General features: G+C 45.4%; 2 protein-coding genes across 2 annotated transcripts; one reads left to right on the forward strand and one right to left on the reverse strand.

The window, feature by feature from the left end:
- Window positions 1-173,885: 173,885 nt before the first annotated feature.
- Window positions 173,886-777,909, forward strand: CCDC152 (coiled-coil domain containing 152). Its single transcript, XM_085638553.1, has 9 exons — window positions 173,886-173,904; window positions 175,578-175,681; window positions 227,075-227,180; window positions 232,481-232,549; window positions 251,639-251,703; window positions 328,191-328,293; window positions 489,420-489,547; window positions 543,023-543,109; window positions 777,787-777,909. The coding sequence occupies exons 1-9, from the start codon at window positions 173,886-173,888 to the stop codon at window positions 777,907-777,909; spliced, it is 804 nt and encodes a 267-aa protein (XP_085494679.1).
- A 96-nt stretch (window positions 777,910-778,005) lies between these two features.
- Window positions 778,006-824,291, reverse strand: SELENOP (selenoprotein P). The gene is made up of 5 exons (XM_085631203.1): window positions 824,252-824,291; window positions 820,386-820,609; window positions 814,577-814,789; window positions 789,359-789,476; window positions 778,006-780,056 (listed from the first exon to the last, which is right to left on the reverse strand). Exons 2-5 carry the CDS (start codon window positions 820,589-820,591, stop codon window positions 779,406-779,408), a joined length of 1,188 nt encoding a protein of 395 aa, XP_085487329.1. The 5' UTR covers window positions 820,592-820,609; window positions 824,252-824,291; the 3' UTR covers window positions 778,006-779,405.
- Window positions 824,292-1,153,433: the final 329,142 nt, after the last annotated feature.

Here is a 1,153,433-nt window from a genome sequence, read left to right on the forward strand (position 1 = left end):
GCACCGCTGCATCTTGCACCGCAACACTGGTCTCACTGATGACGATCGCTGAACTGTTGCTTGCACTGTGACCTGTGGGCACTGCACTCCGCACCGCCTCGCTTCACTTCGTCGCCCTGGTCTCACCGATGCCGTCACTGACTTCGACAACCGTGACCACTCCGTGGCTTGGGGGCACTGCTCGGAAGCCTTGCGACACACTACCCCGTCCCACACCGCAGTCTGGACCAACCGACCGACGCCAGCTCCCCACAAAGTGCATATTTTTAAGTACTGTATGTTGGATTTTTATCGTTTTAGTCTTGTTTTGAATATATAAAGTATTGGATATTTTTCTAAACTGGTGTGGTGTCCTTTTGTAGTGTTTTCAATGTATTGCTGTTGGTTATGTGCAAATCCTTTACACACTGCCTCTGAAATAAGCCTGACTGCTCGTGCCAAGCTACCAATGGGGTGAGACAGGGGTTATTTCAGTAGTGTATCCCTCTTACCCTGACTAGAAGGAAGGGTCCCTACTTGGACAAAGGTGCAAACCATTACCAACTAGAGACCCCCATTTCTAACAGCCCCCAATGACCACAGCAAATATTTTTACGGTGGGGAAATTGTATTAAACAGTGTTGAGCAAACCAATGGTCAGTGAGCGTGGGGGTGTAGCCAAAGGTGTAGCTAAAAACAAAGAGCCTTATTTATGAGGAATTGGCGTAGGTCAGCACTGCAAGTCTTCTTGCGGCGCTGCCCTATGCCAATGTGAAAGGGCAGGAATACACTTTAATTATGAAATACGGTGCATTCCAGTCCTTTTCCCTTCTCAAATTGCTGTCTAGCACTAACGTAGGCAGAATTGTTTTTGTACGGGAAGAGGCACCTTCCTTCACCAAAACAATCCTGAGGGGCGTTTTCCTATTTCTATGAGAGCTGCAGAATGCAGCACACATGGAAAGAGGAAAAAACGAGGAGAAATTAAAACATTTCTCCTCATTACGCCTCCACTGGAGAGGCTTCAGTTTTTGGAGCTGCCCCAGGTTTACGTGATTTTGTAAATATGGGGCAGCATCAAAATCCATGCGGAACCCTACGCAAAGCCCATGGACCACCTCCTTGACGCAGAGTAAGGCAACACAGTGACTTGCGCTGCTATGTCTTACTGATTACTCCGTATCTATGAGGCAATGCAAAGCCATGCAGGGTGACTTTGCACTGCCTCAAAGTATGGTTGAGATGGTTGCGCCACCGATGCATCAAAAAAAGTGATGCTCTGGCAATGCAAGCTTCTCATAAGTAAACCCAAAATATTCTGTATGTTTTTTAGGTCTTTCACCTTCAGGTATCTACTTATAAAATAACAGGCAGTGTAAATGAAAAATAAATAAAATAAGTTATTGCTCAGTGGGAAATGGACTGTAGTACATTATAAAACCTCTATTAGTTAATGCACTGCAGCGGTCTGTGTGTAACCAGAGAACCACAGAATTAAATCTTGATTGGTGCAGTGGAGAATAGTGACGTGTATTTTTAGTGCTACGAAGTCACAGCCTGTGACGGAAAGCACTGTGAATATGTAAGTACATTTGTTATACTTGCATTGCACACAGGGTAAGATACAATGCTGCAAAACGTGTGAATAGTTTTACAATAAAATGGTGCTTTCAAAATGTAGGTTGTAATAATACCAGAGCGTATGTAATGCAGTTTTCCTTTTTTTACATAACTGTCCCTTCAATACCTCTTTAGGGGCAGTAAGGGCTGTGTAAATGTAGTTAAAATTAAAAGCAAGAACTTCCCAGCCCAGTAGTTAACTCTTCTGCACTTCAACTAAAAAAACACACTTCTTTGTCTTCACAAAGAGCCAGAACGGCTCCCAAGCATCCTTTACACTTGCATATTACCAGCGCATTTGCCTTTCATTCAGGCAAGTAGCTGATTACATCTCAATTAGCCTCCCAGGAGGGCTGTCTTTTTACAGAGACAAGTGAAGCTGGGGAATCTGCGACCCCCTTCCTAGGACTCCACGACCCCCCTGGGGGTCACGCCCCACAGTTTGAAGACCTCTGTAATAGGGCCTGCCTAACTTCTACTGAGTTCTTCTTAATATCATCTTGATACAAGGTTTGATAATACCTTTGAAAGCAATCAATAATATCCTCTGGATTTGTATATTCTTGTCCATCAATTTTAATAGAGGGTATTACATTTAGAGAGATCTTCTGCCTGGTCCGTAGAGCTAATCTTTTACCTACCAACTCTCCATTTTCATATGAACCATCTCGATGTGATTGAAACGCTTCTGCGGACCTTTGAGTTAACCAACTATTTAATGCTGTTTTTAATACTAATATTTGATATTGTAAATGGACCCCATCCTGTCCCTGAGTTATAGCAAGAATATGTTCTTCTTCCGCTCTAGCCAACTCCGGTGAAATTTGCTGATTCTTATCTTTCTGCTCCTTACTTACTCTGGCGATATAACTAATAGTTTCACCTCTAAGGGTGGCCTTAAAGCAATCCCAGACAGCCCCCCTACGTGCACTAAAACGATTCATATCAAAATACTTTTGTGTCCATTCCTTAATAAATTCGATATAATCTTTGTTGACAAGGAGCTTTCTGTCAAACGTCCACCTTTTTTAAAATTGGTTACTTCAATTTCTAAAATCAGAGGGTTATGATCTGATATTTATTTAGGAAGTTTCGTTATCTCTGCCTCTGCTAATAATTCTCATGTTCCAAAGAAATAATCAATCCTGACATATTTATTCTGCGGACAGGAGAAATACGTGTAGCCCGGGTCAGAAGGAGTTTTTAATTCCCAGATATCCACCAGACCGTGGCTGTTTCTAAGATGATTTAGGGCCCTGTAGACCCTGGGTTTCCGACCAGAGTAACTAACCCGGCCTTGCTTCCCAACCTCTAAGGAAATATTTAAATCTGCACAGAAAATTAGGGAGTTTGGCCAGGTGTCAAGCTCTATTTCTAGGTCCTCAAATATTCGTGGGTCATCCTGGTTTGACCCATACACCGAACATATCGTGATCCCCGACATAAGTTCTACTATGACCCACCTCCCCAGAGTGTCAGCTGCTTTACGCTTAGCTAGCCCTAATGATATTTTAGCGAGGATTGCAACTCCACGAATGTTATAAGTTTGGGTTGTACAAGCCAGGATGTTATAGCCACCAACCTTTAATAACTCTCTTTTTTCCCATGGAATGTGGGTCTCTTGCAGACAAACTATATCCATAGAATTTAGCCTAATAATTTCAGCACAATGAATCCACTTAACCCTATCATTCAGCCCTGCCACATTCCAAGAACATAACGTTATCTTCCCCATTGGAATTTAGTACCAGGTTCCGAAAGCCAGCAAATAACCAGTCTCATGCCCTTATGTTTCTCAACAGTGAGTCTAACCTTTCTTTCGTTAATTACAACTAGCTGCTTTTTAATTTCATCTCTAATTCTGGAAATGCTTTTTTTATACTTAGTTTCCATCCCCCCTCTACCCTTCCATCTCCCCCCTCCCACCACCCCAGCACTCCCACCTCCCCACTTGAGGCATACCGACTCAGCATTGAGTCAGTTTTCATGATGAAAGTGCAACACAAAGCCAGAGCTCTAGAATTAAAGAAGTTCAAATACTACTACTCAATAGATGCTATTTAAGGAATCCAACTACCAGGAGTTATGTTTCAAAAGCTGCGTTTTAATTTGTGCATTTTTTTTTCATACCTTTATACCTTATTTCCCATTAACCAGATGTGCAAGAATCACCCGGTTCCTTATATTCACTTACTCAGTCCTCTGTAATAATTATGCTTTCCAGCTATACTGAACTTAATCTACTTTTAACCAGTCAAACTGTCGAGATAATCTCTGGCCATTATCTCGGACAGAAAAAATTTAGTTTGCCCTCCCCAGATTACTTTGAGCCAAGCTGGATTATTTAAATAAGCTTGTGCTTTCTTATCTTGAAATGGTTTAATCAGTTGGCGCAACCTCACCGCCTTTCGACGGTGGAGTGACAGAAATCTGGGCGAACGAAGTAGGTTATCTCATTCCTAGATCTCTTAGACTCGGGTCTTGCCTTCTCAAAAACTGCTTGACGCAGTAAAAAATTTCCAAAGTATGCCAAAATGGCACGGGGAAAGGACCCAGCTTTTACTGGCTGTTTTTGAACAAAAGGGACACGGTGAGCGTGTTGCACTTCCCGTGCCCAGTTCCAATCTGTGAGTTCTGGCAGAGAGTCTTGAAACAGATTCACGATATATGAACGGGCATCCCCACCCTCGACCCCTTCGGGAATGCCCAAAACCCGTAGGTTGTTCCTCCGCTGGCGATTTTCAAACTCCTCTAGCTTCCATTTGACATCAACCAGCTGTGCGTCATGGGAGTCCACTTGTGTTTGGTTCTGAGCCATCTCAGAATCATTAGAGACAATCCTAGATTCCACATCGGTCAGCCGATCCCCAAATGCGCTGCATGTCTTAGTCAGCTTGCGAACCACACCTTGTACCTTGCGAATAGCGGCTTGAGCATTACGCCCATCTTGGCGTGTCTCATCCCGATGCAATGAGATGGCCTGAAAAATAGATTCGAGCGTTAGGGTGGATGGCCCTGGATGGTTGGAGTTAATTGGGTAAAAAGGCGAGGGATTTGAGAGCTGATTTGTGGGGGTATAGTCCCAAGCCAGCTCTTTAGCCCCATGGCTTTTCTTCTTCCTTTTCCCTAAAACAGTTCTTAATTTAGGTCCAGGATCATCGCCTTGATCAGTAACCCTCTCATCCGATGTAGATATAGATTAAATATCCTCTGACCGTTCACCTCCGTCAGATAGAGAGAAAAAGTCGCTAGGTTCTTTCTCAGGCTCAGTGTCTCCAATATAAGTTTGGCTGGATTCTAAGATAGCATGAGATTGGGGTTGGGGTCGAGGAACCAAAGGGGGTGCTGAACCAGATCGTTGTATCAGGGGTATAATTGGTGTTGGGCTCCCTCCCCTGGTTCCCCTGGTCGTGTTATGTATATCTGTTAGATCTCCAGCCTGTTCGCTGTCATAGGAACTTGGCACAGTTGAGACTGCATAGGGGTTGGGAGACCTGAGCATACCAACATTTTCCCCGCATTGCTCCAGGTTGGGAGTGCCCTCAGTCTCATCTTCCACCTCTGGTGTGGGTTCCGATGTAGCAGGAATCAATCCCGAGTCGACGCAGGGAGCTGCGGCACTCGCACTCAAAGCGGCATTACAGGCGTTCATTCGAGAGCCCGCCTTACTCTTCCCTTCCTGACCCGGAACCGCTTTCCCGGCCGGCCCTCGCAGGAAATCAATCACAGTAGGGCCGGCCGGGCGTCCTCTCTGTGCCGCTCCGCCTCCACCTCTGCAGCATGTCGGGGTCAATGCGGATGATCCGGAGACTCCCCGATCGGGAGCTCTTCCTTGTCCTGCATCACCCGGCTCGAGAGCCTCCGGCAACGCTGCCCTAGCCATCCTTGCTTTGGCTGCAGCTGTCTCTCGGCGGTGAGGCCTGAACACTCCATCTCGTCCGCCCTGCCTGATCCACCAGCAACCTTGCACGGCAGGTAAGAGTCCCCCAGTGGGCCGTGATCCGCCTTGTGAATTACTCTGCCCATATATCGCAACACAGCCAGACCAATAACTGTTCCAAGTAAATGTAAATATCTTCTGGCTGGTTTTAGCTCCTCCTCACAAGTAGCGCAGGATTCCAGATTCATTCTTTGTTTCCTTGCCTAATACAGCATCCTCAGTTTCGTTTTACTAGAGTTCGCCTGGCTCTGTGCACAGCAGTCTCAGGCGACCGCCATCTTGCCTCTTGCTCTGGCGAAAAATAAAACGGTTTCAGCCTTCCATTGCTTAATACCAAGGCTTTCTTCAGGACCAGTGGAGAGATAAGTGCACTCGATAAGGTGCACTCATTCAGTCAAAATGAACCGCAAACTTACGGTTCTGCTACCAAGGACTTGTTGTTGATCGCAAGTATGCGATACCGCATGGATCCTGGCAGGAGGCATTGACTATAGTCAAACCTTCATCAAGGTCAGCGCTCGCATCTGGCACCTACTTCAGTCCCGGCCGGGATCCCGAATATGAGTGTCACAGAGATAATTTTCAATGATGTTAGTGAACTGCTGCTGTGTTACAATATTGAAAACACACATCACTATCCTTGAATATTATATATATATGTTGTTTATGTATATTTGTTAAGCGCACGATTACCCGAGGGTGTCTTGGCACTGGACCGTGGGCTAGCCAGTTTCTGTAAAGATGAAGATGACTATTTATCAAATAGCCATGTTTTCAAGGCCTTCCTGAATGCAAATAAAGTTGAAAGGGATCTGATGGCAAACGGAAGTTTGTTCCAGAGTCTGGGGGCAGCTGCCCTAAAGCTATTTCCACCCCATGTGGCCTTAAAGACTCTCGGAGTTGCTAGCAGTTTAGCTCCTTCGGAGCGTAAATGCCTTTTTAGGATGTACCAGTAGAATAGGCACCTCAAAAAAATGGGGCCAGTATTCTGGAGTGCTCTCTAGGTGATGCAGAGAGATTTAAAAATAATGCGGTCCCTGACTGGGAGCCAATGCAGTTTATGCAGATGATTTCTGACAGATAAATGCTTAGGAATACCCAGCAGAAGACGGGCTGCTGCGTTTTGAATCATCTACAGCTTATTGAGTTGTTTCTCAGGTAGGCTGATGTAAAGGCCATTGCAGTACTCTAGCTTGGCCAAGATCAAAGAAGAGATCACTGTTTTTTTTCTGTCCATGGGGATAAATGGGAGTACTTTTTAAATAGTTTTTAACAAGAAAAACATGATGAAGACACAGCATTTACCTGTGAATTAAAATTCAATTTATCATCAATAATAACGCCAAGGTTCTTAGCTTTGGTAACTGGAATCGGAGCCGATCCCAGTTCATCCAGCCACGAACTCTGTGACCAACAAGGAAGGAAATTGCCAAATGTGATGACCTCAGTCTTGTCTGAGTTTCATTTCAGACAGTGAGAGTTCATCCATGAACTGACAGCAAGCATGCAATCCTTGAAAGTTTGCATTTGTGGTGAGGATTTTTTTGATAGGGAAAAGACAATTTGTGTATCGTCTGCGTAAGATGTCACTGCCAGCCCAAAGGTTCTTATAAGTTTAGGCAGTTCAGATACATAAATGTTGAATAGCGTGGGGCTTAAAGAAGATCCCTGAGGAACTCCGCAGGGAAGTACAAAGGACGGAGATTCATAGCTTCCCAGGGCCACTGATTGTGTTCTGCCAAACAGAAAAGATGAGAGTAGTGTGAGTGATTTATCAGAGATGCCAATGGAGTTTAGGCGCTTTAACAAGAGATCATGATCGACGGTGTCAAACGCCGCAGAAAGATCCAATAAAATCAAGGCAAGTTCATCTGTAGCTTTGATTAAAGCAGATTCAGTGCTATGTTCTGTTCTGAAACCAAACTGTGTCTCATCAAGATAATTATTTTTTAGTAACTAATCAGTCAGTTGTTCATTCATTATTTTCTCCACTAATTTAGCGGGAAAAGGTAGACGAGAGTTAGGTCTATAATTATTAGGTTGTGTGGAATCAAGACTAGGTTTCTTTAACAACGGTACTATAGAAGCTGTTTACCATATAGCAGGGAAAACACCTAGCGAGAACATAGTGTTAAAAATATCGGCAAGACAAGGAGCTAGCATATTGGAGGCTAGCTTGAAGATACTAGGGGGGAGTGAATCATGAGGGGAGCCTGATTTAGTTTGTTGGATAAGAGTGGTGACCTTATCATTAGTGATAAATTCAAATTTAGAGAAGCTAGAGGACAGATGTTAATCGAAGTATCGTTTTCCATGCTAATATTAGTGCCAAAAATGTCATAATTTGCTTCACTTTATCAAGGAAATATGGCGCTAGAGAGTCGCAGAATTTTTGTGATGGTTCAATAGAATTTGTTTCTGAGGGACCTGATAGTTTTGAGACCACTTGAAAGAGTTCTCTAGTAGAATTCTTTGCCTGATCAATTTGTTTAGTAAAATAGGTGCGTTTTTCTGCGTTAATTAGGTTTTTATATTCAATTAAAAGAGTTTTATAAATGGCAAGGTCCTGAGCATTAAAATCATTTCTCCAACGCCTTTCCTGTCGCCTACATTCTTGTTTTTTTGCTCTGAGTGTCTCTGAGAACCATGGGGAGGTAGGTGATTTTCTTTTGTTTGTTGCGTTTTTAAGGGGGGGCAAATCTGTCGGCTGCTTGTGCAAGCCAGTTGTTAAATTGCAAAGAGGCAATTTCTGCGTCTTTTGAAGGCTCAAATAGGGTTCCCAGTAATTAATCATTCAGCTTTTTGCTGTCAATTACTTTCCAGCTACAGTACGTTGAAAATAAGTGTCTAGAACTATTTCCTAGCAGAGTGCAAGAGTTACATAAATTAAAAATAATAGCTGAGTGGTCTGTCCAGGTCAGAGGTAAGATTTCTTTGAGTAAGGTAGTGTCCTTATATATAAAAATACCATCAAGGGTATGCCCTGCCTGATGAGTGGGGCCTGTGACAATTTGTCTAAGACCAGTCAAAGCCATGATTTCTTTTAAGGTATCTGTATTGGTGTCAGAGCTATCTTCCAGATGGAAATTAAAATCACCTAGAATGTGTGTAGATTTTTCGGCCGCACATACTTCAAGAAGTGATTTAACTGTATTTATAAAGCTTGCTTTGCTACCTGGAGGTTGATATAGTAATATCCCTTTAAAAGTGGATTTATTATCAATTTTTACATTAAATGTGATAGCTTCACAATCAATGTTAGGTATGGGCTCACAACATGCTTTTAGTTTATCACGATAAATCATAGCGGCGACTCCCCCTTTTTTTCTGTTCTATCAAACCTAACTACCTTGAAACCCTGAGGGACAGCATGATAGAAATCCGGGCCTGTCGTTTTGTCACCCCAAGATTCAGTGACAAAGAGTACATCCAACTGTTTTTCCTCAATCAACTCGGCAATCTCTAGTCTGTGTTTAGGCAGTGAGCGTACATTAATTAAAGCACACCGGGTAATATCTAGAGGTTTTGATATTAAAAGAGAGTTTACACATTTAGAATTTGGACCAGTGTGCCTGTGCACTGTCAGTGATATGGCCAAAATGGCATTAAAGAGATGAAACTGAATCATAAATTTAAACCTGATCCAAACAGGGCCCCCAAAATATGTTTGATCCAGGGCCCCCAAAATCCTAAAGTTGTCCCTGCATAAAAGCAAAAGAAGCATGAGGAAAGAAGATGCGATATCTGTGATTAGAACGAGGCCACAAACCATCAGACCACGTAGTGGGACTCTTTCCTATATCTTTTATCCTGGATAAGGTGAAGATTGGTGGTTCTCCACATAGCATGCGAGATAGCGCATTTTTCTGTAGGCCTGATTTTGTGGAAGTGTTTGTAGTGTTGATCCCGTGTCAGTGCTGATACTTCTTCTAATACATTTGCTCTGCAGCAATAAGAGCAGCACCTGCTGATGTGCATTCTGTACACCCTGGCACCCTCTATGTGGCACAGATGAACCAGCATGCAACTTAAAAATGAACATCCATTAGGGGTAGTGGGAAGAGGTGGGCAAAAAAGAAGACATGGGCACAGGTGAGTAGAAACGTGGCGGTAGGTGTGATCACATAACATCTATGAGCCTAGTCCACTTAGCCAAATACACCAGCTAATGTAAAGTGCCAACTCCTGAGTATGGGCGGGCCAAGAAGTGCTGTGGCTCATGGCTCTCAGTATGTTACATGTCAAGGTGCTAATATGTGTGTGGTATGCGTCCCCCTGGGCACAATCCGGACCCTGTGGGGGTTTCATTGTTGATGTGCTATTTACAAAACCCAATTGTATTAAAAAGAGTAGTAATTCCAGATGGTGCAATAGTTGTTGTAGATTTTTAATCCACACTATATGTGTGATCTTCAATCCATGACAATTTCAAATATTTGTAAACATATCATCAATCTGGATTTTTACACAACTGTTTAATGGATGTTCCAATGCACTTCATCAGGGAACAACGTTGTAATATAATCAACAAAAAATACATTGAGGAGCTCATAAAGGTCTCAAGTGAAGCCATGGCCCAAAAGGGTGCCTCCCTCAAAGATTGTGAAAGGAGCATGCCAGCCATGTTGGGCTTGACAGGGCAGCACCTCTGCATGGTTGTCCTGTGAGCAACATCTAAGAACAAGGTCATCTTTCTTTTTGGGTCAGCTCTCAAGTCCTGTAACTAATAAAAAGTTCCACACACTCATTTCAGTGCACACAATAGGAAATCAGACAACAGCAGCTCATAACGCTCATCCCAAATCTGTTACACTACCACTTACTGCATCATATGTCCTTCCTCGAGGAGATACGCTGTCAAACATAAATCTTGCTGATGCGTCAGAGCGAGTATGTATATCAATGTGACCAGAGTACACATGACTTTGTTACAGGACGGATACCCTGTATTTATAAGCAATAGACTGGCTGTTTTCTTTGTAATTGTATGTAATGTTGGTTTTGAAATGCCAATAAAAAAAAATACATATATCTTGCTGTGTGCTCAGTGCACCTGATAAATTTAAGGGAGTTTTTGTGTGTTTAACATATTTGCGCATTATTAACAATGTGCAGAAGAGTGGTCTACATTTGGATTTACATGTGTGCACTTAAAAGATGTTATTGCCTTTGAAATTATTTTGATGTGACCTATGAAAATGCATTTTCTTGGCTTATGCTAATGATCCAGCACAAGACTGGGAAAATGGGGAACAACATATACCGATATCCTCCCTGCATCGCAGACCGGTCGTCACGCACACTCATTCATACATGCATTCATTGGTGGGGCTCATAACACCAACTCACACACGTCACCATTCACGAGTCTACACACACACGAGGGATGAGTAATTCAAGAGCTGGACATGTGGGGGAACACATTATAACCTATAGAGAGAGAAGAATTATTTTACAAAATATACATTAACATTCATCGCCTTTAGATCCCTATTCTCAAACATCAAGGCACTCCACCCACTTGGTCGGCGGACCAATTAGTTGGATTGGTTGATGGTGATTTAGAACCAGCTAAAAACACATTTTAAGAATCAGAATCCTTATTACTCTTAATGAAAAACCACAAACTCATATTTCCTTGTTAATCAATTTGTGTTTATCTTAAATTTTCATAATGATTTATATTTGCATTTGTCTCGTCAAAGTTTAGAATTTCTAGATCAATTCAAGTAAATCGCAGAACATCATATTTACCTAATCTGGCTATTTGGGATCCTCTAATTCATTGGCTCTGCATAACCGAGTCTGTCGCAAATTGTCCGAATAAAGCAGGCCAAAGCTCAAAGTCCTCTGCTCGGCACGTTACAGTCCCCAATTTATCAAAGGCCCAGAAATCATGCAAGCATCTATCATAGCCCATGGATTTGGAAAAAGTTTGCAGTCATCAAGCGGTCGGGCAGCATCTGGACCATCAAGAAAAAGGCGTCTCAGTTAATTCAGAGAGAAGCTAGCATTTGTTCTCACTATCCCACTATCCTGATAAAAACCAGGTTAACATTATACATTTTTAGGACAAGAACAGTGGTGATTGGCTGGTTGAGATCGTCCGATTCTTATTCCCAGATTCTCAGTACAGTTCGAGGGGTGAGGTCACTAGTCCGCTCTTGTATCGGCTTGTTCCGGTTTACTGTAAAGTTGATTGTTCCCTTATCTTGGCTGACCACCAAATTCTTATCCTTGACCAGGAACATGATGAGTAAAGGTCGCTAAGAAGTTCACGATACTGTTCGTACATGCGCAGTTGACTCTGCGCCTCATGAGTCGGTTGCCACTTCTGAGTGCGATGTCAGCGGCCATTTTGGATTAGGCCCAGATGTCAATTTAAGCGAAACAAACACAAAGGAATAATTAATTCATAGGAATGATGATTCTAATGTTAACCCCTTACTAATCCCTCTATGTGCTTGTATTTATCTAGCATATAGCGACATTTAAAGCCATTATATTCTCCTTTTCCGATCCTCCACGACAATGCAACGTCACAAAGCAACATATCATGCGATATTCTATTACCACATATACTATTTATTAATATGCGTACAGATTTTAGTTATAAGAGTTATTTAGCCATGCAAATAGCAAATCCCATGCGTAGTTTATGTTTTTTATAATGTTGATTAGTATACATGCAACACTTGTTTAATAATATTATAGTTAATAGATTATATAATTAGTATTTTCATGCAAGAATAGAGGAGGTATACAAAATTTTGCACTACCTGCTCCATCACTAACTAGGCCTGAGCTAGGATTCTATGCCATCTTTTTCAAAAGGATGTTTCATTGTGTCACATTCACTGTTTATTATTTCTGCTGCACATTTCCAAGGGTCATGTTTGTTTATTTCGGAATGACATTCTTCTCGAAAAAAGACTTTCCAGCATAGGCTCAGTAATGTTACTTTCTCAAGGTTCTTGTGCCTGCCCACAGTATTGCATTCATTCAAAGTAGTTCACAATTGTTTTTTAACTAGTTTGTTCTGATATCTCCGGGTAACATTAGCATAGAGGGGACTGAATCAATATCAATGTTGTGCGATGGTGCGGAAGGTGGGAAGGCTGATTGTCACACTTCATTTCAATGCTCTGATTTGCTGGAATTGTAACTCTTTTGCTCACACCACGATGAATCTGCACTTTCAGTGTTAGTCTATTAGATTTCATATTTAAGCCCTCATTTTGGGTGGTGATTCAGAACTCTCAATCAATCAATCAATCAATCCATTTGTAGAGCGCACTACTTACCCATGAGGGTCTCAAGGTGCTGGAGGGGGCGGGGGTGCTGCTACTGCGCGAACAGCCAGGTCTTGAGGAGTCTCCTGAAGGCCAGCAGGTCCTGGGTCTGTCGTAGGCGGATGGGAAGGGTGTTTCAGGTTTTGGCGGCGAGGTGGGAAAATGATCTGCCGCCGGCTCTGTTGACTTTCCAGTGCTACCAGGGATGCTGTTTGATTTCTTAAAGATTTTGCTGCTCATTTGGCACTTAGAATATTTTTTATTTTGCCTGTTATGCAGTATTTCCTTGTTACTAAGATGCTTCATTTGTTTGATTATCCTGTATGTATGCTATGATTTCTTTCAATAATAAATCTTTCTAAATTACATATTCCACCCTGGAACTCATTGTCCTATCTTATTTGACTATATTTTTGATATCCAGTTTGCACCTTATCTTGGGGCACATTGCCTCATGAAGTTGAGGTTTGCCACGTCTCCATTTCATCCATCCTTGGGTGTTGGTTTGAGGTGTCTTTTGGGGTGTCAGATTTTAGGGACACCCTGCGCCCACACAGTGGTACAGCTTCCTCAGATCACACACGTGTATGGGAAGGTGGGCCCACAGCCAAAACACGGCAGAAAATGGTATAGTAAGGACGCCTGTTCCATCTCACGCTTTACTGCCTACTTTAGCACGGTCCAGGTGTCTGTAAAAAGACTGCCATTTGCACACACCCGGGTTGTGAGCCTCACAAACCTGGCTGATGACAGGACCACGTTCATCTTTACAAACGTACACGTGACTCAGTCGCTGGCATCAATCGAGCCGAGGTACACAGGCCTGAGTTATTACTTCTTCCTCTTATGTAAAGAAGGTCGAGGTGATTCAATGCATAGGAATTTGAGAGGGAAATAAATCTGTGCTATCAATTATTGTTTCCATAATCTTCACTGACATAGCGTCTGTGCATCCTTCCAGTACAGTCCACTGAATGACTGCATTTCTAATGATTTTTAGGGGGTCACGCCGCAAGAAAATGAATTAGGAGGGAATAATGGGAGTACGCATAGCGGTGAGCACAAATGGCCCCCTCCCTTCGGACAGACCTTTCTAATTGAAAAGAGATTTATACAACTCAACCTTTCAAGCTTTTATATGGGCCTCTGGAAATAGACGTAGGGTGCATTTTCTTTCTTTCCCTAAATTGCAGTCCTATCATTTCTCCTCTTTTTTTCTGGCTGGATGCGATGCATTAAAGATAATTATAATAATTGCACACTTCTAGCATGGCGGTTTAGGCCAAAAGGCTCCAATGTATGGTACAATATGTATTTATGAGTCTTTCCGTTTCTATTCTTACCGCGGGCGCAGTAGAAGCTGTTCCACGGCCGCTTCGATCTGAATTAGTTCCAGGAACTGCATACCACTGTAACAGATCAACATCATAAATTACAGGAAGCAGAAACGGTTTGATTTGTTTCCAGCATTTGCCTAAAGTGTTTTCATGGGTTCCAATTATCAACATTTTGGAGGCAGTAGGGGGTGACAATTGCGCCCTTTTTTCCCCTTGACATCACCGTATTCTCCCCTTCTGTTATGTTGATTTGTATGCGCTATAATCACCCAAGAGGATATCCAGGCGCTTGGGCGGGTGTGTACGTGTGTGGTCCCCAAGGTGCTTATCTGAAGAGCCATGTCTTCAGCTTCTTGCAGAACCCAAGAAGTGAGACAAAGGCTCTGATGTATTGAGGGATGTTGTTTGAGGTTGTGGTTGCAATGTAGGACAATCGGCGACCTTAAATTTTACTTTGGTAGATTTGGGGAGTATGTGAGAGTGAGACAAAGCAAAGGTATCTGCTAGGTTGGTGAAAGTGTACGCAGCTGTTCAGGTATTTTGGTCCTGTGTTGTGAGGGCTTTGTTTGTGTGCGTGAAAAGTTTGAATTGGCTGCGCTTGTGAATGGGGAGTCACTGAAGCTTCCTGAGGTGCGGTGTGATCTGGGTGTGACATAGAAGGTCAAATATGAGTCTAGCTGCGTTGTTCTGGATGGTTTGGAGCCTGTGTACAATTTGTTTGGAGGTTCTGGCATAGAGAGTGTTGCTGTAGTCTAACATGCTGGTGATGAGTGCTTGTATGATGGTCTGTCTAGGGTTCTGAGGCAACTATTTGAAGATCTTTTGCAGCACGTGGAGGATGTGAAAGCAGGAGGTGCACACTGCATTGACTTGAGTTGTCATGTTGAGTTTGTCATTAAGTATGATCCCTAGATTTCTTGTATGGTCTGTGGATGTTGATCCTAGCTCTGACGGCCACCAGGTGGAATCCCATGGGGAGGTCTAATTACGAAGACCAGTTCCTCCATCTTGTCGGAGTTGGTTTGCAGCCAGTCTGCTACCATGGTCATGCAGTTGGTGAAGTTGGTTCTGGTGGTTGTTGTCCTGTCATTCAGGGAGAGGATGAGTTGGGTGTCATCGGTGTAGGAGATGACAGTGATGTCTAGTGATTGGATGATGATGGCGAGCAGTGTGATGTATATTTCAAAAAGGGTGGTCTGAGGGATGATTCCTGTGGGACTCTGCATATCAGTTTCTTGGCGTCTTATGTGAGGTTGGCTGCCTGACATTTTGGGTTCTTCCCGTGAGGATGGAACAGATCTATTTAATTGCGCATCCTTGTATGCCAATCTCGTGAGGCTTCTGATGATGATATTGTGGGAGACAGTGTCGAAGGCCAAGGAGAGGTCAAGCAAGATGAATGCTGTCGGTGGCTGAGAGGAGTGCTGTTTCAATGCTGTGGTTCTTTCTGAAGCCTGACTGTTGTCTAGATGATGGTGAAGCTCGAGGTGAGTTATGAGTTGCTTGTTGACGGCCTTCTCAATCACTTTGGCTAGATAGGGGAGCAGGGACATGGGTTGGATGTTGCTCAGTTGATTCGGGTCGGCTGTGGGCTTCTTGAGGAGCGCGTTGAATATCTGCAAGTTCCCATTCATCCGAGTAAGTGGCGGGCGTGATGGAGGTGTTGATGATGTGGTTCAGGGTGGTACTGTATGGTGACGTTCCTAGGTTGTAGATGTGGTTGGGGCCTCTGAGTGGATGGTCTGCATGATTGCCGCTGTGCCATATCTGGTGAGGGTTGTCTATTAAATAAGATGGCGATATTGGTTGGTGGTGTCTAGGTTCTGAGGGCTGGAGGAAAAGAAATACAGGTTGAATGGGCCATCCTGGAGTTCTACTGTCAAGAAGAGAGAATTGTGACTTCTTAGGACCCTTTAGCCACCAGTTTGTTTTAGAGTTTGGGGATGAAAGTGCACTCCTTTTACCATCTTGCTGATATGCGAGTGAAGTTGAGAGCTGGATTGAAAGAGAAGCCAAGCGATTTGACTGATGAAGTTGGTGTGGGCAGTAAGCCAGTGAGATTTAAAGAGTGAAGAAGCTAAGGTTCGCATTCAGTTTAATGTGGGTCAAGAAGCAGGAGTGTCTGATGCATGCAAGCTCAAAGCTGAGACAGGTAAATTCTGAGGAGTTGGAAATCTTCTAAGGTGGAATATTTTAGATAAAGCTGCCTGTCATTTGCATATTGATGAAGGTCAACACCTGAGATATGGAAGATCAGGCTTAGTGGCTCAATGTAGAGATTAAAAAGAGTAGACGCTAGGATGGAGCCTTGTGGGACTCTGCAGCACTTGAAGGGGAAGAGGCATTGGACCGCGATCTTCTCTAGTTGGTGCTTCTCAGTTAGGAAAGATTTGAAACAGGTTAGAACTTTGCCATGGAATGCCATCCACAGTTCAAGTATTTGAATGAGTCATTAAAGGTCAAGGGTATGGAAGGCTGAAAGGTGTAGAGGAACAATTGAGTGATACTCACCCACGTTGTCATCTAGAACTTTCAGAGTTGCCATTTCTGTCCTGCGGCCAGGTCTAAAGACAGACTGATAGCTAGCAGATTATTTTGCCAGAGATAAAAGTACTGTTGATTAATTATCCTTTCAATTACCTTGCCAATCCATGGCAGATTGGAAACTTGCTGGTATGTTATGTTCCCTAACCTAGGCCTATGTAGCAAAGTGACCTTTTACTTACCTTTGACCGACCTTGCTCTGCATAACGGTTCTAGCACTGACATTTTAGCCAGTTATGTGATGAATAAATGTTGATTGGTCTCTTTGATACTAGCCTCATTCATTATGTATGAGGATTCTTAGTAAAATCCCCTGCATGTGACGTACATAACAGGATTAACATACTTGTACAAAAGTCATCGCTATCTTCATCCAAGGGCGACAGGGCTACTTTGCATGATTGCAATTATTGATTTAGGCTCATTTACATAATTGTACTCACAACATATCGATTGTGGTAGAAACCCCGAGGCTACCTCTTTGGTATACAAGAACCGCACCTTCACTAGGTAGCTAGAGGAGACGCTTCCACGCTGACACAAGACACTGAGGTCCCTGCACGCTGAAGCTTCCACACGCAGTGGTCTAACATCCCTTGCGGGGTGTCCAACTCGGGGCCAAGATGGGGTCCTTCATTTTCTCCCATCAGGTAATGGAGTTGGCTCTTTCCTAGGGGATTCTTGGCTTTACACCCAGGTACACTTAGGGAGGGTCCGCATCGTATGTATACGTGGGATTACGGTTATGTTTATATTCACTGTTTTAGCACCATGGTAAAATTCTACCTTCTGTTTACTCTATAGGTGCTTGTAAACTTTTACATTTGCTTCTGTCTAATGATTGTCGCAGCAAACATGTTTTATACTAGAATGACGCTGGTTAAATAAATGCTTATTGAGAAGGTCCCCAATGTTTATTCTGTGTATCTCTCTGCGACTAAGTGATTATGATTTACTGAGCGAAAAGTACTCTACTGTTTCCACGATCCCTAAAGCATCAAGTGTTATCATGTTCAATGGTTGCCAGAAACTATTTGCGCCATGGTAATGTTCGGGGGCTTATAGTGACACTGTGAGCTGGTTGGTCTATAGACTGACGTATCCTGTGGGGGTGTCTGAAATTAGTCTAGACACCAATCCCTCCGTTTATGTTGTCCAACAAACGCGCCGATCCTTTGTATTTTTAGGAACTACACGTCCGGTAGTTCACTTAGGTTGATATGCGATCAATGCACACAGTAAATGCGTGAGCCAGTATTCATGCCTAATGTAGGGAACAGGTGAAGGAAATATTCTAATTGAGCCACTATGATGTTTTAGGTAAAGTAAGGTAGCAAAGTATTAAAGAATACAGGGCTGATATTTTGCACCATGTTGCTTTGCAGCAGTGACTGCTGTTTTGTGGAAGGAAAAATCGTTGGCTCTATTTTGTCTGCATTGGCATTGGCTATTTACACATTGATTGTTGTTGCCCCCAATCATTACAGATCACAGTAAAAACAAATTAAACCAAACGTATCCACGCTTAAAGTTGTGATGCCAAATTACCAGTGACTCTCGGTGTCTGATCATCACATTGTGGTAAATATTTCGTTACCGGTACTATTTTTTATGCGGTAAAGTCTATCAAGAATAACTCAGTAAATATAAGAGGCAGAATCCGTGGTATTAGAGGTTTTAAAATGCTTTATTCCTATAAAAAGGAAGACAATTCGAATTGTGGGCCTTCTATTCCATCACCACGAAAGTTCAGGAAGGAAGGGCGCATATATTATTGACAGATAGGCAGTTTTATAGAAAATACATTACAGTGAAACAGATGCAAGAGGCGTGACAGCTGATAATACAGAAAAACTGTGCATACGTAACTAATAGAGGCGTAAACATGGGTGTAACTAAAATACGTCATTAAACATGATGTCACAAGTGGGTGGATCCATAGAAGAATCCTGCAATGTCAGCAGAAATATTTGGCAGAGATGCGTGCGCAGCCGCATGACGTGTGTTTGACGTGCAACTAGAGGGTGAAGGGGACTTGACATTTAGCTCTACATGTGGAGACAGAAGTCTGGGGTTATGTCAACCTAATCCCAAATCATATCTAATATCCTATGTTTAAAGAACTGTGTTATCCAAAAGGAAAGGTCTCTAGGATAGAATCTATTCTATACTGACTGTTAGTGCGTGTACAAGCGTCTAAGTGTCTACATGAGATGCGAGGGGGTAGGAATATTCCATGGTAACGGGGCTATGAATTACTTGCATGAGGACAGCGAGGCCTGGCCCCTTGCACGGTAGCTGGAGGAATGTTTACCTAAACTACTAGACAGGAATGCATCGGGTGAGGAGCGAAGCAGATAATCTTGAAGGTGAAATACAGTTTTTGGCAGGCAACTGGCTGGATCAGGCACCGTTAGCCGCGCAGGGAGTAGGACAAAGTTCATGGATACAGAGGCTGGCTCAGACTGGAGCTTTCAGAGGCAGAAGGCAGGAATAGGCTTGATGACAGAATTCAGGGCCTACTCGCCTGAATCTGAAAAATGTGGAAAGTGAACCACATAAAGTCGGTGGCCTTTCATACTTAGGAATGGAGTATCTGACCCATTCATGGCGGATCTGAAAGAGGACATGTTAACGGTGGACGCACATGTATTTGCGTCTTCAAAACTGGAACTGGAGGGAACATGCATGTACTTATAGCATGCACATGGAGCCGTTGGGGTCTACGATAGGGGACATAACTGATCACAAAATTCATATTTCCTCATTCCCTCCTTGTCCCCTACGGACCCTCAGGAGATATCGATCTTCATCAATCCATCGATCTGTTCATATAGCATCCTTTGTTCTTCTTTCTTCTTCCGGGATCTTGAATGAAAACTTGGAGGTGGGATACACGATGTGGCACACAGACCACAAATCGCTGGCCCACATTGTAGACATAAGCAGCAACTGAATAGTATGAGAAAGCCAATACCTAAGAAGGATAGGATTCTCCATCCCCAGGCTGACAACACGCCCCAGAACCAACCGGACCAAGTCCAGGTGCCTGGACTCTGGTGTATCTGGCTTACAATCTTATGAAGGCGGGTTATGGCTTTATATACTGACGGCGAATTTTCTGGTATGAAAATGCAACAACTTGATCCGATGACCCTACAAGCTCCGCCCCTATCGGCCAGGATGACGTCAAGGACAAGACGATTTTGAAGCACAACAATCCGCATAGCAGACTGCTCTTCTGTTAAATTGCCTAAGGCGGAAATAGTTTCGTTCACTACTGCTTCAAGGGTTCTGGTTAATCTACGTATCAGCTTACTATTAGTGACTGTACCTATATATGGAAAGAAACCTTTATTGAAATCTGTGTATTTTTCCCACGCTGTTTCGGTGTAATCGACAATTGGGAGATCTCTCTGTTGTCTATTGTGTACTAAATGGGTATTTCTGTGATAATCAGGCGGGGCTAGGAAAACAGGTGGCAGAAGGAATGCTATGTAACAGGTACCATCCCAATCTAAAGGTAGACATATATATGCGGTCTGGCCACATATGAAGTAGGAATGATGGGAAGCTCTAAATGTAGACTTGCCTTGATCACTGAATTTTATTACAGTGGTGCATTTACTATGGCCCATGTGTATGGAACCATTCTTTCTTATACATAATTCCCCTTTCACTGGGAATACTGACATAGCGGGCAAGATTGGTGTAGCTTCAGATTCAACGTTCAGGATCATGAGGTTAAGTGTAAAATTACCTAATCCATATACTTCATTTTCTAGATCAGTTCCTGTTCTTTTGGGAAGTCCCTCCTTGTTAGGGTAGCAGACTTTAAGCAGAACTAGGTTCAGGTTTCCCCATACCCAGTTGTCTTGATAAACTGCGGAATTTGAATCTAGGGAATTAATCAAACTAAACCATGCTCCACAAGAGCCGTTGTGTGTGAACGGATATGGAAAGAGGGGCAAAACTCCCTTATAGTTTTGATAGGGAGGGAGTCGGCCACATATCCAACAATTTGTGGCATTGCTGGTCTGATGGGAATGATGTAACATACTAATGAATGTGTTGTTGCGCAGCGCAAATCTATAGGACAACTCATGCGGAGGAAATTCACTAAAAGAATGTTCTGCGGTTACATTGTAAGCACGTTTAGAAATAGGATAATACATATGCAATAGTACGCTGAAAACGGTGATCAGAAGACTTAGAAAAAACAAAATTAATAGGGTTACTGTGCAGTGACTACGAAGTGATTTACAATACGCATGCTTTTTCAGCTGCATTTGATGATTTCTTTCTCTATTCCGGTCTAGAGGATACATGTCAGAGACAAATTCAACCGATTCACCTTGGAGAGGACTTAAACAATCAAATTGTCTGACTTGCTAGACCTCAATTTTAGTTTATAAAGTTCTGGTTTTTAATTTTTCAACCAAGGGGAGCTTTGAGTCTGTCTGTGAGGGAATACAGGGTTCAGTATTGACACTGGATGGTAGTCCATAAAATTTCTTGATATGACTCGAGTGCAACCACCCTTTCCTTCCCTCGATTTTCACGGCTGTCCTTGTGGTGAGTAGAACCAACTTCGGTGACTTCCACCTAGGATCCAGTTGGGTCTTCCGGTCAAAATTCCTGACCAAAACCAGGTCACCAGGAACCACGTCATGGGGCTTCACCTCAGTATTATCGGGAAAAGCTGCGGCTACCTGTGAACGACAAGATTGTAGTGCAGACATCAAGGAAGCCAGGTAATCTGTCAGCATATTACAGTCAACATCAGTTATTTTGCGAGGTATAGGCGTCCCCCACATATTTGGTGGTCTACCGAAGATCACCTCATACGGGGATAGCCCTGTTCGAGAATGTGCTACCATTCTCATGTAAAAGAGCGCAACTGGTAAGGCTACTATCCAATCGACTCCTTTTTCTCTACATATTTTGGACAATCTAATTTTCAGAGTTTTATTATGACGTTCCACGAGACCTGCGGCCTCGGGATGCCGGACACAATGGAATTTCCATTGGTAGCCTAACAAAAAGGAAACGTGTTTCATTAGTTCGGATGAGAACGGCTGGCCGTTATCTGAGTAGACAACACGTGGTAAACCGTACCGTGGGAAGAATTCTCGAACTAACTGTTTGGCAGTAGTCGGGGCAGTGTAATCTGAAACCGGGTATGCTTCTGTCCAACGGCAAAGAGCACAGACAACTACGAGAACATATTTGAATCCTCGACATCGTTCCATCTGGATATAATCCATCTGGAGGACTTCAAAAGCATGATCGGGAAGTTGAAATCCACCCTGCTCTACGGGGATGCTTTTTCCTGGATTAAACTGACAACATATCATACAGGTACGAACTTTCTGTTTAGCTGCTGCTCGCAAGTGTTTGTTGAACCAAATGTGTTGAATGCTGTCTAGCATAGCTTTTTCTCCTAGGTGCGCTGGACTATGTATTGTATTAATGATAACTTGGACCATAGAGTCGGGAAGAAACCATATAGATTTTTCCTTCGTCATCCATCCTTGATCCGTGTGGATCCCTCCTAATTCAGTCCATTTCTTTATTTCTTCTGGTGTAGCATGTGTCTGTATGTCAATTACATCAAGGGCGGGATCCTTAACTGTCATGCAATGTGTTGGTGTCGGAACTATTGTCTTTGTCATGTCAGTTGTGTGAGTCTGATTCTGAGCAGTCTGTTTAGCTGTTCTGTCAGCTAGGTCATTACCCTGAGAAATGATATCGGTAACTTTTGTATGGGCTTTGCATTTCATAATCGATATTGCAGTAGGTAGATGAATCGCGTCTAATAGGGCTTGAATGAGGGGTCCGTGCTGGATGTGGGCACCGTGAGAAGTTAAATAACCTCTCTCTCGCCACAGTACGCCGAAGTCATGGACGACTCCGAATGCATAACGTGAATCTGTGTATATGTTGACTTTCTTATTTTTGGCTTGAATACAGGCTTGTGTCAGAGCGATAAGCTCTGCTGCTTGAGCTGACAAAGTGTTAATACGATTTGTTTCAATGACTTTAGTGTCTGTTGTGACTGCGTAAGCAGCCACTAACGCTCCTGTACTTGTTCTCATACATGACCCATCTACATACAATGTCAAGTCTGGATCTGACAAAGGGATATCTGTCAAGTCTTGTCTGGGTTTCGTCGTGATAGTAATGACTTCGACACAATCATGTGCCAATGGATCTGTTCCGCCCACTGGTAACAGTGTGGCAGGATTTAATGTATTACAACGTCTGATCTCTATGTGTGGCTGAAACAATGTCAGTTCGTAACCGGTGAGTCTCGCTATAGTCAAGTGTTGTGTTTGTGTGCGGTTCAAGAGAACCTCTACTGCGTGTGGTACTTGTACTGTCAATTGATGTCCTAACACTATGGCACCGCTTTGTCTGATAGCTAGAGCTGTTGCTGCCACTGATTTCAGGCACGCAGGAAGAGCCTGAGCTACTGAATCTAATGTACTAGAGAAGAAAGCACATGGTTTGTGTGATCCTGCTTGTTCTTGAGTGAGTACTGACAAGGCAGTACCTTCGCGTTCTGTAACAAAGAGTGTAAAAGGCTTACTGTAACATGGTGTTGCTAAAACAGGTGCTTGGCATAAAGCTTTCTTTAAGCTTTCAAAAGCGTGTGTATGTTCTTGAGTCCAAGGGAGGACAGTCGATGTGGCTGCCTCCTGTGTTGTTAACTGGATGAGTGGTTTTGCTAGAAATGCATATTGAGGGATCCACTGCCTACAGTATGAAGTGAGGCCTATAAAAGCCCGCACCTCCTTTTGTGTCTTGGGTGGTGGCATATTAGCGATTAACTGGATGCGGTCAGGTGTAAGCTGCCTTCCCTCCTTGGACAGTGAGTGCCCAAGGTAAACAACTCGCTGGACACAGAATTGCAGCTTAGAAGGGGACACCTTGTGCCCCTTGTCGGCCAGAAATTGTAAAACCGTCAGTGACGCATTTTCACATTCTTGTTCGCTTCGGGCGGTGATCAGCAGATCATCGACATATTGAAGCAAGGCAGTGTTAACTGGCATGTGGATACTGTCAAGTTCTCGTTTCAGTGCTTGGCTATAGATGCTGGGGCTTTCTGTAAATCCTTGAGGTGCGCGTGTGAATTTAAAACTTCGTCCATTTAAACTGAATCCGAACAGATATTGACTTTCCGGATCTATTGGGACGCTAAAGAAAGCATTCTTGAGATCAATTACAGTGAAGAACGTTGCTTCCGAGTCAATAGCGGTTAATAATGAAGAGATATCTGGGACCACAGGGTATTGTGGTACAATACATTTATTTAATTCGCGCAGATCAATAACTAATCGATATACTGGTAGTGCTTTTGGATCCGTTCTTTTAAGAATCGGAATTATCGGAGAATTACATACATTGGAGTCAGTTTCGACAACCACTCCTTGTGTAATGAGCTCGTCAATGATTTGCAGTAAAGCCACAACAGCATCGGGTGGTAATTTATATTGTCGCATTCGTGGTAGTATTACTCCTGGTTTTTAATGTGACACGATATGGTGTAATATTCATGCAACCAACATCAGTGGGGCCTTGTGCCCATAAATGTGTAGGTAAATTCTGCAGTCGGTGATCCATGTCTCTGGACACGTAGTGACCTTTAAAGTCACGTAAAAATAGTCGTACTCCTTCCGGAGAACAACATATTATAGCTCCTAGAGCTTTCAATGTTTTTATACCTAACAAGTTTTCTGGACATGATTTAGTAAGCAATAAATCTGTAGTACGTGTCAATGGACCAATCGTAAGTGGAAGAGGCTGTGTAACTTCATTAATTATAGGTTTTCCCGAGAATCCAAGGGAAATATTTTGCGAGCCTGAGAGGGGTGCCCCTGGAACTTCACTGCGTCTTATAGTTGTTCTGCTTGCCCCTGTATCAAGTAAAAACTTTCTGTCTTCCCCTAATAATTCACTATGTACATAAGGTCCCTCTTGGTCTACAGGAACCTCAATAAGGGGTAAGCCAACTTCCCTCTCTAGGCTATGTCATGAGTATCGCTGATAATCGGGATAATCTGCTTGTGCATACTGATACATCTGTTGTGTTGTTGCTTGTGTTGCAGCAATAGGCTGCGCTTGTGGTGGTGCTATGGTCTGTTGTGGAGCTCCCTGTTGCGGAGCTTGTTGTTGCGGAGCTAACCTAGGTTGTGCATGCTGAGGGATTGGTTGTTGATTCTGATCCTGTCTAGGTGGACGTGGTCTCTCCTGCGTTCTACCTGTAGCAATATTATGTTTCAGGACTGGACAATCGTGTATATAATGACCTTGTTGTTTACAATAGTTGCATGTCCCTTTCGTTGGACCTGCGGAATCACCCTTTTGATGACCATTAACTGGGACTGACTGAGCAACAAGCATTTTCATTTTTGTATCTTTCATACGTCTTTGTTCATGTTCTTGTTCTTCTCTAATTCTATTGTGGTGATATTGTAACATCTGTAACATCTGTGATGGGGTATTACCTTGCCAGGTACTTTCGAATTTCAATACTCTATTCTTGACTTGCAGCAGAGAATTTTCAACTAATTTTGTCACAAACAGATGTGGATATGACTCACTACTGGCTTTTATACCACTATTTATACCAAAACATTTTTCAAATCGGGAATAGAAATCACTAGTGTCTTCATCTGGTTTTTGTTTACAGGCTGAGATTGCACCCCAGTCCTCCTTTTTCGTAGTTAATAAACGTGGCAGTACCTGCACTAGTAATCCTGCTAGTGCTGTAGTCTTTTCCCCAAGTCCTGATCCTGCAGCTCGGGCCTTCTCTTCGTTTTCTAATGCTGTCCAATCTATCTTTTGGTCTCCCACCTCCCATTCCTTTTCTTTAAGTTTCTCATAAACACCGGTGGGTAATAGGACTTTTAATATCTTCATAATGTCGGGATAGGTATACTCTCCCATGAGTAACATGTCTTTTATTTCACGGTGGAAACCTGCTGGATCCTTGTCATGGCTGGGTACTACTTTCTTCATTTCTAATAATTCTAGTTTAGTTATAGGCGTGTACACAAACACGCGTGTAAAGTTATTACCGTCACCTCTTATTGGGTGTACTTCGCGTAACGGGTTCTGTCTATCTATGTGATACATTTTTCTTCCCATGATGGGAACTGGAACGTGTTCTGGGCATACGAAATTTAAATATTGGTTTCGGAATTCTAGAATCTCTTTAATCAAATCAGTACCTGACCCTCTCCATATGTTTGTGAGTAGTTCTGTCAATATGTCAGGTAAGGGTCCTGGATCGGAGTGTTGGCTTTTATATAATATAAGGAGGTGTTGAATCATGTATATACTAGCTAAACGCTGTTCGTATGGGTCAAGATTCAGAAACGTGTGTGCAAGTACATCATCATTGTATTCGCTGGGACTGTCAGCCCATAGTACTGCTGACCTAGCTAATTCTTGTTCGTCCATGGAATCGAGCATATGGTACCCCCTTCGATCTCGGAGTAATTTATCAACGGCTTGGAATAGGTGTTCGGGGGATTTTGTCTTTAACATAGGATTTGGAAAATGTCTATTATATTCTGGACGTATTGGACGTATCGGGTCGTTAAAGTCTCTAGTATTATTATGGGGTCTTCCTCTACCTACATAAGCTATTGTTTCGACTCGTTCTGATTCTTGCTCCTCCTCCTCTTCTGATTCTACTCTGTCTGTTTCTCGTCTTTCTTTATGTATTCATTCTACTTCCTTGCGGATCTTTCGACTCATGGCGATTATACACGCCTGTCTATCGTGTTTCTCTTCTGATATGTTCTGACCCCATTTGACAAGTCTTTGCATGGTATCGTGATCTGCCCCGGGCCTGTCTTGATTCCTAATTACACAATTTATGAAAAAACGTAGTAGTTGTCTTTGTACGTCCACTTTCTGATATTCCATAGCTTCGTTAATACTTTCTGGACCTCGCCCTGTTTGGACAAAGCGATATATATTATCTAGGTGTTCACCCATTCCTGGTATCGTCATTAAATATAATGTAGCTCGTCTTATACGTAGTGATGATATGAGCAATTTATCCTGTCTACCTGGTACTGGGTCGTATCTACAATCCACAAGTTGTTCTTTAAACATGTCGGATGTCGCTAATTGGGGTGTACGTTGGAGTGCTAAATCTCTAAGGGTCTGTTTATTTCGCGGCGGGGTGGCAAACATGTCTGTCGTACCTCCTGTAGCACCTTCTGAAGCACTGGGCACAAAAGGATTCGTTGGACGTAGGATAGAGATTGTGGATGCGGGAAAGACTGTAGAAACGGACGGACCCGTTGGAACTTGTATAGGAGTTTGTAGTTGCGGGGATACAGACGGATGCTCTTGGTGTAGAACACCATCGGCAAGCGGTGTGGGTGGCATAGCATTAGCATACTCGGGAGCTACGTCATCTAAATAAGAGGAAAGGAAAACGTCCTTTGCTGTTTTGGGATGTGGTTTGGGATGTGCTTTTATCGGGAGTAATGGAGGAGTTAAGTCTTTTGGTATTTCCAGGATAGCCTTAGGTAACCCTTCGGCCAGAAGAGGATACATACCATTCATAAGAGTGTTTCTTTGTCTATCTGTTTGTTCTGTTTTTACTCGGGTACCTTCCTCAAGTAATAGATTTTCTCGGGTTTTATTTGAATTCTCTCTACCTTTCTCGTCCTGTCTGAGTGCTTTTTCTGTACGTCTGTATGATTCTTTACGCCATAATTCTATGGCATCTTTCTGTGACTGTCTGGCTTTCTTTTTCCATAATTCTTCTTCTACTCTCATGATGCAATCTGCATCCCAGGTCCCTGCTGCGGGCCATCTCTGACTTTCTGGTAATTCTTTGGTGTAGTCCACCCATAAATCAAGAAATAATACGGCATCTAGACCATGCTTATGATACATAAAGTATCCTGGAGTATCCCTAGGTGGAATGGGAACAGCTTCTTCGAGTACCCCTTTTCTGGTTTTGATCTGTCTTAGTTTCGAAAAGAGCGGCATTTTTTTTTAGACCTTATTACCAGGACACACTTTATAAAACACAATAATGAACAGTCATTCACACCACAATGTATAGAACGTATTTAAACATTTAACATTTAACAGTTTTTAACGGACAATGATAACTAATAGAAAACTAGTTACTGACATAATACTAACACTAGATAATACTTATTTATATGCAAGACATACTATATATACTGCTAAACAGTACAGATACACTGCTGAAACAGTGCAGACCGGATTTGTGTACCCAAACCCGTCTTGACCGGCACAGACTATGTGCACGTTAAATGCCTCCCCGGTAATGGTACTCACCGGGTAGCTCGGAACGGAAGGCCTCGGAACGGAACTGAAACTGGACCGGACTGGACTCGACTTGACTGGACTCGGAACTTCGGAACCTGGTGGGCCTCTGTATACCTCGGATCTTGCTCTCTCAGCTAGGCTCTGGTCGGGATACTTCGCACTTCTCACCGCCTCGTCTGGGTGTTGATCGCAGCCTCAGTTGCCCCCGCTTGGCCGGAGGGAGATACAGGAAATCCTGCGGGTACGCGTAGTTGTCCGTTCAGCTGTGGCAGGAGACCGGGCCTGCAACGCACCGCCGGCGCGTGAGATGAGAAAGTGTCCCTGTTCGGGCGCCAATTTATGTGGTAAATATTTCGTTAGCGGTACTATTTTTTATGCGGTAAAGTCTATCAAGAATAACTCAGTAAATATAAGAGGCAGAATCCGTGGTATTAGAGGTTTTAAAATGCTTTATTCCTATAAAAAGGAAGACAATTCGAATTGTGGGCCTTCTATTCCATCACCACGAAAGTTCAGGAAGGAAGGGCGCATATATTATTGACAGATAGGCAGTTTTATAGAAAATACATTACAGTGAAACAGATGCAAGAGGCGTGACAGCTGATAATACAGAAAAACTGTGCATACGTAACTAACAGAGGCGTAAACATGGGTGTAACTAAAATACGTCATTAAACATGATGTCACAAGTGGGTGGATCCATAGAAGAATCCTGCAATGTCAGCAGAAATATTTGGCAGAGATGCGTGCGCAGCCGCATGACGTGTGTTTGACGTGCAACTAGAGGGTGAAGGGGACTTGACATTTAGCTCTACATGTGGAGACAGAAGTCTGGGGTTATGTCAACCTAATCCCAAATCATATCTAATATCCTATGTTTAAAGAACTGTGTTATCCAAAAGGAAAGGTCTCTAGGATAGAATCTATTCTATACTGACTGTTAGTGCGTGTACAAGCGTCTAAGTGTCTACATGAGATGCGAGGGGGTAGGAATATTCCATGGTAACGGGGCTATGAATTACTTGCATGAGGACAGCGAGCCCTGGCCCCTTGCACGGTAGCTGGAGGAATGTTTACCTAAACTACTAGACAGGAATGCATCGGGTGAGGAGCGAAGCAGATAATCTTGAAGGTGAAATACAGTTTTTGGCAGGCAACTGGCTGGATCAGGCACCGTTAGCCGCGCAGGGAGTAGGACAAAGTTCATGGATACAGAGGCTGGTTCAGACTGGAGCTTTCAGAGGCAGAAGGCAGGAAAAGGCTTGATGACAGAATTCAGGGCCTACTCGCCTGAATCTGAAAAATGTGGAAAGTGAACCACATAAAGTCGGTGGCCTTTCATACTTAGGAATGGAGTATCTGACCCATTCATGGCGGATCTGAAAGAGGACATGTTAACGGTGGACGCACATGTATTTGCGTCTTCAAAACTGGAACTGGAGGGAACATACATGTACTTATAGCATGCACATGGAGCCGTTGGGGTCTACGATAGGGGACATAACTGATCACAAAATTCATATTTCCTCAACATGGTCAACTTCCTGTTTCACACCACAATGGATCCCAAACACTGACAAACCATAAGATGGCACCAGCAATTCCAAGAGGCAATTGTTTAAAAATCCACCTCCTTATCTTTTTTACTAGCTCCCCAGGCCTGAGAGATGCTCGAAAGTAAAGTCATAAAAAACTCTTGATTGGCTAATCACACTGCACGCCTTCAGGCTGATACTAGCAATATCGAAAAATATGATGTCAGTGGATGGATTTTCACCAAATGAAATAGAAGTGGACTCCTCATGCAAGAATATGGTGCAAACTGAATCGAAAACAAATTATATTGCATGCCATTCTCACTATCACAGCTCCATCGTTGAGTGTTCCAGAACAAGGAAGACACACGTTTAATCCTGCTTAACAATGACAAAAAATATCAGTCAGTGAATTATTCTACTTCTAATAAAATCAATGTAACTTACCAGATCAGCACGCTCCAGACTCTTCCACTGACCTCGGCACCAAGAACATCAACTCCATAGGGCCGAACATTAGATCTTCAGTCACACCCTCCAGCCTGTGAGGAATAACCACTGTTGCAAGAGCCACTCCTAAGTGAGTTGATGACATTTTGAAAGTAAGGCGCCACATGGGTCCTTTCATTTTTCAAAAGAATATCTCTACTTTTGAGACCTGTGCAAGAAATGTCCTCGACCTGGCCTCCCTGTGCTGGCTCCCACTAAACCAAACCTCAACCGTAGCTTCCTTTCTACCAGGAAGGCTCAATAAAGTCTCAAATACCTTGTAACTTAAAAAATGTGAACTTTGAGTCCATACCATATCCAACTACACATCAAACTCGATGTGTCAAAGGCACTAAAAACTGTGGCAAGTGACTCATTATTTGTACAGCAACCTGAAAAAAAGAGACACCTTTGGCCTTTTGGCAGGGCCAGATGACAGGATTATCTGCAGAGCTCCATAGCCAGTAGCCTGGAAAACTCATGATTATCAACTATAGCTAAATGAGTGCTGTCCAGATCCACCTCAGAGTGGACGCAGGTTCAGAGAAGCATCACAGTTGGATACATGTTTGAAAGATGTGCAAGAATGAATGTAGATTAACTGGGTCTTTCTCAACATCGAGAAGATCAAAAGCATGGCTACTCGTTCTCAGTTCTCTCGCAAAATGGGACGCATAAGATGTCTTGATCTCTCTGGGACGGCGACAGATGGGTGCACCTGCTTGCATCCAGGAAGTTTGTTTGTTCAATGGCACTTAGGTGGGCTCTCACAGATAGGACCTGGCCTTGTCAGCCTTTGACAAGCTGCCCTTACCAAACAGGCATGCGGTGATTTGTTTCAGCTCATGACAGGCCTTTGAGATGTTAGTTTTTATTATTAGAGACTCAATAGGAAGAGCATTATTGAAAATAGTATTTATGTCATGTATATTTTTATAAATGAGAATATAATTTTGCATTTGTTCTGCACTAGCCTGCCTTCTGATAAAAACCTCCAAAATGATGATCCAGATGTTTTGTGTGTGATGGCTCAGGGGGAAGGGCGAAGGAAACCCAGGAAACATACCTCTGGTCTCTGGAACGCTTTCCTGTTCCCAACAAGGATACTTTTCAGGTGGTTTTGAGAGATGCTTGCATGATACCTGTCTATTTTCCCACTCCAAATGGTAAATTATACCTGCTTTGCTTGGGGGGGGGGGGGCAAGAAAAACCTACCGGGTGTGACCAAGATTGCCTGGATACTCAAAAGATAACCTTAATATCAGTTTTAAGTGCACCTCTAACGTTTCTAGTGAGAGTTGAGAATTCATCCCTTCTGTGCTGCACTTGAGTGGGAGGTGGTTCTGTTAAACGCTCCAAACCCCCCTTGGATCCAACTGTGTATCCATGTTTCTTACATCTGTTCAAATATATATGACTGGCTTTGTCATCTTCTGCTCAGGAGTACCTCCTAAGAATGGTGAGTTCCTGTGAAGAACTTTAATCTCAGCTAGAGGTTGTGATAGCAGGAGATACTGAAGATTGTTCAGCATTTTACTGCTTGAACGAAGATTGAAAAAAACTAAATCTATAAATACAACAATGCCAGGAGGCCTTACTGAAGGCACACAACAGTAGTGAGTTTATGTGCTCCTGTGTTTGATTGCTAACACATTCAGAGTTGATGCCTTTGGAACTTGTGTTCAGAGCCAGTAGTCTGCACCCAAGGGAGCGGGGGTCCATAATGGAAGAGGTACTGGGCAATTTAGATTGTTCACACACACACAATGTGAAGGGAAATAATGTTTTCATATAGCCTAAACCACTGGCAGGTGCTCTGGATAGCATTCCATTCATAAAGCAACAAGAGCGACCCATACGTCCTTGTGAACTGGGTATTAATACTAAACAAAAGAACAATGTTCACAAGGAACTCATTTGAACTAACAATATGCACTTACGCAAGACAGTTTTAACTTGCTAGAGTTAATTATAAAAACAAACAAACGGAGGACACAGGATGCGATCTTTTAAGCGATTCTATAAATATATCGAACATAAAAAGCCCACAAGACAATAAATCTCAATCTGGCTCACTCCGGCCGAGGTGAGCGTGATTTATTTCATAATCACAATAATCAAAACATACCACAAAGTGAATGAAGAGAAAGACACTTTTCAAAGTATATACACTATGTACATATTAAGGTGATTTTAGTGGAGTGACCATAACCTAATGGTGGTGCGAGGAGTGTTTCTAAAGTGACTTGGAAAAGGAGATGGTTATTGGAATTAATAAAAAGAGGAGCATGGCATTTGTAATACAGTGGATAATATTTGTGTTATTTTCAGGCACTCTCTTCATGAAGTTGACGACGTTTCGACCCTCTCGCAATACGGGGTCTCTTCAGGACAGGAGTGCTGGGGTCTAATGGAAGAAATGTGGTGTAAGGCTTGTGGTACTGCATGAGAATTTAACAAACGATGTTAGGGGCAATGGTGAGCAGCCGCTTACCATATGTTAGACATGGATGGAGAAAGGTGAGGGTCTTCTGGAAAATGGTATTAATTCCCATGTAGTCCAGGAGAAAAGGATATACCTATTAAACATAATTATATATCAGGACGGCCAATTTGAGGAGTCGTGACTGTACCTCTCATTCGGTGTGTTTAGGCACATGTTTACCCGAAAAACCAACTAGGGCAAGTCAATGGGCGCAGGTTCCATAGTGCAAAGCAGGGAATTATGCAGTATTAAGAGAGTCTCGGCTGGTCCGCTCTACTCAATTAATGGGACCACCGGACTGCTTAGGCATGTATATTGCAATAAGGTAACCTCCGGGATCTAGATTACAAAGGCAGTGTCAATATCATCAACACTATCATGTCAAAACAATTATACAGGGCGAAGCAGGGATATGCAATTGACTCACCCAATGTAGGCTCACGGTAGTCCGTAAATCAATTACGAGGTATTTGGCCAACACGAGCTGGGGAGAATAAGTGGGACGCGGTGTCAAGCATTGGGTATATCTTGGCATAGTGTACATTTGTGGACATACACACAGTAATTACTTACTCGATCTTCGTGCAACACGTCGTTGTCGGGCCGGGTCCTGTATCGAGGAAGCCTAGCACGAACTACTTTTAAGTAACGTTGGCCGAGGTCTGCACATGCGCAGAACGGACTATGTCGAGTTAATCGCGGCGGCCATTACTAAGAGTGTTTCGGCGATTGTATCACATGGGTGGATGATGTGATTGTGATAACTATACCGGATTTCATTTAATGCACTTCGAGTCCATAAGCCGGTGATTAGTAGAGTCTGGTGTGCTACCAATGCGTTATATAAGGTGTAGAACCCTAACAATATATCAGAATCATTAAGGCCACAATCGCAGGGGTCATTACTAAGAGGGGTACGGTGAATGTATTACATTGGTGGATAATGTGATAACCATAAGCGGATTTCTTTAATATTCATGGAGTCCATGGGACGGTATGTATGTATACAAATTGTTGAGCCTATGATCTCTGTAAGGGCTATACATGTACAAAACATAGCTCGAAGTGCAAATTAGTGCTCCCGGTGATGAATGGTGTCAACCACTCATTTTTAAAAATGAAGAATACGATAAATAAGATAAACAGTTATTTGCATACATTTACTTTTGAGAGTATGGTGTTCATAACGTATATAAACGGAGCTACTTGTTACAGCAGTACTTATATTCAGGGTATGATTACACTTCGGAAGAAAACAGCATAAGAACACTTCAGGTTTCTACATATATGGCGAATTATTATTGGAGATTTCTGTTCATCTATGTCCAATAGGGCTCATGGTGATGGAGGGTCTTCCTTTAGAAACAATAATATATTGCGAGCATGTTACAGAAGGCAGTGTTGGCAATTCGAGATCTGCATCTATTGAACTATTATAACAGAACGTGTAGATGCACAGATCGTGTTAGTTTAGGCTAATAAATCTGCACCATTCCTCTAGGCTGTCCAGCCCATTTCTAATGGAATCGCATTTTCCTATCCATTTACATTCTAGGGACTGTAAGATGAATGAGATGCTGCGTCCTCTGGGGGGTATTTTGGCTTTCTCAATGACCTGTCACTAAAGGTCTTCAGCAGTGTGTGATTTGTCCTTGTACCTCGCACCGTATTCTGCTACGATGCTGTCCGATTCTGGTTTTAACTGGCTGAGTGGTCTGTCCGATATATATCAGACCACAGGTGCACCAGATGCAGTAGATAACATTGGGTGTTGCACAGTTGGTAAAGTCATGTAGTGTGATCTGTATGTTGCCATGAGTGAAATCTTTGGTCTCCAAAGGGTGGTTGCAGGCCACACAGCTTCCACATTTGAAATGTCCTGTAACAGGCGGAAGTGACCACAGTTTTTGGATTGTACTACTCGGTTTTGTAACGCTGGTGTCTGAGTGTACCAGATGGCCCCTTATGTTCTTTCCCTTTTGAAGGAGAACATGGGTAACTCTTGACAGGTGCTGAGCGTGTTGAGTGTCGGCCAATGTTTTTTTTATGTTTTTAGTGACCTCTGTGCTTAAGGGACAAAACGTAGTAACACAAACGCTTCTGTTGGCCTGGTCTTTGGTTTTGCTAGCTAGTAGTGCTTCTCGGGGGCTGTACCATGCCCTCTTCATGGAAGTTTTTACCAGTTGTTTGGATATCCTCTTTCGCGTAGCCTGCTGCTCAAGATATTTGCCTCTTTAAAGAAGTCTTCTTTCTCTGTGCAGTTATGCCTGAGTGTCAGGAACTGTCCATATGGTAGACCATCCTTCAGGGCCCTGGGATGGAAGCTATTATATTGTAGAAGATTATTTCTATCTGTTGGTTTGCGATAGAGGGTCACGCTGAGTTGATTGTTACGGCATCTAATAAGTAGGTCAAGAAAGGTAATACTATCTCTGCTGGTGTTGTAGGTGAATCTTAGTGCTGACTGACACTATTGCAAGTAATTCATGAACATATCTAGACTTTCTCCAGTGCCTTCTCATATAAGGAAAATGTCATCTATGAAACGCTTCCAGCACTTGATATTGTTAGCGAATGGATTGGTCACGGTATTGATAAATTTGATTTCAAATTCTCCTACATAGAGGTTGGCAAGGTTGGGAGTGAAAATAGAACCCATTGAAGTACCTTAGCATTGTTGATAATATTTCATGTTGAATCTGAAGTAATTCATTGTTAAAGCAATTTCCAATAAATCCGTGTTGAATTCGGTGGGGACCATCATGGGTGCAGGATGAGAATTAAGGACTGCTTTAATTACATCGATGCTCTCAGTTTGCGGAATGTTCGTATACAAGGACCCTATATACAATGTAACTAGCATTTCCTGAGCAGGGTCACAGTCCATTTCTTCTATCAGATTTATCATGTATGTGCTATCCCTGACATACGTGGGTAAAATAGGGACGTAGTCTTCAATTAAGTTGTTGATGTACTTTCCTAAAGGTTCAAGGACAGATCCTCACCCTGACAAAATCGGTCTACCCAGTGGATTGGATAGGTCTTTATGCACTTTAGGCAAGGTGTAGGGAACAGGAGTTCTTGCATTCTTCTGATTTAAAAAATCAAATTCCGGTTTGGTTAGGAATCCTTTTCCAACCCATTAGCGGTAACCTCCAGTATCTTTTTCTGGATATTCCCAAGGGGGTCATGTGGAAGTTCTTTATAGTGGTGGACATTGTTCAATTGTCTCAATATTTCCACCTCGTACTTGGTTCTTTCTTGAATAACAATACCTCCTCCCTTATCCGCTGGCTTCAGGATGATCGTGTTGTCTTTCTTTAGATCAACCAATGCTTGTTGTTCTTGTCTTGTTATATTAAATGGAGTGAAGACTTACCTTTCTCTGAGTTTAAGAATGTCCTCTAGCACTCCTTTTTCGAATGCTAGAATTTCTGGAGGCGTCATGTTGTTAGCAGGTACGAAGGGTGATTTAGGTCGCATTATAGCATACTGGGAGCATGGTGGACCTTGGTTGTCGCTGCAGAATACTCTCAATCTTAGTGTCCTGAAAATCTTGTTGAGTTCAGTCTGAAGTTTAAAAAATCTGTTCTTTCAGTAAGGACATACAACAAACCTTTGCTTGAGAGAGACTGTTCATTATATGTGTCGATAGGTTGAAGAGGGGAATAGACCCGTCTGAGTTTGAGGGGTTAATGTTCTCGATAATGTCCACTCAATTTGCCAAGGGTATGATAGGTAGGGAGCTTCTTTTTTCCATCTCTGTGCCTAGCCTTCTGATCCCCATGTGTAGTATTGGCGGCGTGTTTGTCATTCTCCCGCAAACTGATTCCATACTCTCTTCTGATTGCGATTGGTTCCTCTGCCTCTCTGTGCCTGTCCTAAAAAAGGCTGCTGTTGGTTTCTCTGTAGTCCGCTTGGTCCCTCACCTCCGTCGTCCGAGGTGTCTTATCCTGCTGACCCCACGTGACACTTTTCTTAAAGGGTTGCGGTTGGGTGTAAAAGTCGTCTTGCAGATAGGGAAAGGCCTTTTCCTTGCTATAGGCTGTGATGTCCTTTTGGACCTTATCAGCTTTCTTCTTTAGTTAAAAGAAGTCGAATTCTTGTATGCTCTTGTTGAGTTGCTCCAAAGTGGCCTTGGATTCTTTTAAGTTGGCACAACCAAATAGTTGTTTCTCGAGGTTTTCTATCTCTAATAATTCCTGCTTGCTGTGTTCCAGCGCTGTTTCGATCCCAAACATCATCCAGTGCCTGCAGCAAGTGGTGGAAATGTGGGAGAAACCACCTTTGAATCTCCTATCGTCTCTCAATGTACCTGGGACATTTCTAACTATTAACCCTTGAGGGATGATATTAGCTTTTAGATACTCAGTCAGCATACGGGCATACAGCTCTGTGAGGACATGTTTCTGTTTTTGCACGTTCTAGTTTATCTAGGAGGACTAATCTAGGATTGGTGTTGGCTACCTGATTCGGTGTTGAAAATAGTGAGGGGCCACTTATAACCCTGGCAATGTATTCTTCGGTATACAGTGGGTTATCTCTGTCTGACATAGTATGGTTAGTACTATTCTTAGTGTATATGACTACTGTGTGCAATATACTCAAAGCTCACAATTTTTTAAGCAGTAACATTTAATCAAAAAGCACAACACAAAAAACAATTAACAAAAAGAGACAACCCAATATATGGGTATCAAGCACAATACTTGACAATGCTCTTGCAGGAGATATGCGCAATCAATTTATAAAGCAACAAGAGCGACCCATACGTCCTTGTGAACTGGGTATTAATACTAAACAAAAGAACAATGTTCACCAGGAACCTATTTGAACGAACAATATGCACTTATGCAAGACAGTTTTAACTTGCTGGAGTTAATCAAAAAACAAAAAAAAATGAGAATACAGGATGCGATCTTTTAAGCCAGTGGTTCCCAAACTTTTCATTCCTGAGGACCCCCATTGAGTCACTACCGGAAGCCAGGGAATCACAGGCAATTTGTGTATTAAATGTCAAATATTAAACCTGTAAATCGGAGAAAAAAACACACACGTGTTCACATCAAACAAAGACTAGATTTGAATTACTTAAGATTTTGGTATTTTTATATTAAAAATATTTGCAAAAATCAAAAAATCCCAATGGGAAGGTTGATGCTGCATCTCGCGACTAACTTCTCATTGTTTGGTTATATTTCGCAGCCCGAGGATCCTGCTCCTGCCAAGGCTGGATTGGAAACATAAAGCAAATGTTGTCAGACCAGTCCCTGTGAAGTGCACACCAAGTGCAGTGAGTGAGCCTGATCACTGCAAAGGGGGCTTTGGGGAGCTCCCCCCCCCCCAAGAAATTTTTGGGAAAATGGTGCATTTTACACCACGTGTCATTATATATTGAATTGTATTAGCTTTTAAAGCATAGTAAATAATTACCTTACTATGCACCAAGATACAGCAATCTTTTGTCAATCTTCAATGATTGACTGTCTTCAATGATTCCCTCCAACAGTGCCTCTCATTTCTCCATAGCCCCACTGTCACATGTATTAAATTTGTTTTATAGCACCTCTCTTACCACTGCAGGGTGTCAGAGCACTTTATATCACACACATACAGAGACAATGAATCATAGGTGTGTAAATCAGTGAATAGAAAATGTTACTTAAGGCAAAGGGGACAACAAGGTGTAGGATTTACATGTCATCCATACTGGTAGGCATTTTCTAGGAGTGCTTGGTCTGAAGAAGCACAAACTCAGGATTCAGAACATAACACTGGGGTTAGCATTGACTTTAATGTTAAGGATTTATTTCTACACAAACAAACCTTTTTAGCAGCATTGGGACAATGAAAAACTGGAAAAAAGCATAACTTACTAACTTGTACCATGTAGTTTGCATGCATCTCTTTGATGGCAGATTGTCAGGGTCAAGATGACGTATCCTGAAGTGCTTGCACAGGATCAGAGATGCTGGTTCCCAACGCCCACTACGCGGCAGCCAGGGTTCCAGTAATATTCACCTGGACCCTGTAACTACCCCGAAGGGGGAAGTGGATAAAATAATAAACAAAGAAGAGACTGGTCCTGAAACTCCGGTTCTTCACTATTCTCCTCAGCTTCTTCTTATTGCTGTTGCCAGCTCTTGTAAATGAGAACCTTGAAACAAGCACGACACAGTTACTTTCTATTCCCTTCGACGTCTAACACTCTCTATGTGTTAACACCTACCCTGGGTTTCAAGCACTGTGCCCCTCTTCTGTATGTCAGTCTTGTTGTGTGGTGTTTCTTTTTTCAATTCTTTTCTGTGGGTCTGGACACTTCTTTCCGACTCTCCTTCCTACAAAACATCTTTCTATTAATTCCTTCTCTTTCCCTTTTACCTTTTCTAAAATGTTTTCTTAACTTGAAAATAATTATTTTTTGGCTTACTTCTGGAGTGGAATTATTCTTGCTTGTCCTCTTCTTCTGTGCTGTCGTCTAGCAGTGTTATACTCTCACGCTATACTGTTCTAGTCCTAATACTTGTCTTTACCTTACTTTTCCTTATTTCTAGTTGTCTTGTACTAGAGAACGGTGGTAAGTATATTTATTGTATTGTTTTCTTCAACTCTAATTAACTGCACATAATCTTTCTTCTCAAGGTGAATTTCTGATTACTAGAGTTATCAGGTACGTTTTCTATGCAATCTTTTCTGTCATATTCTTTTCCCATTCATCTCTCATGCCTCTCAACTGTACTTAGCTTCGGTCTTCTTTTTTCTGTCACAGGATGGCACCAAAAGACCTCCGACTATCTGCTCAGGAAACACGGAGATTTATTGGAAGTCTTCTCGAAGGTAGGAGAGAATTTCGTCGTCTTTTCTGTCTCTGCAAATCTTTCTGAAAATCTCTTCAGTTATTTTCTCGGAGTTGTGAAAGGTTTCTGACTTGGAAAACTATTCTGTAACCCTGGCGCTAACTAACTAACTCTAATTCTATTCTCTCTAACTCTTTCCTCAGGAACACAAATGTCAAGCTGCTACTCTCTGAATCTCCTCAGTGAAGGTCGTCGTCCTCTAGGAGCGCGCGCCTCTCCTAACCTTCGGAACACCTGTGGGGAGAAAGACTAGACTGCCGCTATGCTTCCAGCGCGGCCGCCATCTTGGAATTCCTCTTTCTTTGTAGTTCAGTCCATGAATTGTTCTTTGCCCTTCTGTTCAGTCCTGGGCAGCAGAAAGACCCCAACGTTGCCCCCATTACCGCCTCTTCGTCCTCTGGAGGCCTGACAGTACCCCCCAACAAAGGAGGTCCTCTCATTCCTGGTTTGGTAGGGAATCTTTGATGAAATGATTTCACCAATCTAGGAGCATGGACATCTGATTCTAGTTCCCAAGACCGTTCCTCGGGCCCATAGCCTTTCCAGACTATCAAGTAATATAGTCTTCCTTTTACTACTTTGGAATCCAGAATTTCTTTCACCTCGTACTCAACCCCTGATTCTAACTGAATGGGTTTTGGTGTCAATTCACTGCGCAAGCCTGCTGATGCCTTTTTTAACAAGGAAACATGAAAAACAGGATGAATTTTCAATTTAGGAGGTAATTTTAACTGATAGTTAACTGGTGAGGTTTTCTCTTCTATCAGGTATGGTCCTATGAATCTGGGCTGGAATTTCCTGTTTCCTTTTAGTCTAAGGTTCTTTGTGCTTAACCAAACTCTATCTCCTTTTTCTAGGGAAGGACCCTCTTGTCTCTTTTTATCTGCATATTGTTTGTATTTCTGTTTTGCCTGTTCTAAATTTTGTTTAGCAGTTTGATGGACCCTACCCAGATGGGTCACCAGATCTTTTACTGCTGGAATGGAAATATCTGTTTGTCTAATAGTTGCATTTGGGTGTCTCCCATAATTTAAATAAATCTGGGGAATAACCTGTTGAGACATTTTTGGCGTTGTTATGTGCGAATTCTGCCGCCCATAACAACTCTGACCACTCTCCTTCTTGCTTCAGAAGGAACAACCTCAAATACAGCTCTAACTCCTGATTCGCTCTCTCAGTTTGCCCGTCTGTCTCTGGATGATAGCTAGTCGAATACTTGGCTTCAATTCCCAATCCACCCACAAAGGCCTTCCAAAAATGAGATACAAATTGTGTCCCCCTATCAGAAATAATGACCTTGGGGACCCCATGTATCTTTACAATTTGTGTAGTGAAGTGGTGGGCTAACTGTTTGGCTGTTGGAATTCCCTTTAGGGCCATAAAGTGCGCCATCTTAGAAAATGCATCTACGAACACTAGAATAGTGTTATAATCCAAACTTGAAGGTAAATCCACTATTAGATCTAATGTAACTGTATGCCATGGATATGGTGGAGTGGGTAGAGGTTGCAACAACCCCTTGGGGGCCTGCCGTTCCGATTTCCCCTGTGCGCAGATCTCACAAGTTCTAACGTACTCCTCAATGTCTCTGGTCATATGCGGCCACCAATAATGTCTCTTGACCAACTCTTCTGTTTTCGTTTCTCCTTTGTGCCCTGCCAAAAGATTGTCATGACATTCAGCCATCACCTGATTCTGTAACTCCGGGGTTGGCAAGTAGAGAGCTTCCTTAAAATAAGGCAACTGTTGCTGAATGTTTCTTTCCTTGTCTTCCTCAACCCATTTCTGTATTTCCTCTGGGCTCATTCGTTTGAGGATCTGCTCCTTTAAGTCAGAAGATATTGTAGCTCCAATTATTTTGTCTTCCGGAATTATTGTTTGATCTTTGATTTGATTCTTCTGGTCATTTGTTCCCAATCTGGATAGAGCGTCCGCTTTCCCATTCTGGGCTCCTGGTCTATAGGTAATCACGAAATCATAGTCCGCGAAGTACAATGACCAACGGAGTTGTCTTGGTGTTAGTGTCCGGGCAGACTTCAAAAATTTCAAATTTCTGTGGTCAGTGAAGACTGTCACTTGATGCTGAGCCCCCATGAGATAGTGTCGCCACTCTTTAAATGCATCCTTGATTGCCAGTAACTCTTTTTCAGATATGGTGTAATTTATCTCTGCAGGTGTTAGTTTTCGTGATCTGTAGGCGACTGGATGTAATTGACCGGTTACCTTATGCCGTTGGGATAATACCCCTCCAACTGCCAGATCTGAGGCGTCCGTTTGCACGTAAAAAGGTTCAGTAGGGTCAGCATGTAGGAGTATCGGTGCGGTCGTGAAGTCTTTTTTTAGGAGTTGAAAGGCTCTCTCTGTTTCTTCCGTCCATTCGAAACGCACTCCTTTTCTCAGTAGACGCGTCAAGGGTAATATTTTTCGTGAAAATTCGCTTAAGAATCTTCGATAGAAGTTCGCAAACCCGATGAAACTCTGGACCTCCTTGACACACTCTGGGGATTTGCAACCTACCACGGCCTTCACCTTCTGCTCGTCCATTTTCATTCCAGCCGGAGATAAAACAAAACCCAAAAATTCCACTTGGGAGACCCCGAATGCACATTTCTCCAATTTTACAAATAATTTGTTTTCTCTAAGCTTCTGTAGCACTCTCCTTACTTGTTCCTGGTGTTGACTCGTGTCTGACGAATAGATTAAAATGTCGTCGATGTACACTATTGCGCATTGATCAATATACTCACTGAGAACATCGTTGATGAAATGCTGGAAGCCAGCCGGGGCGTTGCACAGACCGTAAGGCATAACTTGATATTCAAACAGCCCAAATCGAGTCCTGAAGGCTGTCTTCCATTCATCCCCCTCGCGTATCCTCACAAGGTGGTAGGCTCCTCTAAGATCTAGTTTTGTATAGATCTGCGCTCCCTTCAACTGATCCAATAAAACAGAAATCAGAGGAAGCGGGTATCGGTTCTTTTTGGTGATCTTATTGATTGCGCGATAGTCTATACAGCTTCTGAGATCTCCCTCCTGCTTTTTGGGCACGAAGAAAAGAGGCGAAGATACGGGTGACTGGGATGGACGAATGAATCCATTCGCTAGATATTTATCCAAGTATTCCGTCAAGTGGTGATGTTCTTTTTCTGTCAACGCGTATACCCGACTGCAGGGGAGATTACAACCTGGCTCTAGATCTATTTTACAATCATAAACCCGGTGGGGTGGCAATTGTTCTGCTTCTGTTTCGTCAAAAACATCGGCAAAATCTTCATATTCCGACGGAATCTTCTGGGAGTCTATCGCACAGACAGACATCCCCGCTGTGCACAAGGCCTGAGCTGGATTACACTCTCTGGTTCCTTCTTTTGTTTCAAAACAATTTTTTCGACAATATTCTGAATCCATCACTATGGTTCTTGTGCTCCAGTTTATTGTTGGGTTATGCTCCGTGAGCCATGGAAGGCCCAGGATAAGTTGAAACTGTGGTGCGTCAATTAGATTGAAATGAATGAGTTCTTCGTGACCATCACAGTAAATCAATTGTACCTGTTCAGTATGACTCACTATTGGTCTAGATGAGAGATTCGTCCCATCTACAGCCCGAACCGATTCACTCTTGGGTTTCAAGATGGCTCGTAATCCCACTTTGGCAGCAAATTTTATATCACAAAAGTTTCCGGTGGCTCCGGAATCTATCATCACTGAAACTTCTGTCAACGTTTCTTGCCGGAACTTGAGTAGCATGGATAGAATTAGATGTGGAGCTGACGACTGTAGAGTGTTAGCCACTTGATGTTCTTTTGGAGTTGACTTCTGATTAGCATCCACCGGTCCAACTCCCGCTACTGGTGGTGCTGCGAGTTTTCCTTCGGCTTAAAGGGGGTCTTCGGTTTTCTTGGACAACCCCTAACAAAATGCCCACTGGAGCCACAATACATACAAAGATTTCCTGCCCTTCTTTTCTCTTTCTCTTCTTTGGTTAGGGGACCTCTTATTGTTCCAATTTGCATGGGCTCCGAACCTTGTTGTCCTTCCACAGCCTTATTCCCTTCTGGCCGAACCCGATCAAATCTTGGAGCTACTGGCCTGAATTCTTTCCTTTTTTCTCCTCTCCTCTCTCCTTGACGAAAGTCTATTTCTAAGACCAGGTCCACTAATTCTGAGATTTCTGTGGGTCTATTGGGTATCTGTGCCAACACATCTTTAAGTTCATCTCTGAAGCCTCTATAAAAAACTGCAGCTCTCTTGCTTTCTGGCCAGTCCGTTTCTATGACTAATTTATTGAATTGGGCCAGATATGCTACTAGATCTCGGTTTTCCTGTCTTCGGTCCAATAATTCATTATCTACTGCTTGAGATATTCTCCGCCTGTCGAAAATTCGAAGAAATTCTTGTTTGAAGTCTTCATAGTTTTGTAACAGAGGATCATCTCGGGAGACCAGAGGCATTGACCAGGACGCTGCATCTCCGCTCAAGTACGATAAAACAAAGGCCACCCTAGACTGCACATCTGGGAAAATGGAAGGGCGACACATGAAGTGCAAAGAACACTGTGTGATGAATAGCTGTGCGTTTTGTGGGTCCCCACTAAAATGCTCCGGAGGAGCCAACGGTATAACTGGGGACAGTGAATGGATCACTTGTGTAGTTATTCTATTTGGGTCTTCAGTGGATGGGTCTAAGGCGTTCCTTCCTGAGCCGAATGGCTGCTTAACTCGTTGAACTAACTCTGCTGTCTCTTTTCTCGAGTTCATCACCACCTGCCTCAGGTTTTGGTTGTCCTCTCTCACTGACACCAACTCTTTTTGAATGGTCTCTAACACTACTCCCAAGGTCTGTAAGTTTATTCCTTCTGCCATCTCTGTCCGGGTGCAAGTTTACCACTTGGGCACTTCACTCTGTCAGGGTCAAGATGACGTATCCTGAAGTGCTTGCACAGGAACAGAGATGCTGGTTCCCAACGCCCACTACGCGGCAGCCAGGGTTCCAGTAATATTCACCTGGACCCTGTAACTACCCCGCAGGGAGAAGGGGGAAGTGGATAAAATAATAAACAAAGAAGAGACTGGTCCTGAAACTCCGGTTCTTCACTATTCTCCTCAGCTTCTTCTTATTGCTGTTGCCAGCTCTTGTAAATGAGAACCTTGAAACAAGCACGACACAGTTACTTTCTATTCCCTTCGACTTCTAACACTCTCTATGTGTTAACACCTACCCTGGGTTTCAAGCACTGTGCCCCTCTTCTGTATGTCAGTCTTGTTGTGTGGTGTTTCTTTTTTCAATTCTTTTCTGTGGGTCTGGACACTTCTTTCCGACTCTCCTTCCTACAAAACATCTTTCTATTAATTCCTTCTCTTTCCCTTTTACCTTTTCTAAAATGTTTTCTTAACTTGAAAATAATTATTTTTTGGCTTACTTCTGGAGTGGAATTATTCTTGCTTGTCCTCTTCTTCTGTGCTTTCGTCTAGCAGTGTTATACTCTCACGCTATACTGTTCTAGTCCTAATACTTGTCTTTACCTTACTTTTCCTTATTTCTAGTTGTCTTGTACTAGAGAACGGTGGTAAGTATATTTATTGTATTGTTTTCTTCAACTCTAATTAACTGCACATAATCTTTCTTCTCAAGGTGAATTTCTGATTACTAGAGTTATCAGGTACGTTTTCTATGCAATCTTTTCTGTCATATTCTTTTCCCATTCATCTCTCATGCCTCTCAACTGTACTTAGCTTCGGTCTTCTTTTTTCTGTCACAGGATGGCACCAAAAGACCTCCGACTATCTGCTCAGGAAACACGGAGATGTATTGGAAGTCTTCTCGAAGGTAGGAGAGAATTTCGTCGTCTTTTCTGTCTCTGCAAATCTTTCTGAAAATCTCTTCAGTTATTTTCTCGGAGTTGTGAAAGGTTTCTGACTTGGAAAACTATTCTGTAACCCTGGCGCTAACTAACTAACTCTAATTCTATTCTCTCTAACTCTTTCCTCAGGAACACAAATGTCAAGCTGCTACTCTCTGAATCTCCTCAGTGAAGTGCGTCGTCCTCTAGGAGCGCGCGCCTCTCCTAACCTCGGAACACCTGTGGGGAGAAAGACTAGACTGCCGCTATGCTTCCAGCGCGGCCGCCATCTTGGAATTCCTCTTTCTTTGTAGTTCAGTCCATGAATTGTTCTTTGCCCTTCTGTTCAGTCCTGGGCAGCAGAAAGACCCCAACGTTGCCCCCATTACCGCCTCTTCATCCTCTGGAGGCCTGACACAGATCATAGCTCACTGTGCTAGATTACGATTGGAACTTGTGAACTGCCTCTGTTGCTAAAGCAGGAACTCACTGAGCTATGCACAAAACAAAATACTGTTTTCTTTAAAATCAATGGTAGATTTTCTTTTCAGCAGGCATATTAACCATCTGGGCTTCCTAAAATGAGTCAAAGCTGCCACTGGACAAAACACCCATCTCTCTCCAGCAGGTACATTAATCAGCGGAGTTATCTTGACACTTATATTGCTGCCCAAAAACTGCTGATCACACAAGGAACTTTGCAGTGCTTTTAAAACTTCTTCCTGTGGACCCCCTGGGAATGTGTCACGGACCCCTGGGGGTCCGCGGACCCCAGTTTGATTCTGTAAATATATCAAACATAAAAAGCCCACAAGACAATATAATCTCAATCTGGCTCACTCCAGCCGAGGTGAGCGTGATTTATTTCGTAATCACAATAATCAAAACGTACCACAAAGTGAATGAAGAGAAAGACACCTTTCAAAGTATGTACATTATATACACATTAAGGTGATTTTAGTGAACCCCGGTGGAGTGACCATAACCTAATGGTGGTGCGAGGAGTGTTTCTAAGGTGACTTGGAAAAGGAGACAGTTATTGGAAGTAATAAAAAGAGGAACTTGGCATTCCAACACACGGTTTCCCCCTATTTTGCCACTCTAGAGAGAAACCTGCCTTATACAAGTCAGTAGGGATCTTGCTCCATCCAAACTGCAAGGCAAGACCCCTCCAGAAGGAAACACAGGCAAACCCTGGCTGGTTTTGGCATTGTCAGGTCTTCTCAATGAGGTACAGGTTAGATCCTCTGGCACAGCGTGCAAATGACCATGTCCGGGCATAACTTTGGCCACTTAGGGCAGTACATCAAGCACAGAAAAAGTGGTCAGTAGCATTGAAAGTCAGCACCACCTAAGAAAAGTTAAGCTCCTCCATAGAACATTATTGAAACCAAAACATATTAATATCAAAAGGTTACCTCAGTAAAATTGAACTGTACTATTTATTCAAATAAAGATTGACAACTGATCAGTACTGCACTGCTTAAATGAAGAAGGAAAAATGAAATGGAAAAACAAAGCTACCACAAAGCAAAGGAGGTTTTACTGGAAGTACACACCTGTTTCTGTGCTGCTTTCAGTTTTGATGTCCCTGCTGTCATACATACAATGACAACAACTTTGATAATCAACTGTATAGCTGCAAATGTTCCTTTCCTACTGACACCTAAACTGTAAAATACTTTTAGAATGCTTCGATTCAGAGCTGTGATACAGATGACATTGTAAAACGTAAATAGGTGTTGTCTTTATTAACTTTTGATATCAAAGTCCCATCGAAACCCTAATTTACAGGCTAAGAGGTAATCATGAATGAAAAGAGTATTGGTCCGGCCAGATTCATATTGCATTTAGCATTTAAACAATTATATAGATAGCCTGTTTAAGCCCATCAGCTATGCTAAATGAAAGGGAACTCTCTGGCCCTCTGTCGTCCATGCCTAATTACCATTCCTGAGTTACAGAAGCCAACAACTGTTACTTCAATGTCAACAGAAATTCCACAAAACAGTCCGGAGAAGAAAGAAAAGATTTGCTTTAGTTCTTCCAGGTCACATATGCATACATGCCAACATTTTAGAGCAGGCAAGTGGGAGATTTTAAATGATGACCCTGCTCATCATGGAAACAGTTCAGCACGCATTGCCAAGGCAGGTCCTCCCTGGACCGGGAACAAGCCTCCTGGGAACGGTTTTGGGGCATCACCCCTCATCAGCCAGGCTAGCTTGAATCCAGTGGCACTGTGAGCATGGGACCCACATCTGGATATACCCTTCCCACTTAGGGTGACAAGAGCATAAGGAACAATTTATGGACGGAATGCTGAACAATGCAACATTCACCCCCAGTCACAATTATTTGGGTATAATCCATCGTTCTTTTGTTCACCACACCACCCCAGTTTGGACCCAGCCATCTGCAAATCAGTCTTGACCCTGCTCATCATGGAAACAGTTCAGCACGCACTGCCAAGGCAGGTCCTCCCTGGACTGGAAACACACATCCTAAGACCGGTTTTGGGGCATCACCCCTCATGTCAGGCTAGCTTGAATCCAATGACGCAGTGAGCACAGGACCCAAATCTGGGCATACCATTCCCACTTAGGGTGACAAAAGACGTTTCTTGCCATTCAAACTGAGCAGTCTCTGTGTCATTTTACTTGTTGATTATTGTGCTTATTTTCTCGAAGACAGACTCCAAGTTGGTCTGCCTATAGATGTATACCTAGACATTCCTTTTTTCAACTGAGCGGATTTATGTCCTCTTGCTGGACTATATTTTGGTTCTGACTATTTACTTCCCTTAAGTTGACCCTCTCATATTTGCAATATTTGAGGCATTTTCTGATGCTGATTTGAATTTGACTGCTTTTTGCCTTCTGTAATGATTTTTTAGATTTGAATAAACTTTTACAGTTTTGAATTTGAATTTTGTCCTGTGAAGGGTTCTTTTACTAGCACAAGGGCCATCTTCCTATGAGACTCACACGGCCCCGGTCCTGATTCATAACTATTTTGATTTATTAAATAAAGCATTGACATATAAGGTTGCGATGCCTGGAAAAAATTATGAACTAGTTAGTCCAGGTTCTTTCTCCACCCTGGTCCAGTGAATCAATACCTGTGTCTACAGAGTGCAGAGGTGCCTGGGGTAAAGGAATATGGTTCTGATGCAAGGAAATCCCAGAAAACCTATTGCTCTAGCATATTTTTCTGTGGACCTAATCTGAGTGTCACTTCCTTATCAATAGACCTGCAGTGTTATGCCTCCCATTCTGTTCCTAGCCCTTATCTAATAGGCAATCCCCAAAGTTCCTAACCCATGAGTTACCTAGATTATATTGCTTTGAGGCATTTGTCTAACAACATACCAACTGTTTTAGCTGCAGGTCATCTTTCTTCAATCTTGCCTGATGCACATTTGAAGCCAGGGGATAGCTCACAGGTTTCTCCTGGAAGCGCTGATGCTTCGTCCGCAAGACCAGAAGGATGTTATGTGGGACTGCCAGATCTCACAATAGTTCCTGTAGGTCTGCTAAATCTCATGGGAGTTAATATAGGACTACAGAATCTCACAGGAGTTCAGTCCTACAGGTAGCAGGTAGCCATGTTGGGTGCAGTCAGGCAATATAAGTCATGCCCGCTCACAAAATCCCGCTTGACTTCGCAATCATTGGACCTTGAAGCAGAAAGGGTCAAGACTGATTTGCATATGGCTGGGTCTAAACTGGGGTGGCATGATGAGCAAAAGAAGGATGGATTTAACCCAGATCTCTTGACTGGGGGTGAATGTTTGATTTATTCAGTATTCTGTCCATCATTTGTTTGCGTATCACTTTTCACCCTCAGTGGGATGGGTATGTCCAGACGTGGGTCCCTTGCTCACTGTGCCACTGGATTCAAGCTAGCCTGGCTGATGAAGGGGTAATACCCAGAAATTGGTCCCAGGATGCTTGTTTCGGTCCAGGAAAGACCTGGTTTGGCTGTTCGGTCTGGACTGTTCCCATGAGGCACAGGGTCAAGACTGATTTGCATATGGCTCGGTCTAAACTGGGGTGGCATGGTGAGCAAAAGAACAATGGATTTAACCCAGATCTCTTGACTTAGGGTGAATTTTTAAATGTATTCAGCATTCCGTCCATCATTTGTTTGCGTAGCACCTTGAAGCAGAAACTGCAGAACTGATCCTGAACAGAATGCTTTGAGTGTGCCTTATCACACCTCTATAGTCATTGTGCAGCTGCAGAGCAAGACGAAATGGCGAGATGACCTCTGATGGTGATCTCAAACCCATTAGTTCCAAAAGTAGTCTTTCTTCCATTCCCACTCCACTCACCTGCTTGCGTCACCCACACTTTGTTAGGCAAGTGGGAAGTTCCAACTGGGAGGCAATGTTGAGGGATTCACATCACTCTTGCAAGCCTGGATCAGAGATTAACGCCTACATCCTGTTGCCATGAGGATCGCCAGTAAAGCGTTCTTCATCCCAGACTTGTAATGTGCTACTTGAGTAAGTTGTGAAGGCTAACCTCTCGTCTGATCAACTCTGAATGTAAGTGATTTGAGTATTCCAGAAAAGCCCCAGAATAGAATTAGGATATTTGGCAACAGTCCATCTGTTCGTTTATTTTGTGAGCAACAGTTCATCTGTTCTCTTATTATTTAAGAATACACTTGTGATGTAGATTGCCACTCTGTTAAAACACAGTAATATTAATGTACTCATTGGTAAATAAGCCCAAAGTTCATTCCCTTGGGAAAGCATGCCCGACCATGTGATTAAGGGAAAGAGACAATATATTAGGCAGCTCCAAAGACCACCAAGAAAATTTAATGTTTAATCTGCCCCTTTGATATACGGCAGGATAAAATAAATCATTAAGTATGAAAAGGATATCGTTAGAATCATGAAGCAGAAAATTAATTAGTGGGCTGTAGAAAACCACGATACTAAATAATTATTTTCTCTTGCAGCAAAGTGTACCAGTGCTGTGCTAATACTGTGAACTACACTAGCTATATCTTCATAAGTGTTTGGCATATGGGCACTGCAAAGTTGTGGAAGTCCTCTACCAGTAAACCCACTCTTCTGACAATTTATTTTAAAGTTGAATTAGTAACTCCTTTGACGGTCCGGCAGTTGACATTGTTATTACCCAGAGTATGTCTTACAAGGCCAAGGGCTCTAGTGGACTGACTTCTAGTACACTGAAAGTGAATACAGCTTAGTGGGCAGCAATTCTAACTTCATTGATTTATGCAATGTTCTGCACACCATCAAAGACATTTGCCAAGATTATACTTGACATACTGAAGTATCTACAAAAAATATTCTTAATCCTGCTCTAACTGGACTCCAGAAAAAGATGTCCACAACACACTGTGTGGTAACTTTTACACTCCTTTCTAGTAAGCCTTTGGCCAGTGCTGTGGTTCTGCTAGACTGTGTATTGTAGACTTCAGGAAAGCCTTTGATACTGTGGATAAATATGTTAGCACTCAATATATTCTACTGTAAGTCAGTGCTTAATTTTTAAAATATTACGAGCAAGGGCCCTTGTCAGGAGGCTACGGCAACTTGCACCACCCATTGCCCCTGCCATCAGTGCCAATAATAGTAGCAACACAACTACTAACTATCACACTCCTACAAGTGTGACAATTCAAACTATTCCTGCCCCCCCAAAGCTATAAGAATGGCTTGGGCGGCAGGTATTCGTTGTTTTTAATGTGTACTGAATAAACAATCATTTGAATGCAATAGGTCTCGCAATACTGAAAGTTTGAGCTATTGGCTTTGCAATATAATTTGCAATGGCAATAACTCAGACTTTCAATAATGTGTGACCTATTGCATTGCAAATCTACATATTGAAGGACAAGATTACGACAGGAGGGGCGTGCATATCACATAGTTTGCTTTGGTGAGGAGCATGCATAGCCGTCAGCTTCGGCAATGTTTATAAAATACACCCGTTTTGAGGTGGCTATTTGTTTAAAAAAGGAAATGTTGCCCTCTAATAATGACGTAGATACTACAACCTGCTACAGAAAGCACAAGGGTCCAACTTGAGGCACCCCTAGTAAAAGCTATTGTAGCCTGCGGCAAGTTGCAGTTTAGCTTTTAAAACACATGAAAATGTGATTGCTATAGCTTCTTTAAAAAAATAACAAGACTATTTGGCTATGCCAATGCTTGTACATTTTTTGCGTGCAATTTTACATTACAGTTCTGAAATTTTGATTTACAATTAATTTGCTAACAAGATAATTGGGTTTCATGTTTTCCAAAGTTCATTGTTGCTGATTTTTTTGTAAGTTTGTGTACTTTTTTATTTTGAAAAGCTGAAACCGAGCAAGATTTTCTACGAAAATTGGATTCCTAACAGACCCGTCCAAGTGTTTGAAATTCGTTAGCTTTCCAAAATGTGAGGAAAGCACTGAATGCCAGTGGAGGCAGTTTGAAGAGAAAGCTCCCGGCGACACTTAAACTGGAGCACAGAGACGTTACGCGATGCGCCATCACACCATTTGCTTCCACCTCAAACTGGTTCAGAAGGATGCCTTCTAGTTACTGTTACAGAACTAATAGTTTAAAGACAAAACCGTGTATACAACTTCATTTGAAAGTAAAACAGACACTCGGCAGTAGGAGGCTGAGTCACTGCGCCTTCACTAGCGGAGAATCACAGCGAAATCAATTGTTACGAATTTCTGAACAAGTGGACAATATTAAAACAAGAGGCGGGGTGGGAGGGTTAGCATTGCGGTCTGGCAGCTGCATACGGCAGCGCACGGAGAAATAATAACAAATTAAAGAAGCAGCATTGGACAGAAAAGCGATGGGCAGAAAGCTACATTTAAAAAATAATTGTTCTTTGAAAACAACAGACAAGCACTGCAAGTGTAACAACATTGTACTTTGCCGGTGCTCCTCTGCTGAAAACCAGAAGTGACTATCTCTGCCTGTACCAGTGAGGAGGCAGCAAGGAAGAGCAACGCAGGAGTTGAACCAATGGTAAGTAGCAGGTGGGAATAGAGTGGTATTATAATGACAGCAGGTCTTGCAGACAGCGCATGCGCACTGAAGCTCGACCTAAAAAACAACTGTTGTGCTCATCTCTAAATTAGAAACACCACGTCACCATGTGGCGCACTATTATAATTGCCGGTGTTGACAATTAAGTGCCATTGCCGAGCACTGGAAACCACTTACTCACATTAACCCTTTCGGTGCTAATGACAGTGCTCCTGTGCTCATGATGGAACCATTCTGTCATGTGCACAGGCGCACTAAATTCCTCTGCTTCTAACAGCAGAGGGATTTCCTTTTTTGCGGGGGCTCGGGATGTGGGGAAAAGCTTCCGCAATCTCCTGAGGCATGTTTTTTATTTTCAATGTAATGACGATCGTGCACATAGCGCGCTGATGTCCTTAAATTAAAATTGGAAATGGAACTTAGCTTTAGTTTTATTGTTTGGTGCTCGTGGGGTTATCTCAGCCCCTCGAGCACCGAAACACTTTGGAGATGTATAGTTGGAAAGGCGAGAATCTCTCCTTTCCAATGGTACACTTTCCTTGTGGATCGCTGCTTGGGGATCACCCCAGGAGGGCGATCCCCAAGCAGAGATCCACCCACTAGCCACCAGGGAGGGGGGAGCGGCCCTTTGGGCAAGGGCCTTTGCTCCCCTATTTAATTTCGCCATAACCAGTCTTTCAGCCCCCCCCTGGGGGGGGGGCAGAAAGCACCCTAGACACCAGGAATACTTTTTTTTATAGGCCAGGGGTGGGGGCTGCCCAGAATGGCAGCTTTCCCCCCAAAAAGGCAAAAGACTTTCTGCTCCCCCAGGGAGCAGATGGGGCAATAGCCTCTTATGGGGCAGAAAGTCCACTAGGCATCAGGGATTTCTTTTTCAAATTTTGGGGTGGGGTTGCCCAGAATGGGCATGTTAATGCCTCCACCCCCCCAAAAAAAGAATGCCCTAGTCTTTCTGTCCCCCCAGGAGGCAGATGGGGGCAGTAACCCCTGATCTGCCCCCCGGTGGGGCAGTAAGCCCAATAGGCACCAGGGATTTCTATTTTTTATTATACGTAGGGGTGGCTGCCCAGAATGCCAATGCTTCCACCTCCACCCCTCAAAAAATTCCACAGACTTTCTGCTGCCCCAGGAAGCAGTTGGGGGCAACAGCTTCGATCTGGACCCCCAGAGGGGGGCAGAGGGCCCACTAGGTGCCAGGGATTACGCTGGATTTGTTTGTACATAGGGGTGGGGACTGTCCAGAATGGGCTTACTTATGGCCCCACTCTCCCAGAAAAATAGCCACAGCCTTTCTGCACCCCTTGGGGGCATATCAGGGCAATAGTCCTCAATCTGCCCCACCCCCAGAGCGGCAGAAGGCCACTAGGCACTGACTTTTTTTTAGCAATGTGCATAGCTGTGGATTTTGGGCCCTAGAGCAGCCGGCACCTAAGGAAACCTAGCAAACCTGTACATTTCTGAAAACTAGACACCATGGGGAATCCAGCATGGGTTGACTTGTTTGCCTCTCACAAGATTCTCTTACCCAGAATCCCTTGGAATCCTCAAACTCAGTAAAAAAAAAACACACATTTTCCTCACATTTATGTGATGGAAAGTTTTGGAATCTAAGGGGAGCAGCAAACTTCCAACAAGCATTCCCCCAAGTCTACCGATAAAAATGGTACCTCACTTGTGTGGGTAGGTCTAGTGCATGTGACAGGAAAAGGCCCAAAAAGCAATGTGAACACATCAAATTTTTCCACTGAAAACTGACCCTTTTTTTTTAAAAGTGCCTAGCTGTGGATTTTGAACCCTTGCTTTGCTGTCATCTAGGAAAGTGTTGTGATCTCTGTAGAAAGACACCTGGAGCCAGTATGTATTATCAGTCTTCTTTATTCATCTTCCAGTTCAGGTTACATCTGTCTCTACTCCAGCCAGCCTAGTGTGGTACCAGCCCCACCAGGAGCAGCCTCCCTAGCTGCTCAGCCCATCTTCAACTGCCAACACTCATCCACTCAGACACCCAGGCATTCCATGCATCACAGGCACACCAACATTCTATGACCATCTCACGCTCTGGCTGAGCAGCTAGTGGCAGCAGGGCTGGACTAAAATGATAATCAATTAAGTAGGATATAACATTATCCCTTTTTCTTCAACGAAAACAAAACATGCAAGTAATAAAACATCAAGGAAGAACTATCCACAAGCAAAATGAATAATGGTACAAGTCCCACAGATGCAAACATAAAAATTAAAACATCGCAGTACAAAGAACCATTATACACAGAAAGAACGGATAAGATAAATACATTTGATAAGCAATATCTCCCATCCCTCCCTAAAAGAATAAAACATTTTGAAGCAACAATAACATTACCAGAAATACATTTGAAGCATTTTGCATTAAACACTAAGACGTAATGCACTACAACGCAAAGGGTAAAAGACCCCACACAACCAAAGCCCCAATGTATAACTAAAAGTAGCTCTAAAGATAGCATACCCTACAACTACAACAATCCCAAGAAAAAGGGAACCAAACATGTATATGGATCGTCACCCATAGAAACTCCCATGAAGGGACATACATAAGTACTGCGCGCAACTAAAACTCAACCCTGTGTAACACTAACTCAACCCTGTGTGAGGATTAACCGTAAAAATATGTACATTAGTACTGCGCGCAACTATCTATGGACAAAGCCATAACCCAACCCAGTGTGAGGGTTAACCTAGGTACTCCAAACCCCTTGAAGAGGTTACACACTCCCATGTAGAAGTAACCAAACGTTAAATCGAAAAGAGCTCTTGACCCCCTTGTGGAGGTTACTTACCCCTATGGGAGTAACAAACGTATAACTTAGGGCTGTTACCCATAACCTTCCCTCGTGTATGAAACAATGTGATGACCACCCACAGGAAAAAACAAAATCACTGTAAAATAGAAGACCCATTTTCAAACTCAAAACCTGTGGCATCACTACACACTAAACTGTAGAAAAGAACATACACAAGGGCTAGTACACAAACTTCGACTAGTACCCAAACTTCGACCACCCCTTTTGTAAGGGAACTGTGAGTGGAAAACACACTCACAAACCCGCCTCAAAGAAAAGGCCGCGTGTAACGCTTAATGTGAACCATAACCACAATCTCACCCCAGAGCAGGGGTTCCGTTAACACTTCATGGGAAGGAACTAGAACCAAACCCATACCAATCCCTAAACTAAGGGAGCGTGTAACCACTGCCCAATAACAACACTAATAGGGCATCCCTTGCGTAAGGGCACTAAACCTGTGGAAATTGAACCACAGAGGACAGAACACCTCAAACTTACTCTCACTAACCAAACCAGGCATAGAAAGCACTGACTGTTAACACATCCATTGTGAAAACACTTTGAGGAACAAGACGTGTTCAAATTTTTACATTGCCCCAACACATTGCACAGACGAATAAGGCCCACTGCTGGAACAGATTACCTTAAAAAAAAAAACTACAAAATCAACACATGGCATGCTTGAAAATTAATTAGAAACAGCACGTAAATAAACAAACCTAGAAACAAGAAGACCATCGTGAAAGTTCACACCAGAGTGAAGAGCATCATCGTGCCAGAGTGAAGAATATCGTCGCGCGACGGCGGCGGTCCTGTCAGCATGACTCCTCAAACTTTATTGAACATAATCCAACAGACAGAGACGCGGTTGGCGATATGCGTGATTGGCAATCACAAACTGAGGAAAAATTTGTTTCCAAAGATGGCGCCACGTTTTTTCACGCCGCACCGGGTGGCTCCCGGCATCAACATGCACCAAAACACGTCGAGCTATCACTCAGGCTGGAGCAAGCGTCAGAGAGGATCGCGCAGAGCAGGAGACGTCACGATCAGGTAAATGGCAGTTACGCGCTGAAAGAGGCTCGCGCAAACCTGTTTAAACCGTACATGGTTTAACTGACGATGTCCAAAGCAGTGCCTCAAACGCCCAATAAATAATAAATTAAAATGTCTCACCATCCCAAACAAAAACGATGCCTCCGTGCAAGAAAAGTAGATGACTGGGAGCGCGATAAATTTCACTTCAGGCCCCACACGCAGCAAACTTCATTTGTGTGACCAAAAACAAAATGTTTACAGCAGAACTGGGACATGAACCTCCAAGTGACCATTCTTGTGAGAGTCCCAATGCTCCAGATACACGCGTCTCCTTGTGGCTGTGCAGACGCCACTAAAACCTTGTGCAGACACCATCGTTAGAGTCACTATGCCATGCTCACCCTCGTGTGACGTGACAGCATAGCAAACATGCCCCCGCTGACCTTTTGCTGAAAAGATACTCAAATGTGCCAGATCATGTGTAAAGTCAACACACCTCGTGTATATCTGTTTCCTTCACGGTCATTCTTCGACCCAGAGTAAAGTCAGCACCCATTGTGTAAACCTGTTGCCTTCACGGTCATCCTTCAAACACCTCCCAATTGGCGCTGAACAGCTGTACACGTAAATCTTGAGGTTATCTGCGCCAGAGTAGCATGTAAACCAATAAAGAATCAATTTCAAGACGTAAACATTACATGCAGATGCAGTACTTGAAGGTGTACACACAACCAAACTGTACAGCACTCTGTTGTTGGGGCTGTCCGATGTGCAGGACACTGGTGGGGCTGCGTAGAGTGCTGTGACGCTTTCTTTTGTTGCTTGTGACATCTTGTGTTGCTTTAGAAAGTCTGGAGTCTCTTCATAAGTTGCTTTTAGTATACTTAAAGTTGCGTAGTTTCTATTCTGTCTTGGCAAGTTACACCTGTGGCTTCTTTTCTTCAAATGGACCTGTGCAGCTGTCTATGTAGTTACTTGATCAACTGTAGAGACAAGTAGGCATGTAGGTACGTCTCCAACTGTCGGTCGTCGCCAAAATAAATGTTGTGATCTCTGTAGAAAGACACCTGGAGCCAGTATGTATTATCAGTCTTCTTTATTCATCTTCCAGTTCAGGTTACATCTGTCTCTACTCCAGCCAGCCTAGTGTGGTACCAGCCCCACCAGGAGCAGCCTCCCTAGCTGCTCAGCCCATCTTCAACTGCCAACACTCATCCACTCAGACACCCAGGCATTCCATGCATCACAGGCACACCAACATTCTATGACCATCTCACGCTCTGGCTGAGCAGCTAGTGGCAGCAGGGCTGGACTAAAATGATAATCAATTAAGTAGGATATAACATTAAGCCTAGCAAAACTATACATTTTTTAACACTAGACACCCCGGGGAATCCAGGAGGGGGTGACTTGTGGGGCTCTCACCAGGTTCTGTGAACCAGAATCCCTTGCAAACCTCAAACTTTGTAAACAAATAAAAAAAAACATTTTCCTCACATTTCTGTGATGGAAAGTTCTGGAATCTGCGTGGATCCACAAACTTTCACCTACCCCGAATTCTCCAAAGTCTCACAATAAAAATTGTACCTCACTTGTGTGAGTTGGCCTAGTGCCCGCAACAGGAAACGGCCCAAAACACAACCTGGACACACCACATTTTTACAGTGAAAACTGTCAATTTTTATGCAAAGTGCCTAGCTGTGGATTTTGAACCCTAGCTCCGGCGGACCCTAGGGAACCCTAGAAAACCTATAAATTTTTGAAAACTGTACACCCAGGGGAATCCAGAATGGGGTGACTTGTGTGGCACTCACCAGGTTCTGTTAACCAGAATCACTTGCAAACCTCAAACTTTGTACAAAAAACACATTTCTGTCATGGAAAGTTCTGAAATCTGCGTGAGTCCACAAACTTCCACCCACCCCTCATTCTCCAAAGTCTCCCGATAAAAATGGTACCTCACGTGTGTGGGTGAGCCAAGTGCCCGCAGCAAGGAAGGGCCCAAAACGTATTGTGAAGACATCAAAATTACCTATCACAAAATGACTTGGTTTTGCAAAGGGCCTCATCTGGGTTTTTGGCCCCGCGCTTTGAAGCCATCTAGGGCAACCTACCAAACCCAGACATGTTTGAAAACTAGGCACCCGGGGGAGTTCAGGGAGGTATGGCTTGTGTGGAACCCCCAATGTTTTCCTACCCAGAATCCCCTGCAAACCTCAAATTTAGCTGAAAAAATAAAAATGTTCTCAAATTTCTGTGTGGGAAAGTTGTGGTATCACAGGGCTGAAGTAAATTTTCTCTTACTCAGCATTCCCCCAGGTCTCCCGATAAAAATGGTACCTCACTCGTTTGGGTGACCCAAGTACCCACGACAGGCAAAGGCCCAACACGTATTATGGAGACATCAAAATTACCTATCACAAAACAACCTGGTTTTGCCAGGGCGGTCACCTGGGTTTTTGACCCTGGGCCCGGCGGCCAGCTAGAGAAACTTACCAAACCCACACATTTATGAAAACTAGAGACCCGAGGGAGTCTAGGGAGGCATGGTTTGTGTGGATCCCTAAATGTTTTCCTACCCAAAATCCCCTGCAAACCTCAAATTTAGCTGAAAAAATGAAGCACTATCTCAAGAAGGCATTCCCAAATTTGCATGGGGGCGTGGCCGTAAGCAAATGATGGAATTTCTTTACCTCTGCACCCGCGGCATATTATGGAAGCGGACGCAAAGGCATAGAACCTGTCAGGAGGCACACTGACAGTGTGCCTCAAAATGGTGGCGCAGTGTTAGTGTCCTCCCTGATGGCAGCCCTCTCGAAGGGGTTAATGCGGTCCTATGGACCCCCCCAAATATCCCCTTGCAGGAGGGTGCAGTCACTCACTGCACTTGCCTGCAAGAGGATCTCTCACCTCACAAGTGCTTCAAAGCCGCTCCGTATTTCACTTGAATGTGGTGCCCTCAGGGCAGCACAAGTTTGCGGCTGCCCTGAGGGCAGGGCATTCAACATAAAAGGGCACATTTTCCCTGTTTGTGCTCGGCGCAACAGTTTAAAGGTGCGCCATGGTTCAAACAGGGAAAGTGTGCCCTATATGTAATAGGGCCCCCGAATCTAGCGACACCTCAAAGTGTTGTCTAGTCTTCTGACTAGTCCACTCGCTGCCAAATTATGTTGTGCCAAAACCAAGGAGGCAGCTGAGATCTGTTGTAAGATTTATTGGGAAAGCCCAACCTGAACCTAGGCCAACCAGGAACCAACTGCTTGGATATGGAATCTGACCACACAAGAGACAACAAGCACATTGTTTGTTAGTGTCAGTGGCACAAAGAGTCCACATAGTTTTTAAGCTACATGCCTTTACATTGCAGGTAATAGACATCCTTGCTTATCCTTTATGTCAATGTACTAGTGCATCAAAGTAGTATGAGCTACAATGTGTTCTGTCGGGTAATACAATTGCTTAGTGTAATGAAGAATAAATCCAACGAAGTCACAGAACAATCCCTGAGCTGAAGTGTACAGTAATCAACACTTGGCACTCCTTTACAACAATAAATGTAGGTCAACACACCACAGACAATTGTTATCTAATTTATATATTCAAATTCATATTTTGTGAATAATGATTTCTGTTGTATATGGCTGTCATATATGGAAAGAACACAAAAAACATAAAAAGGTGACTTAGTGAACCAAGTGACATATCAACAGTGCATTGTACAGAACACCAAAACAACTCATCAAAATGATGTGTGAGTATAAACAAATGTCCGTCCTTTTTAATCAAATGGTTCAACGACCACCCTCTGTCTCCATTAGTTTTCATTTTAGGGTGACGTGACTGAGGACATGAACTAATCAAAGTATCGTTGACGTTTCGACACCAGTTGTATGCGCTAATGAGTATACATCACTGTGGGTCTTCTTCAGGACTGGTATAGGTATTGCAGACAGCCAGTAAATATTAAAATCAAGGGACGACCGCAGAGGAAAGTTAGCATTTATTGCATGGATATATTTCTGAACTCACTCTGGAATATTTAAAGTAGTGTGCTAGGATTCTTTTCAGCCACCGACCATTTGGAAATTACGCAAGGGGACCGATTGATGTTTGTCCTCCTGATCTATTGAAGTTTTGTTTTGATGACATGAGATGACATCTCTGAATCTTGATTGAAGCCTCATTGTGCACTCTATCTCGAGATGGAGAAGGTCCCTTGATTTTATTACTTTCTGGCTCTCCGCAATACCTATACCAGTCCTGGAGAAGAACCGCCATGATGTATACTCATTAGCGCATACTCCTGGGTATGTCACTTGGTTCACTAAGTCACTAGTACATTGAAATAAAGGATAAGCAAAGATGCCTATTACCTGCAATGTAAAGGTATGTAGCTTAAAAAATATGTGGACTCTTTGTGCCACTGACACTAAAACTTGAACCCCGAGGCGACTCCAAGGTCTTGCTGACTTTCTTCTTGATTTGAAGTCTCAGGAACATAAAGGAATTCCACCTTAGCTGCATCTGCACCTGCCCGCTGCCATCTGCGAGTCTGCCCTGCCAAGTGGTGCCACTCCGTCCTGCGTCCTGGACCCTTTGAAGTGAGGCATAAGGTGCTGCTTCAGCCAGCCCACGCATCCCCATTGGAACCGGCACATCTTCACCGTTACGGAGATCAGAGCTGGTGCATCCTTGTCTTTGCATGGAGTGGACCCGACCTATCTCATTCTGAACCAGCGCATCGCCCTCAGAGTTGACACATCCTCTGCTAGAGGAGCAGAACTGGTGTATTGCATTCAGGACCAGGCTATCGTGCTTGGAATCAGAGCATCGCTGACTTTGCATGGAAAACTCAATGCATCTCCCTCTATTGCAAGATTAGAACCGATGCATCGCCTGGGCTACACCCACATCTTCCTTGGCGTCAACACAAACCAGGATAAAGGTACTTTTGTTCAGTGGGCCTAAGTGAGTCCCTGTATCTGGCCAGAGCTCCATCGAGGTCAGCCTGAACTTTTGACTTTACCCCTGTCCAGCGCAACCAGATATCCCAAATAGGCACTTATTGTTTATAAGCAGTATTTTACAGTTTATTCTTTAAAAATTCATATCTCAAGTTCAACTTATTGGATTTTTGTCACTTTAGTTCTGGTTTATTTATTAAATTAAGTTCTATTTTTCTAACCTGGTGTGGATTCCTTTTGTGTTTTCACTGTTTTACTGTTTGAAGTGTTGCACAGATACTTTACACATTGCCTCTAAGTTTTTTTTGGATAAATCTGTTTATTGTTTTGCAAGTTTTACAGCTTATAGATAAGCACCAGGACTCAATTAACAGTGACCAAATCATACAGCAATAGGCTAAACCAGAGGAGCCGTATCATGGGGCATGAGGAGCTCTCGCTGAACAGTCAATGGATTTAACGACCAGGTGATAACGATACGAACCCCAGTATGATACACAATGTCATGCTTTGGTATGAGAGGACCAGCGGTATAATGCACATAGTCAACACAAATCCACCAGGATACTTGCAGGCACAGATAATGAGATATAACATGAACAGGAGGCGGAACGTCCAAAACCCCCATCAACCAAGAAGCAGCAGCAGAGTCCGATCTACAAAGGTATATTTCACAATACTTCACATTTGCCCCCCCTCCCCAAGCACCCCCCAAATGAACAGTCCCACATTGGAAGCCTGACACTGACCACCCTGAGCATCAGTCATTGCACTGCTGACTAATTGGCAAATTAACTGACCACATGTACACGCTCAACCATTTCCGGGGTCACCCCTCCCTCTTGGGCAGTGGTTCTCTCCACAGCATCCCCCTCAATCTGCGCCAAGGCCTGTAGGAGACCGTCCCATTGTGTTGTGATAGATGTCCTCCTAAGCCCCAGTGTTTCCTCCCTCAGGAGAGCTATGCCCTCCGCCTTAGCCCATGCCTGGAGTGAGAGCCACCACGCCCGTCCGAGCGGCGGATCCGGTGCCTTCCAGTGTTTTGTGAGCAGCCGTTTAGCCACCCCCAGTCCCAAGTCAAGGAAACGGGAGGTAACCTTCACGGCTGGTGTTCTGCGGAATAGGTGCAGGAGGTAGATGGGCCACTCAAAAGGTATGGTGCGGCCTGTGCATATATTTGCGAATAAATATATAGGAAACTTTACTAAACATGGTAGAGTAATTCATAAATAAAAGTGCATTTCCTAGTCACAATGACCAATTACGACCCCAAAACGTTACAATTCTGTGTTTTTGTTTATTAATACAAATTTATAATCTTGTGCATATACATACAGTGTATCTATTTAGCTTTCTAATTACCCTATGGATGGATAGATCTCATTATACTTGTTTCTTTTACATTAAATTATTTCTTCGTTTTACATTAAATTATTCGTTATATCAATCACTACAATTATGCATTGATTTACACATTGGTGATTCTGTCCAGATCATATGTCTATATATTCACAACCAACATAGGGAGGAAAACGAAAAAGACAAGAAACAATATAATGAACACGAATTATTGACACTTTATCTTTCCATTTTGGTTGGTTAATTACAGTACAATTAATTTCATAATTTGAACATGGCTAGATTTAATCACACTACGCGCGTTTCGGCGTTCAGCCTTCCTCAGGTAGCCATGATTTCTTAGCTCCTACAACATAATAAGAAAAAAACAAACTGTAATATTTATATACATAAGTGACTGAAGTGCACAATCCTAAAAAAGAAGAATGTCTACTCTTAATACAATATTTACAAATTCATACAATATGTCTCCAGTTCAGTTGTCTCATCAACAATGTCTAGTGAGTCATCATATATGATACGTGTTGCAGCGCACTGGATGGTCTTATGAATGCAGGGTATACACAACTACAATTTACCTATGATACCCTATAATAGGTTCCGTGTATCGAACTAACCAGACAAATAAATCCCGCAACAACCCTGTAGTAACTAAACTACCAGATTATAATGGTGGCTAATACAATGCCAATATACCTTATTGGAGAGAGCCTCATATCCAATTGTATGGAACTGCAAAGTCAGTCGCGGGAAGTAAAGCGTAAACCGTCACCTCATGTGGAATGACCAATGACAACCAAGACGTATCTAGAATCGGGAAATCAGCTTATTTTAAAATCAACAGTTCATGCCCGATGCTAACATAAGGGTTGCATGTTAATAAGATGGAAAAATGTAATATGCACTTACTCTTCGTATTTAACGCGTATAAAATATTCACCAACTTGTTGATATCAAGAAGCTTGATGTGCGAATAGTAATTTCTTTTAAGAGCGCAGCAACAGAATCTAGGAAAAAAAATATATATTTTTGAGGATCAATAATGGCATGTTAGTGCTAGCGATGTTTAAAGCTCTAAGGATCTCCAACTATTGGAATACGAAGTTGTTTATCTGCCCAGAGATACACAGTCTTATATCGATAGATACTGGTGTTAAATGCTCAAATTGCTGGCAGACTTCTATCAAAATATCCATGCCCAGGAGATCACTATAATACATCGTTAAGTTGATGGCCCACTGTTCCTATTTTCTATTTGCGTAATACGCATACCTGATATTGAGTTTGGATCGCACATTCGTCAAGAGAAAGCAGCGTGAACGCTACTCTCGTAGATTCAGTTTCATTACGCGATCCCGTCAATCGTCCATCGAAGTGGTGTACAATTCTTCCGCTTCCGCGCTCAAAGTTCAAACGGGACTTTGGCGCCAATATTCACATTTATCACCAACAATTGTCGGTGATTGGTTCCTGGAATGAACATGCTTCCAGCCCCATCCTGAAGCGTCCAATGACGCATGCCGAGTGGTGAATACAACTACCTATGTTAATGGGATAAATCAGCGGGCGCCATCTTGCGCTAGTATTGTGTCAACCGTATCGTAGATGCGTAGAACACTGATTTCAGTTTATAGAAGTATTTCCGTAATTATATTTATGTAAATATATAGAAATTCAAGTTGGTAATCATTTCACTGTAAGTGGAGAATAAACCATAATGTTCTGTTCTCCAAACTGCGAACTATGAATCCATTCTAAAATATACGACCAGTTATCCCTTACCGTATAGTGTGCTCGCCACTACAAAAGTTATATCTCAGGAATATTGAAGTCGACCATCGGATTCGAAATTGCTGAGTGTCCTACAAATTCCCGAAATGCTAGTCCTTTCTCTGATCAAGGTCATTGTAATAGGACAATCAGTGGAAAGTAGCATGTAAGGTCATAGTAACAGAATTCAGCTAAGAAAAAGGGGGAATGTGTTCTGCCAACCTTCTTGGATATGTATCAATGAGCATGTCCAGTTGCATACAATCATCCATTAAGTCCCATAAGACTCTAGTTTGGACTAGACCCCATTGCCACCTAATGTGTCAGAAGATGTTAAGAACGCTTCATGCAGTTGACCCATGCTAGTTGAGGTGACAACCAATTAGTTATTATAACGGATTGCTTGACTCCACAGAATTTCATTGTTAAGGCCTCTTTTGTAGGTGTCCAGAGAAAATATCCAAAACACCTCCCTCCGTTTACGAATTTCTGTCCCTTTAGGTCCATTAGTGTGAATCTTTTCCAGGATCAACCATCGTACATCTTCTGTGGTATGGTTCAGATCAACGTAATGTTGTACCAGAGGTGCTTGCAATTTTTTCGTCCTAATAGCAGATCTATGTTCTGTTAAACGTGTTGCCATTGATCGCGATGTCTCACCTATATAGGTTTTATTGCAGGGACACATTAATGCATAGACAATATTAGTTGTCTTACAGTTAGTCAGGCTTTGTAGGTCTACATTGACCCCATTAATGGAGTGCTGTTTAGCTTCCAAGGCAAATTTGCACGCAATACATGACATACATTTATAATTGCCTTTCAAAGTGGGCAGTCCACTTAAGGTGGTCTGTGTCAAGGTGGCTAGGGTCTTCGTCTTGCGTGATCGTGTTATCAAATCTTTTAAATTCTTGTTCTTACGGTATGCAAACATTGGTTTTGCTATATGGTCAGATCTGTCTCTTGTAGCGTTCAAGATGTGGCAATTGGAATTAACAATCTGACGTATAGTGTCATTCATAGTCGAATGCCGTGTAATGAATACAAGATGATCCTGTTGTTTAGGGTTTTTTTCTGCAAGTAAGTATTGACGATCATAGTACCGTGCTCTTTTGTAAGAGTTACGGACCAGTCTTCTAGGGTAACCCCTAGCAATGAATTTAGCTTTCATGACACAGGACTGCCTGTCATAATCAGTCAGATTGGTACAGTTCCTATGAAGACGTAGGAACTGTCCAAGAGGGATAGTAGTTTTTTGTGCCCTCGGGTGATAACTTGAGAAGTGCATCAAAGTGTTGGGGGCAGTGGGTTTCGTAAAGAGGTCAACTAAGAGTTTTTGTTCGCTGGCTTTGATGGTAACATCCAGGAATTCTACACTGTATTTATCACTGGTTGATACAAAATGAATATTTGTATCACATAGATTAAGCCATGCGACAAAATCAGCAAGTTCCTCCTCAGTTCCATTCCAGATATAAAAAATGTCGTCAATGAATCTGGACCAGCTTGTGACAGATTCACTGAATGGTGCAACGTCATTATAAATGTACTTATGCTCATAGTGTGTGTTAGACCTGTCAGCCCTCTGGCAGTTCCCTCCTCATTTTTATTATTTTTGTCCCTTCCCCCCTTCTCATTTTTTTTTTGTTTCGTCTACCAAACTTATCGGGGTGCTGATGTAGAGGTTCTGGGCGCCTCTTCCTCACCACTTGAGGGAAAGACGCAAGGTGCTCCTCTGAGGAAAATAGCTGAGGAAGGTGATATTCACAAAATGGTGGCTCCAACTGTCACCTCAGCACCTGGGCCATGACTGTCATGAGAGGTTCCGGAACCTTCTGGGCCCCTCTGGCAAGTCAGGCCCAAGGTGATAAATAGAGGTGGCAGGAGGGCAGCCATTTTAGGTTAAAGTGGACTGCGTGGCAATCAGGAGTAAGGCGCCTGTGTGAGGAGGTGGTTGTGCCTGAAAGGGAACAGACAGGTTTAAGGGCCTGCACAAATTTTCAAACCTGGTGACATCACCCCTAACCTTGTGACCGGGCCCTGAACGCAGTCGGAGATCTGGTGGACAGCGTTATCTTGAGATTCACCGGTGGCCAGACTCCTTGGAAGTGGTCCAGGATCAGCTTGTGATCGACCCCCTCCCTTAAACCCCAGCTGTAGGGGGCGATGCCCACTTCCAGGAAATAGAAGGGTTCTGGACTCCAATCCAGCTGCACCGAAGAATTACTGGCACCCTTAATTTGCCCCCCCCCTATTTCTCTCCTCGAGATCCTACCAGAACTGATCACCGCCATCACCCAGAGATCGGGTGGGGGGCTCCTGTCGTCCTCTGGAGGTGGCTCGCTGCTGACAGGAGCTTGTGGAGAGGCTCCCTGTAAGGAGCGGGTGAGCGAGCGACGCCGTTGCCCAGGTGAGGAGAATCGCCTGAGGAAAGAGAGGGACGCGGTAGGCGTAGAGGCCGGCATCCTCATGTCACGTGAGAGGGGCCGTAGCGCCGCCCCTCTCTGTTGCCGGGAGCCGAGGAAGGCCGCACCCCCGGAAGACACGTTGTTTATTGAGGCAGCAGGCGCATTGGAAATCTAAGCAACCCGGGGCCCGGCTGGCTGGCCGAGTCCGCCGGGAAGTGAGGCCCGCAGCTGTGAGGAGCGTAAGAGTAAGGCAGATAGCAACGGAGGGGATCCTCCCGAAGGGTGAGCCTGGGGAGCAGCGCTTCAGCATGGGTGTCTCGTATAGTGCCCCTCAACCCGACGACAAGGTTTCCCCTGCTGGAGCTGTGAGTCCGGATACCCTGTAACAGGACCTTCCAGGTCCGGTCTAAGTACTAGTGCTTGTCGGAGGACCTTCGTGATCACAAAGTAAGCGGGGCAAAAAAAGGAAGAGGTGGGGGGAAGGAGAGCCCCCGGAGGGCATCGGAGAGCACACACCAGTGGGCAGGTGTTGCCCTGGGAAACCTTAGTGTCAACGACTGGGGAATCCGAGTTCGAGGCCAATAGTGTGTATAAACTGACTTAATGTGGCACGAGACTAACGACTGGGGAATACAGACCTCCAGCAGGGTGATGAAGGAGAGCAGTCTCCAATTCAGTAACTGCCTGGGTTCAAGAACAATGTTAAAAATGTAATGGCTTATGTGCTAGGAAGTAAAAAGAATACTTGTAGACTGTCTGGAATTAACTAATGATTTGCCAATAGCAGTGAATATCCACCTAGCGCCCATCAGGCAGAGACTGAGTAGGGATGACATTATAAGAGTCAGGAGGTATAGCTGGGAGGGGAACCCTCTGATAGAATGGATTAGAGGGGACTAAATGCTCTTTTGAAATAGTAAGAATCATAGATGTGGTTTGGAGCACGCCCGGTAGAAGTTTAACTAGTTCTCCTGATTCGAGGCGGGAGGAGAAGCTCTGAGGGGGTGTACGTGACTGCTTTACAAAAATGTAACGTTGGAATGGTATTGTTATTTTAAATGCAAATGTAATGTCTTACTCTGTTATGTGGGACTGAGTTTTTCCGTTAAAGGAGGAAGGTGGAAGAATTCTAGTAAACTTTAAAATGTAATCAGTGTAGTGTCCTTTTTGAGCGGTGTTGCGCTAGATTGCGGACTGAGTAGGATGCAAGCACAAGACGCCATGTTGAGATGAATGCCTGTTAACTTGAGCCAAGCTACCCCTAGGACTTAGTTCCAACAAATTGGTGCTCAGCGGTGGGATCCTTATTCAGTGCTTGCATCCGCTTAGAAGCAGTTTTGCGCGCATCACCACCTACACCTGATTGTTTTAACTGGAGTTTTCTCCAGATTGTTTTCCTGATTGGGGGTTTTCAAAATTCTCCTGTGTTATACTTCCTTTCTTGGGAAAGTCTTCCAGTGTAAAGTTCTTTTTGACTGTGTTTGGGTCCCATCTGGTAGGATGGAATTCGAATTGGGTAGGCTGGAGGAATATACGGTGGCCCAATTGAAGGAATTCTGCCAGGAGAGGGAGGTATTCTTTAAGCAGGGGGCGAAGAAAACAGAGCTCCAAGCAAGCTTAAGAGCCTGGGTTATGGCCCACCCTAGCGGGAAACGGGAGGAGGAACCAGGACTAGACCCCCTGGAAGAACCGGAATTCCTTTTTCCCCCTGGGAGCGGCAACATGGACGTCGGGTCTAGGGCCCCATCAAGAGTGGGTAGTAGCGCCTCAGGGGGGAGCCTGTCCTCTGCCGATCTAGTTGATCGGAGGGAGGAGAGGCAGTTTAGAATGGATCTGGCCCGGTTGGAAAAGGAGAGGGAGGAGAGGAGGTTCCTCCATGAGCTCCATTTAAAGGAGTTAGAGCTCAAAGCCCTTCAACTTGGAACCCCCAGCAGTCCTAATGGTGGCAGCATACCGAGAGAAATCCCGAGAGAGTCCAGGCCCTACCTGCCCAAAGATGTAGTTGCCAGCTATGGTGTCGGGATGACATTGTAAAATGGATGGCTGCCTATGAGGTCTCTCTAAGAGCCCATGGGGTCCCCGAAGCTCAGTGGGGGGGGGTGGCCTATATAGGTATATGCCTCCGGTGGAGAGGGATGCCTTGTTAGCATTAGAACAGTCAGACCAGACCAAGTACCCCATCATGAAGGTAGCCCTAGTGAGGAAATTGGGGCTGACCCCTGAAAAATTCAGGCAGAGGTTTCGGGGCAGTCAAAAGTTGGCCACCCAGAATTGGGTGGACTTCTTGGACTATGCCAAGAAGGCCTTAGAGGGCTGGGTGCAGGGCAGTGAGGTCAAGGACTATGATGGACTGTATAATTTAATTTTAAAGGAGCACCTCCTCGAGAAACGTTTTCCAGAGCTGCGTCAGCACCTGGTAGACAGCAAGCTAACTAATCCCAGGAAGCTTGCAGAGGAGATGGATATCTGGGCGAGTACCCGGGTATCCTCAAAAGGGACTGGAGGGAATTTCCAAGGGGCTGGACAGGGCACCCCCCAGAAGAAATCGGGGGGAGACAAAAAGAGTGAGTTCCCTAAAGGCCCCCAAAAGAGTTCACAAGGGAGGGGAGTAGGATTCCCTCCTAAGGTTGGCCCCCACAAACCCCCTTATCCTGACCGTGGTCAGCAGCCTAGGGTTGTCCAATGTTATGAGTGTGGTGAGGTTGGGCATTATAAGGGGGATGCCAAGTGTCCCAAGAGACCACACCCTCCCATTGGAGGAAAAACCCCTGGGGTGGCGAGTGTAGTGCTCGGGGAGGAGTTGCCCCTAGATAAGGGAGGTGAGTGGGCAGGGCTAACCTTAGTGTCCTTAGGGGATTGTGAGATGGTTCCTAAGACCCAGGTGCCCTCGAATACTACTAAGTACAGGCAATGGGTCACCATCAATGCCCAGAGGGTGGAGGCTCTGAGGGACACAGGAGCCAGCATGACTATGGTAAGGAGTCAGCTGGTGTCCCCAGAGCAGGTGGTTCCCAATGTAGTCCACCCGGTTGTGATGGCTGACAACCGAGAGGGTCACTATCCGGTGGCCCAGATTCCCTTTGAGTGGGGAGGGGTTGCGGGTCCTCTACGAGTTGCGATAAGCCCTGCCATGCCGGTCGACGGCCTGTTGGGAAACGACCTTGAACTCTCGGCGTGGAAGGAGGTTGAGTTCAGGGCCCACATGGAAATGTTGGTGACCCCTGAGTGGACGTGTGCCAACACTCGGTCCGCAACTGCCCGAAGAGGGGATTCACAGAGGTTGGAGCCTGGGACAAAGGCCCAACCAGCTGCCGGAAAGGGTAAACGGGGACGGGGGAAGCCCGCCCTGGCATCTGACCCTCCAAAGGTGGATGGGGCCACTGAAGTGGTCCCGGAGTCTACGGAGGGGGATGTAACTTCCCTGGAGGGCTTACCGACCCCTGCAGATTGGCAGGTGGAGGGAGGACCTACTAGGGAAGAGTTTTGTCGGGCCCAGAAGGAGTGCCCTACCCTTGAGGGTTTACGGCGGCAGGCCGAAGCCCAGGCAGCGGGTAACGATTCGGGGAAATTCCACATATATTGGGAAGATGGACTCCTGTATAGCGAACCCAAGGCTCCGGTGCATGGTTCATCCCGGGCCTTGGTAGTTCCCCAGCGTTACCGAGCCTTCCTATTGGGACTGGCTCACGAAATACCCTTGGCAGGACACTTGGGACAAGACAAGACCTTTGCTCGACTTGTCCCTCATTTTTACTGGCCTCAGATGAGGATTACGTCCGATACTTTTTGTAGGACGTGTGTAACCTGCCAAGCTAGTGGGAAGACAGGGGTGAAGCTGAAGGCTCCCCTGGAACCACTGCCTGTCGTTGGTACCCCCTTTGAAAGGGTGGGCATCGACATTGTCGGGCCATTGGATCCACCAACATCTGCCGGTCACAGGTTTATCCTGGTTCTGGTGGATCATGCCACACGGTACCCAGAGGCTATCCCTCTGAGGACCATTACTGCACCTGCAGTGGCACGGGCCCTTATGGGAATTTTTACCCGGATGGGATTCCCCAAGGAAGTGGTGTCGGACAGAGGTACCAACTTCATGTCAGCCTATATGCGGGCTATGTGGAAAGAGTGTGGAGTCACTTACCGGTTCTCCACTCCTTATCACCCCCAGACCAATGGTCTGGTGGAGAGGTTTAACAAAACCTTAAAGGGCATGATCCGGAGTCTGCCCGAGAGCCTGCGGAGGAAATGGGACGTCCTCCTACCTTGTTTGCTGTTTTCTTACAGGGAGGTACCACAGAAGGGAGTGGGCTTCAGCCCCTTCAAGCTGTTGTACGGGCACCCTGTGCGTGGACCCCTCAGCCTGGTGAAGGATGGATGGGAAAAGACTCCCAGAAAACTTCCCCCGGATGTGGTGAGCTACATGCTGGCCTTTCGTAGCCAAATGTGGAAGCAAGCTTCTGAAAACCTAGAAGCCAGCCAAACGGTCATGAAGGAATGGTATGACCGAAACGCTCACCCGGTGGAGCTGGAGCCTGGCCAGAAGGTGTGGGTGATGGAGCCTGGAGAGCTTAGCGCCCTCCAGGATCGCTGGTCGGGCCCCTTTGAGGTGGTTGAGAAGAAGGGCAAGGTTACCTACGTGGTAGATCTTAAGACCCCCAGGCAGCACCATCGGGTGCTCCATGTCAACCGCCTCAAGCCTCACCAAGAGAGACCCGAGGTCACGTTAATGATGGTGACTGATGGGTCAGAGGAAGAGGGAAGTGAACCTCTTCCCGATCTGTTTGCATCCCAAGAGAAGGATGGGTCGGTGGAGGGAGTGATCCTTTCACCGTCCCTAACTCCTGAACAACGGAAGGACTGTCGCCAGGTACTGGAGCAGTTTGCGACCTTGTTCTCACTTTTACCGGGAAGGACTCATCTGTGTACCCATGATGTGGACACAGGGGACAGCCCACCTGTGAAGTCCAAGTCCTACCGACTGTCGGATAAAGTGAAGGCTAGCATCCATGGAGAAGTTACCAAGATGCTAGAGCTAGGAGTGATTGAGCCTTCAAGTAGTCCCTGGTCCAGTCCGGTGGTACTGGTACCCAAAGCTGCCCCACCGGGCACTACCCCCAGAACTCCGGTTCTGTGTGGATTACAGGGGACTGAATTCGGTGACAAAGACAGATGCTCATCCTATCCCGAGGGCGGATGAGCTCATTGACCGGTTGGGAGCTGCCCAATATCTCAGTACCTTTGACCTTACATCCGGGTACTGGCAGATTTCCCTGACGGATGGAGCCAAGGAAAGGTCAGCCTTCTCCACACCCGAGGGTCACTACCAGTTCTGTGTGATGCCCTTTGGGCTCAAGAACGCCCCTGCAACGTTCCAGCGATTGGTGAACCAGGTCCTCTCTGGAATGGAAGCCTTTTCAGTTGCGTACCTGGATAACATCGCTGTCTTCAGCCGCAGCTGGGAGGACCATTTGTGTCACCTTCAGGCTGTTCTTCAGGCTTTGCAGCAGGCAGGTCTGACGATCAAAGCCAGTAAGTGCCAGATCGGGCAGGGGTCGGTAGTGTATCTCGGTCACTTGGTGGGTCGGGGCAAGGTGCAACCCCTCCAGGCCAAGATCGAAACCATCATGGCCTGGGAACCCCCCAAGACTCAGACAGAGGTCCGGGCCTTCTTGGGCCTCACTGGCTACTACCGACGCTTTGTCAAGGGATACGGTACGATTGTAGCCCCCTTGACTGAGCTCACTTCCAAAAAGCACCCTCGACGGGTAATCTGGACCGAGGGATGTCAACAAGCCTTTGACACTTTGAAAAAGGCCATGTGTGCGGCACCTGTTCTCAGGGCCCCTGACTTTGCCAAGGAGTTCATTGTCCAGACAGACGCGTCGGAGCACGGTATCGGGGCAGTGCTGTCGCAACTCAATGACGAGGGTCTAGACCAACCGGTGGTTTTCCTGTCTAGGAGACTACTCCCCCGGGAACAGAGGTGGAGTGCAATTCAGAGGGAGGCTTTTGCGGTGGTGTGGGCTCTGAAGAAGCTGCGGCCATACCTGTTTGGCTCGCACTTCCTGGTTCAGACCGACCACCGGCCCCTCAGGTGGCTGATGCAAATGAGGGGCGAGAATCCCAAGTTATTGAGGTGGTCCATTTCCCTACAGGGGATGGACTTTAGGGTGGAACATCGCCCAGGAGTGGACCACGCCAATGCTGACGGTCTATCCAGGTATTTCCGCCTTAGTGAAGAGGACTCCCAAGGGGTTGGGTAGCTCTCCCCACTTTCAGCTGGGGGGGACGCGTGTTAGACCTGTCAGCCCTCTGGCAGTTCCCTCCTCATTTTTATTATTTTTGTCCCTTCCCCCCTTCTCATTTTTTTGTTGTTGTTTTGTCTACCAAACTTATCGGGGTGCTGATGTAGAGGTTCTGGGCGCCTCTTCCTCACCACTTGAGGGAAAGGCGCAAGGTGCTCCTCTGAGGAAAATAGCTGAGGAAGGTGATATTCACAAAATGGTGGCTCCAACTGTCACCTCAGCACCTGGGCCATGACTGTCATGAGAGGTTCCGGAACCTTCTGGGCCCCTCTGGCAAGTCAGGCCCAAGGTGATAAATAGAGGTGGCAGGAGGGCAGCCATTTTAGGTTAGAGTGGACTGCGTGGCAATCAGGAGTAAGGCGCCTGTGTGATGAGGTGGTTGTGCCTGAAAGGGAACAGACAGGTTTAAGGGCCTGCACAAATTTTCAAACCTGGTGACATCACCCCTAACCTTGTGACCGGGCCCTGAACGCAGTCGGAGATCTGGTGGACAGCGTTATCTTGAGATTCACCGGTGGCCAGACTCCTTGGAAGTGGTCCAGGATCAGCTTGTGATCGACCCCCTCCCTTAAACCCCAGCTGTAGGGGGCGATGCCCACTTCCAGGAAATAGAAGGGTTCTGGACTCCAATCCAGCTGCACCGAAGAATTACTGGCACCCTTAATTTGCCCCCCCCTCTATTTCTCTCCTCGAGATCCTACCAGAACTGATCACCGCCATCACCCAGAGATCGGGTGGGGGGCTCCTGTCGTCCTCTGGAGGTGGCTCGCTGCTGACAGGAGCTTGTGGAGAGGCTCCCTGTAAGGAGCGGGTGAGCGAGCGACGCCGTTGCCCAGGTGAGGAGAATCGCCTGAGGAAAGAGAGGGACGCGGTAGGCGTAGAGGCCGGCATCCTCATGTCACGTGAGAGGGGCCGTAGCGCCGCCCCTCTCTGTTGCCGGTAGCCAAGGAAGGCCGCACCCCCAGAAGACACGTTGTTTATTGAGGCAGCAGGCGCATTGGAAATCTAAGCAACCCGGGGCCCGGCTGGCTGGCCGAGTCCGCCGGGAAGTGAGGCCCGCAGCTGTGAGGAGCGTAAGAGTAAAGTGCATATGTAGTGAGATGCACACCGACTTGTTTCATACTTTGTAATCTTCTGCTTAACATTTCAACTAGGTAAGGCGTGCAAGCACGGTTAGCGCCCTGTCCCCGTTGCGCAATGTAACAAGACTGAACACGTAGGAACCACTTTTAGGAACCTGTCCTGCTGCACAGCCCAATTACTGGATTAAATGAATCCAATAAATCAAATTTTCAATTCCACCTTTATAGTATTTCCTTGTTTTTTACACGTAAACTTTATATTCTTTGCATTCTTCCTCTTCGATTTATCATACTCATTAGTCCATGAATGATGGTGTTAAAAAACCGGAGGACAGCGTAAATCTGCATATCACGACTTTATTTGCATGACCCAATGCATTTCGGGATTAATTTCCCTTCTTCAGGGGTATCTGCAATACAAGTATACAATTACTTCAGTGTCACTTTACAATATTCCTTAAATGCGATGCTCACCATAAAACTGAATGCATGTGAATTATATACATAGCCTACGCTCCCTCATTTGTAAAAAGAAAGGCTTGTTAACTGTTTACCAAATCCCACACTCTGACCTTCAGAACAACCGCTTCCCCACCTGGGAACGCCACCGGGCACAATCCGTTCCGTAGCTTGGTTACCGCTCATGCACGTGTGCTGGACCGTTAGCGCTAATTGAAAGGGGAGGTACAAGTAGAAAGGAATTTTCGGCAGTGTTGGAACTTTCTGGTCCGAGCAAGGAAAGAGCTCCGGCTCAGTACTGAAATGACGTGACGTTGGGGGATTCATCTTGTGCAGATAGGATGTGAACTCGGAAGTTTGGCTTTTAATTAACCACACATATCACGGTAAATATTCATTTGGGCAAGCGCAGTGTGGAAGGAAGAATGGAAGGGATGTAATGGTATGAGGAGGGGAGAGGTGATTCAAAAGGGTTGCCTCACTAGTATTGATTTGGGGTGGGGAAGCGGTTGTTCTGAAGGTCAGAGTGTGGGATTTGGTAAACAGTTAACAAGCCTTTCTTTTTACAAATGAGGGAGCGTAGGCTATGTATATAATTCACATGCATTCAGTTTTATGGTGAGCATCGCATTTAAGGAATATTGTAAAGTGACACTGAAGTAATTGTATACTTGTATTGCAGATACCCCTGAAGAAGGGAAATTAATCCCGAAATGCATTGGGTCATGCAAATAAAGTCGTGATATGCAGATTTACGCTGTCCTCCGGTTTTTTAACACCATCATTCATGGACTAATGAGTATGATAAATCGAAGAGGAAGAATGCAAAGAATATAAAGTTTACGTGTAAAAAACAAGGAAATACTATAAAGGTGGAATTGAAAATTTGATTTATTGGATTCATTTAATCCAGTAATTGGGCTGTGCAGCAGGACAGGTTCCTAAAAGTGGTTCCTACGTGTTCAGAGCGTAAGAGTAAGGCAGATAGTAACGGAGGGGATCCTCCCGAAGGGTGAGCCTGGGGAGCAGCGCTTCAGCGTGGGTGTCTAGTATAGTGCCCCTCAACCCGACGACAAGGTTTCCCCTGCTGGCGCTGTGAGTCCGGATACCCTGTAACAGGACCTTCCAGGTCCGGTCTAAGTACTAGTGCTTGTCGGAGGACCTTCGTGATCACAAAGTAAGCGGGGCAAAAGAAGGAAGAGGTGGGGGGAAGGAGAGCCCCCGGAGGGCATCGGAGAGCACACACCAGTGGGCAGGTGTTGTCCTGGGAAACCTTAGTGTCAACGACTGGGGAATCCGAGTTCGAGGCCAATAATGTGTATAAACTGACTTAATGTGGCACGAGACTAATGACCGGGGAATGCAGACCTCCAGCAGGGTGATGAAGGAGAGCAGTCTCCAATTCAGTAACTGCCTGGGTTCAAGAACAATGTTAAAAATGTAATGGCTTATGTGCTAGGAAGTAAAAAGAATACTTGTAGACTGTCTGGAATTAACTAATGATTTGCCAATAGCAGTGAATATCCACCTAGCGCCCATCAGGCAGAGACTGAGTAGGGATGACATTATAAGAGTCAGTAGGTATAGCTGGGAGGGGAACCCTCTGATAGAATGGATTAGAGGGGACTAAATGCTCTTTTGAAATAGTAAGAATCATAGATGTGGTTTGGAGCACGCCCTGTAGAAGTTTAACTAGTTCTGATTCGAGGCGGGAGGAGAAGCCCTGAGGTGGTGTACGTGATTGCTTTACAAAAATGTAACGTTGGAATGGTATTGTTATTTTAAATGCAAATGTAATGTCTTACTCTGTTATGTGGGACTGAGTTTTTCCGTTAAAGGAGGAAGGTGGAAGAATTCTAGTAAACTTTAAAATGTAATCAGTGTAGTGTCCTTTTTGAGTGGTGTTGCGCTAGATTGCGGACTGAGTAGGATGCAAGCACGAGACGCCATGTTGAGATGAATGCCTGTTAACTTGAGCCAAGCTACCCCTAGGACTTAGTTCCAACAGTGTGCCATAAAAATATTTGCCACTGTTGGGGCACATGAAGCCCCCATACTGACTCCCTTAGTCTGTTGGAATAATGACCCATTGAATTCAAAAGTATTTTCTTGCAGGACAATGTTCAAACAGTCCAAGATAAATTGACTAGGACAATTTATGTTGAATGCTTCAATAAACCAACCAACAGCTTCTAATGCAGCTGCCAGGGAGATGTTACTGTACAAGGCCTCTATGTCCATAGTGACCAAGATTTGTGTTGCCTCATAAAAGGATAGCTGTTCCACTCTATTGATGATATCTGTGGTGTCCCTTATATATGATTTTATTTTGGGGACATACGGTCGTAACATCGAATCCACGTATTTGGATAATGTTTCTGTAGCCGACCCAATAGTTGCTACAATGGGCCTGTACGGTGGATTAGTAATACTCTTATGGATTTTCGGTATCCCATATATGGATGCCATTCTAGGTTTGGTGACATTCAAATATTGCCACTCCTTCTCACATATGAGACTATCATCAAAGGCTCTGTTAGTCATATCTGCAATCATCTTAGATACCCTTTTAGTAGGATCTAAAGGTATGGGGGTATAATGATCTTTATTTGAAAGCATGGTAAACATATTGGCAACATATTGATCAGTTTCCATCAATACAATGCCACCACCCTTGTCGCATCCCTTAATGGTGATATCTTTGTTGTTTTTCAAGTCGAATAGGGCTTTATGTTCTTCTCGAGAGAGATTGTAGCACGGTGCAGGGATAAATTTTAAGGCAGTGTTAATTTGTTAAACACCACATGCTCAAAAATAGCAATTTCTGGTCCAACTTGTTCAAGGGTGGGGACAAATGTGGATGGCGGTGTTAAACCTGATTTATTTAGAATCAATGATTCTTGATTACTTTGTCCTTCAAAGAAGACACGAAGTCTAATTTTTCGAAAAAATGATATCAGGTCTTGGAAAAGCTCAAACCTATTTGCTTTGGTGTGTGGAACAAAGGAAAGACCCTTTGTAAATAAGGACTCGGTCTGACTGTCAATCTCATGTGAACTAAGATTAAATATGGGTATTTGATTTACTCGCGCCAGTATTGGGCATGTCTCGTCACTAAGACTTGAGGGTCGTCCTGATAGAAATTCTGTCCCTGTGGATAATTGTGTGGTTGTTGGTAATTGCCCCGTTGATGTCGTTGGTATCTGGGGCGCCATCTGGTTCTCTGTGTCCCTCGTCTGGCTAAAAAACCGGGGCGCTCACCTCTATTGCTACCTGGCATATGGCGTCCTGGAGTATGTGCCTGATACTGGTTATAACTGTCCCCTTCGGAGTCTGACGTGTCCGAGAAGGTAACCACTTTCTTGACAAATCTGTCATATGAGGGTTAATATTGATCCTCTTCAATAGGTTGTTGTTGGTAAAAATTATCGGCCAGATATGGATACATTTTCTCTTGACTCGTGTACCTTACATCTTTTTTAAGTTTGTCTGTTTTACGTTTCATCAGATAATCGTGATAGGAAGACATTTCCATTTCTACTTCTTCTAGTTTCTTTTTAGCTTCCTCAATCGCCTGACTGCTTTTAATCTTGTTTTCTAGTTCCTGTATCTCATCTGCCAGCGTTTGGACCATCTCTTTGGCTGTCTCCACAATCAGGATCATTAAATCCCGGGAGCATCTGTTGGCAATATGCGGCCAACGTTCTAGGAATTTTCGAATTTTAACAAAAAGTCCCGGAATATTCCTAACTCTTAGTCCTTGTGGGATAATCCCTGCTTTTAAATACTCCAACATGAAATGTCCATGCATTTCGATACGTTTTGCTTTTTTCTTTAAAGATGTTAATTTATTGAGATCTTCATTGCCTATATTGCATATATGCAGCATCTCATGAACTGACTCCCAATATGAGCGCTGCTTGTGACAACTCCACAGCATGTGCACCAGCCCAACTCCCAGCTCCGCACAGCGGGGACAAGCTGCATCCATGCGGTGGAAATATCTATTAATCATTTCGGGCGTGAGGTACGCCCTGTGAAGTATAAACAGCTGTATCTGGCGGAATCGCGTGTTGCGCGGTACGCGTATTGGGCTCTGTAGTATCTTGCCCCACTCCCTATCGTCCAGTGGCTTCCCCAGGTCTATCTCCCATTTGCGGCGAAGCGGTTCCAGGCTGATTGCCGCGTGCGCGCGCAAGGAGGCCGCAAACCACCGTATCAAGTGTCTGCCCCGCCCCATCACATGTAGATACTGTATGGTGAGGTGTTGGCATGGTTCCACCGACATGTCCCCCCATTTAGCCGCCAATGTCGCGATCAGGGAACGGTGTGTGAGGAATTGCCCTGGCGGCAGGCCCGTCTCGTCGACCAAGGATTCGTAGCCCAAGAGAGTACCCTCCCGATAGAGATCACCTAAGGTCTGTATGTCCGCTGTATGCCACTCCGTTAGTTCCGTGGCAGTGAGTACCCCCAGCCCACTCGGGGAGCCCTCCAGTGGAATGGCCGGAGCATAAGGAACCAGGGCTCTAGTGAGATATAGGCTGCGGCGGTAGCATTTGTAGGCCACTACCATAAGGAGCGGTGTCGGCATTCGGGTCTTCGTGGCTGGATGGAAGAGCTTAGTAACGTCCGCTAGAGACAGGAGAGACGCTGTTGTTGCAGTGTCATCTAAGCCCCTACCCGCCAACCAACGGGCTATCCACTGAAGCTGCGCTGCCAAGTAATAATGTTCAAAGCACGGCGCAGCCAGGCCTCCCTGGTCGGTAGGCAGGTAGAGCTTGGGCAAAGCCATCCTATGGCGCGAGCTACCCCAAATAAAATCCCGGAGTGACCTTGTGAGCGCGGCAAAGAAGGCCGCTGGGACATATGTTGGCAGATTGGCAAAGTAATACAGAAGATGGGGAAGTATCACCATCTTGGCCAGGGCCACCCTGCCGGTGACCGTGAGGGGGAGCGTGTTCCAAAAACGCATCTGGGACCTAATCGCCGACACAGCCCTGCCCAGATTGCCCTCGATAAGGTCCGCCGGCTGGCGATATATCTGAACTCCCAGATAACGGAAAGTGTCTGCCTTCCACTGCACGCGCACACCATCCAGGATATAGTCTGGGTCCAGAGTATCCCCTCCAAACGCATACAAACAGGACTTAGCGGCGTTCACCCTAAGCCCCGAGAGAGCGGCGAAGTTAATCAATATGCGTTCTAAAGCGACCGGAATATTACTGACGTCTCTGACGAATATCAAAAGGTCGTCGGCGTATAGTGACACCTGATGCGTCGCGTCTCCACATTGCCTCTAAGTTAAGCCTAACTGCTCTGTGCCAAGCTGAGCAAAGGTTAATTGAGAGTTTGCCTTACACTGACCCTGACTAGGATTGTGGTTGGTGCCTGACTGGGTCTCATACCCTAGTCAACCAACAACCCAATTTCTAACACATATCTATATATAGTACCATATTTGTCTCATCCATGTGAGGATCCAAACAATATATGAAGACAGATCTCCTGCTTGTGGTAGGAGTAGTAGTAAAAATGCTGAGTTTCTTCATATGATTTGGGAGTGCAGACCCATAAAAATGTATTGGGGAGAAGTGACTAAGATGCTGAACAATGTGATGTGATAAATATAAACATTACGGTGAAGCATTGTGGCTAGTTCCTAAACCCCAGAAAAACATAATTATGTACTAGTTTGCAAAGTTGGGGTCAGTCCTCAGAAAAAAACATAGAGCAATGTACTGGGTCTCCACAAGAGTTCCTACTGTCACTGCATGGGTGAAGGATTTGACCGAATGGGTGCTTGTGGAAGACAGGAGAGTTAAAAAAGTCAAGTTAGAAGTGTCCGGAAGGTTATTGCCCAACGGACATAAATGACACTCTCTGTAGAGGGGAGGAGCCAGATGTAAATTGTGTTAGTGGGGGATTCGAGACCTCCTGAGGAATGACGTGTAATATAGATGATTTATACTGTTTGTTGAGTGGCGGTGTGGCCGGTTGGATTCCAAGATGGTCACGCTCATCGAGGCTCCTGTCTGGCTCCTTCTGGACTCGGAGGAGCCACTGTGACCAGCAAGGATTGATGAGACAAAGGAGAACCACCCAATGGTGTATCCAAATCAGAGGTTGATCAAGGTGGTGCTGTCTTGACCGAGGGCTTACTGCACAGTCTCCCTAATTCACAACAGAGAATTGCTGAGATAGGCACTTCACTATGGCGGCGCCAAACGTTTTGAGTCATTGCTCCCCAGAGAGAAAGGAAAGGAAGTTGCGCAAAGTATCTGAATCTGCCATAGGCTGTGGTCTGCAGTGCAAGACATGACCTATGTTAATACCGCCCGTCAGGTTACCCCACTTATTCATGCCAACATTTTAAAACAGAAAGTGGGAGATTTTGAAGAAAATCCAGGTGAGCGTATTTTTCCCAATGACTTTTATTGAGGAAAAGGCAATTTTAGGTGGGAGGAAGCTCAAATAAACCATTTTGGCTTAAAAAATCGGTAGTCTCCCACCTGATCGGGTCTGTTAATGTGTATGCTCAGGGAACTTACCATGGCTGTGTCCCACTATATACAGACCAACCCATGCCTAGACCTAGTGGAGGCCTATGAAGAAAGGGAGGAGCTGGGAAAGCTCTGATATCCCCTGGAGTTTGGTGAATAGTGGTCAGGTTTTAGATCTTAAGTACTGCTGGAACCAAGTGCTGATTTTGTGACCTCAACACTACAAACAGCCCCTTGGACTCTTACTGTGAGTTCTCTTTGCAACTGCTTTCGAGAATCTACAACACTGAAAAGGAATGTTAGCCCTGGTGAGTTGGTGGACTGTCACTGACATGGTGGCTAAGAAGAACAGAGATGTCTTTAACCTGCTGGTATGACCTATAAGACCAATAGGGGATCAAATTGATGAATCGACAATGACGAAAGGAGAAAAGACATTGCTGCACTCCACACACAGAGGTTTGCTATTAGAGCAGAAAATGGAAGGGGTAGGACAGTGTTCTGGAACACTGCAGAGGGAAGAACAGTAAAAATGAGCAAAATACTGATAGGGCAGCAATATTTGTAATCAGATCCTCAAGGTCCTTGCAATTAAATCAAAGTTCTAGAAATCCCTGCAGGAGCTGAAGCCCAGGCATTTATGGCAGTTCTCTGAGGTTGTGGCTGAACTTTTGGGGATGGTAAGGCAGTTGGCTTCGGACATGGTGGTGAAACCTTTCAGGCTATCCTGAAATGAATGTGTTATGAGGGCTGTGGCTGCAGTCTTGTTGAGTGTTAATTCACCTGAGGAGAAAGAATTGGGAAAACTAGCAAACAAAAAAAGATGGTGAAATAAAAGCGAGCAGACTTTTACTATTGCATGATCCGAGCAGTGTCCAGTCCATCAAGCCAGAGCAGAACAAAAAGGGATACAGGCTTGAGTAGGTTCAACAAAGAATGGACTACCAAGGGAAGAAATATTTGCTTTCTCATCCAGACTCAGCAAAAGCCTTTGTGGACGGCCTGCATCATCCTGCAGTCTGATCCCATAGTTGGTATAGTACGTTGGAACTTACTGAGGAACGTTTTATTAAGGAACCAAGTGTTTCTGTTGGTGCTATATGTTATCACTCCATAGAAATCTTCTCTGGGCAGGGAGGTGCATCAGCGTTAGTGGGCTATTATTTTTGATGGTGTTCTATTGTCTCCCCAAGTTCCTAGTCCCCCACATGCCCCCTAGAACCACAGAGTTATGACAGAGTTAGAATACAAAAGAGACAGTCTTTTTCAATAACTTAAGATTGATAATTATTAGTAACAGGTTTCTGAATGGGACTCCTTCACTCTGAGCAGTGGTTTTATTTTGTATTATTGTAAGCCAGAGATGTGTTGTTACCCTCCTTGGATTTTGATATTAATATAAATATTTATAGCTAGGAAAGGCCAAACATAAGAAGCAAGAGTGGCCAACATGTGTAATGGGACAAATTAAAGGGTAATCTGAAGAGATGTTGACCTAAATTATGTAATACAAATTATCATAGAGATGTAATTGGGTTCTCTCAGTGTTGTGTCTAACCTCTTTCAAAGACAAAAATAGACTTTCCATATAGCTATGCTAGTAGAACCAATGGGGACCTCAATGATAAAATGGAGGCAATGGGCAACATATTTTCTACGTACTGATTCTGTTCAGATATCCATTTGAATATGTCATGTTTTTACATGTTATCAGAGTATTTCCTGTGTAAGTCAGGCTTACACTGAAAAAATGTGAGAAACTGCATGGAAACTCAGCACATAACTTACAGGTCAGTTTGGCATGTAGAGGTCTTATTTAAACTGTTGCAAATTATGAGACATCTCTGGGTTATTTACGTTTTAAATGTTCTCAAAGAAAATGTGAGCTTGGTGGTCAGAAATATTTGTTGCAAATAAAGTGGACATTAACAAAGTCATAACAATGAGTATTCACATACAATTGCAATGCTTCCCCCCCCCCTACTTATCTGTATTTCTACACACATAGGTGACAAAGAAACGTTCGGAAAAGTGCACCAATTTTCCAATTATTCATAGTCCGTACACATGCAGAGGTAGTGCCAGTCTCAATATTCTGGGTGGGCTTGAACAGCATATATAACAAGCATTGGCAAAGCCAATAGATCTCTGCAATGCAGGAGCTATCGGCCTTGTCAATATGAATGTCTTTTAGTCATGTTGTCTAGCAGCAATTCTTCTCTTTTTCATCTTCGCCCACTCTCTTTCGCTCCATCCCTCTGTGCTACCAACCCTATCATCCACCACCCTTCTTTCCGCAGTGACCCCCAATGGAATCACTTCACTTTTGGCAACTCTGTTTTTGAACAAACGAAAAGGAGTCACTCCAGTAGAAGAGTGTGGCGTAAATCTGTATTCTCGTACCTTTTTTCTCATAGCAGCTTCCGAATCACACTCAGACACAACAGCTTGTTGCAAATTTTCTTTAAGTACCGTTTTAAATCTTTCTACTATGCCATTACTTTCTAGGTGGTACAACGCTGCCTTCTTATGCCTGATCCCTCTCTCTCACAGAAATTCCTCCAACACCAGAGAAGTAAGCTGAACACCATTGTCTATCAAAATGGATACAGGAAAACCCTCACATTAAAAAAATGTTCCTCCAAAAAGCCAATCACTACCCCGGATTCAACCGAATTGACCACCTTGATCTCAGGCCATCTAGAAAACATATAAAGGCAGACTAATACATACCGGTCCTGAGATTTTAAGCTGAGTGGAATTAAAATATCAACTGCAATGTCTGAACATGGACCACTGGCTTGCTCTCTGATTACCATGGGCTGGATCCTGCACTTCAAAATCCTATCACTACACCAACATTGTGTACAATCACAAACCACCCTCTCAATATGCATACCCATAGTGGGCCAACAATAGGCTTCTCTGACTCTTTCTTTCGTTTTGGCAATACCCATGTGACTAGCATAAGCATTGTTCACAGTTTTATTCCTTAAGCTACCAGGGGAGACATCTTTCTTTCCAGCATCAGAATACCATTAATCACTGCTGACTCATCCCTGGCCTGTCAATAACCTATAAGATCACTTTCACAATTCCACTTCTCACCCCAGCCACCTTGTACTGTCGCCATAACCTGCTGCAATTCTTGATCATTACCTAAAAACTCTCTACATTCACTATCTGAAGTAAAACCCTCCGTGATCTCACAATCATTGACTTCCTCCTTAAATCCATCACCACCAAAAAAACACATTCCTCAGAAACCTAATTTTCATTCCCCCAAAATGTTATTAGAACCAGTTAAGTAAGAAACCTTAAACTCATACTCATGCAAAGCTACCAGCCACTTTGTTATCCAGTGCAATACGAAATCAATGCCTTTCTTGGTGAAAATTCTTTCAATGGCTTTTAAACAGATAGCACCTAAACGCTATATCCCCACAGAAATTTCCTCAAATTACGCACAGCCCAATAAACTCCTTTAGTTTCTTTCTCCACAAACAAATAATTGCATTCAGCTCCTCTCAATGGTCTAGAGATAAACAAAATAGTTTTCTCCATACCATCCACTTTTTGCAGCAAAGCAGCACCTAAGCCTTTCGAGCTCGCATCAGGCATTACATAAGAGAATTTTGTCAAATCAAAGCATCCCAAATTTGGAGTTTCTTAATATTCACAAACTCTCTATCACAACCTTGGCAACACACAAATTCACTCCCTTTCTTGAGTAGCACTCTCATATATCCAGTTTTCACTGCAAAGTTAGGAATGAACTTATTGTAGGATACAACCATCCCCAGAAAGTTTACCAACTCGTCCTTGCTTTTGGGAAGAAGAAAATTACAAATTGTGTCAACCAAAGAAGAATTGGGTCTAACCCCAGATGCAGACACCAAGGGCCTCATGTAGGTAGCATACCAGTTACCACTTCTAAAATACCGAACGTTACCGAATCGGTATTTTAGAAGTGGTAACTCGTATGTAGGTAATGAGTCGGTATTTTTTACCGATTCGTTACAATTCGGTAATTACCGAATCGGTATTTACCGATTCGGTAATGAGGCATACCTTCCCATTGATGGGAAGGTATGCCTCATTACCGAATCGGTAAATACCGATTCGGTAATGGTGGAGAAAATGCAAGGGTGGCAGGGTGTCACATTGACACCCTGTTGCACCCCTGATTCGGCCATGTGTGCACATGTGGCACACATACATGCCCTAAGGGCATGTATGTATGCCACATTGCACACTGCTACGCGCTTCAAAATGCATACACACATACATTAATTATTTACCACCAACTATAAGTTGGTGGTAAATACCGACTCCTAAACACACCCACACACTCCCCCTACATATCATTTCTGGAATCGGAATTTACCGATTCGGTAAAATTACCACATCGGTAACGTTACCGATTCGGTAATTTTACCGATTCGGTAGTTTTACCGAATCGGTAAATTCCGATTCCAGAAATTGACCCCCTACATACCAATAGCCAAAATACCGGTCGGTAACGGTATAATTACCGAAAATCGGCCGTTACCGACCGGTATTTGGCTACCTACATGAGGCCCCAAGTGTCCTAAATAATCAATTTCTTGTGAGTGTGAGTGCATCCTCCAGCAACTTCCCCAACACTGCTCTCAACCTTTCATCATGTTCTTTAAGATTGACCCCGAAAACCAAAACATCATCTTGATAGATTTTGACGCCTTCAATTTTCTTCAGAAGGCCCTCCATCGCCCTCTGAAACACTGAGGCCGCAGAGATGAGATCGAACGGCATTCTTAAAAATTTGAAGGTATTAAACGGTGTGATGAAAGCCATGAGTTCTTGAGACGAAGGATGAAGCTTGACCTGATGGTAGACCGATGATAGATCGAAAGTGGAGAAGTGCCTCACACCCTCAAGAGAGCACAACATCTCACTTATGTTAGGAAGCAGATAATGGTCAACCACCACCGCTTTATTGAGTTCTCTCAAGTCAATGTAAAGTCTAGTCTCCCCGTTGGCCTTACGGGCCATGACAACCGGAGAAACCCACTCCGTGGCTTCCACCTCCTGTATAATTCCATTCGCTAAAAGTTTGTCAAGCTCAGCCTTCATACTTTCTCTAACCAACAGGGGCACACTTCTAACTTTTGCCACTTTAGAAATGGCCCGACTTCAGTTCTATCTGGTGCATGTAGTTCCAGAGACAGCCCAATTTCTTGTCAAATACCTCTGGAAACTCTCTGATCCAAACTTTGCTTCCCCGATCCACCATCTTGACAGATGGCAACTCTTTCAAGCATACCGAGGGAGTTTCATTAGGATCAAAATACACATATGAATCATGTTGCTGAAACCAGCTAGTTAGAGAGACTCCTTTCATAGATACATACATTTTCCCAGGAACACTTCTTCCCTTGAAATCAATCGTACCCCAAAAATAACCCAAAAGATCAATGGTTTCACCTCCATAGCCTTTTGGCTTGATGTCAGGCTTCAACAAATCAACCATAGCCCATCGGATGTCGCTCATAAAACCATTTGGGTTTGGGGATGATTTTAGCCCCGAGTCAAAAAGAAGGTATACAGATGCGTCATTGATCAATACACTTTCAAGCGGGCATTTATTCGCACGTTCCTTGATCTGAAGAATATTACCATCCTCAACGACCTGCTCATATATATCCACCTCTCTGACTTTCTTCTCTTCTTTGCTCAATTTACAACACCTGGAAAAATGACCTTTTTTTACACAGACGCTACAAGTGACCTTCCACCCCGGGCACTCTTAGAAATTTGCCATATGTCCTCAGTTCACTCACGATTGGTGATTAACGCAGGTTTATTGTAGGATCAATTGTAGAGACCTCATCCACCCAGTAGCTAGCTTTAACTGCCGCTCTCACAGAAATTCACATCTCACCCTGACAACACCCCATTCTAAATGCTTACATTATCACATGACAACCCCACCAAGGATAAATACAGAACACCACAGATACCTTGGGAAGCCTGGCTCTGGGGGTGTCCTTGGCCTGTGGTACTCCCAGGGCTTATCGGGGCACTTCGGAGAGGTGCTCTATCTGTCGCTCTGCCAGGTTTGGAACGTAGGCTGCACGGTGTTGCTCGTTTTTGGCCTTCCCATTTTGCATGTTTGTGAGAGTGCTGTGCCTCTCGATGAATGCAGTGCGTGACAGCCGGTTGGGGTGTGGTGCTCCTTACTCCTGGCATACCGTCACTTTATGAACTATATACCTGTGCTGTACTTTTTTCATTGTTCCTGGCCTGTGACCTGTCCATTTTTTCATTGGCAGTTGGTATTCCACGATAGTTTTTAGTGTGGTTTTCATTGACCTATTCTGAGCTGTGCCAGTCTTAAATGGCTCACAGTAGGGTGGGTTTCTGACCAGGGACTGTGTTCGCCATGCCGGAGGTCTGCAGTGCCTTTCCCCTGCCAGAGGTTTGTTCCTGGTCTACCATGCAACCGGCTGGCTGGGTTCCTGGCTCGGGGTTTCTCAGCAGGCTTGGCTGCTTGAAGGTATGTTCTGGGGGAATCGCTTTGCCCTAATGATTTGGGCCTTAGCCTCTTGCCCTGGCGGTTATGGATGGCCCTCCTGGTGTTTCAAGGGTGGTGTGGGCTCCGGTGTCGTGTTTGAGCATGGCTTTTTCCACTGTTCTGTTTCCCTGGCCGGCGATCTGCTGTCCTTTCTCTGGCCGCGGTTAGTAGTTTTAAGTTGCATTGGCTCCCTGCTGTTATCTGATGCTTTGGCTTGGGGTCTTGGGTCTCTGGTGTTGGGGGTCTTCATTGTTGCTAGGGTTCGTTCATGCCTGTCCCCTCATGGGGCATTTGGAGGCTCCTGTTCTCTCTTGGACCAGTGATGTGGCATGTGGGTCTGGGCTGCCAACTCGGGTCCTGGGTTGGGAAGTTTGTGTTCTGACTTCTGCTCTACATCCAGTGTTTCTGGGCACATAAATGCTTCCTTGCCCTTCTGGACCATGGGTCTGGCCTCATGTCTGCACGTGTGGTATGGTGCTCAGGACCAGCACTCCAATACCCTCAATATGAACCATTGCTTGACATCAGTCCTATATGGGTATAGTGGTTAAGGTCTTAGGCTCTCCAGGTGGAGTTGCGTGTTAATGCCTTGCTGTCTCTGCAACCCTATGCCTGGTGCATTACTCAGAGCCTTCTAGGGTGTTTTGGTTTTGGAGGCTGAAGCTTTTGGTACTGTGGTTGCTAGTGCCTGGTCTTCCATGCCCACGCTTTGCGGGCTTCAGTCCGGTCGGTGGTTGATCCAGATTCAGCATCTTTGGCTGTGTTCGTCCCTGGTGGGTAATTCTTTCCGGAATTGTTTTGGTAGGCCTTGTTACCAATGTTCCCTCTAATTTTTGTTCCTCTGTGTGCGGCAGTGTAAGGGCTCTGTGCACTGCAACCAAGGCTATGTGCGCCAGGAACCAGACCGCGCGTGTGGATGCAGCGCCAAATATCACTCCAAAGTTTTGCTTAAAAAAGTGAAAAGATGGTGCATTTCCACACATGCAGCGCCACATGAAGATTCTTAACGCAGATTTTCAATTTAGATACACACGCCATGACATGAATTGGTTACACAAGCAAGTACACTTTGGGTTTAGAAAAGCACAGGACTCCAATGGTGGTACCATAGCACGATTTTACTAAAGATCCTCGAGCACTTGGTCACATAGGCCCGATTCACACACCTAACTTAAGACAAAATCCTAAACTTACTACTTTTGGTATTCACAGAAGGCATTTAGTAGTAGTAAAGTTAGGATGTTGTCCTAAGTCTGTGTGAAGTCTGTGTGAAGTCTGTGTGAAGTCTGTGTGATGTCTGTGTGAAGTCTGTCCTAAGTCTGTCCTAAGTCTGTCTTAACTCTGTCCTTCTACTTTTGGTATTCGCAGAAGGCATTTAGTAGTAGTAAAGTTAGGATTGTGTCTTAAGTTTGACGTAAGACAGACTTAAGACAGACTTAGGACAGACTTAGGACAGACTTAAGACAGACTTAAGACAAAAACCTAACTTTACTACTACTAAATGCCTTCTGTGAATACCAAAAGTAGTAAGTTTAGGATTTTGTCTTAAGTTAGTTCTGTGAATCGGGCCCAGTGTGTCTAAGTAGGGCAGATTATTATGTCCACAGAGGTGTATTTTAGAGCTGCTAAAAGTTCCCGGAATTATTGTTGACATGTTTTCAGTAAAACAATTTTTGCTGTGTGATGGCTAGTTTATATTTTTTTGTAGTAACAGGTTGATTACCTTCTTGGCACTCTGTGTTGTTCCTGCGGTTAGTATTGGCTCTCCATTTAGGTTCAAACATATCGGCTTAATCATGTATCAAGGTGCAATATGAGACTGCCTTCTGGAAGGCCTCTATGATGCCAGGCTAGTTGTAGATTGAGAAATATGCTACTGAATATGATAGATGTTTGGTGAGAAGTGTGAAGGCTAGAAAGGTGGTCTTGTATGTTGTCAGTTGTGAAGGGCATGTAAGCTCTTTTACCATGTACTCGTTGATATTGACTGCTGAGTTTGTGCGTTCTTTCCTGGAAGCTGACTGGAGTGACTATTGAGATACTCACTGCAAAAATGTAGAAGCTCGACAAATTGGTCAAGAAAATGCCTATGTCAGGAATTTTGTGTAGCTGTGCCTGGAACCCTCCTTCAAGGGCGCTACATATCCGTTCCAGTATGAAGTCAAGTGACAGTGTTCCAAAAGAAGAGGTCTTGAAATTATTTGCGCAATTTTCATAAATTTGTGTGGGGACGTACTAATATGGTAGAGGTGGCGTGTGCTATAGTCAAAACCTCACTACATCATAATCCTGATATTCACAAACAGATGTTAGCCAAAGCCTCTCTAGGGCAACAATGTCTGTTTTCAAGTTAACCACTGACAATGTGAATGATTTCGATTAACACTCACTCTATAACAATTATCTGTAAATCTAGCAGGACCTGCATGGACTAGTACTTCACTAAGGTATTATTTTTATTCAGTTTAGATGGGAAACCTTGTATCTCACACATGCCAATCTGAAACCTCGGCAGCTATAAAGCACACGTCGTGCTTCAGATATGCTGCATTCCTTTTATTAATAGTGCGCGGCTGCGGGCTGAATGTGGCCCTTTGAGATAGTATTTATGTTAATTGCAGAGCACATGGGCGCTGCAATTTAGATGAATACTATCTCAAAGGCCACGATCAGCCCCTCAGCCGCGCACTATTAATAAAAGAAATGCAGAGTCTCAAACATGATGTCTGCTTTCACGCATGGGCGGTTCATTAATTTGGGCTTTGGGGCTCAGTCCCCCGCACTCCTTCCTGCCTCCTGTTTTTTGACTTCGTTATCACTCTGATTTTAGTTTCAGGACCCTCATCCTGCCTGAAGGTTAGGCAGTCAGGGCACTTTTGACGGGCACATGCACTGGTGCCCATGTGCCATGTTGCAGGCTATCCAGGGCACACCTACTTCCAGCCCTGGTTTCTGTGGCCACACCCTCCTGTGACGCAGAACACCCTCGCTTTAAGCTTAAGCCCTGTGCTGCCAGAGGCTGATCTCAATCAGAGAGGGTGCTCCTGTCTGACATCATCAATAATCATTCTGGTTCAGAAACATGCGTAAAAAAGCAGGTCAGAGTTTTTTTAGTTTTTTTTTTTTGAGTTTTATATAGTGCAAACTAGACCCAAAGATATGAGGTATCGGAGCCCTTTACATCAGCACCAGTTTCGTTACAGATGAACACATTCATTTTTGTTAGGCACTGGGGAGAGTAAGTGATTTGCCCAGAATCACAGGATTTATTTTCGTTTGTACCAGCTTTTTCTTCCGTTCTTCAATGTTGATAATATGGATACTACTTTGTTGAATATTTGGAGCACTGGTTTTGTACAAAAGTTCAAAATGGAATAACCTGAAGCACTCGCTTGAAAAGTAGGAAATGGTTTTGAATAAAATTCCTTATATGGGTAGCTGTCAGCTGAGAGAACATCATTCACGATCGTCAAGGACACAACACTTAACTGTTACCTCACCACTTTACAAGCAAGAGTAGCGAACAGCGTGCCTCCATTTCACCCCCTAGTAAACAAACCCAAGATTCAGCATCGTCTCTGCATCTACTCTTTTTTTGTAAAAATGTGCTTTCAGGCTGCCCGATAGCTCAATGCAAGTGGTATCCATGTAACCCTATTTTTATCCATTGTGAGTGTACATCATATTAAACATGTTTTCAAGGCGATAGTGAACAGTAAACTTGTCAAAAATTATGTCGCCACTCTCTACACCCTGAAATACACATTGCAAAGCAAGAGTTCTTTTGAAGAAAGCACACAATAAAAATTGCATCCTGTTTTCCTCTCCATATTTGAAGTGAAACTCTGGAGTGCCCACTGTCCTGCAATCAATACATTGTGTGTTGAGCTCGATGTGTCAGACAAATATAAGGTCTGGTCTTACACCCTACAACTTGTAAAGTTACACCAGCTGCCACTAGTTTTCAGAATCTTCTGAAAGCAGACATAGTGTTTGAAACTCTGCATTTCTTTTATTAATAGTGCGGGGCTGATTTTGGGCTTTTGAGATAGTATTCCAGTTAATTGCAGCGCACACGGCGCTGCAATTAACACAAATTCTATCTCAAAGGCCCAAAATCAGCCCGCACTATTAATAAAAGAAATGCAGAGTTTCGAACACGATGTCTGCTTTCAGAACCCTCTGAAAGCAGACACCGTGCTTTAAATTTACTGCATTCCTTTCTCCTTCCGTTCTGAAAAGAGCGGTGTGAACGGTCTCATCGGATGTGCTGAGTGCGGTGCGCGCTAAACAGAGGATACTGCGTGCTCGGGGTGACCCCAGTGCGCGCGCGCCCACGCGCGCAGGTTCTGGGGAACATTGCTTGTTACTCATGTTGGCGTCCTTCTGGGCTTGATGCCACCTCCTGTGGAGGGGGCTGCTGCGGTCCTTTTTCCGCATTTTGCTTCGCCTGCTCCACTGGCGGTGCCATTGTACCCAATGTTTCGGGGAGCCTTCACATAGTCCTGGGTGTGTCGTGGGCATTGCCTGCTTCCTCGTATTCTTCGGCAGTCCACTGCGTGGTCCAGTTGAGATGCGTGGTTGCTCCACGCTGTCGTTATTGTTTTCATCTTGGCCCCTCTTTTTGGCAGGTCCTCTTTATTCCGGGAGGCGGTTTGTCATCGGTTCGCGAGGTGGTTGAGGGCCTGTAGATGTCTTTCATGGCCTCTGGTTGGTGTTCGGGCTGTGTTGTATGGGGCAGTGTTGGTTGGATCCTTGCTGCTGTTTTTTTTATATTGGCTTGGACTGAAGTCTTGCGGGGGTTCAAGATGTGGGGAGTACTGATCCTGGTTGGGCTAATGGCTAATTTCCTTGCTGCTTTGTTGGGGCTATACTTTGCCGGTGTCTGTTCTTCCTGGCCAGACGATTCCTCTGGTGGCAGCCCTGGAAGTCATTCATTAAGGATGGGATGGTTTCCTGGTACTGCGAGTCTTCTTCCAGCGTATCTTCTATACGTTTGAATCGCTTGATTCTGTGGGGACAAGGGTTTCCCTCATGACGGCTTTTGCCTCATGATGTGCTTTCCTGGTGTTGTAGTTGACTGCAGTATTACCCTCCCTGGGTTGGGTCCTCTGGTCGGAGCTCCTGCCTTGGGATGTCTGGTGGCCATGCGTCCTGTGGTTTGCTGGTTGTTGTTTTCTGCTGCAGTTTTTGTTAGGGAGTTTTGACCATTTATGGTTCTGTCACTCCTCTTTCACTGAGGGGTATCCATCCCCTTATGGTGGCTGTCCTTGTTGCAGCACTTTTCCCGGTTATCTCCTGGGTTCTGCCTGGCTGCACTGGTTTGGTATGGTGCGTGCCTTCACGTTAAGCTCCCCTGTGGGCAGTTCTTTGTCTGCTGGGGATTTCCTTCTTCCCGTATCTGGGTGACTGTGGACTGGGATTTCTCTTCCCAGTATTGTTTACAGGAGCAGATGGTGCTGGTTCTTCTGCCTTATCATGCCTGTGCCTGTGGTGTGGTCACAGCGAGTTCCTTTTTGGGATCATGTGTTTGTTGGGGACCGGGTTCCGGACTGTCCTGGGCATTGTGTGCCATTGCCAGACCTCATGGCTGCTGTGGGTTCGCTCTTATCCGCCAGAGCTTGGTTCTGCTCCTGTTCAGGCAGTCTCAGTTTGGCTGTGGTGACTTTTTTTCCCTGGGTGTTTGACACAGTTTGTTGGTTTCGGGGTGGGGGCCCCTGTTGCGTCCTTGCCCCCTGGCCAGTTGTTCGCTTCCCTCCACTTCCTTTGTCTGGTGGTCTTTGTCAGTCGGGAAAAGGTGGGGGGCCATGTTGTACTGAGGGCTCCGGCATGGTCCCGCTCTGTCCGGTTTCTGTTGTTGCGTGTCTCGTTGGCAGTTCTGTGTGGCTACTTCCTTTGATTATATGTGCCCTGGAGTTTCTGAGTCCCCTGGTGCCTTCTCTGGCATATCCCAAGTTGAGAATTGGGTTGTTTTCTGGGATGGCTTCCTGTGCTGGGTCTCTTGGTCTCAGTCTTCTCTTCTATGCTGGCATCCATAAGGTTTCTGCCTGGTCTTCTTATGATTGGCGTTGGGGGTTATTTCAGGCTTGGGGTGTTCAGCTGCAGGTGGGTCCGTTCCTTGTTTTTTTGCCCTGGGTGCTCGTATCCCACTGGGATGAACCATTTGGGCTTTCTGGTCCCCTTGTGGGTTTGGTTGATCAGTCTAGGTCTCCTAGTTCTTTCGGGGTTGTCCAGTCTCCGTCCTTTCCCTCAGGTGGTGTGTGTCTAGTGGGATTTGTGACTGGTTTTGCTGTCTCTCCAGTGTTTCTCGAATTAGCTTATCAATTGTTGTGTTGCTCCTTCAGTCGTTGCTGGTGTTTTTTTTTCTGATAGCGGTTACGTATGTCACCGGCTGAGGTGCTCAATTTTTTGTCTTGTCTTTCTCCTTTCTTGCGTGTGTTTGGGGTCGGGTGTTTGACTCCACAGTTCTGTCTACTGTGTTGGTACTGGGCTGTCTTTACTTTCTGTTTGACCTTGGGGTGCATTTTTGTTTGGGCATTTCTTAGCTAAAACATTTATAGTTGCCCTGGTCTTCTTTTGCTTGGTATGTCTCATTATGTAATGGAGATGATAATAATAATAATAATAATACAGACACTTCTAAAGCACGACAGCTACCTCAAACAGAGGTGTCCCGGCGCTAAGCTATCAACAGTATGCAAATGGAGAGCCAAAAAGCAAAGCTACAGACCCATTAACCTGCCCTAAAGAGCCCGGTCTTTACTTTTTTCCTGAAAAGAGGCTCTGCCTCTATGTTGCGTAGATCAGCTGGCAAGGAATTCCACAACTTAGCTGCCCCAACCGTGAAGGATCTACCTCCTAGGCGGGCCTTGTTGAAACGGGGTGTGCAGAGCAGCCTTTGTGAGTTAGACCTTAGAGATCTCGTCTGCTTGTAGCCACGTAGTCTTAGTTTTAAGTAGCTGGGGCATTTGCCATGGGTGGCTTGGAAAGCCATCGTCAGCGCCTTAAACTCGAACCTTTTAGCCACGGGTAACCAGTGGAGTTCTTTTAAATGCGGAGATACATGATGTCGGAAAGGGACCTGCATAATCCGTCTCGCAGCCGCATTTTGGACCATCTGAAGGCATCTAATTAAATACTTTGGAAGGTCTAAATATAGGCTGTTGGCATAGTCCAGCCTAGATGTCACCATGGCATGGCCTGTGATTTTCTGGCATGCTTCTGGCAGTAGATGCAGAAATGTATGTAGATTTCGGAGTTTACTGAAGCAGATGGCAGTCACCTGCCGTATCTGAGCCGTGAATGACAGACCAGACTCCCACTTCACACCAAGATTTTTTACATTGTCTAGAGAAGATCAGGAGGGGGGGAGGGAGGGCCCATTTCCCCAGGCCACCAAAGATCCGGTACTGGAGGTGACTCTTTCCCGAAAAACATCATCTTCGTCTTTGCTGCATTGAGTTTCATTTTGTTGTTATTCATCCACAACACAATATCTCTTAGGCAGCCTTTGTCCTCAGACTGTTCTTTAAAAGAGAAGACCAGCTGGGTGTCATCAGCGTATGAAATCACCTTTACCCCCCAACTGGCTAACAGAGAGAATAGTAGAGCCAGGTATAGATTAAACAGGAGAGGGCACAACGCTGACCCCTGAGGGACTCCACACCATAGCGGTTTCGGCTTCGACACAATTGGCTGTAGTGAGACCTTCTGGGAGCAGTTGCTTGGGTAGCAGTTCAACCAAGCCAGTACCGTGCCCCTTATGCCCATCTTCTGCAGTCTCTGAGACAGCAAAGTATGGTCAACAGTGTCGAATGCTGCTGATAGATCCAGGAGCACCAACATAGCAGATGCTATCTAAAGCCAGATTGGGTATCATGTAGGCTGCCTTTGCTCTCAATGAAGTTAGTCAATTGCCGCTGCACCAGTTTTTCCAGCATCTTACCTGGGGCAGTGTTCTGCTCGATTTTCCCGGCCTTCTTGTGAGAAACAATGATGGAATGTGACTTCAGTCTCTTATCATTCAAGTCTAAGGGTTAGAGTAGTGAATGGAGCCTATTTACTAGGCACTTCGACATGATTCTGTGCTCTTCCCCATAGATCAGGGCTTGCACACATAGCCTAGGGGATAGATTCGTTAGTATTAGGGATAACCTGTCCTGTAGTGAGGGTATTTCATGGAGCCGTGCTGAATTCAGGCCTGGTAGGCCTCAAACGGGAGAGACTCCATCCTTCTTTCTGCTCCGGCAGCTTGGGATGCTTCTAGGTCAAATGTAATGTTTTAGTTATGAGGTGTTATTCGCTTGGAGAGAACCGGTTCAGGCCGGCCCTTATCGAAGGATTGTATTTTTCTTCATGCCGAAGACACTACATCAGGCCGGCCGGCTGGGAACGTGTCCTTGGTACGGGGAGGTACAAGAATTTGGTGGGCGGCAGGTTACAGGCCGGAATTTTCCATGAGGAAACGCACCTCTATATTAGTGAAAGTCTGAGGCAGTTACATGTTCAGTCCGTAGGCGCCATCAAGCCGTTAGCAGTAAAGCTACTACTTATTCCAGGGAAGACAGACGCCATCTTGAAGGCGGAGAAGAACCGAGAGACAGATGCTCTCCTAGCAGAATAGCCAGAGAGGAGAGAGTAGCCGATAAGGAAGAGGTCCCAGTGACTCGGAGAAGGGTGATTCCAGGCGAGCCGAGGCACAGACGAGAAGGGAACCTAGATGACCACTGAGTGCAGGCTACATACTACTAAGGTGATGTCGACCCTTTCTTATTAGAGTGTACAACTTAATCTTTCACTTTCCTTTGCAGGTTATGTGTTATATTGTAATGTTATGTGATTGCGTATGTAATGAGTAATAAAGTACCCAGTTTGTAGTGAACCAACATGTGCTGCGTGTTCTTGTATGAGAGGGTAGCCTATTCTTCTAGTCAGCTGCGGCTACATGAACAGATGTTAACCCTGATCAGGTAAGTGGTAACTGAATAAGGGAAAGAGGAGCCCCTCGAACCTGAGAACAGGCTATGCTCGAACTGGCAATCCTTGTGTGATCTGATGAATAGTGAGACTGATTCCCTTTTTGTATGTTATGGTGATCATAGGATGAACTGTCGCATGAGACTGCCGTTTAGGTAGAGAGGTCTGGATTCGTATAGGATCGCGAGGCCGCCACTTGTGATACTGTCGTATGGGCAGAGAGGTCTGGATCCGTGTGGGATCGCGAGGCCGCCACTTGTGATACTGTCGTATGGGCAGAGAGGTCTGGATCCGTATGGGATCGCGAGGCCGCCGATTGTGCTGAGACTGCCGTCTGGGTAGAGAGGTCTGGATCCGTGTGGGATCGCGAGGCCGCCACTTGTGATACTGTCGTATGGGCAGAGAGGTCTGGATCCGTATGGGATCGCGAGGCCGCCGATTGTGCTGAGACTGCCGTCTGGGTAGAGAGGTCTGGATCCGTGTGGGATCGCGAGGCCGCCACTTGTGATACTGTCGTATGGGCAGAGAGGTCTGGATCCGTATGGGATCGCGAGGCCGCCGATTGTGCTGAGACTGCCGTCTGGGTAGAGAGGTCTGGATCCGTGTGGGATCGCGAGGCCGCCACTTGTGATACTGTCGTATGGGCAGAGAGGTCTGGATCCGTAGGGGATCGCGAGGCCGCCGATTGTGCTGAGACTGCCGTCTGGGTAGAGAGGTCTGGATTCGTATGGGATCGTGAGGCCGCCACTTGTGATACTGTCGTATGGGCAGAGAGGTCTGGATCCGTATGGGATCGCGAGGCCGCCGATTGTGCTGAGACTGCCGTCTGGGTAGAGAGGTCTGGATTCGTGTGGGATCGCGAGGCCGCCACTTGTGATACTGTCGTATGGGCAGAGAGGTCTGGATCCGTGTGGGATCGCGAGGCCGCCGATTATAAGAGGTCTTGGTATGTATAGTAGGAATCCCCTGTCCTTAGGTGGTAGATATATGTGGTTGCACTATTGTAAATAGGTTCTAGGGAGGGGGTAACGTTCTGGCTGGGTTAGTGAGGCTCTGATGAGCGGGTTCTATCTGATCCGAAAACCCAAGCAGAACATTTGGCGTCACGAACCGTTTACGAAACCTGTGTGCGTTGTGGTTGTATCGTGTTTGCTTTCGGCGCGTGCGTGGTTTCGTTTCTATATTATTTGTATATAATTGTGTGTAGTTTTCTTTTCTTTTTCTTCTTTTTTCTTTTTCTCTTTTTCTTTCTTTTCCGAGATGTTTTCTAAAAAGTCGAAATCTACTTTTAAGTTGCCCGTTGATATTCCCGGCTGGGATTCAACGCCTTATGAAGCCTTAGCCCGTGAGTGGGCTGATTCTACTGGTTTGAGTGAGAATTGGAATTCTTTTTTGGAGCTGGCGGAGCCGGCTAATGTGATTACTTGTTTACAGAAGGCGCCGGTATCTAAGGGTGATGAGCTTCCCGTTTTGGGGCGCAGAGGTTGGATTGTTCTGTCTGCGTACAGGATTCTGCATGAGAGGTTGTTGAAGTTACAGAACTTGCATAAGGATTTGGAAGCGAACTTTGTTGAGATTCAGAATGCTCATACTTTGTTGCGATGTCAAAATAAGTTGCTTGCTGATAAACTTGAGACGTACCAAACTATTGCCGAGAGGGCGGCTGTGCGAATTGCTCGTTATAAATACAAGAATCGGCGTGGTCGGGTTTCGACGCGAAAGGTGCGTCTGGTCGTGGCGAAAGCCGGACTGGATTGGAATCCTGATGAATGGGATGGTAATATCTGGAATTCGAGTGATTCTCCTTCCTCGGGTGAGGAGTCTACCAAGCGCGAGTCCTCTCGCTCCGGCCGTGATTGTAAGTCTGCTTCTTGCGCCTCTGATGGTGCACCCCGTGATTGCGCTCGTCCTTCGAGCGGGGTCGATGCTTCTTACACTGATTGTTCCTCTACGTGTACTGGTCGAGCTCCTTGTGATGCTCGTCCCGCGGTCTCGGTGCATCCAGTTTTTCGACGGAAGTTGCAGCAGGCTCCCGGTGCTCCGAATGGTATTGCTTTAGACTCTTTGGAGGATTTTACTCAACAAGAAATTAGTGATATTTTGCAGCGATTTCGGCAGCGAGCTGGTGAGACCTTACTCACATGGATGGTGCGCCTTTATGAACTGGGCGCTGCTGGCATTATGTTGGATACTGGCGATTGTTTGAAGTTTTGTTCCTTGAGTTTGGATTCTACTGTACAGGATCATTTTCGTAACTTTAATGTTGGTGGTCAAATTTCTTTGCTTCAATTGGCGACTGAGGGTTGTAATCAAAAATATCCTACTGAGTCTGACTGGCCTGTGAATGACAAACCGTGGTATACTTTGCGCGATGCTGCGCAACGTCTCAAAGAGGAGGTGATGAAAACGGCAATTTTTCTAAATACTGCTGACAGGTTACTTGATGGTTTCTTGACATCTTCTGTGCGGAATCGTATTATTCGTTCTTCTCCTGTTGCTTACAAGCAGGTCATGATGACTTTATTGATTAATCAGACTGGTAACATGTTATCTGTGGTGCTGGAATCGGTACGCCAACTCGGTGAGTTGGGTGAGTGGTTTAAACCTGAACGGCAGTCCCGGCCTGACACTCGTACTCCTGGTGACAATAAACTTACCAGACGTGATATGTTTTTTGGTCTTATGGCCGATGGTGTGCGGAAGGAGGACATTGATGGTGAGACTACTTCTCGTTTGTGGGAAATGTTTCGCAAACGTGGCTTGGATCGAAAGGAGGGTGCCCGGCGTGTTCGGACGACTGAATGTGATCGTGGTTTTTCTGACGGTAGCGGTGAAGACGACCGCCGTGGGCGCTCTGATCGTCGTGATGATCGACGTTATGTACGTGATTTGTCCCCCCATCGTGAGAGAGACAGGGAGAGAGGGGGAAAGAGAGAGGGGGAGAGATGATTATATTAACAGCAGACGTAGAGATGATAGGGATCAATCCCCTGAGTTGAGAAGGAGAGAGGATCGACACATATTGGCCGATCGAAACCCGCAGTACAATGCAGAGAACAGTAATCCATTTCGTAATGGAGATGGATATGAACAGGAGGTATCGATACCTGGGAAACGTGAGAGTCTTTATCCTGATTTATCTTGGTACACAGAACGCAGTAAAAAGGACTAGGAAATAGGTCAAGCTCCAGTACACAGATGGGCTCACAGAGATAATAGACCCTATGTAGATATTGATATTTATTGGAGACATCGTAATATCCAAAGGGCCCGAGCATTGGTAGATACAGGAGCGGAGGCCACTCTTATTCATGGAAAATCAAAGAAGTTTAAAGGTCAGCCTTTTACAATTACCGGATTAGGTGGAAAGGAAACTCCCGCAGCTCAAACTTTACTTGAAATGAGAATAGGTAGAATTCCTAGAAAAGAATACTCTGTATTAGTGGTGCCACTCTTAGAATTCATAATTGGAATTGATATTTTGAAAGGAATGACTTTGCACTTAGATGATGGATGTTACCAATTTGGAACTAAACATTATATATCGTCCAGGCCTGTACGGGTTGGTCGTTTAAGAATGCCCCCCATAAAAGTTCCCCAGGCGACAAAAGTGGTTCGTCAGAAGCAGCATCGTATTCCAGGTGGTCATGAAGAGATTAGTACCACTATTCAGGAGTTGGTGGATGCAGGAGTTATAACCCCAGTTACTTCTGCTTGGAATAATCCTGTTTGGCCTGTACGTAAGAGTGATAATTCTTGGCGCATGACTGTTGATTATCGAGAATTGAATAGACACACACCCTCTTTGACTGTTGCAGTACCGGATGTTATTACCCTAATTGAAAGAATCCAAAAACATCCAGGTACATGGTATGCGTCCATTGATATTGCTAATGCTTTCTTTTCGATTCCGATTGCCCCTGAGTGTCAGGAACAATTCAGTTTTACGTGGAACGGGCGTCAGATGACGTTTAGAAGTCTTCCCCAGGGCTATGTGCATAGTCCTACGATATGTCACCGGCTGGTGGCAGAGCATTTGACTGAGGTACCGGTTCATCCGCAAATTCAGATATGTCACTATATTGATGATATTTTGATCCAAGGCGAAACACAAGAGGAAGTTCAGACTCAATTGGATAGAGTCATTGAGTGCTTGCGTGAGAAAGGTTGGGAAATCAACCCGGATAAATTACAAGGTCCGTCCCAGGCTGTGAAATTTTTGGGTATTAATTGGCATGAAGGGCACCGAGAAGTGATCCCTCAGGTTAAACAGAAAATTCTTGATTTTGCAGTTCCGAGAAATAGGAAAGAAGCCCAAAGCTTCATTGGTTTGTTTGGTTTTTGGCGCCAGCATATTCCTCATTTGAGTCAAATATTGGCCCCTTTGTACCAGGTCACTCGTAAAAAGAATGCATTTGAATGGGGTAAACCACAGCAAGATGCGTTTAGTCTGGCAAAAGAAGCAATTCAGCATGCTCTGGATTTATGGCCTGTATGTGATGGTGATGTGGATTTGAATGTGTCTGTACAAGGCCTTTATGCGAATTGGAGTTTGTGGCAGAAACAAGGCAAGAGTAGAGTACCGTTAGGTTTCTGGACTAAAAAGTTACCTGATGCTGGTGAGCGTTATACACCTTTTGAGAAACAGTTACTTGCATGTTATTGGGCTCTGGTGGATACCGAGCAATTGACTTTGGGACATGATATAGTTTTGCGACCTGAAATTCCTATCATGCAGTGGGTTATGAGTTCGCCGAAAACTCACCGAATTGGACACGCTCAAGAGGCGAGTGTGATTAAATGGAAATGGTATATACAAGACAGGGCACGTGTGGGACAAAAAGGAGTTGCATCTTTGCATGAGCAGGTGGCACGGGCGCCATCAACTGAGACTGAGAGTGAATGTTCCGTACCTTTAGTACAGGAGTCTCCTGTTAAGTGGGGTAGACATTTTGATGATTTGTCCGCAGAGGACAGAAACCATGTCTGGTTTACGGATGGTTCAGCAAGGTTCATAGGGACGAAACGGCATTGGAAGGCAGTGTCCTATAATCCGATCACACAAAAATTGCTGAGTACAACTGGTGAGGGTAAGAGCAGTCAATTTGCTGAACTCTATGCTGTTTATCAAGTTCTGAAACAAGAGTTACCTGGCACATGTCATATTTTTACCGATTCTTGGTCTACTGCCAATGGACTGGCAGTTTGGTTACCAACTTGGCATTCCCATAGTTGGAAAATCCATTCAAAAGAACTGTGGGGAAAAGAATTATGGCAGGAGATTTGGGAAATGCTCCCACAGAGTACTGTTACAATCTTCCATGTGGATGCTCATACCCCGATAGACTCTCTTGACAAATTCTTTCATAATATTGCAGATGAGAAATCTAAAATTGCTGAGGCAGTGGTGGACACGCAAGATTCTGATATTGCGGGATTGGCGAAATGTGCCCACCAGAAAGCAGGACACTTTGGAGAGAAAGCCACTAGCAGGTGGGCTGCTGATCGAGGAATTTATATTCCCCTAGATTTAATCAAAAATGTTATTCTACATTGTCCCATTTGTCAGCATATCAGGCAGCGCAAAGTGCCCCAAATTGTTAAAGGTCATTTACATCGCGGGAAATTGCCCGCTCAAATTTGGCAGATTGATTACATTGGTCCACTTCCTATGAGTAGGAATTGTCAATATGTTTGCACCATTGTTGATACATACAGTGGCCTGTTGGTGGCCCTTCCCTGTAAGCAAGCTACCCAATTGAATACTATTAAAACATTGGAATTGATTATGATGTATTATGGTGTGCCATTCCAAATTCAATCTGATAATGCATCCCATTTTCGTGGAAGATTGGTACAGGAATTCTGTGTGGAAAACAATATTGAATGGGTGTTTCATATACCATATTACCCACAGGCCTCGGGTCTTGTGGAGAGGTTGAATGGCCTGCTAAAAGATCAATTGCGTAAATTAACAGATGACAAGTATAAGAATTGGCGAGACTTTTTGCCTCAAGCGCTATTGATTTTGAATAACCGTCCTTTTCTAAATGCTGAATCCCCACTTATGCGTTTGTTTCCTCCGAATGTTGATGCTAAGCCCAATGAAATCAGAGAGACCGTGATGTACTGGGAGATTACTCCCGGAGCTTTGGCTCCATGTAGAGCGACCCCAGGGTCGGCAGGTTTAGACCTGCATGCCATGGATGACACCGTTATAAAAAGTAAGGATCGAGTCATCATTGAAACTGGTGTTGGTGTTCATATACCAACTGGAAATTTCGGATTAATCGCCCCTAGATCGGGGCTGGCTGTAAAAGGCATTCAGGTGCTTGGAGGAATCATTGATAGTGATTATCAGGGAGAGATTAAGGTGCTCCTGCTGAATAGCAGTGAGGTTGACTTACTGATACATCAAACTGACCGAGTGGCTCAATTGCTAATAATGCCTGTTTTCAGTGGTGAGATCACAAAAGGCACTGCCCCAACGTTGCTAACTGTACGAGGCCAGAAAGGTTTTGGCTCCACAGATAATCCTGGGGCCAGAGTTTGGGTGCAGTCGCCTAAGAATCCCCCTGAACAAGCAGAAGTCATTGCAACCGGTCAAGACAACACCATTTTAGTTATGAGACCAGGGAAAGATAGCTGGGAAGTAGTCCCGGCTGACAAATGTTACTTACGAGAATGAATAATGCCTGTATTTGATTCTCTTTCAGATCATTCTTTGGACTGTTGCTGCAGGATGTGTCGGCGTTGGACTCCTTTTGGGCTGGTACGACGAGAGAGGAGGGATCCCATCAACCCGGGCTGAGTTGAGAACCCGAGTGTCGCGTTCCTTCGCTGCGTGGGATTCGTCGTCGAACTTTTGGATTACATTAGCCAAGCAAGTGACTAAAGCCCCTCATTTCTGCTTGACACCGATGAGATCGGTGACGGACATTCTAGCGACTTGTTTAGTTGCTGTCCCTGCTTCATTGGAGACTTTGACTCATATTTTTAATATATCAAATGCTCGCCCCAATGTTCTTCTGGGCGATTTCGCTGCCCATGAGTATTGCCCCTTGTGTACTGTACTGTCAGACCCGATACCCCCCATCCAGTCCCAAATAGTTACTTATAATATCACACAAGGTGATTTGTGTTTTTTTTCCTTACTTGTGATCCTAGCGCGATTTCTGAATGTATGCGTTTAAGATTGAAAGGTGCCACTTCATTCACCGCTCATGAACGAACTTTGTGCCTTCAAAGGACACCGAAAACATGTACTTCTGTTCAGAATAACATGACTTGCAAGAGTTTGGTAGTTACCCCCAGTCATTATCGCACGATGTTACTACCTGCCGGATGGCTTTTCTCATGTGGTAATACTTCCTGGCCATATATTCCCGCAAATATTTCTGGAGGCCCTTGTGCCATTACTAGACTGAGCTTGTTAATGTTTTCTCCACATCCGAATGCCAACTCTCGTGTGATTCGAGATACAGTGAGGTTACAGGAGGATTGTGACTCATCTTTGCATTTATATTCCAAGTCTGAATACCTTAGCCTGGCTATTTCAATTGTTGGTGTTCCTGCTTTGGCAGTTTATAATGCCAAATCTATTGGGAAAATGGCCTGCTGGATGGTAAAATCCATCAATCATACTTCTACAGTCCTGTCTGACATGCTATTAGACGCCCAGGGTGAACGTAGGGCTATCTTGCAAAATCGAGCGGCCATTGATTATCTTTTGCTTAAACATGGACACGATTGTTCTGATTTTGAGGGTCTTTGTTGTTTTAACTTGTCGGATCATACGAAATCCATTCAAGCTCACATTGATAAACTACATGACTTAACAGAGGAAGTTAGAAAACACATTGACCAGGGCTGGTTTGACTGGCTCTTTAATTGGTTACCTGATTTGCATATGTTACGTCAGATATTAGGAGGTATTCTGATTACTATCGGCATTTTGATTTCTATCTGTTGCTTTATTCAGTGTATTCCTTCACTATTTCAATTCTGCACACCTGGTACTAGACATAGATCAGTTAGTCTTGTTTCATATTATTCTTCCACAGATATTAGTTCTGTTTAATGAATGTATAATAGACTGAAGTCAAGGGTGAAATGTTCTGCTCGATTTTCCCGGCCTTCTTGTGAGAAACAATGATGGAATGTGACTTCAGTCTCTTATCATTCAAGTCTAAGGGTTAGAGTAGTGAATGGAGCCTATTTACTAGGCACTTCGACATGATTCTGTGCTCTTCCCCATAGATCAGGGCTTGCACACATAGCCTAGGGGATAGATTCGTTAGTATTAGGGATAACCTGTCCTGTAGTGAGGGTATTTCATGGAGCCGTGCTGAATTCAGGCCTGGTAGGCCTCAAACGGGAGAGACTCCATCTTTCTTTCTGCTCCGGCAGCTTGGGATGCTTCTAGGTCAAATGTAATGTTTTAGTTATGAGGTGTTATTCGCTTGGAGAGAACCGGTTCAGGCCGGCCCTTATCGAAGGATTGTATTTTTCTTCATGCCGAAGACACTACATCAGGCCGGCCGGCTGGGAACGTGTCCTTGGTACGGGGAGGTACAAGAATTTGGTGGGCGGCAGGTTACAGGCCGGAATTTTCCATGAGGAAACGCACCTCTATATTAGTGAAAGTCTGAGGCAGTTACATGTTCAGTCCGTAGGCGGCATCTAGCCGTTAGCAGTAAAGCTGCTACTTATTCCAGGGAAGACAGACGCCATCTTGAAGGCGGAGAAGAACCGAGAGACAGATGCTCTCCTAGCAGAATAGCCAGAGAGGAGAGAGTAGCCGATAAGGAAGAGGTCCCAGTGACTCGGAGAAGGGTGATTCCAGGCGAGCCGAGGCACAGACGAGAAGGGAACCTAGATGACCACTGAGTGCAGGCTACATACTACTAAGGTGATGTCGACCCTTTCTTATTAGAGTGTACAACTTAATCTTTCACTTTCCTTTGCAGGTTATGTGTTATATTGTAATGTTATGTGATTGCGTATGTAATGAGTAATAAAGTACCCAGTTTGTAGTGAACCAACATGTGCTGCGTGTTCTTGTATGAGAGGGTAGCCTATTCTTCTAGTCAGCTGCGGCTACATGAACAGATGTTAACCCTGATCAGGTAAGTGGTAACTGAATAAGGGAAAGAGGAGCCCCTCGAACCTGAGAACAGGCTATGCTCGAACTGGCAATCCTTGTGTGATCTGATGAATAGTGAGACTGATTCCCTTTTTGTATGTTATGGTGATCATAGGATGAACTGTCGCATGAGACTGCCGTTTAGGTAGAGAGGTCTGGATTCGTATAGGATCGCGAGGCCGCCACTTGTGATACTGTCGCATGGGCAGAGAGGTCTGGATCCGTGTGGGATCGCGAGGCCGCCACTTGTGATACTGTCGTATGGGCAGAGAGGTCTGGATCCGTATGGGATCGCGAGGTCGCCGATTGTGCTGAGACTGCCGTCTGGGTAGAGAGGTCTGGATCCGTGTGGGATCGCGAGGCCGCCACTTGTGATACTGTCGTATGGGCAGAGAGGTCTGGATCCGTATGGGATCGCGAGGCCGCCGATTGTGCTGAGACTGCCGTCTGGGTAGAGAGGTCTGGATCCGTGTGGGATTGCGAGGCCGCCACTTGTGATACTGTCGTATGGGCAGAGAGGTCTGGATCCGTATGGGATCGCGAGGCCGCCGATTGTGCTGAGACTGCCGTCTGGGTAGAGAGGTCTGGATCCGTGTGGGATCGCGAGGCCGCCACTTGTGATACTGTCGTATGGGCAGAGAGGTCTGGATCCGTAGGGGATCGCGAGGCCGCCGATTGTGCTGAGACTGCCGTCTGGGTAGAGAGGTCTGGATTCGTATGGGATCGCGAGGCCGCCACTTGTGATACTGTCGTATGGGCAGAGAGGTCTGGATCCGTATGGGATCGCGAGGCCGCCGATTGTGCTGAGACTGCCGTCTGGGTAGAGAGGTCTGGATTCGTGTGGGATCGTGAGGCCGCCACTTGTGATACTGTCGTATGGGCAGAGAGGTCTGGATCCGTGTGGGATCGCGAGGCCACCGATTATAAGAGGTCTTGGTATGTATAGTAGGAATCCCCTGTCCTTAGGTGGTAGATATATGTGGTTGCACTATTGTAAATAGGTTCTAGGGAGGGGGTAACGTTCTGGCTGGGTTAGTGAGGCTCTGATGAGCGGGTTCTATCTGATCCGAAAACCCAAGCAGAACAGGCAGGCAGCAGAGAGATAGGCCTGTAATTGTTTAGATCCCCGTTTGGTTTTTTCTGCAAGGGGAGAAGTGTGGCATATTTCCATATGTCGGTAAAAGTGCCAGACGCTAGGGATGACTTCCAAATGTGTGATAGCACATACTTCAGAGAGTGTGCCATCACTTTCCAGAGTTTCGAGGGGCGCCAACACTTCCTGCATTGGAATCAGCCTGAAATTCGTGAATGAGGGCTCTTGTGCGCCTCCCACCTTCCTGTCAGAATTTTCTGTTTCATGAATCTCAGAAAAAGACTGGTAAACCCCTCGGATTTTATTATCAAAGAAGTCGGAGATTTTTTCGCACAGAGAAGGGGTTGGTTGTGCACCGATCTCTATTGCTTTTGGTTTGAGAAAAGAATTGACCACCTTGAATACCTCTTTAGTAGAGTTTTCAGCTTTTAATATGCAACAGCGAGAGTTTAGGCTGACTGGCCTGCAAGATGGGGGCCAAGAATGCTTCTGACAGGTTTTTCCAATTCCTTTTGATGAAAAATTGTGTACCCCTATTGTGACAGGGTTTCTCCCTGCAGAAGGAGAATGGAATCAGGTAATTGTCCGACCAATCCAATCCAATGGGGGCCTCTGTGCGTAGAGACTCCAAGTTAGAAAACACAAGATCAAGTGTATGTCCTGCCTTGTGAGTGGGGGAGGTGACATGTTGCGTTAAATTGGCCCCCGCGAGGGATAGCACTAACTGGGCTGCCTGCGGGCAAGATGGGTCATTCACATGTTGGTTGAAGTCACCTAGTACAGTGACATTTGAATATAGTAGTGATTTCTGGGCAATGTAATTGCAAAGCTAATGGTTTGGGTTAAGAGCACAATTCTGTGGCCTATAAATGAGAATGCCCGAAAAAGAGGTTGAAGGGTCCGATTGAAAGCAAAAATTGAGACCCTCTATCCCCTCGAAATTGAGAGGAGTGGATGACGCTAAAACACATGAGTCGTTAAAAATAATGGCTAGCCCGCCGGCCCTTTTGCCACTCTCCCTATTAGCGCAGCACATTTTAAAGCCAGGAGGGACGGCTAGGGTCACTGTTGAAACAGAGTCCGCGTTCAACAGGTCTCCATCAAGAACATGACGTCCCACGTGTTTCCAGTTAAAGCTAGCCATAGCTCCTTGGCGTGCTTGGGCAGGGATCTGCAGTTTACTAGGCAAGCCTTGATCCTGTCAGCGTGACCATCCTGCCCCCTGATAGCGTGATCTAAGTCGTTACTCCCCACTGGCCCTGTGTGCTTCTTCAGCTCCCAGGAGCAATCAGTGCATCTGTATGGGAGCATAGTGGAGGCTAGTTTGATGGCAGTGGGCCTTCGGGCATGTCTTACCTCTACAAGACAGCAAAATCTCCCTAGACTAACCGCACATCATACCACTGGACAGCCAGGCAGCATGGCTGGCGCTGGCAGAGATCCAGCCGCAGACAGGCTTGCCTTTGGCGCGCCCGCTGCGCGCATCCGCGGAGCGTCTGGGCACCCATGTGTAAGCGGGAGGGACAAGGAGGTAATGTTTCTATTACTTACCTGTAATTGCATTACTCCATGTCCTACTCTTGCTAGTCTTCATTACAGCCCTCCCTCCCAGTGTCAGGCCAGCTGTGTCAACGGTGGCTTGGTAAGTGCAGGAGTTGTGGAGGGTGCAGACCTTTTTTAATTGGTAGGGGATGTGTCTATGAGGTGCAGGGGCCTCATTATGTAATGGAGATAAGCGAGAGTAGGACACGTAGTAAGGCAATTACCAGTAAGTAATAGCAATATTACTTCCCTCCAGGGTCCACCATAGAGGTGGGAGTCTGGCCTGGACCTCAAGACATGGTCTGGACCCTGATGACTTAGTGACAATAATCAAACATGGAATCTCCTATCCCTCTGGCACATTCCCCAGCCCAGCCGCATTTCACTAAGCACCATAACATCATCCTTCAGGGATGGATCAACTGCGAGGTTCTCCGCCATGCTACTGGTATATGAGGTGATTTAACTGCATGTAAGATTCCTAGCTTTCCATTTGGTGAGGAAGACTCCTGTGGATAAGGCATATGTGTAGGATTAAGCCTACCAGCTCTTCGTTTCATCTTGAAGTGTCTTCTTTATTCCCTTGCTGAAAAAGAACTTCAACAATGGCTTCCCTGAAAAAATGCCTTTTCTTTCTTACCAAAGCACATGACTGCAAGAGAGGATCATAATATACTAATTTGCATACTACTTGTTACAATCAACTATCCACAGGTTTGAGGCAGCTGGGTGATCTCTGTATCTTACTTCACCACTAACCCTTAGACATGTTCCAAACTTTGTTCTTTACACAACTCTAATTCTCAGGGTATATTGACGGCAAGCACCAACAGTGTCCTACCACAAACTTCCTTGCTACACAAAATGTTCAGCACTGCATGGGAAAAACCATCCTATCTCAGGTGGGGGAGTCACTGAGCCAGTCACCGGCCACACCTTACCAGCCTGCTAAAGATCACTGAGGTCAGAGTGAGAGAAGGCCACTCCTCCAATACACCCTCCATAGCTGTGTCTGTAAGCTGCCAGATGCAGTCCATCAGCGGTTACACCATCAGTCGGTGTCCTCAGCTGTCAAGGATCATACCAATGGGAGAGAAATGGGTGTTTCAGGTGGAGGCTATCAAGATTGTGGCCATATTGTGCTCCACTTCGGTTAAATTTAATTAGATTGTCTCTCAAACCAGCCTTAATGAATACCAGTACATTCTTTGTTGGCACTAAAAGAAAACAGTGCCCCTGAAGCATGCATATAAGAGAAAATATACTTTAGAAAATATTCTTTCAAAAAGTAAATGTTCTATTGACTTGTAGATGCCAATGGTCTTTTCAAAACACACATCGCGAGAAAATGGCCACATTTTGAGGATTCCTTTCTCAGATACCAGTCCATGTCTTGAATTCATAGGAGGGCTCCTTGCAACTCAAGTTCAGGAGGTCTGCAGCAACATTTCCACTTACATATAGTTTCTGCCATTCTTCTACCGCTGCACAAACACACTTTGAATACAGTGCCTACCTCTTCTCACCCTAACCAGATAAAGGGGGATGTTTCACTTGCACAAGCAGGTCACATACACAGTTACAAGTGCCTTACTGAAGATTGTTTTCCAGGTGGTATTGCCTGTTTTCATCTCCAAGACATTGTGCACTCTGCATCTTCAGGAAAAAGGTTACAAAATGTCAGCTGGAGGATAGCTTTTCTATTTCTGAAGCTGTTTACCAGACCCAGACAACCAAGCTAGACCAGGAGACTATCTCTCTGCAGTACACTGTTAGGAAGACAGGAATTCATTCAGTTCATGAGACAGCCTTTGCTTTGGGGTGGTGCAATTCAGAGGTTCTAATTAACAAAGCAGACAAGTCTCCTTTTCTTCTGAGGGCACACTCAGCGCTGAGAGTTGGTCAAATAAGGCGATTTACATGGTAAACCCAGTCTGTATTTTTCAAATAGCCCTGAGCGATTTGAAATACAATGCCTGCACTTGCTCATCCATAACCTTTCAGGAAAAATGACCCAGTTCTTCTCTAGTGTTCTACCAAAGGTTTTACAAGGGCCCATTTTGCTAGAAAAAAATGGCAACTCCTTGGATCCCTTCTCCTAATCTCAGTTCCGGTAAACCACTCCCAAGGCTAGCCCAGTCATTCCCACTAAGGATCAGAGAAAATAACTCCCCATGTCCTAGCTCTTCGTCACTATCCCAAGCTGCTCTGTGTGGCTCCGCTCTAGTGGCATAGCTGGGGCTGCCAGCCAGTTGAGGCTTGTGTCCTATCGGTCACTGCCCTGCCCCCCCTTTCCTTACAGCCACACACCTGGTAACAGCTGCAGTTGGAAGAAAGAGGTACTGCCCTTTCATAGAGGAAACTGCAATGCTGGTCCTACTTACATTTCACATTTTACTCTTGCATTCCCTACGAGTATTTGCTTTATTTGAGGATGCTGTGTTTCTGTAGTTTTTTCTCATACCACATATTACTCATGAATAGTGTAGTGTATACTCTCTCCTCTAGATGTCTCTGTGAGTTCAGGTTGTGTGTGGGTGATTGTTTATAAAGGACCATGATTGTGATCTTTGGAGTTCACGCCAAATTCCTCGCATGTGCCCACAACCTTAATGAGTACCCACCGTATGTGTCCCCATTAGTTTATCTGTGAACCATTGTGTGCCCGCCTAAAAAAATAATTCTTGAGATTCCACTGCTACACTCTTCCAAGCATGGAATCCCTTTACAAACAACCTGCTGTTGTGTATTTTCTTCACAGGCACAGGCACAGGAACCAGTGAATTTTCGAGCAAGTTTCACTGCCTCCGAAGTCTTTGTGTGGCTTTGCCTTTGAAGCCTGAAGGTTATCGTCTTCAGCCATGAAACTTTAGGTGTGAAAAGATATAACCAGTTGTGACCATCAAGAGGCCCGCTAAAAATTGCAACAGTCTTCAGCTAAGCAACATGGTTACGGCATCGGTAGAGGACAGCACAAGTAGTTGTGAATTGGTCAGCATCCATCTGCTGCTCCAGAGGTCAAGTGTGAGATGTTCACATTGACGGAGAACATTTAACAAAAATAAATTTTGGAGGACCACCATAAAAAAGATAACTTTTATCACAAAAACCTTCTAACTTAAAGTTTGAATGGTACCAACAAAGATCACTTCATATCCGCTTGACCTGAAGGTACTCACAGACATGCCACCATATGGAAGGGTCTCCGGCTACCCGAACCACTATTATCTCGGTGTGCCAAGTGTGGGCGGGGTGACCTTTCATAGAAAATAAATGCCCGGGAAAATGAAATAAGGTAACTTTTTCTAAGTTTTTCTTAAATGACTTCAATGTTCTAACTTTATATTTCCAGATTGGATGTATAAGCAATGCAGCAACTTTGTGCACCTCGGGTTAGGATAACGGGTCTGTGCCAGGAAAGTGATATGGTACTTTTCAGGTATTTATGGTATGAGCTATGTTCAGAACGTACATGTACACCTGGGAGTTTTGCTCTGCTAAGATTAGAAACTCTCTGCAACGGGTAGAAACACATGGCGAGGTATACATAGCTTCTGTGTGAATGAGGCGCTAACTGCTCATATCCTGTAAAGAGAAAGTCTGGTAACTATCAGGCACTATGAAGGATATTATTGTTCACAAATTTCCAAAATGAAATTCTGTCTCATTAACCAGACAGAAAAATCAACCTGTCCAAGGAATACATGTGCAGTCATAAATGAAGCAGGCCCGTGTGCTCGGAAGTATGGCTTTACGAACAACAATCATTCACATGTGAAGCAAGCACGCCCAAATAATGAAACTGTATGCTGCTGCGTGACCTGCCATCCTGAAATATCCCCAGCCGTGTGAGCCAGCTCTCTCAACTCCAGTCAACATGAAACCGAATGACACGCTTCGAGCTCCGGCTCACTTAGTCATTCTCCACACTAATCGACGTCTAAGTGGAAAACGCGCCGACATTTCATCTCTTCTGTTAGCTCCCCAGGCCTGGCGGCCATAATCCTATTAGGTGCTTGGGTGACCTGCGCCTCTTCAAAGCCTGACCCGCTGCTGTGTTGTCTTATTATCAATGAAGACGAGCAGTGTGTGAGCTCTGCCAGGCCTGGGACTGAGCTGAGCTTAGCCTGTGAATGGCACCATAGGAGTGAGTGCCTGGAGGCAGTCCAATGATCAGAACAGCAGGGCTAATACATGGAATAACGGACCTATTGCCGAATAGTATAGCACAAGTGAGTGCTTAAACCTTAAAAAGATGGAACGTTGGAGCCAACATTCTCTGCATAGGGAACCATGACTGTTGAGTACATTGTTATTGGCTGTGATAGCGCCAATTGTGGGTTCTGGGCTTGCACATTTTAATGCATAATGCATCAAACATCAGCATGGTACAGTAAACACCAGACAATGTTCCTCGTTTTTAAATTCTGATAGGCTTCACCTGCAAAATGATAATGACTGGTGAGCCATTTGAATGCACCCAGTATTCTCCGGGTGGGTTAAATCCCGGCCAATTTGGAATTCTGACAGGGGTTGGAAAACTCCGACCAACTTGAAATCAGGGCCTTAGACTAATGGGTTAAAATTGGGCTAACGAATGTGGCCACGCGCCTTTTTTCTCCTGAGCGATTCAGTTGTTTCCATAAAACAGAAGGTTTCTCGATGGCACCTTCTTTAAGTATTTAAATATTTACTGAACAATCAAACTTAATTGGTTGCTCTTTACTGTGGACAAATTATTATAAGTGAGAAAAGTTTGCAATGTTGAGGAGTTAGTGGTGAATTGAGGCCCAGAGATCAATCCCATTGCTTCCAAAACCTATTTACAATTGACAGTACCAAGCAGTAGGTAAATTCACATCCATGATCCTCTGATACAGACTTGTGGTTGGAAAAGAAACCAAATACTTTTCTGCCAGAGAAATGGACACCTAAGTCTGCCTCAAGCGCGAGGCTTCAAAGTATCCAGCACTTTGGATGAGAATGTCACTTGTTGCCAATTTGTCCTCCTTGGCTGACCATACCTGGCCAAAATGTCCGTTCAAATTTGTAATTAAAAAAACATAATGTATTGACAACACATTTCGGTTGAGGTGTATGTGGGAAAGTCAATTTCTTGTATGTTTTAGGTGCACTCTAATTTTTAGTGACTCTTTGCCTTCACTCCGTGCCATAGATTTGCTGAATGCGTCCCAAGTGAGTATTTGGAGTGTGGAATTCTTGTTCTCCAACTACTTCAATTACCACTGCTAGCCAGGAGTGCCCCAATATATATGCGCCCAATTCTAGTTACCCAGCGCTGTTCTAACAGTTGCCAACAGGGTCTCCTTGCCCAGCCTCAACTACAACTAATAGGGCGGGTGCAGAATCCCCGTGGATCCCCCCTTTGTCACGTGTTTCCCCCAGTCTTTGTCCTGCCCAGCAGGTAAAAAGTCTTGCTCTTTGCTCCAAATAACCACTGTATCCACAGCCAACCTCCGGTCAAATGCCTTAGAGTAGCTCGAAACGTTTGGGCTCTTAGCATCAAGGTCTTTTCCACGTAAATGTGCAACTTTAAAGAGGCGCACGAGGGTTCATCCTCGCGGCTGGATGGCATACTACAATAGAACAATAATAGTGCGATACACAAATATAATGAAACAAAGATCAGGAACCAAAATGTTGAGGTTTTTTTGTGGAATGTCATAATTTTTATTGGCTGTTTTTTATGCTAGGAAGAATATGTCATTAGATATCACCTAGAACACGGCAAAAAGAGTACATACTCGAGGGGCACAGGTAGTACGAGCCAGGGGAGTAAGAGAAATTGGAAACGAATCCGAAAAACATCGAACTACTGTATTTTAATAACTGTAGGAATATATTTAAAGAAACGTTCAATAAAAAATCTGGCAGCTATATGTTTCAATAATCTCAGCTCATGTTTATATTGTCTTTTAATGTACATAATTCTATTTTATCAAATGTAATCAAATTACATTTGTGTATGTTTTCTCTTTGTACAACTGCTTTAATGGATGTTTTTTATGACTTCGAATAAAGCAATATAGGACGAGTTTACATACATTATATGTAAACTATAAAAACATAAAGAACAACAAATTGTGCATTAGACTATCGTAAAAATACAGGTAAGTATATACAATTTGCTATATATAGCATTATATTTGAAATATAATTTAAAACTTATAAATAAATTATATATTTTTTAAACTTGATTTTTCTTTTCATTCATCAAATATACACAACAAAACATAAAGGTCTGACCCCCTCAACCACTTCAGGGCCCTTTCACCGTCCATCCACTTACAGGACTTTGCTTGTTTTAATTTTCACTCTACATTCTTTTATGTAAGGGTTTACAGTTCTATCCACCCCACATGGTTCTAAAGTATGCAGCCCCCACTTGCAAACCGAGACCACTGAGAGGAGGGACCATTCTGCTGCGAGCAGATTATCCCATCCAACATTTCCGCCCATTAACTCGGATACTCAAACAATTTTGGGCCGCGTTTCCTTGGCCCACAGATTTCCTCTGCCAGGGCCCAGTCAACTAGATCCCTCTCCCATTCGGTTACTTTCAAACCCTGCTGGCATAGCCATCGCATGGCAATCCTGCACCTTTCCAAGACCAATCCCAGATTTATAAACCTGCTACTCATTTTCCATTTTGGAGCAGTATGGATTATATTGAGCGGGCGTTGTGTGGGTGTTAGCACTAACGTGTGGCTAGTTTACTGGTTGAGTCTGCCTGTCACTTTCCCACAGTAAGTTTTTTCCACTGCACATAACTAAAATTATATTTTTAAAAAAATTATAAAATCAAGTTTAAAAAAATGTACTTTAAGACAATTTAAAAAAATAAACAATTAATAAACGTAAATACATTAAAATAATAACAACAAAGAGAAACATGAATATACATATATGCAACAAAAACGTATAGCAAGTTATTTTATGAAAATTATAATATAAAAAAAATGAAATTAAAAATAAAAATTATTTAATATTATAAATAATTAAAAAACTATTTGAAACAATTCAAAGTTTACAATAAATATTAACAAACTTAACTAAGCAATAATACCAAATTGTTAGCCTTTTATTCCCACCCCAATCTTAGCAACGGTAGGGAAAGTGAATACAATAGAAATGAGGGTAGAGGCTATAAGAGACCGCACCTGACAATGAAATGTGTCCTAAGAATCACATATAGTGCAAAGAACTAAGGAGCACTCTCCTCTATGCTCCGTAACTGGGAAAAGAATCCTATGGCAACATTATACACAAAGAGGTTCAGCACTATTCAATGAGTTGTAACAATTAACATCAATGTTCAAGAAATGGTGGACACACAAGAAAAAATGTTCAGATTCCTGATGTGGATTTCTTAAAGTATTTTCTCTTTATTATATTTTTTCTTTAGAACAGAAGATCATAGCCGACGCGTTTCGTCTCAAGCAGAGACTTCTTCAGGGCTTCACAAAGTATCAAAAGTGTATTCACAAAGACACTGTCGATTTCAGCCATGTATTAAGGAATCCCAGTTTCCATAGACCTTTATATGGTGGACAATATCAGCAATCGCTTGGTGGCCCGTAGCGTGCGTGTTCCACAGTTTCAGATAAAAAAAAAAAAGTTTGATGTTAATTGTTACAACTCGTTGAATAGTGCTGAACCTCTTTGTGTATAAACGGTAGGGAAAGTGTTCGACTTTGTTAGGGTCAGATTTTCTATTCCCATTCCAATGTATGCAGAAGAAAGGAAAGTGTAGGACTTTGGAAGGGTCAGATTTGATATTCCCAACCCTAAGGTGCCGATTCCGATCCGTTAAAAAAAATTACCGTACAACTCGTATCCGTATTTTTTTACGTACGAATCGTACAAGTCCCGTACAACCGGTGAAGTACGATTCGTACGTGAAAAATACATACAAATCGCTTCAGGAAAAGTCTACGAGATGTACCCGGACAGTTTTACATACAAATCGTATAACTGAAGTCCGAGCGCGCAAGTACGATCCGTACCGCCCTTCTGAAAACACAAGCGCATGAAAAAGGCCCCGTGCGGGTAAACTTGTGCCTGGGATACGAGTCGTACAGCCCCCCTAACCCCGCATATGTCAGCACCATACCCCCCCATGTCCGCACTCTACCCCAGCCCCGTACTTGGACGCACCGTACCCCAGCACCGTACCCCAACACCGTACCCCAGCCCCGTACTTGGATGCACCGTACCCCACCACCGTACCCCAGCCCCTTACTTGTACGCACCGTACCCCACCACCGTACCCCAGCCCCGTACATGGACGCACCGTACCCCAGCGCCATACTTGGATGCACCGTACCCTAGCCCGGTACCCCAGCGCCATACCCCAGCCCCGTACATGTACTCACCGTACCCCAGTGCCGTACCCCAGCCCCGTACGTGTACGCACCATACCCCAGTGCCATACCCCAGCCCCGTACTTGGACGCACCGTACCCCAGCACCGTAACCCAGCACCGTACACCAGCCCCGTACTTGGATGCACCACACCCCAGCCCCGTACATCTACGCACCGTACCCCAACACTGTACCCCAGCCCCGTACATGTACGCACCGTACCCCACCACCGTACCCCAGCCCCGTACTTGTACGCACTGTAACCCACCACCGTACCCCAGCCCCGTACTTTGACACACCGTACCCCAGCACCGTACTTGTACGCATCGTACCCCAAGACCGTACCCCAGCACCGTACCCCACCACCGTACCCCAGCATCACGTATGTACGAACCGTACAACAACATTGCATATGTGAGCACTGTACAACAACATCGCGTATGTACGCACCTTACATACGCTAAAACGACTCGTACAGAGCCAGGACACTGTAAAACAGCACAAGGAGTGTCAATTTGACTCGCACAACACCACAAAACACGTCTACAGTAGAAAAAACATCTAAAAGACTGACCTGGCACATCCAAACAGGCAAACAGAGGTCCAAACTCACAACCACCTCTTATAACACACCCACCAAAATTTCAAACCCAGCCACACCCACAAATGGACCAATAAAAAGGGCCCACACTCACAAACCATGAGCCTTTGCAACAGACCCACTGCTGACAGACACCACACACAAATAACTGCACCCATACACCTTAACGTACACACCTTCACACAACCTCCTTCACACAGACCCTCTCTTCACATTCAGACCCACACCGTCACATTCACACCCACACACCCACAACCATCCACACCCACACCCCACACCATGCCCACAGACAAGAATCCAAAGTTCACAAGGGAGGAGCTGGACATCCTTTTCAACGAAGTCATCAGAGTCGAGCCACAGCTCTTTGGAACATTGGTCAGACAGACTAGCATAGCCGAAAAATCACGCCTGTGGCAGAGGATCGTCGATAGGGTGAATGCTGTTTCGCCCATCAGAAGGACCAGGAATGAATGCCAAGCCAGGTGGTACGATCTGCGGAGGGCATTCAAGCGCAAAATGAACGAGGACTACGCCCAGAGCAACATCAGAGCAACATCACTGGAGGTGGGCTGCCCCGCAGACCGGTACATTACGATCCCTGGGAGGAGAAGGTGATGGCCCTGCTTCTGCCGGTGGGAGTACACGGAGTCGAAGGAGTTGCAGAGCCTGGTGAGTACACAAACAACTTACGTAACATGGGGGTAATGGCATCCACACCCCAACTACACCAAATGCACGCAACTACCCCCAAGCCCTCACCGGACACCACCACACTCAGAAACAACGCTCATACCACTAACATGTGCATGCCCCATCCACAAAGCAAGGCCATGCCATGTCCCAGGCTACACAAAGCACAAACCCAAGACTGGATGTCCGGGATGCTGGGACGGTGGGGCTCACAAAACACAATGTTCAACTCTGAATCAGACACCATTGCCCTCAGCCCATATGGCCCAGGTACATACCGATGCACCATGCTCAATGCACAGGGACTGGTAAAGTACTGACAAGGTAGCTGACACTTGGCCCTGCTGTAGGCAGCACAAGGCCCTCCTGTGACCACTGTAAATTCAAACACCAACACCACAAGCTCAGATATCTAGGACAGGAACTCACACTCACTGGCATGGCAGCATGCACCATGAGGGGACAGATACATCACCTGGGAGACCCACAGCCAAATCACACTACACCCACCAGCAGGCCCTGTCACACACACCCCTTACCCAAGCACTCACCCAGGCAATGGATTTACCCACTCTCACAATGGACATGTGACACAACAAGATCAATCCATAGCCAAAGAAGCATCACAGCCAAACATCTACATGCCAAACACTCATGAGAACATATCAAGCTGTCCCCCGCAACATACCCATCCCCCAAGTGAACATTGAGAGGAATGCTAGGCACATCCAACTACCTGGAGGAACTGTGCCAAATTGAATATGTATGAAACATGGATGTCGCATGAAACAGCATTAACATTGTCTCTCTCTCTCACACACAGGGCAACGTCATGGATCTCCCCCCAACAAAGAATCACAGTCCCAGGCTCGGCAGGAAGCTGAACCCACCGGCAGCGACGACTCTCAACACTCCGTGGATGACCCAAACCCACCTGGACCCTCTGGTGCCCAAGCCCCTGCAGCACCTGCTTCAGGTACATCTGTGCCATTCCTGCCACATCCCAGGAGACACCCAGGAGCCCTGCCCGCACTGAACAACTGAGCCAGTCTGACCTGGAGGGACAAGGTTCTCCGGGCACCCAGGAGGAGGCAGACAACCCCGCAAATGCCATCCCTCAGGGGTCCCGTAGACCCGATGTGCCCACAACGGCAGGCCAGGCTCGTGTGGGCAGTGGTGGTGGGAGTGGAGGCGAGAACCTGACCAGCCAGCTGAAGGGACCGGTATGTCACACATACGCCACATCCTGGACACATACCGGCGTGACACCAGGACCATCAGCCAGGTAGTGGAGACTCTCACAGACAATAAGAACCAGCAGGCCGAGCAACACGCCAGTCAACAACAACACCAAGGACGGATGGAGGCAAGACTGGCTGAGCTCCTGGTGGTGCAAACGGAAATAAGCCGTTCACTCCGTCGGATCGCCGACAACATGGGCAACCCTCCCAGTGCCACCAGGCGAAGACCACCACCAGCCACAGCGAGGGAGGAGGAGGAGGATTCGTCCAACGGAGCGTCCCAAGCATCGTCAAGGCCTGCATCTGAGGGTCCCCCGAGGAAGGTGGGTCGTCCACGGAAAAGACCGTGAGAGGCAGCGGACCATCCACATCTCCCAGGTCACCTGGCCTGGCACCTGGCCCTCATGCGCAACAGCAGCACCTCGTTCAATGACATTCTCTGCCACATGGACTTGCTGGTCACAGTCTGACCAATGATGCCAAACACTGTGGGCTGGACTCTGATGACTTCAAATGACAAGGATCCCATCTCCCCCTGTGAACTTTGGATTCTATGCACACTGTATAGCAACTATTTTTCAACACCAAACACGCCCCCCACCTAGAATAAAAGTACATTTCTTTAATTAGATGTTGCAGTCATTTTGCATGAGTACACAACCTACGTGTGGGGACATGTCAACCTATGCCTGAGTGTTGAACTAACTCCAGCCATCCATACCCTGGGATCTGAGTCTGGTACAGGACACACATGGGTCACAATGTATCATCCAATACAGACATGGCGCACAATACTCACCCGTGATGGCCTCAAGCTGCTGAGGGGGGGATTGCAATACTGTGCGGACAGACCAATTTTGAAGAGTATCATTAAGGCGTAGAGGTCTTGGCTCATGTGGATGTTCCTGGGGAGGGAGTACCAGGTATGTTTGGACAGGTGTGAGAACTATGTCCTGCATGCTGGAGTACGGTGGATGTGAAGAATGGTGGCCAGGGCAAGGTTGGATGCCCCGAGTTGGCCCAACGGGGTCTCGGATGACAGACGTCCAAGGTTTGCTTGGGGTCTGGGGTTGTGGACTGCCTCCTGAGTGTGGTTGAGGAGTCTGAAGGTCATCCTGCAGCAGACAGTGATCCCTTGCAGCTATCTCAGGTCAACGGTGATGTGGATGGGGTGTGGGATGTTGAAGCTGAGGTGTGCAGATGCACCCTGGATGTGGACAAGTTTCCCTCGAGTTTGGATGTACTTGCTCCGTAGAGGTCGGGGCAGTAGTTGACACGGCTGGTGTTGTGGACCTGGGGGATGGTCTGTCTTTCCTTGGAGTGGATCTATCTGTGGATCATGTGCATCATGCAGAGGGTGTTGCAGCATGAGGTACAGATGCTGGTGATTTGCATGGCAAATGTGAGTGACAAATCCATGATGCACACCATCTTGGTGCATGGCCACTAGGTGCTTGTGTAGGGCCCCTGCGGGTGGGACACAAGGAGTTGAGCCAGCTGTAAGGGGACAATCCTCAGATGATTACCTCAGTCCTGTACAAGTCCAGCCTCAGGTGGCTGATGTTCAGCCAGTCATCCACGGACCTCATGCCTTCTTGAATGTTGGAACTGGCAATGGCTGCGTCTTTGGTGAGGGTGAGGAGCACCTGGCTGTCAATGGCATACGACATGATGATGAGGTTGTGTGCGCATGTGATGGTGGAGAGGGGGGTCCTGGACACATTGAAGATTGACACGCTGAGAGATGTTCCCTGGGCCATGTGCCAGATGACGCCACTATACTACATGCTGAAGGCTTGAGTCCCACTCCCATGGCCTTGCTGTTGGACGGAGCCGGTGTGGAGTAGGAGGGACATGACCTGGTTGGTGTGACAGGGCCTGGAAGGCGGGGCAGCACTGTGTAGGCAGTTGGAGTTGCACACTCAGCATGCAAAGGTGTCGTGTGTGCGCTTAGGGTATGTCTGAGAGCAGGCGGTTGATTTTCGGATGGACATTGCTTGGAGGGTGGCTGCAACATCAGACTGTAGTGTGATGTGGGTCATGAAAGGACATGAGGGTCGTGCAATGTGCACGTTGCATGTGCTGACGGTCCTGCCTTTGGCACCGAGTGGCCGCAACAGTGGCACAGACAAGATGATGACAGCCAAATGAATGGGTGGAGGGAGGCAAGGAGGAGCATCTTTGAGGCGTGTGTGTTGCCGAATCCCGCTACTTTGTGGGCCCTTGCTGCAGGGGCCGCAGCAGCAGGCGGCATGTCCTGGAAACTATGCCAAAAGTAGCACACAAAGACAAGGATGTCAGAAAGGACAACTGCAACAGGCGTATGTAAAGGAAGGAGTGTCCGGTTACCCATGGCACACCCAGAGAAAATGGATGCACAATCACCAAAGATGACTGACACAGGATCAGGAAACAGAAGGCCGAGCTGCGCACAGGAGACACACCCTCAGCAGGCGTTGACGGCCCGTCATGGGGACCAACATGCCCAAATACATACACAACCATGGACGTCATGCACAATAGAGATTCTAACCCATGAAGAACTGCATGCATGTTGCCAAACTACACATAGACTCATATGCACAATCTTTAACAACTATGCCAGAGATGCCGCATGCAAAGTGGCAAGAGACCTGCATTGACAGAGATGAGGCACCTTGGAGGGTGAGGAACACCTTTATTACTCAGGCTCACACTGAGGGAAATGCATCAATATGAACAGACTCGCAGGTCATTTGGCTGAACATGTGGGACCTACACTGGACACCCCCTTCACAACACAGATGTTGTAAATCCAAATGGCCTGGCACACAAGTTAAGGGGAAACACCCCCTGCTGCACACGGAGAGGCTGCAATTCCCCATTGAGCCTCTTATGGGGATGTCCCACACTATGTACACCCGTAGCATCCCGTATGTTTCTGAGGGAAGTTTTCCACACATTGATGCCTTCATCAGAATCCACAAACCATTACAGATGACTGTCACAAAGGTTGACTATCAATTCATGGGAGTCATGCTACATGTCATGTGCCCCATGGTGAGTCGACATGTATGCATGGTAACCCAACATGCACAGGAGCAGTCCCCACACATTCCAAACACGTAACACCCACAAAATGCCTTGCTGCAATCCTCACCCAAAATGACTTTTCCCCATGTCCGTGCATGGAACGCTGATTCAGCACACGTTGCAATACTCATGAAGAATAGCAGGAGGCCAACGATGACACGACCAGACAACATGCGCAAGAACCTGTGGATGACAGTCAGCTAAAAGATTGTAATCCGCATACATGGTCATTTACTCTACAGGAATAATGTTGTGCCCATGCGAATTAAAAATTTAGTGTCTCAGCTAAAATGTGTGGAATGACATCATAACTCGAGTGACACGTCAGAACACGCATCTAAGTCACTTAGCATACAGTCAGCTGGACACACACATTGCAACACATGCCACACAAGGCTCCAAACGTGCACACTCAGACCCAGTGACTCACCATTATGAGAAGAAGTTGCGTATGAGCTGACTCCAGATATCCTCCTCCTCCTCCTCCTCCTCCTCCTCCTCCTCACTTGCCTCGTGACCAAGCCCTTCATCCTCCACGGGTGGATGTTCCTGCTCATGCTGCTCCAGGATGAGTGGCACTGCCTTCTCCACTGCCATGTTGTGCAGCATGCAGCACACAAGGAAGATTTTGCAGACCTTTGCCGGTGCAAATGGGAGGGACCCGCCTGTCTTGTGAAGGCACCGGAATCGGCTCTTCAGGAGGCCAAACGTCATCTCAATCACTCGCCTGGTCTGCCCGTGTGCATTGTTGTAACGGTGATCTGCAGCTGATCTTGGGTTGCGGAGAGGCGTCATCAGCCATGGCATGTTGGGATAGCCAGAGTCCCCTACATGGAAACATCATGTAAAGAAGTGGGTCAGGAGATGCCGTAAGATACAAAGATACCGCAAAACACAGGACAAACAGAGTATACCCACCAACAAGACATGCTCGTTTGTTGTGCAGCCGCAGCATCATTTGTGGCACCCTGCTACGCCTCATGATGTAGGCATCGTGTGCAGACCCTGGAAAACGTGCACAGACATGGGAAATCAGCATGTTAGCAAGACACACCACAAGGGCATTTATAGAGTGGTAATGTTTACGGTTGCGATAGGCGACCTCCTGTGCCTGTGGTGGTACCAAAGCCACATGTGTCCCATCAATGGACCCAATGACATGGGGCATCCCTCCCAAGGCATAGAAATCACCCTTGACACCTGTCAACTGTTCACAAGTTGGAAAATGGATGAATTCATCCAGGTGCTCCAACATGGCTGCTAAAACATCATGCAGGACACGGCTGAACATCGTCTGTGACATGCCACCAACATCAGCTATGGTGAATTGAAACGTACCTGTGGCAAAAAAATGTAGGGCTGCCATCCCCTTCATCTTGGGGGTCAGCGCAGTAGGATAACTGTGTCGTGGTTGGAGGTGTGGTGCCAGCTTGGCGTTCAAGTCCTCAATCAACTGTTGGGTGAATCCGTAACGTTGTATGCAGTCACGTTCCCTCATGGCACCCAAGTCTGGCATTGGTCTGGGGACAGGCGGTGCCCTGCAGAAAATTGGAATGAATAACGAAGAATGAGAACATAACAACATCAATGTCAATGAACTGAGCACATGCTCAACTGCTAATACACATCTGCTAAATACAGAGTCTGGTCTGTGCAATACATCCAGGACACGTATGCCAGCCAGGTGATACTCCTACGAAAAGCCAGCTACACCCGTTGATTGTCAAGTCTACATGACATGCCCTGAAACAAGCTGTGGGCCAGTGTCAGTGAACAGCCAGAGACATCACAAGAGTGACATACATCCACATATCTGCATTTGAAGGATGTCATCTCATACAGACAGCTGACTGCAAGCTAGACGCACAGATCACATGGAATGTCAAATGTACAGATCACACACATTGCGATGAAGGGGTACACGTGAAAACAGAAAACACAGACATTGAGATGACGCAGATATGTCCTCATGTCAAAATATCATGTTCGATGCATACAGACACACGTTACATGGAAATCCACATGTGGCATGGTGTGCGTAGATGTGTGCCATGCCCATCTACACACAGACACATGTTGGATGCAGCAACAGCAGTTGCAGTTGACGGAACACCAACAGCAAGCTCATGGGAACACATGACACACACATGACATAGTCACATCGGTGCATGCTGGTCGTTAAATGTCAGTTGTTAGTGTCCCTGTCCCTGGCATCAGGGGACAGTTGCGGGTGGTGGTGACTGTGCCATACCAGTGATGCTGTGCTTGACACGTTTGTACTACATGCACACATGTGCAAAGTGTGAAGGGGAAGTGTGCCACATAGTGCCCCATCACACATGACATGTGTACACAGGTCAGCACACATCAATTGTGCAAATACATGAGGAGACATGTGCAATATCACTGCCTGACACACCTAGGCCCTGCACATGTAGGACAGCAATGACAATGACTTGATGTACATCGTTGTGCGAGTCTGAGACCTCCATTCCTTTTGTGTGTGCATCCTATCAACAGTGTAAGCGTGTGAAACGCACCGTACACACGCTCTGAGGGCGTGTGTACGGTCCGTATCACTAGAGTTGTGTGGCCGTAGGAGTACGCGTGGTACGGACCGTACAAGTACGGTCCATATCACTATAGTAGTGGTGCCGTAGGAGCACACGTGGTATGGACCGTACACACGTACGTGTACTACCAGTGCCTACACGTATGTGTACTACCAGTGCCTATACGTACGTGTACGCATTGGTCTTACACGTACCCGTACGTGTACTACCAGTGCCTACACGTACGTGTACTACCAGTGTCTACACGTACGGGTACTACCAGGGCCTACATGTACGGGTACGCACTGGTTGTACACGTACCCGTACGTGTACTACCAGTGCCTACACGTATGGGTACGCACTGGTAGTACACATATGTGTAGGCACTGGTAGTACACGTACGGGTACGTGTACTACCAGTGCGTACCCGTATGTGTAGGCACTGGCAGTACACGTACGTGTGGGCACTGGTAGTACACGTACAGGTACGTGTACTACTAGTGTGTACACGTATGTGTAGGCACTGGTGGTACACGTACCCGTACATGTACTACCAGTGCGTTCCCATACGTGTAGGCACTGGTAGTACACATACGTGTAGGCACTGGTAGTACACGTATGGGTACGTGTACTGCCAGTGCATAGACGTACATGTCAAACGCACTGTGCAACTGGTGCCGTAGGGGTACGTGTGAAACGCACCGTACCTGTGTGTGGATTTGAAAATTACATAGGGGACACATAAGGGACAAGTATTAGGCACTAAATAAATGCTGGTTATCATGGATACAGAGTTATCAGTTCAAATTTTTCCATCAGGTGTCCTGGAAAAGTCAGTTGGCCACAAAATACAATGTTGCAAAGTGTTTGTTGACTTGACATGATGCTCAACATTTGTATGATGCAAATGCTGTCACTGGTGTATGTGGAAAGGGATTGGAGTAAACGTAAGATGTGAATGAATCTGACCAATCACTATGTACTCCTCCAAATGAATGCCCCTCAGCAAGACAGATATAAGTCAGCCAGAACCCATGAGAGGGCACTTGCCTGCACAGCTTTCCTGTTGACAACACTGCTGCTGTCTGTGCTTCCTCTGGCACCATGTCAAGGTCTGTGGAGAGGGCCCAGCCATTCACCCAGGAGGAGAATGAGGCTTTGCTGGATGTCATCCTCCCACAGTATACCATCCTGTATGGGAGACCAGGGGAGCAGGTGACTGCTGACTCCACTACCTTAGACTGTGCACCTTTTTTGTGACTGTCACTTCTGGCATTGTGTCTAGGTGTGACAGACATGCAATGTTGTTTAGAGTGGGTCCCAGGGGGGGAATGGCTTATGTCTCCCATGCAGAGCATGATGTAGTTCATGTGTGCACTCCTCACTTGCATTGTGCTTACTGTGACATTCACTGCATAGTGCATGACACATTCAGCCTGGCTAATCCTTTGTGGCATTGTTTGTCTATAGTCCTGGCGTGATTCAGTGGTCCCCCCGGTGTGACAGGTGACTGTACCCACAGATGTGTGTGAGTTGAGTGGAGCTGTGGTGAGAGTGTCCAAGTGATGTGTACGCCCTCTGGACATTGATGTGTGTGAATGTTCCTTGTCATGTGGGTGAGTGTCTATGTGAAGTGTTGCACCACAGCTGCATGGAGGAGGCAACAGCTCTACCCATCTGATGTGAGAAGTAAGCCGTGCTGTGTGTCTGATTTGCTGAGCTAGCCCCACCCCTGTGACACCCCACAGGCAAGTGGCACATGTGCAGAGTGAGGTTTGTATCCGCTGTTGCCAATGGCAGGTGATTGATCTGTGCCTGTGTGTGTCTGTGTACTCTGCTGAGATTGCGTCAGTGGCCTGGGGCTTGTAACTGCTTGGAGGTGCTGTCCATCAGCCTGGTGTTGCTTGTGATGCACAGTGTGTGCCATGATCATGGAGTGTGTCGCACCCCTCATGCCACCTGTGTACTTTCAATGCCATGTAGTGCATTGGGGCTTCCACAGAGGCCAATGTCCATATGACAAAGATGCTATTCCTTGGCAGCATCCTATGCCCTGTTCAACATATCAAAGATGTTCAAATGAGTGTCTCTCTGACATGGAGCAGGTGTAGTGATGTTGTCTCACTTTGTCATCCTCACAGGTAACTGCCTACGAGAAGGGGGAGATCTGGAAGCGGGCCGTCAGAGCCGTGAGATCGGTGGAGGGTCGCAGTTGGCGCCTAGCCCAAGTCCGAAAACGGTGGCAGGACATCCGGTGCTGGACCTGGAGGATCGCCCAGGTCCAGCTGGGTGACTCACCTCCACGCTCCCCAAGGCGAGTGCCGAAGCCTGACCCACCAGATGAGGCGTGTCCTGGCGGTGGCCTTCCCTGACATGGATAGGCAGTTACAGGAGAGACAGCAGCAAGGAGGGGGTAGGTACATGTGTGTTTGTTGTGTGTCACCAGCTTTTGGAAGTGCTCAGTCGCCTGGATACACTGCCAGTGTTTATATGTGCAGTGCATATCCTGTTCCCCAAGTCAACCGGTGCTGTTCTTCCTCCCTTCCCCTCCTTGACATGTGTTCCCTGGTCTGTGTGTAATCACTATTGCACATGGTCCTCTAGGCTGCCAGTTAATCCAAGTGCACATTGCTTTCTGCATCATGTGTGGGGGTGGTCTGTGACATGTGTTGGTACCTTGCCTGTGCCCTGTCCTGTTCAGTCATTTGGGGGTCCATATTTGTTGGCACTGATGCTGAGTCTCAACATAGGAGTGTGAGGTTTCAAATGAACAGACTTGCAGCATGCATGACTGATGTTGTGGCCTCAGACATGATGTGCATGAGTGGGAGATATGCATAGTGCCAGGACGGTTGCTCATGTTACAGTCAGATCATTCCAGGACCATGGAGCAGTGTGCCCACTACAGTCCCCTGAGACACCCTTGCCTCGTAATCATGTGTGTCATCCAACACTGTGCCCGTTCTCTGTGTGCTCAGCATAGATTGGCCTCTGTGGCATTGTTCCCTGGCCTCATTTGTATTTATCTAAAGTGTGCTACATGTGTCCACTGGACAGAGTGACCCCATTTGGCTTGTGCATACTCACACTGGGCAGTGCCTGTGTGTCTAGTCACAACTATCTGTTGATGGTTGTTTGTCACAAATATGTGTTGGCAGCCTCACGAGGTGATGTGGAGTACATTTTTGTAAACCCTGATTAAGAGGTGTCACTTCTTGATCTGTCTCAATCACATTGTCTCAGGTATGGGGGTTTGTGCGGGCGAGGCCTACATGTCCAAACCTTATGTCTCCTTGCCAGGTCTGACCTGTGTGTGATAATTGTCTGGACAGACACTCAACATGCAGTGACCCAGTGATGTTGTGCAGGGTTTAATGTTTGTGCTTTGCAGCATGTGTCAATAGTTTTAATACATGATTCCTGCTCATCCATTTTTGGCACCAGTGTGTGGTCCAGATGCTATGTAGTTTTGTCTTTGTGTGCTGACATCTGTGTGGACATTCTGGCTTGCCATGAGGGTGTCTCCTCAGTGCAGGTGTGCCTTATTCCAACACAATTGCAGGCCCATTAGCTTATGCATTGTCCTGTGTTTGGACATGTGTGCCACTCCACATGACAGGCAGTGGGTCCAGATGTGTTGCCAACTGTGTCATAATGGTACGGATGGCCATGTGACAGGTGGCATGATGGAAGTTGTTAGTCAAAAAGTCTTGTCACTTGGAACTCGCTATACTTTTCAACATGTGGAATGGAATGGAATGGAATGGAAAGGAGTTTTGTAAAGCGCGACAGTTACCCTGAGGCATCCAGGCGCTGGTGGATAGAGGAACTTCTGCTGGGGTGGATCGCTGGTGGATGATTTTATTTAGATATTTTTTTGGTTGAAGAGAAAGGTTTTCAGTTGTTTACGAAAGGTGAGCAGGTTTGGGTTAGATCTTAGGTGGAGGGGGAGAGAGTTCCACATCTTGGATGCATTGTAGGAAAAGCTGCGACCACCTGCTCTGGCTCTTCGTATCTGTGGAACTGCAGTTAAAAAGGCTTTCGATGAGCGGAGTTCTTTTTTGGGATGGTAGGGGGTGATCAAGGAATGATTGATCAACGGCCCGATCTCCAGAAGGATTGGTGGGTAATGCACATGGCCTTAAATTTGATCTGACAGGGAGCCAGTGCAGGGATTTCAGGCCAGACCCTATAGAGTTCCTACGCGAAATTCCGAGGAGGGTGCGTGCAGCGCAGTTCTGGACCCGCTGAAGTTTGTTTAAGCAGTATTCTGGGGATCCCAGATATAGAGCGTTGCTGTAGTCTATACGAGACTGAATTAGGCCCTGGATGACTACCTGTTTTGCCTCAAAAGGGAGGAGTGGTAGGATTTTTTTGAGTTGCCTAATTAGGCCGAAGCAGGTTGCTGACACTTTGGTGACTTTTGTGTTAAAAGTCAGAGCTTTGTCTAGCCATACTCCAAGGCTCTTTATGTTGTCTTTGGGTGCGGGGGGATCGCCTAGGCTAGGGTGCCACAGAAGCTCTAGAGTGGAAGGGGACTGAGAGCCGAGGAGCATTAGCTCCGTCTTGTCCCCGTTGTGCTTTAGGCATGAGCTTGTCATCCAGCTCTTTACCTGCTCCAGACAGGGAATCAGGTTGGTTTGTGATTGCTGGCTATCCTTGTGTGCAAGGGAGACCACTAGCTGAGTGTCGTCCGCATAGGTGACGATGGTAATGCCGTGCGGACGAACAATCTCTGCCAGTGGTCTCATGTATGCATTGAAAAGCGTGGGGCTAAGTGAGGAGCCCTGTGGCACCCCACACCCCAGAGGCTTGCTTGCGGAGACTGAGGCTCCTTCAAAGACACTGAAGGTACGGTCTTTTAAAAAGGATTTAAGCCAGGCCAGGGCTTCTCCCGATATTCCCAGACTTAGTAGACGGTGGGGGAGGATTTGATGGTTCACCGTGTCAAATACGGCGCTCAGATCAAGGAGGATCACTGCCACTGCTCCTCCCTGATCTAAGATCCGCCTTGCCTCCTCTGTAATCGCTACCAGGGCCGTCTCCGTACCATGCTTGGGTCGGAAGCCAGTCTGTGTAGTGTCCAGCAGTTGGTTACTCTCGAAGAATTTAGTTAGACAGGTGTTAACATGCTTTTCAAGGAGTTTGCTTGTCCAGGGGAGTGGTGGGATAGGCCGATAGTTATTGAGGTTGCAAGGGTCGAGGTTATTTTTTTTTTAAAAGTGCACGTACCCTCGCATGTTTCCATGTTAGTGGGACTGTGCTAGTTGTTATCGAGGAGTTCAGCAGTTCCAGTAGTGTGGGGAGAATTACCTGTCCAACCGAGATCAGTGAGTTTGGTGGGGCAGGATCACAGGGTGAGCCAGATGTTATTTGGTGCATTAACGAGTCTAGTGTGACTGAATCTAGTTGTGGGAGGTGGGCTAAGGTGTTGTGGAGAGATACCTCTGTTTCTGCTACGGAGGAGTAGCTTTTGGAGGAGGGTTCTGCTCCCGTGTTTGGAAAGGATGTGTAGATATTATTTATTTTAGTAAAAAAGAACTCAGCTAGATCGTCACATCGTGGGGGTTCAGTGGGGTTGGTGGTTGAAGGCGAGGGAAGCGTGGTGAGGCTTTTTACCGTTCGGTACATTTCTTTGGGCTTGGACTTGGCTGCCATTATTTTAGCCTCATAGTAGGCTGATTGGGTCAGCTTTATTGCTGACTTATAGGCTCTGATGGCATCTCTGTATATAGTTTTATCCGTGGCCATGTAGTTTAGACGCCACTTCCTTTCAAGCCTCTTACAGGTGTGTTTTTTTTTCCGGAGCTCTTCCGTGTACCAGGGGGCTGTATTATGGTGTCTTTTTGATCTGGTGATGCCAAGGGGTAGTATGGAGTCTAGTGAGCTCGTGATCCAGTTGTTGTACTCGATGTTGCCTTTTGAGGGGTCACTGTTGAGTACCGGTTTAGTTGTAGTGAGGTTGCTAGCCCATTTATCCGGACAGAGTTTGGACCAGTTCCTAGATCTGGTGGGGGGATGGGACACACTTGCGTGTGGTCCAGGTGATTGGAATGAGGAAGTGATCAGTCCATGGGAGGCGAGTGGGGGCACCAACTGTTAGTTGGGGGCAGTTGCTGAAAACGGGATCTAGCAAGTGGCCTAGTATGTGGGTGTGGGAGGGGACGAGCTGTTCTAGTTCGATTGCTGCTAGACTAGCTATGAGTTCATTGGCGACATTGTCCTGATTGTTGTCGAAATGTATATTAAGGTCGCCTAATATTGTGAAGTTTGCCGATAGGGTGGTTAATTCGGCCACGGTATGAGGAAGTGCAGTGGGGAATTGTTTAGGTGCTCCGGGGGGGGCGGTAGATAAGGATGCCCGTGAAACTTTTGTTGGGGGAGAATTTGATGGTGAAGTGCAATCTTTCACAGTCTGCGATGGGCTCAGGTGTGCATCGACAGGTATAAGTGTCTTTATAAATGATTGCAAGCCCCCCGCCTTTTCCCTGAGCGCGGTCTAAGCGTGCAATCTGGTAGCCTGGTGTGAGTGCTTAAACCAGGTCAGGTTCAGAACCCTGGGTGAGCCATGTTTCGGTCAAGAAGAGTATGTCTGGCATGAGCTCATCCAGCAGCATTGAAATCTCCAGACGGTGTTTTGGGAGAGATCTGCAGTTTATTAGCAGCATTTTGTATTCCCACAGCTCCTCCTTCTGCAGAGGGCTGGAGAGCTCTATTTTGCAGTGAGGGCATTGGTGGCGGATTTCCAGAGGGTGGAAAGTTTGGCCGCACTTGGCTTTGTTAGTGTGCCGTAGCTGGTAGAGGGTATCCATGCTGTATTGCCTATTTGTTCTCGTTAGTGAGGGAAAGGTTGTTGGGGGGTGGCCCCTTGCCCTGACCAGCCGCGGACGGATGTCTTGATCTTTTCAATGCTTGACTTTGATGTTTTGTTGTGAAGGACAATAATGTGCCTGCATGACAGATGTCTCCCAAGGAAGTGCACAATAAACCACCTTTACACTTTCAGGGAACACGCTGGCACATTTTAAAGAAAGGCACAGTTTGAATAAGACTGTTTTTCAGATTATACATATCCATGTTCCCACAGTGTGGTGGCATTTGGGTAAGTCCTTGGTTGTTGGTGATACCAACTTACGAGTGTCAAGTCATCCAGACCGCCGTGGTCCCATGTATATGTACTTTCTGAAACCCCATTTCTTTCTAACAGTGGCTTCTTTGAATAAGGCTGGCAGCTCATACAATGACTGTGTAAATGTAGTTTTGTGTGCACCTCCTTGTGTGACTTCTTTTATACAGGCACATGTGTGTTCTGTTCACAAAGTGGCACATTCACACATTCTAAACATGTAGATTGTGTAAAGTGGTGTGATTCCCAAGGGATCAAAATGTATTTCGTTTGGGTTTCCAAAGTACTTACAGGTCTCTGAGTGTGGGGACACCTTTAGCATTGAGGTCTGTTATTTAGCCTTGGGTGCACCAATACTGTTTCTTTCACAGTACATAGTATTGCTGTGCTCAACTGTTCCCAGACACTAGCTTCTCAGTATATTTCTAATTCAAGTTTTTGGCTGCTGTGTCCTATTTTTCCTTGTTTCCAAGTGGCATGGTGGGTCAACCAACTGGGGAGTACAGGGCTTACATATGTGCGGAGTAATCTAGATGTTACTCATGATGCATTGCCTGATATGCACTGTGACCTATTTTGTTTTGACTCATGTGTCAGATGTATACAGGTGACTGATTATTTTCTGTATCTTCACCTTGCCCACAACATCATCGGAGGAAACCGAGGGAGACACCTGCACGGACTTGGAGGAGGGATCCAGCACCGGTGCCACCAGTGCTGGCGAGTCTGTGGGAGCAAGTGGCACGGAGGGCGAGGGGAGTCAGGCGGAGGACCTGTCTGGTGGCGCGACAAACTACGATGCTGACGGGTCCGAGGCTGAACTCATCGAGGGGGCGGAGGCTGCTACAACACCTGGCAGCAGCACAACATCTGTCCCCGCCTCCTCCATTCCCATCACCGCAATTACCAGTTGCTCCTGTCCCTTCTGTCCATGCAGGGCACCACCATGTCTCCTTCATGCCAGGCACCGCACCCCCTGCCCCTGTCACCCCTGCTGCCCTCACTGCAGAGTCTGTGGACATTCAGCAGCAGTTGCAGGTTGGCCAGACATCGATGCTGAATGTCCTCCATGGCCACACCACACTGCTGACGCAGATGGTGTCGTTCATGGAGGGCATGTCAGCAACGATGTCTGACCAACGGATGTTGCTGAGGTCCATGGACTCTTCACTGACGACAGCAGTGAGTCTCCTGCAGCGCTTCGTCCCCCCCTACCCCAGCCCCATCCATACTTCCCACTCCCATACCTGTCCCATGCACAGCCAGAAATTCCCAAACACGAACCCCACCAGACACAGGCAGCACACCACCACGTAAGGGCAAGCACACACCTCCTGGCATGCACACTCAGGGGGATAAAGGCACACCCACTGGGTCTGGGGCACACAGACATACACGCAGCCACAGTCTGAGTCCGCATGCCTCACTACCCAGTCCCTCCAAAAGCACTCCCCTTGGCTCCCCTGCCACTCAGTCAGACAAGGAGAGCTACATGTCTGTGCTGGGCCTCAGCCCCACTGTGTCACCAGCGCGCAAGCGGGCAAGGGACTCCCCGGGCAGGGGAGTTGAGTCCCCCCATGTCCACCCCCTCCCCCAGAAGCGCTGAACCCCATCCCTCTGACCCCCCCTCCTTTGTGCCTGTGGTTTCTTCCGGTGCAGGGGATACTCTGGACGCCCTGGCAGAAGTGTGCAGCGCCGAGCTCACCTCCACCCTTGGCGCTGCCCCACCCCCTGTGGTGGAGGCGTCTGGCCCTGCACCCACCACACCTACCCTTACACCTCCTGTCCCTGCGGTGCCTGGTCCTTCCCCACATGATGCCCCCCCCCAGTCGATGAACCTGAGGGTTCCACTGTGCAGGCAAGCTAGGGGAGACGCGTGCCCATGTGTCCCCCAAGGACTTCTATTCTGGACTGGCCATTGGCCTTTGTATATAGTGTTCTTGAAAATATTTTTTTTATGCTGACTAAAGCATTTTCTTTTTACTTTGAACACTATTGCATTTCAGGTATTGATGTTGGTGCTGATGCTCCAGGAGTTGGGGTTGTGGTAATGTGTTATGTTTCTAGCAAAGGTTCGAGTCTGATGGTCATGAGGTGGACCATGGGATCTGCGTGCCATCACAAGGTCTCTGCGAAGAATCTTTGGTCGTGTGTGTTATTTGTTTTTTGAGACATTGTACCAAGGAGTGTTCCTTCCTCCGTGGCACCTGACATCTTCCCTGCAGAGAGTTGCACAATTGTTGTGCTGAACTGTGTATACATTCCCTTTGTTGGTGACGGATCCCTTCAACTATGGCCATGCCTGCTCAGCAATGTCTCCTGCTGCATCGTCTGTGCCATCCTTGCTAGTCACTGTACTTGTGTATTGAGTATGTTGCCATGCCTTCATGGGGAAATTCTCCCTTTTCCGCACTATGCATGTGTGTAATCCCAGCCTAGCACACATATGGTACTTGTTCTGAAGGGTATTTGGGCACCTGACTCACAATTGTGGGCATTGTATCTGTGGGAACTCCACCCTATTCCTTCCATGAGAGACAACATCTTGGTGGCTGTCCCAGCACCTGTACATTCCTATCAGTCCTGGGATGTGCGTGACAGTGTGTGTTCCCTTTGCCTCTCTTAGTTTAGTAGGCATTGACATGACTATACAGTCTTGTGGCATGATCTCTGTGTGTGTATTGTGCTGCATCCGCCAGGGGTGGGTATGCATGTGTCATTTGTCCTCACACCCACATGTGGTGTGTCATGCAGTGGGGGAAAGACATCCATCCTCATGGGAGTGGGACACTGCTGTCAGTGATGTGTTGTTATGGCACTATCAACATAGTCGAAAATTAGGGATGCGTACATACACCCATGGAGTTGTGGTCATCTGATAATGATGTACACACCCCCATGTCTCTGTCCACTGATGGGAGTGATAGGCACCCACCCCCATGTCTCTGTCCACTGCTGGTATTCCTCTGCACCCACCCCTCACATATCTCTGTCCACTGCTGGTATTCCTCTGCACCCACCCCTCACATGTCTCTGTCCACTGCTGGGAGTGATAGGCACCCACCCCTCACATGTCTCTGTCCACTGCTGGGAGTGATAGGCACCCACCCCCATGTCTCTGTCCACTGCTGGTATTCCTCTGCACCCACCCCTCACATGTCTCTGTCCACTGCTGGTATTCCTCTGCACCCACCCCTCACATGTCTCTGTCCACTGCTGGTATTCCTCTACTCCCACCCCTCACATGTCTCTGTCCACTGCTGGGAGTGATAGGCACCCACCCCTCACATGTCTCTGTCCACTACTGGGAGTGATAGGCACCCACCCCCATGTCTCTGTCCACTGCTGGTACCCAGAAGACCTACGTCCCCGAGCCTGCAGTGTGTTTGCACACCAGAAACTCCCCATTGAAAGCTAGAGGGTGCCCGACCCGAAAACAGCACTCTGACCCCGGCCACCCCAGTGCCGCTGAGGGTGCACCTTTTGTGCTGGCTAGAATCCCCATTCGCCCTGAGCCTAAGTCCAGGAGCTTTGCTCCCACAACCTTGTGGTCTGCTCGTAAGCATCCACCAACCGGAGGCCCCCTATCCCCCATTGGATAACATCGGGCCTCAGCACTCTGCATCCGGCCACCCTAGTGCCTCTGAGGGTGTAACAAGAGTGCATCCTTGACCCTGGGGGACCCCTGAGTCTACCCCAGAATACCAACTCCCACAACCGAATACTTACCTTTGAACAGATAACCCTATTTTCTACCATAGGATAAAATAGACTGTTTTTCTGTGAAAAGCTTCTAAGTGTGGAGTTGGAAAATCTATAAAAGTCTTTAAAACTGTAACCAAATAACAAAAACACTTTTCCTTACCTATTTACAGGAAATGTCCCAGTGCAGTATTCAGTTATACTGCACTGTGTAAGAAAAGTAATCTGTAAAGTAATCTACTTGACATTCTACTAAAAAGCCAATACAAAGTATATATACAATCTCTCAAGGCACTGCATGACTAGTAGTTCTACTGTGATCAAACCAAAAGTATATATACAACTGCATTACAAACTGTTTACAACCTGTATCATTATGGCAAAGTACTTTACCTGTGCGAGGCTTGCTTGGTTCTAGGAAATATAATAACTAGAAGAATATTTTTTATACATAGATAGAAAGATTGTGTGACATCATTTGCTGATTGAGTGTGTACAACAAATGCTTAACACTAATCTCTGATTAAGCCTTATGGCTTGCCCACACTACACAAATAGAGAGTAAGGTGCTATCTGCTTTTACCTCTGCCTACCTTTGGGGTTTCACTGGACTCTGTGCACACTATACCTCACTTTGGTATATTATATACAGAGGCAGCTTCCTACATCCCACAATCCGTACTGAATGCCAAAGGGAAAAACTCTCTCTCGCCAAAGTTCGGTGCAACTCCCGGCGAATCAAAAGCATCTTATTTTAGAGTAACCTGAGGCACTGGTGACTTCGAAACCCAGAAAGGCAATCTATTGTGCTAGCACAAAATCCAACTTTTGGTTGTCAAATAAAAAACCCAAGTCTTGTAACAGGGATTGAGTCATCCGGAGTTACAAGAGAAAAAACGATTTCTCCTGGTTCGTCAGAAGGATGCCGTCCAGATACACTGAGTTGCACACTCTGTAACAAAAGCCATTCAATGACCAGTCTCAACACCTTAGCAAAACACAAAGGTGCTGAGGACAGACCGAATGGCAGGCAAGTGAACTTGTAGATCTGGGCATCCCACTGGAATTGTAGAACCCTCCTAAGGGGAGGATATATCGGGACGGTGAGGTAAGCGTCTTTTAGCTCGAGATGTACCAAACAGTCGTTGGGCAACAAAACGTCTCTTCGGAGGTGAATGCCCTCTGTCTTGAAATGACAGTATACCACCCATCAATTGAAATCCTACAGATTACTGGTCTGAACACCTTGTCCTTTTTATTGACCAGAAAGATATTGCTCAGAAATCCCCCTGGGGTGGAGAACTGACTGTGTGATGGCCCCCTTATCTAGCAGGTCTTTCACTTTTCTGTTTACCACCCGTGTCCCTTCATTTAAGTCAGCTAAAGGAAGGGGTCGGGAATGTTGTCGGTATGTCTCATGGCATTTTATATGAAACCCCTCAACAGTTTGAAGCACCCATGCATCCCCTGTAATGGACGCCCATTGTGGCTGAACCATTGCAGTCTTCCCCCCAGCCCTGATATGGAAAAAGGGGTATTTCTTACCAGGTGGTTCCACCTGGTGAATTGCTGGATCCACAGAAGCTTCCTTTTCTGCTGCGTCCTCTGCCACGCCCTCTACCTCAGGGGTTCCAGAGCCGAAGAAAGTGATGCATCAATAGCATCTACCAACTCTTCATGGATGGGGAGCAGGGAGTGCTCCTCCTCCACAGACTCCCAATAGGCATCAAACTCACCTGCCATGATGCTCAGGTGAAATCAGAGGCCAGAATTTTAAGAAAAACTAAGGCAAAGCTTAACAAGAAACACTGAAAACAGTTTCTACAGATCCCAGGTAGAATTGCCTGAACCAATGCTTGTGGACTATGCACGGCCACTAAATACACTGGCCTGGTAATGGAAACGTTCTGCAGGTAAACCGCTTATCTGGAGCAAGGTTAACTATGAGAGGGTTACCTCGCTGACTCCTGCGTGCTCTCAAGAAGGACAGTCTCTTTCCCACAGCAGCATGGGAAACTGTCAGACGCGTTGTGACACATGCCGAGGAATGATAGGAATTGTAAAGTAGGGGCGCACTTCCTCTGAGGAGAGCCGCGCACCCACCATGCCCCATCCCTGGAGTAATGTGCACCACAAGTCTCGTATTCGTAGGACGCGCTACTGCTTGGTGCGTGTTAAGGGTGGAGATCCTTGTATTAAGGCCCGCCCCCGAGTCTCTCTGCCACCGGAGAAGTGTCAGGGCTGTGAGGATGACCGCACGACTATCACACAAAAGCTACCAAGTCTTCTCTGTCACCACGCGGGATAAACCCCCGCAGTGCCTGTAGGGAAAACAATACAATCAACAATTTGCCCAATAAATACAACGCTACCGCTAATATGGCCCCCCCATGAATGCCCATATACGCAACATGGAAAAGAACTTATCTTTAAAGAGGAAGTGCTGCTGTTCCATGATGTTGCTTATATGGGACTGACTCTATGGTTGTTCTGTTCTGTTATTGTTACAAAGACTCATGGGATATGAAGTCTTTCAATAAAAATATGTTGTTGAAGGCTGCTGAGTGGAATAAATAGACGAGTTAAGCATAATATGAGCCTCCAGTTCTGACATAGAATACAATAGTAAACATCTTATGAATCCCGCAAGAACCCGTTAAAACCTAGGAAAGTTCATGTGAAAGATCTGACATGGTCAGTGGTGGACCGTACCGTCACAAACTCACTTAAACCTTAAAGATCTGAGGGTTTTCCACTAAATGACATGGTCAGTGGTGGACTGTACTATTACAAACTCACTTAAACCTTTAAGATCTGAGGGTTTTCCACTAAATTGCTGGCTCATTTTTTAATATTTTGCACATAAGCCTACAAAACTTTTTTCCACAAAAGATATCCAGTTCAAATTGAATTCTATTTTCCCAGATATTAGATATCCTAAAGGTACAGAGCGTTTGTGGGTTCCCTGGAGGGAACGAAGAAATTTATCAAAATGTAGCAAATTTTTGGTCTTTTTTGGAAAAATAGTAAAAACATGGAGCACAATAAAGTATGATCTTATTTTCTAAAAATATCATCACAAAAGGGTTGCTGTAGAAAAATCATGCTCTTTGCAGATATATAGAACAGTCAGGGTTGGAACAAAATCTTTTTTTCACCAAAGGTTTTGCAATTGTCTAGGTGGTAGTCAATATTTCCTATTTTGCCATTTATACCTACATGTAACTTATGGGGGAAAGAGGTATGAAGCCTATGGGTGAGCCTATAAGCTCTACATTTCTAAAAAAGCAGAAAAACTCTGAATTCAGCCAGGGGTCATTTTGTATATAGCTCACGGTTTTTCAAGAGAAACGTATTGTTGAAACTATGTAGGAAAAGTAGAAATAGGTAGAAATGTTTTCGTCAGTACTTTTTTATGCCAATAACGATCTAAACAGGTAATATAGCATTATTTCTGCAGTCTTTTCCAGTCACAGCCATATATAATGTATGATCATTGTTTAGAAATATGGAATACCAGAGCCATAATCCAAATACAGCTTATAATGCTTTTTCATTGAATATTGATCATGCATCTTTTTATAATATAAACATTTAATGATAGGAAAAATCCCTAAATGCAACATGGAGACATTAAGAGTTTTCCATGAAATTTCAGTCCTTTTGCGGATGTGAGTAGCTGTGGTATTTCGGTCCATGTTCTGCGAGCATCTAGGGAATCCAACAAAACCCCAGAGATTTCTGAAAACAGACATCTTGGGGAGTCCAGGTCGTGAGTCTTACATGGATCTCATCATTTTTTATATCCTCAAACTGTGCAAACATCAGACATTAACTTAAGTAACGGATCTTTCTAACATTTATGAGAGGGAAAGATCTGGAATCTGTGAGGATAGTCAATAATCCTACTTCCCAATGTTCCCACGCTTCTCTAAATAAAAATGTCACCCCATTATGTCGGTGGGCCTTTCACCCTCAATAGCTGGCAGGGATAGAATTGGGAGAGGTGCCTTTAGAAGGAGAAGAGTCTCCCCTTTTCAATGCTACAACTCCTGTGTCGAACAGTACTCAGGTGACTGAGCAGTGTCACTGAAAACTTATCACACTAAAAGCATTTTTCAGTTTCAGTCCTGTCGCTTCACATGGCATGCTGCACGTCACTGAAACTGGAAAGAACAACATGCTGGGCTGCAAGAGGAGATTTTCACTTGTGGCTAGAAGTGGGGCTATGAAAAGGGAATCCCTCTGATGCAAGCCCTGGACAGATTTCCTCCCTTTGGTGGGAGGACAAGATGTTCCCATCCTCTGCACTAAAGGAGTTAAAATATTTCACTTTAAAACCCTTGTTTTGTCAGTACATTTCAAAATCAAAGACTGCACTCAAGAGGACCTTTTGCAACATTCCTCCAAATGAAAAGAGATTAGTGATTATTTATGGTGCTCCACATTATGGGCCAGATGTAGGTAATCCACAAATACCGAATTCTTAATACCGAATTTTACCGATTTGGTATTAAGAAATCGGTATTTCTTATGTAGGTAATGAACCGGTAAAAAATACCGATTCCTTAATATTCCTTATTACCGAATCGGTAATACCGATTCGGTAATAAGAAATACCTACCCATTCATTCCTATGGGCTTGGAGGCCCATAGGAATGAATCTAAAGCCATTCTGTATTAGTGATTCGGTATTACTGAATCGGTAATACCGGGAGGTATTTCAAGAGTGACAGGGTGTCCAAAGGACACCCTGTTGCACCCCTGAAATGTGCCTGTGTGCACATGTGGCGCACATACATGCCCTAAGGGCATGGATGTGTGCTACATGGCACTTAAAAAAAAATCAAAAGTGAATTTTTAAAGGAATTCGTTAATTGCCACCAACTTGAAGTTGGTGGTAATTAACAAATTCTTAAAGCACATAAGCACTCTTTTATGTGCTTTCTACATTGCATTTACTGAATCGGTAAATACCGATTCGGTAAATACAGATTCGGTAAATACCGAATCATCACCTACATTAGGAATGGCTAAATACCGGTCGGTAACCCTGAAATTTACCGAATTTAGCCACCTACATCTGGCCCTATGTGTATAATGATAAGGAAGCAGATAAACTGTTCACGTCCACATCATGAAAGAAGTAATTTAGACATAATTCAGACAAGTTTAATAACATGTCCTGATTATAAAAGCACAATCATAAGCCCATGTGCTAGGATTTGTCTAGTTAATACAAATCATACCCATATACAATTCAGTACAAACATGATATTTTATTAAAAATCAGTTAAAAACAGACAAAAGCACTTTATGATCCTGTCACAAATGCATCTAAAACATACGGATGTCATCTATACTCAAAGTGAATTCCACTAAATTAAGGGGCACGACTTGTACACCTAGCTAAAATACAATATTTGGACCTTACAAAACACAATGGCTGTATCTAACAATTAATGATCCCACACACTTAAAACAGAGAGACAAAGGCAGACAGTACAATTTGTCATTTAGATAACACATCCGTTGATAAGTTTCAAAAGCTTTTCATACACACAATTTGTTAATACAGTGTCTACAAGAAAAGCTGTTCCCACAGATTGTGTTACAGTGATGCGTCGACGCGTTTCGATGGTTAGATTGAATTGTCCATCTTTTTCAAGACCAAAGATATTTCATCGTCTCTCTTATTATGGGCACTGTTTGGTTGCCGTGTTCAAAAACTCCTGTTGACAGATGTATCAATAATACAAAGTTATATTTATGGCCAACACTGATTGATACATTACACCTTCATTGTGTATTCTATAAAATAATCCTATATGAAGCCATATTGTTATCAGTACATATGATCATATTCTGAATTCACTTCATATCCAGTTCGATGATTTGGTTCTAACTAAGACAATATCAATAATATTTTCTTGGGAGTGGTATTTACATCCACATCAGACTATTTCTAATTGTCTCCTAGCAAATGGGCTACTCGGGCTAGGGAAGTTAAAGATATTATTAAATATGTGGCAGACCACTATACACGGGTTCCCTCCTCTGTAATTGCTGGCCTAAAAAAAGAAGTCTCACAGTTTCTAAACATGGGCAGAGAAGAAGGAGTGATCTGCGATGACGAATATAAGTTTCTCTTTACCAATAACCCAATAATTCCCGCAATTTATGGGTTACCCAAAATCCACAAGGATATAGGTAACCCACCTATGAGACCAATTGTGAGTAGTTTGGGCTCATTACTGGAGCCACTAAGTAAATATGCTGATTTCTTTTTAAGACCGATTGTTCAAAAACAGGAATCATACCTGAAAGATACAGCCCATACAATTTCGATCTTTGAGGGACTCAGCTTCAACAGGGTGACCCAATTTTTGGTCACCCTTGACATTGAAGCATTATATACAAATATCCCTCAAGATGATACAATACTGGTCATGGCGTCTATTTTAGAAGACGAAAATTTGAATGATGATCAATGCCAATTCATCTTAAATTGTATCAAGCTGGTGTTAAAGAACAACATTTTCCTATTCAAAGATGAGCTGTATAAACAAGTAAAAGGGACCAGTATGGGGGCCACATGTGCCCCCAGTTTGGCCTGCCTTTATGTAAGCCATTTTGAGCGCAAACACATTTACAATGAGATGGCACCTTTTTTTGAAAACGTCTCCCATTGGCACCGTTTTATAGATGATATAATCTTTATCTGGAACGGTGCTGAAAATGAGCTTATGCAATTTTTAGAATGGCTCAATAAAGGAGACCCTAATTTGAAGTTTACAGCCAATTTTAGCGACACAAGTGTTGACTTTTTGGATATTAAAATAAAAGATACACAAGGAAACCTTGAGGTGGAATTATTCACAAAATTAACTGACAAGAATACTCTGTTGAAGTATGATAGTAATCATCCTAAGTCACAAAAAGATAACATCCCATTTGGCGAGTTTTTAAGGTTACGCCGCAACTGTACAAGCCTTACGGATTTCTATCACCACGCTGAAAAAATGGAAAAAAAACTGAAAGAAAGAGGATACCCCAGAAAATTAATCAAGCACTCTTTTAAGCGTGCAAGATTTTATGACAGGGAGAGTCTCCTTAACAGCAACAAAGAGAATAAGAATAAAAACTTAAACAGAATCGTCTTTGTTAGCCAATTTTCAGGTTTAAGCAACAAATTAAAAAATATAGTGAACCGAAATTGGAAAATTCTCAATGATGGGATGTCGACACCCATGCCTAAACCCCTCTTCTCTTTTAGAAGAAATAAAACTATAAGAAATGCATTGGTAAAAACTTATAAAATAACTGAGAATAACACTCAAATTACTCTGCATAACCAAACAGCAACAGGTAACTATGCCTGTGGAACATGTTCCATTTGTCCCAATTGCATCAAGCAAAAAACTTTGAATTTCAATGGCAAAACTTTGGTCGTGAAAACACTAAACAACTGTCGGAGCAAGAATCTAGTCTACCTGCTTATCTGCCCATGCGGCTTGGGCTACGTGGGTGAGACCAGCAGGGAACTACGAATTAGATTACTTGAACATAGATCCGCGTAAAAAAATAAAAAAGAAAATGCACCCCTTACAGACCATTATGCCAAAGCAAACCACCTACATAACGAGTTCCAGTGGTTTATACTGGAGAAAATAACTGTAAATCAGAGAGGAGGTGATGTAGATGCAATTAGAAAAATGCGGGAACAGTGGTATATGTGCCATCTAGACACCATAGACAAAGGCATGAACACCAGGGAGGAGTGGATGAAACTTGTAGTCAATACATGAAACATAGTGAAATAACCACAGGATAGTTTTCTTTAATGCCGTTACATTTAATAAAATGAAACAAAATATCTCTAGGTTGAGGGCAATTTACAACAAAGGTATGTTGTGACATATTAATAAACAAAATTAACCAACAAGATTCTTTTTTAGTTACATGATTAACATCTAATATTTTAGTGAATTAGGTTCAATAAGTGTTATTCAAATCGCCAAAATTGTGGTTAGTCTTTATTTTTGGGGTAAACTCTGCATAACACAATTGAATAGTCATTTGACGATATTTATGGGTACCTCTGTGGACATAATAGTAATATAAGTATTGTCTGCTGCCTCAGTTGTATCCATAAAGTTGGGAGATTTTGTAAACCGAGCGCGTCCGGGTCATCTTCAGGCAGTGCGCACGTGATTTGCTTAAATTTGCCGATACGGTCCGACCTGAACCGGATGTTTTTAATGTGCAACACTTCCGGATTGTTACATTCTGTTACGTCCGGGTCATTCGAGGCAGTATGCACAGGATGACGATGGTCGTAGCCTTGATTACTTTTAGGGCATAACGCGGGAAACACGTAGACACACCTGAATGAAATTTTTTAACTTTACAACCGGCCAAACAGAGTGTGTGTCTCTGGGTATATATTGATGTTAGGTTAACAGTATGCCTTACGCTGTCGATTACGGAGACAAGAAGAACCCATTGAAAACCTTCCAAGACAAACGCTACGGTGAGCTGAACGGGTACAATCTTATTCATAACCTCCATGCCTTATATTAACTGATTATAGTTTACGGCACCACTTTTTGATCTCTTGGGTGATATATCGGCATTCTCTGTCTGTTTGCTGCAGGCACTGTTAAGGCCAACTAAAGGGGCTAACACCGCGACCAGCGAATGATACGTGTCTGCCTGCTACGGCGACTTTACAACAAACACGCCAAGTAGCTCTCTGCAAATCAAACGGTAGGCATTTGAACTGTTATGTTCTGTGATATTATTTAGCAACGACAATCTAAATTCTAGACTCATGATAACGGTTCGTATTTTAGGTAAAACTACTTTAAAACCATATGAGGACGAGTTCACAAGTAAGAAACATCCTGCCCCATACTGCAAAGACGTTTGAAAAGGGTCTCGGAATATAACAACTTCATCATTAAATAAGGTGACTAGATTTGACAATCCAAAGAAAATATTTAAGATTCATAAATATTGGAACATGACAACCTATCTATCTCGAAGAGATAAGTTAAGGAGGAATATCTGCCTCATGCGTGAATAAGAGACAAAAGTGTCGATAAAATAAAAAATTCTTTTATATAGAAAAAAAACACATGACTTCATTTTTAAACATAAACTGAAGGCTGATTCACATATTGTTGCATTTGCAGATGGTCTTGAAAAGATATAATGAATAAATAGACAACAAGGAATCAGAGGAAATTGAGACATGCTATAAGGTATTGTCCTGACTTTACATCTTGCTCCATATATTTAATAATATCTTTAACTTCCCTAGCCCGAGTAGCCCATTTGCTAGGAGACAATTAGAAATAGTCTGATGTGGATGTAAATACCACTCCCAAGAAAATATTATTGATATTGTCTTAGTTAGAACCAAATCATCGAACTGGATATGAAGTGAATTCAGAATATGATCATATGTACTGATAACAATATGGCTTCATATAGGATTATTTTATAGAATACACAATGAAGGTGTAATGTATCAATCAGTGTTGGCCATAAATATAACTTTGTATTATTGATACATCTGTCAACAGGAGTCTTTGAACACGGCAACCAAACAGTGCCCATAATAAGAGAGACGATGAAATATCTTTGGTCTTGAAAAAGATGGACAATTCAATCTAACCATCGAAACGCGTCGACGCATCACTGTAACACAATCTGTGGGAACAGCTTTTCTTGTAGACACTGTATTAACAAATTGTGTGTATGAAAAGCTTTTGAAACTTATCAACGGATGTGTTATCTAAATGACAAATTGTACTGTCTGTCTTTGTCTCTCTGTTTTAAGTGTGTGGGATCATTAATTGTTAGATACAGCCATTGTGTTTTGTAAGGTCCAAATATTGTATTTTAGCTAGGTGTACAAGTCGTGCCCCTTAATTTAGTGGAATTCACTTTGAGTATAGATGACATCCGTATGTTTTAGATGCATTTGTGACAGGATCATAAAGTGCTTTTGTCTGTTTTTAACTGATTTTTAATAAAATATCATGTTTGTACTGAATTGTATATGGGTATGATTTGTATTAACTAGACAAATCCTAGCACATGGGCTTATGATTGTGTTTTTTAACACAACATTTTGTTTTCCTAATATCACCAATTCTTAAATCAATTTGTACCACGGGAATTTCATTTCTACCAGATAGTAGTACCCTATTCCCCTGGTTGGTTAAAGGGGTCTCTCTCACTTAATTTTAAACTGATTATAAAAGCAAACAAACATGGATGATTATACTTTAAGTATAGTATATTCATGGGTTTTTCCCAGTTCTCTTATTCCCTTTATGTGGTCTGTTTTTAAGATGATTATATTTAATAGGAACCCTTCTTCTGTCACCTGAATATGCTCCCTATGGGTGGGGCTCATGTATACCAGAAGCATATGATGTTAAGGGCAGGTCCACAGAGGTTCCCCACGGGTTACCCTATGAAGGGAGGTAATGGAAGGATGGTATGGGGCAGAGTGGGCAGATAGGCACTAGATTACGCAAATGGACAGAACAAAATCACTCTTTATATTCATTTTTTTATATTCACTACTATGTGCGAGATCCAAAGTGACTTAACTTGAAGCTACTATGCTCTCACTTGGATTATGGAATGTTACTGGCTCATTGCCTAATAGAAATAAGCATAGAGCAGACTTTCATATTTTACAGGAGGTAGGATGTGATTTTATGCTATTCCTAGAGGCCAAGCATGAAACAGAATTTTTACAGTCTAGTTGGCCCATGATTGTGGCAAGCTTATGATTGGAAACTACTAGGTGAGGAGTTACGATACTTGTAAGGAATCACTTCAACTTTGATATAGTGCCTCCAAAAGCTGACATTTTGGGTTTATAGAAAGCTACAACAATTAAAACTGGTGAAGTGCGTTCTCTTCAATAAAGTTGTACAGCAATTCAAATAGACAAGGAGTCTTCACTCTTTGAGTAGATTTATTGCAGTCAACAGGATACACAGGTATACAAGTGTAGAGGGCTCAAGGTGGTTGCTCCAACTGCTTGAGAATCAATTCCAGCCTCTGGCCCAAACATTCTAAACATGTAATACATGGAATACCTTGACAAGTACAAGGTAACATTCCAACATTTATATGTAAAATAAGTGCACTGAGAAATTATGCATAGACACCATATATCTCCCTCCTTTTAACGAAAAAGGAAAATTACACATTTAACAAAACTGTGAGCAAAATGCTTACTGACCATACCTACTAGGAATCCTCCTAATTCTTGAACTCCTTCTGACCTCAGGAGAACTCTGACCAATATTTACAACTGGATTATAAACAGGATTTATTCTGGCCAAGCTATTGATATAGCAAAGAGTATTGAAACCTCTGAAAGTGATTCTAAAATTTTACAAACTCAATTTTTGCCCTCCACCACTGGTGCGCTGTCAACAAAGCCCACACACACAACTGATATTGTAGCGAATAAACCCAGAGGTGCTTTTTCAATATTCAGAAGCTTCAGAGGTACATCTTTTGGTCGTGGTAGAATTTTATGTATTAGATGTGGTTCAAATTCCCATGTATCTAGTTTTAAAAATTGCCCAGCTGCAGCACAAGAGTGCTGGAAATGCAAGAAAATTGGTCACTTTGGCAATGTTTGTAGAGGAGGCAAACGTCATCCCATTAGACTTGTTCAAGACTCTGAGGTTGATACTGATGTTGTAGAAAACAAACTTGAAGAACTAATGTTAGCGGTAGATTGCATCGACATTAACAATGTACATTCCGAGAACACAATTTCAGATCCCTTGGTCCAGATTTTTATTGACAATATCAACATTCCGCTACTTATAGATTCTGGGGCAAGAATCACTATCATTTCTATTGACAAGTATAAACAAAGCTGGTCACATAAAGTATTATTGCCCCCTGATGTTGTCACTACAGCAGGATATTTCTGTGGCAACATCACTTTTGAAACTAAGACTATTCATGGTAAGATTTATGTGGCATACAAAGGCATTAATGTACTGGGGTGGTGGCATCAAGCTGAGTTTGGGATGATCATCAAACCTGGCCATAAACATCCTGTCTCTCTTACTAATTCGGTATCTGACCACTCAACTTGGAAAGAGAAATGTAAAAATTTATTTTCTGACAAAATTGGTTTGATTAAGAATTTTTGCCACACTATCAAGATTAAAGAAGGTGTGCAACCAGTCAAGCATAGGCTACGCAATGTTCCTCACAGTGTTAGAAATTAACTTTCTGCAATGTTAAACAACATGCAGAAAGATGGCATTATAGAGAAAGTAGATGCCACCCTATGGCGATCGTTTTGGCCAAAAAGAAAAATTGCGAACTTCGCTTATGCATTGACTTGCGCTCCATCAACAATGCAATTTGGGTGGAAAATTTTCCATTACCTCGTATTGAGGACCTCATCACTGCTGTTGGCCAATCCAAATGGTTTTCCAAACTGGACTTACGAGCTGCGTACCATCAGGTGGAACTGGACGTGTCTTCTAGGCACTTCACAGCTTTCGTTACATCTGATGGCACCTTCTAGTTTCACAGGAAGCCATTTGGCTTGGCGTCAGCTGCTTCTGTGTTTCAGAAAGTTATGAGCAATATGTTTAAGGATATTTCTAATGTAGTTGTGTTTCAAGATGATATTTTGGTACACACTGTTTCAAAAGAAGAACACAATGTTGTACTTGAGAATGTACTGACTGTATTACAAAACAATCATGTTACTGTCAGAGAAGACAAATGCATCTTTTTAGTAAATGAGATTGAGTATTTAGGACATGTCCTTTCCAAAGATGGCATCAAACCTAAACCCAGTATTGTGGATGGCATTGTCAATGCTCCTCACCCAATTGACAAAGATCAACTTCGCTCATTCAATGGGCTTTGCGAATTCTATTCCAAGTTCATAAAGAATTTTGCAAGTCTCACTGAATGTTTCAGAAGCCCTTTAAAGAAAAACTCTGATTTTATATGGACAGCTACTTGTCAAGACCATTTTCAGCGCATCAAAGAGAGTATCCTTTCTGTACCTGCTCTTCAAGCATACGTGGAAGGGCAAGATACATTTGTCACTGTGGATGCCAGTTCTTATGGCATGGGTGCCGTGTTATGTCAAATGTCTGGCAACAATGAGTTTACAATCGGTTTTGCTTCTAGACGGATGAAAGATGTTGAACTGAGATACTCAGTTATTGAAAAAGAATTGCTTGCTTGTGTATGGGGAATTGAGAAGTTTAAACCATACTTGTGGAGGAGAAAATGTTGTTTGAGAACCGATCACAAGCAATTAGTTGATATACTTTCTGGCAAAAAAAAACAAAAAAGCAACCGCTAGGTTAGCCAGGTTATCCACCAAGCTTTTAAAATTCAATTTTACTGTGCAATACATAGCTGGAGGTAAAAATATTAAAGCTGACCTCTTATCCAGACATCCTGTGCAGGTGGACAAGTCTAATGCTTCAGAAGATGATATTGAAGAATGTATCATTGCTAGCATTGATACACCCTAATCTGCCCTGACATGGTAGAGTGGCATAAAGTTTTAGAAAGTGATTCACTACTTACACAAGTTATGGAATTTGTGGTGAAAGGTTGGCCTAAGAAAAGATCTGTTGAACCTGAGTTACAACCATTTTGTTAGGTTGCAAATGAGTTATCGCTTGAAGGCAAACTTTTAGTCAGAGAAGGCAAATTAATTCCTCCATTTTGCTTTCGACAAAGAATTTTAGAAACTGCACATTCAGGTCATTTGGGTATGACTGCCACCTAGCGCAGAGTACGTAATGGTCTTTGGTGGCCGTCTGTTGATCGTGATGTGGAAGCACTTGTTAATTATTGCACACAATGTTTATACAGTGACTAAGATTTGGTTACAAATTCTCCATCTCCCAGACCTTCAATTTCTCCCAACAGAGTATGGCAAAAGGTTGCAATAGATTTTCTTGGACCATTCCATGTACCACCCAATTGTATGAAATATCTCATAGTTCTAATCGATCATTTATCCAGGTGGGTAGAGGTCGGAGGTGTTTTTTAGCCAAATACCAAATCTGTCATTCGATTTCTTCAAGATGTATTCAGCAAGAGAGGGCACACCTGAGGAATTACGGATAATGGGGTTCAGTTTACTTCACAACTCATGCAAGATTTTTTGACAAAGATGGGTATCAAACATTTACGCACTCCTTTATATTTTCCTCAGGCAAACGGCAAAGTTGAAAGATTCAACAGGGTTCTAGTGGAATGTATTCAGAGTGCCATCAAAGCAAAAGTAGATTGTGAGGCTGCTATCACAGATGTGGTATGGGCATATAGGACCACCCCTCACTCTGTATCTGGTTGTGTTCCTTTTGAATTGATGAGAGGAAGGAAAGTGGTATCTACGCTCAATCCGTTTTGGAAATTGAATTGCTTGGATAATAAATGTGATGTTGCAAAGAATTCTTTCATTGCTAAATATCGTAGTGATGAAGCCAGTATTAGCAGATGTAATAAACTCTCTGTGCCTGTTTCCAAGAAAGAAGTCAAATTTGTTGTTGGTGACCTGGTTCGTGTCAAGGATCCTTAGTTGCTACAAAAAGGTAAATCAAAATTCAGGGATCCTGCACATATAGTCATAATTAAAGGTAATAGTGCAAAATTAGAGAATGGTCAATGGTGGTATTTTGGTCGCTTGGCCAGAATCAATCCTGTTCATAATCCAGTTGTAAATATTGGTCAGAGTTCCCTGATGTCAGAAGGAGTTCAAGAATTAGGAGGATTCCTAGTAGGTATGTTCAGTAAGCATTTTGCTCACAGTTTTGTTAAATGTGTAATTTTTCTTTTTTCATTAAAAGGAGGGAGATATTGGTGTCTATGCATCATTTCTCAGTGCACTTATTTTACATATAAATGTTGGAATGTTACTTTGTACTTGTCAAGGTATTCCATGTATTACATGTTTAGAATGTTTGGGACAGAGGCTGGAATTGCTTCTCTAGCAGTTGGAGCAACCACCTTGGGCCCTCTACACTTGTATACCTGTGTATCCTGTTGACTGCAATACAAGTGTAGAGGGCTCAAGGTGGTTGCTCCAACTGCTCGTTTTAACTTCAAATCTCTCAGCCATCAGAACAGTTTCAGGCATTTTGTGCAAGTTTAGAGATTCTCATGGTAAAGGATTAATATTGTTATTTCTGAGGTGGTGCTGTGGAACTTCTCAGAGGAAGCAACACAATACCAGTGGAACAAGTATGTTATCTGGGTATAGACAGCCCACATACTTTTGATAATATCTACACTGTAACTTATGACAGTAAATGGGCAGTGGTGAGTCAAATGCTCAACGAGGAAGAGGGAATTTTGAAACAATGCTCAGTCTACCAAAATTCCTCTGTTTGTTTCAGGAGCTTTCTGTCTATATTCTGGATAAATATTTTAAATAAGTATGTAATATTAATTTACAATAACACTTAAAACCTTATTTTTCTATAGTTTTTCAAGTTTAACAAAGGTTTTGTACTTTTCCGTATAATTTACCACAGGGGGGTGTCCACCACTTTAACCCCTTCGCTGCTGCGGACATTCCGCTGCAGCGCTGGGGGGGGCAGGGGGGCAGCGCGGTGGGCCTGTGCTCATGACGGAGCCGCTCCGTCATGAGCCACAGTTGAGCTGTGCTCATGACGGAACGGTTCCGTCATGACTCCGCCCATTTGCGTTGTCGCCCCGCACAGGCGGGGAAACAGCGCCGCGCAGGCGGAGCGGCCGCCAACAGGATTGTCATGACGGAACCGTTCCGTCATGAGCACACGGCAACCGTGGCTCATGACGGAACGGTTCCGTCATGAGCGGGGAAGGGGTTAAATACAGGACAAAACAAAACAATGCTACGGCAATATTAACAACTTTTAATTAAATATGTAATTCATTTAAATATCTTAAATTAAAATGAAATTATTTTTCTGACGTTTAAATTTAAAAAATCCTTATTTCTAGTAAGCAATATCAGTTTGGTATTTATTAATAATTATTAAATGGAATGTATAGAATCAATTAACCCCTTCAGTGCCACGCCCTTTCCCCCTCCTGTGCCGGGCGTTGCACTAGTGGGTGGGGTTCATGACGAGATAGTCTCGTCATGGGCACAGCGCAACCGTGCTCCATAACGAGACTATCTCGTCATGGGCACTGAAGAGGTTAATAGTGATTTAATTATATTTTAATATGAATTCATGTCACATTAATTTTTAAATTCAAAAATGTTATTAAAATATTTTGTGGTGATGTACTTCATCTCCCAGCTGACATACATTTTCTACTCTTAGGGGTCCTTTTTGGCTGTAGTAACATTAGAAGTACAGTTTGTAAATTCTGTTCTATGCGTGGGTGCACATCCCTTCCTAAACCCCAAGCCCTCGATAAACCTTTTCTAAAGCCCTCCTTTCTTTTCCAATATCCTCTCACCTCTATTTGTAAGTATTCCCAATTTTGCATCCATTTCCCTCTGTCCCTACCACATTTACTACAAAAATGCATACTTACCTATGCTGAAACTCTGCAGACCGGGTAGACATCTCCACATAGAAAAGTATAAGAATGGTGAAGGCAGAACCTCCACACGTAGGTTTGTGAACAGCATTTTCTAGTACTATTGTACTACTACTAAACATACTACCCAATACATTTTGTGATTGAGCTCAAGGTTTTACTTGCTCCTCATAGATGTGTGGTGGCTATGGTCAGGTTTTGGTCAGATATAATTTACCCCTCAATTCCAAAACAATATACAACTCAGTTTAATTCTACCAAGTACTTAAAAATAAGATTCAAGATTATTAGCCATCTAGCATGTATCTACAATTTATGCAGTGTACTGAATTTACAGCAATATGTATTAATATGAAATGTTTTGTCCACCAATAATCTGCCAATTTACAGATAATGTATCAAAGGTTTACTTGCATCACATAGTGAATGCAAATATTGGGCTTAGATAATATGAGATTTTACAGAAAAATAATTAGGTTAATAAAATGCATTTTATATATGAACAAACCTTTTTTATCAATAACATACAGACTTAATTTTCGTTTTCTTCTCACCATTTTTAAGGAAATATATTCATAAGAATATGCTATTAAAAATTGTGACACAATTTTACAAGACATTAAGTAGCCTAAATGTAAGTTGGACAACAGAACTCACATCTCGTTTTACGTCACCTGTTAAGGATGTGGGTGACAATATTTGTTATTTATCGTTTAGTATGATCTACAACATATTTTCCATTATTAAGCTTCACTGTCAGCACTTTTTGACAATCCATGGAGCCTGTAGTACTCCACACAAATTGTTCTAACATGTATCTAAACCTTAGTTTTAGGTGTCCGAGATGTAAGATGATTAAAGTCAGTCATATACATATGTTGTTTTTTTATTTCCCAGTAATAACCCTGTTCGGGATCAATTAGGAAATTATGGGCTGAATGTATTAAGAATAAATTCAATAAAAGTGGTCGCAAATTGCACACCAAGTGGGGCCACATTGATTCTGACTTTGTGAACCTACGTACTAATAGGTTGATTTGCAAATTTGCTATTGGAAATGGGATTCCTGGTTGGTTGAGGTATGTACCCAGGCCCGGAAGGAACCACCACTCTAGTCAGTGTAAGTAAGATACACACTGAAAGTTTACCTGTGCTCACTCTCTGGTAGCATGGCACAGAGCAGTCAGGATAAACTAAAGAGGCAATGTGTAAAGTATTTGTGCAACACACACAGTAACACAATGAATTCACCATTGAAAGACTCCACACAGGGTTAAAAAATTAGATTATTATATTACAAATAGAACAAGACCACAATGACAAAAATCCAATGTATAGAAGTTGAAATATTTAATTTTAAAAGAAAAAATACAATAAAAGCACTTAGAAGCAAGTAGCGCTAAAAAGGTATATTGATTTCCCTGAGTCTCAACCAACAGGAGGCGAGCCAACAAGCCACTGGAGATCACTTGGAGTGAAGGCAGAGTCCAGCTTTCCTTCAGCAGAAAGCAGCGGGCAGCAGAATAACACAAGAGAAAAGCCGGCCTTCCAAGTCTTCAAGTCCTTTAAGCAGCACAGCAGTCCTTCTTACAGAGGCTCAGTTCAAGATCCCGAAGTGTCTGATTTTAGGGGGTCAGAGATCCAGTATTTACACCCAAAAGTGCTTTCATGTGGGGTAGACTTCAAAGCAGCTCTCTGAAGTGCACAATAATCCCTTTCAACCCAATCCTGTCTGCCAGGCTATCTGTGAGGGGTAATCAGTCATTTGTGTGGGGACAGGACTCAGCCTATTCAAGTGAAGTGGTAGCCCCTACATTTCATCCTGCCAAGGCAAGGCTATTAGAATGCAGATGTATGTAGATGGGTACTCAGACACACCTATCCTTCCTATGTTGTGACAGTCGAAAGGGAATGCACGAAGTGTAGCTGTCACCCACCCCAGACGTAAATTGGAAACAGGCTGTCAGTCACACGGAGCACTAAGTGCAGAGAAATTCCACATCCTAAAAGTGGCATTTCTAAAACAGTATTATTAAATTCAACTTCACCACTGAGGAGAATTGATCATTACCATTCCAAACATGTGAATGATGAAAAAGCTACTCCTCGCTGATCAGGAATTATTACAGCTTAAAAGTGTATTAAGGAATTCCGAATGCTAACCTATAAGAGGAGTAGGCCTCACAGTAGTGAAAAACAAGCAAGGCTGTTTGCCTCTACCAGGATATGAAAACATAAAAGTACATTTCCTACCTTTTACTTACATAGCACCCTAACCGTAGGCTAATATTTGTCAAAATAGAGTTTTGCGATTCTCAAATTTCGATTTTCAGCGAATCGCAATTTGAGAATCGCAAAATGCAATGTATGTGGGATTTGCTAATAATTTTGTGAATCCCACATATTCCTTATTTGCGGATTGCAAATTGAGATTCGCAAATAAGGAATACCTTCCCTTTCATTCATATGGGCTAGGAGGCCCATAGGAATGAATGGGAAGGCATTCTCAATTTGCGATTAGCAATTAGAGAATCGCAAATTGAGAATGCAATTTCAAGGGTGCCAGGGTGTCAAAAGGATATCCTGTTGCACCCCTGATATGTGCATGTGTGCACATGTGGCACACATACATGCCATAAGGGCATGTATGTGCGCCACATGGCACTTTAAAAAATGCAAAATAGTGCATTTTTAAGTGAAATCGCAATTTACCACCAACTTGAAGTTGGTAGTAATTTGCGATTCCTTAAGGCCAAATCGCACTTTCTTTTGTGCTTCTTACATTGCATTTAAGGAATCGCATTTTGCGATTTCTTAAATGCAATCGCAAAATAGGGAATCGCAAATTTTGCGATTCCTTATTTTGCGAGGGGGTTTTTGTGCGATACATTGCACACTGCTAATTTGCAATCGCAAACGCTAAAATTCTGCGAATTTCAGTGTTTGAGATCGCAAATTGGCTTCATACATATGGCCCTAGGTGACTTATATGTAATAAAAAGGGAGGTTAAGGCTTCGAAAATTGTTTTAAATGCCAGTGGCAGTAAACTGAACACAGGCACTACAGTGGCAGGCCTGAGACAGGTTTGAATGGCTACTTCTGTGGGTGACACAATTAGTGCTAGAGCCCACAAGTAGCATATAATTTACATGCTCTGGATATATGGTATACCACCTTTTAAGGGACTTGCAAGTAAATTAAATATACCAATAACCAATTAAACACATGTTTAGGGTAGAACTTTTGCACTAATTAGCATATCTACCTCATAAATATTGATAAAGTTGTTCAGATTGAGACTCACTATGAAATGTGATTCTTAGATCTGTCAATCTTAGGGTGGTCTTCCTTTTTGCCTCCAGGTTTTTCTGAATCGTTTTGTTGGCCTTAGGACTCTGAGCACTTTACCACTGCTAATTTGTGCAAAAGTTCTACCCTAAACATGTGTGTAATTGGTGTATACCTGATTGGTATATTTAATTTACTTGTAAGTCCCATGTAAGGTGTTATACCATATATCCAGAGCCTGTAAGTTAAATGCTACTTGTGGGCTCTAGCACTGATTGTGTCACCCTTGTAACATAACCACACTTCCTGCTGCCCGCCACCTGTGCAGTTATGCACAGGTACCGACTTTCGTCTTTTTGTTTTTTTAACCTCATCCTATTACAGGGTGAGAAGGGGGCAGTAAGGCTCCTGACAGAAGGATGGTGTCACAGGATGATTGATGTTTAGGCCTGGACACTGTAGGGCCCAGGGATACCTTTATGGGTGAAACTGCAGAATGTGGCAAATGAGGTACCACTGAGGTGTGTGCCACCGATAAAGCATGTAAAATAAATTTGATTCTTTCAAATGGGGCATTGCAACGACACAGGCAGTTACAGGCCTATTACACTGATAGATGCCATCCAAAAGATTTTCTGTAAACAAGTGCTTGCCCTTTTGCAGGAATGGATCCAAGAACACGATGTGTTATCCGAGTTGCAGGCGGGTTTTAGTAGCAACGTTAGCACCATAGAACAGGTCTCCGGTTTTACATGTATTTTTTGGGTGACGTCAGTAATCAGCAAGGGCAATCTGTATGTTGCCTTTGCTGATTTGCAAAAGACACACAATTGATGGACGGAATGCAGAACAAATCAAGAACGAATCAATGATTCCAGTGGCACAGTGAGCCCGGGACCCACTTCTGGGCATACCCGGCGCACTTAGGGCGAGAAAGCAAAAGATACACAACTGATGGACTGAATGCAGAACAAATCAAAACATTCACCCCCAGTCAAGAGATCTGGGTTAAATCCATTATTCTTTTGCTCACCATGCCACCCCAGTTTAGTCCTGTCCATATGCAAATCAGTCTTGACCCTGTGCCTCATGGGAACAGTCCAGCCCGAACTTGTTGATTTGCGAGCCGCCTTTGACCTGGTTCCTAGATCTAAGGATTTATTTAATGAACATCCTGTTGTGGCTACACTCAGACAATTATGCCCAAGTGAGCTGGGGCAAAAATGGGCAATTGACGAAGCTCATTAGGATAAAACGCAGGGTTAGACAGGGCTATGTGCTAGCCCCGACCCTGTTCTCAATGTAAATTAATGGGGTAGTGGATTACCTGAGTAAGGATGGGTGTGATTCCCCAAAGGTGGGTGGTCAGAAGGTGCCTGTTGCAAAGTCATCTTGTGCCCTGGGCGCCCCCCAACTTTTTGCTGACTGATACTGGTGGTAACTGACTCTGACTGACCCTGGGCTCTGCCTACCCAGGCCCAGGGCTATGCTGAAAGAGACACATTAGAATACAGTTAAAATACCTACATACACTAAGGTACACAATGGTATGATGGGGTACCCCTGTGATTGGCATGACCTGCCCTTTAGGCCCCTAGTATATAATAGGGCAGGGGTATTGAAACTACCTAGAAGTCCTCAGTACCCTAGGACATGGCAGTTTAGAATCCAGCAGCTCTTTTTGCACTTGCATGTGTGCACTGATGAAGCCTGAGGTCAGTTTAAAAGCAGCTCTGGGTGCCAGGACTGCTTTTAAAAAGTAAATTGTGCCCAAACTAGACTTTGGGGCACTTAAAATGGATAACCTACAATGTTTTGGCATATTAGGAACCCCCAGGGTCTCCCCTTGGTGTCCCTGGGGTGGGGTGGAGGGGCAGATATTTATAAGGTACACCCATATAAAATGAGTTTTATATGCCCTGGGTTAAGTGAAATTTCACATCTCACTCCCCACATTGTGGTAAAGTGCTGCTCAAATTCGACTTTGATGCTAAGAGCACTGTGGAGGGAGGATCTGCAATATTTCTACAGATTCAGAACCCTTAAAGTCTCCCCTAGTTGCACATGGGGTGGGCTTCCTGTAGATATAAGACAGGTACTTATAAAATATGTTTTTGTAAGTCCTGGTGCTGGAAAAATGGCCCAAGTCGTTTTTACCATTGCAAATCCCCTGTTACATAGGTTAACATGGTAGGAGGTTATTGATTAATAACTCTTGATAGGAGAGGGTTAGAAATGCCATTCAAACACTTCCCAGAATGGTATTAATAAATCCAACAATATACGAGAAGTTATAAGGCTTTCTTGCTTGTAAGTCCAAATGCAGCCTCCCAGTGGTCTGCTCTGATTGGTCAGAGTTAAGTGGATTAACCAGGCTGCCTTATACGGGTGATAAAGAGGCCCTGGGGTTAACCAGCTCTGCTGGCAGGGCAGTGTGCTGTTCCATAGGAATGCCAGGCCAGGGGGAGGAGTCGTAAACTATGTTCTTCAAAGAGGAGAGCAGAGAACAGTGTCATTTACAACTCTTAACTTCCCACCTTAGGCAGATGATAGGATTAAGGAAGGTATGAAGCAGATGGAGGGGGGAGAGTCTAAGTAAATAAGCCATCCTAGGGGTGTGTTTAGCCAGCTCTTACCTCCTTGCTGGAAAATCAGCCATTATGGATTTGGAAGGTTTGATGCACTCTGGGACAAAATAATGCCACACTTTACAGGATGTGGTCACACCTTGGAGGAGTTAACCTGCTCCCATTGTTTAAAAGTGACCTCCTGCTTGACCCAGAGAACTTGGAATATGTATCTGAGAGGGGCAGAGCCCTCCAGATCTGATGCTTGAAACTTACTGAAGCAAGAAGTGCCCTGTTGAGACGTTTTGCTGTGCAAAGATTTCTAAGGCCTGACCTCTGAAGACTGCACCATCTGAAACTACAGCCCTGTGGGTTATCTTGCTGAAAAAGAACTAAAGAGTGGACTCCCTGAAAGCTACAGGTTAAAAGAGCTTATCTGGAACATCACCAACTAAATCTACACCTTGGAGAACTACCAGTGGATTTGTAAGGGTTTTGTACCAGTGGATTGTGGGAACTGAAGTCCTCAACTTTCAAGGGCCATCTTGGAGCTTCCAGATCCTTGGAGTGAGTTTGAGACACTTTGGGACCCCTTGAGGAACTTAAGGAAGAAGTTCAAGAAGTTTGGAGAACTTTGGAGCACCTTTTGAAAAAAGCGCTATAGAGGGACCGACTCAACCTGGCCAGCCAGACCACCTGCCTTCAACCGCGAGCCGGCCAAGCCAACCAGGTTCGTCTCGCTAAAAGCTCCATCGGTCCAACTTCCAGAGTTTGACCGGGACTAGAAGAAATCTGAAGCCGGCAAACCCTCACCAGATCCGGCTACATGAAGAGCATCGAGAGACACCGCAAGAAAAAGCTCCAGAAAAGTTTCTAAGTGCGCTCGTAGCAAAGGTGCCCGGGAGCAACCGTGAACACCAAGCCGCCTGCCTTGCATCGCGTGTTGGCCTTGATTCCAGGGTTGTCCCGCTGAAGCGATCTTGAAAAGTGTTCTAAGTCCGCTCTAGAGAAGTTTACCGGGACCTCGTCACAAGTCAATCCGGCGAACCCTCACCGAATCCAGACTGGCTGGGAGCTTCGAGGGGCCTCGAGGAGAAAATCTCCAGAAAAGTTTCTAAGTGTGAAGGTAGAAACTGAGACCGGGACCTAGCGCAAGCTGTAGCCGCTCAGGGCTCCATTGCGGTCGGCCTGAAACTTTGACTTTGCCCCTGTCTATCACGAGCAAGTATCACAATATGGTACTATAATCTTCTAAGTGCTATATTTTATTAAATCTTTGACAATTCATATCTCTGGTTCCCTACATTGGGGTTTTGTTGTTTTGGTGTCATTTTACAGATAAAAATATTTCCTATTTTTATAAATTGGTGTTGGATTTTTATTATGTGTTGTGTCTTAATTATTCACTGAAATGGTGTTTTTAAATGATTTACATAACTGTCTTTCAAGTTAAGCCTGTCTGCTCGCAGCCACGTTACCAAGGGTTGAGCATAGGAATAATTTTCTAAGACCTATACCGAACCTTTACTGTGTTAGTGCCCTTATTGCCAGTGGCAGACCTTCATTTGCCCCTACCAATAACCCACTTTCCAACAGTGCCAGCCTTACGTTTTGCCAATGACACCCTATTACTTTTGAAATCTCCCTAGGTGCTTCAACAGCTGCTAAACAACTTCAACGCATTTTGTATTAAGAGGGATTTGGAATTGAACATCTCAACAACAAACTTTATGGTATTCAGCCTGGCAGGGCAAAAGAGCTATAGAAGGAATTTGTCAGTGGGTAGCAATTAAATTGATGAGGTGCCTATTTTGATTGCCTTGGTGTGAGGTTAATGCCAAATTTAAACTGGGCTCACCAGCTCCAGAAAATGCATACTCTATTAATATGGCACACTGGCAGTATAGCAAAAATCTATAGATTAACAATTCTAAGGAAAGTTGCACCGGCATAGACATTTATAATCTAAAGGCTCTAAGCGCTGCTTTGTATGGCTCCAAACGGAGGGGTTTGTGAACACCAAAATCTTAACAATAGTGGAAAATTAGTTCATTAGATCCCTTCTGGATCTACGAGCAAGTACGGCGATAACTTCAATATGTTAAATTCTGGTACAAAGACTAATTTTCCAGAAAGTTGAGTGCAGACTTTTGATCTATTGGTACCAACTGTGTACCACAATAGGTTTAAGCTCATTCCTGGTGGGCCTAAAATATATTATGTTTCCAGCAGGTGTTGACCAAATCCTGTGGCTGAATTCTGTAAGACTGTTACCGGGGAAATTGAGTATGGAGAAATATTGGGCTTAGACTGAATATATGTGCTCAATCTCTAAAGTAGGGCTAAAAGAAAAATACTGGGAATATTTAACCATTCAAACTATAACAGATCGCGGAAGAACCTTGTCATCAGAGTTTCTGGATGTAAAATCGTTCCCATGCTATGAGTCTATAATAGATTATGTCACTCCCTCCCGGCACGTAAACTGTTTATATAGTTTAGTTATAGGACTCTCCTGACTAACAAAATCTGTAGCCTAACTTGGGGGAGATTTTTGCCCTGCCTGTATAGAGGCCCCAGAATCATTAAGGAACATCTTAGTTGTTTTCTCAGCATACTGGTACAGAGAGCATATTGGGCAGCCCCTCTTTGTAGGAATATGGACACGGTACAAGGAAGCCCTCAGAAACCTCTTCAGAGACACAAATAGATTGGTGGTTTACTCTATCTCCAGATTCTTTACGTCAGCCTAGATTTGGTGCTGTAAGTGTACCAAGCTAGTGAACAGCTGGTGTAATCCGGTACTACATTAGGGTGGTGGGTGATTCGACATCTAACACTTTTTTAAGCACCTGGAAATAGTGAAACCGCTGCAGGATATCTCTTAATTCTTTTGTACAGATTGCACAGAGTATGTATATTTGTTGGTATGAAAAGAGTTCCTCGCTGATTTTAGTACATCTTTCCATGGTCTAATTAGCTTCTCTTTATGCCTCTCATGGTTTACACTGAACACATTGTGAATAACGTAATCTGGATTTCCAAGGTGGACACGCCATAGCACTTTATCGGTCTTTATATATTCTGAAAACGGGAACAGCAACTCTTAATCAAATACGTTATTATGGTAGAATGAAATTAATGTAGGTCAACAAATGCTAATTTTGATGCTGTTGGTTTTAATCTTTGAATTTGTTATATACAATTTACAGCCCAAAGCTGATCGAGGCCTGTACTTTTCTATTTTATACACTGTCTCTATGTTCTATGATAATGAATTTCTCATGCACTTGCACTTTTATGGTTTTAGGTGGAAACCCCCTTCTCTGAATCTGCACTTATAAACAACATCATTATAGTCTTTAATATGCATGCCATAATTTAACAAAAAAATCTTTTAGGGAAGGTCAGTAGCCTTTTATGAATCATCAACAATCTTCTAGGTTGGCAATTGATTTGTGATTGGATTGCATAAACGTCAGCACGGCAAACAAGCAGGAAGTGGGATAAGGGAGGGGGTGGCAAATGGCGTGTACATTTCGCGGGCGCTTTGATGTTCGCAGTGGCCGCGCGGCTCACTGAGAACATCAAAGCGCCCGCGAAATGTACACGCAGGCTGCCAAATGGTGCGCGCTCCCGGCGAAAGTGATCGCGATCACATCAAAGCGGCCCTGCGGCCCGCGAAAGAGAAAGCAAACGGTGTGCAGGCTGCCAAATGGTGCACGCGCCCGGCGCACATGCACTGTATTTGGAGGCCTGAAAGCACTCGTTTGCACTTCCAGATCCCCCATTTACAAAAGCTCTCGCGAGAGCAGCGCTAAAGCGCTGTCTCAGGTGAGACGTAAAAAGCAGGTGCTTGAAAACATCCACAGTGCGCTTTTGCCTTGGAAAGCCAACAACCACATCATTTAAAAGCACGTTTGAGTTGTGTCTGCTGTATTTTTGTACTGCGTGCTTGCTGCACGTCTCTGTGTGTTTATGTAGAGTGTGCTGCAGCAGGGCTGTGTAGTGCCTGCCATGTTTCTGCACTGCGTGCCACCTGCACACCTCTGTGTTTGTGTTGTGTATGCTGGTGCTGCTGCACCACCTCACCCTCTGCGTGGGGGCTGTGATTGGTGCATAGGCTGCCGGCTGCACGTTTCTGCTCTGAGAATTGGCCCCCAGCCAATGTCACTTAATTAAACTTTTGACCACGTGTGGGTTAAAAGCAGCAGCGACCACGCCAAGTCCCTGGCAGGGCACCGAGGGAGCAGCCAGGGAGGTGGGGAAGAGAGAGGGGAGGGAGGTGGGGAAGAGAGAGGGGGGTCTGGTGAATGAGAGAGGTGGGGTCAGGGTCTGCGGATGCCTGCCGCGCGCTTAGCTGGCATGGAAACCATTTACGGAGGCCTTTAAAAGTACTGGCATTGGGAGGGTTGGGCAGGTCGCAATAGCAGCAAGGAGGATTTGGACAAATAAAGGTATTTTCTCTGAGAATTGGAGCAAGGGGCTGTTTCTCCTGGGTCCTGTAGAGGTAGGGGCAGGAGCAGGCGCACGCTGCAGCAGGCTGTGCCAAGAGGGAAAGTTTGTTGTTCTCCGTGATGGATGACTTCTCTGGCTTGGTGTGATGGGGGAGGGCTCCTGTCTTCCTGCAGGATTGTTGGCGCTTCAGTCCATCTGTGTCAATCAAGTTGCAGTTGTGGTGGTAAGAGAAGGAAACCCCTGAGTAAACGGTAGATTATAAAGGGATTTCCCTTCGTAGCACACCACTGCGCCATTGATTCATTGTGCACGTCACAACCTCCGAGGTGCTTCAATCGCATCTAGATTACTACATGAATAAACCGGCGTGATTTACATCAAAATGCCGCACCGAGCTTGCGGCAACTTTTTTGTATAATGAATTCAATGACTCACTGAGCCATACGGCATTCACTAAACTGGTTTAAAGCATCCGAAAGCGGCAGGGGTGCTGGAAATGGGCTTTTTGAGCACAAAACAAAGGTCAGTGCTGCAGTTGGTGTAGGATTCTCGACTGATCCCATTGTTAAGCAGAGGATAGTACAGGCGTTTCGAGTTGTAGGGTGACGCTGGCAGACAGCGAGCAGATGATTGGGAGAGGAGGATTCCATTAGGTTTGAGACCCTGCACTCCTGTTTTTAAATCCTCGTAGACACACTGACACTGCATGTCAGACACAACCCCTTAAAGACCCGTGGGGCTGGTGAATCTGCAGTCACACTGTACCAGAGCCCTTTGAAATGCCAATATGGCTGAAGTAGTGGCAGTCACAGGTTGGGGGACTTCCCCGAAAGGCCAGAAGGGCTGGAGTCGCGGCAGTCACTAGCCAGGAGAGTCCTCTGAAAGGCCATTGGGACTGGCTAGGATTTGGAACATGGCTGGTGAAGGCCTCTGGAAGGACGGTAACGGAGGGAACGGGGCCAGTGAGGGCCTGGTAGAGGAGCAGTGACTGTCAGTTACGTGACAAGTTTCCACCAGAAATGTAAATGATTCTGCCCCTACATTTATTGTCTCGCGGAACTGCTTCTTGTTGGTAACTGTGACGGTCTCCATATCTCCACAGGTCTCCCGCCTCCGAATGTCTTTGCGGGCTGTAGACTGCTATTATCAGTAGCACTGAAGAGTTGTTGCTTTCATAGGGTGTCTCTAAAAATCGCAATGCCATCGGTCTCGCCTTTGGGACCATATAAGTATTTAGCGATGTTGCATATTACTGCAACACAGCCTCGCTCATTACTGCAACATAGCGTGCTCCAAGCACAGGATGGCGCTGTGGGAGGAGGTTGGTTTCACTAGCATGCACTGTGTGGCCGGCGCTCAACCCACATAGTTATCTTCATTGTTAATATGCTTTCCCAGGGTTTTAATTTCCATTACAACCTGAAGGCAGGACGACTGGTATAGTAAGTAGGAGAAGGGGGTGTTAGGTAGGGGAGAAAGAGCACTAGGGAGAGCAATACAAAGAGAGGCTGGGTTGCGGTGCAAGGACACGAGATAGCGAGATGGAACAGGGGACAGAAGAGAAAGAGAGCAACGCGGGCGGTTAGATGTTTGTAGGGTGACCACCTTGAGCACAGGATGTTAACTCCGACAGCCCTTCTAATAGCGATACAATACTTATGAAAGTGAAGTGTCATGTACATATCGCAGTTGAGGTTTAGAGGCCATGTTTCATTTGTGTTAATTATAACTGTTCTGTACAGAAATAAATTTGAGCTCTGTATGATTTTATTAAGTGTCCGTGAAAACTAAATCAAGTTATAACAATCACTAGCACGCACTTTTTTCTAACTTTAATACCGAGCGCGGTGTCCTGCGCTCAGTGTTAAAGTAAAAAAACAAGCATGAGCGCCTCGCGCTGAAAGAGGAGGAAGCAGCAGGGGAGGGGAGAGAGGAGGGGGCCTGCGCCTGTTTCCCTTGCGGGAGCGACCAGGCACCATCTGTTAATTACACAAACAGATGGTTTTAAAGCTCGCTCCCGCAAGGGAATCGCAATACGTGAACGCGTTGCCATTGAAAGCAATGCAACCCGTGGACGTTTTTGGGCCAAAAACTGAATCGAATACTAAAGGTCTCCTCTATGCGCGCTGCGTAGGCGAGACCTAAAAACAAAGTTGTTTGGGTTATGTTATTAAAGTGCCAAAAACGAAATGCTGATTGTCTGTCACCAGTATACCCGATTCAGGTACATTGCCTCGGCTTCAAAATAAAATACATTCTCCCATTTTTTTATTCCCCCACTTTCCTGCTCAAAAATGTCGTCATGTATGCTACTGCTCCATTGTTTTCTCCTTAATCATGTATTTATATTCGACTCTGGAAAGTTGCTAGATGGGTGACACCTTTGTCCAACACTTTTCCGTTTTTTTCCGATCTTCACTCTCACGTGGCACTACGCTTGCTATTTGTTCTAAACTACGCTGACCTTGTTGTGCGCTAGGTTAGCTTTGCACCTTGGGAGCCTCTGTCTGAAGATGACATTGGGAATACAGCGGGAGACACTAGTCTTTCTTCTCTTTCCTGCCCTCCTGTGGGCGTCTGGCTGCCTTCATTTCCAGTGACGTCAAGAGCGGTGTGGGCTCCGAATCCTTCGCTTCGGAACATGACGTCTGTGGCCGTGTCCGATCTGTTTTACAGTACGGTTCATTTTAGGATTGTCCCAGCGGCCTTGTTTTCAGCACATAACTTTCCTTTTTTGTTACAAACGATTGTTTACTTTGGTTCCGGCTTGTAGGCTTCGGATTTCTCAGAAATAAGGTCGCCGTCTCCTCAATTGGTATTATATTAATCTGCGTCGTTCTGCCTCTGTCAGGGCCTTGACGCTTCCCTCAGCGTCTCGGTTGCACTTTTTTCTTGATTTAGGGTCTCAGCCCCTTCATTCTGCCCCCTAACCACACCATTCGTGTGCAATTATATACAGAAATCTCGCGTAGCTGGCCAGGGTGTTCCAAGCGCGTCTCTGCTTACTGCACACTTTGAGCTGTGCATAGTTGTGACTGAGGGGCCAGTATCTGTTTAAGGGTGCCTGGGATGGGCATCAGCACATACATTATTAGTCACCTTGAAGCTTTGGCAGCAAGGTTACCTCAGTTGCTGCTGACGAGGAGGTTAGTCATCACCCGCAGGCTGGACCTGAACTATATAATTTAGCGGATTAGGTATCGAACATAGTTTACTATTTCCCAACTTCAAATAAACAAAGGTTTTACTGATAAACAGTTCTCCAATTTGAATGTAATCGTTTTCGTAATGTAATGTTGAATGCAAAAGGTTATTTCACTTTTTACTGAGAACGTTCACACCAACAGTGAACGTGATTAAATTCAGAATTTACCAACTGTGGTATTTGACTATTTCCCGTAAGGCTTTTACGATTTGGATTGCAGATGCTGATTTGAAGCTGCACTATGCTGTGGGTTTCCCGACATCCCCATCTTTATGAACACATCCTCAAAACGCAAAACTTCGACAGACAATATTTGCCTGGTGTCTAAATCTACTTGACAGACAGTCTAATAGTTCTTTGATGCTAGTGCAATGCAATTTGTAATTGTATATTGTTTTTATATAGCACTAGCTACCCCTGATGAAGTGTTGAAGCTGTTTGCGGTGACTAACACCGTACTCCGGAACCGAAGATTAGAGTTAAATTTTTAGTAGACTAGTAATATGTGTTTTTTCCCCCTGAAAGATGAAAGGGAATATTATTGTGTGGATATGCGAAAGAGAGGTTCAATTCTTAAGAAAGCAAGCGATGTGTGGGTATGCAAAAGAGGGTCTACATTCGTATGTAAGCCAGTTCTAAGCTCCTTCACATGCTAACCAGAAAGAACCACAAAGGTAAAGCACCTTCACTAAGGCTCATCGTTGGTGCTTTACTTGAGCAGCAAGGCTCTCTCCAGTGAAACATGTATGGTGTGTGCAATAAACCAACCAAACAACACTATTTCAAAATAAATTAAGTGCTTTAAGGTTCAAACCAAGTATTAATGAAAAGAAATTAAGTGACTGAAGTAAAACATAAAACTAGTGCAGATGCCTTTAAATGGAAACGCTAAGAATAAACTTAATGAGGAGCATCAATAAAAAATATGAAAATCCCAGAGGTCAGACCGAGCTCTAGGCATCGATGACCAACTCTTGAGGATTACCCTGGTTGAAGTTTTTAAGTTCACACTGTCAAGAATACCCTGATACTTACTCGGAAGCAGCATGATAATTCATACCGACCCACACCCAGGAACAGCCACCTCAAATGTACTTCAAAAGCCAAGCTGCAACTGAATGAGGTGCAGGGGATTAGGTGATGGGGAGCTAGAGAATAGATCCTGTTGATATTGGAAGCCTTTAGTCGAAATTCTTCTTGATTCAGTTACCAATAGTTATACATTATGTAAAAGATCCTAACTTGGATTTGGTCTACATTTTCCTGTGACTAAGGATGGTGGAAATCCTCTTCTAGTAATGGATGAAGGTTTGGGTTTGAAGAGACAGACATTATTAACATATTTGAACTACATTCTGCTCTTCATAATTATTGTACCCAAACTCTGATTACTTGTGTGATCAATACTTCCAAGAAGACTTAGATCCTGGCTTGCTTCGAAAAAGACTTAGTGCAAATTTGCCAGTGTTGAAAGCATTCTTGTGAAAGTTTTACATTAGAGCTCGACCAAGTAACTCTCACTTTTATAGTCCTGTGGTTTGCAGTCTTTTTCTAAAATCTCTTTATTGAGTACTCAGACTTGTAAAGTATTCACACAGCTACAAGCTGTGATCTTAGTTACACACCTCACAGACTCACAGGTTTTTCTGTCCCAGCGCCAAGCACTACAACCAGTAGTTCAAAATTCTACCAAAAAGGACACTCACGTGTCTTTGTCCAAAGAATACTCTCTACAATATCCGCTTACAAATGGTTCCTTCCAGAAACTCCCAGAATATGCACACAATCATCATTTCCCCTGAAACAATGATTACGGTCATAACGTTCATAATATCACCTTTAAAATTCCAGATTATAAGTCTTTTTCTCCTTCTAGATAGATGCAGAGCTTCCTCTGCTGCCAATACTGAGTCTCTCCTCCTGCTCACTGATGCTCGCCAGGAAATGCCTCTTTTTCTCTGCTGATAACAGCATTCACTAGAAGTCGAAGTCTTAGGCACTGACAAGCTTTCATGGAAAGCCCCCAAATCCTGTGAGATCCAACATTATGACTGACAAGGTAGACAAGATCTCTTCACCGCAATGCAGAGTGACTTAGGACGCAAACCCTGAACCTTGTCTACTTGTCACTTGCAACCATGACTCGCAGGTTAGTCTAACACACACTTAATAACTTTTTGGGAGAAAATACATTTTGAGCGAGTAGGCCGTATCTGGTGGGAGTTCAGGGTGTTGTATATGCGCTGAGAGAGAGAGAAGTTAGTAAATTTGGGTCTACTGTTTGGAATAAGTTCTGACTAGGCCAATTCCTTTCCTATCGAATGGCAGGGCTCAAGAAGAACTAATCAGAAGTTATTTGCTAATGACCGATTACTTGCCCGTAATATTCATTACTCTGAGTCGTAGACCTCCCCGTCACAGTCCTGGTTCCCATCCCTCCCTCCCTGTTCGGCTTCTTGTGCTTGGTGGTACAGGATGTGCTGCAGTGGGTCAGGGTTATGAGCCACAGGATGTGGGAGTGGCCTGGAGGGTAGAAATGGGGCTAAGGGAGTTTTTGCTTGAAAGTTCTATGGCAGGAAACACGACTGCTGCTCCATCATTGTCAAAGACTCAGAGGGATCCTCCTCTTGTAACAGCTGCTCCAAAATACCCTGACAGTCCTTTAGAAGAGACTGCACCAGATAGCTAGTGGGAGTGGCAGAATGAACTCTGTAGAGACACCATTTTGAAGGACCGATGAGGGATGCACACATTTTCAGAGGTTTTGTGTGGGCCTCGATCATTACCAATTCCAGGAATTGCCCTTTGGTCTCTCTGCCTCGCCTAGGGTGTTTACTAAGGTGTTAGCGCCTTGGGTGGGTTATTGCTTGCTCAGGGGATCTAGGTGTTTCCTTACTTGGATGACTGGTTGATCTCTTCCTCTTCCTTCCTTAAGGCTCAATCACATACCCAGGATGTCTGCCAGCTCCTGCAGAAGTTAGGGTGGATTCTGAACTTGGAGAAATCCCATCTGTGCCCCACTCAGGAACTGCTTTTTACTGGGGGTCTTCAACACGAGGCTGGGGAAGGTTTTCCTGTCGGAGCCTTGCAGACTGACCCTGGTGCTATAGTTGAGGAAGGTGTTGGTCCCTCCTTCTTTCAAAGCTCGGTAGTGGTTAAGGGTTCAGGGGTTGATGTCTGCTACAGTGATGATTGTTCCTTGGGTCTGGTTGCACCTGTACCCTCTGGTGAATCATGTTCTGGGGCATTGGTGTCCGGGGTCTTAGGATTACGAACAGTTGATTCCGGGGGATGTGGAAATGTCGCGGTATTTGTCCTGGTGGCTGGAGGATCAGAACCTCTTGCAAGGCTCTTGCTTTGTGTCCCAGGAGCAGTTGGTGCTGACTACGGATGCCAGCGAGCTGGGTTGGGGGCAGTCCAGTGCTTAATTTGTAAAATATTAAGTCCAGGTGCTAAAATTTGTGGGGGAGGCCACACCCACTTTCCAGGCTCCACCCCCTTTCCCCATTGACTCCACCCACTTAATATATCGGCTCCACTCACATCCTCAACTGGGACTGCTAAAAGCAAGATGTAATACCAGGGCACAGATAGAGGGGTTCCCAGTGCCTCGAGGCACATGTAGGGCTTCGACACCAGTCTGTCTGATGGACAGTAAGTAACACTTTACTACGCTTGAAACACACTTTTACCAAGTGGGACCCTACAACACAACGGGGACCTTTTATCCACATGAACATTAACCACATGGAAGGAACCATGCATCACACAAAACATTGTTAATACACAGTACTCGGCCGTTTAACACACAATCACAATGCAGGATCATCTTAACCTAGTGACTTACTTTACCACACAGACATTTGCCACACGTCGGGCACTTTACCACACAAACGGAACTTAATTTTTTCACTGGGAACTTTACCACTCTGGCATTTGTCAGCTTCTACCACTTGTGTGTCTTACCACAAGACCTTTACCAGAGGGATAATCTCGCGGTGCTTGGCCCTGTGACACTTTGATCATACACATCATGCAACATCCATAAAGTTTCTTTTAGATCGAAACAAGACCTCACATATTGAAAACAGGAAAGGCTTGCTGAGATTATTTACAATAATATTAGCTGCTGCATTAAAATATTGAAAACGCCTCACTATCCCTGAATATTAAATGAAAACACTTTTAGAATTCGGAAAGTAGGCCTGTGCGCTGTCAGTGACCTGGCTGAGGAGGGCATAAAAGAACTGAAACTGGATCGTAACTTCAAACCTGTTCCGAACAGGAGCCCACAAAATACGTTCGGCCTGTGGCCCCCAAAATCCTTAAGATGTCTCTAATCTGTCCTTACTAAAACTAGAGCCTTCTTCCATCATTTGTATAAGTATTAAATGTGAGTATCAATTTGAACACAGCTTGGAGGCTCAATGTTTTGTCTGACATGTTCAAACACTCCTGGCTTTGTACACAACATCACTTGACATCATGGGGCCTGACCCTGTAGTTTTCTGTAATACATGCGTTTAAAAAAAATATATATATAAAAAGACATGCTGATTGCAAAGCTAGTACTGGCGGAAGCTGCAACTTGTTACCTACCCCCAAGTCTTTATAACACCCGCCACAAAACCTTAAACAAAGAGGTTATCTGACTTTTGTCATTTAGGTAACCTGGACGTAAAAAACACAGCTGCTCCTTGCAACCATGGAACCGCGCTAGAATACACGTCTGTCAAACTGATTAAATTGACAACTGAAATGCTTAGGGATATAATATACACACTGAGTTTTGTCACCTTTTAAAGTCACAAATGAAAACAACTTTGGCATTACAATGCACCAGTCATTGAAAATAAACAATATGTACTGTCTTTTACATATCAGTGGTAGGTCGTGGCCACATTCAGATTAAATACAGGGGAGAATTATGACGTTCGGAGCCTTCTTCAAAAGTATGCAAATGGTAAAAAATTTCACAATGGGTATTACATGTTGTTGGAAGAAGTAACATTCTCGTCGTACCTTAATTTTTTAGATATATTATCTTCATTTTCAGGAACGCCTGGGTGGATTGACAACAATAACTACATTCTTATACCCATTTCCTTTGAGCTGCGCTGTTGCCGCCTGAAGGGAATTGGGCAGTGGCTGCAGCAGAAACAGAAATGAAATTCTGATAAAAACATGACCAGTTCTAGCATAGATTGCAGCGTTAGTGGAAAAGGGTGCTGTGCTGCAAGCGTTCAGAAAGATGAGAACTCGAGGATTCACGGAGTTACTGTGACATCATCAAGCGATCCTCCCCCTCATTCAACCCTGCAGCAGGCATGAAAGATCTTGCCAACTAAGTGTACCAGGCCGTTACAAAGCACAGCAACACTCGGATGAAAACAATCTTTGGCGCGGCTCGCCAATCTCACCACTTGTGGCTCGATGCACATGCAGTTTACACTGACTGTGCATGACACAGTCTAGTCTCACACCCGCCCTGTCCACTCTGAAGACAACACAGCGGCCATACAGCATGCCCAATGCACAATAAATAAATAAAACATCCAGTGTAATCGTGATTTTACAGACCTGAACTTTCCAGGACCCAGCCTGCCTCGATCCCAGGTCACGGCACCTATCAGCCCGCCCGCCCTTCACCATAATAAACCAATGAGAGTGACATACTTAGGCAGGCATGCATTACTGACATCACTAACGTGATGCAGTCATCATGCCTGGACCTGGGTGGGCCATTCTTTAGACATACCAGGCAGACAAGCATCCGAACCGAAGCAGTACAGTTGGGTACATTTATTTTTTATAATTACTGGGCCTATCGCAGGAGGGAGAACAATGCTGTAGCCCCGGCCCTGTTAAATAAATGCCAGTGCTAAGCACCGGAAAGCACCAGCACAAATTAAGCACTGGTTGGGGGGCTGTGTTAGCCCAGGAGTCTGTTCAGGGGATTTGGTCCGTCCAGGAGGCTGGGATGTCTTCGAATTGGAGGGAATTGAAGGCGGTTCAGTTGTCCTTGGCACATTTTCTTCTTTGGGTCCTACAGCGAGATGTGCTGGTGAGGACGGACAACACGGTAGTGGTGTGTTATGTCAACCACCAGGGGAGTGCGAAGGTGACTTCCCTCAACTTGTTAGTGCAGCAGATTTGCCGGTGGGCAGAGTTGAACTTGTTTTCTTTGAGACGTTGCATCTGCTGGAGGTTTTGAACTCGGAGGCAGATCGCTTGAGCAGGTGGTTTCCCTCCCTGTTGTACATGTGCTTGACGCTGGAGGTGTTTGGGGGCTGATTGGGAGGTTTGAGGACCCTGTGGTGGACCTGTTTGCTGCCCTTTGAAATGCCTTGAGGGAGAGGTTTTGCTCTCTGGTTCAGTTGGATTCGTTTTGGAGGGTGGATGCGCTGTCCTTTTAGTGGGAGGGGGACTTGATGTATTCCTTTCCTCCGATTGCCTTGATTCCGAGGGTCCTGCTGAAGGTCAAGTTGGACAGGGCTTCTGTGATCCTGGTGGCGCCTGCTTGGAACTGGAGACCTTGGTTGGCGGTGGGCCCTTGCTGGCTATTGCCAGTGGTTCCTTGTCCCCTGTTGTTTCCTCTGTCCTGGGCTTGCCTCATCCGCTTGCATCTGGCGGGCTGGCTGTTGAGAGGAGGAACCTAGTGGCTATGGGGTGTTCTCCTGAGGTGGCTCAGTATAGCCATCGGTTACGGCGCCCTTCCACTCTTAAGTCCTATGCTCGGCATTGGGTTTCTTTTCAGGGTTGATGTGTGGATCGGGGCTGATCTGCTATGGAGGCATGTCTGGGATTTCCTGAAGAATTGCTTCGACTTGGGTCTGGCTGTGTCGTCCTTGCAGGCTCAGTGAGCAGCGGTAAGGGCCTTTCGGGGTCCGGCCTATGAGCCTGTTGTTCCTTTTGTGTCCCGGTTGTTGAGGAGTTATTTCCTTAAAAAGCCTGTGGTTGAGTCCTTTACTCCAGGATGGGATCTTCTGTTGGTGCTGAGGGCTTTACAGTCTGCTCCCTTTGAGCCTCTGGGGAAGGTGTCTGCGTTTTCTGACGATCAAGGTGTTTTTCCTTGTCGCTATTATTTTGACCCAGAGAGTTGGGGAGTTGAGCTCCTTGCTTTGTTCTGAGCCCTTTAGGTTTTTTCCGGATCAAGTCATTTTCCGGCCTGATCCGTCCTTTGTTCCCAAGGTACCTTTCTCGTTTCACTGCTCGAAGGATCTGGTTCTGCCAGTGTTCTGTCCTGATCCTCTTTTGGAAGATGAGGTCTGGCTGCATTGTTTGGATGTTAAATGAGCTCTTGGGGTGTACTTGGTTCGTACTAAACATTTTCGTAAGGTGCATTCTCTTTTTGTGACCTTTGGACTGGCAGGCCATGGTTTGAATCCCTCTGGTGCGACTCTCAGTCTGAGGTCGGCTGTGGGGGTGCTGTATGAGGCGAGTGGGGTGCTGGTGCCTGAGTCGGTGCAAGATAGATTGACTCGGGGTGTGGCTGCTTCCTGGGCTTGTTTTCAGTGGGTGTCTATGTTCCATTATCGTTTGGTGGTGGGTGGGACAGGGTCTGCTGGTTTTAGGGACGCTGTGTTGCGTTCTGCCCAGGTGGTGTGACTTTCTGCTTGTCTATTTTCTGCTCTATGGTGAAGTCGATTCTTGCTTTGGTATCTGCTTATGCATTAATGACTGTGACGGGGAGGTCTGACGAGGAGGTAATGGCCAGTTACTTACTGGTATTATTCATTACTCCAAGTCATAGAGCTCCCTGTCACAGTCCTGTTTTCCATCCCTCCCTGTTCGGCTTTTTGTGCTTGGTGGTACAGGATGTGCTGCAGTGGGTCAGGGATAATGAGTCATAGGATGTGGGAGTGGCCTGAAGGGTAGGAATGGGTCTAAGGGGGTTTTTGCTTGGAAGTTCTGTGGGAGGAGCTATTGCTCAGGCGTTAATGACTGTGACAGGGAGGTCTGACGAGGAGGTAATGAGGACCTGATAGTTTTTCTAAAGGTTGTCCTTTCTGCACCCTCAGGCAATAAGAACACAGGCAGTACATTTCCTCTGTCTGGAGAAGCTGCCCACACCCCCCATTGTGTGCCATGTTAAACCAGGGGCATCCAAAATGGATCCCACTGGCCCTAGTACTTGGACTCACACAACACATGCATATGACACACGCTCACTGCACAGTCACACATTTGGCATGCACATGGAATGTCAGCTCAAGTTTCTGGGTTACGCATCAATGCTGAATTTTACATAGGAGGGGTTAGTAGATTGCATTCTCACAGAAAAAATGGGCTTGTCAGTCTGTAGATCTAAAAACACAGTACACTGCCACCAAACTTTAGGTGATACATCCTTGGACAGGGCAGTAATTCACTGGCTAATATGAGAGCATGTTTGGTGCAGCCCTCCAGCTTACAGAACAGGTTCTGAACATCACATTGTTAGGGACAAGCTTATCCCTCTGTACACATGCAAGATTAGCTTGACGCTAGGGCCAAAATAAAATCCAGGCTACTAATTTCACTTGCAGTTCCGCACTTTGGACAGAGTGACACACCCGTTCACCATGCTGGAGATGGTTACACTCCCCCAGCATGCAAATATAGGATTGCTGTCTCAATTCACTGGCCAGTTGAAAGGGCCTTGAGCCCCTGTTTGTTTAACAGAGGATCTCAAGTTTGGTATTATTTCCTCATCATCGCAGCCCGCTATCTTTCTTCAAATTAGCAAGTTAAATAGAGGCCCACAATGCAAAGTTTCACAATCCCTAGCAGTGTTGACCCTCTGCTTATGTGATTTTGGTTTGATATGAACGGCCCACATGTGATGTCGATTGCACTGTTGAGCCCAAGCACTATTTAATACTGTGCTGTTTTGAGGGCTCCCCGTGCTCTGGAGAAAGCCAAACATTTAGTGCCTTCCTCCATGGGCTCAAGACTCCCTCGACAAACAGATCCTCCTTGATATAGTGAGTGTGAACCAGAAGGCTGACGCTGCAACCTCAACCTCCACTGTGGAACAAACAAGAGGTTGACTGTGATGCATCTATACAAGAACCATTATCCTTAATACTGGTAAAATCATGAAATAGCCAGTCTTTCTCCTGCTCACAGTCAAAATGACCACTGCCCAAATTTAGTTGAGTATTGTCATTTTAACAATTTTCAATACTAATCTTGAACTGTGAAGGGCTTGTGATGATGCAGGATCTCTGTTGTGTCTGCCTAATGCTGAACAGTATCAATGAGTTGGGAGAATTCGTAAAGAGATGTATCATATGCATGGAAATGCCTGCGCAGCTGCCCTTTTTGTCAAGGTACCATCATTGTGCATACTGGACCAACGTGACATGCTTTGACCACAGACTTACAAACGCTAATGTAAAGAGATGGCTGTTTACAAGTAAAAGGTTGAAACAACTTTTCCAACATTTTCCCCAAGCAGAAGATCAGGAAATTCTCTGTCCAGTATGCCATATTTTTTACTTGTGACAGAAAATGTTTAACTGACTTCAAGATGTGCAAATTCAGGCATTGCCATAACCTCCTGGTACATTAAGTTGGAAGCTGAGTTGATTATAGATCTAATCATGTACAGAGAGTAGCTTGTATTGCAGTTGTGAACTCCCATCTAAAATCCTATTGCGTTAAAAACAATTTAAAATATAAACATAGCGCTCAATTAGATACTTTACTGGTAGTAATTGTAATTGCTATATAGTCTTCTCATTTATTTTGTTCTTTTAATGCTGAGCCATTTATTAAGTAAATCATTGAGTTTATTTACTCTTTTCTATGCCCTTTAGATACAGATAGAGTGAACAACATTAATCAGCTTGACAATGCCATGAAGAAAAGCTGTTCAGTTAATCTTGATAAACTTATTGAGGACTACTCACTGATAGAACAGGTTTGTGTTATGGCTGTATTATGTGTTTTTAGTTTTATTGGAAGAATCGGGGCACATATATACTAAATCTGGGACATAGCAATTATATTTGTTAGACAATCCAGACCATCTTATTAGATTTGTTAATCACAGACTGATCATTTAAAACAGTAATTGGGTAAAATCTGTGTGTAGTTTAATGGACCTGCCAGTCCAAATACTAGGAATGAGTAAAGCTTGCAGAAAGGTACACTGATTCCAACAAATGCTTTAAGGATGCAAAATTAAATGTACAAATATACTGCATTAGCTTTAGCTTGTTCATTTTCATATATTTTCAATTGCACGCCATGTGATGGTTCCTTTATCTACAAAGACATATAAAGGATGTAAAACTTTTTAAGTATGTATTTTAGTCGAACGATAGCCTGTTAACCCAAACAAATCTGAATCTTGAAAAGCAACCTAGTTTAAATTCTATTAACCTGAAAAGTCTGGAAAAAAGATGGACAGTTGCAATAGTATATTATGTGATGTCCCGCCTGGGGTTAGAGCAACCCGTGCACCTCTCCAGGACTCCTCCCTTCCCGCGCACAACCTCGCTGCTCAGGTCTCAGCTCTGCTAGTCATGTTTGGAGCTTAGTGGGCGTGGCGAGCGGAGCAGGAGAACGGAACACGGAGTACGGAGCAGGGGGAGCGAGACAGCGAGTGAGGCTGCCCTAGGACGAGAGTGCGGCCTGGTGCGTGATGAGGAGAGGGGGGCTACCACCACAAGGAGACCTGTGAGAAAATGCCACACTGCAGACCCTGCTCTATGAAGGAGAACCGCCGCCCCTGCAGACCTGCCGCTTGCAACAGCAGCACCTACGACACGGTAGGGTAAGCGTGGTGCAACAAAAGCACAGCGAGTACAGCCATCATTAGTTGGTGGCCGCGAAGTGTGTGCCCTTGGCGAGGCTGCGGAGGTGGCCCTTCTAGGTGTGGGTGCAGCACTGCCAGGAGGCCCCGTTCACCACAGAGGAGTCTGGGGGGAGTGACTGCCAACAACAGATTAGGCGTCAAGCGCTAAGCGCCAAGCAGCAGGATTTTTTGAGGAGGGTAAAGTGCGGCAAGAGACTTTCTCCCTCTTTTCCCACTGTCACAAAGACAGCCGCAGCCAAGTGAGGGAGGAGACAGGGGAACGCCCCAGTGCTCCAACTCTTTCAAATTGCCCCCTGAAATAAAAACAACAACACAACATAGAGAGACGCTGGCTGTTCATCACCCTTCACAGCCCCTCATTGGTGCTACAAGTGTGCCAAACTAGTCTTTTTGCTCTCCAAAAAACCTTACGACCTGCGAGCGTCATCATAACCTAGCTTTGGCTTCTTGGCCATATGAACATACGAACAAAAGGCTTCTCTTTCAATTACTTAACAACTACTACTAACTGTCCCTGGAAAATACATCGCTGCCTCAGTCTCCAGTAGCCACTGGTGGATAACAGGTTCTTTGTTCATCACCCCACCAGGAAAGGTTAAATCAAGCAAGAAGGCAAGAAAGTAGAGACAGTTACAGCTGAATAGGACCACTTAAGGATACACCAAGCTTCAAATTACATAGGATAGCTACAGCTCACCATGAGATTGGGCCATGCACGAGGAGGTCCAACGCTCCAAAGCAATTCAAATAAGCGTAAAAGAAAGCCCAAGACATCAGAAGTTTCTGCAGACGAATAACAGGCGAAAATCAGGCCAGGCCTACAGTGAGATTGCTCTTTAATTGAAATAAATTCTGACACAACCGACTCAAGCGATGCCTCTTCGAGAATGGAAAAAGCTAAGACCCTAAAACATCGTCCGACTCTCCTTCAGCCAAAGATCCACATGAAATTTTGCTTTTTTTAAAATGCGGGCGACACTCCTCTCAAGCACCACAGCAGTACTGGGTCTCCAGACACCCCTCCAGCTGCTACAACCAACTCGTTCACAGGGTAGAAACAATAATAGGGAAAGCCCAAACACTGGGGTGGACAAATCCAGGTTAGCTGTCTCAGGATTGACGCCACAGTGCCAAACTACACTCTGGCCCCAGAGCCCCCAAATTCCGGTCAAGCTGGTGGTGGCCGATGTAGCGGCAATCCAAGAGCATGGGCCCAAGAAAGTGAGGGAAATTCTCCCCTGAAGGGTCAGGAGATCATGAATCAGGTGTACCTGATATACTGATAAAAACAAAGGTGGTAACTGCATTATAACTGAGGTATTAACTATATGCGAGCTGGATAGCCCACTGTCTAACAACACACTGAATGAATCCGCGAAAGACATGAAAGATACAAAATCCAAATTTGCACTATCTGCACCATCAACGAACGGCTCGGACATAGAACATAAAAAATCACCATCATCACCATCACTATTAACCAAATCGGAGAGGTCACAAAGATTCGAGTCAGAGGACCCTGAACACCTTTTATACCATGGCAAGGAAGAGGGAGAGGGTCTCCTGGCAACCTACTCTCAGGGCTCCCAAGCTAAGTGTAATAATGACTCTTCTGCAAAATCGACAGCTGAGGGGCACCAAGAACACCAGAAAGTTGGGGAAATCCAAGAGGGATGTAATTTAATTACAGATACAGGAGGACCACCAAGTGGGGCTCAAAACTCAGACCCTGGAAGCGCTTGAACAAGCTTGTTAGAAACAGTGGAACTCCTAATAGAGGCCCTCAAATACCAATCTGACAAAATGGACACACAACTAACTTTACTGAACACCCTGTAGTTTTCGTGGTTGCCATCGATGGAAAGCTAGGTGCATTAAACACTTTTCTACAAAACATACAGGACCACACACAAGCTAACAACCTAAGCTGTGGATGTGGCCCGGTTGTTGATAAACAAGCTCTCCTTCCATCTATGCCTGAGCAACTTGTGCACACAACTTAAAAACAAAAGATACACAATTGATGGACGGAATGCAGAACAAATCAAAACATTCACCCCCAGTCAAGAGATCTGGGTTAAATCCATTATTCTGTTGCTCACCATGCCACCCAAGTTTAGACCTGGCTATATACAGATCAGTCTTGACCCTGTGCCTCATGGGAACAGTCCAGCCCGAACTGTCAAGCCAGGTCCTCCCTGGACCGGAAACAAGCATCCTAGGACCGGTTTCGGGGTTTCACCCCTCTTCAGCCAGGATAGCTTGATTCCAGTGGCTCAGTGAGCCCAGGACTCACGTCTGAACATACCTGGCGCACTTAGGGCGAGAAAGCAAAAGACACACAATTGATGGAAGGAATGCAGAACAAATCAAAACATTCACCCCCAGTCAATAGATCTGGGTTAAATCCATGCCACTGGAATCAAGCTATCCTGGCTGAAAAGGGGTGAAACCCCGAAACTGGTCCTAGGATGCTTGGTCCCAGTCCAGTCCAATGCCATGGTGAGCAAACAAATGATGGATTTAGGCCCAGATCTCTGTACTGGGGTGAATGTATGACATTGTTCTGCATTCTGTCCATCAACTGTTGTTTTTGCATTTGTCACCCCGAGTGGGACGGGTATGCTCAGATGTGAGTCTCGTGCTCTCCATGCCACTGGAATCAAGCTATCCTGGCTGAAGAGGGGTGAAACCCCGAAACCGGTCCTAGGATGCTTGGCAGTTCGGGCTGGACTGTTCCCATGAGGCACAGGATCAAGACTGATTTGCATTTGGCTGGGTTCAAACTGGAATGGCATGGTGAGCAAAAAAACGATGGTTTTAGGCCCAGATCTCTGTACTGGGGTGAATGTATGACATTGTTCTGCATTCTGTCCATCAACTGTTGTTTTTGCATTTGTCACCCCGAGTGGGACGGGTATGCTCAGACGTGAGTCCCGTGCTCTCCATGCCACTGGAATCAAGCTATCCTGGCTGAAGAGGGGTGAAACCCAGAAACCGGTCCTAGGATGCTTGGTTCCAGTCCAGGGAGGACCTGGCTTGGCAGTTCGGGCTGGACTGTTCCCATGAGGCACAGGGTCAAGACTGATTTGCATATGGCTGGGTTCAAACTGGAATGGCATGGTGAGTAAAAAAACAATGGATTTAGGCCCAGATCTCTGTACTGGGGTGAATGTATGACATTGTTCTGCATTCTGTCCATTAACTGTTGTTTTTGCATTTGTCACCCCGAGTGGGACGGGTATGCTCAGACGTGAGTCCCGTGCTCTCCATGCCACTGGAATCAAGCTATCCTGGCTGAAGAGGGGTGAAACCCTGAAACCGGTCCTAGGATGCTTGGTTCCAGTCCAGGGAGGACCTGGCTTGGCAGTTCGGGCTGGACTGTTCCCATGAGGCACAGGGTCAAGGCTGATTTGCATATGGCTGGGTTCAAACTGGAATGGCATGGTGAGCAAAAAACGATGGATTTAGGCCCAGATCTCTGTACTGGGGTGAATGTATGACATTGTTCTGCATTCTGTCCATCAACTGTTGTTTTTGCACAACTTAAAAGGGCATCCCAACGCTCGAATACATGGCCACCAGATGATAAATCCACTACTGTAATCCAAGAATCCACGGCAACACACTTGTTTAATCATAATTAATGAGGGCTGTCAAATTCAAACAACACCAGTCCATCCTTCCGGCTCTCTCCCGAAAGACAAACGATAATAAAAGGAATACAAGGCAAGAACGGAAAGGCCAAAGCCAAAAAACAAGATCAAATCAGGAACGTTTCCTGCACCTTGTTGGGTCAACATCAGCTCAAAATAAGATGAATCAAGAAAGCCAATCCACACCAGAAGGGAAATATAAACAGAACACAGATGTTAAAATCGGACTAAATCAAATAATCTACACCAGAGTAACGCAAGGTGTAAATATTACTCTGTCATTTACGAAACCTCTGAAAGACAAAACTCTCTCATCTAAACGGCAACATTATCAACCTGCGAAGTAAGAAAGAGGAGTAGTCAGTCAGCAGAATAATGTAGATATTGTCGAACTGCTGGAGTGTACGGAGGGGCCTCACTCAGTGCTGCTCATTGAACAATGGCTCCAGACGATGATAGCCCCACAGGGACTCTCAGCCCTATTCACAGTAGAGAGAGTGCACAGGGTACCGACCTGGTGGCTTCCCCCGGTGCACCGCCACGCCCCATAGTTGTGTGAATCCTTAATTTTAGGGGTTGTGATGTCCTGTTGCATAAGGCCAAGGAGGAAGCGCCCATCCTCATGGACAGTGTCACAGTGTTGCTTCTTCCGGACTACACTTGGGAGGTTCAACGCCTGTAGAGCATCCTAGATGGCGGCCAAATGACAGCTGCAAGTGGAAGGTCTTTTATATGCGTGGATGTTCCCAGCATGCTTGAAAGTTATCCATGAATAGTGCTCTTAGTTCTACGATAATCTGGACACGGTCTGGAGCTGATTGGAACAGAAGTGCTGTTGCTGTGGAGGCCACCCCGACGTTGTGTCAGTCGACCCACTGAATGTACTTCTTCTGGGGCAGCCACCATCCCCCCCAACAGGCCCTGGAGGGCAGACAAGTGGTTCTGGCCACAATGTCCTCTTTTGGATCCCAGCGACATCAACCCCCCTCAAGCTCCTCACCCAGTGCAGACTTCAATTCGGACTCAAACATGAGCACAGCTATCTTTCCCTCTGTGATGCCTCAAACTGCAGACAATATGATTTAATACATGCCTCCCAATGGTGTACTCCACTCCTTATACAGCTGCATCTGATGTCCAGAGCAGGTAAGTCCTGATTTATGCCTTCCCTTCCCTATTGCCCCTCTGCTTACCTCCCTCCCTTCCTCCCTTCTCCAATTCTCCCCTCCTTTTTCATTCTATTATATACAATGGTTGTCCTTGATTGAGTCTGGGAAATGGTCTGTTGTCTCCTCCCGTTCTACAGCTGCTCATAGTATGTCATCGAAAAGTTGTATCTAAATATACAGGTTGGAACTCATACTTTTGGTACCACACCCACCGCATGTACATATTTCCTAGTGTTCCACATATTGTTCCCACCTGATGCACTGCTACTGCTTATAGTCCTGAATTGATTGTGGACTGGATTCCTGGGGGCACCCGTGCATGTTGGCTACACTTATAGTACACAACACTCTCACTCTCGACATTAGCGACTGTTGGCCTACTCCTGAAGCGATTGCCCAATGTTCTGTTTTGTTATTACTGGTTTGTTGAAAGTTTTGTTTTGGTCGAACAATCTTTTTTCGCTGCAACTGATATTGGGCAATTATTTTTTTTCCTTTCTGCTGTTCCATGGTCCATCATGTAGCCATATGCTTGAAGTGGGATCCCCCTTCTTCGTGTGATTGTAAGGTACTTCCCTGCCATCTGTTCCGCAACACTACAAGATACTGATGTGGAGTGTTCGGGGTCTGGGATCTATACAAAAGCGCCTAGGGATCCTGGCTCAGCTTCCTCGCGGCAAGGCAAATATATTTGTTTGCAAGAAACTCACATCTTAGGTCCTGAAGTCCTTAAGTTGAACATGAAATGGAGGGGTCAATTGTTTGCTACTCTGAATTCTGCACTTGCCCATGGGGCAGCCATCTGGCGATGTTCTGGGGTATCGTTATAGGACTAACCCACTAAAACTGACACCAATGGGCAATACTTCTTTGTCCAGGGGCTCCTTGACGGGGAGGTGTTGGTACTACACAGTGCTATGCACTGAATACAGAACAGGATGTCTTTCTACAACATGTTTTCTCACTGCTGGCAGTCTGGGCCTATCACCCTTGGCTGATAGGGGGCGACTTTAATGCAGCCCTGGATGCTAGATGGTATCATATAGTTGAGAAATTCAAACAGGCAACTTATTTAGGCAAAAAACTCTCGGATCATAATCTGCTCAAAATGATGTTGGAGTGGGGCAGGGTCTCAGCACACATTCCCACTTGGCGCATGCAGCCCCTGTTCCTTGAAGATGCAGTATTTAGGGACACACTGGCTACTGCCATTAACACCTATAGCGACGGGTGCCAGACAGTTGGTACTTCGAGATTTGTAACACATAGAGGCACGCTTAGGGCTACTTGACCAGAAGGTAGTCCATGACCCTGCACACCTTGATGACTTGCAAAAAGCTAGGATGCAATATGCTGAACTCCTGTAGCGTCTGAGAATTCTAGACCATAAAACATACCTCAAGAAGTTACACACTGAGGGAGTTCAAGCAGGTTCCTTACTGGCCCATATGATACGACTGACATTATCCCCACCCCAATAATATCCCTATAGGCTCCTGATGGTGTCTGTTGTAAAACACAGTTAGAAAAAAGGCTTCCGGGCCTACTACACAGAGTTGTATGCAGCTTGACCTTCTCACACCACTGCAGGCATGAGTGTTTCTGCTCAACTTGCAACTACCACAGGTTTCTATAGCGTTGCATGTGTCACTGGAAGCCCCTTTGTTACCTGATGAACTGCGACAGGCCATTAAAGACATGGCACATAATAAAGCCCCAGGATTGACAGGCTACCCATCGAGTTTTACTCTACATTTGCCTCCTGTTTAGTCCCCCGGCTGGAGAAACTATACAAGGCCTCGTTTGGTTTTGTGATCGTTACCGCCTACTACCAGCCAGGCCCTGGTCAATTCTTTACTTAAGCCAGGTCGAACACCAGACAACCTCTCCTCATACATACCGCTTTCTCTTCTGACCTCAGATTGTAAAATTCTGATTCATTTTGACTAGTTTGGATCCCTCCCTTAATAAACGGTGATTTTATCAGGTCATGGAGTTAACCCATGACCTCTATCCTAATGCAGGCTGTCTGTCTTTAGACCTCCAACAGGCCTTTGATTTCCTGGTTACATGTTCCTAGCATTGCGCTGATTCAACATTCTTCTGCCTACATTAATTGGGTCCAGCTCCTTTATGCTTATCCCACAGCGAGGGCCATACACACATATCAACACCGTATCCAATTTCCTGTGGAATCCATTATCCCCCCTTTCGTTTGTACTAGCGATGGAACCCCTAGCACAGAAACTAAGACAGGAATCAGCTACTTGGAATATACTAAAGAGGCCTCAGTTCCACACAGTTTCCCTGTATGGAGACGTCATGATAGTTAACGCTCGTGATCTAAGCGCAAACCTAACACCTCTTCCCACCATTTGGGGATATCTCTAGCTTACAGGTCAGTCACACTAAATCACATGCATTTTCCTTCCGCTGCACTGTACCCCAGGTAATGATCCAATTGAGCACGCAACCATACATGTGGGCCATCACGCCTTGCGTTATCTGGGCATACAGATTTATAGGACACCCACTGATTTATTGGACGGCAACCTGATTAGGGCCATCTCGTCGTTACGAGCACAAGTGCAACTTTGGGTGACATTGCCCTTATCAGTGGCAGGCGGCTTGCCACTTTCTAAAATGTTGATGCTCCCTAAGTTATTGTACCAGTTTGTGAGCTTACCCATTGTGGTCCCTGGATTGGTTTTCAAGCCCCTGGACTCCTTACTACTTAATTTTCTTGGGGGCTCAGGGTGTTGCCCCGTGAGTCTTCTTAAATTTCAACTACCAATGGAGGAGGGTGGATTGGGTGCACCAGACTTTAAATCCTACTGCTGCACTGCCCATCTACAAAGGCTATCTTCCTGGTTTGCCAGAATACACCTACAGGAGATTGGCTACTCACAGTGCATGCTGCGTTCAGGCAAACTGCAATAATTGCTACTGCCTTTGACGGGTCCCTTCCTGCGCCCCTACATGTTACAAACCAAACATTCCACTGTGTGGCCTGCCTACTCCAGCGGGCACCCTCAGCATGTTAGCCTCTCACCACAGGAAGGGCAGGAATCTCTACTACTTGTGTGGTAAAGGTGAGCTGTTAACGCATCAGGATCTGAAGCATTGTGTGCTGTATACGCGTACATTGGTCTACAACGGGTATAGAATGTGTTACTCATACACTTCTTCAGTCTGTAGATGAAATGTGCATGGGTAGGTTTCTGGTCAAGTGGCTATACTAGCGGCTACAGGTGCATTTACATACCTCCCTGCGCCCATTACGAACCCGATGGGAATTAGACCTTAATTGCACCTACCTTGACAAGAAATGGGGGTTTCTCAGAACGTATCCCAGCATGATACCTCTGAAAAAAACGTTTTACATTTATTCAGTTTTCGTTATTGCTCAGGGCGTATTTTTTTTTTTTTTTTACCTTTTCAAAAACCTTTATTTATTTATAGGGATTATACAGATTATCCAGCCTACTATCCACATAGCAGTGGGAGGACTCTGCCGTCTAGCCGGGCAGTTAAGTTACCTCTTACACAGCCATTTAGCCGACATCCCGGAGGACCGGCGGCGTCTCAATAAAACATCATATATATGGTTACCCAATCTTGTTCGCAACTTCGGTTGGAGGCTTCACTAGTCCCCAGTCTATGTTTTCGCCATACGGTTATGATTTATAAGTATAAAACTATCCACCTGCGACTGTAAACCTGGCTTATTCCCTGTACGTTCCAATCTTATTACTAACCCCAACCACCCACCCCACCCACGTCACGCTAGCCATCACATCCTCCCGCCCATCTACATGTACACGTGTCCTCAGTCCTTCTTTCTAGTAGCAACCAGGGATAACCTCCCCCAACATTCAGTCCGTATACAACCTTGGGTTACTCAGACACCCTCCAAGTGATCCCTGCTATAATGTGACAGTGAGATCTGAAGTGTACCTTACCGCACTCTCTACATGTGTGCATCCTTCCCAACTGACGCCCCAGAATCCCTCACAATCGTGCGCCCCTAGAGCCCTAATCTTGCCCCGTGTCCCCCTCGGCCAAAGTGTGCTTATTGAGTTCCTCACTCTGTGCCTCCCCCTGGTCAGTTGCCTCGGTGACCCCGGCAGTCAAATACGTTCTGTATAACCCCCAGAAGTTCTTGGGGCGACTTTTCGGAGGCAGCAATTCACTATACGTTTCCGCCTGTGTGCTGCAATACAGCATATCCCTGGCCCATCGTTTCTTAGTGGGAAGTGGCCCCCTCATCCAACATGTCGCCACAACTCGCCTAGCTATTAACAGCGCCATATCAGTCAGACGTCTCAATGCTGGTGGGAGCGGCTTGGAATACCCCAGTAGCGCCAGTGATGGACTGGGCTGTATCTCTGTTTCCAGAATCTGGCTCAGTTCCTGAAACACCTCCGTCCAAAACTTAGCAATTCCCGGGCAGTACCAGGCCATATGTATGAAGTCCGCCACTAGGTAGTGACAGCGCTCATACTCCGCCGTTTGGCGATGCCCATACCTACGCAATCTCTCAGGGGTATAATAGACACGCTGCAAGTACTTAAAGTGCACCAATCTGTGTCGACCGTTTAGCGACACCTTCTTAGTGCTAGCACAACAGTATTTCCACATCTCATCAGTGATAGACATTTGGAGGTCACTCTGCCAGTCTAGCCTCGCTTTGGAGTATTGGTGCGCCTTGTGTTGATCCCCAATTTTCTTAAGAGTCGTAACCAGTTTGGACGGGGCCACCGTTTTAATGACATAGGTAAGTTCCGGGATTTCCGGAGGCTCTGCCATGCCCGGTCCCAACAAGTCTGACAGCGCACTGCGCACTCTATGAAATTGAAAGCGTTGTAGAAGCGCGGACTCAGGTCGTGCCGAGCCGATCTGATCCCATGTCTTCACTACCCCATCCTGGAACAGATCCTCCATCCTAGTGATGCCCAGAGCGCCTAATGCCTGTAGCACTCCTTTCTCTCTCAGTGGGGGGAGCCAAACCGCCCACTCCATCTGCATCAGCGGGGAATACAGTAGTACACAGTCCTGTACTCTCATCAACGCATGCCAAGCATGATTCGTGGCCTTTAGAGAGTCCAATCTACCTACGCTACGATCAACCGTCTGGAAGACAGTTGCCGGCAAGGGGATAGGGTCTGCAAACAATCGCTCTAAAATCACATGCGGAACATCCGAGTTGGCATGAATCCACGTGTGTAGATGAGCCGCCTGCGCTACCCTGTAATATCTTTCCAAGTCCGGGGCTTCCAGTCCCCCCATCTCATACGGCAGCGTTAACACCTTCCACTGAACTCTAGGTTGTTTACCTCACCATGCCAGCTTAATAAGGGTTTGGGTCAACTGTTTGAAAAAGGCCTTGGACAGTACTATTGGGCTGTTATTGAATAGGAACAAGAATCTTGGCAGAACCACCATTTTTATGATGGCTATTCTGCCCAGCAAGGACAGGGGGAGCCGACATCCACGTCCTCAACTAGTTTGGCGTATGCCACTCCGTAGTTTTCCCTGAGTAGCACCTGCGGATCCGTGTGGAGCCGAAACCCTAAGTATCTGATTGAGTCAGTCGTCCACTGCAGTGGGTATTCCATGTGAAACGGCAAAGCAACCGGCGTCAACGGGAACAGTACAGACTTGTTCCAGTTCACCTTAAGGCCAGACAGGGCCCCGAATTTAACCACCTCTCTCAATATAGAAGATAGATTCTCCTCCGGGTCCCGGACATATAGCAGCGTATCATCTGCGTATGTTGAAATACCAATCATATAAGTGGGAAAGTTAATACCCTCGAATCTATGATATTCTCTTATCGCACACGCCAAGGGTTCCGCTACTAGAGCATATAGTAGGGAAGAAAGGGGACAGCCTTGCCTGGTTCCCCTGCTAACTTCGAAGGCCTCCGTAACCTGATCTCCTATTCTCAGCCTGGCCGTGGGTCTGTAATACAATGCTCCAAGCATCTGCAAAAAAGGTTCTCCCAATCCGAATTTCCTCAATACCCTCACCATAAAGGGCCACTCCACGGAGTCGAACGCCTTTTCCATGTCCAGAAAAAGAGCTAAGGCTTTGCGCTCTGGGCGCACATGCTGCATGGTTCCCAGTGCTGTTCGGATATTGTATGTGAGGTTTCTGGTCGGAATAAACCCCGCCTGTTCCGGAGCCAACAGCTCCGGTACCAGCAACGCCAGCACGTAGCTAGGACCTTGGCGTACAACTTGGTGTCCACATTATTCAGGGAGAGCGGTCTGTAGGATCCGCACAAGTTAGGGGGTTTCCTGGGTTTTAATATGGCAACGAGCAGAGCCTCTCTCATAGTACCTGGCATGCTACCTTCCTGGCATATATCATCAAAAAGAGTCATCAGATGCGTAAGGAGCTTATCCTTAAAAGCCTTGTAAAAGGCCACCGTCAGCCCATCAGCCCCAGGGGCACTGCCAGATCTCATTCCCTCCAGTGCCTCCAGAATCTCATCCTTTTGTATGGGCAGCATCAGAAATTCCCTCTGAGAGTTGGACAAAAAGGGCATTTTAATATGACTGAGGTAGTCCTCAATTTCCTCTTCCATCTGAGAGGACTGTGATTTATAAAGCCCTGCATAGTAATCCCTGAATTCATCGATAATCTCTCTCTCTCTCCAGTAACCACTGCTCCCGCGGAGGTGACAAGTTCGTCAATTACCAGAGGCCTCCTGTTGTTACGAAGTATCCTCGCTAGTAATGAGCCCGGGCGCTCACCTTCTCCATATGTGCGGGCCGTGGCATACTTGCCCATATGCTGCACTTCCCTATCCGCTTCTCCATTGTATTCCGAAACCAACACTTGGATCCGAGCTACAATGTCGGAATCCGCGGACATCCGATGTTGCTCTTCAAGCTTCGACAGTTGCGTCTCCAGAGCCTTTAGCCTTTGTCTTATGGACTTAAGTACACTAGAGTGCTTGGCCATAGCCATGCCACGAATATATGCTTTGAACGAGTCCCACACCGTTTGGAAGCTCTGAACAGAACCCAAGTTATTGTCAAAGAAGGTATCTATGTCCTCCGCCAATTCGCCCCTAAACACTTCATCTAACAGTGAGTAGGGTGGGAGCCGCCATGTAAACGGCGGGATTCTTTTGACCGGAGTATCCAGTATCAAAAGAAGAGGGGAGTGGTCCGAAAGTGTGCGTGGTAAAACCACGCACCCCTTAATCACCGTAAGCATCGACTGCGAGGCTAGCCAGTAGTCAATTTTGGTGTGCATGTCATGGAATGCAGACTAGTGTGTATATCCCCCTTTCCCAGGATGTTCATGTCTCCAGACATCTACCAGGTCAAGTCTAGTCAGTTCCGCTTGCATGTGTAAGGCCGCAGCTGCCGGGCGACGCATCGGCCCCGAAGAGCGGTCGATGTTCGGGTTAAATGTGAAGTTAAAGTCACCTCCCCACACCATTCTAGCGTGTATGTGCTTCCTACAAAAGTGCGGCTAGTGTGGCGTAGAACTCAGGATTATCATAATTGGGGCCATAAACATTAACTACCACTAGTTCGTGTCCTTCCCCGACACATCTAGCAATTAAATAACGACCTACCGAGTCAGCTTCCAGTAAAGTTAATTTCAATTTTGATCGTGGGTTTACCCATGTGACCACCCCTCTGGAGTGTGTAGTGAAGCCTGCCGCTACACTATTACCCGCTAGGCCTTTCGCAGAAAGCATTTTACCCGTAAGTGGGAGGTGTGTTTCTTGTATAAGGGCCAGATCGATGTGATGCCTGTAGAAATAATTCAGCACTTTTCGCAGTTTGCGAAAATCATTCAACCCTCTAACATTCCACGTCAGCGCTCTCAGAGCCGCAGAACCACTGTCACCATTCGTAACTCTAGGGTCTAACATCCCCGCCATAAGGTAACTTAGTCCGAACACATAGAGATAAATCAGAAGACATGCCGCTCAGCGTGCCGTGTGTACCCCCTTCCCCAAGCCCCAAACATCCCCCTATTGTTGCTCCCCCCCACTCACAGCCAACCACCCCCAACCTGGTCAGACAGGACCCAATCCCACCCCCCAACCCCCTGTCACAATAAACACCTTGAACATTCCCCAAACCAGCCCCCGTAGGGAACATTTGAGCCAATAGCTCTAGGGCAGAGGTCACCAGGCAAAGTAAATCAAACCCGTTCAACTGCTTACAGTACAGGCATGCCCCCGCGCCATTGTCCCCATATAGTCGTACGGCACAAGCCGTTCTCCTTCCTCCACCATTAGTTCCAGGGGTATCCTCACCATACGCATTGTGATCCAAGCCTTACGCCTAGCAATGCATTCCTGATAGTCCTAATGGGCATTTGCAACGAAACTGCTCACCGTCAAGTAGTCCCAGTTGCAGCCTATCAAAGCAAATGGATGGAACAAACCAGGGAGGTTCCCCCAGCTCTAGCAGGCAATTAGCAATCAGGTCATCAGCCAGCAATAGTGAATACACTTCCCCCCTCAAGGAACCCATGAGCCTATGACCACACTTACTATACATAATCGATATATCGGAAAGGTCTCACCAGGTAGCAACTGCGTATTCCTCATGTGGGCTACACCATCCGATGTTGTCCACTGAGCTCCAGTCACTCCGTGCACTTCCAAGACTGTGTACCCCCCCGCACCCAACAAGCAGTCCCAGACAGTGTGGCCGTTTGCAGAGTCAAGCCACCTACAGCAAACTAATCCTGCTCCTCCAAACGTGATGCATCAGCAAGTGCGTCATTTTGACCCCGTGGACTGTTCCGCTTTTCCTTAGACCATTCCTTCAAAGATCTATGCAGTTCCCTCGGGTCAGTGAAGAAATGTGAATGGCCTTGCCTGTTTATCCAGAGTTTTGCCGGGTATAGCATCGCATAATCCAGACCTAGGTCGCGAAGTAGTTTTTTGTACGGTGCGAACTGCCTCCGTTCTTCTTGGACTTTCACAGTGAAGTCAGGGTAAAGCGATATGTCCATTCCTTCAAATTGCAACTTCCATTTTTCTCTAGCTACCCGCAGGGCCGTATCTCTGTCCCTGTAGTTCAGCAGCTTTGCTATTATTGGTCTCGCTTGTGCACCTGGCCTTGGGCGGGGCCCCAGCGAACGATGAGCTCTTTCGACTACGAACATTGGAGAGAACACTTCCTCCCCCAATAGCGCAAGCAATAGTTTTTCCACAAAGAGCTCCATCCTGCCGGTTTGTGTTGACTCCGCCACACCCGTTATGCGAATGTTTGATCTCCTCGAGCGAGCTTCCAGGTCCTCCGACTTATCCTGAATGACCTGAAGCAGTCTGCTGAATTGTTTGCGATCTTTATCCCACTCCGTCTGCGCTTCCTCCGCTTGCGTGAGCCTCCTCTCAGTCATGTCCAGTCGCTCCGCATGCTTGTCCACCCGCTCCGACATGCGATCCATGCGGTATGAGAGTGCGTCGATCTTGGTACCGATCGCTGCCAGACTGCCCTGCAGGCCCTTTTCCATTGTCACTAACATTTTTCTAATGTCCGCACACATAGAGCTCTCTGGGGCAGTGCTACGGGGAGACACCTCCGCCACTAGCATAGCAGATCCCTTCGCTTTACGTTGATCGAAAGATATTTTAGGCTGTGTCTTGTCGCCTTTACCCATGGTGAGTCTGTGGGACATCAAGTCCACTAGTCCCGCCGCGCCGTGGCAGAATCAAGCTCCAATCGGCAGGACCTCATGACTCTCGGCCCCCACGTAGTAGCTTAAGCTCCGCACCACTGTACTCCTCTGAGGTTTATAGGTGGGCCCACCGTAGTGTCTGGGTCTTCGAGGTCCCAGCGCCCTCAGCGCTGAGTCGTATACCGTCACCCAGCTCGCCTCACAGCACACGGTCGGAGCCCTTCTTCTGAACTCCCGATCGGGTCTCTGCCGCTGTCAGTCCTCGCATCCACCACAGGCCTGGGCAGTGTTCAGTTCTCACGAGTCAAGTGGCACAATCCATGCTCTCTACACTGCCGCCAATTCTCCACCGTAGAGAAGGCTACCTTGGCAAGTCAATCGTCGATCGCTAAGATCAGGACCTGCTTATGCAGGATGTAAGCTAGTGCTGCCCCCAAGCACGTACAAGCATCCCGAGGCTCACCTTCAAGTCACCTGATAAATCCACTGCCGGATCCGATCAACTCGTACCTCTGTGCGCTCACAACAGTCTATGGCCCAGCCACCGTCCCTGTCCCCTCAGCATACTGGACTGTACTCCATTCAGCCTCGGTGCATAGACTGGCACTTTTCACAAGGAGCCACCGTGCAAAACTGCACCAAAACCAGCGCACACCCAGAGCCCAGGTCAGATAGAAGCGTGTTCCAAATAGGTACTCCTCACGCTGGCCCTGTTTTCCAAAATGGCGACCCCGAGAGGGTGGGGAGGGGCAGTCAACACCGATGAAGCCCGCTTGCCTCGTCGTCACTTAGCTCCAGGGTCGGCCCACTGCAGCCCTTCACCAGCCTGCATACAGCGCTGACTCCTCTGGCCTCTGCGGATCTTAACTCGGGCTATTAGATAAGGACCGTGCCAAGATTTACGCCCCGGAGGCGCCGAGAGCCTCGCCTCAACCCTGAGCGCCCCGTGCACACTTCGCCATATAAGCCAGCATTCCGGACAATGTCCCAGTTCAGAATTGTTCACCGTGTGCGACCTCCCCGCTTGATATGCTTGCCATTAGCCAGGGGTCCCCGGGTCGTCCAGGGCGGTGTGTCAGCTCAGCCCGGTCTAATCCGCCGATACTGGCAGTCCCACAGTAACGGCACCGCCGAATGAGAGGTTCACCTCACTGTGACCGTTCCTTGCCCCCTATGGAGCCGCTTGTGTTTGCCCTCCCTTCCGGAGGCGCAGCGTCGTGGTATTATCGTCTCACTCCTGATATGTTGCTGAGTACGTGCGACCGGGCTGGCCACAGTTGACCCTGCCGCACGCTGTGCGACGCACGCCGGAGAGCGTCTCAGGACAGTCCGGGGATGACGGCCTGGTCCGCCGAGGATGTTACTGCTCGCTGTATGTACTCCTCCAGGCCCCGCTGCCGGCTGAAGAGGTCCGCACACAGCCCCGCCAGGTCAAAAAGGAATTCCCCCTTCCTGTTCTCTTTTTAGCTCTGCCGTGCAGGATCAGTTTAAGGATTTTATTAGGGCAATGGTGGAGAGCTCAGTGCTCACACGTCCGCCATAGACGCCGGCAAGCTCCGCCCCAGCGCAGGGCGTATTTAAACCTTCCAAACTTCATAGAATATTCCAAGCCACCTCGCCCTCCTGTCTGTGCTGCCGTGCTGATGGCGCAGACTTACGTCACATTATGTGGTCCTGTCCCATGCTACTATCCTACTGGATGTGCATTCGGGACTCACTGAGTCCACTGACGTGGTCTTCGCTTTGGGATACAATTGAACATTGCATTTAAGGCCTCTACTCTCGACCTAAATCTTCCAAGGCTGAAACCAGGTTTGTCGTTTTGGCACTCCTCCTTGCCAGAAGGCAGATTACACGCAACTGGAAATCATCCACTGCTCCCTCATGACAGGTTAGCGGGAGGAAGTATGGCGCTGGGGCTCCGCTGAATGCCACGCATAACGTAGGGAGGAATACCCAGGGCTGCTCACAACACCTATAGCTCTGTTGTGGGATAGCCTGCTGGAACAAGTTAAAGCCCTAGATGAAGATGCAGTCTGATGCCTGCACACAGGCGAAATGCACTATTGAATCACTGCCTATGGCCAGTCCCCTGTTACGTTGTGTTTTTTATGAGTATTATGTTGCCTTCTGTATACCACTATGGAGAGGGGTGCCTCCCAGGCTCTCAGATGCTCTTCCTAAGATGGACTGGGACTCCACATAGTAGTACTGTGGGGGTGGGGGTGTAGTTACTGGTTACCTTTGCTCATCTTCTGTTGCAACCTTGTATCAGGAGCAAGTTCCTCAGGAGCAGTACCCTCCAATGCCCACTTTCTGGCAGCACTGACTGTGAAATGTACACCAGAGGATCAGAGTGGCCGGACGGGGGGGGGAAGGTTCTGGGGAGGGTACTGTGGGGAGGGAGTCCTCGAATAGCAAGGGCCTGTAATTAGCAAAGTGACTTGGATATAAGTTTAGTACAGTTAACACAAGTCAACTATGATAAACAGGTTTTTTGAATTGTTCTTACCTTTATGGGATTTAGTTCAGTATATCAATTCAATCTAGTTTTGCAGAAATTTGTGTTGAGCTCTAGTATTACGATGCATTCTTGTACTGAGTTTCATAAACGTTCCTAAGTTAAAATCGCTGCAGATATTCGGGAAATACTCTTTATATTTATGCCATTAAACATTCATCGTGAAGAAACAATCACACATTCTCCATTTCTTTTAGAAAGAATAGCATATGCAATCTTCTGCTTTCAATGACAACTAGTTTGGGAAATTAACTCTTCCATAATGTTCACAGTCTTTATTCAGACGTCTTCCATTGTTCCCGTTTTGTTTATCAACATTAGTTGTTCAATCATACAGTTTGCTCAGAGTTATGTTTTTCAAACAATCAGTTCTTAAGTCTTTTTTTTTGGATTTTTAACTATCCGATTTCCTCCTTACTGTAACTCAAAGTAAAATACTTCTTGGGCACTTGTAATGGTCTTTCACATTCACTCGCATATGTGTGAAAAGAGACATGTTTTACTGCGACTCAGCCGAAGGGAACAGGAGCGGGTACAGAGATCCGACTGCCACCAGAAGGGTCGTTAATGAGTGCTCATCAACGGACGGGGCTCGTTTTTAGGTCGAGCCTAGACCGCGCATGCGCTGTCTCTTGACGTTCTGTAATCTGTTCTGTGGGTTTACATCCCACCCATGCATATACATTCCTCACTTAGACTGTCCTTCAAAAAGGATTCCTCCCTACTGCTCAGTCCTTCTTCTTTTTCCCGCCTTCTTGGTATGTGTATCATTCCACGGAGCAGCGCCTTACTTCCCTTATCTTTACGCTCTTGACGTGAAGTATTTTTTATCAGGAACTCTTTTTTCTTTTGCTTGCTATCCTCTGAGCTCCGTTGCGGATATGGTCACTGCCCCACCGCCGCACAGTCTCTAACTACAGTTTTGTAGAATGCTTAGAAAACACGCTTGTTATCGGCAACAAACCTTCTATTAAATGGCGCAGAGGCGTTTAGTCTCAGTACAGAAAGGATAAAATGTATTTGTTGCATTCATTTTCTGTGCAATCAAAAACAATGTAAAATGTCAAACACTGTTTGGTGAGGGCAGTTTACTTTCCATTCTCTGACTTAAAAGCAAGAGAAATTGCGGTTGCTGGACATTGTTTTCTATTAATTGTCTGATCCAGCCATCTTTCACCGGTCTCGCCGTTTATTTGAGTCCCTCTTTTGTTTCTTACACTTTAGAACCTTCTATTAAATGGTACAGAGAGAAGTGCTCCTGCAGATGATAACACCTAACACTATTATCAGTGGCAGTAGAAAGAGTATAAAGGTGCATACCGTACATTTCGGACATTTTCTTCCTGAAATTTTCCATTTGGCAAATTATTTAAATCAGCAAGAGCTCACGCGTCCTTTTTATTTCAATGCAATGAACAACGATGCTGCTCTCTGGTAATCAGGTGGCCCTCTCTTTTCTTTTTTGTATTGCTTCTTTATTCACTTCTTCCTCTGCCAATGTATTGGTCCTTGTAAATGCTTTTACATTGTTGCAGTTCTGCAGATCATCAGCAAATACAAAGTAACATTTACAACGACAGCACAACTCGCAGTGCCAATAAATATTAGAGTTGGGGAAGCATGTGTAGTGGTCTTTCACATAACATTTGCAGCTCTGTTCTTCTATATGATATATCTTTTTTGACTGATTAGAACATCGCCATAACTTCCAACTGACTATAAATGCATGTGAATGTAAAGTAGGAATATTGAGGGTGCTTTTAGAGGAGCTGTTTTCAGGTGAGTGTGGATTTTCCATCTCAGATGCACTTTCACATCCCTTATGCACTAATCCCACTGGAACATGCAGCCACCGGGGAACCACACACTGTGAAACCCCCCAGGTGCTACAAGTTTTCAGGTCATGCACAGTATGACTTACGGAGTCAGCTAGTGGTTGTCACCTGTAGCACCCCTAACCACCCTGGCGCCAGGCATTTGGAAAATAGTACATGGTTTCTTGGGTTTTTATGGGTGTTGATGCACATGGATCTCCAGGTGTCCAGCATTGCAGCATTTCAGGTCTTGTCGGTTTTAAGCACTGCAAAGTGGGGCCCCAGAGTTGCATGTGTTCATACAAAACAGATTATTTTTATGGCATCACTAATGCTCCTCCTCCTTAAATGCTTCTGTACGCTCGTCAACTGCTGATTATAAAACTGTTGGAAGCTGCCTGTCAGTGCCTGCCTGGTAATGCCTTTATTTAAGCATCAAGTATTATCTGATCATTTGCAGTGATGTTAGCCGAATGCCCAGTTTGGATCACGCGAAGTGTTAGAGGTGTGAATGTAGCTTTAACATATTAATTTTAAGCTGTTACGTAGAGTCTGGCAATGGCTTTGATATGTTATTGCGTTCATAACCTTCTCCTTGTATGCATTTTATTTACAGACCTCATGATTAAATGAAAATTAGAGATGTGGCATGTAGGCCTGGCTGCTTGAACCATAAACGTCCAGAGCAGTTTATGGATAAACACACAGTAGGCTTTATTTTAAGGGTGTAGGGTGTCCTTTGTAGCGCAAGGGATCGTTTATTGCTAATAGCTGTTGTTGGTGCTTTATAAACGTAGATTTGTAGGTGATAGAAATATCTGAACTTATTTAAGACTGGCTACTGTGAGTCTCACTGACCCGTTCTGTGTGTATGGTAGGCACCGTCATCGTGATCTGCATTTGGAAATGTGATTTTGCCTCCTTCCTTTTGCTACTGATTTGCAAGTTTAGGCACTGTCATCTTGACTTGCATTTGGAAATGTGCTTTTGCCTCATTCCTTTTGATACTGATTTGCAACTTTAATGTGTCTTAGGAAGATTAAGGCACTGGCGCATCACGTCTAATCCAAAAACCATTCTTCACCCAGACAATGTCTTTTATTTAAGGGTCTTGAAAACCTCCAAGCCGTGTGTAAATTTATAATCTGTACTTATAGTCGTTGCTTATTAGAAGGAAGGCTGGCAGTAACTGCGCCTCTTCTCAAAAGCAAGGACTAGAAGGCCAGTGCGTTTTTACACACTGCTTGCAGGTTTTTAAAACGCATAAATAAAAGGCATTGTCATTTACAATTCCAATAAGCTCAAGCTCTCGCAAATGCGAGACCTATTTCATTGCAAATGCTTGTTGAGCTCTGAGACGGAAGCGGCAACAGCCATAGGAAAGCAGGGACCATGACGCCAGACAAATAAAATAAACCTGAAAAATGCATAGTGCTCCAAGCTTTGTCCGTGTTCAATTTGCTTGATTATGATTTAGAACTTAACAGTGGTGGAGAGATGGAATACTTGCCAAAACCTCTATATCTATTTGACCACTGAGCGCTTATAGTATAGTATGCATGCATCTTGTAACTAATTGCAGTCAAGCGACACATCAATGACCTGGAATAACTGGATCCCTGTTTGCCTCTGTTTACAGCAATATGACCAATCATGATTATTCTGAAACTAAGGTGTGTCACGCCAGCTTGTGCAGTTTTGAGTTCTTTGACAGAATGGATTTTGTTTAGCTTCACTAGTCCTTGGCAAGCTCAAACTCTTGCAAATGCGAGACCTATTGCATTGCATATGCTTGTTATACTTTGCTGCCACACCCAATATGGTGGCCGCCAGGTCACAACACTCGTGGGACTACGCAACCATTCATCGTCCTGAAACTGGAAAGACAACTACAATATTAATTGGAAAGGAGTAACGCGCATACTGTGTAACTTCAAAATCAAGCTGTTGTTTTTCTGGTGAGGTTTTGTACTCATAGTCTGTAACAAGTCACTATGGGGAGTCCCTATGATGTTGTATCTCTATGGCATGTGTCCTTTCAACCAGGGAAGATACATGCAAGATGAAGGTGCTTTCATGAGCACAGGTACTGTTTTAGAATGGAGGACAAAGCATGATAACGCCAAGCATCCCATTCTTCTTGCATAGGCACAAGTACTTGCAACAGCACAAGACACAGTGGGGCATATGCATCAACATTAGCATTTGCGATTCCTTATTAGCGAAAAATAAGGAATCGCTAATAAGGAATAGCAAAAGGCTATGCATGTAGGAATCGCTATTCAAATAGCGATTCCTTAACATTCCTTATTACCGAATCGGTAATACCGAATCGGTAATAAGGAATACCTACCCATTCATTCCTATGGGCTTGGAGGCCCATAGGAATGAATGTAAAGCCATTCTGTATTAGCGATTCGGTATTACCGAATCGCTAATAGCTGGAGCACTTTCAAGGGTGCCAGGGTGTCAAAAGGACACCCTGTTGCACCCCTGAAAATGATATGTGCACATATGTTGCACACACACATGCTCTAAGGGCATGTGTGTGCGCAACATGACACTTTGAAAAATGCACAAAAGTGCATTTTTCAAAGTTTTTGCAAATTACCATGCAGTTCATCTTCATGGTAATTTGCTCCCCTTATTAGCGAAATCGCTAATTTTTTAACTTTGATGCATTGCATTTAAGGAATCTCACTTTGGGATTCCTTAAATGCAATCGCTATTTAAGGAATCGGTATTTAAGGAATCCCTATTTAAAGAATCGCTATTTAAGGATTCCTTAAATACCGATTTCTGCTTTTGGGTTGATGCATAGGGATTGGGTATTTTTTACTTAATACCGGGAGCTAATAAGGAATCGGTATTTTACCGACTGGATTTTGGCTTGATGCATAAGGGTGAGTGTTCTCAGACAGAACTGGTCCGATCACTCTGAGAACAGATTGCACGAGGAATGGGCCAATCACTCATGACCTTGTGATATGTTTGCTAACATGCTTAAGTGTATTTTATGAAACTTCACACACAGCATGTACTTGTTGTGCTTAATCATAGGTATATATATAAATGGCTGCTACTGTCCTGTTGACACTAGTTGCTATATATGTTGTCACTTATTGTAACAACGTTTGTTTATGTATAATAAGATGCAATAAACTATGTTTAAAAAAAACAAATATTACATGCTTGGTATCAATCTTAGTAACTACATATATACATTAAGTAATAAATTAATAACCATACGAGAATTAGTATTCGAGTATTATACAATGTCGTCCTCCATTTTGGCAGGGAACTTGTGGCATTGTGTATGTCTCCTCATACCTGAAACACTCCCTTCTTTCTGGTCGATGTGAAACCACATTTCCTGTCCATTAACAAACACTCATATTAATGGGTTCCCCTGAAACACATCGCAATGTTGCTGCTCTGCTCACATCTCCTACCCTTGGAGCATCCAAAAAATACCAAAAATAAATTAGCATTTGCTGAATAAGAAACATTTAACTCACCCTGCTCCCAAACTCTTTCTCATAACACAAAGACACCTTATTAAAATTCCATACTGCACCACCTTTAATTATGACGGCATTATTGAGGACCTCAATTACTTGGTCAGGGTCAGGCCAATGGGCCCTTTTCCAGAGTCAGAAGCCAATGTCAGTCTCACCCAGTCACCCACTTTCAAACTACTTTTCCTCCTTCTCTTAAGATCCATAAGGCTCCTTTGAGGTACTGAGCTGACGAGCTTGCGGTGATGCACCTGTGCCCAGTGAGTGGTACACAGACCTGAGATGATTTTGGGCACCATTTCCAGCACACCCAAAACAACTTGTTGCTCTCTACTGATGAAGGAATGAAGTCAGAAACATATGTCTAGCGTCACACAGCACAAGCTGCACTAACAAGGGTGAAAAAGTGAAGACTACTATCGAAGTAAGTGTTATCATGGACTGCATTTACCATAATGCATTGGGGCAAATTGAGAGATGGGATATGAGGCAGTGTGATTCCACCCTCTTTGGGGTTTTTCATCAGTGTTAACAATGCACAATGGAAAACTCTAGCTCTTCTGCGGTTTGACTATTTTGTTGTTAGTATTGAGAACCAAATTAGGATTGATAACATCCAGATGTAGCATTTTCATCTTCAACTTCTTCTGTAGCAATAGTTACTTTGTTGCTGTCTGCACTCTTACACACTTCTAAAATGTCCCTTATTCTTACATTTTGAACAAATTATCTCTAAAGCTAGCAATGTTTTTAATTTCCGAAGTGTATTTGGCTATCACATGTAGAACAAAATGGATTCGATTTCTTCTTTCCCTTGTTGTTTTTTTTTAACCTTTTTCTAAACCTTTTTTTTAAACAATATTAGCTTGGACTGTGGTTTAGCCTCTGATTTCATTAACAAAACATTCAGAATGTTCACTCTCTTTTGCTATTTCTATAGTGGTATTAAGTGTCATGCTTGCTGTCACCCATAACCTTTTTTTGTACCTTTATGTTATTGGTGTTTATCAAGATTCGATCATGTTATTTGTGCTCATGATTAACATGTTCAAAATCACAGGATGCAAGTGACCTAAACACTGAGACATAATCTTCTATTGATTCATCATTACCCTTTTTAGGTGAATAAAATGTTTATAGTTCCATAACTACATTGGTTTTCTTCCCATAACATACTAATATTTGTTTGGAAGCATATTCATAAACATTTATATGGCCTGGCCCAAGCAAAGGAGGGAGGTTCATGAATTCTTTTTAAACCATAACCACCAAAACAATGTTTCAATAACGATAACTAGGAAGATAGGAATCAGCAGAACAAGAATTGACTTTTAAAGCCTTCACATAAGCAAGAAATACGGCTTCCCAAATTTCCTTAATCATTCTCCTCGACTAAGGCCACACCGCGGCCCTCATCCTACTAGATCTCTCTTCTGCCTTCGACACCGTCTCCCACCGCACTCTTACCGCCAGACTCCATGATGCCAGCATAAGGGAACTGCCCTCAACTGGCTCTGCTCCTTCCTCACGACAGAACCCAAAGAATCAGACTCCCGCCCTTTTTCTGCGAACCCACACAGATCAACTGCGGTGTACCCCAAGGATCATCGCTCAGCCCCACGCTCTTCAATATCTACATCCAGAACACCATAGCCAGACTCATCCTCCGCATCCCACGACATGAACACATTACCCAACATCTGCAAAACCTCCACCGGCTCCCCTCCGAGAAGAGAGTAACCTTCAAGCTACTCACCCACACCTTCCAATCCCTCCACAACACCGGATCCCAATATCTCAACGAAAGAGTCTCCTTCCATGTACCCAAGAGAAACCTCCATTCCGCTGACCTTGCCCTTGCTGTAACCACGCGGAGTCGCAAAGCCAGAGCCAGTGGAAGAGCCTTCTCCTACATCGCAGCAAAAACCTGGAACGAGCTCTCGATCAACATCAGACGCTCCCCCACTCTGCACACCTTCAGAAAGAGCCTCAAGACCTGGCTACGCTCCCCCACTCTGCACACCTTCAAAAAGAGCCTCAAGACCTGGCTCTTCAGCTGACTCGGAGCTTCACCCCTCCCCCCAGCACCTTGAGGCCCTCACGGGTGAGTAGCTCGCTTCACAATTCCCTGATTGATTGATTGAGTTGTCAGGCTGTTAAAAATAGTGGACCCTTATAATAGAAAACTTCTACAGTGATAAAAAACAAATCACTAACCGTGAAATATTAAATAGTGTTGCATAATTAGTATTTTGAAGCGTGCCAATCACTGTTAGCACTTCATTCCACTCAAACTGTAGGTTTTCTATTATTTATTTTTAAAGCGTGCCAATCACTGTTGACACAGACTCCAATATATATGATTTCTAAATAATTCAAGGACATATCCAATAGATGGTGCAGTGTACTTAGAAATAGCCTAGCAATCTAAAAGCCAAAGAAGAAAAAGACCTGACATGACAAGTTTCCTGGAACAGTCAATGTGAAAACAGCCACTGAGTTAAACAGAACTCTCCACCTTTACAAAGCAAGCAAAGATGTTACACTAGAGTTAGAAGTTGATTTATTGGTGCCTAATAATCCTGCACACTCAAAAATTAGAAAAGCTGCTCAAGTTTAGCACAAAGGTGCAGAAGCCTGTTTCAAACCAGCGGAAGGGCATGATAATGTCACAGAAGAAAAGCACAAGGCAATACACGGTTATGAGCTTTTGAGTGTAGACTCAATTATGACAAAATTGAAATACTTGGAAATATTTGCCAAAAGTACCTAGCTTCTGGAACACGACACACAGAAGGCTGCTCGTGATTCCTTGTTCCAATAAATTGAAAGTGCTGAGCAGTGCCAGGCCATAAAAATCATATTTTTCTTTTTTGTTAAATTTTGTTTTATTGAATTCAGCATATATAACAGTAAAGGACATACGGAAAATAGTACTGTAGCTGTAAGAGGAAATCCAGATAATGAAGAAGAATACTAACGATAACTAACATATTTAAAAAGTAAAATATTGGGTTACAAGCTGAAACAAAGAAATAAGATACTATATGCTTATAATACAATAGAGTTGCTTATATTAGAGCCAAGAGTATGCCACATGCTAGTATTATGAGTAGTATAGTCTTTATGGGTATATAATCTTGAATATTGACCATGGTGTAGAAAGATTATCCAGTTCTACCAACGTTTAGCAAATAATAAACTTGCATCTTTCCAATTAGAAGTGATTGATTTAACAGCAGTAGATATGAGAAAATCAAAAAGCTTAGAATCAGCTTGTGTTAGAAAATGTTGAGCTACCTGAGATTTACAGATAAGGATGCTAAATGATCGAGGCACTTGTAGTTGAAAAATCTGTAAAATAATATGCCATACTTGTATCCAGAAAGTAGAAATGACAAGAAAACGTGGATTTTCAACAGCTTGGTGTTTGGATTCGATTACAGAAACAAAGGCTAATATTATTAAATTACTTTGTTAATGCTCACCCCACAGCAGCTCCTTTAAATAAACAGAACGTTACATTACAATTCCAGCACTATAAAACAGAAGAAGACTCCTTCCTCTTCCTTCTTTTTGCCATCTGCATTAAACTCAAGCAAACATTTCATAAAAAGGTCCATAACTCCAAACACATGATATCTAACCCTGGGCGTTGTTCGCGAAGTAGCACTTCGCGAAGCTACGCAAAGTGCAGTTCGCACTACGCGAGCTACGCGTAGCACTTCGCGAACTGCGTAGTACCTTGTTCGCACTGTGCCAGATGTCGTTTTCAATGATTGCACAGTGCGGACAAGCAACCAGCTGTAGTTTTCTGCTGCTCGAGTAGATTTTTACTCGAGCGGCAGCTTTCTCAACGCGAACTGGTAGTTTCTCATCGCGAGCGGTCGCGAGCATACGCGACCAGTCGCAATGAGAAACCTGACCACCTCGCGTTGGGAATCTCGCCGGGAGGTTTATTTTCCATGCTCGCGATCGCCAACTTGATGTTGCTGATCGCGAACAAGGAAAAAGTCTCGCCGGGATGACATTTTGCTTGCTCGCGGTCACCAACTTGACGTTGAGGACCGCGAGCAAGCAAAAAATGACCGCAGCACTACGCAACACTACGCTACGCGTGTTCGCACTGTGCTACGTGCAGTTCGCGTAGTGCGAAGTAGCGCGAACTTTGCAAACTACGCGAGCGTAGCGTAGTGCTTTGCCCAGGCTTAATGATATCTAGAAATATTTAATATCCATAAATCCTCCACGAAACATCTTCTTTTCCATTCCACTCGACCATTGTTGAGTTTGAACTCATACATAAAAAACCCCATTAGGATCAGGGCTGAGTTCAGGGTGGGAATTTAGCATCCGTGCCTTTAAAAAAATCCAGATTTTCTGAACACCAAGCTGATGAAAATCTACATTTTATGGCAAGACCAGAGAATAACATTATTGAAAGTTTAAAGTCTTTCTAAAAGTAATGAAGCAGCACATTCTACAGGTTTAAAATATACTACGTTCGACCAGTCGGCATAATGCAAAATTTCTTGCAAAGAACATCCACATAGAAAAGCCTTACATGCAGACGCTCCTCTCACAGAATGAGCCCCTTACATCCACACCTGCACATCTCATCACTCCCTTCACCCAACGAAGCCAGAGTGAGGAAGATACTGCCTTACATGGGCTTCTAAAAGAAATAAGCATCTGTTTTTCACCACTCATTCTTAAGGAGGCTGTCCTCCTCTCATACTCTTTTACTTCACGAACCACACATATATTTACCCTCTCATCAAAATACGGGTAAACATTAAAAAATAATTTGCTTTTGTCCTCCACTTAAATGAAAACATACCCCTTCAGGCGAAAAAATCCTACTTGACACATTCAAAGCTCTTACATCTGATACTCTTCTAAAAGAAATCAAGCACAACAACATAGTCACCTTCAGCGACAAAACCTTCAAACTTAGACGTTCATAACTGCCCAAACTTTCTAAATAATGCAATACTCTAGACACATCCCAAACTGAATTGTATCTAGTCACAGGAGGGTTTGAAATCCTTATACTCCGCAACAACCTTCTAACCAACACATCCTGTCCCACAGAATTCCCATTAACCAACACATGTCATGCTGCTATTGCAGACCTATAACAATTAATTGTTCTGTAAGACAGTCCCTTTTCAAATAAACTTTGCAAAGTTTGCTACTTCAACTACATCAACTGAAACAGGATCAAATTCCCTCTCCACGCACCAGCATGCCCATTTCTGCCGTACCAATCCATACAACTTCCTTGTACCAAGTGACCAGGAATCCTTAATAAGATTTGTAGCTGCCTGTGAAAGTCCAGGCACTTCCCAAACACGCCTGACATTTTTCATGCCACCAGTCTCAACTGTCCAGACATCACTAACTTGTGTCTCTCCCCCCAAGGATTCAGCAAAATCAGAATCTCGACCGCTAATTCTAGGACAATGCCGGAAACCAAACCAGTGACTGCCAAAGAGGAGTCACAAGAACCAATGTTCACTTCTGCTTCCATAATTGACCTGTCAACTGAGTGATCATAGAAAACAGAGGGAATGCATATGGCCTGAGGCCCCTCCAATTCTGATGAAAAGCATCCACTCCCAATGCCTCTGCATCTGGACGCTAACTGTAGAACATCAGTAACAGCGTATTCAGCTTGTTCGCCAACAGATCCACATCGCAAGGGCCCCTGAGGTACATTAATCTCTGGAAAACCTGACTGTCCAACTTCAAATCTCTCGAATCCCTGTAATGTCTTGAACAACAGTCTTCAGTCCAGCAATGTGTTCTGCCTGTACTAAAATCGCCCTTTGAAGACAATAATCCTAAAAACCTTTGCTAAATCTGCAAGGTCCTTTGACTTTGGACCTCCCCAGTTTTTTCACATACGTTACAGCTGAAACATTGTTCATCTTCAGCAAAACTGAACAGTTTGCCTTGTTTTTCGTAAAACTCCTTATTGCAAAGGACCCTGCCAACAGTTCCAGACAATTTATATGCAGTTTACTCTCCTGCTCTGACCAAATTCCTTCCATTGTAACTGAACCACAATGTGCACCTCAGCCTTACAGACTTGCATCTGATTTTATCCCCATCTCTGGACACTCCCCATATATAGCCTTTCAATTCCACGGCTCCAAGTTCCTTAACCACCAAACCAATTCCTCTGTGCTCTCCTCTGTGAGAACAATCTCCTCTGAATACTTTAGACCACTTCTCAAATGCCTCTGGAGAGCCCAGTAATTCAAAGGTCCTGGAAAAATAGCTTGTATAGATGAAGAAAGCAAACCTATCACCCTAGCCAAAGCTCTTAGCGACAATCTTTCCAAATTCAAAAACCTCCGTATTTCCTTTCTTATGCGTTTTAGTTTCTCCCTCGGTAGCTTCCACTGCAGAAAACCTGTATAAGAGCCCTGTGTTCTGTGACTTCAGTGTACTACCTCAGGCAGCACTTTGAGAGTGCTGTGTGGATGTCGTCCCACTCATGAGTGATTAATAAACTTGTTATTTATTCCCAACTCCAGTGCTGATCTCTATTTTGTTGGTCTTTGAACCCGTGGACAAAAGGGTGATCCTGCACCAATGTACCCCTAAAAAGGTAAATTTCCACAGTTAGCACCCAACGTGGGGCCCCATTGGAGACCCGTCCGTTCGAAGGAGTTGTATTGACGGAGGACCGAAATTTTGCTGAGGATGCGCACTGCACGAGGAGACCTTTGTCTGCAGGCCGACGTGACTTTTACGGTTTTCCCGATTTGACCCTCCAGGTGATGGCCGGTCTCAACTGGGGTTTTCTGTGGTGCAATTTTGGAGTGACCATTAGGTCGAACGGAGATCAGCAGTTGGAACTTGGAAACTTCTGTTTACTAAGGTCGCTAAAGCGGCACTCTTGATTTGTTAAGCCTGGGCTTTTTGTTTAGAATTTCAATCTTTGCAAAGCTTGAAGGCAGGTAATGTGGAGATTTTTCTCCTTTTGAAATATTTGGAGTAGTAATATTTTACTAATATTTGTAGAACATGCCTGCTCTCAGCACACTCCATAGGTGATGTTGCTGCTTTTGTGGTACCAAACAAAGTTTTTAAAAAAAGTCAGCCGGTTCCCCCAGAAGGGACGCCTAATCGAGATATGAATGTCAAATATGGTATTTCTTCCATAATGTACGGTCCACTGTGGAACAAATGCACAAAAAAGATTCTGATCTACAATGGCCAGTGAGTGGGTCAATTGATTTTAAAAAGGTTCAATATGTAGAGCAGTGTTTATTTAAAAGAAAAAGTAGACAGGATATGTTTGATTGTGTGCGTGTGTGGGAGAAAGAAGTGCGACAGAGAGCGAAAAGAGCAGAAGCTATAGCAGAAAAAGAACAACGAAAAACGATAGAATTAAAAAATAAAGAAAACAAGGAAAAAATAGAAAAAATAGAAAAAGAAGATAGGGAACGTTGATTAGAGGTAAATGGCCAGTATCCTATTAGGCGCCCTATTTATCCCATACTTAATAAACCTCAGGATGACTGCATCCTATTTGAACGCCCGCCACCCCGTATAAATTTCCCACTCCAAGTGCCCCTGTTGAGGTTTCTGATGACGAGCATTTGTCTTCAGACAACAAACAACAAGATCCACAAGATGGGCGACAGACTCGCTCTACTTTGACTTAAGCAGAAAAGGATACCTTAAAAACCGATGCTAGGGAGGAGGCTCGTTGGTCTCACGCGGCATCTCTCATTGTAACTATGGTTCAACAGTGGAACAGTGCAGAGCAATTTTATTATATGTAGAAAAATTTGTTTGGGAGGTAATATTTGTAATATTTGATTATAGGCAAATTTCTCAGGAAATAGAGCCAGCTGACATAAATACTGATTACAAACGATTAACAGTGGGGACTCATCCTTTTTCAACCCTATCTGATATGATTAGACGAGTGGTTAAAATACGAGACGTAACATTGCGTTTATGAAAGGAGCAAGAGTTAGCTAGAACACAGAGAGGCATAGAAGCAATTCAGTCTCAATCACAGAATGTAGACGCTCCGGTGGAAGAGGCTGCACCCAGTAGTACTACAGTTACTGTAAAACCTATGCGTGAAGCTGTACCCGTGTATGTTCCTCTGAAGGGTGCGGGAACCAATGATGATACAACTTCGGATGATGTAAAGGGATATTTTATATATAATTGGATTTATACTCCTTGGAGTAGAGCTGATGTGATAGCTCTTAAAGCTGCTTTGCCCGGCCCCCGGAAAAATCCTGCCGCCTTCTATGAGGAGGTGGAAGGAGCCATTAGCTCTTGCACTATGACTTTGCCAGATATTGATATGTTCTTTGGGCTTATTTTGCCTCCTGATATGTGGAGAACAATACGTAAAATAGAAGACAATGTAGCATATGGTGATACCTGGGAACATTTAGAACAAATAGATGCGGAAAGGGAGCCTGCGCAGAAACCTCAGAAGGAGATATTAGATCTTCCTAAAGCTATTGTGACTAAGTTAAAAACTCTCTTACCCCCTAAGAAAATAGATTGGACTATGTTAGCGTCCTGTAAACAGAAAACGGATGAGATAGTTTCTGATTTCTTTTCAAGGTTTTAGGAAACATTCCATGATTTTAATGGTCAGTCATTGGCCGATGATACGGCTAGGTATTTGTTGATAAATTTGTCGCTAATATATTACCGGAAATAGCTAGTTACTTAAAGGCCAGCGAGAGTTCTTGGACCATGTCTTCCCCAGTTTACCTTTTGACAATGGCCCAATATTATGAGCGGCAGGAACAGGAAGCAAAAGGCAGGGAGGATAAGAAGGTTAAGGAGTTAAAGACAAAAGTTATGTGGGCTCAAATATATGGTCCATCATTTAGGGGAGATGGAAGAGGCGGACGTGCGATGTATACACCTGGGGTACCCCCTCTCCCTCGAGCAAATTTGTCCCCTGATCAGTGTGCTTATTGTAAAGAGACTGGGCATTAGCGTTCTGAGTGCCCCCTTTTGCAAGGTCAGCAGTATCAGCGGGGAAGGGGAAGTATGAGAGGACGACCAGGGAATTCAGTAAACAGGGGAGGTACAGGAGCTTGCCCCAGATTTGAAGCAGTAGAACAAGGGTCAAATTACTCTAATACTTTTGATAGACGAAATCAATATCAAATGTCTGATTATTCTGCTGATGCCCTTGCGGATTCCGATGATGCATAGGGCTGCCTAGGATGGGTAAAGGAACCGGTTGAGGTGCCAGCAAATCAAATGGGTCCTTATGTTGATGCAAACGTCTTGGGATCTACTGATCGGTTTTTGGTTGATACAGGGGCTACTCGTAGTGCTCTGTCTAAAAAACTGGTTCCTGGGGCTCCCCTGTCTGGCACAATGATAATGTCAATAGGATTCGATGGGACACCTACACCTAGCCCACTTTCACAGCCACTTAAATTCAGACTTTATAAATTCACTGCAGCATGTCCATTTTTGCTTTCCCCTACCACACCTGACAATATTGTGGGTATCGATATCCTTAAATATTTTCGTGCCACAATACGTATTCTCCGGAAGGTGTGCGTGTTGTTTTGAATGACAATTATCTAATGGTTGTGAAATCTTGTCTTATCAATGAGGATGTTTCCCTGGCATCCTTACCCAGTACTTTGTGGGCTAAATCAGATACTGTTGTGGGTCAAATGGTTATTCCACCTGTACATATTCAAGTAAAGGAGGGTGTCTCATTCCCTCGACTGCCCCAATACAAAATATCCCAAGAAGGCGAAGAAGCATTAGCATCTATTGTTCAAGATTTGATTAAAGTGGGGATAGTGGAAGAGGTCCCCTATAACACTTGCAATAGCCCTATCCTTCCTATTTTGAAAAAATACACTGATTCTAAAATCTACAGATTCATTATTGATTTGTGAGAAGTTAATAAAATTGAAGTGCCCCAATATCCAGCAGTTTCCGACATCACTACACTTCTCACTATGGTCCCTCCTACTGCCACTACATTTTCGGTGATCGATTTGCAGAATGCTTTCTTCTCAATACCCATTCACCCTGACAGTCATTATTTGTTCAGGTTCACCCTGAAAAATAGATCATATCGGTTCTGTAGAGATCCACAGGGCTAAACAGAGAGTCCCAGCATTTATAGTCAGGCATTAAAAAGGCAACTTGATTCCTTTCCTGTACCCAAAGGGGTGGCTCTTATCCAATACGTCGATGACATCTTGTTAGCTGCAGATACCCCTGAGCAGTGTGAAGAAGGAACACTGTTATTGTTATCATTTCTTGCCTCTCACAATCACAAAGTCTCGCTAAAGAAATTGCAATTTTGTAGACAGCAGGTTACCTATTTAGGTCACCTCCTGTCTAAGGAGGGACGTGCACTTACACCAGACCGCATTCAGACTATTTTAGATACTCCCGCGCCCCATACTCAGAAGTATGTCCGTGCACTGATTGGCCTCACTTTTTTTTTTAGGCAGTGGATCCCTAGTTTTCACACATTATTAAACCTTTATTGGCCCTTTTGACTAAAGACACTCCGATGCCCCTCCCATGGACTACTGAATGTCAGAATGCTTTCCAACAGTTATGCCAAGCTCTTAGTATTAGGAACTTCAGACCACACTAAGACTTTCACACTCTATGTCCACGAGAGGGAAGGTTGTGCCCTCTCGTTTTTAACACAAACACACGGTGATAAGCAACGTCCTTGTGCCTATTTCTCAGCTGTTCTTGACCCAGTCGTCCGTGCGCTGCCTGGATGTTTTCGAGCGGTGGCAGCACCGGCTGTATCAATACATCAGAGTGAAGGAATAGTTTTGTCACATAAACTGCTTGTGTTAGTACCCCAATCTGTTGATCCTTTGCACACAGTGACTAGTGCTCGCTTGACAGGATATGAATTGACACTTTTGGCCCCTCATATTACACTGAAAAGGTGTTTGACACTAAACCCTGCCACATTGTTGCCATTTCCATCTACTCAGCCACAGTCACAAGAGTCACATGATTGTCTATTACTTACTGAAGAGCAAACAAAAGGCCGCATTGACCTACAAGATACACCTCTCTCTAGTGTTGATGGGGAGTTATGGGTTGATGGCTCGTGTCTAAAATTGCCTGATGGCAACACATCTGCTGCCTATGCGATTACAACACTTCAGAGAGTACTTAAAACAGCTCACATCCCACAGAAGTCAGCCCAAGCGGCCAAATTGATTGCACTAACGAGAGCGTGTGAGCTTAGTACAGACTTGCTTGTTAACCTTTTTACCGACAGCCAGTACGCTTTCGGGATGGCACATAATTTTGGCCGCTTATGGAAAGAAAGCGGCTTTCTCACCTCACATGGACACAGATATTGAATGGAGAATTAGTACATAATCTCCTTATTGCCCTAACCTATCCTAAGAAAGTGGCAATTGTTAAGTGTAGTACACATAAGAAAGTGACTGATAAAATAGGAGCAGGTAATGCCTTTGCAGATCGCACAGCACGTGAAACCGCAATGCAGCGAAGTACCACATCCATTTATGTAGTGAAGTCACGAGCTGAACGTTGGCATGATGCCAGGCAAGAGGTGCTGGACATGCAACAATCTGCTTCCGCTGATGAATTAGACCAATGGTCTAAGGAGGGAGCACTGGCTAATGAGGGCTGCTGGAGGAATAAAGATATGACCAAATGGAAGTTACCCATAGCTTACTTATACCCCATGAGTCATATGGCACATGGGCCGGCACATGTTGTTGCATCCTCAATGGCAAAACAACTTATGCAAGTTTGGAATCACCCTAATATTGCCGTCACTGCTGAAAAGATGGTCCAGTCTTGTTTGGTCTGTCTTCAGTATAATCCTGAAAAGGGAACACGAACTCCAACAGGAAGGTTTGCAACACCAACTGCACCTTTTGAGGTCCTGCAAATGGACTACATTTTTTTTTTTTGCCGAGTTTTATATAGCGCAAACTTGACCTGAATCCAATCAGGTATCAGAGCGCTTTACACAGCACCAGTTACGTTACATGAGGACACACATTCATTTTTTTAGGCACGGGGAGATTAAGTGATTTGTCCAGAATCACAGGATGTTTAGCATCATTACCGAGACTCGAACCCAGTTCCCCCAGGTCCGAGGTCGAGCGCCCTAACCGTTAGGCCAACTCCTCTCCCATAACATTCAGTTTGAGCGCTGTAATAACTTAAAATATGTCCTAGTAGTGGTTTTTGCCTTCAGTAAATGGGTGGAGGCGTATGCTACGAAGGATAATACAGCTCTCACGACAGTGAAAGTTCCCCTAAAAGAGTTCGTCCCTCGATTTGGCATTTGTTGTGTCTTATGAAGTGACAACGGACCTCATTTCATTGGGCAAGTTGTCGAATATGTCATGAAGGGGTTAGGGATTAAGCAGAAATATCATGCTGCTTTTCACCCACAGTCAGCAGGCTTGGTGGAGCGTTACCTGAAATTGAAATTGGCTAAAATACAGGCTTCCACGTCATTGAAATAACCTGATGCCCTGCCCCAGCACTACTTTCTATCAGATCAATACCACATACATGATCTGGCCTTATGCCATATGAGGTTGCATTTGGCAGGCCTATGAATATTTGGGGAATCCCTAAGCCTCGCCTTATACATGATGCACCCCATGTGTTGATGAGTGACTATTTGTCCCAGTTAACTGACAGCTTGTCTTCTATTTATCAGCAGGTACGGGAAGCCCTTCCAGACAGGTCGCAGGGTGATGGCCATGATCTGCGGCCTGGCGACTTTGTCTTGACAAAGTCGTTTCAACTGACTAGTTCCTTGGCGCCTCGTTGGCGTGGACCAGAACAAGTCCTTCTGGCTACCAGAACTGCGGTACGAGTGACCAACCGGAAGAATTGGGTGCATGCCACCCACTGTCGCAAATTTCCGCATGCCTTCGCGAGCCCAGCTGCGTTGACAGATTATCACGATCAGACACGAACTTTCCTCACTTACCTGCACATAAAACTGGTCTCTCACCTCGCTACTTAGCGAGTTTCCCGGGCTCGTCTGGGGGATTGTGCTATTTCGGGCCGCCATTTTGGTCAGCGCTCTAGCGCTTGGACAGTGGGGGCTTTAAAGGCAGGCTTATGCTAGCGCGTAGCGCAACAGATGACTCCTTTGGCGCGATTGATGTGTGTCAAAGGCTGAATGCTGTAGCTGCTCGTTGTGTCTCATAGCAACACTCAGGCTCCCTCCCCTCTCCTGACACGAGGGAAGGTGCTCGCTGGTGTATTTGCTTGTGTATCTTCTTTACCATTGATGTTGTGCTACTGATTTTAAATTGTTTTTATCAGACACGAACTTTCCTCACTTACCTGCACATAAAACTGGTCTCCCACCTCGCTACTTAGTGAGTTTCCCGGGCTCGTCTGGGGGATTGTGCTATTTCGGGTCGCCGTTTTGGTCAGCGCTCTAGCGCTTGGACAGTGGGGGCTTTAAAGGCAGGCTTATGGTAGCGCGCAGCGCTCGCGTGCAGCGGGCGCGCCAGAGGAAAGCCCGTCTGCGCCCGTCCGCGCCAGTACGCCGCCAGCAGCCAGGATTTCTGATAGTTTATTGCCACTGATAACACCTTCTAATCTTTCTTTGCGCACCTACTCACGTGAGTATTTGATGGCTCTTAAGCCTGTACATTGCAAAGTTTTGCCTCATTTCTATCGAAATTTGGAGGGTCCTTTCTCATGTTGGGTCTGCAAATTTCAGAGTATGACTTGCCACTGTACCTCTTTGCTCACCGCATCGCAGTTTGACTGTAATTTTTTATCTGAATCCCTCCAGTCTAAGCCTCCCTTTTTCTCATCTCCTAAAGTGCAGCTTCATGAGTGGAGTTGTTTTTTGGCCAATGTCAGATCGTTGGTTAAGCATGCCACTGATATATGGGATGTTCTGACCGATTTGAAGCCCGATATAGGTTTAATCACTGAGACCTGGCTTAAACCAACCTCTACCCCTGCCATTGCCTTAGCTATTCCAGAGGGTTATCGGGTTCTGAGGCGGGACAGAATAGGTAAAATGGGAGGGGGTATAGCCCTAATCTACAAAGAGGAGTTAACAGCTACAATCCTAGATCAGATAGGGACTGAAGCATTTGAATGCCTTGTATTTAGATTGGACCTTTCTGCCCGTTGTAGCTGGAAAGGCGCTCTGGTCTATAGAACGCCCGGGACTATATTAGACTTCACCAGTCAATTGCTAGATTTCATTTCTCCTTATCTAATTGCCTCACACAAATTTCTCTTGCTTGGAGACTTTAATATCCATAGCGAAGATGTTTCCAATCAAGACGCAAGACTATTTCTGCAAGATCTAGCGGCTGGTTGTTTGGGTACAATCAACACTGCTCCTACCCACATTGCAGGGCATACTCTGGATCTTATCCTCGCTAATTCTCAGGACATTAAATGTGGTGAGACCTACCCGATTATATGGTCTGATCACTCTCTAATACATTTTCAACTATTGGGTTCTACCGACCATGTCCCTGCTGTAACTATTAATCCTGCTATTCGACAGTACAGACCCTGGCATAAACTGACATCCAACCATCTTTCCCTGCTCTTTGCCGGGAGGGACTGGGATAGCATGCAAGGTGATGTAAATCAGTTACTTGATTCTTTTGACTCTAGGGTAAGCAAATTACTTGATAAAGTAGTTCCTTTGAAACCTCTTACGCACTCACCTAAAAGTTCCGCTGGTACTCGCCTGCTTTGCGAGAGGAGAAAAGCGCTTGTAAAAAGCTAGAGCGTGCTTGGCGACGCTCACACAATGAGCAAGCTAAAGCCACTTATAAAGCAGCTATCGCTATCTGCCACAATAATGTTAAATTGGCTCGCAAAATGCATATTGCAGTTACGTTGGAGCATGCAGGTAACAATTCTAGAATGCTCTTCCAAATTGTACGTGACTTCACTAATCCTAAATCCTGCGAAATTAGGGACATTTCCTCTCAGATACTATGTGATAATATCTCTTCCTTCTTTATAAAAAAGGTGGAACAGATTTATCAAAACATTACTCTCTCCATCCCTGTTTCTGCTGTAGCTCCATCTTACTCTACTAGTGTAAATTCTTACTTGACCACTTTTCCCAATATCACCATCACTGAAGTACAATTACTTCTGGAATGTACCAGATCTGGATCCCCCCTCGATATAATTTCAGCCAAAATCACCTCTAAATTTGCGGCTCAGCTTGCTCCTCCTCTATGCACTATTATCAATAGCTCTTTGAAATCTGCCAGTCTCCCACAAAGGTGGAAACATGCCCAAATTATTCCCATTCGTAAAAATCCAAAAATCTCCCCTGATGAATTGTCTAATTATCGTCCGATTTCTTTGCTTCCTCTACAGAGTAAAATCACTGAAAAACACATCAATAAGCACCTATCTGCTTTTCTTGAGTCCTCCTGTGCTCTTGATGTTTCTCAGTCAGGCTTTCGTGCTAAACATAGCACAGAGACTGCTTTAGTGGAGGTAACAGACAATATTAGAATGGCCCTAGATCAAGGTCAAGCAGCACTTTTGGTGCTGCTTGACCTTTCAGCAGCATTCAATACTATTTCTCATCGAATCCTGTTGTACAGATTACAGGAGCTTGGGATCAAAGGACCTGCATTGAAGTGGCTGTCAGACTTTTTGTCCAACCGAACTCAGGCAGTGACATTGGGTCCCTTTTCTTCTGCTCCCTCACAGGTTACCAGGGGTGTCCCCCAGGGCTCATGCCTGAGCCCCACTTTGTTTAACATCTATGTGACCCCCCTGGCAAAACTTATGAGGGATTTGGGGTTTAACTCTATCTCTTATGCAGATGACACCCAACTCCTCCTCACCTTCGACAAAAATAGACCTGACACACAAATCATTTTTTCTCAGGGTATGATGGCAATTGCCTCCTGGATGAAAGCAAACTATCTCCAGTTAAACTCTGAGAAATCTGAGATTATGTTGTTTGGGGGTGCTGACATCTGTTGGTCGCCCAGTTGGTGGCCGGAGGAGTTGGGCAAAGCTCCTTCTCCTAAAGAGGAGGTTAAAAATCTGGGCATCAAGCTCGATCTGAAACTTACCCTTGAGACCCACATTAATACAATTGTTGGTTCCTGTTACCACATTCTGAGTTTACTTAGAAGAATTTTTCCGTTGCTCCCTATTTCCACCAAGAAGACTCTAATTCAGGCACTGATTATGAGCAGGATGGACTACTGTAATGCCCTCCTTCTTCCTGCTCATGCAGCTGCACTGGGAAAATTACAGGTCATACAAAACACGGCTGCCCGTTTGGTAACTGGTTCACCTGCTAGGACTCCCTGTCTGCCTTTGTTATCTAAACTGCATTGGTTGCCAGTTAAAAAAAGAGTGGAATTTAAAATGGGCTGTATGATATTTAAGGCTCTGAACAAGCTTAGTCCCTCCTATCTTGTCAGGAAACTGAAGGCGTACACTCCTCGTTGCTCACTTAGATCGGGGGCTAAAAGATTTCTCTCTATCCCGAGAATCAACAAGGCTCGTACGGGAGGCAAAGCCTTCTCGTATTTGGCTCCATTGTTTTGGAACAGTCTCCCTCAACATCTTCGTGCTGAAATGTCTCTCCTTCAGTTCAGAAAGCTGATGAAAACTCATCTTTTTTAGTGCCAGTTTAGTCTTCAGTTGCAAGCACAGAGATACCATTTGGGGTGATTCAGCGCTATATAAAATCATAAAAATAAATAAATAAATCGCGATATCCTGGTCACCAAGAAAGGACGAGCTGTGTCACCTGAAAGACCTGAGGAAGTCTTCCCGGACCACACGATCCCTGGTACATCTAGATATCTGCTTCGATCTAGGAAGAAAGACATTTCAGCGCAGAAAGAGACTGTTTGAGCCACTGTCCTGGGTGGTTAAAGACTGACTACAAAGGGGGGTAGCTTATCAGTGACTACTTGTCTCAACGTTAGTGAAGAAACCAACGCCTGCCCAGGACCTTGGGGCACCTTCTGTTTTGTTGTTTACCGACTAAATAAACATGCCTGAGGAGAAGAAATCGAATGCTGTAAAAATCTGTAGTAAAAGCACAATGTTCATCACTGGACTAACTTTGACTGCTGTTATCATTGCTGTAATAGTGTGGGTTGTTGAGGAAGTAGCTCCAGCACGAAACTTACTGACTGCTACTACTCCTGTCCCGACCAAACATTATTATTTTACTCTTCCCTATCATGAAAGAAACCACCGAATGTCGTACCTCAATAACACTTTCATACAAATGGTGCATCATACTCATAATGCTACGAACACTACCAACTGCTGGGTATGCGGAATGATGCCAGCACATCAGAAGAAGGGAGGAACACCTTTCATTCCCTTGCCATTCTTGCATAATGGCTCCTGTAGAGCCTGGTTCGCACTGTTGTGGGCCTCTGAAATTGCTAATATCCCTCTAGCTGATGTAGGAGGACTTAATGCAAAGCTTAATAAAGTTTGTTACCCCGATGAGGAAGGGGACCCACAAGCCAAAGGAACTGTATGGGAAATGGAGGAGTATCGCAAAGGAAATTCCTCCACACGTTATGTTTTCCCCAACACTCGAACGGCCAAGGGTAATGGGCCTTTTAAAAAGCTAGAGCGTGCTTGGCGACGCTCACACAATGAGCAAGCTAAAGCCACTTATAAAGCAGCTATCGCTATCTGCCACAATAATGTTAAATTGGCTCGCAAAATGCATATTGCAGTTACGTTGGAGCATGCAGGTAACAATTCTAGAATGCTCTTCCAAATTGTACGTGACTTCACTAATCCTAAATCCTGCTAAATTAGGGACATTTCCTCTCAGATACTATGTGATAATATCTCTTCCTTCTTTATAAAAAAGGTGGAACAGATTTATCAAAACATTACTCTCTCCATCCCTGTTTCTGCTGTAGCTCCATCTTACTCTACTAGTGTAAATTCTTACTTGACCACTTTTCCCAATATCACCATCACTGAAGTACAATTACTTCTGGAATGTACCAGATCTGGATCCCCCCTCGATATAATTTCAGCCAAAATCACCTCTAAATTTGCTGCTCAGCTTGCTCCTCCTCTATGCACTATTATCAATAGCTCTTTGAAATCTGCCAGTCTCCCACAAAGGTGGAAACATGCCCAAATTATTCCCATTCGTAAAAATCCAAAAATCTCCCCTGATGAATTGTCTAATTATCGTCCGATTTCTTTGCTTCCTCTACAGAGTAAAATCACTGAAAAACACATCAATAAGCACCAATCTGCTTTTCTTGAGTCCTCCTGTGCTCTTGATGTTTCTCAGTCAGGCTTTCGTGCTAAACATAGCACAGAGACTGCTTTAGTGGAGGTAACAGACAATATTAGAATGGCCCTAGATCAAGGTCAAGCAGCACTTTTGGTGCTGCTTGACCTTTCAGCAGCATTCAATACTATTTCTCATCGAATCCTGTTGTACAGATTACAGGAGCTTGGGATCAAAGGACCTGCATTGAAGTGGCTGTCAGACTTTTTGTCCAACCGAACTCAGGCAGTGACATTGGGTCCCTTTTCTTCTGCTCCCTCACAGGTTACCAGGGGTGTCCCCCAGGGCTCATGCCTGAGCCCCACTTTGTTTAACATCTATGTGACCCCCCTGGCAAAACTTATGAGGGATTTGGGGTTTAACCCTATCTCTTATGCAGATGACACCCAACTCCTCCTCACCTTCGACAAAAATAGACCTGACACACAAATCATTTTTTCTCAGGGTATGATGGCAATTGCCTCCTGGATGAAAGCAAACTATCTCCAGTTAAACTCTGAGAAATCTGAGATTATGTTGTTTGGGGGTGCTGACATCTGTTGGTTGCCCAGTTGGTGGCCGGAGGAGTTGGGCAAAGCTCCTTCTCCTAAAGAGGAGGTTAAAAATCTGGGCATCAAGCTTGATCTGAAACTTACCCTTGAGACCCACATTAATACAATTGTTGGTTCCTGTTACCACATTCTGAGTTTACTTAGAAGAATTTTTCCGTTGCTCCCTATTTCCACCAGGAAGACTCTAATTCAGGCACTGATTATGAGCAGGATGGACTACTGTAATGCCCTCCTTCTTCCTGCTCATGCAGCTGCACTGGGAAAATTACAGGTCATACAAAACACGGCTGCCCGTTTGGTAACTGGTTCACCTGCTAGGACTCCCTGTCTGCCTTTGTTATCTAAACTGCATTGGTTGCCAGTTAAAAAAAGAGTGGAATTTAAAATGGGCTGTATGATATTTAAGGCTCTGAACAAGCTTAGTCCCTCCTATCTTGTCAGGAAACTGAAGGCGTACACTCCTCGTTGCTCACTTAGATCGGGGGCTAAAAGATTTCTCTCTATCCCGAGAATCAACAAGGCTCGTACGGGAGGCAAAGCCTTCTCGTATTTGGCTCCATTGTTTTGGAACAGTCTCCCTCAACATCTTCGTGCTGAAATGTCTCTCCTTCAGTTCAGAAAGCTGATGAAAACTCATCTTTTTTAGTGCCAGTTTAGTCTTCAGTTGCAAGCACAGAGATACCATTTGGGGTGATTCAGCGCTATATAAAATCATAAAAATAAATAAATAAATCGCGATATCCTGGTCACCAAGAAAGGACGAGCTGTGTCACCTGAAAGACCTGAGGAAGTCTTCCCGGACCACACGATCCCTGGTACATCTAGATATCTGCTTCGATCTAGGAAGAAAGACATTTCAGCGCAGAAAGAGACTGTTTGAGCCACTGTCCTGGGTGGTTAAAGACTGACTACAAAGGGGGGTAGCTTATCAGTGACTACTTGTCTCAACGTTAGTGAAGAAACCAACGCCTGCCCAGGACCTTGGGGCACCTTCTGTTTTGTTGTTTACCGACTAAATAAACATGCCTGAGGAGAAGAAATCGAATGCTGTAAAAATCTGTAGTAAAAGCACAATGTTCATCACTGGACTAACTTTGACTGCTGTTATCATTGCTGTAATAGTGTGGGTTGTTGAGGAAGTAGCTCCAGCACGAAACTTACTGACTGCTACTACTCCTGTCCCGACCAAACATTATTATTTTACTCTTCCCTATCATGAAAGAAACCACCGAATGTCGTACCTCAATAACACTTTCATACAAATGGTGCATCATACTCATAATGCTACGAACACTACCAACTGCTGGGTATGCGGAATGATGCCAGCACATCAGAAGAAGGGAGGAACACCTTTCATTCCCTTGCCATTCTTGCATAATGGCTCCTGTAGAGCCTGGTTCGCACTGTTGTGGGCCTCTGAAATTGCTAATATCCCTCTAGCTGATGTAGGAGGACTTAATGCAAAGCTTAATAAAGTTTGTTACCCCGATGAGGAAGGGGACCCACAAGCCAAAGGAACTGTATGGGAAATGGAGGAGTATCGCAAAGGAAATTCCTCCACACGTTATGTTTTCCCCAACACTCGAACGGCCAAGGGTAATGGGCCTTTTAAAAAGCTAGAGCGTGCTTGGCGACGCTCACACAATGAGCAAGCTAAAGCCACTTATAAAGCAGCTATCGCTATCTGCCACAATAATGTTAAATTGGCTCGCAAAATGCATATTGCAGTTACGTTGGAGCATGCAGGTAACAATTCTAGAATGCTCTTCCAAATTGTACGTGACTTCACTAATCCTAAATCCTGCTAAGTTAGGGACATTTCCTCTCAGATACTATGTGATAATATCTCTTCCTTCTTTATAAAAAAGGTGGAACAGATTTATCAAAACATTACTCTCTCCATCCCTGTTTCTGCTGTAGCTCCATCTTACTCTACTAGTGTAAATTCTTACTTGACCACTTTTCCCAATATCACCATCACTGAAGTACAATTACTTCTGGAATGTACCAGATCTGGATCCCCCCTCGATATAATTTCAGCCAAAATCACCTCTAAATTTGCTGCTCAGCTTGCTCCTCCTCTATGCACTATTATCAATAGCTCTTTGAAATCTGCCAGTCTCCCACAAAGGTGGAAACATGCCCAAATTATTCCCATTCGTAAAAATCCAAAAATCTCCCCTGATGAATTGTCTAATTATCGTCCGATTTCTTTGCTTCCTCTACAGAGTAAAATCACTGAAAAACACATCAATAAGCACCTATCTGCTTTTCTTGAGTCCTCCTGTGCTCTTGATGTTTCTCAGTCAGGCTTTCGTGCTAAACATAGCACAGAGACTGCTTTAGTGGAGGTAACAGACAATATTAGAATGGCCCTAGATCAAGGTCAAGCAGCACTTTTGGTGCTGCTTGACCTTTCAGCAGCATTCAATACTATTTCTCATCGAATCCTGTTGTACAGATTACAGGAGCTTGGGATCAAAGGACCTGCATTGAAGTGGCTGTCAGACTTTTTGTCCAACCGAACTCAGGCAGTGACATTGGGTCCCTTTTCTTCTGCTCCCTCACAGGTTACCAGGGGTGTTCCCCAGGGCTCATGCCTGAGCCCCACTTTGTTTAACATCTATGTGACCCCCCTGGCAAAACTTATGAGGGATTTGGGGTTTAACCCTATCTCTTATGCAGATGACACCCAACTCCTCCTCACCTTCGACAAAAATAGACCTGACACACAAATCATTTTTTCTCAGGGTATGATGGCAATTGCCTCCTGGATGAAAGCAAACTATCTCCAGTTAAACTCTGAGAAATCTGAGATTATGTTGTTTGGGGGTGCTGACATCTGTTGGTCGCCCAGTTGGTGGCCGGAGGAGTTGGGCAAAGCTCCTTCTCCTAAAGAGGAGGTTAAAAATCTGGGCATCAAGCTTGATCTGAAACTTACCCTTGAGACCCACATTAATACAATTGTTGGTTCCTGTTACCACATTCTGAGTTTACTTAGAAGAATTTTTCCGTTGCTCCCTATTTCCACCAGGAAGACTCTAATTCAGGCACTGATTATGAGCAGGATGGACTACTGTAATGCCCTCCTTCTTCCTGCTCATGCAGCTGCACTGGGAAAATTACAGGTCATACAAAACACGGCTGCCCGTTTGGTAACTGGTTCACCTGCTAGGACTCCCTGTCTGCCTTTGTTATCTAAACTGCATTGGTTGCCAGTTAAAAAAAGAGTGGAATTTAAAATGGGCTGTATGATATTTAAGGCTCTGAACAAGCTTAGTCCCTCCTATCTTGTCAGGAAACTGAAGGCGTACACTCCTCGTTGCTCACTTAGATCGGGGGCTAAAAGATTTCTCTCTATCCCGAGAATCAACAAGGCTCGTACGGGAGGCAAAGCCTTCTCGTATTTGGCTCCATTGTTTTGGAACAGTCTCCCTCAACATCTTCGTGCTGAAATGTCTCTCCTTCAGTTCAGAAAGCTGATGAAAACTCATCTTTTTTAGTGCCAGTTTAGTCTTCAGTTGCAAGCACAGAGATACCATTTGGGGTGATTCAGCGCTATATAAAATCATAAAAATAAATAAATAAATCGCGATATCCTGGTCACCAAGAAAGGACGAGCTGTGTCACCTGAAAGACCTGAGGAAGTCTTCCCGGACCACACGATCCCTGGTACATCTAGATATCTGCTTCGATCTAGGAAGAAAGACATTTCAGCGCAGAAAGAGACTGTTTGAGCCACTGTCCTGGGTGGTTAAAGACTGACTACAAAGGGGGGTAGCTTATCAGTGACTACTTGTCTCAACGTTAGTGAAGAAACCAACGCCTGCCCAGGACCTTGGGGCACCTTCTGTTTTGTTGTTTACCGACTAAATAAACATGCCTGAGGAGAAGAAATCGAATGCTGTAAAAATCTGTAGTAAAAGCACAATGTTCATCACTGGACTAACTTTGACTGCTGTTATCATTGCTGTAATAGTGTGGGTTGTTGAGGAAGTAGCTCCAGCACGAAACTTACTGACTGCTACTACTCCTGTCCCGACCAAACATTATTATTTTACTCTTCCCTATCATGAAAGAAACCACCGAATGTCGTACCTCAATAACACTTTCATACAAATGGTGCATCATACTCATAATGCTACGAACACTACCAACTGCTGGGTATGCGGAATGATGCCAGCACATCAGAAGAAGGGAGGAACACCTTTCATTCCCTTGCCATTCTTGCATAATGGCTCCTGTAGAGCCTGGTTCGCACTGTTGTGGGCCTCTGAAATTGCTAATATCCCTCTAGCTGATGTAGGAGGACTTAATGCAAAGCTTAATAAAGTTTGTTACCCCGATGAGGAAGGGGACCCACAAGCCAAAGGAACTGTATGGGAAATGGAGGAGTATCGCAAAGGAAATTCCTCCACACGTTATGTTTTCCCCAACACTCGAACGGCCAAGGGTAATGGGCCTTTTAAAAAGCTAGAGCGTGCTTGGCGACGCTCACACAATGAGCAAGCTAAAGCCACTTATAAAGCAGCTATCGCTATCTGCCACAATAATGTTAAATTGGCTCGCAAAATGCATATTGCAGTTACGTTGGAGCATGCAGGTAACAATTCTAGAATGCTCTTCCAAATTGTACGTGACTTCACTAATCCTAAATCCTGCTAAGTTAGGGACATTTCCTCTCAGATACTATGTGATAATATCTCTTCCTTCTTTATAAAAAAGGTGGAACAGATTTATCAAAACATTACTCTCTCCATCCCTGTTTCTGCTGTAGCTCCATCTTACTCTACTAGTGTAAATTCTTACTTGACCACTTTTCCCAATATCACCATCACTGAAGTACAATTACTTCTGGAATGTACCAGATCTGGATCCCCCCTCGATATAATTTCAGCCAAAATCACCTCTAAATTTGCTGCTCAGCTTGCTCCTCCTCTATGCACTATTATCAATAGCTCTTTGAAATCTGCCAGTCTCCCACAAAGGTGGAAACATGCCCAAATTATTCCCATTCGTAAAAATCCAAAAATCTCCCCTGATGAATTGTCTAATTATCGTCCGATTTCTTTGCTTCCTCTACAGAGTAAAATCACTGAAAAACACATCAATAAGCACCTATCTGCTTTTCTTGAGTCCTCCTGTGCTCTTGATGTTTCTCAGTCAGGCTTTCGTGCTAAACATAGCACAGAGACTGCTTTAGTGGAGGTAACAGACAATATTAGAATGGCCCTAGATCAAGGTCAAGCAGCACTTTTGGTGCTGCTTGACCTTTCAGCAGCATTCAATACTATTTCTCATCGAATCCTGTTGTACAGATTACAGGAGCTTGGGATCAAAGGACCTGCATTGAAGTGGCTGTCAGACTTTTTGTCCAACCGAACTCAGGCAGTGACATTGGGTCCCTTTTCTTCTGCTCCCTCACAGGTTACCAGGGGTGTTCCCCAGGGCTCATGCCTGAGCCCCACTTTGTTTAACATCTATGTGACCCCCCTGGCAAAACTTATGAGGGATTTGGGGTTTAACCCTATCTCTTATGCAGATGACACCCAACTCCTCCTCACCTTCGACAAAAATAGACCTGACACACAAATCATTTTTTCTCAGGGTATGATGGCAATTGCCTCCTGGATGAAAGCAAACTATCTCCAGTTAAACTCTGAGAAATCTGAGATTATGTTGTTTGGGGGTGCTGACATCTGTTGGTCGCCCAGTTGGTGGCCGGAGGAGTTGGGCAAAGCTCCTTCTCCTAAAGAGGAGGTTAAAAATCTGGGCATCAAGCTTGATCTGAAACTTACCCTTGAGACCCACATTAATACAATTGTTGGTTCCTGTTACCACATTCTGAGTTTACTTAGAAGAATTTTTCCGTTGCTCCCTATTTCCACCAGGAAGACTCTAATTCAGGCACTGATTATGAGCAGGATGGACTACTGTAATGCCCTCCTTCTTCCTGCTCATGCAGCTGCACTGGGAAAATTACAGGTCATACAAAACACGGCTGCCCGTTTGGTAACTGGTTCACCTGCTAGGACTCCCTGTCTGCCTTTGTTATCTAAACTGCATTGGTTGCCAGTTAAAAAAAGAGTGGAATTTAAAATGGGCTGTATGATATTTAAGGCTCTGAACAAGCTTAGTCCCTCCTATCTTGTCAGGAAACTGAAGGCGTACACTCCTCGTTGCTCACTTAGATCGGGGGCTAAAAGATTTCTCTCTATCCCGAGAATCAACAAGGCTCGTACGGGAGGCAAAGCCTTCTCGTATTTGGCTCCATTGTTTTGGAACAGTCTCCCTCAACATCTTCGTGCTGAAATGTCTCTCCTTCAGTTCAGAAAGCTGATGAAAACTCATCTTTTTTAGTGCCAGTTTAGTCTACAGTTGCAAGCACAGAGATACCATTTGGGGTGATTCAGCACTATATAAAATCATAAAAATAAATAAATAAATCGCGATATCCTGGTCACCAAGAAAGGACGAGCTGTGTCACCTGAAAGACCTGAGGAAGTCTTCCCGGACCACACGATCCCTGGTACATCTAGATATCTGCTTCGATCTAGGAAGAAAGACATTTCAGCGCAGAAAGAGACTGTTTGAGCCACTGTCCTGGGTGGTTAAAGACTGACTACAAAGGGGGGTAGCTTATCAGTGACTACTTGTCTCAACGTTAGTGAAGAAACCAACGCCTGCCCAGGACCTTGGGGCACCTTCTGTTTTGTTGTTTACCGACTAAATAAACATGCCTGAGGAGAAGAAATCGAATGCTGTAAAAATCTGTAGTAAAAGCACAATGTTCATCACTGGACTAACTTTGACTGCTGTTATCATTGCTGTAATAGTGTGGGTTGTTGAGGAAGTAGCTCCAGCACAAAACTTACTGACTGCTACTACTCCTGTCCCGACCAAACATTATTATTTTACTCTTCCCTATCATGAAAGAAACCACCGAATGTCGTACCTCAATAACACTTTCATACAAATGGTGCATCATACTCATAATGCTACGAACACTACCAACTGCTGGGTATGCGGAATGATGCCAGCACATCAGAAGAAGGGAGGAACACCTTTCATTCCCTTGCCATTCTTGCATAATGGCTCCTGTAGAGCCTGGTTCGCACTGTTGTGGGCCTCTGAAATTGCTAATATCCCTCTAGCTGATGTAGGAGGACTTAATGCAAAGCTTAATAAAGTTTGTTACCCCGATGAGGAAGGGGACCCACAAGCCAAAGGAACTGTATGGGAAATGGAGGAGTATCGCAAAGGAAATTCCTCCACACGTTATGTTTTCCCCAACACTCGAACGGCCAAGGGTAATGGGCCTTTTGTTATTGCTATTAATAGAGCCCAAGCAAATCTTTGTGTGATCAGTTTTGGTAGTATCCCAGTGGGAAAAAGTTATTGTACCACAGTATTGAACATTACTGGAACGACCGATAGTAGTTTTCTATCCTTGCACAACGCTTATTTCATTCGTTGGAGTAAAGGCTACTATCATCTACCAATTGGATGGTCCGGAACATGCTGCGTGTCCTTCTTGCTTCCTCCTGTGTTCCTAGCACCTGCATCTTATCATAAAGATCAAGAACTGTTTAATGACATTTCCTTGAACAGATTCAAAAGAACTATAAATAATGATGAAGTGGATCAAACTGACACTGCATTACAGCAATATGTTGACTTTAATTTGGGACTCTTTTTCTTTGTTGGTGCGGCTTTGAATAGCAGTAAAATCACATGCTATACTCGTGTAGTTGAGGTTGTGACTAATCAGACAGCAATGGTGCTTGGAAATATTACAGAAGAACTCCAAATTACGAGAATTGTGACTTTGCAAAACCGAATGGTGCTAGATGTGGTTCTAGCTGATCGTGGTGGAGCATGTCACATTATCGGTAGTAGTTGTTGTGTCTTTATCCCTGACCACGCCCCTTCTGTTTATGATGTCATTTCCAAAATGCATAAAATAGCCACTGAGATACATCAAGATTCAGGAACATGGCCTTGGGCTGGATGGTTCTGGAGCGTATTTTCTGTATGGGGCTTAAAAATATTGTCTGCCTTATTTATAATTATTGTAATTCTCTTCTCTTGTTGTTTATGTATCCAATGCGGGCCAATGCTTTGTTACCTCTGTATTTCCACTTGTACTACTTGTCTACCATCTAAAACAAATGTCCAAAATGTAAATGCCTTTTTAGCAGTAGACCGAGAAGTCAGCGATAAGATGCTGATTGATATACATGGTATTTATCGTACCTCTTTTAAAGCATAAGAAAATGTCTTAGCTTATGTCAAAATGGCAGTCTGTGGAGAACGTGTAATATTTTACTTGGCATAAGCGACAGCCATTTTGGCTGTGGTGTCCATTTAAGTTTCCTTCGTAATTCTTTCGTCTTTTCACTCTGCCTGTGCTATCTATTTTAGTTGACTTCCTGACTCAGCTAAAAGCAATGTATGTTCTGAGGGTTTGTAGCTGCCACAGCACCTGGTCTCAGATGTTAACTGTCAACTATTTACTGCTGCCATAAGCACTCCTGCTCCCCCTCCCACTTTGCTGACCAGGTGGTTATTCATCTGCCCTTGTTTGCTGAAAATTATTCCTAAAAAACTTGTTCTTCCTATTTATGTTCACATGCTTACACTGCAGAAAACCAGTATAAAAGCCCTGTGTTGTGTGACTTCAGTGTACTACTTCAGGCAGCACTTGAGAGTGCTGTGTGGATGTGGTCCCACTCACGAGTGATTAATAAACGTGTTATTTATACCCAACTCCAGTGCTGATCTCTATTTTGTTGTTCTTTTAACACGTGGACAAAAGGGTGACCCTGCACCAGTGTACCCCTAAAAAGGTACCGTTCCACAAAAACATTCCAGAAAGGTGCGGCGGTGGAAGAATTTATTTTTTAAAGTTTTGTGAAGATCCATCAAATGTCACTAAAGTTAGCAAAACTAAAAATTCTCTTCCTATGGAAACTCTGACTCACATATAACTACACAGTGGCTTTTGCCACTATAGTATTCTGAATCATGTTGCATTATTTGCTTATGTTTTGTCTTTCTAATACAATACTCAAGCATGCAGAGACATGGTACCTTAAGTGTCTAAAGTCCATAGTCTATTTTAACATGTAATGATTCATTTGTGAAAGGATGCTATTATTGTAGTAGTACATGACATTCTTACAGCACATTCTCATTTTGGTGAGAAATGTCTTTAGTATGACATCACTGAATAATATTAGTCACTATTTTGTATGGTTTTTTTTCCGACAGAAGATAGCTGAAATTAATGGCAAAAATAACCTTCTTGAAATTCAGCTGGAAAAATCAACCAGGCTATTAAAGATAAGTGAAACAAAGGAATCCAGTATTATAGAGGGTAAGAGTGTGCATCCTCACTGTGTTCAGTCATGTAGTTGCGGGTGTGACATGCATGTCTCGTAAGTGACTAAAATATTCTGTGCCTGATTTTCAAATCCATTTAGGCATTGAACTTTATGGTGGTATTATAAGGAATCCATGACCTGGAAATTTGGGTCCACCTAGGACTACACATTTTGGTATATCCCTTAATGAACCTTGCTAAGACACAAGGAAACACAACTATTCTCCTTCAGAGCATCTTATTTGATAGATGTAAGCACTTATTGGTCCTGCTAATGTTTTGAGTAAAAAATATATTATTGATAGTCTAACTGCAAGCTATTTCATTTTATTTAAATACAATTCTGTTTTTTTAAGGTAGCTACAGTAAACAACAGTGACAAAAAAAAATATTTCACAAACCCTTTCTAAATTATTTATGAAAAATTGCAGGGCAATGTATTCATTCATTTTTAATTTGAAGATTTTATATGGCGCGACCATGACCCTTGCGGGTATCATAGCGCTTTACAAGGATGATAGAAGAACAAGAGAACACTGTATGTCAAAGTAATGTCCTACAATACAGGTAGCCGGCATGAGAGATAGAAAAACAATGATCATGTGTATTTAGTCATGAGAAGAAATTTTACTTCTTTTTTGAAAGAGGCAGTAGAGGGATTCACTCTGGTTTCTGGGGGTAGTGCATTCTAAATCCGTGGAGCGATTCCAGAGTAGGCATGATTATATATTTTCTTTTTGGCAAATCTTTGAGGTTTCAGAAGAAGATTGCTGGAACTCCTGAAGGATCTGTTACTGCATGAGAGCACCAGTTTCTGGGCCAGATGCCTCAGAGTGTTGTGATCTATGGCTTTGTGAGTCATGCAGGCGATTTTTTATTGAATTCTTTCTTCGAAAAGGTAGCCAGTTGAGAGCTTTAAGGTCGGGGGAAATGTGGCAATTTCTTTTGGATCTTGTGATTAGCCTGGCCGCTGAGATGATTGAACCTCTTAGAGGGGCCGTTGTAGATCTGGGGAGTTCACAAAGGGTTGCACTACCATATTCTAACATTGGGATTACTAGTGCTTGGACTGCCAGTTTGAAGTCCTTTGCGGGGAGGAAGGGTTTTAATTTTCTCAAGGTGTTCCAGGGGTGTGGAATTGAATAAAAAAATCTACTTGTCCATGGGCCAGGTTGCTTCATAAATCTACTTGTCCTGTAACAAAATCCACTTGTCCTTTTTGTGCCATGAAATGCAGCGACAAATTATGGCAGCAATATCATTATATAAGAGCTCTGAAATAGCCTCTCTGAATATGCGAAGGCTCCTTCCATAGTAGGGTTTGAATACTAGCAATTCCATTATGTTGCCATGTTTCCGCAGATCTACATACTACGGCTGAAGGTAATGGTAAGCAACAGTTTCAGGGTTGGAATGCCCTTTTGAGTCTGTGCAAACCTGCTAGCTTGCATGTTTTAAGAGGTTTCTCCAACTTTTCTCTAATTTTTTCCCATACTGAGAATGGTTGGCCATTTACTCCTGACAATGGCAAACATAGAACTTCTTCCAGGGTTGGGAAAAAAGTGGTTGGAGGGAATGTCTTGCAAACACTAAGATTAAGAAGAAATCTCTATACCTGCATATTTGTTCAAGCTAAAATGCAGTTCACAAATATTTTCTAGGAGTACTATTTCTTGGCCCATTTCTGTAAAGGCTTGTGGATTCACAAAAGCCATATATCTGCACTTAATCCATGGACATGGGTGCACTTTATTCAATAATTAGGCCGCTAATTAGATCTGGCGTTAACCATGACTTTTTTGGGTTAATTAAAGTTGTGTCTCTCTCTGTCTGATTGTCTAACGGCTAGCTTAACTATGAGTGACAACATTCTGTTCACTCACACGGAGCAGTCGTTTTGTTCAGTGCCAGGAACTACTGTGCAATATGTGCTTTTTGAGACCAAAACAATTTTTGCTTTTGCCTATGTTTGTTATAATGGTGAGGGCCCGGCAGCTCCCACACCAATAAGGTTTTACAAAAACCATGCCAAAACAAGTCACTCATTGACAAAACAAAAAGTCTGACAAACAATTTCAGACCTGGCTTTACCAATGCTTGTTTATTTGTATGTTTCCATTATAAATATTTTTTGGGAATACTAGTGTAAATCAACAAATTTTCCTAAATGATGCTGCAAAGAAATAGTACCTACATTTTTACAGTAGTTTAGCTAAATGTTTTTGCATTTTTTTGTGATTATTTTATTTTGAAAGCAAAGAATCATCATCTTGCTTTTAAGCTTCTGCAAATATTTGCATCTAATCAGAAAGCATTGTGGGAGCAGTATGCATAACCTCATATTGTTAAACATTGAAAACGTTGAGCGCTATTAGTTGTTTAAGCCATTCTTGTATGAAGGATGATTGGTTAGGTGGGGCTAGGAATTCAGTTTTGAGGGTGTTTAGCTTGAGGTGGTTTTCGGTCAGCTAAGACTGAGTTTTTTGTAGCGTTAGATTGAGAGATTTAATGTCCTCCAGAGATTTTATCTTTAAATATAGTTGTGTATCATCTGCGTACATGTGATAATGGATATTTGAGGAGCTGAGGATATCTGTGAGCGGCTCCATGAATAGGTTGAACAGTGTAGGTGAGAGGGAAGAGCCCTGAGGGACTCCTAATGTGACTGGGACGGCCATGGACAGGGATTGATTGACCATGACACTTTAGGATCTATTTTGGAGGAAAGAGCTGAACCAATTTAGTACTGACCCTGATAAGCCCATTCTGTATTTCAAGAGGTCTTGGAGATTATCATGTTTGACGGTGTCAAAACCCGATGATAAGTCAAGCAAGATTAGCAGGCACGGTTCGTTCTAGTCTAGGATTTTTAGTGTGTCATCTACTATGTGGGTCATAGCCTATTCAGTACTATGTCCTGCACAGAAGCCAGATTGGTATTGATTGAGCAGGTTGAAGTGGGCGATGTGGTTGTCCAACTGGGTGAGTACACATTTTTCTAGCAGTTTAGCCAGAGTTGGGATGTTGGAAAGTGGGCTTAATTATTGAAGTCTGTGGGGTCCGCCGTAGGTTTTCACAGGATGGGGACACTTGCCCCGATTTAAGAATTTCAGTAATAGTTCCTTGGAGTAGAGAGGCATTGATAATCTTTGTCCAAAGTGGCAGTAGCAGCGGTATGAAGCCTTTTAGGTAATTAGCGGGAAGAGGGTCTGAGAAGTGGTTGGAGGGGTTGAAGGACGTGAGCGCTTTTAGTATTACTTCTTCACTGTAAGTTGTGAAGGAGGACCTTGTGGCGTTATTTTTGCGGGCGAACTTAGATGTGAAAGTGATTGGGGTTACTGGAGTGGGCAATGACATGTCCTTCTGAGTGTCAGTCTGAGCTACTAAGGCATTAAGTAGATCCGTCTTCAAATATCCGGTATCCTTCGTGAAGAAGGAGGCAAATTCTTCGCAGCTGGGTGGTGCGCATTGTCTAGCTTGGGGAGGGAGCTTCGGAATAAGCCAATAGATTGAGTTTTGACTAGCTCAAATAGTTTTTTGGGTCGATTCTTGGCTTGGTCTTACTGATTTTTGAAAAGGTTTGCTGTTGAATGTCTGATCTTTCTATAGTAGGTGTTTCTGGTGGCTCTAAGCAGTTTGAGGTGGTCAGGGGATGGTGATGATCTCCATCACCGTTCCGCTAGTCGTAGGGCTCGTCTGTCCTCATTGAGTCTACCGTCATACCAGGGTTTTGAGTCTTTTGTTGAGAGCCTCTTCAGTTGTAACAGAGTGGTTGTGTCTAAAATTGTGGTCACAGAGTTAAAGTAGTGGTTTGTCAAAGCTTGAACATCAGATAAGTCTTCAGGGGGGAGCAGGCGGTTGACACTGATGGATGTGGGTAGGACCGTGTTGGCGTTTTTTAGGTTCCTCTTCCATATTTTAGGTCTCGTAGGTTGTGCTAAGGGTAATTTTACTGATTCCTTGATGAAGAAAATGATGGGGTCATGATCAGATCAATCACAGGGGAGGATCGCGTCAAGCTGAATGGCATCAGCATTGGCAATAACCAAATCAAGGATTGAGCCTTTGTCATGTGTGGGGCTGTTGCAGATTTGGATAAGATCAAGGTCCGAGAGGAATGTTTTGAGGCTATTTACCGCACAGTTGTTATGGTCATTCCAATGGAGACTGAGATCTCCAAGGAATATTTGGGAATTTTGTTGTTCAGTATTTGTAGTCACGATATCCATGAATTGTTCGATGAAGGTAAGGTTGTCACCTGGGGGGTGGTAGAATGTGTGCAGTGAACTGATTGGTTTGTTATTAATTGTGATATCTAAACAGAGGTATTCAATGTAGCTTGCCAGGCTCAGCCCTTTAAATGCTAACAACTGATATTTCTCCTTTACTTAGTTAGGTATGTTATTTCAGTGAGTTATGACATGCTCATACTACTAAAGAATGCTCCAAGTGTCCAGAGCATTTAGGAGGGAGAGGGGAAGATAATCTAAAGGTTAACATCTTTCAGGAGTGAATGCTTGCAGAAAGAAGTGGGTCTGTAGTTAGTTCCGAAAAGGTCTAGTGTGTTTGTTGCAAAGATGCAGTCGGGCGAGTAGCTTGCTGATGCAGAGACTTTCCCTCCTCATCAATTTCAGGCATGACCATACTAATGGGAGACAGTGCTGAGAGGCTGACCGTAGGCATCTGGTCAGGTAGCATGGAATGAATACCTTGTAGATACTGGCTAGGGCATTGTGTCCTATGCAGAAAATCCTTTTGTTTTACAGGCAGCCTATTCAGCGTTTAGAAGGTGAGGTGATGTGGTGTGAGCCAGCCTTAGTTGAATTGCGTGGCAAAGCTTTGTGCAGTTTGTAGTTTACTCAAATCAATCTCCTGCATTCAAGGTATTCATCTGTACTTTTAAAATGTCCTTTTTCTTATTCTGCCAATTTTTCTGCAGCATTGCATACACTTCCATATAGCCTCAGAATCCGTCATATAACTAGAATTAAAATATCCCTTAACACTGTATCCTGATTGCTTGTACTCTGTGAAGTAGCTTGTGTACTTTAAAATGGCATGTTTTTATATGGCTAAATCTATGTCCATTTTCTATATCTGGCTATTATAGACTGTATTGTAGGTCTATCCACTGACGAGTAACTGTTATACAGGTGTATTGGAAATGATCTGCAGAGCAAACTTTGGATACATGTTATTTATCACTAATTTTGAGTTTTTCGATCTGCAAAACATACTTTGAACAAATCGTATTTACAGTTAATTGAAAGTATTTATTTTTTGTTACTTTTCAGATTGTGACAAACTTCAAAAAGTGACCAAAGGTCTGCAAGATGCAATTATAAATCAATGCAACTTAAGAGGTGAGATAATTAAAAACGTTCAATCACAGTGTGGGAATGTTGAATGTCTATTTCCTTTGGTAATACAAGAATGGCAGAAGTGTGTAAGAAATTGATGTGGTGTCTCGCTCTTACCTCCAGAATTCGGAACTCCCCACCTATTGCTTGACTAGTTTAAGATGACCTTATGAAAATTGCAAACGTTTTCAAGTCCTAATTCCATAAATAAGGGCCTGATTAAAAGGAGGTCCTGACAAACACAATAATCACACCCAGTAAGAAATTCCAATTTTGAGACATACAAATGTTATCTGCCTTTTTGGGGAATAACGTGCATTTTGGTATTCATTGCCCGGGAAAATACTGGGTCTTTCCACTTGTTAAATTCCGCAGAGTTTTGTTTAATAACAGATTTTATTGAGTTTAGTGGTACATGACGGGCAATGTCCAAAGCATACATCACAGATACATTTCGAGTAAGACAATACCTGTTACTTTTAAACAACAAGCTAGCCTGCAAAACTGCAGGCCCAAAAACTAAAACCAAATCTTGCCACAGGTTATCCCACAGTTCACTAAATGAGATATGTCTAAGTGTGTACATGGTGAGGACAGCGCGACTCAGCTAGGGCACCTAGGACATAAAAGTCTATGCCCCTGTATGTCGCCCAGCAATACCATATTTTCCTGTGTTTTTGTTGGCAGCCCCCAGCCTGATAGACTGCAACTTCTGCCCCCATGCATCTATCCATAGCCACCTAAATTCCAGCAGTTTTGACCCTGATGAAATTTCAATCTGGTAATTACACGGTGCAATAAATATCACACCACTTACAATTGCAATCCAGATCTTTTAACTCTGAGAAAATTACAAATGATTAGTAAACAGTGATAATAATATTAGGTACAGTTTACAAAATATGTAGAGACAATTATTTGGTTTTTCACATCCACAGACAGTGGAATATAAAACCGGAATGCAAACCATTTACACTATAGTACTACATCCGAACAGCTAGTCAGAATAGTGAATAGTAACACTTGTAAATTAATCAGTTATAGTAGATAGAACGTTCATGTCATTGTGCTTTCAGTTCAATGTCTTGAGTACTTGTTACAATTGGGTAGCATGAGATATAGTGTAGTACTTCTCTCTAGATAAAACTAGATCAGCCATGCTCAGGCACCTTCTTCTAATTGCCTGCTGAGACTTTCTCCGATCCGTGTTCACTGCTTAGTAGAGTTTATCATTGTGGATTTTATTTTGTTTTTTGTTTCATTTCTTTTGCATGGAAGTGATACAATAATATACACCATAGCTAAATTATAATAATTTAAATATGTAAAAAGACTTAAATTGCTGTTTCAGATAATTTATGTACTTTATGTAAATATTAAAATACATATATCAACTGTTTCATCTATAAATATTATACAGGCTTTGATCTCAAACACTCTGAAATACTAGAATTAATTTGAGTCAAGGATGCTTGCACAAATAATGTCAACATAATTATCTCTGTTCCTTAGTTAGAATGATGTCTCAGCCGTAGTTGCCAGTTTACACATTAAATTAATTCATAATTGTAGGAAATGTGTCCTTCTTGTAGGATCACCTGGGATTTTTTGCCTTTTTATTGAACCCTATTTTTTTAATATGGCCTTCTAACCAGATGTAAAGTGCTTGTGCTGTCCTTGTTAAACATGGTAAAATTGGCATATCCTCGATTTGCACATTTAATGTGCTTGTAAGTCCATAGTACATGTGCCCAAGGCCTGCAAATGAAATGCTACTAGTGGGCTGCAGTCAAGGACGGCTTGAGCGCTGGTGGTGCCCAGTGCGACAATCTTTGTAGGCTTCCCCCACAAAAAACACCTTCTCCACGAATTCCCTCACTATCACATGCCACCAATGCCTACTCATACCAGTGTAGGGTGTCAGAATACTTTACATCACACACATTACACAGAGCCAGGGATGTATAAGTGTTTAAATCAGTCCATAGAAAACATTACATAAGAAAATGAAGATTACAAGGTGTAGGATTCACATGCCACAATACTAGTAGGCAATATAGTTTAAGACTGTTTGGTCTGGAGTAGTAAAATTAAGGATTTAAAATGTACCATAGTGGTTGCCTTTACTAATACGAATGTACAAATTAACCCTCATTGTGCCACCCACTACAGTAACCATGTAAAACATGTCTCTAGGCCTTTAACTGAATCCTGATTGTGCAGTTTTTAAACTGCCATTTCAACTGGCAAAATTAATCTTTTGCCAGGCCTGAACCTTCCTATTTATTAATACGTATAGGTCATGCCTAAGTTAAGCCTTAAAAGCCCATAGCGTAGGGCGCATGGTATTGAAAAAGTAGGACATGTTCATTTAATGTTTTAAATGTCCTGGCAGTGAAAAACCTCCAAAATTGTTTTTCACTGTGGCAAGTCTGGCTCTCTCATAGGTTGACACTAGTTTATACTATTACATTGAATACATTCTAAATTTAGTTTGGGAATAGCTAGGAAAACTGTACAAGGACTCATTTTAATAGTAATTTAAAATCCAACTTGATGGTCAAGTCGGATTCCATATTACTGTTTTGGAAAGTAAACTTTCAGCCTAAAACCAAAAGGCTTTACTACCTGCGACTTGCTTTCACCTGACCCCTATTGACTCCCCAATGGTGAGATGTGTATTGCTTCCAGACACTAGACAAAAGACTTTGGGTGGGGGGAGCAGGACATTTTCCTTGACAAGATTGCCAGGGGCTGTACCCAGCCTCTTCCTGAGCTTGATTACCTTGTCACTGGCACTCAGACCTAGGATAGAGGATTGGCTTAGGGAGAATAAAATTATATGGCGCAGTATGGATTCAGAGAAAGATTGGGAACCCAAGAGCAATGCTTGAATCTACAGTTAATTATTGAAAAATACACTGCAGCTAAAAGAGGGTCCATAAACCTTTCCTTTATGAATCTCAGTATTGCCTTTGACCGAGTTAACCAATCAAAGTTGTGGGATATATTGACAAAGATGGGCCTACTGGAACCCCTTTTTACCTTCTTATGCACCTTACACAATGGCGTATCTGCCTCCATGAGATATGGTTTGGAGGGGGTGCATACTGAACCGTTTAGCTTAGCTAAAGAGGCCTGCCAAGGCTGTGTCTATGCCCCCATCTTTTTTGTTTTTGTATTAATGGGCTCATTGACTTCTTGACTGCCAATGGTGATCCAGCGGGTTACCAACCTCAGGTACTCACTTACTATATGTTCACTGGGACCCATAAGCACACACTCATTCATATAGGCTAGTAGATACCGCTGGGGTCAATTTATTGTGCTAATACCTGTAAGGTGATTTTCATCTAATTATTTCTTACCGGACCTCTTGATCCAATGTATTTTCCTCTGGTCAATGGACCTTTTAGTTAACTAAATAGATGAAAAATTACATATAATAAACCTTTATTAAATAAACACAGACTCGAGAGAGTTTAAAATGTTTATCTAGTAAATTCATGTGAGCCAAGAACCAAAATACGGTTAGAACACCGTCTTTGACAAGGGGAGGAAGAGAAAGTAATTCAATCAGAGTAATCGTTAAACAAAGTTGTTACGATGACAGAACCTAAGTAAGGAGGAAAAAGAGAGAACAGTACATTGACATACTGCACAGATTTATATTTACCTTGTATGGTGTGGAAACCAACCCCTTGGCCAAGGAATTGGAAAGGGACCCCTGGGATAGATCAGGTGACAAAGGCTCAGGACAGGATTCAGGACAGAATAGATGACCTCTTCTAGATATGATGCCTGCGCTGCACCCCTCTCTGACACTATGTGCCTCCTCAATTCTTCTGCAATGTTCTTCTATTATGTGCCTCCTCGATTCTTCCGCGATGTTCTTCTATTAATTAGTTCAAAAGATCTTAGTTTGGATTTTGATCTTCAGTATATTCTTAATTTTCGGACAGCATCTCAGTCTCTCAGCTTTCTCCGTCTCTCTGTGGTTACTAAACTACCTCTATTATACCTTTCTAATGACATGTTTCAAATTTATGAAACTACTAACTCTGATTGGACAAGGAAAGGGGAGATGATCATCACACCATGCTAAGTTTAATACTTTTCTTTAAGCTCATTGTTCTATGTTCCCTCCCCTTAATTTACTTTCCCATGCTTTATTTCCCACCCGTATTCACAAGTTAATCAATACAATGTATGCAATTTTATTTAAAATCCTTTCCGTTCTCAGGACATCATGCTGGTTCCCAGGGTATGCTACTGTTTTCTATTGGATGACATTCAAGGCTTTGCATCTCGGTTCCTGGGTCGTTACAACTGCGCATGTGGAATGGTCACATGATGCACAAGCTTCAGTCCTGCACGAGGCCCAAATACGAACTAATAGAAAGGTCAAAGAAAGAGAATATTAGAATCAAACATAAATGGTTTCACTGTATACCACCTATCTCTACCTACTCCCATTTACTTATATTAATCTTTCGCATTACCATTTTAGTAAAATTTTTACATGGTTTGGTTTCAGCAAAGCATGCGCATTATCATGTGGGTTTCAAGCGGCCATTTTAGGAGCAACATCCCATCTGCAAAGATTTCCCTCCAAGCGATAGTACGTCATACTACGTAAATGCAGTAGATGCATGCGCAATGCAGAATCCTGTGTTTAGCAGCCATTTTAGAGACACACGGGTTACTTGTTAGTAATATACATAGACAAGCTTCCCCTAGATTCAAATGTACACATTTCTGGTGCAGATTAGTACTTACAAACACATTATTATGGAGTTATGAGTTATTTGAGGGAATTGCTTCCAGGCAAGTCTCCTTTCATACGAGTCCTTGCTCCATCAATCCCCTCTCTGATGGCATTTTATGCCATCACTAATTACCCACTACCAAATCAGATACCAACTTTAGCACATTTCAACTTCCTCTTCAACCTTTTCATTCCCATTCTTTTCATTTCTGTACTGTAAACCCTTCCTTCTTTTATATATACTTCCTTTCATTTCTTCAAGTTGTATCTCTTCATACTTTCTTTTCTTTCTCTTTTCATTTACTTCATACCTTTTTCTTTTCTTGGAACATTTGAACCATGTCATTACTGCTAAGACTAATAATGTTATCCCTAAGATTGGCAGTATTATTTGACCTATTATGTTATTACCTAAGTTAGAAAACCAGCTGCCTATGGTTGTAATACTATTTGTTAATTTCTTCCATACACTGTCAACTTCCAGTGGTTTCAAATCTTCCTCTAATTTCGTAATGTTTTTCATATATTTTCCAATTTCGACACTTTTGTCAGGAACGTAAGTGTAACAATGTTGCGCTTTCAACATTTTACAGACTCATTTGCCAATAATATATCAAGAGCAAGTCGATTTTGCAAAGCCATAGATCTGATTGCAACCATTTCTGTATTGATCATCAAAAATCCTCCAGCAGTGTCATTAGATAACAGATCTACTACTGTAAATAGCTGACAAATTTTTTGTGTATTCAGAATTACTCCCACTGAAGGTATCAATGCACTAAAAATGTCACCTACTATTTCATAAAAACGAGCGCTTTTTATACGTGTTAGTTCCTTTGCGTCTTCATTGCTTCCAGTGATGCTTTTCACATGATACAGCGCTGGGAATGCTATTCCAAAATAGCAACTCCTGTACAATGATCAGGTAACCTGAAATAGGCTTTATTGCCACACACGTAATAAATTCCAAGAAATACTGGATCTGTTCCACCTTTTAGTCCCCATCCCCAATAATTAGGAAATTATTTTCGCATTCACTGGAAACAATAAATACGTTGTTATATTCAGTCTTTAATCTATGGAGGCAGATCTTCCCTTTCTTTTCAAAGTCCAAGGACATAGCAGCATGAGTCTTGCCATTTTGATAAATTTCATCTTTCTCAGCCCATTGAGGTATCTGTGGTTTCGATTCAGAAGCCCTACTTTGAAAGTCCTGTCTCCTTTGCTCAACTAAATTCAAAAATATATTTTCTTCTTCGTGTAATTTATATATTAAATTGTGCTTGTGTGCTTCGGCTATATCTATTGTTTTCATGGTTAGAAAATATTCTCCCATAAACTGTGAGTCTTTAGTATTAAGAACTGGGTTCATGCTCTTTCGCATAGGAACCTCAGAAAAAATTACATCTACATTTGAATAATAATATTGTAAATTCCCTGTTCTATAAAACAAACTTGCTAAAACACTACAAGAAATACCATATGTTAATGGAATATGATGATATGTTACACCTTCTGCTACTGATGCAGGCAATTTCATACACACATAACAATCACTAACTTCCAAAGTGTCCACGTATTGCACTAATAACTTTGTAAATACATTTAAAGCAGTGTCATTATTTGTCACAGTGTGGTGTACATCTAACACATCTGGTGCTTCTAAATCTACTTTGTCTCCTTTTGTCTTATTCTCATCTGGTGCTACTAATGTTACCCTATTTCCCTTAATGTTAGCTACTTTCTCATTCGTTTCTGTGTTAGTCCTTTCTTTTGTAACCATCAAATAAGGAATGGCTACTGTTAGTACTAACCAAACTTACACAATTTCGTTTTGGTTTTCCAGCAGCCCTATCATCAGCCATTTTGAGTTAAGAAGATTTCTCTTCTCTACTTTCGATTTACTTGTGGAATTCAAAATTACTTTGGAAAATTCTCAGGTTGGTCTCACTTCTTTGACAATCTGTTCTGTAATTATTTCTTCATCACTTTCTTCATTTAAATCTAAATTTCTCGAATTCTTCAAGGATTACATAGGTCCATTCAGGACCCTTGAATTTATTGTTCAGTAATCTTAATCTTTGACTTCTTCGTTTGGGTTTATCAGTAGATGTCCTAGACTGCTAGAAATTTTGTTTACCTGGTCATGTTCTTCATTAACTGTTTTGAAATGATGTTTGAACCTTTTCACACCACCTGGCCAGGTGTCACCTCTTCTGACCCTCTTTGCTTGTACTGCACTGTCACTGTCTTCGAGTGTTCTTTTATTTAAGTTGTGGCACTATTTGATCGTTTTCGGTTTCAGTAACCCTTTCTGTCTGACCCTGTCCAGGGCTTGTCTTTGCAAAGTCTTTTTCTGCCTAGATGCGTTCTTCTTCTCTGTTGACCCTGTTCAGGTTTTATTTCAGTTTTTTATTCTTCTTCTACCTGAACCTGTTCTTCTTTTCCTGTCTGGTCCTGCTCAGGTCTTATTGTACTTTGGGTTTCTGCAGCCCGAACGTGTTCTGTCCCTCCTCAGACTCATGAATGGTTGCATCCACTTCTGCCTGTGTAGATTGTTCTCTCCTTGTCTGTTCCTGCTCAGGTTCTCCAACAGCTGTATTGTCTCTTTCCTGAGCTTGTTCGTCTATACCTGACTGGTCCTTACTATTTCCTTGTCTTTCTAAACGGATTTGGCTTCTCGTTCTCACAATTACTTCAGGTATGTCAACCACTGGTATCCAGTCATCCTGACTTGTGCTTGGTTGTTCTCGATCAGCTATTTCAGGATCTGTTATTCTGGATCCTTCAGCTGTAAAACCTTCCGCAGCCTCAACTGCTTGTGTCAGTTGGGAACCTTCTGTGCCAGGTGCTGGTACTCTCTTGGTATGGCTTGCATGAATCCAATTAGGCAAGCCTGCACATTTCACTGCTGTGGTTGTAACCATTATAACCTGTTGTGGTTTTCCCTACCTGGGTGCTAGACACGACTCATGAGTGGGTTCGTTCACCACCACCCAATCACCAGGATTCAGATCATGTGCTTGATTCAGCTGCCTGGCAACTGCGTCTTATCCAACCTGGTGAGCGATAGAACGCACTAGGTCAGCCAGTTCTTTGCAATATTCCAATACCATGTCATCAGATATATTCAACAATTTGTGTCCTGGAATATATGCCTGCCTCATTGCTCTTCCCATGAGTACTTCATGGGGACTCAACCCTGTATTCCTATCAGGAATGCTTCTGATCCCCATCAGAACAAGAGGTAAAGCATCAGGCCAGTCCAGAGAGGTGAATGCATATACCTTTCCCAGTCTTGCTTTTATAGTGCCATTCAGTTGTTCTACCATTCCAAATACATATGGGCATTATGCACAGTGCAGTTTTTGTTCAATTTTAAATGCTTCACAGATTAGTCGAATTACTTCATTATTAAAATGAGACCCTCTATCTGATTCCAAGGTTACTGGAAGAACGAACCGTGGAATCAATTCTCTCATCAATAATTTGGCAACTGTTATACTGTCATCTCTTCTAGTAGGGTAGGCCTCCACCCACCATGAGAATAAACAAACTATGACAAGTATATACTTCAAACCTCTGCAAGGTGGTAATTGGATAACATCTAATTGTAACCTTATAAATGGACCTCCGGCTTTTCCAATTTTTCCTTTACTGACCACTGTCTTTTGACCTGGATTTATTTGTTGACAAATTAAGCATCTCTGGCATAGACTCTCTGCTACACTCCTGAACCATGTATTAAACCAATCCTGTCTAATGAGTCTGATTATGGCATCCCTGCCTATGTGGGTGTAGCCATTTGTGAAAGCATGCAGTCTGGCATTATTGGCCCTGCCATCTGGTTAAATCCATACATCATCTTCTGACTTCTTTTGGCACCCTAACTTCACCCATTCTTCCTTTTCTTTCATCTCTGCCTCATCTTGCAGTTGTCTTACTTCTTCCCATGTTTCTAATCCTGAGAGTAGCAGAAGTTGGCAGCTGATTCCACTTGTTTCAATGTTCTTGTTCACTGCCATTTTATATTTGGCACAATTTTGGGCAACCTGGTCGGCATACCAGCTGTCACATAGTCATTTCCTGACTGATGTGCGGCACACTTGACCACTGCTACTTCTTTTGGCAGTTGTATTGCTTCAAGCAATTCTTTTCCGAAATTTCCATTTTTAATTGGGGATCCTGAAGAAGTCAAGAAATCCCTCTGCATCCAGAGTTGGCCAAAATCATGCACAACCCCGTACCCATACTGGCTATCAGTAAAAATGGTTACTTTCCAATTTTTCCCAATTTTACATGCTTTAATCAAAGCCACCAATTCGGCTACTTGTGCAGATTTGACTCCTGGTAAATAGGATGCTTCGACTATTCCAGGCAATGTACACACAGCATAAGCAGCACTTATTCCTCCCTCCTCATGACGCCTACAAACAGCTCATGTTCAGCATTCTTCAGGGGTTCTTCTTGTATGTCTGGACGGGGTTTGGTGCATAGTTCGGTCACGTCCAGACAGTCGTGCTCGGCCTCATCCCTCAATTCTTTTCCATATACATCTGGCAACAAGGTAGCTGGGTTTAAAACGGTACACCTTACTATTGTCACATTCTCAGCAACTAATATGATTCTTTCATACTTAGTCATCCGACTAGGAGTGAGATATTGAGTTCGAGTTCTTGTTAAAAGAATCTCAACTGAATGTGGAACATGCTCTTTTACCGGATGTCCCATCACAATTGACTCACTTTGCTCTAAACTGGTACAGGTTGCGGCTACTGCTTTTAAACAACCAGGTAAATCTGATGCTACAAGGTCCAAAAGTAGCAGAAAAATACGCCACTGGTCGTCGCATCAAGCCATGCCTCCGAGATAAGACTGAAAGTGCACAACTATTCCTTTCACAACAAAATAGTGCAAATTCTTACGAGTAATCTGGCATACCTAAGGCAGGAGCTTCACACAGAAAATTTCGTAATTTTACAAATGCTTACATACTTTCATCATCCCATTCTATTGGATCTTTTGCTTGTTTCTTGGTCATTTGTATTAGGGGTTTGGTGAGTAGGGAAACCCCTACAATCCACTGCCTACAGTATCCCACAACTCCAAGGAACATTCTGATTGCTCTCTGGGTTTCAGGCAATTTCATCTGTCTTATTATTTCTATTCTCTCAGGAGTCACTCTCCTAACTCCACGTTCTATTTGGTGTCCAAGATATTTGACTTCGGTTCGGTAAAACCTTAATTTTTCTGGGGACACTTTATGTCCACCTTCAGCCAAATGGTTCAACAAGGCAATCAAATCCGCAACACAGTCATTTCTTGTTTTGGATGCGACTAGTAAGTCGTCAATATACTGCACCAATACTGGCTCTTTGGGTAACACTAAGGTTTCTAGGCCCCTTTTCAGTATTTGATTGAAAATTAAAGGACTTTCAGTGTACCCTTGTGGAACGCGATTCCAAACTAAAATACGGTCCTCAAATTTAAAGGAGAAAAGATATTGGCCGTCTGGGTGTAACGGAATAGAGAAAAAGGCTATGCATAGATCGATTACGGTAAACCATCCTGCCTTCCATGGTATCTGGTACAGAATCACGGCTGGGTTTGGCACTACAGGGCAACAAGGTACAACAATTGTATTAATTTTTCTCAGGTCCTGAACTATCCTATATTTTCTGTTAGGTTTCTTAATGCCAATTATAGGTGAATTGCATGGACTGCTCATTATTTCTTTTAGAATGCCTTGTTCCACCATTCGATCAATTTCTGCTGCAACACCAGCTTTAACTTCAGCACTCATCTTGTATTGTCGAGTTTTTGGGTAAACTGCACCTTCCTTTACAGTTACTTTTACTGGGTCTACATTTGCCATTAACCCCACATCTTTTCCTGTAAAATCCCACACATCTGGATTTATTGTCGTTTTGACCTCGTCTGGTAAGTCATCTTTTGTCATCATAGAATACATCTCATCTATCTCTGTGCCTTGTTTAGCTAACATGATTTTGTAGACTCTGTCTTCATCTGGGGTTCGAATTGCAACACCGTCCGGTGTGCAAAATATTGTGCAATTCATTTTGCACAGTAGATCTCTTTCTAATAAATTTACAGGACTGGAGTCACACTCTACGAATTAGTGCATTTCCCTGAAATTGCCAATGCTTACCTCCATGGGTTCTGTAATAGGGGTTCTAATCTGTTTATTGGAAATGTCCACTACTTGGATCGCTTCTCCCGAGAGGGGTAGGTTTGGAATGTCTGCTGTTCTCACAGTAGAACGGGTAGCACCAGTGACCAATAAGAAGGTAATATCTTTTCTTTCTACTTTACCATCAACATATGGACCTGACTAATCTACCAGTAAGGATGCGCCAAGTACGCACTCCTTTTCCTCCCCCATCAGGCACCTTCATTGGTTTCTGTCATCGAAATAAGGGTCATGTAAAAGAAATTGCGAGGTTACAGAATTTTTCTTACCACTTCCTCCTTGAAATCTGGTGTCCGCACTGTACTTGGCCTAGTTCACAAAATTTGTCATAGGGGCAGGTGGCAACTGACTCTGAGGATTTACAACCTGCTGTGGTTGATTCATTATCACCTCATTCTGCGTCTGTGGATTTAAATTTTGATTTGGGCCATTATTGTCCTGTATATTTTTACACTCGTTTTTCCAATGCCCCAATTTTCCGCACCCATGACAAGGAAACTTTTTCTTTGCCTCCTCTCTACTCATTCGTCCCTTATGTTTTCCCCCACTATTTTCAATTTGGCCTTGCCCCTTTCCTTGATTTCCTGTCTGGCTGTTTAGTTGGAGTTCCTGCTGTTCTGCTAATTTTACTTGTGCCTAAATTACTTTTTCCTCTAATTTCTTTTGTTTATTGTCAATCTCATCTCCGCAATACTTTGCACATTTGAGAATATCGTCTATGGGCCTCGCTTGCCAACACAACATGTGTTGACGAATCATGTCTCCAATTTCTGGTTTTAAACCAGTCACAAATCGATACACAAAATGTCCCATATCTTTATCTTCAATTTTCTCAAATCCACTATACTGCTTAAATACCTGCAGCAGTTGTTCATAGTAAGTATGTATGGGCTCATTTCTGTCCTGGGTTGTTTTGTTTATTTTTACCCAATCTGTTTCCTTTTGGAGGAATTCTCCCTTTCAGAAAAGTGATCACCTGGTGATATTTCTTCATTACGTCTTCTGAAGGGGCTCCTGTTTTTGCATCTCTCGGGTACTCATCACTGGGCCAATCAACAGTAATATTAAATTATGTCCATAAATCAGCAGGTACCACAATGTCAAACAAACCATCCAAATCCTTTAACAACACTTCAGAAACTTTCACAAATCTTTCTACTTGCCGATACCACTCAACTGGCTTTCCTCCTAACTTCGGGAAATCATTTGTAAATGATAAAATATCCTGTCTGGTCCATGGAACATGTACATCTTCTCCTCTTGGTACCTCCCTCATAAACTTTCTACCTTTCCTGTTACTTTCATCGCAAATTCAGGAGTAGTTCGATTGGCATGTGCTTCTTCCCTTTTCTGCATCCATCTAGCTTTCCATTTGTCCAAGAAACCCCATTTTTTGTAAAATGGTAATTAATTCTTTAACATGTAATTTTCTTCCAGACACATTCATATTTTCCTGGTCCTTATCACTGAATTCTGCTCTATATGGTTTCTGTAAAACTTTAGATTTGCCTATTTCATCTCCCATTTCAGAAGCTAAGTCTGTCAATTTCTCATAGAATATCTTTGTATTTCTAGTGATACTTCTGCAGATAAACAATAACTCTTCTTCACTGTAAGTATTTAACCTATCTAATGCCACAATTACCAGATATCATTTCTTCCAGTTCCACTTTCAATTTGTAGATATCTAGGATTTTCATTGGCTGTTTTGGCTTGTCTATTCCCTGTGCCCATCTTTCTTTTTTTCTGGGGATACTATTGTGGCACTCTTAACTCCTGTGGCTGTTTCTATTTGTATTTCCTTTGAACAACTAGGTGTAACTCTTCTCGGGGTTTCATTTATCTGACCTCTTATCTGTAAATCCATTAATGATTTTACCGAATCACATTCGCTGCCTTGATCATCAATGATTAAGTTCTCTTTTCTGGGTTCAATTGTAGGTGTGGACATGACTGGAGGTTTGAGAGCAATTGTCTTATCTCCATATAATAGAACCACCGGAGCTATAGTCACTGGTATAGTTAGTGCTTCAGGGTGAGTACTCAATTGGGTTATTTTCTGTATCAATTCCTCTCTATTCTTGTTTATTGCCTCTCTTTCTTTTTCCTGAACTACCCTTCCATTTGTTGGATTATGCATAACTTGGGGAACTAATGGAGTTCCCAAGACTGGAGCACTAGGAGTAGTTCTGCTCAGTCCCTCTTGGTAAGGTGGAGGGTTTTTCATTAAAATGTCCTCCAAAAAATAATCTTCCGATTCTCCACTACCTGTCATTGTTAAATGTTTGGTCTTTTCTGTGCACTTGTCTCCTGACTGTTCCTCAGCCATTAGTACAGGATATAATCCTTCGGCTACCATCGCTTGTCTCCATTGTTTCATCTGACTATCTCGAGTTTCACGCTTTAGTCTGGGATAAAATCCACTAAGGTTTCTGCTACTTCTGGATCTATCGCGCTCAAATGCTTCAGTTTCCCATTCTTCTAATACTGAGTTAATCTAGGTCTGGGCTTTAATTAATTAATTCTCAATCTCAGAGTATGTAAAATTCGTCCATTAAACGTGCCATGTTCTGGGAAAGCTAACACTCCATCACTTTTCATATATTCTATCCAGTTTTCTAACCATACACAGGTATGATAGCCTCTTTCCATCATCATGTATGATGCGGGCGTTTTCGAGGGAGGAATAAGAATTCCCTCTCTAGTCTTAATGGTTTTATCCTTTTTAAAATAATTTTAAATTTTCTGCATAAATGTCATCTTTCTTTTTTCTCCGTACATTTTAGGTGTCGATCCTTTTATATATTGTTCTCTGGCAAAACCTAAATACCTCCAGTCTGGTTGATTCCCTATTAATGTTGGATCGTGTCTCCACATACAAAACCAACTGTCAATTATTAGTGTAGCTTCTATTTTGCTAGCTAAATCAAAATGTTTGTTTTTACTTTAATAATTTGACCAATACCAGCGCGGCTTCTATTCTTCTGACGAATCAATTTCCATCTCACGCTATGCAATACTAGCGAAACTTTTCTGTGACGTCAGTACCACTCCTTTCTAATGACCCCTCCTTTACAAATTTCGTGTCAGTCACACGCCCGCTGTTCCAACCAATCCAAGCGGCCCTCTGTGACGTCAGTCCAGCACTTGCAACTGACCCCTCCTTTGCAAGATAACACGAAAACTTATTTCTCAATCAATTTACATACAAATTCATTAATTGATAACATAGAAACATTCGCTACTCTGATTGCTCCGCTAAAATCAGAACGTCAATTTCTTTAATGCGAGTAAACTATTCTGCTAACTCTTCACTCAAGCACCGATAACCTGTTACTCCTTCAGTACTACCGTTTCTAGGTGATATAGGACCAAAGTTTCATCAGCGAACTCTTTGCTATCAATCACTCTCACTTTTATACAAAATAATCCCTAATTTAACACTGTCAGCCCAGCATAGCTTTTCAGTGCTACCTTAAGCAAAACGAGTAACCTCACTGCAGTGTGGTTTCCATTCACCACCTGCTATTCAATATTCCAGGGAATTTCCAGACAACATAAAACAAGTACAAACGGGTAAGTTAATACGTAACCAGTAATTCAAATTCAAAGTTTTTTCACCTAACTAGTTAATAAATTAAACCATAGCTCTGCTACCAGAAAAACTGATCCAGCGGGTTACCAGCCTCAGTTACTCACTTACTATATGTTCACTTTGGCCCATAAACACACACTCATTCATATAGGCTAGTAGACACCGCTGGGGTCAATTTATTGTGCTAATATCTGTAAGATGAGTTTCATCTAATTATTTCTTACCAAACCTCTTGATCCAATGTATTTTCCTCTGGTCAATGGACCTTTTAGTTAACTAAATAGATGAAAAATTACATATATTAAACCTTTATTAAATAACCACATACTCGGGAGAGTTTAAAATGTTTATCTAGTAAATTCATGTGAGCCAAGAATCAAAATACAGTTAGAACACCATCTTTGATAAGGGGAGGAAGAGAAAGTAATTCAATCAGAGTAATCGTTAAACAAAGTTGTTACGATGACAGAACCTGAGTAAGGAGGAAAAAGAGAGAACAGTACATTGACATACTACACAGATTTATATTTACCTAGTATGGTGTGGAAACCAACCCCTTGGCCAAGGAGCTGGCAAGGGTCCCCTGGGACAGATCAGGTGACAAAGGATCAGGACAGGATTCAGGGACAGGATAGATGATCTCTTCTAGATACGACGCCTGCGTCGCACCCCTCTCTGACACTATGTGCCTCCTCGATTCTTCCGCGATGTTCTTCTATTATGTGCCTCCTCGATTCTTCCACGATGTTCTTCTATTAATTGGCTCAAAAGTTCTTAGTGTGGATTTTGATCTTCTTCAGTATATTCTTAATTTTTGGACAGCATCTCAGTCTCTCAGCTTTCTCCGTCTCTCTGTGGTAACTAATCTAACTAAACTACCTCTATTATACCTATCTAAGGACATGTACCACCCATAAATGTTTCAAATTTATGAAACTCCTAACTCTGATTGGACAAGGAAAGGGGATATGATCATCACACCATGCTAAGTGTAATACTTTTCTTTAAGCTCATTGTTCTATGTTCCCTCCCCTTAATTTACTTTCCCATGCTTTATTTCCCACCCGTATTCACAAGTTAATCAATACAATGTATGCAATTTTATTTAAAATCCTTTCCATTCTCAGGACATCATGCTGGTTCCCAGGGTATGTTACTGTTTTCTTTTAGATGACATTCAAGGCTTTGCATCTCGGTTCCTGGATCGTTACAACTGCGCATGTGGAATGGTCACATAATGCACAAGCTTCAGTCCTGCACGGAGGCCCACATACGAACTAATAGAGAGGTCAAAGAAAAAGAATATTAGAATCAAAAATAAATGGTTTCACTGTATACCACCTATCTTTCCTCTACTCCCATTTACTTATAATAATCTTTCGCATTAGCATTTTAGTAAATTTGCATGGTTTAGTTTTAGCAAAGCTTGCGCATTATCATGTGGGTTTCAAGCGGCCATTTTAAGAGCAACTGCGCAGCTGCAAAGATTTTTTCTCCAAGCGATAGTACGTCATACTACGTAGATGCAGTAGACGCATGCGCAATGCAGAATCCTGCGTTTAGCAGCCATTATTTATAATTAATTAATTAATTATAACCATATTTAACTTTATAGATCGTCCCCAGACTAAGGCCAATAGGCCGAAATCCATTGGGACTAATGATGGCAATACACCAGTAGTGATGCATTCTGGGAACTGCAGTCCAAACATGTGGAATATGAGAAATTTTGTGTTGTGATGAAATAACACAAACAACAATTAAAACCTACAATTGTAGCATTGCGTTTTATCGAATGACAGACAAATTGTTGAAACCTCATTGTAGGACCATTTAACCAGTGCCCGGGGGACATACCCCATGTGATTGGGGATGCAATTAGGTTGAATTCGATACGCCCAAGGTTCAGAGGGCGATACCCTCGAGCACGGTACAACACATCAACCTCCCATTGACAACAGCGAGCTATGCACGCACTGTTAATCATAGTACTTACTGTGGCTTATTCCATGGCCCTAAAGCCTGCAAACCATAGACCTTTTACTGAATCTTGCAAAAGCGAGATTGCAATGAGCTGGAAATCCTCATTGCCCAAGGACCTCAGTAGATGGAAAGCAGATTTGAATAGATTTGGCCACGCGCAGATAGAAATAAGCACCCACCAGATAATCAGGGTGCCTGGGTCAAAGCTGGCATTGGACTGGGAACCATTACTGTAGGCTATCAATCCCAAAACAGATGATAAACTGCTTTTGGTGGTGAACCTCTCTGATATGTAAGGTTACACATGAAAGCCACTAAATGCATTATAGGAAAGCAACCTATGCTAAAGAGGGTTCGCTATGATTACATTAGTGTTTATGATTGTGGTCGGATGTATCGGTAGCCCTACTATCTGGGTTGTGGTTTGTTAGTGGCTGGACAGGAAAGGAGTGAATGGGTTAGTTTTGTTCTCTTTATGCTTGTTCTTATTGCTCTGTTTGACGCAAACGATATACTGCTTTTATGATCATTACAATATGTATACTGTGTATGCCATTATCCTACAATGTCTTTCTGAAATATTGGTATGAGCATACTGTACCTACAGTGCTTCATCCATTGTATTCTTTGTGTTGTACATACATTCGTGTAAAACAAAATATGTTTCTTTCTATTGTGTTGTTCATTGTCTAGTTGTTCCTCCAGCAGCATTGCCAGGTAGAGTCCAGGCCTTCAAGTAGCATGAACATGTTGATAGAGAAGAGTTTGTTTGTGGTTGTAGTCAGCAGGGTTTGGCTGTTAGTGCTTTTTCCGCCTGTGTAGATGTGGCGGGTGTACCGCCATGTTTTTGTTGACATAAATTATATTCTAAATACGGCAGATGGAGTAGTGGCTTTCCGTTGCTTCTTCTGTCGTATATATTAGTGTATACCGTTGTTGACTGAGGAAGGAAATGTGTTGAACGGTTGACGGACGTTCTTATGTCAAACCGTCATACCTAAAATCTGACCGACAGAGCTCCACGGCAGTGGACAGGTAAACGGATGGTTTTTGATAGCAAACTCCAAATATGTCCCTTAATCATTATTTTCGATGCGTAATGCAGATGATTATTTAAGCGTTTTTATAATTAAATGCATTTTATTTTCTCCAGTTATCATATATGTGAACTATAATGAAAAAGCTGTATAATAATGTAGATATGGTGCAAGGTAGAAAAAGATTGTTTTGTTTTATGTTTTTAGGTCTGTTTGCTGCACATTTTATGTATTCTGTGATAGGGACCAGTTTGATTTTTTTGCTTGTTTTCCTGCATCCTGCGTTGTATTGAGCTGATCTCTCTAGTATTTGTCCTAGTGAGCTTTTTTGTCTCTCGTTATACTTTATGCATTTGTCACTTGTTCTCTTTATAGGGCTTCCCATTTTAGTAGCTAATGCTCATTTGTATGCTGCGCTCCGTGGATTTCAATGAAAAGAAAAATCATGAACCCTTACCTCCGAGATGCCTAAACTGATTACCACTGATGACGGCAAGCTACACTAAGAGCATCTTTTTTTTGTTTCAAACTCCTGCGTTGCACAGTAACCATGCCCATGGAAAAAGACTTCCATGTCCTGCTTGTCAGCTGCAACATCTACAAACTAGTGTCAGAGCCAAACCATATGAAGGGCAGAACCTTTCTGATAATCTTCCAACTCCAACCTCACTTGCTGACTCATGGCCCTTAGATAGGGCTGACCACCAGCAGAGCCTTCTCCCTCGCCCTCAGCAGATTACCCAAAGAGGACTGCCAGAGCTGTCTAAACATTTTATCCTGCCCGTCACAATCTTCCCGTTTTCCTTGAGAATCTGAATTTCAAGGCAGCATCTGTGTATCCTCATGCCAGTGTCCACCTCCACCTACTAGGCATCAATTGCACCCTCCAGGCAATGATAGTCATTGATGCTTCTCTAATCTCTTGCTCTGCGAAGGCAACGGTAACCAATGAAACATTGGTTAATTGGACTAGTTCATTGGTCTGGAGGTTGCTTGATCTCCTATGTAAAAGGAGCTTTGTTTGGCAAAGCAGAAGGATGACCTCCCCACAGAGGCTATTGAAATACCGACAAGACTGCCAGGGAACTGTTTACAAAACACCAGGGTACTTAAAATTTCCCATTCGAGCAGGTCAGAGTTTATTTGCATATGGATGGCCCCTGGCTTGAATGAGATAGTGGGCAGAAATCTATGCATTAGAATGCAGCCATGTGGTTCTGAAGACTTATCCTTCACTACTACGTCCTAGTCCCCTTCTTCTCACGTATTTTATGGCAAATGCACAGAGCTGCTCTCTGGTTAATTGTTACTGCATTTTATTGCATAGTTTCTTTCCAAAGCACCCTACTGATGCTCTTATGAAGGCGAATACCGTCACCATATAAATATAAATAACAAAGGTCAAATTGAAGGGTTTTAAAGGAGTGTCTTAGTATTGTTCCTGAAGTCGCTTCTACATAATCGTAAATAGTCTCATGCCTGGTTATTTTTTTCCTAGATGAAAATAAAAAGTTTAAGAATAAGACACACCTTTTGGAGGAAAAATTAAATGCTTGTCAACAGGTGAGTTCATTTTCTTGCAGATTGTTCATCCTTCGATCCATATTTTGAAAACCGTCATGTATTCTCTGACATAAATATCTCTGTATATTTTGCAATATTATGATTTATGCAGTGTGCAACCATTTTAATATTTATGTATATTTCAGTAGCTTCATGAATGTTGGGTGTGGTATGCATCACTTACTTTGTTACACACGTCCTTCTTTGAAGCAACCTTATGACTCTAAATTCAACAAGCATTGGCCAAGCCAATAGTTTTGAAATTTGCGCTGCATGCTATTGGTTTTGCCATTGCTTGTTGTGTAGTGATGAACTGTGGAAGACAACATCGTCTAGAGAATGGGTGGTAATCATTTTTAGATGCTTTTGTCAGAGCATTCTGACTCACCAGTGCTTCAGCACCTGTCGCCAACTGATTGTCAACATGGCATTTGATAGAGGAACACCTCAAAGACATTCGAAATAAAATGCTGTGCCTTGTCCTTGCCCTTCCTTTTTCCTCATTAAATAAAACAAAGACGTTGGAGAATGAGCCTTTTTTTTAAGTTCACCTTCGGGCCATAACTGCAGTGGGCCATGCACTATGAGCAACTGAAGGCAAGGGGCTAATCTCTTCATATTCTGACATTATAGACGCAAATTTCAAGGCTCAGAATTCGCTCGGTTAGAAATGCAGGCTTGGCTCTGAGCAAGTGAAGTTTCCACTTCCCTGGACAGCATAATGTATGTGTATGGAGGTAAAAAGGGGAGATGTGCAAAAACCCTCATTCAATGAAGCTGTGGAGTGGAGATTTATATTGGAAGGAAACTTATTTTCACCAGTTGACAAAGAACATGGACCTTACAAAAAAGACTTGCTTGGTTGAGAGTATCTAATATCATCATATCTAAGTTGAATTAGAAAACTGGATGTTTGATAGCTCCGGTGAAGATAACGAAGTGCACGTAGACAAAAAACGCTGGTACAGGTCCTGTGACTTTAACTTTAGAATGGCATCATTTACAGCCTCTGACTCGCTCTCCCATGCTGGTCTTCAGGGTATGCGGATTAGAATGCCATAATTTACAGCCTCTGACTCTCTCTCCCCTGCTGGTCTTCAGAATATTCGGATTGTGTTGGGAAATGAGAGGGGCGGAGGCAATGAATCGGAGAGGAAAACAGCGAGCTTTCCCCTTCACTCCACCCTCGGTTCAGTGTCACTGGAGCTTTGGAACGAAGGATAGAGAGAGTCTCTTCTTGCTCCTATGACTTATTCCGCTTTGCCAAACAAAGTAAAACAATGTGGCTGGGCCGAGGGAGAATAAGGGCTTCCAAGACTTCAGCCTACATACAGAGAGCACCTGCTGTCCATCTTAGTCAGTTATTTCAGTGGGCAGGCATATAGCAATAAATGCCAAACATGGACAACATGACAAGCTCCAGAGAAGCAGAACTGGCGCGTGCTCTTGTTTAAAATCCTGTGTCTCCCAGAAGGACACTCTTTTTTAATTAGAACATTCCAATTTTGTAGGGTGATGTGCTTTTTTATACTTCTGTTTATTGTAAACATCAAGATGACAAAACATAAAGGAAATAAAGAAACCAATACACTACCATGTGTTGACTTATACTGATAGAGCCAGTTATCCATCATCCTAAAACCACCTCCGTACCTCTCCCCGCTCCCTCCTCCGCCCATCCAGTGGTCACAATAAAATCAAGTTGAGTAGCGAGCAGTAAGTCGACACTAGTCTCAGCAATAGATGTACAGGTGTTCCCTCTGTGCTCGTTCCATTTTCCCCATATCTTCACTGGTGTTTGGGGACATCCCCTCCCTTCATACACCACTTTCTCTGCAAGCATGCACCAGTCCATGTTGTTTTTCCAGTCTCTCAATTGTGACAGTTTCTCTACCCCCCACAAACTTGCAATGTTGCACTTGGCTACCCTCATTCCCAATGTTATCCAAATTCGTTCCATGTGGGTCAGATACAATCCATCCCAGATATTAAAGACATACCACTTTGCAAAAGACTCCATGCTACAACCACAAACATTATTCATGTGCCTATCTGACTGCAGTGTCTACGACATTGTGCATCTATTGCTGAGCCCATTTTTAGCTCTCGCCTAGCGTTGCAGCGCGAATGTGCTGCCATCGCTTTGCGAGGCATGCAGTATATACTGTAGTGTGGAAGCTTTGTGGAAGCCCCGCCCACTCTCTGCCCATTGGCTTTTGTCTTAAATGCTGCCTTCCGATTGGTTTGAGGCTTGTTAGTCCCTGCTAATTCATCATTTGTATCCTTCCACGGCTATTGGCCCCTTTACTCCTAACACTATTTTCTTCCCTGTCTCCCCACCCCACCGCCCCCTCCCTCAGTCTGTGACTTCTCACCCTCACCCTCCCCTACTACCCCCACTCCCGTTCGTGTTTTCTTGCCTGCCGGCTCTTCCATTTTCATCCTTATTATTGCCACCTTGAAATATGCGAGTTCAAGATGTGTGCTGTGCAAAAACTTCTCGTGTTTAATTAACTAGATTTTAATGTTACTCTAAATATAATAAGACTCTAGGCAACATTTGGGGTATGCATGGCAACTGACGCCTCTTAGTTCACAAGTGGCATTGTTGTCGGGCGGGAGGAGCGGCAGTGTTTTAACTCATGCTTAGAACGAGCACTTTTAATAACTTCCTCTCAATTCAGTGCTATAATCTTGTGTACTGAGGTGACGCGCTAAAGAAATGCACTTTTTTTAATTCTGAAGAGACATTTTCACACATTTACATCATGTTTACTGTATGATTAACATGCCGATCATTTTCACGGCTCACCCACTGGCTCGTATACGCTTGGCTCGTCTCCGACTGGCTCTACCTATTAATTAATATATTGGCTCGCTCACCTCTAACAAAGAGAGATGAATGGATACATGACAGTGAGTACAGGTAGATGGTAGAGAAATAGACTGGTGCAGACAAACAGACAAAGTCAGTCTCAATTGCCTCATGTCAGAATCATCACTTTCAATAACCTGGAAATCTGCCGGCAACTCCCTTATGCCCCAACCTCATCCTCCTCACCTATTCTTAGCACAAGTGGCAGATTCTGAGCTGTGCCCTGCTGGTGCAGAGGAGCACGGCAGAGTCTGTAGAAGCGCTGGGATCCCTAGCCTCTCCAGGCAGGTACCTAAGCCTTCCAGGGGCCTTCACACTCAGGATAAATTAATACATTTTGTTCTGTGCTTTAGTCGCCCCTCTGTGAGCACTGTATATTAGATGAAGCTTTGTGTTAATAAACAGATTCAGAGAGGTGGTTGTGTACAAACAACAGCCACAATACCGTATGTTTCGAACGTGTAGTGAAATACCTCCTCATCGAGTACCTCATTGGCCGATCATTCCATGGCACTACCAAAATTACATTTGGACACATTTGCTCAACTGTAAAACACTCCCTTCTATGGGTGATTTAACAACTCGGGCTTTGGGGTTCGGCAACCTACTTTGGATGCTGTGTAAAAGAGTAAATACAAAAATTAATGCAATGAAACCAAGCAACCAGTACTCTCTAAAACACTGTGAAAACTGACATGCATTCTGGCATTTTGTTTAGTTATTGTCGATTTTCTCATAGATGCGAGTAAAGTACTCTTAATATCTTAATGAAATCTGCACACTTTTAACTAATAGCACCGGGCGACCTTTGACAACTAGGCTATGAATACATTTTCATGTACCCCCGAAGCCCCCCGGCCCCCTCCCCCCATGGCAAACTTCATTGCCTCCCAGTGTTTGGGGGATAACCAAGACGCAGGAGAGTGAGTAGAATAGTCTAGAAAATTAAAGAGAAGCCAGGATACGGATTCACATGCTCCGATCCCGATCGCGTTGGTTAGTCTGTAAGCACTACTTTTATTAATGAGTTTCGCATTAGTAAAGCACCACGGTGTGCATGTGTGGCGATACTTAACCCATGAGGTACTTGCCAAGCAATTGTTGACACAATCCACACTTTGCTTCTTTTTCAATATATTTATTACGAAGTGCAGGACATTTCCAAGGGATTTTGCACACTACATACATTCACTCCAAAAATAAAATGTGTAGGTAAAAAACATTGCCATGTACAATGTCAATAGCTCTAACTCACAAATGCGAGACCTATTTGCATTGCAAATGCTTGTTACTAAGGTAGTGTACCAGTAATAGGACCTATGTAATATTATTCATTGTACCAAACGGAATCTGGACCGTATAGTGATGTCAATGCCTCTAGCCATTCGTCATCTTCAAGACTTTTCCTAATCCCGCTCCAATTGTAACCTCAAGTGTACTAGGGTGTCAGGTGAGTTAATAATCTTTTGATATTTAAATGACTTAGACTTAGATAAACTTTATTTCAGCAGTGAAACACAGCCATAAAGATATATTACGAGGATAAAATACATTGTTAAAAAACACATCCCATGATTACCTTAATAAAACAGATCTCATAATGACAAGTAGAATATATATATAGTCAATAAAAAACACTATCAAAATCCCCCTCAAAGAAATTAAGAAAAAAAAACCTGCCATAGAGCAATATGCCCCACTATCATCAGATAAATAGATCAATCTGGCGGGATCAGGCTATTAAAACAACATCTGTTTTCTCTTGGCAATAGCACCCTTTAAAAAGCATTGGCACAGCCAATAGGTCTCGCCTTTGGGACCTTATAAGTGTTTAGCCAGAGCTTTTGGCTTTGCCATGGTGTTCAAGCTATGTCGTAGAGTATTGTGGCTGCTGTGCAGCATGTCGAAAAGTTAGTATAAAAAAGTGTTATAAGCATATTTGTTAACTTATATATAAACAAGAAGATATTATGTACAACTGAATGACTCTATTAAAAAAGAATTAACATAAAAAATGTTTTCTAGTTTTGTAATTATTGTCCTACTATGTCGCCAGTGAAATTAAGATTTATTTTTATGGTTGGGTGTTTTCAGTGGCAGATGAGGTGTTATTATAAAGTAGCTCACGTTTTCAAATAGGGATATGTGTTTTATTGAAAAAACAGATATATAATGATTAAAATCCAAAGAAAAATGGGATAGTGTGTATAATATAGACAGCAATGTTCCTTAGAAGGGCTGGTGGTGTTGGTGTAGTAAGTTCCTTTGTACAACTGTTTAGTAACACAAACAATCCCTGAGGGAAAACAGAGAAGCTTTGCCCAAAACCTCACTTTAACAGCTGTTGTAAACAGGCAACTATGAGTTGTCATTTAAAAAAAATAATTTGTGTGCTAATGAATTAAATGGCAATATGGTCACTTATAATGTAGGGCGTTTTTAGGGGCTTCGGAAGTTTCATCCTTGTAGGCAGGGCTTTAAGTAGGATGAAAAAACTGAGGGTCTCTCAAAGGGGCGTGGTCGATGTACGGTGCTGAGCACCAGTCGGACCCGCCCCACATAAAGCCCTGCTTGTAGTAAACACACCTAGATACTTTTTTTATGCCTAAGCATTAAAAGCTATTTGTACTGTGAAGAATCCCAAACGCGCATTATGAGCTACATTGTATTCCCTCGCAACACTTCTGTGAAAAGAAATATGTGAACCAGGTACCCAGAGTGAGTGTATGTTTCTAGAGACTCTTTTTTACACATAAGTAACTTTAATAACGTTAAATGTAAAAACAATAAATATTACAGTACCCTGAAATGAATTTTTTTTTAGGATTCCCAGCAAGGTTGGATCAAATTAACAGACTCAGGAGATCATCTTCCTGCTGGGCTGAAACCGTATCTACTAATATTCTCAACCGCCGGATTTTCAAATAAATGCTCAAAAACCTTGGGAAAGCAGACAACCCATTGGTCTTCCCCTGCTCAAACAATATTGACCGAGAGTACTAAAAGAATATACCTGTGAGGCATGGGATTGTTCAAAACCTGATACAGACTGAAACCCAACACAGCTCCATAGTCACTTGTGCATGGCAGTGGGCCTTTATATATGCATTTGCTATACCCAAAACCATGCACAAAAAAATAGGTTAAGAGAAGTTAAGAGAAGTTGACGAGATATCTAAAGATCTAGTCACAAATAGCCATCTTCCATGGCTCTCCGTGACCCTAAGACTATTATTTTCTGTGCAAAAATGTATTTCATATGACATTTCCTAATATGTAACAGACTAAAATAATCTAACAAAGGTGGTCATCCTTGCAAACGAACTTCAACTATATTACCTACTTTCTATGCAAACCCATTGAAATGGCCATTTCAAATAAGCATCTTAGTATATTTAATAAAATAAGAAAAAGTGAACATGGTGGAGAGCTTCCACTTCTAAATGTGTACGCCAATGGGACATAGATACACCAAACATTTACTCACTATTCTCGATGCTACCACCATGCTTACATAATACATTTATGTCTTTAAAACAGCCTCTCTGATTCAATTACAGCCAGTGCTCTATGTGGAATGTTTATTCTTGAGAAACTAGCTACGTGTCCATGTCTCTATAGACATTTGACAAAGATACCTGTATGAGTTGAATGTTCTAACCACACACTGTGGTAAGTTCCGAAAAAGTTAAAGTTATATTTTTTAAGTAAAAGAGATGGTCGGCTTAGTTTTAAGGCATCGAGTTAGATGGGACTATCATTTAATAAAATGAACACAAAAATCCGGTAAATCGTGCTTGTTTTGAATCGCGGTGCAAGGAGAAAGCAGCGTGCAGAGAGCAGCAGTGAGAAGTGATTCAAACATGTTGTTTTCATTCTTGCAAAGGGTTTGCTAGGCGGTGATGTCAGCGTCTGCAGCAGTTCTGACCAGGGGGATGCAGAAATATGTGTGCACTTGTGTGGAGGAAGAATACAGCTGGTGAATTAAAAGGAGGACCTCCCCTCCTCTCTCCCTGATAAAGAAGACAAGAGAAATCCAGACCCTGAAATGGTCACAAACCTGATCAGTCTCTTCTCGTAACAGGCACAAGCATCCAAAGTTTTCTACAAGATTCATCTGTTCTTCGAAGTAGGAGTATGCCACTCAAAATAAAGGCCATTGAATGAAATCACTTGTGACCAGACGGAAACAAGCGCAGGTGCGTGGCGGCAAAAGTGAAAGCAGCTGCAGCGTACCGTGAGTGGTGTGCTCGTGGGCAAGTGGTGGCAAAAGTGAAAGCAGCTGCAGCGTCCCGCGAGTGGTGCACGCGCGCTTGTGTGAAATCTGACACAAAACAGATGGCACACCGCGTGCCGCTGCTCGTAACCGCAAGCCGTAGGCCTTTTGACACGCATAAGCGTGTGAAAAGTCCAGAGCGATTCCAAGAGGTCGTTTTCCTTTTGTACCGCTTTGTTCGCCATAAGTTGGCAGGGTATGCTCAGACGTTAGTCCCTTGCTCACTTTGCCACTGGATTTAAGCAAGCCTGGCTGAAGACGGCTGAAATGCCAGAAACCGGTCCTAGGAAGCTTGTTTCCGGTCCAGGGAAGGCATGGCTTGGCAGTTCGGGCTGGACTGTTCCCATGAGGCACAGGGTTAGACTGATTTGCATATGGCCATGTCTGAACTGGGGTGGCAGAGTGGGCTAAAAAACGGTGATGGATCAACCCCAGATCTGTTTACTGGGTGTGAGTGTTTGATTGGTTCTGATGCTCCGTCCATCACCACCCCCTTTTGTACCGCTTTGTTCGCCATAAGTTGGCAGGGTATGCTCAGATGTGAGTCCCTTGCTCACTTTGCCACTGGATTCAAGCAAGCCTGGCTGAAGACGGCTGAAATGCCAGAAACCGGTCCTAGGAAGCTTGTTTCCGGTCCAGGGAAGGCATGGCTTGGCAGTTCGGGCTGGACTGTTCCCATGAGGCACAGAGTCAGCCTGATTTGCATATGGCCATGTCTGAACTGGGGTGGCAGAGTGGGCTAAAAAACGGTGATGGATCAACCCCAGATCTGTTGACTGGGTGTGAGTGTTTGATTGGTTCTGATGCTCCGTCCATCACCACCCCCTTTTGTACCACTTTGTTCGCCAAAAGTTGGCAGGGTATGCTCAGACGTGTGTCCCTTGCTCACTTTGCCACTGGATTCAAGCAAGCCTGGCTGAAGACGGCTGAAATGCCAGAAACCGGTCCTAGGAAGCTTGTTTCCGGTCCAGTGAAAGGCATGGCTTGGCAGTTCGGGCTGGACTGTTCCCATGAGGCACAGGGTCAGACTGAGTTGCATATGGTCATGTCTGAACTGGGGTGGCAGAGTGGGCTAAAAAATGGTGATGGATCAACCCCAGATCTGTTGACTGGGTGTGAGTGTTTGATTGGTTCTGATGCTCCGTCCATCACCACCCCCTTTTGTACCGCTTTGTTCGCCATAAGTTGGCAGGGTATGCTCAGACGTGAGTCCCTTGCTCACTTTGCCACTGGATTCAAGCAAGCCTGGCTGAAGACGGCTGAAATGCCAGAAACCGGTCCTAGGAAGCTTGTTTCCGGTCCAGGGAAGGCATGGCTTGGCAGTTCGGGCTGGACTGTTCCCATGAGGCACAGGGTCAGACTGATTTGCATATGACCATGTCTGAACTGGGGTGGCAGAGTGGGCTAAAAAACGGTGATGGATCAACCCCAGATCTGTTGACTGGGTGTGAGTGTTTGATTGGTTCTGATGCTCCGTCCATCACCACCCCCTTTTGTACCGCTTTGTTCGCCATAAGTTGGCAGGGTATGCTCAGACGTGAGTCCCTTGCTCACTTTGCCACTGGATTCAAGCAAGCCTGGCTGAAGACGGCTGAAATGCCAGAAACCGGTCCTAGGAAGCTTGTTTCCGGTCCAGGGAAGGCATAGCTTGGCAGTTCGGGCTGGACTGTTCCCATGAGGCACAGGGTCAGACTGATTTGCATATGGCCATGTCTGAACTGGGGTGGCAGAGTGGGCTAAAAAACGGTGATGGATCAACCCCAGATCTGTTGACTGGGTGTGAGTGTTTGATTGGTTCTGATGCTCCGTCCATCACCACCCCCTTTTGTACCGCTTTGTTCGCCAAAAGTTGGCAGGGTATGCTCAGACGTGTGTCCCTTGCTCACTTTGCCACTGGATTCAAGCAAGTCTGGCTGAAGACGGCTGAAATGCCAGAAACCGGTCCTAGGAAGCTTGTTTCCGGTCCAGGGAAGGCATGGCTTGGTAGTTCGGGCTGGACTGTTCCCATGAGGCACAGGGTCAGACTGAGTTGCATATGGTCATGTCTGAACTGGGGTGGCAGAGTGGGCTAAAAAACGGTGATGGATCAACCCCAGATCTGTTGACTGGGTGTGAGTGTTTGATTGGTTCTGATGCTCCGTCCATCACCACCCCCTTTTGTACCGCTTTGTTCGCCATAAGTTGGCAGGGTATGCTCAGACGTGAGTCCCTTGCTCACTTTGCCACTGGATTCAAGCAAGCCTGGCTGAAGACGGCTGAAATGCCAGAAACCGGTCCTAGGAAGCTTGTTTCCGGTCCAGGGAAGGCATGGCTTGGCAGTTCGGGCTGGACTGTTCCCATGAGGCACAGGGTCAGACTGATTTGCATATGGCCATGTCTGAACTGGGGTGGCAGAGTGGGCTAAAAAACGGTGATGGATCAACCCCAGATCTGTTGACTGGGTGTGAGTGTTTGATTGGTTCTGATGCTCCGTCCATCACCACCCCCTTTTGTACCGCTTTGTTCGCCATAAGTTGGCAGGGTATGCTCAGACGTGAGTCCCTTGCTCACTTTGCCACTGGATTCAAGCAAGCCTGGCTGAAGACGGCTGAAATGCCAGAAACCGGTCCTAGGAAGCTTGTTTCCGGTCCAGGGAAGGCATGGCTTGGCAGTTCGAGCTGGACTGTTCCCATGAGGCACAGGGTCAGACTGATTTGCATATGGCCATGTCTGAACTGGGGTGGCAGAGTGGGCTAAAAAACGGTGATGGATCAACCCCAGATCTGTTGACTGGGTGTGAGTGTTTGATTGGTTCTGATGCTCCGTCCATCACCACCCCCTTTTGTACCGCTTTGTTCGCCATAAGTTGGCAGGGTATGCTCAGACGTGAGTCCCTTGCTCACTTTGCCACTGGATTCAAGCAAGCCTGGCTGAAGACGGCTGAAATGCCAGAAACCGGTCCTAGGAAGCTTGTTTCCGGTCCAGGGAAGGCATGGCTTGGCAGTTCAGGCTGGACTGTTCCCATGAGACACAGGGTCAGACTGAGTTGCATATGGCCATGTCTGAACTGGGGTGGCAGAGTGGGCTAAAAAACGGTGATGGATCAACCCCAGATCTGTTGACTGGGTGTGAGTGTTTGATTGGTTCTGATGCTCCATCCATCACCACCCCCTTTTGTACCGCTTTGTTCGCCATAAGTTGGCAGGGTATGCTCAGACATGAGTCCCTTGCTCACTTTGCCACTGGATTCAAGCAAGCCTGGCTGAAGACGGCTGAAATGCCAGAAACCGGTCCTAGGAAGCTTGTTTCCGGTCCAGGGAAGGCATGGCTTGGCAGTTCGGGCTGGACTGTTCCCATGAGGCACAGGGTCAGACTGATTTGCATATGGCCATGTCTGAACTGGGGTGGCAGAGTGGGCTAAAAAACGGTGATGGATCAACCCCAGATCTGTTGACTGGGTGTGAGTGTTTGATTGGTTCTGATGCTCCGTCCATCACCACCCCCTTTTGTACCGCTTTGTTCGCCATAAGTTGGCAGGGTATGCTCAGACGTGAGTCCCTTGCTCACTTTGCCACTGGATTCAAGCAAGCCTGGCTGAAGACGGCTGAAATGCCAGAAACCGGTCCTAGGAAGCTTGTTTCCGGTCCAGGGAAGGCATGGCTTGGCAGTTCGGGCTGGACTGTTCCCATGAGGCACAGGGTCAGACTGATTTGCATATGGCCATGTCTGAACTGGGGTGGCAGAGTGGGCTAAAAAACGGTGATGGATCAACCCCAGATCTGTTGACTGGGTGTGAGTGTTTGATTGGTTCTGATGCTCCGTCCATCACCACCCCCTTTTGTACCGCTTTGTTCGCCATAAGTTGGCAGGGTATGCTCAGACGTGAGTCCCTTGCTCACTTTGCCACTGGATTCAAGCAAGCCTGGCTGAAGACGGCTGAAATGCCAGAAACCGGTCCTAGGAAGCTTGTTTCCGGTCCAGGGAAGGCATGGCTTGGCAGTTCGGGCTGGACTGTTCCCATGAGGCACAGGGTCAGACTGATTTGCATATGGTCATGTCTGAACTGGGGTGGCAGAGTGGGCTAAAAAACGGTGATGGATCAACCCCAGATCTGTTGACTGGGTGTGAGTGTTTGCTTAGTTCTGATGCTCCGTCCATCACCACCCCCTTTTGTACCGCTTTGTTCGCCATAAGTTGGCAGGGTATGCTCAGACGTGAGTCCCTTGCTCACTTTGCCACTGGATTCAAGCAAGCCTGGCTGAAGACGGCTGAAATGCCAGAAACCGGTCCTAGGAAGCTTGTTTTCGGTCCAGGGAAGGCATGGCTTGGCAGTTCGGGCTGGACTGTTCCCATGAGGCACAGGGTCAGACTGAGTTACATATGGTCATATCTGAACTGGGGTGGCAGAGTGGGCTAAAAAACGGTGATGGATCAACCCCAGATCTGTTGACTGGGTGTGAGTGTTTGATTGGTTCTGATGCTCCGTCCATCACCACCCCCTTTTGTACCGTTTTCCTAGTGCAGCGCATGCGCGCTGTACTAGGCTCGACCTAAAAAGAAACAAATTGAAACTCAAAGTGTGGAAAAATTTAACCCATGCAACTACAGCAGAGTCTCAGGTCGTCTGTCTGGAGGATGAGGGTATTAGAAAAGCCCCAATTACCAGCCCCATAGGTAACAATGGGTAAACATTTGCTGTTAAAAACTTCTAAAAGAGGGGTCACAGTTTTTTTGCCAATGCATGAGGCTTAGTTATAAATATATCCCACAGCACTGGAAAGCATTTGGGAGGTTTTGTATCTGCAAGGGCCCCAGCTACCTCTGGCATCAAAAACCACTCCCAAATAAGAAATATCCTATGTATGAGCAACAGGGCAGCCCTGCAGAAACACACTCTTTGTCTTCACGGATCTGGGGCCACAAAACATAGTAAATGTTTTGGAATGATTTGTAGCTAACCCCAAACAATCCATTAGGTTAACGAACACCCGAAAAAGGGTATTGAGTCTCTTAAGTATTATTCTCCAAAGCAAAACAGCATCATCCGCATAAAGTAAAGTGGGTAAAAGCGCTACCTGTAAAGCGATGTACCCACATAGGGTTCAACAGCATTACAGGTAGATAACACAATTTCAATGCCATTAATGTACAGTAGGAATAAAATAGGGGCCAATACGCACCCTTCGCGAACACCGTTCTGCAGCCGAAAACTGCTGATGCATTCCCTAACCGGGCCATATCTTACAGATGCTGAGTGATCAAAATGTAGGGCCCGCAAAAATTAGCCCTGGATCCACCCCTATAGCCTCCGGCAAGATCCACAGTTTAGATCTTAACACACTGTCGACGGTGCTTGACAGGTCCATAAAGGCTAGGCAAAAGGAGCCCTGCTTTGCGATGACATATTTGCTAATAAGCAAATTCAAATTTAGGCATTGCTCCACAATGACCAGCCCCTCCCGAACCAATATTGCATCTCCAACAGTATGTTCCTCTCCCTGGCCCAATAAAACAAACGCTCCAATACTACCCTTCCTGCAATTTTAGGTTTAAATCTTTTTATTAACCTGGAGCAAGCGGTCAAGAAGTATCGAGTAACTGCGCCACGCAGGGCGCAATATGGCAAATGACAATGCAGTGAGATATCAAGCTCCAATATTATACAAACTACCCCCCACCCACCCAAATATATAAAGAGTGGAGAAGAGAAGAGAAGAAAAGAAAAGGCAAAATAAAGAAAAGTGATGGGGGAGGGGAGGGGTGCCATTCTCCATAGACTTAGAGAGCCAGCGAGACTTGGCGGAAGCCAGCGAGTACCAAAGGAAGCCAAGACGGATCATGCAGGAGGGTCTGAAGTAGTGAGGTGTAGGAGGCGGAGGTACTTGGGGCAGTACAGTTCCCTAAACTCTGGGGCCAGAAGAGCCAAAAAGGGTCGCCAGATGTCGCTGAAGGAGGGGCCCTTCCCCGCCAAAGTGAGAGAGATTTTTTCCATACCCAACACGTGCCAGAGACGTTGGTACCAACCTGCGTGGGTGGGGACTCGGGCGGTCCTTCAGTGTGCAAGTATGTTCTGGGTGGCAGAGCCTAAAGCGATGGCTATCTGTTTCCCCCTATGTGACTTCAGGGGGTAAGGGAGTGGGTTGGGGACACCAAGTAAGACGTAGGCTGGGAGTCGAGGAAGCTCCGTTTCCAAGTGCTTGTCAATCTCATCAATGACGTGTGTCCAGTAAGATTGTATGTGTGGGCAGTCCCAAAGGAGATGAACCAAAGAGCCTCTCTGTCCACATCCCCTTCAGCAGTCCGGGCTATGTGTGGGGTCTGCCTGATGTAGTCGCTCCGGTGTGTAATACCAATGGTAAACTAGTTTAGTTAGGGTTTTGGTTAAGGCTGTCTGGGTGGCTGTATGGCATGCCCTGTAGCATACGCCCTCTCATTCCTTGATGCTTAGGTAGCGTCCCAGGTCCCTCTCCCATCTAGCTCGTCTTGCATGATGAGTGTGCGTGTGTCTGCCCAGGTGCATTTTATAGAGGTCGGAAATCAATTTCCTATCGGAGGAGCGCGTGATGAGCCACCGCTCGTAGTGAGTAAGAAGCCTCGACGCGTTAGCCCGGTTGTCGGGTTGGAGAGCCCAGTGTCGGACCTGTAGATAGTGCATACGTTCAGACTCAGGGCGGGCATAATCAGTTCGAAGTTGCGGGCAGGGAACAGTCTCGGTCCGGTGGAATAATTGGCCTAGGGCTTGGCAGCCCGATTCCCTCCACCGCGGGAAGGCTAGGAGACCCACACCAAGACTGAAGTCTGGATGGTCAAGGAAGGAGGTGAGAGGGGAGGGAAATGTGGTGAGGGCGTGTCGCGTGTTAACTTGGTCCCAGGCTTTAAGAACGGAGCGTGTCACGTGAGAGGCGTACAGGTTGGGACCGGTGATTTGCCCAATTTCAGGCGGGCGATGGCGGCGTTGACCTCTTCGACTCAAATGTCTCTCTCTATGTGAGTCGCCAGCTCAGGTGTTAAGCTAGGAAGATCGGCCCGAATCAACTAGGAATCCATGTCCGAAACCGCCAGGGGTTGTTCGGTGTATAGCTGCGCGTAGAAGTCACGAAAAGACCCGGCAATAGCCATATCCTCTGTGAGAGTAGCACCTGAGGGGTCCCTAATCTCTCGGACCCCATCTCGCTGTCGGGCTTCTCGGAGTCTGTGTGCAAGCAGTCGCCCGCACTTATCCCCCTCACATAGAAGGAGTTGCGCAGGCGCATCGCCGCATACTCTGCCCTGTCCCTGTCTAGTACAGTCAGTTACGTTCTGGCCGCTGTTAGCTGTCGCCACGCTTGCGGGGCCCCCGTGCGACGGTGCATCTGTTCTAGCTCCTGTACTTTCAACGTCAGTTCCTCCCTTTTCTGTTGGCGCTCTTTGTTGTCAGCCGTGGAAATAACTATAACTTCCCCTCTTAAGACTGCTTTGAGGGACGTCCACCATGTGGAGAGGGAAGTCTCCGGGTTGTCATTATGTGTTAGGTAATCGTCCAGTGCCCGCTGTAACCTCGTAACCGTGTCCTGGCGGTGGAGGAGGGAGTCCCAAAATTGCCAATGTCGGGTATGGGGAGGTGTCTGGGGAAAGACTAAAGAGAACAGCACGGGGGAGTGGTCAGAGAGGGTCGCCGGTAGTATGTCCACTGAGAGCGCACTATCTAGAACGGGCCTAGTGCCCAAAAAATTGTCCAGTCTGGTGTATGTTTTATGGGCATTGGAATAGAAGGAGAAGTCCCTTGTGTCAGGGTGGAAGTGTCGCCAGAGGTCTGTGAGGCCCAGATCGTGCAAGTTTGCGTGGCTGGCTGGGGAAAGAGAGCCAACCTGACTAGTGCGTTGCGTGGAGCGGTCTATGACACTATCAAAAACTAAGTTGAGGTCACCCCCCCCCCCCCCGAGTAATATGTGATGGTCCTGGGTGGCCATCGCTTCCATCAGTGCTTCAGTCAAAAAGCGTTCCTGACCCTCATTGGGTGCGTAGATGGAGCCCACCGTGACTGCGATTCCCCCTGATACGAAGTGGTATGTGAGAAGCCTGCCCCGTATTTCAGCCCCTTTAAGTGCTACCCTACCCTTGAAGTTTCTCGATACTAGAATGGCCACCCCAGCTCTCTTTGCCAGGCCAGAGGAGTGGAATTGGGTTGGGAAGAACCGAGATCTAAGGCTGTGACAATCTTTGGCGAGGAGGTGGGTCTCCTGGAGGAGGCAGATGTCAGCCTCCCTGCTCTCGAGATACGAGAGGAGGGTCCGCCTCTTGATAGGATTGTTGAGGCCCCTCACATTGAGGGTGAGGATCTTGACGGTGGTGGGCGACATGTCATCCTATGGGGGATGGTTGCACTCTGATGGGAACCCTATCCGTCCAAATTTCCAAACTAGCCCCGCACGAAATAGCCGTCCAGCGGCCGAGTAGCTGGAGTAGTACGTGTGCCCCAAGAGACCCCCATGGCGGAGAGGTGAAGGGAATGGCAAGGGACGGGGAAAGGGAAGGGGAAACCCCAATGACAAACAAGCATTGGCATAGCCAATAGGTCTCGCCTTTGGGACCTTATAAGTGTTTAGCCATGCAACAGTTGCATAACTAAATACTTATAAGGTCCCAAAAGCGAGACGTATTGGCTATACCAAGCGGCCATGGGGCCGCAAAAGTGAAAGTGATCGCGATCAAACATCAAAGTGAAAGTAATCACGGTAAAGTGCGGTGCGCGCCCGCGCACATCCACTGTAGCTCTAGGCTGGCCTGGTAGTACTTTTTGGAGCCCTCTCAATAAGTCTCGCCAGACCAGCGCATGCGCTGGGTCAGGCGATACCTAAAAAGGAAGATGCACAGAGAAGAAAACAAAGAAACCACAAATAGCGCAACAGGCGCTAGGATTGGTATAGTGTCCAAACATTGTCCGCCATCCAAGGGTAGACAGGAAGGAAGTCCATCGGGCAATTGCGTTGCGAACATCAGATTAACCACCCTCCCTCCTCCACCCGGAATGAAACACAAACAGGATACAACTGTAGAGCCAGATGTAATCACTTAGCTGAAGCTTTAGCCAAAGTCCCCGGGAGAATCTCCAAGGCCGCCTGTTGCTCCATCTTAATTGCTGTGGGGTCCGGTCTGTGGGCCGATCAACGTCGTCTCTGCTGCCTCCACTGCGGCTGTCCCTCACCGGAGCCCTGAGTAGGGCTGTCTCAGTCTTCCGAGTCATCTGGCAGAGTGATCCCGAGGAGTTTGCAGGCCTCCGACAGTGAAGGGAGCTGGAATAGCTTGCCGTCGTGCTGGAACAGCAGGCTGAACGGCCCCAAAAGTAGGGGATATTGCTCTGACGAAGAACTTCTGTAACGGGCGGAGCGGTAAGTTCGGCTCGCTTGCTCAAATATTTGGTGAGGCCTCTCCTTCGGCCTTAGATACATTTCTATATATCCGGCTGCGGCAGGGCCTACGTGCTATTCTTCCAGGGTTCCCGCAGGAGCCCGAGATCTTCGCGCCTCTACACCAGATGTTGGTATCGGCTGATGGCAGACATCTGGTGTCTCGACTATACCATACCATACGCACACACCACTTGGGACCTCAATGCACGGCGCGGACCCAATGGAGTGAGGAGCAAGGGATGGAGGTTAACGGACGAGACAATGGGAGTACTGCTGCCTGCAAACTACAAGGGTATCTGCTAGTAGTAGACTACGGGTCATTCACTACAAGTTCTTACAGCGTCTTTACTACACGCCTGCTAAAAAGTTTCGCTTCGCACTTGCGGATAACGATAGGTGTGAACGGTGCCACCGTCCAGGATCAGGCTTTCTACACTTAGCATGGGAATGCCCGAGGGTACAAGATTTCTGGACACAGGTATTCCGGGCTCTCGGGAGGATGGTGGGAGCAGCAGTGGAGGGGGACCCCGTACTTGCACTTTTAGGTTACACAGCGCGCCTCCCTCAGGCGCATCGTAGATTCACTGGTATGGTTTTGCTCTTGGCCAGGCGCAGGGTGGCCTGTAGGTGGGGTAGAGGAAGGGCTCCTAAATACAAAGAGTGGATTGATGACCTGACCTATTGCCAGGGACAGTTGGCTACATACGCCGAGACCCTTCCGTTAATGTCCAGACCGAAGGATATTTGGGGACCCCTTCAGAACTATCTTTTATTGACCGCCGCGGAGGCGGCGGACCCCCCAGCTTTGGAGCGGGAGGCAGGGGGCTAGAAAGGGGGATCGGATCAGCATATCAGGGTTGCGGGGGATGGAATGTGAAGTCTACAAGAAGTATGTCTTTCCTATGTTGTATAACACTATTAAGCTATCCCCAGGAAGGGGGCCCAGGGGACAAGGGGGGTCATCTATCATTTACAGAACTGAACAAGGGCTGTCTCTCTGATGGATGCACGTGCCCAGACGGTGTGGAGACCTGTGATCTCTTGTTAGATGTATAAGTCACTCGATATATTCATGCTGTGTCATGGTATGGTTGTAATGTGCAAAACGTTAAATAAGAGTTAAAAAAAAAAAAAAAACTTCTGTAATGGGCTGGCATGTCTTGCGTTTATGGAGGGGGATTGCTGCGAGGTCCTGATAAAGTGAGGGTGTCTGGTTGTGAAAGGAGATTGGTTGTAGCGAGCGTGCCTTGTGCAAGATCTCCTCCTTGGTCTGGAAGTCCTGGACACAAACTAATATGTCCGCAGTAGGCGCCGTCGCCGCCCTGGGGGGACCCACCCTGTGAGCTCGATCTAGCTTCAGCGGGGCATTGGGGGGGTTACCCAGGATCTAGTTGAAGAGTGCCTGGACATAGGCAAAGATGTCCCCCGCTTCCGCGTTGGTGCTTACCCCATGGATCCGGATGTTGTGTCACCGGGAGCGGTTTTCCAGGTCCTCCAAGTGGGACTGCACATCCACCTGTTGGTCATGGATGCGAAGCACCTCCTGTTGAAGAGCCTCCATCTGAGTGTCTCTAGAGTCGCTCTTGTCCTCCAGGGTCTCCACCCGCTCCCCTATGTCGGAAGCTAAGAAGACAGTCCTAGTAAAGCGCTGAGCTGAAGGCGTCGGGCAGGACTCCCAGGGCCTGAGCGGTGGAAAGCCAGAAGGCCCAAGCTTGGAAATAGTCCAGGAGGCAACCACGGTCACCCCCAATGGCCGCAGACGCAGGCCCAGCGGCCGGAGGCTGAAACACCCTTCTCCGCACTGCCCCCCGGGATCAAATGGCGTCGCCGCGCCAAGATCGGGGAAGCAGCTATGTCAGTGTCCAATATGGAGATGGCGTGGGGACGACCCTGGGGAAACCGATTCTCTCCCCGCTCGAGCAGGGGCGGCACGGGGCAGTTGGCGGGGTGGGGGGCAGACAGCTGGTGTTCGCCAGGTCCAAGGCAAGCCGATGACCACACGGGGGCGACCCCCGGTACCCCGGAGGCCCGCTGGTGTGATAGAGAGCCCACAATTGGCCCTCCCGCGAAGTGCTGATGTAGCCCCGGCCAAGGGAGAGCCCCCGCTGAGGCCGGTCAATGGGCCAGGGAGGTCACTGCAATGGCGCCCACTGCGCAGGCTCTTCTGGCCCCCAGTACTGGCGTGGGCGGCCGCAGTCGGTAGCGGCGAGGTTGGCCCACCCACGTGCATGGACAGCAGCGGGCGATGAGCGGTCAGGGGGGTCCCCAGCGGAAGATAGAGCCGCAGGCTCGAGGGGCTGTTGGCGTGACCGGGGGCAGAGGAGTGCTTGACCCGCCCCCCGGTGCCACGCAAGTCCGCTGCCTCTGGGCCCCGTAGGCCTCACATGGGCTCGCGCTGAGGCACTGAAGTCGCTGCGGCTCCCGGCTGAATCTGGCGGGGTTCCCAGGCCCCACGGGCCAAAGCAGGTGGGTGATGAGGGGTCTCCGCCCCCAAGAAAGAGAGCCGGCCGCTCTCGCGGCTCAGGGTCACGTCCGTCCCTCCCGGGGGCGTTCTCGGGGCCGAGGGCTGGTCCGGAACGGCAGCCAGGCAGGCCCCCGCGGGGGCTCCAGGGACTCCCGGAAGATTGCCGGATGCTCCTGTGTGCTACCGAGAGCACGGCAGTCGATCCTGGTGCTAGATAGGGCCAAAGGCCAGTGCTAGATATTGGCGGGTGGAGGAGCAAAGACAGAACACGTCTAGGCTCGTTGCCATCTTGGCCACGCCCCCCTTCCTGCAATTTTAACATCAGAATCCAACAGGGAGATTGGCCGATAGCAACTAGGAGACTATAGGCACGATAGTGGCCATGTGCCACTAGTCAGGGAGGTCAGTAGTAGTAAAGGCATTGAAGCAAATACATAATAATGGGGCCCTTAATTCTGGGACTGTTTTATAAATGTCCATAGGACCCCATCTGGCCCAGGAGCCTTATTAGATTGAGTCTTCAGATGGCATCCCAGATGTCTTCCAATGAAAAATGAATATTGATTGGCAATTCCACCTCTACCTCCTGGCCCATTTGACGCAAGTCAGAGCGATATAAGGCACCAAAATGAGCTACCCAAGCCTATGGGCTGATGGTGGTGAGAACTGCATCAATACTTGAACCCAGGGAGCCAATGTTCTTAACCCCCATCCAGAAAGTTGTGGCATACTTCATTCTACAAGATTGAACCAGTCTCCCCCAACACTTCAGTTTAATCTATTTTTTTCTCCTACTCAGAGACCATTTATACTCAGCTCTGAACTCTTGGATCTTCTGACTATCTCTAGGATTCTCCTTCAAAGCCCTTTGTAGATTGAGGGAGTCCTTCCTACATGGACTAAGCACTTTTCCTCATCTTGCAAATAAACCATGGGGTTCAAACAATCAAAAAGTAGGACCAGATGGTTAACACACAAGTTGTTCATCACAACACCTAAGTCTGCATGTCTACAAATCGATGTATGCCCCTGAGACTTAACTGTTATAGCTGAGACAGGGCTATCCCTGGCCACGCTTGCCCCTGTGAATATGTTAAAAACCACCCACTAGGGATTATGTTTGCTTAATACCGTTACAATGGTACCACCCACCCAAACCCTCGCCATTAGGGCCTAGGATACAAAAATATAATCAAAAATGGATTGATAATCCCCATTGACAAAGGTTGCATTCGACAGGTAGGCAGGATCAACCTCGGCACAAGTATTAAGGAGATCAAAAGTATTAACCATATTTTAAAAAAAGCCTTAGTTGTCAATTCCCCCTGCAGGGAGAAAACCCAGTGGAGATACTGTATAGACTGCGGTGGATTGACAAATTTAACATTAAAATCAGCTCCCACCCCAATATGGAAACCTGAGTTCAAAAATGCGAATTCAAAATCTAGGCCTAAGATAAAACAACACAATATATTTATATTAATACATGGCTCCGAGCCAAAAGACCCATTGAAAAAATTAATACAAACAATATTAATACCACTGGGCTACATCAGAAGAAGAACTCGACCAACGGGGCTACCAGTGCAGATCACACAGAGTTTACACTCCAGAACGACTCTGGTATATGCAATTAGACCACCTTTAGCTCTCCCAAAGGAAGAGTGAATCGTTGAGACCACATAGGCTACAAACCCATTCAGATTAATAACTTCTGCAACCCAAGTGTCTTGCAGAAATATCAAAACATACTCTGAAATTAGGGCAGCCCAGCCATCATTGTCCTTCTTATTAGATAACCTGGCAATATTCCAGGAGAGCATTTTCAACTGATGATTAGGATCCCAAGGAGGCTTCTGGGTGGAGGCATCATTAACACCATTATCGATGGGCGCAGGGCTAGAGTATGATGAAATTGCAAGACCTTCATCCATACGAAGACCATTAGCTGGACAAGGGATGTGAATGGAGGGCAGTGGACTTGCCCGACCAAAACTCAGGTCCTTCTCCACGAGATATCTGCCCATACCACGGTCACCATCCATAAAGGCACAAGCTGGTTTATAGAAACCATTCCACAGTCAGTTCACATCCGCTAATCTTCCAAGTGTCCCAAACGAGTTCTGAACTCAAATATTAAAAGAATGCGGATGAGGTTGATTAAAACCTTGGGCGTAAACCAAGCTGGCTGGTTTAAGAGATGAGTTAACCATTGGCCTGCAGAAGCATTCAAGGCGCAAGAGCTTAACTTTACTAGTTTTGTGCCAACCCTGTGAAAAATCATCCAACAGATTCTCAGCAACTCGTGGGTTGTAAAACATAACGATGACACAATCTCCAGAGAATTCCTTAAGCTGCTTACCTACCCAGCCCACCCTTCGGACCATTAAAACGTCATTAAAAAGTACATCTCGGTACCCAATAATGCCATACAGCCAGTGTGTTGATTTATTGATTAAGTCCATTGTTGACTCTTCAGCCCCTAAGTGAAGGGTTGGCACATCAGCAAGCACAATGACATATGGACTGGCTGCAGGTGGCAAGTCACACCATGAAGTAGAACCAAGAGCTGGCCCTGGGTCGCAATGGGAGATGAAAGTATCATGGCCGACAGGATGATGCTTCACTCGTGGGTCCTGTGCCAAACTAGTTGGACCTGTACCACTAGCAAATGGGGACCATTGCCAGGGCCTGGAGGATTGTTTGCGGACACCACTTCTCGCTGCAAGTGAATTATAGGAATTTTGGCACACATGGGAACTGATCCATCTTTAGTGGTCTGCTTAAGAATGGATCCAGAGAGTTTCACCTCAGTGGACTCTAAGCGATCCAATAAAGCTTTCAATTTGACATTGATTCAGTCGTCTTACCCAGAATATCTGCAAAACCCTCCATGCTAAACACACCATTCCCAGTACTGGTTACAGGATCGTTCCCCCTAGAGGCCATATGAGAGCTAGTGTTCTCTTCCAGGGAATCCTTATCAATAGTCATAAGCACTGAATATTCCCGCCCATGTGCGGGGACCCCGAATAAAAAAAAAAAATTATATAAAACAATCAGTCCCGGACTGCCTCCATCTTTAGTAGTATTTGGATGCAGGTGTGTCAGCTTAGTAGCATGTGACTACCTCGTAGTGCTTTCTGGGACTAGTAGTGATTATTATTAGTCCGGGACTGATTGTTTTATTATGCCGCTTTTCTCGCCTTAGCCCAGGAAGAAGATGCAGACAGCATTGAAACGCGTTGGCTGGCAGGAAAATAGAACGGATGCTGTATCACCCTCTGATGTGCATAAATTATAGGAAATCACCTACCCGCTGTGAGTGCTTTTTCTGCTGCAAGAGCCTTTTGAAAAACAATAATTAACACGACAGCTTCGTCGTGAGAAGAAGCACCGCCTGGAAAAAGAGGAAGGAGCCTTCGGAGACAGGGGCCGCCCAAACAAAGAATTTCTGCTTTGAGGCAGGCACAGCAGTTTGCCTTGATTACGGAGGGGACACTTCATACCGGAGCACACTGGAGTGCTTGAAATGCCACAGAGGACTTACAATCACCACTGTGACCCTGTCGGAATGAAAGGATTAAAGCGTAACTCACTGTGTGTAAAAAAGATAATAATCACTACTAGTCCCAGAAAGCACTACGAGGTAGTCACATGCTACTAAGCTGACACACCTGCATCCAAATACTACTAAAGATGGAGGCAGTCCGGGACTGATTGTTTTATTATGCCGCTTTTCTCGCCTTAGCCCAGGAAGAAGATGCAGACAGCATTGAAACGCGTTGGCTGGCAGGAAAATAGAACGGATGCTGTATCACCCTCTGATGTGCATAAATTATAGGAAATCGCCTACCTGCTGTGAGTGCTTTTTCTGCTGCAAGAGCCTTTTGAAAAACAATATATATATATATATATATATATATATATTCACTGAAAAAACCATAGGTTTCACACATGTTATAGTTAGCTGGACATTTCACTCATAAAAAACCATTGAAATTCCCCCGTTATAGTTAGTTCATCTAACTATAACTCGCGCGACCGCAATCCACTGCTGATGACGTCACATATTACATCACTCATGACATCACTGATGACATCTCAAATGACATCACTCATGACATCACTGATGACATCATCCAGTGAATATGTGTCTTTCTGAAAAATAAATATTTTTTATATATGTATATCTAAAGGTTAATGGAAGAATAAATGGGTAAATAAGTGTCTAAATGGATGTTTTTTGTGTGAAATTAATTGTATAACTGACTTATTAACAGTATCTTAGTGAATACAGTGATGTAATATGTGACATCATCAGCAGTGGATTGCGGGCGCGCGAGTTATATTTAGCTGAACTAACTATAACGGGGGAATTTCAATGGTTTTTTACGAGTGAAATGTCCAGCTAACTATAACATGTGTGAAACCTATGGTTTTTTCAGTGAATTTGCAAGGTTTTTAAAATGCTAATTCCTAACTATAACGTGTGTGAAACCTATGTTTTTTTTACTGAATTTGCAAGTTTTTGTAAATGCTAATATATGTATGTATTATTATATTTATATATATTTATTTTACAATAAACTACCTATATATATAGTTATAGATTGACTGTATCCTGTAATATGGAATGGCTCAGCTCTTTTCTTTTCAATTTGGATAAAGTTGAACAGCATAGTTAATATCTTCCATAAACTTATAAACAGTTTTTTTTTAGGGTTTTTTTGCGGTGCGCGCACCGTCTCCGTGTGCGCATGCGTGCGTGCTCCGTGTGCGCATGCGTGCGTGCTCCGTGTGCGCATGCGTGCGTGCTCCGTGTGCGCATGCGTGCGTGCTCCATGCGCGCTCCGTGTGCGCATGTGTGTGCGCACGGTGCGCGCACGGTGCGCGCACGGCAAGTCATGTGATTACGAAAAAACACTTATCATTGGTTCATAGTAGTTTCAGTTCCAGAATCTTCAAACACCACACCCACTCCCCTCATTATTTCTTCTTATTTCCTGGGAGAAGGAGCTGAACAGCTTTTCCAGTACGTGAAAATGGCAGAACAGCAGACTTCTTCAGCGAGTGAAGAGGAGACCTTTGTGCCACCAAGGCAGAGAAAACAAAAGGACTCATTCATATGGAAGTTCTTTACTTATCCAGAGGGCCAGAAGGTGAATGCCCCAAAAGTTACATGCACTGTTTGTGGAGTTGTCTTATCTAGAGGAGATCCAAAAAAAAAATACTCCTTTAGTATTCATTCTATGTTGAGGCACTTCCAAACAGTGCAGCCTGTGGCTTATGCTCGTGAATCTAGAAGAGCCACAAGAGACAACCCTGCAGCTGCTCAGCCGAGCACATCATCTGCGGCCGCAGATTCACCTGCTTCAAGACCTCTGGATATCCACCATACAGCAGCACACATGCTCCACCCCATAATTTTTTTCATTTTTTGTTTTTGTTCCTGTTGAACAGTTTTTCATTCCCTGGTTTTTTTTGCTGCTCTAAAAAAATCCAAAAAAATACAAAATTGTTAAAAAAACTAAACAAAAAATACAAAACAAAAAAGACAACAAAACCAGTTCTTTTCAGAACTCACCAACATCTAAACACTTAAACTTGATTTTTAATTCTATTTTTTTAATAAATTTTTGGCCGCCGTGCGCGCACCCCGCGAATTTTTGAAAAAAAATAAAATGTTTTTTTCACCCTTCGGGGTCCTTCAGGGACCCCCTGACAAAGGCTAGGGGGTCAGGAACTCTCTACCCTGCCCCCTTTTCACGTTCTCCACCTTTGTTTTTCACTGCCACACACAAAATGGCGTCCGACACTTCCTGATTTCGACCGATTCGAATGTTGACTGACATCTAACCACCAATCAGAATTACGCTCCTGCACGGCACGGTGCGCGCACGGTGCGCGCCTATAGACATTTATGTACTTTTAACTGCAATTTTCTCAGAAACTACTGAACAGATTGACACCATATATGCAAAAGGCACATCCCTGACCTGAGGACTACCTCTTTGCCAAATTTCAAGTAATTCTGTTCAGCCGTTCGGGCTGTACCTTCGACTAAAGGTCCTATGGGAAAATGCATGGGGAGAACGCGTTTTGGGAACCCCCTTTTTTCTCAGCCCCCGCTTGACGAATCACCCCGAGACTTTCAGGGTAGGAGCTGAGCGGAGCGCCCCATTAGTTTTTTAAAATTTTGCGAGGTTTCGTCAACCGGCGCCAAAGTTATTCAAAATAGAATTTTTAGGTTTCCTATGGGAACTCGGTCCTAACTATAACTATTGGCGTACACGCCGGCAGAGCATACCGGCAAAATTATCCCCAATGCAAAAAGTCCAAATGAAGTACGCTCTCAGGATAGTAGGCAGGACACCAGTTTTGTTAATCCAAGTTTATTCCACAACGCGTTTCGACTGTAAACAGCCTTGATCACGTGAAAGGAGCATATAGAATGCGGTAGCTAATAAAGTTTTAGCAGGAGTACAAACATTAGAAATCAAAAGAGAACATGTCAATAGACAGAAACTTGGCGGCCATGATGTACAGTAAGAATACAATCTCCTTTACATATCGATCGTTAAAGTCTCTGAATGTGCACAAAAAGAAAATGTACATGCACAAATGTAGTCGAAGCAAAATACGTGCACATAATAATGCAATGTCATAATACATGCGTATATATAAGCTGGCTTAATCCCATAGTCTCGCTTCACATGAAAAAAATCCAAGCCGCGTCAGAGTGAGACGGGCGGGGCTAAGCCGCTCAGCAGTTGTCCTCAATCTACCTACACAATCACCGTATATAAACAGGAAGTTATTATTGTTTCAGAATAAAACAAAATGCCTGCCAATGGTGCGTTCCACCGCTAATAGACAAGTGGAACAATGTATAAATGCCATGACAAAAAACAAACAAATGTTGTAAAGTTCGCCCAGGACCTGCAAAAATAATCATGCTGAAAGAAATAGCAGGTCGAATACAATGCCCATCTCTAGAATGGTCGAAGAAATAATTAAACCATAATAGAGCAAACTAAATGGCAAGTGCCATGGCATGTTGCAGTAACTAGCCATTCTGGTTAACATGGTGATAAATAGCGTGATATAAAACAAGTGCCTTTGAATCCAGCCACAGAAGGTAGCAAAAAAATCGTGCCTCGGTCAAAAAATCAACTACCTTAACATCTTCTATACTGCAATATGCAAAAGTGAGGAGTGAAGTGATGGGGGAGCAAACGGTGTAAAGGGTAGGTTGCCCGTGTGGGTATATACCAGTGAGTGGGCCCCTTCCTTTTTGCCTTCAAAAGAAACAAAAGAAAAAGGAGGTTAAAATCAAGTAGCTTGATGATAAGCAAACATAATCACGAACTGCAGTTAACAGCGGCACAAATACCGCGGGCGGGTGTGGTGGGTCAGAGCCTATCCATTACCATGAATACAAAGAAAGTGCAGAAGCTGCCCCGGATGACTCTGTCCTCTTGTTGAGACGGGTCTCCTCCATGTGCGCCCAGGACTTGCACACAACATATGCCACATATGCCTTTTGCTTGAAAGAACCGGAGGGACACCATGGGGTACTTCAAACAGGGGATTTATTTCAAATAGCATGGGCATGACGCGTTTCAGACATTGCCTTTCTTAAATGCCCTCTCCTCCCCCGATCAACCACAGTTCAGTTTAAATTACTTCAGTCATTCCGCCATTGGTGGCTCTCCTGATAGGCCAGTTAAAAGTCACACACAGACCTGCAATCCCAGTAGTAAACAGCAAGTCCCAGCAGGCTCTCTCACCGCATGCTAGGCAAGTGACTTCAGCCGGCAATGTCTGTAAAACAAAATTATCAGGATAACATTAACCCCTTGTATGCTCATGACGAGCTGGGCTCGTCATGAGCATACAGTCGCCGTGTGCTCATGACGAGCCCAGCTCGTCATGGCATCCACCCATGGGGGAAGCGCTGGCGCTCCCCCCGTGGATGATCGATCGGCGTATTTGTTCTGGGGAAGGCAGGGGAAGACCTTCCCCTGCCTACCCCTGCCCCCCCTCGCGTCATCAATTACATCAGCGCACGAGGCGCGCTGACGTCATTGAGGGTTCCCTAGGATCACCGACGCGCAGGAAGCCATTTGCTTCCTGCACGTCGGTAAACTCAGAGGTGAGTTTTGGGGCTGGGGAGGGGGGGATTTTGTTAAAAGAGACATCGAGGGAAAGGAAAGGGTTTTTGTGCATTCCTGCTGCACGATCGTGTGATCGTGCAGCAGGAATGCCCACTAGGCGCCAGGGATTTTTTTTTTTTAAATGGCACCATGTTTTTCTGTTTTGGGGGAGCGGCCCCTTAGGCAAGGGTCACTCCCCCTTTTGAGGGCAATATTTGCTTGCTTTGTCTGCCCCCCGGTGGGGGCAGACATTTTTTATATATTAAAATCGGCGTTAATTGTAATGTAGTGGGGAGTGACCCCTTGGGCAAGGGTCACTCCCCTTTGGGGGCCATTTTTAAAAAAAGTGTATTTATTTTAATTATTTTAAAAGCTTTATATAGCACTAGCTTGACCTGTAGGTAGGTATAGCGCTTTACATACATACTGTAAAGAAAAACAGACTGAAATTGCATTACATAGTAGGCAGGCAGTAAGGAAGCAAAACCAGGGATAAAAAAGTTTTTTTGTTTTTTTGGGGGGAGCGGCCCTTTTTGGGGGCAATGTAATTTAGGCTTTGTCTGCCCCCCTGGGGGGGGGGCAGATTTTCTTTATGTAAAACAAAATGCCCACTGGACCACCAGGGAGTGTTTAGTGGGGAGTGGCCCCTTGGGCAAGGGTCACTCCCCTTTGGGGGCTTATGATTTTGGCAGTCTGCCCCCATGGGGGGGGCAGATTTCGCCATTTTGAGGTCGAGAATTTGAGACCTCTTGTATATACTTTAGTATATACTTATATGTTTATATGGTTTGTGGGCTTTGGAGGAGCCCTAGGACTTGTCTGCTTCCGCTTAGGGACTTTTTTTCTGATCAACAGATGTCAGTAAAATACCAGAATCACTTCAGCATTCTCTAGTTTTCAGTCCATAGAAACTGTCTTCCACGAGCACCCATAGACAATATTTTTTTTAAATCTTGTATTTTCAGTGATATGACCACCGAAGGCCCAGATTTTATATTAAAAACAGAGCTTTGGACTAAACCATTTCCTGCTGAAAGGCACTATTTCTCCCCGTGTGTTCCAATACTTGGCGTGTCACGCAGTTTGGTGCTTGCTTTTCCTCCATGTCAAAGAACAGCAGATGTTTCAGGGCGTAGGCTAATGTGTTGCATAGCTAAGTACATATAAGGTCCCAAAGGCGAGACCGATTGCATTGCAAATACTTGTTTAATGTAGGTCCCACTAGGCCACCAGGGAGTTATTTGTGGAGAGTGACCCCTTGGGCAAGGGTCACTCTCCTTTGGGGTCAATATTTGTGGCTTTGTCTGCCCCGCAGGGGCCAGATCACCATGTTTTTTTAAAAAATTGGGCCCACTAGACCACCAGCGATTTTTTTCGGGGGGCGTGGCCCCTTGGGCAAGGTTTGCTCACATGTGGTAAGCATTAATTTGGCCGTTTCTGCCACCCTGAGGTGCAGATCGGCTGATTTGTTTTTTTGTAGGGCCACTAGGCCACCCGGGTTTTTTTTTTATGTTGGGGAGCAGCCCCTTGGACAAGGGTCACTCCCCTTTATGGGAGGATGATTGTGGTCATTTCTGCCCTCTTTGGGTGGCAGAATAGCAGTATGTTTTTAGGCCCATCTGCCATCTAGGGGAGCAGAAGCCACTAGACACCTGTTTTTTAAAAATAATTTGTGTTTGGGAGCGGCCTCAAGGGCAAGGGTTGCTCCCCTTTTACAGGGGTGAATATTTTATTTATACTCTTAGGCCCACCTACCCCTTAGCTTGGCTGGTGGATTGTGTGTGGACTGGTGCATTATTTGCATTTGTGATTGTAATATTTTATTCTCCTTTTCATTCTAGTGTAAAGCTTTTGATCTCTGTTTGCGATTTCGACAGTGGTGTTCTGCAGTTTTGCGCAGTTGCATTTTTTTGGTAAGAAAAACAATTTTGTTTTTCTCCAAATTAGTATTTTTGTCATGTATGGATTAATTTTTTTGTAAGCGGTGTCATAATGGCAACTTATTTAGTTAGTGTTTTGTGCATGGAATTCTTTGCGATGTGTTTTGCATTGTCTTATGTGTCATTTTCTTTTCTCTTTCTTTTTTAGTGGGCTATTGTTGATCCGTACTGTGTCTGTGCAGAGTAGGTGGTGGTGAATTTATCTGCTTCTGGCAAGTGAGTGGTATCGTTTTGGAGCATATAGGTATTTCTGATAAAGGTGCATTTTGTTTATTGCTTATTTTACAAAGTGTTTGTTGTTGTTGACTTGTTTGACAAGTTACTGTTATTACTAAGCAGTATGGCTAGCCGTAGGATGACTGCTCAGCAGGTGGTTGGTATGCTTCATGAATCTTCCTCTGAGCAGGATTATGAGACTGACAGTGCGTCTGAGGGAGAGGAGGGAGGGGAAGATTCAGGCAGTGAGTTTTCTCTCCACATGGAATCATCCGATGATGAAGGTACTCTCAGTGCAGATGAAGCTACTCTCAGTGTGAATGAAGTGCCTGTTTGGAGGAGGATACTGCTGTGCCGATGGTGCAAGAGGCATATGGATTGCAGCCTGAGGCTGCTAGGCTTACTACTGGAAGTGCTGGACTCTGGGTTGATCCAAACATGGTGCAGCCGGTGTTGCTTGCCTTTAGTGGTGATGCAGAGTGTAGAGTGGATTGTGAATTTTTTTTGCCTATACAATTTTTTCAGTTGTTTATGGATGATGGATTTTTGGGTGAGATTGTTGAGCAGACTAATTTGTATGCTGAACAGTTTTTGAGGGACAACAGTGACAAACTTAGGCCCCACTCTAGAGCTACCCGGTGGATTCCCACAAATTTGGAAGAGATGAAGAAGTTTTTGGGTTTGACTTTATTGATGGGTTTGATAAGGAAGCCGTCCATGGCTTCATATTGGTCTACCAGTCCCTTGATGGCAACGGCCATATTTCCTGCAGTTATGACTCGTGATCGGTATTTGCTTTTGCTACAGATGCTGCATTTTGTTGATAATTCTTTGGCGTTGCCATGAGATCACCCTGACTGTGACTGTCTTTTTAAGATTCGGCCTGTTCTTGATCACTTTGTAGATCGATTTTCAGAGATCTATACTCCAGGGAAAGAAATATCTATTGATAAGTCTTTGGTCTTCTTCAAGGGCCGTTTGGTTTTTAGGCAGTACATCCCTAGCAAGAGGGCACGCTATGGAATTAAGCTGTATATGTTGTCTGAGAGTAGGACAGGATATGTTTTTAATTTTCGTGTGTACACTGGTAGGTATTCCACTATTGACCCCCCTGGTTGTCCGTCCACTTTTGGAGTTTCTGAGAAAATTGTGTGGGATCTTGCTAGAGGACTGTTTAACAGAGGCCACCATGTGTACCTTGATAACTTCTACACTGCTGTGCAATTGTTTAAGGAATTGTTCAAAGTGGACACTTTTGCTTGTGGCACAATCGGCTCTAACCGTAAAGGTTATCCAAAACAGTTTGTTTGCAGAAAACTTCAGAGGGGACAGTGCAGTTCCTTGCATAGTGATGAACTACTAGCTGTGAAATTTGTGGACAGGAGGGATGTGTACATGCTGACTACCATCCATGATGAGAGTACTTCACCTGTGGCTGTTTGGGGTCAGATTTCTGAAGTGCGCAAACCTGTGTGCATTTTAGACTACAATATGCACATGGGTGGTGTTGATAGAGTATATCAGAGGTTGGAACGTTACACTGCTATTCGTAAGGCTTATGTTTGGTATAAGAAGTTGGCCATCCATCTCTTTAATTTAGCAACTTTCAATGCTTTTGTTGTGTTCTCCTGCATCAAAGTTGACTTTTGTTCAGTTTCAGCATTCTGTGATAGGCATCCTTGTTGTTGTGGAACAGACAAGTGTTCCTAGAGTTGGAGTGGTGGAGAATGTGGCTCGATTGAAAGATCGCCACTTTCCTGATTTCATTCCTCCCACATCCTCAAAAGACTTTCCCACTAGGAGATGTAGATTCTGTTGGCGAAGAGGTACGCGGAAGGAGACTCGTATGTACTGCCACGTGTGTCCTTCTAACCCTGGGCTGTGGGTCCCTGCTTGTTTTAGAGGGTACCACACGCAAAATAATTTTTGGGAGCATCCATGAGTGGTAAAGTGAACTGCCTGGTCTGCATTCTTTAAAAAATTTGATTCTGTTTCAAGGTTGGCATTAGTGCAATGTATTTAGTTTCAGATTTTGTGTTAGTAGATTTGTATCTATTTGCAATTTGTTTGTGTTTTTATTTTTGTCTAAAAAAAATCCTAAATATGAGGGCGGTGTGTGTAGGCTGGCGCTTGGCTGGTGGTGTGCGTGGACTGGCGCTTGGTTGGCGGTGTGCGTGGACTGGCGCTTGGCTGGCGGTGTGCGTGGACTGGCGCTTGACTGGTGGTGTGCCTGGAATGGCGCTTGACTGGTGGTGTGCGTGGACTGGCGCTTGGCTGGCGGTGTGCGTGGATTGGCGATTGGCGATTGGCTGACGGTGTGCATGGATTGGCGATTGGCTGGCGGTGTGCCTGGACTGGCGCTTGGCTGGCGGTGCGCCTGGACTGGCACTCGGCTGGTGGTGTGCGTGGACTGGCGCTCGGCTAGCGGTGTGCGTGGACTGGCGCTCGGCTGGCGGTGTGTGAGTGGTGACTTGCTGCTGGTCACTACGCACACTGCTAGCTGAGTGCCACTCCACGCAATCCATCAGCTTGTGTGGTTGCTGTGTCAAGAATGTGGGCGTGTGAAAGTGATGGGCCCTTGAATGGCACTGTCTGCTGGTGTGAGTGTTATAATGTGATGGGCCCGCGGCTGGCGGTGTGAATGGTTTTGTATGTGTCACACGTATGAAAGGTGTATGAATGGCCTGTAAAGAGGTTGGTGCCTTGTCGTGGCTTTACAGCTCACGAGCTGTGAGTCAATGGTTCAGTTTGTCGTCCTTTCAATTATTAACAGTGCATTTCATTTTTGTGAAATCGCTTGCTTATACAAATGTATATACTGAACCATCACTCACCCTCATGTCAAATCCAAGCAGTATGTGTGTGTGCTTGAGGATTAGATGGCTGTGCAGTAATATTTGTCCTTCTGAAGCAGGGTGTACCTTGTCCCTTTTTGTGAATGTTGTAATGTGTTGTTTTTGTGCCTGGTGGTGTGAATGATCTTGTGTGTATCACGTATGAAAGGTGTGTGAATGGCCTGTAAAGCGGTTGGTGCCTTGCCGTGGCTTTACAACTCACGAGCTGCGAGTCATTGGTTCGGTTTTTTGTCCATTTAATTATTGACAGTGCATTTTATTTTTGTGAAATCTCTTGTTAATAAAATTTAATATACTGAACCATCACTCGCCCTCGTGCCAAATCCAACAAGTATGTGTGTGTGTTTGAGGAATAGAAGGCTGTGCAGGAATCTTTGTCTTTTTAGTTTCTCTGCCAAGGTGTACGTTCCATGTAAGAATAACCCACCAACTGTAGATATTGTCGTAAACCCATGGGAGTTCATGGTGATGTCTCTTGTGAATTCCAAAAAATTATTTTATCCACAGTGTCCTGCAAACCTCAAAATGTCTGTCACATTTTCCTTGCAATATTGTGCCGAAATTTTCATGCTGTAGAAACAAACAACTAATTATGTCAAAACAATCTGGTTTTGCAAGGGGGTCACCTGGGTTTTTGGCCCGTGCTCGGAGGCCATCTAGGGAAACCTACCAAACCCACACATTTCTGAAAACTAGACTTATAGCTGAAAATATCACTTTTTTCACACATTTTTGTGTGGGAAAGTTGTGGCATCACCGGGCTCACACAAATTTCCCATCACCCAGCGTTCCCCCAGGTCTCCCGGTAAGAATGGTGCCTCACTTGTGTGGGAGGCCCAAGTACCCGCGACAGGCAAGGGCCCAAAACGTAGTGAGGCGATATCAAAATTGCCTATCTCAAAACCACCTGGTTTTGCAAGGGGGGTCACCTGGATTTTTGGCCCTGTGCTCGGCGGCCATCTAGGGAAACTTACCAAACCCACACATTTCTGAAAACCAGACACCCGGGGGCTTCCAGGGAGGTATGGCTCGCGTGGATCCCCCAACGTTTCCTTACCCAGAATCCCCTGCAAACCTCAATTTTAGCTGAAAAAATTACTTTTTTCACACATTTTTGTGTGGGAAAGTTGTGGCATCACCGGGCTCACACAAATTTCCCACCACCCAGCGTTCCCCATGGTCTCCCGGTAAAAATGGTGCCTCACTTGTGTGGGAGGCCCAAGTACCCGCGACAGGCAAGGGCCCAGAACGTAGTAAGGCGATATCAAAATTGCCTATCTCAAAACCACCTGGTTTTGCAAGGGGGGGTCACCTGGGTTTTTGGCCCAGTGCTCGGCGGCCATCTGGGGAAACCTACCAAACCCACACATTTCTGAAAACTAGACACCCGGTGGCTTCCAGGGAGGTATGGCTTGCATGGATCCCCCAACGTTTCCTTACCCATAATCCCCTGCAAACCTCAATTTTAGCTGAAAAAAGCACTTTTTTGACACATTTTTGTGTGGGAAAGTAGTGGCATCACCAGGCTCACACAAATTTCCCACCACCCAGCGTTCCGGGTCTCCCGGTAAAAATGGTGCCTCACTTGTGTGGGAGGCCCAAGTACCCAAAACGTAGTGAGGCGATATCAAAATTGCCTATCTCAAAACCACCTGGTTTTGTAAGGAGGTCACCTGGGTTTTTGGCCCAGTGCTCGGCAGCCATCTAGGAAAACCTACTAAACCCACACATTTCTGCAAACTAGACACCAGGTGCCTTCCAGGGAGGTATGGCTTGCGTGGATCCCCCAACGTTTCCTTACCCAGAATCCCCTGCAAACCTCAATTTTAGCTGAAAAAAAATCACTTTTTTCACACATTTTGTGTGGGATAGTTGTGGCATCCCCGGGTCACACAAATTTACCACCACCCAGCGTTCCTCCAGGTCTCCCGGTAAAAATGGTGCCTCACTTGTGTTGGAGGGCCAAGTACCCGTGACAGGCAAGGGTCCAAAACGTAGTGAGGCGACATCAAAATTGCCTATCTCAAAACCACCTGGTTTTGCAAGGGGGGTCAACTGGGTTTTTGGCACCGTGCTTGGTGGCCATCTAGGGAAACCTACCAAACCCACATATTTCTGAAAACTAGATACCCGAGGGCTTCTAAGGAGGTATGGCTTGCGTAGATCCCCCAACGTTTCCTTACCCAGAATTCCCTGCAAACCTCAATTTCAGCTGAAAAAATCACTTTTTTCACACATTTTTGTGTGGGAAAGTTGTGGCATCACCGGGCTCACACAAATTTCCCACCACCCAGCGTTCCCCCAGGTCTCCCGGTAAAACTGGTGCCTGACTTGTGTGGGAGGCCCAGGTACAATTTTTCTCGTAAGTCTTTGGGGAACGCGGGGTGGGTGTGTAACGCCCTGAACGTCTCAGGATCGTTTAACAGACACGATAATGAGAACGCAACCACTTGTGAAGGTTTAGTTATTTTAATGAAGGCAAAAATAATACAAGGAATAAACAAAGATTATAGTCACTGGAATCCTCCAGGCTAAGTACGTTACCAGCCCACAGCACGGATGGTCCTAACCGTCCTCTGCATATACGCCGATCCCGGCGTATGCCAACAGAGGGCAGAAATGAAATGGCCGACAATGCCAATCGGTAGGCTGTGAGGGGCACGAAGAGTGTTGGGGAGAATCGAGGAGTCAGGACAACACCCAGCCGGGGTCTCTACCTGAAGGGAGCAGCCGCTCAACCTCTTCCTCAGACTGCACCGGGACGCGGAGTCACCTCCTGGTGATGCGTCACCGATACCCCAATCACAAGCAAAGAAGACTGAACCGAGAGCAGCCGCTCGATCGATCCCGTGGACTTCCGAGTCTGTAACGCGGCAAACACCTCCTGGTGTGCGTTACAGCTGGCAGTCCCTGTATCTCTGGTCGGGCTGGGAGTTACGACTCCAACCAGCAAAAGCGCCACTGCGCTTTGACTCAGCCGAGTCAAAAAGCGAAGCTCAATGGTTATCCGGTAGAGCTTCCGGGTCCTTCACAGGTGACGATGGGGCAAGACACGGCCCAGGGAGTAACGACTCGACCTACCTCCGTTCTTGCCTTACTGGAGCACCACTCCGGAACACTGCTCTTCACTAAGCAGGTACGTCGGTGTAAACACAATATCCGACAGCGTTGTACCTCCCGGTTCCTCCCTTTATAGGGCGTGTTTTCCTTGAGTTATGTAACAGCGTCCTGTTTACATAAGGGCGTGTTTTCCTTGAGTTATGTAACAGCTCTCCTGTTTACATAAGGGCGTGTTTTCCTTGAGTTATGTAACAGCTCTCCTGTTTACATAAGGGCGTGTTTTCCTTGAGTTATGTAACAGCTCTCCTGTTTACATAACCTCTCAACCGCTAAGCATCCTGGGAGATGTAGTCCGTTTTCGCTGGTTACCGTTTTCCTCCCCTCGCATGACAGGAATTCTTGACAGGGTGGAAATTTGTGGATCCACGCAGATTCCGGAATTTTCCACCACAGAAATGTGGGGAAGATGTGTTTTTTTTGACAATTTTCTAGGTTTGCAAGGGATTCTGGGTAACAGACCCTGGTGGGAGGCAGTCAAGTCACCCCATCCTGGATTCCCCTGGGTGTCAAGTTTTCAGAAATGTATAGGTTTGCTAGGTTTCCCAAGGTGCCCGCAGAGCTACGGTTCAGAAACTACAGTTAGGCACTTTGCCAAAAAAGGGTCATTTTTCATTGCGAAATTGAGGTGTAACCACGTTGCGATTTGCGCCGTTTCCTGCCGAGGGCACTAGGCCGAACCGCACAAGTGAGGTACCATTTTTCTCGTAAGACTTTGGGGAACTCAGGGTGGGTGGAATTTTGTCGATCCATGCAGATTCCAGAACTTTCCACCACAGAAATGTGGGGAAAATGTGTTGTTTTGGACAATTTTTTAGGTTTGCAAGGGATTCTGGGTAACAGAACCTGGTGGGAGGCAGTCAAGTCACCCTGTCCTGCATACCCCTTGGTGTCTAGTTTTCAAAAATGTATAGGTTTGCTAGGTTTCCCAAGGTGTCCGCAGAGCTAGGGTTCAAAAACTACAGCTAAGCACTTTGCCAAAAAAGGGTCATTTTCCATTGCGAAATTGAGGTGTGACCACGATGCGATTTGCGCCGTTTCCTGCTGCGGGCACTAGGCCGACCCGCACAAGTGAGGTACCATTTTTCTCGTAAGACTTTGGGGAACGCGGGGTGGGTGGAAATTTGTGGATCCACGCACATTCCAGAACTTTCCACCACAGAAATGTGGAGAAAATGTGGGGTTTTTTACACTTTTTTAGGTTTGCAAGGGATTCTGGGTAACAGAACCTGGTGGGAGGCAGTCAAGTCACCCCATCCTGGATTCCCCTGGGTGTCTAGCTTTCAAAAATGTATAGGTTTGCTACGTTTCCCTAGGTGCCGGCGGAGCTAGTGTTCAAAAACTACAGCTAGACACTTTGCAAAAAAAGGGTACATTTTCATTGTGAAAATGTGGTGTGTTCACGTTGGGTTTTGAGCCATTTCCTGTCGTGGGCACTATGCCTACCCACACAAGTGAGATACCATTTTTATTGGGAACTTTCCATCACAGAAATGTGGGGAATTTGTTGTTTTTTTGACAATTTTTTAGGTTTGCAAGGGATTCTGGGTAACAAAACCTGGTGGGAGGCAGTCAAGTCTCCCCATCCTGGATTCCGCTGGGTGTCTAGTTTTAAAAAATATATAGGTTTGCTAGGCTTCCCTAGGTCTCGGCAGACCTATGGTTAAAAAACTACAGCTAGGCACTTTGCCAAAAAAGGGTCATTTTTCACAGCAAAATTGAGGTGTGACCACGTTGCGTTTTGCGCCGTTTCCTGTTGCGGGCACTATGCCGACCCGCACAAGTGAGGTACCATTTTTCTCATAAGACGTTGGGGAACGCGGGGTAGGTGGAAATTTGTAGATCCACGCAGTTTCCAGAACTTTCCACCACAGAAATGTGTTTTTTTGACAATTTTTTAGGTTTGCAGGGGATTCTGGGTAACAGACCCTGGTGGGAGGAAGTCAAGTCATCCCATCGTGAATTCCCCTGGGTGTCTAGTTTTCAAAAATGTATAGGTTTGCTAGGTTTCCCAAGGTGCCCGCAGAGCTAGGGTTCAAAAACTACAGCTAGGCACTTTGCCAAAAAAGGGTCATTTTTCACTGCGAAATTGAGGTGTGACCACGTTGCGTTTTGCGCCGTTTCCTGTCGCGGGCACTAGGTCGACCCACACAAGTGAGGTACCATTTTTCTCGTAAGTCTTTGGGAACGTGGGTTGGGTGGAAATTTGTGGATCTACGCAGATTCCAGAACTTTCCACCACAGAAATGTTGGGAAAATGTGTTTTTTTGGACAATTTTTTAGGTTTGCAAAGGATTCTGGGTAACAGAACCTGGTGGGAGGCAGTCAAGTCACCCCATCCTGGATTCCTATGGGTGTCTAGTTTTAAAAAATGTATAGGTTTGCTACGTTTCCCTAGGTGCCAGCAGAGCTAGGGTTCAAAAACTACAGCTAGACACTTCGCAAAAAAGGGTACATTTTCATTGTGAAAATGTGGTGTGTTCACGTTGGGTTTTGAGCCATTTCCTGTCGTGGGCACTATGCCTACCCACACAAGTGAGGTACCATTTTTATCGGGAGACTTAGGGTAATTCAGATTTGTAAAGCAACTGTTATTACCTATTGATTTTTGATGCATTTCTGCCTTCCAAATGAAAGACTTTGTGTAAAAAAGAAGTCATTTTGAAAAATGACCGATAATTCTCATGCTATTATGAGTATTCCCAATTTCGAAAATGTGCAAATATGTACTGTTTCTAAACTCTATAATTTGTTCCCATTTCAGAAATACATAGGTGTCTCTCATACCGATTTTTCCATGTATACATTTTCCCACAATAATTGCTATATACCCAGAACATAATTAAAAACCATTGCAAATTGCTGCTCAGTTCTTGACTCTAGGTTCGTCGGGTTCTTGGGGAACCTACAAGTCCTATATATCCCCACAACCAGGAAGGTCCAGCGGATGTAACGGTATATTGCTTTCAAAGAGCTGTCATAATTAGAAGAAATTACAGGTAAAAACGTTGACACAAGAGGCTGTTTTTTTCAACTAATTTTCAATTTTTCCTATATTTACCTGTTAGTCTCTATAAAGAAACCTTGATGGATCTACAAAAATGACCCCTTGCTGAATTCAGAATTTTATCTACTTTTCTAAAATGTATAGCTTTCCAGGATCCATTATTGCTTTCACACCCATTTCTACCATTAACTGGGAGGAGGTTGAAAGCACAAAAAATAGCAAAAATAGGCTATGTCCCAGAAAAATGCCAAAACTGTGTAAAAAATGTTGGTTTTCTGACAAAAGTCTGTCATTCCCTAAAAGCTGGGAAAATGGTGATTTCAGCCCCACAAACCCTTTTTTGATACCATTTGCAGAGAAAAACCCAGACGTTTTCATTTGCAGCCCATTTTTCCCAAAAAAAAAGAAATTGCTGTATTTTGGCTAATTTCTGGGACCCCTCCAGGGGAATCCACAAACCCTGGGTACCTTTAGTATCCTCATGATGTTGGAAGAAAAGGACGCAAATTTGGCGTGGATACCTTATGTGGTCAAAACGTTACAGGGGCCTAAGCGCGCACTACCCCAAATAGCCCAAAAAAGGCTTAGCACGGGGGGGGGGGGGGGGGGAAAGGCCTAGCAGCGAAGGGGTTAAGAACGCTGAACAGGGCTGTGGTAGTTTAAGCAGTTTAAAACAAATACTCCTCCCGAGTCCCCAAAATACCTCAAACCACACTGATCCGCTCCTTGGGTGGCCTGGAAAAGGCAGATACAGTGATCTGGATTCCTTCGTGGAGTCACGAACTGCAGATAACAGCGGCACAGATACCGCGGGCGGGTGTGTAGGTCAGAGCCTATCCATTACCATGACTACAAAGAAAGTGCCGAAGCTGCCCCGGATGACTGTCCTCTTGTTGAGACGGGTCTCCTCTATCTGCGCCCAGGACTTGCACACAGCATATGCCACGAAGAGATCCTATGGCTTAAAAGAACCGGAGGGACACCATGGGGTACTTCAAACAGGAGATTTATTTCAAAGAGCATGGGCATGATGCGTTTCGGACATTGCCTTTCTCAAATGCCCGCTCCTCCCCCCGATCAACCACAGTTACGTTTAAATTCCTTCAGTCGTTCCGCCATTGGTGGCTCTCCTGATAGGCCAGTTAATATATACATACATATTCTCAATACTCCCAATCACCAAAGTGAAACGATGACATCATCATTCTCCTTATCTGTTCTAGTCCATATCAATTGGGCTTCACTAAAAGGCACAAACCTAGGCATTTGCTCACATTTGACATCCCCTACTTCCTTGACCCACTGGTCTTAAGGCAACGGCAGAGGTACATTCTTACAATGGGTGGCATGAACCCAGTTCTTTCGACCTGCAATCTTCACAACTGTTTGGGGGACCAGTAGAACCTGCTCAGGACCTTTCCATCTGGGATCCAGACTTTTCTTCCTCTGGAAGATCTTTATTAAGATCTTCCAGAGGATCCAGGCTGGATGTTGTGGCCAGGTGCCTCAGGTTTCGGAGGTAGGGTCTTGCACCTGTTGGTGAATAGAACGCAGACTGTCTGATAACTGCCCAAGATAATCAAGCAACACAGGATATTCAATCTCTGAGAACTTCTTTGGGCGGGGGACACCCCAGACATTCGCTGGGCACCCGAATACCAACTCAAACGGAGACAAACCAGTTCTAGAATATGCTGTAGTTCTGGTTGACAAAAGAGCTAATGGAAGAGCATCCGGCCATTGCAACCCTGTCGTCTCTTGGATTTTTGCCAATTTCAATTTGAGCATACCATTTTACTTCTCAACAAGGCCTGCTGACTGCAGGTGGGTGGCAGCAAGAAATTTCTGTTTAATGTGCAAACCTTCACAAATTAATGTAATAATTTTCCCATTCAAATGAAAGACGTTATCACTCCAGATAACTCAGGTCAGTCCGAAACAAGGAAAGTACTCTTTAAGGAGTACCTTTGCAGTTGTAATGGCCGTATTGTCTTTAGTGGGGTAAGCTTAAACCCATTTACTAAACGTACATATAACCACTAGAACATACTTGAGATTATTGCATCGTTCCAATTCAATAAAGTCCATTTGGAGGACCTCAAATGGTAAAGTAGGTGGTGCAAAATTACCGGATGGTGTAGGGGTAACCTTCCCTGGATTATGCTTCATGCAAATCATACAATGTTTCACCAAATGTGCAGCTCTTTTAGAAATGTTATCATTGTGCCAAACTGGAGCGTTCCGTGCTGATCCATCAATGCAGGTATCTCTGGATGATAAATTGGGTTGACTTCTCACATAGGGAACTGAGTTATTTGAGTAGGGCTCTTTTCATAGAATGTGCCTCTAGAAGTGGACATATTAGCAAACACTTGTTCCGGCGCCAGGTCAGTCACATAAACGCGGTCTCTGATATCAAATAATATTTGTGGAGCCTCTGTTTCAATATGCGTGTGCCAAAGAACAATCAACGTGGCAGACATGTGCTTAAGGGCATGATGCTGTATAAAAGGTTCGAAATCACGTACAACCTGCCAAATAACCTCAAAACTATAGATAGCATTATGAGCCCATCACATTGCCCGACTCGCTATTACTCTCTTCTCATCCTCCCCCACTTCAGATCGCACCAACAAACTTGTCCGTTCCCTGAATCTCGTCAAATCCCTATCTTCAAAACCACATACAGGTGTGTCAGTACCCAAAGACAATGGAGGGTAAATAACTGAAACAGGAGTAGTAGGTAGGGCTGTGGTCAGAGATTGTACCGGAGAAGAAGGAATAGAGAGCACGGAAACCGGAGCAGTAGATGTAACAGATGTCACTGTCGTCAAAGATGGTGAGGGAGAAGAAAGAGTACGGGGCTCAGTAAGGCGGAGCAGTGGATATAACAGCTGTAGAGATGGGGGCACCTTGGGCAGGTGGTTGTTGCTGAGGAACCACCACAGGATAAATCCTTTCATGGCATGAGGGGGCGGGGGTGGAGTATTTAATAAAGTATCCTCTTCCTCCTTGGCCACGTAAGACTTCTCAATATGCAACTGAAATTTCCTATCTTCACATTCTATTCCTGGCTCTTGTTTCTCTTTATTATACGCTATAGCTTTCTGTGTAAGGGTTTGCATCCTCCCCTTCCGTGCATCTCTCTCCATCTTTAACCGCCTTTGTTTGGCTTCCTACTGCCAAGTTCAAAGGGAATCCAACATAGACTGTCTACTACGTCTCTTAAACAACTGTTCCTGGAGAAATACAATCTTCTGTTCATCAAAAGAGCCTGTCAAAGGCCACTGCGACTCAAAATTGTCCCTCGTATATTTGTGCCATAATGTACTAAACATAATAGGACCAAGGCCATGCTTCACATACATATCAAAGTTAGGGCTGCCTTCAGGAGGCGCAGGCTGAGATTCTTACAACCAAGCATCTGCAGAGTAACATCGACAACAAAAACTCCAAATCTTGCTAAAACTAGGCATAGCAATAGAAAAATAGGGTCGTTAACGTGCCTGGCAAAGAATTTGCAAACACTTTTCATCAAAATAGTCCTTAGACTGAAACAAACTCAAACCACAATGGTACCATATCCTCATAGAACCGAAACAGACTCACCTGATATCAAAAGTACAAACAAAGAAGTTCTCCACTGTCCACTCTTAAAACCAAACTGTCAGATCTAGGGTTTCGCCGTTCAGGACTCCAGTCGGGATGACCACTGGGCGAGGCACCCTCTGGTGGGACAAAGGCAGCAGCTGTAAGAAACAAAGCTCTCCGTGCAGGGATCCCTGAGCCGTCAGTCCGACCTGATGATGTCCTCGTCCTCCCCTCCTTGCACGTAAAAGGGATGGGTCAATAACCCAAAGGAGTCCCTGTTCGGGCGCCTATTGAAGGACGTGACCCGCTAGGGCCACCAGGGTCACTGATGACCACCTCTCCGCCTTCCGTACCAAATGAAGAGTCAGTCAGACAGTGGAGAATATGAACTGATAACTATTAATTCATATATACTCAGAATGGAGCCCCATCTGTACAGTGTATGAGAGTGCTACAGTGGGAACTAACAACCCGCAAGCATAGAGATACAATATGTACATTTCATTGCTGGGGAAAGACACGCCCACAGTGGAATTTTCTAGGCAGATGCAGCTGGACCGTGAAATACAAAAATAAGGTTTTGGTTCTCGTATCTTGCACAACCTAGCACAATCCAAGTTCGTTTTGCCCTGGGCCTGCCACCATACAAGTGGGAGAGGGCCTCTTTCTAGTGAGAAAGCTATGCACTGACATGAACAGTTTACTCATTACTGAAACAAAACCTACAATTTCAGTAGCGAAACTTAACAAGGACCATTTCTCAGAAATGAACAAGATCAGTTTCGAACAGCCTAAAATGGCGCTTACAAAAAAAATAGTGTAGCAAATGCTAACTAAGATACACCACTGCAAAAGCATTAGCGGGCCTAATCTAACAAGTGGGGGACCTCACTGAAGTGGGGGGTTTATTGTGCCTGGGTGAGGATATAGGTAATGCAGGAAAGACTGCTCTGTGCCCTTGAGTGAAACGTGTATTGTTTTGTCATTGGGTTGGGGGAGCACATATGTTCGTAAAACAAGAGCCGCTAAAAACTCAGCCAATGGGCAATGGCAGGCCCCCACCAGTCTGCGGGGGCAAGCAATCAGTAACATCACTGAGCACGATAGTAAAATCACCACCCATCAGTAATATGCCCTTGGAAGGCAGAGAAGTGTCTTTAAGTCTGAAAACGCATTACCATGCAATTGTGGAGGAGCGTATATAGAAATAATGTTGATTGGTTTATCCCCCCATATTTAAGAGACTGCAACATAATGCCCCTGGGTATCAAGCCAAATGCTTTGTATAGTAGGCGGAAACATTTTGCGCACTAGGATGCCCACCCCACTTGAGCCGGAGGTGTATACTGCATGGGCCACCATTTTGTATCCCCACCGGTCCAGGGCATGATATGTGTTCCCTTTGAGATCTATCTCCTGGAGGAGTACTGCTTAAGGGGAATGTCGCTTAATGCACTGTAGTACACCCTGTGTTTCATTTGGTCTCCAAAACCATTTACATTCCAGGAAAGCAGTTCAATGGTTGATTCTGCTACTGAGTTGGCCATGGGAGCATACGAATATGGGGTAGTGTGTGTGGGTGTCTATTTGCGAGATAGACTAGATGCACAGGGGTAGTGTATTTGTGCATCTGCAGACAATAAAAATACTCATAACAAAAACAGTAACATAACCCCCAATGCAAACCCCCCGTCCCTGCATAGCGGACCTCGAGCTGCCCACCTCACCAACTCTGTAGAGCCCCTGTTGCCCCATAAGATTGTTCAAACTGAAGGTGGCTGTAACCAGCACCAAGTTGTCACCCACCCACCTCTCCCATAAAATAAATGAGTGATATTACCGAAATGATGTTGTCTCACAGTTACTTCTCTGCACCCAGGTTATCTGGTGTGTTTATGAACAACTGACAATTCTTTTATGACATTGGAGTCTAGTGATGCTGAAGATCAGTCTGTTGACAATAACAGTCCTCCTACAGCTGCATTCGGTGGGATCAGGATGCCTCTTCTTGTCGGGAGCTGTTGCAGAACTTTGGGTTCACCTTGTGCTCAGATGCATCGGATTCTTGCCGCCTCTGTCCCGATCGAGGTTGAGATTTAGAGACTCCAACTGTCCTCCAGCCGTCTAGCCAGTCCCATCCATCGCTAGGATTTGTAATGTACCAGGTTTTGCCGTCTACCTATATCCTTAGCTTCGGTGGGAAAATCATGGAGTATTTTATCTCTCATTCTCTCAAGGCCCTCTTGATTTCCAGATATCTGCATTTCAATTAACCCACTCATGGTATGATACACATACGGAGAGGGAGGTATGTAGAAGGTGGAGTTATGTCTGTCCCAGCCTTATATACACAATATATAAACGATCCATCCAGAACAATCTGAGTAAAGAAGCCAGACTGAAGAACCTTTATTGATTTTCTTTTTATCTTTCTTTGCAGACAAATGAGACCACAGGGGTGGGTGGTGCTGAAATAAAAGATTAGAAGAGGGTGAAGCAGACAGAATGGAAGAACCCACATTATTTTCCCCCTATCTTTCTCTAAAGGTTGATGCAATGCTAAACCAGATACTTCCTATTCCTTTGGGAAACATTGGAGATACATCAACCAGAGTTTTTATAGGAAAGCTTGCAAAACTTCACAGAAGGTCTCCCTATAAAGGATGGGACACATTTCAAGAAATTATTGTTAAAGTAATGAGGACTTATCATCTGCACAATAACCAATACATCGGACGTGGTTGCACATGACACAGCTCATCATGGCAGTGTCTTATAATGGTCAGGCTTGCTACCTGACAAAGGATTTGGATTTTGCCTTTTTCCAGAAACACCCTTTTCATAAAACCAAAGTGAGGATGAGATGCAGTAGGTGAAATTCTGTGTTGGACAAGAAGAAAAAGGATTCCTGCAAGCACAATTGCAGTACCCAGGTGCTTTGGTTTAACAAACAAGTGGTTCAAACCCCTGAGTTGCTTCTACAGTAGCAAGGCTGTCGTATCTCCTTTTTGCCACGTTGTAGAGGACAGCATCATTGGTCATTGCATGTAGGTGAGGGGAAAAAGATCCTCATCCCTTACTAGTCATGTAATAAGCGTGTATCCTTCTTGTACTGGTTCTGGCCCAGAAACAGGGGGAGAGGCCCTTATCCCCCTAATTTGAAGTAGGATTTTGTAGGTGTATCCGGGCAAGAGTATAAGTTTTAACTTAATTAGGATGAAATATCCAATCTATTTGCATCAATTGGATATTTCATCCTAATTAAGTTAAAACTTATACTCTTGCCCGGATACACCTACAAAATCCAGCATCATTGGTCAACCTGAGTAGTAGCAAGAATTATGAGATTGATGACAGCTGGTTATCATGTACAATGGCTATTCATCTCCACAGAATTTTCCTCCAACAGAGTCAGTTCATTTAGACTAGACACACTCTCTGAACAGACGTCTGCATCCTTTGTAAATAAACAAGCCTTAGAGGCGGTCCAGGTTCCCAGCAAAGGAAGAATTAAGACGATGTTTCTTTGTGATACAAAAGAAAGGGTGCAGGCATGAGTTCAGATCAATACACAGGATGAAAACTTTCAGAGTCTCATTTACTGGATGCTGTGAAGGTCTTTCTTGTTTCCTTCTTGATTGGTCTAAGAAAGGGTGACTCCTCCCAGTAGCCACAGTGCACCCTACACCTAGTATACTAGTGATAAGGTGACATGTTTCTCCTTATGAGAGACCTAGTTAGGAAAAAAAGCCACTAAGGGCAGAAAACCCTCCTTGGCAATATTAACAGTTCTTGAATGAAGAGGATGAATGATACAGTTGAAAAGCAGGGGACCAACACTAAATTGAGTAAGGGTTGAAAAGCAGCCTTATATAAATCTTCCAGGCTGAATGTGTTGAACATTACTGCTGCAGTAAATGGTAGGAAAAAGGATGTAAAAGGAGTGATGAATGAAACGAAAAATAGGAAACTGAAGGGTTGCAACTCATCCTTGTTTGACCAAAGACTCATTCTAGGCAGGAAATTACATCACACGAAAAATGTCCGGCACTATCTTGAACTGGGAATCTCTAACAACAAACACTGGAAAAGTGATCATCTTGATAGCAATGTATGTAAAGCTAGCCATACCTACTTCTTCAGGAAAATGACTTTAGCTCAAATTGCAGGCATGGGAAGGTTTTTCTTTACTGCCGTACTCCTGCGATTCTGCAGCTGATTCTTCAGCCTGCCACTAAGCAGAGAGGGAGGAACATCGTTACTGCGTACCGAGTGCGAGGACCGAACATGCGCTGCCTCCTCCTCTGCTAAGTCTTGTTTCGAGGTGTAACACATATGTATTCATAAATGCATCAATAAAACTGAATATGCGCTATCATTATGCATAATTGATGCATGAAAGCATTAAGTGTTCCTTAAGTTTATAGTTAGGATCATTACCAGTATACACTGCTTCCATTCAGTCACAAATCAACCCCTCTAACCTTCTCCAAATGCATAGCTCTGATGATGGTGCACTTCAGAAAGAAGAAATCTTTGTTTATCCATACCTTGCCGACTGACTCATCCAAATGTCTCCTGTCTGAAAGGGAATATTTTTAAAATTTCGAGTGGCAGTCTTTATTTTAAATCATAGAGGTTTGGATGTCTGGTATGCCAAACCAACTGTGACCCAATAAATTCCCTAACTGTGATTGATTTTGGACATTTAAGAGTGGAGAATGTCTACTGTACATATAAAACTTTTTAAAGTACTGAATGTTTCTGAAATTCTCGTTCAACACGTTGGCATACCGCACGGGTAGTTGACTCGGCTTCAGGTCATTTAATAATTGGTATTGCTCTCAGCAGCGGGTTATATTATTTAATTAGAAACTTGCATACAAGTTCTGAAAATTGGGAGTTAACGACTGAAAAGCATTGTGAAAGTCCTGATTTTGAGGCGAGATCCACCCTGCAAATAACCTAGCGAAATTCACATACTTAATTTAGTTTTGATACCAAATAAGTGAAATATCGTGAGAAAATTGCACACTCTCCTAGCCAGTTGGTGACAGAGAGTCCTGATTTTTTAAAGACAAAAGCTGTGAATATTATACATTTTAGCAAAATGGGGCAACCCAATCAAAGTCCTTGGACCTGGGTATCGAATAGTACAAAAAACACATGGGCCTGGATCTTACTTTATACAAGACAAACAATTTCTGGGAGAGGTTATTGATTAGAAGTGGCATAGTGCATGCATACAGTCAGCACAAGGTTTAAGAAATTCAATTAAATAAATCTTCTTTGATGTGCAAACAACCTAAAAACTAACTTGACATCTCCTGATTATTTCAAAACCCATATATTTATTATTCACAAAATCATTTCAACAGATGGGTAGACACTCTACCATACTCATAACTTGAAAAGAAGGAGGTAGCTCCACAGGAAGGTGCTCAATTGTGAATTGAATAAGGAAGAAGAAAAGGTAAAGATTCCAAAAGAAATCAAAAAACAAACATCACTCAAAATATTCTAAATTTGACCGATAACAAAAATCATTCGAGTTTGGCCTGTCCAACATAAATCAATATACAACAAATAAATTCAATTTGGTTTGTACCTGAACAGAGAGATATCATCTGTAGCGAGTGCGGGGCGGATGGGACGCGTGGTACAAGCCTGCTAAGGGATGAGCGTCGACATTTGGACCTGGTTCAAGGGCATAGAGGGTCATTGTAGCCTCGGCCGGCGGGTCTTCTTCAGGACAAAGGACAGAGGAGAGCAACCTTAATGATAAAGAAAGGCAATTTGATTACTTGCCTAATAATTACTACAAAATTAATTTTAAATGGCCTAAATATGCCTGTTCAACCGACCTATTCGCCGTGTATGTAGATCTGGGCTCCCAGGATAGCCACCTGAAGGGGGTGGGAAGAGAAAACAAGAGGAAGTGCACATCAGTAACCTACATTGATTATAGGATGTGTTAAAAGATTGAAAAGAACTCAATCATGTCTTACCCGCATCCACGTTGCGGTTTTTGATCCAATTCCAAGGATCAAAAAAGCGAGGGAGGGGAGGGGAAATTAATCCTCATAGAACCATCCTGAATTACTGGGAATTATTCGCCATCTGAAAATGGATTAAGATTATTCAAGGAGTTAAAAACAGCCCAATCATGTAATACACGGGTCCGTTCTGAAAAATCCAATCACTTCAGTGGCAGCTGGTGAAATTTGAGAGTGGTGAGGCTGGGCGGTGTGCGGAGGAGTGACGGTAAAGCATCGGGGTTCACTTTAACGAGACACAGCATTTTTGGGAGGCCGGTCACCATTTGCCATACAAATCTTTAGCAAACAATAGGATAACACGATGCATTTTCCAGTGAACTTTCAAATAAAAGGAACAACTCCCTCACCACCTTCTTCCACCGCAAGATAGCAGACATCCACGACAGCTTCAACACCCAGACAGCCCCAACAGACAGCAACAAAACAGACCCTCCGCACACCATCGACCACGTCCCCTTGCTAGCCTGGACCAGCGTGAGCGTCAATGACACCATCAAGACCATGAGCACAATCCACTTCGCCTCGCCGTCAGACCCATTCCTGCACCACGTCTTCAACAAAGCAAGCAGCTCCATCGCACCCCACCTGCGCACCATCATCAATCTCTCCCTCGAGACCGCGACCTTCCCAAAGAGCTGGAAACACGCCGAGATCAACGCCCTACTCAAAAAAAACCAAGGCAGACCCAAGAGACCTCAAGAACTTCTGGCCCATCTCTCTGCTCCCCTTCCCGGCCAAGGTCATTGAGAAAATAATCAACAGACAGCTAACCCGATACCTCGAAGAGAACAGAATCCTGGACCCTTCCCAGTCTGGGTTCCGCAGCAACCACAGCACCGAGACCGCCCTCATCGCCGCCACCGATGACATCAGGACCCTGCTAGACAATGGGGAGACCGCAGCATTCATCCTCCTAGACCTTTCCACCGCCTTCGACACCGTCTGCCACCGCACACTACGCACATGCCTCCACACCGCAGGGATCCGAGACAAGGCTCTGGAATGGACCACCTCCTTCCTCTCCGGCAGAACCCAGAGCGTCCGCCCCCCCGTTCCATTCCAAAGCCTCTGAGATCACCTGCGGCGTACCCCAGGGATCCTCCCTCAGCCCAACATTGTTCAACATTTACATGGCCCCGCTCACACACGTCGCCTGACAGCACGACCTCAACATAATCTCCTACGCCGACGACACTCAACTGATCCTTTCCCTCACCAAGGACCCCATCACCGCCAAAGCCAACCTCCATGAAGGAATGAAGGCCATCGCCGACTGGATGAAAATCAGTCGTCTGAAGCTGAAACTCGGACAAGACGGAGGTCCTCATCCTTGGTTCCAACCCGTCAGCCTGGGACAACTCCTGGTGGCCAATGGCACTGGGGGCACCCCTGACCCCCACCGACCACGCATGCAACCTGGGAATCATCCTCGACTCAACGCTCTCAATGACCAAGCAAGTCAACGCTGTCTCTTCCTCCTGCTTCAACACCCTCCGCATGCTCTGCAAGATCTACAGATGGATCCCGACAGATACAAGAAAGACAGTCACCCAGGCCCTCGTCAGCAGCAGACTCGACTACGGAAAAGCCCTCTACGCGGGAGCCCCGACCAAGCTCATCAATCGACTGCAACGCATCCAAAACGCCTCAGCACGACTGATCCTCGATGTACCACGACACGGTCACATCACCCCCCACCTAAGAAACCTGCACTGGCTCCCCGTCAACAAGAGGATATCCTTCAAGCTCCTCATCCACGCACACAAGGCACTCCACAAGACCGGCCCAGCCTACCTCAACAGACGGCTCTCCTTCTACACCCCCAACTGCCAGCTCCGCTCCGCCGACCTCTCACTCGCCACCGTCCCGCGCACCAGTAAAACAACCACTGGCGGGAGATCCTTCTCCCACCCCGCCGCCAAGACATGGAACATCCTCCCACTGAGCCTACGACAGACCCAAGAGCTGCTGACCTTCAGGAGGATACTGAAGACCTAGCTGTTCGATCAGTAGCGGCCCCATCTCCCCCCCCCCCAGCGCCTTGAGACCCTCGCGGGTATGTAGTGCGCTTAACAAATGACTGATTGATTGATTGAACAAAAAGCAATAGCTTTCATAGGCTTTTGTACAAGAACTTTTAAATTACCTTGGAAATTTCCTAGCTGTAGGTAAGCCAGACTTTCTTCTTAAGGAATGTGTGCAGATGGCGAGATGTTTCGTGATTGATTTCTCGGTAAGAGAGATAACAAACTTGGATGCCATTTACCACACCTATTTCAAGGATCTGACTGACCAATGGAATGGAGACAATGATTCATGGTGAGGGATGAACATAATATTGAACAAAACAGCAAAATGTGGTCCCAGAGTCACCCCCCCCAGAGTAACTGCATTCTTGGGGTGATGCTGCATACAATCCCAGCATCCTTAGTTGTCCTTCTTCTGGATCCAGGCTTACCCCCACAGAGCTGAAAAGAAATACTTTGGGCAGCAAACCAAGCAACTCACTGCTGACGCAGAGTCTGGGCTCTGGTTTATATGCATAGCAACATGATTTCAGTGACACCAAAATCCTCCACACAAAGGCCACACTGCACTTGTTGTGCACTTTTGTCTGTTTATATATTAACATGATCAACAGTGTCCAAACATGAATACACAATATCGCTGTTGGCAAGATTATATGAACACCACACACAACTTCCAGTTATTCATTGGATTGAAGGATTTCACCAAAAAGCTGCTGGTTAGCAAGTTTAATAAAAAACTTTAATTTCCAATGACAATACACAAAAAAGGTCTCAAGGCCTGTCAAATCACACAAATTTAAAACATCTCTCAAAAGTGTTCAATCCATTGATGGACAAAGATTTTGAAACAAAAAGCATTCTTTAATGCATAGTTTAGAGATTTGTTTTAAACATTATGCAGGCCAGTCTGAGCTTGAAGGCATTCAAAAACGTACAGCAAACAAAATGTAAGTGAAGGAACATAGTACAAGTACAATCTAATTGACTACTGCTGAGGCAGGGCCTCAGACTGGCACACGTAATACTGCTTATTTATGGCCAATTATGGTTTCCCACCTCGCACCCCCCACCCCCACCAAGCAGAGGGGTTTAAACACCTCACAGCACCAGCTTATGTTTTTTCTACAGAGCTAACAGGAAATAATTGAGCAAGTTAAGTACCACACTGCTGAGGCTCCGGTTTATGTGCATAGCAGTAATATGCTTCCAGTCACACCAAAACCCTCCAGAGTCCACACAAAAGCCTCACTGCACTTGTGCATTCTTGTCTATCTGTTTATGTCACTAACATGATCAACAGGGACAATGTTCATACACATAAATAGACGAAAATCAATGTTGCCCATTTTACAAACATCACACACTCCTCATAACGTAGTCATTCATAGGATTGGATGCTTTCACCAGAAAAGCTGCTGTTACTTAGCTACTTTTCCCCCAAAAACTGAGGGGCATATCAGCAAGACAATTATCGCCGCTTTAGCTGCCGTTTTCGGCCGGAAAGCAGCGATAATTGTATCGCCCTGTGAGAAGTTGGCCTGGCATATGCTGTCCACTAGTTATAGGGGACACCTTGCACCAGTCCAATTCGACTCTTATGGTGATAGGTTAAAGACAACCTTTAAAGAAAGCTATCCTAGTGGTAGCTGTGGAGAGCAGCCTTCAGGCTAAGTCTTGAAGGAGTGTTAAGATCTTTTTTCAAGATTATTGTTTCACCATAGATAACCTCTTGAATGACCAAATGAAAGAGTAGTCCACACAGATATATATATAAAATATATGTATTTATTCTAGGAATAACCCCACTAGTTTCTTTATGAGGCTAGAGGTGAAGATACAATTCAAACAAGCATTGATAGTTACAATAAATAGCACTGGAATCACAGAGCCCCAGGGAGGGACCAAACCATATATCAAAAAAGTGGTATAAGAACCACGACAATTCTACAGACAATGCCTAGGGCATTTAGGGTCGCTGGCCCCTTGTGAAACCACCCAAGGTAGTGAGGAAGGGGACCCACGGGAGACGCGTGCAGTGGCTAAAACTACTGTCGGGATCTCTATTAAAGCCTATGGAGAATGTCGCGGTTGAATTTTACAAGTTTAAAAACACTTCTAGCAGGAGTTCAAGTTCAATACTTTAGAGTTAAGCTTTTTAAGGGCCCACACCCACGAGAGTACTGAGGTACCACTGTTACCTGCCCCAGGGAAGCCGGGTGCATAGGTCGTTTTCGATGTCGGGTCGCGGGCTGATTTTCAATGGCAAAACGTGAAGAACTGCTGCTAGCCAAAAGCGTTGTCGTTGTCGTGAAGAATGAAACTGTAGATCTTGTAGAGAAGGACCTGAAAGCAGAGGGGACAGAGTCTGGGTCACAGCACAGTGACCAGGGGGCTCAAGAGAAGGAGCCCTTCAATGTCGGGTGCTTCCAGGTGGAAGAGGTGTAGCTTGGATCGTCAGCCACGGGGTCCAAGAGGCATCAAGGAAGGCCAGCTTCTGGAGGGCAACTGTCCCATAAAGGATGAGGGTTGCTGCGGTGTTAGTGTCCGGATTGGATCCACTAAGCCTTGGCAACTGCAACCCACGCAACAAAACACAAAACTGCTACTGGTGCAGACCCACGAGGTCTGAGCGAGGTCTCCAGTGAGGAGACTGAAGAGCAGGCCTGGAGCAATCAGGGGAACTCTTGGAATTGAAGATTGATCTCTGCTAGGGCCCACAAGTCGAGAGACAAGGGACCGCGGGAGGCAGCAATTTGGCTTGCGTAAAGATGCGCCCACGGGTTGCCGGAGCGGGCTAGTGTGTCGATCTTTGGCACAGATGCTGCTGAGAGGTTGGCTCAAAAATGGGCCAAAGCACAACTTCCCCACTCGTCGGGGTCGGGTGCTGTGCAAGAGGTGGCCGATGTCCTCGGATGTTGGGGATCTCGGCACCCACGGGGTCCACGGTGCTGAGCTTTGCTGTGCACACTCACTGGCCTCTGGGATGCTTGGAAACCCACCTCAAGGTAGGAAAGAGTCGTTGATGTCCATAGGAGCAGCGAGGTTCCAACCGGGTCACTTGTAGTGTTTCAGGTGCCTGCCAAGCAGGGGGGTAACTCCTTTACCCCAAGGGAGATTTCTTCAGTCAGCTGTGCGGCAGCAAGTCGAAGTTCAAGTCTGTGAAGTTCAAGAATAATCTGAGGCTCTGGGGACCCAGTATTCACCTTTATCTAAAGATTAGGGGAGTGTCCAGATCAGAGCCCACCAATGAGAGGTCAGGCGGGAAAAGGTTGGCTACACCCTCTCCCCTTTGTGTGTTTCCCGCCTGGGCAGGGGCAGAATGCCCCTGAACCGGTTCCAGGCGGTGTATGCAGAATGTAGGCACTGGGGAAGCCTACGTGCAACTCTGAAAGGCATCCTATGGTGCACCCACCCAGTTACAATCCACATAGTCTGTCTGGGGAGGTGGGAACACCTCCCTGCAACAGGATCCCTATTGTCCAGCTGCCGTGGCTGGAGTTCTGCCCAGCAACAGGCATCCAGCGTTAATCGCATATTTGGCAGTTTGCGCCTTGATTTTTATCGCTGTGAGATGAGCGTTACTGATAGCACGCTATCTCAGCGATACAAATCAGCGTTAGCCGCCGATAATTATCCTCGCGCTAAGCGCGCTGAGAGATAATCATCTCTGGTTCTTGCTGCTATGCCCCCATGTTTTGCATTATGAAAGGAAGAAAGCGGAGCCACCTGAACATTAAATCTCTTGAGACTGACACCGCTACCACTGCTGCTGATTTTCGGCCAGTGATAAACTGTAATATCTTCCCTCTTACACCCCCGGCCTCCCCTTATCCTCTGAGGAGATGAGTAAGGATTTCAGAGCTTAAAACTTTGAAAAGAAATGCATCATACAAGCACACCTTAGCCGTTAATTACCAATTAAACTCAGAGTTCGTACTTCAGTTTAACAATTCAGATTCACTGTCAAAGCAACATTCTTTGTCACTGACAGTGATTCCGTATTGCTTTGCCGATGCATGGACCACTCCAGCTTTTTTGTACTCACCTATCTGGGCTTGATGCCTAGTCCACTCGGGAACCGTCGGGATCAGACTGTTTCAAGGTAATGCACACCTGCAGTGCCCCAATCCTTGCATGTTGCAGCTGCTCCTGACTGCCAATGAAGCATAGTCGCTGGAGCTGTAACTGGCGTCCACACGGCCTGTAATTACCAGAAACGCTGGAAGCAGACACCTCGAGTCTGCGCAGTGTCTTCAGAAATCCTGATGACAAACTGCTCAGACTCAAATTTTCTGCTCCCATCTCGCCTACCTGCAGCCTCTACCCCACCCTTTCCCAACTCGTCACAGGTAGGAGTTGGGAAAGGATGGGGTGATCTTACTCTCCATTCCCTGACTGACGTGAAGCCCCTGGCACTACTGGGCTTCAGCCTGAAGCGCCCGGGGCAAACTTTACTTCCAAGTCATCAGGTGGTGGAGACTGGTCCTCGAGGCTATGTCTTTGCTGAGCTGATGACATCACAGGTCTCAGGGCTGTGAGCTCGTCAGCCGGCAAAAGACTCAGTAGGGCCCGCCCACATGCAGCTTTAGTGAATGAAAAGAATCAGCGTGGCTTGCAGTGAAAGGAGACTCATCAGAAATGACGACCCACAGAAACAAAGGCAAGAGGTGTGTCTCGTGTGTGAATTTAAAAGAATTTGAAAACAGGTAAATACAATTACTTTTTACACTCTTCAAAGGGCCGACCCAGGGGGTGAAAGTAACGCGGGCGGAGCCCCGACGCCCTCACATAACAAGCATTGGCATAGCCAATAGGTCTCGCCTTTGGGACCTTATAAGTATTTAATTATGCTGCACAATAATATCCTTGGTGCAACATCAACTGTTGCATGGCTAAACACTTATAATGTCTCAAAGGCAAGACCTGTTGGCTATGCCAATGCTTGTTTTCGGAGTGCGTCTTGCTTTTACAGAATCAGACATGGAGAGGGTGCACACTCATGTCATCCAATGGCACAGTTTTCTAGGTAGGTTACACCACAAAAACTTAGCAAAGGCTGTCATTGTTTTTAAAAATGAAAGCATACAAGGGAAGAAAAGCTGGCTACGGTCTTTAGAGCAATCTATTTCTAGAGGCGCCCAAAACAAACTGGTGCAATTGATCCAAGTACGAGCGATTTTCCCTGGCTTGGATTTGTTTACATACGCAATCTATGAAAGGTGCCAGGCTACAGGTTAAGAGACACATGTGTAATTGATTTTGGGGCCAAGCACTTCATTATATTGTAGCACTTATATAGCGCATCATACTTCATTCTGGGCATCAAAGCACATTATTAGACGTGTAACAGACGAATAAAAGTGCTTAAAAAGAGAGGTTTCAATACAGTCCAACACAAGAAATTAGATATTCTCACACAGGCAACTTCAAGGCCTAAACATTCAGATGGTCACATACAGATCAACACAAGAACCATATACTTGGACACAGACAAAACCAATACCTTAACATCCAGAGACTAAGACACAGGAAACCTGCAGACTCAACATCCAGAGACTAATAGACCGAGAAAACCAAGATCTGAACATCAGGAGGTTCACATACATACCAACAGAAGACCCAGATACTTGGATACAGGCAAACCAAAGTCTTTGAAGCCCAGACCAACACAAGTAAAAAGGTACTTCCACACGGGTAAATCCAAGACCTCAACATTTAGAGATTGAAATACAGACCATCTCAAGAGACAAATACTTAAATACAAACAAAACCTACATGTCACAATCCAGAGACTTACACACACACATACACAAACCTAAGACACCAAGCTCCAGAGACTAGTATATAAACTGCAGACCTCAACATGAAGAGGTTCAGATGCAGGCGAACACAACATTCCGACGCTTGGACACAGGCAGACACAAGATCTCAACACCCAAAGACTGAGGGGCCTCTGTAGAGTTGGGCAGCTCAACTCCTGAGGTGGCACAGGCCTACCTGCTGAATTATAAGGTTTATATTGGCCTAGCAAAGAACTTATGCTGAATTTGCTCCGGGCCGACATGGCTGAAGCTCCTTCAGTAAAAATGTATTGAGAGACAGTTAGCCATGTCATGGTGGCATGCTTGGCATTGGTTTTGATTTCTCAAGCAAACCACCAAAACTGAGTTTGCTTCTGAAAAGAAAAAACAAAATGCTTCTGATAAGCTGTCAGTTTTCTCATGGTGCTCTGGGGTCATTTGTGTCATTTTCATGTCTGGGACGTCCATGCTGTTCGTAGCATTCGTGAACATGGCAAATGTGTGTGTTGGAAGTTCTCTTCTAAATTGGGCGGGGCTTCAGATGTATTGTAGTGGACAGTCCTGTGGTTATTGGACCTCTGTCTACAGTTTTCTGACGTCAGAGTCAGATGAGACCCTGACGGATAAGGCAGAGGAGAGTGAGCTTGGTGGGCAGGACATCCACCTGTTTATGACCAGTGCCCCACTTCAGCTGAATCTTAAATGACCCTCTAACACAGATAACCCCAAACATCACTAGAGAGAAGGATAAAGACTTATTCAAGACTTCTTCATCAAGAGATTCACATTCAGAGCATCACATCACCTCCGTATTCTGACACACACCCACGAGACTTTAAGAACTAACCAACAGATGAGCGGAGCATATAGAGGCCAGGGACAGACGCACCCAAAGGTGCAGGGTTCCTCCTCAGAGATGGACCCCTGGCTGTAACAGGCAGAGTTCTTAACACACTTTGATCTGAGGATGTGGAAGCTGGTGGGTCAATGGAAGCAGGTGAAAGGTGGTGACAGCCAGAACCTCTGACATAGATGGGGGTGCCACTACAGGGAGTATGTGGGCAAGGGGGCTTGTCACCAACCACCTTGTGACAGCCACACCCAGCAAAAACACTCTGCCCTCAGAGCCATGGATCAGTGAAGTTGTTCTTATATGCTTTTCACTCTTTACCTACTCTGGCATTCTATAAGAGTATTTACCTTTTCTCGGATGTTGTGTTTCTGTAGTTTTTTTCATGCAACGTTTTACTTGTATACAGGGCATATTGTGAAAAGAGTCCCTCTCTGTCTGTCTGAGTTCAGGTTGTTGGTGTTTATAACGGGACATCCTTGAGTACTCAGGCCAAAGGATCAGCAAATGTATCAAGGGGTTCAGAAAAAATGCTCATGCAGTCCTTGGCCTCCCTGCAGAGCACACAGAGCAATGATCAGTTGTGCCAATTTTAGTTGTAATTATGTGTGAAAGTGTGTAAGGGAGGTAGACAGCAGTTGAAATATTCAGAGGGTGAAAGTTAAAGAGCATGCAGTGCTTACAGGTGAGGGGATGCTTTTTGTGTCTGCGTGGAGATGGTAAAGTGAAGAAGATGCAAGGAAGAATGTGTAGGAGAGAGTGAAGAGAGGGTGCATAAGAGGAAAGAGATGAAGTGTGAGAGATGCGGCTGGAGGGCTTCAGAAAGATAATAGGAGAAAAGGGTTGTTTGCTAACAGAGAAACTGCAGGAGAAAGGGGTGTGAAGAGAACGCTACATACCTTGGTTATGTTTCATTCACAGTCTGCTTAAAATCTTTACATATCACACGCTTCATGATTACATGTTCTAGGTGGCCCAACAGCTTATATACGACCCCATTTGCACCAGCCCCCCTCCCTCCCCAACACCAAAAAAAAATCACTTCTAGAGAAGCCACTGAACCCAGGACTTCATTTAAACGTGACATTCTAGCTGCTAATGCCAACTTCATTCACACCGTCAGCCATCGCCATAAAGCAAACGCAAATGCTTCAAAACAAGCAGTGGCTGAGCACTCGTCTGTGGGCGCCACATAATGTTTTATTTGAAGTGGTGCTGGGCTCTTTGTTAACAATAGAAGTGATAAGTTGTTGAAAGCCCTGTTTAGACAGATAGGGCTTATTTGGCATTCGCATTAAGTTGTTTGACAAAATGTTTTGAATTAAATTAGTTCACTTCAAAGGTGCGCCACCCTCGGTGACTGCTGCCGCTGATGAGTATTACAGAAAGAGCCGTGTTACCCGGCAGGAGGCCCACCACATTCGCTGCCGTTTAAAGAGGCCTGCGCACATGGGCCGGGTGCTCTCTTTGGGAAGCACAAGGAATTCCCCACCCCGTGTTCAATGTGGTGTCCATTAAAAGTGAACTTGTGAGAATTTCGAAGCGATGAACTACGTGTGTGTTTTCCTTTCAGGGGTGTGCGTGCGGTCATCGATTCACACTCTACTGCCCTCCAGTGGCGGAACTTCGTATCCAGTTAAAACAAGCATTGGCCATGAAAGTCATCGCGATCCTGATCACTGTGAAAGCGAAAGTGATCGCGATGACGCAGAAAGGCGTTCATGAGTGCTGCTGGCTGGCCTAGCGCATGGCGGCTGCGCGCGTGCACGCTCACGTGCACGCAAGCTCTATACCAGCCAGCAGCACTTAAAAAACTCACATACAAAATGTCTCTCCGAGCCAGCGCATGCGCTGGGCTCAGCAAGACCTAAAAACCGCCACTGCTTGTGTTGCGGTGTAAGGACAAGGTTGGAGGATCTCTAATTAGTAAACGAATCGATCAGCAACTGCAATAAACCCAAGGAGCAAAGCCTTCAGAATTTCACGATGGGGCCCATCGATGTAATAAAAACATCCATTTACAATTTTGCATGTTACCTTAATTGACAGCGGCCAATCCTCACCTTGCACAGCAGTGTCGGGCTGATCCCTAATGAATGTTCGGTAGCGCGAGGACATTACCGTCGATGCACCACGGACGTCTGCCTGATGCTGTCTCTCGTGCAGCGGCAGTAGGTCAGTCATGTTCTAAAGGGAGCGAAAAAAGACTCCTCTTTGTCTATATGATGCGAACATAGTATGTATTAATCGCCAAAGATAGAACCACATTAACAGATTTGAATAGGCTTATTAGCAGCACAATAATATAAAAAACTTAAAGGGCTTGACAATAATGTTTAAAAACTTGAAGGGCTTTGCAAAGGGGGACGTATAGACATACATAACATTTATAAAACGACAATACACGACAAACATTTGGATCAAAATATTTACATAAACAATATTGTTAAATAAAACAAAAAAGCGTGATAGTAAAATGACAATGTATCCATTGACAGGAATGCCTGGAAGAATCAAGGCATCAGTCCTTTCCACATCTCACAAGTTTCTCCATGATCCTCGCAAGGCCCTTATAGCAGCTCGCTGCACTTTTAGTGTTGCAACTGTTAAACCTAAATGAGCACCGTGCTTTAAGAATTCCATAATCCGAAAACAACTGAAGTAGGATCAACCTCTTTCAGTGCTCCTCTACTCGTCGTGCTTTTCGGGCATTTGAGATCTTGTTTTTGCTAGTTTAAGAGAAAAGAGGTTGATTTTGGGTTTAAGAAAACAAAGGCGGGCGTCTGATCATTGCCGGAGAGTTTGATCACCGTGAAGCTTGGCAAATGAGTGGGAGGAGAGGCACAGCTGAAAGACTTTCCAGGGCATGGCACGTGAAGGTTCAGTGGGGCAACTGGGATCATTTTCAGATTAATCAAGTGTTCATGAAAACGAGCGGGAAAACCAAGAAGCCCTTCCTCACATGACCACCAAGCTGCATTTCTGATAAAAGAAATGTTGGGAATGTCTGCGCTGTCTTCATGAAATCCCCGGAGAATGAGAGACCGCCAGCACATCTGTTCACCGTCGTCCACAGTCCAGGAGGATGATACAACACGATAAAGCATCGACCTACTCAAGTGCATTTGCCGCAGTTGCTCTTCTGACACAGTCCATTACCAAAAGAGTGGTGCTATCCCCATATACGTGAGCTGCAGGTGCACATAAACAGACCAGGGAGAATATGTGACATTTTGCAAGTCTCTGTATTTGATGTCAGCTCTACTGATGAACAGATGCTTTTTGCAATTACAAGAGGAACCCTAGACTCTTGGTTCCAATGTCAGTGCTGATGCACTGCAAGCAGCTTAAATTTTGCTTGTGTGCCCGTCTGGAAGTCACTGTCATCACGTCACCGCAATCGGACGGGGAGCTGACAGATATCACGCACTGCTTGATCATGGGTAAACATCACATGAAGTGACATCACATGACATTTGACCCCAAAATACAACCTTAATCATCATCAAACTGCTCAGTTCTAGATTAAAAACCACTAACAAGAGCAAAGCTAACAAGCATTGGCATAGCCAATAGGTCTCGCCTTTGGGACCTTATAAGTGTTAAGTTATCCAGCACAATATCATTGGTGCAACAACATCAACTGTTGCATGGCTAAACACTTATAAGGTCCTAAAGGCGAGACCTATTGGCTATGCCAATGCTTGTTAATCAAAGATGCAGTGTCTGCAAATGGCGTGTGACTTCACAAATAGCAACGGTGTGTGCGCAGATGATGCTGATTTTATTGTCGATGATTTTAATTAATCAAACAATAAAACTTTTGACTGACTTGACTGTGTGAGCTTCATCGTCTATACGCGTATATATTCATACGCATTAACCAGTAGTCAGTCCTTCATTTGGAACTCTGATAAGCTTTTAATGTGAACGTCTTGTATTTATGTGTGTATGATTATCTGAGAGTTCCCACTGTCTTCTTCACAACAAATATGATACTACATGTAAAATGTGATTTTTCGTTTCTGAATCAGATAGTTTCTTAATTCACAGGTCATGGTTACGGTGCATATGATTCTGTGAATCCCATTTTCTTTTTCAGACAGTGCTTGTGAAATTATTTGTTTGTAAAACATCCAAATTGGCAAAGCCACCTGCTGGAGCTCAAGCTTTTTTGACAGGTGCTAGGTATTTTGAGCAGTAATGTGGATCCCTGCAAATATCCAGTTGTTTTTTTCTGAATTCCTGTACACCAGTTGAGTCTGCCAAGGTGGTAATAAATGGGGGAGATGACCTATCCATTGATTTTTGAAACCTGCTGTTTACTTAAGGAGTGAACAAGTTGTCCACTTCATTGACCTATGCACCTTTTGAATGCTATATAACCTTTAACCGTTATATAACACACAACAGGTGCTTAGGTCAAATATGCTTACCTGATCAGCCATCCTTCTTCAAGTCACCTGTCATGATGTATTTTCTGATGGGGGTGATCCACATATTCCCGCTGTGGTAAATATTCTTTTTACCTAAACTGAATTTCATACGGAATCTTTAAAATAAAGTAAAATAGCTCAGAATAACAAGAGGCAGAATCCGTGGTATAAGAGGGTTTCTAAATGGGCTTTATTCCATCCAAAATGGCCGACTCGAGTCGCGGCCTTCAGGTTCCGTCACCACGAGGGTTCAGGAAGTGAAGTACAATACTTTATTGACAAGAAGTAACTTTTATAGGTCATACATTTACAATGAAACAAGTGCAAAAAGGCGTAACAATTGATAAGATAAATTAACATAGTGATACGTAATCGAAACTAGGCGTAATAAGGAGCAAAAAGAAACATGATTGGCTCTGATTATCTTACATAGGTGGATCTATACGATAATACTTAACATGGATGCGTGCGCAGCAGCATGACGTGTGATTGACGTGCAACTAGGGGGTGAAGGGGACTTGACATTTAGCTCTACATGTGGAGACGAGAAGTCTAGGGGGTCATGTCAACCTAATCCCAAATCATATCTAACATCCTATGTTTAGAGAACTATGTTATCCACAAGGAAGGACTCTCGGACAGAATCTATTCTATACTAACTGTATGTGCGTGTACAAGCGTCTAAGTGCCTATATGAGAAGCGAGGGGCAGAAAACTTTCCATGGCAACAGGGCTATGAATCACTTGCAGGAGGACGGAAAGGCTGAGTCCTTTGCTTGTGAGCTAAAGGAAATGTTTACCTAAATCACTAGACAGGAATGCATCGGCTGAAGAGCAAAATAGATAATTCGAAGGTGAAATACAGCTTCTTGGCAGGCAGGCGAAAACTGGCCGAGGCAGGCACCGTTAGCTGCACAGGGAGTAGGACAAAGTTCATGGATACAGATGCGAGCTCAAGCTGAAACTGTCAGAGACAGAGAGCAGGGAAAGGCTTTGAGGAAAGAATCGGGCCTACTTGCCTGAACTGTAAAAATGGAGTACCTTAGCCATATAAAGTCGGTGGCTTTTCATACTTAGGAATTGAATATCCAGCCCATTGATGGCGGATCTGACAGGGAACATGTCGACGGTAGACACACATGTGTTTGCGTCTTCGAAACTGGAACTGGAGGGAACATACATGTACTTGTGACATGCACATAGAATCGTTGGGGTCCAAGATAGGGGACATAACTGATCAGGAAAATCCACATTTCCACATTCCCTCCTTGTCCCCTACTTGCCCTTCAAGAGATATCAATCTTCATCATTCCATCGATTTGCTCATGGAGCATCATTTCTTCTTCCTTCTTTTTCCGGCATTTTGAACGAGAACTTTGATATGGAATGCATGATGTGGCACACAGACCACAAATAGCTGGTCCACATTGTAGGCATAAACAACAACTGAAGAGCATAAGAAGGCCAATACCTAGGAAAGATAGAACTCTCCATCCCCAGGCTGATATCACACTCCAAAACCACCCGGACCACGTCCAAGTGCCTGGATTCTCGTGTATCTGGCTTACAATCTTATGAAGGCGTGTTATAGCTTTATATACAGATGGCGAATTTTCTGGTATGAATATGCAGCAGCTGGATCCGATGACCCTGCAAGCTCCGCCCCTATCGGCCAGGATGACGTCAAGGACAAGACGATTCTGGAGAACAACAATTCTCATCACTGATTGTTCCTCTGTCAGATTGCCTAGGGCGGCTATAGTCTCGTTTACTACAGCTTCAAGAGTCTTGGTGAGTCTGCGTATCAGCTTACTATTTGATATTGTACCTATATAGGGAAAGATACCTTTATTGAAATCTACATACTTGTCCCATGCTGTCTCAGTATAATCGACAACTGGGAGATCTCTACGCTCTCTTTTGTGTACTAAATGAACATTTCGATAATAATCAGGGGGAGCTAGGAAAACAGGTGGCAAAAGGAATGCTATGTAACAGGTACCATCCCAATCTAGAGGCAGACGCATATATGCCGTCTGACCACATATAAAGTAAGAATGGCGAGAAGCTCTAAATGAAGATTTCCCTTGATCACTATATTCTACTGTAGTAACGCATTTGCTATGGCCCATGTGTATGGAACCAACTTTTCTCACACATAATTCACCCTTAACTAGAAATACTGACATAGTGGGCAGAATTAATTCAACTTCGGATTTGACGTTCAAAATCATGAGATTAGGCGTAAAATTACCTAATTTATACACTTCATTTTCTAAATCAGTTCCTGTTCTACTGGGTTGACCCTCCTTATTAGGGTGACAGACTTTGAACAAAATTAGATTCAGATTTCCCCATATCCAATGTTGTTGATAAACTGCTGTGTCTGGGTCTATGGAATTTAGTAAACTAAACCATGCTCCACAGGAGCCATTGTGTGTGAACGGATGTGGAAAGAAAGGCAGAACTCCTTTGTTATTCTGATAGGGAGGGAGTCGGCCACACACCCAACAATTGGTGGCATTACTAGTCTGATGGGAATGATGTAACATACTAATGAAGGTGTTATTGCGCAGCGCAAGTCTATAAGATAATTCATGTGGCGGTAGGTCACTAAAAGAATGTTCAGCAGTAATATTATAAACATGTCTAGAAATAGGATGATATATGTGCAAAATCACACTCGTAATGATTATTAAAACACTCAATAAAAACAGAATTAATAATGTCCTCACACAGTAGCTACGCAGTGATTTACAATACGCCTGTCGTTTCAACATTTCTCTGGTATTTTCTCTACTCAGGTCCAAGGGATACATGTCAGAGACAATTCAACCGCTTCACCTTGGAGAGGACTTAAACAATCAAATTGCTCGACTGTTTGGGCCTAAGTTTTAATTTATAGTTCTGAGAGTCATTCCTTTCAACAAAGGGAAGTTTTGAATCAGTCTGTGAGGGAGTGCAGGGCACAGTGTCTATATCCGAGGATAGTCCATGAAATTTCTTAACGTGGCTGGAATGTATCCATCCTTTGCGGCCCTCCACTTTCACGGCTGTTCTTGTGGTCAGCAGGACTAGCTTCGGTGTTTTCCACCTGGGCTCCAATTGGGTTTTCCGATCGAAATTCCTCACAAACACCAGATCCCCCGGAGCAACGTCATGGGGTTTCACCTCAGTGTTGTCAGGAAAAGCTGCAGCTACCTGTGAACGACAAGATTGTAGTGCAGACATCAAGGAAGCCAGGTAATCTGTCAGCATATTACAATTAACATCAGTTATTTTACGTGGTACAGGCGTCCCCCACATATTTGGTGGCCTTCCGAAGATCACCTCATACGGGGATAGCCCTGTTCGAGAGTGTGCTACCATTCTTATGTAAAATAGTGCAACTGGTAAGGCTACTATCCAGTCAACACCTTTCTCCTTACATATTTTAGACAATCTGATTTTCAAAATTTGATTATGTCGTTCCACGAGACCTGCTGCCTCGGGGTGTCGGACACAGTGGAACTTCCACTGATATCCCAACAAAAGTGAGACATGTTTCATTAATTCGGATGAGAAAGGCTGGCCGTTATCTGAATATACAACACGTGGTAGCCCGTACCGTGGGAAGAATTCTCGAACTAACTGTTTGGCAGTAGTCGGGGCCGTGTAATCTGATACTGGGTACGCCTCAGTCCATCGGGAGAGAGCGCAGACAACTACAAGAACATATTTGAATCCTCGACATCGTTCCATCTGGATATAATCCATTTGGAGCACTTCAAAAGGATGATCAGGAGTCTGGAATCCACCCTGTTCTACGGGAACACTTTTTCCCGGGTTGAACTGACAACATATCATACAGGTACGGACCTTTTGTTTAGCTGCTGCTCGTAAATGTTTATTGAACCAAATGTGTTGAATGCTATCTAGCATAGCTTTTTCTCCTAAATGCGCCGGGCTGTGAATTGTAGCTATAATGGCTTGGACCATAGAGTCAGGAAGAAACCATACAGATTTCTCCTTCGTCATCCATCCCTGATCTGTCTGGATCCCTCCTAGTTCAGTCCATTTCTTTAATTCTTCTGCAGTAGCATGTGTCTGTATGTCAATTACGTCAAGTGCGGGATCCTTAATTGTCATACACTGTGTTGGTGTCTGAACTATTGGCTTTGTCATGTCTAATGTGCGATTCTGAGCAGTCTGTTTAGCTGTTCTGTCAGCTAAATCATTGCCTTGAGAAATGATATCAGTAACCTTCGTGTGTGCTTTACATTTCATAATCGATATAGCAGTGGGTAGATGTATTGCGTCTAACAAGGCATGAATGAGGGGTCCGTGCTGAATGTGGGCACCATGGGAGGTTAAATAACCTCTCTCTCGCCACAGTACGCCGAAGTCGTGTACAACTCCGAATGCATAACGTGAGTCAGTGTATACATTAACTTTCTTATTTGTGGCTTGAATACAGGCTTGTGTTAGAGCAATAAGTTCTGCTGCTTGGGCTGACAAAGTATCTATACAATTTGTCTCAATAACTTCAGTGTCTGTTGTGACTGCATACGCGGCCACTAAATCTCCTGTACTTGTTCTCATGCACGATCCGTCTACATACAACGTCAGGTCTGGATCTAACAATGGAACGTCTGTCAAGTCTTGTCTAGGTTTCGTCTTTATTTCAATGATTTCAACACAATCATGAGCTAGTGGGTCTGTTCCAATTATAGGTAATAGTGTAGCAGGATTCAATGTATTACACCGTCGGATCTCTATGTGTGGTTGAAACAATGTCAGTTCATAACCGGTAAGTCTTGCTATGGTCAAGTGTTGTGTTTGTGTTCGGTTCACAAGAACCTCTACTGCATGTGGTACTTGTACTGTCAATGGATGTCCTAATACTATGGCATCGCTTTGTCTGATTGCTAAAGCTGTCGCCGCCACTGATTTCAGGCATGCAGGCAAAGCCTGAGCTACGGGATCTAATGTACTGGAAAAATAAGCACATGGCTTGCGTGATCCTGCTTGATCCTGAGTGAGTACTGACAAGGCAGTACCTTCACGTTCTGTAACAAAGAGTGTAAAATGTTTGCTATAACATGGTGTTGCTAAAACAGGTGCTTGACATAAAGCTTCCTTTAGGCTTTCAAAAGCTTGTGTATGTTCCTGAGTCCAAGGGAGAACAGTCGATGTGGCTGCCTCCTGTGTGGTTAGCTGAATGAGTGGTTTTGCTAGAAATGCGTACTGAGGGATCCACTGCCTACAATATGAAGTGAGGCCTATAAAAGCCCGCACTTCCTTTTGTGTCTGGGGTATTGACATGTTAGCAATTAACTGAATGCGGTCTGGTGTAAGCTGCCTTCCCTCCTTGGACAGCGAGTGACCAAGATAAATAACTCGCTGGACACAGAATTGCAGCTTAGAAGGAGACACCTTGTGCCCCTTGTCGGCTAGAAAATGTAAAACTGTCAGAGAAGCCTTTTCACATTCAGGTTCGCTTCTCGCGGTGATCAGCAGATCATCGACATATTGAAGCAGTGCAGTATTGACTGGCATGTGGATACTGTCAAGTTCTCGTTTCAGTGCTTGGCTGTAGATGCTGGGGCTTTCTGTGAATCCTTGGGGAGCGCGTGAGAATTTAAAGCTGCGCCCATTTAAACTGAATCCGAACAAATATTGGCTTTCCGGATCTATTGGGACGCTGAAAAAGGCATTCTTGAGATCAATTACAGTAAAGAATGTTGCTTCGGAATCAATTGCTGTCAATAATGATGATATATCAGGGACCACAGGAAATTGTGGTACAATGCACTTGTTTAGTTCACACAAATCAATAACCAATCGGTATACTGGTGGGGCAGTAGGATCAGTTCGTTTAAGAATCGGAATTATCGGTGAATTACATACATTGGAGTCTGTTTCTACAACTACTCCCTGGGCAATTAGCTCATCAATGATTTTCAGCAAAGCCACTACAGCATCATGCGGTAACTTGTATTGTCGCATTCGTGGTAGTACCACTCCTGCTTTCAATGTGACTCGGTATGGTGTAATGTTCATGCAGCCAACATCTGTAGGGCCTTGTGCCCATAGATGTACTGGTAAAGTCTGTAGTCGGGGATCCATGTCCCTAGACACATAGTGACCTTTAAAATCACGTAGAAACAACCTTACTCCTTCCGGAGAACAACATATTATGGCTCCTAGTGCTTTCAGAGTTTTAATTCCTAACAGATTTTCTGGGCATGATTTAGTAAGCAATAAATCTGTAGTTCGTGTCAAAGGTCCTATCGTAAGTGGGAGAGGCTGTGATACTTCATTAACAATAGGTTTTCCTGAAAAACCAAGGGAAACATTTTGAGAGCCTGAGAGGGGTGCCCCTGGAACTTCACTACGTTTTATAGTTGTTCGACTTGCCCCTGTATCGAGTAAGAATTTTCTATCTTGACCTAATAATTCACTATGTACATACGGTCCTTCTTGATTTACAGGAATCTCGATGAGCGGTAAGTCAACTTCCCTCTCTAGGCTTGTTCATGCGTAACGCTGATACTCAGGATATTCATATTGTGCAGTCTGATACATTTGTCGTGTTGTGGTTTGTGTGGCAGTAGCAGGCAACGGTGGTGCAGCTGGCACAAACTGTATGGGCTGCTGTGAGGCTGGCATGGACTGTTGCTGAACTGGCATGGACTGTTGCTGAACTGGCATGGACTGTCCATGCTGCATAGCTCCTTGTTCATTCTGATCTTGTCTAACTAATCGTGGTCTCTCTTTTGCAATACCTGTAGCTATATTACGTTTCAGGACTGGACAATCGTGTACATAATGGCCTAGTTGTTTACAGTAATTGCAGGTTCCTCTTACAGGAGCTGTAGAATCACCAGAATGTGTCACACCCTTTTTGTGACCCTCTGCTGGTACTGTCTGAGAAACTAGCATTTTCATTTTTGTATCCTTCATGCGTCTATGCTCGTGTTCTTGTTCATCCCTAATTCTATTGTGATGATACTGTAACATTTGTAGCATTTGTGACGGAGTGTTACTTTGCCAGGTACTCTCGAATTTCAATATTCTATTCTTCACTGGAGGCAATGCATTTTCCACTAATTTTGTCACAAATAAATGTGGATATGAGTCACTACTTGCTTTTATACCACTGTTTATACCAAAACATTTTTCAAATCGAGCATAATAATCGCTTGTGTCTTCATCTTGCTTTTGTTTGCAGGCTGTGATTGCACCCCAATCTTCCTTTTTTGTAGTTAATAGACGTGGCAGTACCTGTACTAGTAAACCTGGTAACAGTTTAACTTTATCCCCGAGCCCTGAACCTGCAGTTCGGGCCCTTTCTTCCTCTGCTAATGCTGTCCAGTCTATCTTTTGATCTCCCACTTCCCACTCTTTTTCTTTCAGTTTTTCATAGATGCCAGCAGGCAAAAGCACCTTTAATATCGTCATAATATCAGGAAAGGTGTACTCTCCCATTAGTAACATGTCTTTAATTTCTCGGTGGAAACCCGCTGGGTCTTTGTCATGACTAGGTACTACTTTCTTCATTTCTAATAATTCCATTTTTGATATGGGTGTGTAAACAAATACACGGTGAAACTCATTGTCTTCGCCTTTTATTGGGTGCACTTCTCGTAAAGGATTTTGTCTATCCATATAGTACGGCGTTCTTTCTCTGTGGGGCAGCGAGAGAGAATCCGGATTTACAAAAAGGACATACTGTTTACGTGACACTAATATCTCTTTAATTAGCTTGTTACTAGAACCTCTCCATCTGTTCGTGAGTAGTTTCGTTAATATATCAGGTAAAGGACCAGGGTCAGCATGTTGGCTCTTATATAATATAAGGAGTTGCTGAATCATATAGATTCCAGCTAAACGTTGTTCGTCTGCACTGAGATTAAAAAACGTGTGTGCTACGGTCTCATCACCGTATTTTTCAGGACTGTCAATCCAGTGAACAGCTGATCTGGCTAATTCTTGCTCATCCATGGAATCGAGGAGGTGGTAACCCCTTCGTTCTCGCAGTATTTTATCTGCGGCTTGAAACAAATGTTCAGGAGACTTCAGATTTATTACAGGCGTCGGATACGTTCTGCTATTATTTGGGCATACAGAGTGTATGGGATCAGAAAAACATCTAGCATTATCACAGGATCTTCCTCTGCCTACATAGGCTATGGTCTCTGACTGTCTTGCGGAATTCCCTGATTCGGACACTTCATCTTGCTCGAACTCGTCTGTTCCCAATCTTTCTTCATGAATACGCTCTATTTCTCTACGGATTTTTCGGCACATGGCTATTATACAATTTTGCTTATCGTGTCTCCCTTCTGATATATTCTGGCTCCATCTTGTAAGAATAAGCATTGCATTCGGGTCTACCCCCGGACGGTCTTGATTTCTGATCACACAGTTTATGAGGAAACGTAACAGTTCCCCCTGTATCTCTACTTTCTGGAATTCCATAGCTCTGTTAATACATCCTGGATCTCGTCCTGTTTGAACAAAATGGTATATGTTATCTAGATGCGTAGTCATTCCTGGTAACCTTGCTAAATACTCTGCGGCTCGCCTGATGCGTAATGATGCCAGGACCATTTCGTCCTCTTTACCAACCACCGGGTCATATCTACAATTTACAAGGAGTTCCTTAAGCGTACGTTCACTTACGAATTTAGGTGTACGTGAATGCGCTGATTCTTGAAAGACAAGTTTATTTATTCTGGGTGGTGTAAAGGTATTGCTAGCACCTCCCGTGGCCCCATCTGGGGCGTCGGGTGTGAATGGGTTCGTTGAACGTGACACAGCAACTATGGGTGTCGATACCACTGTAGAATCGACTGCGGGGACAGATGTGCTTGCCGAAGCTTGTATCGGGACTTGCTGTTGCACGGGGTCGGATACCTGATCCTGACGTTGAACCCCTCCGCCAGACGGTCTATGTAGTGTGGCGTTAGCATACTCGGGAGCTGTGTCGTCTAGATATGAGGAAAGAAAAACATCTTCTGCGGTTCTGGGATGCCCTTCTTGATGTACCTTAATTGGAAATAACGGGGGTGGCAAGTCTTTTGGCATCCCTGGAACAGCCTTTGGTAGTCCTTCGGCTAGAAGGGGATACATACCATTCATAAGAGCATTTCTTTGTCTATTTACTTGTTCTGACTTCACTCGGATACCTTCCTCAATTAATAGATTTTCTTGAACTTTATTTGAACTTTCTTTACTCCTCTCTTCTTGTCTACGTGCTTTTTCTGTACGTCTATGAGATTCTTTACGCCATAACTCAACAGCGTCTTTCTGTGACTGTCTGACCTTTCTTTTCCATAACTCTTCCTCCACTTTCATGATGCACTCTGCATCCCAGGTTCCCGCTGCGGGCCACCTTTGACTTTCCGGCAATCCCTTGGTATAATCTACCCATAGATCAAGAAACAATATGGCATCTAAGCCATGCTTGTGGTACATAAAATGCCCTGGAGTGTCCCTAGGAGGAATAGGAACTGCTTCTTCAAGCACCCCTTTTCTGGTAGTAATCTGTCTTAACTTCGAGAAGAGCGGCATATTGACAACTGATCTGATACTTACTCTTGAATTCACTTAATACGAAAAACACAATAATGAACAGCGAACAAAGAACAATCATTCATACCACAATATGCAAGACATTTGAACACTTTAAACATTGAACATTAAACATTTTAACAATAACCGACAATGATGACAGTCTGCCTAACTAATCACCACGCTGAATTCTTGACAATAACTAAATACTTCGGAATACTTGATATACTGCTAAACAGTACATATACACTGCTAAACAGTGCAGACCGGATTTGTGTACCCAAATCCGTCTTGACCGGCACAACCTATGTGCGCGTCAACACGCCTCCTCGGCGATGGTACTCACCGAGTAGCTCCTTGAAACGGAAGGCCTCAGAGAATGGACAGGACTCGATGACTGCGGACAGCGGACCCTCTGGACATCGGGATTTCGGAAAACCTGGTGGGCTTCTGTATACCTCGGATCTTGCTCTCTCAGCTAGGCTCTGGTCGGGATACTTCGCACTTCTCACCGCCTCGTCTGGGTTGGTCGCAGCCTCAGTCGCCCCCGCTTGACCGGAGGGAGCTTACAGGAAATCCTGCTGGTACGCGTTTATGGTCCGTCCAGCTGTGGCAGGAGACCGGGCCTGCAACGCACCGCCGGCGCGTGAGATGAGAAAGTGTCCCTGTTCGGGCGCCATTATGTGGTAAATATTCTTTTTACCTAAACTGAATTTCATACGGAATCTTTAAAATAAAGTAAAATAGCTCAGAATAACAAGAGGCAGAATCCGTGGTATAAGAGGGTTTCTAAATGGGCTTTATTCCATCCAAAATGGCCGACTCGAGTCGCGGCCTTCAGGTTCCGTCACCACGAGGGTTCAGGAAGTGAAGTACAATACTTTATTGACAAGAAGTAACTTTTATAGGTCATACATTTACAATGAAACAAGTGCAAAAAGGCGTAACAATTGATAAGATAAATTAACATAGTGATACGTAATCGAAACTAGGCGTAATAAGGAGCAAAAAGAAACATGATTGGCTCTGATTATCTTACATAGGTGGATCTATACGATAATACTTAACATGGATGCGTGCGCAGCAGCATGACGTGTGATTGACGTGCAACTAGGGGGTGAAGGGGACTTGACATTTAGCTCTACATGTGGAGACGAGAAGTCTAGGGGGTCATGTCAACCTAATCCCAAATCATATCTAACATCCTATGTTTAGAGAACTATGTTATCCACAAGGAAGGACTCTCGGACAGAATCTATTCTATACTAACTGTATGTGCGTGTACAAGCGTCTAAGTGCCTATATGAGAAGCGAGGGGCAGAAAACTTTCCATGGCAACAGGGCTATGAATCACTTGCAGGAGGACGGAAAGGCTGAGTCCTTTGCTTGTGAGCTAAAGGAAATGTTTACCTAAATCACTAGACAGGAATGCATCGGCTGAAGAGCAAAATAGATAATTCGAAGGTGAAATACAGCTTCTTGGCAGGCAGGCGAAAACTGGCCGAGGCAGGCACCGTTAGCTGCACAGGGAGTAGGACAAAGTTCATGGATACAGATGCGAGCTCAAGCTGAAACTGTCAGAGACAGAGAGCAGGGAAAGGCTTTGAGGAAAGAATCGGGCCTACTTGCCTGAACTGTAAAAATGGAGTACCTTAGCCATATAAAGTCGGTGGCTTTTCATACTTAGGAATTGAATATCCAGCCCATTGATGGCGGATCTGACAGGGAACATGTCGACGGTAGACACACATGTGTTTGCGTCTTCGAAACTGGAACTGGAGGGAACATACATGTACTTGTGACATGCACATAGAATCGTTGGGGTCCAAGATAGGGGACATAACTGATCAGGAAAATCCACATTTCCACACCGCCAACACCATTTGTGATGCTGCAGTGGAACCTAATTGGGTACTCGCTTACGTAGTGTGCACTCCCTTCAAACTGATGCACAGTTGCCCTCTTTACCTAATAACCATCAAGACAGTATTCCCATCGCCATAACATCGGCCAGGTGAGTGAGTGAATGCCAGGCACTGTCGTTGGTACCACCATATAAATCTTTCTTTCTGGACAAATTGGTCCTCCAGACAAAAGGGGTATTTCAACCCAAGCTAGTTTCGCTCTTTGCTTTTCAACATATGCCAATCCCTCACCTTGCCAACTTTCACTGCAACTCCTCATCCTTCACCTCCAAAGGGAAAGAGCGGCTCCATCATTTCAACTCTGAGGGCCCTCAGCTTCCAAATTGATCGGACCAGAGATTACCGACACAGAGCTAAAAAAGGTAAAGCAGTACAAGGAGAACCAAATCTTGATTACGTTATGCATCGAAATCTGCTATGGGCTAGCCAAGAAGCAGCCCCCAGGCTTTGTCTTCTCATTGCACTTGAGAAAAGGCTGCTACAACTATCTTGCACATGGTGTATCTGATAGAGATACCTTACCTTTGAATTTCCCAAGCGTCAGGTTTGATCCAGAAATTTTAGCATGAGCAGTACCCCTCTGCACCGTCGGATAGCTCCTTTTGGCTCTGCATGACGTCATCGATGTCGTTAGTGTCAGTTACGACATCGCTGTTACCTGTATAGGCACCTCACAGGCTCGTAGACATTTCTTTTCTTTCTGCACCAGTTAAGCGCTGATCCACAGAAGAACTACCCCTCAGGCTTTTTCAACTTTTTGTTGAGCACAACATCTTTCTGTGTGTCGAGGGATGTTTTCTAGAAAGACAGGATTTAACATGTGTGATGCCTTTAACCGCGCCATGTCGGTAACCGATCCCCACCTTGTCTGTCTCTGGTTATCTCGAGCGCAATCACGACTCGACACCGGCCCGCTACACTCTGCGGAGATCCAAGTCCTGGTCAAAAAAGAGGAGATTGCAGGCCCGCTCTGGGAGCCCCAAGTCTTCTTTCTCCCACTGGAGGTCTTTGGGACACTTTGGAAAGAGGCACAAGACGAAGTCTAAGCAGACTTTATCTTTGCCTTGGCTGTCATCCGTCGACAAAGGAGGTAAAGCGGACCAATGCTTTAGGCAGGGTTCTGCGGAGCCAGGGTCAACTTTGCACCTCCCTCCGTTTCTGGAAGCCGGTGCGACCCCCGCTCAATAGAGGAGTTTAATGAGGCCATGCGCAGCGTATTTGAGTGGGCTGACCCCTCTTGTGAGTCGTCGGCTCCAGCCACGGTGCCGGTTGGACCTCGTGGATCCGATTTCTGATCATGGGCGACACCGATCGTGCCAACGGTACCTTCCCCATTGTTGGATCTGAAGTTAGTGCCTAACCTCTGCTGCCCTCCTTAGCACCGTGGCATAAGAAGTCCCCTCCTCCGTAGCCGCAGTCAATGGAGAGAGGATGTCAGTATCTGGGGATGTTTCCAGTCCACTGGCTTCCCCAAATTCCTTATACATGTTTAAATGGTCCATAGACCCCTCCCAATCCTCTTGCGTGCCCGAAACATCCTCAAAGTGTCCAGGTGACAACATAGAACCTCTGGGTTCTGCCACCCCAGGAGATGGTGTAGAGTGATGCCTGCCTTTGGCAAAGGTTTGTAAAATATTGTACAGAAAGGTCGATTCACATTCTTTCTGCCTCTTTATCTACTATAGTTCTTTGCATTCTTACCCTTACCCAGCAGTTCTCTGCATTGGCTACTCTCAAGGATTATATTTCTGCTCTGTTTGCATTCTTGCAACAGCCGGACAATCCTTCTTTGTTTAAATCTCCTGCCGTAAATAGATTCTTAAAAACACTTGTATATATGTTTCCACCTACGCCCTTGTCATGCCACAGTGTGACCTTTATTTGGTTCTCACTTTTCTTATGTTCACTCCTTTCGAGCCTTGCATAATTGTCCCCTCCGGCTGCTTACTATCCAGACGACCTTTCTAGTGGCAATAACAACGGCCCTGAGGGTGAGTGAGTTGCAGGCATTGTCATCCAAGCCTCCCTATATGATGATCTTTGGAGATAAGGTGGTGCTTCGCACCTGGGCTTCATTTTTGCCCAAGATGGTGACCCCATTTCATCTGGGTTCGTCAATCACACTGCCCACCTTTTTTGCTCCCCTGCATTCCTCTAAGCAGAAGCATTGTCTCCATCGTCTGGACCCAAAAAGAGTGTTTTTGTTCTACCTTGACCACACAAAAGAGTTACGGGTGGACAACCGACTCTTTGTGGGGTATGTGGGAACTAAAAAAGTTTGTGCAGTGCAGAAACAGACCATTTCTCGCTGGGTCATTCTCTCCATTAAAATCTGCTACGCTCTGGCTAAGAAGCAGCCCCCATAGGGCTTAGAAGCTCATTCCACCAGGGGGGAGGCTGCGACCATGGCGTTGGCTCGGGGTGTCCCGGTCTTGGACATCTGCCAAGCAGCAATTTGGGCACGTTTGCCAAGCACTACTACCTGGAAAGTCAGGTCCACAGGGATGGGCATTTTGCCCGTTCGGTCATGCAGGACTTCTTAGTATGAGAAATCTGTCAGCAGCCCACCGCCATGATGGTATGGCTTGGGTATCTATTGAAAGGTAAGGAATCTGCAGTTAGAATTCAGATGAACAAGTTACTTACCTTAGTAACCCATTATCTGGTAGAGACAATATCTAGATATATATTCCTGCCCATGCCTCCCCACTCTGTGGACTCATTTGTTTGGGCTAAGGTTGTTCCCTTTTTCATGCCCCTAGTTATGATTAGCACTCAAGTCAGTCGCTTCATGGCTCTGTGCTTCTGGGGTGGAAAAGAGAAAATGACTGACATCTGCACGCCTGGGTGGTGCCTATTTAGGTGACTACAACGTTCTTAACTGACAATAACGATGCCACCACCACACGGGAACTGCTCACGCAAAAGTTTCCATAACCAGCCTGATGCCTGGGAAATCAAAGGTAAGGAATCTGCAGCTTGATATTGTCTCTACCAGATAATGCGTTGCTGAAGTTAAGTGACATGTTCGTCATTTCTGGACATTTGCCAGGCTGCTGCTACACGTTCACAAGGCTCTACTGCCTGGATAGACAGTTCTGGCAGTATGGGCAATTTGTCAGATCTGTCTTGCAGGATTTCCTAGTCTGACCCTTTCCACAGACCCACCTCCGGGGGAGATGAACTGCTTTGGCATCTATTCACAAGGTGAGTAATCTGTGGTTAAAAGTATCTATCAGAAGAACAAGTTATTTACTTTTGGTAATGCCTTTTCTGGTAGAGATTCTTTCTAACAATAGATTCCCTACAGAACCATCCTCTTCCCTGTTCTGTGGAAAAGATTCACATAGTCCCTCAATAAGATACCAATTTGGAAGTCTGCAAATTGCAATATTCTGATTTCAGTGTCTCTGTGTTTGCTAACACGGACGGAGACCAGCAAGAAAAGGATGTCAGCGTGTGAAGGTGGCGCATATATAGTGGCCCAATGTCACATATCGGGGTGTGTGTGTTAACATGTTAACATTATTTACCCTGTATCAGAGTTACAAGTTTCTGTCGCCCATGCTCGTGTTTCCGAAAAAGATTGTTCCACATAATATATTTCATCTATTTGATTCATCAGTCAACCCCTAGCATTCATGGAGCCACGACATCAGGTAATGTAACACTGTGACAGTCAGTGTTCCCAGTCCATTTATTTCCGCAATGGGCCTTAGAACCTTGTAGCCTTGGGAGGAATCATAATTCTGCTTTTGTTCAGTAATTTGCAACTCATCACGCTTCAAAATATTTCTAAGATAAATATTCATGCCAACTTATATGAAATTATTAATTAGTGTGTGCTATACATATTACATTCAATCCAAATAGGCGTGTGTTTGTTATGCTGTAGGTTTTAATAACGCAGACATAAAGTAGCATACATATTTTACGTGCTGTCTGATTTTCCATTTTTAGGAGTATAAGAATCGAGTTGACCTGCTTGTTGCAGAAATCAAAGCTAAAGAAGAAGAGCACAAGGTGGAGCTAATAAATATTCGTTCTGAGATGCAGAAAGAATGTAGGTTTTTCAATGAGTTGCATTATATTTGTGTTGTGTGAAAAATATTTGGTATCTTCAAAATAGTTTTTAAAAAACCACATGTCCTTTAGGCCTGATGCTGCTACCCAGCCCTCTCAACCATTGGATATTGTCAGTTGCCATTCAGCAGTCATTGGTTATTTGGAATGCCATTTGTGATAATTGGAGTTTCACTTTTGCACAGCATATACCTATTTTCTTGGTGCATCATACATACGCACCTGCCTTAAGAGTACTTCCAGGGCCAAGGATGGACAAGGCAGCATCTATTCATTGAAAAGAACCACAGTTACACCCAGGGTCTGGCCCGGGGAGAGAACTAGAGGCGTTAGGGCACTAGAGAACGGTCAGCCTCCAAACAAAGCTATGAACCACAGAAAGGACCGTCCCTAGTTGTGTCTTAAGAGATGCCCAATTTAGTGGGGGCAAATCACAAAATTGACGGACTGGCATCACACACCACCAGGTGTCATGCTTCATCATCTGCCAGTCCTCGCCCTCTAAAAACCGCGTTTGATAGAGGGCGGGCATACACCTGAAGACAGGGATGCACTTCTAGACTAAGTGGGGGCCCAAACAAAAAAAGGAGTGAGTGAATTTAAAAACCATCATCGTATACCTGAACAATTTTTATTCTATGGGGTTTACTATGTGGGATTAAAATATATAAGTGCGGTGAGTGGGGACCTTATCATCCCGTCGCCGCTGTGAATCAGTGATTGTTAATAGGGGGTCAACATGTTTCTGCCTGTATTGTCCACTTGGGTACGTGGCATTCGTCAGGACCTTAAATGTTGGGCTCCAATCTTACCACTGGGGGCGTAGGCCTATAGCCAGCTGCCACCTGTTTAGAGAAACCTGTAAGAGAGAGGGGGTGAGACAAACATAAAATACTCAAAATGGTTGTCATTCGGTAGACCTTGATGTGTCACAGTCACGCTCCATACTTACTGCTCTCTCCTAAAGTGAAAAGGTGAAAAATGTATATGAGTGTCAGGCATCTGTGTTCACTCTGACATTCATGTGAAACAAATATAGAAGTCTTACCCTATTGAAAAAACCTATTTGCCCCATGGGAGGGGTAGGGGGGAAATCCTTGTGGCCACATTCTGGTGGGAGACGATAAAGGATGAAGACAAAAGGGTTAAAAACCAGACTGGTTGGGAAGGTATATCAAAGATACTGAATTAGTTAGCAGAAAAAAACGTCAGGGCGTGCTTAGTCTACTATAGTTTCAACCTGTTGGAAGAAGAAATCAGAACAATGACTTACAGTTCAAGGCGTACTCCCCGCTAGAAAACCTAGTGCTGCATGCGTCCAGCCTCCTCCCCGGTGACATTAAGTGTAGTGCGCAGCAAGCTTTTATACTGTTGGGTGGGGTCGTGGCATGCGATATGGGTTTCAGGTGAGCGTGGCGCACAGTGATGATGCTGCATTTCCTGTGTCCTGAGCGAAGCATGCAGAAAGGACTGCACGTTGCCTGTTTGTTGCCTGACCCTCGTTGGGGTGTGTTAGCACATGGCGCTGCTCTATGACACGCCGCTTCCTGTGTCCCGTCATTACCTCAGATGATTGCCTGGGGTGGGGCGGGACCAGCTGTGGTCCAATGAGAGCGTCTGCCATAGTTTCTGGAGATATTTAACGTGTGTAGACAAGTTATATAGAAATATGGGGAACATGTGCCCTGCTCATGAGTATTATTTCATGACGGGAGCAGTTACGAGTATTTACACAGAAGAAAGGAAGAGAAAACAAACCCAGATTGTTTACAATTAGGGTGGCGGTGTGGTTAAACCTACAATTAGTGCACAAGTTGATTTTACAGCTACCGCATGATTGCTGATCAAGATGATTCTAGTTTTAGGGAGTAAGGGAAACTGCGTGTAGCTCTATTCACATGTATTACTGTGTCTATTGTTTGTGTTTTTGTCTTTATAATGGGTACTGTTAAAGTGTATGTTTTAGTGAGCGCTAAGGGAAGTTACTTCATTTGTAGCCATGGGATATCATCGTTCAATCCGTTTTTCCATGTCCCTAGGCGAAACACCCAACGCTGTTCTCTAACATGTAAGACATGTGAGAGGCAGCCATTGCGCTTCTGTACTACTTCCAGTACCGTCCATCTTAGATCTTTATCAGAGTGTTCTTTCTCAAGGAAGTGTTTTGTTAATTTGGTGTTATCTTTCTTTCTTCTGATAGTGCTCCGGTGCTCACTAATTCTGATCTTTACACGCCTAGTAGTCATGCCAACATACATGAGTTGGCAAGGGCATTTGAGTAGGTACACTACATTTTCTGTGTTGCAGTTAGAGAAGTTCTTCTGAGTCCATGGCCGCTCAGTACCTATGTCCACTTCTTTTGTGGTGGCCGTGAATTGGCATGATACGCAATCGCCACAGGGGTAATGTCCAGTTGGTCGTTGGTGGCCCCATAGTGTCAGTTGGTTGTCATCGGTAGCGGCTGGTGGTTTTGTATGGACTAGTTCATCCTTGATGTTCCTACTGCGTTTGTACGCAAATAGGGGTTGGGTCCAGACTTTGTCGCTGGTGTTTAATATGCGCCATTTCTTTTGAATAATGTTCTGAATTTTGTTGGACGCTGGGGTAAAGGTGGTGACACACACCATCCGGTTCGCCGGCTCCTTTGGCGTATTTTCTAAAAGAGCTGCCCGGTTGTTGTTTCGAGCTCTTTTTTTGGCATTCTTGACCAATTTTTTGGGGTAATTTCTTGCTCTGAGTTTCATTTCCAGGGTGTCTGCTTGTTCATGAAAGTCTAAAATTTCTGAACAATTTCTGCGGATGCGCAGAAATTGCCCTACCGGGAGGTTTTGTCTTAGGGCTTTGGGATGGAAGCTTTCAAAAAGCAGAAGGCTGTTTTTGTCGGTTGCTTTGTTGTGAACTCTTGTGCGTAGGCCTTCTGAAGATAGGTTGATTTCAAGGTCCAGGAATATTGCTCTTTCTTTGTCGATGGTATGTGTGAATCTCAAATGTGGATCAATGCTGTTTACCCATTCCACGAATGATTGTGCTTCTTCATTGGTACCCCTCCAGACGATCAGAACGTCGTCGATGTACCTCTTCCACATTTTGATTTGATAAAGGTAGGGGTTGGTTTCCTTAAAGATATGGTCCTCCTGTGGAAATATGGATTTTTCTGGTCAGTTATGTCCCCTATCTTGGACCCCAACGGTTCTATGTGCATGTTACAAGTACATGTATGTTCCCTCCAGTTCCAGTTATGAAGACGCAAACACATGTGCGTCCACCGTTAACATGTCCTCTGTCAGATCCGCCATGAATAGGCCGGATATTCCATTCCTAAGTACGAAAGGCCACCGGCTTTATATGGTTCACTTATGCCATTTTTCAGTCCAGGCAAGTAGGCCCTGATTCTGTCGTCAAACTCTTCTTGCCTTCTGCCTCTGAAAACTCCAGTCTGAGCCTGCATCTGTGACCATGAACTTTGTCTCATTCTCTGCGCGGCTCACGAAGCCTGACATCAGCCTATTCTCTGCCAAGAACTGTATTTCACCTTCGAGTTATCTGCTTCCCCCTCAGCCAATGCATTCCTGCCTAGTAGTTTAAATAAACATTCTTCCAGCTACCGAGCAATGGCCCGGCTTCTCTGTCTTTATACAAGTAATTCATAGCCCTGTTACTATGGAAGATTCCTGCCCTCGCATTTAGTGTAGACACTTAGACGCTTGTACACGCACACACAGTCAGTATAGAATAGATTCTGTCCGAGAGTCCTTCTTTTTTGGATAACATAGTTCTTTAAACATAGGATGTTAGATATGATTTGGGATTAGGTTGACTTGACCCCCCAGACTTTTCGTCTCCACATGTAGAGCTAAATGTCAAGTCCCCTTCACCCCCTAGTTGCACGTCAATCACACGTCATGCTGCTGCGCGCGCATCTATGCCAAGTATTATCTTATAGATCCACCTATATATGACATCATAACCAATTATGTTCCTTTTTACTCCTTATTACACCCATTTTTGGTTACGCAGATAAATCGTCATTTTCCTTATCAATTGTTACGCCTACTGCATTCGCTTCATTGTAATGTATGTACTATAAAAGTCATTTCTTGTCAATAATGTATGTACTTCACTTCCTGAACCTCCGTGGTGATGGAACTTGGAGCAACCGATTATAATCGTTCATTGGAATAAAGCCCATTCCGAACCTCTAATACCACGGATTCTGCCTCTCATTTTACTGAGCTATTTTATTATGTTTCTGTATCAAATTAAGTCCCGGTAAAGGAATTTTATTTACCACATGAATGGCGCCCGAACAGGGACACTTTCTCATCTCACGCGCCGGCGGTGAGTTGCAGGCCCGGTCTCCTGCCACAGCTGGACGGACAATTACGCGTACCAGCAGGATTTCCTGTGTCTCCCTCCGGTCAAGCGGGGGCGACTGAGGCTGCGATCAACACCCAGACGAGGCGGTGAGAAGTGCGAAGTATCCCGACCAGAGCCTAGCTGAGAGAGCAAGATCCGAGGTATACAGAGGCCCACCAGTTCGAAGTCGAGTCCAGTTTCCGACGAGTCGAGTCGAGTCCAGTCCGGTCCAAGTCCAGTTTCCGAGGCCTTCCGTTTCCGAAGCTACCCGGTGAGTACCATTACTGGGGAGGCATTTCTGACGTGCACATAGGTTGTGCCGGTCAAGACGGGTTTGGGTACACAAATCCGGTCTGCACTGTTTTAGCAGTGTATATGTACTGTTTTAGCAGTATATCAAGTATTCCGAAGTATCTAGTTATTGTCAAGAATTATGCTTGGTGATTAGTTATGCAGACGATCATCATTGTTGTTTCAGTTAAAGGTTTAATGTTAAATGTTAAATGTTTTAAGTACGTTCTGTATATTGTGGTATGAATGACTGTTCATTATCGTGTTTATTGTATTAAGTCTGTTCAAAATCAAGTATCAGGTCAGTTGGTCAAAATCAAGTATAAGGTCAGTTCTCAATATGCCGTTCTTTTCGAAATTAAGACAGATCACTACAAGAAAAGGGGTACTCGAAGAAGCCGTTCCCATTCCTCCTAGGGACACTCCAGGGTACTTCATGTATCATAAACATGGCCTAGACGCCATATTATTTCTTGATTTATGGGTAGACTACACCAAGGAATTACCAGAAAGTCAGAGGTGGCCCACAGCGGGAACCTGGGATGCAGAGTGCATCATGAAAGTAGAAGAAGAGTTATGGAAAAGGAAAGTCAGACAGTCACAGAAAGACGCCATTGAGTTATGGCGTAAAGAATCACATAGACGAACAGAAAAAGCACGTAGACAGGAGGAGAAGAGTAAAGAGAATTCCAATAAAGTTCAAGAAAATCTATTAATTGAGGAAGGTATCCGAGTGAAATCAGAACAAGTAGACAGACAAAGAAATGCCCTTATGAATGGTATGTATCCCCTTCTGGCCGAAGGATTGCCTAAGGCTACTCCAGAGATACCAAAAGACTTGCCAACCCCATTATTCCCAATAAAGGTACATCCTAAGGGGCATCCTAGAACCGCAGAAGATGTCTTTCTTTCCTCATATTTAGATGACGCAGCTCCCGAGTATGCAAATTCCGCCCCACATAGACCGCCTGTCAGGGAGGTTCAACGCCAAGATCCAGTACCCGTATCCCTACAGCAACAGATCGTGTCACAAGTTCCGGCAAACACATCTGTTTCTACATCTGTCCCCACAGCTGCTTCTATAGCTGTGTCCACACCTATAGTTGCTGTGTCACGTTCGACGAATCCTTTCACGCCCGACACCCCAGATGGGGCTACGGGAGGTGCTAACAACATTTTTTCTACGCCACCCAGAATAAATAAACTTACGTTTCAAGAGTCAGCACATTCACGTACCCCCAAACTCATAAACGCCCGTACGCTTAAGGAACTTCTTATAGATTGCAGATATGACCCTGTGCCCGGAAAAGAGGACGAAATGACCCTAGCATCATTACGTATCAGACGAGCCGCAGTGTATTTAGGGAAGTTACCAGGAATGACTGCGCACCTAGATAAAATATACCATTTTGTCCAAACAGGGCGAGATCCAGAATGTATTAACAGAGCTATGGAATACCAGAAAGTGGAGATACAGGGGGAACTGTTACGTTTCCTCATAAATTGTGTGATCAGAAATGAAGACCGACCAGGGGTAGACCCGGAAGCAATGCAAATTCTTACCAGATGGAGCCAGAATATATCAGAAGGTAGACATGATAAACAAAATTGTATAATAGCCATGTGCCGAAAGATCCGTAAAGAAATAGAACGCCTACACGAAGAAAGATTAGCGGTAGACGAGTGCGAACAAAACGAGGAAGAAGGATCAGGACTGCCCACAGGACAGTCAGACACTATAGCCTATGTAGGTAGAGGAAGATCTTGTAATAGTAATAGATGTCTTATTGACCCGATACGCCCGATATGTCCAGACAATAACAGGGGTTTCCCAACACCCATAGTCCATATAAGGTCTAACGAGCATTCGTTCCAAGCCGCCGACAAACTACTCCGAGAACGAAGGGGTTATCATTTTCTCGATTCTATGGATGAACAAGAACTAGCCAGGTCAGCTGTCCATTGGGTTGACAGTCCCGGAAAATATAGTGATGATACAGTAGCACGCGCATTTTTGAATCTCACCCCAGATGAACAGCGTTTAGCTGGGATTTATATGATTCAACAACTCATTATACTATATCAGAGTCAGCATTCGGACCCTGGTCCCTTACCTGATATATTGACTGAATTGCTTATGAATAGATGGAGAGGTTCAGGTACTAAATTAATTAAAGAAATTCTAGAATCAAGAAAGCAGTATATTCTTTTTGTATGTTCAGACCGTGTCTCATTGCCCATCAAGGAAAGAACCACGTATTACATGGATAGACAGAATCCCTTACGAGAAGTGCACCCAATAAAGGGCGAGGATAACGAGTTTAAGCGCGTATTTGTATATACGCCCATATCAAAAATAGAATTGTTAGAAATGAAGAAAGTGGTACCCAGTCATGACAAAGACCCAGCGGGTTTTCACCGAGAAATTAAAGACATGTTACTCATGGGAGAGTATACCTATCCCGACATTATGACAATATTAAAGGTATTGATGCCTGCTGGCATTTATGAGAAACTCAGGGAAAAAGAGTGGGAGGTAGGAGACCAAAAGATAGAATGGTCAGTATTAGAAGCAGAAGAAAAGGCCCGAACTGCAGGAGCAGGACTTGGGGATAAAACTAAAGCACTACCAGGTTTACTAGTACAGGTACTGCCACGTTTATTAACTACGAAAAAGGAAGATTGGGGTACAATTTCAGCCTGTAAACAGAAGCAAGATGAAGACACTAGTGATTACTATGCCCGATTCGAAAAATGTTTTGGTATAAATAGTGGCATAAAAGCAAGTAGCGAATCATACCCGCATCTGTTTGTAACAAAATTAGTAGAAAATGCCCTGCCCCAAGTAAAGAATAGAGTATTAAAATTCGAGAGTACCTGGCAAGGTAACACTCCATCACAAATGTTACAAATGTTACAGTACCATCACAATAGAATTAGAGAGGAACAAGAACATGAACACAGACGCATGAAAGACACGAAAATGAAAATGCTAGTTTCTCAGACAGTTCCAGCTGAAGGACATAAGAAGGGTATGACACATTCCGGTGATTCAGCAGGACCTGTAAAAGGGACATGCAATTATTGTAAAAAGCCAGGTCATTACGTACACGATTGTCCAGTTTTGAAACATAATATCGCCATAGGTAAAACACAAGAAAGATCACGGCCACTCAGACAAGATCAGAATGAACAAGGAGCTCTGCAGCATGCCCAGGCCATGCCAGCCGCACAACAACCAATACAGTTTGTGCCAGCTGCACCACCGTTGCCTGTTGCTGCCACACAGACAACAACACGACAAATGTATCAGACCGCCCAGTATGAATATCCTGAGTATCAGCGTTACGCATGAACTAGCCTAGAGAGGGAAGTTGACTTACCCCTTATTGAAATCCCTGTAGATCAAGAAGGACCTTATGTACATAGTGAATTATTAGGCCAAGACAGAAAATTTTTACTCGATACAGGGGCAAGTCGAACAACCATAAAACGTAGTGAAGTTCCAGGGGCACCCCTCTCAGGCTCACAGAATATTTCCCTTGGTTTTTCAGGAAAACCTATTGTTAATGAAGTATCACAGCCTCTTCCACTTACGATAGGACCTTTGACCCGAACTACAGATTTATTGCTTACTAAATCATGTCCAGAAAACCTGTTAGGAATAAAAACACTGAAGGCTCTGGGAGCTATAATATGTTGTTCTCCGGAAGGAGTAAGATTGTTTTTACGTGATTTTAAAGGTCATTATGTGTCTAGAGACATGGATCCCCGATTGCAGACTTTACCTACACATCTATGGGCACAAGGCCCTACTGATGTTGGTTGCATGAATATTACATCATATCGAGTCACATTAAAGGCAGGAGTGGTACTACCACGAATGCGACAATACAAGTTACCACCAGATGCTGTAGTGGCTTTGCTGCAAATCATTGACGAGCTCATTGCCCAAGGAGTGGTTGTGGAAACAGACTCTAATGTATGTAATTCACCGATAATTCCGATTCTTAAACGGACAGATCCAAAGGCCCCGCCAGTATATCGATTGGTTATTGATCTGCGCGAATTAAACAGATGCATTGTGCCACAATTTCCTGTGGTCCCCGATATCTCATCATTACTGACAGCCATTGATTCCGAAGCAACATTCTTTACTGTAATTGATCTCAAGAATGCCTTTTTCAGCGTCCCAATAGATCCGGAAAGCCAATATTTGTTCGGATTTAGTTTAAATGGACGTAGCTTTAAATTCTCACGCGCACCTCAAGGATTTACAGAAAGCCCCAGCATCTATAGCCAAGCACTGAAACGAGAACTTGACAGTATCCACATGCCAGTTAACACTTCCTTGCTTCAATACGTCGATGATCTGTTGATCACAGCGAGAAGTGAACCCGAATGTGAGAAAGCATCACTGACAGTTTTACAATTTCTAGCTGAAAAGGGACACAAGGTGTCCCCTTCTAAGCTGCAATTCTGTGTCCAGCGAGTTATTTATCTTGGACACTCGCTGTCCAAGGAGGGAAGGCAGCTTACACCCGACCGCATTCAGTTAATAGCTAACATGCCAATACCCAAGACACAAAAGGAGGTGCGGGCTTTCATAGGCCTCACGTCATATTGCAGGCAGTGGATCCCTCAGTATGCATTTCTAGCAAAACCACTCATTCAGTTGACAACACAGGAGGCAGCCACATCGACTGTTCTCCCTTGGACTCAGGAACATACACAAGCTTTTGAAAGCTTAAAGAAAGCTTTATGTCAAGCACCTGTTTTAGCAACGCCATGTTACAGAAAACAGTTTACACTCTTTGTTACAGAACGCGAAGGTACTGCCTTGTCAGTACTCACACAGGAACAAGCAGGAGCACACAAACCATGTGCTTATTTTTCTAGTACATTAGATCCCGTAGCTCAGGCTTTGCCTGCATGCCTAAAATCAGTGGCAGCGACAGCTTTAGCAATCAGACAAAGCGATGCCATAGTGTTAGGACATCCATTGACAGTTCAAGTACCACATGCAGTAGAGGTTCTTGTAAATAGAACGCAAACACAACACTTGACTATAGCGCGACTTACAGGATACGAGCTTACATTGTTTCAGCCACATATAGAAATCAGACGCTGTAACACATTGAATCCTGCCACACTTTTGCCAGTAACTGGAACAGACCCACTAGCCCATGACTGTATTGAAGTTATTACAATAACGACAAAACCCAGACAAGACTTAACCGATGTCCCATTGTCAGATCCAGACCTGACATTGTATGTAGATGGTTCATGTATGAGAACAAGTACAGGAGAGTTAGTGGCCGCTTACGCAGTCACAACAGATACTGAAGTCATTGAAACTAATCGTATAAATACTTTGTCAGCTCAAGCCGCAGAGCTCATCGCTCTGACACAAGCCTGTATTCAAGCCACAAGTAAAAAAGTCAACATATACACTGATTCACGTTATGCATTCGGAGTTGTACATGACTTCGGCGTGCTGTGGCGAGAGAGAGGTTATTTAACTTCCCACGGTGCCCACATTCAGCACGGACCCCTCATTCATGCCTTATTAGATGCAATACATCTACCTACTGCAATATCAATTATGAAATGTAAAGCTCATACGAAAGTTACTGATATCATTTCTCAAGGCAATGACCTAGCCGATAGAACAGCTAAACAGACTGCTCAAGCTCAAACTTCCGACATGACAAAGACAATAGTCCCGACACCGACACAGTGTATGACAGTTAAAGATCCTACTCTTGACGTAATTGACATACAGACACATGCTACACCAGACGAAATAAAGAAATGGACTGAATTAGGAGGGATCCAAACGGACCAAGGATGGATGATGAAGGAAAAGTCTGTATGGTTCCTTCCTGATTCAATGGTCCAAGTTATAATTAACACTATACATAGTCCAGCACATCTAGGAGAAAAGGCTATGCTAGACAGCATTCAACACATTTGGTTCAATAAACATTTACGAGCAGCAGCCAAACAAAAAGTCCGTACCTGTATGATCTGTTGCCAGTTCAACCCAGGAAAAAGCGTTCCCGTAGAACAGGGTGGATTTCATCCTCCTGATCACCCTTTTGAAGCCCTCCAGATGGATTATATCCAGATGGAACGATGTCGAGGATTCAAATATGTTCTCGTAGTTGTCTGCGCTCTGTCCCGTTGGACGGAGGCATACCCGGTTTCAGATTACACTGCCCCGACTACTGCCAAACAGTTGGTTCGAGAATTCTTCCCACGATACGGTTTACCACGTGTTGTCTACTCAGATAACGGCCAGCCGTTCTCATCCGAATTAATGAAACATGTTTCACTTCTGTTAGGATATCAGTGGAAATTCCACTGTGTCCGACACCCCGAGGCAGCAGGTCTCGTAGAAAGACATAATCAGATACTGAAAATCAGATTGTCCAAAATATGCAGAGAGAAAGGTGTCGACTGGATAGTAGCGTTACCAGTTGCACTCTTTTACATGAGAATGGTAGCACACTCTCGAACAGGGCTATCCCCGTATGAGGTGATCTTCGGCAGACCACCAAATATGTGGGGGACGCCTGTACCACGCAAAATAACTGATGTTGACTGTAATATGCTGACAGATTACTTGGCTTCCTTGATGTCTGCACTACAATCTTGTCGTTCACAGGTAGCTGCAGCCTTTCCCGACAACACTGAGGTGAAACCCCATGACGTAGTTCCGGGTGATCTCGTATTTGTGAGAAATTTCGACCGAAAGACTCAGCTGGAGCCCAGGTGGAAGACACCCAAGTTGGTTCTGCTCACTACAAGGACAGCCGTGAAGATCGAGGGCCGCAAGGGCTGGATTCATTCAAGTCATATCAAGAAATTTCATGGACTATCCTCGGATATAGACATTGTGCCCTGCACTCCCTCACAGACTGATTCAAAACTTCCTTTGGTTGAAATGACTAAAACCGAACTCTATAAAGTAAAATTGAGGCCTAGAACGTCAGACAATTTGATTGTTTAAGTCCTCTCCAAGGTGAAGCGGTTGAATTTGTCTCTGACATGTATCCTCTAGACCTGAATCATGGACAGTCGCGAAAAATGATGAAACGACAGGCGTATTGTAAATCACTGCGTAGCCACTGCATAGTGACATTATTAATCTTGTTTTCCTTAAGTCTTTTAATAATTACTGCAAGTATATTGTTGCACATATATTACCCTATTGCCAGAAACGTTTACAATGTTACCGCAGAACATTCTTTTAGTGACCTACCGCCGCATGAATTGTCTTATAGACTTGCGCTGCGCAATAACACTTTCATTAGTATGTTACATCATTCCCATCAGACTAGTAATGCCACTAATTGTTGGGTGTGTGGTCGGCTCCCTCCCTATCAGAATTATGAAGGAGTCCTGCCATTCTTTCCACACCCATTTACACATAATGGCTCCTGTGGAGCATGGTTTAGTTTAATCAATTCCATAGACTCAGACACAGCAGTTTACCAAGATCATTGGGTATGGGGAAATCTGAACCTAGTTTTATTCAAAGTCTGTTACCCTGACAAGGAGGGTCGCCCCAAAGGAACAGGAACTGATCTAGAAAATGAAGTATATGGATTAGGTAACTTCACACCTAATCTCATGATTCTAAATGTCGAATCCGAAGTTGAACTAGTTTTACCAACCATGTCAGTATTCCCAGCGAAAGGTGAATTGTGTGTAAGAAAAGTTGGTTCCATACATATGGGCCATAGTAAATGCACTACTACAGTAGAATTCAGTGATCAAGGCAAATCTTCATTTAGAGCTTATCGCCACTCCTACTTTATATGTGGTCAGACTGCATATATGCGTCTACCTCTAGATTGGGATGGTACCTGCTACATTGCATTCCTTTTGCCACCTGTTTTCCTAGCTCCTCCTGATTATTACAGAAATATTCATTTAGTACACAACAGAGAGCGGAGAGATCTCCCAATTGTCGATTACACTGAAACAGCATGGGAAAAATACACAGATTTCAATAAAGGCATCTTTCCTTATATAGGTACTGTTACTAATAGTAAACTGATACGTAGATTAACTAGAACCCTTGAAGCAGTAGTGAATGAAACTATTTCCGCCTTAGGCAATTTAACAGAAGAGCAGTCTGCTATGCGGATTGTTGTGCTTCAAAATCGTCTTGTCCTTGACGTCATCCTGGCTGATAGGGGCGGAGCTTGTAGGGTCATCGGATCAAGCTGCTGCGTATTCATACCAGAAAATTCGCCATCTGTGTATAAAGCTATAACTCGCCTTCATAAGATTGTAAGCCAGATACACCAGAATCCAGGCACCTGGACTTGGTCCGGTTGGGTTTGGAGTGTGATATCAGCCTGGGGATGGAGAGTTCTATCCTTCCTAGGTATTGGCCTTCTCCTACTATTCAGTTGCTGTCTATGTCTGCAATGTGGACCAGCGATCTGTGGTCTGTGTGCCACATCGTGTATTCCACCACCAAGATCTCATTCGTCACGGAAGAAGAAAGAAGAACAAATGATGTTATATGAACAGATCAATGGATTGATGAAGATTGATATCTCTTGACGGGCAAGTAGGGGACAAGGAGGGAATGTGGAAATATGGATTTTTCTGGTCAGTTATGTCCCCTATCTTGGACCCCAACGGTTCTATGTGCATGTTACAAGTACATGTATGTTCCCTCCAGTTCCAGTTATGAAGACGCAAACACATGTGCGTCCACCGTTAACATGTCCTCTGTCAGATCCGCCATGAATAGGCCGGATATTCCATTCCTAAGTACGAAAGGCCACCGGCTTTATATGGTTCACTTATGCCATTTTTCAGTCCAGGCAAGTAGGCCCTGATTCTGTCGTCAAACTCTTCTTGCCTTCTGCCTCTGAAAACTCCAGTCTGAGCCTGCATCTGTGACCATGAACTTTGTCTCATTCTCTGCGCGGCTCACGAAGCCTGACATCAGCCTATTCTCTGCCAAGAACTGTATTTCACCTTCGAGTTATCTGCTTCCCCCTCAGCCAATGCATTCCTGCCTAGTAGTTTAAATAAACATTCTTCCAGCTACCGAGCAATGGCCCGGCTTCTCTGTCTTTATACAAGTAATTCATAGCCCTGTTACTATGGAAGATTCCTGCCCTCGCATTTAGTGTAGACACTTAGACGCTTGTACACGCACACACAGTCAGTATAGAATAGATTCTGTCCGAGAGTCCTTCTTTTTTGGATAACATAGTTCTTTAAACATAGGATGTTAGATATGATTTGGGATTAGGTTGACTTGACCCCCCAGACTTTTCGTCTCCACATGTAGAGCTAAATGTCAAGTCCCCTTCACCCCCTAGTTGCACGTCAATCACACGTCATGCTGCTGCGCGCGCATCTATGCCAAGTATTATCTTATAGATCCACCTATATATGACATCATAACCAATTATGTTCCTTTTTACTCCTTATTACACCCATTTTTGGTTACGCAGATAAATCGTCATTTTCCTTATCAATTGTTACGCCTACTGCATTCGCTTCATTGTAATGTATGTACTATAAAAGTCATTTCTTGTCAATAATGTATGTACTTCACTTCCTGAACCTCCGTGGTGATGGAACTTGGAGCAACCGATTATAATCGTTCATTGGAATAAAGCCCATTCCGAACCTCTAATACCACGGATTCTGCCTCTCATTTTACTGAGCTATTTTATTATGTTTCTGTATCAAATTAAGTCCCGGTAAAGGAATTTTATTTACCACACTCCTCAAATTGGTGTACGTAGAGGCATGCCAGACTGGGAGCGAATGTGCTCCCCATTGAAGTACCTCTGATCTGGTGGTATATCACGTCCTTGAATTCAAAAAAGTTCTCACATAGTGCCAGTTCTGCGCATTCCATTATGAAGTGTTGTGGTGTGACATAGTTCCATCTATTCATTGCAATAGAGACCCTATTAATGGCATTTATAGTAGTTGTTTAGCTATTGTGGAGCCTGCTCCGTCATGATACATTTTAAGACAGGGATGTGAAAATGGCTCCTGTAAGGAGGTATCTCTGCTGTGCAGACAGAGAGGGCTCCTGTATAAGTAGGTTACAAGGTGGCCTCTAGTGGTCCATTTCGTTGGTGATGATGTCTACACTTGCCCCTGCTTTGCTCATTTTTAGGTCTTGCCTGCATTGCAGCGCATGCGCTGCTCGCCTTGGCGAGATCTATTGTCGTTGGTTTTGTGTCGGGCTTCTTTGGAAGTGAAGTTGGTGTCCGCCCTGTCTCCCTTAGACTCCGCCCACCCTGACTGGATATTTTGCTCGCGCTCATGAGAAAACACTCTCGGCGTTGTTGTGATCAGGAAATATGGCACTCGGCGTGACATGGTTTTGTGTTTGCACATGCGGCATTTTTGGGACAAATAAACAGTGGTGCGATGTTTTATAATGCAGCACTCGTGTTTTAGAAAAGTCAGTCACGGCGTTGTTGCAATCAGGAAATACGGCACTTATGGCGTTGTTGCACTCATTGCCTTTTTTGGCTACACAGTAGTGCTATCTTTTATAATACAGCAATCATGGCGAGTTTTCAGAATTAAGTTTTACATCGGTAGTGCTATGGTTTCAAATTCGGCACTCGCGGCGTCACTTTGTGGTAAATAATTTTCCTTTACCTGGACTTAATTTGATACAGAAACATAATTAAATAGCTCAGTAAAATGAGAGGCAGAATCCGTGGTATTAGAGGTTCGGAATGGGCTTTATTCCAATGATCGATAATAATCGGTTGCTCCAAGTTCCATCACCACGGAGGTTCAGGAAGTGAAGTACATACTTTATTGACAAGAAGTAACCTTTATAGTACATACATTACAATGAAGCGAATGCAATAGGCGTAACAATTGATAAGGAAAATGACGATTTATCTGCGTAACCAAAAAATGGGTGTAATAAGGAGTAAAAAGGAACATAATTGGTTATGATGTCACATATAGGTGGATCTATAAGATAATACTTGGCATAGATGCGCGCGCAGCAGTATGACGTGTGATTGACGTGCAACTAGGGGGTGAAGGGGACTTGACATTTAGCTCTACATGTGGAGACAAAAAGTCTGGGAGGTCAAGTCAACCTAATCCCAAATCATATCTAACATCCTATGTTTAAAGAACTATGTTATCCACAAAAGAAGGACTCTCGGACAGAATCTATTCTATACTGACTGTGCGTGCGTGTACAAGCGTCTAAGTGTCTACACTGAAAGCAAGGGGGTAGGAATATTCCATGGTAACAGGGCTATGAATTACTTGCATGAGGACAGAGAAGTCGAGCCTTTTGCTCGGTAGCTGGAAGGATGTTTACTTAAACTACTAGACAGGAATGCATCGGCTGAGGGGGAAGCAGATAACTCGAAGGCGAAATACAGTTCTTGGCAGAGAATAGGCTGATGTCAGGCTTCGTGAGCCGCGCAGAGAATGAGACAAAGTTCATGGTCACAGATGCAGGCTCGAACTGGAGTTTTCAGAGGCAGAAAGCAAGAGGAGTTTGATGACAGAATCAGGGCCTACTTGCCTGGACTGTAAAATGGCATAAGTGAACCATATAAAGCCGGTGGCCTTTCATATTTAGGAATGGAATATCCGGCCTAGTCATGGCGGATCTGACAGAGGGCATGTTGACGGTGGACGCACATGTATTTGCGTCTTCATAACTGGAACTGGAGGGAACATACATGTACTTGTGACATGCACATAGAACCGTTGGGGTCCAAGATAGGGGACATAACTGATCGGGAAAATCCATATTTCCACATTCCCTCCTTGTCCCCTACTTGCCCGTTAAGAGATATCAATCTTCATCAATCCATTGATCTGTTCATATAACATCATTTGTTCTTCTTTCTTCTTCCGGGACGAACGAAATCTTGGTGGTGGAATACACGATGTGGTACACAGACCACAAATCGCTGGTCCACATTGCAGACATAGACAGCAACTGAATAGTATGAGAAGGCCAATACCTAGGAAGGATAAAACTCTCCATCCCCAGGCTGATATCACACTCCAAAACCAACTGGACCAAGTCCAAGTGCCTGGGTTCTGGTGTATCTGGTTTACAATCTTATGAAGGCGAGTGATGGCTTTATATACAGATGGCGAATTTTCTGGTATGAATACGCAGCAGCTTGATCCGATGACCCTACAAGCTCCGCCCCTATCAGTCAGGATGACGTCAAGAACAAGACGATTTTGAAGCACAACAATCCGCATAGCAGACTGCTCTTCCGTTAAATTGCCTAAGGCGGAAATAGTCTCATTCACTACTGCTTCAAGGGTTCTAGTTAATCTACGTATCAGTTTACTATTAGTAACAGTACCTATATAAGGAAAGATGCCTTTATTGAAATCTGTGTATTTTTCCCATGCTGTTTCAGTGTAATCGACAATTGGGAGATCTCTCCGCTCTCTGTTGTGTACTAAATGAATATTTCTGTAATAATCAGGAGGAGCTAGGAAAACAGGTGGCAAAAGGAATGCAATGTAGCAGGTACCATCCCAGTCTAGAGGTAGACGCATATATGCAGTCTGACCACATATAAAGTAGGAGTGGCGATAAGCTCTAAATGAAGATTTGCCTCGATCACTGAATTCTACTATAGTAGTGCATTTACTATGGCCCATATGTATGGAACCAACCTTTCTTACACATAATTCACCCTTCGCTGGGAATACTGACATGGTGGGCAAGACTAGTCCAACTTCGGATACGACATTTAGAATCATGAGATTAGGTGTAAAATTACCTAATCCATATACTTCATTTTCTAGATCAGTTCCTGTTCTCTTGGGGCGACCCTCCTTGTCAGGGTAGCAGACCTTGAGTAAAACTAGGTTCAGATTTCCCCATACCCAATGATCTTGGTAAACTGCTGTGTCTGAGTCTATGGAATTGATTAAACTAAACCATGCTCCACAGGATCCATTATGTGTAAACGGATGTGGAAAGAAAGGCAGGACTCCTTCATAATTCTGATAGGGAGGGAGTCGGCCACACACCCAACAATTAGTGGCATTACTAGTCTGATGGGAATGATGTAACATACTAATGAAAGTGTTATTGCGCAGCGCAAGTCTATAAGACAATTCATGCGGAGGTAAGTCACTAAAAGAATGTTCAGCAGTAACATTATAAACATGTCTAGAAATAGGGTAATATATGTGCAACAATATGCTTGCAGTAATTATTAAAAGACTCAAGAAAAACAAGATTATTAATGTCACTATGCAATGGCTACGCAGTGATTTACAGTACGCCTGTCGTTTCATCATTTTTCGCGACTGTCCATGATTCAGGTCTAGAGGATACATGTCAGAGACAGATTCAACCGCTTCACCTAGGAGAGGACTTAAACAATCAAATCGTCTGACGTTCTAGGCCTCAATTTAACTTTATAGAGTTCGGTTTCAGTCTTTTCAACCAAAGGAAGTTTTGAATCAGTCTGTGAGGGAGTGCAGGGCACAATGTCTATATCCGAGGATTGTCCATGAAATTTCTTGATATGACTTGAATGAATCCAGCCCTTGCGGCCCTCGATCTTCACGGCTGTTCTTGTGGTCAGCAGAACCAACTTGGGTGTCTTCCACCTGGGCTCCAGCTGAGTCTTTCGGTCGAAATTTTTCACAAACACAAAATCACCCGGAACTACGTCATGGGGTTTCACCTCAGTGTTGTCGGGAAATGCTGCAGCAACCTGTGAACGACAAGATTGTAGTGCAGACATCAAGGAAGCCAAGTAATCTGTCAGCATATTACAGTCAATATCAGTTATTTTGCGTGGTATGGGCGTCCCCCACATATTTGGTGGTCTGCCGAAGATCACCTCATACGGGGATAGCCCTGTTCGAGAGTGTGCTACCATTCTCATGTAAAAGAGTGCAACTGGTAATGCTACTATCCAGTCGACACCTTTCTCTCTGCATATTTTGGACAGTCTGATTTTCAGTATCTGATTATGTCTTTCTACGAGACCTGCTGCCTCGGGGTGTCGAACACAGTGGAATTTCCACTGATATCCTAGCAGAAGTGAAACATGTTTCATTAATTCGGATGAGAACGGCTGGCCGTTATCTGAGTAGACAACACGTGGTAAACCGTATCGTGGGAAGAATTCTCGAACCAACTGTTTGGCAGTAGTCGGGGCAGTGTAATCTGAAACCGGGTATGCCTCCGTCCAACGGGACAGAGCGCAGACAACTACGAGAACATATTTGAATCCTCGACATCGTTCCATCTGGATATAATCCATCTGGAGGACTTCAAAAGTGTGGTCAGGAGGATGAAATCCACCCTGTTCTACGGGAACGCTTTTTCCTGGGTTGAACTGGCAACAGATCATACAGGTACGGACCTTTTGTTTGGCTGCTGCTCGTAAATGTTTATTGAACCAAATGTGTTGAATGCTGTCTAGCATAGCTTTTTCTCCTAGATGCGCTGGACTATGTATAGTGTTAATTATAACTTGGACCATTGAATCAGGAAGGAACCATACAGACTTTTCCTTCATCATCCATCCTTTGTCCGTTTGGATCCCTCCTAATTCAGTCCATTTCTTTATTTCGTCTGGTGTAGCATGTGTCTGTATGTCAATTACGTCAAGGGTAGGATCTTTAACTGTCATACAATGTGTCGGTGTCGGGACTATTGTCTTTGTCATGTCGGGGGTTTGAGTTTGAGCAGTCTGTTTAGCTGTTCTGTCGGCTAGATCATTGCCTTGGGAAATGATATCAGTAACCTTCGTATGAGCCTTACATTTCATAATTGATATTGCAGTGGGTAGATGTATTGCATCTAATAAGGCATGAATGAGGGGTCCGTGCTGAATGTGGGCACCGTGGGAAGTTAAATAACCTCTCTCTCGCCACAGCACGCCGAAGTCATGTACAACTCCAAATGCATAACGTGAATCAGTGTATATGTTGACTTTTTTATTTGTGGCTTGAATACAGGCTTGTGTCAGAGCGATGAGCTCTGCGGCTTGAGCTGACAAAGTATTTATACGATTTGTTTCAATGACTTCAGTATCTGTGGTGACTGCGTAAGCAGCCACTAACTCTCCTGTACTTGTTCTCATACATGAACCATCTACATACAACGTCAGGTCTGGATCTGACAATGGGACATCTGTCAAGTCTTGTCTGGGTTTTGTCGTTATAGTAATAACTTCAATACAGTCATGAGCTAGTGGGTCTGTTCCGGTTACTGGCAAAAGTGTGGCAGGATTCAATGTGTTACAGCGTCTGATTTCTATATGTGGCTGAAACAATGTAAGTTCATACCCTGTAAGTCGCGCTATAGTCAAGTGTTGTGTTTGCGTTCTATTTACAATGACCTCTACTGTGTGTGGTACTTGAACTGTCAATGGATGTCCTAACACTATGGCATCGCTTTGTCTGATTGCTAAAGCTGTCGCTGCTACTGATTTCAGGCATGCAGGCAAAGCCTGAGCTACTGGATCTAATGTACTAGAAAAATAAGCACATGGTTTGTGTGCTCCTGCTTGTTCCTGTGTGAGTACTGACAAGGCAGTACCTTCGCGTTCTGTAACAAAAAGTGTAAACTGTTTTCTGTAACATGGTGTTGCTAAAACAGGTGCTTGACATAAAGCTTTCTTTAGGCTTTCAAAAGCTTGTGTATGTTCTTGAGTCCAAGGGAGAACAGTCGATGTGGCTGCCTCCTGTGTTGTCAACTGAATGAGTGGTTTTGCTAGAAATGCATACTGAGGGATCCACTGCCTACAATATGAAGTGAGGCCTATGAAAGCCCGTACCTCCTTTTGTGTCTTGGGTATTGGCATGTTAGCTATTAACTGAATGCGGTCGGGTGTAAGCTGCCTTCCCTCCTTGGACAGCGAGTGTCCAAGATAAACAACTCGCTGGACACAGAATTGCAGCTTAGAAGGGGACACCTTGTGCCCCTTTTCGGCTAGAAATTGTAAAACTGTCAGTGATGCTTTTTCACATTCCGGTTCGCTTCTCGCGGTGATCAGCAGATCATCGACATATTGAAGCAGAGCAGTGTTAACTGGCATGTGGATACTATCGAGTTCTCGTTTCAGTGCTTGGCTATAGATGCTGGGGCTTTCTGTAAATCCTTGAGGTGCGCGTGAGAATTTAAAGCTACGTCCATTTAAACTAAATCCGAACAAATATTGGCTTTCCGGATCTATTGGGACGCTGAAAAAGGCATTCTTGAGATCAATTACAGTAAAGAATGTTGCTTCGGAATCAATAGCTGTCAGTAATGACGAGATATCTGGGACCACAGGAAATTGTGGCACAATGCATTTGTTTAACTCGCGCAGATCAATAACCAATCGATATACTGGCGGGGCCTTAGGATCTGTTCGTTTAAGAATCGGAATTATCGGTGAATTACATACATTGGAGTCTGTTTCTACAACTACTCCTTGGGCAATAAGCTCGTCAATGATTTGTAGTAAAGCCACTACAGCATCTGGTGGTAACTTGTATTGTCGCATTCGTGGTAGCACCACTCCTGCCTTTAATGTGACTCTATATGGTGTAATATTCATGCAACCAACATCAGTAGGGCCTTGTGCCCATAGACGTGTAGGTAAAGTCTGCAGTCGGGGATCCATGTCTCTAGACACATAGTGACCTTTAAAATCACGTAAAAACAACCTTACTCCTTCCGGAGAACAACATATTATGGCTCCTAGAGCTTTCAATGTTTTTATTCCTAGCAAGTTTTCTGGACATGATTTAGTAAGCAATAAATCTGTAGTTCGGGTCAGAGGTCCTATCGTAAGTGGCAGAGGTTGTGACACTTCATTAACAATAGGTTTTCCTGAAAAACCAAGGGAAATATTCTGTGAGCCTGAGAGGGGTGCCCCTGGAACTTCACTACGTTTTATAGTTGTTCGACTTGCCCCTGTATCGAGTAAAAATTTCCTATCTTGGCCTAATAATTCACTATGTACATAAGGTCCTTCTTGATCTACAGGAATCTCGATAAGGGGTAAATCAACTTCCCTCTCTAGGCTAGTTCATGCGTAACGCTGATACTCAGGATATTCATACTGTGCGGTCTGATACATTTGTCGTGTTGTTGTCTGTGTGGCAGCAACAGGCAACGGTGGTGCAGCTGGCACAAACTGTATTGGCTGTTGTGCGGCTGGCATGGCCTGGGCATGCTGCAGAGCTCCTTGTTCATTCTGCTCTTGTCTAAATGGCCGTGGTCTTTCTTGTGTTTTACCTATGGCGATATTATGTTTTAAAACTGGACAATCGTGTACATAATGACCTGGCTTTTTACAATAATTGCATGTCCCTTTTACAGGTCCTGCTGAATCGGAATGTGTCGTACCCTTTTTATGTCCTTCAGCTGGAACTGTCTGGGAAACTAACATTTTCATTTTCGTGTCTTTCATGCGTCTGTGTTCATGTTCTTGTTCCTCTCTAATTCTATTATGATGGTACTGTAACATTTGTAACATTTGTGATGGAGTGTTACCTTGCCAGGTACTCTCGAATTTTAATACTCTATTCTTTACTGGTGGCAGGGCATTTTCTACTAATTTTGTTACAAACAGATGTGGGTATGATTCGCTACTTGCTTTTATGCCACTATTTATACCAAAACATTTTTCAAATCGGGCATAGTAATCACTAGTGTCTTCATCTTGCTTCTGTTTACAGGCTGAAATTGTACCCCAATCTTCCTTTTTCGTAGTTAATAAACGTGGCAGTACCTGTACTAATAAACCTGGCAGTGCTTTAGTTTTATCCCCAAGTCCTGCTCCTGCAGTTCGGGCCTTTTCTTCCGCTTCTAACACTGACCATTCTATCTTTTGGTCTCCTACCTCCCACTCTTTTTCCTTGAGTTTCTCATAAATACCAGCAGGCATCAATACCTTTAATATTGTCATAATGTCGGGATAGGTATACTCTCCCATGAGTAACATGTCTTTAATTTCTCGGTGAAAACCCGCTGGATCTTTGTCATGACTGGGTACCACTTTCTTCATTTGTAACAATTCTATTTTCGATATGGGCGTATATACAAATACGCGCTTGAACTCGTTGTCCTCGCCTTTTATTGGGTGCACTTCTCGTAAGGGATTCTGTCTATCCATGTGATACGTGGTTCTTTCCTTGACGGGCAATGAGACATGCTCTGCGCATACAAAAAGAATATACTGCTTTCTTGATTCTAGAATTTCTTTAATTAATTTAGTACCTGCACCTCTCCATTTATTCATAAGCAATTCAGTCAGTATGTCAGGTAAGGGACCAGGGTCCGAATGCTGACTTCGATATAGTATAATGAGTTGTTGAATCATATAAATCCCAGCTAACCTCTGTTCATCTGGGGTAAGATTAAAAAATGTGCGTACTACTGTATCATCACTATATTTTCCGGGACTGTCCACCCAATGGACAGCTGCCCTGGCTAAATCTTGTTCATCCATAGAATCGAGAAAATGATAACCCCTTCGTTCTCGGAGTAGTTTGTCGGCGGTTTGGAACGAATGCTCGTTAGACCTTATATTAATTATAGGTATTTGGAAATTCCTGTTATTATCTGGACATATCGGACGTATTGAGTCAGTAAGACGTCTATTATTATTACAAGATCTTCCTCTACCTACATAGGCTATGGTGTCTGACTGTCCTGTGGGCAGTCCTGACCCTTCTTCCTCGCTTTGTTCGAACTCGTCTACCTCTAATCTCTCTTCGTGTAGGCGTTCTATTTCTTTACGGATCTTTCGGCACATGGCTATTATACAGTTTTGTTTATCATGTCTCCCTTCTGATATATTCTGGCTCCATCTTGTAAGAATTTGCATTGCTTCCGGGTCTACCCCCGGTCGGTCTTGATTTCTGATCACACAGTTTATGAGGAAACGTAACAGTTCCCCCTGTATCTCTACTTTCTGGTATTCCATAGCTCTGTTAATACATTCTGGATCTCGCCCTGTTTGGACAAAATGATATATTTTATCTAGATGCGCAGTCATTCCTGGTAACTTTCCTAAATACACTGCGACTCGTCTGATACGCAATGATGCCAGGGTCATTTCGTCCTCTTTACCGGGCACAGGGTCATATCTGCAATCTATAAGAAGTTCCTTCAGCGTACGGGCACTTATGAGTTTGGGTGTACGTGAATGTGCTGACTCTTGAAAAGTAAGTTTATTTATTCTGGGTGGCGTAGAAAAGATATTGGTAGCACCTCCCGTGGCCCCATCTGGGGTGTCGGGTGTGAAAGGATTCGTCGAACGTGACACAGCAACTACAGGTGTGGACACAGCTATAGAAGTAGCTGTAGGAGCGGATGCAGAAACAGATGTGCTTGCCAGAACTTGTGACTCGATTTGTTGCTGTAGGGATACGGGTGCTGGATCTTGGCGTTGGACCTCCCTGGTATGTGGTCTATGCGGGGCGGAATTAGCATATTCGGGAGCTGCGTCATCTAAATATGAGGAAAGAAAAACATCTTCTGCGGTTCTAGGATGCCCCTTAGGATGTACCTTTATTGGGAACAATGGGGGTGGCAAGTCTTTCGGTATTTCTGGAGTAGCCTTAGGTAATCCTTCGGCCAGAAGGGGATACATACCATTCATAAGGGCGTTTCTTTGTCTGTCTACTTGTTCTGATTTCACTCGGATACCTTCCTCAATTAATAGATTTTCTCGAACTTTATTTGAACTTTCTTTATTCTTTTCTTCCTGTCTACGTGCTTTTTCTGTGCGTCTATGAGATTCTTTACGCCATAACTCAACGGCGTCTTTCTGTGACTGTCTGACTTTCCTTTTCCATAACTCTTCCTCGACTTTCATGATGCACTCTGCATCCCAGGTTCCCGCTGCGGGCCACCTCTGACTTTCTGGTAATCCCTTGGTGTAGTCTACCCATAAATCAAGAAATAATATAGCGTCTAAGCCATGTTTGTGATACATGAAGTGCCCTGGAGTGTCCCTAGGAGGAATAGGGACGGCTTCTTCGAGAACCCCTTTTCTAGTAGTGATCTGTCTTAATTTCGAAAAGAGCGGCATATTGACAACTGATCCGATACTTAATCTTGAACACACTTAATACAAAAGTACAATAATGAACAACCATTCATACCACAATATGCAGGACGTTTAACACATTAAACATTAAAGTAAACATTAAAACATTTTTAACCTTTAAAATAACCAACAATGATGATCGTCTGCATAACTAATCACCAAGCTTAATTCTTGACAATAACTAGATACTTCGGAATACTTGATATACTGCTAAACAGTACAGATACACTGCTAAAACAGTGCAGACCGGATTTGTGTACCCAAACCCGTCTTGACCGGCACAACCTATGTGCACGTCAGAAATGCCTCCCCAGCAATGGTACTCACCGGGTAGCTTCGGAAACGGAAGGCCTCGGTAACTTGAACTTGAACCGGACTGGACTCGACTCGACTCGTCGGACACTGGGCTTGACTTCGAACTGGTGGGTCTCTGTATACCTCGGATCTTGCTCTCTCAGCTAGGCTCTGGTCGGGATACTTCGCACTTCTCACCGCCTCGTCTGGGTGTTGATCGCAGTCTCAGTCGCCCCCGCTTGACCGGAGGGAGATACAGGAAATCCTGCTGGTACGCGTTATTGTCCGTCCAGCTGTGGCAGGAGACCGGGCCTGCAACGCACCGCCGGCGCGTGAGATGAGAAAGTGTCCCTGTTCGGGCGCCATTCATGTGGTAAATAATTTTCCTTTACCTGGACTTAATTTGATACAGAAACATAATTAAATAGCTCAGTAAAATGAGAGGCAGAATCCGTGGTATTAGAGGTTCGGAATGGGCTTTATTCCAATGATCGATTATAATCGGTTGCTCCAAGTTCCATCACCACGGAGGTTCAGGAAGTGAAGTACATACTTTATTGACAAGAAGTAACCTTTATAGTACATACATTACAATGAAGCGAATGCAATAGGCGTAACAATTGATAAGGAAAATGACGATTTATCTGCGTAACCAAAAAATGGGTGTAATAAGGAGTAAAAAGGAACATAATTGGTTATGATGTCACATATAGGTGGATCTATAAGATAATACTTGGCATAGATGCGCGCGCAGCAGTATGACGTGTGATTGACGTGCAACTAGGGGGTGAAGGGGACTTGACATTTAGCTCTACATGTGGAGACAAAAAGTCTGGGAGGTCAAGTCAACCTAATCCCAAATCATATCTAACATCCTATGTTTAAAGAACTATGTTATCCACAAAAGAAGGACTCTCGGACAGAATCTATTCTATACTGACTGTGCGTGCGTGTACAAGCGTCTAAGTGTCTACACTGAAAGCAAGGGGGTAGGAATATTCCATGGTAACAGGGCTATGAATTACTTGCATGAGGACAGAGAAGTCGAGCCTTTTGCTCGGTAGCTGGAAGGATGTTTACTTAAACTACTAGACAGGAATGCATCGGCTGAGGGGGAAGCAGATAACTCGAAGGCGAAATACAGTTCTTGGCAGAGAATAGGCTGATGTCAGGCTTCGTGAGCCGCGCAGAGAATGAGACAAAGTTCATGGTCACAGATGCAGGCTCGAACTGGAGTTTTCAGAGGCAGAAAGCAAGAGGAGTTTGATGACAGAATCAGGGCCTACTTGCCTGGACTGTAAAATGGCATAAGTGAACCATATAAAGCCGGTGGCCTTTCATATTTAGGAATGGAATATCCGGCCTAGTCATGGCGGATCTGACAGAGGGCATGTTGACGGTGGACGCACATGTATTTGCGTCTTCATAACTGGAACTGGAGGGAACATACATGTACTTGTGACATGCACATATAACCGTTGGGGTCCAAGATAGGGGACATAACTGATCGGGAAAATCCATATTTCCACAACTTCAGGAACACCATGTTCTGTTTTTTTTTTTTACTTTAAAACTGAGCACGGCGCCGCTTCAAGGAAACCGCGCTCGGTTTCTTTATATATTTTTTAACTTTAACACTGAGCGCAGCGCCCGCTTCAAGGACACCGCGCTCAGTGTTAAAGTAAAAATTAAAAGAAACCTAGCGTGGTGTCCTTAAAGCAGCGCCGCGCTCAGTTTTAAACTTGCTGTTTATGTAGTGCAATACTTGCCTTTCTGTAGCTTTCCACTTTGCGCAAAGAGAACCGCTCTCTGATAACAGGGGGTCGATGGCACAAATTTAAGAGCCCGAGCCCTGAGAGCGAGCCAAAGGCACACGCTGGATGTTGCAGCTCTCTGTACAGCAGCTACCATCCAGCAAGCACCCTTTCTAATCCGAGCATTAATTGATGCATTACCGCTGCCCGGTAAAGGCAGTCAGCAAAGCTCATTAAAGCATACTACACTTTCTCGTCCAGCTCTCCCGTGATTATCCATGACTGCCCGTATCCATCAACTTCTCTCCAGGGCATACATCCACGGGAGGTCACATAATATATAACCAGCACGCTTGCTGTGTATATAGCGAAAGAGGGTGAAGGGGGAGACGCAGAGATTGGTGACCAGAAACAATAGACATTTTGAAAGAAAAAAGAACGGCACGCTGAAACCCCATCCCGCTGTTTTATACTCCAGTACAACCTTCAGCCGAGGAGTTTTTGCATTGCTTCAAAGTGGAATAGAAGTTTGCGAATCATTTTGGCGGATCTTCCTCATGTCACCATGAGCGGCTGCTCCAAGCGATGCAGGCATGGGATCTTCAAGTGCCTGCGGACCCTGTTCCGGCTCATCACAGGTACTCTGAATAAAGGTAGGACCAGGGGCTGCTCCTGGTTTGAGTTCGCCTTGGACGCTGCCTGTGCTCTGTGACGTATCTCGTATGCCACGGGGTTGGCTGTCGGAACCTTGATCAGTGCATGTGCTTCACAAGGAGTGTGATCGCCGTTAGCTTTGTCGGGCAGTGACAGAATTTCTTATGCGATGTATCGCTTTGGTCCGTCCATTGCTGCATTACATGCACCTGTGCTTGAAATGTTATGATGATAGGGTTGTTTGTTTCTGCAATAGGGACTGTGTAATTCTAGGACTATGATATTGTCAGATAGATGTTCAGAGGATATCTGGCTGGCCTCTGGGGAACTCCAGACTGTTCAGAACCGGGCTGGTTGTTTCTGCACCAGACTGTGTAATTGTAAGAAATAAATGTTCTGAGAAGAACTGGCCTGGGGGGACCTTGGGACAATTCGGGACTTGTCCTGTACCTCTGTAAGGTTCAGGACAGCGAGTTGCGTGCCTGCATATGCCATACGAGTCCCTTTCTGCCTTACCTAAAATCTCAGGGTTCCCCCCGGGCCAGTGCGCTTCTGTAGATGTTGTGAATTTAAAGATGCGTGCTTTTGTGTCTGTGTTTGGTTGATTCTGCCGGGACTAGAGAGAAGTGGCTTGAGTTACACTTCTATGAAGGCCGCCGAAGCCCTCGTTTTAGTGGCCCCTAGCTTTCTTGTTCGTCATTGGATGAAAGGCTTGCTCGTCATCAGGGCAGGGCAGTGATTGTTAAGCAGTTCGAATGACAAGATGATAATAAAGTGCTTCATCACGGTGCTATTTACAGGTCTGTGGTTCACTGTCCTTCTCTGGCAAGGCGGAGTATTCTGTGCCTCAGTCAATCAATATTCCTGCCTGGGTGTTTCATGCACAGCGTTTGACCGATAAATGCATGCTCTGGTGAACCATATTTTTTGGAATGTTCCGCAGGACCTTGGAATGTTATTTCATGTACAAAGTGTGGATGAAAACTGTGTGACTGGCAAGTAATATTTTCTGATCCAGGTAAAATGCCATTGGTTTGTTGGTTCTTTATTTTTTTCATGTATTTATTTCTCAAGAGCCCCTTTTCATGGTACACTGCACCGTCAGTCCTAGGAATATTTTAAAGAAGGATGTGACCTAACGGCCAGAGCTGCCGACTTTGGAGTTGTGGAACCAGGTTTGAGGCTCAGCATCAGCTCAACATCCTGTGATTCTGGGCAAATCACTTAATCTCCCAGTGCCTACCAAAAAAGAGCATTTGCAAATGCTTGTTTACATGATGGGACGAACCGGAGAGCTGAACTGTAACTTAGTGTGCAGATAATAACTGGACATTACTGAAAGAGTTACTCCGGTTTCATTTCTGTCACCTCATTTGTAATTTCCTGCCTCACTCGGATGTGCCCGCAAAGACCTGTCCCTTATTTACATAGCAAACGAGCAACAGTGGCTGATATAAAACCATAAATTATACTGCTGTCCTTATCACGGAAATCACTCAAATTCATCCTTGATCATGCACCCGCCTCAACATTTGAGTATTCTCATTGTTCAGTTATATCGCAGAGTCACACAAATACATTAACTTATGTTAATACTTGGCACCATTTGTGTATTGATCACTCATCATCAGCCACTCACAACTTATCAGCAGCATCAACAAATGATTCTCTCAATGTAAATCGCAACACACCCAGTTGTCACACAAACTGTTCACCCACTGCTGCTCCTCACTGAACTTAGTCATTGACATCTCTCACCTACTTGGAACATGTAGCATTTATTGAACACCGCAGCCATACCAGTGCAAATCACCAGCATTCCAATCTTTATAAACTTAGATGAGAGATTCCAGAATAGAACTTGATTATGAAAGGATCACTATAAACTTGATGATACAAGGATGCTGAGCAAGATGCCGAGAGAGACACAACACTTCTCCCTCCTTAACAGAGCTAAAATGAGTTAACATGAGAAAGAATCATTACAGATTTGGAAACTGAAATGAACTTGCAGAGAAACAAAATACAAACATTGCAAAAGAGAGAGGATATAAATAGTAATTACCCACTGACATGTTCATCAAAACACTCCAATAGAGAGAGCATTTAGAAAGTAATTATTCAGTGACAAAGTCATCAAGACACGCTGGTCTTTTGTGCAGCTTTGTACTTCTTTGATCTGGCACAACATCCTCTGTTTGAGAGAACTGGAGCTATTGACAGATGTGTCACAGTTTTTCTTTGACTCGTCACACAACCGCAACTGTTTCCTGCACAAACCAGAGCCAAGCACCACCACACGACTTTTGTTCCAGATCCTGCCATCATCAGTGTTGTCAGCATTTTTAAACATCTTACCACCCTTTTTGTTCTGGTGAATTTGGATCACTGAGCACATCCAACTGGAGCCTTTCTCTTGATCAGATCGCTGTACATCACTGAACGTTTTTATTGCATCAAGGTATACTTTACTCTTGTGTTGCAAATTTAACTTACATTCTCTCCAGACTCCCACACCTTTCCCCCAACTCATCCACCCTGGACACTGAACAATATTGGGTGCTCTCCCTTCAAATAGCTCCAGCGGCGTTTTACCAGTGGTGAAATGAGCCGTCATGCAATAGTCAGTAATTCTTTGTTGCAATTCTTTTTTCCAATCTACAGTATTACCTCTGGCTGACTGGATACATTCCGTCAGCGTTCTATTAATTGTCTCAAGAGCCCAGCTGCTTTTGACTTTTCTTGTGAGAAATACCACAGGATACAAAATGCATTTCCGTCTAATTGGAACAGAATTGGGGACCATTGTCTGATAAAATCACACAGGGGAAACTTCCCCTTTTAAACACTTACCACAGAAATGTTATAACGCTTGAAGAAGAAATGTCTTTCACACAAGAAAGCACCACTCATCCTTATTAAACATCTATCAACATAACAAGATTTATGTTTTACCCATTATAGGTCAAACTTTGTCTAAGGCAACTCTCTCCCATGTGTTTAGGAAGTTCCCTACAAATCATGGGTAATTGCCATGGAGATAAAATCTTGTCACTGTTCTTACATTCCAAACACTCCTGACAGATCTTTCTCCCTCAGTGTCCATAACAGGCCACCAAAAATTAGCACAGAATCTCTCCTTTGTCTTGACCATGCCAGATGACCATGATGAGCTTGAGCCACACACTTGCTTCTTAAACCAACTAGAGGTACAAGTCCCATTAATAATATGACCGTGTCAAGAGATAGCTCATCTTTAAGCATGGACCCTGGCTTGTCTTGCAAGCTAATTTTACCCTGCTGCGACGCTCTCACCGCATTCAATAAAAAAGGATCTTTTCCTAACTCCTCTCTCCTCACATCATCAGTAACAGCCCCCAGTATGAATTCATACACATTTACTTATTCATCTACAAATTCATCTTGAACATCATCTTTTCCTGAAATGGCCCCAAAATGAGACAAACAGTCTGTTCACATATTCCTAACATCAGGTATGTATGTCACCTCAAAACGGAATTCCTGAAAAGCGATCACACATCTCCTTATCCTCAATGAAATCGAGCCAAGACCCTTTTCCATGAAATCCTCCTTCAGAGGCTCGTCATCTGAACAGACTTAAAGGAAGTCTCCTGAACCAGATTTTTGAATTCCCTTAGTGCCTTTAAAATGGATACATCCTCCCTCTTAATAGCAGAGTAATTACTATCAGGACCACATAAACATCCAGAGGAACAGACAATCAAGCACTCTACTCCATGTCTTTTCTGTTATAGAAATCCAAACCCAAACCCTTAGAACTAGCATCTGTGACAATCATGATCTCCTCACCTGGTACAAAAGCCAGTAAACAAGGTGCGTTCTTTAAGTGAATTTTTAACATTTCAAACTCCTCTTGACAATCTTGCTCCCCAAAAATTCAACATTCTTTCCAACAAGTGTTCTCAGGTAAACTGATTTATCAGCATAATTATTGATACATTTTCATAATACTCTAACATGCCCAGAAATGAGAGTATCTCCTCTTGGAGCATGGCTATTTCAAACTAACAATTGTCTCCACCAAATCCTGCTTGGGAGCGACACCTTTTCCAGATATATTGTGGCCCAAATATTCTATTTCCCTCACGCCAAAAGTGAGTTTTCCCCTCTCAAAGGTGAACCCTGCATCCATAAGCTTACTCAACAGGATACACCCAGGTATATTGTCCCTTCATGGTATTGGTATATATAAAAAACATTGTTTTGATTACATTGCACTCCACCTATCCCTTTCAAAATGGTAGCCATGACCCGCTGAAATACAGAGACTGCAGACACAAGTTCCAGTGGATTTCTCCTAAACATGTAAGCCCCAATGGAAGTAATGAAAGCAGCGAGCTCCTGAGAGCAAATACCCAACTGTGCCTGATGATATGCTGCACTGAAATCAAGAGTCGTAAAATACTTTACTCCAGCCAAGGTAGACATTAGCTCATTAATGTTGGGAAGTGGAAATCTATCTACTATGACCCCTGTTAAGTGCCCTTAGATCTACGCATAGCCAGATACCCCCAATAGTTTTTTTTGTGACAACTATTGGGCTAACCACTCTATAGCGTCAACCTGTTCTACCACCCCATATCCATCTGTTTTTGCAACTCTACTTCAACACGGTCTTGGATGCTGACATGTATGCATCTGTCCTTAGCTGCTAATGTTACAGCACCTTCCTTGAGTTTCATTTGATTTTTGTAACCGTTGCAACATCCCAACTTATCAAGAAATAAAGGATGATACTCAGATACAAAATGTATCATTTGCAAGCCAGCTTCCTGAATCTTAACTTGAGGGGTGGCATTGGAATTCAAAGTAACACCCAAAAACCTATGATGCAGCCAACATATAGGATGATCTTCCTTCACTGTAACACAGATCTCACCAACTTTATATGTATTTACAAACTCCATGAACACATTGAAGAAACCCAGAAATGTAATGGGTTGACCACAATACCCACCAGACTTCATATCTAAAGCACACAACTTTACCTTATTGCCAAAAGATTCTTTGAAAGTTACATTTCAGATGATGGTTAAGAAAATGTTGTAGAGCCCTTGCCTAGATAATGTAAGTGGCCTGGATTAGTAAAATAAGGACATGACAAGGGATAAGGATACTCATCAGGTTACTACAATTTTGTTTAATTGTATTAAGAAATATTTTTAAAAATTCTGTTGTAACTTTTTACTACTGCTTGTGATTGATTTTGCAATATTGTGTTACATCAATACAAACAACCAAAAGGTCACAAAATAATTTTGTTCTGTCTTTTTCTGTATCCATACAGGTCAACGCCCATCAAAAAACAAATCCATTAGGAAGGCCATCGCCAAGAAGGTGAGGACCCGGTGGAGTCTACAAGCAGCACAGCATCCTTTGCAGTAAGAGGTAGGAGGATCTACGACGCTCGATCAAAAGGTCATCTGAAGTCCAACTCGGCCAATCCTCCCAACATAGGAAGCATGTGAACCGCACCCTGACCCCCTCAAATGGCTCGTATACTTGCTGTGGCCTATCCCCAGCTTTATGTGCCGTTGAGAGCCCAACAGCAACGTCAAGGGGGTAACTTCTTCTTGGAGTTTTCATGTTACATAACAATTTTTTTATAGCAGAAAATGATGGCATGAACATAAAGGTTGACACATATCCAACGCACATGACGAGTTCTTGAAGGTGTACATTTTGCACAAGGTATATGATGATGTGTTTTGTATGTGAAGCTTGGCAAAATGATCCCACTAAATTTCTTTTCACTACCAAAGGACTGTTTTGAGCGGACTCATGCTTGCCTAAACTACAAATATACGTGGGTGTGTTAGATGTTATAATGGACAGTTGTGATGACAGGTGTGATGCTTCATCACAATTGTGAAGGGTGATATGTTAACTGTGACATAGCATTGGATGCACTTATCATACAGTGGATGTTCCAAATGTCACATTGGTGACTTGGTATTATAAATAAACAACAGTGAGCCAAAATGACTACAAACATTAGATTAAATTCCTACACATTTTGATTAAAAACATCTCACAAATATATTTTGAATCAAAGAAGCTGTTTAATTTATGTTAATAGTGACAAATTTGCATGATATCTTACTCCTTCACAAATGTGGATGTAAGCCTGTATGTTTTTAAAAAGAAGAATCTGAGAGGCATACATTTTATGAAAAAACATACTAGAATGTGTACACATTGGTGACAGAGTAACACATATCCAAAACTGTTTTAATGTCCTTTGTTATGTCCAGATGATAAATCAATGATGAATAAAAGTATGGTACTTAAAAGTACTGTAGAAGATGGAATATTCCGTCACATTTATGTTGGAGTATCCTATCCGGAAAACTTAAAATCAGGCACAACTCATGACTCAATATAAAATTGTAGGAATGCACCAAGGTTTGATCTGTTGTATATTGTGATTTGCATTGTAATTGTTGATCCAAAAATTGTATATGAATCAGTGTGTGAAATATTTATTGTGATCTTGTGTCGCTTTTTGCCTGAAATGAAAGCCAGCATATATTTTGAAAATGTTCACAATGGTAAAACAAACTGAAAATAAGATAATTTGGAGCCCATAGTAAAAATATGTTTGCTCTGAACTAAAATGGATTAGCAATGTATCAAGCCCCATGTATTTTCTTATGTTGTAGAAGTATGTTCTTAATTTCTTCAACAGTATAAGTATATACATAGGGCGGTATACGTTAATAAGCAACTTCAGTACTGAATCCATATATCATTTTTATCATTTGAAATATACCTGAAGTAAGTGTTACCATTGTGAAACGCCCAAACAAAGGAAACAGGCTTTCAGTTCATACAAATATTGGTACAACATTGCAGTAGTTTTTGGCACATATTGATTCATATGTTAATGTTTATGAATGAGAATCATCTTTTTTGCCTTGTTTTCAAACTGTAGAAAGCTAATTTCCCTTTATATCTTTTTTTGTGACATAATTCCCGTATTTGAAATAATCAATCAGAAAAGAGAAAGAAACGATCAAACATAATATAGTAGCAATAATGGCAACTTACAAAACTGTTACCAAATAGAAACCAAAGTTTGAAAGCCGTGAAGCAGGTGACATAAAAATGAGGAAAATGTTTTGAGAGAAAACTATATGATAAGTCCTATTTACTGAGATATAATGAAACTATTGCATATTTCTTTTCAGCATCTTCAAGAACAACAAACAGGACATTGGCCATGAAGGCAGAGAAGCAGCTGACCACTGTTCTTCGGGTGGTGAGATCTCGGAAACCAATAAACACAATGGCAGAGAGGGTGAGGGGACTAGAACGGAGGCCACCAGCTCATCATCATCTTCAATGGCCTCCACAAGTAACCAGTCTGTAGTGGTGGTGGACCCTACAGGAACTGTACCAATCACATTCTTATCCGCTACCCGGAGGCCCATCTCCACCCTTCCACTTGCTCCCCCCGAGTTGGCCAAACCTGATCCCCTGAAAGGGCTAGCATCTTCTTCACCACAGGCATCTCACCCGCAGCCCCTGTTACCCTGGCTGTGCTGAATGAGGAGGCTATTGACCTCTAACGCAGCATCTCTGTAGGCCAGGCTGCACTCCTTAATGGTATTCAGGGCCTTATTTGCTAAATGCAATAAATCGTAGCATATCTGGAAGCCATTCATGGGTTAGTGTCTGGCTTGTAGAGATCATTTGCAAGGCTAGCATCCTCACTGACCACAGCCTTCCAACCATCCCAAACTTCTGCCCAAACTCAGGTCCCTTCATCATCCCAATTCCAAAGATCCACCCCTATCCAAAGCACACTCTCTTCTTTGCATGCACCCACTCCAACAGACCCAAACAGCACAATCACACACACATAAACACAAACACATAAAGAAACACCCGAACAACATACACACACAATTGACACTACACCCACAACCACCACAGCCACCACCATAGCCACAACCACCATCACATCCACATCAACCACACCAACCACCTCAACAGCACAGTCATCCAAACTTACACACTAATGCACAAGCACACCTACACGTAAAACAACACCCACCAAGCGCACACATTCACTAGAATACTAGACACCTGCCAAACCACATACATTCAAACATTCACAACATACACCAGACCCACATGCAACTTCAAAACAGACACCACAACCACACCAACCACCCCAATAGCAGTCATCCAAAACAACACACTCACACACAAGCACACCTACATCCAAAACAAAACCCACCAGCCACACACACTCTTACACGAACACCAAACACCTTCCAAACCTCACACATCCAAACACACAACAAACTGAAAAACATACTGTGATGCCCGGTATTGAGGGACACAACTCCGTTTCGAGGACTTTTGGTTTCTTTTAATGCTCAAACATACAGCATACAGGTGGAAATAGGTCCCGGTCTCTTTATCCGGTCCGGAAGTCTTCGGTTTCTCCTTCCCTTGGGTGTTCTTGGTCCAATGGTGGGGCTCCAAAGGGCATAAAAGGGAGAGAGACCAAACTTTAGGCTTACTGCTCTCTAGGTCTTATAGGGATTGTATGGGAAAGGGTGTTTAGCCAAAATATCGAGTTTTAAATTTCGACCTACAATAATATCGTGTTTTTAATATCGTAGGTACAGAATATCGAAGTCAAGAATATCGATGGACAGAATATCGATCCCAAGGTAAGTAATATCGAAGTTAATAATATCGAAGTACTTAATATCGATGTAAGTAATATCGTAAGTAAAAATTTCGATGTCAATAATATCGATATTTATTTAGTGTAATGTCATTTAATATGTATTTTATTTGTATGTTAAAGATTATTGTAATGTATTTTAATACATTTAAAAATAAATGTTTAGAGATTTATAATTATTTTACATTTAATTTAGCGTTTTAGTATCAGAGCGGGTTGTGGGTTTATAGGGGAATAGGGTGGGAAGTAATTTAATTATAATTAATGAATTAATATGTATTGTTTAATTGGTATTTATGATTAATTGGTAATTAATTAATAATTGGTAATTAATTGATTAATTAATTGTTAATTAATTATTAATTGTAAAATTATTTTATTAATTGGTTAATTATATACATTATAATTACTTTATTATTAATATTTATTTATTGTTAATTAATTAATTGTTAATTAGTAATTAATTGGTGATTTAAGTTTATTAAGTGATTAATTGATAATTAAATTAATTATGTGAATTTTTATGTGTAGTGGGTTGTGGGTTTATAGGGGAATAGGGTGGGAAGTAATGTAATTATAATTAATGAATTAATATGTATTGTTTAATTGGTATTTATGATTAATTAATTGGTAATCAATTATTAATTGGTAATTAATTTGAGTAATAGATTAAATAATTTTTAATTAATTATTAATTGTAAAAATAATTAATTATTTGGTTAATTATATAAATTATAATTAGTTTATTAATAATATTTATTTATTGTTATAGTTAATTAATTAATTGTTAATTAGTAATTAATTGGTGATTTAATTTTATTAAGTGATTAATTGATAATTAAAATTAATTATGTGAATTTTTATGTGTAGTGGGTTGTGGGTTTATAGGGGAATAGGGTTGGATGTAATTAAAATAAAATAAATAATGATATATTTTATTTATTTGTAATTATTATTAATTAATTGGTATTAGTTAGTTAAATATAGTAAATATAAATAATTGATTATTGTATTTTATTTGTTGTTATTGCTAATTAATGTATTGTTAATTAATAATTAATAGGTGAATATTTGTAATTTCTTAGTTAATATGTATTAATTAGTGAATTAATAACTATATTAATTATAAAGAATGTATTATTAATTGTAAATAAGAGATAAATTGATATTTAAATCTATTGTGTATTTTGTATGTGTAGTGTGTTGTGTGTTAAAGGGGGAATAGTGTGGGATGTAATTTAAATTTATTTATTTAAATATTTATTTTACATAATTAGTATTTAATAATAATTTTTTTTTAAAAACATTGTTAACATGCAATTTTTTTATAACAAATTATTGAATTGGTCATAATGTTCATAGAATCACTATGCTATCTAGTGCTTTTCCAACTGTTTTACTATCTGGAGTGGGAATAGTAATTTTTACCCCTACGCTATCCAGCGCTTTCCCTACTGTTGCACTCTCTGGAGTTGGAATAGTAATTTTTACCCCTACGCTATCCAGCGCTTTCCCTACTGTTGCACTCTTTGGAGTTGGAATAGTAATTTTTACCCCTACGCTATCCAACCTTTTCTCTACTGTTGCACTGTCTGGAGTGGGAATAGTGAATTTTACCTTTACGCTATCCAACACTTTCCCTACTATTGCACTCTCTGGAGTTGGAATAGTAATTTTTACCCTTACGCTATCCAACACTTTCCCTACTATTGCATTCTCTGGAGTGGGAATAGTAAATTTTACCCTTACGCTATCCAACACTTTCCCTACTATTGCACTCTCTGGAGTTGGAATAGTAATTTTTACCCCTACGCTATCCAACGTTTTCCCTACTGTTGCACTCTTTGGAGTTGGAATAGTTATTTTTACCACTACGCTATCCAACGTTTTCTATACTGTTGCACTCTCTGGAGTGGGAATAGTAAATTTTACCCTTACGCTATCCAACACTTTCCCTACTATTGCACTCTCTGGAGTGGGAATAGTAAATTTTACCCTTACGCTATCCAACACTTTCCCTACTATTGCACTCTCTGGAGTTGGAATAGTAATTTTTACCCCTACGCTATCCAACGTTTTCCCTACTGTTGCACTCTTTGGAGTTGGAATAGTTATTTGTACCCCTACGCTATCCAACGTTTTCCCTACTGTTGCTCTGTCTGGAGTGGGAATAGTAATTTTTACCCTTACGCTATCCAACACTTTCCCTACTATTGCACTCTCTGGAGTGGGAATAGTAATTTTTACCATTACGCTATCCAACACTTTCCCTACTATTGCACTCTCTGGAGTTGGAATAGTAATTTTTACCCCTACGCTATCCAACGCTTTCCCTACTGTTGCACTCTTTGGAGTTGGAATAGTAATTTTTACCCCTACGCTATCCAATGTTTTCCCTACTGTTGCACTCTCGGGAGTTGGAATAGTTATTTTTACCCCTACGCTATCCAACATTTTCCTTACTGTTGTTTTTGTTGAAGTTGGACTAGTAGTTTTATTGTGTCTGATATTAAATGTGTTTTGTAATATTTTAGCTATTGTAATATATAATTAATAATAAAAATTATTCAAATTAAAATTATTGATTATTATTTGCTATATGTAATTATTTAATATTTATTAATGTTATTGTTTTATGTGTATAGATGTATTGGTAATTTAAATAAATATTTAATAATTTATATGTTACAGAAATTATTATTAAAAGTAATTATTAAGTAAGTGTATATATTATATATATATATGTTTCATTAAAGTTTCATTTAATTATATATATTTATTATACATTTTACATATTATACAATATATTTAATTATGTTTCTTTGATTTATAAGTATTATTTGGTTTATTTTACATATATTTTTAAACTAAAAAAAAAACGATATTTTTGAATTACGATATTTTTGACATCGATATTAAATTATCGATATTTTTGTACTTACCATGTTGTAGATAGGATGTCGATATTCTTGACCACGATATTTTTGTTGCGATATTTTTGTAGGTCGAATTTTTGTCTTTCGAAATTATGTCATACAATCATGGGAAAGGGAGTGAGGAATCACCGGGGTCCTCCACCAACAAACTACGTTTGGAAACAGGGAGACTGTGGTTAAACACACCTCCCAAAACAGCCCCAAAGAGTTTCCGAGTCGTGCTCCCGTGACCTCCCCGACAACCACCCAAACAAAACAAGGAAAACTACCTCCCTCCCCGTGTAGTAAGTAAGCCCAGGAATCGGCCCCGTACCTTTCCCAGCCATGCTCCTCCGGGCGCGTGGCGGGGCGAGAAGCCATGTAGTTGGCCTCCTGGCCCTCCGACTCCCTCGTCGCTGGTTCCTCCTTCTCCTCCGCTTCTGATCTCCAACACTCGTCCTCCTTCCGCTACCTCGTTCTCCGTCTCCTTCCCTGTTCGCTCTCCGGCTCCTTCTCCTCCGTGGGCTTTCGCGCTTTCCTCCTCTCTGGCTTCCTCCTTACGTGTACACTCCGCAGCTGATTGATGCTCAGATGGTGACGTCAGCACAGGATTCCCAGCCTCCGAGGCGAGCCATGCCGCCTTAAAGGGGCCGCCTGCATCCTGTAGATGGGGCGGAAAGGTATAGTCAACGAGGGTCCTTTCCCTCTCCTCCTCCACTCCTGAGCCCCCGCGACACATACAGACACATGCACTCAACCACACCAACCACCTCAACGGCACACTCATCCATTCTAAACCAACAAAGTCACACACAAGCACACCTACATCCAAAACAACACCCACCAAAGACAAACTCACCTGAACACCAAACAACTGCCAAAACAACATGCATCCAGACCTGCACAAAATACACCAGACCCACAGGCACCTGCAAAACATACAGACACACACATCACTTACTCCAGGTGCAGCCTGTGCAGGCAGGGTGGGGGAGTCGATATAAGACAGCAAGGGAAACTTAAATAAAAAACAATAGTTTTCTTTTTATATAATTTAAGTTTCCCTCGCCGTCGTATGTCAACTCCTACCCCCCCCGTGCCACCGCTCTTAACTGAACAGGCTGCACCTGAACTCCAGCTCCCTCTACCTTTCAAACCCAATCCTCTCCCACCCTTCCCACCAGTACTCCTCCTCCTGATTTGACATCATACCTGTCCCTAAACCCTGTTAACCCTAAATCCACCCCTCCCAAGAAAGATCATTGCTCTGTAGCCACTAGATGTCCCTTCCCGAGGAGGTTACCCTATGGCAGTCTGTTTAGGAGGTAAGTTCTGGGCGACAGTCCTACAGACTGTTACTGTGTATCGTGTTTCTCTTCCCTTTATGAATTTCCCCAAAATAAATTATTTGCAAGAATTATCTCATTTGATAATAAAAAATTTAATTTGTACAAAGTTTGTCCTGACATTATTATTCATTTACAAGTCATTGATTATTTACAGCTTTTTTAAATGACATATTTGTACAGTGCAAATATTAGTGAGAAAATATATTTTCAGGGACCTAGAAATTTTGGTGCAAGGCTTCATCATGAAAATGGACACTTACACCACAAAATAAAACTTTTGAAATATTTTTTAAAGTGTTATTACAGGTGTGTTTATTTTAACTTGATATGTGATAAAAAATAAACACATATGCATTACACCTTAACCCATTCGCTGCTAGGCTTTTTTCCTGCCTGGGCTGAAGCATTTTTTGGCTATTTGGGGTAGTTTGCGCTTAGTCTCCTGTAACTTATTGACCACATAAGGTATCCATGCCAAATTAGCGTCCTTTTCTTCCAACATCATGGGAATTCTAAAGGTACCCAGGGTTTGTGGACTCCCCTAGAGGGGACCAAGAAATTAGCCAAATTACAGCTACATTGGTTTATTTTTTTGAGGGAAAAATGGGAAAAAAGTGCTGCAAATGAAAGCGTCTGGTTTTTTCGAAATCACAATTTTTCCAGCTTTCAGGGACTGACAGACTTTTGTCAGAAAACCAAAATGTTTTACACAGTTTCTGCATTTTACTGGGACATAGCCTATTTTTGCTATTTTTCGTGCTTTCAACCTTCTTCCAGTTAGTGGTAGAAATGGGTATGAAAGCAATAATGGATCCTGGACAGCTATACATTTTAGAAACGTAGACATCATTCTGAATTCAGAATGGGGTCATTTGTGTAGATCCTTCAAGGTTTCTTTATAGAAACTAACAGTTGAAAATAGGAAAAATTGAAAATGAGTTTAGTAAAAACAGCCATTTGTTCCAACGTTTTCACCTGTAACTTCTTTTAATTATGACAGATGTTTTAAAGCAATATGCTGTTACATCCGCTGGACCCTTCTGGTTTTGGGGATATATATAAGACTTGCAGGTTCACCAAGAACCACGACGAACCCAGAGACAATATCTGAGCAGCGTCTTGCAATGGTTTTTTATTATGTACCGGGTATATAGAAATTAATTTGGGATAATACATATGGTGAAAAATCGGGATGAAAGACACCGATGTATTTCTGAAATTGGAACAAAATATAGAGTTTGAAACAGTAGCTATTTGCACATTTCTGAAATTGTGAGTACCCATACTAGCATGAGAATTATAGGACATTTTTCTAAGTGACTTCTTTTTTACACATTGTCTTTCATTTGGAAGGCAGAAATGCATCGAAAGTCAATAGGTAATAACAGTTGCTCTACAATCCTGTGATACTCTAAGTCTCCCGATAAAAATGGTACCTCACTTGTGTGGGTAGGCCTAGTGCCCGCATCAGGAAATGGCTCAAATGCAACGTGGACACACTTCATTTTTACAGTTAAAACTGACCCTTTTTTGCAAAGTGCCTTGCTTTAGATTTTGAACCCTAGCTCTGCCGGCACCTAGGGAAACCTAGAAGCCTATACATTTTGTTAAACTAGACACCCAGGGGAAAACAGGATGGGGTGACTTGTCTGGCTCTCACCAGGTTCTGTTACCCAGAATCCCTTGCAAACTTCAAACTTTGTCCCAAAAAACACATTTTCCTAACATATCTGTGGTGGAAAGTTCAGGAATCTGTGTGATCCACAAAATTCTAACCACCCCACATTTCCCAAAGTCTTCTGAGAAAAATAGTACCTCACATGTGTGGGTAGGTCCAGTGGCCGCGACAGGACATGGCCCAAAACGCAATGTGAACACACCATATTTTCACAGTGAAAACGGACCCTTTTTTTGACAAGTGCCTAGCTGTAGAATTTGAACCCTAGCTCTGCTGGCACCTAAAGAAACCTAGCAAACCTAAACATTTTTGAAAACTAGACACCCAGGGGAATACAAGATGGGGTGACTTGTCTGGCTCTCACCAGGTGCTGTTACCCAGAATCCCTTGCAAACCTCAAAATTTGTCAAAAAACCCACATTTTCCTCACATTTCTGTGGTAGAAAGTTTTGTAATCTGCGTGGATCCACAAAATTCCACCCACCCCGCGTTCCCCAAAGTCTTCCGAGAAAAATGGTACCTCACTTGTGTGGGTAGGCCTAGTGCCCGCGACAGTAAACGGCCCAAAACACAACGTGGACACACAAGGTGCCAATTCCGATCCGGTAAAAAAATTCCCCGTCCGACTCGTATCCGGATTTTTTTCCGTCCGAATCGTCAAAGTAGCGTACAAACTGCCAAGTACGATTCGAACGGAAAAAAGTCCATACGAATCGCATTGGGAAGATTTCCCCACACGTCCTCGGGTCGGGAAAAGTCACCGACACGTCCCCGGGCGAGAAACCCACCGTGCGGAAAAATAAAGTCCGACTGCGCAAGTACGATCCCTCCCGTCCTCCCCATTTCACAACCGTACGCAAAAAACACCGTCCGAACCGAACTCCCATAGCAACCATGGAGACATGTGCCCGCATACGCGCCGAACACCCCACCACCCCCCGCCCGCGTATGTACGCCCCGAACCCCCACCCGTGTATGTACGCACCGAACCACCAGCCGTGTATGTACGCACCAAACCCCCCCCCCAGCCCTGTATGTACGCACCGAACCACCAGCCGTGTATGTACGCCCCCGAACCCCCCCCAGCCGTGTATGTACGGACCGAACCACCAGCCGTGTATGTACGCACCAAACACCCACCCGTGTATGTACGCCCCCGAACCCCCCCCAGCCGTGTATGTACGCACCGAACCACCAGCCGTGTATGTACGCACCAAACACCCACCCGTGTATGTACGCCCCCGAACCCCCCCCCAGCCGTGTATGTACGCACCGAACCACCAGCCGTGTATGTACGCACCAAACACCCACCCGTGTATGTACGCCCCCGAACCCCCCCCCAGCCGTGTATGTACGCACCGAACCACCAGCCGTGTATGTACGCACCGAACCACCAGCCGTGTATGTACGCCCCCGAACCCCCCCCAGCCGTGTATGTACGCACCGAACCACCAGCCGTGTATGTACGCACCAAACCCCCACCCCAGCCGTGTATGTACGCACCGAACCACCAGCCGTGTATGTACGCACCAAACACCCACCCATGTATGTACGCCCCCGAACCCCCCCCCCAGCCGTGTATGTACGCACCGAACCACCAGCCGTGTATGTACGCCCCCGAACCCCCCCCCAGCCGTGTATGTACGCACCGAACCACCAGCCGTGTATGTACGCACCAAACACCCACCCGTGTATGTACGCCCCCGAACCCCCCCCCAGCCGTGTATGTACGCACCGAACCACCAGCCGTGTATGTACGCCCCCGAACCCCCCCCAGCCGTGTATGTACGCACCGAACCACCAGCCGTGTATGTACGCACCAAACCCCCACCCCAGCCGTGTATGTACGCACCGAACCACCAGCCGTGTATGTACGCACCAAACACCCACCCGTGTATGTACGCCCCCGAACCCCCCCCAGCCGTGTATGTACGCACCGAACCACCAGCCGTGTATGTACGCCCCCGAACCCCCCCCCAGCCGTGTATGTACGCACCAAACACCCACCCATGTATGTACGCCCCCGAACCCCCCCCCCAGCCGTGTATGTACGCACCGAACCACCAGCCGTGTATGTACGCCCCCGAACCCCCCCCCAGCCGTGTATGTACGCACCGAACCACCAGCCGTGTATGTACGCACCAAACACCCACCCGTGTATGTACGCCCCCGAACCCCCCCCCAGCCGTGTATGTACGCACCGAACCACCAGCCGTGTATGTACGCCCCCGAACCCCCCCCAGCCGTGTATGTACGCACCGAACCACCAGCCGTGTATGTACGCACCAAACACCCACCCGTGTATGTACGCCCCCGAACCTCCCCCCAGCCGTGTATGTACGCACCGAACCACCAGCCGTGTATGTACGCCCCCGAACCCCCCCCAGCCGTGTATGTACGCACCGAACCACCAGCCGTGTATGTACGCACCAAACCCCCACCCCAGCCGTGTATGTACGCACCGAACCACCAGCCGTGTATGTACGCACCAAACACCCACCCGTGTATGTACGCCCCCGAACCCCCCCCCAGCCGTGTATGTACGCACCGAACCACCAGCCGTGTATGTACGCCCCCGAACCCCCCCCAGCCGTGTATGTACGCACCGAACCACCAGCCGTGTATGTACGCACCAAACACCCACCCGTGTATGTACGCCCCCGAACCCCCCCCCAGCCGTGTATGTACGCACCGAACCACCAGCCGTGTATGTACGCCCCCGAACCCCCCCAGCCGTGTATGTACGCACCGAACCACCAGCCGTGTATGTACGCACCAAACCCCCACCCCAGCCGTGTATGTACGCACCGAACCACCAGCCGTGTATGTACGCACCAAACACCCACCCGTGTATGTACGCCCCCGAACCCCCCCCAGCCGTGTATGTACGCACCGAACCACCAGCCGTGTATGTACGCCCCCGAACCCCCCCCCAGCCGTGTATGTACGCACCAAACACCCACCCATGTATGTACGCCCCCGAACCCCCCCCCCAGCCGTGTATGTACGCACCGAACCACCAGCCGTGTATGTACGCCCCCGAACCCCCCCCCAGCCGTGTATGTACGCACCGAACCACCAGCCGTGTATGTACGCACCAAACACCCACCCGTGTATGTACGCCCCCGAACCCCCCCCCAGCCGTGTATGTACGCACCGAACCACCAGCCGTGTATGTACGCACCAAACACCCACCCGTGTATGTACGCCCCCGAACCCCCCCCCAGCCGTGTATGTACGCACCGAACCACCAGCCGTGTATGTACGCACCGAACCACCAGCCGTGTATGTACGCCCCCGAACCCCCCCCAGCCGTGTATGTACGCACCGAACCACCAGCCGTGTATGTACGCACCAAACCCCCACCCCAGCCGTGTATGTACGCACCGAACCACCACCCCACCAGGGAATGTACGGACCGCACCCCCACCAGTGCATGTACGGACCGTACTGACGCCAAAAAAACACGTACTGAACCCGGACAAACCATATTTACACAAGGAGAGTCAAGTAGAGTTTCCCCACACCACCAAACAGGCCCAACAACCCCACAAACATCACATACACTCACCTGCAACTGCCAAACTGCCAAACAGAGGCCCAAAACTCAATCACTCCTCATAACACACCCACACAAATTTCAAACACAGCCACACCCACAAATGGACCAATAAAAATGGACCACACACACAAACCATGAGCCTTTGCAACAGACCCACTGCTGCCAGAGCCCACAGACGACCCACACCACCATACTTGAACCTCACACTTGCATACCTTCACACAACCACCTACACAAACACCCCCTCATCACATTCACACACACACCTCCACTACCACACCCACACACCCACAGCCATCCACACCCACACCCCCACAACCACACCCCACGCCATGTCCACCACCAAGAATCCAAAGTTCACAAAGGAGGAGCTGGAGATCCTTGTCGACGAAATCCTCAGAGTCGAGCCACAGCTCTTTGGGACATTGGTCAGACAGACCAGCATATCCGAAAAAACCGCCATGTGGCAGAGGATCGTCGATTCTGTGAATGCTGTTGGGACAACCAGAAGGACCAGGCACGAGTGCCAATCCAGGTGGTACGATCTGCGGAGGACGGTCAAGAGGAAGATGACTGACAATCACAACCAGGGGAACATCACTGGAGGAGGGCCGCCCCCCAGACCGGTACAATACCATCCCTGGGAGGAGAAGGTGATGTCCACGCTGGCGGTGGAGGGACTACACGGACTGCCAGGACTCCCAGACCCTGGTGAGTACACAAACAACTCACCTCACATGGGGGGGATGCCATACACAATCAATCATGCATGCCACCCCCCCCAAGCCACCACCGGACACAACAACACTCCACAAACACACACATGCCACTGGCACCTCCATGCCCCATGCATCAATCAGGGCCATGCCAAGTCACAGGCCACACAATACACCAACACAACACAGGATGTGGTCGATGCTGGGAGTGGGGGCAGCAAAACTAACATTGAGCAACTCACAAGCACACAACAATGCCCTCAGCCCATATGGCCCAGGGCACAGCCATACAAACTGTGTGTACCCACACAGTACTGTCTTGCCTGCAAATGATGGCTGCCATGCAGGATGCCATGGGTCTGAAGGCACAATTTGCACATAACAGCAGACAATGAAGATGCATCGCTCTGATAGAGTCTCAGCACACACCGCCACAGCAGCAGCCTACACTCAGACACACTGCCCAATGGGTGCCCGGAGAACAGGGACTAACTCACATGAACAAGCCAATGGCCATTCAAAGACCGGCTAACTGTGTGTGCCCAGGAAGCTGGCCTGAGGTGACAGAGAGTGACAAAGAGAGGGAGGGAGAGGGGGAATGAGAGGGAAGGAGACAGAGGGGGGACACAGGGAGACAGACAGAGGGAGGGAGTAGGGTGACAGAGGGAGACCGACAGAGGGAGGGAGGAGGGTGACAGAGGGAGGGAGGAAGGGAGACACAGGGAGACTAAATCACCCTTGGGTGGTGTGGCCATGTCCACTCGTCAGCCGGTGGACTGTGTGCATGCAGACCAGGTCTGGCAGTGCCTCAACCCCCCCTTCCGTAGATGAAGACCGGTCCATGTGTCAATCTGTGCACGAGTCCATCCGTGCTGCAGGCACAGACCTAACCACACACCCAGTATACCCACCCACCGTGTCGGTAAGAACCCTGTCACAAATGCTTCAGTCCCCTACCTGCAACATCAAATTGCCTTGCCAAAACACCATTTGGCCACGTACAGTGCAACACGTAAGGCGCCTCTGCATGGCTCGCTACGCCCGCACACCACACTGCTGACTGTGTACCCAAATAGATGCATCAACTAAGATTGTGTCTCACACATGCGTAAAGCCCTGACAGCTGTGGCCAAGGGACATAGCCATGCACAAGTGCACTGTGAGAGGAATGCAGGACAGATCCAACTACCCAGAGGAAGAGTGCCAAATCAGAAATGCATGCAACATGGATGCCACATGTGACACTGTTAACATTGTCTCTCTCACACACAGGTCAACGTCGACGAACACCCCCCAACACTGGGGGGGAAGTCACACAGGACCAGGCTCCGCGGGATGATGACCCCACCGCCAGCGATGACTCTCACCACTCCGTGGATGACCCAGACCAACCTGGCCCCTCTGGTGTCCAACCACCTGCAGCACCTGCGTCAGGTACAACTGTGCCAACCACCACCCCCATTCCTGCCACATCCCAGGAGACGTCCAGGAGCCCTGCCCGCACACGACCACCCAGCCAGTCTGCCCAGGAGGGACACGGTCCTCCGGGCACCCAGGAGGAGGCAGGCGGCAACGCAGATGCCATCCCTCAGGGGTCCCGGAGACCCGATGCACCCACAACGGCAGGCCAGGTGCACGTGGGCAGGGGTGGCGGGAGTGGAGGACGGCGGAGGCGCGAACCTGACCAGGCAGCTCAGGACCCGGTAGTGTCCCAGGTCAGCAACATCCTGGATACATACCGGCGTGACACCAGGGGCATGGACCAGATTGCGTCCACCCTCAATGACATCAAGGGGACCCTCCAGGAGATGAAGACCCTGCAGTCCCAGCAACATGCCTGTCAACTGCAACACCAAGGAAGGATGGAGGATAGACAGGCTGAGCTCGTGGCGGTGCAAACCCAAATGACCGGTGTACTCCGTCGGATTGCCGACAACATGGGCAACCCTCCCTGTGGCACCAGGCGAAGGCCATTACCAGACACAGGGAGGGATCAGGAGGAGGAGGATTCATCCGACGGAGCGTCACAGACATCGTCACGGACTGCTTCCGAGGGTCCCCGCAGGAAGGTGGGTCGTCCACGAAAAAGACTGTGAGAGTCAGCAGAACATCACCATCTCCCAGGTCACCTGGCCTGGCACCTGGCCCTCTGGCCCAATAGCAGCACATGACATTGTCTGCCACATGGACTTGCTGGTCACTGTCTGACCTATGTTGACGAAGACTGTGGCATGGACTCTGACATTTTGCTACGACAAGGATACCAACTCCCCCAGTGAACTTTGGATTCTACACTCCCGCTGTGCACCTCTTGTCATCCCCACAAACCCGTACCCCACCACAAATAAATTAATCACACTTACAAGATGATGCCGTGATTCTACATTATTACAATACATGTGTGTGTCGTACAGTCAAAGCATGCCTGATCTCAGAATTAACTCCAACCATCCAAACCGTGGGGTCGCAGTCTTGCCCAGGACACACATGGGTCCCAATGTCTCATCTGATACAGACATGGAGTACCAAACTCACCTGTGCTGGGCCCAACCAGCTGAGTGGTTCCCGCACAACTGTGGCTACAGACACATTCAGGGGAGCAACAGTCATGCGCAGAGGTCAGGGATCATGTGGAGTGACCTGGCTTGCCGCTCCCAGGTATGTCTAGACATGTGTCCCTACAATGTGCAGCATGCTTGCGTCAGGCGGATGTTGAGAATGGTGGCTAGGCCAAGGTTGGATGCATGGAGATGCCAGAATGCAGTTTAGGATCACTGTGCCACATGGTTGTGTTGGGGTTGTGGGCTGCATCATGAGTGTGGGCGTGGATCTAGAAGGTCATCCTGCAGCTGGCTGTGAAACATTCCCCCCATCCCGTTAGGACGTTGATGTGGCCTGGTTGCCCGACGCAGTAGCAGAGCTGTGCAGATGCACTCCGGATATGGACAAGTACCATGGGAGTCGTGAGGCACATGTCCGTAGACTGCAGGGTAGGATTCTACACAGATGTTGTAGTTTCCCTGGGGGATGGTCTCTCTTGCCTTGAGGTGGATGGAACTGTGCATCTTGTGCATAATACAGTTCCCACTCCCTGACAAACCCCTAGCATCTTGTCACTCTACACATAGACACATATGCACCACCTATGAAAACTATGCCAGACCTGCGGCACGCACAGTGGCAACAGGGCACCATTGACAGGGAAGAGGCACCTTGGAGACAGAGGGACAAATTTATTAGTCATGTGTGTTGGAATGACAATGATACTCTGTCAACACATACACAGGTCATGTGGATGTACATGTGGGAGCAACACTGGCACCCCCCATTGCAACACAGATGCTGGCATCCCATTGACCTGGCACACAAGTGACGGATAACAGCTAAACACCCCCTGCTGCCACGGAGAGGCCGCTATACACCATTGAGGCCCTGATGGGGCAATCACACACCATGTCAACCCGGTGCAACCTGTATGTTTCCGAGGCCAGTGTTACACACAATGATGGCCTCATCACAATCCCCAATCCCCTGCCACATGACAGTCACCAAGTCTGACCATGGCTCCAGGTGAAGCCTGCCCCATGTCATGTTCCCCATGTAGGATCACCATGTATGCAAATGGAACACACATGAACCGGAGAAGTGCACACAGACTACAAACAATTCACACACCCAAAACGACGTGAGGCATCCCTTACCCTGAGGAGATTTCAACACTTGCCCGTGCATGTGACGCTGAATCAGCACATGTCGCTGTGTTCATGAGGAGTAGCAGGAGCACAACAATGCCACCAGCAGACAGCATGCACATGGACCTGTGGAAGAGAGACACACAAGGATTCAGCACAAAGGAGCACATCCGCAAGCATGTACTTAACACGTATCATGTTGTTAACATGACAGGTGACAATGATGACCCTCAGACAACATCCTTCCATTGCGCCATCACTTGAGTGACACTTCAATACACACCACTGACTCACTTGGCAGACATGCAGATGGACACACACATTGCAACACATGCCACACACGGCCCAATGCGTGCACACTCAGACACTGGAACTCACCACTAAGCAAAGAAGTTGCGTATGAGCCGACTCCGCATGTCCTCCACAGCCTCCTCCTCCTCCACATCACTTGCCCCGTCACCAAGCCCTTCATCCTCCACGGGTGGATGGTCCTGGTCATCTTGATCCAGTATGAGTGGAACAGCTTCCTCCACTGCCATGTTGTGCAGCATGCAGCAGACGATGATGATCTTGCACACCTTCACCGGGGCATATGGGAGTGCTCCGCCGGTCTTGTGGAGGCACCGGAATCGGCTCTTCAGAAGTCCAAACGTCCTCTCAATGACTCTCCTGGTCCGCCCATGTGCGTTGTTGTAGAGGTGCTCGGCAGCCGTGCTGGGGTTGCGGACAGGCGTCATCAGCCATGGCATGTTGGGATAGCCAGCGTCCCCTACAAGGAAACATCATGGACAGAAGTGTGTCAGCACAGGCAGTGAGATTGGAAGATGACGCCAAACACAGAACTGCCAGAGTCTACCCACCAACAATACATGCTCGCTCGTTCCGCAGCTGCAGCATCATTTCTGGCACCCTGCTACGCCTCATGATGAAGGCATCGTGTGCTGATCCTGGAAAGCGAACACAGACATGTGAAATCACCATGTTGGACAGACACACCACAAGGGCATTAATGGAGTGATAATGTTTGCGATTCCTATACACCACCTCCTGTGCCTGTGGTGGTACCAACGCAACATGTGTCCCATCTATGGACCCAATGACATGGGGCATCCCTCCCAGGGCATAGAACTCACGCTTGACATCTGTCAACTGCTCACGATTTGGGAATTTAATGTACTCATCCAGGTGAACCAACTGGGCCTCTAAGAAATCATGCAGAACACGGCTGAACATCGTCTGGGACATGCCCCCGACATCAGCAATGGTATGTTGGAACGTACCCGTGGCAAGGAAATGTAGGGCTGCCATCACCTTCAACTTGGGTGTCAGTGCACTTGGATACCTGTGGCGCGGGAGGAGTTGTGCTTCCAGCCGGCCAGTCAACTCATCAATCAACCGTTGGCTGAATCTGTAGCGGCGTATACAGTCCCGTTCATGCAGGGCAGCAATGTCTGGCATACGTCGAGGGAGAGGCGGAGCCCTGCAGTGAAATGGAAGGAACACCTAAGAGTGAGCACTGTACAACAACATCGTCAATGCACTGAGCACATGTTACACAGCCAATACACATATGCCACGTTGTGAGTCAGGTCTGTGCCACAGTTCCTGGACACGAACGCCAGTCAGGTTACACTCCTACCAAGGGACAGCCACTAACGGAGGGGGGCAAGATCACGATGACATGGCATGAGACTAGCTGTGGGCCAGTGTAAGTGAACATGCACACGCATCACAGGATTCACAGACATCCACACATGTGCAGAGGTAGTATGCGTATGGTACAGACAGGTAGTTGGATGCGATATGCACTGGTCACATGTCATAGGAATAGGACAGGCCACACACATTGCCTTTGAGGAGTACATGTCGAGACAGAACATACATAGGGAGCATGTGGATATGTACTTGTGTTGATACTCCGTGTAGTTGGATACATACACACCTCATGGCAAATCACATATGTGGGCTGGTGTGCGGAACAGTGTGCCATGCCCATCGACACACAGACACATGTTGGCAGCAGCAACTGCTGACACATTGAATCACACACCTACAGCAAAATCATGGAAAGACATGCCACACACATGACATGGTTGCAGCATGCAACGCAGCCATACACGTGTCATATGTAATATTCCGTGTACCTGGCATCAGGGGACAGGTGCGGGTGTCCGTGACTGGGACATGCAAGTGACTCATGGCTCCACTAGTGTGTACGACATGCACACATGTCAAAGGAGTGCAGGGGATGTGTGGTACAATGCGCACCATCACACACGACATGTGTACACAGCTCATCGTACATGTGCTTTGCCCACACCTCAGGGGTAAAGTGCCACATCACATCCTGACACACCTGTGTCACACACAGGTGGTATTGCACAGACAATGCATTGGTGTCCACCCTTGGCAATACCTGTCCGCTCCATTCCTGTCTGTGTGCCGCCTGTCACCACTGACAGTTGTTATACGCACCGTACATACGCTCGGAGCGCGTGTATAGGGTCCCTGGGCCAATATTGCCGCTGGCGTATGCGTACGCCACAGTAGTACGGACTGTACACGCGCTTGTACGGTCCGGATCACAATATGTGCGCTGGCGTATGCGTACGCCACAGTAGTACGGACTGTACACGCGCTTGTACGGTCCGGATCACAATATGGGCGCTGGCGTATGCGTACGCCACAGTAGTACGGACTGTACACGCGCTTGTACGGTCCGGATCACAATATGGGCGCTGGCGTATGCGTACGCCACAGTAGTACGGACTGTACACGCGCTTGTACGGTCCGGATCACAATATGGGCGCTGGCGTATGCGTACGCCACAGTAGTACGGACTGTACACGCGCTTGTACGGTCCGTACTACTGTGGCGTACGCATACGCCAGCGCCCATATTGTGATCCGGACCGTACAAGCGCGTGTACAGTCCGTACTACTGTGGCGTACGCATACGCCAGCGCCCATATTGTGATCCGGACCGTACAAGCGCGTGTACAGTCCGTACTACTGTGGCGTACGCATACGCCAGCGCCCATATTGTGATCCGGACCGTACAAGCGCGTGTACAGTCCGTACTACTGTGGCGTACGCATACGCCAGCGCCCATATTGTGATCCGGACCGTACAAGCGCGTGTACAGTCCGTACTACTGTGGCGTACGCATACGCCAGCGCCCATATTGTGATCCGGACCGTACAAGCGCGTGTACAGTCCGTACTACTGTGGCGTACGCATACGCCAGCGCCCATATTGTGATCCGGACCGTACAAGCGCGTGTACAGTCCGTACTACTGTGGCGTACGCATACGCCAGCGCCCATATTGTGATCCGGACCGTACAAGCGCATGTACGGTCGGTATCACTGCTTGTGGGGTGCCCTAGGGCGTGGAACGCACCGTACCTGTGTGTAAATGTATGAAAACACATAGGGGACACATGAGGGACAAGTATAAGGGCCTAAATGCCTGATGGTTGCCATGGAGACTGAGTTAAATTTTTGAATTTGAGCACCAGGTGCACAGCAGAAGTCAGTTTGAAAGAATCTACATTGTTGCAATGTGGATGTTGACTTGACATCATTATCAAAACTGAAACCATGCAAAGCCACACACTGGGGTAGGTTTGAAGGGATTGGATGAAACGTAGGATGCTAATGTGACTGACCAATCAATCTGTACTCCTATACATGAACAGGCCAGCCAGGCATATATAAGGCAGCCAGGTCCCATGAGAGAGCACTTGCCTGCACATCCATTCATCCCTGACCACTGCTGCTGATAGTGATTCCTCTGGCACCATGTCCAGGACTGTGGAGAGGTCACAGCCATTCACCCAGGAGGAGAACCTTGCCCTGATAGATGTGATCCTCCCACAGTTCCAGAGCCTGTATGGTCGACCAGGGGTTCAGGTGAGTGCAGACTCCACTAGCTTAGACTGTGCCCCTTTTGTGTGACAGTGACTTCTGGCATTGTGTCCATGTGTGACAGACATGCACTGTTGTTTGGAGTGGGTCCCAGGGTGTGGAAGGCCTCATGTCACCCATGCAGAGCATGCTGTGTTTCCTGTGTGCACTCCTCACTTGCATAGTGCCTACTGTGACAATGAATGCAAGGTGCATGCCACATTCTGCCTGCATACTCCTCCTGGGGATGTTGTTTCCACAGTCCTGATGTGATCCTGTGTTCCCCCCAGTGTGACAGGTGTCAGTACCCATGGATGTGTGTTTGTTCAGTGTACCTGTGCTGTGAGTGTCCAAAGGCCGTGTTCGTCCCCTGCACATTGGTGTGTGTGTTAGTCCCCTGTCATGTGGGTGAGTGCATATGGGGAGTGTTGCACACAAGCAGCATGAGGGATGGATATGGCCTGGCCATCGGATGTGAGCAGGGAGCAGTGCTGTGTGCATGCCGTGCTGAGCCAGCCCCACACCTGTGACACCCACGTCTACTGGCACATGGGCAGAGTGAGGTGTGTACCCGCAGTTGGCAATGCCATGTGATTGTCCTGTACCTGTGTGTGTCTGTGTACTCTGCTGAGGTAGCATCAGTGTGCTGGGGCAGGTGACTGCTGTGAGGTGCTGTACATAATCCTGGTGTAGCCTGTGAGGCACAGTGTGATCCCTGGTCAGTGAGTGTGTGGTACCCCTCATGCCACCCGTGTGCTTCCACTGGCACGTAGTGCATTTGGCCTTCCACAGTGGATAATGTCCCTATGACAAAGGTGCAATTAGTTGCATGCATACCATGGCCTGTTCATAATGAGGATTGTTCTATATGTGTGTCTCTGTGTCTTTGCTCATGTGGATTAATGTATTCTCTCTTTTGCATCCTCACAGGTAGGCGCCATTGCCAAGGGGGAGATCTGGAGGGAAGCCGTCAGTGCCGTGAGGGGTACAGAGGGTCGGAGGCGGAGCCTGTCTCAGGTGAGGAAACGCTGGCAGGACATCCGGTGCTGGACGAGGAGGATTGCACGGCTCCTGCTGGGGGACTCACCTGAGAGCCGTAAGAACCGTGGCCGCCGTCGTCTGACCCACATCCAGAAGCGTGTGCTGGCGGTGGTCTTCCCCGATATGGACAGGCGCCTACAGGAGAGGCAGCAGCAGGAAGGGGGTAGGTACATGTGTGTCAGTTGTGTGTCCCCAGCCAATGTAAGTGTGCAGTTGCATGGATACACTGCCAGGGTTTGATTGTGCAGTGCGTCAACTTCTCCACAAAGTAGCACAGTGCTGTTCTCACTCCCTCCCTTCCCCTCCTTGCAATGTGTTCCCTGGTCTGTCGCCACTCTTGCACAAGGTTATTTATGCAGGCAGTTCATGCAGGTGCCCTATGCTATCAGCATCATGTGTGGGGGTGATGTGCCACAGGTATGGGGACCTTGCGTGTGCCATGGCCAATTTCAGTCATTGTGGTGTCCATGTCACTTGGCACTGATTGTGAATCACGACATAGGGGTGTGTCTCCAAAATGTACAGCCTTCCAGCATGCATGTCCAATTGTGTGCCCTCTGACATGATGTGCCTGAGTGGGAGGCCTGCTAAGTGCAGGGACGGTTGCTTAATTTGCAGTCATGTCCATCCTGGACCATGGAGGAGTGTGGGCACTACTGTGCCCTGGGGCACCTCTTCCTAGGTATCATGTGCGTCATCCAACAATATGGCCATTCACTGTGTCTTTGCCATGGGTTGCGTAGGGTGGCATTGTACCCTGGGCTCAACTGTTAGGACCTACAGGTTGCTACATGTGTCCACTGTACAGGGGGACCCATTTTGCTTGTGCATACTCACAGTGGGCATTACCTGTGTGTGTTGTTGAGACAATCTGATGATGTTTGCCTGTCAATGATGTGTGGACATGGCCACCAGGGGCTGTGTGTTTACAGTCATGAATTAGTGGAGGCCATGTGTTTCCATCCCAGAGTAAGAGGTGTACATACTTTCTCCGTCTCAATGAGATTGTCTCAGGTGTGGGTGGTTTGTGCGTACAAGGCCTACATGTCAGAAGCTTCATCCTCCTTGCTGGGTTTAGCCTGTGTGTGATGTTTGACTGGACATACGCTCAAGGTGCAGTGACCCTGTCATGTGTGGCCTGGTTTCATGTATTGCCTTTGCAGCATGCGGCAAGAGTAAATGGATATGATTCATGCTCATCCCTTTTTGACGACGCAGTGTGGTGCAGGTGCTGTGCACATTTGTCCCCAGAGGCTGACTCCTCTCTAAAATTTCAGGTGCAGTGATTTGCTGTTGTGTCATGATCTCCATTGTGTCTCAGTGGCATGGTGGGTAGAAAAACTGTGTGTTCCATGGCCTACATGTGTACATTGTTTTGTAGGTGTTACTCCTGTTGCTTTTCAGGCTATGCAATGTGACCTATGTATATTTGACTCATGTGACATAAGTGTACAGGTGTCTGATTTTCTCCTGTCTCTTCACCTTGCCCACAGCATCGCCGGGGGACACGGAAGGAGACACTAGCACGGACCGGGAGGAGAGATTGAGCACCAGTACCAGCAGTGCTGTCCTGTCTGGCACATGGAGTGGCACGGAGGCCGAAGGGAGTGAGGCGGAGGACCTGTTGACTGCCAACACAGACTATGACGCAGACGGGTCCGAGGCTGAGCTCACAGAGGTGGCGGAGTCTGCCCCCCCAGCTGATGGCAGCCCTCCACATCCCCCCGCCACCTCAGGTTCCATCACCGGCCTCCCACATGCTCGTGGCCCTTCCCTCCGTGCTCGGTCCCCACATGTCTCCTTCCTGCCAGGCACCGCACCCCCTGCCCCTGTCACCACTGCTGCGGTGAGTGCGGAGTCTGTGGACATCCTGAGGCAGTTGCAGGTTGGTCAGACTGCGATGCTAAATGTCCTCCATGCCCACACCCAGGTGCTGACCCAGATGGAGGCATACATGGAGGGCATGTCGGCTGCGCAGTCTGACCAACGGCAGTTGCTGAGGTCCATAGACTCCACACTGACTGCAGCACTGGATCTCCTGCAGCGCTGCGTAACACCCCCTACCCCTGCCCCATCCACAATTCCCACTCCCGTGCCTGTCCCACGCACATCCAGACGTCAGCGTGCACGCACCCCAACAGACACAGGCACCACACCACCAGGGAAGTCGAAGCGCACACCTCCTGTCACGCACACACAGGGTGAGGAAGGCACACCCACTGGGTCGGGGGGGAAACGTAGAACACGCAGCCACAGTGGGAGTCCGCATTCCACACAACCCACTCCCTCCAAATCCACTCCCCTTAGCTCTCCTGGCCAACAGTCAGTGACAGCATCATCCACTGCGAGTGTGCCCCCCAGCCCCAGGATGACACCACCCCGCAAGCGGTGGAGGCGGGACCCGGCCAGGGGAGTTGAGTCCCCCACCCTGTCCACACCCTCCCCCAGTGGCGCTGCGACCCATCCCTTTGCCCCCCCCCCCTCCTTGGGGCCTGTGGTTGGATTGGGTACGGGGGAGTCGCTGGGGGAACTTGCCGACGTGTGCAGCGCCATTCTGTCCTCCACCTTTGGCGCTGGCACCCCCCCTGTGGCAGATTCATCCCTCCCTGCACCCACAACACCTACCCTTTCCCCTCCTGTCCCTGCGGTGCCTGTTTCCACCCTCCCCCCTGATGCCCCCTCTTCTGTGGATGAAATGGACTTGTGAACTGTGCAGGCAAGCTAGGGGACACACGTCCCGATGTGTACCCCCCCCCCGGACATTGCTGCTGGGCTGGCCCATGGCCCTTGTACATAGTGGACATTTTCTCTGATATATTTTCCTGCTGAATAAAGCCTTTTCTTTTTGTTTTGCACACTGATGCTTTCCTGGACTTGCTGTTGGTGCTGGTGCTCCCTGCGTTGGGGTGGTGATAATGTGTTAGGGGTCTGTGAAATGTTGGAGTGTGCTGCTCATGGGGTGTACCCTGCCATCTGCGTGCCATCACAAAGGTCTCTGCAAATGGTATTTGGTCATGTTTGCTCTCACTGTATGGTGACATTGTCCCAAGGTGTGTTCCGTCCTCTGTGGCCCAGGCCATTTTTCCTGCAGGGTGTCTCCCAAATGCTGTGCTGTGCTGTGTCTACATTTCCTGGATGTGTGAGGGTTGCCTTTCAATATAGCCATGCTGGCTCAGCGATGGCTCCGCCTGCATCTGGGGTATCACCCTTGTAGGTCACTGAACTTGTTGATGGGGTATATTGTCCGATGTCTGGGCACTGCTGGGAGTGATAGGTACACACCCCTCCTGTGTCTGGGCACTGCTGGGAGTGATAGGCACACACCCCTCCTGTGTCTGGGCACTGCTGGGAGGACCCTGCACCCACCCCTCCTGTGTCTGGGCACTGCTGGGAGGACCCTGCACCCACCCCTCCTGTGTCTGGGCACTGCTGGGAGTGATAGGTACACACCCCTCCTGTGTCTGGGCACTGCTGGGAGGACCCTGCACCCACCCCTCCTGTGTCTGGGCACTGCTGGGAGGACCCTGCACCCACCCCTCCTGTGTCTGGGCACTGCTGGGGGTGTTTTGCACACCCCATTCTTATAGCAGGTTCGGTGCGTACATGCACGGGTGGGGGTTTGGTGCGTACATACACGGGTGGGGGTTCGGTCCGTACATACACGGGTGGGGGTTCGGGGCGTACATACTCTGCTGGGGTGGGGGTTCGGTGCGTACATACACGGGTGGTGGTTCGGTGCGTACATACACGGCTGGGGTGGGGGTTTGGTGCGTACATACACGGCTGGTGTGGTGGTTTGGTGCGTACATACACGGGTGGGCGTTTGGTGCGTACATACACGGGTGGTGGTTTGGTGCGTACATACACGGCTGGGGTGGTGGTTTGGTGCGTACATACACGGGTGGTGGTTCGGTGCGTACATACACGGCTGGGGTGGGGGTTCGGTCCGTACATACACGGGTGGGGGTTCGGGGCGTACATACTCTGCTGGGGTGGGGGTTCGGTCCGTACATACACGGGTGGTGGTTCGGTGCGTACATACACGGCTGGGGGGGGGTTCGGTGCGTACATACACGGGTGGTGGTTCGGTGCGTACATACACGGCTGGGGTGGGGGTTTGGTGCGTACATACACGGCTGGTGTGGTGGTTTGGTGCGTACATACACGGGTGGGCGTTTGGTGCGTACATACACGGGTGGTGGTTTGGTGCGTACATACACGGCTGGGGTGGTGGTTTGGTGCGTACATACACGGGTGGTGGTTTGGTGCGTACATACACGGCTGGGGTGGGGTTTCGGTCCGTACATACACGGGTGGGGGTTTGGTGCGTACATACACGGCTGGTGGTTCGGTGCGTACATACACGGCTGGGGGGGGTTAGGGGGCGTACATACACGGGTGGGGGTTCGGGGCGTACATACTCTGCTGGGGTGGGGGTTCGGTCCGTACATACACGGGTGGTGGTTCGGTGCGTACATACACGGCTGGGGGGGGGTTCGGTGCGTACATACACGGGTGGTGGTTCGGTGCGTACATACACGGCTGGGGTGGGGGTTTGGTGCGTACATACACGGCTGGTGTGGTGGTTTGGTGCGTACATACACGGGTGGGCGTTTGGTGCGTACATACACGGGTGGTGGTTTGGTGCGTACATACACGGCTGGGGTGGTGGTTTGGTGCGTACATACACGGGTGGTGGTTTGGTGCGTACATACACGGCTGGGGTGGGGTTTCGGTCCGTACATACACGGGTGGGGGTTTGGTGCGTACATACACGGCTGGTGGTTCGGTGCGTACATACACGGCTGGGGGGGGTTAGGGGGCGTACATACACGGGTGGTGGTTTGGTGCGTACATACACGGCTGGGGTGGGGGTTTGGTGCGTACATACACGGCTGGTGTGGTGGTTTGGTGCGTACATACACGGGTGGGGGTTTGGTGCGTACATACACGGCTGGGGGTTCGGGGCGTACATACCAGGGTGGGGTGGGGGTTCGGGGCGTACATGCACGGGTGGCGCTTGGGTGCGTACATACACGGGTGGGGGTTCGGGGCGTACATACCAGGGTGGGGTGGGGGTTCGGGGCGTACATACACGGGTGGCGCTTGGGTGCGTACATACACGGGTGGCGGTTCGGGGCGTACATACACGGGTGGGGGTTCGGGGCGTACATACCAGGGTGGGGTGGGGGTTCGGGGCGTACATACACGGGTGGCGCTTGGGTGCGTACATACACGGGTGGCGGTTCGGGGCGTACATACACGGGTGGGGGTTCGGGGCGTACATACACGAGTGGGGTGGGGTTTCGGTCCGTACATACACGGGTGGGGGTTCGGGGCGTACATACTCTGCTGGGGTGGGGGTTCGGTCCGTACATACACGGGTGGTGGTTCGGTGCGTACATACACGGCTGGGGTGGGGGTTTGGTGCGTACATACACGGCTGGTGGTTCGGTGCGTACATACACGGCTGGGGTGGGGGTTTGGTGCGTACATACACGGCTGGTGGTTCGGTGCGTACATACACGGCTGGGGGGGGGTTCGGGGGCGTACATACACGGGTGGTGGTTTGGTGCGTACATACACGGCTGGGGTGGGGGTTCGGTCCGTACATACACGGGTGGGGGTTCGGGGCGTACATACTCTGCTGGGGTGGGGGTTCGGTCCGTACATACACGGGTGGGGGTTCGGGGCGTACATACTCTGCTGGGGTGTGTGTTAGGTGCGTACATACACGGGTGGGGGTTTGGTGCGTACATACACGGCTGGTGGTTCGGTGCGTACATACACGGCTGGGGGGGGTTAGGGGGCGTACATACACGGGTGGTGGTTTGGTGCGTACATACACGGCTGGGGTGGGGGTTCGGTCCGTACATACACGGGTGGGGGTTCGGGGCGTACATACTCTGCTGGGGTGGGGGTTCGGGGGCGTACATACACGGGTGGTGGTTCGGTGCGTACATACACGGGTGGTGGTTCGGTGCGTACATACACGGCTGGGGTGGGGGTTTGGTGCGTACATACACGGCTGGTGTGGTGGTTTGGTGCGTACATACACGGGTGGGGGTTTGGTGCGTACATACACGGCTGGGGGTTCGGGGCGTACATACCAGGGTGGGGTGGGGGTTCGGGGCGTACATGCACGGGTGGCGCTTGGGTGCGTACATACACGGGTGGGGGTTCGGGGCGTACATACCAGGGTGGGGTGGGGGTTCGGGGCGTACATACACGGGTGGCGCTTGGGTGCGTACATACACGGGTGGCGGTTCGGGGCGTACATACACGGGTGGGGGTTCGGGGCGTACATACACGAGTGGGGGTTCGGGGCGTACATGCACGGGTGGGGGTACGGGCCGTACTTCCACGGGTGGGGGTACGGTCCGTACATACCCCTGCCCACGCTCTGCGTGCCTGGGTACGGGCCGTACCCATGCCTTTGGTGTGTGGGTACGGTGCGTCCCACCATTGTTGCGGGCCGTGGGGTCCGCACCGTACACAGGCCTTGGGGGCGTGGCTACGGGTCGTACCACGCGTACCCCTACATGACCCCAGCAATGCTGGTACGAGCTGTACCAAGGCCTTTCTGACGTGGGTACGGGCCGTACCGCTATTGTTGGAGTGACGTAGGGGGACGCGTGGTACGTTCCGTACCCACGCTCTTGCGGCCTGGGTAGGGTACGTACCGGTTCGCGTGACCATCCACTTCCGTTGTGGCGGACGCTTGCGTTGCTGGCCTTGCCCCCACCCCCTGGAAGTGACCAGGCCCTGATGGTCAGGTATGTCCAGGCCATGTGTGATTTGGTACCATGTGTTGGTGTTGTGTGTCCTGCCCCTGCCCCCCCCTTTGCCCCTGGTTGTTGTGCTGACCTTCTGCGGCGTCTGCGTCGGTTCCTGTACGCCAGGTGGACTGCTAGGAGGGCAGGGATGGCACGTAGGTTCGGGTCCATGTCTGTTCGTCGCGTCCAGCTGCTCCTTGCGTGTGTCGTCCTGATTTCCCGGCAGTTTTTGGCAGCCGGTAAATATTTTCCGTGCGGGATGACGTCGGTTCGAATCGTACTTCCTGGTTCGTGAAACGTAGGCTGGATGCGTACCGACGTCACGTCGGCTCCTTTCAGGATCGGAATTGTGTTTAGTTTCTGTTCGGTCGGTGTTTTGTTCGAATCGTACGGAAATGGTGTTTCCGTATGAATCGTACTTGCATTTTCGGATGGATTTCGCACCGGGTACGAGTCGGACGGAGAAAAGGCTCCGTCCGACGGTTCGTACCCGGTTTTTACCGGATCGGAATTGGCACCACTATGTTTTCACAGTGAAAACTGACCCTTTTTTTGCAAAGTGCCTAGCTGTAGAATTTGAACCCTAGCTCTGCTGGCACCTAAAGAAACCTAGCAAACCTAAACATTTTTGAAAACTAGACACCCAAGAGAATCTAGGATAGGGTGACTTGACTGGCTCTCACCAGGTTATGTTACCCAGAATACCTTGCAAACCTAAACATTGTAAAAAAAAAACACATTTTCCTCACATTTCTGTGGTGGAAAGTTCTGGAATCTGCGTGGATCCACAAACTTCTACCATCCCCGTGTTCCCCAAAGTCTTCCAAGAATAATGGTACCTCACTCGCGTGGGTGTGTCAAGTACCCGCAACAGGCAAGGGCCCAAAACCTTTTGAGGCGGCATCAAAATTACCCATCTCAAAACAACCTGGTTTTGCAATGTATCTCACTTGTGTGGGTAGGCATAGTGGCTGCAACAGGAAATGTCCCAAATCGTACTGTGGAGACTTCAAAATTACCTATAACAAAACTACTGGTTTTGGGGGGGTGTAGAAAACTGGCTCTATATATACTACACCAAAATGAGGTATAGTGTGTATACAGTCCAGGTAACCCCAGAGGTAGGCAGAGGTTAAAGTTAGATAGAACCTTATTCTCTATTTGTAGAAGAGTGGTCGAGCAGTAAGGCAGTATCAGAGGAACTCTAGGCCAATTGTTTTTGTATAAAAAATAGACTTCAAAATTACCTATAACAAAACTACCTGGGTTGGGGGGGGGGGCAACCTGTATTTTTGGCCCCAGGCTCGCCGCCATCTACCCTACCCAGAATCTCCTCCAAACCTTAAATTTAGCTGAAAAAATTACTTTTTTCATACATTTTTGTGTGGGATCACCATGCCGGCACATATGTACTACCACCTAGCTTTCCCCTTGTTCTCCCGAGTAAAATGATACCTCACTTGTGTGAAAAAAGTGATTTTTTTCCAGCTAAATTTGAGGTTTGCAGGGGATTCTTGGTAGGGAAACGTTGGGGGATCCACGCAAGTCATACCTCATTGTACTCCCCAGGGTGTCTAGTTTTCAGAAATGTATGGGTTTGGTAAGTTTCCCTAGATGGCGGCGGGGCCAAAAAAACAGGTGCCCCCTGTGAGTAAGTGCCCTCTTTCTTACATGGTATGCCCCCACTTTTTGCTGAATTGCTGGTGTTCTTTGACTGAGTGTGACCTGGGCTCCTGCTAATCAGGTACCCAGGGCCCATGTTCCTTCCCTGAAATTGCATTGAAGCCTAAACCCAATTGGCATCTCTGGCCACATGTCAGCCCCTGGTAAATGATACCACAGGTACCCAGGGCACTGTGACCAGAGAAGGCCTCTAAGGACTGCAACACTTATTGTGCCACCCTTAGAGTCCTGTACCCTGACACACACACACTGCCTTTGCAGGCTGCGTGTCTTGGTGCAGAACAAAGTGAAGAGTCGACATGGCATACATCTCTGTGTATCATGCCCACAAACCACTGCCCTGGCATAGATCAGTCACCCCTCTGGCAGGATGCCCTATACCAGTGGTGAGGGTACAGGTGCATGAGCCCTGTACCCCTACAGTGCCCAAATCCATTCTTGGGCATTGTAAGTGCAGTGCTGCCATTAAGAGTATACGGTGCTGGGAGTTTGTCATTACGAACTCCACAAAACCATAATGGCTACACTGAAGACTGGGAAGTTTGGTCTTGAGGATGGGGGGACCTAGCCAACCAGGGACAGGTTCCAGCCCCCCTCCCACTGGAGGGTGGCACAATAGGGGGTGTACCCACCCAAGGGAAGGAACCCATTGGTCCCTGCCCTTTACCTACCTGTAACGCCCCTAAATCTAGTATTTAGGGGGCACCCTGAACCGTGCTTCCTCAAATCCAGAAATGACAAGAAGAAAAGAAGAAGAAGGACTGAACAGCCTTGCAGCCAACTAACAAGAGGAAGACGCCCACTGACTTGGCCCCAGACCTACATGCCTGTCTCCCCTCGAACCTGCTCCTGTGAAATCCTGGTGAGTCCTGCTGCCAGCAACCTCAAAAACCCGGGAGGACCTGCCTGCCTTCACTTCCAAAGACTGCTTTTCCTGTGAACACCGGATTTGTTCAACTGCAACCTCTGGCAGCAGCCGCGAATCCAGCCCACTCTGCACCTGCCGAACCCGGCCCGAGCTCGAGTGGAAAAACGCCACAAGGAGGTCACCCCGGCGATCCTGACCCGAGATCCGGCGTCCCCTGACCTACCTCAAGCCTCCAGCCGACGCCTGCAGCCTAAATCCAGAAGGCTCCCCTGACTGCGACCTGGAGCTGGTAAGATCAGACCCCAAAAGGCACCCCTGCACCCGACGCCCCACGGCCTTGTGTGCCCAAACCGACGGTGCCTAATCAACCCTTAACTTCCCAACTTACCTCTCAAAGTGGTGGTCGCACCCAGAAGTCCTTCGTCACCCTGCCTGCAGTGCTTTTGCAAACTGGAGGTTCTCCATTGAAAACAACAGGGCACCCGACCTCGAAACAGCACCCTGCACCCGGCCGCCCTAGTGCCGCTGAGGGTGCACCTTTTGTGCTACTTTGTTTCCCCATTGCCCTGACCTAAACCCTAGGAGCTTTGCTCCCACAACCCAGTGGCCTGCTTGCCAGTAGCCACCAACCGGAGGCCCCCCATCCCCCATTGGATAACATTGGGCCTCAACACTCTGCACCCAGCCGCCCTAGTGCCGCTGAGGTTGCAACAAGAGTTCATCACTGACTCTGGGGGATCCCTGAGTCTAACCCCAGAACCTGAACTCCCACAGTCGATAACTTACCTGTGAACCGATAGCCTGTTTTTCCTCTATAGGATAACATTGACAGTTTTCTTCCAAAAAGTTTCAAAGTGTGGAGTTTTGAAATCTAAAAATCGCACGAATAACCAAAACGTATTTACTTACCTGTTTGCAGGAAATGTCCCAGTGCTGAGTCTAGGTATCCAACACTTAGTTAGAAAATAACGTAAAAAGTTACTTACCTGTAATTTACTGAAAAAGCCTATTCATTTCAAAGTACTGTACTTGCTATTTGTTGAAACCTACTGCATCCCCTGTACATCAAATAAAGTACAAGTTCCATTGCATTTTCAAGCTGTTCTATATTCAGCAACTAAAGTATGTAATGCTTACTTGTGCCAGGCTTGCTTGGTTCTAAAAATAAAACAACAGTATATTTTTCATACAAAAACGATTGGCCTGGAGTTCAGTTCTTGAGTGTGTGAAATCATTTGCTGACTGTGTACATCCAATGCTTAACACTGTCCTCTGATACTTACCTGTGCCAGGCTTGCTTGGTTCTAACAATAAAACAACAGTATATTTTTCATACAAAAACAATTGGCCTGGAGTTCAGTGTGTGAAATCATTTGCTGACTGTGTACATCAAATGCTTAACACTGTCCTCTGATACTGCCTTACTACTCGACCACTCTACCACAAATAGAGAGTAAGGTTCTATCTAACTTTAACCTCTGCCTACCTCTGGGGTCACCTGGACTCTATAAACACTCTACCTCATTTTGGTGTAGTATATATAGAGCCAGTTTCTCCTGCCCCCCCCCCCCCCCTTCCCCCTCCCCCGTAAAACCAGGTAGTTTTGTTATAGGTAATTTTGAAGTCTCCACAGTACAATTTGCGCCATTTTCTGTTGGAGCCACTATGCCTACCCACACAAGTGAGGTACCATTTTAATCGGGAGACCTCGGTGAACGCTGGGTGGAAGGAAATTTGTGGATCCACGCAGATTCCAGAACTTTCCCACACACAAATGTGTGAAAAAGTTGATTTTTTCAGCAACATTTGAGGTTTGCAGGGGATTCTGAGTAGGGAAACATTAGGGGATCCATGCAAGCCATACCCTGCTGGACTCCCCTGGGTGTCTAGTTTTCAGAAATGTGTGGGTTTGGTAGGTTTCCCTAGATGGCCGCCGAGCACAGGGCCAAAAACCCAGGGGACCCCCCTTGAAAAACCAAGTTGTTTTGAGATATGTTATTTTGATGTCACCTCAATAGGTTTTGGGCCCTTGCCTGTTGCGGGTACTTGAGTCACCCATGCGGGTGAGGTACCATTTTTATAGGGAGAGCTGGGGGGAATGCTGGGTGGTAGGAAAATTGTGGTTTTTCTGACAACAGAAATTATGACACAGTAATGCTAGGAAAATGCGTTACTATAGTCATATTTTGAGGTATGCATGGCATTGTGAGTAAAAAAAACTTGCTGGGATCCATGAGAGGCACACCACCTTGCACTCCCCATTTTTTTTTTACTTTACAGAAATATCTAAAGTTGGTAAATTTTCCCTAGACACAGACTACGCCTTAGCACAGAAAGACAGATGAGACAAATATGACTGCCTATCCGTCTGTTCCTCAAGTACACACACATACTGGTTGGATTTGGCATGAGGGTGAGTGAAAGGTTCAAAATGTATATTTTATTAACAAGAGATTTCAAAAAAAGGAAATGCACTGATAATAATTAAAAGGTTAAAAACCTGAACCAATGACTCACAGCTTGTGAGCTGTAAAGCCACGACAAGGCACCAACCTCTTCACAGGTCATTCACACACCTTTCACACCACCAGTTGCGGCCCCAGCACATTACAACACTCCCATCCACAGACAATGTGGGGACAATGTACAACCTGGCAGAGAGGGACAGAAAAGACAAATATTACTTCAAAATGAACAATTCCTTAAGTACTCACGCATACTGGTAGGATTTGCCACAAAGGTGAGTGAAGGTTCAGAGCGTAAAATTCTATTAACAAGAGATTTCACAAAAAGGAAATGCACTGTTAATATTTAAAAGGTTAAAACCCTGAACCAATGCCATGGCAAGGTACCAACCTCTTTACAGGCCATTCACACACCTTTCATACGTGACACACAAGACCATTCACACCGCCAGCCACGGGCCCAGCAAACTACAACATTCACATCAACAGATAGCGCCATTCAAGGGCCCATCACTTTTATACGCCTACATGACTGACACAGCAATCACACCGGATGGTGGTTGACATAGTGTTTGCAGTGGCGTTTGACTAGCAGAGTGTGTAATGACCAGCACCAAGTCACTACTCACACACTGCCAGCCATATGCCAGCCCACGCACATTGGCAGCCAAGCACTATCCAACCCACACCGCCAGCCAAGCGCAATCCCACCCACACTGCCAGCCAAGCACCAGCCCACGCACACCGCCAGCCAACAGCCAGCCCACGCACACCGCCAGCCAAGCGCCAGTCGATGCACACCACCAGCCAAGCGCCAGTCCACGCACTCCGCCAGCCAAGCGCCAGTCCACGCACACTGCCAGCCAAGCGCCAGTCCACGCACAATGCCAGCCAAGCGCCAGTCAACGCACACCGCCAGTCCACGCACACCGCCAGCCAAGCGCCAGTCCACACACACCACACCAACAAAACACAAACCAATTGCAACTAGATACAAAACTATACCTACAAAACAACAGCAGTAACTAAAGACATCATTCTATTGCCAAACGTGAAACTGAACAGCAACTATATAAAACCATACAGACCAGGCAGTACACTATTAGACTCGCAGTTACTCCCAAAAACTCTTTTTTATTGTGATGCAATCTGAAACATGTGGGCACACACAGCCCAGTATTAGAAGGAAAATCAGCACAGTGCACATGACTCTCCTTCCGCATACCTCTTCGCAAGCAGACTCTACATCTCTTACAGGGATTTTTTTGGGGGCATGGGAGGAATTAAATCAGGAAAGTGGCGATCTTTCAATTTAGCCACATCCTCCACCACTCCAACTCTAGGAACACTTGCCTGTTCCACTACAACAAGGCTGCCTATCACAGACTCCTGAAACTGAACAAAAGTCATCTTTGACGCAGGAGAACACTCCTTGAACACAACAAAAGCATTAAAAATTGCAAAATTGAAGAGATGGATGGCCAACTTCTTATACCAAATGTTAGCCTTACAAACAGCAGTGTAAGTTTCCAACCTCTGATCTACTCTATCGACACCACCCGTGTGCTTATTGTAGTCTACAATGCACACAGGTTTGCGCACTTCAGCAACCTGATCCCAAACAGTCACAGGTGAAGTACTCTCATCATGGATGGTAGTCAGCATGTACACATCCCTCCTGTCCACAAATTTCAGAGCTAGCAGTTCCTCACTACGCAGGGCACTACACTGTCCCCTCTAAAGCTTTTTACAAACAAGCTCTTTTGGGTAACCTTTACGGTTAGAGCGGATTGTGCTACAAGCAAAAGTGTCCACTTTGAACAATTCCTTAAACAATTACACAGCTGTGTAGAAGTTATCAAGGTACAAATGGTGATCTCTGTTAAACAGTCTTCTAGCAAGATCCACACAATTTTCTCTGAAACTCCAAAAGTGGGCGGACAACCAGGGGGGGTCAATAGTGGAATCCCTACCAGTATACACCTGGAAATTATAGACATATCCTGTCCTACTCTCAGACAACATATACATCTTAATTCCATAACGTGCCCTCTTGCTAGGAATGTACTGCCTAAAAACCAAACGGCCCTTGAATAGGACCAAAGACTCATCAACAGCTATTTCTTTCCCTGGAGGATAGATCTCTGAAAATCGGTCTACAAAGTGATCAAGAACAGGCCAAATCTTAAAAGACGGTCACAGTCAGGGTGATCTCGTGACAACGCCAAAGCATTATCAACAAAATGCAGCATCCAAAGCAAAAGTAAATACCGATCACAACTCATAATTGCAGGAAATATGGCCGTTGCCATCAAGGGACTGGCAGACCAATATGAAGCCATGAACGGCTTCCTTATCAAGCCCATCAAAAAAGTCAAACCCAAAAACTTCTTCATCTCATCCTGATTTGTGGGAGTCCACCGGGTAGCTCTAGAGCAGGGCCTAAGTCTGGCACTGGTGTCCCTCAAACACTGTTCAGCATACAAATTAGTCTGCTCAACAATCTCAGCCAAAAATACATCATCCATGAACAACTGAAAAAACTGTATAGGTAAACATATTTCATAATCCACTCTGCACCCTACATCACCACTAAAGGCAGGCAACACCGGCTGCACCATGTTTGGATCAACCCAGAGTCCAGCACTTCCAGTAGGAAGAATCTTGCTGCACCATCAACACATCAGTGTCCTTCTCTAAAACAGGCACTTCATCTGCACTGAGAGTAGCTTCATCATTAGATGATTCCTCGTGGACAGAACACTCACTGCCAGAATCTTGCACTCCTTCCTCTCCCTCAGACGCACAGTCAGTCTCATAATTCTGCTCAGAGGAAGATTCAAAAAGCATACCAACCTTCTGCTGAGCAGTAATTCTATGGCTAGCCATAATCCTTGCTAATAAAGGTAACTTGTCAAATAAGTCAGCAACAATAAACACTTTGTAAAATAAGCAATAAACAAAATGTGTCTTTATCACAAAGACCTATATACTCCAAAACTATACCACTCACTTGCCAGAAGCAGCTAGACTCACCACCACCTACTCTGCACAGACACAGTAAGGATCAACAATATTCCACTAAAAAAGAAAAAAAGATTACACATAGAAAATGCAAAACACATCGCAAAGAATTTCATGCTCAAAACACTAACTAAATATGCTGCCATTATGACACCACTCACCAAAAAAATCATTCATGCATGACAATAATACCCATTTAGAGTAAATACAACAAAAATGATTTTCTTACCAAACAAATGCAACTTCGCAAAAATGCAGAACAACCACTGCCGAAACCGCAAACAAGAATCAAAAGCTTTACACTAGAATAAAAAGGAGAAAAAATATTACAATCACATATGCAAATAATGCACCAGTCCACACACAATCCATCAGCCAAGCTAAGGGGTAGGTGGACCTAAGAGTATACATAAAATATTCAACCCCGTAAAAGTGGAGCAACCCTTGCCCAAGAGGCCATTCCACAAAACCAATAGTAAAAGTGGAGCAGCCCTTGCCCAAGAGGCCATTCCACAACACCAAAATTTAAAAAACCCCTTGGGGGCAGATGGGCCTAAGAACATACTGCTGATCTGCCTCCCAAAGAGGGCAGAAATGGCCACAATCATCCTCCCATAAAGGAGAGCGACCCTTGTCCAAGGGGACACTCCCCAACATCCCCCAAAAAATCCCTGGTAGCCTAGTGGCCATATAAAAAAGAAATTAGCCGATCTGCCCCCCAGGGGGGCAGAAATGGCCAAATTAATGCTCCCCAAATTAGAGGCCACTCCCCACAAATAAATCCCTGGTGGTGTAGTGGCCCCGTTTTTTTTTTTTTTTTAAATGGCGAGATCTGCTGACACAGCCAAAAACATTGCCCCCAAAGGGGAGCAACCCTTGCCCAAGGGGCCACTCCCCACAAATGAATCCCCAGTGGTCTAGTGGGCCACTTACAAAAATAAATGGTGAGATCTGCCCCCCCAGGGTGGCAGACAGCCAAAAACATTGCCCCCAAAGGGGTGCAACCCTTGCCCAAGGGGTCACTCCCCACATATTAGTCCCTGGTGGTCTAATGGGCCACTAAAAAAAAAAATGGTGAGATCGCCAAAAACATTGCCCCCAAAGGGGAGCGACCCTTGCCCAAGGGGCCACTCCCCACAAATTAATCCCTGGTGGTCTAGTGGGCGACTTTAAAAAAGAAAATGGCGAGATCTGCCTCCTGGGGGGCAGACACAGCCAAAACATATTGCCCTCAAAAGGGGAGCGACCCTTGCCTAAGAGGCCGCTCCCCGCAGACAGTTGAGCACATTTTTTATTAAAAAAAAAATCCCTGGTGTCTAGTGGGCATTCCTGCTGAACGATCACACGATTGTGCAGCAGGAATGCCCAAAAGAGGCATCAGAGGAAAGGAAAACGCTTTCCTTTCCCCCGATGCCTCTTTTGTTTAAATACCCCCCTCCCCCGAGAAGAAACTAACTTCCTCTCTTACCGACGCACTGGAAGCAAATGGCTACCAGCGCGTTGGAAATCCTCTAATGACGTCGAGGGGGGAGCGGGGGGAGGTAGGGGAAGGGCTTCCCCTGCCATCCCCGGTGGGGGCTCCTTAAAGGGCGGCATGGGGGAAGCACTAGCGCATCCCCCGTGGGTGGGTGCTAGGACGGCCAGGAGGCGTCTGACGCACACGCCCACCATGACGTCGGACGGCTCCCGGCCGTCCGGCGCACGGAACGGGTTAAAGTGATTGAAAGCAGCCACCGTGTTACGGGGCGGCCATGCTGCTTAAAAAGCAGCGAATGTCCGGCCTGCAGTAAGAGAAACTCAATAAAGTAAATAGTGCTTACAGACTAAATAACAGGTCCTGTGTAACAACTGAAGTAAAGGGGCCAGTAGCCATGGGAGGGTACAAATGAAGACATGGCCGTACTAAGGAGGGACTAACAAGCCTATTAACGAATCTGAAGGCAGTATTTACGAAAGACAATGACACAAGCCAATGAAAAATATGGGTGGCGAGTGGGTGCGGCTTCTCTCCCATACTCTTCTACAGCAGTCTCGCGGAGCAAGCAGTACATGCACGCTGCCGCTAGGCTCAACCTAAAAATGGCTGAACAGATTTTTGCCACACTAAGAAAAGACACCGAATGAACAAAAGGCTGCCATGCCATAACATACCATTCATTCCGGAGTTTTGGAGTTATGCATGCAGAGGTATTTTCCTATAGGAAATCTCATTATAAGGAAGAGTGAAAAGTCATTCTGGTGCCCTCAGCTACCTTATAACCTTTGCACTGTGTTGGAAATGACAATCGTTTGCAGGGTATTCACCCAGATTTTAGCCTACACTATATTCTTTTTGCTGAACCCATTTTTATTGGTATTAGGACCCTGGGTGTAACTCCTAACCAACGCCAAAGTGCTTGTGCTCTCCCATCCAAATACTGTGAAATTGGAACTCTCCTAATTAGCACATTTAATATACTTATTAGTGCCTGGTAAATGGTACCACATGTGTCCAGGGCCTGAAAAATTAAATGCTACAAGTGGGATGCATCCACCATTGTGCTACCCACTAAAGTAGCAGTGTAAAAAAGTTCAGGCCTACCACTTCAGCCTGCAGGGCCGTTTTAAATTGCCATTTCGACCTGGTAAAATTAAACTTTTGTTAGGCCTAAACCTTTCTTTCTGATACTTATAAGTCGCTCCTAAGGTATACTCAGGAGGCTCATAGAGCTTGATGTATTGTATTTAAAAAGTAGGAGATATCTACTTAAGTTTTACATGTCCTGACTATGAAATACTCCTAAATTCGCTGTTCACTGTAGCAAGGTTACTTCTCCCATTGACTAATACTCGGATACCTTATTACAATTAATAAATCATAACTTCAGTTTGGAAGTAGATAGAGTAATACTTCTTCCACTCATTTGAAGTGTCATTTAAAATCCTCTTTGATGGTATAGTTGGATCTTAAGTTACTATTCTGAAAATGCCACTTTAAGAAAGTTGCCAGTTTGTTTCTGATTTCGTTGAGGGATGCCTGGCTGCCAAGATTATATCAACCGCCTCTGGAGCAAGGTCACAGGTGCTCAGCAGTTTCTGCTCATTCTCCATGCATGAATGTGTTTCTACAGCAGCAGATCCTCTCTGAGTGGCAGCCTGATCGGATGACACATTCTAAAGCCTTAAAGTTCTAGGTACCATACTCTCCATGCCCAATATTCTCCATGCCCAATCCGTAGTCACCAGTATGACTTGGACCCTGTCTGTTCCGATCATCTTGAGAACTTGGGGCACAAATGGTAATGACAGAAAAGGCATACAGGTGTACCGAGTCTCACTCCAAACGGAACGTGCCTCTGATCATGAGGCGCCTTGGAAACTCCACTGGGAGTAAGCACTGGCATGCATTCTCAGCGGTAACTAACAGATCTAGCCAAGGGTCTCAGTTAATGTAAGAGACCTTGCCCGCCTCTGTTTGTAGATGTCATTTGAGATGAACTAGGCGTTGACATCTGAGATCGTCTGCCCTTAAATTTAATGATCCTGCCAGGTTGTCTTACACCAGGAGGCAAATGTCTCTGAAAGATGAAAGGAAGCTCCGAATCCACATCAAGAGGCATGGAAAGAAAAAAATAAATGTCCGCGCACACACCATTTCTGGAGTGTAACTGAGTCGGTGCGAAGTCGCTAAGCTCCACCTTGTGGTGCGCAGTTGTACTGCTGAAAAGTTTACCGATCCACACTGACACCCAGGAATATTTAAAAGGTAAGGAATCTGTGTCTCTACTAGAAAGAAAGTTACCAAAGGTAAAAAACGTTTTCTTTTTTGCCTAAACCAAATGTTCCTTTCTGCCAGTGTTACATGACTGATAATGTCTCTCCTGTGCTGCAATGGGTATTTCTTCAAGACAGAGGACAAAGGGGTCTTGGGTGTGGGGAAGGGTGTTCCTTTTGTGAGCCAGATGGCCTGGGGTGTCTACTCAGCCTTTCCTGGGCTTCAAAGGGTAGTCTGAGGACTATACCCACCCCCTTCATGACTTCTGGAGCTGCCTACCCTGTCACTAGCAAATGCAGTTGACACTTGGGCCTGCCTTACCTTCGTTTCCCTAGACAGTTTGGATCCAAACCCAGGGGAAGTGGAATAACCGACCAAAACCAGTTTAGGGGTAGACAAAGAGAGGGACCCTCACACACAGGATTGCTCTGGGTATAAAAGTAAAATGAACAATTGAGGGACGGACTGACCTCCAGTCAGAAAGATCTGGGTTGAATCCATTGTTCTTTTGCTCACCACACCACCCCAGTTTGAACCCAGCAATATGCAAATCATTCTTAACCCTGCTCCTCATGGAAACAGTCCAGCCCAAACTACCAAGCCAGGCCCTCCCTGGGCGGGAAACAAGCATCCTGAGACCAGTATCGGGGCTTCACCCCTCGTCAGCCTGGCTAGCTTGAATCCAGTGAGCACAGGACCCACGTCTGGGCATACCCTTCCCACTTAGGGCGACAAAAGCAAAATAAACAATTGATGGACTGAATGCAGAGCAGTGCAAATGTTCACCCCCAGTTAAAAAGATCTGGGTTTAATCCATCGTTCTTTTGCTCACCACGCCACCCCAGTTTGGACCCAGCTATATGCAAATCAGTCTTGACCCTGCTCCTCATGGGAACAATCCAGCCCGAACTGCCAAGCCAGGTCCTCTCTGGACCGAAAACAAGCATTTTGAGACCGGTTTGGGGGCATCGCTCCTCTTCAAACAGGCAAGCTGAAGAGGAGAGGTCCTTCCTGTTGAGGGGTGAAACCCTGAAACCGGTCCCAGAATGGTTGTTTCCAGGTCAGGGAGGACCTGGCCTGGCAGTTCGGGCTGAACTGTTCCCATGGGGAGCAGGGGCAAGACTGATTTGCACATGGCTGGGTTTAAACTGGAATGGCATGGGGAGCAAAAAACAATGGATTTAGGCCCAGATCTCTGTACTGGGGTGAAAGTTTGACATTGATCAGCAGTCTGTCAATCAATTGTTCTTTTTACTCTGGGTATAAAAATGGCACCCTCAGAACCTCTTATCAGAACACTCCTGGACCTGTGGAAGATTCAGAAGGAGGACTGCCCTGTTGTCTGAAGAAGGAAAACTGGGCCTTCTTGCCTTGAACCAATAAAACCAGAAGTGACTCTATGTGTAAATTGGCTGACTTGTTTGAGCTACAACAACACACGCTTCCAGAGGCCTTTCCCGCAACTGCTCAGCTAACCAGCACCAACTGAACCTGCCTAAGCCCTGCTGCTGGCTTCTGATCCCCAATGTGTACCTCCCAGATCCTGGACCCTTGGCTGGTGTCAAAACTGGACTTTAGGTGAAAATCCAGAGGTTTTGGGCTCTTTGCGACTGTGAAAAACTACCCGTGTCTCCTGCCATGGCGAAGATCCAATGGCGACCTGCTCTTCGTGTCAGCAATGACTGCTCGTGTCCCCCACCAATGCAGAGCTTTAATGGGAACTTGCTGTTTGCATCAACAAATATCTCTCACAGCTCCCATCAATGTAAAGCTCCTGCTGAGGCTCCTCCCATGGCACTGGTCTGTCTGAGAACGTAAACCCTCCACTGGGTTGAACCTGGCCCTTGTATATGGTCTGAACTTGTGATTTTGACCCGGTCCATTGCGACCAGATACTTGAGTTGCAATTTGTGCTTTTTTCCACTATTTTCCACATAAACTTTAAGAGTTGATAGCTCCAGTTCTACTTATTGAATTTTTATCATTTTGGTATGATTTTATTTATTATAACTTATTCTACCTTTCTAAATTGAGTTGGGGTTCTTCTTGCATTGTATTTTCACTTTATTACTGTTTGATTGCTACATAAATACTCTACATATTGCCTCTAATTTGAGCCTGGCTGCTTTTGGGCCAAGCTACCAGAGGTTTAAGCACAGGCTTATTTAGTGACTTTCCTGGATTTTGTTTATTATTTGATTGGGACTCTCACACCTCACAACTATTAAACCAGCTTCGTACAATCTCTGTTTGTCCATTGACCCAAGTTTGGCATGCTCTTACATGTCGATCAACTTTGGTGGAGTGGTCAAAGGTAGGCAAACTTATTAAGGATGCAATAATTGGATTTCCTTTTGAGCAAGTGCTCTTCTTTTTATATAGAAAGAGGGAAGCACGTAGTTCTTGGTGCATGCCCCATAACTGCTGATATCTTGTTTGTTGCAGACTTGGTATTTGTTGCTAGCTGCCACTTGTCTTATCCTAGCATTCTTATTACTATAGTGCTATTCATGGTGCTTTGTTACCACAGTAAACATTATGCTTGTACTATCTCCCTTTCTGAATGCAGACCTGCAGCGAGTACATGTTTCATATTGAGCTCAGACTCAATTCACAGTGCTTTAGATACTGTGGACCTAATTTGAAGTTGGGTTATAATGAAAGATCAGATTTTTGCAGGCGGTGTAGAATCAAAATGATAATCCATTAATAATATTTCCTCCACTGTGCTATCCCTTTGTTAGAATAAATTCAGTACTTGAATTCTATGTCAGCCCGGAAGGAAAACATTATGCCTTCCTTTTCTCAATTTATTTTAAACCACAGCCCAAAGAGAAACAACAACACTTCCCAAGAACCACTGGTAAACAGGAGAGCACAACAGCCATCATGCTTGTGTGTAATACTGCTTCATTAGCCCTTCCTACGCTTTCTATGCTGCTTACAGCAAAGCAAGGGATTTTCTCTGTCTTCCTGTACAGCAATTCTTTAGGCTTTGTTTAGCATTTTATCTGTACTATAGGATTTTTGACAGTGAATGGTACATTCTTCCTTTTCCACAAGTGCCGTGCTCTTTGACAGCCATGGAGAAGTCTGATGGCGCAGGGTTGTGCATTGATCACCAGGGGAAGATTTGGGGCTCCCATAAAGCTGAGCGTAGAGACCTGTGCTCTGTAATCAGAGTGACACATGTGGGTCATTCAAAGGAGTGCATCAAAGCCTGGCTAGTGTGCAAGTCATGTTTTGTGTGTGGGTTTCCCTTAGATGTGGTCTGCACCGCCTGGATGCGCACAGGTAAAGACGCGGCATGTATTGTGATTAATTAAACACTCATTCAGGAGAGGGTCAGTCTGCGACACAGTGCCTCAGCAGAGGCAGGTACCATCCCCTATTAGCTTTGTTTTAGGGTTACTGTGCAGGCTGGCATTCTTGCTGGGGGTGGAGGGGGTCATACAAATATATAGTGGCACATAAAGTGTAATTGGCTCAGAGACATACAGGGCATATTGGCCTTCTGGAACCTCTTCTTCCCTAACGGACTGCTTATCAGTTGGTCACCATTGAGGATCACTTCTCTTTGGGGAAGGAGGAAAAATTCATCCCAAGAGGGTGGGATTGGAAAGTGGGCTTTCAGAAGTAGTAAAGGCCTCATTTACTAAGGGAGTGTTGAGTGCCCTGGAGCCGCGAGGTCCTTCCTGAACCCCTCCTCAGGAGGGAAAATGTAACGCCACCTGGTGGAGTGAGTGAATGTTAAAGGCATGCAGTGTTGCAGGGATTCTGCACATACACAGAACTATGCACAGGAAACCAGGACCTTGGTGTATTGTGGTGTACCAAAAACATGCCTCAGTGCCCAGAACCCCTATCCGGCTAGCTATAGTATCCCATTTGTTCTCCGTACTACAGCGGAGCTACCAATGATTGGATATCCTAGAACACGCGACTCAGGGCCTCTCAGAATTTGTGGGAACAAGGCACTCTTTCGCTTAGATACTCATACCTGTTCACAATGTGAGTAACCAGAGACACTGTATAGTTTAACATGTGTATTTCAACTAACATGCTCTGTAATGCAGTACACGTGCTAACATTAGCAAAGAAATGCATAAAAACAATATAATCAGCATGGTTACAATTCCGTATAATACGAACGGGGATAGCATATTATAATAACAGTGGATGAAGCCCTATAGCGCCTTACCACCCTCTCCATGCTACAAGCTATGTTTATTTTATCAGTGGAAGACCTCTGGGCTTGGACAGCGGAACCCCCTACCTCAAGTCTTAGATGATAGGATTTACATCTCCGGACAAGCACAGCTCTTCCTCTGGAAAGGTGTTCTCCAAGTGTTGATAACTTGAATCCCGTGCAATATTAAAAGCACCCGAAAAGTCAGAAGCGCAGCTGTGTTCCATGTTATGTCTATGTGTGTGGGACGGACCAAAGCCGATTAACCAGTGGAGTTGTTTTCTGGCCTTGAACACGATGTACAGACGAGAACTCAGAGCACAACAGAAATAGTGAAAGGCAGACAGTTCCCATGTTAAGCAGCACGAGCAAAAGTGTTTACGGGAACCAAGGCATGTAGTGTCATATGCATAAGCGGCAAGATGGTGGTGATTCAAAGCACAAACTAATACTAAATTAGCAACGTCCGCTGGCACCCCTAAACCCTCACGACAGCAGGAGTGAGTCATGCCAAGACCAAATTGATGAGGGACGTCTTGAAGGAAGATGATGTCTTTGACAGGCTCAATGAGTCCTTCTTGGCTTGGCCCGAGTGCACGCAAGGGGATAGCGCAGGTGCAAATGATTGCGAATTCTCAAATTGCGAGTGCCTTGAACCTTGATGCGTCGCAAATGCCGATTTTTGCAAATCGCACCGTTTGCGCTCGCAAAAATGGTTGATGCATGTGCCTGTTAGTCTGTTCTTTGTCCCAACTTTAGACAATGACCCTGACTACACATGGTCTTGTGGAAATTCCGATAATGCTTTGGTAGCCAGCAGACCTTGTTTACTAGCCAAGGACTCTAACTGATTTAAGCCAGACGAAGGGTGGCTTAATTCCAAGGTCTAATCAGAAATGTTGGACCAGGAAGATGTCTTCCATCCTAGATCTTCTAAATGGACCCTGACCAACAAGGTTGCACAATACATGACTGCTCTGCTGCAGAATCCACTAGATAAGGAAATTCAGGGTGGGCCTCAAGGCAGAATGCCTTTACCCCTCTTTAGAAGGCAAGGTGGCCTCAACACCCACGATTGATGGATTCAAGGCCACATTCCTGGCAAACATCATAGAGGATACCAAAAAGTTCATAAACAGGTGTTTTCAGGCTTGCCTGGACGAGCCACTGGACATAGAAGGGTCACTCACCAAGATTATGGGTATGGCAGAGGTTGCCAAGGAGTTACAGACCCTACTCTCCCCAAAGATTCTTTCAGGCTGGACACAGAAAGTGATCATGTTCCTATGAAATGCAAATTGCCCAATCTCCGCTGAGAGATGTAGGTTAGTACTTATAAAAGTGGATCTGAAACTCAGAGGCTTGGCCACTTCAGAAGCAGTCTCTGCTGCCTCTGGGAATCTCTTTGGGGACCCTTTCCTCAAGGAATTGTGAAAAACCTTTCTACCTCGCTGCTCTTGATATGGGGCAAACCTCAATAAAGACATTTTCGGTTAGAAGGTTTTTGTGGGGTGCGGAAGAGGAAGGGGTTGCTCCTCCAGCCGCTTAACCAACCACACTCCTCTTAAAGGGCATACATCACACAGATGCCAATGCATATTCTTCCCTTCCAGGGGAATCAGCATGAATCATGCCGGCAGAGTGAGCTTCAACCTACCAAATGGAAATACCGGTGATTCTGAAGCTCCCCTTGTAGAAATAGGGAGGAGTATGGCTTCATTTTTACACAACTGGCGAGGAATGAACAACAATGCTTGGGTCCTTCAAGCTGTCCAGGGTTTTTTTATGGAGTTTTGTTGTTCCCTGAGGCAATAGCGGAGGCCGAGGCACATTTCGTTCTCAACCAAAGATTCAGTATAGTCTAGGTAGTACTATCGTTGGAGGATAAAGGGGGCATCGCTCCTGCACAGGGACACCCACAAGGCTTTATTAGCAACATCTTTCTGGTGCAGTAGAAAAACAACTTAGGGAAGTTCAATGAGAGGCCCCTTTTCGCCACCTGAAGATAGAAGCAAATCATCTGCTCATAGATATCCTCCAGCTGGGCAAACTGATGGTCCATCTAGAGCTGAAGAATGTCTGATGGAGATCTTCTTCACTCACCACAGGTTCCTGCAATTCTGATGGAGAAATCAGGCATACAAATTCAAAGCCTGTAATCATCCCCCTTGATTCCATGACAACTTATGGAGTTTCTTTGGGCAAGGAGAGATTGTCTGATTGTCTACCTCAACAACAGTCCTGCCAATTACCACGCATAAGGCATTAGACTAATGCATTTCAGTGTGGTGCTCCGCATCACCGCTCTGAAATGCATTGTCATGCATATTTGCAGGATATGTTTGCTGTCACTAAAGCTCTGCAAACCTCTTTGTGGACGCTGGCAGCGCGTACTGTTCCCCCAGGCTTGGGGTGCTCCGTGGTACCTGGCAGGACTGCCAGCTGAGAGCTAAGGCTGCATTGGCAAGCTCACAGTCAGTGCTCCAATGTATTCTTCAGTTCAATTCCCACAGCGCTGTGCTGCCGGCTCAGCTCTGAGTCACTTGACAGCCTGATGTCACGGCCGGCCCGGTAGTATGCCCAATAGCTACTACCAAGACTGTCAGTCAGGTTGTTTGATAGATAGTGGCCATAGCACCGCGGGGGACGTTACATCCTGCCTCCCGCCAATCTAATAGCACCACAGGGAGTGTGAAGGCCAGCAATCTTCATGGTGCTCCCGGCATTGGTCTAGTGCAGTGCTGAGTGGCTAATGCTCGCACTGGCCGGGCCGCCTGCTCTGTGAGGCTCACTGTAGAGAGCCGTCCGGGCTCTACTATACTTTGTTTCCTTTGCATGGACTCTTCGGGGCGGGCTTGTCCCGAGGAGATAAATAAACAACGGGAGACCGCTCGGGGTCTTCCCGCCACCATCTAACATCCGAGTGGTGTGTATTCATTCTAGCGCTGCGCAGGGCCTTAGCCACACAGGCTGCGCCATGCTACAACCCGGTCGAACTCCGGTGCTCCCAAGTCGTACCTGCGAGCTGACGGCACCGCCCGTGCCACTCCAATGCCAGAGGAGGCAGTGACTCCCCTCGCGAGCCTGCCATCAGAGCCTTGGGCCTTCCTTTCTTTGCCCCCAATGCTGGTTTCCCCGCCGCGCCTTCCAGCAGGCGCCGAAAAGGGGCGAGACTGCCGCTGCCTGCCTGGAAGGTGTAAAGTGAAACAATGCCACCGTAAACCTATTTTTCCGTTAGATTTAATCAAGAGTTTTTCAAAATTCACATGTATAAATTACCAACACCAGAGTACAGTCAATTTAAAAGTTTAGAAAAACATCCAAGCTCCCTTGACCCACAGACTCTCTATTAGGACATCCATTCACCCATACAAACTTCTCTTATGCACACTCTCAGAAAACCACTTTCTCTGTCAGACTGAACGATACAATCATACATTAAATACACTCCCCTCACAAACGAGCACACCCATACCCATCTTGCAAAGTTTCCAATTTAAACAATTACAAGTGAAGATTCAAAAAAGAAGTTCAATATACAACAGGGCCAAACATATAACAATTAGCTAAATCAAACACTTTAAATTTTTACAGATTTTTTTTTATCTCGGCTGAAATCCCTGACGGACCGGGAAGACAGTCAGCGCGTCGGTTAGGCTCGTAATGAAAGAAAAACGTGAAGCAAGCAGCGTTAATCACAATCGAATCCTGCGGACCACAAGTATCTGAAAACAGGGGCATGTAGAAGTCCGACCTGGAAACGCTGGACGTTTGTTCCATCGTCTTTCTACAATCCGCCAAAAGAGTGACAAATTGAGACTTTGGGAACACAGCAGAGATCGGCTGATCTCACAGCATATAATAAGCTTTTTGGTCCTGATGAGAACCTAGTATGTGAAGGGGTTTGAAAGGCGTCGACCTTTTTTTGTGTGGCCACTCAAGGAGATAAAAAATGTCTGTAAAAATTAAAAGTGTTTCCCCAGGTGGAAGCAGAGTTGAAGAAGCTGGAAGACCTTGATGTCATAGAGAAGGTGTCTGGCCCATCTCTGTGTGTGTCTCCGCTGATCGTTGCACGAAACCATAACAACTGAGAGCCATCCGACTATGCGTGGGCATGAGACTTCCGAACCAAGCAGTGAAGAATGAACGTCATCCCACACCCACCATGGATGACATAGTGGCGGACCTGTACGGCGCCATGTGGTTTTCAAAACTGGACTTGAACGCTGGATACCACCAGCTCAAACTAGAGCCGGAGAATAGATATATTACCATGTTTTATACCCACGTGGGCCTCCGGAGATATAAGAGACTGAGCTTCTGGGTGTTGTCAGCAGCAGAAGTTTTCCAAAACGGTATCAAAGAAGCCTTTTTTGGCCTACAGGGGGTAATCAATCTAAGTGACGACATCCTAGTGTTCTCGAACACCTTGGAAGATCACCACACTCACCTCCGAGCCACCCTTCAACGTCTAGAAGACTGCGGCCTGACTCTCCACAAGGCAAAGTGCTCCTTCTATCAGGAGTACATAGACTTTTTTGGTTACATCTTTACATGGGAGGGCTGAAGGTGGATCCCAAGAAGGTGATGGCCATTCGGGCATCCAGCACATCGAAGACTCCCACAGAAGTCTGCAGCTTCCTCGGAATGGCCACCTACTGTGGCAGATTCATACCGAATCTGGCCTCCCTGTCTAAACCTCTCTGCGTCCTCACTCGTAGTGACTGTCCTTGGGAGTGGACTGCAGCGGCAAACACAGCGCTCAACACCATCAAGTCTGCACTAATGGACAAAACAGTAATGGCGTTCTTCCACCCTGGGTGACGCACAGAATTGGTTGTAGATGCCCGCCCCGTTGGCCTGGGTGGGGGCGGTCCTCCTCCAGGGGTACAACCGGGAGACATGGGTGCCAGTTGTCTATGCCAGTCGGGTCTTATCAGACACTGAAACAAGGTATGCCCAGATAGAAAGAGAAACCCTTGCAATAAAGTGGGCGTTCCAGCATTTCCTCTGTACCTCTACGGACAAGAGTTCCATATGGTAACAGACCACAAATCATTGCTTCCGCTATTTATGGGGTCATTGAGATTGCCCCTCCCCCATTGAATGTTGGGCCGCACAGCTGCAAGCGTACAACTTTAAGGTCGTATTCCGCCCAGGAGCACACAATCCAGTAGACTATCTCTCCAGACATCCAGAGACAACGGCTGCCCGATGCCCACCCCCGGATGTTGCATACTCGGAAGCATTCGTCAAAATGGTCACCTATGAAGCGTGTCCCAAAGCAATGACACTGGAAGAAATTGGGCTGGCACCGGCCAACGATGAAACATTAGCAAGAGTCAAAAGTGCCCTGATGGACAACGGGTGGGCACGCTTCCTGGATGGTGCCCAGGTGCTCATCACCGAAGACAGCCATGCCGGGCAGCAATTCCGGAGGATCCACAGTGAGCTGACCGAAGGAGAACATGGTGTCGTGCTGAGAGGGCATGTCATTGTCATCCTAAAAGCTCTACAAGAGAGGATCATAATGTAAAAACATGTTGGGCACCAAGGGATGGCGAAAACCAAAGCACGTCAAAATGTAATAGTAGAAAACAACATGGACGGACACACAAAAATCGTTACCATTTGTGTTGACTCAGTATCCAGTAGCAGAGTACAGACATCCAATGGATTTGTAAAATGACTCCTCACCCACCACCCTAGTTGGTGGCATGCTTCATCATTGGGGTCCCAGCTGGGCTGCCGAATGCAACCCAGCTGTGCTACAACGCCTGATGACAGCGGAGCGGGATTTTTGAGTGAAGTGAGTGCTCTGAGGATTGGGTACTCAGAGAGTGGTGAGATTAAAAATGTCTCCAAGAAGTGCCCAAGTGAAAAACTTTATTAAAAGGGTCTTAGGACATGGTTAAAAAATACAGTTGGGATATAGTGAAGATAAAATTGTACTTCAATATCCCTTAGATGTAGGTCAACATGTTTCAGCCTTTTACAATAATCCTAAGGCTTTCATCAGGACCATAGTGTGAAAAAATAGTGAGTCGGCTACAAAAGTGTAGGTAGCCACGTGAGTGAAATATCAGCACACATGCTAAGGTGTGCTGTGAGTGTAGTGGTCGATCCGTACTTACAGATCCATTAATAGGTTGCGATCTGTAGAAAAAACACACAACATAAAGGACATACAGAACATATATACATTCGGCATGTGATTTTCCTTACTTGCATGCTGCGCGTTATTGCTGTGCTCTGATGCTTTAGGTGAGTCAAAGGTAGCCGTGAAAAATGCTCTAGAAGTCAGTTCACAGAACGGGAAGGATGGGTGGGGCGGTAAGGAATCCATAACTAATATATGTCTCTCACAGATATATCATTATCATCATCTGAAAGAAATTATTAGTTATGGATTCCCTACCTTAGAATAGATACCCCAGCAATACCAACCCCGGAGGTGGGTCTGCGAACCAAGTTCAAACCTGGAAGTCCTGACGAACGGAGAGGCCAAAGAAGAAGTCTCTCTGGACTTGGCTGTCCAGGCAGTAATGTTTAGTCAACGTGTGCAATGAAGCCCACGTGGCTGCCAGGCAGATGTCATGAAGGGGGACCCCATGTCCCAAAGCAGTAGTGGCTTCAGTCGCCCTGGTGGAATGGGCACGCAACCCTACTGAAGGTTCCTTTTTCGCCAAGGAATAACAAATTTTAATGCATAGAACGACCCATCGAGAGATGGTTCGTTTTTGCACAGCGCAACCTTTCTTGGCGCCCACATAGCCAACAAAGTGCTGATCAATTGTTTTGTGCGATCCAGATAAAATGAAAGCGCATGTTTTGGATCCAGACGGTGGAGCCTCTCCCCCTCTTTAGAAGGATGCGGGGCGGGAAGAAGTTGGGCAAAGTGATGGTCTGTCCTATGTGGAAAGAGGTAACCACTTTGGGAAGGAAAGAAGGTCGAGTTCGAAGAACAACCTTGTCCAGATTAACAGCAAGGAAAGGAGAATTAGAAGAAAGAGCCTGAAGCTCACTCACCCTGCGAGCAGAGGTGATGGCAACCAGAAAAGCAGTCTTTAAGGTTAAGAGTCTGAGAGGAGAATTATGTAGCGGCTTGAAGGGAGCGCACGTAAGGTAAGTCAGAACAAGGTTCAAGTCCCACTGGGGCATTACGATAGAAATAAGAGGAAACAAGTGAGTAATGCCCTTAAGGAAATGATTTACAATAGGGGACTTGAAAAGAGAAGGCTGATTAGGAAGGCGGAGAAAGGCCGAAATGGTTAAAAGATAGCCCTTGAGGGTGCCCAGAGCAGAGCCCTGCTGGACCAAATAAAGCAGGGAGAGGAGAACCTCAGAAAGGGGGCAGAAAGGGGATCCACAGCCTTTGCTGTGCACCATGCCACAAATTTGTTCCATCTACAGGTGTATACTGTTTTAGTAGAGGGACTCCTGGCTGGCAAGATAACATTACAGACTTCAGGAGGAAGGTCGAAGGCTGTCAACTGTTGCCGCTCAATATCCACGCAAGCAGGTGGAGGCTGGACAGGTTTGGGTAGAGGACTGTCAACTGCTGCTGCGACAGAAAATCCTCCCGAAGGGGCAGTGTGATTGGAGGATTGATGGCCACGTTCAAGAGCTTGGAATACCAGACTCTTCGTGCCCAGTCCAGAGCCACAAGAATTACTTGGGACCGGTCACGCTTGATCTTCTTCAGCACTCTGGGCAGAATTGGTATTGGAAGAAAGGCGTATAGAAGACCGCAACTCCACTTGCAACGAAAAGTGTCGCCTAGCGAGTGCCGCCTTGGAAATACCAATGCGCAGAACTACTGACATTGTGCATTCTCTTCGGTGGTGAATACATCTAACGAAGGCTCTCCCCACTGCTGAAAGAGACCTTGCACCACCTCCGAGTGAAGACGCCATTTGTGATCCATCATGCACCGTCGGCTGAGTTTGTCCACTCTGGCGTTCAGGGAAACTGGCAGGTGTGGAACCACCAAGGAAATGCCCTGATGTTCCAGCCACTTCCAAAGATGAAGGTCCACCTGACAGAGGGTCCACAACCCCACTCTGCCCTGTTTGTTGCAATACCACATGGCAGAAGTGTTGTCTGTGAACACCTGCACTACTCTTCCTTTGACAGAAGGAAGGCATGCCTTCAGAGCTAGACGAATTGCCCGAAGCTCCAGAAGGTTGATGTGGAGCCCGGACTCCCCCGGAGACCAGAGGCCTCCGATCTCTGCCTCTCCCATGTGGCCGCCCCATCCCATGAGTGACGCATCTGTCACCACAGTAAAATCTGGTGGGGGAAGAGAGAGGGAACTGCCGTTGCCCCATCCTGGTTTGTCATTCTCACCGAAATCCGGGATAGACTCTGGAACATCAGTATCATAGCCCGAATATCCTGTACTTGCTTTTCAGGAGGATAGGCCCAAAACTGCGCAGTGTCCGGAACCACTCTGTCGAATACACTTCCTCCTCATGGTCAACACAAAAGAAAGATATACCATAATTATACTGTTGTAACCTTTCTAGTCTCACACTCTCTTATCTTTCTCTTGTAAGAATATTGGGTTATGTATATATATATATATTACCTACTTGCGGTCGCCAGTAGGTAGTTATAGTTAGGACCACGTTTCCATAGGAAATCCGCAACATTCTATTTTGAATAACTTTGGCGCCGGTCGACGAATCCTCGCAAATTTTTCAAAATAGGTGGGGCGCTATGCTCCGCTCCTACCCTGTAAGTCTCGGGGGGATTCGTCAAGCGGGGGCTGAGATAAAAGGGGGGTCCCAAAACGCGTTTTTCCCATGCATTTTTCCATAGGACCTTTAGACACAGCTACAGCCCGAACGGCTGAACAGAATTACTTGAAATTTGGCAGAGAGGTAGTCCTCAGGTCAAGGAAGTGCCTTTTGTAGGTTTGGTGTAAATCTGTTCAGTAGATTCTGAGAAAATAGCCTTTAAATCAATATATATATCTGAGCCAGCTTACGGTGCGCTTACGGTACGCTTACCGTACGCGTACGGTGGCGTGAGCGAGTGCGATTCTGATTGGCCCTTAGATCTTAGTAAACATTCGAATCGGTCGAAACCAGGAAGCGGCGGCCGCCATTTTCTCTCTCGCACTCTGAGGGGGGAGCTGATAAACAAATGCCAAAAACATATAAAGGGGCTGTTTAGACAGCGCCCATGCACATAACCATGTTAGTTGAGTCTTCAAAGATCCCCCAAGGCAAACAACGGTAATTTTTTATTTTTCGAAAATTTCGGCGATTACGCTTACCGTACGCTTACTGTACGCGTACGGTAAAAAATTATTATTAAAAAAAAAAACCACTCTCTCCACCCCGTGTGCAAATGGTGGCCGAAGACCACCATTTGTGCATGGCATATAAGAGCACAGCATTTCCCCAAAAAATTTCAACAGATTACCTATCACAAGGAAGCGCATAATATGTCCTCCATGTGCGCACATTGCGCGAAGCGCATCGTGCATACATGGCCCATCTAGCGTAACGTGGGCACGCGGTGCGCGTAGCGCACTGCGTGCCCACCGTGCGTGCACGGCACTAACTGCGTAAAGTGTGAGCGCACGGTGCGCGAAGCGCACCGTGCGCGCACGGAACGAACTGCGTTAAGTGGGCGCGCACGCCACGAATAGCGTAAAGTAACTTAGCATTTAAAAAACCGTACAAATTCACTGAAAAAACCATAGGTTTCACACACGTTATAGTTAGGAATTAGCATTTAAAAAACCTTGCAAATTCACTGAAAAAACCATAGGTTTCACACATGTTATAGTTAGCGGAAATTTTACTGATAAAAAACCAATGAAATTCCCCCGTTATAGTTAGTGCAGGCAACTATAACTCACGCGACCGCAATCCTCTGCTGATGCTAATACTGTATTTAGACACTTATTTGCCCATGTCTTCTTCCATACATTTTTAGCTATACATATATTACAAATATTTTTTTTTCATAAAGACACATATGTCATCAGCAGAAGATTGCGGTCGCGTGAGTTATAGTTGCCTGCACTAACTATAACGGGGGAATTTCATTGGTTTTTTATCAGTAAAATTTCCGCTAACTATAACATGTGTGAAACCTATGGTTTTTTCAGTGAATATATATATATATCTATATATATATATATATATATATATGTATATATATATATATACATACACACACACACACACATATATCTATATATATATATCTATATATATATACATATATATATAGATATATATATATATATATATATTACCTACTGGCGGTCGCCAGTAGGTAGTTATAGTTAGGACCCCTTTTCCATAGGAAATCCGCAACATTCTATTTTGAATAACTTTGGTGCCGGTCGATGAATCCTCGCGAATTTCTCAAAATAGGTGGGGCGCTACGCTCCGCTCCTACCCTGAAAGTCTCGGGGGGATTCGTCAAGCGGGGGCTGAGATAAAAGGGGGGTCCCAAAACGCGTTTTTCCCATGCATATTTCCATAGGACCTTTAGACAGAGCTACAGCCCGAACGGCTGAACAGAATTACTAGAAATTTGGCAGAGAGGTAGTCCCTATGTCAAGGAAGTGCCTTTTGTAGGTTTGGTGTAAATCTGTTCAGTAGATTCTGAGAAAATAGCCTTTAAATCAATATATATATCTGAGCCCGCTTACGGTACGCTTACCGTACGCTTACCGTACGCGTACGGTGGCGTGCGCGAGCGCGATTCTGATTGGCTCTTAGATCTTAGTAAACATTCGAATCGGCCGAAACCAGGAAGCGGCGTCCGCCATTTTGTCTCTCGCACTGAGTGTTATTTATCAAACATGATGCCCAAAAACATGTTACGGGGCTGTTTTGACAACTCCCTCCCACATAGTCATGTTGAGGGAGTCCCCAAACATCCCCCAAGAGCAAAAACGGTTTTATTTTTTTTTCGGCAATTTCGCCGAGTACGCTTACCGTACGCTTACCGTAAGCGTACGGTAAAAAATAGAAATATTAAAAATACACTATCCACACTTACCCCACCCCCTGTGCTTTTGGTGGTCGTAGGCCACCAAATGTACAGGGCTTATTACATCAGTAAAAAAACTATATTTTGGCAACATGAAATTATAAAATCGAAATAAAAAAAAAACTATCCACATTGACCCCACCCCCTGTGCTTTTGGTGGCCGCAGGCCACCAAATGTACAGGGCTTATTAAAGTTGATAAAAACCGTGCACGGAACGCACTGCGTTAAGTGGGCGCGCACGCCTCGAATGGCGTAAAGTAACTTAGCATTTAAAAAACCGTACAAATTCACTGAAAAAACCATAGGTTTCACACACGTTATAGTTAGGAATTAGCATTTAAAAAACCTTGCAAATTCACTGAAAAAACCATAGGTTTCACACATGTTATAGTTAGCGGAAATTTTACTGATAAAAAACCAATGAAATTGCCCCGTTATAGTTAGTGCTGGCAACTATAACTCACGCGACCGCAATCTTCTGCTGATGACATATGTGTCTTTATAAAAAAAAATATTTGTAATATATGTATAGCTAAAAATGTATGGAAGAAGACATGGGCAAATAAGTGTCTAAATACAGTATTAGCATCAGCAGAGGATTGCGGTCGCGTGAGTTATAGTTGCCAGCACTAACTATAACGGGGCAATTTCATTGGTTTTTTATCAGTAAAATTTCCGCTAACTATAACATGTGTGAAACCTATGGTTTTTTCAGTGAATATATATATATATATATATATATATATATATATATATATATATATATATAACCTACTGGCAGTCGCCAGTAGGTAGTTATAGTTAGGACCTATTTTCCATAGGAAATCTGCAACATTCTATTTGGAATAACGTTGGCGCCGATTGACGAATCTTCGCGAAATTGTCCAAATTTTTGGCCAGCTCCGGTCCGCTCCTATCCTGAAAATTTCACGGTGATTCGTCAAGCGGGGGCTGAGAAAAAAGGGGGGTCCCAAAACGCGTTTTCCCCTTGCATTTTCCCATAGGACCTGTTGACGCAGCTACAGCCCGAACTGCTGAATGGAATTACACCAAATTTGGCAAAGAGTTAGTCCTCAGTTCAGACTCGTGCCTTTTGCTTAAATCGTGTAAATCCGTTCAGTAGTTCCTGGGAAAATTAGAGGTGAAAAGATAGATATATCTGGGCGGAGCCTAACCACACATCTCATCGTGAGATCTGATTGGCTGTCAGTACTTCATCCAAGAAGTGTTGGCAGCCATCTTGGAACCATTATACATGTATTGCACACCTGAAGCCATCTTGATTGGAATAAAGTGATAACTCTTAAAACATTTAGTTTAAAAAGGAACAAAATGAGGGGGTTCATTTTGCCATAGAAAGTATGATTAGTGCTGCAGAAAGAAAAATTAGGGCACATTCTGAGTGACTTCTCAAATCCTCTTCTATTTAATTAAAAAATTCTGACATGCAGACTGAAACATGCACTTTCAATACCAGCAGCAGACTTCCCTGGTGAGCAGCAGCTTTACTACAGTGATCTAATAAGCAACTAGAGTGCTAACATTCTGAATTTATGGCAAATGTGTGACACATCTGAATGCCTTCTTGATGGAATCAAAGTAAAAAACTGAAAGTGTTTCCTACTGAGGATACTGTAGTAAATGAGGAAATTAGGAAACTTCATAACAAATAAGTCTCCCAAAATGGCCACCAGAGACAAAAGAGCCCAAATATAGCCCAAATATCGCCCAGATGTAGCCCAAGTATAGCCCAATGACAGAATGTCCCAGAGTGTTCTAACGAACAACTAGAGCGCTAACAGTCTTACTTATGACAAAAGTATGGCACACCTGAAGCCATCTTGATTGGAAAAAGTGGTAACACCTAAAACATTTAATTTACAAAGAAACAAAATGAGGGGTTTCATTTTGCCATAGAAATTATGATTAGTGCTGCAGAAAGAAAAATTAGGGCACATTTTGACTTCTCAAATCCTCTTCTATTTCATAAAAATATTCTGACATGCAGACTGAAACATGCACTTTGCATTCCAGCAGCAGACTTCCCTGGTGAGCAGTAGCTTTACTACAGTGATCTAATGAGCAACTAGAGTGCTAACATTCAGAATTTATGGCAAATGTGTGACACATCTGAATGCCTTCTTGATGGAATCAAAGTAAAAAACTGAAAGTGTTTCCTACTGAGGATACTGTAGTAAATGAGGAAATTAGGAAACTTCATAACAAATAAGTCTCCCAAAATGGCCACCAGAGACAAAAGAGCCCAAATGTAGCCCAAATATCGCCCAGATGTAGCCCAATGACAGAATGTCCCAGAGTGTTCTAACGAACAACTAGAGCGCTAACAGTCTTACTTATGACAAAAGTATGGCACACCTGAAGCCATCTTGATTGGAAAAAGTGGTAACACCTAAAACATTTAATTTACAAAGAAACAAAATGAGGGGTTTCATTTTGCCATAGAAATTATGATTAGTGCTGCAGAAAGAAAAATTAGGGCACATTTTGACTTCTCAAATCCTCTTCTATTTCATAAAAATATTCTGACATGCAGACTGAAACATGCACTTTGAATTCCAGCAGCAGACTTCCCTGGTGAGCAGTAGCTTTACTAGAGTGATCTAATGAGCAACTAGAGTGCTAACATTCAGAATTTATGGCAAATGTGTGACACATCTGAATGCCTTCTTGATGGAACCAAAGTAAAAAACTGAAAGTATTTCCTACTGAGGAGACTGCAGTAAATGAGGAAATTAGGAAACTTCATAACAAATAAATCTCTCAAGATGGCTGCCAGAGACAAAAGAGCCCAAATGTAGCCCAAATAGCACCCAGATGTAGCCCAAGTATAGCCCAATGACAGAATGTCCCAGAGTGTTCTAACGAACAACTAGAGCGCTAACAGTCTTACTTATGACAAAAGTATGGCACACCTGAAGACATCTTGATTGGAATAAACTGGTAACACTTAAAACATTTAATGTAAAAAGGAACACAATGAGGGGGTTCATTTTGCCATAGAAATTTTGATTAGTGCTGAAGAAAGAAAAATTAGGGCACATTTTGAGAGACTTCTCAAATCCTCTTCTATTTCATTAAAATATTCAGACATGCAGACTGAAACATGCACTTTGAATTCCAGCAGCAGACTTCCCTGGTGAGCAGTAGCTTTACTAGAGTGATCTAATGAGCAACTAGAGTGCTAACATTCAGAATTTATGGCAAATGTGTGACACATCTGAATGCCTTCTTGATGGAACCAAAGTAAAAAACTGAAAGTATTTCCTACTGAGGAGACTGCAGTAAATGAGGAAATTAGGAAACTTCATAACAAATAAATCTCTCAAGATGGCTGCCAGAGACAAAAGAGCCCAAATGTAGCCCAAATAGCACCCAGATGTAGCCCAAGTATAGCCCAATGACAGAATGTCCCAGAGAGTTCTAACGAACAACTAGAGCGCTAACAGTCTTACTTATGACAAAAGTATGGCACACCTGAAGACATCTTGATTGGAATAAACTGGTAACACTTAAAACATTTAATGTAAAAAGGAACACAATGAGGGGGTTCATTTTGCCATAGAAATTTTGATTAGTGCTGAAGAAAGAAAAATTAGGGCACATTTTGAGAGACTTCTCAAATCCTCTTCTATTTCATTAAAAAATTCTGATATGCAGACTGAAACTTGCACTTTTAATACCAGCAGTAGCTTTACTACTGTGATCTAATGAGCAACTAGAGTGCTAACATTCAGAATTTATGGCAAATGTGTGACATATCTGAATACCTTCTTGATGGAATCAAAGTAAAAAACTGAAAGCATGTCCTACTGAGGAGACTGCAGTAAATGAGGAAATTAGGAAACTTCATAACAAATAAATCTCCCAAGATGGCCACCAGAGACAAAAGAGCCCAAATGCAGCACAAATATCACCCAGATGTAGCCCACATGTAGCCCAATGACAGAAGTGTGCAAAACACTTATTTTTTGTGTATTTGCAGTTTTATATAGTGCAGACTTATCAGGTATTGGAGTGCTTTACATGAGCTTCGGTTACATCACACAAGATCAAATTAATTTTGGTTGTAGACATGGGGAGATTAAGTGATTTGACCAGAATCACAGAATGTTGAGCTGAAGCAGAAACTCCAACCTGGTTCCCCAGTTGCAAAGTCTGCAGCTCTGGAAGTAACACCACATCCTCTCCCCTAGGTGCAACATTTAATCAAGTGGTCAACTGGATATAAAAACATAAAGATTACAAATAATTTAAAAGTTCTTTGTCGCTATTTGAAAACTCAGAAAATATGTCCTCATTTTAGTTTTTTAGAGCACTAACCATCCTTTTGATGCAAATAAGACCCTCTCATATATGTAATTTCTAAAGGAAATGCTCTAGGTAATAGAGTTTTGATTAAATCAAGATGACGTCAGGCGTTCCACACTTTTGTAATAAATATAGAATGTTAGCAATCTAGTTGTTCATTGGGATACTGTTCAGAGGCAGAGGCCAGGTGCACGGACTCTGACAATTGAAGGCAGGTAGGAGAGTGCAGAGGCAACAATTTGACCACACTGGGTAGGCAGGAAGGGCAGTGGCAGCACAACAGACTATGGAGGGCAGTGGAAAGAGGGACAGGGGCAACAAACCAACAATACAGGACTGGCAAGAGAGGCTGTGGCAATCTAATAGATCATTGTGGGCAGAAGGAAGAAGCAGTGGTAGTACAACCATACATGCCAACAGACCCGTTTCAGCCAGGAAACATCCAATGTTATTAAGCTCAAATGGGCTTTATTTGATCTCTCTCCTGTCTACAATCTCCTCTTTTTCAATGTAACTCAAAGGGGAAAATCAATACCCCAGTTTTTTTCAAAATCTCCCTCTTACCAAGTTCAAAATGTTCGCAAGTATGGTACATTGGATCATGGTAGGCAGGAGGAATTGGGGTAGGGACATGGACTCGGATAACAGAGGACAGGAGGGACATCGAGAGGTGTACCAAACTGACCCTACAGGGCAGGCATCAGGGTTTGCAGCAGCACAATACACCACACAGGGCATGCGGGACGGGAGTGCAGCACAACAATCCATAGAAAGCAATAGGGAGGGGACAGGACCATGCACATGGACAACAGAGAACAGAGGGGAAAGAGGCAATGGTAGCTAGCTGACCATAATGGACAGAAAGGAGAGAAAGCTGCAGCATAACAGACCATAAAGGGCAGGAGGGACGGATCAGGGGCATTACAATGGAACAGACAAGCCAGGAGGGAGGGAATAGGGTTCTGCACATGGAAATAGAGGGCTGGGGGCAAGGGGGCAGGGCAGGGGCAGCAAGATGACCATGGCGGTCAGGCAAGATGGGCACTAGAAACACGACACTCCATGGAGAGCAACAATGAGACTATGATGGCATACACACAGACCATGGAGGGAAGGTGGGAGGGGGTCAGGGGCAGCTAGCTGACCACACAGGGAAGGTGGGAGGGGCCATGGCAGCACAGAAGACCATGCATGGCAAACGGGAGGGTTAGTGGCAGCACAATAGCTATGATGGGCAAGAAGGAGGGTGCAGGGGCATGCACAAAGGACCATGGAGGATAGAAGGGAGGGTCAGGACCTGGGCAGAGACAAGAGAGTTCAGGGGAAGGTGCCTCACAACAGACCGCGCGGGGCAGGCAGGAGGAGCAGTTGCAGCACAACAGACCAGGGAGGGCAGAAGGGTGTGGCAGTAAAATTGACCATGGAGGACAGGAGGAAGGGGATAGGGGCATGGCATGTGGACAGGCAGGGTGGAGGTGGCAGGGACAGGTTACAGTCATCTGACAATGCTAGGCAGGTGGGAGGGGAGTGGCAGCTCAACAGAACACTCAGAGTAGATAGGAGTGGCAGGTCCATGGAACATGGTGGGCAAAAAGGATGGAGCAGGGACATGCACAAAGACATCGGAGGGCAGGGGGAAGGAGAATATGGGCAGCAAGCTAAGCACAGAGGCTAAGCAGGAGGTCAATGATGGGCCATAGAATTGGGCAATGGAGGGCAGAAGGAGTGGACTGGTACATCATGCTAAATGGAGGGCAGTGGCAGCACATCAGACCATGCATGGCAGGAGGGAGGAGGCTAGTCCATGGGTTCAGACAACAGAGGATAGGGAGGAGGTGGGTAATAGGAACTTTATTGTTTTTAAAATGTGTGTCTGTGCGAACTACTTAAAATATGAACTAGTATGCAGCATAATCTCACTTTTATTCAGGAAGAAGAGGACGTTTGTGACTGTGACTCCGGGCTCACTTGGCAGAAACACCCCCTGACCCTCCACCCCCCAGTGGGCTAGTTGGACCCCAGGTACCCTCAGGATTCAAGGGGTCTTAATCCCTCAACTTAAAACGCGCCTCAGGGTGCATTTGCACAGATTTGAAGGGAGGGGCGGGGCCTTTCTGCACCTCTGACTTAAAGGTAGTTTTAATCCCCTGCTCTATTATGTACTAGGGCCTTACAGAGGAGGTCATGCTAATCACAGGGTTACCCCAACGCATAGTGTTCCGTAGTGTATGTAGGTGTTTTCACTGTATTCTAAGTGTCTTTTAGCATAGCACTGGCTCTAGGCCTGGTTAGTCAGAGTCAGTTACCACCAGTACCCGTCTGAAAAAGTTGTGGGCACAGGATGATTTTGCAACAAGGCCTTTTTCTGCTTCTCTGTTGGTTCTTTCTGCACATGTCTTGCTTCTTCCTGCACTTTTCTTCGTCTTTGTGGACTTCTGTTGACTCTTTCTGCATTTCTTTTGATTCTTTCTGTGCGTTTTTTTTCTTTCTTTACATGTCCTACCTCTGTAGGCATAGTTAGAAACTAGCATTTGAAAAACCTTTGAAATTCACAGAAAAAACCACAGGTTTCAGGCACGTTATAGTTAGAAATTAGCATGTAAAAAACCTTTGAAATTAACTGAAAAAACCATAGGTTTCAGGGGCATTATAGTTAGTTGGACATTTCACTCGTACAAAGCCCGTGAAATTCCCCCGTTATAGTTAGTTCAACTAACTATAACTCGCACCCCCGCAATGCACTGCTGATGACGTCACATATTACATCACTCATGACATGGTCAGTGACATCACTGATGACATCACTGATGACATCTCAAATGACATCACTGATGACATCATCCAGTGACTGTGTGCTTCTGTAAAGTTTAAATATGTTTAATATATATAGGGAAAGATGTATTGAAGAATGAGTGGGTGTATAAGTGTCTGAATGGATGATTTAGTAGGTTTGTGAGTGACTCTATAAGTGAGTGATTAAATGTATCTTACTGAATGCATGGGTTAGTGACTAAACTGTGTGAATATCTGTATCCGTCTGTCTGTTGGTGTGTAAGCAGCTGCATCGGTTTGTGAATAACTACATGAGTGTATATACGAGTTATTGATTTGTTGCCTGAGTATGTGTATGGTTGCCTGAGTTTGTGTGGGTGGGGTGTGTGTGACTCTGTGCATAGATGTGTGAGTGGGTGATTCACTGGGTGCATGGTTTCAAGACTGCATCTGTGATCGACTGTATGGGTGGGTGACTGTGTGTATGGGTGTGTTAGTGAGTGAATGTATATCTCAGTGGTACATGTGTGAGTAACTACATATGTGAAAGGTAGTATATATGTGTGTTAAAGTATTTAAATGACTATAAGTGAGAGTGTGTGATTGTGAGAGTGACTGTATGGATGAGTGTGGGCTTGTATCAGTGATTGTATAAGAGCATTAGAATGTGCTAGTATTTGTCTGAGTTAGTGAGCTGGTGTGTGTATAACTGAATAGGTGAGTAAATGGGAGTGTAATTAATTATTTGCATGGTTGACTAGGTGTGTTAGTACCTCTATCGATGAGTGGCGGTGTGTGAGTGTCTATATGGGTATATGAGTGCATATGATAGCCTGTACTGAGTGACCGTAAGTATGAGTGACTGTACGGGTGAGTGAGTGGATGTGTGTGTAGACCTAACAATCAGTGAGCGGGTATGTAGTTATTGATGTTGAAGTGTCTATGGTTTTGAGAATGGCAATCTGTAATTTAGAGTGGGTGTATCAAAAGTTATATTAGGGTGTGATAAGATGCATGAAATTATCACATGGATGATGTCATCAGTGATGTAATTTGAGATGTCATCAGTGATGTCACTGACCATTTTTTTTTTGCCAGTAGGCCAATTCCTACGACTAAGGAGAAATTGTACGGAAAAAGCAAATTATGAAATTCACGCCAAAAAATTAACACAGAAATTGCAGACAAAGTGCTACCCTACAAAACTGATTAAACAAGCATATAAAAGGGCAAAAAACTGCAACAGAGAAGGGCTTTTGGAACCAAAAAGGAAACTGGATGACAAAAAACTGGTATGCGTAACCACATTCGGAACAGATTCCAACAGTGTAAAGAACATAGTTCTACGACATTGGAGAACACTGAACTCTGGGGGTCTTAAACTAGAGAAACCACTATTTGCATTTAAGAGAGGTAAATCCATCAAAGACTCTGTTGTACATACCAGACCAAAAAAGAAACAAGGCAGAACAGGCCAACAGAGCACACTCTGGAATCTACCAGAGGTAACCGGACACTACCCGTGCGGATCATGTAGTGTATGCAAATTAACAACACAGAGCAAAACAATCGACGTGGGCCTTAAAACACCATGGGAACAAAGGTCCTTCAGCAATTGCAACAGCCACAATGTGGTTTACCTAATGACGTGCATCTGCAATAAAATATACATTGGGATGACCACACGTAAGGTCAAGATCAGGATCAATGAGCACCGCAGTACATTTAGGTGCGGTAAAACCATCACAAAAATGATGAGACACTTTCAAACGCAGAAACACAGTGAAGATGACTTTACTTGGACTGTAATTGAGAGACTACCAGACAGCTGCAACGAAAAACAATTGCTAAAACTAGAGCAAAGGTGGATCTATCGCTTGTCAAGCACAACATCAGGACTGAACGAGGAAATTCCATGGTGCTCTATGACGTAGCTTTGCCACATAGCCTACATATCTCTGAATATGGCAATCAAAAGTAGATCTATTGCCCGTTTAAAACAACAACAGAAAAAAGAAGAAAAGTCCGCGGGATAGTTTAATTTAGATTGGGCCACAAAGTATACATATCCCTAAAACATGGCAAACAGGAGCAAGAGACAAGAGGCATAGTCCTGGAAAGACAACAAAACCTCCGACATATATAACAACAAAAGATTGGGGTGTAACATTAGTCCTCGATATATATAATTGAGGAACACAAGGGGAAAACACCTTGTAAGTCGGAATTAGGTAACAAACGTGCAGTCAACTAGATTAATCCACTGATTAGAATGACCTGCCGTTAGCAGATATACGAAACTCAAGTGGGGCTGCCTACATCATACCCACTAACACTGGTCGTGAGGTGAGATACGCTATTTTCGCAAAGATAATGGCGAAATAGCAACTCTACACACTTCAAGCGATTATCATTAAAATAACTAGACGAGGGATCAACGAAATACTCCTCAAAATTGTAACTAACAAATCCTTCGCTGTGAGGGGGATCGAACACGGCGCACCAGACATAAATAAACTACATTTCCCACAAGTCTTGTAGTTCAGCCTCGTAAAAGTGTGAACAGCTGTGATTACGTTGCGTGACGTTAGAGAATTGGGTCAGAACCGCCCTCCAATCAGACTCGTGCACCTCCGGTTAAAAGCCGACACCGCCGTACTCACATCCCCGACGGCAGACGGTGTGGTTGACTAGGTGCAACGGCGGTGCAGGGTCCTTGATGAAGTAAGTGACAGCGAGGGTACACTTTGTTATTCAGACGCCTATTATCGCGTATGATTTGTGTTGATAGCAGAGACGCATGTAGAGCTTACCAATGGTTCCAAATTGTTCTGTTAAATAATTTCAAAAAAAGACTAGCTATAACAAAAGGGACAGCAAACAAAACATATACAAATAGGGGGAAAGTTCACCCTGTTACACAGGATTTGAAGAACTAAGCAGGAATACTGGCACGGAAGCGAAACAAGAAGAAATACGTCCCTGAATATATTTCCCTAAAACCGTAAAAAGATAGTAACGCGGTAATAAGGTTCCGTGAACTAGAATCTTGTAGAGAACGAGATGTTTATCATTAGATCGGATTTGAACGTGCTAACAGTTGCCTTTATTTATCTCTGATGCAGTGTTTGACTACAGGACTGCACCTAACACACGAGATCTGCATGATGCCAGTAGGCACAGGGCAGTAGGTGAGCGCCGGAGGTTCTTAATAATCGACTGGATGAAAGAGATATACATGATCACTATGCATGGTGATATACTTAAGAAATGAATAAACAACACAACAAGGGAATGGGTGCCTGAATAGAGAGCTATAGGATTGATGACTAGAAAATACATTATAGCCACAATCCTTTTCACTCATAGTCAATCACAAGCAGTATGATGATCACGTTGTGTGGTGTATAGATGTGGATGTGATGTGGCGGTGAGCAAACTGGAATGATTAATGTATTACACTAAGCCCTAACATAGAGAGCACATAGTCAGGTGGTACACCATCACTACAACTAAGAACCAACGACTACGAGCACAAGACGGGCTGTAGATAGATTCATGTTGTTGTGTCGTCAAAGAAACACATGTTAACTTTGTGTCCCATGTCCAATAGAAAAATTCTACTGAAGTCGGAAGGCACATACGGACAGGTGAGTGCATTAGGCCTCACGTACGAATGAGTTGCATGTAAGCACATGTACAGCTTAATCGCAGGGACCTTATAGCACAAGGAAAAGAAAGATATCGCCCTGACGAAGGCCCCAAGACCCGATTGGGCTACAAGACGGGCCGAAACATGTTGGCATACGGTAGCGGGTACAATTGAACAAATCGAGTTCAAAGAAACCCCGACAATAAGTTTTTACTGATATCATGAGTGCCCAATAATAAATAATTTAAAATAGGGTACACTCATAGGTATTTTTAATTTGATCTGGTTCCCTGCTTAACCAGTGGTTCATTTATCTAGGAACTCCCAGTATATCTTTGGTTGAGTCCGCCCAGAGAGTACCATCTTCTCTGGGTGTGGAGTAATTGCCTATGATGAAGCATGTCACTATTACGTGAGTGAGGCTTTTACTTCAATATCTTTGATATTCCACCTGTCAAGTAGATAGTTGAACAACATCTTTCCACTACTCTGAATCTGGTATTTCGCCAATTCAATAGTGGTTGCTTTTTGTGAAAAAAAAAAAATGTCACTGACCATGTCATGAGTGATGTAATATGTGACGTCATCAGCAGTGCATTGCGGGGGCGCGAGTTATAGTTAGCTGAACGAACTATAACGGGGGAATTTCAGAGGTTTTGTACGAGTGAAATGTCCAACTAACTATAACGCCCCTGAAACCTATGGTTTTTCCAGTGAACTTCTAAGGTTTTTTAAATGCTAATTTCTAACTATAACGTGCCTCAAACCTATGTTTTTTTCAGTGAATATATATATACATACATATATATATGTGTATATATATATTCACTTAAAAAACCATAGGTTTCACACATGTTATAGTTAGTAGGACATTTCACTTGTGAAAAACCAATGAAATTCCCCCGTTATAGATAGTGCAGGCAACTATAACTCACGCGACCGCAATCCTCTGCTGATGACGTCAGATATTACATCACTGTATTTAGACACCTATTTACCCATGTCTTCTTCCATTAATCTTTAGCTATACATATATTACAAATATTTATTTTTCAGAAAGACACATATGTAATCAGTGATGTAATATCTGACGTCATCAGCAGAGGATTGCGGTCGCGTGAGTTATAGTTGCCTGCACTAACTATAACGGGGGAATTTCATTGGTTTTTCACGAGTGAAATGTCCTACTAACTATAACATGTGTGAAACCTATGGTTTTTTAAGTGAATTTGCAAGGTTTTTTAAATGCTAATTCCTAACTATAACATGTGTGAAACCTATGGTTTTTTCAGTAAATTTGTACGTTTTTTTAAATGCTAAGTTATGTATTTTTTTTTTTGCCGTGCGCGCACGGTACGCGTAGTCGCGGATTCGTTATTCGAAGTTCGCGGAATTTTTCCGTTTGCGCCGTGCGTGTACGCTACGCGCATTCGGCGATTTTTCGAAAAAAAATTACAATTCATTTTTGCCCTTGGGGGTCCTTCTGGGACCCCCTGACAAAGGCTGGGGGTCAGGAACTGTCCACCCTGCCCCCTTTTCATGTTCTCCACCTTTGTTTTTCACCCCCTCAGACTGCGAGAGACAAAATGGCGGCCGACACTTCCTGGTTTCGACCGATTCGAATGTTTACTAAGATCTAACAACCAATCAGAATCGCGCTCGCGCACGGCGGCTTGCGCGTACGGTAAGCTTACGGTACATGCTCGGAGCGCGCCTATAGATATATATATTGATTTAAATGCTATTTTTTCAGGAAATACTGAACAGATTTACACGAGACCTTCAAAAGGCACATCCCTGACCTGGGGGCTACCTCTCTGCCAAATTTCAAGTAATTCTATTCAGCCGTTCGGGCTGTAGCTTGGACTAAAGGTCCTATGGAAAAATGCATGGGGAAAACGCGTTTTGGGACCCCCCCTTTTTCTCAGCCCCCGCTTGACTGCCAGTAGATAATATATTCACTGAAAAAACCATAAGTTTCAGGGGTGTTATAGTGATGTAATATGTGGTGTCATCAGCAGTGCATTGCGGGGGCGCGCAAGTTATAGTTAGCTGAACAAACTATAACGGGGGAAGTTCTAGGGTTTTGTACGAGGGAAATGTCCAGCTAACTATAACACCCCTGAAACTTATGGTTTTTTCAGTGAATTTCTAAGGTTTTTTAAATGCCAATTCCTAACTATAACGTGCATGAAACCTATGGTTTTTTCAGTGAATTTCAAAGGTTTTTAAATGCTAATTCCTATCTATAATTTATCTCTAAAGCTATGATGTTTAATAATTTTCATTGAATTTCAAAATTTTTCAATTTCAGTGTGTCAATTCCTTTAATTACGTTTTTTTAAAATACTTTTTTATCACTTTTTTTTAACTTTTTTCAATTAATTCTTTTAAAAATTAAAAAATATTTGTTTTTATTGGGGTTTTTTTAATAAAAATTGTTAATGTTTTAAAATATATTTTTATATTTTTTTAAATAATTTTTAAACTGTATTTTCAAAATTTTCTTTTTTATTTTTTTTCTCCATTTTTTGGGGGATCCGCGCACCCTATGTGCACCGTTCTCGATCCCTACACGAAAGCATCCGCGTACGGTAAGCGTTGGGTGCGTGTTTGGTGCGCGATTGCAATGCGACCGGTACGCGACTCCAAGCCTATACGCGACACGTACGATGCACGTTACGTGACGCTTGTGCACTTCCGCGATGCGTCATGTGCGTGCAAGACGTGGTGGGTGCGCGAATCCCTCGAAATATTTAACATTTAAAAAAACATATATATGTATTTCATGTGAATATTAATTGAAGACAAACTCTAAACTACTCATAAAAGTAATATATTTTTACATCTAATCCTATATTCCTTTTAAATTCAATTTCGCGGATGCGCGCTGGGTGCGTGCTGCGTAAGCGCACGGTGCGCGGATCCCATGTGACCTGAAAAAAAGAGATTTGATTTGTTCATTACCCTTCCTGTTCTAACTATTGAAAGACCCCACCCATTTCAATCATTCTTCTTTGACCTTCTTTGGAGGAGCATCTCTTTGCAGAGAAGAAGCTTTCACTTAGCTCAAACTTTTTTCTTAAGAAACAATGGCTTCAGGGCAGCAGGCATCTCCTGGATCTCCTCATTCATCTGAGGGTGATTTTTTGGAAGAGCCAGCACGCACACCACGTTTTTCATCTGTGGTGTGGAAATTTTTCACATTTCCTGAGGGGCAAACAAAGACCAATGCCACCTTGGTGACCTGCAAGATCTGCCAGAGAGTGCTGTCCCGTGGGGATCCAAACAAAAAATATTCCTGTGGAACTGCGAGCATGATGAAGCATCTGAGGACCCTTCATCCGGTAAACCTTGCTCGGGAGGAATGCCGCAAAATGAGAGTCGTTCCTGCTCCTTTGGATTCATCGTAGCCAAGCACTTCAAGGGTGGATCCTTCTGCACAAAATTTGGACATCCGTCCGCAGTTCCAATACTTGAAAGTGCTCTGCATAAAATGCAATGCTATTTTATGCTACGGGGAGCAGTCTATTGATCTAATCTGCCGCAAGCAAGAGAGTCACCATTGCTAGTTTTTTTTTCCCCCCTGAAGTTCATTGTTTTGTTCCTCCAGTTCTGTTTTTTCCTTTTTTTGTTTTTCAAGAAAATCCCAATTTTTTTTGAAATTGTTCAAAAAAACATAAAAAAATATAAAATAAAAAAGAAAGTTCTTCTAAGAACTAACTTTCCTGGTTTAAAAAAGAGCTATATTTGTTTGTTGGTGTGTGAAAGTTTAGATGAATGTATGTGTAGAACGTAATTGACTGAATGAATGCATTAATAGCGTATGATGAATGTATAAGTGCAGAACTATGAGGAAGTGCTACAGCATCACACAGTAACCTCTTTAACTGCAGTGTGCTGTAGTACTTCCAAAGCACAGGGATGCAACATATGTACATAAATATGTTGCACATCTATGCTTCTCTCTGCACGGCTGCTTAAATTGCAGCCATGTGGTGACACAGGTACCCTTGCACCATAGTGGAAGGATATCTGTGTCATGTGCTGTTTGTTTTTGTGTAGAAAGACACACCATCCTGCACAACAACAATCAGTAAACGCATTTTTCTCCTTCAATGTATGCTGAACATTTTAGCATGCATTGAAGATTTAAAAATGAGGAGAAAAGAAAACAATTCTCCTTGTTGTGCTTTTGTACACCAATTAGAGACTGGTGCAGCATTCACACACATATCGAGATTTATGATTTCTGATAAATCTGGAGATGTGTCTTGTTCTATGAGTATTCAGTGCAATCATGCACAACAACACTTGTAGAACAACCTTTCAATGCAAAGTGGTGTGTATTATGAGGTTGTATTTACATGGAGTAGAAAAAGTACACAGAGCGCCTTTTCCTCTCTTTGTAAATATGAAAGAGTGTCTTGTGCAATAACTATGTTACAAAAAGTGACATATTTCTGTTTTAAAATTGCTTCCAAATGATAGAAGGTAAGCACAGAGAAATGTCTGCAAAGATGCTCAAACAAGAATGATTGAAATGATTGCGGTCCTTCAATAGGCACAATGGGAAATATTAGGAACCACTCAAATCTGTTTTTTTGGAGGTCACATAATATCCGATAACAGAGAGATTTCAAAACGACATAGGTATAAACAGAGTGTTTTTAAAAACGTGTTCAATCTTTGTAGGTTCTTGCAGATCTATCCATTCTGCATATTAATACTTAGTTAAACTTACCTTCACAGTAATAGAAATTAAAAATGGTATACATTTTTTTCAGATTTTTTTTGCAATGTAAATTGATGTAAACTGCTTATTTTAGAATTAGGATCTGTAAAGAAAAGAAAAAATAGTTATAACATGTAATAATACATTTTTTACAACACAGCATAATTTCAACAAAGTTATTTGTTTGCCTTTTTTGCTGTTCTCAGAATATATTGAATTTCACTAGAAATTGTGATTTCAATCGTACTCATCACTTAACAGCGGGGAAAAAAAAACAATCAAAAAGATTGTTTAAAAAAAACCAACATGCTATTCTCAGTAAAATACCACAAGATACAAATCACACATATATGAAATGCTTATGGCTAACAAAATTTTATAACTTTAACTTATAAAAACTGTAAATGTTGTTGCTTAAAAATATTCACCGAGTCAATGAGCACAAAAAAGTCCATAATTCAAACATATGCCTTTCCTTGAGGCCAAATGGTATTTTTGCACTCCTTTTTATGTAAATTGTCCAATGGTAATCCTATTAAATTATAATAATATACTTCATCAGAGAATGAATTATCTTCCTAAAACTTTGACTTTAAAAATATTAGGTAGGAATTTGGTAATTCCCTAGGCAAACGTTGTTTGAAAACCAACTGGGTATCATTACAAAGTGTCCAGCCTTTGTCACATTTTAGATAGGCAGTGTAATGTCCAGATGTGGTAGAAGGACCATCATGGACAATTATTGCAATTGCTACAAAAGTCCTTCCTGATATTGATAGTTGTGTTGCTACAAACTGCTTTATTAAAGTATCCAATTTTCTGCCATCAGCTGTACAACGTTGCATCATTAAAATTATGTATTGGCCATATTTTGTTAAAAATAATGTGGATAACATTTCTGATTTACATTGGCTACACTCCATGTTTTGATTTGCACCTTTAACTAATGTATTGAAAGACACTGATTTACAGTCTGGTAATGTTAAATACAGAAATCTTTCAGTGTCTACATTAGTGGTACATGTATACATGCAATTTTTACAATGATGTTCCCATTTGTAAGAAAGGCCAAAAATATTTTCTATTTCTACACCTTCATTTTCAAAAATGGTAAGCATATACATTAAAAATTCCTGAGCATCTTGTTGGATATTTTGTGTAAATTGTGTAGAACCAGAACACACATCCAAAAGATTATGAACATCTGAAACAGATTGTATTTTACTTGTATCTGTTGCCAATTTTTCATAAACAGAATGCAACAGAGAACAAAACCTTTTTTGCCGATTCTGCATAATTTGTTCTTGTAAACCTTCAAGATAAAAAACAACATTGACCACTACATTAGCATAGCAGTTGACACCTGAACTATTTTCAAACTGATAACCAACAATCTCTTCAACAGTGTCCAATTTCTTTTTACTTGCAATTACAACATTATCTTGTTCTTTTCCCTTCTCAACACCTTCAGAACGGATATTCTCAAACCTTCTTTTTCGACCAACCATACGCTTTTCAAATACAGGATATTGTCCTAAATTTGGAGCATACACCCTTCTTAACCTATTATACTCTTTTATACAGTTTGCATCTGCAGTAACCTTTGTCTCATCAAAATCAATCAAAAACAAACCAGATAATGTTCTGACTCGCGACAAAGCAACATATGCCATACCCTCTTTAAATACAGTAGATCCAATGTTCACCAATGCACTGTCTACACTTAATCGTTGAGATTTATGAATAGTCACTGCATATGCCAGAGAAAATGGAAATTGTTTCCTACGGACATATAAATCTTTAACAAGCAAAAAACGAACTGAACAACAACCAATTTCTTCAACTTCTTCAATCTGATCAAATGTAATTTTTAAAAATTCAATTCCTTCTTTTTTCTGATAATTAACAAAATCCACAACTTTACCCATTTTCACTTTACACTTTCAAAATCCAAATTACGCCTTAAAATTACCCGACAGTTTACACACGCATATAGTGTCTTTTCTAAACCAGCTGTTGTAGATATGTTTTTTTCTAAAGAATCCTGTTTTGTTTTCAACTTTCCCGTCAAAATAATAGTGATTCGTTCATGCTCTATTTTATCAATGGCTTTCATATTTATAACTTCTTCATTTTCCAGTTTCAATAGTTCTTCGTTGAATATGGAACACTCGCGCAGTGTTGGCATTAAACAGATCACTGATTTATTTTCAGCAATTTTCATGTACACTTTTGCAGGAACTACATTTTCATTTGGAAACATATTGCAAAGTAATCGACTCTCCAAAGCTTGTTTGCCATGTTTTGTAAGAATTCCAATTCTTATATCTTGAAGAATACTTCCATATTCAGCATCATTTGCCTGTTGCATATTTGTTGTCAGTTCTTTGTATTCAAAATTAGTCCAAATGTTCACATTACCAACACTACCAAGAGACTTTCTGGTACCTTCATGTGCAAGTGTTTTAAATACCGGTTGTCCTTTTACTGGAGTCAGTTGCAATAGATCTCCAAAAACTATGACGTGTTTTCCTCCAAATAACACGTCATACTCTGTTTTAAGAATTTGCTGCATTCTTAAATGCACAAAGGCAAGCATCAAGTTTGAGACCATGCTCACCTCATCAATAATGAGAAGTTTAATTTTCTTCAGGACTCTTGAAACTTCACAACAAGCTTCTCCAGATAGCTTGTGGTATTCCAATTTGTTCTCATGCTCTACTGGTAGCATTAGTAAACGATGTAAAGTAATTCCTTTAATGTTATGTGCTGCCAAACCAGTTGGAGCAGTGACAAAAATGCGACTCAGTTGTTTTCTGCAGATAACTTGTAATTACTTTAATTAAGAAACTTTTTCCTGTTCCAGCTTGACCACTCACATACATTTGGATAGGTTGAAATGATGTACATGAGCACCCTTTCTTTTCATGAAGTAATCCATGGTCAATCTGCTCTTTAACTTGTTGATATATTTGTTTCTGTTCAACATTTAGTTGTTCTTCCAAGTTTCCTAACTGTATTACATCTTCTTGAGCTTGATACATTGCTGTTTCCACCTCATTCATGGCAGTTGCTGCTTCATTTTAAACAATTGGTTGTCCAAGTGAATCTTGACTCAGTGCAGCAGAACTTTGACTGTCTTGAGAACTGTCTCTAGCAATCTCAGCTGCAATTGTAGCTTCTTGATCAATTTCATCATTCAACATTTTCACATGATTTGCAAAAGCACTGCATCGTATGCTATCTTTACAAGCATTAAACGAATCTTCATAGCTCTGAAAATCTCCAAGTAATTCCAGTTCTGAACGCCATGGTTTGAACATTTGCAAAAGGGCTAAATAGTAAAATTCGCTTTTGTCGGCAGTGGCGCAACTCAGTTTCCTGTGATTAATTAAATCTCCTTTCCTTTGTTTCACCAGACATCCTTCGGAACCAATCACTCCATATTTTCCATCGTTGATGTTCTCTGTAGTATTCCGTTTAAAAGTGTAGTTTTGCAGCACTTCATAGAGACACATGTTCTCAAGATGATGACTTCTGTTTGGGTAATATGTGTCCAACATATTCGTTTTCAAAATATCTGTACTTTCTGGTTCTTCTTCTGCTAAATATTCAATTTCTTGAACAGATTTCAGTACCGATTTCGCATTCCTGCAAGACCTAGACTCACCCAAATGATTCTTCTACTTTTGGAATATAGACTTGCAGATGATAACCGATCTGAACATTCATATGCTCCAATTTCACGATGCGATAACATTTTCAAACTGAAACGGTATAATTTCTTACTTAGAGTCTTCTCGGTAGAAATCTCTTCCCACATTTCTTTCAATTCCGTCTTTTCTGATTTAGTAATGTAGGACGTTGCATATCGAGCAACAGCAATGGAATTGTCCGCAACATACTGAATATCCATGTTAGCGTTCCACATGGATAAAATATCTGGATTGTAGTCATTTATGTATTTTGATTCTTCGCTTCTTCTTAAGTTGTAGGTATTTTTCGGAGACTTTCTTGTGATGGTATGTCGCATAGCTGACATAAAACTGTTCACTCTTCCTTTGGATAATACAGGACGTGGAAATCCAAAACGACATTTGGTATATAACTTATCCTTTGACTTGTTCTTTTGTCGACAGTATTTTCCACATCGATGGCTTTGGAATCGTAAGACTTGTTGTTTTAAGTTTTTATGTTCTCTGCTATTGGGTATAGCACATGTGGCATAATCTTCAATGAAAGACAAAACAGTTTCATCTGAATCTGTTCCAAATTTGGGGGCGTCCTTGATCCATAACAACATATGTATATGAGGAGCACCTCTTGCTTGATACTCCTTTCTCCAAAATAAATCCACAACTTCTCCAAGAGGAGGATTCTTTTTATTGCAGATGAAAGACATCATAGCTTCAAATCTATGATTGAAATATCTGCATACATTAACAGGATCCAAAGAGCACAATTCTCCAGGTGTCTTGTATTCAATATTTTTTATATTGGAATTTGCCTCTCGAAGAAATTCAAGTAAATCATCCCAAGCATACTCAGCACAGCATAGTGTAACAAACCATGTAGGAGTTCCCAAGTTCCGTAGCATACATTTCAGTTCTCCATGACGAAGGTACCAATATTCATTAGTCCCACGCTGACATGCCATCAGATTAATCAACTGAGATTCTAAATGATCATCTCTCTGATGCACTTTATCCATAAAATCCTTTGCAGTTACATTTTGAAGATGAATCCCAGTTTTTAAAATTTGATTTACTGCATATGAAAGACCAGACAAGTCACTTTAGAACAGAAGATGAAACATATAAGGAATACATTGTCGAAATCTTGGATCTTCTGCATATAATCTTGTTGTCCAATATTCAGATGCAGGAATCTGCACAGGACGTTCATCATATCATCCACCTTTTCCTGTTGGAATACCTGCGGGAAACAGCGAGCTTCCAAGCTCTCTTCCCATACACTCATGGGACTTCCTGTTGCTTTTTTCATTTGGAACAACTCAATCGTATTCCCCATCACCTCTTTGGAATGAAGTGGATGTACACTGTGATGTTCATAGATTTCTTAACTTCTGGACATGTCCACTTTTTCTATTTGTCCACTTAATGTTTCAGTATCTTCTGCTAAATCTATTTCTTCTTCTCCTATAAACACATTTCTATAGTACTCATTATTTTTTAACAGATACAAAGATGCCTTTTGCACTTTTCTAACATCCACTAACTCTTGCCAGATTTTCTTATTCTTAGTAGGAACACAATTAACTAGAATGACTAGTGGCTCATTTTCTGCATGGTCTACACCAATAGTTTCAATATTTTTCCTTAAATCTAATGGTAAATACACAACTCTTCCTTTCAATCCTCTTTGCAACTCTGATGGAGGTAATTTACCTGTTTTAGGCTCCATACGAACAATATCCTGAAACGGGTGAACACATTGAATGAGAATAGACTCATACGTATTTAAATCTATCAGCTCTGGAGGAATAGCAACCAACTCTAGATTATTATGAACAGCTCTAGCAGGCATTTTATTCTCATCTAATTTGTTATAACAATATTTGCAAATACGCTGCTCAGATCCCAAATCAAAACAATCCTCTACCAACACATAAGTTGCAAATTCCATCCACTTATCATTATCTTCTATTTCACTTTTTAAATACAGATTGACACCCCTAGTCTGATTTTTATAGTGACTTCGCCGACAACAAATACAAGAAACATTTGGTCTTTCACCTGAAATTACCTTAAACTTTGTGATTTCATCCTCAAATATTTTTGTAATTACGGGTTCAACATTGTCTTCAACATTTTGTTCTACTAATGTGTCAGTTTCTGCACTCTCTTGCTGAGGACCAAAGTAACAAAACTCAATATCATCACAAACCTTCTTCACATCTGATACTGAGCCACGCAAAAGAGCACTGTTCAAATCATTTAACTTTAGTGCTGGACTTTTTGCATAATACAATCTTCTCACTAACTTCCGCATTTGACTATGATGTACTGCCATTATCCTGAAATGGTGAAAAACACTTTGACAAACTTTCATAGAAAGACAAGCCAGAGAATGACCTTGCAAACCAGTATTTTTTCTCACTCTGCAAGGGTCTAGTCCTTGCAACACCTTAATCTTTTGTTTAACACTTTTTTTACTATATGCTCGTAAAAAACTACATAATTTATCAATAGATTCCTGTCGTACACTACAAATACTACTGCAATCCAAAGTGTCCACAGGGTGTTTAGGACACCTCCCTAGAACTTCATCAGCTATTACTTCTTCTGCATTTCTTTCAACCATTTTCTCTTTCTCAATTGGACAACCATCTCTAACTTCATAACCTCTACCACTGGTGTCAACTGCATACAGTAAGTTTTTGCTCTGTAAATAACTCTCTTCATTAAAGAAAGGCTCTGAACTGGAACTGTGTTTCCATTCTCCCAAAAAAACATCACAACATTTTTTTCTATTAATTACTCTTTTCCTCCTACTTTTGGCCTTCATTAAATGGATTGGTTTATCTAGTGATCGAATTCTGTTTAATACTAAAATGAATAGTTTCCTTTTTACTTCAAAAGCCTTTTCAATAATGTTTTCAATATGCTTCGTTTTATAAAATAGAGCTCTCTTTTTATATTTCTTTACATCTTTCAGCAAATTATGTACTACTCTCTTGTAAAATATTTTTTTGCGTAATTCCTTAGACTGATTTTGCCTTCTTTTACCACCTTTTGTCTCCTTTGACTGAACATTAGCTTTTTTGCTTTTCCTCTTATTTTGATTTTTTTTTCTACTTGAAGCATTCTCAGTGGTTTCAGTATTCTGTACATTCTGTTTTCTCCTACAAACATTTTTAATAAATTGCTTTGTGATCTTACCAGAAGATTTTTTCTTTTTAGCCACATTATCTTGTACATTCAATACTTGTGGTTGATGTTTCTTCAAGTAATTCTCCTGTCTCTGTTCTTTTCTTTTTCTTTTTTTTTACTGGCATGATTTCTCTATTTTAACATTTAAAAACAGTATCTGTAAAAAAGAATCACAAATAAAAGTATATCAATAACTTTCAAATTTATACTATTCTATTACTGTAGAAACACATTTTATACAAAAACTGACTAAGAAACTATAGCCCTGATGCACAAGTGTAACGATGGTTAAAACACTACATGCATAGTGCAAACTACTTTGAAGCAGTTCATGCCCTAAAGCCTACCTCACTAAAAGACTACATGCTAACTGATTGAATGATTACAGTACTATAAGGAGACACACTGGGTGAGTGACAGGGTGTTTGCTAGAAGTGTATGAATACTGACATGGATATTGATGGTGTGAAAGACAAGTGTGTAGGTGATTAGAGACCTACATGCATAGTGGACACGTGTTTGAATCTATCCATATGATAAGGCCTGTCTCAGTCCAATAGTACTTGCATACTGACTGAATGTTTTGAGTATTGCAAGGAGAGTGCCAGGATGAATTTATAAGTATTTGTATTTTGGTGCAGTAAATACATTAGTACATGGTGCTGAATAAGTCACTGGAGAAGTATAAGGGGAGTGACAGAGTGTTTGCGGGAACTGTATGAATACTGTCTGGGATATTGAAGGTGTGAAAGACAAGTGTGTAGGTGGCTAGAGACCTACATGCATACTGGATAGACGTTTTAAACAGTCCATAGAGTAACACTTGGATCACTGCAAAACTACCTGGAAGTGTATGAATACTGACTGGGGAATTGAAGGTGTGAAAGACAAGTGTGTAGGTGGTTAGAGGACTGCATACATAGTGGATAGGTGTTTGAAAAAGTCCATGTGTTAAGGCCTGGCTCACTACATGAGTACTTGGGTACAGACTGAATGTCAAGTCAAGTCAAGTCAATAAACTTTATTCGGTTGTGCGAATTGACAACCATAAAAGCATTTACACTACATTTAAAAAGAACACATTAATACATAAAGATAAAATACAGTTGTAAGATAAGCAGGTGAAGACAAATATACAACAAGCATTCAGAGTATTTTGTGGAGTCCATTATAAAAAAGAGGTAATAGCAATTCATATATTATTTTTATCCTTCCATACTATTTCTAAATTTTACTGCCAATTTTAAAAAACTACATAGATACAAGGTATATTCACAACTTAATAGCTGTAGAAAGTGCAGTGCAGGACGATATTGTATAAAATTTAGTTTTTTCAGACAGGGTTTTAAATATAGATTCCTCGGTACAGTATAAAAGGGACAAAAGAAAAGAAAGTGTGCCAGGTCTTGCGGAGACATATCGTCGCAGCCGCAAGCCGGCAACACTTGTCCACGATGAGATCCCCTAGGTACAGCCAGCAGAAAATGAAACAGATTAAACCTGAACCTGATCAGTAAGAAACGGTCATAACTGGACAATTGCCAGGATAAATAGGGTTCCATGAGCAAGGTGCTTTTTACTAATACATGATTACGAACACTTTCTTTTTTTAGCTCACGTGATTCCCTATCTTGGATTCTAAGATCAATAAAAGCTTTCTTGACCGTTATAACATCCTGTTTAGTGATCGATTCAGGGGATAAAAAGAGTTCAGGGCGACCTAGATCAGCAAAGCACTTAAAAAGATACTTTAACCAGGGAACCTTCATCCTGTTGTCCCATGTGAGTGACTCTCTTAAAATAAGCTGGGTTAGTGGAATGTTATCATTTAACCAACAATTCATCCAGCATAACATGGGATTAACAGCAATCTTGTCACTTACGAAGGAAACCCCCAGTTCCTCGTGCACGGAGAAGTTGGCCGTGCCCCTGGGAACCCTTAATACTAATTTCAAGAAGTTATTTTCAACAGTCTGTAAGGGATCCGGAGGAACATAACCCCAAATTTCACTTCCATAGCACGCTGTGGAGACACTTTTTGCTTGGTAAAGTTGGAGCAAGGCGGCAACTGGACTATTGCCCACTTTCTTAGAAAAGTCCATTATTGCCGCGTTTACCCTAGTGACTTCTCCCTTCTTTTTTTCAATCACGGGTCCCCAATTTAATTGACTGTCAAAGAGGACCCCGAGATAGGAAAATGTATGTGTAGTAGGAATACGTACACCATTTACATTTAGGCAGTTTACTTTTTTATTTCCCTGTCCGACCTTCATTATGTATGATTTAGAGTTATTAATACTTAACTCTCTTGAGGTCATGAAAGAATGGAAGGAGTCTAGTAAGATTTGTAGTCCGTTTGCTGTTCTTGATAGGAGAACTGCGTCATCCGCATATAAAAGGACTGGCAGCCCCCTACGGCCTATGTACGGATAATCCGTATTGGTGCTTAAAAGATGCTCTTCCAGATCATTTATGTATAAGTTAAAAAGGAATGGGGCCAGGATGCAGCCTTGTCGGACACCACGATGCACCCCAAAGTCTTTGGTCACATTCAGGTCTTGGGTGAATCTGACATTTGCATTGGTGTCCGAGTGCATATCATCTAACAAATCAACTAAGTTTGGATCCACACCCATTTTTAGCATGGCGTCCCAGAGCTTCCCCCGGCTCACACAATCGAAAGCCGAGGAAAGATCCATGAACGCCATATGGATCGTTCCTCTTCGAGCCTTAGTATACTTCGCGATGATGAGGTATAAGTTTAAACATTGTGAAATCGTAGAATGACCAGGCCTGAATCCATACTGGATTGAAGATATTATATTATTTTCTTCTGACCATCTGACCAATCTGTTCAAAATTACTCCTCCCACAACTTTAACCACGGAGTTTATTAAAGATATTGGTCGATAGCAGGCAGGGCTACTGCGGTCTCCTTTTTTAAAAATAGGCACAATAGTGGATACCCCCCATGATTTTGGGCATCCACAAAGCACAGCAGCATTAAGTACAGCTGTAAGGACCGGTGCCCAGAGTGTTATACAAGATTTAAAAAGATCAGGAGGGAGACCGTCAGGTCCTGGGGCCTTGTTGTTTGATAGGCCTTCTATGCCCTTTATTACCTCATCAGTTGTGAAGAACAGGGATTTTTCACTAATTTCTTTTAGACTGCATTGTACCTGGGAACCATTACCTTTAAAAATGGAACTGAAGTGGTTAATCCAAACTTCTTCTGGGATTTTGGTGCCTGTACTTGAAATACTGGGATAATCAAATAAGGGCTTGTTAATGATCTCCCAGAACTTAGAGCTATTTATTAGTATCTCTGGATCTAACAAGGACTCCCAAACGCTTTTCTTAATAGCACGTTTGCGAATGGCAAGAGACTTTTTGTACTCAGCCCGCAACACCCTGATGGTTGAAGGATCTCTCTGGTTTGTTTTTAATGCTTTCTTGAGCTCGCGACTGGCCTTCGAACAGTTGCTGTCAAACCATTTTGGATTATTGGATGAGTTAGCTATCCTCTTAGCAGGTAACGTTAAAAGTGACTCCACCTTTTTAGCAATCTCATTAAAAGACGTCAGAATTTGTAATGGTGCTGAAGCAGTAGATGTACATATTATCAGATCATGATGGCATACATTGTTGATAGAAAAATAAAATTGCTTACAGTCCACCATTGACCACTTTAAGCGTCGCTTACCATTAATACATTTAGTGGTACCACAGTCCTCTCGAGGGTTATGTTTTTCGAGTAAGTTCACACCCATAGTAATACATAAAGGATTGTGATCGCTAAAAATGCTTGAAATAATCGAAAAATCCCCAACAAAATTAACAAATTCTGCCGATAATAGAATATGGTCTATATATGACCCTGTTGCGTGACCTTTAAAAGTAGGGGTTGAAAATACAGTTTGTTCCTCAACTATTGACATAGCAGTGAAAAGGTTATATTCATTCATTAAGTCATTTAAACATGAACCCCTTCGCGAGTGATCAAAGTGTATTCCTTCCAGATTGTTACAACCCAAATGACCAACAGGACTCAGGCTAGGATTCCCACATAAATGAGTGTTGAAATCACCCGCTATTATCTTAAGGCGGGGAAGGGAATCATCTTTGGCCCTTAGGAATTCACGCAATGACTCCATATTGCAATCGCCAGACTGACTCACTGCGTTATAAAAGTTGATCAGAGCAAAACTTGTACTGCCCCTCTTAAATTCGACAACCTGAATATTATTATTGCCAGAGTGATGTACAGTTTTAAGGCATATTAGTGATAAGTTAACAAAGATTGCCAAACCCCCTTTAGCTCTACCACTAGGTGAAGGAACTGCCGAAGTTATAAAACTCTCATAACCGTCAATGTGTATATTTTTCCCCACTGCCCAGGTTTCTTGGAGGCATATAACGGGGTAATTTTTAACAAAGGATAACCAATCTATATTAAACAATTTATCCTGCAGTCCAGCTATATTCCAGGATAATAGCCCCTCCTTATATTTAATTGGTTCATGTTGTATTATAGCCACATTTCCACATACAATTTGAGTGATAGGTGTTAAGCCTGTACAGCAGCGTACCCCATCTGTCCCGGGATTAGCCGAAGAACAAGCTTGAGGACAGGCTGGGTTTATATCTGTGGGTAAACCTGGTATATCTATTTGATTCCAGCCAACCAAACCCCCATCCTTACTGCCTTGCGGTTCTAACCCTTGTAGAATATCTCCAAAGTCTGTAACTTCTGGCAATCGGTCGGTGGGGAGGAGGTTAGAAGATGTGTCAGGTAGTCATTCCACCCCATCCAGTCCCCCCTCATCTGAGAAGATGCCATACCTATTGGAGATGGGGATGTTAAAGTGATTATTAAAATGAGTAGAGTAATATTGATCTGGAGGGGGTGGTCGTATTGGACGTTCCCTTCTATCCTGACTATACCCCCAGTTATTAGTTGGTACCTCAAAACCCCAGCCATTAGATGTCGCTGGCCATATAGGCCTGGTGAAATTATGGGTAGGCTTAGGATAGGACATGCTCCGCTGTTTTTTGCCGAAAAATTCTAGGGTGAGAGGAATGATGGTACCTCTTCTGCGCTGCGGCGGCAAAATATTTGGCAGGATGTTTGGTAAAACTGCAGAATTGGCAAAATTTATAATAATGCAGTCACCCTTGAATTTTTTAGGGTTTTGACCTATCCATGGGACCCTTCTGGCTGACTTAATGTCACCAGCTAGCTGTTGTTTCCCCCACGGGGCCAGCTGCATATTGCCTGATAACCAGTGCAGGGCCTTACTTGTTACTGCCGGGGGGGATTCTGATTGGTCTGGGGCTAGTGGGGGGACGTTAGCCAATACCAGTACTAATGGAGCCGCATCTTCCAGAAACTGTACCATAACTTCTTCTATAGTAGGTGCAGGTATTACAGGCGGAATTGGGGGTAATGTATCTCCTGGCAGTAAATGATGTGTCGCTGTAGTTGAGGACTGTTCCTGTAGATTTGCGTGTATAGTGTTTGAGGTAGTGCCTCCCTCAGATGAAGGAAAAAGAGCCTCTTTTACGGGTAGAGCTAGGCTGGTAACTGTGTCTGATATATTAGACACAGCTTCTACTAACTTTTTTTGATCTGCACCTAGTTTCTTTATATCAGCAGTTAGCTTGTCCAATTTGGTCACTACTGGTTTAATTAAGATTTTAAGTTTAGTGTCAATTAAATCAGCTAATCTTGATAATAACTCCTCATCCACATTATACTTCTCGGGTTCTTCTACTTTCCCCCTGCTTTTGTCCCTACTTCTCACGGGTGACGCAACCCTCTTCTTCCCTAAAAGAACTCCACCACGGTGTAATTGAGTTTTTCTACATTTTCTGATGGCTCGTGGCGCATGATCTAGAACTGGGGGATCAGCTTCATTATTTGGCTGCTCACTCTCCTGCACAATTTGATCTTGGTCTTGATCAGTGTCAACTACCTGACATTCCGAGTCATTAGCCCGAGCTATGTCTTGACCCTGTGTTGTACGAGTACTCAGGTTTGAAATGCCATGTTCTAAGGTATCAGAGTCTAAAACTGCACTTCCCTCGACCTGAGAAGGTTTATCAATCCAGGGTGAATCAGGTGAAGGGCTTAGGGGAGATAAGTTAGGGGACAGGCTAAGACCTAAGGATTCGCGCCTCTCGTTGTTAATCTTAGAGACTACTTGTATCATATAGTTTTCTATTGAGTTACCTCCCGCCGCTAAATTCTTTTTAGGCATTCTTCTTGAACTAGTAATAATAACCAAATAACAACAGTGTTATAATGGATGACGGTATATCCAAGAAGTAGAAACAAGTATGAATAGTCTTACTGCAAACCACGCAAAACGAAGACAGTAAGGGCTGAGTAGCGTGTCCAGTCCAGTCTCAGCCTGTCTCGGACTGTCTAAGACTGTCCGCCCTTTGTCCGGGCTTCGTCCGGCGTCCCGCACACGCGTCCCGCTATGCGTCAGGGGCACGATTTTATAGGAGGAGCAGGGGGCGGGAAGAGACTCCAGGTGCGCTGCGTTGATCCTGCGCGGAACCCTGGGTCTCGCAGTCCCGGCCCCTGTTGAAAGCGCCTCACACTCTCCTCGGCCACGGTAAAATGACCAAAGCTCCACTCCACCACTTCTGTAGGCAAACGAACAGGGTGTTAAGATCAAAGTCACGAACTCTGCACACAGCTGCGAGCGGCTCCCCGAATGATTAGAGTACTGCAAAGAGAGTGCCTGGGTGAATGTATAAGTGTTTGGGTTTTGGCACAGTGAATGGATTAGTCCATGGTGCTGAATGGGTCACTAGAGGACTGCAAGGGGAGTGACAGGGTGTTTGCTAGAAGTGTATGAATACTGACTAGGGAATTGAAGGTGTGAAAGACAAGTGTGTAGGTGGTTAGAGCACTGCATGCATACTAGATAGGCATTTGAAGCAATTCATGTACTAAGGCCTGGCTCACTGCATAAGTACTTGGGTTCTGACTGAATGATTAGAGAACTGCAAGGAGAGAGCCTGGGTGAATTTATAAGTGGTTGGCTTTTGGCGCAGTGAATGGATTAGTACATGGTGCTGAATGGGTCACTGGAGGATTGCAAGGGGAGTGATAGGGTGTTTGCTGGAGTGTATGTATACTGACTGGGGAATTGAAGGTGTGAAAGACATCTATGTAGTACATGGTGCTGAATGGGTCACTGGAGAAGTATAAGGAGAGTGATAGAGTGTTTGCGGGAACTGTATGAATACTGTCTGGGATATTGAAGGTGTGAAAGACAAGTGTGTAGGTGGCTAGAGACCTACATGCATAGTGGATAGACGTTTGAAACAGTCCATATAGTAACACTTGGATCACTGCAAAACTACCTGAGTACTGACTGAATCATTAGAGTACTACAAAAAGAGTGACTCAGTGAATCTTTTTAAGATTTTGGTTTCTAGTGCAGTGAATAGATTAGTACTTACTGCCAAATGAGTCAGTGGAGGTGTGCAATTAACGTGACAGAGTGTTTATTGGAGTTTATAGAAACTGACAGAGAAATTGAAGGTCTGAAATGCAATTGTGTTGGTAGTTAGAGGCCTCCATGCATAGTGGAAACACGTTTGAATCAATCCATGTGCTAAGGCCTGCCTCACTCCATTAGTACTTAGGTACTGACTGAATAATTAGACTATTGCAAGAAGCGTACCTGGGTGAATTTATAAGTGTTTCAGTTTTGGCGCAGTGAATGCATTACTACATGGTGCTGAATAAGTCACTGGAACAGTGCAAGGGGAGTGACAGGATGTTTGCTGGAAGTACATGGATACTGACTGGGGAATTGAAGCTGTTAAAGACAAGTGTATAGTATGTTAGAAGACTGCATGCATACTGCATAGACATTTGTATTGTATTGTATTGTATTGTATTGTATAGAGTATTTATAAAGCGCAACAATCACCCAACGGGCATCTCGGCGCTACAGTACATGATACATTGACATGTGGCCAGGGGAGAACAGAAGTAGAGCAAGTAGAACCATACGGAAGATTATTAAGCTCTAGGGAACAACCATGTCTTAAGTTTTCTCCTGAACTGCAGAAGATCATTAGACTGTCTGAGTTCCAGAGGAAGGCCATTCCAGAGCTTAGCTGCAGCAAAGCTAAAAGCTCTACCCCCTGACTTGGCTTTCCGGACCTTTGGAACTTTCGCCAAGTAGGCAGTGGCAGAACGAAGACACCTGGTGGGTATATACCACGTAAAGATCTCTTGAAGGGGTATGGGTCCTAGTCCATGCAAGGCCTTAAAAACCAGGCATAAGGACTTAAACTGGATCCTCTGCGTTAGCAGTAACCAGTGTAGCTCAGCAAGAGCCAACGAACCTGATGACCGACGTGGTTTCATCAGTGACAATTTGGCTGCCATGGTCTGTACTCTCTGGAGGCGTTCAGTCAAAAATTTAGGGGCGTCCAACAATAGAGCATTGCAGTAATCTAGTCTACTGAGGATAATACCACCAGTGACCAGTGCTCTAGCCGCCTCTGGTAGTAGTGGAAAAATTTTCCTCAGGGCTTTAATCAGAGAAAAACAGGTCCCTACTACCTTGTTGACATGCATTTCCAGAGTTAGAGTAGCGTCAAGCATAACTCCCAGGTTGCGTACAGCTTTAGCCGGCACCAAGGTAGGCGTAGATATAGATGACCAGAGATTTCCAGGAAAAGGGGGGGGGGGAATCCTCCCGGTGGTGCAGTAGAGAACCTCAGTTTTGCCTGAATCAAACTGAAGAGAATTTGCTTTTAGCCATTGGGCAGTATCTCGCATACAGTTGTGGAAGGCTGTCAATGGAATAGAGTGATTACCCTCTAGAGAGAAAAAGATTTGAGTGTCGTCGGCATAGTTTACAAGTCTCACACCATGCGTTTTTATGATTCCAACCAAGGGTCGCATATAAACATTGAAAAGAATGGGGCTTATCGCCGACCCTTGTGGAACGCCATGGTGGACTTCAGCGAACTTGGACTGATACGGTGGAAGGGAAACCGCTTGACACCTATCCAATAGGTAGGATCGAAACCAGTTGAGGGCAATACCAGACACCCCAATTTCTTCCAGTCTGGTCAGCAAGATTTCATGATTGACCGTATCGAAAGCGGCAGACAGATCGAGCAAAATTAAGATACCAGATTGCCCTCTGTCTGCCCGCATCCGAAGATCATCCAATACGGTCACAAGTGCAGTCTCGGTTCCGTGGCCAGGTCGAAACCCAAATTGGACATCATCCAGCCTGGAATTGGATTCGAGGAACTCAGACAGACTTTTGCTAACCAGACGTTCAATGATTTTTATCAGAAAGGGAAGGAGAGAAATGGGTCTGTAGTTGGCCGCACAAGTCGGATCTAGAGTCGATTTTTTCAGAAGTGGAGTAACCACTGCTTTCTTCCAACAAGCTGGCACTGACCCAGAAGTCAGGGAGCTATTGCAAATCTGACGAAGAAGGGGGAAGAGCTCAGAGCCCAAGTCCTTCCAGATTTTGTTAGGAAGGGGATCTAAAGGGGACCCCGAGGATACACTCCCTGCAATTCTGTAAAAAGTGTCCTCCGAAAAAAGCTCAAAATGGTCCAAGGTGGGTGATAAGCCCATCTCTGTTACTTTGGCCCTGCCCGACTCCAGTGCCTCAGTGTGATTGTTCACAGAGTCTTTACAACTGGGTAGATCGGTGCATCTTAATCCATCAATTATGTTGCTTATTTTTTCCAAGAAATGAGTGGCTAAGCTATCACACAGGGCTTGGGTCGGCAGAACTTTGGATTGCAGACATTCAGGGGCAGTCATGTCCTTCACTCAAGTTGATTTCCTTCCTATATTCCCCTAGTAGCACCTTCCAATCAGTCCTGCCCTTGTCTGAGTAAGTTTTCCTCCATTTCCTCTCAGCTTGCCGACAGGCCAGTTTCAAAGATTTAAGATGGTCGTTATACCAACTGGCCGATGGCCTACCTAATTTCCTACAGATTTTATCGGGGGCAATTTGGGCGAGTTGACTTTGGATTTGGGTGCAAAGGGTCGTATAGTTGTCTTCCACAGTACTGCAATCGTTGAAAATGTCCTTAAGAGAGAATACAGGAAGGGAGCTAGTCTTTCTCTTGAGTAGTTCCCTCCAGTTTCTACATTTGAGCATCTGTGACGGTGCCGGGGTGGAGGAACACACTTATGTGAGGGACTGGTGGGTGCCCGATCCAAATTTACCCCCTCTAGTCCCCCCCCAGCAGAGCGAATGGTTTCCATTACCTACCCTTGAGAGACGGATCGTGAAGGACGACGAGGGTCCCTTTACGTGGAGTCCCGAGGACAGCCTAAACACGCCCAGGAGTGATGTCATGACGCAAGAGACGTCAAAAGGAAACAAGAGGCAGCACAGGACGGACGGCGATTCCCGAAGGAGTACTGGAGTGGACCGAGACGGAGAGGAGAGAGGAGCGGACAGAGGAGAGGAGGGGAACAGCGAGAAGGAGGAGAGACGCGACTGGGAGGAGGCGATCAGCAGACGGGAGGAGAGGCGCGGTCCGGAGGACGCAGGCCGGGAGAAGAACAAAGACGCCCGAAAGAAGCCAGGAGGCTCAGGACACCGCGATTCGCCCCGCCACACTCCCAGGGGAGGAGTGTGGCTAGAACAGGTACGGGATCGTTTGGTGGGCTGGATGGGACGAGGGGAGAGAGCGAACAACCCTACTGTGTGAGCTGTACTCCTGTACCCTCTCCCTGAGCGTGTCACTCTGCCCTACCTCCACACAACCTCCCCTCCACCTGCGGTGTATCACGGATTGAGTTGTACATAATCACATGCTTAGGACAATCCCCTCACACCCGGCCCTGGTTTTAGGGAGACAAAGGAACACTGCTTCTACTGATAAGACCCTTTATTTTCTTTCCTTTTTGGGGACCTTATCCTGACCGGTTGGGAAGTACCGTGGCCCTCACCCATCCTGACGGACAAGTCCCTAACGAGAAGAGGAGAGAGAAAACTCAAAGAGACCGGACAAAAACACCATCACGGATCCCCAGAGACTAGCCATTAAGAAAAAGAAACGTTATCAATCAATAAAACCTACCTTACCCCTCCATCGAGTTGTGTCTGTCCCTGACCAGTCGTCACAACTGGTGTCAGAAGTGGGATCTTTAACAACACACTCCAGCTGCTACAAGATGGAGGCCCTCATCCAACACTTGGTACAAACGCAGGAAAAACTCGGATGGGTGGAGGAACGGCAAATGTCATCAGCCCAAGCGGACCGAGAGTCCTTCCACAACACTATGGCGGCACAACTGGAAGCCCTCCAGAAAAGCCCTGTCGATCCAGGGATAGCCATCCCGAGACCCCACAATCCTCATCTCTCAGGTATTGCCCTACAGAAGTACGTCACGGGAGAAGACCCGGACGCCTTCTTAACAAACTTTGAAAGAGCGGCCAGAGCATGTGGGTGGGCCGAGGAAAAGTGGCCCTTCTTCCTGGCACCCTTGCTGTCAGCAGAAGCCCAGGCCGCCTATCAAGCAGCCAACCCGACAGGGACCACTCCCTACTCAGTTATAAAAGAGGTCATACTGGAGCACCTAGGGTTAGACACTGAGGCCTATAGGGTACGGTTCCGCAAAGAGAGAGGAGTGACAGGAGAGAACCCTAAGACTTTGTATTTTCGACTAAAAATGGCTGCGGAAAAATGGCTGCAACCGGACACTAGCTCCAAAGAAGAGATAATGGCCCGTATTTGTTTGGAACAATTCCTAGAAGCGTTGCCTTACGGGACTCAGAGATGGCTGAGGCAACATCCCAACTTACCGGTAGCTCAAACCATAGAACTGGCTACCCAGTTCAGTAGGGCCCAACCACGACATACTGTCCTGGAGTACGAGAAACCCCACAAAACCGGGGTACCACCACGTGTTGAAAAGAAAGGAAAAATTGTCCCGGAAATATCACGCCCGAAACCGGGAAAAATGGACATAGCGGCCACAAGGGGACCCCAGTGTTACGATTGCGGAGAGTGGGGGCACATCGCCCGTCTTTGTCCTAGAAAAAGGAATGTAGAGCCCATGGAGGTCGGGTATCTGCCAAAGACCGTGCTGTACTCCGCAGAATTTGGACCCTCTTATTACGTACGGGTAACAATTAATAAAACCGTGGTAAAAGCTCTGTTAGACTCAGGCTGCAGACAGTCTGTAGTAAGGAGGACCCTAGTACTTCCCGATCAATACCTTCAACACCTCACCGTCCAAATTAGATGCATACATGGGGACGTTAAGCCATACCCGTTGGCCCGCGTCCCTATAACACCACACAACCATCCTACTCAGATAGTTACAGTTGGGGTGGTGGACACTTTACCAGAGGCCGTCATTCTGGGGGTGGACAATCCTGGGTTCCTGGAAATGTTTAAGAATGAGGTAAGGGAACGGAGGGGAGATAGGAAAAGACAGACTCCGGCTCTGATGGCCACCGACCCCTGGATCATAGACAGGAGTTTTCGTTTTGCCCAGTCTAATGACCGAACGCTATTCAACGCCTGGGAACAAGCCCACCAGAATCAAACCAAAGCGGTTGATGTGTTTCCCCGGTTCGTTATACAGAACGACATGTTGTATAGGGAAGGGAAGAAGGGTGAGCCCCTACAATTGCTGGTCCCTCAGCCGTTCAGAGAGCAGGTACTGTTCTTCTCCCACAGTCATTTAACGGCAGGACATGCGGGCAAGGAAAAAACCGCCTCAAGCGTTCTACGACACTTCTATTGGCCGGGGATATATCGGGACATTGAGCAACATTGCCAGGCTTGTGAGACCTGTCAAAAAAAGAACCCCTATAGGCCTCCCCCGGCTCCTCTGCACCCGTTACCCATTATAGGAGTTCCATTTGAAAGAGTAGGAATGGACTTGATTGGTCCACTTCCCCGGACTCGAAAAGGACACCAACACGCCCTCGTGGTTGTAGACTACGCCACCCGTTTTGTGGAAGCCTTCCCCATCCCGACGCCTAACACCAAAAATGTAGCAGAAAAACTCATAGAGTTGTTTTCCCGAGTGGGGTTCCCCAAGGAAGTACTAACTGACCAAGGCACGCCGTTCACTTCCCGGTTGATGACGGAGGTATGCCGAACCCTGGATATCCACCAGTTGAGGACATCGGTGTACCATCCTCAAACCGACGGGTTAGTAGAGAGATACAACCGTACTCTGAAGAGCACTTTAAAGAAAATGTTGACCGTGGAGGGCCGGGAATGGGACAAACTACTCCCTTTGGCATTATACGTTTTACGGTCCCAAGTCCAGAGCAGTCTAGGATGTTCTGCATTTGAACTGTTATATGGACGACAGCCACGCTCTTTACTGGAAATGACGAAGGACGCATGGGAAACCGAAGAGAGACAGGACCATTGTTCCCTCCTTGACTATACAAACAAATTAAGGTCCAAGATCGGCAAACTGAGACAGATGGCTTCAGCCACCTTGGAGAGGAGTCAAGAAAAACAGAAACGATACTATGATCGGGGAACCAAATTACGACGCTTACAGAAAGGAGATTGGGCATTAATCTTGGTTCCCTCCACCAGCAGCAAATTTACGAAAGAGTGGCAGGGTCCCTTTCAAGTAGAGAAAGTGATAGGCGACACTACATATGGAATGCGAATGACCAGCACCAAAACGCAGAACTATCACATAAATCTGCTTAAAAAAATGGATCGGACCCCCACCCAAAGCAGGCCATTTTTTAGTGCCCACACCCTCCCCTAAAGAATCCACAGTTCTCGAATTAGTGGTCAGTCCTGAACTCTCCAGGTCCCAGCAGCAGGACTTGGCTGAAACATTGAAACCCTTTGAGGAGTTATTCTCCAATAAACCCGGAAGGACGCAACTGATTGAACATGAAATACACACCGTCCCAGGAAAAATCGTCCGGCAAAGGCCATACAGAATCCCGGCGGCCAGAAGAGAGGCTATCAGGAAAGAAGTAAACAACATGTTACAACTCGGAGTTATTAGACCCTCCACAAACGAATGGACGTCCCCCATCGTGATGATACCAAAGCCGGACGGGTCCACGCGTTTTTGTATGGATTTCCGAGCGTTAAACGAGATTTCCACCTTCGACGCGTACCCGATACCAAGGGTGGACGAGCTCATAGAAAGAATAGGGGATGCTAGTTACATCACGACCTTTGATCTAACCAAAGGCTACTGGCAAGTACCTTTGAAAGAAGCCGATCGAAAGAAAACCGCATTCGCAACGGATCAAGGCTTGTTTGAATTCACGGTGCTACCGTTTGGCCTCCATGGGGCCCCAGCCACATTTCAACGGTTAATGAATGCGGTCCTCCAACCCTATTGCTCCTTTAGTTCCGCCTACCTCGATGACATCGTGGTGTACAGCACAACCTGGGAACAACATCGACACCATTTGACGGTCATCTTGAATGCCCTTAGACACGCTGGACTACATATCAATGCCAAGAAGTCCAAAGCGGCCTTTCATAGGGTCAAATACCTGGGGTATGTCCTGGGAGACGGAGTCATAGCTCCCCAGGCAGAAAAAATTAAAGCCATTACCGAAACTCCTTTTCCGGCCACAAAAAAGCAGCTGAGAGGGTTCCTAGGTCTTATAGGGTACTACCGTCGGTTTATACCTCAGTTTTCCGAGATAGCATCACCCCTGACGGACCTCCTACAGAAAAGCTCTCCAAACAGCCGGCTTACAAACCCCAGTGAAAGCGCTTTATGGGCCTTCCAGAACCTGAAGGCGGCCATAACCACAACCCCTGTTCTGATCTCCCCGGACTTCAACAAACCCTTTCTGGTAGCCACAGACGTCTCCAAAACAGGGATAGGGGCAGTATTATCTCAGATCGGGAGGGATGGGATGGAACATCCCTTACTCTATATCAGCCGCAAATTGTTTCCCCGGGAGGTTAAGTACCCCACCATTGAGCGCGAATGCTTGGCCATCAAATGGGCCATTGAAAAATTGCATTATTACCTCGAAGGTGAACCTTTTATCCTGTACACAGACCACGCACCATTGAAATGGATGTATAGAAACAAAAGCCAGAACCAAAGGATTCTTCGCTGGTTTTTGTCTTTACAACCATTTGCCTTCGAGGTGAGACATCGTAAAGGGAGAGACAATAACAATGCCGACTATCTTTCCCGCACCTCACCTCTCCCCGAACGGGAGATTCCAGGGGGGGAGGTGTGTGACGGTGCCGGGGTGGAGGAACACACTTATGTGAGGGACTGGTGGGTGCCCGATCCAAATTTACCCCCTCTTGTCCCCCCCCCAGCAGAGCGAATGGTTTCCATCACCTACCCTTGAGAGACGGATCGTGAAGGACGACGAGGGTCCCTTTAAGTGGAGTCCCGAGGACAGCCTAAACACGCCCAGGAGTGATGTCATGACGCAAGAGACGTCAAAAGGAAACGAGAGGCAGCACAGGACGGACGGCGATTCCCGGAGGAGTACTGGAGTGGACCGAGACGGAGAGGAGAGAGGAGCGGACAGAGGAGAGGAGGGGAACAGCGAGAAGGAGGAGAGACGCGACTGGGAGGAGGCGATCAGCAGACGGGAGGAGAGGCGCGGTCCGGAGGACGCAGGCCGGGAGAAGAACGAAGACGCCCGAAAGAAGCCAGGAGGCTCAGGACACCGCGATTCGCCCCGCCACACTCCCAGGGGAGGAGTGTGGCTAGAACAGGTACGGGATCGTTTGGTGGGCTGGATGGGACGAGGGGAGAGAGCGAACAACCCTACTGTGTGAGCTGTACTCCTGTACCCTCTCCCTGAGCGTGTCACTCTGCCCTACCTCCACACAACCTCCCCTCCACCTGCGGTGTATCACGGATTGAGTTGTACATAATCACATGCTTAGGACAATCCCCTCACACCCGGCCCTGGTTTTAGGGAGACAAAGGAACACTGCTTCTACTGATAAGACCCTTTATTTTCTTTCCTTTTTGGGGACCTTATCCTGACCGGTTGGGAAGTACCGTGGCCCTCACCCATCCTGACGGACAAGTCCCTAACGAGAAGAGGAGAGAGAAAACTCAAAGAGACCGGACAAAAACACCATCACGGATCCCCAGAGACTAGCCATTAAGAAAAAGAAACGTTATCAATCAATAAAACCTACCTTACCCCTCCATCGAGTTGTGTCTGTCCCTGACCAGTCGTCACAACTGGTGTCAGAAGTGGGATCTTTAACAACACACTCCAGCTGCTACAAGATGGAGGCCCTCATCCAACACTTGGTACAAACGCAGGAAAAACTCGGATGGGCGGAGGAACGGCAAATGTCATCAGCCCAAGCGGACCGAGAGTCCTTCCACAACACTATGGCGGCACAACTGGAAGCCCTCCAAAAAAGCCCTGTCGATCCAGGGATAGCCATCCCGAGACCCCACAATCCTCATCCCTCAGGTATTGCCCTACAGAAGTACGTCACGGGAGAAGACCCGGACGCCTTCTTAACAAACTTTGAAAGAGCGGCCAGAGCATGTGGGTGGGCCGAGGAAAAGTGGCCCTTCTTCCTGGCACCCTTGCTGTCAGCAGAAGCCCAGGCCGCCTATCAAGCAGCCAACCCGACAGGGACCACTCCCTACTCAGTTATAAAAGAGGTCATACTGGAGCACCTAGGGTTAGACACTGAGGCCTATAGGGTACGGTTCCGCAAAGAGAGAGGAGTGACAGGCGAGAACCCTAAGACTTTGTATTTTCGACTAAAAATGGCTGCGGAAAAATGGCTGCAACCGGACACTAGCTCCAAAGAAGAGATAATGGCCCGTATTTGTTTGGAACAATTCCTAGAAGCGTTGCCTTACGGGACTCAGAGATGGCTGAGGCAACATCCCAACTTACCGGTAGCTCAAACCATAGAAATGGCTACCCAGTTCAGTAGGGCCCAACCACGACATACTGTCCTGGAGTACGAGAAACCCCACAAAACCGGGGTACCACCACGTGTTGAAAAGAAAGGAAAAATTGTCCCGGAAATATCACGCCCGAAACCGGGAAAAATGGACATAGCGGCCACAAGGGGACCCCAGTGTTACGATTGCGGAGAGTGGGGGCACATCGCCCGTCTTTGTCCTAGAAAAAGGAATGTAGAGCCCATGGAGGTCGGGTATCTGCCAAAGACCGTGCTGTACTCCGCAGAATTTGGACCCTCTTATTACGTACGGGTAACAATTAATAAAACCGTGGTAAAAGCTCTGTTAGACTCAGGCTGCAGACAGTCTGTAGTAAGGAGGACCCTAGTACTTCCCGATCAATACCTTCAACACCTCACCGTCCAAATTAGATGCATACATGGGGACGTTAAGCCATACCCGTTGGCCCGCGTCCCTATAACACCACACAACCATCCTACTCAGATAGTTACAGTTGGGGAGGTGGACACTTTACCAGAGGCCGTCATTCTGGGGGTGGACAATCCTGGGTTCCTGGAAATGTTTAAGAATGAGGTAAGGGAACGGAGGGGAGATAGGAAAAGACAGACTCCGGCTCTGATGGCCACCGACCCCTGGATCATAGACAGGAGTTTTCGTTTTGCCCAGTCTAATGACCGAACGCTATTCAACGCCTGGGAACAAGCCCACCAGAATCAAACCAAAGCGGTTGATGTGTTTCCCCGGTTCGTTATACAGAACGACATGTTGTATAGGGAAGGGAAGAAGGGTGAGCCCCTACAATTGCTGGTCCCTCAGCCGTTCAGAGAGCAGGTACTGTTCTTCTCCCACAGTCATTTAACGGCAGGACATGCGGGCAAGGAAAAAACCGCCTCAAGCGTTCTACAACACTTCTATTGGCCGGGGATATATCGGGACATTGAGCAACATTGCCAGGCTTGTGAGACCTGTCAAAAAAAGAACCCCTATAGGCCTCCCCCGGCTCCTCTGCACCCGTTACCCATTATAGGAGTTCCATTTGAAAGAGTAGGAATGGACTTGATTGGTCCACTTCCCCGGACTCGAAAAGGACACCAACACGCCCTCGTGGTTGTAGACTACGCCACCCGTTTTGTGGAAGCCTTCCCCATCCCGACGCCTAACACCAAAAATGTAGCAGAAAAACTCATAGAGTTGTTTTTCCGAGTGGGGTTCCCCAAGGAAGTACTAACTGACCAAGGCACGCCGTTCACTTCCCGGTTGATGACGGAGGTATGCCGAACCCTGGATATCCACCAGTTGAGGACATCGGTGTACCATCCTCAAACCGACGGGTTAGTAGAGAGATACAACCGTACTCTGAAGAGCACTTTAAAGAAAATGTTGACCGTGGAGGGCCGGGAATGGGACAAACTACTCCCTTTGGCATTATACGTTTTACGGTCCCAAGTCCAGAGCAGTCTAGGATGTTCTGCATTTGAACTGTTATATGGACGACAGCCACGCTCTTTACTGGAAATGACGAAGGACGCATGGGAAACCGAAGAGAGACAGGACCATTGTTCCCTCCTTGACTATACAAACAAATTAAGGTCCAAGATCGGCAAACTGAGACAGATGGCTTCAGCCACCTTGGAGAGGAGTCAAGAAAAACAGAAACGATACTATGATCGGGGAACCAAATTACGACGCTTACAGAAAGGAGATTGGGCATTAATCTTGGTTCCCTCCACCAGCAGCAAATTTACGAAAGAGTGGCAGGGTCCCTTTCAAGTAGAGAAAGTGATAGGCGACACTACATATGGAATGCGAATGACCAGCACCAAAACGCAGAACTATCACATAAATCTGCTTAAAAAAATGGATCGGACCCCCACCCAAAGCAGGCCATTTTTTAGTGCCCACACCCTCCCCTAAAGAATCCACAGTTCTCGAATTAGTGGTCAGTCCTGAACTCTCCAGGTCCCAGCAGCAGGACTTGGCTGAAACATTGAAACCCTTTGAGGAGTTATTCTCCAATAAACCCGGAAGGACGCAACTGATTGAACATGAAATACACACCGTCCCAGGAAAAATCGTCCGGCAAAGGCCATACAGAATCCCGGCGGCCAGAAGAGAGGCTATCAGGAAAGAAGTAAACAACATGTTACAACTCGGAGTTATTAGACCCTCCACAAACGAATGGACGTCCCCCATCGTGATGATACCAAAGCCGGACGGGTCCACGCGTTTTTGTATGGATTTCCGAGCGTTAAACGAGATTTCCACCTTCGACGCGTACCCGATACCAAGGGTGGACGAGCTCATAGAAAGAATAGGGGATGCTAGTTACATCACGACCTTTGATCTAACCAAAGGCTACTGGCAAGTACCTTTGAAAGAAGCCGATCGAAAGAAAACCGCATTCGCAACGGATCAAGGCTTGTTTGAATTCACGGTGCTACCGTTTGGCCTCCATGGGGCCCCAGCCACATTTCAACGGTTAATGAATGCGGTCCTCCAACCCTATTGCTCCTTTAGTTCCGCCTACCTCGATGACATCGTGGTGTACAGCACAACCTGGGAACAACATCGACACCATTTGACGGTCATCTTGAATGCCCTTAGACACGCTGGACTACATATCAATGCCAAGAAGTCCAAAGCGGCCTTTCATAGGGTCAAATACCTGGGGTATGTCCTGGGAGACGGAGTCATAGCTCCCCAGGCAGAAAAAATTAAAGCCATTACCGAAACTCCTTTTCCGGCCACAAAAAAGCAGCTGAGAGGGTTCCTAGGTCTTATAGGGTACTACCGTCGGTTTATACCTCAGTTTTCCGAGATAGCATCACCCCTGACGGACCTCCTACAGAAAAGCTCTCCAAACAGCCGGCTTACAAACCCCAGTGAAAGCGCTTTATGGGCCTTCCAGAACCTGAAGGCGGCCATAACCACAACCCCTGTTCTGATCTCCCCGGACTTCAACAAACCCTTTCTGGTAGCCACAGACGTCTCCAAAACAGGGATAGGGGCAGTATTATCTCAGATCGGGAGGGATGGGATGGAACATCCCTTACTCTATATCAGCCGCAAATTGTTTCCCCGGGAGGTTAAGTACCCCACCATTGAGCGCGAATGCTTGGCCATCAAATGGGCCATTGAAAAATTGCATTATTACCTCGAAGGTGAACCTTTTATCCTGTACACAGACCACGCACCATTGAAATGGATGTATAGAAACAAAAGCCAGAACCAAAGGATTCTTCGCTGGTTTTTGTCTTTACAACCATTTGCCTTCGAGGTGAGACATCGTAAAGGGAGAGACAATAACAATGCCGACTATCTTTCCCGCACCTCACCTCTCCCCGAACGGGAGATTCCAGGGGGGGAGGTGTGTGACGGTGCCGGGGTGGAGGAACACACTTATGTGAGGGACTGGTGGGTGCCCGATCCAAATTTACCCCCTCTTGTCCCCCCCCCAGCAGAGCGAATGGTTTCCATCACCTACCCTTGAGAGACGGATCGTGAAGGACGACGAGGGTCCCTTTAAGTGGAGTCCCGAGGACAGCCTAAACACGCCCAGGAGTGATGTCATGACGCAAGAGACGTCAAAAGGAAACGAGAGGCAGCACAGGACGGACGGCGATTCCCGGAGGAGTACTGGAGTGGACCGAGACGGAGAGGAGAGAGGAGCGGACAGAGGAGAGGAGGGGAACAGCGAGAAGGAGGAGAGACGCGACTGGGAGGAGGCGATCAGCAGACGGGAGGAGAGGCGCGGTCCGGAGGACGCAGGCCGGGAGAAGAACGAAGACGCCCGAAAGAAGCCAGGAGGCTCAGGACACCGCGATTCGCCCCGCCACACTCCCAGGGGAGGAGTGTGGCTAGAACAGGTACGGGATCGTTTGGTGGGCTGGATGGGACGAGGGGAGAGAGCGAACAACCCTACTGTGTGAGCTGTACTCCTGTACCCTCTCCCTGAGCGTGTCACTCTGCCCTACCTCCACACAACCTCCCCTCCACCTGCGGTGTATCACGGATTGAGTTGTACATAATCACATGCTTAGGACAATCCCCTCACACCCGGCCCTGGTTTTAGGGAGACAAAGGAACACTGCTTCTACTGATAAGACCCTTTATTTTCTTTCCTTTTTGGGGACCTTATCCTGACCGGTTGGGAAGTACCGTGGCCCTCACCCATCCTGACGGACAAGTCCCTAACGAGAAGAGGAGAGAGAAAACTCAAAGAGACCGGACAAAAACACCATCACGGATCCCCAGAGACTAGCCATTAAGAAAAAGAAACGTTATCAATCAATAAAACCTACCTTACCCCTCCATCGAGTTGTGTCTGTCCCTGACCAGTCGTCACAACTGGTGTCAGAAGTGGGATCTTTAACAACACACTCCAGCTGCTACAAGATGGAGGCCCTCATCCAACACTTGGTACAAACGCAGGAAAAACTCGGATGGGCGGAGGAACGGCAAATGTCATCAGCCCAAGCGGACCGAGAGTCCTTCCACAACACTATGGCGGCACAACTGGAAGCCCTCCAAAAAAGCCCTGTCGATCCAGGGATAGCCATCCCGAGACCCCACAATCCTCATCCCTCAGGTATTGCCCTACAGAAGTACGTCACGGGAGAAGACCCGGACGCCTTCTTAACAAACTTTGAAAGAGCGGCCAGAGCATGTGGGTGGGCCGAGGAAAAGTGGCCCTTCTTCCTGGCACCCTTGCTGTCAGCAGAAGCCCAGGCCGCCTATCAAGCAGCCAACCCGACAGGGACCACTCCCTACTCAGTTATAAAAGAGGTCATACTGGAGCACCTAGGGTTAGACACTGAGGCCTATAGGGTACGGTTCCGCAAAGAGAGAGGAGTGACAGGCGAGAACCCTAAGACTTTGTATTTTCGACTAAAAATGGCTGCGGAAAAATGGCTGCAACCGGACACTAGCTCCAAAGAAGAGATAATGGCCCGTATTTGTTTGGAACAATTCCTAGAAGCGTTGCCTTACGGGACTCAGAGATGGCTGAGGCAACATCCCAACTTACCGGTAGCTCAAACCATAGAAATGGCTACCCAGTTCAGTAGGGCCCAACCACGACATACTGTCCTGGAGTACGAGAAACCCCACAAAACCGGGGTACCACCACGTGTTGAAAAGAAAGGAAAAATTGTCCCGGAAATATCACGCCCGAAACCGGGAAAAATGGACATAGCGGCCACAAGGGGACCCCAGTGTTACGATTGCGGAGAGTGGGGGCACATCGCCCGTCTTTGTCCTAGAAAAAGGAATGTAGAGCCCATGGAGGTCGGGTATCTGCCAAAGACCGTGCTGTACTCCGCAGAATTTGGACCCTCTTATTACGTACGGGTAACAATTAATAAAACCGTGGTAAAAGCTCTGTTAGACTCAGGCTGCAGACAGTCTGTAGTAAGGAGGACCCTAGTACTTCCCGATCAATACCTTCAACACCTCACCGTCCAAATTAGATGCATACATGGGGACGTTAAGCCATACCCGTTGGCCCGCGTCCCTATAACACCACACAACCATCCTACTCAGATAGTTACAGTTGGGGAGGTGGACACTTTACCAGAGGCCGTCATTCTGGGGGTGGACAATCCTGGGTTCCTGGAAATGTTTAAGAATGAGGTAAGGGAACGGAGGGGAGATAGGAAAAGACAGACTCCGGCTCTGATGGCCACCGACCCCTGGATCATAGACAGGAGTTTTCGTTTTGCCCAGTCTAATGACCGAACGCTATTCAACGCCTGGGAACAAGCCCACCAGAATCAAACCAAAGCGGTTGATGTGTTTCCCCGGTTCGTTATACAGAACGACATGTTGTATAGGGAAGGGAAGAAGGGTGAGCCCCTACAATTGCTGGTCCCTCAGCCGTTCAGAGAGCAGGTACTGTTCTTCTCCCACAGTCATTTAACGGCAGGACATGCGGGCAAGGAAAAAACCGCCTCAAGCGTTCTACAACACTTCTATTGGCCGGGGATATATCGGGACATTGAGCAACATTGCCAGGCTTGTGAGACCTGTCAAAAAAAGAACCCCTATAGGCCTCCCCCGGCTCCTCTGCACCCGTTACCCATTATAGGAGTTCCATTTGAAAGAGTAGGAATGGACTTGATTGGTCCACTTCCCCGGACTCGAAAAGGACACCAACACGCCCTCGTGGTTGTAGACTACGCCACCCGTTTTGTGGAAGCCTTCCCCATCCCGACGCCTAACACCAAAAATGTAGCAGAAAAACTCATAGAGTTGTTTTTCCGAGTGGGGTTCCCCAAGGAAGTACTAACTGACCAAGGCACGCCGTTCACTTCCCGGTTGATGACGGAGGTATGCCGAACCCTGGATATCCACCAGTTGAGGACATCGGTGTACCATCCTCAAACCGACGGGTTAGTAGAGAGATACAACCGTACTCTGAAGAGCACTTTAAAGAAAATGTTGACCGTGGAGGGCCGGGAATGGGACAAACTACTCCCTTTGGCATTATACGTTTTACGGTCCCAAGTCCAGAGCAGTCTAGGATGTTCTGCATTTGAACTGTTATATGGACGACAGCCACGCTCTTTACTGGAAATGACGAAGGACGCATGGGAAACCGAAGAGAGACAGGACCATTGTTCCCTCCTTGACTATACAAACAAATTAAGGTCCAAGATCGGCAAACTGAGACAGATGGCTTCAGCCACCTTGGAGAGGAGTCAAGAAAAACAGAAACGATACTATGATCGGGGAACCAAATTACGACGCTTACAGAAAGGAGATTGGGCATTAATCTTGGTTCCCTCCACCAGCAGCAAATTTACGAAAGAGTGGCAGGGTCCCTTTCAAGTAGAGAAAGTGATAGGCGACACTACATATGGAATGCGAATGACCAGCACCAAAACGCAGAACTATCACATAAATCTGCTTAAAAAAATGGATCGGACCCCCACCCAAAGCAGGCCATTTTTTAGTGCCCACACCCTCCCCTAAAGAATCCACAGTTCTCGAATTAGTGGTCAGTCCTGAACTCTCCAGGTCCCAGCAGCAGGACTTGGCTGAAATATTGAAACCCTTTGAGGAGTTATTCTCCAATAAACCCGGAAGGACGCAACTGATTGAACACGAAATACACACCGTCCCAGGAAAAATCGTCCGGCAAAGGCCATACAGAATCCCGGCGGCCAGAAGAGAGGCTATCAGGAAAGAAGTAAACGACATGTTACAACTCGGAGTTATTAGACCCTCCACAAACGAATGGACGTCCCCCATCGTGATGATACCAAAGCCGGACGGGTCCACGCGTTTTTGTATGGATTTCCGAGCGTTAAACGAGATTTCCACCTTCGACGCGTACCCGATACCAAGGGTGGACGAGCTCATAGAAAGAATAGGGGATGCTAGTTACATCACGACCTTTGATCTAACCAAAGGCTACTGGCAAGTACCTTTGAAAGAAGCCGATCGAAAGAAAACCGCATTCGCAACGGATCAAGGCTTGTTTGAATTCACGGTGCTACCGTTTGGCCTCCATGGGGCCCCAGCCACATTTCAACGGTTAATGAATGCGGTCCTCCAACCCTATTGCTCCTTTAGTTCCGCCTACCTCGATGACATCGTGGTGTACAGCACAACCTGGGAACAACATCGACACCATTTGACGGTCATCTTGAATGCCCTTAGACACGCTGGACTACATATCAATGCCAAGAAGTCCAAAGCGGCCTTTCATAGGGTCAAATACCTGGGGTATGTCCTGGGAGACGGAGTCATAGCTCCCCAGGCAGAAAAAATTAAAGCCATTACCGAAACTCCTTTTCCGGCCACAAAAAAGCAGCTGAGAGGGTTCCTAGGTCTTATAGGGTACTACCGTCGGTTTATACCTCAGTTTTCCGAGATAGCATCACCCCTGACGGACCTCCTACAGAAAAGCTCTCCAAACAGCCGGCTTACAAACCCCAGTGAAAGCGCTTTATGGGCCTTCCAGAACCTGAAGGCGGCCATAACCACAACCCCTGTTCTGATCTCCCCGGACTTCAACAAACCCTTTCTGGTAGCCACAGACGTCTCCAAAACAGGGATAGGGGCAGTATTATCTCAGATCGGGAGGGATGGGATGGAACATCCCTTACTCTATATCAGCCGCAAATTGTTTCCCCGGGAGGTTAAGTACCCCACCATTGAGCGCGAATGCTTGGCCATCAAATGGGCCATTGAAAAATTGCATTATTACCTCGAAGGTAAACCTTTTATCCTGTACACAGACCACGCACCATTGAAATGGATGTATAGAAACAAAAGCCAGAACCAAAGGATTCTTCGCTGGTTTTTGTCTTTACAACCATTTGCCTTCGAGGTGAGACATCGTAAAGGGAGGGACAATAACAATGCCGACTATCTTTCCCGCACCTCACCTCTCCCCGAACGGGAGATTCCAGGGGGGGAGGTGTGTGACGGTGCCGGGGTGGAGGAACACACTTATGTGAGGGACTGGTGGGTGCCCGATCCAAATTTACCCCCTCTTGTCCCCCCCCAGCAGAGCGAATGGTTTCCATCACCTACCCTTGAGAGACGGATCGTGAAGGACGACGAGGGTCCCTTTAAGTGGAGTCCCGAGGACAGCCTAAACACGCCCAGGAGTGATGTCATGACGCAAGAGACGTCAAAAGGAAACGAGAGGCAGCACAGGACGGACGGCGATTCCCGGAGGAGTACTGGAGTGGACCGAGACGGAGAGGAGAGAGGAGCGGACAGAGGAGAGGAGGGGAACAGCGAGAAGGAGGAGAGACGCGACTGGGAGGAGGCGATCAGCAGACGGGAGGAGAGGCGCGGTCCGGAGGACGCAGGCCGGGAGAAGAACGAAGACGCCCGAAAGAAGCCAGGAGGCTCAGGACACCGCGATTCGCCCCGCCACACTCCCAGGGGAGGAGTGTGGCTAGAACAGGTACGGGATCGTTTGGTGGGCTGGATGGGACGAGGGGAGAGAGCGAACAACCCTACTGTGTGAGCTGTACTCCTGTACCCTCTCCCTGAGCGTGTCACTCTGCCCTACCTCCACACAACCTCCCCTCCACCTGCGGTGTATCACGGATTGAGTTGTACATAATCACATGCTTAGGACAATCCCCTCACACCCGGCCCTGGTTTTAGGGAGACAAAGGAACACTGCTTCTACTGATAAGACCCTTTATTTTCTTTCCTTTTTGGGGACCTTATCCTGACCGGTTGGGAAGTACCGTGGCCCTCACCCATCCTGACGGACAAGTCCCTAACGAGAAGAGGAGAGAGAAAACTCAAAGAGACCGGACAAAAACACCATCACGGATCCCCAGAGACTAGCCATTAAGAAAAAGAAACGTTATCAATCAATAAAACCTACCTTACCCCTCCATCGAGTTGTGTCTGTCCCTGACCAGTCGTCACAACTGGTGTCAGAAGTGGGATCTTTAACAACACACTCCAGCTGCTACAAGATGGAGGCCCTCATCCAACACTTGGTACAAACGCAGGAAAAACTCGGATGGGCGGAGGAACGGCAAATGTCATCAGCCCAAGCGGACCGAGAGTCCTTCCACAACACTATGGCGGCACAACTGGAAGCCCTCCAGAAAAGCCCTGTCGATCCAGGGATAGCCATCCCGAGACCCCACAATCCTCATCCCTCAGGTATTGCCCTACAGAAGTACGTCACGGGAGAAGACCCGGACGCCTTCTTAACAAACTTTGAAAGAGCGGCCAGAGCATGTGGGTGGGCCGAGGAAAAGTGGCCCTTCTTCCTGGCACCCTTGCTGTCAGCAGAAGCCCAGGCCGCCTATCAAGCAGCCAACCCGACAGGGACCACTCCCTACTCAGTTATAAAAGAGGTCATACTGGAGCACCTAGGGTTAGACACTGAGGCCTATAGGGTACGGTTCCGCAAAGAGAGAGGAGTGACAGGCGAGAACCCTAAGACTTTGTATTTTCGACTAAAAATGGCTGCGGAAAAATGGCTGCAACCGGACACTAGCTCCAAAGAAGAGATAATGGCCCGTATTTGTTTGGAACAATTCCTAGAAGCGTTGCCTTACGGGACTCAGAGATGGCTGAGGCAACATCCCAACTTACCGGTAGCTCAAACCATAGAAATGGCTACCCAGTTCAGTAGGGCCCAACCACGACATACTGTCCTGGAGTACGAGAAACCCCACAAAACCGGGGTACCACCACGTGTTGAAAAGAAAGGAAAAATTGTCCCGGAAATATCACGCCCGAAACCGGGAAAAATGGACATAGCGGCCACAAGGGGACCCCAGTGTTACGATTGCGGAGAGTGGGGGCACATCGCCCGTCTTTGTCCTAGAAAAAGGAATGTAGAGCCCATGGAGGTCGGGTATCTGCCAAAGACCGTGCTGTACTCTGCAGAATTTGGACCCTCTTATTACGTACGGGTAACAATTAATAAAACCATGGTAAAAGCTCTGTTAGACTCAGGCTGCAGACAGTCTGTAGTAAGGAGGACCCTAGTACTTCCCGATCAATACCTTCAACACCTCACCGTCCAAATTAGATGCATACATGGGGACGTTAAGCCATACCCGTTGGCCCGCGTCCCTATAACACCACACAACCATCCTACTCAGATAGTTACAGTTGGGGAGGTGGACACTTTACCAGAGGCCGTCATTCTGGGGGTGGACAATCCTGGGTTCCTGGAAATGTTTAAGAATGAGGTAAGGGAACGGAGGGGAGATAGGAAAAGACAGACTCCGGCTCTGATGGCCACCGACCCCTGGATCATAGACAGGAGTTTTCGTTTTGCCCAGTCTAATGACCGAACGCTATTCAACGCCTGGGAACAAGCCCACCAGAATCAAACCAAAGCGGTTGATGTGTTTCCCCGGTTCGTTATACAGAACGACATGTTGTATAGGGAAGGGAAGAAGGGTGAGCCCCTACAATTGCTGGTCCCTCAGCCGTTCAGAGAGCAGGTACTGTTCTTCTCCCACAGTCATTTAACGGCAGGACATGCGGGCAAGGAAAAAACCGCCTCAAGCGTTCTACGACACTTCTATTGGCCGGGGATATATCAGGACATTGAGCAACATTGCCAGGCTTGTGAGACCTGTCAAAAAAAGAACCCCTATAGGCCTCCCCCGGCTCCTCTGCACCCGTTACCCATTATAGGAGTTCCATTTGAAAGAGTAGGAATGGACTTGATTGGTCCACTTCCCCGGACTCGAAAAGGACACCAACACGCCCTCGTGGTTGTAGACTACGCCACCCGTTTTGTGGAAGCCTTCCCCATCCCGACGCCTAACACCAAAAATGTAGCAGAAAAACTCATAGAGTTGTTTTCCCGAGTGGGGTTCCCCAAGGAAGTACTAACTGACCAAGGCACGCCGTTCACTTCCCGGTTGATGACGGAGGTATGCCGAACCCTGGATATCCACCAGTTGAGGACATCGGTGTACCATCCTCAAACCGACGGGTTAGTAGAGAGATACAACCGTACTCTGAAGAGCACTTTAAAGAAAATGTTGACCGTGGAGGGCCGGGAATGGGACAAACTACTCCCTTTGGCATTATACGTTTTACGGTCCCAAGTCCAGAGCAGTCTAGGATGTTCTGCATTTGAACTGTTATATGGACGACAGCCACGCTCTTTACTGGAAATGACGAAGGACGCATGGGAAACCGAAGAGAGACAGGACCATTGTTCCCTCCTTGACTATACAAACAAATTAAGGTCCAAGATCGGCAAACTGAGACAGATGGCTTCAGCCACCTTGGAGAGGAGTCAAGAAAAACAGAAACGATACTATGATCGGGGAACCAAATTACGACGCTTACAGAAAGGAGATTGGGCATTAATCTTGGTTCCCTCCACCAGCAGCAAATTTACGAAAGAGTGGCAGGGTCCCTTTCAAGTAGAGAAAGTGATAGGCGACACTACATATGGAATGCGAATGACCAGCACCAAAACGCAGAACTATCACATAAATCTGCTTAAAAAAATGGATCGGACCCCTACCCAAAGCAGGCCATTTTTTAGTGCCCACACCCTCCCCTAAAGAATCCACAGTTCTCGAATTAGTGGTCAGTCCTGAACTCTCCAGGTCCCAGCAGCAGGACTTGGCTGAAATATTGAAACCCTTTGAGGAGTTATTCTCCAATAAACCCGGAAGGACGCAACTGATTGAACACGAAATACACACCGTCCCAGGAAAAATCGTCCGGCAAAGGCCATACAGAATCCCGGCGGCCAGAAGAGAGGCTATCAGGAAAGAAGTAAACGACATGTTACAACTCGGAGTTATTAGACCCTCCACAAACGAATGGACGTCCCCCATCGTGATGATACCAAAGCCGGACGGGTCCACGCGTTTTTGTATGGATTTCCGAGCGTTAAACGAGATTTCCACCTTCGACGCGTACCCGATACCAAGGGTGGACGAGCTCATAGAAAGAATAGGGGATGCTAGTTACATCACGACCTTTGATCTAACCAAAGGCTACTGGCAAGTACCTTTGAAAGAAGCCGATCGAAAGAAAACCGCATTCGCAACGGATCAAGGCTTGTTTGAATTCACGGTGCTACCGTTTGGCCTCCATGGGGCCCCAGCCACATTTCAACGGTTAATGAATGCGGTCCTCCAACCCTATTGCTCCTTTAGTTCCGCCTACCTCGATGACATCGTGGTGTACAGCACAACCTGGGAACAACATCGACACCATTTGACGGTCATCTTGAATGCCCTTAGACACGCTGGACTACATATCAATGCCAAGAAGTCCAAAGCGGCCTTTCATAGGGTCAAATACCTGGGGTATGTCCTGGGAGACGGAGTCATAGCTCCCCAGGCAGAAAAAATTAAAGCCATTACCGAAACTCCTTTTCCGGCCACAAAAAAGCAGCTGAGAGGGTTCCTAGGTCTTATAGGGTACTACCGTCGGTTTATACCTCAGTTTTCCGAGATAGCATCACCCCTGACGGACCTCCTACAGAAAAGCTCTCCAAACAGCCGGCTTACAAACCCCAGTGAAAGCGCTTTATGGGCCTTCCAGAACCTGAAGGCGGCCATAACCACAACCCCTGTTCTGATCTCCCCGGACTTCAACAAACCCTTTCTGGTAGCCACAGACGTCTCCAAAACAGGGATAGGGGCAGTATTATCTCAGATCGGGAGGGATGGGATGGAACATCCCTTACTCTATATCAGCCGCAAATTGTTTCCCCGGGAGGTTAAGTACCCCACCATTGAGCGCGAATGCTTGGCCATCAAATGGGCCATTGAAAAATTGCATTATTACCTCGAAGGTAAACCTTTTATCCTGTACACAGACCATGCACCATTGAAATGGATGTATAGAAACAAAAGCCAGAACCAAAGGATTCTTCGCTGGTTTTTGTCTTTACAACCATTTGCCTTCGAGGTGAGACTTCGTAAAGGGAGGGACAATAACAATGCCGACTATCTTTCCCGCACCTCACCTCTCCCCGAACGGGAGATTCCAGGGGGGAGGTGTGTGACGGTGCCGGGGTGGAGGAACACACTTATGTGAGGGACTGGTGGGTGCCCGATCCAAATTTACCCCCTCTTGTCCCCCCCCAGCAGAGCGAATGGTTTCCATCACCTACCCTTGAGAGACGGATCGTGAAGGACGACGAGGGTCCCTTTAAGTGGAGTCCCGAGGACAGCCTAAACACGCCCAGGAGTGATGTCATGACGCAAGAGACGTCAAAAGGAAACGAGAGGCAGCACAGGACGGACGGCGATTCCCGGAGGAGTACTGGAGTGGACCGAGACGGAGAGGAGAGAGGAGCGGACAGAGGAGAGGAGGGGAACAGCGAGAAGGAGGAGAGACGCGACTGGGAGGAGGCGATCAGCAGACGGGAGGAGAGGCGCGGTCCGGAGGACGCAGGCCGGGAGAAGAACGAAGACGCCCGAAAGAAGCCAGGAGGCTCAGGACACCGCGATTCGCCCCGCCACACTCCCAGGGGAGGAGTGTGGCTAGAACAGGTACAGGATCGTTTGGTGGGCTGGATGGGACGAGGGGAGAGAGCGAACAACCCTACTGTGTGAGCTGTACTGCTGTACCCTCTCCCTGAGCGTGTCACTCTGCCCTACCTCCACACAACCTCCCCTCCACCTGCGGTGTATCACGGATTGAGTTGTACATAATCACATGCTTAGGACAATCCCCTCACACCCGGCCCTGGTTTTAGGGAGACAAAGGAACACTGCTTCTACTGATAAGACCCTTTATTTTCTTTCCTTTTTGGGGACCTTATCCTGACCGGTTGGGAAGTACCGTGGCCCTCACCCATCCTGACGGACAAGTCCCTAACGAGAAGAGGAGAGAGAAAACTCAAAGAGACCGGACAAAAACACCATCACGGATCCCCAGAGACTAGCCATTAAGAAAAAGAAACGTTATCAATCAATAAAACCTACCTTACCCCTCCATCGAGTTGTGTCTGTCCCTGACCAGTCGTCACAGCATCCTAGCCTCACTAGCGGCGAGCTGTGTTCTTCGAGGATCAGGTATCCGAAATTTGATCAGAAAATGATAAGACCAGTCAACCGGAAGAATTTCTACCACTTCCAAGGCCTGTTCCTTGGAGAAGATGAGATCAAGTGTAGCAGTGTAGCAGTGTAGAAGTGTAGAAGCAGTCTATGTGGTAATGCATGATTCACTTCATGAGTATCTGGAAACTGACTGAATCATTAGACTACTGCTAGGAGAGTGCCTGGGTAAAACTTTTAAGTTTTTCAGTTTTGGCACAGTAAAGAGATTAGTACATGGTACTGGATCAGTCACTGGATGAGTGCAAGATGAGTGACAGGATGTTTATTGAAGTATATAGATACTGACTAGATAATTAAAGAAGTGAAAGACAAGTGTGTAGGTGACTAGAGGCCTGTATGCATACTGGATAGGTGTTTGAAGCAGTCCATGTTGTAAGGCCTGGCTCGCTGCATGAGTACTTGGATACTGACTGAATGATTAGAGTACTGCAAACAGAGTGCCTGAGTGAATTTATAAGTGTTTGGGTTTTGGCGCAGTGAATGGTTTAGTGCATGGTGCTGAATGGGTCATTAGAGGAGTACATGGGGAGTGACAGGGTGTTTGCTTGAAGTGTATGGATATTGACTGGGGAATTGAAGGTGTGAAAGAGAACTGTGTAGATGGTTAGAGAACTGCATGCACAGTGGATAAGCATTTGAATCAATGCATGTGCTAAGGCCTGCCTCACTCCGTTACTACTTGAATATTAACTGAATGTTTACAGTATTGCAAGGACAGTTCCTGGGTGAATACATAAGCAATGACTGCCTTCTAATTCTACTAAAACTTGAGAACAGGAAAGTTTTAAAGCAGTTATGCGTATTCAAAGATATGAAGTACCCAAAATCTTCTCTCACAGTGGTTCCCAAATGCACACAGACTCACAGTGTGATTCTAGACAAGCAACACTATCCCTAGGAGTTTACCAAAACTCATTCACTACTGTGGAAGGGGTAAGAGGACTGCACACAATCTACATATTTCAGTACTGCACTTTACTGTCAATGCCTGACTCATTTTATCAATGCATAAGCAATGACTGGCTTCTAATGCTACTAAAACTTGACAACATGACAGGTTTTAAAACAGTTGTCTGTCAGCAAATACATGATGTTACCAAATGCTTCTCTCACAGTGGTTCCCAAATGCACACAGACTCACAGTGTGATTCCAGACAAGCAACACTATCACTAGTTTACCAAAACTCATTCACTACTGTGAAAGGGGTAAGGCGACTGCACACAATCTACATATTTAAGTACTGCACTTTAGTGTCAAAGCCTAACTCATTTTATCAATGCATAAGTAAAGACTGGCTTTTAATGCTACTAAAACTTGACAACATGACAGGTTTTAAAACAGTTGTCTGTCAGCAAATACACGATGTTACCAAATGCTTCTCTCACAATCCTTACCCAAATGCACACAGACTCACAGTGTGATTTTAGGCAAGCAACACTATCCTAGGAGTTTACCAAAACTCATTCACTAGTCTGGAAGGGGTAAGGGTACTGCACACAATCTACATATTGAAGTACTCCACTTTAGAGTCAAAGACTGACTCATTTTATCAATGCATAAGCAAAGACTGGCTTTTAATGCTACTAAAACTTGACAACATGACAGGTTTTAAAACAGTTATCTGTCAGCAAATACATGATGTTACCAAATGCTTCTCTCACAGTGGTTCCCAAATGCACACAGACTCACAGTGTGATTCTAGATAAGCAACACTATCCCTAGGAGTTTACCAAAACGTATTCACTACTGGGGAAGGGGTAAGGGGACTGCACACAATCTACATATTTCAGTACTGCACTTTAGTGTCAAAGCCAGACTCATTTTATCAATGCATAAGCAAAGACTAGATTCTAATGCTACTAAAACTTGACAACAAGACAGGTTTTAAAACAATTATCTGTCAGCAAATACACGATGTTACCAAATGCTTCTCTCACAATCCTTACCCAAATGCACATAGACTCACAGTGTGATTTTAGACAAGCAACACTATCCTAGGAGTTTACCAAAACTCATTCACTACTATGGAAGGGGTAAGGGTGCTGCACACAATCTACATATTAAAGTACTGCACTTTAGTGTGAAAGCCTGACTCATTTTATCAATGCATAAGCAAAGACTGGCTTCTAATTCTACTAAAACTTGACAACATGACAGGTTTTAAAACAGTTATCTGTCAGCAAATACATGATGGTACCAAATGCTTCTCTCACAGTGGTTCCCAAATGCACACAGACTCACAGTGTGATTCTAGACAAGCAACACTATCACTAGGAGTTTACCAAAACTCATTCACTACTATGGAAGGGGTAAGGGGACTGCACACAATCTACATATTGAAGTACTGCACTTTAGTGTCAAGGCCTAACTCATTTTATCAATGCATAAGCAAAGACTGGCTTCTAATGTTACTAAAACTTGACAACATGGCGGGTTTTAAAACAGTTATCTGTCAGCAAATACATGATGTTACCAAATGCTTCTCTCACAGTGGTTCCCAAATGCATACAGACTCACTGTGTGATTCTAGACAAGCAACACTATCACTAGGAGTTCACCAAAACTCATTCACTAGTCTGGAAGGGGTAAGGGGACTGCACACAATCTACATATTTAAGTACTGCACTTTAGTATCAAAGCCTGACTCATTTTATTAATGCACAAGCAAAGACTGGCTTTTAATACTACTAAAACTTGACAACATGACAGGTTTTAAAACAATTGTCTGTCAGCAAATACATAATTTTACAAAATGCTTCTCTCACAATGCTTACCCAAATACACACAGACTCACAGTGTGATTGTAGACCAACAACTATCCCTTGTACAAAACACATTTACTAGTCTACAAGATCTAAGGTGACTGCACACATTGCAGAAAATCTACTACTACAGATTAGTACCAAAATGTTTCTCTCAAAATGATTCCTAAATGCACACAGACTCACTGTGTGATCCTAGACAAACAACACTATCCCTTGCACTATACCAAAACACATTTCTTAATCTACGAATACTACATTTTAGTGTAGAAACATGACTCATTTTGCAAATTTATAAACAATGACTGATTTCTAATTGTACTAAAATATAAAAACAGAACAGTTATCTGTCTGCAAACACATGAAAAACACAAATGCTTATCACAGAATGATTTCTACATGCACACACACCGTCAATAAGATTGTAGACAAAAAAAGTAATCCCTGCACTTTACCAGGAGAAATACATTAGTCTGATTAAAATCAAAATAGACCACATACATCCCCTCACTATTAAATAACTCACCTTTCAAGTTGTTTTGTAGATTAAGAAGTATATCAGTCACACACCAGATTTTCTTATACAGAATCTCTGCACTGTGCACCTGTCAGCAAAACCCAAAAATTTCAAAGTTTCCCTCTCATTTTCCACACATATACTTGTAAACATCAAATCACATTCCTTCCCACATAGAGTCAAAAGCTAACACACATTTCTATTGGTTAAACATTTCAACCCTTTCCAAATGACATAAATTTGAACCCTACCCCCAATCTGCCGTCTGCGTGTTACCATAGAAACAGATCATGGAACACTGAACTGAGCACACAGGTCACAAGTTCAGCACACTATGTTGCTAATCAAAACAGTAAGTGTGCTTGACTTTTCAACATATCAGCTTATCATATATAATGTTCCTTTCAATCAGTTTTTGTTAACCAATAAGAATCATGCGTTTAAAAAACAGAAACATGCACCCTACCTTTCACTGTAGAAGGTTGTCAAACAACCAATGATTTCTTGTCTTTTTTCAAAACTGCATCTTAGCCACCATTTTAGAGAAATCTTACTTTTCAAACTGCCATTTCATTTACAGAGACCATCTGAGTGCATCCAGACCTCCCTTCAAAATGCTTAGAGTGTGGATTGTGGGACACAGCTATATTTTCTGGAGCCAAAGGTATGCAGAAAACAAAGGCATTCACAAATACCTAAGTTTGCCAAATGTAGACATTAAATGGATTGGACAGAGAGGGTTAAAGTGGCACCAATTGATGCCATTGGTAAAATCCGTTATGCATATCCAACACCCTGTCCTCATAATAGTGCACTGTGGTGGCAATGACCTAGGCACTTTGACTGTGGTAGGTCTGGAAATGCTTATGAAGGACACCTTTGCAGAATTGATTTCACTTTTTCCAAAAACTGCCTTTGTGTATTCTAACATATGCCAAAGGCAGAAATGGAACTGGTCCAATCATTTTTGTCCACAAATTGAGAAAGCTAGGAAACATGTGAATAAATCTGTTTCTGCTTTTCTCCGAGACTATAGAATGGGGTCCATTTACAATAACAATCAGCGCTTTCATATGCAAGACAGGGAGTACACTTTACTGATGAAGGAAACAGAGTCTTCCTCAACAACTTTAGACTCTGTATAGGTACTTACTTATAAGTACCACAAACTCTCAATGAACACAACGGCTCTTTTTAGAGCCACTCAACAACAAAACACTTAAGCTTGATGATTATCTCCCAAAAGTTTCAGGTATTTTTCCTTGGATCCGCGCACCCAACGCGTTAGGAACCGCGCACCCTACGCACATTTCGCCGTTTAAAAAAAAAAAAGGGGGGGGCACAGGGTGTCCTCTGCTTGCTGTACTCTAATGATGCAGTCTCTACATACGTACTTGTACAATGACCGAGACAAAGTTACATAACTAAAGTTTTCCCCACACTGTCAAAGGTAAGATGGTTGCATACGCTGTCCAGAGCACTATGTAATGTGGTAGGGCCTAGGGGCAGCATGTTGCATACATAATGAACACACAGACACAGATAGATAGTGGAACTGGGTACAGGCACGTGCGCTCGACTTCTTTTTATTACCAGGGTTACATGTCCAGTGACGTCTGTGGTGGATGCGTGTGGGGTGATTGTAAGCCAACCCTCCGGGAATGGTTGGTGCTGCAACAGTAATCATTGGATCAGACACAGAGATTCAATCATAAAGGGTCAATGATTTGTGCTGCACTAAGGTATGGGTGCCAGATATGAAATCATACAGAAAAGATTCTATCATAAAGGGTTCATGACTTGTGATTCACTGAGGTAGGACAGCAGATGTGAAATTATACACAAAATATTGTATCAGAAAGAGTGCATAAGTTGTGCTGCAAGAGATAGGGGCATCAGAAGCATTTATCGTCTGCGCAGCCAGAAATGATGCGTGGTGCGGGCGAGCCACAGAATCGCAAATCGATGGTGTACATCGAAGGCAGTAGACAGCACAGACATTGAGGAATGTTTTAGTCACTTCCTCTTGATGAATTTCGAGGACATAGAGTACAATTCTCTCTAATAAATAAATCATGTTTCAATTTAAATTGTGAGCTCTGCTGACCGCAGTGTAGGTGTATGGAACAAAAGATGAAACATTTATGGAATACGCTGAGGAAATCTTGGTTGTTCTGAGTATTCTGAAGCTAGAATATGAACTGGTCGTTCATCATATCGTCTACCTTTTTCAGTAGGGAAGAGCTGTGGAAAACAACTAGCTTCCAAACTTGTTTCCCACACACTCATGGGAGTTGGTTTTGCTTTTTTCATCTGGAACAATTCAATAGTATGTCCTATCAGTTCTTTCGAATGTCGAGGATGTATAGTATAATGTTCATAAATTTCTTCTTTTCTTGAATTGTCCACTTGAAATATGTGTTTCATCTTCTAAAGTCATTTATTCTCCTTCTACATTTACAATTTTATAGTAAATATTGTTTTGCACCAGATATAATGTAGCCTTTTGGACTTTTGTGACGTATACTAACTCTTGCCATATTTTCCGACTCTTTGTGGGTTCACTATTAACAAGAATGACTATAGGTTCAGTATCGTCTCTTTCTACACTAACAGTTTTAACATTTTTCTTAAAATCTAAAGGTAAATACACAACTCTTCCTTTTAAACCTCTTTTATAGATCTGTTGAAGGCAACTTACCTGTTTTAGGCTGCATACGAATTTTAGCCTGAAAAGGGTGCACAGATTGTAAAGGATGGCCTTCTATGTATTTAAATCTGTAAGTTTAGGAGGTATAGCAACTAATTCTAAGTCATTATGGACAGCTTTAGCTGGCATTTTGTGTTGTTCTAGTTTATTGTAACAATATTTACAAATACATTGTACAGTACTTAACTTAAAACGAGCTTCCACAATCAGATAAGCAGGAAATTATTTCTGTTTATCATAGTTATCCTTTTCACTTTTTGAAAAACACATCTACATTCTTAGTTTGAATTTTATAATGAGTACGTCGAGAACAAATACAAACATATTTGGGATTTTCAGCAGAAACTACTTTAAACTTTGTTATTTCTTTTTCAAACATCACATCAGTATTATCTTCCATCTCTTCTTCAACACGTACACTTATCAAACTGTTATTTTCTGTACACTTCTCTTGACTAGCAAAGAAACGTAACTCTATATCATCACAAACTTGTTTTATATCATTTATATTAAAACTCAATTTCGTGCCGCAGCAAGACCAGATGATTCCTCTTGACTTTGAATATAAACTTGCAGATGTCTATTGATCCGAACATTCGTAGGATTACATTTCTCGATGTGAAAGCATCTTCAAGCTGAAGCTGTACAATTTTTTGCTAAGTGTCTTCTCCTGTGAAATTTCTTCCCACATTTCTTTCAATTCTGTCTTCCCAGTTGGTAATATATGACGTGACATCGCGAGAAACAGCAATTGAGTTATCTGCAACATATTGTATGTCCATATTTGCATTCCACATCTTCAAAATCACCGGATTGTAATCATTAATGTACTTAGATTCTTCTGTTCTTTTTATATTATAAGTATTTTTGGGTGATTTTCGAGTGATAGTATGCCTCACTGCTGACATAAAACTGTTCACTCTTCCTTGCGATGACTTATGGTGCACTGAGTTAGTAGTACCTTTGGCGCTCAGCGTGTACGTACCCTGCGATGATGCGTGGTCCGGGAAGGCCGCACTCGGACCAATGTCTTTTGTCTATTGAATTCTGCCTCAATAAGGCCACGTGGCGATGACTTATGGTGCACTGAGTTAGTAGTACCTTTGGCGCTCAGCATTTACGTACCCTGCGATGATGCGTGGTCCGGGAGGACCGCACTCGGACCAATGTCTTTTGTCTATTGAATTCTGCCTCAATAAGGCCACGTGGCGATGACTTATGGTCCACTGAGTTAGTAGTACCTTTGGCGCTCAGCGTGTACGTACCCTGCGATAATGCGTGGTGCAGAAAGGCCGCCCTCGGACCAATGTCTTTTGTCTATTGAATTCTGCCTCAATAAGGCCACGTGGCGATGACTTACGGTGCACTGATTTAGTAGTACCTTTGGCACTGAGCGTGTACGTATCCTGCGATGATGCGTGGTCCGGGAGGGCCGCACTCGGACCAATGTATTTTGTCTATTGAATTCTGCCTCAATAATGCCACGTGGTGATGACTTATGGTGCACTGAGTTAGTAGTACCTTTGGCGCACAGCGTGTACATATCCTGCGATGATGCATGGGCCGGGGGGCCGCACTCAGACTAATGACTTTTGAATTCTGCCGTAATAAGGCCACATGGCGATGACTTGTGGTGCACTGAGTTAGTGGCACCTGAAGCACTCAGCGTGTGCGCACCCTGCCATGATGCGTGGTCCGAGAGGGCCACACTGGGGGCAATGTATCTTACGTACTGGACTGCGTCCTCTGCAATCACTACTCCATCTGAATTGTGATGCCTGCTGTCTGCAGTGTAGATCGAAGGCAGTAGTCTGTACAGACATAAGTCTGAGGTGCTATGAAGCTGGTTTCGCAGGGTGCCTGTGTCGAGGAGACCCGCTGTCATGGCGGCAGCAATGTGGCAGGGTGAGGCTTGCCGCTCTGGCTGACTCGTTGGTCTTCACAGTTCACAAGTGAACCACGCCCAGAGCCCCGGCTTATTTATTCATACTCCTACGCTGGAGTGGCGTACTTTGGACCAGTCTGGTGGTCACAGTTTGTCACGTGCCTTCTGGACTTTTCTTTATCAACCCAAGGGAGCAATAGAGCCTTGAATTAATGGGGCAGTCTCTATGATCAAGAGGCATACCTCTGTTCTAGTTGGAGACCATATGATATAAACTGATCATGAGAGGTGACTTTGCTCTCAATATTGGTCTCATTGGTTGAGTTTGATGGTTTTCCGTGCTCTGCTCTGACAACGTATGGGTTTGATATTTCACACACTCTATTCCCTTTCTTTATCCTTGTGCTGTCTACTATCAGACCCCCTATTCTGTTATGTGTGTATAGTACTTTGGACCAGCCCACTGCGCTTCCGCTTCCAGGGAGGACAACACAGCTACATGTCCGAGATCTTCCCCACTGCCTGAGGTAACATGGTTGCGTCTATTGTGCAGAACACTACAAGCACCAGCAGTATATGTACAGATGGAGAGGTTTATGATCTGTATAGTCAGGTCTGTCCAGCGCATCACCCCTACACTTGGTATTGTGTGCATTATTATTATTGATGGATGAGTTGCATCCTTCACACATATTTGCTTGCCATATCTGCCAACATTCAAGTATTGTGTGGCTGAGGGACCATGCCGTTTTTGGAAGGTCCGCTGTCCTGTTCTGCGCTGCCTCGGTGGTAGTAGGGACGGGGGTGGTCCGGGGGGGGATGTCCTGAAGCTGGTGGCAGTGAGTTTTGTGGCCTTCATGGGTGTTTGAGCTGCGTGATCAGTAACTCTATGACATATGTTGCGCTTCAGATATGATTCTGGGCTGCGATCCCTTTCACATTGTAAGTAGTCGTCCTGGTTTACACCAGTAAAATGCAGATGTTAGATACCTACTGCAAACGTGGCTTATTCCCTGTTTTTGGATCGCACCCCAGATTTGGCTGGTCGTTGAAGATATTGGGAACTGGTGCTTTTGTGTTAATTTTTGCACGGGGGCATCTACTCTGTATATTATTACCGTTAGTTGTTGTTCTCATTTGTGACACATTTTTTGGAGTGGAAGCTATTACTGGAAAACTGGGGATATTGGCTGTTTTCACTAGGTTGACAATGAAGTGATAATTTAAAATCACTGAAAAAACTATAGGTTTAAAGAAGAAAATAATTAGAAATGAGCATTTAAAAAACCTTTGAAATTCACTGAAAAAACCATAGGTTTCAGGTACGTTATAGTTACAAATTAGCATTTAAAAAACCTTGAAATTCATTGAAAAAACCATAGGTTTCAGGGACATTAATTACAAATTAGCATTTAAAAAAACCTTTGAAATTCACTGAAAAATCCATGGGTTTCACGGACGTTATAGTTAGTTGGACATTTCACTCATACAAAACCATAGAAATTCCGCCGTTATAGTTAGTTGAGCTAGCTATAACTCGCGCCCCCGCAATGCACTGCTGATGACGTCACATATTACCTCATTCATGACATGGTCAGTGACATCACTGATGACATCACTGATGACATCTATATATATATTACCTGTAAAGGAAAATAACGTTACAGCAGTGCACACCACGAACACACACACACACTGTTAGATCTGGGGGTCTCTAGTTGGCAGAGGTATACACCTTAGACCAAATAGGGACCCTTGCTTCTAGTCAGGGGACAAGGACACACACGGTAGATAACCCCTGCTCACCCTCTAGGTAGCTTGGCTCGAGCAGACAGGCTTATCCCCAAGGCAATGTGTAAGGTATTTGCACGTAGACACCACAATGATCCCCCCTCGGCACACCACAAACTTAGACCACACAGGTGAGTTATATCAAAAATAATATGGGCCCGATTCACAGAAAAAACTTAAGACAAAATCCTAAACTTAGTACCATTTTGGTATTCACAGAATGCACTTACTACTTCTGGTATTCACAGAATGAACTTACTACTTTTGCGATTCACAGAATAAACTTACTACTTTTGCTATTCACAGAATGGATTTACGACTCCTAACTTTACGTCCGCACTCGAGCCGGAAATTCCGGCCCGGAGGCGGAGCTTCCGGCCCGGAGGCGGAGCTTCTGGCCCGGAGGCGGGGCTTCCGGGGCGGAGGCGGAGCTTCCGGGCCGGAGGCAGAGCTTCCGGCCAGTGGCGGAGATTTAGCCATGGCCAAAATCTCCACCTCTGGGCCGGAAGCTCCGCCTCTGGCCCGGAAGCCCCGCCTCCGGGCCGGAAGCTCCGCCTCCGGGCCGGGATTTCCGGCCCGAGTGCGGACGTAAAGTTAGGAGTCGTAAATCCATTCTGTGAATAATAAAAGTAGTAAGTTTATTCTGTGAATCGCAAAAAGTAGTAAGTTAATTCTGTGAATACCAGAAATAGTAAGTGCATTCTGTGAATACCAAAATGGTACTAAGTTTAGGATTTTGTCTTAAGTTTGTTCTGTGAATCGGGCCCATGATCTTTATCTAGTTTCCGCAGTTGAAATCAAGCATCACAGGTTTACACTATATTCGCTTTCTTGGTTGGTCGGGATCTCATGATGATAGTCTCTAGTCTCTTGCGTGATTCGATACTCACTGAGAATGAATCAGTTCGTAGGCTCTTGTTGTTTAGGCAGCTACGTTGCTCCGACGGTGTCACTGCGCTCGTTGTACAAAGCGCTCCTCTGGCTGTTCGGTGCAAGGTTTCCACAACTCCCTCGACGAGCCCTCAGTGACGATGTCGACGTCACCGGAGTCAGCCACTCACAGCGCGGATTCGTAGAGCAGGGAAGTACGACTCTCGGTCTGCTTCAGGCCTCCGGGTCGCGGCAAGGCACGTGCCGATGAGCACGTCGGTCTTCTTGATGCGGCAACCGGTGTCAGGCCCGGATCAGCGCGGTACTCTCCAGCAAGGCAGAGAGCAGCCAGCCCACTTCACCGGCAGATGTTGAGAACCTTGGTAGAACAGTCCACGGTCCCTGCAGCACACAGCAGCGCAGGGGGGACACAGCAGAGTCTTGGGTTCGGGGCAACCTTTCTATCCCTGGGTTGCGAAACAGGAGGCCAGCTCTTCTCAGGCCCTTGGAGATTCGGTTTAAGACACAGCACACAGCAAAGTCTTGTTTGGTCAAGTGGGTAGAGTCAGCACACAGCAAGACCCCTTCTCCTCCTCAGCGTCAGTTGTACAGCAGAACAGGTCAGCCCTTAGAGCACACAGCAAGGCAATCTTCCTTTAGTTCTTCAGCGGTCCGTCTTTCAGCAGAGGTTCCTCTTGATGGTAGAATCCAAAAATCTGTTGTCAGGGGTCCTTTACTTATACCCCTAAAAGTCTTTGAAGTCTTTGTGCAAGTGGGTCCTGAGCCCGGTCTGATCCAGTTCTGGGTGTTGCTGGAGCACTTTGTTTTCCTGGCTTCTACTTTCTTTTCAGAGTGAGGGGCAGAGTCGTCAGCCGCCCAGCAGGAGGTGGAGCCAGCACCGTGGCAGGCAGGCACAGCCCTATTCACTCCCAGGTGCTATCTCCTCCCTCCACTCTCCTTGCAAATGTCACCATTCAGCAGAGGGCTGACTCAGCCAGCCTCCCGGGGGATCCCCAGCCCCTGTCACTCTCAAGCCAGACAGTCAATCCACAAGCATGCCCAGGCACACAGAAGGGTCAGACAAGAGAACAGCTACTCTCTAAAAAGTACTATTCTCCAACTCAGGATTTAAGAACAACCTCTCCTAAAAGATGTGTTATTAAATGCTGAGCTCAGGGATATCAAACACTCATGTCTTATCTTGTTCCTATGAGAAGATAGGCGGATAGCCATTGGCACCAGCCTCCCCCATGTTAGCCTACGGAGCAAGATAACCTTGCAGCAGTGAACACACAAAATGGCCGTTGTTCACTACCAGAACATGCTCTACCTTTTGCATACATTGCACCCTGCCCAGGGGGGTACCTTGGGCCTTCCATAGGGATGACTGACGTGTATAAAAAGGGAAGGGTTAGGCCCGGTCAGTGTGGACACTGGCCAGGAGGACATGGCAGTCCGGGGACTGCAGGCAGGCCTGCGGTGGCAGGCCTGAGACACCGTTTTAGGGCTACACAGGTGGGTGGCGCAATCAGCGCTGCAGACCCACTAGTAGCATCTGTCATCAACAGCCCTGGCACACACAGTGCACTTTACTAGGGACTTCATGGTGATACAGATATGCCAATCAGGTATATCCAATCAATATGATATTTTACACAGGGAGCACTTACACTCTGGCACTGATTAGCAGTGGCAGAGTGTCCAAAGCATCTAAACCAGCAAAAACGAAATCCAGCACAACATCAAAAATCCAGGTAGTAGAGGCAAAAGATAGGGGAAAAGCCCACGCCAAGGATGTCAGGTCTAACACACACACACTCTTCTTAATTCTTAATAGCGATGTGATAGAATATGTTCTCAGATGCCACTTATGGAATGATATGCTGGAAAGACAACAAAATGCAAAAAGACAGTAATTACTAACAGAAGATGCTCTCTTAGTAAATAACATTAGATCAACCAGTTCACTGCAATATGGAAATACACTAATACACTATCTACCCAGGAAGACCAGGGCTATGCTTCACAGGGGCTGCAAGAGGTAAATATACTCAGCTCTACCACAGTTTCCTTCCTGTTAAATTAAGTAATAAAAAGCAATTTTATTTATTTATTTATTTTTTGGTTTTTATAGCGCCAGAATCGACTCCGAGGCGTATCTCTGCTCTTTGGACGCGTATCAATTACATATGCGGAAACTGTGGAACTTAAAAGCAAAACAAAATGATTTTAAGTAACTTTCTAAAATGAAGATGGTTCGAACATTCTCTTAAATGTAGGGGAAGTTCATTCCAGTATTGCGGGCCAAGATGTGAGAGAGCTTTTCCTCCTAATCTTGCTCTCCTGATTCGGGGGACCTTCAGCAAGTGTTTAGTACTAGAACGTAGGGATCTTGGGGAATGATAGAAAGAGAACTTTTCTGACAGATAACTAGGGCCAAGATTAAACAATGCCTTGTGGATAGTGCAACAGACTTTACATTTTATCCGTTGGCGTATGGGTAACCAGTAAAGTTTTAAAAGAAGAGGGCGGGAAACTGATCTGGGAGGACCAGTCGCGCCGCCGTATTCGGAACCACCTGAAGTTTACTAATCGAAGTTTCATTGGCAGAGAGCAGCAGACCGTTACAATAGTCCAGGCAACTCAGTGTTAGTGCCTAAGTCAAAGTCCTTCGAACAGAGTCCGGGAGCAAAGAAAAGACTTGTCGAAGTAGGCCCAAAGTATGGAAACATGTGCCTACTGTCTGGCCAATATGTTCCTTAAAGGTAAGGGCATGACCTAAACGGACTCCTAAGTTCTTAACGGAGGTTTTAGGAATGGGAGGCTTCCCAAGATTGATAGGCCAATGGTAATTGGTGACCATAATAAGGGAGCCTCTCCGAAAAGTAAAAGCTCAATTTTCCCAACATTACATTGGAGGAAGTTATTCTTCATCCATTGTGAAATGGCACTCATACCCAAAGAAAAGGTCTCCTGGACAGTGGGAGTAAGTTCATCGAAAGGAAAGAGTAACTGCGTATCGTCTGCATATGATATTGGAATAAACCCATATTTTCTTAGAACATTGGCCAAGGGAGCCACATAGATATTGAATAAAGTAGGACTCAAGCAAGAGCCCTGTGGGACTCCCTTGGACAGTTCCATGGGCGCCGAACGATATGAGCCTAGGTTAACCATCTGAGATCGACCAGATAGACAGCTTGACATCCACTGAAAGTCCCATTTCCCTCAGTCTTCTGAGCAATATTTGATGGGAAACCGTATCGAACGCGGTGGATAGGTCCAATAGCACCAGAATCATAGAGTGGCCCTTATCTAGAGTCATTCTGATGTTATCCGTGACTACTAGCAGGGCTGATTCGGTGCTATATTTGGGCCTAAAGCCTGACTGAGAGGAGTCTAGGCAGCCTGAAAGTTCGACATGGTTTGAGAGATGTTTGTTGATGTGTCTCTATTAGTTTACTCAGAAAAGGTAAGAGCGAAATGGGACGAAGATTGGTCAGATCGGTCAGAGGGGCCTTGGTGTTTTTGCAAATTGGCATTATCAGTGCGGCTTTCCATTCGATGGAACAAAACCTTCCTTTATTGACAAATTAAGAAGATGTTCAATCAATGGAGATAGTTGAGGGATTAGGGTGCTGGCTACTCTCGCAGGAATCAAATCGCAAGGTGAGCCAGACTTCACTTGATGCATTAGGGCCTCTACGTCTGCTGTGGTTAGTGGGGACAATTCTCAAGCAGCATGGAAGATAGATAGCAAGATAGAATCATGAAATATGAGACACGAAGTGCATCATAACACAACTTTCATCAATAGACACGGTTTCAGCAATTAATTAAATAATCTGTAATCACCAATGACCGTAGGAGCCTTCTGCTAACTGAGATTGAGAATGAAGGCTGCTCAGACTGAATTCATTTAATGGTGATAATACTCAGGATGATGAATTATAGATATCCAAACAATAATCAATATTTCCCGCATGAGTAATAGGGATACTCGCCAGGAAAGGGATTGCACAAGCACCAATATGTTTTTTAACCATATCTTAGTGTAGGGGTCCCTACAACCTGCAATAGATGACAAACGTGCGTCTCTCCAACAGGGAGGAGCGCAGTCACCAAGTACAAGAACCAGCAGAACAACAAAAGAAATGCCCTCCTGCTGAACGGAGAGCGATTGGACAGAATATTGTCCCCAACAGTGAAGACACCGACTTGGAATCGAGTCGGTTCGTTTGTAATGGTTGGTACAAACAATGGTGGTGCAACTGCACCCTTACCAGCCTCTTCACGATAGAGGAACGATCAACGGCTTTCCAAGTTCACAGACATCCAAATTCCGCAATAATTGGCAACGCCGAGAGAAACAGAAGCCATTTTCTTCCTCCTTCCGTTCCCCGCAACGTCAATGTGATCCCGCTAAGGCCGCTGGGAAATGTAGTGCTTCCGTTGATGGACTGCGACCAAAGTCTTCGTCTCAGAGGATCTTTCAGTGTGGGCTGTGTGTGTCTCCAAAAGGGCACCTGACAACAACATCTGACACGATCCGATGAAAAGGAGCTTCTGAGAAGAGTGCAGGTGTGACTTTGGCACGTTGATTGTGAACCCCTTCGAATGCAGAAGGTCCACCGTAGTCTGGAGGTGGGCGGCGACAGCCTGGGGCGAGCTTGCCTTCAACAACCAGTCGCTGAGATAGGGGAAGACTGGGACCCCTGATCTGCGCAGACGAGCTGCAAACACTGCCATCACTTTTGTGAACACCCGAGGGGCACTGGTAAGGCCAAAGGGGAGCACGATAAACTGAAAATGCTTGTGGCTTACCGTGTACCGTAGGTAACGTCTGTGGGCCGGCAGGACGGGGATGTGGAAATGAGCATCCTGCAAGTCCAACGCTACCATCTAGTCTCCAGGGTCGAGGGCAGACAGGACCTGAGCCAATGTCAACATTTTGAACTTCTCCTTCCAGAGGAAGAGGTTGACGTCTCTGAGGTCTAAGATAGGACGCAGGCCTTTGTCCTTCTTGGGCACCAGAAAGTAGTGGGAGTAGCAGCCACGACCTACTTCTGGCACAGGGACTCACTCGATGGCTCCCGTGGCCAAGAGAGCCGCAACTTCCTGACGGAGAAGGGCCAAGTGATCCTCCGACATGCGATGGAGTGTAGGTGACATGGAGGGAGGGGTAGTCTTGAAGGGGAAGGAGTAGCCACCTGTCCGACGTGATGTTGTGCCTGTGGGGGATGTGATGGCGGATCCTACCACCCACTGGCAACTGGTGGCCCTGAAAGGTCAGACTAGGAAGGTTTGGATGCTGCTGCAGAGGGGCACTGGTAGACTGGCCACCCTCTGGCCCCCAGACCCACGGCGGTGGGTCCCACGTCCACGGCCCCACAGAGGCTGGACAGCACGCGCGGACCTGTGGCTCTGGGTAGTACGTGGTGGAGCACCCCTTCCGTAGCCACAAAAGAGGGGAAAAGCAGACTGCACGGGGCGAAAGATGGCAGCGAGGCCCAAGGATCTGCCCGTATCCCTAGAATCCTTGAAGCGCTCGAGGGCATTGTCCACTATGTCCCCAAACAAGCGACGGCCATCAAACAGCATATCCAAAAGAGTTGATTGGACATTGCCCAAGAAGCCAGTGGACCTCAGCCAGGTGTAGCGTCTCAGGGTTACCGTCGTTGAAATTGTCCTGCCTTGCGAGTTGGCGGTGTCCAGCCCACAGCAAATGGCAAACTTTGCTGCATCCCTCCCTTCAGTGACTGTACGGTAGAGTACAGCCCGAGCCTCCTCCGGGCACTGTGGCAGCAACTGCCCAACCGTGTCCCACACAGAGTGGGTGTAACAGCCCAAGTTACATGCAGTGTTCATTGACCGCAGTCCTAAGCCGGCAGCAGAAAACATCTTCCCAAAATGATCCAGCTTCTTGGATTCCCTATCTTGGGGAGCAGTAGGGAACGCGCCTTTGGACGTTGAGGCTTGGACCACCAATCTCTCAGGGGTAGGGTGTTGGGAGAGGAAAGTGGGGTCACCGGGGGCCGTGCGGTGGCGTCGGGCAATCATCCTATCCACAGGAGCCCCTGTGCTGGGCTTGGACCAGGTGCCCAGAAGGATCTCTGTGAGGGCCTCATTGAACGGCAGCAGGGGCTCCGAAGAGACTGCTGCTGGTTGAAGCACCTCAGTCAGGAGGTGAGTCCTGACTGCCACCGTAGGTAGCTTAAGGCCAGCCGCCCTACGCAACACCACAGCGTAGGAGGCTCCCTCCTTCGTAGCCACGGTAGGGGGAGAAAACATACCAAGGTTTGGGGATGTATCCAGACCACTGGCCTCACCCAGTTCCTCTCTCCAGTCTGGCTCTTCCAGCTAGTCTGCTATAGGGTCAATAGACCCCTCCACGTCCTCCTCACCCTCCTCTGGCTGCTACTCAGGGCGATAAGTAATACCAGGATAAAACAGAGGTACAAAAGTGCTGGTCGGCGCCAGTACCAGCATCGGTGGACACCGGTCCGGCTCCGTGTCCATTTCGAGGGGGAGGCCGGGGTCGCCAATGGATTTGGTGCCGGAGGAGGTGTCGTAAGGTTGACCGGCGCTGATCTGGATCTAGGCCTGGATCCCTGGGGGCCCTGCGGTGCCAGAGCCGAAGCCGCCGGCATCGAAGGCCTAGAACCCCCAGCCGAGTCTGCGGGGCCCGAAGGTGCGCCGGAGGAGTCGGGCTGCCCAAAGATGGAGTGGAGGGCTTCATAAAATCTACAAAGTTGGGCAGGGGTCGCCCCATCTCCCGGGAAGGGAGGGAGGTTCAGAGCCAACCCAATAGGCTCCTCGGGTGGAGCCAGACGACTACCTTCCACATCCCGCGTCACGTCAGCCGACAGACAGGGAGAAAGCGAAGAGCGACCGTGCTTTTCCGCCTTCTTCTTGCGCTTCAACTTACCCGAAGACTTCGAAGAGGAGTGATGGTGGTAACTCCACGACCGGTCCTATTAATTCCCTCTCGAACGGGACCTCGAGCGGCGCAGAGCTGACTGCTGGGCCTCGAGAAGCTTTCGGGACTGCTCCCTCAAAGACTGCAGGTTCATGGCCCGGCAGTCGGAGCACGACTTCGGGTCGTGGTTGCGCCCCAAACACCAGAGGCACATGAGATGTGGGTCCGTGACCAACATCAACTCGTGACAGTAGTCACAGGGTTTGAAGCCGGTCCGTTAATGTGACATCCCTTACACCAGGAGTCGAACGACTCGAAAAAAGAAATCGTCAAAAAGTCACAAAAACTCCGCGCTAGCTGGTGCGGAAAAAGAAAGAACTGACGTCAGCGCGCAGGGGTGGTGTCTAAGTAGATACTGCGACGTCATTCTGGTGATCACGACGCCTGCGTCAAACGCGGAGTCGACCAACGCCACCTACCAACGCGCAGGGGTACTGCTGAAGAAAAATTCTCCGGATCCAGTCTGACGCCTGGGGGTAATTCTAAGGTAAGGAATCCATAACTAATAGTCTCTTTCAGATACAGGAGTAACAGTTCTTGGAGGGTGGTGGGTGAGTTCACAGAAAGAAAGAGTGAGAAAGGCTAAAGAAACTCAGTTACATAAAAGCACGATGGACTCTGATTGCCTGTTGTTGTGTGCTACTGTTTCCCAGTGGTTATTGAGAAGTGTAGTTGTTTCTCCTTAGGCTGCTGTTTAAAATAAAGTGAAAAAAGAAAGAGTGAGCTTCGCCTCTGTATTCTTAATGGAATCAAAGGAAATTTTATATTCCCCTTCTGGTTTAACCCTCCTCCAGAAATCGGAACAATTTCTCTTACCAAGGAGGTCCTATCCTTACATCCATGTTATGTTTTTGTTCAGAGTTCAACTGTCAGTGTCTGTTTAAATATGCCACTGTAAATGTTTCTTTCTTTTTTGTTGCTAGTTAAACGTCAAGAAGAAAAACAAAAGGAAATATTAAAAAAGAAGGAAATGGAATGCAATGAATTAACCAGACAACTAAAAACTCAGGAAAAGGAAAAGCAAAATGAAATTATTAAATTGCAGATAGAGGTACAGTTTTAGTTTGTTTCTCAGTCTCTCTAATGCTGCTGTATTATTTGTCAGCGCACTTTACAAATAATAGTAATCATATATGAAAATTATTAACTGCAGTGTTCCATAAAATGAAAGGTTACCATGAGAGGTAAATGAAGCAGAGGGAACACATGGCAAGGAGATGATTCAGGATTGATGGAGGTGCAGTAAAATGTGTGGGTTTTCTACAGTTTAATTTCAATTTAGTGCCAGAGAGACCTCAAGATATAGTAGCATTAATGACAAAGAGGGTAATGCTGAGTCTTCGAGGTCAAACAGGAAATGTTAAATTGTGGTCTGACCTGAACTGGTAACCAATGAGATGGTTGAATTTTCACTTCACAGACATAAGCTTTGCCATAATCCATGCCCAACACGTGAACCTTTTTCCAGTTGAGTGAGTATGAGTGGATGTTTAAAACTTTCACAGAGTGTAGGAATAAATGTTGATTCTGATCGGGCATCATGTTAGTGGTTGGAGATAGAGATAGAGCATTGTCAGTGGAGAAGCTGGGGATTTTATAGATGAATAGAGAGATGGGTGGAAGTCATTGCGATTAAGTTAAAAAAAAGATTCTTGAACAAGGTAGTTTTTTTTAGATTTAGCAGAAGGAAGGCTGACATCCGTTTTATTTTGGGTTTTTTTTACGCATGACTTGTAGATTAATGTAGGACGCTGGCTTAGTATATGGTGCCCACTTATTTAAGTGCAGCACCTTACACTAATCCAGACAACCCTTCAGATGATTTTAGGTCTTACGCAACCTTAGAGCTCTCTAAGTGGTACCTGTGGAGATCTGCATTCAGACCTACTCCAGAAGGAGTGTTAAGCAGTTTGTTTTACCAGATCTAATCATGTAGTGTAGGTTAAAAGATAAAGAACCACACAGTGTAGTTATAAAAATATGTTTATTATACAACACTCACTAACACATTGTAATATCTCCTACTCGGAGATATCAACACAAATACACAAGAATACTTAAATTGCAAGTGGTAAGTAAAATACACAGTGGTCTCCAGGACTGCATTAAGTTGTGATAGAACTACACCTACCCCTATCTCAGAAGCATCTGTCTGGAAAATTAAAGTTTTGGTGTAATCAGAATTTTGCAGAATGGGAGCAGTGCACATGGCTGCTTCAGGTCATCACATGTTTTCTGACAGCTAACTGACCACAGAACTTTCTTAGGCATTCTTTTGTAGGTGAGATCATTGAGAGTCACTATAGACCCATATCCCTTAACAAACCTCCTGTAGTACCCAGTCAGGCCCTAGAAAGCTCTGACCTGAGTCTGGGTAGTGGGAGCAACCCAGTCCATTATGGTCTGGATTCTGCTCTCCAATGGGTTAACCTGGCCTAAGTATACAACTTTCCTCTGCTCTATCTGGCACTTTATGGCCTTAATAGTGAGACCTGCCTTCTGCAGGCTCTCCAGATTATTCCTGAGGTGGACAAGGTAATCCTCCCAGGTGGAGATAAAGACAGCAATATCATCTAAATATGCTGCACTAAAGGCTTCCAGACCTGTGAGAACTTTGTTAACCAACCTGTGAAGTGAAATGTGACAGGTTCATTTTTTCAGGCCAAAAGGTATTACAATAAATTCATAATGCCCACTTGGGGTTGAAAATGCTGTTTTTGGCTTGGCTTAGGCCAGAGTATCAATCAGCTCATCTGCCCTTGGAATTGGATGGGCATCAGTCCTAGTGACTGCATTGAGACATCTATAGTCTACGCAAAACCTCATCTCTCTCTTACCATCTTTGGTGTGAGATGTTGGCACATGGACTACAGGACTAGCCCAAGGACTATCCGAAGTTTTAATGACCACCAACTCCAGCATCTTTTGGACCTCAGTCCTGATGCAGTCTCTGGCATGGTCAGGCTGTCTGTGGATTTGGCTCTTGATGCAGTCTCTGGCATGGTCAGGCTGTCTGTAGATTTTGCTCTTGATAGGCAGACTGCCACCTGTGCATTTTCTTTGGTACACCAGGTGGTTTGACTTGGAGTCAGACAGAACAAGGGTGGGAACTGATTAAGGATTTGCTTACAATCAGCTTGATGCTGGTCAAGGAGGCTGCCTGCCAAGGCTACTCCTTCCACTGACCGATCAACAGGGTCCTGAGAGAGGAGATCAGGGAGAGGATCGCTCTCTTCCACCTGTCCCTCATCAAATGCCATGAGCAATCCCGACTCCCAAGAAGACTTGCAGAACAGTGAGATCAGGAGCAGCAGTAGTCCTCCTTGATGCAGTCTTGGTTCCAGGCGAAGTCCAAGTGCCCAGATAGTCGAAGAACGACGTGGTTTCATGCTTGAGTCTTGTCCCACGACGAATCTGAGGACCCACTCACAGGTAAGCCCATTTATACCCTAAGAAAGAGGTTAGGCCGACTCAGGGGTCCCTCCCAGAGGAGGGTCCAGTCGGAGGGGAGAATACTCCCATGTCTTTTGTCCAGTTTCATGCCAGAGAGGGAGCCAAATGTGCCCTTAAAAGCAGACTGGTGGCGCTAGCAAGTGCCCCCACTCCAGCCCAGTACACCAAGTCCTGTCTGGGAGGTGGTGACACCTCCCTGGGACAGGAAACCGATTGATCTACCTTCCCCTGCTCGAGCTCAGCTCAGCAGCAGGAGGGCAGAATCATGTCTGTGGTCTGCAGCAGCACCATCTTGCTAGCAGACCCTGAAAGGCTGTTACCAGGAGTACTGGGGGCTTCCTCGTAGGAGCCCCCCAGTGCATGGAATCATACTCCAACACCAGAAATGGTGTTGGGGTATGATTCCAATATGTTTGATACCAAAAATGCCCAGGTTCAGCACAGCCACTATATAGTTAGTCATCGCGTAATGGCGCATGCCCGCTATATGTATCAAAAATGGCTGACCGCACTTGCAAAGCCTGGAGAATCGACTCCGGGGTGTGCAGGGGTGTCCCTCTTATGAAGGGGTACGCCCTCACACTTACAACCCAGCACCCTGCCTTCATAAAAGCAGATCCTACTTTCCTACAATTATGACACCATTAATGCGCAAGTTCTATAAGTATAGCAGTATGTCATCAAACTGTCGCTCAATAACCACAGTAGAGGCCTTTAAATTATAACAAAATGGTACTAGGCAGGTATTGAATACTGCTAGTGATAATATGGAGCACTGAGGGGCACCAAAGGTCATAGGGGGAAATAACGATGTTTGGTTTCCAGTTTTCAGTAATTGGCTGCAAACAAAAAGGCAAAAGGAGAACAAGTTCAGAATCTGGTTGCAGAAACCTATTTCACTTTATAACAATTTAACAGCCTGAGATGATCGACCATGTGAAATTTTGCTGAATAGAGGAGTAATACAAGTAGGAATACCCCTGGCGTAGTATGTGATAGATGTCATCAAATAATGAGAAGGTTCTACTGCAGTACATTACAAGGATACTGCAGGTGATGCAGCGGAAACGGCAAACTCTTTATAACCAATTTATAATTACCACTAATTTCATAATACTAGATCTTTTCATAACCATGAGTTCAGACCCATAGGAACTCTATATACACTTACAATACCAGGTCCTCCGATGAACCTTTTAGTAGAGCTAATAGGGACTCGAGAAGGATAAAATCGATGATATTCCCTTCATGAGGACCCACAACAAAGGAAATATCTAACTAACAAACGTAATCACAGTATAACAGATTATCAATAAACCTTCAATAATTACAAACTTAGATTACGTATCATGTCACTTTTAACTATTATTTCAGAATATGAATGGCTATCACAAGAACACAAATAGAGAACTAAATACATTTCTTCATTAGTTTAGTATTACATGTAAATTCACAAGAAAAAGAAATACAGTTTATGACAACATTCAATAACGGCCATGAGCGGACAGAAGAAGAGACAAAAGGAAATTAATTGCAAATATGAATATGCAATTATAGAAATCATACGAACCTAGAACAACTAAAGCACAACGTGCAAATAGTTAGAAGAGCTAACCCTCTGGCCAGAAAGGTACAGCTTAAGGCAACATCACCAGCCGATGAAGTGCAAAGTATCAGGACTGCCGGAGTCAGATATAGCAAAGACAGCAGCCAGCCGGGGTAGCACGGAGAAAACAGCAGCAAGGCTCTCCCCTCACAGAAACGGCTACTCCTAAAACATAATTTCGTACACTAGTAATTATACCCTAAATGATAGAGTCCGTCCGTTTCTATGTTTCATTTTCGCAAGCATCCAGGATTCTCATTGGACAAAAGTCATAAGGTGATTGGACATCTCACTCCATTTCGCCAAGAATTTTACGTTTTTTTTTTAATATGTTTATTGATTTTCAAAAAAAAGAAAACAAAAAAGAGCACAGACAATCAAATAATGCAACAATATGCAACAAAGCGTAGGTACTTGAAAGGCGAATACACCCGCCCACCACCCGCAGGCATAACACAATTGAGATTCCAGAGCATACAGGGCAAATAATCATAAGAAGATGCTTATGTAGCAGCCACAATACTGACAATAGTGAAGCATTAGGATAGTGTGGGATTCTGTGAAGCAAGTGATAACGAACAACCCCCACAAAGGCATCCAACGCCGGCCACGAAGCGCCTGAGAGTGGAGCAGCGAGCAGGCTGTCATACACAGCCCGTGGAACTAGGGATTAAAATAGGCACAGCAAGCCTGGGTGCCTACAGGAGATCTTGGTGGGACAGTAAATAGGCCATAAGTGGGGCCCAAAAGTCTTTGGGGCGGGAGACTTCCGGTAATTCCTCCACATATAGCTGCAGCTGCGTCTTGTAATAGCTCAGGTCACGAGGCCACTTCTTCACTGTAGGTACCGTTTTTGCCCCCCAGCATTGTGCAACTGCTCTTTTCGCAAACAGGGTGGATATCGCGACAATTCGTCTGTGACAGGGCTTGAGGCATTTCACATAACCCAGTAAGCACAACTCAGGAGTACAGCTCACTGGTTCAGACACCATATCAGTAAGCATTCTTGTCACATCCGACCAGAAAGCAAACACACCCGCGTACAACCAAGCCATGTGCAGGAAATCAGCGTCTGCCATACCACAACGCACACAATTAGCAGTTTCACGCAGACCATATCTATAGAGCTGTGAGGGGAAGTAGTATACTTGATGGAGAAACTTGAAGTGAATGATTCTGCGATTGCAGTTAGCAGTGAGGCGGCCAGTGAGTTGGCAACATGCCGTAAAGACCTCCGGAGCCATAGGCATACCCAGCGTGGCCTGCCAGCGTAAGTAGGAGGGGTGATCTCCCTGATCTCGCTCGCGCAATGAAGCGTTATAAAGTTTAGTAATGAGCCCCTTCCGCCCCGCGCCCGACAGCATCACCTGTAATGCCCGTAGTGTGCAGGGCTCCTCAGGATACGATGGGTACACCGCACGCATAGCCTGTCGCACACGAACGTATGTGAAGCCAAGCATGAAACCTTGGTTTGTGCCACCCTGAATCTCTTGCAACGTTTTAAAGCGACCGTCCTTATACAGGTCCCTGACTTGGATCACACTCACCGCGGCTAGTTCGTGCAGAGCCAAAGCCTCCCGCGCCGCAGAGAGATGTCTGGGTGAGAAGCGAGGGGGAGTAAGGGAGCGTAGAGATACGGAAGATCAGCCCGGGACGCCAGCATACGTCATGCCCAAGCCGTGCAGAGGGCAGGGTTAATCTCCGTCTGCGGGACGCCAGGTCCTCCAGACAAGGTCACTGCCTGCAGCGGTGTTGGCAGAACGGCATCAGCCTCTATAGCCACATGGGGCTGGAAGCGTTTGGGAAAATGCCAATAGTGCGCAAACTGGGCCTGCGCACACAGATAATATAGGTGAAAGTCAGGGGCCTCAAAGCCGCCCCGCTCAAAGGGTTGAACTAAGAGATCCCACCGGCAGCGAGGTTTCTTGCCACCCCATGCAAACGTGAGGAGTGCCGATTGGAGGGTACGGAACATAGCCACATTCAATTTGATAGGAATGTTCACAAAGAAGTAGAGCAGTTTCGGAAGAAACGCCATCTTCACAACCGCTGATCGATCGGCTAATGACAGGGGCAAATGTGTCCAGTGCTCCGCCTGTTCCAAGATGCGTGTGACAGCACGACCATAATTCTCTGTGATAACCACGCCCGGGTCCCTATGTATCCACACTCCCAGATATTTCACGGGATCTGACGTCCAGGTCAGGGGATATTCCATCTCCACTTCTCTCGTGCGAGCAGTGAGGGGGAACACTACAGATTTCGACCAATTGATGCCAAGGCCAGAAAATTGCTCGAAGCGGACATACTCCCGGAGCAGCGCCGACAGATGCACAGCCGGTTCGCAGACATAGAGCTGCATGTCGTCCGCATATAAGGAAACGATCAAGGGACGTTGTCTGAACCGTAGAGCAGCATCCGCATGTCTCTGACGCAGCTTGCAGGCAAGGGGCTCAAGGGCCAGAGAGAACAGCATGGGGGACAAAGGGCAGCCCTGTCTCGTGCCCCGTTCGATATGGAACAAGGAGGATACCCACCCATTCACCCGAACCCTCACCACTGGGTCGGAGTAGAGAACCCGAAGCCATTGCAAGAAGAAGGGGGGAAAACCGATCCTAGTCAGGACCGTAAACATGAACGGCCATTGCAGAGAATCGAAGGCTTTTGCTGCGTCGAGCAGCACAGCCACCGCCTGGAAATCGGGTTCGAAATAATGTAGATTGGAGAATAATGTACGCAATTTGTGGGTTGTGGAGCGCTCAGCCATGGAGCCAGATTGATCAGGTAAAACCAGAAGGGGCACCAATGACTGCATCCTCGTGGCAATCATTTTGGCCAGGATTTTTGCGTCAGTGTTGATGATGGAGAGCGGCCGATATGAGCCGCAGTGATTCAGAGGCTTGTCAGGTTTCAACAAGGTGACAATGAGAGCCTCACGGAGGGAGGGCGGTAGAGTCCCCTTTTCATAAGCCTCAGCATAAACTTCTAAGAGCCGTGGAGCCAGGGATGGAGCGTAGGCCTTATAGAATTCGCTGGGCAGGCCGTCAGGCCCGGCAACCTTGCCAGTGGGGAGAGCCATTATGGCTTCTTTAACGTCCTCCTCATCAAACGGCAGCATTAAATACTCGGGATGAGAGTTGGATAACCACCCCAGCGCGACATCCTCCAAATAGTCATCGATCTCTGCGGTCGACGGGGAGCAACGGGCAGTATACAATCGGGTATAAAACCGCGGCACAATATCGCAGAGCTCCGACGTTGAGTGATGGGCCTCGCCTTCTTCATCCAGCAGTTCTATTATAGGTTCTTGACTGCGTGGCTCTGCCAATTTTCGCACGACGGAACGGCTGGGGCGACCCCCTCGCCATAGTACCGTGCAGTTGCCCGCCGTGAGGAGTGTAGCAACTCTTGGTCTACCGCATCATTATGCTCCGTGACTAAATCCCTGATGGCAGCCAACTTATCAGGAGAGGGAGCAGCATCATAAGCGCGTTCCAGCGTCGAAATATCTGAGGCAAATTTCTTTATTCTTCTACGAATATAACGCAGGACGCCGGCATGAGCTCCGATACAAACCCCCTAAGAGTAACTTTGAAGGCCTACAACAGCACTCCCGCACTCTCCACAGACCCCTCATTCTCCTTAAAAAAGTTATGTATCGCCTCTGCAACTGTCTGCCTAAAAACCTGGTCAGTAAGCTCGAAGGCTGGAGCCGCCAGGCAAAGGGCGGGCGTGCGCAGGTGGGAAGTTGTACTGCTAGAATCACTGGCGAGTTATCAGAAAGAGTGCGCGCCTCGTGCGTCACCGCCTGCACCCAGGCACCAACCAACGGCGACACGAGCCAGAAGTCAATGTGAGACCAGGAGCCATGGACAAGGGAGACAAATGTGCTCTCCCTGGACACAGTGTGGAAAGATCACCAGATATCACAAAGGTGGCCCGTGTCCAGTAAGCCCACCAATACCTCCGCAGCGTGTTTTGTACGCATCTCACCGCAGCCCCCTCTGTCCACCACCGCATCCAGGCAAACATTGAAATCCCCACCCCAAATTATGGCTGCATTTGGGAAGGAGGAGATTCTGCGCCACACATCCAGATAGAAGGAGGGGTCATCAACATTAGGGCCGTACACATTTACCAGAAGCACACTCCGGCCACCGAGTTGCCCATGCAGTAACACCACTCGTCCACAGTCATCCGTGTCTGCACGAATCATAGTAAAAGGAACTCCTCTTTTGATCAGGACACCCCTCGAATAGGTAGAATAGGATGAAGCGACCCTCACACTCGCCCAACGTGCCCCCACTGTCACCGCCGACTGGCGTCAGATGCGTCTCCTGTAGGAGAGCTATATGTACACCCATACGATCCAGACCAGCAAACACTTGGGGGTGTTCAACCCACGTACGTTCCAGGTTACAAGCTTAATGATGTCAGCCATCACAGAATTGCAGGCTAAATCGCTTACGAAGATGGTGTGCCAGTTCGCTCACCCCTGGAGCGCCGCTACACATACACCCACATATCAAAATGCTCCGTATGGTTATCAGACCGCCTGCCCCACAGAAATATACACCAACCCCCCCATCCCCAGAATGCCCCAACAAGTCAAGTCGATCCCAAAGCATACCCCCCCCCCCACCATCACAAGTAACAAACAGAATACCATGAACATATGGTAAGCAGCTCGCAAGGAGCCGTAGCACAAGAATGCTTCATGACCCTCACCCATCAAGCCACGACGATAGAGCAGCAAATAATCACTTTGCAAACATGGAGAGTCATGGAAACCGCCCTCTAGAGAAAGTCCACATCCCCCACCCACTTCAGCGTGCCCAACTTGCCAAAGCCATCCCCACCCCAAAAACAGGACCCCCCCCCCCCCAATGCGCAACAAAGCATAAAATTTGGGGTACACCCATACAGAGGAGCGCTAGAGAGATGCATACCCCTCACATTAAGAAGGGTGGCTAATCAGTACTATAGTCTGCGCTAGAAAATCCCAGGAATGGAGTGAGAGCAAGAAAATAGGCGCCCTATCCAATGCACATAACATGAGCTATCATAGCCCAGGAGCAGCATGGCCATGAGGGATTGACAGCCCCAGACGCCCCCCATCCACCCAGCAAGCAAAATGGCCAAAACCAGTGTTCTCATGCCTTCCTGGCCGGTCTCACCGGTGCATACTACAGTTCCTCATCACCAGTGTCAGGCTGGAGCTATGATCTACGACGCTTCAATTGTTTAGCGTGTTCCATGGCGGCCTTTGGATTCGTGAAGATTTTGGAGTCTCGCTCCAGGCCTATGCGTAGGCGAGCCGGGTACAGCATGGCGCAGGGGATGCGCTCCGCTTGGAGGAGCTTCTTCACCACCCCGAACTCTCTGCGGGCAGCCTGAACAGTGGCCGTAAAATCGGGAAAGATGGCGAGAGTGTTCCCCTGGTGCTCAATGGTGCCCTTCTCCGTGGCCATGCGCAGTACACAGTCCCTATCCCGATAGTTCAGTATGCGGGCAATGATAGGACGGGGCGGGGCCCCAGGCACCGGTCTGGCTGCCAGCGAGCGGTGAGCCCGCTCGACGATGAACATGGTGGAAAGAGACTCAGCGCCAAAAATCTCCTTTATAAGATTCTCAATATAAATCTCCATTTTCCCAGTGTTGGTCGATTCTGGCAGGCCAGTAATCCGAAGATTGTTGCGCCGAGACCTGGCCTCTAAATCCTCGTTCTTGGCTTGGATTATTGAGAGCACTTTTTCCATGTTCAGGGTTTTGCCAGACACCTCAGTTAAGCCATCTTCCTCGGTGGAGACCCGCTGCTCGATCTCCCCCATTCTGGCATTCTGTTTGGAGAGTTGAGATGACATATGATCCAAACGATGATTGACGGCTGCCATCGTGCCTTCGATCACCTGGAGGCTCTTTTGCATAGCCATGAGGGTTACCTCCAGCATGGACGGGCCCTCTGCACCCCCCGGGGCATCCGCCTCCGAGTCCGATGCAGCCTTCTGCAGCGACTTGCCCGGTTTGCGTGCTTCAAAAGTGAGGCGGGTCTGGGCCTTGTCCGTCCTCCCCATGGTGAACGGTAGGATTGGGGTGTAGGATCAGAAGTTGGGGGGTACCCCTATAGCAAATCACCGCAGACCTATAGCTAGTCCAGGAGATGGGTCTGGTCAACAGTTGGAGCGAGACCCGCGGTACATGCCACCCACAGCTATCAAGGGAGCCAAGTGACAAGGGCTGAATTTAAGGAACCCAGGAGTAGGCCTGCCAGCCAATGCAGTAGAAGGCCGAGGTCCCCGAAGCAGGCTGACGAGCGCTATATAGCGATTCAGCAGGTGGATCCCAATTAAGATGGCGGGGGAAGAAGCAGCCTGCACGACAGTACGCAGCCCCCCCTCTAGCGCAGACAGTAAGGAGAGAGTTGGCAAGAGGTCGCCCGGCCCAGCAGTCACCCGGCAGGACCCCAGACCATCCGGCCCCTCCAGAAAGTGATCCGGTAGCACACGTCTTCCACAGCAGGCAGCCACACATACAGTTGCACACCGCGCAGCTAGTCAACGATTCGCGGGCCGCAGCCCAGCGCCGAAGTCCACACCCGCCTCCACAGGGTAAGCCCCAGCAGAGCCACCACCCACTCACCGCGACCCGCTGCTGGCCAGAGCGGAATCTTCAGTGGCGCTGACGTTGGTCCTCCGCTCCACTGGTCCCCGAGCGCTTCTCAGTGTCCCGCCTTCCGGTCAGATAATGTAGATGCAGCGGGTCAGGCCCCCCAGCAGTGCCCTTCACCTGAGGAAAGAAACAGCAACCCAGGGGATCACGCAGCAATTGCAGGACCCTCCAACACTCCCAACGAGGATCCGGAGAGGAGTCCAGCCTCCGCACACCGCCACCACAGCCCGGTGAGTCAGTTGCAGCGCAAGGCCGCCATTTGAAGCCCAGGCCCTGCAGGTCAGGCAGCGGGAGAATCTCCGAGGCAGACGAGATCCAGCAAATAAGGGGGCACAGAGTCAATGAAGAATGCCGCACACCATGACTGCTCACCCGGCCGCCCGGGTACCCCGCCGCCAGTCCCCAGGCCCCTACAACTCTAGCAGGAATGCAGGGCGGGCGCTACACAGGCGGCGCGACCGCAGTGATCAGGTCCCTCAGCCAGGGTCAGCGCACCTGCCGGCGCCCAGATCTCTCAATAGTCACCTCAGCCTGGATGTCAGCACCTTCCCTCTATGGCTCCGGCCTGCACCACGAACAGGGATTGCCGCTGAGCACGCAATCAGCGCAGCTGGGGTTCCAGTGGCAGGCCTCAGCGACCGCCATCTTCACGCTACCACAGGCCGTGCGGTCACAGGGCGAAATCTGCCGTTCTAGCAGACTTCAGCAGCTGATAAGGCCTCCAGCATGAGGCGGAGGCAATCCGCTGTGCAGGGCAGGCGAGGATCACCCGGGATATAGCCGCAGTTCCAAGGATATTAGGCGGATGGTCGATTAGCCGGCAGAGCTACATTAATGTGCGGCCATCTTGCCCGGCGCCCCCCCAAGAATTTTACAGTTTATTGTTAGCGCAGGCTGTCGTCATCATCCTTCGGCAGAGGAGGAAATCATTGTATTCTTCTTCCGACGTTCGCACATACTTCCACATCCACTTGTGAAGAAATAAAAACCTTCTAAGGGGTTCACTGATACACCTGGTCCTTTAAACCAACAAAGAAGAGATTGGCACAGAAGCTGTAATATCAAGAAAACATATTTATTAACCTCACATGAGGGAGTTTGCGTCACACAGTACCCTCAGGCCACTGTAGGAGGAATTCTAAGGAGTACAGAGAACAGGGGCCTTATATATGCATAGGTTACATAGTCAGCATAAAACCAAGGGGAGGTCCTGGCACATACAAGCATGCTTATTGACTAATATGGGTATAAAAAAATTGCTTGCTCAACAAAGTGGGAGGGGAGACTAAGCTGCTTACATCAGTAAGAAGAGCCTGACAGATCTATACTAGGAGCAGGTACATTCTACCAGCTAGGCCTTTCTGAGCATGTGCAAGGCTCTGGAAGAGGGAGAAAGCACAATGGCAACTAAAATGGCTGCCAGGAACAAAATGACTTTTAGCTCATGCTAACAACAATTCCTGCAATCTTTAACAGATGGTCCTTTTAGCATGAGCTAAAGATATTCCTATGATGTAGAAGGAACATAGAAAATATTTTGCACATTTATTCTCATAAATTCATCAATATCCTAATCCATTCCTACGTGGGCATTTCTCATTCTAAATATTGTTAAGCGGGCATATATAAGGTATAGACAAGCCCAAAGGGAACAGAGCATTGGGTCATAATTAACAAACAGATAGCAGTAATGACTATTATTACAAACAGAACCATCAATATTTTTCAACCCCAAGCAGAAAGCAAATCCTAGAACCATCTAGTCTAATTCTATGTAAAAAACATTTTCAATATACTTTTACAGTGTTCCTTTTATGAGGGCTAGAGTATCAATCATTATAGTCAAGGAAAGGGCAAAGTAACATTTGTTAACTGTTCAGGTGAACTTTTCTTTTGCAGAATAAACATTTTTCCTAATGCAAATATTAAAGCAAAGTCAGACATATTATTACAAAAACAATCCTGCCTCCAGGGGACCAGGAGGACCACACAGGGCCATGAGAATTAAGACGAGGAGCCGCAAAGGTCTACTCCTCTTCAAAAATGGGACGACTGAAAGGGTACATTACTAACAAAAAGAAGTCCTTGGGAAATTGAAGCCGCTGTACAACCAGCCAGAGGGGAGTCTTCTCCCTGTGTCCGTTTGAGCCTCACATGCAGGCTCTTGTTGTTCCCACGGTGGAGCTGCACAACTCGCAACTCAGGAATCACGGCCCAGTTTGAGAAGAAAAAGTCTTTCAACGATCCTGTCCAGTGTCTCAGGCAGTGCACCAGTTTTCTTCACTTCAATCTAACAGGCACCAAAGGCACAACACCTGTACCCTAAACTCAAGTCCTTCCCTAACTCCCGTATTGCTCCACTGGCACACTGCTCTTTCTTTGGGGCCACAGATTGTATCCAGTGTGCCCAGGTATCTCTTGATCAACAAACAAAGGTGTACATTTCAATGTATTCCACAGCCAGAATTCAGGGGCGTGATGCTGAAGTACCTGAAGCAACCCTTGTTTCAAAGGGGGTCACCTCAAGCAAAAGCCTCCTTGCCGTTCTGGTCAGTCTGTGACTCTCTCAGCTGGGCATCAAAAACTGGATCCACGACTTCTCCTTTCTGATTTGTGACCCCGTTCGCCCAAGACAGTGGCAGGGGTACACACTTCACATCCCAGTGCTTCCGGCCTTCTACCTTCACGGAGGTTCTAGTTGTCAGCAACGCCTGTGCTGCTTGCTTTCACCTTGGCTTCAAGCTGGACTAGTGCTGACTCCTCAGGCTGGATCTGATGTCCGGGCCCCTCTGGCAATGGTTGTAAGGCAGCAAATATCTATTGGTGGACAGAGCAAAAGGTCTTTAGACAAGGCACAGAAATAATTTATCAACAGAGAGGATGGTCTCAAAATACCTTCTAATCTTGGGGCGCTCCATATATTAGCAAGGCACCCAAGAACCACTTCATCCAAAACCTGGACCTATTACACTATTTGAAGCAGCTAAGGAAGTCTGTGTTCATTTACTAAATTCTGAGGTAAAGAGAAAAACAATACAGACATACTCCAAAACCTTACATTTGTGTATTCCTATATTATTCATCAGAAGAACCTCACGAAAAAAAGGAAATGTTCTACACTTTTATTCATAAACCTTGCATTACTTGTACAGGACTGCAGACACTTCTAAAATGATGTTTCTTTCATAAAGACACCTACATTGTACGCTTAGGACATGCTCTCATGTTATAGGTGCAGCAGGAAAATCTAAAACTGCTATTTTAACAGGGATTCTTTATACATAAAGAACTAACAAAACTCAACGTAGTGGGTACATACATTTCTCCAGCAGAACATGTTGTAACAAACAAACTCCTATAAAACAATATTTTCCTTTAAAAATGTTTGCTGAGGATCACATGGGCGTCTTCCCTGACATTATAAACCTTATGCATTCTACTTTTCACGATGTGGACTATGCAACATCATTTTCAAAGGAAAAAACCCTATTCACCAGCTCTAATAAGGGCTGACAGCTCAATTACACAGACTAGCTAATAAAAGACTAACAATGCCCTTGCAAAACTGTATATACTTGAGAATAACATATAGTTTCCCCTTAAAGGTCAAATAATGGAACAGCAATCTAGACTACTCATCCTTTCATAATTTCATCAGACAGGATGGGCAGTAACATGACGTATTTTTTTATTAATTTTATTAATTCTAACAATTTTAAAACAGTATTACTGAATAGCCAATTAAATGTCTCATGGATATTTCCTAGTCAATTTACACAGGCTCAAAAGAGAGTGAGAAAAAGAGAGAGAAAACATAACATAAATTTGCCTACCCTTAATTTGCAGTGGAGCTAACCTCCTTCCCCCATTTCGACAGTAGGAAAACCTGAAATAGGCTTACCTTCTGTCGACACTATCTACCCCTATTTGTGGCAACTGGGCACAAATAAACTTGTAGGAGGTAAATAGCACAGTGAGCTAGCTAGAAAACATTAATAACCAACCACCAATTCCTTTAGCAATTGTACTAGTGTAACATGAGGGCGCATGAATGCAAACTAAATCCCATTGCCTCCTTATCTCAGCCCTTGCACAGTAATCTTTAAACTAAAAGCATTAGTGCTATATACATGGCAGAGCTATTCTCTAATCAGGGCCCACATATACCACTATATTTCCTTCTGTTCATATGACTGCACAAAAACTTGCTTTTGCCAAAAATAGTAAGCAAAATTTCTCTTTCTCTCCCTGCGCTGTCATCTCGTCTTTAAAAAAATTTCAGAGGTCAAAGTGTCTAGTCAAACCGTGCCCGTAGCCCTGCTAGGCTGCTAAATGCAGAACTTGACCTTTAACCCTTCCAAGCTGTCCTATTTTTGTGCAAGGCTTTCCATGCGGCTTTTCCAATTCAAAGCAACTTATGGAGACTCACAGCTGAAAAGCAGTCCTATTCCGTTCCTGTTTGCCAGTAATTTAGAGGTAGGATAATAACTTCTGCTGGTTTTTAGGTCTCGCTGACTCGAAGAGACATTTTGTATGTGGGTTCCCAAAAGTGCTACCAGGCCAGCCTAGAGCTACAGTGCATGTGCGCGGGCACGGGCGCCGCGCTTACTTTCACTTTCGCGGCCGCTTTGATCGCGATCACTTTCACGGCCGCTTTGCTGCGCAGACCCAGCCTCCTCTGCCGGCACACCCACTGTTTTCATTGAATCACTTGTGTTTACGTCAGAATCAGGAAGTTATTTTTCCGACATGACCGCTTTGGGTGTTAGCGTGTTGAGTTAGCACCATAAGTTTTTCAAGTCACAGGTCCAGTCACATAACCGTGACCAAGCCTACTCTGTGTTATTTACCATTTGGGATGGTACTTCCTCATACCTGCTTCCTCACATAACCTTCAACGCCACTTGCAACCCCCATTTTTGGCTCCGATAAATGTCACCGAAGCCTCCTCTGGCGATCCACACTCGAGGCTCCTCCAAGTCCGCCAGGGAGATAACTGGCAACCGCATCGCTCCGGCCTGCTCAGGAAACGTTTCCGCCATACCTGCTTGAGACTCAGATTCGTTTTGACCCTCCCTTCCTACTACGACATGCGTCCCAAACACGCCCATCTCTTTTTCGATTGTGCCATTCATACGAGGTAAAGTTCTGCAATGTGCTTTATTTATTTACATCTACACAGCACGGGCGTTACCCGAAGGTGTTGGAGCGCTTTACATTAAAACAGGTTTCATTACAAAGAATACAGTTTTACAAACAGTTGCTAGTTATGTGTTAAGCAGTTTCACATTCTGTCTATATGTTGGATGAGAAGCCCCGCGAACCTGACGGCCGATGGCGACTGGTCTGTATATTATCCGCTTCAATAGAACAAACAGCGCTGCAAGAAAAGTCCCCAAAATGAACAGGGCTGCGGCACAAAGCTCTTCCATCAAAAGCTCACCATTCCCCCCTTCTTTCCGCACGAATCTTGGGCCTCGGATAAATATTTTACAGCTCAGGCTGATAAGGATGTGTTTTCAAGCGCTGATTAAGATATCCGGGCTGCGGTGATTTGTAATATATGAGGCGGTGCAAAAAAACAGGGCTTTTCCCTCTCTCCCTGGGAAACAAATGGAACGCACCTTATGACATATTTTCTTCAGTGGGGGCTGGCATGCTATAAATTGATAACCGTGCCTCGAAATATTAATAATGTTGTAGTGAAAGATGTGCAGACCTAGCCAGGTACGAAGAAAGCAATCCGCCATCAAAGAACAACACTGCAGGGCTAGCACAGTTGCCGTCGCTGTCACATAGAATGGAAACGGTCCCAAGACAAGGGGGAAGTTCTGTGCTATCTTTACACATTTTTTGCCAGTGAGATCATTCGATAGTTTGGCTAGTGGCCTGAAAGCTGTGTCCGCAAGTATACATTCCCATCCATCCTCAAAGGTATATGTTCATGGACACAATCGCAAAGACAAGCACGCACACACAAGCATTGAGATCCAAAAACTGTTACCAACACAAAGACACATATAATCACGGCCTCCCTAAATTTCTCTCACACATACACACACTCACAGACTCGGCAGCTCGCATGCACACGCATGGGCGCGCTCTTACACACACACACAAACACACACACGCACACTCCCCACACCAACACATTTCTACGGATACACAAACAGGCACATTCACAGACACACAGGCATCCTTCTCCCACACGCTCACAGACACCTACACAGGGATACAGAAACATAAGCACATTTACAGATTCGCACATCACACAGACACACTTTCACACGCATAGGCAAACACACCAAATGAATGCAAGTCTGGCTAGAGCGGCAATAGTGCCATACATCAAACATTTGTTACCTTTTGTGGCCTCAGTGATTGCACATGACTAAGAAAAAGTCAGTGAGAACATCAGAAGAAAGATTAAACCAATCTAGGCCTTTGCAAAGCGCATCAATCATCCCACGCAGCCAGCAATATTGTTAGTTCAAGTTAAGACTTGTTCGCCCATGTAATGGGCAGCCGCCCGCCCTCCACCTTCCCATCACTCTCCCCCGAACAAGTCTGCACCAAGCCTAGCCTGGGAAATGTTTTTATTATTAATAATATCTTTATTGGGACCAATGCGAGCCAATAAAATACAGGCTACTGAATAATTCAGAAACTTCCCTCAATTTGCATTCTTGCTGTACCAGGCTGCCAGCACGCACAACATGGCTTCAGAATTATGTATTTTTGCAACAAGAAAATGTGTAGGAAATAGAGATACCCAATGCACAAATGTTCACTGGTACCTGGAATTACCATAGAATTGTTTTCACTAGATACACACTGTACTTTCCATCGAATAATAATCAGAAGGAAAAAGCATTTTAACTTTTTATTTTATTTCCACTGTATACAATTGAGCGTGACAAATTTGAAAATATTGTTTTCAGCGTGCCAATCTTCCATATTACCAATAAACTTGAAGTGTCACCCTTTTTTGTTACGGTGTCGTTATATAGGTAGCTTGATATACGAGTATTTTCTCAAAGTGCTGAGACCCAGAAACAGGGCAAATAGAGCTAGAGTTGTGTGCAACGAAACCAGGGTTGGGGAAATATTATGAAACAAAATGTACATCTTTTAACTTTGATCTATCAAGACAAGAGTTCGAAGGTGAAGCTGAAAACTGGGCTATATTGCGATGAACATATCTACTTAATATTCAAAATGCATTTGTTTTTTTCCATTTATAGATTTTTTAAGCTTAACTCTTCACTGTCACACTTCTAGCAAGTGATGGACATTGAGGTGCAAAATAATCAAGCTTTCCCTAATCTGCGTTCCTTCACGAAGATGTAGGTGACATTGAGTCAGGCAAAATCTATAAACACATAAACATACGCAAATGTATATAAAATCTACAGAGTTCTGCTCATCATGTGGCTCCGGCACCGGGGAATTGGTCGCTTCCTGTTCCCGAAATTAACCGCCACCTAGAATTCCTCCCCTGCTCCCAGATGTATCCCATGTCAGCCTTCACCGTGGAGCCCTTGGGTAAGTAGTCCACTGCTTTTGGAAGAGCACGGGCCACTCTAGTGCGTCTTTTACAGAGGCAGTGTGTGACTACAGCAGTTCGTCAGAGGGCACTCTCCGCAGCAAAGCTTCCTGAGCGTCACCCCAGTGCCGCTTGGTTGCCAAACGCAGCCGGTCATCAGCACATAGCCGCCAAGATTTCAGTCTGCTTATGTGTGATTTTTCCTTTTTTTACAACACCTTTGTGTGTGACAGTTCAGAGCTTTATGTGTCACTTGATTAGGGTGACCAGATGTTGAGAAGCAAGTACTGGGACAGGTCAGTTATATAAGCAGGAGTAAAGCCTCTAGTCTAACTGTTACATCTCGTTTCTGGGAAGTGCAGTACTTTCTAATTAACAGTATTATGTTTCTCTTGAGAAGTGCAGATACTCTCCCTCGCAAAATAAACAAGCATTTGCAATGCAATAGGTCTCGCATTTATACGAGTTTGAGCTACTGACATTGCAAATAACAATGCCTTTTATTTTTGTTTTCGTTATTAAAAGATAAATATGAAAACAAAACTAAAAGCCGTTGTCATTGACAATGCCAATACCTCAAACACACGTAAATGCGAGACCTATTGCACTGCAAATGCTTGTTCATACTTATTTTCATTTGTGTGCAGTGTGTGGTGTGCTTTTCTAGCAGTATAGAGGTCAGCTGCTTGTTCTATACTTGCATGTGTGCATTACTGAAGCCTGAGATCAGTTTGAAAACTGCCCTGAGTGGCAGAACTGCTTTTAAACAGTACATTTTGCCCAAAGTTTGGTGTTAGGGGCACTTAAAAATGAATAACCTACAATGTTTTGGCATATTAGTCATCCCCAGAGTGTCCCCTAGATATCCCAGGAATGGGGGATCAGAAATGTATAAGGTACACCCTTATAGAAAATAGTTTTGTATGCCTGGGTAAAGTGACATTTTCCATTTTAGTTCCCCCCATTGCAGTAAAGCGCTGCTTAAATTCAACTTTGATGCTAGGAGTTCACAGTATGATTATTAGGCATTATAGAGATTAAAAAACGAATTCAGTGCACTTATTTTTAATAAACTTTTTTTTCATATAATCAAAATTCCCTTTTTTTTTCATTTTTAATAACACCAACCCATTTGATGGTTCCACATATGAAAAGCAAGCCTCATTCCTGTCCTATCATATTTAAACGCATTAATTTATAACCCTAAGCACAGAAGCCTTACTTGAAATATGATAAGTCTGCCCCACTTTTTAAAGGACAGTTATTATTTAACATCAGAACTACAGATGTGCTTATGTAAAAAAGCTTTAAGAAAGGTAATAAGGAAATCCCTACTTTTAATCTTTTCTCTGTTATCCAAAATAATTAAACTGTCTTTTTTAACTTTTAAAATCAACAGTTTGTAATGCAGGCCTTTATACCGTGTTTTGCACTAACTTAAAATCTAGTTAACTCAGCAGTTTCCCTGTGGCTTGGGACCAAGAATAGCCATGTATTATTGACGCAGCTGTGCTCTTGACCAGCAGGTGTCACTTTACATGCCTTTCAAACCAGCACAAATCTATTGTTCTGTAATGTGGTATTTATTTCAGCAACAACCAATTCACTCATATGATGTGAATGTCTTTTAATAACTAATACAATATATCTAAGGAAAATGCTGTAACTTTTTATATCTCAGTCCGAGTTATTGCAAAGCACACAATTTCGTTTTTTCTCTCCTTTGTATGAGGCCTATTTTATTGCTATTGAATGCGAATTCTAATTTTATCTTTAGCATTTTGGCAATTTACACACATGCATAGTTTCTTACTTTGTCAATTTAATGGTAGCGTGCAGCTATTTAGCATATGTTACATAATTCCATTTCTGGATTTTTTTAAAATGTATTTTATTCAATGATATTTTGCATAACAGAATGATGACAAAAACACATTGATCTCATGCCAGACATTTTCAGAAGTGGGTCATACACTCAGAACACACAATACAGCATGCTTAAGGCTAGCCATTCTTACACAAAGAGCGCAATCGCTACTTACTCACACAAGTACCACCGATGTCAAACCACATAGACATTCAAACACACAATTAACCTACAAATCAACACTTAGGACAGAAACAAAAGACAGCCCACAGACTGTACTTAAACCAAACCATTTGTAAATACTAATTGTAAATCATATTTACAAGAAATGCTTCTCAAAAGTAGTCCAAAATAAAAACTGCACCAATAAACAGCCCAAAGACTTTTCCATGTTCAGGCAGCCGAAAACACCAAATTCGACAGTTTTGGCTGGCAGAACACTCAAAAAGCGCTCTGAATATCACCACTTATGAATGTTAAAGTGCACAGATCAGGATCCTTTTTATGTACATATTTAATTCCATGGGGTACTTAGTCACCAAAGAAGAAATACGTTTTTATACCTAAACCTATTTAGGTATCCCCTCTAGTGGAACCGGCTGAGTCCATTCAAGATTCACATTGGTACCTCCAAGAAAGCAGCACATTCTTCGATGCGCGCTTAAAACAGGCATGCCAAAAATATTGTAGCATATACAATATTATACAGCAGTGGCACCTAACACAATATGTGCCGTTACGAATTATTCAAAAGTTAGAGAAAAATCTCCTCATTACCTGCCTACATAAATTGCAATTTACATATATTTCCAAATTCCAAAGTCTTTGGCAAAACAAAACAAATCAAATGTCGACGACCTTAACAAGCACAAATCGCCAACCTCTCACTGCCAAGTTCTGACTGACATAACGGTCGTTTTAAAATACTCACACCAAAGAAGTTCTCAGTCGGGAGCGGCAAACATTTGGAGGATCAAATCAGGAAGACCAGAAATATACTGAGCTGCAGAGACAGAGAATCTCCATGCGCAGGGTACCTCTTCAATAGATTCCTGCCCTATCTTCCTCAGTAGATTCCTGTCTCCCATCAAGACCACTCCCTTAGATAGCCGCTTCTCCAATGAGGTCCACGTTTCGGGCGCCATTTGAAGAAATAAAAACCTTCAAAGAGGTTCACTGATACACCTAGTCCTTTAAACCAACAAATAAGAGATTGGCACAGTAGCTATAATATCAAGAAAACATATTTATGAACCTCACATGAGGGAGATTGCGTCACACAGTACCCTCAGGCCACTCTAGGAGGCATTCTAAGGAGGACAGAGAACAGGGGCCTTATATATGCATAGGTTACATAGTCAGAATAAAACCAAGGGGCGGTCCTGGCACATACAAGCATGCTTATTGACTAATATGGGTATACAAAATTTGCTTGCTCAACAAAGTGGGAGCGGAGACTAAACTGCTTACACCAGTAAGAATATCCTGACAGTTCTATACTAGGAGCAGGTGCATTCTACCAGCTAGGCCTTTCTGAGCATGTGCAAGGCTCTGGAAGAGGGAGAAAGCACATGGCTAACTAAAATGGCTGCCAGGAACAAAATGGCTTTTAGCTCATGCTAACAGCAATTCTTGCAATCTTTAACACTTGCAACATTTATTGATACAGTTAGTCCTCGAACGCTTAAACATTTTCCCCAGACGGAAAGGATGTCCTGTTGATATACGCTTTACACAACTAAACAATTAGATCAGCCATTTAGAAATAATGAAGAACAAAATACATTCTTCAGAGGCCTACATTAGGGAAAGGAAAATAACTCTAGTAGCGGTTTAAGGCCCTCTGGAAAATTGTAAAGTCATTTTTTCTAGGAAAATAAAACATGTTTCAGTTAAATGTTCACAAAGAAAATGCACAAGAAATCATTTGCTTTAGTTTTCATTATTCTATTAGAATCAAATAAATATATATATTTTTTTTTATTTTTTGTTGAAAATTTATTTATTACATTTTTGAAAAACATTTTAACGGACATCATTTACATAAATATATTACCATCATAAGGGTGTTGCCACCATACCCATGTACATAATAACATAATACAATGCAAAGAGATTATTGTCACCCAAGGGACAGGGTGTCGCCTTGCCAAACATCACAGTGCATATCTTTCAGTGTTCGTGCGATCTTTGTCCATACCTATCGACAATATATGTAGTCATTTATTACATCACTCCTACTCTCCACGTAGTAAATGCGCGCTCATTTTCTGTACCATATGTGAAGTGCAAGCCCAGGTCCATGCACAAATAAACAATAGTCGGCCTAGTGGGACTACTAGATGACCATCCAGATTGCAGGATACGGGCGACCTCACTGGCTCTCCCAAATATAAGAGGCCATATATTATAATTGTTGAAGAAACAAACTAAAGCAGAAAAAGGCAGACTTCAAACAAAAAGATTCCTTCCGCACATGAACAGAAAAGGAAACTTAACCAAAACGACAAAAAATCAATAACTGCCAGGAGTCTATGCGGTTCAACTGCGAAAAAGGAGTTAAATATCGACAATGTAGGCGGGTTGCGGAGAGGCTTGGGGGCGGGGACCCCGGGGAGGGGGTCAGTCCCTTCCACAGCCCAGAGCAAGTGGGGCAAAGCATTCGGGGCAGCCTCCATGTGCGCCTCTACTCTGCAGTCTCAGTCTCAGCCCCCTGTGGGTCCTGTTCCAATCTATGACGAGTTTCCCATGACCTGGCTATATCACCCCAAGGCTCTGCATATGGTTTACGCCGCTTAGTGATCTTATCTTCAGAAATTAGTACCCATTCCTCCGCTCGGACCCAACAGGTAACATCTGCTTCCCATGTGGTAACCAGTGGCAGAGTCTTTGCTTTCCAATGGAGCGCGATCCTCCTCTTGGCCTACAAATCTGTGCCCCAACGTATGGGTCTCAGGAAGAGGCCCAAAAGACAGACCTCAGGGCTGCACAGCAAAGTGTGAGCCAATACTGTATTAACCAGGTCTACAATCTTGTTCCAATAATTAGAGAGCATCGGACAGGACCAGATCATATGGTCAAAGTCCGCGTTCCCCAATGAACACCTAGCACAGGACAGATCGTTTCTATTATAAACCACATTCAACTGTTGCGGAGTGAGGTGGGTTCTATGCAGGACGTTGAATTGAAGGGCCTTAAAGACCGTATTCCTTGAGATCTCTTTCGGGCCCGCTAGGACTTTCTGCCATTCCTTATCAGACAATGGTCGCGTTAACAGTCTCTCCCATCTTTCCCGTAAACCCGGTAACGTCCTAGGTGCCAGCTCTCGTATGACCAGGTATAGCCAGCGTATCAGGTGTCCCGCGGAGCCCAGAGTCACCATCGCTTGATTGATTGATTGATGTGGAACTTATATGGGGCAGCTATCACCCTACGGGCATCCTGGCGCTTTAGACTGAAGATCCATACCAAGGGGACAGAGGGAGGGACAGGGCAGCGACCAGTGTTAGACTTTGGGATATAGCCAGGGCTGGGTGTGTCTCTGGCTCGCCAGTGTCAGCACCCCAAAGTTCCGACACTGCCCCACGGAGCTTATGGTAGTTTAAGAATTGACCCGGGGAAAGTTCATGGTAGGTAAGAAAATCAGCCAACGGGAGCCATTCTTTATCTCTGTAACAGTCGCCCACCATACCTATGCCCGCCTCCTCCCAACTTATCAAATGTCGCTGTGTGAGGGGGGGACCCAGCCCCGCCTGGGGAATGCCCACAAGTGGAAGACTCGGGCGTATAGATGTCTCACTCGGGATCGGGCTGCACATCTGTCCCAGCTCTGCACCGCCACCAAGAGCAGCGTTCCCATATTGAGTATCTTCTGGCGACGGTTAAGAATCCTAGGAAGTAACCTTGTATATAATGCCCCAGTGGGAAGTGAGAACATAGGCAGATCTCTGCTATCTAACCATCGTGCCAACCATTGGAGTTGGGCCGCCAAATAGTACGCTTCGATATATGGGGCCCCTAAACTGCCGTCCGTAAGCGGGAGGCGTAGGGTCTGTAGGAACACTCTATTATGGCTGCCATCCCATATGTGATTTTCCTAAGAAGCCCATCCAACGTCCTAAACCACGATTTCGGTATCAATACGGGAAGATTAACAAAATAGTACAATAGGCGGGGGAGAACAATCATTTTCGATAATGCCAACTGAGCCATAAGTGGCAACTTGAGAGAGCGCCAGAAGGCCACCTGTGGTCACAAAGCCCTCAGGGTGCCTCCGAGGTTCCCATTGAACAAGTCTGCCTGCGTGTGGTAAATCTGTAATCCCCAAATATTTGACAGACACAGGTGCCCATGCCAGGGAAGTCGGAAGGCTCAGTGGCCTAGGCATATTGTGGTGCCACGGGAACACAAATGTTTTTTACCATTCACCCGTAGGCCGGATAGAACTGCAAACTCCTCCAGGATGTCCAGCACTTGACAGACTCCTGAAGCCCTGTCCCGCAAATAGATCAGCACATCATCTGCATAAAGCAATATGATGTGGGGAGTCCCGTCGAGCGTCACCCCCAACCCTTCGCATTCCCTCCGCATTCTTGCCACCAAAGGCTCCATGGCCAGAGCGAAATTCAGCGGCGACAAGGGGCAGCCCTGCCTGGTCCCCCTATAAATGGGATAGGATGCCGATATTGTGTTCTCCGTTCGCACGTGCCGTGGGGTTTCCATAGAGCAGTCGGATCCACTGCAACCACCCATCTCCCATCTGCAAAACGCCCATCACCGCAAATAGAAAGTCCCAGCATAAAGTGTTGAAGGCCTTTTCCAGATCCATCGCCACTACCACAGCATCAGGATAATCTTGCAGTGCCGAATGAAACATAACATGATATAATCTTCGAAGATTACTGGACGTGGAACGTGAGGGGATAAAACTGCTCTGATCTGCGTGTACCAGTCGGCACATGTGGGGTAGGAGTCTCAGGGCTAATGCTTTACTTAAAATTTTTAGATCCATATTTAACATGGATAGTGGTCTGAATTCCGTTAATTTAGGATGGGCCAATTTAGATTTGGGCAGAGGGATCACTAACGCTTCCCGGAGTGAGGGCGGCAGGCGCATGTCGTGGAGCGCGGCGGTAACATATGTTCCAACCACGGGGCCAGAATGTCCATATTGGTACAATAAAATTCTGCTGGGAGGCCATCCGGCCCAGGTGTTTTCCCTCTAGCCATTTTTATAATAGCTGCCCTTATCTCGCCCGCCTTGATAGGTAAGGCCAACTGGTCCCGAACATCTTGATCCAACTGTACCAGTCGTTGCTCCTCTAAATATGCCTGCAATTCCTCCCCCTGAGATGGCCCCGGAGGACCATACAGAGAATCATAGTAGTCCTTAAACACGTCATTGAATAACCTCGAGAGGAGAGAACATGACCCAGAAAATCTGTGACACTCACTACGGGTGAACCCCTACTCTCAGGCCTGATTAACCAAGTCAGGAGTCTCCCAGCCCTGCCCCCCTCTTTGTGCTGCGTGGTCTGATACTGTTTAAAATCTAGAGCTCTCAGTCTGTCCCAAGTAGCATTGTAAAGGCTTTTCACTTCCGCTAATTTCTCCAGGTCCTGGACCGTACCCACAGTTACCCTATCAAGGGCAGGGTTTGGGCCTCTAAGGCTGTCAATTCCTGTGTGATCAGTCGTCGAGTGCCGACAGTCTTGCCCAGACAATGCCCTCATGTCAACACTTTAAACGCCTTCCATTCTAACAGCAGGGAGCTGGCGGTTTCCTTCTTGACTGAAAAATGAACAGTTAAGGCCTCAGAAAGACCCTGACGGAACCCATCGTCGGCCGGCAGCGACGGATCCAGCCGCCAGCTCTCTCCAGAACCCGGTCGAACCCCATGAGCAAAGGGCTATGGTCAGAAAGGGACCTGCCAAGATATTCAGTGCCGGTCATCATGGGGGACAAAGTGGCAGAACAAAAGAACATGTCCAAACATGTGTGTAAATCATAAAGATGTGAATAGTAGGAATATTCTCTACACCCATCATTGTGTAATCGCCAAACCTCCTGAAGGTCCCAACCCGTTGCCCATGTCCGTAGTCCCTTAGCGGTGGCAGCCGCCGTGGCGCCCCGCAGAGGAGGGGGGGATCTATCCTGCTGGATATCAAAAACACAATTAAAGTCACCTCCCAATAGTAAGGTCTCGTGGGGAAACCCCGCCAACACCCCAGATAGCCGATCCAGGACTGGAAGTTGCTCTCGATTAGGGCCTTATATACTGCCCAAAGTGATCTCCCTACCCCTCAGAGTGCCCGTGACCACCACATACCTCCCCTCAGGGTCTAGTACTTTCCGAGTAAGCTGGAAGGGCACCCCCGGCATAATCCATATCAGCGTTCCCCGGGAGAAGTCCGAGTAGGTCGTAGCAAAAAGTTGGCCCCGCCATCTGCGCTTCAGGCGTGAAACTTCCCCTTCAGTGAGATGGATCTCCTGTAGCAAAACCACCTGCGCTCCCCTCTTAATATAAATGAAAACGTTGTAACGCTTCGCTGGTGTCCCCATGCCCCTAATGTTCCAGGTCATAACCTTAATCCCTTCAGGGCTACCCACGGATGCAGCCATCGGATCTACTAGGAAACCCCCCACCCCCCATCACCCATCCACACAGAAACCGCCCTCCTGGCATATAATAACAAATCCCCTCAAAACAACTCCCCATCCCAAGAGCGGACTGACAACGGTTAGCTGCCCAAACACACAAGCAAATCGCATAGTGAAAACTCACACCAGTTCGGAAAGATCTAAGGCTAACTGCACTAGGACCTGTGAGGGGCGCGGCGAGTCAGGAAACCAACAAATTGTCCGAAACACTGTCTGTACTTAGCAATAGCCATACTAGGCCATTCCAACCGGCACCCGAGAGTGCCCACCCAGAGAGCCACCCCTCCCACACCACCCTCAACATCCAGCAATAACCTGAGTGTACCCAAGAAATAGTCCCGCCCAAGTGGTTAATAAAGGATATAAGTCAACAATACAAACAGGCAGGGGAGAGGATGAAAGGAGAAGACCTTCCCTCATTCTCCAAGACTTCCAGTCTTAAATGTCATTGGAAAGCTGTGGGGTCACAACGGGCATGGTATCGCCTGTGGTCTGGGAGGTATCCGATTCAGTTCCTTCCACGCCATACTTTGCTTCAGAGTCCGTCTCTGCAGAGGATGCCCCAGATCTCACCATGAGGGAGACAGCCTTCAGCGCTGCAGCTCTCTCCATCGCCGTCCGGGACAGAGTCGGCTTCTTGAATTCTGTTGTCTTTTGGCGTTTCCATAGCTGTCTCCCTGGGCGTTCCGCCCCAGGCGGCCGCTGCTCCGGTCGAGGCTGTGAAGGACCCCCGCGTGGTAGGACTCAATCCAGTCCCAGGCTGCTTTCGGGTCGTCGCAGAAGTGGGTTGTCCCATCGAGCATGATCTTGAGCCGGGCCGGGAACATCAGCGAGTATTGTATCCCCTCTGCCCGCAAAGCTTTTTGAACTTTGAAAATGGAGGAGCGGCGCTGCTGGACTTCCAACGTGTAATCAGGGAACAACGTGACTCTATGTTCTCTACGAGAAAGGGAACAGTTTCCCGAGCCTTCCTGAGTAGCAAATCTCTGTCCAGGAAATGGAGCAGCCTGGTCACCACAGCATGGTGGGCACTTTCCAGAGTGCAGAATGGAGAAAGGCCCTGAGGCGCTACAACGTCCCTTGGCCACGTTTCCAGGTAACTAACCATGTCCTGTCCCTCCACTCCTTCCGGAAGACCCACCACCCGCACGTTGTTTCATTTATTGTGCCCTTCCGCATCTTCCGCCCGCTTCTCCAGTTGACTGACCTTAGTGGCCAGCTCGCCCACCTGAGCCTACAGAGTCTGCTGGGCCAGTTCCAGAGCCTCCAGGGACGCTTCCGTCTGTTTCACCCTCTCAGACAGCTTAGCATGTTCGGCGGGCAACAATCGAAGGCCTACCGCCACCGTGCTAATGCCCTGCTGGAGGGTCGCTTAAGTTTCCGCAATAGCCTCGAGAATTTTGGCCAGTTGTTGGTGAACCGGCACCTCCGTCTGCTCCTCCCCAGCGTCCTTTGCGGCAGAGTCCATCTTGTCGTCCTCCAGATCTGGGGGGGACCATATCTGCTTCCGCCGTGGCTTCCCGATGGCTGGAACCACTCCTTCCTCTGCCCTTGCCCTGGTTTGGCGGGTCTTGGGTGTGCAAGAAACCGCCATTCGCCCGACTGGTACCCACCACTCCAGAGTCGCACACCGTCTGGCGGGTCTCCCTGATGTCCCCCCACAATCCGCGGTGGAGGCCATAGCCCAGGAGAGACCGCTCCACACCCTAACCAGAGCCAACGATGACGGGGACAGGCCACCTTCAGTCACTGCTGGGAGGTTCACTCGGGCTCCGCTCCAGGGCCCCTCTCCGCATCCCCGACAACTATCTCCAGCATCCGAGGGGGGGACCCGCCCGCAGCAGTCCTCAATCACCCGAGCCGGCACCACCTTTTCATGCAGTGCGGGCGGTACACCGGTGTCCCAGGACCTCCCCCAGAGCCGTCTGCCAACTCACTCCGTCTTCAGGCGGGCACCCACCACAAGCCCTCTCACCTCGAGACCGGGCCAAAGCAGGAGCCGCTGCGCCCAGCCAGAGGATCGGCGCTGAACCACGGGTGCCCCAGCACAGCTCCACCTCACAAAGCTCTGTCCCTCAGTCCTCGCAAGGCGCTTGACCCGCTCAATCAGTTGCACAGGCTCACCGCAGTAGTTGAAGCGGCGCAGCACAACACTCCCATGTGGTAGGTCACTGCAAAGGCAGTCGAACAGTTGTGGGCCCAAAAAATTCACCACGAGTCCATTCGCGGCGTCAGACCGCCTCATGGAGTTCGCACCCCTTCAGTCGTGTGTGCCCCAATTTGTTTCCTTCTACCCCCATTCGCGGCCGCACCAGCCTCTTTGTAGCCCGTTCTTTACTTTCTTGGGGCAGGCCTCCTTCCGTTAATGTCGCTTTCGATCGGGATGCGGGGAGAACCCGGCAGATGCACCGCTTCCACCTCAATTGCGTCTTTAGGAGTTCGCGCAGTCGAGCGACCTATCCTGCCCCAGCTGGTTCAGGCTGCACCGCCACACCTCCGACCCCCTCCGTTACCGCCGCCAGCTCTCAGCAAGCATAGGGGCCCGTGGGACCAAATTTCTGCCTTAACGTGCCCCACGCAGTCCATAACCAGCCAAGCGCACAGATATCCGTACTCACACTTTGCAGCAATACCAGCCGTTGATGACGGACATCGCCCCCCGGCGGGTCCACAGTCTTTAGGGCCTCTCTTCCACCGAGGTACCATCCAATGGACACCTCCCCAGGGCCAGCGGCGGCCCAGTCAGTCACAGTCACTCAGTGTACCAGCGCTCCGGACAGGTTCCGCCAAGGCCGCCGCTCAGTCCCCCTCCATGGACTCTCGCTTCTCACTTGCGGGCAGGTCCCAGCGAAATACAGGGTGCCGACCAAGCATAAGACCCAGCCCCCACTGTCCCGGGGAGTGTCCTCAGGTCTCTAATCGTTGTCAGCGCCGCCGGATGCACATTTTGTCTGTCTCAGCCTGGCAGGACAGCTGTTTCCCGTTGTGACGTAGTTCGCCTCTCCTCAGGCCGCCATTTTCCTACAGCCTCGCTTGTCCCGTCTCTCCTCCACCGCAGTTTCCTGTGTGCAGGCTTCACAGGGCTGTGTTCGAAGCCCCAGTTACTCCCTCTAGCGAGGTCCCAGGAGGGCACCCCGGGCGGAATCACCAATAAACAGGAAAAGTTACCTGGATGGTGCGGAGCTCTTGGCTCACGCGTCTGCCATTGATGGCTTCGTAGCCACGCCCCCTATATATATATATATATACTTATCTCTATTACTATCTATGATGATTAATCCTCTCATTTTATAAAGTAAAGAAAAACGACCTTCACGCAAAACATTTCTAAATGCGCTTTCATTATTTTGCACTTTTCATACTAAACGTATGCATTTTAATATACATGGGAAAAGATCTCTCTTCTCATTTATAATTGAAACCTCATGTTTTCTATTGTTTTCTCTTTCTGCACAAAAATCATTATGGGCCTTTTTACACTACCAAATGTGCCATCTCTCTCTTGTACATTTACTATCTACAGTCCTCCACTTGATAACTAAAAAGCGTATAATTTGGTCTACTGTACTAATTATTTGCCTACACCTTGCCTGTAAATGGGATAGCACCTTATCTTGCACAATCCAGTCCCATAACCTCTTAAGTATCTGGGAACTGAAAACGTTCTGGATATTGTCAATTAAGCGTATTGGTCTATAATTACTGGTGGTAGCTCTATCTCGATTTTTATGGATCGGTACTATTATAGCACCTTTCCAAGAATCAGGGACCCGACCCCCTGCCATCAGGGGATTTAATCTAGGCCTGGGGCTTTTCCATGGCTTCTGCACTGATATAGCTAGGGTGGTTACTTCAAGCACAAATTCCTCATAATCTTCACCTCCATGGTCTACAGGGGATGTTGATAGGTCCAGTTCCCTTCATGCTATTAGGGAATTTTTCTGGTAAAGACCCCCAAAATGTAAGACCCATTCCTCAGAGAGGATATGGCAATCTGGCCTCAGCTTGTCAGTGCGCCCATTTTTGGATACCAGCTGCCTCAAGTGTTTGCTATCTTTAGCCCTTGATGCCATCAATATTGTTTCCTAGACTCCCTCTAACCAAAAACCTTTGCTTGTCTTTGTGGTACTAACATACTCCTTCCTAGCTGAGAAAAGCTGCGATCTGTCCTTGCTTTTTAGGGCCTTGTTAAGAGCACCCTAGGTGGATCTCCAAGTATGTTCAACCCATTCGTTGGACCGTACAAATTTAAAGCCCTTTTCCCCCTTGCAAATATTTACAAAATTGATGCCTAATCTACTAAAAAGGTTGATATGAGCAGCCACTATCTGGCCAGAGGTCATTTCTTTTTGCCATAATAGAGAAAATTATTTTAGTTTGAGTTGATATAGATTTGCTGACAATTCTTTAGAATTGAGGAAGGCCTCCCTTTTGACAGCTCGTTTATTGCTAATGCCCACTACCGAGTTTGTGGCATCAAGATCTTCTACAGCCTCTCTTCCCTTGCTTCCCATTCTATCCAAAGTAGTAAAATTGGGAAATGGTCACTGTCATGACGAACGCAATCTGCCAGGTCAGATATTGCATGCCATATTCTTAGGTCCAACAAAATATAGTCAATATTACTATTTTAATTCCCTGTAGTAAAATTGGACCTTGCATCTCTATCTCAAGGGAATCGCCTGTTCCTTGGTCTTAAACCATAAGTAATCATGATATCTGCGATCTGTAATCCTGCTTCACATATTTTAGGTAATCTACATGATTACTAGATTGCGTATCTATGCTTACTAAATCAACGGGAGGAGATACAATGGGGAGAGCAACAGAAGGATTCGAGCGCAGAGAAATCTGGACCTCAGTGAAAATCCCCCAGCCCTGTTCTCTAGACTTTAAACTCTCCTATTCTTCACTTGTTTTCCACCGTATAGCAGTTATGGATTTTCCCAGCACGAGAAACAGAATCTGTGGGCTCCTGTCCCAGGATCAGCTTGCATTGTTCCAAAAGGTTATCAATCATGGCTATTACACAGTTCTCCCCTGCCGATTTACGATTTCTTGGATTTTTTACTTTTTACAGCCACTGCGTCTCCCTCCCTGGCTTTCCGTTTTGCCATAATCATTATCTACAAGCAGCCGCAAATAATACAAGTCACCAAAAAGCCGGGATAAAGACACAGTGTTGCAATCAAAATATCCCAGAGTCTGTGATTAAAATACGTTGTACAATTTCGAATGAGTAAAAAACAGTACCTTGGAGATTAAAGGCTTGGTCGCCCAGCCTTTGCCCTGGTGTGGCCCGCACACGTCCCAGGCAGCGAAAGTCGAGTTGATCCAGCCCTCGAGTCGCGGGTGGTGCCTCTTCATGCAAGGGCTCCTGGGACTTAAGAGTCCCCCATGAATGGCATCGATGCCCGTGTCCCGCGCATCAGAAGCTGGGGATTCGCTTTGTATTGCGCGCAGGTTTCAAACTAGCGGTCCACTCTGAGTTTACGACCGGCTCTCGCGGGGTGGGGATTCTCATCAGAAAACAGTACCCAATCGTGATCAAAAAGACATATACTGATGACCAGGGCCGGTTCGCAGCTCTGACATGTCAATGGGAGGGCCGTCTACTTAACATAGTCTCAGTTTATCTCCCCCCAGCACTCCACTCTGTGACATTCCCGGCGCTGGGAGCGCTCCTACTACAGCTCCCCCAGGGCAACTTAATTATCGAGGCGATCTCAGCGCTACGTTGGATGACACCATCGACCGCACACCTCTGCGACATCAGCATAGGGCGCACTCGGCGCTTACGGACTTCATGGAGATACTGGGCCTCGTGGATGTCTGGAGGCACCGTCACCCACAAGAGCAACAATACACATACCACTCGGGCGCCCATAACAGCTTCTCACGAATAGATCACATATTGGCACTGGCGGGTGAAATAGCACACTTCTTGGAGGTCTCCCACCTGGCGAGAGGTATCTCCGACCATTCCCCACTTAGTATCACTTAGCATTACTTACACCTGGCATACACTAAATGCACGTAGGACGTACCCGATCTATCCTGGATATTTGAAAAATCCAGCAATAGCGAAGGGTCTACTAGAAGCTACCACGTATTATTTTGCCGAAAACGAAACCTCAGTCCCCTCACCACTTACCCTATGGTAGGCATACAAAACCGTAATCCGGGGGCAGGCAATCTCCCTCATAACACAACATAAGAGAGAAAAAAACCAAGCAAATGGAGACACTTGAGGGAGAGATCGCCAATCTGGAGAGGGATCTGGGCTCAGCGCCCTCTGACGATCTCGCACATAGGCTATTGGTCAAACAACAAGAATATAAGGCCATCTGTGGGGAAGATACTAAGTCACGGCTATCGGCAACACAACATACAGTATACGAAATGGGCGACAAAGCTGGCAAATTACTAGCCTGGCTTGATAAGCGCGAGACCGCAGACAGATGGGTTGCAGAACTCAGCCTGCCCACGGGAGAAACCATGCAGAGCCCACAGGAGGTGGTAGATCTCCTAGCACAACATTACGAACAAGTCTATGCCTCCGCACATTCACACAAACAGGAGGAACTAGATGACTTCCTCCATGACATCCGTCTTCCTAAACTAGCGGAGGCGGAGTCTCAACTTCTGGAAGCAAAGCTTACGGCAGACGAACTGGCCTTAGCAATACATAAACTTCAGCCGGGGAAGGCCCTCGGCTCCAACGGAATCCCCGTAGAATGGTTTAAGCGTAACGCTGCGCCCTTGACACCCCATCTCTTAACGATGTTTGAGGCGGGCCTGGAGATGGGCGAATTGCCACGAGATCAGCGCTTAGCGACTATAGTGGCCATCTGCAAACCTGGGAAGCCCCAGATAGACTGCACCTCCTACAGGCCTATATCCCTGATAAATGCGGAAGCCAAAATTTTGGCCAAAGCCTTGGCCAACCGACTCACACTGTACCTACCCAAATTAATACACCCCGACCAATCGGGCTTCATGCCAGGGAGAAATACGGCTCTAAACCTACGGCGCTTACATGGTGTTATGGGACGCAGGCACACGATTCAAGAGGACGCCATTATACTCTCATTAGATGCAAGAATGGCCTTCGACACGGTCGAGTGGCCTTTCCTATTTGCGATCCTCAAAAAGCTAGGATTTGATCCCAAGTTCTGCTTTTGGATACAACTCCTCTACACTAATCCCCTGGTGCACGTGGTGGCAAATGGCCACATCTCCAGAGAATTTGTGCTGCATCGAGGCACACAACAGGGCTGCCCACTATTGCCACTGCTTTTCGCCCTCATACTGGAGCCACTGGCGGGATGGGTTCGACAGGACCCGATTATACGTGGGCTCCGATGGACTGCAGACTACGAGGACCGTATATCGCTGTACGCAGACGATGTCCTCCTATACCTGGCCTCCCCGAGCAGATCCTTGTCTTGCCTCCTAGATATCTGTGAGTCCTATGGGAGATTCTCAGGATACACTATCAATTGGGCGAAGTCAGTGCTCTATGTTTTACACGGCCCCCCCACCTCGACTACCAGTTGGCTGTAACGTTAAAATAGTGACAGACCACTTCAAATACCTAGGGATACATATAACGCACAGCCCCGAGATATTCACAGCCCTCAATCTCCACGCCCCACTGCAGAGGTTGCAGCGAGACACTAAGTACTGGCAATCGCTACCATTAACACTCCTAGGTAGGGCAGCGCTCTTTAAAATGATGGCCCTGCCACGTTTTCTGTACGCCCTCCAAAGTACTCCTTTCCTGATCCCCCAATCGTACTTCCGGGCTATAGAAGCAGAGGTCACTAAGCTCCTTTGGGACAACAAGCCGGCTCGCATAGCAATGGTTAAGCTGTGTCGAACATGGTACGATGGTGGAATCGCACTCCCTAATATCCAGACCTACTATTGGGCTTCCCAACTAACAGTAATAAATAATTGGCTCCATATCCCTCACACGGATCCGGCTTATGGACTGGATAGGGTAGGAATGGGAGACGAAGGTCTGTATTGTGCAATCTACGGTAAGCCACAGGCCCTACTGGGTCCGACGAAGCACACCCTCCAAATATGGCACACAGAACATAGAAAACTGGGCTGGCAGAACAAAATCACACGGGCCACTCCACTTTGGGTCACGAACAGACTGGGCAGACTGAGTAAGAGCAAGGGGTTCCACAAATGGGATGCTATCGGCATCTCCAGGGGCGGAGACCTCTGGATACAGGGGAAGATGATTACATTCGAGCAACTCCAATCCAAATATGGGATGGCACCAACTGAGCTTTTCCGATACTATCAAATAAAGCATGCCTTAGAGGCGGCAATCCCGCCCTCCACCAGCTTACCCGAGGCATCCCCACTAGAAGACAGGTTACTTACAGAGCATATGGACAAAAAGGCAATTTCCATGACATACCGGAAAATCATTAATAACGCACCTGACCCCATGCAAAAGCTCCGTGATAAATGGGTCGCTGACCTGGGAGAACTTGATGACTCAGACTGGCAGGACGCATTAGCTCACCCAGGGAAGTGGCAATCCCATCCCGACTTCGCCTGATACAACTTAAGATCCTGCACAGAGTGTACTACACACGGCTGACACTTCACCACATGGGGAGAGCGGACACTTTGCTTGAGGAGGTGTGGGGCACCTGGCACTTTTTTCCACACTGTCTGGGAATGCCTTGTGATAGTGGAATACTGGAGATTGGTAATGGGAAAAATCACACGATTCAGCGGGAACCCTGTCCCACCCGATCCCAAACGCTGCCTCTTAAATATATGGAGCCCACAGACCTTAATATCACACGACAAACATGGGCAACCTTGGGAATGATGATGGCAAAAAAGAATATCGCAAAACACTGGGGGCAGTGGCTGCCCCCACTATCGCAGAATGGTGTAAAGACATGGATATAGCTATAGTAGCTGAAAAAACTGTATATGTACGCAGGGGGTGCCCGAAAATATGGATACGGCTGTGGCAAGGATGGAACATATATAGGGGGGAGCTATGCACATTACCGATTATAGCACAAGACCCTGACGAAATGATGTGATATAGCCATTTGTAACTGAATACTGTGATTTTCCTATGGGGTGTTATGTGCATAGGTGGGACGCCACAATGAGGACGATAGTATACAACCCACCCTAGAGCTATCTTAAAAAATCCAAGCTGAATATTAGATGGAATACCGGGATATCTATATGTCTTGACCTTGTGCCTCCTGATTATTGTTATTTTAATGTTTACTGAAAATAAAAATTAATTTACAAAAAAAAAACAAAGGCAAATAAACCCAGCGATAATGGGCACCCCTGCCTTGTGCCCCATTTTACTGTAACCCGCCCAACCACCGACGTATTAATAATAACATTAGCTTCAGCGTTATTATATAGATTATGAATCAAGGTCATAATCTTGGGGGGAATACCAAAGTAACCTAAAATCCTGAACAATGTCTCCCACACGACGAGGTCAAAAGCCTTCTCTGCACCTAATAACAGGACTAATGCGGGTATCCTCTGTGTATCAAAATAGTCGAGAGCCTCAGTTAGGTAGTGTGTATTAGTAGCCAGCTGCCGACCAGCAATAAAACCATTCTGATCCAAATGGATCAGTTGCGCCGCATATCGATTAAACCGAAGTGATAACAATTTGGTGACAAATTTTATAATCTGAATTTAATAACGTTATCGGGCGATTTGAGTTCAGATCCTCGCTGTTCTTATCTTTTTTCGAAAAAGAAAGATGTAATTCTCGTTGGACATACTGCTTTCTTGTGAGGTGTTTTCAAAGCAATAATCATGCTCCGGATCATGTGTGGTAAAATGCCTTGGAAAATAAGGAAAAATGTTTCCCAAATGGAGATAACTGCACTGTTACAAGGGATGCAATTAAATGTATTGGTTGGGCTGCTATTTGAAACCTGATTTGTATGCCAAAAATTAACAGTTCCAAACCTTTTGACTTCTGACTACCGGGGACCCTGTCTTAAGCAATTTCTATGATTCGAACCTTAAAATACTACACAAAACACAGAAACAAGTTACATTAAACGAATGCACAAATTATAAAATATTAAATTTAGTTCACTAAAAATACAAGGAACCAAGCAACGAATGTCAGTTTAATTTTTAGCCTCCAGTTTCACTTTGCTTTAATTTTACAGTTCATTTTAACCTTTTCAGTTTTACATATCTGCTTTTTTATATGTACATATACTTTATTAACCTGCTAAATATTTAATTTTCTAAACCGTCAGAGACCCGCTGAGTAGTTACAGAACCCTTGGAGAAATACATATTATTCTGGGTTCAACTGAAGACAAGGTCATTAATTAGTTAATAGAGCAATTCATATTTTGTTGGATTTTACTATTAATGGTACGACATTGAATGCTAGTGTCACTTATTGGAGTCAGGTACTGCATACTGTATAAATGTTATTGATTGAAAAGTCAGAAATAGCCAAAGAGCTTGATCTAAATGTAAAAAATTAGTAAATATGTAATTTGTATTTATTTTATTAAAATTTGAGCACATCGAGTCCTGGGACGCCGACACATAAATGTATGCACAACATCACAGTAGGCTCCAATGAACCCGGTGTAACATAGCCCCAGAAAACATGCACAGACAGAACACCCCCCCTGGCCCCTGTCAGTGATGACACCCCTGGCGGTGTATACCTCCCCCTAGCACATCGTCCACTAAGTCTCAGGGCTATACGACTGTATCTCACCCTCTATACTAGCTTCGGCCAGTCAGATGAGGGGTAACAGAATACCGCTGTACTCCACCGCCAAATTTTCCCATGCTTCTGGGGGCAGCCTCTTGCCTGGTACACTGCAACCTCCAACCCCATGCAACTATTCATGGCTGCTTTCCACCCCCTCCTCCCCCACAGAGGGCGGAACGGCGCCTTTCTATGCTGGGCCAACATTAGCCCCAGAAACAAGAGGTGTTGTTCAGTTCCCTCCAATCTCCTCTGTACTATGCAGGAGGACCAATTTGGGTTTGAGAGGAATCTCCCAGGCTAGGACTCAGGCCAAGCAAGAGATCACCCCACGCTAGAAGGACTGAAATGCCGTGCAGCTCCACACTGTGGAAAAGGGTACTCTCTGCGGCATCACAGTGGAGGCATGTGGGGGAGGGAATCACACCCATCTGCCATAAGCAGTGACTAGTGTAGTAAGCTCTATGTAGATATTTGAACTGGATTAGGCGATATAGTGATGATATTGCGGCTCCCCGAGGGGCTGTCAGGGCCTCAGTCTAGTCATCGTCATTCAGGTCCTCACTATCCCCCTCCCCAGCCACTTGTAGCACTGGCAAAGTAGTAGAGGTATGAGTCACTAAGGTCTGGTATATTTGTTGAATCTTGTGGGGCTTATGTATCGCAGCAGGAACCTTCCCTCTTATGGGTGAAACTCTGGTGGGTCCGCTAGGCCCTGTATATATTGGAGAAGTGTGGCTCAATGGTTAGAGCGGCAGACCCTGATGCAGAGTTCTGGCCCGGGACCAGAGTTCAATCCCCCGCCTCGGCGGGTCTTGGATTCAATTTCCTCGGACCTGATCATTCTCCCCTCGGTGCCTATTCTAATCATAGGTCCCACGCTGCAACTCTGGGCAATAGCTTGCTTAATCTCCACAACGGCCCCAGCAGCGCTGGGATGCCTGGCTTCACCATGGGGGTGCCCAGGAGTGGACATTTCACAGGGAAAGGCCAGGAAGGGTTCCACAGCGGTATGAGTAAAAGCGCCAGGATACCCCCGTTGGGGGTGGCAGTGTGCTATACAAGCACGTACACATTTACATTTACATAGAGAGACAAGGTATGCCTGAATTGACTACGATGTAATTGGTATTCTTCTTGTAGGTATTGGAAAGTACCCTGGACAGTACCGTGCATAACATCTCCTAATGTGGATAGGCATATGAGATCCCACCCTCGGAACCCTGGTAACCCGACCACTTGGGACAGTCCCATGCCATAACAGGGTCTCCCTCGTCAATCTACCCCCTATCCCCGACACCGCCGAACTGTCTACCTCCACAGCTGAATAACTACCCTAGTGGCCGTGGACAAGTGCTCCAGTCCTGCCCGACTGTAAAGGAAATCTAGGACCGACCGGGCACCCATTGCCCAGCTCTCCACGGTGTATGTGGGATCAGTCTGATCACCGTACCACCATTAGTTGATATTGAGGATGTGGGTAGCGGTATAGTAGGAATGCGCATACGCCATCGCAATTCCTCTGCAAAAGGTGGATTGTACACAGGTACGGAGGGCCACACGAATCGCAGCTGCCCCCCATAGAAAGTGGTTAAGGACTGCCTTCACCTGTCAGAGCTATGATTCTGGGATATTATGTGGATAATTTTTAAGCTTATATAGCAGTCAATGTAAGGACACTATCTTAAAGATTGTGGATCGGCCTAACAACAATATAGGCAGGTGGGACCAAGCTTTCACGTCATCCAGAACATGAGACAACAGAGGACCAATGTTCTGTTGACATGCTATAGCAAGGTTTGTGACAACGTAGACCCCTAGGTATTGAAAGCCCTCAGTAGCCCGGTCAGTTGCGAGGCCCACGTCGATCTCCCCTGGATACTGCATTTGGGAATAATATCAACTTTGTTCAGTTCATATACAGCCCTGAGGTCTCCTCGAAGACCCACAGGATCATTAGAATCCGTAGGCCAGAGAAAACTGGGTCGGTAAGAAAAAAGAAAAAATCGTCTGCGTATAGGGCGATTCTGTCAGTTATCTCAGCAGTCCAATCAAACCAGCACACTAGGAAGTCACTCCTCACCCAGGCGGTCAGAATTTTCACTGCGAGCTTAAATAGCCTCTGCGTATGGTAAATGAATCCGATACTTCACCCCTACATGGACTGATGCTAATAAGTCAGTAGATATAGCAGACAAATGTAGGCGAGGAAGCGTGGGCCCAAGTGAAGGGCTTGCAGAAGGATAAAAATGTATTCCCAGCTCATCAAATCAAAGCCTTTATCTATGTCGGCTAATAAGAGGGCCACTGGTTCCCCCAGATCTGGTACCTTGGCCACGCCATTGTGGACCTGTTTGATGTTATGATGGATTATGACGGATGGACTGTCGTGGCATAAAGCCAGCTTGATCTGGGTGAACCAGATCAGTGATATGTTGTAAAAGGCGATCAGCCAGAACCTTGCCCAACAATTTTACTTCAAAATTTAACAACAAGATCGGTCAATATGAAGACGAGTCCTTGGGGGGGCGACCTCGCTTGTGGAAAACCACTATTTTGGCATGCCGCCAGTCTGGCGGGAGGATCGACATTTCAGTGGCCTCCTGTAGTGCCTTCAGCAATTTTTTCCCTATCTGGGGCATATGAGCTTTTAAGAATTCACATGGAAACCCATTCGGTCCCGGAGCACGGCCTGGGCAAAGACTCGTCCAACATGATCAGTTTGTCCAGCTGCTCACGCACTGAATCTGATACCGACATAGTGTGTACAAAATCGACAATTCGGTTGCTGGTCAGGACTTCCAGTCGAGCATAAAGGGTCTCATAGTTTCTGCAAATGCCTGAGCCACCTCCCGCGAACCGGAGAATAGCATGCCCACTGCATCCCAGAGCACCGGTACCGGTGCTGACCCCCGTACAATCTGACCGAGGCGGTGGAGCATTTTGCTCGGCTTATCGCCCCACTGGTATATCTGGTTTTGCGCAGCTTGCCAAGCCATCCGGGCCTCCTCTAGGAGTAACTGCTGTAGTTGTAGTTGAGAAAAGTGTAGCTTATGCTGGACCTACGCCCATCCCCCTCCCCTGAGCTCATACTAAAGGGCCTGTAGCTGGGTTTCTTACTCCACCACCTTCTCAAGTTTACAGCGCCGCTCACCCACGCAAAAACTAATGTCTGCACCTTTATTGTAGGCTTCATGACTTCCCATAAAACCACTCCCAAGGGAGCTGTATCCTTGTTAGAGGAGAGGTATTCATTGAGTGAACAGTGCAACACCAACCTATAGGCTGGGTAATTTAAATGCCAGGGTGACGTGCACCAGCCAGAAGGGGGCCTATATGGGTTGATCTGCAGTGTAAGCGTCACTGGGGAGTGATCTGACAACCTCTGTGGTAAGATCGTAACCGCCGAGACACGGTGAAATATATAGTCTAATCTAGAGAAGGATCCATGGACCGCTGAGAAGAAGGTATACCCCAGCTCTGCCGGATGATAACCCCTCCATGCATCCATCCACCCCAAGGAAGACACCAGAAGGTGCAACCTGGACTCACTGGGGGTCTGACCAGGACCAGCTGTTCATCATCTGTCCTCCGCCATTATCATCCCATCAAAGTACAGCACCGTAGTGCTATAGCAAAAGGCGCAGGGCCCAGGGCCACAGTCACAATCCATCCGGAGCCTGCACAGTCCTCAGCGATTTTGATTGTGCTGTGCACCATCCGCCTGTGCCTGAGCACACCAATTGAATAGGGAACGGTGCTGACGTTTTGACGCAGACTTGTTTTAGCGGCTTCGCCGGTCTCCCTGCGAAGAGTCATATTCTAGCGGAAGAGGTGAGTGCGGCCGTTTTATCTGACCATTGGAAGACCGCTTCGAGGGTATCAAAGAAGATGGACTGTGATTGGTAGACGACCCGCATCCGTGCAGGGTACAACAGCATGTATTGGATGTTTAGTTTGCGCCGTTGCTTTTTTGCCACCACAAAGGATTGGCGTTGTTGCTGAACCAATCTGGAGTAGTCCGTAAAAATCATAATAGGGTGTGAGTCATACATTAGCTTCTCTTGGCCCTGGCCAAATTTTAGGAGGGCATCTCTGTCTGAACAATTTAGCAACTTCGCCATCACTGGCCATCACTGGCCGTGGTCTGGCGCCCGGGGGCGGGGGTCCTTCTTCACAAGATGAGCCTGTTCAACCATGAATCTTAGGGACAGAGACCCCTTGGGCAGAATACATTGTAGCCGTTGCGTTAGGAATTCTTCCATCGATGCACCCTCACATCCTTCTGGGAACCCCACAAGATGCAGATAGCTACATCACCGAGTCTTCACCCATTGACACCCTGTTCTCCGCTTCCATTATGCGGTCTACTGCTTTTTGGAGTGGGGAGATTTCTGACCCTACTTCCCTGATCTTCTCATCAAGCGCGTCCTATGATTGTATGATGGCTGCCAACAGTGTAGCATTGCCTGGGACCTGCCTGGCTACATCGGCTCTGCCTGTAGCCCCTGTGGTTGCAGTTGTGTAGTGATCCATAGTGGTCTGTTTTGTCTGTGAGGCAGTTGATTTATAAAGGTCATGATGTCGCCGCCAGGGGCCGCCCATGCCGAACCAATGGTGGTGCCTTACCCTCAGTCCTCACAAAGCCAGGTCTGTAGTCCCTCCGGCATCACCCTCCAGAGCGAATCCCTCAGCCAGAGGTCCCAAGCCGCACTGAGACCTAGCCCAGCCGCTTTTGTCGCTCAAGGAATGGTCTCAATGCAGACCCATTACGGGGATATGGGCCGCTGGTTCACCAGCCCGCAGTGCTCCCCGCAGGGAGATGTGGGGGGGGGCCCTGAATGACCATCTCCCCTCTCCAAATCTCTGGTTGGCTCCACGTGAGGCCCCGTCTCTAGGCCTAGAATCCACAAGGACCGGAACAGACCCCAGCTTCCCCAACTGCCTCACATACAAGGCCCCAGGCCCGGCCACATGGTCACTTGCTACAGCAAACGATCACAGCGCATAACCTACTGAAGTGGGCCTAGCTGATTATGACCCAGGTTCTTTCTTGGCTGATTATGACCCTGCATGGTCTATCGCGCCGAGTAGGCTCCATCTTCAGGCCCCCCCAATGGGACCACAAGGCAAAGCACCCAGCAACTGCAGTCTCAGCCTCGCTCCACGGCTCCAATGCCACTGACAGCCAAGTGGGTAACAGATTGTGCCGCAGGTCTATTCATTGCCTCCATAGTATTGTAGTCATCCGGCCCCGGCACATCAGGGGCCGCAGCCTGATCCTAGTCCAGGCTTGGAGGACTCCCCTCGCCACCCTGCGGGAGTCTCCTCACCCTGGGCAGCAAGGCGTGCAGAATAGAAGTCGGCCCGCCAGATATGATGATTAAGTATCTAGCGGGGACCCCGCCCAGGGCCGCCGCCACAGCCCAACCCCCATGGCGGAGTACGCTGCAGGCCCATGCAGCCCAGGGCCGCTCCATTGCCAAGCACAGGCCCCGACCCACAGCTGCTTTTGCAGGAGGGCTGCATCAGCTCATGACTTCTCCGGATGTGTGGATGGCGGTCAAGAATGCCTGTGAGCAGGATGATGGCGGAAAACTCGGCCTGACCGCACGGAGCACTCTCAACTAGCATCTGCCATGCTGGCTCACCCCCCCCCCCCCTCCCTCAATATGTTATCTTTTTAAACATATAAAAGGTTGATAGTAATTCCCACACAAAATACTTGAAAGAGTGTTCTGATTCAGGGAATATCACAAATTAGATGCAGAGAAAGAAAAGGTCTAAATTGGAAAGTGATGCCAAAGATTATAGAACTTTTGTAGGACTGTAGACTGATGATAGGGTAATAGAGTGTTCCCTATGAAAAAATAAAAGGAGATATTAATTCCTCCATACTTATCTTTCTTTCATGTGATAAAGATTATAGAACTGGCAGAATTTACTCAGAATGTATTTATTTATTTTGAGGGTTTTGTATAGCGCGAACAAGACCCTTGCGGGTATCAGAGAGCTTTACAAGATGAATATAGGAAACAACCAGAGATATAGTAAATAACATAAGGTACCGTACAGTCAAGAGTTGTATAACCACTTATCAACATTGTTCAAGTGAATTTAGTCATGAGGAGAGATTTTGCTTCTTTTTTGAAAGATGCAGTAGAGGGATTCTGTCTAGTTTCTGGGGGCAGTGCATTCCAGATCTTGGGCGCCATCCCCAAAAAGACACGGTTGTATGTTTTCTTCTAGTTGAATCTTTGTGGTTTCAGTAAAAGGTTACTAGCACTTCTGGATGATCTGTTGCCACATGAAGGCACCAATTTCTGTGCTAGATAGCTAGGAGTGTTTGAGATGTATGACTTTATGCGTCAAACATGCACTTTTTTGTTCAATATTGGCTTCGAAAGGTAGCCAGTCAAGGGATCTGAGGTCCGGGGAGATGTGAGAGTTTCTTTTGGAGCCAGTAATAAGTCTAGCTGCTGTATTGATTGAAGCTCTTAGCGGGGCCGTCGAGGATCTAGGAAGACCGCTAAGAGAGGCACACCCATATTCCACTCGTGGGATAACTAGTGCTTGTACTGCTAGCTTGAAGTGCCCAAACTCAACAAAGTTTCTGGTATAGGATATGATAGGCCTGTGTAAATCATAGACTTAGGTTACTGACCATATGCAGGCCTAAACGAAGGGCTTGACACAGTTCCCCACCTACTGTCCATTTAAGTTCTAAACCGAGGGCAGTTTAAAGCAACATTTTGTGGTAAGCTTCAATTAAAGAATGTTGATGTTGTTCCTGAGTGGGTATGGTGTTAAAGCTATTGAATTAAAGGCAGAGGGCCTGATTTGCAAAGGGCTCCACACTTGTGGCAGAGGCCTCGCTGTTGTGGGATAGTCTCTGCACTTAGGGCGGAATCTCTGCAATGAGAACTTTCATTGCGGAGATTCCACCCAAAGTACAGAGGCTCCTCCATGTCTGCAGTGCCTCCGTCACAAGTGGGGAGCCCCCTTGTGAATCAGGTCCAGAGATTTTAAGGGAGAGATTGAACTCAGAGGTCATAATGATAACGGTAAAGTATATGTGCCAGTGAAGAGTTCCAGTTATGTAGCCTTGAGACTAAATATATTTGCTATGCTGTTTCCCTTTATATTAGTTGTGCTATAAGAGAAAATAATTCTCTCACTCTGTTTTTTGCCATTACTCTGTATTTGATATCCTTTTTTGTTTTTATGTGTTTTTAATAGCGCATTTTATTATACACAAAATTAAATTTTAGAAGATGTATATCATTTTATATGCTTTTATGATTATTAATCAAATAAAGTTACATTTGACCTGAGTTAGTGTGCATTATTGTCCTCATCAATAAGATCTTAGTATTCTGTTGGATCCCAATGCCAGTCTTCATTTTAAACTGAGGGAAGACTATACCAAATACTTCAAAGTAAAAAGGGGCAGAATTTAAATGCTGTTGAAGTGAAAATTGATAACAAGTTTTTCCCAGAATGTTCATGTTTTTTCTAACAAATTAGGGTGCCCCGGTGGTTATGTGCCTCACATTAAGTTGAAAGACAATTCAAATTTTATAATAAATTAGAGGTATTCCCATTCCAGTTGGAGAAGCTGTTAAACATGAATTGGAAACCTTGTGTTAAATAGGGATCATTGAATCTGTTGAGTGTGCGGAGTGGGTTGCCCCTGTAATCATGGCATGCAAGCAGTCTGCCGATATTCGCTTCTGTGTGGTTGTTAGGGTGCTCAACAAGGGTGCTATGGTTTATCAATATCCTTTGGAATGTTATTGAAATTAGGGAGATGCTACATGGGGTCACATGTTTTCTACCTTTGATGTCACTGCAGAATACCATTAAAAAAAACGAAATCTAAAATTAAAATCTGACAACTTTCATATTTTCCTTCGGCATCTTCCAATTGGTTAGGATGCTTTTTGGGCTGGCATCAGCTGCAGCTGTCTTACAAAGAATGATTTTTGATACATTTGGGAACATTGAAGTAGTAAGCATCTTATAGTCAAAATGTTGATCTTCTGAGACACCAAGGAAATACACGTATCCAGAGTGAAACAGGTTTTGTTGAAAATATACGAAAAGGGTTTGATTTTGAAGCTAAGCAAATGTGAATTTGCTAAGGAAGAAACTGAAAATGTAGGGAACGAATTATGAAATTATTCCAAAGAAGGACCTGATTTCAGCTACAGTCGATTTGAGAAGCCCATTGAAATAGTTAATATCATATCTTGGGATGGTAGAGTTTCATGCAAAAGTAATTCCTAATTAGCCACAAGGACAATCAAGATAAAGGTATTGCTAAAGAAGGGGGAATATGTTTGGCCAGAAGAGTGTTAGAGAGAATCTAAGGGGTTTATTAGGATGGCGGGCGAATCTCCACCGCCGGGCCGGCGGTGCTCACCACCGGTCTGGCGGTGGAGATCTGCCCGCCATATATCCCTGGTTCACCCCCGCCATATGGCGGGGGTCACCACGGCGGACGGGAAGACTGTCCACCGGTCGAAATATCGACCGGGCGGAAAAGGGACTCAATATGGTGGCTGTATCTGCAAGACACCGCCATCCATATTATTATGGGGCATTTCTCATGCCTTTCCATGGCGGAGGCTCTGCCATGGAAAGGCATGTGGTAAATGCTACGGGGGCCCATTGTGGGTCCCAAGGGGGTTGGGGGGTGGGGGACTGCACTTGGGGGGTACCTATGGTACCCCCCAGCATTGGCATAGACAAGGTGGCAGGCACGCCAATGCACCACGTTCCTTCACAACATTGTGGCGGGCGGTGCTGTGAGCACCGCCCGCCACAATGCCGTGAATCCGGGATGCCACCTCCACGGTGGCGGTGGCATCCTAATTGATGGTGCAGGACCGCCGCACCACTGGCGGCCGGTTCCGGTACCTAATAGACCCATTAGTGTGTAAAAAATGTTCTTGTGAATACTGCCAAAAACATTTGATCCTGTTCAAGACTGTTTTATAGTGACGGATGCCAGTGCTGTAGGGTTGGGCACCACTCTGATGCTGGAAGATGGAGGATATAGGACCATGGCTTGGAGTTCTTGATCTTTACGTGGAGCAGAGTCAGACTATTCAGCAACCGAGAAAGGAGTTTTGAGTGTTTTTGGGTCATATGGAAGTTAAGATATTTAATTTGGGGAAAGAAATTTACGGTTGTACGGAACGTTAACCCTTGTTTGAAGTATTCATGAAAACGGGGTTGGATGCTGTACCCATGCGCATCAGTAGAATCATTATAAGTTTACAGGAATTCATTTTAAAGGTTCATGTAACAATGGCAGATTGTCTGCTGAGATTAAATTGTTATAGAACGACATGCAGATTTGGATGATAATGAATAAGTGAAAGTATGCTCAATTACCAAAGGAGCTGTCTTACAAAACGAATAATAGAAAGCACTTGAAGGTGATGTAGCATTCTTAAAGTATGTTCATAAAGGATGATCACATGAGAAGAGATTGCTGGAAATGGGGGCTTATTGGAGAGTGCGGGATGAGCTGTCACTGGATGAAGGTGAAATGTTGATAGAGAAACTGTTATGGCGATGGGTTGTGAGGATCATGGCTAAGCATAGATCCTCATATTGAAATATTTGTGAGGGATTGTAGTGAATGCATGAGTATTGACAACATTTTCAAAGTAATAAATCTACCAATGGAGTGTGAAACATTGCCCAATAATTCCTGGGAGGATATTGCAATGGATATTATGGGTTTCCTCGCAGTTGGAACGGTTGAGCTTTTACCTATTAGTTTTACTAGATCAATTCCCTTGGTGGATTGAGATTGGTATTGTAGTAAGCATTGAAACAAAAATATTCACGATTTCTTGAGAAAGATTTTTTTCTCAAAATGGATTTCCAAACTGCATCCTGACTGACAATGGGTCTAAATTTGTTTCTAAGGAGATGGACGAATTTAAGCTTGACGGGATTAAAAATTGAAAGTGTGCTTAGCACCATCTGGAAGGAAATTGCACTGTAGAGAGACTCCATTGAGCAATCAAGGAATGCATACAATTAGAGAGCAGTGTGGGTAGAAATTGGGTAGATGGTTTATTGAGGTTCGTATGTGCTTATAGGTTTAGTCTTTATAATATGACTGGGAATGTTCTTTTTTAATTATTCAGGTATAGAAAAGGGCACACTGAGCTGTGGCCAGAATTGATGTTGTGGGGGAAGAAGACCTGTGCCACTGGGAATGTGAAAATGGTATGAGGAAGGAAGCCTCCCAAAGAGTTTCCAAATGTTCTGATATACAGAGAGTTGTCAAGTTGTTTCATAAGGCTGTCAAAGTAAATGGCGATTGGATGCTGAAAGATGACAATTTAATACAGAACTGTTTCAAATGCTGATATGCCGTGAAATAGAAGCAACCAAATAAACAATGGCCTCTCCAAAAGGAATTACAACAGCATTAGTAGCAAACAGGAATTGATTGCTGGAATGTGCCTTCTGATACATCAAAAACAGGATGAAGAGCAGGTAGAAAGTGCCTGCTTTCACATCAGGATCTGAACGTAGAAAGAAAAGGCAACACTAAAATAATAATTAAGCAACATTGACATTGGCAGAAAGGGAATTACTTTGTGTGTGAATGTGCTCTTTGTGAAAGGTAAGAATGCTGCCACTCACAATGAAGTTAGCCAGTGGCCGAAGCAGACTGATCCACTGCCCCATGCTTTATGCAGTAGTGGTTCTAAATAAAACGTGAATAACACTACAGATCAATTAATGAAGAGAGCTGGCTGAAAAGTAAATTACACATACCATCTTAGTAAAGTTAATAGGTCTTGGCTAATACCAAACCTAAATAAATATGCTGTTGGACAACCAGCTGCCAACTTTTCGCATTAAAGCAGGGCACAACCCACTGTGGTACAGTGATGGTATTCAACAAATTCAGGGCGCAGTTGAGTTGTACGGGTTGCAGTGGACACGAATAACAAGCATTGGCATAGCCAATAGGTCTCGCCTTTGGGACCTTATATGCGTTTAGCCATGCAACAGTTGCATAACTAAATACTTATAAGGTCCCAAAAGCGAGACCTATTGGCTATCAAACATCAAAGCGGCCGTGCGGCCGCGAAAGTGAAAGTAATCACGGTAAAGAGCTGCGCGCGCGCGCCCGCGCACATGCACTGTAGCTCTAGGCTGGCCTGCTAGCACTTTTTGGAGCCCTCTCAATAAGTCTCGCCAGACCAGCGCATGCGCTGGGTCAGGCGAGACCTAAAAATGGGTGCATGTGCATAATCGAAATGCAGGCAAAGGTGGAAAATTCAGTTCAGAAAGGTTTTGGAACACTGTTCACTTGAAGGAAGTGTGGAGTTCCACATAGATGGGGGCACTGTTAGCTCAAATTTAGGGCACAGTTCAGTTCTCCATCGTGCAATAAATAATTTTATGAATTACATGGCACAGATTAGCAGTGTGCAAAGCATGCCGTTCACTGACGTGTGAGGTGCATAGGGTACAGTTCACCAGGGACACAATTTATTCAGAAGACTGAGTGCAGTTCACCAGGAAGCATGAGAGCTGTTGCCTCTAACGGAGGGAGCAATACTTTACCTGAGTGCAGTTGCCACGCTTCACTCACATGTAGAGATCATAGAAAACAGGTGACTTGAAAATCAGTGGAGGGGGCAGGTTAGAGGGCCCTGCACGCCAGAATAGATGGCATGTACCCTTGAAGTTATTTGGTGGAGCGGGATGGTGGAAGGGCTTTAGCTTTCAGCCTTGTCCAGGTCATGAAGGGCTGAAAACGGGCAGGTCACAGGATTCTTTTGTTGCAGATACACCCTTTGCCACAGATCCCAGCGAGGCAAACTACAATTCTATCAAATTCTACTCCTTATCCATGTCTCAAAGATAAAATAGTAACGAGCATTTGCACTGCAATATGTCTCACACTCGCGAAAGTTTAAGCTATTGGCATTGTAAATGGCAATGCCTTTTATTTATCTGTTTTGCTAATTAACACATAACTAAAAGGCATTGTCATTTACAATGCCAATACCTCAAACACTTGTAAATGCAAATTTTATTCAAAGAAGCAGCTACCATTGTCCTGGGCTGCTTGGAAAGTGAAACCAAGCATGGTGCGCTGAATGTTGCAGGAAAGCATGTAGTGCCTGAAGTAGGAGAAACCCAATAAAGAAAATAGTGCTTACAGACAACCATGTAATAACTAAAGTAAAAGGGCCAGTTCTCATGGGAGGTTACAAATGAAGACAGGGTGATACTAAGGAGGGACTAACAGGCCTATTAACGAATCAGAAGCCAGCATGAACAAAGGACAATGACACAAGCCATTGACTAATATGGGCAGAGAGTGGGCAGGGCTTCTATTCCGTACTCCAATACAGCATGCCGCAGAGCAGCGCATGCACTGTCCAGGCTCGACCTAAAAAAGATTGTTTAACTCAGAGGCAAGACCTCAAAGGAATAGTATAGCTGAAAGGCTTGAATTACCAAAGGCGGCTGACTGATACAAGTGTACAATGAAACCATATGTTTTTTTCATGACAAAAAAATCTTTGTTCAGGTCAATAGACATATTTTAAGAATGGAAAATGTGCTCTTCCTTTTTTCCCATAAAATGACGACGTGCCTAGCATGAGTGACTGAATAATCAAGTGATTTAAACTCACCCTGTAACTTCCTTCTGATAATTGAGGGTTGACCTATGTCCTGAACCATTGTAGCTACCCGTATTGCTAGTATTGCTTGTGTGGGGGATTCTGGATGCATGCCAGTGGAGCACTATCTCCGGATTGTATTGTACTGCGATATAGACTTCTAAGTGCAGATTCCTTACCTTTTGAATATTCTACCGGTGCCAGACTGGATCCGGATGTTTTTTCAGCAGTACCTTGGTAAGATATCATGACACAGCATGTGTATCTGCACGGATGCCGTTACACTCCAGAAATGATGTGTTTAGCCTACCCCAGTGTGCTGATGTCAGTTTCTTTTCGCTCCCCCAGACGTGGATCCGAAGCTCCCTGTGTGTCTTCAGAGACATGTACCTTGAAATTTTCTTCAGTGTTCACACACAAAATACAGCTGATTTTAAGCCCTGTAGGACTGTTGCAAACAAATGCCTGTGCGTCGATGAACCCGAAGGCCAATGGGAGCCCTTGCGAAGGGACTCCCATTGACCTTGGTTTGATGTGTTCCTGTCACATGCACTAGGCTCAACCACACAAGTTAAGCAGTGTTTTTATCAGTAAGGTTAGGTGGTAGGAATTTTGCAGATTGCTGTGGATTGAAGAAGTTTCCAACACAGAAATGTAAGGAAAATGCGTGATTTCAGGCAATGTTTGAGGTTTGCAGGGCATTGTGAGTTAGAAAACCTCATGGGATTCACGCAAGGCACACCTCCCTGGAGCTCCCTGGAACCCCTTGGCTATTTAGTTTTCAAACATTTCTGTGGTTCAGAGGTTTTCATGGGTGGCGGCCAAACACAGCCCCCACCCATGTGCAGCTACCCCTATTCCTGATCTCTCCACATATCACTTTAAGGCCTTTTGTGTCAAGGTCTCTTGGCCCACCCAAACAAGTGAGGTACCAAGTTTATCGGCAGACTTGGGGAAATGATGTGTTGTAGGAAATGTTTGTTTCCCCCCAGATTCCTGAAGTTTTCCTCACAGAAATGTGAGGCAAATGTGCTCATTGAGGATAGGAAAATGATGTGGGATGCATATGAAGCAGACCTCTGTGGACTCCCCCGAATGTCTAGTTTTCGGGGTCTGGTAGGTTTTTCCAGTTGGCAGTCTACCCAAGCCCAAAAAGTGGAGCCATTCACAACTGCAAGTGGGATGATTTTGGGAGTTAGCCACACTCTCCTGGCCCATATGTAAAAACAACACCCAAAAGAATCAAATGCCCTCCTGCTTGCCATTGAGATGCAATGCTTTAGTCTGCAGGGGAGTACAAAGACTGTTGAGGTTTTAGGGGTGTGGGTGTGGCCTGATGTTAGGATGGGCAAGACCTATCCCATTATTTTATAAAATATATATATAGTGGGATTTCTTCCCCCTAGGGGCACATTGGGGGCACACCTCCTGTATGCCTGGAGGGGAGGGGCGGGGCAAGACTGTTTATCCCTTTTGGGGTGAGGTGTGGCCAATGCCACAGTACAACACCTTCACCACTTTTTTTGCTTCAAAGTCAAGATCCCTGTTGTCAGGTAAAACCTCCTGAACGTGCCCTGGCGGATAGTGGGCTTTTTGGCTGGTGAATTTTCAAAAGATGAGGAATCTGCGGCTAGATAGAGCCTATATCAGAAAGAGCATCACCAAAGGTAAATAACTTGTTCTACTGGACTTTTTACACTGTCCCGTTAGAGGAAACAGCAGGTTAAATAAATGACCTGTTTAACACCTCAGCCTTCTGACTCTAAAGTTTCTTCCAGGCTTCTCAGGCAGTGAAACGTGTTAGGGTTCCTTAAATACAGATCGAAACATGCCTCTTGCTTTTAATAATTTGCCAGGAGAGGTACCTGAATTAATGAACCCCCCAAAATACACCACAGACACATATTTAGGTTTTAACAGTGACAGTTTCAGCACATTTTAAATGATATAGACAACCTAGGCACCTACAAGGGTTAGGAACTCCACTTGCATATAGAATAAGCTGGAGTACAAATGAGTGGGTGATTTTTTTTACAAGTTAAGTACTATGAAGGCCTGACGTTTGATGATTTGTGATGAGCGGGCCAGATACAATACCTACTAAAACGTATTGTTGACATAGCCCTTTCTATTTATTTTCTTCAGTACACGAATACTGACAAGTCCTGGACAGGGAATATTTGAGCATCAATTATCCCGTTGGTAGCTCTCTAAAGGATCTCATTTTTATGAGTCCCAAGTTGGTACTTCACATCATACATACTCTTGCTTGATGACCATAGGATATGTCTATGTTAATAGCCTCCCCTCTAACAGAGTAAGAGAGGGCCAAACAACTGGAGTATGATGAATAGATGAGTGCCTAATTGGAGTCATTGGTTGTGGAGTATTTTCTAGTTAGTATCCATCTAAGCTCTGTTTTAGTAGCAAATACGAGGTTTGAGCCTAGAAGCAACACAGGACATTTTTGAGTGTTATGAGATCTAAGCTTTCAGATTCGATTGCGGATGGGTGGTAAGCAGTATACATGTTACTAGTAGGCCTGGGCGAAGCACTACGCTACGCTCGCGTAGTTTGCGAAGTTCGCGCTACTTCGCGCTACGCGAACTGCACGTAGCACAGTGCGAACACGCGTAGCGTAGTGTTGCGTAGTGCCGCGGTCATTTTTTGCTTGCTCGCGGTCCTCAACGTCAAGTTGGCGACCGCGAGCAAGCAAAATGACATCCTGGCGAGACTTTTTCCTTGTTCGCGATCGCGAGCATGGAAAATAAACCTCCCGGCGAGATTCCCAACGCGAGAAGGTCAGGTTTCTCATTGCGAGGGGTCGCGTATGCTCGCGACCGCTCGCGATGAGAAACTACCAGTTCGCGTTGAGAAAGCTGCAGCTCGAGTAAAAATCTACTCGAGCAGCAGAAAACTACAGCTCGCACTGTGCAAGATGCCATTTTCAATGATTGCACAGTGCCGGTTGCTTGTCCGCACTGTGCAATCATTGAAAACAACATCTTGCACAGTGCGAACATGTTACTTCGCAGTTCGCGAAGTGCTACGCGTAGCTCGCGTAGTGCGAACTTCACTTTGCGTAGCTTCGCGAAGTGCTACTTCGCGAACTACGCCCACCCTTAGTTACTAGTCAATTCCGTGTCTTTACCAAAATCTTGTTTTTCCATTCAGTTATTCTAGATAATCCTTTTAAAGAATACAATTATCTTAAATGTAATAACCAAAATCAGTTACGTCCTCATTCATAATTACAGTTACTTGTTTTAATTTACTGCAGTTTAATGCAAAGCTATCAAGGCAGAAGAATAAATCAACAAAATCATATCCAGACACGCCTGTTTTACCTCAGCATATCTACAGGATGGTAATGTAGTATTTAAAGATATTTAATGTTATTACTTTTTGGTGCAAATTGGACTTCTCTTTAAGAGTCCATGGTTATGGACCACATTTGTTCTACTTGAGATGTAAGGAACACGTGAGAAGATTAAGTGCATGCTCTATGTAAAAAAACGTGAGACCTTTTAATGTGTATGGTATTTTGTATCTTTGAAGGATTTAATAATTTAAAAAAAGTAAAAATGCAGCACCCATCTATCGCTCTTCGTCCCTGCTTCCAGAGAGTGGAGAGGAATGGCGGAAAACACTGTAGTGACTGAACCACTTTATATGCTTCCACTCTTTCCGGCTATCCATAGATCGAACGGAGTAGCGGGCTACGCACTGGAATTGGCTGGTTTATCTTGGTTATGATGCTTGACTCTTGTTATTGCACATATGAGTTTGGAACTTTTTATGGCACCCAGTGAGGGCGCGCGAAACCCATTTAACCTTTCTACAGGGCACAGCATGATGGCTCATGAGCAGGGCCGGCTTTAGAGCTGGTGGTGCCTGGTGCGAAAATGTTTGTTGGCGCCCCCCAAGGACCACCTCCACCACGGATTTATTCACCACCACCCTTTAACAGTGCCCAAGTCTCCATAACCACTCTCTCTCAGATGCATATATAGCACTATCTCTCAGAAGCACATATAGCGCCACTCATAACAGTGTAAGGTGTCAGGGTACTTTGCATCACACACACACATTACACAGAGACAATCAATCATACGTGTGTACCTCAGCATATAGGATATGTTACATAAGACAGAGGGCTACAAGGTGTAGGAGTCACCTCATCAATACTGGTATGCAGTATAGTTTAATAGTGCTTGGTCTGGAGAAGCACAAACTCAGAATTTAACAAGCATTGGCATAGCCAATAGGTCTCGCCTTTGGGACCTTATAAGTGTTTAGCCATGCAGCAGTTGATGTTGTTGCACTAAAGATATTGTGCTGCATAGCTAAATACTTATCAGGTCCCAAAAGCGAGACCTATTGGCTATGCCAATGCTTGTTTTGAAAGATATTCTAATAGTTTTGGGAGAAGTGTTGAGGAGTGGGATTGTCTAGAGAAAAGTCCAGCAAGTAAACGGCAGGCATCCACTCTTTTTCAGACATTGATCATAGCTGTTGATTGAGTCAGTGAATGCAAGACTGTATGTTCCCCTTCAAAGTATTCCAATGCTTTGTGAACGTGCCCTTGAAATTACTGTGCCACTGTGCAACAGTGCTGCTGTCAGTCTAGGAGTGCAGTGCCACATTTATTAATCCAGTAGGACTGAAGTTCAGCAGGTTTCAAAAAAGTCATTAGATTAATTATTGGATACAAAAATATTTTCTCACATTCCCTCACAGCCATTCTGTGAGTCCTCACTCAGTGGAAGACTGTGAGTTGGGACCTTAGCTTGGATTGCAACTGGTTGTTAAACACAAGTGGTCAGTACACCTCTCCGTGTTTTATATGCAATGATAGCCTTCATAATTGCATGTATTAAAAAACAATCTTTAAAGAAGTCTGTGCTGTGGAATTACATTTCTTTTAAAAATCAATTCATAGACATCAGATCACATAAAAGACAACTTAGTAACTTTGTAGCAGTCCATAGTTTACTTTAGTCAGGCAAATGTACAATCAATTCTTCTGTCATGTTAAAATTAAGAAGGCTGTACCGTCTTCCTTGTATAGAAAAGGAGCTAGTCCTACAGCACAATGATGAGGACAGATTACGATGATGGCCTGATATAAAATTGAATCTGGTGTTATAGGGAAGTACCCTGGATGATATGGAGGAATTGCGATATTTGGATGTGGATGAAAGTCCACTGGGGTTATATAACATGTACATTGGGATATTATACATTTCATCGACTACTTGACTTTGGGGCAATTAACTTGCACATTGTGATTTATTTGTTTAATATATTGTTTTACTTTTAAAAAAGATGATAATATTCATTTCTGGTGAAATTCGGATTCAAATGAATTTCTATAAAAATAATTGGTGGGCTATTGGCGCCATATTGTATACTGTGTTCTAAAGGTTTGTGTCATCGTAAGAAAGACAAACTATGTATGAGGACTGCCAAAGTATGTCTTCACAATTTTGTTGTGATCATATGGTTTTAATTAAGGGAAGAGAGAATGGTGACTGGGTACCATGAACAAAGCCAATTCGTTAATATTTTTAATAACTTTCATTGTTACATTACTTTTTTAATTCAAAATACATTATTAAATATTTTGTAATTAAATAATGCTTTAAATCAATTTATATTTATTTATATTTTTTACTATTTTAAATCCTTTAATTTAAAATTATTTCCTATGGGATTTTTATTTTAAGTCCCTAACTCCATTATTTTCTATGGGAGGGTGTTGCAGTACTAGTTGTTGGCCTTGTGTATTGTGGGATTTACTACAAAAGTGTAAGACACTACAAAGGTGTAATTTAGTGCAAAAGTGCAGTTTATGAATACTGAAAAGTACTAAATGTACTCAAAAGTGCAGTTTGTGAATCAAACTATACATGTAACACATAAGACATAGTTAGCCACTCTTCCTACTTCTCGTTCCAGCAGCTTTTAGGATGCTCCTCTTGTGAGATGGTGCACTACTATGCTTTCAAAGCCCAGTGATATAATTTGATATATACTTTTGATGTTTGCTTGGTGTCATTGCCATCTGCTCATTTGCCAAAGTTGTGTAGCATTGTGATCTTATTGGCACTTGATTGCAGATATTGTGTAGCTGTGAACAGATTTGCTGAAAATTATTGCAAGGATTACATTTTATTTGTATTTATAGAACTCAAAGAATTGCATATTCAAATGAAATACAGGGACTTTTAATTCAAACGTGTACATTTGTGGACATTGCCTAGTTGCAATCCAAGCTCTTCCTACCCAGGAATTGAGCAGAGATTTAATCCAGTCAGGGGGCTGGAGTAACTGCCATACCAGGTCAGGAGGAGGAATGTATCATCCAAAGATTTGGTGGGAGTGTGAGGGAAAGGATTTCTCCATAAGGAAAAATGATTTCCCTTGCTTAGAAAGAAATGTGCATTTGCATAGAGGGCTACATTCCCCTGTGCGTAAGTCTACACTATGTTAAAGTCCATAAGGGAAAGTCAAACCCTGTGGGACATGTCACATAACATTATCAGTAATATGCCTAGCAACCTATGCCTGGGGCAGCTTTCAAGGCATAACAATTGTATCTTTTTGAATAGCAAAATGTAGTATGTCTTTTCTCTTACATAGGGATACTTTTACGGGGGCAAATTTACAATTGTTTTCAATCAGTAGGGCCCTACCTCTTAACACCCACCACAAATTGCCTGCTTCGTTGTAAAGGATCCTTAATATTCTAACTCGGGGCTCCTTCCTGTCATCTGCACTGTTGCCCTTTGGCTATAAGCTCCTATACATACATAGATGTATACATACATACCTACAAACATATTGTATGGTGGAAAAGATTTAATCTGTGGATTTGCCTGCTGGTTTAACACTACGGTCACAAATATGACTTGTGTAAAGAGAACTGTATTTTGCCACACAACTAGTTTGTATGCTATAGCGCCAGGACACCTCTGTTTGAGGTAGTTGTTGCGCTTTACAACTATATTAAATGAAAATTAGTCTAAAGACAAGCCCTTAGCCACGGTAACGTGGCCAGTGACCTATGTGTGAAAGTCTTACTAACCTGCTGAGAAACCGTTTAACCCCCTCCCCCAAGGCCACAACTAAACCAGCCACATTTTATAACAAAACTCCATTCTGCCTGGACCAGATTCATCTTTGGTTTGACACCTCATTGTGCTATTTCCATCCACGTGAAAAGCAGCGAGAAAAGAAACATGACAAATGGACTTACTTATCTTGACTTGATAAAGTGAAGGAACATTTGTACATGTTTGTCAGTGAGTGTCTATGGAGAGGAAAGACTTAGGTAGGCATTTTTGTTCCTGCATTCTCAGAATTGTTGTGACCCGTGACATTTGTCAAGTCTGCTATTCGTTCACTAGAGAGAAAACGAAAAATGTGAATTTTCTCTTTTGTACTCTTTCTAAGTGAAAAAATATATTGGCAAAAGTCAAAGTAATAGATATAGATGCCTTTAAAATCTGTCAAATGTCAGGGTACGTCTTCTGCTGCTGTTTTTACATTTTAGAAGTGGCAAATTCTTCTCAAAATCTTATATTTAAAGTTACCAATTCACCAATAGAAGTAGGAGAAATGGTGGAGAATGTTACATAAAATCTGTGCATTTGCAAAGTAGTTATTCATATACATTTTTCACTTTTTCAACGTTTACTGTAAATCTATACATTTTAATTCTAGATCAGTCTAGAGTGGGGGGGAGGGGGGTAACTGGATATCTTAAAAAAAGATTCCAAATGAATAAAAGTTAAACCGCGTGGGCTGCATTAAAATATACTCGCATTAAAAATTTGATGATACATGAGTTCAGAGTTCATTTTGCCTAAAGCAGTCAATCTCCAGTGAGAGTTCTGAGAAGTACAGCACAGTGTGACTAGAATGCAGAAGTAGGAAAAATATTGAAGGCCATTAAGCCCAAGCTCAAGAAATAATGCCCTGTAACGTGACTCATGGCCGTGCACGCGCAGAGGTACATTTCATAAAACATGCCTTACTTATGTGCCAAATGCTTCAGATTACTGCGAAACACAATGAAGGATAACGGTCGGCATTTGGTAGGGGAGGTCACAAAGGTAAACAAAAAATTTAGAAATATACAACATTCTGATACAAGAGCGTGGTCTCGTTGAATGTCCGCTGGTTTGCATAAATTGCACATCTAGCCTAGCAAAGTGCTGGGGTAATATATCATGGCAATTAGAAGGCAGAGATAGACCAAGTTTTGTCATGAAGAAGCCTGCAGATTACTTAACCTTTCACGGCGGGGCTGAGCACGAGAACCAGAATATAACGCGATCAAACATCAAAGCGGCCGTGCGGCCGCGAAAGTGAAAGTAATCGCGGAAAAGCATGGCGCACGCTCCCGCGCACATGCACTGTAGCTCTAGACTGGCCTGGTAGCACTTTTTGGAGCCCTCTCAAAAAGTCTCGCCAGACCAGCGCATGCGTTGGGTCAGGCGAGACCTGAAAAGGAATACAATAGTTGGGGGGTTCTCTTTAATAATGAGAATAGATTTCTGTCCAAATTAATCCTTTTTTGCAACATTAATCTTTGCTCAATTCTGTACTTTGCAGCGTGCATGCAGTTCTTTGATAAAAGTTAATAGTTCAGTACAGTTACAAAGTGCATAGATTGTAAACAGGTCAATGGGTTACTGCTTTTAAAGGAGACATTGTTGTGTTACTTGTAATTTATAAGTTCAAATCCTATATTAGGATTTTAACTTATACATTGCAAGCAATAAAATGATGTCCCTTTTAAAAGGAGTAACCCACTGACCTATTTACATTCTATGCACTTTGTAATCTGCTCAGTACTTGTTTTCTGCAGCAGGCGTATTAACCCCCTGCGCTACTTTTTAGTGAGTCAGAACCCAATTAAACAAAGTTCCGCACTCTCTTCATGAAAAACATTAATCACAGGATTTATCCTGACACTATTTTGTTGCCTGTAAATAGCTGCAGGTAACTAACGCGGTAGCAGGTGCTTTAAAAAACACATAATTAATTTGCAAACACGGCTGCCTCCCCCCATGCCCCCCCGGGAGACAGCATCCGGTGCAGTGGCACCGGACGCACCGCCCTAGAGCCGGCCCTGACCGTGAGCAGTGCAGTCCCCAAATGGAGTTTGGTACTCCTTACTGGACTTGTCTCAGTTTGTGAAATCAAAGATGATCATTTCAAATAACAGTAATGTAGAGCACATTTGTCGCCACAGCAACAATGAGCTCTCAACCTTAAAGGTTTTGTTTTAAGAACTTTAGGAATACAAGAGTACATTCAAAATAGTCAAATCCAATAAGTCCATAAATCAGAGTCCCTAAATCGGAGTGCAGAGCTCATTGAAAGTATGGAATTAATCAAGAACTCACCAAAGTTCATATAATCTAAATGCAGAGTTTTAAACATTTGGAAAACTCCAGCATAGGTTCGCCTTCTAATGTGAGTGGAAAGAGTTCTACCCATCTCCTCAAGTGATCATACTCTCTTTAAGAGTTCTAAATAGAGCATTTCACATTTAATACAGATCATAGGCTCTGAACCAATCAGAATGAAGCAAAAGAGACACATTTGCAATTGAATACATTCAACAGGTATGAGACATGACACCTTAGGGTGGTCTTCCCCAAACATTCTGCCTGCTTGCCTCAACTTTTTGCTGATTTCTTTTTGTTGACCTTAGCACTTTGAACACTTTACCTCTGCTGACCCATGCTAAAGTGCATGTTCTTATCCCCTAAAACATAGTTTGATAGATTTGTCCAAAATTGGTATGTTTAATTTACTTAAAAGTCCTTGGTAAAGTGCACTACATGTGCCCAGGGCCTGTAGATTAAATACTACTTGTGTGCCTGCAGCACTGATTGTGCCACCTACACCTGTAGCACATTAAACATGTTTCGGGCCTGCCACTGCAGAAATTGTAGTTGCAGTTTTACTGGCATGTCGACTTGGCATTTAAAAAGCCTTGACAAGCCTTAAATTTCCATTTTACTACATATAAATCACCCATAAGGTAGGCTCTACGGAGCCCATAGGGCAGGGTCCTGGGTAACTAAAAGGTAGAGCATGTTCTTTTAAATGTTGTGTATCTTTTTTTTTTCAAAACCTTTATTGACAACTTCAGCATGGTCACAATACACTTTTGCATCAAATCAGAGCGTCGTACACATCAGGCAATCCTCAAAATACTATAGACATTGAGAAATTTCAATCCGACAGTAGCATTGTCCTGTACAACACGGCAGCAGCTCCGTAAACAACAAATAGCTGTAGAAGGTGGTGATAGCACTATAGGGGATGCAACAGGCCCAGCCGGTGGGGGGGAAATATGGTCAAGGAGGGAGGCAATCACTGACCAACACCGGCGGCCGCCGCGGGCGGAGTGCCGGCGGGGAGCGCAGAAGAGGCAGTTCTGCTTGGATGTGGTCGGGAATGGAGTTATGTCACTAGGGGGCCCCATATGTCAGGTGGGCGAGATATCGCAGGCATAAGGTCCCAGCACTCAGATAATAGGTTCTGGTATCTCGAAGCATCTTCAAGCCAATAGGCGAACCTGGGCGCCGGTCTGTGACCCCAACACATGGCCACCCTACGCCTCGCAAGGACGAGCAGCATTGCAGTCAGTCGGCGAGAGGCGTCCGGACAAAGCCTGACAAAGCCCAGCAGGCACTGCGGCGGGTCGGGAAGAACCCGGGTGGAGGTAATCTCAGAGATGGCGGCACAGACCTCCAGCCAAAAGTCCGACACCTTGGGGCATAACCATGCAAGGTGAGTGAAGTCCGCAGCAGGGGCAGAGCAGCGCATACACCTATCGTTAGGTATATGTCCCAATTTGTGTAGCTGAACAGGGGTGCGATATAACCTGTGCAGGTATTTAAAATGTATGAGACGAAGACGATAGTTGGGAGACAGTTTCTTCGTCTTGTTACAGAAATAAAGTCAATCAGCTTGGGAAATGTCCACGCCTAACTCTTCGCCCCATGCCGCACGTGCACGCTCAGTAGAGATGGAGGTGGTCGACAGCGTTAGAGCATATCATTTCGTTACCAGTTTGCGAGGAGTGGGGGATGTATATATAATGTCAAGAGCAAGCATCGAGGGTGGAGGTTAGGGACATTTTGGGTGAAGCTCCCTACAAATAGCCCGCAGCTGATAAAAGAGCAGAGTGTCCATCGGGCCAGAGGAAGCTGGAACAGAGCAAAACGTATTTCCAGGGTAAAGATCCGCCAATGTCGTCAGTCCCAAGTGGTTGGCATGTTTAGACATGCCAGTTGGTTGCAGAGGAGGGAAGGCAGGATGACGTACAATTGGCATGGTATTAGCTGATAACGTAGGGGCGTTGGAAAAACGGCACAGTCCCAACCAAGCCCAGCGCATGGTCTCGACCGTGTCCACCTCAGCCCATGGGCGGCTGGACGGTGCAAACAGTGCGGTGTTCAGCGGCCAAGGAGTTACAAGGTCGGCTTCTACAGCGACGTGCAGCTGATAAGGGGCGGGGTGAACCCAGAAGTGTAAAAAAGTGGCCTGGGTGCTTAAGGCATAAAGTTTAAAATTGGGAGCACCCATACCGCCAACCGACATGGGGAGAGTGAGGATATCATATGCAATCCTGGGCTGCTTGCCAGCCCACCCATGAGAAATGATCAGAGAGTGAATTTTACGAAAGAAATGGGCAATTAGAGGTATGGGGATGTTCAAGAAAAGATAGAGGAATTTCGGGAGAACCACCAACTTGGCAATGGCTATGCGACCCGCTAGGGACGGGGGAGCCGGTTCCAGTGTGGTATTGTAGATTCGAGCCAGTCCACCGCACGTCCAAAGTTGGCCCTCCAGAGGTCATCTAAGTCCCTGCTCAGCCAAACCCCGAGGTAGCGGGTGGGTCCTGAAGCCCATACAAAAGGGAAATCCGTTGTGAATGGCTTGGTGGCATCTGTGAGAGGGAACAATATTGACTTGCTCCAGTTCACCTGTATGCTGGACAATCCACCAAATCTTATTATCTCACACACAAGGGGGCTGAGGTTATCTTGGGCTGGCGGACATACAACGTGATGTCATCCGCATACATGGAGACCAGGAGGGAACGGGCTGAAAAGCAGATGCCCTTCTGAGTATGGTGTTGCCGGAGTCTGGCCGCGAGGGGCTACATCGTAATAGCGAAGAGCATAGGGGAGAGCGGACAGCCCTGCCCAGTTCCGCGCTCAATCGAAATAGGATCCGACACCTGACCATTAATCCTAAGACGTGCAGAGGGACGGGTATAGAGGAGTGATAGCTTACGGATGAAAATGTTACTGAAGCCAAGGCGCGGTAGAAGAAAAAATAGAAACGGCCACTCAAGTGTATTGAATGCCTTTGTGGCATCGAGTAGAGCTGCCACAGCAGGGAGATCAGAGTTGATTTGATGAAGAACCGAAAAAATGGTCCCGAGGTTGTGAGAGGTGGCACGGCCAGGGATGAAACCGGACTGGTCGGGGAGGGTGATGAGGGGCATAAGGAGGAGCAGACGGGAGGTCAGTAATTTAGCAAAAATCTTATTATCGATGTTAATTAAAGAAAGGGGGCGATAAGAGTCGCGACAGTCAGACGGCTTGTCCAGCTTAAGTAGTAGCGTGATCATTGCCTCCCGGAGGGACTGCGGAAAAAGGCCATTGTCAAAGGAATCATTATACATGGTGGCCAAGTGTGGCACAAGAAGCGGAGCAAACATCTTATAGAACGAGGCGGGGAGGCCGTCGAGACCAGGGGCCTTATCACTGGGCAAACTATTTATGGCAGCAAGTATCTCCTCCTTAGAGAAGGGCTCGTCTAAGAATTTGTGATGGTAGTCCTCCAACCAAACCAACGCAATGGTGTCGAAATATTGTTTGAAAGCCTCGCACGAAGGGGGAGAATCGGTGGTGTAGAGTTGCGAATAGTAGTCCATAAAACGAGCCTTGATTTCTTCTGGGGAGGTAGTTCTAGTGGGGCCACCATGCTGGAGAGCCGTGACATACGACGCAGCATGGGGGGGGTGTAATAGGTTTACCAGGGTCTTACCAGGCCGATCGCCTTCACCGAAGCGGCGAGCTCGGGCCTCTATGCCAAGAAAGGGGAGCTCCCTATCCGCCTCCTCAGCAAATTCAGTATGTTTTTCACGCAAGCTCACGAGGGTCTCAGACCTGGGGTGGGCCGCATGTGCTGCGTCGAAAGCCTTAATCCGATTCTAACTTGTCCAAAGAGACGCGGATGGAGCGAAGGACACCAGATTGTTTCGAGATACACTCGCTGTCTTGAAGCCTTCCCAAAGGATAGACGCTGAGTCCACAGAGCCGACAATTAAGTCAAAGTAGTTGGTAATCGCTGTTTGGATCTCGTCACAGAAAACGTAATTGCGGAGGGTGTTCAGAGGGAGCCGCCATGTGAAAGCGCCCCGTGGAGAGTTAGGAAGGCGAAAACAAAGCTGGACTGGTGCATGATCGGAGAAGGTGCGTGCCATATGATTTGCGGAGGTAAGCCGTGATGACATCAGGGGAGGTAACCCATAGATCAATACGGGACCAGCAGCCACGAGCACCGGTGACGCAAGTACCCTCACGGGCCTCGGGCCAACAGTGACGCCAGGCATCATATAACGAGTTGTCAGTGAGTATGGACTGAAGTAAAGCAGTAGAGCGAGGGTGGGAAGAGTGGGGGCCGGGATCGGTCCAAGACTGCAGAAAGTCTAACATTAAAATCATTCCCCAGAGAAGTGCCGCCGGGCCCAGGGAAGAAATAAGGTGCCATATATGAGTGAAAAAATCGGGGTCATCCGAATTAGGTCCATACACAGCAGCAACCGTCGTGGGTTGGGACAAAAGGGTGCCGTGCAAGATAACATACCGTCCGTCTGGGTCAGTGAGTACCTGGGTAGTGTGTCAAAGGAGCCCCCTCCTTATCAAAATAGACACTCCCCTAGAACAGGAGGAATAAAAAGAGGAGTGCATTTCACCCCACTAGTGCGACTCAAGTCTGGTGGAGGTCGCAGGCAACAGGTGGGTTTCCTGCAGAAGGCAAATGTCGACCTTATGCCGGTGTAGGTGTGAGTGAATGAACCTGGCTTTACGGTGATCATTAAGACCTCGGATATTCCAGGTCCAACATATAGTGTCAGTCATGTTGTTGTATAACTAGATAAAAATAGAATGCAGTGCAAGAGGCCAGAAAGCGGAAAAAGCCACTGTGTGTGCTCGGACAAGCATAACTTGAAGGAGAAGGAGCAGGGCAGACGCATAAGGTACGTACTGAAACAGCCGGTGACCTGCAGTAATGTACAACCAAACCATGGGGGTAACCTCCAGGGAGCGGAAAGCTCTGAAGGAGGAAATAGAATCTGTAAGGAAAGGGAGGATGCCGTGTACTAACATGCAGCCCTGAACAGGCCTAACAATAAGGTGATGCATACTGATAGGAATTGGGAGATGCGGACACAGAGGCGAAGAAATGGAATTAAAATAATAGGAAAACCAAGAAAAAAAAACAACCCAACCCCCCACACAAAATGCAAATGAAAACCTGTTTCTGGCGAAGCAATAACAGACCAAGTGTAGTCTGGAACATTCCCCAAACATCACCCCCAACCGTATCGCCCCACCCCTGCAACCCAAAAAACATGACCAAAAGGACCACCACCCCCGCACCCACTCCAACCCCCCAATCAGGCTGAGATACCACCCCTACCCATCCCAGGAATCCACAACTTGGAAGAAGGGAAACAACATTAGGAGAGGGAATTATCCCGTGAGGGCGTGGCAAAGCTCAGCGTACTCCCACGCAATGAAGCAAGGTGGTCAAGCTGTAATAACAACAGACAACGTTCAGGAAAGAATTAGCTAACAAGTTATAGCATTTCAATCATTGTCACTGAGGTGATCGGTTGTAGCAAGCTGAGAGCCGGATGGTGATGAGCGTGATGATTTATTGAGTTTCTTGGCAAAGGCGAGGGCGTCTCTGGGATCAGGAAACACAAGCGTTTTTGCACCCTGCCGGACTCTCAGCTTTGCCGGGTAGGCCAGTGAGTAAGAGACATCATGTTTTTGTAGGATCCGCTTCGCAGGAAGGAATTCACGATGGGCAGCCTGGACAGTGAGAGTATAGTCAGGGTAAAAAGAAAGTGAGTTTCCTTGATGATTGATTTTGCCCCTGTCGCATGCTGCACGGAGAATGGCATCCAAATCTCTGAAATTTAGAATTTTTGCAAAGAGATGGGCGAGGAGGTAATCCGGGACCAGGGCGTGGACAAGGGAGCGACGTGCGCGTGCATCAATAAAAACTGGGGAGAGAATGTCACTGAAGAGTTCCTTGACAAGTTGCTCCACAAAGTCCTCCATGCGGGAGATATTGGTGGATTCTGGTACACCTGTGATGCGGAGATTGTTCCGACGGGAACGCGCCTCCAAGTCCTCATTTTTATTCCGGATGATATCTAGTATTTTGTCCATCTGCAGCAATTTCTGATGGTCCTGAGTGGCGGCATCATCAATGTCCGAGACCCTGGACTCGACGTGGAGAAGACGATTATCGTGGGAGTCAACACGGGCCTTTACCGAGTCCAGGCGGGCGGAGAGTTGGACCAGTTGGGCTGCGATTCCAGTGACTGTTGATTTTACGTCGAGCATAATTGCCTTCAGGTCATCGTCACGAGCAGGAGGCGCTTCCATGGTGGTCACAGGGTCGCCACTGTCCGAACACGCGCCGTCCTGGTGAGTCGATCTGCGCTGGTCAAAGGTGATTTTGGGCTGCTTAGGGTCAGTAGTCCCCATGGCGGGCAGACCCAGACAGAAGACACCACGGGGAACAGGGGGGAGGTGGAGCGACCAAGAGGAGCAGCGGCAGGCGGGACACCCCCCCCCCCACAACAGAAATAGACAAAACAGGAGAGATAGCCAAAACCCCGATACTGGGGGGCAGCTGTGGCCGACCTCCAAGAGCAATAGGCACTAGAAAGGCGGCGAAGAGATGTGGCCGACAGCGCAGGCAACAGGACGGCAGCACAGCTAGGAAATGCCGGAGTAGCACCCCCCTTGATCCGAGGGCACAGAGTGTACCAAGAGAGCACCCAGGTTCCACACTGAGGTTAGGCAATTACCCAGCGCAGGGCCTACCCCGCAGGGCCAATGGTGGCGGTACTGGGCAGGTGGCAGAGGAGAGAGTAAGTTCAGGGGATCCCACTTCTCGCAACGCGAGGTCCAGGTAATTACGAGGAAGCCGCCCTGACGAAATGATCGAGGAGTGGAGAGTCGGCGGATGCCCAAATAAAAAGCTGCAAAGACGAACTCACAGGGTGTAGGATAGTCGTCCAGTCCAGCTGGTGCAGTACAGGCCCCCAGGCCAAAGCAGGTCCGGCCTATCAGGAGGAGCAGGCCCAAGGGCAGGGTGCAGCAGCAGATGAGGACCAGAGCCAGGCTCGACCCAAAAACAGAAGCGGCACCAGGCACCAGCAGCAGGGGCAGAGAAGCGGAGGCGTGGTGGTCCACAGAGAGAGACAGCAGGAGGTGCGTGCAGGTTACGGGCCTTCTGTGCAACACTGTGTCCAAGAGCAGGTCTGCAGGGCCAAAGCAGTGCCGATCCGCAGTCGAGGGTTACCAGCTCAATGAAGGAGGCAATGTAAGTTTGGGCCCAGAGGAGCATGTGGGGCACCAGGGGCGACGAGGTCCGGGCACGTTGGGCCGTAGAAGGCGGAAGCCAGGGCGTGAGAGCAGTCAGGGCTCCCCGCACAGCACAGCGGGTAAGAGACTGGGAGCGCGCGCCGGTCTGGGGCTACAACAATGGAGAGACGCGGGGGTACGCAGCTCCCGTCACCGGGCCCGGGTGCCTATGTCCGCCAGAGAATGCGACAGAAAGGGAGGAAATATGGCGCCAGAGTCGCAAGGGCACGGGCCTGGTGGTGCAGCTCGCGGACCCCAAGCCCCGTCGGAGCAAGCCGCAGCGTCACTCACCAGTCCGATCAACGCGGGGTCCTCTGGCGTCCTGCAGGCGGTGTGGAGCTCCAGGAACCCAGCCAGGCAACAGAGGGAGGAAGGCCGATCCTGGTCGACCTCTATGCGCGGGCCCGGCGTTGCAGTCGGGCGGTATAACTCAGCCCCAGATCGTCACCAGGAGTCAGGAGCGGGCTCAAACAATGCTTCAGGTGCCTCCAAGTCAGGAAATGTTGTCCATGAGCTGTTGAAGTGTAGTCGTCTGCAGGATGATGACGGATTTTTAGCTTGACCAGCAGAGCCCACTTAGAGCGCAGCCATCTTGCAGCCGGTCAAGCCACGCCCCCTAAATGTTGTGTATCTTGGTAGTGAAAAACACCCGCAGTCAGCGCCCCTTCACTATTGGCCCCAAAGGCAGCGCGGGCCATTGAGAACGTTTGTGCGTGCTGAGAATTCCTGTCAGCCCTGACAGACTTTGCAGGCAGAACGCGATGTGCCGACTCCAGTCAGCTGGCGAACATGACACTAGCAACAGTACCACTTTGTGGCCTGCTTAGCAGTTATTGCCCGTGCCTTCACATACTCTTAATGGCTGTGCTTCAGCCTCCTAGCTGTTTTTCCTCAGGATGTCCTTTGCTTGCCACTCCAGTCAGATGGCGAACATGACACTAGCACCAGTACCACTTTGTGGCCTGCTTAGCAGTTATTGCCCCTGCCTTCACATACTCTTAATGGCTGTGCTTCAGCCTCCTAGCTGTTTTGCCTCAGGATGTCCTTTGCTTGCCACTTCAGGAAGGCTTAAAGAAGGGAAACAGAATACAAAGGGGAAAGAAGGGAATGTTATTGCGCCACCTGTTGCATTTTCATAATTATTCTGGAAACCAATAAAATATGTCAATAATCTTTGTGTTGATCCAGAGACTCAGGGTGTAAAGTTCATGATTCTCATACTATTGCTCTAGAGACTCTGAGTGTACAGCTCATCAATAGTATATAGCACATGGTATTGTATTTGCTATCCTCTAACAACTCACTGTGTGAATTACACTGTGGAAAATGTTGTAACTCCTTTCGTGTTCATCTTTCACAATGCAAAACATCACACCACCTCCATTCTTCATGCCGGGCAAAGCCCCAATGTTATGAAGTTCATGGAAAAACGGTTTTAATAACTACCTCATAGTGTGTGATCGTAATATAAATGTTGACAGAAAAGTAGCGTAGCTAGCACATTGCCTAAGAGCAGAAGGGCAGGAGGTTCTAGAACACCTACCACATCTAGCTGAGAATGAGGTAGAAAATTCTAATGCTTATGAAATCTGTGTAAAGAAATTGGATAAACATTTTTTACCTAGAATAAGCACCATCCTAAAAAGATATCACTTTGTTAAGAGGAGTCAGAGAGCGGGTGAGAGCATAGAATAATTTGTATCTGAGCTAAGAAAACTAGCAGCAGCGTGTGTGTTTGGTGCTTCACTAGATGAACGCACCCGTGATCAGTTTTTATTAAATTGTGACTTAAAATATGTGAAGAATTGTGGCTCAAGGATGACCCTCCCCTCCTTTACGAAGTAATAATAGTTTCAAAGCAAGTGGAACACATGTTGTTCTGTGTGAAAGAACTGAAAGTTGTGAATAAAAACAATTCACATGAAAATAAGGGGGAACTAAATGTTGTGAAAGAGGAGATATTTAAAACCAATCATCAGAGCTTCAAAGGGCAGTGCTTCAGGTGTGGCATGACAGGTCATATGGCCAATTGGCCAGAATGCTCAGCATGGAAGGCAGTGTGTAAGGAATGAGGCAAGAAGGGGCTTTTTTGCGTGCTGTGATACGAGAAACACAAGAAAATAATATTAAAGCTCCAAAGTATTCTGAAATATGTGACTAAATTGTCTTGCAAATGAATGATACAGGTGAAGTTAATCCCAAGGACATTATAAAAATAGATGATGTAAAGGTGGATGCAATGTTTGATTTGTGCTCCTGGCAAACCTTAATTTCCGACCAGGTATTCAAAGATAATTTCATGTATAGGGTCCAATTGATGAACATGGACATACAACCCGGTGGATATGGGGCACAACCAATCAACATGACCTTTCATGTTGATGGTTTGGGCTCCATATTCACTGGGGAAGGTCCAGTATGGTGGGAAGAAACCCCTAACTAAAATACAAGTCCTGAGAAAGGTGACAACATCTTAGGTTGGCCAGTACAGAAAACCTTAGGCGTAGTTCTGAACCATAATGCCTCACCACAAATCCAAGTTCAGGTGATCTAGGAAAACTGTTCTGTACAAAAGTTCCTGGAAGTATTTAGTGGAAAACTAGGATGGATGCCTCAAATCCTACATCTACAAAATAAAGTTAAAACCTAACACAGCCTCTGTGATATCCAAAGTCTGCACACTACTGTTGCAGGGATTCTCCTCAGGAAAAGAACTATGCTTGGGCCCATAGAACAACAGTATGTAGGGGATGGAGTCACCATACTACATCTATATTTATGAGCCTGAGTCTGATGAACTATAGTGCCTTACTTGCCTCCTATACTTTAGAGAGAGACAAGTGATTTAGCATCCCAGAACACAACACTCCCGACCCTCTAAGGGATCGCGATAGCAGGACACACCCTTTCATTCTCTCACTCGTACTTGTGCACAGTAAGATTAAAAAAAAGACACACAAAGGAAATTTACAATGTTTATTTAATTTATCGTGCTCTAAGATGCAATAATTTTGCCACAATTATTAAACAGATACATGTTACTAATGTCATCATCATGGTCAATAAACCATACACAAAAAAGAGCCCTGTCATGTTATCTGACAGATCTGCCTAAACCCTCCCCCCACTACTAATGCTAAGTGGTTATAGATTATAGATCTCTGGGTTTAGTAGCATACATAGGTGGATGTCCTACTTCTCGGCAGACGCAGCGCTCTTGTCTCAGGACCTTTTTGCTGAGTCTGTGTTGTCCATAAAAATGCAATGCAATGTAGCACAGAAGCAAGCATGATATTTAGTAACGGGTGCAAAACAAAAGCAGCCTACAATGTGCATAATTAGGCTAACATTGGGAAAACGACACTGGGCCATGTGAGAAACACATGACACCCTCCCTTTGGTCATGACACTAAAAAATAAAAATGTAATCAGAAGATAAACAAACTCAAAGTAGAATTCATAAAATTATATTGGGAAAGAAATTATCTAAAAAATAAATTGTCAATTTTGAAAAAACAGTCAAATTATGATGCTTTGGAGGAATCCATGATGTCACTCGCAAATTCAAAGGCCAGGTACTCCAAAAAGGAGTCAGACTTCGCAGAAGATGATTGATTGACAGCCCACATTACAAGTTCCAAAGAATAGACATGATCCTTGGTCTCAACCAATGCTGAGATAGCTACCGGGTAACCTGCATCCGTGTTAGTAGAGCCTGGTTTGTGTTTAACAATGACTATATTTCACTAGAAGTTCTAATCACCTACAATTCGAAGGTTTCACGAGTAGATGCAAGAACTACCTCTTTTTGAAACAATAGCGCATTGAGTCTGTTTAGCTTGTTGAAATCTGCCTTCAAAGTTGGAATGGAAGGCCACAACGAGCTATCCACATTCCCATGCATAGGGGCGGACAGGACGTTGTTGCAACAAGTGACTAGTTTGGAAACGGACAAAATGTAGAAGATTCCAGTTTGCATTCCGCAACAGTCTTGATCACTAAGCATTACATAACTCCCATTCGAAAGGAACGTAATAAGTAGAAGAATTGCGGGAACCGGTATTCATTTTAAATAACAGGCAAAATTTGGGACTTTAGCATTACATGCGCAGTGAATCTTAACATGTTTGCAAATAAGTGAAAGTTCAACAGAAGAGTTGCATTCCTCTCCAGTAAGGAAAACTTCCCTTATTGGCATGTTCACAACAATATGAGAAAGGCAGTGACATAACTCATGAATGTTGCTGCTTCTGCGGTGTTCATTTCTACCCACAGGAAAATATTTCATGCAAGCTATGAACTGAAATGTTGAAATAGGTAAGGAAATAACACAGTGTATCAGCCACACACCTAGGGATGTCTTGGCTATGGTGCATGGAAGATGTTCTAACTTCTCTTAATGCAGCATTGTGTAGGTTGCGTCTTTCATTGCCATCAATTGCTGTTTACATGTTAAAGTAAAAGACACTAACAAATTACTGTAATTCAAATAGCGACGTGGTACATACCCATTTGTACGGGTTTGAAGCATCCAGCTAAACTGCATAATAGATCTAAGCTGACTTTGCCAATGATACAATGCTGATATGTCATTTTGCATAGTATAAACAACAGCCAACACAATGTTATTTAAATTATAAATACAGAAAGACAGTGTATTAACCCCTTCTGTGCCACGCCCTTTCCCCCTCCTGTGCCGGGCGTTTTATTAGTGGGTGGGGTTCATGACGAGATAGTCTCGTCATGGGCACAGCGCGACCGTGCTCCATGACGAGACTATCTCGTCATGGGCACTGAAGAGGCTATTACTATTGTCAACAACAGCAAGCACTTTATCCAATTATCTTGGTCAATTTGTCTTAAATGTGCAGCAGCTTCAATTTGGGACAATTTCCAAATTTCATTATAAACAGCATAAATAAATCTTTTGGAACGTGGAGAATTGGGACCCAAAAAAAATCTGTCAAATCTATGTCTTTGGACAGGAACTAAAGATGTTGTTTCACTGCAGACAGTGAGGAATGTTCCACCCATTGTTGACACAATTTCCCCACTGAATAGGTGGTAACAATACCAGAATGTAGTGAGTGAGAATATTGGGGTTCGGGTCTGCTTGATTTGAATCTAGATGTGGAATTCAGAAAACGAGCATGACAACCATTAGTGTCTACTGGGAACAATGACTACCCGTTAGGACCTGAAAGTGTGGAGCTAAATTACCATTCTCCACCATGCTATTGAGTTGTTCTTCAGTATAATTGGCTAAAGTTTGCCAATTATCAAAGCGGGCAATGGAGGGAATATTTGGGGTATTCATTTCTTTAATTTTTGCCAATACCAAACTTGTAGTCAGCTGGACGGTGTCATTCAAGAAGATCATTTGTGTTGGAATTAATCAGGCTTGAAATAAGGTCTCCGTTCCCTGAACCTGTCAAGGTTTAGTTCCTCAAATGGGTTCCAAATCAATGGGGTCTTTCCATTAATCATAGCCCTTAAGGGCTAATTGGTTAATAAACAAAGCTGTAATTATTAGCTTGGTCTGTGTAAGCATATTTTTTTTGATGGGGTAGGAACTAATTTGAACTAATGTGACGTGGGATCTAAGGTGTCATATTCTGTGAACTACGTGAATTTGTCTTTGAGTGTTAGAACTCCCTTGCTGGGGAGTGGGACAACGTTCCCATTGTGTATAATTAAAAAGGGTACTGTTGACTACTGGTTCTGAGTAGAAAATTATGTCCATAATGGTAATAACAGAACATATTGGCAAAGTTAGCAGAATTAAGGTATAGGTATAGGTCCTCTGATTCAAAAACTGTATAATATTTCAGCTCTGAAAGCATACAGTTTACGGTTTCAACATCCCAAATATCTGAATGTAACCAAGGTACTATTACATCATGCATAGAAACTTTTAACACACATGGCAGAATCTCCATAGGGCCGTATATATTGAAAGGAACTTTATCCCAAAAATTCCATCAGTCACTGAAACGACTGAAATATTGACAAGGAACAAGCCTCTTTGCAGTTTATGGGGGTCAACACCCCGTCTACCAGTTTAGTAGAAGAAAGTTCCGGGAGGTAGTGGCCATTTGTCAACAGGAAAAAAACAGTCACGAAGCCAATCAACATGAACAAGAAAACCAAGCAGAGTATGATCCATACATATATCCAAGGCGGGACTAGATATGTGCGTTCCAGCCATAAAATGAAAACACAAATCCGTGCAGAAGGTGGATTGAAAACGAATATGCCTCCTTTTCATGCATGCTGTCACCCTGCATGCAATTACAACGCGGTTGTTACAATGACTCAGCTGTAACGCATACCATTACCCCGCAAGTCGTAACAACGACTTGCGGAGGGGGGCGCTAGATGTTGAAACTGTATAATTTACTATTCCAACTCCAGTCTGTGCGGACAGTAGGGAAGGTGTTGGATTTTAAATCCAACACCTTGTCCCCCCTCCGCAAGTCGTTGTTGTGACTTGCGGGGTAATGGTATGCGTTGTTACAATGCGGTCGTTGCAACGACCGCGTTATAATTGCATTCGGGGTGAAAGCTTCGTTGTGAGGGCTGTTTACCATTCAAAACAGTTTGAAGAAAAATCATCTTCATCCCTGTATTATCCCAAGGTACTTAATTAAAAAAAATAGAGTCACGGGTTCAATAGCAAGACTCAAATAGTCCAACAGAGGTGGAGCCACCAACGGTGGAACAGTAGAAATGACTTCAGCTGCAGAAGATTCAGTGGTAGAGACTGCGCTCACTTTGGTCATGTTGTCGGTTGAGGACTCAGCCTCCCCCGCCACCCATGGCCAGGGAGTATCAGCATCGGTGGTGCTCACGGGCTGCAGAGGAATGTTCTTTAGAGTAGCTAGAACACCCCATAGCTTATTATTGAGAATCAGCCACATGGAGACAAAGCATTTGTCTTTAGAACCAGGAAGCGGTGGCAAGATTACAGTTCATGTACCTCGAACGCCAAGGACAGGCATTGGAGCACAGTAGGATGGGCCAAACTCCTTTGTAATTGTCACCTTCTCTCGAACGAGATCTCCAATTTTTGGAATTAAGCCTGAAAGTTCAGGCTTTATGTCTGTACTTGGAGAGAGACGTGTGCATGTGTTTCTTGAATGAGCATCATGGAACTTCTATAAGACAGCACACTGGTTTTCTACATCAAGAGTCGTTGCAGCTGCCACAATGTCAGGACCGTCAAGGTCTGAAACATACATCTTGATGCCAAAAAGTACTTTGTATGGGGTCCGCCCACCCAGAGATCGTTTACGGAGGTTATTGAGAGCTTGTTGAACCCCGTAGAAGTTGTTGACCCAACCAGTACCTAATATTCTAGCTGTTACGGACTGCTTTAAGTCACGGTTCATTCTTTCCACAACAAAATTGCCCTCGGGCCTATATGGAGAAGAGTAATTCACCAGTACACTCAGGTACCTCATTGAATCTCAGTACCCTTTGGGTGCAAAAGCCGAACCCTGGTCCGAGTAGAACGCACAGCATGCATATGTCTCAATAAAGACTGTGGCTTAACCCAAAGGAATCTAGAGAAAGAATCAAGTGCAACCAAAATTAATTTGAATGCACTGTCCGGAATCAGTGGACCACAGTGATCCAAATAGATACAGCCAAACGGCTCGTCGGAAATCAATAGGTGTGTTTGCGGTGGACGAGCCAATGTGGAGCATTTAATCTGTTGGCAACTGTCACAACAGATGGCATATTTTTGGCCAGCTGATAAAAGCCTTGCCACTAATAATGTTGCTGCAGCAGCGAAATTGTGGCCGAAGCAACACCTTCATTTGCCACTATACCTAAGGCAGGCTGTGGTCTTGGTTGGGAATCAAAAACCGCCAATTCCCGGAATTGTTACAAAAGGAACATTTTGGCCATTTAAATGCTAAAAGTATTTAGAAGGATTGCCCTTCGGTAAAGGGGTGCCAATGTTTACGTGCATTCACGGCAGCCACAAGATTGTTATCTATACAAGTTTTAGAGCGTGTAATTGCTACTTCTGTAGTTCTGGTGACTGTAGAGTTGGCTGCTTCATCAGCCAAAGAATTTCCTACGGCGTGTGCTCCCACACGCTGATGACTCTGTGTATGTATTACCTGAGTTTGTGGCAACCTATCTTTGAGGTCTGCCACTTTAGCCCAACGCATTTTATGCTTGATTGTGCTACTCTTTGAATCTCTGAATCAATTTTGTTGACAAGAATGTAGATTATCATTTAAGGACTGTACACAGTAATACAAATCACATACAATAAGAGTGGGGAATTCAGGATCCGTACATTCAAGTCTAGGAAGCAAAGCCTTCAGTTCAGTCAACTGCGCATCACAGTCTCCTAAAGACAGTGTGAGTCATTTGAGGTTGGAAAACGCCATCCAACATAACTCCTATAACAATGGCACATGCTGTTGAGTATTGCTGCGTAGAACCTATTACACGTTGAGTTGAACCGTCAGTGTAAATAATATATTTATACTGATCAAGAGTTAGAACTGTAGAGGGTAAAGCGTAAACATGCTCATACTGTAGAAATTCTTGTGTCTGCAAAGAAAGGTCAAAGATAAAGTCCACATCTACAGCTGTTAAGGATGTAGCTCATTGTATCTATCAAGGATGGAGGGCTCTAGTGTTCCGAATGCTAGCTTTGGCGACAGCCTCTAGGGCTGGCATGGGAGTAACGACAATAATGCGTTTCGCTTGAGCAACTACCATCAGATAGCCATCTGCAGTCAGTATGTTTTTAGTGGAAGCCAAACACATTTCCGCTCTGGAATATAAATACAATTTATATGCAGTAGGCACTGTGTCACCTTCGTTGAAGGTGATGTATGTAAATACAATTGCATCTGGTAAAATACGGATGACCAGGTTCATGGTATTGACACGTGTATGCAAGTGGCATGTTTCAAGCAAGTCAGATTTTAAAGATCTGAGTGTATCTTGGGGCGGAGCTTGTCCGGGCAGCGAGATGGCCGCTCATTGAGAGGGCTCCGCCAACTGGGATCTTAATCCGGCAGCCATCCGCATGCATCAGACTGTAGGACTCTCAGCTGTCTGTAAGTCCCACTGGCCCATGACACACTAGCCTCCCGTGGGACATACCAGTTAGCCACAGGACATGCGGCGCCGCAGGTGGAGCTGGTGAGGTGCTGCGGTAAAGAGTGAGGCTGTGCTAACTCTGCTGCAGCCAATGGTCACCGCGGGGAGGAAGAGAGACGCTCTGGGCCCCACCGGCGGGCTGCTTCCTCTTCACTCCAGACGTGGAGCGCATCGGCACCTGAGGGGGACACCTGCCAGCGGTCGGTGAGGAGGAGCTATACGGATTGATTACCCACCTCCCCCCCCTACCCCCCCCAGCCTGCCTGTGAGCAGAGCTGTACCTTGGGCCCAGACATAGAGAGCCCTGGTGAGTTACTTTGCGTCGGAGGGATGGGGTGGCCCCCTGTCATGCTGCACACCCCGCTGCTTGAGGGCAACAGCTGCGTGAGAAACCATAGGTAGGCGTCGTCCACTCCACGGGGGCCCCTCGTCCCAACAGACTTTTGTTCTTGGCCCTGGGGAGAGACTTGGCTTACACCACAACCCGGACTGGTGATGTGCGTTGGGCAGCGTGGCCAGCCTATAGGCCCTAACATGCGCTGGTGGTCTGCGCTAGCCAGAGGATATTGATACTTACACCCTTAGGGCCCCCCATTGAGGATACGCGTGGGTGGCCGGCACTGTGGAGTGTGGAGGAGGGAGGCGGTGCCCTAATGGTCAGTCTTTCATGCGGCGGCCCTTCCTCCCCGCCTGCTGGGCTTCCTGGTCAGCCTGCCTAACTCTATAAACTCTCTGTGCTGCCAGTAAATTCAGAACTGAAGCTCCCTTGATCCATCTAGGAAGATGGCCTGTCCCTGCTGACTCTTCTTGCTGGGGGACACCCTGAAGCTCTTTAGCCCGGCACGACAGGCTGGTTGCGCCCCGAGGGATGTGGGTTGTAGGTGGGACTGAGCTGCTGGTACCTGCAAATGGGTGCTGCACCCTTAACCTTGTGGGCAGCGGAGACACTGGCGGGAGCCAGGCCGTACTGTGCCCAAGAAGTCACTGGGACCCCTGATCTGGTGTGGGGAGTTGATACCGACAATCATGCTGACCTCTATTCTTGCTGGCGCCTCTGGGCACCACCACAGATCTGCCCAACATGAGGGAAAACAACGCCAAACAAACAAAACTACAATTCGATAACTGGCGCAGCACCAGGCAGGGGGAGCCCTACACACACTCTGAAACATCCCCTGAATGTGCCGATGGCCAGTTACAACAAGATGTAGACATTAAAGAAATTCTTGGCGAGGTCTGCTCCAGTCTCATGAACATTGACGTGAAGTTGGATGTGCTTACTAACTTCTTGGAGCAGGTCAAACAAAGAGTAGATAAACATGAGAAGTGGAGAAGTGTGGCTCAATGGTTAGAGCGGCAGACCCTGATGCAGAGATCTGGCCCGGGACCAGGGTTCAATTCCCGCCTCGGCGGGTCTTGGGCTCAATTTCTTCGGACCTGATAATTCTTGCCTCGGTGCCTACTCTAATCATGGGTCCCACTCTGCAACTCTGGGCAATAGCTTGCTTAATCTCCACAATGGCCCCAACAGCGCTGGGGATGCCTGGCTTCACCTTGGGGGTGCCCAGGAGTGGACATTTCACAGGGAAAGCCAGGAAGGGTTCCACAGTGGTATGAGTACAAGCGCCAGGACGCCCCGTCGCTGGGGCAGCAGTGCGCTATACAAGTACAAAATTTCATTTCATTTCATTTCATGATGACCACATTGACCACTTGGAGCAGCGTGTATCCGATACAGCATGCTGGGGCAAGGGAGCAATTGCTAAAAATGGACAAGGTATTGGAGGTTATCAGGGCCAAGAATGAGAACCTTAAAGCGCTCTCCCTCCGCAATAATCTTAGAATCATGGGCCTCCAATAGTCTGCTAATATTACTAAAATGGAAGACTTTAATTGAGACCATTCTTTGGGGACGGACTACAAGCCATGTTTGCAGTGGAGCATGCGCATAGTTCGCTGGGGACCAGGCCCCCCCTGGTGCCCCTTGCAAGCCAATAGTGGCACGTCTGCTGAACTACCGTGGTCTTGTGCATGGCCCGGAGCAGGGCATGGTTCAGTACCAGGGCAAGGCCTTTTCTTTTTATCCCAACTTTACTGTAACTGTGCAGGTGGTGCAGCGTAAGCTCACCCGATCAAGAAGATGCTCCGAGAGGTGGGGGTCTCCTATGAAATGACTTACCCAGCGCGCCTGAAGGTGACCTGGGATGGCATTTCAAAAAACCAAACTGGAGGGAGAAAGAAGAGGCTCTGATCCACTCAGCTTCCTTTTCTCAAGTATCACAAATATCAAATGGAGAGTGGATCACTAGTCCCAAAAGAACCAGGGTATGCAAAGACAGTACTGAGTACTGTTAAGAAACCCTCAATCACGTATTACAGAGATCGAATTAAGCGGTATATTTTCGTTCTCCGCTTTGTTGTTATCAACGTGACAGCATCATCATTGGGTTAATGCAATGCTTCCTCCACCCAGAGGTTGTCCCACTGGTTGTTTCAGTAGTGATCGTAGAAATGAAAAATGTACGCTATTTGTGATACTTGAGAAAAGGAAGCTGAGTGGATCAGAGCCTCTTCTTTCTCCCTCCAGTTTGATTTTTGAAATACTTGAGCAGCGTACAGCTGTGGGAGTTTCCCCAAAACCTACTTGCTTTTTATTATACACTCCTTCCCCGTTGAAGATAACCATGGCCGAGAACCTAGGCTTGAGTTATTCAACGGAAGAAATAAATGCAATTCTGTCCCTTCCCTCACTTTTGCAAGATAAAGATTTGACACAAACCCTGGCTCAAACCACCGATTGGGATGAACTGTCAGAAATCAAAAAAGAACAAGTACGTACAGCCATCCATGGTGTTATAATGACTGAATATCTACGTGCCAACGCGGCACTAAAAGCACTCTGGGTGAATAACGCCCCGCGAATCTTCCTACAAGACCTAGTCTTCCGTAAAGACTGGTCCTCCATCTCCTGGAAGTGTACAAGAGATTACTTAGTTCTGATAATTAAAACAGCAACGAGACTAACAGATGAACTCACGATTAAAATCCAAGTGATCGAGACAAAACTCAAGAATATGGTACATCTCACAGTATACAAAAAAAGATTGGAAGAAATTAATAAAGAAATTAATGAAATAAGAGATTACATCACACAAAACAAAATACAAAAACTCGGGAAGGACCTGAAGAAATTCTCAATGGAACGAATGCACCCTTCCAGCGCAGAAGATTATAAAGTCCCAGATGACAATTTTGACAACTCAAGTAACTCCAGTATAGGCGTGGTGAGGAGTTCTACACACCGAGAAGAAGCAGAGGCCAGTACAGACGCCAGAATAGAAGAAGACCCAATACCTGGTTTAATCCCTACTTCGGCGCACAACCACACCCAATACCTTTCCAAGCTTTCAACCCTAATCTTCCAGGCTGGGCCAATCCTTTCTACCCAGGCCTCCCGCCCATGGGAACGCCAGCTATGTTGGATATGGGACAGAATTACACACACAGACCACCTTTTTTAGGGAGAGGTCAGACCAACAACAGGTCAAGACGGAAAGGGGTCACCTGGTCAGATCAACAACGCCAAGTTCACACCAGGAGCATGACGAGCGCAAAACCAGGGACCAGCGCAACAACCTCGTCTTCAACCTAACTAACTTCACACTCACAAGGGAACAAGAAAATGTTCTGAATAAAGGTCTCAGCTATGTCCCCACGCCACCCTTGGACATCTTTAAACTCCAATGTGAAATGGCTGAATTCTGCAGAAAAATCAAAGTGAAAGACTTCTTTAACAATCAAGACGAACCAACTAGAGACGGCGATACGGCATTTCGTTGCAGGTCTAACTTCTGCCCAATGAATCACCAGGTTCCAGTGGAAATTTTAGCCTTCGAACAAGCGATAATGAAGGAAGTAGAAGGCCTCAAAGACCAGACAAAAAAACCCTTCATGAACATCTCCAATTCTGAACAAAGAGCTTTGGATATACTACGACAAAATGATGAATTAGTAATAAAACCTGCTGACAAAGGTGGAGGCATCGTGCTACTCAGCAAAGAAGGGTATAATCTGCAATGCACAGAATTACTCTCTGACAAGAAATTCTATCAAGTCATCACAATAGATCCTACCTCATGCTTACAAAATACCATTGCATCAATGGTTGACGAAGCTGAAACCAACAACTGGATTTCGAAGACTGAAGCTGATTTTTTGGTGACAAAAACACCTAGGATGCCGTACTTCTATTCCCTTCCCAAGATTCATAAAGAACGACGACCACCACCTGGACGCCCGATTGTCTCTGGGATAGGTTCTCTCCTAGAACCTTTATCACAATTTGCTGACCACTATTTGAGACCACTAGTACAACAGACCCCTACCTACCTGAAAGATACCAAAGACCTTCTTAATCTCCTTCAAAACCTAGACTATTCAGAAGATACTATGTTACTAGTTGGTCTAGATGTTGAAAGTTTGTACACCAGCCTTCCACAACAAAAAACTCTTGAAACTTTAGAGACGTTACTGTTCAACCAGCAATGGGATTACAGAACACCGAGACATTTCATTCTCGAATGTTGCAGGTTAGCACTTACTGAGAATCACTTCGAGTACAATAAAACGATGTACAAACAGTGCCATGGTACTTCCATGGGGAGCACCTTTGCGCCGAGCCTAGCAGGGCTCTATGTCAGTGATTTTGAGGCTAACCACATTCATGATACTTCCAATCCTTTCCTGAGTCGCATCGTCTTCTGGAAACGCTATATCGACGACGTCCTTCTAATATGGGAAGGCAATAGGGAAAATCTGACTGAATTCCATCAATGGCTGAACACCAGAGACGAGTGGTTGAAGTTCATGTACACAGCAAGCCCCAATAAATTGGATTTTCTGGACGTCACCATCTTTATTGAAAATTACAGAATACAGACAAAAACTTACTTCAAACCCACTGCCAAAAATAGCCTTCTGTCATATAAAAGATTCCATCCGCGCCCGATGAGAGAGAACCTCCCCTATGGGCAGTTCCTGAGGCTGAGACGAAACTGTAGTAACATTCAAGACTACAAAATTCAAGCGAAGGAGCTCAGCGAGAAACTTCAAACCAGAGACTATCCTGCCAATACCATCAAAAGATGCCAAAAGAGGGCAAGAAACCAACAACGAGACACCCTCCTTGACACCACAGTTAAGGAACCAACAGCAGACCTGGTTACCTGCGTGAGTACCTATAGTACAGTATCAAATGACGTCAAAAAAATCATTAACAAGAACTGGAGAATCCTTACCTCTGGATCCCTCAAATGGCCAAAACCTAGGTTCTCAAACAAAAGAACCAGGAATTTGAAAGACTTACTAGTACACACAAGACCACCAGGAAAACCCGCCATTAGGGCTCCACATGGACTCTGGAATAACACACCAATAACTGGACATTTTCCATGTGGTTCTTGTTCCGTTTGTCACCTAACAACGGCGACTAAGACATTGCAACTGTCACCTAATTTAAAATGGACAATCAGATCTCACACCAACTGCAACACTACTCATGTCATCTACATGATTACCTGTCCTTGTGGATTACGCTATATCGGAATGACGTGTTGCAAAGTCAAGCAGAGACTTTGTGAGCACAGGAGCAACATCAAGTGCAAGAAGAGCACTACCAAGATGAGCACCCACTTTTTTGAGAGAGGACATACTGTCAATGACCTACAATGGGTTATTTTAGAGACCCTAACCGTCAAGAACAACAATGCTGAAAAAATACTGTTCGAAAAAGAACAAAGATGGGTCTATCGTCTTCAGACACATATACAAGGACTGAATGATAATATACCATGGCTCAGTATCAAGAATTAATTGGATTAACATATTATGTTTTGTCCCTCTCTCAGTAAAACTATATCAATGTAACTTTATTGATATTCATCAATTTGATATGGATGGAAGTTATACATGCTAGATATTCTCTTCTTTGTTGGGCATCCATTCTTTTCGAACAATTGTAAATTCGCAGTGTTCTTTAACAAATCTTGAATTTTTAATATTCCATCTTGCTGCTGAGACTAACATACAGAATACATCTGCCTCTCCCTCTCTTTTTCATGATGAAACACTGCGAAACTCTTTTAATAATCTTTAATTTGCAGTGTTTTTAACAAACTTGAATTTGCAATGTTTTATCCCGTTGCTCTGACTAACGTATCAATGTCTCTGCCCTTCCACTTCGTGAAGAAGCACAATGAAACAACTGGGCTTATGACACCGCATTCACAACACTATTTTGTGTTGGAAACAAAACACACCAGTGTAGATATATCTTTCTTGTTCCTCTTCTGAGTAGAGAGTGACCTTGAACCTTCAGGAATGCCCAATTCTAATTTGTGTCGTTCTCTTTTGCTGTTTAGGATAACGTACATATACCTCTGATTTTTCTCCCTTTTTATGACTAAATATCAAGAAATGATTGTGCCAATGAAACTTTATTTTATAACATCACTTTGCTCAGGAAACGAGACACACTTGGGTTGATACACTCCTCCCCTCTGGACAGACGGTGACCCACCATAAGTCCGTTTTCTCTCTCTATGCCCTCTTCGTTTCCTTTATAAACCTTGCTACACAGGTACCCATAGTATTACCGGGTCAAAGAAGGCAGAGTCAGCACTGGTCATGTACCCACGCCGAAGAGGTAAGAGGAGGAAGAGGCCGCACTTCAAACCGTAAAGTATTTTGCCAAAACACTTTTCATGTATCCCTTTTCTCCCCCTTTTTTCACTTAAAAGAGCGCGAGCAACCTCCTTAAGCACCCGCTGTAGCCCACAATACGGGACAACAGGTATGACCGTAATTACGATTCCTTCCCGTGCATGCCTTGTTTTCCTACGTAACGCGCGTTTTCCCTCTTTTGGCCTCTCAATGCATAACTTTTGGCAGCTTAGCTCCAATTACTTTACCGGATTTGACACTAAGGGGCATATGTAACAAACAATTTTTTAATCGCAAACGCTGCGATTCGCAAAATAACAGCGTTTGCAATTAAAAAATCGGTAATCGGGATGTATGAGCCAAATCCCATCGCTAAATTAAGGAATTGCTAATTTAGCGATTTCTTAATTTTGCGTAAGCATTTAAGAAATCGCAAATTGCGATTTCTTAAATGATATGTAAAAAGCACCCAAGTTGTGCGAATTATCCTCAAGAAATCGCAAATGACCACCAACTTCCAGTTGGTGGTAATTTGCGATTTCCTGCCACGTGGCGCTCATACATGCCCTTAGGGCATGTATGTGCGCCATATGCACACACACGCTCATTTCAGGGGTGCATCAGGGTGTCATCATGACACCCTTGCACCTTTGAAATTATTCTCAAATTGCGATTAGCAAATTGCGATTCGCTATTTGAGAATTACTTCCCATTCATTCCTATGGGTCTCCTGGCCCATAGAAATGAATGGGCAGGTATTCCTTAATTGCGATTTCGCAATTTGCTAATCGCAATTAAGGAATTTTAAGAAATCGCAAAAAGTTTGCAATTTTTTAAATAAATACATCCCGTTTTGCAATTCTCAAATAGCGATTCTTTAAAAATCGCTATTTGAGAATCGCAAATGGCGATGTTGATACATATGCCCCTAGTTCTTTTACGGGCACGACCCATACACCATGCGTTTTAACACACGAAGTCCAAACATGCGCTGGTTTACCTCTCAAGTTGATTTCCTTGTCCCCGCTATGTTTCCTAAATGGGTATTATCGTATGCACAACTTATCACTCTCACCTATCATGAGTAACAGAACACATGTATGCTAACTTAACGTGCTTCTCCATTGATGCTGTATTTGACTATTTATTTATTTAAATGGAGTACTTGCCGTGGCCTGGGGCTTCCAACAAGCTTTTATATAAGAAACGAAGTACATTAAGCAACATGTACAAAAAGAGATGTTGATGTCGTGTGGTATTGGTATAATAACCTGTCTGCCTTTGTCTTAGTAACAATACTACGGGGTTAACAGCACATGCACTCCAGTGCCTGTTTTTTCACCTTACTCCTTAGGAGTTACTTTTTGAACATATGACAAAATGGATAGTGTGTCGTCTATTTCATGCTGAAGGAGGGAAGAATTTTGCCATAAACAGTGGTTTTCGATTCAAGGCCACTCAACTCTGAAAAATTGCCATTTTTTTGTTGTTACAATATTTGACGCAACGAGCATTGTTTGTATTTTATTTAGTACTTTTTACAGATCTAACATGACCTGTTTTCTGTTATTTCCCTCTACCCTTCCTCCCTACCCCTCCCTACTTTCTTCTGAATGATGAATATAGGTTCAAATTGAACAGACATACGTGGGATTATAAACGTCTCATCCCTTCTTCTTTTTCACTGGAGACCCCTTGAATACTAGGGTCTCCTTCACTCAGTTAGGTCCTGAAGAAAGCCCACTTGACCCTTCGGGGCATTGAATAGGGCTGAAACATGTCGACCTTTTTTATGGACACTTTTTTATAGTGCACTAGACCGTAACTAGTCTTTGAGTGCACACCGAAGAACTATTAAAACCATCTCAAACCCAGTGTAATTAAAGACATATTGCTGGCTCTAGGAGATTTTTAACCATTTCTATTTTTTGTTCACCACACGTCACCTCACTAAAAACTCACACATTTTTTATTTCTACGATCACTACTGAAACAACCAGTGGGACAACCTCCGGGTGGAGGAAGCATTGCATTAACCCAATGATGATGCTGTCACGTTGATAACAACGAAGCGGAGAACGAAAATATACCGCCTAATTCGATCTCTGTAATACGTGATTGAGGGTTTCTTAACAGTACTCAGTACTGTCTTTGCATACCCTGGTTCTTTTGGGACTAGTGATCCACTCTCCATTTGATATTTGTGACCTCGGATGGCAAACAGCCCTTCTTTAATGCCGCTAAATCTGCTTTAAAATTTGCCAACCAGCTCACGGCGCACAAAAGCCCCTCCAGGTCTCCCCCAACTACTCTGACTGACCAAACATTGAGCGACAATGATTGATTTTTTGTACCCTGCTATACCTCCTGTAACTATTGGTATACTCTTAGACCTAATGTTGTCAACTGTGTTGCTATTGAACTATTGGCTGTCCGCACTGGTTTTGTTTTTATCTCTCTGCTCATCGCTGGTTGGCTACCTCCTCACACAAAGGCTCACACCTAATTGATAATGGTAATACCGGCCACCCTGCCACCCAGTTCGGGGTTGTTTGCCTGGATTCGCTCTGTCCCACAGGATGAGTCCCCTTGAGTTGTGTTCCAGATTCAGTTTCTTGATGGGATGGGAGGGGTTGGTGCATGGCCAAGTTGGGTGGTTGTCGTGGGTGGGGGACGGCAGGGGTTGTTGAATGTTTTAGCATTGGCAGATGCAGGTATAAAGTTAATCTGGCGAGCTTCTCATGTGCGGGAAGCTATAGGTCATTCGTATAACAGCACATTATCATGTACTAATGCACAGTGTTAAATTACTAACATGGAATAAATAGCCACTAAATGACCACTGCAAGGTTCGGCAAGTATTTCCTTATGTCCACAGATACTCCATAGATATATGTTTGTTGCAGGAAGTGTATCTCACTGAGAGCTCAGCATCCAAGCTTAGGTCCAACTGGTTGGGTGAGAAATATGCCTCTCTATACTCCAGCTACAGCCGAGGGAAGGCGATACTCATCAGAAAGGGATTGTCATGGCGGACACGTAGGATCAAGCTTTACAAGCAGGGCAGATATGTGATTCTAGATGGAGACATCCTGGGACTACTCATGGAAGCCTTTGATTTACATGGCATTTGGCGCTCCAGAAATACAGACCTCAGGGCAAGAACATGTTTCAATACTGCGCATTCTACCTCGTCACGTTTAGACTACTGGTTGGTGTCACTGGATGTGGTGGCGTGGTCTGCACGACATCTCACCTTTCGCGCACACTTTCAGACACTGACCCGATGCTTTTGGAGATGAAACTGCTAGAGACTCCTTCACTGGCTTTTTCTTGGCGACTGCCACCGGGTGCGCTCCGAGACTATGTGTTTTGACAGAACATTAGGGTGACTATCATAGAATATTTTGAACACAACGATGGGGAGGACATCACGAGGGCCACCATCTGGGAGGCATTTAAAGTGGTTATCCGTGGGGATGCATAGCTAAAAACGTGGGCGTACTTCGCGCTCTACGGGGCGATCTATCCCTACTAGAATGGTAAATTGAGATCTGGAGTTCCGTTTCTTTTCTGAGGGGGTATCCTAGCAGACATACAGGGCAATTTAGCAGATTATGAGGATTCCGCTCAGTGGGAGGTGCACTACATGGGGCATTAGTCGAGGGCACTTTGCTATGGGGAGGGTGAAAGACCAAGCAGATCCCTAGCCCTTTTGATACCGAAACCATGGGAGAATGATTACATTACTGAATTGCAAGACAAGGAAGCACACATACATGCAGGTACCGAAGATGTTCAGGCCTTGATACTATAGTTTATTACCTCGCTGTATCGCTTGTGACAGGATGGCCCTCCCTCCGACTTTCCTAAGTATTTCAACTCGATTTAGCTTTTGTGGCTGAAGGAGGGTCAAAGGCGCTCCGTATATGAGCCCTTCACAGTAGAGGAGATTGTAAGAGTGATCCGCTTTATGCCGGCAGATAAGGCACCGAGCCTTGATGGCCTTCCGGCTGCATTGTATAAAGAATTTGCCCAATAACTTGCGCCCCTTCTGTTGGAACTATACAAAGAGGCCCTTTGACTCTGGAGTGCTCCAAGCTTTCCATAAGGGAAGCCCTAATTGTCATTATCCTTAAACCGGCTAAGGACCCCAGCCACTGTGATTCATATAGGCCCCTCTCCTTAATAAAGACAACAGGATACTCGCCAAGTTACTAGCCTTACAGCTGCTCCAGCTGCTCCAATCGATTGTGAGGCCAGCTCAGGCGGGTTTTGTAGCCGGCAGATCGACTTTACACAATCTTCGCACTTTCTTTGCCATCCTCCACTCGAATGATCCCACTTTGTATGCAGTTGCATTTTTTTAGACGTCACCAAGCCATTCGATTCTCTTGAATTACCTTATTTGTTTTCCCTCTTGGAGTGCCTGGGACTGAGCCCCTCATACGTTAGATCTATCCGATTATTATACTCTCATCCTATAGCCTAGCTGCGGGTTAATGGAAGTCTGTTTGGACCCTTTTCTATCACCCGGGGCACCAGACAGGGCTGCCCACAGTCCCCTATTCTCTTTGCAATAGCATTGGAGCCCCTTGCGGCACACCTACGCCAACACCATGTGCAGAGAGATCTGGCCATCTTTTCCCATTGTGTACTAGTGTCCCTATACGTGGATGATGTTACTCTGTATGTACGGGAGCCATATATCAGCTTAGATCCGCTTCTTAAAGAATTAACTAGATTTCGGGGGGGGTCTGGTATTGTCATCAATTGGGAGAAATCTATCATATTCCCTTTAGCTACGGATACTCCTATGTCTGACTCGGAATCCCCTCTGGTATGGGTGAAGGGCACCGTTAAATATCTGGGTGTTTGTCTCAGCAGAAACGTTAAGGAACTGTGGAAGAATAACTATGTTAGATTGCTAACATGACTTGACGATAGACATGCGGGTTCGTCACGGCTTCCATTGTCCCTGAAGGGATGTCTAGCCAATGCTAAAATTATTTTATACTAATCTCTTAATTTGCCGATTCCATTACACATTTTCTTCCGCAGGCAACTTCAATCATGTCTCATTTCAGTAGTGTGGGCCGTATCGCAACCGCGCATTGTCCTGGAGGTATTGACACTCCCCTCTGATCCGGGTAGTCTGGGTGCGCCAGACTTAGACCTCTATTAATATTGTGCCCAGGCTCAATTTGCACCTCATTGGCTGTTCCCTGCCCCCTTTTTGGCACACACAGCACCCAAGTGGGATTTGATGGCACCCTGTCTATTATAGATGCCCATGTTTCAGGCCCTGGTGCGTCCGTGAGATAGCGTGGACATGGTGGCTTGCACAGTGTGGGCGTGAGACGCCCTATGCCACAGGGCCTGACTGGAGCACCTTCGATGTCCATCATTACATTACATCCATGGGTGCACTTTTCCCCACAGGATGCCCTCCAGTCTGACAATGCTACCTTTCTCAACACGTTCACATATTTGCAGGTGTTCACAGCCATTCGTACATTATTTGCGGACTTCCCTGATGCCCCACTAACATTCCACGTAGTGGAGAGGTTTATTACAACTTCTTTACCCCATAGACTTGTCACGCGATCGTATGCGGACATGCAGCATACCGTGCCAGTGTGGCATACCTAACAGTAAGAAAGCGTGGGACATGGACGTTATGCCACCACTAACAGATGTCACACACAAAACCACTAACAGATGTGCAATGGCAATAATACTGTTCACAGTCACGCACGTTATCCCTAAACTACCGGCTTCATCTCATACATTTCAGATTTTTACATTGACTGTTTCACACCCCGGTGGGAAGCTTAGGATGGGATTGGGGAGTGACTCCAGATGCAGCAGGTGCTCGGCCTCTGATGCTGATTTTTGACATCTTGCCTGGGCATTTCCAGGTGTTGCTACATACTAGGTAGAGATCTCTGATAGATTGGATGACATACTAGGGATCCCACTTGAGCCCTCTCCCTTAGTGGCACTATTGGGGTTTGTGCAGGCGGTGCCTCCAGATAAGCGCAAACTGGCCGCACTTTTGCTTCTACTGGCCAAACGCAGGGTGGCCATGAGATGGATACATCGCTCCTTGCCCCAAGTGGCAGACTGGTTCAGAGATGCCATTTATTGCCAGGAACAGCTTGCTGGGAGCTTCTGCTTGTACAGTCAAGACCGAAAGATATATGTCTCCGCAGTCCAATCTCTGCTTTCAGGAGCCAAATTATGACTGTAAAAACCATTGGAAGTGTCCATGATGATTTTGTGTTTTTTGCGGATAGCAATGATAATGAGTGCCATGCTGTGCATATTTTGCAATGCAAATGAGCGTGTATGATTATTTAAATGTCTATAGTCTAAGACAATGCATTAGGAATGATCGGTTTTAAAACAGGAAAAAGGCTCAATTTGCACCTCATTGGCTGTTCCCTGCCCCCTTTTTGGCACACACAGCACCCAAGTGGGATTTGATGACACCCTGTCTATTATAGATGCCCATGTTTAAGGCCCTGGTGCGTCCGTGAGATAGCGTGGACATGGTGGCTTGCAGAGTGTGGGCGTGAGACGCCCTATGCCACAGGGCCTGACTGGAGCACCTTCGATGTCCATCATTACATTACATCCATGGGTGCACTTTTCCCCAACAACACCTTTATTTCCCCACAGGATGCCCTCCAGTCTGACAATGCTACCTTTCTCAACACCTTCACATATTTTCAGGTGTTCACAGCCATTCGTACATTATTTGCGGAATTCCCCGATGCCCCACTAACATTCCACGTAGTGGAGAGGTTTATTACAACTTCTTTACCCCACAGACTTGTCACGCGATCGTATGCGGACATGCAGCATACCGTGCCAGTGTGGCATACCTAACAGTAAGAAAGCGTGGGACATGGATGTTATGCCACCACTAACAGATGTGCAATGGCAATAATACTGTTCACAGTCACGCACGTTATCCCTAAACTACCGGCTTCATCTCATACTTTTCAGATTTTTACATTGACTGTTTCACACCCCGGTGGGAAGCTTAGGATGGGATTGGGGAGTGACTCCAGATGCAGCAGGTGCTCGGCCTCTGATGCTGATTTTTGACATCTTGCCTGGGCATTTCCAGGTGTTGCTGCATACTAGGTAGAGATCTCTGATAGATTGGATGACATACTAGGGATCCCACTTGAGCCCTCTCCCTTAGTGGCACTATTGGGGTTTGTGCAGGCGGTGCCTCCAGATAAGCGCAAACTGGCCGCACTTTTGCTTCTACTGGCCAAACGCAGGGTGGCCATGAGATGGAGACATCGCTCCTTGCCCCAAGTGGCAGACTGGTTCAGAGATGCCATTTATTGCCAGGAACAGCTTGCTGGGAGCTTCTGCTCGTACAGTCAAGACCGAAAGATATATGTCCCCGCAGTCCAATCTCTGCTTTCAGGAGCCAAATTATGACTGTAAAAACCATTGGAAGTGTCCAATGTGATGTTGTGTTTTTTGCGGATAGCAATGTTAATGAGTGCCATGCTGTGCATATTTTGCAATGCAAATGAGCGTGTATGATTATTTAAATGTCTATAGTCTAAGACAATGCATTAGGAATGATCGGTTTTAAAACAGGAAAAAGAGGATTATTCACGTGAGATAAACAGGGTTTAATTACTCCCTGGTACTCCAATTGGGGGAGAATTTCTTTAACCGGCGCTTTAACATCCTGTTTAATACAATATTGTGGATGGGCTTGCGGGCTGTATTGTATGGGTATGATATTACAAGGAGAATCCTTATCCCATCAACATGACTGCGGTAAAGTGCAGGGGCTAATACAAGTAACCATTTGCTGTATTAACTTGTTTGACTTTGTCAGGGACAAGGTCAAAAAAAGAGGGAAGAATAACATCCTCACCTGGGGGGGGGGAATCAAACTCCGCCAACTCTATGTAGTAGGACAATTTAAAATGTACCTATAATATTGCTTAAATGGTGCTTTTAATGTCACCTTCTATATGAATATCTAACTGATATAATCTATCTGGAGAGGTCACACATGTATCCACGGTTTCAGCTGTAACAAAGGTATCAGTTGCTATTGCTACCATAAACTCTTGGAGATTCCACCATACTAGGGTGACTTCTGCTACAGGCACCGCCCAGCTCCTGTTTAGAAGGAGGGTTCTCACTGTCTGCGGCATATTTTGCAGTCAAAGCTGCAACTTTCTTTTTCTGAAAGGGGATTCTATATCGAGGAGTTTTATCTAGGCCTGGGCTAAAATTTCGTTCCGTTCGTGGAAATTGCGATAATTTGACATTTTCGTGTTCCGCGGAAAGCGCGAAAATGTCAAAAGTTCCGCATTCCGCAGCTTGGCGATAATTTGTTTCTTGCTCGCGCTGTAAAATAATACATTCTCGCACGCACGCGATCGCCTTACCTGAATCCCTGCGCTCGCCGACAAGTTTTCTTGATCCGGTCGCGTTCTCCATGAGATGTTGTATTGTTTTAAGCCATTTGCGCTGTCTCGCGACAGTTCGCGCCCTCAGTGACATCATGCGTCGCGCGATCACGTCTTTCTTCTAACGATACTGCACCGCGAGACAACTGAAAACAAGATGGCCGCGCCCGCGAGCAACCACATGGGTAAGTTGGCGAGCCGCAACCATGCAGAAAATCTCGCGAACATGCGGGAAAAAAACTTCCGCATCTTCACGATATTTCCGCGTGTTTGCGATAATTTTTAACATTTTCGCGATAATTTGCGAAAGTGGATTTCGCAAATTCCGCCCACCCCTAGTTTTATCCTCTTTGTTTATCTTCACGTCAGACAAGCATTGTGACTCCTTTTTCGGTTTCACAAAAGTCTTCTTGTCTGCATTCAGATCGTTTTCCTCTGTCGTACCGCTGGTCAGAGGATTCCTGAAAGGAACGAAGAGAACGTGTATCAGGAACCTGATATCTGTCTGGAGTCTTGATTTTAGTGCGACCACAGAAATCGTACCGCCTCTCAGAGGACTCCGGGGACTGGAGAACCTCTGCAAGCTTTACCTTTTTGTTGTTGTTTAGATTTATCTCATGGTTTTTTAACAAACTCACAGGGTAGTCTGGCATCCTTGTTAGAGCTAGGCTTGCCAAGTGGTGGTACTAAAGGTTTGGTTCCCAAATTATTGCGTCCCAAAGATGTGTATACATTAGCAATAATTATAGGCAACTCACGTTCGCGATCGGTTACTACCACTGCAGTAATTTCCCGGCGTATTGCCAGAGTTGCTACTTCACCATTATCATTAGAAAGAATAATTTCGGAGACTATGGGGAAATTACACATTAGCTTCATTCCTAAATCTAGGACAGGATCTGCCTCATGTTCATTCTGTATCTGTTTAACATTGTTTGGTAAAACGGACATTGAGGAGAACAGGCTTCTCCAATGAGTAGCTCGTGAGCTACTGGTAGCTCTCCAACTACTTGTAAGTAGCTCTCCTGTGCGTGCCCCAGCCTACGTGCTTGGTTGAATTGATAACATCACAAAATAAAAAGATAGATGAGGTTGAATTAATATATATGTACCAAAATTGAGAGTGTAGATTTTAGACAAAAATATCTTTTATTTTGAGAACTCATACTCTGATATTTGAAGAAAAATAATCTAAATTCCCAAATATATTTAAAGCTGAGATTGGAGTGATAAATCATATGGCATTGGGGAGACTTTTTACAATTCTTATTATCTTGGTGTCAGATATGGCTATTATTAATTTCCCATGCAGAGGTATTCCATATAGACAAAGGCGTTTTTATATTACTTCTGGCCACCATTCCTAATGTAGTGAGGTGATTGCTGGTAGTATTCATGCGTATTGTGGCCAATAACATAATCTTTTCTGATGTGGTCCCTCTTTGGAACAATAATAATATTAGTAGCTCTCAATAAGTTTGATTGACATAAGTAGCTCTTATTACAGAGACTATACCAAAATTGTCCCCCAGATGTTAGTCTCCAAGAGTGTGAAACATCCCTGTAGGTAAGCACATAGTTTGAATTCTGTGCTATCTTGTGGTCCCTTAAAGGAAAAGACAGCTTCAAGTTTGTCAATTGTTTTGGGAGAATCCAAAACAGAATTTCTTCATGAATAGAGGGTCGTTTAGCCATAACTGAATGAACAATTACATGACTGATAACAGGCGCTGTAGGCAACTGGGTTTTTACTTCCTTGCTAATTCTAGCTGGGCCAGCTAACAATGTACGTGAAATAAATTGAGTTAGGCACCTGTATAATATGCAGAGAACACTGTACAAAACGTGTGTTTGACAAAGATTTAGATTGACCTAGTCAGGGTATGGGGTATATCCAGCTAATGCCGGCCAAGTAGCGTCATTACAGAGGGGGTCTATTCGAACTTGCCCAGGCACTTGGGGAAGGGCATCCTTAAACCAAGTCTGGTGTTCCCAGACTGAAAGAAGAATTTTGGTCTGTATGCCGCATGTGCCTGTGGGACAGCGTATTCATGAAAAGTGTTGGGTTTAGCATCTACTGCTGGAAATGTGACCCAATAATAAAAAACTTCAAAGCGATATGCAGTATCCACTTCTACTACAAAGATTACAGGAGCTCCCACATTACGGACTCTCTGCTGTGGTAAATGTGCATAGACTATTACAGGTTGCGCAATGAGAAAACAGAGATTGATTCCAAGTGTAACACTAACTGGGTTTAAACATTATAATATTCAGGCTTGAAAAACCAACAGAACTAGGTGATCCCTAAACACTGTGGAGAATAATTCCCAACACCACGAACGTCTCCGATAAAATGTACAAGGGTATTGTGGAAAAGCACTACTCGGGGTTCTTGCAAATAGGAACCTGACCAAACATTGGCTGTGCCATGTTGCAGGGATTCTGTTCAGGAACAGAACTATGCTTGAGACCATAGATAATCAGTATGTAGGGGACTAAGACACCATTCTACATCAGTATCTGTGAGCCCGAGTTCGACTATCGATGGTACCTCACTTGCCCTGCTAACCTTTCCAGAGAGACAAGTGATTTGGCACCCCAGAACACAACACTCCTGATCCTCTCAGGAATCGCAGTAACAAAACACACCATTTCGTTCTTTCACTCGTACTTGTCCACAGTAAGATAAATAAAGTGACACGAAGGAAGTTTACATTGTTTAGTTAAACTATCATGCGCTAAGATGCAATAATTGCACCACAATTATTAAACAGATAGTTGTTACTAATGTCATCAACATGGTCAATAAACTATATACAATAAAGAGCCCTGTCATATTATCTTACAGATCTGCCTAAACCCTCCCCCACTACCAAAGCTAAGCGATTATAGATTATAGATCTCTGGGTTTGGTGACGGACCCCATACCATAGCATACATAGGTGGATGTTCTACATCTCAGCTGACGCAACACTCTTGTCTCAGGACCTTCACTCAGGGAGTCAGTGTTTTTCATAACCACTGTCCTTAATTATATGAAAAGATATGTGTATTAAAAACATTAGCTACATTCTTCTATTATGGCTAGATGCTAGTGTCTTGCCAGAGAAAATAACAAGGGGCGATTTTGTTTGGCCTTGCCTAGACTGTTCCGACTAAATCCCCGGAAAAGAATAACATGCAAAAACCTGCTGGTTCTGTGTGAAAATACAATGTGGCACAGTAGCAAGGGTGATATTTATTAGCATTTGACAAATAAAAGCGCCCTTCAACGTGCATAATTAGGCTAACAATCGGAAAACAACAATGGACCATGTGAGAAACACAAAACCCCCCCAGTAAACATGCAGTGAGAATGGAATTGGAGAAATTATGTGATCAGAATGTTTTGGAACCAGTCGAGAGACAGAATGGTTTGCTTCTAATGTGGTAGCATGCGAAGCGGACCACAGAGTGAGATTCTGTTGATCTAAGAGCGCTGAACAAATTTGTGGTGGACAGATTTCCTCTACTCATGATAAAAGAAATGTTCACAGCCTTAAAGGGAGCAAAGGTTTTCTCAACCCTTGACATGCCGTTAGCTTATTACCATATGAGGTTGCACCCTGAGTCAAAAGATCTTACCGCCTTATATCACGCCCCTACACACTTACAGGTTCAAACTTATGCCCTCCAGGTTAATTTCTGCAGCCTTAGTGTTCCAAAGGGCCATGCCATCAATGCTCAAAGACATTCTTGGAGTGTTCTTTAATAAGGATGATGTATTGGTTTGTAGAGCAACCAACATAGAACACGATGAAAGGGTCGAGAAAGTACTAAAGAAGTTTGAAAGATTTGGTCTTACGGTGAAGGCTGACAAATGCAGATGTGCATGTGAAGAAATAAGTGCATAAGAAATTTTGCAAACAGACCATTCTTAATGAGGTTGCTAATCAAATAAGAAGCTGAGTTCATCTGGGACAGCACGTGTGAAAGGGATTTTCAAGAAGTCAAACAGTGTCTGGAAAATGCACCACAACTAAGATCCTTTTACCAGGCAGAACAGTAATTATGACCACAGACGCCAGAAAGAAAGGATTGGGAGTTGTACTCCCCCAAGCAAAAGGAAATAATGAGGTAACAGTGGCCTTTGCATCAAGGTCATTAAGGGGCGCATAACCTAACTACACCGACATAGAAAAAGAAGCCCTAGCAGTTTTCTGGGCCATACAAAAGTTCAAAAATGTTGTTCGGGGTACTGATTTCAAGATCATGACTGACTACAAACCACTGAAACAAATCTTTGAGAGAAAAGGCTTAGACTATGTCTCTAGCCGCACCAGGAAATGTATTGTAAACCTACAGGAATACACATTTGCTGTTTAATTCATCCCCGGAATAAAGAATAAGGCTGGGGATTGTCTCTCCAGGCTACCTCCCAACATGAAAAGTGATAATAATGATGAAACACAGAATGATGAGAAAGAGGTAACCTTATTGAACATGGTTGTCATTTTTGATGGTGTGGTAATTGAGAATGAATGGAAAACAAGCTTCAGAGAGGAAGAAACCCCTGAGGCAGTCCGACAGTTTGGAAACAGTAGTTGCAAAAGAACACTGTCAAGGAGGAATTAAAAGCATATTGGTGTCTCAAAGATGATCTTGCAGAACTGCATGAATGTCTGTTTAGGGACACCAAATTAATCCTCCCTTGAATTATGAGAGAGAAACTCATAAATAAAGCACATGAGGCCCCTTTGGTGTTTCCAGAACCAAAGAGAGATCCCAAATGGGCTTTTGGTGGCCCAGCATGGACGTTGTAGGAAGCTGGCTCTTTATATGGTATACCAAAAAGAGGTATACCATGCAAAGCATCCAGGTATTCCTTTACCAGTGGGCAGGGGCTTTCTCTAGAATCCCAAGGGGCTCCTCTAGGGGTAGTGTGGTCGAGCAGCCTTAGGCTTATCAAGGAGAGTGTTAGACATCGGCAAATACAACCAATTTATGAAAATAACACATATCTTTATATATGTTTAGGCACCAGAATCCATCAGGTAAGTACGTTTTTCAAGAGGAATACCTTTGCATTTAAAAAGTCGACGGTGCATTTTTTAGAAGCTGCAATGTTATTCTATGGGAGGAAAACAAGTATAGCATAACTGCGACTTAAGAGACCAATCTCCTGGACTTAAGGTGAGTATGGGGTAAGGTCCAAGGCAGCACCATCTGAAAGAAACACGTTAGTTAGATTCCTCACCTTAGAATATCCCCAGGCGTCAGGCTGGATCCGGAAAGATTTTTTGTCAGCAATACCCTTGCGCATCGCTAGGCGTCGTCTGTGGTTCCGCATCCGTCGTCGGAGTCGTGATCGCCTGGATGACGTCGTCGGAGTACTTAGACGCCGCCCTCATGCGCTGACGTCAGTTCTTCTTTTTTCCGCGCCAGTAAGTGCCGATCCGGGAAGAGCATACCCTTTTAGTCACTTTTTGACTAAACTTTTTGAACTCTTTTGGTTCCATTTCCAGTCGACCTCGACTCTGGTGCCGGTAGGGATGCCTGGATTCAAACCGTGCGACGCCTGTCACCGCCTGATGTCGGTCACGGATCACCACCGCCGGTGTCTCTACTGCCTTGGGGCCGACCATGAGGCCGAGTCGTGCCTCGACTGCCGGGCCTTGACCTCGAAAGCTAGGCGTCAGCGGTCCCGCAAGCTGCTCGAGATCCGGCAGTCGGCTCCGTGCCGCTCACGGTCCCGGTCGAGGAGGAGGTCGAGGGACCGGTCGCAGAGCCGCAGCCATCACCACTCATCGGGGTCGAAGTCCTTGCATTCCGGTAAGTCGAGGCACAGTAAGAAGAAATCGAAGAGGCGACATCGCTCTCCTGACTCCCCTCGCCAGTCGCGCGACTCGGCTGAGGGTTCGGGTGGCACCACCCGCGCGGCTCCGTTGGAGCCGCAGGAGTCACGTCCGAACCCATTCCCTCCGGTCCCTGGGTATAACGCGACCACGGCGGAGATCAGAGACTTCCTCGTGGCCATGAGGAGTCTGGCTCCGCTGTCGACGCCTGCCGGCGTGCCTTCGGGCCCCGCAGGCTTGACTGGGAGACCTAGTGAGCCGCCGGCTCCGGCCCCGTTGTCGACTTCGGTCCTGACGCCGCAGGCCCCCGAAGGGATCCAGGCCTAGATCCCGGTCGACGCCGGTCGACCTTACGACCCCTCCGCCGGCGTCGACCCCTTCGGAGCCGCCCCTGGCGCCGTCTTCGGACGACGTTGTCCCCAGGTTTAGTCCCGGTCCGGGCCCGGCGTCGGAGCGGCACCGGATACGGCGCCGATGGATGACAGGTTCATCTTCCACCCGGCTCCGACCCTTCCACCTGTCTACCAGGATTCGGATGATGGGGACGACTGGGAGGGGTCTGAGGACCCTCTGGCACAGCAGTGTCAGTTGTCTCAGGACTGGGCAGAAGAGCTGGGGGATGACAGTGGTCTTGACACCTCCCCTGACACTGGCTTCATCTCTCCTCCCTCCGTGGCTCCGGAGGAGGGTGCTACGTATTCTATGGTGCTGTGCAAGGCAGCTGAAGCCATCGGGCTGGAGCTACCTGCTGTGGCCGTGAGGACTAATCTCCTTACTGAAGTGCTTCAACCGCCAGTAAGCTCCTCGGAGCCTCTGCTGCAGTTCAATGAAGCACTGACCGACGTTCTGATGGGCACCTGGTCCAAGTCCTCCACAGCCCCTCCTGTAGACCGGATCGTGGCCCGGCGCAACCGCCCTGCACCGGGTGACCACAGCTTTCTGTCGGTGCACCCCACGCCCGAGAGCCTGGTTATCCAGGCCTCTACCTCCCAGACTGCCTTCCCGTCCGCTCCCCCGGATCGGGAATCCAAAAGGTTGGAACAGTTTGGGAAGAAACTGTTCTCCTCCCTTAGTTTGGGGTTTCGGTCTATCAACACCGTGTGCCTTTTGGACCGTTATACCCACTCCTTGTGGGATACGGTGGCAGACGTGCTGCCCCAGCTGCCTGGGCGGACACGGCACGCCCAGGCTCTTGCCGAGGGGCGGGATGCAGCACGGTATTCAATCCGATGTGGACTGGACACAACGGACTCGCTAGGCAGGGCAATTGTGACCACGGTGGTGATTCGTCGCCACGCCTGGCTGAGATCCACGAATTTCTCTGGGGATGTCCAGAGCACCCTCATGGACATGCCCTTCGATGGCCGTCGCCTTTTTGACGACAAAGCGGATAGTGCGCTGGAGCGCTTTAAGGACTCCAGGGCTACGGCCAAGTCCTTGGGCCTCTCGGCCCGTGCCCGCAAACTTCCGCATTTCGCCCCTTTCATGGCCAAGGAAGGGGCGCCCCCTCACATCTGTCTAGCCACAGGCCGCAGAACCAGCCTCAACGCGGTCGCGGACGTAGATTCCGCTGAGGCGGAGCAGGGGGACAAAGAGCCGATCCGTCCACATCTACCCCTGCAGCATCCGCCTCAAAGCCCTCCTAGTCTGAGCTTTCAGGCCCATTCCACGCCAGTGGGAGGCAGAGTTCGCCATCACCTGCTCCACTGGCGTACCATCACATCGGACAGGTGGGTGCTGCAAATCGTCTGAAGGGACTACTCCCTCCCCTTTGAGGCCACCGCAGTACCACCGCATGTCGGGGGATCACTTGCAACTTCTGCAGGAGGAAGTCACGGCCCTCTTGGCCAAGGGGGCCATCGAGCGCGTTCCTGGTCCAGAAGTAGGTCGGGGTTATTACTCCCACTACTTTCTGGTTCCCAAGAAGGGCAAAGGGGGCCTACGCCCTATCTTGGACGTCAGGAGCGTCAACGCCTTCCTCCAGAAGGAGAAGTTCAAGATGCTCACCTTAGCTCAGGTTCTGCCCTGCCCTAGACCCTGGAGCCTGTATGGTAGCGTTGGACTTGCAGGACGCTTATTTTCACATCCCCCTTCCTGCTGGCCCACCGGCGTTACCTGTGGTTCACGGTAGGCCACAAGCACTTTCAGTTTACCGTGCTCCCCTTAGGCCTCACCAGTGCCCCTCGGGTGTTCACGAATGTGATGGCGGTGGTCGCAGCTCATCTGCTCAGGTTAGGGGTTCCAGTCTTCCCCTATCTCGACGACTGCGGGCTCACCCCAGGCAGTCGTCTTCCACGTCCAGGCTACGGCCGACCTCCTGCATTTGCTGGGGTTCTCCATCAACATGCCAAAGTCACACCTGACCCCCTCTCAGAAGCTCCTCTTCATCGGAGCAGTTCTGGACATGATGCAGTTTGGGGTTTATCCTCCCGAACAGTGAGTCTGGGATATTCGGGCTATGATTCCGATCTTTCAGCCTCTATCCTGGGTTTTGGTCAGGATGACCCTGAGGCTGCTGGGCCTCCTGCATCCTGCTGGTCGATCATGCCAGGGGGCATATGCAGGCTCTGCAGTGGGACCTGAAGTTCCAGTGGGCGCAGCATCAGGGGAATCTGTCCGAATTGCGTCCAGATCTCAGAGGGCACTGCACGACAATTGCAGTGGTGGCTCACAAACCAGAATTGGGTCAACGGCAGGTCCCTCTCCCTTCCCCAATCAGAACACACAGTGGTGACAGGTGCATCCCTTTCTTGGATGGGGCGGCCACATGGTAGTGGCAGAGATCAGAGGCCTCTGGTCTCCGGCGGAGTCCGGGCTCAACATCAACCTTCTGGAGCTTCGGGCAATCCGTCTTGCACTCAAAGCCTTCCTTCCCTCTGTTCGGGGAAGAGTAATGCAGGTTTTCACGGACAACACCACCACCATGTGGTACTGCAACAAACAAGGCGGGGTGGGGTTGTGAACCCTATGTCAGGAGGACCTCCGCCACTGGACATGGCTGGAACATCAGGGCATATCCCTGGTGGTTCAACACCTGGGAGGTTCACCGAACACCAGGGCGGACAAACTCAGCCGCAGGTGCATGATGGATCACCACAAACAGCGTCTTCACTCGGAGGTGGTGCAAGATCTCTTTCACCAGTGGGGACAGCCTTGGTTAGACATATTCGCCACCAAAGAGAATGCACAATGTCAGCAATTCTGCGCTTTGGAATTTCCAAGGCGGCACTTGCTAGGCGATGCTTTTTGTCACAAGTGGAGTTGCGGTCTTCTATACGCCTTTCTGCCTATACCACTTCTGCCCAAAGTGCTGAAGAAGATCAAGCACAACTGGGCCCAAGTCATTCTCGTGGCCACGAAGAGTCTGGTATCTCGAGCTGCTCAACATGGCCATTGATACTCAGATCAGACTGCCTCTTCGGGAGGATCTTCTGTCACAGCAGCAGGGGACGATCCGCCACCCGAACCTGTCCAGCCTCCACCTCCTTGCATGCAGATTGAGTGGCAGCAGTTGACGTCATTCACCTTGCCTCCCGAAGTCTGTGATGTAATCTTGGCAGCCAGGCGTCCCTCCACTAAGACGGTATACGCCTGCCAATGGAACAAATTTGTGGCATGGTGCGCAGCAAAGGCTGTGGATCCCCTTTCTGCCCCTCTTTCGGAGGTTCTCTTGTTCTTCCTTTCTTTGGCCCAGCAGGGCTGTGCTCTGGGAACTATCAACGGCTATCTCTCGACCATTTCTGCCTTTCTAAGGCTTCCTGATCAGCCTTCTCTCTTCAAGCCCCCGGTTGTAAATCATTTCTTAAAAGGTATTACTCATCTCTTTCATCCTATCCCCTTCGTAATGCCTCAGTGGGACTTGAATTTGGTCTTGACCTATTTGATGTGTGCTCCCTTTGAGCCACTTCACAACTATCATCTACGACTCTTAAGACTGCATTCCAGGTAGCGATCACATCTGCCAGAAGAGCGAGTGAGCTCCAGGCTCTTTCATCCAAGCATCCTTTTCTGTTATGTTATGTTATCAATCAGTGACACTTATAAAGCGCGCTACATACCCGTAGGGTCTCAAGGCGCTGGGGGGGGGGGGGGGGGGGGGGGGGTGCCGCTACTGCTCGAACAGCCAGGTTTTCAGCTTCTTCCTGAAGGAGAGGTGGTCTTGGGTCAGGCGCAGGTCGGTCGGGAGGGAGTTCCAGGTCTTGGCGGCCAGGTAGGAGAAGGACCTTCCTCCTGTAGTCGCTCTTCGGATGCGGGGGACGGCGGCGAGGGCGTGGTTGGCTGATCGGAGGTGGCGTTTGGGAGCGTAGAAGTTGACTCGGCTGTTGAGGTAGCTCGGGCCTTGGTCGTGTAGGGCTTTGTGTGCGTGGGTGAGGAGGCGGAAGGTGATTCTTTTGTTGATGGGGAGCCAGTGAAGGTCTCTCAGATGTCCGGAGATGTGGCTGGTTCGTGGGATGTCGAGGATGAGTCTGGCTGAGGCGTTCTGGATCCGCTGGAGTCTCTTCTGGAGCTTGGCGGTGGTACCGGCATAGAGGGCGTTGCCGTAGTCCAGTCGGCTGGTGACGAGGGCCTGGGTGACGGTCTTCCTGGTCTCGGTGGGGATCCACCAGAAGATCTTCCGTAGCATGCGTAGGATGTTGAAGCACGCCGAGGAGACGTTGTTGACTTGCCTGGTCATGGAGAGGGAGGAGTCCAGGATGAAGCCCAGGTTTCGTGCATGGTCTGTCGGTTTGGGTGCGGTGCCCAGGGCGGGAGGCCACCAGGAGTCGTCCCAGGCGGAGGGTGAGGAGCCCAGGATGAGGACCTCCGTCTTGTCCGAGTTCAGTTTCAGGCGGCTGGTCGTCATCCACTCGGCTACCTCTTTCATCCCTTCGTGCAGGTTGGCTCTGGCGGCGGCGGGGTCGTTGGTCAGGGAGAGGATCAGCTGGGTGTCGTCGGCGTAGGAGATTATGCTGAGGTTGTGTTTGCGTACGATGGCCGCAAGGGGGCTCATGTAGACGTTGAAGAGGGTGGGGCTCAGAGATGATCCTTGGGGGACGCCGCAGATGACTTCGGAGGCCTCTGACTTGTACGGTGGTAGGCGGACTCTCTGTGTTCTTCCGTCGAGGAAGGAGATGATCCATTCCAGCGCCTTGTCCTGGATTCCGATGTTGCTGAGGCGCCGTACTAGGGTGCGGTGGCAGACCGTGTCGAATGCCGCGGAGAGGTCTAGGAGGATGAGGGCAGCTGTTTCTCCATTGTCCATCAGGGCTCGGATGTCATCGGTGGCGGCGATGAGGGCGGTCTCGGTGCTGTGGTTGGCTCGGAAGCCGGACTGTGAGGGGTCGAGGGATCCGTTCGTCTCGAGGAAGGCGGCCATCTGCTTGTTGACGGTCTTCTCGATGACTTTGGCTGGAAACGGGAGGAGCGAGATGGGGCGGTAGTTCTTGAGTTCGGTGGGGTCCGCTGTGGGTTTCTTGAGTAGAGCGCTGAGTTCGGCGTGCTTCCAGCTCTCAGGGAAGGTGGCGGTGTCGAAGGATGTGTTGATGATGTCTCGCAGGTGGGGTGCGATGACGGCGTCGGCCTTGTTGAAGACGTGGTGGGGGCAGGGGTCGGTCGGTGATCCGGAGTGGATGGAGTTCATCGTGCGGATGGTGTCTTCGGTGCTGATCGGGGTCCAGGCGTGGAGGGTGGTGGTGGGGGGTGGTTGTTCGGTCATGGTGTGCGTTGGTTGGTTGTTGAAGCTGTTGTGTATGTCCGCGATCTTGTTGTGGAAGTATGAAGCGAGGGAGTTGCAGAGGTCTTGCGATGGGGTGATGTCGTTGTTTCCTGCGCTGGGGTTGGAAAGCTCTTTCACGATGTTGAAGAGTTCCTTGCAGTTGTGTGCGTTGTTGTCCAGCCGGTCCTTGAATGCTGTTTTCTTGGTGGCGCGGATCAGCTGGTGGTGTTTCCGGGTGGCAAGTTTGAAGGAGGTCCTGTTGTCCGGTGTCGGTTCCCTTCTCCAGACTTTCTCGAGGGCTCGGCAGTTCTTCTTGGAGCTCTTGAGTTCATCGGTGAACCATGGGGCCTTCTTGCTGCCGGGTCTGCTAGGCGGGGTCCTCAGTGGGGCGAGTTCGTCCGCGCAGTTGCTGATCCATTTCGTGAGGTTGACGGCGGCCTGGCTGGGGTTCACTGAGCTGGCAGGAGGGTGCTGGCTCAGGGAGGTGGCGAGCTGGTCTGCTGTGATCTTGTTCCAGCTTCTGCGGGCGGCCTGTTGCTGGTGGTGGTGGGTCGTCGTTCTCTTGAAGGTGAAGTGGACGCAGCTGTGGTCCGTCCATTGAAGCTCAGTGGCGTGGCTGAAGTCGATGTCTGTGCTGGAAGAGAAGACTGCGTCGAGTGTGTGTCCGGCGAGGTGGGTGGGGGTGGACACCAGTTGCTTGAGTCCCAGGTTGGCGAGGTTGTCGAGCAGGGTGCTGGTGTTGCGGTCGTTGTTGTTCTCCAGATGGAAGTTGAGGTCTCCCAGGAGGATGTAGTCGGCGGAGGGGAGGGCATGTGGGCTGATAAAGTCGGCGATGTCCTCGCTGAATTGCGTGCGTGGTCCAGGGGGTCGGTAGATCAGGGTGCCTCTGAGGGTGGTGTTCGGGTTGGTGTGGATCTGGAAATGCAGGTGTTCGGCGCTGGTCAGGGTGTTGTCGGTGCTGGTCGTGAGACGGATGGTGTTCCTGTGGATGATGGCGATGCCTCCTCCCATCTGGTTGGCGTTTCGGTCCCTCCGGACGATCTTGTAGCCCTCTGGGATAGCGATGGCGATGTCGGGAGCTGAAGAGGCGTTCATCCAGGTCTCCGTGAGGAAGGCAACGTCAGGGGCTGTGGCGTCTAGGAGGTTCCAGAGTTCGATGGCGTGTCTGTGGACGGAGCGGGTGTTGAGCAGGATGCACTTGAGGTGGGTGCTGCTGGTGTTCGTCTTGGCGGGTGCTGGTGCGAGGCTGGTCCGGATGCAGGTGAACTTGCAGGCGTGGCAGCTGAAGGGTCCGTGGGTAAGTCGTGGAGTGGCTTGATGGCATTCTGGGAGTCGGCCGGTGTTGAGAGCGGTGAGGGTGGCGGCGGAGTACGTCAGGCGGGTCGGTCGGGGTCTTCGAGGTCCAGGGGTCCTGGCACTGGTCGCGATCCGGTCGCTGACGGGCGCAGACGGGCTTACCTTTGGCGCACCTTCGGTGCGCAATCGGCGCGCCCGCTGCGCGTGACCGCTGCGCGTTCGCACGGTCGCCATTTAAGGCGAAGTGCGCGGGTGGGCGGAGCAGCTGGGAGGCGGGAGCGGGGAGGGTTACAGAAGAGAAAAAAGGGGCGGGGACAAGCGGCGGTGGCGGGAAGGGAGGGCGGAGGGCGGCGGGGTAGGCGGACACGGGGAAGGAGAGCTAAAACACGGGCAAAAGAAATTAAGCTAAACAGGCACAAATATTCGACAAAACAAGGGAAAAATGAAGTTAAACAAAAACAGGCACAAATAATAGACAAAACCAGGCAAAAACAATCCCCGCAGCGGAGGCAGCCGGCAACCGGCTAACGAGGCAGCAGCGAGGCAGGGGCAGGCAAGGGGCACACGCAGCAGCTGGTGGCCGTGCGGCGCGGGGGTGTCCCACAAGTGGGTCACACTCACCTGCGTCGCACGGTCGCCATTTAAGGCCAAGTGCGCGGGTGGGCGGAGCAGCTGGGAGGCGGGAGCGGGGAGGGTTACAGAAGAGAAAAAAGGGGCGGGGACAAGCGGCGGTGGCGGGAAGGGAGGGCGGAGGGCGGCGGGGTAGGCGGACACGGGGAAGGAGAGCTAAAACACGGGCAAAAGAAATTAAGCTAAACAGGCACAAATATTCGACAAAACAAGGGAAAAATGAAGTTAAACAAAAACAGGCACAAATAATAGACAAAACCAGGCAAAAACAATCCCCGCAGCGGAGGCAGCCGGCAACCGGCTAACGAGGCAGCAGCGAGGCAGGGGCAGGCAAGGGGCACACGCAGCAGCTGGTGGCCGTGCGGCGCGGGGGTGTCCCACAAGTGGGTCATGTTATAACAATTTATAGAGCGCACTAATACCCATGGATGTCTAGGCGCTTCTGATTTTCATACTGTGTCAGAGAAGACTAATTTCTAAAAAGCCATGTCTTGAGGTGTTTCCTAAACTCAAGCAGGGAGGAGATCTTCCTAAGAGAGAGTGGAAGGGAGTTCCATTCCTTGATAGTACTATGCCTGAAACTCCTCCCCCCAGTTCATCCTTTTAACTCTGGAGGTGGGCATCAGGAAAGCATTAGCTGAACGTAACAGTCTACTTGGAGAATACCAGCTAAAAGTGTCCCAAAGAAATTGTGGACCTTCTGTGTAAAGTGCCTTATGTGCAATGCAGAGTGTCTTGAATTTTACACGCTGGCCAACTGGCAGCCAATGCAATTCCTGAATCCCTGCCCTGATGGACTGGTATTTGGGAACATCCAGAACTAGTCTGTCGGCGGCATTCTGTACCGCTTGCAGTCTTCTGAGTAGGTTGGATTGCAAATTGATGTAAAGACCATTACAGTAATCCAATTTTGATAAAACCAGGGAGGTCAGAACCGTTTTTCTAGTGTTTTTAGGAATAGCTGGAACATTTTACGTAATGTTCTAATGGTGAGACATGCGGAAGACAACACCTTCAAAATCTGAGACTTAAAATTAAGTTTCTCATCTATGATGACCCCCACTTTTTTAGCTTTGGCTACTGGTGTAGGAGGGGGGCCAAGGGTATCTGGCCACCAAGCTGGCGACCATAGTGGGATGATATTTCCAAACAACACCACCTCAGTTTTACTTGAGTTTAACTTCAAGCAATGCCTACCCATCCAGTTTCTTAGTTTCTGGCTGTACATCTGGACAAGGTTGTCCTAAGAACTCGTCCATCCTTTCTTCCCAAGGTGGTCACCTCCTTTCATATCGGACAAACCATCACTTTGCCCACCTTCTTATGCCTCCGCATCCTTCTAAAGAGGAAGTGTGGTTCTACTGTCTGGACCCAAAACGTGCGCTTCTATCTGGATCGCACCAAACAGTTCCGAGTGGATGACCAGCTCTTTGTTGGGTAAGTGGGCGCCAAGAAAGGTTGGGCCCTACACAAGCAGACCATCTCCAGATGGGTCGTTTTGTGTATTAAAGCCTGCTATTCTCTAGCAAAAAAGAAGCCTCCAGTGGGGCTACGTGCCCATTCCACTAGGGCGACGGCAGCCACTACTGCTTTGGGACGAGGAGTCCGTCTAAATGACATCTGTCAGGCCGCTACGTGGGCATCGCTGTACACGTTTACAAAACACTACTGCCTGGACAGCCAAGTCCAGAGGGATGGCTTGTTTGGCCGTTCTGTTCTCCAGGACTTTCTGGTGTGAACTTGGTTCGCAGACCCACCTTATTGGTATTGCTGGGGGATTTATTCTAAGGTAAGGAATCTATAACTATCTGTTACTTTCAGATGAACAAGGTACTTACCTTCGGTAATGACATATCTGTAAGAAACATAGGCTAGTTACAGATTCCTTACCGCCCCACACATCCACCCCGTTCGGCAAACTGATTTCTAGGGTTAAGGACATCCATTCAGGGCCCTAGTTTTGTGCACCAGTGGACAGCGTCTTGCATGGCTCTGCGTTTCTGGCGCGGAAAGTCGGGTACAGAACTGACTTCAGTGCGCTAGGGTGGCATTTAAGTAGCTATCGCAACGTCATCCCGACGACCACGACGCCAACGACGGACGCGGAGCCAACCCGACGCCACCTTCCGACGCCTAGAGGTACTGCTGATTAAAAACTTGCCGGATCCAGTCTGACGCCTGGGGGTAATTCTAAGGTAAGGCATCTATAACTAACCTATGTTTCTTACAGATATATCGTTACCGAAGGTAAGTAACTTGTTCTTCAAGTGACACGATAAGTTTGCAACCAAAGCATTACATGCCCCGTGAAGCATAATATCCTGACAAATTAGAGACCACTTAAAGAATTCTCACAGTCTGAACCGCTGAGAAAAACTTCAGTGTCCCCATGCCTGCATCTGAATCTGTACGGTAAATCCCAAGATTCATGTATGAAACCCTGTCTCATCGTTTCATACCTGCCTACTTGGTGATACTGTAGACAGTATTGAAATTGGAACGTCGTGACTGGATGTGTAATATGGCCATGGATTAACTATTCTGTGGAAGGTGACTCAGCCACAGTAAAAGGCAATTGGTCCATTTTTTCAACATGCAGCATTGTATATTTTGTATCTCTTCGTGCCATTGTTGTCTGTCTTTCTGTTAGATTATATGCAGAAAACAGAGCCAGTTCAACAATAGAATGGATCGCAACAGTGATTGCCCATGTCTTAATATAGACAAATCCTGTTCAATTATATCTATTGCTGAAGACACAATGTTGCCCAGTGAATAAATCCTAGATGTTAGTGTGGTCATGCAATTGTCGACCACTGCCAATGCTTATTCTAGGTTAACCCTGTCAATCTCACAGCAATCTTTCAGCAGTCTTCTGCTGGGAGATTTTCCATACCTCGTTGTAAATAGCATACAGGAAGCGCTTTTGACGTGGCTTCTGGGGACCAAACCAAAAATCCCCAAGGTCCATGTCATCTGATAATAGGGACTAGTGTTGTTTTACCTGGGACATTGTTGAGAGTTTTAGCCACTCTAGGCATAACTTTCCCACACTGTAAAATTTTACCCCCGCCCTCGAGTGTTCTTGTTGCACGTAGCATTGGTCAGGCTTATGGATACTACACCCTTAGGTAGTAACCCCGATCTTGAATGACATCTATTTGTGTCAATATGCCAAACCAACCATCCCTCCCAATTGGGGTCTGATGAATTGTGAGTATGTAAGACAGTGTCTAATGAATCCTCACTGCGTGATGTATAATTTTGCCAACCCTCAAAGTGTGAAAGCGAGGGAATCCGCAGTATGTTCAAGTCCTTCACCTTGGCTAGTCCAAGACAGGAAGTCTATTGCACTGTGTTGTTCAGTAAGATAATTTGATTTGGTATGAGGCACGCTCTAAATAATGCCTTAGTTCCCTGAACATGCCACTCTTTAGTCCCCCAGTAAGATTTTGTGTTTATATTGTTTCGTCATAAGTCAAAACCCTGTTCAGACAGTTGGGAAATAAAGGATGCAGAGTGTATCTATTTTGTGTTAGTGAGGTGTAGGTGCATGCTTATAATAATAAGAGGTAGGTCTGATGTGTTAAACCCAGAAAAATAAGCAAAAATGTGTGCAAACATTTGTGAACTACCTTTCGGTGGTGTTGGGCAATGTTCCCATTGATGGTAAGAGAAAACATTACGTGGGATACCTGCTTTGTGCAAGAAATAATTACCATAGTGCATGGTATCAAAATCAGATGTATCATTATACAATTCATTACTTGAAAATGCAGCAGATTGTTCTAAATCAGACAGCATAGTATTTACAGTTTCAAAGTCCCAATCATCAGAGAAAGTACTGGAGGTGATGATATCACCTAAGGAAATTTTAAACAGGTGTGGTATTTTAAAAAGTTCAGTTGGGCCATATACATCATATGAAACTAAATCCCAAGCTATTCAATCTGGAACGGGAACTGCTGTAATGTTCACTAAAGACAAGTCTCACGGTGTGATGATGCATGCGGTTTCAGGTCTGAGTTCACTTTTTGTGCTGCAGAGCATTCTCATTCTCTGAGATAATGTCCATTTAGGAGCAGGAAAAAAGACAGTCATTACACCTATCCAGAAAACTAGGAACAGTAGAACAATTGCAATCCAAAGTTGTAGCCAGGGAGAAACAAGGTAAGTCTTTTTAAGCCAAAGTTAGAAATCATGAAGTTGTTGTTTGTGGGAAACAGGAGCTGGCGGTGACTCAGGTTCAGGTTCACTTTGATCCAGAGAAAAAGTATCAAAATCAACGAAGTAGCCAGATGCAGTTTGATCTATCTTTGGTAGTTCTTTAGGTTTTATAGAACTAGCAGATGTCTCCTGTAGAGGCATGTTTACATAGATGTCGGTATTAGGCCGAATTGAGATCTGTGTTTCCTTTGTGTTTTGTTGCTGTTCAATTTCAACAGGCACAAGTTCCATTCCATTGTTGGTAACGCCTTTACTTTGTAGAGTAGAATCTTCAAAAGTTATTAATCTTTCTGACTGAACTTCCAGTATGGTACCGAGAGGAGATTGGCGGCTACCCATGAGCCCACGCCCCTGCTATCCAGTATCAGCCACATAGTGTGCTTTGATCAGATCAATTGAGACAAATCTCTTTTCTTTCCTGCCAGCAAGAGGCGGAAGAAGTACTGTTCTTGTTCCTTCAATAGCCAGGACAGGTATAGGCGCTCTGTAAGATGGCCCAAATTCTTTTTTGTCCACAATTTTTTTCTGACCAGGTCCCCAATGTTTGGGACCCAGACAGGTCTTGCCAGAACAGCTTTCACTTCCCCAGTGGCAGTGTGTTTAATTTGGACATTGCTTTTTAATGCCCGGAATTAATTGAGTTCCTGTCAAACAGCCAATCGATCATTGACGTCAAATGGTTTTTCATCCACCACTGTGCTGCCACAACCCGTACAGGTGATTGACCCAACTGCCACCTGAGCTTAGTTCTCTTGCTGTTAAGGATTGCTTTAAGTCATAGTTTTTCCTCCCCACAATTGAATTTCCCTCTGGATGATACTGAGAGGACTACTGCAAGACCTCACCCAAACTTCCAATGGCTTCTTTGAAAGCCCGAGAGCCAAACGCAGGACCACGGTCGGAATGTAATGTGCCAATTGCACATGTCCCTATAAAGACTGGCAAAACATTTATGGCAGTTCGGACGTCAGCTAAGCACTGAGGCCAAACCCACAGGAATTTAAAGCATGAATCCACTGCCACCAAGATGTACTTGTAAGCCCCGTCAGATAGTAGGTGGCTGCAGTGGTCCAAATAGACACATGCGAGAGGTCTGTCTTAAATCAGTAATGGTGTTTGTGATGGACGTGCTTCATTTGTTGACAGATGTTGCACTTAAGAACAAAGCCCTTGGTCTCTTTAGTGAGACCTTGGCTCCAGTTTCAGTGTTTCAATAGGGAAATAGTTGCAGTAATGCCTGTGTGTGCTGAACCCAGACCCTTGTGTGCCACTAGAATTAGTCCTAATCTGCGATCCATGTTTGGTATTACTCTATACCCCACTCCTGGAGTTTAAGCATACTTGATATTTTGTGCATCAAACTTGTAGAAGTACTTGAGTGGAAAACCTTTTGGCAAGGCTGTGCTGCTGTTGCGTGTACCGTTCACAACTATCATTATCTGTCCTTCTATCCTCATACTATAATGATCGATTGCAGCAACGACATCGGTTCTCACTGTCGCCCTGGCAGCTTCATCAGCCAGTAAATTCCCTTCAATGTGCACACCAACATGCTGATGCCTCAATGTGTGAATTACATGAGCCCATGGCAAGCCTTTTTTCAGCTCTGCGACTTGTTCCCACAACAACTTGTGTTTTATTGTGCAACATTTGGAATCCCTAAACCCATTCTGTCCTCAATAGTAAAGATAGTCATTGTATGACTGGACACAGTAAAACAAATCGTACACAATGAGTGTGGGGAATTCCTGATCCGTATTTTTCAGTGACAGTATCAGGGCTTTTAGTTTTGCCAGCTGTGCCGTGCAATTGCCGTGCAATCTCCTAGTGACTGCACGGAACTTGCCGTCGTGCATACGTCCCTTTATAATTACACATGCAGCGCTGTATTGCGGTTTACTTCCTACGGCAGGTTGAGCAAATCCGCCAGTGTAAATGATGTATTCATACTGATCTAGAGGCACTTCATTCGGGAGAGGATATTCTTTTTCGTACTGCAGAAATGCTTGTGTTTTTAGTGTAGAATCAAATTTGTAGTCTACATCTGTTGTAGTGAGAGAATTAGCCCGTTGTATCCATCGCGGATGCAGTGCTTTTGCGTTTGGAACACTTGCTTTAGTAACAGCCTCTAAGGTTGGTACCGAAGTCACAACAAGTATGCCTTTCCCCTGAGCTAGTGCTCTTTCTGTGACTACAGCAGTCTGTACTGCTGTCAGTATCTTTTCTGTGGGCGCAAAACGCATTTCAGCATCTGTGTGCAAATGAGATTTGTATGCAATGGGTACTGTTTTGCCTTCATTGAAGGTTAGGTAAATATAACCTGATTGATCTGTGACTACACGGCTCACCAAACTTGTAGTATTTACATGTGTGTAAGTATTTGGAAGCTATCCTGTCAGCTTATATAGAATGGAGAATTTCTGTAAGTTCCTGTGTCCAATGTTGAACTGAAAAATCAGGCCTTATTAGGTCATAGAAAGGTTTCACCTTTTCTGCGTACTCCAAAATTTATGTTCTGCCAAAATTTAGGAATCCTAAAATGGATTGTAAACTTTTCAGAGTTTTTGGATGTTGGAGCAGCACACATTTTTCAAAAAAATTAGCTGCCAGGCTTTTCCCTTCACTTGAGAGCCCATATCCCAAAAATAGGACATTGAGGTAGGCAATTTTTGATTTTTTAAAGTTCGATTTGTCGCCCTCAGTGGCGAACCCCAGAATTAAGTTGTTCACCCTGTGCAAGTGATCCAATAATTAATCGTCCATCAGATAAATATCATCTAGATAGGACAATACCTCCGCATCACAATTTTGAAGTAACTCTGATACTCTTGCAGACAACAGCCCGGGGCTATTCTTATACCCTTGGGTGAGTCTGCAGAATTGACGCTGGGAGCCGAGCACTGAAACATTTTGTCACATATCTGCCTTCAGGTGCTATATTTTGGCAAAAGAATCCATTTGAGATATCTAGTGTTGCTTTGTATTTTTTCCGCACAATGGTATTCATTAATGCGGCACTGTGTGCATTCTGTACTGCAAATTTCTTTGTGCATGTGTTCATTTGCCTGTAGTCTAAAACTAGACGGTATGAATTGTCGGGTTTAATTACTGGAAACAGAGGATAGGTGCGATTCTGAATCACACCTTGGTATTCAAGTTGATCTAAGATCTCTATGACTTATTTCTTTACATCATGTTTTATAGGGTACTGCCTCTGTGCAGTTGGAGGAGTTTTAACTGAGATTTGATGGTGAGGTGACTCAGCATCCTACCCTACACGATTGCGATATAATGCGGGAGCTAGCGCTACTGCCCACTCCTGTGCGTATGTATGTTTTAGTGACTCTGGAACAAGGTCAGAGTATGCTCGTAATATTACGTCTTCCGCTTTAGGGCAGACTATAACGAACTCAGGTGGCCAATCTTTTTCAGCCAACAGGATGTCGTATCCATATGTCAGGTTCTCCGAAAAAAGACCTTTCAGTTTCCTGGGTATGTCCCTCTCCATTTGGAGCATAATCTCGTGTAAACGATGTGGGACACTTACCCTTGTATCAGGTGTTTCCACCGTGAAAAGTTCATTTAACACTGGTTTCACCAGAAATTCCATCAGGTTCTGGCAAGCTATTGTTACTTCTGCTGCGCTGTCTAGCATTGTCAGAGTCCATTCCCTGTTCAATAATCGTGTCCTCAGTATCCTGAGCATTTCTCATTTTAAGTTCAGCTACTTGAGAGGAACGTGTATCAGTATCCAGATACCGTTCAGGCTTTTTAATATCGTTATGGTTCCTTATATTTCCTACCAGAGGGCTCCTACTGAGGAGACCCTCCCCGTGATCTTGATGCAGTCTGCTTATTTTTTTTTGATTGTTTGTCATCCCATTTCTTTTTTAGGAGAATCGGGTACTTGCTTCGAGTTATCCTTCTCAGGATTACCCATTTATTGTGGTTTCACAGGTCTAGCTCCCAAATTATCTCTACCAAGCAAAGCATAGGTATGTTCGACAATTTTGGGTAGTTCCCGCACCTGTTGTGCAGGAGTGCATTCCCTCAGGCGTTGGCGTATAGCTACCGCTGCTGCCTCCCCTTTTATGTTAGCTAACATAATTATGGATACCTGGGCAAAATCGCCCATCAATTTTATCCCCAAGTCCAGGGCAGGTTCTGCCCCATACTCATTCTGTATTTGTTTTAATACTTCTGGTATAATCGCTATTGAGGGGATACTATGAGTTATGATGTAAACGGCAGCAAAAACAGTACCCCAAGTGGTACAATCCTCTATTAGGGGAGCTATTTCCATTGGCAAGCAAATTGTCATTATTCTGTGTTTTTCTTGCGGGCCTGTGTGGGGAAACACTGCTTCAAGCTGCGCTATTTTCTGTGCCATCCAGAATGGCATTTGCTCACGTTTAGTGGGCATTCTTCCCATAATCGCATTCAGCGTTTGTGGGGTGATTTTTGTTGCAGTCCCTTGTGTGTTATGAGGAACAAGGGAACCCAATTTGAATGGTCAGGGACCTTGCGTATTATTGAATTTTAGACACACTGGTCCCCAAACAAGGACAATAGAAGCAAGGAAAGATGAATATAGACTCAGAATCAGTACTATATTTCAAGCTTTCCAGCCAGACAGGATTGATTTGATATTCGAAGTATTCACAAAAAATAAAGTGGGACACAATCCTGCATCCAACTAAGTGTACATAAAACAGAAACAAAACAAAGGCTCAGGCAGAGCGAATACGTGTATGTCATACATTCAAATAAATCAAGTATCAATGTGTGAAGACACCGTTGCACATAAGTAATATCAGGTAGAATAGCGTTTACGGTGTACAGAGAGTCAACAACTTTTCGATCCCTTTTGAACAACTGTGGGTTCATCATCAGGACACAGTGTTACATGCCTGAGTAGAGTTGCCATACAACCAAAATGAAGCAGACATGCCAATGAAAAGGACTGCAGCAGTGTGTCCTTATATGGTACATATGGAGCAAAGAATTGAACCAAGAATCCTGTGGGGCTAATCCACTGGATCGGTGAGAAAGAGTGCAGGACTGCGTCCTTGTGTCCAATGCAGCGTACCCAGGCCAGACGTCCTGATGTACCATCGCGGGGAAACGATCCGTGCGTCTTTACTGCGGCGTGTCAGAGCGGGAGGAGTCCCTTGTGGCTGACCAGCTTGAGGGACCCTTGTAGGTTGAATTGTAAGTGTTCACATTAAGAACTGTGTAAGATTTCTGTACAATTTTATTTTTTCTTTGTAAAGTGGACGCAAGTCTGCTGCAGGCAATGTATCAATTTGTGGATGCAGTGTGTAAGCAGCTATGACCGGCCAAGTCGCTCCGTCTCTGCTGAGCGGACTGAGTCTCACTTTTTCTGTGGTATGTGGGAGGGTGCCTTTAAACCAGTTTATATGTTCCTGGTAGGTTAAGAAGACTTCTATGTCCTCGTATGGATTATATTTGTCAGGTGTCTCATCTGGAATGTAAGTATGAAAAAAATGTATGTGTGCATCTGAAGGTGGGAATTTCATCCAAGAATAGAATTCCTCTGTCCTGATTGCCTTGTGTGCCTCAATCACAAATGTAACAGTCCCACCCAATCCTAGGACGCCATAATCCAATAATTTCATAGTAAATTCATGTCTGCAATTCTCTGAAATGTTAAGAGCACCAACCTGCTCATCTTTCCCTTCATTCGCAGTGCCGTCTTGGACAGACATTGCAAAAGGAATTTTAAGTTATTAGGGATAAGCGTTTGCACAATCTGGGGAACTATAATTCTCCAAACCTGAACAAACCCACAGCCAATACTTAGGATATGCCTACTCAGCTGTGGCAGATTTTTCCCTTCCCACTCCAGACGTCACTAGGTAAATGTGAGTTGGGGTCTCTGAGAAAGCACAACTGAACCACTCAGATTTCACCGTTAAATAGGAACCAAACCAATGTTGGCGGCGCCATGTCGTGTAGTTCCTATAAATCTATATAGGATCTGTGAATCTAGACAACATAAACTATGTGATTGGTGTCCAGACTGATTCCAGACAACCCCAAAGGATATGTTAGCCTGTAGACCAGCTAGCTCACAATGCCACTATAAGCCCCCTTACCAAGGAGCGAATAGTTTCTGGCAACTATTGAACATGACAACCCTGATCATGGAAACTGTACAGCACTTTTCGCTCAGTCACTCGTGCTCACTTTGTCTCAGAGAAATACACAGAATGAACAATGGGAAAGTTTTTATTGAATCAGGGCCATTCTAGTATAAAACATGTGTGTTGCAGCAATCATTAGACAGTAACAGATATATAAGATTGCGAGCACCAACAGAGAAAATAAAAGGTAGAATTCTACCATGGTGCTAAAACAGTTAATATATTCAGATATATAGATACAGAGCAATACTCAGGCGTACCCCTATCTAAGTGTAAGAAAGTGTACCTAGCATGTATGTGGGTGTAAAGCCAAGAATCCCTCTAGGAAAGGGCCAACCCCATTACCTGATGGAAGAGAATGAAGGACCTGGTCCTGGTCTTGAGTTGGACACCCCGCAAGGTATGTCAGACCACTGCGTGCTGGAATTTCCGCGAGCAGGAATCTGTGTCTTGGGTCAGCATGGAAGTTTCTTCTCTGGTTTGCCCAGCGAAGATGTAGTTCTTTTATTCCCAAACGGTGCCATCAGAGGTTCTACCTTGATGCGTAATGGTACTGCGGGCCTGTCGTCCAAGGATGACAATAGCTGTGACTTTTGTACAGAGTTATTATACAGAAGATGGTAATCCTGCTGTGTGATACAAAGAATCCTCATTCATAATAAATTAGGCTAGTTTTCGAAGAAAATCATACGACATTTATTTGACACGTAACTAGGTAACTGGTCAGAGCCATTATGTAGAGCAAAATAGCACAAATATAGGTAAAAGGTAGTATAGCTACATAGGCCTATATTGGGGTACATTGGGACTCATAACACTTTGTCTTGGTTTCTTGGGGACAGGTCTGCCGTCCTCAGGAGTTCTGTCCTTTTTCGAAGACAGGCAGTCCTCCCAGGGGTTTTGGAGTTTGCTGCCTGCAGGACGGGCGTTGTTTTCTCTGCAGCATCTTTGAATCACAATACAGGCTGGTAGGCTGGGGCCAAGTCAGTTGGTGTTTTCAGTCTTCCCTGCATGGCACATCTTTGTCCTCTCTCTTTTTAGGTCCGCAGGAACTAAGGATTAAGGTTCAGGGGTGCCCCTAAATACTCACTTTAGGAGCATTACAGGGGCTATAAGCATGGAGGATTTTGAAAGGAGGGACTCGCTTTAGCTCAGGACACCTTCGAGGTTGTTCTGGCTGATAGAGAACAAACCTCTCCTGCTTACTAATTTTACCTCTGCCCTTGCTGCTAAAAGTGGGGCTTGGTCAGGGGAGGCAGGCTTCTCCACTAGCCGGAGAGGCCCTGGCTAGCAAAACAAAGAGCAGGAAACCTTTGAGGGTCACCACCCTTCAATGTTGTTCCTGCTTGTGGGTAGGAGTAAAGTACCTCCACCCAGAGCAGGCTTTGTTTCTGACCGACGAGAGCACGAGGCTCCCACCTCAAGGGGTCAGAAATATGTCTAGAAGCGGCAGGCTGATGCAGACCAGTTTGGCACACACTAGTAGTTTGGTAGGTATTTAGGGGACACGTCTGAGGTGCCCTCTGAGTGCATTTATCAGTGTGGGCTCATTAATCTGAGATGTTTGGCGCCAGACATCTTGGTATTCGATGAAGCCATCATGAAGCGGTAGAACACGTATAGACAAGCTCCCAGCCCATGTTCTCAGTATGGCTTAACTGCCACTTATAATGCCTAGCAATGGACTTAGACACTAAAGGGGCATATCTGTTCATGCAGGTATGTCCTCACAAGAGGTATAGTGCACCCTTTCATAGGGCTTTAAGGCCTGCTATAGGGGTGACTTACCGATGCCTCTTGCAGTGCTGATAGGCCTGGCACACAGGCATGTGTGCCAGATCGACTCTATACTTTAATGTGCACCAAAACACGTGGGCTGCAGTCGCAGTGTGCATGTGTTTGGTGAGGGGTCTCTTAGGCTGGCACAATACATGCTGCAGCCCTTAGAGACCCTCTTTGGCCATAAAGCACTTGGTACCACTGGTACCTTTTACAAGGGACTTACATGTGTGCCAGAGGTGGGTCAATTGTGGAAACAAAGGTACAGTTTTGGGAAGAATACATGCACTGGGAACCTGGTTAGCAGGGACCCAGTGCACACTCAGTCAAAGATGCATCAGAGTCAGGCAGAAAGTGGAGGAGGTTAATGCAACAGAAACCCACTTTCCTACACATACAACAAGACCAGCATTACACGTAACATTGAAAGTACATACAGAAGCCATGCCACACGGTCAACCCCCACCCTGTGCACAGATTGTCACGGTTGAAAATCATTTACCTGCATCTAGTATGTATTTAGTACCTTAGCTTTTACTATAAGAGTCATGGACTATGTATCTTGCAGCAATATTGAAATCTGTTCCTTTAAAATTGTCGGTCTTTTAAATGGCTCCTGGAGAGGAGCCCTGGTCTACCGCCCCCCTGGTTTAAAGGGCAACTTTTCCGACCAGCTGGTTGAAATCATCGCCCCTCATGTTTTAGTTTCAGATACATTTCTGCTTATTGGTGATTTTAATCATCATGCGGAATTGCCTGCCAATCCTGACACAGATAAACTACTCTCAGACATGAGCACCCTTGGTCTAGGCCAACTGGTGACTGGGCCTACCCATTGTGCTGGTCATACGCTTGACCTCCTGTTCACTAATGTATCGGAACTGACTGTCGAAACTCCAGTACCATTAATATGGACTGATCACTACCTATTGAAATTCACCATCCCCTCCGTACCTGATAAGAAATCTCTTTCTGATAATGAGTCTGTATTTCGCAGACCCTGGCGTAAAGTTACCACTCCACTAGTCAAAGATAATTTCTGCTTTCTTCCCCTAAACCCCGAAACGAGTGTTGATCACGATGTATTACAACTAAATAATGCTATCGTAACCACTCTAGACTTAATCGCCCCGGTACAGAACATTAGGCCCAAGATCAGAAACTCCCCTTGGTTCACTGATATACTTAAGGCCACTAAACGTTTGTGGCGTACCGCAGAAAAATTGTGGAGGAAAACAAGAAACCACGTTGATCGCGACAACTATAAAAAGATGCATAATGGTTATATGCTCGACATTAAACTAGCTAAAAAATCATATTTGGTCAATAGGATAAATATGGCAGAGAATTCCTCAAAGGAACTATACCATATCCTTAAAGAGTTCACAACCACTACTAACACATCCACAGTGCCCGTCTCTCAAACGTGGACTGATTCCCTTTCAGACTTCTTTGAGGCTAAAATTATGAATATTCATCATACCTTTCCGCCTACCCTTGCACACATTGACATTGACCTGGAAGTACTCTCCCATACTTCACTGAGCTCAGGTGACCTTTTATTGAATTTTAAGGAGTGTGACCTCAAGTCGGTCACCGAGGCCATTACAAGAATTAAATCTGGATCCCCTGATGACCCTTTCCCTCCTAAAATATTCTCCTCATTGGCCCCTACAGTCCTAACTCGATTAGTAGAAATATTCAATAAGTCTTTAGTAAAAGCAGACTTTCCATTGTGCTGGAAAAAGGCCAGAATAAGGCCTATTTTAAAAAAACCTTCGGCGGATCCAGAAACATTTTTGAACTATCGGCCAATCTCTCTGCTACCCTACTTTGGAAAAATATTGGAGCCTTTAGTAAATAAGCAGCTCGTGAATCATCTTGAAAGCCATGGCCTTTTGGATCTCTCCCAATCCAGTTTCCGAGCGGCACATAGCACGGAGACGGCACTGATTGAGATCACGGACAATATCAGATTAGCCTTAGATAAGCAGCAGTCAGCTATCCTCATCCTGCTTGATTTGTCGGCGGCCTTTGACACCATCTCCCATCATATACTTGAACGTCGACTTTGGGAGATGGGGGTCAGGGGGCCAGCTCTAAACTGGTTCAGCAGCTATTTGAGGGATCGCAAAACCATGGTCCAGCTGGGCACCATCACGTCTAGTGAACGAACGGTAAAGATGGGTGTTCCTCAGGGCTCTATATTGAGCCCCACCCTTTTTAATCTTTATATGACCCCGCTGGCCGCAGTGATAAGGCAATATGGCTTTGATGTCATATCCTACGCAGATGATACTATCCTAATCACCTTTGGCCCTGATCCCGGGGAAACTAGGCAACGTTTTAAAGACTGTCTGATCCAGGTAGATGAATGGATGTCATCCAACCATCTCCAATTAAATGGAACCAAAACAGAGATCATGCTGTTTGGCAAAGCAGCTGATCATTGGACGCATGACTGGTGGCCGTCTAGGCTCGGCCCATGCCCTTCACACAAGAACGTGGTCCGGAACTTGGGCTTCTACGTCGACAATAACTTGTCTATGAGGGGCCACGTAAAGCATGTGATTAGCACATGTTATGGTGTTATGCGGAGCCTTCGTAAAGTTTTTAAGTGGCTTCCTCTTGAGGCCCGTAGACCTCTAATACAAGGCCTTATTATTAACAGAATGGATTATGGCAATTCGCTTCTGCATGCTGTTAATTCAGATCTCTTGGCTAAACTTCAAGTCCTCCAAAATACGGCCGCCAGGTTAGTTCTGGACCGTCCATACAGGACCTCGGCTCGACTTTGCTTAAACACCCTCCATTGGCTCCCAGTAAGAAAACAAACTCTTTTTAAAACATTATGCTTAACTCACAAGCAAATGTTTGGAAATGGTCCCAAATATTGGTTGCCGAAACTTCGTTGGTACCAACCCTATAGGGCTCTGCGCTCCAGTGATGCTGCCCTGCTTACCCCCCTCAGAATCCACACTGTTAGGCAGGGTGGTCGTGCCTTCTCCTATTTGGCCCCATCTTCATGGAACAAGATGCCTCATCATCTCCGTAACATGCCAGATCACGGCGATTTCCGCAAGAAGTTAAAGACCTGGCTCTTCGGAAATTAATCTGTGGTCCCCTTTCTTTTCGGAGTGTTTCTGCAAGCGCCATGAGACTCGCAAGGGTGATATGTGCGCGATATAATTACCTCTGACTTGACTTGACTTAGCAATATATTTTTATTTACTCCTGTATTTTAACTTTCATAGAGGCACATGCTTGAATCATTCCCCGTCGTCGAGGTGGGAGTCCCTGGTACATCAAAATAGCAATGCAAACTAATACAAAGCAGAAAGCAGGCCTAGGCCCATTTCTGTTTTGTAACCTATCTACATTGTTTTGTAAACAAAACCAAAAGTCAATCCTGAACCAATCAGGACCTACCACCCTCTAGAACTCTCCTGATAGAACATTAGACCCTCAGATTTTCTACCGGAAATGTTGTGCTAGGGAGTCTCCTCTTAGCTCTGCTCAGCTTCTTCTACTTCAGTGTTTTATGATAGAATTCTTTGCTTCAATCAGCAAATTTTACTCGAGTACCATCTTCTTTGGCTCTGATTTGCTGGTTTCTGGCACAGTCATGTCAGAAAAGGCAAGAAAGAGTCTTTTTAGAGCCTGTGCCACTTGCTTTAAGAAATGACTTCACAGAGAAGAACCTCACAGTGACTGCATTTATTATACAAACCATAAGGCAAAGGAGTGTATGGTATGCTGTACCTCTTCTAACACAATTTTGAGTAATTCTGAGGGGCACCTTCTTATATGGCTTCAAAAACTTAAGGCCATGAAGGTAGTGATTTCGAGTGAGGGCAGTGAAGAGGCGTCCTCTTCTTCATCTAGGAGGCCGCTTAAGAGGGGGAGATCATCTCATGCTCATTCTTCTGGTGAGCGTCCAAAGAAAGCCCTCAAAAAGACCTCTCATGGGTCTAATGGACACAGACCCTCAAAATCTCCTCACAAACCTGAAAAAGAGAGTAAGGGATATTCTTCGGGGGATAGACAATCAAAAAAGGCTAGTTCTGATCCTCCTACTACACCCCCTGAAGGCAGGCACTCTTTCAAGAAGCCTTCCTCTGTGCCTTCTGAAGAAAAAACGTTGACGAAAAGCCCATCATTGACGAGACCGTCGACAAAGAAGTCCTCACCGTCGCCTACGGGTATTTTGGTCCGCCAGCCTTCAGGTTCTAAACAGCAGGCAAGTGCCACGCCGTCGTCTACGCCAGTGCCGATGGCACAGTCGTTAGTGAAGACTTCAAACTTGTCGCCGCCGATCAAGCCCTCGAATACATCATCGTCAATGAAGCCGAGGGTAACTCTAACGACTTCATTGACGACGCTTACGGTGACCATGAAGACATCGACGACAACGGCACTGATGACATCAAAGGCAGCAATGACGATGACAGAATCAACGATATCTATGGCAACAACATTGATTGCGATTTCTGAAGTGCCGCTGACATCTACTTCACCGACGGGGGTGTCATTGGCGGTACCGTCGACTAGACCGTCGACGAGGGAAAAAACACCGTAAAAGAGAGAGAAACCAAGAATGAGGAAGATTACATCAGAGGTTCCCTCACCCAGCAAGAGTAAACCTCTGTTGCCATCTCATCTCTTGGAAGAGCAAGATTCTGAGGAGGATGATGAGGATGAGGGTCCTTTTGGTTACACCAATAGCCCATCACAACTGCAAGTTAAGTGCCAGGAAGAGGATTTTGACAAGGAATATGGGGAGAATCAGTAGTATATTCCTCAGAAGGAATATCATTGTGACTATTAAGAGGAAGTAGTCTGCATACCGTCATCGTTGTTAACAGACCTGCAATTCTTGTTGGCTGACTATTGAAAGAGATTTCCCCCAACATCTGCGCCACCCGAACAGTCTACATTGGCTCCTCGGCCACTATCTATCCCTTCTATCCCCAAAAAGGTTCAAGATTTACAGTCAAAGCCTCTTTTGAAATCTCCACCATCAGTCCCTCAACAAGATCCGGGTACTACAGATGATGACTAGGAAGAGGGAGAACTCAGTGATCCACTTCGAAAATGGGATGACTAACTCTTTCCCACGCCATCTTCCCCTCTCATGTGCCCATTGACTCGCCACCATAAGATATTGGTGGTTTTCACAACCTACTTGAAAGGGCGGCCAAGAGGTTTGATCTGCCAATGCCTACAGCTCAAACTGAAAATTGTTAAGAGCTATCCCTATTGTGAGTCATATATGGGAGGAAGGACTTACGGTCATGAAAATTCCAGCAAAGGTCATGCCAGTGCTATCCAGATCGGAGAAAAATACAAGGCTCCGGAGGATGCTCTTGCCTGCCTCGTGGGTCATCCCAAACCAGACACTGTAATTTTTCACCCATCACCACACCTCCAGATAGAGAAGGCAGGCATTTGGGTAACGCTGGTAAGCGTTTTTCTTCAATGTCAGCTCTGGTAGTCAGAGCAGCCAATGCTCTTGCCATTTTAGGTCTATATGATCGACAATTGTGGTGTGACTTAGCTCCATATGTGGATCAACTTCCTGAGGACAGTAAATCAGAGTAAGGAATATTCTCCAAGAAGGAGAGAGAGCATCTGCGGAGGTGATAGACTGTGCGATGTATATCGCCACTACAACATTCAGGTCGCTGGGGGGGGTGCAGCGGTGTTGCGCCGTCAAGGATGGCTCAGGGCCACTTCGTTTAGGCCTGAAGTTCAAAACAAGATTCTTGACCTTCCATTCGATGGGGAAGCATTGTTTGGAAAGCACATCGACGATGCGCTGCAGGATATAAAGAAAGATACTGACACTGCAAAGGTGTTGGGGATGCTTCAATTCTGGAAAGTACCCTTTAGGGTATCACGAGGGCAGGGCCTTCCTTCCTATACAGGTGGATATAAGCAGTATAGGTATCCCTCTTTCACTACCTCTTCCCAGCCTTATGGACCCCAGTATGTTTAACAACAACCACAATCAGGGGCGTATTCAAAGTCTATCCCAGAGGAAGACCGGGGCATCAGGGAAAAGATATCTCACAACACCAATGACGAATTTCAGGCTCCGGCTATCTCTTACCCAACTCATCCACAGATTTCCTTGGAGGAGCAAATTGCTTTGCACCTTCATCAATGGCAAAAAATAACTACGACCGATGGGTCCGCAGCCTGATACAATTCAGCCATACCTTAGAGTTCCTTCACATCCCACCTTGTACTCCACCAGGTCAATAAGAAGTAATACAACTACACCTCCTGCTTTTGAAAATTCTGACGATGTTCTGAAAAGGAGCAATAGAACCGGTTCAAAAGCCCCAGAGAGGGAAATAATTATATTCCAGTTTCTTTTTGGTACGAAAAATATTCGGAAAATGGCATCTGATCCTGGATTTAAGGACTTAACACCTACCTCAAAAAGCAGTCCTTTCGCATGGTCACTCTTCAGGATATTTTATCACTACTAAACCCAGGGTATCACATGACCACCTCAGACTTACAAGATGCATGGTTTCTTGTCCCCATCCATCCCTCCCACAGGCAGTACCTTCAATTTGCAATAGCTGATGCCTTTACCAATTCAGAGTGCTGCCTTTTGGCCTGAAATCGGCTCCAAGAATATTCACCAAATGCCAGGCTCCAGAAGCAGTCTTTCTAAAGAAACAACGGCATCAAGCCTTTCCTTATCTGTAAAAGTGACTAATCAAGGCACCCTCATACTCAGCAGTCCAGTCATCCACAAAGGCATGTACAAGACTATTCGCTAAGCTGGGCCTAACCCTGAACGAAAGGCAATCGACCTTATGCCCTTCCACAAGAATCACCTTCTTAGGAGCAATTTTGGACACCACAATAAACAAAGCATTTCCCTCTTTCAAGAGACAAGCAAAACTAATATCACTGGCTCAGTCATTCACAAGAAGAAAGTCACTTTCAGTTTGCCGTTACAAGTCCCTCCTGGGAACAATTTCCTCTTGCATTCCTTTCAGCCAATTGCGAATGCGACCATTTCGGGATTTGCAATGGCATCAGGCAGTAGAGTCTTTCGAGGACGTCATTACAGTCACTCCAGGTATGGTCTCTTGGTGGACCCGCCGTCTGAATATTTCCATCAGTCTCTCCTTCCTTACCACGCCAGGTCCACGTGTGATCACCCTCGATGACTCCTTGGAAGGATGGGAAGCTTTCCTGCAAGACATTCAAGTCAGTGGCTGTTGGCAGCATCAAGACCAGCCTCTCCACATCAATTTGTTGGAGCTTAGGGCACTGAGATTGGTATTACAGGCATTGCTACGGAAAAGAAGGAACACTGCGGTGTTGCTTAAAACAGACAACTCAATGGTAATGCATTATCCCAACAAGCAAGGTGGCATCAGGTCCCACCTCCTCTCTCAGGAGGCTCAGTACATCTGGAAGTGGGCGATGCAGAACGGAATCTCTCTAAAGGCAGAACATCTCCCGAGAGATCAGAACATGACAGCAGACACATTAGGCAGGCTCAAATCAACCTGCCACAAGTGAGAAATCCATCAAGGGATGATCAACGGCATTTTTCCCAGATGGGGCAGACCAACGGTGGACCTCTTCGCGATGTTGCAGTACAAGAAATGCTGGTACTTCACAAGTTAGTATCATCTGAGGGAGTGCCTTTTTGATGGCATTGTCAGGCATCTTTGCCCATGCTTTTCCGCCGATTCCCCTCCTGCCACAACTGCTCATGAAGATCAAGGCAGGACCCTGCAGAATGATCCTAATAGCCACGTCAACATTGCTTCACAGAACTTCTCCTTCTTTCTGAGAGGCAACCTATTCTTCTGCATTCCATTCCATCTCTTCTGACAATGTCCCAGGGACAGGTGCTTCACCCAGACCCCAAATCACTACGATTAGCGGCATGGCTCCTGAACACCGCGAGTTTCAGCATCTAGGGATCCCATATGAATGTAGGGATGTTCTTTCCAATGCCCGGTCACAAAGCACTTATAGAACGTATAGAATGAAATGGAAACAATTCTTTGTATAGTGTCGGGATTCAAACGTCCATCCTCTGCTGTCCTCGCCACATCAGATTCTTCTGTACATCCTGCTGTTAGCAAAATCCGGAGTAGCACACACTTGAAAAAAATCCATCTAGTTGCTATATCCCGATTTAGGAGGAGATCTTCAGGGCCATCATTATGGTCCGCAAGGATCATTAAGCAAATCATGAGAGGTCTATTCCACACCTTTCCACCTGTCAAGCCTCCGCCATTTCTCTGGCATCTTAATTTAGTATTGTCGCAACTCATTAAACATCCTTTTGAACCTATGCATGAGGCCGACCTTAAATTCCTATCGTAGAAGGTTGCCCTTCTTCTGGCTTGGACATCTGCCAGGAGAGTTGAGGAAATGGAGGCTCTGATAACACAGGAATCGTTCCTACAGTTTAGGGATGACCGAGTAGTTCTTCGTACTAACCCCATCGGACTACTTTCATTTGAATGAGCCTCTTATCCTTAAAACCTTCTGTCACGCCCCGCCCCACAGACCAGACGAGGCACGGGACTATTGAGTATGCTTTTATTGTATTTTCACAGGTACAGGATTGGGTATGCCGGGTAAATGGGAAAAGGTTCTTGGTTGTGCTCCGTATGTTTCGGGAGGTGTCAGGTTTTCCCCTGCAATACCCCTGGTCGATGGAACACCTGGAAGGTAAAAGGTTGTAAAGCTAAGAACCACCGGAGGATATGGGCATTAGTGTCTTTGTGCCTCGCCAACCAGACTAATGGGGCATGATCAGTTAGGAGGGTGAATGGACAACCTAGTAAGTAGTACTGCAGGGCTTGGACCGCCCACCGGATGGCTAAACACTCCTTTTCTATGGTGGAGTACCTGACTTCCCTGGGCACGAGCTTGCGGCTCAGGTAAACCACGGGGTGCAGTTTGCCTGACGGGGTTGTCTGTGACAGGACTGCCCCCAGACCACTGTCCAAGACATCCGTCTGTAGTGTGAATGGGTTTTTGAAATCCGTACATGTTAGCACAGGGTTGTTGCACAGTTTTGTTTAGAGGTGTTCAAAGCTGAGGGCTTGTCTCGGAGTCCATGTGCCGATCGAGTTGGGGGATGTTTTCTTCAGCATATCCGTAAGTGGGGCCGCCTCCTCAGAGAAATGGGGAATTAACCTCCTGTATTAACCAACCAGTCCCAGGAATGCCCTAATGCCCTTTTTCGTGGTGGGTTTTTCTAGTGCCGAGATAGCGTTGACTTTGTCTACCTGGGGTCTGATCCGTCCTTCCTGTATGTGGTACCCAAGATATCTGATGTTACCGGTCGCTAGCATGCATTTCTCAGGGTTGGCGGTCAGACCAGCCTCCCGAAGACCATAAAAGACGGCCCAGAGGTGCCCTTCCCAGGTGGTACTGAAGAGGACTGAGTTGTCCAAGTAAGCGGCTGCGTACTTGTGGTGAGGTCTTAGCACAATGTCCATGAGGCACTGGAAGGTGGCAGGGGCTCCATGCAGCCCGAATGGGAGGACCCTGAAGTGATATAAGCCCGAGGGGGTGGCGAAGGCCTTTTTTCTCCTGGGCGCTGGGTGTGAGTGCTATTTGCCATTACCCTTGGTTAGGTCAAGTTTGGTCATATATATTGTGCAGTCCCTAGTTTTTCTATCATTTCATCGATGCGGGGCATGGGGTACGAGTCAAAACGGGACACAGCGTTTAGGCACCTGAAGTCCACACAAAAACGTACGGTGCCGTTGGGTTTCGGGACTAATACGATAGGGGAACACCAGGGGCTATGAGATGCTTCGATGATTCTGTTCTCAAGCATGTCAGTCACCTCCTTCTCCACTGCCTGTCGTCTTGCTTCGGGGATCCTATATGGTCTCTTTCTGATGGGGCGAGCCCCGTCTGTCACAATGTCGTGTTGCACAAGGGGAATTTTTCTGGGTATGGCCGAAAATACATCATGGAAGTCACTGAGGAGAGCCAGAAGGGCGGTATTTTGTTCTGGTGTTAAGTGGGAGCCCCTGGGGATGTCTCTGGTTCCCTTTGTGCCACCCACCTGCAGAATGGGGATTTCCAAGGGTTTGCTGTCAGTGATGAAAAGGTTCATGGGGGGTTGTAGTGTTTTGTCGGGGTCATCAGTCCATCTCTTAAGAAGGTTGATATGGTATATCTGTCCCTTCCTTCCTGTGTGGGGTACGGCTATTCTGTAGGTGACGGGGGTAACTTGTGCGAGCACAACATAAGGTTCTTGCCAGCAGGCCAGGAGCTTGTTGTCGGAAGAGGGGAGGAGGAGTAAGACCCTGTTGCCTACCGTAAACTGTCTGAGAGCGGCCTGTCGATCGTATATTTTCTTTTGTTTTTGTTGGGCTGCGTCTAGGTTTTGCCTTACCCTGTCCCAGAGAGTGGAAAGCCTGTCTCTTAGCTGCGTTGCGTATTCCAGCAACGTCCTGCTTTCGTCCTCCTCTTCCTCCCATCTCTCGGCTGCCATGTCTACTAACGTCCTGGGTTTCCTACCAAACACCAATTCAAAGGGGCTGAACCCAGTGGAGGACTGGGTGTGTGTTCTAATAGCAAATAACTTCAGTGGTAGTTGCCTATCCCAGTCCCTTCAGGTCTCCGAAACAGTCTTCTTCAGTATCGTTTTTATGGTTTGGTTATATCTTTCTACAAGGCCGTCTGTTTGAGGGTGTTATACTGAAGTACGGATTTGGCGTACCTCTAACAGGGAACAGATCTGGGCCATAAGCTTTGACATGAATGGGGTCCCTTGATCAGTAAGGAGTTCTTTGGGGAATCCCACCCTACTGAAGAAGGCTAACATGGCCTGGGCAACGCTGTTTGTAGACATGCTGGTGAGGGGGATGGCCTCGGGATAACGGGTCGCATAGTCGACCAAGACCAAAATATACTGATAGCCTCGTGCCAAGGCGACTAGGGGTCCAACCAGGTCCATTCCTACCTGAGAGAAGGGAACCTCGATTACCGGAAGGGGGTATTAAGGTGCCTTAGGTATATGTGGTGGGTTGGTCAGTTGGCACCTTGCGCAGGCAGCACAGTACCTCCGAATGTCGGAGAAGACCCCTGGCAAGTAAAAACGCCGTAGGAGGTATTCTTCTGTTTTTTCTCTTCCATAGTGGCCCCATCCCGCCTGGTTATGTGCTAAATAGAGGACCTGGTTATGGAACAGGAGGGGGACCAGGAGCTGTCGGAGGGTTTCGTCTGGTTTTGTTATTTTTCTATACAGCAACCCCTTTGATACCTTTGAGGCCCAAGCGTGTCCCAGCGCTGGATCCTCTTTCTGTTCGGCCCTAAAGCTGACTGTTGGTTTTGGCTCTCCGTCTGTACCTGAGGAGGGGGTAGAAGGAGCGTTAGCTTGGCCATTTAATACCACTGCCCTGTTTTGCTCTCTCTTCTCTCGGCGGGTGTTCCTTCTTTTATACACACCCGGTTTTATCTCTGCGGTTGACAGCGGGGCGTCCGTCAGCCATCGCTGGGTCTCCCTTTCCTCTATCGCCCTGGACAGCAGAGCGGGAAATCCGCTATAGTCGGTGCCTACAATCATGTCCTCGACCATTCGTGAGATAACCCCAACCCGGATCAGATCCGTCTGTTCCCCAGTCCCTAGGGTCACTATTGCTACGGGGTAATTCATCTGGTCCCCATGAACACAGGTAATAGACTCTCTCTCTCCCTCTTGCCACTGGTGTGCTTGTACTCGTTTCTGGGAGATTACTGAATGGCGGCACCCTGAGTCAACAAGAACCCTGGTAGAGGTGTTGTTCACCATGAGAATCAGATGGTATGCATCCTTACCCTCCCCAGCCCATAGGACCCTACCTCTAGTGTACCCTATTTCAACAGAAGCGGGTTTTTGGGGACAGTTGCGTGAGATGTGGCCCCATTCGGCGCAGTTGAAACACTGGGGCCCCTGACTGCCTTCTTTCCCTCCTGGTCAAGGTAAGAACCGGGGATCGATAAGAGGACGTGGGGGAGGGGGTACGGGGCCTGGAGCAGACGCTCTCCAGTGGTGGATAATGGAGGTGGGTATGCTGGGCGTGAAGGGTCAGACCTCTGGGGTCCTTTGGTGGGCACATGCCAGTTCTATGGCGTTGGTCACGGTTAGGTTGGGATGCTGTCTTACCCAGGCCCGGGTTGTCGTGGGGAGGCCCTCAATTAACTGTTCCAGAAGAACCTTTTCTACTACCTCGTCCTTGCTAGGGGTATGGGGTTGGAGCCACCGTGTTCCTAAATCCTGGATCTGATAAAAGAATGCGCGGGGATTATCCTGTGGTTGCCATTTCTCTTTTCTGAACCTGTTGCGGTACTGCTCTTGGTCACACCCAAGACTTTCCAGGATGGTTTTCTTGATGGTTTCGTAAGGCGTGGTACCAGATGGGTTAGCAGCTTGATAAGCTGTTTGCAGCTCACCTGATAACAACGGGGCGATGTACTGGCCCCACCGTTCCATGGGCCATTGGGCCGTACTCGCCACCCGTTCGAAATTCGTAAAAAAGAAGTCCGGGTCTTCGCCTGCTCGGTAATTTTGTAGCACCGAGCTGGGCACGTTCGTGTGCACCTTGGTGCTGGCGATCGTATCCGTCTGTTTTTGGATGGCCGTGTCTTGGATTGCCTAGTTTTGCGCCATGAGACCCGCCTGGGCTTGCAGGGCCTCCTGTAGGTTTCCTCTGTCCTTTTTCAATCAATCAATCAGGTCATTTGTAAAGCGCACTACACACCCGGGCGGGTTTCAAGGCACTGGTGGGGGAGGGGGGGGAAGTTACTGGTCAAAGAGCCAGGTCTTGAGTTGTCTCCTGAAGGTCAGCAGGTCTTCGGTTTGGCGTAGGTGGATGGGGAGGGTGTTCCAGGTCTTGGCGGCGTGATGGGAGAAGGATCTGCCTCCGGAAGTAATGCGTGGGACTTCCGTGGACTGGGCCTCTACAACCAGCTGTAGGTGGCGCTGTCTCTCGGCCAATTGCGTAAGCATCTCATTCAAGCTTATGGGCTGTGACATCCCGTCCTGTGTGGTGGTTTCGCTTTTGATAGGAGAACGGTCGTCTGTGTATGGGCGTGGTGGTCCAGGGACTAATCCCACTTCTGATACCACTGTCACGCCCCGCCCCACAGACCAGACGAGGCACGGGACTATTGAGTACGCTTTTACTGTATTTTCACAGGTACAGGATTGGGTATGCCGGGTAAATGGGAAAAGGTTCTTGCTTGTGCTCCGTATGTTTCGCGAGGTGTCAGGTTTTCCCCTGGTGGACGTCTCTGCCGCTTCTCTTCCTTCACGGGTGGTCCTGCCGGTCGTCCCCTCGGTAAAAGAAAAAGAACGAGACGGTCAGTACCCCTTTCTTTCCTTCTGCTACTTCTCCCTATGCTGGGTTTTGCTGTAGCTCTCTCTTTGTACCTGGGCGCTGTCAGACCCCCGACCCCGTTTCTAGTTTCCCTTTTCTCTAGGCCTCTCTACCGTCCCCGGGCCCTTTCAGTCAGGTGCATTACCATTGGAGGAGGTTTGGTTTTACCTGGCTGTGGTCTCCAACCCGTCCGTTCCCAGTGTGACCCTTCCCTCCTCCCTTTTCTAGGTTTCTTAAGAGGCTCCCTACAGGCCAGAGAAGGCTGACTGGGCGTGCCACCATCCCTCCAATGTCCGCCCGGTCTTCCCAAGAACTTGCCTGAAGCCGGGACCTGGTGAAAGGGTCCCAGCCGCCTCATCCTCAGGTCCTTCCTCTGTCACGTCCCGGGGCTGCTTCGGGTCCCTGCGTTGTCATCTCGCTCCCTCCTCGGGTCCGCTTCTCCGGCCTGCTCTCTCGGCGTTCTCTGGTCTTCCTCACGCTGTGGCTCTCCGCTCGGCTCCTCGCTTCCTCGGCGTTCCACACCACCTGTGTCCACTTCCGGCTCTTTCAGTTCTGCCATTCTCCGCCCCTCAGCTGCCAGCAGAGTCAGCACAAGTTGAGACGGCTTGGTGCCCCCGGGGTCCTCCTGATGCTCCTTCTGGTTCTCCCCGTCACACCTTCTTTCCACAAACAAAAACTACTGGGGAAAGAGCTCTTCATTTGCTAGATATTCAGCGTTGACCCATATTTAACCTACAAAGACATCTGCCAGGAGAGTTGAGGAAATGGAGGCTCTGATAACACAGGAATCGTTCCTACAGTTTAGGGATGACCGAGTAGTTCTTCGTACTAACCCTAAAGTTCCATCGGACTTTCATTTGAATGAACCTCTTTTCCTTAAAACCTTTTTTCCACAAACAACAACTGCTGGGGAGAGAGCTCTTAATTCGCTAGATATTCAGCGTTGTCCCAGATTTTATCTACAAAGAACAAACACATTTTTCAAATCAACCCAGCTCTTTGTGCCCTTCAGTGCACCCTGGAAGGGTTATCCTCTTTCCAAAAGGTGAATTGCACGTTGCATCTCGAGTGCAATCCAATATTGCCATCAAGCGGCAGGTAAACCTCTGTGGGCACCAGTGTGTGCTCACTATACAAGGGTGATCCCTATGTCTACTGCTCTTTTTGCCGGAGTACCTATCCAGGCCTCTGCATAGCTGCAACCTGGAGGAATACCCACACCATCACCAGACATTACTGCTTGGATGCCGCAGCTCACAGTGATGTAGCGGTAGGTGAGGCAGTACTGAGGAACATGTGCCAGTGACGGTGAGCTCTCTCCTTCACCCCTCCTTCCTTTCTACAGTAAGGTTTCACACATTTTTACATATAAATATATATATTCAGATGGCCATATGCGTTATCTTTTTCTGCATTTTGCTTTTCATTACTATTTCATTTTATTTATGTTACACACCTTTTGTGCAAATTAGTTGGGGCACAATCTTTATTTTTGACTTTTGAAGTCTTTTTTTTCCTTTGACTGAAATAGCATGCATGATTTGTATTGCCAAAGTCTTGTTTCTATGTTAATGAATTGTGCAACAGGGTCTCTCTACAGTAAATAGAGCACACCGACTCATTGTTTCAAATGCTTTGACAAAGGCTGTTTGGTTGAAACGCGTCAGTAAAATAAAGAACTTGGACTTATCTGCAGTGCGGGAAATTCATGCAGCGCAGCGGCGTGAGCAGGAAATTCAGCATGTATGATGGGTCCTGCGCCCGTCTGCCCTACAACGACCTCGAGAGGTGCTCGTGAGCAACTGAAAGCAGGAACTCTTCCCTGTGGAGGTATCCGATTTGTGATCCCTGCCGCTGACTCTGAACTGGCCCGTATTTGGCTACATCAGCGTATTTGTGTTTTGAAGCAATGTCATTGCTGCGGCTTGTCTCCGTGACGGACGGCGGCTGGCTTTGCATCAGTGAACGCATCCAGCTCGGAACTATCTGACTTCATTTACACTGCATCGGCAGAGGTCCCGTCCCAAGGGTAAGAGAACTACGCATTTGGGACGGCAGGTGGTGTGTCCTTGGTTTTTAAACCAGCATTACTTTATTATTTTAGTTTTGAAACAACGTGTCTGTTGCCAACGTGTCAAACTGTCATTCGCACTTCGTCTGGGGCACCTGCACTGCATAAAAGGGGAATTCATCATGTGTGAGGCAATATGAAAACGGCTTGTCGCGGCAAAAGATTTGTTTAATGAGGAGGAAGACACAAGGGTTACGAACACCAATGCTGGTGCCGCCGGACACCGCAGTCAGAATAAAACTTTAAAAAAACGCTTTTTGCTTATGAGAAACTACACAGAAAAGAGATGAACCACAGCTAGGAGGTTATTTCCCTTGATAATTACATCGAAGTCGGGAAGGTCCAGAGAGTACTACGCATCCTTATCACCCCTACATACCAGGACCAGCACCCAAAGCTCTTGGAAGAGTGGTCCACATTGATGACATCTACCTGCAAGCAAATGCTGGGTTTGCTGTCAAAGTATGCGGCGATGGAACTAGAACAGGTGGTGGAGGAACTGAAGACAATGCAAGAAGTCTTGGATAAACACTCACAACAGTAGGAAATACAGATGTTCTATAAAGAGATGGAAGGCAGACTCACAAAGTATGAAGAAGAGATAAAGACAAAGAAGAAATGGAAGTTCACGCAAGATAAAATTGATTATGCCTCGGGTAGCTTCCTGACCTTAGGCAGAAAATACGACGTGGAAATGAAAGAATTCAGGCGCACCTATGCCCTCAGGCAACAGGAGAATGCTACGTCAGAATCAAGTTCCGATGTTTCAGATCTTGACAAGAGGCAAACTACATCTGGAAGTGGCCCAGTACCATTTACCACTCTGGAAGAGTATCATTTTTTACGACAAAATCAGGGACCAAGGTGAAAACCTCCAAAAGAAAAAGAAGGGAACAACGCAAAATGAAAATCCAGAGGGGTTGAGGAAGACAAGGAAACAGAGAAGCCGCGTGGGAAAGAAGTACGGCAGAGCAAGAGGAACAAGTGATGGGTGAGCAAACATTCAATCTATCTCCCCATATCCTTACCCCTGGTGAGCAATCGCTATTGGAACTAGGCTTCTCTTTTTGTCCCACTATTAATCTGGATTACTCACGCACCTGCATAGATATGTTTCTTTTCACTAGAAAACTCAAACTCTTGAAAATCAACACCCTTAAAGGGATCAGAGAGTCAGGAGATAGTTTTAGGGCGGACTATACCCCCACAAAGTATAACTCTCCTTCTAACCTCTTATCCATTTGAGATATTGCAGGCTTGGCTTCCTTGAGGGAACTGGAACTAGGCAAGAGGGACTGGGCCTCAGAATGGGAACTTCTATGCAGTCTGGAGCTGGAGATTGATAAAAGGAGCCGTAGTGATTTTAAACTCAAATCCAGATTCAACCTCACCACCCCTCAGGGTAACATTGATACCTTCCATAAGGCAGTTGTATATAACATTTTCAAACTAGGAGCCAGCAGAATTAATTGTGCTTCAGAAAATCTTACTAAAGGCCAAAAAGCGGCACTGGAATCCCTGAAAAAAGAAACCCCCGTATTATTAAGCCTTCTGATAAAGGAGGTAATGTGGTTATGTGGGATGACAAGAAATATATGACTGAGGCTATGAGACAACTGGACTGTTCAGGCAGCTATGCCAAAACCAATGCTGGCCAGTATGGCTTAACTATTGATGATTTTCACAATATGCTTTCGAATTGGCACAAAAATAGACTTTTGAATCAGGATGAATTATTGTTTTTAACTGTTAAGAAACCAGTGATCCCCCGCTTCTCTATGTTGCTCAAAGTCCACCAGCACAGCACTAACCCACCAGGCCCACCTATCATATCGGCCAATGACAGTCTCTTAGAAAATGCTTCTATTTATATCGACCATTTCCTATTTCCATATGTGTGCAGCTTACCGTCTTACTGTTGCGACACCATGGATTTCATTTATAAGGTCTCAGGTATCCCCTGGAAATCCATCTACATCTGTGCTATAGTAGATGCCTCGTTGTACACATGTATCCAGCATGATCTGTGACTGAAGGCCTGTAGACATTTTTTTAGGCACAGACCTATAGCATCATACAACCACACCATGATTCTCCTAGGAATGCTTCATTTTTGTCTGGAGAAAAAATATTTTTTGTTTGGAAATTAGTGGTATAGGCAACTGACAGGGACTGCCATGGGCAGTTGCTTCGCGCCCAGTTGTGGCTGCATGTTCATGGGGTGGTGGGAGTCTGAACGTATCTGGTCTGAGGGATTTGACATGTATACTGAACATCTGGTCCTATGGACCAGATACATTGATGACATTTTCCTTATCTGGGATGGCCCACAAGGTTGCCTTGATGAGTTTCTGGATAAAATATCCATTAACCCCTTCGATGCTCATGACGGAGCAGTTCCGTCATGAGCATCGGTTGGGCTGTGCTTATGACGGAACCACTCCGTCATGAGCACAGCCCCTGGGGGAAGCACTGGCGCTCCCCCCCGGGGCATCGATGTTGGCACCACATAGGGAGATGGCAGCGGAAGAGTTTCCGCTGCCACCCCCGAGCTCCCCCACGCTTCCCCATGACGTCAGCGCGCACAGCGCGCGCTGACGTCATCAAGAAGCGCTGGACGCGCTGAAAATCATTTCTTTCCAGCGCGTCCAGCGAAGGAGGTACGTGTTTTGTCTCCGGCGGGGCGGGTGGCCAAATCAGGATGCCTTGAGGCATCGGGGGAGAGGAAAGAGTATTTCCTCTCCCCTGATGTCTCAATGCAGGGCATTCCTGCTTCACGATCACGCACAGCGTCGCGATCGTGGAGCAGGAATGCCCCACTTGACACCAGGGATGTTGTTTTTTTTAAAAAAGGAAGCGACCCCTTGGGCAAGGGTCGCTTCCTAAGGGGGCCAATTAAAATTAAGACTTTTCTGCCCCCAATGGGGACAGATCAGTCATTTTTTTGGCCGTTTCTGGACCCAGGGGGGGCAGAAAAGACCACTAGAACCAGGGATTAGCTGTGTAATTTAAATGGAAGTGACCCTTTGGGCAAGGGTCGCTTCCAGGGGGGCAATTTTCTTTGTTTAGATATCCTGCCTCGTTTCCCCCATTAGACACCAGGGCATTTAGTTAAAATGTGATGGAAGTGACCCCTTGGGCAAGGGTCACTTCCAGGGGGCCATTTTATTTTGTAATGGGAATTCTGCCCCCCCCCCACCCCCCCGTGGGCAGATCGGCCCGTTTTTTGGCCTTTCTGCCCCCGGGGGGGGGGGGGGGCAGAAACCCCCACTAGACACCAGGGAATTATTTTAAATAAAAATGGAAGCAACGCCTTGGGCAAGGGTCACTTCCAGAGGGCAATTTTTTTAAATGTGTATTCTGCCCTCCCTGGGGGCAGATCGGCATTTTTATTGGGCCTATATGTCAGAAAACCTCACTAGACACCAGGGATTCATTTTAAAAATGAAATGGGAGTGACCCCTCGGGCAACGGTCGCTGCTAGGGGGCATATTGTTTTTGTATGCGCATTCTGCCCCCCCCCCCTCCCCGGGGACAGATTAGCCTGGGTTTTTTTTGCCTTTCTGCTCGGTAGGGGGGGGTAGAAAACCCCAATAGACACCAGGGACTTCTTTTAAATTAAAATGGAAGCAACCTCTTGGCCAAGGGTCACTTCCAGGGGGCAGATTTTTCTATATGTGTACTCTGCCCCCTCTGGGGGCAGATAGAGGGCAGATCAGCATATTTGTGTGCCCTTTACTGCCCCCGGGAGGGGCAGAAAACCCCACTAGGCACCAGGGATTTTGTTTTGTGAGTAATGGAAGCGACATGGTTGCTTCCTGGGGACAGATCTGCCCCTTTTTTGGCCTTTCTGCCCTAGGGGGGAGGCAGAAAACCCTACTAGGCACTCTGGGATTTATTACTTTTGCAAGGGGGAACATTTCTGTCTGCTGTTTTCTGCCCCCCCTGAGGGGTAGATTGACCGGGCAGACAACCTCACCCGATCCCTTGGGCAAGATCACCCTCTATTTTTCTCAGCCCTATTTGAAGGCCTATCTGGCCGATTGACCATTTGAGTAGTAACATAGCGTGTTATAATGTTGATTGTTTTATTTTTTGTGAATTGCAATTGTAATGCTTTATTTTTCTTTTTTTGTTCTAGGTGAAGGCTTTTGCTCTTTAGACTGTTCCAGGTTGTGGTTTCGTTACTGGTGGTTCTGCTGTTTGTGTAGTTGCATGTGTTTGGTAAGAGACTTTTTTTTGTACAATGTAAATGAGTTTCATTTCTCTGCATGAATTTGTTTTTTGCAAATGGTGTAATAATAGCAGTATGTTTGGCTTCTGTTTTTTGAGTGTCAAAAACTTTTTGCATTTGTGCTCGATGTATATTTTGTTGTGTTGTGAGTAATTGGTTTTGTTTTTTTCTTTCTAGTGGGATATCGTTGGTTTTTGCTGTGTCTCTGCAGAGTAGGTGCTGGTGAGTGTAGCTGTCTCTTGTAAGTGAATTGTATAGTTTTGAGTATATAGATCTTTGTGATAAAGGCACACATTTTTTACTTACTTGTTTTGCACAGTGTTGGTTGTTGTTGACTTGTTTGTGCAGTCTCCTTTCTTAGTAAGGACAATGGCTAGCCGCAGGATTACTGCTCAGCAGGTTGTTGGTATGCTTTTTGAGTCTTCCTCTGACCATGGTTCAGAGAGTGACTCTGCATCTGAGGCAGAGGTGGCAGGGGACGATTCTGGCAGTGAGTTTTCTCTCCAGATGGAATCATCGGATGATGAAGATACTCTTAGTGCGGATGAAGTGCCTGTGTTAGAGGAGGAGATTGATGTGCCGATAGTGCGGCAAGAGGCATCTGGGCTGCAGCCTGGGGCTGCAAGGCTTCCCGTTGGTGTAGTGCGGCAAGAGGCATCTGGGCTGCAGCCTGCGGCTGCAAGGCTTCCCGTTGGTGTAGTGCGGCAAGAGGCATCTGGGGATGCAAGGCTTCCCGTTGGTATAGTACAGCAAGAGGCATCTGGGCTGCAGCCTGGGGCTGCAAGGCTTCCCGTTGAAAGCGCTGACCTCTGGGTTGCCCCAGGCATGGTGCAGCTGGCATTTAGACGATGTGTTTTTGTTAGAGATTGTTGAGCAGACTAATTTGTATGCCGAACAGTTTTTGAGGGACAACAGTGCCAGTCTTAAGCCCCACTCTGGAGCTACCCGGTGGACTCCCACAAATCTGGAAGAGATGACGAAGTTCTTGGGTTTAACTTTTTTGATAGGCTTGCTAAGGAAGCCATCAATGTCTTCATATTGGTTTACTAGTCCCTTGATGGCAACTGCTATTTTTCCGGCAGTCATGAGTCGTGATAGGTATTTGCTTCTGCTTCGGATGATGCATTTTGTCGATAATGGTTTAGCGTTGCCCCGAGATCACTCTGATTGTGACCGTCTTTTTAAGATTCGGCCTGTCATTGATCACTTTGTTGATCGATTTTCTGAGATCTATGCTCCTGGGAAAGAAATTGCAGTGGATGAGTCTTTGGTGTTGTTCAAGGGCCGCTTGGTTTTTAGGGAATACATTTCTAGTAAGAGGGCACGCTATGGAATTAAGCTATATATGCTGTGTGACAGTAGGACTGGATATGTCTCTAATTTCAGGGTGTACACCGGTAAGGAATCCAGGATTAACCCCCCCCGGTTGTCTGTCCACTTTTGGAGTGACTTAGAAAATTGTGTGGGAACTTGTTGAGGATTTTTTAACAAAGGCCACCATTTATATGTAGATAACTTTTACACTGGTGTGCGGTTGTTCAGGGAATTGGCCAAAGTGGACACTGTTGCTTGTGGCACGATCTGCTCTAACCGTAAAGGTTTCCCAAAAGAACTTGTTTGTCAAAAGCTTGTGCGGGGACAGTGCAGTGCAGTGCGTTGCGAGGAGCTTCTAGCTGTGAAGTTTTCAGACAGGAGTGATGTCTACATGCTGACTACCATCCATGAGGAAAGCACTACACCTGTGACTGTTTGGGGTCAGGTTGCTGAAGCGCGCAAACCTGTGTGCCTTTTAGACTATAATAGGCACATGGGTGGTGTTGACAGAGTAGATCAGAGGTTGGAACCTTACGCTGCTCTTCGTAAGGCTTGCATTTGGTACAAGAAGTTGGCTATCCATCTTTTCCACTTGGCAACCTTTAATGCTTTTGTTGTGTTCCAGGATTCTTGTCCTGAGTCAAAGATGACTTTTGCTAAGTTTCAGGAGTCTGTAATAGGCAGCCTTGTTTTACTGGAACAGGCAATTGTTCCTAGAGTTGGAGTGGTGGAGGATGTTGCTAGATTGAAAGATCGCCACTTTCCTGATCATATTCCTCCCACACCCTCAAAAGACTTTCCGAGAGGAGATGTAGAGTCTGTTGGCGAAGAGGTATGCGAAAGGAGACTCGTATGTACTGCCCCGAGTGTCATTCTAACCCTGGGCTGTGTGTGCCTGCTTGTTTTAGAATGTACCACACGCAAAATAATTTTTGGGAGCATCCATGAGTGGTAAAGTGAACTGCCTGGCCTCTATTGTTTAATGTTTTTTGTTCAGTTTCAAGGTTGGCATTTGTGTAGTGTATTTAGTTTCAGTTTTTGTGTTAGTAGATTTGTATCTATTTGAAATTTGTTTGTGTTTTCTTATTTATATAAAAAAAAATCCTAAATGTGATGGCAGTGTGCGTGGAGTGGCGCTTGTCTGGCGGTGTGTGTGGTCTGGCGCTTGGCTGGCGGTGTGTTTGGATTGGCGCTTGGCTGGCGGTGTGCGTGGACTGGCGCTTGGCTGGCAGTGTGGTGTGCGTGGACTGGCGCATGGCGGACGGTTTGGTGTGCATGGACTGGCGCTTGGCTGGTGGTGTGCATGGACTGGTGCTTGACTGGCGGTGTACGTGGACTGGCGCTTGGCTGACAGTGTGGTGTGCGTGGACTGGTGCTTGGCTGGCAGTGTGCGTGGACTGGTGCTTGGCTGGCAGTGTGGTGTGCGTGGACTGGCACATGGCTGATGGTTTCGTGTACGTGGACTGGCACTTGGCTGGCAGTATGCATGGACTGGTGCTTGGCTGGCGGTGTGCGTGGACTGGCGCTTGGCTGGCGGTGTGTTTATACTGGCGCTTGGCTGGCGGTGTGCATGGACTGGCGCGTGGCTGGTGGTGTGCGTGGACTGGCACTTGGCTGGCGGTGTGGTGTGTGTGGACTGGCGCTTGGCTGGCAGTGTGCGTGGACTGGCGCATGGCTGACAGTGTGGTGTGCGTGGACTGGTGCTTGGCTGGCAGTGTGCGTGGACTGGCGGTGTGTTTGTACTGGCACTTGGCTGGCGGTGTGTTTGGATTGGTGCTTGGCTGGCGGTGTGCGTGGACTGGCGCTTGGCTGGCGGTGTGTGTGGACTTGCGCTTGGTTGGCGGTGTGGTGTGCGTGGATTGGCGCTTGGCTGGCGGTGTGCGTGGACTGGCACATGGTTGATGGTGTGGTGTGCGTGGACTGGCGCTTGGCTGGCGGTGTGCATGGACTGGCGCTTGGCTGGCGGTGTGGTGTGCGTGGACTGGCGCTTGGCTGGCGGTGTGTGAGTAGTGACTAGCTGCTGGTCACTACACACACTGCTAGCCAAACGCCACTCAACGTAATCCGTGAGCTGGTGTGGTTGCTGTGTCAGGAATGTGGGCGTGTGAAAGTGATGGGCCCTTGAATGGCGCTGTCTGCTGGTGTGAGTGTTGTATTGTGCTGGGCCCGTGGCTGGCGTTGTGAATGGTTTTGTATGTGTCACACGTATGAAAGGTGTATGAATGGCATGAAAGAGGTTGGTGCCTTGTCGTGGCTTTACAGCTCACGAGCTGTGAGTCAATGGTTCAGTTTCTCGTCCTTTCAATTAAAAGTGCATTTCATTTTTGTGAAATCTCTGGTTAATCCAACTGTATATACTGAACGATCACTCGCCCTCGTGCCAAATCCAACCAGTATGTGTGTGTGCTTGAGGAATAGATGGCTGTGCAGTAATCTTTGTCTGTTTTGTCTCTCTGCCAAGCTGTACATTTCATTTAAGAATAACCTAACAACTGTAGTTTTTGTCCTAAACTAAACAAACATGGGGCAACATCAACATTGCCTATCAAAAAAGGTTTTGGGCCCTTCCCTGTCGCGGGTACTTGGCCTCCCACACAAGTGAGGCACCATTTTTATTGGGAGACCTGGGGGAACGCTGGGTGGTGGGAAATTTGTGTGAGCCCATTGATGCCCCAGTTTCCCACCCAAAAATGTGTGTAAAAAAGTGATTTTTTTCAGCTAAAATTGAGGTTTGCAGGGGATTCTGGGTAAGGAAAAGTTGAGGATCCACACAAGCCATACCTCCCTGGAAGCCCCCGGGTGTCTAGTTTTCAGAAATGTGTGGGTTTGGTAGGTTTCCCTAGATGGCCGCCGAGCACGGGGCCAAAAACCCAGGTGACGGCCCTTGCAAAACCAGGTGGTTTTGAGATAGGCAATTTTGATGTTGCCCCACTACGTTTTGGGCCCTTGCCTGTCGCGGGTACTTGGGCCTCCCACACAAGTGAGGCACCATTTTTATCGGGAGACCTGGGGGAACGCTGGGTGGTGGGATATTTGTGTGAGCCCGGTGATGCCACAACTTTCCCACACAAAAATGTGTGATAAAAGTGTTTTTTTCAGCTAAAATTGAGGTTTGCAGGGGATTCTGGGTAAGGAAACGTTGGGGGATCCACGCAAGCCGTACCTCCCTGGAATTCCCCGGGTGTCTAGTTTTCAGAAATGTGTGGCTTTGGTAGGTTTCCCTATGTGCCGGCAGAGCTAGGGTTCACAAACTACAGCTAGGCACTTCGCCAAAAAAGTGTCATTTTTCACTGCGAAATTGAGGTTTGACCACTTTGCGTTTTGCACCGTTTCCTTTCGCGGGAACTAGGCCAACCCACATAAGTGAGGTACCATTTTTCTCATAAGACTTTGGGGAACGCGGGGTAGGTGGAAATTTGTGGATGCACGCAGATTCCAGAACTTTCCACCACAGAAATGTGGGGAAAATGTGTTTTTTTTTGACAATTTTTTACGTTTGCAAGGAATTCTGGGTAACAGAACCTGGTGGGAGGCAGGCAAGTCACCCCATCCTGGATTCCCCTGGGTGTCTAGTTTTCACAAATGTATAAGTTTCCCTAGGTGCCGGCAGAGCTAGTGTTCAAAAACTACAGCTAGACACTGTGGTGTGTTCACGTTGGGTTTTGAGCCATTTCCTGTCGTGGGCACTATGCCTACCTACACAAGTGAGGTACCATTTGTATCAGGAGACTTAGGGTAATTCAGATTTGTAATGCAACCGTTATTACCTATTGATTTTTGATGCATTTCTGCCTTCCAAATGAAAGACATTGTGTAAAAAAGAAGTCATTTTGAAATATGACTGATAATTCTCATGCTAACATGAGCATTCCCAATTTCGAAAATGTGCAAATATGTACTGTTTCTAAACTCTATAATTTGTTCCCATTTCAGAAATACATAGGTGTCTTTCATACCGATATTTCCATGTATACATTTTCCCACAATAATTGCTATATACCCGGAAGATAATAAAATACTATTGCAAATTGCTGCTCAGTTTTTGACTCTGGGTTTATCGGGTTCTTGGTGAACCTACAAGTCCTATATATCCCCACAACCAGGACGGCCCAGCTGATGTAACGGTATATTGCTTTCAACGAGCTGTCATATTTAGAAGAAGTTACAGGTGAAAACGTTGACACAAAAGGCTGTTTTTTTCAACTAATTTTCAATTTTTCCTATATTTAACTCTTAGTTTCTATAAAGAAACCTTGATGGATCTACATAAATGACCCCTTGCTGAATCCAGAATTGTGTCTACTTTTCTAAAATGTATAGCTTTGCAGGATCCATTATTGCTTTCACATCCATTTCTACCATTAACTGGAAGGAGGTTGAAAGCACAAAAAATATGGTAATTTCAGCCCCACAAACCCTTTTTTGATACCATTTGCAGAGAAAAACCCAGATGCTTTCATTTGCAGCCCGTTTTTCCCATTTTTCCCCCAAAAAACAAACTTTTGCTGTATTTTGGCTAATTTCTGGGACCCCTCCAGGGGAATCCCCAAACCCTGGGTACCTTTAGAATCCCCATGATGTTAGAAGAAAAGGACGCAAATTTGGCGTGGATACCTTATGTGGTCAAAAAGTTACAGGGGCCTAAGCGCGCACCACCCCAAATAGCCCAAAAAAGGCTAAGCACAGGGGGGGGAAAGGCCTAGCAGCGAAGGGGTTAATGATCTGAATCTTAAGTTCACAAGTAAAACCAGCACCAAAAAGATTGACTTTTTGGATGTAGTGGTGGAAGTGCAAATCAACACCATACAGACGAGCCTACACAGGAAAGCGACTGCAGGAAACAGTATCCTGCATGCCAGCAGCCAACACCCAAACAAACTAAAATGCAGTATCCTCTATGGAGAGCTCTTACAAGCCAAGAGTAACTGTAGCTCATTGGAGGCATACAAGCGGGAGGAGAGGAACATGGTAAGGAGATTCTACCAGAGAGGTTACACACCTATGGTGGTAGAGGAGGCTACACTTAAAGTCAGCAAGATTAACAGAGAGAGCTTGCTCAAACCCAAATCTCAGAAAGGGACAAAACAAGAAATCAGGTTTATTACCACCTACAACTCTAACTCGACAGTGGTACAGGCCATAGTTCGGAAACACTGGCACCTGGTCAGATTGGATACTGCCATTGGCAAACTTGTGAGCCCTAGTCCAAACATCACATATCGCAGGAGCAGTTCCCTGAGAGACATGTTGATACACACTCTCAATGAACCAGGTCTACTACAAGGCGGTACCTGGCTGAGAGAACTTCCTGATTTCCACAAATGTGACAAGTGTAAAGCGTCCACCCACAGCACCAATGTTTAAGTGGTATCCATGTCCAATGGTAAACAACACAAGATCAAACCATTTATCAATTGCAACAGTGATTTTGTTGTATATGTTCTAACGTGTGTGTGGTTTAAGGTATGTGGAGAGTACGATTTTCCCTTTTAAGAAGAGATTCCTGGAACATCTTAGGGCCATCAGGAACAATTATGCTACGTATCTGATGGCCAGACACTGTAACAGTTTACATGATCCTGCTAATAATGAGAGTCTAAAAATTTCCTTTTTTGGAATTGACAGGGTTCCGGACAAAATACAAGGTGGTGATAGAGAACGGGCACTCAGAAGACTGGAATCCAGATACATCATCAGTCTCAACAGCAAACACCCGGGTGGCCTCAACCAGGATGAGGAGCTCCATGTCAATCTAAGATAGAACCCCCCTCACCCCTTTTCTGTCGCTTCTTTCGGCCCCATTGACAGACTGAAACTATTATTCTTCTTTCTCTAAGCCATAACTTCCATGTTCTCTGTCTCTCTCCTGACATATACCCTTCTTCTCTTTTCCTTTCTCTTGTTATTATCTTTTATTCTGGGACAGACTTCTGCCTGCAGTCTCTGGACTGTCTTCACCACTTTTTATTGTGACATCTTTTCCCCACGTCTGCGAAGACGACATAGCAGACACCCTGGGTATCTTATCTCGATCGTGGTACGGTTCCCACCGAGGAAAGTTTTCTTATTTTCCAGACACCCGTTATCAGAGCAGTTCCTTGACACTGCAGCCCCTGACGTTTAGGCACGGGTGACAGGTCTGCTTTCCTAAAATGTATTCACCTTTATAGGGATAAGTGACCACAGGGATGTTAGGACACGTCATCTGTTGACGTCTTGTACTACATGGTGCATTGTTTTGCACCATTGGTCACTTGACCTTTTGACCCCGAGCTCGCTCCTACATAATGTCTTGCTCACGCCAGACTCACATTACCTGTGGGTGTACTACATGGTCACTTGACTCATATGCATTACTATACCACCATCCACAGGGCAGATTTACAATTGTAGAACAACAGATGGCTATATGCTTTATCTTTTTCTGCATTTTGCTTTTCATTGCTATTTTATTTTATTTATGTTACACAACTTTTGTGCAAATTTGTTGGGGCACAATATTTATTTTTGACTTTGTAAGTCTTTGTTTTTTTCCTTTGACCTAAATAGCATGCATGATTTGTATTGCCAAAGTCTTGTTTCTATGTTAATGAATTGTGCAACAGTGTCTCCCTACAGTAAATAGGGCACACTGAAACATTGTTTCAAATGCTTTGAAAAAGACCGTTTGGTTAAAACACGTCAGCAAAATAAAGAAGTTGGACTTATTTGAAGTGCAGGCAATTCCTGCAGTGTGGCGGCGTGAGCAGGAAATTCAGTATATATATTATCTACTGGCGGTCGCCAGTAGATAGTAATAGTTAGGACCGTGTTTCCATAGGAAATCTGAAAATTCTATTTTGAATAACTTTGGCGCCGGTTGACTTATCTTCGTGAAATTTTCAAAACTAATGGGGCGCTCCGCTCAGCTCCTACCCTGAAAGTCTCGGGGGGATTCGTCAAGCGGGGGCCGAGAAAAAAGGGGGGTCCCAAAACGCGTTTTCCCCATGCATTTTCCCATAGGACATTTAGTCGAACGTACAGCCCGAACGGCTGAACAAAATTACTTGAAATTTGGCAGAGAGGTAGTCCTCAGGTCAGGGATGTGCCTTTTGCATATATGGAGTCAATCTGTTCAGTAGTTCCTGAGAAAATTGCATTTAAAAGTACATACATATCTATAGCCGTGCACCGTGCGCGCACCCTAACGTGCGCGAGCGTAATTTTGATTGGTGGTTACATGTCAGTCAACGTTCGAATCGGTCGAAATCAGGAAGTGTCGGACGCCATTTTGTTTGTTTTCAGTGCGAGAGTGAAAAAGGAAGGTGGCGAACGTGAAAAGGGGGCAGGGTAGAGAGTTTCTGACCCCCTAACCTTTGTCAGGGGGTCCCTGAAGGACCCCGAAGGCAGAAAAAAACATTAAAAAAAAATTTTTTTAAATTGCGGGGGTGCGCGCACCGTGCGCGCACGGTGAAAAACAATAAAAAAAATAATAATAATTAAAACGTAGTTTATTGTTAAATAAATATATATAAAAAATAATAATACAAACATAACTTAGCATTTAAAAAACCGTACAAATTCACTGAAAAAACCATAGGTTTCACACACGTTATAGTTAGGAATTAGCATTTAAAAAACCTTGCAAATTCACTTAAACAACCATAGGTTTCACACATGTTATAGTTAGGTGGATATTTCACTCGTAAAAAACCAATGAAATTCCCCCGTTATAGTTAGTTCAGATAACTATAACTCGCGCGACCGCCACTCTATCACAAGGATGATGTCATCAGTGATGTCATGAGTGATGCCACTGACCTTGTCATGAGTGATGTAATATGTGACGTCATGAGCAGGATTGCGGGCGCGCGAGTTATAGTTATATGAACTAACTATAACGGGGGAATTTCATTGGTTTTTTACGAGTGAAATATCCACCTAACTATAACATGTGTGAAACCTATGGTTTTTTAAGTGAATTTGCAAGGTTTTTTAAATTCTAATTCCTAACTATAACGTGTGTGAAACCTATGGTTTTTTCAGTGAATATATATATATATATAGATATATATCTATATTATCTACTGGCAGTTGCCAGTAGATAGTTATAGTTAGGACCGAGTTCCCATAGGAAATCTGAAAATTCTATTTTGAATAACTTTGGCGCCGGTTGACTTATCTTCGTGAAATTTTCAAAACTAATGGGGCGCTCCGCTCAGCTCCTACCCTGAAAGTCTCGGGGTGATTCGTCAAGCCGGGGCTAAGAAAAGAGGGGGGTCCCAAAATGCGTTTTTCCCATGCATTTTCCCATAGGACGTTTAGTCGAAGGTACAGCCCGAACGGCTGAACAGAATTACTTGAAATTTGGCAAAGAGGTAGTCCTCAGTTCAAGTATGTGCCTTATGCTTAAATGGTGTAAATCCGTTCAGTAGTTCCTGAGAAAATCAAAAGTAAAATCACATATATATCTGGGCGGAGCCTAACCACAGATCTCATCGTGAGATCTGATTGGTTGTCAGCACTTCATCCAAGAAGTGATGGCAGCCATCTTGGAACCGATATACATGATAGCACCTCATTAAAAAGCATTGCAGTTAATAGAAGGTTTTAAGACTTTAGTTACATTATAAATCATTTGTTGATGGTACCATACTCATTTTAGGAATTGTGGTGTGTTCTAAGGTGATTTTACCATGTGAAAAAGCCTTCTGCTGTGATATCATGAATCATGTTTGAGAGAAAACTATTTTCTCATGCTTTTCCCACAGAGGTTTGGAAGGTGATCTATAAGCTAACTGAGAGCATATTTTCTGTAAATTCACATTATCTTTCTCAGTCATATGAGAATGAAGTCTGACATTCTCAGTAAAACATGTACATCCAACAAGGGCAGAGACTGTCAGTTGATTCCTTTGTGTTCTACTGCAGCTTCCCAGAGTGTGCTAAAGAACAACTAGAGCGCTAACAGTCCTACTTATGACAAACGTATGGCACACCTGAAGCCATCTTGGTTGGAATAAAGTGGTAATTCTTAAAACATTTAATTTAAAAAGGAACAAAATGAGGGGGTTCATTTTGCCATAGAAAGTATGATTAGTGCTGCAGAAAGAAAAATTAGGGCACATTTTGACTTCTCAAATCCTCTTCTATTTCATAAAAATATTCTGACATGCAGACTGAAACATGCACTTTGAATTCCAGCAGCAGACTTCCCTGGTGAGCAGTAGCTTTACTACAGTGATCTAATGAGCAACTAGAGTGCTAACATTCAGAATTTATGGCAAATGTGTGACACATCTGAATGTATTCTTGATGGAACCAAAATAAAAAACTGAAAGTATTCCCACTGAGGAGACTGCAGTAAATGAGGAAATTAGGAAACTTCATAACAAATAAATCTCCCAAGATGGCCACCAGAGACAAAAGAGCCCAAATGTAGCCCAAATATCACCCAGATGTAGCCCAAGTATAGCCCAATGACAGAATGTCCCAGAGTGTTCTAACGAACAACTAGAGCGCTAACAGTCTTACTTAGGACAACAGTATGGCACACCTGAAGCCATCTTGATTGGAATAAAGTGGTAACACTTAAAACATTTAATTTACAAAGGAACAAAATGAGGGGGTTCATTTTGCCATAGAAATTAGGATTAGTTCTGCAGAAAGAAAAATTAGGGCACATTTTGACTTCTCAAATCCTCTTCTATTTCATAAACAAATTCTGACATGCAGACTGAAACATGCACTTTGAATACCAGCAGCAGACTTCCCTGGTGAGCAGTAGTTTTACTACAGTGATCTAATGAGCAACTAGAGTGCTAACATTCAGAATTTATGGCAAATGTGTGACACATCTGAATGTATTCTTGATGGAACCAAAATAAAAAACTGAAAGTATTCCCACTGAGGAGACTGCAGTAAATGAGGAAATTAGGAAACTTCATAACAAATAAATCTCCCAAGATGGCCACCAGAGACAAAAGAGCCCAAATGTAGCCCAAATATCACCCAGATGTAGCCCAAGTATAGCCTAATGACAGAATGTCCCAGAGTGTTCTTAAGAACAACTAGAGCGCTTACTGTCTTACTTATGACAAAAGTATGGCACACCTGAAGCCATCTTGATTGGAATAAACTGGTAACACTTAAAACATTTAATTTAAAAAGGAACACAATGAGGGGGCTCATTTTGCCATATAAATTATGATTAGTGCTGAAGAAAGAAAAATTAGGGCACATTTTGAGTGACTTCTCAAATCCTCTTCTATTTCATAAAAAAATTCTGATATGCAGACTGAAACATGCACTTTTAATACCAGCAGCAGACTTCCGTGGTGAGCAGTAGCTTTACTACAGTGATCCAATGAGCAACTAGAGTGCTAACATTCAGAATTTATGGCATCAAAGTAAAAAACTGAAAGCATTTCCTACTGAGGAGACTGCAGTAAATGAGGAAATTAGGAAACTTCATAACAAATAAATCTCCCAAGATGGCCACCAGACACAAAAGAACCTAAATGCAGCACAAATATCACCCAGATGTAGCCCACATGTAGCCCAATGACAGAAGTGTGCAAAACACTTATTTTTTGTGTATTTGCAGTTTTATATAGTGCAGACTTGTCAGGTATTGGAATGCTTTACATGAGCATTGGTTACATCACACAAGATCAAATTCATTTTGGTCGTAGACATGGGGAGATTAAGTGATTTGACCACAATCACAGAATGTTGAGCTGAAGCAGAAACTCCAATCTGGTTCCCCAGTCGCAAAGTCTGCAGCTCTGGAAGTAACACCACATCCTCTCGCCAAGGTGCAACATTTAATCAAGTGGTCAACTGGATAAAAAAACATAAAGATTACAAATAATTTAAAAGTTCTTTGTCGCTATTTGAAAACTCAGAAAATATGTCCTCATTTTAGTTTTTTAGAGCACTAACCATAATTTTGATGCAAATAAGACCCTCTCATATATGTAATTTCTAAAGGAAATACTCTAGGTATTACAGTTTTGATTACATCAAGATGACGTCAGGCGTTCCACACTTTTGTAATAAATATAGAATGTTAGCAATCTAGTTGTTCATTGGGATACTGTTGAGAGGCAGAGGCCAGGGGCACGGACTCTGAAAATTGAAGGCAGGTAGGAGAGTGCAGAGGCAACAATTTAACCACACTGGGCAGGCAGGAAAAGCAGTGGCAGCACAGCAGACTATGGAGGGCAGTGGAAAGGGGGGCAGGGGCAACAAACCAAAAATACAGGACTGGCAAGAGAGGCTGTGGCAATATAATAGACCATTGTGGGCAGAAGGAAGAGGCAGTGGTAGTACAACCATACATGCCAACAGACCCGTTTCAGCCAGGAAACGTCCAATGTTTTTAAGCTCAAATGGGCTTTATTAGATCTTTCTCCTGTCTACAATCTCCTCTTTTTCAATGTAACTCAAAGGGGAAAATCAATACCCCAGTTTTTATTCAAAATCTCCCTCTTACCAAGGTCAAAATGTTCGCAAGTATGGTACATTGAATCATGGTAGGCAGGAGGAATTGGGGTAGGGACATGGACTCAGATAACAGAGGGCAGGAGGGACATGGAGAGGTGCACCAAACTGACCCTACAGGGCAGGCATCAGGGTTTGCAGCAGCACAATACACCACACAGCGCATGCGGGACGGGAGTGCAGCACAACAATCCATAGAAAGCAATAGGGAGGGGACAGGACCATGCACATGGACAACAGAGAACAGATGGGAAAGAGGCAATGGTAGCTAGCTGACCATAATGGACAGACAGGAGAGAAAGCTGCAGCATAACAGACCATAAAGGGCAGGAGGGACGGATCAGGGGCATTACAATGGAACAGACAAGCCAGGAGGGAGGGAATAGGGGGTCTGCAAATGGAAACAGAGGGCTGGGGGCAAGGTGGCAGGGCAGGAGCAGCAAGATGACCATGGAGGTCAGGCAGGATGGGCACTAGAAACAAGACACACCATGGAGAGCAACAATGAGACTATGGTGGCATACACACGGACCATGGAGGGAAGGTGGGAGGGGTCAGGGGCAGCTAGCTGACCACACAGGGAAGGTGGGAGGGGCCATGGCAGCACAGAAGACCATGCATGGCAAGCGGGAGGGTTAGTGGCAGCACAATGGCTATGATGGGCAAGAAGGAGGGTGCAGGGGCATGCACAAAGGACTATGGAGGATAGAAGGGAGGGTCAGGACCTGGGCACAGACAAGAGAGTTTAGGGGAAGGTGCCTCACAACAGACCGCGCGGGGCAGGCAGGAGGAGCAGTTGCAGCACAACAGATCAGGGAGGGCAGAAGGGTGTGGCAGTAAAATGGACCATGGAGGACAGGAGGAAGGGGATAGGGGCATGGCATGTGGACAGGCAGGGTGGAGGTGGCAGGGACAGGTTACAGTCATCTGACAATGCTAGGCAGGTGGGAGGGGAGTGGCAGCTCAACAGAACACTCAGAGTAGATAGGAGTGGCAGGTCCATGGAACATAGTGGGGAAAAAGGATGGAGCAGGGGCATGCACAAAGACATCGGAGGGCAGGGGGAAGGAGAATAGGGGCAGCAAGCTAAGCACAGAGGCTAAGCAGGAGGTCAATGATGGGCCATAGAATTGGGCAATGGAGGGCAGGAGGAGTGGACTGGTACATCATGCTAAATGGAGGGCAGTGGCAGCACATCAGACCATGCATGGCAGGAGGGAGGAGGCTAGTCCATGGATTCAGACAACAGAGGATAGGGAGGAGGTATGGGGCAGCAAGCTAACTGTTCAGAGAAGGTGGGTATTAGGAACTTTATTGTTTTTAAAATGTGTGTCTGTGCGAACTACTTAAAATATGAACAAGTATGCAGCATAATCTCACTTTTATTCAGGAAGAAGAGGACGTTTGTGACTGTGACTCCGGGCTCACTTGGCAGAAACACCCCCTGACCCTCCACCCCCATCGCAAAATGTAATGCCCGTGAAAAGGGTAGGTGGACGCAGTGTTATATAGAACATAGTCCTGAGAGCACGATTGAAAATGAAAACTAGATATAGTATATGGTATAAACTATGCACCAAAAAGTGTGATATAAGATGAACCGGGGCGTGAAATATAATATGCAATACCTTGTGCGCAATGACAGATTCATTGGAGAGCGCGAGATAGCATGGGCACTAGCGCGTGCTATGCAATATGCGCCTTGGAGTGTAATACGCACAGGGCAGTGTTGTGTAACATAACTAGTCTCTAAAGTTGTAATATACAATATGTGCTGGGGAGTGTAACGTTGCATATGCACTGTGACAAAGATATGGATCCCAGATTGTAATATGTATGGCATAGCACTGTGCGTTATAACATACACATCGAGGAAGGCACGTTATATGGGGCAATATAACCCGTGCGAAGGCAAGTGTGGCATGACATATTCACGGGGTGGTGTTACAGTGCACATGGGCTAGAGAGTGTCATAGCATATGCACTAGCTGGTGGAATACAACACAGAGGTGTGAGGCAATCGGCGGGCACTGGTGGGTGTAACACAGCATTGGGCTCAGCCAGGAGCACGCTGTGACTCTCAAGTGAGGTTCGTCTCCTTTCCAGAGAGTAAAATAAAAAGTATTACACATCCGGCGGTGGATGTGTTTTTTATTAACCGTGAGGAGGGTTTCTTGCATAGTTTGAACGAATTTTTGTCGAATCCCCTTTGAATGGCTTGGTGTGCGTGTACATTAAATGTGCCCGTCAATAGCTACCCATGTTTGTATAAATAAACGACAAGGGTGTCTACTTGGAGAGTACCCACCGGCGGGGGCGCCGGGATTAGGCACGGTAGGGCGTCAGACACGTCAGAGCTTCACTAGCAGTGTAAATACATTCCATGTGGATTCATTCTATGCATAGTCGCCTTTTAATGAATATCACGCAAATCGTCATGGTGATAGGTACATACGGTTTGTCCAGCATGTCCTAGGTGTTTCTATAAATATATATATTTTTAAAATAATAAAAAACAAAGGCCGGCACCGGGGGATGGGGTCCCCGGAACCATAAGTGGCCTGAGGAGGGGGGCAACGCAGCCCCCTCCTAAAGAATTTAAATAAAAAAAGGCCATGACCCGGGGGTTGGGGTCCACGGGGCCGATTAAGGCCTTGGGAAGGGCAAATTAATTTTTTTCAACAAAAAAAATATTAGGGTGCAGGCCCTGGGGGATGGGGTCCCCAGGGCCAGTAAATTAGAAAAAGAAGGGGGGCCACACAGCCTTCCTTCTTACAAAAATAAAATAAATAAAAGACCGGCATCGCGCTGGAGGCCACGCTCCCTCCTTGCAGCACTCTGCAAACACGCCCCCTGGCCAGTTGTAAGTTGGGGAATTAATTCCCCTTCAATACTGAGGGTCCCTGAGGGCCAACTAGCCCAACAGGTATCTCCAGTGTGCACCGGGGAGCTGCGTTGCAGACAGGTGTTCTGAGGCCACGCCCCTTTTTACACCTCTATGCAACACAGCTCTGTGGTGCTTACTGAAGGTAGCTATTGGGCTAGTTTGACCCTAGGGACCCTTAGGATTCAAGGGGACTTAATCTCTCAACTTAGAACGGCCACAGGGCGCGTTTACACAGTGGTGAAGGGAGGGGACGGGGCCTGAGGTGACGTGTGCAAACACGCCCTGTGGCGCGTTTTAAGTTGGGGAAATAATTCCCTTTCAATCCTGAGGGACCCTGGGGGCCAACTAGCCCACCAGGTGCTTCCAGTAAGTGCCACTGCTCTGCGTTGCAGAGAGGTGGTGCAGGCCGTGCCCCTTTTTACACCTCTCTGCAATGGCGCTTACTGGACGTACCTAGTGGGCTATTATGCCCCTAGGGATCCTCAGGATTCAAGGGGACTTAATCTCCCAACTTAAAAAACGGCCACAGGGCATGTTTACACAGTGGGGAAGGAAGGGGACGGGGCCTGAGGTGACGTGTGCAAACACGCCCTATGGCGCGTTTTAAGTTGGGGAAATAATTCCCCTTCAATCCTGAGGGCCCCTGGGGCTAACTAGACCACCAGGTGCTTCCAGTAAGCGCCACTGAGCTGCGTTGCAGAGAGGTGGTCCAGGCCGTGCCACTTTTTACACCTCTCTGCAACGCAGCTCTGTGGCGCATACTGGAGGTACCTAGTGGGCTAGTTGGACCCTAGGGACCCTCAGGATTCAAATGAACTTAATCTCCCAACTAAAAACGGCCACAGGGCGTGTTTACACAGTGGTGAAGGGAGGGGACGAGGCCTGAGTTAACGTGTGCAAACAAGCCCTGTGGCGCGTTTTAAGTTGGGGAAATAATTCCCCTTCAATCCTGAGGGACCGTGGGGGCCAACTAGCCCACCAGGTGCTTCCAGTAAGCACCACTCCGCTGCGTTGCAGAGAGGTGGTCTAGGCCGTGCCCCTTTTTACATCTCTCTGCAACGCAGCTCTGTGGCGCTTACTGGAGGTACCTAGTGGTCTAGTTGGACCCTAGGGACCCTCAGGATTCAAGGGGACTTAATCTCCCAACTTAAAACGGCCACAGGGCGTGTTTACACAGTGGGGAAGTGAGGGGACGGGGCCTGAGGTGACGTGTGCAAACACGCCCTGTGGCGCGTTTTAAGAGGTAGTTTTAATCCCCTGCCCTATTATATACTAGGGGCTTACAGAGGAGGTCATGCTGATCACAGGGAGACCCCAACGCATAGTGTTCCCTAGTGTATGTAGGTGTTTTCACTGTATTCTGAGTGTCTTTTAACATAGCACTGGCTCTAGGACTAGTTAGTCAGACTCAGTTACCACCAGTATCTGTCTGAAAAAGTTGAGGGTACAGGATGATTTTGCAACAAGGCTTCTTTCTGCTCTTCTGTTTGTTCTTTCTTCACGTTATCCTTCTTCCTGCACTTTTCTTCGTCTTTGAGGACTTCTGTTGCTTCTTTATGCATTTCTTTTTTTTCTTTCTGTGCGTTTTTTCTTCTTTCTTCACATGTCCTATCTCTGTAGGCATAGTTAGAAATTAGCATTTAAAAAACCTTTGAAATTCACTGAAAAAACCATAGGTTTCAGGCACGTTATAATTAGGAATTAGCATTTAAAAAACCTTAGAAATTCACTGAAAAAACCATAGGTTTCAGGGGCGTTATAGTTAGATGGACTTTTCACTCCTACAAAACGATTGAAATTACCCCGTTATAGTTAGTTCAGCTAACTATAACTCGCGCGCCCGCAATGCACTGCTGATGATGTCACATATTACATCACTCATGACATGGTCAGTGACATCACTCATGACATCACTGATGACATCTCAAATGACATCACTAATGACATCACTGATGACATCATCCTTGTGATAGAGTGGCAGACCTCCTCTTCCCCTAATATAACCTTTGATACACACATTCAAAAATAGAAACTACAATGTTCAAAACAATGGACATACCAATACCAGTTACAACAACCTATTCAGTAATTCTAAGATCCACATACACATCCACTCATTCACCAACAGTCCTATACAGTCACTCATACATGTACTCACTCATCATATGTACTCACACACCTATACATCCTGTTACACAACGCCACTCATCCATAGAGTTACTCACACACATAGTCACTCATGCTAATAAAGAATCAAACATCCATTTACTTGCATATACAGTTATACACACACCACCACACTTACTTCTACAGAAACTTACACATACTTAGTCTTTTCAACAATCACTTATAGAAACACATACTTGTTCATACAGGAACTCTTTCAATCTCTCACTCTCACATATACTCACTTATATACACCAATAGTCACATATACTAGTTTAAAACATATGTAGTTACTCATAAAGACACTATTGAGACAGTCTATCACTCACTAACACACCCATGCACACACTCATCCACCCATACAGTCCTGCACACATGCTGTCTTCAACACATACAAACAGTGAGTCACTCATTCATGCACCTATGCACTACGTAATACCCCCCACCGAACCATACAGACACTCAGACACTCATACTGATACTCAAAAAACCAACTAATAACCTATATAGACACTCATGTAGCTACTCACCAACCCATGCAGAGACTTATACACAAAGTGAGAGACTGATACAGATATTTACACATTTAAACATTACTCACTAAGGGCCTCATGTAGGTAAATAAATTTTACCGTTTCTTAAATACCGAGCCGTACCGAATCGGTAAATTAGAATCGGTAAGTTATATGTAGGTAAAAATTCGGTAACAGTTACCGATTCGGTAACATTCGGTAATCACGATTCGGAATCCACCGAATCGGAAAATACCGAGGTGGTATTTACCGAATCGGAAAATACCGAGGTGGTATTTACCGAATCGGAAAATACCGAGGTGGTATTTACCGAATCGGAAAATACCGAATCGGTATGTACGGATTTGGCAAATAAAATCACATGACTTGACGAAACAGCTAATCCCGTGCAACCACAGCCCACCCAACCAGGAAGTGGCCACACCCAGGCAGGTGTACATAATTAGCCGACCCTGGAGAGTCTTGGAGTGCAGAGGAGAGGCAGGGAGCCGGTGCCTGTGCGAGCGGGAAAACGAACATCATGTCCAGCCAGAGAACACAGAGAGACGGAGGGGAAAGGAGGAGGAAGCTGAAATTTAGCCCCAAGGAACTCCAGGTGCTGGTGGAGGAGGTGGTGAAGCAGCACCAGAAGCTGTTCGGAAGGCAATCCCTGCAAGTGCCTGAGGCGGAAAAGCGCAACATATGGCTGGCCATCCAGGCCCAGGTGAATGCAGTGGGAGTGACCCACAGGGACATAGAGGTCCTAAAGAAGCGCTGGTATGACCTGAGGATTGTAACCAAGAGGAAGATGGGCGACATCCAGAAGGAGGCCAGCCAGACTGGAGGTGGAACCAACAGGGCACCTGCCCTCACCGAACTGGAGGAGCTGGTGGGGGCCACAATCGAGCAAGAGAGCGTCGTGGGTCTTGGGGACGCCGACAGCTCTGCCAGAGCCGCCACACAACAAGGTAAGATGAAAGCACAGCAATGTAGCACCCCCTATCCCTATCCCACATCCCCCATTGTGAAACGAGAATCACACTGCAGTCCACACGTGTCAGTGCAGACAGGCAATGCATTCCGGGAGATGTAGTCAGGGAAACACTAACCATGACGTAAATGTAACAGGGCAACAAGGCATGTCACGCACTCGAGGCACAAGGAGACAGAGGACATTTTGGAATGTGAAATGATTTATTGTGACGCTTTCAATGCAGCCCTTCGGGGACACTGAGCCAATGTTGTATTTCTGTCCACAGATGTGACATCATGCAAGACAGGGCATGCTGCAGGAGAGACGGCACACCGGCCACAAATATCACCTCTAGCCAGCACAAGTACAGACCAGGGAGCAGGCCCACTGGCACCCGCACCACCAACACAGGCAGCCTCGCCGCAGCCAGAGCCAGCATCACCTCGCCCAGAGCCAGCATCACCTCACCAAGAGCCAGCATCGCCACTCATGTTTGAGTCACCGGCCACATCTCCGCTTGCAGGTGTGAGAATGATGAGGCGTCCAGCAGCCAGGCTACGAGCCTTAGACACCTCGTCAGACGACAGCATGGGCCCTGACGAACTCACCATGTCCCAGGAAGGGAGCCATGCCACTGTGCCCCACACCTCACAGGCAGCACAGACGGGAGCAAGAGGGCGCCGCAGGTCGCGTGTCCAGAGTCCACCAGCACCCATTGACGGCCATGGTGTCTTCTTGGGTCTCGAGGGCCAAATGTTGAAGCAACAGCGCCTGCAAACAAAGGCAGTCATGTCAGTCCAGAGGCACATGCGGGTGATGAAAACCACATTAGTCACCATGGACAATAACATCAGCGGCATGGCTGCGGGCATTCGGGACATGTCCCAGTCAATCCAGCAGTTGTGCAGCAAATTAGATGCTGACATCGAAGCATGGCGCCGGGAACGCCAGAGAAGGGACACTACCAACAGGGCACTCAACCGTCTGGCAACGGCGACTTCTCTACTGTGCCGGCGCTCTGTGACGATGCAGGAGGGCCTAACACAGTGCTGCAGCGACCTGTCTCGGGGGATGGTGCAGGTGACAAGTGCACTAGGGGTGCTATTGACTAGTCAGGCGTCGACAACTGCTGCAGGGGATGCTGCGGAGAGCATCGACACCAGCAGCAGGAGCAGCATCACACCCCCCGTCCCAGAAGCACGCAGGAGCAGCAGGCGGCTTGGGGTTGGCTCTAGTGAGGATGCACAGGCTGTGCCATCCACCACTGCAGCGCGTATGCGCAAACATTGATGTGGCCCTGCTTAGCCACTGCCCATTGGGTGACGTAACCCTGGACTTACTTCTTGTATAGATGGGATATTGCCAGATTGGCTTGTTCATGTGTTCATGGCGTGGTGCCACATTAAACTACGTCATGACTTCTCACAACTGGCTGTGTCCCCTTACTTACTCAGAAATAGTTGCATGTGATCTCTGCCCGTCTCTCTCTCCCATCTATTGCAGTTGGCACTCTAGCTGCGTTGCCCTGTGGCTGTCCTGACTCATCCTCGTTGTCCTCAAAATATGTTAGTTCCACATCTGTCCCTTTTTTCGTGGCAAGGTTGTGCAGCATTGCACAAGTGGCGATAATCTTGCAGCAGGTGATGGGTTTGTACTGGCGTGCGCCTCCGCTCTTGTGGAGGCAGCGGAACCTGCTCTTCAGTAGTCCAAACGTGCGCTCCACCACATTGCGTGTTGTTTTGTGTGCCACGTTGTATCGTCTCTCACTCTGGGTTGCTGGGTGTAGGTAGGGAGTGAGGATGAATGACCGGCATGCATATGCACTGTCGCCTAGATGAGTAAAAGGGTGACATCAGTAACATGCCTCTATACACTATGATTTGCAGGTTGCAAGGGGCGTCACTGTTACTTACCTAGCAGGTATCCCTCTCCGAATTCTCCTGCACTCAGTCGTGTGTAGATCCCACTATTCTGGAAGATGTAAGAGTCGTGGGTGCTTCCAGGAAACTTTGCAACAATATCTGTGATGATGTTCCCTGCATCACAGATCACCTGCACATTGATGGAGTGGGTGGACTTCCTGTTCCTGTAGATGTGCTCTGTGTCAGCTGGTGGACAGATTGGGATGTGTGTACCATCAATGCAGCCGATGACATGGGGGAACTGTGCCATGTGATAAAAGTCTGTTTTTGTTTTATGCAGTGCAGCCTGTGTGTTGGGGAAGCTGATGTAGTGGTGCATTCTCTGCATCATGGCATCCAGGAACTTCCTGAAGAAACGTGACAGGCAACTCTGGGATACCCCACCCACCGCAGCTATCACCACCTGATAACTGCCGGATGCCAGCAGATGTAGGTTGCAGAGCACCTGCACATGTGGGGGTATGGCGTGCGCCCTTCTTATTGGCTGGTCTAGGAGTGGGTGAAGGTCCCTGATTAAGTCCATGATGGTTTCGGGGTGTAGCCTGTACCTCTCATGTATCTCTGCATCAGTCAGCTGGAATAGTGTGATGCGCTGTCTGTAGATGCGTTCCTCCCGTCGCCAAACCCTCAGTCCTGCTGCCTGTAGACGTAGGCGCCTTGCAATGACATACATAGCGGCCATGTTGTCCACGCTGTTGCATTTTGGGATTGCTAATATGCACTGTTGATGGTTACCACCTGCTTTCAATCCGTGTTAATTACCGACTCTTATTTACCGATTTTCTTGGATTTCTTAATTACCGAGTGCTCCTACATGTCATTTTAATTTTTACCACTTCATATTTACCACTTCATATTTACCGATTCGTTAAGTATGTATTCGGTAAATCTGATTCGGTATTTTAGAATTCGGTAAATATGATTCGGTATTTACCGCCTCATATTTACCGAAAGGTGGTTTTTGGACTCCTACATCTCACTTGTCTGAATACCGGTCGGTAACGGCATATTTACCGAAAATCGTCCGTTACCGACCGGTATTTGGCTACCTACATGAGGCCCTAAGCCATGTATTCACTAAGATACACTTAATCAGTCAGTTATACAATCAATTTTTCAAAAACAAATCATCCATTTAGACACGTATATACCCATTTATTCTTCCATCGACCTTGAGATATACATATAGAAAACATATGTAATTTTCAGAAAAACACACATTCACTGGATGATGTCATCAGTGATGTCATTTGAGATGTCATCAGTGATGTCATGAGTGATGTCACTGACCATGTCATGAGTGATGTAATATGCGACGTCATCAGCAGTGCATTCATTGCGGGCGCGCGAGTTATAGTTAGCTGAACTAACTATAACGGGGGAATTTCAATGGTTTTGCACGAGTGAAAAGTCCAGCTAACTATAACGCCCCTGAAACCTAAGGTTTTTTCAGTGAATTTCTAAGGTTTTTTAAATGCTAATTCCTAACTATAACGTGCCTGAAACCTATGGTTTTTTCAGTGAATATATATATTACCTACTGGCGGTCGCCAGTAGGTAGTTATAGTTAGGACCACGTTTCCATAGGAAATCCGCAACATTCTATTTTGAATAACTTTGGCGCCGGTCGACGAATCCTCGCGAATGTTTCAAAATAGGTGGGGCGCTACGCTCCGCTCTTACCCTGAAAGTCTCGGGGGGATTCGTCAAGCGGGGGCTGAGATAAAAGGGGGGTCCCAAAACGCGTTTTTCCCATGCATTTTTCCATAGGACCTTTAGACACAGCTACAGCCCGAACGGCTGAACAGAATTACTAGAAATTTGGCAGAGAGGTAGTCCTCAGGTCAAGGAAGTGCCTTTTGTAGGTTTGGTGTAAATCTGTTCAGTAGATTCTGAGAAAATAGCCTTTAAATCAATATATATATCTGAGCCAGCTTACGGTGCGCTTACGGTACGCTTACCGTACGCGTACGGTGGCGTGCGCGAGCGCGATTCTGATTGGCTCTTAGATCTTAGTAAACATTCGAATCGGCCGAAACCAGGAAGCGGCGGCCGCCATTTTCTCTCTCGCACTGAGAGTGATGATTAAAATACAAAGCACAAAAACATGTAAAGGGGCTGTTTGGACAGCTCCAAAACACCCAGCCATGTTGAGGGAGTCCCCAAAGATCCCCCAAGGCCAAAAACCGAATTTTTATTGTTTCGCTAATTTCGCCGATTACGCTTACCGTACGCGTACGGTAAAAAAATATTTAAAAAAAAAAATTATCCACACTCTCCCCACCCCGTGTACTAATGGTGCCCGAAGGGCACCATTTGTGCATGGCTTATAACAGGTGCGAAAAATTAAAATATTACCTTTCAAAACGAAGTGCATCATATGTCCTCCATGTGCGCACGGTGCGCGAAGCGCATCGTGCGTACATGGCCCATCTAGCGTAACGTGGGCACGCGGTGCGCGTAGCGCACCGCGTGCCCACCGTGCGTGCACGGCACTAACTGCGTAAAGTGGGCGCGCGGTGCGTGAAGCGCACCGCGTGCTCACTGTGCGCGCACGGTGCGCGAAGCGCACCGTGCGCGCACGGAACGAACTGCGTTAAGTGGGCGCGCACGCCACGAATGGCGTAAAGTAACTTAGCATTTAAAAAACCGTACAAATTCACTGAAAAAACCATAGGTTTCACACACGTTATAGTTAGGAATTAGCATTTAAAAAACCTTGCAAATTCACTGAAAAAACCATAGGTTTCACACATGTTATAGTTAGCGGAAATTTTACTGATAAAAAACCAATGAAATTCCCCCGTTATAGTTAGTGCAGGCAACTATAACTCACGCGACCGCAATCTTCTGCTGATGACATATGTGTCTTTATGAAAAAAAAATATTTGTAATATATGTATAGCTGAAAATGTATGGAAGAAGACATGGGCAAATAAGTGTCTAAATACAGTATTAGCATCAGCAGAGGATTGCGGTCGCGTGAGTTATAGTTGCCTGCACTAACTATAACGGGGGAATTTCATTGGTTTTTTATCAGTAAAATTTCCGCTAACTATAACATGTGTGAAACCTATGGTTTTTTCAGTGAATATATATATAGATATATATAGATATAGATAGATAGATAGATAGATAGATAGATAGATAGATAGATAGATAGATAGATAGATAGATAGATAGACAGACAGACAGACAGACAGACAGACAGATAGACAGACAGACAGACAGACAGACAGACAGATAGATAGATAGATAGATAGATAGATAGATAGATAGATAGATAGATAGATAGATAGATAGATAGATAGATAGATAGATAGATAGATAGATATTCATGTATGTGGTCTTTATCTTCTACCCTTATAATTTCTTATTTAAATTATGTTTTAATTATACTAATGTTTCAGTATACAATCGCTATCAGCTCCTCTAAAGGTTGACGATATGAATTTGTTACACTTAGACGCAAGAAAAATTGTGCTGCTGACTGCTAGATACTCTGATTCAAGTACTTGAATCTATGAAAGTTTCAATACTAGAGTAAGAAAATAAGTTACTTACCTGTAAGTGTAGTTCTCCAGTATTGGAATCTTTCCCAGATTCACATGCGACCCATCCTCCTTCCCTGAGAGGCTCACCTTTGGATTTTTTACAGGTGTATCTGTTGCACACGTGCTGTGGAAGTCTAAGGGTCTAAGGTTCTCTCAGGAGTGTTCTAGAAGGTGTCAGGTCCTGATTGGTTCAGGATTCACTTTTGGTCTCTTTTACAAAACAATGGAGATAGGTTACAAATCGGAAATGGGCCTAGGCCTGCTTTCTGCTTTGTATTAGCTTTGCATTGCTATTTTGATGTACCGGGTAGTCCCACCTCGAAGACTCAAGATTCAAGCATGTGATTCTATGAAAGATTCCAATATTGGAGAACTACAGCTACAGGTAAGTAACTTACTTTCATCATTCTACTCTATATGTTGTATAAATGATTACATTTTTCGATTTATTTAAATTTTCATTTAAACAAGAAAGGAAACATTGCAGTGTACTCTGAGGTGTTATACAAATAGTTACAATGCAATATTATTAAAAGTTCCAAGAATTCGCATATGAGTATGTTCTCATACGTGTTCAGTCTGTCCATCAGATTCTACGCAATTTTGTAGGAAGCTGGTTCTCTGTATAGTGCACCATAAAGCAGTAGTCTGTGCAGAGAGTCCAGTGGGTCCCTATTTGGTTTACAGAGGCTAAAGTAGCTAATACTAATGCTCTCTTTTGTGGTAGTGTGGGCGAGCAGTTAGGCTTATCAGAGGGTAGTGCTAAGCATTTGTTGTACTCATAGAGGCAATTCATGCGAGACACACTCAAAGAATAAATCTGAGACCAATTTAGAAAAAAATAACACTTGCTTTTATATATATTTTAAAGTCAAGATTTTCGTTCAAAGGTAAGTACAGTTTTCAATAGAAAGTTTCAGAGGTAAGTAAAACTTTCAAACCTGTGCACTTTTATGCACAATACAATTTATTTTAAATGTATACAGTGCGCGACTACCTCCAACAAAGGTGTCCCAGGACTAAAACGACAAATCTAAGCAGTAGAACGAAAAAAAAGGGCTAAGTCTGATTGAATAGCCAAGTCTTCAAGCCTTTCTTGAGGGCTGATTCTGGTTCCGTCCTACGAAGATAAAGAGGCAAGGTATTCAGGAGCTTCGCGGTTCTAACCGCAAATGCTCTGCCCCCTATCCTGGCCCTGTGAAGCGGGGAATAGTGAGCGAATTCAAGTGGTTGGATCTCAGGACCTGGTCGTGTTGGTAACTTTGCAATCTGAGTCTCAGATATTCCAAGCCCTGACCCCTGGTGGCTCTATAAGCCACGGTGAGTGCCTTAAATTCAATTCTCCTACTGACGGGCAGCCAATGAAGATTCTGCAGCTGGGGAGAAATAGAATGATGGAAAGGTACCTTGCAGATCAGTCTGGCAGCAGCATTTTGAACTATTTGCAGTCTGAGAATTAAATATGCGGGAAGTCCTAGGTAGAGACTGGTATAGTAGTCCAGGCGGGAGGTTACCAAGGCATGGACTACAGTACTCCTGCAATCCAGAGGGAGGAAAAGGAGGAGTTCCATCAAAGCACGCAGTTACTAGAAGTATGAGGCGGAGACCTAATGAATCTGCGTCTTACAAGAGAGAGCATTGTCGAATTTAAAACCTAGATTCCTCTCCGAAACACAGATTCCTCGCCAATTCCACTGGAACAGGGGGGGTTCAGTTCTGGTTGACACCAAAGCTTAGAGGGAGGCAGGACTGGTTGGTTAAAGAAGAGCACCTCCGTTTTCTCAGTATTCAGCTTTTGGTAGTTTTGAGTCATCCATTTCGAGATGTTACTCAGGCACTGTCTAAAGTTGCAATAGCAAGCTCCAGTGTTCTTTTACAGAGAACATCAGCTGGGTGTCGTCAGCGTAGGAGATCACTTTCATCCCGAGAGTCTCGACCAAGGACGCAAGTGGGGTGAGGTATACATTGACGAGTAGAGGGCTCAGAGCCGAACCCTGAGGAACCCCACACATGAGAGGCTTCAGCGCAGAAACATAGGGGCGCAGAAAGTCTTGTTGCGTGCGGTTCACCAGGAAGGACCGGACCCAGGACAGGACAGTTCCCCGTACTCCCAGATGTTTAAGTATTTCCAGGAGAATCGGGAGGGCTTCAGTATCAAAAGCTGAGGACAGGTCGAACAGCACCTGCATTGCTGCATTGCCATCATCTATGGTTTTACAAACACTCTCCGCAGCTTCCAGAAGTGCGGTCTCTGTACTATATCCTGCTATAAAGCTGGATTGGGAGTCATGAAATCGATTATGTGTTTCCAGAAATTAAGAGAGTTGGCTTTGAACTACCTGTTCAAGAATTTTAGTTGGTGCCGGCAGAGGAGATATGGGTCTAAAGTTTTTATGATCTGCAGGGTTGGCATCAGGCTTCTTGAGGATAGGCAGTAGGAAAACATGTTGCCAGACCGCTAGTTGTATACCTCTACTCAGAGAAGAGTTCCAAATCTGGTTCATGGGGGCATTAAGACAGGGGGCCAACAATCTGAAGAACTGATTTGGGCAGGGGTTGCCTGGAGAGCCCGATTTACATTTAAGCAGTTTCTTAGGGAACACATGAAGAGGGTGGAACTCGGACCAAGTTTCAAGACAGTCAGGAATTGGATTAGGCTCATACAAAGACATGTTGGGCAGGAAAGTGGAGTAGATAGATTGGATCTTATCCTGAAAGAAGTCCGAGAGGCCATTGCAGAGGATGGGGGAGGGAGTCACAGAGTTATCAAGAGCAGTGTGCTTGGTGAGGCATTGAATCATTTTGAAAAGTGCTTTGGCTGAGTTGTCAGCCAATTTGATCTTGTAAGAAAAGTAGTCTTGCATAGTATTACGTGTTTTTTAGGGCTTTTCTGTAGGAGCACTTAGCTGCGGGGTCGTATGAGTGTCTCCAGGAGCTCTCCAGTTTTTTACAAAGACTTTTCTCTGCCCGTAGTTCCATAGAAAACCAGGGGGCAGATTTTTTTTCCTGGAGGAAGTCACAGATCTAGATGGTGCCATTTTATCTAAGGCATCGATAACACAGCTATTGATGCTGGATATGTCTTTGTTGGGGTTCCCTGTCAGCTGGAGGTGGGCATTTTGCTAGGGGATAAGCTTGGAGCTAATGCTGCGGTGGGTAGCATGAAAGCTGAATGGTATTAGTAGGTGATCCATCCAAGTCAGAGGTAGAGGGGCCTCTACTATTAGGTTGGGGTCATTTGAAAAGATAAGGTTCAGCATGTGGACGGCATCATGAGTAGGGGCCGTAACTCTTTGCGTCAAGTTAGGCCCATCCAGGGTTTCAGCCAGCTGAATAGCCTTAGTGCATTTATCACTGTCCATATGGACGTTAAAGTCACCAAGGACAGTGAAACTGGCATGTTTCAATGAGATATCAGCGGCTATGTTGCAGAATTCTGATAAATGGTCACCTAGAGCATTAGGGGCTCTGTACACCAAAATCATGGCCACCAAAAGGGAGGACGAGACCCTGACACAGAAGGACATAGCCTCCATGATTCCTATATGCTCTACCCTTCTACAGGATATTTCCCAGCCCTCCCTCAGAACGATAGCCACCCCACCACCTATGAGAGGAAAAGTCAAAGATGCATTAAGGTAAGTACATTTGGTTTCATGGGCTCACCTTCCGGGATCAGAATAGTAGTGGGCCAAGGTTAAAAATACTACCAGCAGTTCTTTGGGAATCGCTCGGGTTCTACCGGAATCAGGGTGCTGGTGAGGCTTGTAGCTGGTGCGCTGCGGAGAAGGAGGGTCACCTGAAAAAAGGCTGCACAGGGGGACTTGTTGGCAAGCCTGAGGGCTCCCAAACGGGGGCTGAGGTTTCAAGGTGTCTTTGAGCATGGGGGCACAGCCGGTTCATCGGGACCCAGGCCGGGTGGCTCAGGTGCAGAGTGGTTAGGTCGGCTGAGATGGGTGCGCAAAGATGCACCTCACACATAGGGACAAACATTTGGCTGGGGCAAAATCTAAGCAGCTGGGCCACTCTCAAAGTGGGTCTCAGTGACGCTGACGTCCTTCGATGGCTACTTGGTCCCCGTGCAATGAGAATCTGGACTGGACTCTCTCTGTTGGTGTTTGGTGCAAAGAGTCTGGTACCCCGGGGGTTGGTGTTGCACAGCTCCGGTTGGTCCTGGTGTCTTCACAGTCGGTGTGGAGACAGATCTGATTTTCCAGAGCATGAGCACCTTCTCCTGATCAACTGCTGTGTCAGTTGACCCCGGGAGCTGCAAGACAGTGGATCGGACTCTGCTTGTCGGTGCCTGCGGAGTGCAGGGAAGTAGATTCTCTCCTCCAAGGGAGACTGTTGATGGTTTTTTGAGTGCTGACAGGCTACTCAAGGCTTTGGTAGTTCTCCAGCTCGCAGGTCAAGCAAATCTGTCGCAATTGTCGCAAGAGTGCTGATGACGGCAGGGTTTTGCACCAAAGTTCTGCCTCAGTTCTCACCAGGCAGTGACTCTTCTTCATTCTTCTTCTGTGGATCCATACAATCTGATTTCAAGGGTTCGGTGGTGCCACCTAAATTCTCTATTAGGGGGTGTTTACGGTGAGTGAAAAGTAGTAGCTAATGGGCTACCTACCTTTAGGGTGTCTACACACCGTATTTGTCCACTTTATGTGGGATGTAGGCATAACCCTGACACTAGAAGGCTAATTCCATCCAAAACAACATGGAGGAATGTGAAAAGTGGGTTCCATTTCAGCTGGCCCGCCCAAGGGGTGGTTCTACCTCAATGTAGGCACACCTCCTAATCTTACTAATTTCCCCCCTTTCTTGCCGCCATTAAGTGGGGTCAGGACAGAGATGTGGACACCGCCACTATCAGGAGAGGCCGAGGGTCATATAACAAATGCAGCAGGGCCTTTGAAGCTTCCTGCTCTGGAATGCCCATCCTGCTTGGAGGAGGTGTGAACACCTTGGCTCAGTGCAGGCTTTGTTCGAGACCTCCGAGAGCGAAGACTCTCACCTCAGGAGGTCAGAAACCTGCCTATGGTAGCTGGCTGGTCGAAAGCAGTCGTCAAAACACTAGCAGTCGGTAGGTTGTAAGGGGGCCCCTCTAAGGTGGCATCAATGTGGGTTTCTTAAGAAGAGGTGTTTGGTAGCAAACACCTTGGGATACAACTAAGCCATCATGCAGCTGGGAAACTCGTAGTTTTGAGTGTCAAGCCTATGTACTTGGTATGGCTTCCCTGTGCACTAGTAATATCTAAGGGTGAACTTAGATATCACGAGGACATATCCACTCTTGCAGATATGCCTTCACATGTGTATAGTGCACCCTGCCTTAGGGCTGTAAGCCCTGCCATAGGGGTGACTTACCTATACCACAGGAAATGCTGGCAGGCATAGCACTCAGGGATGGGTGCTATGTCAACACTTTGGTTTTCTCTGCACCAAGAGATGCAGGCTGCAAGGGCAGTTAGCATGAGCTTGGTGAGGGGCCCCTTATGGTGGCACAATTTGTGCTGCAGCAATTAGGGACCCTCTTTAGTGCCAAGGCCCTAGGTGCCAGGGGTACCACTTAATAGGGACTTACCGGGATCCTAAAGGGGTGCCAATTATGGAACAATCGTACAATTTAGGGAAAGAACACTGGTGCTGGGGACCCAGATAACAGGCCAAGCGTGGGGGGTAACCATGTCAAAATGGGCACTTTCCTACAAGATTGCTTTCTCCAAAGCCAGTATTATGACTTAGCGATATGAGGCAGTAGGGGTTGTAGTGCAGTGTGTTCATCTGCAGGCATGCCATCCTCAGCACTCCTGATTGAGAGCTTTGCCAAGACAGTACAACATAGCACTCATAATTAAACTGCCCCTTGTAAAACTCTAACCTCTTCGCTGGGTTCTGTCTCCACTCGCATATTCCGGTAGTTAATAAGAGGAGCAAAATATTTATGTAATGTGTCTTATCTGTTATAGATACCAATATGCCTTGAGCTGCTCCTGGAAGTTTGTGGCATGCTGTAACCATTGTTTATCTAAGGAGAAGAACATTGTCCCAGTGCATGGCCACCCTTCGCTTGGCCAATAGAATTAGCCAATCAGTCAGGCACCTAACACCAACCATGACGTCTTTCACATAACCCAATATTGCCAACAGTGGGCTATTCTGATGGTAGTGGTCAGTAATTTGTTCTATAATATCAAATACCCCATTCCAAAAAGTGGCCACCATGGTAAACCCCATGCAAGATGAATAAATTCAGACCCACATGCCACACATTGGATGCAACATGAACTATCACCGGGTCCTATTCTTTGTAATTGGTGTGGTGTGCAGTACATTCTATGGAGAAAATTTACATGGATGAGTTTAAACTTATAGTTTGGTGAGAGTGCACCAGTCTGGGCACAGCAGTAGTGCCGCTGCTCCTCCATTGGCTGAGGGTCCAGGTCAGTCAGTCACATAACCCTTGTCTTTGTGGTGCACACAGGGGCCTTGTCCTGCATGGAAGCATACAGGCAAGTGATCCATTATTTAGAAGACTGATTGAAATAGAATGGGGTTGTGTCAGAAATACTCAAAAATGTGCCTGCATGCAATTAAATAGTTCTAAATCCAGGGCGAAGATACCTTCCTACTCAAAAAGTAGAGTGGATGTCTCCCATGTGAACCTAGGCTGTTTACACACCCAGTTCAGAGCCAAAAGGTTAGAGCTAACACATTTGAGAAATTGTCTGGTGAGTAGAAATGGGGTGTTGACAAACAGGTATAAAAATCTAGGGAGCACTACCTTTTTGGCAGTGGCCACTCTTCCACCATATAGAATAGCAGGAGAGACATCTTTAACACCCATTCTGCATTCAGCTTGCCATAGTTGTCTCTCGAAGTATCATCAGTGTTTCTGCTTATCCAGATACCCAGGTACCTGACAGTGCCTGGTGCCTATTTCAATGGGTATTCTGAAACAAATGGACTCTTGTCAGGTGTGACAGTAAATTTAACAGATTTTGACCAGTTGGTGGTTATTCCAGAGTGTTAGAAATGGGGGCCTCCAGTTGGCAGTGGCTTGCGCCGGTGTCAAATAGTGACCCTTCTTCCTAAGTCAGAGTAAGGGGGCTACACCCTTTAATAACCCCTGCTCAACCCTGTGGTAACGTAGCACGAGCAGACAGGCTTATCTCAGAGTCAGTGTGTGAAGCATTTATGACCATACGCTACAGACGCTACAAAACGGACACCACAAGCAAGTATAGAAAAATAGTTATCTTTATATAGGTTAAGCACGAAACTGAGAAATGCTCAAAGAACCACAATGCACATGATTACAGATTCATTCAGGGCAATGGAAGCACTCGTGCGTGCGGGTGGAATGGGCTTAGTTCGAGATCGGGGCCTAGGCGGCCCGGTTATGCACAATGTACCTGGGATATAAAGGGGCACAGCGCACAGCTTCACGGGGAAGGTGCGGGATGACAGGTGGACTCTCAGTGGCCACAGCTCCTCAGCTGCAGCAGTCCGCGGCGTGCCCTCACACTGATCCTAGGACGGGGTTGGGAGGCGGCACCCAGAGGCACACACAGAAGATGGCAAGTTTCGTGACGTAGGGGCTAGCGTGGGCGCTCAGCGGCACAGCTCTTCAGCTGCAGTGGCCGGCGATCGCAATAGCGATGGTTTCAGTAGTAAAACAAGGGTGGGCACTCAGCGGCACAGCTCCTCAGCAGCGGTGGCCCAAAATAGTGATAGTACTGATTCTCGTAGTATCCTCGTGGTAGGACCAATGCGGGCACTCGGCAGCACAACTGTTCAGCAGTGGCCCACACTAGCGACAGCAATAGTTTTCGTGACAAGGCCAAGGCGGGCACTCAGCGGCACAGCTCCTCGACTGCAGTGGCCCACAATGGTGATAGCAATGGATTTTGTAGCAAGGAAAATGCGGGCACTCAGCGGCACAGCTCTTCTGCTGTAGCGGTCCACAATGGTGATAGCAATAGTTTCCGTAACAAGTCAAATGAGGGCACTCAGTGGCACAGCTCCGCAGCTGCAGCGGCTCACAATGGCAATAGCAATAGTTTCCGTAGCAAGTCAAATGCGGCGTTCCCCACAGTAGAACTATTGACCCTGGATTTCTCAACAGAGGCCTCACCTGCAAGTAGGATTCCCTTCAAGAGGAATCCGGGCTGCTGACGAATGAAGTCTAATTTCCCTGAGACTTCAGCAGGAGGCAAGCTCAAATCAGGCCCTTGGGTAGTTGCTTCAGTAGATGGATGAAAGTCTCAAAGTCCTTTCCCCCTTGTTACGCGGACAGAGGTTCGTCTTCGCATCCCAAAGTTACACACCTCGAAGGGGTTTCAACTCAGATCTTTATACCCCAAAAGTCTTTGTTCTTGAGAAAGTCACAAATCACTCGACCCGGCCAGAGCCAGTTTGGTGTCGACTTGTGTCACTTTATTTACGAGGCGGCATCCTCCCTTTCAGGGAGAGGGGGCACACCATCAGACGCCCAGTGGGAGGTGGCGCCCTCATTCACCTTGCCAGGCACAGCCCTGCTCAGATTAAAGGGGTCACCCCTCCCCATACTTCAACTACAAATTCCTCCATTCGACCCAGGTCGGCCTCAGCACGTTAATATTTGAAGCTCAAGCATACCAAATTCAACTTTCCTAACATGTTCTTTGGCACTACTAAATACTAGTTCATACAGTTAATTTATAATAAGGAGCATTCGCGCTGTGACAATGAATGGCAGTGGCACAGCGCCCAGAGCTTCTAATGCCAGCAACCACGAAGGAGACAAAAAGTGACAAAAAATAGAAGGGAGATCTACGCCAATGGTGCCAGGTAGCAGCCATATTTTAGGAATTCATTAATTATTGGCGGGATATCGGCTTTAGGGTCACAGACATAAAGAGTTACATCATTCGCATATATTAACACAAGTATGCGGTGGCCAGTAAAATTAAGGCCCCTGTGGGAACAGTGTTGGCGTGGGCTGCCATGGGCTCCATTGCAATGGCAAATAGAATAGACGACAGTGGGTATTCCTATCTGATAGGGATTTCTAGCTCCAGATTCCTTACCTCTGAATTTCTCCAGGCTTCAGACTAGATTTTGAAGATTTTTTGTGAGCAGTCCTCCCTCTTGCTAGAGATGAAGGTCCCTATGGAATTAACAGAAGCATTGGAATTGACGGAGAGGGTTCTAGGCCTCCCCTGCTTTCTATGCACCCTCCCATAAGGAACAAAGGTGTAACCTACCGCTAAGGACACCTTCTGTACTATCAATACTATTCCCTTTGGGATCAGAGTTCACCAGGTTGGTGTCATCAGACTTCTCCCGGTCATGCTCAGAATTAGGGTCACTAGGGGCAACTCCGCCTGACCCTTCTTCTGGAGCATACCCATTTTCCTACCATTTTGACCTATCAGGATTCTGGAGGCCATCTAGCAGAAGAATCTCTAGGAGTTGTGTAGTGTTAGGGTTGTGTTATAATCTACTTGTTGGTTAATGCATCCTCCCTATTGTTGCTCTCTGCCTTGCTGCTCAGCCAATGGAATGTTCAGAGTGTTTGTGCTTGAGGAAGAATCAGTTGGAGTAGATGGGCTGATCAGCAAGGAGGCTGCTCCTGGTGGGGCATAATATGGATCTTACCATCTTCCTGTAACCTGTAACCTATGAAGTAAGCTGATGAATAAATCCATAACATTTATCTACAAGGCCTGTCTACGTACAATCCTTCATTTTAACACTGGCAACGAGCGGAAAAGACCCATGTGTGAAGAGAAGTTTAATACAAGACCACAAGAGCTCTGAGGTGTCGCTAGAAACAAAGAAGAATTTAAAATGAAGACAAGACGAGATAGTAGTTGAACACTAGGATGAGAGCCTTGGATGAAGAATTGCCCCACCAGTGTCTATTTGAACAGACAGCCTCAACCAGCGCAGTGTGCAGTAGAAGCAGTAAGCCTTTCTCACATCAATGCGATCTTATGAACTTCGGGCTACAACATGACACCTGATTCCTGTTTGCTCTGTTGGTTATTACTAATTTTAATGTGTATTGAGGCACGAGGAATTGCTGAGCTCTGATCTCCCCTTTCCACTTTAAATTTATGTTTGCCAATTGCGTGTACTTGGAGGCGTTTATTTTGGGGGAACCAGCAACATTGTGAGTTTGGGACCAACTACGTTCAAGTGAACTATGTTACCAGTGGAAACTGTCACGTTTGGTGATCTGCGCCTTTATATGGCCATGCAGAATTGTATTCCGGAGTTGCCGTTACCATGTGCGGCATTTGAATGGTCCGCGAGACGTTATTTCTTACTGTTTTCAAGGGCTCACGCGTAGGTGCTGTGATAAGGTCTGTGGTGTCTCAGTCAACATCCAAAAATGCGAGCTGTCCCAAGACGTTTTGGGAGCACGCACTCGCCGTGAGCCACCCAGCGATGTTCACTCCTGCGTGCCGCCATCTTTATTTTTCTGCCAGCCAGCAAGCCCAGGATTGTGCTTCAGGTGAGCGGTCAAGACAGCAACCTGGGCAGTGAAACATGGGTAGGAGGGTTCAGTGACCAGCAGACCAGGTGGCAACAGTACAACGAATTAAGTATCCTAACGGAGCTACATTCTATGATGAATTGGCATCTTCATCACGTCAAGTAATTTATCAGTGAAGTCAATTTTGATAACAACCGAATTTATGTTACTTTGACTTCATGTTGCGCTGTATTGGATTGGACTTTCCATCGTGCATTATGAAATTCTTGGAAGTGTCTTCGGAGATCTGGTATGCTGTGAGGAGTTTCAGGAGAGAAGTCGCTCACCATGGACTTCTATTTACTATTCTTAAATTACTCCACATATGTATTATCACGTTTGTTTTGGGGGGTTTAAGTATTTATCTGGAACTTGTGAAGTGTGTAGCATGATACTGGTTAATTTACGTGTGACGTGTTGTGGTGAGTAGTTAATTCATTTATTGGCTAATAATATTCAGATGTATGCCATGCTCAGTTGCTACAATGTTTGCCATTTTCTTTCTAAGTGTGTTGTTCTTTATGCTAGGTGGGTTTTGTGGTGCCCACTGTGAAGGGGTGAGAGATACCCTCTGTGTAGTTGTTTACCTTGTTGTGAGGTATTTGAGACCGTGTGTAGTGTGCTACATTTTTCTGAGTTTCCCTGTGTTAATGGGAATGTAATGGGTTTAAAGATACCCTGTGATGGTAATGGGTGTAAAGATACCCTGTTATGGTATGGGTTGAGTCATACCTTCTAGTCTTGAGGTTAGACCTGGTCCTGCCGTGAGTTATGTAAGTGCAGTAGAGGGTTTGGAGTCCCTGGTCCTGCCGTTAGTTATGTAAGTTCAGTAGAGGGTTTGAAATCCCTGGTCCTGCTGTTAGAGTTGTGCCTTGATTATGAGGCAAGGTGGTGTGAGATATCCACTGTTTAAGGGTTGTAAAATACCATGTGTGTAGCTTTGCCTTGTGAGGCAAGGTGGGTTAAGTTATGTATTACCCACTGTTTAGGGGTTGTGAAGCTACCCTGTGTGTAGTTTTGCCTTGGTGTGAGACGAGGTGGGTACCTTGTGGTAGTGAGGTGGTGTGGTACCCACTGTTTGTTAGGTGAGATATTCCCTGTGCTAAGTTGTGTATGGAGGGTGAGTTAATGTGGGTGAGCACCCACTGTTTTAATGAATGGAACACTTTTACTTGTGTTTTTCATATTTTTCCTAGATTGGATGGGCATGTAATTTCTGATGAATTTTTTTGGACATGTCTTATGTGTGTCTAACATCTTGCATACATTTGTTTTTCTATAATCATTATAAGGGGGGAGATGTAATATAATCTACTTGTTGGTTAATGCATCCTCCCTATTGTTGTTCTCTGCCTTGCTGCTCAGCCAATGGTGAGGTCATTGGAATGTTCAGAGTGTTTGTGCTTGAGGAAGAATCAGTTGGAGTGGATGGGCTGACCAGCAAGGAGGCTGCTCCTGGTGGGGCATAATATGGATCTTACCATATTCCTGTAACCTGTAACTAATGAAGTAACCTGATGAATAAATCCATAACCTTTATCTACAAGACCTGTCTACGTACAGTCCTTCATTTTAACAGGTTACAACCTGTCTTTAACTTTCTAGAGGTACACAGGGTCCTCAGTTCCTGGAACGTAAGACCACTGTATCTAGAGGGTTGGGACCCACTTGTTTCCATAATTAAAGACATAGGGCCTCATGTAGGTAGCATACCAGTTACCACTTCTAAAATACCGAACGATACCGAATCGGTATTTTAGAAGTGGTAACTCGTATGTAGGTAATGAGTCGGTATTTTTTACCGATTCGTTACAAGTCGGTAATTACCGAATCGGTATTTACCGATTCGGTAATGAGGCATACCTTCCCATTGATGGGAAGGTATGCCTCATTACCGAATCGGTAAATACCGATTCGGTAATGGGGGGAACACATGAAAGGGTGGCAGGGTGTCACATTGACACCCTGTTGCACCCCTGATTCGGCCATGTGTGCACATGTGGCACACATACATGCCCTAAGGGCATGTATGTATGCCACATTGCACACTGCTACGCGCGTAAAAATGCTTAAACACATACATTAATTATTTACCACCAACTATAAGTTGGTGGTAAATACCGACTCTAAAACACACCCACACACTCCCCCTACATCTCGATTTTGGCTTCGGAATTTACCGAATCGGTAAAATTACCGATTCGGAATAGTTACCGATTCGGTAACATTACCGATTCGGTATTATTACCGAATCGGTAATTTTACCGATTCGGTAAATTCCGAAGCCAAAACTTGTCCCCCTACATACCAATAGCCAAAATACCGGTCGGTAACGGTATAATTACCGAAAATCGGCCGTTACCGACCGGTATTTGGCTACCTACATGAGGCCCATAGTGACTAGTTGTAGTGTGGTTTTGCACCTACCTACCCTAGTGAAAACTAAACTTCCAAAGATTTGAGAAAAGGTTGTGCTAGGCCCTTAACAACCAATCTAAAAGTTCGGTTGAACTTACTTGTTAACAAAAATATTTTTATATATGCCTAATGCTAGTGATGGTTTTTCATTTAATCCCCACCTAGATTACCTGGTAAAACAATATAGGCTTAAATCCCAACCCCTGCACACCAATGAGGCTGGCTTTGTATACGGTGCACATTTATTTAAGTGAAGCACCTTGCATTAATCCAGACGACCCTTATTGTGATTTTAGTGGTCTTACCCAACCATAGAAAGCTCTCTAAATGGTAGCTGTGGAGAGCAGCTGTCAGGCTTAGTCCAGAAGGAGTGTTAAGCAGCTTGTTTTAGCAGAACTAATTATTATAGTGTAGGTTAAACAAAAAAAAAGAACCCCACATTGTAGTTATAAAAATAGTTATATTTATTATACACACTCACTAGCACATCGATATATCTCCTACCAGGAGATATCAACACAATACGCACAATATTTCAAATGTAAACAGGTAAGTAAGCACAAATATACAGTGGTCTCCAGGGGGAGACCAAACCATATACTGAAGAAGTGGAATGCAAACTGCGACTGAAGTCGAGACTTGGACCAGAAGACTCAGAAGAGCTGGGGACCCCTGTGTGCAGAGTGGGAATACAGCCTTGTAGACCACAATGGAGGACTTCAGTAGAGATGCTGCTGGCGAAGAAGGTTAAAGAGTCCAGTGGAATCCAAGGATGGATTCCTGAAGAGTACCTGCAAGCAGAAGGGACAGAGTTTATGCCACTCGCGAGTCACGGAAGAACAATGACCACCGATGGTGGAAGATGCAGGATTGATGACGGAGACCTTGTCACTGCGGCTGTGAGGACCAGGTGATGCTGTGGAAGACCAGGAGCCGTGCACGAACTGTTCAACATCAGAAGTCAAGAACCAGGGTTTCGGTGTATGGCGGTAGCACAAACATGCCTTGGCAGCAGCAACAGACGTGGTAAACAAAGAAGGTGTAGTGTCGGGACCAGCAAGGTCAGAGGGTCTCATCAAGTGCAGGGAAGTCACAGCATGCCCCGAGCAAGCAGGGAAGCCAACTGAAGCTAAAGAAGACGCTCAAGAGAACCTACATGCCAAATGCACAGGAGTCGCAAAAGAACCTCGGTCAGCTCACCAAAGATGCAGGTCCTCCGTGCACAGGATGCGGTAAGGACAAACATCTTGGCAGGAAAAGATGTTGGAGGCTTGAGCTTCTTGTAGCCTGGAGGACAGAGTCAAGAAGCCTTGGCAATGGCAAGTCGACGCGGTGCACAGGGGTTCTGTTCCATTAGTTTTCGACAAGGGATACTGGCATCAAACTTGCTGAGAAAACAGAGCAGGCCCCAAAGGAGTGGCAGAACCACCACCTGTGTTGTTGTGCCTTTAGGAGTCAATGGGACCTCAGGAACACCAGATCAGTCAGCTTAGTTGCAGTGCCTGCAGATGCAGGGGAGTGACTCCTTCCCTCCAATGGAGATTACTTTAGGCGTCTTTGATGTCCATAGGCCTGGAGAAGAACTTGGATGAAGCACAGGCACAGAAGACTGGCAGGACGACGAGACCAGGAGTAGTAGGAGTCTTCCTTGATACAGTCTCGGTTTTAGGCAAAGTCCAACGAAGTCCAAGGTACCCAGATGGTTGAAGTTGAAGTCGATTCGGATCTAGATCATGTCCCATGATGAATCTGAAGAGACACCCACAGGTAGGCCCTTAAGTAACCTAGTGAAAGGGTTGGGACGAATCAAGGATCCCTCCCAGAGGAGGGGCTGGACAGAGGGGAGGCTACTCTCGTGTCCTTTGTCTGGTTTTGCTCCAGAGTGGGAGCCAGCCGCTCCCTGAAATTCCAACTGTAGTATGCAAGGAGGGCACCAAATGTGCCCTTCAAAGCTATCTAGTGTCCCCCACCCCAGCCCAATACACTACATCCTATCTGGGAGGTGGTCACACCTCGCTGTGGCATGAAACCTATTGTTCTACCTTCCCCTGCTCGAGCTTAGCTCAAGCCCCAGTAGCTTGCTGTTAGACCCTGAAAGGCTGGTGCTGTGAATACAGGGGGGTACCCTAGAGGAACACCCCAGTACAAGGGATCCTACTTCCACACTGTAATCGGTGTTGGGTTAGGATTACAACATGTTTTATAATAAACATGACAGGTTTCAGTGCAGCCCGTATCTCGTATTTTACTTGATGTCCACGATATGTATTAAATGACTGACCTCAATTACAAAGCCGGGAGAATCGTCTCCGGAGTTTGTAGAGGCACCCTGCTCATTCACTTGTAACGAAGCACCCTGCCCTCAGGACTGAAGAGCCTGCCATAGTGGTGACTTATAGGTTTAAGTCCAGTGACCTCAGATATAAAGAACCTTACATGTTTTGTAAGTGGTTTCAGCACCAACTTACATAGGCTGCAATGGCAGGCCTGTAGTTACAGTTTGAGTGGTCTCTCACGGGTGGCATAATACATGCTACAGCCCATGGTAGACCCTTGGTGTACCTATTCCCTGGGTACCTTAGTACCATATATTAGGAACTTACATGGGTGCACCAGTAGCCAATTAGGAAGGTACCAAAGTACTTACCATTGTCAAATTTAGGGAGGAAGCACTGTTAGAAATGGGGGTCTCTAGTTGGCAATGGGTTGCACATTTTTCCAAATAGGAACCCTCCCTTCTAATCAGGGTAAGGAGGATACAATACTGAAATAACACCTGTTCACACCCTTGGTAGCTTGGTACGAGCAGTCAGGCTTATCTCAGAGGCTGTGTGTAAAGCATTTGCACATAACCAACAGTAATACAGTAAAAACACTACAAAAGGACACCACACCAGTTTTAGAAAAATAACCAATATTTATCTCAGCAAACAAGACCAAAATAATAAAAGACCAACATACAGTAATCAAAAATAGGCACTTTGCAGAAATAACTTTAAAATGCAGTTCCTTGATGCCTGCAACTCCGACCAGAGCTACCGCGGTGCTAAAAACAACAGAATCCAACAGTTCCGGCTGACCGCGCCGGTGCGGCCCGGTTTTAGTGTCAGCAGACTCGTAAACAGTACCTTTGGTTCCGGCTGACCGCATCGGTGTGGGCTGTAAGTGGCAACCGTCGTGGTGTGAAGTGTAGCGATGCGACGTGCGGTGCTCTCAAGTGGCGTGCAGGCAGCAGCTTGTTGACAGTCGTCCAGTGGCGTTGGTGAGGTGGTGCTCATTGCGGTGCTTACATGTCACGGTGCAAGCAACAGTGCCAGTGCTGGTGTCGGTCGGCCCAGACTGCGGTGTTAGACGGGACGGTGCGTTGTGCAACTTATGAGTAATGCCCCCAAACCACAGTGCTGTCACAGGTGTCGAGGTCAGTGGGCATCAACAGCCGAGTGAAGAGAGGCGGTGCGGAGTGCGGTGCCCACAGGCCGCGGTGCAAGCTGCGGCTCAGTGGCGGCAGCTCAGTGGCAGTGGTCGGTGAGACCAGGGTTGCAGTGCGAAGTGCGGCGGTGCCCTCTGCGGTGCCTTTAAGACAAGGAGCCAGCAGCAGTGTTGGTGATGGTGTTGGCTGTTTTCCACCTCTGTGACAACTGAAACCCACGGTATCAGAGGCAGTACCCAGAGGTAAGTGAAGTCTTTGCTGTCCCTGAGACTTCGCGAACATGAGGCAAGATCTTTTTCAAGCCCTTGGAGTTACTAAGCAATAAGTGAATAAAGTTTAGTCCAGTCCTTTCACTGCCCAAAGCAGAAGCAGCAACTGCAGGCCAACCCAACAAATTAACAGCACAGCAAAGAGGCAGTACTGCTCCAGGCAGTTCTTCCAGCTCCTTCTTGGCAGGTTCCTTGATCCAAACGAGTTTTGGGGTCTAGGCCCCAATATTTATACTGCATTTCTCCTTGTTCTCTGGGGCACAGAGTGTCTGTGCTCAGTCAAAACCAGTTTGGTCCTCTCTGGCCCAGCTTTCCGGCAGGAGGTGGAGACAGCATTGTCCCGGGAAGACCAGGCCCATTCAGGTCACTCCAAAGCTAGACAGTTAATCCACAACCCAGCAGAGGCACACAGGATGGGGTAAGCAAGAAAATACCTAGTTTCTAAAAGTGGTATTTTCAAACACAAACACAGATCATAAAAATCACCTTTACTAAAAGATGCATTTCTACATTCTGAGTTCAGGCATACTAAACTCCATTCCTCTATCTTGTCCCAATGGGAAGATATACTTGTAACATTTTACAGAGTATTTCCCATTCTATCCTATGGGACAGATACTCTTTCACTAGTGAAAAAAACGAAATTCAGATTAGTTTACTATCAGGACATGTTACACAGCAGGACATGTCCTACCTTTCACATACAATGTACCCTGCCCACAGGGGTTAACTTGGGCCTACCTTAGGGGTGACTGACATGTAAGAAAAGGGAAGGTTAGGGCTTGGCAAGTAGGTGCACTTGCCAAGTCGACATGGCAGTAAAAACTGTGTGCAGACACTGTAGTGGCAGGTCTGAGAACCCTTTGAAAGGCTGCTCGTGTGGGTGGCACAATCATAGTTGCGGGCCAACTAGCAGCATTTGATTTACATCCCATGGCACCCTCAGTGTGCTTTACTAGGAACTTACAAGTAAATCAAATATGGCAATCATGGATACACCGATCCATAAATCTAAACACAAGGCCCCCCTTAAAACATACTTTGAGGTCCAAGAGAAAGGGGGAAGAACTAAACAGTAGGAGAAAAAACTCTTTCAGGACCTATATAATTTTAATTTTGAGACTACAAATAGTTCTCACCTGCCATCGTCAAAAAGATATAATTAAACAAAAAGAAACATGTATTTATTAACAATTTTTATTTATATTTTTTGAATTTTATGTGTATTCATTAAAAACTTTTCACTATTATTATCATTGCTTATTCACAAATATAATTTCATTGAACAATATCCAAAAAACACCCTAACACATGGTCCCGTGGCTAATCATATAAAAATACAAATCATACTCTCACTCATACATCAACCATACTCATATTAAAATATAGCTCTAATCATTTGGTTGTTTGACATAGTCTCCAGGACACAATAACAGCAAAGCAGTTATATCAGGTGTTGTCGAGTCTCTGGGGACCTCTCCTCTAGGTGAAAAGGGGCCTACGCGCGTTTCGGTGACAAGACACCTTCCTCAGGGCCACCAACAGGAGGGGCAACAAGCCCTAAATGATGTAGGGGGATCTTAATGCTTTAATTTCAAAAAAAGTTCTTTGGCACCATCAGTCTTGCTTAGTTATTATTTTTCGGTACTTCTGCGTTTTTAAATATGTGCTCCTGGTTACACTGTTGTAGAGAGCATGTGGAATTTCAAATAAATTGCTATCGCCTCCCGCTTGGCGCAAAGTCCAAACGGATCCAATATGTAGGTACGATTAAATGCGTTCCTTCAAGGGGTTTCACGCATCCCCGAGTGGAAATTTCTAATAGGTCCTTGCGGTGTAAGTTGCAGTGTTCTCGTTATATACGATCGGATTGCTCGTAATCTCGATTTCTCTAGCTTCCGCAGAGTATGGACCCAACCGGTGCGTCTGTTTCCGATAGGACCTATTAGAAATTTCCACTCGGGGATGCGTGAAACCCCTTGAAGGAACGCATTTAATCGTACCTACATATTGGATCCGTTTGGACTTTGCGCCAAGCGGGAGGCGATAGCAATTTATTTGAAATTCCACATGCTCTCTACAACAGTGTAACCAGGAGCACATATTTAAAAACGCAGAAGTACCGAAAAATAATAACTAAGCAAGACTGATGGTGCCAAAGAACTTTTTTTGAAATTAAAGCATTAAGATCCCCCTACATCATTTAGGGCTTGTTGCCCCTCCTGTTGGTGGCCCTGAGGAAGGTGTCTTGTCACCGAAACGCGCGTAGGCCCCTTTTCACCTAGAGGAGAGGTCCCCAGAGACTCGACAACACCTGATATAACTGCTTTGCTGTTATTGTGTCCTGGAGACTATGTCAAACAACCAAATGATTAGAGCTATATTTTAATATGAGTATGGTTGATGTATGAGTGAGAGTATGATTTGTATTTTTATATGATTAGCCACGGGACCATGTGTTAGGGTGTTTTTTGGATATTGTTCAATGAAATTATATTTGTGAATAAGCAATGATAATAATAGTGAAAAGTTTTTAATGAATACACATAAAATTCAAAAAATATAAATAAAAATTGTTAATAAATACATGTTTCTTTTTGTTTAATTATATCTTTTTGACGATGGCAGGTGAGAACTATTTGTAGTCTCAAAATTAAAATTATATAGGTCCTGAAAGAGTTTTTTCTCCTACACCGATCCATAATACAAATTTCAATAGGGGCACTTGCACTTTAACACTAGACAGCAGTGAGAAAGTGTGCAGAGACACTACACCAGCAAAAAGAGAGTCCAAACAAGGAGATCAAAAAGCAAAAAAACAGGGGAAACACGCCAAAAGATGCCAGGTCTAACAGGAACAGTGGCTGGGGTCTTGATTAGCAAGATCCCAGTTAGTTCAGTCAGAAAACAGAATAACACCAGCAAAAAGTGGGGATAACCATGAAAGCAGATCCTACTTTCCTACATAACCCCCACCCACTTCAAACGAAAGGAGATGAGACTAACCTTGTCCAGTTGAGTCTTCATTTTCTAAGTGGAAATATGGGGAGAGTCCATCTGCTTTGGCATGGTTATTCCCAGGTCCATGTTCCACAGAGAAGTCCATCCCGTGAAGGGAAGGGGACCACCTCAAAAGTTTGGGATTGTCCCCCTTCTTCTGTTTAAGTCATAAGGGGGGCTTATGGTCTGTCTGAACATTGAAGTGAGTACCAAACAGGTATGGCCTCAGCTTCTTCAAGTCCCAGACCACAGCAAAGGCCTCCCTCTCAATAGCTGACCAATGTTTCTCCCTGGGAGTCAACCTTTTATAAAAGCTACTGGTTGGTCCTGGCCCTCTGCACTAAATTGTGACAAAACAGCTCCTAACCCTATCTCGGAAGCATTTGTCTGGACAACGAAGGTTTTGGAGTAATCAGGACTTTACAGAATGGGAGCAGAGCACATGGCCTGCTTCAAATCATCCAATGCCTTTTGACAGTTATCGGTCCACTGAACTTTATTAGGCATTATTTTGTAGGTGAGATCGTTAAGGGGAGTCACAATGCACCCATATCCCTTATCAAACCTGCTGTACTACCCAGTTAGGCCCATGAAAACTCTGACCAGAGTCTGGTTAGTAGGAGCAACCCAGTTCATCATGGTCTGGATTTTGCTTTCCAATACTTGAATTTGGCCTTCACCTACCAGGTGACCCAAATATACAACCTTGCTCTGCCCTATCTGGCACTTTGTGGCCTTGATAGTGTGGCCTGCCTTCTGCAGGGTCTCCAGAACATTTCTGGGGTGGACCAGGTGATCCTCCCAGGTGGAACTAAAGATATCAATATCATCTAGATATGCTATACTATAGTCTTTGAGGCCTCTGTGAACTTTGATCACCAGCCTCTGAAATGTGGCAGGTGCATTTTTCAAGCCAAAAGACATTACAATAAATTGTTGAAAATGCTGTTTTTAGCTTGGCATCCTCAAAGAGTCTGATTTGCCGGTAGCCAGCAGTCAGGTCAAATGTACTAAGCTACTTGGCTGAGGCCAGAGAATCAATTAGCTCATCTGCCCTAGGAATTGGATGGGCATCAGTCCTAGTGACTGTATTGAGGCTCTGTAGTCTACACAACACCTCATCTCTCTCTTACCATCTTGGGTTTGGGCACAAGCCGAAGGGTTATCCAAAGGCTCAATGACCCCCAACACCAGTAACTTTTGGACCTCAGTCCTGATGCAGTCTCTGACGTGGTCAGGCTGTCTGTAAATTGTATCCTTCACAGGCAGACTGTCACCTGTGTCTACTTATTGGGTACACCAGGTGGTTTGACTGGGAGTCAGAGAGAACAGGTGGGCAAACTGATTGAGGACTCTTCTGCAATCAGCTTGCTGCTGGTCATTTAGGCTGCCCGCCAAGGCTATTCCATCAGCTGACCCATCAACAGGGTCCTGAGAGAGACGCACAGGAGAGGCTCACTCTCTTCCTCCTGTCCCTCATCAGTGGCCATGATCAAGCTCATGTCAGCCCTGTCAACAAAAGGCTTTGGGTGGTTACATGAAGTACCCTGTGGTAACTAGGAGTACCTAGGTCAACCAAATAGATGACCTCACCTTTTTTTCTCAAGAATGGTGTGGGGGCCACTTGTCCTGGAGAGCTGCTGGGGCTACAGGCTCCAACACCCACACCTTCTGCCCTGGCTGGTAAACAGTCAGTACAGCCTTTTGGCCATGCCAAGCTTTCTGAAGCTCCTGGTTGGCCTCAAGGTTTTTGCTGGCCTCATGTACTCAGCCATGCGTGAATGCAGGCCAAGGACACAGTCCACAACATCCTGTTTAGGAGGTTTGAGAAGCTGCTCCCAGCCCTTCTTTACCAAACACAATGAACCCCTAACTGGATATCTAAACAGAAGCTCAAATGGGCTGCAGCCCACGCCCTTCTGAGGAATCTCTGTAGGTAAAGAGAAGGCAGGGTAGTAAGACATCTCTTTTTCGCCTGAGCTTTTCAGGGACTCCCATGATCATACCCTTAAGGGTCTTGTTGAACCTTTCAAAAAGCCCATTGCACTGTCGATGGTAGGGTGAGGTAAACTTGTAGTTTACACCACACTCTTTCCACATGGCAGTAATGTAACTAGACATGAAGTTTGTACCTCTGTCTGTTGAGACCACCTTAGGGAATCCCACTCTTGAAAAGACTCCCAGGTGGACCCTCACCACTACAGGGGCTGTAGTGGTTCAAAGGAGAATAGCCTCTGGATCTAGTGGCATGGTCCACCACCACTAGGATGTAATTGTGTCCAGATGCTGTTGGAGGGTTTAAGGGACCAACAACGTCTATCCATACCCTCTCAAAGGGAACCCCAACCACTGGGAGTGGAATTAAGGGGGACTTTGTAGTGCCACCTGACTTACCACTGGCTTGGCAAGTGACACAGGCGCGACAAAACTCCTTCATGTCTTCAGACATGTGGGGCCAGTGAAAATCAGGGACAAGCCTGTCCCAAGGATTGCTTTGCCCAAGATGTCCTGCAAGGGGAATGTCATGTGCTAGGGATAACAGAAAACCACTGAACTTCTGAGGTATTACCAACCTACTGGTGGCACCAGGCTTGGGGTCTCTACACTCAGAGAACAGAAGCCCACCTTCCCAATAGATCATATGGGACTCACTGACATTCCCTGCCTCCTCAGCAGCATCTTGCTGTCTGAGCTGTTCAAGAGAGGGTCAGGATTTCAACTCCAAACTCAAGTCTGCCCTGGAAGTACCCCCTGACCGCAAGAACTCTGCCTGGTCTGGCCCAAGTTCCTCTGGGGCAGTTCCTTCACAGGGACTGAGATCATCTCCCTCAGGAGACTGACTCCCACTAGGAGTTTGGCAGGACAATAATTCCTTACTCTTCCTGCTCCGTCTCTTAGGAGCCAGCTGGTCCATTGTTTCAGGATCCACTGCTCCCTCAGTGTTCAGCTGGTGACAGAAAATGCACTGGCAGAGATTCCCATCATCTCTGCATGTGTCCTGAACTCCACTTCAGATCAGGCTGAAATTTCCAAATCATTGCCCAACAGACAATCTTCAGGTAAGTCTGGAGAGACTACAACTCTTTTAGGGCCAGTTACCCCTCCCCAACTGAGATAAACAACTGCCAAGGAGTGATCAGTTAAGACATTGCCAGTGTTGATAACTTGGTACAGCTGACCAAGCATGATCTGATCTGTTCAGGGGATACAAGTTTCTCTGTCACCAAGGTGACACTTGCCCCTGTGTCCCTGTAAGGTATAGCTTATTTTCCTTTAATCAAAGGCTGTTGTCTGTACTTTCCCAAGTTAGTGGGACTTACAAGTAAAGTGGCAAGATCCATGCCACTGTCACAGACAAGGACAGCCTGAGTGGGTGTTCTGACTGGGCCACAACCCACTTTAGAACCCAAGGTTAACCCTACTAATCCCTTGGGAGCTGTATTACTACTTTTACTGGGAGGCTAGTTACCTTAGGGGCAGTGAAAATAGCTTCATTGGTGCTGGCCTTAGGGCAATTAGCATCCTTTGGCCTATGGCCTTTCTCCTTACACAGGTAGCACCAAGGTTTCTTTTTAGAGTTGTTGGAGTTTTGGGGCTCACCCCTAGAGGCAGGACTCTGTTTTGTCTTCAACCTTCTTCCCCTCCTTCTCTTGGGCCTTAGAAGAATCTTGCTTTTTCTGGTCACCTCTACCACCATTGTTTTTCCTCTTACCCCTGGTTTTGAACCATGTGTCTGCCTTCTTTCCCAATCATTGGGAGGAGGTCAGATCAGAGTCCACCAGGTGCTGGTGCAGTTGTTGATTTTGACAATTATTAAGGATGTGCTCCCTCATCAACAAATTGCACAATCATCCTAGTTGCACAATCATCCTAGTCCTGTACCTTGCTTCCATGAAGACAGCCTTCCAGAACCTTAATAGCATTGTCTATTAAATCAACCCAGTCATGGGTGCGTGCCTTCTGTGTGTCCCTGTACTTAACTCTATACTGTTCAGTAGCTAAACAAAAACCATCTATGAGGGTACTCTTCAAGACTGAGTAATTATCAGCATCCTCTTCTCTAACAGTGAGGAGCTTGTCTCTACCTTTGTTAGCAAAGGAGTTCCACAGGATAACTGCCCTGGCCCTGAGGGGCCTTCTGAACTATACAGGCCCTCTCCAAAGCAGTGTTCCATTTATGGATATCATCCCCCTCCTGGTAAGGAGGGACTATCCTGCTCAGGATCCTAGAATCAAAGGATGGTTCCCTGACTCTAGGTACGCTAGTGCTGCTACCATGGGGTTCTAGTCCCAAATTCTTCCTAGCCCTCTGGACTTCCAGGGTCTCTTTTTCAAGGGCCAACTGCTCTTGCTTGAGCTCGAGTCTAACTCTTAGGTTTGATCAGGTGGTATTCCCTCTCTAAAGAGTCCTCCCTCTTGCTAGAGAGGGAGGTCTCTATGGAACTGTTAGAGGCATTGGAATTGACAGAGGAGGATCTAGAACTCTCCTGTATTCTCTGTACACTCCCAGGAGGAATAAAGGGGTACCTACCTCTAGGAACCCCCTCTGTACTATCAGTACTATTCACTGGGGGATCAGAGTTCACTAGTGTGGAGTCATCAGACTTCTCCTGGTCATGCTCAGAGTTAAGGTCACTAGGGGGATTCCCTCCTGACCCATCTTTTGGAGCATCCCCACCCACTTTGTCCTGCCCTTCTGACCTATCAGTAGTCTGGAGGTCATCCTGCAGAAGCAGCTCTAAGAGTTGCTTAGTGTTAGGGTTGCTCCCTGTCTTTAGTCCTCTAGAGGCACACAGGGTCCTTAGTTCCTGGAACTTAAGACCAATGTATATAGAGGGTTGGGATCCACTGGGATCCGCCATCAAAGACATAGTGACTTGCTGTAGTGTGGTGTTGCACCTACCTATCCTAGTGAGAATTAAACTTCCAAAGTTGGGGAAAGGGTTGTAGTAGGCCCTTGACAACCAATCTAAAAGTTCAGTAGAACTTATAGTTACAAAAATGTTTTTTATGTGCCTAATGCTATTGATGGTTTTTAATTTAATCTACACCTAGATTAACAGGTAAAACAGTGCAGGCTTCAATCCCAACTGCTGCACACCAATGTAGTAGGCTGGCTTAGTATACGGTGCACATGGAGACCAAACCATATACTAAAAAAGTGGAATGTGAACTGCGAGACTTGGACCAGAAGACCCAGAAGAGCTGAGGACCCAAGGAACCACCCTAGGTAAGTACCCAGGAACCCCACAAAGGCTGTGTATAGAGTGGAAACACAGCTACGTGCTCAATGCAAGTCACTGGGAAAGTCGCAGTTTTTAGGAAGAAGGACCCTTTCCAGTGAACACTGAAGAAACCCCGTGGAAGATGGAAGGTTGCAGAGTCACCTCACCCGTGGATACCCCAGGAACCAGGATACTTCACCAGGGAAGCTAGGTGCATAACTGTTGTGCGACGCCGGAAACCGCCATAGACCACAATGGAGGACTTCAGTAAAGGAAACGCTGGTGAAGAAGTTGAAAGAGTCCGTGGAATCTAAAAATGGATTCTTGAAGAGGAGTACCTGCAAGCAGAAGGGACAGAGTCTATGCTACTCGGGAGTGACCAGGAGGCATGGAAGACAGATGACCACCGATGACGGAAGATACAGGAGTGATGACGGAGACCTTGTTGCTGCAGCTGTGAGAACCAGGTGACGCTATGGAAGATCAGGAGCCGTTCACGAGCTGTTCCACGTCGGAAGTCCAGAACCAGGGGGTCGGTGTCCAGCAGGAGCACCAACAAGCCTTGGCGGCAGCAACACACGTGCTAAACAAAGAAAGTGCAGTGTCGGGACCAGCAAGGTCCAAGGGACTTACCAAATGTAGGAGAGTCAGAGCAGGCCCCAAGCAAGCAGAGGAGCCCACTGAAGCCAAAGAAGACCCTCAAGAGTACCCACAGGCCAAAGGCACAGGAGTCGCAAGAGGACCTCGAGTAGCTCACCAAAGATGCAAGCCCAGGGTGCAGAGGATGCGGTGAGGACAAAGATCTTGGCAGTAAGAGATGGTGGAGATTGCCTGACAATCTCTGAAGACACTCACCAAGCCTTGGCAAAGGCAAGTCGATGTGGTGCACAGGGTTCTGTTCCAACAGTTCTGACAAGGGATACTGGCCTCAAACTTGCTGAGAAGACAGTGCAGGCCTCGAGGGTGTTGCAGAACCACCCCCGGTGTTGCTGACCTTTTCAAAGTCTGTATGACATCAGGAGCAGCAGACCGGTCAGCTTGGTTGTGGTGTTTGCAGATGCAGTGGAGTGACTTCTTCACTCCAAGGAAGATTACTTTGGATGTCCTTGGTACCCACAGGCCTGGAAAGGAACCTAGCTAAAGCACAATCACAGACCGCGCATACAACTGTCAGGATGACAAGACCAGGAGCAGCAGGAGTCTTCCTTGGTGCAGTCTCGGTTCCTAGACGAAGTATAATGAAGTCCAAAGTGCCCAGGTAGAAGTTGAAGTGGTTTCGAGTTTGAATCTTGTCCCACAACGAATCTGAAGAGCCACCCACAGGTAAGCCCTTAAGTACCGTAGGGAAAGGGTTGGGACGATTCAAAGCGCACTCTCAGAGGAGGGGCTGGACAGAGGGGAGGATACTCCCATGTCCTTTGTCTAGTTTTGCTTCGGAACGGGAGCCAAAAGCTCCCTGAACTGGGTTAAACTGGAGTATGCAAGGAGGGCACCAAATGTGCCCTTCAAAATCAGTCTTGTGGCGCTGGCAAACACCCATACCCCTGCCCAAAACACTAAGTCCTGTCTGTGAGGTGGTCACACCTTCCTGTGACAGGAAACCTATTGTTCTACCTTTCCCTGCTCGAGCTCAGCTCAGCAGTAGGAGGTCAGAATCGTGGCTGGTGTCGGCAGCAGCACTAGCTTGGTGGAGAACCGTGGAAGGCTGTTATCTGGAGCATTTAGGGCTTCCCGAAGGAGCCCACTGATGTATGGAATCATACAGCCAACACCAGTAACAGTGTTGGAGGGAGGATTCCAACATTGTTTGATACCAAACATGCCCAGGTTCGGCACAGCCAATATATAGTAAGACATTGTGTAATGACGGATGGCCACTATATGTATCAGTATGGCTGACCACACTTACAAAGCCTGGAGAATCGACTCCTGGGCTCATACGGGATATCGTGCTCATACAGGGCGCCCTCACACTTATAACCTAGCACCCTGCCTTCAGGATTGAAAAGTGCTTTAGGGGTGACTTATAGGATTTAAGTGCAGTGACTTCAGAAATAAGGAAACTTCTATCTGTTGTAAGTGCTGCTAGCACCAGCTTACCCAGGCTGAAATGGCAGGGCTGTAGTCACAGTTTGAGTGGTCTCTCATGGGTGGCATAATATATGCTGCAGCCCATGGGAGAACCCTGGTGTACCTATGCCCTGGGTACCTTAGTAGCATATACTACGGACTTACATGGGTACACCAGTAGCTAACTGGGAAGGTGCCAGAGTACTTACCACAGTCAAATTTAGGGAGGAAGCACAGTGACTGGGATCCCAGTTAGACTAGTCATAAAACAGTAACACCAGGCAAAAAGTGGGGGTAATCTTGCTAGAAGGATTCCACCTTCCTACAATACCGCAGGCCTTTTGGGCCGATACTCCCATACTATATGGAATACAGTCACACGGGTGCTGCCTCAGTGCCCAGATGAGGCCTAGGCCGTTCTCTGACAAGCAGTTGTAGACAGGAGAGACACAGCCAAATTCGCCATACGATGTGGAGTGGATACTATTGACCCACTGGGCAGAACAATTGCCACATCAGTAGCTGTTAGACGCTACACCTGGTTGAGGGTTTTTGGCTTCTTGGGGGATATCCAGTCTTCTTTGATGGACATGCCCTTTAATGGCAGTTGCCTATTTGGCGACAAGGCAGACTCAGCGCTTCAAGTATTCTCAAGCTACGGCCAGATTCTTGGGCCTCGCGGCTACTTCTCGTCCACTTCAGTCTGCCTTTCGTCCCTTTTGTGGTGGCCCAACCATGTCCTATCCAGCCTAGCCACTGAGTCACGTAAACTGTCCATCCTCTGTGTGGCTGTGGCCTTGGACATGGTACCCAGCGTTCTTGTGGGTCAGGGAGCTAGCAGGTGGGCCAATCCACCCTTTCCCTCCCTGCCACCGCCTCCAAACCTTCCTAGTCCGATGTTCCGTGCACCTCACCAGTCAGTCGGAGGCAGGATCCGCCACCACCTCCTCCACTGGCAATCCCTCACGTCGGACAGGTGGGTTCTCCAAATAGTCCAAAGGGGTTACTCCCAGCCCTTCGAGACTGCCCCTTCCTCCATGCCATCTTCTTCCGATCGCATGTTGGAGGATCATTTGGCACTTCTTTGCCAGAAAGTATCGGCTCTCTTGGCCAAGGGAGCTATAGAGAGGGTCCATGTGCCAGAAGATGGTCGTGGTTATTATTTCCAGGAACTTTCTGTTACCCAAGAAGGACAAAGGTCCTATACTAGAACTCCGGGCACTAAACTTCTTCCTCCGGAAGGAGAAGTTCAAAAAGCTCAGTAGAAAAACTTCGAGGGACCCTGAGTCAATGAGTAGGAGGGGAGTGGAGTCAGGGAGTAATCAGTGGGGGGATTGTACTTCTGTTTTTTGATGTTCAAAAAGCTCACCCTAGCCCAAGTTCTGTCTGCACTCGACCCAAGAGCCTGGATAGTGGTGTTGAAATTGCAGGATGCTTATTTTCATATCCCCATCCTTCCAGGCCACAGACGTTACCGTCGGTTCATGGTGGGCCACAAGCATTTTCAGTTCACCGTGCTCCCTTTTGGCCTCATCAGTTCACCTCTGGTGTTCACAAAGGTGATGGTGGTGGGCACAGCTCATCTGCACAGATCAGGGTTTCCAGTCTTTCCCTATCACGATCACTGGCAGTTGAAGGCAGGCATGCCCCAGGCTGTTGTCCCCCACCTCTAGACTATGGCGGACCTCCTGCGTTTGCTGGGGTTCACTATCAACGTGCCAAAGTCACACCTGACTGTCTCTGGAAGTTTCTCCTTTTCATCTGAGCCGCTCTTGACATTGTGCAGTTTCAGGCCTATCCTCCGAGCAGCGAGTCCAGGATATTAGGGCTATGATACTGATGTTTCAGCCTCTATCCCAGATTTCAGTGAGAATCTGCTGGGCCTCATGACCTCCTGCATCCTGCTGGTGGAACATGCTCAATGGCATATGCGGGCCCTGCAGTGCAATCTGAAATTCCAGTGGCGCAGCATCAGGGGAATCTTTCGGACTATGTCCAGATCTCGGAGGGAACTGCACACCAACTGCAGTGGTGGCAACAAACCAAGATTGGGTCAGAGGCAGATCTCTCTCCATTCCCCAACCAGATCTAACAGTGGTGACAGATGCATCACTTCTGGGTTGGGCCAGCCACCTCGGAGAGGCGGAGATCAGAGGCGTCAGGTGTCTGGCAGAGTCTGGTCTCCATATCAACCTTTTGGAGCTCCAAGCAATCAAACTGGCACTGAAAGCATTCCTTCCCTCAATCAAGGGGAAGGTGGTGCGGATGTTCACCGACAACACCACCGCCATGTGGTACTGCAACAAACAAGGTGGAGTGGGGTTGTGGACCCTTTGTCAAGAGGCTCTCTACCTCTGGACATGGCTGGAACATCAGGACATAACCCTGGTGGTTCAACACCTGGCGGGCTCCCTGAATACCAGGACGGACAAACTCAACCATCTGTGCCTAGTTGATCTCGAATGGCATCTCCATGCAGACATGGCGCAAGGTCTCTTTCAGTGGTGGGGAGAGCCTTGGTTAGATCAGTTTGCCTCCATAGAGAATGCGCAATGTCAGCAGTATTGCTCGTTGGAGTTTCCAAGGCAGCGCTCGCTCACCGACGCTTTCGGCCTCCTGTATGCCTTTCCGCCACTACCACTTCTGCCCAGAGTGCTCAAGAATATCAAGCACGACTGGGCATAAGTCATTCTTGTAGCTCCTGACTACATTCTGGTATCCTGACCTTCTGAGCGATGGCCATCGATCCTCCGATCAGACTGCCCTTTCGGGAGGATCTTCTGATGCAGCAGCAGGGGAGGGTTCTTCACCTGAACCTGTCCAGTCTCGACCTACTTGCATGGACATTGAGTGGCGGCCGTTGACAGCTTTTGACTTTCTGCCCGAAGTCTATGATGTTATCTTAGCAGCCAGGCGTCCCTCCACTAAAATGGTACACACCTGTAGATGGAACAAATTTGTGGTATGGTGCACAGCAAAGGCTGTCGACCCCCTTTCTGCTCCTCTTTCGGAGGTCCTTTTGTACATTCTTTCTTTGGGCCAGCAGGGATCTTCCTTGGGCACTATTAAAGGATATCTTGCAGCTATCTCTGCTTTTCTTCGGCTGCCAGATCAGCCTTCCTTATTCAATTCTCCTATTGTTAACAGATTTTTTAAAGGCCTTACTCATCTGTTTTCTCCATCTCCTTTCGTAATGCCCCAATGGGATTTAAGTCTGGTTCTCACCTTTCTTATGTGTGCTCCCTTCGAGCCTCTTCAAAACTGTCCCCTCAGGTTGCTGACTCTTAAAACTGCCTTCCTTGTTGCCATCACCTCTGCTCGCAGGGTGAGCAATCTGCAGGCTTTAACATCGAAGCCCCCTCTCCTATCTGTCTATCCTGATAAAGTAGTGCTTCAGACATAACCTTCATTCCTTCCTAAGGTCGTCACGCCTTTTCATGTAGGACAATCTATCATGCTGCCCACCTTTTACCCACCTCCGCATCCCTCCACCCTCTGAACCCAAAACGTGCATTGTCTTTTTATCTTGGTCGCACAAAAGACTTCTGGGTGGATGATCAACTCTTCGTTGGCGATGTGAGTGCTAAGATAGGTCGAGCTGTTCCAAAACAGACCATCTCCCAATGGGTTGCCCTTTGCATTAAAATATGCTATGATTTGGCAAAAACCGACTCTCCTGTGGGGATGCGTGCTCATTCCACCAGAGCAACGGCAGCAACCACGGCATTAACACGTGGAGTCCAAGTCCTTGACATCTGTCAGGCAGCAACCTTGCACACGTTCACCAGACACTACTGCCTGGACAGCCAAGTCCGAAGGGATGGGTGCTTTGCCCGTTCGGTCCTCCAGGACTTCCTGGTATGATCTTGGTTCCCAGACCCTCCTCCTAGGATGGTATTGCTGGGGTATCTATTCTAAGGTAGGGAATCTACAACTAATAGTCTCTATTAGATTAATAAATCACTTACCTTCGGTAACGATGTATCTGGTAGAGACATATATTAGTTGTAGATGCTTTACCGCCCCACCCATCCTCCCCGCTCTGCGAACTGATTCCTAGGGATAGGTAATCCCCTACAGGGCCCTAGTTTTGATGCAGTAGTGGTCAGTGCCTTTGGCATGGAAAGTCATGTTAAGAACTGATGTCAGCGCGCATGGGTGGCATCTATATAGGTCCCTGATGTCATCCCGGTGCCAACGATGGACACTAGCCGAGCGATACTACCTAACGACGCACAGGGGTACTGCTGTAGAAAAAATATCCAGACCCAGACTGACGCCTGGGGGAAATTCTGTACTAAAAAAATCTACAACTAATATATGTCTCTACCAGATACATCGTTACCGAAGGTAAGTAACTTGTTCAACCGGATCTTTGAATGCTAGGGCAGACAAACTCAGCTGGCGGCGCCTAGCGGATCATGAGTGGCAGTTACACCCAGACATGATACAAGGTCTTTTCCGTAATTAGGGAAAAACTTGGCATGATCTATTTGCCACTGCTGAGAACTCACAATATCAGAAGTTTTGCATGTTGTTGTTTCCAAGGCATCTCCCGCTAGGAAACTCATTCCAACTAGAGTGCATCTCAGGACACCTGCATGCTTTCCTGCTGATACCGCTTCTGTCCCAAGTTGTGGAGAAGATCAGGACCGACCGGGCCCAAGTCATCCTAGTGGCCCCAGACTGGGTACGGATAGTATGGCATCCAGAGCTCCTGAGCTTGAGCATTTGTCCTCTGATGAGGCTGGGCCCTCTAGGAGGGCCTGCTGTTGCAGCAACAGAGCAGCATTCTGCACCTGGGCTTTCGCAATCTCTACTTTAATGCACGGAAATTTAACTACAACAGCTGAACACCTCTGACCTTCCGCTGGAGGTGGTTGATGTCATCCTAGCAGCCAGTCGTCCCTCAACAAAAACTATATATGCCTATCGTTGGGTCAAATTTGTGGTTTGGTGCGGCACTCGCCACAGTGACTCACTCCAAGCCAAGTTATCTGAAGACTTGTTTTGCCTTGCCCGTCGAGACTTTGTTCAGTGCACAGTTAAAAGTTATATTTTGGCTCTTTCAGCCTTTTTACGGTTGCCAGACAGCTGTCATTCTCAACCGTTGTGATGCTTTTTTTGAAAGGCCTCGAACATTTGTTCTCCTCTCTCATTGTCTCATGCCACATTTTGGACCTTAACTTGTCCTCACACATTTGATGTGTACTCCCTTTAAGCCACTTCACAGCTGTTCTTTGTGGCTTCTCACCCTCATGATGGTCTTCCTCTTGGCCATCACCTCAGCGCCACAAGTAAGTCTGCTTCAGGCTCTTTCTGTTAACTCACCGTGTACTATCTTCTTTCCAGACGACATGGTTCTGCGGACATGCACATCCTTCTTGCCGAAAGTTTTGAAACTATTCTATGTCGGTCAAACCATCATTCTACCGGTGTTCTATGTTCCACCTCACCCCTCTCTGGTAGAAGAGGGACTACATCGCGTGAACCCAAGAGAGTGCTGAGCTTTTACATCGATGATACCAGTGAATACCAGGTGGCCAATCAGCTATATGTGGAGTTTGCTGAAGTGAAACAATCAAGGCCGTGCAGAAACGAGCCATCTCCTGCTAGATCGTGCCCTGCATCAAGATTTGCTATACACTGGCCACAAAACAGCCTCTCAAAGGACTGTAAGCTCATTCTACCATGGACAAGACTGCTAACACTGCATTGACACGCGGATTTCCTGTTAGGCCTCACCAATAATAATGTTTTCAATGGGGTCTTTAGATTTTAGAAAATCATCCCCAGGATACTCTAACACATAAAAGTAAATTATCCATGTTATCAGTTTACTTTTGTTAAAAATCTTCATTCACTACATGTATACCACTTTTTTTTTACCTCTTTGCTTCATCTGGCATACCCTGGCAAAATGCTCCATAACACCACATTTGACACAGTCTTTGTCTAGAGCAGGGCACTGTTTGAAGAAAACATGAAATTTCAATTCACAATGATAGCAAAGATTGTTTTTATTAACATCTCTGTTTTTATCGCTGTGTTTGTGGACACTGTTTTTTCTCCCTATAACAAGTACAGTTTCATCAGTACTCTTTTAGAGCTGCTTAACTGGGTTTCGAGTCAGTGGAAAATTATGACTGGATTTTAAAAGTAATGGTTATGAAATCTGGGAGAAACTCTTCTATTCTAATGATGCAGTCTTTATTTCACCACATACAGTACACTGCAGCAGGATTGAAAAGTTGCTGCAATAGTTTGTGCATGACTTCAATGGTAGGACAGGATCAGGCAATAATTAAAATGGCTGCACAAGCACAATGATATCCTCAAGAAACTAGTAGAAGGAATTAACGCAGAGTAGAAATGGCGAGCCATGTCCCTGACCTTAAAAATAGCACAGGATTAGACATATCACACTCTGTGAATCATGTGGTTCTCTAAGCCAAGTTTTAGTTATTAGGCCTGTATATTTTCTTGCTATCTTGTTGTTTAAACATAACTGGTACCATCGCGTTCGAATTGTATCCAAAATGTATTCTTTGGGCTCTGCCCAATATGTACCATTAAACTCAATAAAATATGTTATAAAAAAAAAGAAATACCACTGGATCAGGGAAACTTCAACGCGTACGTTTAATTGTACAGATGCGTGTAAAGTAACAAAGGCAGGGAATATGTTGTCTGTCATTCAAAGGCCGGGACAGTATAGAGAATACGATAGCAGGGGCGAAGAACAGGTGCCTGGGTCCCTGAAACAAACACAGTAGCCATTGGAAAAAGCGCACTGTATTTATGCTGCTCTCATGCCAAAGAATTCACAATATTTGCCCAGGAAGGAGTTTGTAAGAGGGTTCTCAATCCCACCCTCATCGCTACTGTTGAAAGGGGTTAGGTGAAGCTAAAGTTTAAATTGTTGTTTTATTGGAATAAGTAAGTGATAACAGGCAGCTGTTGTAGGCAAGCAGAGGCAAACTAGCAATCCTCCTTTCACCAAGTTCTTCCTCTATTTGTCGCAATGCAGGAGAGCCAACACTCCACATTCCAGTGTAGTGGAGACGGAGTTTTAGATACACACATTGCTATGTTAGCATAAGCGGCTTAGAAGTTAGAAACGCCATATTGCCACTTTTGCTGCTTTTGCACACGACACTGCAGATAGATGTTATTATATGAAAACTGCTTGCCTGCCTTTTCTTCACATGAGAACGGTCTGTTGTTCACGTTCCTAGACGTGACCCGCGACCTCGATCTGACCATTGTGTGCAGAAACAGTCAGGGCCAACAAACAATGTATGCTTTTGAATTCAGGTTGATCGGCCCACGCTCTAGCCATAACACGCACACAGCTGCAAATAACTGAAACTCGAGCACCTTTAATATTGCAGTTTGCATGCATACGAAACACTCTTTCGCGAAGACTTTTCCAGACACAGAGCAAAGCCGATCCTGTGATGTGATTCACCTAAGCTGATATTTACGGTATGGGGTTCCCCATTCAAACCTAGAGACCTTCTATTAGTTTAATAATACTAGCTTACTAGCGAAGGGAGGGTGGTTGTATTCCACTATCATTTGTAATATGATTTCTCCCTTCATTTTCTATGGTATTGTAACAATGCTGATGGTTTTAATTTTAATCATTTGTCTGCTTATGTTAGCCAAAGTACTGCATCTTAGGACACGTAGTTTATAAAATAAATATTTTAAACTTTACAGTGTCTCTGAATACTCTTGTTGTGGACTGATATGAGAATAATAACGAACAGGTATTTCTAATTTCCACCATTCCTGAGAGTACTCTAAGTCGCGTGTTCTGGGTTGTCTAATCATTGGTCGCTTCGAGATGATACGGAGAGCGAATGAGACACTGATGCTAGTCGAATAGGGGTTCTGGGTATTGACGGGAGTTTTTGGTGCACCGCAATTCACTGAGGTCCTGGTTTCCTGCGCATATTTCTGTGCATGAGCAGAATCCCTGCAACATGGCGCACCTAACGTTTGGTCTTACGATTTAAGCCGCCTTAGTAGTGCTTATATTAGTCCACGACGGCCTCACTCTTGTTTCCGGATAACGGGAGTGACGGTTTTAACCTGCCTATTAGTTTCAATAGGTTCAAACAAGCTTGTCAATTAAAAAGGTTTTTATATCTTTAGACCCTTTATTGTGCTACGGTTATATTAGATTGTTTTCTTCTCTGTGTCCTTATGGCTGCGGTCGCTATTGCGGCGCATAGCCGAGCACCTCTCCGGCGTCATTTGACGCAGTTCGGGGTGCCGGACGATGGGATGGCTGTAATTTTTGTGTTGAGTGCCGATGCATCATATCCCTACGAGTTGTTTTACTCTTGGGTTACTATGCCGGCGGTGAATGCGGACGACAGTACGTTTCACTCCTATACTCCCACGCAGGTCCCAGCGAATTATACGCCATATAGGACACAGGAGATTCCTATTTCGGCCTGGCAGCATCGCATTTGGTTTATCGGCGCCCTCCCCCACACGGTTACACCGGTTAGTTTGGGCCCTTTGTCCATTCCAGGGGCCACTTGGCCGGTACTGGCCGGATTTACACCTCATCCTCGTTATTTGAATGCTACGGTGGATGAGTTACGTGTCCTCCATATAACCCTGATTACAGTACATCTGGCTTTAGTGCAATATGTTTTACGCAATGTGCAGGTAGGGGCACCTGTTGTTGCGGGGCAGCCAGCTGGCCCAGCCGGGATTGTCATAAGTCCCGTCATGGTTAATTCGGTAATAGGCAAGCGCCCCCAAAATAAGGACGATTTACCTTATTGGCTTGCTGAGAATTTTGACCAGCTGGAAGCAGTATTTCCGCACTCTACTCCTGTGGAGAAAACCAGGATACTCACCATTAGTTTGCAGAAAGACTTAGTCCCAGAGGTGGCCGATTGTAACAACTGGGGTAAAGTTTTTGCAACTGACATAAAATGTTTCACCTCCCCATTTGGTTGTGGCCACTGTGGTGTGGTTTTGCAATGTGGGATGGCGTGTAATGTCATATACTCCTGGAAGTCTCTCCCTTGGAAGGGCGGCCCATTGTCTGGTTTAAGTTCTTCTGGGAGTCCCATCATCGCAAAGATGCGGTCGAGGGTTGCATTGACTTGGGAAAATGCAGTTGACGGACGACACTATCTCCACGAAAGGGACCTTGGAGTGGGAGTCTATGAGGACAAGTGTACTCTGCCCATCCGGGAATGATCCAAAGTCGATGCTGACTTGGGTCCACGGCTCGGGGCATGGGGCCTCTGTGATGATCGGATGTGGAGCCGGGTCATTGCTGGTGATGTTGCACGAATGGCAGGTGCGAATGGTTTCCTCGACCATGGTGTCCTTGCCTGGGAACCATACTTTGTTCCGGTGACGGGCCTTCGTTTTGGCTATCCCCTGGTGTGCCAGATCGACTACCTTCTTCTGGAGGCTCCGAGGAATCACTATGATGGTGCCACGCAGTATTACCCCGTACATGCAACCCTTCACTTAGCTCGCTGCGAACCCCCCACAGATGGCGAGACATCCTTTAATCCTCTGTTAGGACCCGAGTTCCATCGAGGAAGTGTTGTCAGCGTTCTCTTAACTATGGACAGGCCCTCGTCAGCCTTGGTGGCGCTTCCGATGTCTTCAAGCGTGAGCGCTTTCGGACAAGCTTCCAGGGACACCAGTCGGACAAATTCTTCAGTGTAGTCCTCCTCCGTGGACGGTCCAGTGGAGGCAGTCCTGTCAGGGTGCCGTGACAGAAAGTCAGACGGGTTGTTGATACCGGGGTGCCAGCGAAGAGAGGTATCAGTGGTTTGTGGTCCGTTACCACACAAAACTCCTGCCCATAGAGATACAGGTGGAAATGGTGACATGCCCACCTAATTGCTAGTGCCTCACGCTCTATCTGGGCTTATCACTTTTCGGTAGCCGTCAGGGCTCTGCTAGCGTAGGCCACCGGGACCCATTCATTTGCTTAGGTTTCTTGAAAAAGAACAGCCCTTAGCCCCACTGGGCTGGCATCCACCATCACCTCGGTGAGTCTGCTGGGTTAAAAGTATGCCCATGACCTTTTTGTCTATGAGTGCTTCTTTGACGGCGTGGAACGCTGTATCCTCTTTGGCAGGCATACCCATGGCATCCCAGATTTTTTAAGACTCTGGAGAGGTTCCAAGAGCGAAGCTAAATTTGGGATGAAGCGGCCACAATAAGTGGCCATGCCAAGGAAATTGCATACCTCAGTGGGCGACGTGGGCCTTGGAGTGGAGCGTATAGCTGCAGCCTTTTTAGGGTCAACCTGAAGCCCATCACGTGAAAAGATGTAGCCGAAAAACTCCACCAACTCGGGATAAAATGAGCATTTGGCTCGATGAAGTATTAGCCCACTGTATGCGAGTCAATGAAGGGTGTTTCTCGGATGCATGTGATGTTCTTCCAGCGTTTTCGAGAACACCAGGATGTAGTCACTCAGGTTGATGACCCCTTGCAGCCCCGAAAGCATCTCGCGAATCGCGATCCGGAACACTTCGGCGGCTGACGACAACCCGAAACTCAGACTCTTGTATCTTCGCAGCCCCACATGCATGCAGAACGTCGTGATGTTTCGGCTCTAAGGGTGAAGTTCCAGCTGAGGTCGAGCTTTGTGAACCTTTTGGCTCTGTTGAGGTCTGCTATTATGTCATCCATACTGGGCGTGAGGTGTCGCTCCCGTTTCACTGCCTGGTTTGGGAGGCGCATATTGACACACAGGCAAATTGCTCCTGGTTGCTTTGGTTTGGGAGTGACAACAAATAGCAACACCCACGGAGTGGGGCCCGACACCTTTCAGTCACCCCCAGTAGCTCCAGCTTTCGTAGTCCTCCTCCACTTCAGGGTGTAGGTAGTAAGGCACCCTTCTGTGCCTCAGCGCAGTCGGCTTGACTGTCGGGTCAATATGGAGTTTGAACAGCTTTCCTTTGAGGCACACGAGCCTTCAAATAGCATGGGAAACTCCTTGAGAATGTCATGGGAGTGTAGGTCATGTATCTGGTTGGCAAAGAAGACCAACTCCAGATCCTCTGCGGTGTGACAGCTGAGGCGTGTGCCCCGTTTTCCTTCGGTGACTTGAAATCGCGTGTGGATGCAGTGGCCCTCGCTGGCTACTTCGACCTCCATGACTCCTCGTAGGGGAAGTGGTTTGGTGCCTCCGTACGTGTCTATCCTTGCTCTGGAGGGTGACAGCGGTGGTCGCGGGGATAGCTGCTCATATTGGTCACTATCCATGAAATTCACCGAGGCACCGCTGTCTATGAGCGCCTTGACTGGGGAGCCTGCCACTGTGATGGAGCACATGGGCGGGGGTTGCCGTCGTGGGCCATCCCGGCTTAGGGTGGCGGATGAGGGTGGTTGAACGTGCGACAGCTCATGGGATCTCACGAGCACCAGGATCTCATCCAGTGATATACCCGGTTGCCTGAGTATCAGGTGGCGCAGTGTTACCGACCGACATCCCTGTATCACTTGCGCCCTGATTTCCTACCTCTGGTCATGCAGTGTGCACGAACTTGCCAGTTTTCTTAGTTGGGCATAGAAAACATCTATGGTCTCTGCCTCCCCTTGCCTCGCTTGACGGAGTTTAAACAGCTCAAATTCAGGATTTATTTGAGGGTCGAAGTGCCTGTTCAAGGCTGCCACTGCTTTGTCATAGTTGTCGTCAGCTCCCGTGTTCGGTAGGGTTTCGAACAGGTCATACAAGTCACCTCCGCCATAGCACATGGGGAGTGACCGTTTCACTTTTCCGTCAGTCTCTCTCATCCCCACAAAGTAGTGATCTAGGCTACCGATCCATGACTTCCACTGTGCCGCTGCCATGGCCAGGTCCACCAGTTCACTAAATGGGGGCCGGGGGGCTGCCGTGACATGGCCTGGCTGCGGCGGAGCATGCTGTGGGACTTGTTGCGTGTCTTGCTTTCGGAGGCGCTGGGGCAGCCGCAACACCTGGATTGGTGCTCATGTATCCTTGTGAGGCCCGAGTGCGTGTTCAGCTGCCCTATTTCTGTGCATTGCTCGCGCGTCTGGCTCACCCTGGTGACTGATGAGGCGGTGTGTGGCGCGCTCCGCGACAACGTGCTGCTCCTGCGATAAGCATGGTGCGCCTGTGTCCCTGTCCTCTCTTTATGTATTTTTTGCTTATTTGTTTGTGCTTGCACTGTTCACCTCAAGTGCACTCGCCAATGCTTGTTGGGGTGGGGCCTGCGTGGATAGCCTGCGTGAGACTAGCTTCGTGCTGGAGCTTCCACGATTGCACTTGCCAGTGCTTGTTTATCTGGGGCCTGCACAGGATGGCCTGTATGAGGCTGGGTCTGGGCCGTAGCGTGGGAGTGTGAGCAGGGATCACCTTACGAGGTGTTCCGGTCGTGGCCACGTGTGGTTGGCAGCGCTGCTGAGATCGGGGCGGGCGCACGCGTGCGAGCAGGCCTTCTTCCCTCAGCATCACACGGCGGAGACTCGGGCCTCGCTCCGCACCACTGACCCTGCTTGCGCAGCTGCCCGGCACCTCCAGATGTTCCGCTGCGCGGGATGGGCGCTCGCCGTCCAGGCCTGCACTGATACTTCTTCGTGCCCGGTGCGCCATGCTTCTTCAGCGACGCACAGCGGCGGCCGTGCTTAGCACTCCTCGAGGCGACAGATCAGGTGAGTTCAGGCCTGGCCAAACTCAGACGTCACTGGACACGGTCTACAAATACAATAAGCAGTGAATGCACTCCCACACTGCATTACTGGTACGTGCCAAGACCCCATGCGGTCTCGTGCTCCTGTATTTATCCCTTCGGGTGAACCCGCCCTCCGGGTGCGTGCAGCAGTGGCAACAGTGTATAGTGCGGGCGCGGGTGGCTCCATCACTACACTTGGTACATTCAACAGTACTTTGATGTGACTTATTGACTGTCCTAGTAGTAGCCATGCAAAGAAACATGTGGTGCCCCAGTCAGTGCTGGTGGAGGTACTAACCTCCTTTTCTGCATCCAGTTATTAAATAAGCAGTTAGCGCTATTTCACGCACCAGCAATGTGGCTTGAAGAACATATCCTGCATAAGGTCAATGGTGGATGTAGTTCACTGATTCTAAAACCATAAGAAGATCTGAGTAGATGACCTATATCTGTAGAAAAATGGTGTTAACATTCATGCATTCAACATTGCAACTAAAGGATCTAGAGTTCGTAGAATAACCACTGAAGCCACTTTTTACTAATTCAGCACTTACAGACTTACTTACAAGACAAACATTGAAACAGCTTAAAAAATGCATAATCAGACAAACATGACAGGAGTTTCTTTTGTTCCATCCCTCGGGGGTTGGACAGTATTTTACTAATCCAAAGCTCTAAATCTTTGCCTGGAATGATAAATCCCTGTAGAAACTGTATTAGCTCTTTGCAGAGCCTACCGTATTTTCTGTCTGGAATTTGGCAGACTGTATTAGTCACGCCTCTATGAACAAATGCTCTACAGAACTAGAGTATTCAACTAATTATAGGCTTATTTCTAAACTTTACCTTCTGGTTAACATTCTAGTAAAAGAGATTGTCACCCACTCATAATGCTCCGCAAACATGAACACCCAGAATAGAAGACGTCATCATTCCGTGGACTGAGACTTACTGACCACTCTCTTACAGTGAGAGAGGGCCATGTGCATACAGAACATGAACACGCCCCTCGTGTACAGCGCTACCACACTCGATAACAGTGTCCATGTGCACTGAGCTCGACTTTACGCCAGGGATCTGGAGCTGAGAGTGAAGAAAAGTAAACAAAGCCTCATCTACTGAAACAGAACATAGCTTGCCATATGTATTTCCAGATGGAACAGACAGATTGCCGATGGCTAATCTCCGTCAGAATTAAACTACTGCACTTAAGCGACTCCGTTCTGCATTCGTGTCACATCCAGATCCAAATTAGTTTAATATCTCTTGTCTATGCAGCGAATGCATTAACTGGGAGTCATTTTTAGGTCTAGCCTATAGCAGCAGCGCACATGCGCTGCTCGCTTTGCGAGGCATGCAGTGTTCAGTATGGATTGGATCTCTGCACACTCTCCGTCCATCTTTTTCATTTGCTTAGTTCCTAAATGCTGCCTTCCGATTGGTTTTAGGCTTGTTAGTCACTCCTGATAATGGCCATGTCATCATTTGTATCCTTCCATGGCTACTGGCCCCTTTACTTCCAGTGTTGCACAGTGTGTTTTATTTATATTGTGCTCTTTCTAAAGACAGTGGTCCCCAGTCAGACAATAAGTTATAGTTAGGCTTTCCTGTTTTCAGTTTCTATTTTTGGTAAATTCTGGTGGGGTTTTTTCAGTGTTTTCAAGTGATTTCAGTACCTTAAAAAAACAGTGGTTATTAGTGGTTACACATTTTCGAGCCATTAAAAACAACATAAACAGTGTTTTTCCGGTGTTTATGTAACTTTTTGCTTTTACTATTGCTTGCTTTCTACACTGATAGTGCATGGTATTTAGATAGTGTACGTACCATGTATATGAGGTCCAAATAAATTTTTACAAATCAAACTTATTGTAGTACACCATACAATACATCTTCATTGAGTCTTTGGTCATGCACGTTAACTCTTTCCTTCACATATAAACTTTTATCTCTGAAAAAGCCCTCCCAACATTGGCACTAGGGACAGGCAACGCCAAAATAGCCAGTACACAATTTGCAAATGCTGGCCACTGACATAGCTTTCCGTGTTATTACTGGTGTACCTGAAGATTGTGATTCTCTGCGACAGGTTCTGCAACATATGAATTGAACTGGGTGCATATACCCTCAGAGTTATTGAAGCGGTCAAAAATGAGGGAGCACTTTTGAAACTCCGGAGATAATTTTCCTTTACTGAAGGGATCTATAACTTGTGCAGAGTACCACAGTGAGGCTTCATTGACTTCAAATTCCATGGTTGGTGAAGGGCTATTTCTCATACATTGTAAAATAAAAGTTCCTGAATTGCTCCTCAACATTTCTTTGCTCACCAAGTGGCAAGCACTCTAACATGGAACATGTTGCAGTGCCAAAGTCACTAAAAGTTTCGCCTAGCATACTCTCAAGGAGATGTTTCACATCTACACCAATTATGCTGAACACTTGGTATAAAAGGGCGTTTTCAAACTCCAGTTTTTTTATTATGTCCACTACAGGAGTTATGATTTAATTTTTTCCAAAAGTCTGGTGTTATGTTTTCACCAGTATCCCAGATGCTTTGCGACTGCACTCTTTTCACATATACCTGTCACTATACCTTGCATTGAATTTTTAAAGCCTGGGGTGTTTGGCAATTCACTTACTATCAATACTGACTCACTAGAAAAGGGGGCAGATGTATCAAGGGTTTTTACCAATTCTATGTGGGTATATGTGATGGTACATATTGGGAAAGATTCTTATGAAACCTACATTTTTCCTATCATTAAAATACTCAAACGTAGCCAAACAATCAAATATGATTTTGATATTTCCTTATTCTCTACAGTTTATAAAATAAATAAACAGAACCTAAAACAATACCACAAAACTGAAAAAAGGAAGAAGAAACAATATTTTAGTGACATTTCTAAACAACAAATCTCAAGCAGAATAATGTTAACCCAGTCTTTCTTACTGCTACCTTGTATAACAAAGTTACATTGTATTGACCCCTTCAGGAAAAAATACAAATTATTCTTTCACTCTCCTTTTCTTTTCTTTGAATGGCATTTAGTTTGTTGTTGTGCAGGGGTTTTTTCAGTGTTTATATGTTTACACTGGTGAGGGCTATTTCCCTTCCGGTGGTGTTTTATCAGTTATAATAGGTTTAAACCTAAAACCGGACAGCCTAGTTATAGTCAATAAATATAGACCCAATCAGTGCTATATTGTAGACATCTGTCCAGCCGGACAGATATTTAATATTCAATCAATTCAATATTTACAGAAAGTAAACACAGAGCAGTTTAAGTGGGACACAAGCCTGCATCCAACTTTAGCACCAGTGGGAATAGCTTAAACTCTCGCGAATGCGAGACCTATTGCATTGCAAATGCTTGTTTCTTTCACTTAAATGCGTTTTCACATTGTCTTTGTAATTATCAGGTATTTGTCAGTCAGGCTGTGTTGCGTGCTTATTTTAAAATGTGAAAGTTGTTTGACAGAAAAACGCGCTCTTTGAGGCAGCAGAGAAAACTACAGCTGCTCAAAAGTCTCACTTCTGGATGCTTTTGGCATCAAGTCACTCTGAGCTTTTTGCTTGGAATGTAAAAGTTTATGTTTTTTATATGAAGTCTGTAGTCGCTCATTGCTTTTTTTTTTTAGGTCTCGTTGCATAGGCAAAATGACCTTTTGGAATGGCTTCGGCTTTTCAACCAAAAACGTGCACGCGTTCCATTGCCTTCAATGGCAATGCGTGCATGTGGAGATTCCCTTGTGGGAGCGCGCGGCGCCATATGGTAGCAATTATCCCGGCGCCAGCCGCTCGCACCCACAAGTGAATCGCGCAGGCCCCCTCCTCTTCTCTCCTTCTGGACTGAGCTGTTACTTGATTAAGAAGCCGCAGCCAACCTTCTTCCTGTAGACTGAAAGGTGTGCGCAGAGCAACACTCCTTCAGTTTTGTAATGTAAAGGCAAAGCGTCGCGCGTGACAGGATCTAACCACATCTGACATAAAGACAATGCACAGCGCGTGGTTGGGGGATGCAGAGTCTGAAGCTCGGTGGCTTGTGTCCTGGGCTCATAAACTGAATTGACGCATGACCTCCTTTGATTGAAGCTTAGTTTGGGGGAGGGAGGGGAGGAGGGCAAAGGCAGCTGAACAACAACCCGGTGACTCATCGGTTTGTTGCATTCTGAGATTGGATGTGCTGTGTATCCGTCCACCTTTAGAAATCATCTACTTTTGTGCCACTTCCGCCTTACAATTTCCACCCAGCTGCCTTGGGGTAAAGAGGTAAACTCCAGTCCGTTGGGCCAGCTGCCTCCTGTCGTGTGACCACAAAATTTACCACTGGAGTCGGGGCGTGGTTGACCGGAGCAGACAGAGTGCTAGTCTGTTTTTTCGACACAGGGAGATGAATTGATGTGCTCACAATCACAGGCTGGTGAGCGACGCCAGGACTCGAACTCAGTTCCCCAGTTACAAAGTCGGCAGGCTCTGACATAAATGTAAGCATGGTAATGGCAGTGTTTATCGTCCATATTCATTTTTTCATTTTTGCAGATTTATATAGCGCGAACTCGTCCCGAAGGTATTGGAGCGCTTTACATGAGCACCAGTTATTTTACACAGCGTTACATTCATTTTTTTCGGTCTCAATCCGAAAGTGATACCGTCGGTACAGATCAAAATCTGCAACCCTGGGCTCCACGGCGGCGTGTTCCGTGAAACGGGCGCACCGCAGGGGCGTAACAAAGGCCCCCGCAGCACCCGTGTTGCGGGGGGGCCCCGAGCTCTAGGGGCCCCCTCAGCACAAAGTACTCACTGAATTGGTTTGACTGTACTTATAAACAGAAACAGTCAAATTAAAACAAACAACGTTTTTTTTTAAAACTGCAAATCGAAATCATGCAGTAGATTGCATCACCAGTAGTCATTGAGAGGAGGGTCCGCGGCACGCACAGCGCTGGGACGTAGACGTAGTTTAAATATTATGCGCCACAAGCTCCAGTCCAATCAAATAAATGAAATGCTGCGTGGAGCGCAGCTTCGTAGTCTTCAGCCTCTGTGTGGGGCAGAGCTGGCCTGGAATGTTCATGCGCACTGCAGTGTAAACTGCACGAGGCGGGCAGGGGGCACTGAGAGGTGAGTGAGGCCATGATTAAAATTGCATTCCTAGTAGTTACAAGGGTCTTCCAGGCTACGATTGCAAAACATCCCCACCAAATCATCCGCCTGTTGTGTGTTTCGTGTGTCCTTGCTGCTTCTCTGGCGACTTTGCTGCGTGCTGAGCCACCTTCCCTGGGACACTGCGTGGTCAATGGTTAATCTACATTGTCAAAATAGAGGTGTCTGCTCAAGCCTCAACCCCCCCAACCCCAATCTCATCACTCGAGGCAACTGCTACAAAAGAGCTGAGGGCATCTGGGGCCGACCCCGCCCCCCTCCCCCAAGGCTCATTCGGGCTGACCGTACTAGTATTTATAAATACTGTATTCACATGGTAAGTTAATCATTTGTTGCCAAAATTCACATGGTGCATAAACTCACTGCCACATAAAAAGGTAGTTTACAGTTGGCTTTGCGGGCTCTTTCTCCTGGAATACGACTTAGATCGAACGCTCACAAACCCCGGGGTCTGACTCCTGTGACCTTGGCCTAGTAGTGCAATGTACCTACAATACTTAACTGTCCACACTTTCAGTACAGCCTTATTGCTTTCTCCGCACTTCCTGCTGCGCACTCTGCACCACCTACGTGCACGATCTACCCTACTTGTCTGCAGCAGCATAAACAAACTCTGAACCGACAAAGAAACTATAGCGCTTAGTGTGTAGGCGCTCAAATAATGTTTGGGCTCAGATACCTAAGATTGGGCTTCATTTGTATGAAAATAATAAAGAAGAGAAACAAATAATTAACTAAATAAGCTAGCGACGGGGCCAGAGTAGTTTTTAAGAGCCCACCACCAGCATAGCTCTCAAATGTGAAGTTACTGAAAACCAAGCAGTGTCTTTTTCACCACCCAACACTTCTGTCTCTTGCTGTCACTCGTGCAGTTTCCTTTTCTCTTTCACAGTTTGTCACTGTCATCCCATCTTTTCTTTCTCCTTCTTTTCCGATTTGCTGCCTTTCTCTTGTTGACTCTGGATCTAGTCAGGTGATAAAAAGCAATTCCCATGCCCCAAAATTGAGTCCAGGAGCCCAAGTCATTCATTCTACTTCCGATACAAATTAAACACTGTTTTTTGAGCTGCTGTAGGCTGGCTGGTCTGGCGTCCGACTCATTGCAGCTGTACTTAACAGGTCTTTAAAAGACAATTTACTTGTTAACGAGGCTTTGTTGTTTTTTCACCTCTTCTTAGTGCCCCTGCATCTCCACTCTGCCTATTGCTGATAGAATTAGCCCCCCTCCCCCCGGAAAATTTTATTAGCCTGTCCCCCTCACCCCCCCCGAAATTTGGCTCTAGTTGCGCCTCTGATGTCTGTTGCTAAAAGATGGACCAAAACCTGCAATTACAGTTGTGCTTTTGATGGATCAAGACATCGTGTGGTAACTCACAAACCAAATAATTGAACAAACCCTTGGATCAGAGGTTCTGGCTTGTGTTTGTTATAATAAGAAGGATAAGTAAATGACAGAAAGTAATATATATATATATATATATATATATATATATGGTTCGGTCTGCATTTCCATAGGAATGTTTTTTTTTTCTCCTAATGAATTTGACGCATTTGATGAATCTTTACGAAACGTTCCACAAAAAAAGTCTTGTCCACCTCAGCTCCTTCCTGGTAAGTTTCAAGGTGATCTGTCAAGCGGGGGCCAAGAAAAAGGGGGCCCCCAAAACAACTTTTCCCCATTCATTTTTCCATAGTAAAATTGAACATTGATACTGTAAAAACTGCTGGACGGAATTACACCAAATTTGGCAGTAATCAAGATCTTTGTACCAAAAGCGTTATATTTCTGATATGGTGTAAAGCCGTTCAGTAGTTTTTGAGCAATTAAGGCAAAACATTTTTGATCGATCATGCCGCTGAAGCTCTGCAGCACTGACAGATCTCAAGATAAGATCTAATTGGCTGCCACCACATCAGCAACGATGTGGCAGCCTCCATCTTAGGACTCAGGACTTAGACCCGAGTCCTGAAAAAAAAGTTTTAAAAAAGACATAAGGAGGCAGGGTAAGGATACCCAGACCACCTAGGCATGGTGGGAGGGTTGTCCCAGAAGGACCCCTTCTGGGGCCCAAAAAACTTTTCTTAAAAAATGTGTGCTACTGAAATAAATACCCCCCGGTGTGGACCAGAGTCCGGTGGGTGGTGGAAAACTTAATTAAGAGGAGGCGGTTGCTTGTCCCCCTTTCCGAGCCTCTGGGAGGCCTCAGGGGCCTGGGGCTGACATCACATGAAAGAAGAGGGATAGGAGCCTAACAAAAGCACAGTAGTCGCTGCATTGGTTTGACTGTACTCATACACAGCAATAATTAAATAAAAGAGGGTTGGATTAGCAAAGCGGGCATTCGGCAGACGGACGATGCCTAAATACCACCTGTGCGCCGGTTTCATGGAGGACAATCACCCATAATATCATACTTGCCTCCCTGCCCCCACTATGGCTACCTGACTAGGCTACTATGGAATGTGTAAGTAGGCTGCAGCACAAAATGCTGTGCTTAGAGGTGGGGAGCTGCGACAAGTGAGAGGCTAGTTTTGTGGCTGTACTATTTTGGGCCATCATCTCCTTAGCCCAGACCTCACAAGCAGTGCTATTCCACAGTCCATTCTGCCATTACGCCACACTGTGCCTTGATAGACAGGGGACTGTGGAGGCCAGGCCAGGTGTTGCGGACATTGGGCCCTAGGACTGCTCGACAGCCTAAAAGTTGTGTTTTTTCCGTTGTAGGCGGGGGAGTGCAGGTAGTATTCACAGGCCTTGCTGAGAGGTGAGGTTTTGCTCTACCTTTTCGGCCATTCTCACATCAGCCTTAAGGCGCTAGCCCAGCGCAGAAGCAATATGTTTCAGCTGACCTCTCTAACAAGCCATCACATTCAGGCCATGCAGGGTGTGGGAGTGTGCAGAGGCTGAGAACATTTTAACCTCGACCGAGCTTCCCCAAGTCCAATAATTAAGTTACCTGCACATGTTCAATTTTTCAAACACCAATAAAAGTTCTTGCCTGAAAGATCTGTGCTTTATCTGACAACAGTTTTGACTCCTCTTAAGTTCACACGGAGGGTAAATGTGCTTGCTGCACAACATGTAACATGCTGATTGCAGATTTGTATTTTATGTAGATAAGTATGTGGGTTACTAGTTTTGTCATAGAGATCCTATTGTTACATGGAGTTCATAGCTTACAACCCTTCCACTGTAGCACAGGGAGGAGAGAGCTATGACTTAGCATCAAGGAGCAGCATGCAACTGCAAGGCATCGGAATAGAACCGTATTCTTTTTTTCTCCATTTTCTTTATTCTAAAGCTGATATAATGGTTTCTTCGGGTGTAGTAAAGTCTTCTTAGTAGTGAAAGTAAATAATTAATATGTTATACAACACTGTTAGTATTAAAAGCAAGCATTGGCAAAGCTAAAAGATATCAGCTACGCAAGCTATTGGCTTTGTCAATCTGTTAGTGATATTGCGACGCTGCTCTGTGTTGCATGCCTGAAATTGAAAAAAAAAGCTCTATGACCAAGCCATTAGTGTCCTCGTCATAGGACATTTTTGTATAATAGCAGCTCGGTGGGGGCAAGCAGTAACCACAGGGATGGGGAAAAGAAACAACAACAGGAGGGATGGAGTAGGGATTGATCTATCTATCTATCTATCTATCTATCTATCTATCTATCTATCTATATCTATCTATCTATATATATATGTATTTATTTATTTATTATTTAAAGCTCTGATGCAGCCAGCACTGGCCACGCCCTAGCATTTTTTTATTATGCCATGTGAGTGAAGAGGGAACATGGACAATGGAACGAGGCCAGGAAGAACAGCACAGAGAGGGTAGTGGGGTGAGCAGGGTGGGTAGGGCAAGCAACAATCCGGAGGAAGAGAGGGGCAAGCAACTGCACAGACAGCAACTGAAGGCAAGCAGCAGCATGGGGTGGAAGGGGGCAAGCAACCGCATGTGCAGCTGGTGGTGACAAGCAATAACACAGACAGTAAGTGGGTGCAATCAACAGCAGCAAGGGGGTCAAAAGCACATCTGTAAGGAAGGGTGGAGAGTAGCACAGGAGGGAGACAGCCTTCAAAACCATGCACTCTTATGGAGTACTTCAACAAAATGAAAAAAGTAGCTCCAAATGCACAAGCAGTGGACGGACACAAGTACTTGGTCATGCTTCAGGAGAGGGACAAATAAACAAAGAGTAAGGGAAGTCTGCAAGCAACTCAAAATGATGATAAAGCAAACTAAAGGTAAGCGATGGGCAGGCTCTAAGCCCACTGTAGGTTTACGAAATGCCTTGCAAGCGACAGGCCATGCACGGTATCAGGTGAGAGCTAAAGAAGGGGGCAGACACAAGGTAGAGCTGCCACTGAAAATGAAATTGTTTATTCTCTGAAACCCCTCTATAGTAAATCATCAGGAAGAGCCCCCCTCCCCCAAGGCTCATTCGGGCTGACCGTACTAGTATTTATAAATACTGTATTTACATGGTAAGTTAATCATTTGTTGCCAAAATTCACACGGTGCATAAATTCACTGCCACATAAAAAGGTAGTTTACAGTTGGCTTTGCGGGCTCTTTCTCCTGGAATACGACTTAGATCGAACGCTCACAAACCCCGGGGTCTGACTCCTGTGACCTTGGCCTAGTAGTGCAATGTACCTACAATACTTAACTGTCCACACTTTCAGTACAGCGTTATTGCTTTCTCCGCACTTCCTGCTGCGCACTCTGCACCACCTACGTGCACGATCTACCCTACTTGTCTGCAGCAGCATAAACAAACTCTGAACCGACAAAGAAACTATAGCGCTTAGTGTGTAGGCGCTCAAATAATGTTTGGGCTCAGATACCTAAGATTGGGCTTCATTTGTATGAAAATAATAAAGAAGAGAAACAAATAATTAACTAAATAAGCTAGCGACGGGGCCAGAGTAGTTTTTAAGAGCCCACCACCAGCATAGCTCTCAAATGTGAAGTTACTGAAAACCAAGCAGTGTCTTTTTCACCACCCAACACTTCTGTCTCTTGCTGTCACTCGTGCAGTTTCCTTTTCTCTTTCACCGTTTGTCATTGTCATCCCATCTTTTCTTTCTCCTTCTTTTCCGATTTGCTGCCTTTCTCTTGTTGACTCTGGATCTAGTCAGGTGATAAAAAGCAATTCCCATGCCCCAAAATTGAGTCCAGGAGCCCAAGTCATTCATTCTACTTCCGATACAAATTAAACACTGTTTTTTGAGCTGCCGTAGGCTGGCTGGTCTGGCGTCCGACTTATTGCAGCTGTACTTAACAGGTCTTTAAAAGACAATTTACTTGTTAACGAGGCTTTGTTGTTTTTTCACCCCTTCTTAGTGCCCCTGCATCTCCACTCTGCCTATTGCTGATAGAATTAGCCCCCCTCCCCCCGGAAAATTTTATTAGCCTGTCCCCCTCACCCCCCCCCGAAATTTGGCTCTAGTTGCGCCTCTGATGTCTGTTGCTAAAAGATGGACCAAAACCTGCAATTACAGTTGTGCTTTTGATGGATCAAGACATCGTGTGGTAACTCACAAACCAAATAATTGAACAAACCCTTGGATCAGAGGTTCTGGCTTATGTTTGTTATAATAAGAAGGATAAGTAAATGACAGAAAGTAATATATATATATATATATATATATATATATATATATATATATATATATATATATATATATATATATATATATATATATATATATATATATATATATATATATATATATATATATATATATATATATATGGTTCGGTCTGCATTTCCATAGGAATGTTTTTTTTTTCTCCTAATGAATTTGACGCATTTGATGAATCTTTACGAAACGTTCCACAAAAAAAGTCTTGTCCACCTCAGCCCCTTCCTGGTAAGTTTCAAGGTGATCTGTCAAGCGGGGGCCAAGAAAAAGGGGGCCCCCAAAACAACTTTTCCCCATTCATTTTTCCATAGTAAAATTGAACATTGATACTGTAAAAACTGCTGGACGGAATTACACCAAATTTGGCAGTAATCAAGATCTTTGTACCAAAAGCGTTATATTTCTGATATGGTGTAAAGCCGTTCAGTAGTTTTTGAGCAATTAAGGCAAAACATTTTTGATCGATCATGCCGCTGAAGCTCTGCAGCACTGACAGATCTCAAGATAAGATCTAATTGGCTGCCACCACATCAGCAACGATGTGGCAGCCTCCATCTTAGGACTCAGGACTTAGACCCGAGTCCTGAAAAAAAAGTTTAAAAAAAGACATAAGGAGGCAGGATAAGGATACCCTGACCACCTAGGCATGGTGGGAGGGTTGTCCCAGAAGGACCCCTTCTGGGGCCCAAAAAACTTTTCTTAAAAAATGTGTGCTACTGAAATAAATACCCCCCGGTGTGGACCAGAGTCCGGTGGGTGGTGGAAAACTTAATTAAGAGGAGGCGGTTGCTTGTCCCCCTTTCCGAGCCTCTGGGAGGCCTCAGGGGCCTGGGGCTGACATCACATGAAAGAAGAGGGATAGGAGCCTAACAAAAGCACAGTAGTCGCTGCATTGGTTTGACTGTACTCATACACAGCAATAATTAAATAAAAGAGGGTTGGATTAGCAAAGCGGGCATTCGGCAGACGGACGATGCCTAAATACCACCTGTGCGCCGGTTTCATGGAGGACAATCACCCATAATATCATACTGGCCTCCCTGCCCCCACTATGGCTACCTGACTAGGCTACTATGGAATGTGTAAGTAGGCTGCAGCACAAAATGCTGTGCTTAGAGGTGGGGAGCTGCGACAAGTGAGAGGCTAGTTTTGTGGCTGTACTATTTTGGGCCATCATCACCTTAGCCCAGACCTCACAAGCAGTGCTATTCCACAGTCCATTCTGCCATTACGCCACACTGTGCCTTGATAGACAGGGGACTGTGGAGGCCAGGCCAGGTGTTGCGGACATTGGGCCCTAGGACTGCTCGACAGCCTAAATGTTGTGTTTTTTCCGTTGTAGGCGGGGGAGTGCAGGTAGTATTCACAGGCCTTGCTAGAGGTGAGGTTTTGCTCTACCTTTTCGGCCATTCTCACATCAGCCTTAAGGCGCTAGCCCAGCGCAGAAGCAATATGTTTCAGCTGACCTCTCTAACAAGCCATCACATTCAGGCCATGCAGGGTGTGGGAGTGTGCAGAGGCTGAGAACATTTTAACCTCGACCGAGCTTCCCAATTCCAATAATTAAGTTACCTGCACATGTTCAATTTTTCAAACACCAATAAAAGTTCTTGCCTGAAAGATCTGTGCTTTATCTGACAACAGTTTTGACTCCTCTTAAGTTCACACGGAGGGTAAATGTGCTTGCTGCACAACATGTAACATGCTGATTGCAGATTTGTATTTTATGTAGATAAGTATGTGGGTTACTAGTTTTGTCATAGAGATCCTATTGTTACATGGAGTTCATAGCTTACAACCCTTCCACTGTAGCACAGGGAGGAGAGAGCTATGACTTAGCATCAAGGAGCAGCATGCAACTGCAAGGCATCGGAATAGAACCGTATTCTTTTTTTCTCCATTTTCTTTATTCTAAAGCTGATATAATGGTTTCTTTGGGTGTAGTAAAGTCTTCTTAGTAGTGAAAGTAAATAATATGTTATACAACACTGTTAGTATTAAAAGCAAGCATTGGCAAAGCTAAAAGATATCAGCTACGCAAGCTATTGGCTTTGTCAATCTGTTAGTGATATTGCGACGCTGCTCTGTGTTGCATGCCTGAAATTGAAAAAAAAAGCTCTATGACCAAGCCATTAGTGTCCTCGTCATAGGACATTTTTGTATAATAGCAGCTCGGTGGGGGCAAGCAGTAACCACAGGGATGGGGAAAAGAAACAACAACAGGAGGGATGGAGTAGGGATTGATCTATCTATCTATCTATATCTATCTATCTATATATATATGTATTTATTTATTTATTATTTAAAGCTCTGATGCAGCCAGCACTGGCCACGCCCTAGCATTTTTTTATTATGCCATGTGAGTGAAGAGGGAACATGGACAATGGAACGAGGCCAGGAAGAACAGCACAGAGAGGGTAGTGGGGTGAGCAGGGTGGGTAGGGCAAGCAACAATCCGGAGGAAGAGAGGGGCAAGCAACTGCACAGACAGCAACTGAAGGCAAGCAGCAGCATGGGGTGGAAGGGGGCAAGCAACCGCATGTGCAGCTGGTGGTGACAAGCAATAACACAGACAGTAAGTGGGTGCAATCAACAGCAGCAAGGGGGTCAAAAGCACATCTGTAAGGAAGGGTGGAGAGTAGCACAGGAGGGAGACAGCCTTCAAAACCATGCACTCTTATGGAGTACTTCAACAAAATGAAAAAAGTAGCTCCAAATGCACAAGCAGTGGACGGACACAAGTACTTGGTCATGCTTCAGGAGAGGGACAAATAAACAAAGAGTAAGGGAAGTCTGCAAGCAACTCAAAATGATGATAAAGCAAACTAAAGGTAAGCGATGGGCAGGCTCTAAGCCCACTGTAGGTTTACGAAATGCCTTGCAAGCGACAGGCCATGCACGGTATCAGGTGAGAGCTAAAGAAGGGGGCAGACACAAGGTAGAGCTGCCACTGAAAATGAAATTGTTTATTCTCTGAAACCCCTCTATAGTAAATCATCAGGAAGAGCCCCCCTCCCCCAAGGCTCATTCGGGCTGACCGTACTAGTATTTATAAATACTGTATTTACATGGTAAGTTAATCATTTGTTGCCAAAATTCACACGGTGCATAAATTCACTGCCACATAAAAAGGTAGTTTACAGTTGGCTTTGCGGGCTCTTTCTCCTGGAATACGACTTAGATCGAACGCTCACAAACCCCGGGGTCTGACTCCTGTGACCTTGGCCTAGTAGTGCAATGTACCTACAATACTTAACTGTCCACACTTTCAGTACAGCCTTATTGCTTTCTCCGCACTTCCTGCTGTGCACTCTGCACCACCTACGTGCACGATCTACCCTACTTGTCTGCAGCAGCATAAACAAACTCTGAACCGACAAAGAAACTATAGCGCTTAGTGTGTAGGCGCTCAAATAATGTTTGGGCTCAGATACCTAAGATTGGGCTTCATTTGTATGAAAATAATAAAGAAGAGAAACAAATAATTAACTAAATAAGCTAGCGACGGGGCCAGAGTAGTTTTTAAGAGCCCACCACCAGCATAGCTCTCAAATGTGAAGTTACTGAAAACCAAGCAGTGTCTTTTTCACCACCCAACACTTCTGTCTCTTGCTGTCACTCGTGCAGTTTCCTTTTCTCTTTCACCGTTTGTCATTGTCATCCCATCTTTTCTTTCTCCTTCTTTTCCGATTTGCTGCCTTTCTCTTGTTGACTCTGGATCTAGTCAGGTGATAAAAAGCAATTCCCATGCCCCAAAATTGAGTCCAGGAGCCCAAGTCATTCATTCTACTTCCGATACAAATTAAACACTGTTTTTTGAGCTGCTGTAGGCTGGCTGGTCTGGCGTCCGACTTATTGCAGCTGTACTTAACAGGTCTTTAAAAGACAATTTACTTGTTAACGAGGCTTTGTTGTTTTTTCACCCCTTCTTAGTGCCCCTGCATCTCCACTCTGCCTATTGCTGATAGAATTAGCCCCCCTCCCCCCGGAAAATTTTATTAGCCTGTCCCCCTCACCCCCCCCTCGAAATTTGGCTCTAGTTGCGCCTCTGATGTCTGTTGCTAAAAGATGGACCAAAACCTGCAATTACAGTTGTGCTTTTGATGGATCAAGACTTCGTGTGGTAACTCACAAACCAAATAATTGAACAAACCCCTGGATCAGAGGTTCTGGCTTGTGTTTGTTATAATAAGAAGGATAAGTAAATGACAGAAAAGTAATATATATATATATGTATATATATATATGGTTCGGTCTGCATTTCCATAGGAATGTTTTTTTTCTCCTAATGAATTTGACGCATTTGATGAATCTTTACGAAACGTTCCACAAAAAAAGTCTTGTCCACCTCAGCTCCTTCCTGGTAAGTTTCAAGGTGATCTGTCAAGCGGGGGCCAAGAAAAAGGGGGCCCCCAAAACAACTTTTCCCCATTCATTTTTCCATAGTAAAATTGAACATTGATACTGTAAAAACTGCTGGACGGAATTACACCAAATTTGGCAGTAATCAAGATCTTTGTACCAAAAGCGTTATATTTCTGATATGGTGTAAAGCCGTTCAGTAGTTTTTGAGCAATTAAGGCAAAACATTTTTGATCGATCATGCCGCTGAAGCTCTGCAGCACTGACAGATCTCAAGATAAGATCTAATTGGCTGCCACCACATCAGCAACGATGTGGCAGCCTCCATCTTAGGACTCAGGACTTAGACCCGAGTCCTGAAAAAAAAGTTTAAAAAAAGACATAAGGAGGCAGGGTAAGGATACCCTGACCACCTAGGCATGGTGGGAGGGTTGTCCCAGAAGGACCCCTTCTGGGGCCCAAAAACCTTTTCTTAAAAAATGTGTGCTACTGAAATAAATACCCCCCGGTGTGGACCAGAGTCCGGTGGGTGGTGGAAAACTTAATTAAGAGGAGGCGGTTGCTTGTCCCCCTTTCCAAGCCTCTGGGAGGCCTCAGGGGCCTGGGGCTGACATCACATGAAAGAAGAGGGATAGGAGCCTAACAAAAGCACAGTAGTCGCTGCATTGGTTTGACTGTACTCATACACAGCAATAATTAAATAAAAGAGGGTTGGATTAGCAAAGCGGGCATTCGGCAGACGGACGATGCCTAAATACCACCTGTGCGCCGGTTTCATGGAGGACAATCACCCATAATATCATACTTGCCTCCCTGCCCCCACTATGGCTACCTGACTAGGCTACTATGGAATGTGTAAGTAGGCTGCAGCACAAAATGCTGTGCTTAGAGGTGGGGAGCTGCGACAAGTGAGAGGCTAGTTTTGTGGCTGTACTATTTTGGGCCATCATCTCCTTAGCCCAGACCTCACAAGCAGTGCTATTCCACAGTCCATTCTGCCATTACGCCACACTGTGCCTTGATAGACAGGGGACTGTGGAGGCCAGGCCAGGTGTTGCGGACATTGGGCCCTAGGACTGCTCGACAGCCTAAAAGTTGTGTTTTTTCCGTTGTAGGCGGGGGAGTGCAGGTAGTATTCACAGGCCTTGCTGAGAGGTGAGGTTTTGCTCTACCTTTTCGGCCATTCTCACATCAGCCTTAAGGCGCTAGCCCAGCGCAGAAGCAATATGTTTCAGCTGACCTCTCTAACAAGCCATCACATTCAGGCCATGCAGGGTGTGGGAGTGTGCAGAGGCTGAGAACATTTTAACCTCGACCGAGCTTCCCCAAGTCCAATAATTAAGTTACCTGCACATGTTCAATTTTTCAAACACCAATAAAAGTTCTTGCCTGAAAGATCTGTGCTTTATCTGACAACAGTTTTGACTCCTCTTAAGTTCACACGGAGGGTAAATGTGCTTGCTGCACAACATGTAACATGCTGATTGCAGATTTGTATTTTATGTAGATAAGTATGTGGGTTACTAGTTTTGTCATAGAGATCCTATTGTTACATGGAGTTCATAGCTTACAACCCTTCCACTGTAGCACAGGGAGGAGAGAGCTATGACTTAGCATCAAGGAGCAGCATGCAACTGCAAGGCATCGGAATAGAACCGTATTCTTTTTTTCTCCATTTTCTTTATTCTAAAGCTGATATAATGGTTTCTTCGGGTGTAGTAAAGTCTTCTTAGTAGTGAAAGTAAATAATTAATATGTTATACAACACTGTTAGTATTAAAAGCAAGCATTGGCAAAGCTAAAAGATATCAGCTACGCAAGCTATTGGCTTTGTCAATCTGTTAGTGATATTGCGACGCTGCTCTGTGTTGCATGCCTGAAATTGAAAAAAAAAGCTCTATGACCAAGCCATTAGTGTCCTCGTCATAGGACATTTTTGTATAATAGCAGCTCGGTGGGGGCAAGCAGTAACCACAGGGATGGGGAAAAGAAACAACAACAGGAGGGATGGAGTAGGGATTGATCTATCTATCTATCTATCTATCTATCTATCTATCTATCTATCTATATCTATCTATCTATATATATATGTATTTATTTATTTATTATTTAAAGCTCTGATGCAGCCAGCACTGGCCACGCCCTAGCATTTTTTTATTATGCCATGTGAGTGAAGAGGGAACATGGACAATGGAACGAGGCCAGGAAGAACAGCACAGAGAGGGTAGTGGGGTGAGCAGGGTGGGTAGGGCAAGCAACAATCCGGAGGAAGAGAGGGGCAAGCAACTGCACAGACAGCAACTGAAGGCAAGCAGCAGCATGGGGTGGAAGGGGGCAAGCAACCGCATGTGCAGCTGGTGGTGACAAGCAATAACACAGACAGTAAGTGGGTGCAATCAACAGCAGCAAGGGGGTCAAAAGCACATCTGTAAGGAAGGGTGGAGAGTAGCACAGGAGGGAGACAGCCTTCAAAACCATGCACTCTTATGGAGTACTTCAACAAAATGAAAAAAGTAGCTCCAAATGCACAAGCAGTGGACGGACACAAGTACTTGGTCATGCTTCAGGAGAGGGACAAATAAACAAAGAGTAAGGGAAGTCTGCAAGCAACTCAAAATGATGATAAAGCAAACTAAAGGTAAGCGATGGGCAGGCTCTAAGCCCACTGTAGGTTTACGAAATGCCTTGCAAGCGACAGGCCATGCACGGTATCAGGTGAGAGCTAAAGAAGGGGGCAGACACAAGGTAGAGCTGCCACTGAAAATGAAATTGTTTATTCTCTGAAACCCCTCTATAGTAAATCATCAGGAAGAGCCCCCCTCCCCCAAGGCTCATTCGGGCTGACCGTACTAGTATTTATAAATACTGTATTTACATGGTAAGTTAATCATTTGTTGCCAAAATTCACACGGTGCATAAATTCACTGCCACATAAAAAGGTAGTTTACAGTTGGCTTTGCGGGCTCTTTCTCCTGGAATACGACTTAGATCGAACGCTCACAAACCCCGGGGTCTGACTCCTGTGACCTTGGCCTAGTAGTGCAATGTACCTACAATACTTAACTGTCCACACTTTCAGTACAGCCTTATTGCTTTCTCCGCACTTCCTGCTGCGCACTCTGCACCACCTACGTGCACGATCTACCCTACTTGTCTGCAGCAGCATAAACAAACTCTGAACCGACAAAGAAACTATAGCGCTTAGTGTGTAGGCGCTCAAATAATGTTTGGGCTCAGATACCTAAGATTGGGCTTCATTTGTATGAAAATAATAAAGAAGAGAAACAAATAATTAACTAAATAAGCTAGCGACGGGGCCAGAGTAGTTTTTAAGAGCCCACCACCAGCATAGCTCTCAAATGTGAAGTTACTGAAAACCAAGCAGTGTCTTTTTCACCACCCAACACTTCTGTCTCTTGCTGTCACTCGTGCAGTTTCCTTTTCTCTTTCACCGTTTGTCATTGTCATCCCATCTTTTCTTTCTCCTTCTTTTCCGATTTGCTGCCTTTCTCTTGTTGACTCTGGATCTAGTCAGGTGATAAAAAGCAATTCCCATGCCCCAAAATTGAGTCCAGGAGCCCAAGTCATTCATTCTACTTCCGATACAAATTAAACACTGTTTTTTGAGCTGCTGTAGGCTGGCTGGTCTGGCGTCCGACTTATTGCAGCTGTACTTAACAGGTCTTTAAAAGACAATTTACTTGTTAACGAGGCTTTGTTGTTTTTTCACCCCTTCTTAGTGCCCCTGCATCTCCACTCTGCCTATTGCTGATAGAATTAGCCCCCCTCCCCCCGGAAAATTTTATTAGCCTGTCCCCCTCACCCCCCCCCGAAATTTGGCTCTAGTTGCGCCTCTGATGTCTGTTGCTAAAAGATGGACCAAAACCTGCAATTACAGTTGTGCTTTTGATGGATCAAGACATCGTGTGGTAACTCACAAACCAAATAATTGAACAAACCCTTGGATCAGAGGTTCTGGCTTATGTTTGTTATAATAAGAAGGATAAGTAAATGACAGAAAGTAATATATATATATATATATATATATATATATATATATATATATATATATATATATATATATATATATATATATATATATATATATATATATATATATATATATATATATATATATATATATATATATATATATGGTTCGGTCTGCATTTCCATAGGAATGTTTTTTTTTTCTCCTAATGAATTTGACGCATTTGATGAATCTTTACGAAACGTTCCACAAAAAAAGTCTTGTCCACCTCAGCCCCTTCCTGGTAAGTTTCAAGGTGATCTGTCAAGCGGGGGCCAAGAAAAAGGGGGCCCCCAAAACAACTTTTCCCCATTCATTTTTCCATAGTAAAATTGAACATTGATACTGTAAAAACTGCTGGACGGAATTACACCAAATTTGGCAGTAATCAAGATCTTTGTACCAAAAGCGTTATATTTCTGATATGGTGTAAAGCCGTTCAGTAGTTTTTGAGCAATTAAGGCAAAACATTTTTGATCGATCATGCCGCTGAAGCTCTGCAGCACTGACAGATCTCAAGATAAGATCTAATTGGCTGCCACCACATCAGCAACGATGTGGCAGCCTCCATCTTAGGACTCAGGACTTAGACCCGAGTCCTGAAAAAAAAGTTTAAAAAAAGACATAAGGAGGCAGGATAAGGATACCCTGACCACCTAGGCATGGTGGGAGGGTTGTCCCAGAAGGACCCCTTCTGGGGCCCAAAAAACTTTTCTTAAAAAATGTGTGCTACTGAAATAAATACCCCCCGGTGTGGACCAGAGTCCGGTGGGTGGTGGAAAACTTAATTAAGAGGAGGCGGTTGCTTGTCCCCCTTTCCGAGCCTCTGGGAGGCCTCAGGGGCCTGGGGCTGACATCACATGAAAGAAGAGGGATAGGAGCCTAACAAAAGCACAGTAGTCGCTGCATTGGTTTGACTGTACTCATACACAGCAATAATTAAATAAAAGAGGGTTGGATTAGCAAAGCGGGCATTCGGCAGACGGACGATGCCTAAATACCACCTGTGCGCCGGTTTCATGGAGGACAATCACCCATAATATCATACTGGCCTCCCTGCCCCCACTATGGCTACCTGACTAGGCTACTATGGAATGTGTAAGTAGGCTGCAGCACAAAATGCTGTGCTTAGAGGTGGGGAGCTGCGACAAGTGAGAGGCTAGTTTTGTGGCTGTACTATTTTGGGCCATCATCACCTTAGCCCAGACCTCACAAGCAGTGCTATTCCACAGTCCATTCTGCCATTACGCCACACTGTGCCTTGATAGACAGGGGACTGTGGAGGCCAGGCCAGGTGTTGCGGACATTGGGCCCTAGGACTGCTCGACAGCCTAAATGTTGTGTTTTTTCCGTTGTAGGCGGGGGAGTGCAGGTAGTATTCACAGGCCTTGCTAGAGGTGAGGTTTTGCTCTACCTTTTCGGCCATTCTCACATCAGCCTTAAGGCGCTAGCCCAGCGCAGAAGCAATATGTTTCAGCTGACCTCTCTAACAAGCCATCACATTCAGGCCATGCAGGGTGTGGGAGTGTGCAGAGGCTGAGAACATTTTAACCTCGACCGAGCTTCCCAATTCCAATAATTAAGTTACCTGCACATGTTCAATTTTTCAAACACCAATAAAAGTTCTTGCCTGAAAGATCTGTGCTTTATCTGACAACAGTTTTGACTCCTCTTAAGTTCACACGGAGGGTAAATGTGCTTGCTGCACAACATGTAACATGCTGATTGCAGATTTGTATTTTATGTAGATAAGTATGTGGGTTACTAGTTTTGTCATAGAGATCCTATTGTTACATGGAGTTCATAGCTTACAACCCTTCCACTGTAGCACAGGGAGGAGAGAGCTATGACTTAGCATCAAGGAGCAGCATGCAACTGCAAGGCATCGGAATAGAACCGTATTCTTTTTTTCTCCATTTTCTTTATTCTAAAGCTGATATAATGGTTTCTTTGGGTGTAGTAAAGTCTTCTTAGTAGTGAAAGTAAATAATATGTTATACAACACTGTTAGTATTAAAAGCAAGCATTGGCAAAGCTAAAAGATATCAGCTACGCAAGCTATTGGCTTTGTCAATCTGTTAGTGATATTGCGACGCTGCTCTGTGTTGCATGCCTGAAATTGAAAAAAAAAGCTCTATGACCAAGCCATTAGTGTCCTCGTCATAGGACATTTTTGTATAATAGCAGCTCGGTGGGGGCAAGCAGTAACCACAGGGATGGGGAAAAGAAACAACAACAGGAGGGATGGAGTAGGGATTGATCTATCTATCTATCTATATCTATCTATCTATATATATATGTATTTATTTATTTATTATTTAAAGCTCTGATGCAGCCAGCACTGGCCACGCCCTAGCATTTTTTTATTATGCCATGTGAGTGAAGAGGGAACATGGACAATGGAACGAGGCCAGGAAGAACAGCACAGAGAGGGTAGTGGGGTGAGCAGGGTGGGTAGGGCAAGCAACAATCCGGAGGAAGAGAGGGGCAAGCAACTGCACAGACAGCAACTGAAGGCAAGCAGCAGCATGGGGTGGAAGGGGGCAAGCAACCGCATGTGCAGCTGGTGGTGACAAGCAATAACACAGACAGTAAGTGGGTGCAATCAACAGCAGCAAGGGGGTCAAAAGCACATCTGTAAGGAAGGGTGGAGAGTAGCACAGGAGGGAGACAGCCTTCAAAACCATGCACTCTTATGGAGTACTTCAACAAAATGAAAAAAGTAGCTCCAAATGCACAAGCAGTGGACGGACACAAGTACTTGGTCATGCTTCAGGAGAGGGACAAATAAACAAAGAGTAAGGGAAGTCTGCAAGCAACTCAAAATGATGATAAAGCAAACTAAAGGTAAGCGATGGGCAGGCTCTAAGCCCACTGTAGGTTTACGAAATGCCTTGCAAGCGACAGGCCATGCACGGTATCAGGTGAGAGCTAAAGAAGGGGGCAGACACAAGGTAGAGCTGCCACTGAAAATGAAATTGTTTATTCTCTGAAACCCCTCTATAGTAAATCATCAGGAAGAGCCCCCCTCCCCCAAGGCTCATTCGGGCTGACCGTACTAGTATTTATAAATACTGTATTTACATGGTAAGTTAATCATTTGTTGCCAAAATTCACACGGTGCATAAATTCACTGCCACATAAAAAGGTAGTTTACAGTTGGCTTTGCGGGCTCTTTCTCCTGGAATACGACTTAGATCGAACGCTCACAAACCCCGGGGTCTGACTCCTGTGACCTTGGCCTAGTAGTGCAATGTACCTACAATACTTAACTGTCCACACTTTCAGTACAGCCTTATTGCTTTCTCCGCACTTCCTGCTGTGCACTCTGCACCACCTACGTGCACGATCTACCCTACTTGTCTGCAGCAGCATAAACAAACTCTGAACCGACAAAGAAACTATAGCGCTTAGTGTGTAGGCGCTCAAATAATGTTTGGGCTCAGATACCTAAGATTGGGCTTCATTTGTATGAAAATAATAAAGAAGAGAAACAAATAATTAACTAAATAAGCTAGCGACGGGGCCAGAGTAGTTTTTAAGAGCCCACCACCAGCATAGCTCTCAAATGTGAAGTTACTGAAAACCAAGCAGTGTCTTTTTCACCACCCAACACTTCTGTCTCTTGCTGTCACTCGTGCAGTTTCCTTTTCTCTTTCACCGTTTGTCATTGTCATCCCATCTTTTCTTTCTCCTTCTTTTCCGATTTGCTGCCTTTCTCTTGTTGACTCTGGATCTAGTCAGGTGATAAAAAGCAATTCCCATGCCCCAAAATTGAGTCCAGGAGCCCAAGTCATTCATTCTACTTCCGATACAAATTAAACACTGTTTTTTGAGCTGCTGTAGGCTGGCTGGTCTGGCGTCCGACTTATTGCAGCTGTACTTAACAGGTCTTTAAAAGACAATTTACTTGTTAACGAGGCTTTGTTGTTTTTTCACCCCTTCTTAGTGCCCCTGCATCTCCACTCTGCCTATTGCTGATAGAATTAGCCCCCCTCCCCCCGGAAAATTTTATTAGCCTGTCCCCCTCACCCCCCCCTCGAAATTTGGCTCTAGTTGCGCCTCTGATGTCTGTTGCTAAAAGATGGACCAAAACCTGCAATTACAGTTGTGCTTTTGATGGATCAAGACTTCGTGTGGTAACTCACAAACCAAATAATTGAACAAACCCCTGGATCAGAGGTTCTGGCTTGTGTTTGTTATAATAAGAAGGATAAGTAAATGACAGAAAAGTAATATATATATATATGTATATATATATATGGTTCGGTCTGCATTTCCATAGGAATGTTTTTTTTCTCCTAATGAATTTGACGCATTTGATGAATCTTTACGAAACGTTCCACAAAAAAAGTCTTGTCCACCTCAGCTCCTTCCTGGTAAGTTTCAAGGTGATCTGTCAAGCGGGGGCCAAGAAAAAGGGGGCCCCCAAAACAACTTTTCCCCATTCATTTTTCCATAGTAAAATTGAACATTGATACTGTAAAAACTGCTGGACGGAATTACACCAAATTTGGCAGTAATCAAGATCTTTGTACCAAAAGCGTTATATTTCTGATATGGTGTAAAGCCGTTCAGTAGTTTTTGAGCAATTAAGGCAAAACATTTTTGATCGATCATGCCGCTGAAGCTCTGCAGCACTGACAGATCTCAAGATAAGATCTAATTGGCTGCCACCACATCAGCAACGATGTGGCAGCCTCCATCTTAGGACTCAGGACTTAGACCCGAGTCCTGAAAAAAAAGTTTAAAAAAAGACATAAGGAGGCAGGGTAAGGATACCCTGACCACCTAGGCATGGTGGGAGGGTTGTCCCAGAAGGACCCCTTCTGGGGCCCAAAAACCTTTTCTTAAAAAATGTGTGCTACTGAAATAAATACCCCCCGGTGTGGACCAGAGTCCGGTGGGTGGTGGAAAACTTAATTAAGAGGAGGCGGTTGCTTGTCCCCCTTTCCAAGCCTCTGGGAGGCCTCAGGGGCCTGGGGCTGACATCACATGAAAGAAGAGGGATAGGAGCCTAACAAAAGCACAGTAGTCGCTGCATTGGTTTGACTGTACTCATACACAGCAATAATTAAATAAAAGAGGGTTGGATTAGCAAAGCGGGCATTCGGCAGACGGACGATGTCTAAATACCACCTGTGCGCCGGTTTCATGGAGGACAATCACCCATAATATCATACTGGCCTCCCTGCGCCCACTATGGCTACCTGACTAGGCTACTATGGAATGTGTAAGTAGGCTGCAGCACAAAATGCTGTGCTTAGAGGTGGGGAGCTGCGACAAGTGAGAGGCTAGTTTTGTGGCTGTACTATTTTGGGCCATCATCACCTTAGCCCAGACCTCACAAGCAGTGCTATTCCACAGTCCATTCTGCCATTCCGCCACACTGTGCCTTGATAGACAGGGGACTGTGGAGGCCAGGCCAGGTGTTGCGGACATTGGGCCCTAGGACTGCTCGACAGCCTAAAAGTTGTGTTTTTTCCGTTGTAGGCGGGGGAGTGCAGGTAGTATTCACAGGCCTTGCTGAGAGGTGAGGTTTTGCTCTACCTTTTCGGCCATTCTCAAATCAGCCTTAAGGCGCTAGCCCAGCGCAGAAGCAATATGTTTCAGCTGACCTCTCTAACAAGCCATCACATTCAGGCCATGCAGGGTGTGGGAGTGTGCAGAGGCTGAGAACATTTTAACCTCGACCGAGCTTCCCCAATTCCAATAATTAAGTTACCTGCACATGTTCAATTTTTCAAACACCAATAAAAGTTCTTGCCTGAAAGATCTGTGCTTTATCTGACAACAGTTTTGACTCCTCTTAAGTTCACACGGAGGGTAAATGTGCTTGCTGCACAACATGTAACATGCTGATTGCAGATTTGTATTTTATGTAGATAAGTATGTGGGTTACTAGTTTTGTCATAGAGATCCTATTGTTACATGGAGTTCATAGCTTACAACCCTTCCACTGTAGCACAGAGAGGAGAGAGCTATGACTTAGCATCAAGGAGCAGCATGCAACTGCAAGGCATCGGAATAGAACCGTATTTTTTTTCTCCATTTTCTTTATTCTAAAGCTGATATAATGGTTTCTTTGGGTGTAGTAAAGTCTTCTTAGTAGTGAAAGTAAATAATATGTTATACAACACTGTTAGTATTAAAAGCAAGCATTGGCAAAGCTAAAAGATATCAGCTACGCAAGCTATTGGCTTTGTCAATCTGTTAGTGATATTGCGACGCTGCTCTGTGTTGCATGCCTGAAATTGAAAAAAAAAGCTCTATGACCAAGCCATTAGTGTCCTCGTCATAGGACATTTTTGTATAATAGCAGCTCGGTGGGGGCAAGCAGTAACCACAGGGATGGGGAAAAGAAACAACAGCAGGAGGGATGGAGTAGGGATTGATCTATCTATCTATATCTATCTATCTATATATATATGTATTTATTTATTTTTTAAAGCTCTGATGCAGCCAGCACTGGCCACGCCCTAGCATTTTTTTATTATGCCATGTGAGTGAAGAGGGAACATGGACAATGGAACGAGGCCAGGAAGAACAGTACAGAGAGGGTAGTGGGGTGAGCAGGGTGGGTAGGGCAAGCAACAATCCGGAGGAAGAGAGGGGCAAGCAACTGCACAGACAGCAACTGAAGGCAAGCAGCAGCATGGGGTGGAAGGGGGCAAGCAACCGCATGTGCAGCTGGTGGTGACAAGCAATAACACAGACAGTAAGTGGGTGCAATCAACAGCAGCAAGGGGGTCAAAAGCACATCTGTAAGGAAGGGTGGAGAGTAGCACAGGAGGGAGACAGCCTTCAAAACCATGCACTCTTATGGAGTACTTCAACAAAATGAAAAAAGTAGCTCCAAATGCACAAGCAGTGGACGGACACAAGTACTTGGTCATGCTTTAGGAGAGGGACAAATAAACAAAGAGTAAGGGAAGTCTGCAAGCAACTCAAAATGATGATAAAGCAAACTAAAGGTAAGCGATGGGCAGGCTCTAAGCCCACTGTAGGTTTACGAAATGCCTTGCAAGCGACAGGCCATGCACGGTATCAGGTGAGAGCTAAAGAAGGGGGCAGACACAAGGTAGAGCTGCCACTGAAAATGAAATTGTTTATTCTCTGAAACCCCTCTATAGTAAATCATCAGGAAGAGCCCCCCTCCCCCAAGGCTCATTCGGGCTGACCGTACTAGTATTTATAAATACTGTATTTACATGGTAAGTTAATCATTTGTTGCCAAAATTCACACGGTGCATAAATTCACTGCCACATAAAAAGGTAGTTTACAGTTGGCTTTGCGGGCTCTTTCTCCTGGAATACGACTTAGATCGAATGCTCACAAACCCCGGGGTCTGACTCCTGTGACCTTGGCCTAGTAGTGCAATGTACCTACAATACTTAACTGTCCACACTTTCAGTACAGCCTTATTGCTTTCTCAGCACTTCCTGCTGTGCACTCTGCACCACCTACGTGCACGATCTACCCTACTTGTCTGCAGCAGCATAAACAAACTCTGAACCGACAAAGAAACTATAGCGCTTAGTGTGTAGGCGCTCAAATAATGTTTGGGCTCAGATACCTAAGATTGGGCTTCATTTGTATGAAAATAATAAAGAAGAGAAACAAATAATTAACTAAATAAGCTAGCGACGGGGCCAGAGTAGTTTTTAAGAGCCCACCACCAGCATAGCTCTCAAATGTGAAGTTACTGAAAACCAAGCAGTGTCTTTTTCACCACCCAACACTTCTGTCTCTTGCTGTCACTCGTGCAGTTTCCTTTTCTCTTTCACCGTTTGTCATTGGCATCCCATCTTTTCTTTCTCCTTCTTTTCCGATTTGCTGCCTTTCTCTTGTTGACTCTGGATCTAGTCAGGTGATAAAAAGCAATTCCCATGCCCCAAAATTGAGTCCAGGAGCCCAAGTCATTCATTCTACTTCCGATACAAATTAAACACTGTTTTTTGAGCTGCTGTAGGCTGGCTGGTCTGGCGTCCGACTTATTGCAGCTGTACTTAACAGGTCTTTAAAAGACAATTTACTTGTTAACGAGGCTTTGTTGTTTTTTCACCCCTTCTTAGTGCCCCTGCATCTCCACTCTGCCTATTGCTGATAGAATTAGCCCCCCTCCCCCCGGAAAATTGTATTAGCCTGTCCCCCTCACCCCCCCCCCCCTCGAAATTTGGCTCTAGTTGCGCCTCTGATGTCTGTTGCTAAAAGATGGACCAAAACCTGCAATTACAGTTGTGCTTTTGATGGATCAAGACTTCGTGTGGTAACTCACAAACCAAATAATTGAACAAACCCCTGGATCAGAGGTTCTGGCTTGTGTTTGTTATAATAAGAAGGATAAGTAAATGACAGAAAAGTAATATATATATATATGTATATATATATATGGTTCGGTCTGCATTTCCATAGGAATGTTTTTTTTCTCCTAATGAATTTGACGCATTTGATGAATCTTTACGAAACGTTCCACAAAAAAAGTCTTGTCCACCTCAGCCCCTTCCTGGTAAGTTTCAAGGTGATCTGTCAAGCGGGGGCCAAGAAAAAGGGGGCCCCCAAAACAACTTTTCCCCATTCCTTTTTCCATAGTAAAATTGAACATTGATACTGTAAAAACTGCTGGACGGAATTACACCAAATTTGGCAGTAATCAAGATCTTTGTACCAAAAGCGTTATATTTCTGATATGGTGTAAAGCCGTTCAGTAGTTTTTGAGCAATTAAGGCAAAACATTTTTGATCGATCATGCCGCTGAAGCTCTGCAGCACTGACAGATCTCAAGATAAGATCTAATTGGCTGCCACCACATCAGCAACGATGTGGCAGCCTCCATCTTATGACTCAGGACTTAGACCCGAGTCCTGAAAAAAAAGTTTAAAAAAAGACATAAGGAGGCAGGGTAAGGATACCCTGACCACCTAGGCATGGTGGGAGGGTTGTCCCAGAAGGACCCCTTCTGGGGCCCAAAAAACTTTTCTTAAAAAATGTGTGCTACTGAAATAAATACCCCCCGGTGTGGACCAGAGTCCGGTGGGTGGTGGAAAACTTAATTAAGAGGAGGCGGTTGCTTGTCCTCCTTTCCGAGCCTCTGGGAGGCCTCAGGGGCCTGGGGCTGACATCACATGAAAGAATAGGGATAGGAGCCTAACAAAAGCACAGTAGTCGCTGCATTGGTTTGACTGTACTCATACACAGCAATAATTAAATAAAAGAGGGTTGGATTAGCAAAGCGGGCATTCGGCAGACGGACGATGCCTAAATACCACCTGTGCGCCGGTTTCATGGAGGACAATCACCCATAATATCATACTGGCCTCCCTGCCCCCACTATGGCTACCTGACTAGGCTACTATGGAATGTGTAAGTAGGCTGCAGCACAAAATGCTGTGCTTAGAGGTGGGGAGCTGCGACAAGTGAGAGGCTAGTTTTGTGGCTGTACTATTTTGGGCCATCATCACCTTAGCCCAGACCTCACAAGCAGTGCTATTCCACAGTCCATTCTGCCATTACGCCACACTGTGCCTTGATAGACAGGGGACTGTGGAGGCCAGGCCAGGTGTTGCGGACATTGGGCCCTAGGACTGCTCGACAGCCTAAATGTTGTGTTTTTTCCGTTGTAGGCGGGGGAGTGCAGGTAGTATTCACAGGCCTTGCTAGAGGTGAGGTTTTGCTCTACCTTTTCGGCCATTCTCACATCAGCCTTAAGGCGCTAGCCCAGCGCAGAAGCAATATGTTTCAGCTGACCTCTCTAACAAGCCATCACATTCAGGCCATGCAGGGTGTGGGAGTGTGCAGACGCTGAGAACATTTTAACCTCGACCGAGCTTCCCAATTCCAATAATTAAGTTACCTGCACATGTTCAATTTTTCAAACACCAATAAAAGTTCTTGCCTGAAAGATCTGTGCTTTATCTGACAACAGTTTTGACTCCTCTTAAGTTCACACGGAGGGTAAATGTGCTTGCTGCACAACATGTAACATGCTGATTGCAGATTTGTATTTTATGTAGATAAGTATGTGGGTTACTAGTTTTGTCATAGAGATCCTATTGTTACATGGAGTTCATAGCTTACAACCCTTCCACTGTAGCACAGGGAGGAGAGAGCTATGACTTAGCATCAAGGAGCAGCATGCAACTGCAAGGCATCGGAATAGAACCGTATTCTTTTTTTCTCCATTTTCTTTATTCTAAAGCTGATATAATGGTTTCTTTGGGTGTAGTAAAGTCTTCTTAGTAGTGAAAGTAAATAATATGTTATACAACACTGTTAGTATTAAAAGCAAGCATTGGCAAAGCTAAAAGATATCAGCTACGCAAGCTATTGGCTTTGTCAATCTGTTAGTGATATTGCGACGCTGCTCTGTGTTGCATGCCTGAAATTGAAAAAAAAAGCTCTATGACCAAGCCATTAGTGTCCTCGTCATAGGACATTTTTGTATAATAGCAGCTCGGTGGGGGCAAGCAGTAACCACAGGGATGGGGAAAAGAAACAACAACAGGAGGGATGGAGTAGGGATTGATCTATCTATCTATCTATATCTATCTATCTATATATATATGTATTTATTTATTATTTAAAGCTCTGATGCAGCCAGCACTGGCTACGCCCTAGCATTTTTTTACTATGCCATGTGAGTGAAGAGGGAACATGGACAATGGAACGAGGCCAGGAAGAACAGCACAGAGAGGGTAGTGGGGTGAGCAGGGTGGGTAGGGCAAGCAACAATCCGGAGGAAGAGAGGGGCAAGCAACTGCACAGACAGCAACTGAAGGCAAGCAGCAGCATGGGGTGGAAGGGGGCAAGCAACCGCATGTGCAGCTGGTGGTGACAAGCAATAACACAGACAGTAAGTGGGTGCAATCAACAGCAGCAAGGGGGTCAAAAGCACATCTGTAAGGAAGGGTGGAGAGTAGCACAGGAGGGAGACAGCCTTCAAAACCATGCACTCTTATGGAGTACTTCAACAAAATGAAAAAAGTAGCTCCAAATGCACAAGCAGTGGACGGACACAAGTACTTGGTCATGCTTCAGGAGAGGGACAAATAAACAAAGAGTAAGGGAAGTCTGCAAGCAACTCAAAATGATGATAAAGCAAACTAAAGGTAAGCGATGGGCAGGCTCTAAGCCCACTGTAGGTTTACGAAATGCCTTGCAAGCGACAGGCCATGCACGGTATCAGGTGAGAGCTAAAGAAGGGGGCAGACACAAGGTAGAGCTGCTACTGAAAATGAAATTGTTTATTCTCTGAAACCCCTCTACAGTAAATCATCAGGAAGAGGTTTTCAGAGTCCCTTCTTTTTGTTCTCTTCCCAAAGATCCTGACCTAGCCCCTTTCCCCCTTGGCTTGGTGTTCAATTTGTGATTTATATGGTAATTTTGGTCAAAGGCACAGTTGATTGGGAATGGTTGTCGCACTACATTGTACACGGTGCTGAGACTGCTATGATTATTCACTTTTAACATCTGCAGTATTTCCAGTCCTGACCCTACAAGCTTTACAATGCTTAATTTACCCCCGCATTTCTCCAACCAAGCAATGTTTTGTGAAAAGCTGCACTCCTCGAATGTGGGCCACTTTTTACGGGTTGCCCAGGCCAATTTGTGGTCCCAATCCAACCCTGCTCATATAATAAGCATTCACACAGCCTCCCACATCACCTCATTACTAAAATAACAGCAGGACATTTTTGCCTTTTTTTTTATTATTAATTGCTCTTGATCTCTGTGCCTCAGGTAACCTTCAAGCGCCTTTGGAGTGCAAAAATGAGTTGTTTGTAGCTGAAGCAAACACGGCCAGGTGGCATCAAGTCAAATGCTCCTCAGCTTGCCTCTCTTCTTCCTGGTCTGTTTCTTTCCGAACTTGGGCCTGCTCTCTTTATTCTTTACTTTCACTTTTTTCTCTATTTATACACTCGTTTTTCCCCCTCCCTGTGTTTTTTTAAACTTCTTTTTCTGTCTTTCCTCCTATTTATCTTTCCTCCTTGAGTTTTTTCTCACTGACTCCATTCGTTGCAGTGCTCTTTTCTTCAGATTTCACTTGTTACATAATTATTTCCAAAGGCTTACTGCGTGTGTATTTCTTTAGATTCAGGTTCATTTACACCCACTGATGCCTCTTCTCACTTGCCAAGGAGGTGTGGTTATGCTTAGTGTGTGCTGCACACTGCTGTCTGCTGCACGCTGGAAGCCTTTATTATTTGTCACATTTGCCCATATAAATGATTTGCTTGGCCAGCATGGCTATATTGATGGGATGTTTGGGGTGTACTTGTGGCTTACCTAAATCTAGAGTTCTTTTTGCTTGCTGTAGTATTGTGTGTGCCTCAATTAGCTTTGCACATAGCGAAGGAAATTATTTTTGGGGAGAATTGAAAAAAACATGAAAAGGATTGCCTGCAAAAGATGTAATCAGCATGGGCCGCTGTGCATTATGTCACAATGGAGGTATCATTTGAATGACAATACCCATAGTTTGCTATCTAAATGTGTAATATCTAGTAAATTAAAATTCAAAACCAAATTGAGGATGAAAACATAAAGTGATCGTAACAGATCAAATGTAATTCCCATAGCCAGTGCTGCATCATGCACAGACACGCCAACCTACTTTGTTCACCTGATGGAGCAGAAATACGCATTAGGAATGATCACTAACAATGCCAATAGATCTGGCTTTAACATGCTAGCACATGCAAACACACGCCTACATAATTGCACACTTGTGTAAGCTGGTCTTTGCATGTTTTATCACTTTAAAGGCAGAGCTATTGGCATTGCCAATGCTTGTTTTTATTAGTATACTATGCCATCACTAAACTCTTGCTGTCCTCCCTCCATTTTCTATCCCCTTTCCTTTCAGCTATGAAGTTCTTTTTGTAATTTGCAAAGGGCCCTAGGACTGCATGCAAAGAAACCCTGATGATCCTCAGACAAAGTTATGAAGTCCTCCAACCTACATAAGAAACCAGCAGCCTTGAATATGCATGTGTCATCCTTGGGGTTTACTGGTGGTAAAAACCTAACATTTAAATACACAAAGGTCCAAAATGAAAATGTTCCCCCAATGAGCTTTGCAAATTGTAAACGACAATGTTAAATGTGGATGGGACTGACCTCGCTATGGTCACTGGTTACCCTCAGAACAGCCAGGAATCTCTATCCCCTGGAGTTGTAGCTTCTCGTTCTTGACCTGAAACCCACAAATAAGCCAAAGGCCTAGAATAGAGCACCCCAGAAGACAATGCCATGGTATTTGGCAGACAGATTGCTGTCTGAAGGTCACCACTGATTACTTCCCCTATCCTTGGTGTGTGAGGTCTCAGGTGACCACATTGGCCTGATATCTGCATCATGTGACATTACGTAGCTCAGGTTGTCAATAACAGCAGAGACTGATCTTCCATCTGATGATGAGTTCTGGTGAAGAGGACCACATAATACAGTGTGAGCAGCATCCCTGCTTCTGTAATCATTTCAATCAGCTGTGAGGACAGAGCTTAGTCTAAGGAACAATCGGCAGTGGCACCCTGTACCATGCAACTTTGGGAGTTCCCTCTATACTTGGGATGATTGAGTTACTGGCCCACATTCATATTTGGCTGCCAGGAGCGAGTTGCACACCACGCCGTACAATACTCACATGAGGTACACTTGCAAGCACACTGTGCATGTACCTCCAAATATTTCACACCACGACGTGGGTGAACAGTGGCCTCAGAGTAGTGCTTAATTTGAAAAAAAATAATAACTGCTAGGGCCCTCGTCAGGAGGTAACTGCAGCTTGCAACACCTAATGCCCCATCTAGTGCTGCAAATGCCAGTACCAACATACCTACTAACCATCACACTCCTACAAGTGTGACATTTCAGAATATTCCATGTCCCAGTGCTATAAGAATGGCTTGAGTGGCAAGGATTTGTCAGTTTTACGGTTTATTGAATGAATAGACAACAGTTGTTGTCTGCATCTCTAAATTCGATATACAGCACCACCATGTGTCACTTTAAAAAGTGTGTGCCTTTATGATCAAATAAAAGGGCTGTTGTTGTTTTTGATGTTTCTGCTGCTAAACATGTTATTGCTTTACCAGTCACTTTGAAATATTTGTGCATTCATGCACAAACAAGACAAATTAGTTTGACTAAATAGGTTTGATTTTTCTTTTTTATGCTGTTGCCTGCTATATTTGTTATTTTTTTACCAGTCATTTTGAAATATTTGCACCCTCGTGCACAAACCAAAGGGGCATTGGTTGACTTAAACTAGTTTGATTTTTATTTCCTGCTGCCTGCTGTACTTGTTATCGTTTTACCAGTCACTTTGAAATATGTGTGCCTTCAAAAAGGCAATTGTTTGCCTAAACTGGTTTGATTATTGGTGTCAGTTGCTTTGATACAAGTGTGCCTTTATGCACAAACCAAAGAGAGAATTATAAGACTAACCTGGCTTTATTTTTTAATACTGCTGGACTTTTTTTTTTTTATCATGCACTATAAAAGTATTTTCACCTTGATGCAAGAGTAAAGGGGAATTGTTTTACAAAACATGCTTGATTTTTTTTGTATATTGCTGGACTGGTGATTGTTTTATTATGCACTTTGAAAGTATCTGCACTTTTTCCTTTACTTTACCAACTACAGTTTGTATAGATTCTGTAATTAGGTACTTGCTGATATGGTTTGTTTTAATACTACATTTTGTGCTATTTATGGTGTTGATTGCACCTGTTTGTAATACGTAGGCCTTAAATCTTGAAATTCGCATTGTTTACAAACTGAAAAACATTTGCATCAATGTTCTGAAACACCCAAGCAGTTTTCATCCTCAGCCTCTTGCCTGCCTGTTTCTGTCCTGCTTACTCATAAAGACATGATGGTAGAAATTTGAATTGCTTCCACAGTTCATGTTATTATCATGCACAACACTTTTTTTTTTTTTTACATATCTTTTTATTTATATGTATCGACATAAACTTACAGTACAGTGGATAAGACATTTGAAAACACAGTGGAGACCAATTACAATCACAAGAACAGTAGGGTATTACATTGGGTGTCACGGAGAAGGGACATCATCGCAGTCGATATTCCGGGGTGGGACACATTTATTCCCACGATACGAGTTCCAGGAGTCCCAAATCTTAGACCATTTATGTGGGCAACCTTGGGCTATGTAGACTGTCTTTTCCCTGTGCATACACGAGTCGAGGTCTCTCTTCCAATCTGCTATTGTGGGTGTATGCAAAGCTCCCCAGGACTGTGCGATATTCCTCTTGGCCTCCATAAGTCCAAGTGTAACCCATTGTGTTGTGTAAGTGTTGAGATCAGTGGGTTCTCAGATGTTTAAAAGGCACCTGCGTGCTTCCGGGCGGAGAACAACTGCCAGAACCTCACTGATCACTTCATGCACCTCCTGCCAATAATGTTGATTATATGGATGAAATTACCTAGCTGAGTACACCCCCTATCATGCACAACACTGGACAGTCACAAGTGTGTGGCATGCCCACAAATTCATGTTTTTTTCTCTTGGAGTTGGCAGGATACTGTTTTATAGCTTGTGTACTCATGTATATGTCAGTAGAGTCTGTGAAATTGCAGGTTTAGGTTAGACTTTCAAGTTTGCCCATCAATATAAATTCTAATTCCGACCCTTCATGGTTGTTCTTTGTTCTTTAGCGATAGGTGGTTCCTGAGACAATAGGATCGCTCCTTGGCATTGCTCTAATTGCTGTCTCAGTTAAATAATCTGCTCTTCACAATGTTACAAATGGCGAAGTTTATATGTTAAGAGTAATTCCCACTGTCTTAAAAAAACTTTGCTAAAGACAATATAGAACCATTTCATTAAATGTTTGAGGTTTCAAATCAAAATATATCAGATTTTTGGGCTGTGGGGCAAAGTGGTAGGTGGTGAGCTGAACTGCCAGGGGGGCCCCCTCTATATTCTTCGCAGGGGGGCCCCCTCAAGTTTCGTTACGCCACTGGCGCACCTGCAGCAGGTACAAGGTTGTTACTGTCCCTGTAGTGGCAGCACCGCTGTGGTTGGGCATCACCCCTCGCCCCCCGCGGAGGTGTACTTGAAAGATCCCGTCATGCTCTCGGATCATATCACCGCGTGGCCCTGTCCGTCTTCCCATATCCTGTAATCCAGTTTTTTTTTTTAGCTCTATCCTTTCACTCCTGTCCACCCTCAGATCTTTGCAGTATTTAAATGTGGCCTGAGCACCTCACATCTTCCCTTCCTACACCACCTCCCCCTTACGTCCGTTAATTTCTGTCTCCACTCCAATGTACCTAGCCACTCACACCCATGTCCCCTTCCCAGCAGTGGATCAATGGTAAATGCCCACACGGCGACGCAACAAAAGGGGCAAAGGAACCCAAAATGACATGTCCTGCCCTAATTGGTAGGTACTGAGCCGTAACACGCAGGAGTTGGGAGTCAACTGATGCTTGCACGCCGGGCTGGTTTTCATTGCAGAATTTACCACGCTGATTTTGTAAATTATCGGCCTCTAAAAGAGACACCTAGTGGCCAGTCGAATTGTGCATCATCCTAAAGTGAATGATGGCACAATAATGAAAATGGTGTTGGGTTATTATTACACAAAGCTTGTGTCCGTGACCAGTTGAGTTGGTGGGGTATGAAAAAGATTTGCTGGAAAAAATTTCGAAAAAGGAGGCCTTCCTGTCGCGCTTATTTCTTATTGCCCCTCGCAGTGTCTTACCAGTCACACAGCCTCCATCATACAAATACAGTTTAAGCTACTAATGATAAAATACAGTTGTTAACTATGCAGATGGCAACAGCCTGCACCAGTTCGACCTTATTGTTGATTTGCTTTGATTAAAATGTGCCTTTGGACGTGTATCTCTACTTGCAAAGGTAGAATTTGACCCTCCTGAGGGTGACGAGTCTAGTCTATTGTTTGCAAAAGAGTAACTGTCCCAGCAGGAGTAATGCTGTGTGTTTTTATTGAGTCTCAACAGCCTTTAATACAGAATTGATGTTGTTTTACCACGTAGGAGCGGCTCGTCTCCGCATTAATTATTCCTTAATGTAGTCAGCTAGTGCTGAGGCACTGTGATGTCATATATAGCAGGTTGGTGCAGCGGAAAGGATATTGTGAGCTATTTGGGATCAGGAGTCTGGAGAGGTGGGGTCTGAAGTTACTTGCTGCTGCTTTTACCTAATTTCAGGAGAAGGGGTGGGGGCTCGGAACCGCAGACTGTGCAGGTTGGACAGGTAGCCCTGATAGAAGCCTTTGTATAAATAGCCTCTGATGTCACCTACATTTTGAGGTGCTTGGGTCCTCCCTCCAGCTTGTGCTGAAAGATGGTTACGTTTCTGAAGACCTCTGATATGTTTTGGTGAATTGACCTCCCTTTCTCAGTACGAGAGCACGGGATGAGAGGGGCAGCGTAAGATAACTAGTATTTCAGTTGAACCCGTTGGATTCCACCAGTTGTGCAGTAGTAGATAAGTCATTTCCTTGCTTGTTTGAGGTAATATCAGTGAATAACCAGGTGTGACTCGGACACTTGCGCAAGATGAGAGTGAATTGTAAATCATTTGCTAACTTTATCAAAGTTGCAGATAGGAGGATACGATGGAGAAATGTAAATACATTTGGGTGCAGCAGAGTCTGTGACCTTCATGCTTCAGATTCCTATCAGAACTAAATCAAGAAAATAATAATTTACACCCACGAATATGGTGGGAACAATTACTTATGCGGCACACTGGGCACCTGGTGATGTGCAATGATCTGTTTTTGCCTTGCAGAGAAACGTGAATGAGTAAGCATCAAAGTGGAGGGGCAAGCTGTACATTGAGAGTTTAATGTTTGATATCCCTGGTTTTGAAGACTGTTTCCATGCACTTTTAATTTCATGGAACTGTCAAAACATCTCAGGGAAGCTTGACCTCAGCTGCATTGCTGAGGGAGTGAAGACTCATCTGTGCGTCACCCCACGGCTCCAAAGCGTAAGATGAAAAGAGCGGGGTTCACTGCCCATATTAAACAAGCATTGGCATAGCCAATAGGTCTCGCCTTTGGGACCTTATAAGTGTTTAGCCGTGCAACAGTTGATGTTGCACCAAGGATATTGTGCTGCATAACTAAATACTTATAAGGTCCCAAAAGCGAGACCTATTGACTATGCCAATGCTTGTTAGTTCTGCCCTAGAGACAACCACTTTGTTTTAACAAGGAGGGGAAAGCAGCGAGGGGAACGGGTGACGAGGGGAAGCGGGAGGAGTTCGAGGGATGGAACAAGCACCCTCGTCATAAGTGGAAGGATCACTGACAGAATATCGACAACAAAAATATCGGGACAAAAATATTGTTGTCCAGAATATCAAAGTCTTATCTTCATAAAGGTAAGTACAAACATATCGGGGAAAAAATATCGTTGTTAAAAATATGTTTTTAAAAAATGTTTATTAAATAATGTAAAATAAAGTAAATAATACATATAATAAAAAAAAAGATAGTTAGAATTATTAGAAAATGTTTACAATTATGAATAATAAATATAATGTTGAAAAAAGTAAACTACAAATATAAAATAAATGTACTTAATAATATTAATAAACATTTATTATAATAAATTATAAAATGTTAGAAACATATTAACAATAATAAATATATATATATATATATATATACACCAGTAAAATAAAAATAAAATATATATATAATAATGTAAAATATAAAAACATTTTTAATCTTTAACAATTACATTTGACACTACATTCACAACAACAGTAGGGAAAATGTTGGATAGCGGAGGGGATAACATTACTATTCCCACTCCAGAGATAGCAACAGTAGGGATTGTGTTGGATAGCATAGGGGTAAAAATTACTAGTCCCACTCCAGAGAGTGCAACAGTAGGGAAAGTGTTGGATAGCGGAGTGGATAATATTACTATCCCCACTCCAGCAAGTGCAACAGTAGGGAAAGTGTTGGATAGCGGAGGGGAATATTTTACTATTACCACTCCAGGGAGTGCAACAGTACGGAAAGTGTTGGATAGCGTAGGGGAATAATTTACTTTTCCCACTCCAGCAAGTACAACAGTAGGGAAAGTGTTGGATAGCGTAGGGGAATAATTTACTTTTCCCACTCCAGCAAGTATAACTGTAGGGAAAGTGTTGGATAGTGGAGTGGAATAATTTAATATTCCCCCTCCAAAGAGTGCAACAGTAGGGAAAGTGTTGGATAGCGGAAGGGTAACAATTACTATTCCCACTCCAGCGAGTGCAACAGTAGGGAAAGTTTTGGATACCAGAGGGGAATAATTTACTATTCCCACTCCAGGGAGTGCAACATTAAGGAAAGTGTTGGATAGCGTAGCTGTAAATATTACTATTCCCACTCCAGAAATAGCAACAGTAGGGAAAGTGTTGGATAGCATAGGGGTAAAAATTACTATTCCCACTCCAGAGAGTGCAACAGTAGGGAAAGTGTTGGATAGCGGAGTGGAAAAAATTACTATCCCACTCCAGCAAGGGCAACAGTAGGGAAAGTGTTGGATAGCGGATGTGAATAATTTACTATTCCCAACACAGCAAGTAAAACAGTAGGGTAAGTGTTGGATAGCGGAGAGGAATAATTTACTATTCCCACTCCAATAGGTAGAACTGTAGGGTAAGTGTTGGATAGCAGAGGGGAATAATTTAATATTCCCCCTCCAAAGATAGCGGAGGGGTAACAATTACCATTCCCACTCCAGCAAGTGCAACAGTAGGGATAGTTATGGATAGCAGAGGGGAATAATTTACTATTCCCACTCCAGGTACTGCAGCAGTAGGGAAAGTGTTGGATAGCAGAAGGGATCAAATTTCCTATTCACACTCCAGAGAGTGCAACAGTAGAGGAAGTGTTGGATAGACCAGGGGTAAAAATTACTATTCCCACTCCAGATGGTGCAACAGTAGGGAAAGTGTTGGATAGCGGAGTGGATAAAATTACTATTCCCACTCCAGCAAGTGCTACAGTAGGGAATGTGTTGGATAGCGTAGGGGAATAATTTACTATTCCCACTCCAGGGAGTGCAACAGTAAGGAAAGTGTTGGATAGCGGAGGGGAATAATTGACTATTCCCACTCCAGGGAGTGCAACAGTAGAGAAAGTGTTAGATAGCAGAGGGGTAACAATTAATATTCCCACTCCAGCGAGTGCAACAGTAGGAAAAATGTTGGATAGCGGAGAGGAATAAGTTACTATTCCCACTTCAGCGAGTGCAACAGAAGGGAAAGTGTTGGATTGCATAGGGGAATAATTTACTATTCCCACTTAAGCAAAATATTTAAAATTAATTAACAAACAATTAATATATATTTTTTTTTACCTCCCACCATATTCCCCTATAAATGACACCACCAATGTTGTAAACCATAACACTATTAACATAATAAATTAATAATTAATTAATTTATAAAAATTAACAAGCAAGTTAAAAACAATCAATTATAAATTAATTCACATAATTAACACTATAAAACAACTTTAAATTTTTTGTATAATAAAAATGTTAAAAAAATATATTAAAACTAAATTACTTCCCAGCCTACTCGGCCTATCAACCCACAACCCACTGGGTTATTAATAACCAATTAATAAATAATTAACAATAATTTATCACAATTAATAATATAACCTTTTAAATACATAAATAATAAATAATTAAAAATATAAATTAATTAATCATTATCAAATTACTTCCCACCCTACTCCCCTTTAAAGCCACAAGCCGCTCCTAAAAAAATAACACAATTAACATATATACCAATTAATTATTTATAATTAACAACCAATTAATAACCAATTAATAATACATTATTTATCACAATTAACAATATAAAATATTAAATACATAGATAAATTAATTAAAAATATTAATTAATTAATTATAATTAAATTACTTCCCACCCTATTCCCCTATAAACCCACAACCCGCTGGGGAACGAAACGCAAAATTTACTTTAAAAAAAGTAATAACTTCTAAAAATTTAACACATATATTAAAAAACAAATGCAATACATGTAAAATACACACTAAAATACATAACACTAAATCAACAACGATAATTTTGACAACGATATTCTGACTAAGAAAATTAATTACTTCGGTATTTTGAAAAACTATATTACTTACCTTCAACTCGATATTCTTGTCAACGATATTCTGACTGTCGATATTTTTGTAGTCCAACATTTTGGACTTGATATTAGTGCTACTCGATATTTCCTACTCAGTATTATGTCTGTTCACCTAAGTGGAAAACATCTCAGGCTCGTGTCAAGTACAAGACCACCCCCCAACATGCCCCCATCCCTGCAATCTACTACAGTCTGATGGATACAGGGATGTCATAAAGCAACATAAACAAATCAAATACAAACAATGCAATGCAACGCATACATGCGCCTCAGGAACTGGCATGCTTTTGGGGTGAGATGATGGACGTTATCATTGGCAAAGCAAACCAAGCCCTATCTCCCTTAGAAGGAAACCCAAAGCCAAACAAATATCCTACCAAAGAGAGGCCCAACTGAGGTCCGCATCGAAAATTTAAAAAAGAGTAAAAAAGCTAGGACGAACGGGGAGTTATAACTATAATGGAGCTGTGTTGGGCGTTGAAGCTAGGGGATAGAGTTTTTAGTCTGATGGGAGGCTCAACAAATGCTGTATTACCATGCAAGTACAGGCAAACATTAGCAGAGCAGGAAACCAAGAGAAAAATAGTCCTCCAAAGAACAGATAAACAATCATAGCATAATGATATCGTACTTAGTCCCTGCTCTGTGGGCAGAATAGAAGAGAAAAACGAGGGACCGAGATGCAGGACTGACCTCTAGCAAGCAAGGATTTTTAAAGGACACTGACATAGACAAATGAACAACAGTGGCAAGGAATGGGCATAGTTGAACTTTACAAATATATACAACAGGTCGCTAATCGACAGCTCGAGCGCTGTCAAAGCTCGACCTCAAAAATTAGCTTTATTGGACTCAGTTGGCAACTGGGATTTACCTTCCCATTTTGCTTTGCCCCCGACTGCTGCGGTGTACCCCGCTCTGCCTACCACAAAGCCTGTGAGGCATCCTTTTACCCTAAAAGCCGTTGGCTTAAGTCCCAAGTTCCCTGCCTGCGCACTCGTCAGCAGTGCTTTGCACATCTCCAGTTGAACTTCAAAGGATGGAGCCTTGTTTCACTGTCCCTGCACCTGTCTGCAGCTATGTGTGGTGTCTTTGGTTGAGCCACCCTTTGCGACTCCACTCTGAACACCTTGTTAGCAGTGGCTTGTGTCCGCACAGACTACACTTTGCCTTCCAACTGTACTGGACGTCCCCAAGTTCTCTACCGGTCCTGGTTAGCCTATTGTTCACTTTGGTTAAATGGTCCTGTATGCATGTATTTTGCACCTTTAGTTTGCACCTTATCTTCACAAAAAGGACTGCTCAGCTACACTACATCACTTTCACTATAATATATTGAAAAATATAAATGATTTATTTCGTATATTTCCAACTCTTGTTACCTCTATTTGTCTTGCTTGTTTGGGTGGCTTATGCCTAATACCTTTACTAGTGTGTTCATTCTCGGTGCCATGTACTGCAATTGCGATTACATGTTTTGGCCATGTATGTTTGATTAAACCAAGCAAAATAACTGCTTCCTCTCCCCAATGAACCATATCATAATAAAAGAAAAAAGTAGCACATCTGCATTCAGCCAGCTGAGTTATCCCTGAATCTCAAAAAGCAGTAGTGTGTCTCACTTGCTATGGAATTAGCACACTAGCTCATAGTCTACCAAATAATTCAGTTCTAGGTTCTGTATATCATGCAAAAGGATTTTTAGAATGTGACTTCTTCGCCTATAAAAATAGACTTCTGGTTTGACTTGAAGAAGCTATGACAAAAATAAATACACCACACAGGTGGAGATAGAACAGGAATAACCCTTGAGGTCCAGAGATTCCACATATGGAACTAGCTGGACAAAACCTTGAGATCCCCACTAACTTACCAAATGTTGAGGAAAAACCTAAAAAAACACTTGCTTCAAAGATGCTTTTGGGCAATCACGTCAAATTGGGATCACTCCTCTCCTCTTTGCCAAAGCAGCCATGGTGAAATGCAAAACATGACCCTGCACAAAATTAGCTTTCCCTGTACTAGGAAAAGTTCCTACAGCAACCCAGACCACTGGAACTGAACACCTTTTAGACTGGAAGAACCACTGCTAAATTAATAATACCTATAGAAGAAATATGCTCGATTTGCTTACATTGCTTGGTTAGAGTTGTTCTACTTTTTCACCATGCAATATATGGCCATGGGATCACATGATGGTGCTACACAACCCCATCCCTACCCCCCAATAAACAATGTGCACGAGAGGCTGCGTAAAGGCCATAAAACACATTAGGAGAGGAGGCAATTTGAACCTACAATCAGGTAAACGCGAATCTTATAATATTCTGTATGCAAAATGAAGATGTAAACATTTTTAAAGATATAATATGGCTGTGACTCAAGTCTATGTGGAGAGTGAAGATACTATATTATTTTGGAAATCACAATTTTCATTTGTTTTGTCCATTTCATAGCTCATGTAAATTGTTCACATCAATTTAAAAGTCAATTTTGGCTTTGTGTAAAAATACAAAATACAGCACTTTACATGTTCACCCTGAAAACTTTGACTAAAGGGCTTAACCTCAAGCCTTAAGTCAAGGAATTATCCCGGTCACCCATAATCGAATACTCTTGCATGCTTTTTAGGTCGAGCATTCAAGACCTCTTGTATGTACTTTAGTATATACTTATATGTGTATGTACTTTGTGTGCTCTGGAGATCAGCCCTAGGACTGGTCCGCTTCCGCTTAGGGACTTTTTTTTCTATTCAGTTGCCTCTATTTAACTCTCTTGATAGAAAACGCCCAACAGAGGTCAGTAAACTACCAGAATTGCTTTCTGCTGAGTCACTTTCTTCTTTTATTTTTTCTGGCAACTGCCTCTATTTAACTTTCTTGATAGAAAACGACCAGCAGAGGTCAGTAAAATACCAGCATCAGTTTAGTATTCTCTAGATTCCAGTCCATAGAAATTGTCTTCCACGAGCACTCGTAGACAATAATATTTTTTTCAAATCTTGTATTTTTTCTGGCAACTGCCTCTATTTAACTTTCTTGATAGAAAACGACCAGCAGAGGTCAGTAAAATACCAGCATCAGTTTAGTATTCTCTAGATTCCAGTCCATAGAAATTGTCTTCCACGAGCACTCGTAGACAATAATATTTTTTTCAAATCTTGTATTTTCAGTGATATGACCACCGAAGGCACTGATTTTATTTTAAAAACCGAGCTTTGGATTATACCATTTCCCGCTTAAATGCAATATTTCTCTCCATGTGTTCCCATACCTGGTATGTCACGCAGTTTGGTGCTTACTTTTCCTCCATCTAAAGAACAGTAGATGTTTCAGCACCCAGGCTAACGTGCTGCATTGCTAAATACATATAAGGTCCCAAGTGCAAAACCGATTGCATTGCAAATACTCGTTTGAAGAAAACTTTGTCAATTCATAAATTGCCCTCAACTAAATATCCATTCACAATCTCCCTAAAATAATCAGTAACACCAACAAACAAGCCCATTAGAAAACCATTGATTGTGAATGACCAAGTTTGAGAAATTGATTAAATAGAATAACATAGTTATAACGGTGCCCTGCAAACTGAATTAAAATAAGACACATTGATTGTTAATGTGGCCAACAATGCTGCCATGGTTTGCTATTTCCTTCTTTGCTCTTGTCAGTCTTTTTTTCCTTGGGTGTTTTGCTTGCGGTGTGGTGGGTCACATTGATTCTAGCTAAACTCTTTGTTCTGATTGATACTTCTACCTGCAGATTCCTCACCTGGTGAACAACCCCAGGTGTCAGATTACATTGAGAAAACTTCGGACGACGCCAGAAGTGATCTGAAGTCACGTTCTTAGAGCCCGGTGCAAATAAGTCAGTTTCCTTTTCTTCACACCTTTGAAGTGGTTTAAGGGATACGCTTCCTCTCAAGAATTTCCTTACATAAAACAAAATACAGTACCATGTCTTCCCCCTGAGAAATCAGGGTATGAACCTTGTATGGAGTGCAATAGAAAGATATCCATTATGGGTCCCCCACTCTATCTGCCTGTGGTGCCTCGGTTCGGGCCACGGTTCCTTGATCTGTGAATCCTGTGGCAGTATCCATCCAAAGGGCAATAAAAGAGCAGGAAGTGAAGCTCTTTTAAGCCAGAGACAAATGATAGTAGGGATGTTCAAGACCTTGCTTAAGGTCACCTTCTTTCGACTTCTCTGGGGGAAAGGAAGAAGCACAAAAAACACACCAGAAGTAAGTCACCACATCACCCATCCACCCTCACAGGACCTTTGTCCTCAAAGCTGGTTGACAAATAGGAAATTGTTCCATCTCTGAGCAGCCCTACTCCGGTGACAACTCTGGATCCAGCCTCGGAGCGACCTAGATCTACCTCGGTGCCGCAACCCTCAAATCCGGACCCATCGACACCAGGACCTTCGCTCCTTGAGTTCCCAATGCTGGCTCCAATCTTCCGAGAGTTTCAAACTCAAAGCTTGGATCTGGCAGGGTTTTTAATGATATGTATTCAATTTTTGCCAAAGCATAAATGCTATCCGGCGTCCCTTCAGACCCCTCTGCTCCATATGTCTTTCAGATGTTCATGCCTAAGGCCCCTGATGGCACTGCCCATCTAAACCTATGCTTATTCCACACTGCTTTGACTCCGTGCTCTGTTACACAATGCCACAATCCTCAAAGCCTTGGACAGCTTCGGCCTCCACCTGCTGTGCTGGAACCGACACCACTGGCACCAGACCCTCAAGAAGCGCTGCAAAACAGATCATGCAATGAGGTCCAATGGCTTATAGAGGAGGAGACACACAGGGGTAGGCTTCATGATATTTTTCGTACCGACTTGGCTCCCCTAAATCTTTACCATCATGGGGATACTGGTGGTGATGGATATCAAGAGCAGGACTTCCGAGGCCTGTCTTCTGGGAGTGGTTCAGACACTTACCCACTGGTCCACCAATGACTGAAGTGATGTAATTTGATAACGGTAAAAGCTGCAGAGGTGCTGGATCTATAACTACCACCAGCAGACGTTAAAACTAATGTCCTCACAATGGTCCTTTTGTTGTCAGTACCAACTGTAGAATCTATGATACCCTTTATTGATGGCACCCTGTATGCAGTCATGGTGACATGAGAGAAGCACAACGCTATCGCCCAGATCCTGGTGACCTGCCCTTGCTCTCAACCCACTCTTCACTAGAGAGTCTGGTTATACAAGCCTCCTGCTCATCTGGTCAATTGGGCGCAACCTTCTCCCCAGTGCCTTCTGACAGACTATGAAAGGAGCTGGAGGACTGGAAAGTATGGCCTCAAAGTCCACCAACACCAGCTGCCTCCTTGTACGCTACACCTATGCCTCTTATCGCACATATGGTGGTGCCTCATGTACCAGAGGTTATCCAAGATAGCCAGTACTACTACCGTCAAGGCCAATCTGATGGATCTGCCTTTCAGTGGGGTAAATGGTTGTTTAGTGATAAAACTGATTCAACATTGGAGCAGTTCAAAACCAGTAAAGCTACAGCCTGCTCCCTAGGACTACAGCCATCACCTCCCGCAAGAGATTATCCCTAATCTCAATGTTGTCATAATTTCTTGAGGGGATTCTCATTTTGCCAGTGGCAACAATACCAGACTCAGAATCAGCAACAGCCAAATTCACAGCTTAGACAATACCGTGGCAGAGCCAGAGGAAAGGGCTGTGGATCAATCCAGCAAACCTCATCCTCTGCACCAGCAGGAAAACAGACTTACTTTGCTTCCCCAATACCACTTGGAGCCAGTTGGAGGTCTTGGAGGTCTTGTGTCTTGCTTTCTCTTGGCCTGACTTCGGGCCAGGGGTCCTCCAAATTATAGAAAGGGGTTACACCTTTCACTTCCTTCAAGCTTCAGTCCTCCCCCCTACTCCCCCATCCAGATCAACTGACCATACTACAGCAGGAGGTTGGGGCACTCCTAGCAGTGGATTTAGTGCTGGAACAAGAAAAGGGTCAAAGATGTTATGCATGTTACTTCCTAGTACCCAGGAATAAGGGAGGTTTGCCCCTGATCCTAGACCAAAGGAAATTGAACTTCTTCTGCAAAAGAGAAAAGTTCAAGATGCTGACCTTAGATCAAGTGTTGCTAGTGTTGGAGCTTGGAGAATGGATTGTGTCACTTGACCTGAAGGATGCACACTTTCACACCCCTGTCAGACCGTCGCACCGGAATATTCCAGAGTGTATTTTTTTCTGGAAGCCCCAGGGAAGAAAATGCAAAGGTTTTGCATTCTTTAGTGGAATTGAATTTGATATATGTAAATGGTATGTGTCAAGATGATATTCCGGCTGGGATATCATTTTAAGGATGGTAATAGTAAACTGCCCACTGACTATGTGATGGTCCCAGTTCACCAGTTACATGTGGTGAAAAACTTTAGAGTTGTTGATATGGGGCACAGGGATCATCTTGCCCTGTGCCTGGAGTTTAAAGAGGTACTTTCACCACGTCAATATATGCAAAGCACAATTCTTTCATAACCTCATCCAGATATTTAAAAGCTGATTTTTCGCAAAAATCTTCCACACAGATAAATCCCCAAACAATTTTTTTACAACATTAACCAGATACAGCAGCTCACTCTCAGGGAGAGGGCGAATTGGTGGTACATACTCATTTAAACATATCATATGCTTTAACCCCTCCGTATTAACATACAGGTCGATAAAAGCAAGAACCCATGAGCAAGTGGTTTGGAGTTATGTTACCTTTCTCCCACAGCAAACTGAAACCAAGATGGGACCCTCACTCAGCATTACTGGATTTAGCTTCCCGGCATTTCCGGCCTGGGCGGGGCCACATTACCAAGCACTGTAGCGCTTAAATCGCACAGAGGCGTCCCGCAGTGCAGGACCCTCACTCAGCATTACAGGACTCAGCTTCCCGGCATTCTTGGCCCGAGGGGGGCCTGATCACCAAGCGCCGGAGCACTTAGGGGCATATTTACAAGGAGGCGATAATAAATTATCGCCCCTTTAGCGGCCGTTTTTGGCCGAAAAGCAGCGATAATTTTATCGCCTAATTAGCAAGGTCACGCTAACGCGTGAAACCTTGCTTTAGCGTGGTGATTCCTAACGCCCAGCTTTGCATCTCTAATGAGATGCAAAGTGGGCGTTCCTGACCTGACATGATAGGAGAAATGTCGCTAAGCGACATTTCTCCTATCATCAAGCCCCACGCTATGAAGCATAGCGGCAGGAAAAGTAGCGATAACCCCTGTTATCGCTACTTTCCTTACGCCTGCTTCAGGACTGACTTAGCCATGATATCCTATGGAAGGTGGATATCATGGCTAAGTTTGTGAGTCCCTATCAACAAGCTAACGTAAGATTATCGCTGGGTTTCCAGCGATAATCTCATGTTAGGCAGTTAGCGTGAGGATTTTTATCGCTTTTGAGATAAGCGTTGCTAATAGCACACTATCTGAGCGATAAAAATCCACGCTAGCCGGCGATAATTATCCTAGCGCTAAGTGCGCTTAGCGATAATTATCGCCGGTTGTTGTTGATATGCCCCTTAAATCGCACAGAGGCATCCCGCAGTGCGGGACCCTCACTCAGCATTACCGGACTCAGCTTCCTGGCATTCTCGGCCCGTGTGGGGCCTTATCATCAAGCCCTGGAGCGCTTAAACTGCACAGAGGCGCACGGCTCGCACCCGGGGGTGGCCCAGGCCAAGAGCCGGACAAGACTTGGCTGGGCCACATCCTTTTATTTGAAAATGCACATTGAGGTTCGCTAAGGATCCTGTGCGGCAGCCCTGGCAGTGGCAGATGGAGATTCCAGTCAGTGGAGCGACCTTGCTTTTTTTCTGTCTTGCCCTTTTTACTTCATATTCTACCTTTTCGTCCTAGCTACTTCTCTTCTGCACATTTCTGAGGGAGTCCCTTTGGATATTTTGATACCAACTAAGCAACTATGGGGAAGCAGGCCTGCTATAAAAAGATGCAGGTGCAGATCCAGCCACTAACCTCATCTCTGGCACCAACATCAATCGACAAAATGCTACAGAGGGTTATTCGAGTAGTGGCAACTGAAATTTAACTCACAGAAAGATGGCTGTCCCTAACCCCAGACACTCGACGCTCTTCAACAGGCTTGATCCCCCCTCTAGATTCTCCCTGTACCCAGCTTAATCTCTCTCTGTCCCCACACAACGACCATACAAAGACCAGGGTCGTACTCAGAGTGTGTCCACAGAAGGTGGGAGATATGACAGGCCTCTCTAAGAATGATAAATCTGAAAAAATAACTCGAGAGGTGGCCAAAGAAATTCCCATCCCCATCTGGATCTCTTTATCCTTGTGGTCTTAATGAGACGATCTGAGGAAGATCTTAGAGGTGGCCAAACGAACAAAGTAGAATGCGTTCATTATATTTATGTTTAGGGATTTTATAAAGCGCATAGCTGCCCAGGGGCTTCCCAGCGCTCAGGAGTGGACGATACAGGGGGGATCGGAGGGATTAACAGGGGAACAGCCATGTCCATCATTTTTTTCCTGAAACTTATTTCATCCGTGAGCAATCTCAATTCTTTGGACATGGAGTTCCACAACCTTGGCACTAGGTGCAAAAACGATCTTCCTCTCCATCTGGATCTCTTCTTCCTTGTGGTCTTGATGAGACGATCTGAGGAAGCTCTTAGAGGTGGCCAAACTAAAGAAGCAGAATGATGGAACCCTTGATAACATTTCTCGCCCGACTAACAAGACCCTAGCCACAGTGACAGTATACGAGTGGATATTGAATACCCCTCATGAGTGGACATACGGGAGCAGATCAAATCCATTGGGACGGACGAACTCACCCCCTTGGTAGCGCGCCTAGATAAGGTGTCAGATCGCCGTGAAAAACTGGCTGAAAGATGTAGTGAAAGGCCTCCTGTGGCCATAGCAAAGGGAATTGATGCCAGACAGTCAACCCGAGTACAATGATAGTAGATACATCATGTGCCCAAGATTGCACCACCATCATTAACATCACCGATAATTTGGGGGATTGTGGGGATAAGACAGGTGGCCCCGTCTACTCCAACGAGGCTCTATTGAGAAACCGCATCCTACCATGCGATTCTAAAAGCAGAAGGGAATGTGTCTGGCAGAGCAGATGGGGTTGATAGGGCATGTCTTCCCACCATACAGCTACCCCCTGCTTCATCATCATATGTTATTGTACTAGCAGGAGTACCCCAGATTAAAACAAGTCAGAGGGAAGCCCAGCATAAATTAACAAACAAATGTCTGTTCTGGCTAGCCAGGCGTAGGCAGTTTCCATATGATAAAGCAGGGTAGATTCTTATGACCCGTGGGGTTAGCTGGCTGGGAAACAGGCCCAAAGATAGGCAAGGGGACTGTGTTCTGATTAATTTTAGAAATTCAATGATTTTCCATAGTCTGTTACATATGAACCATCCCATTCAGGATCTGGGCACAGAGATAAGGTACCTCTCACTTGGGTATTTTTACAAACCACCCCAAGTCCCACCGATTAGGGCATATAATAGCCCTGCATTGGCACGGGAAACCCATACCACCAGCACGCTAGACCCCTGCACCAGATACCCAGACCCTTACTATTCATCTGAACTACAACAAATAGGTTTGGGGCCTTGGAAGACGTAGATTGACTAACAGAACAACATGAGTCAGACCAATCAAATAATTCGGAAGGTAGTTCATTGGAGAAGGCAAGCCCCAAAATACGGCTGTGTAGCCCAAAGAGTATCCACGGGATGTGGGAAGGAAGAATAAAGTTGCAGACAGAATCCATAGTAGTAGCTAGGGAAAAGAAAGGGGACTGGGAAGGTTTAATGGATAAGAGTCAACCTCGCAATGACAGCCAACCTGGCCCACCCACCTGTACCCTTACGATGTCAGAACAGGGAAACCGCTCAGGAATGCTAGACGGCTCAAGCCCTCAAATCAACACCTCATCCAACAGTGGCATCCAGTCAGAGCCAGGGGGGTGGGGCCCTTGTGAGTACCAGAGGGTGATATTGTCCACCAATATTGATACCTCTTCAGCAAACACGGATATACATGAAGCACTGATATTGTTGAGGGTACTATCCTGGAACATTGCTGGTCTACAAAACAATTTGGACTCCTCTGATTGGGGGTCCTTTGTAGACCAACATGACATATGTCTGTTCCAGGAAACTGGGCCAGGGAGTATGTGTTGCGTATGGAATTTGCGAACTTCACAACGGCTGCTACTACTAGGGAGGAGGGTTGACCGTCCGGCAGTCTCTGTATATGGATAGGTTCACATTTGGGATGCATGGCTAAAAAGATGGAGTTTTTCTTCAATGATACCGTGTGCGTCTTACTCACTTTTATGCCTAAGTTTAAAATAGCACTTGTTAATGGCTACTCTAGACCCGTAAGGTCAGGACAAGTATCTTTGACTATGGACCAACTGGCCTATCTCATGTCCGCTATCACGAATAGCGCTTTTAAGGTTAAAAGAGGCGATTTTAATTGCCAATTTGAGCCCCTGGATTAACCCAGCGGCGGAGCTCATTGTGAAGAAGACAGGCTATGGAATGTCCCAGAGCCGAACATTCCACCGATTAGAGGCTGGAACCCACTGGCCCTCCAGATCAAATTCCTCACTTTAAATTTCTCAGTAAGGGCTTGTAATGAGTGTACAAAATCGGACTCCCGGGGAAGCATACTTTCAGCAGGGTGGGTCACTCTTCTACAATAGTCAATACCCTATGCCACATCCTGATTTCTACCAGGATGTGACACAGGGTTATTGCCTCGGCATGACAGTGACCACAACACATTGACTCTAGAGCTGGAGCTACCGGTCACCTAAACTGGATCTCCAGGAAATATACCTCCAGATGATAGACTAAAACGTACTAATAATAGGAAAAGAATACGTTGGTCGGTAATGCAACAATACCCTGATATTATGGTTGCCCTATATTAGGCTGTTAGCTCTTCTTTACAGGGTGTGACTAAGATCATAATAGGAGAAGGTAAAATTACCTCATTAATAGGTGTTGCAGAGATCCATAAGGCATTGATGACCAAATTAGCTGGTATATTTTTACCAGTAGGTCATCACAGAGGCAAAAAGACCCTGCACTCCTGGTTTTATCGTAGGTGTTGGGAGGCAAAATTGGCATTGTTAGACGCCATCAAATCTAAAGTTAGGCCACAAATTAAATCCAAGCAGACCCCATTTAGAGAAACTATTGCTTTAGCAAAAATAACTTGGGAGAAGGATAAATGGGACTCTTTGAGAAAGGCGCAGTCAGATAATGAGCTGAAGACTTTTTGGAACATAGATAATTCAAGTTTTAGAGAAGATAAACGGGCTCACGAGCCCAACATTGCTGCGGAAACCGGGAAAGACCATTACCTGGCCCTATATACCGTACCTGAGGTTGAGGGATACTCTGTATATTTAACTAACAACCTACAGCAGAACACAACCCGAGAGTCTGAAAAGATAACCCTGACTGAGATATTAAGTGCCATACATAAAATAGCCCCGCAAAAAGCACCGGGGCTAGACAAAATACCGGGGGATCTTTTCCACTCAGAACCAACAATCTGGGGGCCAAACCTGTGGGCATTAACTATTGCTGTGCTGCGGAAATTGCTGGTTCCCAAACCTTGGGCTGGAGCTGAAATCCTCTCAGTATATTAGAAGGGTTCCCCTCTTTTACCAGTCAACTACAGACCCATCAGTGTAATTAATGTAACGCAAAAAATATTTGCCCACATACTGTTGGCACGCCTCCAGGACTGGATGGAGGTTCACAACATCCTGAGCCCTTTCCTTGCAGGATTTTAAAAACACCTCTACTGTAGATCACATTTTCAGGCTCCAGATCCTTCATTGGAAAACAGTGATCTTAGGGGGAGGTAGTCTTTATTTAATATTTGTCGATTTAAAAACTACATTTAACTTGGTACCCAGGGAGAAGTTATGGTCTTTACTAAGTGATATCGGGGTCCTCACATACCTCTGCTATATGATTAAGAGATTGCATGAATATAACTTTGCCCAAATTAGATATGGGAAACAAGGCGAACTCACCACGCCTCTTGTTGTCAACAGAGAAGTCAGGCAGGGATGCGTGTTAGCTCCCACTCTGTTTTGTTTATATATTAATGCACTGGTAGACTAGTTGAATAAGGAGGACACCTATGCCCCGAAGATTGCACAAAACAAAGTACCGGCAATTATGTTTGTGGATGACACTCTCCTGCTCTCCAAGTCCCCAATGGGCATCCATAGGATTCTTGTTAGCTTTGGCGCTTCCTGCAGCAATAGAGGGCTGGAGATTAACACAGAGAAGTCCAAATATATGGTCTTCAACCCAGTAAACACGACACGCCCTAATCCTTTCCTGAATGGTACCCCCCTTGAGAGGGTATTCGTGTTTGAATAGCGAGGGCTTACCCTGATGCAAAAAATGGATCGGACAACTCAAATAGACAAAACGAGCCTCAAATTAGCACAGACAACAGGGGGGATGACCAAAGCCTACAGGAACACTTTTTGTAAACCCAATGGTCCCATTGCCGAGATCGATAAAGTGCAAGTCAGGGGTGCTGCTATGTATCGGGTTGAACTTTGGAGGCACTGTTCAACAAAAAATATAACCAAGATTGAAAATAACTTTATTAGGCAGTTACTTGGACTCCCCCCTAGCACCCCACTCGTTCCTCTATGATTGGATCTAGGTGTTAGTCCAATCACAGATGAAATAGGTCTCAGACCGCTAACCTTCGAACGACGTATATGTATATGTACGACTCCGGAATTGGTTGCATACAGGTCTGAGCTAAAAGAGGTAATGGGTCTTCCCGGGGCAGGCAAACTAGCCTGGCTTACATACATCAGCGACACACTCCATAGCATAGGAAGAACAAGCATGTGGAGTAACCCAGAAGTGTCATGTCCCATAATAAAAAGGAAGGAACTTGTTAGGAGCTATAGGGGAGGTAAACTTGCTCTCCTTCACGGGAGCTCAGCACTACGTTCTCTAACAGTAACCTTTATGAGACTTAAAGACCATTATAATGTGGAGCCTTTCCTAGATGAAATACAGCTAGCCCAAGCAAAGAAATTGTATGTCCAATTCTGAATGGATCACTCCCCCTGCGTTCATTATGTTTATGTTTAGGGATTTTATAAAGCACATAGCTGCCCAGGGTCTTCCTGGCGCTGAGGAGGGTTATCAGGGGAACAGCCATGTCTATAATATTTTTCCTGAAACGTATTTAATCTGTGAGCAATCGCAATTCTTTGGGCATGGAGTTCCACAACCTTGGCACTAGGTGCGAAAACGATCTTTCTCCCCATCTGGATCTCTTTATCCCTGTGGTCTTGATGAGACGATCGGAGGAAGATCTTAGAGATCTTTCGGGCGCATATGGGGTGATGAGTTCTCTGAGTAGGGCCGAACCCTTGCAGTTCATGGCTTTGTGGGCTATACATAACTATTTAAATTTGATCCTGGCATGGATCGGCAGCCAGTGGAGTAGTCTCAGTGCTGCTTTTGCTGATTCTTGCCTGGGTATACCTCTGAGTATCCTGGCTGCTGCGTTTTGAACCACCTGTGGTCTGGTCACACATATTTGAGTGATCCCAGATAAAGAGAGTTTCCGTAATCCAATCGTGAGACAACCAAGGACTGTATAACTGTTCTCCGGGTCTGTTCCGGGATAAGACCTAGAATTTTGCAAAGCATACACAGTATTCCAAAGCAAGTGACAGCCAATTTCCTTGCTTGTGTTTTCATGGAGAGATTGTGGTCCAGCCACATTCCCAGATTCTTTATGGAGTTTTTGTGGGTGGGGGGACATCCCAGTCCTTTTGGCCAGCTAATGGTGACTCGTGGCAAAGGGTTTTTTCCCAGGAACATCAGTTCCATTTTGTTGCCATTCAGTTTTAACCTACAACTAGTCATCCATTTTGCTACTTTTTCTACACAAGGAACAACTTGGTTATTATTTGATGTAGGACCCTATGCCACTGAGACTACCAGTTGGGTATCATCTTCATAGGATATGATTAATCGACCTAATTCCTGCACAATCCCCTCGAGTGGTTGCATTTAGAGATTGAATAGTGTGGGACTAATGGCGGAGCCCTGTGGTACTCCGCATGCGATCTCTAGAGCATCTGAGGGATGTCTGTATTCAGTTTTCTGGAAGGATCTGTCTTTTAGGAATTACACTATCCAGCTAAGGATGATGTCCCGAATACCTGCTTTCTCCAGCCTATGAATCAGTGTTTTATGATCCACCGTATCAAAAGCTGCACTAAGGTCGAGCAGCAGGATTGCAGCAGTACCCCCTGATAGAGTTTTTCCTTGAGTTCCTCCGTGACCATCAGCAAAGCTGAATCCGTGCTGTGCAGTGGTCTGAACCCCATTTGGGTCTGGTGTAGCAGCTCGTTCTCTTCTAGGAACTGGGACAATAAGTGGTTGAGGTGTTTTTCTACAATTTTTCCTAGAATGGGTAGGAGTGAAATGGGGCGGTAGTTCCCTAGGTCTGTTGGGTCTAGGTGTGGTTTCTTTAGTAAGGTTCGGACTATGGCATTTTTCCATTTTTTGGGGACTCTCCCTTGAGTGAGAGATAGTGCTAACAGCTCTGTGTAGATGGTCAGAGTGGAGTCCCCGCCCTGTAATAAGATATGTGGGGGTACTGGATCTTGGGGGGAGCCTGATTTCATGTGTTGGAGAATCATGCTTGTGGTTTCCCTGCTTAGTGCCGGAAAATACACGAATACGGGTAATGCAACCTGAGCTGAGGGGTCCATGGCTTGCCTGCAAGATGGCCGCCTAGCAGGATCTCTCCTAGAAAGCTCCGGGGCTTGGGATCACTTTTAGTGCAAATCCCTGGTCATGCCCCCCCCCACCCTCCCAACCGAGAACCCGGAGGATAGGAAACACAACTACGATCTCACCTGAAGATTCTCGCCGGGGACGACGACGAGGCGCGCGGCTGTTTTCCGACCCGCGTGAGGTCCGGAGCCTCCTGATTCCCAACTGCTTTGCGGAGTCCTGAAGCAATCATACTGGGTGAGCCCCGCATCTGCCTCCTGCCTCGCTTGCCGTCTGTACCACCGGCCTCGCATCGCGCCTTCTCCTGTTGATCGCTGGAACACTGTCAAGCGGAGAGCGCCTCCCCCACACCTCCGTGACAGTCCGGACGTTGGCTGTGACGGTGCCGAAGGCCGTCTCGCTGGAACGGTGAGACTTTCCACAAGCGGGGAGCGTTTGGACACCCACATTCTCGAGACCCTACGGACACGTCTCAAGATGCAATGATAACGCTGGCATTACAGTCCCTGTTGATCCTAGCCTGTCCTAAAATGGCCGCCTTAGCAGGATACACACTGCTAGGTCCAGCGATCCGACCCGCTCTGTAAAGAGGAAGTGATGGACCCCTTCTGCAAGCTCCTGTTGGAATTACAGCGCGCATTGATCTGACACACTTTGAAGGTATGCCTAAACTAAACTACTACTCTCTTTCTGAATGATGCCTGACCCCAAAATGGCGGCCTCGCGATGACGAGATCTTACCTTCGCGAGATTAAGAGCTTTTCCCCACAGGGGGATGAAAGAAGGATCTCTATCCTCATTTGCATGCACTGCTACACTAGTTGAACTCCAATAAAAGCACCACTTGGAGAGTGTAATCGCATCTTTTTAACTCTTTAACTCTCGTGGAAGAATGCCTGACCCTAAGATGGCGGTTTCTTGATGTCATAGAAGGTTTTCTCCACTCTCGATCCCACCAAGAAATGCAATACAGGTTTCTGCACAAATGTTTTTAGCTGCAGCACCATGCCTTAAATCATGAAAGTGATCTAATCGAAGAGCATCATAAGAAGACAGCGTAAAGGCTAGCCAGTGCAATATATGAAGCCATGGCGACTGAATCTTAATCAGTCCAAACAGTATTCTCACTGCAAACACCCGCAAAGGTGTCGGACATCCTACGGCCCACTACAAAACGGCAATCTTCCTCACTTGAATCCCACCTTCTACTAATCTGCCTCCCCCCACCCGAGAGTAGAATACCACTCAGACCAAGGTCTTTCCACATCATGGCTGGACCACACATGTTACCTGATGGAAAAAATGCATTCTCCATTCACTATCCCCTCAATCTATCGAAAGGTGCCTCGAAGACATTCAAGCACAACCTTCTCAGAAAAAACCCTGATGTCCTGTTTCTGGACCCCTCCCTCAACACCAAGCAAAGCGCCATAATCAATAACCTCATATTCTTCCCTAGAAAAATAGCCAAATGGCGGTATACCTTTTCCAAGTTACTATCCATATGCAGCCATAAAAATATCCACTACGGAACCAGGATAACAACATCACCCGCACCAAACCTCAGAGCCACCTTAAACATAACATCCTACAAAAATGGCCGTGCGTGATGGAGATCCACGCCTCCACGCGCACCTGAGGATTCCCGGTTCCTGACTCCTCCCCCCCTCCTCGAGGCTGTGCAGTTTCGGCTGCGGTTGATGGCGGCTGGCAGCGGTTGCCATTCTCTTTGTCAAGTGGATTTGGCCGGTCTTTGCTCGCGTCAGAGCATGCTGGAAGCATAGCGGCTCCTTTAGCTTCATCGTTGATCTTCTGGGGTTTCCTTGGCATTTTAGTTTTCAATTTCGCACTTCACGTTGCTGCTTCGTGCCTTGAGCTTTGCTCCGCGGGTGAAGCAGAAAGGGGAAAGTAGAAGCGGAAGGAGCAACGCAGGCTGTGATCGGCGGTGGTGTACCGAAGAGTGCTGAGGAATTCGAATTCGTCTATCTGAAATGCCTTTCTCCATCGCAGCGGATTAGTTTTTTTCATTCAGTTTCGTCGGCAGCGTGAGTTTGCCTAAAACGGATGAACAATACCTAACGACGAGGACCGAGGCTTGTTAGTCTTACCGGACGAGATCTTGAGGTATTGGGCCTTAATTGGGACTGAAATTATAAAGGAGTCAGTATTATTATCGACCACTTCTAAAGATGGGGAAATTATTGAATACTCGCAAGGCAAAGGCTTCACGTATTCAGGCTAAAGAAGCGCGGAATGCGGCCAAACTATTACATAAAGATGCCACTGGCGTTGGTAAGGCGAAGGAGAAAAGTGACAGCGCAGGAAGCTCGGAGGAGCTGGAAGAATCTATCGGCGAGACTCCGTCTCCAGACTTAAAAGCTCCAGACTTAAAGGCTTCTTATTGTACAGAAACGGCACATTCTTCACTCACTCAGGATTTCTCGCCCATGCAGGTCAGCTTAATGGAGGCGCTTAAGGGTATTAAATCTTTTCCTCTTTTCGATAAGAAAAGCGCCGTACCCTGTCAAAACACCTTCCTTAATTCCTTAATTATTCAACCTCCCAATTTTCTGCATAAGTCCAACATCGCGGCATCTTCTATACCTTCTGTACATTCCCCGACAACTACGGATGACGGATTGACTCTGGGTGGCACAGGTATAGTGGAGTCAACCATTGACAAGTCTTTAATTTCCCCTGCGAAGCCTGTCTCTAATTTGAGTCATCTCAGTCCTTTGTTAGATTTAGATACCGAGACCGTTGGGGAGATTCAGATGTCAGTCAAAGATATGTTAAATTTAATCCTCGACGAGGTCCGCGAGCTGAAGAGATTTCAGAAATCCGAGCTTGCTTCAATCCATCAGCGCTTGGACAAAATGGAGGATCTCTTCTCTACATTCCCCGCCCGACTTCAAGAAGCCGAAACTCGTATCTCCAATCTGGAGGATCAAATGATTAAGGTCAAAGAGGATGCAAACCAGATTTTCCTCACTTCACGTACACTCGAATCTAAATTGGACGATTTAGAGAACTATAATCGCCGATCCAACCTTCGCATAGTGGGGGTTCCTGAGGGTCTTGAAGGCCCTAGCACGTTGCAGTGGGTTACCTTCTTTTTAAAATCTAAAGTGATTCCTAATCACGAGGGCGACTTGACCATTACGCGAGCGCATCGTGTTCCTGCTCAATCTTTCCCAAATTCTTCTCTCCCTCGAACAATTCTATAAAATTTTTCTGACACACGGATTAAGGAGACTATTCTCTCGACGGCAATTCAGAAAAGACAATTTTTCGTTAATGAAACTGTGAAGTGTCGTATTTTTTCAGACATGTCTGTTTCTGCTGCTCGGAGAAGAAAAGAGTTTGTCCAGATGCTACAATTATTTAAAGCTAAAGGAGCTCAAGCCACAATAGCGCAACAATCCAAGCTTAAAGTTTTAGTTAAAGGCAAATTCTTTATGCTATCTGACATTGCAGCAGCACAGGACTTGCTCAGGGAAATTTCGAACTCTTCATGAGGTTAAAATTTAGAGGAAATTATATGGAGCTTTTTCTCTGTGTTTTTCTCCTTTTTTGTTTATAGATGTTGATAGAAGCGTTAAGTTGGGAAAGCCTTTTTCCTTTTTTTTTTTTTTTTGCTGGAGGGAATGAGTGGGGGGGGGGGGTCAGTTGAGCAAGGTGGAGTGCGGAATCCAAGGGGCCCAGGGGGTGCGACAGTTCACCCTGATGGAGAGGGGTAGGATCCGATGGTCAGCGTGGGAGGGAGAAGTTCGACCATTGGTGGGGAGGGGGGGGGGGCTCAGGGGGGTGAGGATGGTGAGGGTGGTCACGGAGTTTGGTGGGAGGGTTGTGGTGTTATAACAAAAAATGAAGTTGATGATGTCAGGTTATTACGTATGGGCAAGATGAGGCCTGCAGACGATTCCTTATATTCAGATAATTTAAGATGTCAAATAAGGAAAGTCTGAAATTGTTTTCTCTTAATGTCAATGGGTTAAATAACATTAAGAAAAGGCGAGCGGTTGAAATTTGGATCAAGGCAAAAAATCCATCTGTAGTTCTATTTCAGGAGACCCATATCTCCTCTTTTAAGATAGATCAGTTTTCAATGTTTAAATCATGGGCTTCATATCGGTGTTTTGCATCATGTAATGAATCTAAACGGGGGGTGGCGATATTTATAAACAAGAATGTACATGCGGAAATTATTCACTCAGAAACTGGGGGCTCAGGGCGTTGGTGCTGGGTCTCTTGTAGAGTTAAAAATAGACTGCGACCTTTTATTTTTCTTAGCTGTTATGGCCCATTAAATGATGATTTCAATGTTTTTGAAGAAATGTTTCAATCCTTATTGACCGTGTCAGGGGATATTGTGATCGCTGGCGACTTCAACGTCTTAATGAATCCCAATCTGGATTCATCGTCTCAACAAAAAAAACAACTTAAACCTAAAGTTTTTCAGACCATCTCTAATTATAAAAGACTATTGGATCTCTCTGATCATTGGCGTCTAGATAATCCCTCTAAAAAAGAATACACTTGCTGGTCGAGTAGATTTAAGTCCTCATCTCGTATTGATTTTGTTCTAGCTTCACGTAATCTCAGGTTAGGCTATTCCAATACGGTCCATAATGTATTCTCTGACCACGCTATGCTCATCAGGGAATTTATTTTAGGGGATACTGTAAGGTCTTCCAAAAGATGGGTCTTTAATAAATTATATCTCAATGATGAAATATGGGTCTCTGAACTTAAAGATATGATTAGAGAATTTATAATCCGTAATACTGGCACCGCCCCTCTCAGTATTATCTGGGATGCTCTAAAAGCTTATATTCGCGGACTTATAATTACAAAAGATGCTGCCACGTCCATTGCCGCTAGGGCTATAAAAAACTCCTTTGAACAACGTATTCAGGTTCTAAGCGAGCTACGACAACAAAATTCTTCTAGAAATATCAAAGATCAACTAGATTAAGCTAAACGCGAATTCCGTTCATATTTATTTGAGCAAGGAGAGGCGTTTTTTTGTCGTCAATATCAGAAAATCTACGAAGAAAGTAATTTCACGGGTAGATTTCTGGCCTGGCAGGCCAAAGAACAAGCCGCCTCCAATTTAATCTCTGGTTTAATCTGTCCCGTCACTGATCAATATGTGACTGATTCCGAGGGGATAGGTAAGATAATGCATTTTCATTATCAAAAAATATATAGTCATCAGCATGAAATCGATCACTTAAAATTAAAAACATTTCTGAGAAGGGAGGTGATCCCTTCCCTTTCCGAATCTGAGCAATTAAATATGGTTAGTGAATTCTCCCTACTAGAAGTACAATCGGTAGTGAAAGAACTCCCATCAGGAAAAGCTCCCGGCCCAGATGGACTACCTGATGAATTTTTTTAAGTTTTTTTTCCCCGCCTTCTCTGATCTTTTTCTACAACTCATCAACTCGATGCTCGCTGGAGCCTCCATCCCAGATTCGTTTCGCGAGGGCACGGTGGTCAGCTTTCTGAAGAAGGGGAAGGACGCTAAGGACCCTAATTCATATCGCCCCATTACTCTTTTAAATTCAGACTATAAGATTGTTACTAAATTACTTGCCATCCGGTTTAACCATATTGCCCCGGATTTGATCCATGAAGATCAAAATGGGTTTATCGCTGGCAGACAATTGATGACTAATACTCATATTCTTTCGGAAGCCTTGGATTATTTTCAGACACAGGCGATTCCAGCGCTAATTATGTTATTTGATGCGGAAAAAGCTTTTGATTTGGTGGTCTGGGAAACTCTTTTTATTATTTTGCAATATTTTCACATCCCATTAATTATTATTAATTTTATTCGCAATCTTTACACGGGTGCTAAAGCTAATATTATCATTAATTCATCGACAGTGGGATCCGTGTCAGTTAATCGGGGTACACGTCAGGGTTGCCCTTTATCACCAATTCTTTTTGCCTTTTTTATTGAACCCCTCGCAATTGCAATTCGGCAATGTGCCGAGATTTTGCCTCCGATTCCATCAATGTCAAAAATAAAACTTTACGCTGACGATATTATGCTTCTTATTAAATCTGATTTGCAGTCTCAAGTCTGAGTATTTCAGCTCTTTGAGGAATTTGAGACTCTCGGGGGATATCGTATTAATAAAAAAAAGACAGAAATATTGATCTGTGGTAACCATAAACCTGAATTATATCCGGACCTAAGGAGCTGCATTAATAATAAGCCTAAAAGATATCTTGGGGTCTTTTTTACAGCCTCAGTTAAAGATCTTTTTAGTCTTAATTTTGAACCCCTCCTTCAGAAAGTTGGCTCAATGCTCACTCGTTGGAATAAATTACCATTGTCAATCTTGGGCCGCATCGCTTCGATTAAAATGTCAATCTTACCGTTGTTTAATTTTCTGTTTTCAACGGTTCCCTGGTTTCTTTCGGGTAGTTTTTTTTCTAAAGTTGAATCTATATTTTTGCGCTTTTTGTGGGCACACAAAACGCCTCGCATCGCGCTGAATACTCTTTATGAGGATTTGGACAATAGCGGTCTCGCATTACCCAATATTAGAGATTATTATGATGCTTACTTTGCTCTGTATTTGACTCGATTTAAATCTCCAAAGTCAAACTCCAACGTTTTTATTAGTTTTTTTGTTGACTTAATTTTTTCGGAAAGTCAAATTCTTCCCCCTCTCCAGGTTACTAAATCCCCTAAATTGGTCAGGTACAAAATAATTGCTTGGTTTTTCAGGAAACGCACGGCCATATTAAAAAGATATTCTCTATCCCTGTTTCATTCCTTGTCTCCATTGATTAATCTACTTTCATTTGATGGACAGGTGTTTGGTTCTGATTTAATGGGTCATTGGACAAAAGCTGGATTTAGTAAAGTGGGTGATTTTTTACAAAATACAAGATGGATAACTCCGATGGAGATGAGATTACTTATTCCAAGAATTTTTTTGTTAATTGGCTCCTATACTTACATTTATCAATTCTTGCAGCGATATGCCCCCACATTATTTACTCAGATCTCTTCCCTAAACAATGATCTTTTTTTTAATTATAACTTGGTAAGAAAACCTGGAGAGTGGAAACGCTGTCTTGCTCAATCAAGACAAAGGGATCTGTGTGCCAAAGCTGTAAAAAAATGGTGGGAGCAAGAAAATCATGTTTTGACAGTGTCTACGTGGCGAACTATTAATAAGCTGAATTTTTCTACATTAAGGGGAGCCAATTGGCGTAGAATGTTATTTTTTGGAAAATGGCTTTTGTATCGTACTCCGGCGGGAATAGCTAAAATGTATAGTAGCTATTCTTCAAATTGTTTTCGATGTTTAAACTTCGCCCCTGCAAACTGGACTCATGTAATCGCTGATTGTAGCTTGGTTAAAACATTTTGGGACGACATTTTTGTTTTCTTAAGCTCTAATTGTTATATTCAGATATCCTTAAATGTTAATCTGATGCTTTATGGTTTTGATTCGCATCTTAATCTATCTGTATCCTTGGTCCAATTAGTTTATATTTCTATGGCCGTTGCTAGATCTCTGTTACTTCAAAATTGGCGTACAGATCAAATTCCATCCATATATGAATGGTTTTCCAAAATGCGAAGAGTAAAGAGGAGTGAGCGAAGTTACGCTCTGAGGACTGGGGGGGGGAGGAAATTCGATAAAATTTGGGGAACCTTTTTTGATTAATTTTTTCAAATATTTTGTCTGTCTTTTCAGTATGGTTAACTGTAAATTCATTATGTGTGTATATTTATTGCTGAAAGCAGGATATTTTCTTTGCGAAGATTTTTGTGCTTCATTTCTGTCTTCATTGTATATATATCGTATTTTATATTTAGCATATGTATGACACCATTCCACTTCAATAAAAAAAACAAAAAAAATAAAAATATAAAAGAAAGGTGCCTCGAAGACATTCAAGCACAACCTTCTCAGAAAAAACCCTGATGTCCTGTTTCTGGACCCCTCCCTCAACACCAAGCAAACCATAATCAATAACCTCATATTCTTCACTAGAAAAATAGCCAAATGGCAGTATACCTTTTCCAAGTTACTATCCATATGCAGCCATAAAAATATCCACTACGGAACCAGGATAACAACATCACCCGCACCAAACCTCAGAGCCACCTTAAACATAACATCCTACAAAAATGGCACCATTCTTATTCAAGCAGCTAACGAGGACCTAGAACTATTCGATAAATACTTTCCCACCCTAAACAATCACACCATCTCCCCATCCAATGCTTGACAAGACCTTCCTCTACCCCCCACCACCTCTCCTGTAGATCAGAGTTCCTCTCGCCTACCCAGATCCGACAAAAGAGGTCACAACAAATCACCTACCTTAAATCTCTCATCACCTACACCCCCTAACGGAATCATCCCCAGAACCAACAACGCCCCTCCCGTCTTGTCCAATCTTCGCCACCCCACATCCCCACACTCCTCCACCTCCTCTATCCCCATCTCCATCACTCTCTGCCACAACCCTCTACAGACCGCTGATGTCACACACCACGACACAACCACCATATTGAATCAGATTATAAACCCCAGCCAGCATTTGTCCTTCTCATTATCCACCACCCCACTCCCGCTCCCTGCCACACATTCCCACCACACTACCCACACAGACATCAAACCCCTCAGCAATACCACTCACAGCCTTCCCTGTCCACCAATCATGTATCCTCCTCCCTATCACACTTCTGAAGAAGACCCTCTCTTAACTCAGTCCTACCGAACATCCAGTGAACTTCAGAACGTTATACTCGATATCAAAAACATCCTTCTCCTTGCTGAAAACTCTCTTTCCAAACTTACCCATCTTCAACACTCTCCTGCGCTATTCAACAATGTGTTAAAAACTATCCCCCTATCTCTGTCAAATCGACTCCTACGCACGCGCAAACTCCCGAACTAACTAACGGAAATGGAAATCCACTCCCTTCTACTACTGTATGAAAACCCAGCAAGCCCCATCAGTCTCGTAGATGATTCTCTCTACCCAACAGATGAGGAAATCCAAACCCTCTTACTGTCTTACGAATGTCCCGCTCACCTCATCGCCATTGAAGAAGAGTTCTCTATTCTCCCAGTCCCTATAAACCCAAACAGAACGTCCCAGCCAAAACTCAGAGGAATAAACCGGAACAACCTCCAATCCGTACCCACCAATCATGAATATCAGGAGCAATCCACAAAGAATTCTTCTAATCTGATCTCCTGCCTTCTCCTAAACTGCCGTTCAGCCTCAGAACACGCCTCGGACATCGCCGACCTCACCCTGAACATGAAATCTGACATAATCATCCTCACGGAAACCTGGCTCAATGAAGCGTCCTCCCCATACCTAGACCTTTTAGTCCCCCCTAACTACAACATTATCAGACTTGACAGACCTCTCAAAAAGGGCGGAGGACTAGCCTGCATTCATCGTTCCAACATTACCATTTCAAAGTTTCACTCTGAACCCATGGACTCATGCGAATACCTTAGGATCTCTGTAAAATCCTCAGATAACCACTCCCACAAGCTACATATCCTCTACCATCGCCCAGGCAAGAACGCAGTATTTACAGACCAACTTATGGAAATCATTACAACAAACTTTACCCCTCTCTCCAACGACATATTCCTCTGCGACTTCAATCTCCATTGGGAAAACTCCCTTGACAAACAGGTCCACGCCCTCAAAACCTTCCTTGCAGACCATTCATTGATCCAAGCTATCTCAAAGCCCACTCATGCTAAAGGTTCTCCTCTTGACTGGCTCATCTCTAAACAAAACACAATTGAATCTATCCAGATCACCCCTTGTGACTGGTCTGACCATCACATCATCACCTTTAGTATTTCCTCCTCTACCAGGAAAACCTTTCCGCTACAAAACAAAAATAAACAATGGGTAAGAAACACAAAAAAACTCGACTGGAACACCCTAGCCTCTCACTGTGAAAAAGTTCTCATCCCAACCAACAACATATCTAACGTCAGTGACCTCACCGACCCCTACAACTCCACGATGACCAAGATCTTTGACCAAGCTGCCCCACCTAAGCTCAAACGAATACCAGACAAAGATAAAAACCCCTGGTATAACGGAGCCCTTAATGAGGAAAGACGCAAACTTAGATCATCACAACGGAAATGGCGACAGCATCCCTCCCCTCTCCATCTCAAACTACTTCGGCAAGCTAGAAACTCCTATAACAAAAGTATTCTTCAATCCAAAAAAGACTTCTTTAGATCAGAACTAGACAATGCCAAGAACAGACCAAAGAAACTCTTTGACATTCTAAAACAACAATCTAACAAATTGGCTAAATCCTCTCTCTTGACTGCAAAATCACAACTTAGCAGTGAAGAATTCTCATCCTTTTTCACAACAAAAACAAATTCCCTCCAACATGAGCTTAACATGGCCGCAGCGAATGCAACCACCCCAAAGCACTCTCCAGACGAAATCCCTGATCAACCCGAGTTACTTTTGCCTAAATATAACTCGCACTGGTTAACTTTCAAACTTTACGACCCAACTGACATCACCAAAACATTAGCAACCACCAAACTCAACAACCACTTCAATGACCCAGCCCCTTCAAATTGCCTTCCGCACATCTACCGAGCCATCTCCCCTCTCTGGACCAAAATCATCAACGCCTCGTTATCGCAAGGGCACATACCATTCATTGATCCAAGCTATCTCAAAGCCCACTCATGCTAAAGGTGCTACTCTTGACTGGCTCATCTCTAAACAAAACACAATTAAACAGGCCAGGTCACCCCTATACTAAAGAAACCGACCGCGAACTCATCCGACCCCAACAACTTCCGACCTATAACTAACATTCCCATGCTAGCCAAGGTACTTGAAAAATGTGTTCAACAACAACTGAACCAACACATCATGGACTTCAACCTTCTGAACACCCACCAATCGGGTTTCAGGCCCGGTCATAGCACAGAAACAGCCATTCTACATATAGTGGACGACACTCTCCTTGCCCTTGACCGCAACGAAACCTGTCTACTAGTCCTGCTTGACCTCTCCTCAGCCTTCGACACGGTCAATCACGAAAAAATTCTAAAAAGACTGGAAAATAGGATGGGTTTATCTGGCTCTGTCCTTCAATGGTTTAAATCCTTTCTGGAAAACAGAACACAATCTTTCATGGTGAACGAAAATCTTTCCCGCTCATCACCAAACCCTCTGTGTGCACCACAAGGCTCTACTCTATCCCCCACTCTATTCAACCTATATGTTAAACCGCTAACCGAACTTCTATAGCAGGCAAACATAGCCTACCACATGTACGCGGACGACACTCAGCTTTACATCAAGATCTCCTCCATTGAAGACATAATATCGATGAACATGGCACTCGAAAAGACCGTCCACTGGCTAACAACCAACTTCCTCAAGCTAAACTCACAAAAAACTGAATTTCTTCTAATCTCCCCTCCTAATAACTCCCAGGAGACAAAGGAATGGCTCAACTTGATCACTGCACTAAACTGCACGCCAACTCTAGTGGACTCCACCAAATCACTTGGAATTACTCTAGATAAGAACCTTAACATGCAAACACACATCAACTTGCTTGCTAAAAATGCACACTTTCACCTCAGCTATCTGAGGAAAATGAACCTTTAATCGATAACCAAGACCTCAAAACCGCAGTTCAATCCCTAGTCATCTCAAGGCTGGAGTACGGATGCACCACCCTCGCGGGTCTGCCCAAAATCTCAACCGCCCCATTAAAAGCCTGTCTCAACGCCGCAGCAAGACTGCTAACAGGATCCAGGAAATTTGACCACATATCGCCACACCTGAAAGCGCTCCACTAGCTTCCTTTTGAAGCTCGAATCCACCTAAAAATGGCATGCATCACTCACAAAGCGCTTCACCACAATACTCCCCAGTACCTATCCCAAAAACTGACCTTATCCGGAGGAATCAGACATTCAAGGAGTGTTGATAATTTACTCCTGAAACCCTCACGCTTTAGAAAGAAAAAAACCTCGGACAGAGCATTCTCTGGAGCAGCACCAAGAATATGGAACTCGCTTCCTCCCTACATCAGAATAATCCCCTCTACTCTTTTGTTAAAAAAGAAGCAAAATCTTTCCTTATATGTAAATTCCTCCCGTAAAGGATCTCTCAGACCTTTCCAGATATACACCCTAAAAACTTGCTCCTGTTGTCCTCCGACAGACACCTTCGCTGCTCCCGACCCTTTTGCTTAAAGTTGATTTTATGTTATGCTATTCTTGTTTGCAAATAGTTTTTTATTCGTATGGTGTTTACAGTGTAAAGCGCTCTGATACCCTTCCCTGGGTCTGGTCCGCGCTATAGAAAACTCTAAAAATAAAAATAAAAAATAAAATAAAATAAATAGGGAGGTCTGGGCTATCTGTGTTCCCTTGCATAGAGCTATAGATGTTTTCTATTTTGTTTTTGAAGAAGACTGCAAGTTCATTTCATCTCTCCTTTGATGAAGATTTTGGGGGAACTTCTTGTTCAATGGACGGGAGGGATCTGACCACCTTGAAAAGTTCTCTGGAGGAGTGGATGGCAGAAATTATTTTTTCCTTTAAGTGCCTGGCTTGAGCTAGTTTAATTTAATTATAGTAAAGTCTGATGGCTTTCTTATATTGGGCCTTAATAGTCGTGTCATGGGATTTCCACCAGTTCCTTTCGATTTTGTTGTATGCTTTTTTCAGGGATGTAAAATGGTTGTTAAACCATGCTGCTTTTCTCTGTATGCGGTTGGACACTGTCCTCTCTTTCTGACTCCAATTTAAACACCTATATTCTCCAGAGGAAAAGCTATCTCTCTACCATCAAATCGGCCAAGAGAACATACTACGTAAATGCCATTAAAGAAGCCAGCCAAAAGCAAAAAACCTTATTTTCAATTGTGAAGACTTTCACCCACCCCAAAGCTCTCCAACCCGAAATCCCCCCATCCCAAGAGCTATGTGACAAAATTTCTGATTACTTTGACGATAAAATCACCTCCATTCAAAAAAACTTCCCCCCTCCCCCTTCAACTCACAAATCCCTCGACCCCGACCAACCTTGCCTGACTGTTAACAGTCTCAAAAACTTCACTCCGGTGACTCTGGCCCAGACCAGAGAAGCGATCCTCTCCTGCAAATCTGGATCCCCCTCTGACCCCTGCCCCCCTAAGATTCTTCATCTCATCATTGATGAGATCAACCCTATCGTCAATGACATCATCAACCTGTCCCTCAGTTCTGGTTCTGTTCCCCTCTCATGGAAAAAAGGCGTGGTCAAGCCACTGATGAAAAAAGCCAACAAATCCTCAACGGACTTGACCAACCTCCGCCCTATCACCCTCCTCCCCGCCCTGAGCAAAATAACTGAACAGCTAGTCCATAAAGAACTTAAAACCTTTCTGGAATCCCACAACATACTCCATTCCCAGCAGTCCGGGTTCCGGTCTAAACATTCTACCGAAACTGCCCTAATCGAACTGACCGACACCATTAAAACATTGCAAGACCAAAGGAAGAGGCCATTCTGATCCTTCTTGACCTAACGGCAGCTTTCGATACCATATCCCACTCCATCTTGATCAATAGACTTAAGGACATCGGCATCACCAACTCAGCCCTATCATGGATTAGATCTTTTCTCAGCGATAGGTCCCAAACTGTCACCTTGGGTTCCTTTCAATCCAATGAGAAAAAAGTGTCCTCCGGAGTCCCCCAAGGGTCCATCTTAAGCCCCCTCCTCTTTAACATCTATCTTATCCCTCTGCTCACCCTGATTGAATCATTCGGCATAACTGTCACTTCATATGCCGATGATACTCAGTTGATCATCCCCCTTGACGACAATTCCAACAAGGCAGAGCTCAATCTGAAACACTGCCTAACCGCAGTATTCCAATGGATGGACACTAACCACCTTCGGTGCAACTCAAACAAAACTGAGATCCTCCCCATTGGAAAGAATGCCTCTTTCTGTCCTGCCCTGTGGTGGCCTGATAACTCTGTTGCTCCCCCCCAGACCGTCACCTCTGCCCGGAATCTCGGAGTCCTTTTTGACTCTGACCTTTCTTTCGATCACCATGTCACGTCCGTAGCAGGAAAATGCTTCGGCGTAATCAAATCCCTGAGAAAATTCTTTGATTTTCTCCCCCTCGATTCTAGAAAGACAGTAACTGTAGCCCTCATACTCTCACGTGTAGACTACTGCAACAGCCTTCTGGCAGGGACCAAGAAGTCTACTCTCTCTAAACTTCAAAGCGTTCTACACACTGCTGCCCGCCTCGTCCTAAAACTTCCACGCAAATCCTCAATCTCCTCAGCCCTGAAGACCTTACATTGGCTCCCTTTGCACAAGAGAATACTCTTTAAGATTCTCATTGTTGCCTTCCGAGCCTTTAACAAAACAGGTCCCTCTTATCTTACCAAGCGTTTCCCACATTACAATCCGAGCCGTTCCCTCCGATCTTCTCATGAAAACTTCATGATCTCCACCAAGTTCAACCTGAAATCCAAAGGCGGAAAAACCCTTAGCACCCTGGCTATTAGAGCCTGGAACAGCATGCCGAGACACCTCAGACTTCAGACACTTGAGAAACCCTTTAGGAAATTTCTCAAAACTTGGATTTTTAATCTCTCCGACGACTGGACCAAAGCATCCATCTAGTCTTCCCCCTTTCTCTCTGTGACCTGTTTTCAAGGATTTTCAGCGCCATGATGCTCCTTCCGGAGCGAACGCCGCGCTCTATAAATACTCCTCCAAAATACAAATACAAGCTCCAAAATAAAGAAATGGTCTGACTAGGGGACTGGTAAAGACGTATCTGCCTTTAATTTGGAATCGTTGGAAACAATTGTGTGCCCTTTTTCATGTGTGGCAGATTGAAAATGTTGTCTGAGTTGCATAGCTTCCATGGATTGAGTTAGTCTGTTAGTGGATGTATTATTGTGTTCGTCTAGGTGAATATTAAAGTCACCTAGCATAGTCACTGAGCCTTTACTTTCAGTGATACTTGCTATTAGATCGGGGAAGGACTCCAGGAAAGCGTTACAGGGTACTGGTGGCCGGTAGATAAGCATTCCTGAAAGGTCTGGGTGGGGAATAACCCGATACTAAATTGTGTTGTATCACAGTTGATTATGGACTTTGGTGAAACACTGCATCTGTACATTTCTTTATAAATAATGGCCACTCCACCCCTGACTTTTCCCACACTGTCCTGTTTCCTAACGGCAAATCCTGGAGGGAGGGCCATGACTAGATCTGGTGTAGAACGGTCTTTGAGCCAGGTTTCAGTCACAAATAAAACATCTAAGTGTCCATCCTCGATTAAGAGCCTAATCTCTGTTTTGTGGCCAGGGAGGGATCTACTATTTATTAGCCCCATTTTCCACAGTGTTGTCCCTTCTCACTTTAATGGATGCACGTTTTTGTGAGAAATCCCCTTACTCACCGTGACTTTGCAATAGGTGCAAATGGTCTTCCTGCCTGCCAGGTTTTCAGCTGTAAAAGTGTGTGCACACTGAGGGGTGCCAGCCGGCCTCAGTAGTGTCAGTTCATTTGTAGCTGAAAACTCCTGAGGTTTTTAGGTTGTTACGGGCAGGGTTCCTGGCGCCGGCCGGATGCAGATGGGCTTGCTTTAGCGTGCCAGAAGCGCGTCCGAACTGCAGCTGCCAAAACTAGGCATTTCCCCCTGAGCAACATGAGTGCTAACTTCTCTCCCTCTATAGTACATTGAGGTTTGATTCCTCTCTATAGTATTATTCTTGCGCCGCCCCGGACAGCCGTCCACTCTATATTGAGCCTAAGCAATGTGCCCCCAAGAGAGAGACGTGATTACGATAGAATTTAAAATCTAACAATTTAAATTCAAACAGTTGAGCAATTTGAACAGTATTCACCAGTTCATTAAAAGTAGTTAAAGTTAAAAGTATTTAAAATAGTGCCAATAACAGAAATATAACACGCTGTGGGTATGTCCTTCTCCTCAGCGCGTCCGCGCCGCAGCCGCCATAAGTAGCATTTGCCCCTGAGCAACTGGATCGCTAACTTCGCTCTCACTATTGTACAATGAGGTTTGTTTCCTCTCTATAGTATTATGCTTGGCCTGCCCCGGACAGCCGTCAGTCTAGGTGGACCCTAAACAATGTGCCCCCGAGAGAGAGACGTGAGTACAATAGAATTTAAAATCCAAAAATTCAAATTCAAACAGTTGAGCAATTTGAGCAGTATTCACCAGTTTATAAAAAATATTTAAAGTTAAAAGTATTTCAAATAGTGCCAATAACAGAGATATAACAAGCTGTGGGTATGTCGTGCTCAGCGCTTCTGATCGGCCTTATCCGCCTTTGCCAACAAATGGGTAGGCACTACTTTTTTAGGGTGTCCGGCGTGTGGAAATGCTGAGAAAACTGAACTTCATATATTCTTCTTTTGCCCTGGCTATAAAAAAGCTAGACTAATATGGCTGACACAGCTGTTCAGAAATCTGGGGACTGCTCACTGTGCAGAAGCATTTAGGCTCCTGAAATATGATACTCAACGACCAATCGTATTTGCTGTCTGGAGATTCCTGTTCTCCATGTGGTGTGTGCGCAAGTCACTCCTGGGCCTAACTATTTAGACCGATGTCAAACCACTGCGTGTATGACCAGGCTACTTCGGAGGGTGCAGGCATTTTAGCCAGAGAAACGAGGTGATCAATTGGATCTTCCTGAAATCAGTTAACAGCTATCCTTCTAATGGCTGAAGGTCCTGTTCCTCTACCCAAGTATCTTATCTCTTTGGATTTTAGTTGTGTGCAAGTATTCGCTCTCTGAGACCCTAGCACTTCTATCTAAGCCTAATTGCCATCTCTTCCTTGGCGGGTCAAGGTCAGAATGTATCACGGGTTCGCCTGTTCAAATATAGGTAATGCATTAAAATGGGCAGCATTTATATGTTGAGGCGTTAGGAGACCATTTGGACCCCACACTGGTAAAATGTAACTGTATTATGGTTGAATTGTTGCAAAGGTCCAAGGATATTGTCCAATTTAATATAATAATTTCATAATCAGGATGTTAACCTAGTTTAAGGAGGGAATTTTTAATATTTGGCTTTAATTTAAGTACTCTTATTTTAATCCGAAGGTAAACTATGTTTTATGGCACAGGTGTATATAAATAGCATAGAAAATGAGGCAATGAAATCACTCACGCTTGATTTTTGGCAGTGAAGCGTATTGTTTACTAATCGGGTTGTCCATAGAGTAATTCCCCACCTTTTTAAATTTAGTGCGCTTAATGATTTTTAAAATCTTAGAGGAGTCATTCCCCATTGGTCAAAAGGCCGCTTGAAAATATCAAGCAACCACCAGTGTGCATACCAAATAATTATCCCTATGAGTAAGACACTCCTAGATAGGCACGGAACAGAAATTTAACTTGGTGCACTCGTTTTGATTAAACTCCTAAGATTGTGGGTCTAATCTACTGTGAGGCTATATGGATTTTGGAGGATATTATATTATGTAATCAAGGACAATCTTTGGATATGTGAACGTGCACTTTTAACAGAGTTTATTTTTATGTATTGTATGTTTTTGTTGCATTTGCACTTTTCTGGGTCTTTGACCGAAATAAGTATTATGAAAGAAAGAAACCAAGATGCGTATTCTACCCAGTGATCTTCCTCTTGACAAGGCCCTAACATTTTGGACTATGGCAACAAACCCCTTCACTGCAGGGCACTCCAACAGCCAGGTTTCCTGAAGGAATAAGATGGAGTGATTCTTCAAAATCGCTCTATAATTTTCTATATCTATAAATGGTTTGAATCCATGAATGTTCCATACGAGGACTCGAACTACCAATCAATCTTGTCTACCCATCTACTAATCCATGGAGGAAAGTAGCTGTCCTGAGCATATTTGGAAGAACAGCTCTCTCTCCTCGATGGGACCAGCCCCCCAGCACTATGATCATTTTCCCTCTGTCGCTCATCGAGCTGCCAGCAGCGGAACCTATTCCGACTCCTCAAGTCTTGCATTCTATCATTAGAGAAGGTTATGGTGACTATCCTTGCTTGAGAGCCATCATGTTCCCACTAACTCCTCCCAGCCCCTGGTCTCTGCTTCTGCTCAGTAGGCCTGGTAAGATAAACCTGGTTCTGTTTTAGCCCACCATGCTCGCTTAGAAAAGGGACAAACTGTGTTTCATCATTTTCTTTACTAAGCCAGATGCCATATGACCCTAGGACTGAACTAGCTGCTTCCACTAAATTCTTCATTTCATTCGAGGTGAAAACAACTCTAGCTATCTCTTTCCCTCAGCCTCCCTAAAGCCAACCAGTGCCAAATCCTTTGAAAAGACATTCCTCAATCTTTTACCATTAGCAAATACCTTTAACAGTCCTGACCAATTTAGGGGCTGTTTAGCTGCCTGCCTCCTATTCTTTTTAAGGTGTACCGTTAGTAATAACACTGGAGGTCTTGTCTGCTCACGATCTTTTCCAGCCTTAACTGCAACAACATTACTACGATCTGCTAAAGATATTCTTTTTGCAGATCCTGCATTCCGACCTATCATATGTGGAGAAACTCTTGGCATAGAACCTTCAATGTGTTTAACATTCCTAATTGGCCTAATGTTTTTTCTCTCCCAACAGCCTACTTTTTGCTGTTATGGGTTCCTTCCTTCTCCCTTTCCCCATACACTTTACCTTGGGCTCTAACTCTTCCTTGCTCGATTGCCCCTCAGTAATGGATTTTCTTCCAATTTCTCTGGTTTTTCCCTAGTGTGGGAAACCCTTAGGCTTGGGGAGTTGGCAGGTTGACTAAGGGATTGGCTAAGAGGGGCTGCGCCACATATCATCTGCCAATTCATACTACTTCTACCTCTCCTTTTTTCCTGGTATTTATTTCTCCCCCATGGTCACATAAATACAACACAAATACCATGATAAAACCCTTTTCCCCCAAAAACACTTCCCTGTCTCAAAATTAGGTAGGGACATCTTGAGACACATATCTCACCACTTGTGACCTCCTTCTGGGGGAATACCTCAACTTGGGCGATGGACAGAACTCCTGCTTTCAAAATAGCCCTCTTTATCCCTACTCTTACAGGAACCTCTTTAACTTCATCCTATAACGATTTGCCAGTAGATTCAAGCAGATTTATTATCTTAACATTATGAGTGTTGGCGTGAGCCAGGAGACGAATAGCGGTGGCATGAAAGCAGGCCCTGGTGCCACAGATCAACACTTGGACCCAGTAAGTGTCTAGACGGGCAGGGGCTGAGGGTAGGGTGCTACATATAGAAGAATTAAAGGGCCTGTGCCAACATCCGATTGCAGACCTCTGGAAAGATTCCTTATTTGTTTGGGAGCACCCGAGCCACTCTAATAGTACGGCTGACAATAGTGATTCCTTCACAAACTGAGTTTTTGAGAATAATGGGGACAGACTGCGGCTGGCCCTGTCGAAAGTAGAGAGTGAGCGTGGCCCCCTCATGCCTCTCCCACCCACCTCTCCCCATTTTCCCTCCTCCCCCATCAGGTGACAATTCATGAAATAACGCGACTGTACTCAACGCGTTTATAACCCGAAGTCGATTTGACCTACACTACCCCACACTGTATACCACCCGCAAAACGCCTCTTGAATACTTCTTGATACCTCGAATCTGCACTAGTTGAATTTTAGGGTTTACATACTGTTAGTTTTCAATATGTTATAAGGCACCACATATGATTATTATATGGCAGTACAGCACTTCCTACCTGGTTGTAATGATACGCCACCCCAACATTCACAGAGACACCCTTGAGGACACGAGCCTTGACCCAGCTACTGACACTATCGAATACAGTGGGATGGATTTCCCATACTCTACGTAGGTCGCTTGTATACAATTATTGGTTGCTACTGCTTGTATTAGTACTGTTGAATTTTGTCCTCTCACGTTATATGCTAAGTGTTGATAAGTAGTAATATAATGAAAGTCTAAAAAATGCCAATAAAAATACTTTACAAAAAACCCATTATGGCTGTTATTCACGACTAGAGCTTTTAGCATACCCTGGAAAGTTACTTCTATTAAGGAGAGAAGATTAAACATTGATAAATCTTGGGCAAAGTCAGAAACATTTCCCAGGAAGTTAATCTCATGCTCATGTTCATGTTTGGCTTGTTTGTTTTCATCAGTCCGCCTCAAATGACCAACTGTGGATTCCCCAAACTCTTTGAATTCAGCGATAGATACATTCATGCTCCAGATTGCCTACTGCTTCAGTCTGCACTGCACTGCACCCACCCCAAAACCCTTCATAGGTATTGGGGATGATGAACATCTAAAGGGTCTTGCCCCAGAAGCCCACTTAGGGGCTCCCTCAGGTTTGAGAGACTTGAGAAGTCAATCCCCCCTAGATCTTAGCCAAAACCTTCAGGTAGAGAACTGAGATAATCTGCATCAATATTCTTACTCCTTTATGGGGTAGCAACATGGAGTTTATCCAATGGTTAAACGTCTCCCACCAGTGATTTTTCTCTGGAGCACATAGTAGTGGGGATTCAGAAAAACAGGAAACGCACCCCCTGACACCACCTTCATTCCCTCCTATGGTGGAAGAGTCTTCGATTCTTTTTGTGGTAACATTTCCAGTTTCATTTTCAACATCGTTTTCACTTTGACTTTTGGCCACGATGATCTCCCCTGCAGTTTTATTCGAGCCAGGCCTTGAACTTGGGCTTCCAACTTTAAAATGTTTTGCAAAAATATTGCGCAGGGAAGAGGGTAACCCTGCAACCGGCCTGACTTCAACTCGAAGCCTGGGTCTTCTTTTCTCCGTAAGGGAAATATTAGAGATAGTAATAGACATAACAGGCTCTGGTTCAGGCGAATGATTACTTACTGGCAGACCTAAGGCCTTTTGCAACTCCAGGTCCAACCCTGGTATTGGTGACCTCTTTGGTTAGCCTCTAGCTGATGTAGGTGGAAAACCATCGCTAGGCCTCTCTTGGGGGCTTGTCTGTACCCTCACGGCACTAGCCACCTCCCTCTCCTGCTGACTTATAATGGTGCTTATAGATAACCCCCTTCCCCTACCAGTGAAGGAGGATTGAGAACTTGGATTTGAAATGACACTTCCTCCTTGCTTTTGAATAATGGTGGGAGTCACAAAGACATCTTGGGTAAGGGGGAATGGCTCTGTGGGTCCTGACAGTATTCTGGCAGTTCCTGGTCGCTCACTGACAACACTTTTATACCCCCTACGCTGACCAGAGTAGCTAGACCCGTTTCCCTTTCCTCTTGGTCTCAGTATGCGCTCTGCAATAGTCACAATAATGTTAAAAAATCACAGACTATAGGTTTTGCCAGGGACAACAGCTGTTCGCACTCACTGTTTTTCTGACAATTCCAATAATTCCAAGGGTTCCACTGGTTCTAAAACTTGCAAAAGTTACTTTAATGTTACATTACTTTTGCCTTAGCTGTTAGCACCTCTAGTCAGTATGCTAATACAGCCCTCGTAGATGTGACATTCTGTGGGGAACCAGCACTGGTAGAGAACAGCAATAACAGCAACGATACCAGAACCAGCAATCACTGGAGTATTAAGACCAAAGTAGCAGGCAGGAAGAAATACAGGCAGTGTCCTGCAGCACAAGCCACACCTGCTCTCTGGAGAGGTCGTCTCCGCGCCATGTGCTACCAGCGTTGTAGTGCCTAACGCGTCCCCCCACACCTCCAACACCAACACAGGCTTGAAGGTTTGAAGAGGGTTCTTGTAGGGACCCTGGACGTGAGAAGGAGTACAGTGGTTCGGGACCACACTGCGCCTGGAGAACAGGCTATTTAACTCCCCGTCTTTTTGGTGGTTCCAGGGGCACGTCGACATATGCCTCTCTGCGATGATGTGATGAAGCCTCTCACGAGAAATCGGCTGCCACAGTGGTTTTCCCCAAGATGCCTGCAGCTGATGGCAGCGACAATGGGGGGCATCCACCGGGGGGAGGAAAACACAGGAGGCCTCCGGGGCACCTCTCTTGCACGACTCTGCACCCTCCGGTCCACCAACCGCCACTTTGCACTGCCTCGCTCCGCTTCCTCTTGAGCGTCAACGCGTCTCCGGCCTCCTCCTGGGTGTCAATGCGTCTCAGAGTGTCTCCTTAGCAACAATTGCCATTTGATTTTCTAACCTATTGCAACTGCAGAGTAACGCAATGACTATTGCACAGTTCTCGGTGAAGTTTTGCCAGCATCATACCGCTAAAGAGCAGAAATGTGCCATATCTAATAAGATATGGCGCACTTCTGCTCATTTCTTGCACTAGCGCACTTGAGGCTTCCTAGCGGCAAAGCAGGCTCCCTTGCATCTTGCTGCAAGGGTGCCTTTGTTACGAGCAGCATTGTTTTAGTGCAGGAAGGGGTACCTTCCCTGAAAACAGGCTTCCCTCACATATTAATTCATTTTAATGCTCTATTTTAGTGCATTGTGACCCTACCTCTTCAGGGCATAGTGTTTCTCCATTGCATTATGTCCTTCGGTTTCCTCTGGGGCATTGTTTCCTGCTCTCACCATAGCAGTATGCTGCACTGATTGGGGCATTTTGTATTTTAACATTATTCTGGGCAGTATTTCCCGTTTCCCCACTTCATGTGCCCTGTTTGCATTATATATTTTACTTGAATTTTTCTGCTACCTATTTTAGTACATCATGACTGTTTAAACATTCAGTGCACAAAAACAATCTTTAAAGACATTTTTCTATGGTAGAAACAGTAGGAAGTAACAAGGAGAAATAAAGATATGTTGCCTCATTGTGACTTGATCTGGGAGGTGCAATCTCAGGTTTGCTGACCATTTTTAATCTTGGATTGCTTTAAAATCCATGAGTGGGCACATTCGAACACCCATGCTCCACCCCGGGAACGCCTCCCTGACTCAAAGTAACGCAAGGCAGAGCTATGCGCTGCATTGTGTTACTTGGCATTTACTAAACCATTCAAAGCAGCGCAAAGTGGCTGTGTGTGGCTTAGTAAATCCCAGATAAGGACTTGTGTTGCCTTGCAACGACTTGCGTCACGCAAGGACAATACAAGTCCGCAGTTAATCTGGGTCTCAGTGTCTTTTGGTGCTTTTCCAACTTCTCTATTTTACAGGTATTTTTTGTTTTTAACTTGGGCAGTGCATATTTTGGCCCTAGCAAACTGTTGAGTTATTATGATGTTTGAAACATCTTCCACATTTACTGTGATGACTTTTGTCTGTGCATACTCTTTTACTTACTTTTGGGTAACCCATGCCTGTCCACCTGTCTCTGCTAGCAGGTGCATCACTGTTCAATCTTGTGGCTATGTTACTTGATCTTTTGAACATTCAGCTTTGTCTTTTTTTTAATTTATTTTTATATATTTTTATTATTTTTGCAAAGGGTTCAAACACCAAATATACAAACAGAGAATCAACTATCACATAACTTTTCGAATTCATTTAATTTTCCCTAGGGTGGTAATATTATACAATTAACAAATAGCAGTGAAAAAAAAAACCCTAGCTAATTAATAGATAAACACACAGAGCAGGAGAAAAAAAAAATGTAATTGACAGCTTGATGCTGAATCATATCATGCCAGATAGCATTACATTTTCGTAGTGCCTTAGAACCTCTGATTTTAGCCAAAGCTTTCTCTCGTGCAAAAATTTCAATAAAAATACTCCACCACTCCATTACATTACACGACTTTGGAGAGATCCATGCCCGGGCTAAAGCCAACCTAGCAGAGACTATAGCTTTAGTCAGTAAAGCCTTCTTCGCTCTATTAACATCTTCTCTGTAGCCCAGTATTATCTCAGTTACTGAAAAAGCCTCATCTAAGCCAAGCTGATTTCTTAATGCGTACCGAATTCCTTGCCAAAAGGTCGTTAGCATAGGGCACATAGCAAACATGTGAACAATATTTACTCCATATCCCCCACATTTAGGACAACACGTCTTGTTACTTGAAAGATGCATGGTTACTTGCCCATACAGCATCTTTTACTGCAATAAGTGCAGCTTCTATGGTTGTAGCAAATATTTCCTCTCCACGCATTACACTCCACTTCTCAGCTAAAAGACCACTAGAATCCGGTCTTTCCTGACTAAATATTTGATATGCAATACAAATTGATTTTCCTTGAAAAGGCTCATGAAAAAAAGTCTATAATTGATGGGGTTCCACTGTTGTGAGTCCTTGTGATCTCAATAAATAATCCCTAAATTGGAGATATTTATAGTAGTGCTGTCGTGGTAGAAAAAAGGCGTCTTTCAACTTTTGGAAAGTACGAAAGCCCTCCATATCATATAAGTCTCCGAGTTTATCCACCCCCAGACTAACCCATTGTTTGGCAATACTGTCCTGAAAAATGTCTGGGAAGAATGGGTTACCCCACAACGGGAACTTACTAAAAAAAATTGGCAATGAGTATATATTAGATATTTCTCGCCAGATTGTAGCTATGTCCCTTAGAGTCTTCAAACGTACCCTTTTTTAATAGTCAGGGTCATGTGTACGGTAAAGAAATCTATTACTGTCCTGATTCAGCTTAAGGCTAAAATCTTGGTCCCTGCTAGAGAGAAAGCTACGAAGTCTGCTCGTGAATGAAGCCCAATAATATAATTTAAAGTCAGGCAGTAAAAGACCACCTTGACTATAGGGGTATTTTAAAAACTTAATAGCCCGACGTGCCCGCCTTAACCCCCAAATAAAACTACCTACCATCCCATCTAATTTCTTAAAAAGTAAATTTGTCAATTTCAAAGGAATAGATCTAAATAAGTAAAGAAACCTAGGAAAGATTGTAATTTTGACAATATTGCATTGTCCAATAATACTAAAGGGAAGCTTATGCCAATTCTTAAGTTTCCTTTGTAGTATCAATCATGAGTGCTTCATAGTTTAATTTAATGATGCTTTGAATCTTTGGAGTAATATGAACGCCAAGATATATAGTTTCCAGACAATGTCCCATTATGGGGGTTTCTGGTGTATAGTTCAACAAAATCTGAGTTTTGTTGGTATTCAATTTATAACCGGAGAAATTACCAAATCTGATAGCCTCCTGATTAAGTAATTCTACTGACTGAATTGGATCTATCGTAAAGATTGCGATATCATCTGCATAGGCATTACATTTTAGCTCGTTAGGTCCACAAGATAGTAGCTGAATGCCCTTGTTCATCATTAGAGTCCGGATTAAAAGGTTCAAGGTATAGGACGAACAGCAGGGGAGATAAAGGACACCCCTGCCGTGTACCCCTATTTATCCGAAAGGCCCTAGACTGTAGCCCCTCATAGCTTAGTTTGGCCTGGGGTGAGCAATAAAGTGCCTTTACCCATGTCAAATATCGATCGGAGATTCCCATTGCCACAAGGGTAGGCCATAAGTAGGCACAAGCCACCCGGTCGAACGCTTTTTCTGCGTCTAAAAGTATAATCCCTAATTTACTCTTAACTTGCTCGGCCATGATGGCAGTATTAATATGAGTGGTCGTATCTCTTCCCTTAATGAAGCCATGCTGTTGTCCGGAAACCAATTTTACCATAAATGGAGACAGGCGATTGGCCAATATCTTAGCGAACCATTTGGCGTCCGCGTTAATAAGTGAGATCGGCTGATACGATCCGCAAGCTGCCGTTGGTTTATTCTTTTTTTTTAAAGAATACCACATTCGTCTTATCCCATGAGGAAGGAGCTGCCCCTGTTTCTTCTATTTCTTTAATCACTCTTATGAACAATGAGGTTAAGATGTTCTTAAAGATTTTGTAAAATTCAATCCGGATCTGAACTTGCCTGTGGCCTTACCCATGGCGAGGGAAGTCAAAGCTAACCATGCATCCTCTACCAATATCTCCTGTTCCAGTTGAGCAGCCTCTTGGGCTGTTAAGGATGATATCCGCGCTTTATCTAAATATTGAGATACCTCCCCTAGTTCAACCAGATTTGAAGGGGCATATAAATCTTCATAAAAAAGAGCAAATTGCTCCAAAATCGCCCTAGCTTCCGTGTAAATCACATTATCCACTCCTTTAATCTCAGCTATTTGGTTTTTAGATTTTTTATCGGCGATTTTATAAGCTAGCACTCTCCCAATTACTGCCTCTAATGAATGATTTCATAGAGTCCCAAACCATGTGAGAAAGAGGCAGTATCGATATTAAAACTCAGAAATTCGGAGGAGGAGCCAAGATGGCGACCGGGACGGCAGCGTAGATTCCCGGCTCCGTGAACCTCCGCATCCCGCACGGATATCCTGCATGAGATCCTTATTCTGCGCTACGAGATCGTGTTCGTAAACGAAAGTGGCAACCGATCGTGTGACCCTGAGGTTTCTGACTGCAGTACCGCCGGAGAAATCAGCGATTGAACTTTGCGGCCCGTGCGGTCCCGAAGCCGGGACCTCGAGTGGACGCCTTGGCCGGGCGGCAGTTTAACAACAGCGGCCTGTGGTGACTGGGTGGAGTCGGTCCGCCGGAGTGGTGCTCCCCTCGGCCTGCATTTTGCTGTGGTCGCTCCCCCCCTGCTGAGCGCTGCGGACCGAGGACATGCCCGGGTGTGCAATTCTCGGATTCTGTGGTGTTTGCCCCTGCCTTTGACGGTGAGCTGCCCGGACGCCGTCCCTGGTTCGGCCTGATCCTTGCGGGCTGCTCCCGGCTTTTTGCGGGAGCTGGTCCGTGGCGGAGACGACTATTGCCCGTGACCGCGCAACGGTTGAATCTGTTCCTCCCCCAGGATCCCTGTCTTCAGCGACGTGGACCTTGAGGCGTTGGTCCCGGGGTCCTGGCCCCAATACGAGTCGGGCCTTCCCAGCGGCCATTTTGTCACTATGCAGCCTACCATCCTGTCCGCTGGGACGCAGCGGGACTGGGGGTGTGTGACGGTCGGGAGTGTGGCAAAGCGATCGGAGAGAGCTGCTCTGGGGTACGGCGACCTCCTGGAGGCCCTTGGTGCCCTTCATTACTCCTTGGCTCATGGCGCCGGGGTCCTGGGGAGGAAGCTAGATGGTGTGGTATCAGCGTTGGGACAGTGGCGGCATGCTGGTCCACAAGTACACAGTGGCTTTCCACACTGCACACAGGAGGAAGATGTTGCGGCCCCCCCCGCGATTAGTGTACAGCCGGACACTCCGGACAGTATGCTACCGTGTGGTCGGCTAACTGTGGGCTTGATCTGCTCCGGAGGTATTGGCCCTGAGCGGAAGATGGTGGCCTTGTCCCGTGCGCAATCTCCGGCGGCCCAGGGACGATTCCAGCAACGTGTGTCTCATTTGACTGCTTCAGCCTGTCTGGACCTTGTGTGCAGTGCAGATCCTGGGGCGGCACTGGAAAAGACGCCCCCCCATGAAGCGGTCCGTGCTGATGCTCAGAGACTTCCACCCCACCTGTGTGCGTCGCTTCCTGACTGTTTTTGGACACTCCTGTACCTTGGGACATCGGACATGGTGCTGGGTCGAGGGGCAGGCATGGGCAGAATCGCAAAGAGCGGTCAAGGCTGAGGCTGATCCTTCGGGAGTGGTCACCTAGTAGACAGGCGGACTCATGGTTGCGTGCTCTCATGGTTATTCGCATAGTTGGTGCATAATGCTCCCCACTCCCCCCCTCCTTTTTTGATATGATCAACTTGGTGTTGCTAATTGTTTGCTGTGGGGAGACTTCACCGTGCGGGAGGGAGAAGCCGGGGGTATGTTTTGAAGGCCCTCCTCCAGTTTATTACATTCCCTCCGCCCCCCCGTCTGGGGGGGCTCTTTCTTACTCCTTTTTTCCCTGTCTCTTCTATATTTCGGGTCTAGTCCCAGGGCGACAGGCACACTGCTGGGGGGTGGGGCCATACTCATTCGCAGAGGTGCAGGGTGGGGGGATGGGGGAGGGGACTCTTTAGTCTTTATCTCTTTTTCCATGGCCTCTTTTTTCTTCTCTGTTTCTTTTTGCTTGTTTTTCTGGGATCAGCGCGGTACACCTCTCTTATTGTGAATCGCTTGCTCTTAATGTGTGCCACAGTTTCCGGGGGGTTCGCTGGGCTTTAGGTACGGGGACCTGTAGGCGCAACTATCTTTGATATTTCTCCCCATCCGTACTTTCCCGTGTCTGCGCCATTGATTCAATGTATTGCTGCTTGCTGCTTGCGTCTCTTATCCTTGCCCCTTATCGCTGTTGGGAAACTGTTTGGCACCTGATCCTACTGTTTTGTTTTATTATAAAATGAAAAACCCTTTCTCTCCTGGTGTCCTACCTGAGCGGCTCATTGGCCGGACTATACTGTATTGTAGACTTTGCTCTCCGAGGTGCCGCCTGTGTTTACATGTGCTTTTATTGTTCTGATTGCTTAGCGGCCGGCCCCGGGGGGTTGTAGGCCCATACGTGTACATGATTGAAACGTCAATAAAGGTTTTTCAAAAAAAAAAAACTCAGAAATTCAGCCAAGAGTTTACCCATATGCAGCCTGTGCTCCTCGTCGGATAACAAATAGCGTGGAAAAGAAAAGGGCCGACCTGCTCTAACAGCCCCTGTTAGTCGATTTATTAATAAAATTGGGTTGTGATCCGAGGTGACCTTCAGGCAGCTCTCCATCTTTGCTGTTTTCAGAACTGCATTGCTAACCCAAGCCATATCCAGTCTCGAATATTGCTTATGTGGACAAGAATAAAATGTAAAGCCCGGAGAATCCGGATGTAGGGCTTGCCAAGCGTCATGTATATCTAGTTCCAATATTGAGTTCCTTACTTTCCCCATCCTTAGAACTGAACATCGAGAAGTTGTATCTAAAGTCTGATTCATAATACAATTGAAGTCTCCCATAACTATTAGAGTTCCCTGCAATTCATGTTAATTAAGCATTAGCGTATTGAAAACCGAGGGGTCATCTATGTTAGGCCCATAGATCACTGCTAGAACATATTTAGTATCATAGATAACTAGTTGGGCTATAGCCCATCTTCCTCTCCCATCTGCCATGGTCCGTTCAATTCTATAACCCAAAATGTACTGGCCAATATGGCAACCCCCCTTATTGAAACACTTTGAGAAGAGCAAACCACAGTATTATACCATAATTGATTGAATAATGCCATATCCTTAAACGCTATATGTGTTTCCGTAACCAAAACAAAATGAGGGCGATACATCTTTAATTCTTCTCTGACAAGTTGTCTTTTACAAGCAGCATTCAGCCCGGATACATTCTAGCATAAAAAGTTAATCAATGCCGGTTATAATAACGAATACCTCAGTTTGTGAAAAATTCCTGCCTGTTCGTATAGAAACCATCCCCCCTCTTAGAAAAAAAATCTTGTTTAAATCCTTTGCTTTAACCCTACAACTAACAACCCTCCCCACCAACCCCCCCTTCTCTCCCGCCCCGTGCCTTGAGAAAGGAATCACCCCTTTACTGCTGTCTAATAGACAGCTTTTTAGGAAGTTCAGATGCAGAGTGTCCCTTCAGCAGAAAAAAAAGAAAAATAATCTTTTTCTAAGGCATGCAGACAACTACGTGCATGAAAAATTACCTTCTCCAATTATGTGTCCCAGGCATAAGGGAAAAGAAAAATCTATATAAAATGCGAAAAGATGTAAACAAGTGTACAGGTTATTTTCCATACTCCTGTCGCCAAGACTTCAGCACTTCTTGAGCCTCTTGCTCTGAAAAGACCATCCTAGTGTAACCTTCTCTCATTATCTTTAAACCCCCAGGCTCCTGAAAATAGACCTGTGCCCCGGCCGCCTTCAAAGGATCAATCATTTGCCGAAGTCTCCAACGGCGTTCCATGGTATCCTTACAAAAATCAGATCTAACAAACATTGAGAAAGATTCCATTTGAGCTGGAGTAGTAGGCCTAGCTTTGATGGAAACTGCTTGTCTTAATAGAAAATTTCCTAGGTAGATTAAGATGGGTCTAGGAAAATGGCCAGGAGGTCTATTAGTGGCCAGGAGGTCTATTAGTAACCAGTGGTAGTCTGTGAGCCCGTTGGATTTATCTATACCCGTCGGCCAAGTCTGGAAAAGATCTCTGAAATAGGTTGACCATATAATTTCAACAGTCTGTTCCTTCCGTCCCCTCTGGCACCCCAAAAACTCGCAGATTATTGCATCGCTGTCGATTTTCTAAATCTTTGACCTTCATTTGTATAGATCTTATTTGAGTGTCATGTGTGTCTGTACACTTCACTGTTTGACTCACATGATATTCGGTTTCAGCTACCCTCTGTTGTAACTCAGTCCCATCAGTGGTAATAGCAGCAATTTGATTTTTCAAGTCTGACAAGGTAGATTTAATTGCAGAGCTATCGGCTCTAGCCTCGGCATAGTATGTTGGGCTTCAGCTCTTTGTGTCTGAAGTGCTTTGAAAATTTCTTGCAATGAAGACTGTTCAGCTGTCTGACTAAGTTCACCTATCTGGCCCGTCGGTCCCTCTTGATTTACTTGATTTGCTAGGGTGGCCAATGAAGGCGTTATAAGGGGAAGCATTGAGGATAGCCTCTGATTGTTAGTATCTCTAAATTCCTTGCTATTAGCCCCAGTGCCATCTTTACCTTGCCTTTTCTCTGCCACTAGAGGAGCTGGAAGAACCTGGGTAGTCTGAGAAAGCAGCTTGGGGCTACATTCAGCTTTGTCTTTAGTTATTGTACAGTAATTTCTGCATTATGTGTATTATGCCATTCTCGCTTATTGCTGCATTGTGGCCTTTTTTACCTAGAATGCATTGAATTTCACCTTAAAATCTGAAAACATGCATCCCTTCACATATTAATGCTTTTTAATGCTCTATTTTAGTGCATTGTGACCCCCACCTCTTCAGGGCATAGTGTTTCTCTTCTTCCTCCAGTGCATTGTGTTCTTCTGTTTCCTCTAGGGCATTGTTTCCTGTTCTCACCATTGCAGTATGTTGCACTCCTTGAGGCATTTTGTATTTTAACATTATTCAGAGCAATATTTCCTGCTTCCCCCCTACAATGCCCTCTTTGCATTTTATATTTAGTTGATTTTTTGCTGCTGCCTATTTCAGTACATCGTGACTGTTCGAACATTCAGTGCATTGAGTTACTTCTAGCTCCCTTTTGCGGGTATTGTGCTATGTTATATGTGCCCCTTTACTTCTTTTAGTGGGGGAGGGGGGGCACAGCCAGGGTAAAGGAATAGCTGTCAAACTTTCTGGATGCATATGGGTTTCACATGAGCTGCATCCCAAGCACTTCAGAGGTGCAGAAATAGTGCTATCATACAACGTACAGATGTGTGCAGTGAAACTCTAGACAAAGGCAACACTTACATTCACACAAGCACACTTATAACACAAGCAGATCCCCAGGCACCCATACAGCATGCATACAGGCAATACACAAAGCATAGAGATTACCATGCACATACACAGGCAACCCTCTGTGCACTTGTGTGCTTCTATGTGTGACTACATGTGCGTGTGCAGTGAAAATCTACACAAAGGCAACACATACAGTCACACAAGCACACTTATAACACAAGCTGACCCCCAGGCACCCATACAGCATGCATACAGGCAACCCTCTGTGCACTTGTGGGCTTCTATGTGTGACTACATGTGCTGCCTTCTTGGATGTTCTGTTTGTGCGTTGATTTGCCTGTAGTATTGTCACCATGTGTATGCACTGTAGACAAAGCCAGACTTGTTGGGTTTGCTAATGTTTGTTTTCCGTCTGGTCCCATGCTGCCTTATGATACTATGTAAATATGTAATCTTGTATTTCTCTCTAATCTGCATCCTCGATTATTTTATGAGCACAGTGGAACTTCTAAGACGTGGCACGATCAACATTGGAGCATACTTTTTGTTTAAAGCCTTAGGTTGTTGTCAGCTCAAGAATATATAGCTACGAAAATATTGACTAAAGTTTTACAACATGTCTTGTATTAATATATAAATGAGCGTGTTTATCGATATCTGTAAAGAAAAATAACCTTTGCATTTTTATAGAAACTTCAACATTTGCAAGATGAAAAAAACAAGGAAATTGAAACTCTACGAAACTCTATAAAAAATTTGCAACAGCAACTAAGCATCTACAAGGATTCACAGCTAAAACGCAAGCGTTTCTGATCAGTCATAATTTTCCACTCTAAATGTAAACTATTGTTACATAACATTAAAAAATAAATCAAAATATAACTAAAGTAAAAGAAAATACATTCCAGGTTTATATGTTATGTTTTATTAGATGACTATTAAGTGACTCAGTCAAATAAAGCCATTTTGCTCTACTTTCATCTCTCGTACTTCTTTGCATTCACCATATGATTTTTCAAGTTTTCTAGGAGGGGTAATTTTCCTACAAACCATCATTGAATATGGTAAATACTGTAAAAGCGTCAATTCACGTTCTTCCTTCAAGCCGTTTATAAAAGACATACAGCATTTTATCTGGTTGAAAACATACATATGTTTAGTAAAGTAAGTGAAACAGGAAGGTTCTGTTATTTATATTGTGTATAGGTAAGAGACGCGTTTCATACATGGGAAAAAGTAAGCCAAGAAATAGACACATTCAGACAATGCACTGCAGTTTTGTCATTTGTTGTAGATGAAATCAAACACCATTTACAACAGTACTTGTTCACAAAATACTAGACTAAATTCTTGTTTGGGAAAATACATTCATGAAGTACAGTTATTACATTAATAAAGAAACCCTTATTATCTGCTTCAGTTCTTTTTTCTTTAATCTCTTTCCGATCTTCCATGTAAATACTGTATGTATTTCATTCATAAGGTTTGTGATATTCCTTTTAGTGTTCATATTTTTATTTCTGTGTATTGTGGTGGTTCTTTGTTAAGTCCTCAGAGGCTTGGATACTTAAAGAGGTAACAACATTTGTTTACCTGATATACCTGTTAAATAGTGTCAGCTATCTGGTATAACTTCTTACACTATTTCGTTTACTTTCACTTCTGTAAATGTTTAATCAGATGTTTATCTTACGTATGTGAAAATTAACCACCAAATTCTGTTATTCTACCTAAAAAAGAACCTGTCCTTGTTCATTATTTCAGTAGACCTTGATGAAATTACTATGCCCATAATGGGTTTTGGAACAGGAACGGGTGATGCTATTAAATAGGTGAATTTAAACCAAAAAAGTGTTTCATTGATGTGAAGGACAAAAACAAAGAAATTATAATATTTTTTAATGGCAATAAAGATTGTCTTTTGGAGAAGACACTAGTAGGATCTAAAAAGGGGTCAAGGGGTATTCTCTGGCTTCCACCCATGATTGCCTGCGAAGTATCAAACAGAAGCCCCTAGGTCATAGTTTATGCTTCTGTCATCATTAGTGCAAACAATGCTTTAGGAGATAAGCACAAGAGCAACAGTAAATTATGGACATAGCTGCTCCTAAATTGAACAGTGCTTGACAGGTGTTGCTTTGTTATTTTGAATACATTCAACCAAACACTAAATGCCTTCGCATTTACCAGAGGTGAACATAATAATTTGATTCTAAAATAGTATCCAAAATAACGCATGCAAATTACACTTTGCATGTTTACTTATTGACAGCCTGTCATTGTCAAGAGCCTGTTGCTTCTGGTCACTGTCAAGCAACACTGGGTTCTGACTCACTGGGCAACTGTTCATCTAGTTGGTCTGTAGCTACTGAATGTCAAGCAGCTGGGGGCAAACGTCACTGTCAAGATTCAGAGGCACTCTCTGACAGCAGTTCCTGTCATTTACAGGAAGCTGGAAGCCCACTGTTACACTGTCAGGTGATCCCCCTAGACGACTCGGCCAATGACAGTTGCCGTCAGTGTCAGCATCAACTCGATGAAGTTAACCCTGACACTTCTTGCCAGTCTCACAATAACTGCTTTTGTCAGCTCTTTTGTTTATTTCAAGGTCTAATGCGAGTCGGAATTTTAATTTCCCTTTGTGGGGAGGATCCCATCAGATCTTTTTGTGGAAAAATATTTACAACCTGTTGCCCTTGCCTATTTTGACCTACTACCCTGTTACGATTGTGAGAGTGTGGCATTGGCTCATGAACCAAACCCTGTTGATTCTGATCTTCTGAAAGGCGGTCACCTTCATGGTGGTGATGGTGATGCCGGTGCCCATGACCTCTATGTTCAGTTGGGTCATGCGGGCGAGCGTTGTTTATTTTGGGGGGCTCCTCGGGTTGATGTTCCTCAGTTGGACCTTCTGCCGGTACCTTCAAAGCAGTGTTACACACGTCATCAGCTATTTGGGTCTACAACAAATACATAGCAGAGCGAAATTGATTAACTGACATTTAAATACATTATAACAAACATCAAAACAATTATAGAAGGGAACAAATAAACTTGTTTTCTGCTTCAAGTTTCTAATATCAATAGTTTTTCTCTAATATGTATTTCTATTAAAGTGGTTTGCATGCATTATGTATGGAAAAATTTGGATAGGCATGCATAAAGATGTTGAAGATGGTTTTCTGCACACTGCAGTCTTTAACCGCATAAAATGTATGAATAATCTAAAAAAAAGCAGCTGGCTGCATATTAACATTGGAAGGGCATATCCTAAATGCACAAATTATGATGTAGAATGTTGTGTTATGCGGTGCAAACAAAAATATGTTTGATGATACCAAGTGAGGCGCTACTATGTATGGTGCTTCATGCATTCCTTCTGTACTCCAATGTTGTGCTAATTTTCTTTTACTTCAGGAGAGACGTTAAACCTATAAACTTCAAAGCAATACTTTTGTGTTTCTGTGCTATTGATATCGCAGTATTTTTACAGCCAAATTAAAGTTAAGAAGGGCACACCAAGAGAGCAATGTGTTGTCTTTGTAACCTACAATAAAGCCAACAATTTCTAAACATCTTGCTGCTGTTAAAGACTTGAATGGGACCTGAATTTGCGCTGTTTTGGGCTGCTTACTTGGCATCTAATTGCTCCTTTTATACTATTCCTCGTTTTGTCTCCTTTGAGGTATTAATGCTACTTTCACCGTTGGTAGGTCCGAGTTGTTACAGTCTTGTCACGATTGGCATTTCCGTATTTTCGACATTATGGACCGCATTCACAAAAGCTTTTTGTGTAATTAAATTCAGTGTTGTACTTTGATCCCCTAGCACCCGTTCAAAGTGAATCGTACAGAGAAATGGCAGCAGTAGCAGTAGTAGGTCAATGCAAATATAAAGACAAATCACAGTCGAAACTTGATTATTTTCTTTTCTTTTGTAGTCTCTTCAGATTCGTGAGCCAACACGTGTCTCGTCGCTTCTTGTTTTGTATATACAAGCGACTTTTTCAAGGCTTGACTGTCTTTAGGTTCACTTTTTGACATGTGGTGATACTTCCAACCCACAGGTTCTTTCGCCGTGGGGAAACGTGTTTGTAAAGTCCACAATCTTTATGCTCGCTTCCTCTACAGCGTCGTTCGAGTCAGGTGTGTGCATCCCTCGCAGCGTGTGGAGCCCTCAGGCCGATCCCTCCAGTAAATTAAGTGTTGTGCCATAACCTTAATTTGCAGTGCCAAAATCCATTTTATGATTCACAGAATCGGAAATAGTTCGGTTTTACTCTTGCAAATAGGATGTGCTCAAACAGAAATAACTCCAGTCAGAGGCTGTATGTCACCAGCAATGGTAAGATCTTGTGGTTATTCACCAAATAATCGGTTCCTGCGCTGAAATGTGTGCAAATGTACTCCTGGCGGGAGTAAATGGGGTTTTATTTTGAAAATGGGTCATGAGTAAACCGGAAATTGATAACGTTTGTGTGGAAGGAGTTTCTACATGAGGACGTTTTCACAATAGTGAGGCCAAAAAAACCGAAAATGGTTAATCAGACAGCTCATTGTCCTTCCTCATTTGAACTCATTCTGAACTGAGTGCAAGTCAGGAAGGACAACGGGCTGATTGACAGCCCAGGATACTATGCTGAGTAGGAGTCAGTTTGGAAAATGTACAACATTCAAAAGAAGAAGTGTTATATAGTTGAGGTGCCCAGTGTAAGCAGGGGCTACTTAGTCACAGCTGTGGGGGCTGGGGTTCTTTGCCTCTGATGTTTCCGGGTCCTTTCTACTATAAATCTGCAAATTGATCCAAGTACAACTCTTTCAGTACTTGACCCTCAGTGGTAGCAATGGCAATCAGTCAACAGCTTCTCAGGGAGGTTAGTGTAGGAATATGACAGGCTTAGCAATCAACAGACAACCAGTACTTCAATACAAGGTAAACTCAGTACTACACACTGCACTAAAGTATCATGTACTCACAGTCTCTTATGAAGGACCATTGCCTTCCATGGGGATTGCGCTCTTTTCCAGCTCCTTTTGACTAAGGTACCGCAGTGTAGGTTTAAGCACAGTTGTAGCCCCCCCTCCTCCCTCTTTTAGTCTGGTAGGCACTAGCAAACACTCAATCTCTCAATGTTTGTCTCAGCTGAAATAGGAGTTTGTGATGCAGGCGTTTGGTGCGGCTGCAGTGTTTGGTCGGTAGCCCTCTTCCTGGAACTCGGTGTTGGCAGTGGATGGACTCCTCAGGTTGCACCAGGACCTCTTTACTCTTGGACTGGGTGATTCATTGATTCGATGGTTTGGTCCTCCTTTGCTGATGTGGCAGCATGGTCCACTTCTGGTCACAGGTCCAGGGATGACCAATGATTCACTTCAAGACTCTTTAGTGCAGCAGTTGTTGTTGGGTCTGGTCTGACACACTTCTGGTCATCATTTCGGCACCCATACAGTCACTTGGGCACCCAGTGGCAAGTGCCTCAAGTCAGAAGCTCACTTCAAGAGGTGTAGTCCATTTGGGCACAAATTTGAGTAAGTGCCATGGGGCTAACCATGATACAGATCTGTTTGGGAGCACTTGCAGCAAGTGCCACAGGCTTACATTGGTTTCTTCTTCAGTGAAGCAGGACACTCGGGCACACATGGGTCAAATGCCAAAACTTTGACAGAAACGCCACTTCAGGCATATTTGTCTCCTGTTCAGCAGTTCAGACTGCTTGGTCACATTTTGAAGCAAAGCTTTATGGCTGCGACAGCAAAGAAGGAACAGCAACCAGCTCAGGCACACTTTACCAGTGCACTAAAGGACCCTTCACACTGTTTACCACAGAAACTGCAATCCCGTCCTTCACTTCTACATCCACCAAACTGCAGTATTCAGGGAGGTTAATCAACAGCTCTCTACAGCAAAAGGGCCTCATTTAATTTATAAGGGAAGTTTGTCTCCTCCTTCCTCACTTCGGTGTCTAGGCGTTTCCCCCAACTCTCAGTTAAAATCATCTCGTCTCCATCTTGAGCACATAACGGATTTGTAAAGTGCAGGTTCACCCGTGGACATCTTGGTGCTGAATAACAGATGTTTATTATTACCCAACTCAATGGTACTCATTTTATTGACCTCAGAAGGATGAAAGGCTGAGTGGACCCACCAGGATTTTAACCAGAGACCATGAGGCCAAACACAGCCACCTACAGTGGACTCATTAGTCCACTAAGCCACCAGGCCCGGCTCCCACTCTTATAGGGGGACTGCAGACAGGGGATGTATGCACATCACAAAGGTTTGTAGCCTGAACATGAGAAGGCTGCAGGCTTCCAAAATGGAGCCCTTAGGCCTCCTGAACTCTGGTTCACTCTGACATACACCGTGTTACACATACACCACATACATACAAACACACATGCACTCAGGATATCAGCACAAGGATTTGGATTCACATGTAGCAGTGAAACCTTACAGGAGTGGGCCAGTAGGCTACCACTCCTTTAATACAGATAAAAGAATCTGGTCACACTAGGACCACTATACGATATCATAGTATGCTGCCACCACTGCACTACATGCTTGATCCCGTGACACTATGGAGAGATCAATTGATGCGTTCCCTTCGTGTCCAGGACTGGTTCAGAACCAAACTTCTATAAAAAGACAGCCCTAGGCTTTTGTGCACCCGACAGATTAGAATGCCACAGGGCCAAAAATCCAAAAACCCGGATGACATATACTTACAGTTGGGTACTCTGGGCAGGGTACATGACTATACACCATGTAAGAGATGTTCGCGTCCCAATTAATATTTAATAAATTAAGTGCATCATTAAGGGTCGGATGATAATAAAAACCAATTCCAATTTGTGGAAGAAGTGATAAATATACAGGATAATCTGTTGGAGGAATTTCCTCCTCCATTCTATCCCTATGGTGAAGAAAATTCTGCAAGGATTCAAATCTGGATTTAGCACTTCCTCTACAAATCAGACATTTTTAGGTCGAACCTGAGTCAGCGTGCTTGCGCTGCTCTGCGAGACTTGTTGTAGTGGAGTATGGAATGGAAGCCCCGCCCATTCTCCATCCATATTTTTCATTGGTTTTTGTCTTTGTCCTTAGTAAATGCTGGCTTCTGATTTCTTAATAGGCTTGTTAGTCCCTCCTTAGTACCACCTTGTCTTCATCTGTAACCTCCCAAGGTGACTCGCCCCTTTACTTCGGTTGTTACATGGTATGTGTTCTTAAGTCTGTGGGCACTACTTTCTGCAGCCCCCTCCCGCCACGCTTTTACTGGAGTGAATTTCTAACATTTACACATCATATGGCCGCCTCCAAGTGGTTGAAGTGTAAGAAAAAAAGGTTTTATTTTTAGAATGCGCTTTATCTTTAATATGGCGCACTCGCGCCTTTCTTATGAACCCGGCACTCAAGCAGTTTTTTAAATTTAAATGAGCAGCACGGCGCACAATCAACAATGGCACCTGCCGCCCGCAGCCCCCTCCCGCCCCGGGGCGCTGCGCTTTAGGTTCCAGCGTGAGGCCTGCTTTCACATTAACATGGGCGTGGAATCACCAATGGTGGGCACCGCCTGCAGCCCCCTCCCGCTGCGCTTTCACTTGATGGCCATTGCCATGCCCTAAGCGCTTTTCTGTATCTGCCTCCCTGTTAACACCGACCACACCAGCCAGTTGCATGGTCATCTCACAAATGCATGGTGCCTCTGTCAGCAGGGCCAGACTGACTACCGGGCTTTCCATTATAAACAATGCAAAACAAATGTTTTAAAAAAGTACGCTCTAAAGCTATTTATTTTGCATTGTTCATTTAAAAGCGCCGGCAGTTCCCCAGCAACAAAATCAGCCCCTCAGCAGTGAACCTGGACCCCACCGTGCCACCCCAGCAAAAAACGCCCGGTAGCCAGTCCAGCCCTGTCTGTCAGGTGCTGTGCATCTGTTACCTGCTGCAGTTACCAGCATGGCCACCCACTCATAGGCCACAGTTGGTCCTAACACGCCACTAATAATGTCAGTTACCTCTCTCCCATCTGACGGAGAGAGAGAGAGCGCTGGCATCTATTATTCAACAGATCCCCATCGGGACCCTGCCACTTCCATCGTTTCCACGTCCTGCCCCCCAACCCCTACCCGGACAAACACAGGATGCTGTGCCCATCAAGCAGGAAGGACAGACAGGAAAAGAAGCCGCCCTGGAGCTGAAGGCTGGGGCCACGACCATCGAGGCCCAGGGCCCCATGCAAGCAGCCACGGGGCCCACCACCACCTGTCCAGCCACGCGTCCACCCCCACCTCATCTTCCACACCCAGCTAGCCCATGGGAGCCCCAACTGCGAAAACGAGGACTTCACCAATATTAAAGAGCTGTATGCCAAAATAGCAGAGGACTTCGCTATCACTCCCACCGAGGTGAGTCAGTGAGAGAGAAAACTTGAGTTTTCTGTATAGTGAACACTGCGAACTGGGTCGTTTCCAGACCCGTCAGTGACAGCTCGAGATAGTGTTACCACATGGCTCCATGTCACAAGACAGCTCATTTCCAATCCTTGGCTTTCATTTACCCCAGTGGTGCATTCTGAGAGTTGTAGTTTTCATTTAGTTGAATTGAACTATTTGAAAGACCACTCTGGAAAATGATGATTTGTGAAAAAGAAAGTTGAGGATATAATGTGCATGTATTGTGTGTGTCCAACTTGTGTACATTTAATTGTTAACTGGCTGTGCTGGTTCAAATATCCCTTACTTCGAATACCACGTGCTATAGGTTTTATATAGTAGTACTTATGTAGGGCAGACCTCTCCGAGAGCAACAGAACAATGTGATGTGCATTAGATGCCTCTATCTGTACAACACAGCTGCTCTTCCGACTTACTTAAATATTCAGAAAGAGGGTACATTTTAAGATAGCTTGAGGGGTTAAGGTACCTGAAGCAGAAATCAGCATGTATACGCTAAGTGTATAAATGTATGAAAGTTGTAAGGTAGCTCAGGTGGTTAATACCCTTAGTGCGTACATCTCTGTTCAATCTGTTCGCCAAAGGTTTATTTTAAATTGTAATGTAGCTTAAAGGTTTACAGCGCTTGCTTCAGTGCACTGTTGTTAACAGGCATATGAATGGTTGTGTCCTTTTGAGGCTTCTCAGTCGGTTAAGGCATTTGTTTTAATAATCCTTACAGCCTGCAAAGCATACATTTATCTAAGGCACACATTTTCATCCAATTTATTTGGTATTGTGTATTATGCTAATGGCGATTATTGCTATATTTGAGTACACCAACGTACATGGCACAAGTGTAGAGACAGGCACGTTAGCGTATTTGTTTCCCCTGATGGGCTGCCGTGTCTGTGGGTGCTTTGTCCGGCTGGAACCCCTTTGGCTGCCACAGTCAGGGCACAGCTCTGACAAGAGGATTTAATGAATGTCTATGCATTTGTAGTCAGGTGCAGGGGCAAAAATCAGAGCCTGGAATGCCCCCGCTCTTATGGAGGCATCATGTCGGCGCAGCAGGCACTGAATGTGCCTCGGGCCACTCTTGCACCAGCAATTCTGTTACTCTGAGCCTTTAGTTCTCTGAGACCCAAGAGCACCAAGAAACAGAGGGAGAATAGGCCAAGCACTAGCGGCAGAGCCACCAAGCATTCTAGTGGTGCAAGGAATTTAGAAGCTAAGGATGCATTTCCATGAGAGATGTGCAGCTGCACCAGGCCGCTGCTTCTTCTCATACACAGCTCCACCAGGCCACGGCTGCTTCTCTGTGTAAAGCTCCACCAGGCCACGGCTGCTTCTCTGCACACAGCTCCACCAGGCAACTGCTGATTCTCATACACAGCTCCACCGGGTCACTGCTGCTTCTCATACACAACTCCACCGGGCCACTGCTGCTTCTTATACACAGCTCCACCAGGCCACTGCTGCTTCTCATACACAGCTCTACAGGGCCACTGTTGTTTCTCATACACAACTCCACCGGGCCACTGCTGCTTCTCATACACAGCTCCACCAGGCCACTGCTGCTTCTCATACACAGCTCTACAGGGCCACTGTTGTTTCTCATACACAACTCCACCGGGCCACTGCTGCTTCTCATACACAGCTCCACCAGGCCACTTCTGCTTCTTTGCACACATCTCCACCGGGCCACTGCTGCTTCTCATACACAGCTCCACCAGGCCACTGCTGCTTCTCTGCACACAGCTCCACCAGGCAACTGCTGATTCTCATACACAGCTCCACCGGGTCACTGCTGCTTCTCATACACAACTCCACCGGGCCACTGCTGCTTCTTATACACAGCTCCACCAGGCCACTGCTGCTTCTCATACACAACTCCACCGGGCCACTACTGCTTCTCTACGCACATCTCCACCAGGCCACTGCTGCTTCTCATACACAGCTCCGCCAGGCCACTGCTGCTTCTCATACATAGCTCCACCAGGCCACTGCTACTTCTCATACACAGCTCTACCGGGCCGCTGCTGCTTCTCATACACAACTCCACCGGGCCACTGCTGCTTCTCTACGCACATCTCCACCGGGCCACTGCTGCTTCCCATACACAGCTCCACCGGGCCACTGCTACTTCTCATACACAGCTCTACCGGGCCGCTGCTGCTTCTCATACACAACTCCACCGGGCCACTGCTGCTTCTCTACGCACATCTCCACCAGGCCACTGCTGCTTCTCATACACAGCTCCGCCAGGCCACTGCTGCTTCTCATACATAGCTCCACCAGGCCACTGCTGCTTCTCATACACAGCTCCGCCAGGCCACTGCTGCTTCTCATACATAGCTCCACCAGGCCATTGCTTAAATGCAGAGATTTACATATTTGGTTTTTGTTTGCTTAAAAGGTACACGCACTTTATCAGAAATCCCTGCTCATGTCATGCTTTTTCCTGTTCCTCCGAAACTCAAACATGGTTCCCAATTTGTAAAGATGACAGCCCTGCCCGTAAGGCCACAAGCTTTGCCCGTCCCTTTACCCTTTTGCTGCATTCCTCATCTTGTCCAGAGGGGTGAAAAAGGAGCCATGGGAGTCACATTTCAGTTCTTTTAAAGTGGAGACAGCACTGCACTCAAAGATTCTGACTTTTGAAGACAACGTTGTTGTTTGTGATGCATTTCCTTTTTTGTATTTTGAGTTTCTTGCCTAAGATCGTTTCAGTGCAAAACAACTTCTGTGTGTTTATCTGATATTCTGCACTCGTTCTGCCTAAAGCCTACCCACGCAAATCCCTTTCGTCCACACCCCTCTAGAGTTGTCCCACTACATCGCTAAATACTTATGAGGTCCCAAAGCGAGACCGATTGCATTGCAAATGCTTGTTCTGTTACCACCCAATTCTGAAGCATGCTCTAATCATTGAGCTCCTGCAAGTGATGAACAATGGTTTAGCGTTACTGTAGGAAAGTTCTGAGTGGCTGAGGGCGGATATAGTTAGAGCTTAGTCAGGTCCTATTACAACCCGACTTTTTCTACCACCTGGTCAAGCCTAATAATTTACACACATATTACTGTAAAAAAACGAACAATGTGTTCTCACCTAATAAAGCAGCAGTAACAAAATGATAGCAGTATATATATTTCTCTATGTATGTTACAAATGAATATGATGCATAAACATTCTAAGTGATCTCTGTATCAAAACAAAACATATCTCAGGTTATAGATGAACATTGTGTTGACTATGATTAATAAAATGTGATAAGTGTAATTGCAAGTATATCACAATTAATCTATTCATCTGAACAGGAAGACAAAATGGTGTGTTTACATGATTTTGTAAATCTGGGGCAGCATCAAAATCCATGGGTGTTGCATGGGAAAACCTGCCCCAAAGCCCTTGGAACACCTCCCGGGCGCCGAGTAAGCCGACAGAGCCAGTTGCCTTACTCAAGATTTATGAGGCCACTCAAAGTCACGCAGGGTGGCTTTGCATGGCTTCATAAATCGGATTGAAAGCCCTGCATCACTCTCGTACCACTTTATGTGGGCAAAAGTGATTCAGGGTTCTCATAAATAAGCCACTGTGTACATTTTGAAACTCAAAATAAATGTGAAAAGGACTGTGCTTTTTACTGTATTCTAAAATCTCTGCTAAACAGTCTTGCAAATGTGACCTGTGATTTAAGAACAATGAAGCAAAAATCATTTTAATGATGGATTAAAACCATAATGTGTTTCATTATTACGTTATTTAAAGGACACTTCAGTTTCACTGTATGTATCTTAATAATAATATAACTAGGACATGAAAGTACCGTATTTTTGCAGATGCCACATTTGTTTTCACAGTATGCGATTCTTATTGATTCCTCAACGTATGGAAAAGAGAGAAAGGTGTACGGCAAACCCAGGTGAGATACAAGGCGCCCGCACCTAATGGCGAAACAAAAAAGTACATTAAGAAGCAAACAATATTGACATTATTGAAGTACAAAATACTAGAAAGACCACCACAAGACCTACATGCACTTCACAACTGCCCTGAGAGACTTCTATAAAATAAAAAAACAGTTTAACACTTGCCCATGATTTTAAATCCATTATTCGACTGTGTGGTGAATGTGGCCTGACGCTTTTAGTCACAGAAAGGAGCAGGAAGGGTGAAATAAAACTAGTTACTTACCTGTAAGAATAGTTTTGCAGCATAGACTCTGCTAGATTCACATACTGTGCATATTCAGCCATTTAGTGGTTGGAGTCAGAAAGTGCTTTTCTTTTATTTTCTTCTGTTGGATGGTTGTGAAACCTGATGCCCTTGGTCAGGCAACAACCCCCCCTTTGTCTGTGTGCAAGCTCTCAGATTATTTTTCCCCTTATTTTGCTTTAAGATTGTGTCTGCTTGTTGAATTAGTTAAATATTGCTTGCATGTGTTTATTGAGTTGAGAGTGCAGGGACACTAGTTAACCTTTAAAAGGTGATTTATCAATATATATATATATATATATATATATATATATATATATATATATATATATATATATATTACCTACTGGCGGTCGCCAGTAGGTAGTTATAGTTAGGACCACGTTTCCATAGGAAAACCTCAACATTCTATTTTGAATAACTTTGGCGCCGGTCGACGAATCCTCGCGAATTTCTCAAAATAGGTGGGGCGCTACGCTCCGCTCCTACCCTGAAAGTCTCGGGGGGATTCGTCAAGCGGGGGCTGAGATAAAAGGGGGGTCCCAAAACGCGTTTTTCCCATGCATTTTTCCATAGGACCTTTAGAACGAGCTACAGCCCGAACGGCTGAACAGAATTACTAGAAATTTGGCAGAGAGGTAGTCCCTAGGTCAAGGAAGTGCCTTTTGTAGGTTTGGTGTAAATCTGTTCAGTAGATTCTGAGAAAATAGCCTTTAAATCAATATATATATCTGAGCCCGCTTACGGTACGCTTACCGTACGCTTACCGTACGCTTACCGTAAGCTTACGGTGGCGTGCGCGAGCGCGATTCTGATTGGCTCTTAGATCTTAGTAAACATTCGAATCGGCCGAAACCAGGAAGCGGCGTCCGCCATTTTGTCTCTCGCACTGAGTGTTGTTTATCAAACATGATGGCCAAAAACATGTTACGGGGCTGTTTTGACAACTCCCTCCCACATAGTCATGTTGAGGGAGTCCCCAAACATCCCCCAAGAGCAAAAACGGTTTTATTTTTTTTTCGGCAATTTCGCGGGGTACGCTTACCGTACGCTTACCGTACGCTTACCGTAAGCTTACCGTACGCTTACGGTAAAAAAATAAAAATACAAAAAACACTATCCACACTTACCCCACCCCCTGTGCTTTTGGTGGCCGCAGGCCACCAAATGTGCAGGGCTTATTAATAGAGAAAAAAAACGTAATTTTGGCAACATGAAATTATAAAATCGAAATAAAAAAAACACTATCCACATTGACCTCACCCCCTGTGCTTTTGGTGGCCGAAGGCCACCAAATGTACAGGGCTTATTAAAGTTGATAAAAACCGTGCACGGAACGAACTGCGTTAAGTGGGCGCGCACGCCACAAATGGCGTAAAGTAACTTAGCATTTAAAAAACCGTACAAATTCACTGAAAAAACCATAGGTTTCACACACGTTATAGTTAGGAAATAGCATTTAAAAAACCTTGCTAATTCACTGAAAAAACCATAGGTTTCACACATGTTATAGTTAGCTGGACATTTTACTGATAAAAAACCAATGAAATTCCCCCGTTATAGTTACTGTAGGCAACTATAACTCACGCGACCGTAATCCTCTGCTGATGACATATGTGTCTTTATGAAAAAAAAATATTTGTAATATATGTATAGCTAAAATTTAATGGAAGAAGATATGGGCAAATAAGTGTCTAAATACAGTATTAGCATCAGCAGAGGATTGCGGTCGCGTGAGTTATAGTTGCCTACAGTAACTATAACGGGGGAATTTCATTGGTTTTTTATCAGTAAAATGTCCAGCTAACTATAACATGTGTGAAACCTATGGTTTTTTCAGTGAATTAGCAAGGTTTTTTAAATGCTATCTCCTAACTATAACGTGTGTGAAACCTATGGTTTTTTCAGTGAATATATATATATATATATATATATATATATATATATATATATATATATATATATATATATATATATATATATGTGTATATATATAGATTCCTATATAGATATTTATTTTTATTTGTTTGTTTATTTATTTAATGTATTTATTTCTTTTTCAGCTATACTCGTTTATTTTTTAACAATGTTGCTGTATATATTTCCGTTGGATTAGTATGATAAGCATAGTCACTTATGTGGTATGCTTTTTAGGTCTCACCTGGCGTAAGACTGCGCAGACATGCACAGTCACGCTGGCGAGATTTAATGTTTTGATTAAATTTCTCTAGTGGGCTTTAAGGCCCGCCCCTCCTTTCCATTGGCTGGCGTCACCGTTTATGCTAAACGGTGGCCAGCAATTGGAAAGGAGCGTCTCGTGACGTACACTTTTCGCTTTTAGAGCCGTCCCAGTTGGACTGGCTGCCCCGACTTACTGCTGGCATAAAAGGTTTTCTTATCTTTATGGGGCCAAACACATGGCCCCATAAAGATAAGAAACCAGTAATGCGAGTCAGTCCAACTGGGACGGTTCGCGAGCCAGTCCAACTGGGGCGTCTTTTCTCCCAATTCGTTCATGTCTTTCTTAGCTTCACTTTCTCATTGTTTGTACCCCCTATTTCTCACGCTGCCCCTCTCTCTATCTCCCCTCCCCTACTTCTCTCTACATGTCTAATCTTATCTCTCATTGAAATTCTCACCCCCTCTCTTTATCATCTCTTGTTCTGTTTCTCGCCCCGGTTTCCGCTGCTGTTGGCGGGGAGGTTGCGGTGTCTTTGGCTCCGGAAGTCGTTGCCGTGCTCCAGGCTCCCCCGCCTTTACCCGTTCTGAGTTTGTTTTGTTCGGTGTGCAGTTAAGCGACGAAGAAAGGAGACCCGACTGCCGCCATGAGCTTCCTGTTGTGAGTGCTGCACCTCTCGCTATTATTTTGAAGGGACGCGACCCCCTCCTCACTCCAGCGCGTATGTGCCCCTCACTCCTCTCTCCGGGAAATACCCATTACAACGACTCCGTGTTCACGCGCTGCCATCGCAACGCGGATTTTACATTGCTGGAGGCTTCACACCGCATGCTTATACATCGCATGCTAGTAATGCGCAGGCACATTTAAATCGCTACCGTTTAAAACGCGAGCAATTGCGACGCAGAAACTCGTGCGTATGACGGTTGAACTTTAAATCTCTGGCCGAATGGAGACGGAAATGTCCCGTGCCAGTTGTTATGACGGTTGAACTTTAAATCTCAGAATATATTAAACACCCTACGCATATGTCCATCTTTGCATCTTTGCTAAACTGACATCATTTTGAGACAGAAAGTGGCATCTACTTACAGTGAAGGAGTTAAGACGCTCCAAAGATGTGATGTGTGTTGTTTCTCAAAACGATTTGCACCTGCCTGAATGGAGGGATTGCGGATTTATGGACGAAAATGTTCCGTGGCAGTGGTTATATTATAAAAATGTGCCGTGGCACTAAAAACACCCAGGTTTTTTGTCGTTTCTTTAAAATGTGCCGTGGCACTAAAAACACCCAGGTTTTTGTCGTTTCTTTACACTTGGGGATGTCAGGACAGGCGCATATCTGCAGGTGGAGGTTGCAGAATAATCGTGCTGCTGTATTTTGCGCTACCTGCAGCTTGATCAGCACGCGTGGCAGTTGTTACTCAGTGGCGGCACAGAAGAATAAAAACACCCAGGTTTTTAGTACTTTCTTTAATCTTTAAACTTGGGGATGTCAGGACATGCGCATATCTGCAGAATAATCGTGAGCAAGTAATTAGCACCTGGACCAGGGTCTGTCTACAAGTACAAGGAAGCAGAGGAAAGACTTTTTTACCAGGTGCACAAAGGCAAAGCAAGTGGCACAGCTCGTGTTAATGTGGACTTTCATGAACAGGGTTTGGTGGAGCTTGACACAGATTCTTTACAACTGGTTTTGGAATTGGGCCACCCACCAGTCCACCGACCAGAGGTTGTCGCTGGTCAATTGGAGGCATTTTTTGATCATCTCATCAAGCCGCGATCTTACCACTACCAGGTCTTGCCCACAGGAGATAAGAAGTGGGTGTTGGCATATGATACAGTCTCAAACCCAAAAGGCTACGTAGACATTAAATAATGTCAGGCCCAGGGAGAACCATGTGGGACTACTTTATTAACGAGCTAAGTGGGTGATTTTAAGGAGGCTAAACAGATGCGTTGGGTTCGGTTATGTGGGATTACTTTATTAACTAGCAAAGTGGGTGATTTTAAGGAGGCTAATTTGCATAACAGTGCATATTCGAGCATATGGCGCAAACATGTACTAAAGACGTCACTCCGCTGCCACCAAGTGGACGATACGCAAATAGTCCTGGGGGCGCCGTGTTTGGAAGTTTATACACCTTTTGACACACCTGCTGCAGCATTTCTTTATGCCGGCAATTACCAGGCCTCACAGAAATGTCAAGAAAACTTGTGTGATTAGTTAGCATCCTGGAAAGAGATCAGTGTTTTGTATACTTGAGGTTGTGACCTCTGTGAAGGTAGTGCAGAGGGTTAATATGCCGGGTGCAAAGAACATGTACCAAGGTGATTACAGAGTGCATACGATGTAAACAGATCAGCAGATTACTGCTTTCAAAAGAGACATCCTTTTGTTACTTCCAATTTATAACTTAAAGTCCTAATATCAATAGTGCGCTATTAACTTTGATCCCAGAACTGCAACACACCGCAAAATATACATTAGAACATTGATTAATGCTGCAAAAAGGGTAAATTGGACTAGAAATCGATTCGTATTATTAAAGAAACCTCCCAACTATGCTGGTTCTTTTTCGGCTCTGCGTTTGTGCTACTCCACACAAAGCACTCTTTAACTACTGCCGATCCAGTATGAATGCCATGTGACTCCTGCACTTTCAGTCCTTTGGCTTATGTTTCTTTTCCTATACTGGCGCAAACAAACATTGTAGGGTAATAGAAATAAAAGAATTGCCGTCATGGGTAGGGGGGGGGGGGACGCGATGTTATGACATCCGATGTTACGACGTCCGATGTTAACGTTGGCGAGGTTTCATGCTTGGCTATAGGCAGCAACGCATTCGCGTTGCAACGGCGCACGATGTTCTAAATGACGATGTGATGGATTTCGCGATGTATTCGCCGCGTTGTTAACGCACGCGATGGGAGCGCGCGCGATGTATCGTCATACATCCCTCTCTCCACGGGTGCATGGTCACCTGCACCAGTGCTAACTAGTGAATAATTCCTATCTGAAGTTTTCAGTACAATCCATTAGTCACTTTTTGCTTTGGTGCTTTAAAATATTCGACAATCGAAGTTTTCGCTGCACACTGCTGATGCCTCCTTGACTACCCGGCATCTTGAATAGGCACTCATTGATTAAAAACACACAAACAAGTTGGAGGTTAGCAGTATTTGTTTGCCGTTAGCCAAGTTGCTGAAAATTCCAAAAGTGTGTTATACAGCGTCAGCTCAAGGTTACTAGGCCCGCTTGTCAGCTACTTTTCCATCCCCTCAAAAAAAAACATTACATTTTTTCGTATGTGTTGCATCATAGCCACCAGCGCTTTTTGGGTAGTTTGGTTGGACAGTGCATTGTTTTTGTCTTCAACTCGACGCCTACAGGGTCGCATTAAACGTGCGTAGCGCTCATTGGGACCCAAATGGTTTCTTGGAGCTGGCAGATAGTGGGGGCGGTCAGCTTTGTAGCGGTTACCCGGCTGGAAAAAAAAATAAACTTAACTTTTATATTTGCAATTTCTAATGCACCTAAGCCGTCGGGTATCCATGCCTTTGCCCACGGAGAGTGCTTTGCACCCGGTTGCAGCTGCCATGTTGGGTCGTATTTCTTCCTCCCTCTCCACCACCCAGCATTCCCACCCCGGTCCAGAGCCCTGCCTCTGCTGCTCGCTTCTCAAGCGCTGCACTGTAAACATGAAGCCCGAAAGTCCCTGCCACCCCTCTCTGGCCCCCTACCCCCTCCCCCAGCTCTGCCCAGGAATGCTGTTAGGTAAACAGTGCATAGTACAAGCAATGAAAATGCAATAGGCCTCACCTTTTATTAAGTTAAAGCCATTTGCTTTGCTATATAATACCATTAGCACAGCAAATGGCTTTAACTTAATAAAAGGCGAGGCCTATTGCATCTTCAATGCTTGTTACAATGTTATTTATTTGTTTGTTTATGAGCTATGTAGATAGCTGGTTTTTAAAAGGTCACCTTGTTATCCAGATGTAACACATTTGCTATTGTTTAATTCTTATATAGTACGTATGTACTACTGTAAGTGGGAACGTATAGCCTTTTGCTATTTGTTAGCCCTTATTAGTACTTATGTACCATGTTTATTTAGGGACTATGTTCTGAGTCTCCTTTGTCCCTTTTCCTTGTTTTTTTTATTGTTATTTTCCAGTTTTGCTACTTTTTACTCCTTCACAGGGGAGGAGGGAGGGCCGTATGTGAATCTAGAAGAGTCTATGCTGCAAAATTATTCTTGCAGGTAAGTAACTAGTTTCGTTTTGCAGCATAGACGTCTTCCAGATTCACATACTGTGCATAGATTGTGTAGCGGTATTTAGCGATAGTGGAAGAGGGAGTGAAGTGTAGTTAATCTCCACTGGATATTAAAAAACCAAATGGCGTTGTGTACCACTTGTTCTTTTTGAGAGAATATGTGTCCTCCCGTTGTGTGTATATAGTAGGGTGCCGATTCCGATCCTGTAAAACCCGGGTACAAATGGTCGTACGGAGCGTTTTCTCCGTACGACTCGTACCCGGGAATTCCACAGTACAAACCAGCAAGTACGATTCGTACAGAAATACCATTTCCGTACGTATCGTAAAAAACACTGTGCGGCTAAAAAATACATACAATTTCGATCCTGGACAGCGCGTACGCGACGTCCGCACGGAGTCAGGCAGCATTTTACGGACCAGCAAGTACGATTCGTACCCACAGCACTCCGCATGGCTATATTTTTACGGGAGCCAAAAAGTGCCGAAAAGCTAAGTACGCCGCGATGCACGAGGAAAAGGGGGCCCGGTACGCACCGTACCCCCAGCCCCCCGTATGTACGCACCGTACCCCCAGCCCCCCGTATGTATGCACCGTACCCCCAGCCCCCCGTATGTATGCACCGTACCCCAGCCCCCGTATGTAACCACCGTACCCCCAGGCCCCCGTATGTACGCACCGTACCCCCAGCGCTACGGTGGGGGTACGGTGCGTACATACGGGGGGCTGGGGGTACAGTGCGTACATACGGGGGGCTGGGGGTACGGCGCGTACATACAGGGGGCTGGGGGTACGGTGCGGACGTACGCGGGAGAGGTGGGAGGCTGGGGGGGGCGTACGACTCGTACCCCGGGCCCAAGTGTACCCAAGGTAGGGGTCGTGCACAGTTCGCTACGTATGGGACGTTTTCCATACGCTTGTGTATTCGGGACGCCGGTACGGATCGGACTTGTGCGCTCGGACTTCAGTTTTACGACTCGTACGTAAAACTGTCCGGGGACGTGTCGTAGACTTTTCCCGAGGTCATTCGTATGTTTTTTTCACGTACGAATCGTACTTCGCCGTTTGTACGGAACTTGTACGATTCGTACGTAAAAAAATACAGATACCAGTCGGTCGGTAAATTTTTTTAACGGATCGGAATCGGCACCTGTAGGTATCCAAATAGTGCTACTGTAGAAGAGTATACCCATACACTCTTGCGAGTGTGGTAACTATTTTTAGACGTGACACCAAAAAAAACCTAATTTACGTTTGTCCGTTAGCTGTTAACCGTTTGTATCTTGAAACAAATATAATATTTTTTGCAGGCCCATTCATCTTTATATTTAATGTGGTTTTTACCAACCACTAGCTTCTGTTTGATTGAAATCGTTTTTTTTTTGTGGCTGCAATGGGCAGGCTTTAATGCCTTGTGTAGATATAACTTAAGGGTTATCGGGGTGTCTGGTTGCTTTAAGTGTGTAAGTATCCCTTATTTGATACTTGATTTGGGTAGCGACATGAAGCGCTAAGCGTATGCTGCTGACGTGTTGAAGTCAGCTGTTACCCTTCCCTGTTTATGGTGTTCCCGAACGGGGACGGTATCATATGAGTATGTGCTCTGTCCATGTCTATGAGCAATTAAGGGGAGAGGAAAGAAGGCTTTACCTTGTTATATGCCGAGCGCATTTGTATGGTAAGGCAGTGTAGGTAGCTTGTGGGGCACTTTAGTTTGTACCTTGTAAACCTACGTATAACTACACTACATGTATATATATAAATATATACATACTTATATATATATTTATTATATATATATATAAATATATACATATATACATATATTTACACTTATATACAGGCCTACATATGCCTGTATATTTTCCCTTATGTGAAGTACTGAATCCACCTTGTATACCAAAGCTGTTGACATGTATATGTACAGGCAAGTACATATGTATGTGTGCTGTGTGGGTATGCTTACATACGTGTATGCTTGCTTTGGTGTCACCTCCGTTTTATTACTTCTGTGGGTTTGGAGGTATCTAGGAAGTAGGAGGATAACCCTGGGTTGTGGTTGAAGGTTGTGCTCCTTCGGTATCCATGGGACATCAGTAGCCCCTGGCCTTTGAATCTGGGTTACCGCCCTTAATGTGTAGTGTGCACAGTGGGCACGTGGCCAACTATTTGCTAACGGGCTCACATGTTTTTGTGGGCTAATGAATACCCTTATTGGTACTGAGCACCCTATTGATAATATGTAAGGGAAAGATACAGAAACAAATGAGTAAGGCAGCTGTTTAAAATGCACTTGGTAAAGTTTTCAATCTGCCTTTATGCAGGTTAATAGCTTTTGTAAGTGAAAAACAACCTGGTAAAGGGCTGTGTTATATTTTGTATTTTCAGGAATACATCTTTTTGAGTAGGCGGGCCTATCTGGTGGACCCGATGTGAGGTATGGGCCTTATTTTTGTGCCTGTTTACCTGCTTTGTTATACAGTATGTCTATGCATGTTTTACGGTGATGAATAGTTTCCTTTTATTGTGGATAGGTGATTTATGTGGTGGTAGGGTGTTAACCCCCACTTTTTGTGGCAAATTTAATGGTCGCGGTCTACCGCAGTAGCTGGCCATTTGGGTTACCCTTGGAACTTGCGGTCAACTCCTATAGAAGAGTTGCCGGTTCCCTTACGGTGTCCCATAAGGTCGCGGTCAACCTGAATTGCCTGCCTTATGTGGTAGATTTGGAAGTCGCAGTCAACTCCCCTTGAAGAGCTGCCAGCTCCCTTATGGTGTGGAAATCAGTCTCCGTGGTAGGAGCTGACTCACCTTTTGGGGTCGCCATGCCCAATAAACGTGTGTGTGATGAAACTAACTTGCCTCTGTTGTGGTGGTAAACACCTTCTTGTGTTATAGATATGTGCTGTTTTATGTACACAAAGCCGTGTAGCGTTTTCAGACATGCATTGATTATTTAGGGGATAGTAAGTTCTTTAGAGTGAAAACCTATTCCCTTATTAGAAGTTGACCGGTGTATGTAAGAAGCTTGTATAGTGCTTCTAGGTACAGACCCCTCTTGCGGCAGTCTGCGGAATTATGCCTGTTGCAAAACAAGGTTGTGAAGCACCGTAGTGGTGCATGGTGGAGGGAGTTGGTATGCGTTTAAAGTCTTGTGTGACTGGGTTTAAAAAGAGGCCGTTATGTGCTCCGTAGAAAAAAAACCTGTACTCCCTTTAACACCGGCGTAATGTGGTGTTTCAATGTTAAAGGGAGCGTATATGTATATATATATATATCCACCAAAGATTCCTCTCCCGCGAGAGAAAAGAACCAGAGGGACACAACGGGGAGCCTTTGGAGAACACTTTATTGCTGCATGGAGGGCATGACGCGTTTCGGGTTGAGTCCTTTATCAAATGCCAAACACCTGAAACTGCTCCCTGTTGCCTTTCAAATTATCCATTTTACTCCCATTGGTGGGAGCCCAGCAGAGTCAACCAATCGCAGTAGCACTACTTCGCAGTCCCTCTGGTGGACCACGACTCCCAGAAAGCACCCTTTCGGCTTGCTGGTACGTGCTTTGGCCTGTTGACCCCTTGTAACCCAAAGTGAGTGCTGGTGATGCATGAACAAGCGTGTGTGGGTGCAGATTAAAATCGCAAGTGTCCTTGCCGCACAAAGTCCTCTCCCGGGCCCCCTTAGACGTCTCACCGCAATGTATAGGTCTAGGCAGTCTCGGAGGCTCTGCAGCAATGTACAAGCCTCTCCGTGTTATCACGAACTGTTTCACAGCGATGTTTTGCTCCGCTCTCCTGTTGTTGTGGTAAACACCTTCTTGTCTTATAGATATGTACTGTTTTATGTACACGAAGCCGTGTAGCGTTTTCAGACATGCATTTATTATTTAGGGGATAGTAAGTTCTTTAGAGTGAAAACCTATTCCCTTATTAGAAGTTGACCGGTGTATGTAAGAAGCTTGTATAGTGCTTCTAGGTACAGACCCCTCTTGCGGCGGTCTGCGGAATTATGCCTGTTGCAAAACAAGGTTGTGAAGCACCGTAGTGGTGCATGGTGGAGGGAGTTGGTATGCGTTTAAAGTCTTGTGTGACTGGGTTTAAAAAGAGGCCGTTATGTGCTCCGTAGAAAAAAAACCTGTACTCCCTTTAACACCGGCGTAATGCGGTGTTTCAATGTTAAAGGGAGCGTATATGTGTGTATATATATATTCACTGAAAAAACCATAGGTTTCACACATGTTATAGTTAGCTGGACATTTTACTGATAAAAAACCAATGAAATTCCCCCGTTATAGTTACTGTAGGCAACTATAACTCACGCGACCGCAATCCTCTGCTGATGCTAATACTGTATTTAGACACTTATTTGCCCATGTCTTCTTCCATTAAATTTTAGCTATACATATATTACAAATATTTTTTTTTCATAAAGACACATATGTCATCAGCAGAGGATTACGGTCGCGTGAGTTATAGTTGCCTACAGTAACTATAACGGGGGAATTTCATTGGTTTTTTATCAGTAAAATGTCCAGCTAACTATAACATGTGTGAAACCTATGGTTTTTTCAGTGAATTTGCAAGGTTTTTTAAATGCTAATTCCTAACTATAACGTGTGTGAAACCTATGGTTTTTTCAGTGAATTTGTACGTTTTTTTAAATGCTAAGTTACTTTACGCCATTTGTGGCGTGCGCGCCCACTTAACGCAGTTCGTTCCGTGCGCGCACCGTGCGCGCACAGTGAGCACGCGGTGCGCTTCGCGCACCGCGTGCCCACGTTACGCTAGATGGGCCATGAACGCACGATGCGCTTCGCGCACCGTGCGCACATGGAGGACATATGATGAGCATCGTTGTGACAGGTAAAATATATGTTTTGTTCATCTGTGATAAGCCATGCACAAATGGTGTCCTTCGGCCACCATTTGCACACGGGGTGGTGAGAATGTGGATTTTTTTTTATTATTTATTACCGTACGCGTACGGTAAGCGTAATCGGCGAAATTTTCGAAAAAATTAAAATTCCCTTTTTTCACTTGGGGGATCGTTGGGGACTCCCTCGACATGGCTAGGTGCTTGGGAGCTGTCTAAACAGCCCCTTTACATGGTTTTGCACTTTGTTTTTCAACCCCCTGTCAGAGTGCGAGAGAGAAAATGGCGGCCGCCGCTTCCTGGTTTCGACCGATTCGAATGTTTACTAAGATCTAACGGCCAATCAGAATCGCGCTCGCGCACGTCACCGTACGCGTACGGTAAGCGCACCGTAAGCGCACCGTAAGCTGGCTCAGATATATATATTGATTTAAAGGCTATTTTCTCAGAATCTACTGAACAGATTTACACCAAACCTACAAAAGGCACTTCCTTGACCTGAGGACTACCTCTCTGCCAAATTTCATTAAATTCTGTTCAGCCGTTCGGGCTGTAGCTCTGTCTAAAGGTCCTATGGAAAAATGCATGGGAAAAACGCGTTTTGGGACCCCCCTTTTATCTCAGCCCCCGCTTGACGAATCCCCCCGAGACTTTCAGGGTAGGAGCGGAGCGTAGCGCCCCACCTATTTTGAAAAATTCGCGAGGATTCGTCGACCGGCGCCAAAGTTATTCAAAATAGAATGTTGCGGATTTCCTATGGAAACAGGGTCCTAACTATAACTATCTACTGGCGACCGCCAGTAGATAATATATATATGAACAGTGTATATATATTTACACCTGTACATATGTACTTGATAGTGTGTCTCCCTCCTAGTTATATGTATACACATATATATATATATCTGTGTACAGTGAAATATGTAGCTATATATGGTATGCACGCATGCATATACCTATATATCTATATAACTATACCTTGATGGGTTAGTTTATTGTGCGCTGTTATTTGGGGATGTATCCAAATATTTGAGCTGGAAACACAACATACTTCGCTTATTTTTTGGTGCAGAATAAATATAAACCCTTATGTTGTGTTTACCCCGCCCTTTATGGGGGTAGTTTTGAAGGGAAATGTGCATGGCCCTATGTACTTGTCTATATGCAGGCCTAGGCCATGTGATTTTGGGTATGAGCCAAACTCGCATTTGTCCTTGATCCAGTGTACCTGGATTTGTTGGTATAAGCAGGTTAACATATAATATTAAACTACTATCGGCACCTTAGAGATTGCAGAGGCTTAGTAGGTAGTGCTGCAATCTTGAGCGTATTTGTACCTTGAAGTACGATGTTCCTCTGTTACAGTGCATGTTGCAATGCTACGCAGCAATTTTATTAAATTTGTTGAAGTTGCTGCAGTAACTGGTAAATATTGACATAGTACCTATCGTAGTGTGTTATTTTGGGCCATACGTTCTTTAACCTCTTCAGTGCCCCGCCCTTTCCCCGCCCTGTGCCGGGCGTTGCATTAGCGGGCGGGGTTCATGACGAGATAGTCTCGTCATGGGCACAGCGCAACCGCGCTCCATGACGAGACCATCTCGTCATGGGCACTGAAGGGGTTAACTGTGGTGCCATGTGTTATATAGCATCAGCTGTTAATAAATATTTTGCGATCTATTGAAAGATAAGTCACTTACCTAAATATTGTACTTGTTTTGTACCTTTGTTTATTACCTATGTGAAATGGTTATAAGGCGGTTGCTTTACTTTTAAGCTGCGGTAAATGTAGCACTCGCACACGTGTTAGTGCGTGTTTGAGGCACCAGCATACACTAGTTGTGATCTGTTGTTCTATGAACTTTAAATGCCTTTCAGTGAAATGGTATGTTTGGACTGCTATAGAGAAGGCCAACTGTTGCATTTCCCCCCTTTGTTAGTGCGTTCTTTAATATCTATGAGAACAACCCACTTACAACCTGTGTTGTTGCCGGGGCCTCATTCCTGTGTTTCTGCCAGTTTTCAGACAGCATGTGAGGAATGCGCTTCCTCGAGATAAGCACAAGTTTTATGGGGTCCTTTAATTCCACCCGAAGAATTCCTTATGTCCTCTTTAGAAGTGGAGTGGGGGAGGGGGTTTTATGACACTTCCGTCCATTTGCCTGGAAACCATTTGCAGAGGTGAGCTGCATCTGGTGCCCTGTTAGAAATGTTGTGCCCAAATATTTACTGTTTGCAATGAATCCATGGCTTTTTCTGCCGTGAGTCTTAATAATATTTGATGGCTTATTGCCTGTTTTCTCCGTTGATATGGGAAAACATTTTTGGGAGTTAACCCTCCTGTGTAACCCTATTGGGCATATTTGAGCCCTAGCCATGTTAGGAATGGAAAGGATTTGGGAATAATCTGTTCCTAGCATTGTTGTGCACTGTGCTTTTTAGGTCTCGCCTGAGCCAGCGCTTTAGCGCTGCTCTGGCGAGAGCTATAGAAAACGGGGATTTGGAAGTGCAAACGAGTACTTTTCAGGCCCCCAACTACAGTGCATGTGCGCCGGGCGCGCGCACCATTTGGCAGCCTGCGTGTACATTTCGCGGGCGCTTTGATGTTCTCAGTGAGCCGCGCGGCCACTGCGAACATCAAAGCGCCCGCGAAATGATTACTTTCACAAGTGAAACATTTGCCACCCCCTCCCTTATCCCACTTCCTGCTTGTTCTCATTGTAAATTCAATCCAAATCATTTCCTGTACGATTCCATACGTATTTCTTCACTAGCCCCTCACATGTTTTACTTTCTAGTGCTTGCCATTAGAAAAGCATGACTACACATCCCAAAATTCAATACCACGCTGATTTTTTATTTATTTATCGCGAACTCGACCCAAAGGTATCAGAGCGTTTTACATGAGCACCAGTTGCGTTACAGACTGACGCATTCATTTTGTTAGGCACAAAGAGATGCAGTCATCTGCCCAATATCACAGGGTGTTCAGCATCCCTGCCGGGACTGGAACCAGATCTCCCAGCTTCCAAATTACAAGAAGCAACACATTGCACATCACTGCTGCAGCCACAATCTGCTCTGCACATAACACGCTAACGGCCGCAGCGAAGAATTAAAAACTCTCTCCAGCCCAAAAAATATGCCTTATATTTTTACTTTTAAAAAGGGAGACGTGATCAGGTCATCAACAGTTTTTCTTAAAAATGAGCCTCCTTCAAAAGGGCCTCGCCTTATCTGCGGCTGCCTCTAAGAGTGTTTTATAGTGGGATTACAAAGCTCTTTTGTACTGGAAAATAATTAATACAATACATATGCTCACGGCTAAATCTTCCGGAATATCAGCGCCACCCAAAAAGCACAGGTCTGCTTGGCTGTTACGCCACCTGGTGGTTGTAATGTGTTAGGAACTTTACAAGTAGGTTGAATTCACGGTACGGGGAAAAAATGATGCAAAACGTAGAAAAATATTTTTATGGCCTAACGTCCCCAATTTGAAGCTCTAATTAAAATGTTGATTTTGTTTTCGGATCACCTATCTGCGTCACTGTTAACAAGTCATCTGGACAAAAAAAAAACTGAACACACGAAGGGTCACAAAAAACATAAGTAAGTTTTTGTATTTTTTTCAAATTAGAAAGGGGAAAAGCAGCATTACGCACGAGGAACGAGATAAAATGCTTTAGATTAGTGAAAGGGGAGTCCCGGCATTCTACTTTGTAAAGGATACTGTGCAAGTAATGCCATGGTAAGAATGATTTTACAGTGTGTTATGGCCGGATTTTCTTGCCACCAAGTTCACAATGCTGGTGGGCCGGCGCTTAATCCCTGGGCAGACAAAGGCCTAAATAAACACAGATCCTTCCCTGGGAAACAAGCATTTGCAATGCATTAGGTCTCGCATTTACGCGAGTTTCAGCTATTGACATTGCAAATAACAATGCATATTGGCATTGTCATTTACAATGCCAATAGCTTTAACTCGTGTAACTGCGAGACCTATTGCATTGCAAATGCTTGTTAGTAGAGGCACTGCTGTGCATTTCAAACGTAGTACAACTATGAAAGTAGGTTTGGAATGACTGAAAAAACGCACAAGTAGTGTATAAACAGTACATAGATACATTGTCTAGAGGCGCAGCATGGTAGAACTGCTGTGCGTCTTTAACGTAGTTTTCTTGCTAGTGCCTGGGTCAATGTATCCATGCTTTGCTCATATATTATCTATAAAAGAGCAAATTCTTACCTTGTTTTCTGATGAAGCATCAGCTCCTCGCATAAACACCCCCCAACCCCCCAAATACCTGGAGACTGTATTCTCTGGAAAAAAAAGTTCTCACTGTGGTGCATAAGGAACCAAGTGAGCAGCGCCAAAAAGGGCATTTTTTGCACTAAGATTTCCCTCTCATTCAACCTTCCTTGGTACCACCTCTCTCTCCGGAGTTTCTGGTGGGTTTTCCTTCTTTCCTGCGTCTGCTGCTGTGTTTTCTCAGACGTCTTCCGTGCACCTCCGATCTCCATGGCGGAAAAAATAATCTAAGAGCTTGCACACACTGAAGGGGGGTTGTAGCCTGACTAAGGGATCAGGTTTCACAAGCATCCAACAGAAGAAAAAAACAAGCATTTGCAGTGCAATAGGTCTCGCATTACTGAAAGTTTGAGCTATTGGCGTTGCATTATTACATGGAACGCAAATGGCTCAGACTTTCAAGAATGCGAGACCAATTGCATTGCAAATGCTGGTTATTTTTAGTATTTTTTCAACCTTTTTTTATTCTCCGCCCAAAGGCTGCACTTCTGAAAAAGAAGACATTTGAAGTCAAAGTGTTTTTTCTTATTGTTTTTTAGATCCACTTCACAGGGGAACAAATATAGGAAAGAGAAAAAGAGCCATTTGTTGAAGTAATGATTTTCAGCAAGTGAGGAGGAGCGAGACAGAGGGAGCGAGTGAATAAGAGGAAGAAAAGGGGGAGGGGCAGCAGCAGAGAAGGAGAAGTGAACATTGTTGTTTAAAGAAAGAAAAGACAAGCATTTATAATGCAATAGGTTTCGTATTTGTTAGAGTTAAAGCTATTAGCGTTGTAAATGATAACGTTTTTACCTATGTGTTTTGTTTTGAAGTGTATTGGAACCATGTGTGTTGTATTGGAATTGTTAGTTGTTTATTTGTGCAGTGTGTAACTGTGTGTTGTGTATTTATGTACTGGAATTATGTGGCATGGTGAATAGATAGTAGTGAGAGCTGTAGAGAAATGATAGAAAGGAAGAATGCAAGAGATAGGTCGTTTGTGAAGGTAGTGGTTATTGAGATAGAGGAGGAGAAAGAGTGTGTGAGAAAGAAGGGGAGAGCAGGTAACAGATGCCTAAAGAGGTATTTTTTGTGTATGTAGAAGACACCCTAAGAAGAGGAGGAGAGCATGTGTTTGAGAGAGGGAAAGTTTGAAAAGGCACGTTTTATGTTTTTAGCCCGTAAATTTGTCCTGAAGAGCAAAGTCGATTGTTTCCTGTTTCTGTGCACTGTTCCCTTAAAGAAGCTGATGTGCAAACAGGAACAGAGCTCTTCCGAAAGAGCCAGAGAGCGTACACAGCCCTGGTTTCAGAGTTTCCATTCTGTTCAATGTAAAGTTGCTTTTCTTCCAGTAAGTATAGGACTACAAGTCCCATAATGCAAAGGTAAAATGAGAGTATGAGCTCCCAAGGCGTGGTTTGAGACGATGTGTGATATGGGGCCAACCTGTTGGGGAGCCGAGGGTTGTGCTTTCTTACAGGCTGTTGCAGCTCTCCGATTTATGTATTAAAATGTAAGGAGATACCTGAGACGCCTTTTACAATGAAATTCACCCGGTCTGCACCAGCGGGACTCTGCTCATTGCTGCCCACCCCGGATGAGAGCGCTCTGAAGAGCTGAAACAAGTGTCATGGTATTCCTCTAAATCTGTCCCAAAAAATCAATGTCGAATGTTTTCAGTTTTTGTGCAGCGCTCCCTTAAAGAAGCGAATGTCCAAGCAGGGGCAGAGCTCTTCCGAGAACGGGGATGGCTGGGAGCTCGTGCGTGTCCGAAAAAGAGACTGGAAGAAGATTTGTGAAAAAAGGAAGACGGAGTGTTAAAGTTATCGCTGTAAAAATGAGTAGGAAACGGATGAGGGAAAGAAATGACTGGAGGCAGTGGAAGTGTGATGCAGCTAGAAATAGTGTACAAGAGTCTGGAGTGAAGAATACAGAAAGGAGTGAATGTGAGATGCACAATGATACTATGGCAAGAGTGCAGAAAAGCTGGAGAGTTTGACAAATGTAGTGAAGGGTAATTTAGTGAAAGTTGCATAAAGCCCTGAGTATCTGGCCTAAAGATAACGCCTTACAATTAGTGAGTTTAATATGAACTGTAGGTGATGTAGGTTGGCTGAACTGTTAAAAGCTTTATTAAATTTCTGGCCTAGAGATAATGTTACCTATTTTGCTAAGCTGGTAACGTTATGCCCAACTTACTCCTTTAAGAAAATAAAGTCATCAGCTGCTGCTGTCTTTTTAACAAAGAAATGCCACCCCAAATGAAAAACAAATGTTAGTACAGTCATGCCTCTTAAGGGGAAAGTAGAGGAAAAAAAGGCACCTGCCAGAAACACGGTAACAAAAAAAGTATTCTGGTCCGGCCACCTATCGGTCGCCACAGCTGCTGCCGGGCATGGTGGGCTGTGGCAGCTTTGATAGCTAATGCACTAGCAACCGAGATGTGTGGGTTTTCAGTGGATCGCACAAAGATGCACCTTTAATCTCTCTAGGTCGATAACAAGAGGGCCAGAATTAATTAGTGCGTCGCTACTAAGCTAGAGTGACCAGATTCTCAAAACAAAAAACGGGGACAGGTCATAGACATAGAAGTAGGACTATGGTTTGCAGTAACCATCGACATAAAAGTAGGACTATTTGACAGCTGTCATAGACATAGAAAAAGGACTACAATTACAGCTCCCTCCACAGACCGAGATGAAGCATTACAGACAACAAATCCGCGGTCTTTTATTGGCAACCCTCTCCTTCACACAGCAGCATTAGTACTTTTTATTACATTTACACTTTTAAGGACTATAGCATATATTTGCCAAAAATCTATAAAAAATCACAGGCTAGCAAACGCCAGATTTACTAGCTTTATCAATGCTCGTTTCTATAGCTGCACGTCAGCACCACATAAAGTACAACTCACCAATGTTTCTTAGTTGCTCATGACAGAAAAGCATGGGAGGTAAACTGCGGAATGCTAAATTGCCAAAGGACAGCCATGGACCAATGTACAAAAAAAACACTGCTCTCCAGGTATTACTGCCTTAGGGTCTTAAGGGTCGCAAAGGCTGGCCGACCACACAGTCCTCCCATATTTGCGTGGTCACTGTTGGGATGTCATGTTACCTTACTGGGGTATGTATAGTGCACTCTAGCCATTGATATAATCTCATAGCGCAATAGTGTGAAGACCTGAGCAAAAAGCTCGAGCAGCGCTGCTCGCCTCTCCCACAGGCGTTAACCCTGCTCTTTTAAGTCCTTTCCAGCTAAACAGTTTGCCGTGATCTGAAAGGTCAGTCAAAAGGTCCAAGTCATAGCTTTGATATGGAGAACACAAAGCATGCATCAATTGGTTATGAATAAAACATGCAATGAGCAATGCATTAATCCTTGCACGGTATGCATAAGGGCTACTGAAAAGTTTGTATGACTATGAATACAAGCTACAGGATGAAGAAATATTGTTTTATCCAAAGAAGAAACTTTGGCTGGCGCGATGACGTAGGTGGCGCTGCGTGTAAAATGTCTCTCTTCAAAGGATTTCCCTTCTTGCTACAGCGCTCACCTCAGTGACGACACATGCCGTAAACAGTGCAAAGAGAGCATGCGCGCGCATGCTCAACCGGAACAATGAAAAACAGGGACATTTCTGTGTTTAACGGGGACACTGTTTGAAAACAGGGACATTTGAGTCACTTGGAGAAAAGTGTCGGGACACGGGGAAACTTCCCCAAAAACGGGGACCGTCCTGGGAAAACGGGGACGTCTGGTCACCCTATACTAAGCCCCAGGAGGAGGTGAACAGTTGCCACCTAATGATTATTTTTATCCATTTGCTGCAGGCGGGTTAACCCCCACAGCCTCGAAGAGTTCCCGCAGTTGCCTTGAGCGGGGTACAATCTATAAATTAGAAAAGAGTACTCCCTGCCGGCTGTTTTGAGGCGCTGCAGAAGACTGTTCTAATACCGGCACATACTGTAGCAGGGGCATTAAGCTGCTGAGCTATGGGCCACCGTGCAGAATTTATTGGAGGTGGTTATGCTGCTGTTCAGTGCTTTAAATATCATATGAACCAGTTACCAGTAGGCCTGAGGCTCGTGGGCACCGTCTCCGTCATGTTCCATAAAGGGGGGGGTGTAGGCCAGTGTTGTGCAGTCAGCTGCGCGAGGCATGCTGGTACGAGTAGGTCCACACTTGTGACAGAAGTAAAACTGCAAGTCCCAGCATGCTTAGAGCTGCTTTTTGAGATAAAGCACCCTCGCTCCCTGACACTACTTTGTGTCCGCCTCGATGTCCAGGCTTCTTCGCGCTGGACCCTGCATCTGGATTGTTGAGCGGCACCTTAGTGGATTTTAAGTGGCTGGCAGCTTGTGCTATGCCTGCAGTCAGGGCTTTAAGTGGGATGAAAAAACTGGAGGGTCTCTCAAAGGGGAACGGCCAATGCAATTAAGGGCATGGCTTAAAAACACAAACTAAAAAGGTAAAGAAATAGAAAAAAACATCTATTTCTTTACTTTTGCTACAATCGCGGCACCGGCGCTTTACTTTCAACATTAAAAGTAAAGCGTGGGTGCTGCGATTATAGCAAAAGTAAAGAAAAATATTTTTTTTCTATTTCTTTACTTTTGGGTTTGTGTTTTTAAGCCATGCCCTTAATTGCATTGGCCGTGCCCCTTTGAGCGACCCTCCAGTTTTTTCAGTTGGGGTCCGTGACACATTCCCAGGGGGTCCGCGAACTGGATCGTATTATATTGAAGCGCCCATGCGCTACTACGGCTACAAGCACTGAATGACAGCGCAGGCCAGGGCGGCAGGACCAAAAAAAATCGGGCCAATCACCATTTCAGCTTTGGGGTGGAAGCTGAAGGGTGATTGGCTTATTATTTTATAGGCGCGCACGCTCGCGCACGTTCGCGCGGCAGTGCGTCTTCCCTCGCGTTTGCGGCCAGCCCAGGAGCATTTTGCCGCCCAACCCCCTGTCTCCGCTTTCGGCTAAGAACACTAGCATTCCGGCATCTCGGACCACTCGAGGTCGGAGCACGTGAGTGTTTATTTTTTAATTAAATTTACAGCTAGTGGGCAAGGCCAGGGGAATTCGGACGCCGTGTTTATTGAGGCCGGGTCACGGTGTACTTACTTACCTATACATGCCACCATTTCAGGAGAGCAAAGTGGGAGATTCTGTAAAAAAAAATCGGGAGAATGGGGCCTTGAATCGGGTTACTGTCATGTATGGGCCTTGGAAGTGTGTTGCTGCAGGATCGGACATTTAAAACGCAAATGCACGTGTTTTTCTTACTTGTTAGAAGCATGGAGCGCCAGGGCCGGCTTTAGGGCGGTGCGACCGGTGCCACCTTCCTGGGGGCGCCGTGCTTGAACGTTACGCTTTTGAAGCACCTGCTGCCTGCAGCGTTTCTTTCCCCTGGCAATTACCAGGCTCACATAAATGTCACAATAACTCCTGTGATTAATTATCGTCCGAGAGAGATCAGCATTTTGCATAGTTGAGGTTTTGACTTATGTGAAGTTAGTGCAGAGGGTTAATATGCCTTGCCTTCTGCAAAGAACGTGTGTACCAAGTGATTACAGAGTGCGTATGTACAGATCAGCAGGTTACTGCTTTCAAAAGCAACCTCCTTTTGTTACTTGCAATTTATAACTTAAAGAAGCATGGAGCGCCAGGGCCGGCTTTAGGGCGGTGCGACCGGTGCCACCTTCCTGGGGGCGCCGTGCTTGAACGTTTATTACGCTTTTGAAGCACCGGCTGCAGCGTTTCTTTCCCCCGGCAATTACCAGCCTCACATAAATGTCACAATAACTCCTGTGATTAATTATCATCCGAGAGAGATCAGCATTTTGCATAGTTGAGGTTTTGACTTATGTGAAGTTAGTGCAGAGGGTTAATATGCCTTGCCTTCTGCAAAGAACGTGTGTACCAAGTGATTACAGAGTGCGTATGTACAGATCAGCAGGTTACTGCTTTCAAAAGAAACCTCCTTTTGTTACTTGCAATTTATAACTTAAAGAAGCATGGAGCGCCAGGGCCGGCTTTAGGGCTGTGCGACCGGTGCCACCTTCCTGGGGGCGCCGTGCTTGAACGTTTATTACGCTTTTGAAGCACCTGCTGCAGCGTTTCTTTCCCCCGGCAATTACCAGGCTCACATAAATGTCACAATAACTCCTGTGATTATCGTCCGAGAGGGATCAGCATTTTTTTGCATAGTTGAGGTTTTGACTTATGTGAAGTTAGTGCAGAGGGTTAATATGCCTTCTGCAAAGAACGTGTACCAAGTGATTACAGAGTGTATGTACAGATCAGCAGGTTACTGCTTTCAAAAGAAACCTCCTTTTGTTACTTGCAATTTATAACTTAAAGAAGCATGTAGCACCAGGGCCGGCTTTAGGGCGGTGCGACCGGTGCCACCGTGCCACCTTCCTGGGGGCGCCGTGCTTGAACGTTTATTACGCTTTTGAAGCACCTGCTGCAGCGTTTCTTTCCCCCGGCAATTACCAAGCTCACATAAATGTCACAATAACTCCTGTGATTAATTATCTTCCGAGAGAGATCAGCATTTTGCATAGTTGAGGTTTTGACTTATGTGAAGTTAGTGCAGAGGGTTAATATGCCTTCTGCAAAGAACGTGTACCAAGTGATTACAGAGTGCGTTTGTGTATGTACAGATCAGCAGGTTACTGCTTTCAAAAGAAACCTCCTTTTGTTACTTGCAATTTATAACTTAAAGTCCTAATATAGAATAGTGAGCTATTAACTTTCATCCCAGAACTGCATACACATTGCAAATAATACATTATTAGAAAATTGATTAATGTTGCAAAAAGGATTAATTTGGCTAGAAATCGATTCTTATTATTAAAGAGAACTCCCAACTATGCAGTTTCTTTTTCAACTCTGAGTTTGGGCTTCTCCACACCAAGCACTCTTAAACTATACTGCCTACCAGTATGGATGACATGTGACTCCTACACTTTTAGTCTTTTGGTTTATGTAACATTTCAGAGGACTCCATTGTGATGGCTTTGGGTTGACAAAGAAGCCGTCAATCAATAGACCTCACTGTAAGTGCTCAACAAGAGGAATAATTTACAAGTTTTTATATTTTCCAAAGCGAATACATCTTAAACAATACTTATGAAATAAAGAAGAAAAAAAATCAGCACATAACATACCAGCTCTCTCTTGTTTGAAAGTGTATGCCTCCATAGTGAGCGCTTTCTAGTCATTGTCAGGTGTTTTACTTTTGGCAAACATAATCAGAATTCCGCAAACAGCACTTTTAGAACATTTTAGCACCCCCAGGCAGCTGTTGGAGTGCATCTACCCAGAACCTGACTGCTCAGCAGGAAGTAATGGCAGGCTGAACATACATTTCTTATAAACAATTCGTCAGATATGCTTATCTTCCAAATTAGTGCTATATTAGGGTTCAGCGTGGTGATGAGTTTTGGTGTGCCAGGGGTAATTTTACGGTTCAGGGCGAGAATGGGTTTTGGGGTGCCAGGGGTAATTTTAGGGTTCAGCGTGGTGATGAGTTTTGGTGTGCCAGGGGTAATTTTAGGGTTCAGGGTGGTAATGAGTTTTGGGGTGCCAGGGGGTAATTTTAGGGTTCATGGTGGTAATGAGTTTTGGGGTGCCAGGGGGTAATTTTAGGGTTTAGGGAATGGATGAGTTTTAAGGGGCCAGGGGCCATCTACAACTCACTTTATTCAATACAGCCAGCCTGGTTTTATAAAGCACCTATATTTTGTTTCTCAAAATCAAATGGTGATTATTGTGAATTGAATGGCATCACTGTAAATACTTCATGTCCTTTGCCACGCATTTCTGTACTATTGGAACAGGTTTGTATGGCTAAGGTGTTTGCAAAATATGATTTTAGGGGGGCACACAGCTTAGTTCCCAATAAAGCAGGAGACAAATGGAAGACCGCTCTTAATACTAGATATGCACATTCAGAGTATTTGTTTATGCCATTTGGTCTTTGTAATGCTCCAGCTGAATTTCAACACCGTGTAGATGGTATTTTTTTGGGTATCATGTGTGTATGAATAATGTGGTATATTCAATAGCGGTGACATAAAAACAGATTAGAAATTGCTAATCAGACAATAGCAGCTTGATCCTTCCATTAATATTTTGCATCAGGTTTCTAAATCCTTTGCATGCCTGTGCTTTTTCACTTTTGGCCAAGAGCCGCACCTGTCGGCAGCTGAGCTATGCTTTTTTATTTGCCAACTGCTAGAAGATGTGAATGATATCTTCCAAAGTCCACAAAAGAAAGAGATGGCTGTGACAACCCTATGATGTATGAGATCATATGCAGCCTGCTTCCTGTCCCCCATGGCTCCTTCTGCGCCCCAGTGTTTCTTGTGCCCCACCTGGCACACATCATGTCGGAGGATAGTGATGACGTTAACATTTTGCCCCCCCCTGGAAAAATTTCTGCGGATGCCCATGGCAGGTGCCGCGATTATACCAAACTTTTGGTATAATCGCGGCACCTGTGCTTTACTTATAACATTAAAAGTAAAGCGTGGGTGCCGTGATTATAGCAAAACTAAAGATAACACGCTACAAGACATGGTAGGTGAGTTTTCAAAGTGCTGCTGAAGGCTGGCGGTTCGCGCGTGCACGCTTGCGTGATCTCAAGCTTGTCGCCAGCCAGCAGCACTTTGAAAACTCACCTACTAAAGTCTCTCGGAGACAGCGCATGCGCGCAGACTCAGCGAGACCTAAAAAGCAAAGCACTTTCCGTCACCAACCACTAGATGGCGGAATATGCACAGAATGTGAATCTAGAAGACGTCTATGCTGCAAAACTACGGAATAACCAGTAAAATCACAAAATTGGGCCAGTACAATTAAGACGTGCGATGCCAATAAGACCTCTGGGGTGAACGGGCCTTTTTGAAAGGCCATCGACTGTGGCAACAGGTTTAAGGCGGAAAGCCAATGTCCTTAAAATAAAATTCTACATTACAGTAGGTGGAAATCGATTAGCTGTCATGAACATACAACGTACATTTCGCTTGTACCATTCTTCACTTGTCTTCCAAACATACTTAATCTGTCACAGTGGTGAGAAATATAAAAAAAAGTGGTTGTGTACAAATGGCATAGTGCTTAGAGATCCACTGTTATTTGAAGCGTAATCGAAGTTCCATTATTGGGTGCATCTTGAAGACACTACATACCTGTCGTAAATCAGAAAATCATCCTTGTTTCCCTTTAGAAGGCTCCAAATGTCAGGCTGAGTTGCATCTTGCTGGTACACAGGAATGGATTCTGAGACTCTCTCTTTCAAAAGATGGTATTTTAATTGAGAGGGCTTTCCTTGGTGATTCACGACAACGAATGAAATGTTCACCAGGCCATCCTTCTCCAATTTCAAGCGCAGTTCTTCCAATCTAGACATAAAAAAGATAATTGCTGCAGTTGTAGAATCTTACCACGCTGTTTTAGTTCGTGCTGTTACCTGTTTGACATTACCTTTTTTTGAGCAATGTTTTTATTTGTAACACGTGGCATAATTGTACTTTACTTGAGACATTTCTTGGGGTGTGTCCAAGAACTGAATTAGTTTAACTATGCAGAAAAGCACAGTTAACAATACCAATGCTACATGGAGTAATAAACCTTCATAATTACATGTCACAAAGGAGCTCAGTGCTTTATGCACGTAAAGGACGCCGTGGCAATTTGTGAACATCCTAATAATCTATTCACAAAAATACCAACGGCGGACCATAGGTTCTGCACCTTAATCCCTGTCACATACATTGTATTGTCCTGTGCACTCCTCTTCCGGCTCTTGCTGCCGTTTGGTGCCACTGGGAAACAGAGTAATCAATAAACCTCCAAATGGAAGGTGCACCAGAATTGAAGTCATGATCACAAGTGTGAGTCCATCAGCTTCTTTTTATTAATCGAGAATAGTTGCATATGATTTAAAACCAGCCAACGCATTTCGTTGATACAGGCGATTCGACCTGCACCGGGATTTCCCACGACTCAGATTCCGAGGTGGGATTTAATTTGAATATACACCCTCATCCGCGGGCGAGCATCCTGGCGACGACCCTCTGGTGCTCATGAAAAACTGTGCGAACGCGCTCTTTGACATATGAAGCCCTGAGGAAGTTCCTCTGTGACAGGAACAAAACACGTTGGATGATGCCTGATTTTAATTCATATGCAACTATTCTGGATTAATAAAAAGTGGATGATGGACTCAAACTTGACTTCAATTCTGGTGCACCTTCCATTTCGAGGTTAATCCGAATAATAATCTATAGGTGAGAGCATTATTCTGTAAATGGCAAGATGTCAATGGTGTTCTGTTTTCCAAGCAAATAGATAGTGGTTTTAATGATATTAAATAGTTTAGTATTTAAAAAGACTGTTTGTTGAGGCATCTACAGCGTCAGCTTTAGCTGTCTGTTGCAGACAGCATTATAGCCAATACTTTAGCATATCCTTAAAATGGGCTTTTGGTGTGCTCATTGTTCAGGATTGAACGGCTTTCCTGTCTATGTCAATTCTCTGCTCCTGATCTGATTGCTTTACAACTATTCTTGTATTTTTCTCACCCCTGGATCATTTAGGTTTAACCATGCTTGATTGCTTGTGTGTATCCTTCCAATGCTTTTGTGTTTTCTGCCATCTGCAAGTTCTGTTCCTTCCTCCCGTCCCTCCACCACCACCGACACCAAGCCCTGCTGCGGCTTAGTGCTTGTCACATGCCTCTCTCTACCATCCGCCTGCAGCATGCTCTTGCCGCTACTGACTTTACCAATGCCTGTAGAACTGCACCTGCACTGGCAAGGCCAAAAGCGGTGGCCTGCCAGCTTGGAATATTTACTGTACTTACCAGAAGGCTGTGTTGTTGCTTCTGGATGTAACCTCACAGTCATCTTAATGTTAATGTTAATGTTGTAGACTTGTAAAGCGCACAGCTGCCCCAGCAACGGGGCGTCCCTTAGACCGATACAGCAATCAGTATAGAAAGTAACATTGGTATACAATCCAAGATGGCTGCCACCTGCTGAAGTGCAGGCAGGATTGTGCTCCACTGTGCACGTGTGTTCATTATTCTGTGTAACCCATTAGTTGTATTTGATTCGTATTTACTACCAGTTAGGAACGAACAGTACTGAACGACATGGAGGGGAGTTAGGACTTTGACGCCTGGTGGGTGTGGGGGGGGGGGGTGACTGTGGTAATGGTGCCTGACTGTACAATGCAGCTGCTGGCTTCAGAGGAATCTGAAATAGAGAACACTGGATGGAGTTTTAATGTACAGTACTTTCTGGATGAACTATGTTTAAATCTTACCATTGAGGATGTAGGGTTGGAATATATTCCTACATTTGTGAGATCACAAGGAGACCATTACAAGGGTATTTACACATTGATTTGATTCCAATCCTGGGAAATTGCTTTGAAGTGGCTAGGCCCTCCTGTGTTCTAGGCGGCATCTTCGCTTCCTCTAGGGAGACACGAGTTGTAAGCATACTTTTTTCCTGTTGTAGAACAGTGATGCTCATGGGCTACTATATAATTAGAGCATTTCTAAGACTGTGGCACAATGTCATTCAGATCCTAGGAGCTGTTTCTACCTGTGTGCGCAGCATTGTGCTGCCATCATGTCAGGTTAGGCACAGTTTACCTCGTGTACGCAACTGAGACGGACGTTGATGAACGTCCTCAAAGGAGTGAGCACGGAAATGATTCTGGGGTGCACATAGAGTTGTGTACCTTGTGTTCGTCAAATGCTGTTGTGCATAGACCACTGGATTGGTTAACAATTAGGGACAAGGGCCTGCATTACGTATAAAGAGCACAGGCCCTGTTCATGCCCAGCACGCCTTTAAATGGGGGCACCATGCACAGGCTTTGACAGTGTGTTTTATCCCAGTTAATGCACCCCCCCCCCCCCTAGAACAGATGTAAACTAGCACTTGCCCTGGAAGCTTGCGCTAGTGTGCGGCTGTTTGAAAGCATCGGTCTGCCTTTCACTGTGCAGGCGGCATCTCTGCCAGCAGTGCCCGGCCGGCTCTGGTCTGCAGACAGATGCCCGTGGATGCCACGGGTGGCACCTTCTTCCCCAACTTGTACCTAGGACTCCGTTGGTGGATGAGGGCGCACTGGGTGTGCCACCTTAACGTGGCACACAGTCACTGCACCTCCTGACAGCTCTTTAGCCCACGTGCCCATGCCTGTAATATGGCACGAGCACAGAGGCGACCTGCCTCCTCATTGCATGGAGTTTGCACTGCTCTACTTGTGCATAGGCTACAGAAGGGATTCTCTTATCCAGCATCTGTGGCTTCTGTAATACCAAAGTGACCCTGTTATGCAAAGGCAAGCACCCCCGGGGCCCTTAGTCGAAGTGCCACATGTGTATTTTAACATAGATGAATAGATCCACATCAGAATGTACAAATTACTACATGTATATTGGTTTACAAATAATGAATTGCATTTATTTTTTAATTGGATTATATGTACATTGCCCGTTATAATAAAGAAGTTAGTTAAGCTAATCGTGTGCGCCATGCGGAAACTATACTTTTGATGCTTGCAATTCTACCCATTGGCGCTCTGTGTTGCAGGGACCATTAGGCGGCAGTATCACCATATAAAACATAAATGACTGAAAAGCTGTACTCACCCCTCCGTACACCTTTGTTTCCTACCTCCTAAATGGACGGAGAGTAACTCTCTGGCATCTACTTCGTATTCTTGATGTAAGTATTGTTTTGTTGAAAGCATACCCTTCTTAGAAGAAGTACCATTTTTTTGTGTGTTTTCTGAATTAATTATAAGGTATAGCTAGCTATCTGTAGAACAAACGCTCACTGGTAGTGACGATGCATCATTAACCCTTTGCTGTGGACACTGGTGTCTCAGTCCTTTCAGTGTGTTGTGTTTTAGGGTGTGTGTCATAAAGGTGTATGTAGTACCACAATAAACGATTACATGATAAATAGTAACACGTCCCGCTCTATCAGGAAGAGCATTGATGGCTTATTGACTGAATAAGAGGCATGAGATCGAATGTGGTGTCTGTATTCGATCTGTATCTCCCCCTCAGCCATTCCCCGGGCTGCGGGTTAATGTTCATGTTTTGAAGGCTGGAATTTTACCTACAAAGAATAGACTCAGAAATCAGTGAGTCAAACATCGAGCACCTTTGTGGAAAGCCTGCTGGGTTTGAGGGATGGCGATTATTCCTGTATGGAAGGCACCGCGAACGGATGCTTGTAGCCTGTGGGTGTTCCGGAGCGGAAAGAGCACTCTCTGTCTGTTTCCATATCTTTCTGAGGCTGTTGGGTTCTGAAAAGAGACCTTCTCTTCTCTCCTCTCAATGCTCCACATGGTTGTTTCCATTGTTGAGCACTGGTGCGGTTTGCTCTAGAGCACTGATAGTACATTTCTTGTTTGAAGCTATGCTCAATCACAAATGTGGTTAGGACCCATATGTTTTTACTTTATAGAGATACCCCCGCTTGTCGATCTGGGTAAATTAAGAATTTCAAAAAGTGTTAAGTTCTGAAGAAGGTGTTCAAAAATAAATATGTGAGGTTCCCGGCAATGTGCATTGACCAAATTGTTGCAAACTCAGTTCTCGACACACCAATGGAAGGCTAAGGAAGAATGGTCTCCGTTGGATCAATGTACAATATTCGCAGCTCTGGGTGTTAAAGGATGAGTGAATATGGTGTGATTGCGCGAGTGAGTATGAGTGATAGATAGTACTTGAAGAGTAGGGTGATCCAAAATGCAGAGGAGCTTGGTTACATTTGCAACTACTGAAGTCCCCCAATACATGTCTTCTGGTGAGCACTTTTCTAAAATATGCTAGAAGAGCTAGAAATTCATTGCGCATATAATGACGCTCACTACTGGGCTCTATAAATGTTTTTAAATGTTTTAAAGAAAACCCTTTTTCTTGCTCAACTTGATAAGGTTTATGAATTATCCAGCCATGGAAGTTGCTGTTCTTTGGGGTAGCGTTGCCACTTTTCTGAATTTGTATTTTATGCTTTGAGGGATTTTAAATTAATGTATGAATGTATAGGTTTTTTACTGTGTTTTTAAGTCTTATTGTTTATCATTGGTCGAATACAAATTATTTGACTGAGTAGGGTGATGTATTTTCGGATTGCTGTCTATCTTATTATGAGAATTTTAATTTACTGGTATAGGGTGGCAAATTCATGTACTTGTTTTAAGTGCTGTATATATTTGTTTTGATAAAATGAATGCAAAGGTGTTGTTTTAATAAGTAAAATTGATATAAAATAAATCATGCTAAATGAAATGAACATGTGAAGAGTTTCTCTAGGTCCAGGGCTTTAAGTGGGGTAAACAAAACTGGGGGGTGGGTGTCTCTCAAAGGGACGTGGCCTGTGTAATTAAGGGCGTGGCATAAAACACCTCTTAAGAAACTGTGCTTAGCATAGTGTGTCGTCTGACTGGTATTTTGCTGTTTCTGTCACTGCATCCAGATATAAATTTCAGCAAGTAACATTATACCTACAACAAGACAGGACTATTGGTTTTGCAAATAGGTATTAGTTGCATAATATGCAAAAACTATGGCTTTGTTGTATTTCATATTGAAAATGCTTCAGTTCTGAAATGATGAGCCTGTGAAAGAACTATAAGAGTCTCTTCGAAGTTACATCAAAGGCAGTGAAGAGTGGTACTGCTGCAGAGTTAAAAGATTTTGTTTTCACCCTGAAGGTGAGGGCAAAAATGGAGAGCCCGATAGGGACCGGTCTCAGCACCTGCTTGTTAGAACTGCCGGTGCTGAGCACTGGCAGGACCTGGCCTATGTGAAGCCCTGTCTAGGTCTTTACACATGGGATTCAAGTCAATTGATACATTTATATAGGTTATTGTTGTCTTTTCCCCCTTTTCCGAACCTGAAGTGATTTTTCGGGGGGTACCCTTTTGTTTCATGAGTTGTAATACCACAATATTCGCCAACCATACCTGGAAGCCTGCAGCACACACAGATATCAGCTAGCCTGCAGAAGAGCCACCACTGTCACCGATCCAGCAGAATCCAGCATCGGACTCCGCTCCCCAACATACCAGTCTGGGGGCTTTTTGCAGTGGGGGTTGTCTCCCTGACTCTCTGCTCCTCCACCTGGGAGGAGACAGAGAGCCAGGATGATCCCCAGCCCTCCTCCCCACATTGTGGGGGGTCGTTGAACCTGCACAAAAGAAGAAATGTCTTAATGTGTTAGAATATCTCATAACATTGCAGTGTACGATTCACAGATATAGAACGATTCTTCAATGTGATTTTTAACCTAGATTCAGTTACCAAGAAACGAATGTTAGCATTCTAAGATTACCAATCCAATGCAAACCAAAATGAGTAAATGGTAGCTTTACAATTTGTTTTAGTTGTCAAGAAATGTCATGAGAACTCTCATGTATAGCATTTACACATTCACAAATTTAAATGAATTTGCTATTATGAATTTGATAATGTTGGGCAAACATGTATTTACACATTCTGTTTTCTCTATAGCGTGCGAAAACATTTTTTCTATGTTCAGAAACTCTGCACCAAAACCCCACACATTTGGAGGGGTTTCTCCCCATTCCCACTGTGGATGGGGATTTAATCCTGCCCTTGACAGATCCAAATCTTAAACAGTATCACGGTTGATTAGCGATTAGAATGTGTTAGTGCCTATAGAATGGTTGAGCTAATCCCACATATTATTTACATGACATTACAAGACACACGTGTAATATTACATGTGAGTAAATTAATTTAGGAGTATTCATTCATGTTTTGCGAATCTAAAATGTAAATGTGTAGTCCTAAAGCATGCCTTTTACACACGTGTTAAACTAAGATGCACAAATGGATTTGCAAATTGGACCCTAGGCAAGTTTTTAAACAATACAGTTTGTTTTACAAAAGCGTTTGAAGTTTTGGACATTTTTTAAATGAAGAAGTTATCTTAACTCCGTTTACTTTTTTGTTGTTGGGAGTAATATGACAAGTACTCTTTGTAAACCTGTTGTAATAATTGTACTTTCTTTGAAAAGAAAACACTAATGGAGTCAGTGGATACTGAGGCGTTTTTGGGCCATCTACTGCTTTTTTTGTTTGGGTATATAATGAACTCGTTTGGCTAAATTTCAGTTGACTTCGCAGAATCTTGGAATTTGGTTATTGGTTTCTAATGGTGTATTTTTGCTCCAACAACATTTTTCTTTCACTTAATTTATAATGGTAGCAGTTGTCATTGCAAGAATGAACTAGTTTAAAAAGCAGACTTTTTTATAACACAATTGAAAGGCAGTTCAAGTCTGGCTTGAGTCGATGTTTAAATGTCGAATTAAAAGTTCCACACGGTGGCAGCATTGTGTAAAGGGCGAACACTGCTTATACCGCTCTACTGTGAAATATCAGGAAAAACGTTTTGAGGGACTTCAACTATAAGTTAAACACATCAACAATTTTGCTAGTTCAGAAACATTAAAACATAGACACAAACCTCCCACCATTACAGAATTAAGTGTTGAAATAAAAAGTATGGCCATGTCGAAGTTGTAAGCGAACAAATAAGAAAATACCCAGTTCTTCCAATGCCAGGCTCTGGTGTTTTTACTATTTGCACTATTGTCACTTCAACAGTCCAAGTGCTGCTTAGTAAGAGCGCCCCTCACACTTGCCGATTTAATCACCAATGTACTCGTTACATGACAAGTTATCTTGAAATACATTTTCTGCTGCTAAAACATACCATGTGCATTTTTTTGGTGATTAAATGCAAAAGAGCAGCAACGTTTTGATTTGTAGGTGCACAAAAGAGGGCCGGTGTTGTAGGAGTGGCCACGGGGCAAAAAAAAAATGAATTCATTAAAAAACAAAACTTCCCTGCAGCCGGCCGTATCCCGCATGTTCGGCTCCTCTCCTTGCAGGCACGGGCTCCCAGCCTCCCCTGCGGCCAATCCGGATGCTGCTCTCATGATTGAGAGCAGCATCAGGATTGGCCGGAGCGCTCTGAAATTGCGCTCCCAGGGAGACTAGGAGCCTGCGCCTGTTCTCTCCAACCCAGCAAAGAAGCTGGGTTGGAGGAAGCTTCAGTGCGCATGACCGTTTGTCCGGCCTGAGACAGCCAGGCAAACAGTCATGCCCACTGACAACGGTGCACTACCACTTCCATTGTGCATGTCATCCCCCAAGACTCCATCACCACCCCCTTTTGTACCGCTTTGTTCGCCATAAGTTGGCAGGGTATGCTCAGCCGTGAGTCCCTTGCTCACTTTGCCACTGGATTCAAGCAAGCCTGGCTGAAGACGGCTGAAATGCCAGAAACCGGTCCTAGGAAGCTTGTTTCCGGTCCAGGGAAGGCATGGCTTGGCAGTTCGGGCTGGACTGTTCCCATGAGGCACAGGGTCAGACTGATTTGCATATGGCCATGTCTGAACTGGGGTGGCAGAGTGGGCTAAAGAACGGTGATGGATCAAACCCAGATCTGTTGACTGGGTGTGAGTGTTTGATTGGTTCTGATGCTCCGTCCATCACCACCCCCTTTTATCCCCCAAGACTCGGCAGGAAAGGAAAAATAAAACGATAATAAAATGTGCGCTATTATAGGTTTATTTTTCCTTTCGTGCTGATTTGAGGCGGGGACGATGCACGTCTGCCACAGTGGAGGAGCCGCCACCGTTTAAACATATAACTGGGGATTCCTCAGAGTTAATGCCTGAACTTTCAACGGCTCAGGTGGAAAAAGCAGGGATTGACTGTGTTTCCTGCTTGTTCTTTCTAAAGTTAGTGAACTAACTCAGAGAAATTGTCAGTTATATATGTGAACTTTAGTCACCTCGGGCAGATTTACTAACATTTTGTGCTGGTTTGCATCACAAAACTGACGCAAACCAGGGTAAAATGGTTATTTTGAACTCACTTTAGAGGTTGCCTTAAAGTAACACAAAGCGCTGCTTCGCATTACTTTGCATTCCGTGGATGTTACCGGGGGGCAGGGCTTTGATGCAAAGCTCTATCTACTAACAATCGTGGACTGGGTTCTGCATAAAACAAATATCGCTTTGAGAGTGGCTTCAACTTGGAGAAATGGTTTTATTTCTCCCATTTTCCACTGTTCATGTGTGCTGCACTGTACAGCACACATTCTAAGTTTTAAAGTTTGTTTAGGCACAGTATATTGACTGATTGGGTACCCTTCCAGCTCAAACCCTGTGGTAGACATCACATACACACTCTTGCACTAAGGTGTAAAGTTGTGTGTGTGGTGTTAAGCATCATAATTGTGCACTGGTGCTAGGAGGGAGAGAGATGGACAGGGTCATAGTAGATGTGGCGCTTTCCTGCTCTCTCCCTTTTCTTAAAGTAAATATAGCTACTCAAACACAAAAAAAAACAGGAGCTCGGCTCCGTGTAAAACACTCGTGCCCCCTGCAGTACAAGGGCAGAGCTGATTCAGTCTCACTCTTAAAAAAAACATACATACGTCATTAAACTACAGTATCCGACCTAGCAGTAGTAGTTCTGGCCACATCATGTACGGCAAACAGTCTTTGTTTACCTAAATGTACCAAAATACTCTCTGTGCAAATCAGCGCAAAACACTTTTTTAAAACCACACGCATAACGTTTTAAAACATACTAATAAGCATGTAAACCGTTCTTGTCCGATGGCTCATTGCAAACGCTGCAACCCGTGTGCGACCTGTGCAGAGGGGTAACATGTTTTCTTGCGATTTCGCAGTATCGTTTCAAGTACAGCAGGACCTAAGTAAACACTCCCAGCACAACCCATTGCTAAGAAATCAGAGGAATAGCGCGCAGCAGCATAAGTACTCACTTCTGTACTTCGCTTCTCTCGCTTCTGCTGCAGTAAACACGCAGAGAACAGCTGCCCCGTCCTATTTATACTGAGCTTGTTTTTCAGAGTCCAGTGGGGGACAAAGTTCAGCAGTTTTATTTGGAATGACCTTGCAAGCGAAGCACTTACTTTATCTTTAGTAGACAGCGCGTAAAAAACACTTTGCTACCTATTTATGCAGGTTTTTAACTAGTTGGAACAGTTAACGGGTTACCAAACGCGAAAATAGTGTAATTCGTAGGAATGTTCCGCCCCTGTTGCCACCCGTTCTGCAGCGGTTATTGGTATAGCCCTGTAGGGGAAGGGAGGCCCTCGCATTCTTAAGTTGTTCACGTGAACGTGAAGCCTGATTGCTGTGTAGGCATTTCTCTTGTCTCGTTTATCTCTTGTTTGAGCCACAGCTGAGACGTGCCTTTGTGTGTCTTATCTTGGATTTGAATGGTCTGACTGGCATTGCAAATATTGCAGTAAAACAGAAGTTACTTTTGATAGCATTTGCTCTACTGTATTAGAAGAGCAAAGACTTCAAACTGCAGTTTCCAAAACCCTGGGACTAGACTTTTAAACGATCGCGCCCGCATTATAACTGACCATTATCAGATAATCACTCCTGACTAAGGTTAAACCTAACAGTGTTATATAATCCTGCCTGCCTTCTAAAACGATACTTGGTTCATTCAAACCAACATTGTTTTAATGCTGGTCCCTCAACATTATTCCCCTGGTTCTGCTTTCTTCTGTCAGCGAGCGCCAGGGCTGGCTTTAGGGCAGTGCGACCGGTGCGGCCGCACATGGCGCCGACCTTTGGAGGGGGGCGCTGACCTCAGGGGGTGTGTTGTGTTTAGTAATATCTTATGGTTGGAGAGATGAGGGGCAGTTTTGCCCGGTGGCAGTGAGAGGAGTAGATCATGAGGGTGGGGGGCACCAAAAATGATTGTCGCTCTGGGCGCCACCAGCTCTAAAGCCGACCCTGCGAGCCGCAGTCAAGACAACTGGGTTATGAGGCGCCCCAATAAGGGTTATAGGTTTAGGCCTAGGTTTACTAAAACTCTGGCAACGCTGCTTTGCAGGAGAAAAAGTTGTGCTGTGTTGTGCCCTATTTTGCTTCATGGATGCGCCATATTTTCAATACTGCACACCACCACAAAAGCACGATGCAAGCAAGATACATAGGGGCTGATTTACAAGCAACTGACGCATGGCTGCCTTGAAGCACCGATGCACTAGTTTCCTTGCGTCTGCGAAAGAAACCCTTGCACCACCATGGATGCGCCGTATTTACAATACGGCGCACCATGGCGCAAGGATTGACAGATGCTTCAGAAATTCTGACGTATCTGTCTGCACAAAACCCAGGCATTGCTGGAGATGTGTCATAAGCCTGACGCAACTCCAGCAATGCATGGGGGAGACCTTTTCCTACTGCACTGCATCACTCCTTACAAGGTTTTGATGCCGTGGCGTCCTAGATGTGGCACAGTAAAATCTTGTAGATTTTACTGCATCACTTCTACGCGGCTTTCTGGCGTGAGAGTGCCCATCCTGCATACATTATACCTAGGGCTCCCGGTTTTATGGGATTTATATTTTTGTCATTTCCGTCTGTATTTATCCATATTTATTTTTTGCTAATTTTACCTGTATTTATCCATATTCATTTTCGGTTTTCTGAAAAAATGAAGCTGAATGTGTATATTTCTGCATTTATTTAACCAGTTAATGTAAACTCGTGCCTGAACGCCTGACAGGTTTCAACAATATATACACAGTCAGATGATAAAATACTCACTTATAAGAAAACTTGCACATATTAGTATCAAGTTTGTGCAAATCTACTGCGGTTTAAGGCTCTTTACTAAAGTTCCTTTATTTTGTTAATCCCTTGTCTGTCAGTCCGCACAGCTTTTGGCCTGGCTGTCATGATTGACAGCATTCAGAATGACTGAAAGATGACCACATTTCCGTTTTTATCCACATTTAAAAATAAATACAGACAGGTAAATAAATGGTTTACTGTCTATATTTATATGTAAAAATCTGTAAAAACAGAAAACAGGTAGCCTTAATTATAGCTGATTCAGGTATAATGTGGTGCAGGGGTTTTCAAGGTGACGCATCTGCCTGGATACGTCACTTTGGAAATAGGGTGCAACCTGGAGCATTGTTTATCCTGCGACTGCGTCACAAAAAGTGCCGCAACGGCTGTGCAAAATTGTCGCAAGGGGCTTGTACATAAGCCTCAAAGTTGTTGTAGTGGTGCAATGCGCCGCAACACACCTCATGCTTATGCGCCATAAAGCAGAGTTGCATGACAAAAGGCAGATTTGTGTGATGCAAGAAGGAATTGTGTTGCACATCTGAACAAAATGTGACACAGTTTCATGTATTGTTTTCCCACAAAACTCAGCTTTACAGAAGAGGAAAGCCAGATATTGATTTCAGAGGTGACAAAAAAAATATTATTTTGTAACCTGCAAATTACCCTTTTCTAAGAAGAGTGCTTCGTAGCAAGCAATAGTGAACAGAATTAATGGTGTAGCACCAACACATAGGACTGTAGTTGAGTGCAAAAAAAGGTGGCATGACGGTGGCGGCTCCTCCGCTATGGCTGAGGAGCATCGCCCTACTGCTTTTGAGCAGTGGAAAGGAAATATAAAATGATAATAACGTTAAGTTAACATTTTATGTTTCCTTTGCAGGCGGGTGGGTGGGGCTGCTCTGCTCTGCTCATAGAGCAGGGCAGGGGAGTAGTGGTTTGCCCACTCCTAAGTGCGCAATGACTGTTTGGTCAGCACTCTCGGGCCACGCACTTTCCCCCTTCTCCATGCAGGCTGCATTACAGCCTGCGAGGAGAACAAACCCAGGCCCCCATTCCCTGGTTGAGCGTCAAACTAGGCCACTCAAAACCAATTACAACGCTGCAATGCAGCATTGTGATTGGTTAGGGGAGCCTGGCTGTTCCTGGCTTCCTTTCCCACGAGGAGAGCAGGAGCAAGGAGCAGAGACGCAGAACCCGGCGGAAAGGTAAGTGTGTAGTATATTTTTTCTTTTACATTGTTAAACCTCCCGCTTCTCCCCGCCCCTGGCCCTGCCCCGCAACCACTGTGCCAGCCATTGTTATAAGTACAGCACTGAGGAGAAACTGGCGAAGAATCTGAAAGTTGCAACGAGGAGAAGGACTAGAACTCTAGGAGGAATTGGCTCTGAAGGAGGAGCTGGTGGCATCACTCATTTCAACCAAGTTGGTTGCTGGAGTCGAGGGTACTAACACTGCTATATTTCAATCAAGAGGGAGAGAGAAACAGAGATTCATTCAGCTTTCAAAGATTTGTGATTTTAAGATTAAAGAAGATTTTGAGGCGAGGAGGACTACAGGCGTGCTGGCAGAGACGCTCTACACAAAGGAATGTCTTTTCTTCCTGCGCCTCACCGAGGACATTTCCCCTTTATTTTAAGATATGGGCTAAGTCTGCGTCTACATAACGAAGAGTGGTAAGTAAGATTACTTACCATTCTCATGCTTGGAGAGCTCTGAAACTTCAGACCTCGTCCTCATTGGTCCTGTTGAAGGCCACATGACCGATTAAACATGTTGACCGCTCACTAGGTGTTGTGGTTCACTAACTCACCCACTTCTACACTGCCATCTTTTTTAACCTTATCATTTTTCTGTTCAATAAATCGCCATACACAGGAAAATTAATATTGTTAACCTCTGTTAACGACTGTCGCTACCCAGCCTGTCTCCCTCCAGGTGGAGGACAGTAGATCACTTGGAGAAAGGAACACTCAAGTGATACGCCCTATGATGATACTATCCACCCAACCACATTGGCGGAGAATCAAGATATACCGCACAAAGAAGTTCTGTGGCTGGCTGAGGGTCTCCAATACAATCCCTGTGAGACTCTGGTTTACTGAGACAAGTGATTCGTTCTTCTTTGATCTTACAATTACAGACACTGCTAACCTGGAGACATCACCCAGGGTAAGTGTTACATAAAACCTTGTTGCTTTATGATCATGCTTTTACTGCCTATAGGCACCTGGATGTTTTTCCTCTCCCCATTATGTGTTTGTTTCTCTACAGTTTCAATATTTCTTTGGATAACTTTAGAATTTGTCAAATGTATGTCGAATCCGGTTGCCATCAGCCCAGAAGTGCTCACCTGCCACATGAGTGGAGGCACTACATCCCCCAGCGCCCCAAGCGTGCCGGGAAAGGAACCCGGAAGCACCAACATCGCGCCAGGAGGCGATATAAATTCCAGCCTCTCCTCGGGTATCAGCTGATTCAGCTCGCAACACCATTGACACTTACTTAGTAAAAGCAGTTAGTGCTCTTACCCAAGAGATAGATCGGACAGAAAAAAGACTATCCATGAGTGCAAGTACACTACTGCCAACTAATCAAGGCAATCTTAGTGATAACTCCCTACATAACACCGAAATACTTACTGCTTCAATTACTTTAGAAATGGAGGACCTAAATGCTAGCAGTCAATCGAAACTTTCGAATACCCCCAGATTGTCTGTCACAGAAGATAGCCCTGCCCCGTTAATATCACCACTGGGTAATCAAAAAGGGGGGCGGAATAAAACTACAGGACAGAGCACCATACCAAAGAAAAAGGTTAAAAAACTACCTAACATTGAGCATAAGATTATAACACGCACAAGGGCTAAACAAACTTCAATGGAAACCCCTAGTATGGAAGCAATTCTTGATAAATTAGTTGAGCTCATCAGGCCACTACATGAAAAAGTGGATAATTTAGCCAGAGAGATCCACAAATTGCAAGGATCTATTGATAAAATTGGGAAGCGAGACCTACAAACAATAGGCGTAGAAATTCACGCTACATCAGAGGGTACTGCCGTTGGGAATGCTGTTGTAACTAATGTGCCCACAACTAAACCTCCCATTAGTCAACCTCGGGGTATCTTAACCACAAGTCCGCAGTTACCTTCAGAAAGGAATTTACCAGCAAATACGAAACAGAGAGGGCAGCCTAATATAACAACCTTACCAATAGAACAAACTCGTAAGGTTAAGGAAGCAAATATGTTTTCATCAAATACTAATAATCCCCCTCCCTGTATTAATCTGCCCCCAGAATGCAGCGCGTATGTAGCAGTGTTGGCTAACATCCCTAAATTAAAAAATGGCCAAGTGGAGAATCATGATCAATTGAAGAATAAAATCCTCCACTGGTTGTCTACTAATTGTAACTTCCCTATGGAAGGGGCCAGCCAGATTAATCTAGTACAGAGAGTGGGATGGATAGGCCCCCTTAGAAAAAATTTCGAGGGAGATTGCATTATAATTAATTTTAAAACTTGTCAGTGGGCCAAAAATACACTTTTAAACGCGCCACCACCATCAACTCGGGAATTTAGCATCACATTATTACCACTAGGTTATTTTTATAGGTATTTACTGGAACCTATCTACTCATGTAACATTGACCCCGCAAATTCCCTGAGACCTTGTCAGAATTTCCGTATCCCTACGTATAATAGATTTCAGGTTTTTGACTCCTTGGAGGATATTGATTGACATATTCTGCCAAAAACCTCAATACAGGTTAATCATCCACCACATTCTAGAATATGTTTTGGTTCTAATATACGGAAAGGAGTAAGGAGGCACGATGAACAAGTTACCTGCTATTCACCTAGTAAAGCAGTGGCTGTTCAATTGTCCCTCTTACCTGAACTTAACACAGTGGAAGTTGATAGTGTGATCGCTGGGGCCCAACGGACTTTGACTACAACTAAGCCTCCTATGGCAGATCCCTGTTTAAATTCAGAATTCTCTCCTGAAGATACACCAAACGATTGTATAGCTGTTAACTGTGACTTAAATATAGGTTACAGTGTCGTCACATGGAATATCGCAGGCTTGAATAGAAAACTGGGCTCCCCCTTTTGGAGGGATTTCATTAATATTGGGTATGACATAATATGTCTTCAGGAAACCTGGTGTGAAGAGCCTATTTTTATCGAGGGCTATTTAGCACACAGTTTGAATGCGGTGAGCTCAACTGCTGGCAGAGCTAAAGGAGGCCTTTTGCTTCTAATATCAACTAAACTAAACTCTTGTAAAATTAAAAGTTGCGTTCCAGTGGATGTTTATTCTCAGGTATTATGTCTAGAGTTTGACAAAGGCAAAGATTTGCTACTGATTAATTCTTACAATAATGTATTCACTGCTGACAGAGGTAACATTTTGATTCAGTTAGAAAAGGAAATTGAGAGGACCCAGGCATTATCAGGTTACCAGTCGATTATCCTTTGGTTGGGTGATTTTAATATAAGCCCCTGCCCATTTGCCACGAGTAATTTATGTGGATTAAGAAGGGAATGTGGAAACTCGGAGGAAACCGACTGTCTACACTTCCCACACTGCGCTTATGGCACGGCCCTAAATACGATGTTAGCCAAGTTTGACTTGGATATGTTAAGTTTCACGAAAAATAGTGCAAATATTAACTGCCCAACTTTCACTGGAAGAGGTGCTAATTCCTACATTGACCACATTTTACTTTCTAATAACATTGCTTATTCTAACTTGTGTGTTAATGAGCAAACTTTAAGTGATCACAATAGCATTTCTTTATCACTGCATTGTTGGGGCATTCGTGCGCTATATAAAACCATATCATATCCTATCCTATCCTATGTCGAGATATGAGGACAAATTCATCTATAACAACAATCCCTTTGTGCAGTTAATTGGGAGCTAGGTTCGATTTATTGTCGATATTTGTCTCCTTTCATGGCTGGCTAAAAAGCAGGACAGCCGATATAAAATTCAGCATGAATCATTCCAACCAGAAAATGCCATTTTTGGATGTGGAAGTGTATGCAGCAGATGGTGGTCTGGTCACAACCTTATTTAAGAAAAAACAGATATGAACAAAGCACTTCACTTCACTAGCAACCACCCAAGAAGCCTTAAAGAAAACTTGTGCATATGGGCAATTTTTACGTATAAGGCAGAATTGCTTCTTTAAAGATGAGTACATTCTACATGCCAACAACCTGTTGGAAAGGCTACTAGACCGAGGTTATCCCAAAAAACTCCTAAAGAAAGCAATGAAAAGAGCATGGTGGACTCCACGTGAGACACTTCTCGAGAGAAGAGAAAAAACGTCAACGGAAAGGATAGTGTGTATGTCAACTTTTTGTTCTAACTCTAACTGGTTGAAGAAGGTGATCCATCAAAATTGGCACCTGGTAAAAAATCTAGATCAGTCTTTGACTCCAGCTCCACTTTTGCCTTTAAAAAAGATAGAAGTATTGCCAACCAAATAGTGAGAGCAGCATTACCCAAACCAAAGGTGAGTACACTTCGAGACTTCATTGGCCTACCCCCAGTAATGAGCCACCATAAACGTGGGACATGCATTTGTTGTGAATCTACACTTGAAGGAAATTTGTTTCCACACAATGCAATCCATTGGTCCAAAAACGTGGTGTATGGAGTTCTCTGTCCCTGCATGAAATTATACATAGGCAAAACAAACCAGGAAGTCCAATATAGAATTTCCCAACGCAAATCGAGAATCCAGAAATTTTTTCTAACTGCACCACTAGTAAACCACTGGAGGTCAAATGCTCATACTGAGAAATAATTGAGATGGACTGTGATATCAAAGGTAGAGCAAGATTGTAGAGGTGGCGATCTGGACCTCAAACTAATACAACGAGTAGCAATGCAATTCAATACAGCAGTCGATGGATTGAACAAACTCCCAGAAATATACAAACTATGAGACACTTGCCGCTATTAGGACACACATCATGTTCCTCTTTATTAACGAGCTGTCACCACCGAGTCATTTCCACCTGATCTGGAAGTCCAACATCTTTCTATATAATATGGGTCTATTATACCGTGTAGGCATGCACTTTGAAAGCAACGATAATATCATTGTATTGGTCGATCAGAAGACTCCACCGAGTCTAGACTAACTTGTCACAGACCGGCGGGTGCATGCGCAACCGACCTCGTTAAGCAATGCTTCATGTTAACAATGGAACGCGGTAACATCGATGCGCACACTGTCCTGCAAAGATTTCTCGCGTCTGACCGGCACCGGCTTCCTTTCATGCAATTCGCTACAAAAGGGCGGTATTAGCATTCTACCTGAAGGCTAAACTGAGCCTTGACTACAAGTCCCACAGGCCATTGGGATGTTGCGTCACCGCACCCGCTTTCAAAATCAATTCTGCTTCCGTCCGCAAGTACCACTGAGATCCCTGACGGACCGGGAAGACTGACAGTGTGTCAGTTAAGCTCGTAACGAAAGGTAAGACCCGAGCCTTTGTTGAATTAATGCCCCGTTCCCAGTCTACTAGAGACATGGGAGTAATGCCGCTCTTTCCTTGAGAACATGCAAATAGGAGGCGAGCGCTATTTAGCCATGCTTGGCGAATACAAGTGTTCTTTTAAAGCACGAACTGCCACACGTGTTTAATCGGCATTTTCGTTTACACCTTTCAGAAAAACGTGAAGCGAGCCGCGTTATTCACAATCGAAACCTGCGGACCACAAGTATCTGAAAACAGGTACGCGATGCTTTTCTTCGTCCGACCCATTCCTTGAGTCTGGAGTGTGGCAATTTTCTGGAAACTAATGGGCAATACTTGGTCTGTTTAGGGGCATGTAGAAGTCCCGCCTGGAAACGCTAGACGTTTGTTCCATCGTCTTTCTACAATCTGCCAAAAGTAGGATTATTTTATAAATCACAAGCATTTGACTGATAACAACTTGAAATGTGGACGTTTGACTGAGGCAGTGTGATTGCTTTTGCAGGAGTGACAAATTGAGAGTTTGGGAACACAGCAGATATCGGCTGATCTCACAGCACATAATAAGGTAAGAGTACACGCCTAGAGGAGGCGAATTGAGACAGGGGTGTCTATGTCGAATATGGTCAGTAACTAAGACATAGAAATTTCTTTTGTGTCTTCCGGCTTTTTGGTCCTGATGAGAACCCCGTATGTGAAGGGGTTTGAAACGCGTCGACCTTCAAGGAGATAAAAAATGTCTGTAAAAAGTTTTTGATTTAGCTAATTGTTATATGTTTGGCCCTGTTGTATATTGAACTTCTTTTTGACTCTTCACTTGTAATTGTTTAAATTGGAAACTTTGCAAGATGGGTATAGGTGTGCTGGTTTGTGAGGGGAGTGTATTGAATGTATGATTGGATCGTTCAGTCTGACAGATAAAGTGGTTTTCTGAGAGTGTGAATGGGTGAATGGATGTCCCAATAGAGACTCTGCGGGTTAAGGGATCTTGGATGTTTTTCTAAACTTTTAAATTGACTGTACTTTGGTGTTGGTAATTTATACATGTGAATTTAGAAAAACTCTTGATTAAATCTAACGGAAAAAGAGGTTTACGGTAGCATTGTTTCATTTCGATGCACTATGGGTAAGGTAGGAGTTGAGCATTAGCATTGGCACTTTGTTGTTATTTAATTTAAGTTGGCTCAGCCGTGCTAATCCAGAGCCAAAACCCCCTTCGTTTTTTTTTTATTTACACGGCATCGTTCAGCCACTTAACGTGGGTTAACACCTACCTTGTAAATTAGGCCCCCTTTCACTCTATACTTAGCATGAAAGGGGAAGGCAATAGGTGTTGTGGTGGGCTTTCCGCCGCAACACCCATTGGTTTTGATGCTGACCCACATTTACAAGGGCAGCGTAAATATGGGGCAGCGCCAAAATTAAAACCAGGGAAAATGTGGTCTTAAACAGGCGCAACAAGGAGAAATGTTTCATTTCTCCTCATTATTGCTGTTTCTATGCACAACGCAGCACACATAGGACTGCAAAAGGCCATTAATTGTTTATGTGCAGGAAGGTGATCCTTCCTGCACATAAACAATCAATTTAAAAAATGAAGTTTTGCAACTTCTATATATGGTGCATTAAGAACCACACATAAAGTTACAAAACAGCATTTCAGATTACTTATGTTCAGAAAGGGACGCCTTCCTGCACATAAACAATCGTCTCCTCCAACGCAGGCAGCCTTGCACTATGGTGTCTGCATTGGCGCTAGGCAGCTAAAATTAGCGCTAGCGCAGGGGGAGCACGGCGTTAAGCCAAGGTGGCTAACGCCGCGCTCCACCACTTCCTAGTAAATATGCCCCTCAGAGTTAAACACGAACGATCATATGGTCAAGGCAGTAACTAGAGCCCCAGTGCTAATTGCTAGGATGTCTAGAACGTAAAGTTGTATGACTATGAATGACCTTACTTACCATAGGGAGCATAGATCCTGATGCGCAACTCTCACTAGATCACTTCTTTGCAGAACACTTTGCGCTGAAGCCGGTGAAAGATTTCGTTTCCAGACACTGACAAAGCTGGTTTTCTTTGCAATCTGGGGTAATTCTAATTCCAAAAACGTGTACCGTAGTACCACCTTCAGACTTTAATTTGTTGTTTGGGATGAAGTCAGAATTGCCAGTAAATTGAACGATGGTAATTGGCATAGCTTGATAAGGGATTAACATAGTGTGTACCTAAAGGTGACCTGGGCATGTGAAATGTACATATCAATAGTTCACATTTCCTTGAAACATTGTCTGTCCCCTCTAGAGAAGGGTGCTGTAGCAGTGGTTTGCTAACATTAGTGTCCGATCCCTTAGCTGCGCAGCCAGTGTCATCTCAAACATTTTGGTGCCCCGAGCAAGAAATACTTTGACTTCCCTGTTCACAGCAACTTTGAATTTTGTTACCCATTTTCCTCTAATTTAATACACGTGAAGCCAAACAATATTAATAATATGTTAAAGCCTGAGATAATATATATAGGCAGAGGTAATATAGACAAAAAGTTTACTTTTTCCATGGTCCCCCAGAAGGAGAAGCCTGGCTAATTGCACACTTTGCCCATGCCTTAAAAGGTTTCTGTTAGCAGCCAGGATAAGCTACATTTTTCTTAATTCGCCTCACTTTCAAATTATATGTTTGTCCTTCCCTGCCAGTTTGATAATTGTTCTTATACATTTTTAGCACAATAGTTTTAAGTCTAAGTATGCTGATACAGCAATTAAACTGAATCTGGCTTTAAGTGTGGTGTGCGATGAATTAAAGGGGCATGTTGTAGTAATTTGGGGGGGGGGAGGGGTTAATAGTAAGCTTTGCACCATCTCTAGGATTGCTGTATGTGGCACTATGGTGCGTGATAATGTGGTCCACATTCATTTTGCGCATATCGCTTGCGGAGTTTTTTTTTAATAAGATCAGAAGTGATCATAATCTAGTGCTTGGTACTAGCAACAGTTTTGACTCAAGTTACTTTTTCTCGGCGAGGTGGAGGCAGTATGATTGATTTAATCACCGTTTCAAATCAGTGGTGTCAAACTCAAAAGAACTCACATTTTACAAATTACCAGAATTACCTGAGTGATTATACTTTTATGGAATTAAGTTTATCTATAGGCCACGCCCAATTAAAACTCTGTTATGTTGTTACCTCAGTAGAGGCGACTAAGAATAGAGGTACTTTCCGTAAATGGGTACTATAGATCCTGGATACTTATGGGGCATATTAATGGAATAGTGGCGCAGCGCAGCAAGTCACCTTTCTGCACTGCGTAACTGGGAAAGAGCAGGAATGCGTCGTATTTAAGGCATACGGTGCATTCCTGACTTTTCCCCCTTTGTTGGCGCCCTTTCGGCAGCTAGTACCAATGGAAGCACCCTTGCACCATTGTGCAAGGGAGGCTGCGTTGCATGCAGGATTGTCTTTGTGCAGGAAGGGGCACCTTCCTGCACAAAAACCATCCTGAAAGGCATTTTCCTCTTTCTATGAGTGCATTGAAAGAGGAAGTAATGAGGAGAAATAAGGATATTTCGCTTCGTTACGCCTCACCTGGCTCTGTGGGAACACCCACGCAACGCCCATGGAACGCCTACCCAGGGCAGAGTAACGCAACTGCAGTGATTTGCGCTGCATTGCAGTAATCCAGATTACTGGAGCCACGCCAAGTGGCTTTGCTTGACCTCAAACATCTGACTTAAAGTTTGCATCGCTCTTGCACAAAGGTGCGCGGTGCAAGAGCAACGCAAACCGGGTCACAGATATGGCCTTAACTGTCTAAAATGGTTGCCAAGAATCGGGACATCTGGTGGTGTACATGGGGTCCGGAGAAGACCCTTCCCACCTGCTTGGGGACTATAATGAAATTTGCAAATCTGTCACTGAATTCCTAACTTTGCCATTATCTTCTAGGAAGCCAAAGAAAAATAGATGGTTCGATGGGCTCTTCTGCCCATAGCACTTTCCATGTGACTCAGATTCTGCTCAGTCTCCTTACATTTCTACTGTTTTTGTGAGCTTTATGAAGCGCCAAGGAAACTCTTACTAATTCCTTTACTTAGGTCACTCAATATAAGAAGATGTAGGCTGGCCATTCTTTAACTTTAAGTTCTGCAGTCTGAATTGGTCTGCTAAATTGTGTATAGATTCATCTGAGCAGCAATAAGACTGAGAAATATGGTAGTCAAGTAATACAGAGCAGGTATACATTTTTTTAGACTTGATTAATTTATTCCTGCAATCCATGTTACTGTTTTTAGGTCGAGCCTAGCGGCAGAGCGCATGCGCTGCTCGCTCTGCGAGACTGCTGTAGTAGAGTATAGGAGAGAAGCTGCGCCCACTCTCCTCCCATATTTTTCATTGGCTTGTGCCGTTGTCTTTCGTAAATGCTGCCTTCTGATTTGTTAATAGGCTTGTTAGTCCCTCCTTAGTACGGCCTTCTCTTCATTTGTACCCTCCCAAGGCAACTCGCCCTTTTACTTCAGTTGTTACATGGGACCTGCTATTTAGTCTGTAAGTACTATTTACTTTATTGAGTTTCTCTTACTGCAGGGTGGACATGCGCTGCTTCAGCTGAACCGCTAGTGTGTTTTTTAAGCAGCACGGCCGCCCCTGTAACAGGGGTGCCCGCTTTCAATTACTTTAAACCGGCATTATCTCTTGTCTGTTTCAAACGCCTGAAGTAAAATGGATTTAGAAATGATTAGCGAATTAAGTCATCTGAATTCCAGGTAGCACATAATCGTGTGCTAATGGGCTGTAGCTGACAGCAGCACATCTGTGTTACATGTCATCTGTACTAAAGCCACCTGATGGGTTGTTTTCAAAAGCATGTTTAATTAACAACACTAACACCACCACCAATACCATCTCCACCAATACCACCACCTCCACCAATACAACCACCACCAATACCACCACCGCCGCCAATACCACCACCAACACCACCACCATCAACACCACCAATACCACCACCACTACCACCACCAATACCACCACCTCCACCACAACAAATACCCCACCACCAACACGACCACCAACACCACCACTAATACAACTGATACCGCCACCAATACCAACAACACCAATACCACCATCAATACCACTACCACCAGTACAATACCACCACCAATACCACTACCACCACCACTACCAATACCTCCACCATCCATGCCAGCCACCACCACCAATACCACCACCAATACCACCACCAACCCCATCAATACCACCACCTCGACCACCATCAAAACCACCACCACTACCAATACCACCACCAATACCACCACTGCCAATACCACCACCACCATCAATACCACCACCACCAAAAATACCCCACCATACCACCACCAATACTACCACCACCAATACCAGTGCCACCACCACCAATACCACTACCAATACCACCACTACCAATACCAGTACCACCACCAATACCACTGCCACCAATACCACCACCCCCATTACCGCCACCACCAATACCACCACCACAGCGCCTCTCACTCACTAGTAATAGCAAGGGCACTGTACGAGGCTGGAGCTGCAGCAGAGACCATCCCTCTCTCCATGCCTGCCATTTAGCACAGCCCGCCCTGCACCAGAAGGTGAAGCCAGTGCCCTACTACACCTGGAGTGTTTTTTATTCAGCCAAAGATAGCGATGACATTATGCAATGCCACACTGCACACTCAAATAACGGAGAGGGGCAGAAATAGCTCCTCCCCCTCCCGCTCTTCCTCCTGAGACACAACAGTGTAATCACAGAGCGAAAGGTGTTGGAGCGCTTTGTTATTGTTTATAGCTCGGATCATCTGTAACTCTAACTTCACACTTGGGGGCTGATTAGCATGCCAGCCCCAGGAAATGGGACCGCCTGCTATGCATGCGGCGGTCCCGCATGTGCAATTTGGATGCGTCCGCCACACAGGCGGGTGCTTCCCGCATTTCTAACACTGCGGCGGGTGGAAGGTTAGAAATGCAAGTTCTGCATTTCAATGCACAACATGACAGGCACCACGCGGTGCCTGCCACGTTGTTCATGCAAAAGAAGGGGGGTACCATAGGTACCTCCATGTGCACGCCCCAACACCCTGGGGGCCCGCTACGGGCCCCCAACAGCAAGGGCGGCAATGCCACCATGGAAAGGCGGAAGGCCGCCTGCTACATAATATGGCCTTTTTCCGCCAGGTCGACAAGTCGACCGGCGGAAAACCGGCGGACGGTCTTTCCAACCGCCGGGGTCCCCACCACCATAGTAATATGGCGGGGGGGAAATGTAATCTGTGCAATTTACAAGATTAACACATCTTCTTTACTGCACTATTTATCACTACTTTGAAGACGTCGCAGGCTGGTCTCTTCCTCTGATATTTACAATCTAACAAGTGCTCAAGAAGGCCCTTTATTGCAGTGCAAAAGGTCTCGCATTTGCGAGAGTTTAAGCTATTAGTATTGTAAATGACAATGCCTTTTATTTATGTTTTAACCCTTTCGATGCGCATGACGGAGCGGTTCCGTCATGCGCATCGGTCGCGCTGTGCGGATGACGGAACCGCTCCGTCACTGCCCCGCCCGCGCAACGAACCTTCAGCACGGCGTGGTAATCCGCGCCGCGCTGAAGGGGTTAAAACCAAAAACATAAATAAAAGGCATTGTCATTTACAATGCCAATAGATCAAACGTGCGTGACTGCGAGACCTATTGCATTGCAAATGCTTGTATGTCTTACTTGTGGGTGTGTGAGAGACGATATGACCAGATATTAAAGGCCCATACCTCTGTTCTTTTTTGCTGATATGATAGTTTTAGTTTCATGCACAAATCACTTGATGGCCTGATTTTTAAAGTTTTGTAAAATTATTCGTATTTGCTGCTTTATCATGGTTAGATAGAACCTACATTATTGGTAATTCTTATGCTCAAACCTGTCTGTGTGAGGATTTAAAAAATTGTTTTAATGCAAATGTTATCTGCTGTTTTAATATTGTTACATATAATTTTGCATTATTTTATGGTTTTCTAAATCAAATAAAGATCCATTGATTGATTGAAAGCTAGATTGATTGTGTTGGGTATGATTCTGATGAGATGTTGGATCACCATACATTGGGTATGTGGAGTGGGCGATAACTGATGAACAACATATGAAGCTTATTCAATGGGATGAGAAAGTTACAGATAACTTAGTGAATTTGGGGGAAATGCTTACTAAACTATCAGATCCCCCAGTAATAAGCCCTTTAGAAGGTCTGTTGAGGGGGAGGTGGAGCTGGATAAACCAGGTGAAAAAAGCTGGTGGTGGGATTGCCAATGTATTAATGCAAAGTGAGAGCAGCTCCATGCTTTGTTAATGATTCAAACTGATTGAAATATCTGGGACTTCAGTTTTTCTGTGCTCATGTAGCTCTAACGTATGTTGTTTAATGTGGTTGGAAAAATAAAAATGTCAATAAAGCATAAAAAGACTCGTATTTAGGTGCATTGAGGAGAGGGAGGGGTATTAGGTAGAGAGTGTGGAATGAGTGAAGAGGTAGTATCTTAAGAGACAGTGTGAGAAGAGAAAGAGCCACATGCCTAACATATCATTGAAAGCAGCATAGCTGTTAAACCAACTGTACAATTCTGAGGGACCAGACAGAATGGTAGAGGGAGTTGAATATTAGTCCTGGATGATGTTATTCATTAAGTTAGTGTTTAGCTTGGATTTGAAGGTCTTGATCGAAGGCGCAGAATAAAAATTAAAAGGGAGAGAGCTCCATACTGCACTGCCTACTGGGGAAATTTGTTGTCCTCGAAAACGTTTCCTTTTTCATTTGGCTGTGATCAGCTTACAGTCTTTACCAGAACATAGATATAGTTTTGGCTTTTTGTGGTAAACAAGTCAGAGAAGCATTTGGGTGAGCTGAGATGAGCTGCTTTCCATATGATGCAGCAGGAGTTGGTTTGTTAACTTATGAGAAACCATTTCAGTTTAGTTTGTCTCTGTAGAGTGGAATCTGTTTGTGTTTTTTCATATTAAAGATGATTCTCATTGCTCTGTTCTGGACCAATTGCTGTTTATTCAGGATCTTCACTGGAGCATTGAAAAAGGTGGAAGAGCAATATAGTAATATGGATATCACTAGGGCTTGAATGAGGGAGTACTTTAAGGTAAGCTACACACAGAACAAGACTTTGTATATGTTGTTTAGAAGAAACTGAGAATTACTAGTGATTTCCTAAGCATAAGCTAGGAATGAGAGGTCTGAAACAAATATAACGCCCATGTTTTTGCTGATACGATTAGAGCATGATGTGTGTTCCAGTTCAGTTAGTCAATTGAATGGAAGTTCTGCGTGTTTTGTTTACCCTAATAGTTAGTATTTATGGTTTGTCAGTATTTAGCCAGAGGAAGGTTGTATTCATCTAATGTTTAGTGGTCTCTAACCAATAAATCAGAACTTTATTGGTGAGGATCGAGTAGGATCTGAGTGTCATCCATATACATTTGGAAGCTCGACCCAAACGATAAGATAACATCTGCTGCTCAGTGAACATACATGTTGAAATTACCATAGTATGAGTCAAGACTTGAGGAACGCCATGCATTATTTTGGTGTTTTTGGAATTATATTAATCAGATTCAGATGCCAAAGACAGTTTCTAAGTGAGCTATTGGAATTTCATGATCTACCCTGTCAAAGACAGCTGAGAGGTCTAGTTGTAATAGTGATATAGTATGGCCTTTGCCATGGATGACAAGCAAATCTTATATTAAGGATGGCTGCTTCTGTTTTTCAGTTTGGTCTCAAACCAGATGGCTAGACTCTAATATTGTCACTTGGGAAATAATGAAGGATTCAGGGATTTTGGCCAGAAAAAGCAGGGTAGAAATGGACCTGTAGTTCACTGAAAGTGAGGTGTCTGTTCCAGATTTGTTTCAAGAACGGGGTCATGATGGTTTGTTTTAAGCTATCTAGGAATGTTCCTCGTTAAAGACAGGCATTAACCGACTGGGAAATGTCTTCTGTCAGTGTGTGGATGAGCAATTCTGTTAAGTTGGATGGTGATTTTTCATAAATTGAACCTCATGGGTGAAGTTTGGACACCAGATCTATTATCTCTGATACCATATGTGAAATCATAGTTATTGAATGACGTAGCTTTAGTAGGGCGTTTATTAATAGGTAGCAGGTTTGGCTGCCTAGTAGAGGCAGAAGTTGAGGAGAATTTCTAGAACCGCCCTATTGGTTGTCACTTAAATCTTCTACCAGCTTCTAAGGTTATGCACACATGCATTTTCTCTTATCTTGATACCACACTGAAAGCTTCTGGTACCTCCAGAGAAGTACATGTGAATGTGATGCAAGTTGAGGATGTCCACACTTTGAAATAATAAACTTCCCACTGTTTTTATTTGGAGCTGCCATCAGTGCCTGAAACTTACTACCTCATAGTATACGCACCATGTTCACTTTCTTTAGGAAACATTCCCAAGTCAATTTCAGTTTTTAGTTGAAGCTTTTAATGTACTCTTCATATTTAAGCACATTTTGTTCCCACTTTTTTGTTGTATCTAAGGTTCTCTTATCCTTATTAACGGGCATTGGTTTTTAGTTGTTAAACACACGTACCTCTTTGGTCTCTTTGTGCATTGTTGCAACTCAACATAAATATCTCATTGCAGCCTGAAGATATAATGAAAAATGTGAAGATATATTCGTTTATTTTTCAAAATTGTTAAATTTTCAATGTTTTTCAGCAAGAATCCACATATTGGACAACAAGGAAGGATTTTGGTGAAAGCTTTCATGGGGGATGTCTGCAGTATTTGAGTCCGGGTTGGTCAGCATCCAAAACAAATTCCAAATCTAGAGACTCCGGGGAATACAGGGGATGTGGCTCATGTAAATGCCCTTCTATTACTCATTATCCCTTACAAGGTCAAATTGTGGGTATAAAAAAAAAATCACAATTTATTAACTTTTCACTTAAAGAGAACTCCAGAACTTCCTGCAAAAAGGCCATCCTACATTCTCACTTAGCTTGATAAAAACAGTACCCCACATGTGTGGCTGGGCTAATAGGACAAACCGTTGACCATGTGAAGGCTACATTGCCACTATACTTAATAGCATCACAGTTATGGCCTGTTTGTGTCTGTAATCATAGGCCCAACCACACATGTGAGGTACTGTTCGGTAGGTAGAAGTTCCACCAAAACAAACCAGGCCATATTTAGAGTCTGGAAGAAAAGGGTACCCTGCCACAAATATGGCACAGTACCAAACTGACAGTGCACCCACTCCTTTTAGATTAGTGGAGCCATCATGTTTCTGCAGATATTGCCCCCACTGGCTGCGCCGCGAAACCTTACACAAACAGTCCAACAGACTGGGGTGATCAGTGTAAATACTTTTTTCTATGTCAATCCACCAAGAAAACCTTGTGGTCCTGAACAGAAAAATTACCCAGGGTGCAATAGTCATTTATATTTTGGAAATTAGTTTTTGAAGAACAACATAGGTTTGCTGTGTGGCTGCATGAAGGATGGTGGTTGCTCAGCAAACTTTCACTGCATTTATAGGATCTGCTGTCAAACTGGCAGAGATCTCTAAATATGGCAGGCTGTACTTCCACCAGGGCAGCGGAGGGATGGTTCTTGCCAAAATGCTAGTAATGGTACCAGCCCAGCCCCCCCACTGTGCTGCTGCATCGCTCTTACTTGTTTTCTCCTGGCTTTTCTCTCATTTTCATTGCTTTCTCCGTGCTTCTTCCCCCGTTTTCTGAATGCTTTCTCCTTGCTTTTCCCTAATTTTCATTGCTTTCTCCTTTCTTTTGCCCTGTTTTTTTAATGCTTTCTTCTTGCTTTTCCCTCGTTTTTATTGCTTTCTCCCTGCTTTTCCCCCCTTTTCTGAGAACCACTTCTTGCTTGTCCCTCATTTTCATTGCTTTCTCCTTGTTTCTTCACTCATTGCCGTTCCAACCTGGTTTTCCTTCCCACTGCCTAGCCCTGGTCGCTGCCACCCAGGGCCCCTCTCTCCTCCCAGGACCTAATTAAAGGAGGCCGCACAGGCAACAGAGCTACACCACTGGTGCACCAAAGGCAAGCCCGTCGGCGCCCATCCGTGCCTGGACCACGCCCAACACCAGGACCCCTTGACCTTGACACACCTGCAGATACAAAGCTGCCGTCCTCTGCACCATTAACACCGGACAACCCGGCGAACCCTGCTGCCACACCGCACCACACTCTTCGGTTCTCCTGCACCAGTTACAGCTTATCCTGCACAAGCACGACCACCATCACACCACAAAGGACCACACCAACCTCTTGCCGTTCCACACCAGAAGCAACACATCGACTCCACTTCCTACTCCTCAGCACGCACTCCATGTGAAGCATTCCACCAAATTATGGGACCTCATCACCACCCTTGCACCTGACCTCCTCACCCAGACCTGGCTCAACCCCACATCCGCCCCAGACATTGCCACAGTGATCCCTGACTGATATAAAATCACTCACCAGGACTGCACCAACAAGCGGGGAGGAGGAACAGCCATCATCCACAAAAAGGCCATGCACTGCACCACCACCACCGACAGCACCACCAACCTCATGGAACACCTCAACTTCAAGCTCCACACTGACGACAAGTCAAACACCAGAGGCACTCTCGCGTACTTACCCCGGTACCATGCTCCAGCTTCTGCAACACCATTGCATGCTTCATTGCAGCCTAGCCTTAGAGGACTACATCTTCCTTGGTGACCTACATTTCTACATCAACGACTCCAATGACAAAATCACACACATCTTCTCAACAGTGTGAACAGCCTTGGATTGATCCAGATCGTCCACGACCCTGCGCACACCACAGGATACACACTGGACCATTGTTCCCTGTACCATGCGCGCATGAGCGGGCGTGCACACTGCCATTCCCCAGCGAGCACACAGTCTCCCACAGCACGCATTTTACTGCTCTATGCAAGACCAAGAGATGGTTTGTGAGCGGCGCGACAAAATGCTCACTTTCCTTGAACTGAAATGCAGTGACAGCAAGTTTTCGAGGCCCGGTGGAGGAGCAGAATGCATGTGGAAGGACTTGAAAGTCTTTCTCTTACATGCATGGATTTTTCTACGGTGGATGACAGCACTCAGAGCAGGCAGTTGCTAATATGCTGCTTTCATTATTATTGTCGAGTGGGGGGCCTGCAAGGATTCAGCAGCAACAGCAGCCTCTAGGAGCCTAATGCTGCAGAGGAGCTGATACAACTTAATATATGCTATCTGTTGTAAAGCGCTGGGTAAAATGTGCAACATAAAAAGTGGATTCTGCCTAGAACCAAAATCTAATCACATCCTTTAAGAATTAACTCCAAAGCATTAAACTTTGATGGCAGTAAGAGATGCCAATCTAGTAGCTGAAGTGCACAGAAACTGGAAAACCTGGGATCAGTTTCTACTTGCCCAAATTGTGTGATCCTAGGCAAATACATTATTTCATTGAGCAACTTCCTCACTTTGCACATGCTACGTAAGATCTTCAAGTGGCTACCCCTGCACATGAGACGCACCATGACACAGGCCCTCATCACCAGCCGACTGGACTATGGCAAGGCCCTCTACTTAGGAATCACAGCACACCTCCTACAGAGACTTCAAACCATACAGAATGCTGCAGCCAGACTCCTCCTCGACCTTCCCCAGTGAACCCACATCACAATCAACCTCAGGCAACTTCACTGGCTCCCTATACAGAAGAGAAGCCAATTCAAGCTGCTGACCCACGCACACAAGGCTCTACACAACAAGCACCCGTCTACATTAACCACTGTCTGAACTTCCACTAACCATCGAGAAAACTTTGCGCTGCCTTACTTTTACTTACATACACTCCCCACATCTACCGAAGCAGAAGTGGAGGAAGCTCCTTCTCCCACATTGTAGCAAAGACCTGGAACAGCCTCCCCAAGCAACTCCGGACAATCACCTCGCTTTTGGAATTCTCAAGGGCCCTCAACACCTAGCTGTTCAAATGAGCCTTTTAGGCCTGCAAGCGCCTGGATATCCTATTGGGTGATTAACAGCGCTTTACAAATCCTGATGGATTATTTAAATAATGTGGCATTCATGGAATGAAGACAATCACCCTTAATAGGTTACTGGCCCTAGTATAATATTGTTGATTCTTGGCATACAGTGAACACCTCAGTTATAGAAACACCAATTTTCGACATAATGCTGGGTCTGGCATAATGGTAGTAAATCTTGACATATCATGGGCTTACGTTGAATGATGATGCCTACTTCTGCCATACTCCTGGCAATGGCGTATTAGGGTTATTTTCTGATATAATATGGTCAAGATGGTATGAGGTGGCCAGTTCTGTCTAATGTTGGTCCTTGGCAAAATTGTGGTAATTGGCTCACTGTGGGCATCCTTTTCATAATGATGCCAGCCTATAGCGTAATTCTGGCCCTATCATCCTTGATATGATAGCAGTGACTTCAGCAAAATGTTAGCCCTGGCATTGCTTGGCATATTGTGGGCATCCACTACTAGGTGCTTGCAAGTAAAGCTGTGTATAGTGGCTTAGAACAATACTTGAAAGGTTCAGGAACAGAGGCTCATTGCATCTTATCTTGATGATGGCACGCCACAACCCCAGGCTATGTAAAAATGTTTACTCGTATTCACCCTGGATTCCATCCATTCAGTCAGTCATAGAGTTCATATTCATTAGCCCATGTGCTCCCTGATTTATCCATCCATGTAGTTTTCTATCTATATGCTCATTCATCCATCCATGCACTAACTCATTGATTCTGTCTTCCAACCACTTACTCATACTAGCTTCACGCACATAGGCGTTCACATAACACAACTTTCAAAAGTGTCAAATATATTTACTTATTACAAAATACAAATCACTTATTAAAAACCTAGTTCTATTGACTTTGTCATATCTTTTTTTTACTTTATTGGTGATTCTTGAATTGGAACAGCTGGCTTTCTGATTGTTCGAGGGTACATGTCACACTTCAAGTATTGAGTTCTTTTTAGTCACTGTATGATTTCTGCAGCATTAGTTATTTTTGCTCTCACTACAAGATAGGATTTTTTTTTTGTCTGTTTCAATTCCACTAACCTGGTTTTTGCATGTGTCGCTGGCACTTCACGTTTGGCACTTGGGATTCTTGGTCTGGGGGCTTTATGGACTAATGCATGCACTCCAGGGATCGATCTGTGTTTGATCTCACGGTAACATCTTCAAATTGTGGCAGGGCCACTCAGCATTCCATCCTGCAGAGGTTGATAAACTGAATACCAGCGAGTTTACTTTTCCTTTGCTGATATGTTTGATACCTGTTGAAGTTTTCACTGAGGACTTCCTGGCTGAGATTTTGGGCCCGGAGTCAGGGTAGTGAATGTGCTGTTTTGTTGTTGGCTCTTATCAGCATAGTGTGTTGCGCACAATGCCCACCCAGGAATCCATCACAGAAAGCATTCTGTTGAGTGTGCTCCCCTGAAAGTCTGAATGTGCCAATTTCTGGCTCGTGAAATTACCATAGTATTAATAGGCTGTCTGCCTACAAAATAACTCCACATGTACTGAAATGGTTGCCATTGTCACACCCTCTCCTCAGTGACCTCCTTTGTTACTCACGTCTGAGTTGGTTGGTTTCCTGTTTGAATCGGTCTTGCAGCTCTACCAGTCTGCCCAGCATTTACATTTCATAGGGAATGAATGCAACATTTGGGAGTGTCCAAAAGTCCTGCATCAGTTTTGTTTTTCTAACTTTGAATTTCACAAATTATTTGGGCTCCAGAAACTAGCCCATATTGCCTTACCACCAGACTAGGGCATCAAGGGCACCATTCAGTCGGATCACTGACATAATATCGACAGCAACAATATCGACCTACCAGAATATCGTGTCAAGAATATCAATGTCCAGAATATCGACATCCTATCTACAACATGGTAAGTACAAAAATATCATTGTTTAAAATATCATTGTTTAAAATATCGAAGTTAAATACATCGGGGGTTTTTATGTTAAAAATAAATATTGTAAAATAAGGAAAAAAATACTATTAACCTAAAAATACATTATTTTAATTTACTTGTAAATGTAAAAATTTATAAATATTAAATTTAATTTAAAAAAGAAACATACATATTTACAATTTAATAGATATATTTACTTTAAAATAATAAATAAATAATATTTGTATTTAATTATAACATATTAGAAATAAACAAATTAAATATATATACACAAACACCTGTAACATAAATATTATCAATAAAAAAATTATAATATAATTTTAATATATAAAATATTAATGACATTTTAAATAATAAGTTAGTACAAAAGTAGGGAAAGTGTTGGATAGCGGAGGGGTAAAAATTACTATTCCCACTCCAGTGAGTGCAACAGTAAGGAAACTGTTGGATAGCGGCAGGATAAAAATTACTACTCCTACACCAGTGAGTGCAACAGTAAGGAAAGTGTTGGATAGCGGGTGGGTAAAAATTACTATTTCCATTCTAGCGAGTGCAACAGGAGGAAAGTGCTGGATAGCGGGTGGGTAAAAATTACTAGTCCCACTCCAATGAGTGCAACCGTAGGGAAAGTGTTGGCTAGCAGGGAGGGGAAGTAAAATAAATATTCCCACTCCAACGAGTGTAACAGTAGGGTAAGTGTTGGATAGCCGGGGGGTAAAAATTACTATTCCCACTCCAGTAAGTGCAACAGTAGGGAATGTGTTGGATAGCGGGGGGGGGGGGTAAAAATTACTATTCCCACTCCAGTGAGTGCAACAGTAGGGAAAATGTTAGATAGCGGGGAAGTAAAAATAAATATTCCCACTCCAACGAGTGTAACAGTAGGGAAAGTGTTGGATAGCGGAGGGGTAAAAATTACTAGTCCCACTCCAGTAAGTGCAACAGTAGGGAAAGTGTTGGATAGCAGGGGGGGGTAAAAATTGCTATTCCCATTCCAGTGAGTGCAACAGTAGGGAAAGTGTTGGATAGCGGGTGGGTAAAAATTACTATTCCCACTCCAGCGAGTGCAACAGTAGGGAAAGCGTTGGATAGCGAGTAGGTAAAAATTGCTATTCCCACTCCAGCGAGTGCAACAGTAGGGAAAGTGTTGGATAGCAGAGGGGAATAATTCACTATTCCCACTCCAGCAAATGCAACAGTAGGGAAAGTGTTGGATAGCGTAGGGGAATAATTTATTATTCCCACTCCAGCAAAATAATTAACATTAATTAACAACTAATTAATTATTCAAAAATAAATTGCCTCCCACCATATTCCCCTTTAAACGACACCACCAATATTGTAAAACATGACAAAATTAACATAATTAATTAATTAACTAATAATAATTACCAAGCAAATTAAAAATAATCACTAATACATTATTTCACACAATTAACACAATAAAATAACTTTGAATTAATATTATAAATAATAATAAAAAATGTATTAAAATTAAATTATTTCCCACCCTACTCCCCTATCAACGCAAGCAAACTCTAAATAAAAAGACACAATTGACATAATTATTAATGAATTAATAAATAATTATTAATACCCACATCATAAATAATTAATAATACATTAATAACCACATTTAACAATATAAAATATTAAAAACATAAATATGAATTAATAAAAAACATACATTAATTAATTATAATTAAATCACTTCCCACTCCACTCCCCTATAAACCCACAACCCACTCCTTAAAAATTAGACAATTAACATAATTAATAATTATGAATACACAATCAATAAATCATTAATATTACATTAATTACAACAATTAATAATATAAATTACTAAATACATATCCCGCATTTATAAGACGCTGGTCAACAACACCCCGACCTCTCTTGACCGTCTCAGGGGCCAATGGGAAGAGTGGGTGGGTCTGCTGGATGAGGAAGACTGGCGTGATGCGCTCATGTCACCCAAAATGGTCAACACATCAGCTAGACTCCGCCTGGTTCAATTATATTACATTAACACGACTTACCTGACCCTGCAGCGCCTATATCGGGCCGGCTTTTCCCCATCCGCCGCATGTGCGAGATGCGGCCAAGATCCGTCCGACTTCTATCATATTGTATGGGCATGCCCTCGATTGGCCCGGTTTTGGGGAGAGATCGAATGTGAGCTGTCCGAGGTCCTGGGGTGGGAGGTTCCCCATGATCCGCGTCACTCCCTTCTCGGAATTACAGATGGATTAGACCGGTCCCGGAACGAGAAGTTACTGTATAATACAGCCATGGTCATAGCAAAGAGGGACATTGCTGCCTCCTGGAAACTTCCCATGCCGCCTGGTGTGGAGAAATGGCGGAAAGGGGTGGACTGGTGCACGGCTCAAGAAAAACTCCTGTATGAGGCGTGTGGGTGTCCTAAGAAGTACCAGAGGGTATGGGGCAAGTGGCTGGAAGCTGTGGAATAACTTGCTCAGTATGGCTGCACTATGTATTTCCTGCTGTGGGGTGGGGCGGATTGGCGACACATCTATGTCTAGTACTGCACTGTATCAATGCTGGTGTTATCCACAGCCGTGTTGTTGGTGCTTGTTTTTCTAAGAAAATCAATAAATTTGTTTATAAAAAAAAAAAAACTTACTAAATACATAAATATTAATTATTTAAAATTATTAATTAATTAATTATAATTAAATCACTTCCCACCCTATTCCCCTATTGACCTACAACCCCCTACGGAAATAAAACACAAAATCGAAATAAAAAATAATTAATAACTTCTAAAAATGATTAATACATTTATTATAATTAAATTACTTCCCACACTATTCCCCTATAAACCTACAACCCGCTACAGAACTAAAAAACAAAATGCTTTTAAAAAATATATAATTACTTATAAAAATTTAACACATATGTTAAAACACAAAAATATAGAACACATAAATTTGACTTAAATACTAACATACATAACACTAACTAAAAAAACGATATTTTTAACATCGATATTTAAAAAAACTATATATCTTACCTTCAACTCGATATTCTTGTCAACGATATTCTGACTGTCGATATTCTGGCATGACGATATTTCAACATCAATATTCTGGTAGGTCGATAATTTTAACTCGATACTTTGTCTGTTTACCCATTCAGTCACGGAACAGTGGGGATATAGGGACAGGAGAGGCAGTACTTCAGGGTCCAAACAAGGGTACTGTGTACAGCCTGTGGGAGGGTCCAAGAATAAGGGCAAGGGTGGGGGGGGGGGACACAGAGATGCCTCCAGTTCCACCCACTACAAAGCAGAGCGGAGATCTGACATCTCAACCCCTCCTCACTAACTCACGGCCACAACACACATAATCACTACTAACTGCACACTTATCTCCGGGGGTACAGGCCTTCCGGTTCTTTAGTTGGTCAATGATTTGGTCATGTGAGGGAGGGGGAATCTATCGAAGCTCGGCGAGGGGTGGTCCATAGAGGAGTCCTTTGCGCCCGCCTCACAGTCGCTTCTCACTCGGTCCAACATCTCGTCCCATTTCGCAAGTAGGTCTTTCTCCGTGTGATCATTGGTGCGGATACCGCAGAGCCTCACCTCCTCTGCCCGTGTATCAATTAATCAATCAATCAGGGGCATTATAAGCTTGCTACTCAACCGTGAGGGTCTTAAGGCGCTGGGGGGGTAGACAGCTCCGTTCAGTCAAAAAGCCAGGTCTTGAGTGCTTTCCTGAATGTGTTCAGGGAGGGGGCACGTCTGATGTCGATCGGGAGCTCATTCCAGGTCTTGGCAGCGATGTAGGAGAAGGCTATTCTACCTGCTGTGGCTCATCGGAGGCACGGGAATTCGGTGAGGGCGAGGTCAGCAGATTGGAGGATTCTCTTGGGAACGTGGAAGGAAATTCTCTTGTCCAGTGTTGTGGCGGCAGTTTAGGAGTGGGTGAGAATCTTGAAGGTAATTCTCTTCTCAACAGGGATCCAGTGGAGGTTCCGCAGGTGTTGGGTGATGTGTTTATGTATGGACCGAGTCTGGCTGCGGTGTTCAGTATGGTCTGGAGTTGGTGGAGCAGAGACTTGTTGATCCCGGCATGGAGGGCATTACCGTAGTTCAGTCTGCTGGTTATGAGTGCGTGGGTGATGGCCTTCCTTGATTCGGGGGGGATCCATTTGTAGGTCTTCCAGAGGATGCGGAGGGCGTTGGAGCAGCTGGAGGCGATAGCGTAGACCTGTTGGGTCTTGGAGAAGAAGGATTCGAGTACGATGCCGAGGTTTTGGGCGTGGTCCATGGGGGTGGGCAGGCTGGCGAGGGTGGTTGGCCACCAGGTGTTGTCCCATGCAGAGGAGGAGGGTCTGAGGACGAGGACCTTTGTCTTTTCCGAGTTGAGCTTCAGGCAGCTGCTGCTTATCCAGAATGTGACATCTTTCATTCCTTCCTGGAAGTTGAGTCTGGTGGTGATAGGGTCCTTGGTGAGGGAGAGAATGAACTGGGATACTGTGCTGAGTATGTGCTGTCTGACGATGGCGGCGAGGGGGGCCATGTAGATGTTGAAGAGCATGGGGCTGAGTGACGATCCTTGGGGCAGTTAATTTCCGTGGGTTCGGAGAGGAAGGGTGGCAGTCTCATTCTTTGCGTTCTGCCGGTGAGGAAGGAGAAGTCCAATCGAGGGCGGTTCCCTGTAATCAGGCATCATGGAGTCTGGCGGTGAGTGTTGGTGGGATACAGTGTCAAATGCTGCAGAGAGGTTGAGTAGTATCAGGGCCGCGGTATGTCCTTGGTCGAGGAGCGTGCGGCTGGCGTCTGTGGCGGCGAGTAGAGCGGTCTCGGTGCTGTGGGTGCTGCGGAATCCGGATTGGGAGGGGTCGATAATGAGGTTTTCTTTGATGAATTTTGTTAGTTGGGCATTGACGGTCTTCTCGCTGACTTTGGTCGCAAAAGGGAGGAGGGAGATGTGTCGGTAGTTCTTGAGGTCCATGGGATCTGCTGAGGGCTTCTTTTGCAGGGGTCTGACTTCTGCGCTTTTCTAGTCGTCGGGAAAGATGACAGTCTTGAGTGTGGCTTCGATGGTGTGTCGTAGTTCTGGAGCGATGGTGGTGGTGGCTCTGTGGAAGATGTGTGGCAGGCAGGTGTCCATGGGGGCTCCTGAGTGGATGCCTTTCATGGTCGAAGTGGTGTCTTCGGTTGTGACGGGGGTCCAGGCAGAGATGGTGGGCTGGCTGGGGTTACTGGAGGGGGAAGTGGTTTCAGAGTCAGGTGTGCGGTTGTTGAAGTCGTCGTAGAGGCCCTTGATTTTCAGATGGAAGTAGGAACCAAGCTTGTTGCAGAGGTCTTGGGCGGGAGTGATATCAGTGGTTTCGCTGGGGGGCTTGATGAATTCCTGGATGACGCTGAAAAGTTCCTTGGAGTTGCTGAAGTTGGCGAGGATCTTGTTTTGGATGAAGTTCCTTTTGGTGGATCTAAGGCATCGGTCAAGGTGGTGGGGGCGTGGCGGTTGAGGGTGGAGTTGAGCTGCTCCTCAGTGACTTTGCTCCAGTTCCTTCGTGGAGGGCGCGGTGCAGGTTTGCGCGGCGTGGGTTTGTTGACGTGGAATTGTACGCAGTGGTAGTCCATTCATGGGGGTTGCGTGGTGTGGCTGAAGTGGATGTTGTTGCCTCCTGTGAAGATGGTGTCCAGGATGTGTCCTGCCTTGTGGGGGGGAGTGGTGACGAGCTGTTTCAGTCTGATGTTGGCAAGGTTGTCCAGGAGGGTGGTGGAGTTGGGGTCGTTGCGGTTGTCAAAGTGGAAGTTTAGGTCTCCGATGAGTATGTAGTCCATGGAGGCGATGGCGTGGGGTGTGACGAGGTCGGCGATGGTAGTGGTGAATGAGGCGCAAGGTCCAGGGGGTCCGTAGGTGAGGGTGCCGCGGAGAGTGGTTCTAGGGCTGGTCTGGATCTGGAAATGAAGGTGTTCGTGGTGATGAAGGAGTTACTTTGGGGCGGTCCTTCCTCTGGATGGACCGCCGAATAACAGTTAACAATAATACAGAACATCAAACCCAACAAAGACAGGAGGATGACACAGGGCAAAACGGGCACAGTAGGGGAGACAGGCAAACAGTGGGAGCAGTAGTGTGGGCTCGAACACCTACAAGATCCCTGTCGGCGGCAGCGGCACACCGGTAGAGCTGTTAGGAGAGAGCAGGTCCATGGCAATAGGTCAGGGGTCTTGCTTGCTCACCCAGCAGCATCCGCCCGTCAATAGGGAAGGGAAGCTCAGATCGGAGGCCGAAAGCGTGAACGGCAGGGTGAAGGGGCTGCGGGGAGCAGCGGCGAAAAAAGCGGGGACGGAGCAGGCAGAAGCGAGAAGCCGAGTGACAATAAAAACAATAGAGACACAGCACAGATTTAACAGTAATGCAGAATACCAATACAGGATACAAAAACCAGCAAAGACAAATAGCAGTTAACAATAATACAGAATATCAAACTCATCGAAGACAGGAGGATGACACAGGGCAAAATGGGCACAGCAGGGGAGACAGGCCAACAGTGGGAGAAGCAGGGCGGGCTCGAACACTTACAAGATCCCTGTCGGCGGCAGCGGCACACTGGCGGAGCTGTTGGGAGAGAGCCGGGTCCTGGCCAGAGGTTAGGGGTATTGCTTGCTCACCCAGCAGCGGCCGCCATTAACTAGGGAGGGGGGAGAGAAGCTCAGATGGGAGGCGTGTGTGGGAATGGAAGAGGGGGCGCAGGGGTGCAGCGGCATAAAAGCGGGGACAAAGCAGGCTGAAGCGGAATGACAATAAAAACAATAAAGACACAGCACAGAATTAACAGTAATGAGGAACACCAATTCAGCATATAAAAACCAGCGAAGACAAATAACAGTTAACAATAATACAGAATATCAAACCCAACGAAGACAGGAGGATGACACAGGGCAAAACAGACACAGCAGGGAGACAGGCAAACAGTGGGAGCAGCAGGGTGGGCGTGAACACCTACAAGATCCCTCTCTGCAGCAGCGGCACACCGGCGGAGCTTTTGGGAGAGAACAGGTCCCCAGCCAAAGGTCAGGGGTCTTGCTTGGTCACCCAGCTGCGGCCGCCATTCAATAGTGAGGGGGGAGGGAAGCTCAGGTGGGAGGCGGGAGCGGAAGAGGGGGATGCGGGGGAGCAGCGGCACTAAACGCGGGGACTGAGCAGGCAGAAGCGGAATGACAATAAAACAATAAAGACACAGCACAGAATTAACATTCCTTTTTTAAATATAAATCTCAAATAGCAAACACATGAAGACACCCCATAAAATGTGTTTGAGAGCTGTCTCAATTATTTCAACATGATGTTAAAGCAAACAGAGGGATCATTGCCAGGTTACATAAGAGTACTAAAAATATTGCACAATCCTTTCCTCTAACAGCAGGGAAACGAGTGATAAAGATTGTTCTGATGTTTTTGCAATGGGGCCGCTCACAGACTTTAAATGTTTTAGTTGTGTTATAATGGAGGTGAAATGACACATCTTCCAATTAAAAAAGGTATGTTTAGGAGAGGGTATTAAGAACAAAGATCACTGGCAAAGTCAGTTGGCTTCTCTTTCCCAATTCTTGTTTGTTATTCTGGTCTTGGCTTTGCTTGTACTTGTAGGATTGAAGTGCGAGCCCTGACAATGCCAGTGGTGGCCTGCTGCCAGCTTGAATTGTTATTGTGTATACTTGTCAGGTGCCCATCACGGTCTCACGCTTCCAGCTAGACATTCCTTGGCAAAGCCAAACAAGCAGCAAACAAGCAGTGGCACAGCGAGACAGGCTGTGCCAGTAAATTGTATTGTTTTGGCACTGGTAGATGATGCATTCTCACTGTAATCATTAGGAAGGTCAGGTAGTGCTAAGCTCAAGGGTGAAAAGCCTCAGAGAGTCTTAGTTATTTCTTGTCAAATTCCACAAAAGTAATTCATTGCATGGCATCCTTTGTTTCAAAGATAAATATAAACACTGACTGGTAAAGATTTCACAAGAACACAGTGAAATATGTGAGTATATCACTTAAGAGGAACAGCAACAACCAGACCGCATGAGGCCTCTGCCACTGACAGCCAGATGGCGATCTGCCCCATAGCACCTAGAAGCACTGGACACGGTGCTGTCCCGCTCCACGCACCGCTCCTGGTGCCCTCTGGAGCACCTGACTTTGCCCTTTCATGATCCCATCCAGCAGTGGGTGTTACTTCACATCTATAATCATATGAACATTGGAACATTAGGCAAACTAGTCTCAGCTGAAAGATTAAAAAAAAAAGAACCTTACATATAAGGTACCCTCTTCCAGACCGCAATTATCAATTGGGCTATTGGTCAGCTAAATGTCCATTTCTAGAACATAGCCTTTATTTGGCCTGCTCGTGAGCTCTACCTACTGAAGTAGAGTATCGTTGGCAAGACATCTGACCTACTGTTGTGGTTGCTTAGTTATGAGGAATACTTGATCAGCAAGCATTCCTAGAATGTTTATATGTGAACTGCAAAGGTGGAAGCAGTTGTAAGAAGGACACCTAAGGGACTGCTGGTATCTTTGTGCGCTCCTCAGCTATTAAATGATTATACTACAAATCTGCATCCAGTGTCTTACCTAACACTGGCGACGAGTGCTGATGAGCCTGGGACCCTTACGCTTGCAAGACAATTGGATTTTTGCTGATTTCAATTTTTTTTCACGCCTGCTGTGATTTATGAGCATATTACGGCTGTTGATTCAAGGGAGCCTCCTTGCCTTGACATCCTTAATACTCTGACTCTGACGGAACCACATCGGATCACATTTTGTGTTTTTTTTTTTCATGTTTGGCTTATCGCGTCAAATTTCGACGTGCATCGGACTTCGAATCCCACCACCGTTTCAAGCGGGTGAGGCATCAGCGTTATCAAGTAACTTGCAGCAGGCGCCAGTTCTCACCTCTTAGCAACTAGAGCTGCGTCCTCATCGTTCTGCGACTGCCCTCTTAGCAACGAGTGGAGCGTCATCATCGTTCTGCACCTGGATCACCGCATTGCATGCTGGTTCTCGAGAACATCGTTCACATCACGGCGCAAGGTCGTGTTGTGTGACCTCTACGACGGCCATTTGTTTTTTCTCTTTAAAGACACGGTTTGCCACTGGCTGTCAGGAATTTAATGATACCATAAGGAATCTGCAATTAGTGACGCTGGTTATCGGAACGGAGGATTTACCAGCTGTTGAAGCCCGTGTTGTTTGAATTCCTTTACGAGTTAAAAAAAAATAAAAAGGAGGTTTTCGTGGTTAAATACCCGCAGTAGTTTCCTGTGGTACACTTCTACGGTTATTCAAGGTTATTTTATACCAGAATTATATATTTTTGTTGTATTCATCAGTTCTCACAAACTGTTTCTGCTCTTCTGTGTGGTGAAGATCTGGACAGTGAATTGACACTGAAGTAGCTTATACATACAGCAATATGGCCACCCAAAATTATAACATTAGTGCACCTCAAGCTTTTTGGGCTACTGGATCTGAACCACCCATTGGAATGGAGGATGGGTGGAATGGAGAGCTTACTTTTCTAACTATATTGAGACTGTGAATGGAGCTGGGAAAATGGCTGCTGCCCAAAAGAAAAGATTACTTATACATGACTTGGACCCTGCAGGATTAAAAGTGTACAATCACATGCCCAAAATTACAGTTGCTGAAGATATTAACATTTTTGATTTAGCCTTACTCCACATTGATAATTATTTCACGCCTAAAGTTTGCATTGGTATTAAACAATATATTTTTTTCCAAAGAAAACAAGGTAAATTTGAAACTATTGATGGTTACGTTTCGGAACTTAAGAAGTTAGCTTTGGATTGTAAGTTTGGCACACTGCATGATCATTTTATAAGAGATCAGGAAGTTATGCATGCTTCCAAAGCATCTATACAAGATAGGCTATGGATAAATGGTGATTCACCTCAAGAAGAGATCCCTTCTTTGGTTCGCAAGGCAGAGATGTCTAGCAGATGTGCTGTTGTTCTCAAAGATGATGCGCAAAACTCCATTGTGAGCTAAATCTATTTTAAAACTAATGAAAAATTGGACAGGTTTGGCCCGGCAAGGTTTGACAGACCAAGTTCATCTAGATTTGGCTGTGGAAGAGCCAAACCTAGATAACAAACTAGGTGTTATAGGTGTGTCAGTTTAGATCATTTGGCTCATTGTGGAAATGTGGATTTTCCTGATCAGTTATGTCCCCTATCTTGGACCCCAACGGTTCTATATGCATGTTACAAGTACATGTATGTTCCCTCCAGTTCCAGTTTCTAAGACGCAAACATATGTGTGTCTACCGTCAACATGTTCTCTGTCAGATCCGCCATCAATGGGCTGGATATTCGATTCCTAAGTATGAAAGGCCACCGACTTTATATGGCTAAGTTACTTCATTTTTACAGTTCAGGCGAGTAGGCCCGATTCTGTCCTCAAAGCCTTTCCCTGCTCTCTGTCTCTGACAGCTTCAGCTTGAGCTCGCATCTGTATCCATGAACTTTGTCCTACTCCCTGTGCAGCTAACGGTGCCTGCCTCGGCCAGTTTTCGCCTGTCTGCCAAGAAGTTGTATTTCACCTTCGAATTATCTATTTTGCTCTTCAGCCGATGCATTCCTGTCCAGTGATTTAGGTAAACATTTCCTTTAGCTCACAAGCAAGGGACTCAGCCTTTCCGTCCTCCTGCAAATGATTCATAGCCCTGTTGCCATGGAAAGTTTTCTATCCCTCGCATCTCATATAGACACTTAGACGCTTGTACACGCACGCAGTCAGTATAGAATAGATTCTGTCCGAGAGTCTCTTCCTTGTGGATAACATAGTTCTTTAAACATAGGATGTTAGATATGATTTGGGATTAGGTTGACTTGACCCCAGACTTCTCGTCTCCACATGTAGAGCTAAATGTCAAGTCCCCTTCACCCCCTAGTTGCACGTCAATTACACGTCATGCTGCCGCGCGCGCATCTATGCCAAGTATTATCTTATAGATCCACCTATGTCTGATAATTCTAACCAATCATGTTTCTTTTATTCCTTATTACGCCTAGTTTCGATTATGTCACTGTCACGTCATTTTTCTTATCAAATGTTACGCCTTCTACATTCGTTTCATTGTAATGTACTTATTATAAAAATACATGTCTGTTAATAAATTATTGTACTTCACTTCCTGAACCTTCGTGGTGACGGAACCTGAGGGCCGCGACTCGAGTCGGCCATTTTGAATGGAATAAAGCCCATTAGAAAACCTCTTATACCACGGATTCTGCCTCTTGTTATTTTGAGCTATTTTACTTTATTTTAAGATTCCTTATGAAATTCAGTCCGGTAATATTTATTTTATTTACCACATAATGGCGCCCGAATAGGGACACTTTCTCATCTCACGCGCCGGCGGTGCGTTGCAGGCCCGGTCTCCTGCCACAGCTGGACGGACCATAAACGCGTACCAGCAGGATTTCCTGTAAGCTCCCTCCGGTCAAGCGGGGGCGACTGAGGCTGCGATCAACCCAGACGAGGCGGTGAGAAGTGCGAAGTATCCCGACCAGAGCCTAGCTGAGAGAGCAAGATCCGAGGTATACAGAGGCCCACCAGGTTTTCCGAAATCCCGACGTCCAGAGGGTCCGATGTCCGCAGTTATCGAGTCCTGTCCATTCTCTGAGGCCTTCCGTTTCAAGGAGCTACTCGGTGAGTACCATCGCCGGGGAGGCGTGTTGACGCGCACATAGGTTGTGCCGGTCAAGACGGATTTGGGTACACAAATCCGGTCTGCACTGTTTAGCAGTGTATATGTACTGTTTAGCAGTATATCAAGTATTCCGAAGTATTCAGTTATTGTCAAGAATTCAGCGTGGTGATTAGTTAGGCAGACTGTCATCATTGTCGATCATTGTTATAATGTTTAATGTTTAATGTTTAAAGTATTCAGAAAAATGTCTTGCATATTGTGGTATGAATGATTGTTCATTGTTCACTGTTCATTATTGTGTTTCTCGTATTAAGCAAGTTCAAGAGTAAGAATCAGATCAGTTGTCAATATGCCGCTCTTCTCGAAGTTAAGACAGATTACTACCAGAAAAGGGGTGCTTGAAGAAGCAGTTCCCATTCCTCCTAGAGACACTCCAGGACATTTCATGTACCATAAACATGGCTTAGATGCCATATTGTTTCTTGATCTATGGGTAGATTATACCAAAGGATTACCGGAAAGTCAAAGGTGGCCCATAGCGGGAACCTGGGATGCAGAGTGCATCATGAAAGTGGAGGAAGAGTTATGGAAAAGAAAGGTCAGACAGTCACAGAAAGACGCTGTTGAGTTATGGCGTAAAGAATCTCATAGACGAACAGAAAAAGCACGTAGACAAGAAGAGAGGAGTAAAGAAAGTTCAAATAAAGTTCAAGAAAATCTATTAATTGAGGAAGGTATCCGAGTGAAATCAGAACAAGTGAATAGACAAAGAAATGCTCTTATGAATGGTATGTATCCCCTTCTAGCCGAAGGACTACCTAAGGCTGCTCCAGAGATACCAAAAGACTTGCCACCCCCGTTATTTCCAATTAAGGTACATCCAAAGGGGCATCCCAGAACCGCAGAAGATGTTTTTCTTTCCTCATATCTAGATGACGCAGCTCCCGAGTATGCTAACGCCACACCACATAGACCGTCTGGCGGAGGGGTTCAACGTCAGGATCAGGTATCTGTCCCCGTGCAACAGCAAGTCCCGATACAAGCTTCGGCAAGCACATCTGTTTCCGCATCTGTCTCCGCAGTCGACTCTACAGGGGTATCGACACCCATAGTTGCTGTGTCACGTTCAACGAATCCATTCACACCCGACGCCCCAGATGGGGCCACGGGAGGTGCTAGCAGTACTTTCACACCACCTAGAATAAATAAACTTGTTTTTCAAGAGTCAACACATTCACGTACACCTAAGTTCGTAAATGAACGTACGCTTAAGGAACTCCTTGTAAATTGTAGATATGACCCAGTGGTTGGTAAAGAGGACGAAATGGTCCTGGCATCATTACGTATCAGGCGAGCCGCAGAGTATTTAGCAAGGTTACCAGGAATGACTACGCATCTAGATAACATATATCATTTTGTTCAAACAGGACGAGATCCAGGATGTATTAACAGAGCTATGGAATTCCAGAAAGTAGAGATACAGGGGGAACTGTTACGTTTCCTCATAAACTGTGTGATCAGAAATCAAGACCGTCCGGGGGTAGACCCGAATGCAATGCTTATTCTTACAAGATGGAGTCAGAATATATCAGAAGGGAGACACGATAAGCAAAATTGTATAATAGCCATGTGCCGAAAAATACGTAAAGAAATAGAGCGTATTCATGAAGAGAGATTGGGAACAGACGAGTTTGAGCAAGATGAAGTGTCCGAATCAGGGAATTCCGCGAGACAGTCAGAGACCATAGCCTATGTAGGCAGAGGAAGATCTTGTGAAAATACTAGATGTTTTTCTGATCCAATACACTCTGTATGTCCAAATAATAGCAGAACGTATCCGACGCCTGTAATAAATCTGAAGTCTCCTGAACATTCGTTTCAAGCCGCAGATAAAATACTACGAGAACGAAGAGGTTACCACCTCCTCGATTCCATGGATGAGCAAGAATTAGCCAGATCAGCCGTGCACTGGGTTGTTAGTCCTGAAAAATACGGTGATGAGACCGTAGCACACACGTTTCTCAACCTCAGTACAGATGAACAACGTTTAGCTGGAATCTATATGATTCAGCAACTCCTCATATTATATAAGAGCCAACATGCTGACCCTGGTCCTTTACCTGATATATTAACGGAACTACTTACGTACAGATGGAGAGGTTCTAGTAACAAGCTAATTAAAGAGATATTAGTGTCACGTAAGCAGTACGTCCTTTTTGTAAATCCAGATTCTCTCTCCTTGCCCCCCAGAGAAAGAGCACCGTACTACATGGATAGACAAAATCCTTTACGGGAAGTGCACCCAATAAAAGGCGAAGACAATGAGTTTCACCGTGTATTTGTTTACACACCCATATCAAAAATGGAATTATTAGAAATGAAGAAAGTAGTACCTAGTCATGACAAAGACCCAGCGGGTTTCCACCGAGAAATTAAAGACATGTTACTGATGGGAGAGTACACCTTTCCTGATATTATGACGATATTAAAGGTGCTTTTGCCTGCTGGCATATATGAAAAACTGAAAGAAAAAGAGTGGGAAGTGGGAGACCAAAAGATAGACTGGACAGCATTAGCAGAGGAAGAAAGGGGCCGAGCTGCAGGTTCAGGGCTCGGGGATAAAGTTAAACTATTACCAGGTTTACTAGTACAGGTACTGCCACGTTTATTAACTACAAAAAAGGAAGATTGGGGTGCAATCACAGCCTGTAAACAAAAGCAAGATGAAGACACAAGCGATTATTATGCTCGATTTGAAAAATGTTTTGGTATAAATAGTGGTATAAAAGCAAGTAGTGACTCATATCCACATCTATTTGTGACAAAATTAGTGGAAAATGCATTGCCTCCAGTGAAGAATAGAATATTGAAATTCGAGAGTACCTGGCAAAGTAACACTCCGTCGCAAATGCTACAAATGTTACAGTATCATCACAATAGAATTAGGGATGAACAAGAACACGAGCATAAACGCATGAAGGATACAAAAATGAAAATGCTAGTTTCTCAGACAGTACCAGCAGATGGTCACAAAAAGGGTGTGACACATTCTGGTGATTCTGCAGTTCCTGTAAAAGGAACCTGCAATTACTGTAAACAATTAGGCCATTATGTACATGATTGTCAAGTCCTGAAACGTAATATAGCTACAGGTATTGCAAAAGAGAGACCACGATTAGTTAGACAAGATCAGAATGAACAAGGAGCTATGCAGCATGGACAGTCCGTGCCAGTTCAGCAACAGTCTATGCCAGCCTCACAGCAACCCATACAGTTTGTGCCAGCTGCACCACCGTTGCCTGCTACTGCCACACAAACCACAACACAACAAATGTATCAGACTGCACAGTATGAATACCCTGAGTATCAGCGTTACGCATGAACCAGCCTAGAGAGGGAAGTTGACTTACCGCTTATCGAGATTCCGGTAGATCAAGAAGGACCTTATGTACATAGTGAATTATTAGGTCAAGATAGAAAATTCTTACTCGATACAGGGGCAAGTCGAACAACCATAAAACGTAGTGAAGTTCCAGGGGCACCCCTCTCAGGCTCTCAAAATGTTTCCCTTGGTTTTTCAGGAAAACCTATTGTTAATGAAGTATCACAGCCTCTACCACTTACGATAGGACCTTTGACACGAACTACAGATTTATTGCTTACTAAATCATGCCCAGAAAATTTGTTAGGAATTAAGACTCTGAAAGCACTAGGAGCCATAATATGTTGTTCTCCGGAAGGAGTAAGGTTGTTTTTGCGTGATTTTAAAGGTCACTATGTGTCTAGAGACATGGATCCCCGACTACAGATTTTACCAGTACATCTATGGGCACAAGGCCCTACGGATGTTGGCTGCATGAACATTACACCCTATCGAGTTACATTGAAAGCAGGAGTGGTACTACCACGAATGCGACAATACAAGTTACCGCATGATGCTGTAGTGGCTTTGTTGAAAATCATTGATGAGCTAATTGCCCAGGGAGTAGTTGTAGAAACAGACTCCAATGTATGTAATTCACCGATAATTCCGATTCTTAAACGAACTGATCCTACTGCTCCACCAGTGTACCGATTGGTTATTGATTTGCGTGAACTAAACAAGTGTATTGTACCACAATTCCCTGTGGTCCCTGATATATCATCATTGTTGACAGCAATTGATTCCGAAGCAACATTTTTTACTGTAATTGATCTCAAGAATGCCTTTTTCAGCGTCCCAATAGATCCGGAAAGCCAATACTTGTTCGGATTCAGTTTAAATGGGCGCAGCTTTAAATTCTCACGCGCTCCTCAAGGATTTACAGAAAGCCCCAGCATCTACAGCCAAGCACTGAAACGAGAACTTGACAGTATCCACATGCCAGTCAATACTGCACTGCTTCAATATGTCGATGATCTGCTGATCACCGCGAGAAGCGAGCCAGAATGTGAAAAAGCTTCTCTGACAGTTTTACATTTTCTAGCCGACAAGGGGCACAAGGTGTCCCCTTCTAAGCTGCAATTCTGTGTTCAGCGAGTTATTTATCTTGGTCACTCGCTGTCCAAGGAGGGAAGGCAGCTTACACCAGATCGCATCCAGTTAATTGCTAACATGTCAATACCCCAGACACAAAAGGAGGTGCGGGCTTTCATAGGCCTCACTTCATATTGTAGGCAGTGGATCCCTCAGTACGCATTTCTAGCAAAACCACTCATTCAGTTAACCACACAGGAGGCAGCCACATCGACTGTTCTCCCGTGGACTCAGGAACATACACAAGCTTTTGAAAGCCTAAAGGAAGCTTTATGTCAAGCACCTGTTTTAGCAACACCATGTTATAGCAAACCTTTTACACTCTTTGTTACAGAACGCGAAGGTACTGCCTTGTCAGTACTCACTCAGGATCAAGCAGGATCACGCAAGCCATGTGCTTATTTTTCCAGTACATTAGATCCCGTAGCTCAGGCTTTGCCTGCATGCCTGAAATCAGTGGCAGCGACAGCTTTAGCAATCAGACAAAGCGATGCCATAGTATTAGGACACCCATTGACAGTACAAGTACCACATGCAGTAGAGGTTCTTGTGAACCGAACACAAACACAACACTTGACCATAGCAAGACTTACCGGTTATGAACTGACATTGTTTCAACCACACATAGAGATCCGACGGTGTAATACATTGAATCCTGCTACACTATTACCTGTAATTGGAACAGACCCACTAGCTCATGATTGTGTTGAAATCATTGAAATAAAGACGAAACCTAGACAAGACTTGACAGACGTTCCATTGTTAGATCCAGACCTGACGTTGTATGTAGACGGATCATGCATGAGAGCAAGTACAGGAGATTTAGTGGCCGCGTATGCAGTCACAACAGACACTGAAGTTATTGAGACACATTGTATAGATACTCTGTCAGCCCAAGCAGCAGAACTTATTGCTCTAACGCAAGCCTGTATTCAAGCCACAAATAAGAAAGTTAATGTATACACTGACTCACGTTATGCATTCGGAGTTGTACACGACTTCGGTGTGCTGTGGCGAGAGAGAGGTTATCTAACGTCCCATGGTGCCCACATTCAGCACGGACCCCTCATTCATGCCTTGTTAGACGCAATACATCTACCCACTGCTATATCGATTATGAAATGTAAAGCACACACGAAGGTTACTGATACCATTTCTCAAGGCAATGATTTAGCTGACAGAACAGCTAAACAGACTGCTCAGAATCGCACATTAGACATGACAAAGCCAATAGTTCAGACACCAACACAGTGTATGACGATTAAGGATCCCACACTTGACGTAATTGACATACAGACACATGCCACAGCAGAAGAAATAAAGAAGTGGACTGAACTAGGAGGGATCCAGACAGATCAAGGATGGATGACGAAGGAGAAATCTGTATGGTTTCTCCCTGATTCCATGGTTCAAGCCATTATAGCTACAGTTCACAGTCCAGCACATTTAGGAGAGAAGGCTATGCTAGACAGCATTCAGCACATTTGGTTCAACAAACATTTACGAGCAGCAGCTAAACAAAAAGTTCGTACCTGTATGATATGTTGCCAGTTTAATCCAGGAAAGAGTGTTCCCGTAGAGCAGGGTGGATTTCAGCCTCCTGACCATCCTTTTGAAGTCCTCCAGATGGATTATATTCAGATGGAACGTTGTCGAGGATTCAAATATGTCCTCGTAGTTGTCTGCGCTCTCTCCCGTTGGACAGAGGCGTATCCCGTATCAGATTACACTGCCCCGACTACTGCCAAGCAGCTAGTTCGAGAATTCTTCCCACGGTACGGTTTACCACGTGTTGTATATTCAGATAACGGTCAGCCTTTCTCATCCGAATTAATGAAACATGTCTCACTCCTGTTGGGATATCAGTGGAAATTCCACTGTGTCCGACACCCCGAGGCAGCAGGTCTCGTAGAAAGACATAACCAGACACTGAAAATCAGACTGTCCAAAATATGTAGAGAGAAAGGTGTCGACTGGATAGTAGCATTACCAGTTGCACTCTTTTACATGAGAATGGTAGCACACTCTAGAACAGGGCTATCCCCGTATGAGGTGATCTTCGGTAGACCACCGAATATGTGGGGGACGCCTATACCACGTAAAATAACTGATGTTGATTGTAATATGCTGACAGATTACCTGGCTTCCTTGATGTCTGCACTACAATCTTCTCGTTCACAGGTAGCTGCAGCCTTTCCCGACAACACTGAGGCGAAACCCCATGACGTTGTTCCGGGTAATCTTGTCTTTGTGAGAAACTTCGACAGGAAAAGTCAATTGGAGCCCAGGTGGAAAGCACCCAAGTTGGTCCTGTTGACCACAAGAACAGCCGTGAAGATCGAGGGACGCAAAGGGTGGATTCACTCAAGTCACGTCAAAAAATTTCATGGACTTCCTCCTGACACAGACAGTACTGCCCGTGTGTCTTCCCCCATTGACTCAAAGCTACCTTTGGCTGAGGCCAGTAGCACCGAACTCTATAAACAGAAACTCAGGTCCAGATCTAAACTGTCGGACGATTTGATTGTTTAAGTCCTCTCCAAGGTGAAGCGGTTGAATCTGTCCCGACATGTACCCCTTAGGTCTGAATCATGTAGAGTCCAGAATCATAATGAAACGACATGCTTATTGTAAATTACTGCGTAACCACTGTATTGTGACTTTATTAATTTTGTCTTCCTTGAGTTTTTTAATAGTTACTGCAAGTATATTGTTGCATATGTATTATCCTGTTTCTAAACGTGTTTTCAATATAACTGATGAACATTCTTTTAGTGACCTACCGCCACATGAATTATCTTATAGACTTGCGCTGCGCAATAACACATTCATTAGTATGTTACATCATTCGCATCAGACTAGTAATGCGACCAATTGTTGGGTGTGTGGCCGACTCCCTCCCTATCAGAATAACAAAGGAGTTCTGCCTTTCTTTCCACATCCATTCACACACAATGGCTCCTGTGGAGCATGGTTTAGTTTATTAAATTCCATAGACCCAGACACAGCAGTTTATCAACAACATTGGATATGGGGAAATCTGAATCTAGTTTTATTCAAAGTCTGTCACCCTAATAAGGAGGGTCACCCCAGTAGAACAGGAACTGATTTAGAAAATGAAGTGTATAAATTAGGTAATTTTACGCCTAATCTTATGATTCTGAATGTCAAATCCGAAGTTGAACTAATTCTGCCCACTATGTCAGTATTTCCAGTTAAGGGTGAATTATGTGTAAGAAAAGTTGGTTCCATACATATGGGCCATAGCCAATGCGTTACTACAGTAGAATATAGTGATCAAGGTAAATCTTCATTTAGAGCTTCTCGCCATTCTTACTTCATATGTGGTCAGACGGCATATATGCGTCTGCCTCTAGATTGGGATGGTACCTGTTACATAGCATTCCTTTTGCCACCTGTTTTCCTAGCTCCCCCTGATTATTATCGAGATGTTCATTTAGTACACAATAGAGAGCAAAGAGATCTCCCAGTTGTCGATTATACTGAGACAGCATGGGACAAGTATGTAGATTTCAATAAAGGTATCTTTCCCTATATAGGTACTATATCAAATAGTAAGCTGATACGCAGACTCACCAAGACTCTTGAAGCTGTAGTAAACGAGACTATAGCCGCCCTAGGCAATCTGACAGAGGAACAATCAGTGATGAGAATTGTTGTTCTCCAGAATCGTCTTGTCCTTGACGTCATCCTGGCCGATAGGGGCGGAGCTTGCAGGGTCATCGGATCCAGCTGCTGTATATTCATACCAGAAAATTCGCCATCTGTATATAAAGCTATAACACGCCTTCATAAGATTGTAAGCCAGATACACGAGAATCCAGGCACTTGGACGTGGTCCGGGTGGTTTTGGAGTGTGATATCAGCCTGGGGATGGAGAGTTCTATCCTTCCTAGGTATTGGCCTTCTTATGCTCTTCAGTTGTTGTTTATGCCTACAATGTGGACCAGCGATTTGTGGTCTGTGTGCCACATCATGCATTCCACATCACAGTTCTCGTTCAAAATACCGGAAGAAGAAGGAAGAAGAAATGATGCTCCATGAGCAAATCGAAGGAATGATGAAGATTGATGTCTCGTGAAGGGCAAGAAGGGGACAAGGAGGGAATGTGGAAATGTGGATTTTCCTGATCAGTTATGTCCCCTATCTTGGACCCCAACGGTTCTATATGCATGTTACAAGTACATGTATGTTCCCTCCAGTTCCAGTTTCTAAGACGCAAACATATGTGTGTCTACCGTCAACATGTTCTCTGTCAGATCCGCCATCAATGGGCTGGATATTCGATTCCTAAGTATGAAAGGCCACCGACTTTATATGGCTAAGTTACTTCATTTTTACAGTTCAGGCGAGTAGGCCCGATTCTGTCCTCAAAGCCTTTCCCTGCTCTCTGTCTCTGACAGCTTCAGCTTGAGCTCGCATCTGTATCCATGAACTTTGTCCTACTCCCTGTGCAGCTAACGGTGCCTGCCTCGGCCAGTTTTCGCCTGTCTGCCAAGAAGTTGTATTTCACCTTCGAATTATCTATTTTGCTCTTCAGCCGATGCATTCCTGTCCAGTGATTTAGGTAAACATTTCCTTTAGCTCACAAGCAAGGGACTCAGCCTTTCCGTCCTCCTGCAAATGATTCATAGCCCTGTTGCCATGGAAAGTTTTCTATCCCTCGCATCTCATATAGACACTTAGACGCTTGTACACGCACGCAGTCAGTATAGAATAGATTCTGTCCGAGAGTCTCTTCCTTGTGGATAACATAGTTCTTTAAACATAGGATGTTAGATATGATTTGGGATTAGGTTGACTTGACCCCAGACTTCTCGTCTCCACATGTAGAGCTAAATGTCAAGTCCCCTTCACCCCCTAGTTGCACGTCAATTACACGTCATGCTGCCGCGCGCGCATCTATGCCAAGTATTATCTTATAGATCCACCTATGTCTGATAATTCTAACCAATCATGTTTCTTTTATTCCTTATTACGCCTAGTTTCGATTATGTCACTGTCACGTCATTTTTCTTATCAAATGTTACGCCTTCTACATTCGTTTCATTGTAATGTACTTATTATAAAAATACATGTCTGTTAATAAATTATTGTACTTCACTTCCTGAACCTTCGTGGTGACGGAACCTGAGGGCCGCGACTCGAGTCGGCCATTTTGAATGGAATAAAGCCCATTAGAAAACCTCTTATACCACGGATTCTGCCTCTTGTTATTTTGAGCTATTTTACTTTATTTTAAGATTCCTTATGAAATTCAGTCCGGTAATATTTATTTTATTTACCACATCATAGCAAACTCTGCCCAGCGGTCAAACAAAAGTGAAGCAATTGTGGCTATTATTCCAAAGTTTGCAAACACAGAACGTCTAAAATTAAAATTGTGTATGATACTTATGCGGATTTCGATCTACAGAACAGATGAGGATGATTCTCCTATGGATGATTTGGTTATGAATGTTAGAGGAAATCTATTACTTAACATAACTGATACACTTTGTAAAACAAGCCTGAGTGTTGGATGAATATAGGTGGTGTTGAACTTAAAATCTATGCAGATTCTGGTTCCCCTTATACAATTATTAATGAGAATTTATGGAATACATCTTTTGTATCTAAAATTGGTAAACATTTGATTCAACCTGATATTCATCCTGAAGGATAGAGTGGGGATAAAATTGACTTACTTGGGTATCGTTGGTTACATTTTGAATTCAATAATAGACAAAACCGTGGAAAACTTTAGCTAAAACAGGTCCGCCAGTTTTAGATTGGCTGGATCAAAAAGAACTGCATATTATACTGGATCCTAATAGCAATGAACAGGTACTTATTGTGGATGAAAGTAGTACTTTAGATACAAGAGTGCAATGTCAATTTCCTAATGTATTTAAGGGCAAGTTGGGCAATTTTTAGGATTTGAACATTTAATTCGCCTCAGAGATGATGCTATTCCCAAAGTACATAAATGTAGGAATTTTCCCTTACATATAAGAGGTGAGGTTGAAAATGAACTTAATAAATTGGTCAACACAGATGTAATAGAGCCTATTGAAGCTTCGGACTGGATTTCTCAAGTAGTTATTGCCAGACGAAGTAATGGTGAGATTAGGCTCTGTGTGGGCTTGCGCCACTTAAACATTAACATCGCAGTGGACAAGTTTCCCTTACCAAAAATTAACGAAATGGTTACATGTTTAAAAGGTGCTAAGTGGTTTTCTACCATCGACCTTTCATCGGCATACCATCAAATTTCCTTATCTCCTGAATCAAGAAAGTACACTTCCTTCATAACACCTTTTGGCTGCTACCAATACAAGCGAATGCCCTTTATTCTGGCTTCAGCGGCAGACGTTTTTCAACGTCTAATATTTCAATCATTTAATAAAGTGGAAGGTGTTACCTTTTTTCAGGATGACATTTTGGTTTTTGGTGCAGACAGGAATGAACATTAATCAAGGGTACTCACAGTATTGGTGATTTTACAAGAAAAAGGTCTCATTGTTGAACACTTGAAATGCAACTTTGCCCAAAATAGTGTTACTTATTTGGGCCATGTAATTGACGAAAATGGAGTGAGGCCTAACCTCTCTCTAGTTTCTGCAATAGAGAATGCTTCTACTCCACTCAGAAAAGATGATGTAAGATCTTTCCTAGGGATGGTTGAGTTTTGTGCTAAGTATGTACCTAATTTTGCAGACAAAAGTTACAACATTCGTAAGTTACTCAAAAAAGATTGTAAATTCTTTTGATCTCCAGCATGTGAGAATGATTTCAAGAGTATCAAATCAGCCATAACAAAATCTACTGCTTTATGCAGTTTCAATCCTTTAGCTGACAGTGTAATTACTACTGATGCTAGCAATAAGGGACTGGGCGCTGTTTTGTCTCAAATTGACTCTACTGGGAAAGAATATGTTATTGCATATGCTTCCAGATCCCTATTTCCATGTGAAGAATAGTATCCTATTATTGAAAAGAAAGCGCTTGCTTGTGCATGGGCATTAGATCATTTAAAGTCATTCATTTGGGAAAAGGCATGCACCTTGCGTTGTGAACACAAACCGTAAATCAAAATTTTGTCCTCTGATGGTTCAAATAATTTTTCTTTTGGGCTAGCCAGAATATCTCTGCGCGTGAAAAGTTTCACATATAAAATTGTCTATACTCCAGGCAAAAGCAAAGTTATAGCTGACTTCGTATCTAGAATGCCAGTCATGTTGGAAAAATGTGAGGGCGATAAATGGAATGACTTCCACATTGCATTTGTACATGATCAAGGACATTCTACTTTTAAAAAGGAAGAGTGGGAACAAGAATTAAAAAAAGATGTTGTTTTGCAAGAAATTGTTACGTTTATCATGAGTGGTTGGCCCAGCAAGGATGCACATAGCATGGTCAGCAGACCATTTTGGGAAGTTCGATCTGAACTTTCTTATATTGATGGGTTTTTGCTACGTGGTGAGAAAATTATTCCACCAGAAAGTATGCGTGTATCTATTGTAGATTTATGTCATGAAGGGCATTCAGGCATATGCAGGACTAAATCTCTCTTATAAAGTTTATTATGGTAGCCTGGCTTAGGTAAATTTGTAGAAAGAATTGTGAGAGAGTGCAGTGCTTGTTCTTGTGCTGACAAAACTTTACAAACCTTACGTCCTCCCATGTGCAAGGCAAAATTTCCTAAAAATCCTTGGAAAATGGTAGCTATTGATATAATGGGTCCTGTTATGGATTTTCACCAGAGTACATGCAAGTATCTTATTGTTCTCATGGATTTGTTTTCTCGTTGTCCTGTTGTGAAGGTTGTTGATACCACTGATACTGGTGCTGTTTTGAAATTTGAAGATGATATTTTTGTTTCAGAGGGCGTTCCCACATGTTTGTTGAGTGACAATGGTGTTCAGTTTCTCTCGAAAAAAGCAAAAACTTACTTTGAAAAACTTGGTATCAAACATAGAACCACCTCGTTATATAACCCGAGTGGTAACTGCATGGTAGAATGCTTTAACCGTGTGTTGAAGGGCACTATCCAATTTGCTGTTAGAGCTGGAGAAGATTGGACCACACAAGTTGTTAAGAGGGTCTGGGCCTATCATGGCACTGACTCTGATGCTACTGGTTTATCTCCATTCTTGATAATGAGGGGACGTGAACCCAGGTCGAAATACAATCCTGTGTGGTTCTTCACTTTTGGTGTAGAACAATGGTCCAAAGAGGATGTTTGGAACAGAATGGAAAAGGTACATGACAGAAGTAAAAAGTATTTTGATGACAAGCATGGGGTCAAAACCCCACAGATTGCTGTTGGTGATTGGGTACGCCTTAAGTAACCTGGATTCATTTGTAAAGGCGATAGTTGTTTTTTTTAACCTGAGGAGGTGGTGGAAGTTTTACAAAATTATGTAAGATTCAAGAGTGGAAAGGTTTGAAATTTGAGGAGAGTGGCTAAGTCTGGTAACATGAATGATAATGGTGTAGCAAGTCACTGTTTTGACTGGTTAGACGATGATAATTCAAGTCACCCTGCTTCTCTGGCTTGTCAGTCTATTCCCATCGTTCCCACCACTTATGATGTAAGTGTGCCTGTTCCTAATATTCCCACTACTGATGATGTACCGCTTGTCACGCATGTGGTTAATGATATGGATAACCAGAATGTTTCACAAAAAATTGTCAGCGGGATTAAGGCTCCGGGTTGGCTTAAAGATTTCAATGTCAACAACTCATGAACTCTTCTGTATTATGTGCCAATATATTTTGTGCATTGCTCTATGCCGTTCTATCAAACATGTTGATGTTTAAAAATGTTTAATTTAATTTTCTTTTTCTTGTTTTTTGTTATTCTATTAAGGAGGGGGATGTGTTGCGGTTGCTTAGTTACGAGGAATGCTTGATCAGCAAGCATTCCTAGAATGTTTATATGTGAACTGCAAAGGTGGGAGCAGTTGTAAGAAGGACACCTACTGGACTGCTTGTGCCTTCGTGCACTCCTCAGCTATTAAAGAATTATACTACAAATCTGCATCCAGTGTCTTACCTAATACCTACAAGACACTGACTGCTAAAATTCCATCATTAGATGTGAGACAGCCCTGATGCTGAAAACATGGTTTGACTGTGTTTTAGACTCAATGGCTACGTCCCATGCTCGATGTGTCATAGAATCCAAGCTATACTTCACTGACGACGCCTAATGGCGCTGAAATCACTATGGGACTGTCTGTGCTCCCTTGTGGAGAGGGCCTTACCTGGCAGTTTCGGGCAGACTGGTCCCATAAAAAGCATGGTCAGTCCCGATTTTCATGAGGTGGGATTCTCTTTCTGGGGTGGACCAGTGGGTAAAAAACAGTAGGTTGGAATGCTACCCAGAGTGATTGCCAGTGGTTTAGACTGTGTGCAAGCATTTTCCCATCAACTTTCAGTTGTTCAGAGACTCATGGCTGCAGCTTGGGTTCAACAGTAGGTCCTTGTGTTTCCCTTTTTGGGGAAATGTATCATTTAGATCATAATTCCTTAATTCAATTAAGCATTCATTACAGGTTCGGGTCCAGCTCACAGAATGAGGTTCAGTCTATCGACTGCCGGCATGTAACTTACAATTAAGGAATATCTGCAAATAGGAAGGTTTTAAGCCACATTTCAGATTATGTGTAAGCACACAGATGTTGTGAAGGAGGCCTGGCTATTTGGAAGGTAAGAAACAACCTTAAAACATTGAACTTTTCGGTATTTATAAACCTTCAGAATACAATTTGCCTCCCATTTGTTCATGTACACTCAGTGCTAATAAAAAGGCTGAAACAGAGATGCAAGTTGTGCATAAATCACTCCATCCATATGTTCTGGAAGCATAGTTAAAGGCATATCTACAACTTAAAAAATTCCTGGTAGAATAAAAATAGGATATGCTTAGTGAACTTTCCAGGTTCTGTGCTAAATTGGCAATTTTTGTTTTTAAAAGATCACTTACCTGCTGGCCTACTGGCCAGCCGCCACCTCTCTTCCTTCCTCTCTGTCTTCTTCCTGGCTTCTGTTTGAGCAGGAAGCACCTAGGCTACCCTAAGCCAATCACAATGCTGCATTGCATGTTGTGATTGGTCTGAGCGCCATGATTCAGCGCTCAGAAGGGGAATGGCAGTCTTGGCATGTTCTCCACCCAGGCTGCAATGCAGCCTGGGCGGAGAACATGCAAAGTGCGCATGAATGATTGGCCGGCCTGAGTGGGCCTATCCCAGCCTCTCCCCACAAAACGGCCTCAGCACGGCAAAAAAAATTATAATTACATCTCATTATTATCATTTTATTTTTCCTTTTTGCCATGCTGAAAGGCAGTGGGGCAAGGCTCTGTCCATCTTAGCGGAGGTGCTGCCACTGATTATGAGCAACAATATATGATGATCTCAGGGCTCCCACCAATGGAGACCTCTTTTTTACTTTTCATCTAGGTGAGACGATGTACAGGTAAATACCAATCACGTATTGAAATGAAGTTTGCTAGTTATCAGCAGGTGGGCAGCTGGAAACTATCCTCTAATCCTGTGACTTGGAGCCTTTCCTATGCTAAATTATATAAGTGAAATAAATTGAAATTGCTCGTGCTTATCATGCACAATTCTGCACAGGATCCATAAATAATTCCACATAGGATATAAGGAGTGTGTTTCCCACACTATCTCACCCTCGCTGCTCCTCCGTGTCTGGGATTAGCCTCCTCTTGTGTTTCAGCATCTTTTGTCAGGACTGTCTTTGTTCATCCTGTCCTACTGGTATCTTAGCTGTTTGTGCACATTTGTGCTGGGTGCCTGTGTCTTTGTTGAAGACTGTCTTTCCTTATTTTTGTCCTTTTGGGTTCTTAGCTGTTTGTGCCCATTTGTGATGCGTGCCATTGTATTTGTTCTGGACTGTCTTTGTTCATTTTGTCCTTTTGGGCTCTTAGTTGTCCTGTGACCGTTTGAGCTATGTGCCTTGTGTGCCCTTCTTTGTACTGCGAGACTCCTCGTTCACTTGACATTCCCGCCACCCGCATCCCGCCTCTCCTGTGCCCCTCCCTGGACCTACTTAATGGAGGATGCAGCGCCGAAGGATCCCACATCTGCTCCCCCTCACTGCTCCTCTATGTTTGTGATAAGCCACCTGTTGTGTTCCAGCATCTTTTGTCAAGACTGTCTTTGTTCATACTGTCTTACTAGTATATTGGTCCTGCTGGTATCCTGCTGCCCCTTACCTGCCTGCCCTGCGCCTCTCCATGGACATACTTAATGGAGGCCGCATCACAGCCGCACCGCTGGCACGGCAAAGGCAAGCCAGTCTGTGACCATCCGTGCTTATCCACGTCCAGTGCCAGAAACCATGGATCTCCCACCCTTCACCGCTACTCCATTGCCAACTTCAACGCCCTCAAATTGTTATGTTTCATATAGGTACCCTAATAAAGGCGCGGGTAACATATACCCCTTCACTTACATTACCTCCGCTACACTTTACTGTAACAAGCCTTTTAGGATTTAACCTTTACCTAGTTCTAGTCCTGGGTGCAGAAGGAAGGTTTCTCCTAAACAATAGAGTCCTATAACTCCATCAATAGTCTCACACAGTATGAATGAATATGCATAAGGGTTCTTGGAAACCAGGTTGGAGCTACACCACCTTCCTCCCCATATATACTTACACGATTCATCCCATACATCATCCTCAGATCCAACAATAGCTAATACAAGAAACAAGGGACAAAGGAACCCTAGATGCCTTATGTATAAATACCGTTTTCAACATACATTTTGCCTCTGACACCATTAATTACAGCAATTATTTTATCAACTAGTCCGTTTAATGACTGTGATCTACAATACCTTTTTTTTGCTTATTGGCTTTTTGATTCGATGAACACTACTAGTTTGACAAACACTTATTGTATACAAAATATGGTGACATATATATTTACATTTGTACAGTGACTTCGAAATGTGAAAAAAAGAAAAAATATATACAACATACAGTCTATCAAATAGAATTGTTTTTCAAAGCTGAAGTCAAGTGTCCGAAACTATTTGATTTGTGGAACGTGAGCAGTTAGCTCCTATAGTTGTCGCTATTATTGCGGTCCTAAGCAGAGTCGGGTACTTGTGTCTATATATGATTTCAATGAGCAATGCGAGTTGTAGTCTGTCTTTGCATTTGCATTTGCTTGTGTAGAGGAGCTGGTTCTAGCTTGGTCTTCTACAAAATCCTCTGCGATCTCTGCTTGTGCGCCAACGCGTTTCGACCTGTGTGGTTGGGGACCTGTGTGATGTTTGTGAGGTCGTCTTCAGGGCGGGTGTTAAGATGGAATCGGACTTCTGTTCGTTCACTCCGGGTTGAGGAGCTTGTCTTCTATATGATGCCTTGTTCTGTGTACTGCCGACTGGAGTAGAATGACTTTCTTTGTGTTAATCTCGTTGTTTTCTTTCTTTTTGGATTGCGAGTGATTGGATCCACTTCTTCGGCGCTCCGGTGTCTCCTGTCTCCTCTCTCCTTTGCGGCTGCTGGCAGACTTCTGGCGTTTCCTCTAAGTTGTATAAATACAGCATCTCTTGCTAGTATTAGCTAAAGGGAACCGAGACTTCCAGGCCGACACACTGACCAGAGACGCTGAGGTTCCTGCATGCAGAAGCTCCAGCTGACAGTGGTCTGAACATCTCTCACGTGGTGTCCAACTCGAGACCAAGAAGGGCTCCTACATTCTCACACTTCAGGTAATGGGGTTAGACTAAAACCTAGTGGGATTCTTGGCTTCACACCTACCCTTATGCTAGGTACACTTAGGTACATATAGATAGGCATCGTAGGAGTACGCGCACTTTTATCATGCATTTTATATTCCTCGATTTATTCATGCTTATTGCAAGATGGTGGAACTGTACTATCCTTTTATATTCACTGTACTGCTATCATATATCTCTGCTACTGTCTAATGGTTGTTGCAGCTCATATATTCCACAGAAGAATAACAACTGTTCAATAAATGCTTATTGAAACGCCCAGACTGTTTATTGTGTGGATCTCTGAGACAAACTAAGTGAGCATGAGTGACTGAGCGAAAAGTAGTACATTGTTTCCACTATCCTGACGGATCAGGGTTGCCATGTTCTAAAGATTGCCAGAACTATTCTCTCCCCGATAAGAGAAGACACTAGTGGCACTGTGAACTAGCTAATGCAAACAGGCTAACATTCTCGGTGGGGGTGCTCAGAGTCAGTCTGCCACCAGACCCACAGTTTATGTTATCCAAACGTGCAGGTCCTGCATGGGTACTATAGGAACTACACAACATGGCACCACCAACGTTGGTTGGGTACTTTTTTTAACAGTAGAATCGGAGTAGTTCAGTCGTGCTAATTCTCAGAGACCCCTACTCACAAAACACGAGAGATGTCTGGAGTGGGTGGGCACAAACTCCGCCACAGCCGAGTAGGCGAAAAATCCTATTTTTTAGTCGCTGGTTAATCAAGCTTGACAGGACACAGTGTTCTTAAAAATTGTGCACTAATACCTTATCTTAGTTCCCTTGAACAAACTTCTTTGTTTAAAAATGACTGAGGGCGAAAATAACCCCGTAGTGGATCTGCACCTCTCAAGAAAAGAAGATTTGGCTGGAATTCTCATTGCACCTAAATTCAGATGTACTATCACCCTGAAACTACTACAATATGGTTTAACACCTTGGGGTGGGCTTAGTAGCTTTCGTGACTGAGGCACACAAATCAAATAAAACAGAGGTATTCTATTTGTGGGTTACATTCCCAGAAGCAGATGCTAGAACACTATATACAGAAGGAGATGCACCAGTGGAATATGGTCTATGCGAGGACATAGAGGTTCCACTCACGTACCAGAAACACCTATACTGGTTTAAAGGCGCCCTACCCCATATATGACACATATTCTATTAGGCCAGCTCGGAGGAGAAGGGGCAACATGGCCAATATTAGCAGCCTACACACCACATCCTGACATTGAAACAATTTCCACAGCCAGATTTACTATTACAACACAAGGATTTAATTAAAATCTACAGAAACCTGACGCAATTCATCATGAGGACTTTCACAGTCCAACCAGCAACTGTTGCACCAATGAAACTCATTCTCAAGGCACAGCAACTAAAATCACACCACAGACGCTACATGAAGTAATGGGCAAAATGCCCACGAAACGTGAACAAATGCCATTCTGAGTAGCTCAGAAAATAACTCAGCTCGAGGCAGTATTCCCGAATACTACCCCATTTGAAAAACACAGAATGTTAACAATCTGCTTGCCCATGGGGATAACACCACAATTAGAGGATTGCACCTCTTGGCGTACAGTCTTTGCTGCATATACCAGAACACATGGTATTCCTTCGTTAGCGGTGATACCAGATGTATTAAGACAAATACAAAATGAGTACGGAGCAGAGCCTGCTCTGAACTTAGGGATGAAGTTATTAAATAACTGTGACCAGGTATCAGCCATAATATTAGCTAATATTAAAGGGGAAGCAACTTCAGTGGCAATCCGCCAACGCCTAAGGGAGTTCAGTCCATTAGATCAACAACACGAACTGCCCAAAATAATTGAAACTGCATATGCAGAATTAGGCAGAGACAGTTTGGGTGGGAAAGCTTTAAAACCACAACTGATGGGCAGTCATGAAAAGGACACTGCTAAGCAGACACCTACTTCTTCAAAAAAGAAGTGGGATAATAAAAAACAACAAAACTTTACAGAAATTCTGTGGTAGAGCTCCTCCACAGGAACCCTCTGAAAAGAGGTACAATCTCAGGAATAGGGATAATATTAGCAAACCTGACTGGTATCAGGATACTGATACATGTTCCTCTCGTTCCTTTCAGGGCTCGACAAAAAACTCTGAGAGAGTAGGGCGGTCAGAACACAAAGAAGAGCGTACAAAGTCCAGAGACAAGCAGCACGCTCAAGACTATACTCTCAAAAAAGAAGACAAGCCAAAATCAAAACCTCAATTTAAGGAAAAGAAAGTTGCAGGCCTGAAGATCAGACATGCCCAGAATTCTGAGGACGCAGCTTCTGAACAGGGAATGGGCTCTGACGATGCTAGGCAGTGCGGCAAAAGTAACAATAGCTCGCCAGAACTTGATGGAATTTCTGGTGACAGCGGACTTGAATGATTACATCACGGTGGAAACACCAGACACAAGGGTGAGCGTCCCACATAAGTTACACAAAATAACACTCCAAATGGAGGGGGACAAGCCCAGGAAAGTTAAAGGTCTCTTTTGGGAAAATCTGTCATCTGGTTATGACATCACATTAGCATAATAAGATTGTCAGGCAGAATTCTCCGACCTCGTTCCCATACATCTTACACATGCATATGCACAGGAGTAGGCAGTAGCCCTAGCTCCAGCACTGTATAAAAATCATGCAGGGTGGGATGAGGATTCAACTCACCACGTTAAAAGTTTCACCACATGCACAAAGACATTCGCTGTCCAAAACGCACACAGTGCCGCATTGATGAATAACATTGTGCGGAAAAAATACAAGACAACTCTAGATATCTCAAATGGATTTTTCTCCCATAAAATTGCACATGAAAGCAGGTATTTGACCGCATTCTCAGCATTGGGGTCCCAGCGACAATTTTGTCATCTCCCCCAGGGGTATCAGAACAGCCCGGGGGTGTTTTCAGCAAGAGTAACTGAGTTACTCCAAAATTATGATTAGGAAGCATTGTCCTATGTGGATGATATTTATCTGATGGACGATGACTTAAAGAGGCACTTGACCAGGGTGAGCACTTTTATTATGGGATTCGCCTAGGAGGGCTACAAATTTAATTTAATAAAATAAAAAATTGTTCACCTCAATGTCCTATTTTTAGGATATGAGCTTTCAAGTGACGGAAAAAGTCTGGCAGCTAACTTTTTAGAAAAGTGTGCGCTGCTCCAACCTCCAAAAACATTTTAAAACACTACAATCAATACCGGGATTCCTGAATTTTGGCAGAACATATATTTTGTATTACGCAGAAAGAGTAAAACCTTTCTACGACTTAATAATACCTGACTTTTCAGTTAGACATTGGACACAGGAACATTCAAACATCCTACGTTCACTACAAGAAGACATGATAGCTTCCAAACACTTACAGACACGCTTAAATGTACGCAACTTGGTGATCCGTGTAATAGCGGGTCAATGCAGTAACACTTACTTGACCTTCAATGAAGGGGAAACGGTACCAATCGCATACAAATCACACCTGTCACAAACGCAGAAATGCGTTTCACTTCAACAGAAAAAATCCTGACAGCAGTTCAGACCGCTGTAGCAAGAGAAAGAGCACTGGCTCAGGGGAAACGCATAATCGTCGTCACCCCGGTACTAGCCTTAGAGGCTGTTACTAAGGCTACCATTCCAAATGCAAAAGCCGTACATCCGAGATGGATATAATAGGCTAATTCTCTTACTGCAACAGATGTTGAATATAGATTTGATCTATGTCTAAAAACACAAGCATTTCTGCAATACGAACAAGAATATCCTCTACCAAATGATCTCATGCCTCTAGATCAGTATGAATATATTATTTACACTAACGGATCTGCTCAACCAGTCATAGCGAGTAAGCAACAATATAGCGCAGCGTGTGCGCTATCGTTAAAGGTCGCATGCGGGATGGAAAGTTCCATCCAAGTTGCACTAAAACACAATCTCTAGGAGACTGCACGGCTCAGTTGGCAGAACTAAAAGCACTGATACTGGCACTTGTAAATACGGATCACAAATTCCCCACACTGATTGTGTGTGATTCCTTTTACAGAGTGCAGTCATACAATGAATACTTAAATCATTGGGAACTAAACGGGTTTAAAGATGCAAAAGGTGTCTCAATTAAGCATAAAATGCTATGGGAACAGGTAATTGAATTGAAAAACAAACTACCATAGGCTCACGTGATACACACACTGAGTTATCGTGATGGCATTCACGTTGAAGGGAATTCATTGGCTGATGAAGCCGCAAAGGGGACTGTACGCATGGCTTCCGTAGCTGCAATCACTCGCTCTAGAATAGATGGCGAGATTATGGTGGCTGTCATTGCTTCACGCAAGGGCAGCTCAGCAGTACCTAAAACATTTCCACTCAAGTACTCCTACAAGTTAGATGCAAACAACATTCCATGTGCTGAGATTCCTGGAGTGGGGGATAGAGTACTACCAAATATGGATCGTAGGCAAGGTTTAATACTAGCAGCACACAAGGGTTTGGGCTCTGTGCACACAGGCGTTACAGCGACTATTTCTCTCGTGAAACAGCGCTATTGGTCAGGATTAACAAAACAAACTAAAGACTACGTCTTAAAATGTGACATCTGCCAGCAGATTAAGGGATCCAACATAACACGCCCGGTACAGACACCATTGTTTAAATCAGACAAACCACTCGCTTGTGTATATTTGGATCACTGCGGCTCCTTGCAATCTGATGGGGCTTACAAGTATATCTTGGTGGCAGTGGATTCATGCTCAAGATTCCTATGGGTATGGCCTCAGCGCTCGGCTGACGTTACAACTGTTATCAAGGATTTGTGAGTCTTTATAGCGACAAACGCAGTTGACACGTTACATTCTGACTGTGGCCTGACGTTTAGCTCACGGGCTCACAAAGAGGCCATGGAAAGTATGGGTGTAGCGCTGCGGTACTCTTCTCCGTACCATCCTGAGGGAAATTTGGTTGTGGTGAGGAAAAACCGGGACTCAAAGCAATCTTTAACAGCTAGGGTATTAGGCAAGGGCGTTAGTTGGGTCAATCACTTATATGGGGTACTAAGAGCCCTCAACAGCCAGCCAAGAAGTTCTCTTGGGGGTGTCACTCCATATAAGGTCCTATTTGAGATGAGAATGTGGGTACCTGATCTTAATTGTGAAGGTGCAGTGGCGGATGGGAAACCATTTGATATTCATGATCGTTTGGCTGTTGTACAGGATCTAAGTGTATCCAGGAAAAGACAAAGTAACATCCACACAAAACAGACCGCCACTGGGGAAGTCAAGGCAGATACGGCAAGACCTGTCTTTATCCCAAAAGTCAAGAATCTGGTCAGAGAGAAACTAGCGGACAAGAAAGAATTTGGGCCATCCTACAGAAAGCCTGTACCGGTCCTAGCAGTAAAAGGAACAAGAACTGTGAATTTGCTGCCTCTAGCTGGAAAAAAGATTTGTCTCAATTGACTTAATCAAACCACACTATGTGGCCGATACTGAACATTAGACCTCCTGGACTCCACAGTAGCAGAAGCCCTCCTCTAGCTACACTCCAAGAAGTTCAAACAGACAGACTCATCACATTTGAAGAGCCTCCTGTGCGGAATGAAGGACTATGCAACAATTCTATGGAACTCGATCCCCTTGAACCCGAAGTTCATCTTCAAAATTAAACTCAAAATAATAACCAGGTTGTAATTAGACCTAATGCAGACGTCTACATCAAAATGCCTCGACGAGAGCAAGAGAGCAAGAAATCCCAATGCAATTCCTACAATTGATCGAACTGCTTCTGGCTACTTCATACATTTGTATACGTTTTCTTTGGATCCAAGTGAACCTGAAACAACGCCAGCCCAAAAATCACTCAAGGTGCAAGTTAAAGACTTTCTGAACTTTCTCAAAAAGACATACCTGGTATCACCATAGTAATTACTGGGATACTATTTTTCTTTTCTGGCTAGGCTTAGTAATAATTTTTAGCATTCTTATTAACAGACAATACCTTCAACAAAGCTCTATAGCCAAAAAAGTTAACTTGATTCTGGAGCCACACCAGTCATCACATCGTGAATAAAGAGACTTGTCATCAGTGAACATTACAGTAATTCCTATACTGGGCGGTATAGTTTGGGACAAGGTTGAGTTCAAAATATTCGGTCCTACTGAACTTTTAAAAATTTCTCATGTATTTAAAATTTCATTAAGTGATATCATTACCTCCAATACATTTTCTGATGACTGGGACTCTGAAACTGTTAATAATATGTTGTCTGATTTAGAAAAAGCTGCTGCATTTCTGAACACTGAAATGTTAGAAGCTAATTCAGACTATGACACTTTGTACTATTACCAACATTATAGTCATCATTTCCTGCACACATCTATTTCACCTTAAAATGTTTTAGAGTACCACCAGTGGCAGCATTGTCCTACACCACCTAAAAGTAGTTCACAAATAATTGCACAGAAATTCTCATATTTTTCAGGGTTTAATACTTCTGACCCAACGCCATTTTATTATAAAGTTACACCGACATCGGCACTGAAAATTATGATGACAAACAGCAAACAGATTTACTCTGCTTCCTTTATTACCTAACTGTCTGGACAGGGTTTTGACCTATGGAAGGACACAACAGACTTAAAATCAGTCTGGGGTTCTAGAGACTGGCAGTTCCAGGGAACAGAAGCGCTATTTAGAGCATGCCTCATTCCACAGCAGATGATATTTCTAAACGAAACTGTGCAACAGACATCCTGTCTTGGATTAGCCAAGAACAAGGACCTGAACGCACCTCGATTTCCAACATCATCACAGATGGAAGGGGGGCAGAATTCAACTTCACAAGAAGGGGCAACAATAGATGACAATAGATGACATTTTACAGTACAATAGATTAGACCCTAATTGGAAAGAATGGTTGGTTTGGCCCTTAGACACAAACAGATGTCAGAGAAGGTTCTGGGATACAACTGAAGGGTTTTGTATCCATAGGCAAGACCCACGCTATGTACAAAGAGAACACCCAGGGGTAGTGACATACTACAGTGTTGGGAAGCTGTGCCTTGATTGGCTAGAATCCTCAACACTCACAGAAGAGAAACAATACTTAGCCTTACTCTCACAAGCCATGGATCTTAGGGATTTTTTACTAGGTCCCAGGAAACACCGTCAGAAACGCTTCATATATGCTGGCCTTTATGCTGCCTATAATGAAATTTGGAAAATATCACAACAAGAGGCTGCAGAGAGAATATGGGAAATAGACCGTATTAACTTAGAAAAATCATTAGCTGTTGTAGACAATGGGTTAACAACGTTGACCTGCAGGATATATTCGTTAGGCAACATTGTGTCTTCTGTGATAGAACAAGATTTGGCCATATTACAACACGGGTAATCTCAGTTACGTTCTATCATGTTATTGAGCTGGAGACTGCAATCTTTGCGTGCAGGCTATGTGCCTTGGCGTTTTATAAACAGTACGTCTCTGTTTTCTGAAAATAATCTAACGGATAAACAGGTTGAAATGGCACAAAGGGGAGCTAAATATACAATGCTACATATCGAAAAACTGGATAGACTACCATTTACAGTGGCAGAATCACCATCTACTGAATGGCTAATCCATGGCCACATAAGTCTACCGGTCACTACTTTTCAGTTTCAATATTGCCTTGAGCAAAGGCAGGCAAATATTAAAAAAATGGGTGAGGAATACATTAAGGAATCCTGGGAATTACCATATAGATTTTGATGCCGGAGTGGGGATTGAGAAGTGTTTCCAAGTGGTACAAACTGCAAGAACGCTTTAAGCGGTTCTCTCATGTGCCAGGACATTTCATTGCACAGAGCTTGTAATGGGTCGGTAGCAAACTTGGCCTGCCACATTAAAGGAACTCCAGCTACCATGATTAAATCGGTATTCGAGCTGCTCTCGAATGGGAGTTACTTGATGCTGAACGATCAAGGTTGCTGTGGGATGCTTCCGGGCATTGCCTATCTGGTCACTGTGAACTCCAGAGTTCAGTCAGGGAGGCACCATTATGGCCTTCGTTGAATGTTTCCTTTATACAATTTGATACTTTGAGCAGACTGAATGCCATGCTTTTACAGCAAACTGTACCCTTAACCTTCGCTCGAGAGACCTTTGACCTTCAAGTCGCAAGGACCTCGACAGAGATACAGACACTTATACATACAAACTGCCCCTTTCATTTCACAGAAATGGTGGGTCGTATCTCCAACATGTCTGGTACGAGTGGTATTGTACACCTAATTAGTACCATAGGGTCAGGATTTCTGAGCACCTTTCAGACAATCCTCAGAGTTATTCCAAACTTTATACACTCCGTATTTGGAAGCATTTTTGGAGGTCTACTTCTAATACTGCTCTCAATAGCAGGGATCCTGATTGTCATTTATCTGCTATGCAATGGATGGCCCAATCACCAACGAGATGGTAAAAGCACTCCAGGAGCAGAAATACCGTGAACGTATGGTACAGCATCTGGGCACACCGCACCTACAGGAATTGAGCACCTCTTGGTTCCTATCGTTTACACCAGTCTGGATGGACTGCATCTTACCTGTTCTTTGATGCCTGTTTTGCTGTGACGAATGTGTGTTGGACCCCTGTCTGAAACTTGCAACGGACACGCCTGCGGACTTGAATACCAGGCTGGAACCCTTGAGGTCTCATGATCGGCAATGTCTCCAGCGTATTCCTATACTGATGGCTGCATTCCTCGAGAACCCGCAGGTGTCTTTTACAACTGGGTTGAGCATCAGCTCTACCACTAACACCCAGGTATCGACTACAGCACCGGCTGCCTCTACACCAGCCATTGACAGTACTGAATATCATCTGTGCTCCATCGATGTACTCTACGAGGTGTTACAAGGACCCTCCCCTGCAGCAGCAAGCAACGATGATGTTGCGTCTCCCAGCCAGGACATTTAATCTATAATTGGCTCATCGTATGCTGGGAAAGAATTTGGATTTTCCTTTCTTCTAAACTTAACTACATTTGGAACATTTCCTAGAATTTACACTTTTTCACTGAAAAGCATTTGTTTTTACGCTAGTAGAAATTCAACTTTTATAAACAAACCTCAATTAGGACTGTGGCTTAAGTGACAATTCCAAACAACTGATTTTCATAGTAACATTTTTTTTCTTCCCTTTTAGACTGTTTTTAAAATGATTTTAAAACAAGGTTTTTACAAAGCTCACTGATAAATGTTTTATACCCTACTATCTAGTAAAGAGAATAGTTCACTAGCAATTTTATCATTGTTGACTGTTCGGAAGAGGAGTGGGTGTAATGTTTCATATAGGTACCCTAATATAGGCCTGGGTAACATCGTACCCCTTCACCTACATTACCTCCCCTACAGTACACTGTAACAAGCCTTTTAGGATGGAACCTTTACCTAGGTCTAGTCCTGAGTGCAGGAGGAGGGTTTCTCTTAAACTATAGAATAGAGTCCTTTAACTCCACCAATAGACTCACACAGTATGAATGAATATTCATAGGGGTTCTTGGAAACCAGGCTGGGGCTACACCACCTTCCTCCCCATATCTACGTACACGGTTCATCCCATACATCATCCTCAGATCCAACAATGGCTCATACAAGAAACAAGGGACAAAGGAACCCTAGATACTTTCTGTGTAAATACAGCACCTCTTGTTAGTATTAGCTAGAGGGAACCGAGACTTCCAGGCCGACACACTGACCAGAGATGCTGAGGCTCCTGCATGCAGACGCTCCAGCTGTCAGTGGTCTGAACATCCCTTGCGGGGTGTCCAAGTCAAGACCATGAAGGGCTCCTACATTCTCACACTTCAGGTAATGTGGTTCGACTAAAACCTAAAGGGATTCTTGGCTTCACAGCTACTCATATGCTAGGTACACTTAGGTACATCTAGATAGGCATCGTATCATGCATTTTATATTCATGTATTTATTCATGCTTATTGCAAGATGGTAGAACTGTATTATCCTTTTATATTCACTGCACTGCTAATCATATATCTCTGCTACTGTTTAATGGTTGTTGCAGCTCATATATTCTACACAAGAATAACAACTGTTCAATAGATCCTTATTTAAACGCCCAGACTGTTTATTCTGTGTATCTCTGAGACAAACTAAGAGAGCATGAGTGATTGAGCGAAAAGTAGTATATTGTTTCCACAATCCTGAAGGATCGGGGTTGTCATGTTCTAAAGGTTGCCAGAAACTATTCTCTCCCCGATAACAGGAGACACTAGTGGCACTGTGAGCTAGCTAATGCAAACAGGCTAACATTCTCGGTGGGGGTGCTCAGTCTGCCACCAGACCCACAGTATATGTTATCCAAACGTGCAGGTCCTGCATGGGTACTATAGGAACTACACGACAATCTCCAGACCCTGCAACAAGAATTGCTGCCACACCTCTCCTCACTCAGCAGCTGAATCCTTCACCTGTCGCCGCTTCTCCTCCCACACTGGCACACCAGTGCACCCCATGGCCAACAACTGCACCACGACAACTCCACTGCCTCCTGCTTAATGTCGGATCCCTCCACAAGCACGCAAACGAGATATGGAACACAATCACTATCCTCACCCCGACATAGTCTTCCTCACAAAGACCTGGTTCAACCCTGCCTGGCTTGTCTGGAGGGTCTGTTGGGTTTGCTGGGGATGACACTGTCGGAAAGCCAGGCTGTGAGGTTTTTGACCCAATTACTCATCACCAGCAGCCCGGACTATGGCAACGCTCTCTACGTCAGAATCACATCACACCTCTTGTAGGGTCTTCATACCATCCTGAACACAGGGGCCAAACTGTAGGAAAGTGCCCCTTTTTGCATGGTTGCCCCCACTTTTTACCTAAATGTTGATGTACTTTGACTGAGTGTGCCCTGGGCTACTGCCAAACGGTTACCCAGGGCCTATGTTCTTTCCCTAAACTGTACTGTTGCAAAACCCAATTGGCAACTCTCTGGCCACATGTAAGCCCCTTGTAAAAGGTACCCTAGGTACCAAGGGCACTGTGACCAGGGAAGGCCTCTAAGGGCTGCAGCACTTATTGTACCACCCCTAGAGGCCCTGTACCTTTACACACACACAATGCCTTTGCAGGCTGCAAGTTTTAGTGCAGGACAAAGTGAAGATTCGACCAGAGCAGTGGGTTGAAGGCATGGCACACATGGATGTGTGCCATGCCTTCAACCCACTGTTCTGGCATAGGTAAGCCACCCCTCTAGCTGGGTGCACTATACCAGTGGTGAGGATACAGGTGCATGAGTTCTACACCCACACAGTGTCTAAGTCAATTCTTAGACATTGTGAGTGCAGTAATGCCCTAAAGAGCATATGGTATGGGAGTTTGTCATTATGAACTCCACAGCACCATAATGGCTTACTGAAAACTGGGAAGTTTGGTATCAAACTCCTCAGCATATTAAACCCACACTGATGCCAGTGTGGAATTTAATGAAAAACGCACTCAGAGGGCATCATAGAGATCCGCCCTGAAAAACGACCTAACACTAGTGTCCTGGCTGAGTAGCTGCTCACCAGCTGCCACCACCAGACATGTTTCTGGACCCCTGAGTCAAGAGCCTGCTGCTCTCGGGAGTCTGTAACAATGCACATCCGGGGACGAGGTGCCAAGCCTCCTCTCCCAGGATGGGCAGGGTCCACGAAGGGGAAGCTTCAAAGGCTTTCTTTGTGAGCTACCCCAGCCATTTGCTGCTTCCAGCAACAGGCCCCTACTGGTTCTGACTCCCCCGTTGGGTGGGAAAATTGGCTGAAATACCAAGATAGGAAGAGAGGTGTGCCCACCTTCTCCAACCCCACCCCTCAGGTGGGGGAGGTGAGGTGAAGTAGAACTCTCAGTTCCTGCCATCTTGCAGATGGGGGGACCCAGTCAACCAGAGTGATGCTTATGCCCCCCTCCTATTGGAGGGTGGCATAATTGGGGTGTACCATCATCAAGGAAGGGACCTATTGGTCTCGACATGTACCTACCTGTAACGCTCCTAAATTAAGTATTTAGGGGCAACCCTGAACCTTGACTCCTCAGACCAGAGCCAACTATGAGAAACCTAAAAAAGAAGGTCCGAACAGACGCGCTGAAAGAAGAGGAGGAGGACACCCACTGACTTGCCACCAAACCTACCGGCATGTCCCGACCTCAGACTCCTCCAGCAGAACATCGGTGTGTCCTGCAGCAAGAAGCCCTCAAAAATCCAGAGAACCTGCACTGCCTCCGCAATTAAAAAAGACTGTCACCCTGAGCACCAGAGTTGCTCAAAACCAACAGACTCTGACTCTGGCCATATCCGTTAGTCCCCACCACTCCTCTCCTGGCGCACTGAGCCAGAGTGGCCCGATACCCTAAGGAGGTCCCCCGGTGATCCTAGCCTGGATCCCAGTGCCACCTGAACCTCTACAAGCTACAAAACCACGCCTGTAGCCATCGTCTGGAAGCTACCCTCTAACCGATACTGAAGGCGACACCCCTACCGACTCTCTAACCGTAGCGGTCCAAGAAGACCAACCGTGACTGACCGATTGACTCCATCTACGAACACTTACGGTCACAAGACAAAAACTTCCAATGACCCCATTCGCCACATCTGCGGCTGATCGACTCCCAGGGATCCCCAACCAAATCTGCAGCTGAGACTAAGACCGATGGTCTCCACTGAGAAACCTTGGGATCCCCGACAACCGCAACCTACATCCGTCCGCCTCTGTGCCGCAGGCGGTGCTGTTCTTGTGCTGGCCATTGTACCCAACAGTGCTGAGCTCAACCCCAGGAGCTTTTGTTTAACCAACTTGGTGGCCTGCTCGCCCACAGTCCCCAAACCAATGACCATGCTTAGCCAGTTGGCTAATGTGTGGCCACTGGCGGTGCGACTCGAGTGCCCATCTGACCAAATTCTACTCACAGACCTGTAACCCCAGTTTTGTTCTCCCAGGACTAAGTGTGTATCATGAGTAGTACTGCAAAGCTGTACTTATATTCCAAAAAGCATTACCTTCTTTTCCTTTACCCTAGGAAATGTATCAGCAGGGTATCTAGAGATACCTTGCTGTGTAAGAAAAGTAACTGAAAAGTAATTCCAACTATTTTATGAACAAGTATCTTATCTGTAACCAATCTAATTGCATACAACTGCATCCCAACTGTATCCAACTGCATTATTCTTGCAAAGTATTGTTAAACTTGACTGTACCAGGCCTGGCCTGGTTCTAGAAAATAAAATACAACTAAATAATATTTTTATTCAAATTGGCCCTTGAGTTTGGGACATCAGTTCTTACCTGAGTGTGTACAATAAATGCTTAGCTGATAAAGCCTTACTGCTCGCCCACACTACCACAAATAGACAGTAAGGTGTCTACTTTTACCTGTGCCTACCTTTCGGGAGCTACTGCTCTGTGCACACTATACATTACTTTGGTATAGTATATACAGAGCCAGCTTCCTACACAGAATCATCCTCAACCTCTCCAGACGAACCTACGTTCCACATCACCCCCCACCTGAAAAAACTCTTCTGGCTCCCCATATAGAAGAGATGCCAATTCAAGATTCTGACACATGCCTACAAAGCCCTGCACAATCAAGGACCAATGTACATCAACCACCGCCTGAACTTCCACCGACCCTTCAAATACCTGCGTTCCACCTCTCCCTCCCTTACCCACACCCTCCACATCTGCCACAGCAACAGTAGAGGTTGTTCCTTCTCCTCCCTTACCACAAAATCTTTAAACAGCCTTCTCATCCACCTGAGGACATATCCCTCCCTCCAGGAATTCAGAAGGGGAATCAAGACCTGGCTCTTCGACTGAGGCCCCTGAGCAGCCTGGATTCAGCGCCTGGATATTCTCTGGGTGATTAGTCCGCTATACAAATCCAGATGATTGATTGAATAATTTACAGCAAGTATAACTTTGGTTAAATAAATAGAATATCCGCTAAGTCATGAGCCTTGCATGCTTAATCAAGCTTGTCATTTACTTTTGTGATTACTTTTGAGCAGCAAAATAAATAAGTTACCAACCTAGAGACTTCGAGATCAGCGTGTCTGATGCTACTTGTAGTGATTTATTTAAGACCTACATTATGTGGTTGTCAACTATGCTACCCCGCTCTTTTTCGTCCAAATGGGAATATGAGTGTAGAAACCCATTTTTGGACTGTGTCTCGTCGGATGTCCATTTCTGAAAAAAATAAGGCTTGTAATCTTCCTTCCAATTGTCTTTTGATTACATTTACTGATTAAGTTGGACAGCTCTTTGCTAACGATGTACTTGCCCAACTCAAGCAAAATGAAACCAGTAAATAGGGTCAAAGCCACTGCTGTCCTCAATATATAGCTGATCTCCTTTCTTAAATAAAGGTTTGATAAATGTTTTAAAGATACTTTTTCAAACACAGCTAAGTAATACTCATGAAGGCACTCTTTTAACTCCTGCTCTCCAAGCATATTATTTAAAAATAGTGGTAGCACTATTATTTGGTGCATGTGTTTGCCCCGGCTCATCATTTTTAGCCGTGATAGTTTATTTGGCAGATTATGGAACTCCTTTCTCAGCTTTCCAAGAGGTCCTTCTGAAGAGTCGATTCAACAGAAGCTGGATTTGAACCAAGAAGAATAACAGCATTCTGCTTTCCTCTTATATTCCAATATTATGTTTGTTAGTCACTTTCAGGTGGGGGAATTATTGCCCTGTGCCTGAAAAAGCAGAAATCTCTTCCATAAATATTGCTGGAATGATTCTGTCATAGCATCTAGGGATCTGTATGATTTCAAATTACATCCAGAGGGACATTTAAACAGAGTATTAATTCAGGTGGGTTTAATAGCTGGAGACTGGAACCTCCACTGCCTATTAACACGCACATTATTTGCATACTAGATTGTCTTTGTCAATCTGGACAGGCTGTTTTGGCCAGCTGCTCTTGCTCCAAAGCTGTTAGTTAGAGATTTCCAGAAAACAAACAGTGATGTAAGTTTTTCTGTATCCATGTATGAACTAGTGTGTGGGAATGTGGCATGTTACAACGCATGCAATACATCGCATGCCATTACAACGCGGTCGTTACAATGACCGCATTGTTACATCACATGCCATTATAAAGCAAACGTCGTTACAACGACTTGCTGTAGGGGGCGCTGGATGTGGAATAGTATTATTTACTATTCCAACTTCAGTCAGTCTAACAGTAGGGAAGGTGTTGGATTTTAATTCCAACACCTTCTGCCCCGTACAGCAAGTCGTTGTAAGAACTTGCATTGTAATGGTCTGCGATGTAACAACGCGGTCGTTGTTATGACCGCATTGTAATGGCATGCAATGTAAAGGATGTTTCCCGTGTGTGGAGTGTTTCCATAATTGCTCAATTTGTGGCTCAGTGCTTCAGAGATGGATGCCTTGGTAAGTTCTGCAACCTGTATTGCTTTCCTCAATGTAGCCAGGAATCTTTCCACAACTCCATGTGTCTGCTGCTAAATACGGTTTATCCATTTAAAGGGGGTTTGTGTGAATGCCAAAAGACGACAACACTTTGTTACCTGCTGGCATAACCACTGCGAAAGACACATAGATGATGGAAGGAATCAAACTTTCCCCCTCCCAGTCAAGAGATCTGGAGTAAATGAATTGTTCTTTTTCTCACCATGCCACTCCAGTTTAGACCCAGGCATATGCAAATCAGTCTTTTTTTTTTTTTTTTTGTTTTTTTTTAGAGTTCCACTGTACTTTATTTTTTTATTTTTTTTTTTTTTTTTTTTTTAAAAACCTTTATTTTCAAAAGTCAGGACACAGCTATTCAGCCGACAACCCGGAGGTTCGGCAGCATCGATATATAGAAACAGAGATGCGTCCCCAGTACCATGAAAGGAGAAGTGCAAAGGTTCAATTTTAATTAAACACAAAAACGCACAACAAACCCCAGCAAGGCAAGAACACTGAAAGCCCATGATGAGCCCCCCAGGGGAGGCCGGACCCCACTCATCTAACAGTTACAGTACAAAGTAAAGAGGAAGAAGAGGGACTGTAGAGGCCAAAAAGTCCATAAACCATACTGAGCTGGAAAGAAGGTTAGGAGGAAAGCTGTTCCTCGGGAGGATCCAGATCCGGGGCAAGACATATTCCCCCCCTGTATTGATTCCACCGCCCCCATATGGCGTGCCACTTCCGGGGGCGACCTCTAGCGCAATAGACCGTCTTTTCCCTTAACATACTCCAGTCCATATTTTCTTTCCACGCGGTCAATGTGGGGGGCCCCGCAGAGCCCCACAATCGCGCGATATCTCTCTTAGCGACCATGTTGCCCAGAGTCACCCATTGGGTCTGCGCCGCATTATGATCAGTGGGCCCCCAGACATTCAGTAGACAACACCGCGCTTCCGGCTGCATAGCAATGCCCGTCACCTCCCCCATCACTGCATGGACTCTCCTCCAAAATTCCGTGATGACACCACATTCCCAAATGATATGCAGGAAAGTACCCACCATACCACAACCCCTCCCGCATAGGCCGTCCTCCGAGAATCCCATGTGAACCAGCCTTGGCCCCGTCACATACACTCGATGCAGTATTTTAAGCTGCACCAGCCTCAGACGCGACGGGATCGCAACCTCCTTAGGAGAGGAAACAGCAGACTGCCAATCCTCGTCATCCAACTCGAGGCCATCCCTAGCCCACTGGTCCCTCAACCCCAGAAGCATATCCGCCCGGACGTTGATCAGCTTCTTATAGATGAGCGAGATCGTGCTCTCGGGCATATGACCGTCAAGGACCCGGTCCTCCAAAGGAGAGGACTCAGGCACCTTCTCACCCTCTATGAGGACTGATCGGAGGGCGTGACGCACCTGAATATAGCGGAAAAACTCAGATGGCCCCAGCTCATACTCCTTCTGCAACTCTTCAAAGGACTTCACCCTCCCCTTAATCAGGACATCTCCGACCCTGGAAATGCCGATCAAGTCCCATTTGTCAAAGCCTTTTGTGTGCCAAAGCCTACCCAGTCTCTCAGATTCAAATAGCGGGGTAGCGAGGGTGAGCCTATCCTTCCAGCCCAGCGAGTCAGTTGCCATCTTCCACACTCGCACCACCACAGCAGTAGGCCCCGTGAGGGACGAGTCCAAGGACCGCGAATACAACGCCCTGTAATAGTTACCACCACGCAGCAACCACCTATCCATGGCATACCCAGGGCTGAGGGCAGGGCCATAAAACCCATGATTAATCGCACTCAGCTGGGTGGCCCAATAGTACCGTCGGATGTCTGGGAGCGCAATGCCCCCGTCGTACCATGGAAGCGTCAACTTTGCAATAGCTATTCGCGGCCGCCCATCCCAAAGCAACGTTCGTTGGAGGCCTTCGACCTCCCGAAAGTATTCGGCCGGAACCCAGTCCAAAGTATTCTGCAGTGCGTAGAGGAAGCGGGGAAGCGACATCATTTTGAACAGGGCCGCACGCCCAACGAGGGAGAGCGGCAGCCTCCGCCAGCCTTCAACATCCCGCCTCAGGCGTGCCGGGGGGGGAGCAGGTTCTTCTCATATCGCACAGCAGAGTCCATGGAGATAAAGATCCCCAAATACACGAAGCCCTGCTGAGCGACCTGTATCGAACATGTTCTAGGGATCGGGGGAACCTCGCCACTAAGAACATACAAATATGATTTACTCCAGTTGATAACAAGACCCGAGTTCCTACCAAAAGATGTGAGTACGTCACAGACCACTATAAGTGATTTCTTGGGTGAGGCAAGATACAGCAGGATATCATCGGCATAGAGCGAAATACGGTCCTCATGTTCAGGCGACCATCTAAGGCCCCGTATATCCGGGTGCCAACGTATCCACGCAGCCAGCGGCTCAAGGGCGAGGGCGAACAACAAAGGCGACAGGGGACAACCCTGCCGGGTACCCCTCCCAAGCTGAAACGGAGTCGACGCCCGACCATTCACCACCACACTCGCAAGTGGCCCCTCATACAGCAACCTCACCCAACTCACAAAACCGTGGCCAAAGCCGAACTTGGTCAGCACGGCCCACAAATATGCCCATTTCACCGTGTCGAATGCCATTGTGGCGTCAAGAGACGCCACAATAGCTGGTTCACGCAGTGTGTCCGCCCTGGCGATTACACCATGAAGGCGCCGAAGATTTAACGCTGTGTTTCGGTGCGGGATGAAGCCGGATTGATCCGGGTGGACCAAGTCACCGAGTACCCTAATCAATCAGGTCGCCAGGATTTTAGCCAGAATTTTCGGCTCTGCGTTAAGAAGTGAGATAGGCCTATATGAGGCGCACTTATCTCGGGGTTTGCCCTCTTTGTGTATAACCACGATCGTCGCCAGTCGCTGGTCCAACGGGAGGGTCCCACTCCCCCGCGCCTCCATAAACATGGCGCGCAGGTGAGGGGCGACCCTATCCGGAAATAGCTTGTACAAATCGACCGGCAAACCGTTCGGTCCCGAGGCCTTACCCGAGTTTAACGCGCGAATAGCCCCCGCCACCTCGTCAACCGTTATGTCACCATCTAGATCGTCCCTATCTATGTCGGAGAGACAGGGCAACTCGATATCACGGAGGAGGTCAGACGAGTCCTCGAGCGGCCTATCCGACACTGAGGCATAAATCATACAGAAATAGTCCGAGAAACACTGTACAATCCTCTCAGGTTCCACAATCGCCTCTCCCCTCTCTCCCGTCAACTCTGGCACACCTCTATTGACCCGTTCTTTTTTGTCCAGCCAAGCCAGGAGTTTCCCTGCCTTGTCACCAACATCATACAATCGGCCCTGCTGCTCCCTACTGAGGGTCTTAGCGGCGTTCGTCACCAGGTCCTTATACTCAGCTTGCTTCAAGCAAAGCTCATGCAGTGAGGACTCTGTAACCTCCTCCTCCAACGCTCCCTCCAGAGCCGCGATCTCCTCCTCAACCTGCAGAACCTCGCCATCTCTCCGCCGCTTGGCAGCTACTACTAGGGAGAGGGCTTCCCCTCGGAGCACGGTCTTAAATGCTTCCCACAGCGACACTGCCGAGTCCACGGATCCCTGATTATCCTTGAAAATATTATCTACTTTCTTTGCCAGCGCGCTGCGCATCTTGGGGTCTCGGAAATACCACGGGTTGATAGGGGCCACCCTTCCTCCTCCCTCCCGACCTAGATCCAGCCGGATCCACACTGGCGAATGGTCAGATATACCACGCGCCATGTGCCTCGCCTCGGAGACCAATGAGGCATGCGCAGCCAGAGTGAGTAGGTAATCAATCCTGGAGAGACTACCATGTGCCCCGGAGTGGAACGTGTATTGGCTCTGTGTGGGGTGCCGGAGTCTCTAGCAGTCTATCAGGCCAAGCGTGTTTAGGAAGTCTGGGAGCCACCTCTGAGCCCCCCCTGTGTCTCTGGGCGGGTATCTATCCAGCAGGCCGGAGCCAACAGCGTTGAAATCACCTCCCACCACAAGCATACCCCCCGGGAGATCCAGCAGGGCCCTACCCAGATCTGTGAACGTGGAGGCCTGCAGGGCCGGCGGGACATAAACCGAAACTAAAACCAAAGTTCTTCCTTCCCACCGCCCCGCCACCGCCACAAACCTCCCCCTATCATCAACAATGGTGGAGTCCACCTCAAATGGTAGCGAGGCTCTGACTAGGATGCCCACACCCCTGGACCCAGAGGAGAATCCCGAATGTGCTATGAATTTATAACCCTTCCTATTCAGAGCATAGCACGTATTACCAATAAGGTGCGTCTCCTGCAGCAAGGCAACATCCGGCATTGACCGTTTCAAGAATTGCAAAACAATCCCACGCTTAATGCGATCCCCCAAACCATTAACATTCCAGCTTATAACACTTAAACCCCTACCCCCCATCCTCAAACGTAAAGAGGCCCACCCCACTCCCGAAGAGCCACCATGGAACAGTCCTAGAAAGAATCATCATGCCTTGCAGAAATAAACCCCCCAACAACAAACCCAAAATCCCAGAAACACCCCCCACCCTGCACCCCTGCGGCAGCTTACAAAGCCCCCCCAACTTGCAGTGTGCCTGTCGCCCTACAAAAACCCCAAAAATCTACAAAAAGTACCCTAAGGGAGGAAAAGAGCACCCCTCGTCCTCCCGCCGCCCTCCGCATTGACTGCACTCTATTCAAGTCTTCAAATATAGCCAAATCGAGTCAGACCGGCTCCGAAAAATCAGCCCTGCCCATCCCGGCCACTGTCCCCATCCTCGGCAATGTCCTCCCCCGTCCGTCGTCGGGGCAAAGCGTCCAGCCATTCATCGGCCATAACAGGAGAGTCAAAGAAAAATGTCCGATCTTCGTGCACCACACGTAGTCTGGCAGGGAAGAGCATGGCATACTTCAGATCCCTCTCCCGAAGCCGCCTCTTCACCCCCAGAAAGCCCTGTCTCTGCCTCTGCACCTGCTGGGTGAAGTCCGGGTAGAAATTCACCGACGCGTTCTGGAAGGGGACCGGGCCCGTCACCCTCGATGCTTGCAGGATAGCGTCCCGATTTCGAAAATGAAAGAGCCGAGCGACGATCGGCCTCGGTGGGGCACCCACCTTGGGCTTCCCACCCGGCACTCTATGGGCCCTTTCAACCGCAAAGAACTTTCCAAGACCCTTAGGCTTCAGATGATTAAGCACCAAGTCCTCGACAAGCAGGTCAACCGAAGCCTCATCCGAGGACTCCGGGACCCCGATGACGCGCACGTTGTTGCGCCTGGCCCGGCTCTCAAAATCCTCCAGCCGGCGGGCGGCGAGATCACTCTCGGTCCTCAGCTTACGAACCTCGATCTGCAGTTCCGTGACATCATCGGTGAGGCCCGTGGTCTTGAGGTCCAGGGTCCTAACCCGTTCATTCGTTTTGCCCAAGTCCGCACGGATCAGGTTAACATCCACCAAGATGGCATCCACCTTATGCGCCAGGGCATCAAACTGTCTCCCAATCGAGGTCTGCATCCCTTCGAGCGCGCCCATGACATCCTGTAGTGAGAGCTCCGGGGCCAAAGGCGAGGCCTCCTTCTGGGTATCCGGCGACTGGCTCGACCCACTCGGTGATCCCTTCTGCAGAGCATAGCGGTCCATACTATTGACTTGGGTATAGGCTCCCCGCCTGGTGGACTTAGCCTTCAGCCGATCCACCTCTGCTTTGCCCGACATGGTTGATACCAAGCAGGTCGGTTCAGATAAGACGGGTCCCTCTCAATGAAAGGAATCAGGGGTGATCAGTTCTGCAGTGGGCCACCAGAGTAGCCTGCAGAGCGTCCATAGGGTAATAAAGCCACCAAGAGCTCTCCAGGGGCAGGGCTGACAAAGGGAGAGAAAGCGAAAGTGAAAGGACGGGGACCTCCGTCCGACAGTTCACACCTCGCCTGGCCGTTGTTGTTCAACTAGAAGTCGGGCATCCTGCCAACTCTAGCTCCTGGCATCCCTCGGAGATAGGCCGCAATCTTCCGCCAGGCATAAGTCCGGTTCCCGGTGGGCGATCCGACCGCGGGTAGCATCAATCGCCTCCCTGACAGGTCATCCACACGATGCCATGCATACCGACAGGATTAGAGACAGGATAGTCGACGGAGGGCGCGAGGGTCTCGGGAGCTCAGAGCTCACGCGGCCATCTTGGTCAAGCGCTAGGCTCCTCCCCCCTGCAAATCAGTCTTGACCCTGTTCCTCATGGGAACAGTCCAGCCCGAACTTCCAAGCCAGGTCTTCCCTGGACCGGAAACAAAACCCGATGGATTTAGGCCCAGATCTCTGTACCGGGGTGAATGTTTGATCAGCATTCTGTCCATCAATAGTTCTTTTTGCATTTGGCACGCCCACTGCTGCAGCTGTGCTGGGCACATCCATCACTTCTGGGAATCTGGAGCATCAGATGCTAACCAGTGGTATGGGGGCCACATAAGTTGGCAGCAACCTTGTCCCTTATGTAGAGAATATATTTTGAGTAGTTCAGGTACATTGTCTCTGCTCAGTGTTTGACATATGTGGCATTCGCCCACAGTTTTCTCCAGCAATGTGTCAAGAGCTGGAAACCATGCCTTTCGATTGAGTAGCCCGTTAGTGGCGACTACTCTCTGGTGGTCTACACGTGCTAGCTCTAAAATGTGTCTCTGGAGTGCATGAGATATAACAAAGCATGTGCCTTTGAGGATAAGCCCATGATGGCTCTTGGCCGGTGTAACATGAACATGCCTGAAAGACATGAGATCCAGTATTTGACTATGCTTGTGTCGTTTGTGAATACCTTACAGTTCTCTTCATCATTGGATTTCGATGAGTTCAGATAGGGCTTTCTGAGAGCTTGCTAGGTCATTTAAAGACCCTTGGATGAGGGTTATCGTGGATAGTTCTCAGGGATCAAATTGTTTAATCACAGACCTCAAATATTCCTCTGCCACAAATATGGTTCTAGTTTTGATATTCATCAGGCGAAACCTGGACGTACAGTCTACAGAGGTTTTGTCTTTTCCAGGCCTGTTTACAATTGTGACTGTGTAGTCCTGCAAACAAATGCCCAGTCTTTCTATTCTAGCATGCATTTTCGTTTTGGGTTGTCAGATAGTAATAGAAAAGCTTGACAATCAGTGACAACCATAAATACTTTCTCAGAGAAACAGATGAAAGTGCACAATGGTCCAGGCTCTGCTTCTCTGTTTTAGAACAGTCCAGATCCATCTTGCTGAGGCTTTGACTGGAATAAGCTATGATATAGCACGGCACATCATGTTTCAATTCTCTCTGCGCCAATATAGATTATAGGGTTACCATTCTGGTATCTACAATTACTTCTGTGTGCAGAAAGGGATAAGATAAAGCTATACTCTCCACAGGTGTGATTTTCTGACATACCCTGTGAAAAGCAGATTGGCAATCCTGAGTACCGTCATGAGGACTGCCAGTGTTCATGCAATCTCTCATGGCCACATTAACATTGACAAGTGCAGTAGTTCACTAATCCCAGAAGGATCTGAGACCTTACGCGGGCACCAGCACACATACCAACACAGCCACCTTATGGGGACGAGGGTGAAAAATATCCTTGAGAAAATATGGCCGAAAAGCTTTAGGAGGTCCTTCCAATATGTCACATGTGTTTTTAATGTGAGGTTTCCAACTTGCAGTAACTGGCAAACATATCAAAGCTGAGGGGTGTTCTTCCTGTGATTTTGTAAAGATGACTATATTACTTCTGTGATGCAAACAGCTTGGAATGCTGTGGAATACATTACAAATTCGTTCTTGAGAAGCTTCAGCAGCGAATCAACTGCCAACACGTAGGCATGTTTAATGAAAAAGACCACAGTGTGTGAAAAACATAGTTCTTAGACTGTCCACCTTAGGGCAGTCTTCCCCAAATGTTTTGCCTGCTTGCCTCCAAATTTGCTGAATTCGTTTTTGTAGGCCTTGGGATTCTGTGCACATTACTACTGCTAACCAGTGCTAAAGTGCTTGTGCTCACTCCCCTAAACATGGTTTGATTCCCATATACCTAATTGGCATATTTAATTTACTTATAAGTCACTTGTACAGAGGTATACCATCTACCCAGGGCTTGTAAATGAAATGCTACTAGTGGGCCTGTAGCACTTGTTGTGCCACCCCCCTAAGTAGCTCTCAAAAACTTTTCCCAGGCAGCCCGAAGTCAGTGTCACACTGCCATGTCGACTCGGCATTTAAAACCCCTTGCCAAGCCTTAAACTCCCCTTTTATTACATATAATTAGGGCTCCCTTTTTTCCATGTTTGCTGATTTTTACAGATAAATACAGACAGAAAAAATCTGTTTCATGTCTGCATTTATTTTTTAAATCGGAAAAATGCATATAATTTGGCTTCTTTTGAGTGACTGTCCATGCTGAGATTAATGAATTCCATGCCAATAGCTGTACATATTAACAGCACAGGAGTTACAAAGCTCAATGAGCTTTGCTCAAAATACTGCATTTCTCAATATGTATTGGTGGTGTTATGCAAATTTATTAATGTGGGTTTATTCTTTTATTAATTTTAGCTGTGTAATATGCTAAAACCCGACAGGCATCAATATGAGTGCACTTTTATCTGCTAAATAAATGTGGAAATATATGAGTTATAACATCATCTGTTCAGAAAACATAAAATAGAACCTATGTAGCCCCTGGGGCGGGGTGCTGTGTAAGTAAAAGGATAGACCTACATGTCCTGGTAGTGCAAAACTCCCAACTTCATTTTCACTACTGTGAGGCCTATCCCTCTCCTACGATAACGTTGGGGATTCCTTATTACATTTAATAAGTTGTAATTCCTAATTAAGAGGAGGTGGAACTGGCAATTTAGGTACCGATAATATTCTAATGACAAATCCTCTTTAAGAGCAAAGTCGGATTTTGCATTACAATTTTAAAAATGACCCTTTAAGAAAGTTGGCATGTTTCTGCTCTTAGCCCTGTGTGCCTGCAGCCTGTTTCTGATACACATCTGGAAGGGTGACAACTGGACTTCGTATATTCCCCCTAGACAGCCATACACAAAGGGAGCTTAGGTGTGACTTGATGGGCCATCCTGGGAGGATGAGAGGGAGGAGCTGGGAACAGCCTCAAACTTATACTTGATTAGGCTGTGTCCTGTCCCGACACAAAAAACTGCATATTCCTCTGTAGTGAGTTTGGAGCCAGGGCAGGAATGGAGGACCTCTGTGCACTTCAAAGGCCATTTGCTGATGTTTCCCTTACTTCAAAGGCACCACTGGGCATCAAAACTGGACCTCAGATCCTACCACTTCAGTACTCTTCTGGGCCTATGGATACTCTGCCAGGAGGAAGGACTGCTGTGCTGCTGAAAGACTGTCACTCTGCTGGACTGCTGCTCTGGAAGACCTGCTGCCTTGCTGTCAGGGCCGGACTGGGAACTGAAAGCAGCCCTGGCAAATTTTGGCAGACCAGCCCCCGTCCAGCGAGTAGCGAGCGCGAGCAGCACGCGAGCCCGACCGCTATCTCCCCCCAAGAAAATTTTGGAAAACGACAGATCAAAATGGTGAATTTTACAGCACATTTATCATTACATATTCAATTGTATCAACTTTCAAAGCACAGTAAATAGTAGGTGATGACCTTAAAGAGCACCGGGTTACCCACCCAGTCATATGTACCCATAGACATTCTTTCAGAAAGCACCAAAAATAGACCCAAGAAGTGAATCAGAGAGAAAAAAGTAAAAGTGAGACCAGCCCCCCACATGGTGTGTAGCGAGCAAGCACTCAGGCCAGTAAGCATGGAAATGGCTCACATGAGCCTCCAGCTCCAGGTCACTGAGGCCAGAAACTAAGTAAATAGTCCACATAATTAAGCACCCAGGCCAGAAAGCATGGAAATGTCATACATAACCACCCAGGCTGACAGAAGGCATGGAAATGTCTCAAATGGCATGGCACCCTGGCCAGAAAGCATGACAAATTAACACAAAGGCCCTGGCCTTGACATGACACATCTTTAAATAGCCTACTTAAGTGGTTGACACAATAAGTGTTGCAGGTCCACTAGCAGCATTTAATGTACAGTCCCTGGGTACATGTAGAACCACATTTCTAGGGACTTACAAGTAAATTAAAATTGCCAATTCGGTGTAAGCCAATTTGACCATGTTTGAAAGGAAAGAGCGCAAGCACTTTAGCACTGGTTAGTGGTGGTAAAGTGCCCTTGGGTACTCGTGGTGGCACTGCCCTTGTTGGTTTCTACCCCTGCATCAGGGCTAATGGAGAAGGCAGGAGCAGAAAAGAAACTAAGGAGGGTTTTAAAGGACCTATTTGTGTGTGAAGTGCCCCACACCTGACGACTTTAAAAACTTTTCACTATAAGAGAGGAGGAGGAGGGGCCATAAACAAGGAGCCTCTCCCCTAAAACTCTAGCAAAAGCTTCAGAGGCTACCACTAATTTCCTAGGGAGGTTGCAACCCCCTTTATGGACGTCAGCAATGCAGAGCCTCCACACACAAGCTGGAAGGCTGCTTTGTGCAAGGTTTTCCAGCTCACCTTGTCTAGCACTCTTGCCGACCATGTGAAGGGAGCTAATAGTGTGACACACGCTCACACCGTGTGAGGTAGCAGTTCTAGCTTCCACATCTGATCTTGCCCTTGCTGCCCCTGGGCCCTTAGGAGCAAGTAGGAGGCTGTTGAAGGACTTGGGCTGGGATCAGAGATCAACTCTGTGATGTCATCAGAGGATTGGTGATGTCATTTGCCTAACACTGCGCCTTCTGTAGAGAAGTCTGTGCAGCAAATTTGTTACAGATTGGAATCGATGAAAGGCAGACCCTGCCTTTTCAGCTTTCTGAGGCCAAAAAACACGAATACTATTCAGCTGGATATTGTGTTCCTTAGACATTGAAATAGAAACATCACAGAACACACAGGGATTGGGTATTATGAAACAGCAAGTCTCTTTCGAAAACTTCTGTCAGATTGCACACTGGGAACTGCAGCTACCGTCACTGTGGCCCGATTGCATCTTGTAGAAGTGAACCATCCACTGAACAGTGAACACTGAACAGTGAACACACAAGTGCGCATTTTAACAGCGCAAACTCCTTTCTTGTGAAATTCGGACTGAAATCCGAACACTTTTAAAAAAATGTAAGTCACGAACCAACTGAGCCAGCATCAAGGGAACGCACCGAGGGCTCCTAGAAATGTACACGTTAGCCTAAGCGGCAAGTGCCAGCGGCAACACCAGTGGCCAGTGGAAATCAAAACAAAATGACTCACTCATGTAAAAATTAACACAAAGGCCCTGGCCTTGACATGACACATCTTTAAATAGCCTACTTAAGTGGGTGACACAATAAGTGTTGCAGGTCCACTAGCAGCATTTAATGTACAGTCCCTGGGTACACGTAGAACCACATTTCTAGGGACTTACAAGTAAATTAAAATTGCCAATTCGGTGTAAGCCAATTTGACCATGAACAGTGAACACTGAACAGTGAACACACAAGTGCGCATTTTAACAGCGCAAACTCCTTTCTTGTGAAATTCGGACTGAAATCCGAACACTTTTAAAAAAATGTAAGTCACGAACCAACTGAGCCAGCATCAAGGGAACGCACCGAGGGCTCCTAGAAATGTACACGTTAGCCTAAGCGGCAAGTGCCAGCGGCAACACCAGTGGCCAGTGGAAATCAAAACAAAATGACTCACTCATGTAAAAATTAAAGAAAAAAAACACTAGAAAGCCCTGTTGTCTGCTTAAAATATATTTTTCAGCACAAGCCCCAAGTTTGGACTTGTGCTGAAAAATATATTTTAAGCAGACTTGCTGACCCCAACCGTTGCCCCAGTTACAGCCCCCAAGAGTCAAGCAGCACAGCGCCACCAAATGGAGCACACAACATGTATCCTGCCTGCTGGCTCGGAACATTTCAGCTGGCCTAGCCCTGCTCGGAGTCTGACACACACACGAACAACAGACAACACCTGACCCTGACGAAAAGAAAACCCATTTTTACAGAATCTGACCTGAGCTCATCAGTGTTTGAATACAGTGCTGCATTGCTGGGGCAGCGGGCGGCCCGTGGGAGGAGGAACCAAAGCAGGCAGGCCTGCTCACAAATAAAACCACACTCAGGGTCCAGGGCTCTAGTGTGCTGTGCGCCTGTGCTGCCGGCACAAAACTGGGCCGGGGAATAAACAAAAAGTTATAGGCCAAGGCCCAGACTGGGCCTTAATTGAGTATTAACATGCATTTCCCGCCTAGAATCTCTGTTAACAGATCACCATCTGCTTTCATTTCATTTTGTCAACTCCCATTCTGCTTTTTTGCCTATTTTAACGGGCCACCCAAAGAAGAGGAAAAAATACGGTTTTATTGACCCAGTCCGCATCACTAACCCGCACCAACCGTACGTAGCCATTTTAGAATGCTATTTTGTTTGTTGACGTCTGATGGGGATCTGAGACCTATCTTGACTTCATTTCCTGGACAGCGCCTTTAAATCTGCTGTTTCCCAGTGGATGTCTATCATTGTTGTGTCAAAGGAGAGGATGTGGCGTAACAACCAGAGTTGCCGACTTTGGAGCTGGGGAACCGGGTTCGAGCCTCGGCGTCAGCTCAACATCCTGTGATTCTGGGCAAATCACTTCATCTCCCGTGCCTACTAAAAATGAATGTGTTTCTTTGTAATGTGACTGGTGCTCAAGTAAAGGGCTCCAATACATTTGGGTTGCAAAAAAATAACAAGTAACCGACTTCCTGCTCATTCGAAGAATTCCTCTGAAGCAGAAGGATATACGATACCATTTAGAAGCTGATAGTGTCAACAACACGTGCCAACAAATTTGATGTTATGATACATTTTAGAGGGCCTGCCAAGTGGATGAACGTCATTCTTTGATTGTTTTGTGCACCTGTTTTGCAAAGTACATAAAGGGCTCTTTTTATTCGGAATAGTTTCTCTGCAGTAACATACGAACCTTTTTTTACATTTATGAAGTGCAGCAGCTGATAAAGAGGGCTGCCTCGCTTATTGTGTTGCTGTGCGTGTTATTGAAAGTATTTGCCCTGTTTAAGGAGCATACCAGACTCAGAAACTCGCTGAAACTCTGAATTAGTAAATGAGTTGCAGGTAGCACAGCACAGTTTGGAAGAAATCGTGGAAGTGGGGAACCAGCTTTGAATTTGGCTGGACGTTCAAGCATCCTGTGATTCTGGGCAAATCACTTAATCTCCCCATGTAAAGTGCTTTCATACCTTCGAGTCGAGTACGCGCTATATAAAACTGCAATAAAAAATAAAATAAAAATACCGCCATAGCAATCATTTTTTTTTTTTTTTTGTTGAATATTTTTATTGGCATTTAAACACTCAGAAAACAATACAATCAACGACTATCCCCCGCCTGGGCATGTCAAAATACAATTTCCATCGCATAAATTTCCCAGCTATGAGTCCACAGTACATGGGTAAATCGTTGCTCCCCCCAGTCACCCTGCAGGATAATCCTTAGAGGCCCGCCCCCTGGCGGCCCCCCGTAGGCATAGTATGGACTCGCAGGGCGCGGGGTCCCCACACAGATAGTACCCCCGTGAAATTGGAGCAGCCAAACAAAGTTCAAACTTCAAACAACCACCCCCTACTATGACCCTTCCCCCAACCGCCCCCCCCTACACCCACCCCCCCTCCGGCATGACTGCTTGACAGGATACCTGATGATACATTAAAGTTGAGAACTCTATATTCCTGACCTTCCCATTCCAGACCCGCCGACCCCCCAGTTGTGCTATGTCCCAATCGCTACTCTCTGCCCTAAGCAGATGCAGGAGAGGCCGGGACCTGCCCGACCTCCGCCTCAGAGGCCTCATCCACAGTAGGGTCAGCCACTTTCAGCAGATCCACCAGCACACCCCAAGCTCGGGCCGACTCCATCGCCCTATCACTATGCACCCGGGCAGCCGACTGCGTTCGAAGGACCGCCTCGCAGTCCGCCCATCGAGTAAATTCCGCCCTCCACTTCTGCAAACGTGGTCCCCGCTGCAACTTCCAGTTAGCTGTTATTTCCCGCTTAGCTAACACCAGCCCCAGATCAATAAATTTGCTAGTCAGTTTATTCCGGGAGGTGTGGGGGAACCAGTGTAATAAGCTCGGGCTGATGCCAAAATCTATCTCCCTGTCCGTGATAGTGCACAGCAATGTCCACACCTCCCGCCAGTACTCCCTAATCTGGGGGCAACCCCACAGCATGTGGCAGAGGTCGGCACCCTCCGCCCGACAGCGAGGGCAGAGCCGCCATAGCAATCATACCTACGTACTTCCGAGCTATGCTGTCGTTCAGCTCATGTTCTAATTTATACAACTCTTCCAGTTTAACTGAAAACAGGCATAATACAGTTCTCTTCTCTTCTTGTGCACGGCACCTTGTTCATGATGAAGCCCCGCGGGCTTTCGCTTGAACGCCTGCGCAGGCCCAGATCAGAGCTGTGCACCTGTGTCTGAATGTAATCACACTTTCTGCAGCACATGAGCTAATGTACAACATTTCCAAGAAAGGCAAGATTTGTCAGTTCCCTCATGAGGTGCAGAAAGCAAAACTTGGAAAAACCTTTTGTTGAATCCCGGCCCGGCCCACAGTGCCATGATGAATCTATCCACCCCCCCCCCCTCTTTTCTACACCCTCCAGATGCCGACCCCTTATAGTCCATGTGTTGTCATCTGTCTGCTGGTGACAGGTAAAGGTAATGCTCATGTGAGCTGGTTACCTGCCAGTGGCAGGGCAGCCCCAGAGACCAGGGCGCAGAGGCACTCTCAGCAAAGCGCATAGAAAAGAGAAAACAGAAATGGGGCGATGCGGCTGTGCAGAAAAAGCCGCAGGCCTCGTCATTTTAGCGCTATGTTTAATAACTCCACACATAACCTGAACAGCATTCTTGATGAAATGTCAACTTAATGTTACAAAGGCAAATAATAACAAGCATTTGCAATGCAATAGGTCTCGCATTTACGCGAGTTTAAGCTATTGGCATTGTAAATGACGATGCCTTTTATTTATGTTTGAAAAACGAAAACACAAATAAAAGGCATTGTTATTTGCAATGTGAATAGCTCAAACTCGCGTAAATGCGAGACCTATTGCATTGTAAATGCTTGTTGTTCCTTTCACTGTAGCAGTGACCTGGTTTGTTTTTAAAAAAATAAGACCTTTGGCCTCATGCTGTTTGTTCATTTGCATCTCACTGATGCTGGGAACAAAGAGATTGCAATCTTTACTGCCGATCTTTACTGCCGTGTGGCCGCAAAAGTGAAAGCAAACGAGTGCTTTCAGGCCTCCAAATGGTGCGCGCGCCCGGCCGGCGCACATGCACTGTATTTGGAGGCCTGAAAGCACTTGTTTGCACTTCCAGATCCCCTATTTACAAAAGCTCTCGCGAGAGCAGCGCGAAAGCGCTGTCTCAGGCGAGACCTAAAAACGAGCAGACACGCACACGATGTGAAATGATGTCTCCAATAAGCTGCCCCCCATAAATGACAATGGAGCTAATACAAACAATGCATGTTTCGTTCCTGCCCCACTGTGGCCCTCTGGTCTTAAGACTTCAGATCTGCCCCTCCCGCAGTTGCCTACATGTACTTCGATCCTACGGTTATTTACCCGCGTTGACTCCGCGCTCCTACTGCACCTTCTGGCTTCTGCTGTGATATTGTGTAATATATTATCTGATTGCAAATTAAAACAATTTGCAAAAATGCAAATGACACTCACCTGCGGGCGGCAGACTGTCGGCAGCAGGGACACTGGGACAGGCGGGGGCCAGGGCTAGAAATAATTTAAATTATGGGGACGGTGCCAAGAGAGGGCCTCTCTCGTCGTCTGGCTTAGTTCTCTGGAATGCGGGTCACTCACGCGCACATTTTATTGAGCGAGCCCTAATGCGCATGTCACCAACAGCCGTGCCCGCCCCACCCCCACCCCCCTAAGGTGGGTGAACTGAAGAAGACTACGAGACCACACAGACGCGGCGGCGGGCGCCGGGCGAAGACATCTGCGTGCTGCACGTGCGCGCACGACCCACCCCCTAAAATGGCACTCGCACTCCAATGCATTATTTGATTAGCAGCAGAGATTGATTAAGTTTTTGCGCAGAGCGAGGAAAGAGTGAGAGTCACGCAGACACACGCCGCCACGCAGCAGAGTACAGTAGTGACGAGTCAGTGACTACTGTACTAGTGACTGTGTACAAAAAAATCGGCCCCAACAACAAAACCCCCCCCCTGGCAGCCTCCCGGGGGATTGCCCGGTGCCCGGCATTGCCAGTCCGGGCCTGCTTGCTGTGCTGACCTGCTACCTTCCTTTCCTGGGTGGGAAGGACTGGACCTGTATCACTTGTCCCCAGAACCCAGAGTGACTACAAGGGCTAGTTGGTTGGCCTCCTGATATGAAGTCTCAGGGACATAAAAGACTTCCAACTATTCTGCTGCTGCATCTGGACTCTGACATCTGTCAGCTCCAGAAAAACCAACACATCACCACCGCTGCGCAGAACAGAACCGGCAAATTGCCATCACTGCGTGGGTCAGCACCAACGCATCGCAGCTGATCCGTGGATCAAAACGGTGCTTCTCCCCTGTTACGTGGATCAGAACTGGCGCATCACTGCTGTTGCGTGAGACGGAGATGCCACATCGCTTTCCGAACCACTGCTGCGTGACACTCTACTCAAAGCAAGGTCCTCGCATCCCCGTCGATGACATCCTCGACGATGATGCTGAAACTTTGCATCGCAACATCCCGCTCATCAGAGCTGATGCATCTCCGCTGCTGCGCTACTAGGATCAGTGCATTGCCACCACTGTGTGGATTGACACCAACAAATCGCCTTGTCTGCTCTACACATTCTCATCGTCGGCAGGATCCTCAACATCGACAGAACCCGGACTAATGTAATTTTGCTCAGTGAGCCAAGCCTGGTCCCTGTAGCCAGTCAGCCCTCCATCACGGCTGGACTGAACTTTTGACTTTGCCCCGGTCCAACGCGACCAGAAATCCCCTGTTGGCGCTGTGTGCTTTTTGGCACTGTTTTCTCCTAATTCTTTAAAAATCAAGATCTCTGGTTTTACTCATTGGATTTTAGTCTTTTTGGGTCAAATAGTTTATTAAAATCTAGTTTTCAAAATTTGGGTTTGGGATTTCTTCTTGTGCTGTGTTTTCACTCCATTACTGTTTGTATTCTGCATAAATACTTTACACATTGCCTCTAAGTTTAGTCTGACTGCTTGTGTGCCAAGCTACCCAGGGTTAGGTACAGGTTAATTCATTGACTTTTGGTGGTTCACCCTGCAAGGGATTGGGGCTGTTGCTTAACCTGGGTTCACACCCCAGCAAACCAACAACCCCAGTTCACTCAGTAGTGATATAGCAAGATTCTTCAGTGACTTAAAGTTGATGGTGTCCTTTGTTTAGGTCTAGATTTGAGTGTTGAGTTAATGAATCATGTCTTTATTTAGAGGGGGGTATGTCTTTATGGTTTATTACCACATTGGGGTGGCATATTTTCACACAGATGTGAATCTTGCCCTCCCCATGGTGTTTAGAAACTGCTGTGGTAGTATTTTTTATTCCCTCCTCCATTTGCTGTTGCATCTTGAATGGCACGCCTCTAACATTTTAAGCCACAAAAGGAACGTGTTGTCAATGTGAAGGTGAATTTGCCTGTCTTTAGTTTCCCAAACCCTTGCAGAGGTCAGGGAACATATGAATCAGGTAAACGAGCTGACTTTTTAATAGTATGATAAGTTTTTGACACAGTAGTTCGAGGACACCCATACTGTTAGGGGACTTGAAACTAAGAAAGCAGCCATTTTGAAGACATAGATGTCAGAATCATCTGCAAGATTTCCATATTTGAGATCTTTAAAACACCCTTTGCACTTCAGTGATTTTCTTGAAACAAAAGTGTGGATGTGGATGTGGACATCCACAGAGACGGTCTGTTTCTAAGTTGAGCAAACATAGAGTCCATATTGAGGTTAATCGAGGCTCCCATGTCTATTAGGAATGGACATGCATACTATTTATGTCCACGTCAAGAACAAGCTCCACCACTTACTCCTCTGCATCTGTGATAATGCACCCCTGCACAGAGACCTTGGCAGGCATGGATGGGTTATGATCATAGGAGTTGAATTGGAGGAGTCATCATATACATGAGTCCTGACCTCTCTTAGGCATTGCCTGGAACGTGGTGCATGTCGACAACCAAAGTTCTTTAATATTTAGGATTTTTTCAAGGAAAATGGCTATCGAGTTCCTCTGGCAGGATTCGAGGTCCTGCATAAAATGATCGCTTTTTCTAAAACTCGGGCGATCAGTATCACCAGTAGTGCACTGGATGTTACATATACCCATCCATAATCATTTCAAGAGACAATGTAAATGAGAGCATTTTATTCATGAAGGTAAGCCAGTCCACACAGTCAAATATATACTTTGGCGCACAGACAATCATCACATGGTGCTCAGGAGACAATGTGAGAAGTGTGTATATACACATTCAAAACATATAATCAATTTAGAACTCAGGGTAAAAGAGGGCTAGTCAAAATTAACAACTTCCAAACAAGAATCATATGCACCAAGCTAAAAGTACCTAGGGGCTTATTTACAAGTCCCTTGTGCCACAGGTATGCCATTTTTTCCCATTTTAAAAGAGGCGCACCGGCGGCACAATGGGCAAGTAAATAAGCCCCCAAGAGTCTGGTTGTGAATAATCTTGATGACATTTAAGTAGATTTTTGATTAAAACTATTCGAACCCCTAGACAACAGTAAGGTAATTTAAAAAAAAATCATCTGTACATAGATGTTTATCCGCCCTCACGTACTAAAGGCTTGATTGTTCCATTACTGTCCCCCAGCCCTGTTTGTGCTCTCCATTTCTCCATTAAATACAAGGTTGAAACACTATGAACTCAGGAAACGATGTGCAGACTGGGGGGATGTCAGGACACAACAACTGCTGTGGACTTCTGCAAGTCCACTAAAGTCGAAATTAAATGCCAATCTTAGGAGGAATCCTGTGATGAATTGATTTGCGTATTTTTTGTGATTCTTATTAAATCGACACCATAGTGGCCAAAGCTCTTCACTGGACGGCTTGTATCATAGGATTACCAAGTGACACCAAGGCACAATATTTCCAGTCACAGGCTTCAGTGACTCTTCCCACTCCCTTCCCTGCATAACAGTGGCGACTGGCAGGGGACGGGGGTGGCGGGGAGATAAAAATGTTTATCTGAAAGAAACACGTTAGTTAGATTCCTCACCTTAGAATATCCCCAGGCATCAGGCTGGATCCGGAAAGATTGTTCGTCAGCAATACCCTTGCCCGTCGTTAGGCGTCGTCTGCGGCTCCGCGTCCGTCGTCGGTGTCGTGCGCCGGGGTGACGTCGTCGGAGTACTTAGACGCCGCGCTGACGTCAGTTCTTCTTTTTTCCGCACCAGACAGCGCCGATCAGGGAAGAGCATACCCTTTTAGTCATTTTTTTACTAAACTTTTTGACTCTTTTGGTCTCTTTTGTCGACTCGACTCTGGTGCCTGTAGGATGCCTGGTTTTATACTCTGTGACTCCTGTCACCGACTGATGTCGGTTACGGACCACCACCGCCGGTGGCTCTACTGCCTGGGGGCTGACCACGATTCCGAGTCGTGCCTCGACTGCCGGGCCCTGACTTCGAAGGCTAGGCGGGAGCGGTCCCGCAAGCTACTGGCGTTCCGGCAGTCGGCTCCGTGCCGTTCATGGTCGAGGAGGAGGTCGAGGGACCAGTCGCGGAGCGGCAGTCATCACCTCCACTCGTCCGGTTCCAAGTCTTCGTGTAAGTCGAAGCATAGTAAGAAGTCCAAGAAGCGACATCGCTCTTCGGGCTCCCCTCGCCAGTCGCGCGACTCGGCTGAGGGTTCGGGTGGTACCACCCACGCAGCTCCGTCAGAGCCGCAGGAGTCGCGTCCGTCCCCATACCCGCCGGTCCCTAGGCCCGACGCGACTCCGGCGGTGATCAGTGCCTTCCTCTCGGCCATGAGAGGCCTGGCTCCGCCGTCGACACCTGCCAGCGCGCCTTCGAGCCCCACAGGCTCGACTGGGAGGCCTAGTGAGCCGGCGGCTCCGGCCCCGGCGCCGTCGCCGACTCCGGCCCCGGAGCCGTCGCCGACTCCGATCCCGACGCCGCAGGTCCCCGTGGGTTCCAGGCCTGGATCTCAGTCGACGCCGGTCGACCTCGCGTCGCCTCCGGTACCACCTCTGGCGCCGCCTTCGGATGACGCCATTCCCCCGTTCAGTCCCGGTCCGGGCCCGGCGTCAGAGCGGCGCCGCCAGGCGCCGCGTCCGACGCCGATGGGTGGCAATTTCATCTTCCGCCCGGCTCTGATCATTCCACCTGTCTACCAGGAATCGGATGACGGTGACGACTGGGAGGGGTCTGAGGGCCCTCTGGCCCGGCAGGGCCAGTTATCACAGGACTGGGCAGATGAGCTGGGGGATGCCAGTGGTCTTGACACCTCCCCTGACAATGGCTTCATCTCTCCTCCGACCGTGGCTTCGGAGGAAGGTGCTGCATTTTCAGTGGTGCTGCGCAAGGCGGCCGAAGCCCTTGGGCTGGAGCTGCCTGCTGTGCCCGTGAGGACGAATCTCCTCACAGAAGTGCTTCAACCGTCAGCAAGCTCCTCGGAGCCTCTGCTGCAGTTCAACGAGGCACTCAGTGACGTTCTGAAGGGCACCTGGTCCAAGCCCTCCACAGTCCCTCCTATGGACCGGAACGTGGCCCGGCGCCACCGCCCTGCACCGGGCAACCCCAGTTTTCTGTGCCCAACACCCCACGCCCGAGAGCCTGGTTATCCAGGCCTCTACTTCCCAGACCTCCTTCCCGTCCGCTCCCCCAAGTCGGGAATCCAAGAGACTTGAACAGTTTCATAAGAAACTGTTCTCCTCCCTTAGTTTGGGACTGCGGTCTATTAACACCGCTTGTCTCTTGGACCGTTACTCCCACTCCCTGTGGGATACGGTGGAGGAGGTGCTGCCCCAGTGTCCGGAGGAGGCCCGGACACGGCTCGCCCAGGCTCTTGCCGACGGGCAGGATGCAGCGCGGCACGCTATCAGATGTGGACTGGACACCACGGACTCGCTGGGTAGGGCGATGTCGACCACAGTGGCGCTCCGCCGCCACGCCTGGCTGCGGTCCACGAGTTTCTCAGGGGATGTCCAGAGCACCCTCATGGACATGCCCTTCGATGGCAGTCGCCTCTTTGGCGACAAGGCGGATAGTGCGCTGGAGTGCTTTAAGGACTCCCGGCTACGGCCAAGTCCTTGGGCCTCTCGGCCCGCGCCCGCAAACTTCCGCTTTTCACCCCTTTCGTGGCCAAGGAAGGGGCGCCCCTTCACATCCACCTAGCCACAGACCGCAGATCCAACCTCCACGCGGACGTGGATTCCGCAGAGGCGGTACTGGGGGACAACGTGCCGGTCAGTCCACATCTACCCCGGCAGCATCCGCCTCAAAGCCCTCCTAGTCCATGCTTTCAGGCCCATTCCACGCCAGTGGGAGGCAGAGTTCACCATCACCTGCTCCACTGGTGTTCCATCACGTCGGACAGGTGGGTGCTGCAAATCGTCTGAAGGGGCTACTCCCTCCCCTTCGAGGTGACCCCTCCAGCCATGCCACCGCAGTACCACCACATGTCGGGGGATCACTTGAATCTTCTACTGGAGGAAGTTACGTCCCTCTTGGCCAAGGGGGCCATCGAGCGCGCTCCTGCCGAAGTCGCATCTGAGTCCCTCCCAGCGGCTCCTCTTCATCGGAGTGGTTCTGGACTCGGCGCAGTTCCGGGCCTATCCTCCGGAACAGCGGGTCCGGGATATTCAGGCTCTGATTCCCATCTTTCAGGCTCTATCCCGGGTTTCGGTCAGGTTTGTGCTGCGGCTTCTGGGTCTGATGGCCTCCTGCATCCTGTTAGTGCATCACGCCAGATGGTGGATGCAGGCTCTGCAGTGGGACCTGAAGTTTCAGTGGGTCTAACATCGGGGCAACCTGTCCGGCCATGTCTTGATCTCGGAGGGCACTGCAAGACAGTTGCAGTGGTGGCTCACGGACCGTGATTGGGTCAGTGGCAGATCACTTTCCCTACCCCAACCGGAGCACGTAGTAGTGACGGATACGTCCCTCCTGGGATGGGGAGGCCACATGGGAGAGGCGGAGATCAGAGGACTCTGGTCTCCGCCGGAGTCTCGGCTCCATATCAACCTTTTGGAGCTAAGAGCGATCCGGCTTGCACTGAAGGCATTCCTTCCCTCTGTCCGGGGAAGTGTAGTGCAGGTGTTCACGGACAACACCACCGCCATGTGGTATTGCAATAAACAAGGCGGGGTGGGCTCATGGACCCTTTGTCAGGAGGCTCTGCGCCTCTGGACATGGCTGGAACATCAGGGCATCACCCTGGTGGTTCAACATCTGGCGGGCTCTCTGAACGCCAGAGCAGACAAACTCAGCCGCCGGTGCATGATGGATCACGAATGGCATCTAAACTCGGACGTGGCGCAAGGCCTCTTTCTACAGTGGGGAGAGCCTTGGTTAGATCTATTCGCCACCAAAGAGAACGCACAATGTCAGCAGTTCTGCGCATTGGAGTTTCCAAGGCGGCACTCGCTCGGGGACGCCTTTCGTCGCGAATGGAGTTGCGGTCTGTTGTACGCCTTTCCGTCTATACCACTTCTGCCCAGAGTGCTGAAGAAGATCAAGCGTGACCGGGCCCAAGTCATCTTGGTGGCTCCGGATTGGGCACGAAGATTCTGGTATCCCGAGCTACTCAGTCTATCGATCGATTCCCCGATTCGACTGCCTCTTCAAGAGGACCTTCTGTCGCAGCAGCAGGGGACGGTCCTCCATCCGAACCTGGCCAGCCTCCACCTCCATGCGTGGAGATTGAGCGGCGACAGTTGATGCCATTTGACTTGCCTCCTGAAGTCTGTGATGTGATTCTGGCAGCCAGGCGTCCCTCCACAAAATCGGTATACGCCTGCAGGTAGAACAAATTTGTGGCATGGTGCAGAGCAAAGGCTGTGGATCCCCTTTCCGCCCCTCTCTCTGAGGTTCTCCTCTTTCTTCTTTCTTTGGCCCAGCAGGGCTCTGCTCTGGGCACCCTAAAAGGTTATCTTTCTGCTATTTCTACTTTCTTACGGCTTCCTGATCAGCCTTCTCTTTTCAAATCCCCTGTTGTTTCTCGCTTCCTTAAGGGCATTACTCACATGTTTCCTCCTGTCCCTTTCGTAATGCCTCAGTGGGATTTGAATCTGGTCTTGACGTTTCTGATGTGCGCTCCCTTTGAGCCACTTCATAATTGTCCCCTTCGTCTCTTGACGCTTAAGACTGCTTTCCTGGTTGCCATCACCTCTGATAGAAGGGTGAGTGAGCTCCAGGCTCTCTCTTCTAAGCCTCCTTTTCTTTCTGTCCATCCGGACAAAGTTGTTCTTAGGACCCGTCCTTCCTTTCTCCCTAAGGTGGTAACTGCCTTCCACATCGGGCAGTCTGTTACGTTGCCCACCTTCTTTCCGCCTCCGCATCCTTTGAAAGAGGAAGAGAGGCTCCACCGTCTGGACCCAAAACGGGTGCTGTCCTTTTATTTGGAGCGCACCAAGCAGTTCCGGGTGGATGACCAACTCTTTGTTGGCTACGTGGGCGCTAAGAAGGGGCGGGCGGTGCACAAGCGGACCATTTCTCTGTGGGTCGTTTTGTGTATCAAAGCTTGTTACTCCTTGGCTAAAAAAGAACCTCCTGTAGGGCTGAGGGTAGGCCTGGGCAGCAAATTCCGTTCCGCTCGCGGAATTTGCGTAATTTGCGTAATTTCGCGTTCCGCGGAGAACGCAAAATTGCTCAAAAGTCGGCTTTCCGCGATTTCGCGAAATTTTTGCTTGTTCGCGTTCTCAAAATGCATGTTCGCGAGATATTTCTCCTCGAGCATGCAAACAGCAATTGCGAACAGGAAAAAAGCATCGCGAACAAGCAATTCCGCGTGTTCGCGGAATTTCTGCGTGTTCGCGGAGATTTTTTACCGTTTCGCGGAGATTTGCGTAACGCAATTACGCAAATTCCGCCCACCCCTAGCTGAGGGCCCATTTCACTCGGGCCACAGCGGCGACGACTGTCCAGGGCCGGGGAGTCCCCTTGCAGGACATCTGTCAGGCAGCAACGTGGGCCTCGCTGCACACGTTTGCTAAACATTATTGCCTGGACAACCTAGTCCGGAGAGACGGCTTCTTTGACCGTTCTGTTCTCCAGGACATTCTGGTGTGATCTTGGTTCGCAGACCCACCACCGGGGTTGGTATTGCTGGGGTATCTATTCTAAGGTGAGGAATCTAACTAACGTGTTTCTTTCAGATGAACAAGTTACTTACCTTCGGTAATGATATATCTGTAAGAAACATTAGTTAGTTAGATTCCTCACCGCCTCACCCATCCTCCCCGTTCTGCGAACCGATATCTAGGGTTGAGGTTATCCCTTTCAGGGCCCTAGAATTTTTTGGCACCAGTGTCGGTCTCTTGCATGGCTCTGCGTTCCTGGTTCGGAAAGCTATGTACAAGAACTGACGTCAGCGCATGAGGGCGGCGTCTAAGTACTCCGACAACATCATCCCAGCGCACTACGCCGATGACGGACGCGGAGCCGCAGACGACGCCTAGCGACGTGCAAGAATATTGCTGACGAAAAATCTTTCCGGATCCAGCCTGACACCTGGCGATATTCTAAGGTGAGGAATCTAACTAACTAATGTTTCTTACAGATATATAGTTACCGAAGGTAAGTAACTTGTTCTTTAAAATCCACTTACCGTTTGCTGCCGGTCGGCCAGTGGCCATCTCTCCCCTTCGGTCCATTCAGCTGCCTTCTTCTCTGCCTCCTAATCGGAAGGATCAGGAAGCACACAGGCTCCCTCCCATAAGCCAATCACAATGCCACAAAGTAGCATTGTGATTGGTCTGAGCGCCGTAGTTTGGCGCTCAGACTGGGACTGTGAGGGTTGCATGTTCCTCACCAGGCTGTGTAATGCAGCCTGGTGGGAAAGATGCAAAGTGGGAAGGACTGTTTGGCTGGCCCAAGAGGGCCGGCCAAGTAGTAATTCGCACTTGGAGTGGTCAAACCATTCCTCCCCTGTAACCCTAACCCTGCCCTAACTGAGCCCATAGTGAAAAATAAATTGATAATAACCAGGTTATCGTTTTATGTTTTTGCTGCACTGCTCTTATAGCAGTGGGGTGACGCTTCTCTGACTTAGCGGAGGAGTCGCCATTGCTTTAAAAATATGATGAGAGGTCCCTGTGTCTTGCATATCTCACAGTTATTCATTGATCTTGGGCGAAATGGTGTGCCCCGTTAAAGATTTGGGCCCCCCCCTTAAAGGTGGGTGGCTCCTTGCACAGCAAGGTCTGCAGTGGCCTGTGTTACGCCCCTGCCAGGCTTTCCTTTAATAAATAGCTGTTTTTAGCTTTAGTAGAATTGGTTCAATTAAAATGAAACAGGATTGTCAATCCTGACATGATTTGCTTTTAGGTACTTTTTTAATGATTTACACGCATTCCAGTTGTATGTGCATTTGTAGTAGACCTTTGCACAGTGCTGGGAGAACAATAAAGGTGTGACGTACACTACTTAAATAATATGCAAAGCACCATAGCAGAAAAAGTGACAAGCGTAGCCTGCTGGTAAATGTCTAGCATGGTTTTCCTCACGTAATTAGTGGCCTTTGAAATGAGCTGCTTTCTACCATCCTTAGAAATTAATTAAGCAACTAGAATTTGATAAATATGCAATGTGCACTGTATACAAAGCATTCTTACTAGCTGACTCGAGTGGCGGCTCCTTCGCTAAGGCTATGGAGTGTCGCCCCACTGCTTTTTAGCAGTGAAATAAAGAGAAAATAAAATGATAATACCTTATGTTATTATCATTTTATTTTTTCCTACTTCTACAGCTTTGCCTGAGGGGGCAGGGCGGGAGAGGAATAGTAGCCCCCTCCTAAGCACGCAATGACTGCTTTGACGGCCCTCTCAGGCTGCCCAAAACAGTCTTGCACACTTTGCATGTTCTCCATGCAGGCTGCATCACAGCCTGCATGGAGAACATGCCCAGGCTCCCAGTCAGCGTCTGAGTGCCGAAACACGGCACTCAGACCAATAGCAGCGCTGCTAAAGCAACTTTGTGATTGGCTGACTGGGAGCCTGGGTGTACTTCCTGTTCTGGTAACTGAGGGAAGACTACGGAGGAGAGATGCGGCAAGGAAGCAGTGAGAAGGTACGTTTTTTATTTAATTTTTTAGCTGCCTGCCTCCCCCACATCCTCCCCTACTTCTGTCCCTGCCCCTACCTCCAATCCGTGCTGGCCGCCGCTGGCTGACCCTTTCCATATTCCTTTTTTGCCCTGGCATATAATAACAAGCATTGGCATAGCCAATAGGTCTCGCCTTTAGGGCCTTATAAGTGTTTAGAGAGAGCTACTGGCTTTGTTAACGTTTTTAATATGTGTTGCAGAGCATTGTGAATGTTGTGCAGCATGTTTAAAAGTTATAAGTTATAGTTAAAAAAGTGTTATAACCATTTGTCACCTTATATATAACCTGGACAGCATTATATACAACTGAAGTATCGTAATAAAAACAACAATTAACACCAAATATGTGTTCTAGTTTTTTTGTTTATGCAAGGAAGGGGGCAGTGGGGGGAGTGGACGTGCAGGGAGGGAGGGGGTGGAGGAGGAGTGGAGTGAAGGTGCAGGCAGGGAGGGGGTGGGAGGAGGGGGAGTGGAGGTGCACGGAGGGAGGGCGTGGGGGGGAGTGGAGGTGGCGGGAGGGGCTGAGTGAGTGAAGTGGAGGGAGTGGGGGGGAGTGAAGGTGAAGGGAGGAGGAGGGAAGTGGGAGTGGAAGTGGAGGGAGGGGGAGAGGAGGTGCAGGGGTGGAGGTGGGAGTAAAGGTGTGGGGGGTAGGGGAGAGTGGGGGTGGTAGGGGGAGTGGAGGGAGTGGAGGTGGTGGGGGAAGTGGAGGTGGTGGGGGGAGTGAGGGTGGAGGGAAGGGGGAGTGGGGGTGGAGGGAAGGGGGAGTGGGGGTGGAGAGAAGGGAGAGTGGAGGTGGAGGGGGTAGAGGTATAGGGTGGGAGTAGAGGGAGAGGGGAGTAGAGGTGTAGAGAGGTGGTGGGAGTGGAGGTGGGAGTGGAGGTGGAGGGAGGGGGGAGTGGAGGTGGAGGGAGGGGGAGTGGAGGTGCAGGGAGGAGGGAGTGGAGGTGGATGGAAGGGAAAGGGGAGTGGAGTGGAGGTGGAGGGTGGGAGTGGAGGTGGAGGTTGGGAGTGGAGGGATAGGGGAGTAGAGGTGCAGGGAGGAGGGGGTGGAGGTGCAGGGAGGAGGGGGTGGAGGTCGAGGGAGGGGGGGTGGAGGTGGGAGGGGGAGTGAAGGTGCAGGGAGGGGGGAGTGGAGGTGCAGGGAGGGAGGGGGAAGGAGACGGAGGGGTAGTGGAGGTGGAGGGAGGGAGATGGAGTGGAGGGGGAGAGAGGTGGGAGTGGTGGTGGAGGGAGAGAGGGGGAGTGGAGGTAGGACGGTGTGAGTGGAAGTGGAGAGAGGGCGGGGTGGAGGGAGAGAGGGGTGGAGTGGAGAGGGGGGAGTGAGGGGGGATTGAGGAGGGGGAGTGGGAGGAGGGGGGAGTGAGGAGGGGGAAGTGAGGAGAGGGAGTGGGAGGAGGAGAAGTGGGGGGAGTGGGAGGAGGGAGAGTGGGGGGGTGGGAGGAGGGGGAGTGGAGGGGATAGTGAGGTAGCGGGAGAGGGGGGATTGAGGGGGAGGAGTGAGGAGGGGGAGTGGGAGGAGGGGGGAGTGAGGAGGGGGAGTGGGAGGAGGGGGCGAGTGAGGAGGGGGAGTGGGAGGAGGGGGGAGTGAGGAGGGGGAGTGGGAGGAGGGAGAGTGGGGGGTGGGAGGAGGGGGAGTGTAGGGGATAGTGATGTAGCGGGAGAGAGGGAGGAGTGGAGGTGGAGGAAGAGAGGAGGAGTGGAGGTGGAGGAAGAGAGGGGGAGTGGAGGTGGAGGTGGAGGAAGAGAGGGGGAGTGGAGGTGGAGGGAGGGAGGTGGAGTGGAAGGTGGAGTGGAGGGGGAAGTGGGAGGAGGGAGAGTGGGGGGTGGGAGGAGGGAGAGTGGAGGGGATAGTGAGATGGCGGGAGAGAGGGGGGAGTGGAGGTGGAGGGAGAGAGGGGGAGTGGTGGAGAGAGGGGAGGGGTGGAGGGAGAGAGGGGCTGGGTGGAGGGAGAGAGGGGCTGGGTGGAGGGAGAGAGGGGCAGGGTGGAGGGAGAGAGGGGCGGGGTCGAGGGAGAGAGGGGCGGGGTGGAGGGAGAGAGGGGCGGGGTGGAGGGAGAGAGGGGTGGAGTGGAGGTGGAGGGAGAGATGGGGAGTGGAGGTGGAGGGAGAGATGGGGAAGTGGAGGTGGAGGGAGAGATGGGGAGTGGAGGTGGAGGGAGAGATGGGGAAGTGGAGGTGGCAGGAGAGAGGGTGGAGTGGAGGTGAAGGAAGAGAGGGGGAGGGGAGAGTGGAGGCATGGGAGAGAGTGTGTGGAGGTGGCGGGGGAGAGGGTGTGGAGGTGGCGGGGGAGAGGGTGTGGAGGTGGCAGGAGAGAGGGGGGAGTGGAGGTGGCGGGAAAGAGGGGGGAGTGGAGGTTGAGGAGGAGTAGATGAGCAGGAGGAGTGGGGGCAGGCAGAATGGAAACTAGTATCACCAAGCATCCTGGGTTAAAACATGTTTATAATGCAGAAAAAGTAGTTACACAAGTCACACCATGCTTATGGCGGGGTGATGGTCGAAAAAGACAAGACTGCATGAAAGTCACCTTGCAGGCGGTTCATTTGCTCCATTTTGATCCCACCTGGTCTGCACTGTCTTCTTGGAATAATCTTTTTAACCTCTAAGAATTTTCTTTTCACGCCAAAATTAAAGATGCTCCCACGCTGCTCTCAATGCTGCCAGGTAAATCTGTGTGTAGCTAAACCAGTCCGTTGTTCTCCTCTGCATTCTGGGCCTCGTAGTCTTCGTTTAGTAATGAGCTAAACATGGCCAAAATGTCAATAAAAATAGTCGTACTGAATGAGCAGTTAGTTGGAAATAACTGGTGCCGAGCTCTCGCGTTTCACAGCTATTTTCACATGCAGAAGGGGCGTTTAATCCCTTTAAAGCTGATAAAATTGACAACCTGGATGGATAAAAGCAAGGGGCCGCCAGTGTCCCAGCAGGGGCTTAGGCAGAGCTCTATGAACGCTGCAGGCCCGTCCTTGAATGCCCCCAGTGGAGACCAGGCTTCCCCCCGCTGCATTACAATGGCTTCCTGTGCAGCTCTTAACGAGCCAAATGTGTGCATTTTAAACACGTAAATTGCAAACATTTTTCAATTTTGATAGCGCACGTTGAGTTTTCCCACCATCTCTTTAAGGATGCGATGCAAAACTGTTTGTCACTGTTCCAATAAAAACAAGCATTAGCATAACCAATAGGTCTTGCCTTTGGGACCTTATAAGTGTTTAGCCATGCAACAGTTGCATAACTAAACACTTATAAGGTCCCAAAAGTGAGACCTATTAGCTATGCCAAGCGTCCGTGCGGACGCGAAAGTGAAAGTAATCGCGGTAAAAGCGGCGCGCGCGCCCGCGCACATGCACTGTGGCTCTAGGCTGGCCTTGTAGCACTTTTTGGAGCCCTCTCAATAAGTCTCGCCTGACCAGCGCATGCGCTGGGTCAGGCAAGACCTAAAAATAGTGGAAAGACTACAAATACATTTTGTCTACTATGAAATGTGTGGGTGGACAGCTACACATACACTTTGAAATAGATATGATAAATCCCCCAACTCCTAATCCTCATTTAAATAGCATAAAGTCCAAAGTAGCAAACAATATACTATGCAAAAGTGTCCCCTCTTAGGTACTGCAAAGTATTTATTCATCTCGCTTTATTTACTAAAGTTCGTCTTTTAGGTAATAGTGTGATACAGTTGGTAGCCCTTGGTCTCGTGCCCTACTTGTGACTTTTAGCGATCAGCTGTTATGGCTTAAAAGAGGAAGCTTGATAAGTGGGAACTGTCAAAGGCCTTCCTGTCAACATGTCACGGTGTAAAATGCAGAGTCTGAGCAAGCTGACCGCATGTTTTTCAGTGTGGTTTTGTCTGCGTCGGAATAAAGTTGGCAACCAGTAAACCCAATGTCCAGTTGTCACTGTACTCCTAGGAAGTCACAGGCCCTGATTTACAGAGGTCTTGCGTCAGGTTTGCGTTACTTTTTTAATGCAGACCCGACACAATATTTTTTGTGATTTACAAACCAACACAAGTTGGTATTTATATTGGTTTGTAAGAAAGAGTAACGCAAACCAGAGCGAATTGTTCCTTTGCGTTACTCTGCTTCAGTGAAGATTTCCATTGGTGATACATGGGATTTCCCGTGATAACACCCATGTTTTTTGACTCAAAACCCTATCTACTAACAATCAGAGACATAGGGGCATATTTACCTAAAAGTAGCGCAGCGCAGGTTAGCTCCAAAATTGCTAACACCGCACTCCGTCACTTAAGAAATACGGGGATACGCCGTATTTACAATAATACGGCACACCCCTGCGTTTCTCCCTGCACTAGCACTAACTTCTGCTGCCTAGCGCCAATGCAGGCACCACGCACCATAGTGCACGGGTGCCTGTGTTGAGGGAATTATTATTTATGAGCAAGAAGGTGTCCCTTCCAGCACATATACAGTTCAGAATGGCGATTTACAACTCCTATGTGTGCTGCATTGTGCAGCACACATAGAAGTTTCAAATGGTCTTTTTTTAAAGGATTGTTTATGTGCAGGAAAGGAAACCTTCCTGCACATAAACAACCATTCATGGTTTTGCTGTTTCTGTGTGTGCTGCACACAGAGAAACAGCAAAAATGAGGATAATTAAAGCATTTCTCTTTGTTTCGCCATGTTAAGACCAGGTTTTCCCTAGTCTTAATTTTGTCTCTGCCTCCTATTTACGTCAACCTTGTAAATAGAGGGCAGCGTCAAAATCAGTAGGTGTTGCAGCGTAAACCCACAGCAACAGTCATTGCCCACCCCTTTCACGCTAATTAAAGCGTAAAAGGCGGCCCTCTTAACAAGGCTGCGTAAGCCATGTTAGGTAGATTAACCCCGCTTTGTAAATAAGGCAAAGCCCCAATTGCCACAGGAACGTCACAAAAAGTGACTTTCCTGTGGCGATAGGGGCTTGTAAATATGCCCCATGGTTTTGCGTCAAAAATACCTTAATTTCTCCTTTCTTTTCTCACTTTGCATGTGTACTGCACTGTACAGCAAATATATGAGGTAGGAAACGTTGTAAAGTCAGTGTAAGTATAGTATTTTGTCCTAGATGGGCGCCCTTCCAGTACAAAACGTATGCTTGACTCGCACAGAAACCTTTGCACTATTGCACGAAGATGTGTGCGTGGCGTTCGGCAGCAAAAGTCTGCACCAGCGCTAGGAAGAGAGGAGGATGGTCCCATATCTCTGTAGATGTGGCACTGCCCTTCTCACTCCCTCAATGCAGCGCAGCAACTCTGGGTGCTGTGCTGCGTTGTATGAGAGTTTTGTAAATCTGGGCCATAGTGTAAACCAGACATTTTGGTGCTGGACAAAAAATCATGGAAATGTAGTTAAAAAAGAGCTTAGTTGCTAATATTGCATGGATATTCTGTCCCTTGAACAGATCATCAAAAACGCAGACTGCCACCCTGGCCCAGGTCATGATAACCCGACACAAAGCAAGTAAAGTGCAGGTGTAACACCCATAATTACAGCGAGAATCTTCAGCCCAGCGTGCATTTAGAGTTTGTTTAGTTTATACTGGACAACAAATGCCCGAAGTGAGAGCTTCTTGGCGTCTACAAACAAAGCAATATACATCTGACAATGCAAAGTGCGGCAGACGGAATTATAAACCGTAAATAGTGAAAATATTTACGAAAGACAATAGATAATTCAACTTGATAAAAAAATCTTCAAAAAGCTGAGATAATGCATAGTATAGTAGTGAAATAAAAGTTAGCACGCGCAGTGGCTCAGCTATTTCCAAGAGAATAGAGAAAAAAACAACACAGAGTTCATTCAGCCGTGAGGTGTATTTGAGAAATGGTTTAGTAAAATGCTTTTGGAACTGCCCTTACAGCAGGAGCCGCGTACCAACCCAGAGAGCTCCTCCTGGTGCTTACAGAAGTTTCCCTCTAAGTCTGCTCAGCACCACCTGGACATTGGCGGTCTGGGTTTAAAGGAAGAGAGCAGGTTTCACAGTTTTTATTTATTTTATACATTTAAGGTAGTCTCTTCTCGGTTGGTGACAGTCATATAAATATATCAACACTAAATCTGCCATGGAAACGTCAGCGGTTCATGAGCACAGTGGCACTTGATAAGAACTTATCAACATAGGTATTCCGTGATTTTGAGGGTTATTTAGACCAAGGCAGGGGGCCAGTGCCTGATTCAGAGACCCGCGCCAGACTGTAGGCTCAGTAAATTGTCTATCAGGTGCCATGTTGCTTTAGCCTTACTCAGCATTTCTGTTTGTTTTATGCAAACAAATTTGCAAAGCAGAAGTTTACGTAAAACAAACAATCAATGGCCCTGATTTCTATAGTGCTGGTCGTCTTATAGAAGGGCTTGTGCTCCGCCAAAGATGACATGGCCTCTTTATCATCACTACATCCTCTCAGTTCATAATAGTATATTTTAATTGATCATCATTTATTGCCTCTATAGTGCATAGGTTTGGGGTCAACCACCGTCATCGAGAAATATACAATCAAGTAGTTTATGACTGGAGGAGTGCAAGCCTTGTGCCCAGAGTCTACATAAACTGTTAGTACTAAGCCCATCCAGACTCTGGTTATATGATAGTCAGTTGTCTGACCTAATATTTTTCTCAAATACTTCTTAATTAGATGTGGGCACTTTAATGCATTATTTCATACTAAATGTGATCTATTGTACATAATATAAAATCTAAAAGATTATGCGCTATCTAGGGTGACCTCACTCCAGATAATTATGGACATGGAATCTAGTCTTCAACCTTTCACATGCAAATCACTATTTTCATGTGTGGTGGTCTATTTAGTTGAATAGATGTAATGCAAGACTACAAATAGCCAGAATACATTCGATAATCACACAAAACCTCAGCACTGGAAACACTTTCCAGAATGAGCTGTAGGCAGTGGTCCCCCTAACGCTATCAATACCAGTAACACTTGTCTTTCCTGATATTTTGTTAAGTTTAACTTCCAGGCATTCCTTAAATGGTGGTAATGACATCACGGAGTCTCCATTGTCAACTTTAAGAATCAGACGCTTCAGCCATTCCTAAAAAATATGATATAGAATATTTTCCTCTTCAGTGCAGATCCTAGTCAACAGTGAACAGGGCACAACAGAGCACAGCAAACCCACTTGAGGGCGATGTTCAGTGATTTGTCTATCCTGGTTTTAGACCTGAGTTGAATCTAATGAAATAGATAGATTTATTCAGTTTTGTTGTTTAAATTTTATCAGGTTGGCTTTGATGTTCTGGTAGCCATAACTCAGCATCCTATGGTAGCAAGGGTACCACTGTTGTAAATAAAAGTTAGTCCAGTCCAAGTAGTTTCTGATGTAGATGTATTTAGATAAGATGTTACAAGAAGAGAGCCCCACCAGGAGCAGCCTTCCTGCTGCTCATTCCACCCACAAACATTCTCTCACAGTCACCGTGGCTGAGCAGCAGGTATAACAACCACCTTTACATGGCGAGTCCTCACTGCCATGATGGTTAAATGAGCCAAACTCCCGACCAGTATTTTGGGTTCTAAGCCAAAATGAACAGTTCCCGCGAGAATTTTATGTCAAATTGCTTAATAAGGCACTAGAAACTGTGCCCACCCCCTGCTAATCACATAAGCAACATTAAGTCAAGAACAAATGTTTAAATTCCAAAAGCAATTTATAAAAATCAAGAAATTGCTAATAAATAAAAATGGTTAAAAAAATTGTTAGGTAGGATAACAACTAGAGTTATGAATTTTCAAAGCCTTCAAGTCCAAAAATACCCACAAAAGCAACAGGTTTAGGATACCACCAAAGGGGTCGCTTTCACCAAAGACCAAAATAAGGAAAACTCACTAGCAAACTTGTCTGCTTCATAGAGGCCGGAAGGGCAGAGGCAGAGTCCGGTAACGTTTTGGCTAGCATACTCAAATTCTTTCAGTCTTTCTCTTGCTCTTTTAGGTGACTTCAATCACCCCTAAAAGGGCGATGCTGACAATTATGCACCTACTTTCTGCTACAACTAATTGTCTGAATTTCATGTTGTACAGTCTTTCAATTTTATAAAGTTGGCTTTGATCTCTCCCGCAGCTCCCAGGCTTCCAGCGCTCTTTCAAGCAGTGTCCAGCACAGTCCACTCACAGCTGGTTCCCCCACACGTGATAGAGCCCTCTCCAACCTTGTGTGTCCCTGAGGCAGTTACAGGCGCCAGCCACTTGACTCTTGAAGAACACATGGCTACCTGTGAAGAGCTGACCACAATCCAGATATCGTCTGAGCCAGACTGTAGAGCAGGCAGACATCCTCTACTTCTCTTCTGGTCTCAACCAAAGACAAGGAGCATTCTGATGAGCTGGTGGGGAAGTGCCATCTATGTCCAGTGCACTACACAGTAAGTGATGACACTCCAAGGGCCAGCTGCTGTAGAAAACCCACTATCAACCACACCATATTTGTAACACTTCCTGTTTTGATTGCCTGCAAACTATTCTAGAAACCTTTCACTCATAACGAGAGGAGTCAATCTCCCAAGCCATCAGCTCCTAGTCCTTTTATAGGTCCAACTCAATGAAAATGTTGGTTCTTCCATTTTGAGAGCACAGAGAAATGTTTGAGATGGTTCTGTGCTCTGCCATCTAAGCCTCCTCGTGGTATAACCATGTATAAAAACAGGCCTGGCCTGGGATGTTTGTTTGACCACTTCACCTCCAGTTGTATAACCCCAGATACAGTATCAGCAACTGACCCTTCACAGCCTTTCTACTCTCTGATGTAACCCTATTGTTCCACAGGCAAAATAAGTTTTCACACCTCATCATGGCTTAATTACTCTCAGAAGGTAAGCCCAGTAGAACTGAATTATTTTACAGTGGAGCAAGCAGGCATCATAGAGTTTGATTTTTAAAAGTTGCCTTTCAAGATAATGACCAGAAATCCTCCTTCATTGTGGAACTAGATTTTTCTAAACATGCAAAAAGAACTTTGAATGAAAGTTTTAGCATTTTTGGCTAGAATTGTAAAAATAGACTTTTCGTCACATCCCGGTGTCTTCATAGAAAAAATGAACTTTACTGATACAATGGAAGCGTAATTGTGTAGCTTTTCATTATAGAGAGATCCTTTTTCTTAATATTTAACTTGCTCCACTTTTATACATTCAGCACCTAGCTTTAAACATAGAAATTCTTGCATGGCAGTGTTTGGGCCGAAATGTTTTAGCTGCAGCCGAGGACGCCACAATAGCTCCCTTGGGCTTAAATCTCATTTAATTCAAGTTGAGGGATGCATTAACTACAGACAACGGACCTAGAACGGTTCCACTATATATACACACATCAACCACAAGTAGTAAATTAATCACTCAATACAAACAAAGGATGCACAATAAGTAAATATATGAAAATCAGCATTTATGTAACAAACAATATTTATCTAAGAATATAACCGTGCTACATGAGCCATTAGAGTGACAGTGTAGTGTTCATGTGAATCAGACGTGCAGAGAGTCGTAACAACAAAGTGGGGGGCATAAAAGTACCATGGTGTTCATTAGAAGGTAAATGCCAGGAGACAAGAGTGAGTACACTGAATATTTCGTGGGGATCCTTTTCAGAAGATGAGTAAGACAGTCAAAAGTGTTCACATTTTGACTCCAATATAATCTAATCCAATATGGTGATCATCAGGCCGTCTCAACGTCATTAGAAATGTAGCATCTCTTATACACTGAGCAATGGGGAAAAGCCAATGAAAGCAGGAGAAAGGCCTGTGAGCTTATGAGACTCACTGGTCGAACTTTTGCAAGTCTGAGAGAGTCTGCAGAATCAGGATAAATAAATGAAGGAAGACCACTCCTGTGTCCTTAAGTGCAGTTTCCTGTTTCCTGACGATAGCAAGGACCTGCCCTTCCCACAATGAAGCGTGAGAGAAAGTGTGTGTGCGTGTCTGCACGTGTGTGCGCGTGCGTGCGTGTGTGTGTGTGTGTGTGTGTGTGTATGTTAGAGAAACAGAAGTAAGTTCTGAACCCTTTGGTAGAGGAGGAATTTGCCACTCACCTGTTACTTATACTGGTTATGATAGAAATATGCTTATCTCAAGAACTGGTGTTTGCTGATTTGGAATTATAAAAATGAGGTTGCACTCTGTACATACGCATGGCCTCGCTGTGTGCAAGTTAAGGGGAGTCCCTGTTTTCCTACATACAGGGATACGCTTTGGAATATACCATTTACTAGATATCTTCATGGGAGGGCAGCATTCCTTCTTTCCATGCTGTAGGAAGAGAGGTGTTTTACTTGTGAGCACCTGAGTTCTGATATCAACTGCCCTCCTGCCCTGCTGGTGTAAATCTGGGCAAACAATATTGCATCAGTTTCCTTACCCCCCACAATGTGGAGTAGTTTAAAAAAATGAAAATATGCAGGAGTGACACAGATGATATGCATAAACTTGGTGCTACAAAACCAAAGAAGTGCCTACCCATAACTTACCTTTGGGAGTGCAGCACTTTAGTTTAAATCAGCACATTGTAAGTTGGCTGCAGGAGTAGAACACATGAGTTCTAATATCAGCTGCCCCACTTAGCTCCATAGTTGTAGTCCTTGAAAAACTATTTTCCATCAAACCCTTTATCTCGCAAAATTGTGGGTGATTGGAAATAAAACGATAATATCCATGATATAATGAAATAAGAACCTTATAAAAAGAATATACCAAAACCAATTTAGTGCTCACGAAAAATCTAACTTTGGGTGTTGGGTGCATTCATTTAAGATAGGATGTTGATTTATCAGTTGGTAGGCTGCATCAAATCTCTCCATCAATTGAACTTCATGCTCACATGCCCGGCATAATCAACACATCTAGAACAAAATAGGAGCAAACTCCCCCATTACCCACCGAATGATTGATGAATAATATATATCAGACAATGTGGTTACAAGTTTCTTAAATTTGTTTAGGTATGATTGACACCTGTTGCTTTTTCATTTATATTGTATCATTGTCACAAGACTAATTTTACATGAACAAATCTCAAAATATACTGCATGCTCAAGGTACAAACCACTATTCGAATACAGACTATGTATGGCAGTTATATGCAGTAGCGGCTCCTGGAGGGAGTGTTGCCGGGCAGTGATGCGGGGCGGGGTAGGGGCGGTGTGGGGGTTAGTAAACTCCGGATTATGGCAGAACGGAGGTAAGTATACAAATAAGTAAATAAAACGAATTTCATTGCGCGCACTGCATCGCTCTAAGAACCGATACTGGTTATATGATAAATTCAATAAAGATCATGATGACTGGTAATATTGGTATGCTGGTGGGTGGTTTCTGAATAAGTGGAAGCTGAAGGTATCATTAGGAAAATCCATGCCTATTAGGAGAGTCAAGGGGGCCGAGTACCAACAGCCTAATTTATAGTCAGATTAAATGTGTTAAAAATGTAGGGAACACAATGAAAAAGTGCATTCAGGCTTCACACTTATTCCTCATGCACCAGCGGAGAAATGTGCTTTAGAAAAGTGCAGGACTGGAGTGGAAATTGAGGGGAAAATTTGTTAAAGATGTGGGTTAATATTTCGCTTTCTTATCACTCTTTTTCCTCCAACCCTGCAGTTATAGATTACCCCATCAGTGCTTGGATGATGGGGGGAAGCCATGTAAGTACTGCCATGGTCAAGGTGGCAGTTCTACGGATGAAAGATTTTTACAGTCTTTGTTGAGGCATAGATCAGTGTTTTTAACAGTAAAGTGACAGACAAGAATATTGGGCCCTATTCACAAAAGTAATCTGCGACAAAATCCTAACTTTACGACTTTCGGTAGTCACAGAATCAAGCACCACCATGTTTAAATTTTTTATCATTTCTATCACGTTTCTCAACAATGAAAATTATGTTTTCATTGTTGAGAAACTGTTGAGAAATTGAAATTGTTGTTGAGAAATTGCTGAATCATCAGCAATAAAACAGGTTCTGGACACCTGTTTTATTGCTGATGATACAGCCGATTGGCTTATATATGTTATTTAATCCTGTGAATTTAAGTTTCTTCTAGAATTACCATCCCCTGATGAAGGGCTACCCTAGCCCAAAATGTATTGGGATGGGAAATATAAAACATCATTTTCATTGTTGAGAAATGTGATAAAAATTATTACATTTGCAAACATGGTGGAATGATGAACATGAAATACCACCATTGAAAAATAAAAACATTGCAACTTAATTTTGATGAACATTGGATTTATTTTGATAATGTTCCCTCAAAAGAGAGGGATATTGGCTGTGCTGAAGGGGATGAACCCCAAATGGGGAACGCTATTTTTCAAAATAAAAATAATGCCACTTTTACAAAGTTACAGAAAAACTGTAGGAGATAACCCATAAACCCAATTGAGACCTGCGTAGTTAATATGTAACAAACAACAACGTCTCAACAGGTAATATTTGCAGGCAATTATGTAAAGTGTAAACAACAGTTACATCAGAAAGTAAACCAATAGTGCTGATATATAAATTGTAATAATTATTTTCTAAATATAGACCGCTCTATACAATTTTGATAAACTTTTGATGTCTCCTGGTTTCCTTTCTGCTGTAATTGTTGTTTATACAATTGCCTGCAAATATTACCTATTGAGACATTGTTGTTTGTTACACTTTTACAAAGTTAGCATTCTCCTGCCTAAACCGGATGTACGTTTCTGCCAGTGTCTAGAGTCAGATGACTGTAATAGCTCTCCTGTGGTGTGATCTGTATTCCTTCCAGACAGTGAACAAAAGGAATTTGAGTGCTGTGAAATGTGTTGCTCTCCTGCGCGGGATGGCCTGGAGGCTGTGCCCACCCCCTTCCTGACTTCTGATGCTGCCTGCCATGTCACTGTAAATTCAGTTGACACCTGGATCTGCCTGCCCTTTGTCGCCCTAGACAGTTTGGAGGAAATCACAGGAGAAGGGGCAGAACTGATGAGAACTACTTTAGGGATAGACAAGGAGAGCAACCCCGATCGACAGGCTGTCGCTGGATATAAAAGTTGCACCCTAAAAACCTCTCATCAGAACACTCCTGCATCTGTGGAAGGTTCAGAAGAAAGACTGCCCTACTGTCTGAAGAAGGAAAACTGGACCTGCTTGCCTTACTGCCACGTCCCCAGAAGTGACTCCAAGGGTCAGTTGGCTGATCTCCAGTTAGATCTACAGGGACACAAGAAGCTTTTATGAGGCCTTACTTGCAACTGCCTGGCTGTTCAGCACCAATTGGACCTGCCTGAGTCCTGTGGTTGGCCTCTGCTGGAGTGAGTCCTGACCTTTAAAGTGTGCCCCACCACGTCCTGGACGCTTGGCTAGCATCAAAGTGTACTCCTCCCTCATCTAGGCTGCAAAGACTGAGCTACAGGTGAAAACCCTGAACTTTTGTGTTCTTTGCAACAGTGAGTGGACTATTCGCTTCAGCAAAGACCGCCAAATCTCTGGCTAACATGAAGTTCTGATGGCAACCTATTCTTCGCACCAACAACGACTGCCTGAGTCTCCCTTGGGTACGAAGCTTCTGCATAGACCTGCTCTTTGTGCTTACACTGATGTTTTAATTCATATATTTAGTGCTTATTAACCCTGACGAGGCCATAATGTCAAACAGACAACAAACGTAAGGGTACCCATAGACACACAGGGAATGCACAATGCACATATACACACAGGACTACTTACTGGTGCCGGCATCGGATAGGGTTTCTGTGCAGAGACACTTTAAAGCATGGGAAAATGGGAAATCGCCTAGGGCCCTCACCCTGCCAGCGGCCACTGGGAGAGTGAACTCTCCCTTTTAGATCTCTGTCCATCCAATTTCTCTACCTAAACCTCTCACCCTCTCTGCCTCTCTCAACCTGTGAAACTGTCTCTCTATCTTATGTCATTTAAAGGATATTTTCGATCCAGGTTAAACTTATTTCAACATTTGAGTGCAACCCTGTTAAAGTTTAACATATAATTTAGTATTGTTTGGCACCACGAAGACTTGAGTTAGCAAGAAATGAGTTAAAAAAATTCTAAATGTGTTTTGTTCAGTGGATCCCCAAATATGTCTTGCCCGGGGCCCCTCAAATCCTTAAACTGACACTGCTCCTTTTTAGGTCGAGGGACTGTCCGGTCTGCCGAAGGCAGAACCGGAAGTCCGGAGATGTAATGATTCTTAGAGTGGCTATTTAGCCCGCCTCTCTTTTTGCTTCTCCTCCATTGGCTGGCTTCCTAAAAGGAGGCCAGCCATTGGAGGAGAGAGCCGTCCCTCCAAATAGGCTCCGTCTTTTTCAGATTCGGGGGCGTGTTCCGTGCTCTTCTTTCCACTTTTTAGCCACGCCCTTTTTTAGGCGTGTTTTTCTCTCCTCCAGCCAACGGCAAGAGGAGAGAAAAGAAAAACACGCCCCCGAATCTGAAACCGCCGCTGCGTTTCTCCGAGGCATTTCTGCTTCGCCTCGGAGAAAGGCGGTGGTGTCTCCTACCTACTTCCCCTTTGAAAGACTTGTTTCCACTCTGTTGGGCATCATCAGCGAAGTGCGGCGTGAGGTCAGTTGTATGGTCACTTGTTGCAGTTATTAATATTTTTATTTTAAGATTACCGTCCCACTGGCCACTTCCATCTCCCCCCCCTGCGAATCCACCCGCCCGTTTTGCCGGCCGCGACTGGTGCCCTGAAATCCCCACTGGCTGTACTCTCGCACACAAACAGCAGCCGGTGAGGAGGCTGTGCACCACACCCATCTATCCTTACAACCCCCCCCACACACACACACCGCTGCTGCATGCACGCAGAGCCTCCCCCGCTTCAGACCCCCTACCCAGGGCTCACTGTCCCTAACAGCCCCATGCAAGACATTAAGTGGCAGTGCAGTGCGAGTGCTGCTACCCACAAGCCAGGATGCGGCACCAGAGCTCTTCTGCAGCCCCGTGCTCCTCGTCGGACTGCTGGCCGCCTGCTGCAGCTGCTCGGAAGGGACGCCACGAGGACCAGGTACGTACCCTGCACTGCAATCTCTGGCGTCCCGCCGCTTCTGTTTTACTCCTACGCTCGTTGTCACCGAGCCTGCTGGTGTGTCTCCGGTTGCCCTCAGGCTAGCACTTTACTCCGGTAGAACAGTCGAGGGTACGCTGCCAGCCAGCTGACCACCTGCGAGACCCCAAGCTTTAACCCCATTGGTGCATTTTGGATCGCAGTTCAAGCTGGACCCAGATTTCGACCGACATTGCTTGCATAAACTGCAGCCTGGAAAGTGTCCGCACATTGGGATATAGTAATATGCCCAGGAGCACACCATGTGTTCGTGTTGTTATATTTCAAGTCAGCTTTGGCCACTACATCAGGAGCTATAGTAATTCCGCACAATGTATTGTATTTGTATTGTATTTGTTATCTTGAAGTCGTTTGTGTCTTGTGAACGCTTTTCGTTGGGAGCTTTTGGAACTGTGGCCCTCTGTTCCCGGCTGCCACATAAATAACTTTAAACTGAAGAGGTCTTGAACGAAGAAGCGCTGTTCTCTGCGAACACTTCAAGAATGTTCTTTGGCGCTATACATGCAGATACGTGAACTCAGATGACGTGCTCTACAATACTGATTAAGTCGTCAACAACTACGTTAAAAATCCTTATGGCCATCTAAGTCCACGCTGCAGGTCCCGTTTATATTTATCTTCACCTTAGATAATTTGTGTTTTCCATAACTCTCTCTACCTCACTACTCCACTCTAACTCACTACCTCACTATCTCACAACTTCTCTCTCTCAAACCATCACTACCTCACTCTCTAGCTCACAACCTCACAACTTCACTCTCTCTCACTCACTACCTCAATCACTCTCTATCTCACTACCTCACTCTTTTTATCTCACTAACTCACTTTCACTCTCTCTTTCACTACCTCTCTCTCTATCTCACTACATCACAACATCACTCTATGCTTATATATCACTACCTCACAACATCGCTCTCCCTCACTACCTCACTCTTTCACTACCTCACTCTCTCTATCTCACTACCTCACTCTCTATCTACCTCACTCTCTCTCACTACCTCACTCTCTATTTCAATACCTCACTCTCTCTCTCTATCTCACTACCTCTCTGCTAATGCAATAGGTATCACATATGCTAATGCCAATAGAAATGACAATGCCATTTATTTAGGGATACAAAAATGATAAAAAAATAATGAGCAATACCAATAGCTCTACCTATAATATTGCCGAGACCATTGCATTGTAAATGCTTGTTCGTTACTGCTCTCCAGTTCCGGGACTTTCTCTGCGAGTGAGCAGTGAAGAATCCCTGGGATATAGGAGAGGGCAGACACCACTGGTCGCAGCTGCTTGGGCATTTAACGTTCAGGTATTGCCAGGCTAAGCTGGCACCCTAGTCTCTACTCTCCCACACTACACGGGTGGGTGGTAGAAAGGCGAAGTGTGAGAGTGTGCTGGTACCCCGACCAAGCAATGTCTGATGATTATGGGCTGACATCCACTAGAGGCTCTGGTGGGCTGATCTTTTATTGCTTCACTTTGTGTAGGTACATTAGTTCTGGAAGAGAGTTAGCTAAAGCTGCCTGTAGCCCTTACCTAAAAAGCAAATAAAAGATGCTGCGCCCAGCCTCTGCATGAACCGTGACTGAGCTTAATCCAGGCAGCTGATCCTAAAACGGGTTCAGCCGGTCTGTGGCACAACATTAACGAGACACACAATAAACACGAATTACCGACTCGGGTATTGCTGCATTGGCAAGCTTTTTAGGTCAATCAGTGTAGAGATTTTATGCATAGTATCCTAAACTTTTGTTGACTCTATATTGACGAGGTCACTCATTAAAAGAGAAGGCGGCATGACCGCTAACAAGCTCCCAGCGCACGTGTTGTCCCTGATGTTTGGAGCTCAGCTCAGGCAATAGGCAGGCAGGTTAATTATTCACCACCTAACTTCCTGTAAATTATGGCACAAAGTGGATGAATGCATTACAGCAGACCATATTGTTCACATTTATTTAAGCAAATACATTTCCTGATAGACATAGCTGGAGAGTATGGGGCATATGTACAAGCCCCTATCGCCACTGCAACGTCACTATTACAGACTTTGTGGTGGCGATAGGGGCTGCGCCTTATTTACAAGGCAGCGTTAAGCCACTTAACGCTGCCTTGTAAATAAGGCCTCCTTTCGCACCATGTTGGCGTGAAAGGGGTGGGCAGTGGGTGTTGCCGTGGGCGTTCCACGGCAACACCCATTCATTTTCACGCTGCTCTCTATGTACAGGGGTGGCATACATAGGAGGCAGCGCCAAAATTAAGACCAGGGAAGTCCTGGGCTTAAGTTGGTGAAACGAGAAGAAATGCACTATTTCTCCTCATTTTTGCTTTTTCCATGTGTGCTGCCTCATGGAAAAACCGAATTGCCATGGTTTGTTTATGTACAGGAAGGTGTCCCTTCCGGTAGATAAAAAAATCTTTTAAAAAAAAAAAGCCATTTTGTCACTTGTATGTGTGCTGAATGAAGCAGCACACATGAAAGTGGCAGAATGGCATTTTAGGATTGTTTATGTGCAGGAAGGGTGCACCTTCTTACACATAAACAATCCTCCCCTGCAAGCAGACACCCTTGCGCTATGGTGCAAGGGTGCGTGCGTTGGCACTAAGTTGCTAAACTTAGTGCCATCACAGGGGGAAACGCAAGGCTGCACCTCATTCTTGTAAATATGGTGCAGCCTTGTGTTTCAGAGGTGGCAGAGGGAGGCATTAAGACAGAAAAGCCAACGCCTCTCTCCACCACTTCATTGTACATATGGCCCTAAATTTGTTAAGTATTAGGGAGTGCTGATAATTTTCACTATGGCGTGACTAATGTATGCATGAGTGTTGATCTTCAACAATACCAATGTGTAAATTTCGTGTGGTTTAGCTGACCTGCGAGTGTAATCTTTGGGAATGTTGACATGGTGCAAATATTGGCCCGGAGACTGCAAATTCTCCTTAGATAAGCAAACAACTAGGGCTGAGTCTGAATCAAGGGCTTTTGTTCCTCTGTGAGATCTGCCCCAATAACAAGTACAATATTCCTTGCAAAGACCTTGGCTTGTACTCTGCAAAGCTCTCTAAAGTTTGCGTGCCTATGAGCATCTTTATATTTTGGAAAGTCAAAGCAGGACTACAGATCTCGTTTTTCGAGACAAAGGTCCTCATTACGAGTAGTTCGTTATAGACGGCATGTCAGAATAATGGCTACATAAATATTTTGCTACAAGCTGTATACAGTTATTTGAAATTATTATAGCGCACCAAACCAGAAGACAGCAAAGTGCTTCACAGGTCAAAGACAAGCTTAAAGTAAATGAGTGATGGGTCCTAGGGTGTTCCTGATTAATCTGGTGATGTTGTTCCAAATACAGCAGCCTTGTTCTTTTCTTTTTTCACTTCATAGCCTGCCGTTTGATGGTACCGTGGCTGTGGGTGTGCCGAGAACCACCAGAAATGGTGAGTATGTCTGCAAGAAAAGTGGGGGTGCTGGTCATGATGGTTTTGTAAATGATTCAGTTTGTTCAGGATCGAGGCATAGTGATCATATTTCTTCAGGTCCTAGATGAGATGAGATGTGCTGTGGCATGTAGAATGTCATTTAGGAATGCCAGTGTGGAGTCTGGCAGGCTATGGAGCAGGGCATTGCCACCATCTATATGCAAAAGCATGAGTGCTTGACTAGAAGTTCTGAAGTCACTTTGAGAGAAAGACAGGGCTGGTACCAGGTTGTCTTTGTTTTTGTTTCTTGCAATGTGTTTCTAAGGGTAAGGTTGGTGTCCAGTGTGAATCCAAGTGACTTGCACATGGTAAAAGTTGAGTATCAAAACCGTTGGGTTTCGTGTCATTGAGCCAGGTTTGTACTTTTTCTTGTTTGCTGTTCTTGACAAATAATAGAAATTCGGTCTTGGTTGGGTTGAGCGTCCGGTAGTTGCTGGACATACAGGTCTGGATGATGTGAGGGATGCATAGACAATCAATCAAACAAAACTTGTAATGCGTGACTTATCACCCGTGTGGGTATCCAGTCGCTGAGGATCTTACTGCGAAGGGTCAGTCAAACAGCTTGGTCCTGAGTCCTTTCCTGCATTCCAAGTGAGGGTGAGGTCTGGAGGTGGACAGGGAGGTTATTCCAGGCTCTGGCCGCAAGGTAGGAGAAGGAGCTAACTCTGCGATGGTTTTGACGTATGTGAGTGGTGTAACGGAGGTGAAGGGAGGTGGAGCACAGTGGTACATGGTACTTGGATAATTAGGTAATGTACATTGTACAATCGTAATTAGGAGTGAAAGGGTGTCCTCAGAGAGAGCTTTGATGTAATTCAAAACTAAGGCATCATCTTCATAAGAAGTGCCTTTGAGGGAGTTGAGTATGTCAGGGAGATCTGCGAGAGTTAAGGCTTTGATAGCAGACCATTGCAGGATGTCCTGGAAGGGATAGATATAAGAGATGATGCAGGCTTGGTCATAGAAAAAGTATCAACAACCAAAATATAATTGAGGCAAGTATACATTTTTTATTATTAACTCCACATCTACATAACTTGAAGATGTATCATCAAGGTACATATATGTGGAATTAAGTATGGTAAACCAATACTTACGTATATAGATTTGCTTTGTTGACATTTTAGTCGTCAATAATTTTGCTACAATATTTCAAAGCATACTGTATAAAATGTAATTTTCAGATTCCGAAGAATATTATCTCAATTTTTATTCCCCTGCTACCCAGGATTATTGTAACTGGTGGTCCTAGTTATACCTCTGAGGGATAAGGTTATTAACAGATATCCTAAATATTGGAGATATGACTTATTGTGCTGATTCCGCACATTACATTTTAACGCCACTGAGCTGTAGTATTCAATCCAAACTCAGATTTCATGTACTCCTATTAATGGCACCACCATAATTACTGGCCCACTCATGAGTTCCCAAATTGTGTTTCTTTTGAAACTAAATACTTTAGGCACAGGAATGTAGTAAGATATTTTACATCTGTCCATCGAGTTGCTTCAACACCTTGCACCTGAATACTGAAACCGCTCAACACTAAACTATATTGATTATATTGCTAACCTACAGTAGAATATTGCAACAGTTTCTAAAAAAGAAAATATGTCATAGTTTAGAGTTCATCCACATGTTACATTGTTTGTAAATACTTTCCTGCCAGATAACATGCGCACAGTAGGGTTGTACAACAGAACAACACAGGGAAATAAATTGCATGCCTTAACCACGCATTTGTTACCCCGCATTTTTTTACAACCCATATGCTTTTACGACATATACCATTACCACACATTATTTATACATGCTGTTTTCTTGCACTTGCAGTAATTTGCACATTGCACAATTTGCACATTTGTTTTTATCTGAGTAGTTGGCTTGTTGGTCTTTCTATTAATTAAGCAACAAACCAATCAGCATTTTGTATTAAGAAATCCAAAATAACGCTACTCGAGTAGTTGACCCACAGCTACCTACAGTCTGTGTTTACAAATGTTGCTGCACTGTTTCACCTTGCCAATATTGCTATTTTGCACATTATGTTATGTCGTACAATGCGAAGAATTTATATTATCGTATTCTGGGTTCATTGTCTCATGGCCACACCTTGTATTTTACACTGATATGTTTTTTATGTCTATTGGCCCAGATATCACGTGTTGCAGACACTGGCACTTTAAATAAGTTGGCTTTTACCTCAGGCGTCATGTGATCAAGGCCTCCGTGTTGAGGCCGAAACGCGTCATGGTGGTACGTGTTGCACTTGTGGATTAAAAATATCTTCATGCACTGAATTGCTTGGGTCCATGTTCGTCCTTCCAAACACACCAAAGTTACCTTTGTGAAGACGCCAACACACTTGGGAGTTCATACCTTCTTTAATGCAGACTGCAATACAATTATGCTCGCACCATCAGCAAGCATAATTGTATTGCAGTCTGCAGTAAATAAGGTATGAACTCCCAAGTGTGTTGGCGTCTTCACAAAGGTAACTTTGGTGTGTGAACATTTAATGCGGCGTGCCTCGTCGCGAAGATGCCCCGCTGCAAACGCGGCCCGCAGTGCCTCCAATGTTGGGCTCTTGAAGGACTTGGGAGACCGAATTTTGTGGAAAAACATTGCAGTGCAACAAACTGCTTCCCCGGAGGCAAACCCACTATGGTTTTTATAATTTGCAAAGGAATCCTGACAGCACCCACTGTGGAAATAGTATCAGAACTTCTAAGACCACAAGGCATTGGGGTACACAGCCCATCTGGGCGGGCCCACAAGATGTTTAAATGTTCTGCAAAGGCTGCCGGGATTTTATATTGCAGAGCCAGTGATCAAGGGCAACACGCCCGAAACGCGTATGGCGCCTTGCTGATGGTGCGAGCATAATTGTATTGCAGTCTGCATTAAAGAAGGCATGAACTCCCAAGTGTGTTGGCGTCTTCACAAAGGTAACTTTGGTGTGTGAATATATATATATATATATATACACAATGTATTTGTGGGAGGGAGACCCCCACACCACTCAAATTACCTTAAATGTGTGAATGTGTGGTAAAGGCATGCGTAGTAAAAACATACACACAGTAAAAACATGCATGCTAAAAAATGTGTGGTAAAGGCACAATGTGGTAAAAAACTCATTGTAAAGGCTGTTTCTCGCACATTAGTGCCCTACAAGACTCTTCCCCAAAATTTGATGAATTGAGCATAAATTGAGGCCTGATATACAGAAACTATATTAACAGGTGCTTTCCATTTTAATGGTTCTCAGTTACGAAGGCCTTTTTTTCCTGTGCATCAGGCATGGTTTTCAAATGTTGTCAAACTTATTGTGGGCAATTTGTTTTTTTGAATTGTTACCCATCTGAGATAGAGAGTTCCTAAAACACGTCATAAAAATAGAGTTAACTTACAAAGTATGCACAATAAATAAACGAAATGTTGTAAACTAGCAGAATGCAAAAAGTATAGAAACGCATACACTGACCGCTTCCTAAAATAGTTGCAAATTTACTACTGTTTGTTTTCTTGTACTTTTGAAGTAAATATCAATAAAGTTTTGGTAAGGTGTGAATGTTGCGGTTTCCCAAGTATACACTTTTAGATTTGCTCCTGTGTAACTCTAACTTTTTGTTTCTCCTCAAATGCATTGTTTCGTTGTAGACAAACTCAGCCCCTTACATTCTCACTAATTTAGGGGACAGAGCTCTCTGTCCATACACAACTTGGAAACTAATGTACTCCCTTCCATAACAGTAGTAAACCTCCAACCATTTCCAGTATGTGAAATGGCCAGTAAAAGCTTTGGGAGCAAATATACTCTTATGCAATATAACACTATCCTGGTGGAATTTTACATGTGAGTGAATACATTTACAAGTATAAATTCATATTTTGTACAATCAGTAAATATATTTGCATCCGTGAAGCAATTAGCACATGCAATTGGATTTCATTACAATAAAGGTTTTGCAAATAGAGCAGAGACCTGGCTTCTATAAGAAAACAGATAAACTATAAACTTTGCGACCATCACTGCTGATACTTTGTTTCACGGGCATGGGGTTTGGATGTTAAGCTCTATGCTCCTAATGTCAAACCCAAAGCATATGATGACCAAGATTGTCTTGGCAGGCAAACTATGCCTAAAAGTTATGTTGCAGTTAATAGCAAGTAGTTTATAGGATGGCAGCATATGGATAAATTGGTTCTCATGTTAGTTCCAGGGGCAGATCGCCCTGTTTTGTCTCCTGAAATAAATGTAAATGGTACTGTCACCCTCATAATTAAAAAATTCCCTGAAATAGTCAATGCCAACATTGGTCTCAATAACAAAGTTGTATGCACAATTAAACTTTTAAAAATGCTATACCTGTGGTCCACCCGCCCCTTTAAGTGTGAGAACAGAGCTTAAAAAATTATTGAACAATTTAGTCAATGAAGGCATTATAATGCCCACTGATTCTTCTGAGTGATTCACTCCAATTGTTATTGTACGCAAATAGTCTGTAAAAATCTGCCTCTGTGTGGATCTTCGCGCCTACAACGAGAATATTTTGGTTGAATGTCACCCCTTCTCAAGGTTCATGAGTTACTTGCAAATATTAGTGACGCTACATTTTTAACACTAATTGATCTCATATCAGCTTATCACTAGGTTCCTTTAGGTAATGATTCACATCACTTAATCACTTTCATTATACCTTTAGGGGCATATAATTACTGTAGAGGACTGGCCTCTGCTGCCAGCATTTTTCAGAAGATGATGGATACCATTCTCCTAGACATGGCGGACTCTCTAGTATCTTAGGATGATGTTTAGATTTTTCCAATAAAGCTCAGGGATACAACTAAATTCTTGAGAAGGTACTTGCCTTTTTCAGAAAATTTGGCGTCAGCCTTTGCAAGAAGTGCAAATTCTTGGCAGAGGAACTTGATTATTTGGGTCATTTCATTAGTGCCAAAGGCATAACTCCCACATTTTCATTAGTCAAGGGTATTCAGAATGTGGATTCCCCAACGGATTAATATACCCTGCATTCTTTCTTGGATGGGTCTCGGTGAGTATTACTCACACTTTCTACAGGACTTTCCCTCAACTCATAATCCATGCTCCAGCCTTATCACCATTCATTCCGTGTATGAAATATGCTGTTGCCGCTAGTTAGTTTGGCCTCAGAGCTATTTTAACGCAGTTCTGCAACAACAAGTAATCTACCATTGCATTTGCCTCCTGCTCTCTTTGTAAAGCAGAATCAAACTAGAGTACCGTTGAGCTACAGGCATTAGCTTGTTTCTGGGCTGTTGAGAAATTGAAGACTTTTTTCTGGGGATCACTATTTGATCTTTTGACAGATCACAAACCGTGGCCTTATTTTCTTAATGAGAAGGACACTGGCAAGGCCTCTTTAAGGCTGGTGAGATCACTCTCAAGATTCCAGGAATATAACTTTACTGTAAAGTACATTGCTGAGGGGACGAATTTCAGAGTGGACTGTCTGTCCAGACTGCCTATTGATGATCGATTGGAGTTTCTGTGCAAGAATGAATAGCTTCTGTTGAAGACATTCTTTTTTTAGACATCTTTTCATTGTGCTTACAGCAAGCCATAAAGAAACGAATACACCACAGATAGCCACGCGTACAGTGAAGGAGAAACAAACGGTAGCCATGCCTTTGAAGGTCACCTTCCCCGTCTCTCAGTCCTCCCTCCACCCCCTAGGCACCAGGGGTTTTGCATCAGGGAATGGTGGCTTCAATAGTGACTGCAATGGGGCTGGCACAGGGGCTTCTTCTATATACATTCCACTTGCCCTTTACCTTCTCCCATTTTCTGGGGCAGCCCCGGCTTTCATAAGCCACCTTCTTGGCTACCATGCAGCAATTCACGTCTCTTTTCCAGATTTTCAGGAGTGGTGCGGATGTTGTCCCCCACAAGCGTGCCATGTTGTGTTTGGCAAACGCCATGACTAAGGTCATCCAAATCTGTTCCATACGGTTTAAATCTGGTGCATCCTACACATTGAGAAGACACCATTTGGCAAGATCGGCATGTCACTTCCGAATACGTCATTCATGCATGCCACCACTGATTGCCAAAGCGGGACAACACCAAATTATGTGGAAGAAGGTTCATTCCTGGCCACACTGGCATCGACAGTTAGAATCGGACACTCTGACCATTTTGACCTTCGTGTTGCAAGAGAGATAAGATCTATGGAGCACTTTAGGCTGCACCAGCTGGAACCCCGCCCTTAGGCCACCTCCCTGGTGGAGGCCAGGCCTCCAACCATTCATCATCCGGTAGGCCTCCCAGGTCATATTCCCAGGCGAAGAAGTGTTTCTGATTAGTTATTAATCAACTTCCTGTATGTAAAGGAGATTGCTTTGTGGGTCATGTGATCGTCAAGCAATCTATTTTCAAGGGACGACTATTTGGGGAGGTCAGCCCCTCAGGGAATCACCGCTTGGAGTGCTTGACGATGCGGGAGGTACCAGAAGGTGTCCACGGTCGCCTGCTCATAATCCTTCTGTAGATCAGAGCAAGGGACCACCTCGCCCAGGACCCAGAGGTCCCCCACTTTAGAGACCTATGCGATACCATTTGTTGAAGCCAGATCGAGTCTCCAGAGTGACCAACCTCATGTAGTCCCACAATGGTGTGGCCTGTGAAATCCTATCTCAAAAGACCAGCATTTTCAGTGGTGTGTACCAGATCATGACCGTGAGTCCTGTGGGCCCTTGGAGGGTCATGTGCCTCTGGTTGGTGTAAAGGGCTCATAAATATCCCCCCGGGCGTAGAACGAGGCTGTTCATACGGAACGCTGGTTCAACTTCGGGGTGGTGAACCCATTGGTTAATTGGTTAATTTGCATATAGCTGTGTCTGAACTGGGGTAGCAAAGTGAGCTAAAGAATGATGATGGATTCAACCCTGATCTGTAACTGGGGGTGAGTGTTTGAAAAGTTTCAGCACTCCGTCCATCATCTCTTTGTGTTTGCTTTGTTCGACCTAAGTTGGTAGGGTATGCCCAGACGTGGGTCCCTTGCTCACTTTGCCACTGGATTCAAGCTAGTCTGGCTGATGAGTGCTGTTAGCCCGAAACCGGTCCCAGGATGCTTGTTTCCGGTCCAGGGAAGACATGGCTTGGCAGTTCAAGCTGGACTGTTCCTATGAGGCACAGGGTCAAGACTGATTTGCATATAGCTGTGTCTGAACTGGGGTGGCAAAGTGAGCTAAAGAATGATGATGGATTCAACCCAGATCTGTGACTGGGGGTGAATGTTTGAAAAGTTTCAGCACTCCGTCCATCATCTCTTTGTGTTTGCCCCATTGGTTAATGACCATCAGTTGTGCCGCCCAGTAGTATTTCTGAATATCTGGCTGGGCTATCTCCCCATCGTACTAACCCCATGTTAATTTGGCCAAAGCTTTTCGCTCAGGGCCTTCATCCCAAAGCAGTGTTCTGATTTCACCCTCTATGGTCCTAAATTAAGCTGTAGGAACTGGGAACAGCGTGTTCTGTAACACGTAGACGAAACGTGGCAAGGCCATAATTTTGAACAGCACTGGTCTCCCGAGCAATGAGAGTGGTAATGATCTCTAGTGTTGGATGTCGCTCATAAGCCACAGCAAAGGGACCTGGAGGTTTCAGGTGCGAAACAGGTCAGGATTGGGGATGATGTATATGCCAAGGCTTCGGAACTCTTCAGTCGCTATTCGGGCCTCGCACTCGGCTGGAAGTACGGGTGTCTGACCGTACAGGACATATATGATGTATTTGGACCAGTTGATAGTGTACCCCAAATAGTTGCCAAACTCAGCAAAGATGGTCAATTTTCTTTGAAAGAAGAATTGTGGGTCCGCAATCTACAGCAGGACATCATCAGCATAGAGTGATATCTTATTGCTCTGTCCAGCGCAGGCCGTGGATCAAGGAATTTGTTCAAACCCAGGTCGCCAGAGGTTCCAGCATCAGAGCGAAAAGGAGTGGAGTGAGTGGACAGCCTTGACTAGTCCCAGGCTGGAGAGGGCACACATGGGACTCTCTCCCATTGACTATGACTTGGGTTTGGTGCTCAGTGTATAGGAGCCGCAGCCAGGACAAAAACTTGGGGTCAAGGCCCATGCGCTCCACTACTGCAAAAAGGTATGGCCATTCAACTGTATCGAAAGCCATACAAGTGTCCAGGGAGATAGCTATTGTGTCCTCCCGGACTCTACTAGCTCGACCCAGCACCCCCTAGTGCCACCATAAGTTGAGGGCGATGTTGCGACCAGGCATAAAGACGGATTGATCAAGGTGCACAAGCTTAGAGATAATTTCAATAAAGGCGGGAAGCCAGAAGCTTAGCAAGGATCTTGAGTTCTGCATTTAGAAGCAATATTGCCACAATTCTCTGGTGGCCTACTCTCTCTATGAAGGACCACTATCAAAGCCAATCGCTGGTCTCTGGAAAGTGTACCCTGCTGCCTACTCTCCCTGTACATCCGTAACAGATACGGTACTATGGTGATTGCTTTGAGTTTATATAGCTCTATCAGTAGGCCGTTAGGGCCCATCGCTCTGTCTGATTGTAAGTCTTGTATCACTTGGGCAAGCCAGTGAGGTAGCAAGGTGTGGGCAAGGGGGGCACAAGTTTTGGGTGCGGCGGACTCTTCCCACTCCAACATTGCGGCTGTCGTGGGGCAGCAATTGCCACTGAATTTTGCCAGCACCCCACCGCTCTTCAATGGGGCCGCTGCGAGGCGACAAAAGCAGGGACCACCAAGGGCGGCCCTAGGGCTAGCTACGCCACTGAGGCAACCTCCTTTTTGGTAGGATCACACTCCATAAGAGTTGTCTTCTCTTGAGAGGTTTGTGGCCATATGTCAGCTAATAGTTTGTGGGAGTCTTCTGCGATAGCCATACCTGGGGGGTAATAGAGACGGAAGTAGTAGGTATTAAAGGCGTCAGCTATGTCTTGAGTGTCTCTCAAGTGTTTCCCATCTTTTGAACGAATCTCCGGTACCCAGTGGTTCACCTTTTCACACCTGTCGAGCCACCCTATCAATTTCCCTGCTTTGACCCCCACTTAGTAAATGTGATGTTGTGTCACTTGATGTCTGGCTTTAGCCCGACTCTGATGCTACATCTCTACACACCTGCTGTTTGAGGGCGAAGATGTGCTTGGTCTCCCCTGACTCATCATCTACCAGTTTGACCTCAAGGTCTAGGATCTCATGCTCGAGCATCTCTACAGCAGCCCTCTGATTCCTTTTGTGCCCGACTATCAGGGAGAGCACATGCCCCTTAACAATGGTTTTGTAAGCATCCCACAGTGTCTGTGAAGAGTCTACCATGGCCTTTTCTGTAAGGTAGTGTTCCATGGCATTTGCCAGGCCCTTTCTAATGCCCGGGATCTTACGATACCAAGGATTGAGCGTGATGACGCCCTGGTCTTGCAACCTGCCCAGTCTGTAAACCGCCCATACCGTAAGTGATTGGAATTGCCAGATGGCTGACCTCACACAAGCCAATGTGAGTATGATGTAGTCGCTACGAGAGAGGCTAATGTGTGCTCCGGAATGAAACCTGAAGTGCTGTATCAAATGATTAATGGCCCGCCATACGTCAACCAATCCCATAGCTAGGAGTAAGTCTGCGAATTTGGAACGGGAGGGTGTCAATAGTCTTGGGGGCTTGTGATCCCTATTGTCACAGAGTGCCATGTTGAATGTTGAAGGTGTTCTTGCTGATATGGGTATGATTTCTCACAGAGTATGATCCAGAGCATCTAAAGAGTATAGTAATCTAGTCTGTTTTTGGTACATGAAGGAAGGCTAGCCTAAGGAGAGAAATGTTGAATCTTCTCTCAGAACGTTTGTGCAAGTAGTTGCTGAGGTGTTTCAACAAAATATCAGAAAAAGAATATTGTGATACATATCGGGACATCAAAAATATTGTGGACAGGAATATAGAAGGTAAAAATATTGTTATTAGTTTTGCTTTTAATAGTGTTGTAAAACAATATCGATATCAAAAATATTGTTGTTTTTAATATCGTTTGTAAGTATTAATTAGCATGTAATGCATTGTAGTGTGTTTGATTGATTATGTTTATCATTTTGTTTAATTTGTGTTTTTAGTAAGATAGATTTTTACTTATGAAATTGTTGAAATGTGTTTTTTTAGTTGTATTAATATCTAGCATTAATTTTTGATTTTTTTTATAGTAGAGGGATATTGGAGTTGGAGGTAAGGGTGGGGAGATTTTTACAAAAAATGTATGTTTCACATTTCAATTTTAAAGTAATAATTTTAAAGATATGTAAATTAATAATTTAGAATTGTAAATTGTATCTTATATTGATATGTTTGATATATTTATGTTGATGTTAATTAAGATTTATATTAATAGTATTAAATATTATTTTTAAATAAGTGCGTCATCTGAATAAGTCAATTTATTCAGAAGACGCACCGATGGGAATTTTGCCCCAGATTTAATAGATCGACCTAGGATCACCAGGTGCACTGCCTAAAGAAGATTTAAGCTCCTTATTATTTACGACGCCCTGAAGAAGCCCCAAGCTGGATGGCCATGTAAGGGGGCGAAACACGTGTTTGCTGTTTGTCACCTTTGCCAATTCTACTTAGAATTCTCAAATCACCCTCATATAAAGATTTTTCACCACGAAACCAGAGTATTGGAATTTTTCCTGAATCAAAACGATTATGCAGACTTGTCCGGACATCTTGTTCTTATAAATGTTTTACAAGTATTTAATTTAAACTTTACAATTTTGTCATAATTGTTTATAACATTGTTTGATATGTTTTACATGTATAGTCATTTAAAAAAAACATTTATCCAACATTTATACAATGTTTCCCATTCATTTCTATGGGGAGATAGTATTTTTGTTGTTTAATTTAGAACCATTTTTTTTTTTTACCACTACCTTCTATTTTGTAATATGTTTGTATTATTTTTAGTCTATTTTCCCAGAACCAGGTTGCAGTAACAGTTGCTGTTCACCGTAATAGGCAAGTCCTTTTGTAAGGCTTTTTAAGGGTTTTTAGGGTAGGGGGGATTTCGGAGGGAGGTATAAAAGTTAGTTATAGTGTCGTTTGGGGATTTGTTGTATATTTATATGTATTACTACTAGTGTTATTTACACTATTTTTTTGTTTTGCATTTTTGTACACTGTTTCAGTAATGTATTACTATCCTCTGTTAAATTGTGTGATGTTAGTTATATTTTGATGACTGTTATGTATATGTATTTTTAGGAATGTAATGTGTTTTGCAAATGTGTATTTTAATTTACTTTACAGGTTTCTAACTATGAACGTGTTCTATAGGCTTTTGGATTTATTTTTAAAGGACATCAGTTTTGGTTTCTAATAAACCAATGGTTTTTACTTTGATTCCCTTTTTTGGGTTTTTCTGTAGCGTTTCTTCTTTTAAAAAACTTTTGGGGGTTTTTATGCAACCATTGCTTTGAGGGATTTCCATTTGATTTGTTATATTTTTGCATTTTTGGGGGGGATTTTTGAATATTATTTACCCCATTTTTGGTGCATAACTATTTTATATTATGTTGAGACAGAGAAGATGTGCAGCTATAGAACAGTACATTTTATTTCATTTATTTTGAGTGGGAAATGTGATATTATATTGTTTATGCCAAAGTTATGTGATTGTTATATGATTATGTCTTATAATTATTGGATTGTGTTTGCTTTTACCTATCTTGGGGGCCGATTACGATGCTGGTCGGAAAGGATTCAAAACGGATTCAGGTCTGCCAAATCCGATTCGAAACCCATCTTTCCGACCGATTCAGAAAGCTTTACGACCGACTGATTAAGATAGTCAGAAAGCGTTCGACTTTCCAAGTCGGTTCCCACTCAGTTTCGAAAGGCATTTGGAGGAACGGAGACGGTCTACGAACCGCATTTCGGACCGAGCGATTACAATGTCGAATTAGGACAGCCTTTCCCAATTAGTTTTTCGGACACAGATAGGCTGTCAGAATCTGACTTTGGGGGCCCCTAGCAGCCCCCCCTTCACCTGGAGCGTTCTGAAAGGGGCCCAAAAGGGGTACCCAAGGGAGCCCCTTTCCAACCATGCACAGTGTGGCATCTATCAAGGGGTGCCCACCACAGGGTGCATGATTTTCCCCACCCACCCCTTTTTTCAATGGGAGCCTGTGTATTCGGTCGGAACACAGGCTTCCATTAAAGTCGATGGGAGTCCAACTAAATTGTATTCGGAAACATCGTAATCGGTTGGTTTGACTCCCCAAATCCGATTCGGTCGGAATGCTTTCCGACATCGTAATCGACCTTTTAGTTAGGGATGGTTATATTTTTTTAAGGTAATTTATAAATCATTTTGGAATATATGACGTTACACCGCGAGCAAATACCCTGTGGTAGGTTACAACGCGGACGTTACATCGTCCCTGTTGTTACCATGCATGGCATTACATCGATAGTCATTTCTACGACTTGCACTAGATGGCGTGCTGGATTTAGGAATAGTATAAATTACTAAAATCCAACACATTCCCTGGTGTTGCACGCCATCTAGCGCAAGTCGTTGAAACGACTTGCAATGTAATGCCATGCGTGGTAACAACGCGGACGATGTAACATCCGCGTTGTTATCAACGCGCGTGGTACTGACAGCGTTATAAACACTGTCTCCCATAATTTATTACAGCAGTCTGTATTTACATTGAGTTTTAAAACAATTGTTTGACTGATCTGATAAAACATTATATTTGTTATTTAAAAAATATATTTGGTATGTTGGTCTAGAGTTTGTCATAGTTATTGAGGTCTTTGATAGATTAGCATTTATTTTATAATATGCTTTTGGCTATGATTTCTATGTAATCTACTCCTTTGATATTTATGAAGAGTTTGACTTTAAATTGTAGCATTTCATACAGTCTTTTGGTTTGTTTGCAAAGTTTAGGGGCAATTTGGCTAACAGATTGCTCCATTCGGAGTTCATGGTAGCTTTGCTCTTTTTGTAAAGCTACTTTAAATTTGTATAGTGTAGGCTGAGTTCTGGCTTGTGTGGGTTGGAAGGGGGTGGGCGATTCTTCCACTGTATAGTTTGTTTTGGCTTCCTGTGCCAAGGTGCTGTCTTTGATATTACACCATGGTACTTGGAATTTGATTTGGCGTCTGTGTCCGGAGTAAGGCATTGTCTGCCAACCCAAGTGTCTTCTAAATAGTCCATTAGGGGACTAAGTTTGTCTACATTTTGTTGGCAGAAAGGGCACTCTATTAGTAAATTGTAGTGGTTGACTACCTCTGTGACAAGGACATAGGCTAGTGCTATCATTATTTTTCATCTCAAAGGCAAATTGACTTTGGAATATTCTACACTTAAGGGGTTATTCCAAGCTTGGTGGTCCAACCACCGTATAACGAGATGGGAGTATTGCCTTTGCAAAGACCGCAGCTGGACCGCCGGCATTGTGAACACATAGCCGACTGCCAGGGCCGTCCGGGGGAAGGCGGCTTCCATAGTGTGGTACAGAGGAGCAACTGCGCCCATATTACGAGTTGGCTTTCCCATGAGCCGACCGCGGAGGACGCATCGCAGTCTAAAACTCACCGGAAATGAAGGATTTGGAGCGCATTCTCACCCCTTTCCTGTCCTTCCCAGCAGATTTCGACATGGATGCCTTTCTCTAGGTCCCCCCTACACAGCAGCATCTTCACCCTGAGGAATACGACCTTGTCTGCAGCGATGCAGAAGTAAGTGCTCTTTATAACATTTACCGATTGCCAGGACTGCTCACATATGGGTCAGACTCAGGCAATGGACAGGTGTATCATGCATATGTGTGCATTTAACACATATTTAGTCAAAATGTACACATGTACATCGATATGTATGGAAATGCATTGTCCACCGCAGCCACACATGGGCCCTGTGGTCAAATCCCAATATGGATTTTGCTTGTGGGTTCTCCTATTTCCTGCAATATCTCTCTTACTACTATTTCTGCCACATTTGGGGGGGGAGGGGGTTGTGCTCTCTTACGTGAATTACCACATCATCTTTTGTAGTTGCCCTCCCATAACATGCATTAGAATAATATTTAGTACATTTCCAGTTTAGATTTTCTGATAATGCAGTTTCTAGGCTGTAGGTATAGCCCATGTGATCTAGTAACTGTTTTCCTTTCTGTGAAGTAATACATTTGAGAGCCTCTGTCATTGTATCTGAAAGTAGTGTAATAGTATAAATATATATTATACTTTAATTGTTGCACATATGTTATTAACATGTCAAAAATGCAACTACTTGTATTTTATATACTTACATGTCTGTTCTGTTGAGATGTTTTGCATGGTTTTGTAGCTTTTCTGTTGGGGGTGTTCTACTGTAGAGTAAGGTGCTTTCTGTAATTTTAAATGTTACCTTTTTCTAGTTTGTAGAGGGTGAGGTTGTTAGCAAAATTGCTCGCTATTTGAGTGAGTTTACTATTTGTTATTTACGTATATTTACTTTCTTATATCTTTTTGCTAGTTTGTGATAGTTGTTATTTTCTGACAGTTTATCGATTTTCAAGTCATAGAATTTTTCTTTTAGGAAGTCTATGTAAAAAGACAAAAAGTGAAGAGTGTGTTAATATTTATTTGCTATTTTTATATCTTAAAGTTTAACCCCTTCGCCGCGGCGGGAATTCCGCCGCGGCGCGGGGGGGCGCGGTGGCGCTCTGCTCATGACGGAGCCGCTCCGTCATGAGCCACGGTTGAGCTGTGCTCATGACGGAACGGTTCCGTCATGACTCCGCCCAGTTGCGTTGTCCCCCCGCACAGGCGGGGAAACAGCGCCGCGTGGGCGGAGTGGCCGCCAACGGTCGTGGCATGACGGAACCGTTCCGTCATGAGCACACTGCAACCGTGGCTCATGACGGAATGGTTCCGTCATGAGCGGGGAAGGGGTTAATAACAATTACATTTAAGTTTAAATATACATATTACTTACTTGGTTAGGTAGTTGTAGTGATGTATATATTTCTTCTTTAATGGTTTGTTGAGAGAATCTGGTAGCATTTCCTCGTGTTGCAGCATTTGACGTTTTTGAAGTATTTAGTTGTTTAAATTAGTGTCCCTTTTATAGTGTTGATTTAATTGTTTGTTTGATTTTATTGGTTAACGTTGTTTATAGTTTTAATATATTGGTTGGTATAGTATAGTTTGAATTTTTTGTCAGTTGAGTCCTTTCATAGTAAATGGTAATTTAGGTTTTATTTTGGATGTATGATATATAGTTTGATATTTTTATTGTTGTTTATATTTTATATGTATAATTTTTTGGGGTGAATGGTAAATATTTTGTTGATGTAATTTATTTTTATTTAATTTAAATATGTAGATAACAAGTTTTGAGTTTATTTGAGGTAATTGTTTTAGGCGAAAAGTTTTTTTTAATCTATTCATTAATGATTATTTATTTTGGAGATGATATTGTAGTTAATATTGTGTGTATCAATATTTTTGACTTATATGTTTATTTAACGGGAACAATAATTTTGTTCACAATATTTTTGTTTTCGATATATGTAAAAATGTATATTTTTAACAGTGCTGTTTGTGTTCCCGGTATTTGTAGTTTTTATAGTTAAGTATAGGGAGTCAATATTTTTTTTTTCAATATTTAATTTAAAAAAAATTGTGTTTTGATATTTTATGCATTGATATTATGTCAGTGATCCAGCAACTATCTATTGTTAATGAGATTTTGTTGCAGTTTGAGTAGTGTGTTTCATCCACATGCCTCAGGTAGACTTTGATTGAAGAAGTGCATGATGGTCATTTGGGTGTGGAATGCCACTTGCAAAAATCTAATACAGTACTACTGGGGGCCTTCGATGGAATCTCAGGTTCTGAATGTTATTGATGACTGCACTACATGCTTGGTTTCTGACAAACATTGGAGGACACATGAGACTCCAGTTCACATGGTTCTGTTACCAAAAGAAGCTCGGCAAAAGGTGGCCCTTGATTTTGCAGGCACTTTTGAACTGCTTCCTAGCAAGAAAAAAATGTATGATTGTCATTTCTGACTATTACTCAAAGTGGGTAATTTTGGACTTTACGCCCACTCCCAATACAGATGCTGTCATCAAAGTTTCGAACAAAGTTTTTGAAATTGAGGAGCCACCAAGTGAAATTATCCCACGTCATGAAACACATTTCACCTCTGCACAAATGAAAGCTTTTTTCAATACTTTTTACATTAAGCACCTTCAAGTTGCCTTATATTCCCCTACTTCAAATGGATTGGTGAAACGCATGAGCACATTTCTGAAAGAAGGTATTAAGACTGCATTTGCAAAGTTTATTGAGGTTGAGAGTTTTCATCAAAAAAAGATTTGGTCTGATCGCATCACATCACACCGTACCGCAGGTTTTTTACCCTTCAAACTGCTTTGCAAAAGACTTCCCAAATCTACTGTGTGCCCGAGATTGGATTATCAGTATTATCAAGAAAACTACATCCCCTCATGTTGATAATAGTGATATTGCCACCAAGGTTGGGAAACAACAAAACCTTATAAAAGATAACTATGATAGGGGTCATTGTGCTAAGGATGTTGACAACAGCCTTGGTGAGTGGGTCTTAATCAAGAAACCCACCAAGGTTACAAATAGTGAATTGCCTTTACTCTAGTATTGTTCTCATGATGCCAGTTCTGTCAACTTGTAACAGTTGGGAAGAACACTGGCACCAAGAGCAGAAAAGGTTGTGGGCTCCTATTGTCCTGGAGTACTAAACTTCAACTTTTGCACTTACCCACCTGGAACTTGTTATTCTTTACTACCACATCAGGGTGTCTACTGAATTGAAATATAATTTGGGCAGTACTTTGTGAAATCACACTTAGGATAGGAAACTCTTTTTAGTAGTTCTCATGCCACAGAGACATATTCTAAATGAAGGAAGAGTGTCCGCCAGTCACAAGTGCTGAAACGTCAAATTGTGACAGCAATTCTAGTTGTTAGTTACAGAAAGAGCAACCCAGTAAACCCTTGCAGGCATGGGTAAGTACTATGAGTAAAGGTCAGGGACTAGCAATGGAATCATTTGCAAAAGAGTTTTCAACAAAGTTATTTAGAACAACTTGCTTTCGAAGCAGTGACAGCAAGAGATAAATCAGCACTAGCATTAACAATTATTATGACGCACTTACTACTAAAGCAAAGGCACACAAAGAAAACTTTTGTTAATCAGTATGATTAAGAGGTTCAAATCAACTGCATTCCGATGGTACATTAACCTTGTTAATTCAATTTCAATCTCCAAATAGGAAAACAAAGATCAATGTCAGCAAAAGTGCTCTCGATTACTGTCAATATCTTAACATCATGAAGCTCAACAAACAAAGTGGTGAATTGCTGGTAGATTCACGCAGGAGGAGATAGGCTTGTCTTCGCCGTTTTGGTCTCGAATGTCGCTAATCCAAGAGACCATCCTCATGACCATTGAACTAAATGGGAATTAATAGATGAACCCTCATGTATTCTAATAATCACAAAAGGTCATTGACACAAATTAAATGTTGGATGCTGTCTATATCAAGACTTTATTCAGGTAGCAGCTTAGGATATAGCACAGTTTTCAATAAACAACATTTGAAATGCGGCACACAATGCTTTTGGTCTGGCCCTGATTATTTGATCCAGTTTTATGAGATCTCATTTCACCAGAGCATCTGTTCGTACACCACTGTCATTAATACCGGTCTTATTCCTCTTTTATGAGTTTTCTGGGAGTTTTAATTATAATCCAATCCCCTGCTTCAGAATGCAATTTTTAACATTTTATTATCAAAATTATCAAAACTTGCTTTGTGCACATTCTGCTTATCGCAGGCTCTACTTCATACACCCTCTTATATAATTATTTTGTTACAATCCCCTAAGGATTTCTTCAACCAGTCAGGATAGAGAATGGTTCTAGACTCTCTCTTTCTCAAAAGAGTGAATGGTGATACATCAGTGGTACTGTGGAGCATGTTATAATTGCATATTTGTTTTCTTAGAAACTTTTTTAAGACCATTCGATGAAGAAATGTTTCGAGCTATTATTTTACATTCTTTTTGCCCAAATAAGTTTGTATATGCTCAGACTCAAAATGTGTCTGTGACAATTTCTTTTGGTGCCCTCTACATTGAAAACACAAAAGTTATAAAATGTATTACATTTTCAGCATTTAGCTGTCTACAAAGGCAAGATAAATCTATTTTAAAAGATAGTCAATTAACATTATCATATACTTTAAATCTGAATGTAGAATATTGAAGGGACCTTCAAAATCTAAAGCCACTTTTTCCCAAGGAGCTCCAAATGATAAACTCTGATCGGTTACGCGGATGTTTTCCAGTGTTTCTCTGACACAAATAGTCTGGATACTTGATAATCCAACATGAGACAGATCTGATCAAGGCCAGCAATAATATTGTTTGAGTTTTTTGCAGGTAGACGTTATTCCCAAGGGACTCTAGATGGAGCAAGGACTCGTAGAAAAGAGACTTGCTCGAAGGCAATCCTCTCATAATAACTCATAACGTCATACTAACTAATGTATTGTGTAATTAATATGCACCACATTTCAAATATCAAGAATAAGAGAAGCTTGCGTACGTGTCTTATTAACAAGTAACTCGAGCGAAATCTAAAATGGCCACTAACGCGGAAATTGCATTGCGCATGCGTCAACTACGTCTACGTAGTGATGACGAGCTTTTACTTGGAGTTTTTCTGCACTAGCGCAGACACCTCCAAAATGGCCGCTTGAAAACTCATATGCTAAGCATCTGCTTTGCTGAAACTAAATGACACTATTTTTACTAATTGCTAATGCGGGGAGAGCATTTATAAGTAAAGGGGACTAGAGTAGAGATAGGTGGTATACAGTGAAATCATTTTATTTTGAAACTAATATACATTTTCTTGACTTTTCCTATTAGTTCGTATTCAGGCCTCCTGAGAGAGACCGTGGCATATATCCCATGTGACCCGTTACACATACGCAGTTTAAGTGAGCCAGAAGCCGCACTGTTATCCTTGAATGCCATCCAAGAAAAGAATCAGCAACATACCCTGGGAACCATCCTGATGTCCTGTGAAACTTGCACCAAAATGTATACTTTGTTATGATAAAAATGTGAATACGGGTGGGAATAAAGATTTTTGAATAAAGATTAAGGGGAGGGCTCACTAGACAATGAACTAAAGAAAATTGACTGAAACCTGACATGGTGTGATGATCATCCCTTTTGCCTGGCCAACCAGAATTAGGAGTTATATGAGATTGAAACATTAAGGTGTGGTACATGGCATTAGAAGGGTATAATTGAGGTAGTTTAGTTAATTAGTTAGAACAGAGAGACCGGAATGCTGCAGAGCTCGGATGCTGTCGGAGTATCGAGCGAATGCTGAAGAAGAATTCTATTGCAGACTTAGAATTCAAGCCAAATAATTAGAAGAAGATCACAGAAGAATCGAGGAGGAAGATAGTGTCAGAGAGGGGTGCAATGCGGGCGTCGGATCCAGAAGAGGTCATCTTATCCTGTCCTGAAACATGAAGCTTTTGTCTCCTGTCCTTTCCTGGGGGATCCTTTCCAACTCCTTGGCTAAGGGGTTGGTTTTCACACCATCCTAGGTAACTATAATATTCTGTAGATTTTAAATTGTGCTGCTCTCTCTATCCTCTCCTTTCCAAGTACTGTCATTGAAAGTCTTATTAATCTGAATCATTTTTACCTTCCATGGGTGACGGAGACCGTTCTGTACTTTGATAATTGGCTCACATGAATTTCATTTAGATAAACATTTTAAAAAAACAGAGTCTGTAGTTATTTCCATTGCAAAGAAAGTAGATTTTATTCATGTCATTTCACCATCAACTAGTTCAACTAATGGTCCATTGACCAGAGGAAAGAACTTTTTGATTGGTGAAAGATTTGGTTTGAAATGTTAGATAACTAAATCTCAGACGGACAATTACAAAAACTGACCCTAGTGGATTAAACTGGCCTGTGTGAATGTGTGTGTTTATGGGCCCAAGGTGAGACTGGTTTACCGCTGGATCACCGTCAGGAGCAATTTTGGCTAGTAGATCTTTTAGTTCAACTGGTGAAACTAACTGGACTTGTCTCATTACCATTCCAAGTACAATGGACATCTCCAAAACCACATGCCCCTAATACTGCAGATCAATGATCAAAGACTTTTCTTTAGTCCAACCAGATTTAATGTAATTCATTCCAAAATGTATCTTTCTCATTAGCTTTTTTCCATTCAATTTCACTTATTCTTCCACCACATTACTGAACAGCATCTAGTGCTGCAACACCATAGTCTACATATTCTAAATTCTAGACATCACACAAACCAAGCACAAAAATATACTTACCACCAATCCTTTAGTTTAGCTTCTCTGCCAACTGGATTGTGGCTGTTTTAATGCCACCACACCATTGTTAGCAGTTTCGTCCGTCTATTCAAACTGTAAGTCATTCGAGGGTTCCACACAAACAGCGGCCAAAGTGCAACTCTATAAACAATTCCATTACACATGTATTTCCCTTATTACACACATGTAATACATGCCATCCAAAGGAGAATCACATGTTCCAAACACCTCAAGGACGCACAGTATTTCAGGCACTAAGGTGCAAATGTAAATATGTAAATCCGTATTTGTATAGCGCAAACTACTCACCCTTACGGGTCTCAAGGCGCTGGGGGCCGTCGTGGAAATTAAGTGAGCTATTGCCCAGAGACACATGGTGCTGATCTGAGCTGACGCCGGAGACGGGGATTGAACCGTGAACCCTGTGCTCCGAAGTCAGCTACCCTGGCCACTGCACCACACCTCTCCTGCACAAAAGGATAAAAGGTTTCAGCCTTGCAAGAGCATATAGTCCGAATATAGCTACAAGTTATCAGCAGCATTCCCAAACGAAAATCAAGGTGGGGTACTGCAATCTGGCACTAAGAAGTTAACAAGTGTGAGACTGAGACCTCCGTGCTACAAAAGATGTTTCCAATGTTTACTGTTCAGTTGCCACTCACTATAGTGAAAGAGTGCACAAATTCTAGGCCCCAATATTGTTTTACATACGTGGAATCAAAAATATCTTGTCAAATGGGCATACATCTTATTGGCACAGCTTCAACATTTACATTCAAACTCCCACGTTCTGGGTAGCATTACAATATATGTGTAGTGGGTGTGCAGAAGTGCAAACGTTGCACAAAGTACACAATGTTTCTTCAAAAACAAAAATATTGTGAAATCTTGCAGACAATATAGATTTATTAAAATAGTTTATAGGTTACTTCCTCATACAGCTAGAATATAATGGAAAGGTTAAAGCATTTTTAGGCATAGATGAGCATTTTTGTGCACCTTGGCTTCTTTCAGGTGAATAAGTAGTTCTGCATTTTTTGCTTACATATTGTTGACAATGCTTGTGTCATAAGTCATCTACCTCGATCCCAGATGATTTCAATGGGGCAGCGACGCTAGTTCCGATATCCTCCCGAGACTTGCCCTCAGTTTACAGGAGGAGACAAAGATCTGCTGGCAAATCCCAGGGGGGAAGGGGTCTGGGATGGAGAGAGCAAGTAGAGACAAAGATGCTGTGGCTCGTCTACTCAAAAGCAACACTGCAGCAGGCATTCACACCCGTCTGATGAATGACACCGGCAGATGTGGTACCTATAAACAAACAAATAAAAAGGCTTTAGTCTAGTATTAACTCTATCTCTTAAGGTATCACCTCACAAAAGCCTTTCAAATCTCAACCAACCATTAGTTTTGTTGTTGTTCTGTTCTTATTTAGATTGTCCATAGGGGCTCCTTTATCAAAATGTTCAAAACTGTAGTGAGTATGATTTCAATATCAAACCCACAAGTAAATTTTGCACGGGGTAAGCGTCACTCAAGTCCTCTCTGGCAGAGCCCTGCCAACAGTATGTACATGTTGAACAAAATCACTGGTTACCTTTGTTTGCAGCACAATGTTGCGACTGAGCTCAGCGCATAGTAAAATCAAGTCTGTTAATGCATCTTTCCTTTTCTTGTTCTTTTTTACATCCAGGTGCAAGACTAATGCAGGATGTTCTTTGCGGTGAGTTTGAAGTGGAGGGATCAAGGGAGCTGGCAAGACAGAGTCCTGGAAGCCAGGAAACGGGTGAGTGGCAGGCGAAAAGCTAAGCGAAGGGGAGGAGTACGGACGGTCTTTTAAAAAAGACAGCTTTAGAACGTTCATAAAGGTTACATTCCAATTGTTTGTAACAAGGATCAGGTGCAGATAATTAACTTGATGAGGCTGCCTTCTAGAAGGTGCTTTAGAATGTTAACAAAGGTCACGTTTTATTTGCTTATAGCAAGGAACAGATGCAGATGATTAATTTGAGGAGGCAGTCTTCTCGAAGGTGTTTTAAAATGTTCACAAAGGTCGCGTTCTAATTGCTTGTAGCAAGGAACAGGTGCAGGGTATTAATTTGATGAGGGCTAACTTCCAAGAGGTTCACATTGAGCTCATCTATGCCGGTTGCTTGAGGCTTATTGGGGTGAATTTTCTGGATGTTTCCGTGGCAACCTGCCTTGCATATGCATTGTAAAACATTTGGAAAAGCTATAAAGCCGTTTCAAGCAAACCGGAGAACACCAGCTACAGCTAGCTATTATTGTGATAGTCAAGAGAGGTGTCAGGAATCCTGACAGCTAGGCTTTTCCACTACATTGGAACTCATCCATAATAAAGCAACCAATCATGTAATTGAGGATCAATCAGTTGTGTATAGACTTGTTTTGATGTTATCACTGTTTCTTTGTCTGTGGAGATTAAACAAGTAAAACCTGAAATACTGGATGAAATGCAGATTAAACAACAACACTACACAAAAAAATATGAAGAGAGCCGTGAAACTTTTCTTTAATAATTTCATAATTTCAATAGCTTCCAGATGGTCAGTTAGTATTCCAAGTCACCTTTGTACTGCCTTTACAAATAAAACGCAGTATTATCATTTCATATCACTTTTTTAGTGAACGCACAAGGTGGTAAATGTACTCAATCAGAGTTTGACCTCATATGTCATAACAAAGCAGAATATCATGGAGACAACATAAATTAATACAGTTACACTGTTGTTTCAAATAAATCACTTCCGGTTCAACAAACCCCTGCAAACCCTATTTTCCCGATGCCATTGTGCCCCAATAGTGGATGTCTCTGTTAACATGAGGCAACTTTGGTAGAAAGTATAGTACTTTATATTTCCCAATGGTTACTGGTAGTCTTTGAAAGTGTTGTGGCCTAAATATAGCTCCCCTGGAAATGCCAAGTGAGGGAGCAACACATTCTTCTTGAGGTTCTGCGAAGATCTGCCAGACAAATTATTTGTTAAAAATCCAGGGGATCTGAAAAGACACAAATTAAATATTGTAATATATGTGTGGTCTTCCAAGCAAGTTTGGATGTCTCCAAAGATGTTAGTGTTTGACTTATCCTTTGAAAGTTTGAGAAATTCATACCAAAATGGCAAAACAAAATGTCACAGGTGATATAGGCAGTTCAGAAAACACATTTTCATACGACCTACAATTCTTCATTGCATCTTTTTAATTCTACATTTCACTTCCTCTCATTTTTACATTCTGCCTATTCCAGGTAGACAGTCAGTCATATGCTAAGACAACTCCTTGGGAAGGGCAACGTGCAATAATAAAGTCACACATCTCACCATTTCAGTCTATGGATAGCAGACTAAGGTAGGTTTTACAGGCTAGTAAAAGCACTGGTATCACTGAACGTAGGAAAACCCTGCAAGTTTGGGCAGCAGCCTGGTCATATCAATTTAAAAGTGTGTGGGTCAGACCCCATTTGGGGGGCTATGGGGTAAGGAGGGGCTACTGGGCCTCAACCGTGGAGGCGAGCGACAGCAGGAACTTGCAGCATGAGTTTTTATCTCCCTCTTCTGGGAGCAGTCATGCCAACTGGAGGTTCCTCCTATGTGTGGCATGGCCACAGCAGGCACAGTGGAGGTCGCCATTTGGAGGTCTCTAGCGATGATGGAGTGCTCTGGTTAGTGGTGAAGCCGCTTCTGGGTTTCAGTGAGCCAGGGTCGGGCCAATGAGATACGGATAGCTACAAACCAGTCGCCGAAGACGAACCATAGTAGCACATGGACACTTTGTCATCAATGATCTCTACCTCCCTCTCCGCATGACTACCTCCCGCCCCCCTCACCCGTCGAACCCCGCCATGAGGCATTGGGTTCTCTACGACTACCTTAGCGAGGCGTCATATGTTCCCTGTACATTCTACTGCGATAACTTACTTTACTAGTGACATTTTGCACTCCGTGTCAATATTATGCGATGCGTCTTGGGGCATTGTATATACTAAATTGCTTAATGTATCCTACGAGTGATTCATGTTGTAAAGCACTCCGATACCTTCGGGTCTGGCTAGCGCTTATATAAAACTCATAATAAATAAATAAATGAGGTCAAAAGTCATAGTTAGCCTCGAAGCAGTCCTCACAGTCTTCGAAATGGAGCAGCACAGTCTGCTAGTGGAACACTTATATTGTCGTAGCTGCACAGTCCACTCAGGCACACTTCTCTGGTGTTGTGGCACAGTGTTATGGATACGCTTTTCTAATGTATCAGCACAGTCTGCTTGGGCATGCTTCTCTAGTGTAGCAGCACTATTTTCTCAGGCCTGCTTCTTTACATGGTTCTGGCCTTGAACCATTCGTGTGGAGAGATTCTGGACCTGCAGATCACTCTTCTCAGCATTACCTTGGCCGGAGGACTCCCAACACTGAGAATCAAGCTGCTCTGGTGCTTCATATCTGTAACACTTTTGCAGGGTTGGCAGGCGCTTTCCCTTTCTGAGATGATGGTTGGCTTCAAGGTGGTTCAGTTCAGGTGATCGGCTTCTTTCAGCAAGGCAAGATTCCAGGTTATACGCCCTCACCTCTCGGGCAGCTGGCTGCCAGGCAGAGACCAGCTCTGGTTGCACTGCACGCCTCTGAGTACTCTGCAGAGTATTCCCTTCCTTGGTCAAAAAGAACTTGGAACTGGTACAACAAGCGGGTCAGTAGCTCCCACTTTTATATAGTTGAAGAAAACAGTGGATGTAGATTCTCCATTCTTTCATAAGTTGAGTTGCATGTCTTTTTTATCTGTCTAAGGTGTTTTCCAGACACAGCCTTTGTGTAGAGTGATGATCGTCATAGCAGGGTAATCTCCAGCCCACAGTCATCATAACAGAGGCACAAAGAGGTGTGAGCTTTTGGCACCTAACTATCAACAGCTACACAGAACAGTTATCAGGTAAGAGATAAAAAGCTGGTCTCACCTAAAGGACCCTTTTCGCTATGAACAATAGATACTGCAGTCCACCCTTCACTGCCACCATCTACCAAATGGCAGTGCTCAGGAAGGCAAATCAGTAGCCGCTATCAACAAAAGCACCTAATCAAGTTTGCAAAGGAACTCCGTCTCCTCTTTCCCCACATCAGTGTCTAGGTTTTCTCCCCCACCTTCAGAAAATGTCAGCAATAAACTTCCACTGCCTGGGAAACATTCTAAATCAACTGTGTATAAAGCAACATGCCGGGATCTTCCAAAAGAATGTATGACGTTACTATGCCATACATTACCACGCAGTAGGTTGCAACGCGGACGTTACATCGTCCGCGTTGTTACCACGCATGACTTTACATCGCAAGTTGTTTCTACGACTTGCACTAGATGGCGCGCTGGATTTAGGAATAGTATAAATTACTATTCCTACTCCATTTAGCGCAACAGCAGGGAATGTGTTGGATTTAAAATCCAACACATTCCCTGGTGTTGCGCGCCATCTAGCGCAAAGTCGTAGAAACGACTTGCGATGTAATGCCATGCGTGGTAACAACGCGCACGATGTAATGTCCGCGTTGTAACCTACCAGCGTGGTATTGACAGCGTTGTAAACGCTGTTTCCCCTTCCAAAATGGAACTCACACGCATCCATTACTCAGGTCACTCAGTCATGCAATGCAAATACCACAGAGGCCACGTACATACACATTCATCACATGCACTCCGCATGGTAGTGCTAGGATCTGGGTTAGGGACCAGAAGGGATCTTTACATGACTGGGACAGTGGGTCTCAACTCCAGTGACATCAAAAAAAATGTCTGGTCACAACTACGGATTCACAAACACTGTACTCTGCCTTCCATCAGTATACTCGCTAAATCCATGACAGAGGCTGTAGTACAGTGACAAACAGATGAGGGGAAACTTGATGTACACTTACAGAACGCAGAACATGTGGAGGACGTCACTCCTGTTAAGGAACAGGCGTAGGCTTCAGCTCACGCATTAGATTAGTGTGAGGCTAGAGCTCAAATCGAAAACCAAGATATCAGGCACTGGCAGCTGGTCTCGCTGGAAGGGGAATACCACTGTACACCTTGCATGGGACACTCCTGCCCCAACAGTGCATTCCTGAAAACAGTAGTGTTCATCAATCAAATACTAGCTGTAAAAATATAATTTAAAAAGCAATAATTTTCTCCCTAAACATCAACTTGTCAATTTATTAAACATTTGAGTAACAACTGCAAACTGTTTATTTGGCAAAATGAACGTAGTTTCTCAAAACAAAAGCTTATCATTTAAAGAAATAACACTATATTTGTTCTTAAATACACAGCTCTAATGTTTTGTAACTATATTTTGGACACATGTTCTACTGCCATGTCCATATATAACCTTCTCATGCCAGGGATCCCCATTATGTGCCAAGTAGTACCACCACGACTATGCCAGGGCTGGAAATATCAGATGGTTGGGCATTAAAATGTCATCAACGCCCAAAATATGCCTAGAATTCCCACGATTATACCAGGATAAGCCACATACCAGGGGTGGACATCATCATGCTAAGGATGCTCACAGCATGCAAGAATTATTAGCATTATTCCATCCTGCTTTCTGCAGGTCATGTCTGTTCGGAAGCGAGGAGACTGCTGTGGTCCCCTCCTAATGTTTCCTTCTTCATTGTCCTACTCTGAGCTCCATTTTCTTTCCACCAGCATGAACCATGAGGGCCAGCAACTGACAGGAGCAAACCTCGGTCAAAAAGAACCCCTAAGAAATGTATACCTTGCTAAGTGCAAGCTATGAATGAGAATGATGTGGATGGGCTGGGCACTGCACTGACAGTAAGATGAGCGCAAACTGTAGGTCTGACATGAGGGTAGATGCCAAGCGCAGCCCTGCACTAGTTGAGAGAGTGAGCACTAGAAAGAAAGCTGGGGGGTTGGGTGTCCTCTGGTGATCAGCCCAAGTCCAGCTAAAAGGAGAGGATGTTAGCATCTAGTGGGAGGATAAGAATTATATTGCAAGGCGCTGGATGGAGTGACTGAGTGAAGATAGACATTGGGTAATATGAAGATTACCTGCATAGCCAGAGTGTCTGGACAGAAAGAGAACCGAAACCTTAGTGGTAGAGGAAGCTACGGGAAACAGCACAAAGTAGACAGACAAGAAAGCACACTATCCTAGGACGACGAGCCGCGCAAAACAGTTTCCTTGGGATGCTTTTGGCAGGGGCACTGGGCGAGCAGGCCAATGGCCAGCTTGGGGTCAGTAGCAGGAGGTCACGGCACTTGCAGCCCAAGTCAGGCCTGACAGTCACCCACTCAGGTATTGGTAGCAAGGGAAGCCTGGAGACCGCGAGCACTAGATACCAAAGTTGGCCATCACTCAGCGGGGCTGTCCTGGAAGTGCTGTGAAGAATTTATGGACCAAGCATCAGAATTGGATCATTTTTAGGTCTCGCTGAGTCAGCGCGCATGTGCTGCTCGAGAGACTTTAGTAAGGGCTTTAAAAAATGCTACCGCCGGCTACAGCTTGCAGTGCATGTGCGCGGGCGCGCACTTCAGCAGAGGCGCCATATGGGGTGATTACTGCTGTGGGCGCACCACTCGCGCACATGCACTGCAAGCTATGGCCGGCGGTAGCATTTTTAGCTTGCTAATCGCCACTCTCTTTGGAGTGGATTATTAGCTCTTGAAAAGCTTCTGCGCAGTGTTTACACTGTTTTTCCCTGAATGACAATAAGTTTCATTCTCCAAAAGAGATTGTTTTAAATCTAAAGCCACAAAAGAAAAGAGACGCGAGCCTCGGACCGCAGGGCGCAATAGGTGCGCAATTATTTCGTTATTACGGTACGCTCGTCACCTGGAGCGTCGGTGGATGCTTTAAGGTGAAGCTCGTATTCTGCTAGAACACACGCAGCACCTTCAATGCTTTCATTGTGAGGCTCTGCCCGCGAACGTCAGCTGTTGACATCTCCCTCTTAAAAGAGATCCGGCCTTCTCTCTCCCAGGTGTGAGATCAAAATAGACGATTTTGTGGAGCACAAGATCACACAGGGCGCTCGCAAGACAACAGAGGTGTCTGACGATTGGTTTCTGGTTCTTAACTAAGGTTACATTATTCTGTACTTTCAGCCTGCCTCGGAATAAACAGTCCGCGCGATACATTATGGTTTATCTGAGATATCCTTTCTTTCTAATAGGGACTTTGACAGGCACTGGCTGTCATCTCTCAGAGTTGTACAACAATCACAGACACATTAAATCTTTAGGATGATGGCAAATAAATCAAGGGAACATGAAGTCAAACTATACACCCACATTTTCTGATTCTGCTTGGATTTTAGGGAAAAATCCAGAGAAAATTGGCTGTTTGAAGATGAGGTGCTCTGCAGTGAGTGGATGACTTCAGACAGGTTTTCGTTCCTAGTGCACTCTGCCGTGGGTGAAATTTCTCTCACTTTTGACTCCCCGCATTATTAAAAATGTTTGGGTTGAGGACATGGGGTGAACAGATAAGTACTCAAAACAAAATGTTTAAAGAATGATGTGTACCGCAGACCGTTGATAACATGGACAGGAGCAAGTATAGTACATGTTAGAGTATATTAAGGGCTTATATGATATACTATTGCGTATATGTTGTTTTATGGCATATATGCCATGATATGTTACAAATTGTTTTTGTTGCTATGGTAAGGTATTTTATAGTATGAATTTAATTTCGTTTCATTACTTATGTTACACATAAGAGTGGGAACTCAGTATGCAGTCAGAAAAGAGCTGCACTGCGCAAACATATATGGATATATGGTTGAAAGGGAATAAACCTGCAGATGTCTTTTTATGTGCATTTTGATTTGTATTAGTCGTTTTTGGCAACCATGTTCCCCCGTACCTGACCCACCACCGGCAGCATATTTCAGCCGATCCTAGCCCATGTTTGTAGCATGTGTCACTCACTCCTGGCTCACCAGAGGCATGTCACAAGGGGCTCTAAGATTCCAGCGAAGTCTGAGCTTCGGGTTATCCTGTGCCTTAGGTGGCCGCCTGTTTTTGCATGTGTTTTTTTTTTTTTTTGTTTTGCAGCGCTGTGCGTTTCACAAGCGCTACTGCCTACTTGTTAACAGTAGTCCACTTATAAGGTCCCAAAGACGAGACCTATTGGCTATGCCAATGCTTGTTATAGATGTGATACAGTGTTGAATCATGGAGCGTACAAATGACAATTAAAGAAATGCGATGTTTATGTTTCATGTTTTTAAATAAGCTGCAGCAATTATGCACCAGCTATGACTCCGAATCTAATTCCCCGGATGGGATAGGTAATGGTGCATGAGCAAGGCTGTGAGCGGAGGGTGGTCACACTCACGTCTGGGAGGGTTTATGGCGCGGGCCGGGAAGGCAGAGCTGGACCCATGAAAAGCCTGTGAAGAACGTCTCCCTTAGGGCAGGACCTTCCGGAGCACAGAGGCCAAAGTCCAAAAAGAGCTGCGAGCCCGAAAAAAATTGGGGGCAGGTGATTGGGCGATGGGTTTTGAACCCCCCCAATCCAAGCAAAGAGCTTGCAGAAGGCAGGGGGATAAGAAAAGGGGGCAAGGGCAGGAAGAGGCATACCTAGACCTCTCGACGTTGGCCCACCCACCCACACCGAATAGCTGGCGGTGCAGCAGCAAGTTGGGAGAGGGCAAGGAAGCTACGGGGAACAGCACAAAGTAGACAGACAAGAAAGCACACTAGCCTAGGGTGACGAGCTGTGCAAAACAGTGTCCTTGGGATGCTTTCAGCAGGGGCACTGGGGGAGCAGGCGAATGACCAGCTTGGGGTCAGCAGCAGGCGGTCACAGCACTTGCAGCCGGAGTCAGGCCTCAGATATCAGTAGCAAGGGAAGACTGGAGACCGCGAGTGCTAGATTCCAAAGGGGGCCGTCACTCAGGGGGGCTGTGTGGCTGCCCGAGGCCTCCACAGGGGGCCACTCAGGGAGGGGCGGCCCTGTAGTGGCATCGGGCATCCACCCCCCACTCCGTTCTCCTCCCCCCCTTCTGCTGGGGGGGATCTTGGCTAGGGAGGAGTCCCCCATGGGTCGCGGGTGTCCTGCGTCACATCCGGTGCGCGAGGCGGGGTGAGGGGTACATAGGTATCCCCCACCCCCTCCTCTGCCTCTTTCTCGCACTGTACGCATCGCAGACACCTCGCTTCCAGCCTTTGCCATCTTGGCAGCTGTTGTCGTGGAACGGTACCCAGATCAGGGGCCGGGGCTGTTACAATACGCTGGCATCATCACCAATGAGGCGGAGACGAACGGCGGGATGGGCTGGTACAGGTACGATTGCGAGTTTAGGAAGAAGATGGCCATCTGTCCCGAACTAGGGTGGGACCAGCTGGAGGTGCGACTTTGGGTCCAGCACATGGGCAAGGGCAGGGTTGAGGCTGAGGAGAAGCCTAGCTCCACCATGAAGAAGGGAGAGTCGAGCAAGGGCCAGAGGCAGGACAGGAAGGGGCAGTTCAAGCAGCCCTTTCAAGGAGGCCGGGGTGGTGGACAGAAGCAGGGACCCAGGAAAGCCTTCAATGGCCGTGTAGGCTGTTTAACGCTGGGTCTTGCTGGGTCTTGCTCCTGGGGCAAGGCCTGACGATTTTCTCACACCTGCAGCAAGTGCGGTTCCCCCCACTCGGCCACCTACTGCGACAAGCACGAGCACGCCTCAATGCCCGCCAGACAAGACAAGTAGGCCCGGGGTCCAGGGTTTTCTTGCCGGGCCCTCTCGCCCCCCCTCCCTCCAGATCAGGCCACCCTGCACCCCCCAGTTCCCTCACCGGGTGAGCCCCTGGCCAAGGGCCCGTCCCCAGTGGTCACTGCCAACCTGCTACAACTACTAAGGGAGTACCCCAATGTGAAGGACAGACTGTCACTGGTCCAGGGGTTCGTGGAGGGCTTCAGAATTCCCTATATGGGCCCCCTGGTCAACAGAGATGCAGAAAGCCTCAGGTCAGCCAGGGACCATCCCAATGTAGTAGGGGCTAAGATCAAGAAGGAAGCGGCCCTGGGGAGGGTGGCGGGGCCCTTCCAGCACCCCCCCCCTTCTGAACTTTGTTGTCTCTCCCTTGGGTGTGGTCCCGAAGAAGGAGCCAGGGGCGTTCAGGCTGATCCAGCACTTGTCATACCCGGATGGGGATTCAGTGAACCACTGGCTTGAGGAGGGTTTGTGCTCGGTCAATTACTGTTCGCTCGACATGGCAGTAGACATGGTCAGGAGGGCGGGCAGGGGAGCGTGGTTAGCCAAGGCCGATATTGAGTCCGCTTTCCGCCTTCTACCGGTCCACCCTGAGAGCCAGCACCTCCTTGGGTTCAAGGGGCTAGGTGAATTCTTCTACGACAGGTGCATGCCGATGGGGTGTGCGGTCTTGTGTGCCTACTATGAAGCCTTCAGCTCATTCCTGCAGTGGGCCCTCTCAGCTAGGTTCAGCGTAGAAGGGGTGACCCACTACCTGGATGATTTTTTGTTCCTTGGGAGTGCGAGAACACAGGAGTGTAGCAGGGGGCTTCAATGTTTCCAGGACCTGGCCAGACACCTAGGGGTGCCGTTAGCACCTGGTAAGACGGAGTGTCCGGCGCAGGTTCTCACCTTTTTGGGCATCGAGCTTGACACTGTGACGGGCATGTCTAGGCTCCCTGCGGAGAAGGTACAGGTTTTGCGGCAGGACATCCAGTCGCTGCTGGGGAAAGACAAGGCTCCCCTGGGTGTCATCCAAAGCCTCTTAGGCAAGTTAAACTTTGCAGCTAGAGTCATCCCAGTGGGGCGGGTGTTCGCCAGGAGATTAGCCAGGGCCACAGCTAACGTGTCAAGAAAACACCACTTGGTCATGTTGAGTGCAGGCCTGAAGAAGGACTTGGTCATGTGGGGGGAGTTCCTGTTGCACTTCAATGGGACGGTTATCTGGAGGGCCCCCTGGGTTGACAGTCCCAAGATCAGCTTGTTCACGGACGCCTCGGGCAGGGAGGGCTTTGGGGCAATCCTGGGCGAGGAATGGTGCGCACAGGAATGGCCCAACGCGTGGCGCAAGCACAGCATCACTTCCAAAATCACCATTTTGGAATTCTTCCCTATCGTCATCTCCCTCCACTTGTGGCCAGCCATCTTGTCCGATCGGAAGGTCCTTTTCTGGTCGGACAATATGGCGGTCGTGCAGGCTATCAATGGGCAGACCGCCAAGTGCCCACTGGTGCTCTGCCTGCTCAGGGAGCTCGCCAGAGGGAGCCTGCGCTGTAACTTGGAGTGTAGGGCTCGACATATTGAGGGGGTTAAGAATGTTGCGGCTGATGCTGTCTCTCGTTTTCAGTTGCTCCGATTCCGAGAGGCCTGGCCGCAGGCGACAGTGGAGATGACCCCCTTCCCCGCAACCCTCTGGAGGATCTTGGGGTTGAAAAACAGCTAAGGGCCATGGGGGAACGGGCCTTGGCCCCTGGCACCAGGAAGCGGTACCTGGCAAGCCTTACCTGCTTCAACAACGTGGCTGCTGTCTTAGGCCTGGCCGGGGTACCCGTTGAGGGCAAGGTTCAGGCCTTCGTGGTGTGGGCTAAGAGACAGGGAAAGAGTCACTCTTGGGTCTGTGGTCACCTAGCAGCGGTTAGCCACGACGCAAAGCTTAGAGGAGGACAGGACCCTACTAAGTCCTTTGCCATCAGGACGGCGCTAAAGGGGTAGGCTAGTGAAGAGCCCCGGGTACCAGACAACAGGTCCCCCATCACCTTTCCCATCCTGCAGGCCATGCTAGACGTCCTGGGAGGGGTCACTCACTCTCCTTATGAGGCGTCCCTCTTTGCCGCTTCCTTTTGCTTAGCATTCTTTGGTGCTTTCAGGATCAGCGAGTTAGTGGCTCGGTCCAAATCTGACAGGTCAGGGGACGCCCTGGGCATAGCGGATATCCGGCTGTTGAATGAGATCACAATCCACCTCAGAAGGTCAAAGACAGATCAGAACGGAAAGGGGGTAGGGGTGGTGCTACTGCCATTAGGAGAACCCAAATACTGCCCGGTTGCCAGGGTCCGGGAGTTTGTTTCTCTTCGCCCGGCAGCACCGGGGTACTTATTGATTCACGCAGACCTTGTCCCCTTAACCATCTTCCAGGTAGACAGGGTAGTGGGTGCTTGCCTGTCTAAGGCCGGCCTTTTCCGGGATGATAAAAAATATTCTAGCCACTCCTTCCGGATTGGGGCGGCCACCACTGCATTCTCAGCTGGCCTGGAACCATCACAGGTCATGAAAGTGGGGCGCTAGAAGTCTCAGTGTTATAAGCGATACATCCGCCCCTGAGGGGGCGTGCTTTGTGTTTAGGACAGTATCCTGCAGTGTGGTGTGCCACTTGTTTATGGTTGGGTGGTTGTAGTGCAATGTTTTACTGTTCGGTAATAAACTTTTTAGTTGAATCGTGTCCTTTGTTTCTTCAGGGTCACGTGTGTGGGTCATTGGGCTCTCTGCCATCTCCCGGTTGGCCCGTTGAGCATCGATCAGGAACTGGATGCGGCGCTTCTCTCAGACTAAGTTTGAGTGGTTGGGGTTCCTAGGGATGAGATGGCGCATCCTCATGAACAGACTGGAGCATTCGCTAGCCACACTGGGTGCCCTGCCCAATTTTTGGGTGATCCACCTGGGGGGCAATGACTTGACTGCATTGGGGAGGACCCTGCTCCTGCATTCCATGAAGACTGACCTGGGGGAACTGAGCAAACGCCTGGGTCAGTGCGGCTCTGGTGGTCAGAGATTTTGCCGCGGAGGGTGTGGCAGGGTGCTAAGTCTGGCGAGGCGGTGGAGCGGTCCAGGAAACGGGTGAACAGCTCCATGCGCAAGTTCACTCAGCAGAGGGGCCTGGGATTTATCAGACACGAAATGATTCAGGAAAGGGTCAAAGGTTACTTCGAGTCTGACGGGGTACACCTCACTCCGGTGGGGATGGACCTGTTCCTGCTAGACTTGGAGGAGGGACTAGCACACAAAGGTTGCAGGTAATAGACTAGAGCAGTTGGTGGGGGGCCCCGGCGGCGACGGTTGGCCGCCTCCTGGGCTGTGGCGGAGTTACAGGGCGATCTGGATGCATATGGGTACAGAACAGTACCGCTGCGCGGCACACGGTGGTGCCAGAGCCGAACCCCAGGAGCCTCATGGGAGGTTCACGGATTCTATGTCGGCGCCCCGTAGTTCTTTGGGCGGTTGTGGGCCTGAGCAACCGGGGGCTTGCCTAGCTACGCTCCGCCCAGAAGGGCGTGTGTATAATGGACCTACGGTGGTCAGGTGATCACCAATAGGTGCAGTACTAAGTGGTTCGCCACAGTGCTGCTAGGCTCATCAGGCGGGCAGGTGGCGAGAAGGCTGCCTGTCCTTGGATCGCCTGTAAGCTAACCCACCAGTTTACATAACGTTGTATGTAATAAACCTGCAGCAGTTTTTTCCCAAATATATCTTGTGTGGTGTGTTTCATTTGCGGGCATTCTTGCTGTGGGGGGGGGGTCTGTTGCCATGATGGTGCTATGCGGCTGCCCGAGGCCACCACAGGGGGCCACTCAGGAGGGCGGCCCTGTAGTGGCATCGGGCATCCAACCCCCACTCCGTTCTCCCCCCCCCCCTTCTCCTGGGGGGGAGCTTGGCCTAGGGAGGAGTCCCCCCTTGGGTCGCGGGTGTCCTGCATCACGTCCGTTGCGCGAGGCGGGGTGAGGGGTACATAGGTATCCCCCACCCCCTCCTCGGCCTCTTTCTCGCACCGGACGCGCCGCGGACACCTCGCTTCCAACTCGCTCACCCACCCTGCCGCTTTCCGGCGTGTTGGCAGTAGGGAGCACAGTTGAACTTTGTAATATTGTACTTTTTCGTTGCAGGTGGATTTACAGGGTGATCTGGATGCATATGGGTACAGAACGGTACCGCTGCGTGGCACACGGTGGTGCCAGAGCCGCACCCCAGGAGCCTCATGGGAGGTTCACGGATTCTATGTCGGCGCCCCGTAGTCCTTCGGGCGGTTGTGGGCCTGAGCAACCGGGGGCTTGCCTAGCTACGCTCCGCCCAGAAGGGCGTGAGTATAATGGACCTAGGGTGGTCAGGTGATCCTGGAAGGAGATCACCAATAGGTGCAGTACTAAGTGGTTCGCCACGGTGCTGCTAGGCTCATCAGGCGGGCAGGTGGCGAGAAGGCTGCCTGTCCTTGGATCGCCCGTAAACTAACCCACCAGATTACATAACGTTGTATGTAATAAACCTGCAGCAGTATTTTCCCAAATATATCTTGTGTGATGTGTTTCATTTGCGGGCATTCTTGCTGTGGGGGGGGTCTGTTGCCATGATGGTGCTATGCTGGAAGTGCTGGAAAGAGTTTATGGACCAACGCATTAGAATGTGATAATTTTTATAGATGTGATGCAGTGTTGAGTCATGGAGCGTACGAATGACCATAAAAGAAATGCGCTGTTTATGTTTCGTGCTTTCAAATAAACTGCGGCTGTTATGCACCAGCTGTGACTCAGACTCCGATTGCCCGGATGGGGTAAGTAATAGTGCATGAGCAAGGCCGTGAGCGGAGGGATGGTGGTCACTCGCACGTCTGGGAGGGGTTATGAACACCACAGCCTTGCGCAGGACGTAAGATATAGCACGTAGATCGCCAGTTGAGAATGTTATGTGTGGCAAAGTCTCCTGGGCTGGGATAGAGGGGAGGCCATGCTCGGCAAGTGCATGGCAGCGACAATGCGTTACAATGGGGTTTACAAACTCTCACCACACTGCTTTCCAATGCAGTTTGCTTTCACGACTGGTAAATACTTAAACACAAATCATGTAAATGTGCAACTGAAATCATCCTGTTTGAAGGCGTTTATGTTGAAAATACGTTGTCACATTGTTTACAGAAGTCAAATACGTTTATTAATAGACTGTTCATTTTGAATCTGCTAACCCAACCAATTGTAAATCGTTTTACCAAATAATGCACCTATGCCTGATGTGAGATGTCCTTTTAACGAAATAAACCTGTGGGCGATTAATGGACTGTTATCTTGCGTAAATGACAGCATGGGGCTTATGTGAAGAGATGTATTTTCATTTCCGTCTGAATTGCAAGAGGGCAGAGGAACTTATGACGTTGAAAGGCCTCCCACCCCACAGCGAATGTGATGCGAGGCATGGCGATATTTTTCAAGCAAAAGTTAATGAGACCACGAGATGACGGATTATTTTGAACTACTTTGACCTGTTGGTTCACCGACTAGCTCAGAGCAAAACAACATTTCTGCCGAGTCTGCAGTGGGTTTCCTCCCTTGACGTCCTGTCACGCGAGGTGGCAGGAACAAGTACTGCTTAGTTGATGTAAGTCATGAGAAAACTACATATATGCTGACAGAAATGAAAACCCGGTCATCGGCGGTACACTGCTGCTCACTTGTCAAAAAGTATTGGCTTTACAGTCCTTCTGCTCTATTCTCCAGCGGCCCTGGTTGGGGAAACAATTTTCAACAAATGGTTTCGGCAGAGTGGGGTTTGCGAGGTCAAGCTCGTCGTGTTGGGACTACCACACATGCAGGCCCGGGTATAACAGTCCCTCCTCTCTTCGTGTTGACAGGGAGTCACACTTCCTGGTTTACCACCACCCTTCCCTCCACCCCCCCCCCCCCCAAAATGAATCCAATATGTTCAGTTGAAGTCAACAAAAACTACGATACCCAGAATGCATTAGGATGTCGAACGAGCGTCCAGGACTGGAAACGCTGCATAAGGCTGGAGCGTGAAGCCTGACCCTGACTCAGCTCGTGTTCCTCCTGGAAGTTCGTGCCAATAACGAGCCGAGCTTTCATTTGGCATCTGTCTGCCTTCCTAGCTCTACCCAGCATGTGGTGGTTAGGTCAGAATTGCCAACTGTGGAACTAGGTTCAAGTCTCGGCGTCAGCTCAATATTCAGTGATTCTGGGCAAATCATATAGTGTTCCCATGCTTGTAATCAATGAATGTGACCTGGTGGCCATGTAAGGTGATCAGCCTTGGTCCTCGCGTTATATTTAAAAACTTCACTGAGATAAAAACAAAGCCTTTACATAAGGAAAGACAAATAGATGCCCATTTACTGACTGGTTTATATAAAGTGAAACCAGAAAACCTGGGTAAATTACGGCTTCCCCTCTTAACCTGTGTGATCTGAGGCAAATATTTGATTTCATGAAAATTATTTTTTCTACATTATCGTGTATGAAAGTGATAGAGCGTCACGTTATTCTGAAATTTGTAGGGGTGCATCATATTCACTGTTAGTCCGCACCCACATATTAATCGATGTAGGTTAAGTGTACCATAGAAATGTATTACTAGAATCGTTTAACATAGGTGTGATTAGAAATGTAACCATGCTTTTCATAAAGAGTAATGCTGCAGATCATTGCAAATGTATTTTAGTAAACGCATAATGTTTGTTTCTCACGTAATGCAATGTGTTAGTTTAAACGTGTGCCATGTTGAAGTTGCACGTGCAAGTTTGCTTATTCACGTACGTAAGAGTGATGAAACTAATGCTTAGAGTGTGATTTAGGAGTGTTTAACAGTGTAAGGGCCTGATTGCATATACGTTTAAAGAAGAAGGGCCTGTTCATTTTCTTATGTTAGCTAATCGTTGTAGGCCGAAAATGATTTCCCTTAGTAAAGGCTTTGGGTTAGAGGATGATGGAAAATCTTAGAGAAGAGAAACGTTTCTCGTTCCCATGTTTCTGTTGCAGGTGCAAGGACATTTAGCTCGTTAGTGCGAGCAGGTCTTTGTTTTAGGAGTTAGGATGGTACGAGAAGACAACAGGGGAGTACATTGGAATGTGCGGCTGATACTTTCAGCGGAGAAGGTGCCTGGGACCCAAGGTCAAGTTAACCGTCGTTGGAAGGAGTACAAGTTTCACTGGAAAAGTACTGGAAGAAGACCTGGCTGAAGAGGTGTGCCGAAAGGCGTGTTCTACGTTTTGGGGATTTTGTATTAGGGACAGTGCCCCGTGGGTTGAGCAGTTGAGGTTTAGATGGGAAGCTAGAAGGAGCATCTTAGAACGAGCTCTGACTAAGTGAATGTACTTCTTAGGAAGTCTTCACTTCTGACACCTTTTTATTCTCTTGCCTGGGAAGGGAAATGCTAAGTAGGGATGTCACCTTAGAGATAGAGTAGGGAAAGACTAACTGATTTTCCTTTAGGCTAATGGTTTCAGATATAGAGATTGGACTAACCATTGTTTTATTGATGCTTTTGGAATTAATTATCCTTTTTATTCTGAGTCGTATGAGACTCTTGCGTAGAATTTCCTTTGTATTAGGGCCCATTTATTTCCTTCACCTTGTATTGAGGTGTTTGAAGGTCCTTTGGAACGGAAATTTTGATTTGGTTATCAATGTATTGAGATTGGAATTTTCTCCCCTTTCACTATTTAGCAGATAAAAAGATCCTGGCGACCTGAAAGGATTCTTGGAGATAATCAGGTAGGCAAGAATCCGGTACTATCAAAAGCAATTTCAAATATGCGAGTCCAGACTACCAGTTGCAGAAAACTGACAATGTTAATAAGTTCTTCTCAGTGTAGTGCCGTAATGTGCCCTACGAATGTCAAAGCTTCCACAAGTTAAAGAAATACTCTTTGAATTTTGAAGAGACTTCATCATATTTTACATGATGGTCGGAAATACAACCGGAACTGAGGACTTGGATTTTAGGAGTTTAGCCCTGAAGAAGTTGTGGAATACTATCCTGACATTCGCGACGAAACACGTGTTGGCTAAGCTTGTAAAACGTTCCATTGGGATGCAGTAGGGACGAAGTATAAAACGAAAAGGAGAAAAGCATTAAACCAAACGAAAGATCACGCAGCGGATTTTTTTTTTCTGCTTGTAATTCTGACTTTACACTGCAGGCGTGTGCAGAGGACTCTTGTGTACTTTATTTGCAGTATCTGACCGCAAGTTAGCATGAGGGGTGGTTCTCCTTACCTCGTTGCACCGCACACACACCACACACACCACGGTGCACCAAATATTTATGCGTACCACCTGAGAGCGCCGTTGACCTATTAACCTACCACCTCCTTTATTCATCACCTCCCACCAACGCGGTACACAGCCTTCCAGGTCCAACTCTCTGTCTGCTCCTTCTGCCAGGGTGTGTGCTTGCTGATCTTGGTTACAACACCACCATTCATATCAAGCATCTTTCAGCACACAGCCGGATCTTAGCATGTTTGGGCAGGGCACTCAAGTGTACCAATGAATAACTGAGCCAAACCGAAGGAGCACGCGCATCTCTTATGCCAGAGGACATTTCATGTTGCAATGGACCTATATTATTGCGCATACATTTGTATATAACAATGCTTAATTCTGAGGCACACTGTGGCTGGGGTTTTATGTAGAAATGTCTGTTTCCTTGCACTCCCACCTGTTAATGTGCAGCACTGCTGTGATGACACATGACGCTGCAGCCGCTAGGGTTCAGGGGCCCTCCCCTGCAATGGAGGCATGACAGTATTGGCCCTTTTCAGCGCTCCAGATACTTAAAGAAGCTTGGACGACACTGTCATTGACAATGTGAGGCCAGATATTAGCCAGAGGACACAAACCCACCATCTGAAAACGAAAAGCCATAGACAGCTGCCAGCTGAACACACACAAAAACTCCTTTTCATCAAACTTGAGAGCCCAGGCACTAGTTGAAAATGAGAACTGCCCTGCCATTTACTACTCTTCTCAATACAAGCATTTGCAATGCAATCGTTTTCGCATTTGCGAGAGTTAGAGCTATTGGCTTAAATGATAATGTATTTTACTCATGTGTTTTTGTTTGGAGTGAAGTGTATGTATGTGGTTTGGAGTGGGATTATGTGTGTTGAACTGCAATTGTCAGCGGTGGAATTGTGTGGTGTGTACAGTATTTGTGTAGTGGAATTATGTGGCATAGTGAATAGATAGGGATGAGAGCTGCATAGAAGAGATAGAAAGGAAGATAGAGAGGAATAGGGATAGGAAGACTTGGTTCTTTCAGTCATCCCTGGGGGACTGGTGTTAATCTCTGCTTTTTTTCTCAGATAGGTCTTTTCTGCTAGGACTAGGGGTTTTGGTGAATAGGGTTCTGCTGTTAAGGACTGGGATGTATTAGCATAGGGACACTCTGTTGGAGTAACCAAGCGCTCTATAAACTAATCTAATCTAATCGGTGGTTTGTGCACAAAGTGGTGAATGAACGCAAGACAGAGGAGCAGAAAGAGTGTGTCAGAAAGAGAAAAAGAAGGGGAGAGCAGGTCACAGATGTTTAAAGAGGGTGCGCCTGTGTATGTAGAAGACACCCTAAGAAGAGGAGGAGAGCATGTGTTTGAAGGATGGAAATTTTGAAAAGGCATGGGAAAGAAACTGTGTTTAAAGACCTGAAGTGAACCAATATGAGACAGTCGTAAATAGTGTGGTGTGGTATTGTGTGCTATGTAGTGGAAATATATGGCAGAGTGTGCTATGGAATTATGTGGATAGTAACTAAATGGTATCCATTGGAGTGGAATTATGTATAGTGATATTGTATATAATGGAGTTAATTATGTGGAATGTGTTTTGTAGTGGCATGTTGTGGATGTGAATTATTTGATGTGCCGTTAATTTTTTTGGTATTTTGTTGAAATCTGTGTTGTGTATTGGAGGTTTGTGATGTGTTGTGGAGTTGTGTTGTGTAGTTGAAATATGTAGTTTGGTGTTAAATTATGTGGTGTATATTGGAAATCTGTGTAGTTAAATTGTGTGGTGTGGAACTGGGTGGCGCTGAGTGAAAATATGCTTATTGGAATTATGTGTTATGGTGTTTAGTGCATTTATGTGGTTTGCTGCTATTTGGCATAGAGTGCATTTATGTGGGGTGTTTTTATTTTGTATTGTATAGTGTGTAAATAGGTGCAGTGTAATTATGTAGCATTAAATGGTATTATGTGTAGTTTAATTATGTTGTTTAGATTTGTGTGGTATTGAATTGCATGGTGTTGTGTGGAAATATGGGGGATGATTTGAAGTGGTATTACGTGGCATGATGTGGAGTAGTATTATAAGGTCAATCTACACAAAAGTAGCGTGTGATTCATCCAAATAATGATAGCGTTCCAAGCAGTGCGCTCATATATCAGCCATTCTCTGTGTCTCCAATCAAGAAAATCCCAAGGGAGTCTTGTCTAATTGAATTTATTATTCAATCCAATTTTTCAACACAAAGGTACATTATCCAATTTATCCAGCTGAATTTATTATTTAATCAAATTTTTCAACACAAAGGTACATTATCCAATTCATCCAGCCAACGCGTTTGGTCCAACGCGGATATCATTAGGGCTGTAAATTGAAAACAAGCCAGTCAATACTCGCTTTTTCACATAGATATTCACACTTCACCATAACATAAATTTTAAATCAGTCACTATGAATATATTAGATCAAACTCCTTACCTATATCCAATCTAAAAAAACAAAAAGACATGCTTATTCATGAGTTTAAAGCAATACAGTTGCTAGTTCCGAAACATAGAAACCAATGTCCCCATTTTGACCATTATAATTGCTTCGTTGATTTTACATCATATACAAAGTATACGTTTTAGGCCCTCTACATTACTACATTTCTTCAATTCAGCACCCTACAATGAATAATATTGTGTTACGTTCCAACAGGGGAATTTGGCCTTAATTTCCACTTATAATACTGAGTATAAAAGGATTTTTAAGATTCTGAACAGGAATTGGAATCTCTTGAGGGGGGGTCCCAGGTTTAACTGACATCATTCCTGACAAGTCAGCAGTGACCTATAGGAAAAGCCCTACTATTGGGAACTTGATTACAAGAAACTATTTGGAATGCGTACAAGAACCAGCCACTAACCGGCTGCCAAGTCAACCGAATGTTTTTTATACTTGTGGTTCATGTATTATTTGTGATTTGGGGATGAATCGTATGAAGTATTTCAAATACAATACAAACAAACAATATTGTATCAATGAATTCATAAATTGCAACAGTTGTGGTATAATTTATGTAATCACATGTGAATGCAACAAAATATATGTGGGGAGCACCAAGAGGGCTCTGAAAGCCAGGATTCAGGAACATCGTCGTGCCATTAAAAATAGTGATATTAGATACCCCATTTAGCAACATATTCAAGATAATCATCCGGCCTTGACCGGTTTTAAGTTTCACGGAATTCAAAGGGTCGTAGCTGACAGTAGGGGAGGTGGGGTGACTGGGAGCTTAAAATACGTCAAGAGGAGGCGAAATGGATCAGCAGATCAAGATCTGTAGAGAAAGGCCTGAACAGTGATCATGAGTTTCATTATTTTCTATGAAGCACATGTTTGAGCCACTGGTAACCATGGAAAGTCATGGGTGAATGGACCATGACTATAGCGATCATTGTTTACCTAATGACAAGATAGAACTGACCAGTATTAATGATTTGAATGGGATGTCAGGTAATGTCAGATGATAGAGGATATAATATTGAACACGTTCCATTATTCTCTATGAAAGATTCTGGAGCACATTTTGAGCCACTGGTAGTGATGAAGAGTCATGGGCGAATGGACCACAGTGATAGCGATCATTGTTCCCCTAACAAGCCGACTAATAATATTGAGGTGACTGGGATGTCAGGTTGTGTCCCTTTGGAGTTTCTTTTTCAACTTGCACCATATGGGACCAGGTTGGTTGATAGAGAGGGGGTGATTGTACCCAGATAGAAAGAATAGGAATTACTGAGTTTCATATATTGATAGGAAGAATTGGAAAAGGACGCATATGCTGAGTAATGTTATTTGATACAGTGTTGAGAAGTAAGAGGATATTGGAGTTGGATGGTATAGTATTATAAGTGGATAATGAGTGCGGTGTGAAGAGAAAGGAAGAAGTTATATTACAGGATTAGTGGTAAACATGGATGTGGTGTTTTACTGCGGGTAGGTCATGTTGATTTTTATTATTTGTAATTATATATATCAAGTTGAAAAGTGAAGATTTGTATGATGGTTTCTTACTGCTGGAACAGGAATGATGAGAGGAACACGAAGTACTGTCTTTAAACAGGGTGAATGAATGTTTAAGAAAAGGAAAGGATAAAGCCGATTTAAGTATAATTCAGTGATAAAATCTTGGATTTTTATTAGGACCGTGCACACATAGTGATAAGAGTTTAAGGTTGTGTAGAATATACCACAGACTGTGCGGATTACATAGGGGGTGGCGCATTGTCACAGGCTGAATTAGTTGAAAGAGGATACCTCGGGAAATGTCTAATGACTGTGCAGGCAACACCTTGAGTCAAGCAGGACAGGTGGAAGGCATGCTCGTAAGAATGAACGTGATTGGCTGGAGGACAGGAGGACAAGAGAGGAAACCTGATTCGGAAAACAGAATGAATGCTGATTGGTGGAAGTAGATTTTGAACTAGCAGAATGAACATGATTGGCTGGAGGGAGGAGGACCAGGGAGGAAACCTGATTCGGAAAACAGAATGAATGCTGATTAGTGGAAGTAGATTTTAAACTAGCAAAATGGAAACTAGGCGGAATTTAGCGGGAATTGAGTGATTGGCAGATTGAACTTTCTGAGTAATAACGTTACAGCTTGGGTCAGGCAGAATAGGCGGAAGGTGGCACCCCGGGCAGGTGAGAATGAACGTGATTGGCTGGAGGACGGAAGGGCCAGAGAGGAAACCTGATTCGGAAAACAGAATGAATGCTGATTGGTGGAAGTAGATTTTGAATTAGCAAAATGGAAACTAGGCTGAATTTAGCGGGAATTGAGTGATCGAACCTACTGAGTAGCAAGGTTATGGATTGGTTGAAAGATGTGTGGACCAGAAACGGAGCACACTGGAGACTTTGAATGAACACTGATTGGTAGAAGTGGAGTATAAAAGAGCGTGTTAAAAACCAGTTTGAACATGACAGTGTACAAAAGAAGGATAGTGTTGGAGACGCGCTAGAAGGAAGCTTGGAACGCAATTGATGAGTGCACGCGGGTTTTTGAGGAAATGTTCAAAGAGGCAGAGGGCATAAATAGAGATTAATTGATATGAGACAGTGCAAAAATAAGGGGTTATTTAGTATCATGCTACTGACCTTGAGGACTATTAACAGGTAGTGAATGGTGGGTATACTAGTTGTGGACAGAATGGAGGTTATTGAGACACAGCAGGACCATGGGGCCTTGTGGGAGCATGGGAAGTTGGTAATATGTGATAATGTGGCCTTGGGGTTGTCTTGCATAGCAGACTTGGACTAACATTACATATACTGGAGCAACTTGGTGTTTTCTCTCATATTCTAGACGTTTGCAATAAACAAAGATTGATATTAGAAGAAGGATGGGTGCACAACATGGAATTTAAAGTCATATGATTACAGAATTAAAAATCTATCGGCCTATTTCCCTGCTGCCCGTTCTGGCTAAGATCCTGGAAAAACATCTTAACCGCCATCTCAGTTCATACTTGGAGGAACACCAACTGCTCGATGGCTCGCAGCATGGTTTCAGGAGTGAACACAGTACGGAGACGGCATTAACCGTTGTCCTTAATAACATCCGACAACCGGTTGATGCTGGTCATACCACCCTACTGATCCTCCTGGACCTGACGGCAGCCTTCGATATGATCTCTCCTTGTAGACTGGTTGGCAGGCTTCAGGAAATTGGTATAGAGGACTCTGCACTCAATCTGCTTTCATCGTTCCTCTTGAATCGCTCACAAAGAGTTAAGATGGGCCAATTTCTTTCTGCCCCATAACAATTGTTTTGTGGAGTCCCCCAGGGATCCTCATTGAGTCCTACCCTCTTTAATATCTATGTAGCCCCGCTCGCCACCGTGGTAAGGTCTAGAAGTGCTTTCCTACGCTGATGACACTCAGATTTTGATTTCCATCACGAGAGTGTCTCAGCCTCTGCAGTAAATTTTAAAAACTGCATGCGGGCGGTGGCTGCATGGATGGTTGAGAACTACTTAAGACTCAATGGGGATAAAACGGAGGTCCTAATTTTCGGAGACAAGATGGATATTTTGTCAGAGGCTTGGTGGCCTGACTCTCTTGGATCTTGCCCCTGCCCCTGTCTTAGTGCCAAGAATTTAGGCATCATTGTGGACTCCTCTCTTTCCCTGGGCTCACAAATAAATAGAACTGTCTCTACCTGTTTTGGGATGATACGGACTCTCAGGAAGATCTTCCGTTTTCTCTCCCTTCCATCATGGAAACAGGCAGTGGTGGCCCTTGTGCTGTCTAGGTTAGACTACTGCAATGCCCTTTATTTAGGGATAAACCAGGGACTACTTCAATTGGCGCAGAATGCCGCCGCTAGGCTGGTGCTGGGTCTTCCTAAATTCCACTCAGTTTCAGTTACCATCAGCAGCCTGCACTGGCTCCTGTTGGGGAGGAGAATTGTGTTCAATGCCTTATGTTTGGTTCACAAGGCCGTCAACAATAGGGGTTCAGAAGACATCAACAAAATGTTTCAAAGATATCTTCCCAGCAAGGACTTGAGATCTGCAAACAAGAATAGTTCCCAGGGTTAGGAAAGCCAGGTTGGGGGGGAAGGGATTTCTCGTTGATAGGGGCTAATCTGTGGAATTCCCTTTCTTCCCCAAAACGCGTTGGCTGGATAAATTGGATAATGTACCTTTGTGTTGAAAAATTGGATTGAATAATAAATTTGGCTGGATAAATTGGATATTGTACCTTTGTGTTGAAAAATTAGATTGAAGAATAAATAAGGAATTGGCTTTCCAATTAAACAAGACTCCCTTGGGATTTTCTTGATTGGATACACAGAGAATGGACGATATATGGGCGCACTACTTGGAACGCTATAATTATTTGGATGAATCACACGCCCCTTTTGTATGGATTGTAGTTAATGTTTGTGGCCCAGTGGCAATTGGACCACATAAAGTAGAGCGTGATCAGAACTTTGAGAATAAGTATCCCAGAACCGAAACCTGTGCCCACTTTGCTTGACACCCTTACCGACAGTTTGTGTATTATTGATAGTATTATAAGGTGTTTGTATTATGTGGCTTGTTCTGAAGTGGAATTTATTTTGTGTGGTGTAGGTATGTGTTTTTTACTTTAGTGGAGATATGTGGAGTGTAAATATGTGGCATGAAATGTAGGTTGAAATGTAATTATGTGTGGTGTAATTCTTTGGAGTTGAAATGTGTTGTGTGGAGAGTAATTATATTGTTTGGAGTGTAGTGTAATTATGTAGCATAGTTGTAGTATGTGAAGTGGAAGTATTTGTCATTGGGTGGAGTTGAATTATGTGAAGTTTATATAGTTCTGTAATTATGTGACATGGAGGGGAATCATGTGTAGTGGAAGTGTGTGTAGTTTAATTAGGTAGCATGTTGTATGAGATGTTAAAATATGGTGTGTGTAGCTTATACATGGGACATGGATTTGTTTGTTGTGGCATTGTAAAAAAGTGAAATAAACACAGAAAACAGAACAAAAATGCATGTTTTTAAAAAACATACAAAAAACAAGTTTCGTCATCTTTACGTAACAGCACACAGAGTTACCTCCTCTCAGTGAGAAGAGGGAAACAAAACACTGTAGCTAGAATGTAGCAGCAGTCTGGTGGGCTTTTTAACTTCAATGATGTTATCTTGCATGGTAACAGATTCCGATGACTAAAGTGAATCGGCCTTAAACACTGTAAAGTGCCCCAGATTAACATATTTGAAAGTGACTGCAAGATGCAAATGGTTGTTTTGTACTTAAAGTTAGTTAAAATGTGATTGAAAAGGAAGTATAGGATTGTATAGGATTGCATTACATGAGCACCACAACCATTACGCAAGGACACATTCATTTTTGTAGGTACAAGAAAGATTGATTGATTTACACAAATGTACAGAATGTGAAGCCGACACCGAGACTCAAACATAGTTCCCCAGTTCCAAAGTCAGCAACCATAGTAATTACACCATATTCTCTTCCTACTGTACACTTAGGTATACACCTGTTTACAAATAAATTATTAGATCTGAAGAACTCACTACCGCGGGCCTGAAAAAAAAAAAAAGGAACGTATAAACAAAATTTCCAATGACCTAGAAACCTTTTAATGGCCACGTGTCTAAAGTAACTGGTGACCATGTAACACGCTACAAAACCCTCTGGTTGTGCGTCTGCAGGCAGCCAAGCACCTGAGCATTTCCAACTTGTACAGGGGCTTGCTGCTTGACATGAACATTAAGAGCGTCTGTCAGGCTTACCTTTGCTCAGCCTAACAGACACTTAATGTTAGCAAAACGGTTACCCTTCAGGGACCATGTTTTATGTACTTTAGAACTGCTCCATGTGATATCAAATGGCTCATTCTTGAAATCCCCACCTTCTTCGCGCTTTCAGGTCTAAACCATTACTCCATAATTCAGGGCTCCTATCCTCACTGAATCAAATGAATTAAATAGTTGCTCACATTTAAATAAAATCGTACAAATATATATTTAAAAAACAAACATAAAATGACAAAACGAACAATACAATAGCACTGCACCCGGTCCTTCACATTAAACAGAATCTATAAAGTGCATAGGTGGTGATCTTGAACAAATGATTACAACATGCTAGGGTCAGTGTAATGAAGCACAATAAAAGCAATATCTATGACCTTTTTTTTTTTAATAAACTCTGCGATGGCACGCCTCAAGCATAAACAAAAAGAAACACAATGTCAATGATCGGAAATACTATTTGCATAAACGCAGAATTTATTTACCAAGAACTAGAACGCGTGTACTGAATGCCGAGGTATTGCTTTAGTAAGCAAGAAACTGTTTGCATGGCGCAACTGTCTATTAACTGCTCCCACGTCGTGTCCCTTATTTGAAATTGCAATGATGTTGTATACACCCAATATGCCCGCCCGCCTCTACCTGCCTATTATGTATGACGATCGTCTGTACCATGTCTAGTGACAGAGACGTCCCGGGTTTTGTGCAATGCTAATGCGCACTCAGAGGAACACGTTGGGGTCCCCAGCTGTCGTATAGGGTAAGAAGGGTAGATAGGAATTAGGATATGGGCACGCTGATTGATGTTGTGGGTTTTAACCCTTCTGGCTTAACCACTATCGGTTGCAGTTTGCAGATTATATGACCTGGGAGAGGAGTTACCTGCAGAAGCTGTTCGATCAGCGTGTTGAGCGTGGCTCTGTATCGCGCCCGAGAGTAAACAAGTGGCCACCATGCCGTTGTCCGAGCCAATGAAGAAAAAAAGTACATGCACCGTGTAACAACCAAGTAAAGGGGCCAGTAGCCATGGGAGGATACAAATGACGACATGGCCGTACTAAGGAGGGACTAACAAGCCTATTAAGGAATCAAACGCCAGCATTTACGAAGGACAAAGACACAAGCCAATTAACAATATGGGCGGGGCTTCTCCTCCGTACTCTACCTACAACAGATCGCCAGAGCAGGGCTTGTGCCCTGGCTCAGGCTCGACCTAAAAACTGAGGGTCCCAGAAGCTGAGAGCAGCTTAGACCCTGCATCATTAAATCTGAGGAACAGAGACACTGATTACAGGCTGAATCCCCACTCTTAAGACTGAACCCCACACTGGCTACAGATTAGCAATTGACTGAAATAAAATCCATGGGTTAGAGGCACTGAACTATGGAACCAATGTCATTACTGTCAATGAACCTGAAGCCCCAGACAAGGACTGCAGGCTAGACCCAAGACACTGTGAATATAATCTCCATCAGTCACAGACGGATTTAACTCCACTACTTACAACATCCATTGTAGCCTCAGTGCTCTTATCAGATGACATGTATGCTAATTTGCCTCCTCCATGGGAAGTATGCTTACAATAATGACACATCAGATATTGGGATGTGTGTTTTATGTGAGGGGCTTTAAATTACTCACTTTGATTTGTGCATCATAATAAGAATAGTTCTCTATTCAAACAAATCATAGAATACAATACTGATATTGGAGTTGATCAATTCAGATAACCTGCCAAAGGTAACTGCCTGATGCCTCCTAAAGGGTTCATGTGCTCCCCAATTCATCATTACGAATCAAAGGAGTATGGATTGAGAACGGTGGATTGAAGTAGTATGGAGATATGAAATGAAATATGATATGAACAAGATTTATAGGAGCCCTACAATGCCCATAGGCGACAGGGCAATAAAGTCCCGCTATGCAGCTCAGCAGTATGCTGATTCCCAAAGATGCCAAACGAGCACAGGTATATTTCCTCCAAAATGTCATAACCAGCGGTACGCCAAAATCAGCAGCATTTTTAAAATGCAGGGATGCACTGTATTCGCAAGAATACGGCGGACCTCTGTGTTTCCCCTAGCGCTAGCACAAAAAAAGCAGCCCAGCGCCAGCACAGGCACTCTTCCGCCATATTGCATAGGTGCTGTGCTGCAGGGGCGATTGATTATGTGCAGGAAGGAGTACCTTCCTGCACATAAACAATCAATAATGGTGATTTGCTCTGCACTTGTGTGCTGCAGAATGCAGCACAAATGGAAACAGCAAAAATTGTGAGAAGTTAATGATTTTTCCTTGTATCGCCATTCTAATGCCTGGTAATCCATGGCGTTAGAATGGCACTGTATTTGGGGCTGTCTCAACCTTGTAAATATGGGGCAGCATCAAAAAGCAATGGATGTTTCAGTGGAATGCCCACAGCAACACCCATTGCACGTCCCTTTGCCGCGGAGGACTGTGTCGGAAAGGGGCATATTTACAAGGTGGTGTTAAGCCACATTAAGTGGTTTAGCACCACCTTGTAAATATGTGACATGGCAATACGCCACTGGAGCATCAAAAAAGTGATGCATTTGGGGCTTGTAAATAAGCCCCTAGGTCTTCCTACAAGGTGAAGAGCCAGGTCTTGAAGGCTGGCCTGAAGGAAGCATGCAGTTTTAGACAGGTGAGATAACAAGGAAGAGAGTTCCAGAGCCCTGACTACATCATATCCAGGTGTAGGTGTGTCTGAATGTGAGGCACTGGTTGGCAGTCTATGGGAGTGACGTCACACCACATTCCAGCAGATGGCTAAGCCCTGGTTTTTAAGCTGATCAAGCCAGAGGATTCCGGTAGTTCCATCATTAATAATTAATTAAAGGGAAACTACTGGTGCGATCTACAAAGGCTTTATTTCCATACACACCCTACCCTATAATTTGTGAGTCCACGTGCTGGTCATTCCCAATACAGTCACAATAAAATACAAAGTTAAACACAGTCAATAAATTTGAAAAATGTCAGTTTGCAAAAATACACCTCACGTTTGGGATCTAAGAATGCATAATATTTCCTATCCAGACCTTGAAAATTCAAAGCATTTGAATCAGACAACCCCCAAATGCAGGTCAACGTACGTTGAGGGCAGAATGTGACTTTCAATGCAAATTACAAAATGCTGTTTCTTCAATGTACCTTGGTTGTGGAATAAAGGTTTAATCAGGAACCATCTATAAAGCTAAAATCTAACGAATGTTGATAAAGCCAATAGGACTCGAGTTTGAAATGGATTGCTTTGCCATTTTTGTTTAATCCACGATGGCCACGACTTGTTTGTGTGCATGCTTGAAGCCTATCTTTACATATTTTTTGGTCTCGCATGACCCAGCGCATGCGCTGGTCTGGCGAGACTTTTTGTGAGGGCTTAAAAAAATGCTACCATGGCCAGCCTAGAGCTTCAGTGCATGTGAGCGGGCGGGCGGGCGCGAGCTTAGGAGCAGAGGCTGGCAAACCTCGTCATGCTCATTAAGCGCCTGCGATCACTTATACTTTCGCCCGCGATCACTTTCGCAGCGCCCCTTTGATGTTCTCGTTCAAAGAACATCAAACATCAAAGAACATGTTGTGTTAATGCTTCGCTGCGCCCGTTTGACTTACAATGTGCTTTCTCTTTCCACAAACTCGATGTTTGTGTTCCTTTATTTTGAGATGCTTTTAGTATTACTGTTTTGTGACTTAAAGAACATTAAGGAAATGTTACTGTGAAACTGGACAACGTTCACAGTGTTTATTATGATCGCAGCGGCTGCTTCATGTCCGTTGCACCATTCAGGGAGTCCTTTCGTTGGCACTTTCATGAGGACATGATGAGGAAGCTGGAAACTTTTGGCACATTCTCTTTAAAAGCACAGCATATTGGCGACTGGTTAATCGATTAGACCTATGTAGCGCTTTAGATCTCAAAGCGCTATGGTGGGTGCAGCAGTTACAACTCATGATATATGGGGTGCAACTCACAAGGAGGGGGCAGGTTTGAGTGCACATTGGCTGCATTCGAGCTCTTAAGATGATGGGCTGTGTGTATCCATTATCAGCACTCAGTCTTCGCTAAGTGATCTTGTCTGTTTTGTTGTTGTGTTAATGCTTTGCTGCACCCGTTTGACTTACAACGTGCTTTCTCTTTCCACAAACTCGATGTTTGTGTTCCTCTAGTTTGAGATGCTTTTAGTATTACTGTCACACACACAACCACAACCACACACACAACCACACACACAACCACAAACACACACACAACCACACACACAACCACACACACACACACAACACACACAACCACACACACAACCACACCCACACAAGCACACACACAACCACACCCACAACCACACACACAACAACCACACACACACAACCCCACACACAACCACACACATAACCACACACACAACCACACGTACAACCCCACAACCACACACACACACAACCACACACAACCACACCAACGACAACCACACACACAACCACACACACAACCACACACAACCACACACACACAACCACACACACACAACCACACACACAACCACACAACCACAAGCACACCCAACCACACCCACAACCACACACACACAACCACACACAACCACAACCACACACACAACACACACAAGCACACACACAAGCACACACCCCACACACACACACACAACCACAACCACACACACAAGCACACACCCCCCACACACACACACACACAACCAGACACACACACACACAACCACACAACCACACACAACCACACACACAACCACATCAAGCACTGGCAGAGCCAATAGGTCTCGCCTTTGGGACCTTATAAGTGTTTAGCCACGCAACAGTTGATGTGGTTGCACCAAGGATATTGTGCTGCATAACTAAATACTTAGAAGGTCCCAAAAGCGAGACCTATTGGCTATGCCAATGCTTGTTTTATTATGCATTTAGAAAACTATTTAAAGATGGCCTCTGTGCAAGCACACGCATAAACGGGAGCCATCTTCTGATTCTTTTTTTTAGTTTATTCTTAATTTACCATTACATGATGGCAGACAACAATCTCAGAACAGTAAATAAAGACATGTCAAGAATGTGTGTTGCCACGCAATAGTGGGGAAAGAGAGCCGGGTACCCACAAAAATTCATTTAAAAATGATGAAGCAATAAAAGAAGCAGGGATGGGGGAAGCGGGAATGTAGGGGCAAGGTGACAGTGCAGGAAACCGAAAACCAAAAGTAAATGGCCAGAGCAGTGTAAAGCTGCAGTCCCTCACAAAAAATAATGAAATGGAAGAAAGTAAGTGCAGGAAGAAGTAACCAATAGTGTGCTGCTGCTGGACTCTCGCTAAAATAAAAAAATAAGTTCAATAAAAATTAAAGCTGAAACGGGTAAGAAAGTGAGTAAAGCAAAGCACTCCAATGAAGTACTGCAAGCAAAATTAAAAGAATTTAGGCCCCACATGTCAGCAGTGGGAAGATACAGGTCAACCAATCAAAAACATGGTGAAGCAGCTATGCTCTGGAGGTGTGGCAAACACAAGAATGGGGAGGAAAGTCAAAGTCATCGAACAAGGAGTTGAGTCACAGCCTACTCTATGTGTACCGTAATGTAGACAGTAGGTCTTTGACAACTAAAGCAATCTGTAGGGTGAGACCTGAAAATGATGGGAAAAGCTGCTAATTTACCCCCGTGATTGTGTGACTTATAGCACTTGCTGTCTCAGGACCTGTTCAACTTGTCGAATTCAGATCCATCTGTATGTGACAAGCAGAAATTCAACACACTTCCAAGCCATACTATCTGCAATAATCACTAAGCCAGAGAAATATCGGGTTAAATAAATTCACTTTACGCCCTGTGGATGCAAAAACCAGGCGCTCGGCTCATGCAGCGCCAGAACAGCACATCATGTTACGTATGGCCCCTGGTTTTCCAATGTATTCAATATTCAAACTCCGCAAAATAGTTCATAGCTCAATAAATGGAAAAATGTGGCGACACCAAAAACCACAAAAGAGGGCATACATCAACCTGCAACGCCTAAGTGCAGATACATTCAAATTCATTAGTTCATGTCAGGTACTCCCACACTTGTGACTGGAACGTTTTCAATTTAGATATCTAGCAAAAAATTCAAGTTCCAACCTGCCCCTCCACTAATTCAACCCAGGCTTATTGTTTAACTTTTGAACTATCCCAAAGAAACAGTGACCCACAAGCATATATTGCTGGTTGCTGCAGACCTTCTAATGCAGGGGGACCCAATATTTAGAGGCCCTGAATGGCCCAAGGTCTTTGTACACCTGGTTGTCCAATTTTGTAGGATTGGCAACCTATTTGCACCAATGGTGCACCACAAGCCCTTTTTTGGAGGAAACAGAGGCAACGTAGACATGGCAGATGAGGCAGGCTGAATTCTGATATTCTCAGGTAAACAATCTACCACACCCTGTTTGGTGCATTCCTGGAGGGAAATGTTTATGATCCGGACAAACTGCACCTAGGCTATCTTTGTGAGTTGTCTGTCATATCGGGATGTGCCAAGTGACAGCAATAAAAATGAAGAGTGTAGTTAGCGCTATCTTTGAGATGGCACAGTCCACAGGTCAAGGCTCACTGCAGTCCTACCTGACACTCCAGAATCACCAGGTCTCTCCATATTGTTAACTTGTGCTAAAAAGAACAGTTGCAACATTTCAACTTTGATCCTCAGATGGGTTTCGACCTGACCTGTGACTAATCTTATCAAATCAATTTCTCGATTAGCATTTATTATGGGTTTTGGAGATTACTTGGGGGAGCAAACAGCTATACACTCTGTCTTTAGCTTTGCATTCGGAGGGAGTTACTTTAGAGTAGTGCTGTATGACTGTGAACATTTTTAGAATGATCGTCGTTCAAGGAGTATAATTGTTAACCAATTGCTTGAGCGATTTTCTATAGTTTTCTATAAGTGCCTGTTATATCTATCATTCTTACTTAGGGCTCTCTGGCAGAAGATATGCACGGTGATACTTTTAACGTGGCAGGATAGTACATGCAAGTTGGCAGAATGTATGTTTCGCCCACCCTTCTAATCTAAGAGTATTTATACAGCACATCAAAAACCCAGAAGAGAAACCTGACAGTGAGGGAAGAAAAATGTTTTAAAGAACTCAGTTGTCCAGTGAGAAGTGCCAATTCTTGAAAGTTTGAAGGCTAAGTGGGCAGCAAAGGAGGCACAGAGTAGGTGGCAAGCGATACCAGTGGTTGGATGCAAGGTAAGAGAAGGACTGTCCACCCTGCCTTTAGCACCAGATCTCAGAACCTGAAGGTAGAGGAAGAGAAAAGATGTGAGAGTTTTCAGGGGCTGATAAGGGACCGAGTTATTGCATGGGGAGATGGGTCCAAAATTGTAGATAGCCGGGTGGGCACAGCATAGTGCATTTTGAGATGGGTAACCAGTGAAGAGAAACTCTGAAAGAACCGATGTGGAATCCCAATTAAGATTGAAAATGAGACCAACTGCCATGTTTTGAATACGTTGATGACGAATACGCAGTCTGAGAAGACCGAAATGGAGTTAATTGCAGTTGTTCAGTTTTGATAAAATCAATGCCTGGATCACTATGTGTCTAGAAGTGAAGTGTAGAGAACACACCATTAATGAAAACACCATTAATGGAAACATGTAGCAAGAACATACTTTACTGGGGTGAATAGCAAAAGGTTCTGGCCAAGTGAGAAGCCAAAGTTTCAGACTTCGGATAAAGTGGTAGGAGGCGAGCCTAATGTTTTTAGTCGCAAACAGGAGGACCAGGAGAAAGTCTATTTTTCCAGCAGGAGATTTTCAGTCTTGCCTATTCATATTATTAAAATGATTGTTCATCCAAGTGACAACCGCTAGAAGGCATTGATGAAAGTTAATAGGAGCATTGACCAAGGAATCAATTAGTTTGAAAATAATTTGCATGCAGGAGGGGAGCCTACTGCTTTCAGCCACAAACAGGAAGATGAGAAGAAGGGCTATTTTCCCAGCAAGAGAATTTCAGTCTTGTCCCCATTAATTTTCAGAAAATTATTGTCCATCTAAGTGACAACCGCTACAAAGTATTGATGAAATTTAAGACGAGAATTGACCGAGAATTCACGTAGCTTGAAAATAATTTGCATGTCATCCACATAGGTCACAAAAGAGTGACGAAAGGAGACAAAAAACCTAGCTAATGGATAGACAAAAACATAAAAAAAAAGTGTACGGCTGGGATAAGAGCCCTACGCGATACCCTGGTCAAGCTTAAGAAACTTTGATCTAAAAGGTGAAAGATGCCTTGCCTGAGAAAGATCATTGAGGTATGAAGAAGTCCACTCAAGGGCTTTGCCATGTTAGCCAGCCTTAGTGAGGCAGCATAGAAGGATTTCATGTGTGACTTGAAGGCCACCGAAAGGCCAAGGCCAAGGAGTGTCCTTGATCTACCTGAAGAAGAATATCATTCAGGATGGATTTTAAGCCTGTCCCTGTGCTCCGATATGTGCAGAAACCAGACTGTGCTGGGCTGATGATTGGTTTGTGCTCAAGGAAGGAAGAAAGATTTTACTACCTTTTCAAGGCTCTTAATGGGAAAGAGAAGTAAGGAAATAGGCCTGGGTGGTTGTGTAAAAAGATGTGTTTTTTGGCAGCAATAGGACCATAGCATATTTCATAAGGTTGGAACCACACCTTCATCAAGTGATTGGCTGCAGAGGGTGCAATTATACTGATTTCCTGAGGTGTGAGTCTGGAAAGGTTCAAGCTTAATTCTGATTTGACCGATAGTGCAAGTTCTTTAAATTGCTCAATTTCCAAGGGTGCAAATTCACAGAGTATTCACTGGGAATCGTTTGTTTGAAAAGTAGAGAAATCTGTATCTGATTTCACTGCAAGTTTTGAAAGAGACTCAGTGGTAACACTTATTTTGTTATGGAAAAAAAACGTGTTGCATTGTACCTGAGTATGTTGGATGAAGGGGCAACATCAATCAGGGTTGAGGTTAGTGACTTTTTTGAAAATATATTTTTCAGTTATTGGCATGGTCCGTCTTAATTTGCATGTTGTAGTTCCCTAACTGGTGCTTAGCAGAGGAGTGATTTAGACACCAACCTGTTTCTGAGTTCTTACAGATCAGTTTAGCTTTGCTGCCTCTTTGAATTCTGTTATTTGTAATCCTGCATTTAGACTTATTTATTGGTTCACAGTTTGTTTTTATTTTGGCTAAACATACCCTGGCCTGGCCTCGCCTGAGGGAAGGTGGGCTCTCACTCACATCACTTGTGTGCGGTATCATACCACTGGATGGTGGCTAGCTCAGAGAGAGCTCCTAACGCAGCACAGTGCTGCTGAGGTGTTAAATGCTTGCCTTGCCTGATTCATTCTTTTACCCTAACCAAATAAATTTTATTTACTCATAACATTAATTACATGACCTTGAACCCTTGATACTGATGACCCCCCATTTACAAGGAAGTCACGCAGTACAGAGCAGCAAGTCACTGTGCTGCGCTGCATGCATGACAGAGAAAGGGCAGGAATTTGCAATATTTAAAGCAATACTGCATATTCCTGTCCTTTCCCTTGAGCTAGCAACCTTTTGGAAGCCCAACACAGGCGCCCTTGCACCATGGGGCAGGAATGCCTGTGTTGTACGCAGGATTGTTTTTGTGCTGGAAGAGGCAGTGTCCTGCATAATACAATCCTGGGAGGTATAGTCCACTTTCTATGGGTGCTGTAGAATGCAGCACTCATAGAAAGAGGAAGAAATGAGGAGAAATAAAGATATTTCTCCTTGTTACGCCTCCCCTGGAACGGTGTACATTTTTGGTGCATCCCTAGGTTTACAAGTTCTTGTAAATCTGGGGATGAGTCAAAATCCATTGGAGTTGCATGGGAACACCCACGCAACGACCATGGAACGTCTACCCAGGGTAGAGTGACACAATGCAGTGATTTGCGCTGCTTTGCATTACTCCAGAGTTTTTAAGCCACTCAGAGCCATGCAAGGCTGCTTTGTGTTTTAAAAATCTGTCTTAAAGTTTTCGTCATTCTTGCGCCACTTTGCGTGGTTCAAGAGTGATGCAAATAGCCTCATAAATGGACCCCTGAGTGTTTAAAATTCTACATTTCTATCTTTTCTATTTAGCAAACTTAGCAATCTTTTATTTTGCATCTTTTCCATCACAGCTTGTAAAAACCTAATACACAGCTTTAAACTTCACAAAAAAGATGCAAGCCTATTTAATTTTCACAAAGAATACATCTTTAGTCATTATTAACCCATCAATTTATTAAATGAAAATATTTTTATCAAATTAAGTAGGATTATTCATGAAACATTCATATTTGTAATTTAAGGACCATTATTGATCTACACATACAACATTATTACTTCTTACAAAAATACATTAAAAACACACACTTTCATTATAGCAGTTTCATGAGACACAAAATAAAATTAAAATGAAACAACATAAAAGAAACCCCAATCAGTTCTCACATTCATACCAGGTTTACACAATCACACATTCTCAAGACACTCCTCCGTTCCATGCGACGTCTTCTTCGTAGCACAGAAAGCAGACCCCTCTTCAGTCTTCCATCGCTGTATCTTAGACAGGGGGTTCTATAAAGGGTCAATATATGTTTCGGTGGCCTAGATGATTCGTAACCACCCTCTTCAGGGACTCTCTTTCAGTGTCCTTATTTACATCAAAATATGTATGGGCTTTGTTCTAGTTCCTGTAAGGAAACCTTCCACAACCTGCACTCATACCTTATCAATTCCAAAGTTATCTAATTCTTGCAATAGCTTGGAACTTTGAACTAGGCCAAATGCTGATTTTAAATTATTAAAAGACAGATCTTAAGGGACCTTCTCTTTTTAATGTATTTAACACAGATCATATGCAGCCAAATTGTTGATCGATTGAGTCTGTTCCCTTGCAGAAACCAGCTTCAGCAAGAAAAGTTTCTTTGTAGACCCTGCTCTGCAACCTGTTGCGTAGGAAATGGCTAAAAGTGTTCCAAACACCATCTAAAATACTACTGGTCTGTAACTTGACTGATCCATTCAGCTACCTTTCTTGTGGAATGCATGAGTATAGCAGAAAGCCACGATGGAGGCCTAGAGTTAGTTGCCTGCACAGAGCTGATGTTTTTTGTTTAAACTTCTCCAGATAACTTAGGGTCGGCACGAAATATATCAACTATTACTAAGTCTGGCCCCTGGGCTTTATTCACTTTCTGTCTCTGGGCAATGGATTATTTGGGTAGAGACTGAGTTTGCATTGCTAATCTTGTCATGACATGTGATGGGTCTAGCTGTCATGATGCTGCTAATGGGACAGACTGTAGTGTTGCTCTTTCACCTCATCTCTACTGCATTGGTCTTTCTTGATGGTGGCACATCTCTGCTCCTTCCAAAAGGCTGCTTGCCTTTCCCACTATTCTTTTTTGTAAGGTTTTATATTCGTTCTTTAGTTTCTGGAAATTGTCGTCCTCAGATGGCGCACGGTGCTGTATGATCAGGGCATTAGACAATGCTTTTTTCTTTGCCTTGCACCCATCATTCAAACCAAACATGGTTATTATTGGCAACTTTCCTGGATTGTTGTTAAGTAGATCAGAATTCAGAAATGTTTCCCATTATTTCATTTTAAGAGTCCTAAAAGTTATGGTCTCCATCTTTAGCCAACAAATAGAATTTAATGGCACTTCTAAATCATCAAACAGCAGCGATCCATAGTTGAGGTATATTTCCAAGCTCCATTTCATAGGTCTTCTGTTACTGGCTGATGCAATTTCTGGATTTCATATGATGATACTGTTAAGAATTGTGAGATATAGTTTTACGCTTTTTATACGAGGATCATGGTAACCTTCTAAATATTGTTTAACTGTTAGATGGAGCATCCTTTTCCAAGACTCGATGTTAATCATGGAGTAGTCAATTGCACTTGTTCGGCTACTATAATGAAAGGTTGGGGCAGCTAGGCTGTCAGAAGCAGTAGGTCCATTTAAGAAACACACATACAATTCTCCAACAAATTAGTGACGTTTTTATATGGCACACATTCTGATCTAAAGTTCTGCAAGGTGGTCTTATAATCTGTCACCCAATAAAAAATAAAGAATGGTGAAGTGAGCTACTTTGCCCTTGCTCACATGATTTGTCAAGTGGATACGTCGGGATACAATCCCCCCCATCCAATCCACCCCACCCAATCATCAACACCCAATCCACCCCACTCCAATACATTTCAGAACACTCCTGTCACCCCAGACCAATCCACCCCACAATCCACCCAACTTCAATCCATCCCACTCCACTCCCACACAATCCACCCACCCCAATGCAACCCACCCCATCCCAATCTGCCCCACTCCAATCCTCCCAATCAACCCCACACCAATCCACCTCACTCCATTCCACCCCACTTCAATCCACCCAATCCAATCTGCCCTAATACAATCCACCCCAATCAGATCCATCTTAATCCAATCCATCCTCCTCCGATTCAATCCACCCCACTCATTCCTACCCCACCCCACCCACACAATCCAATCCTCCCCTCCTCTCCCCACACCAATCAATCCACCCCACACCAATACAATCCACCCACACCCCTCCAATCCATCCCACTACCCAATCCAACCCACTCAATCGAGCCCAATCCAATCAACTCCACTCCAATCAAATCCACCTCACCCCACGCCAGTCCTCCAGATCCACCTCAAACCAATCCACCCTGCCCCGCTCCAATCCAATCTGCTTCACTCCAATCACCCCAATCCAATCTACTGCACTCCAATCCACCCCAATCCAATCCACCCCACCTTATCCATCCACCCAATCTAATCCACCCCACACTAATCCACCCCACACCAAGCCACCCCAATCCAGTCCACCCCAATCCAGTCCACCCCACTCCAATCCAGTCCACCCCACTCCAATCCAATCCACCCTACACCAATCCCATCTACCCCCCACTCAATCCTATCCACCCCATTCCACTCCTTACCACACCAATCCAATCCACCTCACACAAATACAACCCACCTCAAACCAATCCAATTCACCCACACCAATCCACTCCAATGCACCCCACACCTCAACCCACCTCACTCCAATGCAATCCAGCCCAATCCAATCCCATCAACTCCACTCTAATCCACCTCACTTTACCCTAATCCAATCCACCCCACTCCAATCCAGCCTAATCCAATCCACCCCACTCCAATCCACCACAATCCAGCCCACACCAGTCCAATCCACCCCACTGCAACACACCATACCCCACCCTACTCCAATCCAATCCACCCAACTCTAATCAAATCCACCCCCTCCAATCTACCCCCTCCAATCCAATCCACCCACTCCAATCCAACCTAACCCACCCCATTCCAACCTAACCCACTTCATTCCAATCCAACTCATCCTACCCCATTCGAATCCAATCCACCTCACTGTAATACACCCACTCCAATCCAATCCATCCCATTCCAATACAGTCTACCCACTCCAAGCCACCGCACTCCAATCCACCCACCCCACTCCAATCCACCCCACACCACACCAATTCCTTCCACTCCACCTAAATCCACCCCATTCCAGTTCACCCCACATCAATCTAAAATGCATCCCACCCCACTCAAATCCAATCCAATCCACCTCACTCTAATCCAATCTAACCCACTCAATTTCAATCCAATCCACCCCACTCCAATCTAATCCAACACAATCCACCCCACCTACTCCAATCAAGTCCATCTTACTCCAATCCAATCCACCCAATTCCAATCCAATCCAACCCACTCCAATCCAATCTGTCCCATCCAGTCCACCCCACTACAATCCAGTCCGCCCCACTCCACTCCAATCCACCCACTCCAATCTAATCGACCCCATTACAATCTAACCCTACTCCAATTCACCCCAATCCAATCTACTCCAGTCCAATCCACTACACCCCACTCCAATCCATCCCACTGGAATCCACCCCACTCCAATCCACTCCACTCCACTCTAATCCACCCCACTCCAATCCACGCCAATCTACCCCACTCTACTCCAATCCAATACCTCAGTCCACTCTAGCCCACTCCATCGTATTCCACTGCACTTAACCCCACTCTAACACACTGCTCTTTTTAGACACTCTCTGCCACTGATCTTTACTCCACTCCACAATGCTCTACTCCCCCTATTACACTCTACGACACTCCATGTAACAAACCTTTAGCCCTGCTGAACAGCAGCCATACATGGGTAAAACGCATTGCCAAAGCCAATAGCTCTTACAGAGCCGATACTAATTGGCTTTGCTAATGCTTGTTAATTACTGCAGTTGCTAAATATTATGTCTATTTAAAGCTGTATCCCTGGCACTCAATTCTGCACATAGATGCCTACGCTGATCTCTGCAGTCCCATGGTCCAGCGGTCACTGATCTGCCTCACCGTCTAGTTTATGGTGGCTAAAGCTGCACTTTCATTTAACTGGATGACTGACATTGCAGTCATCCTATTATAAAGCAACTTGGCCCCATGGCAAGCAGGTGCCCACCTCTGCGTGGAATAAAGAGGGGGACATTTACTAAAAGTGACACCACATATCACAGCAACCAAAGTTGATGTGCTATGTTGCGTCAAAGGAGAGTGAAAAACTGTGCCTTATATACTGAGATATGGCACTGTTTTTCTCTCCGCAGGGGTGGTGCATTTTAGGCTGTCATGTGCCAATGCACACATCCTTGCACAATATCGCATGGGTGTGTGAGTTCAGTCAAGCATAGAGTTTACACTGGTAACGGAGCCTTCCAGTACAAAAATAATGCTTTGACACTTTTCCTAGATTATATGTGTGCTGCACAATGCAGCACACATATAAAGTTTGAAAAGAAAGGAGAAATTAAAATATTTCTCTTCCACTACGCCTGCCTCAAGCAGGCCTACGGTTTTGATGGAAAATCCCTGTGTACAGTTATTAGCATATAGGGATTTGATTCAAAACCTATCGATAGTGCCATGGGAATGCCTAAGTACCACCCATGAAACACCCTCTTGAAGCAAAGCAGTGCAAAGTAACACATAGCTCTAGCTTTCAATACCGTGACCAAGCTTCTAATACAAATCCTAATTTGTGTTGGAAAGCAAATACCACCACAACACTTTGTCCAGGGTTTGCATTACAAAAGTAAGATGCTAGAAAAGTGTTAGTAAATCTGAGTAAAAGTTTCTTAATTGTGCGCTTCACTCCTCTGTCTGCGTGAAACCTTCCTCTGCTACTTTTCTTTTCGTGACACTGGCACACAAAAGAAACCCATAGCTTGTCTGCTTTAAAAATAGCTGGTGCAGGGGATAATGGATCCCTCACTCCTCTGGGCCTTTGTGGCACTGCACTGGCTGCACCACTGGTAGCTAAGCACTTGGTGCCCTAATCAAAATAGTGGTCCTGGCATTTTGTTGCTATACTTAGCATTTTGGGGCCATACAAGTCAAACTGTTAGATTATATTAGGGCAGGTGGATCTGTAACACTTCTGGAGAGGATCAGGCTTAGTTGGCACTCATGAGTTCACATATTTGAGAGCCTTCTATTTTTTACAAATGTTTTACAAAATATTTGAATAATGCACTGTACAATGCACAGTTTCACCCCATTTTCTCCAGGTAGAACCCCCTACACCCACATGAGGCAGTCGAGTGTGCAAGCTTGCACCCTACAACTCAGGACAAGTGCTACTTTTAGAAAATCACAGTCCACCGTTGTCATGATTGCATCCTGTACTCATTAGAAACCAGTGAAAGTAGATCGCAAAGGCAGGAAAGTAGAAAACACAGACACACAGGTACGTACATACGCATGCATACTGAGAACCAAAAGAATATGGGGATATTACATTGCATCCTTTTCTGAAATCTGAGACAAAGATGTTGGAGGAATCCGGGTCTCAACTATCCTCTTGTCATGGAAGCGCCTAGTACTATCACACAAACAAAATTCTAAACAACGCATGCTACTCTCTACTATAGTGTCTTGGCATTACGCGCGCTAGGACCCTTGCGGTTCTGGGTGGACTCTTCGTAGGAACAAGGTGATCTGGTAGGTGTAAAGCTGTGGTTATAATGGTTTATGACACAATCCGTATAGTGTGTGGTTGTATGTTGAGGAATAAAGATGTCTGTTACAGAGCTTCGTGTGTGGCGTATTTCATTTGCGTGCTCCCAAGCTGGGGAAGACACTACAACTTGCGACGAGTATGGGGATACGTGCCCTGAAGAAACAAGGCTGCTCTCCCTGAGAGTTTGCAACAGTAGAACAAACTGTTCATGCATGCCACATGCGCCCCTAATTGATGCAAAGTAGCCTGTGGAGGGGTATGTGGAGTCAAAGCCCTGCTCCAGCCCATACCGAGCCATCGAAGAAGTTGAATGCCCTGCAGAGGAGCACATTCAAAAAGCCCACCATAACCTGCTGATAAGGCTGAAAGAAGAGAGACTGCACCTCACCATAACACAGAGCCATCATCCATATGAAGCAAATACTAAAGGCAGTGACAACCAGGTACAAAATAAGAAATTGCTTAAAAGCTCAAGTGACTGAAGTGCTATACGACCTCAAAATCGGACGAGACGAACAGTTCCAAGCAGCAGGGCTGTTGTGTGGAGAGGTTGCCAATCCTGCTTCTGGTGAGGAATGCTGTCCAAACAGCACATGCTCTAAATGGCGACAAAAGGGAGCATAAAGTGTGATGCTGCTGTGTTTCAGAAACCATCACCGCCATTTGACACAACAAAGAAAAAGAACATTGGTGCCAGGTGGACTGCATGGATCGAAACATTTAATGATTTCGTAGACGTGCTGGAAGAAAAAGATGATAAGAAAATCATTAAATATTTGAAAAACATTGTCGGTGATGGAGTGAAAGAAGTGATAAAGTAAGTCTTACCAACTGTTGTGACGTCATAGCGAAAGATATAAGAAGTGTTGGAAGCCAAGTTCAATCCAATGACAAAAGTCGACTATGAAAGGTACATTTTCAATTCAGCACAACAACAGGCTAGTGAAATGATGGATGAGGCTGTTGAGAGATTTGACGCCCTTATCAAACCCTGTAAGTTCTGTGACTTCAATGATGTAGAGGCTATGCGCCTTAGAGTCATCAATGGTTATCTTACAGAATACGCATGCTAAGAGAAACACTTAGTTTAGAGAATATACTAATGGTTGCAAGAGCAGAAGAACAAGCAGATTGACAAGCTGCTGATATGAAAGCAATAACAGTGCACAATGAGTCAGCGTTGACATTGGAAGAGGAAGCAGTAGCACAAAATAGATGCACACAAGTCGACGTCTTCAGAGAAGAAAAAGTTATGCTTTCGATGTGGGTTTATATTTCCCCATGAAGGTAAACGTCCAACCATAGGACAGGCATGCAAAAGCTGTGGGAACGAAAACCTTTTCATAACATTCTGTAAAACGAAAGAGAAAACAAATGCATCACTGCGAGAAAAGAAAATGAGTGCCAGAAGGTTCCAAAAGCATTCTCACCATGCTCACAAGGCTAGAAAGCAACATAAGTTACAAGTAGAAACCAATCAAAGTCGATTCTCGTCAAGTTCATCATGTAAAGGCTCTTCAACATCATTATCTAACACTAGTGAAGAAGATGTATGTGCGTTGATGATATCTACTAAGGAGCGACATGCACATGTAGGATTAACTGCTTGAAAAGATCAAAAGTCAAAGAAGAGTTACCGAACAGAGTGACAAAATTCATTTGGACACTGTCCCAAAAGTACAGTAAAGGTGAACGGTTGCCCCATAACCTTCTTTATAGACTGTGGTGCATTGATTAACATCATACCAGTATAAAAGTTCCACAGCCTATCTCCTGTGCCATGCCTTACACTGTCAAACACGAAGATATACACGTGGGCTGCTTCTAAACTGTTACAGAGTCAAGGGTCATTTACAGGAACCATGCAATATAAAATGAGATCAGTGCAAGTGCCAATTTATGTCCTTCAAGGAACTTAATCTAGTGCATGTCTACTGAACTTTGCAACTGCTGCTGTCATGGGACTAATAATCTCATCTATAACATTCCTGTTTGGTCTTAAATTGAGTCAGTTCCCGTCGTCGTTTCATTGCCTAGAAAGATTCAAAAATAGGAAAGTGGGAAGGAGGAGCCTAGCGCGCATCCAAGATGGTCGCGTGAGCACAGGGCTCCCCGGACCCTTTCTGCTCCTCGGAATAAATCCTGAGACTATCCTGAGTTGGTGTATGGAATCTGAGAGAAGAAGACCAGCTGACTATATAGCTCTTTCCAAAATTCTAATCGGACCTGGGAATCCTGAGTTATCGTCGCCGGAACTTTTGGGACCCACCCGACGGAGGAGGCCGGGGTGGAGGTGACCCGTGGGGCCGGGCTGCAATTGAACAACAGCGGCCTCAGCGCGGTGCCAGTCACCGATTCAGCACTTTCGGTTTCGATTTTGGCCTTCAGGAGATCAGCTGGCGTGCGTGCTCAAGGTGGCGGGGTGCCTCTTGGGCCTCTGCCCGAGGTTTGCTTCCATCTGCTACGGACGGGTCTGACGCCTCCGACCCCTACACCGACAGTTTGTGATCCTTTCTCTGGCACCCGTGCACCCCTTGATCGGAGGTCCCATTGAGTGACGGCGCTCACATGGCGGGCAAAGGGGGACCGGAGGGGCGCAAGACCAAGGCCTCACTACGCGGGGGAGCGGTCCAGAGCAACAACATGGACCGCTATACCCAGGGCAGGGGGTCCCCTGGCGCTGCTGGCCTCTCCCCGGATGCTGCGGGGGGAGGCACGACCGTCGCTGCGGAACCTTCCCTACAGGACATTATGGGCGCCATCGAGGGCATCAGGGAAACTATCGCGACGCAATATGAGGCCCTGGCCCGTAAGATCGACACTGTCGCGATCGACGTCACCCTGATTCGGGCCGACCTCTCTAAAACCAACGAGAAGGTCCAGGCCCTTGATACACGGACCTCCACCTTGGGTGCGGAGGTGTCGGATCTGCGGGCCGCGCTTGGGGACATTAGAGTGGTCAACGACCACATGGCCCGGCGGCTTGAGGACTTCGAGGGACGGGCCCGACGCAACAATATCCGTATCATTGGGGTACCGGAGTCCTCCGACAGCCGCCCGGTGGACCTCGTGGTCGAGGAACTTATCCTGCAGCAGCTGTCCCCGGTTGGCCTAAGTAAATTCTTCGCTGTGGAGCGGGCCCATCGGGTTCCTGGCGGCCGGCCGCGGCCGGGGGCCCCCCCGAGGCCTATCGTGGCTAAACTGTTCCACTACAGGGACCGCGATGCTATTCTGCAGGCTTCACGGACCCGTGGCCCGGTCCGCTACGAGAACTCGATCGTCAACTTTTACCCGGACTTCACGCAACTGGTCCAGAAACAGCGGATGGGATTCCAGGGGGTGAAGCGCCGTCTCCGCGAGCTAGGCCTGAAGTATTCGATGCTCTACCCGGCGAAACTTCGAGTGGAGCATGGAGAGCGGACAGTCTTTTTTGACACTCCTGTGGCCGCAAGTGACTGGCTGGACTCGCTGCCGGACGGGGGTGGCCGGCCCGGGCCCTCTGGGGGCACCGCAGGTGACGGGTCCCCTTAGACTGACCTTTGGTCCTTGCTTTTGCGTTTTTGCACTGTACAGTTGGGTCTTACTTCTTTTGCATACTGTGTTTTACCAGGACCCGTGAGGGGTGCGGGCGGGTTCGGGTCCCTTTCCTCCTCCGGGGTCTTTTTGTAGAATGGGGTTAGCGGGGCGACAGGCACACTGCAAGTTGGGGGGGGGCTTAGGCCCGCAGGGGTGCAGGGTGGGGGGCGGTGGACTTGGGGTGGGGTTGGGGGGGAAGAGGGGTTGTTTAGTTGTGTGTTTTTTGTTTACAGGGCGAGGAATTGATTTTTATCCATATTTGGGAGCGGTGCGGCGGGCTGGGGGCTTCTTGCTCTATTGGAGGGGATGGGGGGAGACGGGTTGAGGCTTATGTCGTGGAACGTCAATGGGTTGGGGGACCGTATTAAGCGGGGTGTTGTACTGCAATATTTGCGCCGTTTGACTCCTGATGTGGTGTTTCTCCAGGAGACGCATTTGGTCGGCAATGTCTGCCATGCGATGCACAGAGGGGGATACCGCCTCGTAGCCCATTCTGGTTTCACAACTGGCTCCAGGGGGGTGGGCATTCTCCTGCGAACCTCCCTTCCGGTGGAGATCACGAGGATAGTCTCGGATGACAGAGGGCGCTATGTGTGTCTGATTGGGAGGTGGGAGGGGCAGCCCCTTACCCTGGTTTCAGTCTACGTCCCCCCGGGCCTCCAGAACTCCACCTTTGCTGATTTGGGTCGAATGCTGCTTGACCTCCCGGACGGCCTCCTGCTCATGGGCGGGGACTTTAATTCTGTGGTTTCGGGTGAACTGGATCGTCACCCACCGAGGACCCTCCCCGCTGCCCAGTCATGGCTGGGTGGGATGTTGGAGACCTTCGGCTTGGTGGATAGTTGGAGACTACTGCATCCGACCCAGTGCCAGTTCACTTTTCATTCGGGGGCGCATGGGAGTCTCTCCAGGTTAGACTACTTCCTTATGCCAGCGGCGCAGACTGGTCGGATTCGAGAGGTCAGACACCTGGCGCGTGGTATCTCCGACCATTCTCCGCTGTGGCTTCTCTTTGACACCGGGCCGCGGTCCGCAGGGCGGATAGCTCCCATTAACCCCTGGTACCTGCGGGACCCTGTGACTCGTGACAGCCTGGTTAAGGCCATGGACCAATACTTCAGTGAAAACGAGGGGTCGGTGTCGTCTGCGTTGTCCCTTTGGGAAGCCTTTAAAACGGTTATACGCGGACACGCCCTCGCCCAGATAGTGGTGGCCAAGAAGGTTAGGAGCGAGGCGGTGGTGAAGCTGGAGACTGACGTCTCGGGGCTGGAGTCGGCCTTGGAGGCGAATATTACTCCGGACGGGCTACATGCCCTTAGCCTGAAACAGTTCGAATATAGGTCCCTGGTCACTGACGCGGCCCAAACTATGTATAGGGAGCAGCAGGGCCGATTGTATGACGCGGGGGACAAGGCGGGAAAGTTGATTGCGTGGCTGGACAAAAAGGAGAGAGTGAATCGCGTGGTCCCCGAGTTGCGTGCTGCGGATGGTGGGTGTGTGACTGAACCGGATGAGATTGTGGAATGCTTCGCTGACCACCTCCGGGCGGTGTACTCCCCGGTGACTGACAGGGACGAAGATGACTCTCGCCTCCTATTGAGAGATATTGCTCTGCCCGGCCTGTCCGTTGAGGACCGGGAGCGGCTGGACGCCCCCTTATCGTCGGATGAAATAGCGACCGCGATTCGTTCCCTTCGCTCGGGCAAGGCTATGGGTCCTAACGGTCTGCCCATTGAACTATACAAATTGCGTCCTGATAAGCTTGCGCCCTTCCTCGGCCGCATGTTCCGCGACTCTCTTGCGGCGGGTTCCCTTCCGGCCGACCAGCGCCTGGCCACTATAGTCGTTCTCTTCAAGGAGGGCAAGCCGCGTGACCGCTGTACCTCTTACCGGCCTATTTCACTGCTCAATGCAGAGCCTAAAATCCTGGCGAAAGTCCTGGCCAATCGATTGTTGAGTGTCGTGTGCGACCTTATTCATCCGGACCAATGCGGCTTCATCCCGCACCGCAACACCGCTCTTAACTTGCGGCGTCTGCACGGGGTCCTCGCCAGGGCGGAGCTCCTCACCGAGCCGGCCGTGCTGGTCTCTTTGGATGCCACGATGGCATTTGACACTATTGAGTGGCCATTCCTCTGGGCCGTCTTGGATAAATTCGGCTTTGGGGAGGGATTTATTGGCTGGGTGAGGCTCCTTTACACGGGACCCATGGCTCAAGTGGTGGTGAATGGGCGGGTCTCTCGGCCCTTTGCCCTCGGCAGGGGCACGAGGCAGGGGTGCCCGTTGTCCCCGTTGCTTTTTGCTCTCGCCCTGGAGCCACTCGCTGCCTGGCTCCGTTGGGAGCCCTCGCTTAGAGGGATCCGGTGGGGCCCGGGCTTTGAAGATCGGGTCTCGCTGTATGCGGACGACATTCTCCTGTACCTCACCTCACCGCGGCAGTCACTCAACGTCCTCTTTGACGTTCTGACCTCCTTTGGGAACAATTCGGGTCTCACGATCAATTGGTCTAAATCCTGCGTTTATCCCATCGCTGGTGGTCCTCCTCTCCTGCCGCCTCGGCTCCCGATTCAAATATCTCTGAGCGGCTTTAAGTACCTGGGGATATACGTTTCGCTGGACCCGGTGGCTCGCTACGAGCAGAATCTTCTGCGTCCACTTCGGCGGCTGCGGGAGGACACGGCCCGGTGGTGCAGGCTGCCCCTGTCCCCGCTGGGTCGGGCCGCGCTGTTTAAAATGATGTCCCTTCCCAGGTTCCTCTATGCACTCCAGAACTCCTTTGACGTTATCCCAGCGGCCTACTTTCGAGAGGTGGAGAGCCTGCAGAGGAGACTGGTGTGGAACGGCCGGGCGCGTATTGCTCTTGCCAAGCTCACTCTCCCCTGGTATGACGGGGGCATCGCGCTTCCTGACATTCGCAGGTACTATTGGGCCTCGCAGCTATCTGCCATTAACCACGCCACGTATGCGCCCGGCTTGAATCCGGCGTATGAGATGGACAAGTTCCTGCTTCCCGGCGGGAACTACAACAGGGCACTTTATTCCCGCCTGGCTGACCGGACCCTTACGGGTCCTACTAAGATTGCTGTGCGGACCTGGAGGGCTGCCACTGCGGCCACGGGCTGGAGTGAGCGAATGACATGTGCTACTCCCTTGTTTGCCTCCGACCGCCTGGGCAGCTTGTGGACCACCAAGGGGTTTGACCAGTGGGACACGATTGGTATCAGCAAAGTGGGAGACCTGTGGCACAAGGGCGCGGTCAAGACTTTCGCGGTGCTCCAGGCCGAATACGAGCTGACCGACAGGGAGTTCTTCCGCTACGCCCAGGTTCGACACGCCCTGCTCTCGGTCTTCGGGGAGGGGACCACGGTCCCTGTTTCCTCGCCCCTCGAGGACCGCGTACTTGACGGACATGTCCCTGATAGTACTATTTCTTTAATTTATAAAAAATTGATTAATCACCGGGCGGATCTCCTGGTGCGCCTTCGGGAGGCTTGGACTGGGGATGGGGTCGAATTGGATGACGAAGACTGGCAGTCTGCACTGTCGTCCCCCAAGGAGGTTGCCATTCCGGCTCGTCTCCGGTTGGTACAGCTCAAGATTCTCCATCGGGTGTATGTTACGGGTCCGCGCTTGGTCGCGATGGGATTTTCCGACGACGGGCTCTGTAAACGAGGCTGCGGGCTCAGCGCCACCTTTCTTCATATCCTTTGGGAGTGTCGCGAGGTGGCGGACTATTGGCGCCGGGTCCACACGGTTATGGGACAGGTCACCGGGGTTGTACTGCTGCCGGAGGTGCGTCGCTGTGTCCTGAATGTGTGGGAGCCCAATGACTACAACGCGGCTCAGACTCGGTGGGCGGCCCTAGGGAACATGATTGCCAAGAGGGATATAGCGCAACTTTGGGGCGCTCAACGGCCGCCCACCGTGTCAGTATGGAAGGAGAATATGGACTGGTGTATGTTTCGGGAAAAGACAGTGTATGTGGCCCGTGGCAAGCCGGGGGCATGGGGTAGAATTTGGGGCCAATGGAATGCGTATCGCGGAGGCATCTGTACGCCCCCCCTGGTAGACACTGATATCGCCCTGTCCCCCTGACCCTCGACGGTTCCTGGCGCTTTTTGTAACAACTACATAGGGACGTTCATCTTCCTTGACCCCCCTTTCCCCCCCCCCCTCCGTCCCCGGCCTCCCGGTACTCCTCTCTTTAGCGGATTGCTCAAATGTTCTGACTGGAGTTTCCCGGGGGGAGCCTGAACCGCACTGGTATCCCTCGTAACTCGCCTTTTGTTTTTATTGTTTTTCTTTTGTTTCTGTTACTGTTGGACTGACGCTTGCTGTTCTTCGAGAACTATCTTGAGCCACTGCGGGGCAGTGCCCTGGGAACGGATTGCAACTTTGATATGTGTATATTTCCTTATGTACCTAGCGGCCGGCCCGGGTGGTTGTAGGCCCATACTTGTGACCGAATTGTTGCTCAATAAAAACTTTTTCAAAAAAAAAAAAAAAAAAAAAAAAAAAAATAGGAAAGTGCAACTTCATAATAATTAGGGAATTCACCCTGTTGCCCAATGGCACTACAGAGCTTTGTTCAGATACAAAAGGCTGAGATTTGAAGTATCTTCGACGGCTGAGATATTTCATTATGTTATTTGCCGAGTAATTCAACCTGTTACACTTGCTTTCAATTACAGTGATGACAAACTGGTATATGGGACAACAAAAAAGGAGCCTGACAAGGCTTTTAGACAACTTAAATTCTTTGGGCACATATTCTCTGATGGGGGAATGACTCCTGACCCAGATAAAGTACAGGCATTGTCATCTTCTTGCCCCCCAACAGATGTAACCATGCTGTGATCCTTCTTAGTTAGGCATGGCCAGTTATTGCTCAAGATATATTCATGACTTTGCTACAGGTAGTGCCCCATTGAGAGATTTAACAAAGCGGAATGTCCCATTCCAGTGGTCTCCTGAATGTGACCAAAGTTTCAAAGAAATAAAACATGCGATTGAGAATGCAACTGAAATGGCCTATTTTGACCACAAGTTACATACTGAGATCACAGAAGATGTGAGCCCGGTAAGGCTAGGTGCAATCCTTGTGCAACACAATGGCCATCCGAATACCCTGAGACACACTGTGGCCTATGCCAGTAGAAAATAGGAAATAGCTGTAGATCATTTTCATGTGTTTTTCTGTGGGAAGCATTTAACTATCGTAACAGACCACCAATCGTTGGAAACCCGAAAGCTAAGATGCTCCCTCGAATTGAGAGGTGGTGGTTCCAACTGCCAGAGTACGACTATTTAATTGTACACAAGCTGGGGAAAGATCAAAACCCCGCAGACTACTTTTCACAAGTGCCGCTATAATGCCACAGTTCAACATCCAAAGCTGTTGAAGAGTATCTCAACTTCATTGGGTGGTCCAGCACCCCAGCAGCTCTATCCATTGAAGAGATAATTGCTGCTACAAATGCAGGTCATTACAATGCAACTGTGGAAGAAAAAAATTCGACCCTTGGCTGATGATGTTGAATTTCAAAAAGCAATCTGTCATGAGAGGCTTGGGAATCGTCATACCTGTGAGCCTGAGACAGCAAATTATTGATCTTGCTCAAGTAGGAAATCGTGGCATTGTCGCCACCGAAAGAGCTCTGAGAGACAGAATGTGGTTCCTTCGCCTACATGAAAAAGTCGAGAAAGAGTTGAAAGCGTGCCACCTTTGTAACTGTTTATCCCCCATGGTGACACAGCATCCACTGACAATGTCTGACCTTCCTATGCATGCCTGAGAGAGAGTTTCAGTTGCTTTTTTTGGGCCACTTGGAAATAGACATCATCTAATGGTAGTGATTGATGAATATTTGAGTTTTCCTTTGGAGCAAGACTTATTATCAACAAAGTCATGGAACGGCTTGATAACATATTTTCAGTGTGGGGCATCAACGCTATTCTCAAGTCTGATATATGTCCCGTTTTCTATAGCAAAGAATTCAAAGAGCTTCTTGTTCGACTCAATGTCAAGTATCTAAAGAGTACACCTCTCTGGCTCCAAGTCAATGGTGTTGTTGATCAATTCATGGGCACCCTGAAGAGGGTAATTCAACAAGCATCGATGGAAGGAATCGATCTAAACCAAGCTATGTGTCAAGCCCCTCGTGCCTATCGATCAAAGCCTCACTCCACAACTGTGAGTGTCCTGCCACCATGCTATTTAGAAGAGCCGTCAGAACCAAACTACCACAGTCGACATCGGGCCGATCAAGGAATGCCGGTAAGGTTCATGTCACAGACTCTCCTCACAAAGTGTAAAATGAATACATATGCTAATCAACCCCGATGCGCCCAGGAAACAACCTTCGACAAAGGGGACTAGGTACTGATTAAACAGATACAGAATAAGAAAAAGGACACACCGTTTGCTGTTGACCCTTTGGTGACAGCTCATCATCCTCTAAAGTCCATCAACCAGGACTCATCAAACTTTAAACACCTGCCTTGATGTTCGTTGACTCCTGATATCACAAGTGAGGCGACCCCACCTGAATGTCGAGATCAAGTATCTGAGCCTATGTCATCGGTGCCTGATGAAGATGCACCTCTACTATCTCATACCACCCGATCTGGCAGACCAGTGCGGGCGCATCGATGACTCATTGAGGAACTATGATGCTAATGATGTCTGTACTTTTTATTTAACAAAGGAGGAGATGTAGTGTCTTGGTACTATGCACGCTAGGACCCTTACGGTTCTGGGCGAACTTTAAGCAGGAACTACGTAATCTGCTGGGAGGTGTTAAGGTGTGGTTATAAAAATGTATGACACAATGCATGCAGTGTGTGGTTGTATATTGCGAAATAAAGACATCTGTTACAGAGCTGCATGAGCGGTGTATTTCATTTGTATGCTCCTGGGCTGGGGAAGATGCTACATCTACTAGAAGCAGATTATTTCTGGTAGACAATATGATCACACTCAAATCTGAAAATCTAGGATTACAACCCATCCCACCACACCCCTCATGCCAGGTGTTGGTGCATTACTCTAGGGAAGTATTAATGTGACATATTACTTTATCTTCACAGTGCACATTTACAAGCCCTCAGCAGACATAAAACTTGAACTACACAGGAGTTTCTGCTGGTCAAACAGCCATGTCTGCTGTCGTTTGTGAAACTGTACGTGTTTTCTATGCAGGTGATGGTATCGAGCAACACATTCAATACAGATGCACCGAAAAGGGTGAATACGATTGGTACCAAGGAATAGATAATACTCCTCTTACGTAGTGCACAGGGATTGTAAATAAATCACTTAATGAACAGCCAGTGTAAAGTCGTCTAAGGTGCAAGTGCAGCTGAAGTCACGTGATTGTATTCTTTCTCAATCAGAAAGGAAGGTGCTGCTAAATAATAATAAAAAAACAGTCACCAATGTCATCATTTGTAGTGCAGACTCAAAGGAAGCCCAAATTTAGGGAAAAGCAGCAGAGGATATTCTGTGGGAAAACCCTATTTGGCATCTAAAATGAACGTGTGTAGAAATTGAAATGTTTTCAAAAGAAGAAATTTATTGAAGGTATAGAGGTGTCAATATACAATACATATATGTACCCAACAATCAATACATCATATACTCAGTCAAGCAGTAATACATAAAAAGGGTTATACAATGGAACAGTAACTGTAAGAAGGGTTAAGATTAATCTCACAAAAGATAAAGTAGAAATTTAGGAATGTCTGGGAGACTCATGGGGGTTTAAGCACTTCTTGTTGGGGAGGAGGCAGTGAGGAAGATCGTTTAGCACAAATATCAAAAGACATTGTTACAGGTGACCATAATTGAATACGTTTTGTAGACATATGCGTAGGATAGGTAAGGAAAGTATCCAATCTATGATTGTGACAGATATCATACCACCATGCTTTCTAAGAAATTTTTGGAAAATTCTTCCAATTCCGTGTTATTTGCTGAAAAGCAACCGCTAGTAACAGATCAATGATTTTGACATTGAGTGAATACTTAATCCATATTGGTGAAATACTCCCTAAAAAGATGTTAATGGTAGAGAAGGAAGCACTTGTGCCAAAAATTGAGTTGATTTGAGACCACACACGCTTCCAAAAGTTCTGCACCAATGGGCATGAAAATAACATGTGGAATAAATCAGCATTTGGAGATTGGCATGTCCAGCAAGTATCAGTTACATTGGAGAATCTTTTGTTCAAGTTAGTTGGGGACAATAAAAGCCTATTATAAATTGCGTTTATTACGGAAACCTGGACGGACGAAGCATCCGGTCCGGATCTAGTTAAAGCCACTCCACCAGGTTTCTTTTGCGAAATTCTCAACCGCCCTAACAAGAGGGGCGGAGGCCTGGCCATTATTTATCATAGCTCCTACTCTGGAACCTTCAACGCAATCTCTGTCCCATCCTGCGAAGCACTCGCATTTAACATTAGACTAACTAGTCATTTTTCATTTAAAGGAACTCTTGTTTATAGACCCCCTGGGCCCAAACATATATTTTTCTGCTCGCTAGGAACCCTTGTAGAAAATGCATTTTTGGGAAACTCACAAACCATATTAGGGGATTTCAACTTTTATCTCGAACTGGCAGATGAGCCTGATACAGCCCGCCTTCTTAATGTCATGGAAACAGCGGAGTTAGTACAGCATGTAACTGGCCCCTCGCACACAGCTGGTCATACCCTAGATGGGGTGTTCTCCAATACCCCGGAGTTATCCTTCATAGCATTGCTACCCCTGGCTTGGTCAGACCATGCGGGAGTTCGCTTCAATCTTAATCCTATACCGCACATAGCTAGTGATCAGTATTTAACTGACAAGAAAGAAATCAGAGCCTGGAATAGGGTGCATGCAGAGGACATTTCTAATGCTCTGACTAACATTTCTACACCCATTCCAAGGAACGCGAATGAGGCGGCACTGGCCTATACCAACTTGCTCACGCAGGCCTGTGCTGACCTAGCTCCTCCTAAACAAGTTCTTCTCAAAAGGAGCGTACCTTCAGCCCCCTGGTACTCGATTGACCTTAAAGCACAAAAATGTATCTGTAAGAGACTGGAGCGTAATTGGAGGAAGAATTATACCATTACGGAAAAAAAGGAATATCTGGCTAGCCTAGCAACCTACAAAGGTATGCTGCGCGAAGCAAAACAGAAGTATTATGCGACCCAGATTTCGGCAGCTAAAAATTGCTCTAAGGAGCTGTTTGCCACCATTACAAAGTTATCCTCTCCTGCACCGATTCCCATCTCGGCTAGCACAGAGCTCCGCGAAAACATTGCCTTGTTTTTCTCCACCAAAGTTAATAATATTTTTACTAGCCTTAGCAACTCAATCAGGTGGGAGGAGAAGGCAGAGGAAAGACCCACTGAAGTGGACACGTCATCTATTACCCTGGAGGAATTTGTTCCGCTTACAGTACAAAATACCTTGGATTTGCTCACCAAAGCTAATTCAGGTTCCCCTCTTGACCCCTGCCCACTAAGGATTACTAAACTAGCATCTGGGCCGATAGCCAACCTTCTCACACCTATCTTCAATGGGATGTTCCAAGAAGGAATCTTTCCTAATATTTGGAAGATGGCTTCTATTCTCCCCCTGCTGAAGAAACCGAGTTTAGATGCGGCGGACCCTAACAATTTCCGCCCTATTTCCCGGCTTCCGCTCCCGGCGAAACTAGTGGAAAAGGCAATGAACATACAGCTCACAGCATTCATAAAGTCATCATCTTTGCTGGATGTATCCCAGCATGGGTTTAGGGAGGGTCACAGCACTGAATCCGCTCTGATCGCGGCAACAGATCAGATCAGGTTAGCAGTTGACCAAGGCAGCAGAGCAGCCTTGATCCTGCTGGATCTATCTGCCGCGTTCGACACGGTCCATCACGGATTGTTGATGGACCGGCTGAGGAAAGGAGGTGTTCGGCATAAAGCATGGAAACTGCTGAACTCCTTTCTCTCAGAGCGGAGTCAAACAGTGGCCTTGGGGAACTTTACATCTCGTCCTTTCTCTCTGCCTTGTGGGGTACCACAAGGGTCCTCACTAAGCCCAACACTTTTTAATGTCTACGTTGCCTCCCTTGCTCCCATCATTAGATCGTATGGGTTTAGTGTCACGTCATACGCTGATGACACACAGATCGTCGTGTCTCTATACCCTGGAAGTGATGTCGGAATGGATGTCAATTTCCAGGCCTGCATGTTGGAGGTGGCCCGGTGGATGGCTAGCAACTGCCTCAGGTTAAATTCTACTAAAACTGAGGTAATGCTGTTTGGAAATAATCCCAGCTTTTGGACTCCTACCTGGTGGCCTCAGGAACTAGGAGCCTGTCCCAGCCCAGTAAATACTGTAAAAAACCTCGGGATGGTGCTGGATGACAAACTCACTATGACACTACAGATTAAGGCAGTAGCATCTAAAACAGGCTTTATTCTAAGAATGTTAAGAAAGATCCTGTTTTTGCTTCCTCCTGAAAGTCGACAAACGGTGGTCACCGCTCTTGTGTCCTCCAGACTCGACTATTGCAACAGTCTTTATCTGAATATTCAGGAGAATCTGATGCATAGACTGCAGTTATTACAAAATGCGGCTGCCAGATTACTTACGGGTATTCCAAAGTTCTCCCCGATTTCCAAGGCCATCCATGACTTGCATTGGTTGCCTATCCACAAGAGAGTTCAGTTTAAATCCTTGTGCTTGGTGTTTAAGGCCTTGAAGGGTGAAGGCGCAGGTTACCTGACTAAGCATCTTACTAGGTATGTCCCTGCCCGGCACCTTCGTTCAGCAGAGGCCGGACTTGTCACGATTCCTACCATAAAAAAAGTCAGTTGGGGAGGACGCAGTTTCTCTTATGGGGCTGCCAAGCTCTGGAACAAACTACCTCCCCATTTGAGACATATGGAGAATCTACTCCATTTTAGGAAAGCTCTAAAAACCTGGTTGTTTCAATAACTACGCCAGCTTAGAATTTAGGAATTGTGGACAGCGCCAGGACACCTACTTGGTAATCGCGCGCTTTATAAAACACCATAACATAACATAACATAGAATAATGTTTGTGTTAGGCTAGCTGCTCGTGTAGATTTACGTATCTTAATCCATATATTACTCCATATAGAAAGAGACCAAGGTGTGTTAAAATCTCTTTCCCAAGCTATCTCTATCTTCGATTTTAGCCTACTTTTGTCAGGAGTTTGGAGGAAATTATATATTGTATCGCTCTAGGTAAGGTACGTGGTAAAGTGGAAAAACCTGTAGATAGAGTACAGTTATGAACTGTAGAGGAAGTGTTGGTTAAATGGATACAAGTGTCAAGAACAGTTTTCCTAAGAATGTAGTATTTGGGTAGGAATGAATTTGGCAAATCATATAATTGCTTAAAAATTGAAATGTTTTAATTAGAAGGAATGTGCAACTTTTTAGTTACAGGAGAAGAAGGCAATGCTAAAACAAGCGGATCAAGCCAACAATCAGGCTGCAAAGATCTTCGATGTCAGGATCTCTGTTATTCTGTGAAAAATATTCATAATCTTAGCCGATCACGGCACGAGCAGGTTAGAATTGCAGACACTAACCTCTCCCCCTTCTAAAGTTAGTAGTGCATGCACATTATCAATCTGCATGTAGCAGAAATCAAAAGGGTGCAAGAGGTTGGAAATATACACTGAACATCAACAAAGACAATGTTATTCCCTGTTCAGGGCCCAAGACGTTACGGCGGAGTAGCGCCACCCACTGAAAAATAAAATGATAATAAAACCATTTTATTATCATTTTATTTTTCTTTCCTAATCCTACCATTTCCACCCGAGGTTAGGGAGGAGTAGTAGGCACTTAAAAGTGCGCTTGTCAGTTTGGCCGGCAGTCTTAGGCCGACCAAACAGACATGCGCACTTTGGTTTCTCCAACCCAGCAGTGTTGCACAGTCAGGTTGGAGAAAAGCTGCAGGATCCCTGTGGCCAGCCCGCTCAGGCCAATAACAGTGCTGCTTTCATGCTGGTAAATAATATTATCCGCATGAAAGGAGCACTGTGATTGCCCCCTGGGAGCCTGTGCAGCGTGACCAGCGTCGGGAGAGAAGCACTGAGGTGGCTGCCACAAGTGAAGATAATTTGTTTAATTTCTTTTTCGCCCATCCTCCTGTTCGCGTTGCCCCACCGCTTACAAGTTTAGAGCAGCTGCCACTGCGTAAGACAGTTTTCAAACTCTAGAGTTTGTTTAAGTGGTTACTACATCCAGACTTTCAGGCAAAAAAGGGAATCGAGTAAGGAGCTTTTCTTCTAATACCAGACTTTAAAAGTGCCTCAAAACAAGCTGACTGTTAATATCAGACAATGTCAATGCAACATGGAAAACGTTTTTCCTAACCCTCGTGTAACATATTTAAGAGGGTGCCACCACCACAGGATGAGGCGTCATTACAAATACATGTATTTGAACTATTAAAGGGCAGCTAAGAACTATATTAGAATATGAACACCACTTAATCAACTCTGCTGGGCAGTGAGAGCCAGCCTGCCTGGGACCACCTACTAAGCTAAGTCCTACTTTCGCTCTGTGAGGCATGTTGAATGTCAGTTGTTACTTCCTGGGTGTTTACACTGGAAGTCATTACATTGTGGTCATTACATCGGGAGTACCATTACAAGTCACACTTTACTTTGAAGACACACACGCACACACACTATAACTTGCACCTACCTATAACGTCACTTTAACCTTTGTTTTTTAGTGAATTTCAGTTATTTTAAGCCTACATCAAGATCTTATTATCCAACATAACTATAATGTCACCTTAACTTGTTTTTTCCAGTAAATTTCAGTTTTTTTAATCATATTTTAAATGTAGCATATGTGAAGTGGTTGATTGACAGAACAACACGTACAACTACCATGCATGCCTTTACTTCGCCATCAGTACCAGACATGCGTCATTACCACGTATGTATTTACAACAAACATTTTTACCATGCATATGGATTTACCACGTATGCTTTTACTACGAACATTTCGTTGAAAACGCTTGGATGGTAAAAACATATGCACAGTAAAAATATACACAAGCTGTGCTTACATACCTGTACCAGTTGTATGGTGCTCGTTTCCGTTTCGTAGCTCCATGGTGGGGGTCACAACAGGGGAGGGGCTGCTGCTGTGGGACTGCCCGCACTTTCTCCCTGCATATCCTCCAATATGGTAGCATTTCGCAGGTTCCTGCTTGCAGGCTGAGGCCGCGATGGGTGGAGTCAGTGACAAAGTCTCTGCAGGCTGGCCGTAAGCCGGGACGGCGTTTCCAGTCGGGCCTCAGGGGTGGACCCTAACGTCCACCTCTAGGCTCGTTGGCTGCTCCCTAATCCTCCACTGCCCCTGAGCATGGGAGCTGTTCACAGTCGGTGCACACGAGTTCCTGGCACTGAGCCCTAAAACTGCCCCTGCCGCAGCCCCCTGCCCTACCCTGAACCTTAAAACTGCCCCTTTTCTGGCCCTGAGCCCTAAAACCACCCTCTGCCGCAGCCCCATACCTGGCCCTGAATCATAAAACAGCCCCTTTTCCTGGCCCTGAGCCCAGGGCACAAGTCCTAAAAAAAGAAGTGGGGGGACGCTGTCACCGGAAGTGACGTCACAACAGGAATCTCATGAAAAGAAGTGGGGGGACGCTGTCACCGGAAGTGACGTCACAACAGGAATCTCATGAGTATTCATATGCCTTTAGATGACGGGGCATTTCACAGCACTGCTACCCCTGGTCTGTTCCTCGATGTCCTTTGCAACCCCCCCTGCCCCCCCACTCCCCCGAGGGGGTGCCCCAGTTGCACAACGAAGTGCTCAAAAGTGCACAAGATACAGAAGGACACACATTCCAAGCGTTAACCGCCAACGCCTGCTCGCTCCGCCTCCCAATCACTCCAGCCTGCACACACCACCGGTGCCTCTTAAAGTCTCCAATTACAAATATTAGCATATCTTTGGTAATTTACGGGAAACTTCCCTCCCACCCGGGCTCTCTGCTCACACAATGCTGTCCAGCTTTTGGGCAGGGGGGACGGCGTCCACCCGGAAAAACCTGGTAAAATAAGTGGGGGGACGCCGTCCACCCGCGTGGTACCCCGACTCGAGCCCTGCCTGAGCCCTAAAACCACACCCTGCTGCAGCCCCCTGCACGGCCTTGCACCTTAAGAAAGCCCCCCTTCCTGGCCTCTGGATGTACAACACGGTCATAACCATGCAAGCTTTACAATGAACATGCCTTTACCACGCATGCCTGATTTCGTAGTAAAGGCATGCATGGTTAAAGGCACATTTGTGGTAGCAGAAATGCGCGGTAAAGGCATGTTCATTGTAAAGAAGGCGTGGTAATGGTTATGCATGGTTATGACCACGTTGTAATGGCTGTTTCCCATGTGAAACCTTCTTCAGATGGCAAACCCAACTGAAAGAGAGAGATGACAGCTCTCTAATAACTTCTAGTGGTGTATGACCAGCAAGAGATATTTTCCAATAAAGCCACCCTAACAAACCCCATGTAAGTGCACAGGTTTCTTAAGAGTCAAAACAGGTGTTATTATTCATAAGAATACATTTATCACTGCTAGTTTTCTTTTTTAACCAATTTGTGCGGTCCTGTCTGCACCCGTCAAAGACCGGAAGAGGCCGGGTCCCCCCTCGGCCGTGGCTCTGTCATTGGGCCTGAACCTGATTCGAGCCAACCACCTTTATATGCACAGTGAGAGAGGCCTGGATCCCTCCTCCCCAGATGCTGTGATCGTGCCCGCCCACACACCCCATACGTCGCACGTCACGAAGGGAGGGAGCTGGAGGAAGATCATAGCTCCGGGTTGCTGCTTGATGGCCTGTCTGTCCGACCGAACTTTTATACAGCTTTGTGTGGGTGGAGGAGTCGGCTTCAGCAGGACCAGGGAAGGAGGTAAGTGGGCAATTGCTACTGCTGTATTGCTGCACTACTACGCTTATCAGCCTTGTCGTCATTTGATTTGTTGACTTGATTTCTGACTTTGTCTCAATCTGCACTTCCACCCTGTTCTCGGCAACCCCTACTCTGTGTCCTCTGGTGCCAGGAGGCTGCTACCTGTGGTACTATGGGGAAAAGAAAGGCACCTACAGGGAATAGCACAGTGTCCCAGCCAGTGGTGGCTTTTCCACTAAGGTGGAGGAGCGTCGCCAGTGCTTTTCAGCGGTGCAATAAAGGAAAAATAAAATATTAATAACTTATTGTTTTTATCATTTCATTTGTTCCTGCTGCGGCAACTTTGCAGGCGGTGCGAGGCTGCTCTGCTGACAGAGGAGCAGCAGGAGTGGTGAGCACACTCTGTAAGTGCGCATGAATGTTTGGCCGGCCGTCTGGGGCGGCAAAACAGTCATGCGCACTTTGAATGTTCTCCACCGAGGCTGCATTAAAGCCTGGGTGGAGAACATGCCCAGGCTCCAAGTCCCCACCTGAGCACTAAACGACAGCACTCAGACCAATCACAACGCTGCATTGCAACGTTATGATTGGCTTAGGGGAGCCTGAGTGCTTCCTGTTCCGGCAGGGAGAGACGGCAATGGAGAAAAGTCGCAGCAAGGAGGTAAGTTTATTTTTTTTCTTTACCCCGCCCTCTGCCCTACCACCATCTACACTGGCCCCAGCACTCTTCTTGTACAACCATTGACAGTTTTTTGGTAAGGGCTGTGGCCCTTGTGGCAAACGAGATAAAGATTACAGAGCGGCACCTCACGCTTATGACAGAGGAGTTTCGTGCATTGAAAAAGCCTTCATCAATGCCTCCTCTGGCAATGAGTGTGGGAATACCCGATGTCCAAAATTTTATTCCGACCTTCCTAATGTATCGCTTGGGGATAGCATTGAGGACTCTGTCGGAACTATAACCACCTGACTTCTGTTGAGCTATGCTCTTAAAGTGTGCACATGAATCCACCCTAAATCCACGGTTGGTCCCACCAAATGTAGCAAATGAGCAACAACCCATACAAACACCAACCACATGGGATTCTCACTCTTCCTTGCAGCTTCCCACTGAAAACATGATATTGGGCGAAAATGACAGGATGGTTACTCAGGCTTTTGCCCCCACTGTGGGGACAGCTTCACAAATGCAGCATCAAGCTTATGGGCACCCATCTGCTAAAACTGATGCATCAAAATCAGGAAGACGGGAAGAAAGTAACATTCCAGAGTCGGTTAATCTGCCAGTAATTGATCTCCGCCCAGCTTCCTGCCCTTATGTCACCATACTGGCAAATGTGCCCCATCTACCTGTAGGTGCCATTGAGTACCAGGGAACTTAGGAACACCGTTCTTTCTTGGTTAAACAATTCAGTAAACTGTCCTTGGGGCCAAAATTACGAGATTTTGTGTGTACGTCGAGTAAGGAGTATTGGTCCCCTTGAAAGGAATTACACTGGTGACACTGTAATCATAACATTTCGCAATCCTGGGGATATTGTATCTTTAGCACAGGATGGCAGAGTAAAACCAAGCCCCATAAGCATACTACCATTTGGTTTCTATTACAGACATTTAGCACCATCTGTCTCACGGAAAGTCTAGGTCAACATTAGCTCAAATTACCCTCACAGTAAACCTCAACTGATTCTCAGTTTAACCCTCAGAAACAGCTTCATACGCCTGCTAGATTTGGAGGAAAATGATTGACTTCAAATATAGTGCCAGGGTGTGTCATCGGAGCTCGGGATTCTGGGGAAAATATTTACCCATCAAGTATTATTGCCAAAGGTCATTTCATGTGTAGTAAACTTACACAGCATGCAGTTACTGTTATGGAATATAGCGGGATTTCAAAACCAACTCCAAGATGAGAACTGGCTATCCTTTGTTGGAGAATTCGACATTTTATGTTGTCAGGAGACTTGGGCTTTCGATTCAGTCGCTACAACTTACTGCTCTGGGGTAACCACGTCTATTGCGGGAAGAGGGATGTGGGGGTGGGGGGGAGTTTAGCTATTCTTATAGCATGCTCTATTAGAAATTTGATGGAAAAATTCCTAGCCTTGGAACCATGCTATCAAATCTTGCATCTTTATTCACCACCGCAGTTTAATATTCTTTTAATGCATTTTTTAACTTTTTTTCACCGCACCCCATAGATATCATTGAAGAGCTTGGTCAATTTCAGATTTTATGCACAGGCAGAAAAACAGATGCCATTGATATGGGCGGGCAATTTAAATATTTCCAAATGTCTGTACAGAGGTGACCTTATAAGTGGTTTTACCAATGTTCAGGGGGACAACACTGGCTACTTTGTGCACTCAAATTATGGTGAAGCCCTTAATCAGCTGGTTTTATTGCACAATCTAACTTTTTCATCGCATATTCGGGGCAATGGTGAAAAAAATCCACCCACCTTTTTAGGAAGGGGCAAGGGCAACACTATTGATTTTGTTCTTGTTTCTAGGGATATGGCATGTGGCCTTATCCATTATGAGGGGTGTTCACCCCCCCACAGTGACCATAACTCTATCATAGTAAGTTTTTGAGCCTCCTCTTATCATGATACACATGGTTAGATCATGCCCACAGTTAACTATCAGACAAATATGGGGGTTCATCTAAATTGGGGTTCAATAGATCCACACACATTTTTTAACACTTTGGTGATGGAGGCTTTAATGAAATCACTAGTTGCCTCTCCACAGAGGAAGATGCACCCAAAATCCGAGACTGTTTTATGAAAATCTGTGAAATTATATCCTGTAGGCTTGTAGTGAATATACCCCTCAAAGAGCGAGCCAAGCATCCATGGTTTAGTCCTGAATGCACCAGCCACCAATAAGATGTCACAATATATTACTGACATAAGGGAAGCAAGACATTAATATAAGACATCAGAGCTAAAGCAGGGAGGATCTAAATAAAGCAGCCAATTTGAAAGACACCAGACTCTTCTGGGACATAGTCAAATGACCCTTTTTGTCAGATAGCCGAGCTTCTAGCATTGAGGCTGACTGGATTGACCACTTTTCTTCTATTTTAATCTAGATAAAAAGGTTGTGGGGGCTCAGATGAAAATATGCCTGATCGCTACCCCATTAACAAGGAGTGGCTAATAGATCTTGTAGATTTTGCTGCAGTCAAAAAAGCGGTTAGGAGTGCTGCAAGTGGAAAAGCCCTGGTCCGGACGGGGTTCCAATTGATCTTTTTAAAAATAATGTGGAATTATGGGATCCTCTTGTCACAAATGTATTGAGGGTTGCAGTGAAAGGTGACCTTATAGATTCATGGTGTAAAGCCATCATCGTACCCATCTATAAGAAAGAGGATCGTAATTGCCCCACATGTTATCGCCCAATCTCGTTGATTCCACGGTAAAGATCATCAGGAGGGTAATCCTGAGTAAAGTGGAGGACTGGGCAGAGGCTAGTTCTTTTTCCTGCCCTGCCCAGTATGGCTTCGGACAAGGTTTAGGGACTGCAGAGCAAATGCTCAACCTAACTCTCATCAAAGGTAAATATATGTCAAAGCCAGTAGTGGGGCCATACATACGGCGTTCATGGACCTCTCCTGTGCTTTTGACTTTGTAGATAGGAGTATATTATGGTACTTAATGGAGCAGGCGGGAAATGACCCCCCACTTGTGGATCTGGTAAAATGCCTGCATTGGGACTCTACAATGAGGGGCGTTTTACATAGAATGGGGACTGTACAGCCCCAATAAAGGAGGCCAGAGAGGTGAGACAGGGTTGCATATTAGCACCCTTTCTTTTTTTATTATATATTAATTCCCTAGACACTACTTTAATGACTTGCAGTAATGATGTCCCTAGGATTGTAAAGCAGGTAGTCCCCATGCTGCTATACGCAGATTACAAAGTTCTCTTGGGTCTGACCGCAAATACCATTCAAAACCTCTTGAATGGATTTAATGATTTTATTCTTAGATTAAAACATAAGGTGAATTAGTCAAAATCTTTTAGTATGACCTGTGGTCCAAAACATACCAAGTCAAAAACATTTAATATATAGGGGGAGAAGACACAAATTGAAAACGTTCCTTTTTTTAACTACCTTGGCATTTTATTGGAGGCAAATGGATCGTGGGACAGGCCACTTACTCAAAGGGCCCAAAAGATGTGCGCAACAAAAGATGCAATATTCAGATTTGCAAAAAGGTTAGGCCATAAGCCGGTCCACGAAATGGTCCAACTTTATAAGAGCAAGTGCCTATCGGTTGGGACTCATGGAGCCGGAGTCTGGGGCTGTGATACCTGCACGAAACTTCAAGTAGTGGCTTGTGGCCATTCCTAAAACTGCCTCAAGTCTTCTTGCACATCTGGAATTGTTTATAGGGTCCGTGGAGGATCGAATTTCTATGACACCTCTTTGATTATGAATAAAGTTATGGGGCTCTCTAAATGCAGACTTTTCGAGGAAGACATTGTCAGATTATCTAAAATTAGATAACATGAATGCTATCCCGTGGTTGGCTTATGTGTGAAACACCTTTTGTAGCCTGGGATATTCATCTTTTTGAGTCATCGCAAAGTATAAGCCCTGACCTCAAAATGAAAGTTAACGGGAGCTATGAAACTTAAAAGAGGGATTAGACTAGAAAAGTCTCTTGATATGCCTACAGTTACAAAATATATGCAGATTTCTAGATTATTTGATATGGAGCCTTACCTGGATTGGATATATATATCGCATCCATAAAAGATACAGTCGAACATTCATACAATAGAGAGAAAAATACATCACATGACAAGAATAAAAGGCAGTTCAAGTAGCAAAAACATCATAAAAAGTTTAAAACAATACAAATTGATAAAACTCTAGTGGACAGGGGCATACACACCCATGTGCTAAAAGGACTTAACCAGAGCAGACCGCACAGGTTCGGTCAATTCTAGATAACCTAGATCTGTAGGCAGCCCCATGAAACATCACTGCGCAGAGTGTGAAGGGGTTAGGTAACAACTGTAAGTGCAGGAGTGCCACTTTATCTTGCCTAAACATCAAACTTTTTAACAAGGGCCGAAAGCAGTGTTGTCTGGGCAATGAGAAAAATTTACACATTAATATCAAATGTAATGTGTCCTGAGGAGATCGAAGATCGCAGCCACAGGGACCACGTTGGTCTGGCAGGAGAAAAAACCCGCCGGGATGCTAAATAATGATGACGCTGGTTGAATCTGAAGCGTGAGATTAGGAATCTATCATGAGCACTGGCAAGGGCTGAGAGGTATGGTTCAATGCCCGGTACTGATTTTAACATTACATAGGCCCTTACTGAGGGTTTACTAAGCTCAGAGTGTTTGTGGTTTACAGTTGAAAATTTGTGGTGTATATCTTTTATAATTTTAACGTCCCCTAAACTTAAAGTGTCATGTGCACAGAAAATATCTGGCCTGCCAATAGCCTGCAAAGACTCCTTTACGTATTGTATCCAAGGGATTTTGTTGCCATATTCCAGTGCCAGACAATCCGATACTATCATGCGATTTAAATTCTTATGTTCAGAAGTCTATGGGGCTCATTAGGATGACGGGCGGAGACACCTCCGCGGTGCTGGCGATGGCGGAAAATGTCATTTTCGGCACGCCAGCAGCGGTCCTCACGCCTGCCATATTACAATGGGCAAACATAGCCCATTTCTCGTCCGCCGCGGTGCGACGTGAACCGCCATAAAAATGCGCCCGCCACCGCAGTGGTGGGAGTCCATAGAGACCCACTGCTGTGCGGAATGATGTCCCGTCCGCCATACAAATCACGATGCCCCAAACAGCCCGTCACACCACATGGGAGAAACCACCCAACAGGAGACAGCAGAAGCACGACAGCGGAGCACGAAACCAGACTCCCGGTCCCCTCTACCCGGTCCGTACTGCAATGGATCCAGCTCTACACGCCTTTACGGTGCTGTACCTGATCCACTACCAGCAAATAATGGACTGTCGCAGACAACGCCACAGGTACGCAATCACACAACTCCACACACAACCACAACTCACAACTCCCGGGCTGATATACGGTTCCTGTCCACATCAGACACTCTAGTGTCAGATAAGACGGAAGTCCTCATCCTGGGATCGTCGCCCTCTGCCTGGGACGACTCCTGGTGGCCCCCTGCCCTGGGCAACGCACCCAAACCGACGGACCACGCACACAACCTGGGCTTCATCCTGGACTCCTCCCTCTCCATGACCAGACAAGTCAACGCCGGCTCCTCGTCATGCTTCAACATCCTACGCATGCTACGGAAGATCTTCCGGTGATCCCCACCGAAACCAGGAAGACGGTCACCCAGGCCCTCGTCACCAGCCGATTGGACTACGGCAACTCCCTCTACGCCGGAACCACTGCAAAACTCCAGAAAAGACTCCAGCGGATTCAGAACACCTCAGCTCGACTCATCCTGGACATCCCCCGACACAGCCACATCCCCGCACACCTAAGAAACCTGCACTGGCTCCCCGTCAACAAGAGAATCACGTTCCGACTCCTCACCCACGCACACAAAGCCCTCCACAACCAAGGCCCAAGATACCTCAACGACCGCCTCAACTTCTACACTCCCCCACGCCAGCTCCGATCGACCAGTCACGCCCTCGCCGCCGTCCCCCGCATCCGAAGAGCCACAACGGGAGGAAGATCCTTCTCCTACCTGGCCGCCAAGACGTGGAACTCCCTCCCCACCCACCTCCGCCTGACCCAAGACCACCTCGCCTTCAGGAAGCAACTCAAGACCTGGCTGTTCGAGCAGTAGCGGACCCCCCCCCTCCCCAAGCGCCTTGAGACCCTCCGGGTGAGTAGTGCGCTATACAAATGCCTTGATTGATTGATTGATAGTTGGGATATGAACACATCCCCAAGTGTACCCTCACATGTCCTACCTGCACTAAATCACCCCTCCGCATCCGGGCCACCCATCAACCACGAAATCACAGCAATGTCCCGGTCAGGTCACCGCAGCGGTGCAGACGTGTGAAACCTGCGTAAAATGTAGTAGGCAGGGCCAGCGCCCGGCATGGACAGTCCACAAAGAGCAACAGGGCCCCACCTCCACCTTTCACATACTAGACCCCCACACCCATTTGGGGACATGCTGGTGTACTCCTCCTGTGAACCCCTTGCACAATTAACCAGCCATGTGCACCCAGACCCTACACCACACACACCAAACACCCAGGGAGCCTGTCTCAGAAGGTGGGGGTGAAGAGGAACACCCTGCACAGTAGCTCTGGGGCAGGGCATTCCTCCACTTCACACCTACCCTCCACTCATGTCAAGCAAACTGAGTCCAATCACAAAATAGAACACTCACATTGCATATGAACAACCACTTAACTGTACACACTGCCTGTCAAGTCACTCAGACACACCCCCACACTGTCACACAGCCACATACATATACCAGATGTCAGCAGCAATGGAGGGCAATAAATGGGCTAGCCAAAAGTGAAGTGGACAGTGCAGGAAAGCCATGGAGCAAGCCACAAAGCACGTGTACATCACATGCAAGAGAAGGAACATATCACACCACCCTTAGGCCATCAAATCAGGCATGATTGGCACAGAAACTGCACAGGGAATGGGCATCCAAAGTGATAAACAGCAAGGCCAGTGGCCGGTCCATAGCTCAAAGTAGGTGCTTGTGTGCCCGAGAAGCTGCACAGGGAATGGACAAACACAGTAATAAACAGCAAGGCCAGTGGCCCATCCATAGTTCAAAGTAGGCACATGTGTGCATGAGAAGCTGCACAGGGAATGGGCAAACACAGTAGTAAACAGCACGGCCAGTGGCCAGTCCATAGTTCAAAGTAGGCACATGTGTGTATGAGAAGCAGCACAGGGAATGGGCAAACAAAGTGATAAACAGCAAGGCCAGTGGCCAGTCCATAGTTCAAAGTAAGCACATATGTGCATGAGAAGCTGCACAGAGAATGGGTGACACCGTACACTGCCATGGGAAGCAACACAGCTAGGGGGTTAAACATGGGCAGTCCAGACACCGCTGTGGGAGAGTAGGGGTGAGAGGGGGACTCAGCCTCAGACTTGGCTGTCAGTCGGACTGGGAGGTGGCTGATCGTCGTGAGCAGTTGGAGGTCTGGACCTGGGAGAGAGAGGACCAGCTGAGGTAGAGGCATCAGTTGCTTTGTGAGCCGGAAGGCTGCTTGGACCGGGTGGTGTGGTGGCATGTGGAGGCGGAGACATCTGCCTTGAGACACAGTGTGTGAGGGAGAATGTGGAGGGGTGCCTACCCACTTCTTGGGGATTTTATAGGGAATAATTGTCTTGGTTGGAGTGGGAAGTGGGGCAGGCACAACAGGCACACTCTCCACCAAAGGAGCATCAGGTGCAGGTGGTGGCCCTCTGTAGGAGAGTAGGGTCTGCTATCCTATGGTCACCCCAAATTTTTGCTTTTTGCTTCACTGGTTTTTGACATATTGAGGCTGTGGGCCTGCCAATCAGACCCCCAGCCTGCTGTTCTCTCTACTAAATTAAAACTATGCACCCTAGGTGCATAACCAATTGGAAGTGGATCACCCTGTCAGCCCCTGTACCAGTGTACACTAGGTACCCAGGGCATTGGTGTACCCAAGGCCTGCCAAGGGCTGCAGCATGTATTATGCCACCCCAGGCTTGGCCTAACAATTTGACACAACTGGCTGATCACTCAGCTGGGGTAAGTTGGTGTAATCACCTCTTACTTAGGTGTAGTATACCTATACCTAACCTTAAATGGGACACCTGGTAACCTATAAGTCACTCCTATGGCAGGCCTTAACAATCCTGAAGGCAGAGTGCTTGGTTCCATGTGAGATGGTGCTCTGGCATGAGCTGAGCCTGTCTGCAGTGGTCGGAACAACTTCCTTCTACTGTTTCCAGATATCGTCATACCATATACTCTTAAGTGCATTATGAACCTCGCGGTTAAATGCTATCTTTGGTTTGGCTTTATCAAAACATGTCGAGTAAGGTGTCATACGAATTGGAATACTAACCCCTCGCCAATTCTGGCGACGGGGTTAGCATTCCACCCTTCTAGAGGGACACGACATGTACAGTACCTGAAACCCGGGTAAAATCAGACATAGCCTCAGCTCCACAAAATGGATGCTGCCACCACAGACACAAGTCTGCCCTCCTGCTGCTGGGAGTCCTTCCAGCTTGGGAGGTGTGGACAAAGGGTTTCCTGCCAGGGGAGGTGCGTGCACCACCCCAGACAGGATTTTGTGTATTGGTCAGGTAGGGCTTGAAAGAAACCAGACATGCCTGTGGCTCACAAGGAGCCTCGGTGCATATGCCAGTTCAAACCGGTCCTGGGGCACACCAGCCCCGGGCCTGGGGCGAGCTGGACAAAGGATTGGGGGTGTAACCACCCCCCTTCCTGGTCCCACCCATAGGGAGGGACCTAGCAGGTAGTCCGGCCCCTAGAATCTGAATAAAGGTAGGAGCTGTGTCCTAAGACTTCAGACATCCTGGAATCAACTTGAAACTAAGAAGAAGACGGGAACTTCGACATTCTGCTGCACAGAAGACTGAAGAAAATCTCCCCTGTGGTCAGGGAGTGACCACCTTGCTAACGCAAGCACCATCCAGCGAATCAACGTCTGCTTTGCCGCCGCCTCCCGCCGGAGCCCGAGCCCAGAGACTGACAAGACCTGGACCTCCAGACCTCTCACCGCCCGATCCACAGTCCCTGCAAAGAGGAGACCCGTGGAGGCACCGAGACACGTGGAGCCAGCCATCTTGAAACGACTACGACAAGCTGACCAGTGCAACAACCGAGGCTCCCTCCAAGTTGTGCTTTGGGTCCTGAGAAGCCCAACCCTCGAGCAGCATCTGCACCAAAGGTGAGCCCTCCAGCATCTCCACGATCTGCGTGGGGCCCTTCTGCATTTTGCCACTCGACGCGCCTAACCGGTTGCTGGCCCGCTGGCTAGTGGCCATCTTGGCGACGAAATCTACGACAAACACCGCTGGTCTGGTTGCTCCAGACTGGCCCTTGCTCCCCTCTAAAGGAGCAGTTCCTCTGACCTTGCTGGTCAGAACCATCAGCTTAAACTCCTTGCCCACAACAATTGCTTTTGCCAAGGCTTGTTTGCTTCGATCAAGTCGCCGACACCGCCGACAGCGAGAGCCGGCGTGGGACAGCTCGTGACTCGACTCCTGGACGTCGTCGACCTTCAGGGACCACGTGGCTGCAGAGTCAAGCTACACCTTCCTTCCTGTTTGCACCCGACATCGCCTGGTACCCACCTGGTGCCACGCTGGTCACTGGCTAGTGACTGTGAACACTGTCCCCTCTGCTTACAGGTCTTCAACATCTCCGATCCACTCTTGGATCCACTGCATCTCCTCCCGACCGACCGCCTGCAGCACTTTTGGCTACAGGCCCCACGGAACCGATAGAAGAAACCCGACGCACTTCGAGGCCTATGCACCCGCTTCCTGTGGGTGAGGTAAAGCTGGCACTCCTGTGCCCAAGTGTAGTATTACATCTCTAGTGCCTGTGTTCCAAATCTTAAGTTCCTAGGTCATCCGGAAGATTCCTTTTGCAGTAACTTTGTACTTTTTACGCACCCATTGAAACCTATGGGAGCACGCGTGTGACTATTTGCTCTGCACACGCCACCCGTGGACCTCCTGGTCACTAACTGACGTTAGCTCCTTGTAGGCCCAGCGATTCTAGAGGCCCTAGGCCTTTTCCCTTTTCTGTTCGTGGTACTTATACCACTATTTTAGTATATGGTTCGAGTGGCCACCAGGGCCTATCCATATAAAGTGCAACTTCTGTGTATTCTGTGATAATCTTGTTTGACGATTTGTGCTCCTGTGCTCATAAAGAGACTAGGGGTTACTTTGAGAAATAAATACATATATATTTTGAATATATATCTGTGTGGTGTCCTTTCATTGGTATAAAAGGGGGTTGCTATTGGTAAAACAGCTTGCTTAACACGCTTCACGAGTTTAGCCTCAAAGACTGCTTAGCCTACGCTACCACTAGGGCAGCTAGTCCGAAAAGGTTGACTTACAACCACACCATAAGGGTTGCTTGGCATGGTACAAGGTGGTCACTAGAACTAGTGAACAGCATATACCAGGCCAACTTCTCACATTGGTGAGCAGCGGTTGGATTTGAGCTTGCTGTGTTTTACCATTGTAATCTCTTGGTTACCAATTGAAAGATCACATAGGTACCTGTAGGTACATATAAAACAAGATTAGATATACTTAAGTTCTACTGAACTTAGTTGTTGTAGAGCAAAGGGAGTAGCACACCCTGACTACAACTACTAGATAGGTTTAGTAGGTAAACCCAAGTGTAGGTAGATTGCAACACATCCACCCACACTTAAGAGCAATGGCTGGGGCAGAGGGGTCCACTGTACCCATCTCTGTTGAGAGTGACCCCCCGAGGGCACCATCCATCTTTGCTACCCTTAATCAGAATGAGCTCAGGCAGTTGGCAACTCTTAGAGGCCTTAAACAGCCCAAGAACCCTACCTCTGCTGTGCTCAGAGCACTCTTGCAAGAAGATGAGAATCAAAGAGAGCTCAAGAGAGCTTCCCAGTTAGCCCCCTTAGGGACAGGAACAGGAGGCCCCCCTTCTGAAGATGCCTCTGAGGTACCCCTTTCCAATAGCCATCCCTTAGATGAAAACCATACTACAGAGGAGGAAAGTGAGGGGGATACAGACAGTGGTGAGGATGAAGGGAGAACTAGCCCAGTGCCAAGTGTTATACTTGGCCCAGCTAAACCAAGGCTATTGGGGACTGACAGTGGGTTCACCCCACTGGATCTCCCCAGTGGACTTAACACAGGGCTTGGAAGGCAAAGGAATCGCTCAGGTGACTCCAATGCTTCCCATGGCTCTAGAGGCTCTCAAGGTCACTCCAGGAGGAGGATGACCACCCCTCAGAGGAGGGAACATGAGGCCAAGATGCAAGAAGCCCAGCTGAGGATCAGGAAGCAGGAGCTAGAAGTAGCCCTGATGGAAGAGAAACTGAGCAAGGCTAGACAGCATAAAGAGAGTGGGTCTATACCCACTGGTGGCAGCATTGTCCCTAAGGACAAAGATAGGGTTTTCGATAACAGAAACCTGTCTAAGGTTGTGCCCCCCTACAAAAGTGGGGATGACATCCACAAGTGGATAACTGCTCTTGAGAGAGCCTGCAAAGTACAGCAGGTTCCTGAAGACCAGTGGGCAGCAATCCTCTGGCTCTCCTTTGAGGGAAGAGGCAGAGACAGACTCCTCACTGTTAGAGAAGAGGATGTCAGAAACTACAGAGTCCTGAAGAGTGTTCTAGTTGATGGGTTAGGCTTAACCACTGAGCAGTACAGGTTAATGTTCAGAGACACCCAAAAGACACAGACTCAGGACTGGTCTGAATACATTGAATGTGCCACTAAGGCTTTGGAGGGTTGGTTGCTGGGAAGTAAGGTATCTGATTTTACAGGATTGTATAATTTGATGATGAGAGAACAGATTTTAAACAACTGTCAAAACCAGCAACTGCATCAACACTTGGTTGACTCTGATCTGACCTCTCCCCAAGAATTGGGAAAGAAGGCAGACAAATGGGTCAGAACCAGGGTTAAGCAAAAGAACCAGAACCAGGGCCAAGGGGGTGATCAGAAGAAAACAGACCAAAAGGGTGGAGATCAGAAACCTAAAGACCAGAAGTCTTCAACAGGGCCCCAAACTACTACTAAGGAGGGTGGGTCCCAACAACAGTCCAAAAAGAAGAAAGAAGGTCAAAAGAAACCCTGGTGCAATCATTGCAAAAATACAACTCACTGGACTAGTGATTGCAAAAAGGGTGGAGCCCCCAACACTGTTGCCCCTAAGGCACCTGCTCCCAGTACTACTGTTAGCAGTGTTGGTCCCCAGACAAAGGGTGTAGTGGGAATCACTATGGGAACTGAAGGAGATTCTGACTTAGACAGAACCCTGACACAGGCAGTCTTGATCTGTGATGGGGACATTGATTTGTCCCTGACTGTGAGCCCCAGTAACCTGGGCAAGTACAGACAGACTCCTTTAATTAATGACAAAGTGGCTCAAGCCTACAGGGACACATGTGCCAGTGTCACTATGGTGACACCAGGCTTTGTGGACCCTGGACAGTACATACCAGGTGAGAACTACCTGGTGACCAATGCCAGCAATGCCACTACTTCACATAGTGTGGCAGTTGTTAACTTCTCATGGGGAGGGGTAACTGGCCTCAAAAGGGTTGTGGTTAGTGCAGACCTCCCAGTAGAATGTTTGTTGGGCAATGACCTAGAGAGTTCTCTATGGTCAGAAGTGGAGTACAGGACTCATGCAGAGATGTTAGGTATATCATCACATGTCCTTGCTGTGACCAGGTCACAGGCCAAAAAGTGCCTCACTGAACCACAGGTCTTGGATCCTGGAACAATGGACCAAGCACCTACCAAGAAGAAGAACAGGAGGGTCAAGGCTGTGCCTTCCCCCCTGCCTCGGAGTGATGATCAGCCTTCCCAGGAAGCTGATCTAGAGGACCCTGAAGGAACTGTCCCTGAAGAGCTTGAACCTGACCAGGTTGAGTTTCTGGGGACAGGGGGACCTTCAAGGGCTGACTTGAGGCAGGCTCAGTTATCCTGTCCCTCTCTTGAACCCCTCAGACAGCTGGCTGCTGCTGAGGCTGCTGGGAATGCTCAAGGTACCCATAAAGTGTATTGGGATGAAGGGCTCCTTTATTCAGAGGCTAGAGACCCCAAGCCTGGTGCTACCAGGAGGTTGGTTATACCTCTGCAATTAGGGGATTCCTTCTTACCTTGGCCCATGACATTCCTTTAGCAGGACACTTAGGCCAGAACAAGACTTGGGACAGACTTGTCCCTCACTTTCACTGGCCTCATATGAATGAAGATACAAAGGAGTTTTGTCGCTCCTGTGTTACCTGCCAAGCCAGTGGCAAATCAGGTGGCACAACAAAGGCCCCCCTGATACCACTACCTGTGGTGGGGGTTCCCTTTGAAAGAGTGGGAATAGACATAGTGGGTCCCATGGATCCTCCCACTGCATCTGGGCACAGATTTATACTGGTGGTAGTGGATCATGCCACCAGGTATCCAGAGGCAATTCCCCTTAGGACCACTACAGCTCCTGTTGTGGCCAGGGCCCTGCTGGGAGTATTCTCCAGAGTGGGGTTTCCTAAGGAGGTAGTATCTGACAGGGGTACCAACTTTATGTCAGGATACTTAACAGCTATGTGGAAGGAATGTGGTGTCAACTACAAGTTCACCACCCCTTATCACCCACAATGCAATGGGCTTGTTGAGAGATTCAACAAGACTCTAAAGGGTATGATCAAAGGATTACCTGAAAAGCTCAGGCGAAGATGGGACATCCTTCTACCCTGCCTTCTGTTTGCTTACAGAGAGGTCCCACAAAAAGGAGTTGGCTACAGCCCCTTTGAATTGTTGTTTGGGCACCCTGTGAGAGGCCCACTGTGTTTGGTGAAGGAAGGCTGGGAGTTACCTCTCAAAAAGCCTAAGCTAGACATAGTGGACTATGTACTTGGTCTCCGCTCCCGGATGGCTGAGTATATGGAGAAGGCATCCAAAAACCTTGAGGCAAGCCAGGCCTTACAGAAAGCTTGGCATGACCAAAAGGCTGTCTTGGTTGAGTTTCAGCCAGGACAGAAGGTATGGGTGTTGGAGCCAGTGGCCCCAGCAGCACTCCAAGACAAATGGTCTGGACCCCATACAATCCTGGAAAAGAAGGGAGAGGTCACCTACTTGGTCGACCTAGGAACTCCCAGGAGTCCCCACAGGGTACTCCATGTTAACAGGCTTAAAGCATATGTTGACAGGGCAGACATGGGCTTGCTCATGGCTACAGATGAGGGACAGGAGGAAGAGAGTGACCCTCTCCCAGACCTGTTGTCTCAGAACCCTGAAGATGGCTCAGTTGAAGGAGTGACCCTTGGAGGCAACCTCACTGCCCATCAGCAGACTGAATGTAGACAGGTTCTACAATCATTTTCACATATGTTTTCCTTGATACCTAGTCAAACTGACTGGTGTACCCATGTGGTGGACACTGGTGACAGTCTGCCTGTAAAGAACAAACTTTACAGACAACCTGACCACGTCAGGGACTGTATAAAGGCTGAGGTACATAAAATGCTGGAATTAGGTGTCATTGAACCCTCAGAGAGCCCCTGGGCTAGCCCAGTGGTTCTGGTCCCCAAACCTCACACCAAAGATGGCAAGAGAGAGATGAGGTTCTGTGTGGATTACAGAGGACTCAATGCTGTCACCAGGACAGATGCACACCCTATTCCAAGGGCAGATGAGCTCATAGACAAACTAGCTTCTGCAAAGTTTTTGAGCACATTTGACTTAACAGCTGGCTATTGGCAAATCAGATTAGCTGAGGAGTCTAAGGCCAAAACAGCATTCTCAACCCCAGGTGGGCACTACCAGTTTGTGGTGATGCCCTTTGGTCTGAAGAATGCACCTGCCACCTTCCAAAGGCTGGTGAACCAAGTCCTTACTGGGTTGGATGACTTTTGCGCAGCATATCTTGATGACATTGCTGTCTTTAGCTCCACCTGGGAGGATCACCTGATCCACCTGAAGAAGGCTCTTGAGGCTCTGCAAAGGGCAGGCCTCACTATCAAGGCTACAAAGTGCCAGATAGGGCAGAGTAAGGTTGTATATTTGGGCCACCTTGTAGGTGGAGGCCAAGTTCAACCACTGGAGAGTAAGATACAATCCATCAAGGACTGGTCCCCTCCAACCACCCAGACTCAAGTTCGAGCTTTCTTGGGCTTGACTGGGTACTACAGGAAGTTTGTTAAGAACTATGGGTCCATTGTGACTCCTCTTAATGATCTGACATCCAAGAAGATGCCCAAAAAGGTTCAGTGGACAGTAAGCTGTCAAAAGGCATTTGATGACCTGAAGGAGGCCATGTGCTCTGCACCTATCCTGAAAAGTCCTGACTACTCCAAAGAGTTTATTGTCCAAACAGATGCTTCTGAGTTGGGTGTGGGAGCTGTGCTGTCACAACTTAATGTAGATGGTCAAGACCAACCCATTGCTTTTATTAGCAGAAGGTTGACCCCCAGAGAGAAGAATTGGTCAGCTATTGAGAGGGAGGCCTTTGCTGTGGTGTGGGCCCTGAAGAAGCTGAGGCCATACTTGTTTGGCACTCACTTCAAGATTCAGACCGACCATAAGCCCCTCTTGTGGCTAAATCAGATGAAGGGTGAAAACCCCAAACTGCTTAGGTGGTCCATTTCCCTACAGGGGATGGACTTTACAGTGGAGCACCGGCCAGGTACTGACCATGGGAATGCAGATGGTCTCTCCAGGTACTTCCACTTAGGACATGAAGACGAGACTGGTCAAGGCTAGTTTAATGTCCCAGCGTTTGGGGGGGGGTTGTGTAGGAGAGTAGGGTCTGCTATCCTATGGTCACCCCAAATTTTTGCTTTTTGCTTCACTGGTTTTTGACATATTGAGGCTGTGGGCCTGCCAATCAGACCCCCAGCCTGCTGTTCTCTCTACTAAATTAAAACTATGCACCCTAGGTGCATAACCAATTGGAAGTGGATCACCCTGTCAGCCCCTGTACCAGTGTACACTAGGTACCCAGGGCATTGGTGTACCCAAGGCCTGCCAAGGGCTGCAGCATGTATTATGCCACCCCAGGCTTGGCCTAACAATTTGACACAACTGGCTGATCACTCAGCTGGGGTAAGTTGGTGTAATCACCTCTTACTTAGGTGTAGTATACCTATACCTAACCTTAAATGGGACACCTGGTAACCTATAAGTCACTCCTATGGCAGGCCTTAACAATCCTGAAGGCAGAGTGCTTGGTTCCATGTGAGATGGTGCTCTGGCATGAGCTGAGCCTGTCTGCAGTGGTCGGAACAACTTCCTTCTACTGTTTCCAGATATCGTCATACCATATACTCTTAAGTGCATTATGAACCTCGCGGTTAAATGCTATCTTTGGTTTGGCTTTATCAAAACATGTCGAGTAAGGTGTCATACGAATTGGAATACTAACCCCTCGCCAATTCTGGCGACGGGGTTAGCATTCCACCCTTCTAGAGGGACACGACATGTACAGTACCTGAAACCCGGGTAAAATCAGACATAGCCTCAGCTCCACAAAATGGATGCTGCCACCACAGACACAAGTCTGCCCTCCTGCTGCTGGGAGTCCTTCCAGCTTGGGAGGTGTGGACAAAGGGTTTCCTGCCAGGGGAGGTGCGTGCACCACCCCAGACAGGATTTTGTGTATTGGTCAGGTAGGGCTTGAAAGAAACCAGACATGCCTGTGGCTCACAAGGAGCCTCGGTGCATATGCCAGTTCAAACCGGTCCTGGGGCACACCAGCCCCGGGCCTGGGGCGAGCTGGACAAAGGATTGGGGGTGTAACCACCCCCCTTCCTGGTCCCACCCATAGGGAGGGACCTAGCAGGTAGTCCGGCCCCTAGAATCCGAATAAAGGTAGGAGCTGTGTCCTAAGACTTCAGACATCCTGGAATCAACTTGAAACTAAGAAGAAGACGGGAACTTCGACATTCTGCTGCACAGAAGACTGAAGAAAATCTCCCCTGTGGTCAGGGAGTGACCACCTTGCTAACGCAAGCACCATCCAGCGAATCAACGTCTGCTTTGCCGCCGCCTCCCGCCGGAGCCCGAGCCCAGAGACTGACAAGACCTGGACCTCCAGACCTCTCACCGCCCGATCCACAGTCCCTGCAAAGAGGAGACCCGTGGAGGCACCGAGACACGTGGAGCCAGCCATCTTGAAACGACTACGACAAGCTGACCAGTGCAACAACCGAGGCTCCCTCCAAGTTGTTCTTTGGGTCCTGAGAAGCCCAACCCTCGAGCAGCATCTGCACCAAAGGTGAGCCCTCCAGCATCTCCACGATCTGCGTGGGGCCCTTCTGCATTTTGCCACTCGACGCGCCTAACCGGTTGCTGGCCCGCTGGCTAGTGGCCATCTTGGCGACGAAATCTACGACAAACACCGCTGGTCTGGTTGCTCCAGACTGGCCCTTGCTCCCCTCCAAAGGAGCAGTTCCTCTGACCTTGCTGGTCAGAACCATCAGCTTAAACTCCTTGCCCACAACAATTGCTTTTGCCAAGGCTTGTTTGCTTCGATCAAGTCGCCGACACCGCCGACAGCGAGAGCCGGCGTGGGACAGCTCGTGACTCGACTCCTGGACGTCGTCGACCTTCAGGGACCACGTGGCTGCAGAGTCAAGCTACACCTTCCTTCCTGTTTGCACCCGACATCGCCTGGTACCCACCTGGTGCCACGCTGGTCACTGGCTAGTGACTGTGAACACTGTCCCCTCTGCTTACAGGTCTTCAACATCTCCGATCCACTCTTGGATCCACTGCATCTCCTCCCGACCGACCGCCTGCAGCACTTTTGGCTACAGGCCCCACGGAACCGATAGAAGAAACCCGACGCACTTCGAGGCCTATGCACCCGCTTCCTGTGGGTGAGGTAAAGCTGGCACTCCTGTGCCCAAGTGTAGTATTACATCTCTAGTGCCTGTGTTCCAAATCTTAAGTTCCTAGGTCATCCGGAAGATTCCTTTTGCAGTAACTTTGTACTTTTTACGCACCCATTGAAACCTATGGGAGCACGCGTGTGACTATTTGCTCTGCACACGCCACCCGTGGACCTCCTGGTCACTAACTGACGTTAGCTCCTTGTAGGCCCAGCGATTCTAGAGGCCCTAGGCCTTTTCCCTTTTCTGTTCGTGGTACTTATACCACTATTTTAGTATATGGTTCGAGTGGCCACCAGGGCCTATCCATATAAAGTGCAACTTCTGTGTATTCTGTGATAATCTTGTTTGACGATTTGTGCTCCTGTGCTCATAAAGAGACTAGGGGTTACTTTGAGAAATAAATACATATATATTTTGAATATATATCTGTGTGGTGTCCTTTCATTGGTATAAAAGGGGGTTGCTATTGGTAAAACAGCTTGCTTAACACGCTTCACGAGTTTAGCCTCAAAGACTGCTTAGCCTACGCTACCACTAGGGCAGCTAGTCCGAAAAGGTTGACTTACAACCACACCATAAGGGTTGCTTGGCATGGTACAAGGTGGTCACTAGAACTAGTGAACAGCATATACCAGGCCAACTTCTCACACCCTCCCTCTGGGGATCTGGCGGTACGCTTGGCCTGGCCTTGCCTTTTCCCCTCCATCCTCTCCATCCCCTGTTGACCAGGTGAACCCCCCACAGTGCCCTGCTGTCCCAGCTTCACAGGGGTGTGGGTGGGAGTTGAGGTTGTGGGTGAATCTGCTTTTTTTGCAGACTCTTCACAGGCACCAGCTTCACAGCAGGCACGGCAACTGTTTGCCTGTCTTTGGGAGACGCTTTTGGGACAGGAGTATCCTTGGATGGGGCTGATTTTGAGGCATGTGAGCCTGAGGCCTGCTTCTTGGCTTGATGCCCCTGAGTGTCACCTGAAGGGCTTTTGCCTTTGCACTCCTGTGTCACTTTAGTTTGTTTGGGAGATGGTGTCTGCGCTCTGGCCCGCTTGGGCTGCTGCTGTTGTGTGCTGCATGTATTGTACCTGGAGCCTGTGGGCTGTGGTGTGTGTGGTCACTATCATCAGATGTAGCGACTGGCAGGGGAGTTGCCAAAGGGACCGGAGCTGGACTCTGAGCCTGTGACAACTGAATGGCTGCCGTCACTGTAGAGGAAAAAGACTGGACAGTCCTGTGTAGTCTACCCACGTCTGAATGAGTGCTCTCCATGAAGGCAACTACTTGTGCCAACTTCTTGTCATGGTCTTGGAAGGCATTCAGGAGAGATATCTGACCCGCACACAGCTGGCGCAAAAGGTCTACTTCCTCAACACTGAGGGTAGCAGGGGAGGCAGGGGCAGCGGTGCCTGAGGGGAAGGACACTCTTCCCTTCCTAGTGCCGCGGGCACGTGCAGCACTAGTGGAAGTAGCTGGGAGAGTGGGCACTGGATGCTGTGTGGTGGAAGAGGAGGCAGATTTCCCACTGCCTGTGCCGGCCAACATTGTGGTGTCATTGCTGACGTCAGATGACGTAGAGGTTGGTGTTTCCGGGCGGATTCCTCAAGTCCTGCAAGATGCCTCACCACTGGTGTCCGTCCCATGTCCTTCTGTGCCCTCGGTAGATGCTGCAAGAGACAGAGACGTAGGTTCAGTTTAGTGCCATACACACAAACATCATATGCAAGCAAAGCACAAAACAAGATGATGATAACCCCAAGTTGCACAACACCCTGTGCAGTAACATTCTGCAACCTCAATTCAAAACTCAAAAGATGCCTGGTAGCATGCACACTTGGCATCATTGAACCATGTGATGTCCACACAGCCAAATAGCTTGCCCGTGCCGCCATGTAACCTGACATACAGATCACTGCGAGCATACCTAGGTCTCTGTGGATGAAAAATATGCACATCCCAACATGTTGTCACAGTCACATATGGAGTCAACATAAGGGGACAACACAGATACAGACTCGAAAATGTCATTTAGCAATGGCCATGGGCTCCTGCCATCCACCATGTCATGCTTTGATGCACAAATATATGCACATTGGTGTCAGATGTGTAGTTCTCACAATTTAGAGGTCAAGCACTGCACACATTGACAAAAGCACACTCAGATGAGGCACACTGCCGTTCACTGCCACTCGATGTCCCTGACTCCCCTAATGCAGTCAATGCCATAAGGCCACAACTCAGAATGCAACGTCAAGGGCCATTACATCAATGACATTAAAAAGTACATGTAGCTAAAATTCATGACAACTGCACCCAACACAGAGGCCACTTACAAGCCATTGCATCACACTAGCAACATCACAGAGCCCATCACTGGCTCAGGGTTGGAATACATGCAGTCACTGGCACCCAAAGTCACCCTTTGCAGAATACTCACCCCCATCTTGCTGCTGATGGGCCCTCAAACATTCATCCAGCTCAGGCTGTGTCACAGCTAAGATGCTGGCCATTAGTGGTGTCAAGCTCCAGCGCGCCAACCTGCCATTCCGAGGGAGCAGCCCCAGCATCATCTCTGCCACATCTGTGCTCAGCCAGCAGATGTCATCCCACCTCTTGTGACAATGTGTGTGCCGTCAGTTGGAGACACCCAGACTCTGCACCTTGTGTGCAATGGCCCTCCATACGGCCTTACATTGGTGGACTTTGAGCTGCAGGCATGGGAGACAAGGAGAGCAAATTTCAGTGACACTGGGTTATGTACCACTGTGTCTCAGTACAGGAGCAAGCATGCACTCAGCACATCTATTCAGATATGTTTAGCAGAGACGATACAGCATGACACGTAGTACATTAGCATGAGATAATCATACCTAGATGCATGCAGGTACGAGGATGGACACAGTACCTGGCCATCTCATACACATGCAGAATGCCAGCACAGAAAGCAAGGTGAAGATGGCCCGCATCTGCAATACAGTATGTGAGGGAGCAAAACATACATTACATTGGTGTTTTGGGGCAGACTCACTGTGTCCAACACTGCACACCCCTCAATGTCCTTGGCCTGTAAATGGCTACCTGTGTCATGGAGGTCACATATAGGGACATGATCTTACAATCTCACACAATTATCACAAGGTCTGTCTTGTGCAATCAACAGGCCTAATATAGCTCATTGGGGAATAGGGTAGCAGACAACCCATATGTCTCACTCTGTCATTACAGTTATGGGTCCCTGACAAATTGGGCAGTAACTGTGCAGGCCAGGGGGGCTCACACTGCGGTCTAACGTGTGCCATCAGAACTGTCCCATGCATGTACAATATGAGAGGGCAAACAGTGCCTACACATGTGAGTCAGTACACAATATGATGAAAATGGAAAGGGGGCATTTCAAAAGTACAACAATCTGCTGTTTCATAGGTGAATTTCCACCAAGAGTGTCACCCTTAGGCGAATATGTGTCATTACTTAGCATACCAATACTTCGCATGCTTTTACTACAAAGTTTTTACTTCGCAAATACTATCAGTACGCAAGTTTTTACTGTGCATGCCTTTAGTTCGCAACTGCTTTGAAATGTAATTAGAATACTTTTTTTCGCATTAAAATATATTGCATACATATACAACGCATCTTTTGCGCATTTATATTAAAAATTATTTGAAATAGTAACCTATTCCCTGGGACGGGATGCCAGTGAAATAGGGGTTTTGGCTGGGGGAGTGTTATTCTCCCTCCACTTTCCTTCTATTATGCATTCCCACGACAAATAATTTAATATTTCTTTTTAATTCTCTTACCTGTTCCGCGCTCTTCTATTCTTCTTTTCCATTCCGCCTTGATTATCAAAATGATGTTCTTACGTCCTTGTGTATACGTTGTTGAATGTTCATAAAAATAGAAATAGGACTTGGCTTGCTCCTCACCGGTGAATTCTGGATATGCCTTTTTTTTATTCCCCATAATCACAACTCTGACACCAACCTTCAGACCTCACATTCATTCAGTTCATCGACTAGGTTAATTACTCTTAACCTCAACTCATTCTCCTACCTACGGACCACAGAGAGATAGAGTTCTTCGACTAAAGTCATTTTTTTTTTTCAATCTCTTTTTCTGTACAGCTAACTTGCAAGCTTCTCTTCCTATGTACAAACAATATGAGTGCTCACTATCGTTATCTACATCAGCTTCACATTTTAACTTAGTGACAAAGGTTAAATGCAAGTATGCCTTAGGCCAGAAAGTAAACAACTATATTTTTAATCATTTGTGATGTCTGTCCCGGTAAACTGAGTAACTATCTCTTTCTACCCACTCCTCTGTCTCGCCCACAAGAACATATCATCAGTCATATCATATTCCCTGTTCTAGCTGCGAGTCAGACACTTGTAAAGTAATTATAGTTGCCTAGTAACGGTATATTGCGAAGTAATGGTACCTGCGAAGTTACGGTATTTTCGTAGTAGTAGCATGTGTACTAAAAGCATGCGTAGTAATTGTAACTGCGAAGTAAAAGATGCTTACAAAAGGTAATTCGAAGTAGACGCCACGTAGTAATGGTAGTTTAGGCCCTCAAGCATTTCACTCTTGTGCATACTGCTGACATATCCATGGTGGCAATATTGAGTCAGACACACTTCCATCAATACCCTCTGGACGGAATCCCTTTGTAATGTCACAGATGAGCTTGTGAAGAACCTCATGGACCCAAACACCCATTAGCACAGGCAATTTCTGTCCTGACTCCCACTTACCAAACTTGCGGTGTAACTGCATGGCTGCAAAAACACAACATGTCCCTCCCACCATGATATGCAGCCAGGGAAATGTGTAAAATAGGCTACAAACCCATTTCCCCTGAAGCCAGCATGCTAGGCAGTGTATCACACATACCCTCACTCTCAGGCACATACTGCAGCAGATCAACTTAATTTGTGCACTCCCTGCACTCCTTTACTTCCACTCTGAAACACTTACGATGACATCAGGAGCACCATATATCCCTCCATACTGTGTGAGCATCTCGTCCACCAGGAGCTCCAGCTCCTCTGTGGTGAAGGGACGGGCCCTGATGTTCTCAGTCCTCGCCATCACTGGGTCCAGGAGACAGGAACAGCAGCAGTTGGTGGTAAAGGGTGTCAGTCAGCAGTGTCTGGAAGCAGTGGAAATGTATGGCTCTCTTCCACACATATATAGCCCCCTGGGGTTGTTTCAGTGGTACTAATCTGCTGCAATTCGTGTTCCAAGTCAGCTTTTCTTAAATGCATCCAATTACTGGCCCCGTGGTAGCGGAGGACACCTACCGCTATTTTAAAAAATGCCTTCGGCTACCGCGATTGCGTTTCCCATTGACTGGAAGGGCATGGGCATTGGCAGTGACACAACGCAGGGCCCATGCGGTTGCTACCGCGATCGAACATCTTGCAATTGCATCCAATGACCAGCCCCGCGGTTGCGGAGCACGCCTAGCGCTATTTTCAAAAATGCATTTGGCTACCGCGATTGCGTTTCCCATTGGCTGTAAGGGCATGGGCATTGGCGGTGACACACCGCAGGGGCCAGGCAGTTGCTACCTCGATCGTGCATCTTGCAATTGCATCCAATGACCGGCCCCGCGGTACTGGAGGACGCATACCGCTATTTTCAAAAATGCATTTGGCTACCGCGATTGCGTTTCCCATTGGCTGTAAGGGCATGGGCATTGGCGGTAGTGCACCGCAGGGGCCAGGCGGTCGCTACCGTGATTTGGCCGCTTGATATTGGTGCCCAGGGCTGTGATTGTGTTGGCGGAGCACACCAACCGCCAGTTTACATTGTGTATACCACTACCACGATTGCGGTGGGCATTGGCGGTGGCACACCGCAGGGCCAGGTGATCGCTACCGTGATTTGGCCGCTTGATGTTGGTGCCCAGGCCGTGATTGTGTTAGCATAGCCCACCAACCGCCAGTTTACAATGTGTATACCACTACCGCAATTGCGGTGGGCATTGGCACACCGCAGGGACACCGCAGGGGTCAGGCAGTCGCTACCGTGATTTGGCTGCTTGATATTGGTGCCCAGGGCCATAATTGTGTTGGCGGTGCACGCTAATGGCACCTATGAACAAATCATGCAGTGGCAGTGTCAATGGCCATTTCAAAAGATTGTACAGTAGACACATGACTCATACCACCAGATAGTGCTAAGCAATGCTAGAGTGACATTTAGCACACTGATGATCACACATGCCATGTCCGGATTACAAGTACTCCCTCACATGTCACTCATGAAATTGCTGTGCATGTACACATATCTGTGGTGTGATGACTCCCACATGTGTACACATTTCAATGTGTGAGATGGCTAAGCGACACACAGTAATGTTGGTATGACCACATAATGTTCCTATTTCACTATGTAGATTGCTGAACTCATGATAATACTTGCTCATTGTGCACACATTGTGCACATTGTGTTGTGACTGGGTGCCCTGTCCGACGTACGCAAGTAGATGTGGCAGATACAGCAGCTATGTAGAGGCTAGCAGTGTTGCTGTCTCACACATGTGCTGTGTCAACTACTTTCAGGGCTGATGACACAAGATGTTGCAATGTACCTTTTGGAATTCACATAGTCTGATTCTGTTTTGGGGGTACTCACTGTGTGAATACTGGAAAAGTGTGCAAATAGTTTAGATCAAGGTGTCCCTACATGTGAGTTGTGCTGTAAGCTGAAGTGTTTCTGCCAGTCATTGTTGGCGCTGTCTCAGTAAACACTTAAGATGTTGGACACATCACATAGGAGGATTTAATTGACATGTGTGCCCTTTCATCTCACCTAGGAGACGACCCAATGTGCATCGTCCATTCACAGCGCTGGCGGACATGGAGGATGAGGACATCATACGGAAATTCTGTCTGGATCGACCTACCCTTCAAGACCTATGTGCTCTGTTGGAGCCCCATCCGAGGCCTCGCAGAACCTATCCAACTGCTTTGACACCAATGTGTAAGGAGATGGCGGCCCTGCATTTCTTTGCTACTGGTTCGTTCCAGTACACGGTGTCTACCGCAGGTGGGATGTCGTAACCTATGTTCAGCCTGGTGCCACGTGATGTCCTGTCTGCTATGATGACATACAGGAACCGATACATCCATATCCCCAGGAGGCATGAATTGGCGCTGTGAAGGGTGATTTTTATGTCCTTGGCCACATCCCTAATGTTGTTGGTGCCATTGATTGCACACATGTTGGCCTGGTTCCACCACAGGCATGTGAGCACATCTACAGGAAAAGGAAGCACTTCCATGCCATCAATGTGCAAGTGGTATGCCAAGCGGATATGATGATCTCCCATGTCTGTGCCAAATTTACAGGATCAGCCCACGACTCCTACATCATGCGTAACAGCATCGTACCACAGCTGATGGCAAATCTGCATCCACAGCGTGTGTGGATTGTGGGTGAGTACGCAGAGTCAAGTAGTGTGCTGTATGTGTGACATGCTATTCTCAACTGTTTAGATTACAATATTGGTCTGTGTATCTCACACCTAGGTGACTCTGCATATCCCAACTGTCCTTGGTTGAGGAGCCCACTGTGGAATTCCAGGACCCTGGGGGATGTCCGCTACAATGATGCCCATGGGAGGACACATCGTGTGGTGGAGCATACTTTTAGTCTACTTAAGTCACGATTTCGCTGCCTGGACAAGACCGGGGGTGCACTGATGTACTCTCCCCACATGGTTGTGGGTGTGTGGAGTGCTCAACCTTGCTCAGCTTTGGCACAAGTGTGCCTGGTGGGAGTTGTAGCACTGGCCTCCCACACACACACCCCTCCCTGTGTAGATGGCTACCTACCTGTGAGTTTTGTTGGTGAAGTACAATGGCTGTCACATGCTTCTGGCTGGGGGAGTGCTCCATCTTGCTCAGGGGAGGGACACAGGGGGCCTTGTGGGAGTTGTAGTGCTGGCCTCCCACCCACACCCTCCCCTCCCTGTGAAGATGGCTACCTACCTGTAAGTTTGGTTGGTGAGGTACAGTGGCTGCCGCATGCTTCTGGCTGGGGGGAGTGCTCCATCTTGCTCGGGGTGGGACAAGGGGGTCTGTTGGGAGTTGTAGTGCTGGACTCCCACCCACAAACACCCCTCCCGGTGAAAATGGCTACCTACCTGTGAAGTTGAGCAGAGGGAGGGAATAGGTTACACATGGCTCTTGGGTGGGGGGAGTGTTCCATCCTGCTGAGCTGTGGGACAGAGGGCCTGTTGGGAGTTGTACTCCTAGCTGCCTGTACACATGCAACCCAGGGAATGTTGCTAGCTACTTTTGGGGTGAATAAGAGGGAGTGAATGTTGGATCTGTGAGACATGTGTTGGGGAGTGTGTGGTGCACATGAGTGCATTTGGGCGTAGGGGGTCTAGCTTTGTAGTTGTGCAAGACAGTACATAGCCGTGAGCTGGTAGACATTTGTTTGTACTTACCAGCCTCCACTCCCCCGCCTATTACTGTGAGACTCTCTGGATGCAGTATGGCAAACACCTTCTCCTCCCATGCAGTGAATGTTCTTTGTGGAATGGGAGGGCCACCGCCAGTCATCTGAGCCAGCTGACGGTTCTTGCAGTTCTTCTGTTTCACCTGCCTCTTCAGGTCATGCCACCGCTTCATGATTTCCTACTTGGTGTGCGTGGTGGTCCCTACTGCATTGACTTTGCTGACTATCCTTCCCCACATTTGTTCTCTGGTGGCTAATGGTGTCTGTTGGACCAGGTGACTAAACAATTGTAGTTCTACTCTGCAAATACAAAGTTTACCGGCCACAAATCAGCATCAGGCCCGTTTGGAAATAAAACGCTGACACTACTCATTGTCAGTGAATTTGGGCATTTTCTTTTGTGCTATGGTGTGTGATGTGCAAATGGTTTGAAGTGCAGTTGTGAGGGTGGTGGGATGGTGTAGGTGGTGTGTGTGTGATGTGCTGGTGAGAGGTGTGTTATTTTGCCTATCCAATGTGCTGCAGGGTTTAGTTCCTTCAGGGCTGGAGTAGTGCAAAGGATTCTGGTCAGGGAAGTGGCAGGTTTTATACTCACCTATGTGGGTGTGTCAAAATGGTGAATTTCTGCCAGGTGTGTTGTGTGGGTTGTCCTGGGATTTGTATTTTGATAGTTGCCATGGGGGGTATCCTTGGGGTGTGTTAGGTGTTTTGGGGGCTGAGCTAGTTTGATGTGTGCACTTGGTGGCCTTGTTGTGTGATTTTTTTCTTCGACCGCCATAATAGTTCCGGTGTGACCGCAGCGGTGGCTATGCAACAGCCCTTCCGCCGGCTCTCCCATTCCCCACTTTTTGCGATCACGGCGGTCGGAAACAGAGGATCATTCTGCTGTCACCTGAAAGGTATCCTAATTGTGCGTGCGGTCACTCCGCTGGCCTTGTGGTGGGTTTGGGTATTTTCCGCCGCAAATTCGACCACCGTGGACGGATTTTCACCTGCTCTGCCACCTACCGGTGGTCTTTTGTGGCATCGTTGCGCCACAGTCAGATTTTTCTGGCAGTTGATCCTAATCTGACCGCCCATTTGACCGCGGTATCTTCGGACGGTTCATTTCCGCTACCATGGTGGTCGGGATGGTTTGCCGACCGCCATCCTAATCGGCCCCTATGTCTTTATCCAGCACACTAAAGGTTTGATTGCCACTTGATCCGCCAGGTAACCAATGCCTAACTCTTCATGGACAGACCAGGCTGGCGTGCCTTGGGGGACTCACAAAAGCCGGCGCAAGAATTTGTTCTCCCCCACCTGTAACCTATGTGGGGGCACATACCCCCAGATTTCACTGCCATATACAACTCTTGCTATACCTTAAGACTTATACAGTTTTAAAAATGACCTTCGGGCCCATGAACCCAGTCTACTTGCAAAACTAGTGATGGCTCCCAAGAATTTATTCAGCTCGCTCAGTTTCCCTTCTAAGAGGGCTTCCCACAGTAGTTTATCATAAAATAGCACTCCCAAATAGGGAAAGGATGGGACCTTACCAAGGGTATAGTTGCCAGCTTTAAAGCTTTTTGTCTTAAGTCCCCGGGGACCCACCACTAGGACCTAGGACTTGGTATAATTCACAGACAGGTCCAGCCTGTCCATAAATGCCACAAAACCGTCTTTTAAGACCTGCAGGCCCTGGCCCGTATGAGCCATGAGCACTGCATTGTCGGCATAGAGTAGGCCTGGCAACTCTAGGGGAGTCTGATTGGAGGGCCAGAAGTGCAGCCACGGGACCATTAATTTAAACAGAGAATAAAAAAGGGGCTAGGATGCAGCCTTGACGCACCCCTGTATACAGTTAAAATGATTGGAAAGATCTCCCTCATGGGAATATCTCACTGCCATCATTGTGTGGATATGGAGTGATATCAGTAGATGGACAATGCGAGGATCCACTCCCAGAGAGGTTAGTATGTCCCACAGCTTAGACTGGTTTACCCTGTCAAAAGCGTACATGAGGTCCATGAAAGCTAAATACATAGCGCCCGTGTGGGCCACTGTGTATTTAGATATCAGGAGGTAAACATTGAGACATTGGTCTGTGGTTGGCAATCCTTCCCAGAAGCCATATTGGTCTTCCGATAAGATGTGGTTATCTGTGGCCCACAAGGACAATCTAGATAGAAGTACCCGACCCAGGACCTTGACTACAGCGTCAATGAGGGAGATTGGGAGGTAAGAATGCGGATTATCCATATCTCCTTTTTTAAAGATTGGGACTATGATAGTGGTGGACCAGGAGGGCAATGTTCCTTTCGAGGCCGCTGCATATAGGACTTGTGTCAACAAGGGAGCCCAAACCTCGGTGTTATCGCGGAAAAGGTCCGAGGGTATACCATCAGGGCCTGGGGTCTTATTTGATGCCAAAAACTCAATGCTTAAGGTTACATCCTCCAAAGAAAACTAATGGGGGACACTGCCACACAGGGAGGTATATCTACGCTGCTCTCGCTGAGACAGGCAACATTATAAACTTTTTCAAAATGAGACACCCATTGATCTGGCGTGATGTGGTGGCAAACTGTTGGATTGACTGGTTCTGCGAAGCAAGGGCTATTGATGATTTTCCAAAATAAAATTGAGTCCCTCAGTTTGCTCGCTTTGCTTAAGCCCGGAGGGGTGTACCGCAGGGCTCCTGCCTAAGCCCGACTTTATTTAACATTTATATGGCCTCTCTGGCAAAAATCGTGGAACAGCTAGGCTTTGAGATAATCTCATATGCTGATGATACTCAGTTTATGTTTACTATCGGCCCTAATCTAGAAGCAGAGAAATTGCGGTTCTCCGTCGGAATGCTTGCAATTTCTAACTGGATGACGGAGAACCGTCTCCAGCTGAACCCAGGAAAAACCGAGGTCATGCTAATGGGGAAAGCCTCGGATATCTGGTCGGATGAATGGTGGCCCTCATAAATGGGAGCAGCACCTGTTTCCAAACAATGTGTCAAAAATGTAGGCCTAAAACTAGACCAGACATTAACCATGAAAGACCATATTGCTGCCACTACGAGCGCCTGCTATTATAGTTTGCATTTACCCCGCAGAATCCTTCCTTACATGGCCACTAATCACCGTAGAACTTTAGTTCAAGCCATGGTCATCAGTCGATTAGACTACGGTAACCTTCTGTTGGCAGAAGTGGGAGAGACCCTGCTTTCTAAATTACAGGTGATCCAGAACACTGCGGCCAGAATGATACTGAACCGCCCAGAAGGCTCTGCCTCTGCCCCCTTGTTGAGAGAGCTACACTGGTTACCTGTAAGGAAGAGATCATATTTTAAAATCTGCTGTCTCATTTACAATGCGCTGAAAGGCAGAGATCCGCACTATCTGCAAAAGAAACTCATAAAACATATACCGTACAGAAAATTCAGATCCAGCACACTAGACCTTTTAGAGGTGCCCCGTATATACCTGAGTCGTACTTGCGGAAAAGCTTTTTCGTATTTGGCCTCAAGATACTGAAATAAATTACCGCTGGCCTTACGAAAAATCTCCACAAACAGCACCTTTAGGAAACAACTAAAAGCTTTCCTGTTTTAATTCTGGTCTGACTTTTAGCTCTCAGGTCAAATTTCTAGGCGAGCGCCGAGATGCTCCCGGGTGAGTCGTGCGCTATAGAAATTAACATAACATAACATAACATAACAAGTCCTCCCAGGCCTACTTTTGGAGTTGGAGCCTGCGCTCACTCAGCGACTCTTTGTAAAGGCGACGACACGAGGACACTCTATCTTTCTCCCGTGGCACCTGTTTCAAGGCTGCTTTTAGACTCCTTGAGGCCTGAAAACACTTGTGGTCAAATTATGAGGGTGAAACCCGAACCCGCCCAACTGCCTGTGTGATTAAAAGACCAGATACTCAGTGAGCGATGGAAGAGAACGAACTTAAGATTTCCTCGCTCGGTGTATTAAGACCCAGACATACGCCTATCTCTTTCTTGCATGAGGAGAAAAGGCTATGGTTAAAGTCCTTTACGTCTATGCTCGCCCATCGAAGGCGCTCTGATCAGTGGGAGTTAAGGATGTTTGGGGCTTACGGGGACCTATGGTAGAGTGACCCAGCCCAGCCAGTACCAGCATCAGTGGGTTATGGTCGCTAAAAGCACTATACTCTATAATAAATGAGCCGGGGACCACTCCCAAATGTGCTGTCACCAATATAAAATCAATGATAGTTGCAGAACCTTTACCTTTATAGGTCGGGGCAATTGAGACATAGGCCCGGGATGCCAACGATCTAAGGTGTTTACCAGATTATGGGTAAGTAACAAATTGTTTAATGCCTTCCCTTCTATTGTGTGTTCCATGTGGAGGTCGTCTGAAGGCGGGTAGGCCTGGGCAGTCGACTAATTCTTCGCAAAAGATGGACACAAATGACAATTGAAATCACCCGCTAAAATAAAATTCATGTGCCCGCGACCCTCCTCCTTTATCGAGTTAAGGGCACAATTTAAGGCATTAAGATTAGGGGACCCACCCTCACCCCTCTTGGCATTGTAAAAATTGATTATAACAAGAGTGAGTGCTCGCCCCATATGCAATTCTATTCCCTGGAGTGCCTGAGAATCCCACATTAAAATCTTTAGATCTTTACATAAGTCTATGGCCACAAATATGATAAAACATCCACTAGCTCATCCCATGATTGAGTTTGACGCTGGACAAAAAATGGTCTTGTACCCATCCAGAAAAAAATAATCCATGGTCTCCCAGGTTTCCTGTCAGCATATGATTTTATATGACCTAACAACAATATCCAACTATCATCAGTAAACTTGGAAGACAGACCTGCCACATTCCATGATATAAGACAAAATTCGCTACCAGGAATGTGATTGATATTACCAGGGGCGCGAAATGAGAGAGAAGCTCCTGAGGCCTCTCCTGGGGCATGTGGTTAATCACAGAGAGCACATAAGGGGTGGGGCTGATACAATCTCATTTGGGCTCGATATTGATGGGGGGCATACTACCTCTACACTCTGTATCAGGGGATCAATTTGTTGGTGGGGAGGGACGTCTGTCTCCTCCACCTCCTGAAGTCAATCCAGCTCATTCAAATCTGCAAGGGGGCCATAAGAGTTTGAAAGTGGCAACAGCTGCCCCAGGCCACCTTCATCCAGCCTACCCCTTATGATCAGTGCCTCCCCTGGAATATGCATCGGGAGTCTGTAGAAAAAACCCAACAGGAGTAGTATAATGCATGAGGTTGGGGAAAATGATTTAGTTGCCCCAGAGAGAATTTTACGTGCTAGCTCCGGGTAACATACCGAGATAATGATGCAGTCTCCCTCAAATTATTTCTTTGATGGGCCTATCCACGCCACCCTCCGCGCTATCAAGATATCCTTATGATCCCTGACAGAATACCCGGAGTGCAAGGCCAACCAGTAGGCCAGGCACCCCTGACAAAAGCACAGAATATGGAACACATGATGGGGGAAGGTCAATCAAAGGGGGCTGGGGAGCCGTAGATAATTGCACCCCTATCTAAGGGGCGGCTTCGAGGCCTAGGGCCCGATTGGCTTGCGCGGCACTAGGAGCAACGTCTCCCACTATGCCAGGGTCACCCGACCCTAGTGCTGTATATTGGACCATAATTCCCTTGGACTTTAGGGGGACATTAACGTGCGGGCGCCACTGTTACACAGAAGGGCTATCAACTAATGAGGGTCACACTGGCAATTGAGAAGATGGATGTCTTTCCACTGAAGTCTAAAGAGTATCCAGCTTGCTAGCCAAATCCCTTGTTGCTAGCTCCAGAACCCCAAAGCTAATATATACATTTTGTATTCAAAGGATCCTTATTCAAATATAAAAACTTATTAAAATTTCAATTAAACAATGAATCAATAATCACATAAATCTTCCTTATGTGATTATTGATTCATTGTTTAATTAGAATTCCGTTTCCGTTTGAGAACGGGGGAACTCACCGGGTCCGCTGATGGGATGGTCGGGGGACGGGGAGGCTCAGGCCTCGAGGCTAAGGGTTCAGGTGAGGATGACTCCACGGGTGCCAAGATTGAAGCAGGGTAAAGGGCAGGGAGGACCTGGGCCATAGGGGTCATTGGCAAGGTAGATGGTAAACTTATTCCCGAACACCCCAGGTCTAGTGAGAGCCGCCTCTCTACCCTAACTATCTCCTTGTTGATAGCGCCCACTGCCTTTGCCAGACATGTGTTGATAGTACGGCACGGCTGACCCGTAGGGGTCACTAGCTGAGCCTTCCTTTTTCCCATTACGCTGGATCGAACAGAGCACAATAACAGCCCAACAGCAAAGTATCCAATAGCCCAGGAAACCCAAGGGGGGTAGCAAAGTGAATAAGAGTGATTTGTTCAGTTTTGCTCAAAGTCCACACGAGATTGCACAGAATAACTGACCAAGTGAATAACGTACTCACAGATGGGTCTGTGTCCTGGATTCTTGGATTCCTGAGGCATCCCCTCCAGTTGGCAGACGTTGGGGGACGTTGGTGAAGGCTTTCATGCAAACCCAGCCATAACCCGGAATGTACGGCCAAGAGTGTGAGCTCATTCCAGCCTCGTCCAGCCGCGGACGGGCGCAGACCATTGTTTAATTGGAATTTTAATAAGTTGTTATATTTGAATAAGGATCCTTTGAATAAAAGATTTATATATTCGCTTTGGGGTTCTGAGACACTTGCGCTCTTTACGTCCCGTCCTACTGCATAAGCACCTTAATTCTTATAAAGAGGGTTTGATCTATTTGCAAAGTATACAGTCACCTGATGTTTGTGCTGCTGTTCTTAGTTATATCTTTGCTGCTATCAAATTGAGAAGAGCCTATGCACTTTAATGACAAATTATTTCACAATGCTTTTCAAATGTTATTTATAATTTTGAAGATATTTTTATTCTGTGCTTTTAAAACTATGACCGAATAAAGATGATTTTAACCTTTGAATTAATTTGTTTGTTTTACATGTCCCTGGAAGCATATTGACATTTGCTTTTACATCTCTCACAGAAAAGGCTTTTGATAGATTCACTCACCTCTTCCCATCTTCATGCTACCAGTATCTGTGTTTGTCTCTATCTGATCAGAGCATTAAGTCATACTCCAGTAAATCTGTTAATATTCAACGTACAATACTTTGAGACAATGGAATCCCACTGTTGCCTTTAGTATAAAAGAGTAGAGTTTTTTTCTCCTGCTTCATCTTCCTTTCCAGCCATACTAGGGTTGTTGTTATCTTAATTAAGCTCATTCAGCTTAACTTTGATTTCAAAATCAATACCATCTCAGCAAGCGTTGTGACCCTTAGCAGCACCATTTTTTGCCCCTTCTCACCACCTAATTTGTGTTAAAGGTTTAGAGGCAGTGGTGACAGGGTGAATGCCCAAGGTATACAGAATCATTTTGTTTTTCTATTCATTTAGTTTTAGAGGTTCACTCTACCAAGATCACAACTCCATTTTCAGCTGCAGGTACACCCCAGCATGTTGTACACTGTTGCCTGCGGCATTTTCCTTCCTCTATTATGGGTGCTTCTTTGTCTGCCCTCCTATCGCTTCTCAGTCTTCACCCTCCCTGCTATTTATGACACAGTGTTCAAGTCAAGAAGATCTTTAGCCAGTTAAAAAACATAAAATAATACATACAATTCGACATAGGCAAATTCATTCAAATCACAATTTAAAATCACAGTATGGAATCTTCACGTATTAAAATCTCCATGCCACATCATCATAGTCAGCAGTACTGTGTAAAAGACAACTTACTTTTGAACCATGTGCAAATGTAAATGTACAAAGGGAAACTGCAACTTCCAGCATCCAATAATTATGACAGAGACAACTCATCCCTCAAATGTGCAAAATTTGCGACAAGCAACTTACACTGCAAAAGACACACAATTGATGGACGGAATGCAGACCAAATCAAAACATTCACACCCAGTCAAGAGATCTGGGTCAAATCCATCATTCTTTTGCTCACCATGCCACCCAAGTTTAGACCTGGCATTATGCAAATCAGTCTTGACCCTGTGCCTCATGGGAACAGTCCAGCCCGAACTGCCAAGCCAGGTCCTACCTGGACCGGAAACAAGAATCCTAGGACCGGTTTCAGGGTTTCACCGCTCTTCAGCCAGGATAGCTTGATTCCACTGGCACAGTGAGCCCAGGACCCACGTCTGGGCATACCTTGCGCACTTAGGGCGAGAAAGCAAAAGACACACAATTGATGGACGGAATGCAGACCAAATCAAAACATTCACCCCCAGTCAAGAGATCTGGGTTAAATCCATCATTCTTTTGCTCACCATGCCACCCAAGTTTAGACCTGGCATTATGCAAATCAGTCTTGACCCTGTGCCTCATGGGAACAGTCCAGCCCGAACAACCAAGCCAGGTCCTCCCTGGACCGGAAACAAGCATCCTAGGACCGGTTTCAGGGTTTCACCCCTCTTCAGCCAGGATAGCTTGATTCCACTGGCACAGTGAGCCCAGGACCCACATCTGGGCATACCTGGCGCACTTAGGGCGAGAAAGCAAAAGACACACAATTGACGGACGGAATGCAGACCAAATCAAAATATTCACCCCCAGTCAAGAGATCTGGGTTAAATCCATCATTCGTTGGCTCACCATGCCACCGCAGTTTAGACCTGGCATTATGCAAATCAGTCTTGACCCTGTGCCTCATGGGAACAGCCCAGCCTGAACTGCCAAGCCAGGTCCTCCAAGACCGGAAACAAGCATCCTAGGACTGGTTTCGGGGTTTCACCCCTCTTCAGCGAGGAAAGCTTAATTCCAGTGGCCCACTGAGCTCAGGACCCACATCTGGGCATAGCTGGCGCACTTAGGGCGAGGCAGCAAAATACACACAATTGATGGACGGAATGCAGACCAAATCAAAACATTCACCCCCATTCAAGAGATCTGGGTTAAATCCATCATTCTTTTACTCACCATGCCACCCCAGTTTGGACCTGGCATTATGCAAATCAGTCTTGACCCTGTGCCTCATGGGAACAGTCCAGCCCGAACTGCCAAGCCAGGTCCTCCCTGGACCGGAAACAAGCATCCTAGGACCAGTTTCAGGGTTTCACCCCTCTTCAGCCAGGATAGCTTGATTCCATGGCACAGTTAGCCTAGGACCCACGTCTGGGCATACCTGGCGCACTTAGGGCGAGGCAGCAGAAGACACACAATTGATGGACGGAATGCAGACCAAATCAAAACATTCAACCCCAGTCAAGAGATCTGGGTTAAATCCATCATTCTTTTGCTCACCATGCCACCCCAGTTTACACCTCTCATTATGCAAATCAGTCTTGACCCTTTGCCTCATGGGCACAGTCCAGCCCGAACTGCCAAGCCAGGTCCTCCCTGGACTGGAAACAAGCCTCCTAAGACCGGTTTCGGGGTTTCACCCCTCTTCAGCCAGGATAGCTTGATTCCAGTGGCACAGTGAGCCCAGGACCCACGTCTGGGCATACCTGGCGCACTTAGGGCGAGAAAGCAAAAGACACACAATTGATGGACGGAATGCAGACCAAATCAAAACATTCAACCCCAGTCAAGAGATCTGGGTTAAATCCATCATTCTTTTGCTCACCATGCCACCCCAGTTTAGACCTGGCATTATGCAAATCAGTCTTGACCCTGTGCCTCATGGGAACAGTCCAGCCCGAACTGCCAAGCCAGGTCCTCCCTGGACCGGAAACAAGCATCCTAGGACCAGTTTCAGGGTTTCACCCCTCTTCAGCCAGGATAGCTTGATTCCATGGCACAGTTAGCCTAGGACCCACGTCTGGGCATACCTGGCGCACTTAGGGCGAGGCAGCAGAAGACACACAATTGATGGACGGAATGCAGACCAAATCAAAACATTCAACCCCAGTCAAGAGATCTGGGTTAAATCCATCATTCTTTTGCTCACCATGCCACCCCAGTTTAGACCTCTCATTATGCAAATCAGTCTTGACCCTTTGCCTCATGGGCACAGTCCAGCCCGAACTGCCAAGCCAGGTCCTCCCTGGACTGGAAACAAGCCTCCTAAGACCAGTTTCGGGGTTTCACCTCTCTTCAGCCAGGATAGCTTGATTCCAGTGGCACAGTGAGCCCAGGACCCACGTCTGGGCATACCTGGCGCACTTAGGGCGAGAAAGCAAAAGACACACAATTGATGGACGGAATGCAGACCAAATCAAAACATTCAACCCCAGTCAAGAGATCTGGGTTAAATCCATCATTCTTTTGCTCACCATGCCACCCCAGTTTAGACCTGGCATTATGCAAATCAGTCTTGACCCTGTGCCTCATGGGAACAGTCCAGCCCGAACTGCCAAGCCAGGTCCTCCCTGGACTGGAAACAAGCATCCTAAGACCGGTTTCGGAGTTTCACCCCTCTTCAGCCAGGATAGCTTGATTCCAGTGGCACAGTGAGCCCAGGACCCACGTCTGGGCATAACTGGCGCACTTAGGGCGAGAAAGCAAAAGACACACAATTGATGGACGGAATGCAGACCAAATGAAAACATTCACCCCAGTTAAGAGATCTGGGTTAAATCCATCATTCTTTTGCTCACCATGCCACCCCAGTTTTTGCATTTGTTACCCCGAGTGGGAAGGGTATGCCCAGACGTGGGTCCCGTGCTCTCCATGCCACTGGAATTAAGTTATCCTGGCTGAAGAGGGGTGAAACCCCGAAACCGGTCCTAAGATGCTTGTTTCCAGTCCAGGGAGGACCTGGCTTGTCAGTTCGGGCTGGACTTTTCCCATGTGGTACAGGGTCAAGACTGATTTGCATATGGCTGGGGTCAAACTGGTACAGCATGGTGAGCAAAAAAACTATGGATTTAGGCCCAGATCTCTGTACTGGGGTGAATGTATGACATTGATCTGCCTTCTGTCCATCAACTGTTGTGTTTGCAAATTGTCACCCCGAGTGGGGAGGGTATGCCCAGACGTGGGTACCGTGCTCTCCATGCCACTGGAATCAAGCTATCCTGTCTGAAGACCCACGTCTGGGCATACCTGGCGCACTTAGGGCGAGAAAGCAAAAGACACACAATTGACGGACGGAATGCAGACCAAATCAAAATATTCACCCCCAGTCAAGAGATCTGGGTTAAATCCATCATTCGTTGGCTCACCATGCCACCGCAGTTTAGACCTGGCATTATGCAAATCAGTCTTGACCCTGTGCCTCATGAGAACAGTCCAGCCCGAACTGCCAAGCCAGGTCCTCCCTGGACCGGAAACAAGCATCCTAAGACCGGTCACTCAGTCCCAAATACCTGCACCATAGCAGGCGACTAAGATATTGGTTATTACGCCAAAGGTGATGACCCTAATATGGTTGCAAACTTAAACAATGATGCAATAGTCTGCTCTAGCGGTACAGATCTCTCTCTTAGCATATGTTTCCAAGTGCTCATGTTGTCAAAAGGGACGCACTGTCATTTGGTGTCACTAATACAAAGGGAACACGACTTACTTAGCCGACGACCACAAACCATGGAAAAATATTTTGTTTTGTTCGTGGACAGTCCCAGGTCGTCAATAGACACAACAAATCTGTCCAACAACTTTTGTGGGCCCAGCCCAGTTCTAGACATGAGAACACAATCATCAGCATGCATCAGAACTGGGAGACACTTGGTTCACGCCGTAGGGGGATTGGTCTCTGTTCCCAGCAGATATGTGTCATGGTTGTTTATATATAGACTAAATAAGAAATTTGGGCAGAACACAACCTTGTCTAATACCCCTCCTGAACTTCAGTGGGGGTGTGCATTCACCAGTTTGGCCATACCTAACACATCTCTCTACAGTCTTATGGAGTTGAGAGAGTAGGTGATAGATTTTAAAATCAGCTTCCTTTGCCAACATCATGCTCCATAGCTTATTTCTGTCGACATATCATGTGGGCATAGAAAGTCATAAAATAATAGAAAACTTGGAAACCTTTCTGTCCCATTCTTTCAATAAAGCAATAAAGTCAATCATGCTGCCGGAACCCTCCCCCATGAATGTCACCTGCCTGGCGACCTCTGGATGAACTAAATCCAAACTAAAGACCAGATTTTGAGTCATCATCACTGTATTTAATATGTCACCACATGGATTCTGCTAGAGATGGGAGTGACCCACATCCTCCTTATCCCCTATAATGTACACAAACATCATTAGTTATAAGGCACAATCGGGAATTGAAGTCTCCCCCCCCACACTATAACATATTCCTCATTTAGCCCATCTAGTACACCGAATAGTGCTTGTCAAGGCAGTCTGCTATTGAAATATTTCTGCTATTAAAATTGTTGTGATAAAAATGGACCATTACGATAAACGGGGATGCAACAAGTGATAGACAGATTATCTGAAAATAGGCTGAATTGAGAAAAGTTCTAATTATCTTGCCCATCATAGCCACATTAATTAAGGTTAACAGTGCACCGCTGTAATGCCCAGATGTTGACGGGGTCACCAGCGTAGTCATAGAGTAGATCCCATTAACATATAGGTTACTACGGGACCATGTCTCTTGTAAACAAACAATCTGGTAGCCAGAGATCATGTTAACCCAGTTAGCGTTGTTCAGCTTATTAGCACTGCCTGCACTGTTCCAAAAGAGTAAATTCAAGTCAGAAGCACTCCATTATTCGCTGCTGCTCCTGGTTCTGGTGATTGGGCAGGAATAATCAAACCTGCACTGGTTGGGTTATTACGGGTCCTTGATCCACCAGCATTAACATTACAGTCAACACTGTGTAGTTGGATGATGGAATCCAACAATCCAGCCATGGTGCTAGCCAGAGGATGGTAGCTACTAGTCCAGGAAGTGGAATCTACATCAATCTGGCTTGTTTTGATCTTTCTCAATTTCAGCCCATAACATCATCTACATGGTGTTCCTTCTCCTGTTTTAGGCTTTGATATCTTACAATCCAGTCAATCAACCTCTGCTAAGAGGGGAAATCGATTTTGTGCAAATGGCCTATGTAGTGTCTTGTGAGTTAGGGTTGACGGGACCCTTCTTGTCCATGATGGACTCTGTAGAACAGTGACGTAAGTGCTTGGGTGTGGGGATACAATTCATGCTGTAGAATGTTCAGTTAACGTTTACTCACTGAGGAATGAAGACGTGTAATACCAAGCTCCGTGTGTGGCATGATCATTTGCATGCACCCAGGCTGGGGAGGATGCTACAACTGGTGACGAAATAGGGGATTACGTAAACCCCACGACACGAAGAACTGAGAGTGCTCTCCCGGAGAGTTTGCCGTAGTCTAGCAAACTACTCATGCGTGCCACATGTGCCTCAGTTGAAGTGGAAATCGACGGTTGGCATAGTGGCTGGTTAACTGGAAGTGGAGTGCATGAATATTGTGGGCTTTATAATCTGTTTATGTAAGAACACATTTTAAGTAAACGCACTAATAAAAAGCTGCATTAGTATCTGGTAGACCTAGGTCCAATTTCTCCCCAAAAATTAGGAAAGAAGGCAGGAGCGCACTAAGCGAGCTGGGGCTAGTATGGTGGCAGTGGCTGCATTGGCGTGCTCACCGCCAAAACTCAAATTGAAAGGGCAAGTTGCTCGTTGTTAATGGGAGGGAAGCGGACAGACGCATGCGGCTGAAGAGGTTCTCTTACCTGATTGTTCGCTGCTGGAGCTGGCCGCATCTGTCAGAGGATGCAGAGGTCACACGTGTGCCTGCGCTTCTGGTGTAAAGCACCCAGTGAGTGAGAGGCTGGCCCTGCGAGATCCCTTTTTAGGTCTCGCCTACGCAGCGATTCAGTTTTGGCCCCAAAAACGTGCACGCATTGCATTGCTTTGAATAGCAACGCGTGCACGTTTGGCGATTCCCTTGCGGGAGCGAGCAGCTCGCTCACGCAAGAGAAACAGGTGCAGGCCCCCTCCTCTCTCCCCTCCCCCTGCTGCCTCCTCCTCGCCTCGTCAGCGCGAGGCGCGCACGCTTGTTCTAGTTAGACATCAATGGCTAATGGTTTATCTTTTCATCTTGGTGCATGAGGTTCACGGCTGGGTGGCAGGCAGAAGCCACATGCAAGCTGTGCTCATTTTGGGCTCGAGGGTCCTGGAAGCTGGTGAGATGTGCCAGAGCTAAGCGTCTGGATCCTGCGTGGCTCGAGCCCCACCCACCTCTACCAGAGCTGCGGCTACAGATATTTAACAAGCCAAAGAGGTGCTCCCCCGCAGCCCAAAATGGACTTTTCCATGCTTGCGGTTGTATTAAACAAAAAAATCCATGATTGCACCCTTCTAAATGGCTTGAGTTAAGTTTGCAGCAGCCGATTAAAGTGTGCTGCGGGCGCTGTTCGCGATGGGTTAAACGCGTTGAGCGCATAACCCGAGCTAACACAGCACAATAAATTTAATTACATTTGGTAGTAGCGCTGTTAACTTGACTTACGGACACAAGTGCTGACCCCTTTAAAATGAACGCCTTTCAGGTGGTTTCAGACGCCTGTGGGGGCTGCCGCTTGCCCATAATTAAGCTTGATTCCAGACATTCACGGGCCGCAAGAAAGGAGAAATTACCAACTCTTTCCGTTTGGGTATTCCAATATTTGCCCACTGACAATAGGCCTGCCATGAGACTCTCTTACCCACAGCAAACTAGTGACCCTTCCCTGTCGCAAGAAACGTGTTTACACTGACCCAAAGAACTGTGTACGAGCAGTAAAAGAAACTAGATGGGAGACGGCGAGGGCTATTACCCAGGCTTCGTCTGCCCCTGCAGGACCCTGCAGTAAACTTCTTAGCGTTCCTTCACTCCATTATGAAAAAAGCTAATTGTACAAATCCCCGACAAACCACTAACGGAATTCATTAATTGCCGAAGTGTTCCGATCTGAGGGCACTGCTGCTGGCTTAAGTGCTGATATGTGAACATTTATGGGATCCCATCTCTCACTCAGCTATATGTACTTTCCACCACGAAGGTTGCACTCCCGGTTTTAGAGGTGCCATGGGTGCCACGTTGCCTCAATAGACGTCGTTTCACACGTCCTTTCACCAAAATGCCACTGGTAGTGGAACCCGGCCCGCTCTAGGGCGGTGCGACTGGTGCCAGGGCGCTGACTTCGGGGGGCGCAGTTTCCTCAAATATACTATGGAATTAAAAGCACTTGCTGCAGCTACTTTGTCTCCAGCTATTTTCTGGCAGCAATAAAAACAAGCATTGGCATAGCCAATAGGTCTCACCTTTGGGACCTTATAAGTGTTTAGTTATCCAGCACAATATCCTTAGAGCAACAACATCAAGTGTTGCATGGCTAAACACTTATAAGGTCCCAAAGGCGAGACCTATTGGCTATGCCAATGCTTGTTGATGTGTGGTGACAGCGTGCGCTTTCTCCACTCCGCTTGTGAGTCGCACGGTACCAAGTCTTCCTTCTGAATCTTACTGGTAGACCCGGATAATATTGATTTGATCAGGATTTAAGTAGCTCTCACATTTTCTTAATCAACAGGGTCATATTAGTCGGGTGATCTTTGTCCTCCGAAATAAAAGCCAAGGGGTCTCTTCCTGGCACGTGGGCACTGACCAGAGTGCGTGCCGACACAGTGTCATACTTCTCAGGATGCACTAGACTTGTCATATAGTCTCCCAAACAACTTGTCTTCAGATCGCCTGTGCAAAGTTATCTCGCGAGATTTTTGTATGGAAGGTGAATTCTTAAAAAAAGATATCCGACATACAGATGAAACACATTTCACTTCGAAAGAATAATTTCATGAATATTTCATTTAATGACACAAACAACACAAAAAATAGGCAGTTTTGCGTAATGGCAGAAGGTAGTAATGAACATTGAGCCCCAAGCAGTTATGAGCCTCAAGGGCCAAAGCAAGGCCCAAGTGGTAATCAGCCCTGCATAGGCAAGAGGAGCACAGCAGGTACCAACCCAGCAGCACAAGACCAGTCACTCGGGGGCTCATTTATGAGCCCCTGCGTCACTTTTGCGCCACCGGTCCGTCACTATTTGTGACGCACCAGTGGCGTAAAACATGCGCCATGTTGCGCCATATTTACGAAGTGACGCATCTAGGTAGGTGCGTCACTTCGTAAACCTCTGCGCTACATTATACCTGCGCCAGGTATAATGTATGCAGGGTGGGCGTACCCCCGCAAGAAAGGGTCGTAGGAGTGGCGCAGCGAAATCTATGAGATTTCGCTGCGCCACTTCAAGGACGCCAATGCGTCAAAACCTTACGCCTGCCTCATGGAAGGCATAAGGGTGACGCAGGCCCTTTCACATGGGGCTTGCCCCATGTGAAAGGAACATTGCTGGAGTTGCGTCAGGCTTCCGACACAACTCCAGCAATGCGCCAGTTTTTGCGCCGACAGAGACGTCAGTTATACTGACGTATCTGTCCTTCCTTGCGACATGATGCGTCATATTATAAATATGACGCATCATTGGAGTCGCAAAGAGGGCGCACTGAGAAGTGACGCATCGCTGCTTTCACGCAACGATGCATCACTTCTCATAAATGAAGCCCTCTGTCTACATGAGGAGAGTGGCATCACAGTTCCGAGCCTCTTTGCAGCAGTAGAACATTTTTGCACCAACATATCTCACTACACAGCTGTTTTTCCTCTTAAGGGAGCCATCCAGGGCCACATCACAATCCTGTTCTGCCCCAGCACAGACGCACCTTTCACCTGCTTTCAACAAATTCTAACTTGATAACTCTATGCGTTAGTATATGATGCACTGGAAAAGACCATGGATCGGGTTTTTTTTACACCTCAGACCTTGTTGATTGGCTAAGTGTGTTTTTGGTTTGGATGGGGGAATGCAGTGGCACCACCAGAACTTGTTTCTCTCACTGTCTCGAGATAGGGTGGTGTTAGATTTGGGGGTCTCTAGTTGGCATAGGTAGGTACCTGTCACAAATAGGAACCCTTGCGTCTAGTCTGGGTAAGGGGCTACACTCCTAAAATAACCCCCTTGGTAGCTTGGCACAAGCAGGGAGGCTTATCTCAGAGGCAGTGTGTATAGCATTTGTGAACACATACAGTAATACAGTGACAACACTACAAATGGACACCACTCAGGCTGTATTATAAAAATAAGTATTTTTATATAGACTTAACACAAGACCAAATGACAAAAATCCACAATACTGTACTCAAAAATAGACTTTAAAATGTTGTAAACTAGCTCAGTCCTCTTAAGTTGTAAATGCGACACTTTACTCTCAATGTACCGTTGATGTGTAACGCAAGGAAAACAAAAGGGTCACAGGGAAGTTGAGGCATCGGTTCCTTGCACGCAGGGGAGTGGATGCGTCGGTTCCTTACTGCTGTGCAGGGGGGTTGATGTTCGCTTCCTTACTGTGTGGGGAGTTAATGCGCCGGTTTCTTACTGCTCTCCGGTGCGATGCGACAACGTTGGTGTGATGCATGCACGCCCGATGGCGACTCAATGATCTGTGGAGCCGCGACAGGCCCTGCAACGTGCTTCTCCGGTGAGGCGACGATGACCTCTGTGGCAGCATCCCGCTTCTCCGGCGGTGCACCGCGCTTTGGCGATGCTATGATGATGACAGCGGCGGCTCGCTTCTTCGGTGATGCGATGACAGCGGCTGCGACGGCGACGCGCTTCTCGTTGTTGCGTCACGCTTCCAGGTCCCAGCGACACGCAGTCTTTCAGAAGGCCCAGCACAACAGCAGGCACTTCAAAGGGAAATCAGGGGGGAGCTGGTTGGTGAAGTCTTGTATCCCTGAGACTTCAGGCAGGAGGCAAGCTCTAGTTCAAGCTCTTGGAGATTCTTCTTCAAGTTGATAGAAAGCACACTCAGTCCTTTTCTCCTCTCTTTGGTAATGAAGCAACCACTGCAGGCCAACCCCCGAACACACAGCACAGGGGTAGTCTCCTCTTTCAGCTTCCTGGTTCTTCTCCTCAGCAAAGGTTTGTCTTGATTCCCAGAAGTGATCTAAAGTTCTTGGGTCTGGGTCCCAATATTTATACGACTTTTCTCTATGTTCTCTGAAGGCAGAGAGGCCTTTGCCTAGCCCAAACCAGTTCTGGTCAGTCCTGGAGCACTTTGGTGACATGTCTCCTGCTTTCCTTTCACAGTGCAGGGCAGGGACATCAGACACACCACAGGAGGTGGAGCCAGCATTGTGGAGGGAAGGCCCAGCCCTATTCAGGTCCCAGGTGCAACTCCTCCCACCCATCTAGATGCAGATCTCTCTATTCAGCCTTGTGCTGACTCACCCTGTCTCCTGGAATCCCCCAGCCCCTGTCACTCAAACTCCAGACAAGGAATACACAGCCTAGCAGAGGCAGGTTTGGATGGTTAGACAAGAAAATTCCTACTTTCTAAAAGTGGCATTTTCAAACACAGAATGTTAAAACCAACTTCACTAAAAGATGTCTTTTATCAGTCTGAGCTTAGGCATACTAAACTCGAATTTCTACCATTTTCCCTGAGTCAGTTAGGATTATAAAATGTAATAATCAAACTGCCTATTCTGGCCTATGGGGAATAGGTAGCCTTGCAATAGTGAAAAACGAAAATGGCTGTAATTCACTATCAGGACATGCCACACACATCAGGGCATGTCCTACATTTTACCTACAATGCACCCTGCCCTTGGGCCTACCATAGGGGTGACTAATATGTAAAAAAGGGAAGGTTTAGGGACTGGCAGGTGGGTGCACTTGCCCAGTCAACATAGCAGTACCAGACTGCACACAGGCTCTGCTATGGCAGACCTGAGACACACTTTACAAGCTGCTCTGGTGGGTGGCACAGGCAGTGCTGCAAGCCCACCAGCAGCATTGGTTCTCATCCAGGGGATACTCATCAATAGTCATAATCTATGAATAATCCACGCCCACGTGCGGGATCCCGGAGCATATAGAAAACACATATATATACATATATATGCATATGTGAAAACATATACATGCAGCCTAAAAATGTTTCAAACATGGCAACGCTGTAAACCACATAGGTTTGCATTGTAGTGCCCCCCAACCCACAAGGAAAAAAGGAAGCACCAAGCCAATTGTCACACAACAATGCTTTATTGCCATAAAGCAAACTTGTAATTGCAGGCACTTGCCTTTAGGCTGCAGTAAAGTATCAAGAAACAAAGAAAACTGAAACCTTGCCTTTAAGGCATTAGAGTAAGGGGACCGTGCCTTTAAGACCTGCAGGAGATCCCTTGCTCCCATGATGCACCACAGGTGACAGTTAGGTCAGTTCTTTTTTCCGGCTCCTTCTATGAGGATCCTGGAGCTTGAGCTCTTCAGTTTTTTGACTGAAAGTTTTGTAATACAGAATTTTTCAGAAAATTCGAAATTTTCTGGCTCCTGAAAGCGTGTTCTGCTGGTTTCCTGAAGAATTTCAAATTTTTTCCAGTCAGAATACCTGCTTTATTTAGGAAATGCCCTTCCTGTGGCAATAAGATGGCACTGGCGGATCCACACTCTGTGTGTATTGTGTGTTTACCAACTTCACACAATGCTGACCAGTGCCCTCACTGCCAGAAGTTTTCCAGGCGCACTCTGCGCGATAGAGAGAGCATTAAGCTGCATGCCCAGCTGGAGAAGGAAAGAAGCCGTCGTGAAGGCGACCATTCATCCTTAAAACCACCTTCTTCAGCTAGACAACCTCAGAAACGGCGACATACCACCTCTCCTGACCCCAGGAAGACCAAAGTTCCAGGAGATTCGCCGTCGACGTCAAAGGTACTGTCGAAAAAACCGAAAACGACTTCTGCGTCAAGAGATTCATCTCGACGTCGATATTCTCCGCCGCAGAGAAGTAAGTCGGCGTCGAGGCGCAGTCCTTCGGGCTCGAAGGCTGTTAGTCCGGTGAGATCTGGACTGTCTCCGTCGACGTCAAGGCTTCCGTCGACGTCGAGACACTCTCCGCCACCCTCGAGGGGGTCGCGTCGAGAGATGCGACGACTTATGTCTCACCGCGAGTGGGTCGTTCGACGTCAAGGCATTCGACATCGATGATGTCAACCCCCAAGCCGACGTCATGTAAGGTCGACGTCGAAGTCGCCAAACCGACGTCATGGAAGGTCGACGACGAAGTCATCAGGTCGACGACGAAGGTCGACGTCGAAGTCGCCAGTTCGACGACAAACACCTGATTGACGATGAAGATCGACGTCGAGGTCTCCGCAACGCCGTAGGCGGTCGGCGTCGAGACCACCGTCGAGGGCGGAGCGCCATTCACAACAATTGGCACCGATGGTGACACAAACATCATCGACGTCGAGGCGTTCGACGTCGAAGTATAGAGCAGCAGTGACCGCGGAGAGAAGAGCCAGGTCTAGATCTTCAGGAGATCGATCATCATCGCCAGGCCTGCATATCGTGCAGATCTCTCCGGAAGGATCACCTAAGGCACCGGAGAAGTTCGGACTTTCACCTCGCTGGTTGAAGAGTATGGGTACAGGTGCCTGCAGAAGTTCGGGCTCGGAATATTCCCGCACGTACTCTCCCTCCAGATTTTCTCCGCGTAGGAGCAGGTCTCCTCCTGGTAGTCCAAAGCCACCTTCTCCACGCCGGTCACGATCCAGGGATCGTCCCTCTTCTCACAGAAGGCCAAGATCTCCTTCCAAACACAGGTCACGGTCCAGGGGTCATCACAGCGACCGTCCCCACAAGAGGCAACGCACTAGATCACCCACCTGGTCTTCCTCCACAAGGTCCTCGGTCCGGGACTATTATCCGACCTTGTCTTCTACACCCCCGTCACGAGTGTCCCCTGTGGATGACATTGCTACTTTCTCTGATGTCCTGGGTAGAGGTGCGCAGAAATTGAATATCACGCTGCACACCCCTCTGGCCCCCACGTCAATTATATTTGATATGTTGCATCACCGGTCAGCACCCAGACCTTTGCTACCATTGGTGCCAGGATTGTTGGAGCCAGCGATGGCCACATTTCTCACTCCTGCTACGGTGGGCTCTGTGCCTTCAAGAATAGCGAAAAAATATAAGGCTCCTACTGAGGATCCCTTGTTTCTAAGGGCGGACCCACCAGCGGACTCAGTTATCGTGGCGGCTGCCATGAAGTCCCATTCTGCCTCTGTGTCCTCTTCTGTCCCCCCGGAGAAAGACAGCAAGCAAATGGATTCGTATGGCAGAAAGATGTGCAACACTTCTGCCTCACACATGAAAGTGGCTAGTGCTTCAGCCCTGCTAGGACGGTATGATCGCTCTCTGTGGGATTCCCTCTCCAGATTTGCTGAGAAACTGCCAAGGGAAGACAGGCAGGATTTTAATGAAATTTTCCTGGAAGGTGGGCTCGTAGCCAATCAAATTATCAGTGCGGCTGCGGATGCTTCGGACCTCGCCGCACATGGCTACTCTCATGGCGTATGCTCTCGGCGCTCAGCCTGGCTACGGCTAACGGGCTTCAAGCCTGATGCGGAGAAAAAAAAATTCTTAATCTGCCTTTCAACGGGTCATCTTTGTTTGGGGCTCACGCTGATGACCAAATGAACAAAATGAAGGCAGAGTTGGACACCGTTAAAGCTGTTGGGCTGGAAAAGCGCAAGGAATATCGAAAGCGCTTTCGCCAGGGCGACAAGCGTGCCTTTCATCAGCGCGTTCAAACACCCCAATGGTCCTCCCAAAATCAGCAGAGGTCCCAGTTTCAACAAAGGGGTCGTGGCAGAGGGAGAGGAAATGCAAAGCAGCAACAGTCCTCCACCAAACAGCCCTCAAAACAGTGAGATCTTACTTCCTCCGCGCTCGTTCGCCACTCCGGTAGGAGGAAGTATCAGTGTTCACCTGGCAGAGTGGGAAGCTATTAAAAAAGACAGATGGGTGCTGAATATTGTACAGCATGGCTACTTGCTGAGGTACAAGTCTCCCCCTCCGCATGTATCCCCATGGAGGCAGCACCTCCCTCAAATCCAAAATCGTCTTTTACTGGGCGAAGTAGCTACTCTCCTCTCCAAGAACGCCATAGAGGAAGTTCCTCCCCTGCAAAGAAATCAAGGAGTATACTCCTGGTACTTTCTTGTTCAAAAACGACGAGTAGTCAAAGAGTACAGACCCATTCTCGACCTCCGTCTGCTCAACAGATTTGTCAGGAAGGAAATGTTCAGAATGCTGGCTCTGCATCAGATCTTCCCGCATCTTCACCAGGGAGAATGGATGTGTGCCATCGACCTACAGGATGCCTACTTCCATATTCCTGTCTCAGTGAAACACCGGAAATTTCTCAGGTTTCAGATCTCTCGTCAGCACAATCAGTACAGAGTTCTGCCGTTTGGCCTCAAATCCGCCCCACGGACATTCTCAAAGTGCATGGCGGTGGTAGCTGCCTTCCTCCCCAAAACGGAAGATATTCGTCTATCCCTATCTAGACGACTGGCTCCTGAAGAGTTCCACTCCTGTTCGACTCCAGAGCCATCTCTCTTTCTGCCTCAATCTCCTACAGTCGCTGGGATTACAGGTCAATTACAAAAAGTCGGTCCTCAATCCCACTCAGCGGATTCACTACCTGGGCGCCTCTCTGGACTCCACAAAGGCAAGCGTGTGTCCTTCGGAGGAGAGGTTATCATCCATGCTTCAGAAATGCCACACGCTTCTCAACGCGGCATTTCCCACAGCCAGGCAAGTGTCGTCACTTCTGAGGTCGATGGCTTCGTGCATTTACATTGTGCCCAATGCACGTCTTCACATGCGCCCTCTGCAACAAGAGCTAGAGGATCAGTGGTCGCAGAGGTCCGGCCGCTGGGAAGACCTCATCTCTCTTCACCAAGCTGCCAAAGACTCCATCAGATGGTGGATGAAACGCTCCCATCTACTTCACGGCGTCCCCTTCCATCAGGCGCCTCCGACACAGACAGTGGTCACAGATGCCTCCATGCAGGGCTGGGGTGCTCATATGGAGCAGCTTCAGGCACAAGGTCTCTGGTCCAATACCGAACAGAGTTATCACATAAACTTCTTGGAGCTACGAGCAGTCCATCTAGCTCTCAAATCCCTGTATCCGTCCCTCCAAACCAACCACGTGCAGATTCAGACAGACAACACAACAGCTATGTTCTATCTGAACAAGCAAGGAGGCACCAGATCACGAGTCCTATCTCTGGAAGCTCAGTCCATTTGGCGATGGCTACTGGCGAGAGACCTTTCGATCATCGCTGTTCACCTGCCAGGGACCATAAACGTCCAGGCAGACGGCCTCAGCAGAGACTTCGTCGAAGCGCACGACTGGGTGCTCAACGAAGACGACGCTCAAGAGATCTTCCGGCAGTGGGGAGTACCGGACATAGATCTTTTCGCAGACGCGGCACAACAAAAATGCCCCGTCTTCGCCTCCAGGTTCCCCCAACAGGGATCTCAGGGGAACGCACTTTTGATCAGCTGGTCACAGACATTGCTATACGCTTTTCCTCCTCTCCCTCTCATCCCAGCTGTGATACAGAAATTCTACAGGACCAGAACGCGGATGATCCTGATAGCTCCGGAGTGGCCCCGTCAGTGGTGGTACCCGGATCTACTACAGCCAGGGGAGAGTGTTCCATCCCAACCTCCCCTCTCTTCGCTTGACGGCATGGCTCCTGAACTCATCCAGTACGGACATTTAGATCTCCCGGCGGACTGTATGAACATTCTGCGAGAAGCAAAAAGGCCCTCCACTAGGAAGTCTTATGCCTTCAAGTGGAAGAGGTTCTACATTTGGTGTAGAGATAACGCCATTGATCCGGGGTCAAGAACAGGTTATTCTCCCCTACTTATTGCACTTGGCAATGTCTGGTTTAAAGTACACTTCCATCAGAGTCCACTTAGCTGCTATCACAGCTTATAGAAAATCTCCTACCCAGGCCTCATTCTTCCAGATGCCGGTAGTCAAAGATTTCCTAGAAGGGCTTAAGAAAGTATTTCCACCAGTGAGGTCTCCTTCCCCTCCCTGGGAACTCAACATTGTTCTCTCTAAGTTGATGGGAGCTCCTTTCGAGCCTATTCATAAGGCATCCTTACAGCATCTGACCTGGAAGGCTGCCTTCTTAGTAGTCATCACTTTCAGGCCCTCTGCTGCAAGGAACCTTACACTGTTTTCCATGCTAATAGAGTGGTACTACGTACTCATCCGAGCTTCCTGCCCAAGGTGGTCTCGGACTTTAATCAGGTTATCACGTTGCCCACCTTTTTTCCTCAGCCAACCACTCCCCCGGAGAGAGCTTTACATTCTCTTCACCTCTGGAGGTTATTATGAAATTTTATCTTGCTAAGACCCTTTCGCTTAGAAAGTCTGACAGGCTCTTTGTTAATTGCGGTCCAACGAATACCGGACTGGCTGCCTCCAAGAGGTCCATTTCTGGATGGATTGTCTAATGTATAGCCTTGTCTTATCAGCTGTCTCACAAGGTTCTACAGGTTAGACCAAGAGCACACTCTACTAGAGGGAGAGCTTCTACTGTACCTCTCCTTCGCAACGTTCCCATGTCTGAAATTTGCAAAGCGGCTACATGGCGCTCCATACATACTTTTACACGCCATTATTGCCTAGATTCAGACGCACAGGCCGACGCCCAGGTGGGGCAGGCCTCTTTGAGGTATTTGTTTGCATAACTGCTATGCTTATGTGATGTTAATGCATGTTCTAAATGCTATAATGCTCGTCCGCGAGACTTTGGGTATGGGCTTGCTACTCTATTCATAGATTATGACTATTGATGAGTATCCCCTGGATGAGAAGGATTAGTAATCCTAGTTCTCATCCAGGTGAATACTCATCAAAGTCATAAGCGACCCACCCACCTCCCCGGACGAGCTTTTTCTCCTCAAGTCATTGTTTATTAATTGCAGATCTACTCAGGTGCGAGTGTACCGTCAAAAAGAACTGACCTAACTGTCACCTGTGGTGCATCATGGGAGCAAGGGGTCTCCTGCAGGTCTTAAAGGCACGGTCCCCTTACTCTAATGCCTTAAAGGCAAGGTGTCAGTTTTCTTTGTTTCTTGATACTCTACTGCAGCCTACAAGCAAGTGCCTGCAATTACAAGTTTGCTTTATGGCAATAAAGGATTGTTGTGTGACAATTGGCTTAGTGCTTCCTTTTTTCCTTGTGGGTTGGGGGGCACTACAATGCAAACCTATGTGGTTTACAGCGTTGCCATGTTTGAAACATTTTAGGCTGCATGTATATGTTTTCACATATGCATATATATGTATATATATGTGTTTTCTATATGCTCCGGGATCCCGCACGTGGGCGGGGATTATTCATAGATTATGACTTTGATGAGTATACCCCTGGATGAGAACTAGGATTACAGGTAAGTAACTAATCCTTACAAGCCCTGGGCACACGCAGTGCACTGTACTAGGGTCTGACAAGTAAACCAATCAAGCCAATCATGGAGTCACTAATCCATACATCAATTTACCATAGGGAGCACTTGCACTGTGGCACTGAACTGCAGTGGCACAGTGCCCAAAGCATCTATAACCAGCAAAAACACATGAGGCAACAGCAAAAAATGGAAGGGAGACCCACGCCAATGGTGCCAGGTCTAACAGGTGGGCAGCATGCGGGGGCAGTTCGTCTCCAGGTAGTGACACTGCTGCTGGTAAGGCCTGCTTCCCCAGAAGGTTTGGGGACCTGCCCCAAAATGTAAAAAAAAAAATAAGGCCTGGGTGAGAGGGAGAAAGAGTCAAAAGGGGGCTGTAGGAATGGAAATGTGAATGCATGGGGGGTTGAATGGGTGAGTAATTGAGTGCACGGAAGACAGTGAGCAGCAGTGGAGTGAGGGGTGACTGCCCTGTACTAGGACAGCGTTTAGAACCTGCCCTCAGCCATCCGTTCACTTTTACACCGCTCCTTCAGACATGGACTCACTCACCTTTTGACTTAATTGCTAATTTATCAGCCGAGAAGCACTTTCATTTAATTTAAAAAAACTAAACTCTATTATATTACAAAGAGAGAAGAGCCCCTAACCCTTTATTAACAGAAAAGTTAGGTTTCTCGTCGTCAAAGAAAGAGAATGCTCCACTGGCTGGGACCGACCAGGGAGGGTGGAACCATGTGTCTGCACCAGTACTTGCTATCCAGAGGCTGAACCCAAGTTGTGGAGCCGGGGACATTTCTTTTGAGGGAGCCCCTGCAGTAACTGCCCTCAAGGCAGCGGCAGGAGAATGCCTGCTGGCCTCGGGCTGAACCCTGAACATAAAAGCAGCCAATGCATGGTGCTCGTGAACTGCAGAAGCGGATTCGTTTCTGACACTAGTGCAGGCCTCGAGACAGCTCGGACTGGCCTATAGGGCATAGTGACCACACCGTCATCCGCTCCACTCAACACGTATGCACAGACGTCACCCAAAGATTACACTGACACATTCGTTATGGGTGAAGAACTGCTGCAGGTTTATTTCATACAACATTAGTATGACGATAGAGTGGGTTATCTTACGGGCGATCCAGGGCAAGCAGCCCCTCGCTGCTCCGCCCGCCTTGCGAGCCAGCACGCACGGTGGGTCGATGCCCGGCAGTGCGGCACATTTTTTTCAGATCCTCCTTTGGATCACGTGATCTGTCTAATACTCCCGCCCCTTTTAACGGGCGGAGCGTGTTATGGCACACCCCCGGTTGGTCAGGCCCCCCAACCGCCCGAAGGACTAACGGGGCGCTGTCGCGGTCTTCCCAGAACCTCCTTCGGCTTCCGGACCTTTGCTCGGGTACCCTTACTGTGCCGGACAGGGGTACCCTTACTGTACCGACTGTCGCAGAGGTACCCTTACTGTACCCTTCTGCCTCCAGATCGCCCTGTAACTCCACCTGCAACACAAGAAAAAACATAACATTCCAGTTGCGCGCTGCCTACGCCGCGCAGGGTAAGCGGAAAAGGTGGGATCTCGCGCGGCCAGGAGTGTACACAGGAAGCAGAGGGCGATCTACGGGGGCGGGAGGCTTAAATAGGGCCTGGCCCCGCCCAGCGGCCCGCCTCCCCCAGCAATGCCCATTGGGGCCTCCCCTCACCAAGGCACGGCCTCTCGAGAGAGATGGAACAGTGGGGGGGGGGGGAGGCTCCGACGGGTGGCCACTAGAGAGCTGCCCTGCTGATGTCCCCCTGCGTGGGAAGCGGGCAGCGGCATAGTGACCACACCGTCATCCGCTCCACTCAACACGTATGCACAGACGTCACCCAAAGATTACACTGACACATTCGTTATGGGTGAAGAACTGCTGCAGGTTTATTTCATACAACATAAGTATGACGATAGAGTGGGTTATCTTACGGGCGATCCAGGGCAAGCAGCCCCTCGCTGCTCCGCCATCCTTGCGAGCCAGCACGCGCGGTGGGTCGATGCCCGGCAGTGCGGCACATTTTTTTCAGATCCTCCTTTGGATCACGTGATCTGTCTAATACTCCTGCCCCTTTTAACGGGGGCGGAGCGTGTTATGGCACACCCCCGGTTGGTCAGGCCCCCCAACCGCCCGAAGGACTAACGGGGCGCCGTCGCGGTCTTCCCAGAACCTCCTTCGGCTCCCGGACCTTGGCTCGGGCACCCTTACTGTGCCGGCCAGGGGTACCCTTACTGTACCGACTGTCGCAGAGGTACCCTTACTGTACCCTTCTGCCTCCAGATCACCCTGTAACTCCGCCACAGCTCTGGGGAGGCTCCCGTCGCTGCCAGAGCCCCTCCTTCCCCCCTCTACTGTTACTGATGCCCTGCCACTGCGAGCGCCTCTTGCACATCCAGCAAGAACATGTCCATCCCTACCCTGGACAGGTGTACGGCATCAGCCTCATAGAACCCCTCCACCTTCTCTTGGATCCACGCATGTCTGATGAAACCCATGCCCCTGTGCTCCATGAATTTCTGCATGGACCTATTGACCCTCCTGCGCGACCTATCTACCGCAGCCGGAGACCTGGCTCCCCTCCAAGTCCTGCGGGGGACGATCTCCGACCACCACAGTTCGCACGAACCCAGTGCCTGACTGATGGCTGCCAAGCCAAGTTATGGATCCTGCTCTGTAACCCGTAAATAACAGCAATAATTTGCCACTTTACTCAGAAACCCAGAGCAGACTAACAAAGGAGATTTCTACAAGAAGCGAATTGACGCAAGGATGTCTTTTGGCCCCACTGCTGTTCAGCTTATGCGTGAATGATGTTCCAACTTTCTTTGCGATGCAACTGCAGATCTTCCTAACGTAATTGTGTGAAGATCAAAACCTACATTATAGAGCCAGAACTGAACCTTAGCATTTTTTTTTTTTTAATTCTTCAATCCATTTATACCCTTCATTCCTTGAACATAATTATAAACAATGGAAGAATATGTTCTCTGCAGGTAAAGGTGGATGTATTTTCGGAAAAAAGGGTTTCTTTCCTAGCACGAAGGTTTCATTTTCCGCTTTGCCTAAAAAAGGTAATGTATTGATAGTGTTTGTGGTTCCCGAATTGCTGCTGCTTCGAGGTTTGCATGATTTCTAGGCAGGGCAAAATATTTAAAGCTGGCTGCTTATATGGACGCCTTTTATCATGACTCCGCATAGAGCCAATATGACTGGCTGACTAAAAGATGAGAATTTGCTTCTGAAGGATACATATCTTTCAGCTCGAGGACCAAAATTTGTGAACGTTTCAAACTCCCTAGGCTACCAGGCGAGACTGAGCGAAGAGCAACACCTAAATCTGTTTCTCGGGCTGGAAAATATGGCATGGGTAACAAGGCATAGATGAAATTGGCGTTTATGGACATGAAATCCTATTATGATTTTTCAATTGGGCCAAATTAGGGGGGGTCCTATCTGGCTTAGAAGTGTGTTTCCAACAGCTACAGCACAATAAAACAAGATGAAGGTAACGTGTGAGTTAACTACCTTACCTACGTTTATGAACACAAGCTGACATCACGGGTATCTAATGATGGGATGGGCACTTAAAAGCTGTGAACATCAGACAGTATGGGGGCAACAGCCTCTGTCTTTGTACTCTCACCCAGCACACGGAAAACATATGCTCACTGTCCCTGGCTGCTTCCTGGCACTGTCTCTGAATGGTTAATGCCACAACCTTAGCTAGTGACAGCATTATTGGCAAGTGATTCGTTGAGACAATCTCACCTTCCTACAGCATGCTAATAAAATTAAAGAAAATCGATAAAATTGCGGCTCTGCTGTATTTACCTTTGCGGCCATTGGCTCCCTACTTTTGCTTCCTATCACATTGTATTATTATCCTATTGTTTACTTCAAAATGACCAATATCTCATCAACATCTCCTTGTTTTAGCCTTTCTACTGCCAATAATGACCTGGCATTCTGGGGATCTATCTTAACAAACCAGATAATACAGGTCTTATTGAATATTTTTGCCAATTAAGTTACATTAAATTAGATGATGGAGTCTCATTCTAGCCTTGTTGTTCTATAGTTCATATAAACTCAAACTAAGATAAATATTATTGAAATATTTCGGTTCATTTCTACTTTTTAATTTACTTAAAATTAAAGTTTATTTCCTGAAGGCGACATGTAATTTGAACTAATATTTATAGAAATCAAATCAGTTTCAATAATTAAATTGGCTCAGCACCTCCTTCCCTAATTCAAACCTAAAGCTAACCACAACAATTATGAACCTATGTGCAAATGCCATTTTTTTTTTTTTTTAATACAGGCACTGAAAATATTTACCGTTTGTTTAATGTTTATTATATAATGTTGTTGGTTAATTTTATTAACTGATACAAATTGAACTACTATTTCTTAGAATTGATTTTGTAAAACGAGGTAAACTTATCTCACCTTTAACCATAACTATTAATCGTTAAACTTGTTCACTTCTATTTAATTAATTTCAAAATAGTGTAATTTTTTTTTTTTATTTTTTTATTGTGTATTCCAACAGTATGGCTTGCTGTCACCTTGCGAAACATCCTGTGTGGTTCCACAAGCTCTGTTTTCGAATCTCTCAGTTTGTGCACAAACACATGATGTTCTGCTCTTAAATTTGTAGGGCACACGTACCAGATTGGTTTCCTGGCGCTACTCTGAAACCTGTTAGAGTGGTATGTTACTCATATACCTGTCTAACTAGCCATGTTTTAGGAGTTTGCGGGAAGTCATGAGGTCTGTGCAGGACCTAATCTCTAGAGGTAGGGAGTTCCAATATCTGGGACCTAGTGTGATAAACCTTGTTCCACAAAGTGTTTCCATGTAAAGGATCCCTGGGAAACAGCACATGTAGTTTTAATCTTTTTTTTTTTTTTGATTCCAAAACAAAATTACTTTCGAGATTTTTACCATAACCACTTGATGTGCCATTGGCTTGACTATTTGGCAATGTCCTTTTCGAAGGAGTACAGCTCTCAGATATCATTCACCCAACACAGGGCATCTATGAGCGACACCAAATATTTACAGCTCCTTGTGCTTACTAACATGGACCAGAACCTTAGTTTCCAGAACACAATGCACTTAAATGTCATCTGGCCCTGGTGCCTATCAAACAACTGTGATAGCATCTGTCACCGTCATAAAATAAATAAACGAACTTCAAAAAGGTCGTAGAAGAGGCAAGCCAGGCTAAGTCTCGGTAGACCATGTCACTCTGGGCTTTACCTTGCCTCCCTGTGGAACAGGGAGAATAACCTTAAAGATGTTATGTATGACACACAAACCCAGGCCTTCCGCATGTCTCAAAACAGCTCAGGCTGCTGACTTTCCTGTATAGACTAAGCTGCCACTATGACTGTGAGTTGAAGAAACATTACACCAGCTGTTTCCGAATAGCAAGGCTAAAGATGAAAGGCAGCAGCATCTCTTGACTTAAGTGTGGAACTCACAATAATAAATACCTTCAAGATGTTATGTATGACACACAAACCCAGGCCTTCCGCATGTCTCAAAACAGCTCAGGCTGCTGACTTGTCTGTATAGACTAAGCTGCCACTATGACTGTGAGTTGAAGAAACATTACACCAGCTGTTTCCGAATAGCAAGGCTAAAGATGAAAGGCAGCAGCATCTCTTGACTTAAGCGTGGAACTCACAATAATAAATACCTTCAAGATGTTATGTATGACACACAAACCCAGGCCTTCAGCTTGTCTCAAAACAGCTCAGGCTGCTGACTTTTCTGTATAGACTAAACTGCCACTATGACTGTGATTTGAAAGAAAACATTACACCAGCTGTTTTCGAATAGCAAGGCTAAAGATGAAAGGCAGCAGCATCTCTTGACTCAAGCGTGGAACTCACAATAATAACATCGGTATTCCAAATCCAAACATTTAACCAATATTTGATCTCATGTGATTATCTTAATCACCATCAGCCTAGGCCTACTTCCTTATTAAAATGGCGAGTGGCCCGCAAAAGAGTACATTTGAAATATAAAGCCATGCATTTTCAACATGAAGCCAGGAATCGAAGGAAAGCTTGGGGACAACAGTGTGAATAGTGATGGTGGCCTCTGGTTCAGGGCTTTCAGGAATGAAACATCCTTCAAGTTAAGAGAGACCACAGTGTGTGGGACATTTTTCGGGCTATTTCTAGGCATGTTTTATGGTCCGACGGGCCTGTTTTTACTGTTCATTTCCTCGATATTACCACACGCATTGCCTGCAGCAAGCACACATAGATGCAATCTCCAATACCTTGCAAAACACTTCACAGCATGCCTTTGCAAGTTCAAAACAGTCCCGATTTGCAAATATGGCCATTTTTCTAGCCATCTAATTCTCCAATGGCATGGTCCTTTTATTTTGGTGTCCGGCCATATTTTTTGTCCAGTCCGGACCTGCCCGAGGATCTTAGTGGCAGACGGAGTACTAAGGCTGCTGTACAGGCAGCTATGAAGGAACCAGTTCACTTCTAGCAAAGAGTACCTTTTACCATGCGGAGTCAAATGACTGCTCTTCCTCTTGCAAAGAAGAAAAACTCCACATGTCCTGACTGCCAGTTATAAAGAACTAATGGCTGATAAATCTGGGGATGATTGACATGTGAATGACAATCAAAACAACAAATGGCAGAGGGAGGTGTCGTGTTCTTGGACCCAAGGAAACACGCAAGAATCAGGTAGAGTTAAGATATCCTTTATTTGTTGTGGCTTCTGCCCTGCCCACATGCACGTCCGTCCTCGTGCCCTCCTCGTCCCAACTGTCCCCTCCCCACTCCCTGACCGGATGTGGTGTCCAGTTCCTTTCCTTCCTTGTGGTCCAGTGCAGGGTCCTAGTGCCCTTCCCTCCCAGGCCACTACAGGGGGCAGATCTTTTTCCCCTCCATATCTGCGAATTACATCACTTTACCACAAATAGCAAAAGTGCCAATAAGTCATATTTAAAATGTGGCCAATTTTCACTGAACACATGGCCTCTACATATTAATTATAGTTTTTTATAATGAATTGATAAAATATAACATCGCATTGTCGAATGATAAACATCTTTGTTTAGTATGTCAAGCATTATATTTTTCAGAAATTCAGAAAACGGACTTAATATGCATTTGAATAATATACGTTCTTCTAAGAAAATGTTCTGCTCTAAGGAATAAACCGCTGTGGCACTGTGTGCATTCAAGCTTTACATTCAGTAACTAATTTCTCTTTTGGCACAGCTTCGGGAAAGAATTTCTCCGTAGGACGTTTGTTAATATTTAACTATAATGTTCTCTTGCCATTCCACGTTTGCTTTGGGGTTATCTCTGCTCACGGTGCGAGCCTGATGTTTAAATGCAGTGGTAAGGGCTTTTCCCGGAAGTTGTCTCTAACTTGTTCTTAGAATTCTTTTAATTACATCTATTAAAATTACAAACAAGCTAACTTTGCTATCATCAATATCTGCAAGAAGTGATTTCAGTTTGAAGGGTATCTCAGTTTAAACACAGGCTTTAATGGATTTTTTTTTAGAATGCAATCCAGTAGAAATGGAATGTATTTGAATATGGAATATTTGTCTAGGAATGAGCACTCCGTGACTGTAAGCATCCCCTTCGTCGCTATAGGTTATTGATGCAGGTTAACCTATGATGCACACAACCTGTGCACAAATCGTGCTGAGACGCTTGTCAGCGCTCTTGCTTTATGTCAGCACTGAAAAATGTATTTTTACGCTGAGTTCCTATTCATAAATGTCTCTTTCATTGTGTTAAGGATAATATGATATGTAATTTCCTCTTTAAGATTATGTGTGACAGTTGTAATTGCATCTGTCACATCACGGGTGAGGTCACGGGTGTTGCATTTATTGTATGTGCTATGTTTTGCATGTCTGCTGTGCGAGTTATAGATTGTGGTCCTAAACATAACTTGCGAATTTCAGTGGTTTTCAGTCTAAATTCCCAACCAGTATTTTAGGTGAAAATATATATATATATATAAATGCATTTTTTTATGTTGCTAATAACTTTGCCACCATTTGACAAAACTCTACGAAATTTCCAAAAAAGTGCTTTTTTTGCCTAGGGTTTCAGGGTGATCCGTCAAGCGGGGGCTCTGAAAAAAGGGGGGGGTCGCAAAAGGCAAAATCCCCATGCATTTCACATAGACTTCTTTAAGAAGGGCTACAGCAAAATCTGCTAAACAGAATTACACCAAATTTAGCAGGAAGCTAGATCTTGGTCCGCAAATGGTGCTGTTTGTGCTTTGGTGTAAATAGGTTCAGTAGTTTTTTAGAAATTAAGGGTCAAAAATGTTCTGATTGGCCCATGAAGCTATATTTCTCCAGGGCCAATTCGCTCACACATGAGTCAGACTCTAGCAAGGGAATCCCCCTTGTTCTGAAGGTTGGGAAAAAAGAGGACAGAAAGGTACAGGGTAGGGATGCTCCAATCCCACGGGACAAAATTGTTTAATTAAGGGGAGGAGGGCTTACAGCCCCCCTCCTCAATACAGGCACCATGGAGCCGTCTCTGGGAGCCAAAACTTCCAAAAAAGGATAAGGGGCTGCGTGGCCCTCCTACCTGAGGCTAAAAGTCCCCAGTGACTTCCCCCCAAGGCCAATAAACTTTTTAAAAGGGAGGGGGGTACATGCCCCCCTCTCTGAGCCTTAAATGGAGCTTGTGGCCCCATCCCAGGGGGCCAGCTCACATACTGTGTCCTGGAGAACACACTCCCCAGACACAGTAGTTTCCCTGTCTGCACTGGCGTGGTCACGGAAACTCGTGTTTGCTTCCGTCTGTCGGGAGCATTGTTGAATCTCCTGCCAAACAGGGAGCAAACACAAAGTCTGCTCCCAGCGGGCAGAGCATTAAAAATGCTCTCTTCTGCTGCGAGCAGACTTGAGATCTGTTTACCTGCTCACACTGTTGCGGGCAGGGAAACAGATCAAGATATTGATCCTACCCGGAGGAAGCAGCATAAATAGCTGCTCCTTCCAGGTGGGAGCAATGCCTCCTCCCATAGCATGTGGGGAGCTGGCTAGGGCCGCGGGGGCCCTGAGGCTCCCCAATGGCCCCCAATGTTGTGCATGTTAGATGCCCAGGGTGAGCACCAGCTTTTGGCCCCACTCCCCTTTAAAATACATAGGGCTCTGTGGTAAGGGGTCTTCAGAGCCTAATGAGGCTCCGATTGGCTGCCAGCAACATCAGAAAAATGTTGCTGACAGCCATTACAGTACTCAGGAACTTAGTCCCTTGTCCTGAAGTTGAATAAAAATAAAGATTTAAGGGAGCAGGGTAGGGATACCCAGCCACCCTAAGCCCCATGAGGTGGATCTAAAGGGACCTCCCTGTGGCCCATTCTTGCAGGACTGGATTGTTTACTTAAGGAGAGGAGAGCACTCTGCCCTGCTCCCAGCGCCATCACAGGCCCCAGGTAGCCTACCCCCAGGGCCAAAACTTCAAAAGAGGAGAAAGGGGCTACATGGCCCCCATACCTCAGCTTTCAAAGGCCCCCGGAGACCCCATACCTGAGGCCTGTAAACGTTTTAAAAGGGAAAAGGGGGGAGTGCCCCCCCCCCCCCGTCCTGATCCATTAATGGCACCCTGGGCCCCATCTCCCCGAGCCGGCTTATATACAGCAAAAAAAATCATGAAAAGTACACCACAGAGTAGTAAAAAGTATCTACTAAGAACAGCATACTCTCTATGCTGTTGCGGGGATTCTGCACCTACACAGAACTATGTGCAGGAAAACAGGACCCCGGTGTATAGGGGTGTACCAACCTATCACCTTTGTACCCAAAATCCCAAAACCGACTAGCTATAGTGTCTCATTCGTTCTCCTCCAAAAATCATGAAGCTACAAATGATTAGACAACCCAGAACACAACACTCCCGACTCTCAGGAATCGCGGTAGCAAGACATACTCTTTCACTCGCTCACTCGTACTTGTCCACAATGAAATAGGCAGAATCACTGTAATAGTTCAAAATGTTTATTTTAACTATCGTGCTCTACAACACAGTATGCAAGCCACTACCAGCAGCAAAATGCATAAACTCAGAATGATTAGCATTGTTACAATTCCTTAGAATACAAAGGGGGAAGTCATTTTATAAAGACAGTGGAATAAGGACTATAAGGCCTAACCACCCTCCCCTTGGCTGGAAGAAGTTTATTTATATAAAGGAAGATCTCTGGGCTTTGACAGCCGAACCCATACCTTAAAGCCTGGATGTAAGGTTTACATCAGAGGAACAGCATAGCTCTTCTCAACGGAACGGCTTTCTCCAAGTGTGTGTTAAAACAACATGCATCCCCGTAATATCAAAGCACGAGTCTCCAGCATTGCAGCTGTGTTTAGCATGTTATGTCTAGATGCTAGGGACTGACCAGAACAGAATAACAAGGGGCATTGTTTATCGACCTTGTACAACGTGTTCAGACTAAACTCAAAGAACACAGCAGAGAAGGTGAAAAGCAGACGGTTCTCATGTGAAAGGCATAAACAGAGTCTTGCAAAAATAAAGTCATGTAGTAACGCGCACAAAAGCAGCATCATAGCAGCAAAGCTCATGCTAACTTAGCAATATCGACAATGTCCCTAAGGGCCATATAACAATGCAACACTTGTCAAAAAAGACACTATTAGTTCAAAATGACCCTGGTCTGAAGGTGCTAACGATCATACGGCCTGCAGTCTTCATACTGTGGTGAAAACTTTACAGACAGCCCATCTTCTGAAGCAAAACAAGCACATGTACATAGGTTAGAATGTTGTGTAGAAATTGACATGGTGAGATGATTCTGTTTGTACTATGTGATATGGCTGTGGGCCCTTATCATGGATTACACTCACAGAAATTGCCTTCTTGGGTCCAGTCAGTATCGTTTATTCAACCTCAGCATCGTTTATTCAACCTCAGCTCAACTCTGGGTAGCTGTGGCTGCGAGCAGTAAGGCTTGGCAAAGGAACTTAGTGTGAAGCATTCAACAGCATCAAACAATGAAATTAGAAAATCATCTGCCAATAAAAAGGCACAACAACAAAAACCAAATCAAAATAACTCACAGATAACTTCCTTACACAATACAATAAAACACCATGCTACTTCGTATTCGAACTGGCTCACGTTTTCACCAAATACACCCCAGATGAAGGCCGTTTTTGGCCGAAATGCATTGGGATATGTGAAAGCTACGTGGAACGCATATTAAATTGTACTATAAAGGAAATGAATTGCAATTTCCTTAGAATGGAATAAACATTATTGAAAAAATACCAAGGAGTGTAACCACATCTTATTTACCTGAAGAAAGTCTCAAATTAGAGACCATTAACAGTACCCAGGGGACAGACCCCACGGATATGGGGATGCAAATAAAATTCTAAGTTCTACACTCTACTTTCGGAGAGTGATACCCAGGAGCACGGAGAATTACACAAACCACGAGATTTTAAACAGCGTTGTGCACGCACTACATCAATTTAGTCGCACAAAAGAACCTCACTTCCTGGCCCGCTGCTGAAGATTTGTACAATCTATCAGGGGTGCTATGTACCCCGGAACTGCCCTCCACCACAGCCCTCGTAAGGTCCAAACGTTGATACTGGACTATTTTAAAAAACACAGGACCGTGAAAGAACACTCTCCAACACAGTCGAAAAGCACAAGCATTCTATAAGAGAAAGAGTATCAGCGTGCGGAATGGTAACAAAATAAGTCCTGGAGACTTGAGGAGCCAGACGGCTGTTACTTTCACAAGGGATCAGACAAAGAACAACGGCAAACATGTGAAGAAGCACTGAGTCAAATGTTAGGACTCAATTATCGCACCTTACCAGAGTTTTTAACTTCTATGAATTGTCTTTTTTCTTTAATGTTTTTATTGTAATGCAATGGTTTTAATTAACTTATGCAAATAAATTCAAATTCAATTCCTTAAGATATTATAACTGTTGAGTTTTTGCACAAAATGTTTTTATGGACATCACTTTATTTGTAAGTAAGTTTTGGGTTCCCTAAATGTTTTAATTTGTCCCGTAGGAATACTATACGGTCAATATACCATACCTTATTCACCGCCTTATTCATAACTTTCTGCGGATATCCAAGTTCAATGAATCTAGACACAGGTTGAAATATACAATGAGAATTTGAATGAGTAATACAAAACAATTATGAATAAATGCTTTATGTTTTACAACTATAGTAGGTATATAATATGAATGCTCTCCCCACACCCTATAGTTATATGCATTAGGAGTACATGCATTTTGTAAACATTTACAACCATTTGCTGGACACAGGCTGTTCAAAATTATGTAGAAAAGTAATATGGTAGTTACCTGCCACTATGTAAAATATAAAACAAGTTAACACATTTGTATGATATCATCAGTGATGTTAACACTGATCTCAACCATTATATCATTTGAGATGTCATCAGTAATGTCAAAAATGATGTAAAAGGACATATCATGAGTGATGTAATATGTGAGGTCATATGCAGTGCATGGTGGTAGTGCAAGTTCTAGTTAGCTGCGCTAACTATAACTAGTGAAGTTCTGTGTTTTTTTTAGTCCAAAACGTTAATGTTGTCACTGACCTATTCATCTAACTATAACGTTACTTTAACCTTTGGTTTCTTTCAGTGAATACACACATACACACACATATATATATATATAAACCAAGTTATTTTGCGTAATCTCCTGCCGCTGGATGTGGCGGGCCGCCAGCGAGGTCACGCACCTCGTAAATCTGTCCTTTCGTCTTTGTTATATTCCACGCTTTCTATGTATTGTTTTATTTCCCTGGCAACCAGCTCTTGGCAACTACAAGCTGCTCTGTTAGAATCCAGGCTGTTGGAATCTAGGAGTCAGAGGCAGGCGTTGCTTCAGGAGGACGGCTGTTGGTGGTTCCTGCTCTTATACTTAATAAAGTCAGTTCTTCATATATGGTTGTGCTCCCCCTCTTTAAAAATAGCGACAAGGATGGGATACACCCCATGAATTCTCCTCCCATACTTTACTTTTATTTCTATAGTCCGGGAACAACTTCCGACAACGATAAAGCCGTTGACGGAAAGCCCTTCGGAAGATTAAGGCTGTGGAGGAGAACGTCGGAAACAGGCACACATTGTCATGGAAGGAATCGTCTGTAGCGAACAAGCACACGCTTGCGCTTGTCATCAATCTGGTTTCTGAGCAACAGAGGACATCGGTGATGGGCACACCGCCTGTTACCAGAGGGTAAAACCTATTGATACTTATTTATCGCAGGTATTCCAGGAGTGTTGTTTTCTATTTTAGGAATAGGTTATCGGTTATCTGGATTGTAACTATGTCAAACCAAGCTATTGTTCCTCCTCCCACATTTTTACAAGAACCTGGTTCCACTTGTATGGACTGGGAGGATTGGAAGGAGTCCTTTTCTACATACCTGGAGGCAATTGGAGGTGATGTCTATGTTGCCAATAGAAAACTAGCGATCTTGAAACATCATTTAGGTGTGGAGGGCAGGAAAGTATTAAAACCTCTTCCCAAACCTGCAGCTAGTGAAAGGAATGCAGATCAATCTGATGACGAAGATGTGTATGAAATAGCCATGACAATGTTGGAGAACTATGTAAAAGTTAAGCATTGTTGTGGAGAGGCACAAAAAATGTTCCCGCAAACAATTGCAGGGGGAAAAGATTGAACAATACGTTGCAGCTTTAAGGAGATTAGCAACTACTTGCAGATTTAGAGATTTTAGAGATGAGATTATTAGGGATCTGTTAATAAATGCTACGAATAACAAGAAAGTTCAGGAAAAACTATTAGATTTAATGGACCCCACTTTAGATAAGTTTATTGAAATAGCCAAACGCATAGAGAATACTTCACAGTATGTTAAAGAATTAACATGTGTTGAACCTTCTGTTGAGTCCAATATATCTAAAGTGTGTGATCTGAGTGTTAACCAAAACAAAAGTGGAGGAACAGAAGAAAACAAAAATGAAAAGAAAAAACAATTTATTAATGTGAAAAAGTTATGTTACAGATGTGGTAGCAACAGACATTCAGCTGATGCCGTTCAATGTCCAGCGTTAAAGAGTAGATGTTATAAATGCAAAAGAACTGGCCATTTTTCAAGCGTTTGCAAGGCTACGGATATGTTTCGATCAAAACCTGTTATAAATGTGATTGGAGATGATGCTGTTAATAATACTAGTGATAGTGAAATTGAAGTATTGGTAATTGACGATGTCAATTATATGTGTAGAAACATCAGCGATGCTTACAAACTGCCTAAGTGCAACATTGGTATAGATAACAAAATCATAATCATCGTGGGCTGATTCATGCTCCCCTTTTACTTTGATTGATAGACAGAACTGGGCAAACATAGGTTATAAGGAACTGCAAGTTGCAGACGTGAATCCAGTGGGGTACCGTGGACAAAAACTACCTGTACTTGGTTATTTTTCATCTACAATTAAGTTTCAAGATAGGGAGGCTGCAGCTAAAATATATGTAGTTGAAAGAGGAAAATCTTTACTTGGATAGAGAAAGCAAAAAGCTTTAAACATTATACTGAATCCTAATCACCCTTCACAAGTACTTCTTACTGAATCACAAGATGATAATAATAGTGAATGGGTATCCAGATTCCCAAATCTCTTTAAAAAAGAATTAGGTTGTTTGAAGAAGTTCAGACATCGTATAATTCTCAAGAAGGGGATCACTCCTAAGGTACACAATGTACGAAACGTACCTTTAGCGTTGAAATGACCCCTCAAGGAAGAATTAAATAGGTTATGCAAGGAAGGTATCATCGAACCAATAGAGGCATCAGAATAGTTTAGTCCGATTGTGATCGTACCCAAACTCAATGGCAGTATCCGCATGTGTGTGGACTTAAGAGACTTGAATGAATGTATATGGGTAGACCGTTATCACTTGCCTCATATCAATGAAATGTTGGCTAATGTAGACAATGGTAAAAAAAATTCCACCCTGGATTTGTCTAGTGCATATCATCTGATCCTGCTACAACCTGAATCTAAACACTTGACACATTTCAAGGAGCATTTCAGTTTGTTTGAATGCCCTTTGGACTGGCTTCTGCCTCTGCAGTTTTCCAAAGGGTGATGCAAACAATTTTGAAGGACATTCCCAATGTGCTTGTTTTTCAAGGTTACGTTTTGGTTTGGGGTAGAGATAAACTTGAGCACAACAATCTGTTAAAAATTGTACTTAGTGGATTACTTAGGCCACACATTATCCCAAGAAGTTATTAAACCTAAGCTCAAATTAGTTGAAGATTTTGAGAAAGCTCCAATTCTGAAAGATAAAGACCAGTTAAGGTCATTTCTTGGACTGGCTGAGTATTATTCAAGGTTTATTTTTATTGTTTCTGACCGTGTGTTTCCCTTGCGTGAATTGATGAAAAAGAATGTGGCCTTTGTATGGCCGGACGACTGTCAACGTGCTTTCAATGAGGTAAAAGAAGCCATTGCAAAAGCCACTGCTTTAAAACCATTCAATCCTAAGGATAAGTGCATTATCGTGACAGATGCTAGCGGGTACGGGTTGGGTGCTGTGTTAATGCAAATACATGATGGAAAGGAAAGAGTGGTAGCCTTCGCATCACGCACACTCAAGGGAGCTGAATGCACGTACTCCACCATAGAGAAGGAAGCCTTAGCGTGTTGGTGGGGTGTGCCGCACTTTCGTACTTTTGTGTGGGGTACCAATTTTGAATTACACACAGATCACAAACCCCTGATTGACCTATTTTCCACAGCAGGTGCCGGCAGAGCCACACCTCACATTGCAAAGTAGATATATCATCTACAAGATTTTAATTTCACTGTGAAGTATATGCCAGGAATAAGGAACATAAATGCTGATTGCCTATCACGTCTTCCAGTGGTAAGATCGGAAAGTGAAGAATTTAACATAGTAGACGATGAATAGGTGGTGGCTGATTTAGTTGATGTTTGTCAGGCAATTGAAAAATCAGAATGGAAGCAAGCCAGTGTAGATGATGTTGTGATGAAAAGAGTTATGGATTGTTTACCGATGTATGAAGGATGGAAACTACATGATGACATGGTATAATATAAGGAAGTTTGGTGTGAATTATCCGTGGTGAAGGGAATTCTCAGGAGGAATAACAAGTTAGTGGTTCCTATCTCCATGAGACGTAGATTAATAGAACTGTTGCATGAGGGCCATGGTGGCATGACCGCTATGAACAGGAAAGCTAGAGAAGACGTTTGGTGGCCAGGCATGTACCGGCAAATCGAGAGATTTGAGAGAGAATGTGTAGAATGTTCACGTAGCGACAAGGCTCATGTGGTACAAGAAACTCCCATTCATCATGTGAAATGGCCAATGCAAGAATGGGGAATGGTAGCTATTGATATTTGCGATCCATTTGAGATATTAGGTGTTGGCAGTAAGTACGCAATCGTATTGATGGACTATTTCTCTAAATGGCCTAAGGTAACTTTTGTGCGAGAAGTCAAAACCAGTAATGTAATAGATTTTTGTGAAGAGATTTTCCGTAGAGAAGGATGTCCTGCAGAATTTTTGTCAGATAATGGACCTCAATTTGTATCTAATGAATTTAGTGAGTTTCTTAAAAAATGGGCCATCAAACAGCTTAGGACACCAGTATATCACCCAAGAGGAAATGGTTTAATAGAGCGCTTCAACCGCATGTTAGGTAAATGCATCCAGATGGCTGTGCATAGCAAAGAAGGTTGGAAGAGTCTTGTGAAAAAGAAGTTGTGGAATTACAGGACCACTCCACATTCTATAACGAGTGAAACACCTTTTTGTTTACTCAAAGGTAGAGTTCCATGTTCCATAACTGTGCCTGCATGGATGGGGAGAAGTGGAAAGAAATTAGTAAATGAAGAGGCCAAAAGTGGAAAATTATCAATTGGCTTATGAGCAGAGACACAATGACAAGTTGGTCAGAAAACCAAGGTTGTTTGAACTAGTAATGTTTGTAAGAGTACAAATAGGAACTATTCATTGTAAAGGTAGTTCCAAACTATCTGAGCCAAGGAAGATTCTATCGATCAAAGGTGACCTTTTGAAACTCTCCGATGGTAAATGGTGGAATGCCAGTCGTGTTGTCAAGTGCAGTGAGTTTGAAGTACGTGAGTGGCTAAAGTGTAAATCAGAAAAAGAAAAAGAATGTAATGATATTTCTAGCAGAAAACTCAATGTTTGTTCTAGAATTCCACCTAAAAAGTTCCAAGACTAGGTCTGCAATTAGTCCTAATAAGTATTATCGAAACTCTTTCATTTTATCATTAATTTAAGAGAGAGTATATGTTATATTCCATGCTTTCTATGTATTGTTTTATTTCCCTGGCAACCAGCTCCTGGCAACTACAAGCTTCTCTGTTAGAATCCAGGCTGTTGGAATCTAGGAGTCAGAGGCAGGAGTTGTTTCAGGAGGACAGCTGTTGGGGGTTCCTGCTATTATACTTAATAAAGTCAGTCCTTCATCTATGGTTGTGCTCCCCCTCTTTAAAAAGTGTCTTCTGGAAAAACAAAGCCGAGGCTCAATTCCTTTCAGCGTGCGATTTATTAGATTTACACCAGCGCTCCTTGTTCATCTGATAACAGTGTTTGTTTCTACCAGTTTTCAAAGCAATATGATGGACTTGCTAGTCCTATTTTTATGTTTAAAATCATGTGCACTATATGGTGATGGTAGAAACAAATGCTGTTATCCTGTGAACAAGGAGCGGATGCTCAAAAACGCGTCGGGTGTTTTTGCTGGTGTAAATCTAATGAATCACACACTGAAAGGAATTGGGCCCCGGCTTTGTTTTTCCAGAAGAAAACGAAAGGACAGATTTACGAGGTGCACGACCTCCCAGGAAGCCAGCCACATCCAGCGGCAAGGGATTACGCAAAAGAATTTGGTTTTGAGATTAGAAAAATGCCCTGCTCACTGCTTCAAATCGTTTATATACCGGAATCAATGAGGAACCCGTGAGTGCAAACGGGAAGAAAGCGACAGGTGGAGTCGGAGGACGTCTGCCGTGTGGCAAGCTTGTCGCAAACATTACGAGGAATCCCAAAAATCTGGATACCATTAAAGGAGCAGCTAGTGGAACCGGCGTGGCTGAACAAGTTCTGCTACAGCCGTGCACAGCGTGTAGAGCTCGTGTCTATGAGCAAGAGGTGTAGTAACAATAACCTCTAAGGAGATTACAACAATGTCAGCGAATAGAGAGGCAAAGAGACGCTAGGCAGCAGAATTGCTTTTCATACCCATGGATAAAGATAGAATTGAAGGAGAAAAGCCAAGCAGTAATGTGACAAGTGAGTTGCAATCAAAAAAACTCCTCTGGGACAAAATCTGGAAAGTGTCAAGATCTGAACAAGTAAAGTGGTGGGATGCAACAGCACTGCAAAAGTATGTTGACTGTGAAAGAGTCCCAAGGGGTTTGAGGATTTTTATTACCCCACCCTTTAATGATCCTGACCCTGAGCTAATTGACGAATGGGCAACAAATAATCATAATTGATCAACTGTTATGCTGAAGCTATTAATAAAATATGCTTTAAAAGACTGTCTCTAGAAATAGAAAAAATAACTGCATTATTGAAAGATAAATGCACTGAAAGTGAATTTAATTCGGACATGAGCAAATTAAATGTAAGACTTGAAAAAGCTGAAGAAGAAATCAAATTGAAAAAACAGCAAAAGTTTCATAGGGACCAAATGGACTATGAAATGGGGCAGAGATTTACATTTGGAAGGAAGTTTGATTATTTAAGAGAAACGAATCAAGAAAAATCCATGAATATTCAACAGACTGATAAAAGTAAAGAACCAGTCAATGGATCAGAGGTGGAATCGGTGGATGACAATGATCAAAGAGAACCGACAATAAGTGGAGCAAACGGAAGCAATATATCCATGCAGATTGGTCATTCAGGGGTAAAATCCAGAATGTTAATTTTTTTCGACCTTATGGCAAAGGGGAGACAAGGCCTGGGAAATTTGGGACCCCAAGAAAACAAAGGTTGTGGACGAGGCACCAGAGGAGGAAGCAAGCGAGGTGCAAAAAAGCAGGGGAAGCTAGACGACTTCATGTGAATGACAACGAGAGGCAAATCGTCAACAAAATGAAGGACACATCTACAGTGGTAAATTTATATAACATAATACTTTCAGACAATCAGATTGATATGTTATCTTTAGGTTTAACGTTTTGTCCTTCCAATAGATTTAATTATACCAACAGTAGGATTGATCTGTTTCACTTCACTAGAAAGTTGAAACTATGGAAGTTTTATGGAAATAGAAAAGGAGGAGGGTTATTACCAATCCAATCTGAACCAAATCTCACAATAGGAGATATAGATATTCTACAAACTATGAGGGAATTGGAGGAAGTTGCAGGACAGAACAATGATCCTTTGTTAAATCTTGCAGATGATAATCTTAGAATTGACTAAGCCAGTATCAGTTGTTTTAGATCTAAGTCTATATTCCTTCCCCAAATACACAATGTCTTTGTAAAAGGTGTAAAAAAATTAATTTAAAAAAATTGGGAAAAGTAAGCATTTCAGATGTGGTAAACTAACTTTGAATCAACATAATGCAATCAGAGAACTACAGAATAACTGATCTATAGTGATTAAAAAAGCAAATAAGGGAGGAAATGTAGTTGTCTGGCCGATTGAAATGTATTCAAATGAAGGCATGAGACATCTGAATGATAAAAATAATTATGAGAGAACTGATAAGCGGAGCTATCATGAAAGTAATGAAAGATATAAAGTAAATTTGATAGACTGGAAAAATGAAAATCTGATATCAACTGATGAGTACAAGTATTTGAATTGTGAATTTCCAAAGTTACCAGCAATGTATATGTTGCCAAAAATCCACAAGGATAAGATGAATCCACCAGGGAGGCCGATCGTTTCTTCTATGGGGAGCCTGTATGAAAATACTTCTAAGTATATTGATTACCTTTTAAGACCACTGGTGCAAACGTTGCCTTCATATGTGAAGGATACAGGCGATTTTTTACGTCTTATAAATAACATTGTCTGGGAAGAAGATTTACTGCTAATTACATTAGGTGTAAATTGCTTGTACACGTGTATAACACACAAATTGGGTATGAAAGCAAGTCCATATCTCCTAAGAACTCGATCTGTGTCATACCTAATGCACACCGAGATGTTCTTGGACATGATGTTTTCATGTTTGACTAACAATTTTTTCATCTTTAACCATGTGATCCATAGACAAACCCAGGAGACGGCAATGGGGACCTGCTTCACCCCCAGTTATGCAGTATGGTACCTGGGCTGGTGGGAGGAGCATGTGACAACTAACATCAAGGCCTTTACCCAACATGTCGTCCTCTGAGCGAGATATATACATGATATATTTTGCATCTGGAGAGGAACTGAAAAAGAAGCCATTGAATTCGTGGAGATCTTGAATTGTAATGAGTTTAATCTAAAATCTCTAGCAATATACAGGATAAGGAAATTGAATTTCTGGATGTAAAAGTATTAGCAGCTGATAAACATTTGGAGAGCATTTTGTTCTGCAAAACAACGGCGAGAAACAGCTTACTTCATGCTAGTAGTTGTCACCCATTGAATTTGATCAATAGTATACCTTATGGGGAACTCCTCAGATCTAGGAGAAATTGTAGCTCTGAGAAAACATTCAATGAAGAAACTGAGGTGATGAAACTAAGATTTTGAGAAAGAAGCTATTCTGAAAAAGTAATAGAACAAGCAAGCAGAAAAGTAAGAACAGTGAAAAGAGATGAATTGCTAAAAATAAAAATATTTGTGACGTCTTTCAGTAACCCGGCTTGGGAGGTAAAAAGATGTTTAAAAAACTTTTGACACGTTCTAAATACAGATGACACATTGAGGAAAGTGGTAGGAGAGAATTCCAAGATTACTTTTAGAAAATGTACCTCCTTGAAAGACTTGTTGTGCACAAGTACCTTAGGTATAAATGGCCGCACACTGCTCGTCATACCAGCAAGTTGCCCCATGGAACTATGGGCGATGTAGTAGCGACGGCGAGTACGCCTATGCTACGAAGTGTAAGAATAAGTATGTGTCGCATTAGCCATCCCTGGACACGTGTTTCGAGGTAGTTGCCTCTCGTCAGCAGGGAGTAGGTAAGTGTAGAGGGGTGCCGTGTAGACTGCCTGCAATTAAAAATAGGTGAAGTACCTTTCAAGGCGCGCAGGTGCCGGTCAAAGACTCGTCAGTCCGGTAGCTCAGGAGAGCCGTAGTGAATTAGGTATAAATGGCCGCACACTGCTCGTCATACCAGCAAGTTGCCCCATGGAACTATGGGCGATGTAGTAGCGACGGCGAGTACGCCTATGCTACGAAGTGTAAGAATAAGTATGTGTCGCATTAGCCATCCCTGGACACGTGTTTCGAGGTAGTTGCCTCTCGTCAGCAGGGAGTAGGTAAGTGTAGAGGGGTGCCGTGTAGACTGCCTGCAATTAAAAATAGGTGAAGTACCTTTCAAGGCGCGCAGGTGCCGGTCAAAGACTCGTCAGTCCGGTAGCTCAGGAGAGCCATAGTGAATTAGGTATAAATGGCCGCACACTGCTCGTCATACCAGCAAGTTGCCCCATGGAACTATGGGCGATGTAGTAGCGACGGCGAGTACGCCTATGCTACGAAGTGTAAGAATAAGTATGTGTCGCATTAGCCATCCCTGGACACGTGTTTCGAGGTAGTTGCCTCTCGTCAGCAGGGAGTAGGTAAGTGTAGAGGGGTGCCGTGTAGACTGCCTGCAATTAAAAATAGGTGAAGTACCTTTCAAGGCGCGCAGGTGCCGGTCAAAGACTCGTCAGTCCGGTAGCTCAGGAGAGCCGTAGTGAATTAGGTATAAATGGCCGCACACTGCTCGTCATACCAGCAAGTTGCCCCATGGAACTATGGGCGATGTAGTAGCGACGGCGAGTACGCCTATGCTACAAAGTGTAAGAATAAGTATGTGTCGCATTAGCCATCCCTGGACACGTGTTTCGAGGTAGTTGCCTCTCGTCAGCAGGGAGTAGGTAAGTGTAGAGGGGTGCCGTGTAGACTGCCTGCAATTAAAAATAGGTGAAGTACCTTTCAAGGCGCGCAGGTGCCGGTCAAAGACTCGTCAGTCCGGTAGCTCAGGAGAGCCGTAGTGAATTAGGTATAAATGGCCGCACACTGCTCGTCATACCAGCAAGTTGCCCCATGGAACTATGGGCGATGTAGTAGCGACGGCGAGTACGCCTATGCTACGAAGTGTAAGAATAAGTATGTGTCGCATTAGCCATCCCTGGACACGTGTTTCGAGGTAGTTGCCTCTCGTCAGCAGGGAGTAGGTAAGTGTAGAGGGGTGCCGTGTAGACTGCCTGCAATTAAAAATAGGTGAAGTACCTTTCAAGGCGCGCAGGTGCCGGTCAAAGACTCGTCAGTCCGGTAGCTCAGGAGAGCCGTAGTGAATTAGGTATAAATGGCCGCACACTGCTCGTCATACCAGCAAGTTGCCCCATGGAACTATGGGCGATGTAGTAGCGACGGCGAGTACGCCTATGCTACGAAGTGTAAGAATAAGTATGTGTCGCATTAGCCATCCCTGGACACGTGTTTCGAGGTAGTTGCCTCTCGTCAGCAGGGAGTAGGTAAGTGTAGAGGGGTGCCGTGTAGACTGCCTGCAATTAAAAATAGGTGAAGTACCTTTCAAGGCGCGCAGGTGCCGGTCAAAGACTCGTCAGTCCGGTAGCTCAGGAGAGCCGTAGTGAATTAGGTATAAATGGCCGCACACTGCTCGTCATACCAGCAAGTTGCCCCATGGAACTATGGGCGATGTAGTAGCGACGGCGAGTACGCCTATGCTACGAAGTGTAAGAATAAGTATGTGTCGCATTAGCCATCCCTGGACACGTGTTTCGAGGTAGTTGCCTCTCGTCAGCAGGGAGTAGGTAAGTGTAGAGGGGTGCCGTGTAGACTGCCTGCAATTAAAAATAGGTGAAGTACCTTTCAAGGCGCGCAGGTGCCGGTCAAAGACTCGTCAGTCCGGTAGCTCAGGAGAGCCGTAGTGAATTAGGTATAAATGGCCGCACACTGCTCGTCATACCAGCAAGTTGCCCCATGGAACTATGGGCGATGTAGTAGCGACGGCGAGTACGCCTATGCTACGAAGTGTAAGAATAAGTATGTGTCGCATTAGCCATCCCTGGACACGTGTTTCGAGGTAGTTGCCTCTCGTCAGCAGGGAGTAGGTAAGTGTAGAGGGGTGCCGTGTAGACTGCCTGCAATTAAAAATAGGTGAAGTACCTTTCAAGGCGCGCAGGTGCCGGTCAAAGACTCGTCAGTCCGGTAGCTCAGGAGAGCCGTAGTGAATTAGGTATAAATGGCCGCACACTGCTCGTCATACCAGCAAGTTGCCCCATGGAACTATGGGCGATGTAGTAGCGACGGCGAGTACGCCTATGCTACGAAGTGTAAGAATAAGTATGTGTCGCATTAGCCATCCCTGGACACGTGTTTCGAGGTAGTTGCCTCTCGTCAGCAGGGAGTAGGTAAGTGTAGAGGGGTGCCGTGTAGACTGCCTGCAATTAAAAATAGGTGAAGTACCTTTCAAGGCGCGCAGGTGCCGGTCAAAGACTCGTCAGTCCGGTAGCTCAGGAGAGCCGTAGTGAATTAGGTATAAATGGCCGCACACTGCTCGTCATACCAGCAAGTTGCCCCATGGAACTATGGGCGATGTAGTAGCGACGGCCAGTACGCCTATGCTACGAAGTGTAAGAATAAGTATGTGTCGCATTAGCCATCCCTGGACACGTGTTTCGAGGTAGTTGCCTCTCGTCAGCAGGGAGTAGGTAAGTGTAGAGGGGTGCCGTGTAGACTGCCTGCAATTAAAAATAGGTGAAGTACCTTTCAAGGCGCGCAGGTGCCGGTCAAAGACTCGTCAGTCCGGTAGCTCAGGAGAGCCGTAGTGAATTAGGTATAAATGGCCGCACACTGCTCGTCATACCAGCAAGTTGCCCCATGGAACTATGGGCGATGTAGTAGCGACGGCGAGTACGCCTATGCTACGAAGTGTAAGAATAAGTATGTGTCGCATTAGCCATCCCTGGACACGTGTTTCGAGGTAGTTGCCTCTCGTCAGCAGGGAGTAGGTAAGTGTAGAGGGGTGCCGTGTAGACTGCCTGCAATTAAAAATAGGTGAAGTACCTTTCAAGGCGCGCAGGTGCCGGTCAAAGACTCGTCAGTCCGGTAGCTCAGGAGAGCCGTAGTGAATTAGGTATAAATGGCCGCACACTGCTCGTCATACCAGCAAGTTGCCCCATGGAACTATGGGCGATGTAGTAGCGACGGCGAGTACGCCTATGCTATGAAGTGTAAGAATAAGTATGTGTCGCATTAGCCATCCCTGGACACGTGTTTCGAGGTAGTTGCCTCTCGTCAGCAGGGAGTAGGTAAGTGTAGAGGGGTGCCGTGTAGACTGCCTGCAATTAAAAATAGGTGAAGTACCTTTCAAGGCGCGCAGGTGCCGGTCAAAGACTCGTCAGTCCGGTAGCTCAGGAGAGCCGTAGTGAATTAGGTATAAATGGCCGCACACTGCTCGTCATACCAGCAAGTTGCCCCATGGAACTATGGGCGATGTAGTAGCGACGGCGAGTACGCCTATGCTACGAAGTGTAAGAATAAGTATGTGTCGCATTAGCCATCCCTGGACACGTGTTTCGAGGTAGTTGCCTCTCGTCAGCAGGGAGTAGGTAAGTGTAGAGGGGTGCCGTGTAGACTGCCTGCAATTAAAAATAGGTGAAGTACCTTTCAAGGCGCGCAGGTGCCGGTCAAAGACTCGTCAGTCCGGTAGCTCAGGAGAGCCGTAGTGAATTAGGTATAAATGGCCGCACACTGCTCGTCATACCAGCAAGTTGCCCCATGGAACTATGGGCGATGTAGTAGCGACGGCGAGTACGCCTATGCTACGAAGTGTAAGAATAAGTATGTGTCGCATTAGCCATCCCTGGACACGTGTTTCGAGGTAGTTGCCTCTCGTCAGCAGGGAGTAGGTAAGTGTAGAGGGGTGCCGTGTAGACTGCCTGCAATTAAAAATAGGTGAAGTACCTTTCAAGGCGCGCAGGTGCCGGTCAAAGACTCGTCAGTCCGGTAGCTCAGGAGAGCCGTAGTGAATTAGGTATAAATGGCCGCACACTGCTCGTCATACCAGCAAGTTGCCCCATGGAACTATGGGCGATGTAGTAGCGACGGCGAGTACGCCTATGCTACGAAGTGTAAGAATAAGTATGTGTCGCATTAGCCATCCCTGGACACGTGTTTCGAGGTAGTTGCCTCTCGTCAGCAGGGAGTAGGTAAGTGTAGAGGGGTGCCGTGTAGACTGCCTGCAATTAAAAATAGGTGAAGTACCTTTCAAGGCGCGCAGGTGCCGGTCAAAGACTCGTCAGTCCGGTAGCTCAGGAGAGCCGTAGTGAATTAGGTATAAATGGCCGCACACTGCTCGTCATACCAGCAAGTTGCCCCATGGAACTATGGGCGATGTAGTAGCGACGGCGAGTACGCCTATGCTACGAAGTGTAAGAATAAGTATGTGTCGCATTAGCCATCCCTGGACACGTGTTTCGAGGTAGTTGCCTCTCGTCAGCAGGGAGTAGGTAAGTGTAGAGGGGTGCCGTGTAGACTGCCTGCAATTAAAAATAGGTGAAGTACCTTTCAAGGCGCGCAGGTGCCGGTCAAAGACTCGTCAGTCCGGTAGCTCAGGAGAGCCGTAGTGAATTAGGTATAAATGGCCGCACACTGCTCGTCATACCAGCAAGTTGCCCCATGGAACTATGGGCGATGTAGTAGCGACGGCGAGTACGCCTATGCTACGAAGTGTAAGAATAAGTATGTGTCGCATTAGCCATCCCTGGACACGTGTTTCGAGGTAGTTGCCTCTCGTCAGCAGGGAGTAGGTAAGTGTAGAGGGGTGCCGTGTAGACTGCCTGCAATTAAAAATAGGTGAAGTACCTTTCAAGGCGCGCAGGTGCCGGTCAAAGACTCGTCAGTCCGGTAGCTCAGGAGAGCCGTAGTGAATTAGGTATAAATGGCCGCACACTGCTCGTCATACCAGCAAGTTGCCCCATGGAACTATGGGCGATGTAGTAGCGACGGCGAGTACGCCTATGCTACGAAGTGTAAGAATAAGTATGTGTCGCATTAGCCATCCCTGGACACGTGTTTCGAGGTAGTTGCCTCTCGTCAGCAGGGAGTAGGTAAGTGTAGAGGGGTGCCGTGTAGACTGCCTGCAATTAAAAATAGGTGAAGTACCTTTCAAGGCGCGCAGGTGCCGGTCAAAGACTCGTCAGTCCGGTAGCTCAGGAGAGCCGTAGTGAATTAGGTATAAATGGCCGCACACTGCTCGTCATACCAGCAAGTTGCCCCATGGAACTATGGGCGATGTAGTAGCGACGGCGAGTACGCCTATGCTACGAAGTGTAAGAATAAGTATGTGTCGCATTAGCCATCCCTGGACACGTGTTTCGAGGTAGTTGCCTCTCGTCAGCAGGGAGTAGGTAAGTGTAGAGGGGTGCCGTGTAGACTGCCTGCAATTAAAAATAGGTGAAGTACCTTTCAAGGCGCGCAGGTGCCGGTCAAAGACTCGTCAGTCCGGTAGCTCAGGAGAGCCGTAGTGAATTAGGTATAAATGGCCGCACACTGCTCGTCATACCAGCAAGTTGCCCCATGTACCGTACAATCCCCAACAGATTTAAATCAGATTGAGGGATCTATATCTGTGGGGAGTGCAAAGTATGTAAAAACAGCACTAACTGTAAACAAATAGAACTATTGAAAGGTCTCAAGCCATTTGTTATCAAAAAACATTTAACATGCAATTCAGATTTTTGTGTTTATGCTTTGATATGTTCATAAATTTACATTGGAAGTACAATTCATAAAGTTAAAAATGCATTTTAGAACATATGCGAGCAATCACTGAAGAGGAAAAGCAATATCCTATAGCGAGGCATTTTAAAGAAAATCATAACAAAGACGCAAAGCTGTTGAAATTCTGTGCTCTGGATAGAATTATGATCTCAGAAAGGGGGGAAACAGGGTGCGAGAACTGCGTAGATTGGAATCTAAGATGATCGTAAAATATGAGACTATGCATCCAGAGGGTCTTAATAAAGATGAGGAACTGTCATTTCACTTAGGCTGAAATGTTTACAGGATCATAAGCATTTTTTTCAATCTTAATGTATCTGTAATAATGTGGCAATCTCTTCATATCTTTTGTACAAGTTTGTTGATTTTAATAGTAATTGTGCACTTTTCTTTAATTGTATTTTTATAGGAGACCGAATCATCATCATATAGGAAAGAGGAAGGCAAAAGAGTTAAAATATCATGGTCATTGATTTTAGTTGAAGGAATGTCATATTTTTTAATATATTTTTCACATGAATAAATGCCCACTGGGGCAGTAATGATCTTAGACATATACATTGGTTGAAAGCAGTGTCAGCCCACATGCTGTTCATCCAACTGCAGAACACCATCACCTAGTGTATCTGCCAAAAAAAGTCAAACGAATTCCAACCCTTCTTAAACAGGATTTAATTGAAGGGGCAGTATATTCAAGTCTGATGTTGTCACGCACATGGCTAGACCAAAAGGAGTGCTGGTAAAATGTGCATCTTGTGGAGCTGATACTGCTGAATGTGATATGTTACTAAGTTTGGGAACTGAAAGTCATAGATACTGGAGAGAACACCCCATTACCAAGATCAGTTACCTGAATTAAGTTTTCAAATTCTTCAAACTAAATTTGTCACCAACAATCACTTGATAAGCAATCACATATATCATCACACTCTCAACGCATCTAGGACTAATCCACTATAAAAGGCTCAGTTTGGTCATATCACCTGCTACTGCAACATTCCAAAAGACAATAAAAAGGAGAGTTCACTGTAGCCAAAAACAGATTCAATTACAGAAATGAAGAATTAAGGTTTGAGAGGGACCAAGAGGCACATGACCATGCCCTGAGTAATAATAATAACAATTCCTATTTGTAAAGCTCAAACATATCTCCCCCTTAAGGGTTTCAAGGTGCTGGGGGCTGTCGGGAAGATTAAGTGAGCTATTGCCCAGAGTCGCATGATGCTGAGCTCAGTTTCCGCCAGCGATCGAACCGTGAGCCCCTCGCTCCAGAGTCAGCCATCCTGGCCGCTGCATCACACCTATCTCTGAGTGAAGTGTGCACAGAGCCTGCGAGGCCTTTTCATGGGGTCACAAGGCAGTGATTGGTTTCTGGACAGTATCCCGTAGGTATAGTCATTTACCACTGGTGTCCATGGATCACAGCACAATTTACTCCAAATGGTTACCCAAGTTATGGGTAATGAGGGTGAGCAGTCAAGGTGAAGTACAGGTGCATTTTTAAAATTCTTACAAAAGAGAAAGGCAGAGACTTGCCTTCCATGATATCGTAAAGCACACCCTACATTCTTCTTTATCCTAATATAACAAAAATGCTTACTCTAGAAGGTAGCAGAGATTAGAAACTCAGATACACTATCAGGTATGTCTGTATTTATGTGGTATTTAAATAGTGTGAAAGGTAGTAGAGGAGTGTACAAGGTGAAAGGCAAAGATATAGTCAAGGTTGATTTGAGGAATAGCAAATGTGGCCTGTTAGAGGTATACAGTAAATAACACTCAATCCCTTCAGTGGATTGAAGAGAACTTTTATTTACAAGTATGTAAAAAGAGCTGTTGAAACATGACACTAACAGAAATTCAGAATATGCTAGCAGTGTCTGGGGTGAGAAATGACCACAAAGGCTGTGATAGCTCATTTACTCTAGGCACTAGATTTATTTTCTAAAGCATTGGCAATGTATTGATAACATCCAAAATGACTAAACTTTGGTCATCTTGCGGAATTTCTTAGTTACAGCCCTGCACTGGCAGAAGACCAGTTTCATCCACGATCACTGTACAACAGGTAGACACATATGTTGAACCCCCCCATCTTCACCCATGTTTTTGTTGCTCCATAATACACACTACCACGAATAACGGATGGGTGACATCGTCTAGTTGTTTGAGGAGGGTGGGTAGGTTAAGTTGAATTATGCTAATCTTGGGGAGCTTAAGTATTCGTTTGGTCTCTGCCTCATGCAAGAATGTTTAGTGCCTTACTCCTGATCTGTGGACTGGTGGAACCCTGGTGCTGAGTTTCCATCATACAACAAAACCATTATTCCAATATCCCACTATTCTCTTAGCAAACTTTAAACCACATACACCCCATAGACACATAGGGGCCTATTAGCATGGCGGGCGGATCGCCACTACCCAACCGGTGGTGGCGATTCGCCTACCAAAACACCCCACCAGACGGCCTTTTAACCCCCGCCACATTATCATGGCGGGGGGTACCGCGGCGGATGGAAAGATCGTCCGCTGCTTTTCCGCCACTAGGCAATCGTTACGATTACCTACCGGGCGGAAAAGGCCTATAATATGATGGCGGTGCCTGCAAGGCACCGCCATCCATATTATGATGTGGGCGGTGTCAAGCCTTTCCATGGCGGAGACTCCACCATGGATAGGCATGCAGGAATCGCTTTGGGGGCCTGTTGTGGGCCCCCGGGGGGTGGGGGCTGCACTTGGTGGGTACCGTGGGTACCCCCCTACATTGGCATACACAAGGTGGCAGGCACCTCGTGGTGCCTGTCACGTGGTGCATGCCAATGCACAACATGCATTTTCTACATTGTGGTGGGTGCTACTCACAGCACCACCGGCCACAATGTTGAATATGCGGGATGCGACCGCAATGGTGGCGGTCGCATCCTAATTGGCGGTGCGGGACCGCCATACCACTGGCGGCCGGTCCCAGCACCGCTAGGGTGGCGGGTGGACTGAAGTCTGCCCGCCATCCTAATGGATCCCATACTCTCCAAATATCAACCGCATATGAAGACAAGGGACCATATGGATGAGGACTGGACTGACCTTTAACTGAGAACAGCCGGGAAGCAGTTTCTCCATAGGGATACAGGTAAAAGGCATATGCCTATAGTCTATTATTCCACAGCCTCCACTAAGCCGGGTTGAGGTGGCAAGAGCCACCCTCAATCAGAGTAGGGGTACAGTTTGGGTGCCCCAAACATTCGGAGGACATTTCTGATGAATAACAGCAAGGAAAGGATGGAGCATCTTCAGATAATTGTCAAGAAATAATAAATCCCTATAAATTAAGGTGGGCGATTCACAAAGAAATGTGTCAGTACATGAAGTAGTACTACAGAAGTACTACTCCACATTCTCATAAATTACTTTATCAGTCAGCACACAATATCCAGTTCTCTATTAGTGAAGGTGCAAAGAAAGTACAGTCCTTTCTATATTTACTACTTGTATATGGATATTCCCTGAATATTTCAATGTCATCCCTAATTTATATTCTGGGGTCAATTTCTAAAGGAATTTAAGATTACATCGAGTCGTTCTCCTTTAGTATTTATTTATATTTATTTGTTTGGAGTTTTATATAGCGCTTACAAGGCCCAGGGGTATCAGAGCGCTTTAAAGCATACATGTATAGAAACATAAACATTAGAATACAGTGAGTAGCATCTAGAGTACTGGAGGTCAAAAAGATCGAGGTCATTGGCCAGATGCACAGAGATGACGGTTGAGGAGAAATTCTTTTAGTTGTCTCTTGAAGATCGTGAAGGAGGGATTAGTCCTGATATGGGTAGGGAGAGAGTTCCAGATTTTTGGGGCATTCCCAGAGAAAGAGCGGGAGAGGGCTTTTTGTTTATGTCTTTTTGGGAGGATTAAGAGGAGCGAGTTGGAGCTTCTTAGGTTTCTTGATTGTTCAGCTTTTGTGAGTTTGGCAGCGAGGTAGTCCGGTTTGCCTGTGTGTAAGGCTTTATGGGTGAGACAGGCAGTTTTGAAGGTGCAGCGTGCTTTGATGGGTAGCCATTTTAGGGCCTGTAATGCAGGGGGGATGTGGTCGTATTTCTTGGTACCTGTGACCATTCTTGCTGCTGCATTTAGGGTGGCTCTCATGGGGGCTGTGTGTGTTTTCGCTGTCCCCGTTCATAGTCAAGTCTGGACAGAACTAGAGATTGGGTTGCAATTTTTAGGTCATTGGGGGGTATGAAAGGTTTGATTTTGTTGAGGAGTTTTAGGTTGTAGAGGGCGCCTTTTGCTGTGGATTTAATTTGTGAGCTCATGTTGAGACTTGGGTCTAGAGAGATCCCTAGTGATTTAGCTGAGTTTTCTGGAGTGAGTTTGCAGTTTAGGGAGTCAAGGTTGTTTATCCATTCTTGGATCTGAGGGTGTTGTTCATGCTTGGAGAAGACAAGGATTTTGTTTTTTTCTTGGTTGAGTTTGAGGTGGTTGAGTGTTAGTCAGTTTTCTACTTTTGAAAGAGTGGAGTTGAGACAGAGGATGTCATTGAGGGAGGAGAGCTTGAGGTACAACTGGGTGTCGTCAGCATAGAGGTGGTAGGCGATGCTTGCTTGTTTTAGAATGGTAGTGAGCGGTTCCATGTATATGTTGAAGAGTGTGAGGGAGAGGACTGAGCCTTGAGGGACACCTCGAGTTGAGGGGGAGGTGTCGGACATTGAGTTTTCGATGTTTATGAGTTGGGAGCGGTTATGTAGAAATGAGGAGAACCATTTTAGGACATTGCCATCTGCTCCGACACGCTTTTGTAGGGCGTCTAAGAGTAGGTTGTGATCAACCGTGTCAAAAGCAGCTGTTAGGTTGAGGAGGACAAGTAGGCAGCATCTGTTGGAGTCAAGGGAGTTGTGAATGTCATCAGGAATGCTCAGTATAGCGGTGTCTGTGCTGCAACCCTTCCTGAACCCGGATTGGTGTGAGTCAAGTAGGTTGTTAGATTCTAGGTGTTGGTTCAGTTGGGAGAGAACACATTTCTCCAGGATTTTGGCTAGGAAAGGAAGGTTGGTGATGGGCCTAAAGTGTTTGAGGTCATTCGGGTCAGCATCAGTTTTTTTTAGAAGGGGGTGACTTGGCCTTGTTTGAGGCAGTCGGGCATCAGTCCATTGATTAGGGAGCTGTTGATAATCTTTGTCCACAGTGGGGTTAGGGTAAGGTTGAGGTTCTTAGCTAAGGAGGCGGGTAGAGGGACTGCGTAGTGGTTAGAGGGTTTGGAGTTGGCAATCACATTGGAAATGTCCTCTTCGGAGAGAGGTTTGAAGTCCTTCCACTGCTTGGGGGAAAATGGGGGACTAGGGTGAGAGCTGATTTTGGGGGTAGACAGAGGAGGGGTTTCGGCTTCCAGGAGCATGTTGTGAGCTGGGGTTGAGTTAGGTTTCATTAAGGGTGAGGATTTGCAGTGTTGGGATTGAGGGTGGGGGTCTAGGGAGTGCACGATATTGGTGGTTTTGGCATTGAAGTATTTGGCCAGGTTGTTACACTGAAGTTTGGAGGCGGGGAGTTAGCTTTGGTGGGCTTGGAGGTCTGTTTCTGGATGATGTTGAAAAGTTCTTTGGGGCGGTTTTTGGCTTTGTCTAGTGCGCTCCGGAAGAAGGAGGCTTTCTCCTTGATTATGTGTTTTTGTAGTTACTGCGTTCTTTCCTGAGTTGGGAGAGGTTGGTTGTGGATGGGTTCCCTCTCCAGAGTCTCTCAGCGGCTCTTACTTTTCTTCTTTCGGAGTTGAGGTCATTATTGAACCAGGCTTGGGAGTGGATGTCTCTGACTCTTTTCAGTTTCAGGGGGCTAGTTGGTCAAGAGCAGTTGTCATTGTCCTCAGTGTAGTGAGCTCAACCGTGTTGAGGTTGTCTGTACAGGTTGGGAGTTGTGATGTTACGGTTTCTTCAAGGACAGGGAGGGGGATGTCCTTGAGGTTTCTACTCCTTTGATGGGTAATTTGTGTTTTGATTGGAGGAGCTGCTGTTTGATTGATGCTGAATATTATGATGTGGTGGTCTGACCAGTCGGTTGGGAGAATGTTATTGATGGTTATAGTTTCGCTTTTGGCTATGATTGCATCTAAGGTAGAGCCCTTGTTGTGGGTTTGACCATTGCAGTGTTGGGTGAGCTCATTTGTGAGAAGGAGTTCATTTAGTGACTGTATAACAGTGTCCTTTTCATTATTCCAGGGGAGGTTGAAGTCACCCAGGATGATGTTTTTGGAGTTGGCTAGGGAGCACTGTGTTAGTAGGTCCGATATTTGTTCTCCAAAAGCAGGAGAATTTCCTGGGGATGGTAGATGAAATGGCATTTCTTTACTTTGTTGTTATAACGTGTTATGTTGGTGTTGAGGTATTTGAAGGTTGAGAAGAAGTGGGTTTTGCTTTCAACTATATTGATGTTGTTCTCATGGATGATGGCAATGCCGTCACCGTGTTGGTCTATTCTGTCATTTTTAATGATGGAGAAGCCAGGGGGGACTCGGAGGTCAAGGAGCGGGTAAGATGTTTCATTGAGCCAGGTTTCGGTGCAGAACGCGATGTCAATGTCGTGATTCAGTATGGCATCAGCCAGCTCTATTGAGTGCTTGACTGCGGATCTGCAGTTTATAAGCATGCAGTTTACCTTGCCGCTGTTGGAATGGATTTGGGAGGAGGGGGGAACTTGGGGAATGGTTGTGCATTGGGAGGGAAGTTGTGTGGACCTAGGTTGGTTGTTGTCTCTACCTATTCCGGTGATTACCTGGATGTTGGAAGGGGGGGTTTGGGTTTGGTCTGGAGTCGTAGGTTTTAGCGAGTGTCGTTGCCTCTCTCAGGGACATCTCAGGGTTCGTTATTTTTGATCTGAGAGATTGGGTGTTGCGAGGTGAGGATCGCCAGCTGGTCGTCTGGTGATTAGGCTGTTGAGGTGGCTCACTGGTGTTTATGAGGGAGAGGAGAATTGAGTGTTGGGCGGGGGAGGAGGGTGCGGTGGTGTTGAGAAGGATTTTGTTTATGGCCTGCGTGATTGTGTTGATTTGGCTGTGGAAAAGGGAAAGGTTTTCAGTTATGGTTATGAGGTGAGTCGGGGTCATAGGTAAGAGGGTGTTGAGTTGTTTTTCTATGCGTGTGAGGTGTTAAGTTATTACCTCCATTGTCTCAGGGTTAGGGGTAGGGGGAAGGGTGGGGTTGGGGGGCATATTCGACTGAGGCTGTCGGTTGGGACAGGAGGTTTGAGGGTTGCTAAGGTAAGGGGGAGGGGAGGGGTACTCTTCAATGCCTTTGTGAAATGGCCCGTATAAGTCCAAATGTCTCCTGCATCAAACTAATGTCCTGTAACAGATAACTGAGCAATATCTAACTTTTGTAGTACAACATCCAACCCCCAGAATATCACTTGGATGTACCTCAGAACAAGGATTTTGTAGGTGTATCCGGGCAACAGTATAGGTTTTAAGTTGATTAGGATAAAATATCCAATTGATGCAAGTAGATTAGATGATGATGGTAAGATATTCGTGCTTTTATTCGTCTGCTAGAAGAGAAAAGGGATGGCACAGCCAACATGTGTTTCGCCCCCTAACTGGCCGTCAGGCCTAGGGCTTCCTCAGGGCAGGTAGTCACGTAATGGGGTATCTTTATAAAAGGAAGGGTTTGGAGGAGGAGCCTAGCGCGCATCCAAGATGGTCGCGTGAGCACAGGGCTCCCCGGACCCTTGCTGCTCCTCGGAATTTATCCTGAGAATATCCTGATTTGGTTTGTGGATTCTGGCAGATGAAGACCGGCTGAGCACGTATCTCCTTTCAGAACTCGAATCGGACCTGGGAATCCTGAGTTGTCGTTGTTCGAACTTTTGGGACCCACCCGACGGAGGTGCCCGGGGCGAAGGTGAACCGTGGAGCCGTGTCGTAATTGAACAACAGCGGCTGCAGCGCGGTGCCAGTGGCCGCTCTACCACTTTCGGTTTCACTTTCGGACTTCAGGGGGCTGGCCTGCGAGTGCAGTTGATGTGGCGGGGTGTTTCCTTGGCCTCTGTGTGAGGCCTTGTCACCACCGGCCACTAGAGTGCCCATCGCCTTGGGTCCCCCCGCACCGCTATATTGTGGTCTCTGGTGAGGCGCTGGTCTGCGGTGCCGTTGCCCCTACGACTTTTGATCAGCGATCCCCTTCGGTGTCCGTGACCACATGGGGGGCAAGGGGGGCCCCGAGGGGCGTAAGACTAAGGCCTCCCTCCGCGGGGGACCGGTCCAGGCCAACAACATGGACCGCTATACTCAGGGCAGGGGGTCCCCTGGAGCGACCGGCCCCCCCCCGGACGCCGTCGGTGGTGGCGCGACCGTCTCTCCGGAGCTCTCCCTGCAGGACATCATGGGCGCCATTGATGGCATCAGAGAAACCATCGCCACGCAATACGAGGCCCTGGCCCGTAAAATCGACACGGTGGCGATTGATGTCACCTTAATTCGGGCAGATCTCTCCAAAACAAATGAGAGGGTCCAGGCTCTCGATGTGCGGACCTCCACCCTTGGTACGGATGTGTCGGACCTGCAGGCCGCGCTTGGTGACATTAAGGCGGTCAACGACCAGATGGCCCGGCGGCTGGAGGACTTCGAGGGACGGGCCCGACGCAACAACATCCGTGTCATAGGCGTACCGGAGTCCTCCGACAGCCGCCCGGTTGACCTCCTGGTTGAGGAACTCATCCTCCAACAGTTGGCCCCTGCAGGCCTAAGTAAGTTCTTTGCCGTGGAGCGGGCACATCGAGTTCCGGGCGGTCGGCCACGGCCGGGGGCCCCCCCCGAGGCCTATCGTGGCCAAACTGTTCCACTACAGAGACCGAGATGCGATCCTGCAGGCCTCACGGGTCCACGGCCCGGTGCGTCATGAGAACTCATCCATTAACTTTTATCCGGACTTTACCCAACTTGTTCAGAAACAGCGGATGGGATTCCAGGGGGTGAAGCGCCGTCTCCGTGAACTGGGCCTAAAGTACTCTATGCTCTACCCTGCAAAACTCCGGGTGGAACATGAGGATCGGACTGCCTTTTTTGACTCTCCTGTGGCCGTGAGTGACTGGCTGGACTCGTTGCCGGACAGAGGTGACCGTCCCGGGCCCTCTGCAGGCGCCGAAGGTGACGGGTCCCCTTTGGAGTGATTTTTGGTCCTTGATTTTGCCATTTTGCACTGTTCAGCTGGGTTTTACTTCTTTTGTTCATTTTGTCTCACTAGGACCTGTGTGGGGGGCGGGCGGGGATGGGTCCCTTTCCTCCTCCGGGGTCTTTTCGTAGAATGGGGTTAGTAGGGCGACAGGCACACTGCAAGTTGGGGGGGTTTTCAGGCCCGCAGGGGTGCAGGGTGGGGGGAGTTGGATTTGGGGGGGGGTTGGGGGGAGGGAGGGGTTGTTTTACTGTGTGTTTTTTGTTTACAGGGCGAGGTATTGATTTGTGTCCAGATACGGGAACTGTGCTACTGACTGGGGGGCCTTTGATCTATTGGAGGGGATGGGGGGGGACGGGTTGAGACTGATGTCATGGAACGTCAATGGGTTGGGGGATCGTATCAAACGGGGTATAGTACTGCAGTATTTGCGTCGTCTTACTCCTGATGTGGTGTTTATCCAGGAGACACATCTGGTGGGCAATGTCTGTCATGCAATGAACAGGGGAGGATACCGCCTCGTGGCCCATTCTGGTTTCACAACTGGTTCCAGGGGGGCGGGCATTCTCCTGCGATCCTCACTTCCGTTGGATATCACTAGGGTAGTCTCGGATGACAGAGGGCGCTATGTGTGTCTGTCTGGGAGGTGGGAGGGGCAGCCCCTTTCCCTGGTCTCAGTTTACGTCCCCCCGGGCCTCCAGAACTCCACCTTCGCGGACTTGGGTCGAATGCTGCTTGAACTTCCGGATGGCCTTTTGCTTATGGGCGGGGATTTTAATTCGGTGGTTTCGGGTGACCTGGATCGCCACCCACCCAGGGCCCTCCCCGCTGCCCAGGCATGGCTTGGTGGCCTGCTGGAGACCTTCGGCCTGGTAGATAGCTGGAGATTAATGCATCCGACCCAATGTCAGTACACCTTTCACTCTGGGGCGCATGGGAGTCTTTCTAGGTTAGACTATTTCCTTATGCCCGCGGCACAGACTGGTCGGATTCGGGAGGTTAGGCACCTGGCGCGGGGTATTTCCGATCACTCCCCGCTTTGGCTGCTCTTTGACACCGAGACGCGGTCTGCAGGGCGGATTGCTCCCATTAACCCGTGGTACCTGCGAGACCCCATGACTCGCGACAGCCTGGTTAAGGCTATTGACCAATACTTCCTTGACAACGAGGGGTCGGTGTCGTCCGCAATGTCCCTGTGGGAAGCCTTTAAAACTGTAATCCGCGGACACGCCCTCTCCCAGATAGTGGTGGCTAAGAAACTCAAGAGTGAGGCAGTGGTGAAGCTGGAGGCTGACATTTCGGGGCTGGAGTCGGCCTTGGAGGCGGGTGTCACTCCGGACGGGCTCCATGCCCTCAGCCTGAAACAGTTTGAATACAGGTCTCTTGTCACTGACGCCGCCAAAACGTTGTATAGGGAACAGCAGGGTCGATTGTATGATGCCGGGGACAAGGCGGGAAAGTTGATTGCGTGGCTGGATAGGAAGGAGAGAGTGAACCGTGTGGTCCCGGAGCTGTGTGTTTCGGATGGAGTGTGTGTGACTGAGCCTGGTGAGATTGTGGAATGTTTCGCTGACCACCTCCGGGCCGTGTACTCCCCGGTGACTGATAGGGATGAAGAAGACTCTCGCCTTCTGCTGAGGGATATTGCTTTGCCCGGCCTGTCTGTCGAAGACCGTGAGCAGCTGGACGCCCCCTTGTCTGTAGATGAAATTGCAACGGCGATTCGGTCCCTTCGTTCGGGCAAGGCGATGGGCCCCAACGGGCTGCCTATTGAATTATATAAGTTACGCCCGGATAAACTAGCGCCCTTCCTCCGTCGTATGTTTCAGGAGTCCCTTGAGGCAGGCTCCCTTCCTGATGACCAACGTCTGGCAACGATAGTCGTGATCCCCAAGGACGGTAAGCCACGAGACCGCTGTGCCTCCTACAGGCCTATTTCGCTGCTAAATGCAGAGCCTAAAATCCTGGCGAAAGTCCTTGCCAACCGTTTGTTGAGCGTCATCTGCGATTTGATTCATCCTGATCAATGCGGCTTCATCCCTCACCGTAACACCGCTCTTAACTTGCGGCGTCTTCACGGCGCCCTCGCCAGGGCGGAGTATCTCTCCGAACCGGCCGTGCTGGTTTCTTTAGACGCCACGATGGCCTTTGACACCATCGAGTGGCCATTTCTCTGGGCTGTCTTGACCAAATTCGGCTTTGGGGAGGGATTTCTTGGCTGGGTGAAGCTTCTTTACACGGGACCCATGGCTCAGGTGGTGGTTAATGGGCGGGTATCTCGGCCCTTCGCTCTCGGGAGGGGTACTAGGCAGGGGTGCCCGTTGTCCCCTCTGCTCTTTGCTCTTGCCTTGGAGCCGCTCGCTGCTTGGCTCCGCTGGGAGCCCTCGATCAGAGGGATCCGTTGGGCCCCGGGCTTCGAGGATCGGGTCTCGTTGTATGCGGACGATATTCTCCTGTATCTCACCTCGCCGCGGCAGTCGCTTAATGTTCTCTTTGATGTTCTGACTTCCTTTGGGAGAAATTCGGGTCTAACGATCAACTGGTCTAAATCCTGTGTCTATCCTATCTCCGGTGACCCTCCTCTCTTGCCGCCTCGGCTTCCGATCCAGTTATCTCTGTCCGGCTTTAAATACCTGGGAATATACGTCTCGATGGACCCGGTGGCTCACTATGAGCAGAATCTCCTGCTTCCACTTCGGCGTTTGAGGGAGGACACGGCTCGGTGGTGTAAGCTGCCCTTGTCCCCGCTGGGTCGGGCAGCACTGTTTAAAATGATGTCTCTTCCCAGATTTCTCTATGCACTTCAGAACTCCTTCGATGTTATTCCTGTGTCCTACTTTCGGGAGGTGGAGAGCCTGCAGAGGAGATTGGTGTGGGACGGACGGGCGCGTATCGCTCTGGCAAAGCTTACTCTCCCCTGGTACGACGGGGGCATCGCGCTTCCCGACATTCGCAGGTATTATTGGGCCTCACAGGATGGATAAATTCCTGCTTCCCGGCGGCAACTATAACAGGGCACTTTACTCCAGCTCGGCTGGACGGACCCTTACGGGCCCTACTAAGATTGCGGTACGGATCTGGAAGGCGGCCAATGTAGCCTTGGGCTGGAGTGAGCGTTTAACATGTGCTACTCCTCTGTTTGCCTCCGACCGCCTGGGAAGCCTTTGGACAACGAAGGGGTTTGAACGTTGGGACACGATTGGTATTAGTAGAGTGGGAGACTTATGGATTAAGGGTGCTGTTAAAACATTCGCGGCGCTCCAGAGCGAATACGAACTTACGGAAAGGGAGTTCTTCCGCTACGCCCAGATTCGGCATGCCCTGCTCTCTGTTTTTGGGGAGGGGACCAATATCCCGGCTTCTTCGCCCCTCGAGGACCGCATACTCGACGGTCATGTCCCCGACAGTACTATTTCATTAATTTATAAAAAACTTATTAATAATCGGGCTGACCTCTTGGTGCGCCTCCGGGAGGCGTGGACGGGGGATGGGGTGGAGCTGGACGACGAGGACTGGCAGTCCGCACTGTCGTCCCCCAAGGAAGTGGCCATTCCAGCCCGTCTCCGCCTGGTCCAACTTAAGATTCTCCACCGGGTGTATGTGACGGGTCCCCGTCTGGTCTCGATGGGATTTTCTGAAGACGGGCTCTGTAAGCGGGGATGTGGACTCAGAGCCACCTTTCTCCATATCCTTTGGGAGTGTCGCGAGGTGGCGGAATACTGGCGTCGGGTTCATGTGATCATGGGACAAGTCACCGGGGTAGTGCTGCTGCCGGAGGTGCGTCGCTGTGTCCTGAATGTGTGGGAGCCCAATGATTATAACGCGGCTCAGACTCGGTGGGCGGCCCTGGGGAACATGATTGCCAAGAGAGATATAGCGCAGCTTTGGGGTTCCCAGCGGCCTCCCACCGTGTCCGTATGGAAGGAGAACATGGACTGGTGCATGTTCAGGGAGAAGACCGTGTATGTGGCTCGTGGCAAACCGGGGGCATGGGGTAGAATCTGGGGGCAATGGAACGCGTATCGTGGGGGTATCTGTGTTCCCCCCCTAGTGGCCACCGATATTGCCTTGTCCCCCTGACCCCTGATGGTTCCCTGCGACTTTTGGGATAATCGAATATGGACGTTCCTCTCCCGTGACCCCCCCCCCCCGACCTATCATTACTCCTTCCTTTTAGTAGTTATTTGAAGGTCAGAAGTAGAGTCCCCCGGATATAGCCAGACCCACATTTTTTGCGCTTACGCCTCGCCTTTTGTTTTTTATTTGTTATTTATGTTAAACCTATGTATCCTGATTCCCTAGGACTATCCGGAGTCATGTACGGGGCTGGACCCCGGGAGTCGACTACTGCCTTAACCTCTGTATGATCCTTCCCGAATCTAGCGGCCGGCCCTGGTGGTTGTAGGCCCATGCTTGTAATTGATTTATTGTTCAATAAAAATTTTCAAAAAAAAATAAATAAAAGGAAGGGTTTGTGAACCCGAAGATTCTCCGGTCTCGGCTAATGCCAGGTTCAGTGGGTTTCTGCGGCTTTGGTAGTGATAGCCGCAGAAACCCACTGAACCTGGCATTAGCCCAGACCGGAGAATCTTCGGGTTCACAAACCCTTCCTTTTATAGAGATACCCCATTACGTGACTACCCACCCTGAGGAAGCCCTAGGCCTGACGGCCAGTTAGGGGGCGAAACACGTGTTGGCTGTGCCATCACTTTTCTCTTCTAGCAGACGAATAAAAGCACGAATATCTTACCATCATCATCTGATCTACTTGCATCAATTGGATATTTTATCCTAATCAACTTAAAACTTATACTGTTGCCCGGATACACCTACAAAATCCTACTTCAAATTAGGGGGATAGGGGCCTCTCCCCCTGTTTCTGGGCCAGAACTAGTACAAGAAGGATACATGCTTATTATATGACTAGTAAGGGATGAGGATCTTTTTCCCCTCACCTACATGCAACGTACCTCAGAACAAGCAGTAAAAAAGGGCACCTTGAAACAATTATTAAAAGAAAGATACACACAGCAATGTATCCTAAAGTTGCTGACAAAGAAGAACTTGAATACTTCAGGCTAGTGAATGAAGAACCAGTACTAACAGGAACATTACCATATTCCTTCTAGTATGATCAGACTTAAAAAAAACTGAGAACTGATATATAACAGGAAAGGTGCAGAGATGTGACTGTGAGAAAAACAATTGCAAGTATGGTTAGCAATTTTGGCCAGCATGCTTGAGAACAGCTTAAAGGTAGGTCATGCCTGTAAGAGGCATAACTCCGGATAATGACCATATGCTAAGTGCATGGAAATATAGGGATTTCAGATGCGGTGTCAATGTCCTTGGCAACAAATTCCTTTTGGTAATTTCATTCTGGGTGCTACCTCAAGGTCTGTTATGCATGAATATAATCAGTTCCCACTGGTCACTCAGGTATCATGCACAGCAGCAGCGGTTGTGACACCTCTTTTGAATGGGATGGTCACAATTTTGGGGATTCTGGATGTTCCCAGGACATACTTTAACCTTCAATTTGAAGCGGTTCACTGATAGACTATCGATGTTAAAAATGTCGATGTTCAAAATGCCCCCAAAAAAATATAGACTACAAAAATATCGCCTACCATGCATACACAGGTAAGTACAAAAATATTGAATCAAAAATATTAATGTAAAAAACATAGAAGTAGAAAATATCGATTTAAATATATATATAAAATAAAAATATATATTAAATATTAATTTTACATTTTTACAAAATGTACCCAATAAATGTAATTTAAAAAAATAAACACACAAACATAATATTTATACATATATATTTACTTTAAAATAATTAATAAACTATTATCTTTAATTTAATTTAAAACTTTACAATTCTATAAAAATAATATATATGTATAAATAATTTAAAATATAAAAAAATTCTAGAATAAATTAAAACGTTAAAGAATGAAAAAATATTTAAACTTAAATTGCCCAATGCAATCAGTGCAACAGTAGGAAAAGTGTTGGATAGCAAAATAATTAAATTTACTATTCGAACTCCAGAGAGTGCAACAGTAGGGAAAGTGTTGGATAGCGGAAGGGTAAAAATGACTATTCCCACTCCAGTGAGTGCAACAGTAGGGAAACTGTTGGATAGCGGAGGGGTAAAAATTACTATTCCCACTTCACTGAATGCAACAGTAGGATAAGTGTTGGATAGCGGAGGGGTAAACAAATAATTCTACTCCAATTAGTGGAACAGTAGGGAAAGTGCTCGATAGCGGAGCGGTAGAAATTACTATTCCCGCCCCAGAGATTGCAACAGTAGTGAAAGTGTTGGATAACAAAGAGGTCAAAATGACTATTCCACCTCCAGTGAGTGCAACAGTAGGGAAAGTGCAGGATAGCGGAGAGATAAAAATTACTATTCCCATTCCAGTGAGTGCATCAGTAGGGAAAGTGTTGGATAGTGGAGGGGTAAGAATTACTATTCCCACTCTAGTAAGAGCAATAGTAGAGAAAGTGTTGGATAGCGGAGGGGTATAAATTACTATTACCACTCCACTGAGTGCAACAGTAGGATAAGTGTTGGATAGCAGAGAGGTAAAAATGACTATTCCCACTCCAGTGAGTGCAACAATAGGGCAAGTGCTGGATAGCGGAAGGGTAAAAATTACTATTCCAACTCCAGCGAGTGCAACAGTAGGGAAAGTGTTGGATAGCGGAGAGGTAACATTTACTATTCCCACTCCAGTGACTGCAACAGTAGGGAAAGTGTTGCATAGGGTAGTGACAACAAATACTATGCCAACTCCAAAGAGTGCAACAGTAGGGAAAATGTTGGATAGTGGAGGGGTAAAAATTAGTATTCCCACTTCACTGAATGCAACAGTAGGATAAATGTTGGATAACGAAGGGTTAAATAATGTATTCCCACTCCAGTGAGTGCAACAGTAGGGAAAGTGTTGGATAATGGAGGGGTAAAATTACTATTTCCACTCCAGTGAGTGCAACAATAGGGAAAATGTTGGATAGCAGAGGAGTAAAAATTACTATTCCCACCCCAGTAAGTGCAACAGAAAGGAAAGTGTTGGATAGCTGAGGGGTAAAGATTACTATTACCACTCCAGTAACAGTAGGGAAAGTGTTGGATAGAGGAGGTCTAAAATTACTATTCCCACTCCACTGAGGGAAAGTGCTGGCTAGCGGAGGGGTAAAAATTACTACTCCAACTCATGAGAGTGCAGCAGTAGGGAAAGTGTTGGATAGCGAAGGGGTACAATTTACTATTCCCACTCCAGTGAGAGCAACAGTAGGGAAAGTGATGAATAGCGGAGGGGCAAAAATTACTATTCCCACTCCAAAAAGTGCAACAGTAGGGAAAATGTTGGCTAGAGGAGGGGTACAAATTAGTATTCCCACTCCACTGAATGCAACAGTAGGATAAGTGTTGGATAGCTGAGGGGTAAAAAACTGTATTCCCACTCCAGTGAGTGGAACAGTAGGGAAAGGGTTGGATAGGGGAGGGGTAAAAATTACTATTCCCACTCCAGAGAGTGCAACTCTAGGGAAAGTGCTGGATAGCAGAGGGATAAAAATTACTACTCTTACTCCAGTGAATGCAACAGTAGGGAAAGTATTGGATAACGGAAAAAAGAAAATTACTATTCACACTAAAAAAAAATTAAGATAAAGAATATTATACATATAAAGGGAACACATATTATAATACTAATTACATATAACAAAAACCTACAAATATTATATGAAATAAAATAATAAATACATTTACAAAACAATCATTCTTTTAAACTAGAAAATATTTACAAACAAAAAAATTTATTAAAACATAAATGTATTTATTTTATTTCCTACACTATAACATCACACCAATAACAAAACACTTCAACATTTTAAATTTCATTTATTGATATAATTAACATAATTAATAATGAATTTAAAATGGTACTAATAAACAAAAACTGATCAACATTAATTGACTACACATACTTAAACACTATAATATCCAAAACATACACCTAAATTAAACTACAAAATAATAAAACACAATTAAAACTTATTTTAAAATTGAAAACTATTTCTATTAAAAACTAATGATTAAATAATTAACATTTATTTAATACCCACCCTTTACCCCTTTACAAGTAAAAACAACACACACAAAATAATTACCCCAAATAAATATCAAATAATTAAAATTAATTAACAACTAACTATATATAGTTAATGAAACACAAATCACTTCCCAGCCTTTACTCCTATAAACACCACAACACACACCTAAAATTACACAATTACCATAATTATTTTTTATTTTTTTTTTATTGGCATTTCAATGCAACAATACAAACCCATCAAACAGGCCAGTTGAATACCATAAATTCAACAGTATTTTGTAAGTAAGTTCACTTCATACACAGTAAGAAAAAGAAAGAAAAGAGCTCACAGCATTACATCCGCCACCCCGAAAATCCCATACATGGTGTATACACTTTTCTTGTCTTGGTGTACTCATATTATAACATAGACATGAAAAACATAGATTTACCTGCTATGCCTTTGTCTGAGAGGGCCAAAACTAAAAGGAACACTTCCCCCTGTCCACCTAAATAAGTGGCCTCTAAAATATACAGTATACTGGAATGTAAGGCAAGGATACAATGTATCTACAGGGCCAGCTGCAAGGCCGCCATCTACGATGTAACAGCCTCACCGTGTGTGCTAGCTGACCATGTCAAGAATGGGTCCCAGATGTTCCGGGGTCTGGAAGCAGGTGGCATCAACTCCCAATACGGACTTAACTGTGTGTGTCCATATGTAATATCCCTTACCCAATCTTTGATGGAAGGCACCCTCCGCCTACTCCAATTCACTGCAACCTGGCGTTTTGCAAATAAAAGGAGGAGGGCGTGCAGTTTACGCAACTTAGGTGGCGTGTCCTTTACATAACCCAGCAAGTCAGTGCAATCCCCAACATGTCATTAACTGCATCAAAGATTGCCGCCCAAAACTCTGCTATCTTGGGGCAATGCCATGCCACATGTAAAAACGAAGCAAGCGCAAATCCACATCTCCAGCAATCACTCTCCGCTCGAAGTCCCATCCGATGAAGACCAACCGGGGTTCTGTAATATCTATGCAAATATTTAAAGTGTATCAAGCGTAACTTGTAGTTCGGGGAGAGCTCTGTCAATTGCCCACAGCAAAATCTCCATTGCTCTTCTGTTCTATCTACCTCCAACTCCGCATTCCAGTTATTGAGGGAGTTTAGCGTTATGATCGGAGCTGTGTCCTGCATGTGCCAGTTTAGACGAGTAATCAGTTTCCACGATGAAGGAAACTTCAATAGGTTATCTAGTGCTGACAAAAATCCTCCCCCAGGGAACGACACGCCATGCGAATTTTATGATATAGAAAGAGTTCAGCAAATGGCACCGCCCGTCCCTCGGCCACGGCAGGCAGAGGCCGAAATGTATCTCCGGGGTACAAGTCTTCAAACGTCTGGAGTTTCATTTTCACAGCTAGGGTCCTACTAAGGCTGTCTTGTACACAGGGCATCATTGGGTTCTGCGGCAGAGGAACTGAGGGAGTGTAAAGCAACGGGAGTTTCGCCCTCCTACGCAGTTTGTTCCACACCCAACACAGGGTTCCAGCCGAGTCTATATCCCCGCGAGGACGGCGGGGTTTTTGATATAGCGCCACCTTAAGTGGAATTGGGGCCATTACCTCCGCCTCAACCGCTACGTGCGACTGGAATGGGGTCGGGTGCACCCAATAATGTAAAAACTGGGATTGCGCACAGAGCGCATAGAGGTGCATATCTGGGGCGCCCAGACCACCCTGCCTCAACGGGAGAGTGAGAAGGTCCCACAAGGCCCTAACCTGTCTGCCCGTCCACGCCAACGTGAGAATATGAGACTTAAGTGTGTTCAAGAAGTTCTTGGTGACCGGGATTGGTATATTAACGAATAAATATAAAAATTTCGGCAAAATGACCATTTTGGCAAAAGCAATTCTACCCGTCAAGGACAGCGGCAGTTTGGCCCATATTTTCACTTTGTCCGCCAGCCAGACCATTGCGCGGCCATTATTCAGGCGCCATAATTCCTGTGTGTCACGGCTCACCCAGACGCCCAGGTATTTAACCTCACCCGCCTCCCAGCGCAAGGGGAACTCCGATACCATCTGAGGAGTACCGTCAGTCAACGGGAAGAACACAGACTTAGTCCAGTTGATGCATACGCCCGATAGCCCACCAAATCGGATAAATTCTCTCAGTATAGGGTCTAGATTCTCGTCTGGGTTTATTATATAGAGCGTGGGTTCTTAGCAGGGTGAAAAGTCAAGTACTTATTTTTTAGTTTCGTTTTTTCGGTTCTCTTGTTGGGCTGAAATTGGCCAACTAGGCTGGACTGACAGAAGAAGGGCCACGGATTTCTCAAGTAAGTTTTTCATAGAGAACATCTTCCAAACTGTATTTAGACCGATAATGGGTTTCAAAATGTTTCTAAGGAGATGGAAGAATTGTTTGAGGTTCAGAGGGATTAAATATACAAAGTGTGCTTTGTATCATCTGACAGGAAATGAAACTGTGAAGAGATTCAACAGAGCAATTAAAGAATGCATGCACATGTAATTTGAGAAAAGTGCAGGAAGGGATTGGAACAATAGTTAAATAAAGTTCTCATATGCTTACAGGTTTTCCTTTCACACAACACCAAGAGAGGTCTCTTTTGACTTATTCACCAGAAAAAAAGGAAATACTGATGTTTATCCAGGATGGGTGAAGTGGGGCAAGAAGAGCAGTGTTCACTGGGAAAGCGACAATAGAAGAGCAAAGACCAAAATTGTGTTTGTAGAGCTAAAGATGAATTAGTAGGATGTTTGCAAAGCAGTTACTTGTCATGACATGAAGGTACAAGCCATAACTAAGATTACGTTTCCTATTGCTTTACTGGGTTCTAAATCTTCGGATCCATGCAAAGTTGCTAAGTTATTCCACAATGCTGAGAAAGTAGATGACAGGAGAATATAGAAACTTAAACTTGTGGTGCTATTCAGGGGTAGCATGATGGAACTTGTAGGAATTATTTACTTTAAATTGTTATAATCCTAAAATATATCATATTTAAGGTATTTCCCCATTTGGATTATATGTGTTTATTCATTTAGGTGTATGTTTCAAATACAAATGCTTAATTATTAATGTTGTTATTCATTGCAATGTTATAATTCAGCTTTAGTAAACATTTTCATATTCATTTTTGCACTGTTTCCAATTATCGTTTTTAAAAAATGAACAAGGTTTCACAGAAATTGACATCTTGATTTCTCAGTTATTGTTTTCAACAATAACCAATGGTTCACAGAATATAAGTAGGTAAATGTTTATTTAATTTAGTATTAATTGTTTATTTACAAAATGTTCAATAATTTTCAGACAGAGTATAGAAACTGGAACAAATCGTTATTAGATAGTGATGAACTTTGCTCCTGGAATATGAGACTAAGGGTCTTCCAGTAGCTGTAAACACCTTTCCTTGCTGAAGGCCTCAGGTAAGCCACATCATAATCTCCATACACACTTTGGAGGAGGGTCGTCATCTTACTCGCCGGTTTTCGGATGCACGCCGTTTCCACATTGCAACAGATTTGACTGCTTTGCGGACTCGATGGGAGATGGAACTAGGCTGCCCGTGTACAACTGTGGAATGGACTACTATTCTGGCGAGTCCCACATACGTCCCTCGTAATGCCAGGTTTAGATTAATACAATATTATATACACATAGGGCATATTTGACCCAAGAAAACATTCATAGATATTGCTACAGGCAGCACATGGGTTGTCCCCAATGCACCCATAATGATGCTAATATTATACACATGTTATGGTCATGTCTCAAGCTCCGTCAATATTGGGAGGGAGGAACACACCATTTGTCCGAATGTACTGATAGATAACTTCCAAATTCATGGGAGGCCTGTATACTGGGAATATTCACACGAGATAAAAAGCACAGAGCCACACACTGATTCATAGATCTTGGCCTTCTAGTGGCCAAACGTCTCATCACGAATTGCTTGAAATCCACCGAGCCACCGTCTCTACTGGCCTGGTACCACTCTATACTTCCTTGGGCGAGAGCAGAAGGAGTATCCCTTCGTAGAGAGGACACCCTCGGTTTGCGAAAATTCCTTTCCTCACAGCCCTTCAAATAGCTATGCACCCCGAAGCAGGAACAGATAATTCTTCTAGTGGGAACCAGTACCTGAATAGGAACTGATGTCCAGACCCTACCATCAATGGGCGTGATGTTCATGTTTATCAATGCCATGGTATATAACCAGGAGGAAGGGGGGTGAGAGAAATACAATTCTACGGTATAATACAGGCATTTACTGATGGTTTTGGAGATAACGCCCGGTAGCAAGCAAGACTATGTTTGTTTACTCTCTTGTTACGATGATTAATGTTTTCTTATGTTTGATCAGAATGAGAACTATTCCCCTTTTGCCCCCACCCGGCTGACCAGTACACCCGAAAGTGTGGAACTCACATATATTCTTGATGTTATTGGGACAATGTATAGCAATTAATAAAGTAACATCTCAGTGAATGCTCTTCTAAAGAATATGAGATTGCTGATGGAAATTAAAATGGGTTGAATAAAATCACAAACCTGTAAACCATGACACTGCGAATGTGTGATCGGAGATTGAATTATATGACTGTTTCTAATATGTTCAGCTGTCGCAAAGCTACATAAGGACATCCCTGTATTAATGCATCATTCATTTATGTGTTGTGACAATATATCATTATTATTATAAAATTCAATAAACAAAACAAACAAAAAAAGCCACATCAAATTCTCTTCTTTACTTATCTGCCGACCTGAGGACGTTGCTGCTGAGACTCAGACAAGAACAGCAGCTGCTGTTTCTTTACTAACTTTGCTTCCATCCATGTTCAGCTTAGATAGCCTAGGGAACGAGTGGTTGGGCCTATTGATGTAAAGAAATCCTATCCCCTAAAATACTGTCATAAACTTACAATATGTTTTATTGTGTATTGTTCTGCCTTCTGGCAAGTATCATTGCCACTATTTAGTTGATTTTTATAGCAGTTACTATTCCTATTGTGTGCACTAGGATAGGATGTTGATTTTAATAAATTGCTCAATTATATTCCTAGCTTTATAAAGTTCTTATGTGCACCTTTTCATTATGATGGTTTGGGTTCCACAATCCCAGTGAAATCTCACAGGACTGATCACTACCTAAAATACCCCTCACTCAAGTAATGCTCAGGGGCTTGCTGGATGTTTGAAGTACAGCAGATTTTCTGTCTTATGTTGGTACACTGACTAAGAGCTTAATGCCAGAGGGTTTAGAAAACCTATTTCCTGGCTATGCTCTGGAAAGACATCCAGAAAACATATCACAATAATGTTACTCATTTTGTCTATTTTATTTTTTGCTCTTGCACCTTTAACTGGTGGAATGTTCTGCCACTTGTGTTTTATAAATTATATGGGCTGTCTTGGACTCCTTTGGGAATATCTGGAGGTTGGAGCTGGAAGAAGGTATCTCTCAGGCTGTGGCTGGGGTGTTGCTAAGAGTCACGGCCATTACAAGATGAGTCACCTACCTAACTTTGATCATTGAGAACCAGCTGATGAATTCAGGGGCTCAAAGAACAGATGTTCTTATAGAGAAAAGCAGAGGTTTTGAATTCCAAGCTGGCTGATGGGAGTGAGATATAGGGGGCCACTCAATTTGGATATGAACTAAGAAGGTAAACACCTGTGCTAATCCCGTGTCTTGCATTATGCTTACATTACTGTGACAAAGTAGAATCCGGCAAACAAGTAGCCTGCTTTCATAGGTGAATGGGCTGCCCATCCAGTCCCTGAGTAGATCCTTTGAGTTGCAGTTCTAACCCATGTAGGCCAGAAATATAAACTGGGCTAATCACACAGTTCCCATAAGGCTACCTCTAATCGTTTCTGCTCTGCTTTGAACTTCTACAGCAATGTGTTGGGCTTAATAAAAGAAATGGCAGTGGTGCTGAGATGATGTCATGGTCCACACTTGCTCTAAAAATGGCAGTTTAGAACACCATTTAGATGCTCATTACGAGTGGTGGAATTCTACCCAAAGCGATAACTTGAGGTGTAATTCTATTACCTGCAATACATGTGTCTCCTGACTCAGATATGTCAAGTCATGAAACACCGGACCAGATAATTTTGAGGCCAGAAACACGCATCTGTCTTTGCTGCTTCAGGGGCTGTAGCCTGAAGCTGCTTTCACTATACTCCTTTTGCATAGCAATATGCAACGCAGTGGTGTAGCAAGGGGAGGCGGCACGTGTTTTGGGGCATTGCCCCCCCCTCTTACCTGCGGCTATCGCGGGGCAGCAAACGCAGGGACCGCAACGGGCAGGCAAATGTCTAGCTACTCCATTGATGCAACGTGAAGGCATTTGACACTCTACGCAGCTCACCTTTCTTTAAACACTTTATTGTTTTGTTTTATAATGATGCCAAAATCATATTCTGTACATAAACAAGTCAATTCCTGGCAAAAAGTATTCCTTTTGGGTCCAAAGGTTAATCCATGCTGCTACTTGTGCTACTTAGTGCCATGCAGCAAAGATTAATATTACTCAAGCACCTGCGCTAATAAACTGCAACTATGGGCATGTGTGTGTCTGCCTGAATGCCTCCCTTCTTGTCTGCTTCCTAACTTGCATGCCTGTCCTTTCATATGATTGTATGCTTGACTCTAGTGATGAAATTGTGAACTTTGAAAACAGGTAACTGTGCCTCAAATAATTTCTGTTTATAATAGAACATTTCCCCCACCATGCCCACTTCCAACGTCAACTTTACTTTAAGTTTAGATAACCTTTCTAAAGAGATGTTTGTGCTAAAGAAAATCCCAAAAAGAACAAGCTGTAGAGAAGCCAATAGGTCTGTCGTTGGATGCCAGCCTTTTTCCTTTGGCAATAACTATTTGGCTTAGTCATAGTGTTTGTAAATCATTATTGTTAGCAGAGGTGCTGGGCCCTTGAAAATATGAGAAAAACTATTGCCAAAAAGCAAAAATATTTTTGGGCTCAAAAAGCACACATCGTCTGATATAGCGGTACCTGGCGCTCAAGGGAACTACTTTGTGCGCAGATGTGTTCCTTGTGCCACTCGCTCACAGTGAAGTTACCCAATGGCTAAAGTGGGTTGATGTATTGCCTCATGATGTATGCTGTAGTGGATGGAAACAAACGTGAATGACACAACAACAGACAAATGTAAGAAGAGGACTGCCTGAAAGCTCCTATGATATAAGTTTGGTAAAATCAAAAGGTCTTGGCTAGTGCTAGACCTAAAATGCATACAGAGGAAGAAAAACAAGGCGGAGACTGAGATGCATTAAGGTTTGGTTATCCGTTGGTACAGACAAAAAGTTAAAGATACAAGAGTTTGTACAAGACAAATATTGTGGAAGTGTGACTGACTTGATGAAAACATTATGTGCTATATGTATTAGATTGTGGTTGACTACCATATTATCAAGGTCAGCATTTAAAAATAAGGCAAAGTCAACAGAATGATGTATCCATAAAGGTCTGTTTCCCTAGACTACCAAATATAAGTTACCAGTTGCTTAATAAAGAAAGAAAAGGAGCACAGTGGACATAGTACAACCTTGCTGAGGGCCACTGGTAATACGTGGGAACCGGTAACATCCCTACCACATGCATATTTAGGAAAATAGTGGCTTTGTATGACAATACACGTGATGTATAGCCTCATGAGGAGGGAAATTAAAAACATCCAGAACTATGTAGAGAAATGTCTAACTCAAAATAACTTCTGAATCCAGAAAAGTTGAGCATCAGTACAGCCACAAAAGGAGCCAACTTCCAAATGAACATCCTAAGGAAGCTAGAACCCTTTCTTTCCTTAGATGACTTCAAATCAGTTATTCAAGCCCTAGTGATTTCTAGGTTGGACTATGGAAGTGCAACACTCTGCGACCTACCAAGATCAACACTGGCTCCTCTTAGAGCCTCTGTTAACTCTGCTGCCAGGCTCATCAAGGATCCAAAAGATTTAATCACATCACTCCGGATCTACAGGCTCTAAACTGGCTCCCATATGAGGCAAGGATCGAATTAAAAATTGCCTGCATGACACATAAAGCCCTTCACTTCATTAAAATTAGGTACCCGGGCCAAAAACCGGAGCTATCTGGAGGAAGTAGATCATATAGAAGACTTACCATGCTACTGCTGAAGCCTCAGAAATTCTGTAAAAAGAAAACTTACAAGCGAGCCTTCTCAGGTATTTCCCAAAGAATCTGGAATCTGAATCGTTCCCCTGTATCATTTAAAACGGAAGTAAAAATGCTACTCAAGAACACATTTTTGCTCTAGGCTCATGTACTCTACAAGCTAGCCACCTCGGCTACTTCTGGTATAACCTTGCAAATTATTGGACTTCTATTATCATATATATATATATATTCACTGAAGAAACCATAGGTTTCAGGGGCGTTATAGTTAGCTGGACTTTTCACTCGTACAAAACCATTGAAATTCCCCCGTTATAGTTAGTTCAGCTAACTATACCTCGCGCGCCCGCAATGCACTGCTGATGACGTCACATATTACATCACTGATGACATCATCCAGTGAATGTGTGTTTTTCTGAAAATTACATATGTTTTATATATGCATATCTCAAGGTCGATGGAAGAATAAATGGGTATATAAGTGTCTAAATGGCTGATTTGTTTGTGAAAAATTGATTGTAGAACTGACTGATTTAGTGTATCTTAGTGAATACATGGCTTAGTGAGTAATGTTTAAATATGTAAATATCTGTATCAGTCTCTCACTTTGTGTATAAGTGGCTGCATGGGTTGGTGAGTAGCTACATGAGTGGCTATATAGGTTATTAGTTGGTTTTTTGAGTATCAGTCTGAGTGTCTGTATGGTTTGGTGGGGGTATTACGTAGTGCATAGGTGCATGAATGAGTGACTCACTGTTTGTATGTGTTGAAGACAGCATGTGTGCAGGACTGTATGGGTGGATGAGTGTGTGCATGGGTGTGTTAGTGAGTGAATGACTGTCTCAATAGTGTCTTTATGAGTAACTACATATGTTTTAAACTAGTATATGTGACTATTGGTGTATATAAGTGAGTATATGTGAGAGTGAGAGATTGGAAGAGTTCCTGTATGAATAAGTATGTGTTTCTAAAAGTGATTGTTTAAAAGACTAAGTATGTGTACGTTTCTGTAGAAGTAAGTGTGGTGGTGTGTGTATAACAGTATATGCAAGTAAATGGATGTTTGATTCTTTATTAGCGTGAGTGACTATGTGTGTGAGTAACTCTATGGATGAGTGGCGTTGTGTAACAGGATGTATAGGTGTATGAGTACATATGATGAGTGAGTACATGTATGAGTGACTGTATAGGACTGTTGGTGAATGAGTGGATGTGTATGTGGATCTTAGAATTACTGAATAGGTTATTGTAACTGGTATTGGTATGTCCATTGTTTTGAAAGTTTTAGTTTCTATTTTTGAATGTGTGTATCAAAGGTTATATTAGGGGGAGAGGAGGTCTGCCACTCTATCACAAGGATGATGTCATCAGTGATGTCATTTGAGATGTCATAAGTGATGTCATGAATGATGTCACTGACCATGTCATGAGTGATGTAATATGTGACATCATCAGCAGTGCATTGCGGACGCGCGAGTTATAGTTAGCTGAACTAACTATAACGGGGGAATTTCAATGGTTTTGTATGAGTGAAAAGTCCAGCTAACTATAACGCCCCTGAAACCTATGGTTTCTTCAGTGAATTTCTAAGGTTTTTTAAATGCTAATTCCTCACTATAACGTGCCTGAAACCCATGGTTTTTTCTGTGAATTTCAAAGGTTTTTTAAATGCTAATTTCTAACTATGCCTACAGAGATAGGACATGTGAAGAAAGAAGAAAAAACGCACAGAAAGAAAAAAAAGAAATGCAGAAAGAAGCAACAGTCCTCAAAGACGAAGAAAAGTGCAGGAAGAAAGATAACGTGCAAAAAGAACAAACAGAAGAGCAGAAAGAAGCCTTGTTGCAAAATCATCCTGTACCCTCAACTTTTTCAGACGGATACTGGTGGTAACAGTCTGACTAACCAGTCCTAGAGCCAGTGCTATGTTAAAAGACACTCAGAATACAGTGAAAACACCTACATACACTTGGGAACACTATGCGTTGGGGTCCCCCTGTGATTAGCATGACCTCCTCTGTAAGCCCCTAGTGTATAATAGGGCAGGGGATTAAAACTACCTCTTAAAATGCGCCACAGGGTGTGTTTGCACACGTCACCTCAGGCCCCGTCCCCTCCCTTCCCCACTGTGTGAACACGCCCTGTGGCCGTTTTAAGTTGGGAGATTAAGTCCCCTTGAATCCTGAGGGTCCCTAGGGGCAAAATAGCCCACTAGGTACGTCCAGTAGAGGTGTAAAAAGGGGCACGGCCTGCACCACCTCTCTGCTACGCAGAGCAGTAGCGCTTACTGGAAGCACCTGGTGGGCTAGTTGGCCCCCAGGGTCCCTCAGGATTGAAAGGGAATTATTTCCCCAACTTAAGTTGCGCCACAGGGCGTGTTTGCACACGTCACCTCAGGCCCCATCCCCTCCCTTCACCACTTTGTAAACGCACCCTGTGGCCGTTCTAAGTTGAGAGATTAAGTCCCCTTGAATCCTAAGGGTCCCTAGGGTCAAACTAGCCCACTAGGTACCTCCAGTAAGCGCCACAGAGCTGCGTTGCATAGAGGTGTAAAAAGGGGCGTGGCCTCAGAACTCCTGTCTGCAACGCAGCTCCCTGGCGCATACTGGAGATACCTGTTGGGCTAGTTGGCCCTCAGGGACCCTCAGTATTGAAAGGGAATTAATTCCCTAACTTAGCCAGGGGGCGCGTTTGCAGAGTGCTGCAAGGAGGGGGCGTGGCCTCCGGCGCGATGACGGTCTTTTATTTATTGTATTTTTTTAAGAAGGAGGGCTGTGTGGCCCCCCTTCTTTTTCTAATTTATTGGCCCTGGGGACCACATCCCCCAGGGCCTGCACCCTAATTTGTTTTGTTGAAAAAAATTAATTTGGAAGGGCGCCGTGTGGCCCCCCTCCCAAGGCCTTAATCGGCCCCGGGGACCCCAACCCCCGGGTCATGGCCTTTTTTAAAAAAAAATTCTTTAGGAGAGGGGCTGCGTTGCCCTCCTCCTCAGGCCACTTATGGCCCCGGGGACCCCATCCCCCGGGGCCGGCCTTTGTTTTTTATTATTTTAAAAATATATATATTTATAGAAACACCTAGGACATGCTGGACAAACCGTATGTACCTATCACCATGACGATTTGCGTGATATTCATTAAAAGGAGACTATGCATACAATGAATCCACGTGGAATGTATTTACACCGATAGTGAAGCTCTGACGTGTCTGACGCCCTACTGTGCCTAATCCCGGCGCCCCCGCCGGTGGTTACTCTCCAAGTAGACACCCTTGTCGTTTATTTATACAAACATGGGTAGCTATTGACGGGCACATTTAATACACACGCACACCAAGCCATTCAAAGGGGATTCGACAAAAGTTTGACCAAACTATGCAAGAAACCCCCCTCACGGTTAATAAAACACACATCCACCGCCGGATGTGTAATACTTTTTATTTTACTCTCTGGAAAGGAGACGAACCTCACTTGAGAGTCACAGCGTACTCCTGGCTGAGTCCAATGCTGTGTTACACCCACCAGTGCCCGCCGAGTGCCACACACCTCTGTTTTGTATTCCACCAGCTAGTGCGTATGCTATGACACTCTCTAGCCCATGTGCACTGTAACACCACCCCGTGAATATGTCATGCCACACTTGCCTTCGCATGGGTTATATTGCCCCATCTAACGTGCCTTCCTCAATGCCTATGTTATAACGCACAGCGCTATGCCATACATATTACAATCTGGGATCCATATCTTTGTCACAGTGCATATGCAACGTTACACTCCCCAGCACATATTTTATATTACGACTTTAGAGACTAGTTAGGTTACACAACACTGCCCTGTGCATATTACACTCCAAGGCGCATATCGCATAGCACGCGCTAGTGCCTGTGCTATCTCGCGCTCTCCAATGAATCTGTCCTTGCGCACAATGTATTGCATATTATATTTCACGCCCCGGTTCATCTTATATCACACTTTTTGGTGCATAGTTTATACCATATACTATATCTAGTTTTCATTTTCAATCGTGCTCTCAGAACTATGTTCTATATAACACTGCGTCCACCTACCCTTTTCACGGGCATTACATTTTGCGATGGTGGGTGGAGGGGCAGGAGGTGTTTCTGCCAAGTGAGTCCGGAGTCACAGTCACAAACGTCCTCTTCTTCCTGAATAAAAGTGAGATTATGCTGCATACTCGTTCATATTTTAAGTAGTTCGCACAGACACACATTTGAAAAACAATAAAGTTCCTAATATCCACCTTCTCTGAACAGTTAGCTTGCTGCCCCATCCACCTCCTCCCTATCCTCTGTTGTCTGAATCCATGGACTAGCCTCCTCCCTCCTGCCATGCATGGTCTGATGTGCTGCCACTGCCCTCCATTTAGCATGATGTACCAGTCCACTCCTCCTGCCCTCCATTGCCCAATTATATGGCCCATCATTGACCTCCTGCTTAGCCTCTGTGCTTAGATTGCTGCCCCTATTCTCCTTCCCCCTGCCCTCCGATGTCTTTGTGCATGCCCCTGCTCCATCCTTTCTGCCCACCATGTTCCATGGACCTGCCACTCCTATCTACTCTGAGTGTTCTGTTGAGCTGCCACTCCCCTCCCACCTGCCTAGCATTGTCAGGTGACTGTAACCTGTCCCTGCCACCTCCACCCTGCCTGTCCACATGCCATGCCCCTATCCCCTTCCTCCTGTCCTCCATGGTCCATTTTACTGCCACACTCTTCTGCCCTCCCTGGTCTGTTGTGCTGCAACTGCTCCTCCTGTCTGCCCCGCGCGGTCTGTTGTGAGGCCCCTTCCCCTGAACTCTCTTGTCTGTGCCCAGGTCCTGACCCTCCCTTCTATCCTCCATGGTCCTTTGTGCATGCCCCTGCACCCTCCTTCTTGCCCATCATAGCCATTGTGCTGCCACTAACCCTCCCGCTTGCCATGCATGGTCTTCTGTGCTGCCATGGCCCCTCCCACCTTCCCTGTGTGGTCAGCTAGCTGCCCCTGATCCCCTCCCACCTTCCCTCCATGGTCTGTGTGTATGCCATCATAGACTCACTGTTGCTCTCCATGGTGTGTCTTGTTTCTAGTGCCCATCCTGCCTGACCTCCATGGTCATCTTGCTGCTCCTGCCCTGCCCCCTTGCCCCCAGCCCTCTGTTTCCAAGTGCAGACCTCTATTCCCTCCCTCCTGGCTTGTCTGTTCCATTGTAATGCCCCTGATCCGTCCCTCCTGCCCTTTATGGTCTGTTATGCTGCAGCTTTCCCTCCTGTCTGTCCATTATGGTCAGCTATCTACCATTGCCTCTTTCCCCTCTGTTCTCTGTTGTCCATGTGCATGGTCCTGTCCCCTCCCTATTGCTTTCTATGGATTGTTGTGCTACACTCCCGTCCCGCATGCCCTGTGTGGTGTATTGTGCTGCTGCAAACCCTGATGCCTGTCCTGTAGGGTCAGTTTAGTGCACCTCTCCATGTCCCTCCTGTCCTCTGTTATCCGAGTCCAAGTCCCTACCCCAATTCCTCCTGCCTACCATGATCCAATGTACCATACTTGCGAACATTTTGAACTTGGTAAGTGGGAGATTTTGAAAAAAAATGGGGTATTGATTTTCCCCTTTGAGTTACATTGAAAAAGAGGAGATTGTAGATAGGAGACAGATCAAATAAAGCCCATTTGAGCTTAAAAACATTGGACGTTTCCTGGCTGAAACGGGTCTGTTGGCATGTATGGTTGTACTACCACTGCCTCTTCCTTCTGCCCACAAGGGTCTATTATATTGCCACAGCCTATCTAGCCAGTCCTGTATTGTTGGTTTGTTGCCCCTGCCCCCCTTTCCACTGCCCTCCATAGTCTGTTGTGCTGCCACTGCCCTTCCTGCCTGCCCAGTGGGGTCAAATTGTTGCCTCTGCACTCTCCTACCTGACTTCAATTTTCAGAGTCCGTGCCCCTGGCCTCTGCCTCTCAACAGTATCCCAATGAACAACTAGATTGCTAACATTCTATATTTATTACAAAAGTGTGGAACGCCTTACGTCATCTTGATGTAATCAAAACTGTAATACCTAGAGCATTTCCTTTAGAAATTACATATATGAGAGGGTCTTATTTGCATCAAAATTATGGTTAGTGCTCTAAAAAACTAAAATGAGGACATATTTTCTGAGTTTTCAAATAGCGACAAAGAACTTTTAAATTATTTGTAATCTTTATGTTTTTTTATCCAGTTGACCACTTGATTAAATGTTGCACTTAGGGGAGAGGATGTGGTCTTACTTCCAGAGCTGCAGACTTTGCAACTGGGGAACCAGGTTGGAGTTTCTGCTTCAGCTCAACATTCTGTGATTCTGGTCAAATCACTTAATCTCCCAATGTCTACAACCAAAATGAATTTGATCTTGTGTGATGTAACCAATGCTCATGTAAAGCACTCCAATACCTGACAAGTCTGCACTATATAAAACTGCAAATACACAAAAAATAAGTGTTTTGCACACTTCTGTCATTGGGCTACATGTGGGCTACATTTGGGTGATATTTGTGTTGCATTTGGGCTCTTTTGTCTCTGGTGGCCATCTTGGGATCCTTATTTGTTATGAAGTTTCCTAATTTCCTCATTTACTGCAGTCTCCTCAGTAGGAAATACTTTCAGTTTTTTACTTTGATTCCATCAAGAAGGTATTCAGATATGTCACCCATTTGCCATAAATTCTGAATGTTAGCACTCTAGTTGCTCATTAGATCACTGTAGTAAAGCTACTGCTCACCACGGAAGTCGGCTGCTGGTATTAAAAGTGCATGTTTCAGTCTGCATATCAGAATTTTTTAATGAAATAGAAGAGGATTTGAGAAGTCACTCAAAATGTGCCCTAATTTTTCTTTCTTCAGCACTAATTATTATTTCATTGGCAAAATGAACCCCCTCATTGTGTTTCTTTTTAAATTAAATGTTTTAAGTGTTACCAGTTTATTCCAATCAAGATGGCTTCAGGTGTGCCATACTTTTGTCATAAGTAAGACAGTAAGCGCTCTAGTTGTTCTTAAGAACACTCTGGGACATTCTGTCATTGGGCTATACTTGGGCTAAATCTGGGTGATATTTGGGCTACATTTGGGCTCTTTTGTCGCTGGTGGCCATCTTGGGAGATTTATTTGTTATGAAGTTTCCTAATTTCCTCATTTACTGCAGTCTCCTCAGTAGGAAATACTTTCAGTTTTTTACTTTGGTTCCATCAAGAAGGCATTCAGATGTGTCACACATTTGCCATAAATTCTGAATGTTAGCACTCTAGTTGCTCATTAGATCACTGTAGTAAAGCTACTGCTCACCAGGGAAGTCTACTGCTGGTATTGAAAGTGCATGTTTCAGTCTGCATGTCAGAATTTTTTAATGAAATAGAAGAGGATTTGAGAAGTCAAAATGTGCCCTAATTTTTCTTTCTGCAGCACTAATCATAATTTCTATATCAAAATGAACCCCCTCATTTTGTTTCTTTGTAAATTAAATGTTTTAAGTGTTAGCACTTTATTCCATTCAAGATGGCTTCAGGTGTGCCATACTTTTGTCATAAGTAAGACTGTTAGCGCTCTAGTTGTTCGTTAGAACACTCTGGGACATTCTGTCATTGGGCTTTACTTGGGCTACATCTGGGTGATATTTGTGCTACATTTGGGCTCTTTTGTCTCTGGTGGCCATTTTGGGAGACTTATTTGTTATGAAGTTTCCTAATTTCCTCATTTACTACAGTTTCCTCAGTAGGAAATACTTTCAGTTTTTTACTTTGATTCCATCAAGAAGGCATTCAGATGTGTCACACATTTGCCATAAATTCAGAATGTTAGCACTCTAGTTGCTCATTAGATCACTGTAGTAAAGCTACTGCTCACCACGGAAGTCTGCTGCTGGTATTAAAAGTGCATGTTTCAGTCTGCATATCAGAATTTGTTAATGAAATAGAAGAGGATTTGAGAAGTCACTCAAAATGTGCCCTAATTTTTCTTTCTTCAGCACTAATTATTATTTCATTGGCAAAATGAACCCCCTCATTGTGTTTCTTTTTAAATTAAATGTTTTAAGTGTTACCAGTTTATTCCAATCAAGATGGCTTCAGGTGTGCCATACGTTTGTCATAAGTAAGACAGTGAGCGCTCTAGTTGTTCTTAAGAACACTCTGGGACATTCTGTCATTGGGCTATACTTGGGCTAAATCTGGGTGATATTTGGGCTACATTTGGGCTCTTTTGTCTCTGGTGGCCATCTTGGGAGATTTATTTGTTATGAAGTTTCCTAATTTCCTCATTTACTTCAGTCTCCTCAGTAGGAAATACTTTCAGTTTTTTACTTTGGTTCCATCAAGAAGGCATTCAGATGTGTCACACATTTGCCATAAATTCTGAATGTTAGCACTCTAGTTGCTCATTAGATCACTGTAGTAAAGCTACTGCTCACCAGGGAAGTCTACTGCTGGTATTGAAAGTGCATGTTTCAATCTGCATGTCAGAATTTTTTAATGAAATAGAAGAGGATTTGAGAAGTCAAAATGTGCCCTAATTTTTCTTTCTGCAGCACTAATCATAATTTCTATATCAAAATGAACCCCTTCATTTTGTTTCTTTGTAAATTAAATGTTTTAAATGTTAGCACTTTATTCCATTCAAGATGGCTTCAGGTGTGCCATACTTTTGTCATAAGTAAGACTGTTAGCGCTCTAGTTGTTCGTTAGAACACTCTGGTACATTCTGTCATTGGGCTTTACTTGGGTTACATCTGGGTGATATTTGTGCTACATTTGGGCTCTTTTGTCTCTGGTGGCCATTTTGGGAGACTTATTTGTTATGAAGTTTCCTAATTTCCTCATTTACTACAGTCTCCTCAGTAGGAAATACTTTCAGTTTTTTACTTTGATTCCATCAAGAAGGCATTCAGATGTGTCACACATTTGCCATAAATTCAGAATGTTAGCACTCTAGTTGCTCATTAGATCACTGTAGTAAAGCTACTGCTCACCAGGGAAGTCTACTGCTGGTATTGAAAGTGCATGTTTCAGTCTGCATGTCAGAATTTTTTAATGAAATAGAAGAGGATTTGAGAAGTCACTCAAAATGTGCCCTAATTTTTCTTTCTGCAGCACTAATCATACTTTCTATGGCAAAATGAACCCCCTCATTTTGTTCCTTTTTAAATTAAATGTTTTAAGAGTTACCACTTTATTCCAATCAAGATGGCTTCAGGTGTGCAATACGTTTGTCATAAGTAGGACTGTTAGCGCTCTAGTTGTTCTTTAGAACACTCTGGGAAGCTGCAGTAGAACACAAAGGAATCAACTGACAGTCTCTGCCCTTGTTGGATGTACATGTTTTACTGAGAATGTCAGACTTCATTCTCACATGACTGAGAAAGATAATGTGAATTTACAGAAAATATCCTCTCAGTTTAGCTTATAGATCACATTCCAAACCTCTGTGGGAAAAGCATGAGAAAATTGTTTTCGCTCAAACATGATTCATGATATCACAGCAGAAGGCTTTTTCACACGGTAAAATCACCTTAGAACATACCACAATTCCTAAAATGTGTATGGTACCATCAACAAATTATTTATAGGAGGAGGAGCCTAGCGTGCAACCAAGATGGCCGCGTAGGTGCGAGGCTCCCGAGGACCTCCGTGACCTCCTACATAAATCCTGAAAATATCCTGTCCTATATGAGGGGACTGTGTTGGTGAGCCCGAGCTGAGGTGTCACCCGTTTTCCGCTTCCAAATTGGACCTCGGACACCGGCGGGAGCACCGATCGAGGTTTGCGGCCTTCTCCACGCCGGCCCCCCGGATTGGAGTTACGGGGCGATCCGGAGACAAAGTGATCAACAGCAGCGGGCAGGGCTGGGCGACTCGCGTACCCCGCACTTTCACTTTCGCTTTTGCACCCTCCTTGCTGTGTAGGCGAGGTCGGGTTGCGGGGCGGTGTGCGGTGGTGTGGCCTCGTTGGGGTGCCCTGCTGGCCCGCCGGCTGTGATCCGTCCTGCGGACCTGTGGTTGCCCCCCCCCCCCCGGAGCCCGTGAACTGGTTTGTCGGCCTTTTCCGAGGTGATTGGCACGATTTGGGGACTGAAACCATGTCCACAAAGCAAGATGGCGACCGGGCAAAGGTGAAATCGACCCGCCGTGGCGCAGCCCATCAGTCCAACAGCATGGACCGTTACACCCTCCAGAAGGGATCTCCCGAGGTGCCGCGTAGGTCCCCTGAGGACCCGACTGATGCTCCTGCGCTGACCGCGGATCTGACCCTGCGAGATGTCATGGGCGCTATCGCCGAGATGAAGGCCTCGGTGGACCAGCACTTTGACACACTGGCGCAAAAGATTGACTCGGTCCACGTGGATGTTGGCCTGGTGAGGGCTGATTTATCCAAGACCAATGACCGGGTCGACTCTTTGGCCCACACCACCTCGGGCCTTACAGCGGACGTGGCGGCCCTCCAAAAGGAGGTGCGCCGGCTTGGCCAGGCGAGCGCCCTGATGGATCGTCGACTGGAGGATTCCGAGGGTCGGGCCCGGAGGAACAATGTCCGCATTGTCGGGGTGCCGGAGGGACGTGAGGAGGCGGCGGCGGACCTGTTTGTGGAGGACCTGATATTCACCCATCTCCAGCCCCGGGGGCTGAGTAAATTCTTTGCGGTGGAACGTGCCCACAGGGTTCCCGGAGGAAGACCTAAGGCCGGAGCCCCTCCGAGGCCTCTCATTGCCCGGATTTTCAACTTTCGGGACAGAGACGCTATCCTTCAGGCTTCTAGGCAACAAGGACCGGTCAGACTTGACAATATGGACGTAAACTTCTATCCTGATTTCACCCCAGCGGTCCAGAAGCAGAGACTGAGCTTTCTCGGAGTCAAACGTCGTCTACGGGACTTGAACCTCAAGTATGCGATGCTTTTTCCAGCCAAGTTGCGGGTGGAGGTGGATGGCCGCACGCACTTTTTTGATCGTCCCGAGGCGGCCGGGGACTGGTTGGACTCCTTGCCCGGGGATCGGGGCCGGGGGGGTGGGGGGGGGGCGCGGTTGGAGGGGAGGGCTCGCCGGATCAGGACTGAGGGATTAATAGTAGGCCTCGCTCTGGACAACATTGTCGTCTTTTTTGACTGTTCGTTAAGTCTCCCTCCTGTGGAGGTGGTACGGGGTCTCTTGGGGGCTCTCCCTCCTCCTCTGGGGGACTAGTTAGTTTAATCATTCATGGGGCGACAGGCACACTGCACTTTGGGGGGGCTGTTTGGGCTCATGCAGGGGTGCAGGGAGGGGGGAGTTCTGTTGGGATGGGTGGGTTGGGGTGGGGTGTTGTTCGTTTTTACCACAAGGCAAACCCTTTATTGTATTGGTGTTTTTAAGGTGCTCTCCGGGGGACGAATGATGGCTTCTGTATGTGATGGGGGGTAGGGACCTGACTTTATTGTCCTGGAACGTTAACGGACTGGGGGATAGGATTAAGCGAGGTGTGGTCCTGCAGTATTTGAAACGACTTTCGCCAGATGTGGTCTTTCTGCAGGAGACACACCTTATTGGTAATTCCTTTTGTGCCATGAATCGACGTGGCTATCGTTTGGTGGCCCACTCGGGCTTCACGTCGGGCTCACGGGGGGTGGGCATCATGGTGAAGAACTCGCTCCCGTTGGAAATAGACGAGGTGCGCCATGATGAGAGGGGACGCTACACTGTCTTAGTGGGGAGAATGGAGGGTAAAGTAGTGGTCTTTGTATCAGTGTATGTCCCACCGGGGTTACAGTCTACGACTTTTGCAGACTTAGGGCGCCTCCTCCTTGACCTTCCGGGGGGGCTTCTGGTGGTTGGGGGGGACTTCAATGCGGTGGTTTCTGGGACCGTGGATCGTCACCCCCCTAGGGACCTCCCCCGGGCGCAGGCGTGGCTGTCCGGCTTCTTAGAGACACTGGGATTGGTGGACTGCTGGCGCTTAAAACATCCCCCGCAGCTGCAGTACACTTTCCACTCGGGTGCCCATGGTAGCCTCTCACGGCTTGATTATGTCCTTGTCCCTGCGGCCTATGTTGGGAGGGTAGGAGAGGTGCGCCATTTGGCGCGGGGTATTTCAGATCACTCCCCGCTCCTGTTGCACGTTGATGTCTTCCCGAGGGGGGAGGGCAGGGTAGCTCCAATCAATGCCTGGTATCTGCGCGACCCCACTATTCGCGCTGATTTGATTAAATCCTTGCAGCGGTATTTCGATGAGAATGTGGGGTCCGTCCCTTCGGCTATCTCCCTGTGGGAAGCCTTCAAAACAGTTCTTAGAGGGGAGGCCCTCTCCTTTATTTCCCACGCCCGGAGGCGCGAGCAGGAGGAGGTGACCCGGGTGGAGGCCGAAATCGCTGACTTGGAGGGTGATCTAGAGGGTGGGGTGAGGGACGCTGCACTACATGTCCTACAACTTAAGCAGGCGGCTTACAGGGCCCTCGTCACGGAGGCGGCCAGGGGCCTCTATAGAGAGCAGCAGGGGCGACTGTATGATGTGGGTGATAAGGCTGGTAAACTGCTTGCATGGTTGGATAAAAAGGAGAGAGCGAGTCGTGTGGTCCCGCTGATTGAGAGGATGGATGGTGTGCGTGTCACCGAGCCAGAAGATATTGTCTCTTGTTTCGCGGACCATTTCCGCGAGGAATATTCCCCGGTTTCTCCCTGCTCGGAGGAGGATTCCCATGCCCTGCTTAGGGATATCGCGCTGCCTTCCCTTTCGGTGGAGGACAGGGTGTCGTTAGATGCCGCTCCTACCTCCGACGAAATTGCCCTCGCCATACGCTCGGTCGCATCCGGCAAGGCCATGGGCCCGAACGGCATCCCTATTGAGTTGTATATGCTGCGACCAGATGTACTGGCAGCCCACCTCCGTGCGATGTTCCTGGCGGCCCACTCGCTGGGCTCCCTCCCGCCGGACCAACGTCTGGCTACAATCGTGGTGATCCACAAGGAAGGGAGACCTCGAGACCGGGTTACATCCTACCGGCCTATCTCGCTCTTGAATGCGGAGCCCAAAATCCTCGCCAAGGTGCTAGCCAACCGGCTGGTCGGCGTGGTGGGCGATTTGGTCCACCAAGACCAGTCCGGCTTTATTCCCCATCGCAACACGGCCCTTAATCTGCGGCGCTTGCACGGGGTGCTCGCGCGTGTCCCGTTTGTGCGGGAGCCGGCCATATTGGCGTCCTTAGACGCCACCATGGCGTTTGACACGCTCGAGTGGCCATATATCTGGGCTATGCTGGCGAAGTTTGGATTTGGCCCGGGGTTCATCAGCTGGGTCAAATTGTTGTATTCGGGCCCATTGGCGCAGGTGGTGGTGAATGGAAGAGTATCGGTCCCATTCGAGCTGGGACGGGGCACGCGACAGGGCTGTCCCTTGTCGCAGCTCCTGTTCGCGCTGGCCTTGGAACCCCTGGCGGAGTGGCTGCGGTGGCACCCTTCCATCCGTGGTCTCCGTTGGACCCCCGAGTATGAGGACCGCGTGTCCCTATACGCTGACGATATCCTTTTGTATCTAGCCTCCCCGCGTAAATCACTGATTGTCCTGGTTGATGTTTTGCGCTCATTCGGCCGCAACTCAGGCCTTGTCATCAACTGGGCTAAATCATGTGTGTATGTGCTTTCCGGGGAGGCTCCCGTCCTCCCGCGGGGCTGTCCGATCCAGATTGCCTCGCAGGGGTTTCGGTACCTGGGGGTTTACATTACTCTGGACCCGGAGGCCCGCTACGAGCGGAATTTGCTTCCCCCCCTCCAGCGCTTGAAGGAGGACGTCGCGCGCTGGCGGCGCCTGCCGCTTTCGCCGCTCGGCCGGGCGGCATTGTTTAAGATGATGTCGTTGCCACGCTTCCTGTACGCTCTCCAGAATACTATGGATTTAGTCCCGGCGCGCTACTTCCGTGAGGTGGAGAGTCTACAGCGCCGCCTGTTCTGGGACGGGAGGCCGCGTATTGCCCTGGCGAAGTTGACGCTCCCATGGTACGACGGGGGGATTGCCCTCCCGGATATTAGACGGTATTACTGGGCCTCCCAGCTAGCTGCAATTAATCATGGCCTTTACGGGCCCGCCTTAAACCCGGCATTTGAAATGGACAAGATGCTCCTGCCTGGTGGCGACTATAATCGAGCGCTCTACTCTGGCGCGCCCGGACCCCGCCTGACGGGACCTACGCGTGTCATGGTACGAGTATGGCACGCGGCTAACGCAGCTATGGGGTGGAAGGACCGTTTGACCCGGGCATCACCGTTGTACGCATCTGAGAGGTTGGGCTCCCTGTGGACCTCGAAGGGCTTCGAGAAGTGGGACACGATCGGCATCAGTAAAGTGGGGGACCTCTGGACGAGGGGGGGATTTAAAACATTCGAGACGCTGCAGACGGAGTTTCAGCTGCAGGGCAGTGAATACTTTCGGTACTTGCAGGTCCGTCACGCGCTGGGCTCAGTCTTCCCAGACGTCGCCTCCATCCCGGAGTCTTCCCCCCTGGAGGATAGAGTGCTGGATGGCCACGTTCCGGACAGCACGATCTCCCTCATTTACAAAAAATTGATTAATGATCGCTCGGGCTTGCTGACTGGCCTCCGCGAGGCTTGGGTTGCCGACGGGCTGGAGTTGGACGACGAAGACTGGATTTCCGCGGTGGCCTCTCCGAAGGAGGTGGCCATACCGGCTCGCCTTCGCTTCGTCCAGCTTAAGATACTCCATCGGGTTTACATGACGGGGCCAAGGCTTCTGCGTATGGGCTATGCTGAGGATGGGTTGTGTAAGCGTGGGTGTGGTGCTTTGGCGACTTTTTTGCATATTTTGTGGGAATGCCCGAAGGTGGAGCGATTCTGGCGTGGTGTGCATGAGGTCCTGCGAGTGGTTACGCATGTCGCGCTGCTGCCTGAAGCGAGGAGATGCCTGCTGAATGTGTGGGAACCAACTGACTACTCGGTTCCGCAGACGCGATGGGTGACTCTGGGATATATGATAGCTAAGCGTGACATCGCTCAACTGTGGGGATCCCAGAGGCCCCCGGCGGTGTCGGCCTGGAAAGAACACATGGATTGGTGCATGTTCCGAGAAAAGGTGGTGTATGTGGCGAGGGGTAAGCCTGGGGCATGGGTGAAAGTATGGGGCCCCTGGAACGCCTACCGCGGGGGTATCTGCGCGCCACCATTGCTGCCTGCGGCCTCACCAGCCCCGTCCCCTTAGTTGACTCCTTTCCATAGCCCCGAGCACGGAGTTCCCCCAGTCCTCGATCTGTTCCCCTTCCCCTCTTTAGACTCCTGTGGATGGCTGGGGTACCCCATTCGGGGAGCACGTGCTGTTACTTTCGATTGCGGGTTGCCTTGCGGGTGCGGTTTTTGTGTTGTGTGTATAAAATGAAACCGTATTGTGGGGTCAGAGTGATGTGGCCCACGACGCTGATACCTCCTGATTCTGCTTCTCTGCACCGCCCAGTGTTTTTGTATGTATGTCATATGCTCCTGTCATTCTAGCGGCCGGCCGGAAGGTTGTAGGCCCATACTTGTATATTCTTGAGATTGCAATAAACGGTTTCAAAAAAAAAAAAAATAAATAAATAAATAAATTATTTATAATGTAACTAAAGTCTCAAAACCTTCTATTAACTGCAATGCTTTTTAATGAGGTGCTATCATGTATTTTGGTCCCAAGATGGCTGCCAACACTTCTTGGATGAAGTGCTGACAGCCAATCAGATCTCACGATGAGATGTGTGGTTAGGCTCCGCCCAGATATATCTATCTTTTTAACTCTAATTTTCTCAGGAACTACTGAACGGATTTACACCATTTAAGCAAAAGGCATGAGTCTGAACTGAGGACTACCTCTTTGCCAAATTTGGTGTAATTCCATTCAGCAGTTCGGGCTGTAGCTGCGTCAACAGGTCCTATGGGAAAATGCATGAGGAAAATGCGTTTTGGGACCCCTCTTTTTTCTCGGCCCTCGCTTGACGAATCACCGTGAAATTTTCAGGATAGGAGCGGACCGGAGCTGGCCAAAAGTTTGGAAAATTTCGCGAAGATTCGTCAATCGGCGCCAACGTTATTCCAAATAGAATGTTGTGGATTTCCTATGGAAAATAGGTCCTAACTATAACTACCTACTGGCAACTGCCAGTAGGTAATATATATATATATTATCTACTGGCGGTCGCCAGTAGATAGTTATAGTTAGGACCGTGTTTCCATAGGAAATCTGAAAATTCTATTTTGAATAACTTTGGCGCCGGTTGACGAATCCTCGCGAATTTTTCAAAATAGGTGGGGCGCTCCGCTCCTACCCTGAAAGTCTCGGGGTGATTAGTCAAGCGGGGGCCGAGAAAAAAGGGGGGTCCCAAAACGCGTTTTCCCCATGCATTTTTCCATAGGACCTTTAGTCGAAGGTACAGCCCGAACGGCTGAACAGAATTACGTGAAATTTGGCAGAGAGGTAGCCATAAGGTCAAGGAAGTGCCTTTTGAAGGTCTCGTGTAAATCTGTTCAGTATTTCCTGAGAAAATAGCATTTAAAACCATATCAATATCTATACGCGCGCACCGTACGCGCACTGTGCGCGCACCCTGCCGTGCGCGAGCACAATTCTGATTGGTTGTTAGATGTCAGTAAACATTCGAATCGGTCGAAATCAGGAAGTGGCGCCCGCCATTTTGTCTCTAGCAGTCTGAGGCAGTGAAAAACAAAGGTGGAGAACGTGAAAAGGGGGCAGGGTGGACAGTTCCTGACCCCCTAGCCTTTGTCAGGGGGTCACTGAAGGACCCCCAAGGGAGAAAAAAACATTTATTTTTTTGTCGAAAATGCGCAGGGTGCGCGCACGGAGCGCGCACGGTGCAACACGTCGTGGGCGCTCGTTGCGCGAAGGGCACCGAGCGCCCACAGCGCGCACACTGTGAAAACCTGAAAAAAAAAAAAGATTAATAAATACATAACTTAGCATTTAAAAAACGTACAAATTCACTTAAAAAACCATAGGTTTCACACACGTTATAGTTAGGAATTAGCATTTAAAAAACCTTGCAAATTCACTTAAAAAACCATAGGTTTCACACATGTTATAGTTAGCTGGACATTTCCCTCGTAAAAAAACAATGAAATTCCCCCGTTATAGTTAGTGCAGGCAACTATAACTCACGCGACCGCAATCCTCTGCTGATGACGTCAGATATTACATCACTGATTACATATGTGTCTTTCTGAAAAATAAATATTTGTAATATATGTATAGCTAAAGATTAATGGAAGAAGACATGGGTAAATAGGTGTCTAAATACAGTGATGTAATATCTGACGTCATCAGCAGAGGATTGCGGTCGCGTGAGTTATAGTTGCCTGCACTAACTATAACGGGGGAATTTCATTGGTTTTTTACGAGGGAAATGTCCAGCTAACTATAACATGTGTGAAACCTATGGTTTTTTAAGTGAATTTGCAAGGTTTTTTAAATGCTAATTCCTAACTATAACGTGTGTGAAACCTATGGTTTTTTAAGTGAATATATATATATATATATATATGTATATATATATATATATATATATATATATATCGGTTGCTTGGGCTTTGAGATGGCCTCCTGCCTCTTTTGGATGTTCTTCCACCCTGTTTCTCTCTTGATTTTGTTATTTGTTTTACTGTTTCTTTCCTTGACCTCTTTTAAAGTGCTCTGATACCCTTCTAGGGTCATGTTTGTGCTATATAAAATGTTTTATAAATATAAATATACAAAATTACTTCTGATGAAACCATAGTCTATTAGTTGTCAATAAAATACCAGGAATAAAGTCATTCTAGTCTCCACCAATTCCTGCACCATCCCTGTCAATTGGCAATGATTTTAGGCAAAATGTTATAATCTTTATATAACAGAGTAATGGTGGGATATGACGCTAATTCTGTTGCCAATTTACCTTGCTTCAAAAAAGTGATAATTGTGCTCTGATGAGGGGGGCGTGGCTACTGATCTAATGATGGCAGATGCCTAGACTCACAGCTTCGTACTTCGGATTGTTTTTTTTTTAAACTTACCTTTCCGGGTCCTGCGACTTCTCAGCTCCTAGCCGGATCCTGTGGAACAGGAAGCAGACAGCCTCCCTCCCATTCCCTAAGTCAATCACAACGCTGCAATGGCAGCATTGTGATTGGTGGGGATGGCGCCCAGCCGGGCGCCTATGGGGAGGCCATTTTCTCAATTTTCTCATTTGCATGCAGGCTACATGGAGAAAAGGGAAGGTTCGCATGACTGGTTTGGTCAGCCTCAGAGGGCCACCAAACAGTCAGGGCCCACAGCATTGGGGTAGCCACTCCTCCCCTGCCTTCCAGCAGACCCGCCCCCCCAACCAAACCCTTCTGCTTTCTTGCAGTGCGAGAAAGCAGTGAGGCGATGCTTCTCCACCCTAACGGGAGAGGATGTGGTCTCACGGCTAGACTGACGACTATGGAGCTGGAAAACCAAGGTTCGAGCCTCTGGGTCAACTCCACATCCTGTGATTCTGGGAAAATCACTTAATCTCCCCGTGCCTACCCAAAAAATGAACGTGTCCTTGTGTAACGTAACTGGTGGGCATGTAAAGCGCTCCATTAGCTTCGGGTCGAGTTTGCGCTATATAAATGTGCGAAATTTTATTTTTTTAAATGGAGGAGCAGCCCCAGAGTGCGATCCGGTATCCTGGCCTGAACCCATTGGGCTCAAAGGGCTTCGCCCCCCCCCGCCCTCCCCCCGTCGTGTGTGTCAGCCCGGGTTGAGACAGCTGCCCGGGCTGACACACAGTCAGTTTTTGGGCATATTGCAGCTGCACCCCAGTACTTCACAGGTCTTTAAAAGACCATTTATTTGTTAACGAGGCTTTGTTGTACTTTCACCCCTTCTTAGGGTTCCTGCATCTTCACTCTGCTCATTGCTGGAAGCAGGGCTTTAAGTGGGCCGAGTCTCACCAGTGCTGAGCACTGGCAGTTTTTTTAAAGGGGGCCTCGAAACGGGTCTCTATCGGGCTCAGTTTTGTGCCCTGGCACAGGCTGTCCATTTTTTTCCGGACTGCAGTGACAGCAGGCACACCATGTGCGCGAGCTCACACTGCTCACTTCTCACTAGTGGAGAAGTTATGGCATGAGGTCATGCCAGGTGAGTGTTGTAGGGGAAGGGAAATCCTGTAAAGAGAGTAATTTTCTCTGTGGCTTTCCCTTCTCTTTTCGAAACTCAGGAGCAGCAATATTGTCGTGGTTTCACCGGGTCTTTAAGTGGAAGCTTTTTCAATATTATTTACAAGCCATAGTTGCTGCTTATTTATCAACTAACAACCATTGACTAAGCCAATAGTCCTGACTTGTTGTGGGCAAAAAGTTTCTTGTTGCATTATATATCTGGATGCAATGACAGAAACAGAAAAAATATAAGTCGGGCGGCACACTATGCTAAGCACAGATTTTTAGCTTAGGTGTTTTAAGCCACGCCCTCAATTACATTGGCCACGCCCCTTTGAGAGCCCCCTAGTTTTTTCATCCCACTTAAAAACCCTGGCTGGGAGAATTAGCCCCATCCCCCTCCCCGAAATTTTTATTAGCCCCTGGCTCACCCCCCTCCCCCACCTAAATTTGACTAGTTGCGCCTCTGCTTGAAACCATGCCACATGCACCCCGAAGGTTGGGCTCTGCCCAAGGGTACAAATAAAGGGGCTGTGGCCACACAGACTGAGACTAAACTGGTCACCGTGTCCAGTGTTTTATTCCTGTGCATGGTGCTAGGCTGTTGCCCAAGCATTTGCGCACCTCTACGGGACCAGGTTCGAGTCTCGGCCTCAGCTCACATCATGTAATTCTGAACAATAAAACCGTAATCTCCCTGAATTTAAAAAAAAGATCTGCCCTAGTGTAATGTAACTGGTGTTTATGTAAAGAACTCTGATGCCTGTGGGCCGAGTTCGCGCTATGTAGAACTTCAAAAAACAAATAAAATCAATATTTTGAATAGCATGGAGGAGATTCTGTGGATTGAGAATTAGTTGGCATCATCCTCCATGTTAAATTCGACAAGGTGATTAACAGTTGCGTCAACATTCCACTAGATGGGGATGTAACACAACTTTAAACCCTCGTGAGCTTCTCGGAAAGGATATTCCACATTCATGGGCACGCAAAAGTAGCTGCGCCCAACGGTATGTCCTGGCTCTTTGAGGTGAGAATATTTGAGAATTTGTTGTTGCTGGTATCCAAGGGGTATATTATCAAGACAGGCGATAAAATTATCGCCTCTTTAGAGGCAGATAACTGCCGCCAAAATGGCAATAATGGGCTTGATAATATGCTCTATGGAATTCTAATTGAAGCCCATGTCAGATGTCCTTCACATTTAACATGGGCTTCAATTGGAATTCCATAGAGCATATTATCAAGCCCATTATTGCCGTTTTGGCGGCAGTTTTCTGCCGCTAAAGTGGTGATAATTTTAACGCCGTCCTTGATAATATGCCCCCAAGTTCGCGCTTAACCTTGTATCTCCGCAACTGCAACTTGAACGTGTGCTTCATATAGAGAACCTACAACACCTTATAAGAGTATTCATATTATTGCATTTTATCTTCCTTAAAGTCAAGCAGCGCAAAGCCTATGATATCGAATGGAATGTGACATCAGCACCGATAGGAACAAACATAAACCCAAGCTTACTAAAGCCACTCAAAGATGCACGGGCCAGCAGTGTGTGGAACAGTGGTGGCTGGTGACATTTGAAAGTGGTGAGCCATACATATATTGTCGTACTACACTGCGGCGAGTGAGAGCAGCGAGCGAGCCCGAACAACCCACGAGAGGTTTGGGGGGTTCTTTTGAAAAAAGAGTGGACAAATGGTGCATTTTCAAGCAAATTTGAGGGAGCAGGAAGGCTAATGAAGCAATACGATTGAATTAGTTATCATTTAAGAAATTGCTATTTTTTATGAGCTATAGAGGTGATGGAATTATCTAGTGTTACCTTTTTACAAAGTGAGCATGAAGATAATAAAAACAAGCATTTGCAATGCAATAGGTCTCGCATTTATAAGAGTTTGAGCTATTGGCATTGTAAAATTACAATGCCTTTTATTTATGTTTTGGTTTTAAAACAATTAAAAGGCATTGTCATTTACAATGTCAGTAGCATAAACTCGCATAAAAGCAGTGTGTGGAGTGCAGCAGTGTGCGGCATGCAGCACTGTGACGTGCAGCGGCGTGCAGCAGTGTGTGGCGTGCAGCAGTGTGCTGCATGCAGCAGTGTGCTGCGTGCAGCAGTGTTTCGTGTAGCAGTGTGAGGCATGCAGCACTGTGGCGTGCAGCGGCGTGCAGCAGTGTGCTGCGTGCAGCAGTGTCGTGCAGCATGCAGCAGTGAGTAATACAGCAGTGTGCAGCAGTGTGTGGCATGCAGCAGTGTGCCGGTTGCATCAGTGTGTGCCGTGCAGCAGTGTGTGGCGTGCAGCAATGTTTCGTGTAGCAGTGTGAGGCGTGTAGCAGTGTGCGGCGTGCAGCAGTGTGCGGCGTGCAGCAGTGTGCGGCGTGCAGCAGTGTGCGGCGTGCAGCAGTGTGCGGCAGTGTGTGGCGTGCAGCAGTGTGTGGCGTGCAGCAGTGTGTGGCGTGCAGCAGTGTGAGGCGTGAAGCAGTGTGAGGCGTGAAGCAGTGTGAGGCGTGAAGCAGTGTGAGGCGTGAAGCAGTGTGAGGCGTGAAGCAGTGTGAGGCGTGCAGCAGAGACACGTGGAGGGTGAGGAGAGACACGTGGAGGGTGAGGAGAGACACATGTGGAGCGTGAGGAGAGACCTGTGGAGGGTGAGGAGGAGACACATGTGGAGGGTGAGGAGGAGACACATGTGGAGGGTGAGGAGGAGACACATGTGGAGGGTGAGGAGGAGACACATGTGGAGGGTGAGGCGGAGGGTGAGGAGACACGTGTGGAGGGTGAGGAGAGACACGTGTGGAGGGTGAGGAGAGACACGTGTGGAGGGTGAGGAGAGACACGTGTGGAGGGTGAGGAGAGACACGTGTGGAGGGTGAGGAGAGACACGTGTGGAGGGTGAGGAGAGACACGTGGAGGGTGAGGAGAGACACGTGGAGGGTGAGGAGAGACACGTGGAGGGTGAGGAGAGACACGTGGGACATGGAGGGTGAGGAGAGACACGTGTGGAGGGTGAGGTGGAGGGTGAGGAGAGAGACGTGTGGAGGGTGAGGAGAGACGTGTGGAGGGTGAGGAGAGACGTGTGGAGGGTGAGGAGAGACGTGTGGAGGGTGAGGAGAAACACATGTGGAGGGTGAGCAGAGACACGTGTGGAGGGTGAGCAGAGACACGTGTGGAGGGTGAGCAGAGACACGTGTGGAGGGTGAGCAGAGACACGTGTGGAGGGTGAGCAGAGACACGTGGAGGGTGAGCAGAGACACATGTGGAGGGTGAGCAGAGACACGTGTGGAGGGTGAGCAGAGACACGTGTGGAGGGTGAGCAGAGACACGTGTGGAGGGTGAGCAGAGACACGTGTGGAGGGTGAGCAGAGACACGTGTGGAGGGTGAGCAGAGACACGTGTGGAGGGTGAGCAGAGACACGTGTGGAGGATGAGGAGAGACACGTGTGGAGGGTGAGGAGAGACACGTGTGGAGGGTGAGGAGAGACCGAGGTGGAGGGTGAGGAGAGACCGAGGTGGAGGGTGAGGAGAGACCGAGGTGGAGGGTGAGGAGAGACCGAGGTGGAGGGTGAGGAGAGACCGAGGTGGAGGGTGAGGAGAGACCGAGGTGGAGGGTGAGGAGAGACCGAGGTGGAGGGTGAGGAGAGACCGAGGTGGAGGGTGAGGAGAGACCGAGGTGGAGGGTGAGGAGAGACCGAGGTGGAGGGTGAGGAGAGACCGAGGTGGAGGGTAAGGAGAGACCGAGGTGGAGGGTAAGGAGAGACCGAGGTGGAGGGTAAGGAGAGACCGAGGTGGAGGGTAAGGAGAGACCGAGTTGGAAGGGAATCAGAAGTGGAGGAGAGAGAGAGGTGGAGGGTGAGGAGAGAGAGTGGAGGAGTGGGGGGAGGGGAGGATATCACTTTTACTTCCTCTCCTAGTGTAAGGTAACGCCCCCACCCCACAGGCCCTGCCGGGGCCGAGAGCAGATCACTGTTCACATCAGCCGTCACCCGAGACCGCTCCGTACTTGTTGGTAAATAGAGGTTCACTATCTGTTGATAATAGGATTCACTTGGGGGGCTGACTTACCTCCTCCACCCCCAGGGCCAACACTGAGAAGGCATCAGAGACCTGGTGCTGCCTATGCTGCAGTACTGCGAGAGAGAGGGATGGGGGGGCGGGCAGAGGAAGAGGAGTGGGGTTAGAGAAGGGACTGGTGGGGAGAGAAAGAGGAGAGAAGGGACAGAGACAGAAAAGGAGCAAGAAAAGAATTAGAGAGAGTAAAGAGGAGAGTTGGGGAAAATGAAAACATTACGAGAGAACATGTAGCAAAGAGGTGGAGAGAGAAGATGGGAGAGAGTAAGGACGCAGCCAAGAGATAGGGCAGAGACAAAAAGAATCGAAACAATACAAAAGTATTTTCCAAACTCGTAAATAACCACAGGCCAAACAACTGATCTGCAATGAAGCATCCGAATCCGGTATGTCATGACGTTAACCATGCAATAAAAAAATAAATTAAAAAAACACCCAAAAACACGTATACACCATGTTGACCCTTTTCCATGCAACGTATTCTAAAACGCCATTCTCATTCATACATTCACAGCAAACCTGTTCACAAGAGTGACAGAAAATGTGGTATTAGTGTTACATTTTTGTTTACATCCATACCCGCTCACTTATGCAATTAAAGGATTCATGACCACACGGTTAAACAAAACGTACTGATACCCACTCCCAATCTGTGAAACGTTCACCCCACTTTCTCGAAATTGAAACCAGTGCATGTGTCCGACGAACTTCCTGCCGCTTATCTGAATGCACCAGTGGCAGAAGATAGTCACCATCTTGCAACAACACAATTAAAGGGAGGCATGTCTGTCTCTCCCCACCGCCACATGTCTCTGAGTCTTACTGTCTCATGCGTGATCTCCCTCTAGGAGACAGCTGACACCGACTCTTCCCCTGAGACAGTACGGGAGATGTGTGTGTGTGCATAGTGTGTGTGTCTATATGTATATATCTGTGTGTGTATGCATGTGTGTGTGTTTGTATGTGTATATGTTTGTGTATGCATGTGTGTGTTGGTGTGCAAGTATGGGTGTGTCATTGTGTTCATTTGTCTTCATGGATGTGTACACATATGTTTGTGTGTATACCTATGTCTGTGTATGCATGTTTGTGTGTATGTATATGTGTTTGAGTATGTTGCTGTGCGTGCTTGTTTATATGTGTATGTGGGGTTGGTGTGCATGTATATGCATATGTTTATGCATGTCTGTGTGTGTTTGTATATGTTCATATGTGTGTGTAAATGCATGTGTGTGTTTGTATGTGTGTGATCAGAGGGAAGAGTGCACTTGAGGGCAAAGAGGAAAACATACAGGGAAGAGTATGTGAGGGCAGAGAGAAAAATACAGAGGGAAAAGCACGTGAGGGCAGAGAGAAAAATACAGAGGGAAGAGTCCATGTGAGGGAGGAGAGAAAAATAGAGAGGGAAGAGCTCATGTGAGAGCAAAGCGAAAAATACAGAGGGTAGGGCGCATGTTAGACTGGAGATAAAAACATAGAGGGAAGAGAGCATGTGAGAGCAGAGAGAAAAATATAGAGAGAAGAACACATGCGAGGGCAGAGAAAAAAATACAGAGCGAAGAGCACATGTGAGAGCATAGAGAAAAAATGCAGAGGGAAGAGTACATGTGAGGGAAGAGAGACAAATACAGAGGGAATAGCATGTGTGAGGAAAGAGAGAAAAATGGAGAGGGAAAAGCACATGTGAGGGCAGAGTGAAAATACAGAGGGAATAGCACATGTGAGACCAGAGAGAAAAACATAGAGGGAAGAGCATATGTGAGGACAAAGAGAACAAGTACAGGCTATGCCAAGCGGAAGTGATCGCGTTTGCGATCAAACATCAAAGCGGCGAAAGTGAAAGTAATCGAGCAGAGCATCAAAGGGCTGGGTGAGAAGGGAGGGGGGAATGCAAGGGTCAAAGCGGCTAAAGTGAAAGTAATCGAGCAGAGCATCAAAGGGCTGGGTGAGAAGGGAGGGGGGAATGCAAGGAGCAGAGGAGCAGCTGTGCACGCCATCGTGCACTCAAGCCCTAGGCCAGCAAAACCATGTGGGTAGCACTTTTGAAAGCCCACTTACAAAATGTCTCAAAGAGACAGCTTTCGCTGTCTCAGCGAGACCTAAAAATGTGAGACCTGTGGCCCAAAAAAATTATTATTGCTGTATGCCTTAAGGTATCAAGACGAAGGTATCAGAGCGCTTTACATGCGCACTAGTTGCATTACAGCGGGGCACTTCATTTGTTAGGCACGGGGAGATTGAGTGATTTTCCCAGAATCACAGGATGTTTGATCCTCCACCAGACTCTAACCCGGCTCCCCAGCATCAAAGCCGGCCTCTCAGGCTTAAGGACAAATGGTGGCCTTTGGCCTCATTAGGAATCGAACTCCTAATAATTCGGTTTCTAAATATATGCTTGAAGCTATCTTGAACTGGGTCTACAATATGCATGCGTTTATTGATGCCACGAACTACCACATATACAAAACCACACACTTTTTTCACGTGTAGATCTAGAAATATAGATGACCGGTGGTATGGCATATTCATCCATGAACACAGGCAGTTCTCAATATCTGTATTTTATGAACTTTATGATACCGTATACAATGGCATGCTGTCTGCTTAAAAGTACATTCTATACAAAAAATAAGTGTGGCTGAAAAAGCCGTATAGGAGAGAGGCGGCCTTATATGTTCATTGTTAAACCTGTAAAAGGACGGCGAAATATCACGGTATTCGAACAGCTAGAAAAAACACAAAATCCAACTACTGTGATTTTTGTTTTGTTGAAATAGAAGTATGCAAGATAAAGTTTTGTTTTTTAGATACATACTTTGTTAATTTTAAGCATTGTTTAAGATTCGCCTTAATCTTTTCCATAAAACAACATGCTCACTAGAGGTGGGGCTGGTGTGCTCCACTGATTATGCTTCAACAAGGGGCCCTATACAAGTCTGTGCCGTATATGAGAAAAAAACCAAAAAGGCGGTTGCCTCTCAGACCTCTTCATGAAATTGACGTCTATAGTGCGCACCGAATCCGTCGCAGCGAGCACGGGGCCGACTTCAGTTTTGTGTTGTCTTTGTTTTGTTCTACATCGCGCGCTGCTAATGCCCACTCCGAATATTGCACCCTCCCTTTATTTATAAACCTCTTCTTGCGAGAAGGTGCAAACAAACATGCTGCTGTCATAGATCTGCCGCGTGATACCACAAGCACCGTACATAAATAGAAGTGCTTCACCACAACGCTTAAATACAAAAATACAGCCCTTTGCGTCAATTTCCACCAACAACCAACTGCATGGAGCAATGAATAAAATAAAACATGTGCAGCGCGCAGCTGCCACGCAGACATCCTGGCGCGAATGCTTACTTTATACAACATTCAGCGGAAAGCCTTCACGAATGCATTTCACACACACGCGCTATCAAATTAAACGCTGGCGAAGCTATGATTTTCCTCTAGGTGTATTGTTAATTAATGTATTTTACGAGGCGCCTTAAAATCTAGCGTAGATACAGCAATGAATCAGCACAGACGGAAGGCTGTGATATAGTTCCACACATTCATTCACAAGACGTGTGCTCACAGTTACAACACAAATTAGGCTGTAACAGGCAGGTTTGTTATTTTGATTGCTGGAGCTGCAAGTGAGGGCTGATGTGCATCGCAGAGCGGAGTACAGTTTTAGGATAACAAAGCTGCTTTTGAAATGTGGCACCAGTGGTGAGTAGTGCCTAAGGTGGCTGAGGTGGTACCAGCCTAACCAAAACTATTCTGGACCTGGGCACTATTATTATTATTTTATACAAATTAGGTACCGGCTGCAACAGGAATATTCCTAAATTTCCCCTCAACCCCCACCCGGCATGATGCTGCTAGGTTGGAAGGATCTCCTTTCCCACCAACCACTTCATATTCTTCAATATATTTTGAAAAGGCATAAATGAATTTTGCATAAAAAACATGCAGAAGAGGAAAACACTATTTATAATTAGACAATCAAGATGTGAGAAGGCATGTTTTTCTTTGTTACAAAACCAAATAACAAATTTAAACGAGGGTCAAAGTGAGGGACTTGGTTTAAGGACTGAAACACCTCCAATCCCAAAAGTACACTATGAAAACAACAAAGAGGTGCACAGTCCGTAGCAAAAATGGCGGAACAGTAGTTAATGTAGAGAAACAAGAGAGTTCCTACAAATAATTGAGACAAGCCCTCCGCAGGAGGTAGGAGTCCATCAGCCCACCCTTATTGGCGGAGCCTCGTCATCTGGTACTCCTGGGAAACGCTGTCCTGGCCCATGAATGCAGAGACTCTGCCTAGGTGCACCGGACAGTGATACCCCAAAAGAAAATCAACTCCTGCCAGGGTCTGTGCCCAAATAGTTGAGGGCTCCAGTGATGTGCAGTGCAAAGAAGTAACTAAACATATTTTTCGACCAAGTATTCATTTTTAACTTCACTTCACTTCTTTGCACTGCACATCACTGGAGCCCTCAACTATTTGGGCACAGACCCTGGCAGGGCTTGTCTCAATTATTTGTAGGAACTCTCTTGTTTCTCTACATTAACTACTGTTCCGCCATTTTTGCTACGGACTGTGCACCTCTTTGTTGTTTTCATAATGTTTTTCTTTGTTATCAAGAAACTACATTGAGGTCAAATTTCATAGTTCCAAAAGCTTTAATCATTTTCCAAATAAAGAGCGCACAGGCTGCAAATGTCTCTGTGTGTGGCATCAAGAAGAAAGATGGGCGGCCCCACAGGTATGCCGCCTATAGGTAACTGTGGTACTAGTACTAACATTTCTAGTTAGGTGTATACTAGTGGTCGAGGAGGGTGAAATATCAGATCAATTTAGGCAGATCACCATGCCAAACCTTCAATATGGTTCGTAGGGTGACAAAGGTGTTAAAGAGTGAGTAATCTCATTTAACAGACCCCCCCAGGATATAGCGGCATGGATTCGCAAATTTAGCGGCACAAATATGGAAATTTAGCGGCACAAATATGGAAATTTAGCGGCATTTTTGTGGCACTTTATTTTACTCAGAATCCTTCATTTTCAGCCTTAAATCAATGGAAACTCTTTTAGCAGAGTATTCTACTTTGAATAGGCAACCTGGAATATGGAACACTGGAAGCAGCTCACAGGTGAAGGCTGTTATCCTTTGGAAATGCAATTCTCCATTCCTGGTCCCATCAGCCCCTCGGACAGACTCCCATCTAATCCCCGCGCTGCACTCATGTTACGAGAGCAGCGCGGAGATTAGCCTGAGCGGGCTGGAAAGACGCTCCGCTCAGACCAGGGAGTCTGTGGGATTTCTCCAGCCTGGCTGTTCAAGGCAACTGGGCTGGAGATACCTAAGAACGCATGTGTGTTTGGCCGGCCTGAGACTGCCAGCCAAACACATATGCTCACTCTGGGAGTGCCCATAGCGCTCCTCCTCCCCCTCCCATGCCTCGGCCCTGCCCCTCCCTACAGCTCTGGCTCAGAGCCTGCAAATGAAAAATAAAACTATGCTAGAACATAGTTTTATTTTTCATTTGCAGGCTCTGAGCCAGACAGTGGGGCGACGCTCTTCTGCCATTGCGGAGGAGCCGCCGCTGAAGTGCAATTATTGTGATCGGCTGCACTGTCCGTTCTGCACCTGGAGCACCCAGTTAAAAGTGTGCCAACAAGTGACATCAAGACGATTAACTTCTTGCCACTACTTACCCTTATAAGATCAAAACCAGATGGAGGTGCAAATATGACGATCGATAGCATGGGTTGGATTGCAAAGGTTCTGCACTATTTTGCTGCAACCACAAAACACTTTTTACTGTAGATTTTCCTA

The sequence above is a fragment of the Triturus cristatus genome, chromosome 2_1 (genome assembly GCF_964204655.1).
Source record: "Triturus cristatus chromosome 2_1, aTriCri1.1, whole genome shotgun sequence".
In the NCBI taxonomy this organism is placed as follows: Eukaryota; Metazoa; Chordata; class Amphibia; order Caudata; family Salamandridae; genus Triturus; species Triturus cristatus.

Excerpts from the sequence above, each read along its gene's own strand:
- CCDC152 (XM_085638553.1), top strand. Across the intron at positions 251,704-328,190 it reads AATTAAATGCTTGTCAACAG|GAGTATAAGAATCGAGTTGA; the intron begins GTGAGTTCATTT and ends TTCCATTTTTAG. Across the intron at positions 328,294-489,419 it reads TTCTGAGATGCAGAAAGAAT|TTAAACGTCAAGAAGAAAAA; the intron begins GTAGGTTTTTCA and ends TTTTGTTGCTAG.